Genomic DNA, 1,153,433 nt, shown 5'->3' with positions numbered 1-1,153,433 from the left:
CCGCCAAACCACCCTTCACTGTGTTCCATAAGGACAGGGTTGTCCTTAGGGTACGGCCTTCCTTTCTTACGAAGGTTGTGTCGGAATTCCATCGGAGCCAGAAGGTAATTCTTCCGGCATTCTATCCTCCACATCCTGGTAAGGAAGAGAAGAGGCTCCATAGGTTGGATCCTAGGAGAGCTTTCAGTTTCTCACGGATGTCCCAGGTCAGAGTGGACGATTCGCTCTTTATTGGTTACGCTGGAAGGCGTTTAGGTCATGCTGTTTCTAAGCAGACCTTTTCTAGATGGATCATTTTGACGATCTCTGAATGTTATTGTTTGGCGGGGAAGGACCCTCCTGTAGGTTTACAGGCCCATTCTTACTAGGGTTATGGCTGCCTCCACTTCACTACAGAGGGGTGTTCCGATTTGCAATATTTGTGAAGCGGCCACATGTGCCTCTGTCCATACATTTGTGAAACATTATTCCCTGGACTCTATCCATGGGCAAGATTTGGCCTTTGGCAAGGCAGTCCTTTATTCTGCAATTTGATTGGGGCATTCTAAAATTTCTAAATTCTTTTCCCCCCTCCTTATGTTGCTACTGCTTTGGGAGTCTGTCAAAGATGTGGAATACATTGGAGGACACAATCCCCTCGAAGAACAAGTTACTTTCTTACCTGGTAACGTTCTTTCGATGGGATGTTCATCCAACGTATTCCACATCGTACCCTCCCTACCTACCCACCTACAGAATTTCTTTTGCGATTGTGGCTTCCGTTTCAGCAAGGCTTTCTGTGGTAAGGCTGGCAGAAGATTGGTGCCACAGGTTCTGGGGGAAAAAACTACAACCTAGGCGAAGTGCATCCTACATATAACATCTGGTGCTGTTGGAGGAGGTCCTCGAGGGAGCGTATCGATGCAGGACGCCTACGCCAAAAAAGTTTTCCGAAGCAGCCAGCTGTGGTAATCGATGTCAAAGATGTGGAATCAGATATGGATAACTGCAGGCAGGAAGCCCTGATTATTTTAACAGTAGAGCAACTGAAAGAAATGTGTAAAATCAGGAATCGCCCTGTTAAAGGGAAGAAAAATAAAGGGAAGAATAATTGCAAGATTGTTGAATAATCAGTCTGGGTAGTATGCCTGTCACACTTACTAACCCAGGAGCTGTGGGAAATGATGATGAGGATAACAATTTGCAGTCTAACTCTAATATTGTTGGAGTCAGTGGAGTCAGCGCAGTCTCGGGAATAGAGCCCCTCTTTATCTCAACAGGCCCTTTTGCCTCAACCTGTATCCACAGGGACCTCACAAGGTCCATCACTGAGTTCAGAATGTGTGTCTCTTAAGAAAATGAGACTTGAGTTAGAATTCAAACGCTTACAGATCCAAGCTGAAACCAAACATCAGGACATCAAACTAAGGGAAATGGAAATGCAACATGCTCTTGAAATTAAGAAATTGTCTCTTGCAAATGTTTCTATCCCATAGTCTTCTAGGCCTTCCATTCCAAAGAGACCTTGCATGCCTAAAGAAGCAGTGAGTATGTATGATGTGAAACTTGATATTTTGGATTGGTTGGGTGCTTTTGAATATAACTATGGGATTTAAGGGGGGCGTGGCCAGCTAGCCGTGCAGTAGGACGTGTCCCACGGAGCTGCTCCTATGGATCCGAGATCGATCCGATGACACGCGCTTAAAATGACTGACGGCGTCTGCGAATAGAAGCAGGGATGTCGGAACGTGTGCTCCACAATAACTGAACATTACAAACGGAACGGAGGCTTAATTGTCGTAAAAAGAAACATTATCTGGATGCGGCCGCACCGAAAGACTGGGGCACAAGATGGCGGCGAACAAAGGACTCGAGCCTAATGACCCAAGCGTTGGCCGGTGAAGACTGGAGGCAAGGATCGTGGAGAGTGAGGCCGGCTGCAAGAAGAGACACGCTTGCATTGCAGAGCCTGCTGCCGCATTGGAGATAAAAGCACATGGCACACAGCGTTAGCAGTGCGGAGGGGGCTGAGAGTGGCGACAGCAGGCATCGGCAGCAAAACGAAGTGTCCCAGGTGGCTACAATTGTAGCAGCGAGGGAGCCGTCCAGGGCTCCGTGAGGCTTTGGCGTACCCAGCGCAGATTGCTGGGAGCGCCTCAGCTGCAGGCGAACAGCGGCCGGCAAAGAGGATATTTTGTTTCATGCGTGGGGGACTGGTTTTGTGTTGGAGCTAACGTGATCTCACTGCTCCCAGCTGATGGACACTGCCGGGCTGGAGCAGATGCTGTGGAAACATTGTTGCACCCCTGAACGCATTGGCTTGGGAGGCAATACTTTGCCCACATGAACAAAGGGCAGAGATTAGGTGCGGAAAGCGAGCTGGGCATAGATAAAAGAAGTTGATGTCCCGCATGGAATAAAAAATAATAAACGCCCTTGGTGTGCAGTGTAACTTAAAGCTTTAACTGACATTCAGCTCTAATGCAATGATAGTTGGGGGTTGTGTCCCTATGGGAAGCTGAGACACTTTGGCACCTGGAGTGCGCCGGACACCTGCCCTTCTCTGTGAGGGGGCCTGGGAACCATATCACCACAAAGGGCCGGGAGAGCACCCATAACCTGCATGAGGAGACGGGTAATGCACCCAGGCACGGCCAGGAAAAGTAGATATAGGGGTGTGCTGCCAATACTGTAGCAAGTGCATTCCATGTGCTGGCGCCTCCTGGATACTTGCCGGATGCGATGATAGAGGACAGGTGGCAGGCATTGAAGCGCACAGACAGCATAGAACATATTTACTGGCGCGTGGAAGGAGGAGCACCCAGCGATCCAAGAAACAGGCAAAGGGGGGCTGACCTCAGCAGCCAGAGGAGATACGTGGGAGGACGCGACCCACTCGAGGGTTTTGGAAAGTAGCCAAGCCTGCATGACGCAGGGGGGACCGCAACGGGGAAAAGAAGTGGCGTGAAGACCAAGAGGAGCCCAAGAGATGGGAGGTCATGCTTATAGTATAAAATAGCCTCCACGAAGTAGTAAATTAAGTAGGAACGTGGGAGGACACAGCCCACCCGAAGATACAGGCTCACAAATACGAACTTAAACAGGGGCTTCTCAAGGACAACTGCCCTGGGCCTGGAGTGACACACTGGTGCTACACCACGACAGAGAGGCAGGATTGATACGCCACAGACCAGGTACCCTCAGATACATAACGGAGATTGCAAGATGGCGGGGGCGAGGAACAGTCAGCAAGAGCAAAAACAAACAATCCACGATGGAAGCATTTGCCAAGACGCAGCAGTCTCTTGCGGCGCAACAGCACCGGCGGAGAGCACCTCAGCGGCTGAAAACCACCACATACTAGCGGCTATAACGGAGCTGAGAGACTCATGGGGGGGGATAGCGATGGCGGACCTGCAAACCTCCTTCGAGGCTAAAATAGACGCAGTGGGCATAGAAGTCACCCTACTGCGACAAGATGTTAGAACGCTGGCAGAGAGAACAAGCGGCCTGTAAAGTGCGGGGAAAACCAACACAGACACTAGCACCAGCAACACAAAAGAGGTGCATATACTGAAGCAACAGGTGGCCAACCTGGAGAACCGCACCGATGAAGCAGAAGGAAGGGCACGAAGGAACAATATCCGCGTGGTCAGACTGCCGGAGGGGGAGGAAGGCCAAGACCCTACAGACTATGTTGAGAACTTGATCTTGCAAGAAATTGGAGCTGACAAACTCTCGCAGGGATTCACGGTGGAGCGAGCACATAGAGCCCTCATGAGGAAACCAAAGCCGGGGGCCCCTCCTCGTGCGATAATTGCCAAGATACTGAACTATTAAGATCGCAAGAAGATTTTGGAGTATTTTCGCAAAGGGGGAACGATCGAAAGGGCCTTGAGTACCATCACGGCGTATCCTGACTACACAATGTTGGTCCAGAGGCAACGATACAGCTATGTGGCAATCAAGAGGAGATTGTGCATGGCCAGAATTAAGTACATGCTCCTGTACCCTGCGAAACTGATAGAATGTTCTTTTTTGACACCCCAGAGGAAGCAGCGGCATGGCTGGATCTACAAGGTTGGCCGGAACGAGATGCGGAGAAGGCCCATGAGGAGCATAAGTGATTGGGAGATTATATGCATATTGAAATTATGTAGAGCGGGTACCCAAGTAGAGACTGAGGGTGATAAGATAAAGGGGTGCGATCGAGTAGTGCTGACATTTGGCAGGATGCCTGTGATTCTGTTGAATTCAAAGGACTGGAATATAGAAGACTGAATATATAAGTGAATTAAGCAGCAATGTGTGGTTGGATTAAAGCGAAACAGGAGTGGCAGGGTGATGGCACCCTACCCCCTGGTAGTAGTATTCGTAGCAGGATAGCCATTAGGGCGACCTCACCCTGCTGAGCTTCGAGTAAAGGCTGTTGCCAAAAAGAGCTAGATGCGGGGGTGCCTGAGATCCAGGGATGGAGTTGGGCAACAGTTGGGGGGTGGGGGGGTGATGTTGGGGATGGGAAGGGAGGCGGGAGTGGGGGGACTGGGGAGTTTGGTGTGTTTTTGGTTAAGGGAAATATGAGCCTACACAGACTGAGATGGAAGTGGGATCTGGACTGCACCGATGGGAGGGGGACCTCTAATGGGCCATGGGGGACCTTAGAATAATTACGTGGAATGTCCGGGGACTTAATAGTTATCTAAAGAGGAACAAGGTTATGTTGTACCTGCGCAGACAAAAGATAGACATTGCACGGTTGCAGGAGACTCACCTGACACGGGAAAAGATGGAGATGGTTGTGAAGAAATGGAAAGGGGTAGTGGGGGGCTCGACATACTCTGCTTATCCTAGAGGAGTGCTCATCTGGGTGGCGCTGCATGTCCTGTTTCAACTGTTGCAGGAAAAGGCGGAAACGGATGGGAGGATGGTCATACTGAGGGGGTTGGTGGAGAATAGGGAGATTAGCGTTGTAAATACATACGCCCCCAATCAGAATACAGCAACATATTTCAGAACGCTATGTACTAACCTTAGCATGTGTATGGGGAGTGCGGTGATCTGGGGTGGGGATTTTAACTGTGTATTAAACCCCAGGGTGGATAGATCAGATGGAAAGATTGATAGACCCGCCCCAGCGGCTAAAGCGTTGCAGACACTACTAGACGACTTTGGTCTGGCAGATGTGTGGAGAACTATACACCCCCAAGAAAGGCAGTACTCGCACTATTCCGCCCCGCAGCAGCTGCATACGAGGCTGGACTATGTCTTTGCTACGTCGGAGGTAATAACAGAGATTACTCAGGCAGAATATAAAGCGAGGGTCCTCTCGGACCACTTGCCCCTGGTTCTCGGTTTACAATATTGCCCCCGAGGGCAAGGATTCCGACATGGCGCCTCCGGGCAGAGGCACTTAAGGATCCCTGCTTCAGAGAGGATATAAGGGAAGAGATTATAAACTACTTTTGAGATGAACACGGGTAACGTGGACTCGGCGAGCACATTATGGGAAGCCTTCAAGGTGGTGATGCGAGGTGTAGCCATAGCAAAATCTAAAGGCCTGCAAGGTGGGATCTTGGCTGACCGACAAGAAGCAGAAAGGGAACTGAAAAGGCACTGAAGGGAGGTGGGGGAACGGAGAGAGACATGGAGCGGATACTTCAACTACAGCAGAAATCTACAGAGCAATGGGGAAGACTGTGCAACCTCAACTATAAAAAATATATAGACCGCACGCGGGAGGGGATAAAACAGGAAGGCTATTGGCATGGTTATACAAGAGCGAAACCCCCAGACCCACGATCAGAACAATAACGAGAGAAGATGGTAGTGTAGCTGACACCCACGAGGGAGTTAATCAGGAGCTTGCAGATTATTATAGGTTACTATATGGGAATGAGGAGGGAAGTAGTGACGGGGAGATGACAAACACTGGAGGACATAGGACTGCCCACGATAAGTGCGGAGGAAAGAGAGGAGCTGGATGCACTGATTACTTTGGAGGAGTTAGAAGAAGTGCTGAGGCAGCTGCCTACTAGTAAGACTCTGGGGGCGGACGGATTCCCAAGTGAATTTTATAAAGTGTACGGGAAGGTAGTGCTCCCCCCACAATGTTAGAAATGTTAAATGAAGCGTTTGAGGTGGGACGGCTGCCAGAGTCACTTAGAGAAGTCATCATAATACCGCTCCCCAAGCCCAATAAGCCTGGGCATAGCTGTGACTCCTACAGACCTTTGTCGATGTTGAACCAGGACAGCAAGATATTGACGGCTGTCTTGGCAAACAGACTGCGGAGAGTTATAGGCAAACTAATACATCCCGAACAGAAATATAACTCGTAATCATAGACGACTCCAACGGGTTGTCGAATGGGGGAGGAAGAATGAGGGCAAAATGGCAATTGTGTCCTTGGATGCGGTAAAAGCTTTTGATTCGCTCAAGTGGCCATGGCTTCTGGCGGCCCTGGCGGGCTATGGAATGGGGTCTCGATACATAATTTGGGTGAAGATGCTATATAGTGAACCGCTGGCCAGGATCAGAACGGGGATCAGTGATATCCAAGAGATGGCAACTGAGTAGCGGCACCAGACGGGGGTGCCCATGGTCCCCAGTGCTCTATATACTAGCCCTGGAGCCCCTAGCAATATACCTTACACAACAATACGACACTATAGGTATCGAGGTTGGGGGGGTGGGGGGGACGACACTTGATCTGCTTATATGCGGATGACTTGCTGCTGTACTTGAGGCACCCGGAGGAAAATCTTCAGTACATCCTGGAAGTGATGGAGAGATATGCGGGGCTGTCTGGCATAGCGGTGAATCCTCAAAAATGTAATATCTTCCCGTTAGCCAGTTACAAGGGAATCCCTGTGGGGCGGTTACCGGTGTTACATATACCATGGGCGATTAGCACTTTCCGGTATCTAGGGATAGACGTGTACAACACGGTGGAAGAAGAGCACAGGCACAATAGCGAGGTAGCCATTGAGAAAATCGAGAAGTGTATGAAATTCTGGGTGAAGTTGCCCCTAGCAATGATGGGACGAGGGGCAATGTTTAAGATGGTGGTCCTACCTAGGCCCCTTCATTTTTTGGGAAGATTCCATACCTGATACCCAAGAAGTTTTTCACTAAACTGAACAGTATGTGTAGGGATTTCCTGTGGCATGGTACCCGGAATAGGGTGGCATTATGGAAGATGCAGAACTTTTATGACAAAGGAGGGATAAAACTGCCTAATTATGAGGTCGATTATGTAGCGAGCCAACTGCAATACATTGCCAAATGGCTCTCAGATGAAGTGACCCCCGAATCCAGGTTATTTGGACATGATTGTGCCCCATTTTATTTAAGAGATGATCTGGCTACCCAAGACAGAAATGGAAGAGCGCCCTAGGATGATGCTTGGGTGGAAGATGTGGCGCCGGGCATGCCGGATGATGGAGAACCCATTCCCATGCTCCCGCAGGTACCACTAGTTGCACTGGTAGGGGGAGATGAGCAGCTGAGGATGATAATCAGAAACCATTGGGAACCGGTGGGGTTAGTAACAATGGGAGATGTCTGGCGAGAGGGGACTATCATAGATATTGAAGTGCTGGTGATGTGACGGAAGGGGGGCATGAGATCTCTAGACTGTACGAGATGATGATGTCTAAGGTCGGGAAGGAACTAACACAATTGAGACTAGATTGGGAAGCGGAAGTAGGAGCCCCGATAGAGGATGGGATGTGGGAACGTGCCCTGGGGTACCACAAGAAGGTATCAAGGAATGCGAGACTAAAACGGATGCAACTATATATTACACACACGGCATATATGACACCCAGAGGATATCTAGGTTTGAAAATGCTGGACGACAAGCATGTCCCAAATGCGACGAAGATAATGTTGGAATGGTACATATGTTTTGGTCATGCCCAGTAATTGAGCGTTTCTGGGGTGAAGTAGCACAGAAACTGGCGGAAAAGGGGGTCACGATTATCATAGAAACAGCCTGGGCCTGCTTGCTGGAGGGGGTTCCCCAGATCGCAGAAACTTAAGCATGTTAGTAAATTGAAAGATTTAGCATATGTGCTTGCAAAAAGGATTGCCATGGGATGGAAGACATGTCATAAGCCACGGGTGGAGGTGTGGTGGAAAGAATTTCAGAAATGACCAGAGTCAGAAACCATGGTATGGCAAGAGGTGAGCAATGTGGGGGGAAGAGGAAGAGGCGGGAACTCTGATGGCATGGAAATCATTGATAGCGGAATTATTTGGAACAATACAAGATCCGACAAAATCCACGGAAAGTGAGACCCCACCATGCGTGGCAGATAAAGAATGAGTGGAATAAATAGGCTCGTAAGGGGGGGTGCTATAAGGGGAGCAGTGACCGAAAGTACGCAATGAACAATTGTGCTGATGATATATGCAATGTGTGTTTGGTTTGTATTGTTTTTTGTTTGAATAAACCAATAAAATTGTTTTTTAAAAAAAGAGATTTAGGGTTTCACAGGGAATCATTTGATTCCTTGGCTTTCGTCTAGGCTCCCCCAGATTGCAACTGATGCTGTAATGGAGGTGGGGGAACTTGAAAGATTGGAGTATGAAAATGTGAAGCTAGATTTGGGAAACCTCCTTCCCAGTACCTTTTAAAAGGTTTAGGACCCTCAAAAAGACTGATGGTACCCCTTAGGCACCTGGGTGTGTGAATGTTTGAAAAACTTAGATGGTTGTGTTAAGGGTTACAGAGTGAACTCCTTTAAAGGAATGACAAATCTATGTTTATGGAGTCTATTTTTGATGCCTGCTCTCCTGAGCTGAGACGGCACATGGCTGACTTTAAAGAGCTTGATCCCAAGAAGCTAGCAAAAGCTGCTGACTTGTGGGTTGCCAGCAGGGCTACTCACGGATTCTGGGGCGACTCATAAAAAGGATGAGGGGGAAGAAGCACACAAGAAATATGACAGAGAATTCTAAATCCTCCCATCCAAAAGAGGGTCACCAACATAAGAAGGATAAACAATTTGGGAAACCAGGTCAGTCTAGTGAAACCACTGGTGCTAAACCAGAGGGAAATCAGCGGAAGCCCCCATTTGTGAAAACATTTGGAAAATGTTATGCTTGTGGGTCAACTGACCATGTGAAAGGGGATCCCAGATATAAGGGTAAACCTTCAGGGATCCACACTGCCTCCTTAGCCTTCGTCCCTGGGGCGAAGTGCATATGGCAAGTGGAAACTTTCATTTATTGGCTGAAGACCCCGCTGGCAGTGTTTCTTTAGTGTCCCTGGGTCATTGGGAACAGCAGAATGTAGATGTGTATAACTATACCAGATAAAACAAAAGAATACTACAAGGACAGTGTACTTGTAAATGGTCAGGAAACCCCTGCCATTAGAGACACTGGGGCCAGCATCACAGTGGTGGATGTAAGCTTTTTCAAACCTGAGGATGTTGCTAAGGCACCCAAAGGCCCCACTAAGCTTGCTGGAGGCCCTATCCAGATGGTTCTAATAGTACCATCTCTCAGCCAGTGCAACATTATGACTGTCAGAATACCTGTCAGTGTACAAAGTGAGGTTCCTGGGAGAGTTTTGTTGGGGAATGACTTAAAATCTTGTGGAGTTGTATCAAGCACCCCCAGACCTTCCAGTAAAAGGAAGCGGGAGCAGACTAGGAAGGCCAAAGAGCTCACTTTAAATGTCACTCAGTGGGTTGTTACAGAAGAACCTTTAACACCCAATCCACAGGAAGAGCAAGCTTCTATTTCCAGGAACAAAGAGTCAAAGGGGAAACCCAAGGTCTCAGGAAACAAATATAGCAACCAGGACTTCCCCGAGAGGACAGTCACACCTGTGACTACTCTACCAGCTGAGGCAGTGTAAGGTTCAACCAGAGGATGGTGAATCAGCTACTGATATGACAGAGCTGGAAGAAGACCTTCCCCCTGTTGGAGATCTGGATCCTAAAGACTATCCTGAGCTGCAGACTTTGCTTGCAGAAGGTGGCCCCTGTAGGGCAGACTTCAGAGGTCAGAGTGTGTCCTACTTTTGAAGGACTTTGCCAACAGGCAGCTTCCCGCTGGATGGGCAAGAGCCAGGGAAGCACAGGTTGTACTGGGAGGATGGCCTCCTCTACAGTGAACCTATTGACTCTACGTGAGGAGTACCTCAGGAGGGTTAGACCTCAGTTTCTACAGTTAGCCCATGGGATTCCTTTAGCTGGTCACTTAAGCTTTAAGAAGACCAAGGTAAGGATTTCTCTTTATTTCTACTGGCCTAGGATGGGGTCTGATGTAGATAAATTCTGTAGTAGCTGTCACAATTGTCAGACTTCTGGCAAGAGTTGGGCCAAGAATGTGGCACCTTTTGGTGCCTCTCCCAGTGGTGGGAGTCCCTTTTGAGAGGGTAGGAATCGCTATTTTTGGTCCCTTAAACCCTCAACATCTTCAGGCAATCAATTTTATATTGGTTGTGGTAGACCATGCTACCAGGTATCCTGAAGCCATTCCTAGGACTGTTACTGCTCGGGCAGTGGCTAAGGCCCTACTTGGTATTTTTACCAGAGTAGGTTTTCCTAAGGAGGTTATCTCAGACAAGGGATCCAACTTTGTCCCACTACATACAAACCATGTGGCAAAACTGTGGAGTAACCTACAAGTTCTTAACAGCCTACCATCCCCAGACCAATGGATTGGTGGAAAGCTTTAATAGAACTATGAAGAGCATGATGGGTGCTTTAGAAGAACCCCTTAGAAGAAAGTGGGACCTTCTACTGCCATACCTTCTCTTTGCTTTTAGAGAAGTCCTTCAGGAAGGGGTTGGCTTCAGTCCCTGTGAGCTTCTCTATGGTCATCTGGTTAGAGGTCCATTGGCCCTAATCAAGGAGGGGTTGGAGAGGGATCCTTCCCACAAGCCAGTGAGAGTCACTGTGTGTGAGGTCTCTGAAGGAGAATGACACACATGATGAGAGGCTGGTCACGGGAGGATAGCTCAGGGGCAATGCGCTTGTCTTGGAAGCAAGACGATGCAAAGGAACACGGGTTCAATCCCTGGGTCCGTGCTTAGAAACCTCTGGGTATTAAGCGCGTTATAAATAACCCATTAAGCTTCTGATAACTTGAAAGCATGTCAGGCTCTGGTGAAGCATTGGCATGACCAGAAGGCCAACATGGTTGAGTTTACTCAGGACCAGCTAGTTCTAGTTATGGTACCTACAAAGCAGAGGGCCTTATGGGACAAATGGATTGGACCCTTCAAGGTGGTGAGAAAACTTGGAGAGGTCAATTATTTGGTGGACTTAAGCAATCCTAAGAAGCCCCCGAGGGTCTTTCACACCAACCGACTAAAGGCATATGTCTCTAGGCCAGAACTGGGAGCTTTGCTTCTAGCCTTAGCTGAGGAGGAGGAGGAGGAGAGTTGAGCCTCTACCTGACCTCTTCGGGGGACAACCTTTAGATGGAAAGATAGGAGATATTCTCTCTTCTGATCTGACACGAACAGGAGGAGTGCAAAATTCTGTTAAATCAGTTTGCCCCTCTGTTTTCACTATCACCAGGCTTGACCCCGTGGGGCCAGCAAGAGATTTTCACTGGTGACTGTTTACCTGTTAAAAGCAGAGGTTAGTGTGACAGGCCATGTAAGAACCCACATAAAGGAAGAGGTCCACAAAATGCTTGATCTCGGGGTAATCGAGCCATCTACAAGTCTGTGGTCTAGTCCAGTAGTACTAATACCAAAGGCAGGATCTAAGGAGTTGAGATTCTGTATGTACTGTAGAGCCCTTAATGCAGTCACCACGACTGATGTCCATCCTTTACCTAGGAGAGATGAGCTGGTGGACAAACTTGGTTCAGCCAAGTTCCTCAGTACATTTGACCTAACCTCAGGCTATTGGCAAATAGCTCTGACAGTCCATGCCAAGGAGAACTGCATTTCCAACCCCAGGAGCCCTCTACCAGTTTAAGGATATACCTTTTGGACTAAGGAATACACCTGCTACATTCCAAAGGATGGTAAATTATGTTCTGCATGCGATTGAGGACTTCTACATGGCTTACTTGGATGACATTGCAGTGTTCAGCCCTACTTGGAAGTAACATATTGACCACTTAGGATATGTACTGCAGGCTCTTGAGCAGGCCTATTTGACTATAAAGGGAAGTAAATGTCAAATTGGTCAGAGTAAAGTGGTCTACCTTGGACATGAGTTAGGAGGAGGTGAAATCAGGCCATTGCCTAGCAAAGCACAGGCTGCACAAGACTGTGCCACCCTTACTACTCAAACCCAAGTGAGAGCCTTTCTAGGTTTCACAGGTTACTATAGGAACGTCATTGAGAACAATGGGACCATAGCTTCTCCCTTGAATGTGATCTCCTCACCCAAATTCCCCAAGAAGGTCAGGTGGAATGAGTGCACTAAGGCATTTGAAGGTCTTAAGGGAAGCCCTTTGTCAAGCTCCAGTCTTAAGAGCTCCTGACTACAACCAATCATTTATTGTACAAACTGATGCCATACAGGTATAGGTGCAGTTCTGAGTCAACTGGATGAGAAAGGCAGGGAACACCCAATCTGCTTCTTCAGTAGAAAACTGAAGGAACCTGAAACAAGGCTGGCAACCCTAGAACGTGAATGTTTTGCCATTGTGTGGTCTTTGAAGTTTAGACCATACTTGTATGGATCTACTTTTGTGATTCAAACGAACCATCAACCGTTGAGATGGTTAATGCAGATGAATGGGGAAAATCCTAAATTGTTAAGATGGTCAATCAGCCTACAGGGGTTTGATTTTACCATTGAACACAGGTCGGGTGTAATCGCCAAAAAATGCTGATAGTCTCTCCAGAAAGTATGACCGACTGGAGTAAGGAGATTCATCCAGGGGTGGATTAAATCCTCCTGTCCCTTAGTCTGGGGGGACGAGTGTTAGTGAGAATTTTCAGAAATATGCTAATTCCTCTCTACCTTAGAGACCCGCAGCAACTTTTTTGCCTGGAGAATGTGAGACCCTTTTTCCCACTCTCGTATTTTAATGCGATTATCAACTGTGTTTCTTTTGGTTATGGAGTCTGACAAACTCCATGGGCATCATCCTTTACATTGTCACACAGCATCTTCAGTACAGTGGCACAGGGAAGTCTTCCAGATTTCCCAAAGGTTTAAATACCTTCTCTTGGATAAACTACTGTTTCCAAGAGCAGTAAAGTGAAATGGCTGGTGGCAGTGGTTTACTTTTAACTACTGTGGTGTGCATTTACCGCGGGCTGCGTTCGCAGCTGCAGTAAAGCACCCAAGGGTGCCATTTTTTTGTCAAAATGGCAGGTCTTCTTTTTTCGCCATTTCTTTGTGGAAAGGTCCTTCTTGAGATTTACTCTGCACGCCAAACCATGTTTTGTTCGCTTTGCCTTTGGCGGGATTCATGAGTGAGCAGGAAGTGAGGGAGGTGCCCAGAACTCCCTGTGCTTAGTCTCCTAGGAGACCCAAATGCACTCTGTGATGATTGGCCAGCTGACTGTCCCGCAAGGACAGCTACCCTGCTGGGTTACTGACAGCTAGGCTGGAATGAATGGGAGAAACCTGAATAAAAGGCGAGGCTTTTGGCTTGGAAGGCAGTCGACCACTGGACAAAGGAACCGAAGAAGAACTTGTAGAGGACGCCTGCTGCAACTCCTGGACCTTTGGTTTGCCCGGTGAAGCCCTGCGGCTGTGCTGAAACTCCAAATTCGTATCGACAGAGAAGCCAATGCAAGGACGACTTCTCACTTTGTGTTGGTGGGACCAATCAACTCCAAAGTAAGCCACCTGGAAATCTTCTTGGAGCTGGTTGAATTTCCACAGAGTTGCTGCAGGAAATCGAAACGCCAGGGAGAGAAACACCAGATTGTGTGCATTAGTTTTAAGTTGGCCAAGAGCTCTGGGAAGATCCTCCGACTCCCAGGGAGCAGGACTGACTGAGCCTGAACCACCTCAACAGAGTGCTGGACCCCAGATGGAAGGAAAGTCCATCTTGACAGCTAGAAACCACAGTGTTGCTATTTGCGGTAGACGCAAGGAGCTGAAACGCCGAACTGCCACTTGTTTGAAGATTGCTAGTTGCGGTCTGTAACCGTCCCATTGCAGTGCAGGAGTCCCCAGAAGTCCTCCCTCTTGTCCCCACAACTGAGGCCCAGGAACACCAGGATCTGCAGAGCTGCACAGGAACAAAAGTCATCTGCTGCACTTTACTTCAACCTAAAGGTGCTGTACAGTCTAAGAGAACTTTCCTCTTGTCGTGTAACTGTACTCGCTCTGTTGGTGAGACTTGTTGTGGTGGTTCTTGTCATGATGCCTGCCCCCGGAAGACCAGACCAGGCCCAGCAGCCCCGGAAGCAGGCATCATGCCACTTGGAGCATGCCCAAAAGCCCCAGTTAGGGGCTGTTTGGGTACAGTTCTGGCGCCTATGGCGCCAGGCTCATAAAGATAGTCGGTCCTGGCGCCATGGGCGCCAGGCTCATTATTGATAACTTACCTGAAGCAGACCATGCTGCATACTCACCTGAGGCAGACCATGCTGCATGAAGACTCAAGCCAAATGAGGCTTAGGAGGGACTATTTTACTGAAGGGACTATTTTGTTACTTGGGTGGGGCTGTGGAAGAATACTTACCTGGATCTTCTTCCAAGGCTATTTAAACCACGCCCGGACAGCCACACGTGCTTCGCGTTATTCTGCTTGCTACAGCGTAACGCTCACCGTGTTTTCAGCAGCTCCAGTCTTCAGCCACGCCCGCTTCAGTCCTGGGACTCCTGAAACAAGAAGACAAAAAGGATAAAGGTTAGAACAGGAGTTTTAACTTAAATCCTTACCTGAATCCTGATCCATTTCGCCAAGGAAATGAAAGACAGAAGTCTTTGAAGCATCGCTTCGCATTTCTACGGCGCCGCGCTGAACTCACCTGCTTGGCGGTACTTCAGCATTCCATCACGCTCTCTCCATCTCGCGGCCGCCCTCCGACACCTAAGGAGACAAAGACAGCAAGGGGAGAAAGCAAGGACAATGCCAGTTACCCCCCACAAAACTTACCTGATTTACCACGGGGGTCTCACCTCATCTCGGATCGGCACAGTCAACTCTGCTTCATCGCCATACCCCAGCCCCTAAGGGGAAAAACACAATAGACTTACCTGAATCTTACCGAGTGCCATTTGGAAATCTTCGAGTGGATTAATCGGCAACATGCAAGGAATCGGACAGAGTGAAGAGCAGACATTTGAACTCTTATGAACAATTGGACTTTAGAGTCAATACTGGAACTCACCAATTCCTCTACGCCAGTGAAGTAACTGGTCATCAACGCGCCCCTGCGGTCGACGTAGGATGGAGAGCTCATCCTTCCAAACCATCAGGTGAGACTAAGGAGGGGGGACATCAAGAGTGATCTGTGGGAAGACAACGGGAGTGGGGAAGGTGGGTTGTCACTCAATTCCACGGGTGGTTAATTCCTCTTCTCCTTTGCAGAAGAATATTCTTGCGAGCCAGACAAACTAGGCTGAGCGGGCCAGTCCAGTCAGTCATCTCGGTGCTACACGTCACGCTGGTGGAAATAACAGCGGCCCAGTTCCGGTCGACGCCCCCGTGGAAACCAGGTGAGCGTAACAGTTCTGTAGAATTGCTGATGGCTTCTTTACTTCACAAGCCTGAACAGCATGTGGCCCTACTTTGAATTCTTCTATCTACAAAGACTTTTAACCTACTTCAGAGAAGTGCTTCAGTTTCACCTAGACTTTTTCTCAATTGACCTTGGCTTGGCCTGGCTCCCTGAATGACCCTTCTTCCCTCTGTGAATGTGTTTGGTCTTCCTTCCAGGAAAAGGTTAACTTACTTTGCAATGGGGGATTTGCAAAAGTACTTACCTGCTTTGAGAAATATTTGTGAGATATCTTGTTGTCATAATAACCTTTCGAAGGGATTGTGTCCTCCGACGTATTCCTTATCTTAGATATCTCCTTCCAGCTTTGCTGGCCTCTGAAAATTTTTCTCTAGAGGGCGCTGCGCGTCGACGTCCGCCGAGTCGATGTCCCTCGATAGCCGCCGTATCGACGTCAACGTCATCCTGCCTATAAAGGCCGCGCGCAGAGTCCCTTGCTCAGTTCCGTTTTTCCGCGCTTACTCAGTGCCTCGGAATATCGTTGCTCAGTTTCGTAGAGAATTTATCCTATTTACCTCGAGATATTCGATCCATACTCGATGGCTTCCTCGTCGGAACCGACAACCCCTCAGTCCGGCTTCAAAAAATGCAGAGACTGTGGGAAAAAGATGTCGCTGACTGACCCTCACAGAGTTTGTCTGTGGTGTTTGGGAGCTGAACACCATTGTTCGGAGTGCGAGGACTGTATGTCTGTTAGGCAGAAACCTGTGCAGTTCCCTTAGGGACCACTGCAAAAGATTTAAGACTACAGGTGTTAGCAGTAAACCCACTTGGTAGCAGTCTGTACCACCCAGATTTACCTGGTAGCTGTGGCTGAGCAGTCAGACTTCCCTCAAGAAGAGTTAGGCAGTATGCAAAGTATACTCAATAGGCACTTAGATACAATAATACAAGCAAACACTGACCAGAGCTTTGGTAAGTATATAATTATTTATTTATAAACACACAGTGAAACACTCCAGCACTCTTATTGTAAAATATTCTAAACACTGTTACTATTATGATATATACACCCCTTTTCCCCTTATTAGAAAATCACTTATTTTCATACAGAGGTGAGCGCTTAACTAGATTTCACTCCACTAAGGTTGTGGAAAAGGGAGGGAAAAAAAGACAGAATATGCAGGATTACACCACTCTACGATTCAGGAACACTATTAGCAAGGCAGAGAGCAAAAGTCACTGGTGAGCCAAAGTCCAACGGCTGGGCCCACTCTTAGAGAGAGCAGAGCACAAATGCACCCAAGATCAGTTATACTAGGCTTGGAAAGTCTTGCAGAGGGTTCAGAAAAGAGTTTAGAGAGGCTTTAGAAAAGTTTAGTCAGGGTGTCCCAGGCTAACCCAGGTTCGAAAGCCGGGGGCTAAATCTATCCCGTACAGTCGGTTGCAAGGGAAGCCGGGCGGGACACGGTACCTTAAGTGGGAAGGATCCTCCAGTGGTGGCAGTTGTTCCTGGTAGTGGTTGCAAGTTGCTGCGTCATCCAGGGGAAGAGAAAATCTCGACGTGGAGGAAAGATGCAGGTCGTTGCCCTACCAGGGCAGAAACCAGCCGCAGAGTTTTCCGGTAAAAGGTGCTACCTTTATCTCGCGGTCGTGGTAAAACGTGGTATCCCGGCTGCCGGGGTGCTTAGCACGGGCAAGGCGGCCCCGAGATACGTCGGGAAAGCGAAAAGACGGTGAAACTGGTTATCCCCACCAGTTAAAGGAAGAAGACTCTCCGGCGGGAGATCTCCTCTGTCGTTGGGAAAAGTGGTGAGACGGTCCAGCAGGGCTCCACCGGTCGTGGTGTCGTGGCAGGTCGGCTCAGCTTCTCCCTCGGATTCTTAGGTCCTGTGGCGACTTCTGAAGTTCCAGTCCCCAAAGCCCTGCTTTTATGCAGCAAGCCCCCCCATTCACTCAGCCTAGCTATCACTCAAACATGCTAAGTGGTGAGCCGGCCGACTCACCACTTGGGCCAATCAGGACGGAGTGCGACTTGAGTTGCCTAGGCAACTCAGTCCAGGGTGCCTAAATTCCCCTCCACCCCGCCTAAGTACCCCAGACATAGTGGCACCACTTTGGAGGGCTTCTGTGGAGAAGCCCGCCAAAAAGTGGAACAAAGGGCTCGACTTGGGTTGGAGTCACAGAAGAGAACACAAACGCCATTTTAGAATCAAGTTTTGGCAAAAAATACCAACCGGAGAATTAATATTAATTAAATAAACCGGTTTTATGTTCAAGGCTACCTTAAATAATTAAATAAAGATAGCCTAAAACAATGGGAAATCCCATAGGAAAATATTCGCGGTTGAATATAAAAAGTAGTATCCACTGCCACCAGCCAAAACTCGATCAGGGGGGACGGAGACGTGCCCCCTCGATTAACAGACCCTGGGGCAATCGAATTGCCCCAGCCAGTACGTCCACAATATGATGGTTTGTACTGGTTCTGGTCAGAATTTAAGACTAGTAAAGTCAATGGTGACTTTACATGCCCTGGGAGACAGTAGTCAGTCCCAGGGTATGGAGTCTATACTGGGGGGGTCACTATGACACCCCTGTGTTACTGCACGGAGGGTGCTGTGTAACACACATCACAAAAAAGCACATGAAACCCTATGGAGTAAAAGACCCCATAGCCCATTAGACACATCTAGATTCAAAGAAACACACTCAAATCATGTCCAAGAGTGAGGGTAAAAGAGTCTCACTCTTGGCAGGAGAAAAAAAAAACAAAAATCCAGCAAAGCTGCTGGGGGACTCACTAGGTTAGGAAATTCAGCCTAAACAGAGAATTCTCCCTAACAATGTCCATGACAGCTAAGACCCTGAAGGAGCGTAGGGGGAAGCTGGAGAAAGGTAAGACTTCAAAAGCTTCTTCTTCCTCGACAAAGTGGAGACATTCGTCTCCTCGTCACCATTCGCGCTCCAGGTCTCGGAGTGGGTCCCATCACTCCTCGAGATCGAAGAGGAGACGTCGAAGATCCCCTTCTCCGTCCTCCTCTTCCTTTGTTTCTCCTAAGAGAATCCCTTGCCCCACGAAACATAGTTCCCGGGCTGAATTAGAGGAATTCCGCAAAAATATGATGAGCGTCTTCGAGAAAGCGGCCTCGACCCCCTCGAAGACTGCCGAGAGCGATGCTCTGGTCGAAAGACCCGAAGGTCAAAAACGCTGCGAGTCGCAGTATCCGGCGAAGGAATCTTCTCGAGCGCGTCACGAACCCTCGAGTAAAGCTATGACCTCGAAACCTTCTTCGAAGGTTCCGTTGACGCCTTCGACCAAGGTTCCGTCGACGCCGAGGTTGGTGTCTTCGACGCCGTTGTCGAAGGGACCTTCGACACACGGGTCTGTCGACTTGACGCCATCTCCGACACCGGCGTCGATGCCAAGGAAAGTCACGGTTGCGACGCACCCAGTGGCTATCCCCAGTTCCTCGATGACGATGGCGTCGAGATTGTCGACTTCCTCGAGCAGAATCCCAATTCTATCGAGGACCTCGAGGCCTCCGCCTTTGTTTTCGACGCCACGCCCGAAGCCTTCGGCGTCGACGACATCGACGTTTTCGAGGCCGATTACAACAAGTTTGACACCCTCTGCCTTGGAGATGGGTTTCACACCCTTTGTGAGTTCAGAACAATTGAGAACTATGTCCTCAATTATGGAAGAGGGAGAACTATCTGAACAAGAAGACACATTTGAGTTGCAGGGACCTGCAACCCCAGTTCAAGAGGAGTTATCCTCAGAAGAACGCAGGTTAAAGGATCTCCATGATTCCTTACATGAGGCAAGTGGGTTAGACACTTCCCCTGAGGTGGAGTTCGCTAGGCCAGACCCGGGGGAGCATGCTGAAACCCCCTATAGAGCTTTAATGGCCAGGATCACAGAATTTATGGTGTGGTCAACACCTTCACAGGCTTTCCAACAAGATGACCTCACGGATATTCTTGATAAAGGTCCACAGAAGGATCCTGTAGTGCCCTTTCATAAAGCTCTTCAGAGGAAAATCATGACTAACTGGGAAACCCCAGATGTCGTCCCGGCAGTAAATAAAAAACTGTCTACTAAATACAGGGTATCTTCTGCAGACCCGGAGTTTTTGTCAAAACACCCATCCCCAGAAAGTCTGGTGGTACAGACGCATCTTCTACTGACGTCAAGACTGCTTACCCTACCGTCCCACAGGACAGGGACGATACAAAATACGATGCTATGGCTAAGAAAGTCTTTTCGGCATGTAGCATGGCGTTAAAATCTATTAATGCTACTTGCACCCTTGCTAGATTCAGCCATACACTTTGGGAGTGTGCTTCTACAGCGGCTGACTGCATCCCGGAGGGAGAAGAAAGGGAGGCGTTCCTAAATATCATACAGGACGGTAAAGACGCTATGTGTGAATCCCTCCAGACGGGAATTGATTCGGCTGACAATATCAGCAGAGCAATGGCGGCAAGTACAACAACCAGGAGATTCGCTTGGTTGAGAAAGTCTGGTTTTGCCCCAGATGTGCAAGCCAGGCTCTTGAACATGCCATTCGATGGCTCTTCTTTGTTTGGGAAAAAGGCGGATGACAGTTTAGAAAAACTGCAAACATCAAAGGCAGCAGCAAAATCCCTAGGCGCTGCAATCCGTCAGACACCTTTTCGTCCCACAGGAACCTCTGCGAGGGGCAAGTCCTTTTGCTTCTACTCCGCATTCGGAAGAGGTAGAGGACGACTGGCTCAAAGGGGACAAAGAAGAACTACCCGAGGTGGACGGGGTAGATATTCAAAAGCCGCAGCAACAGCAGGTGCCTTTTTACCATCGGCATCTGCATCAGCCGCCCCAAAACCACTGAGGACTTCCCTCACAAGACACCTGTAGGAGGCAGGTTAACTCAACATCTGGCGGAATGGCAGGCTATCACGTCAGATGCTTGGGCATTGGAAACAGTTGCCCAAGGTTACTGCCTGCCTCTCCTACGCATACCTCAGAGTCATCCACCGGGGATCGGCTCTCAGAAAGCTCCAGATCCGCTCTTCTTGCAGGAAATTTTAGACCTGCTAGAGAAAGGTGTCATAGAACCGGTACCTGTAGCGGAGAGGAACAAGGGCTGATACTCCCCTTACTTTCTCATTCCAAAGAAAGACGGAGGACTGAGACCCATCTTGGACTTGCGAGAATTGAACAAATTCCTCAGGAAAGACAAATTCAAGATGGTAACTCTTTCTCAGATCCTTCAGGCCCTTCAGTTCCAGGACTGGTTGGTATCTCTGGACCTTCAGGACGCTTATTTCCATGTGCCTATCCATCTCAAACACAGGAAATACCTGAGGTTCGCAATTGGCAACTCTCATTATCAATTTCGAGTGCTGCCATTTGGGCTGACCTCCGCCCCGAGGGTCTTCACCAAGTTAATGTCGGTAGTGGCTCCAAGTCTAAGGAGGGAAGGGATTCACGTCTACCCCTACCTGGACGATTGGTTGATCAGGGCTGTATCTTCGGAACAAGCTCAGATCCAGCTAAATCACGTTTGCCACTCCCTTCACAGACTGGGCTTCTCCCTCAATTTAAAGAAGTCACAAATGATACCATCGCAGAGACTCCAGTTCATCGGAGCGATCCTGGACACTTCCCTGGGAAAAGCCTCGCCACCAGAGGTGTGGGCTCAAGATATTCTACAGATGGTTACCAAGTTCCAAAATGCCCAACGTCTCCCAGCCTTCGACTTTTTGAGGTTGCTAGGCCTCATGGCATCCTGCATTTTCCTAGTGCCAGAGGCTCGCCTGAGAATGAGATCCCTCCAGTGGGCACTGAGGACTCAGTGGTCACAATTCTCAAGAAGAATGACAGATCTTCTTCAGGTTCCGGACAGGGTGGCTCGAGACCTTCAGTGGTGGGCCTGTCAGGAGAACATTCTGAAAGAACAGTTTTGGCAACTCTGGCCGGAGATAACAGTAGTCACAGATGCCTCACTCACGGGGTGGGGAGCCCACGCCAACAACTTGACCATCAGCGGTCGTTGGTCTCCATCGGAGTCCAGACTACATATCAACCTGTTAGAGCTGAGGGCCATCAGACTTGCGCTGAAGACGTTCCTGCCAGCTGTACAAGGGAACAATGTCCTGATAATGCAGGACAACACAGTGGCCATGCATTACCTCAACAAAAGAGGAGGCGTAGGATCACTACCACTGTGCAGAGAGGCGATGCACCTCTTGTTTTGGGCAATCCAAGTGTCATGATCTCTGCTTCCAAAAGGTCAGGGTTTTCCCAACTCCCTTGGAAGCAGATCCATAACCCAGGTTCCGAGTGCCAACCAGTCCCAATTGGGACCTTTTGGACCCAGTCCTGGCGCCAGTGGCACCAGGCTCATAAATATGCCCAGTCCCAGCGCTGGAAGCGCCGGGCTCATAATGCTTGGGTGGACTTACCTTCAGCAGACCATGCTGCTTACTTGCCTGCCAGTTGAGCCTCTGATCCTCTTCTGTTTGGAACTACTTTTCCTGTTGGGTGGGGCTGGAGCCACTCCCTAGATTCAGAACACTGGAACTCTTCTGGAAGGCAGGAACTCTTTTCTTACCAGGAACTCTTTTCTTACTTAGGCGTGGCTGTGGAAGGAGACACCTAAGCACTACAGGAGGCTATTTAAACCACACCCGGTGGATGAATCTTGCTTTGCGTTATTCTGCAACCTCTGCAGCAGAACGCTCATCGTGTCTTCTGCATCCGGTCCTGGGCCTAAGGAAAAAGGCTTACCATCCTGAATCCAGTCTTCAGCAACACCTATAAAGACAAGAAAGAACAGGTTAGCATTCCGGCATCTGAAAGGCAAAGGCTTACCTACTCTTCGTGCGCTCCGGAGGTCTTCACACTGCATTCCGGCATCTGAAAGACAAAAGTTTACCAACTCTTTGCACGCTCCGGAGGCCTTCGGCGCTGCATCCCGCATCTGAAAGACAAAACAAGGTGCGTTTAAAGACATTGGGGAACTTTAATACTCACGTGCCATTACTCCTTTCCACATCTAATCCAGTGGGTATTCCGGCACCCTGCAGCCGCTCCGAACTCGTACCTGCAAAATAAAAAGACAGTTAGAGCGCATAGTGAAGCAGGCAACAAGCGCTTACTTACGTGCTTCCAGGCGCTTCTATTCATCACACGGGCTCCATCTTCAACTCACTTCAGCCCGTCATCCGCCATCGCCGGAACCCTGCAAAACAAGAGACATCATTACTAAAGACTTTAAAGACATTTGAATGACTCGAAACTTACCGTTCGTGCAGTAAACGACGGACAGCAGTCCTCTGAAGTCAAGAGGCCTGCGCTACCTATCCAGTGAAGAAACTGGTTACAGCACCCTGCCCCGAGGCAGATGGAGAGCTCGGCATTCACTTACCTAAGGTGAGAGCGTTAACCTTTGGGGGTCTACAGGAGAGGAGAAGAGGAAAGAGATAGGGACACCCCAATAACCCCAGTTCATTAACCCCATATTTTCTATCTGCAGACATCTTACTCTACACGTCAGGCATACAGTGCACAGAGGTCCAGCCCAAAGAGCCAACCGGGTGCTACACATCACCTTTGAAGATACGGTAGTCACCCAGTCAAGACCGGCGCCTCTGCGAGAATCAGGTGAGCGTTACACCAAGAAGGGATCTCTCTATCGGCAGTTCACCTAGCCGGAGAGAAGAACTTGAAAGCGGACGCTCTGAGCAGGCAGAGCACAGTCTCCCACGAGTGGGAACTAGCTCAGGAAGTCCTTCAAGAGATCTTCGCCCTTTGGGGAACCCCTCAGGTGGATCTGTTCGCCACCAGTGTCAACAGGAAGTGCGATCTGTTCTGTTCAAGGGAATTTCCCCCCAGAGGAGCTCTGGGAGACGTGTTCATAGTGGACTGGGAGTTTCCGCTTCTGTACGCGTTCCCACCGGTCCCTGTCATTCCTCAAATGATCAGGAGATTTAGAAGATTCCGGAAAACCATGATCCTAATTGCCCCGGATTGGGCCAGGAGAACGTGGTACCCGGACCTTCTAGACTTGTCCATCTGCCCTCCAATTCGACTTCCACTCGGAGAGAATCTACTCTCACAGAAGGGAGGTCAGGTTCTCCATCCAGACATCAAAACCCTCAACCTTCACGCTTGGCTTCTGAAAGGCTGAGGTACAAGGATTGGGACCTCCCTGATGATGATATGGAGGTGTTGCTTTCGGCAAGGAGGCCAGCAACAAAGTCTTTATACCGCTGCCGTTGGAACAGATTTTGCAGCTGGTGTAGAGAACAGAATATCGACCCATTTTCATGTGGTACACCAATGGTTTTGTCCTTCCTACTCTATTTGGCGAATTCAGGCCTTCAAGTTGGCACCATTAAGGGCTATCTCGCAGCGCTATCCATCTTTAAGCGCACTGCGGAAGAACCATCCTATTTCAAGTTACCCTTGGTAATACAGTTTCTAAAGGGGTTAACTAACGTTTATCCCCCAAGACCATTCTAGGTTCCCCTATGGGATTTAAACTTAGTCCTAACTTTCCTGATGGGCACACCTTTCGAACCACTCCATTCTTGTTCGTTAAGATTTCTTACCCTTAAAACTGTTTTATTAATAGCACTTACATCTGCTAGAAGGGTGAGCGAGTTACAAGCTCTTTCTTGTAAACCCCCTCATACAATCTTTCACAAAGACAAAGTTGTCCTGCAAGTGAAGCCTAATTTCCTCCCAAAGGTGGTTTCTGAATTCCATATCACTCAGAAGATTACCCTGCCATCTTTCTATCCTCCTCCTCATCCGGGGAAAGAGGAAGAGAGGTTACACAGGCTAGACCCTAGAAGGGCTTTAAGTTTTTACATCAGTAGACTGGCCAGGATAAGACAAGCAGACCAGCTGTTTGTAGGCTACGCAGGTCACAAGCTGGGGTTACCGATAACTAAGCAGATCATTTCCAGATGGATCATTCTAGCCATTTTGGAATGTTATAAACTGGCATGAAAAGATCCCCCTCAAAATCTTAGGGCTCATTCGACCAGAGGTATTGCAGCTTCATCGGCCCTCAAAAGAGGAGTGCCGGTTAAAGACATATGTGCGGCTGCCACATGGTCGTCCGTCCATACCTTTACACGATTTTACAACTTGGATTCCTCCTCCAGTCAAGAGACTAGGTTTGGAAGTGCAGTATTGCACTCTATTCATCAATAAAAGGAAGCATGAAGTCAGTACTCCCACCTCCAATAACAGAATACTGCTATGGGAGCCTATCTAAGATAAGGAATACGTCGGAGGACACAATCCCTTCGAAGAACAAGTTACTTCTTACCTTGTAACGTTCTTTCGATGGGATGTTCCTCCGACGTATTCCTTATCGACCCTCCCATCCATCCCCGCAGTACTACTTCCCTTGTTGTTGCAGCTTACGCTCCTTCAGGGTGATTAGTCTAGTCCAGACAGAAAAACTGTGGGCTACAAAACGGAACTGAGCAACGGACACTGCACGCGGCCTTTATAGGCAGGATGACGTCTACGTCAATACGGCGGCTATCGAGGGACATCGACTCGGCGGACGTCGACGCGCTGCGCCCTCTAGAGAAAAATTTTCTGAGGCCAGCAAAGCTGGAAGGAGATATCTAAGATAAGGAATACGTTGGAGGAACATCCCATCGAAAGAACGTTACAAGGTAAGAAGTAACTTTTTCTTCTCTTTGACAAACTCTTAAATCTGATTCTAAATGCAACAGTGATATATTAATGTCCCCAGCACCCTAACTATTGAAGTCACCTGAGGGTGTAGGTAGTGTCTAAGGGCCATCCCAAAAGGATACTCACTGATTTAGAAATATTAAGAGTGTATTTTTGAAGTGTATTTGAGTGTTACTATTATATTGCTCCCTTCTGAAGAAGGCTTACTCTAACTGACTGGTAAATTGATAATTCTCCAGCATGGGGTCTGGCATGGATTCACATGCTCATGAATATTCCCTGTCGTCACGCTGGGAATCCTCGGTAAAGAAAGAATCTGTTTCAGTTTCGTTTCTGATCTGTCTTTCTTAGTAACCAATCACTGGTCTCTGGGTCATACTGCCCCCAGCCAATGACTGCCCTCTCCCTAAGCCCGTCCTCTGGCAGCCATCCTCAGATTTTTACCGCATCTTCAAGTGTTGGGAGTCCTCGTGCTATAGCTCTCGAGCTTTTACTGCGTTTTGCGATTTTTCAAAGAGTTTAATCTCATTTTTCGGTAAATCGAGCCTCAAGCTCCATCGTTTCTTCTTCCAATCAACAGAGACCCGTTTCGGAATTTTCTACGCCCCTCAAGAACGAAGTTTTCATAGAGTACGCTTCTTGGAGGATTCCAGAAGACCTTGAGGCCTACCCCGTGGACATGGCCCAGGACAAGGGAAGCTCGACGCCCGGATCCAAGCTGTTCAGGAACTGCCCTGGATTCAGATTGCACAATGTGTTCAAGGAGCACGAGCATTCTAGATGCCTCTACTGCCTTCACGAAGACAAAATGCACGTGGAGAAGGACTGTGCGTTTTGCAAGAACATGTCGGAGCGGACCATGAGGGATCGGCGGATCCGCCTCACCAACTGGCTGGAAGGGAAGAGCCCAGCGGTAGGTGAGAAGAAGAGGTCTGAGCGGTCTTCTAAGTCCTTTGAGGGTGCTCCAGCGACAGGGGCCCAACAGAAGGCTAAGCACTGTGAGTCCGGGGGCGCTGAACGGTTGGGCTCCTCGGCTGCCAGGCAGGGTGCACTTTCACCGACTCCATCAACCACAAGCCAACGCTCTGGCTCGGGGAAGAGAAAGTCAGAGAACCCCTGTCGATCCAAATGGAAGCAGCCGAGGGGGAGCGAGGTGGTGACCCTCTTTCCCCCCCAGCCCCTCCCCCAAGGTGAAGGCCTCAAGCGCGCCAAAAGTCGTGAAGGCCCTGATTCACCCGGCCAAGGCCTCTATCGAGGGGGTCGTGGTGGCCCTGGCGAAGCCTGCGGAGGCTACCCCAGTGGAGGGGACCTCTGGGCCCAGAGTTTCCCTGCCACCGCGGAGGGAATCCTCTTTTCAGCCCATCGAGAAGACCCCCGTGAAGACCCTGGTGGAAAAAGAGGGGGGGGCGGTGGCCGTTATGGACACAGATACAACCTCTGAGAAGGAGCTGGTTGAAGTCGTGAAGGGCCTCAAGAGGTTTGAGGAGGTCCGGTCCCATGGGAGGAATCCCGGGTGGCGGGCGAAGAGAGCGACGGTGGCGCCAACAAGGCTCCCGTGGAGGAGGAGCAACCATCACGCCCGTCGCAGCCAGTGCCCGAGCCTCAGGACAACTCGGTGGCCATTTTGATGGCAATCCTAACCTTATGCACGGAGATAAGGACGAGGTTGCCGCTACCCCCAACAGACGACCCAACAGAACCGGGCCCGTCGGGAAGCCCTCCAAACAAGCGTAGGAGAGTTCATCTCCCTCCCCCCCACCCAACCCCCCCACGCTTCCAGCCCTTGCGGCCCGTTCAGCCTTCATCTCCTTCCCCTGATCCTAGGGATGACACAGGGACAGATACGACCACGACGGGAACGGATGGTGACGATGGGATGGGCCTTCCATCACCACCCCTTGGTTGCCTCCCCGCCCGACAAAATTGGCTCCTTCCACGCCATGATTGCCAGGGCATCCAAGCTTTTATAGCTCTGCCCCGAAGAACAGAAGAAGGAAGGCTTCCTCTATCAACGGTGCAAGGCCAAGAGGAAGACAGTACTTGCGGTTCCGTTGCTTGACGACATCTGGGACGAGGGACTTGCTCTCCTGAAGAACCCGTCCACGACGCCTGCCAAGAGGGTACAAGAAGTAGTACCGGGTCCCCGATTCTGCCCCTTTGTGCCTTAGGGCACAGCCGACCCCGGATTCGGTCGTCTCGGCGGCGGCCAAGAAGAAAGCGGCGGGGGCGACGGCTTGTACTTCAACCTCCCCACCTGACGTCGAGGGAAAGAAACTGGGCGCCATGGGACGACGAGTCATCTTGTCTGCGACGACAATTAAGGTGGCCAACGCCGTAGCGATTGTGGCCCGCTAGGACAGGGAGTTGTGGTACAAGATCGCTCCCCTGCTGGACTTCCTACCAGACGACAAGAGCGCGGAGGCCCTGGAGATCCTACAGGAAGGTGAGGTGGCGTCAGACCATGCCATAACGGTGGCCACGGACATCGCGGACACCGGGTTCTGCCAGTTGGGCAACAGCGTTTGCCTTCAACGGCGGGGATGGCTCAAGGCAACAGATTTTCGCCAGGACGTGCAAACCAGAGTTCTGGACATGCCCTTTGACGGGAACAACCTGTTTGGAAAGACAGTAGATGAGTCACTTTAGGCCATCAAGACCGACACGGAGACGGCTCGGGCCTTGGGAGTTTTGCAGCAATGACGGCTGCCCTTTCGGAACTCCGGAGGCAAGCAAGGTGCCTCCAAAGGATTCGGCGGTGGCCCCTATACGTACCGGCAGGCAGCCTCTTCCTCGTTGCAAGAGGCCTACAGAGGGTGCTGCAAGTCAGGAGGATCTCGTCACCATCGCCAAGGAGGCCAGGGCGGCAAGGCCGCCTCCAAGCAGGACTGAACCGGCAGTAGAGTCGGGCCCACACCTGAGCACCCCGGTGGGAGGCCAGTTGGCGAAGTTTGTCAGCGTGTGGGAGTCCATCTCCACCGACCGTTGGGTGCTGGATGCCCTGGCCCACGGGCACACACTCGAATTCCTAAAGAAGTGCCCCGGCATTCCTCCCGTGGCCAGGAAGGAAAATCACGTCCCTCGACTGCTGTTAGAAGTAAGGGCGATACTCAAGAAGGGAGGCATCGAGCTCGTCCCGAAGAGGGTCCGGGGCTCTGAGTATACTCAACATACTTCCTTGTCAGAAAGAAGACAGGCGGTTGGCGTCCCATCCTGGACCTGCGTCGGTTAAACAAATACATCAAGGCCCAGAAGTTCCGGATGGTCACCCTCCAGCACGTGCTGGGACAGCTGGAGAAAAGCGACTTCCTATCGTCGCTGGACTTGGAGGATGCTTACTTCCACATCCCCATTCTAAAAGGACACCGAAGGTTTCTCAGATTCATAGTCCAAGGACGGCACTACCAATTCAAGGCCCTGCCATTCGGATTGAAGTCAGCACCCAGGGTATTTACCAAGTGCCTAGCACCAGTGGTGGTCTGGCTGCGTCTGCAGGGGATCCATGTTTACCCCTACCTGGACGATTGGCTCATCCGAGCAAGGACAAGGGAACTCGCCGTCGACCACACAGCGAAGACCGTCCAACTGCTCATGGATCTGGGATTCTCCATCAACTTCCCCCAAATCCCACCTGGTTCCGTCGCAGGTCGCACTGTTTCTGGGAGCCAAGCTCGACGCAGTGGCACGATTGGCCTCTCCGTCAGAAGAAAGGACAAAGGCCATCCTGGGCAAAGTGCAGCACCTGCTGGCCGCGGACGTGGCCAGGGTGAGGTCCATCAAGTCCCTTCTCGGCATGATGTCCTCTTGCATTTACCTGGTGCGCCTATGCATGCTGCGGATGCATCCTCTACAGGAGTTCCTCGACGCCCGTTGGATGCAAGTGGCGGGCATTTTCGAAGACAAGATCCCGCTCAACGAGGTCTTCCACCAAGCAATTCGGTGGTGGGGCACCCGCACGCATCTCGCGGCGGTCTTAGGGAGAATTCTCTCTTTAGGCTGAATTTCCTAACCTAGTGAGTCCCCCAGGAGCTTTGCTGGATTTCTGGAGTTTGTTTTTTTTCTCCTGCCAAGAGTGAGACTCTTTTTCTCCCACTCTTGGACATGATTTATGGTGTTCCTTTGACTGTTAATGTGTTTTATGGGCTATGGGGTCCTTTACTCCATAGGGTCTCATGTGTTTTTCCTATGTGTGTTACACAGCACCCTCGGTGCAGTAACACAGCGGTGTCATAGTGACACCCCACCATAGACTCCATACCCTGGGACTGACTGTCTCCCAGGGCATGTAAAGTCACCATTGGCTTTACTAGTCCCAAATTAACAGAAACCAGTACACACCATTGATTGCCCCGGGGTCTGTTAGTCGAGGGGGCACGTCTCCGTCCCCCCTGATCGAGTTTTGGCTGGTGGCAGTGGAAACTACTTTTTATATTCGACCGCAAATATTTCCCTATGGGATTTTCCCATTGTTCGAGGCTACCAACTTTAATTATTTCTCATAGCCTCGAACATACTGCCGGTTTATTTAATTAATATTAATTCTCTGGTTGGTATTTTTTGCCAAGACTCTTCTAAAATGGCATTTGTGTTCTCTTCTGTGACTCCAACCCAAGTCGAGCCCTTTGTTCCACTTTTTGGCGGGCATCTCCACAGAAGCCTCCAAAAGTGGTGCCACTCTGTCTGGGTACCACAAGGGGGTGTGGGAGGGGGTTTAGGCACCCTGGACTGAGTTACCCTGGTAACTCAGGTCGCACTCTTGTGTGATTGGCCCAAGTGGTGAGCCTGCCGGCTCACCACTTAGCATGTTTGAGTGACAGCTAGGCTGAGTGAATGGGGGTTTTCTGCATAAAAGCAGGACTTTGGGGACTGGAACTTCAGAAGTCGACACAGGACCTGAGAACCCGACGAGGGAGAAGCTGAGCCGACCTACCACGACGACACCACCGGTGGAGCCCTGCAGAACCGACTTACCACTTCCCGACGACAGCGAAGATCTCTCGGCTGGAGAGGCTTCTTCCCCTGACTGGTGGGCATAACCAGTTTTCCTTTCTTTCTTCGCACCCCAGCCCGGTTTGTGGTCGAACTGCCCGTGCCAAGCACTCTGGCAGCCGGATAGCCACTCACCACTGAACCGCGAATCACCGGACCGCTCCTTGTACCTGAGAAACTCTGCGGCTGGTTTCTTCCCTGGCAGTGCAACAGACTCCTGTCTTCCTCCACGACGAGATCCTCTCCTCCACCGGACGAAGTACCGACCTGCACCCGCTGCCAGGAACAACTGCCCCCGCTGGAGCGTTCTCACCACTTTAAGGTACCGTGTCCGCCAGGCCTCCCTTTCTAAAGATTGCTACAAGGTAATAATAACCCCTTAACCTTCTGGACTGGGCTGGCCGCCTTGACCCTCTAACTGGTCCCTTTCTTTGGTCCAACTCCTTTTTGAACCGTTACAAGACTTTTGTGCACTGCAACCGTGTGACCTTGGACACATTTCGTTTTGATCCTCTTAAAGTGGATCCAGCCTATTGAACTCTAACTTCACGGTTTTACTTTGCCTTCCTCTCTTGTTATGTTCTGATAAGTGTTGGGATCTGTTTCAACTTGTTCTCTGCTCTTCTCTCCCTTTTTAAAACAGATTATTAGAGTGCCATCTACGTTAAGCGCTCACCGCTGTCTGAAAATAAGTGGGGCTTTACTTAAGACTTGTCTAATATTCTTTTAAGGGAGTGTATATCTTTTAGTGACCATGTTTTTGAATTGCTTACTATTAGTGCCTGTGTGTTTTTCCAGATGTGGTTTTAAATAAATAATTATATCTCTTTTACACCACGCCCTGGTCAATGTTTACTTGTGCTACTGTGTTCTCTTGACCTATTGTGAATACTCTGTATACTGCCTAACTCTTCTTGAGGGAAGTCTGACTGCTCAGCCAAAGCTACCAAGTGAATCTGTGTGGTACAGACTGCTACCAAGTGGGTTTACTGCCAAACACCTGTAGTCCTAAATCTTTTGCAGTGGTCCCAGAGGGAACTGCACAGGTTTCTGCCTAACAGGCGGGCACAGATTTTCAGACCCCAGCACACCAGGAGACGGTGACGACGGATGCCTCCCTGGAGGGATGGGGAGCGCACACTGGAGATCTTCACGCGAGAGGCCTTTGGCTCCTGGAGGAGAGGTCACTCCACATCAACATCCTGGAGCTCTGAGCAGTGTTCTGGGCTCTCAGGTCGTTTCTCCCGTCCCTCAAGGGCAAGGTGGTGAGGATCTTCACCAACAACACCACCACAATGTTCTACATCTGGAAGCAGGGAGGAACCAGGTCCCCGGCCCTATCCAAGGAGACCCAGGATCTTTGGCATTGGGCCATTTCCCAGGAGATGTTTCTAGTGCCCTTCCATCTAGCAGGGATAAAGAACACCATCGCCGACTCACTCAGCAGGGAGCTGCGCTCGTGCCACGAGTGGGAACTGCGTCAGGACCAAGTGGATCGACTTTTCCGATGATGTGGCAAACCCCAGATCGACCTGTTCGTGACGGCGGCGAACTCCAAGTGCCAGAGGTTCTCCAGCAGGTTTCCCCAGCCGAGAAGCATGGGCAATGCTTTCTCGTTCCCCTGGGACGGCCTGTTCCTGTATGCGCCCCCCCCCCCGTTGCCGTTGCTACTGCGACTCGCCAACCAACTCAAGAGGTCTTGGTGCAGGATGATCCTCGTTGCACCGGCGTGGCCGAGACAGATCTGGTTCCCGGACCTTGTGGACTTGTCAGCGCCCCCCCCACCATCCCCCCAGTCAAACTATCGACGGACGCGGATCTTCTCTCCAGAGAAGGAGCCGCCATCCTCCATCACGACCTGGGGTCTCTGAACTTGCAGGCCTGGCTCCTGCGGCACTAGAGTTTGGAAGGTACGATATCCCGGCAGACTGCAGGGAGGTGCTTGCAAAGTCCAGGGCGTCCTCAACTCTCAAGTGCTATGGACACAAATGGAAGAGGTTGTCTGTCTGGTGCTGTGCACAGGAGATTAACCCTCTGTGAATTACGGCCCCTCAAGTGCTGCCGTACCTGCTGTCGCTGGCCAAGGCGGGGCTGGCTCATGCCTCCATCAAAATACATCTAGCGGCGATCTCCCGCTACACCAGAACTACGGGACGATCATCTCTGTGGTCTCATCGCCTGGTGAAGGATTTTATGAAGGGACTGTTCCATTCACTCCTGCCGGTGAAGGCTCCGGCCCCGGCGTGGGAGCTCAACGTGGTGCTGACCAGGCTCATGGGGCCACCATTCGAGCCTCTACATTCTGCACCGTTGAAGTCATGGAAAACGGTGTTTCTTGTGGCCATCACCTCCGCACGACGAGTGGGAGAGATCCAGGCCCTCTCCTGTAAACCTCCATACCTGACTTTCCACGAGACAAGGGTGGTGCTGAGGACTCACCCCTCCTTCATGCCCAAGGTGCCGTCGGACTTCCATTTCAACGAGCCCTTGGTGTTACCTGTTTTCTTCCCATCGCCTTCGTCGCCGGCCGAGAGGACTTTGCACTCGCTGGATGTAACTAGAGCGCTGAAGTTCTACGTGGACCTCACGAAGAGTTTTTGGAAGACATCACAACTGTTTGTGAACTTTGGACCTGTGAACCAAGGGAAGGCCCTGTCGAAGGCTTCCATTTCCAGATGGCTCTCCGGCTGCATCATGCACTGTCACCGGTTGGCAAACCGACTGTTGCCCGGCCGTCCGAGAACCCATTCGACCAGAGCGATCGCTGCTACCACGGCGTTCCTATCTGGTGTGCCCCTGCTGGACATCTGCAGGGCTGCTATGTCTACGTCGATGCACACCTTCACGAGATTCTACTGCGTCGACCGGGATTCCAGGGAGGAGTCCAGGGTCGGCCAAGCAGTGCTGCGCAACCTGTTCGCCTGAAGGTGGGCCTGGTGAGGAGGTAACAGATGCTTAATGTTGAGTTGATGAAATGCTTAATGTTGAGCATTGCCACCTCCTGTGGTTGTGCATGTGTGTACTGCTATGTATTCATGAGCATGTGAATCCATGCCAGACCCCATGCTGGAGAAAGAACTAGTTACTTACCTGTAACTGTTGTTCTCCAGCATTGGTCTGGCATGGATTCACATGCGAACCCTCCCTCCTACCCCTCTGCGGCTCTTCACTTGGTCCTACTGCCACTTTATGTACTCTTACACACTCACTTTTGCACACACACACACCTTTACACACTTATGCTAGTGTGGATATTGATATTACATTTGACACTTAAATGCAATACTGAAGTCGTGGAAAAGGTTGGGGAAGGAAAAAAATCAGCAAGTTCTCTGAACAGGTAAGTACTTGACAATCCCCCTTTCCCAGCAATACAAGTAACTTGTGTACCATCAATGAGACTCAGTTAAACACAAAGTCAATGGGTCAGAAGACTCTGCAGGGAGCCAGGACAGTAATTGTCAATTGAACAAAGTCTAGGGGAGCTGAGGCACTTCTTGTAGATGCCACACAAGTCTTGCACAATGTTATATAGAGAGTTTGTAGAAAAGCTGTAAGGCTTGTGACAGCAAGGCTGCAAGCAACTCTGTGGAAAAAGCAGCTACTGAAAGTTTCCAGTGAGACAGACTAGCTACAGACCAAAAAGGTAAGTACCCCTTTAGTCAAACAGTACCTTAGGTTGTAAGAAGAGGATCTAGATGGCTTCTGTTCCTGTTGCAGTCCTGCAGTTCTGAGTTCCTGGGCCTCAGTCGTGGGGACAAGAGGGAGGATGTCAGGGGACTCTTGCACTGCCGTTTGAAGGTCGGTGGCAGCAATGGGCTCTTTACAAATCAGCGGCACTTTACGGTTTCAGCTACCGGTCAATAGCACCATTGTGGTTCTTGGACACCTTATGGGCTCCCCTTGCTACTGGGGTCCAGCACTCTGTTGAGGTAGCTCAGGCTTGGATCGTCCTACTTCAAGAGGGTCCGTAGGCTCTTCCTGGAGCTCTTGTCCAGCTTAAAGATGATGCACTCGTTTCTGGTGTAACGATCCCCTGGTTCCAGCAGCTGCAAATAATTACAACCATCAGGGAGACTGGTTCCAGTCAAGTTCGTCTCAGTGTCAGTTGGTCCCACCAACCCAAGGGAAGAAGTCGTCCATTCCGAGCTTTTCTTCGATACAAAATTTAAAGTTTCAGCACTGCAGCAGGGCTTCACCGGGCGAATCAACGTTCCAGGTGGGTGCAGCAAGCTTCTCTTCCACTTTTTTCTTCGGATTCTTCGTCCAGTGGTCGGCTCTGCCTTCTGTCTGAGAAACCTCGCCTTTTATGCAGGTTTCTCCCATTCATTCGCAGCCTAGCTGTCACTCACACCGCATGGTGGCTGTCCTGGAAGGACAGTCAACCGGCTGTTCACCTTTGGGTGCATTCAGGTAACCAAGGAGACTAAGCACAGGGAGTTTCGGGCACCTTCCTCGTTTCCTGCCCTGCCAGACACGCTGGAGCCAAAGGCGGGTTTCAGCACTGAAGTCGCCAAAGATGAAACGAACAAAGGGACCAAACCTCGTTTGGCGTGCAGAGTAAAACCCAAGAAAGACCTTGCAAGCAAGAAATGGCAAAAAAAGACTGGGGCCATTTTGACAAAATGGGCACCCATGGGTGCAATACTGCAGCTGAGAATTCAGTTTGCGGTAAAAACGCACAATGTTAGGAAAATTAAACCAGTGTCACCAGCCATTAAGTCATGAGGCTAACATAAAAATGTTTACATGAGTAAGTAGGAAAAGGGGCTAATATGTAACCCCCCCAGTCCTTCCGCATAAGATGGGGTGTACTGGACCTACATAGGAAAAACAGTTAAGTAATTTAAAGTCAATTTCACTTTACTACTCTTGGGAACAGTAGTTTACCCAAGAGAAGGTATTTAAACCTGAAGAGAAATCCAAAGGACTTCTTTGTGACACTGCACTGTGGGTGCTGTGTGTCACAATACAAAAGGTGATGCCTATGAAGTTTGTCGGACTCCAAAACCTAAAGAAACAGACCAGATGAAAAATACATGACAGCGTGAGAAAAAGGTCTCACTCACTCAAGATGAAAAATCAAAAGTCCCAAAGTCCAGCAAAAGAGCCGGGGGTCTCTAAGGTTAAAGGGAATTAGCACAAAAATGAGAATTCTTTCCAACACCCCGCTGCTGGAATTTCTCCCCGACAACAAACTATTTGAGGCGCTTGAGTTCCGCCTAAAGGGCGATGAGGCATCGGACCATGCCATCACTGTGGCCCTGGACATCGTGGACACAGGGTTCTACGGATGGGGAGCGGTGTCTACCTTGGTTGTGGCTGGTTGAAAGCCACCACCCTTCGACAGGAAGTCCAGACGAGGGTTCTGGACATGCCCTTCGGGAACAACCTCTTTGGGAAGGCTGTTGACGAATTGTTGCAAGCCATTAAAACCGACAGACTGCCCTCGCACGCTTCAGCAACATCATCCTTTTTGTGCCTCAGGAGGGAAATCCGGCAGGTCGTCTGGTTTCGGTGGTGGATCATCTTCTTACCGCCAGCCCTCCCGTTCCACGACCCAGGGGGCCTACAGGGATCGCTCCAAGGCTTTCGGAGGTGGCCGACGTCATCGCTCCCAAGGCGGCACGCAAGGCCCGAAGCAAGATTGAAACGGCCTGGGACGTCTGGTCCCCCCACCCTTGCACCCCAGTGGGAGACAGGTTGGCGGGCTTAGTGAGTGGTAAAAGATCTCCACTGACCGATGGGCTATGGGGACAAGTGGAAACGTTTTGCAACGTGATGCTGGATGTAGAAGATCAACCCTCTAAGGGTCTCTGCTCTGCAGATTCTTCCGTACTTGTTGTCCTTGGCCAAGGCGGGGCTAGCGCGCGCCTCTCTCAAAGTGCATCTGGCGGCTATCTCCGCTACACCTGGGCGCATGAACGGTCTTCTCTTTGGTTCCACTGTCCAGGCAGGACGTTACGATCGTTCCCGCCGGTGAAGGCCCATGCTCGGCATAGGAACTCAACGTGGTACTGGCAAGGCTCATGGGGGGGGGCTCCCGTCAAGCCTTTGCATCCAGGCCCCTTTCAAATTCCTTTCGTGGAAGACTGCTTTTCTCGTGGCCATTGCCTTTATTTAATTTGCATGCACTGGAACAACGCCCGTAGACATGGAATCATGAGGACAAGACGGACCACAACACAATCAAACAAATAAGGCAAACATTTCAGTCTGCCCGATCAGCCTTCTCTGACTTTTCATGACATGAGGGTGGTGCTGTGGATGCACCCTCCTTCATGCCAAAGGTTGACTTGGAATTCCACTTCAAGCCTTTTGGTGTTAGCTGTGTTTTTTCCAAAACATTTGTTGCCAGCTGAAAGGACTTTGCACTCAGTGGATGTGGCTTGTGCGCTGAGGTTCTATGTGGCACGCACAGTTTCCGGAAGAAATCTCAACTATTCGGGAACTTTGGTCCTGTGAACCATGGGAAGGCCTTGTCCAAGGTTTCATCTCCAGGTGGCTCTCCGGCTGCATCACACACTGTCACTGGTTGGCAAACCGACCGCTGCCTGGCCACCCGAGAGCCCTTTCCACCAGAGGGATTGCTGCGACGACAGTGTTCCCGCCTGGTGTGCCCCTGCTGGACGTCTGCAGGGCTGCTACGTGGAGGGCCACGCACACCTTCACAAGATTCTACTCCGTCAACAGGGATTCCAGAGAGGAGTCCAGGGTAGGCCAAGCAGTGCTACGCAAGCTGTTCGCTTGAAGGTGAGCCTGTCAAAGTATTTGCTTTTGTTGAGCCTTGCCACCTCACGTGGTTGTGTAATGTTGTACTGCTATGTATTCTTTATTCATGAACATGTGAATCCATGCCAGACCCCCATGCTGGAGAAGGAACAAGTTACTTACCTGTAACCATTGTTCTCCAGCATGAGTCTGGCATGGATTCACAGGCGAACCCTCCTCCTGCCCCTCTTCGTCTCTTCTTGGTCATACTGCCACTTTACATGCTGCCAAATCTGAAGATGGCTGCCAGAGGAGGGGCTTAGGGAGAGGGCGGTCATTGGATGGTGGCAGTACGACCCAGAGCTCCGTGATTGGTTTATAGGAGAAAGACAGTTTGTAAGTGAAAGTGAAACTGTTTTTGCTCTTTTACTGAGGATTCCCGGCCTAACGACGGGGAATATTCATGAGCATGTGAATTCATGCCAGACCCATGCAGGAGATCAATAGTTAGATATAAGTAACTTGTTCCTTACGCAACATTCAGCTCTTTCTTTGCACCCTGCCTGGTTGGACTTTTTACAGAGATCATTGAATCAGAGCGAGTGGCTGATTCCATGAAAACTGCTGTGATCTCAGTGATCCCTAAGCCTGGTAAGCATCACTCAATTTGCAGTAATTGTAGACCCCTATCTTTTCTTTTTTTGTCTTTTTCTATAGACCCATAACTTTATTGAACGCAGATGTTAAACTTTTAGCCAAAATGTATGCAGTAAGAATTACCCCTTTACTACCGAAACTGATCCACCAAAATCAGACTGGTTTCATCATTGGTAGGAATAGTTAAGATAATGTAAGGAAACTACTGGACATTATACATCTAAAGGGCAACTCGATGGACCCCTGTGCTGCAATTAGCATTGATGCGGAAAATGCGTTCGACAGGGTTAGCTGGGTATTCCTTCCACACGTATTAACCAGTATGAATTTTGGTCCTAGTTTTTTTTAAGCTCTTTAATGCCTTCTATAATGATGCAGAGTCGGCAGTCTTGGTAAATGGTGGTTTGTCGGAATGTTTTTCAATCCATCTGGGTACAAGGCAGGGTTGTCCTTTATCCCCTCTATTATTTGCTCTTTTTATAGAGCCTCTGGCTATTGCGATCAGGGAAAACGTGGCATAAAAAGTATCTTGATAGTTTACTGCAACTCTAGAGTCCTTCTTTACGCAGACAACCTTCTAGTTTTACTTTATGACCCTGAGGCTTCATTCAAGAAATTAATTTTGACTGAGTAGATTTGTTCAAGTGTCGGATTATAAAATCAATGTATCTAAAACATTGATCTTCACAACTTCAGCATCATGTTATAAAGAACTATTTGAAGTTGAGCGGGATGGTTGGGCAGAGAATGGTTTAAAATATCTGGGAATACAAATTTCTAGGCGGGTTAATTGGTCATTAGCTTCTAATATTTGGTGCTACGTTTGAAGTGGAAAAGGTGGAACCTAACATTGTGGGGAAAGATTCATGTAATAAAGATGACCCTTCTTTCAATGGGGAGCGGGGGATAGATCCAAGATCCCAATGGATGTAGGGAACCAGTGCGCTTGAGGGCTGGGGGGAGGGGGCTTTGGTTGCCCTAATCTAGTCTCATATCATAGAGCCTTCATATTTCACACCTTACATTTTTGGTTAAAAGAAAATGTGGCTAGTTGCCGTAACTGGGTTAATATAGAGAAGACAACCGTTCATCCAGATCCATGGACTGGCTTCTTCTTAGTATGGGAAAAAAGATAGCTGCAGACAAATCCACGCCGTTTGTTAGACATATCCTAAAAGACTGAGAAATGTTGTGAAAGCTCAGGGGTTAAATATCTACTGAGTTCGGAATCTTCCATCTGGCGGAACTCTGCAATACAATTTAATACACAACTTCACGTGGCCCTCATGGCAGTGGAGCAGGTTCGCAATTGAGTTTTTCAATACTTGAACTTTGAGTTCCTTAGGTTTAAATATAAGTTCTGTATGTCAGAAGATCGTCTATCGTGTGCTTTGGGATGTTTTTGAGATTTTATTTGCACAGTTACATGCCTCATTGCATAATGTTCTGCCTATACTACATTCATCGAAAAGTATGCCTCTTTTGGTTTCTACTGATATGATATGGCATTTATAACGCGCCTATACACAAGTGTTTCAAAGCGCAACGAGGCAAGGGAGGGGGAACAGAGGGAGGTCCGACAACGATCCTACTAGGCCAGGTGTCAATCAGATCGCGCAAGTGCATGGGAAGGGGAAGGCGAAGTGTGAGGGAGAAAGGGGAGAGGACAGTGCAGTAAATGGGGTAAAAAAACCAAAATTAAACGGTAAGTAAAAGTACGGCCAGCAGGTGGCAAGTGCAAGGATAAGTGCCGACACCAGGTGTCAAGTGCTGGTAGTGGGACTGTAGAATACAGAAACAGTCCCCAAGTGCAGGGGTTGCCAGGAGGGCAGTGCAGGAGTGCGACTGGCAGGGCAGGGGATCTGGGCCCGAGATCAGGGGGTGAACAGGTAACCAGTGCAAATTCAGTGCCAGCCAGGAAGTTAGCAAGGGAGAGGAGTAGAAAAAGCAGACGCAAAGAGAAGGGTTTTGAGGTGCTTCCGGAACCGAAGATAATTCTCCTCAAGTTTCAGGGAGGCTGTTCCAGAGGGAGGCCCCAGCCGAAGAAAGATCTACCACCAACTCGTTGCTTGGAGAAGCGACTGACCCTGAGGGAGTTTGAGGTAGATGAGCTCGAGAAGGAAGGTATTTGGGGAGAGAGAGTTGAAGGTATTGAGGCCCCTGGCCCCAGAAGGCCTTGTGGACGATGCTGAGGGTTTTGAACTTAATCCTCGCAGGCACTGGGAGCCAGTGCAGAGATTTCAGTCCTAGAGAGATGCAATCCCTGGGCTTGAGGCCAAGGACCAGTCTCACGGACCTGTTATGGATAAGTTGCAGGGGGCGGAGAGTAGAAGCAGGCAGATTTAGAAAGAGGCTATTGCAATAGTCCAGCCTAGAGAGAACCAGAGCTCTGGAGACTGTCAGCTTCTGGGGGAAGGAGAGGAATGGAGGAATAACTCTGAGGAGGTGCAGCTGGTAGTGTGACTTCTTAGAGATGTCAGAGATGTGAGGAGAGTAGGAGAGTGTAGAGTCAGAGATGACCTGAGGTTTTTAGCCTTACAGGTGGGAACAGGGAGGCCGGCCAGTGAGCTACAGGAAAGGAGAGAGCGGGTTTGCCGATGAGGAGAATCTCAGGCTTACTGGCATTAAGGCAGAGGTCATTGGCGGCACAACACTCCTGGATAGCAGACAGTCAGTCAGAGATGAGGAAAGTGGAGGAGGAGGCTGAGGGTAGCCTGAAAATGAGCCAAGTGTCATCTGCATACCACTGAAAGCTGGGGCAGAGAGCGGCAATGCAGTGGCCAAGGAGTGCCAGGTATTAGTTGAACAGCCAGGGATAGAGGTTAGACCCCTGGGGACTGGTAGGATAGCTGAGAGGAAGGACCCAAGCTGGACCTGGGAGGGTCGGTCGGAGAGGAAAGAAGTCAGCCACACCAGATCCTGACCAGTGATACCCAGGTTTTCATGGAGACGGTTGAGCAGGACGGCATGGTTGACGGTGTCAGAAGCAGAAGAGAGATCAAGCAGGATGAGGACGCAAGGGGCGTCAGAGTCAAGGTTGGAGAGCACGTCTTCACGGATGTTCAGGAGAGCAGTTTCTGTGCTTCTGGCAGCTCTGAAGCCAGACTGATGGTCATGAAGGCAGCCAACAGATTCAGTGTGGAGATTAAGCTGGGAGATGGCCAGTTTCTCCAGGAGCTTGCCCAGGAAGGGAGTGATGGAGATTGGGCGGTAGTTGGCTGGCAGGAGGGGTCGGCAGTGGGTTTCTTAAGAAGGGGGTACACAAGGGAGTGCTTCAAGGGGGATGGGAAGACTCCCGTGGCAAAGGAGTGATTGCATAAATCAGCCAGGGCAGGAGCCAGAGAGTCTGTGGTCCTTGATAGTTTTGGAGGATCAGGGGTGAACCTGTTTCGACGAGACTTGCATAGATCGGACTTGTCTAGCAACCTCGTCTGCGAAGAACAGGGGCAAGGCAGAGGAGGAGGAGGGAGGAGAGGCGGCTGCAGAGGCTCGTGGGGGAGGGAGGGGAAAGGAGGAGAGAGGACAAGATGTCCTGAGTGTTAGAGATGAAGTGAGAAGCCAGTGCCGTAGAGAGGGCCTGATAGGGGACAGGAGAGGTAGAGACTGCAGCAGGATTGTCCAGTTCCTTGCAGATTTTAAAGAGTTTGGCAGAGTTGCTAGATGCCGCAGAGACGCGGGCTTGGATATGCGCTCTCTTCTTGGTTAGGACAGAACCGGTATTGCCTTTGCAGCAGGCGGCAGGTCAATTTGTCAGAGGATGTACATGAAGCATGCCATTTCCTCTCGGCCACCCTACACTTGCGTTTTAGGGTGACTAGGTCGGAGTCATACCAAGAGTTGGACTTGGCTTTGGGCTTCAGGCGGATTCTCATGATGGGGGCAAGGATATCGAGAGTGTCAGATATAGCAGAGTGGAGTGTGGAAAGGGCTGTGTCAGGATGCGAGTCAGCCAAAAAGGGAGAGGGGGGGTGAGAAGGTGGCGGCGAAAGCTCAGCTGATACGCGCTTCATGGGTCGGATGACCGATAAGGTGGGTGGCAGTGATGGAAGTGGCTTGGCCTGAGGGGCATGGAGGGTGAGGTGGGAGGAGAGTAGGTATGGAGGGTGAGGTGTCCTTTCCGTCTTCTACTCTGTATAAACTTCTTGTGCCGGTAGATGCTAACGTTCCTTCTGAGCAGGGTAGGGCTACCTGGACCTTGGAATTAGGTTTTGACTTATCGGATGGAGATGGGAATTGCATTTGTGCAGGGCCTTACAGATAGAAAGTCGACTTGGATCATAGGTTTACACAACAACGGGTTGTTCATTGTGTTTATTGGACTCCTTTGAAAATGAAAAGTTGCACGCTTGTGCAGGACGATATATGCTGGAATTTGAAATCTGATGTTGGTACTGGTTTGCATAAGTTCTGGTCCTGTCTGAAAATTACTAACTTTTGGGATGATGTCCTGCAGCGTATGGAACTTGTCCTAGATTTATCACTCCCTCATACTCCATTGCCATGTGTGCTGGATTTGTTTCCGGTAGGTATTCGGCTGTCTGTTGGCCAGCTCTTTTGGCCCTATAGAGCACTGTTGGTAGCTAAGAAACCGATCATAAAACTCTGGATGAGTGATGCTAGGCCTTGCATAGATGGCTGGCTACAGGATTTAACCATTCTATCAAGTAGAGAAAAGGTGGCTTATCTAAGGTTAAAAAAAGACGAAAAATTATTCTGCTTTATGGAATATCTTTAATGACTTGTATGTCTGAAGAATTCACTTTTGTTTTTCTTTTTTTTCTCTTCCTTTCTGCTCTTTCTCTTCTCTTCTGATTCTATCTTTTCTTTTCCTGCCTATTGCACTATTTGTAAAAAACTGTGCAAAAATGTTATGTTTAATTATGTTTACTTGTAAAAAAAAAGTTTGCTATTTTCTTCATGTTAAACGTTTTAATAAAGCAATGTAATAAAGAACATATCTTTTTTATACAGTACACCCACTCTCGGGAATAAAGATGCTTAGGCTACACATGAGCAGAACGTTTGGAGTCTCCATTTTGGTATTTTTTAATTGTAGCCGAAGCCTGCATTGGCGTGCAAGTGTATGCAATCAATTAATATGCTTACCTATAATATCACTAGCTCTCTATCGTGGTTGGCACTTTCTGCCCCAACCTATTAGACACTAAACTCTTATTACTTGTGTGATACTTTGTGACCGAGTTTCGACCATGGTTGTTAAAAATGTTGGTGTCTAGTGTCCCATTAGTCATGCATGTTCTTAAAAAAAAAAAATAGTAATAAAAAAAATGGAAACCTTGTCCACAATGTCTAACTTAAATGCCAACGTTTTAGAACTGCTTTAGCATGTAATACTGACTTTCTCAAGTTAAGTGCTTTGAAAGGGCTTTAGTCTAAATTTGTAGATTTTATTGAATTTCCCCCCTCAACTAAATAGTAATTTTTCTACTTCATTTTTGTTTGTTTTTTAGGAGTCCCCTGCAAGAGCTCCATCAGGATCTCCACGAACACCTGGCCGAACAGGCCCAACAAACACTCCCAATGCCTCACCAATGGCATCAGTGAAGAAACCGGATCCGAATATTAAAAGTATGTACTGGTGGTTTACAGAATTGCACAAATACAGTTTTGTATTGTGCTCTAATTGGTTATTTACATTGTTATGTGATGTTTGTCATTTATTCCAGTTTTAAAATGTTTTGCTATGCTGGTTTGCCTTGCTTGATGCTAAATGAAGAATTTAGTCAGGATTAATAGAAATTCTAGTTTGTAACAGTTGGACATCCCTATTCTATAGGCTAACAGTAGTTAATATTTTGCAGAACTTGTGAAAGCATTTAATTGGTACAAACTATTACAGTACCAAAAATTCCCCAGGCTCATCATTTGCTATGCCAACAAGCGCTGGCTTCTTTCAGAATGTATGTAATTTCAACCTTCGCTGTTTAGGTTTATCCTTTTTTCAAAATATTTGGTTACTTCATAGAATCACTTCATAATTGGAAAGTACTTTGCTATTTATTTTAATGATGAGACATAACTATGCCTTCTGTACACAGAATTAGGATATGACTGAATCAACTGATAAACATGTTTTAAACTGTCTAGAAGTGATATTCAACGACTGTTATATTTTAAAAACAAACTGTGTATCTCTCAGGCTCATGCCCCTTTACTACGGAAATAAACTCCTTATATGAATACCTTAAATATAAGAATAAGCCAGTAAATGTTTGTTTTCTATCATATCAATCACACTTGGCCTGTTTGAGTAGATTAGTCTTGATCTATTTAATGGTAGTCGTATACTTTGTCTTGTACTGCAAAATGTCATTCATCTAAGCGCATTAACCTGCCATTGTGTTGGAAAAGTTAGTGATATGTGTTAATGTACACATTGCCAAAGTTTTTTGTGTATGATGGAAAGGCTGTACCTCTCGTGAATGTGCACGATGGGCATAGGACTGTCTATCTGATGAGGAAAATGGGACGGTGGGGGAGGTTCATGCCTGCACTACATGGTGGAAACAGTAAAAACCTACAGTATTTGTAGTACCACATATTTCTAAAATACTACCCAATTATAATAACCCATGTTTACCACTTGAAGTAAATATCCCAGACAGGCCAGATATAATTAGGTTATATTTTAAAATCTGTTATTTAAAATACCATGCTTTAGCTGTGACGAAAAGAAATCTGCCCCGCAGGAGTACAAGGATTATTTGTGGCTAAACTTCCATCGGACCTCACACTCCTACAAAACAGCAGCAGGAAACTTGATTTGACTTGATTTGAGCAGAGGCTGAAGAGCGGTCCACAGGTTCTGTTGGTTTGAGTACATTAGAACGTGGCCGAAATGCAGTAGACCATCTGCTTGGCTGCTTCAGTTGCTGTGAGTCCCAATCCAGGGGCTTGTGGGCATAATTAAGTCCCTCTTCTTGTTCTCCCAAACACTGGGAAGCTGGTAAACCTGCAGAAGTCCTTCACCTCCAATAAGGTCCTGGGCACCCGTGTAGCTGGCCCTAGGAAGGGTTTGGGAGACGAGCTTGCGTCTTCCTTGGATCACCTGCATTCACCCTAGAACTGGAGCGCTTTGAAAAGGACTGCTCTCCCAGCAGGGTCCAATGAATTAATCTTACAGGGTTGGAGTCCAGAGATGAATCCAAGAAGGTAAGGGAAAACCTCCTTGTAGGCAAAAGGCCACAGTTGACTCGACCAAAGCAAGCCTGCTTTAAGGGGTCAAATCCCTGTTCTTTAGATAGGCGATCTTTGCCTTGTGATATCTTACCCAAAGAACGTTGTGCTAAAGGAAGGTGGAGGGGACAGGAAGGAAACCAATGTAAAGAGAAAAAGGATGGCGGAACCTTCCTCCAACTAGGCTGAGCTCTGTCTAAACTGACCCCACCCCCTTTCTCAGACCTATAGCATCAAAGGCCCTTTGCTATGCAACAACCTGGTGTGAGGCTAGTCCTTTTGTTTGTTTGTTTAGTGGGGGTATGGATATAACGCACTGGGTATGGAACAGGTGTATCCGGGCACAGCAATATACTTCTTAAACTTTTCCCTACTTTGAAATACTCATCCGGCATCTGTATCCAGTAACCCCAACTTACCTCATTTCTGGATCACCTTGCGTTGTGCACCTCTGCGAAATGGACATGGGTAGGAAAGGCAATGATAAGGATTCCCCAAACCCCCTAAGAAATGAGCACAAGGTTATAATGACTATCAACTGCAGACAAATGCTGGTGTACGGTTTCTTTTAGAAATTGTTTAATCTATAGATACTTCACTTCTCCCCAGGTACACCAGCAGTTTTTTAATTACAAAGAAGAGGCACCACAATACACTATATACAAACTCTATAACTCTCCCTAAGCAGCTGCAGTTAACATAAAAGGAGTTCCTTGAAACGGAAAAGTCATTTTGATGTGCACTTTAACAACTATATACAAAAAGCCTCACTTGGGAGACAGCCTGGCCAGGGCTATCTCCAAGTCATTTCTGCCTCAGGTCTTGGTTTTGTTGTTCGTGGGTAGTCAGCAGGTAGGGCAGCCACAATCTGTGGGGGGCCCTTAAATTCTAGTAGTCTGGGCTGCATGTCAGGAGCACCCCTGCACGTTGGCAACGGGAGGGGGTGGGAGGGATGTCCCTTTAATGAATTATGTTGGGCTGCATTTACCAGATGCAGCCCAGCGTTTTTTGCCATTGTGGGGGTGGGGGGGGTGCAGTTACTTTTACTCCACCTGAGTTACGTCTGCCAGAGTCTCTGTGGGCTCAAACATTCATGCAGGGCTCCCCTCCCTCTTTTATTTATTCAGTTTATAGTGTGCCTTAGACTAATGGCAAACTGGCGCAGATGCAAACAAAAATTACCAACAAACAATACACATACCAACAACCATATTCAACAAACAGCAAATACAGCAAAATTTGCAAATACGTATGCATCTATGGATATCCTGGTCAATATTTCACTTTGCATTATTTATGCTAAATCCAATCCCAAAAGACAATATAAATGCATTTAACTAAAACACAATGATGAATAAGTAAAACATAAAATACCTACTCGATTCACTACAATAGAAATAAGATTTGAGTAAGTTGTTAAACGGTATCCAGTGATGATGCAGGAAATAAGGACTGAACTGAATTTATAAAGATGAGAAAATATTGCTAGAATTAAGAGTGGGTAAAAAATACCGACCAGCAGAAAAAATAATGAAATGCAGGCAAGAAAGTAATGATGGGCGTGAGTTTCAGGTGTAAAAAAAAAAACAAAGGGGAGGGGAGACAAGGGCAATGTAAAAGGCATGTCAATATTTTTCTTGTAATATTTATTGCACTTTGTAATTGTACATTCAGGAATAAAATCACAGTAAACCTGGTAAACATCCAATCTAATCCATTAACAATTACAATTGTCTAACATTCCATGGCTCTAACAAATGAAACTATCCTGCCCATGACGTGGACTGACTGGCTATGATAAGTTCAACACAATTCTCAGGTTGGAGTCAAATGACACATTTCTCAGACTCTGGCAGATGCTCAAAAACAAGGGAAAGATTGTTTCGTCGTTGGCTGTGGTAAAAGGGTTCCATGTGTTAAAATTGCTGCAAAAATTCCAGTTTACACAATCGCGGCAAAAAGGCAGTGGTTTTGCCGCCGCAATCCATGTAATGGATGCAGGGGAGACACATTGTTCTTAAAAAATGTTCTGGGATGATTGTACTCCCTTTTGGATTGTATTTCACAGACAAGTATGGACATCAACCAGAATCTGATGGTCCCAGGGAGCCCCGGCATGGTCCCTGTCCCTCAAAGGAGGGAAAAGCTGGAACACAGCATAGCCAGAGCTCCAGGACAGCCTGGGGTTCTGCCGCTGGACTTGTGCGCCTGTCTCCCACCTGGGTAGACCATCCCAAAGTCCAGCAGCAGTCCCTGGCAGCCCTGGTAGGATCATTATCGCTCCCCGGAACGAAAAGCTCTAACACGGAACAACCAGAGGTCCAGGACAGCTGGGGATACTGTCCCCGGCCGTGGGTGCCTTTCTACAATGTGGGTCGACCTTCCACAAGTCCAGCCTCCGTCCCAGGGATCCCTGGCACGGTCCCTGTCCCTAGCCGGAGGGAAAAGCTCCAGCGCAGCCAGAGCTCCAGGACAATCAGGGGAGATGTTCATGGCCATGGGTGTGTTTCCCATGTGGGTCGATCGTCCCAAAGTCCAGTGGCAGTCCTGCTTTGCTGTATGCTACTCAGTGGCCAAGCAGGTCCGTATTTCATTAATCCATCACTTTTGTTAACGGTCCCCCTTTAGTTTTATATAATCCTGACATGGGTCGGTGTATAGGCCAAGGGTTCGGGGAAAGACACTACTACTGCTGCAATGACCGAAGAGACTGGTATACAAAGGATGAGTCTTATTGTGCCTGTCAAGATAACATTACTTAATACCAGGTCTCTAGATAAGAATGCCATAAATGTAGGATAGTACTTTGTGGACCAGCAGATTGATATCATGTGCTTAACACAGACTTGGATGCATGATTCTAGTGGCCCTAAAATGCACCTTCTCACAAAGTCACTATGGACACAATAGAGAAGTGGGGGGCGTGGAGTAGCAATAGTGGTCCGTGAGAACCTTCATTTTTTTCCAGCCACCTATTAGTTATAACAATTGTGAAATTATGCTTATAAAGGTTACTCCCACCCGAACAATTACATGAATATTGTTCTGCTCTATCGATGCCCTAATGATATGCCATCTTTTTCTGATGAACTTATGGAAATACTGTTGTCCCTGAATAAACCCAATAATGCGACCTTGGCCCAACACTTCATCGCAAGGGACTTTTGAGATCGATAATAAGGACCTTGCACACAAATTAGGGAACATCTTGGATTGGGTTTCTAGTAAAAACTTGGTTCTAACTCCACCGATTGTCAGTTCTTGTATTTGGTCTGACCGTTTCTTTGTTTCTTTTGGTTAAGAGATCGCAGTTCTGGATCTACATTTTTTTTAAAACTTTTGAAGAAAGTGGCTAGTGCTAGTAGGAACTATAATACATTAAGTCAGGAGAACTTGGCGACTAGTCTTAGTCTTGCCTTTATGAGGACCACCTCAGCCCTAGTCTCACCCGATTTTCTAGTAGCAGAATATAAGCTGATAACCAATCTTCTAGATCAGGTAGTTCTATCAAAACCAGAATCTTTAGAGAGAAAGCCAATAACCAGAAGTGGTATACAACATCATTGGGCAATCATAAGAAAGAGAAGAAAAGGGCAGAAAGACTGTGGAAAGCTCTAGAGAAAATGTATCGTGCAGACATTTTCCTGGCTAAGAAACTATTTTGATTGCCAAATCGCTAGTTAAAAAAAGATTCCCAGAAAGTGTGAGATTTTGAAAGACTTAAAATAACCTAAAGCTGCAATGTCTGAAATTATGCCCTCTAATATGGACTGCCAAAATATCCAGAAAGCCTTTTCTTATAAGATCAAAAAAGCTCATATTAACATCGCCCTCAATAAGGAGCCGGTTGATAGAGGCATGTACAGAATAAGAAGAAAGCAGCTGTGTTAGAGCAACCCAGGTTTTCCTTTAAACCCATCCAGGATGACAAATTGGCAAAGGCCCTGAAATCCATGAGGCCATTGACGTGTGTCGGAGAAACCCTCCCCTGGAAAATCGTCTTGGAGAATATAAAATTGTTTATACCCTTTCTGACATGCTTAATTAATGCCACGTTTAGACAAAGTAAGGTTCCTATTGCCCTTAAAGTAGTGGTGACTCCGCTGTTTAAAAAAAAAAAAAAAAAAAAAAAAACCTGGACTGGATCCTATGAACTACTCTTAATTATAGACTCATTTCTAATGCCCCCTTCCTTCTGAAAATGGACAGGATAGCTACGATTCAACTACAGGAACACCTGGAAAGTGCATAGGTTGTGCACTGGAGGCAATCTGGCTTTAGAGCACACCACGGCACTGAAAGTGCTTTGGTGAACCTACAGACAGAAATTCTCCTGCTCATGGATAAAAGCAAGGCGGGGCTGCTGATGTTAGATCTGTTGGCAGCCTTTGACCTTGTGGATCATACGAAGGTCGTGAGCAGGATGAGGACGGTAGGAGGATGCTCTGATGAAGCATCTGCCTGGATGGCCTCATTTCCAGATGATAGATAATCCAGGAGTGTATGAGGGGATGCTGGCTCGACCCCAGAGGTCCCTCAGGGGACAGGTTTATCGTCATCACTGTTTAATGTTTTTTGTCAACCATTGTGTACCCTCTTGGAAGATTTAGGTGCCTGCTTTATTAATTATGCGGACGACACACAGTTCGTTCTTGAGCTGTGTGGAGTTTATAAGGAAGATGCTGAGAGTTTCACTGGTTTACAGTGCCATCCAGAACTGGGTGACATGTAATGGCATGCGTTTGCCACAAAGACTGAGCTGTTGCTCTTTGGTTCGTCTCGAGCCAGAGGGAAGTTGGAAGACTCCTATATTGTCTTACCATTGACTAACACTTCATCCCTATAGTTTCTAAAAATGAAAATCCTTGGCGTCCCTCTGGAAGCGTCAATTGGCTCAGAAGCCCCAAGTGTGGTTAACAAAACTCAGTATTATCTTAGGTTACTGAGGTTGGTGAAACCATGTGTGTCAGAATCTAACTGCGCGATCCTAACCTGAGCATTGATTACTGCAAAGCCCTATATATTGGTGCCAGTAAAGGTAGCCTCGGCTGCTTGCATGTCCTGTAAAAATAATGCTTTGCGTCTGGTAAAAAATACGTGCAGGTACAGACCTATCTCAGAGCACAGGAGAAACCTCCACTGGCTCCCGGTGGAAGCCAGGTCCCGGTTTAAGGCACTAACTATTGTGCATAAATGTTGCTATAGGCAAACCCCTAGATACGTAAAGAAACGCATGCAGGCGCGTGTTACCCAAAGAGCCACTAGATCTAGTGACAAAAAGGCTTCTCTCAAGAGGGGTCAATGTGAGCTGTAGGGGAGTTAGAGATTCAGTGACACATATTCAAATAAACACTTACACACAAGGTTTCTTGATTAAACAATTTATCAGTCAGTTAGAAGGGGCAATATAATAGTAACACACAAATACACTCCAAAATACACACTCTTAATATTTCTAAATCAGTAAGTACCCTTTTGGGATGGCACACAGAGACCTACTACACCCCTGGGTGACTTTACTAACTAGGACACTGTGGACATTAATATACCACTGTTTGCATTTAGAATCAGACTTAGGAGTATGTCAAACGAAAAAAGTTATTGGAACAAAACAAGAGATCACACAAATATTCTGAAGCAGGTAAGTACGTTTGGTAACCCCCAATGCAAAGTTAGTTAACCCCTTCCTGGAAGGAAGACCAAACACAATGCCAGAGGGAAGAAGAGTCATTCAGGGAGCCAGGATAGGCCAAGGTCAACTGGGCAAAATCTAGGTGAGCTGAAACACTTCTTGCAGGTGTGGAAAAGTCTTGCACAATGTTTTAGAAGACTTTGTAGAAAAGAAGAAATCAAAGCAGGGCCACAAGCTGATTAGGCTTGTGACGTAAATAAGCTGTTAGCAACTCTACAGGGTAACCCAGACAAGTCTCAGCAGAGAACAAGTAAGGTTACAACAAGAGGCAAGCTCTCTTAGACTGTACAGTACCTTTTGGTTATAAGAAAAGGGCTTTGGCTGGCTTCTGTTCCTGTGCAGCTCTGCAGATCCTGTGTTCCTTGGCCTCAGTCGTGGGGACAAGAGGGAGGACGTCTGGAGGACTCCTGCACTGCAACGGAACGGTCAGCGACAGAAAAGGATTAACTCATATTAAGTGGCACTTCAGGGTTTCAGCTCCTCGTGTCTAAGCAAATAGCAACACTGCAGACTCTTGGCTGTCGAGATGGGCTTTCCTTGCATCTGGTGTCCAGCACTCTGTTGAGGTGGCTCAGTCAGTCCTGCTTCCTGGGAGTCCGGAGGATCTTCCTGGAGCTCTTGGACAACTTAAAAGCAACGCACACTATCTGGTGTTCCCCTCCCTGGCTATTCGGTTCCAGCAGCAACTGCAGTGGAATTTCAACCAGCTCCGAGAGGATGTCCAGGTGGCTTACTTTGGAGTTGATTGGTCCCACCAACTCAAGGGGAGAAGTTGTCCTTGCAGGCCTTCTCTAGTCGAAACGAAATTGGAGTTTCAGCCCAGCAGCAGGGCTTCACCGGGCTAACCAACGGTCCAGGAGTTGCAGCAGGCGTCCTCTTCAAGTTCTTCTTCGGATTCCTTCGTCCAGTGGTCGACTTTGCCTTCCAAGCCAAAAAGCCTTGCCTTTTATGCAGGTTTCTCCCATTCATCCAGCCTAGCTGTCAGTCACCCAGCAGGGTGGCTGTCCTTGGTGGACCGCCAGCCGGCCAATCACCTAAGAGTGCATTCCTGTCTCCTAGGAGACTAAGCACAAGGAGTTTCGGGCACCTCCCTCGCTTCCTGCCTCCGCCAGACACCCTGGAGCCAGAGGCGGGCTTCCCTCGGGAATCCCACCAAAGACAAAAGGAACAAAGGGACCAGACCTGGTAAATCTCAAGAAGGACCTTTCCAAAAAGAAATTGTGAAAAAAGACGGGCCAGTTTGACAAAAATGGCACCCATGGGTGCTTTACTGCAGCTGTGCAACACAGCCCTTGGTAAATGCACACCACGGTAGTTAATAAACCACTGCCACCAGCCATTCATCGAGGAAAGGGTAACATAAAAATGTTACATGAGAAACTAGAGATAGGGGATACTAAGTAACCCCACCAGCACCCTATTGTATGATAGTGTGTGCTGGGTCTAGAAAGTTACAAATGTAAGTAAAAACAATTTCTCTTCACTGCTCTTGGAAACAGTAGTTATCCAAGAGAAAGTTATTTAAACCTTGGGGAGTTCTGAAAGACTTACCTGTGTCACTGCACTGAAGATGCTGTGTGACACCATGTAAAAGATGCCCGTTTGTCAGACTCCACAACCAAAGGAAACGGAGTTCAAATCACATTAAAAATACATGAGTGGGGAAAAAAGGGTCTCTCTCTCTCCAGGTAAAAAATCAAAGTCCTAGAGTCCAGCAAAAGAGCTCTGCTTGTCTCGAAGGTAGAGCGAAATTGGCACATTTCTAAGAATTCTCCCTAACAACTGATAAATAAAATAAATAAATGAAATACGTTCCAGAAAGATAAATGGCAGGGTCCACATCCCTACCCGGAGGTAACCGCTCTAACGCAGCACTACCAGAGCTCCAGGATGGTAGGGGTTATGTCCCCAGCCATTGGTGCCTGTCTCTCATGTGGGTCGACCATCCACAAGCCCAGCGGCAGCTGCAGGGAGCCCCAGCGTAGGCCCCTTCAACGAAGGGGAAAGCTGTAACGTTGGACAGCTAGAGCTCCTGGACGGCTGGGGGTGCTGCCAGTGGTCTTGTGCGCCTGTCTCCCATATGGGTCAACCATCCACAAAGTCCAGCAGCGGTCACAGGGAGTCTCAGCGGTGTGCGGTAATAAAATGCAGCAAAAAAGTTGTCTGTAAAAGAAAAGGAATAATAATGGTTTGACCCGGTAAAGGTCTACCCCGCCCCCCCTTAAATAGTATAATGGGTCCGGGAGTTGTGGGGGTGTACCCCACATCCATTATATGGATTTCATCGGCAAAACCACAGCTTTGTTGCCATGATTTTAACACATGAAACCGCCACTGCAGTGTCCCCATCCCCCCCCGTAGGGAAAAGGCATGGCCAGAGCTCTGACGGCTGGGGTGCTACCCCCAACCTTGGCCATCTGCCTCGCACGGGGGTAGACCACCCCCAGCTCAGCAGCGGTCATCTGACAACCCGGTAGGGTCCCTGTCCCTCCAAGGAGGGAAAAGCTGATCAGTGGCATGTCCAGAGCTCCAAGATGGCCGGGGGTGCTGCCGCCAGACTTGGGTGCCTGTCTCCCATGTGTGTTGTCCGTCCCCAAGTCCAGCGACAGTCCCAGGGAGCCCTGGCAGGGTCACCGTCCATCCCCAGAGGGAAAAGCTGTAGCATGGCATGAGCTCCAGGACGGCCGGGGGTGCTGCCCCTGGCCATGGGTGCCTGTCTACAATGTAGGTCGACCGTCCACGTCCAGCCGCAGTCCCAGGGAGCCCCGGCAAGGTCCCCATCCCTACCCGGGTGAAAAGCTCCAGGAAAGTCGGGATGATGTTCCCGGCCATGGGCACCTGTCTGCCATGTTGGTCGATGGTCCCAAAGTCCAGCAGCAGTCTCGGGGAGTCCCGGCAGGGTTCCAGTCCATACCTGAAGGGAAAAGCACTAACGCAGTGCAGCCAAAGCTCCAGGATGGTGGGGGGTGATGTCCCCGGCTATGGACGCCTGTCTCCAATGTCTGTCAATCGTCCCCAAGTCCAGCGGCTGCCCCCGTCCCCCACTGGAGAGAAACAATGCAATGTAGCCCGGCCAGAGGTCCAGGATAGCCGGGGGAGCGGCCCCTGCCCTTGGGTGCCTGTCACCCACGTGGATTGATCGTCCCCAAGCCCAGCAGCGGTCCCAGGGAGCCCCGGCAGGGGCCCTGTCCCTCCCCGGCAGGATGAGCTGTAACATGGCCCAGCCAGAGCTCCAGGGCAGCCATGGGTGCTGCCCCCAGCCTAGGGCATCTGCATTGCACGTGTCGAACGCCACCAAGCCCAGCAGCGGTCATGGGGTGACTCGGCAGCGTTCCCTTCCCTCCCAGGAGGGAAAAGCTGTAACGCAACTCAGCTAGAGTTCTAGGACGGCCGGAGGTGCTGCCCCTGGACTTGGGCTCCTGCCTCCCATGTGGGTTGAGCGTCCCCAAGCTCAGCGACAGTTCCTTGGAGTCCTAGTGGGTTCCCGTTGTTCCCTGGAGGGAAAAGCTTTAACGTGGCCTGGCCAGACCTCCAGGACAGTCGGGGTTGCTGCCTCGCACGTGTGTCGACCGCCCCCCGCCGGCTCAGCGACGGTCATGAGGTGATCTGGCGGGGTCCCTGTCTCTCCCTGGAAGGAAAAAGCTCCAACATGGCTTGGCCAGAGATCCAGGATAGCCGGCTGTGCTGCGACGGGCAAGAGGAAAAAAACGCCCCCACCCCCAGAATACTTTACCTGGTAGCCTACGGCTCTTTTCTGCTTCCCAGGGGTGGCAAAATGGGGCCAGACCCTCAATTGTGCCCCCCTCATCCCCTCCAGGGAAACGGGCATGGGTCCAGCCCACTTTTGCCCCCCAAGTCTGCCCCAAATATATTTTTTCTGCCTTCCTTGGGGGCAAATGGTTGCAATACAGCACCCATCTGCCCCCAAAGCAGGCAAAACATTGTTCTCCCCCCCCTTTGGTTTTTTTGGTGGGTGTGAGGGCCTGTTTGATTGGGAGGTGGACCCCCAAAATCAATTCCCTGGTGGTCCAGTGGTTATTGCTGTTCAAGGATCATTCGGTACATGAAATATGTTGCCCCATGTAACAGATTTGTGCTATGTACCTTGTCTGTATAATACTTAATAATTGGCACTGTTAATAACTATACTAAACCTTGCATATGATTTGCCATGAACATTCTTCCATTTCCTTACAAAATACTAAATTATAAGTTGGTTAAGTCTACATGATCCCTTTTCTTATATGAGCATAAATATAGCAGGTCATTTACATTAGCTAATGCAGTTTTGGAGTACTTCAGTGCAAGCCAATATTCTGTGCTGACTTTATTCAATGGAGAGCAGTACATTTTATCAAATGGGTAAGTCAATCCCAGCCTCTTCCAGTGGGTGTGGCTGTTGGCAGCATGTTTGTTGTTAAAGGACCTATGTTAAAAAAATGACCTAGTCTTCACAATCCTTTTGTATCATTGCAAGTTTAGGTTGAGTTCAAGGTTTTACTAAGACAGGAAGGATGGAGTTGAAGACATGGTTTTTATGCCTGCACTGAACCATTTTACTTATTTATAAATGGTTGTAAGCCTTTACAATCTACCACATAAACATCAATATACATTACATAATTCAATATACATAAAATACCTAAAACATCATATACTTATACCGTAAATAATCTGCATTCATCAATATATGAATACATTTCAGTAAAGAAGTACTGATACCTAAATTGAACAATCAAAATACACAAAGCCTTTTCAAAATGTCATTGCATAACGTCATGTAACCTTTGAAAAAATATCAATACATAAACATAGGAAAACTTATAATCATCATGATAAATATTTTTAAGAACCTGACAATAGCTAGGGACACTGAGACCGAAATACCCCCCATAAAAGAGCCACAGATTTACTCCATCCACTTACGCTACATTATGCACACATTTCACTAGTGACATGTGCTGCATCAAAAGGGCCGGACAAGATATCACCAGGTGTTTTAGGTCCTCTGTAATGCTCACATTTTTACAATACCTGTACAAGACGGGACATTTTGGAAGTACACTCTGTATACAAGAAATCTCGTTTGTATTAATCACATTCATACAAAATCTCATTTGACTATTCCATGCAATACGGCCAGGGAATTTCCACACATACTGTTCTTCCACACCCATTCTTTTATACATTACCATCACTCTGGCATACAAAGTGTATGTGCCAATATTGTTCCAAGTCTCAATCCAGTCTCTGCGAGACCTTCAATTGTACTCTTAATGGATTTTCTATACAAGTTTTAATAGTTACATCCATTTTTTTTTTTTTTTTTTTTTTTTTTTTTAAAGTACAATAGTCTGCTAATTCACTTGGGAGTAACCCATGTGCAGATATTCCTTTACCAATTTAAGCATACAGAGAATCTGGTGGGGAAAATAATTTCCTAAAAAAGGGCCAAACGTCTCCATAGCACTCTGCTCTGTAAGGACTGGAGACAGAGATCATATCAAATAAATGCCATTGGTATTCACTGGGGCAGGAAGTAAAATGTTACCAGTTCCTCCATAAGCCAGATTGGTACGTAATACTTTGCGATCAAATAGAGGTTTAGGCACCACCTTACTCTTATAGTATTTTAGCAAAGGTGCCATTGAAAATGTACTAGTCTTCCTATCAATTGCCTTCATTGCCTATGCTTTTTTCCTCACCAATTCTCTAAACGATTTGCAGGGATGGGCCATTTTAGGAAGCCCTAAATACAATATATTAGTTATTTCCACAAGTTTTTTATTAATGTACCATGCAAATTTACGCTTTTTCTCCTTGCCACAAACTTTAATTATATTTGTCTTAGAAGGGTTAATACTTAGTTTACATTTATCCATGTAATTCTCAATGTTGAAGACCTATTGGGGTCTTGTCTACGATAATAATCAGCATACGCTAACCATATTGCACGCATTTCTCCACGCTTTGGGCTAACAAAAGCTGTGTTTAGTGAAGTTTCTCCAATATCTGCAAAATAAAGATTAAAAAGGCAGGTAGCGAGTAAACATCCCTGCCTTAGCCTAGTGCAGGTTACAATTTCCCTTGACATTTCACCCACAACATTATGTACACTTGACAATGATCTCCAACATAGCCTCCCCATCTTTTTGGATGAGGAGGAATTGATGTGCTTTACACCAATTAAGCAACCTTGGTTTTTCCTTCTTAATTCGGGAGTGCTTTAAAATGCCATCTAACTCTCAATTATTAATTACCCGTATCTTTCTTGCGCTCCCTTTTTTGTGCATATACCAGTTTATCAAACTTATACTGATGGGTACTAGAATTATTATGAAAGAACCAAGGGAAATGGTCGCATGAGCAAACAATATTTTTTATGAAATCATTTGCAGATAGCCGACTCAAAGGTGTGGAAAGAGGGGATAAGCTCGGTCAGTGAGAATTAAAAAAAAAAGTTCATATTTTGTTATTAGTACACACAATTATATAAAGATAGCCAAATTATTCATAAAATTTGTACAAAAGTCAAGAGGTTCTAAAAGAAATTCAGTTTGGTACCGTCATGAAACGACTGTGTCTAGACTGAGTCTAGAGAAGCTGGGCATCTACAAGTAACCCTATAGAAATGAGTATTAGATTGCCTTAGTATTGACTGAGCATGGGCCCAAATTCTACCCATTTTTTTTTTTGTTTTTTTTAAGGGGAGCTATTAAATATATTCTTTCTCAAATTGTAAATGGACTCATGCCTCTGTCGACATGAATAATAATGGCAAAAGTGCATTGTCGTGATGTGCTGAAACAGTGCATAAATTCTTACAATAAACAGTGCTAAATGTACTAGAATTATTATTGCTTTTAAGGAATCTCTGTTCTATAGGGATGATGCATTGAAGCACCATTTTATTGTCTATAATGGAATAAATCTGTTGGATTTCCTCTACATTGGTCCTAATAAAAGTATTTTATGTTTTCATTGAATGATATTACTCTCATTACACTTTATTCAATTCCTTTTACAATTTCCTGTGATGGGCCTGGTCACGCTCCTGGTCCTAACTTTGTTTCTCTTTAATTTTACAATGAGTATATCATGATCCCTAAAGTCTCCTTAATTTGAAAATCCACACACTCGTCCTGCAATTCTCTGTAGACGGACCTAATGAAGAACTGATGTAACATGGCCTCTACGCCAGGTACAGTGGGAATTTAAACTGCCTTTTAACTGTTCATTAAGCGTGAAGAGACCCCACTCCTCGGCTAATTCTCTCCACTTTATCCCTTGCCTATACTTCTCCAGAACCTCAGGATGGGTATTCCGTACCCTATGGAAATAAGTAGACCCCTCTGTTCTTCATTAGAGTAGGAATTTAGATCTCCCGCGTGCAGTACTAGACCTCGTAGATCATTTAAATACCAATCTTCTAAGGTGTCTTCAAGCGATTTGCTGATAACATTTATATTGACATGCAAGTTTAAACAATATATATTTACAACCAGCATATAGAACACCTCTCCCCCTCTTTTCTTCCTTTCAAAATTACTGACAACAGTCCTCTCCTTATATTTAGCCTCTTGATGATAGTCGGATCTGCAGCATTTTGCACGGCCATAACACACCACCAGAGGGATGTCCCAGTGGTCACTCGGTGCTAGTTGAAGCACTGTTTGGAAGCCATCCAGTAGGGGGCAAGATGTTAACCAAACCTGCTGCAATAAGAGCAAATCATGCAACCTTAGAAACAAACCAAGCTGTCCATTATTCATTAATTTTTGTGTGGCTCTGTACATTCCAACAGATACATTTGATGCAACTCTGAGCAATAAAGACATGCTTTCATTTCCTTCAATTGTGTACTTGATTCCTTCAAAGTCATTGCCAACTATCTCCAAACCCCCACATTAATTTGACACTCTTCGCTTGTCGAAAATTTCTCTTTTAGGCCCACATCTCCATACTCCAACCCTTATAGGACTTTAGTGCCGTCTTATTTATTTAGCCCTTCCACCCTGCACATATGGAGTGAGGTCATAGCCCAGCTCGCTTAGGTTATTAACCTACTTAAGTCGAACATCATACACAATTCCAGAAGGAATCGCCAGGGTGACACAATCGTCCCTCTTTGGGATTAAAATTCCAATGCATCTATGCCCCCTTAGGTAATTAGTCTATGATTGGAAAACTCGTAAAAGAGGGCCAATACTCTAGATCTATTTAGAATTCCTGTCCCCCCTTCTGTCAAAAAGATACTCCCAATATCAGTTTACTCGGCCATTGAAAACTATTACAGGCATCCCTCTGCCCTATAGCCTCCCTCATCTTTTATTGCCCAATTCTCCCTGCTTCAACAAGTTCTTGCCCTCTTGAACTTCATTCTATGAACTGATGAACTCTCCACTCTCTCCTCCAATAATGCCACCTCCAGACCCTAATTTGTGTACTAGCTCAAAACTGTAACTTTTATTTTCCGGGGCAGATCCTCTAAACAGGTTTTATTTTCCCTGGAGGATACTAGTTTGGCACTCAACATGCAGTTTATTATTCCTTTTGGGTTCCATCTGTTTCACCGGGTCAGAAACATATCGTTTGGTTGGGAGCCACTCCACAGTCTGACCTTATAGTCCTGTGCATCCCCAACCTTTGCTTTTGGTTTTACCCTTATTCTTCTTTGTGGTGGAAGTAATCTGTCCTGAGGGGCCGTCAACCTCATATATAGACACATCCCCAATTGTCAATATCGAGATAGCCGCATCCCAAGTTGATTCTTCATATTTCTCTTCCTTTTGTGATAATTCACTCTCTACTATGGAATTATCTTTTATCTGGGCCAATTTCGCCCTTTTATCCATAACTTTAACACAGCCTGCCTGTACTTTTTTCGGGAGATTGGCACCCGATATCTTTTTTAAAGCAGACCACCGATGATCATCCCGGAAATTCTTACGTGCTATCTTTTTTTGCATTCTGGTATTTTCCCCCCCTCTTTTTACCTGGAGTAGCTCACAGTTATTAGGAGTGCTCCCCTTGTTATCGTTCAATGCTGCTTTCTACGCCTTTTGTTTATCAAAGATTTGAAATATTTCCCTGTACACCACTAAATATTTCCCTGTACCCCACTTGTATCCTTTTTAGGTAAGGCTGTATGTAGTAACCTTTTGGGAGACTACACCATCCTTGTCCTCTTGGTAATATGTAACCCACCTATTGGTATATGTCTGTACTACACAAGTTGGTAGAGTGACTGAGCAGCCAGACTTATCTCAGTAGGGGTAAATGTGAGCTGTAGAGATGTAACACTGAGATTCACAGTTAAAAATATTCAAATAACACTTAAACTCAAGGTTTACTAGTAAAATAATTATTTAACGGTTGATTTTCAATAAGCCTTCTTTAAAAGCGGCAATATGCAACAATAAAAACACACTTTACAACATTTCCTCAGATTTAATATAAGCAAGTAGATTCCCTTTTGGGATGTACCAAACACTTCCTACACCCTGAGATGACTTCAATTACTAGGACACTGTGGACATTGATATATCACTGTTTACACTTAATGCAATACTTTGGTTTTGGGACAGAAAAAGGTTAGGGAAGGAAAAAGGTTAACCGAATCTCAGAGCATGTGAATACTTTTCAGTCTCCCAATAAAGTCTAGTTTAGACCTTTCCCAGCAATACAAGTTAAACTTGGGCACCACCTATGAGGGACAGTCAAAACCAAAGTAAATAGGTCAGAAGAGTCTGCCAGGACAGCCACAGTCACTTTGCACAATGTCTAGATAGCTGAGACATTTCTTCGGATAGCACAAAAGTCTTGCATAATGTTTTAAGAGTTTGTAGAAAATGAATCACTGTAGGGCCACAAGCTGTTAGGCCTGTGAAGGGCAAAGCTGCAAGCAACTCTGCAGAATAAGCAGTTACTGGAAGTCGCCACTGAGAACAAACAAGCTACAGACCAAAAAGGTAAGTACCCCTTTAGTCAAGACAGTACCTTATGTTGAAAGAGGATCCAGCTGGCTTCTGTTCAGGTTACAGTCCTGGAGATCCTGGGTTCCTGGGCCTCAGTCGTGGGGACAAGAGGGAGGATGTCTGGGAGCTCCTGCACTGCGATTTGAAGGTCGGCGGCGGCTACGGGCTCTTTCCAAATCAGCGGCACATTGCGGGTTCAGCTACCGGTCAATAGCACCACCGCGGTTCTTGGACACTTGCTTCTGGGGTCCAGCACTCTGTTGAGGTGGCTCAGGCTTGAGTCGTCCTGCTTCAGGAGGGTCCTCGGAATTAAAGACGTTGCACTCGATTCTGGGTTTCCTGACCCCTGGCACTCAGTTCCAGCAGCAGCAAGGAAGTACAGCCAGCAGAGAGAGGGGATCCAGCAAAGTTCATCTTGGAGTCAGTTGGTCCCACCAATCCAAGGGAAGAAGTCGCCCGTTCCAGGCTTCTTCAGTTGATACGAAATTGGCGCTTCAGCACTGCAGCAGGGCTTCACTGGGCATTTCAATGGGTCAGGAGGGTACAGCAAGCTTCTCTTCCAGTTTCTTTTGTCAGATGTTTCTTCCAGTGGTCGACTCTCAAGAGAGCTCACCGTTTATGCAGGTTTCTCCCATTCATGCACAGCTTAGCTGTCACTCACACAGCAGGGTGGCTGTCCTCCAAGAACAGCCCGCCAGCCAATCGGCACTGGGTGCATTCAGGTAGCCAAGGAGACTAAGGACGGGGTTTCTGACACCTCCCTCGCATCCTGCCCTGCCAGACAAACAGGAGCCAGAGGCAGGCTTCAGCCTTGAAGCCTGCCAAAGACAAAAATGAACAAAAGGGTCAAACCTGGTTTGGCTAGCAGAGTAAAACCCAAGACCGACCTCAAGCAAGAAATGGCGGAAAAAGAAGACCGGGCCATTGTGACAAAATGGCCACCCATGGGTGCAATACTGCAGCTGAGGATTCAGCCTGATGTAAAAACGCACAATGGTAGGAAAATTAAACCACTGCCACCAGCCATTAAATGTAGTGAGGGTAACATAAAAAATGTTACATAAGTAGGAAAAGGGGCTAATAAGTAACCCCCCAATACTTCCACATAAGATGGGGTGTACTGGACCTACATAGGAAAAACAGGTAAGTAAAGTCCATTTCAGTTACTACTCTACAGAACAGTAGTTTACCCAAGAGAAGGTGTTTAAACCGTATGGGAAATCCAAAGGACTTCTCTGGGACACTGCACTGAAGGTGCTGTGTGTCACAATGCAAAAGGTGATGCCTATGGAGATTGTCAGACTCCAAAACCAAAGAAACAGAGTCCAAATCAGATCAAAAATACACAAGCGTGAGAATAAGGTCTCACTCACTCCAGGATAAAAGTCCAGCAAATGAGCTGGGGGGGGGGTCTCGAAGGTTGAAGGGAATTGGCACAGAAATTAGAATTCTCCCTAACAATAGTCAATCAGGATTTTGGAGTCCACCTGTTTGTCCAGAGCAGGAGCCTTCATCACAGTTTTACAACCTTCTTCCTCCGGCCACCACCTTTCCAATCTTTCGAGGTATGATGATGTAGAGCTAAGATGAATAGATTGCCCTTTTAATTCATCACACATCTCAGTACAAAGCTTCAGCATGGATACAAAGACTGTATGGAAATCCACCCACATAGGAGCGTTATTACCATTGCTCTCGTGCATAGAGTACATAAGGGGTTTAATGATGGGGCGGAAAGTCCCAGCGCTTAGCTGGCCAGATATGCCGGGAAATCAATCACCCAAAAACGGAAGAGTCAAAGTAAATGACAAAGGCCTGTTTTATTAACAATAGATATAAAACAGGGATAGCAATGAACATCGAAAATCTCCAAACTCTCATCTGTCTGGATTTTGACAACAGCTCAAAAGCATAAAATATGTTACAACTGGTGTCACATCACACAAACACCTACGGGAAGGTGGGATTGGTTAGGGTAATAGTTTGTATGTATGTATGTTTGTTTCTGAGGCTTGTGGGATCTGCTTAGATCACATGCTGGGCATAGGCCGACATCTAGTGGAAGCTGCGGAGTATTAGTTTGTCTTTTGAAACTCGAAAATGGGTGTCGACCTAGGGCGTGCCTGTAGTACTATCCCTAGTGTGACGTCCACTGTACCCATGATCCCTCACACGTGTAGGACCCTCAGATTTTTTTTCCGCCATACTTGTCGGAAGCATAGTCGCGGAGTTCCCTAGCTTTTAGCAATTTTGTCATAATTCCCCGTTCTTTAAATCCCACATTGAGATTCCGAAGATCGACGCCGGTCCGAAGAATGAACAGCCGTCGAGACTGCACTACGGACTTTGGGCCTCGGAAGGCCTCTGGCCTCAGCCCTGCAAGTAGGGGGTGGACATACTCGCACTAGTTCATTTCCTACATACACTCGCCCACTGCCATAGAATAACATATGGAGAGTACTCCATTTAAATTCTGCCCCAAGTGCAACCGCAAGTTCCCTTGAGTGGATAAGGATAATACTTGTAATCTCTGTCTGCCTAGGGATCACCCCGAAGCTAACTGCAGAGCGTGTAAGCTCTTTAAGGCTAAAACACTAAAGGACCGCTCCACTAAACGTTGGGCCAGCTACGCCAGGCAGCTCGAGGCCATGTAAGCGGTGGGTTCCTTCAGTGATGGCAGCAACGCCGCCGTATTGGACGGCAAGGGCACAGGGCCGTCGATGGACACCCAAGTGTGAGTCCCCGGCCTCGGAGGATTGTCCGGCGGGGCAGGTATGGGGACCACACCCGGCAACATGAGCACTACACGCACGACTGCACCTAAGCACACTAACCCCAGCCGAGACTCGACACGCGTGTCGAGTGATCGGAAGAAAGAGGCACAAAGAGAGCGGTCCACAGAAACAGTGTCCTCTGGGCTTTTCCAGGTCGAGATTGCCTCACGACACATGGCAACCGTCCACGCTCCCCAAAGTTAGAGGTATGGTCATCAGACCTCTAGCCCCAAGCAGCACGCTTAAAGTCTGCTCCGGCAGTTCTTTCCATGACTGCCTCCGAATCTCGACGCTCGCCCTCGAAAGCTTCAGAGCCTTCCCAACACACCGAATCTCGGCGCCAGGCGTCGAAAGATTCTGAGAAGGCCAAACATTCAGGGATACATTCCTCTACTCATGGAAAAGGGGACAAACAGCAGAACAAGTCATCAGAGAAAACATCTGTACCCCAGGCCCAGAAGGACAAGCATAGATCTTCAGATAAGGATAAATCTAAGACCCCTGACCCTGTCACTTGACGTAACGTTATCCCTCCCACTCCACATGACATGGGAGAAGAGGAACCTCAACAAGAAGTGCTCCTCCCCAGTTCCAGGGAATGGAGCTCTGATGACATCGACAGGGTGATGACAAGAATGTCTTCTTTGGCTAATTTCTATGAGAAAAATCCTGATTATTTTCTGAGCTATCAGAATACCTCTGACCCCTCTACTTGCTCAGAGCCTGATTTCAGACTCGCTCTCTATTCTACCTTACCATCAGTATGCTGAAGATCCAGACGTACAGGTACTAGACGGCCAAGCAGGGGTCGATTTTTATGGAGACGACGAGGACTGGGATAAGGAGGAAGACGATTAGGCAGGGGCATATAATCTAGACTCGCCTATCCCCAAAGAGCCACCGGTAAATGACTCATCTGTGGATAATCAGCCACTACTGAATGAGGTTTTAGCTAGAGCTGCACAGCACTTTCAGATCGACACTCAAGGGGCTCAAGAGGAAAGGTACTTTGCAGAGAAAATCATGGGGGACAAGAAGTCCATTGCCCAAGCCATACCAATTCTGAAGTCTATCCAATGCAGAATTGACCCCTCCCTCCTCACCCTTAATCTCGCCCAGGCAGTCAACCCTAGAATTGAAAAATTATTCAGAGCTGCCCCTTCCGACCCAGTTTACATAAGGGGTCAGCTTAAGCCCAACTCATTGATAGTTACTACCACCACGAAAAGAGCGGGGACTCCTTTAGCATCATCTGACGCTCCCCCAGACAAGGAGAGCAAGAGGATATATGTTCTAGGAAGGAAAGTGGCTTCCACTTCCGCTTACCAGGCAAGAATTGCGAATTCCACCACTCTGCTGGCAAGTTAGAATTGTCACCAATGGGAGCAAGTAGCTGCCCTCATTGCCTCTGCACCAGAACCACTAAAAGGCCAGTTAGCCCAGATTGCGGCGGAGGGTAGATCGGTGTCCTGGTGCATTCTGAAAGCGACCTTTGATGCAGCAGATAATGCAGGCCGGCTCAATGCAGAGAACACGGTCATCAAGAGACACGCTTGGCTGAGACAGTCAGGTTCAGACCTGAGACCCAGGCTACTCTTATGGATATGCCGGTGGAACCGAATGTCTTGTTTGGGAAAGCGGTAGAGGAGGCACTCAAAACTGCCAAAGAAGAATACGATACCCCAAGGTCCCTGGGGCAATTAACTAACAAACCCACTAACCAAAGAGGGAATAATAATTTTCGTCGCTCACACGGCCAAAATTCCCAGAGGGGTTCTAATTACTCACAGGGGCAGGGTACATCGTGGGGTGGAAGCCAACAGACTACCCAAAGTTACACCAGAGGTAACAAGAGGGGCCGTGGTAGAGGGAGAGGCAGCCCAGGTAGAGGTGGTACGCCTCCCAGCAAACAGTGACGCTCCGCTCAGGGTCCCTTCCCATGCATCCCCATTAGGGGGGCATATTTCTACCTTCACCCAGGCATGGGAAGGGATCACCTCGGACAGATGGGTGCTGTCCACAGTGTCCGTGGGATACTGCATCGGACTATTGGAGCGTCCCTGCAACCACCCTCCAAGACAAAAAAATACACTCTCTGGACCACCAAAAGATCCTCCTCGAGGAAATTGTCAATCTTCTCGCAAAGGACGCGATAGAACTCGTCTCGGGCAACCAGGTAAACAAGGGTATTTATTCAACTTACTTCCTTGTGCCAAAAAAAATCTGACCGTGCGCCCAGTCCTAGACTTATGCCCTGCAAACAAGTATGTCAAGCCCCAAAAATTTCGCATGACTACACTCCAAGAGGTAATCCCCCTTTTAAAGAGGTGATTACATGGCAACATTGGACATGAAAGATGCCTATTTTCATACTTCTATGTTCCCAGCGCACAGAAGATTCTTGCGCTTGAAGGTGGACAGTCGGCACTACCAGTTCAAGGTGCTGCCCTTCGGTATAGCCTCGGCTCCAAGGGTATCACCAAGGTACTGGCGGTGGTGGCGGCACACCTATGCAGGGAGGCAATCCCAGTGTACCCTTACCTGGACGACTGGCTCATCACGGGGGAGACCCCAGTAATTTGCAGATCCAACATCCAAAGAACGATCGACCTCCTCTTCGAATTGGGATTCTCAATCAACGAGAAAAAATCAAGCCTGGTGCCAAGCACCTCCAAACAGTTCCTAGGAGCTATCTTAAACACTCAAGAGGGGTTGGCCTTTTCATCAGAGGAAATCATTGGGAATATACTACTGCAAATTCCTCAATATCAGTCCAGTAGCCAGATAAGGGTGCGCAAAGCGATGTTTGCTAGACATGATGGCGTCATGTATTTACCTGGTTCCCCACACGCGCCTGTGACCCATGCAGGAATGGTTTGCGAAACAGTGGTCTCAGGCAAGTGATCAATGGGACGATCTAGTGGTCGTTTCGCCAACACTTGTACAAAGTCGTCACTGGTGGACAAGAGAGAACCTGACAAAGGGGAAACCCTTTTACGATCCAGAGATGCAGGCGGTGGTCACCACAGGCAAGTCCCTGTCAGGGTGGGAAGCACACCTCCTTCACCACACAGCTCAGGGTCTCTGGTCTCACACAGTGGCCAAGAATCACATCAATCTGCTAGAGCTCCTGGCAGTCTTCAGAGCGCTTTGAGCGTTCGAACCCCACCTGTCGAACCTGTCAGTGCAGTTCCTAACGGACAGCACGACAGCAATGTTTTACATAAACAGGGGGACACTCGTTCGCCAAATCTGTCCAGGCTTGCCCAGAAAATTTGGATATGGGCACTCAGACGGAACATTTACCTGTCATCTCAACATGTTCCAGGGGATCTCAATTCACTAGCAGATGTGCTGAGGTGAAACTACACACACTAGATGTGCAAAGAGCGATCCTATGTAGACAAGACCATACCGCTAAGAAAGACAGATCAACTGTTCGTCTCCGTAGCTACAGGCAGAGAAGTAGATTGCGTCTCTAAAGGTGCCATCTCAAAATGGATAGTCAAATGTATCCAGCTGTGTTACTCCCTTTCAGATAAAACTCTGCCTTTTACGACAAGGGCCCACTCTACAAGAGGCACTGGGACCACTCTGGCTTTCATTGCAAATGTACCCCTTGACACCATTTGCAAAGCAGCTACATGGAGCTCTATTCACACCTTTACTCAGCACTACTGCATTGACACTCATTCCAAGACAGATACTGAAGTGGGACAAGCGGTTCTAAGACATTTGCTCATGACCCTTCTCACATCCCACCTCCTTCTAACACTGCTCGCTAATCTATGCACAGCATGTGATCTAAGCAGATCCCACAAGCCTCAGAAGGGATACATTACTCACCGTAATCGTATTTCTGATGCTTGTATCTGCTTAGATTCACATGCGCCCGCCCTTCCTCCCCTCTGACAGAAGGCACATGGAAGCTTGTAGTCTGATCTATCTGCTTGGATAATCTGTACTCGCGCTACTCCTCATGCTAACTCATGTCAGAAAAAATACAATCTGAGGGTCCTACTTGCGTGAGGGATCATTGGTACAGTGGACGTCACACTAGGGATAGTATTACTGCCACTAGTTTCGAAAAACAAACTGTAATACTCTGCAGCTTCCACTAGATGTCAGCCTATGCCCAGCATGTGAATCTAAGCAGATACAAGCATCAGAAATATGATTACGGTGAGTAATGTATTATATATATCTATATATATAGATATATATATAGAGAGACAGAGAGAGAGAGAGAGACACACAGAGAGGTTTATAGTCATAAAGTCGAATGAAATAAAATCGCAAGTCATAATGTCTAAAACAAAAAGTAAAAAAAAGTCATTTTCTTTTTTGGTTGTTTTTTGTTCGAAATGGGGGCGTCCCCCTCCCCCCCAAACCCTCCTTTTTTTGTTTTACCCCTTTTTTTAAATTAAAAAATAAAAAATTCGACATTTCTTTTTTCGACATTTAGACATTTTTGCAATTCAATATAATTTTTTCGACATTGACTGCACACTATATATATATTTCTGAGGCTTGTGGAATCTGCTTAGATCACATGCTGTGCATAGGCCGACATCTAGTGGAAGCTGCGGAGTATTAGTTTGTTTTTCGAAACTCGAAAATGGGCGTCGACACAGGGCGTGCCAGTAATACTATCCCTAGTGTGACGTCCACTGTACCCAAGATCCCTCACGCGTCTAGGATCCTCAGATTGTTTTTTTCCGCCATACTGGTCGGAAGCATTTTGCGGAGTCCCCTGGCCTTAGCCATACTTTTGCTAAAAATTTCAAATAATAATCTATTGACATCCTTCCCCACCCCAACGTCGAACTTCGACACTCGACGCCGGCTGGAGAAGAAATCGACCGTTGGCTGCTGCACGACGGATTTGGGCCTCGGAAGGCCGCTGGCCTCGGCCCGGGCCTTGGAAGGCCTCTGGCCTCGGCCCTGCAAGTAGGGAGAGTGGGGGGTGGTACATACTCTACACTCTTGGTATATAGGTACACCTTATACATTTCCTACACTTAACAGCCCGCTGCCTCAAGGTGCGTATGGAGGGTACCCCTTTTCAATTCTGCCCCAAGTGCAATTGCAAATACCCTTGGGTCGACAGGCACGCCACGTGCAATCTCTGCTTGCCGAGGGACCACCCCGAAGTGAACTGCAGAGCGTGTAGTAGGTTTAAGCCTAAGACACTTAAGGACCGTTCGACGAAGCGTTGGGCCCACCACGCCAGGCAGGCGGCCATGGCAGCGGAGGGCGCCTTCAGCGACGGCAGCGATGCCGTACTTTCGGACGGCGAGGGCATTACGGCGTCGAAAGACAGCCGAGCGCAGGTCCCCGACCTCGGAAGGTCGTCCGGCAGGGCGGCTATGGGGAAGACCCCCGGCGACACAAGCGCTTCACATACTACACACACTAAACACACTAAGTCCAACCGAGACTCGACGACGTCGAGTTCTCGGAAAGAGGCACAAACAGAACGGTCCGATTCGGTGTCCTCTGGGCGCTCTCGATCAAGATCGCCGCATGACTCCAGGCAATCATCCACTCTTGCCAAGAGTGCCTCGCTCCCTAGGCTAACAGAAGTTCGATCGTCGGAAGACGAAGACGACTTCCACCCCCAGGCCGCGCTCCAGGAGTCGGAGCCCGCAGTTAAAGCCAGCGAGGCCCCACGCTCGAAGGACAGGGACACCACCCCCGATCCTCGACGCCAGGCTTCGAAAACCTCCGGAGCCACTAAAGGACAGGGAAAACATTTTTCCACGCACGGGGAGGGGGGGAAAACAGCAGAAGAAACAACCTTTGCACTCTTCCACACTTGTGAGACACACCACTCCCCCTAAACATACAGACAAAACCAGGTCTGCTGATATGTCTAAGACCAGCAAAGCTACTCAGGATAAATCCCATAGACTTGCTGAGAGAGTCATTCCCAGTTCCAGAAAATGGTCCAGTGAAGACATAGATAGGGTCATGTCAAGAATGTCTTCTTTGGCTGATTTTTATGATAAAAATCCAGAACATTTCCTCTCGTATGATCCACAAGGGGCGACACCCTCAGACTCTACTGATCTTATCCCCCCGAGTAAAAAGCCCCGGTTTGATACTCCGATGAGGTCAGAACCCTTCGAGGTACAACCATACGCAAGACCATACTCACTGTATCAAGGAGAGGCTTCCTTTGGTGAGGACCAAGAATTTGGTATGGTAGAAGAGCAAACCGGGACGGGCTACTATGGGGATGATGAGGATCAGGAAGAAGAAGAAGAGGAGGACCCGGAAACATACAGAGTAGATTCCCCGGTAGAGAACGAAGCCCCGGTTACCGACTCCCCGGTCGATAACCAACCCCTCCTAAACGAGGTTCTCGCACGCGCAGCAGAACATTTCCACATTGACACCCACGTTGTCCAGGAGGAAAGGGACTTTTCAGAAGAGTTAGTGGGAGAAAGGAGGCCTGTTGCCCAGACCATCCCTATCCTTAAGTCCATTCAGCGGAGAATAGATCCGTCCCTGGTGAACCCGAACCTCACCAGAGCAGTCAATCCCAGGGTTGAAAAGCTTTTCAGGGCGGCCCAGTCTGACCCTCTCTATATAAACGGACATCTGAAGCCAGACTCCCTAGTTGTCACCAACACTCGTAAGAGGGCTGGAACACCCTTGTCATCGTCCGAAGCTCCTCCCGACAAGGAGAGCAAAAAACTATACGGTTTCGGCAGGAAAGTAGCCTCAACGTCCGCCTATCAAGCAAGGATTGCAAACTCCACCACCCTGTTGGCCAGCTACAACTGCCATCAGTGGGAAGAAGTCGCGGCACTCATAGCCTCTGCTCCTGAACCTTTAAAGGGCCAGTTAGCTCGGATTTCCGCAGAGGGTAGAGCCGTGTCTGGTTGCATTTTGAAAGCAACCTTCGACGCCGCGGACAACGCAGGCAGATTGATAGCGGAAGGCACTGTTATCAAGAGACATGCGTGGTTACGGCAGTCTGGTTTTAAGGCAGAAACCCAGGCATCATTATTGGACAAACCTGTGGAAACCGATCTGTTGTTTGGTAAGGCGGTCGAAGATGCACTGAAGAATGCCAAGGACGAATACGAAACACTCAAGTCCCTTGGCCAGTTAACCAATAAACCCCCTAACCAGAGAGGGAATAGTAATTTTCGTCGCCCACGCGGCCAAAATTCCCAGAGAGGATCTACCTGTTCCCAGCGGCAGGGTACACAGTGGAACAACAACCAACAGTCTACCCAGGGTTACGGCAGGGGTAATAGGAGAGGTCGTGGTAAGGGCAGAGGCAGCCCCAACAAGGGAGGCGGCACGCCTCCACCAAAGCAGTGACGCTCAGTTCAGGGTACCTTCTCACGCAACCCCAGTAGGGGGAAGCATTTCAAACTTCACCCAGGCTTGGGAAGGGATCACATCAGACAGATGGGTGCTGTCAACAGTATCCACAGGATATTGTATAGAACTACTACAGCTTCCCCGGAACCATCCTCCACGACAAAGAGTACATTCTTTAGCACATCAGAAGATTCTCCTCGAGGAGATCGCCATTCTGCTAGAAAAGGACGCGATAGAACTCGTCCCGGGACACCAGGTAAACAAGGGTATTTATTCTACTTACTTCCTTGTGCCAAAGAAAGATTTGACAATGCGCCCAGTATTGGATTTACGGCCTGCCAACAAGTATGTCAAGCCCCAAAAATTTCGTATGACCACGCTACAAGAGGTAATCCCCTTCCTAAAAAAGGGGGATTACATGGCAACCTTGGATATGAAAGATGCTTATTTTCATATTTCCATGTTCCCAGCGCACAAAGTATTTGCGCTTCAAGGTGGACAGTCGACACTACCAATTCAAGGTACTGCCCTTCGGGATAGCTTCAGCACCAAGGGTATTCACCAAGGTGGTGGCGGCTGCACACCTACGCAGGGAGACAATCCCAGTGTACCCTTATCTGGACGACTGGCTCATAACGGGGGAAACCCCAGGAATTTGCAGGACAAACATTCAAAGGACTATCGACCTCCTCCACGAGTTAGGCTTCTCAATCAACGAGAAAAAGTCAAGCCTAGTGCCAAGCACCTCGAAACAATTCCTAGGAGCAATCCTAGATACCCAAGAGGGGTTGACCTTTCCTTCAGAAGAAAGAATTCGGAATATACTACTGCAAATTCCGCATTATCAGTCCGGTCAACAAATAACGGTACGCAAAGCAATGCGTTTGCTGGGCATGATGGCATCATGTATTTACCTGGTCCCCCACGCGTGCCTGCGCATGCGTCCCATGCAGGAATGGTTGGCGAAACAGTGGTCTCAGGCAAGTGGTCAGTGGGACGATGTAGTGGTCGTTTCGCCAACACTGGTACAAAGCCTTCACTGGTGGACAAGAGAGAATCTCGCACAGGGGAAACCCTTTTACGATCCCGAAGTGCAGGCAATAGTCACTACAGATGCATGCCTGACGGGGTGGGGAGCTCACCATCTCCACCACACAGCTCAGGGTCTCTGGTCTCACTCAGTGGCCAAGAACCACATCAACCTGCTAGAGCTTCTGGCAGTATTCAGAGCGCTTCAGGCGTTCGAGCCCCACCTACTAAACCTGTCGGTGCAAATCCGGACGGACAACAGCCATGTTCTACCTGAACAAGCAAGGAGGGACTCGCTCGCCAAATCTGTCCAAGCTTGCCCAGAAAATCTGGATATGGGCACTCAGACGGAACATCTTCCTGTCATCACAACATGTTCCAGGGGAGCTCAATTCCCTAGCGGATGCTCTGAGCAGAGACTCCCTCCCAGAGGAACACGAATGGGTTCTACACAGTAGAAAATATCTTCTCTCAGTGGGGTTTCCCCACTAAAGACTTATTCGCCACAAGCGAAAACAGACAATGCCCAGGATTTGCATCCAGGTTCCCCCAACCAGACTCCCAGGGGAACGCCCTGTGGATGAACTGGTCAGGGATTTTCGCGTACGCTTTTCCACCAACTCCGCATCAGGAAAGTGGTGAACAAGATGAACAGGAGTCAATGACGCTCGTCCTAGTTGCTCCCATGTGGGCAAGACAACCGTGGTTCCCACACCTACGCAGGATGGCGGTGTGCGAGCCCATCAGACTTCCAGCCTGGTACAACCTACTGTCCCAGCACCAAGGTCAAACAGTGCACCAGCAACCCAACTCAATGAACCTGGCAGCATGGCTCCTGAGGTCATAGAGTTTGGACATCTCAATTTGCCACAGAGGTGTATGGACATCCTAAAGGAATCTAGGAAACCAAACACAAGGCACTGTTACTTTGACAAATGGAAGAGGTTCGTTATCTGGTGCCAGAGTAGATCAATCAACCCGGTTGATTGCACTCCTTCCACTATTGTTACATACATGCTCCACCTGCTAGATGCAGGATTGGTTTTTAACTCACTGAAAGTACACCTGGCAGCCCTGTCGGCTTACACCACTTCCCATAGCAAGGTTTCGTGGTGGAAAGTACCAGTAGTTAAAGCCTTCATGGAAGGAGTAAAGAGACTTCACCCTCCTATTTCAAACCCACCACCAGGGTGGGACCTTAATGTGGTGCTAGCCAAGCTCATGGGCCCCCCTTTCGAACCCATGCATAAAAGCAGTCTCAAACACCTGACTTATAAAACGGCTTTCTTAGTAGCTATTACTTCTATAAGAAGGGTCAGTGAAATTCAGGCTCTGTCGGTGGAGGATCCCTTCTTTACTGTCCATAAAGACAAACGGGTTTTACGCACACACCCTAGGTTCTCACCTAAATATATATCTAAATTCCATGTAAACCAGTCCATCGAGCTTCCGGCTTTCTTCCAGGACCCGCAAAGCTCGGCTGAGGTGAAACTACACACCCTAGATGTGCGTAGGGCGGTCCTCTACTATGTAAATAAAACCAGACCGCTAAGAAAAACAGATCAACTGTTTGTCTCCGTAGCTACAGACAGAGAGGGGGATCGCGTCTCTAAAGGTGCCATCTCGAAGTGGATTATTAACTGTATCCAGCTGTGTTACTCACTCTCTGAAAGAACTCTGCCTTTCACGCCAAGAGCCCACTCTACTAGAGGCATTGGGGCCACTCTGGCTTTCATTGCAAATGTACCCCTTGACACCATTTGCAAAGCAGCTACTTGGAGCTCTATTCACACTTTTACTCAGCATTACTGCATTGACACCCATTCCAAGGCAGATACACAAGTGGGACAAGCGGTTCTAAGACACTTATTTGCTCATGACCCTTCTCACATCCCACCTCCTTCAGGTACTGCTTGCTAATCTATGCACAGCATGTGATCTAAGCAGATTCCACAAGCCTCAGAAGGGATACATTACTCAACGTAATCGTATTTCTGATGCTTGTATCTGCTTAGATTCACATGCGACCCACCCTTCCTCCCCTCTGAGAGAAGGAGCATGATTGCTTGTAGTCTTATCTTTCTGTCTATCTGCTTGGATTATCTGTACTCACGCTACTCCTCATGCTACCTCATGTCAGAAAAAATACAATCTGAGGATCCTAGACGCGTGAGGGATCTTGGGTACAGTGGACGTCACACTAGGGATAGTATTACTGGCACGCCCTGTGTCGACGCCCATTTTCGAGTTTCGAAAAACAAACTGTAATACTCCGCAGCTTCCACTAGATGTCGGCCTATGCACATCAGAAATACGATTACGGTGAGTAATGTATCCCATATATATATATATTTCTGATGTTTGTTAATCTGCTTAGAATCACATGCTGTGCATAGGTCCGACATCCAGTGGTCACTGCGGAGTATTGCATTTTGTTTTTCGTAGTCGAAAAGGGGACGTCGACCAGGCGTGTCTGAAACACTATCCCTATAGTGACGTGCATTGTACCCACAATCCCTCACGCGTCGAGGTCCCTCAGATTGTTTTTTTCCGCCCAGCTTCTGGTCGCCTTCACGCGGAGCTCCTCGAGAGACATTACAACCCTCGACCTTTGGTCGTTTCTTCTACGAAGATTAATACAGCACTCCCTCGACGCAGTGTAGCTGTTCTCCGCCGAGCAAAATCGTCGACGGAGGGTCGAGCGGAGGAAATCTTCGGCGCTGCCGAACACGTGGCCTGGCCTCGCTGGCCACATACAGTAGGGAGAGTGGGGTCGTGGGACATCTCTGGGTCTTTCTGAGAATGCCTTTCCCCTTCCTTTCCCTGGGGGTGTTTATCGCGATTTATTGCCTCTGCTATGGAGAGGACACCATTTAGGTTTTGCCCACTTTGTAAAGGCAAATTCACTTGGAAGGACAAGCACTCACGGTGTAACCGCTGCTTGCCCCTCGATCACAAAGAGGAAGGGTGCGCGGCTTGTCGGCTTCTGAAGCCTAAAACTCTAAAAGACCGTAGGGTTAAAAGGTGGGCGGCCTACGCGATGTCGAAGGCCGAAGGTTCACCCGCCGCTGCTACCACCGACAGTGACGAGGAACGCGATGACACGACCTCCGCCACGGAAGTCGAAACCCCCTCTAAGGAGCGCTTACGCGCTTCGTCGTCTGTCCCCGACGGGCTCGGCTCACGCCCTGCTTATGGGGATGAACACCCCGGCGACACTGACGCACACAAAGATTCACATAAAGGTAAGCACACAACCCATGGCTCTTCTTCGTCTAAGTCGAAGAGAGCTTCGGCGCCCAAGGAGACGCAGGTTCCACCGGCGGCCTCCTCGGACCGTTCGGGTTCGAAGCCCCTCTCGCAGCCGCGACCTGCGACTGGGCTTTCGGCAAACAAGGGCGCCACCACCAAACCATCGGCCGGTGCGCTTCAACAGAAGGCGCAGACCGCCGTACAGCGCTCGATACCCATAGCGTCGAAAACTCAAGCTTCCGCCGACAAGAATGTCGCCGATAGCTTAGCCAGGATCGTTGTAGCCGACGCCCAAAAGCGTACGCCGAAGATTTCGTCGAGCGTTACGCATAGATCAAAGGATACGCCGAAAACACCCGAAGGAAAGCAGGGACTACCCCCTTCAGTCAGGGAGTCTCCCGACACACCTGAGGGTTTTGAGGAGGGTGACGGGACACTTTCCTCGACGCTTTGGGAGAGGTCGAGCCATTTCGAGGTAGACAACTCGAGTTTTCCCCCGCTAGACCGCTCTGGGGTACCCCATGAAACTATGGAGAGACTCCACCTCTGTATGGAGAGGATGGAAAAGTTTATGAGTACCCAAGCCCCTCTAACTCTCAGAAGAACTAGAGAAGGGCCTCAAGACGACCCCAGAGCCAAAAAACCGAGGCTGGTCGATCCCCTGCTGGACACAGCCTCAGACTCCCAAGATGTATATGACCTCACTGGGGAGGAACAATACTTCGAGGAAGAAGATGATTTCATGGACCAGGAGGAATGTCTAGAAGACAGAACAGATATGATAGAAGAAGGCTTCGGGATTAGCCCAGGAGAAGGACCTTCGCACCCCTGGCAATCACCATCAGTGTGTTCCGACACTGATGCCCTAAATCTAACTCCTCCGGATAATTCTCCAGTTAGGAACACGTCTCCAATTGACGATCAGCCTACTTTCAATGCACTGTTGCGCAGAGCAGCAGCGCATTTCGAACTGGACACGGGAGAACTCTCTCCAGAATTAGACTTTGTAGAAAGAGTCATTAAAGAAAAACCCCCGGTCAGCCAGACCATTCCACTCCTCGCCTCAGTGAAAAGGAGGATCACCCCGTCGCTGTCCACTCCCGCATTGATCAGAGGGGTCAATCCACGGATTGAGAAACTTTTCGCTCCTTCACCCTCAGATCCTCTCTACATTAGGGGACATTCCATACCGGACTCCCTAGTTGTATCTAATACTAGAAAGAGGGCAGGAGTACCACTTTCCACCAGTGAGGCACCCCCTGACAAGGAGGGCAAGAGGCTATATGCCCTTGCAAAAAGAGTTACTTCCTCGGCTGCCTTCTCAGCAAGAATTGCCAACAACAATTCCTTGCTTGCGAGCTACGCAGACGCGCAGTGGGCCAAACTGCGCAAAGACGCAGAGGAAGCACCGGAGACTTTACGTACACGCCTACTGTCGACTATTGGCGAAGGAACACAAGTGAACCAGAGCATTGTAAAAAACTCTCTGGACGCGGCAGAAACAGCAGGACGTTCCCTGGTACAAGGAATACTCCTAAAGCGCCATGTATGGCTGCGCAACTCAGGCTTTAAACCGGAGACACAGGCGTCTTTAATAAATAAACCTGTCGAGGACGCCAACCTCTTCGGAAAGGCGGTAGATGAAGCCCTAGAGATGGCCAAAAAAGAGTTAGACACTATCAAGACTCTTGACCAGATCTCTAAGCCCACTACCAGACGCGGCTATGGCAACAAGCGCTTTTTTCGTGGCCAACGGCAACAACAACAACGTCAGCATCAGCAATACCCTGCCACCAATTACCAAGCCAATAGTGGGCAGTACAGCCAAAGAGGCCAACGCCGGGGCAAAGGGAGAGGTCGGGGATCCACCCCCAGAGGCTCCCAAGCCCCCAACAACTCCAAGTGACGCGAAGATTCGCGTCCCCTCCCATGCAACACCGGTCGGGGGCCGGATAACATCCTTTCTTCCTGCATGGGAGGAGATAACGTCAGACCGTTGGGTACTTTCCACCGTAGCCCACGGATACTGTATCGAATTCAACAGTTTCCCATCCTACAGACCCCCGAGGGGACGGCGGTTGACGCCGGAACATCTTGCCATCCTTCTTCAAGAAGTACAACTACTGCTGGAAAAAGGAGCCATAGAGGTCGTGCCTCTATCTCAGGTAACGGAAGGTATTTATTCAGTGTACTTCCTTGTACCCAAAAAGGATCTAACTATGCGCCCTGTATTAGATCTGCGCCCAGCGAACAAGTTTATCAAACCCCAAAAGTTTCGTATGGTGACCTTACAGGAGGTGATCCCGCTGCTTTCACAGGGAGATTACATGACAACATTGGACATGAAAGATGCATACTTTCATATTTCAATGTTGCCAGCGCACAGAAAATACCTAAGGTTCATGATAGAGGGCAAACACTACCAGTTCAAGGTGCTACCCTTCGGTATAGCTTCAGCACCAAGGGTATTCAAAAAGGTACTGGCAGTGGCTGCGGCCCACCTGCGCAGGTTGTCCATCCCAGTTTACCCTTACCTCGACGACTGGCTCATAACAGGGGACTCCTACGAAACATGTTTCTCCAATACCCAAAAGACGGTAGACCTTTTGTTCCAACTGGGCTTCTCCATCAACGAAAAGAAGTCCAGTCTAGACCCCAGTCAAATCAAACAATTCCTAGGGGCTCTAATTCAAACAAGGGACGGCCTCGTCTTCCCCTCCAAGGAGAGGGTCCAAAACATGCTGTTTCAGATCCCCCAATATGTGACCGGCCGAGAGGTGACGGTACGCAAAGCAATGCGCTTGCTAGGAATGATGGCGTCGTGTATTTATTTGGTACCTCACGCGCGCCTGCGCATGCGCCCAATGCAAGAGTGGCTCAACAGCCAGTGGTGTCAGGCCAGCGGACAATGGGACGATCTAGTGGTGGTCTCGCAGGCCTTGGTTCTCTCGCTACAGTGGTGGACAAAGGGGAACATGGAAAAAGGAAAACCCTTTGCCACACCCGCGGCGGAAGCCACTCTAACCACAGACGCATCCCTCACAGGATGGGGTGCTCACCTATCCCATCAGACTGCTCACGGAGTGTGGACTCCGAACGTAGCATCCAAACACATCAATCTACTGGAGCTACTAGCGGTATTCAAGGTGCTAAAAGCCTTCCAAGAACTCCTACAAGGCAAGACAGTAATGGTCCTTACGGACAGCACTACAGCCATGTACTACATCAACAAGCAGGGGGGCACCCACTCTCCAGGCTTGTCCAAACTGGCCCAAAATATATGGAAGTGGGCTCTCAAACAGGACATGTTCCTACTATCACTACATGTACCCGGGGAACTCAATCTGCTGGCAGACAGACTCAGCAGAGATTTCCCCCTGCCCGAAGAGTACGAATGGCGTCTGCACGAAGACATCGTCTTCGACGTCTTCACACAATGGGGATTCCCAGAAATAGACCTGTTCGCAACCCTGGAGAACTCTCAATGCCTAAGTTACGCCTCCAGGTACCCCCAGAACCAATCCAAGGGGAACGGTCTATCGATGCAATGGTCAGGGAAATTTGTTTACGCTTTTCCCCCGACTCCCCTTCTCAACAAGGTAGTGCACAAGATGCACCAGGAACAAGTGACCATGATACTGGTGGCCCCAATGTGGGCCCGACAGCCATGGTTCGCTCACTTGATGGAGATGTCTCTATCTCCCCCAGTAAAACTCCCCTGCCCGTACAACATGCTATCTCAGAACAAGGGCAGGACTCTGCACCCATGCCCTCAGAACATGAATTTAGCAGCTTGGCTCCTGAGGTCATAGAGTTCGGGCATCTACAACTCCCGCAAAGATGCATGGACATCCTCAGGGAAGCCAGAAAACCGAACACTCGCCACTGCTATTCTAGCAAGTGGAAGAGATTTGTCATCTGGTGCAAGAGTAAAAGCATCAACCCTATTGACTGCTCTCCCACACATGTGGTACTATACCTGACCCATCTCTTGGATTCAGGCCTAGTGTTTAACTCCATTAAAGTCCACCTAGCGGCACTTTCTGCATACACCACCTCCCAACTCAAAGTGTCGTGGTGGAAGATCCCAGTTATAAAGGCATTCATGGAGGGAGTAAAAAGAATACACCCCCCGATAGCTGACCCTGCTCCCGGATGGGACCTTAATGTGGTACTTACCAGAATCATGGGCTCTCCATTCGAACCCATGCACAAAGCATCCCTTAAACATCTTACTCTTAAGACTGCTTTTTTAATAGCTATCACCTCCATCAGGAGAGTAAGTGAACTTCAGGCTCTTTCTATTCTAGACCCCTTTGTTACAGTTCACAAAGATAAAGTGGTTCTACGCACTCACCCTAGGTTTGCTCCGAAATTTATTTCTAAATTCCACGTAAACCAGTCTATAGAACTACCAACGTTCTTTCAAAATCCTTCCAATTTGGGAGAAAGGACTCTGCACACACTTGATGTACGCAGGGCGGTCATGTTCTACATGGAAAGAACCAGACCATTGAGGAAGACTAATCAGTTCTTCGTCTCGGTGGCAGCAGGAAGAGAAGGAGATGCGGTTTCAAAGTCCACTATTTCTAGATGGATTGTTCAATGCATCACTCTCTGCTATACTCTTGCTAAGAGAGAACTACCCTTTAAGCCAAGAGCACACTCTACTCGAGGCACGGGGGCTTCCATAGCATTCATTTCAAATGTTCCCCTTGAGTCCATCTGCAAAGCGGCTACCTGGAGTTCTGTGCACACCTTTACAAAACACTACTGTCTAGATACACACTCTAGATCTGACTCCCAGGTGGGACAGGCAGTATTACGACACCTTTTCTCTACTGTTCCTTCTCATAACCCACCGCCAACTCTGGGTACTGCTCGCTAGTCTATGCACAGCATGTGATTCTAAGCAGATTAACAAACATCAGAAGAGAATGCATTACTTACCGTAAAAGCATTTCTGATGGTTGTATCTGCTTAGATTCACATGCGCCCACCCTTCCTCCCCGCTCGGATGGAAGGAACATAGACTTCCTTTATATATCTCTCTCTCTTTCTGTACTCACTCACGTCTAGAAGGCTCCCTCAGGGCAGAAAAAATACAAACAGAGGGACCTCGACGCGTGAGGGATTGTGGGTACAATGCACGTCACTATAGGGATAGTGTTTCAGACACGCCTGGTCGACGTCCCCTTTTCGACTACGAAAAACAAAATGCAATACTCCGCAGTGATCACTGGATGTCGGACCTATGCACAGCATGTGAATCTAAGCAGATACAACCATCAGAAATGCTTTTACGGTAAGTAATGCATTCTCATATCCACCTGAGACCACCTTGAAATTGATAGCAGTGAGCACATGTAATTTCTATACCACTGGATTGATTAGTGCAAGAATAATTGTAGGACAACATTAATTGAGGATGGGTTGGCATTGGCTTCACCTACCTTGATTACTTGGCTGGTCATCTGCACATGAGCAACAATATTAGCAGGGGGAGCGACGTGAAGGTGCTACTTTTCCCAACATACCATCTATGATTAACTAGGCCTTGAGCCAGAACCTTTAGCTTTTGACTTGCCTTTATCGTGTATCATTGTTCTGAGAATTTGAGGGGAGTGAAGGCCTCGGTCCATCTGTGTCTGGAGTTAATGAATAGCCCCTCTTCTTCAACTAGAAGTTGCGTGTGATGAGACAACATTTTGAATTATCCTGCTAGGCTTTACTAGGATTTTAGCCCATATTAACATGGGTATCTTTACCCTTCCCTTCCACTAGACTAGAGACTTGTTCAAGCTATTATTCTCCCTATATTGAGCCTTAATGAGCACCTGGTCTTCAAGGGCTGTCTTGCTTCTTGGGAATAATTATCTTCTCTGTGCTAGTCCAAGACTCCCTTTTCTACTGTGACCTTGGAAGAGCATTCAGAATGTGCAAGTGCAGAGTGAGGTGGGCGTGTGGGGGCTAAGTGCCAGGTGTCCCAAGAGGGCAGTGATAGAGAGTGAGCAGCTGTAAGAGCCTGGTGGGAGTGGTCGCTTGTCAATAAATAAGTGCAGGCCCGTGGTGGCAAGGCTAGCGAGTGCCAAGGCAAGGGCTGGGGGGCTGACAGAGGCTGAAGGCGATTGGGTGTGGAAGGCCGGAGCCCAAGAGGACACATAAGGGCCCTGATCACCAATCTCAGCATCTGCTGGGTTTCGCGTAGAAGGGAAGGAGGAGGTGAAAAGGAAAGTCTTGAGGAGCTTCTGGAATTTGAGTAGGTCCGGCTCAAGATGAAGGGGGAGGCTGTTCCATAGGAGGGAGCCTGTTGAGGAAAGAGATTGGCCACCAGCTCGCTGTTTAGCGAAGCGCTTGACAAAGTTGGTGCCGGGGGAGTGTAAAGATCTGAAAGAGAGTATTTAGTGGGAGCAAGTTATAGATAGCATGGACCCCTGGCCCCAGACAGCCCTATGGATGATGCAGTGGGATTTGAATTTGATCCATGCAGCAACCAGGAGCCAGTGGAGGGTTTTTAGGGCTGGAGAGATGCGGTCCCTGTGCTTGATGCCAAGGATATGTTTTACAGCCCTGTTCTGGATTAGCTTGAGAGCTCATAGAGAAGAGGGTAGGTTAAGGAAAAGACTATTGCAGTAGTCTAGCCTAGAGAGAACCGGAGCTCTAGAGACATTGAGTTCTGGTGTAAAGTGAGGAAAGGAAGAATTCCTTTGAGGATGTGGAGTTGAAAGTGGGCCTTCTTGGCACGATCCTGAATGTGGGGGAGGAAGGAAAGAGAGGAGTCGAAGAGGACTCCAAGGTTTCCCCATAGAAGATGGCCAGAGTGTGGGGAAGAAAGAGGGAGCAGGAGTCCCGATAGGAAGGCTCTCCGTCTTGCTGGCGTTGAGGCAGAGATCATTGGTACACCAGCCGTGTTGTTGGATGCACCAGAGATGCAAGCCTGGATGTTGGGCCCTTTTCTTGGTGCGGGTGGAGAGTTTTTATTGCCTTTGGAGCAGGCGACAGGCCAGTTTGTCGTGTCGGAGGGCGAGCCTGAGGTCTGCAACTTCCTCTCCGCAGCTCTCGACTTGCGTTTCAGGGCTTCAAGTTCAGAGTCGTACCAGGTGTTATGTTTGGAGGCGTGTTTCAGGCGGATCCTCATGACTGGGGCAAGAATGTCAAGGGTATTAGTAATGGCAAGATGGAGGTTGCTGAGAGCAGAGTCAGAGGTGGAGTCCGGAGTAGGGAGAGGGAGAGGGATGAAGAAAGATGCGAAGGCGCTAGCTGACACTACTTTCATAGGACGGATGTTTGTTAACGAGATTGGCAGGGCTGGGGAGGTGCAGTCAGAGTGCTTCAAGGACTGAGGAGAACAGTGGTCTGATCAATGGGGTGAAAGATCAGTGTGGATGAAGGCATCAAGGATGTGTCCAGCCGTGTGGGTAGGACCAGAGGGGAAAATGGAGAGGGAGAGGGAGAGGGAGAGAGGTGTGCAGAGGTCACAGAAGAGAGTGGATGCCGTGATTGAAGAGTCAAGGTGGATGTTGAAATCGCCCACGAGAATGAGTTTAGAGGTGGTTGTGAGGCGAGAGGATAAATCGGCCCATTCTGAGACTGTTGGGGAGAATTTGCATTTCTGTGCTAATTCCCTCCAACTTTAGAGACCCCCAGCTCTTTTGCTGGACTTTAGGACCTTTTCATTTTTATCCTCGAGAGAGTGAGACCTTTTTCTTACTCATGTGTTTTGATCTGATTTGGATTCTGTATTCTTTGCTTTTGGAGTCTGACAAACTCCATAGGCATCTACTTTTTTGTATGGTGACACACAGCACCTTCAGTGCAGTGTCAGAGAAATTTTAGATTTCTCTTAAGGTTTAAATAACTTCTCTTGGGTGAACTACTGTTCCCAAGAGTAGTAAAATGAAATTGACTTTACTTACCTTTTTCCTAATGTAGGTCCAGCACACACCATCTTATGTGGAGTGCTGGGTGGTTACTTAGTAGCCCCTTTTCCTACTTGCTCATGTAAAAATTGTTGTTACCCTCTCGACTTAAAATGGCTGGTGGCAGTGGTTTAATTTTCCTACCATTGTGCTTCTGTACTGCAGGCTTAATCCTCAGCTGCTATATAGCACCCGTGGGTGACCATTGTGTCGAAATGGCCCCCATCTTCTTTTTTCGCTATTTCTTGCTTGCTAGGTCTTTCTTGGGTTTTACTCTGCGCGCCAAACCAGGTTTCACCCTTTTGTTCGTTTTGTCTTTGGCAGGCTTCAGTATTGAAACCTGCCTCTGGCTCCAGTGTGTCTGACAGGGCAGGAAGCGAGGGAGGTGCCAGAAACTCCGTCCTTCGTCTCTTTGGTAACCTGAATGCATCCAGTCTGGAATGGCTGTCTGGCTGTCCTTGCAGGACAGCTAACCTGCTGTGAGTGACAGCTAGGCTGTGCATGAATGGGGAAAAATGTGCATAAAAGGCAAGGCTTCTTGAACTGAAGTCAGTCGACCACTGGACGAAACATCAGACGAATGAATCGGGAAGAGAAGCTTGCTGCATTCTCCTGGACTGTTGAACTTCCCGATGAAGCCCTGCTGCTGTGCAGAAACTGCTTTTCCGCATCGACTAGAGAAGCTCCGGAGAGGACGACGACTTCTGTTGGGTTAGTGGGACCAACTAACCCCAAGACCAACTATGCTGGAGGACCTTCCCCAACTGCCTGTACATCCTTGCTGCTGCGGGAACAATGTGCCAGGGGTCAAGAAATCTGTAGTTGAGTGCAACGTCTTTAAGCCGGAACGGAGCCCCAGGAAGATCCTGAGGACCCTCCCGAAGCAGGACAACCCAAGCTAGAGTCACCTCATCAGAGTGCTGGACGCGAAGAGTAAAGGAAGCCCATCAAATGCGGTGGTGCTATTTGCCGGAAGCTGAAACCGCAAAGTGCTGCTGAACTGAAAAGAGCCTGTAGCTGCTGCCAACCTTCAAACTGCAGTGCAGGAGTCCTCCAGAAGTCATCCCTCTTGTCCCCACGACTGGGCCCAGAAACCCTGCATAGAACTCTCTAACTTTGTGCAATACTTAGTGCTATCTAAGAAGTACCTCAGCTCCATAGACATTGTTCAAATTGACTTTATTTGTCCTGGCTCCCTGTGGACTCTTCTGACCCTTTGACTTTGATTCTAACTGTCCCTCATTGGTGGTACATCTGTTTTTACAAATATTTCTGGGAAAGGTTTTATCTAGACGTCATTGGGAGATTGAAAAGTGCTTGCATGCTCTGAGAACCTGTTAACCTTTTTCCTTCCCTTAACCTTTCCTTTCTACAACCCCAGAATTGTACCAAGTGCAAAAAGTTATTTCTGATGCTTGTGAATCTGCTTAGAATGACATGCTGTGCATATAGTCCGACATCTAGTGGTAATCGCGGAGTATTGCATCTTGTCTTTCAAGAATCGAAAGGGGGATGTCGACATGGGGGTGCTTGTAACACTATCCCTAACATGGTGTGTAGTGTACCCAAAATCCCTTGCGCGTCTAGGTCCCTCAGATTGTTTTTTTTTCCACCCAGCTAGCTGGTCGCCTTAGGCGGAGCTCGTAAATTGCATAGTATATTTCATTACCCACGACCGTTGGTCTATCTGTCCACCCATCATCGACTACTTCTAAACCTATGCCGAAGACTGCAGATTTCGGCGGCTGGTGCTTCGGCTAATGCTGTCGACCGCATGGCCTCGGCCCTCTGGCCAGGTCTATATAGTAGGGAGAGTGGGGCCCCAGGGTTTGATTCTTTGTAGAATGTATTTCCGTTGCTTTTTACCTGAGCTATGGACAGGATTCCTTTCAAGTTTTACCCTTCTTGCAACAGTAAATACCCATGGAAAGACACTCACCGAAAGTGTAACAATGGTCTACCTCGTGATCCTGCACCTCTTGCCAACTTTTACGTCCAAAGACGATAAAAGATCAGCGGACGAAGCGGTGGGTGGCCTACACCGCCGTGCAGCAGGCCCCCTCACCATGATCGGCCGCCCTCCCTGCAACCGTCAATACGGCATGCATCCGGGGTTTCCCAGTCACAAGGGCGTCGGCACCAAACGACATAAGAGCGCTGAGGCGCCCCATAAGAGCGTATCAGTGCCAAAGGTTTCAGCAGTGCCGAAACCTCAAAGAAGCCGTGAGGCTCGTTGAAATCACTACCCGATCCGCCAGAGCTACGCGAGAGTCTCCCAACATCATTTCGGCAGCAAATAAGCCTAGGGACACGTCCAGAAGTCGAGAGGAATATTCAGATGGGTCACAGCCACCATCTAAGGCTATGACTGACAAATCTCGACCCCTTGGGATCCCTGTCCTCCAGAAGTCCTTTCCCCCCCTTCCAGGCACCTCTGGTTCATTCTTATGGACCAGAGTCAGGTTTGAAGGATATATGGACACACTCTCTAAGTTTGTTGACTTCTCCGAGAAGTTTATCACCCAAAAAAGGCCAAGGGGGGGACTCCTCCTGCTTTACTCCTTCTAGGGTACAAAGACCTTCCAGTGCATTTCCCCAGGAAGAGGCTATAGAGTTCAGAACCCGAAGAACTCTATGATGACCCTTATGGTCGGGGAGAAAATCATTTTGAAGAGACACTAGACCAGTGCCCAGACTGGATTTAGGACCAGCCGGCAGGGGAAGCACCAGGGCTCTCCCCCACTAATACTCCAGATCCAGACGCCCTTTGTCTAGACCCTCCCTCCTCGCCGGCAAGCCTCACCCATTGACTACCAAATGGCCTTAAAAAAAATACTAAAGAGGGCAGCTGACCACTGAGATTCACACAAGAGGCAGTACAGGACACATACTTTGTGGAGGATATTTTAAAGGATAAACCCCCCACAAGCTAAGCAATACCACTGCTTGGCTCTGTCAAAAAGCGCATTTCACCCTCATTGTTTTTCCCCATCTCTTACCAGGGCGGTCAACCCTAGGGTAGAGAAGCTCTTTCGCTCCTCCCCTTCAGACCCGCTGTACATCTGGGGCCATGCTAATCCAGACTCCCTTGTAGTCACTTGTAGAGGAGTGCCGTTATCCACATCAGAGGCACCACCAGATAAAGATTGTAAAGAGTTATATGCCCTAGGAAAACGCATCACTATGCCAGCTGCTTATTCCACCAGGATTGCCAACACTACTCTGCTGGCAAGTTATGATGTTCAGTGGAACTTGATTCAGGAGGGCCTACAAAAAGTCCTCTGAAACGGTATGATCACGCCTGCTGGCGGTTGTACCAGAGGTTGGACGGGTCAATCAGAATATCCTGAATAACACATTGGATGCAGCAGAAACAGCAGGACGGACCCTGGCACAGGGAACCCTTCTGAAAAGGCACGCCTGGCTCAATAATGCAGGTTTTAAAACAGACACAGACATCCCTTATAAACAAGCCAGTGGAGGATACTATTTTGTTTGGAAAAGGTGTAGACAATGTGGAAACCGCAAAGGAGGAGCATAACTCTTAAGTCTCTAAACGTGATTACAGTAAGGCCCTATCAACAGCGAGGAGGAAACTCTCGCTGTTCCTTTCGGGGGCAATCCTTCTGGCCAGTACCAACAGAGGTGTCCGCGTAGAGGAAAAGGCAGGGGAAGGAACTCCACTCCCAAGAGACACCCCGGCCTCTGTTAAAAAATGACTCGCCAGTCCAGGTCCCCTCCCCTCACATGCCTCCCTGGACGGGGGACGTATAACATCTTTCCTACATGCATGGGAGGGGGGTCACCTCAGACCAGTGGGTGCTCAAGACCGTCAACCATGGATACTGTATTGAGTTCAGCCAGTCACCTTGATATCGACCACCAACATCCAGACGCCTATTGCCAGAACACTTAGGAATCCTGCTACAAGAGGTGGAGATCCTTCAAGAAAAGGGCGCGATAGAAGTAGTCTCCATTTTACAGGTAAACAAGGTTCTTACCATGCGCCCTGTGTTAGACTCGCGCCCAGCGAACAAGTTTGTCAAGCCACAAAAGTTTCGAATGACAACATTACAGGAAGCAATTCCACTGCTAACACAAGGGGATTACATGGCAACGTTGGACATGAAAGATGCATACTTTGATATTTCAATGTTGCCAGCGCACAGAAGGTACCTAAGGTTCGTGATCGAGAACAAGCACTATCAGTTCAAGGTCCTCCCCTTTTGGCATTGCCTCAGCCCCAAGGGGGTTTAAGAAGGTACTGGCGGTAGTAGTGGCTCAACTGCGCAGACAATCCATCCCAGTCTACCCTTTCCTCAACGACTGGCTAATAACAGGGGATTCATACGGAACATGCCTAGCAAATACCCAGAAGACAGTAAATCTACTCTTCAGTCTGGGATTCTCGATCAACGAGGAAGAAGTCTGGCCTAGACTCCAGTGAAGTCGAACAATTTCTGGGGGCTCTAATTCGGACCCAAGATGGCCTGGTCTTCCCCTCTCAAAGGGATCAGAATATGCTGTTCAGATCCCTCAGTATGTAGCCAATCGCGAGGCCAAAGCCATGCAACTGTTAGGGATGATGGCCTCCTGCATTTACTTAGTCCCACACGCACGTTTGTGCAGGCGCCCTATGCAAGAGTGGCTCAACAGCCAATGGTATCAGGCCAGCGGACCTTGGGACCATCTAGTGGTCGTCTCGGCAGCCCTTGTTCTCTCTGGAGTGGTGTTTGAGTGAAAACCTCTTGCAAAGAAAAACCTTCACTACCCCTGCAGTAGATGCCACTCTCACCATGGATGCATCTCTCACGGGTTGGGAGGGCTCACCGCCTTCATCACACAGCGCACAGCGTTTGGTCCCCAGCATGAAGCTGGCATTAATAGTCAGATTTGGGAAAACTCCTTCCCATTACCTTAAGAGGTTTAGGACCCTCAGAAAGACTGATGGTACCCCTTGGGCTACCTGGGTATGGGAGTGTTTAAAGAGCCTAGATGGTTGGGATAAGGGTTACAATGAGAAATCTGTTTTTGTTAGAATCTATTTTTGATGCCTGATCGCCTGAGCTGAGACAGCACTTGGCTGACTCAAAAGAGATTGATCCCAAAAAGTTAGCAGAGGCTGCTGACTTTTGGGTAGCCAACAGGGCCACTCACAAGGACTCTGGGGCAACTCACAAAAAGGATGAGGGGAAGCAGCACAAGAAAGATGGAAAAGAGAATTCTAATTCCAACCATCCAAAAGAGGGCCACAAACATAGTAAGGGTAAGTCTCATGGGAAACATGGTAGTTTTAGTGAAACCTCTGTTGCCAAACCAGAGGGTGGTCAGCAGAAAGCCCCATTCCAGAGAACATTTGAGGAATGTTTTGTATGTGGGTCTACTGATCATGTGAATGGAGATCCCAGATGTAAGGGTAAACCTTCAGGGGTCCACACTGCCTCCTTAGCCTTCATCCCTGAGGGAGAAGTTCATATGGCAAGTGGTAACTTTCAATACTCTTACGTCCTGTCCCTTTTCCTCCATACTGTATGGGCATCCCTTCCAAAGAACGGGAGACAGAACCTTTTTCACCAGAAATAACCTTTTTCCCCTTTAAATTTGGAGGCATGTGGGGGCGCGGCCCAGGGAGCATGCGCTGCCCTAACTGCGCCCTCCAGCGCCATACCTCAGTCCCCTTTTCCGCGTCGACGGGAACGGGCCGAATTCACCAGCACTCCTGGGTTTGGCTTCGGCCATGTAATTCTACGCGTGGATACTTGTTCTTTGTCTTTTCTATCATTCATGTACTCGGTCCTCGGGCGTTGCGCTCCTCACCGGCGCATGTCGACTTCTACAAGGTTCAGCAGGTGTCCATCTTGCAACAGGCTCTTCCCAACTTCTTTTTTTTTTTTTTTTTTTTATTTGTTTTTGGTTTATGAGAAAACCTTTACAAAGAAAGAATATTAAAAGTTCCAATTTCATACAAAAAGCAGTTGGTTCCTGCGTATTTAAGAATACAGGAAGTGAAGGAGTAAAGTGACAAAATAAAATAACAAGGCAAAATACAGGCTCAGAAACCAGGGATTTGACTAGACAGACTGATCCCCCTTGACTGGAGAGTTCAAGAACATGACTAGTCTGTTGATAGTTCCTTAAGATAGTAAGCTTCTCCAAAATGTTTACTATCTCAGCAGTTAGCATGACTTCTTGGCCAGAGATCAGTCTATCCCAAAATGCGTCCTGAACTAGGCTCTCCTCTCTAGTTACAAATCTCCCCAGTGATGATACCCTGATCGCCCATGTGCCTTCGCACTCCAGCAGCAGGTGTTTGAGGGATTGTAAATTCGGAGAGGCACAGATCTTGCAAAAGCTTATTGCCTTCTCACCCTGGTTTCTTTGGTCCAGTATTTCACCGGTGTGGGCTATATTCAGTCTGAGTCTGAGGAAATTGTTTCTGATTCTTTGGTCCGGGAATTTTTCCAGGTAGCGCGGGATGGTGCCGAGCTTTCTGTCTGCTGTCAGGAATAGGTTTGGGGGGGGGGGTTAAGCCTTCTGATTCCCTCGATCGTTTTGATCCAGTCCTCCGTTTCTAATATTTTTTTGACTTTCTTAGGATTTTGTGTGAGAGTTTCTGTTGCTAATTCCAGCCTATGTAAAATGCAGGCAATCTTTTCTTCCAAGCCGTGGAGTTTTTCTGATTTTGACTTTTTTAGATGTTGATTTACGTCGAAGAAAAGGGTGGATACATTAGCTGTAATTATGTTACGATAGAGGGACAGTGCTTCCACTCTGCGCGGCAATTCAGAGAGGTCAGACCCAACTCAAATCTCAGACTAGCGAGATGAGTGCACGATGGAAGATGAAGAGAAGATTTCCACAAAGAGCCCTCAACTTTGCTCCAATCATAGTTCCACAAAAGAGGCTTTGCCTCAAGGCCGTAGAGAAGGACCGGGACAACTTTGCCTATGTAGAACTTCTTGAGCGGAATTATAGAAAATTTGCAGAATCTTCCATTCAGATTTTTCATATGTGCAATAATTTTTGAATTCTTCCCCAGAATGGAGTGTATCACCTTGTTTAAGGTAGGGTGGGCAAGAATTTCATATCCCAGGTATGTTAACTCGTCCACCAGTGGGATTGCTTTGCTGTCCAAAACCCAGTTTCTTGAGGTCACCCTTTTTTTGCATGTTTAAAGATGAGGACCTTAGATTTAGATGGATTAATTATGAGACCGTTCAGTTTGGCATACTCATTAAGTTTGGATAGGAGTTGTTGTAACCCTATCGCTGAACCATCCAGTAGCACCAAGTCATCTGCGTAGGCTAACCAATGGAGTTTTCTTCCATTAATACTCGGGCAGATTAATGATGCAGATGCTAGGAAGTCTCCAATGTCTGAAAGAAACAAATTAAAGAATAATGGTGCACCCAAGCAACCTTGTCGTACGCCCTTCAGGACTTTGATTGTTTCAGATAAATTGCCTGGTTCGTCCAATCTCACTCTGATGGTAATGTTCTTGTGGAGTTCTATAAGCATTGCAAGAAGGGGTGCCGGAATCCCCCAATTATTTAGTTTCTGCCAGAGGAGGGATCTGTCTACAAGGTCGAACGCTTTTGATAAGTCGACCCACGCCCCGTATAGTGGAGAACCTTCTTTCTCATTTGAGCTTTCGCGCAACAGGTTCAGGATTAGTCCATTAAGACTAGTAGGAAGGCCTTTCCTGAAACCTGTCTGCTGAGGGGGAAGGATGTGTCTAGAGTCTACCCATAGAGTAAGTTCTTTCAATGTTAGTCTCATAAAGATTTTGCTGCCTATGTCCAAAAGGGCGATGGGTCGATAACACGCTGGGTTTTGCCTGTCACCCCCCTTAAAAAATGGAATAATAAGTGCGCTCTTCCATGATGGTGGGAAGACTTTATTCTTTAGAATTTCTTGAAATAAATGGAAGAGTAATTTTGCCCACAACTTTGGTCGGTTTTTGAGCACCTGATAAGTGAGGCCATTCGGACCTGCTACCTTAGAGACAGAGGAGGATGTAATAAGGTCCTCAATTTCTTCCTCAGAGAATGTCAGCGACCAGGTTACTTTTGGGTGAGGATGATCTCCGAGTTCAGTTGCTTCAAAGTTTTTGGACAGATATTCCACCCACTTGTGCTCGGGGACTAAATTGCAGTGTGAGCTATTTTGGCCGGTTTCCAGTTGGTTTAATGCCGCCCAAAAGTTCCTGCAATTATTTGCATTGAGGAGGAAAAGCATTCTCTCCCCGTCTTCTTGACATTTTTGATGCTTGTGGTTCTTTGACCAATTCCGATACGTTTGTTTAGCCTTTTTGAGCTTTTGTATACATCTGGGCTGGTCTTCTGTTTTATTTTCTCTTATATGGCGTAATGTTTGGCGCAGTATTCTCTTCTTGTTGAATGTTTCCTCATCGAAATTATGAAGGTGCATCTGCTTCCCTGCGGTCTTTCCTTCACTTGGCTGGCAGGTGGACCACACAAATTTCCCAAATTTTTCTGGGTGCATTTCATTTGCCATATAACAGGAGGAGCTGCCTCCAGAAGTTTGTTTAGCTTATTTCCCCCATTTCTGTATTTAACCACTTTCAGTCTACCTTTGTAACCCTCCAATTCCCGTGTGACATGTGGGTTGGGGGCTCTCTGAATTTTGGGGAAGAGGAGTTCCAGCCTGGCGTGGTCACTCCCCCCTTCCCAATCCAGAGTAAGACTGGGACAAAGTAGGGTAAGAGATGATGAAATGAAGATGTAGTCTAAGGTTGATTGCAGAGCCCTTTGACGCCAGGTTGGTCCGGACACTTCCACAGACCTACTTTTTTTCATTCATCATGTCCAGGTCCCATGACTGGAAAAAATCCCACCATTGCTTCCCTTTCCGTATAGTACTTTGTTTAGTTTGGCCAAACCTCACATTCCCTGAATTAATACAGTCAGTATTCAGGTCCCCTACAATGATGATCTGTGCTCCCTCATATTTGCTCTTAGCCGTTGACAGTAGGAGGTGTAGGGATTCTATGAAGTCTTGGAGTTTTGACCTAGCAGGGTTCCAGTAGACATTAACCAGAATTAGGGTAAGCCGAGAATCCTTCGGTCCTATCTCTGCTTTGCAGGCTTGTATGCCCACCATGTTGTTGCGTAGTGGAACGATTTCTTTGACAGTCGAATTTTTGGTTGCTATTAAGAGGCCTCCTGCTGGTCTCCCTTTCAGTTTTTGTGCGGCCTTAAGATTTTGTATTGTGAAGCCTTCTATTTCAATGGGGTTAACCAGCCATGTTTCCTGAAACAGCATGATGTCATTCTGTTGTAAAAGATTAATTTTTAGCTGCTTTTTCCTCAGGAAACTCGGCCCTCTGGTGTTCCAGGAAATTAATCCGAGACCCCTTTGTCTAAAGACTGTTCTGCTCCTCGCCTAGTTTCAGAAATATTTGTGTGACAATTTCTGGGATTTTTGCTAACAGGTTCTCATTTAGTTTGGGCCCAGGTGAAACTTTGCTTTGGGGCTCTCTTGTCGCTCTGGTGGTGCCCATAGAGGAGGATGCGTCCTCCACTCCTGTCTGTTTAGGACCTGAGCGATTGCCATACCTTCCTTCCTCCTCTGATTCAAATACCCGAAGACCTTCTTTAGCTAGATCGTGTTTGTTAGTGATGAGGGCCTGTTGCGCCTTTCTAGAAGTGAGGGCTATTTCCACAAAGAATTTAACTTCTCTGATCGGAAATGAAAGATACTCCATGTCTTCTGAGGCAAAGAGAAACAAATTGTAGTTCTTTTTAATCTCTGAAAGTAGAACTGATCTGCTCAGTGATTTTTCCTTATTTTGTTTTTCTAATCTCAGCCACACTTTTGGAATGGTAAAATTAGGCTTCACAGTTTCTTCTTTTCTTATGGGGGAGCAGTACTGTTTTCTTTCCAGTTTCTCTCTGTTGTCATCCTGAGGAGGAATTGCAAGATTTGTGAATTTCCCTTATCCATTCCGACAATCAACTTCAATAATTGTGGCTCTTGGTGGAGATGCTTCTTGGGCAGCTGTTAAGGGAGCAGCACTAGTGAGAGCGGAGGTGAAGCCTGTTTTCCCCATCGGTTTTAAGAAAATTGGCGCTAATTTTATAGCAACTTGATTTCCCTCCAATTTACCCACATTTGTTTTTCCCCTATTCAATTTTTGTTTAAAAAATATTGGGGCAATTTTGATGTTTGTATGGGATGATTTTGATTGTTGTTATTAAGGGCTGCAGATGGAGATGTTATAGGGTCCGTTTGCATACCAAAGTTTGAAGTTTGAATTTTTCTAACACTGGGACCTTCCTTGCAATTTGGGCCTGCCTTTTTCTTCCCTTTTTCCCCCGGTGCACATTTATTGGCTTGTGAAGTAAGCGGATTTGTGGTCCGAGAGGGATTGGAAAGAGGCAGAGCAGTTGTATTGGTTTCCACTGTCTTTTCACCAGATGGAGTGGTCAGATTTTTCAGAAATGTGTTCTTTCCTGTTTTTTTAGGAACATTGTTTCTCTGGTTCTTTGATTTCTTTGTGTTTTTGTCATGTAAAGTAAAGGGAGTGGTTTCTTTGGACCTGCCCCCTTTTTTCTTTTTTGGCCGCTTTTTGCTTTTGGTTTTCAAAGGTTCTTCTGGGCTCTGGCTCCCACTGCCGGTCAGTTGATCTTGTGTATTATCTCCGTCAGTTTTTTGGGCGTTATCACCAGTGTCTTCAATGATGTCAATGTCGACATTTGCCAGTCTTTGAAATTCTTCCAGAATAGAGTATGAAAGCGGGGTGTCGTCAAAGCAATCTTTTTCACCCTCCCCTGTTGGAATCTCATTCTGGTTTTGGGAGTTTTGTATTTCCAAAGGGAGCTTCTTTAAGAGTTATTGAGTTGTAACACTACTTTTTGCTCCCTCTTTCAGTAGATTATGGATTTGGGCAATGTCTAACCCTTGTTTGACACCCTCAATTTGGGTTTCTTTCAGAATTGGAATCAAAATTGCATTCATGATGTTGTTAGTGGCAACCAGTGCTGATTCATTCTTTGAGATTTCATGTGACATCTCCAAGAGGAGACCCGCTTGTGTCTGTACCTCAGTTTTAAGAAGGTCAAATACCAAGACCAAGGAATTTGGAACAAAGCTCAAAGCTGCCAAGGGACTTTCTCCTGGTGGAGGGGATCTTTCGGGACAGATTGCTGTTGGATCTTCCAATTGGTCTTGGTTGATTGGCGAGCTCGCCCTATTGTCTTGGTTGGTATTTATGGGCGTTTGATTATTTTCTTCACTCTCTATTGATGGAGTATTTTCCAAATTTGTATTGTCGTGGGAGGGTGGCTGCCAGATGGAATCAATAATGTCAACCAGGTCTTGGCACTCTTGTTTTTTTTTTCTGCAGAAGTGGTCATTAATTCTGCTCTGAATCTTTCGTGTCGTCAGGGTATACTCCAGCCCTCGTTTCCAACCTTTCTGGATATGGAGGTTTGGGAACGACCCCTCAGGGGTTTGCTGACTCTCTGTATTACTGAGAGTGTAGTTCGTAGCACATACCTGCTGAGCTATAGCAGGGTCGAGAGTGGTAGATGCCCCCCTGGCCAGCCTCGCTCCCAGCCTCCAAATATGACCCATCCTGTCCAGCCATATCTTCCTCAAGAGGTGAACTCCGTAATCTCATTATGGGCCTTAAACAAAGACAGATGCTTATACCAATTAATGGAGTAGCCTTTGAATTTGTTTACCTTTTTGGTGCAGCCCCAGTGCGCCAAACAGTCGCTTAACAGTCCCTGGGCTTTACTCCTACCGGGCTTAACGCCGTGAGGGTGACTGTGGCTGCCCTTTAAGGTGGTTGAGAGTCACGTGATGAGCACGTGACTGGCAGCAGTCTCCGCCCCCTCTGGGGAACGAGCGTGGAACAGCAAGAGTCTCCTGACTCGCAGTGCTGGTGAGGAAATGACAAAACAAACGCACGTTCGTTTCAGGAAAAGTTCAAATAATGCAGCAGAATCACCTCATCTCTACCACACACTTCACTGGAAACTTCCCAACTTCAGACCCCCATGCCCTCTGCCCACGATGCCTTGGCCTAGACCATGGTTGGCATTCATGTTCTGCATATGACTCGCTGTCCTCGAAGGCTCTGAAGAACAGACTAGCCAGGTGGAGGGAGCTCTTCAGAAGTCGCCTCCAACGGACCTCAAGAACTTCATGAAGCATTGTCCCAGGTAGGGCCTATATTTTCCAGCGCACCCCGCAAGGGAGACGCCTTCCCAGGGACACTCCCGCGCGGGAGGGTCCGACCAGGTCCTTCCACCGGCATGTGCACCGAGGCTGCTACAGCTACCGACCCTCGGGTCGAGGGGTCCTCGGATCCTCCTGGACGCAGTGTCGAGGGACCGGAAGGTTCTTGTACCGGGCTTACACCCGAGGGGCTCTGCCCTTTTCCTGGCACAATGGCCGAGGAGCTACACCCTAACACCGGCAATATGTCTGAGGGGCTATGCCCTAATACCGGCAATAAGTCAGAGGGGACGCCTATACGTAGCTCTACTGACCCCCGGGTGGAGGGTCACACCTACCGGGCCGAGACCCGAGGAGCAGGGTAGGCCCATTGATCCACACGCGAGAGTCTTGGATTAGGCCGGACCCAGCAGGCTGGGCATCACGTCACAGGCACGTGGCAGGCAGCTCGACAAAATGGCCGCCGCGCCAAAGAGGAACACCCGTCCGACGCCATTCCACGAGTTCGGCGAGGAACGAGTGCCAAGGGTGGGACTGGTCGCAACCAGGTATGTGGCCTACAGTCCACCCATATGCGCAGGGCAGCTTTACCATGCGTCCATACAGGCTGGGTACGCAGTGGCTTCAGCAGTCCCCCGCTGCCCTGTCGGTACCCCCTACCACCTCTTCGGCCAGTGAGGAGGTGCTCTTCAACAAATTCCTCGGCCTCATGAGGTCTCCGCAGATGGGGGCCATCATCAAGGACGCAGTCAGGGAAATCCTCCACGCCATGCTAACGGCACCACAGATTCCTCCATCGGGCTCGCTGACCCCAGTGCAGCCTCCAGCTCCACAGCCAACTTTGCAACCTCTGCTGCTTCCTCAGCCTCTGGCTGCGGTCTCTGTACCCCAGCCTCCAGCTCCATCTACCACCCCTCCTCCTCCACAAGATCCTCTGGATCCGCAGGACACGGACGAGGAGGAGGATCCGGACATGCCATCCTCAGCTAGGGCCTTCCATGAACGTCTTGCTGGCCTGGCGGAGTACCTGGGCCTCCCTCAGCCGAGGTCAAACAACCGGCAGAGGGGGTTCTGGCCGAAGTCCTCACAAGACACCCCTCTGCCAACTCGGGGATTGCACTGCAAACCGATGGCTCTCTGACCAAGAAGGGTTGGCTCAAGCCCCACTCAGTCCATCCGGTCAACTGACGCCTGGATGCCAAGTACAGGCAGATGGAGGGGGATACACTTTTGCTCTCCACCCATCCTCAACCACATTCCTCTGTGATCGCTGCAGCATTACTATACTCCAAGCCTGAGTCGTCCTCATCCTCCTGCTCTGCGGCGCTGCTAGGCAAGGAGGAGATGATCTTGGAGGCTTACTGCAAGATCTACTCCAAAGCCTCCTTGCACCTGCGTCAGGCCAACGCATATGCCATGCTGGCTGCCGCCAACCAATGGTTATGGTGGGAAGTTGCAGACTTCCACCCCGAACTCCCCTCCCAATGCCAATCACGCTTAAGGCGGGGTTAGCAGAGGCCACGCTCGTGGCACACGACCTCATGGAATCCACAGTAGCGCATGTCGATACCTCGGCCCGTGCCATCTGCATTACCACGGACATGAGGCGAACGGTCTGCCTCTGGGTGACGAAATTCAACCCGGACGTCCAGGAGCGCATCCTAGATCTACTGTTCGAGGGGGAGGGGAGGGCCTCTTCCACTCCTGTACGGACGACGAGCTGGACAAAAAGAACAGCTCACAAACGGCAAATTCCTTGTCCATTCTCACAAAGACAACGCCCAAATCTTACACCCAATCTCAGCAGCGCTCAGAGAAGGGTCGTACATATGGCTGTTCCGAGGCTTCCAAGAACGCAGATCCAGGCAGCCGGACCGCTTGCCTTCTCAGAGCCGACACAAACATCAAAAAGGGGGGGGTGGGGGTGGAGTAAGGGCTTTTTCCAGTCCCCCTCCTCAGCCTCCGAGGGAAAGAAGGCATGACACGCCCCTTCGGGTCCATGTGTCTCCGGTCGGGGGCAGACTTGCTCTCCACGCACATTTCTGGCACCAGAAGTTCATGGACCCCTGGATCCTCTCCGTAGTATCCACGGGGTACCGCCTACCCATCCCAGCCTCTCCTCCCTCCTCCCCTCCCCTGCCCTCCCACAGGTTGGGACAGCAACTCTATTGGCGGAGATCCAGTTGGTCGTAGAGATTCAGGCAGTGGAGGAAGTTCCAGCCTCCCAGCGAGGCTTTGGCTTCTACCCCAGGATTTTTGCCATTCGGAAGAAGAACAAGACAGGCCTGAGAGTTGTGCTGGACCTTTCCACCCTCAACCTCTCCTTACCTCTGCAAAATTTCAAGATGGTTACGCCAGCTTTTATAGCGGATACACTGGACAAGGGAGACTGGATCTGCTCCCTAGACCTGAAGGATGCTTACTTACATGCCCCAATTTGGCAGCCCCATCGTCCTTTCCTATGGTTCAGAATCATGGGCTACCATTTCCAATACAAAGTCCTTCCGAGGCCGTTTGGCCTCAACCAGGCTCATGAACGCTGTAGCGGCCCTCCTCGGAGCGCAAGGCCTCCACATCTACCCATACCTCGACAACTGGCTTGTCGGGGCTACATCTCCAGAGGCGGTTCACCACGTGTCCCATGCCCTTATGAACAACCTGCACAGCCTGGGCTTCTCGCTCAATCTCAAGAAGTCACAGCTGCTCCCCTCGCAGACTGACATTCCTGGGACTCATTTGGGACACGTGCTCCGAGGGGGTTTTCCCGTCAGAAGACAAGATCTCGGCCATCAAGAGGGCCACCGCCCACTTCGTCAGCAGAGACGTGACCTTGGCATGGTGGTACCAACATCTCCTGGGTCTACTAGCGGCGGTTCTGTTAGCCGTTCCGCACACAAGACTAAGGATGAGAAGGATTCAGCTGCACTTCACGGCCTCATGGAATCAGGAGAGGGGCTCGCAATCCGAGATGATCAACGTTCCTCCAGCTCTCCACCCGGACCTAACTTGCTGGTCCATGTACTGCAACCTACGGACAGGCAAGCCCTTTCGGCTGCCCTCTCAGCAGGCCACCATCACCAGACTCCTCGCTCGAGGGCTGGGGAACCACCCTCGACGATCTCTCGGTCCACGGCACCTAGACTCGACAGGAGCAGGAATACCACATCAATTGGTTGGAGCTGAACGCCATCTGGCTAACGCTCAGAGCGTTCCTCCCACTTCTCATGGGTAAGGTTGTCCTCATCCAGACAGACAACTCGACCAGCATGTACTACGTCAACAAGCAGGGAGGCACCAGATCCCCTCCTCTGTGCAGACTAGCGATCAGCATGTGGGAATGGGCCTTGGAAAACGAAATTTACCTCTCGACAGCACCTCCCTGGGAGTCCAACCTGGAGGCGCACAGGCTCAGCAGGCTGGGAGCAGACAATTGAGTGGCAGCTAAACGGCCTTGTTAATCAGGAGATCTTCAACAGGTGTGGTCATCCCCACGTGGATCTCATTGCCACCTGCCACAACAAGAAGTGTCCCCAATTCACATCCTGGCATGGGCAGGGCCCCGGCTCGCTGGGCTACGCATTTCACCTACAGTGCAGTGGACTGGCATGAAGGCCTACACCTTTCCGCCTACTCCTCTGATGCAGAGTAATTTGCAGTATCAAGGAGTCCCACTGACTCCTCCTCATTCTGATAGCTCCATGGTGGCCGGCCAGGCCATGGTTTTCGGAGCTCCTCAGCCTCTCGGAGGTGCCACCCAAACACCTGCCGATGGGCCCAGCTCATCTTCTGGCACAGCAGGGGGGCAGAATCATCCACCCTGCGCCAGGAAAACTAGCCCTCACAGCGTGGTACCTGAGCAGGTAACGTTTCGGCACCTTAGCCTCTCACAGGCCAATCTGGAGATCATACAGGGTCCCAGGAGCAAAGCCACCAGGACCCAGTATAAGAACAAATGGACCAGGTTCTGCCACTGGGCAGACCCCAAGGGAATTGACCCCTTGGCCTGCAATTTGGACGACATGCTCTCCTTTTCAGCGCACCTTGCTCATTCGGTAGTACAGGTTGACACCTGCTGTACATAACTTGCAGCCATTGGGGCGTACAGGAATTCGGAGGAAGGCATTTTTTCCTCCTCCAACCCCATCGTCAAACATCTGACGGGTCTCGCTAGGCTCTACCCGCCCGTCAAGAGACCACCCCCTGTGTGGGACCTTAATATAGTCTTGGGCACCATGGCGCACAAACAATTCGAGCCATTGGCGTCCATGGACATTATGCTGGTCACCATCAAGACGGTCTTACTAGTCGGTGTTACCTCGGCTCGCAGAGTCGGCGAGATTCAGGCGCTGGTCGCCTCTGAACCATATACCACCTTTCACAAGGACAAGGTAGTCATGCGGACGCACCCGGCGTTTCTGCCCAAGGTTCCATCCGCATTTCAACGAGGAAATAGTCCTTCCTACGTTCTTTCCCGATCCCAAGGATGAAGCACAGAGTGCTGCACCGCCTGGATGTCAGGTGTGCCCTAAAATTCTACTTGGACAGGACCAAGGGCTTTCGCAAACTTGGTTCAGCCAAGTTCCTCAGTACATTTGACCTGACCTCAGGCTATTGGCAAATAGCTCTGACAGACCATGCCAAGGAGAAAACTGCATTTTCAACCCCAGGCGCCCTCTACCAGTTTAAGGTAATGCCTTTTGGACTAACGAATGCACCTGCTACATTGCAGAGGTTCTGAATGGGATGGAGGACTTCTGCTTGACATACTTGATTGACATTGCAGTGTTCAGCCCCACTTGGGAAGAGCATCTTCCCCACCTTGGATATGTTTTGCAGGCTCTTGAACGGGCGGCTCATCTGACCCTAAAGGCTAGTAAATGTCAAATTGGTCAGAGTAAAGTGGTCTGCCTTGGACATGAGGTAGGAGGAGGTGAAATGAGGCCATTGCCTAGCAAAGTACAAGCTGTACATGACCGGGCCACCACCACTACTACTCAGACCCAAGTGAGGGCCTTTCTAGGTCTCACTGCGTACTACAGGAACTTAATAGAGAACTGTGGGACCATAGCGTCTCCCTTGAATGTGGTGATCTCACCCATGTTCCCCAAGAAGGTCCGGTGGAATTAGGAGTGCACTAAGGCTTTTGAAGGACTGAGGAAAGCCCTTTGTCAAGCTCCAGTTTGAGAGCTCCTGACTACAACCATTCCTCCTTTGTACAGACAAATGCTTCTAATAAAGGGATAGGTGCAGTTTTGAGTCAGCTGGATGAGAAAGGCATGGAACACCCTATCTGCTTCATCAGTAGGAAACTAAAGGACCGTGAAACAAGGTGGGCAACTAATCGGCATTTTCAGCTGACAGGTACATTGCATAAAACAATAATTAAGTTGTACAGATCGTTGCACGTGATATAACGGGCAATAGTTTCAGGAACACAATTGCGAATTGTAGGTTGACTCAGGGAACGCTGATTACTCCGCTATTTCCGAGTCCTGGGTGACAGAGCTCAGGTATCTCCTGAGGGGGGCCCAAATTTCTTTTGGTCAACACGCATAGCTTTCTTTGCATTCGTATGTTTTGATCAGGTCTCGAAACCATGCATGAATTGTGGGGGCAGTTTTCGCTTTCCAGTGTCTAAGGATATTGCGTTTGGCCACTGCAGTATGAACCGAGGAAAGTTGTCGTTACTTGGTGGGACTTTCCCAATATCACCCCGGAGGTATTTCAGAGGTGCAGCCGGTATTTGTATCTCAAGGATGTCGCTGGGGTTGGAGGCCACGTCTTCCCAGAATTGTCTCGTAGGTGGGCATTCCCAATACATATAGAAGGAGTTGACCTCAGTGAGCCTGCATTTGAGACGCACAGATTGTGAGGAACGGTCAAATTTGGTGATATTACCAGAGGTAATATTTAGTATTTTGTATTGAATGAGCCTCAGGTTGGTGTTTAGGGATATGGATTTGGTATATTGACCGTATCTGGCCCACTGTGTGTCCTCAATTGCGATTTCCAGGACCCTTTCCCATTTGGATTTCCTAGTCTTCTGGGAGGGGGTATGAGATTGGACCATGCTATATATCCTAGAGATGGCACCTTTGAACCAGTCCTACTCCATTATATGTCTAGTATGAATGGGTCGGCCGGCAGCTCTGTGGGGAACGATGGCCATACGTTTTTTTAGTGCTGCCGTTAGGTGGTGGTATTGTAGGGTTACTGTTAGTGCCTGCCCTATTCTTCTTTGAGCCTTAACACATTTTAAGAATTCCCCATCAGGGAACAAGTCTCTCCTAGCTTCAGGATTTTCCCGGGATCCCATTTCTTTTGCATCTAGTGTAGGGGTGATGTCCGGGTGGTGCCACAAAGGGGTATGGGCCCAATACCGGTCTGTGCAGCCCACTCTACGGAACAGTGCCACACAAGCCCTTGTAGTGCAGGACACCGGGTCCTGGCCGATCAGGTTTCCGTGCCTCTCGGCAAATATACGGGAGCGTATGTCTGCCGGGGCAACAGCTAGTTTCTCTGTATGTGTGCATACACTTCTGTGTCTTGGAACCAATATTTAGCATAGTGGGCTTGCGCCGCAATACTAATGTAGGGTAAAGTCTGGTGCAGCCAGTCTCCCTGTATCAAATTTCTCACTTAATTTGGCCCAGCTCTGTCTGACCGTTCCTCCGCCCCACACAAAGCCAGAGGCCATTCGTTGCAGTTTATCGAAAAATGCTTTGCCCAGCCATCTAGGGATATTACTAAATAGAGCAACTTGGTGACAACTACCATTTTTAGTAGGGCAATGCGACCATATATTGAGATGGGGAGTTTGCTCCACACTGTCTGTTTGGTCTCTAGCTGCCAAATGTAAGGGCCATAATTGATGTTATAGAGCTTGTTGCTATCAGTAGCTAGAATTATCCCAAGATAGCGAGCGTAGTTTGGAGCCCAGTGGAATTGTGCCATGGCAGCCGACCTTGTGGTGCTCGGCGTCAGAGGGATTATCTCTGATTTAGCTTGATTGATTTTATATATCGAGAATTTGGCAAACTCTGTAATGTCTTGTATGACCGGTAATAGGTTGGTTTCTGGGTTCAGTAGCTATAGTAAGGTGTTGTCTGCGTAAAGTGAGACCGTTGGGTGTGGGGGGGGTTACAGGTCTGAATGCCCCGGTTTGAGTGCTTGTGGCGTGAGTGCTTGTGGCGTAAGTGTGCTGCCATGCCCTCTATCATGAGGGCAAAAATAAGAGGAGATAGAGGGCATCCCTGACGTGTGCCTCTCTGTAGGGTGAAGGCAGGGGACAGGGTGTGATTAGTACGAATTTTTGCTTTGCGATTTTTACAATATAGCCGGATAAAGCCTTGAAAGTGTTGGCCAAACCCCTTACGGTTCAGTATGGTGTACATATAGCCCCAGGACACTGAGTCAAATGCTTTCTCAGCGTCAAGCGTTACCGCCACTGCCTTAGTTTCGGGGTCCAACCGTGCCATGTTCGCGAAGAGTCTCCGCTGATTTAAGGATGTAGATCTATTAGGTATGAACCTTGATTGATCAGGGTGTATCAATTTGTTCATATGGGGGAGGAGTCTGTTGGCTACAACCTTAGCGTATATTTTGGCGTCGGTATTGATTAGTGAGAGGCGGGTGATATGATTTGGGATTTTGTGGGGGTTTATGTGGTTTAAGTAGGACGGTTATGGTGGCTTCCCTCATGGAGTGTGCTGGTCGCCAGGGTTGCCTCCCAAAGTTCTAGGATTCTGGGGGATGACTCGTCTGAGTAGTATTTGTAGTATAAGCCTGGGGCTTTACCTGCTGTCAGATCTTTAATTGACTGACCGATTTCCTCAAGGTTAAATGCGTTCTCAGGTAGCTCCCTGTTCCTTGGTTCTAGTCTGGGAAGTGGGATGGAGGACATGTACCGGTCTAGTTCTTGTGCCGATACTTGATCAGTGTTCTTGTACAGCTCAGAGTAGAATCCTAGGAAAATGTTCGTTGATCTTGTCCGCCTTTGTGTGAACTGTCCCATCTGACCCGCTGATGGACGTAATCGGTTTGAATCTCTGTTCCAACTTTATCAGGTTCGCCAGCATCTTCCCGACTTTGTTGCCCTCCACATATCGTCTGGGCCTGGTTGGCTGTGCAATGTATTTTATTTCTCGTTCCACCAAGGATCTGAATTTCTCCAGCTGTTCCTGCAGTGGCTTAACGGTCTTGTTGCCAGGTGCTCGTGCATGTGCGTTTTCCAACACAGCGTGGTTTCCGACTAATTTAGTTTTTTCCTGATGGTTTTTAATGTGCCCAGTGTTTCGGACAATAGATGACCTCTAGTCCATACTTTGAATGTTTCCCAGACCATGGCGATCGAGGCCACCAAGCCCCCGTTTAGGTCAAAGAATTAGTTGATCTCTGCTCTCAGTGGTTATATGATTGTTTAGTCCCGCAGAGGGGATGGTGGCATCCGCCATGTCTACTGTGTTTTTTTCCGTGGCAGCAGTGCTTATTTCCACTAGCACCAGTGAACGGTCCGATATCGGCGTGGGAGGATGGAGCAACTGCTCACCTGTGGGATGAGTTCTGGTGAGAGTAGCCAATAGTCTATCCGTGAACTGGTGGAGTGCACGGTTGAATGGAATGTGAATTCCTCCAGTGCCGGGTGTAGTTCTCTCCACACGTCCACAAGTGGTATCCCGGCCATACCCTGTATTATTGTGGTGGCTCTGGCGTTGGGGTCTAGAAGGACCGACTGATCTGTCTTTATAGAGGTCAAGGATCGTGTTGAAGTCTCCTCCCCATATAATCCTGGCGTCTCTCTGGGGAGATATTTGTGACATGACATGTAGCTAAAACTCTGGACTGTCAATGTTGGGGCCATATGTATTTACTAAGATTATGTCCTGGTTCTGCAGTGTGCCCCCATATGATCACAAATCTCCCTTCGGTGTCTGTTGCCGATTTTGTGAGTTGGAAGCCCGTGCAGCAGTGTATAATGGTTAGCACGCCTTTGGACTGTGAGGAATATCCTGTGTCGACTCTCAGGGGACCCTAGTCTCGGGTAAAGGATTCCACGACCCTTGCCGTTCTGTGTGTTTCTTGCAGGTATAATATATCAATTCTGTACCTTCTGGCATAAGCTAATATGTTCCTGGCCTTAATAGGGTTTGCCAGGCCTCTGACGTTCCACGAAAGGAGATTCACTTTGTTCGGTGGTCCTGCTGTCGCCATATTTGGTTGAAGGCTATCTTGTTAGTGTGCCTGTTGTCGATCCCATGTGAGCAGTTCCTGCTCCAATCGTCAGCTTTTTTTTCATTGTAACCCAAACCTCCTACCACCCTCGCCATCCCTCCAACTGGACGGTGTATTGTCCATAATTAATTTAACAGTCGGACTCAGCGGGTGGCTATGTGCGCCCACAAATGGAAACCTTTGAACTTGCTACTTGTGTGTGTTGTAACCTCTAGTTGCAGCGGAGTGGGTGTGACCTCGCTCAGTGGTGGTGAAGGGCTTTTACTTATGTTAAAGTGACGAGGCCTGGGTCTCGGCTGTGAGTCGTCATCCGTTGTTCTGGGCTTTGGGGATGTGTTGTTTGATGTAGGACATGGCCTCTCCGGGTGATTCGAAAAAGTGGGCTCTGCCCGCATGTTGTAATCAAAGTTTGGCAGGAGATAGCATTGCATACGGTATTTTCCTCTCCCCAAGTGTTTTTGTAATTTGGTCAAATATCCGTCTGGCTGCTTGGACTCTGTTGGAAAAATCCAGGTAGCTATGTATCCGGTTGGAGTCATAGGACAGTGATCCTTTCTCTCGTGATAGGCGAAGGATCAGATCACGGTAATTGTGGAGGCAGGCAATCATTGTGCGTGGGGGAAACCCTGGTTTGGGAGGTGTGGCCAGTGATCTGTGGACTCTTTCTACCAAAAATTGCTGAGAGAACTGCGCTTCCGGAAACTCCGCTGTAAGGACTTCCTCAAGGAATTGCTCCATTGGTACGTTCATGGTTCTTTACACCATCCCAACTACTCTATTATTGCGACGGGACCTGGATTTGTGATCCTCTCACTTGTCTCGGATAGCCTTTAGGTTTTTATGGATCTCTTCTATTGCTTTGCCATGTGTGGCCAATGTATCTTCCAGAGTGCTCACCCTTTCCTCTGGCTCTGAGACCCTGGCATTAACTTTTTGCATATCGGATCTGTTGGAGGCTATGGAGCATCCAATCTCATCCAGTTTGTTTACAGCCCCAAAACCGCAGTCATGTATGGCTCCATGTTTGGTTACGTGTGCGGTTGGGAACTAAATGGGGTAGCTTGGTTGGAGCACTGAGATCCTTGCATGCCATTCGCACTGGTGAAGGCGTCCATCAGGCCTTTCTTATTGCCCCTGGCGGCCCTTGTCATAGCAGTATTGAGTGGGCCGCGCTCTTTGTGTAGTTCGGGAGGGTGAGTGCCCACAATTGTTGCTTATTCTGGCAATTATGGTGGGTTTGATAAGTGCAGAATTGAGGGGCCACAGTGGCTGGCTGGTTCTTGGTAGGGTGTTGCACCCCGCAGGTTCTCTTTTCTATGGATTTACCCCGGGGAAGTATCTTGAGTACTTCCACTCAGCCTGTGTATATCTGGGCTTTTAATTACCATACAGCAAGGGCCCGACAGCTGTGGGTCAGGACTGGCTATCTGTTTGCCTTGCCGTGGAGGATGCAGCTTACAGTACAGTCGTGTTGATGTAAAAGCCCTCTGTTGTGCGTGAGCTGGGCGCCCGCTTGCTTGTCGGACCAGTTTGTATGAGGTATTGACAACATGGATCAGTAGGCACTTGCCTGGGGTAGTTTGCTATTTTAGCACATTGTCGGTCCCTGCTCTACTCTCCTGCGCAGTAATTTGAGGTTGCTGGGTCCCTCCAGTTAAGTTTTCAGGGCCGCTTCGCCGTCTCAGATCTCCAGCTCCGAGGAGGAGCTCACGGGGTGACAGGCCCCTGCCGACACAAGATTATGTTTCTGGGCTGACCTGATCTGCCCGGGATGAAGGGTTACTAAGACGCCTCCAGGGCGTTCGGATGGTGTTGCTCGGCACCGAGAGCCCCTCTAGGTGTACGGGCATTCATTTAGCCCCAGTGGAGAGTGAGTCGAGGGGAGGTAGCGGTGCCGGGCGGTTCTCCCATGGTTGGCTGGCTGTCGCAGCACTTGGTGTATGGGGGTACCTCCTGCTTGTTAGACAATGCACTTACCTTCGACTGGGTCTGGTTCCGTTTTGCCGCTCCCCCTCCCCCCCCTCCCTCCTCTGCTCCTCTGGCTGAGGCCCATGCAGGCTTATAGGGTCGGTCACAGGTTCACAGGATTGGCTGTTGTGCGCGGCTTCTCTCGCTCTCTGCCAGCTGTTGGCGGGGCGAGCTCTGAGGAGCGGGCTGTTTATGGTGCACAGAGCGCACTCGGGACTGTCTCGGCCTTGCAGCAGGCCCCCGCGGGTTAGGTGTCCCGCCGTCTTCTGCCACCAATGGCTCGCTGGCCTTATATATCTCGTACCTGGTCAATCCCACTCCCGGTGTGTCAGGACCTCTCCCGAGGGTAGATGCAGCACCGTTTGCCTCTACGGTGTGGATCCAGCGACTGCCACGGGCTCCCGCTTTCTGCCCTTCGGGTTGCTGTCAGGGGGATCTTTTCACAACTTTTCCTGCACCCTAGAGAATATGCTCCGTCCGGCTATTTCACCCGCAGCCAGTGGTCTGCTGCGCTCTGCAAGGTTTGGGCAGTTTTGGCGCGCAACGGGCAGACAGGGCTTTTGGCAGTCTGCCGCGCCTTGGCTCACCATACGATTGCTAGGAGGCCCGGTTTTCACTCAAATCTTCACTGATGATACCTTATCGGGTACCTATCGCAGCCCTGTCTTTGCTTGTGACGATATAAGCTTCGCTCTGCAGGATCTTTAGGGTTACGTAGCTCTCGCATCAGGCGGCTATCTTTGTTGGCGCACAGCAGCGCCCCCTCATGAACGTGAGTGTTTTGCCATTGTGTGGTCTCTGAAGAAGTTTAGACCATACTTGTATGGTTCTACTTTTGTTATTCAGACAGACCACCAACCCTTGAGTTGGTTAATGCAGATGATGAAGTGGGAGGATTCTAAATTGTTGGTGGTCAATCAGCCTCTAATGGTTTAATTTCAGCATAGAACAAAGGTCAGTGTGTTATCGCCAAAATTCTGATGGTCTCTCCAGAAAGTATGACCGACTGGATTAGGAGATTCATCCAGGAGTGTATTAAAATCTCCTGTCCCTTAGTCTAGGTGGGGGTGGACAAGTGTTAGGCAGAATTCTCATTTCGAATGGATTGTGTCCTCCCACGTATTCCTCATCTTATGATATTTGTATCCCGCCAGCTTTGCTGCTTCGGTAAAAATAATTCTCGCCAGAGGGCGCTGTGCACGAGGACGTGGCGTCGATGTCCCTCGACGGGCTCTGTACCGTGTTGACGTCACCATCAGTATAAATAGCTTGTGCTACGCCAGTTGACTTCAGTTCTGTTTTTCCGATTGCTTCGCTCTCGAACGGCACGCTTCGAAATTTTCTTCAGAAATTGTCTTCTTCCACCCCTACTACACCCAAGACGGGGTTCAGAAAATGTATAGACTGCGGATCGAAAATGTCGATTACAGATCCTCACTGCGTTTGTCTTTGGTGCCTAGTGTCAGACCATCGAACCGGTGACTGTGGCTCCTGTCAGTCGATGACGGAGAAGGCCCTTTGTGAGAGGAAAGGTAAAGTGGCAGTGGGGCGGGAAGCTTCCAAAGCCTCCTCGAAAATTGAGCGATCCGAAAGAATCGGATCGCCATACACATTCTAAGAGGTCTCGATCACACAGTAGATAGACACTCTTCATCTTCCTCTTCAAAGAAGGTTAAGAGGAGACATGGATCTCCCTCCTCTTCTTCTGATACGTCTACCGAATTGGTAAGATGTCCGACTAGGTCGGATTCCCCAAGAAAATGGGATGAATTTAGAAGGAAGATGATGGTCTATGAGAATGCGGCCTCAACCCCCTTAAAGAAGCCTCAAAAGAGCCAGACCCCGGTCGCTTGGTTGGACGACACAGGGAAGTCAGGAACTGCTGTGGAAAGATCCAGTAGTAATGGTGAACCTTGAAAATCTCGAGTCGACGTCAAATCGTCGAAGATTCATCGAGAATCGAGTGTTCCCCCCAACACTGACTAAAAAAAACCAGAAGTCGTTGAAGCCCTTGACGACTTCGTCAACGGCTTCGACATCGAAGCCAAAGGCGTTTTTGACACCTTTGTCGAAGTCGTCATCGGTGTCTTCGAAGACTCCTTCGATTCCTTCGACCCAAACTCAAGTACAGGAAAGGAGATTTATTCCTTTGCCTAAGTCAGACTTCAAGTCTACGTCTTTTATATTTGAAGACAGTGTCTCTGAGGAAGAAGTTTATCCTTTTGGAGTACAATATGGTACCAGAGAGGTTCCAGAAGAATTAATCGATCCAGAATCGAAAATGAGAGGGCTGTGTGACACCCTTCACTCTGCTAGCTGCATTGATACATCACCAGAGCTAGAGTTTACAAAACCTGACCCTGCAGAACCTGCAGATTCAGGGTACATGAGTCTAATAAATAGAGTTGTTGAATACATGGGCTGGGGTAGAGCCTCACCCACATTTGATCAGGATGATATGACTGATATACTTGATCAGGGCCCCCAGAAGGACCCAGTTCTCCCCTTCCATAGGACACTTCAGAGAACACTGGAAAAAAACTGAGAGGTTCCTGATGCTGTTGCTGCAGTCAACAGTAATTGTCCAAAAAGTACAGAACTTCTAGTTCTGACCCTGATTACTTAAGTAGGCATCCCACTCCAGAAAGTCTGGTTATTCAGGCAGCAACTTCGTCAAGACAAACAGCCTATCCATCTATCCTCACCGGATAGAGCGGATAAGAAGGTGGCTGCTTGGGCCCGTAAGGTCTTTACCTTGGGTAGCATGGCTCTCAAGTCAACTAATGTCACCTGTACCCTGGCCAGGTTTACCCATACCCTGTGGGACTGAATTTCGGCAGCGGCTGAACATATTCCGGAAGGCGAGGAAAGGGAAGGCTTCCTGAATATTGTCAGACGGAAAGGAGGCAATGGGGGAATGTCTCCAGTCTGGACTAGATACTGCTGATAGTATCAGCAGATCCATGGCTGCAAGCACAGTGGTACGCAGATTTGCGTGGTTGAGGAAGTCGGGTTTGCACCAGACTTGCAGGCCAGGCTACTCATCATGCCTTTTGATGGCTTGAGGCTGTTTGGTAGTAAAGCTGATGAAAGCTTAGAAAAACTACAGATCTCAAAAGCGGTGGCTAAATCTCTTAGCGCCTCTATGCGACAGCTTCAGAAACCTTATTCGGGCTCATCTTCCTGGAGAGATCGATATTTTCGGCACTACTACTCCTTTGGTATAGGAAGAGGACAGGCCATACAAAGGGACAAAAGAAATGTTGCTCGTGGTGGACGAGGAAAAAGTGCAAAACCAGCCTCAGGAACGGCATCTTTTCCCTCAGCCACTCCTGCAGCAGCCTCCAAGTCACTCTGAGGACTTATCACACAAAACCCTGGTGGGAGACAGAATCTCTCAGGATCTGAAAGAATGGCGGGGCATTACTTCAGATGCTTGGGCACTGGAGTCAGTAGCTCAAAGTTACTGCCTTCCCTTCCTAAAAAGGCCTCGGGACAATCCACTGGGAACCAACTCTGTCAAAATTGCAGATCCGCTCCTGTTGCAGGAAATTTTAACCCTGCTAGAGAAAGGTGCAATAGAACATGTACCTGTAGCGGAGAGAACCTAGGGTTGCTACTCCCCTTACTTTCTCATCCCAAAGAAGGACGTAGGATTGAGACCTATCTTGGACTTAAGAAACTTGAACAAGTTCCTCAGGAAGGACAAGTTCAAGATGGTAACCCTTTCTCAGATCTTTCAGGCTCTCCAACTCCAAGACTGGTTGTTACCATGGGACCTTCAGGATGCTTACTTTCATGTGCCAATCCATCCCGAGCACAGAAAATACCTGAGGTTCGCGGTTGGCGGTTCTCACTATCCGTTTCGAGTTCTGCCATTCGGGCTGACCTCCGCCGCGAGGATTTTCACCGAACAGATGGCAGTTGTGGCAGCGAGTCTCGGGAGAGGAGGAATTCACGTCTACCCTTACCGGGACGATTGGTTGATCAGAGCGTGTTCTCCCAAACAAGCTCAGGAATATCTGTCCATCACCTGTCACTTCATTCACAATCTGGGCTTCTCCCTCAATTTCAAGGAGTCTCTCATACCATCCCAGAAGCTCCAGTTTATCGGAGCAGTATTGGATACTTCCTCGGGCAAAGCCTCTCCTCCCGAGGTGAGAGCGCTCCACATTCTGCAGATGGTAACAAAGTTCCAGAATGCCCAACATCTACCGGCCTTCAATTTTCTGAGGTTGCTCGGCCTCATGGCATCCTGCTTTTTTCTGGTGCCAGAGGCTCGACTGAGGATGAGATCTCTTCAATGGGCCCTCAGAACTCAGTGGTCCCGATTCTCGGGGAGTATGTTGGATCTTCTGCAAGTCCAGAGCACAGTTGCTCAGGATCTACTATGGTGGGCTTGCAACAACAATATCCTCAAGGGAGAATCTTTTTGGCAACCATGGCCGGAGATAACAGTAGTGACGGATGCCTCACTTACGGGGTGGGGAGCCCACACCAACGATCTGACAAAGAGCGGTCGTTGGTCTCTACAAATCAACCTTTTGGCAATGAGGGCAATCAGACTAGCGCTGAAGGCCTTCCTGCCCTCTGTACAGGGAAAGAATGTCCTGATAATGACGGACAACACGGTGGCCATGTACTACCTCTACAAGAGAGGAGGCGTAGGATCACTACCACTGTGCAGAGTGGCAATGCTGCTCTGGTTGTGGGCAATACGAGAACAAATCTCTGTCGGCAGTTCACCTAGCCGGAGAGCAGAACACAGCGGCAGATGCTCTGAGCAGGCAGAGCAGTGTCCCACAAGTGGGAACTAGCTCAGGAAGTCCTTCTGGAGATCTTCGCCCTTTGGGGAACCCCTCAAGTGGATCTGTTTGCGACCGCAGTCAACCGGAAGTGAGAACAGTACTGCTCAAGGGAATTTCCTCCAAGAGGAGCTCTAGGAGACGCGTTTGTGGTAGATTGGAAGTTCCCACTTTTATGTACACGTTTCCTCCAGTACCCGTGAGTACACGGTCCATCTGCCCTCCAATACGTCATCTTGAGAGAGAAGATTCTCTCTCTGCGGAAGAAGGTCGGGTTCTCCATCCAGAGGTCAAGACATTCAACCTTCACGAAGGGTTTGTGAGAGGTTGAGATGCAAGGATTGGGATCTTCCGGATGACGTAATGGAGATTTTGCTTTCAGCCAGAAGGCCAGCAACAAAATCCTTGTACCGGTGTCGTTGGAATAAGTTCAGTATCTGGTGCAAAGATAAGGATGTGGACCCTTTTCAATGTGGCACCCCAATGGTGCTTTGTTTCCTATTGCATCTAGCCAATCTGGTGCTCCAGATTGGGACAATTAATGGCCATCTAACTGTGCTGTCCATTTTCAAGCGCTCCTCAGAAGAGATTTCTTACTTCAAAATTCCATTAATAATTCAATTCCTGAAAGAGCTTACTAATGTGTACCCTCCAGTCCCCTTCCATGTCCCAACTTGGGATTTAAATCTGGTACTTAAGTTTCTAACTTGTATACCTTTTGAGCCTCTGCACTCCTGTCCATTGAGGCTTCTAACATTAAAAACTGTCGTCGTGTCCTTCACATCAGCCCGCAGAGTTAGTGAGCTACAGGCTCTCTCATGTAAACCTCCATATACTACTTTTTACAAGGACAATGTGGTTCTTAAGGTTAAACCGTCTTTCTTACCAAAAGTAGTTTCTGACTTCCACTTGTCACAAAAAATCATATTAACAACATTCTATCCTCCTCCTCATTTGGGCAAAGAAGAGGAGAGCTAGCATAGATTGGACCCTAAAAGGGCTCTCAGTTTTTACATTTCAAGAATGTCGAAATTGCATCAGGATGACCAACTTTTTGTAGGTTATACGGGCCATAAATTGGGATTAGCAGTGACAAAACAGACTATACCCCGCTGGATCATTCTGGCTATAATTGAGTGCTACAGATTGGCGGGAATGGACCCACCGGATGGACTTCGAGCCCATTCCACTAGGGGAATGGCTACTTCTGGGGCTCTGAAGAGGGGAGTCCCTGCAGCAGATATTTGTTCATCTACAATATGGGCATCAATGCATACCATAATCAAGCATTATTGCTTAGATGCCTCTTCTTCCAATGAAGGTTTATTTTCCAAGGCGGTACTTCATTCCGTCCATGAGAAAAATAATTGGCAATCCCACCTCCAAAATGACCACTGCTATGGGAGTCTATCATAAGATGAAGAATACGTGGGAGGACACAATACATTTGAAGAACAAGTTACTTACCAACTGTAACCTTCTTTTGACTGGATGTTCCTCCCGCGTATTCCTCATCGCCCCTCCCATCCAACCCCGCAGTACAGTTTACGTTGCACTTCCCTCTCAAGAAGGGTCTGGCAGTCATGAGGCACGCCTGGGTGTTCCTCGAAAAAACAGAATTGAAGCCAACGGGCGCAGCACAAGCTATTTATACTGATCGTGATGTCAGCACAGTACGGGACCCTGTCAAGGCACATCGACGCCACAACCTCGTGCACAGCGCCCTCTGACAAGAATTTTTTTTCCCAAAACAGCAAAGCTGGCGGGATACGAATATCATAAGATGAGGAATGCGTGGGATGAACATCCAGTCGAAAAGTAAGTAACTTTTTCTTCTGTGCTAATTCCCTTCAACTTAAGAATCCCCAGCTTTTTTGCTGGACTTTAGAACTTTTTTAATTTTATCCTGGAGTGAGACAGACCTTTTTCACACTCGTGTTTTGCTTTGATCTAATTTGGATTCTGTATTCCTTGTTTTTGGAGTCTGACAAACTCCATAGGCATCTGATTTTTGTATGGTGAGACACAGCACCCTCAGTGCAGTGTCACACAGAAATCCTTTAGATTTCTCTTAAGGTTTATATACGGTGGGGCGTGGCCAGCCAGCCATGGAGTAGGACGTGCTCCGGAGTGGCTGCTCCTACTGATCCGATACCGATCCTAATAGAAGCACTTATACAGACTGAAAGCTGTTGGAAACATAGGCGGAGCTGTTGGAAGCTGCTCTCTACTACAGTGGCAAAGGACTAATTGTTTTGGGAAAAGATGACCGAGATATGAGCTCTGCAGGGTTTGCTTTGTGGAACACGAAGTCCTGCAAAATGGCGGCTAACAAAGGCATCGGGTCTGGAAAACACCCCGATCGCCGGAACGACTGAGTCAGGCTATCAGCTGCGAAAGGAGGACTCGCTTCGTGTGATAGCCGGAGGCGCATATTCAAACCCGTGGAAAAAGCTTCAAGAGACGTGCTGCGCTGTGAAGTGAGCCCGGGAGAGGAAGAGCTCAAGATACATTATTGCAAGCGGCCACTGAAGCCTACGTTGGCTGGGGTGCCCGGTGGATCGTCGGAACAGCAGTAGAACATTTGGAGTGTACAACGTTGTATAGCGTGAATTGGAGGGACTGTTAACTGTAGTAGCTTGAGTGCTGGCGTATGGGGATTAAAGAAGCCGGCTGCAATAACATTTGGTGAACGGCGAGGCAGGCCTGGGAGCAAGATGCTGCAGTGCACTGAAGCGTGAGCGAGGTCCCCGAGTGCAACGGAGATCAGCTGTGGCGGCCGCTTGGGGCCTTTGTTGAGAAACGGTGGGCGCCGCGCGCCCAAACTTTTAGTAATATGGTCCTAAGTGAGGGAGGCACCAATAAATAGTACACTGGACTGGCAGCAGAGCTCGGATGAAAAAGTGTACATGAAATAGCAGGCGGCGGCTCACAAACAGTATTCAGTGACCGGAACGTGCAAGTGCGCATTCGGCGACAGCTGCCTCTGGGGGACATGTTGATGCTGCCGAGTTGGCACAGGCAGTGGTGATTGTGCTCTTTCTAAAATAAATAAGGACGCAGTATTGAGAACTGGAGGCACGCACAAAGGCTGTACACTAGCGCATGACTCTGTGCAAGCCACAAGGTGGGAACCAGCACAGGAGGACACGATCTGTGAGGTGAGTTCAAGCTGCTGGAAAAGTTAAAAACTGCTGAGATTACAAGTGACTGAGCACAGCGTGCGCAAAAACCCAAAGAGACCCGAGAACTAGATGAGAAAGGAATAGTGCGCCCCAGGTCGCAACAATATAAGCAGTAACGTGGGAGGACATAATTCGCTCGAGAATGAACCCAGCGAGCATAAACTTAAACAGAGCCCCCCTGAACAATTGACCCAGACCTGTGGTATTACTCTGAGGCCGTATTAGATCAGAGGAACAAGATAGATACAGCTGAGGCCGAACAACCTAGAACGCACACTGAAGCTGCAAGATGACTGGGCGAGGGGCCATAAGCAAGAACAAACAATCTACAATGGAAGCATTCACCAAGACACAGCTATCCCCAGCGACCGCTGCGCCTAAAGGCGCGATAGCACCGGCAGAGAGCACTGTAGCGACGTAGAACTATCAGATTCTAGCTGCCATCACCGAGCTGAGAGACTCATGGGGGACAGCAATGGCGGACCTACGCACTTCACTGGAAGCCAAGATCGACGCACTAGGCATGGACGTCGCCTTGCTACGACAAAACGTAAGGACATTGGCAAAGAGAACGAGTAGCCTGGAAAGTGTGGTGAAAACTAACTCAGATACCAGCGCCAACAACGCGAAGGAGGTTCCTATATTAAAACAGCAGGTAGTTAACCTGGAAAATCGTACGGAGGAAGCGGAAGGGAGAGCAAGGAGGAACAACATCCGCGTGGTTGGCTTGCCGGAGGGGGAGGAAGGCCAAGATCCCACAGACTACGTTGAAAACCTACTCTTACAAGAAATAGGGGCTGTAAAACTCTCGCAAGGATTTGCAGTGGAGCGTGCACATAGAGCCCTTATGAGGAAACCGAAGCCGGGCCCCCCCATCACCCCGCCCCCAGGCAATAATCGTGAAAATATTGAACTATAAGGATCACGAGAAGAGTTTGGAATACTTTCGTAAAGGAGGAACGATAGAAAAGGCCTTGTGCACCATCACAGCATATCCGAATTATACAATGTTGGTCCAGAGGCAGCGGTATAGTTATGTGGCAATCAAAAGATGGTTACGCATGGCAGGAATTAAATATATGCTTCTGTATCCTGCGAAATTGAAAGCGATACATAAGAGCAAGATGGTTTTTTTCCACACCCCTGAAGAAGCGACGACATGGCTAGACCTTTAGGGTTGTCCGGAACAAGATGCGGAGCAAGCTCGAGAGTAATACGATAAGTGAAGGGGACATTGCATGTAGATTGATGTGGTGCACAGTGGGTACTCTAATAGAAATAAAGATGGTGATTATGATTAAGGGATGCGACTAGGCCAGGTTGATATCTAGAGGGGATACCATGGACTTTGGTGAACTTAAAGACTTGAATATAGTAACGTGCGCACATGCGCCAATTGTACAGCAAAGTGTGTTGAGATTATAGCAAATAGGAGCGGCAGGACGCAAGCACCCTATCCCCCCCGAAAAATAATAGTAATAGTTGTAGCAGGTTAGCCACTAGGGTGGCCTCACCCTGCGGAGCATCGAGTACAGGCGGGAGCCAGAAAGAGCTAGATGCGGGGGTGCCTGAGATCCAGGGATGGAGCTGGGCAACAGTTGGGGAGGGGGTTGTTGGGGAGGAGAGATGGGGCTGGGAGTGGGAGAAATGGGGAGTTGGGTGTGTTTGGGAAGGGCGTTGGGAGGGAGGGAGGGGTGTTTGAAGTGTGTGTAGATAGAAGTTTGAACCGGGGAACGGGCCTATATAGACAGGAACAGAAACGAGAAATGGATTGCACTGCTGGAGAGGGGATGGGAGACATAACAAACCATGGGGCACCTTAAGATAATTACATGGAATGTCGGGGGACTAAACAGTTATTTAAAAAGAAATAAGGTTATGCTATACCTGCGCAGACAGAAGATAGTTATTGCGCTGCTACAGGAGACTCATTTGACGAAAGAAAGGCTGGGAACGGTTATGAGGAAATGGAAAGGGGTCGTGGTGGGCTCAACATATTCTGCTTATGCTAGAGGGGTCCTTATCTGGGTGGCATTGCATGTCCCCTTTCGGGTGTTGCAGGAAACTGTGGAAGCGGATGGAAGAATGGTCATACTTGGGGGGGATTGGTGGAGAACAGAGAGATAAGTATAGTGAATACATACGCACCCAATCAGAATACGGCAACATATTTTAGAACCTGGAGTACTAACCTTGGCATGTGTTTGGGAAGTGCAGTGATCTGAGGTGGAGATTTGAACTGTGTACTAAACCCCAGGATGGACAGATCGGATCGAAAATTGGATAAACTTGCCCCGGCAGCACGAGTGCTGCAAACACTGCTAGACGACTTTGGTCTGGCAGATGTATGGAGAACGAAGCACCCCCAGGAAAAACAGTACTCTCACTATTCTGCCCCACAACAGTTGTATACGAGGCTAGACTATGTCTTTGCCACGTCGGACATAATGATAGAAATGGTGCAGGCAGAATATAAAGCGAGAGTCCCGTCAGACCACTCGCCTTTAGTTGTTGGCTGGCAATACCGCCCTCCCAAGAGCGAAGATCCCAACATGGCGGCTCCGAGCGGAAGCGCTAAAAGATCCTGTGTTTAGGGAAGACATAAGGGAGGAGATCATAAATTACTTTGAGGTGAATACGGGTAATGTGGACTCGGCGAGCACGCTATGGGAAGCTTTTAAAGTGGTGTTGCGAGGCGTAGCCATAGCAAAGTCTAAAAGCCTGCAAGGAGGAATCCTGACTGACTTACATGAAGCTGAAAGGGAGCTGGAAAAAGCACAGGGGAAGAATGATGATACTGGAATAAATACGGAGCTGATACTTCAATTGCAACAGACATGTGGAGAACATTGGGATAGGTTGTGCAAGCTAAATTATAAGAAATACATAGAGACAGCACGCGGGAGGAGATAAAATGGGAAGGCTTCTGGCATGGTTATATAAGAGCGAAATCCCCAGAACCACCATTAGGACAATAACGAGAGAAGGTGGCACTGTAGCTGACACCCAGGAGGGAGTTAATCAGGAGTTCGCTAATTACTATAGGGAACTATATGGGGACGTGGAGAAGGGTAGTCAAGAGGAAATAAAAGAAACACTTGAAGACATAGGTCTGCCCAAAATAAGTGCTGAAGAAAGGGAAGATTTGGATGCACCGAATACTTTGGAGGAGCTAGAAGCAATGGTGAGACAACTGCCTACTAGTAAGACCCCAGGGGCGGACGGGCTTCCAAGTGAGTTTTATAAAGCATATAAAGCAGAAGTGCTCCCCACAATGCTAAATATGCTAAATGAAGCGTTTGAGACGGGACGGCTGCCAGAGTCGCTTAGAGAGGCAATTATAATTCCGCTTCCTAAGCCCAATAAGCCTGGACATAGCTGTGGCTCCTACAGACCGCTATCAATGTTGAATCAGGACAGCAAGATACTGACGGCTGTCTTGGCAAGCAGACTGCGAAGAGTCATAGGTAAACTCATACACCCGGATCAGATAGGCTATGTTCCGAATAGGAACATAACGCATAACCACAGGCGGCTCCGCCGAGTCGTCGAATGGGCGGGCAGGAATGGGGGTGAAATGACAGTAGTGTCTTTAGACGCGGTAAAGGCTTTCGACTCAGTCAAGTGGCCATGGCTGCTGGCGGCCCTGGCAGGATATTGGATGGGGCCTTGATGCATAAGATGGGCAAAGATGCTATATAGTGAGCCGTTGGCCAGAGTCAAGACAGGAGCTGTGATTTCAGAGAGATGGCGGCTAAGCAGAGGTACTAGACAAGGGTGCCCATGGTCCCCTATGTTATACATACTGGCTTTGGAGCCTTTGGCTATATATCTCAGACAACAGTATGACACTATAGGCATTGAAGTGGGAGGGGAGCGACACTTGATCTCCTTGTATGCAGATGATTTGCTGTTGTACCTGAAGTACCCGGAGGAGAATCTCCAGTACATCCTGGAGGTTATGGACAGGTATGCAGGTCTGTCTGGCATAGCGGTGAATCCTCAGAAGTCTGTCATTTTCCCATTAGGTAGCTATATGGGAATTCCTATAGAGCAGCTGCCGGTGCTGCAAGCTCCTTGGGCTGTTGATACCTTTCGGTACCTTGGGATAGATGTGTACCATACCGTTGAAAAAGAACATAGAAACAACACGGAGGCAGCCATAGCAAAAATTGGAAAAAGTGTGAAAATTTGGGGGAAGCTGCCACTAGGGATGATGGGGTGCAATGCTTAAGATGGTGGTCCTGCCCAGACTTCTGCATTATTTTGGAAACATTCCATACCTCATACCTGGGACGTTTTTTACCAGACTAAACAGTATGTGCAGGGACTACTTGTGGCAAGGCACCAGGCGCAGGGTGGCATTATGGAAGTTGCAGAATTTTTACGAAAAAGGAGGGATAAGGCTCCCTAACTACGAGGTCTACTATGTAGCGAGCCAGTTGCAGTACATTGCTAAATGGCTCTCGGACGAAGAGACCCCTGAATCCAGGTTGTTTAGCGCAGATTGTGCCCCATTTTATTTAAAAGAAGTGATCTGGTTGCCCGAAACAGAAATGAAGGTGTGCCCTGGGATGTTGATGCTTGGGTGGAGGATCTGGCGCCGAGCGTGCCGGATGATGGAAATCCCGGCTCCATGCTCCCAGGCAGATACCGCTGGTTGCGCTGGCCAGAGGAGATGTGCAGCTACGAATGATGATTAGAAACCACTGGGAATCGGTGGGGTTGGCAACTATGGGAGATGTCTGGCGGGAGGGAGCCATCATAAATTTTGAACAGTTGGGTGAGGAAGCAGGACTACACGTAGGTCAGTATATTACGTATCATAGATTGGTGCGGGAAATTAAGAAAATTTGGCATGAAACAGTACTCGGAGAAGAGCCAGATGGTACTGTAGATACGATATATGATATAACAGAGGGAGGGCATGAGATTTCAAGATTGTATGAAATGCTGATGCTCAAGGTTGGGAAGGAACCAACGCAACTAAGATTAGACTGGGAAACTGAGGTGGGAGCCTCGATGGAGGACGGGATGTGGGAGCGTGCTCTGTGGTATCATAAAAAGGTGTCGAGAAATGCTAGTTTGAAACAGATACAATTATATATTACGCACAGGGCGTATATGACACCCCTGACGATATCAAGGTTTGAAAATGCCGGTAGACAAGCATGTCCCAAATGTGATGAAGAACAGGCTGACATGGTACAAATGTTTTGGTCCTGCCCTGTGATTGAGCGCTTCTAGAGCGAAATAGCGGGGAAACTAGCGGACAAAGGAGTCACTATTGTTATAAAGTCAGCCTGGGCCTGCTTACTGGGGGGGGGTGTTCCCTAGATCGCAGAAACTGAAGCATGTCAACAAACTGAAGGACTTGGCATATGTGCTCGCAAAAATGAGGATCGCCATGGGTTGGAAGGCTCGTCATAGACCACGTGTGGAGATGTGGTGGAAGGAGTTGCAGAGGTGGGCGGAGGCAGAGTAACATAGGAGGAGAAGAAGAGATGGGAACCCTAATGGCATGGAAATCATTGATAGCGGAACTGTTTGGAACAATGCCAGATTTGGCGGAATCCTATGGAAAACAGACCCCACCATGCGGTGCGGATACAGAGTGAATAGGATTAAATAGGCTCGTAGGAGGGTGGGATAAGGGGAGTAGAGATCAAATTGTGTACTGAACAAAGTGGAATTGCATTATTGATATTTGCACTGCATATTTGGTCTGTATTGGTTTTATTGGTTGAAAATGTAATAAAATTGTTTTAAAAAAAAAAGTTTAAATACCTTCTCTTGGGTGATCTACTCTTCCCAAGAGTAGTAAAGTGAAATTGACTTTACTTACCTTTTTCCTATGTAGGTCCAGCACACCCCACCTTATGTGGAGTGCTAGGGGGTTGTTAGTAGCCCCTTTTCCTACTTACTCATGTAACGTTTTTTATGTTACCCTCACGACTTTAAATGGCTGGTGGCAGTGGTTTAATTTTCCTACCCTTTTGCTTCTCTACCGCAGGCTGAATCCTCAGCTGCAGTATAGCACCGATGGGTGACCATTGTGTCAAAATGGCCCTGGTCTTCTTTTTTTTGCCATTTCTTGCTTGTGAGGTCTTCCTTGAGTTTTTACTCTGCGCGTTAAATCAGGGTTATCCCTTTTGTTTGTTTTGCCTTTGGTGGGCTTCAGTACTGAAACCCACCTCTGACTCCAGTGTGTCCGGCAGGGCAGGAAGCGAGGGAGGTGCCCAACTCACTGTCCTTACTCTCCTTGGTAACCTGAATGTACCCAGTCGGGATTGGCTGGCTGTCCTTGAAGGACAGCCACCCAGACAGCCACCTTGCTGTGTGAGTGACAGCTGGGCTGTGCATGAATGGGAGAAACCTGCATAAAAGGCAAGGCTTCCTGAACTGAAGACAGTCGACCACTGGATGAAACATCTGAAGGAATCGTGAAGAGAAGCTTGCTGCATCCTCCTGGACGTTGAACTGGCCGGTGAAGCCCTGCTGCTGTGCTGAAACTGCTTTTTCGAATCGACTAGAGAAGCTCCGGAGAGGACAACTTTTTCCCTTGGGTTAGTGGGACCAACTAACCCCAAGATGAACTTTGCTGGAGGACCTTCCCCAACTGACTGTACTTCCTTGCTGAAACCGAGTGCTGGAGGTCAAGAAATCTGTAGTCCAGTGCAACGTCTTTAAGCCGGACCGAAGCTCCGGAGGACCCTCCCGAAGCAGGACAACCCAAGCTCGAGTCACCTCGCCAGAGTGCTGGAGTAATGGAAGCCCATCAAGTTTCCTAGATCTGCAGTGGTGCTATTTGCCAGAAGCTGAAACCACGAAGTGCCTCTGAACTGAAAAGAGCCCATAGCTGCTGCCGGCCTTCAAACTGCAGTGCAGGAGTCCTCCAGACGTCCTCCCTCTTGTCCCCACCAATAAGGCCCAGGAACCCAGGATCTGCAACCCTGCAACCAGAACAGAAGCCAGCTGGATCCTCGTCTTCTAACCTAAGGTACTGTGCTGACTAAGGGGTACTTACCTCTTTTGTCTGTAGCTTGCATTCTCACTTGAGGCTTGCAGTAGCTGTTTTTTGAAGAGTTGATCTCAGCTCTGACTTTCACAAGCCTAACAGCTTGTGGCCCAACAGTGATTTTCTACAAACTCTCTAACTTTGTATAAGACTTTGTGCTATCTAAGAAGTACCTCAGCTCCGTATTGCTGGGAAATGTTTTATCTAGACTTCATTGGGAGATTGAAAAGTGCTTGTATTCTCTGAGAACCTGTTAACCTTTTTTTATTCCGTTAACCTTTCCTTTCCACAAACTCAGAATTGTACCAAGTGCAAAAAGTGATCTATAAATGCCAATACCGTCTTAGAACTTGGTTACCTCAGGGTGTAGGAAGTGTGTGAAGCATCTCTAAAGTGTATCCACTTGCTTATCTTGATTCTGAGAATGTGCTATGAAGTGTATTTTTGTTGCACATTGCCCTTTTCAAAGAATGCTTATTTAAAATTGACCGTTAAATAAATAATTTTACTAGTGTAAGTGTTATTTGGATACCTGTATGTATGGATTTCAATGCTACATCCCCTTGTCTGTCTGCTCGGTCACTCTACCAACTTGTGTAGTACAGACCTATACCAATAGGTGGGTTACCTAATACCAAGAGGACAAGACCGGTTTAGTCCAACAGGCTTACTGCATACAATCTTGCCTAACCGAGAGGAACAGGGTGTTGGAGCCAGGTGGCCTGTAGATGGTGGCAATTGCCCGAGAGGAGGTGGGAGAGTTGCAGACAAGGCTCTTGAAGGAAGAGTGAGGCTCTTTGGGTATGAGAGAAGAAGGGACCCACTCGGGGTAGATCAGAGCTACCCCACCGCCAGCATGGTTAGGGCGAGGCTTGGCGATGGCCTTATAGCCATCCGGAAGAAGGTAGTCAAAATAAGTTACTGAGCTGGCATTGAACCACATCTCGGGAAAAGCGAGGATATCGAGGTAAAGGTCTTCAAGTAGGAGGCAGATGTTGGCAAAGTGTTTGGCAGAACGAACATTAAGCGTGGCTAGATGCAGGAGGTCTCCACCGTTGAAGGTTTTCTGAGGAGGGGTACAGGGGTGTGGTACACCAGTCAGAGGGGGTCAGGGACAGAGAATGAAAGGCGTAGCAGGTGTGGGAAGGAAGTTAATGAGGGATGGCAGTCACCAATCAAAGAGGAGGAAGTTGGGTTGAGGACCCTGCACCAAGATGGTGCCAGCGTGATTGACATTAATGATACACCTGGATGATGCAAAGCCTGCCAAGAGGAATTTCCATTTCGTGCCAACATTAATGGGTGAGGAGGTAAGGGGTGAGAGAGTAAAGATGCGTCCAAAGATTGGGAGAGGGGACAGAAAAGAGGATATCAGTTGTCTGGAAGATGCACTGATATGGGTGTGTAGGTGTCTGCGATAGGTAGGCTAGGGTTAGTGGTCGGGGTGTCTTTTCTTTCTTTTGTGAGAAGGGGGGTGTAGGTGATAGTGTAACAGTTGGAGAAGATAGGGAAGATGGTGAGTGCCATAGGGGCAGTGGAGGATAGTTGGAATGAAGAGGGGCTGCACAGCACATTCTGAACACAAACTCACCAGGCAGCCTAGTAGTTGCAAAAAAGACACAAAATGCGAAGTTATCAATCAGCGATCACAGTTGTAAGCCGTGAGAAGCATAGTCTGTCTAGTCGGAAAATCTGTGCAGAGTAGAATTTCAAACTGCAGTAGAAACACTTTGCAAACACTTCTCAGAAGTGCACTGAACGATTAGAGTGCCATTTATGTGACGTATCACATAATGTGGGTAGTCTGTTGTAATGTGCCACTTTTTACCCTCATTTGGTTGTATGTATCTGAAAGGAAGGAATGTGGACACCAGGAGGGTTTCCCAGGTGGCCTGATCATAAAGAAGAGAATACCTCTGATGGTCTACTGAGAGAGCATAGTTGGGTAGCACTTTAAGATACGTTGTTGTAGATTTAGTAGTGCAGTTTGCCAGATCTCCTGAATAACAGTAGCCATCATGACACTAAAATGAAAGAGCTAGATAGTGGGGTGGTAGCAAAACATCTGAAAGTCAGTTGCATAAACTGAGGAAGGGGTGTGGATGGGAGCAGTCTGAAGAGGGTAGGAAGCCTTAAATGTCTTCATACCTTGGGCACATATGTGTGGGTGGTGTAGGTGTACAAGCTTAGTGTTGGCAGAGAGGGTGCGTGAAACTGGATGGGAAGGATGGGGATTAGTTTAGGGACTATGTGTAGGAAGAGGGTAGGAAAACAAAGTCTTGGTACCTTAGGAGGGCGAAGAGCAACGGGTATGGCAGTGGTAAGCATAGGAACTTTGTGTTAGCACAAAGGGTGGAAGAAATCAGACGGGAAAGGGGATCAGCTTAGTTACTAGGTGACAGCAAAAAGATGGGAGAATCAAGATGGGAAGGATAATGGCCATAGGTAAAAAAAAGAAATGTGTAGAGTACGGATGCGTAAATAACCAGATCGGAAAGATGCAGATCCACCTAGGAACTAGGCGATAGCAGAAAGGTTGGGAGAAACTGGATGAGAGCTGAGTGGAGTATAGTCTGAAGAATATGGAGTGATGAATAGATTAGAAGCTGGGCAAAAAGGGTGATGGGGTGGGGGGGTAGGTCTAAGGGAGATAGAGGCATGGAAATCTACCTTGAACTGTAAACTGGAGCAGGATGGTCAGCAACAAGGATGAAGGCCAAGGAAATTGTAGTAGCACTGAAAGTTGAGGGGTGACCAGAGGGAATGTAAATAGCAGGCAAAAGGCTTGAAGGCAAGATGCCTCTCAAAGAAGCAGATGATGCCCAGGTTTCTGAAGGTTAGGAAGTGTAGTGTGAAGATGAGGTAAATCAGGAAAGATATGGGGAAAGCCGCCTTAAGTGCATCCTGAAAAGGAAAGAAGATGAGCCTACCAGCATCTAGCCGGCAGGGGAGATGAGAGGTGGGTGCATGGGAATATCTCCGATGGGATGAGTGGGAGTGAGGGGCAGAGGTGCACAGGGAGCAGACTGAATTGGCATGAGGCCTTTGATAGAAGTGAGGTGAAAGCCAGGTAAAAGACGGTGGAAGACGGGGAGAATGGTGGAAGGTGCACAAATCTGTATGCGCTGCCCCATGTGGAGGCATTGCTGCTGGTGGAAAACCTGGTTGCTGTGTGACCAAGGAAGCACAGGGAAAAGGGTTCCATGTAATATTGTCCCCTCAAAAATATTGCCATGTGAAAAAAATCGCTGAAAATAGTCCGTTTTCTGAGGGGACATTGTTACATGGAAGACACCCACGCAACCACCGCTCCCCCTGTCCATATATATATATATATATATATATATGGTGCATTATATAATGTCGCCACAACCTTTTCCCAGCAACATTATATACTGCTAACATACATATATGGATATTATTACCTGATACCGGTGAAAGGTGGTAGGGTATGTGAGAGCAATGGTGAGTGAGTGAGCGAGGAGTTAAGGAACGAGTTGCGCGTTCCGGAGGAGGTAGACCTTTGAGATGATAGCCAGAAGGGGCATGATTAGAGAGAACCCTGTGAAGTGCCAGAGAGGAAAAAACGAGTGGGGGGAGAAAGTTCATACATACAAGGAAACAAACAGATGGAGATCTACACAGGTAGCATGAGTAGCAGCAGGATAAACTGTTGCATCAGTGAAAAGAGGCAAGTACTCCCAATAAGCAATGGATATCGGCCACTAGAAGAGGGATGGAGTTGGGCAGATTGGAGGGAACTGTGAGTTCGGCATTCCCGTTTCTGACAAACTTTAGGGATGTAAGGCATGGGTCACATGTTCCAATCTGGCTCAATCCCTCCTTGGGGCTGGTCAGAGTATGTTCTGGGGACAAGAAAGCGATCAGCAGGCTGGTTTATGATGCAGGTGTGCGGGCAGCAGTCACCATGGTATGCGGCTGCTGAATTGGAGCCAGTGCAAGAAGTTCCCAGCACTCGTTCTCTAGCCCAGGGGTGACGAGAGGCGGCAAAGCCTCCAGTAACTCCACCAACTATACGCAAGAATAAAGTGTCTGCTAATAAAACACACCTTCCTCTATGGACAACACAACACAGCTCTTATCTTAACAACGGGATGTTGATAAGGGTCTTAAGTGGGATTTCCATATGGAGTCGAATCACCATTTTACTCTTTGTCTAAAGATGACCATTGCAATAATTTGGACATGTAACTGAAAGGAATGTGAATTGTAGTCGGACCACAGAGCAGGAGCAGGTCTCAAAAATATCTTGTCAGCATTAAATAACTAATCTAGTTTGTGCCCCTCTTTAGGTTAGTAAATTCCAATTGTTTAATATTAATGCCCTCAATGAGAAATTACTGTTTGAGTGGTACGAATATAAACTAAACTACACTGAGTGTTACTCATTCAACAGTGTGAGGGGATTGGAATCTTTCTAACTATGAAATGAGGTTAATGCTTCTAAGTTCCAAGAAGTCAAAGATTGTTGGTGTTTTTGGTGACTATCTGTGCCAGAAAGCATGATCTGACCTGGGTGTTTACTTGCAGATGCTGCTGCAAGCGAAGGCGTGTTGGCGAGTTTCTTTAACAGTCTGTTGAGTAAAAAGACAGGCTCTCCTGGGAGCCCTGGTGCAGGAACAGTAGCAGCAGGAGTGCAGACCACAGCCAAAAAGTCTGGTAAGACACGCAGTTAAGAAATCTAGCTTTGAGTTTTATTGCCTAGAACGATCCAAACATTTGTTTGTTTTTCCAGTTTATTGTATTTTAAGGACCTGTTCTAATTGAAGCATGCTCTATTGCCCACTCCTAAACAAAAAGATAAATGAAGTTGGATTCAGTTCTAAAATCGGCCAGTAGCAAGATATGTCAACCTATGCTGATATGATTGCCTTGAGATATTGATTATACAAATAATGATTTTCATTGCTGGGAACAATGTAGCTATAGCAAGTAATGCAGAAATTGTTGCTTTGAGCATACTGTGGGTGTAGTAAATGGTGTATGAGTATTTTCAGTGCTGTAAATATAGCTATAGCCAATAGTGCAGACACCTAACCATTGCTGTGAATGTAGTTATTGCCATGGTGTGAAATTCCTACCAGTTTTATGAACCTAGGTATGTAGCCCTGGTGCTCAAAAACCTCAAACTGTCAACGTAGGTATTGCCGATAGTGTTAAAAACATTTTGTGGCAATCCAGAAAGCTAGACAAAGGACCTTGCACACTTCACAACTTAGTAACATAAGCCTAAACAAGCACAGCCCACTGAAAACTAAGATATGCTCTCACAAAAAGCATACAGTGAGTTGGTACGCTGGAGACCTCGCAGATCTTAATAAACCAAAGGGTGGAACAAATCTGCAGAAAAAGCATTGCAAAACTGACAGACATGTTGACTTTCATCAACTTTACATTTTCATCGAGGAAGTTGCATAAATCAACAAAGCTCAGAACTTTGAAGGTATTGAATGTGCATGATAGCCATAAAAGGAAATGTTCAAGCTTATCAAACACTTAAGAACCCATCAGCCTGCAGTACTACATGAATCCTATTACAACAGCGCCTGGGCTAAAATAAAACACTGCTATAATACTACAAAATACAAGACCACTCCGCACCAACACGTTCGGTGACCCTGATGAATTTGCTGTCCTTGTCACTTCCAGCAAAAAAAGCATCATCGGAAGACCTTTGCCCATCAGACTTCTACAAAGCCATCGTCCAAGAATGTCTTGCCTTCCTTATCCAATCACTTTCAACTGCTCCATAGAACAAGAACCTGTCCCGCACCTCTTCAAATCTGTACACGTCGAGCTTCTACTAAACCACTACAGTGAAAACAGACAACCCTGCAAGCTAACGCCAACCTTTCTTTCACAGTGAAATTGGCCAGATCAAATAATGTACCTGCAACTACTGGACCATGTGGAGACCAATAACGTCTTTCATGAGAAACGGCACAGCTTCAGATATTAACTGGAATAAACTCTCTAAATTCTCCTGAAAGGTTTTACTGCAAAAGAAATAGAGCAAGCCACTCTAAGCTCACTACTGTCTTCTGTTGCACACAGGACCATGTACATGCCTCCTTTCAAAGAGCTCTCCCCAACCCCCACATTCCATATCATTTGGATAACTTTGCGCTCTAGTCTATCACCTCCCCAACATCTACAGGACCCTACTTATGGAAATCCTCAGCAGCTCTGTTATCTGCTATAACTATGCAGATGACATCCAAATTATGCAACCTTGCCCAAGCTTCAACAGTACTCCAACCAGAGCTCGCCAGAAGCTTCTCTCTATTAGACTACTAGATGTCAGCTGACTAAACCTTAACCTGACAAAAAAACAGGCATTTTGATCTGCCACACCAAAACAATGCACTAGAGCAGAACTACTGGCTGCAAGTGGTCGTCTGCTCTCTTCCTACTACAAAAGACATAAACATCAGCTTTTTCATGGACAACTCATTCACTCCAGAACCTCAAATTAGTGCAGTACTCAGAAGCAGCTTCTTTCATCAAAGATTTCAGTGCAACATGCCATATCTGTAATTCCAACATAGGATGTTGGCAGTCATCACACTAGGACACTCAACAGGACTATACCAACAGCCTTTTGTTAGGCCTCCCAGATGACCCGTTGAACTGATGAGTGAGAATGTAGCAGTACGTTTTTGCTGGTGAGATTGAAAAGATGTGGAGATCCATCACTACGGACCCTTCGCTGTCTCCCAGATAAACTGATTCCATTTCAATACCCTTTGTATAACCCACTGAGCCTTCCACAGCAAGGGCTCAGATGCCACTTCAAGGACATTTGTACACTACATTCCAAGCACCACTTCGGTACATCAAGGAGACTAGTAACCGTCCCAGGCTTCAGAAAACTCCAGGAAGGAACCTCTTTGGCAGTACTAGCCACCAAAATATTGAACTTGGACCTGGATGACTATCCCCACTTGACCGACCCCCCACCCCCCCCAACCCACCCCCCTCTCCCTGGTATTCCAGAAAATCTAGAAAACATGGCGGTTGACTAAGCTGCAAGATGTGAAATGGCCCAGGTATTTTCCCTCTCCTTAAAACTAACTTGCATAGATGGGTCTTCCCAATGGTCCCTTCAGAACTGCCTGGTACAGCAACACCTCTGTAATCTCTTGGCAAATGCCTTGCACTCTAACTGCTAAGCAACCAGACTCCATTGATTTTCAGGAACTTAGACTCCATTGATTTTCAGGAACTTTCTGGCCTCGTAATCTGCCTCAATCAGGAATGGGTGGGGGGACAGCATGACATTTGCCTAAAGGCAAACTTTTTGTAGTTACAAAACAACTGAACAAAATGGTGGGCATGAGATGTCGGTATATGAAGCCCCCCCACCCCCCAAGACCGTTTCTCATATTACATCCCTCAATAACCTATTACTCATTCCTCTTCCCACTTTCAATTATAAACATCTTCTATCCACTGTGGTTAAAATCTCCATCACGTCTCACACCAAAAACCGCCAAACCCTAGACCTTCTCCACCAACTGTCCTCCAGCAATTTTGAAACTATTTTTGCTTTTGTAGCTGTGATTAGATTAGTACACACCCACGTGGCGTGCCCTTTGGATACACATGAGACTAATGCCCTCGCAGGCTCCCAGAATATGGGTTTGTTGGATCTGCACTCCTATGAAATTCCCTTTATCCCTTCTCTTGAAGAACCCAGTCCCAAGAAGCTGCCAAAATAAAAATAGTTGTGCTATGAGCAACTTTTTTTTTTTAAATGAATGTGTTAGAAATTCAGTGATTTGCCAAGAAGCTTTACATACTTAGTTGATAGTGATGTATTTTTATTAGAAAAATCTAATAATGTCATCTTGCTTTTTAGGACAGAAGCCCGTTTTGACTAATGTTCAGGAAGAACTAGACCGAATGACTCGCAAGCCTGACTCCATGGTAGCAGCAAACTCGTCCCCAACTGAGAATGAAGCTTGATGGTGCTTTAAAAACCTGCATATGTAAATGACCAAATAACTATGTATATTTATCTGATCATACCAAGAGTTGTCTGATGCGGAAAAAGTTATCCGTTTTCTTGAGGGCAGGCGGAGAAGATGATGGAACTTTAAGCTTCATTTGGCATGTCCAAAATGCAAATTCAGGAACTTTGCTTAAGAGAACCCTGTGTTCTAAACATTACCATCTAATGTTTCTAGAGAGCTATTCGATTTGGTGTTGACTGTGCTGCCTTTAACATTTTTAAGGAATACAGTAGGAAAAATGGAATGTGGAATTCAATTGAAGATACTTTTGAGAAAGCAACCCATAACTAAAAATTCTGTCAAATGTATTTTGTGGCACAGATGCGCGAATCTGATATGCTAGGTTAACCTCTGATAGAAACCCCAACACTGAGGCTTTGAGCAGTCCTTCAAGGGGCTCAGTCAATGGATTAGAAGCACGAGTTTGGACTAGGTGAAACGAAGACTGTTCTAGGTAGAGCAGTGGTTGATCCTGTGGGGGTCTATGAAATCACTGTTAGACAAATTCCTAAAACCTCTTAACATTACTCAGCGTGGGATTTAATCATGTGGTAAACTACATCTTTAATTTAATGAAAGGTGTAGAAAGCATGCAGATGCCTCTTTTGGCTGTGCTGACACAGGGATATCTACTACCTGCTCAGATCCAAGTGCCTGACACAGTATGTGTGTCATTAGTAGGTGCTTGTATGTATTCTGCACTGTAGAAAAGTTTTTATTTTTAAATGCTAGTTAGACACAACTATTTAATTTTAAATTCAGTCTTCATGGTAACTCATGCGTTTTTCTCCAAATGCAGAAAGTAATGCGCAACAAACTGTTTAGCCATAATGAAATGTGCTATATAATTAATTGCCAGACTTTTTTTTATTGTGTTTTACTTTGTTGCCATGTTACCTAATAAGATAGCGAGACAATTGTCTTGCGGTGTTTGACAATGGCTCATGTACAATTTCCAGAACATTTAGACCACATGTTGTATTTGAATGTACTTCAAAGTCAAGACACACAAATGTTATTTTTACACTATTATATGTGCACTCAGTCTTGTTTTGCTTGAAAAACTCCCTCAAAATTCATGATATTTTGCTGCCATGCTGTTATCCATCTTCCTTTCAAACCGTCATTCTGTTAATTAGGCAGTTTTTGAAATGGCACTGTGTACATATATATATATATTTTGTTGTGGCCCAGTTGCAAACACTACCAGTTTAGAATAGTAATTATAATCTATGCTATTAACTTCATTCTAGTTAAAGTTGTTTACTTACCACTCTTGTACTAAATCTAATGACTGAGCATTGCAACCAATCTCAAGGCTTGTTCATTTTACCATTGGCCACTATTTATAAATAGCGTTTCAAATCATGTGCTTGTAGGGAGAGGGGAGGAGGGTTGTCCTTGCTGTCATGTCTGAACATTATTTTTAATTCTAAACAATTACTTGCCTTCAACAAAAGATTGCATGTTTCTTGCACCAGGTTTATGATCTAACATTGAAAGTCTTTGTTTTTATATTTTAACATTTTTTACACATGTTGAATTTCTAAATCTTGTTGGCCTAAAATATGCAGGATGAAATGTTCGTAAAGCGCAAGCTTAAGAGAATGAAAATATCCTTTGAACTATGGCACTTTGGAAAATGAGAACATGAGCTGGATTTGTGTATGCCAGTATCATTAAATGGCGTTGCCTGCCTTTTGTAGAAACATCTGTTGCATACTGCGCTTGAAATGCTTTAGGTCTGAAAAGGTAAACATGAAATGGCTGCAAAGGTAATAATCGCTTAACTGAAGACCTCCGTACAATTTTCATAATTTATTTAAGTTGTATGTTTTATCATTTTAACTGGTGAGCACTTTCCATACAAACGTGGTAGAAAAATGTACTTTCATAGAACGTGTCTTGCTTAATGAAATTGATTCAGTTGAAGCAATTTCATTATGACGTTTATGATGTAATACTTTTATAAGAACGATTTTTAACTATTTTATTGGCCTTTTTTTTATTTCATGTTTGCTCTGAGTTCTTCAAAATGTAGTACCTCTTGTAGTAACCAACTTGTCCTACTGTTTGGTTGCTATTTTTCTTTTTAATATTTCATGCATTCGAACCAAAGGCAAAAAAACGACTGCAGAAAGCCTTTGCGTTTTAAAATAAACTGAATTGTATTTGCAGGATAATGATGCTGTAACCTCTTTGTAAGTATTGATTCACTTTTTAAAATGCAGGTATTTTGTACCTGAACCACTTATTTAAAACACAAATGTGTGAATCCTAACAGTGCTGTCATAATGCTGCTTAAATTTGCACTCGAAATGTAATGGCAGAGTGGCATTTCAAAAACTGTTTCAACTCCACGGTTGTTTATTTAACAAAGCCAATGGCTACTGCTCAGTACATCAGTTTAACAGAAAACATGTTTTTAAGGAGCTCGTTGTCCTGTAAACGTTAGTGTTTTTAATCTGTAATGACTGCACATGTATGGACAACCACCAAGTTGTATGGCTCCAAACCGGTGCAGAATACAGTCATGTTGTATTTGCTTATAGTGCTGACAAAAAACGGGATACATCTTTGAAATCCTGGCTTCAGTAATCAAGAACCCTGACTGCTTATGCTGTAGGCCTTTGTAGTTCTTTTTAGTTCCTCTTTGGGTTCCTTTTCATAAATAACAAAACATAGTAATTTTGCTTTTTCTGTAAGAATAGACCAGTATTTCAGACCTAGATCAGTTTGAGTAGATTGACATTTCCCGGTCTAAAGTCTGCACACCGACTACAGCTTTTAAGTTGCCTTTTATACTATCCCTGTTTCTCTCCCATTCTTTTTTAATTCATTATGAAAGCAGGTTGATCTTGTGCACTCACATGTTTGCATATCTTCTCAACACACACCATGTTGGAGGCATGTGCATACTTTTTTACTTCACATTGCCAACCCGGATGGTTATGTTAAAGCTGAAAGCACACAAAAGTTGTATTTTTAAAATATTGTATCTCCTATCGCCCTGTCTTCTAAATTAGTTGGATGGCCTCATGGCGCAATAGGGGACTAAACAAAGCATCCACACTGCAGTATAAAGTAAACACCAAAAGAAATCGAAGGCCCTCACACTTGAGCTTTTTTATAATCCATTAGCAGTCAACATTTGGTTACACTTGTAAACAGATATATTGAGGCTGTTTCAATTTTTGGGACTATGTCCGTCAGAAGCAAAAGTTGAAGCCCTGTCTTTTACACAATTCAGGAGGACCTCTTCTTGCAGTCTTACAGTTGCTTGTGTGACCAAGAGCATCATATATCTTCAAGGTTTAACACTGGCCAAACCAAATGCAACATATTCCCCCTACTGTTGGAGAGGGAAGAGGGCTACTTGTTGCATATATTGTGGACATCTGGGAAGGTAAGTCACTTCTGGAAGGAGGTTTGTGTGCAAATAAAAGAAATCGCAGGTGTCCAATTACCCATGAATCCTCCGGTGATATTACTGGGAGATACAGGGGATGGGATCCTACCCATGTCTGGTTAGCAAGCTGCATTAATTTACACTACCTGGTAGCAGTTAAAGCTACTATTGCTCGCAACTGGAAAAACGCAGAAGGCCTGATACTGCAAATGTGGTGGGTGAAGAATTCTGGTATATTAATAGTAGAGATTACAGCATTGAGTATAGGGAAATAAGAACGGTATCGAAACACATGGGCACCATTAATAAACTATTCTGAAGAAAGGCCAGGGGTGACCGCAGAGCTGCTCTTGATCAGAAGGTACTCCTTGCTGTTTTATCTCTAAGGCAAAACAAGAGGGTATATGTGATCACGTCTTGGTAGCTGATGAAATAACCAAGGGTTTAGAGATCCAAATATACAAGGTCCGTAAATGTGGCTGGTTTTTGCTATGGGCTCAGATGTGAGCTGTGTAATGTTTCATATGCTACGATGCAGTGTGCCTTATGTGTAATGCTGTGACAGTTAAATAAAATGGCTATTAATATACCCCAAATCCTTCCCCACCACATCTGCAGTGGGATGAGGGGGGTGTGGAAAACACTGGCAACATCTAAATATCTCTGGAATAGTGGGCACATTCACAGATGGCTGCAGGGCTCCTTCACCTCATGGTTAAGAACATAAGCTCACCAGGCTGCAGTACGTTAGTGAGTGACTCACAGGGAAATTGCTGCATAGATGTGTTTTCACCTTGCAGTAAAGAATCTAAATTTCCTAGCGGATGTCGGAAGCGGCCTCTTTGATTCTGTGTTGAGGCGTGGCTTGATTTCATGATGCTTTGTGGTCCTTTCCTCGAGAGTGTTTGGACCTCAGAGCTGAGATGAGTAGCGGATTGTAAGCTGTATCATTGTGACTGGGACCAGGATTCCTGAGCAACGCTGCTTTTACCCCTGTGGTGGTTCATGCTAAGTATAAGGCAGAGATTTGTATAGTAAGTTGAGATTGCATAGGTGGCCCATGCGAGCTGGTGACGGTTGCTGGACAGCAACTACTGCAGCCTTGCTTAAAGTTGGAAAGCACATTAAGAATGTAGTTGGGCTGTGGCCATCGGTGTGGCAAACTTTGCGTAGTCTGTTTTGTCAGTCTAATTATTTGATTTGCCTATCCCCTTTGAGGCCTTGCAGGGCTTGCGCTTCAGAAAAGTGGGATTTGTGTGCTGTTGCTGTGTGGAATATTGAGAGGAGGTCCTGTGGCAACAGTTGGTTAAATTAGGGCAACCAGGCAGTAGTGTGAGGTACAAATTGGTGCAGTCCAACTGGTGTGGGACTACACAAGACTTCTCTTGGTATTTGGTAACCCACCTTTTTTTTTCTCAATATAACATTTTATTTGCATTTGTAAACAACAAAAGCTTTGTTATTCTTTATGACATGCTTTTAAGTGAAACATAGTAAACCAGAAAGAGAAAATATGACCTTGACTGAGGTCAAAAGAACAGGAAAAGAAAAGGATGAGGGAAATATGGGGGGAGAGTTCCGGGGGAGGGGTTGTGGCAGACTCAGATCGAAGTTACAGGGTGCAGGTTCTGTGATTGCGATGGGGTGGACCGCCACATGCACAGGTCCGGGGGGTTGCTAGACTGTCAATCCATTTTTGTCAGCCAGCGGAGCGCTAGAGGCTGTCTAGCCACTCCCGGGAATCTCTTCACAAAGTCCAGGAATGGGCCCCAGGTGCTGTGGAACTTGTTTTGTTGCCCAGGCGGACCACCACGCGGGGATCGCTGGACCCTCCTGAAGTTTCAACAGCTTGGCAGTTGAGATATTGGCTGCGGTCAATAGGTGTGTGCAGAGGTCCGCCAGATCGCCAGTCATCGGGAACTGTCCTTCTCCCGTATCTACCAGTAGGACAATCCCCGGGTCCCACGGTATCGATAGGCCTGTGATCTGTCAGATTTGCTCCAAGACCTCCCTCCAGAACTTCTCCGCCTTCGGGCACGCCCAGAGGAGGTGGAACAGCACTCCTGTGTCCGTGCAGCCCCTCCAGGAATGTGGCGGGATTGTGGGGTTGCATTTTTGAAGGATTTCTGGTGTCATGTAACACCTATAACAGACCTTAATGGCTCCCTTTTTGTTCGTCACACATTTGGATGTCTTGTGGGTTCTTGTCCAGATGTGCTCCCAGCTGGTCCTGTCTAGTTCTCGGCCTAGGTCCCTCTCCCACCATGTCATGTAGGGCTCCTTAGATTCGGGGTCTGCCCTGTCCAGTAGCCTGTACAGGGTTGAGATCTTCCCCCCGGGTGGGGTTGTTGTTAGTGTGCGCTCCAGTTCTCTGTGCCTATGTGTCCTCATTGAGTCATGTAACAGCCAATGACGGAGTTAGGTGTAACGAAACCTCTTGCTTTCCGGTACCTGGAATTTTCTCTTGCAGTCCTCGAAGGTGAGTAGAGTCCCCTTTGTAGAAGTCCGCTGCAGGCTGCCTGCCTTTCACTTAGAGAAGATGTTTTGCCCTTGGCCTGGGGTGAAGTCCAGGTTCTCCCAGATCGGAGAGAGTGGGCCCACTGTGCCCCTGCAGTTCAACCTCCTTGCCACCTGTTTCCAGCTGCTTACCGTGTTCCTGGTGGTCGAGAGGGGCACCGGCGTTTAGGGGATGTTTAGGCCCTGTGATGTGGGAGGGATCCCAGTGGGTACTGGCTCCAGTCGTCCTCCAGCTTTAACCAGTTGGGTTTGTTAATGCCAGGTTGCCACGTGAATGCTGCCAAGAGCTGGGTGGCTAAGCAGTACCTTTCGACCTCAGGGACTCCCAAGCCTCCAGACACGGGGCTCCTGAGTAGAACATTCCTGGACACTCGGGGCTTCTTGCCCCCCCGTCCTCCCCAACAAATTTGAGCTTATTTGCTTGCAATTTCTCTTTGGCTTGTTTGGGAATTGCTAACGGGAGGGCTTGGCAGTGGTAGAGTAATCTAGGGAGCAAGTTAATTTTAAGTGCTGTGATCCTTCCTAGCCAGGATATTTCCTGATCTTGCCAGCGGGCCATGTCTGACTGTAGGTCCTTCAGCAGGGGCGGGTTTGTAGGTGTGTTCTGCTAGCTTCGGTAGGCGGACGCCTAGTTAATTTAGGTGGGATCTGGCCCATGGGATTGGGAGGCAGGCCAATAGGAAGTCCAGCGTTGCTTTCGGCATGTTGATGCCCAGTTCCATGGACTTCGTGAGGTTGATCGAGAACCCTGATGCTGCCTTGAAGCTGCTTAGCTCTTCCCATAGCGCTGTGAGGGATGTGCTTGTCTGCGTGTTAGCAGCACATCGTCTGCATATAGGGCCGCTTTGTAGGTATCGTCCTTGAATTTGAGGCCCTGGATTGCCGGGTTCTGCCGGATTCTGGAGGCGAACGGTTCCATTGACAGGGTGAAGACGAGAGGCGACGGGGCAGCCTTGGCGTGTGCCTCTAGTGATCTTGATTCTGGGGGATATGGCGCCATTGATTCTCCTGGTTGTGGAAGGGTGCTGATGGTTAGCCATCGTCCATTTCAAGAATTTCGGGCCTATTCCGTAGTGGTGCAGTCTCTCCCTCATATAACCCCAGTCCAGCATGTCGAACGCCTTATGTCGTCGAGCGAGGCAACCACTAGTTCTCCTCCAGTTCTATTGGCTGTCTCAATGATATTTAAGGTGCGCCTAATGTTGTCCAAGGTGTTGCCCCCAGGGATGAAACCTGTTTGGTCTGGGAGGAGCCCGTCGAGCCTGCGCGCTAATAACTTCGAGAAGATTTTGGAGTCTACATTAATTAGAACGATTGGGCGGTGTGACGCGCAGAGTTCTAGGTTTGCTCTGGGTTTTGGAATCAAGACTGTAACTGATTCCTCCTGTCACGCTCACCTGATTTCTGGCCTGGTTTCGAGTGCTGATGCCTCTTCAATGGTGAAGCGCAGGGCTCTGAAGATGGATAGGACGGGCCCCTCTACTCTGGCTAATCTGGCTCGCAGGAATATCCTCCTGTACGTGAAAAGGGAGTATTACAATCTGGTGGAATAATGCTCGAGCCTCCCACTTCCTTCCAACCCTCCTCGATACCCTTCCACGATCCCCCGTGAAGTCTCACCTTAGGGTCTGAAAGGACGAGCTCTCCATCCTGCTTCTGACGCAGGGGCGCGTTGAACCCAGTTACTTCACTGGATTGAGGTTGGATGGGAGTTCAGGTAAGCTTGATTATACTGGTAAGGCGCTGTAAAAGTTTGGTTGCAAGTTCAAAAGTTCAAGCTTTAAATAATAATGTTCATTGTCTTTTTCAGGTGATGAAAGAAGATTCCTTTGGAGACTTCTTGCAACAAAGCGCTAATGTTGATGTCTTTTCCCCATAGGGGCCGGTGTCCGGAAAATGCCTGGAAGCAGCAAGACCCGAAATGAAATGGGAATGACACAACAGGTAAGTCTTAGAAGGAAACTGAGCTTTTCCTATTCCCTTCCTTCTCTCACCTTGTGTTCTTGCCTTTTTCTCTCTAGGCTCTGGGAAGTGGCTGCGAATCCGGATGATCGCTGCTGAAGATGGAGGCGCCCAAGAAAGGTGAGAGAAATGCAGCGCTGCAGCGATCGGAGCGAAATGCTTTTAAAAATGATGTCCTCCTTTTCAGGATCGTCGGTGAGATGTCTCCGTGATGCAGGTTTAGCAGGTAAGGCCTTCTTCCTCTCCAATTCTCTTCTTATCACCCTTTGCAGGTGTCCCAGGATGCTGACAGGCGTGGCTGAAGTCCAGAAGCAGGAGCTGACACGGTGAGCGTCCAGCTGCTAGGTGCAGAACAACGCGAAGCACGTGTGGCTGTTCGGGTGGGGTTTAAATAGCTTTGGAGGAAGTTTCAGGTATGTATCCTTCACCGATCAGGTATGTATCCTTCCCCGACCACACCCGGGTGGAAAGTAGTCCCACAGGTAAAGTAGTCCATTCAGGCCTCAAGAGGGCCTGGATGTAGCAGCATGGTCTGCATCAGGTAAGTGCACATAAAAACACTTGAACACATGTCCAGCTTTATGAGCCTGGCGCCTAAGGCGCCAGGACTGGGGTCCAACATGAGCCTGGCGCCCTAAGGCGCCAGGACTGCGTCCAAAGGGCCCCAGCTTGGGCCCGCTGGAACTTCCCTGGGGGGGAATGATGCCTGCCTCTGGGGTTGCTGGGTCGGACCTGGCTCCTTGGAGGTAGGCATCATGACACCTCCATGGAGGGGGTGCAGGAGCCAGTTTCGAGGAAGGTGTTGAAAAGTGAGGCTAGGTGGGGGGCCATGATGTGATTATATTTCTTGCAGGATGGTGTGGGCAGACCGTCTGGGCCGGGTGCCGTGTTCTTCATGGAGCGGATCACTTCCGACACCACCTCCGGAGATATAGGGTCTTCCAGGGTGTTGTGTGGATGGCGGGGTGGCCTTGGAATCGTTCTCAGGTAGGCGGCGTGTGCTACCGCTTCCGTGGGCTTCCCTGACATTATTTTCCTATGGGACTCGGTCATGATGCTCATCTTTTCGGGGTCCGAGCAGCGTGGTGTCCCGTCTTGGTCCCGTAGGACTGCAATGTTGTTCCTGGTGTGTATTTTCTTAAGCTTGAGTACGAGTAGGCGGTTGGCTTTGTTGCTGTTCAGGTAGTAGTACTGCTTCGTGTATGTCAAATCTTGGGCTGTTCGGTCTGCCAGGTGCATTTCCAGGACTACTTTAGCTTTGCGTAGTTCATTCCATGACCTTGTCGATTGGCGTTTGTGGTTTGCCTCTTTCTGTTACCTCTGTTTCCAGTTCCTCTAATTTAAGCTGGTGCCGGCGCCTGTGTGCCGCTGAACAGTTCATGGCGACCCCTGGAATCACTGGCTTCATGGCATCCCACACCATAGCCTCTGTGGGCCCCTTTCCCACGTTCTCTGTGAAGTAGTTAATGAGGGCTTCCGACAACTCCTGACTGTCTGCAATGTCCGTGAGGAGATAGTGCTACAGCTTCCAGGCCCTGTGTCGCGGTGTTGGTAGACCCTCCGTCTGGAGCTGCGCTATGACTGGGGCATGGTCGGAGATCACTCCCAGGCCAATGTGGATGTCCACGATGCAGGGGAACAGCGAGCATGAGATGAGTAGAATGGAAAGACCCCTGTGGACATGCAAGAAGGTGTAGTCGCGAGCCTTGTCTTTCGCCAGGTGTTGATCGTCTCCGTCTCTCTCAGGAATTCTGCAAGTCACAATGCCTTCGTGAAGTCTGTTCCGGTGTGGCAAGGTTTTGTCGATGGTTGGGTCCGGGGTGAGGTTGAAGCCCCTCCGATCAGTAGTTTGCCTTTGGCAAAGGATAATATGACTGGCAGAATCCTACGTAGAAAGCGCTCCTGGACTTTGTTTGGGCAGTAGATTGCTATGATGGTTATTGGGAGCTCAACCAGTAGGCCTTTAATCATTAGCAACCTACCCTCGGGGTCCCGCTTGACCGTGACCTTTGTCAGCACCGCTGATTGACTGAGCAGGACTGTCGCCCCTCCTCTCTTCTGGCCAGAGGATGCAAAGTATCTTTTAGGGAACCTTTGGTATCTGACTGGCTGTTCATCCGCGGCCAGGAGGTGAGTTTCTTGTAGACAGACTACATCCGCCTCTAGCTGGGTCAGGTGGTGTTCCACAGACTTCCGTTTCCTGGGGGAGTTAAGGCCCAGGACGTTCCAGGTGATCATGGTCAGATTCTTAGTGGATGATGCCATTTCGAGGTGATCAGTTTGCAGCTGGTGGGTACCGTCGTGCTCCACTTATCACCAGCCTGTACGGACGGCTGTTCGTTAAGCTGGTTCCTGTATTGGGAGTTTGTCCCCCTTTCGGTGTCCGCACCCCCCATTAAAACGAAACTTAGTCATCTGGGCCAGCCTTAAACCATCGGGGGCTCCGACTAGGCCAACGCGATCCTCTGTAGGCGAGACCCTTAGGCCTCTATTTCGTGGCGGTGAGAGCTGTGTGTAGGTTGAGGTGTTGTCTGTCTTCAAGAGTTCGATGTGTAGCCAGCGTTTGTGGCTGGTGTCTGTATTTTTTTTTTTTTTGGTGATGCTTGTTGGCTCCAGGGGTCCTGGGTGTTGGTGTCGTCCCACCTTAGCCATCTTTGCTTGGGCGCTTGCCTTTGAGTGAGGGTCCCCTGATTCTTTGACGGCGCCTCTCCACCCGCGACCAGGACCGATAAGAGGCCTGCCGGTCTTCTTGGTCTGAGGGCTCGTCCTCCTTGTTAGTTCCCCCCCCCTGCAGCGGGTTCAGTGGTTTTTCGGCCTTCTGTAGTTTGTGTATGTGGCGGATGCTCTCGTTCCAGGGGAAAATCAGGGCTGTAGGGAAGCCCCAGTTTACAATACGCTATTTTCCCCTCAGCCATTCCAACACTGTTTTCAGTGCTTTCCTTTTCAGGAGTGTGGTGGTGGCGAGATCTTGGTAAAGGGAGATTGAGGCGTCCCTGAACTGTATTCGCGGGGATCTCCTAGAATCCTGCATGATTTCCTCCTTGACCTTGAAGTAGTGTACTCTTGCCAGGACGTCCGGCGGGGCCGAGGAGTTGATTTTAACTCTAGTTCTGTGGACCCTGTCGAGCACCAGTGGGAGTCGTCCGGCAGGTTGATTATGAAGCAGAAGAGATCGCTCACATAGTGCTCTAGATCCGTCTCCGGAATAGATGTGGGGGATCCCTCTGAGGCGAATGTTGTTGCGGCGGGAGCGGTTTTTCCAAGTCCTCCTGCTTGAGGTTTGAGTGCTTCGCAGCAGGCTTCTAGCGCGTTCAGCCTGTCTGCCCCCTTCTCAATTTCGTAGCTGTGCTCGCACAGGGTGGTTTCCGCCTCCATTGTTCTTGTCTCTAGTTCCCCCACCCTCGCTTCAAGCATTGTGATGGTGCTCTTTACCTCCTCGGTGCCCTTCTGGAATTCTTTGGTCAATGCTGCTAGGAGGTCCTGAAGTCCGATTTCGTGACTGTCTGAGTCGGGGCCTCCAGGGGTGGCTCTGCGTGTGTGTTTCCAGCATTGGTTTCCCCTAGTTCCATGCGCCCCCCCCTCCTGGATCTGTCTGTTGCAGGGGTGAATAGGAGAGCTGCAATGTCTGCTTGCTTCGTTGGTTTTTTCGACATGATGGGTGTAGGTCCGTGTCTCCGGCTGGGCTGGGGTGTGGTGTGATGAGGTCGCAGGTTGGAGACTGGGGGCCGGTCCAGCAATCTCGGGCTTGAGGATGAGGAGAGCTGTGACTGCTTTGGCTGCGCAGGCTCTAGATCATGCCAGCGTGAAGGGGGAGTGGGGTGCGTGGGTCCGCAGTGGTGGTTTCCCCACCGAGGGTTTTATTGTCCTGTAGGCCTGGCTCCCAGTTTGGCTGCGAGGTGCAACCTGGTTTTCGCCAGCGATTGGCCGCTTTGAAGCTTGGGCTTAGTAGGCGAGGACTACCGTCTCTGAGGGTGCGCAAGTGCCTTGTGCCTGGCTGTATTTTGCCTGCTCTTTGCTCCAGCGATGGGTGTTGGTGCAAGGGCTTGGGGGCACACAGTGGTTTATTGGCCGGGTGGTGTTGCGATTTAGCTCCCGGTTCTGTAGGGTGCCCTCCGGGTGTGTTGTTGACTGGGAGGCTCTGTGGCCGGCTTCAGGGTCTAGCTGTGAGGAGTGGCCTGGGGTTTGCTGGTAGTTGGTGGTGTTTAGGTGCTCTGAATCTTAGGGTGCTAGTGGTGACCTCGACCTCTGGGGGTGTGAGGGTGCCTTACTTCAGTGCATTTCATTCTGGTTGGTGGCTTTGTTCTGGTGGTGACCCCTCACCCCCGATGGTCTGTCGTGCGAAGGCCCTTGCCACTGTTGAGATGGGGGGCCGTGCTGAGGGATGGCTCCGGAGCTTGCTTGCTTCTGGTCCGGCGTTAGATGCCGGTGTGAGGGCTTAGGGATGTTCGCATTGGGCTGCCTCGCGGCTCCGGTGCAGTTATTTTCGTGGTGGGGGCCTCTGGTGCCCCTATTACTGTTAGTTCAGGGCTGCTTCTCCCCTTGGGGAGGGAGTTCTGTGAGGATATCTGGCTTTGTTCCAGTGCAGGGAGGAGGAAGGGGCTCAGGGCTGCTCTCACCCTCGCTGAGTCGCACCTTCCTGCGTTGTGGATACCAGGTTACAGGTTGCAAAGCGTTATTGCTGGCTTCCGGGCCGCGCTGTGGCTAACTGCTGCGGGTCGCTGGTTGCTGCAGGTCTGTGTTGGCTTGCGAGCTGTGCTGTGTTGGGGGCTCGAGGCGTTTCCGCCTGCCAGGTTCGGGCGCTCGCCAGGTCCAATTCCTTGGGGACTTCATGGTGGCTTTGTTCTGGCAGCAGCCCCTCACCCCTGAAGGTCTATCATGTGGAAAATGGGGACCCTTGCCCCTGCTGAGATGGTGGGCCATGCTGTGGGGTGGCTCCGGGGCTTGCTTGGCCTCTGGTCCGGCAATATGTGTCAGAAGGCGGGAAGGCTTGGGATCGTTTGCGTTGGGCGGCCTTGCGTTACAGCTGGGAGGAGGGAGTTCTGTGAGGGGTCGTGGCCTTGATCCAACGTAGAGGGGAGGAAGGGACTCGGGGCTGCTCTCACCCTCGCTGTGCCATACCTTCTCGAGTTGCGGGCACCAGGTCTGATCCCTTGCTGCAGGTTTCCAGTCAGTCTGTAACTGACTGCCAGCGGTTGTGAGCCGTGCTGTATCGGGGGCTCGGAGTTTCAGCTTGTCCGGTTCGGGGTCTTGCCAGGTCCAACTCCTTGCCAACGTGCCGGGGCTGGAGCGGGTTTGCCGCTTGCTGGGAGTCAGTCGCCCCAGGTGAGTGTGCGCGGGGGGGGAGGGAGTTCCCTGTTCGGTGTGTTGCAACGGCTGATACCGCCTCTGGTCAGGTGCTGCTACCCTCACTTTCCTCGTTTAGAGGCCAGCTGTGCTACGGGGTGTTCGGCTGCCGCTGGGTTCGTAGCATGGTGGCGACCGCCATTTTGGGCTACCGTTACACCCGGCTCTGGTTCAGACACTGGGTCTTCCAGGTGCCGAAGGGCGTTGATTTTTAGCTGGATGTGTGCCGCATCGCTTTGGCTTTCAGGCACGTCTACTAAATGCAGTCAGGGTGCGCTGTCACCGGGGCATTTCGGGTGGATGCGTGGCGTCAGCCGGGAGCTCTTACGGAGCCAGACCGACTGCCATGGCGCCAAGCCACGCCCAGCCCAGTAACCCACCTTTTAATATAGGCCTGTACTACACAAGTTGATAGTGTGACTGAGCAGCCAGGCTCATCCTAAGAGGGGTAATGTGAGCTGTGGAGCTGTATTATGAAATCAGTAAATACAGGTATCCAAGTAAACACTTACACACATAGTTATAGTATACATATTTATTTTTCTGAGGCTTGTGGAATCTGCTTAGATCACATGCTGTGCATAGGCCGACATCTAGTGGAAGCTGCGGAGTATTACAGTTTGTTTTTCGAAAGTCGAAAATGGGCGTCGACACAGGCGTGCCAGTAATACTATCCCTAGTGTGACGTCCACTGTACCCAAGATCCCTCACGCGTGTAGGATCCTCAGATTGTTTTTTTCCGCCATACTGGTCGGAAGCATCTTGCGGAGTTCCCTGGCCTTAGCCATACTTTTGCTGTTATTATAATTTTAATTCTTATTCATTCCCTTCCCCACCCCAACGTCGACCCTCAACCTCGACGACGGCTGGAGAAGTCATCGACCGTCGACTGCTGCACGACGGATCTGGGCCTCGGTAGGCCGCTGGCCTCGGCCCGGGCCTAGTAGGCCGCTGGCCTCGGCCCTTACAAGTAGGGAGAGTGGGGGGTGGTACATACTCTTCACTCTTGATATATAGTTACATTTATATATATTCCTACACTTAGCAGCCCGCTGCCTTAAGGTGCGTATGGAGGGTACCCCTTTTCAATTCTGCCCCAAGTGCAATCGCAAATACCCTTGGGTCGACAGGCACGCCACGTGCAATCTCTGCTTGCCGAGGGATCACCCCGAAGCGAACTGCAGAGCGTGTAGTAGGTTTAAACCTAAGACACTTAAGGACCGTTCGACAAAGCGTTGGGCCCACCACGCCAGGCAGGAGGCCATGGCAGCGGAGGGCGCCTTCAGCGATGGCAGCGACGCCGTACTTTCGGACGGCGAGGGCATTACGGCGTCGAAAGACAGCCGACGAGCGCAGGTCCCCGACCTCGGAAGGTCGTCCGGCAAGGCGGCTATGGGGAAGACCCCCGGCGACGCAAGCGCTACACACCTAACACACACTAAACACACTAAGACCAACCGGACCTCGACGACGTCGACTTCCCGGAAAGAGGCACAAAAAGAACGGTCCGACTCGGTGTCCTCTGGGCGCTCTCGATCGAGATCGCCTCACGACGCAAGGCAATCATCCACTCTTGCCAAGAGTGCCTCGCTACACACACTAACGGAAGTTCGATCGTCGGGAGACGAAGACGACTTCCACCCCCAGGCCGCGCTCCAAGATACCGAGACCGCGGTTAACACCAGTGAGGCCCCACGCCCGAAGCACACAGATACCTTTCCAGACCCTCGACGCCAGGCGTCGAAAGTCTCTGGGGCCCCCAAGGGACAGGGAAAACATTTTTCCACGCACGGAGAAGGGGGGAAACAGCGGAAAGCACAGCCTTCCACCCCTGTAAAGCCTAAGCAGACAAGCAAACACAAGTCTACCCTTGAAAATAAATCACCTGCTAAAGTAATACCCTGTTCCAGGGAATGGTCCAGTGAAGACATAGACAGGGTTATGTCTAGGATGTCTTCCTTGGCTGATTTTTATGATAAGAACCCAGAACACTTTCTTTCATATAACCCTCAAGGGGCCACACCCTCAGGCTCCTCCGATCCTATCCCGCTAAGTAAAAAGCCCCGGGTCGAAAGACCTGAACCCTTCGAGGTTCAGCCTTACTCCACTCCATATTCTACTCCACTCCCCAGTTATCAGGGACAAGTTTTCCCTGAAGAGGACCAGGAGTTTGCAATTATGGAAGAACAAACCGGGACAGATTACTATGCAGAGGATGAGGACCTGGAGGAGGGAGAAGATGAGCAGGAAATTTACAGAGTAGATTCCCCAGTACAAAGCGAAGCCCCAGTTACTGACTCTCCAGTTGATAACCAGCCCCTCCTTAACGAGGTTCTCGCTCGAGCAGCGGAACACTTCCACATCGACACCCACGGTGTACAGGAGGAAAGGGACTTCGCGGAGGAGTTTGTAGGAGAGAGAAGACCGGTCGCTCAGACCATCCCTATCCTCAAATCCATCCAACGAAGAATAGATCCTTCCCTGGTGAATCCTAACCTCACCAGAGCTGTCAACCCCAGAATTGAAAAGATTTTCCGGGCAGCCCAGTCTGACCCTCTGTATATAAAGGGACATCTTAAACCAGATTCCCTAGTGGTGACCAACACTAGAAAGAGGGCTGGCACGCCCTTATCTTCATCAGAAGCTCCTCCCGACAAGGAGAGCAAAAAACTTTACGGGTTTGGCAGAAAGGTAGCCTCAACGTCCGCCTACCAAGCAAGGATTGCGAATTCCACCACCCTGTTGGCTAGTTACAATTGCCATCAATGGGAAGAAGTCGCGGCGCTCATTGCCTCTGCTCCAGAACCGTTTAAGGGCCAGCTGGCTCGGATCTCGGCAGAGGGGAGAGCCGTGTCTGGTTGCATTTTAAAAGCAACTTTCGACGCCGCTGACAACGCAGGGAGATTGATAGCAGAAGGTACTGTTATCAAGAGACATGCGTGGTTACGGCAGTCGGGATTCAAGACAGAAACCCAGGCTTCTTTAATAGACAAGCCAGTGGAACCCGACCTATTGTTTGGGAAAGCGGTCGAAGACGCACTTAAAAATGCCAAAGATGAATATGAGACTCTCAAATCCCTTGGCCAGCTTACCAACAAACCCCCTAACCAGAGGGGGAACAATAATTTTCGTCGCCCACGCGGCCAAAATTCACAAAGAGGCAACTATGCCCAGGGACAAGGTACACAATGGAATAACAACCAGCAGTCTACCCAGAGTTACGGCAGGGGTAACAAGAGAGGTCGTGGAAGAGGCAGAGGCAGCCCCAACAAGGGCGGTGGCACGCCTCCACCAAAACAGTGACGCTCAGTTCAGGGTCCCTTGCCACGCAACCCCAGTAGGGGGACGCATTTCCACCTTCACCCAGGCTTGGGAAGGGATCACCTCAGACAGATGGGTGCTGTCAACAGTATCCGCAGGATATTGTATAGAACTACTGCAGCGTCCCCGGAATCATCCTCCACGACAAAGAGTGCACTCCCTAGAGCATCAAAGGATCCTTCTCGAGGAGATCGCCATTCTGCTAGAAAAGGACGCGATAGAACTCGTCCCAGGACACCAGGTAAACAAGGGTATCTATTCAACTTACTTCCTTGTGCCAAAGAAAGATTTGACAATGCGCCCAGTATTGGACTTACGGCCTGCCAACAAATATGTCAAGCCCCAAAAATTCCGTATGACCACGCTACAAGAGGTAATCCCCCTCCTAAAAAAGGGGGATTACATGGCAACCTTGGATATGAAAGATGCTTATTTTCATATTTCCATGCTCCCAGCGCACAAAAAGTACTTGCGCTTCAAGGTGGACAGTCGCCACTACCAATTCAAGGTACTGCCCTTCGGGATAGCTTCAGCACCAAGGGTATTCACCAAGGTACTGGCGGTGGCGGCTGCACACCTACGCAGGGAAGCAATCCCGGTGTACCCTTATCTGGACGACTGGCTCATAACGGGGGAAACCCCAGGAATTTGCAGGTCAAACATTCAGAGGACTATCGACCTCCTCCACGAATTAGGCTTCTCCATCAACGAGAAAAAGTCAAGTCTGGTGCCAAGCACCTCAAAACAGTTTCTAGGAGCTATCCTAGATACTCAGAAAGGATTGACCTTCCCTTCGGAAGAGAGAATTCGGAATATACTTCTGCAAATTCCGCATTATCAGTCAGGTCAACAGATAACAGTACGCAAAGCTATGCGGTTACTGGGCATGATGGCGTCATGCATTTACCTGGTCCCCCACGCGCGTCTGCGCATGCGTCCCATGCAGGAATGGTTGGCGAAACAGTGGTCTCAGGCAAGTGGTCATTGGGACGATCTAGTGGTCGTTTCGCCAACACTCGTACAGAGCCTACACTGGTGGACAAGAGAGAATCTCGCAAAGGGGAAACCCTTTTACGATCCCGAAGTACAAGCCGTGGTGACTACAGATGCATGCCTGACTGGGTGGGGAGCTCACCATCTCCACCACACAGCTCAGGGTCTCTGGTCTCACTCAGTAGCCAAGAACCACATCAATCTGCTAGAGCTTCTGGCAGTATTCCGAGCGCTAAGGGCGTTCGAGCCCCATCTACTGAACTTGTCGGTGCAGATCAGGACGGACAGCACGACAGCCATGTTCTATCTGAACAAGCAAGGGGGGACTCGTTCGCCAAATCTGTCCAAGCTTGCCCAGAAAATATGGATATGGGCACTCAGACGGAACATCTTCCTGTCATCGCAACATGTTCCAGGGGAGCTCAATTCCCTAGCGGATGCTCTAAGCAGAAACTCCCTCTCAGAAGAACACGAATGGGTCCTTCACAGAGACGTAGTAGAAGATCTCTTCTCTCAGTGGGGTTTCCCCACTATAGACCTATTCGCCACAAGCGAAAACAAACAATGCCCAGGATTTGCATCCAGGTTCCCCCAGCCGGACTCCCAAGGGAATGCCCTGTGGATGAACTGGTCAGGGATGTTTGCGTACGTTTTTCCACCAACTCCTCTCATCAGGAAGGTGGTGTACAAGATGAACAAGGAATCTATGACGCTCATCCTAGTTGCTCCCATGTGGGCGAGACAACCATGGTTTCCACACCTACGCAGGATGGCGGTGTGCGAACCCATCAGACTCCCAGCCTGGTACAACCTACTGTCCCAGCAACAGGGTCAAACAGTGCATCAGGAACCCAACTCTATGAACCTAGCAGCATGGCTCCTGAAGTCATAGAGTTTGGACATCTCAAATTACCACAGAGGTGTATGGACATTCTAAAGGAGTCCAGGAAACCAAATACAAGGCACTGTTACTTTGATAAGTGGAAAAGATTCGTTATCTGGTGCCAGAATAAACAAATCAACCCGGTTGATTGCACTCCTTCCAACGTTGTGACATACATGCTCCACCTGCTGGATGCAGGGTTGGTTTTTAACTCGCTGAAAGTACACCTGGCAGCCCTCTCGGCTTACACCACATCCCATAACAAGGTCTCGTGGTGGAAAGTACCAGTGGTTAAAGCCTTCATGGAAGGAGTAAAGAGACTTCACCCTCCTATTTCGAACCCACCGCCAGGATGGGACCTCAACGTGGTGCTAGCTAAGCTCATGGGACCCCCATTCGAACCCATGCATAAAAGTAGTCTCAAACACCTGACTTATAAAACGGCCTTCTTAGTAGCCATTACCTCCATAAGAAGGGTCGGTGAAATTCAGGCTCTGTCAGTGCAGGATCCTTTCTTTACTATCCACAAGGACAAACTGGTTTTACGCACACACCCTAGGTTCTCACCTAAATTCATATCCAAGTTCCATGTAAACCAGTCCATCGAGCTTCCGGCTTTCTTCCAGAACCCGCAAAGCTCGGCTGAGGTGAAACTACACACCCTAGATGTGCGTAGGGCGGTCCTATACTATGTAAATAAAACCAGACCGCTAAGGAAAACAGATCAACTGTTTGTCTCCGTAGCTACAGGCAGAGAGGGGGATCGCGTCTCTAAGGGCGCTATCTCGAAGTGGATTATCAACTGTATACAGCTGTGTTACTCTCTTTCTGACAAGACTCTGCCTTTTACGCCAAGGGCCCACTCTACTAGAGGCATTGGTGCCACTCTGGCTTTCATTGCAAATGTTCCCCTCGACACCATTTGCAAAGCGGCTACTTGGAGCTCTATTCACACTTTTACTCAGCATTACTGCATTGACACTCATTCCAAGACAGATACACAAGTGGGACAAGCGGTTCTAAGACACCTGTTTGCTCATGACCCTTCTCACATCCCACCTCCTTCTTCTGGTACTGCTCGCTAATCTATGCACAGCATGTGATCTAAGCAGATTCCACAAGCCTCAGAAGGGATACATTACTCACCGTAATCGTATTTCTGATGCTTGTATCTGCTTAGATTCACATGCGACCCACCCTTCCTCCCCTCCGAGAGAAGGCGCATAATTGCTTGTAGTCTTACCTTTTCTGTCTATCTGCTTGGATTATCTGTACTCACGCTACTCCTCATGCTTCCTCATGTCAGAAAAAATACAATCTGAGGATCCTACACGCGTGAGGGATCTTGGGTACAGTGGACGTCACACTAGGGATAGTATTACTGGCACGCCTGTGTCGACGCCCATTTTCGACTTTCGAAAAACAAACTGTAATACTCCGCAGCTTCCACTAGATGTCGGCCTATGCACAGCATGTGAATCTAAGCAGATACAAGCATCAGAAATACGATTACGGTGAGTAATGTATCCCATATATACACAAAGATATTTAAAGCATTATTTAAAAAGCAGCAACTAATAGTAACATTAATCCCAAGTTAGGATTCAATTCAAAAAGTAAAAAATAAAGCAGGTGAGTAATTGTTTCATATGTAATACATTTTCCAGCACCAAGGGTGACGTCATTTGAGGTTAGTAATAACACTTATTTTTGTATCACCTTTGCATTATTGAGTTATAACGAAGGGAAAGGTTGGGGTTAGTTCAGAACACACTGGTATTCTACAAAAACAGTTTGATTCTCCCAAAGGGATGCAAGCAGTCTTTTATCCCAGCAACAATAGCGTTCAACAATTAAAACCTGCAAGGGAACAAACACTGCCAAAGCCAAATGGTTCAGAAGGGGGGCCTTTAGCGAGCCAGGACAGCTTAAGTTAATGGACCAGTTCAAAGTTCTGATGCTCTCTTCTTAGAAAATGTCTTTAAATCGTCAGTAGTTCAAATGGAGAATCACAGCAACTTAAGAGGAGTCACCTTATGATATGATAAGGCATTTGTAACGCGCCTATACACAAGTGTTTCAAGGCGCGACGAGGCAGGGAGGGGGGAACAAGGGGAAGACAGACAACAATCCTACTAGGCCAGATGTCATTCAGACAGCGCAAGTGCAGGGGTAGGGGGAAGGGAAAACGTGCAAGGGGAAGGGGGAGTAGGGGGGGAGTGCAGTACAAATAAGTAGAATAGAAATAAAATAATAAATAAATAGAGCCAGCTGGTGGCAAGTGCAAGGTAAGTGCAGACAAGTGCTGGGGGGGGGGGGGCTGTAGTGATACAGAGACAGTCCCGCAGTGCAGGGGTTGCCAGGGAGGCAGTGCAAGTGAAGAGTGACTGGACCCAGGACTGAGGTTGGTGAGAGTGGCCCAGTTGCAGAATCAGTGCAGTATTGGTGAAGAATTTAGCAGGGGAGAGGGAGAGAGAAAGCAGAAGTGAAGAGGAAGGTTTTGAGGTGCTTCCGGAACCGGAGATGGTTCTAATCAAGTTTCAGGGAGGCAGGAAGGCTGTTCCAGAGGGAGGCCCCTGCCGCGGAGAGAGATCTACCCCCAGCTCGTTGCTTCGAGAAGCGGCTGACCCTGAGGGAGTTGGAGACGGATGAGCGTAGGGCTCGACAAGGAATATATTTAGGAAGAGAGAGTTGAAGGTATTTAGGCCCCAGGCCCCAGAAGGCCTTGTGGACAAGGCAGAGGGTTTTGAACTTAATCCTCGCAGCCACTGGGAGCCAGTGTAGAGATTTCAGTCCTGGAGAGATACGGTCCCTGGGCTTGAGGCCAAGGACAAGTCTCGCAGTTCTGTTCTGGATGAGTTGTAGAGGGCGGAGAGTGGAGGCAGGCAGATTAAGATAGAGGCTGTTACAGAAGTCCAGCTTCGAGAGAACCAGGGCTCGGGAGACAGTGAGCTTCTGTGGGAAGGAGAGGAAGGGAAGAATACCTCTGAGGAGGTGCAGCTGGTAATGTGACTTCTTAGAGACGTCAGATATATGATGAGAGAAGGAGAGTGTGGAGTCGAAGATGACCCCGAGGTTTTTTGCCTTGCAGGTAGGAGCAGGAAGAGGGCCAAGAGAGGCCGGCCAGAGAGCTGCAGGGAAGGAGGGAGTGGGTGTGCCGATGAGTAGGATCTCAGTCTTACTAGCATTAAGGCAGAGGTCATTGGCAGCACACCATTCCTGGATAGCAGACAGACAGTCGGAGATGAGGGAGGGAGAGGAGGAGGCCGAGGGTAGCCTGAAAATGAGCTGGGTATCGTCCGCATAGCACTGAAAGGTGGGGCAGAGGGCGGCGATGCGGTGGGCAAGAAGTGCCAGATACTGGTTGAACAGCCAGGGAGAGAGATTAGATCCCTGGGGAACGCCACAGGTGGAGAAAAAGATGTCAGAGAGGAAGGACCCAAGTTGGACCTGGGAGGGTCGATTGGAAAAGAAAGAGGTCAGCCACGCCAGAGCCTGACCAGTGATACCCAGGTTATCACGGAGACGGTTGAGCAGGATGGCATGGTTGACAGTGTCAAAGGCAGAAGAGAGATCGAGCAGAATGGGAACACGGAGTGTTGGAGTCGAGGTTCAAGAAGCAGCTTGAAGAAGCACAAGCTGAAAGGCCAGTGCAAGTGAGTTGAGGTCAACTCTGAATAGGGTAAAATAGCACTCCCAAAGGTAGAAAGCACTCCAAATGGCAAAAGGTTGATGTACCCCATCCCCCACAGTACCTGTGAACTGAAGAATGTGTTCCAGCTGGATTCCTTTTGGTTACAGTGCAGACGACACTTGTTTTTGGTCCTTGGTCGTGGTGATGAAAGGGAGAACGTCTGGCGGGCCCCTGCAGCAGCTCTCTCTCTCGATAGAGAGAGACTCTGCAGCAATGGAGTCTCCTTGAACAGCTCCAGTTAGCAGTTACTTGATCCCTCTGTCCTGGACTCTGGTGAGGGGACTCTAGCTGAAGACTTCCTGCGTCTTTAGGGTCCTCTGGATGCCCACAAAGATTTGGCCGGATTTGCACTTCGGAAGACAATGCGCTCGAAGATGGTCGGGGGTCCCTGGTTATTGGAATTCTGCAGCCTTGAAAAGTCACAGCAAGTCGGGGGTTATGCCAAAATAGTTTGTCTTGAGGCTAGTTGGTCCCACCAGCCTAAGGGAGGAAGTGGTCCTGTACGAGTCTTCTCAGTCTAAACAAAAACGGCGTCAACACAGCTGCAGGGCTTCACCGGGCACTTCGGGGTCCAGGAGGGTGCTGCTGGTCTCTTCAGGTCTTCTTGATCGGATGTTGTCCTCCAGTGGTCGACTCTGCCTCTAGTCCCAAAAAACCGCGCCTTTTAAGCAAGTTCTGAATCATTCACAGCCCTATGCTGTCCATCACCCAGCAGGGAGGCTGTCCTCCAGGACAGCCAGCTGGCCAATCAGAACTGGTTTTACTCAGGCATACCTAGAGACAAAGGACAGGGAAGTTGTGGGTACCTCCCTCACTTCCTGCCTTTCCAGACACACTGGAGCCTGGGCGGGCTTCAGTGCTGAGGTCCGCCAAATTTCAAAACACACAAAGTACTCAAACCTTATTTTTAAAGAAAACAAGTAAAAGCCTGGAAGAAACTGACATGAAATGGTGAAAAAAGAAACTGGGGCCATTTTGGGAAAACTGTCATCCTTGGGTGCTGTACTGCAGCTGAGGATTCAGCCTGCAGATACATGGCACAAGGTAGTAAAAAAAGAAACCACTGCCACCAGCCATTCAAGTGAGTTGGTGTTACTGAATGTTATGAGGATCCCTTTGCTGCCTCCACCTCCCCCCCAAGAACCCCACATAGGGTGGTGTGTGCTGGACCCACAAAGGAGAAGGTAAGTAAGATGGGTGTCATCTTGCTATTCTTGGGAACAGTAGTTCATCCAAGAAAATGTAGTTCAACATCAAGAGAAGTCCAAGGGACTTCTCGGTGGCACTGCACAAAAATGTGCTGTGTGTCACAATGCAAAAAGCAGATGCCTATGGAGTTTACCAGACTCCATAAAACAGTAAGAAATACAAAAATCCTAGTCAGAAAAAACACATGCGCGAGTAAGGAAGAAAATCACACTCAGGAGTTCAAATTAAAAAGCCCTGAGTCCAGAAACAGAAGTGGGGTTCTCCAAGGTTAAAGGGAATTGGCACAGAAATGAATATTCGCCCTAACGGTGTACATATAAATTGCATTTTGTTATACTATGAAGATGTGGTTCTGGAGTTACTGAGCATTATTTGGCTAATCATGACGACCAGCAGACTTAGGTGGGTGACTGTGGGGAGGTGCTCTCTTTGAGCCCATTGAACAGTATGAAAACGGCAGGCCAGCGCTGAAGCGAACTACAGTGATCAGCATATTTGCATGGTTGGCTGCGGGGAGGAGAGCTCCCTTTGAGCTCACTCGACAGTACAAAAGAAAAAAAGGATAAAACTACACGCCAGCCCTGAAGCGGTGCTCTAGCAGCGAGACAGTGTGAATCAAGCGCACAAAGCATGTTGCCGACATACAGCCAGGTGTTCAGGTGATGGAGACGGATAGCATTTCAGTGGAGACTGGACTGAAGCGGATGGCGAACTTCTACAGAAACATGGAGTTAGTAAAAAAAAAATGAGCCGGCAAACACTCAATTGGTACAATTGAGTCTTCATGCCATTATCAACTTGGATATTTAAGACATGTCCTGCTAAAGTCATTAAGGCCCATGGGAAAACCATTAAGGAGTGGGGCACAAGTACACCTTCCAACAAATTTGTTATTTTTTTTATGTATATGAGAAAGAGAACTCTGCTTGGACTGACCCTTTACCAGCAGAGATTGAAACATCATTGGCATGTTTAGGGTTTAAGATGACTGACCATATCATCGAATTTGTGTTACTACCATTAGAAATATTGAGGTTTGGAAAGCAAGCAATGCAGAATCTGTAAATGATGCACAGCAGGACGTAAATCAGGCAGATAACATTGTTACACAACAATTGGTGGAAAGGGCGGGAAGCATTATGACTTGTAATTATAATGTGCAGAAAAACAGGTAAGAGGTCATACAGGAAGGGGAAATTACAGAGGAACTGGAAGAAACATTGATTTAAAAATAAGAGGGGATAATCAGTCATCTGGAAGTACAAATATAGTGGACATTGATGTATATCATTGGAATGGGGAGGTGGAAGTGCAATTAAACTTGAGCAGTACCCCCAATCTTTGTTACGATCCAAATCATGCAGCAAATACCACTGTGATTAACGAGAAAGAGGAGTCTTTAAGCTGGAATGGATCATCTATTGATGAGAGAAACAGTTGGACTTCTATTTCACCGTATTTAGCCTTGCAACAGCTATTGACGGTGGTCATTAGTAAATGTGAAATGGAATCTAAGTTAGTGGCACCCCCTACTCCCAATTATTAAAGAATATTCAACTTGGTGCAATCAGGGAAATAATAAATATTTTGGAGAAAATTAAAAGTAAGTTAGAGCTCCATGCTTCACAAAACAATTAAAGGAAATCGGCCTGTAAAAGGAATCGGGGAAACAATGTTGACTGATGGATCAAAAATGTACCCCGATTTGATTGAGGAAGAAAACCTGAACAACATCTTATGTGAAGGAGGAAGGTGCTTTTGTTGGGGAGCATTTTCATGTCTGTGCTAAAATCCTCCCACCTTAGAGACCCCTAACTCTTTTGCTGGATTTAGGACTTTTTAATTTTAACCCTGGAGTGAATGAGACCTTTTTCTCACTCTCGTGTTTTTACCTGATTTTTTATGTGTTTTCACTGTTTTTGGAGTCTGGCAAACTCCATAGGCATCTGCTTTTTGTATGGTGACACACTGCATCTTCAGTGCAGTGTCACAGAGAAATCCTTTTAGATTTCTCATAAGGTTGAACTACCTTTTCTTGTATGAACTACAGTTCACAAGAATAGTGAAGTGAAATTGACTTATCTTTTCTCTTTGTAGGTCCAGCACACACTATCTTATGTGGAGTGCTGGGAGGTTACCTAGTAGCCCCTTTTCCTACTCTCTCCTGTAACATTTGTATGTCACCCTCGCTACTTTAAATGGCTGGTGTGCGGTTGCTTACTTTTTCCTACCATTGTACTTTTCTACCACAGGCTTAACCCTCAGCTGCAGTACAGCAGCCATGGGTGACCATTTTGTCAAAATGGCCCCCGTCATCTTTTTTTTGCCATTTTCTGTTTGTGAAGTCTTTCTTGGGTTTTACTCTGTGCGTTGACAGATTTGAGTCCTTGGTTTGTCTTTCCTTTGGCAGGCTTCAGCCTTGAAGCCTGCCCCTGGCTCCAGTGTGTCTGGAAGGACCGGATGGGAGGGGGTCCCGAAACTCCCCAGTCTTTTGTCTCTAGGAATGCCTGAATGCAACTAGTCTTGATTGTCCTAAAAGGACAGCCACTCTGCTGTGTGATTGACAGCCTAGGCTGTGCATGATGGAAGAAACCTGCTTAAAAGTTTCTGGGACTACAAACATTCGACCACAGGGAGAAACACCTGACTAAGAAAACCGTGAACGAAGCTTGCTGCAACCTCCTGGACCTTTGAATTGCCCGGTGAAGCCCTGCTGCTGTGCTGACCTCCTTTTGCAACTACACAGAACTACAACGAACCACTGTCCCTGACTTGCTGTGCCTCTGTTGCTTCGGAAGCCCAATGTCAGTGGTCAAGTGTCCGTAGTAGAGTGCAACTTCTGCTGTGGAACGAATCCGGCTAGAAGCTCCAGGAGACTCGTAAGGACCCTCCAGAAGCAGGACCTCCAGATCCAGAGTCCCCTCACTAGAGTGGAGGACCAAGGAAGCAGAGTCCAACCGGTGTCCAAGATCCATAAGGGTGCTGTTTGCTAAGCACTGAAACTTTGAAGTGCTGCTGAACCGAAAAGAACCTGTAGCTGCCGACAACCTCCCAAGTACCGCCGCATGAGCCCTCTAGACGTCCTCCACCTTTTCCCCTGGACTGAGGCTCAGGAACAAGGGTCTGCAACACTGTAGCAAGACGGAATCCAGCTGGACCACTCCTCTTCAAATCATACTTACTGTTTAGGCTTGGGGTAATTAGCTTATGCCGTTGACAATTGCATTGGCTTACCTTTTTTAGAGTTGATTTTCAACTCTCTTCTGAAAGGCTTAACAGCTTGTGACCCTACAAGTGATTTTTCTAAAAACTCTTCAACTTTGTGCCAGACTTTGATCAAAGAAGTGCATCGGATCCATAGACTGTGTCCCAAATTACTTTGGCTGTCCCGGCTCCCTGAAGACTCTTCTAGTCCATTGACTTCGATACTGTTTGTCCCTCATTGGTGGTAGCTTTTTGTATACTGTTACTGCTGGGAACGGCTCATCTAGATTTCGTTGGAAGATTTAGTTGTGCTCGCATTTACTGAGAAACTGTCTAACCTTTTTCCTTCCCTAACCTTTCCTTTCTGCAACCTCAAAATCTGCAAAGTTTACTAGTGTGATGTATAACTGCCATTACTGTCCATGTGATTGAAGTCACCTCAGGGGGTAGAAATTGTGTAAGAAGCATATCCAAAGATTATCCACTAAGTTGTTTTGATTCTGAAAAGTTATTTTAAAATATATTTACATTGTTACAATGAATTGCCTTTTTATAGAATGTTTATTTAAAAATGGATGGTAATTTAAAAAAATGTTTTATAACCGAAACCTTGAGTATAAGTGTTACTTGGCTACTTGTATTTACGGATTTCATGATTACAGCTCCCATTTACCCCTCTTGGGTGGGCCTCGCTGCTCACACTACCAACTTTTGTAGGTCAAACCTATACCAAAAGGTAGGTTACCTAATACTAAGCAGATAAGTGGTGTGTAGTCTCACACGGTGTGACTGCATCAATTCTTACCTAACAGCTTTGAAGGGAATAAACAAGCTGAGGAAGAAATATAATTGGTGGCATCACTGAAAATACAGGGAACAAATGAGAAGAGAGGGGAGGGGTGGATCGAATCGCCAACTATATAGAGTAGTTCGCCAAGCCATAATGTGTCAAATCATCAAAAACAAGGGCAACCAAAATATAATGTCGAATTGAAAAATACAATATTGGTGGAGAATGACGAGGGTATTTTTGAATTGAAACGGACAACTAAAGAAGGAAATGAGAACAAAGATAAAAGAACGAAGGAAAGGGAGAAGGTGAGGAAGTCTGAGAGGAATGATGTACAATCTGAAGAGTACGCTACAATAGAGGGAATAGCAGAAAGTAGCCATTTGATTGAGAATGAAAGCAAAGGGAGAAGATCCTACTTTGTGTTGGTGAAAAGGAGCAAGATCTATCTGAGAAATGTAAAGCAAATTAAAAGGAATAAGAGTGGGACAATGGAGGAAGAGGACAGTTTTATATTGCAGGATTAAAACTAGTGTTCCAGCAGGAACAAGATGAGCTGAGATTGGAAAGGGAAAATACAAAGAAAAAAATAGAGAAAGATGAGACTGAAATAACCAAAATAAGGTGGTCAATGTAGGCACAATGAATGACTACGTAATGGAGTGGGCTAATGATTATGAAGCGCTCCGAATGAATCATGTATCGGTGATAAATAGACAACTTGAAATAAACTGAGTATGCTCATGGACATTCTAAGAAGTATAATAACCTTGAGGGTAATAGCTGCGCTAGAGCTGAGGAAGATAAGGCACTCGAAACTTGAGGATCAAGGCCCTAGATCCGTGCATTTGTGAGTGTGGATTCTTGTGAGATGGTGCCTTTCCATCTCGTGTCTTGGTTTAGATGACAGTGTGGGTATTGAAGTTGTGTCACAATGGTGCTAGGTTGGTTGGTAGTCCCCCCCCCGCCCTCTCCCCCCTCTTTGATTACAGGGTTCTATGCTGTAGAAGATTCAAAAGGCTCAATGTTTGTGATAGGCTGCAGCAGACATACAGATTGCAATGTGAAACATGTAGTTGACCCTGTGTGGTTTAATAAGGTTGAAGACCAGATAGTGTGAACAGGTGAGTAAATACATGACATTGTGTATAGTGCCACGTAAAATAAATGACTTAAAGCATTGTGATGTAACATGGTGTCAATTGTCCATAATTAGTTAAAGTTTGTTTACAGTCTGAGCATCGTGGTGTTATATTCTTCATGAACCAGGTGAGCATTGTAGTGGTATTGTATAGATCACATATCCATGTTTGTAGGATTGACATTGAGCATTTGGGATATATCATGTTATTGGAGTATTGTTAGTTAAATGCCATCTTTGATAAAATGTGGGTTTAAATACAATAGTGGTGAATAATATCAATCGACAGTTTGTATGATAGGGATTACATTTCATTCCGTGGTGGTTCGTTGAGCACAAGAGTAGTCAAATTAATCATTGTGCGCATTCAAATGATTGAAGGTGAAAAGGGCCAAAGAATCAAGAGTGCCATTGTATTTATGATCAAGAAATGGAAAACAACAAAAGAAAAAGGTCAGGAAAGGAAAGACTGGTTAGAAGCTGGCAAGGAGGATGTGATGGAAATATATACAAAAAGGTTATAGTACGTCCTTACCATTGCTGTGGGTACAGGTAAGGTAGGCTTTAAATAATTATGGTCTTAATTCGAGCCTCCGAATGAGAGCCTGTTGGGTAGACATAAATTGGACGTGAATTGTATTGTGTTCCTAGGGGTTGATAAATGCTGTTGGCACTTGTTAGATTCTGCACTAGGGTTCAGGCAAGAATCAGAACAGTGTTAGATTCAAAGACCATGTGTTGTTTGTGACTCAGTGAGATTGTGTATTTGTGTATAAATGCTTATTGGGCCTCAGCAGCTCTGTAAGTGTGCATGTTCTAATTGCAGGAAGATAATCATTCAGTGAATGTGGATTGGGTATGACCAGTGGTACGCATGTGTTGCTCAGTGACAGTGCAGTCATGTGTATGTATATTTTGTGCATTGGCGTCTGTAAGAGGGTGCACATTTTTAATTACTGAAGGCAAATCTTTTCGTAGCAGGAACCTTTGTTTTGAAGGGTGGGTGAAAGAGCCTGGAGGGTAGTGCTGATGCTGCTGGCCTGTTTGTGCATAGTCAGTCATTTAGTGCGTGATCGGCTCAGTAGTTACCAAAAAGGAGTATGCCAAAAGGCAACTTATTTGAAAAAGATATTTAAAAGAAAAACAAGTGTGAGGCTGAAACTAATGGCCGCGGGTGGGTTTGTGAGTTTGAACAGGCCGCATTAGTATTGTCCTAGTTCCTAGAGGCTTAACTTTAAGGCCTGGGGGGGGCCTCTGCAAACAGTGGAGCGGTCTCGGCAAAGTGCTTGTGCCAGCTGCCATATTGGTTGATGGAATATATAGTTGCATAGGAGTAACTGGATTGGCTTATGTAAAAGCGAATCTCATTGGCTCAAAAAACACTGACAATAATGACAGTAGTGATTGTGATTGGTTATTCAGTAACTCATGTGATGAAGTAAAAATACAAGGAGCCTAATGAGGCTGGTGGGATAATGGAAAACCAATACTGTTAATTGCACAGGTATGCATGTGGACAGTAATTGAACCAAGAAGATAATGCATCTCCATATTGAAAGTGCTTATGGGTCGCTATCTGATCATGTGAGTTTGTGGTTCAGTGGAATGCTATGCCAGGTGGATCACCTGCTTGGAGTAAGCCTTGTAAATAGGCGGATGAGTTAAAAACTAGGATGTACAATTTTGGTGCAGCTGCATATTGGGGAGGAAGATCCCACATAAGACAAATGGTGGTGTAGAGCCATGTAGGGAGTTGGATGATGTGAAATTAATAAATGAGCACAATCGCTATGATGGACCTAGTGGCCAGATTGAAGTCCAGAGTGTGCAGAGCAGTGTGAGGTGTGTCTAAGCATCGGGACTGTTACTTAGCTGCCATGAGGGCCCAACTGACTTGTGGAAACGGCTGCGTAGGGTCAAATCACCAAAATCACAAGTGACAATGTCATGTGGAGAGGAACTAATCTCATGATTATCATGGGGCAACGGGCAGTGATGGCATCCTATGCGAAGTGATTGGATATTGTTAGGTTCAATGTGAGATATTCTAATAGTTGAGGTAACCGTGTCCTTAGCAATGGCCAAAGAGATATCTAATAAATTAAATGCCTAAGAAGGTCATAGTTTATAAGAATACATTTAGTTCATGGATAGTGTTTAATCCATATGTTACACATCTGTATTTACAACTCAGATTTGCTTCTCTTTGAGGTAATCTCAGTTCTGTTACCTCCCCTTGCATCACATTTCAGTTTCCAGACCTGTAAATTAAATGTCTTTTTATTTATTTTTTATTCTCTAGCTTGTGTTTTTCTTGCCAGTGTTCCTGGCAGCTGAGAAGGCTTAGATGTTTGCATATTCTAGTCTGTAGCTCTCTGATGGTGCTTCCAATGTATGTCAAATTACATACGCAAATGATCACACATACAACATATTTTGATTTGCAATTCATGAATTGGTCTGTTGTGTGCCTTTGGTTGCCATTGAAAGTGACGTCTTTGCTGTTTCTGGCATAGGGGCACATGGAGCAAGTACCGCATTTGTGGAATCCCACCGTTTTTGTTTAGGTCAGCCCAGGGGAGTTGCTAGGTCTAGGAAAGACCCGGGGCTAAGCTGATGTCGGAACTGTTGGTTCGAGGGGATTGGGTCCTCCGACGTATTCCATATCTATGACATGTAATCACCACAGCTGTGCTGCTTCGGAAACTTTTTTCTGCGTCCTGCGTCGATGATGTCGATGCGCCGTCGTCGAGGGCCTCCTCCGACGTCCGACGTCATCCGATGTGATAAGTAGGACGCACGACGCCCGTAGCCTCAGTTCCGTTTTTTCCGCGAACGTGTTGCTTCGTGTTCTCGGTTCACGCCTCGACTCTTTGGAGTTCTGTTCTTCTCGGTTCTTCGAACCTGTTCGTTTTGTGAGATGTCTTCTACTTCGTCTTCGACCCCGCGTCCGGGTTTCAAGAAGTGCGGGGAGTGTGGGTCCAAGATGTCGGTGACGGACTCGCACGACGCCTGCCTCTGGTGCCTCGGGGAGGCCCACGACACGGATGACTGTATCGACGGGGCTATAGCCCCCTTAGCCCCCCCCAGCAACGCCCCTGGGTCAGCCCATTTAATGGCTTGTCTGATATAAGTGTTGGGTATAATGATGTGTTTATTTATATAGCGTCTTAATCCAAAGCGCTTTACAGAGTACATATTTACATACAATATCACCCAACCGAAATTGGTACTCATTTATCGACTTTGGAAGGCTGAAGGGCTGGGTTGGCCTTGCCAGGATTCAAACCTGCGACCTGTAGATCACGCTCAGATCGCAACAGCGAGAGCTCAATCTGCTTAGTATGTTTTTCAAAGAGGGTGCCTACATAAATGAAAATTCTTGTTTGTCCAATATCCTTTTGCTGATATCCTAGTCTATGGTCAATAGATGCAAGTGTTTCCTGATGATTTTCTGAAATGTATAGCAGACCTGGCTGTATTGTCACATAGCTTATTGGTGCTTCATTTTGTTAGGCTTTCACTTTCGGTGTAAGAAGCGAGTCCCTGCTCAGGCATGTGGCTGATCTTATCGCTTTGTCTATGGTCTGATTAGTGCATCCTCTGTTTAAAAACCTCATTTTCAGTACCATGCACTCTGATAAGTGCTATCTTTACTGCAGTTTCTTTGAGCTCTTATGAACTTGCCCTTGGAGATGTTCTGTATAAAAGAATTCCTATGGCAACTAGTGGCAAAGAGGGGACTGAATTGACCTTCATTGGTTTTCTGAAAGTCTTGGTATGTAGTCCTTCAGGGTCTGCTACTATTTTGATATCCAAGAAGTCTGTTATGTCACTCAGTTAGTATCCCAAGCGTATTGCTGTTCAAATAATCCTTGAAGTTTGAGTTCATCTGCTGTACCGTACCAGATCGTGAGTATATCTTATCCAAACTTCTAAAGTGCAACGTAAGCCCAAGGGCATCATGGCGCTGAAGCTACAGAGGTAAGGCCAACCAGAGGACTAGAAAAGGAACGTTTTCAAAGCTGGATGGAAACCCAGATGATCCTTGATGGTATGTCATCTATAAATCTGTGCCACTTGTATATATGGCAGGTGAAGTCTATATTGTTGAAGGCATAAGTCTGTTCAAAGTAATGTATAAAATAGATTAGCTACAGCTGGGGCATATGTTGCCCCCATGGCCACGCCTTTCTTTGGTGATAGAATTTGTTATTGAACAGGAAAACATTGTTGGTCAGGGCAAACTCCAAGAATTCTTTTGTCATTTCAAAGTGTATGTAGAAGGTGGCCGTAGTTTTGGCATAGGTGTAGTCAAGTGCCTTGATGGCTAGTTCATGCTTGATCGCCATATAAAGTGCTTTGTCGTCTAATGTGACGAGTAGGTATCCCGGTTGCCAGTCCATATTCTCCAATATTTGTAGAGTGCAAATGGTGTCCCTCAGATATGTTGGAATTTTGGGCACCTCCTTTTCAATCACACCATTGATATATTTGGCTATGCACCTATGGTAAGGACGTACTATACCCTTTTTGTATATTTTTATCAATGCCCTCCTTGCCAGCTTCTAACCAGTCTTTCCTTTCCTGACATTTTTCTTTCCTTTGTGTTTTTTTTCTTGATCATAAATATAATGGCACCCTTGATTCTTTGGTCCTTTTCACCTGCAATCATTTGAATGTGTATGATGATTAATTTGATTACTCTTGTGCTAAACGAACCACCATGTAATGAAATGTAATCACCATCATACAAACTGCTGATTGATATTATTTACCACTAACTACTATTGTATTTAAACCCACATTTTATCAAGCATGGCATTTAACTAACAATACCCCAAGAACATGATCGATCCCAAATGTTCAATGCTAATCCTCCTACAAACATGGATATGTAATCTATACAATGCCACTACACTGATCACCTCGTCCATGAACCATATACCACCACAATGCTCAGACGGTAAACAATCTTATATGTTTTTTTGAAACCTTGTAACTAATTATGGACAATTGACACCCTGTTACATCACAATGCTTTATGTCCCTTCTCTTACGTGGCACTACACAATGTCATGTATTTACTCACCTGTTCACACTATCTGGTCTTAAATCATATTAAACCACACAGGGTCAACTACATTACATTCTCTGGATGTCTGCCACAGCCTTGGAAAAAGACCCTTGTTGGGTGAAAACACGTGTCAGTTAAACTATGCAATTAAAAATCACCAATATTTACTGCAACATTGAGAGTTTTTACTTAGCGCGGTTTCCTAAAACATCACAAACGTCAAGCTTTTTAATCTTTAACATCATAGAAAGCTGTAATCATAGGACAACTACCATCCAACTTAACCCCATTGTGATACAGGTTAAATACCCACATAATATCTGGGATGATATTCTGCTAGTAGACCAAGTGGAGGGGTCCGAAAGATTGATGTCTCGTGGTATTTCAAACTAGTGAACTATTGGCCTATGTAATGGAACATGAGGAAGACCTATATAAGAGGGGTTATGCATGTAGGAGAGTAATGATTCCCAAAAGTAAGACCAACTTGAGCACAGAATTGGAAACATGAGATCAAAGTATTAACCAGAAATGGCATCTGGGAGTGGAAAGAGAGAAGATCATTAAACAATAAATAGGAGTACTGAGGAAGGAAATACTCTGCACACCTGTACCAAGGAAGGAAATACATTGAGTGAAGGATATTGACAATGGTTCCCAACAGCGCTTAAACAGCACTTTATACAAAAATCCTCATCACATAAGTATTCTGTGCTCTTGGGACACCAGAGGCTTCAATAAATACTGGGACAAAGATGTCACTTAGACCACTTGTCAATTATTCTCCTTTGACTGTTTTGGTTGGTATGGTTGAGGGGAAATGTCATGATGGGAGATTGGTCATCAATATATGTGATCCACCAGATAACTAACATCATAAAAAGAACTTAGACAGTGGATAATGTATTAGGTAAAGCTGCTTATCATCTGCCAATTATTGTGGGAGAGGAACTAAATGCTCAAATCCCTCTGGCAAAGGAGATAGATGTGGCTGATATTAGATCAGTGCCCGTGGGGTGGGGTGGGGGGGGGGGGGTATGGGTCTTTTATGGGAGACCAGTACTTTGGTCATACTGGGATAGGGAAGAAAAGCAGTTCTAGAATTATTCTTTTTCTTCTTTTTTTATTTTATTTTTTTATTTTTTTTTTAGTAAATCTGGTGGCTATTGGGACTCGAGGAGAAAGTGACCCTATGCCTCTGTATGCCTTTTTGGATATTGAAAAGGAAGAATTAGAAGGGGCAAATGTGGTGGGTGGAAATATTAATGCAGGAAAGAATAGGATAGTTTAGAACCCTACAAATCTTGAGCAAGCGAATTTAGTGGTACAAATTGAATTTGGAAAATTTCTTATTGCAGGTGAGGAAGAATCAGACCAACTTGAAGTAGATACATTTGGGTCTTTTGAGAAGGCCATGAGGAATATACAGAATGTAGCCTTGGTTGGGGGGAAAAAAGGCAATATGTATTGACACAATGTAGGAAGCCTCTGCATGACAAAATTCAGCAAGAAAAGAAAATCTTGAGGAGTAATATCAAATTCTTAATTGATAGTCCTGCAAAATGGACCCTGAGTATGGATAATATCAAACTGGGAAAAGCATTATGAGCGAGGAAGGCAGAATCTAAGAGGTGGCTTAGGGGTTACTTTAAAAAAAAAGAGGATGTGACTGGAGCTTGTGAATGCCTGAGAGAAGGGAGATAAAGCTTTCTGGAGGGCTGTTAATAATAGAAATTGGAGTGCGTGGTTTGAAACACCAGCAATGCGGATACCTCCTTGTTGGCCTACGTAAGAAGCCCGGGGAATATATGTATATTGCCGCGTCCCATGCCGTCTGGCTTCTAAAGACACCTGGAGATGGTATAGAAACGTGAAGGGAAGAGCTGGGGAGAGTGGTGAAGTGGGCTCCACTCCCCCCCCCCCCAGGAGCCAAGGTAATCAAAATAATGGCATCCCACGTCTGTGTTGTGGCTTTTCCAACATGGAGGCTGCCTGCTGGGACAATGCAGCTCCCGTGGTCTAGCCCTATCCTCCGACCCTGAATTCTACTTGTGGAGGGAGGGGGCGCGGAAGCCAATAAATATAACCCCCCAGACAGTGCAGCCTAGAGGCACGCCTCCATGGACGACTGCCTGCCGGGGGGCCCTGCAGCACGGAGACTTTGTTCCGCCGCAGAACTCTCAAAAGCAGTCTGGGGAAGGAGGTGAGGAGCCTCTGCTAACAGCGAATGAACAGCGCTTGCCAAGGGGGGGGGTTATAAAACACAATTGAGGAAGCCACACATTCAGATCTAAGGCAATGGCCCATCTGGCTCATAACGTGAGGGACAGGCTATTCTCTGCCCGACTTGGGTGTGAGAAACATGGTGGCGGGGCAAATGAGGGATAGCGGGCCCCATAGGATCCCAGCAGGAAGACCATGGCACCTGGAGCAGTCATACAACCACCATCCTGGAGCCTGAGAGCGGCCTACCTATGACCCAACTCCATCTGGTGAGGGACAACAGTGAAAATCACCCAGCTGCAGTGTCTGAATTCCCCCCTTGGGGCAGCCTGGTGGGGGGGGTGAATCTGAGCGATCAGGAAGCACATCCAGGTGAATACCGGTGGAGGGATTGGAGAGGACCCCAGCTGAAGAGCAGCACTAGCCCATAACGCCAGAGGCAGTGGGAAAGGGAGTCGCCCATTCCATAGCATTCACCTGGTTGACGTACCTAAAATCCCATCCATGCACTATCATAGCTACCCTCTCTTCATCACAATCAGCGTATAGAGAGCCCCCAGCTACATACCAGCCATGGCAGAACAGGCTAAACCCCCAATGAATGCAGATGCTGCAGCACTACTTCAACCTACAGACAAGGGGAAGAAGCTGGAGGCAAGGAGGATTCAGCCCCCTTCGCCACTTCAACCTGGGGGACAGCTTGCCACGAAAGAGGACATACAATCATTTATGTCTTAAATTAAGCTGGAGTTCCGCAACTGTATGACAGAAATCTCAGCAAAGGTAGACCACCTGGACCAATGAGTGCTGGAAACGGAGCAGTGGCTGGGTGAGGTGGAAGACCATACAACAGACCAGGCAGTGACCGTGGTGGAGCTTCAATGTAAAATTAAAATGTTGGAGGGGAGAAGGGACGCCATGGAACGCCAGCCTGAAGATATGGCGAATAGAGCCTGCAGAAACAACCTATGGATCAGGCGAGTTCCTTCATTGATCCTGGAACAAGCCCTGAACGAATATGTAGGGGACCTCCTTCCAAACTCTTCTCCTGCATCTTGGTAAATCAATGTTGCTCCTGGACTGCACCCACATGCTGTGCTCCTGGAGGGGACAGGCCTCGGACATTCCACCAGACGTGATTACAAGAATCCACTTCTTCGTGGCCAAAAAAGAAATCCTCACAGCCAGCCGAACATGTGGTGAATTGACCTTTCAGGGGGCGTCACTCCAAATCTTTCAAGACCTTGCTACAGCCACGGTACAAAGAGAGACACTTCACCTTCTTCTCACCCGTACATCGAACTTCCTCCCGTATAGACTTGCTCTTGGTGTCCTCCCAAATTATGTGTTATGTCAATGAGGTGGCCATAAGAAGAACAAAGGATATTATCGGATCACGCCCCAGTTCTCTTGACATCCCGATTTAATGACTCAAACCCCCCCCCCCCCCCCCCCTCCTCCCCAGGCTGTAATGGAGCCTTTATGACCCGATCCTCATCGACATGGTGCTTAGGGACGCAATCGCCAAAGCCTTTAGGTCCTATTTTCAGGAGAACCCCACAGAACTTGCCTCACCAACAACCACATGGGACGCCAGCCATGAAGGCGGTGAAAAGAGGAGAACTCATAGCTCACGATTCCGCATATCGCAAGCGCAGGTGGGAGGTCTAAAGGGAAATGGAAGCGGAAGGAAAACATAAAAAGGGGTGGTCTCCTAAAGCGCATCGCTCCCTGCAGGTGGCCTGAAGTAAACTGGAATCCCAAATAAACGGCCAACTCCCTACTAAAAAACAAACCAGGATACTATGCCAAGAATAATAAAGCTGATGCATTTCTGGTAAAAAAAAGTGGCAAAAGTAAAACAGTGCAATGTGATAATTGGCCTACGAAACTCGCAGGGTAAGACCTAATGCTCGGAAGAGGCCAAACTACAACTAGCAGCAGCCCACTTCACCGAAACCATGACAGTGTCACCCCACAATCTGGCCGAACAAACACAATATATTAAAGGCGCTACCCTCCCACACCTCACGGAGGGGGACTGCAAAGCCCTAGACTCCACAGATCACTAGCGAGGAAATGGACTCAGTCATCAAATCCTTAAAAACGAGGACCCCTTGCCCTGACTGGTTCTCAAACCGATTCTATAAGCTTTTTCGCTGTAAACTCCTGACCCCTCTCACAAACCTTTTTAGCTCCTTTCGTCAATCTGGCTCCACAATTCGATTAATGCAAATCTCTTCAACGATCCTTCTGTTTAAACCCAGCAAAGACCCTAGAGACTGTGCCTCATATAGGCCCATCTCATTGCACAGTATAGACGCCAACATCTATTCTAATGTTTCGGCTAACCGCCTGTCCTTGGGGCTACCTAAAATGATTAACTCAGACTAAACTGGCTTCATAAGAGGCAGATCCACAGGGGATAACATTCGTCGAGCCCTGAACCTCGTTGAGGTGGTGGCTTCAGACAAATTTGACGACTAGTCCTTTCTACACCTAACTCTTGAGGCCTTTCAATTTGGTCCAGATTGCAAGATGGTCCTAGCCAACTATAACGCACCAAAAACAGCTTTGTAGGTTAACCGGGGTCTGATGGCGCCCATATCCCTAACTTGTGGCACCAGGCAGGGGTGCCCATTGTCTTCCCTACTTTTCGCCTAGGTAATGGAGCCCTTGACCCAACTAATTTGGAACCACTCCGCCATTGAAGGGGTCCAGGTGGACCCTATGCACCTTGAGCTTTCCCTCTACGAAGATGATGTCCTGCTCACTTTAACAAACATCCAGCCCTCTCTCCAACAATCCCTTTTAGAACTACATAGGTTTGGCAGGGTTGCAGGATTCGTGATAAACTATCGTAAATCGGCCTTGGGAGTGAGTTTGACCTCAGAGAAAATAGATGCCCTCCAACCCTCATGTCCCATTAATTGGTCTGAGAAATCCATAGATTTAAGGGTGCACATTCTGGCCCTCCGGGGTGAGGTTTGCGCAGTACATTTGCCCCCAACCCCCACCCCCTCCCTCTTTAGAGAACTAGAAACTGACCGCAAGAGGAGGACCACTCGGGAGACCTCGCTAATGGGGAGGGTCACGGCTTGTAAAATGAACCTACTCTCGCAGTTCCTATATTTCGGCTCTACTCTTCCTGTGGTGGTCCAGCTACCTCCCCTCCGCCTACAACAGAGAATGCTACAGTTTATATGGTCGGGTAATTAAGCTAGGATCCCTAAAAAAGTAATGATGTGTAACACCCGCTTGGGATAGGGTTGGTGGTCCCTGACTTACGTAAATACTATTTAGCTGCGTAACTGCTGTGTTTCCAGGTGTGGCTCTCCCTGCTGGACCCCCCCCCCCACAAAATGGGTGGACATTGAACAATCAAGACTGCCGCTGACCCTGCGCTCCCTCCCACATATCCCCCCCCCCTCTTAGCTGCACGAAAATCCACAGTGAGAATCTGGGACCGGGCGATGAACTCCAAGGGCATCACGACCAGATTGGGTCTGCACACCCCGGTCTTCTATAATCCAGCCTTCACGCAAGGCGTGCACCCGAACAACTTTAAAAACTGGATGAGGGGAGGGTTGCAAACCCTAGCACAGCTATTTGAAAACAGCCAGCCACACACTTTTCAAAAACTGCAAGCGGACATTCCAGCTGGCCGAGAGCGACAGTCTCCTATGCCCAACTACGTCATTGGGCCGACAAAGGGCTGTCCTAGACCTCGGCCCCATTGAACTCACTTTGCAGGAGGGTCTTAATGAAGGAAACGTTTCCAAACTATACAATTTGCCACAGGAGGACATGCTGACTCTTCGTCCTGCATACATGACGCAATGGGAAAAAGACTTGAGGTGCTCAATTGAGGATCATGCCTTGGTAGACATCCGGACGAGAAGCTATTCCTCAACCTGTGTGACAAACAAAGAATGTGCCTTTTAAATTGCTCCTTCGCTGGTACTATCCCCAGTGTGGCTTCACCACATTCAGAACGCATTGGACCCACAGTGCTGGTGAAATTGTGGAACCTAGGGCACTTACTTACATATGTGGTAGGACTGCACTGCTCCTCTAGCGTTCTGGGGAGAAGTGCTCACCGTTATTGAAGGTATCACTCAGGCCAAACTCCCGAATAATCCCAAAGTGATTCTCCTGGGTTCTCAGATTCAAGGGGTATACCCAAGTTCTGGGGTGACAGCTCAACTAATTACTCAGCTTCTCCTCATGGGCAGGATCACGATCGCCCGGTCTTGGAAATCTCCAGAGGACCCATTGATGTCCCTTTGGTGGGTCAAGATATGGGACATACTGGTGGCAGAAAAGTTCACAGCGAGCAAGGAAGGCCTTCTGCACCGCTTCAGAGATGTGTGGGCCCTATCCTGGAATATGATCGGAACTTTCCTGCTCAGAGAAGCAAACCGCAGCTTCCAAATCTGTTCCTTCGGGATAACGTCTGAAACGGCCCTCCCGTTCAATGTCGGCCAGATTGGGGGGACAAGGAGGAGAAGGGACAACAATTTCGAAGAGTAGGGAGAGGGAGGAAATATTCATATTTGTAGTGCAATTTAAATGTCTAACACCGATTCTGTATTGCGCAATCCATGTTTGCAACCGAATAAAATTTTACAAAAAATAGCAATTGTCCTGCCACATTAATGGAGTTGCTGGGAATCCTACTTCATAACCACAGTGGATGAAACAAATGTGATCTCAGAGTACCCGCAACTCGTAGATGAGAAATGGGATTGTGATGTAACAATGAGATTAATGGAGAGAATTCATAAACCGTACTCCTCACGGCCTGCAGGACCAGACAGACCTGCAATGCCCCTGCTTAGAACGGAGCCCTTAATATGGGCTTAAACGCTGTGGAAGCGGTTTCAAGTTACTAGTAATAGTGGAAGGATTCCAGATGTTTGGAAGGAGGGAACTATCCTACCTGTATACAAAAAGACAACTGGAAGGACCCTCTTAACTGCAGATTATTGGCTATGCTGAGTATTCCAGCAAATCTTTTTTTTGAGTTCTCCTGTTGCCATTTACTGACTGGTGCAACAGAAATCCAGTGATTCACCTTCAATCAAACGGGGTTCCGTAAGGGTACCAGCACGTTGGCTAATTTACTGACATGTGTAGAATTAACTCAATACTCTTGGCACGAGAGGAAACTACCGGTATATGCTGCAATTGCAGCATTTGATATTGTGATAAGAGATGGGCTCTGGACGAAACTATAGATGTGGCAGATTCTGCATGGCCTATTATATATATATGATGCAGCAACTACACACACACACGTGCCAAAGTGAGACTTGATGAGTCGGGTAGAATAACTAATTGCATACTCACTAAGAAAGGCATGCAAGGGTGCACATTAGCACCCTGCTTATTCAATTTATATATGGCTGATCTACATGACGTATTGGATTGGGGGAGAGACTATACCGGCTAAGAGTATGCAGTTATAATGTCGAATTACAAAAATGTCGAAAAAATTATGTCCAAAAAAATGTTGAATGCTTTCTTTTTTTATTTACATGTTTTTTTGGGTTCCGCAAGTTAAAAAAAAAAAAAAGGTTAACAGACATTTTCTTTTTTTTTTTTTTAAAGGGGGGTTTGGGAGGGAACCCCCCATTTCGTACAAAAAACAGAAAAAAAGACAGTCACATTTTTTTTTTCGACATTTTGACTTTTGACATTGTTTTTCGACATTATCACTATAAACCCCGGCTTAGTATAGTTTGAATAGATCATGCTTGGCTATGCTGATGACCTCCTTCTGTTTGACTTTACTCCAGCTGGACTCCAGAGGAAATTAAATATGCAGGAGGAATTTACAAAGCTAAATGGGTTTATAATCAATACTTCAAAAATAATGGTCTTTTGTCCAGTTGGTATGTATATAGAACAGCATAAGTGGCCAGGTGGAAGTGGAACAAGTCAGAATATATAAATACTTAGGTGTGGTAATTGATGAGGATTTGAAATGGAAATGAGTATTGGAATCTATTAACAAAAATGTGGCACAGGTAGTGAGCACCATAAACAAACTTGCAGGAGTACATGGGGTTGAGGGGTACTTGATCTATACCTTATTTACCTTACATAAGGCTAAAATACTACCCATCTTGACTTATGGAGTGGAAATATCGGGATGGAACTATGAGAAACGGATTAGAGCTTTAGAAGCCAAAATGCTGAGCCAACTTCTGAAAATGGAAAAAGTATCGAGTACATCTATCTTGAATGTAATTTAACCAGTTGCATTCAAATAGTCATTCAGAAGTGTGTACTGTTGTACAGGAAATTAAGGGGGCGGGGTGAAACAAGGATCTCTATTACATAGTGTCTAATGCTTACGGCTCCATGGATGGACAATTCATAAACGGTATCATGGGCAACTTGGCAAAATATATATAAAGTTTGATATAAATATGGAAGATTTAACAGATAATAAGTTTAAACTCTTGATTAAACGTATATTGTAGTTACAGATGAGGGAACACAATATTGTGAATGTGGTATCACTTATGAATAGTAGTTTTCTTCATATTTGAACCTTCTGCAGCATGAAGTTTGACATGGATTGACATGCTCATGAATATTCGCCGTCGTCAGGCTGGGAATCTTCGGTAAAAGAAAGTTTCACTTTCACACTGTATTTCTCCTTTAAACCAATCACTGTCATCTGGGTCATACTGCCCCCATCCAATGACAGTCCTCTCCTTAAGCCCCTCCTCTTGCAGTGGTGATGGCCATGTGGTCACTCCCCTCGCCTCCGTGTCTTTAATAGAATCAAGACTGACCTGTGCAGTAAGCATGGGCAATCTTCATTGTACCTTCAGATTTTGACTGCACGCTTCAGTGTTGGGAGTCCTCCAGTTTGCTCTGCAAGCTACGTCTGTTTTTTTGTTTGTTTTTGATGGAAAAGGGTTCTATTTTTGTTCCAAAAGAGCCTGTGTGTTCTCTTCTCCATCTGCCGACAGCGGGGATCCGTTGTTGGTTAATTTCAGCGCCACTCAAGGGGGCAAAGATCGTCGAAGTTTCCAGAAGGCCACCGGGCCTACTTCGCGCCCTTCTAACATGACCGAGAAGGAGGAAGGAAGATCTCTCAAGTCCTGCACCAAGTGTGGGCTACAGAATGTGTTTGTTGAAAACCAGCACATGCAATGCCTCTACTGCCTGCATCCAGACCACAAGGAAGGAGAATGTGAGATATGCCCAGGTTTCTCCAAGAAGACGAAGGATGGGTACAGTACACTGGCAGCATAGCTGAACGCCAAGGCCTCTGCCCCGTGCTCCGATCAGGGACATGCCTCACCCAGGATTGGCCGCTCCAAGGGGCGGTCTTCTAAGTCCTTTGCGGGTGCCTCCTCCGTGAGGGCCCCAAGACAAGGCCAAGAACTGCAAGTCTGGGTCCACTGGGGTTGCCGTGGTAGCAGATCCCACGGTGGACAGGGCGCGATAGACATAACCCTGTGCCTCCATTGCCAGCCAACAATCGTGCTCCTCTTCCAAAAAGAAATCGTCCAACCCTGCTAAACTGTGGGAGAAGCCGCGGACGGAGAAGAAGCCGGCCAAACTGCCCAAGAAGGCCCAATCGGCACAGGATAAGTCTTCATCGATGAGAGTTGGCGGCAGCTGCTCTCACGAAGGCTAAAGGGGCTGACCCTGTAAAGGTAGCCCCGGCAGCACAAAAGGTATCCCTGCCCCGCTGGTGTGAAACCCGCTGCAGTGACTTTGGCAAAGTCTGCTGGCATGCCAGAGAAGGGGACACCGTCTCAGAACCCGGTTCCGACCCCTCATGGTGGAATAAAGAGGGGGGGCAAGGATGCCCCGCATCAGTCCCAGGCTGTGGCCCAAACCATGGATGTTTCATCCACGGATGACTAGGACCTGGAGTCCTTACACACGGTCCACGAGGACGTGGAAGAGGAGGATGACTACGGCACAGGGCCTAGTTTTCCGATCACGACAGCTCAGCCAACGGATGTGTCTCTGGACATCCTGTCAACCCTCCACACCTTGGTGTCGGAGATCCAGAAGAGGATGGGCCCGGTTCCAATAGTCCCCTTATGCCCTCAATCAGCTGCCAGTGAAGAAGAGGAAGCGTGATCTGACACCCCTATTTCAGCCTACACATCTGTGTCAGGCTCCCTGTCCCCCAGCAGACACTGGGATGGATACAGCCATAGCAATATGATAGGGCATTTATAACGCGCCTATACACAAGTCTTTCGATGACAATATCGTTGCAGCGAGTGGCAGGTTTCCGCAGCCTAGGGTATGCCCACCGGATGTGGTGGGGTAATTTCATTCCATGATCGCCAGTGCCTCCAAGCTATTCCAGCTCGTGCCCAAAGAAACCAGGAACAAGGGTTTCTTGTACCGAGGAGCGAGGCCAATAGGAAGACAATCATGGCGGTGCCACTTCAGGATGACGTGTGGAACGAGGACCTGGCCCTCTTGAAGAACTCTTGCATGGCTCCGGCCAAACGGGATAGGCTAGAGAAGAAGTACTGGGTGCCAAAATCCGCAACCAAGTGCCTGAGGTCGCAACCATCGCCAGATTCAGTGGTTTCAGCGGCCGCAAGGAAACTGTCGGCTAACCCGTCCTCATCATCAGTCCTTCCAGGCAGCGAGCGAAAGAAGATGGACGCCATGGGAAGGAAGGTGATTTACACTGCGGCGTCCACCATCAAGGCGGCCAACACACTGGCGATCCTAGCCGGGTACAACAGGGAGTTGTGGTACAAGCTGGGTCCGATTTTGGAGTAACTCCCCGATGACAAGAAGATGGAGGCAATTGCTCTCTTCCAGGAAGGGGAGGTAGCGTTGGATCATGCCATCACAGTGGCACTGGACATTGCTGAAACAGGGTTCCGGCAGATGGGGGAACAGTGTCTGCCTTCGTCGCCAAGGCTGGATGAAGGCCATGAATTTCCGCCAGGAGGTCCAAGCGAGGGTACTGGACATGCCTTTCGACGGAGATCACCTTTTCGGGAATGTCATTGACGAGTCACTACAAGCCATCAAGGCAGATACGGAGACGGCCTGTTCCCTGGGCTCCCTCCAGCAGCACCGCTCTTCTTTTCGCTCCTCTAGAGGAAAGTCTAGCAGGTCTTGAAAAGGTTTCTCCTCATCGTACCGTCAGCCTTACAGATCCACGGCTCAGGAAGCCTACAGAGGCCTCTCCCAGGCCTACGGTGGCAGAAGACAGAATCGCTGTTGCCCACAGGGCAGGACGTCAGCACTGAAGCAAGCCTGAACCGACTAGGAAGTCGGGCCCCCACTTGTGCACCCTGGTGGGAGGCCGGCTGACTAGGTTCAATAAGTGGAAAAAGGTCACTGAAAGATTGATGCTGGAAGCTCTCACCCAAGGGCATACCCTGGAGTTTGTGCAGGTGTCCGTGTATCCCGCCGGTGACCTGTCAGAAGCAGCACATCCCTCAGCTCTTGGAGGAGATATGGGCCATGCTGCGAAAAGGGGCAATATAGCTAGCTCCCCAACGACTCCGGGGCTTCGGAGTCTATTCCAGATACTTTTTGGTCAGAAAGAAGACTGGAGGCTGGAGGCCCATTCCAGACCTGCGATGTCTGAACAAATACGTCAAGTACCAAAAATTCAGGATGGTCACATTGCGACATGTGCTGAGCCAACTGGAAAAAGGTGATTTCTTAACGACGCTGGACCTGGAGGACGCCGACTTCCACGTACCCATTCACAGGAAACGCTGAACGTTTCTACACTTCGTAGTGTAGGGAAAGAACTACCAGTTCAAGGCCCTACCTTCTGGCTTGAAATCAGCCGGTGAGGCACATCTGCGTCTACAGGGTATACATGTATATCTGTACCTCGATGACTGGCTTATCCTGGCCCGCTCGCGAGAGTTGGCTGTTGGACACATGGAGGCAACCGACCAGCTGCTGACGGATCTGGGATTCTCCATCAACTATCCAAAGTCCTGCTTGACACCATTGCAGAACGCGCTGTTCCTAAGAGCCAGACATTCAAGGGAAGGTGTAGCGGCTGTTGTCGATGAAGACCGCCACAGTGTGAACCATTAAGTCGTTGCTCAGCATGATGTCGTCTTGCATCTACCTTATCCGGCTCTGCAGGTTACAGATGCCACCTCTTCAGGAGTTCCTGGACGCTTGCTGGATACAGGTGTCCGGAAGCTTTGCGGACAAGATCCCACTCGACAAGGAGTGCTGTTGGGTGACAAGGTGGTGGGGCGTCCCCTCCAACACTGCCCGTGCCACAGCTTTTCAAAACCCCATTACCAAGAACTGTCACCACAGACGCTTCCCTGGAAGGCTAGGGAGCCCAAACCGGGCGTCTTCAAGCCAGAGGCCTGGGGCTGCCGGAGGAGAAGGATCTCCATATCAACATCCATCTAGCCCAATATTTGGAAGGAAGGCAGCAAGACTCCTTCCTTCCGACCAGAACAAGATTCCTGAGGGGACGCAGAAATTGAGGGGCCTACCAGCAACCAAGCGCCTCAGGCAGTGAGTATAGCCAGTATGCGAGTAAGGGGGAGGACCCTTCAGTTTTTGAGAGCATGGCAAGCTTTACCTAGCGATGCATGGGTGCTACAAGCAGTAGCAGGCTTGCGCATAGATTTCCTAGGCAACCCCATACAGAGGCAGGAACCTCATGCGATTCACATGCCTTTGCAGGAGGCAGCGCTGCTGCAGAGAGTTATTAAAGCTAGTGCAGAAAAATGCAATAGAACGCGATACACAAGGAGAGCCAGGATTTATCAGCAACTTGTTTCTAGTGCACGGAGGAGAAAAGGTGAGGCCAGTTATCAATTTAAAGAGTCTAAACGAGTGGTTAATTTACAATCATTTCATGATGTAAGGAATTCACCTTCTCAGGGACCTTCTGCGTTCAGAGGATTGGCTAACGCACCTAGATCTTAAAGACGCATATCTTACTATACCGATAGCGCATCACAGATTTCTACGCTTCCGGTGGGACGGAGAAATTTGGCCCTTCACATGCCTACCATTCGGACTAGCATCCCCGCCATGGGCGTTTACCAAACTGATGAGACCAGTGGCCGCAGCCATAAGAGAGAGGGGTATACAGATTGTAAATATATCTGAATGATATTCCAGTGCTAGGAGCAGACAAGGCCACGTGTGTTGGGTGTTCTATTTTCTATCCTCCCTAGGGTTCTTGGTGAACCTAGAGAAGTCCCAGCTGCAGCCAGTGCAGAGGATCGAGTTTTTAGTATTCACAATAGACACCGTGAAGGCGACGCTAGAGCTTCCGAGTCTCAAAGTGAGAGCGATCAAGAATGAGCTGAGAGCAGTATTAGCAAAGAATATAATTTTGCTTCGGAATCTAGCCAGGATAGTCGGACTGCTTGCAGCCTCTATCCAGGCGATCTTTCCTGGTCCGCTTCATTACAGGGCGCTCCAACGGCTCAAGATCAAACACCTACAAGAGGGACTAGGATACCACCAGTTAGTGGCCCTAGACATCGAAGCAACGTCAGAACTGCATTGGTGGTCGTAGAATATTGAAGCCTGGAACGGTTGAGCTATCTTCGGCGACGTGCCAGACTTAATAATAGAGTCAGACGCAAGCAGAGCAGGCTGGGGAGCCAGATGCGATTAGGCAGAGACAGGAGGAAAAAGGTCCGAAGACGAACTGCAGTTGCACATAAACTGTCTCGAGCTGCTAGCAGGCTCTTTTGCAGTGCAAGCTTTCACCAAAGACGAGATCAAGTGTTGCGTGTTGCTGAAGATGGACATCTCAGCGGTTCGCTTCATAAACCAGCTCGGGGGGTACCAGATCAAAGATGCTAGCAGAACTGGTGAAGGATTTCGGGCACTATTGCCTCCAGCATCAGATAGCTGTAGCAGCAGAGTATCTTCTGGGAACGCAGAATAGCGTTGCGGACTGTAACTCGCTTTCTCTAGTAGATTCCAGCGATTGGAAGCTGCTACCTCAAGTGTTTTGCAAGTTTCAGAAGGTATGGGGTCCCCTAGATACAGATCTATTTGCATCCAGACTGATCACGCAGACGCGCAAGTATTTCAGCTGGAGGATGACCCGGCAGCAGCGGGTACAGATGCATTCCTACAGACATGGTCGGGAGCAGTTCAGTACGCGTTTCTGCTGTTCATCATGATCACGAGAGTTCTAGCGAAAGTTTGCAGGGAAGAGGCAGAGTTAGTGCTAATTGTATCATTCTGGAAGTCCCAGCCCTAGTTTCCAGTAGCAATGGAACTTTCTTCGGATTTCCCAAGGATAGTCCTGCATCACCTGGACCTTCTCCTCAACCCAGCCGGTCAACGTCACCCGCTGATAGAGGCAAGCTCCCTACACTTGATAGCCTGCAGGGTTTCAGGAAAAGATGGGAGTTGCCAGGCATTTAGCAGCTCGCTCGGACTGTATCAGTGGCTCCTGGGCGTCTTCCACCATCAGGAGCTACAATACAGCATGGGACAGTTGGTCACGATGGTGCCCAAGTCAGGTTTTGGATCCCGTTTCTGCAACTGTAGTGCACATTCTCAATTTTCTAGCAAACAGGTTTCAAGAAGGTTGCGCATACAGAACTCTAGGAGTGTGTAGGTCCGCGCTGTCGGCGGGACATGACAAAGTAGAGTGTAACCCGGTGGCAGAACATCCAGCGGTCATTCGACTGCTGAAAGGATTAAATTAAAGTGGCCGCCGGAATCCAAGTACGCAGTCTTATGGGATGTCCGAGACGTATTGCAGCCATTTCTGTGATGGCCAGAAAACGATAGTCTCTCCCCTCACAGCTTTCAGGAAAGCTAGCGATGCTACTATGTTTAACAGCGTGTTGAAGAGTTTCGGAACGTGAAAGCCCTAGAAATAGACAGGAAAATCTTTTATCTGGAGGGAGAAGCGTTTAACACAGTGAAAAGAACAAAGACCGACTCTAGAGTCATTTCCTACCCCTACTTCGTAGACAACAAGAAGTTGTGCGTAGCGCAATGCATCAAAGATTACAAAGAAGCAACAGCGCATCTTAGGCCGCAAGGCGTAACCCAGCTGCTCATAGCGCGTAGGAGACCTTACCATGCAGTAGCTACAGCGATAATTGCTAGGTGGGTGAGAGAAGTAATGCAGTGGGCTGGAATAGATTTAGCCATATTTGGTGCGCATTCTGTCAGGGGTGCGATGGCATCTCAAGCATTTTCAGCAGGTGTTTCCTTGCAGGACATAATGAAATCAGCCAATTGGTCTTCAGAGTCTACGTTTAAAACATTTTATTTTAAACCAGTGGCAGATATGACTAATCGGGTGGTAGCAAGCTTTGAACAAGCATAATGCTCGCCTCCTGTCTTGTCATAGAATGAAGATTGCCCATGCTTACTGCACAGGTCAGTCTTGATTCTATTAAAGACACGGAGGCGAGCATTTTATCCTACCCAAATGAATGCAAAAGTTTTGATGTTCAGTTATGTACCTACAGTATGTATTTGGCATTACGCATTCCCGCCCTCATAGTGTCTGTCATTTTCCATAGGAGACGAGCAAAAAAAAAACGGCTTGAGAGATTTTGAAGCACTGGGTCTCGACAAGGCAGGTTGTCCCGTTGGACCTACGGAGCCGCAGGTCAAAGGATCTGAGATCGCCCTAAGCATTGATTGGATTGAGTTGGTTTGTTGTGGTTAAAATCAGACTTGTTTGCAGTCCAATAAAGAGGAAAGGACCTGGAGCTGGGGGAGTTTATACTATACAGCGAGCAGCCACTGGATAGGTGAAATAGAGTAGCCTCAGGACTACCAGGAAGAGAGAGACTCATGGGAATTGCAGTGTTGAAACAAGAGACTTGAGTTTTAAACCTTTAAACGTAGTATTTTTCCTTTCTTGATGCTCCAAGCAGAAAATTCCTGTTTAAATGTTTAACGAGTTGAAATGCTGGATTGTCAGTAATAAAGAAAGAATAGCATAATGCTCACCTCAGTGTCTTTTTTTTTTATAATATATTTTTATTGTGACCAAGAATTACATCGGCCAACTGGCCTAAACCAAGAAAATCTACAGTAACACCAGGCATATTGACCAATGCGGTCACCTGAACATTTTCCTTTATCCAAAGAGAATAAGTGAAAGTCTAGAAATGAAGAGGCAAAGAGAAAACAGAAAAAGAGGACAGAAAGCCTGTTTCTCTTACCCCCCCCCCCGCCTTCTCGTGCTCGCATGAAAAAGTCAATAGACCAGGTATGGAATATGATGGAATCGGGTGCGCATCAAAACCATATGGCCACCTCAACGGAGGAGAGCATCGGCATGTTGTGTTGGAGTGCATAGCAGGGGCCCAGCCTTCCATGATGGCGTATGATCACATGTATTGGAAAGGGGCTTGAGAGTTAGACCCCGGGATCTAGATTCTGTTGTTTTGTATTTTCTTACTCTTCAGGTCCATTTACCCTGTTCTCTTGGTTTTTCACCCCCACCCCTCTTTTTTTTTTTACTTATACTCACATTAGTATTTTGGGGGCAACTCAATCAAGGACATAGCGTGGGCAGAGAACTGAACGTGGGTCAAGGGCAAGCATGTTCAGTGGTCCACACAGTTTTCTCTGCAGTATTGGAGAAACGGAAGCCACTGTTGGTCTATGAGAGTGTTTGTCTCCCTTACAATATCTGTGAGGCTTTCCATTTCATAGACTTCCTTCGCCTTGTTCAGCCAGTCTGCCTTTGTTGGGAGGGAGGCAGCCTTCCATTTTATCGTTACACAGACATGGGCAGCTAATAAAAGGTTCCTCGGCATATGCGGAAGAAGCATATATATGTCTTCCATGTGTTCCACACCGAAAAGAACCAGGAGAGGAGAAAGGGCTCTGTGAATGCCCTCAATGTCACGTATCCACCCCAGAATTTCTTTCCAGAACAACTGGATCTGGGAACAGGCCCACCATTGATGCCAATACGTACAAATTTGTGCGCACCCGTGCCAGCAGTAAGGGGAGATGCCAGGATACATTTTGGCTAGTCGCTGGGGGGTTAGGTGCCATTGTACTCAAATCCTGCAATTGTGCATCTTCTATTGCATTGCTACTGAGGATTTCCAGACTGCTCTATAGACGGCATCCCATCCCGCCGGTTTGCCCTCCCATCCCAGCACCTCGTCCCAATTAGCTTTGGTTTTGGGCTCAGCGAGATGACCCCTATCTAAGAGTGCTCTGTACATTTTTGATATGACACCCCTGGTGCCCGTGTGTTGATTCAAAATATTCTCAAATGCGGTCAAGGGGCGCTGTAGTTGGTCTTTCCATTTACGATCCATGAGGACACCTTTAAGTTGAAGGTACGGGAGAGGCCCATGGTCAAAGCATGCGTTTCCTCCAGTTCCCCCTTGGTCAGAAAGGAGCCCTCCCTCCACATCTGCCCCACTCTCACTAGGCCTGTTCATATTGCCGTTGGAAGCGAAGGGGATCTATGAAGGAGTCTCTGATTGGCGGGGGCCCAGATGCAACTGAGTGGTGATGGTCATGTGGTCACTCCCCTCGCCTCCGTGTCTTTAATAGAATCAAGACTGACCTGTGCAGTAAGCATGGGCAATCTTCATTGTACCTTCTATCATCTTTTCCAGACACTAGGCATCACTGCTTCCTGTCTTAAGTCTTTCAAACTGGGGAGCTCCGCCAGGATGACATGTGACTAAGGAACATAGTGTAATAAACCATGCACAGTTTTCTATCCACGTATGTGTCCCCATAAGTAGCACATGCTTTCCCCCGCCACCGCACTGGTTACTACAATGTGACTTCACAAACTAGTATCAATGAATCACTGCCAGCAACTTAAGTTCCAGGGGTAATGGTGCCGGAAGGGTGTTCTCTGCAGGGTGAGGTATGTCTTGAGTTTTGGAAAATAAACTTGTCATCTTTCGCATCCTTCAAAACAAGTCAAAAATACCAGCAAGTTTCACAGAAGAATCATTTAAACAGTTTTAGTGAATTCGGAGCTTGCACAAATTAGAACGTTTACTTACCTGCCCTTATGTAGAGGCCAACCTTAATGACTATTTGTGACAACACATTTGATGCTTTCCAATATCAGCCATTGTGATTGTTGCAGCAGTGAGTCGGATGTTTCATAAAAATTCTTCTGATTGCTGTCACTGAGAAGTGACTCAAATGTTGACATTTTAACTGACCGCTGCCATAGAATTATGTTTCTGCTAAGTCTATTGGTGTGGGTTGAAGTCATATTTCTAATTACTCACCAATATATACATAATGGTCCAATGTAAAGCCTTCCATCCCAATTAGTGGGAAAAAAGTAAAACATCCCACTGCAATATATTCTAAAGAAAAGCTTAATTTCTGTCTTCTTGGTGAGCCTTTGTTCATAGCCATATGGTCCTGTCCTTCATAAAATGTCCAAGAATTGTATTTCTTCTTATTATTACGGGTGTTTTATAGAACACAGTGGCTCTTATGTTGCTAATTTTCCCCTCCTTCTACACGCCCCTTTGGGATTACTGCATGCAATGAATACTGTTACAGCATATAGGTTAACTGGTGCAGATGTATGGATATACCGCATGCAGTAGTTCCGAAAATCCATATCTCTTACTTTTGCAATTTTATTTATATAAATATATATATGGCTGCCGCACTATAGTTGAGTATCAACTTCCAGAGGAAACCCCAAAATTAAATTGCTTATAACCTTTGACTTGCATGACGGATTTGGCTGATATTTTGCAAACAAAAGTTTGTAACCTGATATTTTGTATGTTCATTTTTAATGTATTCAGTCAATGTGTTGATCTTGAAGGGTTTGAAAATTCACCAAACTATCAACACAGTGTCGATATTATAAAATTTGGTATTGAATATCTCATTCTAATTTTCAACAATTCATCAAATAAAAGTTGGTATGGTACGAACCAGTCACCATAAAATTAAAATAAAGCATAACCTGATGGTAATCAGTTGAGTCCAAGTAACATACCGAATTCAGGAAAGTCCCAAAAATTAACATAATTTGTTTTACTCTTATGTTTCATAAGTCTATATACTGTTTAACCAATTTCTCATCTCCTAGATTTCCTAGTTAGTCGTTATACATTTCTAAACCGTCTGTTTTTCGTCTTTTATTGTTACTGCCACGCTCAAGAGGGTCACTTTATTTTGTGAGACTAAATTAGCATTAGTTTAATAAGTCGATTTTACTTGCAGTTTTTTTCATATAACACTAAATTCTCGGGTTAGGCTGTTTTCAAAGTGCTCTCATAGTTTGGCAGAAATACCCGCAAAAGGCATAGATAGATGGCGATGAACAAATGAGAACTTTAGACCTCCTATCTACAGTTTCTTAATTTAAGCCTCTTTCCCATTAGATAGGTTTATTGAACAGATAAATCTATCTTATTTGTAAAACGTAAAAATGTCAGGAGTGTTTTTTTTTTACCTCTGCCTTTTGGTTGGAGGTATACAATGACATTATAAAAGGTGGCATTTGACATCATAACATGTTAGTAATTGCAGCATAATGTGTCCCCATGGAATGCTGCATGTGGTATTTCTGCCAGACCCATGATTGGGTGGGTGGTAAAAATAGGTGGTATTGTCATGATGCCTACTCCCGGGGAACCAGACCAGTTCCCACAACCCCGGAAGCAGGCATCACGTTATTTTGAGCAAGCCCAAAAAACCCCTGCTAGGGGCTGTTTGGGTGCGGTCCTGGCACCTGTGGCGCCAGGCTCATATGGAGAGTCAGTCCTGGCACCATAGGCGCCAGGCTCATAGAGTAGAACTTACCTGATGCAGACCATGCTGCAAGCTTACCAGATGTAGACCATGCTATGCTACAGAGCTCCAAGCCAAATGAGGCTTGGAAGGGACTATTTTACCTAGGGACTATGTTTTACTCGGGTGGGGCTGGGGAGGAATACTTACCTGGGACTACTTTGGAGGCTATTTAAACCACGCCCGAAGAGCAGCACACGCTTCGCGTTATTCTGCATCCAGCAGCGTAACGCTCACCGTGTCTGCAAGCCTGCATCCAGTCTTCTGCCACGCCCTCCTCAAGTCTGCAGCTCCTAGAAAAAGGGAGGAACAGAAGGAGAAGAGGTTAGAATAAGAGCAAAACCTTCGATCCTTACCTGAATTCCGGATCCACCGCGCCTTCGAGCTGGAAGAAAGAAGCATATTACCAGCACCGCCTCGCCTGCTGCAGCGCCGTGCTGAACTCACCGGCCTTCGCAGCATCCTCACGATCCACCGCATCCTTCTACTTGTTCCCGCCGCACTCTGGCACCTAAGGGGAACACAAGAACAGCAAAGGTGAGCCAAGGGAATAAACAGAGGCAATAGTAACTACCCCCATAGACTTACCTGATTACCGCCAGGGGTACTATTCCTCTTCATGGGTCGGCGCAATCTCCATTGCATCCTCGCCGCACCCCGGCCCCTAAGGGGAACAAAAGGACAACAAGGTGAGACAAAGGGACAAACAAGGGGAACTCTTCTCACCACAATAGACTTACCTAATTTTACCTCCAGGGGCATTATTCCCCGAACTTCATATTTTCTCTCCAAACCTGAATAAGGGAGCAAGCAACAGGTTACATTCTGGCCTTATTTTATTGAACTGTGTAGGATAAGCCAAATCCTTACCTGAACTTCGTCAGCTACCACGAGGAACTCTTCGCTGGGGTCAAGCTGCAAACTGCAAGGAATCAGACAAGAGTGAAAGTCAGACATGTGAACTCTTACGAACTACAAACTTTTCAGAGTCAATATTGTTCTGGAACTCACCAATTCCTTCGAGCCAGTGAAGCAACTGGTCATCAACACGCCCCTGCGCTCTATTCAGGATGGAGAGCTCATCTTTTCAAACCATCAGGTGAGACTGTAAGAGGGGACATCAAAGGTGATCTGTGGGGAGAACAGCAGGGGTGGGGGAATTTACGCTCAACTCCACGGGTGGTTAATCCCCTTTATCCATTTGCAGAAGAATATTCCTAAGGGTCAAGCAAACGAAGCTAAGTGGGCCAGTCCAGTCCGTCATCTCGGCCCTACGCGTCACATTGGTGGAGACCGCAGCTGTCCAGTTCAGATCGACGCCTCTGTGGGAGCCAGGTGAGCGTAACAGTATTTGCCAATACTGCCAGTTTTTTTTTTTAAAACATGTTTTTATTGCATTTTTAAAAGGTAACGCATAAGAGTGAACCGTGGGACTTCAACAATGTCCCTTTACCCTCCAACATTCCCCCCCCACCGGCCAATAGATGGTTATACAGATATTGGTGTGTCCATTTTACTTGTTCCCTCATGTGAACATTTCCAGGATTCTGATCCTATGTGGGCACCATTGCAGCATATAGTCACTTTGGAGGTATTCTAGTACCGGCCCCCAGTCTGTTTGAAAATTTTGTCTAGCCCCTTGTAAGTTATATCTAATACGCTAGAGTGCCATGAGTTGCTAGACTCTCTGTAGCCATTCTATCGTGGTTGGCGGTGATTCCTGTTTCCATCTTTGGGCGATTGTTAGCCAAGCGGCAATCAGAAGGCCCATAAAGTTCCTCTTCTGGGTTTTCATCATCGTTCTATCTCGCGGGTCCCAGAAGCCGCCCATCCACACCTCTTCTTTTATTAATTCAGCCCCTTTGAACATCTCTTGCATTTGGGTTTTTATCTCCGGCCAGAAGTCCTGTAGTTTTGGGCATCCCCACCAGATATGTCTCCAGGTGCCCACCTCATTGCAGCCCCTCCAGCATACAAATTGCGTTTCGTGTTGTACATTTGGTGTAGCCTTTCTGGGGTGTAATGCCATTGGATCATTATGTTTGTCCAAGTTTCTCTTTGCTGGATCGCCCGAGTCCATTTGGGGATGATTTGCCAGATGTAGTCCCATTGCTTTCTCGTGACATCTCTCCCCAGTGTTATTTCCCATCTTTTCATGCATTGCCATTTTGTGTCTTCTGGCCGGACGTTTATGTATATGTATAGTGTTGAAATACTGCCATTTTTTTAACCATTATTGCCTAATAGGACCCTATGTAGAACACCCCCACCCGGCCCCCCACCTTTTTTTAATTGTTTTTTGGCATTTTGTATAACAAAGAAAACAATATATCCCTCCCACATCACCCTGGTGACAACAGATACATTCACTTCTTATAGTCCAGTGCGGTGGGCCCTCCCACCTACATGATGTCTAGAATGCGCAGATTGTGAGGCACCATTGTTCTTTAAAGTCACTTTGAAGGTACTAGCCCCCAGTCCTGTGTAAATTGCGCACTTCCCCCTTGAATTCTTTATGCAACCCACTCCTTCGCCCAGTGGTAGAAGTGTACAAAAATAAGTAGTGGAACTATGTTCCCTGCTGGCCTGCACCCACTCCCCACAAACCCCATCGCCATGCCCTCTCCCACACACAATACAAGCCCCCAAACACATGCACCTGCTGTTCAAAGGAACGTTCAGTGCAGTGCACTAAAACAACAAGTTTCAACTTTTTTCTACACTTTTTTATTTTAAAACTAAACCATTCCGGAACGGTTTCTTTTTCAAATAAAAATATAGGAACAGTAAAACATAATTTAAAAAAGTAGAGGAGCCTTCGTGTCACGTCCGCTCCCTCTAGGGGGCGGCTCACGTGGACTTTCTGGCACAGGTGGAGACGAATTTCATGCATCGCCTCTACCCCCTCCAACATGGCGGTAGCAAGGAAAAGCAGCGCTCCAGCCTTCCGAATCCGAGAGTGTCGGATGACTCCGCCCCCAACCTCGCAGAATGGATTTCCTTCGGCGGCGTCTTCGGTCCAGCGCGTTGCTACTGTTTTCAGAGGCCACGCTCCGTGAGTTCGTAATTCAAGGCTAGCTCTCTTTACCCTTCGAATACTCAGCTTCTCTGTAATCTTTCAACCGTCTCTCCCTTTTCTCACTATTAGACTCCTCTACCCGTGGTCCTCTTCCCTACCAGCTCTCCATACACTTACACCGAAGGCATTGGTTCTACACACTGCAGTACGTATAGTTCCGTACCCCCCCCAGCATACAACATACTTTCATTCATTACAAAACTAATCTTTCTCCATTCTTCAGTCTCTTCTGCAAGGACAGGGAGTTACCTTCTACCACGCGCTGAACAGAATACAACCTTCGTGCAAGCCGTCTTACACCCCCTCAACAGACATTCAGATTTAAAGGTATATCGCTCACCAGAGTCCTACTGCAGCAACCTCTCCCTTTTCTAAACACCATCTGGTTTCTCTCTTCAGGATAGTTCGCGATCGCAAGTCCAACTCCCGAAGTCACTCCTGGGAATCAAGACTCGCCCATCGCTTCTTTTCAGTTCCTGGTACAACAGGGTTTTTTCCCCCACGAGGGTTTCCCTGACTTCCCCTCCTCGACCTGGGTTTCTCCGGCGCGGGGAGAGGAGGTTAGGTGAGCTTTCCATTCTTCTCTACGAATTTCTACTGGACCAGGTTAATGTTGTCTTGTTGTTTATCTGATAACTGCAGTAGGGACTGTGAACACCAAACCTTTGGAATAGAAAGGTACATAGATTGTGACAGTTAGCAACGCCCGAAATTTTTCAATTATTACCGGCCTCACAGTCTTTATTGACAGAATCAGAGGATCCATTATGGAACAACAAATACAACAATTAATGGCAGCGGTTCAGTCCCTGTCATCCGAGGTACAGCTATTGAAGCTAGAGAATACCAGCTTGAGGCAACAGGTGGGTCGAGCAGCCCATAGCTCGGAAGTACCTCCTGGCCCATTACCCATAGGACGTTTCGATGGTAATCCCCATGCAGTCAAGGAATTTCTTGAGTCCTGTTCTGTACAGTTCGCCTTTAAGGCAGCCTTTTTCCCGACAGATAGAGACAAGGTGGGCCATATGATTGCCCAAATGTCAGGGGCTGCGTTAGCTTGGGCCACTCCTTTGGTTACCAGTAACAATCCCATACTTGATTCCTACTCTGCTTTTTGTAACAGCATAAAGAGTATGTTTGGGAGACAGGAGATAACCATTGCCTCACAGGAAAAGTTATTGGATTGTAAACAGGGTTGTCAGGATCTCCTTTCCTATATCACACGCTTTAAGCAACTAGCTTCTGACACGGCATGGGCCGATGAAGCTTTGATGACCATATTCCGAAGAGGACTTTCTGAGGATTTAAAGGACGAGGTGTCCCGAGCCCCACGTCCACATAACATGGCGGAATACATCTCACTGGTTATGCAGTTAGACTATAGACTGCAAGAAAGACAGAAGGAAAGAAGAAAAGGAAAGAGCAGACAAACCACCGAAGGTACCCTGTCTCCTATTAGACCAGTTCCTTCCGAGGAGCCGATGCAAATAGGCAATACTAGAGGTCCTTTATCTGTGGGTGAACGTACCAGAAGGCGTACTCAGGGTCTTTGTATGTATTGTGGAGAGAGCTCTCACTTGGTTAAGGAATGTCCCCATACTCCCCCTAGGAAGGCGGGAAACGCCAGCGCCCGACCGTAAGGGGAATGACGGTGCAGGGTTCCAGAGTTACTAGTTCCCTTCAAAGCATTCCCAGGCTTCAACAAGATTTATCCACAGAAAATCAGATGATAGTACTTGAAGTTACGCTAGCCTGGGGTAGCACAAGATTGGAAAACGTGCCCGCACTTAACGATAGCGGAGCCGCAGGAAATTTTTTAGATGACACCTTTGCTACTAAACAGGGGATTCCAAAAGTACCCAAGGCATTAATGATCCCAGTTGAGAGTGTGGACGGTAGCCCTCTTACTTCCGGTCCCATAAAAGACCACACTTCTCCTCTCACGATGACTATAGCGGCACATCAAGAGATCCTGAAATTAGATTTAATCAAGACTGCACATTATCCTGTAATCTTAGGATTGCCATGGCTGAGATTTCACAACCCCTTTATTAACTGGAGAGCTGGAACTCTTTTTTTGGGGTCAGAACATTGTGTTCACAACTGCCATAACTTAGTCGCCTCCACCTCCAAGAACAAGCACTCTCAGGAGTCTTTTTGTGTCACAAATAAGATTCTTAACGAAGTAAACACTCTTCCTCAGGAATATCAGGAATTCCACCAGGTCTTTGCAAAAACAGAATTCACCGAATTACCACCTCACCGCAGAGATGACTGTTGTATAGATCTGATTCCGAATAGTCCTCTTCTCTTTGGCCGCATGTACATATTGTCCGCCAAGGAAAAAGAGGCACTGAAAGAATATCTGAAGACAAATCTAGAAAATGGCTTAATCACAGAATCCACCTCTCCTGCAGCGGCGTCACTCTTCTTTATTCCAAAGAAAAACACGACCGAGTTACGTCCCTGCATTGACTTCAGAGGATTAAATAAGATCACAGTGCCGGACAAGGATCCCATGCTGCTTATCCCGGATATCTTGGAAGCGCTTAGAGGAGCTAAACTCTACACTAAACTGGATCTACGCGGTGCTTATCACCTCATCCGCATAAGAAAAGGGGACGAATGGAAGACCGCCTTTCGGACACCATTTGGTCATTTCCAATATAGTGTAATGCCATTTGGATTAGCCAATGCCCCGGCAATATTCCAAAGGTTTATGGACCACATTTTTGCAGATATAGCCCTACATTTTGTCATTGTCTATTTAGATGACATTTTGGTATTTTCATCCACCCTTGCAGACCATGTCATTCATGTTAAAGAAGTCTTACACAGACTACAGAAGAACCATCTCTTTTGTAAATTAGAGAAATGCGAATTCCATAAAGACAAAGTGGCATATCTAGGGTATATCCTGTCCGATCAAGGAGTCTCCATGGACCCCTCAAAGGTGTCAGCTCTCCTTGATTGGCCAGCCCCCAAGTCAGTTAAAGAAATACAGCGATTTCTTGGCTTCGCGAATTTCTACAGGCGCTTCATTCCTCATTTTTCTACCCTCACCCATCCCATCACTCATCTGCTAAAGAAAGGGGTTGTGTTTCGGTGGACAAATGAAACTCAGGAATCCTTTCAGGAGCTAAAAGCCTTATTTACTAGAGCTCCTATCTTGGCAATGCCGGATCAGCTTCACAGATTCATAGTGGAATCAGATGCCTCAGACCAGTGTATTGGAGCGGTTCTGTTACAACCGGACGCCAGGGGGTTCGAAAGACCCATTGCTTACCTATCGAAGACTCTGTCCCCGGCAGAAGTAAATTACACGGTTCTCGAGAAAGAGTTGCTCGCGATCAAGAGGGCTTTTGAAGAATGGCGTCATTTGCTTTTGGGAGCATTATTTCCTATTGAAATAAGAACCGACCATCACAACCTCCGAGCACTGCAATATGCCCAAACTAACAAGAGTAGACAAGCTAGATGGGCGCATTTTTTTCACCCTTTCGGGTTACATTCACTTTCATACCGGGCAAGACTAATCTCAAAGCGGATGCTTTATCCCGCAGTAATCCACTAAAAGGAGCTCCCTTTCAGCCTGAACCTATGTTTCCCAACCTGGTCACAGTGTCTGTTGTCCATTCTTTTCTTCAAAAGGTAGCACAAAGGACGAGAAATCTAGACTTGGATCAGGACGATACCCTGCGAGAACTAGGACTTACTGCTGATCGGGGTCTTCTTTTCAGGGAAGACAAGATGTACCTTCCCGATCAAGAACTACAATTAGAGGTACTTAAAATGTGTCATGACTCCAAGGCAGCCGGGCATAGAGGTACTCTCAATACTACAGAACAAATTCAACGGCACTTCTGGTGGCCGACACTTCGCAAGGATGTAATGGACTATGTCGCGTCTTGTCCGGTGTGTCTACAAACCAAGACCCCAAGGATTTCTCCTATTGGCAAACTTATCCTAACCCAAATTCCTACGAAACCTTGGCAAATAATATCAACGGACTTTATCGTGGATTTACCAAGGTCAGAGGGTTGTAATACCATCATGGTGACGATAGACTCTTTGACCAAATTGGCGCATTTCGTCTCTCTCCCATCTGTTCCATCTGCACCTGTTATGGCCAGGGTATTCGTGGAACGCATTTTTTCACTCCACGGACTACCGGAGGTCATTATCTCGGATCGAGGACCACAATACACGTCACAGTACTGGAAACATGTTTGTTGTTTACTAGGGATCTCAAGGGCGCTCAGTTCAGGATACCACCCTCAGACCAACGGCCAGACTGAACGTTTAAATCAAACCCTGGAAGCATATCTAAGATGTTATATATCAGCTTTACAAGATAATTGGAAGGCTTTACTGCCTATAGCAGAATTTGCCTATAATAATGCGGTTCATTCCACCATACGTGTTAGTCCTTTCTTTAGTACATTTGGATTTCATCCAGAGGTGTACCCATCGACTGTTCCCACGGATACTTCCTTTCCGGATTTAGACGGGTTAATCACCTCCATTCAACAAGGACATCGAAATGCACAGGTAGCTCTAAAGGATGCTCATGAACGCTATAAGATACAAGCCGACAAACATCGGAGTCCCACACCTTCCATTCAAGTTGGTGACAAGGTCTGGTTGTCGAGTAAATATCTCCCCAAGAGTTTGAAACCTTCAAAATTATCGCCGAGATACTTTGGACCCTTTTTGGTTCTTGAAAATAAAGGCCTGGCTGCTTTCAAGTTACGTCTCCCTTTTTCTTGGAAACGCATACACCCTACATTCCATGTTTCTCAGTTGAAGCCTGACGTACAATCCCGATTCCATGTGTCCAAGAAGGGAACTCCCCCTCCGGTCCTGACAAGTGAAGGACCAGAATACGAAGTCTCCTCGATCTGTGATTCACGCTATAGAAGAGGGGTGCTACAGTTTCTTGTAGACTGGAAGGGATATTCTCAGGCGGAACGTTCTTGGGAACCCGCCTCAGCGGTTCATGCTCCCCGTTTGGTTAGCAGGTTTTACCGGCTACATCCTGGTAAACCGGGTTTCGTCGCCCTTCGGAGGGGGCATACTGTCACGTCCGCTCCCTCTAGGGGGCGGCTCACGTGGACTTTCTGGCACAGGTGGAGACGAATTTCATGCATCGCCTCTACCCCCTCCAACATGGCGGTAGCAAGGAAAAGCAGCGCTCCAGCCTTCCGAAACCGAGAGTGTCGGATGACTCTGCCCCCAACCTCGCAGAATGGATTTCCTTCGGCGGCGTCTTCGGTCCAGCGCGTTGCTACTGTTTTCAGAGGCCACGCTCCGTGAGTTCGTAATTCAAGGCTAGCTCTCTTTACCCTTCGAATACTCAGCTTGTCTGTAATCTTTCAACCGTCTCTCCCTTTTCTCACTATTAGACTCCTCTACCCGTGGTCCTCTTCCCAAACCAGCTCTCCATACACTTACACCGAAGGCATTGGTTCTACACTCTGCAGTACGTATAGTTCCGTACCCCCCCCAGCATACAACATACTTTCATTCATTCCAAAACTAATCTTTCTCCATTCTTCAGTCTCTTCTGCAAGGACAGGGAGTTACTTTCTACCACGCGCTGAACAGAATACAACCTTCGTGCAAGCCGTCTTACACCCCCTCAACAGACATTCAGATTTAAAGGTATATCGCTCACCAGAGTCCTACTGCAGCAACCTCTCCCTTTTCTAAACACCATCTGGTTTCTCTCTTCCGGATAGTTCGCGATCGCAAGTCCAACTCCCGAAGTCACTCCTGGGAATCAAGACTCGCCCATCGCTTCTTTTCAGTTCCTGGTACAACAGGGTTTTTTCCCCCACGAGGGTTTCCCTGACTTCCCCTTCTCGACCTGGGTTTCTCCGGCGCGGGGAGAGGAGGTTAGGTGAGCTTTCCATTTTTCTCTACGAATTTCTACTGGACCAGGTTAGTGTTGTCTTGTTGTTTATCTGATATCTGCAGTAGGGACTGTTAACACCAAACCTTTGGAATAGAAAGGTACATAGATTGTGACACTTCGCCAGTATGCTCCACACCTTCTGGAGCCAGTCAAGTTTCGTTGGCGCTTCGTTTTTGCTTTGACTTCTGTGCCAACACTAGCCATGCAGCTATCAACAGCACCATGAATGCTTTCCTCTGAGCTTTGGAGGGCAAGTTATTCTCTAGTTCAAACAGCCCACAAAACCATTCCTGTGCTCCAATTGGTTTTTCAAATGTGAACATCTCCTTTATCAGAGAGGTAATTTCCAACCAAAATGGCTCCATCACTGGACACTTCCGGCAAATGTGGACCCTGTCCCTTTGATCTTGGCACCTTCTCCAACATGTAGATTAGACCTTAGGGAACATTGCCGGCAATACCTTCAGTGTGTAATGTTATTGCACCATCATTTGGTACCATGCATTGTATCAACCTAATTGCCCCAATACATGCTCCCAGTGGTCTTCTGGTATATTTTGTGCCACTTCATGTACGCCCAGCGCTGCTCTACCCTTGACTCAAGTAGGTTATACAGTGTAGAGATCACGTTTTAGTACCTGTGTGCGGTGCGATAAATGTCTCAAAAGTAGTTGGCTCCCTACACGTAGCGTGCTTTACAGTTCCATCTGATACTCTCAGATGAGGCACAGGTTATCTCATTATGTCCCTCTGTCTATCCTATACATTGTTTGCATGTGTTGAACAACAGTATTTCCGCTCCTTGCATCATAGCTCCCACTTTTACACAACCAACCTTCTGCCATTTTGAGAAGGCTCCTACCTCCATACCGGGGAAGAAGTGTAGATTCCCAAACATCTGGGTGAAGTGAGAGGGAATTGAGGACAACGACCTACACTCCAGCAACCCATCCCACATGTCGCATACTCATAACACAATGTGACTTAGCCGAGTGTTGGGAGGTCGTTTGGGTTTTCGCATCCACAAGATGTTCTCTAAAGGCACTCCCACCGCCGCCCTGTCCTTCCTCAACCACGGCTTAGTTCTATCTCCCGAGGACCACTCCTTCACCACCCTTAGCTGTGCTGCCGCATAACATTTAAAAAAGTCTGGTAGACCAAGAGCTCCCTGGTCCCTGTTGCTGTATAAAGGCTGACACTATTCTGTGCAGTGACCTGAAAAAAGGAGCTTGGTAAACAGAGGGGCAAGGCCTGAAAATAAAATAAGTCTTGTCAGAGTAACAATTTTGATCACAGCTATATGCCCTAACCAGGAAATTGATAATGTACTCCACCTCCCCACATCTGTCTTGACCCTGCTTAGTATCCCTGAGTAGTTGTACATCAGGGACATGTTCTTATTCACGACTACCCCTAGTTACTTAATATCCCCTGTAGCCCAAGTAAAGGGGGTGTGCCGAGCCATTGGGTTAAAAGGAAAGTGCGCTCAAAAATGTTATTGTCCCGATCGTTCAGGCATGTATTTTTAAGCAGACTGTAATCGATGTTAAAAAATATTCCTATGCTTCTTACCTTAGTTTTCCTCACTTTTACACATGCAAAATAATGGGTTGGGCATGGCCATCTTGTGCTAATCTTATCCGTTGAGGCTTCACCCTAAATTCAAGTGCGCTCGCGGCAAAAGAATACATATCGTTCGTCCCTGATGCTGACATCAATAGACATGTACAGCCCTTTTCACAAAGCCAATGCATGTTTCGTGTCAACGTTCTCTGTGCGCATGCTATTGACGTGTCTCCATTGAAATGGCTGGACACCTCTTACCTCAATAAGTATAAACAGACGCCTTCTCATCAGACAACATCAGAGTTTCTTTTTCAATTGTTTCACAGTATTTTTTTCGGATTGCCTATGACTCTCTTCTTATCTGTTCAGCTATCTTCGTAGTACGAAGCCCCTGGTAACAGATACTTACACTAGCAAAACTATTGATTTCAACTGTTACTTGTGTTTTATATAAAAATGTGTCATATAATGGCAACAATATAGCCCTGAAAACAAACTAATTGTCCACAACAATACAGCCCTACCAGTACGAGCCTGAGTATTCTGAGAAGGAAGTAATTGAAAGAGAAAGATGCAGAAATGATGGGGAATTGAACGATAGTTGGGAAGATGGATCACCGGATCATGAGCCTGAGCCTAGTCGCATTGAAGACGTTTCCACCTAGTGTCCCTGTAATTGTTGCGAGGTCATGCCAACCGAGGTGGAGAACTGCTACTGCCAAGAAAACTCTGGATGCTTGGCCTACATATCAGAAGAAGATACACCACCGCTAAGCGCTACCAAGCTGCATGACTTCAAGGCAGCCTGCCTCACAAGGTCCGTGTTTAGGGCTATGATGGTGCTTATGCACGAAATTCGTAACAGTTCGCCCTCGCAATGCAAGTAATGAGTAAGTGTACTCTAGATGTGATGTCATTTTGACCACTGAGACGACTAACATTTCATGTTTGTCTCCTACATTGTTATAACTTTGATCGATCACTGGCAAATTAATGTAGCCTGCAAATCGAATATATTTCTCTAGCTTTTTGGAAATCGGATTGTTCATCTCTTACGTGTTTTTAACTTTCAACTAAGAAACAATATTTCTCTGTGGCCGAAAGCATTATATATTGAATGGGTGTTCTTTTGTGATGTGTCGAGACTTCAAAGCCCAAGTTACTTTATCCATGAAGTAACTTTTGTAACGGCATCTATGCCATAGAATTCAGGATTCATTTTGAAGTAAGGGTGGTACACTTATCAGGTTCATTCAATTACATTATGTATGTTTTTCTTCCACAGGTGGTACAGTCTGGTGACCTACCATTCGTTTACATGGTGGCTTTCTGGGATGCTTGGATTCCCCGTTCGAAAAGTAATACCCACTTGTGTTGTTGGAGCCATTTGTGCCAAATTCCCCAATGTTAGCAGACAGTACAGAGAATTTTCACACAATGTGCTACAATTGGTAGTTTGTTTGTGCCATCAACATCACCAAACTAAATAAAATACAAATGAGCATATACAAATGGTTGTTTCAATTTTTCAGTCAATCAAGAACACTCTCCCTCGTTTGAGGGACATGAAAGAATGGTTGGTGCCCTTTTACGCTCACCTTGTCCGCAATAATCCATCCCCCCTCCATTATACCCCACTCCAGTACTGGGTGGGTGGGAACAGCCAAGGTGCCAAACACCATGTACACTTCAAAAGGGACCTTCTGCATGGTGACCCTTGTTCTCTTGGCCTCTCCAGACCCAGTGTCCCCAGACTCCCCTCTTCAAGACCCTGCCCCCGCAATCCACATAAGTGTGTCTCCCTTCAGCAGTGTTCCGGGTCTTTTGCACTCGCCTCATGCCCATCCATCCCACCTCCAGTATCAATGGCAGTTCGCACATGTGGCCATGCGCTCGCAAAGGGACAGGGAGGGCGGGAACAGCCAGGGTGCCAAACACCATGTACACTTCGAAAGGATCTTCTGCACGGTGACCATTGTTCTCATGGCCTCCCCAGACCTAGTCTCCAGACTCCCCTCTTCAAGACCCCTCAACAAACAGGTCATACATTCCCATACGCACCCACTTTTCTAATCCTTTATAAACACCTTGACATTTCACAGGAAAACATCTCTGAGGTCTACAAGGTATCTTGTCATTGTGCTGCCTGTTCCACGGCTACTTGCTCCCCTGCTTGCTGAATCGGCTCGTTTGTCCGTCCAGGTAAGTCTAGTTTACCTATTAACTTCTCTATATTCATTGATCGCTTATCTCAAAGTTTTTAATGTATTTCCACCTAATGTGCACAAATGCAATGCCAACTCGATTTTTGCACACACTGCCTCAGGTGAGTCCTGTATAATGAATTAGTTATGTTTGTTTGTAGTATGATGGTCTGCATAAATAAGTATTGTCTGTGATCTCTCGATTTAATTTAAAGTGGTGTATTGAAAAGGTAACTTCTTGACCGTATTAGAGCTTTCAGTGTATATTTACATAAAAATTGTATTACTAAAGTGTCCATAGCTACCAGATTGTATTGGATTTTAAATTGTTTCACTTTATTAAATCTGTTCCTGCTTTTTGGAGCCTCTAATAAATCAGTGAATTGTGACCATAGGTAAACAATGCCATAGTGTCCTATAAAAGTTGCATAATGTTTTCGTAATCTGTTGCTTGACATATCCCTTCTTTTCGTAGAGCGCACTGATGGAAGCACCGATCCTCACAAGTGACGAAACCACCGACACATCCAGTATCCCAATGGTGAGCCCTACCGACATGCACAAAGTGATATTTTCGAGTGTTGGATCTGCCTACATATCTAATACTACTTTAATATTTCCTTTTTACTACTTTATGACAATGTACTGAAAAGGAAGGTGCAAGATTCTGCATCAATTACTTTTTCGGAGTCAACATCAAGCTCACTCACCTGTAAAGTAATGTTCTTGTACTTGTCCTTTATGAGAATGTGTGATGCTTGGAATTTAAAAAAAAAAAAGAAAATATTTAAGTATATTGGTTCTTTACACTAAGTGACATGTATGGGTGTCTCTCTATATGTACCATTGTCTGCATCTCATTGTCTCAGTTCCATTTTGCTGTTTTCATCCTTACTAAGACAAGTACTGTGTAATAGGGGGATGCTGGAACATCGACTACAATGACTTCCTCTATTGCAACAGGTCAAGAGTATGAGGTATGTGTACGTACAGGTCCCACTGCAATAATGAAAGTAAATCCTACAAAGGTTATTATCTGAGACTGAAATGCATGTAACCTTGTACTGTTTCAAACGTTTCTGATTTCGGTTCTAACGTTACACTTCCTCCCTAATGCAGAATACATGAAAAATCTTTTGAGGGTGACATTACAATCAGTATGTTTTGCACGGTGATCTCAACTCAAGTACATGTGTCATCTGGGAAGGTTATCAGGTGAAATCTGAAATGTATATTATGACTATCATGTACACTGTTTTCAAAAGTATGTTCATAACAATGTTGTATTAGTGTTGTGACAACCTTATATTATAAGGTTCTTAATCATTTCATACTACTTTGTGTGTAAGTGCTCTGTGCAATGAAAGATTTTAATTTCCAGTAGGATTGACATGTTCTTTTTTTTTTAATGAATATTCTATTCAAGAAATATACCCAAGGTGTGGCATTATAAGAGGAGACACATGAACCAGAGGTGAAAATAACCAAATATTGAATATAATTGGACATCACATTGAATTGGGAACACATTTTGATGTTCTAATGTTTTCAAGTCACTCAAGTTGGGTCTGTTGGTAGATATGTACATATGTTTGTTTGCGAGGAAATGAAATTTTCTTGATTTAAACCATATAAAAACGCTGTTTTTTCAGCTTGATGGTGCGGTGGGCAAAGAGAAGCCCACGGTTTCGAAGCAAATTAAGAAAACAAGGGTAAAGAACAAACAAGTTTGTTTTGGAGAAGTTTTTAACGGATTCTTTATTCACATTATGTTTTTATTTTTTAAATGGTATCTGCGGTATGTGTGCTATACATTCAGCATGTTTTTTACACATCTCTTAGAAGCCCAGAAGGAAGAGAACTATAAAGACTCAGACAACAAATGAAACGAAAGATTTTGCTTGCCAAAAAGATTTCATAATGGAGCAACTACTAATTGGGGCACATCGTGGTCCAGTCAATAAGCAGACTCATGATGCCTATGCCCAGTGGCCGGAAACTGAATGGAATCTCACTGGCGAACTGTATAAAGTGTCCATTGCTACCATGTGGCAACTCCACAAGATGAAACTGAATACAATGAAGATGCATTGCAATACCTCGCAGACCCCTTCACACGATCTACACACTCTAAAAATGTTCCACCCAAGAAACATTCAATGTTACCTGTTTCTCCAATTCATGTACAAATATCACAACCTGAACTAGCAGATTGAAGCTTCAACTCAATTGACCGATGAACTTGCTAAAGATCTTGACTTCAGTTTGCCCAGTATGGGTGATTTGTCCACCACAGTCGAGTCTCAAAACACAATCAAGCCGGGCAATTGGCTGTTAAAGGAGCAAAAATACATTGTATTTGACAGGTGCCTTCTAGAGATTGTACAGATGCTGAAATGTGTCCATACATTGAGGGGGAATATATGCGGGGAGCGATTGGTGAATGTGTCTTGTGTATTACAGGGCAATAACCTGAAAATCCAAGCCAGATGTGTCCTCATAATACATTTTCATGGTCGGCTCAGCCGATGCTGGGCAAAGTACCTGCTCGAAATCTATTATGTTCAGCAGCTTTACTTTTCAGTAGGTCGACTTTTGATAAGCTTTCCAGTTTGTCAATTTGTGGGAGTTGAGTTCCTTACTAAACCCAGTACTACAGATATCAAAGGGAATTCTTATTCCCTGCTATTAGTCAAGTATGGAAAACTGAACAGATGTCAATGGAAAGTACATTCTCTGCCAAATGTTTCAGGCTAGCTGGCGACGGACAGTGTGACAGTCCTGGATTTTCCGCAAAGTACTGCACAAACCATTTTCAAGACATGGAAAGTAAAAAAATGGTGAGGTCGATGATCATGCAGGTGTCTGAATGTACATCTTCTGTGGCCATGGAGAAACATGGTTTCATCAAATCCATCCAACTTCTTGAATCCAAGGGAATGCAAATAGACCTGATAGCCACTGACAGGTATGTTTCAATAGCAAAGGCCATGCCAGAGCAGTTCCCACACATTCAGCATCAATTTGATGTATGGCATGTTGCCAAATCAGTCAATAAAAAAAATTCATGCTGCTGGTAAGAAAAGGGGTTTGGAAAATATTTTAAAGTGGTGTCAGTCCATCAGCAACTATTACCAAAAGAAGACAGGGGGAAACAAACAATTATATTGGGCTGTTGAGTTCATTCCCCAATAATATTTATCAATTTAAAGATCCCAACCACGACTGTATTGTCTCTTCTGACCTTGAACAACAAACACAATTCGTCCAACAAATAAAAATTGTCTTCCAGTTCACAATTTCTAAAAAATGTTTACATTTTATTCTTATTTATCAGAAATTGATGAAAACACATAAAACTCATGTAAACATCATACACATTACAATAATATTCAAAAATGTCAAGTGCTGTGCAATTCAGCAATAGCAATCTTGTTAATGCATAGATACAACAAACATCCAAATCAAACCAGATATCAAAAGCCAGTATCTTGCGTTTTACTTATACAGTGTTGGCCTACAGTAGGACTCCATTTAGGTTCACAGCTATTCGCTACTAAACATACAAGTGTATTTTTCACGGATCCCGCTCGCGCGGTCCTAAACCTATTTAATACATTGGTATTTTAACACTGTAATTACAGTGACTATGACAGCCCAAAATGTTTTGTTCTAATACTTTTATAACATTTCGTCTAGAACTTTGTCAGGGGTCCCAACGTCATATGACAAGCATACGCAAACTTCTGGTACTGTTTTTCCGCCGTAAACAAAAAGACAACTAAGGCTGATTCTAAATTTCAGCTATTCTCTTTAAGGCTACAATAGACAATACAAACAGCTCTCATTAATGCTGTGATTATTAGAATGTCAACCACTATAAGAGCAATAAATAACTCATAGGGGACTCGCCGTGACAGAAATGCTATTATGAAAAAGGCGGTGCGGTTAAAGTGTCTCTTCAATAGACAGCAATCTTTGGAGATGACAACACAACAGGCCAATCAAGGAGAATGCTTCACCTTGTGTTCTTGTATTTCAAAATAATACAAGGCAAGCTAATGCTAACTGAGTCACTAAAACCTGTTGCAAATCGGAGCTATACTGTTGACCTCAGTATAGCTAGTTGCTTACGCATGCACCAGTCTATGGGAAAACAACTATTGCATACTAAGACTTATATCGTGAGAAGTATTGTCTAAAGTCCATATATGGACAGTGTGGTGTGATGCCAAAAGTGGAAAATGCTGACACCTCCCTACCTACTGCTAGTGAACAAAGCATCTATTTAGATGACTATCCTAAACACTCAACAATCACAAAAAGTAATGGTGCGGGATTACCAAATAGTTGTCTATGTTCCAATTGAGTTGGGAAAAGCCACGTGATGTCATAGGAAGCGGTACAGCCCAGGTAATTAAGGCTATGTCTTCAATTGACTGCCATCAGCAGCCGCTGTCATTGTAATGCAGGAACTGCATGCGAAACAGACGACTAAGTGTCAACATCACTGCACCTGATATGAGCTACGGGCAAAACGACAACACAAAAAGCGCTGACCATTATGTAGCAACTAGCGGCCTCAACTCACCTTATTATGTTCTGAAACTGCTTGCCTTTGCAGCTGCGTGAAGTCTAAAATGCCGTAACGAGTCTAAGTGTCAGGTTAGCAACAGCCTGTCCCAGTTACTATGCCATGATTTATAAGGGAGAAAGTCCCTAGACTATCTCAATCGCACTCAAATAGTGCAACCTCTCTGGTTGCCATCTTTAAATAGAACAAGTTGAACCAATAGGCATAGCGACAGTAGGAGATGTATGGCTCGACGGGAAGCCCAGGGAGTTTGAGAGATTAGTGGAGGATACAGGGTTACATCAGGGACAGCACATCACATATTCTCGGCTGGTGAGGATCATAAAGAGCACGTGTCCAGAAGTGGTGCTGGCCCTTCAGCCAGATGCTGTTATAGAAAAATGTTATGATGTATCTGAAGGAGGGCATGAGGTCTCCGTATCTATGAGTTGTTGATGGCTAAGATAGGGAAGGAGATGGGCCAAACAAGATTATATTGGGAGGAGGATGTGGGGGCACCTATGGAAGAAGGGGCTGTGGATTACAGCACAAGAGTATCGAGAAATGCACGATTACAACAGATTCAATTGTACATAACCCACAGAGCATACATGACCCTCAGAAAATAGCTAGATTCAGCTGCGCAGGTATACAGACATGTCCGAAAATGTGGGGAAGTAGATGCAGGAATGGAATATATGTTTTGGTCATGCCAGGAAATGGGGAGATTCTGGGAGGAGGTAGCCCAAATCATGGCGAAATCGGAGATTAACCTAGATGTGAGCACCCCTTGGGCATGCCTTCTGGGGGGATTCCCGAGTCCCCATAGAGCTAAACATGTAAGCAAACTCAAAGATCTAGTGTACATATTGGCCAAAGGTAGAATAGCAATGAGCTGGAAAGCGCGTATGAGACCGTCTGCACGTGTGTGGTGGCAAGACTTAAAGAAATGGGCGAAGGCACAAATACGGTATGGCAAGAGATGATGGGAGGAGATGGGGAAGCAGAGGTTGAAGTATTAGTTGCCTGGAGGCAAGTGGTAGACGCACTATTCGTATCAGACTGGGAAACAATAGTCCTGTATCCGAGAATTGATGGTGGACAGTGTTGAGAGGAGAGAGCAGTTGAAAGTTGTGGTGTGATGTAGGCCAGGGGGGGGGGTTAGGGGTTAGGAGGGGAGAAAAATGACACATGCAACTGCACGTGTAAGTTAATTTGTAAAATGTTTACTGGGCTGTATGGTTTTATGTTGGAAAACTAATAAAAACACTTAAAAAAATGATCTTAATAGAACGGGTTAATGCTTGTACCGCAGTGTTTAGTGTCATTCCTTCAGAACTTAATAAGGAGCACAATTCTGCAGATATGCAGCAAAGGAGTGAAGTATACGTTCATGTCCAACAAACAACAGCCAACTGTAAGGATCTTAAATGAATAATAAGTGGTGATGTTAAAGCCTTATCGACATCATTTACAATTAATACAGTTGTGTCTAAAACGACAAATATTAGTATGGACCATCACTACTTGTATAAACACACTTGAACATCTACAGATGTCAATGAGTGGAAGATAATGTCATTCATCCGAATGTCATTCAAAGAGCTGTCAACTGGAACCAACAAACCATAATAATCTGATACTGTTGCAATACAGAAAAGTCAAACGCTGACTGTACAACTGTTTAACAATTGTGCCAGTCAACCATTTTGTTTAGACCTATTTTAGCGGTATTACAAAATAAGCCATTGCTCTTTGGCGTATAATCTTTTTTTTAGCCATCTGTGTTGTGGACTGATGATATCTGAAGTAAAACTGTCAATTTCAGAGTGTCACTCGTGTGCCCCATAGGAATGAAATGATTCACAAAAGGGGCTGTTGTAACCATATTCTTTATACAGCTTCTGTGCTCAGATATCCGTGTCTTGACTTTTCTTTCAGTCATACCAATATAGAACTTGTAGGCAAGGACACCATATTGCTTAAACGACCATGTTAGTTACAATTAGTAAATTGTTTCTGCACCCATGGTTTGTTGAGTCCCAGATGTATCTCTTTAATTCTTTTTGTAAAGGAAAAGTTGATACACATGCCACAAAGGGCATGTCCCGTGACTTTAGATAACCCCCATGTTTCTGTAATGCTCTTTTGGGGTTGGTGTGTTCAAGCGATATTGTTCTTGGTAAGCATATCCTTTAAGTTCACTCCTCATTTAAAGGCACACAACAGAGGTTTCAGAGGACATTCTCCCCTCATTAAGATGTGCCAATTTTTCTTAATGATCTCAGTAATTCGATTTGAAAGCAAGTTAAATGTGCTGACAAACACTATTCCTTTGTTTTCTGTTACCTTACTCTGATATTCGAGAAGAGCATCCCGGTTGTTGTTGGATGACCTTTTGAGCGCTGTCTTAACAATCGCCTGGGGATATTTCCTAGTTCTTAGTTTCTGGCTCAAAATTGCAGCTTCCGACTTGAAGATGTCATTCAAAGAGCTATTTGTTTTGAGATGCAAACATTGCCCAAACAGAAGATTTTCTCTGGTGTGGTGAGGGTGACAGCTATCAAATAATAGCAGTGAATTGCGGTGAGTGGGTTTATGGAATGGTTTGACTTGTAAGATGTTTTTGTTAGTATCAGCCCAAATCGTTAAGTCCTGAAAGTTAACCTCTGACTGACTGTGGACTGAGGTAAACTTTAGAAACCTGTTCTGCTGGTAGATCCAATCCATGAATGACAAAAAAGATGTTTAATCTCCATCCCAAATAACCAGAATATCATCTATATAGCGTCTTCATAAAGCTATGTTGGCAGAAAATGGATTGGAGGCGCAATATAGTTTGTAATTCAAACACTTCCACATAAAGATTGGCTGCTGACGGTGCAAATGATGACCCCATTGCCGTCCCAGGGGCTTGGTGGAAAGGTTTTCCATTAAAACAGAAATAGTTCTCTGTAAGAGCTAGTTCTGCACACCATAACACACAACTATTCAGTGTAAGGCCTTCAGTTCTTTTAGACAATGAAATCTCCTCAGACAGAGTCAAAGTAGCATCCTGCAGGATACATGTGTAGAGGGAAACAATGTCCAAACTAATCAACAATTGAGTTTTGTTGTCAAAAGGCACTTCTTTGATAATGTTGATTAGTTCAGTGGTGTCCTATACAAATGAAAACATCCATGTGACAAAGGTCTTGAGATAATGGTCAGCAAATTTCGACAAAGGTTCGAGCAAGGAACCTATACCTGACACCATCGGGCGGCCCGGTGGATTGACTAGTGAATCTTAAGTAAGATGTAAAATGTGGGTACAGTAGTATTATATTAGAGATGTGACGTTGGATCCTCAAAGATTTCTTCATAAAATTAAGTATCTTCTAGCTTTCGATTGCATTCGTCAATATATGCTTGTTGACTCAACATAACGATGGCTCCACCTTTGTCCGCTTTTCGTAATATCACATTGTGATTATCCGACAGACTCTTAACGGCGGAACATTCAGGATTACTTACATTTTTGAAGGGTCTACTAACAGTAGCCTCCTCCAATTGAAGTAAATCGTGCCAAATTCTTTTGGCAAAAAACGACTGCCTCCGGAGTATTGCTTGTAGTTGGAAGACAAAAGGAGGAACATTACGTAGCCCACACTTGTTTTGTTGTGGATCATAATCCTTATGATAGAAAAACTGTTGTAAATGGATCTTTCGGAACAACTGCTGGATCTCTACACAAATTCTGAATTCATCATAATTCACTGTAGGAATAAAATCCAATCCCTTATTCAACAAGTTGACCTCCTCTCTATTTGATGTATATTCTGAGAGATTAACTAGTAGGTCTGGTGGTTGTGTGTCTGTCTTGGGGCATAGTCACAATCGTCTTGCCGTGCTCTTTGCTCTAAAAAAGGCTGCTGTTGTTGGAGAGGGAGTGGACCCTGCCCGCATTGATTAGATGGACCCATATTCCATCTGTTACGCGAACTGCATCCTGCTCTTCTCTGATTGCGGCCTCGGTTCCTAACCTCTCTTGAACCTCTCTGGTTAGACAAACCATCGTTGCTCGAGCTACCTCAACTGTAAGATGTGTTACCAAATCGTACTGTTCTTTGCTTATTAGGCATACCCTGTTGATTTATAAAAGGGTCATATCTGGCCAAACACTACATCCGTTATCTAGGGGTACACATCCCAAATAAAATTTTCTGCAGTCATTTAACAACCTAAAGACCTGGAACGGTGGCATAAGCAGGGGATCTCTCGGCTGGGTAGAATAGCGGCTGTGAAAATGAACCTGGTGCTGAGGCAACTATATCACTGCGCCGTCTTGCTTGCCCACATTCCGGAGAGCGCACTCCAAAATCTGCAAAGAAGAATTCTATAGTTTGTCTGGGGGAGGAAAAAGCCATGTATAGCAAAGCGAGTAATAATGCGAACCACTGGTATGGACAGGTTGGGGGTACCAGAGGTCCCTAGATACTGCAGGGCGGCACAACTGGCCCACACCTTTGTGTGGGAAGCAACTACCTATCGGCCACGATGGAAAGAGCTGGAGGAGAATTGAAGCTCTGCCCCCCCTGGCAGCTCTCCCACACCTCGCAACTCACCAAACCGCCCCTGGTTCTGGCCCATTTGCACCCACTAAAAACACTATCGCATGCTGGAGGAAGGCGGCCCGCAAATGGGGTTGTAAGAAGTTGATCGGCCCTTTAACCCCCATATGGAACAATCCTGATTTCTCTCCCGGCACTCTCCCGCAAGGGTTCACCAGGTGGAAGGAGGGGGGCTTAAGGTGGGTGTCAGATTTCCTGGTGAACAGAGTACCCTCAACATTCGAGGAATGCAAAGAAACATTTTGCGTGACGGAAGTCAGTACACCCAACTGAGGCACTGGTTATCACAAAGGCACACCAGGCACAATGGTGGGAGGGACTTCACAGCGCTGGAATGCACACTTGCAACTCAGGCAGACAAAGGCAAAGTGTCAACCCTCTACTGCCTCCTAGACAAGTCTGACCCCGATAAAAAGGAAAAATACATGTGCAACTGGGAAAAAGATTTGGGGAGGGTGTTGGAACAGGAAGACTGGGGTCATATCAGAGCATGTATGAACAAGAGCGCCAAATGCATCACCAATAAAGAATGTGGCATGAAAGTATGCTTTAGGTGGTACATAACCCCGGAACTATTAAACAAAAGCTACCCGTCGATTCCTTCTCTGTGCTGGAGGGCCTGCTCAGCAACCGGAACCTTATTCCACATTCTCGGGTAATGCCTGAAAGTAAATACATGTTGGCAAGAGGTGCTGAAACATATTCGCTAAACCACAGGGCTGAACATTCCATGGGACCTGGGAATAGTCCTACAGGGAGACACTAAGGACAGAGCTTTCCCTCTCTCAGGCCCAATGGCAAACCTGTGCACCCAATTACTCACTGCGGCCAAAATCACGATAGCTCGACAGTGGAAGCACCCAGGAGGCCCATTGCTCCCCATGTGGTGGGTGACGTGCTGGGACATAGTAGTTCCTGAGAAAATCACAGCCGTTTGTCTGTAAAGCACAAATAAATTCTATAGCAGCTGGGCCCCTTTCCTGGACTACGCTGAGAAATTTGCGGGGCTAACACATCGGACACCCCTGACCAGATGGGCCAAATAAGACTACAAAAGGACCACAAGCACATTTAACGGGGCAGTGAGAATCCCTCGGACAATCAAAATCCTGCATGGGAGAACTGTACTGAACTAACCGTCCCCAGCTGACTACCGGGGACGGGAGTGAGGGGCCCACTCCCAGTCAAAACAACTCCTGGTCGTACCTTGGAATTAACGATCAACTTCCACCTTGGAAGCCCAATTGTGTCCTCATGCTGTCACGCACTCACCTTTGTCTCCCCGGAGTCGGGCGCCTTGCAGTTCTATGTCCCAGCGCCGACTCCAGGGCCGCTTCATTGTCATGTTCACTCTACGCAGGCCCATCGGTCCCCATTGCATTGTCGTTGGCAGTTGCCATGGCTACTCGGGGAACGAGCAGCAAGTCACGGCAGGCTCTGTTCACGTGACTGATGCTGTGTCACGTGACACAGCAGTAAGTGCTCTATAAATTCAGACGGGCTCTAGACTTCGTCTCTTCTCAGCTGTTTTGTCGAGTGGCACTTCGTTTAGATCATCTGCCTCTACCCTGTTTGACCTTGTCTTTTGGATTCTGGACCTGCTATTGTTTTAACCCTCTGTTCTGGAAACCTGGATGTTTGTTTGGACTGCCTCTTCAGCTTTTTGAACCTTGATTTATCTTCTGCATGGATTGTTAACGGATCTCCCTTTGGTTTGTTGACTTTTCAACTGCCCGTGGAACTATAGAATGACTTTGGCCCTGGAGAACACTGTCTAGGTATACTCATACCCATATTTGTTGTGCCCAATAGAGAGGAGGACCTACGACCATGTGTGGATTACCGTAAAATCAACCAGATCACTGTTAAGAACCAGTATCCCATTCCTCTGATCTCTGGGTTGCTGGATCAGTTACACCAGGCAACCATATTCACAAAACTGGATCTCTGGGGGGTGGGGGGAAGGGGGCCTATAACCTTGTCCGTATTAGAAGAGGTGACGAGTGGAGGACCGTTGTGGCCTTTTTGAATACCTGGTAAAGCCTTTTGGGCTATGTAATGCCCCAGCTACGTTCCAGAGGTTCATGAACGATGTGTTCCATGATATTATCGATACCTATGCTATCATCTACACAGACGACATCCTTATCTTCTCTCCGTCCTACCAGACCCATGTACATGGTGTGAGGGAGGTCCTCTCCCGGTTACGAGGCAACACCCTACATGCCAAACCAGAGAAATGTGTGTTTTATGTTGATAATATCGATTTTCTGGGGTTCCACATAACGGCCCAGGGGTTATCAATGGATACCACTAAGATCTGGTCCATTTCAGAATGGCCAGTGCCCACTACGGTGAAAACATTGCAGTCCTTTTTGGGTTTTGCTTATTTTTATCGCTGGTTTACCTCAGGTTTCTCGTCCATTGTGTCCCCATTAACTGCACTCACGAGTCCCAGGGTACCGTTTGTATGGTCCTCACTTCAACAGGAAGCATTTGATACTTTGAAGACAAGGTTAACTAAAGCTCCCATCTTGCAGCATCCCAACCCGGATCTTCCCTTTATCGTGGAAGCCGATGCATTGTCCTTTGCTATTGGTGCAGTACTGTCGCAGTCCTGTTCCCACACAGGCATGCTGCACCCAGTGGCCTATCATGCACGTTAATTTACATCGTTCGAACTCCACTACACCGTGACCGAAAAAGAACTCCTAGCAGTAAAGGATGCCTTTCAGACCTGGAGGCACCATTCGCTCAGCGCCAAGTGGCCGGTGACAGTGTATTCGGACCATCATAACATTCAGCAGCCCTCTGCCATGAAATGTTTTAACAGTCGCCAGGTTCGCTGGCACTTGTTTTTTGCTGCCTTCGATTTCACCATCAAACACCGACCTGCGGTTGCTCATGGGAAAGCAGACGCCTTGTCAAGTCTGGCTGTGGGGGGAGGCGCTTCCTACTTTTCTGGACATGATACTCGACCCAAAGCACTTTTTTTAGGTACCCCACCTCAGGATCTGCTCACAGAAATCCGTGATTGGGTTTCATAGCACCCTTCCATCATTCAAGACTTCAATGCCACATGTATTGAGGGTCTGCCTTTTGTCATTGACTGCTTATTCCTGTCAACACACAATACCAGGCTCTGTGCACTGGAATGGTCCCATGATGTACCTATTAATGGTCACCCCGGTCAGAAAAAAACGATAGCCCCCCTCCAACGCTGGTGTTGGTGACCTTCAATGCTCCGAGATGTCACTGAGTACATTGAGGGGTGCTCCAAACCCCTGGGACTGGTACAATCTATGCCAATACCACAGAAACCCTGGTATACAGTCACAATGGATTTCATCACTGACCTCCCTCTAGTACAGACTTTTGATACCATATGGGTGGTGGTTGACTGTTTTACTAAAATGGCTCGTTTTGTTCCCTGTTCTGGCATCCCTTCTGCCCCGGTACTGGCTGATCTGTTTTTCTGTCACATTTTCTGACTTTTTGGTCTCCCATCCATTCTCATCACAGACATGGGGTCTCAGTTTACGTCCAGGTTCTGGAGGGCTCTTACAAGGCTCCTGGGCATCGACGCACACCTATCCTCGGCATATCATCCCGAGACAGATGGACAGACAGAATGAGTGAATCAGACATTGGAGCAATACCTTCAATGCCTCTGCCTGCAACACCAAATGTCGTGGCTCACTGTTTTTTGTACAGCAGAATTTGTGTTCAAAGCCCCTCACTCCTCGACTGGTTTTCCTCCTCCTTCTCACTGTATGGTCAACACCCCTGCACCTGTACAGACATACTACCTACCTTGGCTCCTGCTGCAAACTCCTGTATTAGGGACCTCACAGCTGTGCATGATCAGACGCTAGCGAACCTCCGTGAGGCACTGGCTTCCATGTGCCAGGCCACAGACCGACATAGGCGTTCGGTCCCGTCTTACTTCCCCGGCAACAGGGTCTAGTTGTCGACCCGGCATCTTCGTATACCTGGATGCTGCAAACTCCTTCCACATTTCGTGGGGCCATATAAAGTCACCAAGGTCATCAAAACTGTGTCTTTTCGTTTGACTATTCCCATTTTTTGGCGCATTCACCCAGTGTTTCGCACCTCTCTCTTGAAGCCCTGTCCTCCCTCATGCCGCATTCTGTTACCTCCTTCTCTGGTACAGGGCTCTTCTGATGAATACGAAGTCCATGCGATCCTTGATTCCTGGTACTGTAGGGGACATCTCCAGTACCTCATTGATTGGAAGGGGTATGGGCCAGAGCAGCGGAGTCGGGAGCCCGCTGCTGACGTCCATGCCCTGTTTTGGTTGCTCAGTTTCACCAGAAATTACCATCCCGCCCACGGGGTTGTGGGCCATTGTCTCCCCGGAGTCAGGCGCCTTGCAGTTCTCCGTCCCAGCGCCAACTCCGGGGCCGCTCCATTGCTGTGTTCACTCATGCATGGGAAGCCCAGAGGTGTTGCTGTCCTTCTTTGCGGGCCCAGCGGTCCCTGTTGCGCTGTTGTTGGCAGTTGCCATGGTGACTCGGGGAACGAGCAGCAAGTTACGGCAGGCTCTGCTCACGTGACAGACGTCACGTGACACAGCAGGAAGTGCTCTATAAATCCAGATGGGCTCTGGAAATCGTCACTTCTCAGCTGTTTTATTGAGTGACACTTCGTTTGGATCATCTGTCTCTACCCCGTTTGACCTTGGCTTTTGGATTTTGGACCTGCTATTGTTCTGACCTTCTGTTCTGGAAACCTGGTTGTTTGTTTGGACTGCCTCTTCAGCTTTTGGGACCTTGATTTTCTTCTGCATGGATTGTTAACGGAACTCCCTTTGGTTTGTTGCCTTTTGAACTGCCCGTGGAACTACAGACTGACTTTGGACCTGGAGAACACCGTCTAGGTGTGCTCATCTGGAACTGTTTTCTGCAACCTCTCCTGGAAATGTTTTCTCCAGGAACGGTCTTCTGCTGGAACTGTGTTCTACAACCTTCCCTGGAACTGTTTGCTGCTCCTCCTCCTGGATCACTCCCCTGGCTGTCCTTCATGCCCTCCTCAGGTGCTCTCATACCTAGATTTCCTTCCCCAATATTTTCACCTAGACCCTGCTTGGCTAACTCACAGGTAGGTTACATTGCCCTGGTTTTTGTGTCTTACGCCATTATGTTTCCATTCCATTGCTTTGATAACATCATTCCTTCCTTGCAGCTACCTGAGGCGCCTGTGCAGCTGTTCCAGCCCACCTGTGGCCTCAATAGCTTGTCAGGGAGTTGATTGCGCTTCCCTGATTGGGACTTTGTGACAGAAGTACATTTTCCACGCAAGGGTCCACGTCTTGACACATGCCTATGTGTCTGCATCCAGGTGTATGAAGCTTGCTGATGTTTGTAATGTGCAAATGCAAACTACATAAGTATATTTTTTTTAAAGGGTCATACCCATCTCTGGTGTATCTGAAGGCTTTTTCATGTGAATACTGCAAGAGGTCTTTCTTCATCCATGAGATATGGTCCTTGGTACAAAAATCCTTAAATTCTGTGATCTCTTTGATAAACTACCAATCTTTTCTTGTACACATCTAACGGGACGAGTTTCTTAATCTCTTCCTCCACCTTGTCTAGGTCGCCAGAAATTTTAATTGCCATATCTCTGGCTGTGTCTATAATAAGAATGACCCAGTTGTGGCCGCATTTGTTAGCTATGTAACTCCACTGGACAACAAATGATTTGTTGTCCAGGAATAACCGCAGCTCATTGCGTACAACAAGACCTTGTGGAAGCGTGCCTGACCTAAGATATTCGATCATAATACGACCGTGTAACTCAGTTCGTATTAATCTCTTTTTTTAATTGCAGCAACTCGTCCGAGTTACTCAGATTGGATACCAGGGAACCTTCTCCTTCATCTGAAAAGAATGAAGCTCTTGCCAACAACTCGGATACATACTTATCATCATAACGCTTACCCTCGTCCGTATTCATGTTTGACATATCGCAAGATATCTGTCACGACTATCAGCGTTAATCCTAACGCGATACCTAAACACAACATGGCGGCTCCGGCAGTCCACAGCAGTATGTGCAGCAGTCTAGTTGCCGCGCCCCAGAATGTCTTGCAAAGTTTCCAGGCCAACGCACCAACAGCTTATCTGTCTGCTTCTCCCAGACAAGGACGCGTTGCTACTCTCCAAGGAGCTTGCGAACGCTACGTGAGTCCGTGTCAGGGAATTCTGTTCCTCTTTCTACTCACTTATCTTTGGGGCATATATTCTTACTGCCACTTTTCTTTTGAAACTAATTGATCTTTGTTGTGTTTATGTGTGTTTACTTTAGGATGCTTTGTTGCCTTCCCGTTCTGAGGTTCCTTTAGAGCCGCCCAAACCACTGGCCTTGAGAGAATTTGTTCCAAACATCCGCCTTCCTCCGGTGTTGGTTACTAGGGTGTCCTTTGGTAGGCTCCCTTTTTTCGCTGAAACATTTATAGAATTGTTGTTTCTTGTCCTGCGGACTTGCAGTTTGTCTTCGTCTCCCAGACACAACACCCTGTACGCTCATCCCTTCTGAACCGCAGCCTCTCATCAAGCTTGAAGGGGTCTCCGTTTATTCAGGGTAACTATTGTTCTCTACTCCCCTCTAGGAGGTTAGGTTGTTTCCAATTCCTCTTGAGTGTTTTATTCATCATTTTCCCTTGATCTACACTTTCCAGTTTATCCAGTCTCTCAGATCATACCGGATGGTCGGTTACTCCCATTACTAAGTCTTACTACAGTCAGATCCCTTGGTAAGGGTCCCGTTTCTAGAAGTGTCTTTTCCAGTACTAGGCAGAATCATTTCTAATCACTTTGTTTCACTATTTCCCTTTAGCCAATCTGATTCTTCTGCCCTGGATCCTATCCTTTAAAGACACGCGTATTCATCACCATACTCCCGGGATAGCGTAATCTACCTCCACGGGACGTTTTCAGGAGTCTACGCTCTCTAGCAGCTCCACAGGGTTTTATTCCCCAGGAGGGCTTCCCTGGGAACCTCCCCTTGCCCTGGCCTTTGTGCCAGATCTTTGGGTGTTTCTTGAGGGGAATCATAATTGTCATCTGAGGCTAGAACATCTCCATCTGGGTTCCCTACATCCATAGCTGCTATTCTGCTCCAAATCCCCAGGTGAGAGAACTTTGTTTCTATGTTTTCCTTACACCGGACACTCATGATTGTGAAACAGTAAAGCATTGTGTGCATTCATAACAATATCGTGCTCTCGACTAGTAGTCAGCAGAACCACTGTACATATGTCACAATATCAGTGACGAACACTCTCCCTGCTCAACCTGGTGTGTGGACCTCCACAAAGGCTACTTTAACCTGATTTGTCTTATGGGTGTAAACCACGCAAACACAACTATTACCAAGAAAAGACAGGGTGAAACAGAAAATTATATTGGGCTGTTGAGTTCATTCCCCAATAATAATTATCAATTTAAAGACTAAAGAACCCAACCACCACTGTATTGTCTCTTCTGACCTTGAACAACAAACACAATTCGTCCAACAAATAAAAACTGGGTCTGCCAGTTCACAAATTCTAAAACATGTTTAAATGTTATTCTTATTCATCAGAAAATGATAAAAACACATAAAACATATGTAAACATCATACACATTACAATAATATTCAAAAAGTGTCAAGTGCTGTGCAATTCAGGGATACAAATATTGTTAATACATGGATACAACAAACATCCAAATCAAGCCAGCTATCAATAGCCAGTATCTCGTGTTTTACTTATTCCGCGTTGGCCTACAGTAGGATGCCATTTAGGTTCACAGATATTTGCTACTAAACATCCAAGTGCATTTTTCGTGGATCCCGCTTGCGTGTTCCTAAACCTATTTAATAAATTGGTATTCAACACTGTTTGTAATTACAGTGACTACAACAGCCCAACATGTTTCCGTCTAATACTTTTATAACATATCCTCTAGAACTTCATCAGGGGTCCCAACGTCATAAGACAAGTATACACAATCTTCTGGTACTGTTTTTCCTCCATAAACAAGACGACAAAGGCTGATATTTAATTTCAGCTATTCTGTTCAAGGCTACAAGAGACAATACAAACCGGTCTCATTAATAGTGTGATTATTAGAATGTCAGTCCATCAGCAACCATCTTTGGTGGAACTTCAAAGCTTGTGATGGATCTGTAGAAATTCTACTTGAAAAATGGCGTTTATAGATGCACCATTGTTCCAACGTACACTCATGGACAGAAAACCAACATTTCCACGAATGTGCACATGGACCTTTATCAAAGGAGCAGGACCGCAAGAAGAAGTGGTTGGTACCATGTTCCCCTCCACACAAAGCATTAGACAATATTGTATATGATAAAGCGCTTTCAAGAGACCTGAAGGGACTCGCAGAATTCTGTCAAACCAGAGATTTGGAGGTGTTCCATAATATGTGCCTAAAGTACAGGCCCAAAAGGCTGCATTTTGGCATAGACGGTATGAAGGTCAGAACAAGAATAGCTGTACTTGCATACAATGAGAATGTTGGGAGGGAACAAGCGAAAACTGCAGGAACATTCATGATGCTTCGTTACCTCATGGCCTTTACAAAACCAGGCAAACAATGGGTGGCCAAGCCAATATACCAGGAAAGGGAATTTGAATTTGTGAAAGATTTGACATTGAATGTGTTGGCCATGCATTCTCATGGAATCAATCCTGATTTTGTTCCTAGGACACATACAATGCCACAAAACATTGCAAACGAGCCCTGTCCGACTAAAGCGGAACTTGTTGAAAGGTTGACTTCCAGATTTAAATGATTTGTAGCATCCTTCATTATCTGCTCACAATAACATTTTGGATCTGTTGCACAATGTTTGGACATTGTAAATAAACAATCGAATGCTATTACACTCTCAATTTCAATGCTATAAAAAGTATTTTAAAAGTATTTAATTATGCAGATTTAATCGGGTCTATGATTCCTTAATGTATATCTTTTACCTTCTGTTCATTTATATTACTGGTCCTCGATCGATAAGACGCATGTCTGTGGTTGCTATTGGTACTATATTTCAGAAGAGAATTGCCCTAGCACATTGGTGCTGCACTGCCCATTTGGGTGGCAGAAATACTGATATGCAAATGGATATTTTCCATCAGTCAAAGGTACAATGAGGCTGGGCGTCTGCCAAACCCTCTGCTAGTCCCAAACCACATGCACTGGCATTGATGGCCTATGGTGGGTAAGATTTTCATAGCAATGATAAATTGCCTGACCTGTGCCAACCCCATAACTTCCAGAACGTTTTGCTTTATGGTGTATTATTTTTTCTTACACCTTGGTGAGTCTTTTGTTGGGTGTGATTTTTTTTGGGGTCTCCATCGCTCCACACAGCGTCCATATTGGCTTTTCAAATGTTTTGTCTTTAGCAACTTTATGGCAATAAGTGCCTGTTGTTGCTAGGTTGCACTAGGTGCACCACTTTTAACTTTCATTGGCTAACCTTGACAGAACTACAGATCGAAAAGGGTAGTGTCACGTCTCGGCTAAATTGGAAACTGCCTTGGCGATTGTCTGAGCGCTATCCGGCACGTAAAACCCTTTGAAACTACAACTCCCACAACTCTTGCTATTATAGCCACGTGACATACACGCATGACGTTGCTGTGTTTTCGTTTGTTGTGAACTGCATTTAACTCCCGTCTATCCGGAGATCGAGTGCTCCTAAACTGTTGTTAGTTACGAGCTCTGTTCCCGGACTCCTGTTTCAATCCTTGACTACCCGGCGCTCGAATCAAGTTATTGTCTCTGCCTTGTCCTTGTCTGCCTCCCGACGCCTGCCTCCCTCGATTGTTCCCCTTGGATTATATGAACCCGGCTTGCTCATTATTGACCTCCCATTTCTGAATCCTTAAGTTTTGGTGACCTGATAACCCGAACATTTCCGTAAGGGAAATCGCGTGAGGTGAACGCCCGCTTCCCTGATCATTTCATTTCTTTCCTTGTCCACTCCTGTTACTTTGAACACTTTAGGGACGCTCTGCTGTTTACACTTTGGATTGCTTTGAACCTTTTTGGGACGCTCTGCTGTTTACACTTTGGATTGCTTTGAACCTTTTTGGGACGCTCTGCTGCATTGACTCTGGATTGCTTTGAACACTTTTTGGAACGCTCTGCTGCTTTCACGTGGTGTTCCTAGGATACTGGCACACCTTCCCTTCACCAGACATCCTCCTTGTTTTCTGCACTTCGATACTAGTAGGTTACTGGTATATTGTTCCTACGGAGCAGGTAAGAGTGGGTAATTGTGGGCGGTGTTGGCTGTTTGTTCTCCGGCACTACTTGGCTGCATTTCCTGAACAACTGTTTTGTTCTTTCTCCCTCTAGCTCTGACGATTCTGCTCCGGCCTTTTCACTCAAGCCCCCGGCCTGCCAGGTGTATTGATCCCTGTAGGCTGAGCTGTTGGGAGGGAAGTCTTTGGCACATCACCATAAAGACCCCAGATTTCTTGAGTGAAAGGAACTTCCCCAGAAGAGTGGGGAAGTATTATCTGCAACGATCAGAAAACAATCTCTGAGTTGTGACAGGTAGAAAGTACCCTTTGATTCCTTTTGGTGATAGTATTCACTTTCTCATTTAAAATAAATGTAACATTTAAGTTACACAGACAAAGTTACCATTAATGGCAGGTGGGAGTAATTTGTTGAACAATTCAAATGATGTGAAAGGCCCACCAAGACTTCACTAGAGCATTCAAACTTTCCTTGCATCCCAAGAAATCATGCTCCCACCTTTCTGCTAAGTATATACAAGTTTAGTTTTCTTAACTTTTAAATGTTATGCTATTCTGAAAGTATATATTAGGTTATTTTGCTTGCCTGTGAATTGGTTGTGCCTCTACCACAAAAGTAATGTTGTTGGTTTGAGTTTATTATTCCTGTAAGAATAATTGTATAACTGGATTTTGCTTCCCCTGACATGCTGTTAGCCTGTGCAGATAAAGCCTGCCTTAGGTTTTTCCGACAAACCTTTGGGTCATTCATACAGTGTAACACTGGGTTTTGCTTTGCATGGTCTGTATTAGACAGACACAAAAAGAGTCTTAGGTTACACCTGTTTTCAGTATCTTGTAGCATTGGTTTTACTAACCTTGAGTGTAACTGTTATCCAAAACTAAGTTGAAGTAATTGTTTCCCCTACTCCCCGACTTTCCCCGGAAGTCCTGTACCCCTCCCCGGAAGTCCTTCAAAGAGGGCAACCGTCTCAACATTGCCACTCTTAACTCCCACTCCGCTGTCAAACACTCCTCTGATATCTGCCGCTTTCTTGAAGAACTTGACCTTGATGTCCTCGGCCTCACTGAGACATGGTTTACGGCCAGCTCTGTCACCAGCTTTGACACGCTCCTACCCGATGGCTACAAGATCCTCTCTGCTCCCAGGCCCAACCGCTCTGGTGGGGGTGTAGCCCTTCTCTTCCTGGAGTGGATTCCTGCCTCAGTCATTCCTACGCAGGCCTACTCCTCTTTTGAATGCCTCGTCTGCAGGCTCTCTCTCTCGCCTAGCCATTCCCTTACCCACGCAGCTACTATCTATCGGCCACCTGGTCAGGTCTCTTCCTTCCTCTCTGAGTGGGCGGATCTCTCCTCCTCACCCCTGGTCTCAACCACGCAACTCCTCCTCCTCAGAGACTTCAACATCCACCTGGATAACTCCTGTCCCCCCTCTGAACTCTTTTGCGACCTCTGCGACTCTCTTTCACTCACCATTCTCCCCTCTGGCCCGACTCATTCTGCAGCGCACACTCTCGATGTTCTGATCTCTTCAGACCTTCCCCTCTCTGTCCCTCTCTCGACTCCTCTCTCCTGGAGTGACCACTTTCTCCTATCCACCCACCTCACCCTCCCTACCCCGCAGGCCAAGCCACCTCCGTCACTGCCACCCACCTTCTCGGTCATCCGACCCAAGAAGCGCGTGTCAGTTGAGGCTTTTGCTGCCACCTTCTCACCCCCTCCCCCACTGGCTGACTATCACCCTGACACAGCCCTCTCCACACTTCTATTTCTGATCCTCTGGATATCCTTGCCCCTGTCATGAGAATCCGCCTGAAGCCCAAAGCCAAGTGTAACTCCTGGTATGATTCCGACCTCGTCACCTTAAAATGCAAGTGTAGGGTTGCCGAGAGAAAATGGCATGCCTCAAGTTCATCCTCTGACAAACTGGCCTGCCGCCTGCTACAAAGGCAATACCGGCTCTCCGTCCTCACCAAGAAGAGAGCCCATATCCAAGTCTGCGTCTCTGCGGCATCTAACAACTCGGCTGAACTCTTTAAAATCTGCAAGGAACTGGCCAATCCTGCCGCAGTCTCTACCTCTCCTATCCCTTCCCAGGCCCTATGCACGGCACTGGCTTCTCACTTCATCTCTAAAACTCAGGACATTCTGTCCTCACTCTCCTCCTCTTATCCTCCTCCCGCTATTCCCTGCTCTTCCTCTGTCCCCTCTGCAGCCACTCCTCCTTCTCTGCCTTTCCCCTTTTCTCTCCAGACGAGGTTTCTAGACAAGTCCGATCTACGAACGTCTCGTTGAAACAGGTTCACCCCTCCAAAACCATCAAGGATCACATCGACTCCCTGGCTCCTGCCCTGGCGGAGTTCTGCAACCACTCCTTCGCCACTGGTGTCTTCCCTTCCCCCATGAAGCACTCTCTTGTGCACCTTCTTCTTAAGAAACCCTCTGCCGACCCCTCCTGCCAGCTATCGCCCAATCTCCATCACTCCCTTCCTGGGCAAGCTCCTGGAGAAACTGGCCATCTCCCAGCTCAATCTGCACACTGAATCTGTGGGTTGTCTTCATGACCATCAGTCTGGCTTCAGAGCTGCCAGAAGCACGGAAACTGCTCTCCTGAAAATCCGTGAAGACCTGCTCTCCAACCTCGACTCTAACACCCCTTGTGTTCTTATTTTGCTTGATCTCTCTTCTGCCTTTGAAACTGTCAACCATGCCATCCTGCTCAACCGTCTCTGTGATAACCTGGGTATCACTGGCCAGGCTCAGGCGTGGCTGACTTCTTTCCTCTCCAACCGACCCTCCCAGGTCCAACTTGGGTCCTTCCTCTCCGACATCTTTTTCTCTACCTGTTGTGTCCCCCAGGGACCTAACCTCTCTCCCTGGCTGTTCAACCAATACCTGGCACTCCTTGCCCACTGCATCACCGGTCTCGGTCCCAACTTTCAGTGCTATGCGGATGATACCCAGCTCATTTTCAGGCTACCCTCGGCCTCCTCCTCCTCTCCTTCTCTCCTCTGTCTGCCAGCCATCCAGGAATGGTGTGCCGCCAATGACCTCTGCCTTAATGCCAGTAAGACTGAGATTCTACTCATCGGCACACCCACTCCCTCCTTCCCTACAGCTGTCTGGCCGGCCTCTCTTGGCCCTCCTCCCACTCCCACCTGCAAGGCTAAAAACCTTGGGGTCATCTTCGACTCTTCACTCTCCTCCCCTCACATCTCTGACGTCTCTAAAAAGTCACACTACCAGCTGCACCTCCTCAGAGGTATTCTTCCTCTCCTCTCTTTCCCCTAGAGGCTCTCTGTCTCCAGAGCCCTGGTCCTATCTAAGCTGGACTACTGTAACAGCCTCTATCTAAATCTGCCTGCCTCCACTCTCCGCCCTCTACAACCTATCCAGAACAGGACTGCAAGGCTTGTCCTTGGCCTCAAGCCCAGGGATCGTATCTCTCCAGGACTGAAATCTCTGCACTGGCTCCCAGTGGCTGCAAGGATTAAGTTCAAAACCCTCTGCATTGTACACAAGGCCTTCTGGGATCTGGGGCCGCAGTACCTTCAACTCTCTCTCCCTAAATATCTTCCTTCTCGAGGTCTTCGCTCATCTACCTCCAACTCCCTCAGGGTCAGTCGCTTCTCCAAGCAACGAGTTGGCGGCAGATCACTCTCTTCGGCAGGGGCCTCTCTCTGGAACAGCCTTCCTGCCTCCCTGAAACTCGAGGAGAACCATCTCGAGTTCCGGAAAACACCTCAAAACTTTTCTCTTTGCTTCTGCTTTCTCCCCACCACTCCCCTGCTGAATTCCTGACTGTAACTGCACTGGTTACCTGGCCACCTTTTCTGATCTCTGGCCCAGGCCCCGTCAATTGCCCACCTGCACTGCCTCCCTGGCAACCCCTGCACTTGGGGACCGTTTTCTGTATCCCTTCAGTCCCCCTACCAGCACTTATGTCTGCACTTCCTTGCACTTGCCACTAGCTGGCTGTTTTATTTGTCTTATTTATTCCGCTTTCCCATGTGTTGCACTTTCCCCTCTCCCTTCCCCCTGCGCACTTCTCCTTTCACCCCCTTCCCATGCACTTGCGCGATCTGAATGACACCTGGCCTAGTAGGATCGTTGTCTGTCCTCCCTCTGTTTCCCCCCCTTGCCACGTCGCGCCTTGAAACACTTGTGTATAGGCGCGTTATAAAAGCCATATCATATCATATATTACACCCCAACGGCCAACTCCCCTAGAATGACTGGTATACAGATTACAAGTTTTAGGTTTATACCATGCCTATTATGAGTATCACAAGATTATAAAAATGTATTGACCAGTTCATTACACTATGTGATTTTTTGCTGAGTGTCACGGTACAACGGATAGGCTCTACTATCCATGGTATTACTGAAATGATATGATAGAGGCAGGGAGGCTATTCCAGAGTGAGGCCCCAGCTGAAGAAAAATCAATCACCAACTCGTTGCTTGGAGAAGGGACTGACCCTGATGGAGTAGTGGGTGGAGGAGCGAAGAGCTCAAGTAAGATGATAAAAAAACTGTCCTAACAGCCTCCCCTTAGCAGATGCAATAAGTCGTTCCAATAAATTATATGTTTTATGCATTTACGAGGTGGCAGTGCATCACATCGACAAGAAGTGTGGTGAAAGGGTAATTGAAAGGGGTAAAAAGCATGTTCTCTCAAACATAAAATCTATCCCATGGCTCCGTTTGGCTACATGGATCAAGACCTTGCATCACTTAATGGTTTCGGACCGGCACAACCGATACCTTTGACGCACAGATGTCCCATAAAGGAATTCGATGTTGGCTGGGTTACCCTGCGCTCCCCAGCTATTCTCACCTTTTGAAAATTGATCTGCCGCCATGTACACATCCTACTCGAATAGTGGGAACCAATTCTTCATCGCCTCAGGCCCCTTCCTGACTTGCTATGGCCTTCCCAAGAAAAAATGTGTTTTGCTTTACTGGCACGCTTGTGCGCTTTCACGCACTACTGCACAAGGCTACCCACTTCTCAGGGCTGCCTTAGAAAGTCAGGGAACAACTCCGAAAAATTGTCTAATACTCATCCTTGCTTACCCTATGCACTCTCACGGCCGATTGGCACAAGGCCCAGTCGGAGCATGAATACAACATACTTGGTATGGGCACGCAATGTCACCTGTCTCGCGTGAACGTAAATAGGGCTGCCTCGGGTTCGATAGATAGCCTGAACAGACATGCATGAATTATAGTAGGCGGTGTACAATTGAAGGCTGTCCCCTGTTACGTTCACAACAGAATGAATGAACCCTTTCGGGAAAGAAGCCAAGAGAGTGCTTGCAGGGTTTAACAAGGTTTAATTGTACTGAATTAAAAAAATATCAGCAGGTGTCTGCTGTTCGAGAACGTTGAGACTCCAGAATGAATGTTTTTGCCTTTTGAGAGGCCACAGAGTCAGTAATAACATCAAATATAGGGCCATAACCTGCACTATTGATTAGTAAGACAGTATTCATGATCGTGCTCCATTTGTGGATGGATGCCAGCCTACAATTTGTTCATTTTTCAGGCGTATTTCGGTTTCCACATGTATCAGCTGGGCTCATCTCTCCATGGAGTGAAGGTCAGGTCGTGGGCTGATGCTTGTGGGAATGGAAGAAATGAATCAAGTCACACTGACGCATGTTGTCCGGTCTGTTTTATTGTTGGGGCATATTTTCACAGAATCGAAACCTACCCGTCTCCAGCTTCAATCGCTGAAAACAAGCTTCTATTTTCATTTGGCCTTGAGCGAAAGTTATCAACCGCTAGGCTAGAAGGACTCAAGGTGTTGAATACCCACAAAAATGATAACATTTACTATATGGACATTGAAACATTGTTTCAATTTCTGCACTGTTGTTTGGAGCAGATACTCTGCATTACACAGAGAGAATGGAACAACCGAACATTAAATAAGATCAATTAAACATAATATTTTTACGAATAAAAATGGCATTTGTGCTGTAAGCCTATTGAATAATTCAGCGACGTGTGGATGTGCCATTTGACGAAAATAATGGACACAATATGTTATGTTGAATTCTATTTATACCGTGCCATATTTAAAAAACCAAGTGCGTAACTCGTGGTTTGTATACAAGTATAGTAATAATTTGTTATTTGTGTATAGTTTAAAAGGAGTGAACTGGGGTTTGATTTTTTTTTTTTTGGGTGGAATTGCTTACTTATTGGTTGTTAGCTGGAGCATACCGTGACGATTATTCATCGACGAACCACAACCTGTATGCACGCAAGTGATATCTAAACCACTTTGTTTTGTGGAATATCTCGATGTGCTATCAACATAGCATTATTGTGCACCATAAAATAGGTGTGGGGGGGGGAGTGCTGGGGGCTGAACATTTTCCGAGGGAACTTGGTTCGCTTTTCGATCAATAATATTCCCAGTTCTGTTATAATACCATCTGTTTGTGGTTCCCAATATCTGTCAGGTTCTCCATCCCATTGGGAGCTCTACCTACTTCACAGTGCTAACCGTTCATGCACATCGTGGTCTCAAATACTCGCCCATGTTGTCATGTGCGTGTTCTTTGTGTGGTTTGTGTTTATGATTAGGTTTCATCCATTGCAGAATTACAGGGTAAATGGATACATTTGAATAAAGAACTGCTGCTAAAATATATTTTTATTCTGCTATCTACACAGATATATTGTACCGTTCTGCGAATGCCATAGTTTCCAGCTACCATCGGATGGATTTTTCAATCAACAATGGCAGATATGCCTAAACTGAGCTTTTTGCATTACCATCATGTGGGACAACTGACAGGGACCGATCTCCTCTTTGGCATTACCAGCGACAAGGAGCAAACTGTCATCGTTTCCGGTGTAGCAAAATGCTGATAAAGCGTTGCGAATTAAATTGCATCAAATCCACATCTTCTCAGGAAAGGAACACCATGTGCGTCATTAGTTAGTTTTGCTGGTGTAACGTAGGGACACACAACAATTGGTTGTTGATCGCAATCAGCGGATCATGAGGACATTACAAACAAAAATCGAAGCATGCAATGTTCGCTAGCTATAACTTTTATTGCAGAAACAAATAGTTCATTTCAAGGACTTCATGTGGTTTTGGGAGCGTTCTTTCATAAATAAAAGCACTTGCTACATTGCAGACTAATTATGTTTTCTTTACAAATATTGTTTTCCAATCTGATTTGGGATGCGCTTTGGGAGGATGTGTGTGTTTATCTTCCCAGTTCTGGGTTAACTAATTTTATGGCGTGGATGATGACTGGGCGCGTTTGGCTACGATGGCCACTAATGTCATGAAAATAGGTGGAGCATATTGTTAGGAATAGTGATGTCAGCTTCACAGGCAGGCAATCTGTATTCTTGCTGCGAGCGCCCTTGAAGTTAATGCGATGGCTCAATGGATAACATTAGCACAAGATCGCCCCGCCCAACCCGTTGTTTTCGAATTTGGGAAGCCAGTGAAGCCAGCCGTCAACCAGCAACTACAAGGACAGATAAAGTAGGAGTGGCCTGGGCTTGGAGCAGAGCAAATACTCTGCTCTGGAAACCTAGCCGCTTAGCAAACCTATCAGAAACACTATGAGTACCTCCCACTGCCACATCTCTCCCACACCCTCAAATCAAGCTGTGTTTAGACTGACACTCAAATTGCACTATTAGGCCCTAACTGTGTCTAGGTTGGTACTCAGATTGCACTGTTAGGTGTAGCCTCTCTCCCCCTGGACATGACTCCCGAGTCTAGCGGTGTGTGGTCTTGTGCTCACTTGAACTGTCGGGAGCGACCCTAGCTCTGTTAGCAGTATACCCAACTGCTCTAAATGTCAAATCCAGCTGTGTTTAGACTAATACTAGAACTGTATCACTAGGCGTAGACCTCTCTCCCACTATACAGGATTTTCAAATCTAGCTGTGGTTAGTAGTGTACCCAACTGCTCTAATTGACTGTCAAATCTAGCTGTGTTTAGACTGATACTAGAACTGCATCGCTAGGTGTAGGCCTCTACCTCACTGTACAGGATTCTTAATTCTAGCTGTGTTTAGGATTGTAACCAACTGCTCTAATTGACTGTCAATCTAGTTCTGTTTAGATTGATACTAGAACTGCATTGCTAGGTGTAGGCCTCCACCCCTCTGTACAGGATTCTTAAATCTAGCTGTGTTTAAGAGTGTACCCAACTGCTCTAATTGACTGTCAAATCTAGCTGTGTTTAGACTGATACTAGAACTGCATCGCTAGTGGTAAGCCTCGCTCCCGCTATACAGGATTCTCAAATCTAGCTGTGTTTAGGAGTGTACCCAACTGCTCTAATTGACTGTCAAATTTACTGTACTTGGACTGATACTAGAATTGAATTGCTAGATGTTGGTCTCAAGCCAATCCTAGCCTAATCCAGCCTAACGCACTCCTAGAGATGACTAGACCGTGATGGTATAGTACCAACCCCCCACCACTACCCATAGACCTACATAGACAGCCACTTATCTTATTCCTACGCCCCCTGACAACTGTATGCCCAGCACCCCAACTCCACCGGTCAGCGATCCGGTGGTACATAGCCAAACCACCTGAAGAACAGACAGAAAAAAGCACCCAAGCTTACCAACAAAAGAAGAAACGCCAGTACTGCCATCACAAGACAACGCAGTCAACCACTCAAACGGCACCTCCGCACTGAGCACCAAAATGCCCTGGACCAGGAAGGGGCGCTGAGAAAGAGCACAGGACAAGGCCACATTGGACACAAACGCACAAATCCAAAGCACCCCTAAAGCCACAACCACAAATGAAGGGAAAACACTGCCAAAAACCAAAACGACCAGAACAAACTTCCAAAGGGAAAACTCCTTATATCTCACACCTTACCTCGCAACAACCCCTGAAACTGGATACCCCAGAGAAATCACGACACTCAAAGAATAGTCCGAGACAACCAGAAAAAAGGCAGGAGCACCAAAGAAGAGAACGGGCACACTCCGACCACATCACCCCATACGTCACTAGAAAAGACGGACACCATCAACCCCCGCGGCACACCGGACAAAACGACGTGGAAGACCGAATAACCAACAATCCAAACATGAACCTAAATTACCAATTCAATGAAGAAGAAGCCTTTGCTGATCTTCACCTAACTGGCATGAACAGAGAAGCACTGCTATTGAACAACCAAGCTTTCAATCTATCAAACTGCTTCAATGAAGATGCAGCCTTCGCTGATTTTCATCCTTTCCCAATCAACGCCAACAAAGATGCGCCAACAAAGATGCAACCAACCGCAACCAAACGACCACAAACCAAATCAAGGAGCGACTAACAAACAAAACCACACCAAAAAGATCCACTGCAACCTTATCAATGAAAGGGCAATGTCCAAATATGTCCAAACATGCCACTGAAATATACGATCTGCTCTGCGATGGAGGGATCGACATCCTATTTGCAACAAACCTGGCTAGACGACAACTACAAGATCACCCTCAACAACTGCCTACCTGAACACTTCAAATGTGTCCAAGCAAACAGAAAAAACAAAAGAGGGGAGGGGGCTGGCAATCGTCCACAAGGAACACCTGGATATAAAACTGGAAGTCCCACTAAACATCGATAAATGCGAATCCTTAATCATACGTCTAGCAGTAAGTCCCAAAACAAACCTGAAATTCATACTGATATACAGACCACCTACCTACGATGCAACCTTCGTAGAAGCCTTCACAGAAGCAATCACCGTCCTAGCCATCAAACACAATCACCTGATCATCCTTGGAGATTTCAACATCTGGTTCAAACAAGAAACCACGACCATACAAAAATCGCTAACCAGCCAATTAGCAGCGATGAATTTGCAAAAACTAGTCAAAGGAGCAACCCACTCAGCAGGGCATACACTGGACGCAATCTTTGCGAACAAACAAATCCTTACCACGGCACCCCCGATTCAAGTACTCTGGAACGACCACCTCTTCATCCCCTTTGTCATCAAAATGAACACCCCAATAAACAGTCAACCGGACAAAATACCGAACACCATGAAAAGAAACTGGAGAACCATGAAAAACTCCAACCTAATTGAACTCCTGGAGCTCAGCAAACCACACCCAAATTTTATGGAAGAAGAAGGCCTGGACAAAAAAGTAGCCCTGCTGCACTCCTGGATTATAACTACTACAGACAACATCACCAAAGAAAAGCCTTGCACTCCTTCTCATAAACGAGCAATGGCAAAATGGTTCACCCCACTACTCGGCACCATGAAAAGGAAAAACCGACGACTAGAACTTGATTGGAGAAAACAAAACAACGCTGCGAACAAGCTGAAATTCCTACAACACAAACGCGCATACAAAAAAGAAATACAAAAAGCACTAGGAAAGGAAACACTACGACAACCGAATCTTTGAAGCACCAAACACCCAAAAAGAGCTCTTCAAAATCATAAATGAAATTAAAAATCCCCCGGGATGTAACAACACACCAACTCCATCCACAAAACTATGCAATGACCTTGCAGACCACTTTAAAAAACAAAATCACCAGCATCCAACATACCATACAAAGCAGAGCTCCCGATCTGACCACAATCCCCACCCACACTCAGGAAGAACACCCAAACAAACTACAAAGCTTTCCAGAAATAACACTGGGGACATTCGTCAAACTGGTGAGTGAAAGCAATAACTCGGGGTCTCCCGAAGACCCCTGCCCGCCAGACATATACAAATTAATTCTTAAACAAGGAGCGCCCATGGAATATCGCAGGAACGTCCTCAACCTTTCAATTACAACTGGGAAAGTGCCACAAGCCTTCAAAACTGCATACATCAGGCCACTACTTAAGGATACAGCGGGAACCGTAGAGGACCTTTCCAACTACAGACCCATCTCCAACATCCCGTACACAGCCAAGCTGCTCGAAACGTACGTATACAAAAAGACCCAAGAATGCATAGAAGAGCACGGCCTACTCGACCAGGCACAAGTTGGCTTCAGACCAATGAGAGGAACGGAATCAGCTCTCCTCTCAATATAGGACGATCTGAAAATGAACGCAGACTCGGACAACAACACTGCCTTGATGCTCCTAGTCCTATCAGCAGCATTCGACAAAGTTAACCACGACACCCTCATAACAAGATTGGAAAGAATCGGGATAACAGACACCGCCCTACTATGGATCAAATCTTTCCTAACAGAACGGAAACCGTATGGATGAAACCCTTCAAATCCACCCCGAGAGATTCCTACTTCCACAAGGATTATCCTTCTCCCCCCCACTATTCAACATATACCTATATCTACTCATCAGAATCATCAAAAGCCATGGCCTCACCTGCTACAACTACTCTGACGATACACAAATAATCTTTAAATTACAAGACAACCTGGAAATAAACAACACTAGAAAACTGCTTTCGCGATGTAGTCAACTGGATGAACTCCAACTGCCTCAAAATCAACCCAGGCAAAACAGAAATAATGATCACCACAAAAAATGGAGGAGAAAACCACTTAATCCCTTAGCCAAGGGAATTTGGGAAAAACCCCAACACCATCGCCGATTGTAAAAAAAACCTGGGGTTCTGATGGACAACAATCTCACACCAGAGCCACAAGTAAACGCTCTTCTCAAGAAATGCTCTTCCTCCTGCGAGCGGCAAAGAGAATCTTACCGTTCCTATCATTCACCAACAAAACAACCACCATTATCGTCCTCGTCATGTCCAGAGTAGACTACGCCAACAGCCTATACTTAAGCATGCCTGAACGACTTCTAAGAAAACTACAATGCATACAAAATGCGGCAGCCAGACTTCTGAAACTACTCTAAGAGAACACACCACACCAGCCCTGAAAACACTACATTAGCTACCAATAAAACATCGAATAAAATTCAAAACAATGTGCATCACGCATAGAGCAATACACAACCAAGGCGCTGAGTTCCTGAGAGACTAACTGCGTCTACATCAACCAACAAGATCGCTCAGATCAAGCATTGACATCCGCCTGGAATCAAAACCCTACAACAAAAGAAAACTTGGAGGATACTCCTTCTCCCACTAAGCACAAAAAAACCTCGAACGACCTCCCAAAGTACATCCGGAACACAAGAAACCACCTACTATTCAGGAAACTACTCAAAACTTGGCTCTTCACATCATAACTAGAAAGCCCAGCCACAGGGGCACAAACACACAACCAAAACATCGATGAATGAAGAATCATACCCTGATCCACACCAAGCAATCAATGGAAAATATCCCACGGCATACTAAACGATTTACCGGGAGACAGCCGTAATAGGACCATAGACAGACTACATAGCAATACAAAGGACAGAAACACCTAGACGACTCATCAACAGGACCATGACCCCAAACTATAACCACCCACTACAGACCTAATCACGGCAGATAGCAAGGGAACAGGAAACCCTGTGCCATTAGCACCAATCCAGAGGGTGAGAAACAGAATAAGCACCCACACTACACAATGTCCACCAAGATACAGTAGGAAACACAATGCACCATCTCACAGTACCTACAACTAAACAATAACCCAAGGAAGTCACCCCACGGAAACCAAAGAACCAAATAAAGATAGTCATGACAGGAGGAAACTAACGACTGAATACACAGGCTGACATAGACAGATTCACTAGGGCACACCCCCAACAGCACTCCGAACCTGAACCATTCAAAGCCTCAACGACCAGGGCCACATTAGACAACAAAAGAAAAGACAGTACCAACCCAGTTCCATACCCGAAGAAAGGCTCAGACACACCTATCACTCCATGGTAGGAGATGGTAAGCACTACATACAATACCCACTACGGTAAAACTGGATCCGCGCAGCACCAGCACAGCGAGGCGACCCATAAGGAACCCACAAAAACCCCACCCACAGGGATACAGCCTGAACAGGACCAGAAGTACCTAACATCAAACCTGGCATCAGGATACAGACCCCATTAACCCAACCCTCGACTTTCTGCATACTGAACCCACACAAAAGTAACACAACCATTTCTCTCCCAGCAATCTGCACGCACTTTACCACACCACAGCAAAAACACATAAACAGCACCCACAGCACACAAGGTCTCGCTAGATCCGATACTTGCACCAAAGCCAAGCACCCAGTGTATACTGAGCTGAAGCTGCCAACAGCACACCACTTCTCCCACTCTCCTACTCCCCTCTTCCCAACTAACCCTACCCGCCCTTCTTCTTGTTTACAGATCCGCCAGAGTGCCTGGGGACCAATTCCGTTGGTGATGGTGCGCTATATAAATACCTTTAACATAACATTTGTAAAAGTGAGGAAAAGCAAGGTAAGATGCATAGGAAAAATGTTTAAGGTCGATTACAGTATGCTTAAAAATACATGCCCAAACAATTGGCACAATAACATTTTTGAGCATACTTCTCCTTTAATCTGATTGGAATTGAGAGATAGAACAAGAATTTCTGACTTTAGCATGGTCACCCTTAGTCCTGCTACAGAATCGATATGTAGAAGTTCAATAAGGAGACTTTTAATCAAGCTCTCTGGGTTTGTCAGGGCCATTAATGTCATCCACGAACACAACAATTTTATGTTCCTCATCACTGTATTGAATAGCCTGTCTGTTTGTGTTGTGTTGTATCTGTGTAAGGAAGGGTTCCAAGTATATGGCATAGAGTAGGGGGGTAGAGGGTACTCCTGCCTTGTTCCCCAATGTATTTGGATTAGTCTTGATAAGTGGGTATTGATCAACACGCGTATTGGGGGTTGCTGTAGTTCGATTGGATCATTTTCTAAAACCTGGCACCGTAGCCCATATGTTCTAATGCCACTAAGAGGAATGGCCACTCAACTCATTTGTACGCCTTTTCAGCATCGAGGGAGACCAAGATGGATGGTGTTTTGCCTAATTGACATTTCTTTTCTATTATGTGACATAACCGCCTAATGTTATCAAATGTTTGTCTCCCATGTATAAATCCAGACTGATCCGGGTTGATCAAGGCCAGGAGCAGTGGGGGCAGCCGTTTTCGCAGGATATTAGTATACATCTTTGCGTCGATATTCATTAACGCTATGGGAATATATGACGCGCACTTCATCAGGTCCTTACCCAGTTTTTGGAAACCCACCACCTTGGCCTCTGATATAGATTGTGTGACTGCCGCCTTCGCCGCGATAGAATTGAATAGTGAGTGAATCTCGGCAGTAGCGTTGCTTTATATTGTTTATAAAACTGGGCCAGATAGCCATCTGGGCCAGCAAGCATTTTACTGCTCCCTCCACCTCCTGTATATCCTCTTCTAGAGCCTGGTTCTTTGAGGGTGGGGGTATCTTGGGGCGCGAGATTGAGTGTAGATATTCCCTTCCCGCTCCCTCTTCTGGGCTAGACGGGGAATACAAGATCTCATAGAATTGTGCCAATGTGTCGGATAGCCATGTTACCTGTAATCGCTCTCCCTGCCTCATCCTCGAGTCTGAGAATAGTTTGTGCATGTGTGCCATTAACTGTCTGGCTAGCAGTCAATCTGCCTTATTGGCATGTAAGTACTATCTCTGCTTTGATTTTGAGAGGGACATTTTGACTTTGTCCGTTCGCAATAAGTCTAATTGTCCTTGAATGTGCTTTAAGCAAAGCCCTCGACTGTTTGTCCGCTACCGCCCACATAACTTTGCTCAGCAGTGCTTGCAGTTCCCTAACCATTGGACCCCATTTGCTGTTCCCTGCGGGCCATAAGAGCGATGAACTCTCTCTGAATGACTGCTTTGAACGTATCCCACAATATTTCCGGGCTTACTTTGGGGTCTCGTAAAAATATTGATCAATTTTATCCCCCACTTCATCCGCTATCACCCTGTCTTTCAACAATTCCGTGGGAAACCTCAATAGCCCCCTGGGTTTATTAGCCTCAAATTCAGCAATCGAAGGGACATGATCGGAGAGAGGGATGGAACATGTCTCCATCCCCTTCACTTCCTCCATCAACCTTGCCGACCACAACACATAGTCTATTCTAGATAGCGATTAATGAAAGTGGGAAAAACACATGTATCCTCTCAGCTCCCTCTCTTTGCCTGCCACAAGTCCCTTAACGCCATGCCCTCAAATCTATCCAATAGGGCCCGCGACATACCCGGTTGTCCTTGCTGTATCCCTGAGCTTTTATCCAGCTGAGGCACCCAGGTTGAAGTCCCCTATCACTATAACGTCCCCATCCGCAAACTGTTGGCCGCCAAACTTCGGAGAAAGCTATCCTATCCCGTATTGGGTGTGTAAACAGTGGCTAAGGTATAGCGTTGCTGGTAAGTCACACAAAAAAAGCAGTACCTACCCTGCAGATCCACCAGGATATGTGTGGTTTGGATGTTTAGTGAGTCCTTAAATTCAAATAGAACTGCCGGTCGGCTTGGAGCCCTTGAACTCATTTCCAAGCCGACCGGCAGTTCTATTTATACTTGACCGTTACAAGTTAACTCAGTTACGCATTTTGATTTCGCTCCGTGACTTATTCATTTCCTTTAATTGTGGTCCAAATTTTACAAGACTACGTGCCTCAGAGGAAGAGCTTTGCTCGAAACACATGTCAGGCTGTTCATGACATAAATTACCAACTGTACATTTGTACTTATTGGCTTACATTTTTTTTTGTGTGTGGCGCACTTCGATTGTTGCAATTGTTCTATAGGTTACCAAGGGTACACAAGCGTATTGTTCAGTGCATTTCTGGATCCTTCTCCACACAATACATCCCTGTATTCTGCTTGTGTCAAAAGACATTTTCAATCTCTATGTTTCAATATACGCCAGTATTCCAAAAATAAGAAGACACTCATGTCGGTATTGCCCATAATGCCAGTAATGCCACTGTAAGAAGGAAAGTTCACACTAGCCGGACTCATATATGTCAGTATACCCACATATGTTAGTACTCCCATGTAAGAATACTTATGATGGGTTGGCCCATGATGTTGCCACATCTTAGTTGTGCTAATTAAGAGCAATATCCTTATCTAATAAAACTCAAATTGCCTTTTCACATAATACATCAATACTGCCATGTAACTAGATAAAAAATTGTCAATGTTGGATGTGGCAATAGTGGCCAGTACTCCATGGAAGAACCCTAGTGATGCCTGTGCCAATAATGCCAGTAATATTACCATGCCATTATAAACATGCCAATGCAGGTTATGCCACAAAAGGCCATTGTCCCTCCTATGAACACTTACATTGTCTTTGCCAAAAATGCCATTATTATTGTCATGACACACGAAGAAAGTATGCCCATGCTGCCACTGTAAACATGTCCATGCAGGTTATGTAACATTTACCCATATGAACACTCATTTTGGCTTTGCTCATAATGCCAGTAACATTGAAATGAACATTCTTGACATTATGGGATTCTTGGGAGCGACCAAAAGTAGTTGAAGTGTTTATTTGACCTGAAATGAAAACTGTATGTGTTTGTGCTATCGGTCCTGTGATTTCTTTTTTGTTAACCCATAAAAGAGAATTGTGTTCTACTTATTTGTATTGAAGATTCGTTTTAGTACCACAGAGAAGGTGCCATGTGATTTTGTACAAATATTAATTTTACATATAAATAAATATATAGTCTTTCTATACACCATCATGGTTATGATTTGTCATTCATAACGCGCGTGTAAACAAGTGTTTCTAGGCGTGACAGGACAAGCGGAGGAGACAGAGGGAGGACAAGACAAACAATCTTACTAGGCCTTGTGTCATTCAGATCGTGCAAGTGCAATAGTGCAAAAGTGCAGGTGGAAGGGAGAGTGGGGAAGTACAATAAGGGCAGCAATGCTCAGAGTGCAGCCAGCGCACTGCGGCTCTAGCTAAGTGCAAGGAGGCAGAGGGCTTTAGAGGTTACAGTTCCAGCCCCTAAGTGTGCGGTAGGTCTGGAGGCAGTGCAGGGGAGACTAATCATCGAGGCGCCTGGTACCCAGTGAGACTCTGGGGTAGCCAAACAACCAGTCGGCACAGCAGGAAAGTAGGTCATCATGGGAGAGAAATGGCCAGCTTTTCCAGGTGTAAGCGTTTGCCCAGGAAAGGATAGAGATCGGGCGATAGTTTGCCGGACAGGTAGGGTCAGCAGAAGGATTTTTAAGGAGGGGATGCACAAAGGAGTGCTTGAGGAGAGAGGGGAAGGATTCAGTGGAGAAAGGATGATTGCAGAAATCGGCCAAGGCTGCAGCAAGGGCGTCAATGTGGTCCTTGATCGCTCTGGAGGAGCAGGGGAGCACCTGTTTGGACGGCACTTTCATAGATTGGATGTTGTCAGAGAGAAAGAGGTGGAGAGGGGGAAGCGGCCAGAGGGGGGCTGGGAGAGGTAGAGGAGAGCAAGGACTGGATGTCCTTGGTTTTAGAGGTGAAGTGAGAGGCCAGACCTGTACCGAGCGCCTTGGAGGGAACAGGAGAGGTAGAACCTGCAGAAGGATTGGCCAGCTCCTTGCAGATTTTAAAGAGTTTGGCTGTGTTGTTAGAGGCCGCAGAGACACAGGCGTGGATGTGGACTCTCTTCTTGGACAGGACAGAGAGTCTGTATTACCTTTGCCGCAAGCAGCAGTACAGTTTGTCACAGGGTGCGCCCGAATCCCTCCATTTCCTCTCGCCCTTCATGCACTTGCCTTTAAGGGCGGTGAGGTCGGAGTCATACCAGAGTTGTACTTGCAGTAGGCTTCAAACGGATTCCCATGACAGGGGCAAGGATGTACAGAGCATTGGAGATGGAAAGATGGTTAGAGAGGGTTGTGTCAGGGTACAAGTCAGCCGCAGGAGTAGGAGGAATGGAGTAAGTAGAGGCAAAGACATCCACTGACGCGCGCTTAGGCGGAATGACCAAGAAGGTAGGTGGCAGTGCTGGGGCATGCTTTTCCTGAGGGACAGAGAGTTTCAGGTGAGAGGAAAACAGAAAGTGGTCAGAAAAAGAGAGAGGACTGATGAGAGGGTTAGAGAGGAGATGTCTGAGGAAATGAGAACATCCAAGGTGTCTGGCACAGTGTTTCGAACCAGAAGGTAGAATGGACAGAGAAAGAGTGTCGCAGAGGGTGCAGAAGAGCCCCGAGGAGGGATTGGAAGCATCCATGTGGATGTTTAGGTCTCTGAGGAGAAGTTGAGCGGTAGAGGCAAGAAGAGAGGAGGTGAGATCAGCCCAGTCTGAGTGGAGGAGGGCAACCTGGCCAGGAGGCCTGTAAATAGTGGCCACAATCAAAGAGAGGCCAGGAGAGATAGAGAGCCTACAGACCAGGCATTCAAAGCAGGAGTAAGCCTGCGTACGAATGACAGAAGCAGGGACCCACTCTGGAGAGATAAGAGCTACTCCACCTCCAGGTCGATTGGTTCTGGGATCTTCTTGTAGTCATCAGGGTGGAGAGTTGAAAGGGGCCCCTATGGAAACAAGGCGAGTCACCACACACGATAGATACGCCAGACACAAGGTTGTATACCCAAAGCTAGGGTTTATTGCAAAAGTCTCAGTTGGCCAACTCGGTCTCACGCCCCGCGACGTGTATCTCTAGACTTCGAGGGACGCAAGAGAGTGAATTACGTACATCAGTTAAATATATACAAAATGCATATCAAACAATCAGCTATGACATGTTTAACACCCCCCTTTATTGGGTTCTTTGAACTTGGTGTGATGATGGACATCTCCGACTACTATTACACCTTCAAACATCTATTCTAGTAACTAACAATTTGCAATTTGGAAGTGCGAATGCATCTTTCAGTTGTTGAATAGAACACATCGCTTCTCGTCTTGGAAGCGAGCTACATACGGGGAGAAGAGTTGCATTCCGGACCTTGCTATCTATTAGGTGCTATTTGCGTCCTGGGAGCCGACACACTCTAGCGGGCTCAGCAAAAGGGGGGCCGTAAGAAAAGCATAATTCAAGCCTTTAGCGGTATTATTCTAACATATTCTACCATATAACGAGACTGGCTGGCAGCTGCGAAATGATTAAATGCCCTGCAGCTCTGCTTCAAGGCTACATTCGGGAGGGAGCCGGGCATTCTTCCTGGCGCTGCCTACGTTTGTGTTTCAACAAACTCCTGTTATCCTCTCGGCCCTGAGGCCTTGTCCTTTTCACATACAGACAACAATGTTTTACAGTCGAGCAGTGTAAGCGGAAAATATACTGCGAAGCAATGGGAACAGAAAGCAATGAGCAATGGTTAGAAAACAAAATGGCGATTCTTGTTACATCAAAATGGCCGTTCATTGGCAAACTCGAAAACCTATATTCTGTCATATCATGCATTAGACGGTTGGCCCACGGCCACCAAAATGCGTTTGCGGTCACAAAGTAGAGGTATCCATTTTTCTAGACTGACAAACCCTCCTTTGGCCTTATGCCAAACGTCTCATCTATTTATTGAAACCTCCTCTAGTGATGATGAGTCTGAAGTACTTATGTCTGAATTTTGCATGCTATCGTAGACATCATCGTCTTCATCAATATCTATTGCCATCAACTCTTTTACTGCTCTCACCTCATTTGGGTCTGGGTCAGTTCGACCATGAGGTTGTTTTTTCTTTGTCATCATATGCATACATCCTTCCATACATCCCTCAGTTACCTCAGCGCAAACTATGGGTAGACAATGTATACAACAACAACACGTTAGGAATATTCCAAACACCACTACTAATATTGAGATCAACTTCCATCCCCAAGAACGTAGTATTCCCCAAAACCAAGATCCTATTCCCCAGCTCCCTTCTCCAGTAGGGAGTTCAGAGCTTAGGACGTGCATTTTCTTTATTGCTTCAAAGATCGTGGGGGAATAATCATCGACATAAACGCAACATGTTGATCCCACTATTTTGCAAATTCCCCCACGATCAACCAGGATCACATCGAGAGCCATTCTATTTTGCAGCGTCATTAACCTGATTCCTCTTTCTTCCAACGTCATGTTAAATAGTATATCTGTTGTTGTGTTTATTGTATTTTTTAGGATTCTGGACAGTTGCCTTATATTATAGGAGTTCACTATCTGCCCTAAGAATGGAATAAATGATTTTGCTACATCGGTTGCTATTAAAACACCCTTATCAGTCCTTCTGACTCTAGTTCTGGATAATCTGGCCATGGCTGCTGTTTCTAAGAGCAATACTCCTGGGAACAGTAGCCCTAGGTAACATGTACCTCCCCAGTTTCTGGGCAACCAAGGATATGCTTTCTCTCCACATATAAAATAAACTGGATCACCTACGTATAATGGTTCTATTTCCCATTTTAATACCACTGTATTCATGCAACCAGTATATGTTCCGACTGAAAAAGAACCTTTCTTTTTTAGACAAAAAGGGACAGTTCTTGGGCTATAATTCACTGTGTAAGATGGGGGAATTGCATCTTTGTCCCCTTCTGTTCTTACACGAAACGTCATTACAGATGTTTTTTCTGGTGGGGACAATCTATCTCGTCTATTTTGTCGTGTTATCTTTCGTGTACTTTTCCTCGTGGGCTCTGGGGCTATTACTTGTGCTTCATGGAAAATGGAACAACCCGCAGGCTTCATTATTATCTCCTCAAACTCATTCATGTTGGTTCTGTTTAATTGACCCGTATTACTCTCATTCCATTTCCCATAGAACATTGCACCTAAAAATGCACTACATGCAGAACTTAATGGTAGTGGCTGCACATACCACCCTATTCCTTTCCCAGCATGTTGTGGTAAATGGGCAATTACCCAGCAATTTGTTTTCTTCAGAATTGCATGTGTCATGTTCATTATCAACAGCAAAGTATTATTTCCAAAACCTTCCCTGTGTCTTTCTTCCATTGGGGGCAGGGTATAAGTGATCACCTGAACCGGGCTTTCAGTAGTGGATATATTAATTATTGGTAAAAACATTTCTAATGGGTGTATTGTTTCCACCCACCATAATATTAGGGCTGTCGATATTGGTGCTGCCACGCTCATAAAGCACATTATTATTGTCAGTACCAGCATACAATTTGTTTTACCATGCGTTTTTCTTAAGCTTACAGTCTTTATAATTGACTCATTCTCAGCGGTGGTGGTGCAGGAGGAGGCTGGAACCGGTCCCGGCATGTTTCTCGTCGTGCTTCTTCTTTCTTATCACAGTTCGTTGTGGATATCTCTCTTCGTCGCGCTTGCTCTGATGTTAATAAGTTCAATGGAATTGTCACAGTTCAGTTCTGCCTGTCCTTTTTAGCCTGGATTCGATTATTCGTTTTTAGGCGAGATCACTTGTCCTTTCTTATACTGCTCAGAGGACCTTTGATCAGTTATCTTATCGCCTTAGTATCATGTGCGCCCAGCTTGTCCGCTCTTGTTCAGGACACATGTACTGTTAATCAGTTATCTCACTTGCCATAGTACCATGTGCGCCCAGCTTGTCCGTTCTGGTTCAGGACACATGTACTTTCTATGATTGCACCGAGGAGCCGCAAGTCTTGAATTGTCCGACTTGCACAATTCTCACGCTTCTCTCCTCTACACCTCTGGTTCCTTCTCCGTCCATGAGCTGAACCAGAGGTTGACATAAACACCAAAAAGAACTGCGGATCACTTTGTCTTCCGAGGGCGCAAGTTGTATCGCCTTGCTCCTGGTATCGTATAATCCGTGAACAGTGCCGGTGCTCTTCCAGATTCAGGCTCAAAGTCAGCCTGTGGCTCTACTGCAGGTGCTGGTGTGCGCCGCGCCAATGATGCAGATCCGTTTTTTGGCGTGCTGGCAAGTGCTGGTGGGCGCCAAAGGGGTACACGATTTGTTTCTGCTGGTATTTGCAAGGCAGATTTCGCGTCGGCCAGCAGTGATGTCGATTCTGCTGGGCAACGTTGGGGCACTCTTTGCCCTTCCCCCTCTTTGGCAATCGTCTCAGGCTTTGTTTCGAGTTTCACTTCTCCTTTTGGCAGATTAGGTGGCTGCTTACTGGCAACAGTTTCTTTAGTTTCTGGGACCGCTGTCTCTTTCCGGTCATCAGTGTCAGGCAAGTCTTTCAGTGCAGTTGGAATCTTCTTGGCATGGGTGGCATGGATCCACGACTTCTTTCCATCCACCCGTATTGCCGTCTGCGTCGCCAAGAATACTTGATAGGGCCCGCACCACCTGGGTGCTAATGATGACTTTCTTTCAAAATTCTTTAGCAGCACCCAGTCTCCTGGCTCCAGCGCGTGCCCCGGACCGGTGTATCTCACTGGTAATGCCTGCTGCACCTGCTGATGAATCAAACGCAATTTCTGCATTAAAAGGCCACAATAAGTACTAAGCACAGGATGTTCTATCTCACTAAGTCGTTTTGGCTGAGGTGCGCACCAAACAATTGCCGGCCTCCCCATCACGATCTCGTACGGGGAGAGCCCAGTTTTAGCCTGTACAGACGTACGCATGCATAATAGTGCTATTGGTAATGCATCCACCCAACTCAACTTGCTTCCCGCACAAATCTTGCTAATCTTTGATTTAAGAATCCTGTTGTGCCTCTCCACAAGACCGGCAGAACTCGGATGCCTTGAACTATGGAATCTCTTATCAATCTGAAGACCAGCACATATCTGTAATACCACTGCACCCACAAAATGTGGTCCATTATTAGACCATAGGACACAGGGCAAACCAAATCTGGAAAAGTACTCCTTCAACATTACTTTTGCCGTGCTCATTGCTGTGCAGTCCTTCAAGGGATATGCCTCCACCCACTTACTGAACGCACAGATCACCACCAAGACGTATTTTAAGTTTTGGCACCTCTCCATCTCTATGAAATCAAAATGAATCACCTCAAATGGCATGGAGGGCGGGCCAAAACTGCCTGTTGGAGTCACTGTTCCCTTCCCTACATTGTGTTGCAAACACATCATACAGTTCTGCACCAACCTCTCTGCATTCTTTTTTATGTTTACATTCTGCCAAACTGTAGAAAGGTGCCGTATTATTTTCTTCGCACAGATGTGTGTAGGGCTGTGGGCCATTGTGACCATTGCAGTCACGTACGAATTTGGCAACATCCAGTTTCTAGTTCCCTTGTCCACCCAACAACCCTCCAGATCCAACTCAGCAGATCCCTCTGGCCACCTCTGTATTTCATCGGCCGTAGCTTCGGCCTGCATTTCTTTGACAGTGGCAACTCCATCTTCTATCATACAGGGTACTTCCTCTGTCTGAACCATCATCATTTTGGTATTCAAATCAGTGGCAGTTTGTTTCACAATTCTGTCTGCAAACGCGTTTCCTTCTCCTACTTTGCATGTTACTTTTTTATGTGCCTCGCATTTCACTATTGCTAGGCGCTTTGGAAACGTGAGTGCAGACATCAATCGTACAATCAAAGGGCCATGTTGAATTCTGGTGCCATGTGATGTAAAAAAACCCTCTCTCAGCACAGAGTCGACCAAAATTATGAACCACTCCAAAAGCATACTGACTATCAGTATATATATTCACATTTTTCAGAAATCTCGCAGGCTCTGGTTAATGCTATTATTTCTGCGGCTTGTGCTGAATTATAAGGGAATTCTTTTGCTTTCTACAACGCTCTCTAGGGTAGTGATAGCATATGCGGCAGTTGTCGTGCCATCTGGTAATTTAAAACATGAGCCGTCACAAAATAACTCTCCATCTGGCTCTTTCTGTGGGATATCACTTAAATCAACTCTCCCCTTGGTTTCTTCCTCAGTGACCATTAAGCAATTGTGGGGGGGGTGATTCATTCTTCCCAATTTCTTTTATGGTTGGTGGCATTAATTCTGCAGGATTCAAAGCGCTACAACTCATAATTTGGATATTGGGCGCGAACAAGATAATCTCATATCTTGTCAATCTAGCAGAGGTGAGGTGTTGCGTCTGTGTCCTATTTAATAGAACGTCTATGGCATGTGGCACCATCAAAATTAAAGTATGCCCCAATACCATCCCTTCCGTTTGTTTCACTGACACAGCAGCCGCCGCGACAGATCACAAACATCATGGTAGTGCGCGCGCTACAGGGTCCAGCGCAGAAGAAAAATAGCTGCACGGCCTATTTCTTCCACCTTGTTCCTTTGTCAAAACCGCCAATGCACATCCTTCACTTTCACACACAAAAATAGTCTAAAAATGTTCTCATAGTTCGGCGTACCCAAAACTGCAGCCGAGCATAAAGCAGTTTTCAATCCATCAAATGCTTTCTGACATTCCTCATCCCACTGCAAAGGCATAACCGCATCCTTTCTAGTTAAATTCACCAACGGCTTCACAATTAACGCAAAATTACCAATCCATTGTCAGCAATATGAAGCCATGCCTATTATGGCTCGGACTCCTTTTTGTGTCCTTGGAATAGGCATACAAGAAATACTTTCTATGAGTTCTGGCGTTAGTCTTCTCCCTCCTTTCGAAAGTAGGTAGCCCAAATAGGCCACCTCCTTTCGATCATACTGAAATTTCTTCAAACTAGCTTTATGGCCATGTGCCGCTAGGTGTGACAGTAGTAATACAGTGCTTTCTTTACAAATCTCCTCTGTGTCTGCAGCTAGCAATAGATAGTCTATGTATTGCAAGAGTACACAACCCACGGGTAATTCCAGCATGTCTAGCTGCTCTTTTAATGCTCTACTGTAAATACTTGGACTTTCCGTGTAACCTTGCGGAATCCGCATAAATGTAAATGATCATCCTCCTAATGTGAACGCGAATAAATATCTGCTGTCCTTGTCCACTGGAATACTGAAGAACGCGTTTTCCAAATCTACTACACTAAAATATTCTGCTGAAACAGGTATCATTGTCAATATTTTAGTGACGTCTGGTACTAGAGGAAATTGTGGATCTACTACCTTATTCAATGCGCACAAATCAATTATGAAACGGTATGGTACCTCATTGCCTCCTTTTTTTATAAACCGGAAGAATCGGGCTGTTGCATGTCCTGCCTGTAATTTCCTCGATTACCCCTAATTTCACCAAATCTGTAACAATACTCTTCAATCCTTTCTCACCTTCAGCCGAAATTCTGTATTGGGGTATTCGCGGTAGGGTAACACCTTCTTTCAAAATGATCTTTACTGGCTCTATCTTTAAACATCCTACATCATTGTCATGCATTGCCCATATACAGGTTAGTACTTTACTTAGTTCCCCTGGTAACGCTTCGGACATGATTTCTGACACAGGGGCATTGTGTGGCCAAATCGTTAGAAACACTCCGTCTGCCGTGCAATGTATAACGGAACCTAGTTTTTTCAACAAGTTTAATCCCAACAAGTTCTCCCCACAATTTTCTGTTAAAAGGAAAGGACAATGTTCAGTAAATGGTCCTATGGTAACTGGGACTGGTTTGGACACTGGGTTTATGACTGGTGTACCTGCGAACCCTACGGAAATATTCTTTGCCCTGACAGTGGTATATCCGGAACCAAGTGATGGTCTATTGAACACTTCTGTGCTCCTGTAGCTACAAAAAAGCGGTGCTTCTCATTCCCGACTCTCATTTCTACGTAGGGTCCTCTCTGATTCACGGGAATAGACACTGGTTCCGACCCCTGTCCTGTCCTATTGGGGAAATAACACATCGTCCGATGTGTAATCATTACTATTACTGTAGTACGTGTTTGGCTGTGTATCGAAAACGTTCCCATTCTTTCCTCTATTTCCCCCACTCTGGTTTCCATATTGTTGATTTTGCTGTCCCTGATTCTGCTTTGGGGCATTTTGGTTTTGGCCTTGGTTTTGATTACCTCTGTTATTGTGATGCTGCTGCATACCATTCCTATTTGGTCCATTCCCTCCTGGGTGTCCTCTATGCTGTCTCCTCTGACCAGACCCATTTCTATTCTGTAGATGCGGACATTGCGCTCGCCAATGTCCTTCCTCCTTACAATACGCACACTGATTCGGTCCCACTGTTCCCCCATGCATACTCAAATTACTCCTTCCTTGTGCATTCCCTCGCCCTCTATTATGTCCTACTACTTGCTGCATTAATACCCGTGTCTTCAATTTTACCCTATCACTCTCTTCTTTTTCTTTTCCCGCAGTCACTCTGCGCTCATAATATTGGGCCATATGTAATACTTCGCCCAACGTTTTTGCTTGCCATGCACTCTGATGTCATTATTAGATCCTGAATTGGAAGTTTTAACCCCCTCACATATTTGTCAACAAATAACCTCTTTCCTGCTTCCGAACCCACATCCTGCCCACTGAGTTCTGTGAATACTTCTTCAAATCTATTAAAATAATCTGTAGCCAACTCATCCTTGCCTTGTACACATGCAGTCAATTTGTCCCATGGAATTCTTTTCTCTGGGACAATTTATTTTAACTTCTTTACTATACGTGCTGGTAATGCCACCAGGTTTGCTCCTGGTGTCCCTCCAACCGCTTTATTCCTGTCTTCTATTATCAAGTCCGCCCATGTGGCGCCAAAGGCTGTTGGGTCATCTACCTTCCTTATTTGATTCCATATGTTTGCTGGCAGGATCACCGGGAATATTAGGTCTATATCACCCATGGTGAGCACGGATGATTGTAGGCAGGACTCTACTTCCTTGTAAAAGCCTGCAGGATTCTTTCTTATATCAGGAATCGTCTGCTTTATATTGTTCACCTCCTGTCTGGAAAAGGGGACATGTACATATTGGGCGGTGTAATGGGCTGGTGTTACCTGCGCCGCTGCACCGCCCACTGCGGGAACCTCCACTTTGGGCACAAAGGTAGGTGGGACCTCTCTCATAGGAAATGCCCCACTTACCGCCCCCCCCCCCCCCCTCTTAGATGTAACAATATTCCCAGATCCAACAATAGGGCTGTTTCTCCTGTCCCTCACTCTAGTGCTCTTCTATATACTGCCATTATTTCGGGTGGGCTGGCCTTATCGTTTTTTATATCTTTGTCTGATAAATGTTCAGCCATCGACTCTAGTGCTTTTCTTTTCATGGGCATGGAATATTCATCAAATATCTCGTGTATCTCCATTGTGGGAATACTAGGATCCGACATCCATCTAAACGCTTCTCGTATACATACTTTTAACTTATCGCCCCTTTGTACTGACGACATTGAATGTCGTCGTTGTATATATGGCTCTACAATTTCCTTCCTATTTCTCCCGATATCCCTACTCCTGTATCCAGGTGTAGCAAACATTTCGGCATAATCATTATCTAATTCATCTTTAAGCTCAAAAAGTCTATATACATGTTCTCTCACTTCTTCATCCCTCTCCCTACAGCGTGCTAATGCATTCAAATCTAACAATCGCTGCGGTGGTAATTTCCCAATTAACTGTTTCCATTTCTCCACCAAATATTCACCCATGCATTCCAACACTACCTGTCTTTCGTGCTTCTACGGAAGTCATACATCGAGGCCAATGCTGCCGTCCCATCATTACCGTCTATATACATCTCTGCCTGTTGCTGCAATTCCACCTTCCTTTCTTTGCTGATTGTGCTGCGAGTTACCCTCGTGCACCCCTGTTGGTCAGTCCCGCCTCTTGCCCCCGTGGTTTCAACGTCAACCCCGGGAGGAACGGACAGTACCGAGTCTGTGTCTGAGGTGGGAGGTGCGGATGGAACAATGGGAACAGGGAGTGTCTGTTGTGGGCCTGGTTGGCTAATAGGAAGTTTTACGCACGTGGTCTGTGGCTGTGGGAGGGCTTGAGCTACCGGAGGGGGAGCTTGAGCTACGGGCGGGGTCTGGGCAATAGCTACTGACGTGTCTGGTCTTACTTCTGATCTTGGGCCTTGTTTTGTATGGATCAATATATTTTCTATCAATTCATCTGCTATGTGTAATTCTCGTTGTGGGTATATCTTTTCTATATTCAACTGGTCACGCCTACCTGCCCTTCTTAGACTCTCAGTCCACTCCTCCTCTTCTTTCTCTTCCGCTACTTCACCTTTCGATTTATGCCTGCGTGCATGCTTCGCTCTGCTTTTAAATTTGAGCATTGGTTCCTTTCTCCAGTCTTTAATAGTCTCAAATGCTGCAGGACGCGCTTTCTTTCTTATCAACACCCTTTCCAGGTTGTCTATCCTCGCTATCTCAAAACTACTATTAATCGGCCACTGATGGTCTTGTTGCTTTCTGGTTTGCCTATGCCAAGTCTCACAGAATATTATCGCACCCACTCCATACTTCACATACATCTCATACGCTGGCGTTCTCCCAGGTGGTACAATTTGGCCATCTTCCAAAGATTGTCTACCACAGCGGAAAAACCCCGCTAATGTGGACAATACCCCAGGCATATTTCAACCTTCCCCCTGGTTAATCAACCTTACCTAGGGCGTTTGATTTTGCAAAGTAAACTCTCAACCAATATCAGGATTACTTTCAATCGGGGAATGACTCACCTGATAAATCAAGTCGTCTGTATACTGACACACCAAAGGACGTCGTGTCTGCGTTTCTTGGCTTCCGCCTCGTTTCGGGACCCTCGCCTCCTTGTTCTCTAGCCAGGCACGTCGATCAGGGATCAGATGTGTGCAGATCTGCAAAGGAGTCTCATCACTTTTACAGGGCGCCCCAAACACCTCTTGATCCCGGCTCGATCGTCCCGTCCTCGCCGTTCTCCGCCTTACTCAATTACAACGTTATGCGATGTAACAAGTGGGGGAGGGTCCCTATTCGGGCGCCATCTTGAAAGGGGCCGCTAGGGGACCCTGACGTCTATGGAAACAAGGCGAGTCACCACACACGATAGGTACGCCAGACACAAGGTTGTATTCCCAAAGCTAGGGTTTATTGCAAAGCAAAAGTCTCAGTTGGCCAACTCGGTCTCACGCCCCGCACATGTATCTCTAGACCTCGAGGGACGCAAGAGAGTGAATTACTTACATCAGTTACATATATACAAAATACATATCAAACAATCAGCTATGACATGTTTAACACCCCCCTTTATTGGGTTTCTTTGAACTTGGTGTGATGATGGACATCTCTGACTACTATGACACCTTCAAACATCTATTCTAGTAACAATTTGCAATTTGTGAGTGCGAAGGCATCTTTCAGTTGTTGAATAGAACACAGCGCTTCTGTTCTTGGAAGCGAGCTACATACAGGGGGAGGAGTTGCATTCCGGACCTTGCTATCTATTAGGTGCTATTCGCATCCTGGGAGCCGACATGCTCTAGCGGGCTCAGCAAAAGGGGGGCCGTAAGAAAAGCATAATACAAGCCTTTAGCAGTATTATTCTATCATATTCTACCATATAACGAGACTGGCTGGCAGCTGCGAAATGATTAAATGCCCTGCAGCTCTGCTTCAAGGCTACATTCGGGAGGGAGCCGGGCATTCTTCCTGGCGCTGCCTACGTTTGTGTTTCAACGAACTCTTGTTATCCTCTCGGCCCTGCGGCCTTGTCCTTTTCACATACAGACAACAATGTTTTACAGTCGAGCAGTGTAAGCGGAAAATATACTGCTAAGCAATAGGAACAGAAAGCAATGAGCAATGGTTAGAAAACAAAATGGCGATTTAAGTTACATCAAAATGGCCGTTCATTGGCAAACTTGAAAACCTATATTCTGTCATATCGTGCATGAGATGGTTAGCCCACTGCCACCAAAATGCGTTTGCGGTCACAAAGTAGAGGTATCAATTTTTCTAGACTGACAAACCATCCTTTGGCTGTATGCCAAATGTCTCATCTATTTATTGAAACCTCCTCTAGTGATGATGAGTCTGAAGTACTTATGTCTGAATTTTGCATGCTATTGTATACATCATTGTCTTCATCAATATCTATTGCCATCAACTCCTTTACTGCTCTCACCTCATTTGGGTCTGGGTCAGTTCGACCATGAGGTTGTTTTTTCTTTGTCATCATATGCATACATCCTTCCGTACATCCCTCAGTTACCACAGAGCAAACTACGGGTAGACAATGTATACAACAACAACACGTTAGGAATATTCCAAACACCACTACTAATATTGAGACCAACTTCCATCCCCAAGAACGTAGTATTCCCCAAAACCAAGATCCTATTCCCCAGCTCCCTTCTCCAGTAGGGCGTTCAGAGTTTGGGACGTGCATTTTCTTTATTGCTTCAAAGATCGTGGGGGAATAATCATCGACATAAACGCAACATGCTGATCCCACTATTTTGCAAATTCCCCCACGATCAACCAGGATCACATCGAGAGCCATTCCATTTTGCAGCGTCATTAACCTGATTCCTCTTTCTTCCAACGTCATGTTAAATAGTATATCTGTTGTTATGTTTATTGTATTTTTTAGGATTCTGGACAGTTGCCTTATATTATAGGAGTTCACTATCTGCCCTAAGAATGGAATAAATGATTTTGCTACATCGGTTGCTATTAAAACACCCTTGTCAGTCCTTTTGACTCTAATTCTGGATAATCTGGTCATGGCTGCTGTTTCTAAGAGGAATACTCCTGGGAACAGTAGCCCTAGGTAACATGTACCTCCCCAGTTTCTGGGCAACCAAGGATATGCTTTCTCTCCACATATAAAATAAACTGTATCACCTACGTATACTGGTTCTATTTCCCATTTTAATACCACTGTATTCATGCAACCAGTATATGTTCCGACTGAAAAAGAGCCTTTCTTTTTTAGACAAAAAGGGACAGTTCTTGGGCTATAATTCACCGTGTAAGATGGGGGAATTGCATCTTTGTCCCCTTCTGTTCTTACATGAAACGTCATTACAGATGTTTTTTCTGGTGGGGACAATCTATCTCGTCTATTTTGTCGTGTTATCTTTCGTGTACTTTTCCTCGTGGGCTCTGGGGCTATTACTTGTGCTTTATGGAAAATGGAACAACCCACAGGCTTCATTATTATCTCCTCAAACTCATTCATGTTGGTTCTAATTGACCTGTATTACTCTCATTCCATTTCCCATAGAACATTGCACCTAAAGATGCACTACATGCAGAACTTAATGGTAGTGGCTGCACATACCACCCTATTCCTTTCCCAGCATGCTGTGGTAAATGGGCACATACCCAGCAATGTGTTGTCTTCAGAATTGCATGTGTTATGTTCATGATCAACAGCAAAGTATTATTTCCAAAACCTTCCCTGTGTCTTTCTTGCATTGGGGGCAGGCTATAAGTGATCACCTGAACCTGGCTTTCAGTAGTGGGTATATTAATTATTGGTAAAAACATTTCTAATGGGTGTATTGTTTCCACCCACCATAATATTAGGGCTGTCGATATTGGTGCTGCCACGCTCATAAAGCACATTATTATTGTCAGTACCAGCATACAATTTGTTTTACCATGCATTTTTCTTAAGCTTACAGTCTTTATAATTGACTCATTCTCAGCGGTGGTGGTGCAGGAGGAGGCTGGAACCGGTCCCGGCATGTTTCTTGTCATGCTTCTTCTTTCTTATCACAGTTCGTTGTGGATATCTCTCTTCGTCGCGCTTGCTCTGATGTTAATAAGTTCAATGGAATTGTCACAATTCAGTTCTGCCTGTCCTTTTTAGCCTGGATTCGATTATTCGTTTTTAGGCGAGATCACTTGTCCTTTCTTATACTGCTCAGAGTACCTTTGATCAGTTTTCTTATCGCCTTAGTATCATGTGCGCCCAGCTTGTCCGCTCTGGTTCAGGACACATGTACTGTTAATCAGTTATCTCACTTGCCATAGCACCATGTGCGCCCAGCTTGTCCGTTCTGGTTCAGGACACATGTACTTTTTATGATCGCACCGAGGAGCTGCAAGTCTTGAATTTTCCGACTTGCACAAATCTCACGCTTCTCTCCTCTACACCTCTGGTTCCTTCTCCGTCCATGAGCTGAACCAGAGGTTGACATAAACACCAAAAAGAACTGCGGATCACTTTGTCTTCCGAGGGCGCAAGTTGTATCGCCTTGCTCCTGGTATCGTATGATCCGTGAACAGTGCCGGTGGAACTTCCAGATTCAGGCTCAAATTCAGCCTGTGGCGCTACTGCAGGTGCTGGTGTGCGTCGCGCCAATGATGCAGATCCGTTTTTTGGCGTGCTGGCAAGTGCTGGTGGGCGCCAAAGGGGTACACGATTTATTTCTGCTGGTATTTGCAAGGCAGATTTTGCGTCGGCCAGCAGTGATGTCGATTCTGCTGGGCAACGTTGGGCACTCTTTGCCCTTCCCCCTCTTTGGCAATCGTCTCAGGCTTTGTTTCGAGTTTCACTTCTCCTTTTGGCAGATTAGGTGGCTGCTTACTGGCAACAGTTTCTTTAGTTTCTGGGACCGCTGTCTCTTTCCGGTCATCAGTGTCAGGCAAGTCTTTCAGTGCAGTTGGAATCTTCTTGGCATGGGTGGCATGGATCCACGACTTCCTTCCATCCACCCGTATTGCCGTCTGTGTCGCCAAGAGTACTTGATAGGGCCAGCGCCACCTGGGTGCTAATGATGACTTTCTTTCAAAATTCTTTAGCAGCACCCTGGCTCCAGCGCATGCCCCGGACCGGTGTATCTCACTGGTAATGCCTCCTGCACCTGCTGATGAATCAAAAGCAATTTCTGCATTAAAAGGCCACAATAAGTACTAAGCACAGGATGTTCTATCTCAGTAAGTCGTTTTGGCTGAGGTGCGCACCAAACATTTGCATGCATAATAGTGCTATTGGTAATGCATCCACCCAACTCAACTTGCTTCCCGCACAAATCTTGCTAATCTTTGATTTAAGAATCCCGTTGTGCCTCTCCACAAGACCGGCAGAACACGGATGCCTTGAACTATGGAATCTGTTATCAATCTGAAGACCAGCACATATCTGTAATACCACTGCACCCACAAAATGTGGTCCATTATCAGACCATAGGATACGGTGCAAACCAAATCTGGAAAAGTACTCCTTCAACATTACTTTTGCCATGCTCATTGCTGTGCAGTCCTTCAAGGGATATGCCTCCACCCACTTACCGAATGCACAGATCACCACCAAGATGTATTTTAAGGTTTGGCACCTCTCCACCTCTATGAAATCAAAATGAATCACCTCAAATGGCATGGAGGGTGGGCCAAAACTGCCTGTTGGAGTCACTGTTCCCTTCCCTACATTGTGTTGCAAACACGTCATACAGTTCTGCACCAACCTCTCTGCATTCTTTTTTATGTTTACATTCTGCCAAACTGTAGAAAGGTGCTGTATTATTTTCTTCGCACAGATTTACTTAGGGCTGTGGGCATTTGTGACCATTGCAGTCACGTACGAATTTGGCAACATCCAGTTTCTAGTTCCCTTGTCCACCCAACAACCCTCCAGATCCAACTCAGCAGATCCCTCTGCCCACCCCTGTATTTCATTGGCCGTAGCTTCTGCCTGCATTTCTTTGGCAGTGGCAACTCCATCTTCTATCATACAGGCTACTTCCTCTGTCTCAACCGTCATCATTTTGGTATTCAAATCAGTGGCACTTTGTTTTGCAATTCTGTCTGCAAATGCGTTTCCTCTCCTACTTTGCATGTTACTTTATGTGCCTCGCATTTCACTATTGCTAGGCACTTTGGAAACGTGAATGCAGACAGCAATCGTACAATGAAAGGGCCATGTTGAATTCTGGCGCCATGTGATGTCAAAAAACCCTCTCAGCCCAGAGTCGACCAAAATTATGAACCACTCCAAAAGCATACTGACTATCAGTGTATATATTAACATTCAAATTTTCAGAAATCTCGCAGGCTCTGGTTAATGCTATTATTTCTGCGGCTTGTGCTGAATTATAGGGAATTCTTGTGCTTTCTACAAAGCTCTCTAGGGTAGTGATAGCATATGCGGCAGTTGTCGTGCCATCTGGTAATTTAAAACATGAGCCCTCACAAAATAACTCTCCATCTGGCTCTTTCTGTAGGATATCACTTAAATCAACTCTCCCCTTTGTTTCTTCCTCAGTGACCATTACGCAATCGTCGGGGGGTGATTCATTCTTCCCAATTTCTTTTATGGTTGGTGGCATTAATTCTGCAGGATTCAAAGCGCTATACCTCATAATTTGGATATTGGGCGCGAACAAGATAATCTCATATCTTGTCAATCTAGCAGAGGTGAGGTGTTGCATCTGTGTCCTATTTAATAGAACATCTATGGCATGTGGCACCATCAAAATTAAAGTGTGCCCCAATACCATCCCTTCTGTTTGTTTCACTGACGCAGCAGCCGCGACAGATCGCAAACATCGTGGTAGTGCGTGCGCTACAGGGTCCAGCGCAGAAGAAAAATAGCCGCACAGCCTATTTCTTCCACCTTGTTCCTGTGTCAAAACCGCCAATGCACATCCTTCACTTTCACACACAAATAGTCTAAAAATGTTCTCATAGTTCGGCGTACCCAGAACTGGAGCCGAGCATAATGCAGTTTTCTATCCATCAAATGCTTTCTGACATTCCTCATCCCACTGCAAAGGCATAACCGTATCCTTTCTAGTTAAATTCACCAACAGCTTCACAATTAACACAAAATTACCAATCCATTGTCGGCAATATGAAGCCATGCCTATTATGGCTCTGACTCCTTTTTGTGTCTTTGGAATAGGCATACAAGAAATACTTTCTATGCGTTCTGGCGTTAGTCTATTCCCTCCTTTCGAAGTAGGTAGCCCAAATAGGCCATCTCTTTTCGATTATACTGAAATTTCTTCAAACTAGCTTTATGGCCATGTACTGCTAGGTGTGACAGTAGTAATACAGTGCTTTCTTTACAAATCTCCTCTGTGTCTGCATCTAGCAATAGATCGTCTATGTATTGCAAGAGTACACAACCCACGGGTAATTCCAGCATGTCTAGCTGCTCTTTTAATGCTCTACTGTAAATACTTGGACTTTCCGTGTAACCGTGCGGAATCCGCGTAAATGTAAATGATCGTCCTCCTAATGTGAACGCGAACAAATATCTGCTGTCCTTGTCCACTGGAATACTGAAGAACGTGTTTTTCAAATCTACTACACTAAAATATTCTGCTGAAACAGGTATCATTGTCAATATTTTGGTGACGTCTGGTACTAGAGGAAATTGTGGATCTACTACCTTATTCAATGCGCGCAAATCAATTATGAAACGGTATGGTACCTCATTGCCTCCTTTTTTATAAACTGGAAGAATCTGGCTGTTGCATGTACTGCCTGTAATTTCCTCGATTACCCCTAATTTCACCAAATCTGTAACAATACTCTTCAATCCTTTCTCACCTTCAGCCGAAATTCTGTATTGGGGTATTCGCGGTAGGGTAACACCTTCTTTCAAAATGATCTTTAGTGGCTCTATCTTTAAACATCCTACATCATTGTCATGCATTGCCCATATACAGGTTAGTACTTTACTTAGTTCCCCTGGTAACGCTTTGGACATGAATTCTGACACAGGGGCATTGTGTGGCCAAATCGTTAGAAACACTCCGTCTGCCGTGCAATGTATAACGGAACCTAGTTTTTTCAACAAGTTTAATCCCAACAAGTTCTCCCCACAATTTTCTGTTAAAAGGAAAGGACAATGTTCAGTAAATGGTCCTATGGTAACTGGGACTGGTTTGGATACTGGGTTTATGACTGGTGTACCTGCGAACCCTACGGAAATATTATTTTGCCCTGACAGTGGTATATCCGGAACCAAGTGATGGTCTATTGAACACTTCTGTGCTCCTGTATCTACAAGAAAGCGGTGCTCCTCATTCCCGACTCTCATATCTACGTAGGGTCCTCTCTGATTCACAGGAATAGACACTGGTTCGACCCCTGTCCTATTGGGGAAATAACACATCGTCCGATGTGTAATCATTACTATTACTGTAATACGTGTTTGGCTGTGTATCGAAAACGTTCCCACTCTTTCCCCCACTCTGGTTTCCATATTGTTGATTTTGCTGTCCCTGATTCTGATTTGGGGCATTTTCGTTTTGGCCTTGGTTTTGATTACCTCCGTTATTGTGATGCTGCTGCATACCATTCCTATTTGGTCCATTCCCTCCTCGGTGTCCTCTATGCTGTCTCCTCTGACCAGACCCATTTCTATTCTGTAGATGCGGACATTGAGCTCGCCAATGTCCTTCCTCCTTAAAATACGCACACTGATTCGGTCCCACTGTTCCCCCATGCATACTCGAATTACTACTTCCTTGTGCGTTCCCTCGCCCTCTATTATGTCCTACTACTTGCTGCATTAATACCTGTGTCTTCAATTTTACCCTATCACCCTCTTCTTTTTCTTTTCCCGCAGTCACTCTGCGCTCATAATATTGGGCCATATGTAATACTTCGCCCAACGTTTTTGCTTGCCATGATGTCATTATTAGATCCTGAATTGGAAGTTTTAACCCCCTCACATATTTGTCAACAAATAACCTCTTTCCTGCTTCCGAACCCACATCCTGCCCACTGAAGTCTGTGAATACTTCTTCAAATCTATTAAAATAATCCGCAGCCAACTCATCCTTGCCTTGTACACATGCAGTCAATTTGTCCCATTGAATTCTTTTCTCTGGGACAATTTCTTTTAACTTCTGCACTATACGTGCTGGTAATGCCACCAGGTTTGCTTCTGGTGTCCCTCCAACCGCTTTATTCCTGTCTTCTATTATCAAGTCCGCCCATGTGGCGCCAAAGGCTGTTGGGTCATCTACCTTCCTTATTTGTTTCCATATGTCTGCTGACAGGATCACCGGGAATATTAGGTCTATATCACCCATGGTAAGCAGAGATGATTGTAGGCAGGACTCTACTTCCTTGTAAAAGCATGCAGGATTCTTTCTTATATCAGGAATCGTCTGCTTTATGTTGTTCACCTCCTGTCTGGAAAAGGGGACATGCACATATTGGGTGGTGTAATGGGCTGGTGTTACCTACGCTGCTGCACCGCCCACTGCGGGAACCTCCACTTTGGGCACAAAGGTAGGTGGGACCTCTCTCATAGGAAATGCCCCACTTACCGCCCCCCCCCCCCTCTCTTAGATGTAACAATATTCCCAGATCCAACGATAGGGCTGTTTCTCCTGTCCCTCGCTCTAGTGCTCTTCTATATACTGCCATTATTTCGGGTGGGCTGGCCTTATCGTTTTTTATATCTTTGTCTAATAAATGTTCAGCCATCGACTGTAGTGCTTTTCTTTTCATGGGCATAGAATATTCATCAAATATCTCGTGTATCTCCATTGTGGGAATACTAGGATCCGACATCCATCTAAACGCTTCTCGTATACATACTTTTAACTTATCGCCCCTTTGTACTGACGACATTGAATGTTGTCGTTGTATATATGGCTCTACAGTTTCCTTCCTATTTCTCCCGATATCCCTACTCCTGTACCCAGGTGTAGCAAACATTTCGGCATAATCATTATCTAATTCATCTTTAAGCTCAAAAAGTCTATATACATGTTCTTTCACTTCTTCATCCCTCTCCCTTCAGCGTGCTAATGCATTCAAATCTAACAATCGCTGCGGTGGTAATTTCCCAATTAACTGTTTCCATTTCTACACCAAATATTCACCCATGCATTCCAACACTACCTGTCTTTCGTTGCTTCTATGGAGGTCATACATCGAGGCCAATGCTGCCGTCCCATCATTCCCGTCTATATACATCTCTGCCTGTTGCTGCAATTCCACCTTCCTTTCTTTGCTGATTGCGCTGCGAGTTACCCTTGTGCACCCCCGTTGGTCAGTCCCGCCTCTTGCCCCTGTGGTTTCATCTTCAACCCCGGGAGGAACTGACGGTACCGAGTCTGTGTCTGAGACGGGAGGTGCGGATGGGACAATGGGAACAGGGAGTGTCTGTTGTGAGCCTGGTTGGCTAATAGGAAGTGTTACGCACGCGGTCTGTGGCTGTGGGAGGGCGTGAGCTACCGGAGGGGGAGCTTGAGCTACGGGCGGGGTCTGGGCAATAGCTAATGACGTGTCTGGTCTTACTTCTGATCTTGGGCCTTGTTTTGTATGGGTCAATATATTTTCTATCAATTCATCTGCTATGTGTAATTCTCGTTGTGGGTATATCTTTTCTATATTCAACTGGTCACGCCTACCTGCCCTTCTTAAACTCTCAGTCCACTCCTCCTCTTCTTTCTCTTCCGCTACTTCACCTTTCGATTTATGCCTGCGTGCATGCTTTGCTCTGCATTTAAATCGGAGCATTGCTTCCTTTCTCCAGTCTTTAATAGTCTCAAATGCTGCAGGACGCGCTTTCTTTCTTATCAACACCCTTTCCAGGTTGTCTATCCTCGCTATCTCAAAACTACCATTAATCGGCCACTGATGGTCTTGTTGCTTTCTGGTTTGCCTATGCCAAGTCTCACAGAATATTATCGCACCCACTCCATACTTCACATACATCTCATACGCCGGCGTTCCCCCAGGTGGTACAATTTGGCCATCTTCCAAAGATTGTCTACCACAGCTGAAAAACCCCGCTAAGGTGGACAATACCCCAGGCATGTTTCAACCTTCCCCCTGGTTAATCAACCTTACCTAGGGCGTTTGATTTTGCAAAGTCAACTCTCAACTAATATCAGGATTACTTTGAATCGGGGAATGGCTCACCTGATAAATCAAGTCTGTATACTGACGCACCAAAGGACATCCTGTCTGCGTTTCTTGGCTTCCGCCTCGTTTCGGGACCCTAGCCTCCTTGTTCTCTAGCCAGGCACGTCGATCAGGGATCAGATGTGTGCAGATCTGCAAAGGAGTCTCTCATCACTTTTACAGGGCGCCCCGAACACCTCTTGATCCCGGCTCGATCATCCCGTCCTCGCTGTTCTCTGCCTTACTCAATTACAACGTTATGTGATGGAACAAGTGGGGGAGGGTCCATATTCGGGTGCCATCTTGAAAGGGGCCCCTAGGGGACCCTGACGTCTATGGAAACAAGGCGAGTCACCACACACGATAAATACGCCAGACACAAGGTTGTATTCCCAAAGCTAGGGTTTATTGCAAAGCAAAAGTCTCAGTTGGCCAACTCCGTCTCACGCTCCGCAACATGTATCTCTAGACCTCGAGGGACGCAAGAGAGTGAATTACGTACATCAGTTACATATATATACAAAATGCATATCAAACAATCAGCTATGACATGTTTAACACCCCCCCCCCTTTATTGGGTTTCTTTGAACTTGGTGTGATGATGGACATCTCCGACTACTATAACACATTCAAACATCTATTCTAGTAACAATTTGCAATTTGTGAGTGCGAAGGCATCTTTCAGTTGTTGAATAGAACACAGCTCTTCTGTTCTTGGAAGCGAGCTACATACGGGAGGGAAGAGTTGCATTCTGGACCTTGCGATCTATGAGGTGCTATTCGCGTCCTAGGAGCTGACACGCTCTAGCGGGCTCAGCAAAAGGGGGGCTGTAAGAAAAGCATAATTCAAGCCTTTAGCGGTATTATTCTAACATATTCTACCATATAACGAGACTGGCTGGCAGCTGCGAAATGATTAAATGCCCTGCAGCTCTGCTTCAATGCTACATTCGGGAGGGAGCCGGGCATTCTTCCCGGCGCTGCCTACTTTTGTGTTTCAACGAACTCTTGTTACCCTTTCGGCCCTGCGGCCTTGTTCTTTTCACATACAGCCAACAATGTTTTACAGTCGAGCAGTGTAAGCGGAAAATATACTGCGAAACAATAGGAACAGAAAGCAATGAGCAATGGTTAGAAAACAAAATGGTGATTCTTGTTACATCAAAATGGCCGTTCATTGGCAAACTCGAAAACCTATATTCTGTCATATCGTGCATGAGACGGTTGGCCCACGGTGACCAAAATGCGTTTGCGGTCACAAAGTAGAGGTATCCATTTTTCTAGACTGACAGAGTGTCAAAACTCATGACAGAGCTACCCGTGAATCATGTCTCAGTGAGAGTAAGGACATCCAGGTCAAGTTCTTGAAGGAGGTAGCAGATGTCAGAGGAGTGTTTGACAGCAGAGCAAGATTCGAGAGCAGTGACATGGAGCAGTTTGCCACATTTGAAAGTCTTCTTCGATGGGATACAGACTTGAGGTACACCCAGTGGAAGTGGTAGAGGAGTCCAAGAGTGGGCAGAAGTGGTAGCAGGAGGTGGGATAGTAGCCACAGAGGAGGGGGGAGAGGCCAGAGAGACTGCAGAGGCAGGCGGTGGCAAATGACAAGAGAGGTGCTAGTAGGAGTTGCAGAAGAGGGAAGTAAGTTGATAAGACGGTAGAGACGTCTATTGAAAAGGAGGAGATTGAGCTGAGGGCTCTGGACCAGGACGGTGCCATTCAGATAGACATTAATGATGGTCTTGGAGGAGTGGAAGGTAGCCAAGAGGACCTCCTACTGAGTGCCACCATTAATGGGAGAGAGAACCAAGACCATATGAGGGGTCCATAGGTCTGGTGAGGGAACAACAGAGGATGTCGGTGAGAGCCTGTCTGGAGGAAGCACTGATAAAATATCTGTCATGATCCAGGTCCCTGACCCCTCAGGTATAACAGCTCCCTGGCAGCAATGGGGCGAAAGCCCTTCACATTGCCCTTAAAGCCCAATGGGGCTAAAGCCTTAAAACTCCATCAGAAACATACATGGAGTCAGTGTCATGATGCCTACCTCCAAGGTGCCAGACAAGACCCAGCTACCCCAGAGGCAGACATCATGTCTTCAAGGGAAGTCACAACATCCTCAAGTAGGGGCTCTTTGGACTCAGTCCTGGCGCCGTTGGCGCCAGGCTCATATCGGGCCACAGTTCTGGTGCCATAGGCGCCAGGCTCATAAAAGGGGACTTTGTGTTAAAGGTGCTTAGTGTTAACTTACCTGATGCAGACCATGCTGCAACATCCAGGCATTCTGAGGCCTGAATGGGACTACTTTATCTTTGGAACTACTTAACCACATGGGTGTGGTCAGGGGAGGAATACATACCTGAGAGGAAGGATACATACCTGGAACTACTTTGAAGGCTATTTAAGCCACGCCCAAGCAGCAACTCACGCTTCGCGTTGTTCTGCATCTAGCAGCTGGACGCTCACCGTGTTTGCTCCTGCATTCTGTCTTCTTCCACTCCTGCCAGCATCCTGGAACACCTGCAAAGAGAGAAGAGAAGAGAAAAGGGTAAAGAAGAGTCCTTACCTGCTAAATCCGCATTCCGGAGACATCCCGCCGACGGTCCTGAAAAGGAAGACATCCATTTAAAAGCACATCGCATCGATCGCTGCAGCGCCGCATCTCACTCACCTGTACAAGGTACCACCACGTTCTACAGCGACATCTGGACTCGCAGCCACATCACCGCGCCTAGGGAGAAAAAGACAAGAATAAAGGTGAGAGGGGAAAGAAAACAAGGAAACCTTGATTTCCATTACAAAGCTTACCTGTTGGGTTATTCCAACTTCATTTCGGGTCGGTGCCGCATCCTGGCATTTCCGGACCCCGGCCCCTAAGGGGAAAAAGAGACATCAGCGTTAGTGGGCGCATGAAAAGACGTTTCCTAACGCCCATTAAAGACTTACCTGATTTCTTCTGGATTGATCTTTGTTTCGGGTCGGTGCCGCATCCAGGCATTTCCGGACCCCGGGCCCTATGGCGAAAAAAGACATCAGCGTTAGTGGGCGCATGAAAAGACATTACCCAAACGCCCATTAAAGACTTACCTGATTTCTTCTGGATTGAGCTTCGTTTCGGGTCGGTGCCGCATCCAGGCATTTCCGGACCCCGGCCTCCGGCCCCCATGGGGAAAAAAGACATCAGCGTTAGTGAGCGCATTGATACAAGGACACTGAGAGAACTCTCATCAAGCTCACCAGAGTCTCATTCTTCGGTTCCATAGCTCTTCTCGGAATAGTTTCCGCACCTGAAAAAGAGACAACGAACAATTATTATTGCGGAATCATACTCATTAACAGAATCCTTACGGTACTATACCGGGAAAACAAAACTTGAACCCTCTACAATCAAAATCCCAGTGAAGTAACTGGATACAACGCGCCCCTGCATGAGAAGCAGGATGGAGAGCTCAACCTTTCAAACCCTAAGGTGAGACTTCATGTGGGGGTCGCAGGAGGGTTTCGTAGAGGGGTGAGAAGGGAGCGGGGGGCTTATACTTTCTCCCGCAGATTGTTAATACTCCCTTTTCACATACAGAAAGATATTCTTGCGAGCCAGACAAGCCAGATTCGAAGGTCCGGTGCAGTCCATCTTCCGGGTCCTGCGCTTCACCATAGAAGAAGCAACAACACTCCAAACCAGACCTGCGCCTCCGTGGGAGTCAGGTGAGCATAACAGTCAGTCCTGGCACCTTTGGCGCCAGGCTCATTATCAGGAATAAAGTAATACCAGTTTTGGACCTTAATCCAACATGGAGGCCTATTCCACAGCTCAGTTCTTTAGAACCAAGCCATGCGGTTTAGTGTTTTGGGTGTGGCTGGGCCTTGAACTACTTTACCTGGGCTATTTAAACCACACCCAAACAGCAGAACACGTTTCGCGTTATTCTGCACTCCTGCCGCATAACGCTCACTGTGTCCAGCTCCTGCTCATCTGCTTCTCCGGCAGCACGATCCTGAAGCCATAGATACGGATTCCATTAATAACCGCGAAGAACAAGAACAGCATTAGCGAGCAAGAACACTTATCTGTGAAGTAACCGGCCTTGAATCCATCCTGCGCTTCGCTTACCTCGCCCATCTCCGGAGTTCCCCGCAACCTGCAAAGGTAAAGAAGCAAGGACAGCATTAATAACAATTCTTACCTGGGCAAGTAGCGAGTCCTGGCAGCACACTGCGCTTCTCTTACCTTGCCCATCTCCGGGTTTCACCGCAACCTGCAAGGGAGAAGGAACAAGGTCAACATTAACAAAGCACTTACCTGGGCAAGCAGTGCTTCGATCGCTCATCACTCGGGAACAACACCGCAACCTGTACAAAGAAGAGAAGAGAACACAGGTGAGCAATTAACAGCAATAAACAGCGCAGCGCTCCACGCATCAATAACTCACTGTGGTCTTCGCCATTGGCGTGGCAACTCCGAGATCGCAACCATCCCTGTGAAAACAAGAGACATTGTTAGGGAACAGAGTAGTGGACCAAGACGCGGAGAAAACAAAGAAAACGGAGGGAAAGAAAGAGACAGAATAACTCACCTGCAAGACAGCAAGCAGAGTCTGAGTCACAGCTGGTCTGGACCCGACATAAGGGCACACGGACCAGTGAAGCAACTAGGTCCATGGAACACCTGCACCAACCACGCACCCCTGCACAGAGACGTAGGACGGAGAGTTCAACGCACAAAAACCTAAGATGAGCAATAACCCCAAGGGAGGGGATTTGGACCAGAGGGAGTTGGGAGTCCACCCATCACAGAACCAGTATCTTAACCCTCCATTCTCCTGTTATAGCCGCTACCCAACGTCTGGCAAATAACCAAGCAGAGAGGGGTCCGGGATAGCGCTTAGTCCTCCATCCAGTATTGTGTGGCGCCCCTGTGCATACCAGGTGAGCATAACAGTATCAGCGATGGGGAGGCTTGAGTTGGAAAACAGGATGTCCCTCTTGAACTTCTTCCTTCCAGACTTAGTGAGAGGGATAGGATAGGAGATGGAGTAGAAGTTAGAAAAGATGGGAGAGAGGGAAAGCACCATAGCGGGTGCAAGGAGGAAGGTGGAGGGAGCAAAGGAGATAAGGAGAGACAGCCCAGAACCGCACAATGCAGGAATAGCAGAGGCGGATGGGGGGGGGCACACAGCAGGGAACACACAGCAGAAGCAACCAGATGATGCACAACAGTACCATGCTATCCCCAGCAGGGGTGGGGACCTGGAGAGTGGGAGAGAGCCTAATGGGACAAAGTTCACAGTACAACAGTAACCACAATGCAAAACCACCCAGATTCGGCTTTCCTAAAAGGAGGGGAAAAGGCCTACTTATAAACACAGCAGCAGTACAAATGTGACATTCCAGAGGAAATGTGAGGGGTGGCTAAACAATACAATTAACTGAGGTGCTGCTAAAGGGTGGTGTGGTAGTGAGATAGGAATATATTGAGGGGTGGGTCAGTTTAGTAGAGTGCAGTGACTGCTACACCCCCTTTGACCGCACCTCCCTGGTTGGCAGCAGCAGGTTGATGGTGGCAGGCTTCCTGTTTTCCTCGGCTGACACAATCTGGAGCTGCTTCTGTATGAGCTGCCCTTTGCCTTGGGGCCCTTAGCCGAGGGCTGCCCATGCAAGGCTACCTTGGAAGGGCCTTTCAAATACAGCTGTTCCAGTCACAGGTGTGGCATGGACCAATGAGATTTAAACAGGCAGAGAGACACCCGACTGCTTCATCCAATAGCAAGGGGGAGGGTGGGGACAGTAAGAAAGCCAGAAACAAACACAGACTACCCTACAGAGATTGCACACCCTAGATGCAGACCAGCTCAGAAAACGTGTTGTGAGCCCACATAAAACACAAGATAAACTCCAAAGAAAACCACAAACTAGGCAGAAAACGATTGCATGAAGCACACAAATCCTTGGCACACAAGTTCTTGGATTACCCATTGCTAATGGGGCGGGATCTGCGTGGTATGATATGGGTCATAGACGGGGCTAGATTGAATTATGTAATCTGGTATATTGGTGTGGTGCTTTTGATTGGGGGAACAAACTCTGCGTATTAATCGTTGCCCCATAAATATACCCCCACATAAAGAAAGTGGTACTTGGGTGTGACAGTGCTTTCCTGGTGAGTGAGACAAAGTGAGAGTTTAGGGGAGTAAGTGAGGCTGTGACAAAGGTGAATGAGGGAGTGAAAGGAGAGTGACTGAGAGAAGGAGGGGTGGAGTGTACTGGATTAGTGGAAGGAGCATGTTGCTCCATCATCTATAAGACAGTCGCCCTCAAGTCATCCAGCTATCTTGTGGAGAAACTCAGGATCTCTGGCGGACAGCGCACCACTAGAAGTCAGGACATGCGCAGACTTCAAATCTGCTGTGGCTACCTATGCCCCAAGACTATGCAACCTCCTCGCTGTCAGCATCAGACTTGCCACCATGCTCATACAATTCAGAAAATAACTGAAGAGCCACCTCTTGAAGGAGTCTCTTCTCCTCAACACCTAGGCCATCATGTCGCCCGGCGCCACCTGATGTTCTAGACGCCGTTCACCCCTCCCCTCTACAGCTACACCCCTCCTCTGTGTCTCTCTGTAGCTGACCCCCGCTGTATATCTATTCTGTTGCTACCTCTGTAAAGTGCTCTGTTGCTTCTCGAAGCTAGGTCCGCACTCAATAAATACAATAATAATAGTAAAGAGTAGTAGGAAGAGTGTGTACTATTGATATTTTATTTCTTTCGTGCTCATACACAGGTGTTTCAGAGTGCAACAAAGCGAGGGAAGGGGAACAGGGCAGAACAAAACAACGATCTTACTAGGCCCAGTGACATTGAGAATGCGCAAGTGCATGGGAGATGGGGAGGGGAAAAGTGCATGGAAGGGGGGCGAAATGGAGAGTGCGGAGCAAGGAGAAACAGATAAATAATAAATTAATAAATAAATGCAACAAACAGTGGTAGTGCAGTCAGCAAGTGGCAAGTGCTGGGTATAATGCAGCAGGCAGGGTAGATATGATGAGTGCAGGAAGAAAAAGGGGGGGGGCTGTATGGGTACAGATACAGACCCCAGTGCAAGGGGTGGCTGGAGGCAGTGCAGGAGGGTGGCAGGGTGAGCAGGTACCTGGGCCCCAAGGACAGAGGGTGGCCAGGTGCACAGTGCTGAGACAGAACAGATCAGCAGAGGAGAGGGGGAGCGAAGGCAGAAGCAAAGATGAAGGTCTTGAGGTGCTTCCGGAACCGTAGATGGTTCTCCTCAAGTTTTAGAGTGGCAGGGAGGCTGTTCCAGAGGGAGGCCCCAGCCGAAGACCGAGATCTACCCCCAGCTCGTTTCTTTGAAAAATTACTGACCCTGAGGGAGTTGGAGGTAGAGGAATGAAGAGCTCGAGAGGGGAGGTATTTGCAGAGGGAAAGCTGAAGGTATTTTGGACCGAGGCCCCAGAAAGACTTGTGGACAATGCAGAGGGTTTTGAATTTAATCCCTGCATCCACTGGAAGCCAATGGAGAGATTTCAGAGCTGGAGAGATGCGATCCCAGGGCTTGAGGCCAAGGACAAGTCTTGCAGTCCTGTTCTGGATTAGTTGCAGAGGGCGGAGAGTAGAGGCAGGTAGATTTAGAAAGAGGCTGTTATAATAGTCCAACCTAGAGAGAACCAGAGCTTGGGAGATGGTGAGCTTCTGGGGGAAGGACAGGAAAGGCAGAGTACCTCTGAGGAAGTGCAGTATGAAGTTTGACTTTTTAGAGACATCAGAGATGTGGGTTGAGAAGGAAAGTGTGGAATCAAAGATGACCTGAGGTTCTTAGCCTCGCAGGTGGGGGTAGGAGGAGGGCCAAGGGAGGTCAGCCAGAGAGTGAGGGGAAAGGATGGTGATGGTGTGCCAATGAGGAGGATCTCCATCTTGCTGGCATTCAGACAAAGATCATTGGCGGCACACCAATCTTGAAAGGCAAAAAGGCAATCGGAGATGGGAGGGGGTGGTCGAGGGCAGCCTGAAAATGAGTTGAGTGTCATCAGCGTAGCACTGGAAATTTGAGCAGAAAATGGCAATGCAGTGGGAGAGAGTTGCCAGGTATTGGTTGAAAAGCCAGGGCGAGAGGTTAGATCCCTGAAGAATACCACAGGTAGAGAGGAAGATAGATGTTAGGAAGGACCCAAGTTGAACCTGGGAGTGCCGATCAGAGAGGAAAGAGGTCAGCCAGGCAAGAGCCTGATCGGTGATACCCAGGTTATCACAGAGGCGGTTGAGCAGGATGGTATGGTTCACCATGTCAAAGGTAGAGGAGAGATCGAGTAGGATGAGGATAGAGAGAATGTTAGAGTCAAGGTTGGAGAGCAGATCCTCACGGATATTCAGGAGAGCAGTTTCCGTGATTCTGTCAGCTCTGAAGCCAGACTGATGATCATGGAGACAGCCAACAGAATCAGAATGAAGGTTAAGTTGAGAGGTGGTCAGCTTTTCCAGGAGTTTGCCCAGAAAGGGAGTAATGGAAATTGGGTGATCGTTGGTCAGACAAGAAGGATCAGCTGCGGGTTTCTTGAGAAGAGGATCCACAAGGGAGTGCTTCAAAGGGGAAAGGGAAGGATCCTGAGGCAAATGAGTGGTTGCAAAAATCAGCAAGGACTGGAGCGAGGGTATCAGTGTGGTCCTTGATGGTTTTAGTTCCTGTACTGTTTTGAGTTCCTGTACTAGAGAGAAGTGGGATGGTAGTGTAGTAAAAAGTAGTACGAGGAGAGTGGAGTGGAGAGTAACTGAGTGGCAAGTACTAAAGAGCAAGAGAGTAGCAGTAGACAGAAGAAATTCAGAGGTAGAGAAAGAGTCGAGGGAGAAGGAGAGAGAAAGTAGGAGTAAGGGAAAGGAAGGAAAGCACACTAGTGTAATGCTCACCTGAAACTCTGCGGGAACCTTCTGGAACTCCAACTGACTTCTACCTTCCTGGGAACTAGACACTGAATTTCTGTGAAGAAAATAACAATTTTCCCTTCCTTAGTTTTCTCTTGTAAAACAGAAGGTCAAAACTGGTAATATGGGAGCCAGCAAATATCTCACCTTGGTATTTAATTAGTTGAGCTCTCCATCCTGTTCTATACAGGGGCGCAAGTTCTGAAGATGGGACACTGGATAACAGTTTCTTTTGAAAGGGACTAAATGGCACTAAAACAATGACATAAACCCTATGCTATTTGAACCTACAAGGGGCCAATAAGCTGAGGTGTAATGCAAATGTAGAATTACAGAAAAAACTACCTCACTACACTACGGGACGGAAATAGGAAAACACCTTATCACTGAGCGTATTATGAATCTTAGCGTGACCAAAAAATATCTGACTAGAAAATCAGCTTCCAAGACAAAACTCCACAGGAAAGGGCGCGAACCCGCTAGAAACAACGTAATATCCTGACAATGCGTGAGGAATTCAAATAACATTCATACACAACTTCAATGTATCTGATAAGGCAACAAAAACGGAGCAAATGCATTTGCATATATTAGGTGTACTTGCGTGAGAGAAAACTGCTACGAACTGAGAGATGAGGAGACCGCTATGACAGGACTTCAACTATGGACTGTGACTGAGCCGGGAACGGCAGCAACTGGAAAACACAGGAAGGGAGCTGATAACTAATTAAAGTTACTCAAGGAATGAATGGAATTATCTGTGGACAAGGTATATTGAGCGGTGACAGGGAACGGAGGTACGCGGCGAGCGTTCAGTCTGAACTCAGACAAACGACGCGAAGCGTGAGCCTCCTGAGGGGCGGGGCTTAAATAGCTGGCACATGAAAACAACTAGACCCGCTAACTAACTGACCAGAGGCGCCACCTAGCGGCCATTAAAGAAACTCAACCAACCATTAAAATGGGGAGTTAGAATCAATAACTAGCTAGGGCAAATAAATTCCCTATGAACCTGCAACTCTTAGGACAAGTATGGGAAAATAAACTAACCTGTGGTCATGACAGTACCCCTCCTCAAGGACTCTCCTCCCGGTTTATTGGGGTGATTCTGATGAAACCTTTTTAACAATCTAGTGGCATGTATGTTTTCTTTAGGTTCCCAGGATCTATCTAAGGGACCGTAACCCTTCCAGTCAATCAGATAAAAAACCTTGTGCCTGACAATCTTGGAGTCTAAAATATCCTTCACTTCATATTCAGATTGATTGTCTTCAAACTCAACGGGAGCAGGAGCTGGTTCTAAACGAGTATCTGGCGTTACTGGTTTCAGTAAAGACACATGAAAGACTGGATGAATTCGCATCTTCCGAGGAAGGGTCAATTTCATTGCCACTGGGTTGATGATGGCTTCTATGGACAAAGGACCCAAAAATCGAGGAAGACATTTCTTTGAACCTTTCAACATCAAATTTCTGGAGGATAGCCACGCAGAGTCTCCGACTTGAAACCTAGGAGCTACACTTCGATGGCGGTCAGCAAACTTCTTCTGACTTTCCTTGGCTGCGGACAAGCTAGCTTGAGCCCTAGTGTGGGCCGTTGAGATGAATTCATGGAGAGTTTTCACAGCAGGCATCTCTAAAGGTTCTGGAGGGTCAAAGGCTGAAGTTTGAGGATGTTTGCCATGTAATGTATAGAATGGAGTAAGCCCAGTAGAGGAATGAGTTGAATTGTTGTAAGCATATTCTGCCACCCACAATATATCCAACCAAGAGTCTTCTGTTTGGTGAAGCATGCATCGTATATACTGTTCTAAGGTCTGGTTGGTGCGCTCCGTCTGACCATCGGTTTGGGGATGATGGCTAGTGGATAGTCGAACATCAATCTTGGCCAGAGCACAACATTGCCTCCAAAATTTAGAAGCAAATTGACTACCTCGGTCTGAGATTACAATGGAGGGAAAACCATGCGCCTTAACAATATTCTCCAGAAATATCTTGGCCAATCCAGAAGCTGTCGGAAGTCCTTGGACTGCGATAAAATGTGCCATCTTGGAGAATAAGTCAACCACCACTAGAATGGTGTCAAAACCCCTACATGGAGGAAGATCGGTAATAACATCCATTGACACGGTATGCCAAGGACTCGGTGGTACATCCAAAGGTTGAAGAAGACCGGCCGGTCTTTTCTTAGTATTCCTATTTTGTGCACAGGTTCCACAGGTTTGAATAAATTGAATGACATCTTTGCGCCATGTAGGCCACCAGTAGTGTCTCTTGATTTTTTCCAAAGACTTTGTGACCCCTGGATGTCCCTCAATCAAGGAGCTATGGTAGTTAGCAATTACTTGTCTTCTCAATTCTTCAGTAGGTAGGTACAAGCGATTTTGATAATGCGGGATATCCTCCTGCAGGGTGAATTGATCGCCTCGATTTGTCCAGGTAAGCAGCTCTTCAGGAACCACATTCCTCTTGACTTCCTTCAGCAGTTCTTCATGTAAAGGGTCTGAAATGTTTAGCAATCCTAAAACCCTGTCTCCAGCAATGATGTTGTTTGGAACTTGGGGAACAAAGGTCTCATCTTCATTGCCAATCCGGGACAAGGCGTCGGCCTTCCCATTTCGAACTCCTGGCCGAAAAGTGATGACAAAGTCGTACTCTGCGAAGAATAAAGCCCATCGCAGTTGTCTAGCCGATTGGGCCTTGACTGAGCGGAGATACTGCAAGTTTCGGTGGTCAGTAAGGATGGTGACTGTGTGTTGGGCACCTAGCAAATAATGTCTCCATTCCTTTAAGGCGCACTTGATTGCCAACAGTTCCCTGTCTGTAATGGTATAATTTCGTTCTGCAACTGAAATTTTTTTCGACCAAAACGCCACTGGATGCAAAACTTGAGTCTGTGGATCTCGTTGAGACAAAACAGCCCCCATGGCAGCACTCGAGGCATCTGTCTCTACAATAAAAGGTAAGTCAGGACGAGGATGTCTCAAAATAGGAGCCTCAGTAAACTTGGACTTGAGAGTCTGAAAAGCAATGGTGGCCTCTGGTGTCCAGGCAAACTTCTGGTTCTTTTTAAGCAAAGACGTGATTGGATGAACCAACTGCGAGAAATTTTCCACAAATCTTCTATAGAAATTTGCAAAACCTAAAAAACTTTGGACTCCTTTCACCGAAGTTGGAACTGGCCATGAAAGAATTGCCTCTACCTTACGAACATCCATCTTCACTCCTTGAGAGGACAGCACAAACCCTAGAAACTCTACTTCAGGAACATGAAATGAACACTTTTCCATCTTCACAAAAAGGGAGTGCTCTCGCAATCTTTTCAAAACTGCTGAAACGTGATTCACATGCTCCGAGGGGGTTGCTGAAAAGATCAAGATATCGTCAATATATACTACTGCGCAGACATCGAGCAAATCTTTCAAAACGTCATTCATAAAGCACTGAAATGCTGCTGGAGCGTTACATAACCCGAATGGCATGACTTGGTATTCGAAGAGGCCATACTTTGTGCGAAAAGCAGTCTTCCACTCGTCGCCTTCCTTTACTCGGATCAGGTGATACGCCCCTCTAAGATCCAGCTTGGTGAATATCTGAGATCCTTTAATTTGGTCCAACAAATTTGAAATGAGGGGAATAGGATATCGATTCTTGACAGTAATCTGGTTGAGTGCTCGGTAATCGATGCAAGTTCTGAGATCGCCTTCCTTTTTTGCAACAAAAAAAAGAAGCGAAGCAGCAGGAGACTTAGAGGGTCGGATGAAACCATTGGCTAAGTATTGGTCTAAGTATTTCTTTAGGTGAGCATCTTCTTTCTCCGTTAGTGAATAAATCCGACTACACGGAATTTCACTTCCAGGAAGAAGATCAATCTGACAATCATAGGGCCGATGTGGAGGAAGCTCCTCGGCCAATTTCTCCTCAAAGACGTCTCGAAATTCTGCATACTCGTGAGGTAGTAAGCCGATGATTCCTAACGTTGATACAGAGACCTTCTCCATTAAACGGGAATCATCCTGGGTGTTTGTTTTACAGCAAGATTCTCTACACTCAGCAGCAAAGGTCAAAGACCGAGTTCGCCAATCAATCCTTGGGTTATGTTTCTCCAACCAGGGTAAGCCAAGTATAATTTGGAGTTGGGGAGCGCTAATAAGGTCGAACGGGATTCTCTCTTCATGTTTTCCCTGACAACACATAATAAGGTTCTCCGTGCATTGAGTAACAGGACCTGAAGCCAAGGGCGTACCATCGACTGCCGATACATTTTCAGCTTCGTGCTTGTTCGTACGAGGAAAACCCATCCTAGAAGCCAAATCGATATCCATATAATTCCCAACTGCTCCACAATCGATGTAGGCTTGCAAAGTCTGCATTCTGGTGGGCTGTTTCGTACTGGATAAGGTAATGGGAAAAACAAAATGTGAGGTCACAAAACCTTTTTCCATGCTCGACAAGTTGACCTCTACACTTGTCGGGCACTGGAGTTTTCCGAACCCGAGTCATTCTTGTCTGGGTTAACACCTCCTATAGGCTTCCTGGAAGGTTTAATAGGACACTCCTTGAGAAAATGACCAGCCTTACCACAGTAAAGACACAACTGTTGTTGGCGTCTCTTGTCTCTTTCAGCTTGTGATATCGGTCCTCTGACGGCTCCCAACTGCATGGGTTCAACGGAACTCTCTGAACTGGTTCTCAACTGATTTTCCTTGGGGCGCACAAAATAAGTTCTGTTTTCTGAACGAGAGCGATCCATTCTTCTGTCTTGCAATCTTTGGTCAAGTTGTACCGTTAAATCAATGAATTCTGAAATTCCTTCTGGAGGATTCACCACCTGAGCCAGGACGTCCTTCAATTCATTACGTAATCCTCTCTGAAATAAGGTGGTTCTTTTCTCTGTGGGCCAATTTGTTTCTGCCACCAATCTGTTAAAAGTTGCTACATATGCCAACAATTCCTGGTTACCTTGGCGAAGTGAAAGCAACTCATTATCCCGAGCCTGACCCTGAGCATGACGTGCAAACAATATCTCCATCTCCTTCTGAAAATCTGCAAGATTTCTCAAAATCGGATCATCCCTATTTACTAACGGAATTGACCAATCAGCTGCATAACCACCCAAATAGGATAATATAAACGCTACCTTGGCCTGATCAGAAGGAAATACCCCAGGGCGACAGAGGAAATGAAGCTGGCATTGGTTGAGAAAAAACGCAAACTTCTTAGGATCTCCTAGAAAGCGTTCAGGAGGAGCTAATGGGATATTGCCGGGAACAATTACTTGAACTGGTGAGGGAGGTGTGACTGAAACGGGGGCAGATGCACTGGCAGAAGGCAAGGGAGTTTGACCCGCTTGGGCTTGCAACATCTGACGAGCTAACTCCTCAGTGCGATCCCGGTTAACAATTAATTCTCTCCGGAGAGCACTGGTTTCTGAGCGGGCTGCATGGACCTCAGCCCTTAGTTCTCCCAATAACTGAGCCAACTGGTCTACTTCTGGAGTTTCCATAATGTCCAGGCAGAGTATTTTTTTAAAAGTGGCTTCGCGTTCTGTAACGCTCACCTGAAACTCTGCGGGAACCTTCTGGAACTCCAACTGACTTCTACCTTCCTGGGAACTAGACACTGAATTTCTGTGAAGAAAATAACAATTTTCCCTTCCTTAGTTTTCTCTTGTAAAACAGAAGGTCAAAACTGGTAATATGGGAGCCAGCAAATATCTCACCTTGGTATTTAATTAGTTGAGCTCTCCATCCTGTTCTATACAGGGGCGCAAGTTCTGAAGATGGGACACTGGATAACAGTTTCTTTTGAAAGGGACTAAATGGCACTAAAACAATGACATAAACCCTATGCTATTTGAACCTACAAGGGGCCAATAAGCTGAGGTGTAATGCAAATGTAGAATTACAGAAAAAACTACCTCACTACACTACGGGACGGAAATAGGAAAACACCTTATCACTGAGCGTAATATTAATCTTAGCGTGACCAAAAAATATCTGACTAGAAAATCAGCTTCCAAGACAAAACTCCACAGGAAAGGGCGCGAACCCGCTAAAAACAACGTAATATCCTGACAATGCGTGAGGAATTCAAATAACATTCATACACAACTTCAATGTATCTGATAAGGCAACAAAAACGGAGCAAATGCATTTGCATATATTAGGTGTACTTGCGTGAGAGAAAACTGCTACGAACTGAGAGATGAGGAGACCGCTATGACAGGACTTCAACTATGGACTGTGACTGAGCCGGGAACGGCAGCAACTGGAAAACACAGGAAGGGAGCTGATAACTAATTAAAGTTACTCAAGGAATGAATGGAATTATCTGTGGACAAGGTATATTGAGCGGTGACAGGGAACGGAGGTACGCGGCGAGCGTTCAGTCTGAACTCAGACAAACGACGCGAAGCGCGAGCCTCCTGAGGGGCGGGGCTTAAATAGCTGGCACATGAAAACAACTAGACCCGCTAACTAACTGACCAGAGGCGCCACCTAGCGGCCATTAAAGAAACTCAACCAACCATTAATATGGGGAGTTAGAATCAATAACTAGCTTGGGCAAATAAATTCCCTATGAACCTGCAACTCTTAGGACAAGTATGGGGAAAATAAACTAAACTGTGGTCATGACAGTACCCCTCCTCAAGGACTCTCCTCCCGGTTTATTGGGGTGATTCTGATGAAACCTTTTTAACAATCTAGTGGCATGTATGTTTTCTTTAGGTTCCCAGGATCTATCTAAGGGACCGTAACCCTTCCAGTCAATCAGATAAAAAACCTTGTGCCTGACAATCTTGGAGTCTAAAATATCCTTCACTTCATATTCAGATTGATTGTCTTCAAACTCAACGGGAGCAGGAGCTGGTTCTAAACGAGTATCTGGCGTTACTGGTTTCAGTAAAGACACATGAAAGACTGGATGAATTCGCATCTTCCGAGGAAGGGTCAATTTCATTGCCACTGGGTTGATGATGGCTTCTATGGAGAAAGGACCCAAAAATCGAGGAAGAAATTTCTTTGAACCTTTCAACATCAAATTTCTGGAGGATAGCCACACAGAGTCTCCGACTTGAAACCTAGGAGCTACACTTCGATGGCGGTCAGCAAACTTCTTCTGACTTTCCTTGGCTGCGGACAAGCTAGCTTGAGCCCTAGTGTGGGCCGTTGAGATGAATTCATGGAGAGTTTTCACAGCAGGCATCTCTAAAGGTTCTGGAGGGTCAAAGGCTGAAGTTCGAGGATGTTTGCCATGTAATGTATAGAATGGAGTAAGCCCAGTAGAGGAATGAGTTGAATTGTTGTAAGCATATTCTGCCACCCACAATATATCCAACCAAGAGTCTTCTGTTTGGTGAAGCATGCATCGTATATACTGTTCTAAGGTCTGGTTGGTGCGCTCCGTCTGACCATCGGTTTGGGGATGATGGCTAGTGGATAGTAGAACATCAATCTTGGCCAGAGCACAACATTGCCTCCAAAATTTAGAAACAAATTGACTACCTCGGTCTGAGATTACAATGGAGGGAAAACCATGCGCCTTAACAATATTCTCCAGAAATATCTTGGCCAATCCAGAAGCTGTCGGAAGTCCTTGGACTGCGATAAAATGTGCCATCTTGGAGAATAAGTCAACCACCACTAGAATGGTGTCAAAACCCCTACATGGAGGAAGATCGGTAATAAAATCCATTGACACGGTATGCCAAGGACTCGGTGGTACATCCAAAGGTTGAAGAAGACCGGCCGGTCTTTTCTTAGTATTCTTATTTTGTGCACAGGTTCCACAGGTTTGAATAAATTGAATGACATCTTTGCGCCATGTAGGCCACCAGTAGTGTCTCTTGATTTTTTCCAAAGACTTTGTGACCCCTGGATGTCCCTCAATCAAGGAGCTATGGTAGTTAGCAATTACTTGTCTTCTCAATTCTTCAGTAGGTAGGTACAAGCGATTTTGATAATGCGGGATATCCTCCTGCAGGGTGAATTGATCGCCTCGATTTGTCCAGGTAAGCAGCTCTTCAGGAACCACATTCCTCTTGACTTCCTTCAGCAGCTCTTCATGAAAAGGGTCTGAAATGTTTAGCAATCCTTAAACCCTGTCTCCAGCAATGATGTTGTTTGGAACTTGGGGAACAAAGGTCTCATCTTCATTGCCAATCCGGGACAAGGCGTCGGCCTTCCCATTTCGAACTCCTGGCCGAAAAGTGATGACAAAGTCGTACTCTGCGAAGAATAAAGCCCATCGCAGTTGTCTAGCCGATTGGGCCTTGACTGAGTGGAGATACTGCAAGTTTCGGTGGTCAGTAAGGATGGTGACTGTGTGTTGGGCACCTAGCAAATAATGTCTCCATTCCTTTAAGGCGCACTTGATTGCCAACAGTTCCCTGTCTGTAATGGTATAATTTCGTTCTGCAACTGAAATTTTTTTCGACCAAAACGCCACGGGATGCAAAACTTGAGTCTGTGGATCTCGTTGAGACAAAACAGCCCCCATGGCAGCACTCGAGGCATCTGTCTCTACAATAAAAGGTAAGTCAGGACGAGGATGTCTCAAAATAGGAGCCTCAGTAAACTTGGACTTGAGAGTCTGAAAAGCAATGGTGGCCTCTGGTGTCCAGGCAAACTTCTGGTTCTTTTTAAGCAAAGACGTGATTGGATGAACCAACTGCGAGAAATTTTCCACAAATCTTCTATAGAAATTTGCAAAACCTAAAAAACTTTGGACTCCTTTCACCGAAGTTGGAACTGGCCATGAAAGAATTGCCTCTACCTTACGAACATCCATCTTCACTCCTGAGAGGACAGCACAAACCCTAGAAACTCTACTTCAGGAACATGAAATGAACACTTTTCCATCTTCACAAAAAGGGAGTGCTCTCGCAATCTCTTCAAAACTGCTGAAACGTGATTCACATGCTCCGAGGGGGTTGCTGAAAAGATCAAGATATCGTCAATATATACTACTGCGCAGACATCGAGCAAATCTTTCAAAACGTCATTCATAAAGCACTGAAATGCTGCTGGAGCGTTACATAACCCGAATGGCATGACTTGGTATTCGAAGAGGCCATACTTTGTGCGAAAAGCAGTCTTCCACTCGTCGCCTTCCTTTACTCGGATCAGGTGATACGCCCCTCTAAGATCCAGCTTGGTGAATATCTGAGATCCTTTAATTTGGTCCAACAAATTTGAAATGAGGGGAATAGGATATCGATTCTTGACAGTAATCTGGTTGAGTGCTCGGTAATCGATGCAAGTTCTGAGATCGCCTTCCTTTTTTGCAACAAAAAAAAGAAGCGAAGCAGCAGGAGACTTAGAGGGTCGGATGAAACCATTGGCTAAGTATTGGTCTAAGTATTTCTTTAGGTGAGCATCTTCTTTCTCCGTTAGTGAATAAATCCGACTACACGGAATTTCACTTCCAGGAAGAAGATCAATCTGACAATCATAGGGCCGATGTGGAGGAAGCTCCTCGGCCAATTTCTCCTCAAAGACGTCTCGAAATTCTGCATACTCGTGAGGTAGTAAGCCGATGATTCCTAACGTTGATACAGAGACCTTCTCCATTAAACGGGAATCATCCTGGGTGTTTGTTTTACAGCAAGATTCTCTACACTCAGCAGCAAAGGTCAAAGACCGAGTTCGCCAATCAATCCTTGGGTTATGTTTCTCCAACCAGGGTAAGCCAAGTATAATTTGGAGTTGGGGAGCGCTAATAAGGTCGAACGGGATTCTCTCTTCATGTTTTCCCTGACAACACATAATAAGGTTCTCCGTGCATTGAGTAACAGGACCTGAAGCCAAGGGCGTACCATCGACTGCCGATACATTTTCAGCTTCGTGCTTGTTCGTACGAGGAAAACCCATCCTAGAAGCCAAATCGATATCCATATAATTCCCAACTGCTCCACAATCGATGTAGGCTTGCAAAGTCTGCATTCTGGTGGGCTGTTTCGTACTGGATAAGGTAATGGGAAAAACAAAATGTGAGGTCACAAAACCTTTTTCCATGCTCGACAAGTTGACCTCTACACTTGTCGGGCACTGGAGTTTTCCGAACCCGAGTCATTCTTGTCTGGGTTAACACCTCCTATAGGCTTCCTGGAAGGTTTAATAGGACACTCCTTGAGAAAATGACCAGCCTTACCACAGTAAAGACACAACTGTTGTTGGCGTCTCTTGTCTCTTTCAGCTTGTGATATCGGTCCTCTGACGGCTCCCAACTGCATGGGTTCAACGGAACTCTCTGAACTGGTTCTCAACTGATTTTCCTTGGGGCGCACAAAATAAGTTCTGTTTTCTGAACGAGAGCGATCCATTCTTCTGTCTTGCAATCTTTGGTCAAGTTGTACCGTTAAATCAATGAATTCTGAAATTCCTTCTGGAGGATTCACCACCTGAGCCAGGACGTCCTTCAATTCATTACGTAATCCTCTCTGAAATAAGGTGGTTCTTTTCTCTGTGGGCCAATTTGTTTCTGCCACCAATCTGTTAAAAGTTGCTACATATGCCAACAATTCCTGGTTACCTTGGCGAAGTGAAAGCAACTCATTATCCCGAGCCTGACCCTGAGCATGACGTGCAAACAATATCTCCATCTCCTTCTGAAAATCTGCAAGATTTCTCAAAATCGGATCATCCCTATTTACTAACGGAATTGACCAATCAGCTGCATAACCACCCAAATAGGATAATATAAACGCTACCTTGGCCTGATCAGAAGGAAATACCCCAGGGCGACAGAGGAAATGAAGCTGGCATTGGTTGAGAAAAAACGCAAACTTCTTAGGATCTCCTAGAAAGCGTTCAGGAGGAGCTAATGGGATATTGCCGGGAACAATTACTTGAACTGGTGAGGGAGGTGTGACTGAAACGGGGGCAGATGCACTGGCAGAAGGCAAGGGAGTTTGACCCGCTTGGGCTTGCAACATCTGACGAGCTAACTCCTCAGTGCGATCCCGGTTAACAATTAATTCTCTCCGGAGAGCACTGGTTTCTGAGCGGGCTGCATGGACCTCAGCCCTTAGTTCTCCCAATAACTGAGCCAACTGGTCTACTTCTGGAGTTTCCATAATGTCCAGGCAGAGTATTTTTTTAAAAGTGGCTTCGCGTTCTGTAACGCTCACCTGAAACTCTGCGGGAACCTTCTGGAACTCCAACTGACTTCTACCTTCCTGGGAACTAGACACTGAATTTCTGTGAAGAAAATAACAATTTTCCCTTCCTTAGTTTTCTCTTGTAAAACAGAAGGTCAAAACTGGTAATATGGGAGCCAGCAAATATCTCACCTTGGTATTTAATTAGTTGAGCTCTCCATCCTGTTCTATACAGGGGCGCAAGTTCTGAAGATGGGACACTGGATAACAGTTTCTTTTGAAAGGGACTAAATGGCACTAAAACAATGACATAAACCCTATGCTATTTGAACCTACAAGGGGCCAATAAGCTGAGGTGTAATGCAAATGTAGAATTACAGAAAAAACTACCTCACTACACTACGGGACGGAAATAGGAAAACACCTTATCACTGAGCGTAATATTAATCTTAGCGTGACCAAAAAATATCTGACTAGAAAATCAGCTTCCAAGACAAAACTCCACAGGAAAGGGCGCGAACCCGCTAAAAACAACGTAATATCCTGACAATGCGTGAGGAATTCAAATAACATTCATACACAACTTCAATGTATCTGATAAGGCAACAAAAACGGAGCAAATGCATTTGCATATATTAGGTGTACTTGCGTGAGAGAAAACTGCTACGAACTGAGAGATGAGGAGACCGCTATGACAGGACTTCAACTATGGACTGTGACTGAGCCGGGAACGGCAGCAACTGGAAAACACAGGAAGGGAGCTGATAACTAATTAAAGTTACTCAAGGAATGAATGGAATTATCTGTGGACAAGGTATATTGAGCGGTGACAGGGAACGGAGGTACGCGGCGAGCGTTCAGTCTGAACTCAGACAAACGACGCGAAGCGCGAGCCTCCTGAGGGGCGGGGCTTAAATAGCTGGCACATGAAAACAACTAGACCCGCTAACTAACTGACCAGAGGCGCCACCTAGCGGCCATTAAAGAAACTCAACCAACCATTAATATGGGGAGTTAGAATCAATAACTAGCTTGGGCAAATAAATTCCCTATGAACCTGCAACTCTTAGGACAAGTATGGGGAAAATAAACTAAACTGTGGTCATGACAGTACCCCTCCTCAAGGACTCTCCTCCCGGTTTATTGGGGTGATTCTGATGAAACCTTTTTAACAATCTAGTGGCATGTATGTTTTCTTTAGGTTCCCAGGATCTATCTAAGGGACCGTAACCCTTCCAGTCAATCAGATAAAAAACCTTGTGCCTGACAATCTTGGAGTCTAAAATATCCTTCACTTCATATTCAGATTGATTGTCTTCAAACTCAACGGGAGCAGGAGCTGGTTCTAAACGAGTATCTGGCGTTACTGGTTTCAGTAAAGACACATGAAAGACTGGATGAATTCGCATCTTCCGAGGAAGGGTCAATTTCATTGCCACTGGGTTGATGATGGCTTCTATGGAGAAAGGACCCAAAAATCGAGGAAGAAATTTCTTTGAACCTTTCAACATCAAATTTCTGGAGGATAGCCACACAGAGTCTCCGACTTGAAACCTAGGAGCTACACTTCGATGGCGGTCAGCAAACTTCTTCTGACTTTCCTTGGCTGCGGACAAGCTAGCTTGAGCCCTAGTGTGGGCCGTTGAGATGAATTCATGGAGAGTTTTCACAGCAGGCATCTCTAAAGGTTCTGGAGGGTCAAAGGCTGAAGTTCGAGGATGTTTGCCATGTAATGTATAGAATGGAGTAAGCCCAGTAGAGGAATGAGTTGAATTGTTGTAAGCATATTCTGCCACCCACAATATATCCAACCAAGAGTCTTCTGTTTGGTGAAGCATGCATCGTATATACTGTTCTAAGGTCTGGTTGGTGCGCTCCGTCTGACCATCGGTTTGGGGATGATGGCTAGTGGATAGTAGAACATCAATCTTGGCCAGAGCACAACATTGCCTCCAAAATTTAGAAACAAATTGACTACCTCGGTCTGAGATTACAATGGAGGGAAAACCATGCGCCTTAACAATATTCTCCAGAAATATCTTGGCCAATCCAGAAGCTGTCGGAAGTCCTTGGACTGCGATAAAATGTGCCATCTTGGAGAATAAGTCAACCACCACTAGAATGGTGTCAAAACCCCTACATGGAGGAAGATCGGTAATAAAATCCATTGACACGGTATGCCAAGGACTCGGTGGTACATCCAAAGGTTGAAGAAGACCGGCCGGTCTTTTCTTAGTATTCTTATTTTGTGCACAGGTTCCACAGGTTTGAATAAATTGAATGACATCTTTGCGCCATGTAGGCCACCAGTAGTGTCTCTTGATTTTTTCCAAAGACTTTGTGACCCCTGGATGTCCCTCAATCAAGGAGCTATGGTAGTTAGCAATTACTTGTCTTCTCAATTCTTCAGTAGGTAGGTACAAGCGATTTTGATAATGCGGGATATCCTCCTGCAGGGTGAATTGATCGCCTCGATTTGTCCAGGTAAGCAGCTCTTCAGGAACCACATTCCTCTTGACTTCCTTCAGCAGCTCTTCATGAAAAGGGTCTGAAATGTTTAGCAATCCTTAAACCCTGTCTCCAGCAATGATGTTGTTTGGAACTTGGGGAACAAAGGTCTCATCTTCATTGCCAATCCGGGACAAGGCGTCGGCCTTCCCATTTCGAACTCCTGGCCGAAAAGTGATGACAAAGTCGTACTCTGCGAAGAATAAAGCCCATCGCAGTTGTCTAGCCGATTGGGCCTTGACTGAGTGGAGATACTGCAAGTTTCGGTGGTCAGTAAGGATGGTGACTGTGTGTTGGGCACCTAGCAAATAATGTCTCCATTCCTTTAAGGCGCACTTGATTGCCAACAGTTCCCTGTCTGTAATGGTATAATTTCGTTCTGCAACTGAAATTTTTTTCGACCAAAACGCCACGGGATGCAAAACTTGAGTCTGTGGATCTCGTTGAGACAAAACAGCCCCCATGGCAGCACTCGAGGCATCTGTCTCTACAATAAAAGGTAAGTCAGGACGAGGATGTCTCAAAATAGGAGCCTCAGTAAACTTGGACTTGAGAGTCTGAAAAGCAATGGTGGCCTCTGGTGTCCAGGCAAACTTCTGGTTCTTTTTAAGCAAAGACGTGATTGGATGAACCAACTGCGAGAAATTTTCCACAAATCTTCTATAGAAATTTGCAAAACCTAAAAAACTTTGGACTCCTTTCACCGAAGTTGGAACTGGCCATGAAAGAATTGCCTCTACCTTACGAACATCCATCTTCACTCCTGAGAGGACAGCACAAACCCTAGAAACTCTACTTCAGGAACATGAAATGAACACTTTTCCATCTTCACAAAAAGGGAGTGCTCTCGCAATCTCTTCAAAACTGCTGAAACGTGATTCACATGCTCCGAGGGGGTTGCTGAAAAGATCAAGATATCGTCAATATATACTACTGCGCAGACATCGAGCAAATCTTTCAAAACGTCATTCATAAAGCACTGAAATGCTGCTGGAGCGTTGCATAACCCGAATGGCATGACTTGGTATTCGAAGAGGCCATACTTTGTGCGAAAAGCAGTCTTCCACTCGTCGCCTTCCTTTACTCGGATCAGGTGATACGCCCCTCTAAGATCCAGCTTGGTGAATATCTGAGATCCTTTAATTTGGTCCAACAAATTTGAAATGAGGGGAATAGGATATCGATTCTTGACAGTAATCTGGTTGAGTGCTCGGTAATCGATGCAAGTTCTGAGATCGCCTTCCTTTTTTGCAACAAAAAAAAGAGGCGAAGCAGCAGGAGACTTAGAGGGTCGGATGAAACCATTGGCTAAGTATTGGTCTAAGTATTTCTTTAGGTGAGCATCTTCTTTCTCCGTTAGTGAATAAATCCGACTACACGGAATTTCACTTCCAGGAAGAAGATCAATCTGACAATCATAGGGCCGATGTGGAGGAAGCTCCTCGGCCAATTTCTCTTCAAAGACGTCTCGAAATTCTGCATACTCGTGAGGTAGTAAGCCGATGATTCCTAACGTTGATACAGAGACCTTCTCCATTAAACGGGAATCATCCTGGGTGTTTGTTTTACAGCAAGATTCTCTACACTCAACAGCAAAGATCAAAGACCGAGTTCGCCAATCAATCCTTGGGTTATGTTTCTCCAACCAGGGTAAGCCAAGTATAATTTGGAGTTGGGGAGCGCTAATAAGGTCGAACGTGATTCTCTCTTCATGTTTTCCCTGACAACACATAATAAGGTTCTCCGTGCATTGAGTAACAGGACCTGAAGCCAAGGGCGTACCATCGACTGCCGATACATTTTCAGCTTCGTGCTTGTTCGTACGAGGAAAACCCATCCTAGTTGCCAAATCGATATCCATATAATTCCCAACTGCTCCACAATCGATGTAGGCTTGCAAAGTCTGCATTCTGGTGGGCTGTTTCGTACTGGATAAGGTAATGGGAAAAACAAAATGTGAGGTCACAAAACCTTTTTCCATGCTCGACAAGTTGACCTCTACACTTGTCGGGCACTGGAGTTTTCCGAACCCGAGTCATTCTTGTCTGGGTTAACACCTCCTATAGGCTTCCTGGAAGGTTTAATAGGACACTCCTTGAGAAAATGACCAGCCTTACCACAGTAAAGACACAACTGTTGTTGGCGTCTCTTGTCTCTTTCAGCTTGTGATATCGGTCCTCTGACGGCTCCCAACTGCATGGGTTCAACGGAACTCTCTGAACTGGTTCTCAACTGATTTTCCTTGGGGCGCACAAAATAAGTTCTGTTTTCTGAACGAGAGCGATCCATTCTTCTGTCTTGCAATCTTTGGTCAAGTTGTACCGTTAAATCAATGAATTCTGCAATTCCTTCTGGAGGATTCACCACCTGAGCCAGGACGTCCTTCAATTCATTCCCTAATCCTCTCTGAAATAAGGTGGTTCTTTTCTCTGTGGGCCAATTTGTTTCTGCCACCAATCTGTTAAAAGTTGCTACATATGCCAACAATTCCTGGTTACCTTGGCGAAGTGAAAGCAACTCATTATCCCGAGCCTGACCCTGAGCATGACGTGCAAACAATTTCTCCATCTCCTTCTGAAAATCTGCAAGATTTCTCAAAATCGGATCATCCCTATTTACTAAAGGAATTGACCAATCAGCTGCATAACCACCCAAATAGGATAATATAAACGCTACCTTGGCCTGATCAGAAGGAAATACCCCAGGGCGACAGAGGAAATGTAGCTGGCATTGGTTGAGAAAAACCGCAAACTTCTTAGGATCTCCTAGAAAGCGTTCAGGAGGAGCTAATGGGATATTGCCGGGAACAATTACTTGAACTGGTGAGGGAGGCGTGACTGAAACGGGGGCAGATGCACTGGCAGAAGGCAAGGGAGTTTGACCCGCTTGGGCTTGCAACATCTGACGAGCTAACTCCTCAGTGCGATCCCGGTTAACAATTAATTCTCTCCGGAGAGCACTGGTTTCTGAGCGGGCTGCATGGACCTCAGCCCTTAGTTCTCCCAATAACTGAGCCAACTGGTCTACTTCTGGAGTTTCCATAATGTCCAGGCAGAGTATTTTTTTAAAAGTGGCTTCGCGTTCTGTAACGCTCACCTGAAACTCTGCGGGAACCTTCTGGAACTCCAACTGACTTCTACCTTCCTGGGAACTAGACACTGAATTTCTGTGAAGAAAATAACAATTTTCCCTTCCTTAGTTTTCTCTTGTAAAACAGAAGGTCAAAACTGGTAATATGGGAGTGTAGAAATCAAGACCCGGACCAGGGTTGGGTTGCTGAAATTATACTTTATTCATGTGATTTTAAACTAATGAAAATATAGTCCATGAATTCCTTGAGAGTTACTCCACTCTTAGGCAGTTTTCCAGGTCTAGGATTAAGCCCTCCTAAGTCTCCTTGTTGTCCGGATAGGCCCACCAGTTGTTCCTTCTCTCCTCGTCCTCTTCGTATGACTAGGAAAATCAACAACAAACGCTGGATTAGTTCCCGGGCTTTTATAGGATGTGAGTGACTTGCTTCCCCCCCAATGGAAAGCTTCCCTGTCAATCAGACTTCTCATTGGCTGGTATTGCCATGTCCCGCCTCCTTTAAAGGCTGCCGTGGTTTCCCAGAGTGGCTGCTTCTGCTGCCTGCCCGAAGAGTTCCGCTCCCAGGCCACTCCATCCTGCGAGTCCCTCCCCCCCTTTGAAGTCTCTCCCTCTCGCCATGTGTGTCTGTCTCCGTGGCCGCCCCAGAGCGGCCCGCCCCGCCGAGCAAGCCGTCTCTCCCTTCTCTCCCTTCCAGGTGGAGAGAGACGCTCGGCGGGCCGTGTGGGCCGGCTCCCCGCGACCGCCCGCACCTCCCGCGGGTTCGCCGTCACCAACCCGTCTCCCGGGCTACAGGCCGCGGCTGCGTTACCCTTGGCGGGTTCAGGTAAGGCTGGACGGGAGGGGGCCGCTCCTTTCATGTCGCGGCTCGTTGCCGCGATCCCGTAGAGTCCCGGGGATAGCGGGCGGGACGGGGCTGCGTTCTCTGGATCGCGGCCCCATGCCGCGATCCCGCGGAGTTCCGCTACCCCTCCCGGCACCCCCTCCACTCCGGGCCCCTTCTCACATCTCCCCATCACAAACCCTGGCCGATCGGGCAAGGGAGGATTCCGGGACAGATAGTCGGCCACCAGCTGGAAACCCGCAGGTCTGTGTAAGGTAATGAAATCGAACGGTTGAAGAGACAGGAACCATCTGAGTACCCGCTGGTTGGTATCTTTATGCCTTGCGAGCCACTGTAAGGGGGCATGGTCAGTATACAACGTAAAGCAGCGACCCAAGAGATAATACCTGAGGGTCTCTACCGCCCATTTGATGGCCAAACACTCCTTCTCAATAGTGGAATAGGCCTCCTCGTGAGGTACGAGCTTCCTGCTCACGAAACAGATGGGCTGAAGTTCGCCCCCATGTTCCTGTGAAAGAACTGCTCCCAGCCCCTGATTTGACGCGTCCGTCTGAAGGAAAAATTGTCTATGGAAGTCGGGGCACCGAAGTATTGGATTTGAGGTGATCCTCTGCTTCAGGACATCGATGGCATCCAAAGCAGCGGTGTTTTTGGTCAAATCGGGAGACCCTTTGTTCCTTAAAGCGTCAGTTAGTGGAGCTGCCACCGAGGAGAAATCTGGGATAAATCTACGGTAGTAGCCTATGAAACCCAAAAAGGCACGGATCTGTTTCTTCGTGGATGGAGTAGGTATCTCGTGGATGGCCTGGATTTTTGAGAATTGCGGTCGTATCGTGCCTCCGCCTACCAAGTGTCCCAGATATTTCGTCTCGTGTGCCCCTATCACTGTTTTCTTCGGATTAATGTGTAGGCCTGCCTTAAACAACTCAGACACCACCTGTTCCAAGTGGCGTACATGTTCTGTCCAGGTCGTGCTGTACACGACAATGTCGTCTAAGTAAGCCGCAGCATAACTCTCATGGGGACGTAGTATGACATCCATCAGCCTCTGGAAGGTGGCTGGTGCTCCGTGTAGCCCGAATGGCAAAACCTTGAATTGGTATAGACCTTGGGGAGTGGTAAAGGCAGTCTTTTCCCGGTCCGTGGATTTCAAGGGTATCTGCCAATAACCCTTAGTTAGGTCAAGCGTGCTTAGGAAGTTGGCGGATCCTAGCCTTTCCAACAGCTCATCCATTCGTGGCATAGGATAGGCTTCATAATTGGAGATCGTATTTAATTGTCGCTAGTCCATACAAAATCTAACAGTACCATCGGGCTTTGGTACCAACACTATCGGGGATGACCACGGGCTGGTTGAGGGTTCAATTATGTCCATACGGAGCATCTCGTCTACTTCGTTTCGGATAACCATCCTTCGTGCTTCTGGAATACGATAGGGTCTTAGTCTAACAATCTGTCCGGGATCGGTTTTGATCTCGTGTTCGATTAAATAGGTCCTCCCTGGTAAGGCCGAGAACGCTTCTCCAAAGGGAGACAGCCTGTTCAAAAGTTCTGACCTCATGGAAGGAGTCAAGATGGTTCCCCATTGCACGTCTTCTAGCTTGCCCTGTTCATGATTCACGTTTTGTTCTGAGGTATCCTCACCAGCATCCATTGTGGCTACCAATACAGGCGCGTTCCATGCTTTTAGCAGGTTCACATGGTATACCTTGTCTGGTGTGGCACGATCGGGTTGGTGGATCCGATACGTCACAGGGCTAAGTACCTCCTTAACCTCATAAGGACCTCTCCATCTGGCCAATAGCTTGTTAGTACTGGTGGGTAGTAGGATTAGTACTTGGTCTCCTATTCGGAAAGTTCTCATCCGACTTCCTTTGTTATAGTTTTTCTCCTGGTTTGTCTGTGCGTGTCCCAGATTCGTCTCGGCCATCGAGCGGAGTGCTGTCAAATGTTCCTTCAACTCTTCGGTGTACTCTGTTAAAGAAATCTCATCCGAAGTCTCCCATTCTTCTTTTACAAGGTCCAAGATGGTTCGGGGTTGTCTTCCGAAAAGGAGCTCGAATGGAGAAAAACCGGTAGACGACTGTGGGGTGTTGCGTAATACCATCAAGACCAAGGGTAATATACGGTCCCAATTCTTCCCATCGGACCCGGTCACTCTCCGTATCATTTTCTTGATCGCTTTGTTATACCTTTCGACAAGGCCATCGGTCTGGGGATGGTATACCGAGGTGCGTAACTGATGTATCTGCAGTCTTTCGCATACCTGCCGAAGTAAGGTGGACATAAAATTGGTCCCTTGGTCTGTGATAACTTCCGAGGGTAAGCCCACTCTTGCGAAGAAGGGAATGAGCTGGTCACATAGTTGTCGGGCTGATGTTCCCTTCAAGGGAAAAGCCTCTGGATACCGCGTAGCATAGTCAACAATGACTAGTAGATACTTGTATCCACGGGATGCGGGTTCTATAGGTCCAACGATGTCCATGCCTATCCGCTGGAAAGGAACGTTAATAAGGGGCATTTTCTGCAAAGGGGCTTTTGCTGGTAAGACGCCACTTGTTAGCTGGCAAGTGGGACACGCCTTACAGAACTGGGATACTTCACCGTATATGCCTGGCCAGTAGAACCGTCTCAGTATGTTCTGCTGCGTTTTCAGGGAGGCCATATGTCCGCCGCAGGGGTGGTTGTGTGCCAGTTGCATTATGACCATTCTATGGGGTTTTGGTAATATCAATTGTTCCTTTACAGTCCCATCGTCCGCCTTATATTTTCTGTACAATAGTCCATGACGGAACAGGAAGCCAGGTCCTTTTGTTACGTCTGGTTCTTTCTCATTGGCCGCTCTCTCACGGGCTACCCGAAGGGTGGGATCAGTTAGGGTTTCCCCCCTCAGGGAGTCCTCATGATCCTCGGGTTGCCAGTTAATGGGTCGGGTCATGTAACTGGCTTGGCACCACTCTAGCCTGTTCCGTCTTTTATGTCCGGGGGGGTTTCTAGAGTCACCTATGTTCGAGGTTCTGTTGCTCTTTGCTCTTTCTTCATCCAGTGCTTTGCTAAAGTGGGGTAGGTCAGTTCCCAGGACCACTGGGGTGGGTAGAGTAGGAAGGACGGCAGCCTTTAATTGAGTGGTTTCATGGTTCACCTCTATCTGTACCTCTCTCATCGGGTATGTTTTAATGTCCCCATGTATACACTTTATCGGTACAGAAAGGTTAGGTAAATTAGGGTTATTACTCACGGTGGGAGATATGGCTGTTTGTCGACTTCCGCTATCCAGCAGCGCCCGGGTCGGTCGTCCATCCACTCTGATATCCACGATGTATGGACCAGGGTCACGTACTTCCGGCTGTGGCTTCATGTAGCCGATTTCCATAGGTTCTGTGGTCTTCCTTCTGGGGCAAAACCGGGCAATGTGACCCCATTCACCACACTCAAAGCACTGGGGTTGTCGAACTCCCGGGATTATGGGTGGCTGTCTCTCCTCATATCCAGTCTTCCTTTCTTCTAGTTTCCTGAAGACCTCCTCCGGTTGCCTCCATCTGTTATGTGCCACTTTTGGGCCTTTTTGTATCTGATGTTCAAAGTTCGGCGACGTCATCCTTCCTGGCATACTTGTTGAGGGGAAGCGACTGTACCCGGCCTTTTGATAAGCCGATGCAATGTCCACGGCTTCTGCCAATGTAGGCCTGTGGTGTTGCCTAACCCATCTTTGCATTGGGCTCGGCAAGGCTTCTACGAACTGTTCCAAGATTATTTTATCTAGGAGGGGTTGGTTGGCTGGGGTAGGGGATTGCATCCACTTCTCCGTCAGGTCCTTAATGCGGTAATATAACTGCCTGGGACTCTCCCCGTTTTTCAACTTGGTGTCCCTTAGCTGAAGGCGATAGGCCTCCTCATCCAGGCCTAGACGGTCCAGTACAGCTGCTTTAATTTCCCCATATGGAGTGATACCATTGGGGTTCACAGCCTGATATGCACCCTGCATTACCCCAGATAACAAGGGAGCCACATACTGTCCCCAGCGTTCAGGCGGCCATTGCGCATTTCTTGCAATCCTCTCAAAACTTGTGAAGAAAAAGGCAGGATCCTCTCCCTCCTTATACTTCTGGAGCAGGGTGGACGGTACCATGGGTTGGTTCCTCGTGCTGGTTACTGCATCTGTGAGCCTGATAATGTTCTCATGCTGTTTGTCCTGGGCCGTGGTCTGTAGGGCGCCCTGTAACTGGATGGCTTGCTGGAACGCCTGGCGATCAGCCTCTGCCTGTTGTGTTTGTAGCTGTATTAATTGCTGCAGTTGCTGTTGGCCATCCGTCAGGGTTTTAATTAGGGTATCCATCGCGTTGTCGCTAATCCCACCTTCGTCGCCAATGTAGAAATCAAGACCCGGACCAGGGTTGGGTTGCTGAAATTATACTTTATTCATGTGATTTTAAACTAATGAAAATATAGTCCATGAATTCCTTGAGAGTTACTCCACTCTTAGGCAGTTTTCCAGGTCTAGGATTAAGCCCTCCTAAGTCTCCTTGTTGTCCGGATAGGCCCACCAGTTGTTCCTTCTCTCCTCGTCCTCTTCGTATGACTAGGAAAATCAACAACAAACGCTGGATTAGTTCCCGGGCTTTTATAGGATGTGAGTGACTTGCTTCCCCCCCAATGGAAAGCTTCCCTGTCAATCAGACTTCTCATTGGCTGGTATTGCCATGTCCCGCCTCCTTTAAAGGCTGCCGTGGTTTCCCAGAGTGGCTGCTTCTGCTGCCTGCCCGAAGAGTTCCGCTCCCAGGCCACTCCATCCTGCGAGTCCCTCCCCCCCTTTGAAGTCTCTCCCTCTCGCCATGTGTGTCTGTCTCCGTGGCCGCCCCAGAGCGGCCCGCCCCAGAGCGGCCCGCCCCGCCGAGCAAGCCGTCTCTCCCTTCTCTCCCTTCCAGGTGGAGAGAGACGCTCGGCGGGCCGTGTGGGCCGGCTCCCCGCGACCGCCCGCACCTCCCGCGGGTTCGCCGTCACCAACCCGTCTCCCGGGCTACAGGCCGCGGCTGCGTTACCCTTGGCAGGTTCAGGTAAGGCTGGACGGGAGGGGGCTGCTCCTTTCATGTCGCGGCTCGTTGCCGCGATCCCGTAGAGTCCCGGGGATAGCGGGCGGGACGGGGCTGCGTTCTCTGGATCGCGGCCCCATGCCGCGATCCCGCGGAGTTCCGCTACCCCTCCCGGCACCCCCTCCACTCCGGGCCCCTTCTCACAGGGAGCCAGCAAATATCTCACCTTGGTATTTAATTAGTTGAGCTCTCCATCCTGTTCTATACAGGGGCGCAAGTTCTGAAGATGGGACACTGGTTAACAGTTTCTTTTGAAAGGGACTAAATGGCACTAAAACAATGACATAAACCCTATGCTATTTGAACCTACAAGGGGCCAATAAGCTGAGGTGTAATGCAAATGTAGAATTACAGAAAAAACTACCTCACTACACTACGGGACGGAAATAGGAAAACACCTTATCACTGAGCGTAATATTAATCTTAGCGTGACCAAAAAATATCTGACTAGAAAATCAGCTTCCAAGACAAAACTCCACAGGAAAGGGCGCGAACCCGCTAAAAACAACGTAATATCCTGACAATGCGTGAGGAATTCAAATAACATTCATACACAACTTCAATGTATCTGATAAGGCAACAAAAACGGAGCAAATGCATTTGCATATATTAGGTGTACTTGCGTGAGAGAAAACTGCTACGAACTGAGAGATGAGGAGACCGCTATGACAGGACTTCAACTATGGACTGTGACTGAGCCGGGAACGGCAGCAACTGGAAAACACAGGAAGGGAGCTGATAACTAATTAAAGTTACTCAAGGAATGAATGGAATTATCTGTGGACAAGGTATATTGAGCGGTGACAGGGAACGGAGGTACGCGGCGAGCGTTCAGTCTGAACTCAGACAAACGACGCGAAGCGTGAGCCTCCTGAGGGGCGGGGCTTAAATAGCTGGCACATGAAAACAACTAGACCCGCTAACTAACTGACCAGAGGCGCCACCTAGCGGCCATTAAAGAAACTCAAACAACCATTAATATGGGGAGTTAGAATCAATAACTAGCTAGGGCAAATAAATTCCCTATGAACCTGCAACTCTTAGGACAAGTATGGGAAAATAAACTAACCTGTGGTCATGACGACTAGGGGAGGAGTACAAGAGCAATATAGAGGTAAAGAATGAGTGCGACCTGGGTAGCTGAAAGGCACCACTTCTTAAAACCATTCTTCTTGTGGGACCCCAGGTTAGGATCGACCTAAAAGGGAGATAAGGTGGTAGCCTTTAGGTCTTCACCACAAGCCAGCCAGATCTTAGATTGTAGTGGTTACTGTTCTATAGTGACCACCTTGGGGTTTAGGAAAGTCTGGGCTAAGGAGAGCAAAACCCATGCAGAAAGAGAGAGAGGGAGATGGCCTTTAGTGAGACCCTACTCAAACATTGTAATGACAACCCTTGAACTGTCTAAAAGAGTTGGTGTGTTCTTAAAGCCATCTATGGCACTTTACACTGCTGCTTAGACTTGGATATGCTAGGTTAGATCCCACGATAACATGAGTGTGGCATAAACTATATGGGTAGCTGGAAAACTGTAGGGGTCTTGTTTACTAGTCTTACATGTCCTCCTTTGTTATGTGAAAGTGCGGATTTGTGAGGTATGCCATCACCTTGAAAATCTGCTAGGCCCATCACCTTTTGAAGGGGTCCCCTTGCATTTGTGTTCTAATGTTTGATTGATCATTAAGATCCACCAATGGAGAGGTCAAACTTAGTTAATTGTAATCCCAGTTCTTTATCATTAGTATCTGCATTATACTCACACCCCTACCACCTACCTGTCATGGAAGATCAGCAGTACCAGTAACTGCAGGAAAATCTTCCTCAGTCACTACTAAAATGAACCAATGACGCAGTGCAATATGTGTCCTGCTGATAACTTTATTTTTCAACGGCCTAGGGACCTGCACCATCAAAGGCCAGTTAATACACAGCCGAGCATATCCTAGTCCTAGTCCTAGGGTTGGAACACCACTTAATCATTAGCCGCTGGCCACAACAAATTAAATTGCATGTTTAAAATAGTTGAAGATTATATTGGCCCACTATTCCCGTGACACAAATGAACAAACATTGGCAATGCCAACTGTTTGGGCTTTTGTCTAGGCATAGGAAAGGCACTTGCCTGGCATTGCAATAGTGGTATTAACTGGCTAATGATGGTAGCAGGTGCAAAATGGTGAGAGTACCTGGACCTCTCGTAGCAGTGCCTTGCCAACGCCTAATACATATACACAAGTCAAAACCGTTGGCTTTACCAATGCTTGTTAACAGGACTTCAGTGAAAGACACACATAGCGCTTAGAATTCGAGTGTCTGAAGGCAGACCTGGTTAAGAAGCATTTTATTACACCAGTAGCACTTTTACAACTACAATTAAGTCAATGGCCCTCATTACAACCTTGGCGGAGGACCATGGTGCTATTAGCACCATGGTCCATGCCGCTAAGGTTACGATTCCGCCATGGTGGATGGCGGAATTACCGCCCCATTACAAGGTGAGTGGGGCGGTAATTCCCCATTCACCAATGGCCCCTTCCCCATTCCCATTTTTGCCCCATAGGGCATAATGGGAGTGGGGAAGGCGCTAATTACGGCACCGTAAATTACGGTGCCGTAATTAGCACTAAGGTGGCTTAGCGCTTTGCATTTTAACGCCTGCAAAAAGCAGGCGTTAAAATGTGAATCAGGCGTTAAGGGTTAACGGCGCCGACGGCGCCGTTAAACCCTTAACGCCTGAGTTGTAATGAGGGCCAATAACTCTCAAAAGACTGCTTTGAAAAAGCACTGTAAGGTGCTTTGGGTGGAAAATGTGATGCTACGGCTTGATTAATAGAGCTGAAAGAGTTCGCATGAGGTGGTGTTTTGGGCGGGGAGAAGCAGAAACTGGGTGGGAATGGCCATAGGGATTAGCATGGTCCTGTGCAGTCAATGTGTGGGCATATAACCAAACACATTCAAGTATTGTGCCCCTCCTCATATGCCATTTCTCCCTATGTATATTCTAATGCAATAATTTCAGCTTTTAAGCAACTCTGCCGCCTAATAGCCCAAACTAGAAAAGGTGAATCTGTGGTAAAATTTTGAAAAACAAGTGCAAATGAAAAAAAGTGCATACGGTAACCTGCACATTTCAGGGTGGTTGGGCAGTGGCACAAAAGACGTGAATGTCTGGCCCTCCCCACTTTGATTGTATTGTGTGAGGACTGCACCCAAACCGAACGGGCTTGCATCCCGGACGATCTCTATCTCACGACCTGGATTGCAGAAGGCTAGTGTGCATTCCACTGTCAGTGCCTCTTTAATGTCCATAAATGCCTTTTGTCCAAGCGGAGTCCATTGCCACACCGTTTCTTTCTTCGTGAGGTTCCTCACAAGCTCAAATATGGTGGCCAAGTTCATTATGAATCGGTCACAATACGTGACCATGCCAAGAAAGCTTCTCACTTCAGAGACTGTTTCCAGGGCTTTGGCTTTGCAAATTTACTTTAGCACTCTACAAGCAAGTGAGGACATTTGTGTCTCACTTTAGCGGGTTTGCCTGACATTCCACTCCCTTGGAAGATGAAGCTGGAAAATTCAATTTACCTCTTCAAGGATTCACACTTTTCCCTATGGACACTCAAACCTAGGCCGCAAATCCGTTCCAACACGGCCTCTAGACACCAAAAGGTGTTCGCGCTTGGATCTGGTGAACACTAGGATGTCGTCACTGATGTTTAATGCACCTCTCAGTCTCATAAGGGCATTGCGGATTGTGTTCTGAAAAACGTCTGCAGCCGATAAAATCCCTACATTTAGTCTTTTGTATCCGTATAGTCCAATATGGGTCGTGAAGGTAGGTAGTGATGTACCTTGATTCCTGGTGGAGAACTAACTGGTGATATCCGGCATGTAAATATAACTTTGAAAAAAATGTGGCACCCTGTAGGTCTGCCACAATATCGTCAATCATGGGCGTCTTGTGGTACTCACTTCTGATTGCCTTGTTGGGGATGCGCATGTCTACACATATGCGCACACACTCTGGCTGCTTGGGTTTTTGGGTGACACCCACCAAGTCGGCCCCTCCACTGGTTAATGATATCCAACTGCACTACATTTTGGATCTCTTTCTCCACCTGTTGGTGTAGATAAAAAGGTACTCTCTAGTGTTTTAGTGCCTCTGGCTGGATGCTCTCATCTATATGGAGCCGTATTATGCCTGTGAAGACTTTGTTGAAACACCTCACCACATCCTCCATAAATAGACCATATGTGAAGTGCACCGATTCAAGGGCTTCTGCTGCAGTGCAACACAGCAGTGTCTGGTCCCTAGTTCTGGACACGAAGAACCGTGCCTTGATTCTCTTGTCTTCATATTGCACAGGTGGTACAACTACCCCTTCTAGCGGCATTGAGGATTTGCTCCTGAACGTGAACATATGCACTCTTGTGTCTTTTAGCAGCGGGGGGCTTGTGCAAATTCTTAGTGTTCTTGTACCATCACTTTAACGGATGCCCCTGTGTCTATAAGTACCGGAATGTCTGTATCAAGGATTTTTCTCTTTCCTTCGACACTCGTCATCGTCGAGATGAAGAAGACATCTTTGTCATCTATTAGGGCCTCTATTTCCTCTGCCTCTGGTTCTATGACGGCCACTTGTGGAGGCTTGTTTTGTTGCAGTGCTCTCGGGTGCTCCTTTCCTCTTGATTGGGCAGCTGGAGCTGATGCCCTGCACACTCGGGCAAAATTATTTTGTATGCCGCATCTGCTGCATGTGTGTCCCTTGGCCAGACAGTCATTCTGGTGAGGAAGGTCATAGTCACACCGGGGGCAAGAAGCAGGGTTTGGTACAGGTCGAGGCTTTCTATTCTGCCACGTTCCTCTCCCCCCCCCCAACTCTCCTCAATGGACGATTTTCTACTGCACATGCTTCTTCCAACTTGACAGATTTCAGTGCCGATTCCATTCTGGAGGCCCTTACATCAGCCAACTCATGTGAGCGGCTGAATTACAAAATCCGAGCTAGTGTGAATCCTGGCTCACAGAGAGTTTGTCTGGGCATTTTCCCAGATAGACACCCCAAGATGAGCTGTAGCCTGACTTCATCTTCGTTGGTCCACACGCACGTGGATGCCTGCTGACGTAGGCGACCGCGAAAAGCATCCAAACTTCCCTCATTGTAGTGCGTATCGCATGACAAATTTCTCATAGTCAGTGTTCACCATGGGGCAAATTAGTCAGTTAGAGTGGTTACGGCTGCGGCATAGGAGTCATCTGTGTAACGTAGCGTTTTCAAAATGTGTACCGCTTGTGATGCTGGAAATGCATTGGAGGGACAGCGCTCCATGTCCTTGTCCTGTAGTCCTTTTATCATGTATGTTCTGTGTTATTTTTGTGCAGGAGTCCAGGTGGGACTCCTGGCAGTGCAGTTCTTCCTCTTTTTTGGTTGCGGTAAACAATCCCTTGGATGCCCTTATGGCACCCATGGGTGGGGGTACAACCCTGTACCCTTCGTGTATGTTTTTGGGCACCTGTGTGTGACCCACAGAGCAGGGTATGGGCTGATGGCATGTGCCATGCTGAGTTAGACAGGTGCTCTGAGTATCCTCCATTTTGGGATACCCAGGCCCTGCCATAGGAATCAGTGGATTCCTGATAGGAGACAAGATGGCCCCTGTGGCCTCTTGCTTTCTATTACCTGTTACCTTGTTTCCCCAAAGTCCTGGGAAGCCCTGACTCTGCCCCATCCCCTGACTGGCTGTTGGGTGGATGTTCCATATATGGTATTGTGGGGGAAGTCCAGCCCAGACTGGCTGGAGCCTTCCCAATGATTGTATGTTGTGGGTACACCCTTGGGGTTGGACCTTGGTGAATGGAGTGTGTGACCAATATACATTTCATGTTATGGGTGTCTGGTTCTGGGTTGTGACACAGTTAATGAGACGGCCCTGCCCGAAACTGGTATGAATGCAGTGTGGTGTGCTGAAAGGCTGGGTGCTTGTCCCAATCCACATTCCTTGTTGTGAGTGTCTGAATGGAAGAGAATGTTCTGAATGCACTGTGAGCCTGATTGGCTGCCTGCCTGCTGAATGCCCTTCTTAATGATTGGCTGCCTGAGCCTGGCTCAGCAGTGTGAATGAGAGACAGAACAGTATATCTGGGGACCTCTCACTTGCTGAAATTGTTCAGAAGCTGAAGTCGAAACTTGATGCTTAACCTTGAAGCCCAGCTGGAAGAAGAAGGCTTTGCTGCTGCTTTCCTTCGATGCAATTCGAAAGCTGTTGTGTCTCCAAGAACTGATCCAAGAGAGGCCCTGGCAAGGAGACTTCTTCCCAAGCTACGAGGGAACATCGTGCAGCAGCTCATCTTCACCAAGGCTCCCTGGAAGTCAGTCCCGAAAGACTGCCGACCGGAGACGGGGACCGCCGAGGAAACATTGAAGTAAGTGCCAGGACGTCGACAACCATCACCGTCGACCGAGGTCCGGAGGACCGCTATAACCTCGTCGACCGGCACTGCAACGCTCCATCGCCTAAGACACTTTGAAATTAAGGACTCCCTTACCATCAGCATCGACCGCTTTGTCCCACCCGAGAAAGTCGAGGTCGCTGACGAACCGAGGAGAATCCATCGGTGGGTTTCCCGCCACCCAAAGTCTACAAAGATACCAACGAAGATCTGAAAGCCAGCCGTGGTCGAGTCCCGATCGTCGACACCAACGCTGACGACCCAATGCCCTTGCTGGGCCTACGCTCTTCATTGAATCTGCTTTGCGGCAACAAACTCTCGTCATCGAGGTGCACTGCATGCCTCGTCTTTGCAGGACGTCTATGACCAATCGTCGACGAGCACCGCCGTCGTTGAGACAGGCCGAAGCTGCTGTCTCAACGACATTGTTCACCTTTTCTTTGAGGAATCTCAACAACCCAGGTGCATTGGGGTAGCAGAACATTTTTGAAGGCAACAAGACTATTTTAAACATATATGGACTGGGCTTGTTGATACACTTCATTTACAGGTTGCCCAGGTGGGGCGGGAACCTCACACAGAACTGTGTCTTGGGTAGGGACATGGACATAGTATTCTGCCATTGTTTAACCTAACTTGTCTTCCTTTCTATGTCTTTATTGATTCACATTACTGTTTGATTTGTATGCCATTGAGACTGTCAGCCGTTGGTGCATTTTAAAGGAGTCAAGAGTGAAATGTGGCACCACATAGACATTGAACATATTTACCATATTAGAATTGCCAGAGTACAAAGTGTGTTATTGATTGTGTATTAATTCTAAACCTTATTTAGATAAAGAACTGTGCTATCACCTAACATAGTGTGTGAACATTCCTTTGTTGCGGCTTGGGGACTACACTGTACTTAAGAACCAGCTGCATCACCTGCTCAGAGCTAAGCCTTGATTGCTCGTCCATTGCTACCAACAATAGAGAATCTTGGCTGGGGTGCTCTGTGCTTCTGCTCTGCCATATATAGGGCAGGAGTACAGATAACCGCCCTCCAGTCTTTACACCGCTCGGCCTGCAGAATAAATAAGCATGGACTTCTTCGCTTTCCCCCTTTGCATCAAAATACATGTCGAAGCGCTCCAGCCAGAGGTTTCATTGAGGGCTTGGACTGGCTGGGGAGCCATCAACATCGAACTAAGGTATTGGGGCAAGAGAACCTTGCTGGCGGGGAAACCTGCCCTGGGCAGTGCTCCTTGATCATTGTTGGACATGGTAATAGTCTGTGCAAAATGCTTGCAGTTGAAACTGTGAGCCGGTGTATACTACCACCAACAGGGCGCACAGACAATCGAAGAGGCGCAACCTGCTGCCAAAACATGTTGTATTGGCCATTTTCCCCCTCCATTTTCCTTGCTATAGTCTTCACTGGGGCCCACAAGCACCCTCTGTAGGGATCTGCAACCCAGGACAGGCGCCAAACATTGATTTTCAGCACCGGGCCTGGACCAGTCAGTGACGTGGAGGCACCCTATTGTGGTGAAATCCAAAGTGGGTGAGTATTGATGGTAGAACCTCTTATACCCACGGTGCTGGCCAAATCCCTTGGGCTGGGGGTGGGAGGTCGGTGTATCTGACAGGCTCACTTTATATAGTGAGTGTTTCCGAAAATTAGGGCATGATGCCCATTTTCCACCAAATTCCAAATTCATTTGGGTAATAGTAGCAGGCGCCACCCGCCTTACCAGTGGGATATCGTAGAGGATTGAGCGAACGTCGCTCTCCTGGAAGCAGCAGGGAATTCTTGTGTGTGGCACATCGCGTGCTGTGGCACACTTTCAAAAATTGTCTCTTCGTGCCTGGCAGGCGGCGGCGCGGTCTGAGCCTCTTCGTTGCCATTGTTATGATCCCACTAGTGAGTGCGGATCTGAGGCACGGACGCGGGACACCAAATGTTGCTCACCCCGTCTGTGCATTACAAAGGGGCAGTCTTTCTTAGCATGTGATTACATTGTCCACGTCATCGCGCTTCACGGCACAAACACTACATCAGCCACGTTTTGAGGGGTTTATACTAGTTCTCATATGAGAAAGGGACCTTTTGTTGCTATGGCCATTTATCAGATGGGAACAAGCTATTTCTTGGTGAGTAGGCTAGTTCCCATTAGAGAAATGGCCCTTTTGTGGTCAGGTCTTGCATAATAATGGGTTTTAGATTATTTGCACTGAGAATGCTAGTTCCCATTAGAGAAAGAACCTATTTTCCTCCCCTATTGGTCCTATCCTGCCTAATAATGGGTTTTACATTATTCCCACTGAGAACACTAGTTCTCATTAGAGAAAGGGCCCATTTTGCTTCCCTATTCAGACCCTGCAGGATATTGCAGCATGAAATGGCAAATTTTGCTGCACAAAACTTTATTTATTGCATCACTTTTGCAGCACATTTCTTATTGACTGGAGGGTGTAAGATTGGCATGTTGCAGGAAAGAGGTAGTGTTCAAGGCTACAAGAGAGACAGGGTGTCATTATTTTTAACTTTTTTGTATCAATTTAAAAGGTAGAGTCCCAGATATCTCTGGCTTGGCAGAACAGTGTTTGTTTTGGCTATGTTTTAGGTTTAATGTGCATGCCTATTTAATATTATTGACAGTATAAGTATAAACCATTATCAGTTGTAATACTGAAAATATTCCCCTTCTATGTTCTCCAAACCCCAACCACCCACACACGCCTCATCAATTTCTCATCACAACTTGCGTTCCTAAACCTCTCACTCTTTCATACACATACTCATGTGCTATGTCACACTGCCAAGTCACAATTTGCACTCCCCAGTCCCTGCTACACTCCACATCATACTCCTAACTCACACCTTATGCTCCCCAATTCCTCCTGCAGTATACATTGCTTCATTCTTTCATGCTACTTCTGCATCTTGCATTCTTTCTCCCATTCTATGGCACTCTTTCCTCATCCTTTCTCCCAATCTGCAGCTCACTGCCTCTTTCCGGCCAACAGCTCCCTCTCTGCTTTTTGGCCGATACATGTGCAGATACAAACCCGGATTTGCGAATAGTGGATTGGGCTGCTCTTTTTTTGCACAAGTGATGAGATGTGGTTGCGCATTTCATTTCTTGCGTCCCAAAATTTTTGAGAATCTTGCACTGTGTCTTCTTTTTTTTTATGGCTATTTTTGCAAAAATAGACGTTTTCGCAGTTGTTTTTGCAAACATTTTAGGTTTTGTGCTTTATTTTAAAAAACAGGCGTTTTCGCTGCATTTTGCAGGATTGCAAAATCGCTATAAGCTGGAGGGTCTGTATAGTGGTCGGGTCCTGCATAATAATGGGTTTAAGATTATTCTCGCTGAGAATACTAGTTCCCATTAGAGAAATGGCCCTATTTGCCCCTTGTGGTCGGGTCCTGCATAATAATGGATTTTATATCATTCTCACTGAGAACGCTAGTTCCCATTAGCGAAAGGGCCCATTTTGCACCCCCACTGGTCAGGTCCTGCATAATAATGGGTTTTAGATTAGTCTCACTGAGAACGCTAGTTCCCATTAGACAAGAGGACTGTTCTGCTTCTCCAGGTTAGATGCTTCATTGTGAATAGGCTAGTTCTCATTAGAAGAGAGGTCCTTTCTGCTTCCCCAGGTTGGAGGTTTGTTTCTCTAATGGGAAATAGATGCTTCATTGTGAATATGTTAGTCCCAAATGTAGACTACTGTAAAGAAATGAAGACGCACCAGTCACAAACAAATATATGACAACAGTTTATTATCGCTTAAGCGGACCCAAATTCATCAATGCATGTGTACAGGCATAGAGAAGGTGAGCGAAGGCATGGGGGAGTGAGCATACTTTATACAGAGTCTAACAACATGGTGAATTCGTTATAGTCCATCATGTGATGAGGGTTCATGACCTACATACATGGGCATTTTACCATGGAAACATATGCTGTAGCACTCTGCGTCATCTCTCAGACAATTTACTGTCTGGGAACAGAGCAAAGTGGGGTGTAGGAGTATATCTTGTTCCTAACATAGGTAACATTCCTTGTGCTTCATTATCTATGTTGTTTCTAGATTAAAAGGTCAGTCTGCATTTTGACTCAGTAGCTCGGGTTTTTGAGAATACACATGGCATGAATTGTACTTCAGGACGTACATTCACAATTAGCTGTGGAAAGTCAAGAGAGTCAGGAAGACAGGAAGGCACCTAATTTACAGATTAGCTACGTTCGTGCCAGTTCTTCAAGGCTTTAAGTTAAAGACAAACAATGTACTCAGCAGATTTAGCATTCCTGTGCAGGGGCATGTTTGAAGAGCTTTTGGGGCAGTGACTTTGTGAATTTTTACTGCGTTAGGAATGAAAACCTGGGAAAGTGAGCAAAACGCCCAAGATTGAGTTCGGTAAGCGCAATTGCACGATTCAATGTGTTTCTGCTTAGGCCAATATAACACAATACAGAATGGATGTATTTTTACAAATAGGCTAGTTCCCATTAGATGAGAGGACATTTCTGCTTCTCCAGGTTGGAGGTTCGTTTCTTGAATGAGAAATAGATGCTTCACTGTGAATTGGCTAGTTCCATTAGACAAGAGGACTTTTGGGCTCCTTGGGTTAGAAGTCAGTTTCTCTAATAGGAAATAGATGCTTTGTTCTGAATTGGCTAGTTCCCATTAAACCAGAGGACTTTTCTGCTTTTCCAGGTTGGAGGTCCGTTTCTCTAATGGGGTGAGGGGGGAGGGGGAAGCTGCTTCACTGTGAATAGGCTAATTCTTATTAGACAAGAGGAACTTTGCGTCTCCTTGGGTTAGGAGTCAGTTTCTCTAATGGGAAATAGATGCTTCATTGTGAATTGGCTAGCTCCCATTAGTTGAGAGGACATTTGTGTCTCCTTGGGTTAGGGGTCAGTTTCTCTAATGGGAAATAGCTGATTCATTGTGAACAGGCTAGTTCCCATTTGATGAGGGAACCTCTTGCTCTCCTGTTGATCATCAACTTGTCACAAATGTACTCTTTCTGACAATGTTCAAAACAACACTTTATAACCAACCCTCTCAGTGCTGTCGCTACACTGCATGTGGCGGGGGAACACCACGGAGTGCAGTGCCCGCACTGAAGGCCTTCAGCTTGTACGTAGCTAAGCAACAAACATGTCAACTCCTTATCGTGTCTCAAATTGCCAGGTAACAGCTGACAACACAAGATTATGCGTCCTTGGATCATGTGCTCTGTAGCTTGCATGCACAGCTTTGCTGCTAGGGGGCTTCATGTGTTCTCTTAGGCTCATGCACAGGCACTCCCTGTGAACCTCTCTTAGGTCTAACTCCTGCCTCCTACGACATTCCTCGCCGTCTCCCACCCGCACAAGACCCAACGCGGCGGTGTGTGTGTGTGTGTTTTCTGCTATGGAGGCACAACGCCCGCTCAAGACCTAACGCGGCAGAGTGTGTGTGTGTGTTTTCTGCTCTGGAGGCACAACACCTCGCCTACACAAGATCTCGCCTACACAAGATCCGAAGGCGCGGCATGAGAACAGGAACTACCGCTGCAGGCACTCTGTCATGCCTCTGTCACCTCGATCCTGAACCGGGATCTGGCCTGTGAGTCCAAGCACCTTGTGAAGCAAGTATGGACCGCTACACTCTGCTTCTTGACCATAATCTGGAGGTGGACGCCTCAGCCACACACACCAACGTCTGACCTTCCCCCAGCAGCCCCCAGAACGAAGCACTGCTCTCTGGACCTCACTGCAGGAATTGTCAACCACACCATCGCGACAGCACGCCTCACTGCAGACTGGCCCCAGGTGAGGTTGGATCGCCACACCTGTGGCATGGAGCCCCACCACCCACCAGTTCACACCTCCTGCGGCAGATACTTGCCCCCCATATACTGCCACCACTGCAGTTCCATATGAAATTATACAGTGCAAGTAATTACACTTGTGAAAGCAAACTGGAGAGCCCACGTGTCCTTTCTGTCTGCTACCACTGCTTGCACACCTCCTAGGTAACCTGCCCGTCACTCCACTCACCTCCACCCTTGTGGTCATACCCCAGCAACCACACTGAGCCAGTAACTGCACTTGCGTAAGCACATGGGGTACTTGTGTGTCTTTTCTGACTGCACTCATCACCTGTGCACCCAAGCTCACCCCCCTCCACTGCACCCTTCCTGCCGGCTCCTCCATTCCACCGCTACCCCCTCACCACCTGGGACACAGAAGCTTTGAAGTCTTATCCGGAGTCTCCTCCATCCAGGTTGTGCACTTTGGACTGCTCTGCACTTCTGTGTTCTTCGTACTTACTTTAGTGGAGCCCTCTTCACCCGAGCAGTCACCAGCCGGGTCCAACTGTGACATCTTCTTCCCGACTTTTGACTTCCTTATACTGAGGACATCCACCTGCGCAGCAACCATCGCCCCTACTACTGTGGCGATTTCTGCTTGCCCCACTTCAACAGCCACCTGTCTGGTCTCTGACCGCTCCACCTACTGCTGCGTCATTCTCCTGATTACACCCCTTCCACCATCACCTGTCAGTCCTATTTGGATCGGCTAACCTCAAATCGTCCACACCCTCTCTACACTCTCTCCCCCGAACGCAATGACCCAATCATCTTTGTGACACACCCCTACAGCATCCAGCCCAGTGACCACACAGTAAGAGTCACCTCATTTCCTTCTCCTGCCCACGCTACCTCCCTGCTCACCCAGCATCAACCTCCTGCACACCTGCTACACCTTTACTCATTGTGCACTACAGCCACCACGCTTCACGCTCCATACTTCCCCCCCTCCACACTTCCCCCCCTCCTACGCTTCCTTTCCCCTTCTGCTCCACCAATTAAGATACACTGGCCTGCTGCCATCTTGCCCCTACTGCACCACTTAGCATGTGCAACTCCAACCACCACTTCCCTACATGTGCTCTTCCATCACCCCGCTCCCTTTCCCGGCCTTTCCTCAAGATCCTCTGCCTCCTCATTATGAGCATCTCCACACTCAACCTTCCCTCACCACCTCACCCCCATCCGACCCAACATTCATCTACCCCACCTACCCCACCTCACCATCACAACCTCATCTATCGACCTATTGTTGAAACCTCTGGCGTCATGGACATCGCCTTATGGAATGCAAGATATCTCTGCAACAAGACTGTCGCCGTTCTGGACCTGTTTCTACGATTAAACCTTCATTTCCTCTACACCATTGAAACCTGGATCCCCCCTTCAATTCAACTGTTCCTGTCTCACTCACTTCCTCCTCCTCTTCCTTCACTCACGTCTCTCGCTCTTCTGGTCGTGAAGACGGTATTGGTCTTCTCTATCACCCCAAGTGCCTATCGACCTCCACTTCCTCTCCTCTCCCAGTCTTCTCCTCTTTTGAATACCTGTATAAAATCTTCACCTCCCCCATGCTATCTCCTTTCTCATCATCTACCGCCCACCCGCCCCCCTAACATCCTTCTACGATGACATTGACCACCTCCTCAGCCTCATTTCCCCCAGCCCCACACCCCTAATTGTACTTGGCGATTTTATCCTCCATCTCACCACCACCACCCACCAATCCTCCCCCCTCCTATCTATACTCTACTCCTACCTTCTTACCCCCTCCCTACTGTATCTACTCACTCTTCCGGCTCCACTCTCGACCTCATCTTTGTCTCTTCCTTCTCTGCCGCCTCTGTTTCTAACCTCCCCAACTACCTCTCGGACCATGCCTTACTCTCCTTCTCCTTCACCCCGTCTCTCCTTCCCCTCTTCCCTCTTCCTCTATCTCTTTCACCCGACGCGACCTCCGTAACTTCAACCCCTCTCACTTCTATGACACCTGCGCCTCCTCCCTTCCCCCTCTCACTCATTTTTCTTCTCTCTCTGCAGACAATGCTTTATCCACTCTATCCTCTTCCCTCTCCTCCAGTTTGGACCAACTTTACCCTCTCACTCCCTTCCACCCCTCCCGCAAACCTTCCCAACCCTGGCTCTCCTCACACCTTTTATCCATGCGGCGCCTTCTCCGACTCTGTGAAAGACACTGCCTTAAACACCACTCACCAGCCTCCTACTTCTCTTACCAAGACCTCTATAACTCCTACATCAGTGCAGCCAAACAATCCTACTTCTCTAACCTCCTCCAGTCTCAATCTTCCCATCCCCGCCGTATCTTCCAAACCTTGACTCGCCTTCCCTCTCCTCCTAGCCCTGACCACTCCGTTGCCTCTCCTCTTTCACCCTCTGACTTTGCCAACTTCTTCTCCGCTAAGATACTCACCTTATGCCAAAACATCCTACGTTCCCCTTCTTACTCTCCCTCTCCCCCACACCCACTACTCCACCCTCCACCATGTCCAACTTCACATCATTCTCTCTCTGAAGTCAACCTCCTCCTGTCCAAAACTCACCCTACTGCAGCTCCCTCTGACCCTCTCCCCACATCTCTGATTCCCAAAATCTACCCTCTTCTCTTACCTTACCTCACCTCCTTTTTCAACATCTGTTTCGCTACCACAACCTTTCACTCAGCCTTCAAACATACTACTATCATCCCTATCCTTAAGAAACCCTCCACTAACCACGTCCTGGCTTCCAACTTTCACCCCATCTCTCTCCTATCCTTCCTCTCTTAGCTCCTTCAACGCCTCGTCTACTCCCAACTCTCATCATTCGTCTCCAACCTCTCTCTCCTCCCCCCTACCCAGTCCGGGTTTCGCCCCAAACACTATACTGAAACTGTTCTCACCTCGGTTCTTAACTACCTCCTCACCGCACGCTATTCTAAAATTCTATTCTAAACGCTATTCTACTCTTCTGTCCTCATTCTCCTTGACCTCTCTGCTGCCTTTGACACCGTTGACCACCCCCTTACTACTTGACACTCTCTCTTCCTTTGGTCTCAAAGGCCCTGTCCTCAAATGGTTCTCCTCCTACCTATCGAAGCGCTCCTTTGCAGTTTCCTGGGGCGGCCACACCTCCACTACCCACTCCCTCGACTTTGGCGTCCCCCAAGGTTCTGTTCTTGGCCCCTTTCTCTTCTCGCTATATACCTCCTTCCTAGCCCCGATCATCTATTCCTTTGGTATTTCTCACCACTTCTTTGCAGATGACACCCATCCTCTCCTTCTCCTCCTTCACTCCTGACATCCACTTTAAACTCTCATCCTGCCTCACTGCTATCAAATGCTGGATGTCCTCCCACTTTCTCACCCTTAACACTGATAAAAACGGAAGTGTTATTCCTCCCTGCTAACACCCTCCCTTCCCCCCGCTCTTCCCATTCTCTTTCCCCCTGCTCAGCTCCCCTTCTCTGCCTTTAACCAACCTTGGCTTCCACTTTGACTCCAACCTCTTCTTCACCCACCACATCTCTCTTACCTCCCGTACCTGCCACTTCCATCTTTACAACATTCACAAAAACTGATCTTTCCTTACCTTCCACGCCACTAAGCTCTTAATATCCTCCCTAATCTTTTCCTGTCTCTTCTACTGCTTACTGCTCATCTCTCCTCTTTGGCCTCCCCGCCTCACACCTCGCCCCTCTTAAATCCCTCTACCATTCTGCCATCTGCTCTCTCTGTCTCCTCTCTCCACATGACTCCATCTCCTCCTCACTCTCCACACTTGGCTGGCTCTCCTTTCACTCTCACCTCAAATTCAACTTTCTCCGTCTTGTCTTCAAATCTCTTCATGATCTCGCCCCTCCCTTCCTCTCCTCCCTCCTCTCATTCTACTCCCCCTCTCGCCCACTCCGCTCTGCTGATCACTTCCTACTCACTGTCCCACCTGCACCATGTGCCCCTTCTCGCTTCCGCTCCTTCCAGCTCCTCGCCCCACTCCAGTGGAATTATCTCCCTCTCCGCTCCATCACCTCATACTCTTCATTCCGCACCTCCTTAAAACACCTACTTCAATCTCCCTCCTGACTGTTCTCTACTATTTTCCTTGATTGATTAATCCCACTTATGTTTCTTTCCCATGATCCTGGCAAATTGTTCTGAATATTGTTCTCGGTTACTTGACTCATGAATTGTACTTTATTGCTTCTTATGTATTCCTGTTGTTTCAGGTAAATCGCTTTGGCTTAAAGCGCTAAATAAAATTTAATAAATACAAATACACAGCCCAGATACTGCCCAATACAGGCCTGGAGAGTCCCATTAAGCCACCATCTGACTCCGCAACTAACCCTGTACCTGTTCAGCCAGGGCAACGTCCCCTCCATGGGTGGCCACAATCAATGGCAAGTACAGGCTCTTGGCAAATGCGATTCTCGAATTTATCAAGGAAACAAGGATTTCTACACAGGATACTGATCCTAATAAAAACATCAAACAGCTGGAATACATCATTAGGAAAACCATTAATCGCAAATTACATGCAGTGACCTTGGGTCGGTACTACAAGGCACAGAGAATACTGCGAGGACTCAGAATTGGATTAAAACCTACTTTAAGCAAAGAAAGTAAAGAGTTCGTACAGAAATGGGAACAGATACTGAATAAGTGTTCTCTCAATCTCATTTTGTTAACTATCAAAGAACTTTCTGCAAATCTATTGTCTTTGGAGCAAGAAATTAAAGATCTCACTACGGAAATCACAGCACTTACAAGAGTAGATACATTTAAAGACATCTTAACTGACATCAACAACAAACTAGAGAATTATAAAAACAGACTTAGAAGCTACAAAAATAAGAACATTTAGACGTGATACATTAGACTACCTGCAAGACGAAGTTTACACCTGGGCCGACAAATATCAAAATCAACCACAACGCACAAGGAACCCTAATTCAGATAACAGCAGCTCAGATACAGACTCCAGCAGAGACGTACAAGATACACAATCTCAACAAACAACGATAGAAACAGAAGGCGTAGTGAGTGGTTCCACAAGACCAAGTACAAGTGGCACAGAGTCTCACCCTTTTTTAGGCAGAAATCAAAAAGAAAGCGAACGAGGAGGGGGAAGAGGAAAAGGTCCGGGAGTAACAACGAGATATCAAGCTCGGACAACTTAGTGGTTAATATATCTAACTGCACATTGAGCCCACAGGAGGATGCAATACTACAAAAAGGCTTGAAATTTGTACCTACCTCTGGTACCAATTTGTTCAACACAAAAGTCGAAATTCACAAATTGACAAGAAAACTGAAATTGAAAGTGTGCTTCTCAGAAATTGGACAAGAGAGCAATGGAAGTGAACCAACAGAATTAGTTGAATTTAAACCAAAATGTACTTTCACACCACCAATCAACGTACCTGCCATTGATATTTTTGAAAAAATGGTCATCTCTGATCTGAAAAAAATCAAATTTGGTGCACCAAAAAAGAAAAATTTAAGTAGAGGAGAAATGGCCATAATACGCAATCTGTACTCTGACAACAGTATAACTATAAGACCTGCAGACAAGGTTGGAGCATTGGTGATTCAGGACACAAAAGACTATGAAAATGAATGTTTAAGACAATTAAATGATCATGCAATTTACTCAAAGATTGAACATGATCCTACTGATAAAATCTGTAACAATTTGGCAATCCTTTTGACCAGAGCCGAAGAAGAAGGCATGATTACCCATAAGACCAAAGTGTTTTTACAGACATCAAGACCGACTACTCCACACTTCTACCTCTTACCGAAGATCCACAAGGGATTAGTGAATCCACCCAGAAGACCAATAGTATCGGCAACAGGAGGAATATTACAACCACTGGGGACCTATATTGATTACTTTCTTAATCCCATCATACAGAAAACTGAAACATATGTCAAGGACAGTACCCATTTCTTAAATATTTTGGAAAACATACAGCTAACAGACAAGGACATTCTCTTCACGATCGACGTTGTTAGCCTCTACACGAGTATTCCTCATGACCTAGGTCAGGAAGCCGTTGAATGGCTTCTTCTACGAGAAGGTGAGATAGGAACGATTAAGGAGTTCATTCTATCCCTACTGATTTTCATCTCAACAAACTCCTACTTCAAGTATAAGAATGACTATTACATCCAAACCTCCGGCACAGCAATGGGAGCAACTATGGCACCATCATACGCCAACGCCTTCATGTATCAGTTTGAAATGACGCACATCTTACAAAAATTACAATGGAAGGACACACTAAAATTGTGGGTACGATACATTGATGACATTTTTGGCATTTGGCAAGATACCAGAGAATCTTTAGATACATTTTTCCAATACATCAACAGTATAGATCATCACATACAATTTACCTCAGAGATAGGCAACCCTGGTATTCACTATCTGGATATTAACGTCAAAATACAAAACCTACAGATAACAACATCTTTGTTTACAAAACCTACAGACAGAAATAATCTGCTGCATCGGATGAGTTTTCACCCACAAAATACTTCACGCAACTTAACTTACGGACAAATGCTACGTACGCTTGAAAAGAATCACCAGTGATCAGAGCGAATTTGAACAGGAACTAGCTCAATTGAGTAAGAAATTAACAGTACGTGGGTACCCAAAGGAAGACATAAAAGCTGCAACAGATAAAGTAGCCACTATAACAAGAGCCAGTACTCTCACCTCCAAAAATAAGCCAGCATCACCCCCATTGGTATATGTATCTAAATTCTCTACACAGAGTATGCAGATCAAAAGGTGTATCAATAAACACTGGCAAATACGAATGATGAGAGAACAAAGGATTTGTTTACTGATCCCCCTACATTCGCTTATCAAAGGTCCAACAACTTGAGAGATTTGCATGTGAACACACGGGGAGACAGAACAAGAAGAGAGCACTCATCAAAGAGAACTGGTACTTTCCCTTGCCTTAACTGTAGTAATTGTAACAATATCATAAAAGGAGGTATTGTTCCACATCCCTATACAGAAGAGAAAAAATCAACATAAGATGCCACACAACATGCAACACAGAAAACTGCGTTTATTGCATACGTTGCCCCTGCGGGGTATATTCCGTAGGAGAAACGGGGAACAAGTTACGAATACGTATCAATGAACATAAATCTTGCGTACGTAACAACAAAGCCAATTCAGCAGTGGCAAAGCACTTTATTGAAAAGAAACACAGTATCTCACAAATTAAATTTCAAGTATTAGAAGTCATTCAAGGCAATGCTACAGACACTAAGAAAAAAAGACAACAGAGGGAAGCATACTGGATTGATAGACTTGAAGCATTATCACCACAAGGAATGAATGATGAACTTGATTTCAATTGTTTCCTATAATTTTGAAGTTGTGTTTTAATAACAATCAGGTGTCTTATTTGTGCATGATACTTCTTGTAATATACCTACTCTCAAGGTCTACAAACAATATTGGTTATTCTCATATAATTTTTTTACAACAACATGTATTTTATGATTAGTCATCTCTCACTGTGATGAAGAGAAGCATTTTTTCATCACAACCCAAATTACCGTTTCTATTATTTTTTTTTAACAAAGATATGATCTCCAGGATGCACATTATTGCAGAAACTATTTAATTGTTGTTGTTTTTTCTATTTCAACATCAAACGTTTTTTACTCCTTAAAATACAGGATGCTAATTCCAACAGACGCTTTTTTCAACAACTTTTTGAAACTTTATTGTACATTTAAACCCTTCGTTTTAATACACATATTCTTTTTTTATCATACACATTCATTGCCATTATTTTTATTTCAAGTACTCCATGTTGTAAAGCACCAAAGTATTGACTGAAAAGGATACGGTACTCAAAAGGATACAGGTGGTAGGGTCTTCCGGATCCCTGTTCACATGATTTGATAGTTGTGAAGTCAAGTTTAGACCTTCCAAATGATACAACTCTCTGACTGGTGAAACAGGCAGAGGGATGGATCACTGGAAAGGGCGTGGGTAAAGAATAGGAAGTCAGCCTAGAACGAAATAAAGTATCATAAGAAACTGCCCCAATTCGACTCTCTATGATAGAACAGTATTTGGCATTAATTCACACACTGACCTTATGACTCGGGTAGAAGAATCCAGCAGAAGTCTCTTGAGGAAGAATCCAGAAATAGAACAAACGACAAGGAAGGGAAGATTAGTAAGGGAGACTTATCCCGAACGGCACGAGGCTCACGCTAGATACCGGGTTGATGCACCACAGGATAGCGTCCACAGTATTGTGCATTATCACCTTCCAACAGTCCTTGAAAAGCTTCCTTCCCACGTAGAAAAAAGTATAGAAATGAATAAATCCACCTGTTAATATCACAGGTGCCAGGAGTTGGAAATAGCGCCCTTTTGTGGAATAAACAAAGTACACGCGGTTCTGAACAGCCGTGAAGAAAATAGTGTGCGCGTGTGGAATTACACGCGAACAGGATTCAAACAGCCAGGCCAGCAGCGCTTGAAGACAACGTGTGCGTGTGGAATTACACGCGAACAGGATTCACACAGTCCAGGCCAGCCGCGTTAGAAGGCAGCGTGCGCTTGTGGAATTGCACGCGAACAGGATTCACGCAGCCCAGGTCAGCAGCGCTTGAAGACAACGTGTGCGTGTGGAATTACACGCGAACAGGATTCACGCAGTCCAGGCCAGCCGCGTTTGAAGACAACGTGTGCGTGTGGAATTACACGCAAACAGGATTCACGCAGTCCTGGCCAGCCGCGTTTGAAGACAGCGTGCGCTTGTGGATTTGCACGCGAACAGGATACACGCAGCCCGGGACAGCAGCGTTTGAAGACAACGTGCGCGTGTGAAATTACACGCGAACAAAAGCTCCAGGAATCAGCGTGTGGCGGAAAACACGCTATAGAAGGCCCAAGAAGCAGCTGAGGAACTGCAAGGACGCAGATCGGAGGTCCAGCTACACAACGCCAAATGATTCGATCAGAAGCAGCGAGTGATGTTTCCACGCTACATATATACGTAATGCCGTAGTTCACGTAACGAAGCAGAATTCACGTGAATTTAGCGACGTGAAAAGTGCAGACGTTGTTTTCCCGGTAATGCATCCAACAACCGCCATTTGGGATAGAATGGTCTAGCTGTTCTATGAGCGTAAGAGGTAGAACCACGTCCAGCATGCATGACACTCCATTATTAGATGCCCATCATTGTCATGCTGTTAATTACGGCACATAGATACTTAAATAGTATCAGTACCTCGCCCACACCAGTATGGCCGACTTCACGGTTGACACGTACGCCCAGGAACGTCCATTTTATAAACGTTGCCAAGGCAATGTTTCTACTTGCAAACAGCAACCAGACTGCAGCACAGTTCTGCACGCCGTTGTTGAATGAACCTGTTTAGAATATAGAGCTTCTTCGAAGGTAAGAGTAAACATATTCTTTTACAAGTACACTGACTCTTATAGTAAATGAGCAGCGTTCACATTACGATCCTATTTTAACGGCAAAGCCGTCTCAAGCGTTACTCTACATTTTGTTTTCCAGTGTTTCACGAACGCTCGCAAAGCATACATTCGCTCGCCAACAGAGTTGAGCTAAGTTAGTAAACATCAGGTTAGTGTCACAGTATGGTGAAGGAGGGTGATTTACACGCCATTAGACAACCACCATAATCAATGCATTATACATAAGTAAGCCACAGCACAATAATGCGGTTATATTCACAATGGCTACTGTATCTACCTAGAGCAAGCAATAAAAATGTTTAGACACAACTATGATACCTGATGAGATTAATAATTATCTGCACTATAAATACTGTTTGGTATTGTTGTTTATGTATTGAAGTCACTAATAGTCATACATGTTCCGTTTCTTTTTCTTATGTGTTGTGTTTTCTGTATGTCACTTGTGTGTACCCTGTTTGACTCATAGTGCTATGAATATTTGCAATGTATTATGGTTGAATTATACTGTGTAGACAAAAACCGGCTCTGAGGAAGGAATTTATTTTCCGAAATGCATCAGCCATAGGGTTTCTCATTTGCCAAAACAATCAGGACTAAACTAATTGGTGATGTTGAACCAATAGTTTGTGCCAAGAGACTAAACAGTTATAGTTTAGAATAAAAGCAACTATCAAGTTAATACTTTTTTGTTAACACTTTTTTGTACCCTTAAAAATGTATCAAAAATGTTTAACCCTTAGTGGGTACTACAGGTGTGCAGCCCACACCGAAGGCTTAATTAGCCTATGTCCCTTGTCATTCCAGTCTATTACGAGTGCCCAGCACAGAGGCACTTTCTAGTGGGCTGCACCCTATTAAGTATCAGTAACTTAAAGTGAACAACAAACATAAAAGAACTTGGAGCGATTCTTAAAACGAGCTGTGCACCCTCTCCCACTCTCCTTTTTTAAGTACAGGCTCTATGTCATTGTTGCAACTCATCACCAGTTCTTAAGGAAAAGTGAACCAGGACATAGCCAGTATGTGTGACTTCTTTATTTGCTTTTACATGATCTTTATGCAGTAACAACTCTCTCTGTCCTCAGCCTCGCACCAAACACCATACTACTTGCCTTGCATTCTCTTCTAGTGTTCTCATTCCACACCCATAGCATTCTCTCTGCTGACATTCCTAACACTCGTGAGGCGGCCCCCTTTCTTCTAGAGTACTTTATTCCTGTGTACACTTTCCGTATTCTAATAATACTTGACTCTTGGTTGTATTGCCCAGTGTGAATGTTTCAGTTAGTCCCCATCTAATGCTCCAGGACACACTTTATGGGCTCCTCTTAGAACTATTCTATATGCTATTGTATCTCGAGGGGCAACTCCTCCAAATTAGAACCTAGGGTTTAGAAAATGTATTATAACAAAAGGTGTCCTAATCGTTAGGGTCTATATGCATACATTGTGCAACGATTTACTAATGAGAGTTCCCAGTAAATGTGTGTTAAGTTACCAATTCCGCATCAAGAAAAGAGTAGTCATTTTAACTTTTGTAAAAATCGGATATGAGGGGGCCGGGGGGTATTATTTACCCACCTCTACGATTATTCTTTATTTTATTATTATTTCATTTTTTTCTTCAAACTTAAGATACATACATTTCATTTCAACAGATTTCTATACATAGCAACATGAAAACCAAAACACAGACATGTTCAAAGAGGTAGCGAAAAAGTATTTCACTCCTATCAATCATATACTTAATCAATCAAGGGACAGTGAAAACAAGAATGTGGTCCAAACTTGCGGAGTACATAGAGCATGTAGTCAAGCACAGAAGGAACATACAAAAATCCTATTTTTAGTCTATGTAAAATCGCATGGACAACAATACTTTACAAAAATGTACATCTGAATAACCCGAGAGCTATAATGTGGTCCATATTCTAAACTCTGGTCATCGTTTATACTGGTTTGAATGGACTTGTATTCTTAGATTAATACTTTCTAGGTGGGGAGAGGTTGTAGTCGGTTGATGTCACTAGTTATTAGTACAAGTCAAGGACAGGGTGCATTATGGGATTGCTGTGCCTTCTCTGGGACGTTTTGGCAGGGAATGGATTGACACTCCTTCTTCTGGACCATTAAACAAATGGACCCCTCAAACAGTGTTATTACCAGTAGCTGGAGTGCTATTGTAACATGGAGAAAATATATCTACACATATACTTAAAAACAAAGAGAATTGGAAAGTATAAGACTTGGTGTGACTGACTTTGGGGACCAGGGAGCCATATTGGTCTTGTCTGACGGGGGTGGGTGAAAGTGTTGCTCCGGTCTGGGGCAACACCCTAGTAGATGGAACTCTGTGGAGAGGAAAACAGATGGAGCATATGTGTATGTAGCTCTTGTATGAGAGAGGACGCTAATGGAGTCATTTGATGTCCTCTAAGACAGAGAGTAAAAAGGAAGTTATAACAACCTTAAATCCAGAGCCTGTTCCTCTATTATAAATAGGTGATTGATTTCAGGTAGAGTGCAATAACATCAGGCTCTGTAAGGAGAGTGGTAAAAAAAACATATGTATTCATGTTCTACCAGGTATTAACACAAACTCGGCACAAAAGTATCTATCACACGTAGTGGCAAGAGATTAACTGCACTGGGATTGTGGGGTGGGTGTTACGCTCACCTGGAATCCACAGGGACGCCACCCAGCCAGTTGGTCGTTGGTGCCCTTCCCAATGATTCCCTGATGCGGTCTCGGTGTCGATGGGATTCCGCCTGGAAATGAAGACTATATTAGGACTGGGCGACCAAGGTAAATTTCCCCCCACCTCCCTTGTGTTTCCAGCCCCTCCAGGTTCTCTTCTCACCTGGTTGCCGGAATCGGTGGGCTCTCCGTCCTGCTCTCTGGGCAGGGGCTCGTTGTCTTTTGTGGGCGCGGACGGTCCAGTTACTTCACTGACTGCGGCCCTTGTAGTGTCTTTCCGGTAGGTCTTATTGTGATTGATGGTGTCGGAATTCTTGCATGCCTTTTCTCTGTTCTAAATGTCTCTTTTTTTATCTCCCTAGGAGCGCAGTGTCTGCTTGGAGAACTGGATATGCTCGTTCTCACCGGGAGATGATGGCGCGCTATAGCGCTATTATGCGGTAAGGAGGCGCTTTGCGTAGCGCAGCGATGTCTTGTCCTCACTGACCTGTGTGTTTCTCTTTTCGTAGGTCGAGATGAGTTCCCAGCGCAGATGGAGTTCCGGAGCTATGCCGGCCGAAAAGCAACCAACCAGGTAAGTCTTTAAGTGCTTTGTGGTTGTAATGTCTCCACTACCTCCTTTAATTATGTCTTTCTCCTTTTCTCAGGTCCTTCGATCCGGGCAGTGAACTCCACCAACAGAGCTGCCCAGGAGCTGTGAGCAGTGAAGGATGATGAATGCAGGTAAGATTCTGCTGCTAACGATGTTCTTGGTTTTTTCTGCAGGTCCGGGATTCACCAGGCTCGTGAGAAAGCTGGACACGGTGAGCGTCACGTTGCTAGAAGCAAAGTAACGCGAAGCGTGTTGTCTTGTTCGGGTGTGGTTTAAATAGCCACTGTAAAGTAGTCCAGGTAAAGTAGACCCTAGGCCACCACACCCAAAACACTAGACCGCATAGCTTGGTTCTAGGAACCAAGCTATGTGGATGCCTCCATGTTGGCTGAAAGCCTAAATAAAGTAGTTCCTCAAGCAGATGTCTTTCCTACTGATGAGCCTGGCGCCAAAGGCGCCAGGACTGGCCCCAAGAGGGCCTGGAAAGTGGATGCCTGGCCTTATTAGTGATCTGGGCCCTGATTCCACCTGGCCAATGGGCTTGCCAGTAGGGATTGGGGCTGAGGGTCGTGACAGTGGGATAAGTTCTCAGTACATTAGCAAGAACCCTGGAGTTGCGGGTAATCATACCCAGCATTCACAGGGGCGTTCCCTTTTCCACTGTAAAGTGGAAGAAAGAAAGACTAGGCTGTTCAAGCAGGCTGGAACGCTAGTGCCCCAGTGCCATACAGGGTGAAATCTTTGCAAAGGGTGTGTCTGCAAAAATCAGAGAGGCTGGTGCTGTGGTAGCCCAAAGCCTTGGCGGGACTCCTGTCCGTGGTTTGCGGTGGGCAGGAAAAGCTATCACATCGGGAGAGCGTTGCAGTGGTAGCATAGAATACACACGGCTGATGAATGCATAGGAACACTGTAAGTGCGTATTCGGCCACCTTGGAGGGTAGCGCTAGAGGCCAAAAATGTGTTTGTGATTAGAAGGCACTCCTCTAAATATCACAGAGAGCATGAATAAGCTCCATGTGTGGGATGTACTGACCCACTAGCTCTGCCCCGTGACATCACTGTGTGCTTCTGGCACCAGAACAAATACCCGCAAAAAGCACTATGCGCACTAAACCTAGGAAAATTGCGCTGTAAAACCGGAAAAGATGGCTGCCAATCTACTTTGCCTGTGTCATTGGTGGAACAGGAGACCACACTGCTGAAACCTGTCATTGGGCTGCCCACAGAGTGCAAATGGAAACTTCATGAACGGCAGTGCTTTATGGCAAGGAAACCCAAAGGTGCTCTGAAATCCTTTTTTCCTTGGCTGCTGAAATTGCTAAATAATGGTTCAAAACATCAGGAAATATCCAACATCCTTGCTGGGTGTTACCCATCACCTTATTTAAGGAATCCACATAAGCACCCAATGTCAGGAGAAGCAGAATCCATCATAAGAAAATCCACATTAAAAAGTGTGCTTGTCTGTGAAAATCTGTCAGTATATGAGCGCAGTACCGTCGGCCGCCTGTGTGACAGCTGTCATTTAATTACACTGGAAGCTTAAACTTGTGCAGTTAAAATCAATTAAGTGACTTGTCATCAAAAGCAATATAGGTTGCAACTATTTAATCTCTATGTTTAAAAAGACTGGAATTAGAGATCTGTTTGCCTGTTTTGAAAAATTGTAAGTTTATTTTTCAACTAAGAAAAATTTAACAATTGACTTGAAAGTAAATCTGATGCAAGCCAAAGAACTTCAAAGCAAATTCCACAGTTGCCCCAACAAAAGGCATCTCTCCTGCTTCTCATCAAAGCCCAGGAACTCCCAGTCAGGTGTTAATGAAGAGGGGAGGGGATTTTGCTCTGCTGCTCCTGGGAGAGACAAAGGACTCCCTTGGCTGAAAAGAATATGAAGATGCAAGTGTCAACAGAAACTCCTACCCAGAGGAAAGAGGCGGGATTGACCTTGAGCCACCAAAACTTTGGGGGTGGGACAGATAGTGTTGTGTACTCTGAAAACACAGAAAAGTATATTTTTGAAAAGGACTGACAGAACTGTGCAAAATTGTAAAATACAGTATTGTTAATGTGAAATTTCTGGTCACGTTTTAAAAGTACTCAGAACTCTGTGCTAGGTTCAGGGACATGACTACAGAATTTGGGGTTTTGTAGCAATTGTGGTGATGCCAGATACATGAAACTTCACATGATTATGCCCAGATATTATGCGCACATATGTGTTAAATTGGGGATAAATCCGACATTGGGTACCAGACCAAAAGTGCGAAATATTGCCAAATCTGGACCCAAGCTCTCACCGTGACGGGGCTCGGATGAATACTTGCTCCAATAAATATGGGATATAAATATGCTACTGCTAGCAAGTTTGTAAAATTGTAAATATGTCTTGTATGACAAATAGATTTCCTGTGCAGAAACAAAGGGGAGGTTTTTCCCTGGATCATAAAACACAGCGTCATGATGACACCCTGTTTTCTTCTCAAGTCAGGGGAGAGGAAACACCCTAACCAATAGAATACCTAGGGGTGTGCCTAGCATAATTCAGCATACCCACCCCTTTAGGAAATACATACATAGAGATAGCTTAGGACCTAGAGACACATTCACCCATCAACCGGTTGCTGGCGGAGCACTTTGCAAGAGAAATCCATATTTCAGACTCCAGACTCCAAAACTTTGAAAGCAGAAAGGCCCACTTCCAAAGCTGAACCCTTCTCAGCTGGGCCTTTAAAAATCCTGAAACCAGATTTGGCCCCAGATCAGGGGAACCAAAAGAACAGCCTGGCTGTGCTGTGCTGCTTTCTTGCTCAAAAGTATTGTCAGAATCCCAAAATCCAAACCAGTAAAGCTTGCTGTGACCAGATAGCTGGGAACCAGAACCTGTGAGATCCAGTCCAGTCCCACCGTGCAGTGTCCAGAGTGCCATGCTGATTACAGAACCAGAGTGCCTTGAGTCCAGTCCGGTGTGCTAGCAGAATTCCAGTCCAGAAATCTTTGACCAGATCCCTGACAGGTCCATTCCAAACATTGGTAGTGAGTATCCATAGCATAGGATTGTTACTAGCATATGTATTATCCATAAGTCATCCTATCCAAACCCATTCTATTATTTCCTGAACTGCATTGGCAGAATCTTTTGTTTTACCTGAACCCTTTCTCTCGTCCCTATAGTCCTTTTGTAATAGTAGTGTTAAAAATCTTCTTTGCGCTAATATATTTTCTGAAGAAAGGCGAGCGTCTCGGCAGGCCAAATCAACCAGTGATATCCTGGGCTGGTGGCTGCGCTGTCATGTACTTTGCGGCTTCATAGTCTACCCCTAGTGTACAGAAATCTTGTTTGTCATTTTAAAAAGCGCATCTTTCTTTTGAAAATTTTGACTCTTTCTGAAAAACCGACCTCCTCAAAAACCTTCATAACTTCTTCACTGTGTATGCTAGAAACGTAATTTCAGTGTCTACTTGAAGCTAACGTCCTCAGCTTTCCAATGCAACCAAAACCGCAAATTCTTTGTTTGGGTCAAATCCCTCATGTGTGAAATAGCTGTTCCTTTCCATCTGACCTCAGAATTAAGTGTTCAACCTGCTAGTTATTCAATAATCATTGCTAGTGTTTGTCTGATACCATACAAAGCGGCTCCCACTAGTATTGAAACCATTTTAGTGAATTAAATCCATTTTCAGTGTTTTTTTACCATTTATGCAAAGCCAACTTTAAACCATTTTTGACAAGTTTACAATCATTCCTGTTTTTCTCTGTGTTTGCTGGGGGGAAATTGGGATTGATACTATTTTGCTGAATTCTGTATTCCTGAAACCCGTTTTCTCTCCTTCCATATCTTTATATTGCATATTGGGGGGGATTGAGTAGTGTGCAGGGGGAAAAGAGTAATCACATTGCAATTTTGATTGAACACACAAAGTATTATTCTATGCTGCATTATTTTTCCTATCATTACTCCTTCTGGTTAAAGAGATTGTGAATTGCGACATCACCCCATTGGTGATCATTGTATAACCATTAAAATAGTGTGATATATATATATATATATATTGTGAAATCCATAAAATAAATATTTTTAACTTTGCAAAACAGCCTGCTTCCTGGTTCAGTGTGACCGGGGGGGGGATTCAAAGAGAGGGGTGTGATATAAGGATACATCATTCAGAAATAAAAGAACTTATAGACATAAATAAATAATTAAGGGTTTCAACTGTGCATTCCACGCTAGGCATTGACTTAGGTGAAGTGCCGGGTTGAAATCACTTACAAGATTGGGGGCTCGTGCGCCAGGATTTCTGAATTAGATATACCACTTGTGACAGTCTAATACAGTGTGCTAACTAACGCGGTACATAAACCCTGTTGGGCTACCATGCTGTGTTACACTGTGAAAAGCACCCCTCAATAGGAAGGCTCTAAGGAATTGGTCTGTTTTGCAAAAATAAAATAAACTCCAGAAAGTCAGGAAGGAAATTAATATTTCCGGAATGACGACCTTGGTAGAAATCAATATGGCTAAAGAACAACTACTGCCTAAATTATTTGTAAGGGGTGAATGGACAGAACAGTATCAGAATGTGTGGTTGCAGGCAGTCACAGAACAGACCACTGCAACAGGATTAGCAATATGGCAAGATCAGGGTCCATTACATGTGGCCCCGAGTGACCTGTATATGGCCCCTAAGGTAAAGGAAGAGCAAAGCAAGATTGCCAAAATAGTGGCATATCTGTGCCTCCATATTGGAGCAATGCAGGACAAATATGCCAAAGGCCAAGATCTGGCAAACAAGCAACTGCAAGCATTAGAAAAAGCCCAAACTGATCTGGACTCTGCAGAGCAAAGGCTGCAGAGGAGCCAGGAATCAGAAAATGAAATCCAGCAGTACCTGACAAAAATAAAAGAAGATATGGGTATCCTGCAGCAGGAGAAGGTAGAGCAGGATATCAAAGTGCTGGCCTTGCAGAAGAAGTACCAAGAAAGTTTGGACTCTCTACTACAGAGCCAGAAAAAGCTGGAACAGCAAATAAACTTTAATAGAGCATGCGCAGAGCAGGTAGTTACCCTGCAAAGCCGCCTAGACAAAGAAAATGAAGACAGTAATAAATTAATCCTGAAAGACCTGGACACCCAGGCAGAATTTGATGAAGAGCACCAGAAAGCTGGTGCGCTCCAAAGACAGAGGGACGACCTGGCTGCACAGAGGCATGCTCTTGTTCAGGAAAGGGATACCTTAGGCCAGGAGGTCAGTAATTTAAAAGAGAAGATAGAAGAAAATCACCTGGCCCTTCAGGGGCTGGGTGACCTCCAAAAAGACCATGAAAAACTGTTAGAACAGACCAGGAGGGTGGAAGATGCTCTAACAAGGAAGGACTGGCAGAGTACTCTAAAACGACATAGGAAGCATAGAGAGACAATGAGGCTCTCTGTGAAAAAAATGACAGGCTCCATAGACAGGCAGCTATGCAAGAGCAATTGATAGAGACTAGGAAGGCCTTGCTAGAGGAACAGAAAGCTCAGGTTCTTGCATGACAACATGGAGCAGGGGCTGAGAGAGATGAGGTCCGCTGGGAAAGGGAAATACCTGAGCATAACCTCAGGAACCCTAGTACCAGAGGCCTTCATCTCTTCCAATCCCTGGACTCTGCCACCCCAGTGTCCACTGGCGCACATGAACCAAGGGCCACGGGGATGGCATACTTCAATCCAATGAGGAATATGGGGCTCATAGATCAGCACCTCCCAGGAATGGAAGGGCGGGCATCTGGGTATGGGTTCCCAAGTACTGTAAAATTTAGTGGGGAACTCCATGAGAGTTGGCCCACTAAGGGCATCCTGAAAACCTCTGCCCAGCTAGGACATGGGGGGGGGTACTCATCAAATCCTGGGAGGAAGGAGGAATCAGAAGACTCCTCTGAGCGCCCCAGGACACAGGAAACTAGGCCCACACATTCTGCCACCCATACCCAGGCTCGAAGAATCCGGGAGAGCCTAGAAGACCAGACGGGCACCTCTGGGAGCAGTGCCTCTGAGTCAGAGGAGGAGTGGACCAGGTTCAACAAAACCAAAAAAGCAAACAAGGTCAGAAGGGCCTTGCTCAAGGATCCCCTAAAGCAAATCAAAGCGATAAGGAGCGTCATCACGCCCTATCATATGAATGCGAAGTATTCAGTTTGGGAGCACCTAGAGCTCTTTGAACAGATGATGGAAACTTTCCATTTGAAGGACAGCCAAAGCTTTATTCAATATGTGAAATGGACCTTCTCTCCAGAGTACTCCGGCTTCTTTTGCAGGGCTGGAGGACCAGAATCATTCTAGATGGTCCACCTATAGGGCGGCCATCTTGAAACATTTTTCTGTGCACAGGAATCCTCAGGAGGCTCGCAAGGCAGCCTACAAATTGCAATGTGGGGAAGATCAAGCACCACAGGAATTTGTTCAAGAATTAAAGCGTGCCTTTGCGCAGACCACCAGAAGTGTGCGCACTGACAGCAAAGAGTTTGTGAATACTTTCTTCCACGCTCTCCCCAAGTACATCATGACCCAGCTAGTGAGAGACTTTCACGAGAAAAGATCACTAGAGTGGGTCATCTAACAAGCCACACGCATTTATGAGGTGCAAAAGCCAGTAGAAAACAAAAATAATCCAAAAATCCCCACACCAACCAACACCCCTACTACTGCTAAGGTGGCGGAGGTGAAGGTTGCCCCCATTTTAGATTTAGAGATGGGGGCCTAAAAACCTGCCTGCACAGAATCAGAACAACCCCAAGCCCAGAAGGCCCTTGGGCCAATCACAGTCAGGGAGGCAGGGAGGCAATCCCACGAATGGGACCCCTAAATCCCCTGCCTACATCAGCGCCTGCTACAAGGGGAATAGACCCATCCTGGGTTATGTGTGGACTCTTCCAGCTCAACGGGGGGGGGATTCCAACCAAACAGCAGCTAACCCAGGGAACTTCCTTCCTCACTTCCCCCAGGAGGGCAGTAATCCCCCAAATACTGGACAGAATTTCTTCCCAAGGTACCCGCAAAACTTTCAACCCCAAAACCATCCATCCTTCTTTCCCCAATTTCCTGAGCCCAGACAACCTAATCTGGGAGAGGGGAGGCCAAGGGTAGAGGGGTACCCAAACTTCACTAACCCGGGGTATTTTGGGAGAAGGGATAGTTACCCTTCCCGGGATCAGCCCAGGGGAGTAATGAGAACCCCGTATCAGCCTGAGCGGGTGTCACAACTAGAACGCCAGGTCCAAAACATGGCACAGGATCTGGGTCACATGTTGAGGGCTCAAGAGAACCCTCAGATGAGCATGCCGGTGCAGAATGCCTCAAACTCCGGACCTGGTGCTCCAGAGCAATGACGGGGGAAGAACCCCGACAACCCACCGGTTCCCAGGGAGGAGGCACAAGGGGAAGGGGGGTGTGAAGACCTGGAGGAAGCTTCCTTCCCCACTTGTAAAAAGCCCCTGGAAACCCAAGACCAGAGCCAAAATCTCCTGCCCCTGAAAGCCTGCCACCCAAGGAGCAGAGGGGGGGTAGGAGAAATAAAGAGCCCAAAAAGACCCATTTTGAGGAGGAGGTACAAGTCTTCCAATTTGAAGGAGAGGGGTTCCCAGAGGGTTCGGCAAAAAGGATCTTCTCCTTCAGAGATGGGGGAACTCCTCCCAAAGAAAAATGGGTCCCAAAGGATCCAAATCCACACCGGGTAGATGTGGGGAATGAGTTAGCACCACCCATCATCCAACCCCAGAATCAACAGCATGAAAATCCCCTGGTTCAAACCCACCCTGGTGACCGCCTCCAAAAAGGGAAACCCAAAACTTCCCCCATATCTAGCTGTCACCTTTTCTTTTCAGATTCTCAAGACTCCAAACAGAATCCTGCCCAAATCTCTTCTCTATCAGTGTCCAAAACCAAGAAACTAACCCACCAGTTGTCCAGAAATGTACATTTTCTGTGCCCCCTTGAGGACAAGGAGGGAAGATTCTATGCCCCAGTCCAGATACAGGGCAGTGTACAATTTTGGCACTGGTGGACACTTCATCCAAAGCTACTCTTCTGTCAAAAAGGGTCTTTGACCAACTGAATTCGGGAAGGGGGGAGAAATACCGAATTCTTCTCACCCCTCTGCCTGGACAACTTCAGAACTTCAACGGGAAGGAAATTCCTGTCGAGGGGACTGCGGATTTGGATATTAAAATTGGGCGACACAAGGTGAAACACCCTGTCATAGTGGTGACTCCAGAGGGCACCCCTTGTTTACTAGGGAATGACATCCTGTGAAGGTTGTCACCCCTAACAGATTGTGTAAATAAGGTCCTCTGGACCCAGACTAGCTGACCAATAAAAGTAGAACAGAGTGTCAACCATGTTAGTTTAAACGGCACATGCCACATGGTTGAACAAAAATCTGACCAAGTAGAATTTCACTTCCAGAACAACCAAATCCCAGACGTGACAGTAATAGCAGTAGGACAACAGACTGGTGATGGGGGGGTCCTCTCTATTTCTGAAAATCAACCTTCCTTCCAGTCCAAGGTAGCATTCCACACTGGAAGGAAACACTCTGAAATTCTTTACAAATTCACAATCAGAAATTCCCACTCCCATAGTCCAGAAAGATGAGAAATCAGCTCAAAGCCTGCCTGATATTCAGAAAATTGGAGAGCAGTTGTTTATCCCTATTCAGTTAAATGAAGGGGTGGACTCTGTTCTCGCCTGAGTGTGTGTGAACAACGGTAAGAGCTTCATCAGCGAGGCCATGTCCCGCAATCTCCCAAAAGATCCAGTCATTCCCACATTTAAACTGATATACAAATCTGGAAACACCCAATTCCAAACATCTCCTGCCTAGCAGGTGTATGCTCAAAATGTCCATAGGCAACATGAGCATAGTTCATAATTGTTGGGGGGGGCGTGGCTATCTGGCCATGGAATAGGACGTGCTGCGTGAGGAGCTCCTGATGATCTGACTCTATTTTTGCCAAATTTACCTGCTGAAACTGCAACGAGCACCTAGAACTTTGAGGATCACGTGTCGGAAGCCGCACGCAAAGTGAAGTTCGCTGGAGAAGCTCATAGTCCCCGAGAATCGTGAGATATACATGGTTTTGTCGGTGCGATTGTGTGGCTGCTTCGACACCAAGATGGCGGCTAACAAAGGAAAGGCCTCCGAGGAGAAACGAAACTGATTCCCCGGACCTCCGGGACACGGCTGCGGTAAAGTGCCTGGAGAAGTAACACAATTGGGTGATACGGCAGAGTGGTCGAATCCATGACATACGTGAATGGAGCCTCGGCGATCTGACCACAAGAGGAGATGACATTGGATGCTTGGGTGACGAGGCCTACGGAAGTTGCATGGGGAGTGGGAGGCTATAGCCCATCCGCAAGACAATTCGGAGTGCCATCTCGAATGTGCGTTAGGCGACCTGGAACCGGACCATTGTCGGACCGAGGACGGTGCGACAGCAGCACTAAAGCGGAGGCGTACAGGAGCAGCGGGAAGCACCATGTCGGCGAAAGGGTTGAGAGTTAAGACCAAGCAACCCACGATGGAGACTTTCACGAGAACGCAACGGACCCCCTCATCATCAGTACAGAGCGCGATCGAGACCCCTGCGGAAGATGCCCCCGAAGGGGATAAGCACCAGATCCTAGAAGCTATAACGGGGCTAAGCGCTGAATGGGACTTGGCAATGGCGGATCTACGCACAGCTATGGAGAATAAGATCGATGCTGTGGGCACAGAACTCACCCTGCTACGTCAAGATGTTAGGGCACTTGCAGAAAGGACCAGCGGTTTGGAAAGTGGGGTGAAGATTAATACCGATGTTAGCACGAGCAATGCGAAAGAGATTCATGTCTTAAAACAACAGGTCGCTAACTTGGAAAATCGTGTGGAAGAGGCGGAAGGAAGGGCGAGGAGAAACAACATTCGCGTGGTTGGCCTTCCGGAGGGAGAAGAAGGCCAAGATCCCACAAACTATGTTGAAAACAAGATCCTGCAAGGGATCGGAGCTGGTAATCTTTTGCAGGGATTTACGGTGGAGAGGGCGCACCGCGCCCTGATGAGGAAACCCCGGCCGGGGGCCCCGCCAAGACCGATCATCGCGAGGATCCTGCATTACAGAGATAGAGAAAAGATCCTCGAATACTTTCGTAAGGGCGGCACGATAGAGAGAGCATCCACCAACATCACAGCATATCCGGACTACACGATGCCGGTACAGAGGCAGAGGTACAGCTACGTAGCCGTCAAAAGGAGGCTGAGGGCAGCAGGAATCAGATATATGCTTCTGTACCCGGCACGATTGAAAGTGCTACATAAGAACAAAGCGCTTTTTTTCGATACCCCTGAGGATGTTGTTGCATGGCTGGACCAGCAGGGCTGCCCGGAACAAGAAGCGGATCGGGATCGGCAGGATCATACCAAAGGAAGATTCAGTAAGAAGAAGGACCCTGATTGTATGTAGAAGCTGTGACTAACTGAACTTTGTACACAATCTGAGCCTGGTGCTCGATTCGGACTGGAATGTAGTGAGTGTAACTGTAATCGGTAACGGCTTGGCAATTGAATGTGTAATGTTTTTTGAAAGGAGCAACAGAACGCGGACAACCTACCCCAATAGACTATTAGTTTCAGCGGCCATTAGGGCGGCTTTATCCTACTGAGCCCTGAGTAGAAGCTTGCGCTCGGCAGGGCTAGATGTGGGGGTGCCTGAGATCCAGGAATGGAGCTGGGCAACGGTTGGGGAGGGTATTGTTGGGGGAGGGGTGGGTGGCCAGAAAGTTGGGGCATGGGGAGTTGAGTGTGTGTGTGGTTATGGGGAGTTTAAGTTTTGTTTCAAGCCTATTTGGGAGAATCAGTTTGTGGTACTTGTGGTGCATGAAGGGACGTAATCGATGGAGGATCGGGTGGGTGCTTATTAACGACCTATGGGGGACCTCAGGATAATAACGTGGAACGTCAGGGGCCTTAACAGCTACCTGAAAAGAAACAAGATCATGATGTATCTGAAAAGGCAGAAAATAGACATCGCATTACTACAAGAAACGTACTTGACGCGGGAGAAGTTGGACCTAGTTAAGAGAAAGTGGAAAGGGACCGTAGTGGGCTCGCCATACTCTGCATATGCCCGGGGGGTGCTGATCTGGGTGGCACCGCATGTCCCATTCAAATTGACACAAGAGGTGGTTGAAATGGATGGAAGGATGACTATACTGCGGGGGCTGGTGGAGAGCAGGGAGGTATGCATAGTAAACACGTATGCCCCCAACCAAAACACAGCAGCATATTTCAGAGCCCTGTGTACCAATCTTAGTGTGTGTATGGGGAGCGCGGTGATCTGGGGCGGGGACTTCAATTGTGTGTTGGATCCGGTGGTGGACAGGTGAGATGACAGGGTGGGTAAGCCTAGCCCAGCAGCGAGAGCGTTGCGGACGCTGCTAACAGATTTTGGTTTTACAGATGCGTGGAGGATGAAACATCCCACTGAGAGGCAATACTCACACTATTCAGCCCCACACCAACTGCACACTAGGCTCGATTACATCTTTGTCACAGCAGATGTGATGTCCGAGATTACTCAAACCGAATACAAGGCCAGGGTCCTCTCGGATCATTCGCCCCTGATCATCGGATGGCAATATTGCCCCCCGAGGGCGAAAATCCCTACATGGCGCCTCCGAGCGGAGGCACTCAAAGATCCAATCTTTAGAGAAGATATAAGAGAGGAGATTACTAACTTTTTGTGGAAAATACTGGAAGTGTTGGCTCTGCGGGCACACTATGGGAAGCTTTTAAGGTGGTGATGCGGGGGGCGGCCATTGCTAAGTCAAGAGGGTTACAGGGTGGGGTCTTGGCTGACCTACAGAGGGCGGAAACTGAGCTAGAAACAACGTTAAAGAGTGAAGATGTAGACACGGAGCTGGTACTCCAACTACAGAAACAATGTGCAGGGCACTGGGAAAGACTCTGCAATCTTAATTATAAGAAATATGTTGAGAGGCAGCACGTGGGGGGAGACAAGACAGGCCGCCTTTTGGCCTGGCTATACAAAAGCGAGACCCCTAAGCCTCCGAATAGGACTATTATTAGGGAGGACGGAGAAGAGGTGGCCACGCAAGAGGGGGTTAACAAAGAATTTGTGGAATATTACAGAGTGCTGTATGGAGATGATGAGATAGGCGACCAGCGCACGATAACCGAAACGTTAGAAGACATAGGGCTGCCCAATATAAGCGACGAAGAGAGGGAGGAGTTAGATGAGCCAATCACGTTGGAGGAATTAGAAGAGGTAGTAAAGTAGCTGCCCACTTGTAAGGCCCCAGGGGCAGATGGGTTCCCCAGCAAATTTTATAAAGTATATAAGGAGGAAATCCTCCCCCCAATGCTGGACATGTTGAATGAAGCGTTTGAGATAGGACGGTTGCCTGAGTCACTTAGAGAGGCAATTATAATACCGCTGCCCAAGCCCAATAAACCGGAGCACAGATGTGGTTCCTACTGGCCCCTGTCGATGCTCAATCAAGACAGCAAGATTCTCACAGCTGTCCTTGCAAATCGATTGCGGAAAGTGATTGGCAGACTCATACATCCTGATCAGACAGGTTATGTCCCGAGCAGGAACATTACACACAACCATAGGCGACTTCATCGGGTGGTCGAATGGGGTGTTAAGAACGAGGGTGAGATGGCAATAGTGTCTCTAGATGCAGTCAAGGCTTTTGACTCGGTCAAGTGGTCATGGCTATTGGCTGCTTTGGAAGGGTATGGAATGGGGCCGTGCTATATCAGGTGGGCAAAGATGTTGTATAGTGAGCCGCTTGCCAGGGTCCGAACGGGAGCGGTGATATCCGAAAGATGGCAACTTGGCAGAGGCACCAGACAAGGGTGCTCTGGTCCCCGATGCTTTACATCTTGGCCCTGGAGCCTTTGGCAATATGCCTTAGGGCACAGTATGAGACGATTGGCATTGAGGTGGGAGGGGAATGACACTTGATATCCTTGTACGCGGACGATCTGTTGCTGTACTTGCAATACCCAGAAGAAAATCTCTTATACATACTGGAGGTGATGGAAAGGTATGCAGAGTTGTCGGGCATCTCAGTGAACCCCCAAAAGTCTGTCATATTCCCATTAGGTAGCTATAAGGGGATCCCTGCAGAAGGACTACCGGTGCTACAGGTACCAAGGGCAACAAGCTCTTTTCGCTATTTGGGCATAGATATATGTCACACGGCGCAAGATGAACACAGACACAATACGGAAGTAGCCGTCGAGAAAATCAGAAACAGCATGCAGGTGTGGGCAAGATTGCCCTTGGCGATGATGGGGCGGGGGGCTATGCTCAAGATGGTAGTTCTGCCCAGGCTTTTGCATTACTTTAGTAATATCCCATACATAATACCCAAGACGTTTTTTAGTAAATTGAACAGCATGTGTAGCAATTTCTTGTGGCACGGTATCCGAAATAGGGTGGTGTTCTGGAAACTGCAGAACTTTTATGGAAACCGGAGGTATTAGACTGCCCCATTTTGAGGTTTATTATTTGGCGGGACAGTTGCAATATGTGGCTAAGTGGCTTTCCGATGAAGTGACCCCTGAGCACAGGGTGCTTAGGCAGGACTGTGCCCCGTTTTATTTGAAAGAAATGATCTGGCTGTCCGAAACTGAAATGAGGGGGCGCCCTGCGATGTTGAAGCTTGGGCGGAAAATTTGGCGTAGGGCTTGTCGCCTAATGGAGGTTCCATACCTGCAGGTACCGTTGGTTGCTTTTACAGGAGGTGATGATCAGCTAAGGGTGATTGTTAGGACCTACTGGGAATCGGTGGGGCTGGCAACGCTAGGCAATGTTTGGCAGGAGGGATCCATTAAGGAGTTTACAGAACTCAACGAAGAGGCGGGGCTACACACGGGGCAATATGTCACATACATTAGATTGGTACGAATGATTAAGAGCACCTGGCCAGAAACAGTTTTGATAGAAGAACCAGATGCAGTTTCGGAAGCAATGTTTGATATGTCTGAAGGGGGTCATGAGATCTCGAGACTGTACGAGATGGTGATGGCTAAGGTGGGTAAAGATTTGACGCATCTGAGACTGGACTGGGAGATGGAAGTGGGGGCCCCGATGGAGGACTGGATGTGGGAGCGTGCCCTGGGTTACCACAAAAAAGTATCTAGAAATGCCAGATTAAAACAAATTCAGCTGTATGTAACGCATAGGGCATACATGACCCCCTTGAGGATATCTAAGTTCCGAAACGCTGGCATACAAGTGTGTCCTAATGTAACCTGGAAAACGCTGACATGACACATATGTTTTGGTCGTGCCCGATCATTAGATGCTACTGGAGTGATGTGGCGCAGAAACTGGCCGATAAAGGGGTTACTCTTGTCATAGACACGGCTTGGGCCTGCTTACTGGGCGGGTTCCCTAGGCCACGGAAACTCAAACATACTGAGAAACTAAGAAATCTGGCGTATGTGCTTGCGAAACGTAGGATCGCCATGGGGTGGAAGAAATGCCACAAACCTAAGGTGGATGTATGGTGGAAGGACTTACAGAAATGGGCGGAGGCTGAAACGGTGGCATGGCAAGATGCGAGTAGCCGGGCTGATGAGGGGGAGGTGGGCAACCTATTGGCCTGGAAAACGCTAATAACAGAATTGTTTGGAGTAATATCAAACCCAAAAGACTCCGAAGAGGACGAAACTCAGCCGCATGTGCCAAACACTGAAAGAGATGGACAAATAGGCTCACGGGGGGAGGGAGGGATAATGGGAGCAGTGACTACGATAACTTGATGTGTAATTGAACCATTATGATTATGCTGCTTGTTTGGTTTTCATTGTTTTGTTTGTATAAAATCAATAAAAGAAATTTAAAAAAAAAAAGTTCATAATTGTTGGGTCGTGCGAGACGTCACTGCCTCCTTTTACTTAGGCAGTAACATTCTCAATCGCTTTGCCATTAGTTTGGACCTAATAAACTTCAAAGCTTGGTCCCGATTAGCGGATAATCCCATGGGCTTTGATGAGCCAGAGAAAGCATTTAGGTCAGCACAACTGCTGCCTAATGCAGTTGAAATTCAGATTGGGGAGGAAGTCACCATCCCAGAAAGGACCTGACAATTGTCACTGGAAGTGAAAGTTAAAGGAGGACAGAAATTGAAAAACCCTGACGCCTATATTCATCTTAATGCTTACTTCCAACAGCAAGGGTTGGGGGTAAACCCAACACCACTAGTCAACATAGAAAATGACACCATTCCAATAGAGGTGGATAACATTGACTTAAAGAGTATCACTCTAGCCGCAGGCACCATTATTGGAATGGCGGTTGATGACCGACATTTTTCCATAGATTTAGGCAATGAACTGTTAGGACCAATCCCCAAGGACTGTTTTGACAGTGATAGTGATGACAACACAACACCAGACAGGATCTTCACCCGGCATCAGGGGAATTTCCTGGTGTACACTTCCTGCCCTTATGGCAAGGAGGATGTGACCTGTGACTTCAGGAGGGAAGAGGTGATTTTCCAGGTCCGCGAGGACTGCCTTTCCCACCTGAAGCCACCAGTCCAAATCAGCTCTTTGACCAGGGACTTCTCCACCCAGCTGGAGGAGGCCATGAGACAGCAAAACTGGAAGTCTTTCCAGGCTTCATGCAGATGGTTGAAGAGAGAGTCAACCTATCTCATGCATGTGAGACTTTGGAGCAGAAGCAAAAATTGAAACAAGTTTTCTTAAGATTTTCAAGATCTCTTTGCGGTGGACTCATATGACTGTGGTTGCACCGACATCCACACAACAACAATTCCCACTGACCCTGGCATGACTCCAATGTTTGTGAAGCAATATTGCTTGCCTCTCGCATCAATGGAGTCCCTTACTGAAATAATTAAGAACCTTGAGTCCCGTGGGATAATCCGTCCAGTCCACAGCACCTTCAATAATCCGGTGCTGTGGATTTTGAAACCAAACGGCCAGTAGAGACTCTGCGCCGACCTAAGGGAGCTCAACAAATGGGTCCATACTTCCCGATGGCCTCTTCCCTACATAGACCAAGGGCTGGCCCAGATCCACGGGTCAAAGGTATTCACTGCCATCGACCTGACCAATGGGTACTGGACTGTACCTGTCAGTAGGGAGGACCAATACAAGCTGGCTTTCACCTTCGGGGGGCAGCAGTACACATGGACCCGGACTCCCTTCGGATTCATCAACTCTGGCAATGAATTTAACATTTTTCTACATAAGGCCATGCCCGACCTGGGTGAAAGGGGTAACCTGGCTTTTGTAGATGATGTTTTAGTCAAACGCTCAACTGTGGAGGAACACATAGTGGAGATCTGTTATGTTCTGACCCAGTTGAGGGCTGCTGGAGCAAAACTTTCCTTTCAAAAGGCAGAACCCGTGTCAATTTCTTGGGGCATGAGATTACTCCTCAGGGTCTCTGTCCCCAGGAAAAGAAAGTGGAAACACTCCAGAAATTAAAAGACCCCACAACCCTGCGGTAACTAAGGAGCCTCCTTGGACTGACTAATTACAGCAGAAAGTTCATTGAGGACTACGCAGAGATTACAAGACCCCTGATCCATCTTTTGAAGGGAGGGGTTCAATTGGGAGTGGGGTCCAGAACAAGCCGAGGCAGTAAAACAACTCAAAAGAAGGCTCTCACAAGCGTCTTGCCTAGCATACCCTGTCAAATACAAGGAGTTATTCTTGGAGACATGGTTCTCAAATACATGGTTGACTGCAGTATTATACCAAAAGCATGACAAGGTCAGCAAAGTAATCTCCTACGCGAGTAAAACTTTATCCTCTGTGGAGGAAAAATTCAACAATTGTGAGAAGGCACTCCTGGCAACAGTGTGGGAATTGAAGAATTACCGCCCGTTTATCTAGGGGGAACACATCATAGTGGAGACTCCACACCAGCCTCTGCAATATCTCCAAAGTGACAGAATCTGGGCCGGAAATGTGAGTAGTTCCCAAATTACTTCCTGGATTCTGTCAATGCAAGGCTTTCCTGTGGAGGTCAGATATGGCCAAAACAAGAAGAGTCCCCTCGCGCAAGGTCTGGCTGACTTGCATGATTGTGCCAGAGAAATCTGTCTCGAGGACGAAAGTCTTAAAATCAAGGACAACATGGAGGCATACCTTAATTCCCCACACAAAGTCTTTGAAGAAGACAAGTGTGAAGGAATGCCCACTATCTATGTGGATGGATGCTCCTACCATGTTGACAACAACGGGGAAAAAGAACTGGTGGCCGGCATAGGGAATGCATGGGTGAACAATGCCCCAGAACCCTCTGCTGGGTACAAGATTGGTCCCCGAAGTAGTCAAGTGGCAGAGTTGATGGCTGTGCATCAAGCCATCCTCAATGCTGTCCAACATCAACTCCACGAACTGGTCATAATCACAGATTTGGATTATGTACAGAACGGGTTTGTGGAGCACCTAGTTAACTGGAAAACCAGAGGCATGCTATGTGCTAACAACAAACCATTGAAACATGGGAAATTATTCCAAAATATTGATGATCTGGTCACCTCAAATGGGATGACCATCTACTGGAAAAAGATCAAGGGTCATTCTAAAGTAGAGAAACCAGACAAAACTGGAAATGACCTAGCTGATCAGCTGGCCAAAACCAAAGCCATTCAAGGGGATCTACTTGAGATCGAGTCCCTGTTGGGGGAAATCCAGGTCAGTGCTATCACTAGGTCGCAGACAAATGCTCACAATGAACTCTCAACTGCACAATGGAGTAAGGAGACCCCAGATGCTGATTTGATTACGGATCAAAAAGGGGATCCAATAATTGGTAAGTTTTATCAACACACTGAGGACCCTGAGAACTTTTCCCTGACGGTTACCGATTACATTGGGAAAGAGGACCTGAGTGTTGATGAAATGTCCAAAAATGTTCCGAAATCAAGACGGTTTGTTGGTAAGGAGATCTCTAGCTGGCCATGATCAGTGGTTGGTCCCTACCGCATTCCGAAGCCTGATGTTAAGTCACGCCCATGATGCAACCACAGCCGGTCATACGTGGTTTCATACAATGCTTGAAATCTTAAGAGAGGTTGCATACTGGCCACACATGGGGCAGGACCTCGATCAATATTTGAAGGGGTGTCTTGTGTGTGCACAATTTCAGCCGACCTCCCTCACACACCATGCGCCTCTCCAAAAGAGGGGGATGACACTGCCTTGGTCAGATTTACAAGTCGATTTTATCAGGCCCGTGATTCGCTCCTCTAGGGGGAACAGGTACATGTTGACCATGACATGCTTGTTTACTAAATGGGTGGAATGTCTCCCGCCCCAAATTGCAAGGCAGAAACAGCAACTGCCCTGATGATCAACCACATCTTCTCGCGTTTCGGACTACCCCAAAGGATCGAGTCAGACCGAGGTAGCCACTTCACTATTGAAGTAATGACAAAGATGTGGTAGATACTTGGGGTCAAAAGGAAACTACACATTGCCTACCGGCCAGCTTCTAGTGGTGCAGTGGAGGGATACAACAAGACAATTGTTAGCATATTAAAAAGGTTTGTGGCAGATTCTGGGCCAAGTTGGGATATTCAATTACCTCTTGTCCTGATGGCCATCAGCTCTACCCCTTTATCTGCAACTAAAATGTCACAGTTTGAGCTGACGACTGGACGCAGGATGGTGCTTCCCCAGCATTTGTTCTACAGAACCCAAGAGCAGACATTGATCAATGTCTCCACAACTCATGAGTATGTTGATAATCTGAGAAAAGACCTTCAACATGCTTTTGCCTATGCTCAGCAAAATCTAGAAAGATTTGCAGACAGGATGAAGACCCACTATGACTTAAAGACTACTAGAAAAGAATACCATGTAGGAGACCGGGTCTACTTATACAATTTCCAAAGGAACCAGGCCAAACAGTGCACATTTTTGCCTAGCTGGAGGGGTCCTTTTGAAATTGCAGACAAAATTTCACCAGTCGCCTACAAAATCCGTATCCCCAAAGGCAGTTTGGCAGAGGGGGAAGATAAGTGGGTCCATATCAACCAACTGAAGTGTTGCCATCCTAGGCACACTCTGCAACACCTGGAGGATTCTTCTGGAATCCCAGAGGGGGTCACTCCAGCTCCCTAGAAGTCTAGCTAAAAAAATGATTCCATCTATATAATCAATAAATTGCAAATAGAAAAAAATTGTCCTCATATGTCAAAATGTATGTATCTGCCCCACTACATGAATAGTGGTGGGGAAATGTCTACAAATATGCTTTTGCTTTGTCATCCTAGAATTGGAAACCATGAAGACTAAAACCAAGGAGGACCACCCAGGGACCGGAAGGAAAGATCCAAGGGGCCCGGGGTATCGCTGCATACTCTCATCAGGAATCAGCGAGGAGAACCGGTCGATCCACCACTGATGGGAGAAGCAGATTAATTTTTCCATTTGGACCAGGAAGAAAAGAAACTGATCATCCCAATCTCGCAACCTTCCCTTGACGGGCGGGCAAAAGACAAATCGCGAGGGGGCTTGTGGGATGTACTGACCCACTAGCTCTGCCCTGCGACATCACTGTGTGTTTGTGGCACCAGAACCAGCAAACTAGCCGCAAAAAGCCCTATGCGCGCTAAACCTAGGAAAATTGCTCTGTAAAACCGGAAAAGATGGCTGCCAATCTACTTTGCCTGTGTCAGTGGTGGAACAGGAGACCACACTGCTGAAACCTGTCATTGGGCTGCCCACACAGTGCAAATGGAAACTTCATGAAAGGCAGTGCTTTATGCCAAGGAAACCCAAAGATGCTCTGAAATCCTTTTTTCCTTGGCTGCTGAAATTGCAAAATAATGGTTCAAAACATCAGGAAATATCCAACATCCTTGCTGTGTGTTACCCATCACATTATTTAAGGAATCCACATAAGCACCCAATGTCAGGAGAAGCAGAATCCATCATAAGAATATCCACATTAAAAAGTGTGCTTGTCTGTGAAAATCTGTCAGGATATGGGTACAGTACCGTCGGCCGCCTGTGTGACAGCTGTCATTTAATTACACTGGAAGCTTAAACTTGTGCAGTTAAAATCAATTAAGTGACTTGTCATCAAAAGCAATATAGGTTGCAACTATTTAATCTCTACGTTTAAAAAGACTGGAATTAGAGATCTGTTTGCCTGTTTTGAAAAATTGTAAGTTTATTTTTCAACTAAGAAAAATGTAACAATTGACTTTAAAGTAAATCTGATGCAAGCCAAAGAACCAAAAAGCAAATTCCTCAGTTGCCCCCAACAAAAGGCATCTCCCCTGCTTCTCATCAAAGCCCAGGAACTCCCAGTCAGGTGTTAATGAAGAGGGGAGGGGATTTTGCTCTGCTGCTCCTGGGAGAGACAAAGGACTCCCTTGGCTGAAAAAAATATGCAGATGCAAATGTCAACAGAAACTCCTGTCTGAGGAAAGAGGCAGGGATTGCTCTTGAGCAACCCAAACTTTGGGGGCGGGACAGACAGTGTGGCATATTCTGAAAATACAGAAAAGTATATTTTTGAAAAGGACTGACACAGAACTGTGCGAAATTGTAAAAATTGTAAAATACAGTATTGTTAATGTGAAATTTCTGGTCACGTTTTAAAAGTACTCAGAACTCTGTGCTATGTTCAGGGACGTGACTACAGAATTTGGGGTTTTGTGGCAATTGTGGTGATGCCAGAAACATGAAACTTCACATGATTATGCCCAGATATCATGCGCACATATGTGTAAAATTGGGAATAAATCTGACATTGGGTACCAGACCAAAAGTGCGAAAAATTGCCAAATCTAGACCCAAGCTCTCACCGTGACGGGGCTCGGATGAATACTTGCTCCACTAAATATGGGATATAATTATGCTATTGCTAGCAAGTTTGTAAAATTGTAAATATGTCTTGTATGAAAAATAGATTTCCTGTGCAGAAACAAAGGGGAGGTTTTTCCCTGGATCATAAAACACAGCGTCATGATGACACCCTGTTTTCTTCTCAAATCAGGGGAGAGCAAAGACCCTAACCAATAGAATACCTAGGGGTGTGCCTAGCATAATTCAGCATACCCAGACTCCAGAACTTTGAAAGCAGAAAGGCCCACTTCCAAAGCTGAACCCTTCTCAGCTTGGCCTTTAAAAATCCTGAAACCAGATTTGGCCCCCGATCTCAGGGGAACCAAAAGAACAGCCTGGCTGCGCTGTGCTGCTTTCTTGCTCAAAACTGTTGCCAGAATCCCAAGATCCAAACCAGTAAAGCTTGCTGTGACCAGATAGCTGCGAACCAGAACCCGTGAGATCCAGTCCAGTCCCACCGTGCAGTGTCCAGAGTGCCGTGCTGATTGCAGAACCAGGGCGCCTTGAGTCCAGTCCGGGGTGCTAGCAGAATTCCAGTCCAGAAATCTTTGACCAGATCCCTGATGGGTCCATTCCAAACATTGGTAGTGAGCATCCATAGCATAGGATTGTTACTAGCATATGTATTATCCATAAGTCATCCTATCCAAACCCATTCTATTATTTCCCAAACTGCATTGTTAGAATCTTCTGTCTTACTTGAACCCTTTCTCTCATCCAGATAGTCCTTATGTAATAGTAGTGTTAAAAATCATCTTTGCGCTAATATATTTTATGAAGAAAGGGGTGCGTCTCGGCAGGCCAAATCAACTAGTGATATCTTGGGCTGGTGGCTGCGCTGTCGTGTAGTTTGCAGCTTCATAGTCTACCCCTAGTGTAAAGAAATCTTGTTTGTCATTTTAAAAAGCGCATCTTTCTTTTGACAATTTTGACTCTTTCTGAAAAACCAACCTCCACAAAAACCATCATAACTTCTTCATCGTGTATGCTAGAAACGTAATTTCAGTGTCTACTTGAAGCTAACATCCTCAGCTTTCCAATGCATCCCAACTCCTTATAGTTATTCTGCAATCGCGCTTACCACGCGCAAAAAAAGTTTGATGCAAATGTTTTGTTTGGCTCAAATCCCTCATTTGTGAAATAGCTGTTCATTGCATCTGACCTCAGAATTAAGTTTTCAACCTGCTAGTTATTCAATAATCATTGCTAGTATTTGTCTGATACCATACAAAGTGGCTCCCAGTAGTATTGAAACCATTTTAGTGAATTAAATCAATTTTCAGTGTTTTTTACCATTCATGCAAAGCCAACTTTAAACCATTTTTGACAAGTTTGCAATCATTCCTGTTTTTCTCTGTGTTTGCTGAGGGGAAATTGGGATTGATACTATTTTGTTGAATTCTGTATTCCTGGAACCTGTTTTCTCTCCTTCCATCTCTTTATATTGCATATTGGGGGGATTGAGTAGTGTGCATGGGGAAAGAGTAATCGCATTGCAATTTTGATTGAACACACAAAGTATTATTCTATGCTGCATTATTTTTCCTATCATTACTCCTTCTGATTAAAGAGATTGTTTATTGCGAAATCACCCCATTGGTGATCATTGTATAACCATTAAAATAGTGTGATATATATATATGTTGTGAAATCCATAAAATAAATATTTTTAACTTTGCAAAACAGCCCGCTTCCTGGTTCAGTGTGAGCGGGGGGCGGGGGATTCAAAGAGAGGGGCATGATATAAGGGTACATCATTCAGAAATAAAAGAACTTATAGACATAAATAAATAATTAAGGGTTTCAATTGTGCATCCCACGCTAGGCATTGATTTAGGTGAAGTGCCGGGTTGAAATCACTTACACATGTTGGATTAATGATGTAAAAGAGGGTATGTACTGAGCGTTCTCAGTGGTGGAATTGGGTCTAGTTCTCATATCTGACTCTTGGAGGAGTGTCAATGGGGTGCCCTGGTGTATGTGGCATCATTAAAAAAAAAGGTTGGTATCATATGCAATAAGCGTCCTGATTGGAGGAATTGGATGTAGTACTCATATGTGGGTCGTGGAGGAATGTCAATGGGGTGCCATGGTGTATGTGGCATAATTCATAAAAAGGTTGCTATCGTCCCATTGAGACCCGTGGTATAACTTTGGAGTTTGCATATCCACCATGTTTCCTTGTATAGGAGAGCATTGGTGCTAGTATTCACTACATCCACTGTGAGAAACCTCAGGGAAAGCCCCAGCTACAATAACCTTTGGGTGCTCGAGAGAAACATCACCTCGATTTATATGCCGGAAGGCTTGGCCCAACAAGTCAGGATGTTCCACAGAGAGATCTCTCGGTAAGACACCTCCACCCAACCGGGATTGGTATGTGAGAAACCTGAGGATATTCTCTCTAGCCAGCCCCAAGAATCCTTTATTCAGGTTGCTTGAGAAGGGCCAATGCTCTCAGACCCCAACCCCAGGGGTGGACCAAAGAGAGAACATCACCTGGAAAGGGGAACCCGAGGTTGTGCTCAGGGAAAGACCCCAGGTGGGGTGCGGTATTATACTGACAAGATCGCTGACACAAGGGCCAGGCAGAGTCAGGCAATTGACCAGAATCACACACACCTGACGGCCCTTTCCCTTCCCCACACAGATAAAAGCTGGAGCATGAAAGCACAAGAAGAGCAAGGCAGACCGCACAACGTGAGAGCTAACTCAGCACAGCAGTTGAAAAGGAGGAGAAAGCGCAGCCAGAGAGGGAGACCAGGAGAGAAGCAACCTTACCCTTTCTAACCAAGGCCTGTGAAAACTCTGCAGAAAGTATAAGACTGCAAACAATAGCCAGTATGTGTTGCAGCAGATGTCTACGGTAGGCGAGACCCTCCTCTGCTGATAACCAAGCCGGGGAAGGACGCTGGTCTCGGAGGTACCAACCTTGACTCCAAAGCCAAGTGGTTCATCACAGCTGGTGAGTCAAGGGGAGTGTCAATAAAAAACTGAACTGTGTTGAAGGAAAAGTAGCAAGAGCTAAATTGAACTTTGTAAAAGCAGAAGAAGGGGAAAACCAGCAACAGAGGAGTATGGCATCACCTGGGTGCTCAAGCAGGAAACTCTGGGCGATTACCCAAAAGTATAAACTTCTGTAACCAGAAGCCCTTGGGAAGAGGCGAAGAACAGTCAAAGTGGTCATACAAGGGTCTCGTAAAATCCTCTGTACCGTCAAAAGTCTTTGACCGACAACGAACAGTGAAAGTTAAGGGAAGTGAATCCTGCATGTTGAAAACAAGAAAGGGAAATAAATCCTGCTTGATGAAGTCCCTATGAACAGTGAGGTGATCGAGTAAACTGTGCATGTGAAGTTGGCAAGAGTGATCCTGGCAGAGAGATGCTGACGAAAAGGGGCAAAGTCTAGAGTCCCAAGAAACAGTGTGTTGAAAAACGTGAACCAGGGAGTGGGATGTCCACTGTGAACTGCTTGGAAAGACATTGAGAAACAAAGGGGAGCAAATCCCACAAAAGTGAAAGGAAAGCCATAGTGAACATGATGGCGGGAGGGGTCCGAGCACGAACGAGGGAGATCCAGGGGTGAAGCTATCACCCAAAGTTCATTTAGAAAAGGAACTGTTATTTAATTTGTGGAATACGATATGTGAGGGGTCAGCGCCCAGAAGAGGGGCACCCAGGGGTGAATCCATCACCCAACGTGTACTGTGGAAAATAACTTTTTGTATGTTTGTTTATTTGTTGGACACATCAGGCCTCGAAGGCAAGAGACTTTTTTAATGCAATTAGACTTTACCCTTGAAGAGCTTGATAGCTGGAACGGAACTGTCGGCTCGTGCTGAGAAAGCTTGATTGTGTGCTGTGCTCCAAGTTCCCACCTTGTCCTGTGCTGTGAACGTGGGGAAGGAGGACCCCAGGCAATCACATCCTGACTTATTATTTGGAACACTTTTCTTTATTGATACCCCATCCCACACACTTTCTGTAATTTAGTTGTAAGGAATTGGCAATAGGTTTTTCCTAGTATAGGCCCTTTTCTTTTGACTCAACAGCACTAGGAATGCCTTTTTAGGTTAGGAGTTTTTCCACCCTGCATTTGTGTTCAATAAACACCATCGAACTGTGCTCACTTGTGTCTGTCTTTACTGTTGCCACCATGAGTTCCTTACAACACCACCCAACAAATGTCATTATCTGGGCCATGCTGAAATTCTGCATAATGTGATACCAAGGGGGCATTGTGTACTTTGCATCTGATTTTTGAATGATGTTCGCCAAACCTCTGTGCTGTCTGACCCATGTAGCGTAGTCCACAGGGGCACTGGATTATGTAGACAACCCTACTCGTCCTACAACTGGTGAAATGTTTAAGTTCCCAATTCTTTTGTCCAATTTTGAAGGTTTTAATCTTGGCAGTGAACCTACAGACCGTGCATGTCCAACAGGGATGATGGCTTACCATTTCTTGCAAGTTCCACAGCGTGCTTCTTATTTCTTGATCCTAGAGTGGACTAGATGTTCTTTCAAATCTTTTGACCTCTTGAGTGCCATACAAGCAAATGCTTCTCCCGGCATACTGGTCTGTACGATTGGCCAAAATCTCTTGATTATTGATCTTATTTTGCTGGTATTCGGCCCAAATGTTGTTACACAGGTGAGGACATTGTCGTTGGTTTCTTTATTCCTCAGTGTTTGAAAGCTCTCCCTGGGTGTAAACCTAGCTCTCTTTTTAGAGGAGCTTTAGAGTTTATTTGGGTAACCTTTAGACCTGAGACTTATTTCTAGATCTTCTGCATGTAGCTGGTAGTCCCTGAGTTGGCTACAATTCCTGCGGACCCGTAGATATTGTCCATATGAGAGGTTTTCCTTGAGGTTCTTTGGATGATAACTGTTGAAGTGCTCTTCTTATATAGGGAGCAATACATTTTCCCCTCATCATTTGTCGAGGTGAAGCTGCTGCAAATGGTGAACTGAACTGTATGTGTGTCGTCCTGTTGTTCAACCAGGTGTGGAATTCTTGTAGACGCGGCATTCGCACAGATTTCACCCTGTATTGCACTTGGGCTCTGGCGTTCCAGCCTGCCTGAACAGCCCAGTCTTTCTTTCTTCCACTTTGCATCGGAAAAGTGCATGCCTCAGTGAACGCTGCGTATATCCACAACTCCAGAGCTCCAGCTAACTTATCTCGCCCCACAAGCCCAGTGCAGGTAATCGCTTGTCACTCACACTATGTGTGATACTTTTGTACCGAGTTTGTATTATTACCTGGTAGAACATGAATACATGTGGTTTTTACCACTCTCCTTACAGAGCCTGACGTTATTGCACTCTACCTGAAATCAACTATTTACAGCAGAGGAGAGGACTCTGGACTTCCTCTCCTCAGGTTTACTGTTATTATAACTTCCTTTTTACTCTCTGTCTTAGAGGACATCAAATGACTCCATTAGGGTCCATTCTCATACAAGAGCTACATACACATGTTCCGTCTGTTTTCCTCTCCATAGAACTCCACCTACCAGGCTGTTGCCCCAGGTTGGAGCAACGCTTCCCTTTCACCCACCCCCGTCAGACAAGTTCAATATGGCTCCCTGGTCCCCAAGGTCAGTCGCACCAAGTCTTTATACTTCCTATTTCTCTTGGTTTTTAATTATGTATTTACATATATTTGCTCCATGTTACAATAGCACTCCAGCTTCTAGTAACCACACTGTTTGATGTCTCCACTTCAGGGGTCCATCGGTTTAATGGTCCAGAAGAAGAAGTGTTAAACCATTCTCTGCCGAAACGTCTCAGGGAAGGGACAGCAATTCCATCATGCACCCTGTCCTTGACTTGTACTAATAACTAGTGACATTGACCGATAACAACCTCTCCCCCATCTAGAAAGTATTAATCTAGGAATACAAATCCTTGCAAAGCAGTATGAATGATGACCAGAGTTTAGAATATGGACACATGGACCACATTATAGCCCTTGGGTTATTTACATGTACATTTTTGTAAAGTATTGTTTCCATGTGATTTTACATACACTAAAAATAGAATTTTTGTATGTTACTTCTGTGCTCGACTACTTGCTCTTTATACTACGCAAGTGCGTACCACATTCTTGTTTTCACTGTCCCTCGATTGATTAAGTATAGGATGATTGATGGAAATAAAGAATAATAGAAGAGGTGGGCAAATCACTTCTCCCCCTCATATCCGATTTTGACAAAAGTTAAAATGACTACTCTTTTGTTAATGCGGAATTAGGAACTTAACACACATTTACTCTGAACTCTCCTTAGAAAATCGTTGCACAATGTATGCATAAGGAATCTAACGATTAGGACACCTTTTGTTACAATACTCTTCTATATGAGCATGAGTTGGTCCTCCTAGGATTGACGACACATTGGTCCTACTAGGCATGAAGATGTATTTGCTCTCCTGGACAGAAAGACCATTTGTCCTTCCTGGGCTTGAAGGCAAAGATGGGCCCTTTCAGGGGCCAGAAACTAATGATGTGATGCATCGGCTTGGGCATAAACTGAAGAGAGGCACCACTCACCTTGGTGTTAAGTCACACCACAGTCAAATTGGTTTACCCAGGGTACTGCGCTCTTCCTCGCCTTTCCACTACCTCTCTCTACATTTCATGTAACTTTATTTCAATCCGACATATCATAAGTCACATTAAAAATTCAACACTGAAGCAAAGACAATTGATGTTAATAACGTAAATGATAATACAAATAAAAACAGTAACAGAAAGAAATGCATTAATAATATTCATAAAACAATAGAAGGCACACTCAATTAGCAGTTCAAGGCTTGCACAGCCTTCTGCCCAGAAGTGATAGACTTAAGTCACATCCTCCAAGCCTGGTTGACATAATTCCCCATGCAATTGCTACCGCATTTTCCTGCTCCAGACATACATGAAAGGCCTCCATAACAGTTCCTATATGCAGCAATTTGAATAGCAATATCAGATGTTTGTTTCTAACATGCAAGTACTGCAGTCAAAAAAGGATAAAGTGCTCTGTGCTTTTAGCTACATTTGGACAGAGGGGACCATTTGCTGTGATATTCGTGTTCCAGTTATGCCTTAGACTAGCAAGAGGCATGATGCCGATGCACAATTTCATGAATAGCGCTCTCATCAATCTTTAAAAAAAAAGATTTTATTACATTTTATCAAACAAACAATATAAGGAACACAAACAAGTTCCACCAACCTTAAACTACCCTCCCTCCGGCCTGTTAGACTCCCATCAGCATGTTGCATCACCCTCCTCCGATGCCTGTTCAATTACTTCTCCATTTGTCTCATTAGCCAGCAATGTCACTGTCAGGGTTATCCATCGTTGGATGTCTAAGCTTGCTTCCACTTTTTGTTCCCTCAGCGCCCTCTCCCATGCTCCAGTTTCTGCCTTAATCCATTTATCCAATTCTCTCCACCATATAACAATGCTTGATTCACTAGAATGTTTCCAGTTCATGGCTATACTCCGCTTGGCTAGTATATACATCAAGTCTTTTAATCTATTCAATGATTTGTCCTTCACGTTTCTTCTGTAGCCGCCTAGCGGGCACACTTCCGGCGTCTGATTATCTAACTCAAAGCCTCCATGCTCTGCTTTGTCCGCTACTTCCCTCCAGAACCTCTGTATAATCGGGCAAGTTGCTATTACCGCAGGGGAGAGGTACGTTCTCTATGTGTTACATACAGCTGTATTAATTGCAACCTGGCATTTCTGGAGACCTTCTTATGGTACCACATTAATCTCGCCCACTCCCCTTCTTCTAGGGTCCTCCCCAATTCTCTTTCCCATCTCCCTTTGCTTTTCAGTTCGGTACGAAATGTCTGGCCTAGCAGTATTTTATAAATTCTGGAAATAGCATGCCCCCTCTGCCACCGTAAGTAATGATTCTATATCTTCATTTCCAATGGCATCTCCTCCGCTAACTGGCCACCGCCCTCTCACTACTTTCATTACTGGGTTGTGAAGTAGAAATTTCCCTGGATGCAGTCTGGAGGCTACTTGCAGCTCCCCAAAACGTCATCCATGCCCCATCTTTCCATAAATCCCAGACTGTGGCCACTCCATACACCTCCCACCGGGCCCTGATCATTGCCCTATCCCCTGATTTCTCTTTCAGGATTGACGCTATCGGTATCTGTGGCGAGAGCGGGTCCACCAGATCCATTGTTCTGCAAGCCCTATTTCATATTTGGGTTCCCAGTGTCACCAGATAAGGGGTATATGCCAGTTCACAAGAGGGGACCGAGAGGTGATCTCTCATGTATCTCACCTTCATGACTGGCTGCATCAGCTCCGTTTCCATTGTGGGATCATCTGCCATCCATTTAACGACATGTTGCAGTCACACGCGAGGTAGTAGAGCTCACAATTTGGTATCTTCAGTCCCCCCTGAGCATACAGCCTTTGTAGTGTATGCAACGCCACTCTGCTCCTCCCGTCCTGCCACAGGAACCCTCTACAGATCTTCTCGAGGTCTCTGAAATGTTGCTTTGGAATACAATAGTGGAAGTTTCCGAAGCAGTGCACAAGTCTTGGTAGTGCAATCATTTTCAGTAACGATGCTCTCCCCATCACTGTTAGAGGCAGCTCGCTCCAAAACTCCATAGACTTGACCAAGCTTAGTTTCGCCTGCTCCGTGTTATTATTGTGTTCTCTTTTCGGGTCATGATAAATATTGATACCTAGGTATCTTATAATGGTTTTACTCCAAGGCAAGGAGAGGGCTGGCAAGTCCTCTTCGGGCCTTCTTGCGAATGCCGCTAGTGGAAACACACATGATTTAGTTTTATTTATTTTAATACCCGTTAGCCTGCTCGAGTTGTCTAACACCTCTAGGATGTAAGGGAGATGCTGCTTGGGATCACTGAGATACAGCAAAACATTGTCAGCGTACATTGACACCATGTGTCGCACCCCACCTATATCGATACCCGCATCTCCATATTCTTGTCTTAGGTATGCTGCCATGGGTTCCACAGCCATAATATATAGCATCAGAGACAATGGGCATCACTGCCTCGTGCCCTTATGCAGCTGCCATACTTCTGAATACGTACTCCCGGTGCGAACCCTAGCCACTGGATCAGTATATACTAGCTTAATCCACCTTATATATCATGGCTCGATCCCCATCTTCGTCATGGTGGAATACAACCAGTCCCAATGCACAGCGTCGAATGCTTGGTGCAATCTCCTGAGATTTTCTGTTATAATCCGGCCTGGAACATACCCCGTCTGGTCCGGGTGGATCGATATATGTATCACTTTGCAGAGTTTGTTCGCCAGGACGGCTGTAAGGATCTTGCTATCCTGGTTCAACAACAGCAGTGGTCTATAGGATCCACAGTTAGTGTTCAGTTTGCCCGGTTTAAGCAGTGGAACTATCAGAGCCTCTCACATACTTGGATTTTGCCTGTACCTTTCAAACTGTTATACAAGTAATTTCCTCCTTTCTCTTGTCTCACCTTCCAGCTTTCTTTTCCCCCCTTGCTAGTTTTCCCCCTCGTCATGCTGCCCTCCCTTTCCCTTCTTTTTACCCCTCTTCACCTTCCTCCCCATCACTTTCTACCATCCAGCTCTCTTTAAGTCTTCCACTCCTTCCACTCGCCTTCCTTCTTCGTCTTCATGATTTATTCTGCTCTTTACTGCAATGCTTGTTTCCAAACTCCCATATCAGGCCTTCGATCCAAGCCTCTCTTTATAGTCCTGCCCCTTTTGAAACTGAAAAAGGAAGGGTGTTAATGAATGTACCCAAGTCCTTGTGTGGAATTGACAAAAGGATTGGCTCTTCTGAGCAACTCATCACCTTCAGATCTAGTGGTTTTGTATTAGTTATAAATTGTCCGCTGCCAACTTGAAGTCAAGCAGCGTTGCCATGGTAGCTGCCTGACCCCAACATGGTGCCTCCTGCAGGCAGCTGCACAATAACTCAGCCAACCTTGAACCCCCTCATCTGCCAACTCCATTGCATAAAACCAAGCTCAAGTATGCCTTTTTCACAGTCCATCCTGCAGACTGTGTAGTCAAATGTACTTTTAGTTGGATCAAAGACTACACCCACAGACCATTTGGCCTTCTAATGCGGAGTTGTTCCTTCTTTGAAACTCTACCAGGTCTTGAATTACAGATTGGTACCTGGCAAAAGAGAAAGTGGATCGGTAGACGCCTTGGGAATACCTTATACACTGGCTATTATCTTTCTGAAGGTACAGGACCCTCCTGCCCCCCAGGGTTTCGTAGCTCCATTCCCATGTGTCCACCTAGAAACATTGTCACAGTTCTCTCCTTTTGTATGCTTTCAGTGTATTGCATAGGATATTTTGTTTTTTATGAAGATTGGAGCCACAGTCAGCGGCTAGGACGGGGTGCAGGTGAGCAGGCGCCCGCGCACAGAGAACGCCGGCACATCCTCGAGGGGGGTGTGCCGGGTAGCAGTAAAACCCGTGTGGGCGGGACGGTACGAGCATATGCAGCGCAGGCTGTGAGGAAATAGAGGAGAAGAGGAGCTCGCACAGTAACACGGGCGCACCTAGCAGCGGCTACCTCAAAAGGATGGGGCGGCCCTAGAGCACGCAGCGCAGGGTGTAGGGTCGCAGGGGACCTCACACGGCACGGGTCAAAGGGGGCCCTAGAAGCGCAGAGGGGCGTGTCGGAAGACGGCAGTCCAGTGCAAAACAACAAAGAAATAGATGCTGAAGTAATTAAGAGGATTTTAACGCACATTCTTTCCTTCCTACTGACAGTGGAGAGTCAGAAGTCCCCAATTAGGGGCCAGGTAACGTTGGTATATTTTAAAAATGTCATCGTACTATGGTATAGGGACGCACCATAGATACCACATGTTGACAACACCACTCCAATACCTTTGTAAAACACTGCCAACATATAGACATAAGTATAGTGTAAAATGGACTAAAGGCACTGATGAAAGAATAAAAATCGCTTGGCCGCCTAATGGTAGTTTTTGCAAGGAAACTCAACATTCACTGCTAGCGTACTTACATAACACATACAAGGGGAAGAAGCTGACAATTCATCTAAACATTTTTCAGCTCTGGAGGATGTTTCAGGGGTACGGCCCTGGGATGATGAGCATGCAAGAAGTAAAGGAAGAAAAGGAGAGTGAGGGAGAGGGGTGCACTCCGCCTAAGGCCCCTCCCAGCGGTGTCGCAGACAACGCTGAGGGGAGCGAGAAATAGATATAAGGGCTATACCCAATTAAAGAATTTAAGGAAGCAGCCAAGCCCTGAGAGTTGACAGCAGCAGAGGGCTATTCAAACCCTACATACAACCCTCCACCATATGCGTCAGGAGAGCATTACCGAAACACGTCACTTAAAGAGGGCACGGTAGGTATGGAAGGGATACAGATGAATGATGACGGCATAAGGAAAGCACAGCTTGAGTTAGCAGGAATAGGGCCAGACAAATGGATAGCAGCACAGGTGCTTTCAAAACTACAGGGGACGACCACGGGAAAGGAGGAGGGGGCGATCAAGGCAATAGAAAGAGAGAGGAAGAGGTAAGTAACAGAGAAAAAAAGGAGGAAGAAGCAAGATTGGAAGCGAAGATAGCCGAACTAAAGAGACCACGATGCATACTCACTAAGAGCCGTGAACTAAAGGAACTAGAGAGCCAGGTGCAGCTGGGAAGGGAAAGAGGAGAGAGGATGGAACCTGAGCAGCAAGGGAAAGAAGAAAGGGAGCGGGAGGAGACTCTCATATGGGGTATTACAGAAAGGGCAGCGCGTAAGGAACAGCGGGAGAATAGGAGAAGGGAAGATGAAAGGGAAGAGACTGACAGGGAAATTACACTTTTTTCTTAGCCTACCAAAAGTCTGAAAAAAAACTGTTGGTGCCTGTCTCCATTTTGATCGGATGCAAATTTTCCATCTCGCTCCATAGAATATTATTGCACGGCGCTAGTATGGTGTCAGAGTTTGCTTGCCTCTGATGTAGTGCACTGTTCAGGTAGATCTTTTTTCCATCCGTGTCGAGGGCATTCTACCCCTAGCCTGAACGGGTAAGAGAGGGGGGCCGGACCATGAACCACTGGTGGTACGCGCACTGACCTGTAACAGAGCAGCCGAAACACAGCCAAGTAAGGCAGTGGATTGGTGCAGATACACAGTGTTTTGGAAGGAGTCAGTCTGTAAAGGGGATACAACGCTTTGCTTATGGGACGTACATTGCAAGGCTTTTTCCAGCTTTTCTTTGCCTCAGCAAAAATGTCCGTCTGTTGAGGGATCCCAGTTTTTCTGGCCTCTTTGTGAGGACCTCAGCCAAAACCCCGGTCTAAGGCAGGGCCTCAGTAATGGGCAGTTCCAGAAACTCCATGATATCCCCTACTTTCTTGTGAAATGCACGTATTGACTGAGGCATGTCATCATGTCCCTCTTCCTCAAGGTGAGCAGAGTCTGGCAGCTCAGTGGATGGTTGTTTTTAAGGATCCAGCGGCCTTGTTGGGTCTGGCTGTCCAGAGTGAACTGGCTGTCCGGAAGGGTCCGCTATGGGTGGATTTGTGAGCATTTGCAGTAGTCCCCCACTTGGCGTTGCCATATACAGCTTCCTGATGAGTGCTGACCAGAACACCCATGATTCAGAGCCATGCAGTGCCCGTTTATGAGTCATGTTGGGAGGTGCTGAGGTGGCCGGTACTGTTGGTGGAACGATAATATTCTCTTGTACTGATGCTTGTGGAGAATCTGCCCCCTTACCAGCTGCGCGTCCTTCCACGGCTGAAACATGCCTCATGCATGGTTCCCCATCTTCTTTACAAGCATGCGCAATGCCGTCTTAGCAGAATTAGGGGATTCCTCTGGCTCCACTCACAGCCACTCCACCAACAGGAGATGGGTGTCAGTCTTGCCCGTTTGGTTCTCCGAAAACCTGATCCACCCTAAGCTCCCAGTGAGCCCTCCCATGTGCGCACATTGCAGATGAATGTCTTCTTTTTTGTTTCCTGTGAATCAGCACAATGACCAACCTTGACACTGCAAAAGGCATGACCTCCCCTCCTGGCATCCAGCTAGTGGCAGCGGGCCCAGTGGCTAGTATGCCAGTGACAACTAGTAGTGACTTCCCCTCCCATACCTGCGCTGCTTAGTTCGGGGTCTGAACGGTGGGCCCAAGTGGAGAGGAGTGCACTCCCTCCCGTGTGCATAATCCTCAGCAGGGGACAGATGTGGGTGTCTGCCTTCGCAGTCAGGAGTTTTCTTCCTCCCGTCTTGGTGACTCACAGGTGCATTGAGCAAAGATATGCTGCAAGCCTCTTCCCATAGTCCGGTAGAGTGGTGCTGGGGGCATAGGCAATATACAATCCCTCCCAAGTGGGTGAAACCAAAGCAGGGTGTCCCCCACATGAGGTACCCTTGAGAAGATGTTTATTTACCTTTCCTTAGCTTTTGACGTGACAGTCTCACAAAGGTGGCTCACCAACTCCTGATGGATGGGTGCCATGCGCAGGGGCGTAGTCAGGGCGCACCTGTGCTGGTGCTAGGAGAACATTCTCAGTATGGGCTGTGCAGATACAGGATCTGGCCCCACCCCGTTCCGTGGGACGTCAGAAGAAAGTGAAGGAAAGGGGACAGGGCTGAGAGTATGGGAGTCAGAGTCAAAAACAGAAGAGCTGCAGGTTGCAAAACCCTGCCCTAGGCAAATCCCTTTAGTCAAGACCTAACAAAATAAAATGAAGAATGATCTGAGAAGTATAATATGTCAATGCGTGGACCGCCTCTATACCCATGGAGTGAAGAAAACATGCAAGGATGCCAGCAAATGCAGAACAGAAACAGCAAAACATCAAACTTTAAAAATACCACCGAGCATGTCCCTTTAATTTGTATGTATTTGAAGAACAGGGATGTCAACTTCGATCATAAATCATTTACAATAACACATTAACAGATATTGGAAGCATTCCCACAAAAGGTGCCTGTACAATAGAATAAAGATGAGAACACGTGGTGAGCCGGTTTAGAAGGGTGTAGCAATAGTGGGACATATACCAGGGACAACACAAAACAAACAGAAAAAATATTTATTTACAAGAAAGGTGACTTACAAAGGTGTATTAACCTATGGGGGTAAGTGCTTCAAAATAAGGAGGAGTACAATTTAAATACACACAACGCAGTACAAACGAGCAGAAATTGGCCCTCTTGCAAGCACTGAACCCAACTGAAGGAAGAAACACAAAAAGAGTCACAAATAAAAGAACAGATTACAAGACTAATACCTAGGAAGAAAGCCAAGTTTACCTAGGCTCTCTCAGTTTCCCCTTTAGATGCAAGTAATACACATAACGGCAAAGAATGTTGGCAAATTTTAAGGTCCGATGTGAGGCCAGAGAGTGATTTTATAACCAGCAACTGTAATTTACAATTTACAGAATTGTAAAATTCTCTTGCATCGACTTGAAGAATGGACAGACTTCATATACTCTCAATAGTCTAGGCAGGATTTCACAAGGGGGCCTCTATAATAGAACAGGCCTTTCCGATGATATCTAATTCTGCAGACATTTGTGCTTTTGACACCGTCCTAAGAAAGTTACTGTGGCAGACTTTGGAAGAGCTCCAGGCACCCTCTAATCTTTGTCTTCCAATCACAAAAACGTAGGTTCAGGCACCAAAAACATAAGCAAAGCAATTGCTGTTCTCAAAGTCAGATTTGAAAGCCATTACATGACTATGGTGCCAAAAGCCACAGAAACAAGGAGGCATTTTTCAAAATGTCATATTAATAAGTATCTGGCCAAAACAGGTCACAGAGGAGTGTGACGACTCTAGCAACATCACTGATTCTCTGAAGAGTAGCTTCTCTTACATGGCCAGGGAAAGGCAGAAGCTACCTGACTGAACCTGGGGGTGACTATTTGTGGGAGGGTCAACTTGGGGAAGGCAAACTCCAGAGGGACAAGAAAATACTGGACCGAAATATTCTTGAAGCCATTTCTAATGACATCCAGGTACCTTTACAACATACCTATATGGCTTATTGTAATGCAGAACATCCAGGTATTCCCAGTCAATCACTGTATTTGCTTGCCGCCCTCCAACCCTTTTAGTTCTGAGATGAGGAAGAGAGCAATGTCTATGACCAGAAGCAGTAAGCCAACGCTGCAGTCTACTCTATGGAAATTGTCCAGCAATGCCGGGAATGTTTAAACTGCCACACCTGACAGAGAATTGAGAGTGGAAAACACAGAGTTGTTTGGTAACTTGACTTGTTCGGACTCAGAACGCTGGAAACTAGCAAACCGTAAGAAGCAGCATTGAGGCTACCTCGAACGGTGTGCAGAGAAGCCGGAATGAATGAAGCTCTCTCTTGAGACTGAAGCAGTGGGAGCCATGCAGAGCAGAGGAAGGCAAAGCGAGGGCTAACCAGCTAACGGGACACACGCCGAGTCAGCAAACTGAAGAGGACGGAGACGGAGTGTCGCGAGAAACCCCAAAGCTGCCCTGGTAAGCCAAGGGAAAGCGGATGGGTTACCGGTGTGATTAAAAGTGTATGCCGTGTCAGAAGCACGAGAGAGACGAAGTGAAGACAGAGACGCGAGAGACACAAACTAACCGGTAAGTCCAGGGAAAGCGGATGGCTTATCACAGTGCTCCAGATAAGATTTTGAAGTGGGTGTACTTTACTCCCTATTGTTAAACTTTGAGAGTAAATGTGATTTTAAGAGGGTAAAAAAATAGTGTTCTCCTTTGTTAGTAAAAACTGTATGGAAATCATAACCATGCAGCAGCTTTCTGCATTGTGACAGAATTCACCTTTCATTATATCTCTAGCGTCTGGCCATTTGATCTCCACTGTATATATTTAAATGTTGAAACCACAAAAACATTGCCAACTACATAGTAAAGCAAACCTGAATTGTATTGTGTGTTTTGAGGTTCTATAGCAGAATTGTTTTTTGATATTAAATGAAAGTCCTCATTTCCTGGAACTATTACTACCTAATGCTATGCCAAGGTTATGATACAACATTGCAGGGAGGCAGGTACACCATGCTAAATTCTATACCCAATCTCATGGTCAAATTGTTATTTGTATAGCGCTTTTGGCAAAGCGCTGTACATAGAACATATTTAACACAATTATCACCAAACCAAAGTTGGTACTCCTTTATTGACCTTGAAAGAATGAAAGGCTGAGTTGGTCTTGCCGGGATTCAAACCTGCAACGTACGGATCGCAGCAACGAGTGCTCAACTGGCTGAGCTATCTTAATGGCTGACATCCTCTAAAGGTCGTAAACGGAGTATAGACTGAGATATAATAATTACAGTGCCTAGATATTGGACGAACCATGCACAAAGCGCTATATATATTTAAATACTGAGCTGGATTATCACAGGGACAGGTTTTGCAGAGTTTCTATTTCAATTACAAATGTAACTTTAATTTGTTTGTTTTTGAACAGCACTTGCACTTCCTGAAGAGTCAGGTTTTGGAGGTTTTAATTGTAGTCTTGAAGATTTGAGAGGGTATAACACCTGCGACTGGTGTAATTCCAATAATTCATATTGAGAAAAGGCTCTGCTGCCACTGACCATTTATAGTAATATACCCCATTCAATGAAAGGTTGTCATTTTACACACTGTTTTTATAATTGGAGTGTAAATTAAATCATATGTGTAAAAATTATCTGGCTCTGCACGATTATGCACACAGCACAGGAATTCTGAAAAATAAAATTGTGCAATACTGCTTTACTTTCATTGGGGGTAAAAAGAAAATCATAATTTGTTACAAAAGATTCATTCTCAATTGCAACATAGTTTTACATCTCATTAATGATACAAACCTAAAATGCTAGGAAAATAAATATATACAGTGCTCCTGTTTGCTCCATGAGCACCTTCACCCAACACAGCAGAAGCTGAACAGAAAAAACATTCCTTGTATCACGTGTGCGGTTTCTTTTTTGAAAGGCCTTCTGTTTCAGAAGCTTTTCTTCATGGCTTGCAATTACATCCATGTAGATAAAAATCAAAAGAAGCGTTCTGGTTTCCGTCAAGTAAGCCGCCTTGTGCACTGCCCTCTGATCTAAACCTGTGTGTAAATGTACACAGGAAATTAATAAAGCTGTCATATTTACAAGCTTTTCATTGGTAAAAAGAACTGGTACGACCATTATCCAGAGGCCTGGGTTACCAGGACGCCTGAAAATGTATGTCGTGTCACAGAAACAGCGCGACAAAGTGAAGCATTTGAAGAAATTAGTGAACGATACCAAATGGTCGATGACCCAATGCCTCAAAAGAGAAATCAATTTGAATGCAAATAGTACTGGAAAAAGGCCAGAGAGCCAATGTTTGAAAGGAAGAATGAATATTGAAATGAACTGTGCTAAGCAAGGGTCAGTGAGCCAGTATTGGACAAATATTATTTCATGGATAAGAGGTAAAGTGATTAAAGAATGGAAAAGCAGTGGCAGGTTAGTGAATCAGGCAAGCCGCGAGTCTGGGACTCACATCCAAGAAAGCGAAATAAAGCGACTCACTAATGTGATACCATAGCAGGAGAGTAAACCAGGATTGGGAAGAGAAACAAACTCGACTTTGTGGAATAGTGGTGCCACATCCTGGCAGCTAAGTAAACCAGGAGTGTGAAACTGTGATAAACTAATATTAAAGGAAAGAATCATACCCCTACTTTGCAGATTGTTGAGAAAGTGGGGAATACCCTGGCAGGAGAGTATACCAGGGGTATAAGGAAGAATAACAATGGAAAAGGGGAGAACCATGCCCCTTCAAAGTCAATGGAAATATAGAGGATGAGAATCTGAAAACTTCGTGTTTAAAGGAGGCTCAAGGTTCATGCCCCTTGAAACAATCGTGAACTGTGATAAAGCGACCTTTCAATTACCAGAAGCAATCTAGGAGGGGAGGGAGACCCCTTTCCTGGTGGAACTTTATTGCTTTCTTTTCTACAACTTAAATCTTTCTGTTTTTGGAACTCTGAGTAAAGTGTACAAGTGTATAGCTCGCAGAAATCCCCTTGTGTACATTTTATTGCACATTACAGTGAGTTTAGGGTTTGGAAAGAGGACGCTCTTTTGTTTAATATCCTGAAACAGACGTTCCTTAGTTTTGTTGAGGTAGGGAAACCCCACTTAGAGTTTAGGGCTAGATAGTATTTCCCCCAACCTTCTTATTATTTTGTTGAAAAGTGCTCATGATAAGAAATGGTGTGGGAGTTAAGAGTAGGTTGGCATTTGTGCAGAAGAGCGAGAATTGAGGCAAGGCAGAGCAGAAAGAAGGGAAAGGAGAGTGGAGCGAAAGAGGGGAGAGAAGGGAAAACATGAAGAGGAGAAATGGAGAGGTGAAATGAGAAGAGAAAGGGAAACACAGGAAGGAGATGAGAAGAGAAAGGTTAACACCTGGCGGGAGAAAGAAGAGAGTGAAAACATCTAGAGGGAGCGAGAGTAGAGGAGGGAGAACAACACTTAAATGAGGGTGAGAGTGCAAGGGAGAAAAGGAGAAAGTAGAGTATCTAAAGGAATAGGGAAAAAGACAAGAAAATACATGGAAGGGGCATAACCGAGGCAAAGCGAGGAAAGGATGCAAGAAACTTCCTGGAGGGAGAAGAGGAGCAGGACAGGTGGATGGAACACATTGGGCCTCATTATGAGCTTGGAGGTAAGGGAAAAAGGATGCCGGTAAAGGATTACCGGCATCGCTTACCGTTGCGGGCTATTAAGACCCGCCAACCCACTATCAGCGGCACCTAAATAACGGTGCCTCTAATAGCGGCATTGGCGCGGGCACGCAACCCTACATGCCGGCAAGAGCGGCATAGCGAAAACAGGAGCTAGACACAAGTCAGGCGGACATTCAAATAACAGGCTACTGAAGCCCGAAAAGTACCCTACCGGCATGGAGCAAACACCGGCATCGCGAACCACCGGTAAACGGCCATGTGCAGTGTTCCCAACTGCCACAGGTGCACACAATCATCACAGGTGGAGGCAATGTAGACTGGGCCAGCACAAAAGGAGCACACCTCACCCCTACCCACACACAGTCACACACCAAAATGATTCCAATACTAGTAGCAATACTGGGGCTGGAGGACATGATTGCAGTGGAACTCCAGCAACAACAACAACAACAGGCAGCACAGAGGAGACGCAGGAGAAGGAGGGTGAGGCAGGCACAGCATGCACCACAAGTGCAGGCAGTTGTACCACACAGGCAGCCCCCAATCCATCGAATCAGAGCCATGCAGGGCAACGATCCTGGCTACTCGGTAAGTTGCATTTCAATCCCAAGGCAGTGTGATGTGGGAAGATGATTGGGGGGAGAGATGCATACTTCACCTGGCTGAGATGGAGGGGGGGGGAGATGCATACTTCATCTGGCTGAGATGGGGGGGAGAGATGCATACTTCACCTGGATGAGATGGGGGGGGGGAGAGATGCATACTTCACCTGGCTGAGATGGAGGGGGAGATGCATACTTCACCTGGCTGAGATGGGGGGGGGAGATGCATACTTCACCAGGCTGAGATGGGGGGGAAAGATGCATACTTCCCCTGGCTGAGATGGTGGGGAGAGATGCATACTTCACCTGGCTGAGATTAGCTGAGAGGATGGACCATGCTCATACCCCAAAGCAGGCCAGACTGGACCAGACACCTGCCACCTAAATGCAAGACGTAAGTTGTACTACTATGAAAATGAGGCAGTGCTGCAACCATTCCATAGCCATCAACATGTACACTGCACATAATCAGACCGTAGCCCCTGCAACACAATCCAGCGACATGCAGTTAGTATGGCCAATGTACATGACCAAATAACATCATCAAAAAGCGTACAAAGGAGTCACATGAGGCTGAAATACATATTCTCACTCCTACACCATCACAGAGGTCCAGCATACCAGCATGGCAACATCAGGCGTGGAAAGTCAGATCATCAAGAGTCTGGCATCAACGGTGACGGGATACAAGCATACAATTAACTACACATCACCTAGATCATGGGAACAACCGGTGTGGGTAACCACAGTGCATGAGCACTCATAAGGAATAGGACACCCCTGTGTCCACTAGACGATGCCACGCACACCTGTCGATCATATGAAATCACACATTGCAGTTACTTTGAGTGGCTCTATTCATGCATGGTTATGTGGATGCAAACAGGAAATAAATGCATGCAATTGTGTCATTGATACAGGTCCCATTTGATTTAACCACTTACAAATAACCATTGTTGTACACATGCAGGTGATGCTGAATATCCCTTGAAGAGGTGGCTCCTTACCCCTGTCCGGAACCCGCAGAACAGGCACGAAGAGGACTACAATCGTGCACACACATGTACCCGTGTGGTGATCGAGCAGACATTTGGCCTTTTGAAGGCACGGTTTCGCTGCCTCAGCAGGTCTGGTGGGGCATTTCTGTACGGGCATGAGAAGGTGGGCAAGATCATCATGGCATGTGTCATGCTACACAATATGTGCATCAGACGGAATGTGCCTCTGCCCCTGACGCTGAACTGCAACCACCTGACGAGGGGGATGAGGAGGGAGGAGATGGGGCTGCACATCATGGAGGTAGCGATGCACAGAAGGGACGTGCCGTGCGCCAGACTTTGATTAACCAATGTTTCTAACACACATGGATGCGGAGTGTGCCATGGAGGTGGGACTCAGGGCACTGGGTGTGTCGGGGACATGGACACTGTACACTGTTCACCAATAAAGCACACGTACACAATAAGCAATGTCCGGTCATGTGAATTCTCATTTCACAACAGGTGTATTGAACAGATAGAACATTGGATGTGCACAAGCCCTCCACCACACACACCCTCTCCCCCCTCCCCCTCAACTTCCCCACACACCCTCTCCCCCCTCCACTTCCCCACACACCCTCACCCCCCCTCAACTTCCCCACACACCCTCTCCCCCTCCCCCCTCAACTTCCCCACACACCCTCTCCTCCCTCCCACTCCCCCCTCAACTTCCCCACACACCCTCTCCCTCCTCCCTCTCCCCCCTCAACTTCCCCACACACCTTCCCCACACACCCTCTTCCCCCTCTCCCTCCCCCCTCAACTTCCCCACACATGGTGTGCACTTTCATGCACCATTAGTCTTCAAGAGTTCGGAATGGCAGGCTGCACCTGCACCCCTTGTCCACTGCCAGCATCGGGTGGACCCCTGTCCGACCTGCGCAAGTTCTGCATAGACCTACGCAGGGGGCTTGTTTGTGTGGAGCTGGCATTTGAGGAGGTGCCTGGTTGTTCAACCACCTGTGCGGGACGCAGGCCTCCAGGGCTTCCACCATGCGGGTGAGGACCTGCCTCACAGCCGCCAATTCATTGCATATGTTTGCAGAAGTTGACTCAATGGCAGCTTTGAGGTACGCTGCACATTCCCTGAAATCCTCCCTTGCCTGGCCACTTTCAATGATGTGCTGTCAGCTCCTCCTTGTGCTGTTGGATTACCATGATCCCCTCTTGCCTGTCCTGGACACTGGTGGATGCCGAAGCTGCATGCAACATGGTTGGTGCTTCATGCATGCTCTCCGTGGGGCTTAAGCTCCCTGGCCATGACTCAAAAGCAGACAGCTCATGGCTGCTGGCATTGTGTATGCTGGGTGGGGAGAGGTGGGGTGACTGCAGGGGGCCTGTAGCGGTAGGTGTTCCGGGTGTCAGACTATGTGCTTCATCATGTGACACGGCTGCCGTGGCAGCTGCCTCTCCGATGGTACTGCTGGCAGTGGATACAGAGCCTTCAGGCACTGGCTCCTGTGTGGTGGTGGCTGGTGTGGGTGCTGTGGTGGTGGCCCTATCGCACATTGGTGCTGTAGGTTCGTGGGTTGTGTTGGCCTTGTGAGGTAGTCCTGGTTTCACTCTTCCCCTTGATGTTTGCCCCCTCCATGCCCCTGGACTTTTTCACTGCTGTTGCGGGCTGCTCCGTGGGGTCCTGATCATTGCTGTCTGGTTGTGTGCCTGTGGGGGACTAAGAGAGGGAGAGCATTAGCGATGGGTCTACGTGCATCAAGCATGCATTGTGGTAGCTGCAATTCTATGGAATGACAGGTATTTGCCGTTGGAGTAGTGACATACCGGTTGCTAGCCTTATTGGTGGGTCATGCAGGGATGCGTCTGGGCCAACACATGTATGGGGTGCATCATGCATGTGGACGAGATGGTGCTGTGCACTGCCTGTAGACAGGGTTGCATACATGTGTCTGGTGGCCCCTGCTTTGCATCATTTCACTGTCAGTTCGGGGGGACATCTTCATGGTTTGCATTACAGTGGTTTATTTGGGACACCTACCTGCATCAGCTGATGACGGGGCTCCACGCTCCATATCCCCCACTCCCTTGATTGCCTCCATTCCAATGGTGCTCGCACAAGTCTCCTCCCAGCGAGTCATCTTTATGGGTGAGCCGCCTCTGCCACCTGTTGCTATGCCCTGGCTACGGTTTGCTGCAAGGATGTTCCTTACACGTAGGCGCAGGTCATCCCAGCGCTTCTGGACATCTTTCACCGTGCGTGGGGTGGTTCCAACCGCACTCACTTTACGCGCTACCTCCGCCCAGATCTCTTTTTTGCGCAACAGTGCTGGTCGACGCATATCATTACAAAACACTACATCCTCATTTTCAGCCAAGGTGTACGCGAGCATGTTGAGCTCTTCTTCTTCGGAGAAGCGCTCCTTGCACAGGGGCGCAGCTCCTTTTTTAAGTGCCTTGGGCATTCTAATATGCTGCTGGTTTATTTTGGGACAGGTGTGGTGGTGATGTGGATCCTGGGTGCAGAGGATGGCAATGGATTGTGTTTTGCAAGATGGCCGCCGTGCTCTTTCCCGTTCCTGTGCGGTGATGCTACTTCCGGTTCTGCTTATTTACGGTCACTGCTATTAGCGGTCACCGCTGATGGCAGTGACCGCTAATGCCGGAGGCATGGATGGCGGTGGTGCTTCCCTCAATGCCGCCAAGGGCGATTTTTGGGTCTTTAGCGGCATGGCGGTAAGGTTGTTACCGGCATGGCGCAAAGCTTGTGCCTGCGAAGTCGTAATAGCCCTCTAATAGCGGGCTCCTTGCTACACAGACACGTTATTTGCTCTATGCCGGTAAAGACAGTTACTTACCTCCAACCTCGTAATGACCCCCATTGAGTGGTAAAAGAGAAAGAACAGGTGGGAAAAGAACATAGGAGAAAAATAGAGGAGGAAAAGCGAGGGAGGGAAACGGGATGCCGAGATCAGTTCAATGCAGCCCAGTGAGGAGGTGAACAAAATACTACCCTCAGAGGTTCCATCTACATTTAAGAGTCGGATGCATGAGCCTGTTCAAGACAACCTAAGGTACCTTGGCAGTAGTACTATGAAGCAGTAAATCCTGGGGGATCAACTTTACAATGAAAGATCTCAGGAGGCCAAGAAGGATCACAGCGGCATCCTAACAAAGAAAGATCTCAATGGCTAGAAAATAAAATAAGTGGCTGGAAACACTTCAAACATCACAGGATCTGTGACTGTTGAACCCACACAGGGTGACAGACCTGATCCAGACTACACTGCAGCCAATAAGAGAATAGAGAAACCACATTAAAAAAAATCACTATTTTTATTTTACTCCCAAAGTCTTACCACACTTTCTTTCGTTGAGTCCACCTTTTATTTCACTGCATGCAGAGACCTCCAGATGCCTTGCTCCTTCCTTGTTTCTGTAGCGATAGGAATAAACACACAAATAAATCAGGAAACCAGTTTTGTGTATTCTGTTAATCCCTTGGCCATTACAGTACTCACCTTTCCCTCAAAGGGGAGACAAGGGATTTAGTGATCTGGCATTCTTTGAGTGGAGGACACACATTATGTGGCCAATACAGTAGTCCCCCTTCCCTCAAAGTGGAGAACAAAGGTTCAGTGGTATGCAACTGCACAGTACTCTTAGTCGAGGGCACACATTTTTTTTTTAACGGTTTTTATTAATTTTTAAAACAAACAAACAATACAAACCAAACTGGCAGCGCTTTTTGCAACAATCACATGAACATCAATTAGTCAAGACCACTGCTCCTCCAATCCCTCCCCCCTCAAGAGCTTGTTTGTCCTTCACTTTCCGTATCTGCTACGTGTGGCAGGGTATCACCTCCTTCTGAGTCTGCAGAATCCGTTATTGTTCCAAACAGTCCTGCTATTAATACTCTCCATGCCATCAGGGTACCCACTTCTTCTTCCCCACTCATGCTACATGCCTCCTGCCATACCACCGTTTCAGCCTCCGCCCATTTCTGCAATTCCCGCCACCATACCTCTACCCGTGGCTTATGACACTGCTTCCATCCCATGGCAATCCTCCGTTTTGCGAGCACATATGCCAAGTCCTTCAATTTCCCAACATGTTTAAGTTTCCGTGGTCTGGGAAACCCTCCCAACAGGCAGGCCCAGGCCGTATCTATAATGAGCGTGACCCCTTTGTCCACTAGTTTTTGCGCCACTTCTCCCCAGAAACTCTCAATCACTGGGCAAGACCAAAACATGTGTGTCATATCAGCATTTTCCTTGTCGCATTTTGGGCACGCTTGTCGTCCCGCATTTCCGAACTTAGATATTCTCATCGGGGTCATATAAGCTCTGTGCGTTATATACAACTGTATTTGTTGTAATCTAGCATTACTTGACACCTTCTTGTGGTATCCCATAGCACGCTCCCACATCCCATCCTCCATCTGTGCTCCCACCTCTGTTTCCCAATCCAACCTCAAATGCGTCAACTCCTTCCCAACCCGGGTCATCACCATCTCATACAATCCAGAGATCTCATGCCCCCCTTCTGATTTGTCATATATTGTCCCCATAGTGGCGTCTGGGTCCTCCGCCAATACAGTCTCAGGCCAGATTTTACGAATATTCTGCACCAGCCTTCGGTACGTGACATACTGGCCCCTATGCAAGCCCGTCTCTTCCCCTAGTCCTTCAAAATCCCTAATGGTCCCCTCTTGCCAAACATCCCCCATTGTAACCAGCCCGACCGACTCCCAGCAGGTCCTGATTATCATCCTTAGCTGCTTGTCTTCCCCTGCCAAAGCAACCAACGGCACCTGCGGGGGAACACGGGTGCGGGTCCTCCATCATTCGACATACTCTACGCCACATCTTCCACCCCAGCAACATCATTCCCGGGCGCTCCTTCATTTCTGAACTAGGCAACCAAATAATTTCCTTCAGGTAAATCGGAGTGCAGTCCTGTCCAAACAGCCTAAATTCGGGAGTTGCCTCATCAGAGAGCCATTTGACCACATATTGCAACTGACCAGCTACATAATAGGCCTCAAAATTAGGCAGCTTAATACCCCCCCTCTCATGGAAATTCTGCAACTTCCATAGCGCCACTCTATTCCGGGTGCCATGCCATAGGAAGTCTCTGCACATACTATTCAGTTTGGCAAAAAGCTTCTTAGGTATCATATACGGAATATTGCTGAAAAAATGTAAGAGCCTAGATAGGACCACCATTTTAAGCATCGCCCCCCGTCCCATCATTGCCAACGGCAACTTTTCCCAAAACTTCATGCTTATACAGATTTTTCCCACAGCCACCTCGGTGTTATGCAAATGTTCCTCCTCTACCGTATGATACACATCTTTTCCGAGGTAGCGGAAGGAACCAACCGCCCATGGTATCGGCAACACTGGCAACCGCTCCGGAAGGGTTCCTCTGTAGCTACCCAATGGGAATATGCTCGATTTTTGGGGGTTCACCGCTATGCCAGACAGTTCTGCATACCTTTCCATTACCTCCAGAATATATTGAAGATTTTCCTCCGATATTTCAAATATAATAGCAAATCGTCAGCATACAGGGATATTAGGTGTTTCTCTCCCCCTATCTCGATGCCTATCATGTCATATTGTTGCCGAAGGTACACTGCCAGGGGCTCCAGGGCCAGAATATATAACATCAGGGACCAGGGGCACCCTTGTCTGGTGCCTCTGCTAAGTTGCCACCTCTCGGATATCACCGCTCCTGTACGAACCCTAGCTAGCGGCTCACTGTACAGCAACTTCGCCCACCTAATGTAGCCCGGCCCCATCCCGTATTCCCTCAGCGCCTCCAGCAACCACGACCACCTGACTGAATCGAAAGCTTTGACTGCATCTAAGGACACAACCGCCATTTCACCCTCTCTCTTGCTCCCCCATTCAACCACCCGGTGGAGTCGCCTATGGTTGTGGGTTATATTCCTGTTGGGGACATAACCTGTTTGGTCCGGATGTATCAATTTTACTAATAACTCTCCGCAATCTATTAGCCAGGACCGCCGTCAATATCTTGCCGTCCTGATTCAGCATTGACAAGGGCCTGTAGGCGCCACAGCTATGCCCTGGTTTGTTGGGCTTAGGGAGCGGTATTATGATCGCTTCTCTAAGCGATTCCGGCAACCGGCCCACCTCAAACGATTTATTAAGCATTTCTAGCATGGGGGGGGGAGTACCTCCTCTCTACATGCTTTATAAAATTCGCTAGGAAGTCCGTCCGCTCCCGGGGTCTTACTGGTGGGAAGCTGCCTCACCACCTCATCCAATTCCTCCAAAGTAATCGGTGCATCCAGCTCTTCTCTTTCTTCGGCACTAATCTTAGGTAATCCAATATCTCTTAAAGTTTCCCTTATCTCCTCTCGGCTGCCCCCCCTTTGTCCTCATATAGTGCCCTGTAATAATCCAAGAATGCCTCATTGACTCCTTCTTGGGTGTCCGCTACCTCTCCATCCTCTCTGGTTATCGTCCTAATCGGGGGCTTAGGGGTTTCACTCTTGTATAGCCACGCTAAGAGGCGGCCCGTTTTATCCCCACCTGCATGCTGCCTCTCAACATACTTCTTATAGTTAAGGTTGCAGAGCCTTTCCCAAAGTTCCGCACACCACTGCTGTAGTTTAAGTACTAGCTCTGCATCCCCCCCTCCACTATTGAGTTCCATTTCCAGTTCATCCTCAGCTCCCCCTAACTCCGTCAGGACCCCACCCTGCAGGCTCTTTGATTTAGCGATGGCAGCACCCCGCAACACCACCTTAAAGGCTTCCCAGAGCGTGCCCGCCGAGTCCACACAGCCAGTGTTCTCTTCGAAATAATGTATAATCTCGTCTCTGATATCCTCTCTGAAGACCGGATCCTTGAGCGCTTCAGCCCGGAGGCGCCACCTCGGTATCCGCGCCCTGGGGCGGCAGTACTGCCACCCCAGGACCAGATGCGAGTGGTCCGACAGGACCCTCGCTTTGTATTCTATTTGGGTGGTCTCTACCACCACATCTGGCGTGGCAAAAAAATAATCAAGTCTCATATGCAGTTGTTGCGGGGCTGATTAATGCGAATATTGCTCCCCATTAGGATGTTTCAGTCTCCAAACATCTGCCAGCCCGAAGTCGTCGAGCAGCATCTGCAACGCCCTGGCTGCTGGGGTGGGCCTATCAATTTTATCATCAGATCTGTCTACCCTGGGGTTCAGCACACAATTAAAATCCCCCCCCCAAATAACCGCCCCACCCACACACGTACCCAGGTTGGTACACAGAGTCCTAAAATATGCTGCCGTGTTTTGATTGGGGGCATACGTATTTACAATGCACACCTCTTTATTCTCCATCAGCGCCTTCAATATAACCATCCTCCCCTCTGTATCCACCACCTCCTGTGTAAGTTGGAGCGGAACGTGCAGTGCCACCCAGACCAACACTCCCCTAGCATAGGCAGAATACGGAGAACCGACTACAATACCGCTCCACTTCTTCCCCACCAGCTCCAAATTTTCCCGCGTCTGATGCATCTCCTGTAACAGTGCAATATCATGACCTTGTTCCTCGTTAAGTAACTATTGAGTCCCCTGACATTCCACGTTACGATCTTAAGATCCCCCATAGCTCATAAGTATCCTCCCCCTTTCTGTGCAGCCAATCCCACCTGCCCATGCAATACAGATACAACCCTCTAGCTCTTTCTTGTAGCCTCATGTACAAACTCGAACTCCCCATAACTATGTACACCCCAAACTCCCCACTTCCCTCCCCACCCTCCACCCATCCCTTCCCCAACACCACACTCCCCAACTGCTGCCCAGCTCCGTCCATGGAACTCAGGCACCCCCACATCTAGCCCTGCAAGCACCAACCAATGCCCAGAGCTCAGTAGGGTGAAGTCGCCCTAATGGCCACTTAACTAAGATTACTAAGTGGGGTAAAGAGATCCGCTCTGAAAGGCTCCCCTAAAAACAGCAATAGTCACAGTGCTCATAACATGTTGTTTAACGGTCTGGCCTTCTCTGCCTGCGGCCGCTCAAATGACTATAATCAAGTCCCAGAGTCCTATTCCGTGCCATCTTGTAGTGCCCTCCTCGTGCACTACTTATCTCCTCCATCTCCTCTTCCCGTCCGCAAGTCAGGCTCCTGGGGGCATCCCTGCACGTCGAGCCATCCCATGTAGTCCTCCGGAGTCTCAAAAAACAAAGTCCTGTGTGTATGAAAAACTTTCAATTTCGCTGGATACAGCAACATGTATTTATGGCCCGCCTCTCTCAATTTCCGCTTTACCGTCCCAAAGTTCATACGGCTACGTTGCACAATCAGGGTATAGTCCGGGTAGGCTGTTATGTTTGCCGCCCGTTGTTTAATCGTTCCACCCTTGCGGAAGTGTTCTAGTATCCTCTCCCGATCCCGGTAATTAAGGATTTTGGCAATTACTGGCCTAGGTGGGTTTCCCGGCGGCGGCTTCCTTGTCAGAGCTCTATGCGCACGTTCCACCGTGAATCCCTGAGATAAAGCTCCTCCGGGTATCTCCTGCAACAGCATAGATTCGATGAACTCTGTGGGATCGTCGCCCTCCGATCCTTCTGGCAGGCCCATGATGCGAATGTTATTCCGTCGGGCGCGTCCTTCCGCCTCCTCCGCCCTGTTCTCCAAGTTGCCCACTCTCTGCACCAGGGCATGCAATTCGGCCTTATGGGAGGCACAATCTGCAGTGTTCGGGCTTACCTCTTTCTCGGGGGTCTCAGTGCGCTCCGCCAGAGACCTGACGTCCTGTCGAAGTAAATTCACCTCTTCCTGCACCTCACCGACCTTAAGGTCCAATGCCGTTTTCGGCTCAGTAACGGCCAGTTCAGGTTTAGCCTCCCAGCCCGCCTTCAGGTCCGCAATTGCAGCAAGGACCTCCTGGTTAGTGCCCGTCACAGGCATGCCGCCTGCAGGCGACTTATCCTTGCTCTTGGAACTTTCCGGACCAGGGGACGTCTTGGCGAAGTCGTCCAAAGTGGGCTGCTTCGCTTTCGGTCTCACGGTTCTATTAGACATGATTCTGCAGCCGCTGGGCACGTTCCAGGGGGCCACTCTCGAGCCACCCCCAGGCGAGACCTGTCCGCTACCATGGGTCGTGCTTTCCCATGTAGCCGCATAAGCCCCACTCCGGCAGCTCCACGGGGTGGGGGGGCACGCACAGTCCACAAACTCTGTGAGCTTCTCACGCCGAGCTTTCCATGCACAGTATATCGCTACTTCGATGCGTCGTAGTGCGGCCTCAGCCCTCTATCACATGCCCAAAGGCCTACGCCAGTAGTAGAACACTATAGAAATACAGGCCGATTTGCGTTAGCATCCCAACATAGGGGAACTGCGTCCGCGCAAGTTACAAATACGCACACAGTCCGCTCCTGTCGCCCGACCACCGTGCGGCTTGCTCCTTCCTTTGTTCCGGTCGTTGATCGGCCATTATGTTTCGTCTTCCGTCTCCGGCGCTCCTTATCTTTTTCACACAAAACTCCACTGCCATTCCTCCCACGCATTCCATAAGTTCACCAAGCACAGTCAGTCCGTTCACACACCGACATGTGTGTTTTCAGCAGTCAAAGGCACGTTGTTATGCACTATTTCGCCAGGATCATTTCAGGATCTCGGGAGCTCCTCCAGATCGCGTCCTCCTACATGGCCCTCGTAGCCACGCCCCTCCGAGGGTACACATTATTGTTGGTTTAGTTTCTAAGAATTAACTGCAAGGGCGTCTGGTCCAGGTAGGAAGTCACTACAGAGGACAAAAAGGCAACATTCTAAGAAGAATAGAGAAATGTATCACCCAATAGTAGTTGAACTATTGTAAACAGACTTCCTTTATTTCAACGTGGAAAGCAAAGTGTGCAACAATTGATTGCTAGTATGAATCGAGACAATGAGATTTTTGCCCAGCACAAAAGTTACTGATAGTGAAAATTGTGCATTGTCTACTAAAACACAATAACTGCTATTCTTCAAAATATTCAAGGTGTCTGGGTGTGGGTAGGCCCCTCCCTGCCCCTGCTTACCTGAACAGATGGTGGCATCCCTGCCACAACAAGGAGGCAAAGCCCTGAGACTACCGAAGAGGTGCACCGCGGGGCTCAGGATGACCCCAGCAGCACCGTGTGGGTGGGAGCCCCGTGACGACTTCCCTGCCAGAGAAGACCTCGGTGGAGACGGCAGAGGATCCCGGAAACAGAGGGAGGCGTTGCGTGACGCGATGTATCTGCCGAAGGATCATGCTTCGCTGTGGCTAGTGCAACTGACGGGAAAAGGAAACTGCAGCTAAAGCAAACAACTAACCCACCAGGGATTCTTTTTTATGGATCAAAGGTGTAAAAGATCTCACTAAACCAATAGGGATTTAAATAAAGGCCTTTAAAATAATGGTCTAATGGAAACCTCCAGTAGCCCACCAGGGAATCTACATTAATTATAAACAAACACCTCCATATAGGCAATGATGACGCACTATGCCAGCAGGGAATATTTGGGGGATAGGGGTTCCCCAAGGACCAGTACATGGTCCAGGTTCAAATGCTGTAAGACTGCCTGGAGAAAGGGGCCATTGGCTTACAAGCCCTCATCAGCCCATACCAAGCCTTTCCCCTAAAACAACCCCTGGAGCAAGGTAGGTTATTCGTCAGTGGAAGTAACCGGTCTTGGGAGAGGGTGGGGTATTTACAGTGGTGTGTGAATGGTTTAGGTTGGGTGAGAAAAGGAGGCGGAAGAGAACTTCTGAGAAACTAGAGAAGGTAGGAGCGAAAGGAGTATGGAGGCTATTGGAGAGAGAGGGGGTCTGTGGAGTTTGTGTGCGAGATGTGATAAATCCAGGGAATTTGTCCCTTCCCCCCAAGGGGGAGCCCCCCCCATGTGAAGCTAGGGAGTTGAGCCCGGTCTGCAAGACCCTCCCTAAGAGTCGAGGTAAGTGGGACCTCACCGGGAGAGACTCCCCCTTTGTGGACAAGGACTCCCGTCCATGTGAGGAACTCCCTAAACCATTCTCCCTCAATGGCATATATGGGATTGTCAGATGTAAAGAACATTATGGAATCCAAAGACTTGGTCAAAGACAAACCCCTATTATGGCACTATGAGCAAGAAAGAGGATCTGTCTTTTTAAGGAGAACATGCCAATGAGGGGCAAAACTGAGTACGCAGGGGAAGTCCCCTGACAGTGTCACAGCTGAGAGAGGTGGAGCTAAGAAGCCTGTGGCTCTCCGAAGTATTCCGAACACAAGACTGAAATGCTGGAGGCCCAGTGTTTACATGCACGGGAGAACTGAGGAGACGGGTAGGCAAATCCTGGTGGTGGCGTGACCACTACAGTTTTGTGGTGGGCAGTGTGCCCGTCCAATGAGACAGACCACCACGTTGTAGAAACAGCAAAGTATCTGGTAGTCAGCAGCTAAACCAGGTTGAGGAGAAGACCGAGAGCTGCCTGCCAGTGGTGTTCAAAAGGGAGCTAACAGTAGATAATGAGAAGAACCTGAGCGAGCCCTGGTCCCAAGGACGTTCGCCTGCTGACCCAGGAAGTAACAGGGAGGACGAGAGAATCAGGAGGCCACCGGGGAATAGTTATACATCAAGTAAAACTTGTGCCAGTGAAACTGACGAGATGGGCAATAGAAAGGCGATAAAATGGAACTGTAACAATGTGTGAAAGAGAATCCAGAGTAACCCTGTAAGAGACAAATAAGCATTGGGTACAAATAACCTGGGAAGAGGGTAAAATATCCCATAAGACAATTGCAGCATGGAACAAATCAGAAAGGGAAACATGAATGCAAAGTGAAGGCCACTCGAGCCTGTATGAGAGAATTATGACACCCAGGTCACTGATGCCAAGGCCACTTCGGCAATCTACTCAATAATCCATTCTTGGATGGCTCAAAACTCAAAGCTGATAAGACTGAGCTTCCAATTGCTGCCTCCAGTCACATGCTAAAAAACCTTCCCTCCGAATATGCCTAATTTCATATAGCCAATGTCTGTATTCCTGTTGTCCAAAGCGTCACGACGCTCGGGTCACTATTGACGCCAAACTCTCTATGCGTCCACATGTGGCCAAAACCCGATCCACATGTGGCTGGAACAACAGACAGCTCTGTTCACTACACCCTTTTCTACCTGTCAACTGCATGTCCCTTCTGGCTTCGGCCCTCATCAACTCAAGGCTGGACTACGGCGATAGCCTTCTGGCCAGCACCTCTGCTACTAGCATCACAGCTCTTCAGACCACTCAAAACGGTGCGGTACGTGCTGTCTTTGACCTACCCAGACGACATTCCAATACTGAAGCACAGAAAAAACTACACTGGCTTCCTATCCAGCACAGGGTCTCTTTCAAGATACTCACACTCACGTATAAATGCCCGAATGACATTGCACCCAGTTACCTTTCAGTACAGATTCATAGTTACACTCCAGGTCATCCTCTTAGGTCAATTGAACAGGCCAGACTTTCTCATCCTCGTTTTCGTCTTGCCAAATTTGGCAAAACAAACTTAGTTGTTCTTGGCCCCGCCTGGTGGAACTTGATTCCACTTCACCTTAAGTCCTCCACTTCCTTATCTGACTCTCTGCTGCTTAGTCCTGTGCTCCTTCTATGACTTTGAGTCCGATCTCTGTTACTCTCACTGTATGTTTGTTGCGTTTCATATGCGCCGTGAGGCCTGCGGGCGATTTGGCGCTCTATAAGGAATTAAAATAAATAAATAAACCCATAAATAAACCGGCCAAGTAAGCTACCTCATGAGAGGAAGAATGCCAATTACCAAGAAACTCTATCCAACTTAAGAAAGTATACGTCACAGGAGTCCAAAAGGCATAGCCGACTTGATTAAAGGATGGGAGAGAATAAGAGATCATTTGAACACTGTCCAGCGAAAGAGAGTAAATCAAAAACTCTACTGAATGAGTTACAAGATCGGGTACAGAAGAGAGTGACTATCTAAAAATATTCTATTAAAAGAACTTTGCTGTGAAGAAGAAAGTCTTTGAGAAGAGACAGGAGTAGTGAGTAATTCTTCTGACTTCCTTTGGTTAGAATAGTGGTAGGGCCAGATAGAATTATTTTCTTTTGGAGAAAGTCGGAACAACGGATGAGTACCATATTTATTTATATAGGGATGAAACATCCTCATAGCAATAGGGATTGATGGGCATTATTTTTATAGTTTAATAAAGCATTCTCTGGGAAGGTCAATGTCGTGCCTGCGTCCTTCTGGCCCACTACAGAGAGTACACAGTGTATGGAATAGTAAAAGAGTAAAAGACATTAGTACTGGGAGTTAGTAGTAGTTGGGAGTGGAGATAGTAGTAGCTGTAACAGCCGTAAAGAATAAGACTGTAGGGAAGACTGGTAGTAGAGTGATAGTGTAAATAAATGAGTAGGAATAATAGAAGATGGAGAATAGTAGGAGCGACAGGCAGTGGGAGAATAGAAGTGGTGGTTGGAGCAGAGAGAGATTTTAACAGAAGAATAGCAAGAGGCAAGGAGGTAGAGTGAGAGGAAGGCAGGAAGAAAAGGTAACAGCAGAGATAGACGTAGAGGGGAGGTTTGAGGTAAGATCGATAGAACAGGAATAAGAAGAGAAGAGAAGTAAGATCACAAAGGTTGGAGATGTAAAGTGGCAGTGAGAAATCAGAGGGATTGGAACATGGTGGGAGGAGGACATTGTGACACCCAGTGTAGAGGGGGTCAGGTGAGACTGTGTGCAAAGAGAGCAAGTGACCTTGAGCAGAAGAGGCACCATCCCCATCTCAAACAAAAAAACTAGTGTCCAATCTATAGACACTCCCATCCCCTGCACACCACAAATGCCGATTGCCAGCCAAATAATTTCAAAATTGATACACATTTAAGGCAATGATGATCATGGACAACACAATTTTAAAAAGTATCTACATTAAATTCGTAGTTTGATACATTGTGTTGTCCATGATCATCATTGCATTAAATGTTGTATCCATTTTTTTGAAAGTATTTGGATGGTAATCAGCATTTGTGGTGTGCAGGGGACGGGAGTATCTATAGATTGGACACTAGTTTGTTTTTTGTTTCGTTATGCCTTCATGCCAGGGCTGGTATTACTCCCCTGCACCCAAATTCTTTTCTGTGAGGTTTGATGAATCTCCATAGATTTACTTAAATAGTAGGAGTGCGCTGATTCAGTGATTGTTTAGCATACCATTCCCATCTCCCCAGAACACTACGCAGGATGGGCCGGGGGAAGACTAGAAGGCCCCTAGGCAGGCAGTCAGCCATCAAATTAGGGAAACTGCCATCAGCCTTAGTCAGAACATCAGACAGATAGAGGCCACATTTGGCCAGCAACAAACTGGCACCTGGGTTAGGAAGGTGGGTAGAAGGCCGGGGAAGCAATAGCGAGAAAGGAACGGCCCTAGCACCAAACATACCCAAGAACCCGGTAGATCCTAGACACCATTTCTAAGAACCCTCAACCACATATTTGTTGTATAAATCACCAATAAACACCATTGGACTATCTGACAGCATTGGTGTGGTTATTTATGGCGGGCTACCAAGCCACATCTACTGAATGGCAATGGAGCCATTTACAACCAACAAACACATAGATCACTACTTAATAGAATGGATGTGCCATGACAAACATTTGTTTTTTCACCCGATAAACTCTGGATGTAATGCCCACCTGTACATCGGGAAGAGATGCTATTTATTATTTTATGTAGCATTCAATAAGTTAACTTCCTAAAGTCATAGGAGCTGATTCACAAATACATAGTGACTGGACTGACAATGAAGTTACCAGGAGTGGTATTTGAGTCAAATGCGTTGCAAGGTAGCCACTGGGTCCCGAAGCTATATATGCGATTACCATGTGATGTAGGGAGGCAGCTGAAGTGCAGTACTGTCACACACTCCCACCCATCGCCGTTCAGATCTACACGCACCCGTCGTCATACTAGCATGCATGCATCCACTTTCAATCCAGCTCTCTCTCACAGTCACGCACGCACACACATACATACATACATACATAAATACCTTCAATAGACCTTACCTGTGGCGTCCGCCCTAACGTCTTTATTCCGCTGGTATCTGCGTCTCAGCAAAGCCCAGGAGGTTGGCTGCCCAAAGAAACAGATCTCTCCTGGGCGCTGCCATGATCTTTTCACCACGCATGAGTGGTGGTCCAGCTCCCAGGTTCCGTGCATGTGCAGTGTATGCCAAACTCGTGGTCTCCACGGCAGCATGGCAACACCATGCTGCCGGCCTCTTTTTCAGAGAGGAAGGGGTATTTAAAACCCTCTCTCCCTCTGCTGAGCGCATCAATGCACTCAGCCAGTTCCCTGCCTGCAGTGTCCAGACTACATCTTTGTGAATTCCTGCCTTACTTTTTGTCCTTTCCTGTTTGCCTTGACTATTCTCCTTTTTTCATCTATTCCAGTCTGGTCTTCTGCTATTCCCTCCTCGCCTGCTGCCCTGCTCACACTTGGATCTTGCCCCTTCCTTGTCATGGATCCTTCCCTGCTTCCTGTTGGTACTCGTTCCTTTCCACATCCTTATTGTTGCACGTCTACTGCCGCTTCAGTTGGATTCCACCTCCATCATCTGGCAAGAAGATTCTGCTTCCCCGGTCAGTGTTCGCACTGTCCTTGCATCACGGTTATCAGGGAAAGCAACCATGTGGTGTGGGAAATTGGTCCTTTATCACCAGTTAACCATGTTCTTGGGGCTGCCGTCCCGGCTTCCTCTGGCACCCTCTCACTCCTGAACAGCCCCTAAAAACAACATGACTGACCAAAGACGTGAAACCGGTATGCAGTCAAAGTGAGACGCAGTTATTGATAAGTACTACGGTTGGATAGGGGGTTAGGAGATGCTAGGTGCAAGGGTGCAGAAGAAGTAGACTGACACAAAGGTGGCATGATTGTGGTTAAAGACTATTATTCAAGTAAAAGGAAAGAGAAAACCTGATTATCCCCATATTTGGGGCGGGAGAGGGGACTTTCTTACCTCAACTAAAGTGCTAAGGTGACTGAGTGACCGTGGAATCAAAAGTGTCCACTGTCCTGTGCTCAAGAAAACCTTACGCCTAGGCCTTACACTACAAACTATAAAATAAAGCATCTGTGTTCTTGTCCCAGGAGAATTACTCCCGTCTCCTGGGTTTAGGGTCCATGGCTTGTCAAAACCAGTTTTCACATTCTTGTGTCTCAGACCTTATCAGGGGGAATGTCTCCCTTCCCCAGGCTTGGTAAAGTTCTCAACACAACCTTTTATATTCCTTCTGAATGGACCACAAGAATTTCTCCCTTCTCCTGGTGTTCGGTTTCGCACAAGGACTGGGGGAATGGCTCCAACCCCCAGACCTCTGGACTTTCCTGCTAGTCTGGTTTACCAAGAGAATGGCTCCATTCTCCTGGTATCAGTTACACCATGGGGAATGACTCCCTTCCACTGGTCTTTTTCTTCAACTTCACTCTTAATATCTAAGCTTTTGGAGGGGTCCACGACCCTTACTACTCTCCTTCTTTGGTCTGTCTTTATTAGCACACTTCCCTTTCAAGAACTTCAACGAGGAAAAGGACTTGTGTTGTCCTCTTATTTTGGGTTCCAGAGCCTGGCCTCTCTTTCTTTGCTCTGGCTGTCTTGGCTCACTCTCCTGCCAAGTACTCCCACGAGGAAGTTAACTCGGAGTTTGGGGACGGTGTCTAACCATCCTTTGGTTGTCAGAAGGCTTTCTCTACCCATGTCGTGAGGGACTCTCCCTCTCAGATTCGCCCTTCTTTGGTTATCAGTTGGTTCTTCTCGGCCAGTGTTGAGAGGGCTTCTCCGTCCCTGAGTCTTCATCCCTTCTCTGGAGGTAAGCAGGATTTATTCTGCCACGGTGATGAAGCGGGGATTTGTATGCCTCCTGCCCCTGCGTTCCACCCAAATGTAGTGCTTGCCCAGAGGCTGAGGGACAACTGCCTGCAAACTCTTATTGAGCTGCCCAGCGTTCCTTCCAGATCTCCCGCACCACCCCTTACCCTGTCTGGGGTCTCGGCATGTAACCAGTGCTTCCTAGGGCGGTGGGTATTCAATTCTGCTTCGGCGGCATCTCATTTGCAGCTCTGTGACGGTGTTCCCGGTTGCCATCCGTGTTCCTTCCGTCTTTCGGCAGCGCTGAGCAAAGGTATGCTCCTGCAAACCCTCCAACCAGTAGACACGGCCGGTCAACCAGCGTTCTTGGGGCGCTCTCCCTCCGCATCAGTAACACAGATTTTCATCTCCCGCGTAGCCTGCAACCCTGTGTGGCTGCCAGTGACCGTCTACCTGTGTTTAGTCCATTGTCGATCTGTATACAATGTTGCCAGCTGTCCCTAGGCTCATTAGTCCTTTGTTTCTTTCGTGGGTCCTATCTTCATTACAACACGGGGCCCGCTCATCACAGCATTTAGATTACATGGGTTCCTGTGGTCCTTCTTCGTCCCAGTACTTTCAAGGATCTCAAGATATTCGGCCTTACCACAGTATATAGGTCTACTGTCTATATAGAAAAGTCGAAGAGGATGTTTCCATAAGGGCTGTACCCTAAATGGCCGTCCTTATCCCCAGAGGGAGAAGTCCCTCCCCATGAGATCCTCCCTCATTATACCACCCCCACAGAGCTCTCCTATGCCAGCAATGAGAACCTTCAAAATTGAGTGCAGTTCGTTCCTACATTTCAGGAGCCTGAGCTTTACACATCATTACGCCAGCAGGCATACACGCGGAGTGATGGCATGCCACTGAATGGGTGTCATGCCTTCATCCACGCTGCACCCACAGAGCCGGCTTACCTTTCACTGCCCAGTTGCTCGCCGGCTCTGTGTTAACGATGGCCCCGATGCACTTCCGCATAACACCACACACCCGAAAGAGTCCGTTAGGAAGCAACGGAGACCATCACGTTTGCTGTTCACGCTGCGGTCTCAATGGCGGTTGCCATGAGGACTGCAGGACGCTCGGAGAGTGCCTGCAGTTCCGTCCAAGGCACGTATGAGGTCACGTGTGCTGTTGCAAGGGTAACCAGCATAAATACACTCACAGCGCCACACACACTGCTTCTCAGCTGTGTCTTTGGCCGGTGTGTGTTGTTTTCTGGTTACTTGCTTTGTTCCTTGCTTCTTGGATTTCCTGGACCTCTCTGCTCATTGGATCACGCTACTCGGATTTTGCCCTCAGAGTTGTTGTTGGATTGCTTCCTGGTTTGATTACGGACAGTTCTATGGACTGCCCTTGAACTGCCCCTTGGTTTTAATATACTCTTATTGTTTTCACTTGTACCACTGGCCTTGGAACTTGTTTTCCCTGCCTAGCTGGAGGGGTGCCCAGCTCTCCATCTCCCACTGGAACCACTTGCTTACTCCTGCGCACCACGTTGGGTGGGAAGAACACCTCCTGCACTGTGGGAGCTTTTGTCTTGCGTCTTACTTCAGCGCCAGCGACAGTCTCCCGTTGGGTAGGTCAATATTTACACTTGATTTATTCTGCATTTACCTTGACCAGTCCTGTTTGGTTACTTACCCATTGTGTTTCCCTTTCAGCCTTCAGAGACACGGTGCCACTGTTAGAGCCACCTGTGGCCCCAAAGATCGGTTAGTGAGTGAGATTACTCTCTCTGACTGGTACTTGAGGACGGAGGTATTCATACTCCACCCGATAACTGCGTTTTGACAGACTAAGAAGCCATACTATCGTGTGGGCTATGGATACGGCATCCGGGGATCCAGTGGCTGCTCTAGTACAGGCCATCACGGTGTTAAGAGCGGACATGTCCACCGCCACCACAGCCATACATCAGCGCTTAGACACCATTCAGAGCGAACGCCATGCCCTTCCTCCCGACCCAGAATTCGGGGATGCTGCCACTCAACCTTCTGCACCAGGCCATCTGCCACTCCAAAACCCGGTCTATGTCCCTACCCCATTTTCCTTGGCCGCCCCAGAAAAATTCCACGGAGACCCCTGGAGGTTCCGTACATTCATCAATCAATGTAACTTACACTTTTTGTGTCAGCCTCATCGAATAAATAACTAGGTTTAATCAATTATCTGTCGAAACTACCTGGTCTGAGAATAAAAAGGCTGTGGTCTTTTACAGAGGCCTTAGTGACACCATGAAAGATGCACTAGTTGTGGTGCCTTCACTGCCTGTCTAGTACTCCGAATTAGTGGATTTAGCCCATCAAGTAGACGCACGTAGAACAGAACGGAAGACAGAGTCAAGCAGAACCCCTTTCCACTCTTTTGGGGCACACTCCCCTTCGACTGAAGCATCAGGGGAACCCATGCAAATAGGAGGCATACAAGGCCCCCTGACTCCCACCGAATGCGAACGACGCCGTTTGACCAATGCCTGCTTTTACTGTGGCCTTAACGGTCACTATGTGAAGGAGTGTCCCAAACGGCCCAAAACATCCACGGTTTTTCAAAAGGCTCATCCCTAGAAATTGAGGCACGGATGTGCCCAGTCATGATGCCTCCGCAATCCGCACACACTTCTCAAATAGCTTTACATACTCTTCTTATGTCCTCTGATGGTTTCAAACACGCCAGACTCTGGAACCACCAGTAATTATATTGACAGCCTCCTTGACCTTGCTCTTGCAAACCAAAAGCAGACCCGAACCAGTGCAAGCAGTGGACGGTTCCCAGTTGATTTCGGGGCCCATCAAACAGCAAACCATGCCCCTCACACTGATTATCCATGACATCCACAGGGAAACTGACTTTCGATTTGATCACCACCCCTCAATTCGGCATCATTCTTGGTGTTCCCTGGCTACGGGAGCACAACCCCCACTTCGATTGGTCTCAGGGTCACATCTCTTTTAATTCCTCCTTCTGTCAAGAACATTGCCCGAAGTTAGATCAAGCTCTCCCTTCTCCATGCCAAGCTCTTATTGCCATTGCCCATCTAGATTCAGCTGACACTACGGACACCCTATGTTCAGCCCCACTCATATAGTAGGAGCTGTCATTCCTGATATCCCTCCTGAATATCAGTTTTTCAAGCGTCTTCGACAAGGGTTGTGCCGAGTCCCTTCCGCCACACTGACCATTCGATTGCCCTATTGATTTGTTCCCAGGGGCTGAGATCCCTTTTGGGAGAATATATTTGTTGTCATCGACAGAAGATTAGGCTCTCAAGGGGTATATAGCAATGTCCCTACAGTTGGGCCACATCAGGCCCTCCCAATCGTCCACCGCCCGTCCTATCTTTTTTGTCCCCAAGCGGGAAGGTGATCTCAGACCCTGTGTGGATTATAGACGGCTGAATCAAATCGCTATAAAGGACCGATACCCTATTCCCTTGATTTCACCCTTACTCAAACAGTTGGGCCTAGCCACGATCTTTACTAAATAGGATCTCATGGGAGCCTATAATCTGATCCGGATTAGGAGTGGAGACGAATGGGAAACTGCCTTCTGCACCCGTCATGGGCTTTAAGAATATACTGTAATGCCATTCTGGTTATGCAATCACATCTTTCACAACATCATCGTTAACTATTTGATTGTTTATCTGGATGATATATTGATCTTGTCCCCTTCTTACCAAACCCACGTGCAACATGTAATGGAGGTCCTCACTCACCTCAAAGCCAATTCCTTGTATGCCAAACCTGAGAAATGTTTATTCCATGTGACCAAAGTAGATTTCCTAGGCTTCCATGTGACACCACATAGCCTTTCCATGAACACCACTAAGGTCAAGGCGGTTCTAGACTGGCCAGTCACCACCTCCATCAAAACACTACAGTCCTTTTTAGGGTTTGCACATTTCTACAGACGCTTCATTTCTGGGTTTCCTTCCATTACTGCCCCCCTAACAGAATTAACTAGCCCCAACAAAAACCTACATTTGGACCACTACACATCAGAAGGCCTTGGACACCTTGAAGGCGGAGTTCACCACCGCTCCCATACTCCAACACTCCAATGCAGATCAGCCGTTCATAGTGGAGGCTGATGCCTCATCCTTCGCATTAGAAGCGGTCCTCTCACAATCTTGCCCGCCAATGGGATTGTTGCACCCTGTGGCGCATCACTCTCATAAGTTCTCCCCTACTGAGGTACATTACACTGTAACAGAAAAGGAGCTACTGGCAATGAAGGACGCTTTCCAAGTCTGGAGGCATAATTTGCTTGGTGCCAAGTGGCCGGTGACGGTCTATACGGACCATCGAAACATCCAAGACTTGGCTACTCTGAAATGTGTCAATAGCTGCCAGGTCCGATGGCACCCGTTCTTCTCTGCCTTTGACTTCGTAATCCGACACCGCCCAGGGGTAGGCCATGGCAAAGCTGACGCCCTTTCTCATTTGGTGGGTGGGGACACCCTTCCTGTTTTCCCGGGAACCGTGATAGACAAATCATATTTTGTTTGTTTATGTATGCCACCCTTACCTTTACTAACAGACATACGTCAGTGGGTATCCCAACATCCAGAGATCTCAGACTGGAATCCCGTAATCCTTGACAGCCTTCCTTTTGTCCAGGATCGGTTGTTTTTACCAACTCTGACTACGCAGCTTCAGGCTCTGGCATGGTCTCACATTGATGCTATTAACGGTCATCCTGGACAAAAGTCTCTGTCTCTGCTCCAGTGTTGGTGCTGGTGGCCCACCATGCGGCGAGACGTTACTGACTACATAGAAAACTGTTCTATCTGCACCCATTGCAAGAATCGTAGGGGCAAACCCTTAGGGCTCCTACAACCCATGCCACTCCCTCAGAAACCCTGGCACACTGTTTCTATGGATATTGTCACAGACTTGCCTAAGGTACACGGTTATGACACTTTTTGGGTGGCGGTGGATAGTGTTACTAAACTGGCACATTTTATTCCTTGCACAGGCATTCCTTCTGCCCCTGCTCTGGCTAATCTTTTCTTCTGCAATGTCTTCTGCCTCTTTGGTCTCCCTTCTGTTCTGGTATCCGACTGGGGTTCACAGTTCACGTCCCGGTTCTGGAGGGCTCTCACGCCGCTTCTGGGTATTGATTCGCGTTTTTTGTCATCCTACCATCCAGAAACAGTCAGACAGACCACGTGAATCAAACGCTCGAACAATATATCCGATGTCTTTGCCTACAATACCAAAGGTAATGGCATCAGGTCCTCCATATCGCTGAGTTTGCATATAACAGCGCACCACACTCTTCCACTGGTTTTTCACCATTTTACTCCCTATACGGACAACATCCCTGCATCCTGCCTTTGTCTGACCTCTCCATTTCCCCCATTCCTACAGCCGATGCCTGTCTCAGGGACGTCACAGACATACATGGGCAAACCCTCACCCATCTAAAGGAGGCCCAGGACGCAATGTGCCGTTCGGCCAACAAGAAACAGAGCCTGGCTTCGGTCTATGTGGTCGGCGATATGGTATGGTTGTCCACAAAGCACCTTAGTATCCCTGGTTGCCACAAACTGTTGCCCAGATACATCGGTCCTTATAAGGTCACCAAGGTCATAAATGCTGTTTCCTATCGTCTGGCTTTACCTGTCCCTTTGCGGGTCCATCCCGTCGTCCATACCTCCCTTCTGAAACCCTCCTTCCACTCGTTTACTGATACCCCCTACACCCCTAGTGCAAGGTTCTGCCCCTGGGGAATATGACGTCCACGCCATCCTGGACTCCCACAACTGCAGGGGGCAGCTTCAGTACCTCATTGATTGGAAAGGGTACGGTCCATCCATACCCAGATGCCCCATCCCTTCTTTGAAACACAATGCCAATCCCTCCTTTCCCTTTAAACACATGCTGCACATTCACATGCCACCAATCATCCCACCAGGCCCAAGTGCCAAATCCGTCCCTCCAAGCCCAGCCCCCACCATCCCTCCCTACAGACTTGCATGCCCCATCCCCCCACTCACAAGCAGATACCCCAGCTCTACATGTCCCCATTCACAGTCAGATGCCCCATCTCTCCTTCCAAACACACGTTCCAGATTCAAATACCACCATCCCTCTCTTCGAACCCACACAAAGACGCCAACATCCATCCCTCCATAACTACACCAGAGCCACACAGAGATGTGTCACCTCTATCTCCAGACTCACACACAGATGGGGCCATCCACCTTGTCTCTAGACCCACACCCGGATTACCCCACCCCTATGCTACCACCCTTCCCGTAGACCCAACACCCTTCTCTCCAGAGAAACATACCCATCCCTCCATTCACACCCAGATGCCCCCATCCTTCCCACCAGAGTACTCCAGCCCTCACTCAGACCCACATGCTCCATCCTTTCCTGACATGTCCCCATTATATGCCCTCTCCTTCCATTCCAGATCCACGATGCCCCCTTTGATCAAGACCCCACCAAGATGCTCCATCCCTCCCTCCAGACCCATGCCATGATGCCACATACTCCATCAACACAGAAAGATGCCCCATCCCCTCCCTCCAGACCCTCACCAATATGCCCCCGTCCCGCCCTCGAGACACAGACCAATGCACCCCAGCCCTCACTTCAGATCCACACCAAGATGGCCCCTCCCTCTGATCCAGACCACAAGATGCCCCATCCATGCCTCCCTCCACACACCCAGATGCCCCTGTGCCACTCTCCATACCCCACCAAGACGCTTGCATTCTTTCTCTAGACCCATAACATGGTACCCCATCCCTCACCCCAGACCCGCACCAAGATGACCCATCTCAGACCTCAAGATGCCGTACTCCCTCCATTAGAGACCCCACTAAAATTCCCCTCCCTCCATTCCAGACACCAAGATGCCCCATCTCTCCCTCTAGGCCAGGGGTATACTAACTGTGTAGAATCCCCCAGCCCCCGCTTGTGCATTCATTTATTTCATTTTTTAAATGGAGGAAAGCAGGGCAGCGGGTAGCCCTGCGCAGGGGCAGCTGGTCCATAACGAGCGAGGGGGCATCAATCCAGTGGCCCCTGTAAGAAACTCATGGTGGCAATAGTAAAGACAGACAAGTGATCACAGTTCAAGGGTGTTTAATAAACTGTATGCAGGTTGGATAAACACCTAATCTAAACCTAAATCTAAGATGGGAGCAAGCTTTGACCATCAAATGAAACTAAGGCAGTCCTTGTGGCGTAGTGTCAAATAAAAAGGGCCTAGGGCCTATAGTAAGAAACCTATTGCCAAACCTTACAACTAATACAAAAAGGGTGTGGGATAGTTTTCAAGAAAAGAAAGAAGTGTTCACAAATAATATGTCAGGATGCGGTAGCCTGGGTCTCCCTTCCCCACGTTTTCAGCACGGGATACGATGGGATCTTGGAGTACAGCACACACTCGAGCTTTCCCGGCACGACTCAACAGTTCTGTTCAGTCTATCAGGAGCCTTGATGGCCATGTCCCTTCAACTTTTAAAGTCTCTTGCCTTCGAGGGCCTGACCTGTTCAAATAACAAAACAAACACAAAGTTCCTTTTCATATTTTCTTTATGTGATGGCTTCACCCCTGGATCTCCCTCGTTCGGGTTGTGACCCTTCAAAAATCTTTATCAAGGCCCTCAGTGATTTTTCCTCCTGGCGCTGAGGGGCCGATAGCTTTTAAAGGTATCAAAAACAAAAGTTCTTTCAAAAAGATTTCTTCTCTGTACTTGGGCACTAGGTCTCCACCCCTGGGTCCCCCTCTTCTGGGCACAGACCCCTCTCAAATCTACAGCCTCCCTCTACCGGGTTCACTATGGCTTCACCCCTGGATCTCCCTCTTTCAGGCCCGGATCCCTCTCGACTGTTGGCCTCCCTCCACATGGCTTCTTGACTTTAGGTGATGGCTGCACCCCTGGATCTCCCTTGTTCGGGCTCGGATCCCCCTCAACTGTTGACCTCCCTCCAAAAGCTTTGCTATGGCTTTCAACAAATCTTTCTTTCTCATTCTCATAGAGTCTTAATATCTTTTTAAACAGTTCCAGTGGACCTCCCTTGGCCGGGTTCACGTTTATCGATGACACTGTTTCTTGGGACTTCAGACTTGCCCCCTTCTCGTCAGCATCCTTCTTCTGGGTTCACTCTTACCAACTTCACATTCACATTTGGTTTTAACGTTTGTGGGATTCATTTCCCTTGCTTTCTCACAATTCTTAGGTCAAAGGCTTTCAACTGTACAGGGATTTTGCTTGACCTCCTGTATGCCCACTTTGACCTATCTTGGCGGCTCTTCTACGGCCTTCTGGTATCTGTAGTTTCATTCAGACGGGGATCGACCAGAATCTCTCGAGTTAGCACCCACGTGGTGCCGGTTCCCTCTGCAGCTGGCCTCCCCTCAACACTTTTACAGTTCTTTGAACTTGGTTCAACTTTCCACTTTGCGTTTTTCATTCACCACAGCCCAGCTCTTATTGGCTCTCCTGACTCACCGGCTGTGATGAACCGCTTGGCTTTCCTCGTCGACACGCTCTGTGTACCGTTGACATCTGTTGCAGCACACTTGGGCTATTGTCCTGAGTCTTACAATTCCCTCTGCGGAGGTTTTGCGGGTCTGCGTCGAAAAAAAGGGCAAGGTCGTGTCTCTCCTGGTCAGCCTCTCGATATTCATTGCCTTTCTCCTCCTCTTGAACTGCCCGGCCTGGGTAGCTGATTCGTCATGCGGTCTCCCTTGCTCGTACTGTGCTCCTTTACTCTACCTTTTAACGCTCTGGTGAAGTTAAAGGGCCATCAGGGGTGTGTGATTCTGATTAATTGCCTGACTCTGCCTGACCCTTGCGTCGGGACATGTCAGGTAAACAGCGTTATGAGTTGGTCCCCTTATTTAGTAGGGCAAAAAGGTGTTCGGATCGGAAAGGCAGTTTAGGCTGTCAGATTGTTCTACGGGGTAGGATGTTTGTGAGGCAAATGGGAATAGCTAAGATCATAAAATAAACAAGAGGGATTGTGGGAATGGTAGTATTTTGCCTGAGCAGTTTGGGAGTGCGGAAAATAATTAGAGGGACGAGACAGAAAATGACTGGGAGTATTCAGGTAGTGCGTAGGGAAACAGGGAGTCTGAGATGGATAATCTTCGGGTGCAAGTGGGTAGGAGATTTTAGGGGTTTGGCTCTGGATGGAGGGGTCTTTTGATCTGGGTAGGAGAGGTTTAATGGGAGGAGGCGAGGAAGAGGTGTTGTATCCTACAGACGCCTCAGAGATTTCGTTCTCCTCTCCTTTTCTCTCTGTACAATACTGTGTCTCCCTTGGGTTATTAGCCAGAGTACAACCTCAGTTCCCCCATCCTGGTGAGCCTTTCTCGCTCTCACCCCTAGAGTTGGGATCTGAGCGCATCAGCTCTTCATTGGCCACCTGAATAAGGGTTTCTCGAGGTTCGTTATGCAAGATAGCCTCAGATATTTCACACCTCCTCACCCATTATGCTTTTTCCTGCTGAGGGAGCGCTCCTGGGCTGGATGAACTGTCAAAGGGGACACGGTTTCCCTTTGACAGTTCAGTTTCTCAGCCTCACATGCTCAATGAGCCACACAAGGCTGGGAGCATTTTGCTTCGCCAGTCAAGCATGCATAGCTCATTGGAAATGCTGGCTAGGGAACTGCATGTCTGTATATGCGAGGGAGAGCTCCTGCGCCGACTTGCACATACAGACAGAGCAGGCTGGAGCGGGGTGTGTCAGCACGCATGGTCAGAAACCAGGAAGGTCTTTCTTCCCGATTACGGTTCATAATGCAGTAGCTGGAGCGCTGGGGAGGAAACTTCAGGAACGGGGCAGAATGTACGTTTATGTTAATTTATTTTATTTTTTAATATGTGTATGGATGCGTGTATGCTTGTGTTATGAGGGAGTGTATGGATGCGTGTATGCTCGTGCGAATGATACAGTGCTTGCTGTGTGAATGTGTGTGGTGGACCGTTGAGCTGATTTTGGCGAGAGGGGGGGTGAGGAGAGTTGTACAACAAAGGCATTTTAAAAATACCTTTGTTGCACAACCCCACTACCCACCAGCCAAAATCAGCTCTGCTTCTGAGGCGCTGTGGGGTCCAGGGGACTGGGATGGTATTTTCTTACTGGACATCTATCATAGCTGTCCAGTTTAACATACCAAGCCTTCCCCCTCTGCCCCCCAGCACCAATTGGAAACTGTTTGGCTTTTTACTCAATTATTTTTAAAAGTATGCTGAACCCATTTTCAAAAAATGGCCCGTGGGGAGACCCCTTTCATACCCTCTGCCCCCCGCTGATTGCTTTGGGCTCCTTCACTACGCTTGGTCGCTATGGCATATCTGAGGGAAATAGTTATGTCCCTCCACCTAAATAATTCACCAGTTGCCACTGGCCCTGTGCTGGAAACGGGGTGGGGGAAGCCAATGGACTGGTTGGAGCAGGATGGGGCGGGAGAACCATGGGATAGTGGTGGGAGCAGGGTGGGGAGAGCCCAGGGTCTGTGGTGGGGAGAGCCCATGGACCGGGTTGGAGTGGGATGAGGGAGCCCAGCGACTGTAATGCGAGCAGGTGAGGGAGTCCAGGGACTATAGTGGGAGTAGGGTGCAGTGACGGCACACGATAGTGCCTAGCCATTTGGACCTACTATCCATTTGGAAGTTTTGGGGGGCCCAGCTTGCCCACGTTTTGCTCAGGGGGGACTGAGCAAAGGCTATTGCTCTAGACCCATAACATGTTGTCCCCATCCCTTGAGATTCACACCAATGAGCCCCCATCTCTCCATTCCCCACCAAGATGCCCCCATCACAGATCTTCTCCAATCCAAACCCCACCACGATGCCCCATACCTCCTTCTAGACCACCCATATCACGATTCCCCATCCCTCCCCCCACACACCATCCTGCCCTCCACTCACCACTAAATGCCCCAACCCTCTCCACACACCAAGCCCCATGCCACCCATCTTACCCACACCAAGAAGCCCTATCTCTCGGTCTAGACCGATACTATGATGCCCCCCTCCCTCCACACACCCACATGTCCCAGCCTGCCCTCAAGACACACCCCAAGATACCCCACCATCCCAGAGCCAACCAAGATGCCCCATCCCTCCGATCCAGACCTCAACTAGATGTCCCCACCCCTCTCCACACACCAAGAAGCCCCATCCATCCTTCCTACCCATGCCAAGATGCCCCATTCCAGATCCCACTAAGATGCTGCCATGCCACCCTCCATACCCATACCATGCTTCCCCATCACTTCCTCCACACACCATCCTTACCTCCACTCACAACTAGATGGCCCACACCAATGTGCCCCCATCCAGACCCACACCAATGTGCCCAACCCTCCCTCCAGAGCCACACCAATATGTCCTCATCCCTTCCTTCAGATCCCACCAAGATGCCCCATCCCTCCCCTCGATCCATATCATGATGCCCCATCCCTCCCCTAGATCCATATCATGATGCCCCATCCTCCCTCTGGCACACCAGGTTGCCTGACTCCCATCCTTTAGACCCACAAACAGATGCCCCATCCCACCCTCCTGACTCACACACACATATGCCCCCATTCCATCCACAAGATGCCCCATCCCACCCTCCTGACCCACACACAGATGGCCCGATCACTACATTCCAGACCCCACCAAGATGTCCCCCTCCCTCTGATCCAGACTCAACAAGATGCCCCATCCTGCCCTAAAGACCCAGACCAATATGCACCATCACATCCGACCAATGTGCCTCTATTCCTCCCTCCATAGACACATCAAGATGCTCCCATACTTACATTGCAGACCCCATTAAAACGCCCCATCCCTCTGTTGCAGACACACACTAAGATGCCCCTATCTCAGATATCACCAGCCCTGCAAGCCAGAAATCAAGATGCCCCTATACCTCCCGCCAGACCCACACCAATGGGCCCCTATCCCTCCCTCCAGACCCACAGCAATGTGCCACGGTCCCTCCCTACAAACCCACACCAATGTGCCTCTATCCCTCCAGACCCACACCAGTGTGCCCCTATCCAACCATTCAGACCCCAGAGTTCCCCATCCCTCAGTCTAGACCAGTGCCATAATGCCCCATCCTCCCTCCACATAGCAAGATGCCCCGTCCCCCTTGCAGACCCACACCAAGATGGCCATGTGCCTCTCCCGAACCACACGCAGATAGCCTCAGCCGACCCCCCTCTAAAACCACTCATCCCAAACAAACTCTCATCAAACATTAAATGACCCTATTGGCCCCCGTTGATCAGTTAAACACCACCATCCACTGTCCATGCACTGTTCCTTTTCTTAGCCCTCCATACCTTTCACGTTGAACAGATGAACTTTTTAAAGTAAATGTAGTTTTCTGGTCTGTGAGAAACCTGAAGGCATCTCACCCACTAGTCCCTGGGGATTTGCCATCCAGGTGGCCAGGACACAGCCATCGCTATTGAATCCAGTTCCCGGGGCTGGACCAGTGCTGGAGGATCACCTGGATTGGGCGGGTCTTTGGGTAGTGGAAGTGGGACACCAAAGGGTTAGACGAGGTATCCCCTTTCCTGTAAAACCTTTTCCCCATCCTACCAGGTAGTATACTGGGAAACTCAACCCCTGCCCCTTTTCCGACACTAACACTTTCTCACAGAAAGTTCATTGTGAATAACAATGGAATAACACCAGAGCTGAATACCTGGACATGTCCCAACACTTTAGTTAGGCAAGGCCAGGCAATTAATAATCATTGCACACATCTGACTCCCATCACACTTCCCCACATGGATAAAAGGCAGAGCACAAAAGCACACTGAGCGAGGAACAGCACACGAGGAAGCAGCAGTTCCAAGGTGGCGATTTAACACTAGGAGAAAGGCAGAGAGGGTTGCAAGGAGGCAAGTATCCTTGACCTCTAGAAACCACTATTTACATGAGCCTTGGAAAGTGAAAAGCCTACGAAAAGGAACTGAAGCTGAGCAGACCTACGTTGTGCATCAAAGGTATCCGGGGCGCTCCTGTGTCAATAGCCCAGGCCGCGAGGAGTGATTGCCACTCTGGTACTGTCCTTGCCTCCTGCAAGAAAGCCACGCCAGTAAAAGCAGCACAGCCGGTGAGTTGGAGAAACCGATACAAAATCACCCTATGTTTGAACCAAGGTCGCAAGCGGCAACTTTGTATGAACAAGACTACAAAGGACTGTGTTTGAAGCTCATGTGTTAAGAGGCGCAAACAATTGGAAGTTTAAGGAGTGAATTAACTGTTGAAAGCTAAATCAGCCACCAAATACAGAGTGGTCTGGTACCCAAGGGGGTGCTCATTCGAAGGTCTATGTTAGGTATCGAACTAAAGGAGAAATACGTTGTCAGAAAGAAACTTTGAATCAAAGTGGTCCTGCGACAGGTCCAGCAAAAACCTGTGCACAATCGAAAAGTAACTTACACTTCGTCTGAGCACAGCTGAGGGAGACTAGTTGAATGTGAAGAGGGATCTGAACCCAGCTGAGGGGGATCCGGGGTGAACCGCGAGTCACCCACGAAGGAATATTTTTGGAACTACAAGAAAAGGGGATCTGAGCCCGGCTGAGGGGGATCCAGGGAGAAACCTCCAAAATCGTTTAGTAACAAGAAGAAAGGAACAGTCTACGTTTTTGTTTTGCACACCAGGCCCTCCGAAACAAGAGACTGTTGGAAAAGAGATTTGAGCACAGAAAGCCCTGATACTGGAACTGCCATTATATCCTCGTACAGCAGACGTCAGAGTGTTCACTTTGCTCTGAATGAACCGCTTAACCCTGGATGGGAGGCCAATGGCTCAAGTATCCTGATTATCATTTTGTGACACTTCTTTCTTTTTCATAAACTGTACCCCACACTATTTATTGCTAGTAGTAAGAATTGGCAATATTTTAATTGTTTTTGGTATAGGTTTTTTTTTGTTTGACATGACTTCACTAGGACTGCAGTCTTCATTATTTGATGATCGTAGTTTACTGCCACCTCAGATTTGATATGATATGATATGGCATTTTGTGCCTAAACACAAGTGTTTTAAGGCAAAACGAGGTAAGGGAGGTGAGACAGAGGGAGGACAAAGACAACGATTTTACTAGGCCTAGTGACATTGAGATCGCGCAAGCGCAGGGGAAAGGGGAGGAAAAAAGTGCCAGGGGAGAGGGGAGAATGAGCAAGTGCCGAACATGGGATAATGTGGCTAGCAAGTGGCAAGTACGAGGGTTAAAGTGCAGAGAGCAGGTGTCTAACAAGTGCAGGTAAGGGGATTGTAGGGCTGCAGATACAGACCAAAGTGCAAGGGTTACCAGGAGGCAGTGCAGGGATGCAACTGGGTGGGCAGGTACCTGGGCCCGAATTCAGATGGTAACCAGGTGACCAGTGCAGTATGAGAGAGGAGATCAGAAAGGGAGAGGAAGAGAGAAGGCAGAAGCAAAGAGGAAGGTCTTGAGATGCTTCCAGAACCGGAGATGGTTCTGCTCAAGTTTCAGAGAGGCAGGGAGGCTTTTCCATAGGGAGGCGCCACCCAAAGAAAGAGATCTGCCCCCAACTCATTGCTTGAAGAAGCGACTGACCCTCAAGGAGTTGGATCTTACTAGGCCTAGTGACATTGAGATCGCGCAAGTGCAGGGGAAAGGGGAAGAAAAAAGTGCCAGGGGAGAGGGGAGAATGAGCAAGTGCCGAACATGGGATAAAAACAAGTAATGTGGCTGGCAAGTGGAAAGTACGAGGGTTAAAGTGCAGAGAGCAGGTGTCTAATAAGTGCAGGTAAAGGGACTGTAGGGCTGCAGATACAGACCAAAGTGCAAGGGTTACCAGGAGGCAGTGCAGGGATGCAACTGGACGGGCAGGTACCTGGGCCCGAATTCAGATGGTAACCAGGTGACCAGTGCAGTATGAGACAGGAGATCAGAAAGGGAGAGGAAGAGAGAAGGCAGAAGCAAAGAGGGAGGTCTTGAGATGCTTCCAGAACAGGAGATGGTTCTGCTGAAGTTTCAGAGAGGCAGGGAGGCTTTTCCATAGGGAGGCGCCACTCAAAGAAAGAGATCTGCCCCCAACTCATTGCTTGAAGAAGCGACTGACCCTCAAGGAGTTGGAGGTGGAGGAGCAAAGTGCTTGAGTAGGAAGATATTTCTGAAGAGAGAATTGGAGGTATTGAAGTCCCAGGCCCAAGAAGGCCTTTTGGACAATGAAGAGGGCCTTGAACTTGATCCTTGCCGCCAATGGGAGTCAGATGATGTGACCACGTATGCTAAGAGTAACCACCATGATCCACGAGCTGCAGATGCAGGACCGGAGCAGCACAGTGGCATGGTGGGCCCAAGCGACAGGAATGAACGTGTTGCAATGTACACGCTCCTGTGTCCTCTGTAGGGCCGTGTGCTGCATGTGTCAGCGTATTCCCAGTTATGGAGCTGCTCACAGGCCTGCATGCTGGGGAAACCTGCTAAAAAACACAACCAAAGACAAATTAGTAGTCAGGTTTGTTAATGTCCCAGACACAGGCTCGACCCATTGCAGAGGACAGCATTGATTCACCAGATCGCCAGCTTGACTCTTTGGAGGCAACTTCTTCCCATGCTCTTTCAACTTGCTGGAAGCTTTCGACTTGCCCATCTCAAACGCTGATGTGCTGACTTACCCCATCATAAGTATTGTTTCACTGCCAACTCAACAGATGCCAAAAACATTAGAAGCCGTCGTCTCAACCATCTCAAACACTGACTCATGGAAGCCCTCACCTTTGAACTGATTTGACGTCACTCGCCAGGGGAATTGCACCAATTCAAATATCTCAATATCAGCTTGACCACAGCAAAAGCACCTAGAAGCTCGGCTTGATGCCATCGAGCACCCAAAGACAAGACATATGGTATTTTGAAAAGGCCCCGTCTCCCTCATCCATTTTAAGAAATATAGTGAATTTTAAGCTCCCCTTCTATACCTTACAAAGCGTTATCTTCGAACAATTGACATTGCTGCCAAGTCTCGTACCTGGACACCCCTGCTTAACCACCCAGAGAGCCCTTTTACATCAATGTTCTGCATTTTCTGGGTTTCTGATATGGCAGGGATTTTAGTGTGTTCTGATTAGTTGTTTCCATTTTATTGTTTTTTTTTAATAACACATTTTACTGTTTTTTCCAACTTAACATCATAAAACATACATTCTTCATATAAACATTCAACCTATATGACAAGTGGAATAGTCCCTGGTCAGGTGAAAAGAAAACAAGAAAAAAAAGAAGAAAGAAAAGAAAAGGAAAGAAAAAGGGTCTTGCAGTGTCCGTTATTTCTCACGCTATATGCCAGATTGGATTACTTTTGCACATTGCACATTGTGCCTTATCATCCATTGTTCAAGTTGATGCAGTCATTGGGCTTCCTCCCATTTGTTCCATATTTTGTCTGCTTTCCTCAGACATCCCCTGGCTGTATATACTCTCCTTTCCATTGCAATGCATGTGTAGACGTCTGTCACCCATTGTTCGTACCGCGGTGTTGTTTTCGAGCCCCATAATTGTGCAATGTTCCTTTTAATTATCGCCGAGGTCGTCGATAGAAGCAACTTCTCGTATTTAGATGCCTCTCCCTCCTCCTCTATCCCGAGCAGGAGTATCTTCGGGTCTCTGTGTATCTTTCTCCCCAATACCCGTGAGAGTTCATCACAACATTTTTGCCAGTACTGTTGTATATGGTTGCAGTCCCACAGTATGTGGAAGAAGGTTCCCTCCTCCCTCTTGCATCGAAGACAGTGTGGGTCAGATGTTTTCCCCCGCGATATAATGCCACCCTTGGGTAGTAAATCCTATGCAGTATTTTAAGCTGGATAAGTTTAAGTCTGGCCGAAATGGTCACCTCCCGAGGGTACATGAGGGCCCCCACCCAGTCCTCCGGTTGTATAAGTCATATGTCTCTTTCCCATTTGCCCTTCAGGCTGGTTAGTTGAGTAGTGGCAAAGGAAGTGATTACATTATACATGGTGGACATTACTTTAGTCTCTATGCTTGCCTCAACTATGTTTCTTTCGAGGGGAGTGCTTTCGGCCATGTCTTTAAGTGCTGGGAGGTGGGCTTGTAGGGCATGCTGCATCTGCACATATTGGAACCGTTCAGTGCCTGGGAGGTGAAATCTGGACTCTAGGGTTTCAAAGGACACCAGTCTGCCCCCTTCTACGATATCGCCCACTGTACTGATATCATGTTGTGACCATGTACGCCATCTCGGAAGCTTGTTTACCTCAGGTAGATTCCTGTTGTTCCACAGAGGTTGTAGTGGGGTGATCTTCCCTTCCCATCCCAGGAACTTGTGTGTGTCTTTCCATACTCGGGCAATGTGTGATAGCATAGATTGTGGGGCTGAGTTACGAATCGCTTTGTAAAGGAGTTCAGTTTGAGGTCTAGCGCGTTCTCTGGCACTCCCCAGTCTATTGTGTGGCAGTGTGGTGTCCCCATGCAGTAAGTCGTTGACCACTGCCAGGCGGGGGAGCCCTATCCCTCCCTCCCAAATGGAGCGCTGCAGAGTGCCCAGCGCAATACGTGGATGTCTGTTGTTCCAGAGGAGTTTCCTTAGTGCGTTGTCTATCTTTTTTAATTCTTTCGCTGGGATGTGCAGTGGGGCGTTTTTGCAGTATGTATAAGAAGCGTGGAAGAGCCATCATTTTGAATAATGCTGCCCTTCATAGTAGGGTCAATGGGAGAGAGACCCAGTGCCTGGCATCTTCTGTGAATCTGGTTGTTATCGGGTGGAGGTTATTGGTCACATAACTGCTCAGGTCGTTAGTAATTTGAATGCCAAGGTATTTAAACTGCTCGGTTTCTAAGCGAAAGGGACAGTTGGCTGGCGGTATAAAAGTTGTGGTACCTATTGGGAACAGTATTGATTTGTGCCAGTTTACTCTTAGCCCGCTGAAAGTACTGTAGCTGTCCAGTATGTCTACAATCGTGGAGCAGGCTTGGTGTGGGTCTTTTAAGTAAAGAAGCAAGTCATCTGCATACAGGGAGACCCTATCCTCCCGCCCATCTTCCCACTGAATACCACACCAGGCCGGTGACGTTCTCAATACCTCTGCTAACGGTTCCACAGCCAAGGCAAATATCATGGCGGATAATGGGCATCCCTGTCTGGTTCCCTTCCCAAGCTTAAAGGTTTGCGATGGCCCCCCATTCTCTCTCATTTGTGCCTCGGGGGATTCATATAAGAGTTGCACCCAGCTCAGAAACTGGGGCCCAAACCCCATCCGGCCCATTATTTCCCAAATTGCCTCCCAGTACACCGAGTCGAAAGCCTTTTCAAAATCAATCGCCAGTACAGCCAGGGGGCCTTGGGTGGTGGGTGCATTCTCTATTACAGCATGTAGCCTATGAATGTTCATGCGGGTCGACCGTTTCGGCATAAATCCGCACTGGTCGGGGTGAATTAATGTTGTGATGACCTTTTGTAAGCGGTTGACCAGTACTTTTGCTAGTATTTTGGTCTCACTATTGATAAGTGAGATTGGTCGATATGAACTACAGAGGTCTGGCAGTTTGTCTGCTTTGGGAATCACTATCAACGTGGCTTTCCGGAGGTCTGCCGGTAGGCGTCCTCTCTCCTTGGACTGTAGGAACATTCGCAGTAAGTGGGGGGCAATTTCATTTGTACCAAGTTTACGCCACATCTCAATCAGGAAGCCGTTTGGCCCCGGTGTCTTTCCCGTCTGGAGTTCCGACATGGCCGCTATCAGTTCCTCCTCTGTGATATCTTTCTCAAGTAGAGCCTGCTGTTCAGCGCTTAGAGTGGGAAAGGCTATGTCGTTTAGTACCGATCTATTGATAGGCGATGTGGGTGGCTTATAGAGCTCCGTATAGTAAGCTGCGAAGCCCTCGGCTATGTTGCGGTCGGTCAGTAAGGGTTCAGCTCCTTCTGATTTTATCGCTCTGACCTGGCCGCTGCCTATTTCACATTTCTCTATCCATGCCAGCATTTTGCCGGCTTTATCACCGGTCTCATATATTCTAGCTCTCATCATCATATGTGCCTGCCAAGCGTTGTCTAGCGCAACATTCTGTAAGTGTTTTTGGGCAAGTGTTAGTGCTCGATTTGTGTCTGGTTGGTCTAGTGTCAGGTGGTTTAGTTCAGCCTGGGTCACTTGTTCTTCGGCTTCTACCAATTTCTGTTGGTGTTTCTTTCTATGTGCAGCAGACCATGACAAAATCTCACCCTTCAGCACCAGTTTGAGTGCCTCCCACAGGATACCTGGGTCATCTACCGATCCCGTGTTTAACTCAAAGTAAGTTTTTGTCGTTTGTTGTATTTGCTCCAGAAAATCTGGAAGGCCTAGGTAGTAGTTATTTAAACGCCAGGAGGGGGGCAGACGTGGTCTAGCCATATTAAGCTCGATTAGCAGGGGGGAGTGATCTGATATGCCGCGCGGCAGTAGAGTTGCCTTTGTGGCCCTGTGAGTCTCTGGCCCAGGCAGAAAGAAGTAATCTAATCGCAATAAAGAGGCGTGTACCCCTGAGTGGAAGGAGTATGCCCTCGTGTCTGGGTGTAGGTCACGCCACACATCCCGCAGTCCCATTGCTGTGGTGAACGCTGCTAGTTTGGTTCGGACCGTGGGATTTCTTCCTCTTAAGTGTGAGCGGTCCATCCCCACCTCCATGACTTTGTTGAAGTCACCCCCAATTATCAGTATGTCTGAGTTATCTCCCGAGATCAGAGGTGCAATGTCCTGTAGCAGGGTGGTGAGCAGTGTCGGTGGCGAGTAGACCCCGAGCAGGGCTATCGTCTGGTTCCATAGTGTTCCTGTAATAAGTGTGTACCTGCCGCCAGTGTCTTGGGTCACCCGTGTCATGGTCAGGGGCAACCGTTTGTGTATTAATATAAGCACCCCACGAGAGCCTGTGGTGAACCCAGCATGTATTGCAATTCTGTATTTGGTGCGTTTGAATAAGGTACATGTAGTGCCTGCTAAGTGGGTCTCAGTTAGGAAGGCTATGTCTGGTGTATGGCAATTTAGGAGTTGTGTGATAAGTCGTCTCTTGATTCCACCTCCCATCCCATTAACATTCCAGGTTAGGAGCCGTAGGGTCCTGATATCTGTGTTAGCGGAGGCCATTTGGTAAAGAGTGCGGATTAATCACTGGCATGTAGCACCATGTGCACATGTCGTCTGCTGATAGTGTTGTGGCAAAGCGTTCTAGATTTGAACTTTGGACCCTTTTCTTAACAAAACCGTCGTTAAACAAACTTCCCATCCCCCACCCTATACTCCTTCTAACTCGAAGCATCTGTCGCCCGAACATCCAACAACAAGCCTCAGCTAACCGTAGCTGAGTGAGCCCGCTAACAAATGAACAAATAAACTATTCGGGGTTGTGTCCCTGTGTGTAGGCTCTGGGCGTACCCCGGTGCAGTGTCACGCCAGGGGAAGGGGGGCTTTCCGTCTGGGCTGGCCGCTTGGCTGTGTGTCTCTTCGTGGCTAGTCTGTATACATGTTCAGCATTAGGTTGTTATACAGTACCTTAAACCCTGCACGGTAGGGTCTCGAGTGTTTCTGTTCGCATATGTTTCAGGAGTCGGTGCTCTTATTCCTGCAGCTGTAGTATGATTCCTGGTACAGGCGGTTGTTGGTCTGGCGGTTCAGGACCCGGCCGGGCACGGGGTGTTCTGTTTCTGTTTCTGTTGCCCCTCGTTGCCGTCCGGTCTCCCTCGATGTGTTGTTCCGCCCATCTTCATGCCTCTCCGGGGTCGGTGAAGTGGACTGTTGTGCCTCCATGGTAAATTTTAAGTTGGGCAGGGAACATCAGGACTTATTTCACCTTGAGAGATTGTAGTTGTTTTTTCAGTGGGTCGAACGATTGTCTAGCCTTCTGCACTTCCCTGGTGTAGTCTGGGAAGAATGCTATTTTGGATCCATTATAGGTGAGGGTGCCTTTCGCCCTTGGGGACTGGATCAGCGAATCACGATCACGATAGTTCAAAAGTTTGGCGATCACTGTACGAGGCGGGGCGCCGGAATTGGACGACCCGTCGGTACACGGTGGGCTCATTCAATGGAGAAGAAATTGGAGAACGTGTTTTCTTCAAACATGTCTGTAAGCCACTGTTCCAGAAATAGCTCCATATGTGGTCCCTCCGCTTTCTCCGGCAGTCCCAGGATCCTTACGTTGTTACGCCTGGATCTTCCCTCGCTCTCATCCACTCGCTCCTCCATGGTTTTCAAACGTGTTGTGACTCTGGCCAGCTGCTGTTCTATGTTCCTTATTCCATCTTCTGCACCGGAGATGCGTTGTTCTGCCTCGCCGGTGCGCAATGTCAGCTTCTGGAGGTCATGTCGCAGGAGGGAAACGTCCATGCTGATGCCATCCATTTTCTGCTCCATGGAGGCGTGCAAGTCGGCTATGGCCGCCATGATGTCCTTTAGTGATATCGAGCCCTCCGTTCCCGCCATGGCGTCTGCTTGGTCTTGTTCTTGTTGGCCGTTAGCTGTCGGCGTAGTAAATTGATCTATCCTGCTCTGGGATATCAATCTTTTGGATTTGTCTTTGCCCATGTTGAATGCCAATGTGTGGGTATCGCAGTCCGGGCTGCTGTAGCGGGGTGGCAGCGATTCTTTTAATGTCACGGCTCCCCTCACCGGTCTCGGCAACGGGGCAGTTCTCTGTTCTCCACCCAGCGGGGCCGTTTCTTCTCGTTCGCCGCGGTGTGTGGTGGGCGACCAGCTCGCCTCGTCTCCCCAGCCAATTCACGGGCTCCTCTCCATCGACCCCGGCCCTGCCGTGTCATGCGGGGCGTGTGGTGGGTTTCCCGCCCGTCTCGCCTCACCAGCCAAAGTCTCTCCACAGACCACACGGGGGCTGCCGCCCAACAGCTCCATTGATTTATGCAGATGTAGCGGACAGATCGTTTGCTTTGCGGTCCGTGGGGGGATAGTCGCGATTCTCCCACAACACGTCTTCCTGCCGTCCTGCTTCACTCCGGTGAGCGCGGCCATTTTGATCGTGCGATGCCACAAGCGCGTCTCTTCCTTCCCGCCGCTCCGAACTCGCTCAAAACGGTGCGTTTCGGCCTGGAATTTTCTCCATGTGCGCCGGGGGCGCTTGCCTTCAGGAGGGTATGTGTTTTAGGAAGATTTGCCACTCGTAGCAGGCTATTTATTCAGGCTATTTGCTGCGGCCATCGGAGCGCCAGGAACTCACGTCCTCATCGTCCCGTTGCTAGCCACGCCCCCCCATTTTATTGTTTAATTAAAGTTCCTATATTTTTCATAGAACCTATTTAACCATTTTGCTAAAGTTGTTTGGGTTGCTACTGTTATCATTTCGCACACATCCTGAAGAGTATAGCCTACCCTTGGCCCACGCTACCAAAAAAGGCGAAGGAGGTATAGCTATCGGGCTGTGCCTGTTTTACCTTTGGTTTAGCTAGGCGTTTATGGCACCTCTTTCAAAGTTCAATAAACACCCTTGAACTGTGGTGACTTTTATCCATCTTACTTTGAAACCATGCATTCCTTACAGCTTCCCCCATCTTCACCTCGTGACTTGCAGGGACTTTCACAGTATCCTGAAGTAAATGCCAATTGTAATCTCAGCCACCCAAAAGCACACATATCGCTGCTGCTCTTGCAGCCAGCGCCTTCCCGGTTTCCGCAAAAAAAAAAGAATCACAATGAGGGACAAGGCCAAGTCAGACGCTCCATCTGGTGTCTTGCAGAAACTTGACCGGTATGCCAAATACAATGCCCACCTTAATCTCAGCCAGTCAAGAACACTCAGATTACGGTTGCTTTCCTCTCCCCCATCTCCATCTAGTGTCTTGCAGGAACTTTCGCAGTGTCCCAAAGAAAATGCTCACCTTAATCTCAGCCAGCCCAGAGCATGTAGATTCTCAGATGCCCCATCCCACCCCTCCAGATGCACACAGATGTCCCCATTCCACCCACACCAAGATGCCCCATCCACCCCACACCAAGATAACACATGCCACCCTCTAGACCAACAGATGGCCTATACCTGTTCCAGACTGATACCAAGTGCCCCATCCCTCCCCCCAGACTCAGACCAATGTGCCCCATCCCTCCCATCAAACCAATACCAATGTTCCCCATCCACTCCCTCCAGACCTACACCAAGATGCCCCCATCCACTCCCTCCAGACCCACACCAAGATGCCCAATCCCACCCTGCAGATGCACCTAGATGTCCCCATCCCACACCTAGATGACCCATGCCACCCCAGACCAACAGATGCCCCATACCTGTTCCAGACCAACTCCATGTGCCCCCATCCATCCACTGCAGACCCCACCAAGATGCCTCCATCTCTCCCTCCACACAGCAAGATGTCCCCATCCTGCCCTCCAGACTCACACCTAGATGGCCCATTCCTCCTGCCAGACTCACACCATGCCCCCATACCTCCTGGCAGACCCACAAAAATATGCCCCATACCTCCTGCCAGACCCACACCAATATGCCGCCATCCCTCCCCCAGACCCAGACCAATGTGCCCCATCCCTCCCCCAGACCCAGACCAATGTGCCCCCATCCCTCCGCTCAGACACACACCAATGTGCCCCCATCCGTCTGCCCAGACACAGACCAATGGCCCCATCCCTCCCATCAAACCCGCACCAATGTGCCCCTATCGCTCGAGACCCACACCAGAGTGCCCCTATCCCTTCAGACCCACACCAGGGTGCCCCTATCCCTCCAGACCCACACCAGCATGCCCCTATCCAACCATTCAGACCCCACCAAGTTGCCCCATCACTTCCTCTAGATCAAACCCATAATGCCTCATCCATAGCTCTCAACTCACACGCTTTTGGCGGGTGTCACCCGCCTTGTAAAGAGCGGACTCACCCGCCAAGCCTCGTGCAGGCCCATTCATTTCAATGGGCCTCTCACCCGCCAAAAACAAAATCGGGTGTTTTCACCCACTTTTGCACTCAAATGGTTGAGAGCTATGGCCTCATCCTCCCTCTACATATCAAGATGCTCCATCCCCCTTGCAGACCCACACCAAGAGGCCCATGTGCCTCTCCCGAACCACACGCAGATACCCCCACAGCCGTACCTTTCACGTTGAATGGATGAACATGATTTTTAAAGTAAACGTAATTTCCCGCTTCCGTTTTCATCCGGTGTCTTGCAAGAACGTTCACAGTATCCGAAAGAAAATTCCAATTGTAATCCCAGCCACCCAAGAGCACACAGATCTCTGCAGCTCTTGCAGCCAGAGCCTTCCCGGTTCCCGCTCACAAAAAACACAACGAGGGACAAGACGAAGTGGGACGCTCCATCGGGCGTCTTGCGGAAACGTTCCCCGTATCGCGATTCGTGAATAAACTGCCTACCTCGATCTCAGCCAGCCAAGGGCACGCGCTGGCAAACCGAAGCCTTTACGCTTCCCGCTCACGGCAATTACAATGATGACGTCGAACGCTACGTGTATGGTAGGGAACGTGCCCAAAGTCACGTGGAGAAGGGTGGGCAGGGCGTTGCTATGGTACGTTTCGCGGATGGGAACTAGAGACTACCTATTTTGAGGGCGACCACCTCCATTTGGACACTTCTCGCCCCCCTTCGTTTACAGCCAAGATGAGAGGCACTAGTGAGGATGTGGATGGGTTTGATGGGGCAGCCTCTAGCACATCCATGATTGTGGGCGCCAGCAGTCCCTACCAGTCCACTACGGAGCCAGTTGTGCAGCACCACGGGCTGAGGGGCATCCGGTGCGACTTGGACTACATTCGGTCCCATTTAGGCATCCTCAAGGTCGTCGAAGTGGTAGGTAGTGTTCAGTCACGCGGTGTAGGTTGTTAGCATCGCTGCTGCACTCCTGGTCGCCACCCTGCATGAAACTGGCAGGCTGTAATCCCCGTGATGTTCCATTTCTGAACTCCTTCAAGGACTCGTATGAGTTGTTGAGAAGGAGGTCATCGTTTGTGCTGTGAATGTCTGATCATTGTCATTGGGGCGCCGCTTGGTTACCCTGTGCACTTCTCGACTGATGTAACGATTAGAAGTAATGTGAACGCAATCCATTATTTTGTTTAATTGTTACCACCTGTAAATAATGTTGATAATCGTAGTAAATGACATTGTTGACGCTTTCATCTGTCATTTGCATTTCGCTCATCGCAGCTGTTGCTTTCCCGTTTTGCTTGCACGGCAGCCAACTACTTTTTTGTTGGTGGATAAACTGCCAAGGGAAGGGGTTTAAGGGACGAAGAGGCAGTGGGAGGTGGACGTGTAGCATGTTGCATGTGAATGGAGTGTGGAATGTTGGTGTGAGTGATGTTGAGGTCAGTGGTGGAAGTGGAAAAAAGGAAGTAGTGGTACTCTAGCTACATCCAAAAAGGAAGCAGTGGGATGGTGGCAGAGGTCGGGCGAAGGAGTGGGGGTCGGGGAGAAATGAGGGAGGTGCGGGGCAAGTCAAGGCGTGACCTTTAGTTTCCAATCTACAATGGGTCCTGTTACTTTGTTGCCAGACTAGGCATTACCTGGAATAATAAACATGGTGCTAGAGTCGTCCCCGACATATATCAAAACAATGTATTCATAAATGAAAGTCTCTGAACTGCATGCAAATTAAACAAGATACTATTTGACACACGTATCTTTCGAAGATGTTTATTGGTGTAATCTGTAACACACAATTACGAACCTATTTTAAACATTTTGATTGGCATTACATTTTAACTGCATAGGGTTCTAACCAGTGTCATTAAGAAAAATGTAATTTCACTACATGAATAATACCGGAAGTTAATCCAGTTATGACGTGATGATTTGATGTTAGTTTTAAATTATTACTGTATAATTTTCTCTTAGTAAATACCTTTATGAATAAAGAAGAATGGTAACTGTAACTGTGTTAAACAGAAATGGAGTACAATGGGCAGGGCCAGACCTGTACCTTAAACTCATTACACGTTGTAGTTGCCAGTAATCGCTTCAATTGAATACAAGCATTGGCAAAGACAACGGTATGGCTTTTGTGTACCATGGGATAGATATTTGCTATGCACTGCCATAATTGTACTACTTGTCCGTAAGATGGCAACGGTTGAACATCGTGTGACTATCTAGACATGAAATGAGTGCCTGGTATATGTCTATGCAGAAGCTGTTGATTTTGTCAGTGCTTGTTTAAACAAGACCTCAGTGCAAGGAACAGATAGAAATCAAGTGGTTGAAGACACAATTATTTAATACTTTTTTTTATTACATCAGTAGCACATTTATTGCTGAAATAAAGGGACTACCTCTCAGCATACTACATGGAAATAACTGCCAGGTCAAAGTTTAACATAACTGCTTGATGGAGCCAGTTCAAAGAGATCTTGGGAGGATGGGTTTTGGGCAGCGAGAGCCAGGTAGTGGGTGGGAATGACCATAGGGATTAACATGGCCATTGGCAGTCAGGGTTAGTAAATAACTGAACATCCCCCTCAAGCTGTGTGTCCCTTCTCACTCGTCATTTCCCTTCTAACTTTACTCCAGTGCAAATGTTTTGGCTTATAGCCAAATTAAACAATAGACTGAAGTAAAAGCAAATCTCTCTGGTCAATTGCCCCACTGGTCCCTGGCTGCTTCGCTGCTCCTTGGATGCACTGGTGAGCCACTCTCCTCTGGTCCTTGGTTCTCATCTGAGTTGCTCCTTTGGTCTTTGGCTTCCTGGTGATTCACTGGCAAAAAACAACCGGAAGCAAAACAATTATTTTCTGTGTTGCTGCCTTAAGTGCACGTTGAAAGCCCCAAATTCCTACTCGTGCATAACTAGTCTATGCATTCCAATTCAACATTCATTGGAGACGATTTGGATAACCATAACCACTCCAAAAATCATTCTACCCCCCCTCCCTAAATGACAAATACATTGTGACACACAACCGATCCACTGAAAAACAAAGGTTGCACAATAAAACATATAATCCAAAGGCATGTATCTGCGCTCAATTTACCTGAATGCAGAACAAACAAGAACCGTAGCAACATAGAGCGGACATTAACCACTGCTCTAGACAGCTCACAAAATATCTAAAACGTACACTGCACAGAGAGCCCTGTCTTTCCAGATGTATACACATCAACGTTGTATCAAAGCAATCTTGCCATGATCTCTGCCCCTGCTACTTCATTAGCCCCATATCCCCCTCTTGCTGATCCTGAAGCTATTAGAAACTATGAAAATGGCAGATTGTGTGTTCTAAAGATGCAATAACATAACAGGTCAAAGCAAAGAGTTTAGCTCATTATCCTGTGGTGCCTTACTATGGATGTCCGAGCAACTTTGTTGACTGGCAGCAGCAACAGGGGAGAACATTTAATGTTGGTTCTTCCACAGTTCATTATACTAGAATCTCTGGTGCACAAACTGGCTAGTGAGACTTTATATCTGCCTGTGAAATCAAGTGGTATGGGATTGTGGGAGGGCCAGAGCAACAATAATGCAATTCTAGGCAACGGCCTTGGAGGCAACTAAGAGAAGAGCCTGAGTGACCATTTTGTCCTTTAAAATCAGTAGGATCACACCCTTGCAATGGGGCAGATGTAATCACTCATAAGCACTGCGATATTTGCAGTTATTTCAGCGTGAGCTTACATTATTTGCCCAGAATCACACACTTTGGCTAAAGAAAGAAGCGGGGATTTTAACCCACTCTGCAATTTAGGCACTTGGCCACATAACCTCCAATCTTTACTTGTTACAAATATTTAAGTTTTGGATGCGAAGGCCTACAGTAACACTGTCTTACTTGTAAAATATACAAATTGTATAGCAAGACACAATGGATACACGTTTTCAAACCTTTATTTATGAATTCAGTTGGGATGCTAGAATTCCTAACTTGCCCTAACTCTCTTATGAGAGTAATCTCGACCATAAAACAATAATAAATATGTCCAAGTCAGTCTGCTCAAAATAAAAAGGCCTATTCTAAGAAAACCTAACCTTGCCCTCCTTATCAAGATAACACATTTGTTAAGGAAACACAACAAGGAAAATAGTATGTCAAAAATAAATGTCAGAACGGCTTCAGCACCAACTCCCTTCCCCAGGTTCAACGTCACGGGTCTGGAGAGATTAATAAACCAAGATATGTGGATGGCACAGTTCTGCACACTTTGACTTACTGGTACAGTACAATCTTAGGCTTTTAACTCTTGGTAGTTCAATCACATCCTCAGGCTTCCACCGCCTTGCCTTCAATAATTAGTGGATATGCTTTAAATTTCTCACAGTTCTGCACAGGCTTCCCTCGGCCGTGCACAAGCCTGTCTTTTGTTGGGCTTCTACCCCACGTTTTCATCAATAAATCTTTCACTGTCGAAGACTTTCGAAACTGCATGGAATTTACATGGACCTCTGCATGACCTCTTCGACCTCTTTCCACATTCATTTAATTCACCATCTTTTCTTGTAGCAACAATGCCTCTTGGTAATTGTAGTTCTTATACTCGGCTTTTGCCCTCCTGGCATATTCCACAAGTTGCATATTTTGCTTTCTTCTTATTCAACTTTCTTTCCTTTTGATTTCCACTTCTAAAGTTCAAAACATTTCCCAGAGACTTTTGAATGTGCGACTTCATTGTGCAGGACCACTCTGTTACTTTGTTTTCCTTTTCCTCTAACAATTCTCCTCTTCATTTGTGTGTTATCGGCACACACGCAACTTTCAATCAGTCACTTTCTCTATAACATCAACCAGACTTTCGTTGCTCTCGATAACTCACTGGTTGTGACATATCTTTTTCCACGCACTTCAAGGCCGCTACCAGCGGCTCCTCAACTCTGCCGTTCCCCTGGGAGGGTCGCGGCCGTTTCCTGGCACCTAGTTTAAAAAAAGAAAGAAACCTTTTATTTAACTTGCACAGGATATAACATTACAAAACCACACAATTCCATAAGATGGATGGTGTGGAGAGGTAACGCATGCATCCAACATTGACTTCAGTACCTTTTTATATACATTATTTTATGCTACAATCACGTCATTTTCATTCACCAAGTATTGTTCGAAGCCTCCCCATATGTCTCTCGGCCTACTGGAAGGCGTGACCAAGCTAGCATATACTTCCTCTTTATAGTTCCCCTCCTCCCCAGGTCATGTCATCTGGCCAGTTCTCAATTGTGGGGGCCACTTTACTCTTCCATCTCATCAGGATAGCCCTCTTAGCCAATAGTAGACCAATATTTACCAACTTGAGCTTCAAAGGATTCAATTTGTACACACATCCCAGTATGCTTGTTGAGTGCTCCCATGTCATGGGTAGGTCTACCATCTCTTTGAGCCCTTTACACACCATGTCCCAATATTTCCGAGAATGCCTGACAGGACCACAACATATGCATTATATCCACCTCTCCCGCTCCGCATCAGGGGCATTTTCCATCCAAATTGGGGTATATTCTCCTGGGTAGGCTGGGGTCAGAGGCACTCTATTTAGAATCTTAAAGTGTATTAGCCTGTATGTAGAATTTAACAATATATGCTTTGTAAGTGTACATATTAGCAACCAATGTGTGTCAGTAAAAGTGTCTCACGGGCCCCTCTCCCAGTCCCCCTTAATGGCCAAAGTTTGTACCCCTCTAGCCGCATGTGCTAGCTTATATAGCGCTGAAGCAGACTTCTTTGTTGCATCTGAGGACAAAATGTAGTTGAGACACGGGTGGGAATCCGGCTCCCGGGGTAACTCTGACCACGTCGCAGCAACTGCCGAATGAAGGCGATAATACTGAAACTTCTGGAGAGGGTCATCCCCCATGTATGCTTTAGTCGTGTGCCAAGTTATAAACACCCCTTTGTGGAATAAGTTCCCCAAGTTCAGCGCGCGCACCCCCCCTCCTTCCCCTGCGTCAATGTGCTCCCTCGTGGGCCCCACGCAGGACGCATCCCAAACTGACATGGCCCGACTATAGAATACCGCTTTCCTGGGCTGCTTAACCAGTTTGGACCATGGTTGACACCGGGTCCAGTTAATTAACGTGACCCCTTGTGCCTATAGCAAGCTTATGTAGCAGTGTTGCCGTTGCTTTCCCCTGCCTTTCTAATCCAACATACAATGCGTGTGGACCATCCCCGACCCAATACACTGCATAATATGCCTGGGCGGCAAGGTAATACAGTTCAAAGTCTGGTGCTGCCAATCCTCCGAGTTCATACAGCAGTGTAAGGCGCTTCCAACTATCCTTATATGCCCCTTCCACACAAATAATGAACACGCTTGGGTGATTCTAGTGAAAAAGGCCCTACCCGGCCATAATGGGATATTGCTCAAGAGATAAGAGTTTGGGCAGTATAATCATCTTCACTAGGGTCACCTGTCTCATCGGGGAAATAGGGAGCCGGCTCCACGGTTGCAGCTTAGCACACGTCCCCGCAACCAAAGGATCATAATTGAGGGACTTGACAAGGGTTGCAGACCTAGCGATCACAACCCAAAGGTATATTATATGCTGATATGTCCATCTCAGACCGAACACATTCCTTGCTGTCCATTCCAGGCGTGCTGTCTGTTAGTGGGAAAACCTTGGACTTGGTACTATTCAGGCGTAGACCAGAGTATTTCCCAAACTCGTGAACCGTGGGTCCCTGACATGCATCATGATATCATCTGCAAAAAGGGTTATGAGTTCAACCTGCCCAGATATGTTAATGCCAGCGCAGACATATCGAGCCCTCATAAGATCTGCCAGGGGCTCAATCACCGACGCAAATAGCAATGGTGATTAACGCGCAACCCTGCCTGGTAGCCCATACCCCCTCGCCCCCGAATCTCCCCGCCAGCGCCAATATCGGTGAAAGCACACTCTGGCATATGGATGCGTAGATAACATTTGCACCCATTTAACAAAATTTGGTCCGAACCTATAATTGTTCAGAACCCTAAACAAGAAGGGCCAGTATACTGTGTCGATTGCTTTCTGCATGTCTAAGGACACAGCAACCCCTTCAAGATCCTGTGGTATCCTAGCCATAATATTATACATCTGATGAATATTGGACACCGTCTATCTCCCCAACACAAACCCGTCTGACCTTCATGCACCATATAGGGAGTTAGTGGATTACCTGGAAGGTTTCTTGTGTCTGCTCACTCGGCTCTGCTTTTCAAACACTCGCTGCTTCTTGAAAGCTTGGAAATCTTGCCTGGCTTATTCTGGATCCTCTCAATTGTTGATGAGCCCTTTGGCCTTCCAACTCCCAAAGCTGTTTCGCATCAGCCTAGGAAGAGCTGTTCCTTCAAGTACCCGTCCTCGCTCAAACTGTGCTTGTGTGCGCCACCTTTTTATTTTCACAAGGAGCCATAACAAGTGGCAGGTATACATTATTAGAGCTTCGTGCCTAATTCTACCTGGCCTCATTACAGGGGCAAGGCCAATGCAAGTCTGCGGAGGTAATCCTTCTGACCTCGTTCCTTGGTCCAGTACTTTTGTAAAAACAAAGTGGGGAGGAATTATGGGAGTTGTTTCCCATAAAATAAACAGGGATGGGGGTTAGAAGGGTTGTGGAAAAAGGGGATACCGAGTCTCGCCATTGGATGTTTCTCCCCCACTCCCTGAGGATCCCCAACCCAGGTTATACTCCCTTGCTTGTCAACCCCCAGGGTCGGGATCCAAAAGCGATGGCCTTTCCCTGGCCACCTGAGTAAGGGATCCCTGGTGACTAAGTTGTGAAACACCCTCTGGTTTTTCACATTATCAGCATGTAAATCCTTGTCAAAGGATATGAAACCCAGGGGAATGGATATAACTCTAATATGAGGTTGTGGGATTGGACTATGAATGTTGCATATTTATCCAAAAGAAAGATGTTGGCAGAATTTGCTTACAGATGTTCCCTTTTTATTCCTGCAGAAGTATTTGTTTCTTTTCCCTTCACTGAGTACATTCCTCATGTTGCTACGGTTTAACCCTCTTCCTTCTCTATTAATGATTGAGCCAGACCAGGAAAAGAACATGTTGAATTTGTGGAAACCATAGAAAATTTGAAAGCACTCGACACTTACTGAATGCATGTTCTATTTGATGAAATGCGATGCAAGTACTTGGGCAATTTTGCTGTTAATTGTGGCTGGTTCATCACGGACCAATTTTGGTCTTATTGTATCTCTGGCCGTCCTATTGTCCTTATGCACGTATGCAAGAGGATTGATGAAATAGTTATTGTATAATTGTGCTTGATATCGTAACTTACTTATGAATTCTATATTCTTATCCAGATGTATTTTTGTATGTATATGTGTATTTTTATTTTTCACTTGTATATGTTAAGTTATTTATTAACTATTGCCATGCTTAAATTACATTTTTTTTAAACGTAATCTTTATAGCAAAATGTTAAGCCACAATAATATCATTATAGCGTTATTTTCTGCACCCTGAATGGACAACTAAAAGTGTCAGAAAGCAAAATAATGAAAGCCTGCTAAATCTATTTATGCGCTGTACTTTCAGGGCTTTAAGGCACACAAATAAAGAAGTTGTGTAATTAACCCAGTTAGGTGAGGCAGATTCGTTGTTCTGCATGAATTTAAGATCGTTCTACTAGACATAAAAGGAAACTTTACTTTTTTTTTGCATGTCAAGCAGGAATCACGGGTATAAACAAATCTTCCAAAGGGTGCCTTATTGTTTTGCTCTCTTAAACTGTCAACGATTTGCAAGGTCACAGGTGCGATGCATGGGGTTTCAGTTGTGAATTTCCCATCTTGCACAAGCAAGGCTCTGCTGCTGATGACAAAAGAGACTTGTTGAGTTGGTTAAGGTGCTGACTGCAGAGCCACTGACGCCTCCTGTGTTTCTGGGCCGTGCGGTGACGTTAGAAATAGGCAGTGCTCGAGCCTCCCAGCCCAGTTGATTGTATTTTTGTTTATGAAGAAACAAAATGCGTCTTCGATGCATTTCTTGATCCTTTGAACAAGAGGTGCGCACTTAAAATACGAACTGGTGGCATAGCGTACCAATGATTTGTGACACTTCCACCTCTGTGTAATGTAAAGAGAGGTTTCAGGGAAAATATTAGAAACCACAGTTTACCTGGAGGATGGATGACCGAATGATTGTGTCTTACAATATCTATTCACTTCCACGTTTCTTTACTGCAACTACCAAAGAAGAATCTATACACTACCTTTTCTTGATACAGAGTCCATCGACGCAAACACTTTATTTGACCTTGCGCTTAGGTACCCAACGACCTTGCTATGAGGGGTCAGCCTCAATATTACACCCACCACCCTTGCAAAGCCCCAGGAATCAACCGAAATTTTAGTAGCTGTCAGGTGAAGATCAGAGTGTAGTATTCGAGTGGTGGTCATTATTTTGATCACTTAGTAGACACAATCCTCATTTACTGTCGGACAGTTTAAAGCCGGGGCTTTGATTGGAAGGTGGTACTGTACTATGAGGACGGCAGGTGTTCCTACACTCCAACGGCTTTGACGGTCCGTTGGACGGCTCCAAAGGTACAGCCACTACTGGAGGTCTGGCGGGAGTTCTGCTGGAACAGGCTCATAGTAAACTTCTACGGTTATCCAATTGTGCATCAGCACGTGGTACTCCATTTCATCCCGTCACCGAGAGTTGTTCTTTTTAAGCTCCACAAAACACTCTTAAAACTCGAGGGTGTAATTTCTCCTTCACTTCATATGTTTTCTTACTCATCAGTCAGTACAACTCCCCAATATACCAGATTTTCATCATTGCCAGACTCTGTTTAGGGATCCCACTACCTTTCACATGAGTCTCCAGGATTCTGGAAGGGGCACAGACCAGGTATACACCGCCACCTAAGTTCTGTACAACTGTGGTGCTGATACTTGTACTGCAGAAGTACCTGATTTCTGAGTGGCTGTGCCATTGTAGTGGTGGAGAGACTTTGAAGTGTTTCATCCAAAGGGGAGAGCCCAAGATCATTCAGTTGAATTCGCTGCTGCGAGGGCCTGGTTAGTCACTGGTGTGGGGGTAGTGTGTTTGGGCTAAGGAAGCGAGCAGTGGTATCAATGAATATGGTATGTTTGTACAATGCTGGATGCTGCAGGAAGGGTAGTATAAGGTGAAGAGAGATGACGATGTGAGGCGGTGAGGGGAGGGTAATCGGAATTGTTTAGCGAAAGAGAGCCTCTTGGTTCAAGATTATTGATCGAGTTTGTTTGCAGTATTTGGTTGTCTCTGTTGACAAAAGGTTCTTGACTTTCTATTTTTGTTTAAGGTAGACTGACCCAAATCAGTACATTCTCCCGTATCCAAGGGCTAAAGCGTTTTGTGTATTTCTCTGGCATGTTTATGAGGGTATCGTTAATTTTGAAGGGCACAGGTAGACTGACCTCGCATCACTTTTCCAGGTGTGCATACTGGTCTCATGCTGCCTTACCACTTACCTCTTGCGTGTTTTACTGGTATACCCAGGAGAGGCAAGTCAAAGGGATACTAGAATTCCAGCCCCTCCACTGTGCCCTGCTCGCTGCATGAATGGACTTGCAGAGATGGGTAGGATCTCACCTAGACCATGACTGAAGTACGGACCAGAGGCTTGGCACCGACCCCTGTGACTGGAGTGCCTCATTGTGATTAATTGACTACCCACACTTACAAGAGTCAACACAATCATAAAGGTAAAACAGACATATTTAAGAGAAATACCTCCTTTTGCTTTTTGTGGTAACGTGGCCTGAGGGAAGCCTATACTCTGAAGAAGGGTGTGAATGTGGAACAGTAGCAACCCAAACAGCAAAGTAGAACGGTCCAAAATAAAGGAATGTCCCGTCAAGGTTCTATAAAAATATATATACTTTAAATGCACCATGTACAATACACTACAAAAACCTACCCCTGTAGAAAGAACAAAGAATATGCAAGATGAATCACTCTGCGAAATGAGATAAGGGGGAGAAAAGGCAATAAAAAACACAATGTTCGAAAAGGATTTGTTCTTGAATTGCAAAGGGGATTGTGACCTAGCCAGTCTCTAGGATCCAAAATGGGCAAAGGGGGCAGTTACTGAGCAGTAATACCTTTCGCAGTGTCTTGGTGGTTCGACAACGGCGAGCCAGGCATCTCGGCGCTGTTCGGTGGTACATGTCACTTTGAGATGCGGCAGTCGTGGTGGTCCAGCAGCAAGCAGATGTCGCAACTGGGTCGAACTGCAATAATGCTGCAGTTTGAAGTGGGCTTGAGTGATCTGGATCGGGGTTGTTACTAGGTCTGGTTTGACGATGGATGGGCTGATAACAGGGTGCAGAGACGAGCTAGTTTGGTACGGGAGCCCAAAGGATGTGGTTCGGGAAGAACACCAGGGTCAGGTCAGTCATCAGCGATGAAGAGGCTGGTGGTTGAAACAGCGGTTTGAGCAATGCAAGTGCAGTGGTACTTCCCTGTTCTAGTCGAGGCAATGAGCTGCAGCTGGAACTGTGCAGCTGCAAACTGGTTTGAACGGGCAGAGCTGTGTTTCGAGTGTTGTACAGTGCCAAAGGAGGCAGGCCCTATTGGTTTGAGCAGAGTGGTTCCCTTCTTTTCTATCAAATCGGACCCAACAAGTTAAAATGGGAGCCTCCTGTTGCAACTCCTTGCCTGTTCTCTTTGGCATTCCTTAGGGCTCCTCCCTCTCTCTGTTACTATTCAATATCTATATCCGGCCACTATTAAACATTTTTTCACATTTTAATCTAAGTTACCATTCGTATGCTGACCATACGCAAATCTACATCAGGCTTAAAAATCCCCCGGAAACAATCAACCAAGTACTCGCCTGTGTCTGACAGATAAAAAAAATTGGAGCTTGGACAGTAAGCTGCAACTAATCCCCTCTAAGACTGAGGTTATCATATTTGGGCCAAGAAATCTGTTGACTGATTTACATTCTTGTGTCCAGCCCTATTTGAAGTACCTACCTCCTTTTGTGCCAGAGTTAAAAACCTCACTGCATTTGCCTATCGAATTTAGGTTGTAATCTATAGGTCAGTGAAATTGTATAGTTCAAACTTGAACTGCTGCAGCCCATTCTCTCCCCCCCCCCCCGTCATCACAGAAAGATTGTCCAGCTATTGTTTGAACTCTTGTTGTCTCCAACTGGATTATTGTAATGCCCTTCTTATGGGTATTGCAACTGGCCAATTGCACCGTCGTCTTAACGTCACTCAAAATGTGGCCGTCAGACTCCTTTACAGCCTTCCCAGAACTAGATCTATAATCCCATGTTCATAAGAGCCTCCATTGGCTCCCAGTACAACAGAGGATCCCTTAAGATCCTCTGTTTTTAAGTGTGTCCATGGTTTAACCCCTAGCTATCTTGCCTTCAAAATCCACTGTCCAACCTGCTCACTTAGATCTGCGGGTCAAAATCTCCTGGCCATACCCCCCCTCTCCTTTCGTACATCTTGGAGATGGATGCCTTTCCATATATGGACCCCCGAGCCTGGAACTTGCTGCCCGTTGATCTCTGGACAATCCATTTCCTATCTATATTCAGAAAGAAGCTCAAAATGTATATTTTTCAATAACCTGTCATTCTGCTTTCTGACTATACTGTTCCTCCTGTTCGCCATATTGTCATCTGTGCCTAGTTGCAGCTTCTGCCTGGCTCCCTTTGTGGATTTGTGCATTACAAATAATCAAATCAAGCAGGGTCGCACACGCTCGAATCACGGCTTGCAGTGGTTCGACAGAGAAGTTGCAGCAATCCTGGCTGTCTTGTCTCTCTGGAGCTATAAGTTCCATTCCAGGGTCTCGAGGACCACATTAGTCCCTTTCTCGGGCTCCCAAACACTGGGGAGGCGGTACACCCCTTCAGGAGTACTTCAGCAGTTCTTCAGCATGGTGAGGTCCTGGCAGAGATGCAAGTCTTAATCCAGCAGCAGAGATCAACCCTGATGGTCCCTGGGGATGGTTAGGGGACAGAGCTTGCCTCTGCCTAGGAACACCTGCCTTCACCTCATAACTGGAGGATTTTAGAAGGGCCTGCTCTCCAAACAGGGTCCAACGAAATCTTCTTGAAAGTTTGAAGCCCAGAGATGATTCTAAGAAGTGGTGGCAGACCCTTTCTTTTAAAGGCAAACGTCTACGGGTGACTGGGCAAAAGCAAACCTGCTTTAGTGGTCCAATCCCTGTCCTCGGAAGAAGTGGACTTGTCCTTCTGACCTCACACCAAGTGCTTTGTGCTACAAGAAGTGGAGGGTACAGGAAGGAAAGACAGAGGCAGAGAGAAACAAGATGGTGGAACCTTCCTCCAACTGTAAGGAGCTCCCTCTGTCTACAGTAACCCTGCCCCCTTCCCTTCTCATTAGAATCAAATGCCCCTTTGGTATGCATCACACTGGTGTGAGGCGACCACTTTTTTGAATGGATGTGTCCTTTGATTCCTGTTCCCATGACAGCTTCCTGTGGAGTGGCTGGTCTCTGACGAGTGTTGCATGTCCTCACAAAGTAAACAGAGGCAACCCCCAGGGCTGCAGTCCTGCCGACTGGAGGGAATACACATAACCGTCCCACAGCTGAACTGGGATCACATGGCTGATGTATGTGTGATATCAAATGAATGTAGCATCGATAACTATGAAAGATGCTGGCCACCATACCCTAAACTCAGGTAGGGCTTATGTTTACACTTTAACGGGCCACCCGGACATGCTCTGTAGTGACTTGACTGTCACTGCAGCTTTCAAGAGGGCACCTGTGACCTCTGGACTTCCTATGTGCTACTGGAGAGCAGGTGCTGGAGATCAACATACTCATCCAGCAGGGCACAGGGGTACGCCATGCTCTTGGCATGGTGCTTATGAAAGGGGAATCTGATGAGCGGATTACCCTTTGTGAGATGGAATTACCTGAATCATTTTATGAATTAATACAAATAAAATAATAGTGTCCTTCCACTCCCTTGCTAGGCCGTAATTCCTCACACCCCTTGTGAGGAATTGCCACAAGGAGCTAGCCAATAACATTCTGTTCCCTATAGCATGGTTCCAGTTAAATGTGTGGGACGATTTTTCTCTATGCACAGCAGACGCAACGGACATGATTCACAAAGCGTTTTTCAGTGTAAAAATCCCATTGAAAATGCTTTGTGTAGCAGGCCCAATGTCTTTGGACTTTTGGCCTCCTCTACGCTAATACTTCTGTCCTTCAGTTTTGTCATCGGAGTGTGGAGTTGTGCTGCAGGCTTCAGTCCATCCTGACTGTGTCTTGTTTCCTATTGTTCAATGGCTAACTGCATCCAGAGCCGCCCCAGAGACTTGCGCGGTTCTGCAGCTATTGCGGAATGCTTTCTCTGCAAAAGCTGTGTGTTTGCTGCGTTCAGACTTCCAGCTGCCCCTTACCTGTACAAAAGTCTTTCCACTTGTGCTACTCTGATTCCATCCGTGTTGTTTGTCATGGACATTGAAGAAATCGTCAGCATACCCTCGCCTGCTTGTCTATTACAAAAACATTAAACAGATGTATTTTTCTAGCCGATTTACAGAGAGAGTGTGTGTGTGTGTATGTAGTTGACTTTGGGAACCTTTGGCGTGATTTCTGATGGTGGTAATTCTGACAGCAGATTTAACTTTTTTAAAAGAAATAATACTGTTTCAGACATTGCACCTTTTAACCCCAATAATGCCACTGCGGGAGTTACTTGGAATGTATTTTGTGACAACTGAAAGTGTGCACGCGTTGAGTTTGCTCTTCAGACTCTGCAGGTATCGAAATTAAGATTGGGTAGGGAGGAGTAAAAAGCATCTCCTGGGTGTTAAAAGCAGCTCCTGGGTATCTATCATTAACCAGTGACCAGGAGCTACCACTGGGGAATGAGGAGCTAGTACATACAATTCTGCCAATCTAACTTCCGCGTAAAATGCGAACATGCAATTTTGTCCATGATGTTATGACACCTTATGCGTTAATCTTGTATAGATTTTCCCAAACGCACAGAGTCAATTCCCATAAGTGTTTGCCTGCCATCAGTTGGCCTGGGGAACCAGAATTAGCTCCTGGTTGCTGTCAAGCTAACCAAGCTCTTATCGGCTACATGATGGAGCTAAATAGCTCCCACCTCCCTTCAATTTCACCCCTGCTCTGTTCCCAGAAAGAAGAGCACAACCAGTGTTTCACAGCAGCTTTCTGTTTCACATCCGGACATGACTTATTACCCCAGCAACAGCTTGACACAATAGGTTTGTGAGTAGCCAGGTCTGTTCTTGAAGGAGGGCACAGTGACATCACCAACAGGGTTGTCTAGGGATGAGAAAATAAAATGTCTGAACCCGGAGAGGGTTGGAAGGTTGCAATGAGAAGTCATTAGTGAGGGTTGCTGTACCAGAAGGCAAGTGCCCATTGCAAAACCTGTGACAGCGGCCTTCTCCTTATGCAGTGCTCGGGGCGGGGGGAGGGAGGGCTCCCTTGTAGTGCAGGAAGGCGTCCCCTACCACATACTACCAACCTTCCACCAGTGAATGTCATGGACCCTGATCCTCAAGGGGGAGCCTTCCAGGCTTAGCCTGGGCAGGGCCTCTGGTGTATGTCCATCACCCATGAGTGACGTGGCCACTCTTGGGCTGATGATAGAAAATGAAAATGCTAACTGCCAGGACTTTAGCCTGGTAATATGGTCCTTTTGTAAATGTAGTGAATGGTGACTTAGACTGGAAAACGTAATAATCCCCAGTGTTGTATTCTCTAGGACAGTCCACTGCGTCCCCCCCCCCCCCGAATGCAATTGTGCCCATTACCTTCTTCCTCCCAAAGGCCTACTCACTATAGTTCTCACCATTTTCCACATGGGATTGCATTTGCGGCTGCTTACCTTTCTTTCCTCGAAGCCAGTCTGCCCAAATTCCACACACGGATCCAAGCATGCTTGAATCTGTCCTGTTATAAAACCAGTCTGTGTTAACCTCCTACCGATCTAATGTGATGTTTATGGTTGAATATTGCCAAAAGATGACTAGGCAAGAGTGTAACCCTATTATCAAAAGTAGAAACACATGAGTAATGAACACGTTTTTACCTTGTCCGTGTGTGTGTGATTGTTTATTTAGCTGTGTCCTTATTAAAGATTTTGAAGTACATAGCTGTTCATTTCTAATTCATTCTACTTTAAGGGTCCCTTTCTGCCCAATGGGACGGGGAAGGAAGGCATGCAAGCGTTTATATGTTCAAGGCACTATAACTAAGAATGGCACCGGGAAATAGCTTAGTGGGTTAAGGGTGTAGGTATATAGCGCTTCCTCTACCATATATAGGGTACATAGGAATGCTCTGTCTGTGGACCCTAGATGGCGGAGGGCACCGTTTCACATCTGTCTTGTTGAATGTCTTCCACCACAACATGACCTCGGCGTGTAGTGGATTGTCGCACCTCCATTACTGGTGACGAACGCGTAGCTTTCAGTGGTCGTATGGTTCACATTCTATGCACTGCTGTCCAGCAAATCCGGAAGTGTCATCCGGCAGAAGGGAGAAAAAAAATGAAATGATCAACCAAAGCCGCAACAGGGATTTGGCCTCTGTTATGCTTATTATTTATTCATCCATGCATTCAACATGCATAGATTGAGCTCCATTGTGTAGTCAAGATACCAATAACTTGTCGTATGGTTTGGCGGTGCCCAAAATTGGAAAGATATTAGACTAAGTTTCTGGGCTTCATTTATAAAGTGACTTAGCCGCAAAAGTTGTGTTTGCAAGTCAGTCAAGGCAGAATATAACCACAGCATTGCTACTTTTAAGGTTTTGTTCATCCAGACTAGCATTATCCGCTGATGCACTGATTAAATATTGGTGACTTATCCAGAATGAACACTGATAAGGTTGTGAGAATGGCAATTGACATCACAGCCTGCAAAGTCACTGCCATTCAGTTGCCAAGTTGTTCCACCCAAAAAGTCGGATTTATTCCACCCAAAAAGTCGGATTTATTCCTCTATCAATAGGAACACGAGTGATATTCAAGCCACCATCAAAAATCCATGCAACTTCATTGTTAAAATATGGGATCTATGTCCTGAGTTAAATTAGTATTTTTCTTCCACCTGTTAAAATGGCTCCCCTTTATACAAGTGCCATTCAGATTAACTGAGACTCTAGAGCTAGGGGGAGCGGCTTGTACGCAGGGGAGGAATTGCACCAAGAAGTATGCCTGTTTTACCAAACTCTGCTGAAGATGAGATGGTATCCGTCCTCTCCACCTTTCTTAGTGTTGTGGGTGGTAATTGGAAAATAGTATCTCCCTAAGATCCAGTACAGAAGGCCTACCAATGGCAGAGGGATTTGCTGATTTCCTTGTGAAGCTTGCCCAAAAACTTAAGCTGATGTTGTCCGATGGCTTTCTGCTGTCATTTTGTTACACTGTCTGCAGGAAAAAAGACCCTACATGGCATCTTTGCATTTCATGCTATGCAGTTTGAAACCAGAAAGAATAACTTTGAAGAACTGTTGGAAGCGTTATTACGTATCTGAGAAATGTTTTATTTTTCAAAATGAACGTTTTTCATAAGATTACTCGAATTGTAACCAAACTGTAAACCTTTAAAAAAAAATATTGAAATGGGATGTTACTATTTGAATGAAAACTTAATCGCAATCCTTGGTGTCAAGTTTTCTGGGCGTTCGGATCCAAATAACTTTTCAGTTTTAAGAAACTGAAGGCTCTTGAAAGTATTTATCATCCTCCTTTTCTTCTGGTGCTTCATAGACTTTTATTGAAAGCAATCATGGACAAAAGTAAGGTACATAGGAAACAATAGTGCTTGTATACTGCAATATCCCCAGCAATGTCGCTTTTTCATTAAATAAACCATGCAATAATGCCAATACCTCTGACGCTAAAAGAAAATATTAATGTGAGTAGAATGGGACATTTTATGGAGATTACGTGGCTAGATATATCCAGAAATCATTTTAAATATTGATTGGTGCTATTTAAAAAATAAAATTAAAAAAAAGCCTAAAAAATGTTTTTTTAAACCTGTGAACCTGGAAAAAAATAAACGTACAAACTTGCTACGGTTATTGTCTTGAAACATAGTTACATTTTACATGTGAAATATAATTCTGAATAATTGGCTGCGCAAACACTTAATCACGATTGACTGGTGTATGTCACAGGCAGCCCTACAAATAAGGGGTGTATTGGCCACGTGTTCTCCCTAAAAATAGGCAAATACTCTGGAAAAATAAAAATGAGTAAAAATACTCCCAACAAAAATGGGAAATAGACACATAGGAGCATGTCCACCTTCTTTCAGCCACACCGCTCCATGGTTATGTTTGCATCAGTAGTACACATGGTGTCACAGGAAGAAGCTTTAATATATTGTGACTGCCTGGTCCGAAGACTTACAAATTTACCTTTTAATGTGCATGAATAACTTGGCGCAAAGTTCACAGTTAAAACATAGTTTTACACGCTAATTAAATACTCCAACTGGGAACGGAAATTACAATTTTACTCACTACAAATAGTTGTACTTCTACTTTAAAAAAAAATAGGGAGTAAAATACTCCTACATCAAAATGTGGAGCACTGGTCACAGGTCTCCAAACTTCTTTGTAAAAAGTGCTATGTCTGATGAGTACAAATTATTCTGAGCTGCTAGCTAAGAAATACATCCATCCTCCTGGTCCTTTTTAAAAATCTTTGGCATCCCCTAGCATAACTCCTAAGTTAAATCTAAAGGCATGAAGTGTTTGATTTTGCTATTCTCTGCCTTGCTAGGGACTTTATTTTTTAAAGCCGAAATTATTATTTTTTTGTGCAATTCGCAAACAATATAAACGTATTCTTATTGTGAAATGTAGCTGCTTAAGATTAATAAATCTTTGATCAGCAGCGAACTCTGTTTTAAATTCTAAAAATCGGCAAAAATGTGGTTTTGTAGTTGCTTAGCCATGCATTATCATAGTTCAGTTTATTTATTACATTTAGAGTGGTGCACCAACCTTTTGGGCATCAGGGCGCTAGTTACAGAAAGTGTGCAAGGATATTTTTCGTACATGTTACAACATACAGGTGGTTCTAGAAAGAGACATAAACGGGCACAGTCACACCTCATGGTACGGGGGGCTGCACCATGTATGCCTAATATGCAAAGACAAAAATCAGGTAGATGCACAGACTGGGAAAGCCACGCCTCATGGTACGGAAGGCTACATCAAGTGTGCAGATATGCTGAGCCACAATCGAGTACAGTATGTGAGGCTGCACCTGGAGAGGAAAGTGCTGCTACCAAGCAGGTAAGTCTCATGGGTAAGGTACAGTGATTGCTGATGAGGTATCGTGGTGCAATAATACAGTAGCAGGATACATGAGTACATAATGAGGACAACTCAGGGAAGGCATATGAGGCAAGGACATTAGGCATAACCCTGCGTGTTCTATACTTAGTACAGTAAGATGAGAGTGGGGGAGGTCAGGCAGGAGAAAGGGAGTGTAGGAGTACGTCTTATACAACCTCAGTTTGTATTTGTTTTATTTATATAGCGCAGACCAGGCCCAAGGGCAACCAGGCGCATATCTTAAAAGAACGTTACAGGCATGACATATAGTTACAGTGGTTACAATAAAATTGTGAACAAAATAAAATTGACGTTACAATTCAAGGTAGCAAACAGAGCAGTAGTGAAGCAGCAAAGCAGAACAGGGAGCCAGTGGGCCAGTCATGATCAGAAAAACGGTTGTTAGTGAGATGTGACTAGCCAGAGCTTGACTTTGTGTTTAAATAGGTTGAATGAAGGTAGGGTTCTGATGGAGAGAGGTACGCTGTTCCAAAGCTTGGCCGCCAGGACTGGGAAGCTGGCGCCCCCAGCAGATTGGAGCTTGAATCTAGGGATTGCAAGACCATGGGATTGTGCAGATCTGAGTACTCGCGATGGGATATGCTGTGTAAATCGTGAGGCAAGGTACGTTGGGGCCTGATGGTTTACGCATTTGTATGTGAGGGCTAGTGCTTTAAGTGAGATTCTATGGGCGACTGAAAGCCAGTTGAGGTTCTTCCTGGTTTCTGAGATGTGAGCAGAGCGAGGGATATGAGGCACATTTGAAGGATGCATAAGCAGGCGAAACGAACACACATGCTTAAAAGTATGCAGGTGTAAGTGGAAATGATATTCGACAGTCCCGGTGCGCCGCACCCCAGTACTGGGATCATTGTCAGCCATTGGAGATAAGACAGAGCAGAGTGTGGTGGCACAGTATGTTGAGTGTGCAATCAATTGCATAGTGAATAGTAGTAGGCATCTTGGAAGGGTGCACAATAAACCAGAGGCTTATGCGAAAGTATTAACATATTTGATGGGTTATTTAAGCAAGTTCTGTAAAAGCTGCACCCAGGTGGCTTGTGGCTACGTTGGATACGAGAGGCAAGTCTAATAGTTAATGTTGGTGGAATGCATTGGGAGCCTTACCTTTTGTAGCAGATGTGCGAAGGTCCAAGAGTGAGACCGGCATTGCAATGGATACGGCGATTGACCTACATGAGGTCCAGGAGAAGATAGAGCTTTGATCGTAGCTAATGCCGGCAACAGGGCAGACCAAAGTCTCTTTTTGCATGTATCTTGAACACTGTTGCTTTTTTGCTATAGGTCAATAACCCTCTCAGTTCGGGTTAAAATGTATAAATATTGCACAGACGAAATGTAACTGGTGATGGTCATACTACAAACGGACACACACTGACGACGCACATTTACCGACCTATAAAGGGTAAGCTGGAATGTCCGGGGCCAAGGTCACCCAGTGACAGCCCGTAAGGTGGAGGCATATGCAAATCGGCAGCGGGCACAGATCCTATACTTACAGGAGACACCTCTCCAAGAGTACCAAGTGCTAAATTCTCCCCTGGCTGAGGTGAGCATCGCTAATACATCTCTAATTCCACCAAGGCCAGGGGCGTTCTGATCCTGATACATAAATCCCTCCCATACACCATTACACATCCGAGGCAGACGACCATGGTAGATATGTGCTGGTACACGGTAGAATGGGCACAGCAGAAGTGTTGCTGTTAAATATTTACAGCCCCAATATAGATGACCCCCCCCCCCACCACCTTCTATGACCTGATATTTCAGAAATGCGCGGCATACCCCACGGCGCAAATACTCTGTGGGGGCGATTTCAATACCATCCTCTATCAACCTGGATCGCACTTCACTCACCCCCAGACCCCTGTCTAATGCAGCCTGCACACTACACACGCACATTGCTGACCTGTCCTTGAGGGATGCCTGGGGGTCTCTGCATCGGGCACATAGGTCTTATACGTTTTATTCCTCTGTGCGCGATATGCACTCCCAGATAGACCCATGGCTGCTGTCTGGCACTGCAATGGCCTGGGTGACTGGGGCTCAGATTCTCCATAGAACACTGTCAGATCACTTTCCTGTGTTACTCACCTTAGACGTCCCTGAAGGCGAACCTCAAAGGACACAATGGTGCTTTAAACCTGCCTCCCTCCTAGATCCGGTATTTAAACTGAACATAGCCCAACATATCTCAGACTATTACGATAACGACAAAGGCTCAGTCGCTCAACAAAGCACCTTATGGCAAGCGTTCAGTCTACATGAGGGGGATATCAATGTCCTCTGAATTCGGGGAGCTGCAGCATGACATCAGGCAGGAACCTAAGAGAAGCGAGGAGGTCATAGCTCGCTTACAGGCGGAATACCTCACTGATCCAACACCCCAGGTCACCTCTGAGATCAAAACACAGCTGGACCGCTTCCGGGAAGCTGCAGACAGAGAGCTTTGTTACTTTGACAAGCCCATGGCAGCGCGCAAATACGGTGAACAGGACAGGCCGGCAGACTTGTGGCACGTCTAGTGCACACCAAAAAGGGTAGCGTAACTATCCCATGTATCGCCAGGCAAGATGGGGAGGTGGTCACTGGCACAGACAAGGTTGGGGGCATTCTACGAGTTCTACAGCAGCCTATATTCACCCCAGAGCGAAGCCACAAAAAAAGAGATTGACAACTGCCTGACCGCTATACCGACTACATTACTGCCGGAGGGATCTCGCAACGCACTAGAAACCTCTATTACAATAGATGAAATCAAGGCCGCGATAAAGGACCTCCCGGGGGGGGGGAGGCACTGGGTTCTGCTGGATTCGGTGCAGGGTTCTAGAGTTCACGGAAACACTGGCCCCCGCCTCTTGGTGGTGTGGACCGAAGCTCAAGATACTGGCATTCTCCCCGAATCCATGCGTGAAGCTGTCGTAACTCTGCTTTTAAAGTCAGGGAAGCCCCCTGAGGACTGCAGATCATTCCGCCCGTTATCACTCATAAATATCGACGCCAAGATTTTCGCCAAAGTCTTGGTGTCGTGACTTAAGCCAGTGATGCCCTATATGGTCCATGAGGATCAAGCGGGTTTCGTATTAGGCAGATCGACCGCATCCAACATATGTCGACTTTACAATGAACTAGCCGGGTTATCTCTGGATATGAGGAAGGCCATCGACACAGTGTATTGGCCGTTCTTGTCTAGGATGCTCCAGAACTACGGCTTTGGCCCTAATTCTATCACATGAGTATGTCTCCTAAATGCACAGCCACATGCTAGGCTATTGGTAAATGGTACGCTATCAGAGGTGTTGAAGCTGGAAGGAGGGACCAGGCAGGGCTGCTCGCTCACTCAGTTACTATTAGCCCTTGTAATCGAACCTCTAGCTGACTTTGAGGATGCAGCATTCTACAGTGGGCATCCCCATGGCTGGGCGAGTAGAATTGATCACTCTATATGCCAACGGCATTCTGTTATATGTCAGAAACCCGCAGAGAACTAGAGGTGGTCCAGGTATTCGGGAGGTACTCAGGCTTGCAGCTGAATGTTACCCAGTCTGAAATGTTCCTACTAACGGATGGCATGACTCTTCCGAGAGATCTATGCGGTCTGCGTTGGGCGCCCCAGCAAATTAAATACCTGGGTGTGGAAGTGGCACAGACTTCAGGCTTAGTGCGTGCCCTCAATTATGAAACGCTGACCACAGCCCTATGTACTAAACTTGATCGGTGTAACCAGCTCCCTATCTCACTTATGAGCCTGGCAGCTTTAGTCAAAATGACAATTCTTCCCAAAGTATTCTACCTCTTCGGCACAATACCACTGTGGCCGGGCAGATCCTTCTGCCTGCTCCGCCTTTGTGTGGAGTAGTAACGTGCGGGCCAGCTGGCGTCGTATCACTCAGACATATGAAGGGGAGGGGGCCTTTCGGCAACTGACTTCGAGGTATACAACCTGGCAGCGTAAGAACACTACGCTATACACTGAGTCGCGATGGCACCACAAGCCTCGTTCACTGAATTAGAAACGCAAGGGAGGCCCAGGGCCTCATTGCTGCATGGGATAGCGACTGGGAAATGGGGGAGTGGTGACCACTTGAACCCGAGGCTGGCTACACAGCAAGCATGGGCGAAACTGACATAACATATCCAGGGCACGGCACAGTACTGTACAGCCCCTACATGCTGATCTGGGACTCCCCTTACCTGACCCTACAGCAGACACTGCACTATCCACATACTGGGGGAAGGCGGGTTTCACACAGCTAGGAGATGTGTATCATGAGGGTACATTTAGATCATGAGATGAGGTTAAACTACAGGTTACCGACACTCCACTCTGGAAATTGCAATATCTGAGACTCAAGTCGGCAATTGCGTCGACATGGGAAGGGTTCCTGTATGAGCCAAAATCACATCCCTGCCTCAATTACATAGCCTCCACAGGGACAACCAAGAAAACTGTCTCGGGTCTCTATAAAATAGCGCTTGAAACAAGGAGGGTGCAACTGCCGGACATTAAGGGGGAGTGGGAGAAGGACCTGGGGTTCAGCTTCTCAGATGTGCACTGGACACAACTATGTCATCTCACGAAGCGGGTGTCTTTCCAGGTTCCGATTGATACCATTTTTAAGATAATTATTAGGGTACACCTCACCCCCACGCGGATAAGGGGGATGTAGCCAACGAGCACTGGAACGTGTCCCAGATGCGGAGGACCTGAGGTAGATTTGGTACATATGTTGTGGTCATGCGGGAAACTCTGTTAGATCATGGCTCCCAGACCAGTATTCAATCTGTAAATTGGGATCAAACTATATGTATATTGGGATGTACACTCAAAATGAATGCAGTGAATCATAGACTTGTGAACATTGGGCTTCTTCTGGCTAAGTGTGTCATCTTGATGAGGTGTAAGAGTGAATTCTCCCCCCACCCCATCCCCCCCTCCCCATACACACAGTGGAGGACTGGATACATGATATGGTGTGGGCAAATGATCAAGAAGGAGCCTACTCCCCCGCACCAATAGACCGGCATACGGGGGGGGGGCTTCCGCCAATACCCAAATGACAGATCTGATGCCTTCAGCAGCGAAGATGAAGTGTTGTGAGGGTTTATTGTAAGATGTCCACGATCGGCACACCATATGTCATCTGTGTGTCTGTGAAACCATTATGATCTTCAACAATGCTTACTGTGCAGCTTAAATAAAGTGAATAAAAAATCAATAACCCTTTCAGACCAAGATAGTAATATGGGTTTTATTGCTACTTGTACAGGTCTAGGGGTGGTTTCCTAAGACTATCCTTCATCCTAAGGGCCTATCACCAACTGGAAGTTCACTGTTTGCCCAGCACAGATTCCCACAACACTCATGCAAACACACAACCACTTTCTTTTACACATACCTTTTTTCCACCCAGTCTCCAGCTGTGCTCCACCTCCCCATGCACAAGAAGCAAGGAGGGAAGTTGGCTATCACATTCCCTCCCTTAAGTCAAAATATGCACGCCCCTTAGATATGAGGAGAGCGTCTACATGGACACCCTCATAGCATCCTTTGGTCCGAGGTCCCTACTGCCATATAGAGGCTGCAGGGTAAGAAGCCCTGCGCCACTCCTTGTGGGATGTAACCCATCGTAAGGTATGCATGACCTCTGTACCTGCAAGAACTATGTGAATTCATCCACAACATTACACAGTAGCCCTGTGTATGAAAGTCAATATTCAGTGATGGCCTGTGAATAATTGGAGCGGCTTTGTCCCAATGCCCATCGCCTCATCACCCTATCTTCCTCATCCCTGTCCTGACAAAGTGAGTTATCACCTTTGCTTGACAGACCTCTAATGGCAAGCAATAAGAACATTTTTTTTTTATTTTGTAATTCCTCTCCACTTCTCTGGGATACAAACATTCATCTCTGGTTGTTTTTTTCTCAGAGAAGACATTTGCTGGTAAGTACTAATTTTGTGTGCTTTTGTAAGGCGCTTATACATTAAGGAATTGTTTTTCAAAGCGCCCACAGGGCAAAGGGGAGGGAATATGGGAACAAAGAATAAACAGATGATCAGGGAAGGGATGCTCCTACTAGGCTTTGTGAGCATTCAGAACGTGCAAGTGCAGGGAGAGAGATGGGGAGGGTCAGGGAGGAGGGTAAATGCTAGAGTATGGCCTGCTCCGCCCTAACGTGTCTCTAAGATTGGTGCCTGTCTTAGAAGGCAGGGGCTAGAATTTAGGGGTGTGGCGCTACCTCATTATGTACCCTGCATATAGCACAGGGGCAGCACAAGACGTCCTGTGAATTGGCAATGGCACTAACCCGGGGGGTGGGAGGGTAGCTTCCCACTTTGCATTGGACCGGGCAGACAAGCGGTGACCAGTGTAATGGGGCATCATGCTCCAAGTCAGCAGAAAATAACTTTTAGTAAGGGACACACCCTTACCTTGTCGATCCTCCCTGCCTAATCCCTACCATCAACTTAATTTGCCCCAACATTGATTATTTTCATTGGTCTTCGTACCTGCAAACCCGCAGCACTACTGTTGCACTCCCTTTTCCCCTTTGGCTATTTTTTGTTATTATTCGGGTATTTATTGAGCACGGACCAAGATTTGGGAAGCAATAAAGCCCTTGAGGGGGACTTGCACGGTGAGGGAAGCAGAGGTACAAGGGAGCAAGGAGCGAACAATACGAGAGGGGGAGGGTGGCCAATTGGGCAGCAATGGATCCACAAGCAACTAGTGGAAGAAACTTGGGGGGAGCAGATTGCCGATTCTCGGGTTAGGTGGAGAGCAGTGGCTGGAGAGGATTCATTCCTTGTAGAGGAGTGTCTTGAAATCCTTCCAAAAATGTAGAAGTGGAGGAGCGAGTCTGGTGTTGATGGCATGGAAGTTCAGAGTCTGGGGGCATAGACAGAGGGCCTGTCATCTGGTTCTTCCCTTCTTGTACTGGCGAAGCCTCAGTCCACATGTGTCCTTTGTCAGCGAGGACTCAAGAACTCACAAACTCTCGAAGACAGTTGAAGTGTTTTTTTTCTGGAAGAGTCATAGAAGTGCTCTCAAAGGGCTGTCCTTTGCTCTCTCGCTCAGTGTGGGCAGTTCCCTCCCTACCCCAGGTGTCCCTCAACCCCAGAATAGTCTCTAGAGAACGGTAAACCCTACTGTCTAACCATCTCCCTGTCTGGTGGTGATGGCCTATGGGCAAATGCCCTTTCTGTCTACATCCCTCTGGGAACAATCTAGATGCTCCCTAACTTAGGTCCCCAATGTAGTGTAATGTAAGGATAGATGCTTTCCAGACACTTTGTCCCCACTTGGACTTTCTCTTTCATGCTCTTGTACTCCGTGCATGATGATCTATTCTGCCTTTCAATTTTCTTCTACTTTCCTTCCCTCCTTCCTCCAACTCTCCTTTGTTTCTCCCTTTCTACAGTTATTCCCCTCTCCTTTCTGTCTATTCCCCCACTTTCTCATCACTGCTCTTCTCCCCTTGCCGTACCACTGCTCCACCCACACTTTCTCCCACAGTGACTCTCCTTTCACTCCCTACTCTCCCTCTGTTGCCTCACTCACACCTTACATGCACGCACACTCCAACCCAAGTACAACTTTCTCCCACCAACCAATACCTCACCTTGCACACTCCTTGAGCAATCCTCCATGCTCCTCTGCACCATCATTTCTCTGCTTGGTCTCTTGACCTCACTCGAATAACACGCACCTTTCAGTTTCTTCCGATTCCCTTCCCTCTCCATTGGCTTTCTTCCTCCGCTGGTTCCCCAGACAAACTGCTGGCTCTCGTTTCCCCATGGGAGGAGTTATAGGTGAGGAAATGCATAAAAGGGTCTTAAGCCCTGCCCCTTTTGTGTACTTGGTAGTAGGCTATGAAAGGGTAACGATACATAGCCACCTATAGTCGAAAATGTGTGCCCCATGCAGGCTGTGATTGAAATGTCTGCCCTTCTGTCTGCAGTGACAGTCTAGCACCCATCTGTGTGAAATGTTGGATGTCTTTGACTCATGGGGCGGTCAGAATTAAATCCTTCCACACTACCAGACTGTCATTTGTTGCACAAGGGACGGGGAGAGCAAAATGCCCCTCTACTTGTGCCACGGATGGCCATGTTCTATTGGCTGGAAAGCCGGGGGAACCCCAGGTACTTTTAACTGAGGGTGAACTTTGAACTGTGAATAGTCAGAGCTTTCTGGGAGTTCTTGGGGCATGCTAGGATCTTCATGATGATTGTTATTGGCGTGGGAGGCAGGATTCCTCCTGGGTGGAAGCTGGGCTCTCCTGGGAAGGGAGGTAATCTGGGGAGTGGAGGTAATCTGCCTACCCCAACCTTTCTTCTCTTCTCAAACTGGGCTGACGTTACCATGCCCTGTTAATAGAAGGAAGCATTGGGATTCTAGCTCCAAACCGGGGAGTATGGTCTGCTTACCAGCTTGTACTTTGCAGGTCTACTTTGGATGTTATGTCCTTTTTCCCATACTCAAGTTCCTTTGTATTATTTGGGTGGTTTGTGGAGTGCCACCTGCCACTTTGTGGCTGCTTCAAAGTGCTTGACGTTTTGACATTGTGAAACGACATAACGAAACGTGACCTAAGGTAACCTGACATAACGCAACCTAAACAGCTAGTATAACAAAGCAAGCATGTTCCCAAAAAAGTAGTGAATCAATGAGTTAATACATTAAAAAAAATAATTTGAATAAAGTATGAAAAAGAAGCAAAACTCCCTTGAACCAAAACATTGAAATGTGTTGATAAGATTGTAATTGGGAAGGGAGTTTAAAAAAATAAATAAAAGGAAAACAAAACAGAGCAAGTTTGGGTTTAGTTGCAATGAGGATGCTAGTAATGAAACTGTAAGAAAACATTTGTCTTCTGGTTATGTCAGTATAGGGCAGTATCTCCATAAGAACACTCGTGTTGGTTTTGCCCATTATGCTAGTAATCTTGCTTTGCCATGTGACTGTTAAAATACTGCATTCGAACTCCATTTCCCTGCAAGAGGAGCGCATAATTTGCTGAACAGTCTGGATTTCCAACACCCATTCAGTGAAGTAAACGTTGAGGCATTTGCAAAGAATCTAAATATTTTTAGAGGCTTTCATATGCTAATAGTACACGTCTCATGTTTTGCATTATGTAACGGAAATTTTAAGAAATATATTTTTTTAAATGTTTAGCATAGTTTGTCGGACCCAGAGAATCCCTACAATGAGGGTGTTGGTGCCCTATTGCTGTCTATGGGTGTACCAAGCCTCCAAAGCCATGTTTGTCTCCTGTTTTCTCTTTCTTCTAGATGTTCGATCACACCTTCTTTACTTTCTATATTTCTCCTCCCTTTTGAATCTCGTCTCTTTTTTGTCATTTTCTCTATATTGTCTTCAAGTGCATCCATGGTCTTGCTCCTCGATCTCTTTGCTTATCTCATTCTATTCCCCTTCCCGGCCCCTCCGTTCCCACAATCCGTTTCTTCTCACTGTTCCTAAACCTCCATGCGCGTCTTCTCGCTTTCGGTCCTGTTTTTCTTGCCCCTAAACATTGGAACTCCCTTCCTCCTTTCTATTCGTTCCTCCCCTTTATATATTTCAATCTAAACTTAAAGCCTGTCTTCTATTTAATTGTACGGTTTCTATTTTCTTGTATTCCCTATTTTTTGGAGATAAGCACTTTATAAATCAAATCGGGTTACTGTGAAGTTGACTTGTAGTCGACCTGGATCGCTCAGACATCTGAGCTATATTTTAGTTTGGTGATCCTTGCTTTCATTATTGTTGGAAATAATAAAAGCCGATTGCACAACGACTTTCCATGCAGTGCTGCGCAAATGTTCTGCATACCTCTGGTTTATTTTTAGAATCAGCACTTAACAAAAGTTGAAAATAAATAAGTGCATCACTCTTGTTTTAATGTGGGTTTTTGAAGAGCAAATAAATACATTTTGTTAAATGCTACATTCTGGCATCGCCAGCCACTGGATTGATGCGACAGAGTCCTAATGTTCATTATCATGGTATTGGCAAACCATGGCTGTTCTCTACTGTTACACATACTCCATTCTATTGCAGGATACCCCTTTTTTTGCAATGTTTTTGTAAAAACGTTTTCTAAATAAGCAAAGAAAAAACTGGTTAATGGATTAAGCTGGATTTTCTTCTATGGTTTTATGAAAACTTGATTTCTTCCTTGCTGTTGGGCAGTGGATCATAATTCCAGGACTAATAAGATTGGGAGGATGACTCATATTTCTTCTGATTACATTCCAAATTTCAATGGTTTTTGGGGGGGTGGGGAGTTAAGGCTTCCACAGATTGAATGTATAATGTCTACATTGGTGTTTTCTTCATGGATTTGAAGAACCACAAGTAGGGCTTTTTCTTCAAATAGAGTGCCATGTAGATTATGGTGCTGTGTATAAATCTCTGTGAAATAACCTGATCGTATAATAGATATACTATAATGAGGTGGCAGGATGTCCAGCAGTGGTAAACCGTGAATACTGCCTGTTCCCTTTTCATTGTGAAGAGTCGGGAATGAAACTTGGACCCAAGTATGCCATGTTTTTGGTTAAAGACTTATTGAAAGTAAAAGGTTTGGGAAAAGGGCCTCTCTGAACGGAGGAATTACCCTACCTAAAATCAAAAACTAAGGATCTGTCTGTCAGGATGTTCAAATCAAAACTGTCCGTGTCCAAAAGTTATTTTCTGACCCTCACACTATAAACTAAACTATAAGGTGAAAGGGGAAATGTCTTTAACCTTAGGTGTTTGCAAAAGAGTTTGTAAAGGAAGAATAAATAGCTCCAACACAACAGTTCTCCAAGGACAAATAGTCTTGGTTGCAGAGGGTGGCTCCCTTCCCCTGTATTCTTCCGCAATACAATGACTCTTTGTCTAACAGATTTTGTTTATTTCTTGGTCCACAACAGTACTGTTCTTTACAAAGCTGCTTAGCCTTTTAGTGCCACTTCTTTCAAAAGTTCTGTCCATCTTGTTTGGTAAACACAGTTCTATATTTTCTCTCTGAATTCTTGTAGACTTGCAACTGCCTTGTATACTCCCCTGCCAAGACTTCTTATGCACTTGTGATGTCCTGGCAATAGAGTAAACCAGACATTCTTGTATTCACACGCGCTTGAAATTGCCTGGTTTACTCTCCTGCCAGGGCTTCTTATGTTCATACGCTGTTTCCCTTTACTTTCAAATTTGTGCATAACCTTTTTGGTATAGTATATAGCAGCGTGTTTCCCGTGTGGCGTCCCTTGCTGCTGCATACATCGTGGTCTTTTTTTCGCTGCTGTTCGTAGAGGACGGGGAGACAACCCGTCAAAATCCCATCCCTGGACGTGGAGCGCTGTGGAACGTCGGGAGTGTTTTCCCGTGTTACCTGGGACAGAGTACGGAATGAGCGGCTGCCGGGATTGCCAGCTGCAAACGAGATGGGTAAGAAGAGCGATTTTATGTTGCATTGAAAGCTGATATTTCGCACTGTCATTCCTGCTGTCGAGCCCGGACTAAGAGGTTTTGGTTGTGGGTCACGGCTTGCAAGGAAGGCAAGATGCCGGACACAGTCGCAGTCAAAACCTCCCACCCCCACAAACCCCTCCCAAGAACAAGACAACAATCTTGTTGACTAGAAGAGGGAAGGCTTGCCCTCAACACTATGCTTCTCAGGCAGCTGCCAACCCTACTGAACGGAAGGAACTAAACCCTCCGACGCAGCTTGCTTCTTTGGAATTAGGTTTGAAAGAAGCTAATACTTGGCGTGGAGACTCCTTTGCTGGCACAGAGTGCGCTGGCCTAAATAGTGTATTGAAAGCAAAAAAATCAATGCAACGCTTGTCTGAGCCCCTTCCAATGCCCGGAACAACTAACATTTTGACATCTATGCAAATGGATATGACCGCTACGGGTACTGTGTCAGAACCAGCGATTGCTCACTTGCAAGGATCAACCTAAACGATCTTACTGATGCAGACATTTTTTAATATGCTATTTCCCCGATCTTAGGTCTTGGGCAAGTGATATGTTGTGATGACAGTGGTTATTATAATTAACATGGTAATAATTCCCCCAGCCTGGAAACGAATGGGTAAATAATTACGATTCAATCGGCAATTGTCAGCAGACAGATGTTACCACCTATAATTTTTCCAGGCGATAAGGAGGAAATGCTGCCTTGTGTGTGTCGTTAAACCCCCATACACCCATCCCCCCGCTACCCAGTTAAATTATTTTGGAGGACTTTCTGCTGGCAGAATGTTTGTTGCTGGCGGACCGCCTAGCCAGAGATATTGCGGGGATTAAAAAGGAACTGGACCAGAAGGGTGGCAATTTAGTGCAGATTAATGAATTATTGAACAAGTCCAATTCTACCCATGATTACCATATTTCCCACAAGCCACATGTAAAAAAACAGGATTGGAAGTGGGCTCTGAGCAGAGTGCACATTTACAACAGCACTTAATCTCTTTTTCGGATGAACCACTTTTAGTGCATACAAAAATCAACATTCCATATCCTCCTTCGACACCATCGCTGGAGGATTTATTCTCTCCTAAAACATTTCAATATCCGGCGCACCACTCAAGATTTTGCGGGTGCGCTCTCTCGAGCTATCCAGATATCTACAGTAACAATGGCTTTAACAACATTTATTAAACTCTACAAGTCGATGAATGAATCTTTTAAGGATCAAGCAACTCTTCTCAATATGATTCATACAAAAATGATCTATATCGAAAGATTCATTACATTGCTACAGTCCAGAGGGGACAATGAAGAGGCTTCCTCCTCGTATTTCCAGAAGAAACTCCAACACATACTTGAAGCTGAGCGAGCCGATTAAAACACATTTTTTTAAACACGCTTTTAAAGATCCTCCAAGAAAGTACGAGCATAGGGACCAAAGGATGACCTTTAGTGGATTAAACCCTACCAGAAAGGCTCTCAAATTCTGATCTAGCTAAAACGGCAGTTGGTACGGATCCCAAAGAAATTGTAAATAAACCAGTGGTTATTGATTTGACCGGCTATTCTATCTGCCCGCAGCTAATAAAGGGTCCATCACTACAGACTAAAGTGAGAACAGTCACTGTAAAACCAACATCTGAGGTTTTGCTAAGCGATAAAGGAGCAACGCAGATGAAATAGAGAGGGCAATGATTGAAGTTCCATCTTTGGGTAAGTCGAGGGACTAAGAGCACTTTACAGCAGAAGAAAATCTAAACAAAGAAAATCCAATAAAGCCAAAAACGTTTTTCGCAACTTATCTTCTCCATCAGCTTTTACCAAACCGGCTTTGAGGAGCAAAATGCCTCTATATACTCTAGAGGCTGTCTTCAAAAAGGGAAGGCAGAGGTGGCTCCCCCAAAGTCCTGACTTCGCCACACGAGGAGAGGGATGATTTTTGGGAGTTTTCTACATATATGTCAGAAGGCAAAGAGGGGGGTTGCCAGATGACTGCCAACAAACAGGCTTTTCAGCTTTCCTTTCTGGATGCAAACACTACTCCAGAACCCCTTCTGCTTCAGATTTTAAACCGGGCTCTTGATCCTTCAAAGGGTCTTCATCGCCCCCTTGATCTGGATCGGAAAATAAGGCTGGTTGAAGCAAGGCACTCTTCAATTATGGTGCGTTCGAATAAGCCAGAAGAGAAGGCAAATAAATGCGCCTTATATTTCGTACTGTAGAAGAAAAGCGATTATTGGCTGATTCAGAATTCCATGCAACTAATATTGTAGTTTGGAAACAATCTTTTACTCAATTTTTTTTAGCAGTAATTCTAGCAAACCACCTGCACAGGGTTGTAGCAATAAAGTAACTATATTTTTTGACTCGCAGGGATTTGGTAGCCTCAACCGCGAAAGGGAATATCGTGGCCTATGCTCCTTTGCTCCTTCTGGAATGTTTATTAACAACAGACAATGGTTTGATTCTGAACTGAGCGAACGTCCTAAGACTATTCCATCATGTCCCACTACTAATCATCAGCAAAAACCCTTAAAGGAGACTCAATCTGATGAAGTGCGTTTGGACTTAAACTCTTCTTTACTGGAAGTACTTCTGCCACTAGGTTTTGAACTGACGGACGCTTCTTCGAATGTTAAGGTGGACAGGATGATGAGCCATAGTCTAAATTTGTCAAACAAAGAAAATAACTTTGACAAACCTCAACATGAGGTATTATCATGAGACAGCTGGTTGCTTCAAGCATTTTTGTCTGCTAAAAGTGACTTTCAATCAAGACGGTGGACAATCGCGAAGGTTCAGGGAAGCTGTAGACAACCACTTGGAAGTGTTGGATCTCCTTTTAACATCATCAAAGCGGTCTAAAAAAAAAATACAAGTAACCATTAGATTCCAGTAAAGCAGACAAATGGCCCATTTGTTCCTGAAACACTAAGGCTTTAGACATCTTTTTTGCAAATGAGCAATTGCTGAGGTTAGAATTTGATGTCCTCTGTTTTCAGGAAACCTGGCTACAAACATCCCTACTGGCTGCTGTTTATAGCGTGACGGGTCGTAGAGGTAGACCAGCATCCGGCTTACTCATGCTGGTTAAGAGCGGGAATGGGTGGGAATGTATGAAGGTGGGTAATCCGAACCCTTTTGGGCAGACCCTTCTGTTGCACAGAGGGGGGTCTAAAGGTGGGGTTGGGCGCTTTTCTAAGGGCTTATTAAGAGCATGTCAGTTGCACGAAGCAATACAAGTGAGATCTGCATATGCTGAACAGGCACCTTTCAGGCAATGTACTTTGTTCCTCGACTTGGTTGAAAGCAGTGCAATCAAAGGTTTTGGATTATTTCTATGCTTCCTACACCCTGATAGAAATAATTCAAACCATGGAAGTTTTGGAGAAGGGAAGCCATGATCGTGCGCTCCTAAGGCTGGCTTGCACTTTGGGTTCGAGGCACCAAAAAAGGGAACTGGAAATTTAGGCTGGAAATTTCATTCAGTGGAATTCGCTTGTGTACGGATCATGTGGCAACGGTGCGTTTTACGCCTGATCTAGAGCAAAAGATGTCGCATGAACACTTAGCTACTGATTATGCTACCCTTCTATTGGATTTTGTGGTGAAACATGTGGAAGAGGCCAAACCGAATTTTAGCCCAAAATATACATTCGAACAGAACATAGTAAGGGGAAAATGGAAACTGAGAAGGGATATTCAAGCAATTAATCAGTATGGCAAAGCATATACATCTGAATTATCCAAAAAACAAACAAAAATATAAGAATTGGTTGCTCTCGAGCACAAATGTTTCAAAAGGATCCAGAAAACATTCTCAAAGCAATCCTGAATAAGGATTCAAGGCAAATTTGGCATCTCATTAATGCTCAAATCTCCTCAATCTGCTCTTTTGGTCCTTGGGTGATTACTTTTGACACTCTGGATCTGGAATGCCTGATTAAAACAGCTAATTCTTCGGGAGCTCCAGACCTGGATGGACTTACTTATGCAATGATCAAGCGGGCCCAAGAAATTCAGATGCCTCCGGTGATTGCTCTATTTAACTGGGTTAAACTACTTGGGCCAAAAAGAAATTTTCAGATAGCGTCTTTTAGCAATAATCCTGCATACCAGGTACCTGGGCTCTTGCGTAAGCTCTAGTTTCTGTGTTGCCAATTGGACTTGAAAATGAGATTGAAAAATGTAATTGTTCAAGGACGGGTGATATATGGGAAATGTTCTATTCGCCTGGTCCTGAACTTCTATAAATTAAAAGTAGTTCCAACTCTAATCTGTGGGGCGGAGGCGTTTTTATGCACCCCCGTAAACTATGGAATGTTTTTGAGGGGTCGTTTTGGAGAGCAATCCTAAAACTACGCCTGAGAATTCCTACGAAGATAATCGGGTAAGAGTTGGGCCCGATATCCTTGCAAGCAGGAGTTATTTGGAAAACACTTGTCCTTTATCGTATACTATGCAGGATCCTCCGTTTCCGTATAACATCCTAAGGGAGCAACTGGCTAGGGGCAAGGAGAGCTTAATGAGCTATTAGGGAACAAGATGCAGTGATATTTTACAGTCCTTGAAGGTGGACCAACGCGCTTTAGCCACAAATCACGATGGGATAAATAAAAATGGTGGCAGCGGGACTGGATTTCAACGCTAGAAGCTAAAACCAAATTGCGACTATATGATGCTCTGAAATTTGAGACTAAAACGTACAAGCCCCCAAAATATTTGACATTTCTGTGCCCCAATTTTAGAGCGGGCATTTTGAGATTTAGGCTAAATGGTTACTTAACTAATGAAGTTCTGTTGCTCTTCAATCTACAGGATAGAGATTCTAGCTGTAGATCCTGCAAAATTAAGGGAGTGGTTGAATCTCTAAAACATGTAACCCGGTTCTGCACTAGCTTGACAAGTTGCAGGACCTGACCTATTGGGAGTTTCATTGAACAGAAAAAAAACACTCGCTGCAGATTGGTGGGCGGTTTTGCTTTTGGGAGAACTTTTTCCATTGAATTTTGCTTTAAGTTCCTTCAGGAAGTGTTGCCAAATACTTAGGTGCATCTAGGTGCTCTAGGAGATTTTCTTGGATAGTTTTAAAATAGGAAATGTATTTGTGAAAAGGATGTGTGGTCTATTTTTCTTTTTTTTAACTTTATTTTGGTTCCACATAGGAGAAGAAAAGCCTGTGAAAGGAAAATACATATGATCGACTGAAAACAAAACAGTAAGTCTCGGGCGTCCCTGCCCTCATACAATCCTGCATGCCCCTGGAAATGCCTTAGGAGCCTCGCAGGAATAGCTTCACTACTTTCGGCTTGTAAGTCACTGCTGGGTACTTTTGATCATAGTCCAGGAAAGGGGCTTGTGTGTCCAAGAATTGATGGAGGTGCCCTTCCTTAGCCGCCATATCTTTTTCACCTACCACAATATCCCACACTTTCACCCACCATAGGGGCAGAGCTGGGCCCTCCAGAGTTTTCCAGCATTTGGCTATTTGTGATCCGTGCCGCCAACAGGAGCTGGGATATAAGGTGGGCGGTGTGACAGATTTTGGGTAGATCTCGGCCACTGGCGCCCCCCATGAAAAGAACCTCTGGCAGCATGGGAAGCTTGGTGCGAGTACCTTGTCTATCAGGCCCACTCTCTTCCCAGAAAGCGTTGATGAGGGGGCAGACCCACCACATGTGTATATATGACCCCTGAGCCCCACATTTCCGCCAGCATAGGGAGTCCTCTGCTATCCGGAAATGAGATAACTGCACTGGCGGGGTAATGCCATCGAAGCATACGTTTCAGGGCGCATTCATTGTTTGTGACCCATCTGGAGGTCGAGTAGTTCCTGGTACAAATGTTCAACCACTCCTGATCGACTCTGGGTCATCCCAAATCCTCCTCCCACTTGTGCATATACGAGGACCGGTTTGTCAGAATGTCCCCCTACAGGAGTTTTTAAATCCTTGAGACCCCTATGTGCTGAATGCCCTCCTGGACTGTTAGCTCAATATCGCTTAGATTGCGGGTGGCCCCCTGCCGTACCGAGGGATGCGTTATCCAGTGCCTCACTTGTCCGTAGGAAAATCTGTCCAGCTCCGATAACTGGAAGATCCGCATTGTTCGAAGGTAAGTGGGTGCTCCCCCTTATAGTGTTGAGCTAAAGTTCGAAGGCCTCCCATCCTCCATCTCCTCAAGGCCCCTGGCTGCATCCCAGGGGCAAAGGCTGGGTTTTGAAAGATTGGGGAGCCAGGGTTTTTACCCCCTTGAGACCTTTTTCAATTTGAGGGCCCAATCCCATGCTTGTAGAGATACTCTGGTTGAGATAAGGAGCGCTGGGTGCCAGTGTTTCCGTGCCGAGGGGGGGGTGGTGGATGGATGAACTGAAGGACCCTCAGTTAGGAAGATAGGCCGGCCTGTTTAATAGAAGCCCATTTGGGGGGGGAGAGGAGGTGGGTGGGGAGTAGGTGGGAGAGGACCACGCAAGGAGGTGTGAAATCTGAGCCGCTAAGTAGTATTTGTAGAGATCCGGGACCCCTAAACCTCCCCAACTGGAGCACCCAATGACACCCTCCTGGGGATTCTAGTCTTGTCTCCCCGGCTAGAAAAACCCTAAAATCTTTAGTTTCAACCAGTTTAGATGCTTTTTAGGGACTTACACTGCCATCGCTGTACATATGTAGAGAAAACAAGGGAGTAGGTTAATCTTTACTGCCGTTATGGGGCCTAATCACGGAATCTCCTGTGTAGCCCATCTGGTCAGGTCTTGCTCCAATATTCTAAAGAACAGGGTGAATTTAGCCCCGAACAGGTCCTTGAGGGAGGCAGTGAGTCAAGTACTAAATCATCTTAGGCTCCCATCTAATAGGAAAGAGTGGGCGGATGGCATTCACCTCTTTGCTAGCTAGAGACTCACCCCTAACGCCACTGATTTGCCATAGTTGATCTCGAAGCCGGCTACGTTGCCGAAGAACCTTAACTCCTTCAGAGCTTGCGGGAAAGATGCCTGGATGTCGGTTAGAGTGAACGGTACATCATCGGCATAAAGGGACACCTTATGTTGGGTGTCCTGGATATTGAGCCCTTTGATGGCAGGGTTACGTCTGAGGCTCTGAGCTAGCTGCTCCATGATCGGGGGCCTAGAGTAGAGGGGAAAGCGGGCAACCCTGCCTTGTCCCATAGGTGAGGGGGTTGGAGGGGTGTGACTCCTTGGTTCTCCCATGGGGAAGTAGAGGGAGAGGCATAGTTGGCCATGACCATTGACCTGAACAGAGGGCCAAACCGGAAGGCCCCCAGGGTCGATTCCATGAAGGCCAAATCTACTTTATCAAAAACCTTTGTGGCATTGAGTGCCAGGACCGCTAATTGCTGTTTAACCGAGCTGGCTTTTTCTATCAGTTTAAGACCTGAAGGATGTTATCCCCCGTTTTCCTTTGGTCCACGTCTAGAAGATCCAGAAGGATTGGTGCCAGGTGATTAGCTAAAACCTTTGAGTATATGCTTGTGTCTATATTCAAAAGGTAAATTGGCCTATACGATGTGCAATCCCTGGGGTCTTTATTAGGTTTTAGGATCATTATGGTGGTGGAGGCCTGCATGGTAGGAGAGGTGGATTCTGTTTGCCTAAAAGAGTTGAAGAGGGTTGTGTGGGCCGGCCAGCTGGGTCCTGAAGACTTTGTAAACCTTGATGGAATACCCATCCAAGCCGGGGGCCCTACATTAGCCTTAATGACCGCCTCCACCTCCCCCACCTCTATCGGGGGTTTTTTAGTGCAGCATGTCTTTCCGCTTAGAGTTTAGGCAAAGCGGCACCCTCTACATATTGCTTCTGTTCCTGTAAAGGGCGGGTGGCCCCTGCATGGATTCCCTGGAATGAGTTTCTGCCAGCTGCCTCTTCTCCCTCTCCCCATAAAGCACAAGCCCTGGTGGTCTTGTTACCCTATATTTGTGTTACGCCTTCTTGACTCGACCAATTTCCTGACCAGGAGCTGATTGACTTTATTGCCTTTGACGTAATATACTTGCTTAGTGGCTAAAAGCGACTGTGCTGTCTCTTCAGCATAGAGGGCTTCCAGTTTATTCCTTACGATTTGTGACTCTTTCAACGTATTCAAGTCTAAAACGAAATCATGGCTTTTCAATCAGCATTGAAACATGCTCTGCACACCACTGAGCATCAGCCTACTTATCGCCTGCGGTACACTTTGTCTCTATGCCTCAAGTAAAATATTTGATCTGTAAATTATGTATTTTGATATACCCGTTGATTACTATGTTTGTACATTCGCCCTGTGTTTATAATGCTGTATATTATATGCTCTGGATGTAACTAAACACAAGTTGTGCCCTGATGCCTCCGGGCCTGATGGTGTGCGTTACAAATAATTCAAATGGTCCCCTCTGTGGTTAGGAGGCTCTCCCTGGGATGAGGTGGCCCCGGTTACAATTGGGGCTTGGGCTCCTACAGCCTCTGGGGATGTCTGGCAGTTGGGGCCTCTGGGAATCCTCCCTGCTGTGTTATAGCCGTGCTGTGGGCCCCCGCTGGTCACATCTTCCTCTCTGTGATTGCTGTCGCCCCCAGCTCTGTACCTCTTTGCCGACAAGTTTGGGGGGTGTACGCGGGACGCCTCTCTGCCTCCAAGACCTCCTGGACACCGCACTCCCCTTCCCCCTTGATGCACCGCTTGTCGCGCTCACCGGCGGGTCCTCCTTCCAGGTCTTTGTTACTCGGTCTCCTCTTCAGCAGATGGGGAAAGGCTCCCTTGGAAGGCTGACGCTTACAATGTTGTTTGCTGGGCAGACCGGACCACTCTGCTTCTCCTCAGGTGCAGAGCTCCTGGAACCATGGTTGTGCTGCCTTCCCGTCTCCCCAGCTTGTCTGCAGGGAGGGTCGAGCTCCTGGGACTGCTGCGCTGCCTTTCGATGGGGACGGGTGAGTTGCGCCTGCCATTTTGCATGCACTCACCTGCCCCCCCTGGCTGTCCGAAACTTCGTTGATCGACCATAGATGAGGGGTGCCGGCACTTTAGATTGCTGTCTCCAGTTCCCCCTCGGCTGCCGTCCATGAAGCTCTTATTACTGTTCCTGGATTCACAGCATGGAATCTTTAAAACTTGCGGGAAGTTGGTCCTCAGGCAGAGGCCATCAGCAGTGCGTCCGCATTGTCGGCGCTGCTAGCCACGCCCCCAGGACATGTATTTTTTTTTTCAAAAAAACATTTTATTGGTTTTACAAGATGGAGTGATTACATGTAGCAGCGCAACATCTGTCGATACAAGCTTTAGTTAGATCCTTTATAGTCTATTGTAGATTGTAAAGTAGGGGGAAGGTGGTTGCTCCTCGGAATGGCGGTTGGGCGGAGCCTTTCTGGTTAAGTGTGCTCTTATTTGCTGGAGTGTTCGGGGAATGGACGGTCGTTATTAGTTAGTAGATGGGACTGCATTGGAGCCATCTGGTGAGTGGCGGCCTCCTGGTGAGGGTTGGATATTTGGTCGCATAGTCGAAGAATGGGTCCCATATATTCATGGTTCTGTTTAAGGAGTCGGTGCGAATAGCAGTGATTTTTTTCTGCAACTGCAATCTCCCAGCATTTAGCCCACCATAGGGCGATTGAGGGGCCATTTCTGTCTTTCCACAATCGAGCCATTGCGATCTTTGCGGCCAGGAGTAGGTGGGTGCAAAGGCGGGAGATCAGGCCTGAGATTGGGAACGCTCCATTGCCGGTTTCGCCCAAAAGGATAATTCCTGGGTCCCATGGGATTGAGAGGCCAGTGATTTCTTTAATGTGCTTCAGCACTTCCTTCCAATATGCTTCTGCCTTTGGGCATGTCCATACTAAGTGGTAGAGGGATCCCGCGGTTTGGCAGCCCCGCCAGCATGAGGCGGAGAAGTCTGGATTGGATTTATTGATTTGGGTGGGGGTGACATAGTATCTGTAGCATAGTTTGTAGCCTCCTTCCTTATTTGTGACGCATTGTGAGCTCTTATGGAGTCTAGCCCAAATTTGCTCCCAGCTTTCCGCAGCTATTTCCCGGCCAATATCCTTTTCCCATTCCGTCATGTATCTTTCTTTCTTTGCTGGATCCGATCTGTCTAGGAGACGGTATATGGTGGATATTCTACCTTTGTTGGACGGGGATGTTAGGGTGAGTTCCATGGCTGTTGGCTCTCTCGAGCATTTGTCTCGGGTCGCATTGTGGGACATCCAGTGCCTGATTTGTGAGTATCGGAATCTTTCTCGTTCATCCACTCTGAATTTTGTTTTACATCTTTCGAATGTGATGGGGGAGCCCTCTTCTATAAAGTCGCTGGTTTTGGCTAAACCCCCTGCTATCCAGGCATGGAAGTTTCGGGGTGTGTTTCCGGGGGAGAAGGCTGGGTTGTTCCAGATGGGAGACATAGGTCCTAGGTGACCACGAAGACCCCATTTCCGCGCTGCGGATTTCCAGCTTTGGATTGTGGTGAGTGTGGCCGATAGTGGCCCCGAGTTGGGCTGAGCTTTTGTTGTTGGTAGGTGTGGGAGATCATGTAGTGGGACCGGGCTCCAGGATTCTTCAATTTGGCGCCATAATGGGGGGTCTGCTTCTTGCATCCAGGCGAAGGCATGCGATAGTTGGGCCGCTAGTGAGTAGCCGGCAAGGTCCGGGACTCCCATTCCTCCCAGCGGTTTGCTCTTCAACATGATTCGTTTGTTGATTCTGGGTTTCTTCCCACCCCAGACAAACTCCATCACCTTCTTCTGTAGAGCTTGTATGGCCGGTGGTGGAATCTGTATTGGTAGGGATGCACATTGATATAGCCATCTGGGTATTAGATTCATTTTCACGGCTGATATTCGACCGAACCAAGAGATTTCTTGTTGTTTCCATCTTTTGAGGTCGCTTTGCAGAGCGCTAAGTAGTTGTGGGATGTTTTTGGAGTATAGGCGCGTTGGATTTCCGGTGATCTGGACTCCGAGATATTCTATGGCGTCTTTGGCCCAGGGAATCGGCGAAAGTGGTGCGAGTGTGACCTCGTCCAGGTGAGAAAGATTGATGGGTAGTGCTGAGGATTTAGTTAAGTTGACTTTAAATCCTGACATGGAGCCAAACGTCTCGATCTCTTTCCACAGGGACCCTAATGAGGCTGGGAGGTCTGTCATGGTGAGCATGACGTCGTCGGCATAGAGTGCGATTTTATATTCTTGTTTTCCCACCTGTATCCCTTTTATGGTTTCACTTCGTCTGATTCTGGCGGCAAAGGGCTCCATGGATAGGGCGAAGACCAGGGGTGAGAGCGGGCAGCCCTGTCTAGTGCCTCTCGTGATGCGGATGTGTTCAGATCTCGTTCCGTTAACTCGGAGTTGTGTGGTGGGGATTTGATAGTTGGCCATGACCCATGATGTAAAGTTGGGGCCGAAGCCAAAACGATAGAGGACCTCGCGAATATATCCCCAGTCCACTCGATCGAAGGCTTTGTGGGCGTCTAGTGAGATTACAGCCATTTTCGTTTTGAGTTTATGAGCGCTTTCAATTAGGTTCAGGACCCGGCGTATGTTATCATGGGTCCCTCTGCCGGGGATGAATCCCGTTTGGTCGCGGTTGATTAGGTCTGGAAGGGTCGGGCCTAGTCTTCTGGCTAGCACTTTGGCAAAGATTTTTCCGTCGTTATTCAGGAGTGATATGGGCCGGTAGGAGTCAGGCAGTTCGGGGTCTTTTCCAGGTTTGTGGAGCAGGATCGTGATTGATTCAGCCATGGATTTTGTGACGGTTTTCGTGGACAGAAAGGAGTTGAACAAGGTGGACAGCTGTGGGGCCAGGACTCTGGCGAATTTTTTGTAGAAGGTTGCGGTAAGGCCGTCTGGGCCTGGAGCAGAAGGTTTGAGGACTTTGATGGCTTCGGTGATTTCTTCTTCCCCGATGGGAGCCTCTAGGTGTTCCAGATGGTCGGCGTTGCGGGGCGGAAGTGCATTTAGGTATTCTGGTAGGTCTTTTGGTTTTAGCGGATCGCTGGACATTATAGAGGTATGGTATCTCAGTAGTTCATTTATTTTCTCCGATGGGGAGAAGAGTAGTTTCCCATTTCCACTTCGTAATTTAAGAATATTGTTCCGGCTGCGGAGAGCTCTTAGCTTCTGTACTAATATTCTATTCGCTTTGTTTCCTTTAGCGTAGTAAAATTGTTTTGTGTATGCTAAGGACTTGGCTGTCCGGTCGGCGCAGTGCATTTCCAAGGCTGTTTTTGCCTTCCTCAGGGCTCGCTCGGATTTCCTTGAGTAGTGCGTTTTTAGCTGGGATTCAAGGCGGGTTGCTTCCTCCTCCAGTTTGGAGGAGGCTATGTTTGAAATCCTTCGCTGCTCTGCTCCAGCCCCTATTAGCACTCCCCTAACCACCGCTTTCATTGCGTCCCAGATTATATTGATGGGGGATGATTGTGTGGTGTTCTCTTCGAAGTATTTTATCAGTGATTCCTCCACTTCGGCCCTTATACTAATGTCCAGGAGGAGTGAGTCGTTCAGTTTCCAGTATCTTTGAGGGGGTGATTTCTGGCCTGAGATGGATATGTTTACTGATATCGGGGAGTGGTCGGAGATCATGCGAGTGTGGATGTCCGTGTTGATGATGCATGGGACGAGGCAGCCGGGGATCAGGATTAGGTCAATTCTTGAGTATCCCTTATGAACGTTGGAGAAATGTGTGTAATCTCTTATGTTGCCCTTTTGTATTCTCCATGCATCTACTGTCTCTGTTTCTCTGAACAGTTTAAGTAAGGCTAAGGCCTGTGTATAATCGTTATTCGTGGCGGGGAGAGTTTTGTCTAATAGCGGGTTGGGGAAGGCGTTGAAGTCTCCGCCGATGAATAGGTGGCCTTCCCGGAATGATAGTATTATTGGTAGGATGTTGTTTAAGAACTTGCTTTGGGCGGTGTTGGGGCTGTAGATTGAGGCTAGGGTGATGGGGAGTTCTTCGAAGATGCCTTTGAGGAGCAAATAACGGCCTTCTGGGTCTCTTCTTATTGTGATATTGAGTAGTGGAATTTTGTCACTAAGTAGAATTGCCACCCCCCTTTTCTTTGAGCCGGACGTGGCGAAGAATGACTGTTTGTATTTTTTGAATTTTATGCGGCGTTCATCTTCTGTGAGCAGGTGTGTTTCTTGCAGTAGGATGATGTCTCCGGCCAATTGATCCAGGCGGTGTTCTACCGATTTGCGTTTTCTTGGTGAGTTCATCCCCTGTATGTTCCAGGAGAGAAACCTTAACTCGCTTGTGTTAGTCATTTTTGGCGGCTTGGTGATGCTGTTGTGTTGTGGGGTTTATCCCTGGGCTGGTCTGTAAGGTTTGAATAAGGCCTGTTGCGTGTAGAGGGTTATGGGCTTGTTTTCGCATGTTGCTGCATGTTGTGCTGCAGAGTCCAAGAGTGACTCTGAGGACGGTGCGTAACCGTGCTAAATAAAACATTCTTGTAAGTTTCCGAACTTCTTTCTGTGTATTCACTTCTTTCCCAACGTAGGACTGGTAGATGGAACTTCTACCTACTGCCACTGGGGAACTTGTGGCACCAATGCGCTCGATATGGCCAACTGGGCCGTCGTGGCGAACCGGAAGCGGGCTCGTCGGAGGGTAGACCCCTGTATAAGTACACTAGAGTTGTTTGCGGTGCTAACAGGGGGGCCTCGTTTGGTCTTGGGAGAACGCTGTTTGAGAGAACCACCACCTCGTGGACCGGTGCATTGCGGCCGTGTGCTCAGCCCCTGTCGCCATCTTTTTTCGGGGGGCCTCTGAGTCTGCGCCGTCTGTTGGATTTGGACCATGACCCTCCTGGGGAGCCGTCACGGGGAGGGTGAGCCGGTTCATCCTGTTCGGAGCTGGGGACGGTGCTGGTTATGCCCATTAGTTTCTCCGCCTCTTTCAAGGATTGTATTTGTCTTTGTGTTCCTTCCCATCTAAATTTCACTGAGGTGGGAAATCCCCAGTGGTATGGGATTTTCTTTTCCTGTAGCCATGTTGTGAGGGGCCGCATTGCTTTCCGTTTCAGTAATGTTGTGCTCGCTAGGTCTTGGTAGATGGAGATCGTAGCCCCTCTGAAAGTGATCTGTTTCATTTGCCTTGCTTCTCGCATAATGTCCTCTTTTATCTGAAAGAAGTGAATTCTGGCCAAAACATCCGGGGGAAGCGAAGAGGTTTTCCTTGGCGTGGTTCTGTGCACCCGGTCCAGTTCTAGAGGGGAGGTGTCTGGGAGGGTGATGATGAATCTAAAGAGATCCGATATGTAGGATTTCAGTTCTGGCTCCGGGATAGTAGTGGGAATACCTCGGACTCTAATGTTGTTCCTCCTTGATCGATTTTCCAAGTCCTCCTGTTTTGCATCAAGTATGTTACATCTTGCTTCGAGGGCGGCTATCCGGTCCTTGTTATGTTCATCTTCGAATCTATGGTCACAGATTTCGGATTCAATTTCGGCGGTCCGATGTTCCACTTCCCCCATTCTCTTGTCAAGAGTGTTTATTTTCTTAGTGATTTCCTCAGAGCTTTTTTGGATTTCCTTGGTTAGGGCTGCTAATAGGTCTTGCAAGTCAGCTTTGGTTGCAGCTTGAGGCGCCATGGGATCTGTTTCTACGGGTAGTGGCGTGCTGTTTTTGATCGCATCCCCCGGTGGGTCGGCTTTCTTAGCTCTTTCGGTAGCAGCGGAGGACATGAGGGTGATAATGTCAGATTGTTTAGGTGGCTTCCCGCCTTTAGACATTGTAGTGAGGGATTGAGTGGTGGTGCCTCGGTGATGTCGAGGTGGAGAGATCAGGGCGGTGTTCAGGAGCTTTTAGAACCGGGCCTCCGAGTCCAGCGACGGAAGCTTATTTGAGCCAGGGGGGAAGCGCATCCGGGTCTGGAGGAGGTCCGGAGCAGCAAAGGCGCAGCCAACGGATTGGGGGCGGCGCTGGGGACTCCAAGCTTTAGTGATATGGGCTCTCAGATAGACTGGGCCGCGAGTTCGTGAAGTCTCGCTTCACCGCACCCCCGGTGCATGAATAATGCCCTCCCGTGCTCCCCCCGACTCCTCACCTCTCGGCCCCGGTGCTGGGGTGTTATGCGGTTGTGGTGGGCACGTGTATCTTCTGCGGCCAGGATCCACCTGCGGAGGTGTTGGGGGGCCTCCGCCCCAGCAGGGTTGTAGAGTGATGGTCCAGGAGGGGGGGTCAGATGGCAATTGGCCTGGGGGTGATTGATGTGGTGGCCGGGGGGGAGGAGAGCCAAGGCGAGATCTGCTGTTGTTTTGGGAGAAGGAGGGGGGGCAGGGGGCCCTGTTGCTCCGATGCGGGCCTCAGGCCTTGGCGGAGGTCCTCAAGATGGCCGCCGGGCTCGGAGATTGCCGGGACTGCAGGAGGAGTAGGTCGGAGTAGCCCTGGGACCTTGGGCCACCGAGATGGAGCAGGTGGGTAGTGCTGTGGTGATCCGAGAATACCAACGGGAGCACCACCACTCATCTAGTCTTCTAATCAGGGTGCGGGGGTCCCGGGAGCCGGATACTCTGTGGTACTGATATGGGTTTGGAATGCGGCCCCCCCCTGGCGGGCTTGATGGCTGGTCGAGTTGCGAACCCTCGAGATCCGGGGGCGCGGGGGAAGGTTGATGGACTTCTGCGGCGGGCCGAAGGGGTGGAGGCAGGTTGTGTATGTGGGGCTGGCACCGCTTCACTCTGGGCGCAGGAGGAATAGGGGCTGCGCACCGGGCAGCGGGCGAGAGGGGAGTTGATTGTACCTCTGTTCAAGGTGCCGCTTTGCCAGTCGGGCTTCACTGTTGCGGATTCTTGTTGGGACTCCCGCGTCCGCCGGAACAAGCAGGAGCCCGTAGGGTGTCTGTGCTTGTCGAGTGTGCTCGGCGTGTATCAGGTCGAACCCCTCCACGCCAGTCAGGGCTCGGTCGCACAGATCGCGGCCGTGTCCCGGCAGGCGAGGGGAGAGTCCGCTTCGGCGCCTTCGCCTCCTTGGGTGCAACGCTGCTTCAGGCTGTGCTCGGTTGGGGAGGCTGAGGGATGGGTCCGTGGGCAGTGTGGTTCCACAGCGTGCGACGAGCCAGCAGGCTCCGAATCACCAAGGGCGGATGCCAGTCGGATCGGCTTCTAAGTCCGTTCCGCCCCCTCTTGGGAAGGCTCTCGCTCTCGAGGCTGCGGCGGCCATTTTACCGCCGAGTGGGTCCCGGGGCTGTCGAAGGGTCTCCCGCGGCCGTTTTAGAATGGAGCCGGGACCCACTCGGGCTGTGGGAGCAGGAGAGGTTCCCCCGCCGGTGGTTTCAGTTTCGGGAGAAAACTGGGGCTGGAAATGGGGTCTTTGTGAGAAGGCGCATTGGGCCGGACGGGAGGACTCAGGAAGTCATTCCAGGCAAGTCGGCTCTAGGCCACGCCCCCGGGACATGTATTTTTAAAAGAAATGGTTTACCCATGTATTTGCATTCCATGCATTCACATACTGATAGTGGTCTTATTCGCAGTACACTTACGTGTTTCTCAGTCTCTTTGCTTTCTCTCCTTCTGTGGCTTTAATTCAGTCAGTCAGACATGTTTATTCAAATTTTTTTTTTAAATTAATCAAACGATCAATTAATACACAAGTGCATACAATCCATAAAAATTCACAATTCCTAAAAACTAGTGCTTGGGGTTAAAATGAGACATACAGATAAAATTGAACAATAGCAAGTTCACATTCATTACATCGTGGGATCCAATTTGAACAGGGGCACAATAAAAGTGAATAGGCGAGGTATATCCATTGTAAAGATGATTCATAGTTTGCATTCGTCGTCCTGGGGCCTGAGCAAATTTTTCCTAAAGTACAATGCTCTTTTTAGAAATGTAAGCAATGCCCATGCTGTAAAAACGCAGTCAGCGCTAAGTAAATGGACAAGTGCAGCTTTATAATGGCGCATCTTGGTTTTCCTTAGGGCGGGTAGCAAAGTTGCCCTTCGGATGCCTGCGTACCCCGGGCAAAAGATCATAAAATGAGCCAGATCTTCCAGCTGATCTCCTCAAACCGGACAGCCGGCCCCGTCTTTGGTTCCCTTCCACCTAGCTGAAGTTGCTTGCAGGAGAAGGGAGTCAAAATGTGCCCTTGTGATAAGCCACCTATCCTTTTTATAAGGGCTCCATATTAAATAGGGTTGGATCCCCGAGGGCCTACTAATCCTAGTGTGATATTCATCACATTTGTTGCCGTGTTCCCGAAGTGGTGTTTTCCTTGCTATGGCCTTCTCGGACCACAGTTTTATAACTAGATGCCTCACTCTTAATTATGAGTGAGACTGGTGGAAAAAGATCACCAAGGTTGGCCTCCCCGAGAGCATTGGATATATATGCAAGCAAAGGAATTTTTTGCCAGCCCACTTTGCCCACCATGGTTCGAATAATAAAGTGGCACAGTGATGCAAATTCATTGGCCCACAATCGGATCCAAAATAAGATCGGAGCCAACGCCCAAAGATCCTCCCAGAACTCCAACCCCAGTTCTCTATGAATCGAGAGGCACGCTGCAGAGTTCGGGAGCCCCAATAGCTGTCTGAAAAAATGTTTTTCCTTTACTTGGATGTCCCCAACCTTTGTGAAGCCCCATATGGGGGCACCATACAGGGTGACGGCCAATGTTTGGGCACCATATATCTTAGTGATTACTTCTAAGGGTTGGCCCTTACATAAAACGAAAAATTCCCCCAATTTGTTGGCTCATTTTGGCCGATTGTTTGTCCACATGGCTTCTACCGTTCAGGGCTTCAGAAAAGCTGATGCCCAGTTAGTCCAAGGCCTTGACTCGTGGTATAATTTCTCCATCACATAACATCGGTTTCATAGCCACTGACCGTTTTCTGCCCGAACAAGCCATCACTGCCGACTTCTTGGAGTTAATTTTTAGGCCTAGATTACACATGAAGGTTGTATATGCGTCAATCGAGGCCTGTAACGCTCTGGGAGTTCTTGCTAACAGGACGGTGTCGTCCGCATATGCTAAAACTGGGAAACCACGGCCCCCCAACACCAGGAAGACAGCCAAAATAATGATGAGTTCGGGTGATAAACCGTTAATATAGAGGCAGAAACATATAGGTGCTAGCACGCAGCCCTGCCAGACCCCACACCCCACCCTAAAGCAGTCCGTGCAGTGTCCCCCTGGGCCACTGCGTACACACGCCTCATTATCCGTGTGTAGCTCGACCAATACCTTCAGAATATCCCCTGGGCATCCCATGGATCCGAGCACGGCCCACAGTTTCGCCCTGTATACCTTATCAAAGGCAGTGCTCAGATCCATGAAGGCCAAATAAACAACCTCTCCTCTACAAAAGACCGAATTGGCCACCAGAAGATAAAGATTCAGACTCTGTTTCATTGTGCCGACCCCTGGGCGAAAACCGAATTGAATGTCGGAAAGAATCGAGACCTCTCCTAACCAAGACTCAATACGAGCCAATAAGACTCTCCCGAAAATCTTAAAGGAGGAGTCTAATGGGGAGATCAGTCTATAGGCACTTGGACTACCCATATCTCCTTTTTTAAGGATTGGGAAGATAATAGCCTTTTTCCACGACGGAGGATAATTCCCTGATAGCATAAATGCGTTAAATACCACCATGAGTAAAGGTGCCCACAAATCAATAGTCCTTAAACAAATCGGAGGGGATCATATCCGGTCCCGGAGCCCTGTTATGGGCTTGCAACTTTATGGCCTTTCTGACCTCCTCTATCTCAAATTTTAGGCCCGAAGTAGCTAGTTCGACACCAGCTTCAATAGCTCCTGGCCCAAACAGGCTACCAAAGTGTTTTAACCAGGCCCCCTCCTCCACATAAGTCCCACTGTCCTGATTAGTCCTACACCCCACAGAATCCCCCTTTACAAATTCCCAAAAAGCTTTCTGATCTCCACTCTTGACAGCCATAGATAACCCTCCCAGGCCGCCCCTTCAATTTCCTGTTTTCTTATTATTTCCCCTTTATATGCAGATCTTGCGAGAGCTATCTCCTTTCTGCTAGATGTAGGGTTCTTGAGTCTAAGGAGTAGGGTTTGTTTGGCCTCTTTACAGGCCCGGTCAAACCACCCCTTCCTGGGCGTTCTTCCCTTAACCTTGAAAGTGGACGTGAATTCTGCTGTAAAGGCGGCCTCCAGTTCTACAAATTTGGCGACCACCACCCCAGCTGGAAGGTTATTCCCCAATATGTCCAACAGTAGGGGTTCCTTTTCCCTTATTACCTTTGCTTTAATTAAGATTGTTTGTTTATATTTGGTGTGGTCGTCGAAATGCCCTGGGGTCTCTACTGTTCTTGGGTTGACTCTCTTGTTGGCGTTCTCGGTCCCGTTGCGCTCAAGCGGCAAAGGTGTACCACCTGCTTTCCTCTCTGGACTGCTCTTTTTTCGTTCTGGTGTCTCCTGCAGCTTCGCCTCAACACACCTGTGCCCGTAGGTAAAATGTTGCTTTCTGCAGTCGGCCAACACCCAGGAGTATTTGACTGGCTCCTGGCATGCCTGCGGTGCGTCCCGTCCTCGCAGCATTTCTCTTCTCATTGTGGCTTCTTCCGCTCTGCTTTTCTCCTTCCCTCTTCTCAGTATTGGCTGATTGTGGGAAAAGCAGTCCATTGTTGACGGTTGATGTAGATTGTTTGGAAAATAACTTTCAATAGTTCTGAATGGTAAATCAGTTCTATATGATGAATAATTAGAACTGGAAAAGTTTGGTTTTCGAGCTTTCACATTTTAGACCACAGATGGAAGCTTGGTCTATAGGGTTTTGGAAAAGGTTTTCTCTATTCTCTCTAGAAGGGGGTGTAGATGTATGGCAATAGGCCATGAGGGTATTGGGTTTAAAGGGAATCCTCTTCACGGGCAAATGGGGATACCATGTTTCATCCAATGAAGCCATGACATTCCCCGGAGGCTGTCTCCTTCCATGTGATCCTCCCCCTCCTATAGCTGCCCCCAGGGTCAGGATCAGATAGCGACTGGCATCCCCTTGCCACCTGGGAGGAAGTTACTGCTGGGAGATCAGTGATGACTCCATTAGATTCATCACAGCATAACCTGCTCTGCCAACGTGCTGGGCATAGAAATACATTGGCTACAGGGCATTATTCACATTGCTGTGGTATCTGAGAGGCACCTTCTCTGCCTTTACTCTAAGCTGGAATGCAGACTTTTTGGGGACCAGGTGGAATAACATACGTGTTTCTGTGCCATCTCTTGTTCGACTTTGGAGGCTTGGCGCTATGTGATCAAGTGTCCCGTTGAAGAAAGCCATTTTTGTATCAAATGCGCACCAGTTAGCCCCCCTGCATTGTTAAGGTTTGGAAGGAACATGGTTTCCGTTCCGACATCGTTTCAGAGGAATACGCTTTGCATTGTATTGTTTTGGCGGGGAACGTGTTCCTTTCATGGCGATGGTCATTTATTAATGTAAAGCTAATGAACAACATTGGCGATGAGAGGGTGCACCCTTAATAGTGGGGTCCATTCGCCAAGGAAACAACCCGCTTGCTCACTTTCAGATGTTTCAGAGTTCGGTTTTAAGCTTGAGGTTTCTACGCAGGAAGTGGATTTTATAACTCGGTGTAATATGCCTTCACGAATGTGGCCAGAAAAAAAACTGGACACGTGTGTGAAATCCCGGTGCCGGTTTTACAGTGTATGGTTTTCAAAACCATTTCAACTTTATCTCACAGGAAGCGCAGCTAAATCAGTTGCAGCGCCGAGGGCTGCTAGGACCTCCCTCGCTGTGGCTTTAATGTGCCAAAATACTGGCAGCGCTGCAAGTTGAATTCCTAATGTGTTGCAGAGGGGAAGTTCCTCTAGTGTAAAGTCTTCGGGCTCACGTGCCAGTTTATTAAAACCAAATTCTAGCAGTGGATTGATATGGAGGACAGTTCTTGCCGCGTTCTGTTAACACGCACTCTGATCCGACTTTGTGCTTTCCATCTGATGATAACGCAATACTAAACAGGTGGACAGGTGGAATTACGAGACAGTTGAGGCACGCTTGTGGGTGAAACCAGTACTTGAAATATTAACAAATGGATCAATTTCTATTAATCTCACGATGTGTCCTTCTCTATTTGTGTACTCCATTTGACTCGCTCTGTCTTCCCCCCCCCCCCCTTCTTTTTTTTTGGTCTCACTCTGTCTCCCTCATCGTGATACTCTTTGGCTCCTTCCTAATAACTAATAATACATCATGTGCCCTGTGGCCGATGGGAGCGAGTGCATTGCCCATTTTGAAGGACTGCGAACATTGCGGCATTGTAGAAACTGACGATATCTGTTCATGGGCATTGCGCGAACTAAGTGGTAATTTGCTGGTAATGAATATTCTGTTTTGGCATTGACTCTAGTTTGTGGTATCTGATTGGGGCTAATATGTGCACTAACAACATGGAGGAAATAACTGACATTGTGTGGAATGTTTCAACACTAACATTGGACCCATTACATTGATGGGCTCATTGCATTGTGCTGGCTTCGATAAATGGCAATTACAAACATTTTACAACCCACTACTGTCCCTATTAATCTTATGGGAGAGGTGACCACAATGTCCTCTGCTGAAGTATTGAAAGATGATGTAGGTAAGCTGGGCAGAACTACTGGTGAATGTAATAGGGCAAGGATGCAGCAGCACGCTGGAGGCGGTATGAGACCTGGTGGGCAGCATGGCAATACATAAAACATGCAGGATACAATACAGCCTGACAATTCCATCAAGGGATCGCAAGCAGTTTGCCATTACCACTTTCTTAGCAGAGATTATGCTGCCCAGTTTTGCAGATCACCCAGCTGACCAGAGAACCTGTGGCATACTCCATACTTATTAGAATTCCGTACTAAAGCTTTGTGTAAGGTGGATAGGGAGCACTGACACAGAAACGGACATTAGCACAAAGGAGAATTAAGTTAATTTTACTGCTTTGACGTGTGAGCCAATGGGGCACATGCTCTTCTGGGCTTACAATCCCCATCTAGGTTTTAATTTGAGGCATAGTTATAATGACGAACGCAACAGTAGGATAAACATTGTGAACCAGCTTGCTTGTATATTCGCGCATCATCAATCACCAAAAAATAGACAAACGGCAAATTATTTAATGTTTTATTGCCCGAGGAGTATTAAGAAAATTACTCCAGTAAAAAGAACCACAGGTGGGGACGAACTTGTTATCACATTGCCCTTCCAAAAGTGACCAGATCGAAATTAAGTCTGTTACTGTAGTAGTGAGAGCCAAGTACAAATGTATCAATTGTATTTAGCCTGTCCGGGTAGTATCGCTTGGTGGAAATGCGCACGTCTTGGAAGCAAGAAGGCGCAGAGCAATATAGCTTCGAAACCTGGGTCTGCGCTTAGAAACCTTCGGTATTAAGCGCGTTATAAAAAAAAAAAAAAATTATTTAGTGGTTGCTATAATGTATCCAGTACCAAAACAGCAAGCATGTATGAACATAACTTGTCCCAGGCTACGTGTGGCAAAACTGTTACAAACCCAATTGCATTCTAGGGGACACAATGTAACTACTTTGTCCACCTTTTGTAGCACAGATTATCTGTCGAGTGGGGATGGTGTCACAAAGAAGTCAGAGGTGAGAAGGACAAAGTGGCATGGCAGGAGGTCTGAGCAGGGGGCGGGGCTGGGGGTATTTTTTTATTGGCCTAACTGATGCTTTTACGTGACCTGGCATGGTGGGGCTGAAAGGAGGCAATATGGGATGGGACAGAGCATAGACGGGAGAGGTGGTGGGGGGCGGGGGGCTGGTTGAGCACACCTTCTCAAAATAAACGTGGCAGGAGCAATCGCCATTTAATGAAATGCTTTAATATTTCCTGCGTCACATACTTGTGTACCAGTACTCTTCTTCAGTTTGGTTAAGTCCCGGTCCTCAATATTGAACAAAATTAGACGTGCTGGCTAGGACCGGCGCATTTAAAGCACTGGATGAAACCCACCGGAACCCTTTAGAGATCTCCGTGCCTGAAAATAAACTAAACTAAAACCAGAGCAAAAGATAAAAAAAAAAGGGTAACCTATTGCAGGCAGTAGAAACATGCTGCAAAAGAATTTACCACCCACAGCACCTGGGTGATTGGTAACAGGCTGGATGCAAATGTGTGAATTAGCACCTACTTGAGACCACCTATTGACTTCAGAATGCAGCCATTTTGGAAGTAATCTTTGCCACCGCAACCTTTACAAAGAAATGGGAATAGACTGCGTAATTGAAGATTGGCATTGTTCCTCCGAGACTACATCCTGTCTGGAAATAAACACGGGGTCCTTTTGCGTCACTGCACTAGTAGGCCATAGAACTGAACATTGTGTGTGTATGTGTTTACTTTAAGGTGGGATGCTGTAACCTCAGCGGAACAATGTGCGACATACACAGATCCGTTTTATTATTTTTACTTTGTGACCAGTTGCTGCAGAGTGGCAAAGAGTCGCTCTAAAATAACTGCCTAGGGGAGTCGATTTGGGCACTAATTTACAAATAGTTTGTCACTCACCAAGGTGCCGCTGATGATAACTTAAGTGATTTGAAAGGGAAAATGGTGCACAATACCGCTAATTGCCATGACATTGGCCCACACAAGTACACTCGGTCTCGTTTATAGCCCTGTTTTGTGTTATCCAGTGGTTTACCAGTTACCACAATGAACTGCGTATCAAGGGCCAACCCCCTGCTTCCTCCAAGGAATAACACTCGGAAAACAAGTTTCGCTGACAGTGAATGGCATGTGTTGCACAGCCAACTTTTGCACGCTCTGTGCACCAAATCTGGGACCTAAAGAAAGAGGACCTCGAAGTCGTACTCCAACAAGTACCCCTGTTTGGGGTGTATTCTGTGAATGAGTCCCCTTTTGTTGACACGCACTACCACAAACTGGCGACACTAAAGCTGCCAGGTACTTAAAGGATAGTTCCGGGACTTTTTTTTTATTGTCCCTACGGTTCGGCCATGTGTTTTTAAGCATAAATCGGTAGATCGTAGAAAACTTTCCTATGGACCTTACCCGACTTTTCGTCCATTAACGCACTCGAAATCAGCCGCCATTTTGTGATAATCCTATCATTTCCCCCCATCGACCTGGCTCACCTGCGTTTGCGGCACTAAATCATATCCCCCGCCCCTGAAACAGACTTTATCAAAACATTCATATTCCCCGCCTCTATCCGTGACGTGACTGTGCTGCGTAGGCAAACGCGCCCAGGCGTCTTCTATGCGACTCCACACAGAACCCGGAAAGCAACACAGATCAGCTCACAACACAGCGCGCCACAATTCGGAATATGAAACTGTACTTTTAAATCAAACCGCAAGATTGTAAATTTGGTAAAGTACATTTATTTGACATCAAATGTTTAGAGAATATGCAGCGATTTGCATTTTTATTTGCTCACGTTCCAAAAAGTTCGTTTTGAGGCACGCGATGTTCCTTTGCTGTACACAGGGTCTTAGATCATCTCACAATACAGCGCCACAATTTGGAATATGAAACTGTGGTTTAAAAGCAAACGGCAAGATTGTACATTTGGCAAAGTACATTTATTGGACATCAAATGTTTAGAGAATATTCAGCGATTTGCATTTTTCTTTGCTCTCGATCCAAAATAGTTCGTCTTGAGGCAAGCGATGTTCGTGTGCAGTACACAGGGTGTTGGTTTAGGATAAAATAAGCTCTTCGGTCGCACTGATAATCGCATGGCTGTTCCAACAACGAGGCACTAGGCCACCACAACGGTATGTATGTTGCATCTAGCCATTAGTACCGCGTAAGGGCATACTTGTACTTGGCGATCGTCCCATAAAATGGTCAGGGTGGTAACGTTGTTCACGCGGAGAAGCAACTGGCGGTTGTAAAAGCCATCCGCCGGTGTCTGGTACTCGTGACACAGACAATAATGAAGGATGTACCTGTTTTAAAAACATAAAAAATGAAATTAGTCTCACCATCAGATCTTTATTAAAATTATTCATTTTATATATTAGGTCGGGAAATTATTTCATAGCTAGGACAGTGCAACTGGGTATTATACGTCATTTCCAGTAACCCACCCCCTCTCCTCCGCCTTTTTCAGAGCCGCCTGAGCGCCAGTGGACCACTTCGTCACTGATATGATATAATATGGCATTTGCAACGCGCCTATACACAAGTGTTTCAAGGCGTGGCGTGGCAGGGAGGGGGGGGGGGAACAAGGAGAAGACAGACAGCGATTCTACTAGGCCAGGTGTCATTCAGATCGCGCAAGTGCAGGGGTAGGGGGAAGGTAAAAGTGCAAGTGCAAGGGGAAGGGGAGGGGGGAAGTGGAGTACAAGGTAAGTAGCATAAAATAATAAATACATAGGGCCAGCTGGTGGCGAGTGCAAGGTAAGTGCAGAACAAGTGCTGGGAAGGGGGGGCTGTAGGATACTGAAACAGTCCCCCAGTGCAGGGGTTGACGGGGAGGCAGTGCAGGTGCAGAGTGGAAGGGCCCAGGACCGAGGTCGCAGACAGTGGACCAGTTGTAGCAGGGGAGAGGGAGAGAGAAAGCAGAAGCAAAGAGGAAGGTTTTGAGGTGCTTCCGTAAAAGGAGATGGTTCTCCTCAAGATAGTGCGCGGTACAAAACAATATGCCACATAGAACGAACAAGTACAACTTAACCCGTCTTTAAAGCTACTGTATAGTAATTAAATTGCGGTATAAACTCATCTAAAGAGTTACTTACATTATATTTGCATTTTCCATTGTGTCTGTGCGTAGGGCAGCCCCGAAATACCACTCCTTCTATGCCGACGTTATTTCTTCTAATGAACGAACATTAAATGGCTATCGTTTCTGAAATTTTATTCATTATCGTTTCTTACGTTATTGCACCACACCCCCAAAAAGAAGTCTTTCGGGATGGTCCCGGCCTGTTAAGGTCAAATAACAATAGAACCTCATACTGAGTCGTGGGCCATTCCGGCACCCGAGCAAAAAATCAAAGCAGCTGACCTTCACTTTGAACAAGCACACATTCCTAGTTAGCTACATTCAGTGTAAGGCCATCTCACAGGACTTGAAATTTACACTCCATCTTTGCATTTTGTCTGCATGCTTTGCAGCCCCAGAGAACCATAAATACGGAGACATTCTATATTTTTTGAAAAATGATTTATATTACTGTTTGGTTTAATTTAATGCGCAAATGAACAAGGTTGGATAGACACATTGCATGTACACTGAGCAATCACTTTTATTTACACAATACATAGCTACACATATTCAATGGGCCTGCGACATGAGGAGACTCGAGAGCAAAGTCACAGGTGACACCCGGGTGGTTCGCACTACTGCACGGTGAAGGGAGGGGCAAGGGTGGAGAGACACATTGCATGTACACTGAGCAATCACTTTTATTTACACATTACATAGATACACATATTCAATGGGCCTGCAACATGAGGAGACTCGAGAGAACAGACAATCAAATTACAATCATTTAAACCGTGATGTGTATTTCTCAATGAGCTCTGCTTTAGGTGGACATGGAACAGAGGCAATGTTGGGTGGCAATGCAGTTGTCCCCTGCACAGGTTCGTTCACAACTCCATGTATGTGCCCATCTAGGACATCAACAATAAGTCTCTCAATAAACTCATATTGCATATCCTTAAACACTTGTTTGATCACCCATTGTTTACTTCTTTTAGTGAAGGCCTTATTGTAGCGAAGCGTCCCTAAAGTTCCGGTCGTCCTACTTTGTTGACGGCCAACATTATGGTTATGTGCCAAGACCGCTAGAAGAGTCCGATTTATCATGCCCTCCATGCCAAAATGCAATCGTTTTGGCCTGTACTTTAGGCACATATTGTGGAACACCTCCAAATCTCCTGTGTGGCAGAATTCCGTGAGTCCCCTCAAATCTCTTGTTATAGTTTTATCAAATACAATCTTTTCAATGGCTTTGTGAGTGGGTGATGAAGGAATCAACCACTTCTTCTTCCGTGCCTCCTCTGTGGACAAATGGCCATGTTCACAATTGTGGAAATGTTGGTTTGTGGTCCAGCGGTGAACGTTGCTACAGTGTAGCATTACTGACCGCCATTTTTCCAGTAGAATTTCCAACGACCCTCCACATGTTTTTGAGCTCCACCAAAGATGGTTGCTGATTGACTTGGACCACTGTGAAATACCTTGCATATCTTTTTTTTTACCTGCAGCCGACATTTTTTTATTGATTGTTTTTGCAAGATGCCATACGTCAAATTGGTGATTTATATTTTTGTACTCTTCTCTCATTGTCTTGGCAATTGAAACGTGTCTGTCCGTGGCTATCAGGTCGATCACCATTCCCCGCGATTGTAGTTCTTGCAATGATGCTACAAAGCCAACTTTCTCCATGGCCACTGAGGATGTACTTTGTGACACCTGCACGACCACCGAACTCACAATTTTCTTACTTTCCATGTCCTGAAAGTGGTAGGTGCAGTACTTGGCTGAAAATCCTGGGCTGTCGCACTGTCCATCACCGGCTAGCCTGAACCGTTTGCCCGCGAATGTACTTTCAATAGACATTTTTTCCATTCTCCAAGCTTCGCTAATGGCTGGAAATAGATAATCGGTTTGGTATTTGTAGAACTGAGTTTTCGCAATGAAATGGATTCCCACAAACTGAAAGAAATACTCTAACTTTTTAAAACTTGAACCACTAAAAAGTGCGGCCGCTGCACAAAGTAGATTGCCTGCTGGCAGTTGCCCCAGCATGGGTTGTGCAGACCATGAGAAAGGATGATATTTTGTACAGGTGGCATGTATTTTAAGGTTAGTGCCTCGAATTGCACGAGTCACATTAATCAATGGCTCCCCACATACTTCCCCACCAACCGAATGCCCACATTTCATCATAATAATATCAATCAAACAACTATCGAATACAATGAATTTGGCCTCTTTCCTTATACTGTCACTCTGCATCCCAGCTGGTTCGGCCTGTAACGTTGAGGACATGTCACTCACATTAAAGGTACAATCTCTGATATCGTCTTCCGCTATGTTCAGTGATATTGATGGTGTTTCATTGTCGTCCATTTCATTCTCTTCCATTGCAACATCTGTTCCTTCTCCGGCGATGGGAGAATAAAACCATTTCTTCAACTTTCTCGCGGTCTTAGTTTTTGCGGGTGTGGATTCTGTGAATTGATCTCCGACTGCATCCGAACTACCAGGAGGACATTCACTATCAATGGCTGGTGGTGGTATAGCTCCGTTGTCAATCACTTCATATTCTTCCCATTGGCACGATGCATCTCCAGTCTCAAGTCCCTGCTAAAAGGTTTGACAAGCAACATCTCTCGTTCGCTTCACTGTCTGTGTAGATCTAGTTCGTACACCCACTCGCAACTAGAGGACAGATTGGAAAAGGGATGTTCAGTTTAAACACAACTTACAGTATTGAACTATTAACAGTGAAAAACAACATAATATAGTGACCAGGACACTAACCTTCTTTTGCTTTCTTTTCTTTGAAACTTTCTTGCCTCGAACTTCAACATCTGGACGCTGTTGCTCCGACTCGTGTGTGCATGTCTCCACTTCCTCTTGCGCTGCAACGACTATATTTTCATGATAAGCACATCCATCACGCACTGACGCTCCATCGACTCCCTGAAACATAGAACTTTCATTAGTATGTATAATAATATTGAAAACACAAAATGTACTTGGGGACCAATACCCACGTACATCTCAATAGCAAAACACGAATGAACGCATTGTGTAGAACATTCAAACGACAATTATTCACGCATTGTTGATCTAGTTAGATGGAACTGTCAAGATCCATACCTCGGGCTCCGCATAGACTTCCATTGATGATATTATTGAAGATGACGCTTCAGCAACTCCCTGAAACACAGTAATTGCATTAGTATGGTTTTCTATTTTGTTAAAAAGAACATAAACTTGGTGCAGGCGTCAACGGCTCATCTAAATAGACCTGCACAAATGATCAGTTGTCTAAAATAAATAATGGATATCTAAATATGATTCGATTTGCTCGATCGTTGGAAGTGTCCCCACCCAGAGATCTGCATCAACTACTAGGGGTGATGTTCTTGTAGAAGAAGCTCCGTCATCTCCCTGAAACATAGTACTTGCGTTAATAAAGAAGGAAGTATAGCGGATGTAATCACGTCATATGATCTCGCTTGATCGAACTGTCAGTATCCATACCTCGAAATGCATAAGAACATCAAGGGACGCTGTAACTGCGGTGCACACTTCTGCAAGCTGTTGCGCCGACCCGTAACTGCATGCTCCCCCTTCTTCTTGGACTAATGCTCCATCGACTCCCTGAAACATAGGACTTTCATTAGTAATGAACACAATATTGAAAAAAGAAGACACATAGGAGGGCGACGACAGAAGGACATATCAATGGCTAAAAACGAAAGAAACATTGTGTGTAACAATCACGCTACAAGAATGCAAGATCTGATGATCTCCATCGATGGAACTGTCCGGAAACGTACCTCGAGCATCTGAGTGACATCAACGGTTGTCGTCAATGCGTTGGACTCCTCAGCATCTCCCTGAAAGACAGTACTTGCATTATTTTGGATAACAATAATTATAACTGAAAACAAAGACTAGAGGACGAGTACTAGGGTGTACCATTAGGTAAAATAATTACACGATAAATTAAAACTATTGATTTACATGCCTAAAACAAGTCAGTGGCAGAATAGCTAAGTAAGATTACCCGATAGGCGCTTGAAGTGGCTGATGACTGCAATAACGACACGGATGGAGAATCTTCCGCCTTCATATTGAGTGGATAGATAAATGGGGAAATTATTGTTAGCTAATGCTACACACTACCGCAAGGCCGAGAGCTAAATCCGTAAACTTGACTCACCAGTGGAGGGATGTGGACGAATAGAGTGGGAATAGCGGTTGAGAGCAATTTTCGCGTCGCTCGCGGTGTTTTCTTCTTTATTAGCAATGATGTGGAGTACATGTCTGAGCTAAAGTGCCTGCTGCAGATGCGGTATCGATCACCCCTCTTGTCCGCAAAGACTTCTAGGACTCTGCTTTCAAGCTCAGATCAGATGGTGGATATCCGCAATATCGGACCCATTCTCTTATCTGATCTATTGTCTTAGGGAAAACATGCATTATAGTACCTTCAGATTTATTATGGGTCTTCGAAGGGCAACCGCCAATGGAACAGGCAGGCATTGTGGAAAGTTCTGAAAAGTAAAGATCAACAATTCTCTATGAATACCAATGTGTTAAAAAATTAAATGACACATATAAAAGGTTCAATGCAAGGTTCGTTTTGGTTCTTGGAACTATACACGTTATTCACATGCGGATAAGTATTTGAATAACTTAAAAAAAATAGAAAAATAATTTGACTAAACTCAGAACATGTGACTAGTTCCTTGCATGTACTGTCTTGAACGAAAAGAAAACATGGATGCAATTTGATGACTACTAGCAAATAGATATAAATTAAAAAATTGGACGCAAAATGATTATGGTACATGGCCTTACCTTGACGAACAAACAGTTAGATGCAGGGATCAGAGTAGTTTCTTGTCGTAGAACAGGGAGCAGTTCACAGGTTGCAAACTGACGAGTTTGCTCGAAGTGGTCACGGAAGTTCACAGAGACGAAGAGCAGATAACCAGCACCTTCACGGGTTGACTAGCAAAGCGCAAAGAAGTTCTCATTAGAAATATGAAGTGGGTTATAAAGAATTCGAAACAGGGGTGTGTTTGTGAATGAATGACGTGTATATGTCGTGGCATTATGCGGTTTGCAGGGGGGCGTCCAGCGTGAGGGGGGATGCTTGGCAGGAGACACGGGGTCTGGAGGTAGACATGGGAACAACAACCCATGCTCTATAGACCACTTTGAAGTGTACATGGTCTTTGGCACCTCTTGGCCTTTATCGCTCCCTGACAGCTCCACTTGCCAGCGCAAGTACCCCGGTGCGAACTGCCTTTGATAGGGCGGGGGGTGGATTGGGGCGGTGGTCGTGCAGACAAGACTCGTTTGCCGCAGGGCCTCACCAAGGAGAGGCCATCTAACTGCATGTAAGAGGCAGGCTGCAGGATCTAGTACATGGAAGGCAGGGGGGTGAGTTTATAAATACCTCACCCTCCCAGGAGAATATATGGGTGCAGTTCACCCTGGAGACCCTGGATGCCTAGGCAGTTAGTCAGCAGCAGGCTGGCCTGTGGTGGCAAGGCGGCACGGGCGAGAGGGGGTCATCTCTGTACCCGGTGCCCAAAAGGATGATTTATTATGATCAACCATATTGATTATTTACCTATAACCATGTTTTGTATCAATAAAATCCAACGGCCTTTTATTGCCAACGCTTGAACAAAGTGGTGTGGTAAGTATTTTTGGGGGAGGAGGCAAGGCCGGGAGGCTTGATGCCAACCCGCAAAAATAACATATGTATGTCTGCTGCATATGGGTTCAACGGTTATGTGGATTGAAGGTGGGCGGCCAGCGTGAGGGAGGATGCTGGCCGGAGACATGTGGTGTGACAAGACAAGGCACAGGAAGACTATTCAATGGAGACACACTAGATTCATTTAAAAAAATCAAAACAACCATTGTTAAAATATATGTTGGGTTTTATTTTAGATCTTAATTTCAATTGAACATAAATAATAAACATTACACATTGTAAAGTTCCGGTTGCAGCACATCCAGGGAAAATCCGCGGTATTGTCCACTGTCGCTGGGGAAATGTTGTCTAATGGCAAGTACCGCACAGGCAGGTATTACTCTCCGAACGCGGTGTCCGAGCCTCCCGTGAAGCCACCAAGTGAAGCAACGATAGGCCACCAGCCTGTACCACCTGTGAAAAAGAAAGATGCAAACTGTATTAAAATGACAAAACTTTCTTATCAATGTCGATTCAGGTAAAAAATGTCATTCTGCTTTGAACAAAATTCTATCTAGAAAATGCACAATATGGAACCAATTTACATGCGTTCGAATGATATGTAGATGTAATTTTATATGTGGGAGACGACCATGAAATAGTAGTGGCATTACTGACATCACAACCAGAGTATACTTACTCGTTACTCGGATTACGCGGACGAACAGTGCCGCGAAGTTCGTGCATAAGCACCATCATCATCCTCAACACGGTCCGTGAGAGGCAGGCTTCCCTGAACTCTGGCAGCTCGGTGATGCATTGCGGACTTGGCTCGCCTTCCGAAATGTAGGCCAAGCACCTGGAATTTTCACGGCAGCAGCAGTTCTCCTCCTCAGTTGGCATTAGCTCGCACCGATTGCACGTGCACCAGGTGGAGACGCCGTCCATGCGACATGGTCCAGGCTCTTCATCCGTTGACTGGTCCTCCCAACTGCCGTCCGAATCCCCATCGTTTTCGCGTGCTTGCCTTTCCAGTAGTTCCTCCTCGGTGTACTCGGGCTCGTACATATACGGCATTATTGTAGCCATTGTGTGGTAAAGAAAGTAAAATAATTTACAGAGATGGTACAGGTGTTCACAAGGCCTAGAAGCGGCGAAGGTAGCTGACCAGAGCACAGAAACGAGTCACAGAATACTCAAAGTAACACAGAGAGAGTAATGGAATCGAAAAATCTGCTGCTGTGTGTTGTGAAACGGTGTGTTTATACTTATTGAGGAAAGAGGCGTCCTGCCATTTCCATGGCGACACTTCATTAGCTGAGGCGCAGCGATTGTTGACACGAAACGTGCTTTGGCGTTGGGAAATGGGCGGTACGCGTCTGCTGATGTCAGGCTCCGGGGCGGGGGATTTGATTTAGTGCCGCAAACGCAGGTGAGCCAGGTCGATGGGGGGAAATGATAGGATTATCACAAAATGGCGGCTGATTTCAAGTGCGTTAATGGACGAAAAGTCGGGTATGGTCCATAGGAAAGTTTTCTACGATCTACCGATTTATGCTTAAAAACACATGGCCGAACCGTAGGGACAATAAAAAAAAAAAAGTCCCGGAACTATCCTTTAAAATACCGCCCCAGTTTTTTGGCAGCAATACGGAAAGCATGGTTGGTGCATGTCAGCTCCTGGCCATAAAGTGATAAAATGAACACAATACAGCATTGTGGGGACTCGTCTTATTTAGGTCAAGGTGCACGCCGTTTTGTTGAAGTAATTTTGCGTCAAACTTACGATTGTAAATTTGACCATGCCGCAAAGTAAAATTTGTAGTCAGAAAAGTAATGGCAATACATACGTGTGTGGATATTTTAGTTTTTATCTATTTGAGTCATTTTAGAAAAATAAACTTATCCTGTAAAAAAAAACTTTTCCAAATTAGCACCCCAAATTAAATTAATGTGACATGACACACTGACCTATGTATCATTTTTTTTTCATTTAGCAGCAGTCATGGTTAACAAACGGGTAATGATTTAGAAATGAATGCAAACCCTTCATCAATCAATTGTTTATTTTGGACAATTGATCCTAAATGGTACAACACACATTTCACAAAAAAATTAACATTATTTTCAAATACGGTAGTTAATTATTGGTGATTTTATATAGCACTTCATGACAAATTCCTCCAGTTTCTAAGTGTTGGACTGGGGATTCAACCCACGTTGCACAATATCCTTCTGTTCCCAAGGTGACTGTGTTGCACTGAAGCCATCTTCTCTGCTAAAAAAAAAAAATCTCTTGTAAAGTTGTTTGTGGTCTTGTGGTGATTTTTCATAACAAGAGAATTGGTAGTATGCACAACTTGGACAATGTTAACCATGAGTTTTTTTTTTTTTTTTTTTCTTCTCTTTTCTTCCTATGTCGTGTTTTGCACTACTGGTTGAGCGGTTGACAGACGCTCGATAAGAGCTGGCCTAATCTCTTATCCTGCTTTGCAACAGCACAAGTTGCAACCAAGTGAGTTTGCCAACTAGTAAAATGGACAAATAACGAACTAACATTTTTTTTTTTTGTCCCACCTAATAGGCAATTGTGAGAATCCTTATTCGGAATTCAGGGTTTAGTTACCTTTCAAAGCCAGTTGTCAATGTGGTTTTCATATGCAGTATAGCGGTTGTGCTCCTAGTGGATAGGCTGTTAGCTTAAATGAATTTCCAATAATGCAGTTTCAAATTATTCATCTGTTTGTCAGTTTAAATCGCCATTGGTTGACTAATTGGCAGCAATAACACTTTTTTCCTGAAAGACCTTTCCAGTCTTGTCCAATACAGGACTCTTTGGTACAATCTTGTCTCTGCAGCATTGGTTACAGTTGGAACTGTTTTTTGTATAAAAAAGTTATTCGCGGTTTATAGAATTTCCCGTATTTTTGATGAATTACGTTGGGCTGTACAGCGGTCTGAATTATTTTCTTCAAGTCAAAATGGTAGGGACGGTCAACTAAACTATTATTCATATTTACACCAAGGAAACAATATTCATCAACCAAGGCAACGGGGGTGTTTATGTATGGTCCATTTACAAACTGCCTTTTTTTGTTTTTGTTTCTTTGGATTAAATGTCATGATTTGAGTTTTGTCTAAATTTATCACTAAGCAGTTTTTTTATTAACATAAGCCTCAAGAGCAGATAATAGGTTTTGTAGACCCAATGACGTTTAAGAAAAATGAAGACAAGATCATCAGCATGTAAAAGCCATGGTATTTTAACTGAGCCTATTTTAGGCGAGTCTGATGTTATATTATTAAAACCTTTGCCAATGTCTGATATAAAACATTAAAAAGTGTTGCAGCTAAAAAACATCCATGTTTTAAACCTTTATATTTGCTAATATGATTTGATAAAAGACCTTGATTTAAACAAATTTGAACTGATGTATTGGTATACAATTATGAGATTAAAGCTAACCTGTAATTTGGGCAGTTTTCTTCGTGCAGTTTCTTAAATGATAGAGTTCTGCTAATCTGATCAAATGCAATTTTAAAATCTATAAATGCCAAATCTATAGCCTGCCCTGTAATAAGGCTTTGGTGCTTGATTAGTGATGGAGCCATCAGATTTATCAATGTATTAAGACTGAAGTAAATCTTGTCTGGAAATTATCTCCCAACTGCCTTTCAGCCACCCAAAATTTAAAATCTCTCAATATAAGGTCTGCAAATATTTTACCCGGAATATCTAATGGTGCAATTGGGCAACAATTTTGAGGGCATTCATGATCTCCTTCTTTATAAATCGTGATGATTATGGATTTCGTCTGGGTTGGTGGTATCTGTGTTTCTAGTATGATATCATTAAATAGGTCGAATAGGATTAGTGCCCAGGCCTCCGGATGTGCTTTTAACATTACATTTGTAAGCCCATCAGGGCCTGGGGCTCTCGAGCCACTTAGCTTTGCTACTAAAAGTAGAAGATCATCTTTATTGAATCCAATTGCATCCTCCGATATCCAAGGAATAGGATCCATTTTGTGCTGAGATGAACTTAAACCAAAAGTCTGCTTGTAGTCAAGCCAAGTAGATTCTTGTAATGCATTTAATTTGAAATGGTGTTTGGTTGTCACGAATAGCACTGTTCAGTAACGCCCATATTGCCCCGAATTCTTTGTCTCCAAGGCTTTCAACATAATTTCCCCGTCATTTTGTAATCATTGAAATCACAGATTCTTGCACCATTGGCGCTATTTTGTCTTAAGCTTTCTGCTACAAACCCGCCTCAAGTCTTTATCCATGGCAACAATTGCTTTAATGTCTTTTCATAGCTGTGATTTCTTATCTTTTACAATTTGATTAAAGGGACATTTATGTTTGTAGCATGGTTTCAGGGTTACAGGTGTGAATTGTTTAAATAGATTCAAGATTGCTATATAGCAAGCTTCACTTTTCAGGATGTTTTCCTTGGATATCATCCCTTTAGTTTTAAGTTGCATGTGTAAGCATGCTAATGATTCATTTGTCCATCTGAATCTATTCCTACCACCCGTTGGGATTACTTGTGGCTTATAATAGGCATTATGATCTTAGAGTTGGATAGTTTCCACATTAAAGCTAGCAGATCATGATCACTTTGGCTCTGTTCTTTTACTTCAAAGTAAGATTTGCTGTGAAACATTTTCCTTTGAACAAATATGTAATAAATGGTTCAGGCCGATCTGTCACGCCTCCACCTTGGTTTAGGAGGAATGTCCGGCTTAGAGCACCATTTACCATGACAAATTGTCACTCATCAAGTTCATCCATCGTGTTGTAGGGTCTTTGAGATCAATTTTTCCCAAAGCCAAGCACTCAATGTTTGTCACCTGCTATTTAATACCTGCATAATTTTGGTATATTTTATTAATGAGAGCAAGCATTTGGATAACTCCCAATAAAAAAACATTATCTTTGAATCCTGCATGGTCCAATCTAAATTTAAAACGGCAAAGGTCTCTGTTTCAAATTTTAACTTAACTAGCTGAGTAAAAGGGTTGGGCGATGACCAGGAGACCATAACTACTACTCCTATCCATTTTCACGGCTATCAATAGACCAGCGGATGCTCTACCCAGTGATCCTCTAATAGCTGGAACCAGAGATACGCCATGACCCTCCTAAATGGGAGGGTCTACAAACCATGTTTCTTTTAATAATATTACATCAAATTCCTTAAACAGGTCTGTTTTATGAAATAGTAGGTGTTTAAACCCTTGTGTGTTCCAGCTAGCTAGTTTGTAGAATTTATTTGGTGGGGGGATTCGATGAGTTGTTACTTCTTATTAGGCTGTTACAGAGTATACTGCTGTCTGCTCTTTTCAACTCTGAACCAGTCTGTCTTGAAGTTTGGTAAACTAATGTTATTGCTTTACCAATGCCATTTGAACCGGTTATTTTAAAAGGGAAGTTCTGGGACTGTTAGTGATGTGAGGAGCTCGACTGAGGGGCAGCCCACAATTTTATGTGGTTGGAAGAAAAGCAGGTTATATTTGGCTTTAATGAAGAACACTGCTCATAATCTCATCTGGGGTTTTCATGCTCCACTATTTTTTGTTGTCTGGGAACAGAGTTCTCAGACAAAGGTACTTGTTTTAATAAGTAGTCTTCGGACAATTAAAAAAAAAAAACATATTATACAGCTCGTTTTTTCACCATCCAAAGTGTGTTCATGATTACCCCTGACTGTGTCCATATTCTCACAATACTCGGGTCAGGCTCTTGAGGCAATTCGACCTGCCAGATATCAATACTTTGACAGTCGTATAATGTCTGTATATCACTAAATGTTTACTATTCTTGTTCCATTCAGGACATATTGAGGGTGTGGATTAGGTCTACACTGTAGTAATAATGAGTGGCACTTTAGTTGAGTCTTTAATGTTTTAATATTGCATGTATTCTAGTCAGATGTCCACCTTTTCTATTATCAGAGCTGCTGCTCTCGTCGGGAGGCTATTTACATATCTTGATCCTTTCTCAATATAGATTACAGGCATCTTAGAATCGGTGTTCAGAGTCTGCAAACTTAGTCTGGTTCACCTATTTAAAATAAAAAAAATGTAATTTCTTTTTTATTCTATTTCGTTCATCCTTTGTTCTAAGGTGAGGAATTTCGAAATAGTATACCACTCTTGGAGAGTTACTCTTTCTTCAGCCCCTTTTGAGATCTTGTGTCCTTACTATGGAGGCTTGGCAACTGATCGAAGCATCTGCAGTGATTTGTTTGCTTAAAATATCTTCTCCATTCAGTTGCTCAGTTGCTTTAATCAGTTCATCTAGGGGTTTTAAAATTCATTTGTTTGTAAAACTGCTATCTCTTGTGATTTTTATCTCATTTTCTTTGTAATTTTGTTGGCATTTTGAGGTCTGTTTTTTTAATTATTTTTTTTACAGTCGCTGTTTATCTGGAGTTGTTAATTATTGGATGAATTTCCTGGATCCTAATTTCTTGGATTTCTGTCTAGATCTTTGATTTTTAGATTTCACCTCGACAGTCGGAAGAGGCCCTTTTTCTTTTACTCCTTGGAAGATTTCAAAAGCTGGCTTTACAGGTTGTAAACTTAAAGTTGACCCTGACTGGGACAGATACAAATATTCACAACAGGATTTTCTCTTTTCTCTAACACTTGATAGTTACTGGGTTAAGAATGAGTGTTCCAGTAATCATTCTCACTTCTCTCCCCCTTTTTTGGGCTTACTGGGATGTGTATGAATGTTCTAGTAATGATTTTATCCGATCTCTATTGTTCTTTCCTTATTAATACAGGTATCCAGGTTCAAATAAGAATTCTCAGGTTTCTCTGTTATTTCGACTTCACTGAGATGAGTATGCATGCTTTCACGTAACTTCCCACTCTTCTTTGGTAATCTTAACTTCTTGTCTGCACTAGGACGAGTATACCTCTTCCATTCATTATATTAGGTATTCCTCCCGGGTCTTCAGTCTTTCCCATTACTTCCTTTCTCTTGGGGTTAGCGTCACCGGGCCTGCCTTCAGGTCGGGATCCTTCCTTCCCTCCTTCCGTCAGGTCAGCTTCGTGTTTCTCGGTTTCTCTCTAGCTTGCTGTACCTGCTGTGTGCTGTAAACGGGTCTGTGGTCTTGGTGTCGTTGTTGGATTCAACAGTCCACCACCTTGCAACGGTTGCTAGACTGAGGTTTCCTTCCCTCATTCTTTGGTTTCTTCCATGTCGGCTTTGATGCCAGCTTCCTTCCACGTTCGGAAGCTGCATGTCCCGGTCTCTCTCGGCTCTCCTTGCACAGCTGATTCGAAACTCCCGGGCTTCTCTCTCTGCAAACGGGACTCCTCCACCATGATTTATGATGCGTTGCTTGGTCTTACCCAATGGAACATCAAAGTCGTCCTTCACTGTTTCTTAAGTACTCACACAATCTTATTCTCAGTATTACATATTCTTCCGCATGTTGATTTAATGTTTCTACATCGCAATAACAAACATTAGCTTGTTCCTCTTGTCTTCAGGTAGAAGCCTTTAGTGGCTGGTTGTAGTTGAGTAATTCAGGGAGTTCCTCTTCGGAACGGGAGTCCTTATTCCCAACGGGAGAGCCTCTCCCGATGATCTCCCGCTTGCCTCCATCCCCAGGGATGGTATCACATAGCGGGTTCACCTCCTTAGCTTCACAGGGAAAGGCTCCCTGCTGTGGAGAAGTGATGGAATCCCGTGATTCATCACAGGATGCAGGGACGCCTTTCGACAAGCTGGAAACCTTGAGCCACTGTATCAAGAGGTGTAGAAAAATGAGCAATGGGGTGTGGCTTGCCCCCATGATCTTGTGGAAGTACTCCGGATGCTACTCCTGAAAGCTCATAACCATAAATAACACTTCTTCTCATATAAGGATAAGCCTAACACCGGGGCGGTACATAATGCAGTCGTAACGCTTGCATATGTTCCTTTGACACTGGTGTCCAAACAATCTCATTTGTGGTGTCCCCCTTGCATGCAATTCTGTACCAGAATTGCGTAATCCATCAATACTCTACCACACCTTAATTGAGCTTTTGTGTGTGGTGGTGGGGACATAGTCATGATGACATTTACTCTGGACGGATCTAGGGCCCGATGACTAGGCGATAAGATGTGTACCAGGCAGTGCTCCAGATAAGATTTGGAAGTGGGAGTATTTTACTCCCTATCTTTTTAAAGTTTGGCGCAAAATGATGTTTTAGGTAGTAAAAATGTACGTCAAATTCCCAATGGGAGTATTTTACAAACAAGTAAAAATCTTTTAACTGTAAAACGGAAATGTTACTATCACAATTATTCCTTTGCACCTAGTTATTCATGCAGATTACTGTGAGAAACCGGAGGGTATTCTCCCAGCAAGACCACAGAATTCCCTTCTTCAGGTGGCCAGGACTTGGCCTTCGCTGTTGGATCCAGTTCCTGGGTGTGGACCATTGGGGTAGGATCACCTGGACGAGGAACTCGAGGGTTATGCCAGCGGAATTGCCCCAGGTGAGATGCAGTATGGTACAAGCCGAGGAGGAGCCTCAAACCTTTATAGGCTATTACACCTCTGTCTTGCTTCCTTCCATTCAACCCCTCCTACCCGGATCTAATGATCCCTCCATTCAACATCCCTCTACATCCAAGCACTATCCCCCTCAGACTCCCTGTTTCCTACCTGCATACTCCCGGCCATTCTTTTTCATGTCCTCCTGGTCAGTGTTCACCGCGTGTCCCATTTTCGCAAAAGAAACTTTACCGCTCCCATGATCCCCTATGTTCTGTCCTCCATCCCGGTTGTTTTTGTCCATCCCACAAACCCTACCCATTCTGTTCGCCTTCTACCATTCAACCCCCTTTTTTATAATAACACTATATTTCCCAATACTATCCTGTAAAACCTTCCACCATGCATACTGTCTCTCAGACTTGTAATATTAAACAGGTATAGCTGACCAGTTCCAACGCGACGGTCAGGCAATTGACTCAAATCACACACACTTATGGCCCTTCCCTTTCTCCACAGGGATAAGAGGTGGAGCAGGAGAAAGCAATTTGAGCAAGGCGAAGAAGGCAAATACGAATGACTGCACAAGGAAGCCAATGCGGCAGTTCAGGCAAATGAGAAAGGGGGCCGGCATTGAAAGGGAGGCAAGGAGAGAAATGACCTTGCCCCTTTTGCCCCAGACCCGCAGAACCTTCGTGGAGGAAAGTTGAAGACCATGAACCAAGGCATCCATGTCCTGCAGCAGATGTCAACGGTACACAGGGCATGCTTGTGTTGATAAGCTGGAGCGACGGAAGCTTCTGCGCTCGTGGGACTGGCTTTGACTCCAGAGAAGCAAAAGCCAAGCAGTTCATCATAGCCGGTGAGTCGAGGGGAGAGCCGATAAGCACCGGGCTGTGTTGAGTGAGGATCGCAAAGTAGCAACTTTTGAAATAAGGCAAACTAATTTGGAATGAACTGTGAAGGGGAAACCAGCGACAGAGGGAAACTGACACCACGTGGGTGTTAGTTCGAGAGACTCTGGTCGAGCCCCATATTGAGAAACTACAGTAGCCAGAAGGCCATATGAAGGTCGCCAAAGGAAGCAAAGTGGTCATACGTGAGGGTTGAGCAAAAGCCCAGTACAATTGAAAGACCTTGATCCGCAAGTTGGCAAAAGTAGGAGAAGTGAATCCTGTGAACATTTGAACCAAAGTAAAATTATCAAAGACAAATGTGCACTCGGAGCAGGGATGCCGAAGGAGAGGGATGAAGTCTAAAGATCCCGAGAAGCGGTGGTAAAGTAAGCCCAAGAAAGGGCAATCCAGTGAACTGTTTTTGATCAAGACATTTAATCTGCAAATGCAGAGAAGGGTCCAAGCCCAGACGAGGGAGATCCTGGTTGAAGTCGCCACCCATGGGCTGGCAGTCGAGAGAGGTCTGAGTCTGAATGAGGAGATCCAAGGAGTTGAGCTATCATCCAAAGATTCTAGTGAGCAATGGTCAGCCCAGAAGAGGGGGACCCAGGGGTGAAGCCGTCACCCTATTTGAACTTGATAATACACTTGCCAGGGGTCCGTCTAGAAGAGGGGGGGGGCTAAGGATGAATCCATTAACTAGCAAATGATTGGCAACATACTTTCATTTGTTAAAGGATTTTTTGTTTTGTTGTTTGAATACATCGGGCCCGAATTGGAGACTTTCAGGATCGGCAACCAAGGGGCGCACGGATAAGATGATCTGCCATGTAAGCTCCGGATCACATGGCCCCACAAGCGACCTGAGCATCTCCTTGTAGACCCTGCCCCCCCCCTCCATGACAACTTTGTGAAATTATTAGGGGAAGGTGCCCCCCTCAAAAAGGCGAAACTTCAGTGTAAATTGGTGCAGATGTCACCCAGCTAAACGATGAAATGAGGGACCGCCCCCACCCCCTCTGGCTAGAAGAGGCTGCCCGCACTGAAAGTGAAAACGGGACAGGGAGTGAGGATACCGTTGCACCGAGGCCTTGGGGCCTTGCTTTCGGTTGGGAAACAATTGCACATTAAGCCCGTTACCCTGAGGGAGCCCCATCATATGCACCCCCATCAGAGAAGAATAGCGGGAGGGGAGGCGACAGCACGCCCGCGGGCTGGAGGAACGCGAGAGGTGTACTGCTGACCCTCCCTCCCTTCCTCCCGCCAGCTGTTGATGAAATCGGGAGAGTCTCCACCCGCCCTCCACAACAACGGGAGCCCCGCTGCACTGATCGTTTACATCCGCAGAAGTGCGGGTGATTTTTGGAACGGTGAGAACTGCTGATCCCTTCCCTGCCAAGCTCTACGTTATCATGGGCTCGCGTGCAGGGAAGGGATAACGCGGTCAGGCAAGGCACATGTCTGTAGCACGACAAGAAGACTCCAGGCCCCCACCACGCTTTGTTAAGAATTTCAATCAGGCGACGCACACCTTAGTCTGAACCTAGTATGCAGCATGCGATTGAAATGATTGTTTTTTTTTATATTGGATTCAATATTGAGATTGTACACCACTCATATCACACCCCCTTTTCAAATACCCCAGGTCACAATGGACCATGAACCAGGCTGGTTGATAAAATGTAATATTTATTTTAAAATTCGCAAGGCAAGATATACTATGGTTCCTATTGATACTCGGCCCACTTTTTAGTTTTGGATTTTGGACAGTCGGCGGTTCTGTTAGGCAGAAACCTGTGCAGTTCCCTTAGGGACCACTGCAAAAGATTTAAGACTACAGGTGTTTGGCAGTAAACCCACTTGGTAGCAGTCTGTACCACACATATTCACTTTGTAGCTGTGGCTGAGCAGTCAGACTTCCCTCAAGAAGACTTAGGCAGTATACAGAGCATACAAAATAGGTACAGAAATACAGTAGCACAAGCAAACACTGACCAGAGCTTGGGTGTAAAAGTATATACTTATTTATTTAACACACACTTATAAAACACACTAGCACTAAATTGGTAAGATAAGTTCAAAACACAATCACTATTATCATATGTATATCCCTGATTACTTGTTGGACAAGTCTTAGTTAACACCACTTATTTCCAGACAGAGGTGAGCGCTTAACGTTCGATGGCACGCCAACAAGTTAATTAAAAAGGGAGGAAAAAGCAGAACTATGGAAGCATACACACTAAGCACTTTTTTTTAAAGAACCACAGCAAGTTTAGGAAGGCACAGTCTACTGGTGAGCAAGGAAGTTTAGGCGCCAGGCCCACTTTCAAGGGAGCCGGGCGGAAGATGCCCAAGATCAGACAGTTGCACAGAGTCTTCGAAGTTTGTGGAGCTAGTTCGAAAAAGGTTTAGTTCAGTGCAGAAAAGTTAGCTAAGGTGTCCCAGGCTAACCCAGGTTAGAGAGACGAGGATTTAATACACCCCGTTCAAACGGTTGCAAGGGAAGCCAGGCGGAACACGGTACCTTAATTGGAGAGGATCCTCCAACGGGGGCAGTTGTTCCTGGCAGCGGGTGCAAGTCGCAGCGTCGTCCAGAGGAAGATAAGATCTCGTCGTGGAGGAAGGATTAAGGTCGTTGCACTGCCAGGGAAGAAACAAGCCCCGGAGTTCTCCGGTACAAAGGTTCTACCCTTTCGGTTCGCGGTAGTGGTGAAAACGTGGTATCCCGGTTGCCGGGGTGCTTGGCACAGGCAAGGCGGCCACGAGATGCTCCAGGAAGGCGAAAAGAAGGTAGACTGGTTATCCCCACCAGTCAAAGGAAGAAGACTCTCCGGGCTGGAGATCTCCTCTGTCGTTGGGAAAAGTGGTGAGACGGTTCAGCAGGGCTCCACCGGTGGTGTCGTCGTTGCAGGCCGGCTCAGCTTCTCCCTTCTCGGATTCTTAGGTCCTGTGGCGACTTCTGAAGTTCCATTCCCCAAAGCCCTGCTTTTATGCAGCACACCCCCATTCACTCAGCCTAGCTGTCAATCAAACATGCTAAGTGGTGAGCCGGCCGGCTCACCACTTGGGCCAATCACACAAGAGTGTGACTTGAGTTACCAAGGTAACTCAGTCCAGGGTGCCTAAACCCCCTCCCACGCCCCCTGTGGTACCCAGACAGAGCGGCACCACTTTTGGAGGCTTCTGTGGAACAAAGGGCTCGACTTGGGTTGGAGTCACAGAAGAGAACACAAACGCCATTTTAGAATCGAGTTCTGGCAAAAAATACCAACCGGCGAATTAATATTAAATAAATAAACCAGCGGTATGTTCGAGGCTATAAGAATTAAATAATTAAAGTTGGTAGCCTCGAACAATGGGAAAATCCCATAGAGATATATTTGCGGTCGAATATAAAAATTAGTATCCACTGCCACCAGCCAAAACTCGATCAGGGGGGGGCGGAGATGTGCCCCCTCGAACAGACCCCGGGGCAATCGAATTGTACATCCACAATATGATGGTTTGTACTGGTTTCTGTTCATAATTTGGGACTAGCAAAGCCAATGGTGACTTTACATGCCCTGGGAGACAGTAGTCAGTCTATGTTGGGGGGTCGCTATGACACCCCTGGGTTACGGCACAGAGGGTGCTGTGTAACTCACATAAAAAAAAAAACACGAGACCCTATGGTGTAAAAGACCCCATAGCCCATAAAACACATGGAAAGTTAAAGGAACACTTCAAATCATGTCTAAGAGTGGGAGCAAAAGAATCTCACTCTTAGCGGGAGAGAAAAAAATGAACCCTAAAAATCTAGCAAAGCTGCTGGGGGACTCACTAGGTTTGGGAAATTAGCCCTACAGAGAATTCTCCCTAACAGGTTCTGGTCACCACACGGATTTGATCTAACAAGGGACAGCCGGACAAAATCAGCGGGACAGGTTCAGCTGGGCAGGGACTGGTTACCGGGTAGCACTTTTGGACTGGCAATTCTGGTCACTGGATAAGATGGGTCACCAGGGAAGCATGATGGCAGCAGAATGCAGTGAGTGGCGGCAAGCTAATCTGGATCAGGATGCCAAAAGTACCAGTTTTTTCCTGGTTAATGGGAGATTAGTGGTTTTCAGAATTTGAGGCTTTGCTGGAGCAGGATCAGCAATGCTTGGGTTTTGCAGTGGATCCTGGAGTAGGATCAGCAATGCTTGGCCTTGTAGTTGGGATTTGGTGTCTGGATAGACGATCGGGTACAGGAACACAGCGCAGGAAATCGGGAAGAATGTGTGTCTCTAGAGTCTTGTCAGGGACCCTTTTTTATAGTGCAAAATTACATCAAAGTATAGGCTGGGCAGAGTTAACTACGCACGGCCCTAAACTACTTGGATTGGGCAGGGGTGCTAGTCTCCGCCTTGCTCTCAACTTGTTGGATTCACAAGGGAATGATGTCCGGTTTATGTGGTGAGTTTTACAATGTCCCAAAAACTCCCAAATTTATTTTACTTAAAATCTGATTTTGCCAAAAACATACATTTACACTCTTGCAATCTCTTGGCAAATTATACACACAGGTTACATATTATGTGCAGCACATATCGGTCCAATCCTCAAGTCTGTGGGACCTTGTTTCGCCTTTCTGATACATTTTGGTAATTTTAAACATGAAAGATTTGGCTTAAAATTCCATAATTTTATACACAGATACAAATTATCCCCAGGGATGTATGTACACAATTTTGTTTGCAACATTAATACTTTCCTTGGAATCTGTCATATTTTGGAACTTCTGTTCCCCATGCGGCAATGAGTTCTACCAAGTTTTGAAAGACAACCCATAAATTAGATTTGAAATTGCAAACTTTTTACTTTTTTACTAATTCTTGCTGCAGAGATAAGTCTTTAAAGTTTCTTTTTGAAATAGTCTTTGTAACCAAATGGCAGTCCATTGTTACTAGATCCCTTTTTTTTTTCTTCCTCCAACTGCAAGCAACTGTCATTTCCTTCAAGGCAAGGGGGGGGGTTCCCATCTTAATTGAAGGTTTTATTGCCCATTACACTTGACAGGCTAGTGTCCCAGGACTTCTATTGTCCCAGCCTGGAGCACAGACCAATGTCTGACGAGCGTGTGAACTTTCTTTGTCCTGGCTCATTCAAAGCTTCTCAAGCTGGCAATTTTCACTTAGGTGTCCCGGATTTATGGTGCATCTCCTTCCTTTGGGAAGTTTCATGGCGGGCAACTATAATGACTGGTTTTTCTGAGAGCTTGCAAATCCAGCCCATTTGTTTTAAACTCTTTCATTTCTTATTTTGGGCACCTGAATTAAAACAAACCTGTGAAAGAAGACAGCCTATGTGTGTATTATCACCACTAACATAATCCCTTTACATTGCTAAGTAAGCAGGCTTTCATTCAGAATTTATTTTTAAACAGGCCAATTTTTTTCTTCAGTCAGCAAAGTGTATTTTTCCACATGTGTTAACACTGCTAGCATTTTTTTTTTTTTAATTTGTTTATTTATCAATCGACACACAGGAGAGATTATACAAAGACATTACATATAGTATCTCAAGCCATGTAACCCAGAGTCCCCGTCTCCCACCCCGTACGTTCCCCGGCAAGCATAGTTCTCGGCCTTAGTCAGACTGGCTCGGCGGCACTGGTGGGTCCTCCATAGCGTGAAGGGCCCTTGCGATCAGGGGCGGTTTGTAGGTCAGGGCGGATACTTCCGGTCATAGTCTAGCACTGGTTCCCAGATATCCCGAAAACGATGAAGCAGTCCCGCCCTGGCTGCCATGACTTTCTCAGCTATTAAAATATCCCAAAGTTTGACCCAGCAAAGGGCCATCAAGGGTCCGTCCGCGGACTTCCAGGTGCGGGCCACCGTGATCTTGGCCGCTAATAGGAACTGGGATATCAGGGCCGCTCTTCTCCCCGACCGCGGGTATGAGCCAGACAATGGAATCCCTAAAAGGACCTGTTCGGGCGTGAGCGGGATGATCGCCTGGGTGTCATCTTCAATGGTGGCTAGACAGAGAGACCAAAACTCCTGCACCCGGGGGCAGGTCCACCACATGTGGAAGTAGGATCCTGGGAGGCCGCAAAGTCGCCAACAGAGAGGGTTTAGTGCTGGTTGGAAGTGATGAAGGCGTAGAAGGGGGGTAATACCAGCGCAGGAGTAGTTTATGGGCACACTCCCTGTTGGTTATACAGCGGGAAGACGTCCGCGTTCTTGTCCAAATGTCTACCCATGTGTGGTCCTCAATGGCGTGTCGGAGGTCCGTTTCCCATTGGGACATGTAGGAAGGCCTGGACTGGAGGGGGTCCTCCTGTAGTAGCCTATACAAGGTCGATATTTTCCCCTGGGCCGGTAGGTCGCTCACCGTCAGTTCCAGTGAGGTAAGGGGTCACGTGGCCGCCGCTCGGGTCTGTGGGTGAGAGCACCAGTGTCTGAGCCGAGTGTAGGAGTACCTATCCATTTCCGCCAACTGAAAAGTCATCTTGCAGCGTTCAAAGGTTAGGGGGGAGTCCTCTTCAAAAAGTTGTCCTAAGGTGGCGCGGCCCCCTGCGACCCAGTTTCTGAAGTTTTGGGGACGGGCCCCAGGCGAGTAAGCTGGGTTGAGGAAGATCGGGCAGAGTGCACTCAAATCTCCTGGGACGCTCCGGTGTCTGCGAGCCCACTCCCAGGCCCTAATTGTTTGTTTTGTAGCTGTGAGAGTGCCCGGCCAGCTGCGGGGTAAAGCTGTGGGTAAGAATGGGAGGAAGCGAAGGGGCAGAGGGAGGCAGGATTGTTCGATCTCCACCCATTTCGGTCGACCCGTAGCAAGTCCCCATGCTTGGATGTGGGCCAGCTGTGCCGCCATATGGTATTTGCGGAGGTCGGGGACCCCCAGGCCTCCCAATCTCGTGCTGGCCACCATTGGGCGCCGTGGGATGCGCGGTTTCTTCCCTTTCCAGATAAAGTCCACCATCTTCCTTTGGAGCCGCTGCAAGTTGGGGGAAGCGGGATGGTAATCGGGAGGGCAGCACAGGCATAGAGGAAGCGCGGGAGTAAGTTCATTTTGCACGCCGTGATCCGGCCTAGGAGGGAGATCTCTTGGGGTTGCCAGCGGGTCAGATCCTTTACTAGTTCCTCGAAGAGTGGCGGGAAGTTAGCTCGGTAAACGTCCGTTGGGCGTGCAGGGTATGAACCCCCAAGTAGGGGATCGATTTGATGCTCCATTGAAACTGACCTCTCTTCACCAGGGCCTCCCGTTCAGCTGGCGTGATGCCCACTCCCAGCGCCGCCGACTTTTGATAGTTAATCGTGAATCCCGAGACCATCCCAAAGTTGTGGATTTCAGTTAAGGCCTCGCTCATGGATCTATTACTGTTTGTGATGGCAAGCAAAACATCGTCCGCGTAGAGGGCCACTTTATGTTGCGCAGAGCCGGTGTACAGGCCACTGATTCAGGGGTTCTTCCGGACTCGCTGAGCCAGCGGCTCCATGGCCAATGCGAAAAGCAGAGGGGATAGAGGACATCCCTGCCTCGTTCCGCAAGTGAGGAGGATTGGGTCCGACAAGCGGCCGTTGACTCTCAGCCTCGTCTTGGGGGACTGGTAGTTTGCCAGGATCATCTTCTGAAAGGTCAGACCGAAGCCAAAGGCCCACAGAGTGAGGCGCAGATAAGACCAGTCCACCTTGTCGAACGCTTTAGTTGCGTCCAATGCCAATAGGGCTAGCTGTTGGGAATCACGAGTGGCGATTTCAATGAGATCCAGGGCCCTGCGGATGTTGTCTTTCGTCGACCTGTGGTTTATAAAGCCTGTTTGATCCGGGTCTGTGATATTAGGGAGGATAGGTGCCAGACGGTTGGCCAAGACTTTAGAGTATATGTTGGCGTCCAAATTTAGCAACGCAACGGGTCTATATGAGCCAATATCGTGAGGGTCTTTCCCGGGCTTGGGGATAAGGACTGTAATAGACTCTTACATCATTGGGGTGACGGTGCCAGTGGCCGCAAATGAATTGAAGAGGCGGGCCAGGGGGGCCGCTAGTTGGGGCCGGAAGAGTTTGTAGAAGCGAGTGGAAAATCCGTCCGTGCCCGGGACTCTGGGTTTTAAGCGCTTAATGGCCGCCTCCACCTCCTCGATTGTAATCGGGGCCTCCAGGTCTTCCCTGGCCATCTGAGTTAGGTGTGGTAGGGTCGCCTCTTGAATGTATGAGTGATGCTTAATTGGATCTCTCGGGGCTGCCGTCATTATTTCCAGGTGGTGGGCTGTTGCCAAGCGTATTTTCTCCTGGTCAGCGTAGTGGATCACCCCCTGCGGATCACGGAGGCCTAAGATAGTATTTCTGCTCTTCGCTTTTGCCAGTTTGCTAACCAGAAGCTTGTTGGCCTTGTTGTTGTGAGCGTAGTACCATTGCTTAGTCTTGGTTAGAAGGTTCGCTGTTGCCTCAGCGTAGTGGGCTTCCAGCCGTTTCCTGGCCATTTGTAGGATCCTGTAGGATTTAGGGGCCCAGCCCTTCGTTTTATGCATATCCTCAGCCTCTCGGACCGCGCGACTCCCTCTTCCTTTTGTGATATGCGGCTCCCTTGGCAATCAGCTCGCCTCTGAGGACCGCCTTCATGGCGTCCCAGGTGTTAGCCAGGGAAGTGTCCTCGTCCCGGTTTTCAATGAAAAAGTTCCTAATGGAGTTGGCGGTTGAGTCCCTCACTGCCATGTTTCCCAGGATAGGGTCATAGAGGCACCACCGGCGGCGCGCAGGGGGGGGTCTGGGTCATGAGACCGCCCGCAGGGTCAGAGTAACTGGAGCATGGTCCGAAAGGATCCGGGGGCCAATTATCACATCATCCGTAAAGGACAGGATCTGTGGGGAGGTCAGGATTAGGTCAATTCTGGGGAAGGTACGATGCACATATGAGTAGAAGGTAAAGTCCCGTTCTTCCGGGAACAGAACCCTCCAAGAGTCCACAATGTTTAGTGTGCGAAACAGGTGGAGCAAGCCAGCGGCCAACTTCAAATCTCTAGAAGACTGGGGTGAGATCTGTCCTTGAGAGGGTCCAGAACCCCGTTAAAGTCCCCTCCCATGACGACATGCCCCTCGATGAATGGGAGGAGAGAGACCTCCAGATCCTGGTAGAAGCTCTCCTGATATTCGTTCGGGGCGTACACCGAAATGAGGGTGTAGAGCTGGCCATGGATGGAGCATTTGACTGCAATAAAGCGACCCTCCTGGCACTGTAGTGAGTCAAGGATCTGAGGCTTCAGGTCTTTTGCAAATAAAATAGCGGTGCCCCCCTTCTTAGTGCCATTAGAGGCGAGGAATTGTAGCGGGAAGAGTTTGCTTCGCAGGCGTGAAAAGTCCGCCGGGATCAGGTGCGTCTCTTGCAGAAAAGCGATCGACGACCCGTTATCTTGTAGCCTCTGTAGGATCGATTTCCTCTTCGGGGGGGGAATTCAGGCCCCTAACGTTCAAGGAGGTGAACTTGAGTTTCAAGTGAGGGGGTTGGTCCGGGCGATCCTCTTGCTGGGGGGAAAGGGGTCGTGGGGGGGGTTAGGTCAGCCATAGACGTGAGAGCATGATAGAGTTGGGGTCTCCTGTGGTCGAGGGTTTTTTAAACTGGTCTAACTGGTCTCCAACGGGAGAAAACATATTCAAAAGCGATCTCCAACGGGAGGACCAAAGCGCGGCCAGGTGGGTCGATTTAGAACTATCGACATGTCCCCTAGGCCACACGGCTGTCATTTGACAGCACCAACATGTTCGAAAGTCTCTCCAAGGGTAAAGTGGTGTCATCCGCCTTGGAGGGGGTTATGGACCGCGTCAGATCCGCGGCAAGATGTGGGTCGTTCCAGCGTCATGGTTTCAGTGCAGGTGTTAAGGCGTGACATTTGGGTTTGCGGTTTCTCTGCACTCTGGACCATGGGGTCCGTTTCGGTTTTGGGGAGGTTGCTTCTGAGGCTGGGCTTGATCGGCCCGGATCGGAGAGGTCAAGGGTCTCTGGGGAGTCCGGGTGGAGGATTGACGTCGCATCCTCGAGGTGGCTGATGGTGCGCTGAGTGCCTTTGTATGAAAACTGTAGGGCCGTAGGAAAGAGCCATTGATAACGGATCTGCTGATCCCGAAGAAAGAGTGACAGAGGCCGGAGCATTCTGCGCTTTTGAAGAGTCAGCGGGGAGAGGTCCTGGAAGATCTGTATCGGGATTCCCTGAAATGAGAGCTCGTCCTTAGAGCGGCCAATCGCTGCTATGGCCTCCTTAGTGGTGTAGAAGTGGACCCTAGTGATCACGTCTGGGGGGGAGGTCCGTATCGACCCCCCAGCGAGGGCGCAGTCTGTGGGTCTGATCCAGCAGCAGTTGAGTCTCGTTCAGGTCTGGCAGGAGGGACTGGAAGAAGGTGCTAACGTATTCCGGGAGCTCCCGATCAGAGATCGAGGCGGGCACCCCGCGAAGACGTAGGTTGTTGCGGCGGGAGCGGTTCTCCAAGTCCTCCTGTTTATGTTCGCGGATTTCGGTTCTTGCCACCAGCGATTGGACGGTGCGTTGAATTTCCGTCAGTGAAGCGGAGTGGTCCGTGGTCAGGTCCTCGACCTCGCCAACCGGTGAGTTCCGACATGCAGGCTCTCAATTCAGATTTAATATCGCTCATGAAAGCCTGAAGATCCTCCTTAGTTGCGAGTGTTCCGCCACCCTCAGATGTTTTCTGGGGGGTGAGCTTGAGGGGGTCCGCCTTCCCTGAGGCCTGCAGCATAGCAGAGATGTTGGCTGATTTAGGAGGCTTTGGTGCTTTGGCCATCGTTCCGCGGGGAGGGAAGGTGGCGGTGGTGAGCAGACGTGGGCAGGGGCGCCCCAGGAAGTCGCAGGGGGGTCGGAGTAGGTAGAGCTCGAGGGCCCTCCTGGCGGGGATATTAGGCGCCCGGAGGGGGTGTTGTGGTAGGCCTCAGGGTAACCCCCGGGGGGGGGGGCAGAGAGCAGGTAGCAGCGGGGCCAGAAGACAGTCGTCCCAGGGCGGTGTGTGTTGCTCAAATCGGGGCCACGCTGTAGCTGGAGATGGAGCGATGGAGGGCCTCCAGGGTGAAGGCCGCCGGGGGGGGGGGGGGGGTTGCTGGGACAGGGCTGAGGGGCGGCTCACCTCACCTGTGCGTGGCCGACCCCTGAGCTGGGGCCACGCTGTGACAAGTAGGCCTTCGATGGTAGCCGGGGGAGGCAGGGCCCCACCCTGAGGGCAGCAGGCCGAAGATGGGCAGGGGCGTCCCAGGAATTGAAGAGGGTGCTGAGGTGGAGCTGAGGGGCCGCCAATCTCAGCCAGGCGACGTGTGTGGCTCCCACTCGAGCCCGGATCACGGGGGGGGCCTCCGGTGGTGGCCGGGAGAGGCAGCGGGCAGAAAGTGGGCAGGGGCGCCCCAGGAAGACTAGGGTGGAGGGTCCGCAGAGAGAGCAATCCCAGCGAGGCGTGATCTCAGGGGCCCCGGCGGCAGGCCCCGTCGAGGACTAGGCACAGGGGGGGGAGACGCTCCGGTGCAGGGTGTCGGGCAGGATGAGCCTCATACGCGTCTCATGGGCAGACGATGGCAGCCAGCCGCCAGCCTAGAGCGGGTCGCGAGGATGCGGCGGCCATTTTAGGTCGTGTTACGGAAGCAGGCCTTCGCACTCCCCGTCGCGTTTTCGCCGTTAGCGAAGGCGTTATGCCCTCAAAACGCTGCCATCCACTGCCCAGGAGCACAGCAGGTGAAAGCTCCCCATCACGACCAACGGGCTCAGCTGGAAACGGGTAAAATTAACGCTGAACCGCGGAGGCCATCAGAGGAGCTGCCTCATCGCTGGCACTCCAGGCCATGCCACTATTTCTTTTTTTTTTTTTATTCGGTTTGGCAGCTCCCTCAGATGCCCATACTGTCTTTGCAACTGTAGTAATTTCATTGAATGAAGGAGTTTTATCTGAAGCTTAGATACATTTACACTTGACCTGGCTCAGAGAGCTAGTCTCTTTGAACTGCTGAGCCTGGATAAATTTGGAAAGAAATAAACGCATGTTCCCGTGCGAGTGAAAATTAAGTTGCTTAATTTCTCTCAGTTGGTTCTACTGGGCCTGCCATTCAGGAATTATGCCTGGTTTTGGTGAAGCACAATGAAATATCCTGGGCATTATGGGGCCTTTTGAATCACAGTGGTTTCAGAATGAACAGATGGAATTGGCATCAAAGCCGCATTTTTAAAGGGTGAAAATGTTTCATTTTGAATTGGATTTTTGGATTTTGCAGCAATGGCAGGCTTTCCTTTTCACTTGATTCCATTTATAAGTTTCAGAACACACTGGCATACTTTTTCAGTATGTCCCCTTGTTCCATTTTGCCTGAAGTGTGCTAGGCAGGATGGTGCGGCCTTCTTTTGTTGCTGCCAAAATGCAGTTTTGAGGTCCTGGTGTGCACAGGCGCCAGTGCAGCCAGGTTGCTGTTTCTTGCGAAAATGCAGCTTAGTGATATGGGGCAATGCCGTGGAGTGGGTCAATATATCCCACAGCATTGCACAGCCTCCTCCACGCTCACCCCCCCGCCCCCCAGCTCCTACTAATGTGCTGTGAGGTCGGTGCCCTTGAGGAATACCACACCAAATTGGACTGCGTACAAGGGAGAGAGGCCCGCATATTCTGTTTACACGGAGCACAGGAAGATTGTAAAAAGTGACAGAGAACACAACACCTCATTCCCTGTTGCCCCCCACCCCCCCTTGACACCTGCTTACTTGCAAACACTATCTAGGTCTGGTAAAGAGACCCCAACACAGTATGGGGACACAAGATCCCACTCCTGGCAATAAATAACCTCTTCGCACCCCAGCAGGTTATGACCTGCAGTGAGGGGATACACTTGATGGAAGCAGAACAGTAACACAATAATGTCAATGGAGTAGAGTTGAGTAGGAGGAAGAGAGACCTCCACGTCACCATACGGTCCTTGGTCCGCGTAAATGCTTCAAACTACATGGCACTTCTGGAACCCTTCTGAGGTCACCTGTGCCAACCTCAGATAAGGCTTGTACAGGTAAAAGGATGTAAAACAGTGGAGTGGGAGGCCGAACCTAGGTGGAAATCAAGTCGTCCCATCCAATATCTATGAACGCCCAGTCCATCGACACTGCCCAGATCTCCAAGTTGGACTGTCCCTCCTTTTGACACAGAAGCCCGAACGGCTGGACAAGTCGCATCAGGTGTGCAACCCCAATAACCATAAAAGAAATCGCAGCGCTCACACCCCTCAGCGGGCAAAAGTGAAAACGCAATCTGGGTTGCTGGTAGAGGGATGGGCCCCTGACACCGGGGCGTGTGCCTCCTCTATGAAAATGGTTCTCTGAGACTCCATTAAACTGGCACCTAAGTAGTTGGAGGACTCCTACTTAACTACCAACTGCAACTCGCGTACCTCCACTTACCAACTAGACCCAAGGGGATGGGATCCGGGAGGGACACTTATAGGGCCCCATTCAGCTGGTGCATCTGAACGACGTATACCTGATGCTTCAGTCCTTGTGCCATACCTGAGACCGGGAGGGTTGGGCCCCTTTAAGCAAAGAAGCGCAAAACCGGGACCAGGCTAACACCTGAGGATAGGAAGAAACAAACTCCCACCACAGCCCCCACGAACACATGGAGATAGTAGTTACGAGAGATCCTGTATGGCACCCGTCCTAGAGTCATTAACTACGACCTATACGCTGGACTCTGAGTGAAAGACCCACTTCCTGAGGAACAGCTCCTATTGCAGTGTGCAGCCTTCCATAAGCAAACTCACGAAATCCTACCCCCTCACGGGAGAGGAGGGCCCCTCTCCCCCGCTACGTCTCAGTGGGCCCACATTACAATTTGAAAGCACGCCTTGAAATCCATGGATGCAAAACTAAAATTAGCGGAGTTTTCCTTCTTGCCATACCCCTCCTCATGCGAGGCTCCCCAAGGCATAAGCATGGCTGCTCCTGGAACGGAAGCAGCTGCAACCAAAAGTGATGTTGTGGCCCTATTAAATGAGGTCAAGTATATGGTTGCCAGTATTGGGGGGGGGGAGGGAATCGTGCAACGAATGGACAAGATTGAGGAAAGGCTCGACTGAGTCGAACAACCAAACCTCTCTAAGTACTCTGGAAACTCAAATGGACCATAGAATTGCAGAAATAGAACACAGAGAGGAAAAACTCTGCCGTAAAATGGACAATTTGGAAAATCGAAGAAGGTGAAACAACCTGTGTTTTTATGGCATCCCGGAATGAGAAGGGGAATCTGAGGAGGATCTGAAGACGCTTCACAAAATCATGACTGTTTAATGATGAAGTGATTGATGAGCCCAAAACAGAGAGAATACATGGAGCGGGGGACCATCAGGTGGACCTAGATCTGTCCTAGCCCGTTTCCACAATTACCAGGACAGGACTAGAATCCTAGATAAGGCCAAACTGAGTGGACCGGTCGCTCTGGGCGAAGCACATGCCACAATCTTTCAAGATCTATCATCTATGACTCTCGCCCTGAGGAGAATACGCCTCCCGCTCATGAAATGGCTAAAGGAACGCGGAATCCGATACAAATGAGGCTATCCCTTCTCCCTCTCGTTTGAGAATGAAGGGGAAAAGGAGCGCTTGAGGTTCCAGAGGGACATCAAGAACTGCATATCAGAACTGCTGGACAACTGAGATGAGGAGAGAGACCAGGGAGAGGAGGGATATGCTGGGAGAGAATGCCGCATTGAAGGGCCAAAAAGAAGGCGCATCAAAGGCTCGAGGAAATTCAGAAGAGGGAACGCCTCACCAGAGGCAGAAAACTGATCATATCCCACAATTCAACATAGCTTCTGGGGATCACATATCCCTCATGTTTTAAAGTACCTCCGTGCTCACGTCGCACAATAATACGAAGATGGGCTGAAACGCTGGTCCCATCATCATGGAGATATTCCTCCACTACTTTGCCCATTCCCCATCGACAGACTTTTGTCACACAGCCTTAGGTATCTGAAGATCCGCGCCTTGGAGGACAGAGGGCGACTGGGTGGGATACAGGTATGACTTTACTTACTTGGACAACCCAGAATAGAGGAAGAGGGCAGGGTATAGTGAATTTATACGCATTGGAAGCATCTGTTTCTTCACAAGTGTTTGTGTTATGAGCAAGGGGGGATGGGGGAACTGGGGGCTCCAAGTATATTGAGTTTTTTTTTTCTATGCAGAGGGCTGTGAGGTAAAGGCCTCCAAAAGTGGTCCAGCACTAGCCCATTGAGATCAACTGGGTTGGATCGGACGCCGACAAGGGGGGGGAGAGATATGGGAGGGAGAGTAGAGGGAGCAGGGGAAAGGGCAGGCAGGGCGGCAGGGAGCGTGGAAGGGGGGGAGATGGAGAGGACGGGGGAAGCGGGGCAGGGGGCGAAGGGGCGAGAACAGATTCCTCAACAGCTTTCAGTTCAGTGCAGATGACGCTGGTTCACGGTTTGCTTCATTGCAAATCTCTGTTACAGGATCACTTGACACACAAGAGGTGATGGCGGGTAACTCTGACTCACCGGTGAAAGGAGCCCTCAGGATAGGGACACTAAATGTCAAGGGACTCGACTCTCCGACCAAAATATCCCTGGTATGCCGGGAATTCTGCAGGGCAGGTCTGGATGCCCTCCTTCTGCAGGAAACAAAATACGCCCTAGGGGAAAAGCAAAGGATTTTAAGTGCACAAATGGGGACAGAATACTGGGGGTCGGGGCCTCTTAGAAGGGGGGAGTTGGGATACTCGTCAGGAAAGGACTAGACTTCATGGCTACCAAGATATGGGCAGAGGTAGACGGGCGTGCCTTGCTTGTTGCAGGCTCTATAAAGGTGTCCATTACTTTGGCCACAGTGTACTCCCCTAACTTGGGACAATCCTTGCTAAAACAGTTCACAAAATCATGCTAGAAGCAACTGGTCTTGCCCTCCTTGGAGGGGACTTCAATTTATGGGCTGATCCCAGTCTTAATAGTAAAGCTGGTAACCCAGACGCAAGAGACCCGGCTGATGGGGGCCGTACTAAAGTCGTGGATATGTTGAAGGTATATGGGTTGCGAGATGCATGGAGGGAGCACCACCCTGGCGAAATGGGCTACACCTTTTATTCTGCCCCCCACAAGACATTCACTAGGATCGACTATATCTGTCAGAATAAATAAATAATACTGCAACGAAATCTGAGATTGTCCCGGTCTCTTGGTCCGACCACGACATGGTCGCGATCGACATGCACTGGGACAATTTACTCACGAAAGGAGGTCGATGGTGGTGTAACGAATCCCTCTGGAAAGACCCCATCTTTAAACAGAAGATAGAAAATGAGATGAATTAATATTTCAAGATAAATAATGTAGGGGAGATCTCCAAACAGACGGTGTGGGAAGCTGGGAAGGCTACACGACGGGGCATTCTAATCGGAGAGGGCTCGACCAAGAAGAGGGAGAGGGCCCTGATTGGAAATAAACTCGGGAAGGAAAACTGCATTCTGGATGGGGAGGTGAAAGGGTATGGAGAAGGAAGAGCCAACCAGATTCTGGAGGCAAAACGCAAGAGGGAAGAGCTCCGACTCCTAGAAAGTGGGCAAATAGCCCGTGAACTGCAACTTCTGAGACAGAAGTTCTATGAAAAGGGGGACAAGGCAGATGCACTATTGGCTGCCAGACTAAGGGAACAACGGGCAGAACACAGAGTACTGGAGATAGAGAGTGGAGGGAGCCCCCAAAGTACAACGAACAGAGATATCCCAGAGGCCTTGGCCTCTTTCTATGAGACTCTATACTGATCAGAGGTAGACCCCGATCAGCTAGGAACCGAAAGTTACTTGGACTTGGTTGCAATGCCGAAACTCCCCTATGATGAATCCCTTTGCCTAGAGGCACCGATAACAGAAGAAGAAATCAGTGGGGTAATCAAGATGCTCTCACTTGGGAAAGCCCCGGGAGAAGATGGCTACACTGCCGGATTCTATAAATCCTTCCTCTCCTCCCTTTCATGGTGGAACTCTTCAACGATATCCTTAACACTGGGAGAGCTCCAGACTCCTTTGTCCGAGCCGTGGTCTCGGTAAAAGAGGGAAGTGACCCCAAGCAATGCGGCTCTTACCGTCCCATATCATTATTGAACGTGGATGCCAGGATTTACACTAGAGTCCTCACCGCCAGGTTGGAAACACTCGTGCCTCGCCCGATACATGCCAATGAAGTCTGTTTTATATTGGGCAGACGGGTGCCGACATCATGCGAAAGACCCTACACCTGATCAACGAATGTCGAAAAATGACTAATAACCCCGCCTTATTATCAGTTGACGCTGAGAAGGCCTTTGACAGGGTTGAATGGGGCCTTCTGATGGCGGTACTTCGAAAGGTGGGCGTAGGCACGAAATTCACGCGTGGGATCCAGGCGGTGTATACATCCCCCAAAGCCTCAGTCTTTCTGAATGGGGAATACCCCCGGTGGTTTGAGCTGGGTAGGGGTACACGACATGGATGTCCACTCTCGGCGATACTCTTTGCGCTCTCATTAGAGCCCCTGGCCCAGAAATTAAGGGGAGACAAACAAGTAGAAGGACTCCAAACGAGGGGAAAGGAATACAAGGTGGCCCTATATGCCGACGACCTACTCCTACACACCTCGAACCCAAGGTCCTCCAGACCTAGAGCAGTTCAATTAATTGAAGACTATGGGGGAACTCTCAGAATCTTCAAAATAAATAAAGCCAAGTCGATTTTATTCCCCCTGCATGAATCCACACCAGCAGACCTAGAGAGAGACTCCTCAATGTGATTCACGGTGGAAACTGTCCAGCTGAAGTATTTGGGGAATATACGTCACGTCACGAGAGACCTATACAAACATTGAGGCCAATTCCCCCCGCCCCCCTCCTGTGATTCCACGCTGATTTGGCAAGGTGGGAGAAACTCAGAATATCATGGTTGGGACGGCTCAACGCTGTTGAAATGGTATGTCTCCCCCGATTCCTTTACCCGTTCCAGATGCTCCCCATTAAAATTCCAAAACACTTTTTCGACAAGGTCAAAAGAGCTATTGTAAAATTCCTCTGGCAGGGAAAGAAAGCGAGGGTGGAGTAGGACTGCCAGACCTCAGGAAATATTATATTATTTTTCAGAAGGCCACACCATACAGATATGGGCCTAGGGTGTCCAAGCCACCAAGGAAAACGGGGGAACTCCAAGCATTTCCCAAAAGAGGACACCTTTGGGAGTCCGCAGAGGTCTGACTTGCGCAAATCGGCCCAGTATTTATTACCCAGAAATCCTGACAAAGTGAACATTGTGTTTTTTTTCCCCACCAAATATCACACTTTTTCGGGGATTGTGGGTAATAAATTCTGGGCCGCTTCGCGCAAGTCAGAGCTCTGTGGATTGCCACGGGTGTCCTCTATTGGGAAATGCATGAGGTTCCCTGTTGTCCTTGCTGGCTTCGACAACCTAGGCCCAAATCTGTAGGTTGTCTCCCCGAACCCTTTGTGGGTCAAAGTGGTGTAGCCTTTTTCTTTTTGCGCCCCGGTAGGTGCACCCACACATGTGGGGTACCTTTTTCATCGGTACACCTGTGGGAATGCGTTAAGGTAGGCCATGAAAACTGTGTTTTTTATCCCAAAATTTGGACTTTGCCGGGGGTTCTGGGTAGTAGATTATGGGCCGATTTGCGCAAGCCAGACCTCTGTGGATTACCACGGGTGTCCTCTTTTCAGAAATGCATGGGGTTACGAGTTTTCCTTGGTGGCTTGGACACCTTAGGCCCATATCTGTATGGTGTGCCCTGCTAAGAAAATCCTGAAATTCGGCTGTCAGGAATGACTTGGGGTTAGCCGTGTTTTGGGCTTTCCCTTTGGTCCCAGGTAGGTGCACCCACACGTGTGAGGTACCGTTTTCATTGGGACACATGTGGGGACGCGGGAAGGTAGGCCATGTGTTGTTGGCAGTGTGTTTCGGTGGGTGGCCAGAGCGAAATGTCTGAATTGTCTTTATTTCCAGCCAATTTCAGAGACATTTCCCTCTGTCCACTCACCGAAACACGTCAACAGATGTCATACCTTCCAGCGTTCCCACAGGTGTCCCGATGAAAATGGTACCTGACATGTGTGGGTGCACCTACTGGGGCGGAAAAGGGTAACCCACTGGTAACCCCAAGCCTTTTGGCACAGTGTTAGGGAGAATTCTCTGTTTAGGCTGAATTTCCTAACCTAGTGAGTCCACCAGCAGCTTTGCTGGATTTCTGGAGTTTGTTTTTTTCTCCTGCCAAGAGTGAGTCTCTTTTTCTTCACACTCTTGGACATGATTTGAGGGGTTCCTTTGACTGTTAATGTGTTTTATGGGCTATGGGGTCTTTTACTCCATAGGGTCTCATGTGTTTTTACTATGTGTGTTACACAGCACCCTCAGTGCAGTGACACAGGGGTGTCATAGTGACACCCCACCATAGACTCCATACCCTGGGACTGACTACTGTCTCCCAGGGCATGTAAAGTCACCATTGGCTTTACTAGTCCTAAATTATTAACAGAAACCAGTACAAACCATCATATTGTGAACGTACTGGTCGTGGCAATTCGATTGCCCCGGGGTCTGTTAGTCGAGGGGACACGTCTCCGTCCCCCCTGATCGAGTTTTGGCTGGTGGCAGTGGATACTACTTTTTATATTCGACGGCGAATATATCTCTCTGGGATTTTCCCATTGTTCGAGACTACCAACTTTAATTATTTAATTCTCATAGCCTCGAACATACCGCCGGTTTATTTAATATTCATTCGCTGGTTGGTATTTTTTGCAAGAACTCTATTCTAAAATGGCGTTTGTGTTCTCTTCTGTGACTCCAACCCAAGTCGAGCCCCTTGTTCCACTTTTTGGCGGACTTCTCCACAGAAGCCTCTAAAAGTGGTGCCAATCTGTCTGGGTACAACAGGGGGTGTGGGAGGGGGTTTAGGCAGCCTGGACTGAGTTACCTTGGTAACTCAAGTCACACTCTTGTGTGATTGGTGGCTCACCACTTAGCATGTTTGATTGACAGCTAGGCTGAGTGAATGGGGGTGTGCTGCATAAAAGCAGGGCTTTTGGGACTGGAACTTCAGAAGTCGCCAGAGGACCTGAGAATCCGACGAGGGAGAAGCTGAGCCGACCTGCTACGACGACACCACCGGTGGAGCCCTGCGGAACCGACTCGCCACTTCCCGACGACAGAGAAGATCTCCCGGCTGGAGAGTCTTCTTCCCCTGACTGGTGGGCACAACCAGTTTACCTTCTTTTTCTCGCATCCCAGGATGTCTTGTGGTCGAATTGCCTGTGCCAAGCACCCCGGCAACCGGATAGCCACTTACCACTGGACCGCGAATAAAAGGACCGCTCCTTTTAACTGAGAACTCCGCAGCTGGTTTCTTCCCTGGCAGTGCAACGGACTCCTGTCTTCCTCCCCGACGAGATCCTCTCTTCCCCCGGACGAAGCACCGACTTGCATCCGCTGCCAGGAACAACTGCCCCCGCTGGAGTATTCTCACCACTTTAAGGTACCGTGTCCGCCAGGCCTCCCTTTCTAAAGATTGCTACAAGGTAATAATAATCCCTTAACCTTCTGGACTGGGCTGGCCGCCTTGACCATCTAACTGGTCCCTTTCTTTTGGTCAAACTCTTTCTGAACTGATTCCGAGACTTTTGGGCACTTTGAACCGTGTGACCTTGGACACATTTCGACCGGAGCCTCTTAAAGTGGGTCCGGCCTTGTTAACTTTGACTTTACGGTTTTAACCTGCCTTCTTCTCCTACTGTGTTCTTCTGAAAGTGTTGGGATCTGTTTCTATCTTTGCTCTGCCTTTCTCTCCCTTGTAAACCGAGTACCATCTTCGTTAAGCGCTCACCGCTGTCTGAAAAGAAGTGTTGCTTTACTTAAGACTTGTCTAACTAATCGTTGAAGGGAGTGTATATCTTTTAGTGACCGTGTTTTTGAACTGCTTAATATTAGTGCCTGTGTGTTTTATTAGATGTGGTTTTAAATAAATACATATCTCTATTACACCGAGCTCTGCTCAGTGTTTGCTTGTTCTACTGTGTTCTTTTGACCTATTGTGAATACTCTGTATACTGCCTAACTCTTCTTGAGGGAAGTCTGACTGCTCAACCACAGCTACCAAGTGAATCTGCGTGGTACAGACTGCTACCAAGTGGGTTTACTGCCAAACACCTGTAGTCTTAAATCTTTTGCAGTGGTCCCAGAGGGAACTGCACAGGTTTCTGCCTAACACACAGCACGTTTTGGTCATGTGGCCAACCTACAGATTTGGGCCTAGGGTGTCGAAGCCAGCAAGGAAAACTGGGAACCCCATGCATTTCCCAAAAGAGGACACCCGTGGGAATCCAGAGGTCTGACTTGCGCAAAACGGCCCAGAATATATTACCCAGAACCCCTGGTAAAGACCCACATGGGAGAAGGGTGCCCAAGGCCAGGTAATATTACCGCCACTTTGCTGGAGCTCTGGCTGCCCTGCGTTAAAGCTTCTCCCCACCAGGGAGTCCCGGCAGTGTGCCAATACGTCCCCGAAGGGAAAAGCTGTAATGCAGCCCAGCCGCAACTCCAGGACGGTTGGAGGTGATGCCCCTGGCCATACTTGTAGCATGTGGGTGTACCGTCCCCTAAGCACAGCGGCAGCTCCAGGGAGGATCCCCATTCCTCCCCGGAGGTGACACCTGTATTGAGGCACAGCCAGAGGTGCAGCCTGGGCATCCAGACGGACAACCCACATGGGAGGCATCCGCCCCCAGGGAAACGCCAATGGTCAGCTGGCATGGGGGGCAATTTGTGGCCTGCACCTGCAATTGTGTCCCAGCCCACCAAAATATCTGCCCAGACGGCCCATTCCCACCCACACCAACAACAATCCAGCCCCAGTCTCACCCACCCCACTGACAGTGAGCCCTAACCATAGAATAATAAAAAACAGTACTCGCTTAACGTTGCAGCTGCTCGTGTAGAAAAAGCTGTAAACAAAACAAAAAACATGTTACCTATGGTCACCTCAGCAAAAACAAATCTACACTCCTACTTTCCAAGCATGCCCCCTCCCACCCCCTTGCAAGCCATCCATGGTTGTCTACTGAACCTCACCCCCCTAGTGAAAACACATTTGCCCCTTCCTTCGGGCAGATATCTGCCCCCAGGGATGGCTGCATGAGGTGCCCACCCCACACTCCATTTGGGGTGGGGGGGAGAAGCCCACCCCAAAACGTCGGACAGGCCCCCAATGGATGGGGGCAGATTGGCACACCAATGTGCCCATCTGCGCCAAGCCAAGTTTGGTAAACGAAGAAAAAAAAAATTGAAAATGGCAGGCTGCACTTTAGGGGGGGGGGCTGAGGGGCACCCTACACCACCAGGGAATTTTGTAATGTGAAGGGGGTGCCCCTCTCCACCCCCACTCCAATTGGAGGGGCGGCGCATCTCATGTAGCCCTCCCTGGGTGCAGATAAGGGGGGGCTGTCCTGCACTCCTCTGTGGGGTCAGGTGTCCCTTCCTGGGAGCAGATATCTGCCCCCAGGGAGGGCTGCATGACATGCCCCCACTCCATTGTGGGTGGGGGAGGAGGGGGCCACCACCCCTTCCCATTAGAAAATTCCCTGTCGGTTTGGGGTGCCCCACAGCCCCCTAAAATGTCTACTTTTTTCCTTTGGTTACCCAAATCCCCTTGGCGCAGATGGGCCCAATAGTGTGCCATTCTGCCCCCAGGGTGCCCAAAAACTACTGCCCCACCCATTGGGGGGCCTGTTCAACATTTTGTGGTGGCCCTCTCCCCCCTCACCACAAATGGGTGGCGGGGCACCTCATGCAGTCCTCCCTGGGCCTCCTACAAACGGCTGTGTGAGGTACGCCCCGCCCCTCCAATTGGGGTGTGGGGGGAGAGGGCCACCAAAAATTGTGGGACAGGCCCCCCAGTGGGTGGGGAAGTAAGGTTTTGGCACCCTGGGGCCAGATTGACACACCAATGTGCCCCTCTGCGCCAAGGCAAGTTTGGTAAACAAAGAAAGAAATTGAATATGGCAGGCTGCACTTTAGGGGTGGGGGCAGCTGAGGGGCACCCACAAAGGAATGTCTACACACTGTATTAGTGAAAACAGTCTTTATATAATTAAGAATCAAGGTTATATACACAATCCCAATAACTCACTTTGTGCTCAGTTAATCTACAATGGCAAATATACAGTTCTAAGTGGTACCACAATTATCAGATTTCATTAAAGTGCATAAACTGTACTCTGATTAAATGTCACAAAAATCAATTAATAAAGGTAACCAACAATAGACCTAGGAGGAAAGCAGTTGGTTAGAACAATTGGCAGAATAGTGTCCCCTACCACTACACACAGTTCTGTGTGGAGATTTCTCCCCGCCCAACCTGGGAAACCTGTAAAATAAAGATATACTACAAGCCGGTGTCCAGACATTTGGTTGACCTAAAACTGGTCAAATGACATTTGGTCGACGCAATTTGGTCGAAAACCAAATGGTTGAATTTTTTTTTTTAATTATATATTTATTTTTCGGGTTTTCGTTTTTTACAAAAATGGGTTTTTAGAAAAAAAAGGGGTGTTTGGTGAGGGACCCCCCCCCCAAAAAAAAGGGGTGAAAATAAAAAAAAAAAAAAAAAATTCGACCATTTGTCTGGTCGACCAATTTTTTTCGACCAAATGTCTGGTAACCCTACAAGCCCAGTACGTATATTGTTCAATTAGTCTTATTTCCTTCTAAAATGTTTCTACTGCCCCAATGTACCTGGTATAGCGGAGTTCCACGAGGAGGCATCGATGGATCCTTCTTGAGTGACTTACTTTAAAGCAGGAGCCACAGCTCACCGATGGGCCGCGACAAAGGTGAACTTGGCGTCGATGAGCCTCGGTGAAAGTTTCGATGGCGTCGACGCAGCAGCTGCGGTGCTCGTCAACGATGGGTCAAAGACTTCCTGCAAGAATGAGGCGTGCGGGGCACCTCGATGTCGATAGTTCGGGACCGCCAAAAGTCTATGAAGAACTTTGGCCCAGCAAGGGCGTCGAGTCGTCCGGTGTCTCTGCGGTCTTCGGGTGGTGGGAAACCCACCCGTGGATTCTTGTTGGCACGTCAGCGGCCTCGACTTTCTCCGGCGGGACAAAACGGTCAGTGGTGCGGTCGAGGGATTACTTCTATTCGAATGTTTTAATCAGTGGAGCGTAGACGGCACGGCATCAAGCGGTCCCCGCTTCTGGGCAACACGGCTTCGACGTGCCTCCAGCTGTTAGAGCAAACCTGCGACCCCTGGTTGACGACGGTGGACGGAATGTCTGGTGCTTCTTTGTTCTCCTCGCCGGTCCCCGTCTCTGGACAGCAGCCTTTTTGAGGGTCTGACTTCCAGGGAGCTTTGGCGAAGGTTAGCGGAGCTCGATGGTCCCTTGAGCTCAGCAAGAGGGTGCCTAACCAGGTCCTCTCTCGGATCAGTCCTCGATGAACCAGACAGCTTTCGGATCAGGTCGAATCAAATGCAGTAGCAGATCTTCTTCGCGCTGGGCTTCAAGGATAAGCTTCAAGTATCAACTTCAGCTTCTGAATGAATTCTAGCGGTGAGAGGCTGCGAGATATGCTGTTCTTTCTCTTTCTGCTGGGACACACTGTCAACCAATCACTCAGAAGGGCATTTAGGCGGTCAGGCAGCCAATCGGGCATACAGTGCATTCTGGCAATACTCCTCCCTCTCAGACACTCACAACAAGGAATGTGTATTGGGACAAGTACCCAGCCATTCAGCACTACACACTGCATTCATACCAGTTTCGGGCAGGGCTGTCGCAGTCATTGTGTGTCCTACCAGAAACCAGACATCCACAACAAGAAGTGCATATTGGTCACACACTCCATTCATGCAGGTCGTACCCACAACATACAGTCACTGGGAAGGCTCCAGCCAGTCTTGTCTGGACTTCCCCAAAATACCATATATTGAACTGCCACCCAACAGCCAGTCAGGGGGAAGGGACAGAGTCTGGGCTTCCCAGGTCTTTGGGAAAACAAGGTAACCGGCAATAGAAAGCAAGAGGCCACAGGGGCCCAACTGATTCCGATGCCAGGACCTTGGTATGCCCAAAATGGAGGATGCTCAAAGCACCTGTCAGTCAGCATGGAGCTGTCACCAGCCCATACCCTGCTCTGTGGGCCACACACAGGTTCACAAAAACATACACTAGGGGCACAGGGTTGTACCCCAAACCCATGTGTGGTGCCATAAGGGTAACCCATGGGTCTGTACACCAAACCAAAAATAGGAAGAGCTGCACTGCCAGGAGTCCCACATGGACTCCTGGGCAGAAAATAATACAGAACACAAATGAAAAAGGACTACAGGACAAGGACTGGGAGGCCCAGTCCCTCCAATGCATTTCCAGCATCACATTAACGAAGCAGGACAAAAAAGACCCAAATAATGCGATAAAAGATGGGACTGGGGTGGAGGTGAGGTCCCAGGAAGGAATTAGCCATGTATTCTCGCAATTTTATGAGAAACTGTATTCACAGAATCACAAGGCCGATAGCTCGGATATAGCAGACCACCCCCCCCCCCAACCCAAATTGAACTGCTGAAATTAACTGAAGACCAGGTACGGATACTCGAGGCCCTCTTAACAGCAGAGGAACTGGAAGCGGTAATAAATAGTCTCCCGACAGCCAAGAACCCGGGTCCCGATGGGTTACCCAGAGAATTCTATAAAAAGTTCAAACACACTCTAGCACTAAAATTATTGGAAGTATATGAAGAAGCGTACCAGAGTGGCCAATTGCCAGATAGTATGGTAGAATAGCCGATAATGCCTATCCTGAAGCCGGGGAAATCACCTCTAGACTGTAACTCATACAGCCCAATTTCTATGATTAACCAGGATTGGAAAATCCTGACAGCAGTCCTGGCAGGTAGGTTCAAACGGGTCATACCCACGTTGGTGCACCCGGACCAAACTGGTTAAGTCCCTGTGCGTAATACCACCTGGAACCTGCAATGGCTGCACCATGTGGTGGCCCACGCTAATGACAGACCGGGGGAATGCGCGGAAGCATCCTTGGACGCTGTCAAAGCCTTCGACTCCGTGAATTGGAACTGGCTGTTGAGCGCACTCGCCCACTTCGGAATAGGGGAGGGCTTCCTCAGATGGATCAAGTTACTATATAATGAGCCCATGGCAAGGGTAAAGACGGGCAGACACATTTCGGAGGCTTGGCAAATATACAGGGGCACAAAGCAGGCGTGCCCACTGTTCCTGATGCTTTATAAACTGGCCTTAGAGCCATTGGCGGCCTTTCTGAGAGCAGAATACATGGAGACGGGATCAAAATAGATGACATCATACACCTAGTCTCCTTGTTCAAAGACGATATGCTCTTATTTATTGCAAATCCATGAGTTAATTTAACAGACGTGCTGGAAGTGATAGATGCATTTGCTAAACTATCGGGTATTCCCATTAATAAAGACAAATCCTCCCTGTACCCTTTAGCAGAACTTAGATGGGTTCCACAGACCAATTGCCAGATTTGAGCCTCACTTGTGCACCATGCAACTTCCGCTATTTGGGAATGGACATACACCATGACCCCACGGACACACATAAGGCCACGTATATTGCTTGTGCATTTTTTTCAGCCAGTAGCCCTGCTAGCCATCTCCAGTTCACCTTGTCCCCGTCTGTTATCCTTTCGTTCTCAAGCTGTTTTAGTGGCCCTTCCCTTCATCTTCCATCATCTGAGCCTTTTCCAGCCTGTTTGGCTTTTTGTTTCACTTCAACACCTATGTTCTTCACGGTGTTTATAGTCTGCCTCAGTTTTATTTTCCTGTCCGGTCAAACCCCATGGGTCTCAAGTGATGTGCTTCCTCCAACAACCTGTTTTACTAATTTGGAGGCTAGATGTATGATCACTTTGTCCGTCTTCTGCTCCTTTGGATGGAGTGGTTTCTAATAAAGTTCAAACCCATAGATTGAAAGGGACTCACTCACTGGCTGATGGACTGATTGTAGGGGACGCTGACTGGAGGGAGGAAATGAAATGAAAAGAAGAATTGACAACAGGCGGGAAAATAGAATAGCTGCTTTCCTCTGAATACATCTTTGATTGCTGGCAGACTATTGTGAGAGGGTTACATGGATTTCAACCCCAGGCATTCCACATAGGGAAAGGAAAAGGACATGCCCAAGAAAAACCAGGCCGTGGAGGGAAGATGACCCATCTGGCTGACTGATGACCTCCGGTTACTGGGACAGGAGAATTAAATAAATCCTTGAGAGGGTACCCACCTGTCTGAGACAGCCAAAATAAATTCCTATATAATTATAATGCCAAGGGAAAATATTCTATGGGGAGGTGTACTACAAAGGGGAATAGATTAAATCCTGGCTGCTCTTTTTTGTTAAAATATTCAGGGGAGTATATCAATTGACAGCATATTGGGAAATATATTTCTGAAGTGTAAGCGCTTCTGGAAACTTTTGATTTGCTCAAACTTGCCCAAATGGTGTGTGTATTGGGAGATCCCGACTCCTTTTCAGTCACATGGCCAAGTACAGATTGAGAGCCATATAATATGACTTTGCACATGCCTAGAAAAATAAAGTAAATTAAGTTATTCCCTAGTTCTATAACTGAGCTGGGTCCTGTTACTAGCTCTGAACTATTCAAGAGAAAAGGGGAAAGTATTTTTGACTGTCACCCGTTTTCCCACTTTCAATTGACCATTCCAAAATGACTATGTACTTTTATTTTTTTTAAGGTCACCCAATTGAAGGGAATTTAGCAGACATACCGTTTAAATTAACATTTTCTGTTTTGCAATCGATTTATATGCAGGAATGTAGCTTGTCTTTGAGTTGAGTTTTCTAGAAAGCTGTTTGAAATACTTACTTGCTTATTGAGTAAGGGGGAGATGTTTATTTTCAATAAATGAGAACTAGAAAGATTAAGATAGCCAGGGATGTTCTGGTTTAATCTTGTTTTCTAGTAAAGTTTTGTCCAGAATACTTGTTCATTTTTCAATGCATGGTGTGAGACACCTGAAGGTGTCTCACCTGCTAGTCCCTGGGGGTTTCTGTCATCCAGGTGGCCAGGACACAGTCATCGCTTTTGGATCCAGTGCCTGGGGTTGGACCAGTGCGGGAGGTTTACCTGGATTGAGGTTCGGGGGTGTGGAAGTGGGACAACGGATGGTGAGACGCCTTATCTCCTTCCCTGTAACACCTTTTCCCCATCCTACCAGGTAGGATACCTAGGATCTCAACCCCCGCCCCTTTCCCAACACAAACTTTCTCACAGACAGCTCACTGAGAGCGACAACGGAGTAACACCAGAGCTATATGCCTGACATGTCCCAATACAATGGTCAGGCAATTACTGATCATTACACATACCTGACTTCCAGCACACTTCCCCACATGGATAAAAGGTGGAGCACGAAAGCACACTGAGTGAGGCAAAGCACATGAGGAAACCTCAGTTCCAAGATGGCAGTTTAATACAGGGAGACCAGAGAGGGTTGCAAGGACGGAAGTGCCCTTGACCTTTACTTTCGTGAACCTTGGAAAGTAAGAAACCTAAGACCAGGAACTAAAGCTGATCAAACCTGCACAGTGTGTCGGGGATACCCAGGACTCTCCTGCGTCGATAACCAAGGCAGGGAGGAGCGATTGCCGCTGAGGTACTGTCCTTGGCTCCTACAACAAAGGAGCATCGGTAAAGACAGCACAGCCGGTGAGTCGGAGAGACTGATACCAAACCAACCTGTGGTTTGAACCAAGGTTGCAAGCAGCAACATTGTATGAAAATATCTAAAGAGAACGGATGGTGATGCGTAAGTGGAGAGCAACGCAAATAGAATTGGAAACCAAAGGAGTGATTGAACTCTGGGAGGCCAAGAAAAGATACTGTAGATGGAGTGGTCCGGTGCCACGTGGGTGCTCATTCGAAAGTCTGCTAGGTATCCAACTGATGCTAACAACTGTGATGCCAAGTGTGAAAAAATGGAATATTGAGATCGAAGGGGTCCTGCAACGGGTCAAGCAAAACCCCGTGCACACTTGAAAGTCTTTGATGGTTTAAGGTATACTGCGATTGGTCCAAGCCCGGCTGAGGGAGACCAATTGAGTAAAAGAAAGGGATCTGAGCCCGGCTGAGGGGGTATCCAGGGTGAATTGAATGCATCTTGTTTTTGTACATCAGGCCCTCTGAATCAAGAGACTTTTTAAGAAATAGAGACTTGGACACAGAAGGTCCTGATGCTGGTAATGGAACTGTATACTTGTGCCGCAGAAGCCAGAGAGTGTGCTTTGCTCGAGTGAACCGCCTTGCTCTCTACTGAAAACATGCAGAAGAGAGAGGCCATCAGCCTGAACATCCTGACATATTTTATGAACACTTCCCCACACTATTTGTAAATCAGTGGTAAGGATTGGCAATATGTTCTTTAGTATCGGCCATTTTATTTTGACAAGACTGCACTAGGACTGCATTGTTGTTATTTTTTGATGGTCGTCGCTTGCTCCCATCTGTAGATTTAGGTTTAGATGGGCATTTATCACACCTTTGTGAAAGTTCAATAAACCACCTGTAACTGTGTTCACTTGTCTGTCTTACTGTTGATACCATTCCTTCCTTACAATGGTCAATGTGTGCTCAGCATAAACCAAATGTACATATGGTGATGTCTGTGTTCCTACAAAGTCAATAACCAAGTTAAACATAGCAGTGAAAATTGTATTGACCAGCACATTGATCATTCTTCATTATAGTAACCATTGACATTGGGATTTCATAGAGAATGGTAAAGATAATCTGTTTATATTTAAATTGATTTGATTGTTTCTATTTTCTTAATAAATAGACCTTCTGTGTGAGCCTGTGTGTGTTGTTTAAAAGGGGAGTGGGTCTGTAGGGAATCAGCACTCTTAAACTGGCATGTCCCAGGCTCTAAAAAGAACTTTGATAAATCAAGAAAATATGTGTGCACCCGATTTAGGGTGGGTGAAAAAAAATGCCCCTGAACTAGATGTTTGATTAAAACATCCTACAAAGCACAGCCTCTGAACTGCATGATAAGAGCCTACAAGGCAAAGGTGAAAATGAATCAACTAAGCTGCAAGTAGCAAAAAACAATTTTTCAGAAGAATATTCTAATCCTGAATTCTGCCTCAATGCTTTTTATCCAGACTGAACAGATCTAGGACATATCGAAGACAATCTGTCTTCTTAAGTACCATCATGAGGCAGGGCGCATGGTCGAGACATTTATTTTTGAATAATCTACATTACGGCACACAAAGTAAAAAATTCATGAGTTACATAGGTGTTAAAAACTTTTAAATTAAGGAGGACAGGTAACATTTCATAACTTAAGTATCCAGAAATCACGCTCCATGCTAATTCGGGCCGTGTATAGTCAAATGGAGGAGCTTGTCAGATGAACAGGCCCCTTAATCGAGCTATTGCGGTACTCTGATACATCTGGACCACAGTCATATTTAATTTGCAGCCCTTACCTATCAGACTGATGCTTGATAACTAGCTTATAATTTTATCAAATGGTACACATAATTTTAAGAACCGTATGAACAACTGCAATAGCAATAATTTTTGTCCTCCCTTTACAGCAGAGGAGGTTCAATTCTGCCTGTTTTGCACTAACGCTCCAGAATCAAGTCTTTCATATTATTTTCTTCTGTGGGAAATATGCTAGCCCAAAAAACAAATTCACATTGCCTACTGTAAGGGAGGCATCGTATCACAAGTATGACACTGACACAAGTTTCAAAACCTTTATTAGATTCTTGGGGTTTGGAGAAACTCCTACTTTGCTCTATAGCTATGATGGGAGTAGTCTTTACCATCCAATAATAAAGTAAACACAGTGCTAGTCAGTCTTTGTCAAATCAAAATGGCCTATAATAACAAAACTTAATGCCTGCCTTATCTCTCATACAAAAAGCCTGTAATGGAGAATGTGTATGCAAAGGAACGTCCATGTTATAACATAAAAGATCAAAGAGGCTGAGTTAGCTCTCCTCCCCACGTTGGATAGCACGTAGTAAGGCAGCCCCAGTAGACTGGATGTCACTCTCTGGCTCAGGTTCTCAAAAGAAAGGCAGTTAAACACGTGGATCAAGGTCCTCTTGCCCTTCCACGTTAAAGTCACTTATTCCAGCGTTCCGAAAATTCTTTCACAGTTCAACAAAAAGTTGCCATAGTTTTCCCTCCGTGAGGACCAGACCTCGCAATCGCAGTACTTGCAGGGGTTCCCTTCCCCAAGCTTAATTCACATAAGTTAGGGTTCCCCTTCCCCTAACTTATCACACTTCTGGTCTCCCTCTGTCAGGCTCAGACCCTTTTCTGATGTCCAAGACTTTCAAATGTGTGAGGCCTTCAACATAGACCTCTGCAGGACCACTTCGACTTTCTCTTCAGCTCACACTTGTTGTTTGCACCAGTGTCTCTTGGTCTTGGTAGTTCAGTACCATAAGCACAAAAGTTAAAAAAATCTTTCTCCAAGCATTTACCCTTTCACTTAATCTTAACCATTACACATTTCAGAGTTTGTTCACTTTGCCGCTTTATAACAAAACATTTCACATTTCGTGGAGACTTTCGAGTGGGCTACTTCCTTTCGCCGGACCACTCCGCCATTCTGTATCATTGGTTTAACAGGTATCAGCCACTTAAAAGGCCATCACTCGTTAGCTTTCTTTCATATCTCAGCATGTGCGCAACCTTCACTTGTGAGCTACACCTTGTGGCTTCAATCTTTCCTTGATATAAACCGACCTTTCACGTCTTTCACTAACTCACCGGTTGTGCGCGTTCCTTTCTTGTATTTGCAGCTTTGATTCACAAGTCAATGTTAACACCACAGGCTTGTCCTAGTCTCCCCAACTCTGTCGTTCACCCGGGACGGTCGCTGGTGTCCTCAAAACACAATGTAGGTTTCTTTTTGTCTGAGATTTGGCTTTCTCTGCATCTCCTTCACTGCCTGAAGCAACGACCTCCTGCAGGGATCTTCAGGGTTTCCCTACCCCTTGCTCTAATCCCTCGATCGGTTGTCCTGCTCCAGTAGGGTCGCCTTCGGCCAGAAGATCTGCTCCGTCTCGTGTTACACCTTGCTTAAAGTGGATCTCTATATTCCACCTTTTATCCGTGTGGGCAGAGCTAATGGGTATCAGATATGTGATTTAATGTCAAGTACCTAACTTTGCCTGACCCGATATGCGGGGCATGTCCAATGAGATATGTAAGCGTTAGCCTCTTTACTCTGTTGCCCTCTTCCTCAGCCCAGTGTTTGTGTAGAAAGGGGGGCGGGAGTTAGGAAGTTGGAGGATCCTGTAAAATAGGATGTGGCATGGGTACGGGAAAGGGAAGAATACTGCCTCTCCCCATTGGCTTCCTCGCTCCCACTCCCCGAAGACCCCTCTTCCAGGTGATCCTCCCACACTGGTCCACCCCCAGGGTCTGGATCCAAAGTCGATGGCCGTGCCCTGGCCACCAGAGGGAGAGATCCCCGGGGACTAGAAAGCCCTTTGGTTTCTCACACTATATTAAGACTGAGTGGTTTATAGCAAGATGAAGTTCTAAAGCATTTTTTCAAATAAAAGTTTGTTGAACGAAACATGTTGGGCTACTGACCATTGTGTCTCTTGAGGCAGAGTGTTCTCCTTCAAAGTACTGTTATTGTATGTTATTGACATTTGTAAAGCGCATGTTCGCCCAAGGGCATCATGGCGCTGGAAAGGAAGCTACCCAATTGGGCCAAAAAGCAGAGGTCCATAGGGAGGGGTTAGGGGGGGCAGCCTACCAACAGTACCTCCGTCTTGTCCCCGTTCAACTTTAGCCAATTCTGATCCATCCAAATCCCGACTGCCTTAAGGCAGTCGTGGAGGCACACTGAGGCCTCAGACTGATCCTGATCTAAACGGATCAGGATTTGTGTGTCATCCGCATATGAGTAACAGTTAAGCCCATAAGAGCGGATGAGACAGATCAGGGCCCAGATGTAAATGTTAAACAAAATTGACGATAAGGAAGATCCCTGAGGAACACCACAAGTGAGGGAACACGAAGGGGAAAGAAACGGTGGCATAGCAAGGGTCTGAGTGCGATCTGAAAGGAACGAGGTAAACCAAGCCAGGATAGAACCAGATATCCCAATCTGTAAAGGGCGAGGGAGAAGGATGGAGTGATCCACCGTGTCGAATGCGGTGGAGAGATCTAACAGGATCAAGGCCCCAACTCCGCCAGCATCGACAAGCCTGGAACATGTCATCTTGTACTGAGACCAGAACACTTTCCGTACCTCTCCCAGGCCTAAAACCTGCCTGGGCATGGTTGAAAATTTTGGAAGATTCCAAAAAGGAAGACAGGAGGGGTGTGACCAAAGACTCCAAAAGTTTAGATGGAAACGGGAGCAAAGAGAGAGGGCGGAAATTTGCCAGGATAGTGGGGTCCAGAGAAGGCTTCTTGAGGAGGGCAATAACCCTTGCGGATTTCAGTTCAGGGCAAATAAACCCAGACTGGCACGAGTTATTTATTGCCAGTGTGATTTCAGTCAGGATGTCGGGTACAATCACCTTCATAATAGAGACGGGGATGGAGTCCTCAGGAGATGACGATTTGATCTTTAAGATGGCTGCCAGGACTTCAGCTTCAGTAAATAAAGGGAAGGAAGACCAGCTCGCCAAGGTGTCTGTCGAAGAGGCCGGCACAAAGGTGGGGGTTTCCGGGGGCAATATCGCAAGGGATTTAGCAATGTTGGCTCGTATAACATCAATTCTAGTAGTAAAGAAAGAAGCCAGATCATTGCACAGTTCCTGAGAAGGCTTAACCATAGAGGTGAGGGTCTCCGATGATGCTAATGAGTGTACAATAGAAAAGAGAGTTTTTGGTTTGCACATGGTGTGTTCAATTTTCTGAGCAAAGAAGGTGGATTTCGCCAGTTTAACCCTCGCCAGATAAGTAGACGGATTCTGTTTATATACATCTCTAAGCTCTGCATTATAGCCAATTCGCCATTTCTGTTCGGCTTGTCTGAGTTGAAGATAAGGCGTTTTTAGCTGGTCTGTAAACCAGGGTTGAGGGGGAAGCCTACGGCCTTGAATCAGTTTCTGAGGGGCGTAGAGGTCAGCAACAGAAGTTAAAGAGTGGGGGAGTGAGGTTAAAGATAATTGCTTCAAGGGGACACAACAAGAAACAATATGATCAGTGAATGCTTTGAGATCGACTGAGCGCCAGGAGCGCAGTGGCATCTTGGGGGGACGGGATTTACTAGAGGAAGTAATGGGTAGAAAAAAGCATGAGACTAAGTAATGGTCCGACCAGGTCACCGGCTCGGACCAGAACATAGCAGAGAGTCTTTAGCGAACACTAAATCCAGGGTATTACCATGTACATGGGTAGGAGCTTGGACCAGTTGATGTAATTGTAGGTCTGAAAGGCTGTCGGGGAAAGATGAAATTTCAGCCGGATTAGACATATTAGAGTGCAGGTTGAAGTCGCCTAAGATTACAAGATTGGAAAAACGCAAGTTCAAATTTGCTATAAGGTCAGCTAGACCTTTGCCAAAGGATCCCAATGGACCCAGGGGGCGATAGAGAAGCAGGAGATGGATAGTCCTAGAAGGCGAGATGGAGCACCGAATGAAGAGCACTTCAATACTAAGTGTATGGGGACAGGGTAGTTCCACCATGGTGAATTTCTTATTAAAAATAAAATGTTATTAAAAATAACCGACCCCTCCGCCCCGTTTGGGTGGCGGACGGTCGCGGTGAATAATGAGGTAGGTAGAAGGGATCGCTTGTACTATAGCCGGTGCCGAACACGGCGTGAGCCAAGTTTCTGTACATTACATAGCTTTGTATAGGCAGGATGTCACAGGGTTGAGCACAACACAGGTTGTTTTATGTATGGGAATTGTTTTATGAGACATTTTGTGAAGGGTTTTTTTAGGAATTTTTGCAATTCTAAAATAATTTTTTATGGAATGTTTTGTGATTTATATGAAATTAAAATTGTGATTATATTAATTGTGTGTTGACTTAGTACCTACTGGTTAAAAGTACTAGGTTGTTCTTGACCTGGTGAATACAAGAAGGGGTAACAGGTCGACGTGGTTTGATCCTTGGTTGAAGGATTGTCCTGAATTGTTTCTTAGGAGCCTGGTCATCACGTCGTTAAAATGGCTCCACGTCTCTATATGGTGGTTGTATTATAGCAATGTCGTCCCACTTTTATTTATTCATTTTGAAATAACACAACTGCAGTCTCGTGGTCAATTACAATTTATGCACAGCACCACAAGCTTAGGAAAAAGTCCCTCAAAAGAATGCAGTAATGATTTGGCTATGTTATTGCTAGTTGTACTTGATACTTTTTTAATGATTTATCTGCACAGTCTACTAATGTATGTTATTAATGGATGTTAGGTTCCTTCCATATTAATAGAGTATGAAATATATGAAATATGGTCCTTTTTATATGGGTATGGATATTCATTAGAAATTGTCATTGATTTTATGCTTTTATGTGTGATGTTTTGTTTTAATGTGAAATTCCTGAAATAAAGTTGAATCCAGATGTTTACTTTCTCCTTGGCGGCTCCATTGGAGCCCCATCATTCTAGTTATTTAGGATTGATCATTCTTAAAGTGCTTTTCCTGATTGCCATCACTTCCACTAGGCGGGTGAGTGAGCTACTAGCTCCTGCGGTGAAGCCTCTGTACATGGTATTCTCTATAGAGAAAGTGACTTTGAGGGTGCGTCCTACCTTCCTTTGCAGGTGGTTTTGGATTTCAATCTTTCTCAGAAGATTAATCGCCAGTGTTCGCTCACCCACCTCATCCATTTACGGTGATAATGGGTTTAATCTACTGGATCCCAAGTGGGCTTTAAGCTACTATGCTTCTCAGATGATGCCCTCAGAAAGGATGACCAGCTCTTCATTGGTTACTGTGGTGCATGTGCGGGCAGGGCTGATACCAAGCAGGCTCTTGTCCAGGTCGATCGTCCTCTGCATTGTAGAGTGCTCTGATCGTGCTTGGAAGAATGTCACCAGAGGTCTGGTGGTCAATTCTACCCTGCAGACATGTGCCACAGTTTTGGACCTCTGCCATGGCTTCCTTGTGCTCGTTTGCCAGCCAAGCACTACTTCCTGGATTCCTTGTCTGGGCACCTGTTTTGGGTGGGCCGTGCTCTCACCTGGTTTCTGGTGTATGTGGTGACTCTTTCTCCTCCAGGGTTCTGTACTACTATTAGTCTATTTAAGATGAAGAATCTGTCGGAAGAAGGCCTCCATTTGAAAAACGTATGACCTCTGTATTTTCTCATGGATTAAGTCTTCGGCCTACTGATTTCTCATCACCATACCCCTCATATTGGATAGCTTGTTCATGTCTTGCTGTTCTGAGGTCTCTCAGCTGCTGAGTTCTAGGGGAAAATGCGTAATTAAGGTTGTGGGGATAAAGTGGCTCTCTGTATAATGCTCCGGATGTCTTGTCGAGTGTCATGGGCAGTCATTGGAGTTGAGTGGAACTGACATGGAGCCACATGGTGCCCCTGGTGGTGGAACATTTTTTTTAGAGGCAGCTGTTGATGGAAGATTCATATCTCTGGGAGGAAGGGATACTTCATCAAAAATAACATTATCAAGAGGTGAGTAACTTTGTTCTTCTGTCAACCTTGTGAACAGAAGTCTTTTTACAGTTTTGTTGTCGATGTAGTAGTGCACAAACCCTAACTCGCACACATTTTTAAACTATCAATAGTAATTACTAGGTAATTATGCACCTTAAGATGGGTGCCAATGGCACCCAACTTGCAAGTAACTTTTTAAAAATATTCAGTCACATTGACAATTGTTTTAGCCTCCGTGTGGGGGCTACCATATCACATCATATACTATATAACAAAAGGCCAGATGTATATTTGTCTGAAGCTGCCATGCACCCGTTTTGCCTGTTTCCACTGCTAGAGGGAGCTGTTGCATTACGACTTAATAAGACTTCAAGTTCATCTTCCAGGGGAACAAAATATGCATTTCAACAATAACATACACTTAGCTGCAGAAAAGGCTTAAGACCGGGATACCACTTTAACAGCATACTTCAAGTTGCATGAAGAGAATCATGCTGCACGTGAATTGTATTACTCGGACATCCCTCAACATTATGTATTTGAATTCAAAACCCATAAGTGGAATCCAAGACCATGCGGATCCGATACAACAATTGGCTGTATGTAATTTGTTGAACTTTCAACGGATTCTGAGAGATTTTGTTTGATGTTACTACTCCTCCACGTAAAAGGAGCAAGATCCTTTACACATTTTTGTTTTTCTATTAACATAAATTACGTGCAACTACACCACATAATATATTTACACACTGTACATGTCTTCCGTTACGCACATAGCCTGTTTACACAGGGGTTTCCACTAGTAGTGTGTATATATATATATATATATTGGACTAGTCTAACTTGTGGCCACACCCTAGGACAAAAGGGACACCCAAATCCGATTTCTATTAACTGAGCCTCTCAAGTCAAAAGATAACAAATATAGATATTCTTTAAAGAAAATATATAGATTTGCACTTCTCCTCGTCTCCCACTAACCTATCCCTTCTATATTGGATCCACCAGAGCGCACACCTGGGTTTCCAGGGCAAAGGCACAGTCTATGAAGAGGTACCAAGACCTAGGGTATTTGAGATGGAGGTTCAGGAAAGTTTTTAGATCTTTTGTGTATTGTCTGCAACGTAGTTGAAGGAGGTAATGCCTGCATTAATGTGCAATGAAAGTATGGCTCTTTAGGGTACTTCAGACGTTGTGGGTGTGACCTCAAAGGTGCATATGTGAACTTGTCCTTTCCATGAGGAATGCCGTTATTCACCATAGTGCAATTTCCTGTAATTATATCTCCATGAGACTTTTTAGCAGGATTTTGTGGCTTCTAGTGGCAAATGCTGTCTAAGTGGAAGAGAGGGTAGATTTGATTGCCTTCATTCTGAATCTTTGTTGCGATACATACAAGAGGTTATTGGTTTCCATGTGGTCCCAGAGTTGGAGATGGGGAGGAAGCTTGTTTGAGCCATTGACTTAGCTTTCATTTTTGGAGTAGAGCCCTAATCAAATTGGCCGCCTTGTTGTACAGTTGAATTTAGGAGGGTTTGGATATTGGGGTGGGGCAGTTTGGTTATGGCTTTTTAGTTTGAGTGTGGTCATGGGTCTTTGGGCGATCTTGCTGGGTTGCTGGTGTTTACTGTGGTTATAAATTCTTGGATGAAAAAGGGCCCAAAAGCTTCAAGTGATGGTTTTCTCTGCTTTGCTAAAACCTGCTGCTATCACTTGGTTTAGTGTTGCTGAAGTGTGCAGAGATGGAGTCACAAATTTGTTGGGATGGGGTCGTTAATGGGTTGCAGGCTGAAGGGTTTCTGAATTCTTAGAGCGGCCTTTCTAAATCAGTTTATTTTTCTATTCAAAGAATAGAAAGACCTTTTCACTTACTACCCAAAAAAGATCTGTGACCGCACAGAGCGGTCTTTCTAAATCAAACTGTCATGCCCCTGCCGCACACAAGTGCGCGCAGAGGCTGTCGGGCACGTCTGGACCAGGAAGAGCCGTTGCGGGTGAACAGGTAAGTGTTTGCGTGTTTATGGGGTAAGGGTATGCTTGGGTGGGGATGGAACCGGCACCTGAGGAAAGGGGTTTCGGGGGGGTAAAACCCCCGAATTGAAAGACATCCCGTCAGCAAGGGTGGGGGGCAAAGGGGTGTAATAGTTTTGCTTTTTGCATGCTGCCGAAAATCGGCCGAAAAGAAATCAGTGTTTGGTAAGCAGAAATATCACACACAACCCTTTTTTGAACATTTCCTTCTTTCTGCCTGTGTTGTACTCTGTGCAGTGTGTTTAGTGCACTTTCTTTTACTCTTGTTTCTTCTCTGTAGCGCCAGAATTTTCTCCAGTACATACCTTTGTCATGAAAAGTAGCTTTCTCTCCAGGTTCGCTCCAGGCTTTTAAACGTGCACATGGTGGGGTGTTTTTTTTTATTTTTTATTTTTTTATTTGGGGGCGGGAGGGTGCTTCCCTAAACCCCCCCTCCCACACTTGCCATCCCGCCCAAACCCTTATCTGCCCTTTCCCACCCCCTCCTAAAAAATTTGATGAGCACATTCGATGGAATGTGCACTTTGAAAAGCCTGGGGATGAAAAGGCAGGCAATGAAAGGACGTTGTACTCGCTCAACTCTCTGCTTTTCTTTCCTCATCTGTTTGAGTTAACAGGTTAACCACTGGTGGACTTGGGCTTCTTTGTGTTCATAATGCATGCATGCATGTGTAAAAGTTCTGGAGTTGTCCATCTGGTTTTTGGAAAGGGGTATGGTTTGGAGGTTTCTACTTCTTGAGGAGCACGTCCCATTCAATGTCCTTCCATGGCCTGATCAATATTGGGGGCACCTTGACACTTTGTTAGTGGTGCAGCTGGGGTGAAAACTGTGACTGGGATGGAGATATAGTCACCCAAGTAGTGAAAGTAGCGGTACTGTGACATTCCAATATTTTTTTTTTAAACTCTACTGGTTCTTTTTCTAATTGCTTGTGCTGCAAGGCGTATGTTAAGAATAACAAAATGGTTGTATTTGTAGATCTGGGGTTGTTGCAATATTTGAGGGTTCATTTCAGCAGGCGAATGTTGGAAAAATTGCAAATGGTTACTCTATGAATGAACCTTTTGGGATCATTTCATCAATGTGTCAGAAGCGCCCTATACAAAAACATTTTATATTACAATACATAAAGCACATATCTGCCTTTTTAATTATTGTGCTTGTACGTTTTTGAAGAACTGCACCATTCCATAAGGTGGATCTCTGCTGCTCTTGCCTGATTTTCACACTTCCTACTTTCCTGCCTGGACCGTTGCTGAAGAAAGATGTCCTCTTTAATCTGCGCATTTCATCCCTTCACAGATCAGCTCCAGAGCGAACCTCTTACTAACCCCTCCCCCATGCCCCCTCCCCCCCCTCAGTGTTGCTCTCTTTCAAATGCTGAGGCCTGGCTCCATCGACCCCTTCTTTAGTTGTTTCCCGCTGTCTACCTCACCTGATCTGTTGAGAGGCCACGGATGTCACTCAAACACTTGGGCAATTTACCCTTCAGCCCGGTGCCGGCGGCTGTAGAAACAGCAAACATTTTGGTTGGGCAGGGGTTTAGCTTGTATTGGTGAGGCCACGGAGGAAGACTGGTGCCAACGTGGGAAAAGATGTGCTGAAATGGAATGAAACCACATATAAGGGATGAAACAAAAGTAGTGGAATAGCACGTATACATCAGACGCGAATGAGCGTGTGAAGGCAGACATACCGGGGGTTAAGTAAGCGAGCAAAATGTTGACAATAAAGCCTTTGCTATGTCGGATAAAACTTAAGTCGGTATTACTGCATGCTTTCATCACAAGTAGCACCAAATCAGTCGCCATTGGGCGTGTTGAGAACGGTATTGTTGTGTTTTGTAATTCAAACATTGAATCAAAGAATTGGACATTGACATCAGAATGAGCAGCACACTCTACCACTGCTTATTTTTCTGCCTACTTTGCAGAGTTCATTATTTTCAGCTGTACCGTGTTTTGTGGTATTGGCGTTTACTGCTGTGAAATGGGGAGCTTCCTAAGATAAGTCCTTTGTTTTTCATTGTTGTGAGAGTTTGCACACACGCCTCTAGCTCTGTGTGCTTGTCTTTTTTGACAGATTTCCGATCACTGCAACTCTAGTCCCTTTTCAGTGTCTCATCTAGCCCCGTTTCTGTGGCTCACTCTTCCAGTGCGGTTCTATAACTTCCTGCTCCTGCGGGTAGCTCAATGCCCACCCATGCCTATTAGTTCAGCTGATCTGTGAGGTGACTTGCAGTGTATAAATGATGTAATTGGTACCAAGCTAGCCTCTTTTCTGCCAATGTTAAGCTGCTAGGCTCTGTCGGTTAACCTACTATGGCTTTGATCTGAACCTAAGAGAGAATGTTTGCTGCTCTTACCTAGCGCTAGTCTGTTATGTGGCGACCGCAGAGCTCATGACTTTTCCCGAGAAGATTAACAGCAGTTGTACTACAGAATTTCAAACTTGAATTTGGGTATGTAAATATCTTCCCAACCTACCAAACACCTCTTCAAATGCCTTCAGTGGACATATTTTATTGACCTGCCTCAGGTTGCCTAGATACCTGTACGTTTTCCTGCGGTATCCAAGAAGTTGTCATGCCCAAGGCCTACAGCCTCTGTGGCATGATCTGGGCTTGCTCCGTGATCGAGACAAATTTGTTTCTCGGATCTAGCCCATGCTATTATATGCCCAAGTACTTATACCATTTTTAGGCTGCTGCCATCGATAGCCAGTTAATACCACTAGGGCACGAAAATGCCTTTGCCATGCCTATACAAAAGCCAAACCTGTTGGCATTACACTGCTTGCTTGTTGTTACTGCTGATTTGGGTGAGGTGATTTGATGGATCAGGATAGCTTTGGGGAATCTTTAGCTTCAGGAGATTCATTCTTATTTAATGTCGTTTACATAACATTGGAATTAAGATATATTGCATTTATCCGTTGTTTCATTGTGAACCATTTCTAGACTTGCGCTCTTTTTAGCCCTGTCATGCCTTGCTGTTGGTCCGGTCCAACGCCTATGTTTGGAGTTTGCAAAGGCAGCTATGATGGCAATTGCTGCTTCAAGGACTACCACCACATTAAGATGTTAAAATTAATTTCAAAAGAAACACACCAAACCTTTAAGTGCTGTGGTTTCTGCGTTGCAATAGTCCTCAGTTCTGGCATGGTTGCGCTTTGCCCTTTTTATTTTTGCTCTGCCATCCTGGTAGCTCACAACTGATTAACTTGCTTCAGTTCAGGTAGTGTATTCACGTTGGCTTCTAAATTTGCCTAAATTGTTCCTGTGCATTAGATTGCAATCAGATGAGGGAATAGATGCATCCTCTTTGATGAATTCACATGTTGGATTTTTACCTAGCGCTAATCTGAGTACGTGGCCTATTTTGCTCAACATGGTTTCTTTAAATGTAACTATACTAGTCAATGATGTTCTGGTTTTTCTGGCATTTTACGTCCGTGTGGAGTGACCTTGTTTTGGCGACTGCCCCCAACTGTGGTATAGCACACTGCATTTTGCGATGTGCAATATCTACAGCTAAAATTCTCCTTTATGATTTTGTTTAATGTTTGAGATCTGATTGTTGTGTGAAACTACTTGTAATCTGTGATTTTGACAACCCACACGGGGACCCAACATGCATTCATCTGGTCTGTCTGGAAGACCTCTTGATGCACTGGATTTAATTGGCATGGTATGGTTTGAGTAGAGTGCTGGATGAAGCCTAGAATTTCAAATATAAAAAAGTGATGTGCGTAAGTTGTTCGAGGCCTGCTCATTGTCGCATACAGTTTAGAGGATAAAAGAGATCAGTTGCAAAATACACGTTGTCGATTCTTATCAGTCTTCTGCAGTGCAGATTGGGATGTCGCATGTACGGATGCCAACAGAAACTGTTCCATTTTAAAATGCACTATGCCGAAGCCCTTGAAATTGTGCATAACTGTTAGGGAGAATTCTCTGTTTAGGCTGAATTTCCTAACCTAGTGAGTCCCCCAGCAGCTTTGCTGGATTTCTGGAGTTTGTTTTTTTCTCCTGCCAAGAGTGAGACTCTTTTTCTCCCACTCTTGGACATGATTTGTGGTGTTCCTTTGAATGTTAATGTGTTTCATGGGCTATGGTGTCTTTTACTCCATAGGGTCTCATATGTTTTTTCTAGGTGTTACTGCACGGAGGGTGCAGTGTAACACCGGGGTGTCATAGTGACCCCCCACCATAGACTCCATACCCTGGGACTGACTACTGTCTCCCAGGGCATGTAAAGTCACCATTGGCTTTACTAGTCCCAAATTACTAACAGAACCAGTACAAACCATCATATTGTGGACGTACTGGTAGGGGCAATTCGATTGCCCCTGGGTCTGTTATTCGAGGGGGCACTGTCCCGTCCCCCCTCGTCGAGTTTTGGCTGGTGGCAGTGGATACTACTTTTTATATTCAACCGCGAATATATCTCTATGGGATTTTCCCATTGTTCGAGGCTAATACTTTTTAACATAAACCGACGGTATGTTAGAGGCTATTTGTTTAATATTAATTCACCGGTTGGTATTTTCTGCTAGAACTCGGTTTTAAAATGGGGTTTGTGTTCGCCTCTGTTACTCCAAACCAAAGGTCGAGCCCTTTGTTCCACTTTTTGGCGGGCTTCTCCACAGAAGCCCCCAAAAGTGGTGCCACTCTGTCTGGGTACCACAGGGGATGTGGGAGGGGGTTTAGGCACCCTGGACTGAGTTACCTTGGTAACTCAAGTCGCACTCTTGTACTTAGCATGTTTGACAGCTAGGCTGAGTGAATGGGGGTGTGCTGCATAAAAGCAGGGCTTTTGGGACTGGTACTTCAGAAATCGCCACAGGACCTGAAAATCCGGCGAGGGAGAAGCTGAGCCGACCTGCTACGACGACGCCACCGGTGGAGCCCTGCTGAACCGACTCACCACTTCCCAACGACAGAGGAGATCTCCCTGCTGGAGAGTCTTCTTCCCCTGACTGGTGGGCACAACCAGTTTACCTTCTTTTCTCGCATCCCAGGACGTCTTGTGGTCGAATTGCCCGTGCCAAGCACCCCGGCAACCGGATAGCCACTTACCACTGTACCGCGAATAAAAAGGACCGCTCCTTTTAATCGAGAACTCCGTGGCTGGTTTCTTCCCTGGCAGTGCAACGGACCCCTGCTTTCCTCCCCGACGAGATCCTCTCTTCCCCCGGACGAAGCACCGACTTGCACCCGCTGCCAGGAACAACTGCCCCCGCTGGAGCGTTCTCACCATTTTTAGGTACCGTGTCCGCCAGGCCTCCCTTTCTAAAGATTGCTACAAGGTAACAATAATCCCTTAACCTTCTGGACTGGGCTGGCCGCTTTGACCATCTAACTGGTCCCTTTCTGTTGATCCAACTCCTTCTGAAACTATTGCGAGACTTTTTGGCACTTTTAACCGTGTGACCTTGAACACATTTCGACCGGAGCCTCTTAAAGAGGGTCCGGCCTTGTTAACTTTGACTTTACGGTTTTAACCTGCCTTCTTCTCCTACTGTGTTCTTCCGAAAGTGTTGGGATCTGTTTCTATCTTTGCTCTGCCTTTCTCTCCCTTTTTAACCGATTGATTAGAGTGCCATCTTCGTTAAGCGCTCACCGCTGTCTGAAAATAAGTGTTGCTTTACTTAAGACTTGTCTAATAATCGTTGAAGGGAGTGTATATCATTTAGTGACTGTTTGAACTGCTCGATATTAGTGCCAGTGTGTTTAACTAGATGTGTTTTTAAATAATTATATCTCTTTTACACCAAGCTCTGGTCAGTGTGTGCTTGTTCTACTGTGTTCTTTTGACCTATTGTGAATACTCTGTATACTGCCTAACTCTTCTTGAGAGAAGTCTGACTGCTCAGCCACAGCTACTAGGTAAATCTGGGTGGTACAGACTGCTACCAATTGGGTTTACTGCCAACCACCTGTAGTCTTAAATCTTTTGCAGTGGTCCCAGAGGGAACTGCACAGGTTTCTGCCTAACAATAACCATGGAAACTAAGAGGCTAATATTTTCACATTGTGTGATAGTCCCATGTCCAGTATTGTTGTAACAGTTTGGTACTTCCATTGGTCAAGCCTAGGAAGAATTAGCCAAGTGCCATTCTGTATCAAGTTTACATGAAACTACTATGCTGTTTTCATGAAATTTGCTAGGCTTCTTAAAGTGCCCCTTTTGGACGAGTAGGAGATTAACCCTTCCACGAGAAATGATGGGAGAAAACCATGTAGAGGTAAACAACTAGGCAGACCTTTGGGGAGAAGCAAGAAAAAGGGATAGAGGCCTGCTGCTGTGAGGTTAGCTGGAAGGAAGTTGTATGGCTCTACTCTGACAATAATTTATGTAACTATCAAAAAAGCTGAATTTCAGGATTGCATTGACTGATTTTCGATTCATTAGACCTTTAACAATTTTAACGTTTCTGGTTAAAGAAGGAACATGGTTTAAACAATCAAATACATTTCAATGATCTTTTTCTGTGATTAGAATTTACTTTTAACTCAAACGCGAACCATTGTTTTGTGTGTCTTGGGTTATCGTGAAACGAGTTCATTCACAAGCGGTCTTGTTCTGTTCAATTTCATCTGGGATGTAACAAAATAACGTAATTTTTATGTTTGTCTCGCTCCAAACTGCAGTTGTGTAACGTAAGGCCTATCAATACATTCAGTTTTTAAAGGCTTCCACGTTGAATCTGGAACAATTCGTATGTCATTGATTTCAGTATGTCACGTCTTTGAATGCCCCTATTACAAATACTACAGGGCTTGAAAATGCTGGAAGTCAGCTCTTGCTTGTAGCTTAGAAGAGCCTGGTTCACTACCCAGCGATTCCTTTGGCTCCGCAGCCTGACTGGTGCCATACAAACATACCTTTGTGACATGCACTCTGTGTGTTTGATGATGTGTATACATTAACATTAGGATACCCCTGAAAGTCATGGAAAGCATAATGGGTCATATACAGTGAACACCGTTCTAGTTGGCAACTCCTGTGGAAGTTACAGGTGTGGCATTTTATTTGGTAGGTATATGATTTGGCATTTGTAACGTGCCTATACACAAGTGTTTCAAAGCGCGGCAAGGAAGCAAGCGCAGGGGGAGGGGAAATGTGCCAGTGGAAAGGGGAGAGGGCAGTGCTGTACATGGGATCAAAACAATAACAAGTGCGGCCAGAGGTGGCAGGGGCAAGGGTAGGTGCAGACAGCAGTTGTCCAAAAGTGCAGGTAGGGGGACTGTAGGGTTACAGATACAGACCCAAGTGTAAGGGTTGCTGGGAGGCAGTGCGGGTGTGCAACTGGGCGGGTAGCGACCCGGGCCCAAATCAGAGGGTAGCCAGGTGACCAGTGCAGTATCGGACAGGAAATCAGCAGGGGAGAGAAGGCTGAAGCAAAGAGGAAGGTCTTGAGGTGCTTCTCCTCGAGTTTCAGAGAGGCAGGGAGGCTGTTCCAGAGGGAGGCCCCAGCCGAAGAAAGATCTGCCCCCAGCTCATTGCTTGGAGAAGCGACTGACCCTGAGGAGCAAAGAGCTAGAGTAGGAAGGTATTTACGAAGAGAGTTGGAGATATTGAGGACCCAGGCCCCAGAAGGCTTTGTGGACAATGCAGAGGGTCTTGAACTTAACCCTTGCAGCCACTGGGAGCCATTGCAGAGATTTCAGTGCTGGAGAGATACGATCCTTGGGCTTGAGGCCAAGGACAAGTCTCGCAGTCCTGTTTTGGATGAGTTGCAGAAGATGGAGAGTAGAAGCAGGCAGATTTAGAAAGTGGCTGTTGCAGTAGCCCAACCTAGAGAGAACCAGAGACAGTGAGCTTCTGGGGGTAGGAGAGGAAAGGAAGAATACCTCTGAGGAGGTACAGTTGGTAGTTTGACTTCTTAGAGACGTCAGAGATGTGAGGAGAAAAGGAGAGTGTGGAGTCGAAGATGACCCAGAGAAGAAGAGGTGGCAGAGGGGAACCTGAAAACGAGCTGAGTCATCCGCATAGCACTGAAAATTGGAGGAGAGAGCGGCAATGCAGTGGGCGAGAGGTGCCAGGTATGGCTTGAACAGCCAGGGAGAGAGGTTGGACCCCTGGGGAACACCACAGGTAGACAGTCAGATAGAGGAAAGGAAGGACCCAAGTTGGAGCTGGGAGGGTCGATCAGAGATGAATGAGATCAGCCAGGCCAGGGCCTGATCGGTGATACCCAGGTTAACACAGAGACGATTGAGCAGGATGGCATGGTTGACCCTGTCAATGGTAGATGAGAGATTGATTAAAATGAGGACACAGGAGATTAGAATCAAGATTAGAGGGCAGGTCTGCACGGATGTTCAGGAGAGCAGTTTCCGTGCTGGCTGCTCTGAAGCCAGACCGATGGTCATGGAGACCACCAACGGATTCAATGTGAAGATTAAGCTGGGAGATGGTCAGCTTTTCCAGGAGTTTGCCCAGGAAAGGGAGTGATGGAGATTGAGCGATAGTTAGCCACGCAGGAGGAGTCAACTGAGGGTTTCTTGAGGAGAGGGTGCACAAGAGAGTGCTTCAGGGGGCGAAGGGAAGGCTCCAGTGGCGAAGGAGTAGTTGCAGAAGACAGCCAGGGCAGGAGTGAGGGTGTCAATGTGGTCCTTGATGGTTTTGGAAGTACAGGGAAGAACCTGTTTTGACGAGACTTTCATAGATTGGACTTGTCTAGAAACCTCGTCAGGGGAGAACAGAGGAAAGGAAGAGAAAGAGGGAGGAGAGGTGGCCACAGGGGGGCCGGAGGTAGAGTAGAGAGTCGAGAATCGATGTCCTTGGTTTTTTGAGATATGAAATGAGAAACCAGGGCAATGCAGATGGCCTGGAAGGGCACAGGAGAGAGAGACTGCAGCAGGATTGGCCAGCTCCTTGCAAATTGTAGAGAGTTCGGCTGAAGTTGTTAGATGCAGCAGGGACGCAGGCTTGGATGGTGGGCTCTCTTTAGTGCGGACAGAGAGCTGTTATTGCCTTTGGAGCAGGTGGCAGGCCGGTTTCTCAGATTATGCACTGGAAGCTAGCCATTTCCTCCCAGCCACCCTGCACTTGTGTTTAAGGGTGACGAGGTCAGAGTCATACCAGGAGTTGCACTTGGCTTAGGAGGAGGAGGACTGCAGATAGATAGTAGCCACGGTAAGAGAGTGGCCAGGAGAGAGAGAGAGAGCCTGCAGACAAGGCATTTGAAAGAGGAGTAGGCCTGCATAGGAATGACAGAGGCAGGAATCCACTCCGGGAAGATCAAGGCTACACCCCCTCCGGAACAGTTGGATCTGGGCGCAGAGAGGATCTTGTAGCCATCAGGGAGGAGAGTGTCAAAGCTTGTGACAGAGCTTGCTGTGAACCATGTCTCAGTGAGACAGAGGACATGGAGATCCAGTTCTTCTAGGAGGCGGCAGATGTCGGAGGAGTGTTTGACAGCTGAGCAAGGGTTCAGAGTGGCAATATGGAGAAGGTTGACAACCTTGAAAGACCTCCAGGGAGGGGTACAAATCCGAGGTATGCCCTGTGGAGGTGTAGATGGAGCCCGAAGGGGCGGTGGGGGCAGAAGGAGGAGAGGGCAAGGTAGCCAAGGAGGCGGCAGAGTGGGGATGCAAGGAAGCCGAAGAAGGGAGAGAAGGGACAGCAGGAGAAGATAAGAAATTGATGAGGCGTGGAAAGTGTATCAAAGAGGAGAAGGTTGGCCTGAGGGCCTTGGACCAAGACTGTGCCCTTCAGGTAAACCTTAATGATGACCCTAGAGGAGTGGAAGGGGGCCAGGAGTGCCTCCCACCAGGGGCCACCATTAATGGGTGAAGAAGAGAAATGAGAGAGCCCAGAGACCATATGAAGAGTTCATAGGTCTGGCGAGGGAACGACAAAGAGGATGTTGTTGAGGGTCTGTCTGGAGGAAGCAGTCTTATAGGTGTCAGTGATAGGGAGGCCTGGGTTGGAGACCAGGATATCCTTTTTGAATTTATTCAGAGCGAGAATATAACTTTTACAAATGCACAACTTACTATGCCACCTGTCCTCACCCCAGCATCGTGAGAAGTTGACGTTGGCCCTGCCTGATGATGGTGTGGTGGCCTGTGTGGACAGAGGGAGTAAACAAATGTTGGTGCATGCATACCTGCTGTCTGGGAAGGGGTTTTGGGGTCCTCGTGGTCCAAACAGGAATTTCTTCATCTGCCCTTCGCTTCGGACGCCATTGATCTAAGAGTTAAGAGCAGAAAGGAAGATGTAAGGCTAAGAAGGTGGGTGGTGCTTAGGCCAGGTGATCTAGATCCACTTGCACCTGCTCCCCATCTGCAAAGGCAAAAAGGCAAAGAGGCTGAAGGGCTCCTTAAGTAGGGAAAAAGAGCTCCTTATTCCTTTGAGGCATCTCCTTCTTACTGCCTGATGCCTTCTATCCAGGAGCAGCTTTTAGGTCCTGCTCATCCGATCTCTATTTCGGTCCCGGTATTGGGGAAATAATTCATATTTTAACTGCACTCCTTTTAGAACAAAAAGACCACTTGATGGCGAAGAAGGCATTTTTGTATGATTAAGGAGCTATGCATGATCAGAGTGCTTTCTATGAAGGGAACAGTTTGCTGTGGTTTTATTTGGTGCAGTTGGAAAGTCTTTCATATTGTTGTAGAATAAACACATAATGTTGCACTTCATGTTTTGGGTTGCGTGATTTGCAAATACATGAAGACAATGTTCGACTGATTAGAAATGGAAATGAAAAGGTGAATGTGCCTTATTGTGCACAAAGATTATTCTCTTTGATAAATGAACTTTTATAACACGCTTAATACCAGAAACCAGTCTCTAAGCACAGGACTGGGATTCGAGCTTGTGGTGCTCTGCGTTGTTTTGCTTCCAAGGCAAACGTGTTCCCCTTCAGCTTTCCTCCTGGACCTCTTTGAATTATAAAGATCATGCTGTGACTTAATGTAATTTATTGTAATGTTAATGTCATTTATTCAAGGATATTGCAGTACCTGGCTCTGTTCTTTCACCTTCCCCTGTCAATTATAGGCAAGGTTGCTCTTGAATTTTTGTAATCTGTGTTGGTCTCTGCCCCGCGGCTTCCAGCATGGCCTGCCTTCACATGGGGTTCTAATATTTCAGGAAAAATGCATGCTGGTCTTAAAACTAGAAAACATCGCTGCTGAATCCAATTTTCTTTGATTTCTTTCCCTCACCACCCCCTCCCCCGTGTCGGAAGAGGTGCTAGACATGGTGCACAATGAGCTTAACTTGTTTTTCTTCATAAAGCATATTGCGGCAGTGGGCCAAAGTGGTGATTTTGCCCCCTTTTGGAAGGATTTTGGGGTCACAAAAGGAACAGCTGAGAGGGGATCCTGCTGCCTCCAGGGGTTGCATCCTGGGGGGGGTAGCTCCCCCTTGCCCCCAGAGTTTCCCAGTGCCCCTTTGTAGGTGACCTTGTCACACAGTATGAAAAGAATGCTTATTGTAGACGTTGAGAGTAGGCGATTATTTGGTTGCTCCCTAAGTATTTGATGTTGATGGGGAAGAATATGTTTACTCATGATTTGTTGGTCTTTTCGCCATTGAAAACATAATCTGGTGTCTATACACAGAATTGAGGGGGCAAGCAACTTTTTGCGTCTGGTATCCCATATTCCCTGTAGTTAGGTGGACCCACTACATCCTGTCTCTTTATTTCTGACGGAATACCCCTGGTTTCTGAGGAGTCCTTGGAGAATTTCACATTCAAATCATCCTTGGTTCACAAGTTAATCTTGAAAGATTACAGTATCTGGTGGACTGGAAAGGGTATGGTTCCAAAGAAAGGTCTTTGGTGCCTGCTGAGCAAGTACAAGGGCTGACACTTATTACACTCGATTACACTCTAAAAATCCTTCTAAACCGGTCTGTGGAGGAAGGATAATGTCAGGAAACAGGATAAAAAGAAAGAATCTGCCATTGAGCCATTTAGAGTTTCATGGACCCAATTTCTAAGAACATATAGAGAGCTGTGGGTTGGTCTACCTTTTCTCTCCAATTGACAATGAAGGATTACGTTTCCTTCATTTTCATCATTGGTTTTAGCACTCTGGCTAAACTGAATTCGTTTTTAACATGCTAGTATTTTAACCTTTCTTCTGGCCAAGGCACAGCTGCCTATACCTTAACCTTTGAACTCATTCCAATCAAAGATGGCTGTGTTTGAGGCTCTAAAGATGGAGGAGCAAGATTTTCAGCGGCAAGTCTGAGATATTAAGCCTGACGTAGTCACAAGTTTAAACCCTGCTTTAAACCGATATTCATGTAAGTGGTAGGATGCTTGACGTGGCCCTGTTTCAGTCGTTTCAGGACGAGGTGCAACCGCAACAATCTTGGTTCCCACCCACATACTGCCATACTCCTTGACCTGAGGCAGCTACCACATATCCAGAAACGTCAGCTTATCCAGTTTCACAGCATGTGGATGTACAGTGCCGAAAAGAATACAGCCACTACTTATCGCATGCACAGAAGAATTTGACACACTCTAGTTTTTAGCATTTACAGAGCAAAATGAGCAGAGGCATTGTTATAACCATGTACAGAGCAAACCGGCAGCAATGCTTCTTTCACCTCAGAACTATGCACTCCAACATTCTATCCCTTCTCCCCACTCTTTCATTTTCCCTGGACCTCGACACAATGTTAAAGGCTCGCAACCCATGAATTCTTTGATAACCTGCTGAAGTTAGAAGTCTCTTATCAGCTTCATGTTTATTGTTTCCAGATCTAACCTACTTAACATATGCAAAATCCACCTCTGCCCTACCTTTCACTTTTTCACAACCCTTCTCTCCACACTGATCTTCAGCATGCTTGATATATTGCTCCAGCCTCCTCGAGGGCGTACCCCCCCTCCACTAAATAATCAACTTTGCCACCCATCCACACCCAAACATTCGGTATTCTTGTCCCACATCTACCCTTTGCCTCAACATGTGCTATGCAGTACCAGTCACTATATTCTTTTGTATGATCTTGACATCGATTCACTGGGACCCGTCACCCTATTTAACCTTCTATTCCACTTCATCTCTACGACTGCCAAGCCTCCAGATAAGCGTTGTACGGGGCCTTTTTATGCATTAAAATCTTGCAAATAAAACATCTTTTATCTTTCTATGTGTACCATTTACGCACCAATTGAGAGTACAATGCAAGGGGCAAGTGACTTGATGGAAACCAGAACACTTCTTTTGATTACTATCTGCATGGATGAAATTGCAAGCCATTTAGGGAAAGTTCAGACATTTTTCTCTGTGCTGCACACCCCAAGCCTTTCAGAAACAGCACACAGAGGAGCAATGGTTTCTTTCTGTTCAACTTCTGCTGTGTTTTGGGTCTGTAGATGCTCAAAGAAAATGATTTATTTCATAATGCATGCAGATCTTATTTCCCAGCATTTTAGGATAACAGCAGTGATGAGATGGAAAGCTTTTATACAATTGGAAAGTATTATTTTAATAAACAAATTATGCATTTTAGTGAATGCTTACTTGCATTGCATCAAGGTATTTTTCAGAGTACCTGTGATGTGTGCATTTGTTATCAATGATTTGTTATTTATATAGGGCGTTAGCCAAAACACTGTACATATTTACATACAATTCTCACCCAACCGAAGTTGGTACTCATTTATTGACCTCAGAAGGATGAAAGGCAGAGTTGGCCTTGTCGGTATTCAAACCTGTGACCTGCATATCTCTCGGATACCGCAGCGAGCGCTCAACCTGCTAAGATTTTACTGGTGCATGATGCAACAAGATTCTTGATGCATCATGCACCAGTAAGATAACTCAGCAGGTTGAGCGCCTGCTGCGATATCCGCGAGATTTACAGGTAGCAGACGCATCTATATTGTGTGCGAGAAGGTTTTTCACACATTATTGACTTTTTTTAAACCAGGCATCTTTGCTACACAACTGGTTGCCTTTCACATTAACACTCTTATTAAGGCAGATTATTTTTACTTTTACTATGTACTTTATACTCTAATCATTCAAACAATGTGTACATTACTGCCACCTCAAAACCTTATCTGGGGCACGGATGAATATGCAATGCCTAGTTTAAACGTCTATTAAACCTTAACATGCAATGAATGTTGTAAATGGTCAGCAGCATCAAGGCCCTTGCTCAAGGGTGAGTCGTTGTCATTACAGCAATCATTACAAAAAGAAAGCTCCACGCTTTTAGAAACTGCGCCACATATATTTAGGGTGAACAAATTATTAGTGTTTATTAAGTTGCCCTTAAGGGCAACTTAATAAAAACTCATTTTTTCACCCCAAATATATGTGGCGCAGTTTCTAAAAGCGTGGAGCTTTCTTTTTGTATTGCTTTTTTTGAGGGGTTGGGGCTGCTTATTCCCCTTTCTTTGCCCACACTTCACTGCGACACATTTTTGAATTCCAAAAAAACAGGTTGGCGCATGGCCTTATAAGTCGGTTACCAAAAGCCCCAATCGTTTTTATAGCATTACAGCAATCGTAGTGCTCACAGCCTCTTTCAAATCTTCCAAACTACACTTAAAACATCCAAAACCTGACTCTCCAGTCGGTACAAGCACTGTTACAGAACAAAAATGAAATGTCTACATTTCTAATGAAATGGAAACTCGGTTACTTTTAATGGTAATCCAGATAGATATTTAACTGTTTTATGCAGCGCTTCGTGAAGGTTACCTTTAACTTGTAAGCTGTGTGAATATTATCTCGGTCGATAGTTCAGTGTCCTCTGAAGGAACCAAGGATAACTCGGGTCAGCCAACATTTGACCATGAGATTAGATATAGATTTTAGCATTGAGCACTTGCCTCTTTGTGCTGTTGTATCACAATACTGACATACCATTTAAGTAGAACTAGTTCCAGTAAATGCAGACTTTAATCGTCAGACAATTCTACCATTACACCTCAAAACACAGAATACAAGCCATGTTTGCTTTACTGTGTAATTGGCCAGGTTTGCCTGCATTTAAAAAATAAATTAGTACCCAGCGAGGGTCAATCAATCAGATTGGCCCTCGTCGGAGCTTTACTCGACCGGGAATCCCTCTCCTAACGTTCCTTTCCTTTGTCCCCGGGGAGGTGTGTGGCAGCCACTCAGCCAATGTGGAGACTCAGAACGGGGTAATCCCCGCTCCGAGCCACCACATGGCTGGAGGCTGCCATCTTCCCCTGCCAGGGATAGAGTTAAGTGCCCCCACACCCCTCTTTCTCTGCCCAATCCAAACAATCACCTCCCAACCCCACTTACTTCTTTTTTTGGTCCATTTCAGGAGCATACGCGCTGGGAACATTTCTGTCCTCAGCGTGTCCGCTCCTGATCTGCTACAGGCCGTCATGGAAAGGAAGAAGGGACTACACAACTACAGGGACTTTCCATGGCAGCCATTATTTTGTTTCATTTTTTTTCTTTTTTCTTTTTTCAATGGCCGCCATGGAAAGGGAAACCTAACTTTTCCGGAACAGAAAAAAAATACTTTTAGTACCCCGGTCTTGTAGGCTGGGGTATTAATAGCAATAAGCCCATCACCGCAGGGGCATTACCTGACTCGGTAATGCCCCCGCTGCTCGGGGCTTATTTCTTAAATATATGCAGAAGAAGCCAAATGTGCAGAAAAATTAGTCCTATTGAGTGACGTATCCTCCTGTAATACTAATCTCCCATTCTGCAACATGCTTTGGGAAATGAACCAGCTTAAAAGTGCTGGGAATTGGTATTCAAATAATGTATTGTTCTAAGGTTGAATTCCTTCTAATTATTGTTTACTAACTTCCTACTATGTGACTTTTTTCTGATTCCGGAAGAAGAGTTGGTCTTCTTATTTGAAGTAGTAGCTATCAATGCTGTATTCTTTCTATCCCCCTGCACTTTTCATTGTCGTACAAACCGAATGACACAACACCTAGTCGGATCATTTGTCTTGTCCTCTGTCTGCTCTCCCTTGTTTTGTGGTGCCTAGAAACACTTGTGTAGAGGTGTGTTATAAATGCCTTATCATAACTGTGAGGAGATTGCACTGCAGAGGCAATTACCTGTACCTGTTCTATGTGGGTGGTTCTCCCGCTGCTAGTAAGATATTCCTATTCTATGTGAGGGGAGCTTGGATCGCTTGGCCTCTGCAGGGCAAGTTCTTTGTGATTGAGATTTGGACTGCTGAGGCCTTTCCTGTTCCTTTGCATTTGGAATCCTTCATGTACCTGTTCAGTGTAGGGGCGCTTGCACAGCTCCATCCCATGTGGTTTCATCTCTATGCGAGTGGAACTTCTACTGCTATGACCTTACCTGTGTTAATCTTGAGACCCATAACATTCCTGTTCCATGTTATGTTATTGGGCATTTGTATATCTCCTTTATGATTCCAAAGCGCGCTGTGGGTTGAACCCCCTCGGGGACTGCAGTCCAGGTTAGTAGAGAGAGTAATGTAGTAAAACTTGCTTAGGTGCACCCGGTATGTGTGCAGCCAGTGTGGGATGAGTGTTGTGTAGCTGCATGCTAGTGCTGGGTGCGGTGCAGTGGATGGGTGAGATCAGTAGAATGTGTGCATGAAGGCCAATGGACTTGGGTATCTGTATTGTGGTGGCACTCAAATTTGTGAATGAGTTTGTGTGCAGCTAAGCCGATTTCGAGGGATATAGCTGTGTTCTAAAGACTATTTAGGTGATCTTGGAGGTGTGTAAGTATTTGTGCAGCTATGATATGGCATTTGTAACGTGCCTATAGACAAGTGTTTCAAGGCGCGACGAGGCAGGGGGGGGACAAGGGGAAGAAGGACAACGATCCTACTAGGCCAGGTGACATTTAGATCGCGCAAGGGTAAAGGGGAAGGGGGAAGTGCAGTACAGTGTTAGAATACAAGATAAATAATAAGGGCCAGCTGGTGGCAAGTGCAGGGTAAGTGCAGACAAGTGCTGGGAGGGGGTGCTGTAGGGATACAGAGACAGTCCCGCAGTGCAGGGGTTGCCAGGGAGGCAATGCAGGGAAGAGTGGCTGGGCCAAGGACCGAGATCGGTGAGTGCCCAGTTGCAGATTCAGTGCAGTTTCAGTGATTTTAGCAGGGGAGAGGGGGAGAGAAAGCGGAGGCAAAGAGGAAGGTTTTGAGGTGCTTCCGGAACCGGAGATGGTTCTCCTCAAGTTTCAGGGAGGCTGTTCCAGAGGAAGGCCCCTGCTGCGGAGAGAGATCTACCCCCAACTCGTTGCTTGGTGAAGTGGCTGACCATGAGGGAGTTGGAGGCAGATGAACAAAGATCTCGAGAAGGAAGATATTTAGGTAGAGAGAGTTGAAGGTATTTTGGCCGAAGGCCACAGAAGGCCTTGTGGACAATGCAGAGGGTTTTGAACTTAATCCTCGCAGCCACTGGGAGCCAGTGTAGTGATTTCAGTCCTGGAGAGATACGGTCCCTGGGCTTGAGGCCAAGGACAAGTCTCGCAGTCCTGTTCTGGATGAGTTGCAAAGGGGCGGAGAGTAGAGGCAGGCAGATTTAGATAGAGGCTGTTACAGGAGTCCAGCTTCGAGAGAACCAGGGCTCTAGATACAGTGAGCTTCTGGGGGGAAGGAGAGGAAAGGAAGGATACCTCTGAGGCGGTGTATCTGGTAGTGTGACTTCTTAGAGAGGTCAGATATGTGAGGAGAGTGTGTGTGGAGTTGAAGATGACCCCAAGGTTTTTTGCTTTGCAGGTAGGAGCAGGAAGGGGGCCAAGAGAGGCCGGCCAGAGAGCTGCAGGGAAGGAGGGAGTGGGTGTACCGATGAGTAGAATCTCAGTCTTACTGGCATTAAGGCAGAGGTCCTTGGCGGCACACCATTCATGGATATCAGAAAGACAGTCAGAGATGAGGGAAGGGGAAGAGGAGGTCATGGGTAGCCTGAAAATGAGCTGGGTATCATCCGCATAGCACTGAAAGTTGGGGCAGAGAGCGGCGATGCGGTGGGCAAGAAGTGCCAGATACTGGTTGAACAGCCAGGGAGAGAGGTTAGACCCCTGGGGGACACCACAGGTAGAGAAAAAGATGTCGGAGAGGAAGGACCCCAGTTGAACCTGGGAGGGTCGATTGGAGAGGAAAGAGGTCAGCAACGCCAGAGCCTGACCAGTGATACCCAGGTTATCACGGAGGCGGTTGAGCAGGATGGTATGGTTGACGGTATCAAAGGCAGAAGAGAGATCAAGCAAAATGAGAACACATGGGGTGTTAGAGTCAAGGTTGGAGAGCAGGTCCTCACGGATGTTCAGGAGAGCAGTTTCTGTGCTTCTGGCATCTCTGAAGCCAGACTGATGGTCATGAAGACTACCAACAGATTCTACATGGAGATTAAGCTGGGAGATGGCCAGTTTCTCCAGGAGCTTGCCCAGGAAGGGAGTGATGGAGATTGGGCGATAGTTAGCCGGGCAGGAGGGGTCGGAAGAGGGTTTCTTAAGAAGGGGGTGCACAAGGGAGTGCCTGAGGGGGGGATGGGAAGACTCCAGAGGCGAAGTAGTGACTGCAGAAATCAGCCAGGGCAGGAGCCAAGGAGTCTATGTGGTCCTTGATAGTTTTAGAGGAACAGGTGGACCTGTTTTGACGAGACTTTCATAGATCGGACTTGTCTTGAAACCTCATCAGCAGAAAAAAGGGGAAAGGCAGAGAAGGAGGGAGGAGGGGTGGCTACAGATGGGCCAGAGGAAGAGCAGGGAACAGAGGGGGGGGGGGACGGGGAGGTGATAGGAGGAAAGTGAGGACAGGATGTCCTGAGTTTTTGAGATGAAGTGAGAGGCCAGTGCTGTGCAGAGGGCCTGGAGGGGGACAGTAGAGGTAGAGACTGCAGCAGGGTTGGCCAGCTCCTTGCAGATTTTAAAGAGTTCAGCCGAGTTGTTAGATGCCACAGAGATGCAGGCTTGGATAAGGGCTCTCTTCCTGGTGAGAACGGAGAGCCGGTATTGCCTTTGGAGCAGGCGGCAGGCCAGTTTGTCAGAGGATGAACATGAAGCACGCCATTTCCTCTCTGCCACCTTGCACTTGCGTTTAAGGGTGATGAGATCCGAGTCATACCAGGAGTTACATTTGGCTTTGGGCTTCAGGCGGATTCTCATGACGGGGACAAGGATATCAAGAGTATCAGATATAGCAGAGTGTAGAGTGGAGAGGGTTGTGTCAGGGTGGGAGACAGATGGGGGGGGGGGGCGGGTGGGGGAGGAGAAGGTGGCAGCGAAAGCCTCAACTGACACGTGCTTCATGGGTCGGATGACCGAGAAGGAGGGTGGCAGTGATGAGGGTGGCTTTGCCTGTGGGTTTGGGGAAGGTGAGGTGGGAGGATAGGAGAAAGTGATCACTCGAGGAGAGGAGTGGAGAGAGGGACAGAGAGGGGAAGGTCAGAGCATCAAGAGTGTGCCCTGTAGAATGACTCGGCCCAGAGGGGGGGGGGAGGGGAGAAGAGAGAGAGAGAGATTGAGAGATTGAGAGAGAGAGAGAGAGAGAGAGAGATTGAGAGAGAGAGATTGAGAGAGAGAGATTGAGAGAGAGAGATTGAGAGAGAGAGATTGAGAGAGAGAGATTGAGAGAGAGAGATTGAGAGAGAGAGAGAGAGAGAGAGAGATTGAGAGAGAGAGAGATTGAGAGAGAGAGAGAGAGAGAGAGAGATTGAGAGAGAGAGAGATTGAGAGAGAGAGAGATTGAGAGAGAGAGAGATTGAGAGAGAGAGAGAGATTGAGAGAGAGAGAGATTGAGAGAGAGAGAGAGAGAGAGAGATTGAGAGAGAGAGAGAGATTGAGAGAGAGAGAGAGAGAGAGAGAGAGAGAGAGAGATTGAGTGAGTGAGAGAGAGAGAGAGATTGAGTGAGTGAGAGAGAGAGAGAGATTGAGTGAGTGAGAGAGAGAGAGAGATTGAGTGAGAGAGAGAGAGAGATTGAGTGAGAGAGAGAGAGAGATTGAGTGAGAGAGAGAGATTGAGTGAGAGAGAGAGATTGAGTGAGAGAGAGAGATTGAGAGAGAGATTGAGGACAGGAGGAAATTTGACCAGGTGGCCGATGGATAGTAGCCACGGTAAGGGAATGGCTAGGAGAGGGAGAGAGTCGGCAGACAAGGCATTCAAAAGAGGAGTAGGTCTGCGTAGGAGTGACAGTGGCAGGAATCCACTCAGGGAAGATGAGGGCCCCACCCGCACGGTTGGGCCGGGGCACGGAGAGGATCTTGTAACTGTCAGGTAGGAGTGTGTCAGAGCTGGTGACGGAGCTGGCCGGGAACCATGTCTCAGTGAGACCGAGGATGTCAAGGTCCAGTTCCTCAAGAAGGCGACAGATATCAGAGGAATGTTTGACGGCAGAGCGAGAGTTAAGAATGGCAATTTGGAGAGGTTTGCCATCCTTCAAGGACTTCCGGGGAGGGGTACAGATCAGAGGTACGCCCTGAGGAGGTGAAGGAGCCCCAGGGGGGGGCAGGGTGAGAGGATAGAGGCAAGGTAGCAGAGGATAGAGGGGGGAGGACAGCAGGAGGGGAAAGGAAGTTGATGAGGCGCGGGAAGCGTCTATCAAAGAGGTGGAGGTTGGACCAAGACGGTTCCATTAGCATAGACATTAATGATGGCCTTAGAGGAGCGGAAGGGGGCCAAGAGGACATCCCAGCGGGTGCCACCATTAATGGGAGAAGAGGAGAAAGGCGAGAGCACCAAGACCATATGAAGGGTCCATAGGTCAGGAGAAGGCACGAAAAAGAGGATGTCAGCAAGAGTTTCCTTGGAGGAGGCACTAGTGAAGGTGTCAGTGATAGGGAGGCCTGGGTTGGAGGCCAGGATGTCCCTTTTTAAACTTTTTCCTACCAGATTTAGTGAGGAGAGCAGGATAGTCAATGGAGAAGCAGTTGGCGAAGATAGGCGAGATAGAGCACCATGGAATAAGGAGGGAGTGGGGGGGGAAGACAGACGAGAGCAAGCCGACAGGAGTGAGCGGCAAGCCCTAGTTTACCACAATTTCAGAACAGTAAACCCACAATAAACGCGAATTGGGTACCGGGTGGAGAGGCCACCTAAGTTTGAGAGTCCTGCGAGGGGAGAGAAGCCCTAGTTTACCATAATTTCAGAACACAGTGAAGTGTAGATACCGTGCAAATGACGTGAACTGGGGTAGGAGGGTGAGCTGGGAGAGCAGGGGAGCTGAAGATGGAGCGGCGGAACGGCGCCTGGCGTCCCCTGCCTACACCTGCAGACATACAGGGAGCCGAGGGGGCTGCCGGGCAGGGGGCTGCCCAGGGGGGGTTTGATTTAAGGCAGGAGGAGGAGGAGGAGGAGAAGTGGAAGGGGAGGGGGTGTGGGCGGGCAGGGTCGCGGGAAGGGAGAGGGGAGAGGAGGACCAGGAAGCGGCTGCAGGGGGGAGGTGGCAGGGGGCAGCACAACGCGCACAGAGCGCGTGGGAACAGGCAGTGCCTGAAATAAAATAAATTAAAGACACTCACTGGAAGCCCAACGGGGCCTGGAAGGGAACCCTCAAATGGCCACACAGGGTTGCGGGCGACAACTTGATCCCGCTCAGCTCAACAAAGCTATGCCGGATTAATCGAGGGGTGTAGCTGCATTCTATTGTTTGTTGGTGCAGAGGAAAGAGATAGCATAATGTTGTGTTTGAGTGTCTGTGTGCTTTCCAATGGGACCCTGTTCTGCTGAGCTTGCAGTGCCTGTTGAGTGGGTTTATCTCCCTTTGGGTTTGGGCTGTTGGGGTAAGGTCCTCCCTGTGTCTTTTTGGGTCAAATTGATTTGGCGAAGATTGACGGGTGGTGACAGGCATATTCGTCCCAACTAATTGACTAATGTCGGTATTGTATAGGTGCTAGAGACTTCCTCAGTTGGTAGTTCTGCTAAATGGATTCCCTGGTAGATAGGTCTACTAAATACATATTCCCAGATAGTTGGGATTAGCAATGAGGAAGTGCTGTACGGTCCTCGGTATATAGTTTTGCTCAGGGGTTTCCAGATGTGTAGGATTAGTAAGCAAGCGCAATTCCTGGACTGATGGCAGTGTGCATATTTGCAGGGCAATGATCAAGTTCATGAGTGCTATTGGTGCTTGGGTTGGTAGTTCTGCTAGATAGATTTCTGGTAAGTAGTTCTGCTAAATACATTACCAGATGGGTGCAATTAGCAACTAAGTGCTAGCCGGCACCCCAGTATCTAGTTCTGCTCAGGGGGTTTCCAGATGAGTAGGGTTAGCTAGCATGTGCATTTCGTGGACTGATGGCATAGTGCATCATTGCATGGCATTGATCAAGCTCATGAGTACTATTAGTGCTTTGGTTACGAGTCTAGCCTAAGCGGTCTGGGATATTGGAGATGGATATCTCTAGGCCACAGAGCGTACAGTATTCCTGGCAGAAGAAGGCAGTGATTCAATTCCATCATGTACAAGGGTGCTACTACGATTCGGGTATCAAATCTGGGTCAAAGGCTCCGTATTGAGCGGGATACCATGCCATTAGTTGGTTGTGGTGCTAAGTCGAGTGTTCACGGCATTCCTTTATGTGATTTAAATAATGATCTACTGAGGCCCATGGCATACCCTTTCTATATTGGGGAGTGTGCACCCCTGAAGAATATGCTGCACCTGATATATGTGAAGGGAGCTTCTACTGCAGAAAACCCATTCCTTATCTGTTCTACCCTTTCTTTGCCTTACATGGATTAACTCCACCTGAACTACATGATGGTTTGCATTGCTGTTGTCCTGATTTGCATTCTCTGTGTGAAGGAAGCCTGAATGGCTTCTACTCAAGCTGACCTGTTCTGTGTGAGAGAGGCGTTAAACGGTTTTTGCTGCTGTTGTACCTATTCTTTTCATGCAGGGGAAGCTCAGTGTTGGTGTTCATCAGTTCCATATGAGAAGGGGCTTGTGCTTCTGTACACTGCTTTATCTGTTAATTGTGAGAGATGTGGACCACATAATGATGCCCATACAGTTGTTTTTGCACGGATTGGCTGCATGTAGCATATGTTTTACTCTCTTGTGAAGGAGAGAACTAATCTGTACTCCCTCAAAATCTTATATGGAGCACTGACGACTGCAGTCGGAAGCCATGCTCAACCTCTCTGTGCCCCTACCGCCCAGCTTCCCTTTGCTCTCCCTCTTTGCTTCCTACCTTTTGAAATGTCCTTCCACTGAGATGATGATATGATTGCTGAGAGAAATTGAACCGAATTTCATCAGGGATCCTTCTCATCTGCCCTGGGCTATGTGCTTCATGGGCACCTGGTAACTAAAAAAAGTAGATCTACTGTGCCTCACCAGAATATTTCCTCAGCGTTTGAACAAATAGATATTTCTTGTAATTTCGGTTGTATTGATGTGCGAACAGCTGCATTTGAAAAAAAGTTCATGTTACATATATGTGAGGGAAAGGCACATTGGTTTAGTAAACCTCTTGGTCTTGTTGCCATTGTCAAAGAAAGAAACGGACACCAAAAGCACACCCTTTGACAGATTTTACTGTGGTGTAGGTGATGTACTCCAAATAGGTAATGTTTTTGAAAATAAATTAAAGGTGCAGGGGAGAGAGATGCAACTTTGACACCTAGGTTGCTCTAAGTACAGAAAATACAAAAAAGTTCCCAATTTGGGAACACGAGTCCCCTGCACACTATCCTGGAAGGAGTTGACACCTTACCTTGGACATTAGCACCCCATCCTTTTGAAATGTCATTTTCGAAAATCAATACCCTAACAGACAAATCCGCAACTACCTTAGCATTCACGGATGAAGAAGCAGAGAGGATCCTAGGACTAATTAAGGACACCAGAGCTGAAGCTACTAATGGAGAAATCCCGGATATCCTAATCCAAAGGCTGGAAGATTCCTAGGAACCTCCATTCAGACCCATTGTACTTCCCTTCAACCTCTTGTACAGAAGATACCAACTTACTTAAAAGACACAACACATTTTTTACAGACAATTGGAGCACTTGATATCATTTTCTCTGACCCTCTCCTGTTCTCTATGGACGTTAGCAGTTTATACACGTCAATTCCACACGATGAAGGAATAGCTGCTTTGGAATGGTTCCTTCTAAGAAATGATGACATCTCAATCCATAAAACTTCTCCAATTGAACTCATTAACCTAATCCTTTACAACAACTACTTTAGGTTTAATGATCAGTACCATATGCAAATCTCAGGGACCTCTATGGGTTCGGCTGTGTCCCCCTCATATGCAAATATCTTCATGTTCTACTTTGAAAAAACTTATGTACTGGACCATCCTCAATGGAAAAACATACACTGTGGTATATAGATGACATTTTTGGTGTCTGGAATGGATCACAACAAGAATTGATCTAATTTTGGCAATATGTTAACCAATGCAATCCACGCATAAAATTCACCATAGAAATTGGCAAACCTCAGGTCAACTTTTTAGACGTCTGTGGAATGGAAGAATATGGAATTGATAACATCTATCTTCAGAAAACCAACTGATGTTAATAACTCATTGCACTTCAATAGCTTTCACCCAAGACACTTGAAAGAGAATCTTCCATATAGTCAGCTTCTACGATCCAAACACATTACCTCTAATGCAGAAAGACTCCAAACTGAATTTGAAACAATGAGATCAAGGTTTCTAGAAAGAGGTTTCCCAGATGAAGTAGTGACCCAAACCCTCCAGAGGACAGAAGCCAACCCTCGGGAAGTCCTATTGGCAAAACGGACAAACCAAGCAAAATCTAACCTCATCTATACATTGAAGTACTCGGGATAAAGCTTCCAGATTAAGAAGATCATCAACAGAAATCGGGATTTAATTAATTAAATCAGATCCTAACTTTATCGGTTGTTTCCATCCCCTCCAATGTTGGCATACAAAAGAGGGAGAAACTTTTGTGACATTCTGATTAAAGCAGAAACACCCAAAAAATCTACCCAAAGATTTCTTACCAAACAAAAACAAGGGACTTTCCCTTGCTTAAATTGCCAGCACTGTTCTAACATCATAAAAGGTGACCACATTAGGCATCCCAACAATGGGAAAAAGATTTTTCTGAAAAGCTATGCAACTTGTGAATCCAAAAACGTTATCTACACTATCAGATGCCCCTGTGGAAAGTATTATGTGGGCAAGACAAGCAGATGTGCGAAAGAAAGGTGGACTGAACGCAAGTCCCAAATCAGAACAAAAAATCTGAAATCACCAGTATTTCGCCATTTTAGAGACAATAACCACTGTCTCTCAAATGTGGTTTTCCATACTAGAAGTGATAAATCCCTTATCAAGGCGAGGAGACTTACCCAAATTACTTGCACAGAGAGAGCTTTTTTGGATACATAGACTTGACGCCATGTCCCCACTTGGCCTTAATAAAGACTACTATTTGGGACCATTTATCTAAAATATACCCTCACTTTAAAGACACATCTTCTATTCTTTAGTTCTGAATGGGGTTTTAAGTTCCTTCCAACTTTATACTACAAGCAACAAGAATGTGAACCGAGCAAGGGGCAGTATATCTTCCATACAGGCTGTGTTTGTTGAACCCTTGAGTGATCTCACATGTAATAAACTACTAGTGTCCAAAAATAGATGGGTGTTATACTTCTCTATATGTCGAGCATTATTTCACCATAAACATGTTGAGCAGGAGAGCATTTGGACCACATTTGCCATAAACACTGATATTAGATTGTGAACCCTGGCATGGGCAGTTTTTTTTATACATCTTCAATGTTCTTCTTATGTTTTTCACCATGCTTGCATTTAGCAATTGTTTGCATAGTATCCAATAGTATGCAATAGAGAGGCGCAGAGAGAGGCTAGCGCGACTACCAGTCTTGCACTCGCCCAATAAAACCTCGCACTTGCAAAGGACTTTGCTGTAACCCAGAACGCTGCTCTCAGAGCGCCATCCTTGTGAAGGACCCGCACGGCTTCGCGAGCAGTTCCAGCTCTTGCCGTTCCACGCTTCCTGGAGGAGGCGTGGCTTGCGATAGTCACGTGGAGGACCACGTGACCCCTCAGTACTACTTCTGCAGCAGTGAGGCGCCCGAGTGGCGCAAACCTCGCACTTGCAAAGGACTTTGCTGTAACCCAGAACGCTGCTCTCAGAGCGCCATCCTTGTGAAGGACCCGCACGGCTTCGCGAGCAGTTCCAGCTCTTGCCGTTCCACGCTTCCTGGAGGAGGCGTGGCTTGCGATAGTCACGTGGAGGACCACGTGACCCCTCAGTACTACTTCTGCAGCAGTGAGGCGCCCGAGTGGCGCAAACCTCGCACTTGCAAAGGACTTTGCTGTAACCCAGAACGCTGCTCTCAGAGCGCCATCCTTGTGAAGGACCCGCACGGCTTCGCGAGCAGTTCCAGCTCTTGCCGTTCCACGCTTCCTGGAGGAGGCGTGGCTTGCGATAGTCACGTGGAGGACCACGTGACCCCTCAGTACTACTTCTGCAGCAGTGAGGCACCCTTGCGGCGTTAAGCCCGACAGGGGTAAAGGCCTCGGGCTGTTAAGCGGGTGTTGCGCGGAGGTGCGCCTATGAATCCCAGACCCCGATCCCAGTAAAACATCTACCCTGCAACAAATAGGTTTGGTTACATCGCCGACCGCGCGTGGACGCTCAATCAGCTGCAGTCCGTAGCAGGAAACCAGCTCTCAGGTAAGACCTTCTTGATCATGGACACGCGTTCCCAAGCCCGCTCGAAAGTAAATCAAACAAGTCACTGTGCTGGGAGGGAAATGCCTCAGATTACGCCAACCGGCCACTTAGAAGACAATATTCTGGTGGCCGGGTCTAAGGCACCGAATAACATATGTAGCCTGGGCGCGGGGTACGAGGAACCTGAGCCTCCCCTGTTGAGCCCCGCCATACGTGGTTCGCCAAGTCTGGATCCCTCATCGCCTGATCATCGCGACCCCTCTCAAACCTCCCCACCGCCTTCAGACGCAACCAAGGCACAACAAACACTTAGCCCAGTCATAGAAGCCGCCGTTTCAGCAGGACAACCTGAGGCAAAGCCTCCAACTAATAGCGCAGATAAACGCAAACGCAACATCTATCCCGATGCTCCACTAACCATGGGCAGAGAGGATTTTTCTGCTAATCCTATGAACAAATATGACATCACACCAAAGTCTGAAAGAAATGTCCATTTCGTCTCAAAAACAAACTGTGAAGCCTCACTAAAAACACAGCCTCAATGTCGCACACAAGGAGAGCTCAATGAGGAAGGCGAAGACTCATTTTATTCACCGTTTGATGTGACAGATGCTGAACTCTTGAATTCAGACGCACCTAGCATTCATAAAAACATCAAAACATTAAGATTCCACTTCCGGAAGCAGGCCTCAGATCAAACCGATGCCAACTCAAAACCACTGCCATTGACTCAGATGAGTCATCCATTAATCACCCAGCTGGCGAGAAACATCTCATCGATTGTTGACACAACAAACCCTGACACCTCAGTGTCTACAACGGAAAAAAAAACGAAAATATTGAACATAAACGACTTCGACTTAGCAGGCCGAGAAGCCAGACTCACAACGAGGCTAGAAGCTAATTATGAATCCATGAAAGAGAAGCTAGTTAAAAGTTTCTCTAAAGACAAATATAATCACGGTCTGTGTGCCAGAGAAAGTGACATGGATCTAGGGTGCGATAATCACCAAAAAAAAACAATAAGACATCAGGTGCAAAAGGAGAATGAAGTGGGCATCTTGTCAAGATGGGAAAAGGACGCCCCAGAATCAAATCGCGATTTTGGTGATGGACGTCCTGAAAAGTCACGAGAGGCAATACCACGTGCTAAGCACTTGACAAAAAAAGATGACAACGTTCCAACCTGTTCCACTCCTTTAATCCCCCACACGGAGAAAATTTCAGAATCATACTGTGGGAAGCAATTCTCGCCCAGAAAACCCGAACAACGAGAAATGACTTGCCATTGCAAGGACAAGAGGACCAGCCTGATGGAGTCAATCACAGAAGCCAAAGCTAATTTGTCTGTCGCAGCAGCTATACAGATACATAACAACGTGCTAGCTGCAACATCGCAAGCCCTCCTACCTTTCATAAAATTATACGAAAGTGTCAATGAAGCAGTACATAACAATGGAATAACCATTGGACAATTAGCTGAAAAACTATCACTGTTGGAACTCAACTTATTTACTCAACAACAGCAAAGGATAAACGAACATAACGAGACAGAAGATGGACTCAAAGGAATATTTCGGTTAATCGAAAAAAATTCAAATGAAGCCAGGTCCCAAATGGACGACCTGTCAAACTTCATGAAAAAGGTGTTCATGATTCAGAATCCAGCACTTCCAACTCCAGAAAACCTAGGAGGTGGCACTTGGCCAGACACAAGCCCAGGAGAGCCATCCATCTTATATGGATTACCAACTGATAACAATATCCAAGCTCACACTCCACCCAGTACACTCCACCAGGAGAGCTCTGACACAAGCACAACAAAGGAAGTCACAAAAACAAAAGGAACGGTCACAAACAGTGCCAATCCAGCACAACCTCATTCCAACGGATTAGGGGCCCCTATACCGCACGATGCGAAATCATCAAGTGACGACTTGAAATGCATAGTTCCACCGAGTATTTGGGACCTCCCTCCCACGATACCAAGCTGTTCCAACTCAAAGGCGTCTTTCGGCATTTTCCTTGGAGGAGCAAAAAACCTCCAGAGTGGAAAGAATCTAGGCCCCATCCAAATTGAAGGACAAGGAGAGGTAGCAAGAAATTTACCACACACAAAGAAGAAAGAAAAGACTAAAAACACAGCTGTCAGGAAGCAAACTACAAATTCAAGGAAATTTATAAGAAATTTAACAACTCCTCCCAAACTTAAGACATCTTTAAGTGAAAAACCCATAGGAAAAACGAATAATAAATTATCGTTATTTACCACCGCAGAAACACCAAAAGAATACGAAAAGGAAAACGAAAAGAAAAAATCACCTAGCGACTCGACTGTAAACAAAAAAGATACAAGGACAGCGCCTAAACCGTCAAGATCAAATCCAAACAAGCGAAGGAGAGTCGCCTCAGACTCTAGCTGTGATATGACCAGCGACGGACTCGAAGAACTATGCAATTTGTCAACTTACTCATATGACACAAGTGAATCAGGCAGTTGTAAAGCCCACGCCATCCTGAAAACACAAAGAATGAGCTTTCAAGAAGTCCTAACCCACAATCATCAAAACAGGTCGAAATCAACACAATTTCCTCACCAAAAAATGGGAGGAAACCGTGCTACGACTCCTATGACGTCCATCAACCAAAAGGACGAAGGAAAGATGTTCCACCCTCGAAACCACACGGGAAAATGTGTCACCGAATTAAATCCAAAGTGCACAGCTGCCCACAACAAAAAAACTGGAGAATTTAATTCAAAGACAGACAACAACGCACAAAATCGCACACTACCACAAAAAATCAAATTGGTAAATGTGCTGAGTGACGATATCGATGTAAACCTGAACCGTGGAAACGTAATGCGCCTCCTGCACTCAGTGCCATTGCTAAGGACAATTACATCTGAAGATATACAAATTGTCGAATATATCTCAGAAGCTCGTGTCGATAATGTACTACTTCATATCAGCTCCCAAGCAGTCAGAAGGCTACTGATAGGCGCAAAAGACGAAATACTAAGCCTTGGATTCGAGATCTCGGAGGATCACCAACCGACAAGAAAAAAAGGAGTAGATGGTGCAGAAATGCGAGTCTCAAAGAGCCCTGCGAGAATCTGGCATGACGCGACTTGTAAATACCCGAACTCAAATTCTATGTCTGTCACGGAAAATAGGCCTACTTACCATTTTGGCAAAAAACATTAACTAGGCAATGACGAACGAGATTCTGTTAACACCTTGATCTCATGGAACACCAGAGGCTTCAGCCATCTATACAACAACTTTCCGGTGGATTTATCAGACAATTTTATAATTTGCCTACAGGAAACTTGGATGCGTCAACCCCCGGTAAAGGATGGATACCAGATCCTAATAAACCCTGCAAGCAAAGGCACAAAAGGTCGTCCTTTCGCGGGGCTATTGACGATGATAAAATCAGGCACAAGCTGGGAAGTGGTGATTTCATCTAACCCAAACAATTATGTCCAATCGACCCTGCTTGTAAGGAAAAATAGAGGAATAGGAAATGAGTACAACATCTCCCAACACTTACTGTTACTTAATGTTTATTGGAATCCAGCAAAAATCTCGACAGGAACATTCACCCAATCAATAACAACAATAATTGACAAAAATGTGAGGAGTCTCCAAAATCTTTGGATCATTGTGTGTGGCGATCTAAACACTTCTTGGTTCAATGTAAACCAACAGAAAAACAACTCCTGCGCACACGAAGCAACCAGGGATTCTTCTAGACGAGCACGTTGGTCTGACGCCATGGAATCCAGGGACTGCACCATGGTTAATGGAAATGTCCCCGGCGATTGCCCACCACAAATTACGTGGCTAAACATGGGGATAAAGAAAACATTAGATTACATTTGGGTCTCAGAAAATCTGATGCATACAATAACGCATCTGCAGATAACACCGATAACGACCAGTGACCACTATCCCCTGAAAATGTCCTGGCAACCAAAGTGTAAGCGTATGAGTGGAACGACTTGTACCAACTTAGAAGTAAATTCCGGCAAAAACAGATTAAGACTGAACACCAAACAAATACAACAACTAACGGCTACATTTCAGTCAGAAAATAAAGGAAGCTCCAAATTCACCAACTACCCGGCAATCCTTCTAAATCTGAACACGCTCCTCTCGAGACCGCTTTATCCTGCACTAAATCACAAACACACGTGGAGTAACAGGTTGAACAGCGAAAAAAAGAAATTGAGAAAAGACTTAAAAAAATTACGATCAGGAGCCGGCACCAACAGAGCACAAGAAATCAAACAACGCAAACAAAGATATCGAAACTGGCTAATAGCTTTTGCAAACCAACGAGATCAAGAACGCGGCGAGACAATGCTCTCCCTGATAAGAACACATAACACCAGAGATATCTGGAAAATTTTAAATCCCGACCATCAAAACCAAGCCGTAACAATGGCAAATGGAGTCTCAGAAGATGCTTGGGTGACCCACTTCCAGAAAGTGTTTTTCTGCAACCAGCAATTACTAGCTGAAGAAAACAACTCTGCCGACCCGTGCTGGGACACAACAGAGACGGTAGATGACATAGCTCACGCTATAGCCAAACTAAAAAACTCCAGCGCAGCTGGCCCGGATGGCATCACGAATATCATGTTAAAACATCACCCTCGTGAATGGGCCAAATTTATAGCTGATCTGTTTACGACTATAGCAAAAGCCAAGAAAATTCCATCATCTTGGTCTGAGGCAATAATTGTCCCAATTCATAAGAAAGGCAGCAGGGACAATCCTAGCAATTATCGACCAATTGCTTTATTGGACACAATTGGAAAGGTATTTGCCTCCTTCTTACAGGAAAAGATTTCAGCTTGGGCCTCCCAGTCTGGGCTAAACGACGTAAGACAAACTGGCTTCACTAAGGGAGTTGGCACAGAAAATAACCTTTCCATACTGAACCTCCTGAAACTAGAAGCCTTGCGAAAGAAGGAAAAATTGTTCCTGGCATTTATCGACATGCAACAAGCTTTCGATGGAATAGATCGAGCAAGGCTCTGGGGGAAGTTGGAAAGATGGAATTGCCCTGATAAAATACTAAATCCCATAAAGGCCTTGCATAAGTCAACTACGATAAGAATCCGACTAAACGAAAAAGGCGATCTTTCTCAATCAATTATTACAAATAAAGGCGTGAAGCAGGGCTGTCCGTTGGCAGCGATACTATTCAAACTCTACATTGCAGATGTATCAGAAACACTAGCCAAAACGCCTTGCTTCCCCCCTAGAGTCAACGGAAATCCTGTAAGTTGCTTGATTTACGCAGACGATCTGGTCTTGATTGACAAGACACAAATAGGCCTACAGAGGCTATTGACTACGTTGAATATTTATATGGTCGATAATGATCTAAGGATCAATGTGGAAAAATCCAAGATATTGAAATTTGGCCCTGTTGAGGGCCTGAGAAACAAGAACTTCAATTGGAAAATAAACAACGTCAAGATCGAGGAAGTAAACGAGACTCGCTACTTGGGCATACCCTTTAGCACTTCAATAAGAGAATGGAGTTGGGTCACAGAAATGGAAAAAAGAACCAAAACTCTAGCTCTCCAAGGAGCCAAAATCAATTCACAATATGGAAAATTTTCCTTGATCCCGGTAAGATCTTTTTACCTACAAAAGGTAATACCAGCAATTACGTACGGAACAGAGTCAGGCTGGAACCTCGACCAAAAGATCTGGTCCAAACTAGAAGGATTGTTCTGGCGACGTGTACTAAGACTGCCCAAATATCTATCAACAACAGTAATCCGTTATGAATTAGGCTTGGAGCCACTGTACGGAGCCGTCATTTGGAAATCAATGACACTGTTGCGAAAGATGTCAATGACGAACCCACAACCAGCATTTGAACTGTTCAAACCCTCTAAAAACTGTAATACAAGAACTTTACAAGACATGTGGTTTGAGAAAGTAAAAGCAAATATGCAGGCCGCAAACATCACTATGGAGATGCTCCTGGAACGCCCTCTGACTGCCAAGAAAAAAGTGAGAGAATGGCTCTGGATCATCAACTTAGAAAAATACCAAGGTCTAAAGACCACCCTGGATATGAACCAAATCCTGAATAAAATGGACCAATTACCGAAGTACTTGAGTAAATTTCCGTCTAGATATCATAGAGACGCTTTTTTACGATTAAGAACAAACATCTATAAGACCAGGCAAGCCTGCTTTGTCCGCCACATTGAAAATGTAAAAGACCCTAAATGTAGGTTCTGCGCTAACAACCTGGAAACGACAAAACACATACTAACTGAATGTGAACTTCTTAAAGACGTAAGAAGCCTATACCTGCTGAAGTTCGCCCCACTAACTGACAACATGGACGACTTGTGGACGCGAATTCTAAGTGGGTCTTCAATTCACCTGACTTGCGCAGCTATAAACTTTTTGGAAAAAATGTTAAATTAAAAGCCTTCAGGCTATGACATTAATAAGGAAGAAGAAGTGAAATGAAGAAATCCACGAGGAAAGTTGACAAATGTAATAAAAGTTTGTAAAAAACTAGAAATTACAAAAAAAAAAAAAAAAAAAAAAAAAATAGGGATTGTTGGCGAAAATGTAGATAATGTCTTTTGCCTATGAAGTTGGATTTAGGTATACTCGCTCCCACTGGCAACCCCTTTAAAAAAAAAAAAAAAAAAAAAAAAAAATCTCAATTCTCCGAAAAACATGACTGATATTGAATTATAGTTGACTTATTTTTGAAAGATCAGGAGGACTTGGGCTTATTGGATGACTCTGTCCATAGTCAGTATAAACATCCCCTCTAGTCTATAAATGAGGCAATTCGGATCTTAGCAAAAGGCATTCGGGTATTTTCTCTCAATCTTTTTAAATGTATTTTAAGACCATTAACCCGACATGGACGCCTCTCTTCGGCAGCACGCCCTATATTTCTGACATGTAAACATTAAACGCTTGAGGCTTACTTATTACCTTAAATACCATAAATAATGAAGCTCCATATTATTCCTCTAGGGGAGTAGTAGCCACATAGCCATGTTGTAATGGCAATCTTTTATTTTTTTGCCTGGTGGCATGGACAAATGACGTCACCCGCGCTTGCGCGTGATGACGTCTCTTAGTAGGCATTGGCCTTGACGTTTAAGCGGGGGAGACGTGTCATGCCACTGTGTGTCTCGCCACACACTGTTGGAGTTGTGCGTTAAAAAAGAACGAGGCATGAAGCTCAATTCAGAAGCCGCAATTTCTTAGTGTGTCCCATTGACGCTCTGTGCTATCAGCACCCCACCTCAGTAGGATTTTCCCTTATATTATTTGGGGATGGATGGGTGCAGGAATAAGGAGAGGCCGTAAAGGGATATTGTTCCCAGGAGCTCCTCCAGAGGACTGGTAGTGATTTCGAATGTGCTTCTAGGAGACTTTTGTAGGGAATTACATCATTCTCAACCTTGAGCCCAGCACATTGCATCATATACACTGATCTGTTCTCTTTTTTTTTTCTTGAGAATGTTCAGGACAACCCGTTGCCGACCACTGAACATTATAGGGGGAAGGAGAAAATGCTGCATTGTCCTTCAGACCATCCCTGCACGTCTGCATCGTGTGTTCATTTAGAAATCTTCCACTCCGAAGTAGGCCAAACCACCCATTCGCTTAGACTAATTCGAACATTGGTGTCCTTCCACACGATGGCAGCAACTCTTTTTATACTACGCCAAGAGATGCGCATCGGCAAAATTTTAAACTTTTCTTTTTAACTGCAGTTTGTATTAGCTTGTTTACAAAGCGCACAATAGAAAATGATACATGAGACGTTTGCGTCCAAACGTATTCAGTCTGCTTTTGGCACTTGATCGTTTCCCCCTCACCAGAAAACCTTTAAGCTGTTGAGTAGAAATACATATTGCTAGAGGGAGACGCATGTCTAACATTCCGTTTAGACTTTACAAGGCAATGCTTCATTTCAAGAAAATGGAGGTAAGGCTGCCGACACACGACCCCCCTGCCCCCAACCTCCCACCCCCTTTCCCCGCGGCCTCTCTCCACGGTACCGACTCCACAAGATGCCGCTTTAGTCAGGCAATTTCCTCCACAATTCGCGCCTGCAGTTTCTGAAAAGCTTTCTTTGAGTCATGACAAGCATTTGTATTTGTACTTATTTGAGGAACAAGGATTCCAATTTCGATCAGAAATGACTTAAAAAAACAAATGTACAGAAGCGGGAGCATTCCCATGAAGGATGCCTGTACAATAGCATAAATATGAGAACAAGTAGTGAGACAGATGAGGGTGTAAACAAATTAGGACATCTACCAAGGTCAAAAACAAAATATATCTAATATTTGGTGTTGAGAAAAAGCTGTTCAACATGCATTAATGTTTCTAAATGCAAATCCGTAAAGAACGTTCAAAAGCGTTAGGGGGGGTCCTCTGGAAAATCAAAGCCCAGTAATTAAGCACCCATCTTGGTTTGGCCAAGCAGGTGTTCAAGTGGTAAATGTTTTAGAACAAGCTTGCAGGGGTTTAATCCATTTATTTAAGCAGATATATGCGCCGTCCATAATGTCGACTTTCAAAAAGCCGACTTCCATTAAGGCGCAGTGATCACATACATCACTGTGCCCCGCATCCCCCTACCCCCTTACCTGTTCAGCAGCACACAAAAAAGTGTGCTAACGTGGGTCTGAACTGGCCCTGCAGGGTCCTTTTTTCATTCTTTTTTAATAACCTATCTTTATTGTCCCCCGCTACCATGTAATGGATGCGGGGGAAACCCCTGCAACCCATGCTCCCATTGGTCTGAGTAATGGGGGTCGGGATATTGGTACAGCACAGAGGTATAGGAGACATGTTTAAGTCACAGTATTTGTATGTTTCCTATTTAAGCTTTGTAGCTATTCCTCTGAGAGTGCACTTGTGCATTTGTTTCCAATTGTTTGAGCATTAAGAAGACCTCCGTGTAAGGTATTGTCTTCATGTAAACTCTTTCGCCGGTTGATAGCTTTTCGCTTTGAAACCTTTGTGTAATGTGAGAGATGAGGCTGCACTGCAGAGATAAAGAGCTGTGATTTTAAGTTTTGCTGGTTCAAAACTAAGTGTCAACACCGAACCTAATCCTTCAGAGGTGGATAACTAAACTAAGCAATATATTAACTAAGTATTGCTTTTTAAAAATATGCTGTACTAATACCAGTGATGTCGAGTCCCTTTACGGCCTTTGACATGGTTTTACCGTAAATATCACCTTCTGTTTGCTTGGGTATTGGTTACAGTCGGAGGAAAAACTTCATCTTGCAAGCTTTCAGCCAAGCATAAAAGACACAAGCCCCCACCACCCCACTGGCAGTGGATGCCAGTCCCCCACATGCAGCACTTCTTACTCTTCAAAGAGTGGAAGTGGTATGGCCATAATTCAGAGGACCACTGAAGACCAGTTCTAAAGGAGAGGAGGCAGTACAATGTGAGCTTCCGTTAGTAGATTCCTGGCTGAGTGAAGTATCCTGAGCAAGCTCTCCTGCTGCTTTCTGGGAATCCGCTGCATATAGAGCTACAATAAATGTCCTGTTCAGTGACCATCGCAGGTGTACTTTTAGGTAGGAATGCCCCTTTGGAGGCGCATGGTGTCCATTCAATGTGTGGTTTCATATGGAAGAAAAAAGTATGTCAGGCTTTTGAGTGAAGTTGACTGCAGTACTGCTGACTGACTGAAGGCGCAAATGATGTTACTTGTTCTTTGGCTTGTCACTGGTTCGAAGGGTGGCTGAAGAATAGGTCAGCAGTCTGTCATATGATGTTTGAGTGTTGTAATGATGCCAGTGAATTATCTGACGCTTGAAGAATAAGGGGCATCATAAGATTTGTTAAACCATAATAGAAGGAATGTTTCAGTGGTTCCAGTGATCCTCCTCCGCGAGATTGACTTTTATGTGGCACAGCAGCGTGGCATGCAGATGGTGTGCTCTGTTCATGTAAAGATACAGCGGTCTTTTATATCTATTTATAACATACATGCTGTACTGTTGAAAACGCACTCACCGCAGTGGATAGCTTTTTAAAAGATCTATCGGGTATGCTTGGAAGGTGTTCATGCCACTGGGGTGTGACTTATGAACATGGGTAGGAATTGCTTTGCTGGGGATTTAAAAGAAAGCTTTAGAGGAGTCACAAGGCTGGAAAAGAGGTATGGTCAAGGAGTAGTGTCTGAAGTGTTACACAACTCATTGTTGGAACTGTTGACAGTAATTGTATGTATTCAAGGTGCATGCGAGAGAAATCTGTCCCGACACATGGACTGCACAAAAAAGAAAAATAGGAAAAGTTTCCATAAGTACGGAACTTGGGTCCCCTGCACACTCACTGGCCAATGTAAAGCCAATAATTCAATAGGCAATCTTTGAATTATTCAAGGTAAAAGTAAATTGATCGGCATCAAATCTTTGTAACAACACGAGACATTCCAAAATGGATTCATAACACATTAATGTTCCAAATGATAAATGTAATGTGACCCAATGCGTTTTGAGAAATCCTCCATCAGGGGTCTTGAAAAGACATTAATTCTACAAACGATCAAAGCCTAGTTTTATAATTTCATCTCTGTTAATTCTATGTCAGCAAAAGTTGCTTTGAGGTTAACATCATTCACACTGGTTCAATCAACAATCGGAATCCCAATCTATTGAGTCTTATGAAGATCCACACATCTACCTTCATATTCCCATGGTCCTACTGGCGCCAGCGCTTCAGACATGTTCATTAGATGAGCAAAGTGATGTGCATAGATAGCATTCTGTCACTGGTTACCTGGAATGGCAATATGATGCAGTATTTATTTAATCTTATCTAGCTATCGCTTTCCTGTCGCAATCTATACCAATGTTAAAAGCCTTATCTCTTCCTTAATCAACAGATACACCTGAGTTATTTTATAGTGAACATGTTGAAAAATGAGTCCTCACCTTTCAATGTCCTCAATCTATGAATAGTCTGCTTACCAGTGGAATTCGTAATGATTAATGTAAATGTCAGGTAGGTCTGTATCTAAGTCTCAAGGATATCAATTAAGGACTCGTGGCCATGGTACTCACCCAGTCTCTCTCTTAGTAGTAATGCTGTAGGATGAGTGAGGATAGTTGTACTGGACTTTGTGTCTGTCCAGGTCCCTCTACAAAGTGAGAAAGTTACCATTATAGTTCTGTGCCTATTCCTAAATTCCGGGATCCAAGTATTGTGCAACAAACCATAAATAATATTTCAATTTGTGAACTCGCCTCCTCCGAGGTGTGTAAAGCATAGAGGTCTAGCTGCTTTGTAAGCGAATCGATGGATTTCTCCTAGGTAGCCGAAACATAAACAAGTAGTGTATCCTTATGTCATGTTGCCATAAGGGTATATCTAATATCCTAGCAGTGAACCAATGTCCTCCATGTAATTATTGCCTCTAAAGTTGTGTCCCGAAGTATCCAAATGTGTCAAGACAGGAATTGCTGTTTCCTGTGTCCATCTGCGTTTGCCCGAAAACCGTGTGGGACAAGATGGCCGCTTCAAATAGTGGCGTTTGTATGGAGCGTAATGACGTCAGTGACGTCATACTAGTAAATAAACACTCGGGCCGCCCTGTCGGAAACACGGATCTCGATCATGTAAGCCGATTGTAAATGAGCACAATCTGCCCCTGTGCTCCACTGTGCATGGTAAGATTGAGTGGGTATAAGAAAACAGTTTCCCAAGCACTGAGAGTTAAGAGGGGGGGTCTGTGGAAGTCGAGCTCCCTCTGTTAAAAAAAAAAAAAGAGGGGGAATAATACCCTAGAACCTCAAGATGGAGTAAAGGATGCTGAATAAGGGTGCCTTCACGATCCATGAATGGTTGGGAGAGAACAGTTAGAGTACCTAGTATAAACTGGAATGCAGTCTGTAATGTCCTATTTAGTCTGTGAGAGGCTCTCACATGTGAGAGGTTATACTAATTTCAATCTATGTCGTATAATGGTATAATGTGTCGGGTCATGACAAACTTCAGATCGTCCATCAACGACTTTCCCTTCCTATATGTGGGGTTATATTAACTTCAGTCTACCATATATAATATAGTGTTACTGACGGCGGTACATTTCTGATAATCTAACCTGTAGCTAAAGCAGTGAATACAATTCTAGATCACTAAAGTCTAAAGTGGTCCTGTTCTGTCATCTCATCCATTTAAGGGGCGTACATTCTGGTGTTCACAGAGAAACAAAGTGCATACATGTAACTTCATGTGTATAAGCATGTTATAGATAGCCACCTTGTAGTTACAACTTTAGATCTGCTAAAGTTTAAAGTGGTGCTGTTCTGTTTTGCATCCTTTTCGAGGGCGTACAATCTCATTTTCACAGTGATGCAGAGTAAATGGACGTGACTTCTTGTATATAAGAAAGACACAAATATCCAACCTTTTCCAGATTAATCAACTGAGCGTCTGTACTTGTATCATAAAAGTTCCATAAAATTGAGCAGTCTAAGCCTTGAGTGTCAATTGATCATGATATATCGGTTGTAGTTACATAGGCCTACCTTAGAGTTTACAATCTGGGAGCGTCTACGGACTATGCATTTAAGGGTTGATAAGATGAAGACCTCAAGGTGATTTGTCAAACCGTCCCAAATCCTTGGAGATATGGTCCTAGATAAAACTCATTCATTCATGATACGATATGACATTTGTAATGCGCCTATACACCATTTTCAATGCGCGACAAGGCAAGGAAGGGGGAACAGAGGGAGGACAGAGACAACGATCTTACTAGGCCTAGTGATATTGATATCGCGCAAGTGCAGGGGAAAGGGGAGGGGACGGTGCTGTACATGGGATCGGAACAATAACTAGAAGTGGGGCCAGCAGGTGCAAGGGTAAGTGCAGACAGCAGGTGTCCAAAAGTGCAGGTAGGGGGACTGTAGGGTTACAGATACAGACCCAAGTTCAATCGTTGCCTGGAGGTAGTGCAGATATGCAACTTGGCGGGCGTGGACATGGGCCCAAAATCAGAGGGTAGCCAGGTGACCAGGGCAGTACCAGACAGGAAATCGGCAGGGGAGAGGGAGAGAGCAGGCAGAATCAAAGAGGAAGGTCTTTAGGTGCTTCCGGAACCGGAGATGGTTCGCCTCAAGTTTCGGAGAAGCAAGGAGACTGTTCCAGAGGGAGGCCCCAGCCGAAGGAGGAGATCTACCACCAACTTGTTGCTTGGAGAAGCGACTGACCCTGAGGGAGTTGGAGGAGCGAAGAGCTTGAGTAGGAAGGTATTTATGAAGAGCGAGTTGGAGGTATTGAGGATCCAGGCCCCAGAAGGCCTTGTGGACAATGCAGAGGGTCTTGAACTTAATCCTTGCAGCCACTGGGAGCCAATGAAGAGATGTCCGTGCTGGAGAGATACAGTCCCTGGGCTTGAGGTCAAGGACAAGTCTCGCATGCCTGTTCTGGATGAGTTGCAGAGGGCGTAAACTAGAAGCAGGCAGATTGAGAAAGAGGCTGCTGCAGTAGTCCAGCCTAGAGAGAACCAGAGCTTTAGAGACAGTGAACTCCTGGGGGAAGGAGAGGAAAGGAAGAATACCTCTGAGGAGGTGCAGTTGATAGTTTGACTACTTGGAGACGTCAGAGATTTGAGGATAAAAGGAGTGTGTGGATAGAGCATGACCCTGAGGTTCTTAGCCTCACAGGTGGGAGCAGGAAGAGGGCCAATGGAGGCCTGGCAGAGAGTGACAGGAAAGGAGGGTGCAGGTGTGCCAATGAGGAGAATCTCTGTCTTACTGGCATTAAGGGAGAGATAGTTGGTGGCACACCACTCCTGGATAGTAGGCAGACACAGTCAGAGATGAGAGAAGAAGAGGTGGCAGAGAGGATCCTGAAAACGAGCAGAGTGTCATCTGTATAGCACTGAAAGTTGGAGCAGAGAACGGCAATGCGGTGGGTGAAAGGTACCAGGCCTTGGTTGAACAGCCAGGGAGAGAGGTTGGATCCCTGGGGAACCCTACAGGTAGAGAGTGAGATGGAGGAAAGGAAGGACCCAAGTTGGACCTGGGAGGGTCAATCAGAGGGGGAACGAGATCAGCCAGGCCAGGGCCTGATCGGCGATACCCAGGTCATCATAGAGATGATTGAGCAGGATGGCATGGTTGACCGTGTCAATGGTAGATGAGAGATTGAGTAAGATGAGGACACGGGATTAGAATCAAGATTAGAGAGAAGTCTTCACGGATGTTCAGGAGAGCACTGTCTGCGCTTCTGGCTGCTCTGAAGCCAGACCAATGGTCATGGAGACAACCAACAGATTCAGTGTGAAGATTAAGCTGGGAGGCCAACAGGGGGCGCAGGCAAGATGGCTGCCTGAACTTCAAGCTCCCCACATGGCCCCGGGAAATAAGCCAGAGAGCATGCCCTAAAGACCTACAAGCCCCAATTGCTAGCAAAATCCGAAAGGGGGAACCGTCGAGGAACGTGCAGGAGTTTGTGCAGTCTCCTGAGGTGCCTCCGTTCTCCTGCTGGCAACTCGCGGACCGCAGCCCTCCCCCTCCCCCAAGCACCTTCGTGGAAGCTCCGCGCCGGGAGCCGCGTGGTGGCCAGCTGCGCTGAAGGAGGAGGAGCCGGGCTCCCTGCCCGTGCTCCCCCGTACAAGGAGCGGCGCCGACACACCATCGCGGGGCCGGGTGGGCTCCAAGGAGATCCCTGCCAGCAGCCCCCCCGCACCCCTGCCGCAGTAGACAAGTGGCGCATGGCCACCATCACAAGGGGAGCGGTGAGAGGAGCGGCCGCGGCACCCTGCCACGTGGCGCAGAGTCCGGGGCACTTAGGGGGCTGTGTCCACCCTGACCCCCCACCAACTCCAGTACCACAGACACGACACGACCCGGGCCGACGCGGGAGCGCACCTGGGCCCCTCCTCTGTGGCCCGCACCCCCGTGTTGCAGCGCCGTTACCAGGACAGCGGGGGCCCGCTCCACACAACCCCCTAAGGAGCAGCGGCAGCAGGCAGAGGAACCCACGAAAACACCAGGGCAGGCTCGGGCCATCGCGGGAGCACGCCCGGGGCCCCCCCACCTCCCCATCTATCATCCTGCCCAGTTACCAGAGCAGGACCCACACAGGGGTGTTTCCTCGTTGAGCGCCAGTGCTCCAGATCCCCCTACACCCCGCTGCAGAGCCACATCGGGCCACCTGCTACACCCTGCTCCACGCCTGGGGTGCTGCCCCACAACTATCTTGCGGTAGCCATCCCAGGTGAGAAACTGTGCCACTGTCTACCCAGGGGTTCTGCTTGAAGCCCACACCCTTATCAATACCCCCCATGCAATCAAATCAACACCGGGGGCTCGCCATATCAAGGGGGCACAGGGAAGTAAAACAGGCCGGGCCCGCTCTTGGAGGAGGAACCCCTAGTACCAAGCCTCCAGTCGCCAACCAAGGTCTACCCAGACCCTCGGGGAGGAACACCTTAGAAGACCAGGGAACTCCAGCAACCCAGGGCCGAGCCAGGGGTGACTGCGCTCTTGGCGAGATCAAAGTGGTGAACCACAGAGTAGAGCTCAGACTGGCACACAGCTCCACTATCTGAAGATAACCCCAAGGAGTTGGGCGAAACAACGGGGCTAACGACTCAGGGCCCTGGGACTCCGCTAGAAAACGCCCCGAGAGGTCCCTGTACCCCAAGGCGATTGACACCCCATGAGCTGGAGAGAAACTCTTGCAAAGTACCAGTTCAAGCCAGGACACCTCAAAATTGAGACAGGTCCCACCACCACGCAGGCCCCAGATATGAACGCCATGCAGTGCAATATTCAAACGATCCTTGAGGAGATCAGGGGTATGAGGACAGACATGGGGGGCCAAATTGGCAGACCTCACGGCCAAAGTTTCCACATTAGAGGACCGAATGGAGGGGGTCGAGAACAACCAGGTATCAACGGACCTCCTCAAAACGCAAATGGAAACTAGATTCAAGGAGCTGCAGCGCCGTGAGGAAGATCTCCGGCTCAAGGTTGATGATATGGAAAACCGTGAGAGGAGGAACAACTTGAGAATTTTCGGCCTTGAGGAGACGGAAGGAGAGACCCCGGCGGGACTGGAAAGCAAAGTTCAAGACATCATCAGGATTGTCCTGGGGTCAGACTCGGGCGAGACCCTCCTGCTTGACAGGGTCCATCGGGCAGGTGTTGGAGAGGGCGAGAACTTTGCGTGACATTCAACATGGGAATTCCAGGGTGACAATATACCAAGACCTCTCGGCCCTCACACTCCAGATGAGAAAGAAATGCGGATCTATCACCAGATGGCTACAAGAGAAGGGGGTACGATATCGCTGGGGACATCCATTCTACTTGGCGTTAGAATGGCAGGGTCAGAGGTACCAGCTAGTCACGGAAACGGACATTCAAAGGGCCAGAGATGACCTCACGGGATCATCGAGAGATCAGAATGGAGCCGACGGGGATCAAGGCCGTGCCCCTCGGGGCCCAGACCTCTCTCAAGGGAAGCTAAAAGTTAAAGGCTCACGTAAATTTCCGAAGACCAGACACCCCCAATGGACCGGGGAGCCCCCACATGATCACATACGCCTTAACCAAGGCTTAATCACCACACCAAGGCTCGATTCATGTCCTTCTGGGGCCCTCAGCGACCTGAGGACCGCGTTGGACACCGCATGGTTTTTCCACGGTTGGCGGGGAGTTCTTTGTTCAAATCACCTAGGTCAAAGTCAAAATGTTGCCCATTCAGAGGCTGTTTTATGGTTCCACAGAGTGACACTGGGCTACTCACCTTGTGGCTTGGGACCCCGCGCTGTGACATGCGCCACGAGGGACAAGGGGTGATGACCATATGCCAAGGTTGGGGGGCACAGTGGGGAGGGGTGCGCCACCGCCGGGTCCCCACCGCCAGCAAAGAAGGGCTTACACTCAGTAGAGAAAGGCATGACGGAAAGCGTCGCACCAAAAATTCCTTTTTTTTTCCCCGGGGCCAGGGTAGCAACCCTGGCGGTTCGTTGCTCGCTTCAACCCCACCTGGGGAGCCGGCGGCGAACGACCTACTAAATGGGTATGGGAGATAGAAGGGGGGAGGGGTAAGGGGGGGATGGAGTTTTTGACTGGGTCAAGGGGAAAGGGGAAAGCCAGCTCAAGCCATGGACACTTGTTCTGCAACAGGTTCTACATAGCAAACACTCAAAGGGGTCTAAAGAGCACAAAATGAAAGATGATAATGATTGAAGGGAAAATATGCACGCTGAACGTCAAGGGCCTTAATTCCCAGAATAAAAGGTCCCTTACGAGCAATATGTTCTTCAAACAACGCCCAATGGTTCTTTTCCTACAGGAAACGCACTACAGGCAAGGAAAGTCCAAAATAAAGGGGAAAGAGATTGGTAGTAACTATTGGGCCTCTCACAGGAGTTCTAAGAAGGAAGGGGTGGGCATTCTCCTGGGCAGGGGGTTTCGTCTTATGGGAGTAGAAACCAAAAGGGGCTTCGGGGGTCGATTCTTGGGTATTAAGGGAACCTGTGAAGGGGAGCGCATCACCCTGGCCACTCTATACGCACCCAACTCAGGTCAAATACGTTTCCTTACCCAGATCTTTAATGTAATGGACGAACGGGCAGTGGGGGGGGGGGGGCCATGATACTGGACGGGGACTTCCACCTTCTAATGGATCCCCGTCTGGACTGGTGGTCCGGGGAGGGGGACACCCAAGGGGATTTCCAAAGATACTTGGCCATGCAGACCCTCCTGAGGGAACACTATTGGGTGGATGTTTGGCGCAAAACCCATCCAGGCCAGGGCGGATACACCTTTTTCTCACCCCCGCATTGCACCTACACCAGAATTGATCTTTTGTTAGTTTCCGAAGAGGGGAATGGAGAGGTTGAACAACCGAAGGTACAAGCTATCCTCCCCAAGATCTTCCTGATGGCGATGTAACGATACACTCCTTAGAGACCCCGTATTTCGGGATTTCATGAAGAAAGAAATGCTGGCCGACAATGGAGAGACTGACATATCCATGGTGTAGGAGGCCGCAAAGGCCACCTTCAGGGGCCTCCTTATAGCTGAGGGTTTGAGGCGCAAGCGGGAGAGGGGCCTAATTGAGAATAAGATCCGTGCAGAATTGGGCAGTCTGCGAGCCAGGGTGGGCCTCCCCGGAGTAGACCGTGGGGCTCTTTTAGAGGAGATGCAGGGCAAAAGACAAGAGCTTCACACGGTCCTCATAGGGGAAGTCATTAAGAAAATGAGATACAGCAAGCAAAGGTACTACAAACAGGGAGATAGGGTGGGGACCCCCCTGGCGCAAAGAGCTCGAGGTTGTAGAGTGGAGAGAGGGGTCACTCACCTCAGACTGGGAGGGCAGGACCTATGGAGGCCGGGAGGAAATGGCAGAGTGTTTCACCGACTACCATAGCAAACTCTATTCCAGACAGGTAGGCGAATCACTGGAGGACATCTGAACCTACCTGGCAGATCACCCTCTGCCTAGGCTGTCTGAATCGAAGCTAGTGGCCCTGGAGGGGGAGATATCGGAGGAGGAGGTGGAGGGCGCCATCAAGAGATTGAAAGCGGGAAAGGCACATGGGGGGGACGGCTATACGGCTGACTTTTACAAGCAGACCCAATCTGTTCTGCTAAAGCCACTGGCCAAACTGTTTAACCAAATCAGGAACCGAGACTCAATCCCACCGACGTTCCTACAGGCCCTAATCACTGTAATACCTAAACCTGGTAAAGATCAGACAGAATGCGTTCTTAAACTTAGATGCTAAGATCTTCGCTAGAATCCTGGCCTCCAGATTGGAAGGCTTTCTCGCCCACTTAATACACCCTGACCAAGCGGGATTCATCCTAAACAGACAGGGCTCTGATAACATGCGGAAACCTCTCCACGTGCTCACCTCCAGGGTGGTTCGTGATGAGGGCGCACTCCTACTGGCCCTTGACACAGAGAAGGCCTTCGACAGGGTCAGTTGGGCTTTCATGGGGGAGGTCTTTGCGACCCTGGGGATGGGCCCGAGGTGGCTTGACTGGATGTCCGCGCTCTATTCCTCTCCCTCGGCCAGAGTGGTTGCAAACGGGACGGAGTCGAGAGTATTCCCCCTCAAGCGTGGTACACTGCAGGGATGCCCACTGTCCCCCTTTAATTTATGCACTGGTGATGGAACCATGGGCAATCTCGGTCCGCAGTGATGAGGCCATCAGGGGAGTACAGATAGGAGCTATGCAATGTAAAATGCTCTACTCTACATCACAAAGCTGTCCCAGACGGTCCCCAGGATGCTACAGGGTCTGTCGCGCTACGGGGAATTGTCGGGGTACAAGGTCAACCTTGAGAAATCGGTGGCGTTCGTAGGAGGACATTTGTCGGACCCAGAGGCAGCTTGTGTGAGTGGGCTCCCCTTTAGGCTACGGGACGAGGGAATTCCGGTACCTGGGGGGTCCAGGTGACACGTGACCCCGAGGGCTTATATTCGGCCAACTTTTTCCCCTCTTTGGTCCGCAATTAGAAAGGACATAGAAAGATGGGCAGGGTCCGGTCTCTCTTGGATGGCACGCCTCAATCTTATAAAAATGGTAATCCTCCCAAGTTCTTATTTCTCTTCCAAATGCCCCCGGTACAGATCCCCAAAACATTCTTCACGGAAACAAAGCGAGTCCTTCTCCACTTCCTCTGGTCAGGTAAAAAACAGGATCTCCTACGAGGTATTGACCAGGCCAAAGGAAGATGGTGGGGTGGGATACCCTGACCTGGAAACATACCAAAGAGCTTCCCAGTTGAGGGTTTTGATCGACCACTTCACCCCAGGTACAGAAAAACAATGGGTGGCCATGGACAACAGGGTTCTTGCGCCTGTTACAGTAGAGGAATGGCTTTGGGTCCCAAGGAAAAACATCCCAAGAAGTGTCCTGAACCACCCAGTCCTAAAAGTGCTGTCGTCCCTGTGGAGGGAGGGAGGTTATTATCGTTGGCTCACAACCTGGCCTTCTCCACTGAGCTGCATCTGGGCCCCCTCCTTTCTTAGCCAAGATAGCAGAGCCAGCTGCATACCAAAAGTGGTTCGAGGCCGGCCTCAGCAGGACCGGCCACCTTTGGGTGGGGGCCTCGTTCTTACCCCTGAGAGATTTGGAGGAGGCCCTGGGAATAGGTACTCTGTCCCCCTTCCGCTATCTCCAACTCAAGGGAGTCATCACTGAACCATCATGGGGGACACCCTCAGGAGAGACCTCACAGATTTTGAAAAACTCCTCCTCTCCGCAAGGGGGTAATATCTCGCCTTTGCAAACTCTTTCTGTTCTCCGTCCCAAGGGACCCACCACCGGCACGCACACAATGGGGAAGGGACCTGGGAGAGGAAATCGACGATGAAAGGTGGTCAGAAATGTGTAGGCGGGCCAACCGCTCCACGGCCTCACTCCAATATCGCCACCAAGCCATCCAAGGTTCTACATCGATGGCACTACCCCCCACAGAGGATTGTTAGAATGAGGCCAGGATACGACCCACATTGCTGGAAGTGCAGGACGGTGAGGGGGATTATATTCACATGTGGTGGGGGTGTCCAGTGGTCCAAACGTACTGTGGAGAGGTATTATCCTGGATCAAGGGGGTTGACGGGGCTGAAAGGTCTTCTTGCCCCTGGCTCCTCCTTTTTGGAATCGACACCGGAGATGGTCAGGAAAACACCCAGGACCACATGTTACAGGTTATGTTGGTGGTGGCCAGGTGCTGTCTAGCACAGAAATGGAAGAGCCCCGGAATGCCGGGGGAAAAAACATGGGTCACCAAAGTGCGGGCCATTTATGATATGGAATTCCTTACACGTCTACTTGACGAGTCCAAGTCAAATATCGAAGAAATATGGCTCCCCTTCTTTGAAAAATACGATCGCCCCGCCTAGTGTGATGCATCCAAACCAGGGGCGACCCCCTCGGGAGCGATAGGCCGCTGCCCATTAACCTGACTGTTAACTCCTTAAAGCTTGGCCCATGACTTTGGCGTGCTAAGTGACATATCGTAACACTGCTATGCTCTTCAAGAACCCGTCAGGCAAGCAGCATATGAGAACTTGAACTGGAGGTGGGTGGGTGGGGGGGAGGGAGAAGTGGGGTACAGGGGGGGGACGTGTTAAAACTGGTTTTGTTAACCCATGTTTAATTATGCTCTGCAATGTTACAACCCAAAAATTAATAAAATATGATTTTCTAAAGATTAAGCTGGGAGATGGCCAGCTTTTCCAGGATTTTGCCCAGGAAAGGAGTGATGGAGATTGGGCGATAGTTAGCCAGGCAGGAGGGGGCGGCTGAGGGTTTCTTGAGAAGAGTGTGTACACGCCAGTGCTTCGGGGGGGGGGGGGGGGGGCTTGGCTCCAGTGGTGAAGGATTGGTTGCATAAGTCAGCCAGGGCAGGAGCGAGGGTGTCAATGTGGTCTTTGATGGTTTCGGAAGAACAGGGAAGAACCTGTCTTGACAAGAAACCTCATCAGGGGAGAACGGAAAAGGAAGAGAGGGAGGAGATTTGGCCACAGGCAGGGGGGGTGGAGGGGCGCGCGCGCGCGTAGGTAAAGTACAGAGAATGAGAGGGTAGATAGGCTGTCCTGGGTTTTAGAGATGAGATGAAATGAGAAGCCAGGGGCGTGCAGAGGGCCTGGGAGAGGACAGGTAGAGACTGCAGCAGGATTGGCCAGCTCCTTGCAGATTTTAGAGTTCGGCTGAGTTGTTAGATGCCGCAGGGACGCAGGATTGGATGTGGACGCTCTTCTTAGTGCTGACAGAGAGCCGGTATTGCCTTTGGAGCAGGCGGCAGGCCAGTTTGTCAGAGGATGCGCAAGAAGCTTGCCATTTCCTTTCAGCCAGCGTGCACTTGCTTTTAAGGGTGATGCGATCAGTCATACCAGGACTTGTACTTTGCTTTGGGCTTCAAGCAGATCCTCATCACAGGGCAAGAACATCAAGAGTATCGGAGATGGAAGAGTGGAGCATGGAAAGGGCTGCGTCGGGATGTGAGTTAGGAGGATGCGGAGCACCCAGGTGGGCTAGTGCATTAAGGTGGTAAATCCAGTATAATTGATGTTGTGCCAGCTTTTTAGGCAAGTCCACTCCTCTTGGGAGTGGGTGCACTATTTCTAAAATAACACATCTCATCTGTGCTATCATGTGATGGTTGTCCCTAAAGTGTCTATACACCAGTGATTTGGTGTTCACCATTCTTATGTTGGACTTGTGTTCTGTCCACCTTATGTTATCTTTGTGCATGGTCTGGCCTGGTGGGCAGTCATAATTTCGACGGTAAAAATGTCGACTGTCAAAATTTCGAAAAATAAATGTCGAAAAAATAATGTCGACAAACAATAATGTCGACATTTTTTCAATATTTTTTCGAAATTTTCTATTTATTGTATAAATAGATAAATAAATATATAACTAAAATGTGTTGAGTATGAGGGGTGAGAGGGTGGTGGGGGGTGGCAGGGGGTGTTGGGTGAGGGGGGTTGGGGGGGACACCCCATAGTAAATGATACTCTTTTTATTTATTTAATTATTGAATAAATAAATATATAATTACTATGTGTTGAGAATGAGGGGTGAGAGGGGTGTGGGGGGGTGGCAGGGGGGTGTTGGGTGAGGGGGGGGTTGGGGGGGGACCCCCCCATAGTAAATGATACTCTTTTTGTTTAATTATTTATTGAAAAAATAAATATATAACTAAAATGTGTTGAGTATGAGGGGTGAGAGGGTGGTGGGGGTTGTGGGGGGGTGGCAGGGGGGTGTTGGGTGAGGTGTTGATAGTTCTAATTGACATTTTTTTGTCGACATTTTTTTTTCTAAAAAATGACTCTCTACATTATATGTATAGGATGTCGACATTATTGTTTTCGACATTTTTGTTTCGACATTATGACTATAAACCGTCTGGCCTACATAGTACTTTGCACACGGGCATCTTAATACGTATATCACATTTTTACTATCGCATGTGGCGAAAATCTCGAACCTTGATCTTTTTCCCAGTGTTGGGGTGTCTAATGTGGTCTCTCTTAATAATATTTGAACAGTGTTGGCAGTTCAAGCAGGAGTATGTTCCTGGTTTAGATTTTTTAAGTACTCTGCGTGTACTTTTTCGGTCTTTCTGCTCTGACAAGTGTATCGCTGAGGTTTCTGCCCCTCTTGTACGCCATCGTGGGTGGATCTGGGAATAGACGATGTAATGTGGGATCAAGTTTGATCAGATTCCAGTTTCTTTTAATAACTCTGCTAACCTGGTGACTCTGTGTAGAGAAGTGTGTATTATCCTAGTACTGCCCTTTTTCTGACCTGGTCTCAGAAGGTCATTGCTCGTATGTATCTCCGTCCTTGTGATGGTCTTAAGTATGTCAGCGGGATAGCCACAGCTCTTTAATCTCTTTGTCATGAAATCATATTCATTTTTTTTTTTTTTTTTAAAGTTGTTAAAAAAATTATCCTTTTCAGTCTCAGCAACTGGCTGTATGGCAGACTCTCTTAGATGTGTGGGGTGGAAGCTCTTGAAATGTAGTGTTAATATACAGGAAGCCTGCTGATATGCTGGTGAGTAAATCTCCTGTGCAGGTAACCAGAACATCCAAGTAATGTGCGCTTGGTTCCCCTTTCTGCAGGGTTAATTTGATCTGTTCATGACAGTTATTCGGGTATTCAAAGAACGCTGCTAATTCTGATCTGCTTCCTTTCCATATCGCTAAGACATTTACTTCTAGGTCCATCCCCTTTCCTCCATATTTGTGGGACATTCGTCCTTCGCGACGGGACCAAGCACTTTTAAAGCATCGCCCTTCAGTACTTTTCTCTGCGCGGTTAGGGTCAGACGCACTTGCATCTCATGGAATATTTTTCTTTTGGTCCCTTGTCCTTCATTTTCCTGCTCCGGTTCCACGGTCCTCTTCTGTCTATAATGGAGCATCTGGGATTCGTGGCCTGTTTATCATGGAAATGTTGTTTCGCGAGGGCGTATCCTCACTCTCTTTGCATGGAGTGCTTGGGCCCTGAACACCGGTAGGACTCTTGTTTCTACTGCGACTTCCTCTCAGTTCGGGCACTCCAACGTCGACTTGTCAGGTGGGAGGAGGTGTTCTAGCGGATTCCTCCACCACATTCACAGCAGTTCATTAAAGAAAAAAGGAAACGACCAGTAAGTTTGTAGCTTTTTAGGGCACCCCGGCCAGGGGACTCCTTCCCAGGGTCTTCGGGGTCCGGGAGGGGCTCAAGTGGCTCTGTTACCAGAGATCTCCCTGAGGTGTCCCGAAAGGGATCTAACCAGCTCTCCAGAGTTTACTCCAAGGTCCCATGCAAAGGGGCTGCCAGGACCGGATCTTCATCCGAGGTTCCCCATTTGGGGGCTAAAGTTACTTACTAAAGTACTTCTGGGGCTGTTGTCAATGGGGTCAGTCCCAAGGTTTCCATATCTGGAACTAAGTGTACCGAGTCTCGGCTCGAGGTTGCTGTTAAAGTGACTAAACGTACCGGGTTTACCCTGGAGGTTCCCCATCTGTGGGCTATATCTAAGACCGGCATGATTGAGGGGCCCCCTTTGAGGGCTCTGGCTGCAGGGGGTGACTCTAAGCCTTCCCACACTCAGACCTGTGGTCGAACCGATCCTGCTGAGGAGGCAAACATTTTGGTTAAACACCTTAAGTGTTCGCGTACCGGGGGCATGGCTATGAGAGCCATGTGAGGAGTCGGGCTCTGGGAGAGCTCCTGCGATCCGGAATTCGATCCTGCCCATAAGTGCACACACGCTGGCACATATGCCCTGCAAACTCACATGCTCGCTTATGAGTGCGGTGCACAGGTATCCTGCAATTCTGGAGCCCGTGCGAAGTCGGAGGACGGAACTGTGAGCAAGGTTGAGATCGTGAGCGGCGATCCAAGATGGCGGACGGGGGACACGAACAAAGGGCTCTGCCAGCAGAGTAAGGACAGCGCTGGTGAAGAGAGACGGACGCAGGGAGCGGCGCATCAGAGTCTTTGCGCCGCCCGCTGGGGCACTGAGGGCTGACAAGATGAAGCAAATGTGAGTGCCCCCGATCCGGATTGCCCCCGTGGCCGGCCTGCATCTGGACACGGCCGCGCATTGATGCCGGAGCAGTTGCGAGAAGGAAAGCGCATATCAGAGGAGATCCAACGGGCTTTCGCGACTCCAGGGCTCTCGCTGGGCAACATTAAAGTAACATTCCCACAAGCAGCCCGGAGAGGAGACTGACGTGGGCAGAGCGTCGGGGAGCCTCCGGCAGAAGAACACCTGGTCGCCCGAGGGTCAGGGGAGCGAGGACGGCCCAAACGTTCCCTTGCCACAGGGAGCTACGGTAGGCACAACAAGCGGGCGCACCCGCGCTGGAATAACCTGGCACGGAGCAGGAGTGCCGGGTGGCGCGGCAGGACCCCGGCGAACCGGCAAGGCGCTAGCCCCACCTAAGGGCTGCGAACAAACCCGGCGCACACGCCAGTGACACCCCGGGGAGTCAGCAACATCACGCAAAGGCTGTCTGACCTGTGAGGGTCGGCTATGGTCATACGGCTGCCCCGCAGATGCAGCGGTAGGAGCGGCACCCGGGATCAATGGACCCGTGCAAACGGATTTGTGGTTGCCTTGGGGGAGGCCCGGTGATCCCCGGTAGTGTTATATAGCTGGGCACCAGCGCAGCACATGAGCCCAGCAGTGCACACGCACAACCTGGCCCAAATGCAGATCTAGGGCCTCCACAACACGTGGACACCGGCAGCAGCTGGTGGAACGGTCATGTGTGTGGTCATTGGACCGCGGGTACAGGCGGGATTTTACTGGCATCGGGGGACCGGCAGGGATGGCCCCTCCTTGATAACAGACCATAAGTGGAGGACATAGGCGCTGGGTGAAGACGGAACCCTCTGGCCCACGCAAGTGGCGGAAAGAAGGGAGTGAGGCACACCCAGCGGATGGCGCCGGAGAACACCACATGTACAAGCAGGCCGCATCCGCGACCAGATGGTATTCACGGCGGGAGAACCTCGAGCCCACAATGACACTCAGTAAGGCCCACAAGCACTTGCGGGCGCAGCCACAGACCTGCAGGAGCTGGGGCACACAGTCGGAAAAAGAACTGCCAGTGTGCAATCGCGTGGCAGGACACGATCCATTCCAGGCACAGACCCAGCAGCATAAGGAACCTCCCAAGTTGGCCTACTCGGTTCGCTTTGCCGACCAAGGCGTAATCCACCGGGGTGCTCGCGCACACAAGCCCCGTAACATTAAAATGGCCAACAAACTGGCCAAAACAAAAACAACCCACGCTTGATGAATACACCAGGACATGGCTGGTGGCAGAGGGGACCAGGAGTAAGGAGAAAACCCCCACAGTGGGCACGGAGGCCACGTGTAAGGATCAGCAGATCCTCGCAACAATCGCAGACCTGAAAGTGGCTTGGGAAACTAAACTGGAGTCGGCCATGTCGAGCTGAAGGCGGCTCTGGAACTCAGTTGGGGCAGTACAGGAGGAGGTGAATCTCCTCCGGCAAGACGTCAGAGCGCTGGCAGAACGTACAGGCGACTTAAAGAAGGAAGTGTCCCTGAATACAGCCGCATGTGCATCTCGCAAATCCAAGCTCCATGTGCTGGAACAACGCTAGGGGAACCTGGAAAGCAGGGCAGAGGAGGCAGAGGGATGTGCCCTGAGGAACAAAATCCGTATCGTAGGATTCCTGAAGGAGCCGAGGGACCCAACCCCACGTAGTACATAGAATCAATGCTGCTGCAAGAGATAACTGGATAACTGGAGGAGCGTTGACACTGAGGTTTGCGGTGGAACGGGCGCATAGGGCCCTGATGAGGAAGCCACCACCGGGCCCCCCCCCCATGCCAGTAATAGCCAAGATCCTGAATTACTGAGACCGATAGAAAATTCTAGAGCATTTCCAGAAGGGAGGTACGATGCAAAGGGCGTCGGCAAACATAACGGCATACTCGGACTACACCCTGCAGGAGCAACGCTGACGCATGAACTTTGGTGAAGAGAAGATTGCAAGAAGCAGGCTACAAGTACATGGTGATCTACCCCCGCAAAGCTGAAAGTGTTCCACAAAAATAGAGCACTGTTTTTTGATACCCCGGAGGATGCGACAGAATTGCTGGATACGCAGTTGTCCCCCGGAATCGGGCATCCAGGAGGATGGAGGCGTAGATAAGTGACATGGAGACTGCGGTACCCAGGGTGTCGCAGTCTCCGACACTGGGACTAGACTATAGGACAGGATATAGTCTGCCGGTGTAGTGCGACCAGGGCTGCACACACATGATCCATTGAGCACGGGAACTTAGTGTAAGGTATAGGAGCCTAACGGAACCAGCCCTCACACCTCCACAAATAGATCAGTTAGGTTACCGGTAGAACGGTGACGCTCTGCTGGGTTTCTGACCTCGGCATTCCGAGGCAGGACCAAACGCGGGGGAACCTGAGATCCAGGGATGGAGCTGGGCGCCAGTTGGGTACGGGTAGGGAAGGGGTGGTGTGCAGTGTTTTTAGTTGGGGTAAAGGGGGAGGGCGGGTTAGTTGGGGAGTTTGTTGGAAAAGGGAGGGAAAAGAGCCCAAGTTCATGTCAAACCAGAAAGGAGAGGGAAACCGGTAGGGGAGCATGAGGGACAAACCAAGCATGGCGATGGGAAGCCTTAGAGTTGTAACCCGGAACGTGAGAGGCCTCAACAGTTACCTGAAGAGGAATAAAGTAATGATGTACTTGAGAAGGCTGAAAGTGGACATAGCACTGTTGCAGGAAACCCACCTTACTAAGAAGAAATTAGAAGTGGTCAAGAGAAAGTGGAGAGGGACCACCACAGGAGCCACATATTCAGTTTGTGAGGGGGTGGTCACGTGGGTGGCATCTCAGGTACCGTTTCAGCTGCTTCATTCCACAGTGGACCCAGATGGTAGAATGATAGTGGTACGTGGGATGCTGGAAAACAGAGAAGTGAGTATTATAAACTCATACGCCCCTAACCAAGACATGGCGGCCTATTTTAGGGCCATATACGGCAGAATTAGCCCCCTACTGGGTGGAGCGATTATATGGGGTGGGGATTTTAACTGTACGTTACACCCCAAAATGGACAGATCGGACAGCAAACTAAGTAGGCCCACCCCAGCAGCGAGAGCATTGCAGGCCCTGCTGAGAGACTTTGGGCTGGAGGATATCTGGAGACAGCTACACCCGGAAGACAGGCAGTACTTGCATTTTGCGGCCCCACACAACCTGCACACGAGACTGGACTATATGTTTGTTGCTTCGGACCACTCTCCCCTCGTCCTGGAGTGGAGGCACCAGCCCCCTAGAGCGGGAATCCCGACTTGGAAGCTCAGAGCCTAGGCCCTGCAGGACTCGGGATTCCGCGAGGAGTTAAGGGAGGCGATTGTCGAGTACTTTGACATCAATACAGGGAGTATGCAGTCAGAAGGAACCTTATGGGGAGGCGTTCAAAGTGGTGGTACGGGTTGCAGCCATATCCAAATCCAGAGGGCTCCAAGGGGGCATAGCGCGAGAGCTACAGGAGACAGAAAAGGAGTTGGAAGAAATAACGCAAAGGGGGAGCACCTCACAGGAGGATGCCGAACGGGTGAATTTGTTACAACAAACTAGCAGGGAGCACTGGGACAGACTATGTAAACTGAACTATAAAAAAAACATATCGAAAGGCAAAATGCGGGGGGGGTGACAAACCAGGAAGGCTGCTAGCATGGTTATACAAAAATGAAACACCAAGACCAGTGGTCAGGGAGATAAAGGGGGAAGATGGCCGGACCTGGGATATCCATGAGGGAGTTAACGAGGGGTTCCTTAGATTCTATAAACTCCTATATGAGGACACGGGGGAGGAGATGGGTCAGGAGATTCAGGAAACACTGGAAGACATAGGTTTGCCCAAATTAAACGATGAGGAACGGGAGGACCTGGATGCCCCAATCACACTAGAAGAATTAGAGACAGTGATACAGCACTTACCCACGTGTAAGGGTCCGGGGATGGACGGGCTCCCAAGTGAATTTTACAAGACATACAAGCAGGAGGTGCTCCCCCGCTGCTTACCATGCTAAATGAGGTGCTTGAACGAGGGAGGCTGCCGGAGTCCCTGGGGGAGGCGGTGGTCATTCTGCTCCTGAAACAGGGCAAGCCAAGCGCGGATTGTGGGTCATACAGACCCCTATCAATGCTCACCCAAGATAGCAAAATCCTCACTGCTACGCTGGCAAACGGGCTCAAACGAATTATTGGCAAACAGATACACCCCAATCAAACAGGCTACGTTCCCGGTAGGAATATAACCGACAATCATAGGAGGCTCCACCACATTATTGAACAGACAGAGAAGGACCCCGGCAAAATGGCAATAGTCTCGCTGGACGCCATTAAGGCCTTTGACTCTGTGAGGTGGCTGTGGTTGCTGGTGGCGCTGAAAGAATACGGGATGTGGCCAGGGTACCTGAGGTGGGTCAAAATGGTATATAGCTCCCCAATCGCCAGGGTTAAAACTGGCGCAACAATATCAGACAAGTGGCTACTTAGTAGGGGCACTAGACTGGGCTGCCCCTGGTCGCCCATGCTCTACATCCTTGCTCTGGAACCACTGGCAATCTGCCTCAGACAACAGCATGGGGAGATGAGGATCCCCACGAAGGGAGGATCGCACCTCATATCATTGTACGCCGATGACATGCTGCTATACTTGCGCTTCCCAGAGGAAAACCTACGATACGTCCTGGAGGTGATGGAATGCTATGCCACCCTCTCGGGCATAGCGGTAAACCCCAAGAAATCGAGCATGTTCCCCCTGGTTAGATACAGGGGGGCTTCACATAGGAACCTACCGGTCTTGCCGATACCTTGGCAGACCAGGACATTCCGTTATTTGGGAATTGACCTATATCACACGGCCGAGGAGGAACAAAATGCGGAAAGAGCAGTGGAGGGCATCAAGAACAGCATGGGGTTTTGGTCCAAACTACCTATAGCCATGGTGGGTAGGGCGGCCTTGATCAAGACACTATTTTATGAACATCCCGTACATGCCCCCCAAATGCTTTTTTGTGAAACTCCATAGCTTATGCAGGGGCTTCATATGGCATAACTCGAGGAACAGGGTGGCAAGCTGCAAAACTTCTGTGACAGTGGGGGCATAAATCTACCTAACTTCGAGATACACTACCTGGCGGGACAGCTCCAGTATGGGGCCAGGTGTTTGTCCGAAGAAGAGATGGCCGAAACCAGACTTTTTTTTACAAGGATACCGCCCCCTTCTTTTTAAGAGGTGGTGTGGTTGCCCAAACCAATGTTGCAAGGATGGGCGAGACTGCTGATACTGGGCTGGCAAATAGTGGGAAACCTGACCCCATGCTCCCTGCAGGTGCCGCTAGTGGCACTATGTGGGGAGGACCCGCAAACGATAAAAGGGATCCGCAGATATTGGGAGCTGATGGGCCTTGCGACTCTGAGATGTATGGCAAGAGGGGGAGGTACTAGACTTCCAGAGATTAATGAAGGATACCAGGGTGCACATAGGCCAATATATCACTCGCACAAGAATGATCAAACGGGTGCGAGAGAGGTGGCCTGGGGCAGTACTAGCGGAGCAAACCGATACGGTCATCGAGACGATGTATGATATATCGGAGGGTGGGCACGAAATTTCCCGCACATATGAACTATTGATGACTAGGGTGGGCAAGGAGTTACTCCAACTGAGGCAGGAATGGGAGGATGAGGTGGTAGAACCTATGCTGGATGGACAATGGGGTAGGGCAAAAAGATACCACAAGAAGGTTCGAGTACCGGGTCAGCCGAGATTCCCTCACTGGGGTTAATTTTAATTTATCAGCGGTCTCTGAGGGGGGTCACAGAAACACCCTAGGTCTGCTAGCACTGGCTCTGCCAAGGTTCCTTGTCACAATGCTAAAATGAAACAGAAGTCCCCTGATTCCCCTGTGGTGACCACGGCCTCACTAGCACCTGTGACGCAGTTCACCTATGGTGTTCACAAAATGGCGGTCCAACCCCCGTGGTCCACGGTGGCCATTTTATCTACCTCTCACACCAACGTTCACAACGGCTGGTACTGAGGGGCCTGTCTTTGGGGCTGAGAAGCCTTTTCATTGTTTTGTGGATAACAAGAACCCCTTTCTGCCCTCCAATGGATTGGCATGCTCGGACTTCGCTGCTGCACACAGTTTTGCTCCTTCCTACGTCCGCTTCTTTGGTTTACGTGGATCCAGTTGGTGGAGGACCATCCTGGCAACCATCCTATTTGCGATCCTGGTGGTATGCCCCTTCCGAGCTTCCTGTACCCACTCCAGCACCTAGACCACCTTCTGAAGATGCGTTTTTGGCAAGTTTCAGGCGCTTATGCATTCTGATCCCATGAAGGCGTACTTTAAGGATTTATTTAAGGACGTTTATCCTAAGCTGCCTGAACCGCCCCTTGCTCCGGCAATCCCTCTGCAGGTCCCGGTAGTGGCACCTCCTCCACCACTTCTGTGGGGCCTCCTCCTCCACTGCCTCCTCTAGCTCCACTTTCTCCTGTGGAAAAGGCTCCCGTTACGCAGTGAACCCCGCCCTCAGGGCTTGAGGTGCCACGTGCAGTGAATCAAGTTTCTGCTCCTGCCTCACTGGATGAGAATCAAGCAGACTAGGAAAGCTACTGCCCGCCCGCTCTATTAGAGCCTTTCACACCCATGTTGTGGATATGATGGCATTGCTGGACATCCCAATACCAGACCCTCCAGCTCCATAAGAAGGGGTACTTTCTAGAGCTTGTCCTCTGTCGACAGAGGAGCGCACTGGCCTGTTCCTTCAAAAGGATGTCCTGGCCGAAGCCGCAAGGTCTGAGGAAAAACCTAATCCCGGGCAACACCTAAACAAGAAAATTGAGGCTTGCTACACGCATCTGAAGACCTATCCTTGTCTGCATGTCCACTCACCGACGGTGGTGGCAGCAGCTATGCTCCAGTCGAAGCCAGCCTCTACATCCTCCACTGCAGTATCTCAGATCCTTTCCAAGGAGGATAAGCTTCTTGACGCCATTGAGGGGAAAAAGGTATTTTTCAATTCGGCTCTTCAGCTGCGTCGGGCTAATACTGAGCTTATCCTGGTGGCTGCTAATGTCAAGCTGTGGAAGAGCTCGCTGAGTTTCAGGAACGTATTCCTCCTTATGGCCTCGAAGACTGTAAGGGCGGCTTATCCGATGCCAGAGTTCTGGCGCAGTATCTACTGGAGGCCGTGCGTGGCCCATCATTTAGACCCTTACGCTCAAGGCCTTAGGGAGTAGAGCGCTCCCACCAAGGGTGGCTGCATGCTAAGAAGTTTTCGAAGGAAGTTCAGGACAAGGTGCTAGATCTCGCCTTCGTGGGTAAGGAACTGTTCCACTCTTCCACTGATGAGGAACTTACAAAAACCAAGGCAAGCATGCAAATTGTCAAGTCATTGTCGATCCTTGCCCAAACCCCAGCAAAGCCCCTCAGAGGTCGGGATCTCAAACAAGGTCCTTCTCTGGTTTCAGAGGCTTTCAGTACAGCTGTGCACACCGGTCAGAAGCTCCCGCTGGTGGCCCTGACCGTATACGGCAAAGGCAAGGTGGTTGTTTTTTCTGTTAACAGCCTCCTCTTCAGCAACGTGTTGTCTCCCCACCGAAAAACCATCTAAATGATGTGTTTTCATTGGTCGCACAAGACCCCAGTGGGAGGACCAATTTTGTCTCATCCGGAGGCGTGACAGACCATCTCAGAAGACCAATGGGTTTTGTCTGTTGCCCGGGCGGCTTCCGCTTGCCCCTTCCCTTACCCCACCCTCTCACCCTCCTCTCCAGCAGACTTGGTCGCCCTCCCTCAGAGCCGAGGTACAGAAACCTTTGGACCTCAGAGCAGTGGAACCTGTTCCCTTGCAGGAGCAAGGGGAGGCCTATTACTCATGTCTGTTTACTGTGCCCAAACCCAGCCCGGCTGGCCTGTGCACTATCCTCGACCTCTCCAAGTTCAATCTCTTTCTACCCTAAGAGAAATTCAGGATCATTACGCCCTGCCAGATAAAGTCCTCTCTCCGGAAGGGCGGTTGGCTTAGGGTGGTAGACCTTCAGGATGCCTACACGCATATTCTAATCTGGACCCCGCATCGAAAATATCTGCGGTTCTCCATGGGAGCGGATTGTAAAGACTGGTAGGGGGTGTCTGTACTTCCGCTCTCTATATGGTAGAGGAGAGGCACAGAGGACCCCAGCCAAGATTCTCTATTATTGGTACGTGGTCGAGCAATCAAGGCCTACCTTCTCAGGAGGTGATGCAGGCTGGTTCTTAAGTACAGTGTAGTGCCCGAACCCCCACAAAGGAATGTCCACACACTGTATTACTGAAAAGTCTTTATATAATTAATATTCAAGGGTATGTACACGATCACAATAACGCACTTTGTACTCGGAAGTCAATAATGATAAATATATACAATTCTAAAGTGGTACCACCAATGTTATCAAATCTCATTAAAGTGCATCAACTGTACGGTTAAAATGTCACACAGATTAATAACGAGGAAACCAGCAATAGAGACGGGCAGAAACGTAAAATGGTTGAAACAATAGGCAGAATGCTGACCCCTACCAATAGGCACAGTTCTGTGTGGAGATCCCTCCCCCCCCCCCCACCTGGGCAGCCTGTAAATAAAAGATATCTAGCACAAGCCCAGTCCATGTAATGTTCAGTAGTCTTACTTCCTCCTATTAAGGTTTTTACACCCCCCCCCAATGTCCCTGGTGGAGTAGAGTTCTCCGATGTGTCGACCGATCCTTCTTGGGTGACTCCCTTTCAGGCAGGAGCCACGGATCGTCGAGAGGTGTCGAGGACTTCGGTGTCTGTCATGATCACTGCTTCCAAGGAGCTAGGACCAGCCCAACGTCCTTGGAAGCAGGCCCCTAACCTTCATCCTAGGCACCAGCCGGTCCCCACTGGGACCTTTTGGACCTTGTCCTGGCGCCGGTGGCACCAGGCTCATCAAAGTCACTGGTCCCGGCACTGGAAGCGCCGGGCTCATAATTTGTATGAAGATGCTTGGGTGGACTTACCTGCAGCAGACCATGCTGCTTACTTACCAGCCACATAGGAATCCTCTGTGAGCCGGGACTACTTTCTTACCTGGGTGGGGCAAGCTCCACTCCCTGGATACAACACTGGAACTCTTCTGGAACAGGAACTCTTTTCTTACCTAGGCGAGGCCGTGGAGGAAGACGCCTCATCACTCCAAGGCTATTTAAACCACACCCGATTGATGAAACGTGCTTCGCGTTATTCTGCATCTGCAGCAGAACGCTCACCGTGTCTGTTCCAGTTTTCTTCTTTCCGATCCTGAACCTGCAAGAACAAACGCTTACCATTCCTGTATCCAGCCTTCAGTAGCACCTGCAAAGACAAGAAACAACAGGTTAGCACGGCAACCTTCACGCGCAGCGCTTTCCTCACCTGATCCATCGGCAGCTACCATCTCTTCACGCTGCTCCTCCGCCTGTGAAGACAAAAGCATAGTTATTCCTGTGTGGAATTACTTACCGGCACTCTGGGAATTCCGGTTTTCTTCAACGCTGCAATCCTGCACCTGAAAGACAAAGGAAGAGACATTAGACAGGTATTTTACTTACGCGCCATCGCGCCCGCCACAATAGGGCGCCTGCAAATACTCTGGCGTTTCCAGCGTCTCTTCAACACCCAAACTCACAACTGCAAGGGAAAAGAGACAGAGCTTTTGAAAAGCAGGCAACCGGCATTTACTTACGCATTTCCAAGCGCGTCATTCCAAGACTCTGGCTCCAACTTCGGCTTTCTTCACACCATCTTCTACCTCAAGAGCCCTGCAAGACAAATAGAAAAAGCATTATACAGAGCCCTGTTCCACATTAACATGCCCACGCACCTAAAGACTGTAAGGACTTAAAAGGTGTCCGGAAACTCACCGTTCATGCAGTTAACGACGGTAGCAATCCTCTGATGTCAAGAGGCCTACGTTTCACCCAGTGAAGGAACTGGCAACGGCACCCTGCACCAGACGCAGATGGAGAGTCCAGCATTCACCTATCTAAGGTGAGCACGTTGACCTTGGGGCTCCACGGAAAAGCGAGGAAGGGAAAGGGAGAGAGATACCCGACAACCCCAGATCATTAACCCCATATTCTTTCACCTGCAGATATCTCACTCTTCGAGGTAGACACACAGTGCGAAGAGGCTCAGCCCCGGAAGCCAATCGAGTCCTGCACTTCACTTTTCGAGTCACAGACACCATCCTGCCAAGACCGGCGCCTCCGTGGGAATCAGGTAAGCGTTACAGAACGCGAAGCCCACCGCAAAACTCCTACCCAGGCGCAATGGAAACCTCGGATACTGATCAATTGGCCCAGTTGCTTGGGGAACTAAGAGCAGAAGTACATGCAGCTCGTCAGGAAACAAACGCTCTAAGAAGAGAGCTGATAATATCCAAGGAGCGAACAGAGGACCTCGCTAGGCAATTGCTACAAACGCAGGCAGGACAAACACCTTTGCCCGCTCCAGGAGGAAATTATCCTTCAGCATCTTCCTCAAATCCAGTGCAAATCAATCTACCCGGTAATGTGCCCCTGGCTCCGCCCGAACGCTTTTCTGGTGACCCAAAGAGATTTGCAGTGTTCATTAACCAGTGCCGCCTACACTTCTTATGTAGACCAGCTGCCTTCCCAACAGATCAGGCCAAGGTGGCTTTTGTGCTTTCTTATCTCAGTGGCAGTGCCGCAGATTGGTCGATCCCTTTAGTCACTCAGGATGATCCGGTTCTTCATGATTTCCAGGCCTTCCAGTCCAGCATGGAGAAACTGTTCGCAAGACATGCACAAGGGCTGGCCTTGGACAATGAACTCCTTTCGTTACGACAGGGTAATCAAGACCTCTTGACTTACATTGCCTCATTCAACAGACTTATAGTGGAAACTCAATGGCCTGAGGATAAAAGAATAACGCTTTTCTACAGAGGCCTGCGTGGAGAGCTCAAGGATGTGTTAGCTCAAGTTGTGAATCCTCCACAAGAATGCTCAGACTATATTGACTTAGTTGTTCAATTGGACCACAGATTACAGAACAGAAAGGCTGATCGTTCCAAATTTGATACCCGAGTGTTTTCTAAACCGCAGACCTCTACTAGGGGAGCTGACACCGTGGAACCCATGCAAATAGGGGGCATGAAAGGACCTTTAACCCAAAAAGAGCGAGAAAGGAGAAGACAGCTGCAATTATGCCTCTATTGCGGAAACTCGAGGCACTTTCTTCGAGACTGTCCAGTGAAACAAGCTAAGAAGGCTGTAGGAGCCGCAGATACCTGTACCACAAATTCTGAGCAGGGAAACGACCTAGCCCGACAAGTGTAGAGGTCCTCTTGCCGAGCGTTAAAATCTGTTCCATGACCTCGCATTTCGTGGTGCCTATGGTCCTCATTAGCCCTGAACGTCCAGATCGTTTGCATGCAATTGAAGCTTACATCGACAGCGGAGCAATCAGTAATTATGTGGACCGTGAAATGGTATTAAGGATGAATCTACCTCTTGTCCCTAAGGCAGTAAAAGACGTCATTACTACAGTGGATGGCACGGAGATAGCCTCCGGACCAGTAACTCACGCCACCCAAGAAGTGACGTTAGTGAGCCAAGAGGGACACCGGGAGAAAATCGTGTTCGATGTGATCAAGGCCCCTCAGTTCCAGATCATTCTGGAAATTCCTTGGTTAGAGAAGCACAATCCTCAGATCGATTGGCGAGCAAAGACGGTTCAGTTTCCAGAATGTATCTCCACTTGTTATCCTCGGCCTGATGTTTCACTGGCGGCAATCTCTTCTGAGGTTCCCAAACTACCTCCCGAATACCAGAAATTCCAAGACGTCTTTCGGAAGGACCAAGCTAACACCCTGCCTCCTCATAGGTCTTACGACTGTCAAATAGATCTGATACCCGGAACAACTCCTCCTTGCAGTAGGATTTATGCCCTCACCGAGCCAGAGAATCTTCACCTCAGACAATATCTGGACCAATACCTAGCTAACGGATTTATCCGTCCTTCAAAATCTCCAGCTTCCTCGGCTTTGTTCTTCGTTCCGAAAAAGGAAGGAGACCTTAGGACTTGTATAGATTACCGCGCCCTGAATCAAATCACTGTTAAAAACAGATACCCGTTACCTTTGATCCCTGAACTCCTGGACCAAGTCAAAGACGCATGTATATATATATACAAAGTTGGATCTCAGAGGAGCCTACCACTTGGTACGAATAAAAGAGGGCGATGAATGGAAGACGGCCTTCCACACCAAGTATGGGCTGTTTGAATATCAAGTTATGCCCTTTGGACTATGCAACGCTCCTGCCGCCTTCCAGTATTTTATGAATGATGTCCTTAGAGAACTCATAGATGTGTGTGTTGTTGTCTACATTGATGACATCCTCGTCTATTCATCATCTGAAGAGGAACATCAGAAACACGTTAAAGAGGTCCTCGAGAGATTACGTCAACATAACCTTTTTGCTAAGCTTGAAAAATGCGTTTTCAACGTAACTGAAGTTGAGTTCCTGGGATTCATATTGTCACCAAACGGAGTCCATATGGATTCAAAGAAAGTCGATGCAATCATCAAGTGGCCTTCACCAACCTCTGTAAAAGGAGTTCAAAGCATGTTAGGCTTCGCTAACTTTTACCGCAGGTTCATTCCTGAATTCTCTCGAATGGTCCAGCCCATCACCGCTCTATTCGTTTTGAGTGGTCTACCGAGGCGGAACAAGCTTTTCAGGACTTAAAAGCTAAATTCATCTCTGCACCTGTTCTAAAACACCCTCGCCCAGAACTCCCCTACATCGTAGAAACGGATGCTTCTAGTCTTGCTATGGGGGCAGTTTTATCACAAAGAGATCCGGTCACACACCAATTGCATCCTGTAGCCTTTTGGTCCCGCAAATTCTCGGCTCCCGAGGTCAACTATTCTATTACAGACAAGGAACTTTTAGCTATCAGATCAGCCTTTAAAGCCTGGCGGCATTATCTTTTGGGAGCCAGACACACAGTCACCGTAATGACAGATCACCGCAACTTACAATATCTGAAGACGGCCAAAGCTCAGTCTTCCAGGCAGCTCCGCTGGGCTCTGTTTTTGGCTGAGTTTGACTTTATAATTACTTATCGACCAGGCAGTAAAAACGGAAAAGCAGATGCCCTCTCCCGGATGGGAATAGATGAACACTTGACCAATCCTGAACCAATACCCATAATCCCGGAACAAAGGATTTTGGGCTTGGTCAGCGCTCAATCCTTTGAAGACATCGAGACTACAGTCAAATCACTCCTAACTACGGCAGAATTACAGGACTGGCAATTCAAGGGGAAGGATTTCTCAGTGGACCAAGACCTACCATATTTCCGAGGACGATTGTACTTGCCCTGTGAGAAAATACAAAAACAGGTAATCTCCTGTTATCACGACTCATTAATGGAGGGTCACCCTGGCATTACCAAAACCATGGAAAAGGTCAAAAGACATTTCTGGTGGCCATCATGGAAGAAGGATATTAGAGACTTTGTAATCTCCTGCGGTGTGTGTGCTCAGAATAAAAGTCAGAAGGAGAAACCAGCCGGCCTCTTACACCCACTGGACATCCCTCCCTGTCCATGGCATACCCTGTCCATGGATTTCATCACGGACTTACCTCCATGCTCAGGGTATAATACCATTTTAGTAGTCGTGGATCTATACTCCAAGATGGCTCACTTCATTCCCCTGAAGGGCCTACCTTCAGCTTCAGTATTAGCCCGAGAATTCTTAGAAAACATCGTTCGGTTACACGGTTTTCCCTCGGTTTTGGTCTCCGATAGGGGAAGTCAATTCATCTCCCACTTTTGGCGAAGTTGCTGTCGCTTAGCCCAAATAGATGTGAGACTTTCAACCAGTCACCATCCCCAAACTGACGGACAAACCGAGAGGACAAATCAAACTCTGGAGCAATATTTACGTTGCATGCTCCAACAAACTGAAAACCCTTGGAAGGATATCCTTTGGATCGCTGAATACGCTTATAACAATTCGACCCATTCTGGAACCGGGAAGACTCCCTTCTTCCTATTATACGGAAACCATCCTAGGACCTCTAACCTGGATCCTCCCCAAGAATTCGAAACACCTGCTGTGGATCACTTGCACTCGGTGATCACTCGTACTTTTAAAGAAGCCACTGCCCATCTGCAAAGAGCTAAAGCTCTATACAAGAAAGGAGCGGATCAACACCGTAAAGAGGCCCCTCACTACGCAGTGGGAGATCAGGTCTGGTTATCCACTAAGCACCTGCCTCAAGGACCCCGCACCTTCATCCCGAGATACTTAGGACCCTTTCTCATCTCTGCCATAATTAATCCGGTGGCTGTCAAATTGGAATTGCCTTCGCATATGAAAATACATCCAGTATTCCATGTCTCCTTACTAAAACCAGTACAACCAGAAACCCGATTGACCGAACTCCCAGAACCTGTTCTAGTGGATGGAGAACTTGAGTTCGAAGTAAAGAACAACCTAGACTCCAAAATCTCCAAATCTAAATTATATTACCTGGTTGATTGGAAAGGATACGGCCCCCAGGAAAGGTCTTGGGAACCCTCAGAACATGTCCACGCACCTCGTCTGGTCAAGAAATTCCATCTGAATCACCCCGACAAGCCAAAACCCCCGGAGAAGACACGCTTAGGAGGGGCCTTGAGGGGGGGTGCTGTCATGATCACTGCTTCCAAGGAGCTAGGACCAGCCCAACGTCCTTGGAAGCAGGCCCCTAACCTTCATCCTAGGCACCAGCTGGTCCCCACTGGGACCTTTTGGACCTTGTCCTGGCGCCGGTGGCACCAGGCTCATCAAAGTCACTGGTCCCGGCACTGGAAGCGCCGGGCTCATAATTTGTATGAAGATGCTTGGGTGGACTTACCTGCAGCAGACCATGCTGCTTACTTACCAGCCACATAGGAATCCTCTGTGAGCCGGGACTACTTTCTTACCTGGGTGGGGCAAGCTCCACTCCCTGGATACAACACTGGAACTCTTCTGGAACAGGAACTCTTTTCTTACCTAGGCGAGGCCGTGGAGGAAGACGCCTCATCACTCCAAGGCTATTTAAACCACACCCGATTGATGAAACGTGCTTCGCGTTATTCTGCATCTGCAGCAGAACGCTCACCGTGTCTGTTCCAGTTTTCTTCTTTCCGATCCTGAACCTGCAAGAAAAAACGCTTACCATTCCTGTATCCAGCCTTCAGTAGCACCTGCAAAGACGAGAAACAGGTTAGCACGGCAACCTTCACGCGCAGCGCTTTCCTCACCTGATCCATCGGCAGCTACCATCTCTTCACGCTGCTCCTCCGCCTGTGAAGACAAAAGCATAGTTATTCCTGTTTGGAATTACTTACCGGCACTCCGGGAATTACGGTTTTCTTCAACGCTGCAATCCTGCACCTGAAAGACAAAGGAAGAGACATTAGACAGGTATTTTACTTACGCGCCATCGCGTCCGCCACAATAGGGCGCCTGCAAATACTCCGGCGTTTCCAGCGTCTCTTCAACACCCGAACTCATAACTGCAAGGGAAAAGAGACAGAGAGCTTTTGAAAAGCAGTCAACCGGCATTTACTTATGCATTTCCAAGCGCGTCATTCCAAGACTCTGGCTCGAACTTCAGCTTTCTTCACACCATCTTCTACCTCAAGAGCCCTGCAAGACAAATAGAAAAAGCATTATACAGAGCCCTGTTCCACATTAACGTGCCCACGCACCTAAAGACTGTAAGGACTTAAAAGGTGTCCGGAAACTCGTGCAGTTAACGACGGTAGCAATCCTCTGATGTCAAGAGGCCTACGTTTCACCCAGTGAAGGAACTGGCAACGGCACCCTGCACCAGACGCAGATGGAGAGTCCAGCATTCACCTACCTAAGGTGAGCACGTTGACCTTGGGGCTCCACGGAAAAGCGAGGAAGGGAAAGGGAGAGAGATACCCGACAACCCCAGATCATTAACCCCATATTCTTTCATCTGCAGATATCTCACTCTTTGAGGTAGACACACAGTGCGAAGAGGCTCAGCCCCGGAAGCCAATCGAGTCCTGCACTTCACTTTTCGAGTCACAGACACCATCCTGCCAAGACCGGCGCCTCCGTGGGAATCAGATGAGCGTTAGTGTCGGGGAATCGACGGCCCTTCTTGAGAGCCCTCCCTTTAAGGCAGGAGTCACGGGTCGTCGAACGTCCGACGGGGATCAGGGTGAACTACGGCAGGGAAGTGGCAGCTTCGTTCCTAGCGGTGCTCGTCGACGACAGAGCGTTGGCGTCCTGCAAGGAAGAGGCGTGCGTGGTACCTCGGGGGACGATAGTTCTGGACCGCAAAGAGATGAAGAACTGTGGCCCAGCAAGGGCACAAGTCGTCGGCGTCTCTGTGGTCTTTAGGTGGCGGGAAACCCACCGGCGGATGCTCGCCGACGGTTGGGCCTTCTCCAGCGGGAGACAAGCGGGTGACGATGCAGACGAGAGCGTCCGATGATCAATGGAAGTTCTTAGGCAAACGGGAGCACGGCGGCTCCGGTTGGCGACGGCGGTCGTCGACAGTGGCGGACAACAGTCCGAGTGCTTCTCTTTGAGATTCCACGGCAGTCCCCGTCTCGGGTCGGCAGCCTGTCTAAGGTCTGTCTACTAGGGAGCTTTGGCAAAGATCAGCTGTGCACGATGGTCCCTCGTAGCTCGGGAAGAGGGCGCCTTACCAGGTCCTCTCTGGGTCAGTCCTTGGAAACACAGCAGCTTTCAGATTGCGAAGGAGAGCAACAGCACTCCTTCTCGTCCAGCGGGGCTTCAAGCGTCAGTTACTCCAGTTACTCGTCGTAGTGGACTTCAGCTTCTGAACACGATTCCTAGCAGTGAGAGGTCCCCAGATATACTGTTGATCTCCCATTCATTCCGCTGGGTCACACTCAAGCATCCAATCGTGACTACGGGCATTCATTCATTCAGGCAGGCAGCCAATCGGGCACACGAGGTATTCAGGCCATTCACTTCTCTCCAGACACTCACAACAAGTTATGTGTATTGGGACAAGTACCAAGCTATTCAACACTCCAAGCTGCATTCATACCGGTTTCGGGCAGGGTTGTCTCTCAGTCATTGTGTCAACCACCAGATACTAGACACCCACAACACAGAATGCATATTCGTCACACACTCTATTCACCCAGGTCCCACCCACAGGAGGTACCCACAACATACATCACCGGGAAGGCTCCAGCTAGTCTGGCCGGGCCTTCACAACAACACCATATATGGCATTTCCACCCAACAGCCAGTCAGGGGGAAGGGATAGAGTCCGGGCTTCCCAGGACTTTGGGAAAACAAGGTAATGGGTAATAGAAAGCAAGAGGCCACAGGGGCCATCTTGTTTTCCATCAGGAATCAACTGATCCCAATGGCAGGGCCGGGGTATCCCAAAATGGAGGATACTCTGCGCACCTGTCAGTTTCAGCATGGAGCTGCCACCAGCCTATACCCTGCTCTGCGGGCCACCCACAGGTGCCCAAAAACATACACTAGGGGCACAGGGTTGTACCCCCACCCATGGGTGCCATAAGGGTATCCCACAGGTCCTTTCACCAAACCAAAAGCGAGCTGCACCGCCAGGAGTCCCACATGAACTCCTGCGCGGAAAACACGACAGAACACACGATAAAAAGCAGTAAAGGACAAGGATACGGAGGCCCTGTCCCTCCGATGCATTTCCAGCATCACACGGATCACTTCCAGTATCGTGTTCTTCCGCTTGGACTCAACTCGGCACTGCGTGCCTTTACGAAGGTAAGGGCGGTCATCGCAACATTCCTCAGACTGCAGGGAGTTCATGTATATCCATACTTGGACGATTGGCTCCTGCGCCGTCATTGCCTACAGGCCGCTATGGCCGATCTTCAATCGCTCCTTCAGCTCCTGTTCCATCTTTGGCTGACGGTGAACTGGTGTAAATTGTCGATTATGTTCGTTCATTTCCTGATATTTCTGGGTTTCTGTTGGGATACTGTCAGTACCAGGGTGTTCTTGACGGAGGACAGGATTGCGGACGCTTCATCCACGTAACAGCTCTTCCTGCAGTCTTCCTACATGTCGGCCTCGTGGTTCTAGAGACTCCTGGGCCTCATAGCCTCTTGTGTGTTAGCACTACCTCTTCCACGACTGAAAATGAGGTGTACTCTGCTTGCTCTTCAGGGCTGCTGGTCCCAGGCTACGGTTCTGGGTTCCAAGATGATTGTAGTCCCATCCTGCATGACGCAGATCTTCAGTGGTGGTCGTCTGCCAGCAACCTTTCAATGGGGACATCTTTCCAGGAGCCCTGCCCACAAGCAACAGTTACTAGAGACTCCTCCGCTCTGGGGTGGGGAGCGCCTCTGCGCCACCTCGAGGTGTACGATTTGTGGATGCCTCAGGACTGGTGGTTCCATATCAATTACCTAGAGCTTCTGGCAGTTTTTCTGGCGCTCAAAGCTTTTCAACCCTCTCTCGCCAACAGTGTGATTCGAATTCGTACAGACAATTCCGTAGCGATGTTCTACATCAACAAGCAAAGGGGCACCAAGTCTCCTCCTCTGGTGGACCTTGCTATCCAACACATTGTCTGGTTTCAAGCTGTGCACATTCCAGGTCACACCAATTTGGCTGTAGACTCCCTCAGCCGCCAATCTGAGGCGAGTTACGAGTGGGAGATGAACACTGATGTTCTCACCAAGATCTTCCAGCAATGGGGTTCTCCAGCGGTGGACCCCTTTGCAACCTCATCGAACTGGAAACTTCCTCTTTTTATGCTTCCAGGGGCGGGCTCGGAGTGTCTTCCTTGGGGACGCCCTCGAGATCCCGTGGGACAACATGAATGCTTATGATTCTTTTTTTTCTTTGCCACTGATTCATCGGCCGCTCTGGAAACTAGAGTGCCTCCAACTGCATTTTCCTCTTCATAGCTCCTTGGTGGTCAGCCAGGTTCTGGTTTTCGGAACTGCAGCACCTGGCGGTGTGCTCCCAATTTAGGTTGCTGTGGATTCCTGACCTTCACCAGAGCAATCACCAGTTGTGGTACCCCTCCACACAATCCTTTAGCTTGGCTTCCTGGTACCTGAGTTCCGATCATTAGCGCAGTTCAACCTCTCTGAGGATAACGTGCGTATAATTCAAGCAGCACATAAGCCCTCTACGAGCGCTCAATACAGGAGCAAGTGGCTCTGATTTTTGTCATTGGTGTCTAGTCAAAGAGCGTGCTCCTGACTGGCTTCTATTGACTGTCTTGACTTTTGTATCTGACCTTGCAGCCTCTGCCATCCCTGTCTTATCATGCAGGACATATGTATCCACCATTGCGGCTTAACTGTCTACAGACATTTGCTATTTTTCATTGGCGAACCCAGTCATCGAGGGATATTTTTTAGGTCTTCTGCATCTTTTTCTACTGGTTCGGGCCTCTTATCCCAAAAGGAATCTGAATGTGGTCCTCACCGCTTTGTCATAAGCCTTTTGAACCTATGGCCACTACCGAGCTCAAGTACCTTTCTTGGAAGGTGGCCTTTTTGATTGCGCTAACATCTGCAAGACTAATAAGTGGGCTTCAAGCTCTCTGTCGAACATCCGTTCCTAACTCTAACTTTCCACAAGGATAAGTTTGTGCTTCGCACTCGCCCATCTTTCCTTTCCAAGGTGGTTTCTGAATTCCACTTAAACCAGTCAGCATCTTTACTGGTCTTATTCCAGAACCTGGTCTCTGATGCCGAGAGGGTTTTACACAATCTAGACGTCAAACATGCTTTGAAGTTTTACCTCGACAGAACAAGCAAACTTAGAAGTTCTTCACAACTCTGTTACGTTTGGTGACCCAAAAGGGAAACCGCCTCGAAAGCGTCCATCTCTCGTTGGATAGCTTCATGTATTTTCAAGGTCTTCACCCCCTCCAGAGGGCATTTATGCACATCTGGTCTGTGGCAAAGCGGCTGCTGTTGCCTTCCAAAAATACATCCCTTGTGAGTCTGTAGCCAAGGCTGCTACGTGTGCTAACCCATCTGCTTTTTGCAGACATTGTCTTGACCTGAGCTCCCGGGCTGATGCCCAATTTGGCCAGGCAGTTCTTAAAAATGTGTTCCAATAAGGGAATTTCCATCCACCCATATTTCCTATGGTCAGTGCTTGGGAATCTCCCACAAGTATGGAGGAAAGGAGACGTAGGAGTATGACAGATACTCACCATAGTGACTACCTTACTCCTAGTCCATAGTCCCCTTTCCTCCATAAGCCAGCCGTCCCCTCTAATAAGTATTTCTCTATTGTTGCTAAATGGTCCTGGCGATAGCGAAAGGACTGAAGGGCGAAGCGTGGGGGCAGAGCTCAGGAAGGTGGGAGCTACGGTCATGTGCAGTGGGCCAGTGTAAAAATAAAAAGACAAAGTAAAATATTTGATGCTTTAAAAGTACTCCGGTCCCGTCCCGAAGAACGGCATGTCCCACAAGTATGGAGGAAAGGAGACTATGGACTAGGAGGAAGGTAGTCGCTACGATGAGTAACTTTGTCAGACTATATATCTCCACCAGAACTTTGTTAGGTGACCACGGTTGTGTCTCCAAGATGTAATTTTTCTCAAAGTGAAATATGAATATATTGGCATAGGTCGGAGCTACGGAGGATCCCATTGACATCCCTGAAGTCTGCAGATAGAATTTCCCATCCTATCTGAAATAGTATCATATTGAGTTCCATAGCGAAAACCTTGTCGATCTGAACGTACTCATGTCTCAATAAAAACCATGGCTTCAATTCCCTCACCAAGGAGTTGTGTCTGCAAATGTCACTTGTAAATGTTCTTATGATTTGAAGACTTGGTGCAATCAATATAGTTGAGCTGTTTTTAGAAGAATAGGTGGTTTTCACTCTTCCTTATGGGCGCTCAGTTGTTTTAGATCATTTCATTGGTGTCTCATGCATCCATGGGATAAACATGGAAAAATGTAACTTAATTTGAGTGATTAAAGCATGAAGATGACCCTTCAGGTTCCACTCACCCACTCTTCCTATCGGTGCAACTCGTTGATCTCACTGTTCCCACTCCTAAGCCTGCTTATCTACTACCCCCCCTTTGAAAATAATCCCATCAACCACAGCAACCCTATTCATAGGTCCACCGAGTGTCCTGCTGAACTCATTCCCAAGGAACTGTGGTAGCTTTCTGGCAATTATCACTAAAACAGGGTGTGCTGCAAAACAAAGTGGGTAATTGACCAAGTGTGTCAAGGTCAAGTACAATCTGTGATAAAACTACTGAATTAGGTCCTGCCAGTTATTCACATCATAATAATTATCCCTGGAAAATAGAACAGTCGGAGTTCTGTCTAGTCCATGGTTTCTGTCCCAAAAACAGGTGGTCAGCTTTCCTTAGTGGTAATGGTTGGGTGATAACATATATGTATTTTTTACATGGCCTGCAGTAGCGGCCATGTAGTTATGGTTAAGTTGCTAAACCCATAGGAAGAGTACTTTTTGGGCGGCTTATATATATATATATATATATGTTATAGGTGGGGGACCCAAAATCTTTTTTTTTTTTTTTTTTCCCCATAGACATAATGGGGGAAAAAACCTTGCTCACGCCTACTAGCCAAACCGCTGGATGGATTTTCCCATAGACATAATGGGGGGGAAAAAAACCTTGCTCACCAAATTTGCGGCAGGAGCGGTGGCTTGATCCCGAAAGTGTGCATTTGTTAATTTGATGTAAATCCATCCAGTGGGTGTTTATTTATTTTTTTACGACCAAAATGTAAGGCAAAAAAATTGTGATATCTATGTCCGATCTGTGGACTCACTTCCCTGTTCGGTCCGCGGACTGGCTTCGGATTGGCCCAGAAAAATGTGCTGACTTTTGCGTGGTCCGCGGACATCGGGACGCGGCCGCAGATTGGGTGGTGAGAAAACGTGAAATGCGTCGGTTTCCGCGAAACTACCAGCATGTTGGATTCGCTGACTTTTTTGGGGTCTGTGGACAGCGCGGCGAAAACATTACCATTGAAAAAAAAAACAAAATTGCACTTGTAAAACTGAATAATCACTGGGGAGGTGGGGGGGGATAAGGATGGGATATGGACATAAGCCAAAAAATGGGTAGTTTCACCCCCAACAGTCCGCGAACACTCCAGATGTTCTGGGGCAGTCCTGTGGTGTCCGCGGACACTTGAGATGTCCTAGGACATATGTACCTATTTCTGCATTACAGGGTTAGGGGAAAAGCAGTTTTTGCATGGCTTCTAACTTTATCGCCACTCAATGACACTGCATGTAATTTTGCAATTTTATTCTAGACCTAATCCTGAATGGTTTTGCAGTTTTGTGGGATTCTGTCAAGAGGGGGCAAAAATAGAGGGGGGGGGTCCCAAAATATTGTAAAGGCATATAAATGTGCTGTCATTTGACAAATCTGCTCAACATTTGGCAAAAAGATTTTGGATCTAGATTTAAATGGTTTTCTAAAGTTTGGTGGGATTTTCTCGAGGGGGGTTAAATTAGAGGGGGGTCCTCAACATTTTTAGATGGCTTATAACTTTGTTGCTATTTGACGAATGTGGACAAACGTTTTGAGAAAGATTATAGACCCAACCTTCAATGTTTGTGTAAAGACTGGATGGATTTTGTCAAGTGGGGGCTAAGTCATGACTATTGTATGTACATATATTTTGACACTTTTGAAAAAATAAAACTTGGGCGGATTTCGAGCAAACTCGTGAGGAGCATTGGCAAGGAGATTAAAGCATGGTTTTGCAAATGTGCCCGTGTTTTATTTTTTGACAAGTGTCATAATGTAGGTACAAAAAAAGTCATATACCTTTGGTGACTGAGGTATAGCCTGTGGCAGTGGGCAGTAGCTAGATTGTCTGGGTCATGGCTTAAGGTCATGACGCAGACAATCTGGCTACTGGCCATGACCGCGAGGGACGTAAAATGGTGTTAAAGTGGCCTTGTCAACCTGGAACCGGCTATGTGGTAAATTTATTCTAAAGTAGAATAGGTTTGAAAGAGAAATAAAATGTGCTTGTGGTAATATGGTCATAGGGTTCTGCGGGCTGCCATAGAAGGGGAAGAGGGGCTCTGTACGGAGCCCTGCCTTCTCTTTCCATGGTGGCCATCTTAGAAAAGGATTGTCCCTCCTTCCTACTGCGGGATGCCGCAGGCGTCCCGCTGTAGGAAGACATTTTTTTAGCAACCCGGGTTCCCGCTTTGTGCATTTCAATTTGGTATCTTAAGCCTTTGGTACACTCCCAACAGTGGTAAAGAACTGCCACACCCATGATTCTCTCTGGGTGCTAGAGGTAGGCACGTCCTCTACCTCATCTTCTTGGTCCTCTTCATTGTCTTTGGAAGTACTGCGCTTTTTCTGTTGTGTAGGTCCTCCAGGTGGTGGTGGTGGCTCTTGGGGGAGGAGGGAGGGCAATATCTGATGCCATTTTTAAGAGAAATAGCAGTTTTACTAATATTCTTCCAAGTATGTGCTTTGCGCTAGATTGTTAATGGATAATAAGTAAGTATTAGGTGTAGGAGCTGTCCAAGGGTACATTTTGAGCTTGAAAGTTCCTAGATCAGTAGAAAAATGCAGTTCCAAACGGTCTTCCAAGCGTGGACCCGATTCCGAAGTGTCACGTGGCACTCTGGAAGATCTGTGATGTTATCAGATGTTTGCGGACGTCGACAGATGCAAAGTGGAGAAAGTTGCAAAAAGTGTATAGAACAGTTAAAAATGATGCTAGAAGGTGGGAAAAGGCAGAGTTTTAAGGTGAAACATTGTAAATTGGACAGAAATGTTGCTATATTGGGATAAATATGATATTAGGTTGTAAGAAAATAGCATGCACTGATAAAAACCCATGAAATTCAGTGAAAAAACTTTGTTAAAGGGACGTTATGGTTGCAAGTAAAACCAAAAAACCTCAGAAATTTGCGAGTTATGGTAAACTAAGCAACCATAACTCGCGCCACCACTGTGTGCTACAAGTCGAATGACCGTAAAATGACTTCTTCCAATCCAGTCACCAAAGAAAGGGTCGTAGAGTCCTTCAAATAAACAGTTTATTGCGGCATAAGCTTTCGGAGAAAAGCTCGGTACAACACGTTTCGCAGCGCTCTCGCTGCTTGTTCACGTACAAGTGAAATTCGTTGGACAATACCAACATATATACAAACAATTGCAGTCTCTATGGTTATGGTTCCCTTAGCTTGTTGTCCTTTTTCTCTTTTCACCGATACAGGTTCCAGCACATTGGTTCGAAAACTGGTGGAATATGGTGACCATTGTGTAATCTATTTAATTTCAGCATTACATGCATTCTGTGGTGCAAATAGACTCCAGCAAATAGTATTTAAACAGTACAATACCAACAAATATTGACTCCAAATGTCGCAGCTATGATGTCAAGTACATATATATTCTGTCTGAGGCTTGTGGATCTGCTTAGATCACATGCTATGCATAGGCCGACATCTAGTGGTAGCAGCAGAGTATTCAATTTTTTGTTTTTGAAACTCAAAAAGGGACATCGACTGGGCGTGCCAGTAATACTATCCCTAGTGTGACGTCTACTGTACCCATGTTCCTTCACGCGCTGAGATCCCTCAGATTGTTTTTTTCCTCCATCATAGTATGACACATGTTGCAGAGCTCCTTCTGGCTAACAGTTACTTTTACAAAGTTTAAAGTTAGACCTTCTTGCTGTCCTTTCGACGACCGTACACCGCATGATCTCCGGCGACTGCTTTTGAGGACAAGACCATTCATCAGCTACAACGACCCGTCTCGATAGACTTTGTCTGCCGCCTACCTTGGGCCCAACGGGCCTCGGCCCTTTATAGTAGGGAGAGTGGGCGGAGGTCATAATACATCTTATTTAGAGAATGCCTATTCCTCCATACTTCCTTTTATTCCACCAGGCTGCCATCTTTCCATATTATGGAAATCACACCATTTAAATTCTGTCCTATCTGTAAAGGGAAGTTTCCCTGGAAGGATTTACGCAGAGTGTGTAACCGTTGCCTCCCTGGGGATCATTCAGAAAAAAACCGTGCAAGTCCTGCAGACTGTTTAGGCCAAAAACATTAAAGGACCGGAAAACTAAACGCTGAGCACACCACGCCATACAGGCCAAGACCCCCATGGACGTCGAGGAAGCCTCCAGCGATGGCAGCATTGGTTTCCTAAGTGACACCGAGGGCGATCAAGACCCGATGGATTCCCACATGCGAGGCCCTAACTCCACCAGACAGGCTGGCGGTTCTGCTACAGAGACAACACCCAGCGGCTCAGGCACTCTCACTGCACCCAACACTAATCCCACCCCTCATGGCTGACAGACAGCGCCGTCAACCGATAAGCCACACGTGGTGTCGAAGGGAAGGTCCGAAAAATCCCTGTCCTCTGGGCCATTGCGTTCGCCCCTTGACAGGCCCCCGAAGCAGACACCAAAGTCTGCTTCCGACACCGCAAGCAAACCAGGAAGGTCCTCTGGTTCCGGTGAACATGCATCGAAAGACGCGTCAACAACCCCTGCTAAAAATTCAAAGATGAGTTTACTCATTAAAAAACACGTCTCTGGATCTCCAAGATGGCTGCCGCTGGGTAAGCATTGCGGCTCCCGTGCTACCTGAACTGCCTCAGACCTGACGGTAATATCCAAAGCCCCATTACTGACATTCCCCTCCCAGGCGGTCACATTCAGCGGGCTGCCTCTCTGGTTCAGTGGTCTGCCTGCGGGCGCCACACAGGGACTACTGAAACATCTACCCCGCAATAAGACACCCGGCTCGAGGCGGCGCGCGTCCCACTGTGGCCGTACCTGAGTCAGCTGGCCCGCTGAGTGAGCTCCGACCCTTCAGCGGGGTCCTCTGTGGGGCTTAAAGTGCACCACAACACCTGAAGTGCCGTCAACTGTCAGTAAAGTGACAAGCAGTGCAACCTACACAGTCCGCCCGGAGACGCGGCTGACTGCAGCGTCACACGGGAGTCCGCCGGACCTCTTCACGCACACAGCCTGGTGTCACGTCTCAGCCAGCAACTTCCCAGGTACCGCCGGAGTGGACGGCGAGCGGTCCTCCTGGAGCATCGCGGGGGTCGTCCCGATTGGGGATATCGACCCCAATGACAAAAGGATATCGGCACCTGCAATACCTGAAGCCGGCTAGAAGCGGGGACCATCCCTCCAGTCACCCGGAGATCCACCTGCACCGGTGTCCCACTCACAAAGTGGCCCACCCGTAGGGGTGTCCAGTGCCCTCGGGGCTCCCGGATCCCCAGTACCGAGATCCGACCCGTGGACCCTTGAAATGGTCCTCCATCAGTAGAAATGGGCCAGTGCGCCCGACCTCGCCTCCGCCCCCAACGTATCCTGATGCCCGGACCTCTGACGGGGCCCAGAGCACCGGGGAGGGCCGTAAAAGAAGCCCATCAATCGGTGAAATCCCCTGGTGGAGCCCCCGGTGAATCCCGGGGTGAGACCCAAGAGGCCTCTCGGCCTTCCCTGAGACCAACCCCTAGCTGGCCCCACCTCGGACTCCTCACAAGGCCACCCTCAGTACGGGAGTCGGACTAAGACCAGTGACATTGCGGGGCTGGGGTGTTCTCCCAGCTGGGACCTACCCAAAAGAATACAGACACTGCAAGAATTTTCCAAGGAGCGGACGACTGGACACAGAGTCCAGCCACAGCCTGCCCCAATCTCAATCGACCTGCACGGGCTTCCCAGAGCCCACTGAAGCCCTTGTGGGCCGGCAATTGGGACATAGAACAACGGCACAGAACTCCTCCAAGGGAGGACCCATCAGACTTCATCAATGCTGGTAGGGAAATGCACCCTCTCACCCAACCCAACAAGGCACCAACCTCTCCCACCGAGAGAGGGGGAACAACTATCACGGGGTCAGGCTGCAGTATCAGGCACGAGTGGAAAGAGGTGATCTGCAGATCACTGAGCCTAGCTGAGGCTGTCGCCAGAGCTAGCCAATACCGTGGACCCATCTCAGCCCAGGCCACAGCACCAAAGCGGGCCTGGAGCCGCTGAAACTGTCTGACCCCTCGCTTGCAAACAGCGCAGCAATGTCAAGGAACAGAGCCAAGGACCCCCCGCCTCCCATCTACCTTGAAAAGCACGAAAAAACCTTAAGATAGCTCCCTCACTAATAAATGGGCCAAGGACATGGAACAGGAGGGAGATCAACAAGCGGGAGACTGGTTGTGCGACCAAGGATCTGATTCCAACCAGGAAAATCAGGATAGACTGGTCACACATTCAGCGCTCAAACAATTCCTGGGTGAGATGGTAGATAAAAATCACATTGGCAAGCCAGAAGCGGATCTTGCCGAAGGGATAAAGGAAATAAAGCGAGATATCAACAAAATTGGAAGAGGGTCGATACCAATGAGCGGGTCCTACAGGAGCTGTCGAGGGATGCACGGAAAACCGAAAATTTGCTGGCAACACTGGCACTGGCCACTTGAAACCTAGAACTGCAAGCCGAAGATTTAAAAAACCGATCTAGGAGAATTAACATTCACGTTAAAGCCTTACCAGAGTCCGTACAGAACCAGGACCTCTCTCAAACGATTACATCTTTAGGGACCTCCCTAGATGAGGACTCAAACATAGACGTCCAAATCTACAGAATACATAGTGGGGCCGCCCCGCGCAGAACCAGGAACCAGGCCTAGAGATGTCCTAGTTGCTTTCCACAGCTTCGTCACGAAAGAAAAGGTACTAGAAAAAGCCAGAAAGGCAGGTCACATAACCAACAGTGGCACTGAGATATTCCTATATCAAGATCTGGCACAATCAACTCTGAACAAAAGGAAGCAAATAGGTCAGGTGCTGTCGTATTTGAGGGCGTAACAAATTTGGTACAGGTGGAATCACCCATTTGGTCTGACCTTTTCTTGGCAGGGCAGACCACACCAAGGTTATGACGTGCGAACAAGGGATGGAACTGCTGGGAATCGATGAGCAGCCACCACCAAGCCCCAGCGACGCTCCCGGCCGCTGCAGCGCACGCAAACCATGGGAATGGTCAACAGTGCAGCTTAAACGATCGAAGGACGATCTACAATCCTCACTCCGCAATAACCCGAAGGAAGGCTTGTCGGACAGTCAAAATTGAGCGCCCGAAAGTTCCACCAGAACCGGTTTCACAAAATCATAAAGGAGACCGCACAGTGAGTCCGGGGAGCATGATCACTATCTAAAGAAAAGTTACTGGCTCAGGAAACCGTTAGCTTCTCTGCAGATCCATGGAGGGAAGTGTAGGTGAGGGGAGGGGATGGGTTTGGGAGATCGTGCGTTGTTCATACCTGGGTTTAACTTGGAGCTCAGCTCTCGTCTTTGCGCTACAAGGGGGGGTGGAAAACAAGCTGAGCTCACCCAGGTGGGAAACCAAATTAATGTGGGTGGTGGACCCCAAGGAGAGAGGGGTGGGGGAGGGGACCGCCCAGGAGACAGACCACCATAAGCAGCAGTCTGAGGCCAACACTATGACCGAGGTAGCGAGGGACCTAAAATATCTTGAGCACAATATGCAGAGGCCGCATTTTAAGAACATTAACAGCTAACATGGAATGGCTGAAAGTACTATCCTTGAACGTTAATGGGCTAAATTCGCCGGTGAAGAGGAAGAAGGTAGAGAGGTTTCTCCGTAATGCGCTAGCACACAGTCACGCTACAAGAGTCCCACATTCAATCTCATTACTTACATAGGATTAAGATCTGGGGATACACCAGAGTCGTCCAGGTCACACAACCCTGAAAAAAAGGAGGTGGGGGGGGAGGGGGTCATACTGGCGCTGAGGGATGGCTTGGACCGGACCATCAAGGCTACACAAAAATACGATCAGGGCAGGTTTTTAGCAGTGCTGCTAGAGGGCAGGGGGGAGACCTACACGGTTGCGACAATCTACACACCCAACACCGGCCAGGATGCCTTTATTCAAAAGGCCCTCACTTGTTTGGGGAATTTCGCCAGGGGGCGCATCATATTAACGGGCAATTTCAATATGGCTTGGGACCACCATGGACAGGAGTAGGGCCTCCTGGGGACCTCTAGGTGGCCCTTCCTTCAGGAGACCTCAAGAAAAAATGCAGGACCTGGCCCTAATAGACGCATGGAGGGAGACTCGGGGGGAATGTCGTAGGCTACACATTCTACTCACATGCACATAGAACCCACTCACGAATAGACTATATATGGGTATCCAACTCACTGCTAGGCAACACCACAGACATTATGATTTCAGATCATACCCCTATATTCTTGACGATAACCAGGCCAAGTGCGCCCACCGGGGCTGTGGAGGTGGCGATACCCGACCCTGCTCTTTAAAGACACTGTCCTGGCTCGGGAAATTGACCAAGAGCTGGAGGAGTTCGCTGGGAATAACAGGTGGGGAGATACATCTCTGCAAGTGTGGTGGGACGTCCTCAAAGCCACGTTAAGGGGAAAGATTATTGCGATCAAAGCGAGACAGGAAAGAGAGCTAGTACTCAAGGAAGAACGGCTAGAAATTGGACTCAGAGGGAATGGCTCAGATGGCCTTGAAGCACACAGCAGCTATCGCAAGAGAGGTCCGTACATTAAGAGGCCAATTGACTCCCATTCAAACCAGGGCGGCAGAACTGAACCAGTTGCCAAAAATACTACGTTACAGCTCCTAGATCTGGCGGCCTCCTAGCTGACTGTTGAGAAAAGAGAGCCAAAACCATTCTGAAAATTAAAGGCGACGGGGGGGGGGGGGGCAGACATTCACAAACAATAGTGAGATAGAAAGGGAATTCTGCCAATACTACACCACCCTATACTCCAGATGACCATGACCCCACTGCGCAGGAGGCTTACCTGGACAGGATAGAGTTTACAGCCGTATCAAAGGAGGAGAGGGAGCAGTTGGAAGAGGAAATAACAATAGATGAGGTTAGAAAAGCAATTATCTCTCTACCATTGAACAAATCTCCAGGTCCCGATGGGTACATGGCAGAATTCTACAAATTGCACAAGGAAATCCTAATTCTGTATCTCACCAAACTCTTTAACCATATTGGCTCTACCGGAGTCCTACCTAACTTGATGGAGGAGGCGAAAGTCATCCTCATACATAAAAAGGGCAAAGACCCCGGAGAGTGCTTATTGTACGGCCCAATAGCGTTAATAAACGTAGATGCCAAAATACATACCAAGATCTTAGCCTCCAGGTTAGACTCTATCCTGCCCAAAATAGTTCAACCCGACCAAGCTGGTTTCATTAGAGGCCGGCAGACTGCTGACAACTTGAGAAGAATAGCCCACTTGATAGAGAAAACGCAGCAAAAGGAAATCCCGGCCCTCCTACTCGCTATAGACGCCGAAAAGGGTTTTGATCGGATGGAGTGGGGCTTTCTGTTCGCCACAATGACCAAGATGGGCTTTGGTCCTAGATTCCTCGATCGGGTTGTGGCCAACTATCAAGCCCCGATCCTCCGATTGGCAGTCAACGGCTGAATTTCGGACCTGGTTACGGTAAAGCGGGGCACAAAACCAGGTTGTCCGCTCTCCCCTCTCTTTTACACTCTGCATTTAGAGCCATTCCTGACGGCGATTAGAGCGGCCGAGAACATAAAGGGTATTCCGTTTCGGGGGCAGAAACATAAAGTGGCCGCCTTGCGGACGATCTGCTCCTCACCCTGACCCATCCAGATACGTCCTTACCAGCGGTATCAGAGGAACTCGACCGATTTGGACGAATGGCTGGGCTAAAAGTAAATACCAATAAATCAGAGATACTTAACCTCAACCTACAGCCAACTACAGGGCAGCGTATTAGGAAGACATATGCTTCTAGATGGGCTAGCAAAGCTATCAAATACTTGGGTGGGGTCCAACTTAATAAAATTGTAGATGAAATGTACCGGGCAAATTATCTACCCTTGCTGGAGAAAATCAAATCGAAACTGATAGACCGGGGACCGCTATCTATCTTGTGGCTGGGCCGTATCCATGTTTTAAAGATGGTGGCCTTGCCGCAACTGCTATACCACTTTGCGGCCCTACCAGTAGGAATCCCACGTATCTTCTTTAGAGCCCTCCAAAAAGTCACAACCCGCTTTATCTGGAGTCGTAAGCAACCGAGAATAGCCACAACTCTCATGAGGACATAACAGCCCGTGGGAAAATGGGGGAACCGGACTTCAGGGCATATTACACCACAGCACAAATCAGAATTCTTAGAGATTGGAAAAAGGACGACTGAGGCAAAATGTGGCGGCCAATGGGTAGAGCGGTGGTAGCGGGGCCCTTCGAGGCAATGCTATGGAAACCAAAGACAGACAGGACCCCGAAAATGTATTGCAGCAAAATCACTTCGACCATAGGACAGCCATGGGACTATAACCGCAGTTAAAAGGGCACATAACTACCTTTCCCTTCACACCCCTTTTTGACAATCCACAATTTACCCCGGGCTGTAAGACCTCGAACTTCGACCCCTGGTATCTAGGGGGATGTTGGTTGCTATGAGACATGTATGGGAATGGCAAGGTTAAGGAATTTAAGCAGTGCACATCCAAATTTGGGCTGGGAGAAAGGCAGATACGCATATGTACAGCTCAGACATTGGCTATCCCATCCGAAGATGAAGCAGGCCGGCTCCCGAGACCTGACCCCATTTGAAATGCCTACACACACATGCGGGGGACAGGGGCCTGATGGCCGCAATATATAAACACATAGTGGAAGGGGAAAAGCCACCAAACAGAACCTACACGAGGAAGTGGAAAGCAGACACAGGTACCGAAATAGGAGACAGAGTGGCAACACCTGTGGACGCAGATCCCGAAACTAACCAGATCCCTTCAGATCCATGAGATCTGGCTGAAGTTGACATTTCAGTGGCACTTAACCCAGTCAGATTAAATAAGATGTTGCCTCAATCCACACAACTCTGCTGGAGGTACTGCGGGGGGGGGGGCTGGCACCTGGGCCCAAATATGGTGGGAATGCCGGAAACTAGACACATACTGGGGGAAATACAGCAGGCCATTGCCCATGTCCTGAGGTTTGTGGGGGGAAAGAACAGGGGACTAGATTTGATGGGCCTGAATGGGGTCCTAGTAGATATCCACACGAAATCACGCCGCAAACTGTCATCATGATGTCGGCAGCAATGGTGCTGACACGTAAGTGGAAGTCGAAAGACCCTCCCCAGGAACATGAGTGGGTCGCCAAAATCTGGTCACTGCTGGCTGTGGAATGGTTAATGTACTCAATACAAGGAGACCACATGAAGTTTTCAACCGACTGGTCTGCTCTCATAACATATATCTAAAGGAGGGAGTGCGCAGAGCATGGTGCCCTAAGTCTATGACACTGCTTGGAATTATAGATCCTCAAGAGGATGCTGATCCATGAAGGCAGGAAAGGAGGGGCTACCTCAAGTCGAGCCGAGGCAAGGAAAAACCACATAATTCTCTCTGCTGCCGCTACAGGATCCCCCGGGAGGTGTGGGGGGAGAACTCTTTGGTTAACTCCTGGACTGAGGGGGGGTGGTGGGAAAGGGAAGGAGAAAGAGGGGTGGGGGGTGTTCTAATTGTTGATTGCTGTAATAAAAATACCAATAAAAATAAGTGGAAAAAAAAAGTCTGATACCCTCCCCAAAGCGAAGACGTTGAAAAACTCAAACTTCAATGCACCTACCCTCAAAATCCCAGGTTTTAAGGGAGAAAGACTACTGTACCCCTAGAGACACCCTTTCAGGGGCAATGCACCACACACGGCCCCCTGCTCCAGAGCCTTTGTCTGCACCTTCTCCCACAGTGTTACCAAGATCTTCCCATTGGGCCAATGAACACTTTGATAGGGTCATGAGGAGAATGTCTAGTTTTTTTGGCTTTTTGGATCAACACCCAGATTAACTTGCCAACCTCCAGGGGCCCCCTCAAGTCGATGCAGCCCGTCACCAAAAGAGCCTGCATGGACCGAGTACATTTACCTATCAAGACGTGTCTGATGACCTATACTGTTATGACACTCCAGGTTCCCAAGACCCTGGCTCCTTAGCAGACCAACAAGACCAAGGGGACATGGATACAGATAAATAGTATGATGATGATGTATACATCATCCAATCCCTGGACCATACTGACCAACCAGTGGCTGATTTCCCTGTAGACCACCAAGTGCAGTATAATTGTCTTTTTAAAAGCTGCAGAACACTTTAAAATCGATACCCAGGAGGCACAAGTTGATAAAGACTTTGTAGAGGACATCGGGGATAAGAGATCTGCAGCACAATTCATTCCACTGCTCCAATCTGTTCAAAGAAACATTCAGCCTTCTCTACTTACCTCCAATCTCATAAGGGCTGTCAACCCTCACATTGAGAAAATGTTTAGACTGGCCCCGTCAGATCTGTTGTACATCAGGGGGCAGCTAAAGCCCGACTCTCTTGTGGTCACCACCACAAGGAAAAAAAGTGGACACACCTTAGCCTCTGCCTCAGCCTCTCTTACAGGGAGCGCAAAAAGATGTACACACTAGGCAGGAAAGTAGCTTCCTCTGCTGCTTACCAAGTGAGGGTAGCTAACAACACTTCGCTACTGGCAAGTAATTGCCACAAGTGGGACAACATATCACAACAGATAGACTCGGCCCCAGAGCCCCTAAAGACACAGCTTTAACAAGTAGTGCTGAAGGTAAACGGGTGGCAAGCTGCATCCTGAAAAACAATCTGGATTCAGCAGACAATGCAGGCTGGATAGTAGCTGAGGGTACCCTCATCAAACGCCATGCATGGGTACGGCAATCGGGTTTCAAGCTGGAAACCCAAGCCACCCTTTTTAAATATGCCAATTGAGCCTAAGGCCTTATTTGGTAAAGCGGTTGAGGACGCACCGAAGAGTGCTAAAGAGGAGTATGACGCTCTCAAATCCCTGGGACAACTCAAACAAACCCTTTGTGCAGAGAGGTAGGTTTAACGCATGACGTTTTAGAGGACAAACCTCCCAGTGGTCCTCCAACTACAACCAAGGCGGACAAAATTCATCTTGGGGTTCCTCTCAGGGAGAGTCCTCAACGACATATTCAAAGGGCCCACAGGAAGGTCCAGAAGTGGAGGCAGATCCTCCTCCTCCTCCTCCTCCTCCACCACCCCACCAAAGAAATGACCATCCGCTACAGATCCCCTCCCATGCCTCTGCAGTAGGTCGCATTTCTCAGTTTATCCACGCATGGGAGGGGGATCAGTCAAAGGAGTGGGTACTTTCCACTGTGGCGGGAGGCTATTTTTTTAGAACTCATACAAACACTACCCAACCACCCGCCAAGACAAAGACTAACAACGCAGGAGGAACAGCGCATTCTGCTGGAAGGGTTCAAAGCACTGCTGCTAAAGGACGCTATAGAAATCGTCCCGCAAACCAGGTAAACAAGGGTATCTATTCAATGTACTTCCCTGTGCCAAAGAAAGACCTAACAGTGCACCCTGTACTAGACCTGCGAACACTTATGTCAAGATTCAGAAATGTTGCATGACAACGCTACAAGAAGTAATCCCACTGCTAAAACAGGGGGACTACGTGGCAACCTTGGACATGAAAGATGCTTACTTTCATATTTCAATGTTCCCAGCACACACAAAATTCATGCGCTTCAAAATAGCGAATCAACACTACCAGTTCAAGGTGCTACCCTTCGGCATAGCCTCTGCTCCAAGGGTGTTCAACAAAGTACTAGCAGTAGTGGCCGCGCACCTATGCAGAGTATCAATCCCAGTGTACCCTTATCTGGACGACTGGCTGAGAACCGGCGAATCCCCAGAAATTTGCAAGCAAAATACCCAAAGAACAATCCATCTTCTGTTCGACCTGGGATTCTCGATCAATGAGAAAAATCCAAGTCTCATTCCGAGCAAAACAAAACAGTTCTTAGGAGCAATCATAAAGAAGGGAGAGGGGCTAGTTTTCCCGTCAAACGAAAAAGTACAAAACATACTGCTGCAAATACCTCCGTATCTAGTCAGTCGCCAAATACCCGTATGCAAAGCAATGTGCTTGCTCGGGATGATGGCTTCATGCATTTACCTCGTTCCGCACGCACGGATGCGCATGCGCCCAATGCAACAGTGGTTAGCGGAGCAGTGGGACGATCTAGTGGTTGTTTCGCTAACCATAATTAAAGCGGTACACTGGTGGACAAAGGAACATCTGCTAAAGGGAAAACTATTTCCCAACCCTCAGTGCAAGCGATTGTTACAACAGACGCATTACTCTCCGGATAGGGAGCCCATTACCTTCACCACAAACGCATTGCATGTGGACACTTATCACAGCACAGAATCGCATAAACCTTTTTGAAGCTGCTAGCAGGGCTCAAAGCCCTATAAACCTTGCAAGTGCATCTAACAGGTCAAACAGTACAAGTGTTCAGACAGCACCATTACCATGTTTTACATAAATGAGCAGGGGGGCACACTCGCCAAGTCTGTCCAGGTTAGCCCAAAACATTTGGCAGTGGGCACTCAAGTGGAACATGTCCCTAGTTTCTCAACACGTTTCAGGGGAACTCAATTCTCTAGCAGACTCGCTAAGCAGAGATCCCCTACCCGAAGAGCACGAGTGGCAGCTCAGCAGAAAAATGTTAAACAATATCTTTTCCCTCTGGGGCTATCCTCCTTTGGACTTGTTCACCACAAGCCTAACCACACAATGCCCAGACTTTGCATCCAGGTTTCCCCAACCCAGATCCAAGGGGAACGACCTGTGGATGAGCTGGTCAGGGAAATTGGTTTACACACTCTCCCCCGGAACCCCCCCCCCCCCCCCCAACACCGCTTCCTTAGGAGGATAGTGCATAAAATGCACCAGGAACAAGAGACTCTAATCCTGGTCGCTCATATGTGGGCGAGATAATCTTGGTTTCTGCATCTGCGCAAACTGGCGATGTGCGATCCAATCAAGCTCCTGTGCCCCTTCAACATGCTCACTTCTCATGGGGGGACAACGTTGCACCCACAAATTAGCATGTATCGCATCTAGACTGCGAGACCACAAACCAACCCACAAACAATCTCACCCTTTTGCATACACCTCTCGAACTTGGACCAAACACAACCAGACCCCTAAAGCACAGCAAACCGCACAAACTTCACTACACCGCAGTAGCAAAACAAATCACACATAGCTTTGCACAACAGAACTTGACGGCTACCAACCGAAAAGCACACCTAAACTCAGCTAACAGTGCTAACCGAACTGAAGCTGCCAACCGCACATCACTGCTCTCTTGCACTTTTCCCGCTCTGTCCCACTAACTCACCCCATCCCCTTTCCTTTTCAAATCCGCCAGGGCATCACTCCGATGGTGATAGTGCGCGGTACAAATTTCCTTTAACATTAACATCAGCAGTTTATGGACTAGGCAGCTTGGCTCCTGAAGTCATAGAAGTCATAGAATTTGGTCATTTAAAACTACCTCAAAGGTGCATGGAAATCCTCTACGAGGCACATGAACCAACAAATGGAAAAGATTTGTAACATGGTTCCAGTCAAAAATATTAAACCCTATTGAATGTGCTCCATCACATATTCTTCATTACATGCTCCACTTTATAGATTCTGACCTAGTATTCAACTCCATCAAAGTTCACCTAGCAGCTCAGTCTGTCTATACCACTTCTCACAACAAGGTGTCCTGGTGGAAAGTCTGTTAAGACGTTCATGGAGGGAGTAAAAAGGCCCCCCACCCCCATTTCAAACCCGGCTCCAGGGTGGGATCTCAATGTGATAATCCCACCGCTCCTAGGTGCTCTCTTTGAGCCTATGCACAAATCCAGTGTACACCTAACATACCAAACAGCTTTTCTGGTGGCCATCATCTCCATAAGAGTCGGTGAACTACAAGCTTTGTCAGTGCAAGAACCTTTCTTTGTTATCCACATAGACAAGTTGGTCTAAGAACACACCCTAGGCTTTCACCTAAGTTCATATCCAAGTTCCATGTTAGCCAGTCCATGGAACCACCCGCTTTCTTTCAAAACCCTTCACACTTGGCTGAGAAAACCCCCCATATACTAAATGTAGGGAGGGTGGTTCTTTACTATGTAAACAAGACAAAACCGCTAAGAAACTCAGACCAACTGTTTGTCTTCATAGCACCTGGCATGGAAAATGCCATCTCCAGATGGATAGTGAAATACATACAACTCTGCTAATCCCTATCCAACAAAACTCTGCCTTTCACACCAAGAGCTCACTCTACCAGGGGTACAGGAGCTAGTTTGGCCTTTATTGCAAACGTCCCGGTGGACTCCATTTGCAAAGCAGCTACATGGAGTTCAATACATACTTTTACTCGGCATTACTGCATTGATGCACATTCTAAAGCAGATTAACATGTGGGACAAGCGGTGCTAAAACATCTATTTGCCGCTGTACCTTCTCACAACTCACCACCACCTTCCCCAGGCACTGCTTGCTAATCTATTCATAGCATGCGATCTAACTAGATCCACAATCCTCAGAAGGGTTACATTTCTCACCGTAATTGTATTTCTGATGCTTGTATGTGCTTAGATTCACATGTGCCTACCCTTCCTGTGCTGCGGAGTATAAGGTGCATAGATGTTTTCTGGCTTTCTCTACTGTTATCTGCTTTATTACATCTGTACTCCCACTACGCTTTATACTACCTCATGTCAGAATCAAAACAATCTGAGCGACCTCATGCATGAAGGGCCATGGGTACAGTGGACGTCACACTAGGGATAGTAATGCTGATACGCCCTTTTTCGAGTTTTGAAAACAAAAAAATGTAATACGCTGCGGCTACCATTAGATGTCGGCCTATGCATAGCTTGTGAATCTAAGCAGATACAAGCATGAGAAATATGATTACGGTGAGTAATGTATCCTATATATATCTATTTTACAGGGCCTGCACTAGCGGCCCTGTAGTTATAGTTAAGTTGCTTAACCCATAGGAATAGTAGTTTTTGGGCAGCTTATAATTTTGCCAGCTCGACAAATCCTTACCATTCTTTGTAACCAAGATATATGGCCACCTCTGGATGATTTAGCAAAGTTTGGTGCAGTTTTGTCAAGGGGGGGCAAAGTTATAGGAGGGTCTCACAACTTTAGAAATCCAGCTAGACATACATTGAATATATAGCGCACACAGTGACCGTTGGCTCCAGTTCTGTTTTTCCACGAGAGCTAACACTTCGGATTATCGGCACGCTTCGGTTTCTTTACTAAGAAACCTTTTGTTATACTTAAATGGCTCTGTCGTCTGCATCATCTACTCTGAGATCGGGGGTCAAGAAGTGCCACGACTGTGGGGAAAAAATGTCCCTCATGGACCCCCATGTGGTGCCTTTATGGTGCCTGGGATCCTCTCATTCAACTTCGGAGTGTGGGTCTTGCCTATCGATAGCGAAGGCCCTGAAAGAGTGTGAAGGCAAGCTGGCTGCAGGTAGGTCCCATAAATCCCCTGTGACAACCCTGTCAAAACCAGGCAATCTCCTCATCGGAAGAAAGCTAAAAGGTCCCGATCACGCAGTGGCTCACACCACTCGTCATCTTTCTCATGGTGGTAGAAGAAAAGGCGCCAGAGGTCGCCATCTTCGTTGTCGACTTCTCCCCGGAATGGGTCTCATGCCCAACCAAATATGGCCTCATCGGCCGAGTGGGAGAGATTCAGACTAAAGATGCGCGAAGTATTCAAGAAAGCGTCCTCGACCCCCTCAAAGAAAGGTAAGAGCCATACCTTTGTCGACAAGCTTGACAAAAGAAGGCAAGGGACAAAACCTGCATGCACTCGGACTCCGGTGTCCAGGAGAAAACTCTTCGAGAACCCTCGGAGGTTCCCTCGAAGGAAAAGGCTCCATTGAAATAATATACTACTAAGACTCCACGTCGAGTCATAAGAAACCTTGGATGCAACAACCGTCAAAGCCTTCGATGCAAATCCTCAAAGCATGTCGAGAATATACACTCCACTACCAAGGAAGGATTTTTAAAAAGAAAAACCTTTCCTGTCCTTGGGTAAGGCCCCGGGACCTGACGGGTTCACGAATAAATTTTATAAGACCTTTAAAGCTGTGCTCTCTCCTTATTTAACAGAACTCTTTTTAATGACATCTGGGTAGCCAGCTCGGTCTCGGAATCTATGGCAGAGTCCACTACGACTCCGATTTTGAAACCTGGAAAGAACCCGGTCGAGTGTGCATCCTACCGAGCTATTACAATAAACACAGAAACGCAATTACTAAGTAAGGTAATAGCGGGGCGCTTGGGAGAGGTTCTTCCGGCATTAGTGGAGAAAGATCAAACTGGGTTTATACGCAACCGTTCAACACACGATAATATACGCCGGGCGATAAACTTGATAGCTTTGGCCCCCAGATTACCAGGCAAACTGTCATTGTTATCATTAGATGCCCATCGGGCCTTTGATAGTATGTCCTGGAGTTATTTGCAGCTGGTACTGGAGCGGTTTGGATTTGGCCCCAGTTTTTTGAAGTTGATTCTCTCAAATGATCAGTTCCCCTCTACTAAAGTTAAAGTGAACGCAAATTGGACCCCATTAATACGTTTATATAGGGGCGCCAGGCAGGGCTGCCCCCTGTCTCCTTTGGTTTTCGCCCTGGCGTTAGACTTTAGCACAGCATATTAGATTGAGAGCGGAGATCTTGGGCTTTGAATTTGCAGGACAATGCCATGAAATAGCTTTATATACGGATGACTTGTTATGCTTTTTGAATGATGCCCCTAAATCCATTCCGCCCCTAATGAAATTATTATCCCGATTTGCTAGAATTTCTGGCTTCGAGGTGAATGCTAATAAATCGGTGGGCATGGCCCTAACTGAATCCCCCGAGGGTTTGGCAGAGACACAAGCGGCTTTCTCCATCCCCTGGTCCTCCACAAATATCCCTTATTTAGGTATAAAATTGACCCCGACCTTCGCAGGCTTATTTAAAGCTAACATACCGGCTTTACTGAGAGACTCCAAAGAATGGCTTCATCGCTGGGACTCTCAGGAAATTTCATGGCTGGGCAGGGTTAGTGCAGTGAAGATGTCTCTTATCCCGAAGCTGTTGTATGCTTTTCATTCTTTACCGGTTCAGATCCCTGAAGGGGACCTCATTGTTATGCAAAAGGAAATAGGACGCTTTGTCTGGAAAGATGAGAAGCCCAGAATCCCGTATAAGCTCCTCACGAGAAAGGTGGCGTCTGGGGGCATAGGTCTACCTTCAGTTTCGCGCTACTATAGAGCGGCGCAGGTCGCACCCATGCTAGCCTGGGGGAGCTCTTCGGAAACCCCTAAATGGCAGGAGATTGAGCAAGCAGCCGCCCCTTTTCCGTTGGAATGCTTTCCTTTCCTACCCAAGGAGGCGCTGGGCTGTCAGGGGGGATTGTTACCCATGACGCTGGCAAGGCTCCAGAGTTGGGACAAGGCAAGTGCGCAAAGAGGGATTGCTTTGGGATTGGGCCCACTGTCCCCCATTGTTCAAGATCCGGCGTTCACGCCGGGACTAAATCCCAGCTCATTTCAGAGCTGGAATTCAGGTAGGCCCTTAAGGCTTAGGGATTTGTATGTGGATCAGGAACCGCTGACATTTCAGGAGTGTAAGGAGAAATTTGGGCTGTCAGAGATGCAGCGGTTTAGATACATACAGCTTCGGCATTGGTTGACTAATAGGGCCACTCGCCAGGCTGCCAGTAGAATGCCAATGGGCATAGAACTTAGAATTCTCGAGGGGCAGTGTTCCCATAGGCTGGCTACTTGTTATAAACTTTTGGAAAATGCATCAAAGGGCGAGAAACTTCCTTACATGATGGCTTGGCAGAGGGAATTGGGAATAGAGGTCCCAGAGGTGTCCTGGCAACGAATATGGTATAGAACCCATAAGAGCTCTAGGTGCACTTTGGTAAAAGAGAATGCCGTTAAGATTTGCTTTCGTTGGTACTTCCCACCGAGCAGGTTGCATGCAATGAACCCAGACACATGCTGGCACGGCTGTGGTGAACGGGGAGATTTAGGGCACATGTGGTGGCATTGTTCGGTTATCCAAACCTTTTGGTTGGAAGTGCGATCTAAGATCAAGGACATCACTGGCACACTGCTCCCTATGGACCCACGCATACTAATTTTGGCCGACGTGCCAGAGGACGGGTCCTTCCCAATGTCGGGCTCCAGAGCAGCCCTAATTGCCCAGCTACTTATTGCGGCACGAATCACAAGAGCTTGTTTCTGGAAATCTGTGGAGGGGCCACATGCGGCCCCTCCACAGATTGGTGGGTGAAAGTGTGGGAATTGATGGGTCTTGAGAAACTTACTGCCATGCTAGAGGGGAAGCTCTCGAAATTCATATGGATTTGGAACACTTTCTTGAATTCTGTATTAGACCGAGAGCAGATGTTCTTTCAACCGAATTTAATGAGACACTTTATGAACTCCTGACATACTTGATACTGCCTTCTATTGCACAGACTCCAATTTTATTTTTTTATTTTTTATTTTTTCCTCAGTTTTTGCCAATATATTGTTTCAATGCTTTTTTTCCCTCCAATTGATTACTGATAAATGAATTTGTTCATGATTCCGTTATGCTCTATGAATTGATACTATACTGTTGTGTTCTGTTGAACGGGAGCGGATCTCATCGGGAGGGAAAATGAATTGATGACTTTATGAATTATTATGCACATCTTGTATTGTCATTGTTTGGATCAAATGTTTTAAAAATAAATAAAAAAATAAAAAATAATAAAAACCTTTCCTCAATTTGAGCATAATGAGGCATCTTCAGATGAATTTCATCCATTTGGATTGCAATATTGGACACAAAATGTTCCAGAGGCCTTAATTTCGGAAGATTCAAGATTAAGGGACCTACATGACACTGAGCAATCTGCAAGTGGATTGGACACATCCTTAGAAATAGTTTCTCAGGCCAGATCCCTCGGACCATGCCGATGGATATGATAGACAACTGATGTCTAGAGTGATAGAATCCCTGGGATGGAGTAGGCCTTCACCGCTATTTGAGCAAGATGGCCTAACTGAGATTTCAGTCAAGGGACCCGAGCAGGACCCTATTCTACCATTCCATGTGGCTCTGCAAAAGAGAGTTAATGCCAACTGGGAGACCCCTGCATTACTTCCAGCAGTGAACAAAAAACTAACCAGCAAGTACCGTGCGTCAGGTAGTGACCCGTACTATCTAACAAAACACCGATCTCCTGAAAGCTTGTTTGTTCAGGCTGCCACTTCTACATCCGGACAACAGCCATACCCAACTACCCACCCGGACAGAGATGACGAGCGTTATGACGCTTGGGCTAGAAAGGTTTTCTCTGCGAGGAGTATGTCCCTTAAATCAGCAAATGCCACGTGTGCACTGGCCAAGTACACGTTCACATTATGGGATTGTATAGCAACGGCGGCTGCACATATCCCTGAAGGAGAAGAAAGAGACTCCTTTTTAAAAATTGTCAAGGATGGGAAAGATGCGATGTGTGAATCCCTCCAGACTGGTCTCGACTCTGCGGACAGTATCATCCGAGCATTGGCGGCTAGCACTGTAACGCAGAGATTCGCCCGGTTGAGAAAATCTGGTTTTGCACTAGATGTACAGTCCAGACTTCTTAACACGCCCTTTGATGGCACTCATTTATTTGGCAGCAAGGCAGATGAGAAGCTGCAGACCTCCAAAGCTGCAGCTAAATCCCTTGGTGCAGCAATCGGACAGTCACCTACTCCTCACACTGGTACAGCTTGGAGGGGCAGGTCCTTTCGCTATTACTCCTCAGTTGGAAGAGGATTGTAGAATCAGGTGTCAGAAAATATTCCCCAGTGGTGGACTGGGAAGAGGGGCGAAGACTGCCCAAGCAGGGTCTGTCTCAGCCGCTGCATCAGCCGCCTCAAAACCTCTGAGGCCTTACTCCACAAAACCCCGGTGGGAGGCCCTCTCACAGCAGCTGAAAGAATGGCAGTGTATTACTTCAGATGCGTGGGCACTGGAAACGGTAACCCAGGGTTACTGCCTTCCCTTCCCTTTCTAAAAAGGCCTCTGGATCATCCACCGGGGAACAGCTCTTTCAGAGTTCCAGATCTGCTCCTTATGCAGGAAATCTTAACCCTGCTAGAGAAAGGTGCTGTAGAGCCCAGTACCTGTAGCGGAGAGGAACAAGGGTTGGTACGCCCCTTACTCCCTAATCCCCAAGAAGGACAGAGGACTGAGACCCATCTTGGACAAGAGACTTGAACAATTATCTCAGGAAGGACAAGTTCAAGATGGTCACACATTCTCAGATTTCTCAAGTCCTCCAACTTCAGGAATGGATAGTAACATTGGACCTTCAGGATGCTTACTTTCATGTGCCAATCATCTCAAGCACAGAAAGTACCTGAAGTTCGCTGTTGGTGGTTCTCATTATCAATTTTGAGTTCCGCCTTTTGGGCTGACATCAAGTTGATGGTGGTAGTGGCAGCGAGTCTCAGGAGAGAGAGTGTTCACGTCTACCCCTTCCTGGACGATTCGCTGATCAGGGCTCGCTCTCCCAAACAGGCCCTGCAACATCTCTGCATAACATGCCACTCCCTCCAGACTGGGCTTCTCCCTCAACTGCAAGAAGTCCCACGTGATACCATCTCAAAGGCTCCAATTCATCAGGGCTGTACTGGACGCATCCTTGGGAAAGTCTTGCCACCTGAGGTGAGGGATCAAGACATTCTGCAGATGGTCAACAAATTCCAAAAAGTCTTCCGCACTTTGATTTTCTGAAGTTGCTCAGCCTCATAGCATCCTGTGTTTTCCTGGTGCCAGAAGCTCGCCTGAGAATGAGATGCCTCCAATGGGCTCTCAGGACTCAATGGTCACAATTCTCAGGCAAAATGTCAGACCTCCTTCAGGTAAGACAACAAATAGACGTGGGGAATGTTAACGGCAACAGGATTCGCCCCCCAAAAGGATGCTATGGACATTCCATGACTAAAGAACCCCATTGCCTCTGTGTTGTCTCTTCTAACCCTGGACACCATGCTTGAAGTTCATACAACAAATGGAGAACTGTCAACAATTACACTCATCATTTTAACACATTACATGTTATTCAAAAACATACACAAAGAGATAAAAACACATAAAATCTCATCAACAATATACATATCTTATTCAAAGTGACAAGTGCAGTGCAAATCGCTACATACATAATTACATAACATTAGTACAAACAAATCTGCTTACTACAGCCAATAATGTACGTTGTTCATAACCTCCATTGGATGATGGATAGAATACTGATGATCATATTGATGATTCTACCTTCTCGTATGCAAAGACATGTGGGCGAATCTTTTTACACAAAAAAGACTCTAACCTAACTTAATATCTTAGTATACAACACTATACAACACTGTTCACAAATACAGTGTTACTTTAAACCAAACATGTTTCGTTATTTAATTATTCCCTACAATTCTCTAGAACTTCTTCGGGGGACCAACGATTACGAATACTAGTGCATGCTGTCTTCGGGTTGACAAAAGTTATGACCTCTATTCAAACGTATGTCCAGATTCTGGAAGAGAAAACACAAATCAGTAGCTATAATTCTCCAGCATGGGGTCTGGCATGGATTCACATGCTCATGAATATTCCCCGTCAGGCTGGAAATCCTCGGTAAAGAAAAAATCAGTATCAGTTTTGTTTCTGATCTGTCTATCTTAGTAGTAACCAATCACTGATCTCTGGGTCATACTGCCCCCAGCCAATGACTGCCCTCTCCCTAAGCCCCGCCTCTGGCAGCCATCCTCAGATTTTTACTGCACGTTCAAGTGTTGGGAGTCCTCGTGCTTAGCTCTCGAGTTTTTTGCGGCGTTTTCGCGCTTTTTCAGGAGATTTTCTCATTTTTCGGTTTAATCGAGCCTCAAGCTCCACTGTTTCTACTTTCGATAACGGAATTCTTCTACGCCCCTCAAGGGTGAAGTTTTCGTCGAGTTTACGCTTCTTGGAGGATTCCGGAAGATATGAGGCCTACCTCAACGGACATGGCCCAGGACAAGGGAAGCTTGACGCCCGGATCCAAGCTGTTCAGGTGCTGCCCTGGATGCGGATTACAAAATGTTTTCAAGGAGGACGAGCATTCGCAATGTCTCTACTGCCTTCATGAGGATAAGACGCACGTGTAGAAGGACTGTGTTCTGCAAGAACCTTTTGGAACGGACCAAACAAGATCGTCGTTCCCGCCTCGCCGCCTGGCTGGAGAACGGCAGAGCAGGTGAGAAGGCGAAGAAAAAGTCTGAGCGGGCTTCTAAGTCCTGTGAGGGTGCCCCGGCGACGGGGGCCCAACAGAAGGCCAAGCGCCGCAAGTCCGGGAGCGCCGGAAGGTCAGGCTCTTCGGCTGCCAGGCAGGGCGCGACTTCCCCGGCACGTTCAACCACGAGCCAGCGCTCTGGTTCGGGGAAGAGGAAGTCCGAGAACCCGGGTAAGCTGCTGGAGCGGCCCTGGTCGATCTCGAAGGGACCCGAGGGGGAACGAGGTGCTGACCCTCCCTCCCTCCCCCCCCACCCCCCAAGGCGAAGGCCCAGGACGCACCTAAGGTGGTGAGGGCTTTGACCCAGCCGGCAAAGGCCTCCATCGAAGTGGTTGCTGCGACCCTGGCGAAGCCAGCTGAGACTACGCCAGTGGAAACGGCCTCTGGGCCCAGAGTATCCCTGCCACCGCGGAGGGAATCCTCTTTACAACCCATCGTTAAGACCCCTGTGAAGACCCCGGCGGACAAAGGGGGGGGGGGGGCGGTGGCCATTACAGACTCGGAATCAGCCTCTGAGGAGGATCTGATGGAAACTGGGAAGGGCCTCAACGAGAGGTTCGAGAAGGTTTGATCGCAGGGGACGGTTCCCGCTGATGTGATCGAAGATGGCGACGAAGAGGGCCCAGTGGGGCAGCCATCCCGTCCGTCGCAGCCATTACCCGAGCCCCAGGATAGCTCGGCGGCCATTTTGTTGGCGATCCAATCCTTATGTACTGAGATAAGGACGAGGTTACCACGGACCCCGACGGAGGATCCAGAACCAGGCCCGTCGGGAAGCCCTCCGAACAAGCGGAGGAGAGTCCACCCCGCTCCCCCCTTTGTACCCGCGAGGCCTGTGGACCCCTCATCCCCCTCGCCGGACCCTAGAGAGGATAAGGCGATGGATACAGCGACTGGGACGGACGACGACGGCGGCGGCGATGACACAACGGACATCCCGTCTTCACCCCCCCTCCCCCCTCAGCCTTCTCCACCCGACGAAATTGGCTCCTTTCACGCCATGATAGCCAGGGCATCCGAGCTCTTCCAGCTCTGCCCTGAGGAACAGAAAAAGGAAGGGTTTCTTTACCAACGTCGAGAGGCCAAGAGGAAGACGGTTCTCGTGGTGCCATTACTCGAAGACATCTGGGACGAGGGGCTGGCTATCCTCAAGAACCCTTCCACGACACCCGCCCAGAGGGACAGGTACGAGAAGAAGTACCGAGTCCCCGATGCCGCCCCCTTGTGCCTCAGGGCCCAGCCCACGCCGGACTCTGTCGTCTCGGCAGCGGCCAAGAAGAAAGCAGCGGGTGCGGCGGCTTCAACTTCCACTTCCCCGCCGGACAGCGAGGGCAAGAAGTTGGACTCCATGGGATGACGAGTCATCTCGTCGGCGGCGACGACGATTAAGGCAGCCAGTGCCTTAGCGATCATGGCCCGCTACGACAGGGAGCTTTGGTTCAAGATAGCTCCCCTGCTAGACTTCCTACCGGACGACAAGAGGGCAGAGGCCCTACAAATTCTGCAGGAAGGAAAGGTGGCGTTGGATCACGCCATAACGGTGGCAACGGACATTGCTGATACTGGATTTCGCCAACTGGGCAACAGGGTTTGCCTCCGACGACGAGGATGGCTCAAGGCGACCAGAGTGTTGGAAATGCCGTTCGACGGCAACAACCTTTTTGGGAAGACTGTGGACGAGTCGCTCCAGGCCATCAAGACCGACTCAGAGACGGCCCGGGCCCTAGGGGTACTTTAACAACGACGGCCCTTTCGGAGCTCCAGAGGCAGACAGGGTGCCTCCAAGGGATCCAGCGGTGGCTCTTCTACATACCGCCAGGCGGCCTTGCTCCTCGTCCCAGGAGGCCTACAGAGGTTGCGGCAAGCAAGGGGGATCCCGTCGTCGTCGTCAAGGAGGCCAAGGCGGCAAGGCCTCCTCTGAGCAAGACTGAACCGGCCGTGGCGTCGGGCCCCCACCGAAGCACCCGGTGGGAGGCCGGCTGTCGAAGTTCGTCAGCGTGTGGGAGTCCATCTCCACTGACCGTTGGGTGCTGGACACCCTGGCCAACGGGCACTTGCTGGAATTCCAAAAGAAGTGTCATTGCATTCCTCCCGTGGCCAGGAAGGGTAATCGCGTCCCTCAACTGCTTTTGGAGGTACGGGCGATGCTCAAGAAAGGTGCCATCGAGCTTGTCCCCAGTATGCTCCGGGGCTCCGGAGTGTACTCAAGGTACTTCCTCATCAGAAAGAAGACAGGCGGTTGGCGCCCCATCCTGGACCTCCGTTGGTTAAACAAGTACATCAAGGTGCAGAAATTCAGGATGGTCACCCTCCAGCACGTGCTGGGACAGCTGGAGGAGGGCGACTTCCTATCGTCGTTGGACCTGGAGGATGCTTACTTCCACATCCCCATTCTAAAAGGACACAAAGTTTCTTAGGTTCGTGGTTCAGGGACGCCACTACCAATTCAGAGCCCTGCCGTTCGGATTAAAGTCGGCACCCAGGGTATTCACCAAGTTCCTGTCACCAGTGGCGGTGCGGCTGCGCCTGCAGGGGATCCACGTCTACCCCTACCTGGACGACTGGCTAATCCGGGCAAGGACAAGAGAACTCGCCGTCGAACACACAGCGAGGACCGTCCGGCTGCTCACAGAACTGGGATTCGCCATCAACTACCCCAAATCCCACCTGGTTCCGTCGCAAGTAGCACTGTTTCTGGGAGCGAAGCTTGATACAGTGGGGCAATTGGTCTGCCCGTCGGAGGAGAGGACGAAGGCCATTCTGGGCAAGGTGCGGCGCCTGCTAGCCACGGACGTGGCCAGGGTGAGATCCATCAAGTCCCTCCTCGGGATGATGTCCTCATGCATCTACCTTGTACCCCTTTGCAGACTTCGGATGCGTCCGCTACAGGAGTTCCTCGACGCCCGCTGGTTTCAGGCGACGGGCTGCTTCGAAGACAGGATCCCTCTCGACGGGGAGTTCCGTCGGGCGATCCTATGGTGGGGTACCCATGCGCACCTCACTACAGGCACAGACTTTCAGACCCCGGCGTTTCAGGAGACTGTGACGACGGACTCCTCTCTGGAGGGTTGGGTGGCCCACACCGGAGATCTCCACGCAAGAGGCCTTTGGCTCCCAGAGGAGAGGTCTCTCCACATCCACATTCTGGAGCTTCGAGCAGTGTTCAGGGCGCTCAAGTCGTTCCTTCCGTCCCTCAAAGACAAAGTGGTGAGGATCTTCACCGACAACACCACCACGATGTTCTACATACGGAAGCAGGGAGGCACCAGATCCCCAGCCCTATCCAAGGAGGCCCAGGATATGTGGCACTGGGCCGTCGCCCAGGGGATATTTCTGGTTCCCTTCCACTTGGCAGGAATAAAAAAACACCATCGCCAACGCACTAAGCAGGGAGCTGCGCTCGTGCCACGAGTGGGAACTAAGTCAGGACCAGGTGGATCGGCTCTTTCGACGATGGGGCAAAACCCAGATCGACCTTTTCGCAACGTCGACGAACTCCAAGTGCCAGAGGTTCGCCAGCAGGTTCCCGCAGCCGAGGAGCATGGGCGATGCTTTCTCGTTCCCTTGGGACGGCCTGTTTCTATACACGTTCCCTCCGTTGCCGTTGCTGCTCCGTCTCATCAACCAGCTCAAGAAGTCCAGGTGCAGAATGATCCTCGTCGCACCGGCGTGGCCGAGGCAGATCTGGTTCCCGGACCTTCTGGACTTGTCAACGTCCCCACCAGTCAAGCTGCCGGCGGACGCAGATCTTCTCTCCAGAGAAGGAGGCGCCATTCTTCATCACGACCCGGAGTCGCTGAACCTGCAGGCCTGGCTCCTGCAGCACTAGAGTTTGGAGGGTACGATATCCCGGCTGACTGCAGAGAGGTTCTTGCAAAAGCCAGGGCGTCCTCAACTCTCGTGTTACGGTCATAAGTGGAAGAGGTTCTCTGTCTGGTGCCGTGCACAGAAGATTAACCCTCTGTGGATTACGGCCCCTCAAGTACTGCCGTACCTACTGTCACTGGCCAAAGCTGGACTGGCTCCTGCCTCCATCAAAATACATCTGGCTGCCATCTCCCCCGATATACCAGGACTACGGGACGGGCGTCCTTGTGGTTTCATCGCCTGGTGAAGGAATTTATGAAGGGACTATTCCGATCGTTCCCGCCGGTGAAGGCTCCTTCCCCGGCGTGGGAGCTTAATGTGGTGCTGACCAGGCTCCTGGGGGCCCCATTCGAGCCTATGCATTCGGCGCCTTTGAAGTTCCTGTCATGGAAGACAGCGTTCCTTGTGGCCATCACCTCCGCACGCGTGGGAGAGATCCAGGCCCTATCTTGCAAGCCTCCATACTTGACTTTTCATGACACGAGGGTGGTGCTGAGGATGCACCCCTCCTTCATGCCCAAGGTGCCGTTGGACTTCCACCTCAACGAGCCCTTGGTGTTACCAGTTTTCTTCTCGTCGCCTTTGACGCCGGCCGAGAGGACTTTGCACTCGCTGGATGTAGCTAGAGCGCTGAAGTTCTACGTGGACTGCACGAAGAGTTTTCGGAAGACGTCACAGCTGTTTGTGAACTTTGGGTCCGTGAATCAAGGAAAGGCTCTCTCAAAGACATCCATTTCCAGATGGCTCTCTGGCTGCATCATACAGTGTCACCGGTTGGCAAACCGACCGCTGCCCGGCCGTCCGAGAGCCCATTCGACCAGAGCGATCGCTGCTACCATGGCGTTCCTGTCTGGTGTGCCCCTGCTGGACATTTGCAGGGCTGCTACGTGGAGGTCGACGCACACCTTCACAAAATTCTACTGTCGATCGGGACTCCAGGGAGGAGTACAGGGTCGGCCAAGCAGTGCTGCGCAACCTGTTCGCCTAAGGTGAGCCTTGTGAGGAGGTAAGAATTGCTTAATGTTTTGGATGTAATGCTTAATGTTGAGCCTTGCCACCTCCCGTGGTTGTGCATGTGTGTACTGCTATGTATTCTTATATTCATGAGCATATGAATCCATGCCAGACCCCATGCTGGAGAAGGAACAAGTTACTTACCTGTAACTGTTGTTCTCCAGCATGGGTCTGGCATGGATTCACATGCGAACCCTCCCGCCTACCCCTCTGCGGCTCTTCACTTGGTCATACTGCCACTTTGCGTGCTACCAAATCTGAGGATGGCTGCCAGAGGCGGGGCTTAGGGAGAGGGCAGTCATTGGCTGGGGGGCAGTATGACCCAGAGATCAGTGATTGGTTACTACTAAGAAAGATCAGAAACGAAACTGATACTGATTTTTTTTCTTCACCGAGGATTCCCAGCCTGACGACCGGGAATATTCATGAGCATGTGAATCCATGCCAGACCCATGCTGGAGAACAACAGTTACAGGTAAGTAACTTGTTCCTTAATGCTACTAGCATTATACAGCCAAACACCATGGGCATAATCAATCCCCCATAGCTGGCTGACCATCAGAGTATTTCTTAATAAACCATTGACTGTTTGGTGTGGGTGTCTTCTGTGTAGACCCAGATCTGTAGACAACTCACAGTGGGTGAGTGAAACGAGTCGTGTGCTGACAACTCTTCTTTATTGCCACTCTTATTATTAACACTAATTACCATGAGACCCAGCCATTACGACAAGCTGTGGTAACACCATTGTGCTAATCCATGCTCCAGCTCACTTAAAGGTAACTGAAAAGAAGGTAACCTAAAAGGAAAAACCGCCAGTATGGCTAAAATGTCCCTATCTCTCTATACAACAACTATTACGAACACCTTGGGATATGCCGTTTCTCCAGTCTGATAAAGCGTTTGTCAAACTTCAGGGAACCCCGCCCTCTATTACACACACTGCAGGCCTTTAGACTTCACAGCGTAGCCTCCCATGTCAAATGACATTGTCTTGAGCAACAGTAGTCTATCAAAATGCAAATTTCTTAACATTCGCAAACTGTAGTACAGCTCCGAACACGGTAATACTCCCTCAAAGCATTCCTATGACAGCTTTTTACCTTTCATTCTTGAAACGCCACCTTGCAAAAATGCAGTCTTGTAGTTGGATCTGACAGCTAGCGACCCCGATACTCCACCCATAGCTATCGTTTAGGGAATCTATGCGCCAGTTAAACAAATCGAATGAATCTACAAAATGAACCACAGCAGATACCCAGTTTCAGCATCCGATTCGCAAAGACTATGCACACAGTACTTCTACAAGTCACGCCCAAATAAATCTGTTTTACAATTAATTTCCACCAAGGTGCGGTTATCTACTTACTTAGTCACAAGCGATTACAATCTCACGTATCGGCACTTCCCGTACTGCTGCTCCGATCTCCTGACATCCATTACACTTCAACGTTCAGACTCACGCGTTTAAAGATGACTTTCACCTATCACGGTCAAAGGTGTGTCCATAGTATTCACCTGCTAACACCTGTGTCCGTAGAACAGCACAGGGGCTAACAATTAACTGCACACGTGGACGGACTATAAGGTGAAGACATTGCCCTTCTGTTCAGGAATGCACAAGCCCCAACGGCACTCGCATTTGGAGTTTTGCAAACACTGAACCAACTTTCACGTAAATCGTGCTTCTGACAAGCTACCTGCAAATGTTCACTCCAAGTCAACATTACTAGCCTACCCCCCCCACTGATCTCCATCAATCACCAACTGGCGGTAAGAATAGTACACAAACTGGCACCACACATGCTATGCTCTAGACATAGGATAATGTCTTCATAAATTCTGCCAATCAAATTGTTCGTTGAGGTGAGTAACAGCCGAATTGCATAAAAAAATGAGCCACTGGTCTTTGAAATACAATTTCTTCGATGTTGATTACCATTGTGCATGCATGGCATTTGCATAAATACCGTCCACTTGAGTGTATCGCTTCCATGTTCCATTATTAAAAAATGGTTCACAAGGGGAACTGTGAGTACTTTATTTTTGATGCAACTCCTGTGTTCAAATTCTCCGCTTTATTTTTCGCTCGGTCATGCCGTTGTAAATCTTAGTATAAGTGAAAGGTCAAACCAGCGGGACAAATAAAAGACACTCGAAAAGGCCACAATGAGGCCACCAAAATGGGAAAGGACCCCCAGGAGACACAACGCAGATCAATCCACTAAGAACGAGACAGTCATTAAAAATACTGTATTTATTAGAATTTGTACTTGTTAAAATAAGTATTAAATCATCTGAAATTCTATAAAAAAAAATACACAAGGTAACAACATTGGTGTGTCGATCATAAAGTGCATCAAGTAAAGTGACTGGGTGCTTGAATTATTCACAAAGAGAGTATCCCGTGCTCGTACATGTAAAAAAGATCACTCAATAAGGGGAACCTCCATCACCCAGTCGGGTCTAAGGGCTGAAGGCCAAAGGATGAATCAGCAGAGGGCAATCTGGTCACAAATAAGTCATACAGCCAACCACAATAATTGGTGGCAATAATGCACAGTATAATGAACACCAAAATCATTAAAAAAGCACGCTAAAATTAGCCAAGGGATGCTGTGCGTCAACTACTCTTGTGTCAGGAAAAAACAACATAGCATACAATACAATAGACCTGGCACAGTTGACAGATAGTAGTTTCGATGGAAACAACACATCTAACTTGAAAGCAGATGGTATCCATCTTCATCAGGACGTGGCATTCCCGTAGGCATCATAATTCTTTGAAATTCATCTGTCTTTATTTACACAATATATTCAGAAATCAAAATTCAACATTTTACAATGTATAAAGCACACCTAAAATATAAACAGAAAAAGAAAACAAAATAGAAAATTGAAACCATTACATCAACAATGTTTAAAAATGTTTGAACATGAAGAAGTGGATGATCTGTGACTGAGACCAAAAGGGGCCCGACCCATTCCCCGCAGCTCAAATGTGACATGAGGTCTAAGAAGCCAAATGGGAGAAAAGCTATTTACCATAGTCTCAACCAGTTAGGCTGGTCCCGAAATCCTGTCGGTAAGTCCAGGAGGTATTAATCAGGCCGTGCCATGGGCTAGATCTCTATGGGTTAGACCTTGAAGCAAGGGTATAAAATCACACATAAGGGTATCTCCAATGGTTTATATACAATGAAAAAAGGAGTATCCAAAGTGGCAATTGCAGCTATGTGAAAAGTTAAATATAAAGATGTAAGAATAATTGTAAGCAGAAAATAAATAAATTATTCCAAAGGAACCAAAAAGTGAAGAGTGAATAGAAGGGAAGGATAGAGTATAGAACCATTTCTGTCCTACAGGAAACCCCTCCCAATAGAAATGATATATATTTAAAAATGTATTATTACAAACATCAAACTCACCAATATAGCACCAAATGGAAACCATAAAGTCAAGTCAGTTCCAAAGTGGATAATTTTCTGTGGTTCTGCCCGAATAATATAATGTAGGCAGCATCCACGGAATTGCCACCAATATAGGCATTAGTACTGTTACCGTAAGGACCAAATTTGGTAAGCCTCAATGTTCCGGCTATGCAAGAATAAGTCCAACGGAGGGCTGTAAGATAGCTGTTCAGAAAGTGCTATAGTTAGAATGCATAGTTTAGTTATAGAGTTAACAAAGATGCATTGGAGGCGAATGACCTCCTTCGGTAACTCATAACGTGCAATCAAAATGCCTATCAACTTAACCATCCCTCAAAAAAAAAAAAACCTTAAGACATGAACAAACAGTCATTAATGCTAGCGTGGCTCCCCAGGGCAAGAAGAATGACGGCGGGATGAAAATCAACTCCATTAGAATCCCCAGCCTAAGAACGGCATGTGAGCAGTCGCCGCGGAATGCGGCGGCTTTCAAAACAGGCTGTGATGGAAAGCATTACTACCATAAGTACCCCCATTAGCATCAATACGCTGGCGCGGAAACATGCCGCTGAGAAAAACAAGACAGTAACCCTACTTATAACGGAGGTTAACTCGAATCATGTATCTACGAGTGTTCTCAGCCTTACCTGAATTGCAGAAACCCAACGTACACTGGCGGCGGCAGACCCGGGAGTAGCAGGCTGCCGTAAAACGCCCGTTTCCTCATTTAAAGGCACGTCCAGCGCATGGGGCGTGTCCAGTCTAACGTTCTGTAAAGGAACTAGACTGCTCACAGCATTAGGGGTCATGTAATTGTGAAGAAATAATAATAATAATAATGATGTGCCGTCATAAAGCCGGAATCAGTGGAAAATGTACTGTTTAAGAGAAAGAAAGATTATCATTTTCAAAGTGGTCCAAAGTAAGATATAGAACGGCAGACCATGGCAACAGCAAAGTCAATAAAGAGTATACCGTTAAAGAGATGGAAAAAATTCTCGTTTTTGCAGACAAAGCAAAACAACACAAAAAAAGTAAAAATAGGGAAGCCTGCAACCAAACTGTGCAGGCTGTCAATCGGTGCAACAAAACCAGCGGAACAAAGGGCACAGCAAGATGACATCCGTACGTGGCATACTGGCAAAAAGAAATGAACCATGAAGAAAGGGAAAGGGAGCCAGTCTCACATCGTGAAAGGCTCATTGCATCTAGGCGAATAAAATTACCTTCTAAATGAAGGTACGTGATCACTGTTCGTAGTCCCACAACCTCTAACAGCTCTAGTGTCTAGGGGTCCTATTGAACACTGATTGCCATTCCTCCTGAGCATTTAATCCAGATATATGGCTTTGAGTGTTATATATCCACCAGTGTTCACGTGAGGCCAGTCTGTTGGCCGTAGCATATTGGTCAGGCCCTGAGACACGCTCTAAGCACCACCATTTTAAATCCTTACAGCTGTGTTGGTACTCGGTAAAATGGCCCACTAAGGGCGAAGACAAGTTGTGCATTCTAATTCGGGATCTGTGCTCTGAAATACTCAATTTAATGGGTCTCGATGTCTTTCCTATGTAGGACTTCATACATGGGCACATTATAATGTACACCACATTCTTAGAATTGCATGTGGTGTGATCCCTCAATTTCCAAGGCTTGTGATTAATGGTGACGGTATTGGTAGCAGTATTAAAACCACACTGGCAACACTGCCCACACGGGTAGTGGCCAGTGACCCTCTCCATACCCCACATTTGAGTAATGGTTAATGGTGCCTTAGTCGTATGCAACCTGTCCGCCTGAGACAACCAACTCTTGAGGTTCTTTCCCTTTTTGAGGGCATACATCGGACGCTCAAGGTCTGCTATATTCATTTGAAGTAGATGCCAATGTCTGCCTATGGCCGCCTTAATCTCTGAGTGGTACGTGCTATACGTCATAGCACAAACCATGCGTGAGTGATTCGAGTTTGTACGAGTGTTTTTGGCCAGTAATACCTTGCAGTGTTGGTAACGCGCCCTTTTGCGTGACTGCCGCAATATATGACGAGGATAACCTTGCTTGGAAAGTCTATCCTCGATAGTATTGGATTGTATCACAAAATCTTTTTTGTCGGTGCAATTCCGTGTAGCCCTGAGGAATTGTCCATAGGGGATACTTTTCCCTTAGGGATTGAGGATGAAAACTCTCAAAATGTAAGATCGTATTCCGATCAGTGGTTTTACGATACAAGTCTGTTATAATTATTCCATCCTTTATTTTTAATTGGAGATCCAAAAAGGAAATGGACGTGTTGCTGGTAGACATGGTAAACCGTAGATGGTCATTTTGGTAATTAATCCATGTCAAAAATTCATCATGGTTTCCCTTAGTTTTATCCCAAATAATGATGATGTCGTCTATGTATCTCTTATAAAAAATGATGGATTGCTGATAAGGATTGGAGTCATCAAAAATGTAAACCTTTTCAAAGGCCCACATAAAAAGGGTCGCATAATTGGGAGCAAAAGCTGCACCCATTGCGGTTCCCTTGACTTGTAAGTAAAAACTGTCTTTAAACCTGAAGTAATTTTTGGTTACGGCAATTTCTAGCAAATCGACAATAAATTCACTAGGAACCAGCTGTGGATCACCTCGAAGGTCTAAGAAAAATGTAATAATCGGCAACTACTCGGATTGTGGAATATTAGAATATAATGATTCCACATCTAAGGTAATGAACAAATTGTTGACAGAATCAAAGGGTAAGCCTTCCAGATGGACAATGGCATTGGTAGTGTCTGACAAAAAGGTGGGAGTTTCGGCAGCCAAAGGTTTGAGAAAATAATCAATATATTTACCCAAAGGTTCCAAAATAGACCCACAGAGAGACACGATCGGTCTGCCCGGGGGGTTAAGCATATTCTTATGAATTTTTGGAAGAATGTAAAATAGAGGGGCCCTCGTACCTTTAGTAGTGAGGAATTGGAATTCTTTAGAACTCAAAATTTCAGCATCTTTGCCCCGAGTGACAAGTGCTAGGATTTCGTTCCATATTCCTTCTGTGGGGTCCCCTCTAAGTTTAAGGTAAAAATCAGGATTATCAAGTTGTCTCAATACTTCAGTGTCATAAGAGGCATCGCAGACTACCACCCCCCCACCTTTGTCAGCCTGCTTAATAACAATGGTTGTATCTCGCTTAAGTTCTTGGATGCAGGTCCACTCCTTTTTAGAGAAGTTGTGACAACGGTTATGTTTAGAGTCAACCGGGGAGGCAAAGATGGAGTGGAAATCCCAGAGGATAGCGCGTTCAAAGATAACAGTTTCATTGGACACCATATGAGATGTTGGCATAAATGTAGACATGGGTTTAAATGGTCTATTAACGTTATCGTCTACATTACTGCTTTTGGTTCCAAAATAATTGCGTAACCGGATTTTTCTAAAAAAAAACCCGGAGTTCCATTTCTAAATCCATTTTGCTCGGATTACGCATCGGAATGAAGGAAAGGCCTTTCTCGAGGACCGCGGTTTCGTCTGGAGTAAGGATCCGCTTGGAAATGTTGTAAACTGCAGACTGTTCTATTAGCGCTGGTACGATCTCCTCCTGGTTTGGAATATGTTGTCTATGGGGGGTGGGCCTGCATCGGCGGGCGGAAAAGGGAGGTTGGGTGGAGGGAAGGTCGGGTATGGACCCTGTGGACCATACATTGGCATCTGCATATGTTGCTGGTAGTGCCAATTTTGACGACCTCACCGCCCCCTTCGTTGGCCTCTATTCCACTGGCGTCCTCTTTGGCCGCGTGTGTTTTGGTTCGGAAAAGAACCGCTGCCATCAGAGGAACTGTCAGAAAATGTAACTTTTTCTGTACGGTTGTGAACCTAAGTTAGGATAGGAAGGATTGATCCATTGACCGGGTCCCACGTAATCAGGGCTCAAATACGGGTAAGCAGATTCTTTAGAGAAGGTAGAGATAGCCTTCTTAAGTTTTTCCATCTTTTTGTTCGTAGTAAGCTTAATAAACTCTTTTGTATGTTTGTCGATAAGGTCGAGTTTTTCCTTTATGTTTAAGATGGTTGTATCAAGCGCGAAGGCAGCTTCTGCTTCATCTATCTCATTGCCGACGAGTACACTTTTCTTAAGGGCTGTGTTGATGGTTAACAACATCCAGTCCCTACTGCACTTGGTACCTATAACAGAAAACGCTGTTTTGTATTCTAAATCGTCGACAAACAAACAAGGTTCATTCCTGGCTAGGAGCCCTTGCGGTATAATGTTCTTCTTGAGATATTCTGTAAGCAGGTGCCCATGCATCTCTGTTCTGAATTTCTTTTTTCTCAACTTCAGAATACCTTCACTAGTGATGCCCGTATTAAGTTCATCACCAATTGCCTGGGGTCAATGAGTCAAAAAACGAAGGTACCCGTATAGCCTCTGCCAATTGCTCTTCACTAAAAGAGTAAGTATCAGAGGCAGACATGTTGCAGCTAGAACAGACACCAATCTGCAGAGGATAAAGATAAAAGTAATTGAAAGTCACCTCGAAAGCAAATGACCAAAAGAGCAAACTCCCAGCTGCACTACAAGTCAAAAAGGATACTTCCGACTCCACTGCAAACAAAATAAATAAACCTAAAAATTGAAGAAAGGGACCTTGCGCCCTGAATTGAGTAGAACCCACGCAGTGGAACACTGCACTAATATCACAAAACAAATAGGTGGGTTTCCCCTACTTCGCTGGCAGAAGGGAAGCAATGATCAATATAAGTGAAAGGTCAAACCAGCGGGACAAATAAAAGACACTCAAAAGCCACAATGAGACCACCAAAATGGGAAAGGACCCCCAGGAGACACAACGCAGATCAATCCACTAAGAACGAGACAGTCATTAAAAATACTGTATTTATTAGAATTTGTACTTGTTAAAATAAGTATTAAATCATCTGAAATTCTATACAAGAAATACACAAGGTAACAACATTGGTGTGTCGATCATAAAGTGCATCAAGTAAAGTGACTGGGTGCTTGAATTATTCACAAAGAGAGTATCCCGTGCCCGTACATCACTCAGTTTGGGGAACCTCTATCACCCAGTCGGGTCTAAGGGCTGAAGGCCAAAGGATGGATCAGCAGAGGGCAATCTGGTCACTAATGAATCTAGTCACAAATAAGTCATACAGCCAACCACAATAGTTTTTTTTTTTTTTAAATATTTTATTGATTTTATATTTTAGAAAAACAAACACACAACACAATACAACTGTTAATTATTTACAGAAACACCAAAGAAAATACGAAAAAAACTCCCCCCACCCCCCATCAAGCCAGAGCCGGCTCCCTTGTATCCTCAGTCGGGGCACTGTCAGGTGGAACATTGTCCGTAGGCTCATCTTCCGAATTCTCAGATTCGTCCAAGCCCTGTTGTGGGTTGGTCATAGAGGCCACCAATTGTCGCCAGGCCAGCAAGGGCCCTATCTCCTCCTCGCCCCCTCTAGTGACCGCTTCAAACCATACCACGGATTCAGCCTCCGCCCACCTCATAAGGTCCGCCCACCATAGTTCCACTCTCGGCCTGCTAGCCGATTTCCAGTTCATGGCAATCCTGCGTTTGGCCAGAACATATGCCAGGTCCCTCAGCTTGCTCAGGTGCCTAAAGTGTCTGGGCCTGGGGAAGATCCCAAGCATACACGACCAAGCAGATCCCACGTCCAACACCACTCCCCCACCTGCGAGCTTCATCTTAACCTCCTCCCAAAATCTATACACTTCCGGGCAGGCCCAAAACATGTGTAGCAACCCAGCGTCCACCTCCCCACACCTGGGGCATTTTTGAGTGATCGAGCCTCCGAACCGTGCGATCTTCTGGGGAGTCAGGTAAGCCCTGTGAGTAATGTAGAACTGGAGTTGTTGGAGCCGTGCATTTCGGGACACCTTTTTATGATACCCCAGGACCCTCTTCCACTGACCCTCCGTCATGAATCCACCCATCTCCTCCTCCCATTCATGCCTCAGTTGGGGCAACTCTTTCCCAGCCTTCGTTCTGAGGAGTTCGTATATCCGTGATATTTCATGCCCGCCCTCTGAGACGACATACATAGTTTCAAGGGTGGCATCAGGATCATCTGCCAGTGCCGTCTCCGGCCATCTCTCTCTTACTCGTTTTACTAGCCTGGCATAGGTGATGTACTGGCCTCTGTGCACCCCCGTCTCATCCTGCAACTTTTGGAAGTCCAACGCCTCCCCCTCCCGCCATATGTCCCCGAGCGTGGCCAGGCCCACCCGCTCCCAGTGCCTACGGACAGACTGAAACAGTTGGGAGTCGTTTTCGCACAGGGCCACCAGCGGGACCTGCCAAGATAGCGGTTCTGACTCCCCCATCAATTTCCATGTTCTGTGCCAGACCTCCCATCCCAACCTCAATAGCCGCCCTCTTCCCGTCAGTTTATTCCTTTGTAGCCACACCACCTCTCTCAGGAAGTATGGGGCCGCATCCTCCCGCAGCAACCTAGATTCCGCCGAATCTTCATCAGACAACCACCTGGCCACATACAACAGCTGCCCCGCCAGATAATATAGTTCGAAGTTGGGCAAGCCTATACCCCCCTTCTCGTACGGGTTCTGGAGCTTCCACAGGGCCACCCTATTCCTGGAGTTACCCCACACGAAGCCCCTACACATACTATGGAGTCGTACAAATAGGCTCTTAGGGATCAAATACGGGACGTTCACGAAGAAATGCAGGAGTCTGGGAAGGACCACCATTTTCAGCAAAGCCGCCCTCCCCATCATGGACAGGGGCAATCTGGACCAAAATGTCATACTGTTCCTGACCCCCTCTATGGCTCTCTCTGTGTTATGCTTGTGTACCGCCTCAGTCCGGTGGTAAATATTTACCCCCAGGTACCTAAACGTGTCGGTCCGCCATGGTATTGGCAACACAGGCAGCCTCACCAGCGGGACGTCCCTGTACCCGCCCAGAGGGAACAGGCTAGACTTCCCGGGGTTCACTGATATGCCCGAGAGGACAGCGTAATGATCCAGTACTTCCAGTACGTACTGCAGGTTCTCCTCCGGGTAGCGTAAGTAAAGCAGCATATCGTCCGCATAGAGAGATATTAAGTGGCTGCCGCTGGCGGTGTTAATGCCCACCTCTCCGTATTGTTGCCGCAGGCATATCGCCAGCGGCTCCAGCGCGAGTATATATAACATGGGTGACCAAGGGCATCCCTGCCTGGTCCCCCTGCTAAGTTGCCAGGCATCCGAGACTGTGGCCCCAGTCTTGACCCTCGCCACCGGGCTGCTATATAACAACTGGACCCATCTGATATACCCAGGGCCCACGCCGTATCCCTGCAGGGCCGCTTTCAGCCAAGGCCATCTCACTGAATCAAAGGCCTTGACCGCATCCAGCGACACTACCGCCATCTCGCCCGTGTCATCCTTAGTATGGTCGATAACATGGTGCAGCCTCCTATGGTTATCACTGATATTCCTGCCTGGGACTTATCCCGTTTGATCCGGGTGGATCAGCTTGCCAATCACCTTCTTCAACCTGTTGGCCAGCACCGCCGTGAGTATTTTGCTGTCCTGGTTCAGCATGGACAGAGGTCTATAAGATCCACACTCAACAGCCGGCTTGCCTGGTTTCAGTAATGGGACAATCATGGCCTCACGGAGGGACAACGGGAGTTCACCCTGTTCGTATGCCTCGTTAAACAAGGCCAGCAGTGGCTGGAGCAGCTCCTGCACGTACACCTTGTAAAACTCACAAGGCAGTCCATCCGCTCCAGGTGCCTTACACGTGGGGAGGCCCCGGATCACCACCTCCAGCTCATCTGAAGTGATAGGGGCGTCCAGTTCCTCCCGCTCCAGGTCGTCTAGGGTGGGCAGACCAATGTCTTCCAGTGTGTTCAGGATGTCCTGGCTCCTGTCCTCCCCAGTGTCCTCATACAAACGTTTGTAGAACCTGAGGAATTCCTCGTTCACCCCATCCTGAGTGTTGCGAAGACAACCGTCCTCACCACGGATCTCGTGAATAACCACTCGGGGGGACTCGCTCTTGTACAGCCAGGCCAGCAGTCTGCCTGGCTTGTCGCCCCCCGCGTGCAGCCGCTCGGTGTATTTCCTATGGTTCAATCTACATAGTCGATCCCAAAGAGCGCTGCACGCCACCTGAAGGTCCCTCATCCTAGTTTTGTCTACCTGAGTGGCGTTCTCGAGACGAGCCAGGCTCTCCAGTTCCCTTTTGGTGTCCTGAAGCTCCCTCCCGATACCCCCTTGAAGTCCCTTGGATTTAGAGATGGCCACTCCGCGCACCGCCACCTTAAAGGCCTCCCACAGAGTTCCCGCAGAACGCACGCTACCCGTGTTTATCTCAAAATATTCCCCGATGGCAACCCTCAGGTCTTCCCGGAATCCCTCATCCTGCAGTGCCTCCGACCGGAGCCTCCATGTGGGGACCCGAGGCCTAGGGGGTTGGTGTCGCCACTCTACCACCAGGGGCGAATGGTCCGACAATACTCGAGCCTTGTATTCCGCCCCCACTATTTCGCCCGCTATCTCGGCGGTTCCAAACACATAATCCAATCTCGTATATGAATCGTATGGCGCCGCATAGTGCGAATACTGCCTCTCTGTGGGGTGGAGTTTCCTCCACACATCTACCAGTCCCAGGTCTCCTAGCAATGTCCCGAGCGCCTTGGCCGCCGGCGACATTTTCCCTTTGGTATCAGCGGACCGGTCGATTTTGGGATCTAAGACGCAATTGAAGTCCCCACCCCACACCATCGCACCCCCTACCAAGGGGCCAAGTTTGCCATAGAGGGATCTAAAGTAGGCTGCAGTATCATGATTGGGGGCATACAGGTTGAGGATGTGTACTTCCCTGTTCTCCAGGAGTCCTGTTATCGCCACCATTCTACCCTCCGGGTCCACTATCGAGTCAAGCACCCGGAACGGCACGTGCGGCGCCACCCAGGTGATGACCCCTCTAGCATACGCCGAGTACGTGGCACCCACTACCTTGCCCTTCCACTTCCTCTTGACCACCTCCAATTTCTCCCTGGTGAGGTGGGTCTCTTGTAGCAGGGCTATGTCTATCCGCATCCTCTTCAGGTATAGCATTACCTTGTTTCGCTTGAGGTAACTATTGAGGCCTCGGACATTCCAGGTAACTATGCGAAGACTATCCGATGCCATCGGTTTGGTCTGTATTCAGCCCCGCCCTCCCCACAATACCCCCTTGGTCTAACACTCCGCCGGCTCTTCCGCCCTTGATCCCCATCCCCCCTCCCTGTTTCCCAACTACAAACCACAGCAAACAACCCCTCCCATCCCAACAAAAGCCCAGCTCCATCCCTGGATCTCAGGCCCACCTGGTCTCTGGTCTTATCCCGTATTCAAGGAGTAGGACCCCGCGGGGCGTCGCCGATCTAACAGCGACCTAACTAACTAGATATGTTACTACTGGGGACAAAGGAAGCCTCTAGGAGCTCCCAACCGAGTAACCACGGGTAGGCACGCCCAATGGGCCAGCCAGTCAGCACCACATCATACGCATCATATACCGTATAAATGACTATATTCAAGTCTCAATGTCTCGGCCCCATTGCCCTAGGCGACCCAGCCGTAAGCTACTTATCTTCCGTAGTCTCTGCCTGGATGTCCGATTCTTGAGGACTGCCCAGCGCGTCTAGCCAGTCCATCGCTTCAGTTGGTGTTTCAAAGAACAGGGATCTGCTTCTGTAGAAAACTTTCAATTTGGCCGGGTAGAGTAGCATGTAGCGATGGCCAGCTTCACGAAGTCTCCTTTTCACCGCCCCGAAGTGCATCCGACTCCGCTGTACTTGTAGCGTGTAGTCAGGGTAGGCCGTGATCTTGGCCGATCCTCTGTCAATCGTTCCCCCTTTTCGAAAGAATTCAAGGATTTTTTCGCGATCTCGGTAGTTCAGAATTTTCGCGATCACCGGCCGCGGGGGGGCCCCAGGTGGCGGCCTCCTGGTTAGGGCCCTATGCGCTCTCTCGACTGCAAACCCCTGGGTCAGTACCCCGCCGGTAATCTCCTGCAAAAACATGGATTCCACAAATTCCGTGGGGTCTGGCCCTTCCGTTCCTTCAGGTAGGCCCACGATGCGAATATTGTTGCGCCTGGCACGTCCCTCCGCCTGCTCCGCTCTGTCCTCCAGGTTGCCCACCCGTTGCACAAGGGCGTGTAGTTCCTTTTTATGAGCAGCGCAGTCTGCCGTGTTCGTGGCCGTCTCCTTCTCGATGGTCCCCGTGCGCTCCGAGATCGCCCTCACATCCAGTCTAAGCAGATTCACCTCCTCCTGGACGGCACCGATCTTAAGGTTTAAGCCTTCCTGTAGCTCTTTCATGGCGAGGCCCAACTTGGTCTCCCATGACACTTTTAAGTCCGCAATCACCGCCAGCACCTCCTGTATCGTGCCCGGTGACTCCGCGGCCGTCACGGGGGTCTCTTTGTTCTTGCCTCCTTCCGCCCCTGAGGGGGACTTGGCTTAAGCCTCCATCGTGGGCTGTTTGGCCTTGGGTTTCACACCTCTCGTGGCCATGTTGTTGTATGAGTCGGGTGGGGGCACCGAGGGGGAGTCACGCCACACAATGCTCAAAGCCAGGCCCACCACACCCTGGGGCATCCAACACGCCCGGAGCACCCCAACCGCCGGGCCCACGGTCCCGTCGTCACAGCTACATCCGTTCGGCTCTCCGGCTCGCTGGGCCACTGTGCGTCCTAGGCGGCGCTCACGTGTTTTAGTCTCCAAGCAAAGGGACCCAAGGGTCCTGCACTCGTGATCGCGACACTGACTTCACGATCCTCGGTGTTCGCAGCGTGTCGCCGCCATTTTGTCTTGTCCGCCTGCTCAGGGCTCGTCCCAGTCAATCACATTTATTTCGGTTTCTAGGCCTTCTAGACATCACAAACTTTCACCGGGTGTAGTGGTGGCATTCACACGCCTGGACATCGATTTCCAGCGTCGGCCGGCCCCCGTGGACGTACCCCTCTATCAGGATCAAAACAGGATCAGCGGAGCTCCTCCAGAGTGCGACCTCTTACATGGCCGTCCAAGCCACCCCCCCCCCAACCACAATAGTTAGTGGCAATAATGCACATTATAATGAACACCAAAATCATTAAAAAAGCACGCTAAAATTAGCCAAGGGATGCTGTGCGTCAACTACTCTTGTGTCAGGAAAAAACATAGCATACAATACAATAGACCTGGCACAGTTGACAGATAGTAGTTTCGATGGAAACAACACATCTAATTTGAAAGCAGATGGTATCCATCTTCATCAGGATGTGGCATTCCCGTAGGCATCATAATTCTTTGAAATTCATCTGTGTCTTTATTTACACAATATATTCAGAAATCAAAATTCAACATTTTACAATGTATAAAGCACACCTAAAATATAAACAGAAAAAGAAAACAAAATAGAAAATTGAAACAATTTCATCAACAATGTTTAAACATTTTTGAACATGAAGAAGTGGATGATCTGTGAGTGAGACCAAAATGGGCCCGACCCGTTCCTCGCAGCTCAAATGTGACACGAGGTCTAAGAAGCAGAATGGGAGAAAAGGGATTTACCATAGTCTCAACCAGTTAGGCTGGTCCCGAAATCCTGTCGGTAAGTCCAGGAGGTATTAATCAGGCCGTGCCATGGGCTAGATCTCTATGGGTTAGACCTAGAAGCAAGGGTATAAAATCACACATAAGGGTATCTCCGATAGTCCACCTATAGCAATCGTGTAGGGAATCTATGCGCCAGTTAAACAAATCGAATCAAACTACAAAATGAACCACAGCAGATACCCAGTTTCAGCATCCGATTTGCAAAGACTATGCACACAGTACTTCTACAAGTCACGCCCAAATAAATCTGTTTTACAATTAATTTCCACCAAGGTGCGGTTATCTACTTACTTAGTCACAAGCGGTTACAATCTCACGTATCGGCACTTCCCGTACTGCTGCTCCGATCTCCTGACATCCATTACACTTCAACGTTCAGACTCACGCGTTTAAAGATGACTTTCACCTATCACGGTCGAAGGTGTGTCCATAGTATTCACCTGCTAACACCTGTGTCCGTAGAACAGCACAGGAGCTAACAATTAACTGCACACGTGGACGGACTATAAGGTGAAGACATACTAGTGTGCCGTTCTGTTCAGGAATGCACAAGCCCCAACGGCACTCGCATTTGGAGTTTTGCAAGCACTGAACCAACTTTCACGTAAATCGTGCTTCTGACAAGCTACCTGCAAATGTTCACTCCAAGTCAACATTACTAGCCTACCCCCCCACTCATCTCCATCAATCACCAACTGGCGGTAAGAATAGTACACAAACTGGCACCATACATGCTATGCTCTAGACATAGGATAGTGTCTTCATAAATTCTGCCAATCAAATTGTTCGTTGAGGCGAGTAACAGCCGAATTGCATAAAAAAATGAACCACTGGTCTTTGAAATACAATTTCTTCGATGTTGATTACCATTGTGCATGCATGGCATTTGCATTAATACCGTCCACTTGAGTGTATCGCTTCCATGGTCCATTATTAAAAAATGGTACGCAAGGGGAACTGTGAGTACTTTATTTTTGATGCAACTCCTGTGTTCAAATTCTACGCTTTATTTTTCGCTCGGTCATGCCGTTGTAAATCTTAGGACATGGACACCAAATTGCATAAACAACATTACTAGAATTATAAGTTTGTGAACGGTTATTGGGTCCAAAGGTGGTTCAATCCCAAGTCCACTTCAGTGGTCCTACTTGTAAACTTGCCGTTGGTGCATAACTCACAAGGTAAATGTCCCAATAACCGTGGGATACCCCACAATTCTATGCCACTTTTCTGCTTTGGAAATGTCATTTTTAGTCTACAGGTCTTTCAGATTGGCTGCTCTTTTACATGCACAAAGTAGTGCTTTCAAGGGACATTCTCTGCCCTGTAAAATATGCCAATTTTTCTTGATAATTTTAGTGATCTGATTGGGCAAAGGAGTAAATGTGCTGACGAACATAATTCCAGCACTGTCAGAGGGTTTTTCCTGATACTCTTAAGTGCTTCGCGATTATTATTAATCAGTCTCTTCAAAGCTCGTTTCATGATCGACTTTGGATATTTTCTCATCCTCAATTTACTGCTCAGTCTTTGCTTCTGACAAAAAGGTGGCATTTGCCGTACTATTTCTTTTTAGTCGTAAAAACTGGCCAAAGGACACATTTTCTCTAGTATGCCGTGGATGGCAACTATCAAAAGAGAGGAGAGAGTTCCGATCTGTTGGTTTGTGGTAAGGTCTTACCTGTAACACATTACGGGTTTGGTCAACCCCTATCGTAATATCCAAGAAATTAACCTTACTGTTAAATTTAAAATTTAAAACTGTTAAAATTACTGTGTCGTAGAATATTTTAAGTAACGGTTCTGTTGGTTGATCCAGTCCATAAATTCCAGAAACAATGTCAATGACCTCCTTCAGGTTCAAAGCAGAGTAGCACAAGATCTTCTCTGGTGGCCCTACTGAGAAAATAGAGAAAGAGGGAACCTTTTTGGTAACCAAGGCCGGAAATAATTGTAGTGATGGACACCTTACTCACGGCGTGGGGAGCGCACACCAATGATCTGACAATCAGCGGTCGTTGGTCTCCATTGGAGTCCAAACTACACATCAATCTTTTGGAGCTGAGGGGAGATCAGACTGAAGGCCTTTCTGCCCTCTGTACGTGGAAATAATGTCCTGATAAAGACGGACAACACAGTGGCCATGTATTGCCTCAAGAAGAGAGGAGGCATATGGTCACTACCACTGTGCAGAGAAGCAATGCAGCTCTGGTACTGGGCAATTCAGGAAGGAATCCCCCTATCAACAGTTCACCTAGCCGGAGAGGAGAACACAGCGGTGGATGCTCTGAGCGGGCAGATCTCTTCTGCTGATCTCTTCTTACTTTCTGTTCCCCCACCACCATGTGCCTGTTTCCCACACCTTTCAGCTCCTTGCCACCTTACACTGGAACTCCCTACCTCTATATCTGCTCCTCCCCCACCTATTCCTCCTTCTGCTCCTCATTGAAAGAACTTCTTATTCACTCCCCTCCCTGACACCTTTCCCTCTCTCTCCATGCTCCCCTTCCTTCGAATATGTAAAGACTGGTAGGGCGTGTCTGTACTTCCGCTCTCTATATGGTAGAGGAGAGGCACAAAAGACCCCAGCCAAGATTCTCTATAAGGTAGCAATGGACGAGCAATCAAGGCCTAGCTTCTCAGGAGGTTATGCGGGCTGGTTCTTAAGTACAGTGTAGTCCCTGAACCCCCACAAAGGAATGTCCACACACTGTATTACTGAAAACAGTCTTTATATAATTAATATTCAAAGGTATGTACACGATCACAATAACGCACTTTGTACTCGGAAGTCAATAATGATAAATATATACAATTCTAAAGTGGTACCACTAATGTTATCGAACCTCATTAAAGTGCATCAACTGTACGGTTAAAATGTCACACAGATTAATAACGAGCAAACCAGCAATAGAGATAGGAAGGAACGCAAGATGGTTGAAACAATAGGCAGAATACTGACCCCTACAACTAGGCACAGTTCTGTGTGGAGATCCCCCCCCCCCCCACCTAGGCAACCTTTTAAATAAAGATATATAGCACAAGCCTAGTCCATATAATGTTCGATAGTCTTATTTCTTCCTATTGAGGTTTTACCCCTCAATGTACCTGGTGGAGTAGAGTTCTCCGACGATGCGTCGACTGATCCTTCTTGAGTGCCTCCCTTTCAGGCGGGAGCCACGGATCGTCAGCGGTGTCGGGGAACTTGGCGTTCGGTGTCACGGAATCGACGGCTCTTCTTGAGTGCCCTCCCTTTAAGGCAGGAGTCACGGGTCGTCGAACGTCCGACGGTGAACAGGGTGAACTACGACAGGGAAGTGGCAGCTTCGTTCCTAGCGGTGCTCGTCGACGACAGAGCGTTGGCGTCCTGCAAGGAAGCGGCGTGCGGGGCACCTCGGTGACGATAGTTCTGGACCGCAAAGAGATGATGAAGAACTGTGGCCCAGCAAGGGCGTTGAGTCGTCGGCGTGTCTGCGGTCTATAGGTGGCGGGAAACCCACTGGTGGATGCTCCTCGGCTCGTTGACGGTCGGGCCTTCTCCAGCGGGAGACAAGCGGATGACGATGCAGATGAGAGCATCCGATGATCAATTAAAGTTCTTGGGCAAACGGGAGCACGGCGGCTCCGGTCGGCGACGGTGGTCGTCGACAGTGGCGGACAACAGTCCGGGTGCTTCTCCTTGGAGTTCCGCAGCAGTCCCTGTATCGGGCCGGCAGCCTGTCGAAGGTCTGTCTACCAGGGAGCGTTGGCAAAGATCAGCTGTGCACGATGGGCCCTCGTAGCTCGGGAAGAGGGCGCCTTACCAGGTCCTCTCTGGGTCAGTCCTTGGAAACACAGCAGCTTTCAGATTGCGAGGGAGAGCCACAGCACTCCTTCTCATCCAGCCGGGGTTTCAAGGTCAAGCGTCAGTTACTCCAGTTACTCGTCGTAGTGGACTTCAGCTTCTGAACACGATTCCTAGCAGTGAGAGGTCCCCAGTTATACTGTTGATCTCCCATTCATTCTGCTGGGTCACACTCAAGCATCCAATCACGACTACGGGCATTCATTCATGCAGGCAGGCAGCCAATCGGGCACACAAGGTATTCAGGCCATTCACTTCTCTCCAGACACTCGCAACAAGTTGTGTATTGGGACAAGTACCGAGCCATTGAACACTCCAAGCTGCATTCATACCGGTTTCGGGCAGGGTTGTCTCAGTCATTGTGTCAACCACCAGATACTAGACACCCACAACACAGAATGCATATTCGTCACACACTCTATTCACCCAGGTCCCACCCACACGAAGTACCCACAACATACATCACCGGGAAGGCTCCAGCAAGTCTGGCCGGGCCTTCACAACAACACCATATATGGCATTTCCACCCAACAGCCAGTCAGGGGGAAGGGACAGAGTCAGGGCTTCCCAGGACTTTGGGAAAACAAGGTAATGGGTAATAGAAAGCAAGAGGCCACCAGGGCCATCTTGTTTTCCATCCGGAATCAACTGATCCCAATGGCAGGGCCGGGGTATCCCAAAATGGAGGATACTCCGCGCCTGTCAAATTCAGCATGGAGCTGCCACCAGCCCATACCCTGCTCTGCGGGCCACCCACAGGTACCCAAAAACATACACTAGGGGCACAGGGTTGTACCCCCACCTATGGGTGCCATAAGGGTATCCCACGGGTCCGTTCACCAAACCAAAAGAAAGAGCTGCACCGCCAGGAGTCCCACATGAACTCCTGTGGGGAAAACATGACAGAACACACGCATAAAAAGCAGTAAATGACAAGGATACGGAGGCCCTGTCCCTCCGATCCATTTCCAGCATCACAGAATACCCTCTCCCTGGTCTCCTTTCTTTATCTTTTCCCATCTCTCCTGTGATCTGTTTTGTTGCTCACTTCACTCATTACTCTCTCCTTCCCTACCCCCCCCTCTCCTAATCTTACATGCAAATTGTTCTAAATGCCGATTTTATGGTTTGATTCATGTATACTGTTATTGCTTCTACTGTTCCATGTTTGATGTGTTTTTGTTAACTGTAAAGCGCCTTGGCTTAAAGTGCTATATAAAACAAAAAAATACAAATGCACAGTCTCCCACGAGTGGTAACTAGCTCAGGAAGTCCTTCAAGAGATCACCCCCCTTTGGGGAACCCCTCAAGTGGATCTGTTTGCGACCAGTGTCCACCGGAAGTGCAAACTGTACTGCTCCAGGGAATTTCCCCAAGAGGAGCTCTAGGGCATGCATTCTTAGTGGACTGGGAGTTTCTACTCCTGTATGCGTTTCCTCCAGTCCCCATCATTCCTCAAGTCATCAGAGGTTGAGAAAGTTTGGGAAACCCATGATCCTAAATGCTCTGGAATGGGCCAGGAGGACATGGTACCCAGACCTTCTGGACATGAACTGCCCTCCAATATGTCTTAGACAAAGAGAGGACCTTCTCTTGCGAGAGGAGGGTCGGGTTCTCCAACCAGAGATCAAGATACTCAACCTTCATGCATGGCTTCTGATAGGTTGAGATATAAGGATTGGGACCCACCTAGATGGCGTAATGCAGGTTTTGCTTTCGGCCAGAAGGCCAGCAACGAAGTTCTTGTACCACTGCTGTTGGAACAAGTCTGCAGCTGGTGTAGGGAAAAGAATATGGGCCCTTTTATGTGAAGCACACCTATGGTGTTATCGTTCTACACCTAGCTAATCTGGGGCTCCAGTTTGGCACAATTGAAGGGTATCTGGCAGCGCCATCTATCTCTAAGCACTCCTCTGAAGAGGTATCTTTCTTCAAGATCCCACTGGTGATACAGTTCTTAAAAGGGTTGACAAATGTCTTTCCCCCCGGTCCCCTTTCAAGTCCCAGTTTGGGATCTCAACCTAGTTCTAAAATTCCTAATGTGTGCTCCATTAGAGCCGATCAACTCCTGTCCTTCAAGGTTGTTGACTTTAAAGACCATTCTTTTAGTGGCCCTCGCATCAGCCCATAGGGTTAGGGTGAGTGAACTTCAAGCCTTGCTCTGCAAGCCTCCTTACACTGTCTTCTTGTGGTCCTTAAGGTGAAACGCACATTTTACCTAAAATTGTGTCTGAGTTTCATCTAACTCAAAATATAATTTTACCTTCTTTCTATCCCCAACTCTTCCTGGAAAGGAAGAGGAGAGGCTACACAGGCTTGACCCTCACCCCACCCAAATGTGCACTTAGTCTTGTCTCAATTTAGACATCCTGGAAATATAGAAACTATCAACTTTTTATTGGACATACGGGCCATAAATTGGGTATGGCAGTTTCAAAGCAAATCTTATCTGGGTGGACCATCCTTGCAATCTCTGAATGCTACAGGTTAGCATTTACCTGAGGGTGTCGGAGCACTTTCGACCAGGGGAATGGCTACTTCCTCAGCCTTAGAGAGGGGAGTCCCAATTCAGGTTATTTGTACGGCAGAAACGTGGTCCTCAATCTACGCATCCACCAAGCACTATAGTCTGGACTCTTCCAAGGGCCTGGAAGGTGTTTTTTGGAAGGCAGTGTTACACTCTGTACACACAGGCCAATGGGAATTCCCAAATTTAAATTTGAAACTGAAAATTCTGACTCCCTGCTCCAGAAATATAAATACTGCTCTGAGAGTCTATCATCCGATAAGGAATACGTGGGAGGAAACCATCCATTCGAAGAACAAGTTACTTACCCATGGTAATGTTCTTTCAACTGGATGTTCCTCCCACATATTCCTCGTTACCCCTCCCAGCTTACCCCACAGTTGAATTTCCATGCTATTACAGTTTACGCTCTTTCAGGGTGAATATCTGTCGGGCATAGGATAAACCAACTAAAATAAAATCTGAACTGAAGCCAACTGTCGCTGCGCACTCTATATAACATCATTGACATTGACAGCGAGACAGAGGCCCTCGAAGGACATAGAGTTGACACAGGCATCGATGCGCAGCGCCCCTACGTTCCTCCCCCTCCCCCGAAGCTGCTAAAGCTGTATATGGACATAGCATAAGATGAGGAATATGTGGGAAGGACATCCATTCGAAAGAACGTTACCATGGGTAAGTAACTTGTTGTTTGCTCGCGCCTGCAGCTTAAACCACTGGACGGATTTGCACCAAATTTGCGTGAGGAGCGGCGGCGGCGGCTTGGTCCCAAAAGCATGCATTTGCAAATTTGGTGTAAATCTGTCCAGTTTTTTAAAACATTTTTTTATTTTTTTATTTAAATGGGCAAAAAGTAGGTCCAATCGGAGAGCTGCGTAATGTTCGCGGACATTGTACGCGCCTGCTGATTGGTCAAACAGCGTGAGGTGCATCAAAACCTTTGAAACTGACGCAATGTTGGATTTGCAAACTGCACTTGTCCGCGGACATCGTGATAAAAACATATACAAAAAAAACTCAACATTACACTTGTCAAACTAACAAAACAAACTCTTAGGCGGTGAGGGGTGATGAGGGTGGGATTGGATAAATCCAGGAAAAGCCAAAAATCTGGTGTTTTCTCTGAAGTCTGCTAACATCGCAGATGTTCGGGGATATTGCTGGGATGTTCGCTAACTTGACAAAAGTTCGAGGACATCATGCATATTTCTGCGTTATAGGGTCGTGAAGAGCAGTTGTGGATGACTTACAACTTTGGCGCCATTCAATGAAACTGAATGAACATTTGCAGTATTGTTTTAGACCCAACTTTTAATGCTTCTGCACATTTCGAAGCAGTTTTGCCTAGAGCGGACAAAATGAGAGGGGGGGGGTCCCAAAATGTTTGAACGCCTTATAAATGTGGTGCCGTTTGACGAATCTGTGTACAAGTTTGCAAAAAGAATTTAGACCCAACTCTGAATGTTTTTTGCAAAGTTTGGTGTGATTTTTGTCAAGAGGGGGCAACATTTGAGGGGGGTCTCAATGTTTATATGATTTATAACTTTGGTGTGGTTTGATGAATCTGCACAAAAGCTTGCAAACCTATTATAGACCCAACCTTGAATGTTTTGAGCAAAGTTTGAATAGATTTTGTCAAGTGGGGGCTAACTTATCACTATTTTGTTTATGTACATGTTGACACTTTTAAAAAAATAAAACATGGACGAATTTGCAGCAAACTTGTGCGAGGAACATTGGCAAGGACCCGAAAGCATGGTTTCGCAAATTTGTCCTGTTTATTTTTTCCAAGTGTCAAAATGTAAGTACAAAACCTAGTGCTCTAACTTTCGTGCCTGGATAGTGGGCCTGGCCCTGAGCAGGGACATGTACTCCGATTTGCTTATTGGGGCATACAGCATGGCCGAAGCACATGGCCCATGGATTGTGGAGACTGGCCATGGCTGCAAGCCATGAGCACTGGCCATTGGTCACATTATGAAGGTATAGTGAACACTGAACTAGGATGCAGGGCAGGTGCCGTGGATAATGACGGGTGGGAGGGGGGGTAATTGCCCTAGGCAATTCAACCATGACATGCAACCCCAGAATGTGCTGCTGCTAACACACATTAGTATGTGCTGCAGAAGATAGTGTTAAAGGAGGTTTATAGTTCTCCAGCATGGGGTCTGGCATGGATTCACATGCTCATGAATATTCCCCGTCGTCAGGCTGGGAATCCTCGGTAAAGAAAAAACCAGTATCAGTTTCGTTTCTGATCTGTCTTTCGTAGTAGTAACCAATCACTGGTCTCTGCGTCATACTGACCACAGCCAATGACTGCCCTCTACCTAAGCACCGCCTCTGGCAGCCATCTTCAGATTTTTACCGCACGTTCATGTGTTGGGATCCTCGTGCTATTGCTCTCGAGCGTTAGTGCTATTTTTTGCACGTTTTTTCTCAAAAACTTCGTTTTTTCGGTCAAAAGAGCCTCAAGCTCCACCGACTCTCCATCCGATCAACGGGGACCCGTGTCGGATTCGTCTGCGCCCCTCAAGGGTGAAGATTTCGTCGAGCTACGCTTTTGGAGGACTCCAGAAGTTTCTCAGGCCCGGACATGGCCCAGGAGAAGGGAAGCTCGACGCCCGGAAAGCTGTTCAGGATCTGCCCTGGATGCCAGCTGCAGAACGTCTTTAAGGAGGACGAACACTCCTTTTGTCTCTACTGCTTACATGAGGACAAGACGCACGTGGAGAAGGACTGTGCGTTTTGCGGCAATATGTCGGAGCGGACCATGAAGGACCGCCATCAACGTCTCGCCAACTGGCTGGAAGGGAAGAGCCCGTCAGGCGAGAAGAAGAGGAAGAAATCCGAGCGGTCTTCTAAGACCTTTGAGGACGCCCTGGCGACGGGGGTCCAACACAAGGCCAAGCACCGCGAGTCCGCTGGCACCGGGAGCGCCGAACGGTCGGGCTCTACGGGCGCCAGGCAGGGCGCACCCTCCCCGGCACCTTCAGCCACGAGCCAACGCTCTGGGTCGGGTAAGAGGAAGGGCGAGCACCCGGCGAAGCTCCTGGAGAGGCCCCGGTCGAGCTCGAAGGCCCCATCGGAGGGGGAGCGAGGCAGTGTCCCCCCCCCTCAAGGATAAGGCGGTGAGCGCACCTAAGGTGGTGAAGGCCTTAATCCATCCGGCCAAGCCCTCTATCGATACTGTCGCGGCGGCCCTGGCTCAGCCTGTAGAGGCTACACCAGTGGTGGTGACCTCGGGGCTCAGAGTCTCCCTGCCACCTCGGAGGGAGTCCTCTTTTGTGCCCATCGATAGGACCCCCGTGAAATCCCCGGCGGGGAAGAAAAAGGGGGGGCAGGGCGTCGTCGTAGATTCGGCCTCAACCTCGGAGGAGGAGCTGGTTGAGGTCTTAAGCCACGGCCTTGGCGTGGAAGAAGACCGGCCCGTCGGGATGGATCCCGACGAAGGTGACGACGACATCGTGGATGGATCCCGTCGAGGGTGCCGACGGGGCCCCTGATCGCCCGTCGGATTCCCCTCTGCCAGCGCCGCAAGACAACTCGGCGGCCATTTTGTTGGCTATACAGTCCTTATGTTCAGAGATAAGGACGAGACTACCGTTGCCGACGGAGGAACCTCTCCCGTCGGGGGATCCGGGACCTTCTGGTGCTCCCCCGCCCAAGAAAAGAAGGATTCACCCTCCACCTCCTTTTCAGCCGTCGCGCCCCGTCCAGCCCTCCTCCCCGTCCACCCGAGGGGATGATACGGGGACTGACACGGCAGCGACGGGTACGGACGACGAGGTATACGACGAGGATCTACCGTCGTCACCTCCCACCAGGGCTTCTCCGCCCGACGAGATTGGATCGTTCCACTCCATGATCGCCAGGGCATCCGAGCTTTTCCAACTCTGCCATGAGGAGAAGAAAAAGGAAGGATTCCTTTATCAACGGCGCGAGGCCAAGAGGAAGACGGTCCTCGCGGTGCCTCTACTGGACGACATTTGGGATGAGGGCCTCGCCCTCCTCAAGAACCCTTCCACGACGCCAGCTAGAAGGGACCGGTACGAGAAGAAGTACCGGGTCCCGGACGCGGCCCCCCTGTGCCTCCGGGCGCAGCCTACCCCGGACTCCGTCGTCTCCGCGGCGCCCAGGAAGAAAGCGGGGGGGGGTGCGGCCTCCACATCGACTTCCCCACCGGACGGCGAGGAAAAGAAATTGGACGCTATGGGACGCAGGGTCATCTCGTCTGCAGCGACGACGATTAAAGCGGCCAACGCCTTGGCTATCGTGGCCCGCTACGACAGGGAGCTATGGTACAAACTGGCTCCCCTGCTGGACTTCCTACCGGACGACAAGAGGGCGGATGCCCTGGAGATCCTACAGGAAGGTGAGGTGGCGTCGGACCACGCCATCACTATTGCGACGGACATCGCCGACACTGGGTTTCGCCAGTTGGGCAACGGCGTGTGCCTTAGGCGGCGTGGATGGCTCAAGGCTACGGACTTCCGTCAAGACGTACAGACCAGAGTCCTGGACATGCCGTTCGATGGGAACAACCTGTTTGGGAAAACAGTGGACGATTCCCTTCAGGCCATTAAAGCGGACACTGAGACGGCCCGGGCCCTTGGGGTTCTGCAGCAACGACGGACGCCCTTTCGGAGCAGCGGAGGCAAGGGCGCCTCCAAAGGTTCCGGCGGCGGTTTCTCCACCTACCGTCAAGCGGCCCGCTCGTCGTCTCAGGAGGCCTACAGAGGACGAGGCAAGTCTGGCGGACCCCGCCGTCGTCGCCAAGGAGGTGAAGGCGGCAAAGCCTTGTCGAAACAGGATTGAACCGGCCGTGGGGTCGGGCCCCCACCGAAGCACCCCGGTGGGAGGCCGGCTGGCGAGCTTCGTCAGCGTGTGGGAGTCCATCTCCACCGACCGTTGGGTGCTGGACGCCTTAGCCCGGGGCCACGCGCTCGAGTTTCAAAGAAGGTGCCCGCGCGTCCCCCCCGTGGCCAGGAAAGAGCTTCACGTCCCTCAGCTTCTCCTGGAGGTAAAGGCGATGCTCAGGAAGGGCGCCATCGAACTCGTCCCAAAGAGGCTTCGGGGCTCCGGAGTTTACTCGAGATACTTCCTCGTGAAGAAGAAGACGGGAGGATGGCGCCCCATCCTAGACCTGCGACGTCTGAACAAGTTCATCAAGGCGCAGAAGTTCCGGATGGTCACCCTCCAGCACGTCCTGGGGCAGCTGGAGGAAGGAGACTTCCTGTCGTCGTTGGATTTGGAGGATGCCTACTTCCATATTCCCATCCTAAAGGGGCACCGAAAATTCCTCAGGTTTGTGGTCCAAGGGCGTCACTACCAGTTCAAAGCCCTCCCCTTCGGACTACGGTCGGCACCCAGGGTATTCACCAAGTGCCTTGCACACGTGGCGGCGCAGCTGCGCCGCGAGGGGATCCACGTCTACCCCTACCTGGACGACTGGCTCATCCGAGCCAAGACGAGGGAGCTCGCCGTGGAGCACACGGCAAGGACCGTCCAACTTCTCACGGACCTGGGATTCTCCGTGAACTACGCCAAGTCCCACCTGGTACCCGCGCAAAACGCACTGTTTCTGGGAGCGAAGCTCGACACAGTGTCCCTTCTGGCCTCCCCGTCGGAGGAAAGGACCAGGTCCATCCTGGGCAAGGTACAGCGGATGTTGGTTTCCGACGCGGCCAAGGTGTGAGGTCCATCAAGTCCCTCCTCGGAATGATGTCTTCTTGCATCTACCTCGTTCCCATGTGCAGGCTCCGGATGCGCCCGTTGCAGGAGTTCCTGGACGCGCGCTGGATCCAAACGACGGGCGGCTTCGAGGAGAGGATCACACTCGACGAGAGTTTCCGCCGAGCGGTCCGGTGGTGGGGCAACCGCGCGCCGCTGACGGCGGGCATGGACTTCCAGACCCCAGACCACCAAGAGACAGTGACCACGGATGCCTCCCTGGAAGGGTGGGGAGCGCACACCGAAAATCTGCACGCGAGAGGCCTTTGGCTCCCGACGGAGAAGTCCCTCCATATCAACATCCTGGAGCTCCGTGCAGTGTTCTGGGCCCTCAGGTCCTTCCTTCCGTCCCTCAAGGGCAAGGTGGTGGGGATCTTCACCGACAACACCACCACCATGTTTTACATCAGGAAACCGGGCGGAACCAGGTCCCCAGCGCTGTCCAAGGAGGCGCAGGACCTGTGGCATTGGGCCATCGCCCAAAGGATGTTTCTGGTGCCGTTTCATCTGGCAGGGATAAAAAACACCATCGCCGACTCACTCAGCAGGGAGCTGCGCTCGTGCCACGAGTGGGAACTACGGCAGGATCTAGTGGATCGCCTCTTCCGACGGTGGGGCACACCCCAGATCGACCTGTTCGCGACGGCGACGAACTCCAAGTGCCGGAGGTTCGCCAGCAGGTTTCCCCAGGCGAGGAGCATGGGCGATGCTTTCTCGTTCCCCTGGGAGGGCCTGTTCCTCTACGCGTTCCCTCCTTTGCCACTGCTAATCCGGCTCGTCAACCAGCTTAAGAGGTCACGGTGCAGGATGATCCTCGTCGCACCTGCGTGGCCGAGGCAGATATGGTTCCCGGACCTTCTGGACTTGTCAGCGTCCCCGCCAATCGAGATGCCGGTGGACGCGGATCTACTCTCCATGGAAGGAGGCGCCATCCTCCACCACGACCCGAAATCGCTGAACTTGCAGGCCTGGCTCCTGCAGCGCTAGAGTTTGGAGGATATGACATACCGGCCGACTGCAGAGAGGTTCTTGCAAAGGCCAGGGCGTCCTCGACTCTTAAATGCTACGGACACAAATGGAAGAGGTTCTCTGTCTGGTGCCACGCACAGAAGATTAACCCTCTACGGATTATGGCTCCCCAGGTACTGCCGTACCTGCTGACGCTGGCCAAAGCTGGACTGGCACACGCGTCCATCAAGATTCATCTTGCTGCGATCTCCCGATACACCAGAACCACGGGCCGGACGTCCTTGTGGTCTCATCGTCTGGTGAAAGAGTTCATGAAGGGACTGTTCAGATCGTTCCCGTCGGTGAAGGCGCCGGCCCCGGCGTGGGAGCTCAACGTGGTGCTGACCAAGCTCATGGGACCTCCGTTCGAGCCTCTGCACTCGGCCCCGTTGAAGTTTCTGTCGTGGAAAACAGCGTTTCTTGTGGCCATCACCTCCGCACGACGGGTGGGAGAGATCCAGGCCCTTTCCTGCAAGGCCCCGTACTTGACTTTTCACGACACGAGGGTAGTGCTCAGGACGCACCCCTCCTTCATGCCCAAGGTACCGTCGGACTTCCATCTCAACGAACCCTTGGTGTTGCCTGTGTTCTTCCCGTCGCCTTCGTCGCCGGCTGAGAGGACTTTGCACTCGCTGAAGTTCTAAGTGGACCGCACGAAGTGTTTTCGGAAGACGTCACAACTCTTTGTGAACTTTGGACCTGTCAATCAGGGGAAGGCTCTCTCGAAGGCTTCCATTTCCAGATGGCTCTCCGGCTGTATCATGTACTGTCATCGGTTGGCAAACCGACCGCTGCCTGGCCGTCCGAGAGCCCATTCCACCAGAGCGATCGCAGCTACCACGGCGTTCCTTTCTGGTGTGCCCCTGCTGGACATATGCAGGGCTGCTACGTGGAGGTCGACGCACACCTTCACGAAATTCTACTGCGTCGATCGGGATTCCAGGGAGGAGTCCAGGGTCGGCCAAGCAGTGCTGCGCAACCTGTTCGCCTGAGGTGAGCCTGGTGAGGAGGTAAGATGCTTAATGTTGAGTTTGCTGTACTGCTTAATGTTGAGCCTTTGCCACCTCCCGTGGTTGTGCATGTGTGTACTGCTATGTATTCTTTATTCATGAGCATGTGAATCCATGCCAGACCCCATGCTGGAGAAGGAACAAGTTACTTACCTGTAACTGTTGTTCTCCAGCATGGGTCTGGCATGGACTCACATGCGAACCCTCCCGCCTACCCCTCTGCGGCTCTTCACTTGGTCATACTGCCACTTCACGTGCTTCCAAATCTGAAGATGGCTGCCAGAGGCGGTGCTTAGGTAGAGGGCAGTCATTGGCTGTGGTCAGTATGACGCAGAGACCAGTGATTGGTTACTACTACGAAAGACAGATCAGAAACGAAACTGATACTGGTTTTTTCTTTACCGAGGATTCCCAGCCTGACGACGGGGAATATTCATTAGCATGTGAATCCATGCCAGACCCATGCTGGAGAACAACAGTTACAGGTAAGTAACTTGTTCCTTCTTTGATATCTTAAGAGGCATTATTAATAACTTATATACAGTGATGTAACATCATGAAATATGTTACCAACTAGGGAACGTCGACCAGTCTCACCAGTAGAGTTGCTAATCAGGTCCTCTATGGGGTCAAGACCACAGTCCACTTATGTCGCTGTCCGCGTCCAGACAGGAGTCACCAGCCAGGGCCAGGGCCAGGTCCAGATCCCCCATCCGTGCAACGTCACCTGCAAGGTCAAGATCATCGCACAGATCTGAAGGGTCCTGCCAACACCTAAAGGCTAAGCATGGAGACTCCGCAAAACAGCATACAGCTCCACAGCCTATACTGCTTCCAAAGCCAGTGATCGTGCACCCGCCCTTGCCCATTATCAGGGACAGGGAACAGGAGGAGGGCAAACCTCCTGATACAGACACTGACAACCCGCAAGACACCAACTCTACCACAACGGCGTCTCCCTCTAATGCTGATTGGGACACAGACACCACAGTGGATGATCCACAGGAAGAACACCAAACCCTTCACCGCCAGACGACATAAGGGCGTTTCACACCACTCTCTCTAAAGCCTGTCAGGAATTTAGCCTGATCCCAACAGAGGAGAAAACAAATATTTCCTTTTCGACCACAGGGGTAAAAAAGAGGTTGGTAGTGTCCATCCCAATTTTAGTAGTCCATGTTTGAAGAAATTGGTTTGTGTACACTAAAGCACCCGTTCACATATGGGAGAAGAGGTTTAAGGCACCAGAGTCCACACCTAAATACATCACTTCTCAACCCACAGCAGAATTTGTGGTGTCAGCGGCTGCAAGTAGGAAAGCCCATTTGCAAGCACAAAAGTGCACTGTGCCGCGGGAGAATGAAGGCTGAAAACTAGATGCCTTCGGGAGGGTGGTCAGAACAGTTGGGTCGAAAACAATGAAAAGGGCTAACTTGCTTGCAATAATGTCACGTTACGACTGGGAAATGTCACAGAATGGCCCCACTAATCGAGCCCCTGCCTGAAGATAAAAAGAACGAAGCAACAGCAATTTTACGGGAAGGTGAAGAAGCAGGTAACCACAACATCGATATAGCGGTAGATCTGGCCAAAACCGGTTTTAAACATATCAGAAACAAAGTGGTGATGAGAAGACCGGGCTGGTTGCAGTGTACAGATTTCAGGCCTGACGTACAACACAATGTAATAGACATGCCCTTTGAGGGGGGATGATATCTTTGGCCCAAAGATAGACAACACAATAAAGGCAGACACTGATGTGGCCTGGCCGCTCACCAGCTTCCAGGGGAGAAAAAAAAGGGAGAAACCACTCCACCTCCTCATATAGGGGTAGTCGATCTTAATACAAAGGGGCATACTACTCTCAGGGATACAAGAAGTAATTCCGGGGATACAACAAATGAAGACTTCGCCAGCAAACCACGAAGGAAGACCAGGAAAGCAGTTGCCATGACTACACCCTCGGCACAGGGCAAGGTGGGGCTGCAACGTGTCCAATTGTGTTCAGTGGCACTGCATAACTACAGACAGATGGGTTCTACAGTCACCTATGGTCACCTGCTTGAATTCACAGAACTGTCCAACACAAACACACACACACACACACACACACACACACAAGGGCATCTAAAGGCCCTCCTCCAATAGGTCAAACTGATGATAATAAAAAAGGCAATAGAAAAAGTGCCAAAACAATAGAAAGGACAAGGAATGTACTCAAGGTACTTTGTAGTGAAAAAGCAGGACGGCGAGTGGTTTCCGATACTGGACCTGCGCAGCAAGTTCATCTAAAGTCAAAAATTCCAGATGGTAACGCTACAGCAGGTGATCAGAGGCATTCAACAACACAACTTCCTGGGGTCCCTAGACCTGCAGGATGCGTATTTGCACATCCTTATCCACCCCAAACACACTAAATATCTAAGGTTTGTGGTTTACAACACCCATTACCAGTTCTGAGTACTTCCATTCGGCCTGAAGTCAGCCACAAGAACCTTTACCAAATGCCTAGCGCCCATCGTGGCAAGCCTTTGCAGAAAAGGTCACCACGTCTATACGTATTTAGACTGGCTTGTGATAGCGCCAACACACTCCATTGCCCAACACACCATGTTGGAAACTGTACAGTCACTCCAATCCTTGGGGTTCTCCATAAACTACAAATAAACCTTCTTTGCAGCCATCCAAGAACTTGGTATTCCTGGGAGCGCACTTTGCCACGTAGGTGTGTCCCTCAATTCAGCGTATATACACACTCCTCCTTCATCCTAAGGTTCAAACCCGAACGGTATGCCTCGGTGCGCCAGTGCATGCGCCTGCTAGACACCATGTCATTGTGCATCCTACTCATTCCCAACTGCAGGTTGCAGCCCCTACAGGAGTTCATAGCCGTGAACTGGTCACAGTTGGCAGGAACGTGGGAGGACAAAATCCGCATAATCCCGGACATTGTACAAAAACTGCAAAGGTGAAAAAACAGACACCCTTACAAAGGGATGTCCGTTCCAGGAATGAAGTTGCCAAAAGATGCTGGTCACAGACTCCTCGATGATGGGATGGAGAGCGCATGTCGATCGCTTGCACATAAAGGGACTGTGATCGGCACTAGAGACAAAGTTACACATCAATGTGCTGGAGTTGTGGGCGGTACGTTGGGCCCTCAAATCCTTCCTTTTGGTTCTCCGAGGGGGCACAGTCAAATTACTCACGGACAACACAACAGCAATGTTTTATATCGGGACACGAGGGGGAACACGGTCCCCAACGCTGTCTCAGGAAGCTCAGCCTACTGGGAGAACAAAACAATATAGTGGACGGCCTCAGCAGACAGTCTGCGGTCACACAAATGGGAAATCAACCAACTTCAACTGCAGAAAGTGTTTGATAGGTAGGGTCATTCATCCATCGACCTGTTTGCCTCAGCTGACAGCAAAAAAATGCCCAGACTTTGCAAACAGATATCCACAGAAGGGGTCCAAAGGGGATGCATTCTCATTCTCATGTATGAACCTGTTTGCATACGTATTTCCCCCCACAACGGTGTTGCACTGAACAATTCAGATGATCATGAAGTACCCTTGCAAAATCTTTCTCATTGCACTGAATTGGCCATGTCAAACTTGGTACTCCAATTGTCGGCGGAATGGCCAATAAGGCTACCGAGGCAACCAGCCATCATTTCTCAGGGCAACGGGAGGGTCCTACATCATGACCCGCAATCCCTGCAGTTAACAGCATGGCTCCTGATATTGTAGAATTTGGCCAGCTTTCAATCCCGCAAGACTGTAAAGACATCCTCGATGTGGAAAGAGTTCTGCAACTGGTGCCAAGGGCAGCAAACTCTCGAGCCACTCGACGTGACCCCAGAGCACCTTCTCTCTTACTTACTCTTGTTGGCAAAGCAAGATCTGTTATTCATCCATCAAAGAACACTTGGCCGCCATCTCCAGGTATACAAGGAAAAGAAGTTCCTCGTCCCTGTTCAGCGACAGGCTAGTGAAGCATTCCCTAAAAGGGCTCTTTAGGTTTTTTCCCTCCAACTAAGACAATCCCCGAAAGACTATAATCTCAACAAAGTCCTTGCAGAGCTCATGAAAAAAACATTCGAGCTAATGGCCACGGACAGTATAAAATACATCTCCTTGAAGGTGGCCTTCCTAGTGGCAATCACGTCAGCACGAAGGGTATCGGAGCTACAGGCATTGGCAAATAAACTAATCCTACCTGCACTTCCAGTGATAAGGTGTTCCTCATGACCAGTCCAAGGTTCATTCCAAAGGTTCCCACAGAATTTCACAACAATGCAAACCTAGCATTGTCTTTGTTTTTTCCAGAAGCCTCTATGCAGGCAGAAAGGCGTTACATTCCTTGGATGTAGAGAGCCATCAAGTACTACCTGGACAGAACCAAGTCTTTCAGGACATCAATCAACTCTTTGTGGATTTCGGGCCTGCAAACAGGGGTAAAACTATAGCCAAGCAGAGTGTGTCCATGTTGATCACGTCGGCTACCTCGTTCTCCCACACAAAAGCGGGCAGAGTGTTCAGAGGCATGCCCCAGGCACATTCCACAAAAGCCAGGGCAGCATCGGCAGCCCAGTGGGCACGAGTGCCTCTCATGGACATCTTCCAGGCGGCAGCATGGAGGGTGACCCACACGTTTCCCAAGCACTACTGCTTGGACAAGCAGCATGCAGCAGATGTGCAGACTGGGAGAGCAGTTCTGCAGTGTCTCTTCCAATAGTTAGGAGTTCCCTTTGCCTGGTTTTCTACACTGCTATGTAACTTATTCACAGCATGTGAATCTATGAAAGATCCAATGCTGGAGAAGGAGTAAGTTGCTTACCTGTAACTCCTGTTCTCCAGCATTGGTATCTTTCATAGATTCACATGCGTTCTCCATCCACCCCGGCCAGGTAAAGGCCATCCGATGCCAAAACAAGGTCCAGCATGATTGTTCAGAATCTGAGGAAGAGCTGGGGAGGCGGAGCTTACTTCTCGAGGTCCCATTGGATGGGACTAAAACACCCATAATGAGGGCGACGTCATATGAAATATGTCTAAACGTTTTGTTTAAAGGTACTCTCCTTTTAAAGTATTCACATAACCTGTTTCTCTTTTTTCCTTTTTTGGTTTTGGTTTGGGCAATGAAAAAAGCCAGACAGAAAGAGTCAGTTATTGAATCATTGGATAACAAAAAATTGAGGGAAATACATATTGAATACTAAGTTTAGAATTTTTGAATGATACAAGAATTTAAGATGTGATTGAATGGGACTATTAGGACACACTGTTATATGAATATTATCTGCCCCAAGTCCTAACAGTACAGGGCCTGTTAATGTTAAATATAATATTATTTTGCATTTATATAGCGCCTTATATACCATTGGTATGGTCTGAAGGCGCTGGTAGGTTGTACGCCCTTGGGAACCGAAGTTCAGATTAGTAGAGAGAGTAGAGAGTCAAAGGGTGCGTGTGAGCACAGAGTATGTGTGCAGCTCGTGCAGTGTCCGTGTAATAGCTGATTCTTAGCCGTAGGTGTGGTGGTTGGGAGATCAGGAGCATGTGTGTGTTCTGGCAGGATTTATCCAGACCGGAAGTGGCTGCATTAGGCCTGAGGAGAACGCCTGGCTGGGCGGTGAGTAACCAGCAGTGTTTACTTGGAATGATGTGGAGTAAGCGTGGTGATGTGATATGATGGGTTGTATGGCCTTTCAAACGTTCTCTGCGTTCCAAACCATACTATATACGTCACGCAGTTCTATGCGCTCCAGTCCGTTCCGTGCACTCCTATCCACTCCATGCATCCTATTCTGCTCTATACACTCTGGTCCTTTCCACGCCCTCATGCATTCCGGCTCGCCCCTCTGCGCGCTTCTGTCTGCCCCACGCATGTGCTCCTGTCTGCCCCACGCATGTGCTCCTGTCTGCCCCACGCATGTGCTCCTGTCTGCCCCACGCATGCATTCGTGTCTGCGTCACGCATGGACTCCTGTTTGTCCCCTCCTCCTGTCTGCCCCCGGCATGCATTCCTGTCTGTCCTATGTCTTACGCATTCTGCAGCTCTACGCATTCATCCATTCTACGCACTCATCAGTATTGGATGCAGTCGGTGCTTGTTCGCTCTACGATCTCGTCTACTCTACGCACACATCCATGGAACTCGTTCCATCTGGCATTCATCTGCTTTATGTCCTCACATGCACTATGCATTCACCTGTTTTCCGCACTCGGCCCCTCTCCGCACTCGGCCCCTCTCCGTATTCATCCGCTCTCCGCACTCGGCCCCTCTGCGTATTCATCCGCTCTCCGCACTCTGCCCCTCCTAAGCACTCGTGCTTTACATGCATTCAACGGCAATATCTTGTTCCATATATTCATCTCTACACTCATCTGCTCAATGCCTTCGTCCGTTCTGTCCACTCATCTTCACTGTACACTTAACTACTCATCCGCTCTATCCACTCAATTAGCTCATCCGCTCATCAGCTCTTTCCGCTCAATTAGCTCATCCGCTCTATCCGCTCATCTACTAATCCGCTCTATCCACTCTTCCGCTCCATCTACTCTCCTCTACGCGCTCGCCCCCTCTACGCGCTCGCCCCCTCTACGCTCTCGTCCCCTTTAGGCATTCATCTGCTCCCCGCACTCATAGGCTTTAGGTACTTGTGCTTTACACGCAATCGGCAGCAATATGCTGTTCCATATATTCATCTCTACTCATCTGTTCTATACTTTGAACTGTTCTGTACACTCATCCTCACTGTACCCTTATCCACTCTATCCACTCTATCCGCTCATCTACTCTATCCACTCTATCCGCTCATCTACTCTATCTGCTCGTCCGCTCTATACATTCATCCGCTCTATACATTCATCCGCTCTATACATTCATCCGCTCTATACATTCATCCGCTCTAGCCACTCATCCGATCTATCCATTGTTCGCTCTATCCATTCGTCAGCTCTATCCACTTGTCCGTTCTATATATTTATCCGCCATGTACATTCGTCGGCACTATAGACTCATCCGCTCTATAGACTCATCCGCTCTATACATTCATCCGCTCTATACATTCATCCGCTCTATACATTCATCCGCTCTATACATTCATCTGCTCCAGCGACCTACACGCTCTCCGTACTTCCATATTCATCTGTTATCCAAACTCATGTGCTCTACATACTCATCCGCTTCACATATTAATTATTAATCTCTTCACAGCTTCGATCTACTTTATTCGTTTAATTCTGTTTGCCCATCTAGTTTATATTAGGGTTGTTAACCGTTAGTTTCTCATATCAGGTGGTTTGATGGATTAGTGTCCTTGAGTTGGTGTTGGTCTCTTTGGGTTAATTTGGTACGGGTTGGTTTTAGGGGAAGAGCCAGGTTATCAGCAGTTTGCGGAAAGACATTAAGTCCTCAGTTAAGCAGATGTGGGGTGGGAGTGAGTTCCATAGCGTGGGCGCCAAGGCTGAGAAAGATGATCCGCCTAATCTGATTGAGTTTGTCTTTGGTATGACTAGGAGACCGGCTGAGCTTGATCTTAGGGTGCGTGGGGGGTGGTAGGGTTTTAGCTTGTCTTGAAGATATTGAGGTCCAGTTTTATGCAGTGCTCGATGTGAGATGCACAAAGTTTTGAAGGTCACTCTTCGGGCTACTGGAAGCCAGTGCAGAGTCTTAAGGGATGGGGAGATGTGGTCCCTTGGGCCGAGCGCAAGTAGCAATTTGGCTGCCGCGTTTTGTGCTCTTTGGAGTTTATTCAGTTGGTACGCATGAACTCCGAGGTATAGGGGGTTTGCGTAGTCCAGTCTTGATATAATGATTGATTGGACAGCAGAGAGTCTGTTGGGAAAGGAGAGATATGGAAAGATGCGCCTAAGGGTTTTAAGGTGGTAGTGACAGGATTTTGAGACGACGTTGACTTGGCGCGAGAGTGTTAGGTCAGAGTCTAGGGTGCATCCAAGATTTTTCACTGAGTTGGAGGGGGTCGGTGAGTTGCCCATGGCGGATGGCCAGGGTAGTGGGTGCGGAAGGAGTTCGGAGTTGCCACATACCATGATTTCTGTCTTGGCGGGGTTTAACAGGAGGTGGCTTTGGGTCATCCAGAGTTCTATGTCGATGAGGCACGAGGCTAGGTCACGTCAGGAGTTGGTTTTTGAGTTCAGGAGTTTTAGAATTAGTGGAGTGTCGTCGGCGTAGTTGTAGCACAGGATGTTGTGTGAACAAATTATTGGTGGGAGGATGATCCTAAAAGTAACAGAGGATTCCCAACTTGACTTACTCCTTGCCCTCCACCCTTTCACTTTCCCATACACCCACCCCTTACCCTGTCTGCTCACAGGCCCGAGGAACGGTGCTCAGCCAATCAGGTGGCTGGAACAGCGGGAGAGAATATACATCCTACACCGGTTGTTCCCGCCAGAAGCCCTTCCCCGGGTGGCGCCATCTATTTTTTTTTTGAATGTGGGGATACAACAGGGAGCCCTCTCCCTGTTGCGCACCCGCCCCTGTAGGGAAGGCATGGTGTCACAAGTAGGTCAAAAGTAGGACACTGACACAATTTGTAAAATCTTTATTGAAGTTTCTGGTGTTGGAAGAACTCCTACTTTGCCCTATAACTAAGATGGGAGTAGTCTTGACCATCAAACGGTAAACAAAACAGTCCTAGTGCAGTCCGTCAAATCAAAATAGCCTATGCTAACAAAACATAATGCCTTCCCTATCTCTTGTACAAAAAGTCTATAAAGGAGAAATATGTAAAGCAAAAATCAGTTTCAAAAGAATAAATGTGGCTGAATCAGCTCTCCTCCCCACATTAGACCACACAGAGTAAGGCGATCCCTGTAGGCAGCATGACACTCAGGCTCGTGGTTTCAACACATGAGCAGTTCAAGACGTGGATTGAGGCTCACCAGGCCTTCCACATTAAAATGGCTCTTCTCAGCCTTTCAAACAATATTTGACAAAAAGTTCACATTAGTTCCCCTCTGTTGGGCTCAAACTCCTTCAAAACAAAAGTTTACGTTGGTCCCTCTGTGTCTGGATCTGACCTCAAAAACACTGTTCAACAAGACTTGCACGAGGGCTTCCTTTCCCAAGCGTATTACACTTTGGGTCCACCTCAGTCGGGCTCAGACTACTTTCGAATGTGCGTGGCTTTCTTTATAGACCTCTGCAGGACCACTTCGACTAACGGTTCAAGTTTCAACTTTCACTCTCCCCTTCTCTCTGAGTTAATTTTGCTTACTATGCTTTATTGTTACAAACAATGCACCTTTCACTGAGACTTTCGAGTGGCCTACTTCCTTTCACCGGACCACTGTTACTCAGTACCGCTGATTTCACAGCTGTACTTATTTCAACGTTCATTCACAGGTCTGCCATTGTTCGTGTCTCATCCACACTCATGCAGCCTTCACTTGCAATATAATGTTGCCACTTCAGTCTTTAACACACAACGGACCCGCAGGTCGCTTGCCAACTCACCAGCTGTGCGTTTCTTGGTTTTACGATTTCCAATTCACAAGTCAAGGTTGGTACCACAGGCTTGACCTCTCCTCCCCAACTCTGCCGTTCACCTGGGAGGGTTGCTTGTGTCCTTGAAACACAATGCAGCTTTCTGATCGGGATCTGGCCTTATCCATGTGTTTTTCACAGTCTGTCGGAGGCAACAATCTCCAGTAGGGAACTCTTGGGGTTTTCGACCCGCTGCTCTCGTACCTTGGTCCGTCCCTCTGCTTCGGTAGGTTTGCCTTTGCCCCGGAAATGCTGCTTGTACTAGTGTTCTGCCTTGCTCAGTGTCTCTAGGTTCTGCCTTTTATCCATGTGAGGAGAGTTAATTGGTATCGGGTGTATGCAGATTAAGTCAAGTGCCTGACTTTGCCTGACCCGATTAATGGGACATATCCAGTGCAATGTATGAAAGTTAGCCTTGTTACTCAGTCACCCTCTTCCTCGAGCGGGGGGGGTTGGTTGTGTGTGTAAAAAGGGGGGGTGGAGTTCGGACCTCAGTGAATCCGAAAAAATAGGATGGGTTTGATGAACAAAAAAGGGGGAATACCATGGTTCACCATCGGCTGCCTCACCCCCACTCCTCACTCCCCGAAGACCCCTCGCCCAGGTGATCCTCCCTCACTGGTCCACCCCCAGGGTCTGGATCCAAAGGCGATGGCTGTGCCCTGGCCCCCTGAGAGAGATCCCCAGTGACTAGCGGGTGAGACACTCTCTGGTTTCTCACAGCCCCCATAACAAACCCAACCCCTTCCCCACCAGCTCCCTCTCCAATTACATGCTGGACCGGAGCTTTGTGCTCCGGACCTGGCACTCCTACTGCTTCCGGACACCTTAGAAAAATAAAAGGGACTTAGTCCTTTTTCCCTATGGCAGTAGGCATTTCTTTTTCTTCGAGATTGGCTGCTCAAGTGATGCCAATTTCCTGATTTGGGGGGGGGGGATATTTGCACTCCGCTTACACCCAGGGGTGCAAATGGCTTTCACCCCACTTAAGGGGACAGCCATGGCCAGTATCAGCCCACAGCCCTTGCTGAGGCCCTTGCTTTGGTCAGGCCTACCTAGGTTCGGACGGGTGGGCAGTTACTGGCCATATCCGCCCTCCACAGTGGGGGTAAAAGCCACATTACTTACCTTCATTAAATAAATGGCACGCTAAATGGATTGAAATCTACGAAAAACCTGCTAAACTACCTGTCCATTGTCGTTCTGACGACATAATGGTGGCAAAAGACCGTTTAAGGAGAAGTTCTGCTTTATCTAAAGCAGCATGTTCATATACTGTTTACGTTGCTCCAAGAATAGATGCATGTGATGCCATTCATCCAGCCGTCGTTATTCCGGCCTGCTATCACATTTTTAGGCGAGGTAGTCCAGGGTCGTTTAAGTAGACTTAGCAGGTGCAAAATTGAAAATAAATGATACTTGGGGAATTTCTTGCAATCATGGACTCCGTAGACCTGTCATTTCATGTTGCTAGAGAGACCCTACATTTTGACTGTTAAGGGTTTTCGATTGAATTAATTCTTAATAAGAAATTCAAATTCCTGCACATTTTGTTTCACGTCATTAACCAAATCCCAATGGTTTGCATAATATATGTTTGTACTGCAAATCTGCAGGGAGTGTTTGTTCTGCTGTCCAGGGCTAAAGATATGGATTTGCATTTTGTGTTCTTTGCTCCCAAGCAATAAAGCGGAGTAAAACGTGCTCTTAAGGACTACCTTTACTATGTCGTTTATAACAGGTGCACTTTGCGATGAACTTCAGAGGCCTGCAACGGTTCAGACTTTATAGGCTCGTGAATGAGGGCGATTAGGCCGATGTACATGGGAATCATGCTGCAAATACCACAAGCCAAATGTAGAATTGAGCGCCTGCTGAGCTATACATGCACAGAAAAAGTGTATTGCTTTCTGTAGTTATGTGGACAAAACCATTCCCTGCTGAACATCCTGTTGAGGCTATGTGCAAATTCTGGCCTGCCATTGTTGGAAAATGGCATAATGGCATGATCCTGGCATCATAGCTGATGGTGGTATGATTGCTGCTAGAGTAACTGAGGGGAGTGGGGAGGAGTGTTACTGGCATAATAACTGATGGGGCGGTGAGGCATGATTATTGCAGCAATAATCGATGAGTGTGATTTATTATAACGCATAGTGGTCTGATGGCACCACTGATGGGGTCTGTTTCCTGGCAGAGTAATACAATACACTAACTGCCTGGCACCAGAATTGATGGCTATACAATCCAAGGCACTACTGATATAACTACTGGCTCGATAGATGATGGGGTCTGGTTACCATAATTGATTTGAGTAGGATTACCATAACCACAATCGCTGATGAGGGCCATAATTACCAGTACCATAACTGATGGTGATCTGATTTATGGCACATTATCTGAAGGGGGTAGGATTACTAGCACCATAACTGATGGCGGTATGATTAGTGGGATAATAATTGAAAGGTTAGGATTACCAGCATAATATGGGGGGTCTTGATTAATGCAAGAATAAGTGAAGGTTGTATGATTACAGCTGGTGGGTTAATGTTACTGGCACATTGTTACTTGCAAGATTACTAGCACAATAACTATGTGATGGGGATCATTCTGGCACTAGAATGATACCTGCCACAGCTGATATGTGTGAAAGTCACAGTAAATAATAGGAAATGATGACTGTAAATGAGTACCTGGTGATCTGTAGCAATGGATCTGATTGGCCCTCGCCAGGTCGTTGCCAGCCTGACAAAGACTTACCTGCTCCCTTTATGCCCAATGGGTCCCTTGAAGTTCCTTCCCTTTCTCTGACTTGCCACTATGTTTAGTCCCTTCACTCTGTTCATGGCGCCCATTTTCCTTGTTTACTTTTTTAAAATATATTTTTAATGGCTGTCATTGAAAGGGAGAAGTGACTACATGGTGTCCCTTCTTCCCGATCCATAGTGCCCATTTGCCCCCTCCTACCCCCTGTAGTTGCCTAATGGCTTCCTCGCTGTTTCACAACTTGGGGAGGAAACAATGCTATTTAGTACCCTGTACAACGTGGCAGGTTACTAATGGCAATAGATCCCTTGGAGTGGGGGGGGGGGGAAATTACCGGTCTGGTAATGCCCCGTGGCTTATGTTAAAGCATTGCTTCGCTCAGGCTTGTAACTGACACTAACCGGACTTCTAATGCCCCCCTTTCCTCGGGTTCTATTGCTTTAATAATCAATGGCATGATTACTTGGGAGAGTAAATGTGGTTATGATTACGGGCACAATAGCTGATGGGGTTGTGATGTAACAATTGATGCATGCTACGAAAACCATACAATAACTGATGGTAGTATGATTACTCGTTCAATGACTGAAGAGGACGTTATTGCTATTGCAAAATGTAGATGGGGGCATGATAAATGGTACAATATTTCTCAGTGGGAGGAGCTAGGGAAGGGAAAAGGGTGAACTCTTCTTCCTGCTCCAACTTCAAAAGCAGGGCATTGCAGATGTGCACGTGGGAAGAAGAAAGGGTGAAAATCGGGAACTCAAGACTCCCACAGAAGCCTAAAGTTGGGATTCTTTTACAGGAAAGGGTTTGCGCTCATGTGGACAAGGAAGTGATTTGACAGTGGGGGAGAGGGGCATGGTTTGGAGACAGCACTGGGGTGTGGGGGGTAGCATATGGTGTCTGTACCAAATATATGAAGCATTAACTAGATTAGATGACTTGTATTGCCATCCAAGGCTGTGAATGGCATAAGATGCCAGCAACCGGATAGGAGTCTGCAGCTTACGTGTGGTAACTACCATGCATATCAGGCTTTAACTGGCATTGGATTACATTACGGCAGCATTTGAGGCATTGAGTGGAATATGTTGGCAGCATCTAGGCATGCAATTCTGCACATTGACGTGGTTACTGCACCATGCAAATGAGGCATTAACTAGCATTGCATGGGGAACCGAGACATTTGAGGCTGCACTTGGCATATGATGGTAGCACGTGTAGATGTGAGGCTGCACCTTTGAAACATAAAGAGAATACCTGTGTGCCAACACGCAATGTTTCCCTAAAGGTACTCGTGTCTTGGTTAATATTTGTTTTGAAATGTTTTGCAATTGTTTTGTATTGAAAAACATACGAAAATGTATCCTGACATTCTTTTAAAGAAGCAAAAGTACCACAGAGTAAAATTGTGCGTTTTCGAGACCAGAAGTTCCAAGGTCCTCGTTTGCCATGAGGCCTGAACTTGTCAAATGTTGGGAGTAAACTTGGAAGAGACCTGAAGGTGCTGTTTTCTACGATGTGCCACCCAAGTCTGTGCCAGAGGTCATCTCTCGGACGTCAGGGCATGTTTACATTAGCCATTCTTCCTCCTTTGTCTTTTCATTGTTCTGCATGTTGTGTGTTTTGTGAAGTCGTTGTTGTATAATCTTGATTCGTGGTATATTGGCAGTGTAACACGTGGGTCAATGCATTTATAGTTGTCCCTCCTTTCCTCTAGGTTTTGGCCCTGCTGGCATTCATCTGCATAGAGACCATCATGCAATGCTCCCCTTGCGAAGCCTTGTACTTCTTTGAGTTCGTGAGCTGCAGTGCGTGCGTGGTGACTGGAGCACTGCTCCTAATTTTCAGCCTCAACCTCCATATGCGAATGCTACAAATCAACTGGAATTTAACTGTAAGTTGCATCCGATTCTACCCTTCAATCAAAAAGCCAATTCTGCAGACCTTTTGGTAGTCGCTTACATTAGGATTGATGAACCATGGTTACTTGTGCTCCCCCGCCCCGTTGCTCACCTATTTATGAGCACAGTTTGTGTTTCACATGTACACATATGTTTGTATGTCCCTTCAGCTTTGTTATTAAATGTATGGATGTCTGTGGGTTACTAAATTCATCTACCTCTCCGTCACAGAAGGTTGTGTTCCACTGTTCTTGAAGGAGGCTTGGGTCACCCCTCTTTTAAAGAAGGAGAATCTCAATCCTTTTTCCGTAGACCATTATCGCCCTATCACAAATGTTCACTTTTTGTTAAAATTTTTGGATAAAGTTGCCTATATCCAATTTAAGAACTTTGTTGAAGGGAATGATATTCTTCTGACACACCAGTCAGGATTTAGAACTGGACATGGAACCAAAACTGCCATGTTAGATCTAAAGGCAAACCTTCTTCACAGCATTGATCTTGGGCAACCAACAGTCTTGATGCTGTTGGACTTATCCTCTGCCTTTGATCTTGTTGATCATACACTGCTTGAGGAGAGACTTTGCTCTATAGTTGGATGCTCCTCTGAGGCAACTCGATAGATCTCTTCCTTTTTAAAGTCCTATGAACACAAGAGTGAACGTTGGCGAGGTCTTCCCCAATCCCACCCCGATTACATGCGACGTCCCACAGGGGCTGTGCCTCTCCCCTTCTCTATTCAACATTTATATCATTCCTTTTCTGAGACTGCTCAACAGCCTGGGTGTCTAGTACATGAACTATGCCGATGACACCCAGGTTGTCCTAAAACTTTCAGGTACTTGGGCTGATGACTTGACATATCTCAAGTATATCTATTCCTCAATCCATGCTTGAATGGCTTCTAATTCTCTTGCCCTGAATGATCAAAGGACTGAGCTCATGATTGTCGCCTCTAGCTCTAAATTGAAATTTCTCTCCCCTGAATATAAGAGCTTTCTCATTCTTGGCACCACAATTCCTTTGGCGAAGGTCAAGACTCTGGGTGTTGTCTTAAATGCTGAGCTTTCCATGAATCAACACGTTGCTCAGATCAGACCCTCCTGTGGCATGATTAATACACTTCTTTGCAATATCTGACTTTTTTTTATCCCATGAAAACCTCGGAACACTCGCTACCATTCTCATTAACTCTCAGTTGGAATATTGCAACAGTCTCCTGAGTGGCTGCTCGCAGACTTTTTCCTCCCTTCAGGTGGAGCAGAAAGGAGCAGTTTGTGCCATTCTTGATCTGTCAGGACGGGCCAATATCACTGCATCTAGGTGGGAGCTGAACTGGTTGCCAGTGAAACACAGAATAACACCCAAAATCCTTATCCTAACCCACAAATATTTCTCGAATCTGGCTCCCCAAATACCTTGCCTCCAATCTCCACCCCTATGCTCCGGTCCGTACTCTCAGGTCACAGAACCAGCTGAAGCTAGTTCAACCCAGATTTCAACTCGCTAAAGCGGGCGAGTGTAGTTTCAATGTTCAGAGCCCCAATGCTTGGAATCTATTGCAGTATTGTCTTAGAGCCATACCGACAACAGTAGTGTTTAAGAAAAAGCTGAAAACGCTGCTTTTCACCCGACCGACTGATTAATTCAGTATGACTCGATTCTCCTTTTTCTCTGACCTTCAGACTAATACCCTTTTGCTATGCTCTGCTTTGTCTACTATGTGTGCGTGCTCTGAGGCCTAAGGGCAGGCATCGCTGTATATAAGAATTTGAAATAGATAATCAATACCATGATTTTGTGGAAACGTCAGACTGAAAAAGTAAACTTCTCTTGCTGTATGTACAATAGAAAGGAGAAATAAACAGTAGTAAGGAGGAGTTGAAGGACGTATGCCTTCCAGGGTTATTTACTGCTACCTTTAAGCTTCAATCGGGGGCAGATTTGTTAGGGATTGAGTGCATTAACATTTTCAAGTTGTCTTCATCTACCATTGCCCACGTCTAGTGTTGGGAAGCGGGGGCGATCGTCCCAGGCTCCCAAGAGGTTCTGAATGCGGCAGAGGCCTAAAACCGTGTTATAAATGCTTTGGGAGGTTATACGGGGGAGGAGGGTGCCGATAGAAGCTGCATTATGGGTAGGTTATAATAAGACTGGGTGTATATTGTACTAGACGTGCAACGCCATCTTAGAAAATGGCAGCCACTTTGAAATAGAGGACTGTTCTGCAGCCAGCACTGTAGGCCCAGGCACACAACATAGAGGTAAATGTGTGAACGCAGGAGCGGGATGCAGCCTGGGCAGTAGTGGGTAAGGCCAACTCCGCAGGGATCCATAAACTTCTTATTGTGTTAGCATCGCTCGGGTGCAATGCGTTTGTCTTGGAAGCAAGACAATGCCACGCAACACGGGTGTGAATCCTGATCCCACGCTTAGAAACCACTTGCTGGTATTAAGCACATTATAGATCACTGGTGCACAACTCAAGGCCCGCGGGCTAGTTGCGGCCCGCCATGCCATTTTGTCCGGTCCGCGAGGAACAAAGACTTTCTTAATGGAGGGCGGCCCGCAAGCAGCATCGGCCGCCCTCCATTAGGAAAGTCTTTGTTGTCTTCTGGGCCGGACAAAACACTGGCCGTCATTGGTTCAGTGCACACGAACCACGCAGCTCCTACGAGCCACGTAGTGCGTGTGTGCTGCACCAATGAAGTGCCAGCACGGCTTGATGCCGGAAGGCATTTCAGCCTTGTCAGGCCCACGCCAGCCGTAGTGCCAGAAGCCTCGCCAGCGTTCCAGCACGTCTGGTAAGTACATGGTGGGGGGGCTGTATGTTTGTCTCTGTCTGTCTCGGGTCCGTCCTGACTGTGTTTTTTGTTTTTGTATGTATGTTGAGATGCGGGGGTGGGGGGTTTGGGGTGTGTTGGGTCTGTATGGGTGTTTGTATTTGTATGTCTGCCCAGTGTGTTGAGATGCGGGGGTAGGGGGGGTGTGTTGGGTCTGTATGGGTGTTTGTATTTGTATGTCTGCCCAGTGTGTGTTGAGATGCAGGGGTGGGGGGTGTGTCGGGTCTGTATGGGTGTTTGTATTTGTATGTCTGCGCAGTGTGTGTTGAGATGCAGGGGTGGGGGGGTGTCAGGTCTGTATGGGTGTTTGTATTTGTATGTCTGCGCAGTGTGTGTTGAGATGCAGGGGTGGGGGGGGTGTCAGGTCTGTATGGGTGTTTGTATTTGTATGTCTGCGCAGTGTGTGTTGAGATGCAGGGGTGGGGGGGGTGTCAGGTCTGTATGGGTGTTTGTATTTGTATGTCTGCGCAGTGTGTGTTGAGATGCAGGGGTGGGGGTGGTGTCAGGTCTGTATGGGTGTTTGTATTTGTATGTCTGCGCAGTGTGTGTTGAGATGCAGGGGTGGGGGGGTGTCAGGTCTGTATGGGTGTTTGTATTTGTATGTCTGCGCAGTGTGTGTTGAGATGCAGGGGTGGGGGGGTTCGTGTCTGTATGGGTGCATAGTGTATTGGTGTATGCTTGTGAGTTTGTGTGCTGAGTTGGGGGATGGGGGTTCGGGTCTGTATGGGTGCATGGGGTGGGGGCCATGGGGCATAGTGTTTGGTTGAGGGGTGGAGGTCATGGAGCATAGTGTTTGTTTGGTGAGTGGGGGCCATGGGGCATAGTGTTTGGTTGAGGGGTGGGGGCCATGGGGCATAGTGTTTGGTTGGGGGCAATGGGGCATAGTGTTTGTTTGGGGGCCCTGGGGCATAGTGTTTGGTTGGGGGCCCTGGGGCATAGTGTTTGGTTGGGGGCCCTGGGGCATAGTGTTTGGTTGAGGAGTGGGGGCCCTGGGGCATAGTGTTTGTTTGGGGGCCCTGGGGCATAGTGTTTGTTTGGGGGCCCTGGGGCATAGTGTTTGTTTGGGGGCCCTGGGGCATAGTGTTTGGTTGGGGGCCCTGGGGCATAGTGTTTGGTTGAGGAGTGGGGGCCATGGGGCATAGTGTTTGGTTGAGGAGTGGGGGCCATGGGGCATAGTGTTTGGTTGGGGGGTACGGGCCATGGGGCATAGTGTTTGGTTGGGGGGTACGGGCCATGGGGCATAGTGTTTGGTTGGGGGGTACGGGCCATGGGGCATAGTGTTTGGTTGGGGGGTACGGGCCATGGGGGATAGTGTTTGGTTGGGGGGTACGGGCCATGGGGGATAGTGTTTGGTTGGGGACTGGGGGCCATGGGGCATAGGGTTTGGTTGAGGGGTGGGGGCCATGGGGGATAGTGTTTGGCTGAGGGGTGGGTGCCATGGGGGATAGTGTTTTGTTGGGGGTGGGAACCATGGTGCATGGTGTCGGACCCCAAGCGAGAACCCAATAATAAAGCTAAAACAGGCACAGTTAGGAGAAGAAAATCCTTTGCTTTTTGTGGAAACCTGACTCAACGAAGGCCATACTCCTCTTGGGCAACCCAAACAGCAAAGTATAGCAGTCCAAAATAACGGAATGTCCAATCAAGGGTCAATAAAATATATATAATTAAACAGACGATATGCAATAACTAAATAGAAATAAATGATAACAATGGAAAATGTGTAGTACAAAATGTAAGTTTGAAATACAAATAAAAATCATTACACCTCAAAAACCAATTCTTTTTCCATGTGTTTAATAATTGGGGGTTGAGAAAGCCTCCTGCCATGCCACGCGCCGCAGCGCCTTCCGCCCCACCCACATTTACTTTTCGGCCCACTATAGCCATCATGTAAGGTACTTTTGACCCTCTGTCAAAATCAGTTGTGCACCCCTGTTATAGATGAACAATAAAATAAAAAATGAATACTCTTAGCACGTGTAACCCTGAAAGAATGTGGACTGAAAGGCCATGAGGGGGCTGAGAGCTCCCACTGAGCAGTTATCCCACGAGAAGGAGGGCACAGGCCTCTAACCCACCTCAGCCCAAACCCTAAGTTATAGCGCCCAGATGCCCTGTCCCAAGACCCCAACATTCGAAAGTATCAGCCAGCCCAAGACCACCGACCATAAAACTGTTACAGCATCCATAGAATATCCACGACCCCTGTGATTTGTGCTGCAAGGTGCCAGGGAGGGAAAGTAACAAATTAAAGCGTGGGGTGGGAAGAACTAGAACGGCGCCGACCCGTCTGTGATAGTTCGGGTTTGGAAGATAGGGTGCACTCGAGTAGCATCTGCGCCAATGTCTGCAGTACCAGGGGCATGTTAGGCCACAGATGGGGCATGCTACGAGTTGCACACTTGCCAATTAAAGGGCCCTGCACCCGATGATGTGGTGAGAAGAACTGCATGTGGACGGACAGGAGAAGCTGGGACCAATGACCTGGCATTCCATATGGAGCAGGTTGCCTATTTTAGGGTCGCACCAACCAGCTATGTGAATTTGTACTCTGTGACGTATGTCAGTTGTGACGCTTTTCTTCTTTTATAAGCTATCGTGTGTGTTTTCATCAGAGCGCTCCGTGTCAGCAGAGTTCCTTGCTATCGCATATTTGTCTTTTTATGAGAATAAACCCTGTTCTCCTAGCAAGAGGTGTGCTGAACCCTTTTCCCTAGTGGGTTGTATTTTTTCTGGTGTGAGCGTTGAGGGGTTTCTCTATACTAGTGTGAAAATCAGCTTTCAGTCTTTACCTTCACGCCTGTTCATCCTTGGCCCCATCCTTACCTGATGAGCAGCCTTACATGTGCCTTTTTTAATAAGAAATAAACACATTTACTGTAAATACCTGCTGCTACCTTAAATACACCACCTTGTATTTGGTCGGACCACTTTTTTGTTACGTTTTGATGTCCATCCTCCTACCTTACTTATACAAAGACAAAACGCTACAAAAAAGTCACTAGCCGGAACCTAAACATCAAGGCAATTGACTTGGAATGTTGCCTCAGGGAACGTATGGCTGATACTGCTGACGAAGACACTCCTGACTCGCTAGCATTATATTATGAACAGAGTCTTACTAAGCTATTGGATAAGATAGCCCTTTTAAAATCCAAGATTGTCAGAGAGAAATTCAATAGGCAAAAAATGGTATACACCGAATTTGGCTACATCTAAGCAGATAAAAAGAAAAGCAGAAAGGAATTGGATAACATTATGGACACCAGAGAGTAAAAATAAGTGGAAACAGTAAAAATGTATCGTTAACATTTTCAAAGCCAAACAAGATTAATTTAACTCACAAATTCTAAACGTGAAAAATGAGTCAAAGAAACTATTTGAAGTCCTTAGGAATTTGGAAAAACCTCAGGCACAAAGTAAAAAGGTAGAGCCCACCCAAGAGGATTCTGAGTGAGTTCAAAGAGCTTTCTCGGATAAAGTTAAAACAGATCAAGATAATATTGCAAAAAACGTAGCTGCTCTTTCATCCAAATCTGTGCCTACAACAGCAGGAGCATCTAGATGTTCTATTACTTCAGACTTTTCCTATAAAACTATTACAAAAAGCGAGCTAGAGAAGGTCCTTACAGCAATGCTTCCCACTACTTGTCTGGAGGATATTATCCCAGCAAATATTGTTTTGGAACATTGGGAAAGCTTTTCCCCCTCCTACGTTTTGCTAATGCCACATTTATTCACAAGAACTTCACAACACTTGTGAAGAAAGTGACTGTCACCCCGTTGATAAAAAAAATAAAAATAAAATAAAAAATAAAAAAAACCTGGCCTGGACCATAAACAGTACTAATTTAAGGCCCATAACTAATGTACCTTTTTTCTTAAAATTGGTAGACAGACTTGCAACTATACAGTTGAAATAACATGTGGAAAGTCATAAAAGTCTCCACCCTAAACATTCAGGCTTTAGATCTGCCCATGGTACAGAAACCACCCTCCTGAATCTGCATTCAGAAATGCTAAATATTCTAGATAGGAGCAAGTCGGGGCTGCCAATGTTATTGGATCTATCGGCAGCCTTCGACCTTGTAGACCAAGAAAAAATACTATCTAAGCTATTTCATGGAGGGTGTTCTAGTGGAGCCATTGATTGGATTAGGTCCTTTTTTGTGGATCGGAGGTAAAATTAGTTTTGGGCCAGGTATGCGCAGTGTCAGAGCTAATTCGATGCAGCGTTTCACAAGGGGCATGCCTCTACTGTTCTTTTTAATACATTTTGCTGTACTCTGTGATGTTTTGGATGCATTTGGAGTGCCTTTTTCAAATTATGCCGATACCCAGCTCATCATAGAGTTGTGTGGGGATTACAAGAAGGATCTGGAAACATAGTGTATGAGGCCACCCAGGTTTGGATGATAACAAATGGCCTATGCCTAAATGTGAATAAAACTGAGTTCCTGATCTTTGGCACATCACAGGCACGCACTAAACTATGTATGAGGGCTTCACGATACAAGGTCACTATGTTTAAAGTTGTCCCTAGGGTAAAGACCTTGGGAGTGATCTTGGAATCATCATTGAGTGCTGCAGCCCATGTAAATGGTGTAGTTCAGAAGGCCCAATACCATTTAAGGCTACTGTGATTGGTGAAGCTGCATTTATCGGCAGTAAATTGTACAACACTGGTAAGAGCGGTGATCATGCCAAGGTTGAATTATTGTAGTGCCCTTCTTGCTGGAACTAACGAGGGATGCATCAGAAAGCTCCAGGTCTTAAAGAACGATGCAGTCCAAATCATAAAGGGCACTACAAGGCGGGACCCTGTATCTTTACACAGGAGAGAGCTTCACTGGCTCCCAATGGATGTCAGAATGTTTTAAATTAAACACCACTGTTCATAAGTGCTTGTATAGAACAGCACCGCAATATTTACAGGAAAGACTGGTTGTAGAACACATCACAAAAGCCACTCGGTCTAAGAATTCAATGCGTCTGACCCAGCCAAGATGCAATAGAGTCCGAGGTAACAGACGCTGTTTCACTTCACAGGCTGCAGTGATGTGGAATAAACTCCCATTGGATATGCGTCGGGGAGTAAATATCTCCGTCTTTAGGAAAAATCTCAAAACATTATTCTTGTATTGTTTCTTGTTTTTTGTGTTCTGCGCCCTGATGCCTGTGGGCTCCGGTGCAATATAAGCAAACATAAACATAAAGAGGCTGACAATTTCTAAAACTTCCTGTTTATTTGTCTGTCAGGTGCTGATAGACCCCCATGATCAGTTATGTAGAAAGTTAGTTGCTCTGGGACCAGTTCTGGATGAATCTCAGAACTTGTGTAAAGTGAACATATACCCCAATCTCCATCTGTCATTTTCGCTCTGTGTCAAATAGTTGCCACCCCATCTGCTGCCCGTTTACTCTCCTCTCCCTTGCCATGCACACTTCAAAGCCACATTTCATGCCTTCTCTTTCCTCGTGGCACACCTTCACCCTCTCCTCTAGATTAGTCACTAATGTATCTGTTCTCTGCCAAAATATAGCTGCAACATCCAAAGATTTATCACGTTCTTTGGGTGCTGCAGCTAGTGAGCCGCCAGCAAACTTTCATGAGATAAATCTTTGTTAATCCATCGATTTTTCTATTTCTTCAATACAGAGTTAACATACATCACAATGCAATAATCATCGGAGTTCGTTTCAAGTGATTTTCTGCCTCAGTAATTGCACGATAAGTGAAAATAAATCACTGTGCCCGACAGCTTTACTTTTCTTAAAAAAAAGACCTGGTAAAGAACAAATTATAATGAAAAATGGAAGCACAAGCTCATCCCCCTACAGATATGCCTCTTTCCACTACCCATGATTGAGATATCCCCTTTCGAATGGATTGTGTCCTCCCACGTATTCCTCATCTTTGCCATTTGTCCAGTTGCTTCAGAGTTTTTTTTGTCAAAGGGCGCTGTGCGTCGATGGCGTTGATTTGATGTCCCTCAAAGGCCTCAGTCGAGGGTGATGTCATCGAAGGATATACATAGCACATGCAGCGCTGTTGGCTTCAGTTCTGTTTTTCCGCGTTAGTGTATGCTTTGAGTGAAATTCGGCGTGCCTCATCTTGTGACATACATTACAAAAAACATCATAATAGGTCTTCTTCGACGCTGAAGTCCAGCTTTAAGAAATGCAGAGATTTTGACTCGAAAATGTCACTTACTGACCTGCATCATATCTGCCTGTGGTGCGTCGGGGAGAGCCACGATACCACTGATTTGTTCCAAGTGCCAATCCATGAAGGGTAAAGCCTTGAGGGAACGGAAGGGGAAACTTAAGGTAGGAAAAATACCCAAAAAGTCACCTGCCCGAACCGCTAGGCCTTCGACTGACAAGTAGAGGGACGTCTCTCCTTGGAGGAAGAAGGCCAAGCGCTGTAGGTGGAGGAGTGGTTCGCACCACTCTTCTTCGTCTTTGAAAAAGTAGAAGAGGAGGCACCGACGGTCACCTTCCTCGACTTCATCTGACGATTCCCTCGAAAATGGTAGAGTGCCCTTCAAAAATATCAACACTGCCTCCAACGCTGGCGGTGCCTTCGACGCCTGTCAGGCCTTCGATGTGCCTCAAATACTCGATGTTGACATCGGCACGGAGTCTGCGACGCCGGCTGCGCCACATTTGCCAGCCACACTGTCTGTGCCTAGCGCTCCTCCAAAAATCGACGTTGGCAAGGAAAATGTCGACAACTTCAACAACGTCGAAGCCTGTAGTTAAAAAACCAGACAAAGTTTATGCACCACTCTTAAAGGACTTTTTCAAGTCTTACTTCTATTTTTGAAGAGGAGGAGCATTCTGATAATGAGGAAGCACCATTTGGGTTACAATACGGTACACCCAATGTACCAGAGAGCTTTATCTCTGAAGAAAGCAGAATGCAGGATTTATATGAAAACTTGCAAACAGCAAGTGGAGTTGATAACTCCGCAGAACTTAAGCCTGAGCCAGGGGAACATGCTGACTCTTCCTATTGTCAGCTTACGTCAAAAGTGGTTGAGTATTTGGGTTGGAGTAGACGCTCATTACCCTATGACCAAGGCGACCTTACAGACATTCTAGACAAGGGTCCTCTGACTGATCCCATTTTGCCCTTTCATGTGGCACTACAAAAAGGGTGGCTGGGAACTGGGAGACTCTGGAGTCTAATCCGGTAGTTGACAAGAACCTGACGAAAAAATACTGCCCTTCCAGTAGCAGTCCTGACTACCTGTAGAAACACCCCACTCAGTCTGGTGGTGCAGGCAGCTACGGCTACTTCAAAACAGGCAGATAGGGACGACAAATGCATAGTTGGATGGGTGAGGAAGGTATTTTCTGCAGGGAGCCTGGCACTGAAGTCTGCCAACTCCACTTGTGCCCCCGTGAAATTTTCGCACACTATATGGCATTGTATCTCCATGGCGGCAGAGCACAATCCCGAAGGGGATGAAACGAGATGGCTTCTTAGCTATTGTTAAGGACGGCAAAGAATCCATGTGCGAGTCCCTTCAATCAGGATTGAAGTCTGAAGATAGCATCAGCAGATCCATGGCTACCAGCACTGTAATGTGCAGATTTGCGTGGTTGAAGTTGGGTCTTGCATTTGATGTGCACTCTAGACTTCTCAACATGCCTTTTGACGGGTCTCATCTTTTTGGAAACAAGGCAGACAAGGGCCTTGAGAAGTTGCAGACTTAAAAGGCGGCGGCCACATCTTCAGGCACCGCTATTAGGCAATCTCAGCCTTTTCGTCCTATTGGGCAACCTTGGAGGGGTAGATCGTTTCGCTACTACTCTTCAGTTGGAAGGGTGAGAGGAATGGCCATTCAGAGGCCAGATGAGATTTCCTTGTGGTGAACGAGGTAGAGGTGAAAAGCCAGTTCAAGCAGCCTCCTAACCATTGGCCTCTGCAGCAGCCACCACAAAACCTCTCGGAGGCCTTGAGCCACAGTTCACTAGTGGGGGCGGAGGGCAGACCGTCTTAGCATCTGCAAGAATGGCGAGACATTACTTTGGATGCTTGGGAAACCAAAGCCCATGGTTATTGGCTTCCTTTTATAAGACCTCAGAACAATCCACCGGGCAACCACTCTTTGGATCCGCTCCTTGTGCAGGAACGTTTAACCCTGCTATAGAACCCGTACCTGTAGTGGAGAGGAACAAGGGATGGTACTCCCCATATTTTTTTATTTCCAAAAAGGATGGAGGACTGAGACCCATCTTGGACTTCAGATACTTGAACAATTTCCTCAGGAAGGACAAGTTCAAGATGGTCCCACTTTCTCAGATCCTTCAGGCCCTCCAGTTCAAGGATTGGTTGGTGTCATTGGACCTTCAGGATGCTTATTTTCATGTGCCAATCCATTTCAAGCACAGAAAATAACTGAGGTTTGCAGTTGGCGGTTCTCATTTTCAGTTTCGAGTTCTGCCATTCGGGCTGACCTCCGCCCCAAGGGTCTTCACCAAACTGATGGCGGTGGTGGCAGCGAATCTCAGGAGACTGGGGATTCAAGTCTACCCCTACCTGGACGATTGACTGATCAAGGTGTGTTCTCCTGAACAAGTTCGCGATCATCGTCACCTGCCACCCTCTTCACAGATTCGGCTTCTCCCTCAATTACAGGACGTCTCATGACACCTTCCCAAAAGCTCCAGTACATCATAGATGAACTAGACACATCCTTGGGAAAGAGCTTGTTACCCGAGGTGAGGTCTCAAGGCATTCTTCAGATGGTTACCAAGTTTCAGTGTACACAGAATCTACCGGCCATCGACTTTTTGAGGTTGCTCTGGCTCATGGAATCCTGCATTTTTCTGATGCCACAGGCCCGTTTGAGAATGAGATCCCTTCAATTGGCTCTAAGGACACAGTGGTCCCAGTTGTCAGGAAAAATGTTGGACCAACTTCAGGTCCCATCCAGTGTCTCACAGGATCTTCTGTGGTGGGCCTCCAAGGACAATATCGTGAAGGGAGAACCCTTTTGGCAACCATGGCCGGAGATGACCGGAGTGACGGACACCTCACTCACGGGGTGGGGAGCCCATGCCAATGATCTGACAGTCAGCGGTCGTTGGTCTCCATCGAGTCCAAACTACACATCAATCTCTTGTAGCTGAGGGCAATCAGACTAGCGCTGAAAGCCTTCCTGCCCTCAGTCCGGGGAAAGAATGTCCTGATAAGGACGGACAAAACAGTGGTCATGCACTACCTCAACAAGAGGGGAGGCATAGGGTCACTACAACTGTGCAGAGAGGCAATGCAGCTCTGGTACTGGGCAATTCAGGAAGGAATCCCCCCCCCTATCAGCAGTTCACCTAGCTGGAGAGAACGCAGTGGCAGACGCTTTGAGCAGGCAGAGCACAGTCTCTCACGAGTGGGAACTAGCTCAGGTAGTCTTTCAAGAGATCTTCACCCTTTGGGGAACCCCTTGAGTAGATCTGTTTGTGACCGGGGTCAACTGCAAGTGTGAACTATATTGCTCCATGGAATTTCCCCCAAGAGGAGATCTAGGAGACAAGTTCGTGGTGGACTGGGAGTTTCCACTCCTGTACGCGTTTCCTCCGGTCCCCGTCATTCCTCGTGTAATCAGGATGTTGAGCAGTTTCGGCAAACACATGATCCTAATTGCTCCGGATTGGACCAGGATGACGTGGTACCCGGACCTTCTGGATATGTTCATCTGTCCTCTGATGTGTCTTCCACAAAGAGAGGACCTTCTCTCACGAGGGGAGGGCCAGGTTCTCCATCCAGAGGCCAAAACTCTCAACCGTCCAGCTTGGTTTCTGAAAGGCTGAGATACAAGGTTGGGATTTCCCAGATGACGTAATGTAGGGGTTGCTTTCGGCCAGAAGACCAGCAACAAAATCTTTGTACCATTGCCGCTGGAATAAGTTTTGCAACTGGTTCAAGGAAAATAAGATTGATCCTTTTCTGTGTAAAACTCTCAATGTCTTGGCCTTTATTCTATCGTTAGATAATATGGGCCTTCAGATAGGTACCATCAGAGGCTACTTAGCGGCGCTTTCGATCTTTACGCGCTCTTATAGGAATGCTCCTATTTCAAAATACCACTGGTGACTCAATTTCTAAAGGGGCTCACAAATGCGTTCCCTCAATCTCCTTTCCAGGTTCCGGTTTGGGACCTTAATCTGGTTTTGAAATTCCTGATGTGTGCTCCATTTTAACCTCTGCACGCATGTCTGCTAAGGTTGTTAACCTTTAAAACAATCCTATTGATGGGTCTGACATAGGCCCGTAGAGTGAACGAGTTGCAGGCACTTTCACCCAAGCCACTGTTCACCATTTTCCACAAGGACAAGGTCGTTTTAAGGGCCAATCCCTCTTTTTTGTCCCAAAATCTTTTCAGACTTTCATTTGAGTCAGAAAATGGTTCTTCCTTCTATCCTCCACCTCATCCTAGTAAGGAAGAGGAAAGACTCCATAGATTGGACCCTTGGAGAGAGTGTTGAGCTTTTACATCTCCAGAATATCTAAATTGACGATCCAGTCTTCATAAGCTACACAGGACATAAATTAGGTCGGGCTTTTTCCAAATGGACCTTATCTAGATGGATAATTCTTGCGATATCAGAATGCTACAGGCTAGCAGGGAAAGACACTCCTGATAGTTTAAGGGCTCCTTCCACCAGGGACATGGCTACATCGATGGCCCTTCAGAGGGCCGTTCCTATTAAGACAATTTGTGAAGCAGCAACGTGGTCTTCCATACACACGTTGACTAAACATAATCAACTGGATTATTCCCTTAGCCAGGATGATTCTTTTGGCAAGAAAGTACTTCATTCTATCCATGAAAATGTATACATTCAATTCTGCTCCCTCTGCCAAATCGTAACACTGCGTTGGGAGTCTGTCAAAGATGAGGAATATGTGGGAGGACACAATCCATTTGAAGAACAAGTTACTTGCCAATGGTAACGTTCTTTCAACCTGGATGTTCTTCCCACGTATTACTCATTGCCCTCCCATCCTATCCCTCAGTAGAATTTCCTATTACAGCTTCCGTTCCATCAAGGCTGAGTACGGTCACTCCCTTGTTTCATGGGTTTCTCTACTGCAAGGGGGGGGGGGACAGAACTGAGGCCAACAGGTGCTGCTCATGATATATATATATATATATATATATATATCCTTCGATGACCTCCCCCTCGACGGAGCCCTTCGAGGGACATCGACTCGACGCACAGCGCCCTCTGCTGAAAAAAGAATTCCGCTGGAGCTGGACAACAAATGTCAAATATGAGGGAGAAATATCCACTCGAAAGAACTTTACCATTGGTAAGTAACTTGTTCTTCTATGAAAGATGGGGGTGGGGAGTGAGACACTGCGAACTCGGGTGCGCGCATGTTGGTGTGTGTGTCTATGTATAGGCATGTGTTTTGGTTTGGGTGGGGCGATGGGGGTGGTGGGAGGTGGCTGGGGCTGAAATCCCACGGGAGAGGGGGTTGGGCAGAGAGGAAAAAAAGAGGGGGTTGCGGGAAATGTATAATATTTTTTCATGCAGGCACAGGAGTGTATGATTTGCACTTTCTCCAATGTTGTGAGCTTCATAAAGTCTGCCACTCACTTGACCAGATCTCCAGAAATATGGCTGTCACTCTCTGCCACCCCAATGTATTCCTTGCAGTAGCGGGGCTGTTCTCTGGGAGCTCTGCATCCCGGGTCAAGCATTGCACTGGCTGGCCGCGTATGACAGTCCGCTGAATGAAGGATTCACTATGTGTGGTGTGAGAATCCTGAGGGTATTCTCACTCCTATTCCCCGTGGATCCTCTGCGCAGATGGCCAGGGAAAGGCCATTGCTCTTGGATCCTGGCCCTCTGGGTGGCAAAGGGAGGAAAAACACCTGGGTTGAGGGTCTGTGGGGACTGTGAGCGGGATGCCCTTGGGAGAGACATGGCATTCCCCTTTTCCTACTAATAACCAACCCAACCCCTCCCCCGCCTTAATGGTGTATTATAAATCAACTCCCCTGACTGCCTCATATTTAACTACTAAAAGTAATGAGAAGAGGGAACCGGGAGTAATGAAGACCAGTTGCTTTTACCACTCTACTACCAGGACGAGGAAGGGGCCTGCTGAGAATAGAGGTCAAGCATGTCCCCTTAATGATGGTCCGGCAGGGCTAACTGTGCATTCGCACCTGCAGCCTATTAAAGGGCTGCAAAAGTAAAAAAGGCCCATCGGAGAGAATCAAGGAGAGGAACAGTGGCAGTGAAGGTGGAGCAGGAGCAGAGAGGCCAAGAGAAGTGGTGGGGTTCTGTACGTGTGGAGCACGCCAACTGTTCAGAGAAGAACAACCCGGGAGCTGGGGCTCTGGAACCGAATGAACATTGAAAGGGGAGCTGTGCAGGAGGCTGCCCCTTTTTCTGCTCTTCGAAGTGTTTGTTCTCCTGGGGACAGAAGCTGACCCAGGAGTGCCTGATGGGCAGGAGACGGAGCCCTGAGGCAAAGACTCAAAGTCTGAGAGATCTGCGCTGCAGGAACTCGCAACTAAGCAACCAGAAACCTGGTATGCAAGTGTTTGATCTTATGCGCAAGGTTATATTGTATCAGAATGGTCACGTGAATGATGACACGTTTTCAAAGGTCTCTGGTCCGTATCCCTGCTAACCAGCAAACAATGAAACTTATTAATCCTTGAACAACTGAGAATATTTTGTTGCAGAGTGGTTGTGTGTAAATGAAAGCACGTTTTCGAAAGTCTGAGTGCTGCGCATATTTAAAGGCAAACTACAAAGGCATGTTATATCATTGTGAATTGAATATAAAAAAAGTCATTTAAGGGAAAACCTTTCACAATGTTTGAATGCCAAACCGAAAACAAAGCTTAACAAAAACATCTTCATATATTTGAGTACCGCACTGAAAGAAAACTGTTAATCATGAAGCTTTACAATTTAACAAAATCCACTGTGTATCAAATTCAGAAGTGAATGAAACTTGAATTGCAGTCAAAGTCCATACATGTTGAACCTACAAATGAATCAAACTATACACATTGAGCCTTAATGTCAAAAGAACTTTAACAAAGCAAGTGAACGTTAGTCTCCAGAGTGAAGGGAACTTTGGAGATTAACTTTATTAAGTGAACCAAAACGAACTGCCATTTTTAGCCAAGACATTTTGTTGTACAAAGACTAACCTTATACAGAAGACACAAGAGTGGCACAGAACTTTAAGAAAACTTGTAAACGCCATTATATTAAATTATCATTGCAAGTGATTCTTGGGGAAGGGAACCCTGAGAGTTGAACGACTGATTGACTTGAGGACAATGTCTTAAGATATTTTGTGTTTTGAACTGTGTTTTGGAGCTTGAGGAAGGGAACCCCAATTACTGGTTAATGCTATATCATTTTGAACTGAAGGCAAGCCTGGGAGTTTTGTTGGAACTGCTTAATACTTGAGGAGGGGCGTTGAAAGAAAGTTGTGAGAGGGACATTGCTACAAACTTTGTTGAACACCATTTTGTTGGTTGCTGATATCCCTACACATTAATACATCTTTTTTATTTGAATGTTAAGTCTGTTGTCGGTGTCCTTCATGATGCCTTCCCAGAGGTTAACCGCACCTGTTGTCTTAATGCGGGGAGCAGTCCCTCCACTCCTGACAACATTCTCTTCCGGTTATAGTAATACTGCTATGGTTTTGGCTCTATGGGCAAGGCTTGAAAAACCATTTCCCCTCCGGCTGCAGTGTTGCCTGGTTAGTGGTTGTGAATGTCGTGTAAGCACACTTTGTAGGAGATGGTGCTCCTGGATCAGTAATGGTTGCACCACTAACATGCTCGTGTCTTGGATGTTCCATACACACTTATAGCTTTCCTTAAAGGGATAGGGGCTTCTCACTCCTCTTTAAGACTGGTATGGAGTAGGGGAAACCGCCACACACTTACACTGCCCAGCATCCTGTGCCCTTAGCCACCCCAACCCTAACCAAAGAGACGGGCACTTGACCATGTCACGGGCCCTACTTGATGTATGGTCTTGGCAGACCCACCCATAGACTGATCTACATGTGGAAGAGATGCAGAACAGCTTGATCCACCAGCCTTTACCTTGTATGGGCAAAATCAAAAGTACCCTGTAGGCCAGTCATCTGGGTAGTCCAGGGGAAGGTAGTAACATCTGAGTCAGAGCTAGATGAGCCGTGTATTTTTGTAAAACTAGACAGAAAAGCCTTGACTTGTTCGGGAGGTGATTGACCTCATTGGGGGTTCGGGGTGGGTGGAGGTGGGAGCAGGGTTCCATAGTGACTTAAGTGTGTCCAGTAGATAAAGCAGACGGTCATCTATGCTAACCAGCTTATTTTTTAGCAACAAAACCTCCAGATGGCAATACCCACCTCTCCGTACTATGCACCCAAAGTGTTGTCATGCAATTGTGGATGACTTTTACCATTGAGGTGAGCACCTCATCTGTTTAAGGCAGCAGCATTTTTTTTAGAGTTCCTGTCCGTCGGAGGGCCATTTGCTTATCTGTTTGCAGAGTTCAACATGGCACAAAAACGTCACGCAAAAAGAACCAAAATTGGGGTTTTGGGAAAAGGAGCGATGTGAAAAAGGCGGTCAAGTTCTCCACTCAAGAGGATGAATTTGCACTTTTGCTAGGTCACTCAGGACGCACTACTGTCAAGATGATTTGTTAGCCAAAGGGTTTTTCAGAGACCACAGATGTGTCCCATGCTTCATTCCCCAGAGACTTTACCAGATTAGTTGCCATTTTAGTGAAGGCACTTATCTATTGTACGAGACTCTAGCATCTCTACCTACCTTGTGTAGTTGGTAGCAGTTAGTAGGTACTCTGCAAGCACTCCACAGATTAAACCTGTTTTTATGCTGTTCCTCCTTCAACTGCTTGATTGTTATGCATTTCCATTTTTGCATTTCTTAAATAAATGGGGTAAAAGGCGGCTACTTTTTGGTTGGTTACAGATAGCCAGCAAATGACAGACAGGGATCAGACTGGTATGAACTCATCCCACAGCACTTGGTCCGCTAATGAGCCCTCCGTCTTTAGCCCTTCAGGCCTCGTCAGCCACCCCTACTAACTGGGGTATCTTGTTCCAAGCTGACTGCGGCTGTGACTCCTGCCACCCCCCCCCCCCCCCCAATGAACCAAGATCCTCTTTGTGACGGATTCCCATCGGCTTGGGAGACTCGCCTAGATTTTAGGAGCTCTAGTAAATTAATTCTACCATGAAAGTCAGATATAATAAACAGTCTCACTTTCAGACAGCGCTCTGTTTTGTAAGCTTGTATTGGTGGGTTTGTAGCCATACTTAAGACACCCAGTGTATAATTGCTGCTGGGCCTGTGTAATTGGTATGTCAGCAGCATTTTAGCAGCAGTGGGGCTTCACTTTTAGAAACCGTTCAAATTGGAGGAAAAATGAATAACTACTTCAGGAAGGTGCCCACAGAGCTTTTCATGCTGGCGTTAATGGAAAAAGTAAACGGGCAATTTTTATAATTGTGCATTCCCTATTCCTGGACGCAGTTTGATTGATACATATAAGGCATATCTGGTTTGATATGTTGGACTATGTAGTTATGCTGTCTGAAGCCTTTATAGCGTCATTTTATAGCTAGCATTGTTTCAAATGAATCATTCAATTGTCAGGGTTTTCTGTATCCTTGTCTGTGGCTGGCTTTCACCCAAAGCAAACCATTTGGGTCCAGCCCTAAAAGCTTATTTTGGTCTCTCTGGCAAGGCTTGTCATCACCATGCTTCAAAGTCACTCCTGTTGGGGCAATTTAGAGGTCATACCATGGTGGTAACTATTGGTGTCTCATTGATATAAGGTAGAGAAGTTGGAGTAGACCAGAAAACTACATTCCGGAAATGAGACCCATCATTTTGCAATCTCTTAGGCCACTCACACTTCCTGAGCCTCCACCCTACTTCTTGCAGACAAAGAACTCTTGGACTGAAGGGGCGTGACCGATGGAGTATGTCTGCTCCTGTGACCTCTCCTGCCTGATCCTACCTGATCTGAAGGAAAATACAAGTACATATGAGGTTCCAAAGCGGCTGAGCACTTGTGCGAACCTCTCGAGAGTGCGTGGGTGAAGTGGAGAGTGAGGTGGAACAAAGGCGATGGAGATACACCGTGTGACCCTGAGTACCCCTTTGGAGTAGTCTAACCGCAAGATGGCCGGTGCTAGATGAGGTGAACAAAGGCACAGAATGGGCCTTTGTGGAATTAAGGGTGCTGGCTAACGGACAGGACGTAGTGAGTGGCAGCCGTGAGACATGTCATCAGTGAAGGCCGTGAGGTGCAGAGGAATGTAGTAACAAACGGAAACCGAAAGGAAGGTGAAACGGACGCAAGTGCCCTGTGCGGCAAGCTACGTGGAGAGGAGCGAAGATGGCTGTCGCTCTCCGGACGGGGGCACAGAGGTCCGAGCCATGCAAGCGCAGTGTTTGCATTCTTGTGAAAATTCGATTTCCCCCACCCCCTCCACCCCCATTTAAGATTTCCAGGCACTGGCGCGGCCTGTTGGGATGGCTGAGGGCCCAGCGCCGGATGATGTGCCTGTGCTGAGCCCATTGGATTCGCCAGCAGCTGGAGCGGATAGCAGTGTGGGGAGCTACTGGGCGGCTGCAGCGGAATGTTGAAGGAGCCCTGACAAACAGGTGCAGGCTCTTGGAGGAGTGCTGCCCCTTGAAGTAGGGACTTGGACTGTAGATGAGAGGGAGAGGGCCCTGAATGCTCCAAAATACAACCTGGGCCCAGGGGTGAAAACAGTCAGACGGCCCAGTCGAAGCAGGAGCTGAGGAGGAAGAACAAGAGGACCAAGAGCCTTGAAAGAGAGAGGCGATTGGTTAAGTGCACATAGAACCCTGGGCTGCAAGGTGATTCAGGGGGCAAGGTCTGAGTTGCATTAGGCCGGCGCAGTCTGTGGCGCAGAACACTTGATCCTGAGCAGGGGGGGCGCAGCTACCGAAGCAGTGGGCTGACGGGCGCCAGGGGAAGAGATAGCAGGCGACCTGAAGACCGGAATCAATGGAGATGGGGTTGGTACAAACCTGATTTGGGTGGGATCCCTGAGAGGAGCCCTTGGCTGAGCTTGTGTAGCAGCAGTCACAGCCAAGACATAGTAGATCTGCTGGCTGGGAGCAGGAGACACAGACACACTAACATGATTATCACCCACACCGGTGGACAGTGAGTAGAACAAAGAGCCAGGCACCGGAGGCGGACAGAAGTGCGAGGAAGTTAGTCCAGGAGCGCAAAGTCACAGTATGCAGTGTCGCCACAAGGGCGAGAAGTATATGAAGACAGACCCATCCTCCAAGTCATCACCTGAGCTGGGCCCACTCAGAAGGGCAGTGGAGGTTCGGCCCCGCTAGGCAATGTTTGGGATCTCCAGGGTGGCACATATTGCGACAACTAAGTCCAGAACTCCTGAAGGGACAAGTGGCAGGCGGTGGAGAGCTGGTCACCCACGTGGTGGAAAGCAGCTGGCTGAATGCCCCGTAAGTCGGCCAAAGCTAATCAACCAACCACGGACGGCTTCGCTAAATCAAAGAAGCAAGCACTTGAGAAGGATATGGATATGGTTGAGAAGGAGAAGGTCTAAATACTATGAAAATACATTGCTGCAAGAGAGGATGTACTCTACACCTTGCAGTTAGTGGAGTACCTTTCAACTGGGGTTTTCCTGTCTCAAATCAAACCCCTAGTCGTAACCATGTTGATACCTGGTTCATGTAAGAAATTGCCACATCCAACACAACATTTCCAATATATAATTTGTAATGCTTTTGCACTCAGAATAGCATAAGGAAATACAGACAACAGTTGCAGTATGTTCAATATCAAATTTAAACCAAAAATTCTTCTTGAACACAAACATAAATGAAAAGAGAAAATTACATCATTTTCCAATCCTGTTGTTCCAGATGATGAAGTGAAGAAACATTAATGAAGAAAGTAATAAAAGTAAAAGTGTAGGTGAACATAAACCCAGTGCAACAATTTTATAGGAACAATTCTATATAATAACTTGTGAAAGGGTCTGATTATTTAGAAAAGGTAATAAGACCTATCGGGTCTTTGGTACCTGCTGCTATATATGTATGTACATCTTTATTTGAAAGAGTCCTTGAGTTTTTTTCATTTTTTCGAAAATTCTTTTTTTATTACAGGGCTCTATGAGGAAACCCCCACTGGGTTTGCCTACGCGTGTAGGGGGAGAGAAAGGAATGAGAAAATAACGAAATAATGATATGCTTCCAGACTTTCTAATAGATCCCAGGAGTGGGAACAATTGTCCAAGTGTCCAAAGTAGTAAGATCTGGAAGCCAAATCCCCCTTATCTTTTCTCGCGTTTCGGTGGTTTTATGTTTCCACCTTCATCAGGGCAAATTTATGATTCCCTTTGTGTTCTTTTGTTTCCAGTAGGGTAAGGACTGAGTTTGAAAGAATGTTGGGCTAGACTAGCAATTATGCAGGCTTGAAAATGCATATTTACTAAAAAACAAGCTTGCTAGAAGGTTTATCAAACGGTAGGTTTTGCGTGAAACACAGAAATGTAAAAAAAAATAAATAAAAAAAAAAAACCCAGAGAGTGGGAGTAAATAAAATATCTATTCCTCACCTAAAGGGGTTTGAGTAGAACAGTCTCTGAAAATGAGAGGCTGTGAACTGCGTGCTGGTCCCTGCCAAATCGGTGACCCCACAATTGGGCAGCTGAAAACACCAGGCATGCCTGAGTCCCTGCGGCATTGGGGATGTAGGTGCAGTGGTTCTGCGTGAGAATTAGGAACCTATAAGGGAGTAAATGACAAGGTATGTAATTGAACAGGTTCCCAGAAAAGGGGAGCGTGCGACACTGGAGAAAACGCTGAGCTGCTATGGCAATTGCATGGTTGTGTGTGTGTGTGTGTATATATATATATATATATATATATACATGATCAAGCGCTCGGAGAAGCGCGAAACGCGTCGTTAAGGACACTGCCCTGGCGTTCTGTTTTGTTTGCTGTGTGTCTTTTGCCTACTATTTTTAACCATCTATTAAACTCGTTTTTCTGGCACTTGGATTCGAGTTTGCTACTTTGTTTACTGGGACCTGCAGACCTCATGCTTGGAGTGCGGTTTTTTCCTTCCTCCATGTCTTAATGATATATATATATATATATATATATATATATATATATATATATATATATATATATGTAAACACATGGAGGATAGAAAAAACCTGCACTCCAGGCGGTAGGTCAGTAAATCCCAACAAATGAAGAAAAACTCGAATCCAGATAAGTGGAAAAGTCGAGTTTAATGAATGGTAAAAAATACAAAATAAATGGCAAAAACACACAGCAAGCAATACAGGACGCCTAGGCAGTGTCCTTAACGACGCGTTTCGCGCTTCCCTGAGCGCTTGATCACGTTAGGAGGACGTGTTGAAAATGAAAGTTAATATTGTAGACTGGTCCTTCTTCCATGTTGCCAACCAACCTAAGCTCACAACCTTGCATGAAACCATAGCGGCCATTTTAAAGTGTGGTCAAGAAGCTGCTTTAGCCATAGAGAGTGCAAGTTTAGATACAACAGTAAAATACAGAGCACATTAAAATCCCACACTATAAATGCTGAAACGGAAAGTTGATAAAAAGACAAGTCAGACAATACAGTGGATGTCAAAACACATTGCTGTACAAGAATTAGTACACATGAGCAAAAATTAGAATTAATAAAGAGTCCGTAGCTGTGACATGGTACAAATATTTTACTATAAGAGCTTAAAAGCTAATCATGCCAGTGGCAAGCAAGTCTAAATACATAAATGTGTAAGGATGAAATGCAAGTGCATATCTTCGCTAACCATGGCAGTATGTAATATATGCTCCCAGAGTAGAAAACAGCTTGGACAAACCTATATGTAACTTGCACGATAAAAACATATAGCAAACTGCAATATAAAGTGCTAGTGCATTGGACCGTAGACGTAACACATTACCTATGTAGCCTAATCAACAAGGTAGGCATAAACAATTCATGGGGGATTTAAGAACAGTCAGTGAATGCATGCTCAGTAATGAAACATGCAGCAAGCTGCAATTTAAAGTGCAAGTGCAATAGATCGTAAACATATCACTCTAGCAGCATAGCCTAATCTAAAAAGGTTAAGTAATCATAAAGTGCAAGTGCATTATTCATTGAGGATTTAGCAATCAGTGAATACAACCTTTAGGATAAAAGCATGTTGTAAACTGCTATATAAAGTGCAAAGGCATGTCACTCTAGCAGCATAGCCTAGTTGAAGAAGGTTAAGTAATCATACAGTGCAAGTGCATGACACAATATTGGAGCTTATTATGGAAAAAGTACAAGCAATCATACCATGGAGGAACAATATCGACCACCAGACTTTCACAGTACAGATATAATCATGTACTCACCAACTTCAGACCCCCTAAACACAAAAGAAAAATTTTGAGAAGACAGCCAAAATTCACCAACTAAACAATGAAAAGAGTTGGATGACATAAAAAATAAGAGTAAAATCAATAAACAATTCCAGGCCAGGTCAAAAAAACATTTTTACAAATAAGTACAAACGAGAAGAGAGCAGGAAGCAGTGTGCAAGTAGCAAAAGACCAAGATCAAATAAAACTGAGCAAGAGAAAAATGAACGGGGGAGATTTGTGCAAATGCATAAAGGAACAAAATAATTAAAATAATTAAGTTCCCACAAAAGTATATAACTCCTCGTCCACATTGTGCCCGTTAGGATATTTAGAATCAAAGTCCAAAATAAACCTGGTTTCAAGCTGTCTCAGTTTTAGAGTGCGATCACCACCCCTTGGGTCAATCGGTACATGAGCGACAGCAAAGAATGTAAGTAAATGGACATCACTGTCATGTTGCTGCCTAAAATGTTTGGCCATGGGGTACGTGGGGTCAAAGTTCTTAATAGCTCTGAGATGCTGTAGGATGCGGAGCTTAAGAACACACGTGGTGGATCCCACGTACCATTTCCGGCAGGGACAGGCTAAAACATAAACCACAAACGGGGTCTCACAGTTGATAAAATGTTTCAGCTTAAATTCAATGCCCGTAATAGGATGTAAAAAGGATTTACAAATAGTTGCATGAGGGCAAGCTTTGCATTTTTGGCACTTTGTGAAACCCTTAGGTAAACCAGGTAACCAATTGGTCCTGATGGAATTTTTCTGGACCGGGGGCAAAAAGCTGGAAACCAATCTGTCCTTTAATGAAGGTGCCTGTTTGTAAGTTAACGTGGGGCATTTGGGGAGTAAAGGACCAATATCTTTGTCCAGCCGGAGGATGTGCCAGTGTTTAACAATAATCTTACGGACATCACATGAGGCCTTATTAAAAGTAACAATAAGGCGAGGATCATCCTGGTCCTTATTTTTACTCCTGCTAGCAGAGCCATGTAATAACATTTCTCTTGAGAGTGACCGCGCTTTTAAAAAGGCCATCTCAATGATCTTTTTTTGGTACCCTTGAAGTAAAAAATCGGCTGCAGCCACCTTGCAACAGTGATCAAATTCCTCAATATCTGTGCAGTTGCGCCGAAAAGCGAATAAATTCGCCATAGGGGATGCTGTTTTTACAGGAGAGCGGATGACAGCTCGTGGCATGGAGTGGCAGACCAGTGTTGGTGGGTTTTTTATGTAGGGAAGTATGGATGCCTAAATTGTCCAATCTTACATTAACATCCAAATACACGATGTGAGTAAAACTGTGGCATTCAGTGAATCTCAAATTCACATCATTGGTGTTAATGCTGTTCACAAAACAAGCCCACTCGTTCTCATTTCCCTTCCAAATAATAAAATGTCATCAATATACCGCCACCAACCAATAACTTGTGTGGAAAAACAAGCTAAAAGTAACTCAGACAAGAAAGTAGCCTCCCACCACCCCATAGTAAGGTTAGCATACGATGGCGCAAAGGTATATATATATATATATATATATATATATATATATATATATGTGGCTTCTTTATCGCACGGCATGGTGGCACGAACAACTGCCCAGTGTTGGGGAGGAGTGGTGTGCTATATTCACCCTTGATGGTTGCTACAGAAGGTTCAGCAGGCCGGCGGCTGAAGAAAAAACGATGTCACGGAGCCGCGGGCTCGAGGAACGCGCCTTCTGTAAATGCCTGGCTAGCAATAGGTGGTTGCTAGGTGGACGGGAAACTAAGGGCGTCAGAAGGTCACGTGACTCGGCAGCATCGGGCCGCAGGCACGAAAGTGACTGCAAAATGCAAATTGAGGGCGAGTGAAGGAATGGGAGCAGTGGGCGGTGTCCCATGGGCTGGGTCTGATTGGTCTGCCGGAGGGGGGTGTGTGCCGAAAACCCTCCCGGTCCAAGAAGAGAGCGGGGATGTGTCGAGGACACTGCGGTGCCTGAAACAAATCAGGCTGCTTAATGTGCACGAATATGTTGCTGTGCTCGACAGCATAGATGATATACATAAAGGCGAGCCAGATGGGAGGAAAAATGACTCGATGAATGAAGTCATAGACCCATACGAGGGTGTGGGTGATATGTTGTGGCTACTGGTGATCACGTGACTGGTGAGGATAATTATCCGCTCAGATTGCGAGGCGGTACAAGCAAATTGTGAGAGATCGGGGTTTAATCTCACAGAGGTGCTGGGGCCTGATCTGATCATGCGCATTGGGTAAAGCGCCTAAAAGCCGCCTAGGTATTGTAAAAGTGGTCATGTTTTGTTGGGTGTAATATGCTTCTATGTGTGGCCAAATAGGAATGGGCCATACAAGAAAATGGATCTGGTGGCGGGCCACAGTGTTGGCATCCGTTTCGGGTGCTGGGGCCACCCAGGTACCTCTGCTATCATCTTTCCATCGACCCAGGTTGTGTGCGCCAGCAATTGGTTGAATGCGCATCCATCTACATGTAAAATAGTTGGAAAAGAAAACTCAAAATGGTGCATAGGTTGCTCAGGCATGTGGCTTAAGTATAGTGTCTAGAGTGGTGCAAACTGTTTGTTTAAGCCATGCTCCCAGCTATCCAGCCTATGGATCCAACGGCTTTCTAAGCTCAGGAGGCGTTGTTTTCCTGAGCCAGTAGTCAATTTCTCGAGAACCCACCACAGTAGGTCATCTGGCGTGTGTTTCATGTTCAGATCGTGTTGAACCAAAGGTGAAGTTTCATTCTTGCACCGTATTCTGGATCTGTGCTCCGAGATACGGGTGTTGATGCTGCGCATGGTCTGTCCAACATATCGTAGACCACAGGGACACTCGATGCCATATACTACTTGCGTAGATTTACAGTTGCTGAAGTGTCAATGTCCAAATCTTGTTGTTGAAGGTAAAGCTTTGCATCTACTTGGTGTACTTACAGGCTACACACGAGCCGCATGGATGGTGCCCTACTAAGGGTCTAAGATTCCAGGTTCCTCCTCAAGGAATTTTCTTGGTGAAGCTGGAACGGACCAAAAATTCATGGATATTTCGTGATCTTTTGAATGCAAAGCAGGGTTCCTTTTCTTCCGGTCGATTAAGTTTAGCCAGAGGCCAGTATTTACGGATGATCTTTTTGATGTTGTATGTGTGGGGGCCATGTGTGAGCAGGGCCATGGAGCCATGGAACTGCACAAACAAGTGATGCTAGCAATAGCTGACTTGAAGGCATCATAGGGGACACAGATCGAAGCAGTGAAAGTAGATGTGGGACTCCTGCATCAGGATGTGAGGAGCTTGGCAGAACAAACCACAACTCTAGAGACACGGTGGAAAAGAATTTGGGCGCACTCCAGGAAACGCAAGTTGATGTCCACGTCCTACAGCAGAAGGGCGGCCTACTGGAAAATAGAGTGGAAGAAGCGGAAGGACGGGCCCAGAGAAATAATATACGCATTGTGGGCCTGCCGGAAGGGGACGAAGGGGCAGACCCTAAGACACATATAGAGAATATGATGCTACAAGAAATTGGCCCTTGGGAACCTCACACAGGGTTTCACAATTGAAAGAACGCAAAGGGTACTGACTAGGCGGCCCCCTCCAGGGGCACCCCCAAGACCAATCATTGCCAAAGTCCTGGACTATAAGGACAGGGAAAAGATCCTGCCATATTCAAGGAAAGCGGGAGAACTGAAGAGGGCCTCAGCGAATTTGGCAGTCTACCCGTATTATACGTTTCAGTGCAGAACAGCAGAGCACAAATCTCAGCAGCGAAGGCTAGGCTCCATGTGGCTGGCGTGAAATATGATGTTCTACCCTGCACGACACAAGATTATATACAGAAACAAGACCTGGTTCTTTGATCTCATGGAGGATGCGCAGGCATGGATGGACAGGGAAAAGATTGGCTCGGGCGAGCGAGAAGCAGAAGATAGTTGGAGGCCCCCAAAAAGGAACTCCTATTCAGAATGAGGCCTTGCGCGAAAGCAACGAGTTGGACCGCAAGTGATGTAGGACCGCATGTGCCAAAGGAACAGGAAGCATACAAATAGTCCGGAGCCAGTGGGCTTCAGACATCCTTTTTTTTTTTTCTTTAGGAACAGTTCCTAGATGGCGCGACTGTCTTAGTATAAATGGCAGGAAACAATATTGGTTAATGGTTCATGGTAAAGCTGAGCAGACCGGGCCCATGGCTGCGCCTTCCACGTCCCTTTTTTGTTCTGTTTTTTTGGGGCACTTGTTTTTGTGCCCACCAGCTGTGCACCAGCCTCATGCAGGACTGCATCGGGCCAATGTGGGAAGTGGGCAGGCCCGAGCAAGAGTAATGATGCTCGGCAGTTGTTTCTAGTTGGGGAAAGTTGGGAGGTTCAGAAAGGGGAGCGGTTGCTTGCCAGCATGTCGAATGCTGCAAGAAACGCATCTCACGGCAGACAAGCAGTTGCTGATAGCCCGGGGGGTGGGGTGGGGCAGCTCTTATGCTCGGGGTGTCTGGATATTGATCGCGCCCTCTGTTCCTTTTAAGGTTACTCATGTGAAACTAGATAAGGGTAGAATGGTGCTAGTGCAAGGCCTCTTTGAGCAAGTGGACACATGTTTGGTAAATACGTACGGTCCTATTCATGGTGCTGTTAAGTTCTTTCAAACTTTATATACATGGTTGGGCCCTTCTAGAGAGAGCAATATGTTATGGGGGGCGGTGGTGATTTCAATTGCATGTTGAACCCAAGTCTAGACAGGTCAGATGCAAAATATACTAAACCGGCCCCGCCCGCCAGGGCGTAAGACGCTCATAGAATCCTCATTTCTTTGCACTACATGCAGTACATAAGAGGATAAACTACTTTTGTGTGGGAAAGGAGCTGGTGCACCATGTTACACACACTCAAAATGAGGGAAGAGTCTTGTCAAATCATGCCCGCTTAGTTTGTGGTGGCAATATGTGCTTTCCAGGGCCCAGATACCCACATGGAGATTTAGAGGCGAAGCGCTTAGAGACCCTCTATTCCGTGACTGCATTGAGAAATGCATCTCTGAATATTTGTTGCACAACATGGGGAACGTACCCATTCTGGGAGGCACTGAAGGTGGTGGCTTGAGGGGCTGCCATAGCGGGGTCCAACGGCGTCCAAGTAAATACCAATAGGGAACTTACCTCAGCGGAGGAACGATTGTGGATCTTGCAGCAGTCGCAAGAACAATCCCAGGATAAAGATGAGAGGATTAGGGAACTACAACAAAAATGTATGGATTGCTGGGAGAGGTTAGGCAAGCATAGCTTTGCCAAATATACAGAGAGACAGCATATAGAAGGGGACAAGCCCGGCCGCTTACTGGCATGGTTATGTAAGAAGGAGGTGCAACAAAGGCCCATACATGTGATCAACAATGGACAAGGGGAAATATGTCACACTCAAAAAAGGGGTTAATGAGGTGTTCCGCGGATTTTACCAGCAATTATATAAGGAGGGACCCCCAGCATGCTTCATTGGCAGAAGTGTTAAATGAGATTGATCTCCCAGGATTGTCCCAGGAGGAAAGAGATTGTCTAGAGGCGCCCATTACGGTGGAGGACATGCATAAGGTTGTGGGCTTGCCGACGGGGAGGTTCAGACGGGTTGCCTAGTGAATTCTATAAGGAATATGCGCAAACATTGGCTCCCCACTTGCTTAGCACTTACTATGACTCATACGCGGCAGGGGTTCTTCCCCTCAGCCTGAGAGTCCATAATCCTACCTTTACTTAAGCCTCATAAAACTCAAATGGAGTGTAGCTCCTATAGGCCTCTTTCAATGCTGAATCAGGAAAATAAAAAGTTGACGTACACATTGGCAGCAACAGTGAAAAAAGTGATTTGCAAGTTCAGCCAGGTAAGACTGGGTACATCCCAGGCCGCAGCATGTCCTGGAAGTGGAGGAGGCTCCATCATGTGATAGTATCCTGGGACGCGCTGTGTGCCATAGTTACGCTGGATGCGGTGAAAGCATTTGACTCGGTGAAGTGGGACTGGCTGTATGCTACGCTGAGCAGGTTTGGTTTTGGGGTGGCAATTAAGTGGGTGCAACTGGGGTACACTAGGCCGATGGCTAGGGTTAAGACATGCAGATCAGGAGCATGGGAACTAGAAAAGGGTACAAGACAGAGCTGTCCATTGTCACTGTTACTGTATGTGCTGGCCATGGAACCTATTGCCCAATACCTCAGGGCGGGATATCGGGAGGCGGGTATCCAAATAAATGGTGCCAGACACTTGACCTCCTTATATGCAGATGACACACTATTATACATCCAGAACCCGGAGGATAACTTGGAGTTACTACTAGAGGCCCTGGCGCTTTTTGCAAAGCTGTCAGATCACCATTAGCACAGAAATCTGCAGTATTCCCAATAGCGGGCCTGCGCAGGGTGGAGTGAGGAGCATTGCCAGTGCTGGCCCTGCAGTGGATGAAGCAAATGTTTAGCTCTTTGGGAGTCAATATGGATCATGACCCAGCGGTTGAACAGACCCAATACGCTGCACGCTTTTGGACATAAGGGGGTTCCATGAGGTGATGGACCAAACTACCCCGCTCTATGATGGGGAGGGCGGTTTTGTTGAAGATTGTGGTGCTGCCCAGACTATTAAACTTTTTTGTGAATGCCCCGTTCGACTTCACAAGGCCCTTTAAGACCTTAGAAAGCATCTGCAGAAGTTTCCTGTGGCACAATGTGAGGAGTAGGATCGCACTATCAACCTTATACAGACCACACGCAGAGGGTGGCATTCAGGTCCCAAACTTTGAATTGTACTATGTAGCGGGACAGCTGCAATTTGTGGTAAATTGTCTCGCTGAAGACCCTACTCTGGACACACAGATGTTACAAGCCATTGATAGGCGCTATTATTTGAAGGAGTTATTGTGGTTCAGGCAACTTCGGGTTGGCGGGGGCGTCTCAATTGGTGTACCTAGCGTTGAAATGAGGGATAGAGCCATCGCCGTGATGGGGTTGACAGATTCTGTGTCAGAACAGATTCCTCTGGTATCGAGAGTTGTATCCTCGCCCCAGGAGAGAATGAACACTGTAGGTGCTGGGAGGCTAGCGGGGTGGCCACTATAGGGGACTAGTTGCAAGATACTGCTTTCATTCCCGTCACAGAATTGGCACAAGAGGCGGGAGTGCACAGAGGACAAAATATATGTTACATAGCACTCTTAGAAGGGAGATTACAAGTAGGTGGCCTACATATGGCGAGTTGGAGAAGCACTCGATTGTAGACATTCTATATGATATTGCTGAGGGTGGGCATACCATATTGCAAATATGCGACCTTTTACTAACCAATGGGTTTGCCTCCCCTCTGGAGATCAAAAGAAAATGGGAAGAGGACTTAGAGGTGACTTTTACTGAGGCACAATGGGTGAGGATAATGGGATACCACAGGAAGGTGTCACGTAATGCGAGACTACAGCTCATACATTTGCTGGTGACGTACAGGGCTTATTTGACACCTTTGCGGACCTCTCGATTTCCAGAGGCAGTAGCAAGGGGTTGCCCGAGGTGTAATGCGATGGATATGGGTATGCTTCACATGTTCTGGGCATGCCCTGTTGCGGGACTGTTGTGGCAGGGAGTAGCGAACAGACTATGGAAGGCAGAGGTAGAATTGGATGTGCACTCTCCCGGGGCATGCCTGCTAGGCTCCTTCACACACCGCAAGGGTAAGGCCCAATGTTAGTAAACGGAAGGATCTGGCGTGCATTTTGGCTAAACGCAAGATAGCCATGGCGTGGAAATTGGTTAGAGGCCTGGGGATAGAGGAATGGTGGAGGGATCGGTTAATGTGGGGAGTAGCAGAGACTGCAGCTTGGAAAAAAGCTTTGCAACAAGACCAGGCCAATGTCCCAGATGGAATTAGTGAGTGGGAGGGTCTATTCCACACCTTGTTTGCCAAGACGAGTACAGTAGATGCAGCGGTGGACTGACTTTGGAAAATCTTAGGTATTTTCTACCTGTTAGGAATGTGAGGTGCTTATGAGGTAAATGTGAAGCAGGCTAGGGGAATGAGGGGTGGGCGTTTGGAGGGAAGTAGGTGGGGGGTAGTGGGAAGGATGGTCACTGTTGTTTGGCATAAGTTGTTTGATGGCATTTGTATACGTGGTGCCAAAGTCTATTTTGTGTTATTTGGAAAAAAATAAAATGCATTTAAAAAAAATAAACTCTTGGACTGACATCACCAGGAAAATACTTGTATCCCAGCAGTCGGGACCCTTACAGAAGGCTTAAAATTAACCAGGCCGGTGTGGCAAACTGAGTACATATTTGATGAGGAACCCTTTTTTTAATGGCATTTCAAGGATACAATAACAAAACTACACCCACACCACACCTGCTGAGCTACAGACAATTCTTAGTTTTAGTAATTTTGCCACAGCCTTACACTTTCATGAATTGGCAAATCATGCAATACCCATAATACATCGTTTTTGATGGAAATGTTGAACATTGAAGTCTATATGTAAAATGCTAACACTTCTTTCCAGTCTTCCGTAAACACGGAAAGTTCCCCCTGTAGGTAGTATGTCATCCACTGTAGCGACAAAAAGTTCCAGACTTTTTAGAAAACCATTCCGAGATGTGGGGCCTGTCACTTTACTTCCACTTCTGGGCTATCACTAAAAGTGCAGCTAATTGTAAAATTGCATAAGCTTTGAGTGGATTTCGAGCGCTGTCTGAAATCTTCGTCTATTGTAATCATCAAGGAAGATCGTACAGAGCAAGGCATTTGAATAGCGAAAATTCTGCCCATATGTATTTTCACCTCACCCCAATACATTACCAGTTCCGAACAATTCAGCCATACGTGCTTCCAGTTCCCCACCAATCCACATCCCCTCCAACACTTATTAGATATGGTCGGCTTCATCTGATATAAACTGGCTGGTGTGTAGTGCCACTCAACATGAGTTCATACCAAAACTCTGATTTGAATCGCTCTGGAGAGCTGTGATTGGAGGGGCTAGAATCGAGTGTCTCACCTGGAAATATTGGAACCTACATTTTTCATGTAACCCCAACTTCTGTTTGCATTGTGTGAATGTTTTAGGCTCTGTGCCCGAGAATATGTCTCTGCTTTTAACACCCGACCTCCTTCCATTCCTTAAATGCATTTGGTTCTAACCCAGGGGTCAACTGGGGGTTAAAAAATATAGGAGTCAAAGGAGAGGGAAACGTTGTGAGGCCATATTTCTTAACCGCTACATCCCATGCTACTAAATTCATAATTTCGCTCGCATGTGTATTGGCAGGGCGGTCCTGCTTTGGTAGCCATAATATATCCCTGAGTCTATGTCCCCCCCACGGCTTGTTCCATTTGCACCCATCCTTTCACGGGTGCTCCCGTGGGCCATTCCCGTATCACCCTAATTTGAGCTGCGCGATAGTATGTCAGAGTTGGGAAGACCCATCCCTCTTTTAGCTGTTGGGAGCATTAGCGTAGTTCAAGCTATCCGGGGGGGTTTTGTTGTACCACACGACGAAAAAACCCTATGTACTTTATGGAACAACGATAGGGGAACTTCGATGGGCAACGCTTCAAAAAGATATAGTGCCTTAGGGAGAGTTACAATTTTTACGGAATGGATTCCACCCAGCTACGAAATCATCTGAGGGTCCCATTTTTAAAGTTAAGATTCAATTTCTTTCAATGACGGGGGGGGGGGTGTAGTGGGCAGCGTATAAACCTTGTAGTGTTGAGGTAATTTTGACTCCCAATGGATTAATTTACTCTTGCGCCCATACAAGTTGGGTGTGTGCTCCTAACTCTGAGATTTCTTGGGGCGAAAGTGATAGATTTTAAATTTCTGAAAAGAATGTTTGCATTTATTTTGAGTCCTGCCACCCCCCCACCCCCCACCATTTTGTGATTAAAGCCTCTGAACGGGATGCCATTTATCGCCTCTGTTAGTCGAATTTTGCCTCGAAGGGGTTCCAAATGTAATGCAAACAGCATAGGTGAAAGGGGACACCCTTGCTTAGTACTGTGCTGAAGGGAAATAAGAGGATAGCTCACCATTTATTAAGAGTCTCACGGTAGGATTTTTGTAGTTCGCCTTAACCCACCTTGTGTAGTTTGGACCGAATCACAGCTTATCTAGTGTTAGAAAAAGAAACAACCACTCCACTTGGTCGAATGCTTTTTCTGCATCTATGGAGAGGAGGACCAGTGGAATCAGTTTCTTCGCAACTTTCTCCAAGATGTGGCCCACTCTGCGTATGTTCGCTTACGTTTGCCTTGACTTTATAAAACCAGATTGGTCTGTGTGTACTAGCAAGAGTAAAAGATCAACTATACGATTGGCTAATTTTGACATCTAAATTGATCAGTGCAATTGGGCGCTAGGATCCACAAATAGTTGGATCTTTGCCTGGCTCGGGAAATGAGATTTATTTGACTCTTCCATGGTATGGGAAATCTGTTCTGTATGTAGAAAGGAGTTATATAATTTGGTTAAGATAGGAGTTAATATGGAATCATATGTTTTATAAAACCTGGCCGGATATTCATCCGGCCCAGGTGATTTAACGGGAGTTCTCAAATAACCCTGGTTACCTCATCCGACGTTAAGGGTACTTCAAGGGTCTGACTATCTGCTGAAGTGAGCCAGAGAAGATTGACCGCTTTTGAGTATGCTATCTGGAGCTGAGGATCTGGGGTGTCAGATTTGTAAAAAATGGGTGTAGAATGTTTGAAATTGTTTACTGATATGATCGGTTTCAGAGGTCACCTCCGCCAAAGGGAATTTAATTTGGTGTATAACCCTGGAAGCCACTCTTCGATGAAGCCAGAAGACGGTCCTTTTTATTGGCTTTAATATAATATTCCTGTTTAAGAAATGAAAGGGATTTTTCGGCTTTCTTGGTTGGGTGAACATTTTATCTGCCTTCTGCAGCCTTAAAAGCCTTCTGCATCTGTGGCCCCATGTCTGTTTCAATTTTTTTCCAAATTTGGGACAATTACTCCTCTAATTCTTCTTCCAATAACGTTAGTTGTTTACACCATTTAGGTTTTGCAGCTATGAGAAGACCCCTTATTGTGGCTTTAAACGCATCCCAAGTAACATTCAGTGAGGTCTCCCCACCTAGATTTAAATTTAAAAAATCTCTATCTGCTGCTTGATAACTTGGTCTTGCAATAAGGTTAGCAGGAATCTCCAGGACCAAAGTGTGGGTTTATCATTTGTCATCTTTAGCATTAAAGTGAGAGGGGCATGATCGGATATAGTAATTGTGTGTGTCATGATTTGCACGGTAATTCCCAAAAGTAGAGTGGAAATCCAGGCGTAATCTATATGGGAAAGTGATATATGCAAGTGTGAATAAAAGGTGTATCCTTTTTTGTCTCCCTTGAGAATGAGCCAGATGCCTACTAAGGAAAGATCTACAAATATTTGCTTTAAGGCGGTGCCATTCGGGTTAACCCACTTTTGTTCTGTGTTGGATCCCATGCCAGACTGAAGCATCCCAGTATTAACAATTCACCATCCAAAATACATCAAAAGGCCCATCATGTGTTTCAGGAAGCCATCTTGGCCTGCGTTCAGGGCATATATTGAGACCACTGTCAAATTGATGGAACCCACCATTAAAATTACAAATACATATCTGCCGTCCTTATGTGTTTTTGTGCGAGTGACTTGGATCCCGCACCCTTCCGTGATTGCGATAAATGCGCCTGCAGTTTTACTTGCTACGCATGCTTGAATGATTGTTTGGTATTGGCACAGGTGAAATTTTCTTTTGTCAGCTCTGCGGATGTGTTTCTTGGAGCGCCACCAAATCCGGTTGGTGCCGCCTCAAGACAGACTCAATCTTCCACTGTTTCTGCAGTGTATTAAGCCCCCTGAATTTCCATGACAAACACTTGAACGTTGACTATTATGTCCCATACGCTGTAGGATAGCTCAGCGGCAGCGTGCGCGTCTTGGAAGCAGGACGACACGAAGCAACAACAGGTTCGATCCCCGGGTCCGCGCTTAAAAAAAACTTCTGGGTGTTTAAGCGCGTTATAAATACGCAACTAAGAGAAAAAAAAAAAACAATTACGCAACTAAGAAAAAACAAACAATCCCTGTAACAGCGCCTCGATGCCTGCGGGCTGTGTGAGCGCTTTATAAATGTTAAATAAATAAAATAAATTAACAAAAGTTGGCACAATACTAGCAGAATATTGAAGCATTCCATTGACCCACCCCCACCCTTTCAATGTCCCGCCCACTCCCCAAAATGTTCCCTGGTGCGAATCGCAGTTCCTAACTGATTCCGGGAAGACTTCGCCCAGCTGCGATTCATCTTTAGTCCCAGGGTAAAAGCGGGAAGACCTAGCTCCCCCTTCTGTTTCTCCAAACAGATTCCAAAGGGCTGCTCCCCATCTAGCTGCTGTCGAAGATACTCCTATTGATGTTACTACTGCCTGAGGAAGTTCGCAGTAACTCGGGTTCGTCTATAGTGTTATGATTATGCATTGGAGGTTGAGCCTCTTAGTCGGGATCGCCAGTCTTCCTTTGGCGGATCTATGCAGTTCCTTTTTTGTCGAGTGCCGATTTGCCATTCCCCGGTCTGTTGCTACTTGTAGACAGGTATCTGCTGATGTATCCTCTGTGGGGTCCTCTTCTATATGTAACAGAGCCATTCCTGACTCAAGCGAGGTAATTCTTTGTCTGCCATCTAAGTTGAATGATAGCCCGAAAGGGAATGTCCACCTATATTTTATGCCCCTAGATCGGAGGGTGCGCACAATATCTTGCATGTCGCAGCGTTTTTGGGAGGGTTATCCTGGAGAGATCTTGATATAATTGAATCTCCGCCCCATTGTATGTGATCGTTTCAGTAGCACTCGCCTCCTTAAGAATATGTTCTTTTTGCAGGTATAGGGCATATGCAGCTAGGGCGTCTTTGGGCCATGTGCCTGGTTCCAGTCTTTTGGGACCAAACCTGTGAACTCTGTCCAGCAGAATTTCTATAGGTTCCTCGCTAGCGATAAGGTTTGCAAATATGTGGACTATTGCTTCTTTCAATTCTGAGTCTAGTATAGTTTCCGGAAGGTTCCTTAGCCGAATATTAGATTGTTGCAATCGGTGTTGGAGATCCTCATATTGTTGTTTGAGATTGTGTTTTGTCCTGGACAATTCTTCCAGTGCAACATCTGTCGGTTTACTGTCTTCTGCTAGGGTTTGTATTGCCTGTTCGTTCCAAAAGTCGCAATTTATTTGGTTACATCAGCAAGTGACCCTCTGATCTCTGCTGTGAACGTTGAAAACTGCAGTTGAAAGTTGGAAGAAAACCAATATTGGAACTCCTGGAAGCTTTTGGTGAATTCTTCTTTGGCGGCCACCATGTCGAGGACTTCACGTTGCACCCCAGGTGATAACTGCTGCTTGGGTGTGGGCATGATCCACTGAGTCACGCTTGTTACTGGCCCAAAGCTTTTCCAACGACTTATGATGATTCTGCTGAGACGGGGGCTGCCCCGTTTGACTCGGCTTATCCTTGCCAGCTGACATATGTCCACTGCGTAAAAGTCCCGGGGAGCTCCTTAATTATTGCTGGATCCCCTACCCGTGTTGTGACCCCGCTGGTGTAGTTTCAGTGCTGGTGGGATTTTGTAACCTGGTGTCTGCAGTGGGTGCACACAGTGTTTTGTGGCACTATGTCAATGAAGTGAGCATCTATATAGTCATTAGCCCTCCTTGTGCTGAATCCAGGTGTTCTAGATCCAGTTATGCTTTGCTTGGAGCCAAATATGAGGAACTCAAGGCTTCTGATAGCTTTGGTAGTTTTCGGAAGTACTTGGATTTTCCAATGTGATAGTTCAGTGTACTTTCCCGATCCCTCCTGGTTTCTGCTATTGATATTTAAATGTTATGGGATCCTCATATGTGCTTAGTTATATCGTCTTCCCCCATATACACAAAGGTTGAGCTCACCTTCTTTATGGTTCATGTGGGACGTGTAATCCTTTTCGCATCCGAGTGCCTCAGAGGAGACCGAGGGTGTAGGGGGGTTGCTACCTGCGATTGTGTTTGTTTAAATTGCTTTGCTTGACGTCCTTGATATTCTGTCAGGATCCCACTGGAGCACCCACCTTAATTAGCGGCACGAAAGACGTTGCCAGATTGTTTCCCGGCCGCCGATACGTTGAGCTGCATTCCTTGGTGTCAATTGGTGGTGTCCCGTGGTGTTGCGTTAATAAGGGAGAGAGGTGACTCACTTCACCCACCATGATCTATCTGTATCAGGGGTCCTTTGAAGCAGTTTTTCTACTTCTGAAGAGGCTTTGGAGTGAAAATGGAAAGACTGAGCGCTCTCCTGCACGTCTTCCCTACTCTGTGGCCATTTTGGAATCCTTGAGGCACATTTTGACCAAGACTTGCCCTGTGGCCATGCCCAGTGGGATCTTTGCCTGAGACATGCTCTTTGGCCGTATCACAGGCTCCTTCGAGAGCCTGCATGTGGGCATTATGTATGGCTTATGCTAATACCCAAATGGATTGTTTTCGACTATGCCCTGGGAACCCCCGAGAAACCTGTTGTGGCCACTAGGCATGGCCTGCAGGGTTCTGCGCGATTCCATCAACCAGAGTTAGTTTGTGGTCTTCAAGTTTGACTCTTGAATGTTGACTTTTTCCCTGCCAATACCCCAACTCTGTACCGATACTACTCCTACACAAGCACGCACACATACGAACAAAAGTGGACATTCAAGAGGTTAATTAGAAGACCAAAAACTAACTGTGGTTGTTGGAATCACTGCAACCAGGCCTGCAACAATCTCCAGTGGCCTATTTGTCTGGTGCATGCCTTTCGGTCATAGCCTGAGCATACTAAAGTCATCTTTTATGGCCACAGAACAGGACCATAGCCAAGCCATTTCGCTAGTTTTTCTGATGCTTGACCTTTGACCTTCTCGCAGGCACCCATAGACTACCTGAAGTGCTCACTTGGTATTACCTGAGACCATGTTTATTAGCCACTTAGACAAGGGCATGGCGTTTGTCCATAACCCTGGCATCCGCAACCTGGCTGTTCTGATCAAAGTCAAAGGCCCGCAGGACTGCAGATGACAAATCCGGTCCGCTATAGGAACAAGATAATCACTCACAGTAAGCCAGCATGGGTATGAATAAACTAGCTGTGGAGTTGACACGCAGTGCCCTGCCTGCACGCTGGGAACCCTGCTCGAACAGTGCTGGCAATGGCCAAAATGTACAAAGTGCATTTTGGGAACATGAGCAATTTATTAAACCTGTCTGTACTAGTAATTCAAACGTGCATTCCTTCTGAACATGCAATGCACACTTGGTATATTGCTAATTTCCTCTATCAGAATAGTCACCCGGACAATAAAATCTGTTCAAAGCATGAGACATACATACGGCTTTGGACAGTTTCAATGTTTAAGTTTGGCCTGTTGAGCTCAAGTTTCAGATGCAGTCAGTTGGGAGACGCAGTCAGGGGCAGAGAGCTTCCTCAACTGGGGGGAGGCTGTGTCTAGGCGGAATACCCCGAGCGGTGCTCCGGCAAGACAGTTTTTCGGGATCACAGTTCTGTCTTGTTACGGCTTAATTCGATTATATGTGATTTTACAGACCTCAAAAACAGAGTGGTACATAACGGAGTGGACAAAACATCGAAAAACACCAAATTTATTTTTTTATTTTTTTTATTTGGGGGAGGGGTGTCCCCACCGCCTAAATACCTGTTTATTTCACATTTTTAAAGCCACGCCATCCCGACCCATTTCAACCCCTTACCTCCACTACCCTTTATATATTTAAACTTTTCGGTGTTTTTGTCCACTAAAATTTACCACTCTTTTGTTTCCGATAAAATGACTGGATACCCTTAATTCTTGCCCTGTGCTCAAACATAACAAAGACTGCTCCACAGATTCAGCATCCACAGAGAGCAGATGGGGAGGACGAGTTTAGGCACCTGTGAAAGCGGGTGAGACTTGGGGACCAAGGCCCGGAGGCTTATGAAAGTTCACTGCCTTATATAATGATGACCTGGCCTATTAGCATTTCAGAGACCCGTGGATCCCACACGAGGGTGCAAAGCATGATTAAAAGGAGGCTGCCGCCTGGCCACTTACAAACCAGCAGATTTACCAGCGTTTGCAGGAGACTAAACGGATCCACAAAAAGTGTCCATGTCACGTGATTTGTCGGTTTACCACATCTTTCACTTACTTCAAATCGCTTGCCTTTTATATTAGTTCACAACTTGGAAATCGGCACCATGTTCTAAACCATCACATTTAAAGGAATAGTCCAAAAGTGTTTTGAAGTAAAAACTCTGCTGTGTCAAGTAGCAAACCTAGACTTCGGGTTGAATTGTATTCGCTTCGTTTTTGTCCTCATGGGACCCGTTATGTGAATGCAATTATGTTTTATTGTAAACCGAAGCAGATTTCAGACTAGACCGTCTCAGATACACTTCCTCTATTTATAACACAGTGCTCGTTGCTTGCCTGTAGCAAAAACAGATGATCTTAGTCGCATGATTTATTTTCCTTGACTGCAATTTGATGGATTTAACAGATTCTGCTGCTAAACGGTGTTGCTGTTGACCACGGAATCTCGCAGCCTGGGTGAAATAATATGAGGAAATATTAGCCCAAGGAAAGTGTTTGGATATTTTAAGTACTGAGCCTGAAATAAGATTATATTCACGCCAGTCCCTGTATTCCCCCTTCTCCCTTTGTGCACATTATGGTAATTTAGGCATTGGCGGTGTGTTTGAACGTTATAATACCAATGACTGAAGTGCATTGACGCAGTTCTTGTTTGATGTGCGCTGTTTTTATTTAATTTTGTTTTCATAACACCAAGATGTTATCTTACGACCACTTCAGTAAGATTATTTTTGGAATTAAAGGTTATTTTTCCTTTACTTTGGTGTGCTCCTGCCACTAAATGATATGCTGTTGAAGCAAAAATGAAAACTTGTTTATTCACTTATGTTTGCATGCCAAGCAAAGCTTCAATTACCATTTTGGAATAAGAGATCATAAAGTTTCATGCGTACAGTTTCGGGAGTAATTATCTTGACAAAAGCAATGAACATCAATGTTTTGGTAAAAAAACGGGTTAAATTGCTCTGCCTGTTTTTCACTCCTGACAAAAAAAGGTTGGCAGAAGACCCTATTTTCTTGTTTCACACAATTAGCACATAGAGGACCGCAAACATGTGCACTCAGTTTAAACCAGGGGTGCACAACTGATTTTGGTAGAGGGCTGAATGTTCGCTGGGTGCTGCCAATAGTGGGCCGAAAAGTAAATGTGTTTGGGAAGGGGCGGTAGTCGGTAGTTTGGGTGGGGCAATGCAGGAGACTTTTTCAACCCCGACTTTTTCCCGTCTCCCCCAACACTCCCCCCCCCCCCCCCCCCCCCCTTCCCCATGATATGATATGATAGGTTATTTATAACACGCTTAATAACCAGAGGTTTCTAAGGCCTCTTCTAAACTTGTACTGTGGCTGGCGTGGCAAGGCTGAAATGCCTTCTGGCAACAAGCCTTCAGCCACGCCAGCCTCAGTGCTGGCCCTCCATTGTTGCAGCACAAGCACAAAGGGTCAGCATTGTTTAGGACCCGGCAGGGCAAAAAAAGACTTTCCTAATGGAGGTTGGCTGTTGCTGCTTGCGCGCCTCAATATGTTAGGAAAATGTTTGACTCTGGCGGGCTGGAAAACCCAACATGCCGGTCCGCACTTGGCCTGTAGGCTAGATGATGTTCACCCATGGTTTAAACAGTGCACGGAAATATGACAGGCCCTGGTTTTCATGTTTTGTGTACACTTCAAACTGCAAACGCATGGTGGCAGACATTTACATGGTTCTATTAGCTGGCGTATTTCTTAGGAATCCAGTGCACTTCCAGCAGCATCAAAATCAGAAGCTGGTGAAAAAAATGCATTCATGCATATATGGCGAAGTGGGTGAGGGCGGGCAAATTCGTAAATTGGAGTCAGTGGCCACTCCCTGATACAAATCATTGAAACTGAGACAGCACGTAAAATGCATCTGTATAAACTGTGGCTTTGGCTGCTACTGTAGGCATTTTCAAAATAAGTAAACTTTTTCTATGATTGATATTTCAGGCCTTGCCATGAAGCCCTTTTCAAGCTCTTAGTGGCACAATCTGTTAATGCAAGGGGCTGTTAAATGAAAAGTTGAGGGTTCAAACACACCTTAGATGGCTTACGTGTTATTGTAAATTGCCAAACAATAATAACCGTTTATTTGGTTCATATTTGTTAGTCAATATCTTTCTCGGTTTACCATTTCTACAACTGGTCACTTCCTTTCCTCAAAGCCGGGGGGAGGGGGATTAAATGGGAAAAAAAAGCTCTCATGACAGGAGGACAGAGGACCCAATTCCAGGACAGCGTTGGAAAAACCGGGACGTCTGGTCACCCTACACAGAGTGCATAAGAATATACTTCTAAAGTTCCAAAAATGGTCATGTTTTTTTTTTATTTTTTAGCTCACTTTGATTTTATGATGTATAAGGAACCATAAAAATATTGAAGCATTTACAATGGTGGTATAGTCAATACACAATCAATTCTCATACATTAGCATGCTGTACTTTAAAAGTGTCCTACACTTACGGAGAACAGGGGGCAGAGGGAGATAGGAAGGCAAATACAGCAGAAAGGGAAGAGTAGACAAAAAGGCATATTATAAACAAGCAGACCTCTTTGCCTTTAAACGAAGCATGAATGTAAGACGACTAGTGCAGACATATAAAAATACAAAAAATACAAGAGTAGAACATTCCATCACAGCTCAGTGAGGCATGCCACTAATAGGAGGACATTATGAGTCTGGTAACTGTGTGGTCTGTCAATTCACAAGCACAATGACAACGTTTGAGTACAAATATATCAAATTGAGTTTTTTGGGTCATACCACTGCACAAGTATGAATTGGATCGATATTATCAGATGCTCGTGTGATCCAATATATGCGGGGAGAACAGTCAGGCAAGTTAAAGAATTTCTGAGCACAGATCGTGTATCTGTAATCAGGTTGCGGATAAGCCGTTAGTGGCTCATTATAAGAAATTGCTCTTTGTTTGATTTTGTTTGTAAGAATAAGGGAGTTTGATATCTGTTTAGTTATTAGGAATATTGGCTCTGTTTTATCATTTTTTTTCTTGTTTCTTTTTGATGGTCATTTTGTAAAAGGTTGTGTAACCAAATGCAAATAAAGAAAAAAAAGAAATTAAAACATGCTGACAGACATTGGAGTGGTTTTTCAATGAACCCACCACCTTCCCTGGGGAGGACGTTTAGATTGTAGCCTGACAGAATTGGAGCAAAGATGGATACGTTGTTTAATGTGTCCAGTGGTGTACATATCTGTATTGAATAGAGTAACATATTGTAATAATTACCATGGGTTATTCCTACTGAGTTATGATCTTCAATTGCTCATAGGTTGTTAGTAATTCACACGCTAACTGGGTATGGTTATCTAATGACATTGATGAGAATATGGAATAGGAGGACATAAAGGGCCTCTGACAGTAGATTCTGGGATCAGAATAACAGTAGTGTAATATTGCATGTGATACAGTATAGATTGAGAAGAATAAAGATAATCTATTGTTACAGTCTCATCGTTTCATAGATCACTAAACATGGCGCCTCACAACTTAAGCATTATGTTGGGTGCGTCCGATGCTTAACACAGGGAATGTAGTTGCAGCTGACTTTCATGCAGCTGCAATGATGGCAAAACCACCTTGTATGCCAACGGATTTCGCACAAGGTAGCAGCATTCTGGAATGAAACGCCTAAGGCAACAAAGAAAATTAATTACTTTGCACACAAGGTCAGTGTGATAAAATCGGCATTGAAAGTTTAGGATTAACAGTCAGAGAAGACTGTAATACTTAGTCTTGTTTACATTCAAATTAACGACGGAATACACAGGCTGACCAAGACAGACCCACTAGGATGCCTCATCAACAGCATTCTGACCCTGAACCATTCAAAGCTTCCATTGACCAGTGTCACACTAGATAACAAGGGAATAGATAGCACCAACCCAGTTCCACACCCGAAGAAATGGTCCAAACACACCAACCACCCATTACCAGACTCAATATGACACAGCTGGATACGTGCAGCACCACCATAGCGAGACGTCCCATAAGGAACAAGCATAAACTCTACCCACAGGTAGAGTACAGCTCAAACGGAACCAGAAGTACCTGAACCAGAATACAGACCCCACTAACCCAACCCTCAATTTTCTGCATACTCAACCCACACAAAACTCTCACAACCATTTCTCTCCCAGCAATCCACACGCACTTTACCACACCGCATCAACACATAGACAGCACCTACAGCACGTGAGGCCTCGCCCGATCTGATACTTGCACCAAAGCCCAGCACCCGGTGTATACCGAGCTGAAGCTGCCAACAGCACACCACCTCTCCAACTCCCCTCCTCCCGACTAACCCTACCCGCCCTCCTTCCTGTTTACAGATCCGCCAGAGCGCCTGGGGACCAATTCCATTGGTGACGGTGCGCTATACAAGTAACTTTTTAATATGACATAACATTCAACCCCATTAGGTTGACTCATCTTATATCACGGATAACTTGAAAAGCAAGCAAAGTAGATTTTTTTGAAATCCACATACTACTTCGGTTTGATCATTGAAAAGTAGTGTTACAGCTGGGGTCAAAAAGAAGTTATCGGGAGCTAATAATCTACAGCATATGTAGCACAATTTATAATTAAAATGGATAGTAGTAATTCTTAAATTTTTATCATGATTGAATGAAACCTATGGGCAAATCGGGGAAAGAACTACTATACCTGTGAGTACTGTTATTAAGCAGTTCATACATTAATTGTTAATGTGAGTGGTCAACTTAAACACTGTTATATTTATTTTCAGAATGATGTTAGCCTGTGAGATATTACATAGGTTATATTGCTAGAAAATAATATTTTTGTCCTGATAAAGGCCGAGCGAAAAGAGGGGAGCAACAAAGGAGTTGAGCTTCAAAAAACGTCTGAAACACCATGTGTCGACAATGTGATTGTTACTAAGTTGAAGTGGTTCTACAACTGATCTACACATAAGTCTGTAGCTGTCACATTGGTGAAGTGGTCTTAGTATTTATTCACTGAGGATGAGTTGATGTTTTGTGGTGGTGCAAGATAGACTAATCCAATGTAAATTGATGTTTTCATGTCTTTTTCAAATGTTTTCAAAATATTTGAAATCAAATGTATTTGATTATATTTTATACGTTTTTATTGTGTTCACCCCGCACTAATATGGTATTGATTTTTGTAAAGAGAAACTGACTATGAAGAAATAACCATTGTGTGAAAAATAGTTCATCCAGTCCTAGATAATGTGGTTTATCTATGTCTTTGTACCTGTGGAATCGGTACTGAGGACCAGGAACCTCTTTATTATTTGCTGTTTCTCCAAAGGAATGATTCCCTCGAGAGTAGACCTTTCTCATCTCTGAGTAAGTTTGCATTTTTACATTTTTGTGGGACATGGGTAACTAAGGACGGTCTTAAGGTGACAGGTAATTTTCTGTCTATGTATAACAAACACACTAACGGATAGAGTGAGCACACATTTTCTTGATGCGTACCCAGTTCAGGCTTTCTTCTGCATTTGCATTAGTTCAGTAGTAAAGCGTGCAGAAGGAGTATGCTCTGTGATGCATTCTTACCTTAGGGAACCCAACACCCTCTGACAACTGAGTTTTTTTGTAGCATTTCCAGTGGCATTCCCCCATCCCCTTTCCCAAAGGAAGTTAACGAAGACCTTACATCAGTAACCAGCTTCTCTAGAGGTGGGAGTGGCAGCATGCTAAAAGGTACAGCAGCTTTGGGTGGATGGAGACTCTTCTTAACAACTCGAATTTTTCCCCACTGCGTCTGGTGTAATAGTTTTCATATTTTAGATAAGCTTCATTTCACTCAATTTTAATGGACTCATATGCACTAATAATTGATGCGTGTCCCCAGAGATTAGGATACCTAAATATTTCAATCCTTTTCTGGCCCAAGAACAGTAAGCCACTGCAAAGCGATCTTAGCGGCAAGAGGGTGTGATAGTAAAAATGGCCATCGTGGAGGTGTTTACTTTGAAATCTAGTACCTCTCTAAACAGGTCTAGAACTTCCATTAGGCATGCATGCAAAGGTCCATTGTCGGATATCGGCACTAGATCTAGATCATCATCGGCATAGAGACGGTCATTAGAAGTCATGTTTTAAACACAGTGCAAACTCTGGTAATCATTTACTTTCCGGATTCTGTTTTCTGGAAGTTTTGGAGTTCTTTTGGGCTTAAGGGATGTACAGAAGGGCTTAACTGAATCATTCCTTGTAATGACTCTCCAGTTAATGGTTCGGTCTTTGTGCAGGAAACATTTATGTATATGCAGTTGTGCAGCATTGACCTATGTGCTGGCATGGTACATTGCATTATATGTATACTTTGCTCTGAATAGAGCTGCTCCCACATGCAGATTGCTCTTCATTACTTTGAAGGGGAATTTAGAGAAAATAATCTGATCTCTTTTCTCTTCTGGGCCTAGCAAAAGCATGTAGTGGTTCCCCAATGTCTTCTATTAACTGTCATGAGAAGAGCCTTAGCTCTTGATTCTTTAAGGGGGAAAAGAAATTTTCCAAGTCCTTCTGGAAGGTGCTTTTCTTTAGGTTGAGGCACATAACTGAGGATCAGGATATGATGATATAAGGCATTTATAACACGCCCATACACAAGTGTTTCAAGGCGTGCCGAGTCAAGGGAGGGGGAACAGAGGGAAGGCAGACAGCGATCCTACTAGGCCTGTTGTCATTCAGATCGTGCATGGGAAGGGGGAACAAAGGGAAAGTGCGGGGGGATTGAGGGGGACAGTGCAGTACATGGGATATTTGAATAAATACGCAGTAAATAGAATACGGCCAGCAGGTGGCAAGTGCAGGGGTAAGTGCAGACAACGGGTGTTGCGTGCTGGTGGTGGGACTGTAGGGCTACAGAAACAGTGCCCATGAGTGGGGGTTGCCAGGAAGGCAGTACAGGTGTGTGAACTGGCGGGGGAGGGGACCTGGGCCTGAGATCAGAGGTTGTCCAGGTAACCAGTGCTATTTCAGCCAGTGCATTTTCAGCCAGGAACTCAGCGGGGAAGAGGAGGCGAAAAAGCAGAAGCAAAGAGAAAGGTTTTGAGGTGTTTCCGGAACTGGAGATGGTTCTCCTTGTATTTCAGGGGGGTAGGGAGGCTGTTCCAGGGCGAGGCCCCAGCTGAAGAAAGAAATCTACCTCCAACTCGTTGCTTGGAGAAGCAACTGACCCTAAGGGAGTTGGAGGCAGATGAGCGAAGAGCTCGAGAAGGCAGGTATTTCGGAAGAGAGAGTTGAAGGTAATGAGGCCCCAGGCCCCAGAGGGACTTGTGGACAAGGCAGAGGGTTTTGAACTTAATCCACGCAGAATGGCGAGATTTCAGTCCTGGAGAGATACGATCCCTGAGCCTGAGGCCAAGGACAAGTCTTGCAGTCCTGTTATGGATAAGTTGCAGAGGGCGGAGAGTAGAGGCAGGCAAATTTAGAAAGAGGCTGTTGCAATAGTCCAGCCTAGAGAGAACCAGAGTTCTGGAGACAGTGAGCTTCTTGGGGAAGGAGAGGAAGGGAAGAATACCTCTGAGGAGTTGAAGCTGGTAGTGTGACCTCTTATAGAGGTCGGAGATGTGAGGAGAGAAGGAGTGTGTGGAGTTGAAGATGACCCCGAGGTTTTTGCCGTCACAGGTGGGAGCAGGGTGAGGGCCAAGGGAGGCCGGCCAGAGAGTGACAGGAAAGGAGGGAGCTGGTGTGCTGATGAGGAGAATCTCAGTCTTACTGGCATTGAGGCAGAGATCATTTGCGGCACACTGCTCCTGGATGGCGGACAGACAGTCTGAGATGAGAGAGGGAGAAGAGGTGGCTGAGGGTAGCCTGAAAATGAGCAGAGTGTCATCCGCATAGCACTGGAAGTTGGGACAGACCTCGGCAATGCAGTGGGCAAGAAGTACCAGGTATAGGTTGAACAGCCAGGGAGAGGGGTTAGACCCCTGGGGAACACCATAGGTAGAGATCGAGATAGAGGGGAGGAAGGACCCAAGTTGAACCTGGGAGGGACGATCGGAGAGGAAAGAAGTCGGCCACACCAGGACCTGACGGGTGATACCCAGGTTATCACATAGACGGTTGAGCAGGATGGTATGGTTAACCGCGTCAAAGGCAGAAAAGAGATCAAGTAGGATGAGGACACAAGGGGTGTTGGAGTCAAGGTTGGAGGGGGGCGTGGCTTAGCAGCCATGAGCTAGGACGTCTTCTCTGCAGGCTCCCGCACATCCGTCTATGATCCTGCACTTCAAGAAGAAAACGCAGCTTGAGTCACTGGAACGACAAATACGGCTGTGGAAAACCGCTCGGCACAGTTTGAACGTGTCCCAGAGAAGATTGGAAGCGAAGTGAGGCAACCGTAGCAGATACCGCAACGGAGGAGAATAAAGAAAATGGCGGCCGGCTTCGTGAGGCGAACAAAGGAACACAGTGGCCAGTAAAGAGGATCATCCGCCGAGCGGATGAAGAGAACAAATCTGCGGACACCTGCACACAAGCTGTGTTCTGGAGTCTGTTGGGGCTGCAGACCGCCGGTGAGCAGCCAGCTGTGATGGCCGCTGCGGCAGCCGGGGTCCCCGCGCTGCACCCAATCGATTTTATGCGCACCAATTATGAAGGGAAATGATGTGCAACGGAACGGGCCCCCGATAGCTGAGTGAGTCGGCGGGGCCCTACGAAAAGTGGGCAGAGCTTTCTCGCCCAATCGGGCAAAGGGGGCCGAGCGGAGGAGCGTACACAGCGGCCAACCAAAGGCTGCCGAGACGTTGCTGCAGAAGCTCCCGTGGAGGCACTGGAAGCCTCCAGTTACAATTGTTGCATGCGATCAGACTTGCGATTATGGGCTGTGCGTCGGATCAAAGGATCCGAGCAGAATGACCTGTGGAAAACAGATACAATACACCAAGAAGACAGCCGAAGGACAAACGAACGGCACAGTTTCCTAGCATGAGAGATGGCGCTCTGAGGCCTCTCAAGTCTATGGCACATAGATTGCGTGGATTCAAAGCAAATAATAAGGAATAAACACAGCAGACAGAGTTGAGCCCTACCTCCTGAATAGCTGGATGGCATGACTGGGGAAGCCAACCCAGTAGCAGTAAGACTCTGCGAGATGCAAAGCATGGCCAATTGAGGGGACACACAGGAAAGAGGGTACCCCCAGTGACTGAGATGCCTTGCACTGGTGGAACTTAGGCAGCGCCTGAACCCCCCTGGCACAAGACGGAGCTAGAAACTACGCAGAGTTGAACCCGGGAACATAACCCATAACTAGGAAACACTGTAAAGACAACGGGCACCATTGCAGGCGGAGCTACGGACAGGATAGGGTTGTCCTGCAAAGGGACCTGGCGTGCCAGCTGCGGAAGGGCACCTGGCCATAAAGCTTAAAAGGAGAATATTATTGGACCAGTTGCCCATTCTAAGAACACAGGAGAGAGGAGTGTAAATTGTGAACCTCCACCCCACGTACTGCCTAGAGAAAGAGAATTGCATTGAGGGACGAGAACGGGTCCCGAGACAGCTGTGACCCCCCACAGCATTGAGACAAGGGTCCGACCACATCGCCTACCCAGTTGCAAGGCTGCTGGAAAGGGCTCCAAGCAGTACAACGCACTGCAGAACCCGTGAGAAACAGACACCACGGTAAGCACACTGCAAGACAGACCGGAGGGAAACCACAGCCCCATCGGGGAAGAGGAAGCCCACACCCAGCGAAGGGCACTGTGACCTCAATCGGCATAGCAGCAGCCCCCTGACAAAATCTAACATTGGGCACAGGAAGGTAGGCACAACATACCCGGGCCTCAACTGCCTCGAACTGTAACGCTGGGATATAGGACAATGGCAGTCAAACCACCAAAGTAGAAGGGGTTGCAAGACACAATGGAGTACTTCGCAAAGACATCGCAAACTACGGAGGGGGCCAAGAACAAAGAGAGGAATACACAGGGAGACAAATCTCCAGCACGTGGCGACCAGCAAATTCTAGAGGCCATTGCAGACCTGAAACTAACATGGGAAACGAAACTGGAGGCTGCCATGACCACACTCCAGGAATCATTGGAGGCTAAAATCTACGCAGTACAGGTGGACGTCAACCTTTTGAGAAAGGACGTAAAATCAATAGCAGAAAGGACAAGTGAATTAGAGAAAGATGTGAAATCAAACACAGCTGCCAGCGCAACGCATACATCAGAGATCCACGCATGGAGACAACAAGTAAGCAATTTGGAAAACGGAACGGAGCGGAGGAAGCCGAAGGGCATGCATGAAGGAACATGCACATTGTGGGACTCCTGGAGGGGCATGAAGGATCGAACCCCACGGAGTATATTGAGTCCATGCTGCTACAAGAGATGGAGGGAGGGACACTCACTCAAGGATTCGCAGTGGAGAGCACGCACAGGGCGCTGACGAGGAGACACCCACCCTCGGGAGCTCCACCGATTATCGAGACAGGGAAAGGATCCTGGAACATTTCCGCAAAGGAGGCACCATATAAAGGGCGTCTGTTTATCACCGCATACCCAGACCATACACTCCAGGTGCAAAGGAGACGACTAAATTTCGGAGCGGTTAAAAGGAGACTGTGCGAAGCCAACTACAAATACATGTTAATGTACCCTGCTAAACTGAAGGTGTGTCACAAGAATCGAGCAATATTTTTCGAGACTCCGGAGGATGCGACGGAATGGCTAGATGCACAGAATTTCCCGGTGGGAGCAGAGAAACAGAAGGAGAACGACACAGAGTAACTAGAAAATGGCTCCAGATGCTAAGGTGCTGTATAAACTGTGACAATGGGACTTGATTATAGACATGGGATGATAGATATTGACGTGCAAAGCTGATGAGGCATTAAAGCGGGAGGGAGAGAGAACCCAAACTCATACCCCAATAGATAGGTTAGTTGGGTTGCTGGTAGTGCAGTAACCCCCTGCTGGGCTCCTAGTTGGCCAGGATAGGACCAAATGCGGGATCGCCTGAGATCCAGAGATGGAGCTGGACAACATTTGGGGATGGGATGGGATGGGATGGGAGGGGAGGCGGGAGGGAGGGGAGTTTGTAGTAGTAGGGAAACAAGCTTATACCCACGTGCTATGGTGCGCAATACAAACGACAAGGAGGGATAGAGGTGGGAAAGGGTACGGCTGACAATGTGAGACCTTAAGATAGTGACTTGGAATGTCAGAGGGCTTAACGGCTATCTAAAGAGAAACAAGATGATGATGTACTTGAGGAGGCAGAAAATTGACATAGCTCTACTACAGGAAACCCATGTTACGAAAGACAAACAAGAGGTGATATGGGGAAATCGAAAGGGCACTACTATTGGGGCAACCTACTCAGCATACGCCAGGGGAGTAATCGCCTGGATCGCTCCGCATTTACCTTTTCAGCTAGTACGGTCCACAGAGGACCCGGATGGGAGGATGGTGGTGATGAAGGGATTGATTAAAACCAAAGCGGTGTGCATAATCAACACATATGCCCCCAACCAAAATACTGTGGCCTATTTCAATACATTGAATGGCAAAGTCAGCCGGTACTTTGGAGGGATAGTCATATGGGGGGGTGACTTCAATTGCACGCTAAACCCGGGGATGGACAGATTGGATGGGAAACAAAGCAATCCCACCCCGGCTGCCAAAACTTTGAAGAACCTAATAGATAAATTTCAACTAGAAGACATCTGGAGGTTGCGCCACCCACAAGATAGACATTACTCACACTATGCGGCTCCACAAGAGGTGCACACTAGACTGGACTATATGTTCGTCTCCACAGAGATAACTGGAGAGATTGAGCTGGCGGAATATAAAGGGAGGGTCCTCTCAGACCATTCCCCACTGATGCTAACATGGCAATACCTACCCACCAGAGCAAAGATCCCCCATTGCTGGAGATGCTAAACGAAGTATGAGAGACTGGGAGGCTGCCAGAAACCCTCAGAGAGGCAATCATCATCATCCTGCTCCTTATGCCCAACAAACCCGGCACGGACTGCGGGTCGTACAGACCACTATCCATGCTAAATCAAGATAGCAAGATTCTTACAGTGGTGCTAGCAAACAGATTGCGACAAGTTATAGGCAAACTCATGCACCCTAACCAGACAGGATACGTGCCGCATAGAAGTATATCTGACAATTTTAGGAGGGTACACCACGTCATAGAACAATCAGAAGGAGATATACAAGACGTAGCAATTGCGTCGCTAGATGCAGTGAAGGCCTTTGACTCAGTTAAATGGCCCTGGCTGATGGCAGCCCTGAAGGAATATGGAATAGGACCTGGGTACCTAAAATGGGTTAAACTGCTGCATCGCTCTCCACTGGCCAGGGTTTAGACGGGAGCGTACATCTCGGACAAATGGCAGCTCAGCAGAGGCACCGATGTTGTGTATCCTCGCATTAGAACCTCTTGCAATATATTTGAGACAACAATATGAAACGGTGGAGATCTATATGAAGTGTGGGCCCCATCTCGGATCACTGTATGCCGACGACATACTGCTATATCTGAGATACCCAGAAGAAAAACTACAGTACATCATAGAAGTAATGGAGCGATTTGCGTTGCTCTCAGGGATTGCAGTCAACCCCATGAAATCAAGCCTGTTCCCATTGGGTAGATATAAAAGGACCCCACAAGCGAATTTACCAGTACTGCAGGTACCCTGGGAGACTAGGTCCTTCAGATACCAGGGGGTTGATATCTATCACAGAGTGGAGGATGAACATACATATAATACGTAGAGGGCAATAACACATTTGGAGAATAGCATGAAATTCTGGGCAAAACTCCCCCTGACCATGACTGGGGAGGGTGGCACTACTGAAGATGGTCGCGCTGCCCAGGCTATTACATTTTTTCGTGAACATCCCTTATGCGATACCCAAACGCTTGTTCGGCAAATTACAAAGCCTATGCGCAGGCTTTATATGGCACAACACTAGGAACAGGATAGCCTTATGGAAATTGCAAAAAACATATGATAAAGCGGGCATAAAACTGCCCAACTTCGAGATCTACTACATGGCCAGCCAACTACAGCATGTGGCGAAATGGCTGACAGAGGACCCCACAGCAGAATTCAGACTGTTAAAAGCTGAATGTACCCTGTTTTCCCTGAAGGAGATGATATGGGTGCCCAAATCAGGCTGGTGAAACTAGGATGGGAGATGTGGCGCAGAGCCTGCCGAGCTATAGATAACCCGACCCCATGTTCCCCGCAGACGCCACTAGTGGCGTTGCTGGGTGTAGATGAGCAGTTAAGGAAGATGATCCATAAGCCCTGGGAACCGGTGGGCATAGCACATTGGGAGACCTATGGAAAGAAGGGGAAGTAACTAAGTTTGAGGAGATAGCAGTAGAAACTGGTCTACACCCAGGGCAATATATCACTTATACCAGAGTGGTGCAGAAGGTGAAGGAAACATGGCCAGAAGAGATGTTGACTAATCAGCCTGATGAAGTTGTAGAGACAATCTACGATATCTCGGAAGGCGGACATGAAGTCTCTCAAATCTATGAACTTCTGATGTCTAGGGTGGGCAAGGAAGTGACACAGTTGAGAAAAGACTGGGAAGATGAAGTGGGGGAGCCCATGCATGACTGGTTATGGGAAGGAGCCCAAAGATACCATAAAGTATCTAGAAACGCGAGGCTGCAACAAATCCAACTATACATAACTCATAGGGCATATATGACCCCTCAGAAGATTGCCAGGTTTAACAACGCAGGAACACAGGCATGCCCTAAATGCGGGGAGGTGAACGCGTGGATGGTACATATGTTCTGGACATGCCCAGAGATCATTAAATTCTGGAGTGAAATTATGAACCGGCTAGCTGAGAAGGAAATTAAGCTAGATGTGGAATCTGTATGGGCTTGTATGATGGGGGGCTTAGTGAGACCTCGCAACTTCGGACATGTGAGTAAACTGAAAGACCTGGCCTACATACTGGCCAAGCGCAGAATCGCCATGGGCTGGAAGGCAAGCCACAGACCTAGATTATAGGTATGGTGGCACAATTTACTGAAATGGGCAGAAGCCGAAACAGTGGCATGGTTTTAGGCAGCCAGCAGGGGAGGTGAGGATGAAATGGAAACCCTAATGGCCTGGAGACACCTGGTAGCTACACTGCAAGGGTCCACCCAGGGATGCCCAAACCATCAGAACTCCTCGATAAATACCGATGAGGAAAAACCCTCAGCAGAGACTGAAGCTGGAAAAGTGGGTGAATAAGCTCGAGTTAAGGGGGGAGGGTAATGGGCAAAGAGTGACCACCTGCAACTTCGTCTGATGCCGCAGAACTGACACATGCACTGTTAAGTTTGTTTTTGTTGGTGGTTGTTTGGAATAAAAATAATAAAAATTGTTTAAAAAATAAAAAGGTTGGAGAGCAGGTCTTCACGGATGTTCAGGAGAGCAGTTTCCGTGCTCCTGGCGGCTCTGAAGCCAGACTGATAATCATGGAAACAACCAACAGATTCAGTGTGAAGATTGAGCTGGGGGATGTTCAGCTTTTCCAAGAGTTTGCTAAAGAAAGAAGTGATGGAGATTGGGCGATAGCTCTAGCCGGGTAGGACTGGTCGGCAGAGGGTTTCTTAAGAAGAGGGTACGCAAGGGAGTGCTTCAGGGGGCGAGGGGGTAGACTCCAGTAGCGCAGGAGTGGTTGCAGAAATCGGCCAAGGCACAGCCAGGGAGGCAATGTGGTCCTTGATGGTTTTGGAGGAACAGGGATGAACCTGTTTTGACGAGACTTTCATAGATCGGACTTGTCTAGAAACCTTGTCTGGGGAGAACAGGGGAAAGGAAGAGGAGGGAGTAGAGGTGGCTGAAGAAGGGCCAGAGGAGGAGCAGGGAGTAGAGGGGGTTAGGGGAGAGGAGGAAAGAGGACAGGATGTCCTGAGTTTTAGAAATGAAATGAGAAGCCAGTGATGTGCAGAGGGCCTTGGAAGAAACAGGAGAGGTAGAGACTGCGGCTGGATTGGCCAGTTCCTTGTAGATAAGAGTTCAGCCGAGTTGTTAGAAGCCTCAGAGACGCAGGCTTAGATGTGAGCTCTCTTCTTGGCGAGGACAGAGAGCCGGCATTGCCTTTGGAGCAGGTAGCAGGCCAGTTTTTCTATGGATGCACATGAAGCACGCCATTTCCTCTCATCCACCCTGCACTTGCGTTTAAGGGTGACGAGGTCAGTCGTACCAGGAGTTGTACTTGGCTTTGGGCTTCAGACGGATCCTCATGACGGGCAAGAACATCGAGAGTGTCCGAAATTGCAGAGTAGAGCATGGAAAGGGCTGTGTCCGGGTGAGTCGGCCAGAGGGGAAGTGGGGTGGGGGGGGTGAGAAAGCAGAAACGAAAGCCTGAACTGGCACGCGCTTCATGTGTCGGATGACCGAGAAGGTGGGTGGCAGTGATGGAGTTGGCTTGGCCTGAGGGGTAGAGAGGGTGAGCTGGGAGGAAAGGAGAAAGTGATCACTCGAGGAGAGGGGAGTAGTGACAGGGATAGAAGGCGAAGGTCTGAGGAGATCATAACATCCAGAGTGTGCCCTGCAGAGTGAGTCAGGCCAGAGGAGAGAATGGAGAGTGAGAGTTGCAGAGGTCGCAAGTCCAGCGGAAGGGCAGGAAGCATCCAGGTGGATGTTGAAGTCTCCAAGAAGGAGTTGTTGAGTGGTGGAGACCAGGAGGGAAGAGGAGAGGTCTGCCCACTCGGAGGAAGGAGGAGATCTGACCAGTTGGCCGATAGATAGTAGCCACAGTAAGGGAACGGCGAGGAGAGAGAGCCTGCAGACGCGGCATTCGAAAGAGTAGGCCTGCGTGGGTAGTGCAGAGGCAGGAATCCACTCTGGGAAGACAGGGCTACACCCCCTCCGGAACGGTTGAACCTGGGGGTGGAGAGGATCTTGTAGCCATCAGGGAGGAGAGTGTCAAAGCTCCTGACAGAGCTGGCCATGAACCATGTCTCGGTGAGACCGAGGACATTGAGGTCAAGTTCCTCCAGAAGGCGGCAGATGTCAGAGGAGTTTTTGACAGCCGAGCGAGAGTTAAGAGTGGTTATATGGAGAAGGTTGCCATCCTTGAAAGACTTCTGGGGTTCGGTTCTTCGAACTTGGTTTGTGAAATTATCATGTCGTCGTCTTCTACCCCGCGGTCGAGATTCAAGAAGTGCTGGACTGCGGTTCCAAGATGTCACTTACGGACCCGCACAATGTCTGCCTCTGGTGCCTCAACGAGGACCACACCACTGATGACTGTGACAAATGCCAGTCTTTGACGTCAAAACCCTTGCTTGCAGGAGCGAAAGAAGAAGCTGTCGGTAGGTAGGCTTTCGACCGACGATTCTCCGCATCATCGGCGTAAGTCCAGGGGGGGGTCTCGGTCCCGGAGTGGTTCCCGCCATTCCTCGGTCTCTTCGAGGCACTCGCGGAAGCGCCGTCACCGGTCGCCTTCCTCGTCCGAGGACTCCGCCAGACGGCGGGTAGCTTGTCCTACCAAGCATTCCTCTCCTGCGGAATGGGACGGATTTCGTAAGGAAATGTTGTCAATTTTCGAGTCGCAGGGCTCCGTTCGGTCCGCACCTTCGAGAGAAGCCAGCAAGGAACGTGCTAGGGCCACCGTTCGCACGCCTTTGGGCTCGGGCGGTTGGCGCGATCACCGGGAACCTTTTGAGGTCCCGGTCGGACAAGGTGGATTGCTCTAGCCCTCGACGCCCTCGAGACCGGTAGAGCCTGTGAGGTCTTCTAAGAAGACATCGGCACCATGTCCTTCGAGGGACTCTCTCGAGGCTCCGCCTCCGAGGAAGTCATCGGCGTCGAGGCCCTCGAAGGACGCCGATTTTGTTGACGCCCTCGACGCCTTTTTTTTGGAGGCTTTACCAGAGGTACCCCATGCATCGATCGAAACTTCAAGGAAGGCCCTGAAGAAGTCGGTAAGGCCTGTATTTGAGCCTTTTTCTGTGCCCTCATCCAGGGATTTATTCCAGCCTCTGGATTATATCTCTGATGTGGATGAAGAGTCTGAGGAAGGTTTGGTTCCTGATGAGGTTCCAGATGACCTGTTATCTGGTCATAGCCAGTTGGAAGACCTGCATCAGTCTTTGCACGACGTCAGTTGTCTTGACAACTCCCCGGAGGTTGTTTGGCAGGCCTGAGCCTGGTACGCATGCTGAATCTTCATACAGGCGACTCATGTCGAGGGTGATGGAGTACTTGGGATGGTCTGCGCCACCAGTGGATTTTCTGCAGGATGACCTGACAGATATCCTTGACCAAGGTCCGCCCACTGACCCGGTGCTGCCATGTCATATGGCATTGCAGAGAAGGGTGGCGGCGGCTTGGACTGCTCCGGATAGTTTCCCCGAGCTGTAAGCAAGTTGTTGCCGAAAAAATACCGACCAGCCAGTAGCGACCCCTGCTACTTGACTACGCACCCCACTCCGGAGAGTTTGGTGGTGATGGCAGCTATGGCCCCAGCAAAGCAGGCGTCGTACCCAACCATGCCTCCTGATAGGGACGACAAACGTTTTGATGGCTGGGCGAAGAAAGTGTTTTCTTCAGGGAGTATGGCTTTACAGGCAGCCAACTCCGTGTGTGCCTTAGCACGTTTCACTCGCACTCTGTGGAATTGTGTCCTTGGTGACTGAACATATTCCCGAAGGGGAGGAATGGGATGGTTTTCTTGCCCTCGTTCAGGGTGGCAAGGATGCCATGTGTGAATCCGTTCAGTCGGGTCTGGACATGGCAGACTGTGTCAGCCGGTCCATGGCGGCGAGCACTGTGATGCGCAGATTTGCGTGGTTGCGGAAGTCGGGGTTTGCTCCTGACGTACAAGCCCGGCTTCTCAACATGCCCTTTGATGGTGAACATCTTTTTGGCAGCAAGGCTGACGAGAGCCTTGAGAGGTTGCAGACCTCCAAAGCTGCAGCAAAGTCGTTGTGTGCTGCAGTTCGCCAACCTCTGCCTTTTCGTCCTAGGGGACAGCAATGGAGAGGAGGTTCCTTTAGATACTACTCTTCCTTTGGTAGATCGAGAGGAGCTGCAAGTCAAAGAGGCCACCGTAGAAGTACCAGAGGTGGAAAACAAGGTACTCGAGGTGCAAGGCCGCTCGGGCAGTTGCCTCTTTGCCCTCAGGCACTGCCGCAGCAGCTCAGTCATGAGGCCATGTCCCATGGTTCGCCGGTTGGGGGAAGGCTAGCGCAGCATCTTGTGGAATGGCGTGCTATTACTTCAGATGTGTGGGTTTTGGAGATCATAGCCCACTGCTACTGTCTTCCTTTCTGGCAGAGGCCTCACGACAATCCCCCAGGGAATCTCTTTGAAGAGTCCGGATCTGCTCCTTGTGCAGGAAATTCAATCCCTGCTGCAGAAAGGCGGCATAGAACTGGTGCCTGTAGCGGAGAGGAGCAAGGGATGGTATTCCCCATATTTTTTGATCCAGAAAAAAGACTGGGGATTGAGACCCATCATGGACTTGCGTGGTTTGAACAAGCTCCTCAGGAAGGACAAGTTCAAGATGGTTACTCTCTCTCATGTCCTCCAGGCCCTTCAACTTCAGGACTGGTCGGTGTCTCTAGACCTCAGGGACGCTTACTTTCATGTGCCGATTCATGCCAAGCACAAGAAGTACTTGAGGTTCGCGGTTGGCGACTCGCATTTTCAGTTTCGGGTCCTGCCGTTCAGATTGACCTCCGCCAGGAGGGTCTTCAACAAGCTCATGGTGGTGGTGGCAGCATATCTTAGGAAAGGGGGGATTCACGTCTACCCCTACCTGCACGATTGGTTGATCAGGGTGTGCTCTCCCGAGCAAGTCCTGGATCATCTGTCGGCCACCTGCCACTCCCTTCACAGGCTGGGCTTCTCCCTCAACTTAAAGAAGTCCCACTTGTCGACAACTCAGCGGCTCCAGTACATCGGAGCAGTGCTCGACAAATCCCTGTGGCAGTGTTTCCCTCCCCAGGTGAGGGCTCATCACATTCTGCAGATGGTGCACAAGTTTCAACATGCCCAGAGCCTCCCGGCGTTCGAGTTCTTGAGGTTGCTTGGCCTCATGGCATCCTGCATTCTCCTGGTGCTAGAGGCCAGGCTGCGGATGAGATCTCTGCCGTGGGCTAGCAAGATGCAGTGGTCACAGTCCTCCAGCAGGATGTCGGACCCCGTTCAGGTGCCGCCCTCGGTCGCCCAACTACAACTGAGGCTACGGGCGTTGTGCGTCCTACTTATAACATCCGGTGACGTCGGCTCGACGGAGGCCCTCGAGGACAGCGTATCCTTCGAGGATGACGTCTCCAGTATCCTCTCCAATAACACAAAAGAACCCTCACAGGTACTCCTATTGGGGGACTTCAACCTTGGTTTCAATGACTCAGTAGACAAAGACGCTAAGGCTATCACCAATATGCTTCTAGAACAAGCACTCACCCAAAAAGTAACTCAACCTACACATACCAAAGGCAGAACCCTCGACTGGGTTGCTGACCCAAATTGTAATTTATCCATCAACTCAACTATCCCACTACCATGGACAGATCACCATCTGATTGCCTTTACCATGGCTCTAGATAAAAAACCACAAACTAACTTGGTCATAGCCCCTCCTCAACCTACCAGGAACAAAAAAGATATCACGGTTGACCAACTACTGGCACACATCTTTCCCTCACTGAATCTACTCTCGTCTTAGTCTGATCCTAACATATTAGTTGACACCTATAACAAAACTATGTCCAAAGCCTTGGACTCCCATCACATCTCTCAAATTACGCAAAAGCAAACAACAAGCACACATAAACGCATGGTTCACCCCACACTTAAAAGTACTCTGGCAAAAAAAAAAGAAAACTGGAAGCTATATGGCACCACTCCCCGTCAGAAGAAAACAAAACCAATCTGACCAAATTCTCCAACTACTATAAAAAAGAAATAATAAGCACAAAGAAATACCTATATAATGACAGCATCGCTAAAGCCAGCTCCAACACAAGCTTTTCACCATACTATGAGAAATGGAGGCCCCTATCCCTCCAACCGACAACTTTACTAAAGACAAAACCTGGTGTACTAACATACAGAATGCTCTAGCTAATAAAATAGTACTCCTGCAAGGCAAGATTGCATAAGAAATCCTCACTATCTAAATAGGATGCGCATACTCCTACCCCCAAGACATTGACTGACATACCAGATCAATTTAAATTCTCGAAAGTTTCTATCCTTGAAGTGGAGAAAATCTCCTCCTCGTTGAAACCGTCAAGATGCCAGGGCGATAACTGCCCAGCACAATTAATCAAAGACGCAGCCAGAGACCTGGCACCATTTATCTCCAAACTCATTAACGCATCATTTTCAACCAATACGGTCCCAAGCAACCTGAAAGAATCCTGGGTCTTACCATTACTAAAAAAACAAACCCTAGACCCAGCCATCCCAACTAACTACAGGCCCATCACGACGGTGCCATTCCTTCTGAAGATACTTGACAGAGTTGCGTACCTTCAGATACAACAATACCTGGAAACAAATAACCTGCTTGGCACCCACCAATCAGGTTTCAGACCACAACACGGCACTGAAACCGCACTAATCGACCTAAAATCACAAATTGAGGTACTCGCAGACAAAGGGAAAACTGCTTTGCTACTCCTCCTTGACTTGTCAGCCTTTGACTTGGTGAACCACGACGTCCTATGTTAACACCTTGCCTCAGCTGCTCACTTCTCTATGGACGCAATTGCATGGGTACAATCATTCCTCAACAATAGAACCTTGCAAGTCTTCCCCCTTTCAGACTTAGCAGACCCTATCCCCATAATATGTGGCATTCTATAAGGTTCATGTGTCTCGCCCACCATGTACAACATCTTCACAAAGCCGCTGTTTGACAAATTGGACAATCTGGGTGTCACCTACACTAAATATGGAGACGACGCCCAGATCCTCATACCCCTTTCGGGCAATTACATCAGCCACATGGCTCTCGTGAACAGAATCTACCTCCTCATTCAGGCATGGATGGCCACCCATGGCCTCTGCCTGAATGACCAGACTGAACTTCTGATATTAGGAACCACGACTAACCTTAAACTTAACAGCGATTACTACTCCTTCAACATTGATGGCAATACCATCAAGGTTGTAAAGGAAATAAACACTCTTGGATTTTACCTGGACTCCACTCTAACCATGAGCAAACAAGTCAACTCCCTAGCGTCCACATCAGCATATACCTGCAAATGAATCGGGGCCTGCAGGCCCTACTTATCCTCATCCAGCTGTATCACCGTAGAAAACGCCCTCATACACCCAAGACTGGACTATTGTAATGCCCTCTACCTGGGAGCCAACAAGTACATCATAAACAAGATCCAAACGCTACAGAATGATGCCTCAAGAACGGCACTAAACATTTCAAACAAAGAGCACATATCTGAGCTTAGAAGACAAAACAACTGGCTGACGGTCAAGGATAGAATCCTGCTTAAAACTACCTCCTTGACCCATAAATGCCTGAACGCTGCCCCACGCTACCTCTCCCATGGCAGCCCAAATGTGGAACTCACTCACCCCCGCCCCCTTACTCCGTGCCAATCATACCTACCCCAGCTTCAGACACAGCATTCAGAAATGGATCAGAACTAATGACGCTCACCCTAGGACCTAACTCTACATTTTGCAACTTCAAATACCTCCTATACTGTACCCTGTAATTACTATGACTGTTAACAAATCCACTTCACTGTAAAATCTGTAACTGTACATATCTTTAACACTACCTGCAATCTGATGAACTGTAAATATCTCCAACATTGTACCTGTAACATTGTGACTCTTAATCTCTGTAAATAAGCCTAAAGCCTTCTTGTACTGCTTGCGCGCAGCTACCTTCGGGTTTGGTGCGGTATACAAAATAAACAAACAAACCAATGGTTGAGAAGGGATCCCTAAATCTTCATTTGTGGGCGGAAGTAAGGTAGAAGGAGGAGCCTTCTTTTTGAAGCTGGAAGACAGCGAATCATGAGATACAGGTTCTTTACTCTTCTGTGTGGGCCTAACCTCCTGAAATTTTTCCCTATGAGGAGTCTTGGAGGACTTTTTCTTGGACTCCCTCTCTTTACCCTGGCCCTCTGAAGTGTGTTTCTTGCCTAAGTGGGTCAATCTGTATGGGGTCTTGTTTCTGAATTGATGCAGAACGTGGAATTTCAGGTGTGGGCTGAACCGGAGCCTCGTCCGTGGACGATCGGCCCCTAGTGGGAGTTTTTCACGCGACATCTGTACCGTCCTTCGACGGCCGGGCCTGTCATGTGGCGATCTCGATAGAGAGTGCCCAGAGGACAGAGATTCAACGGACCTCTCCCTAGACGTTGTGCGCTGTTGAGTCTCGGCTGTGGGTTGTGTTTTTAGTGGAGGATGAAGTGGGTTTAGACCAGCCCAAAGGACTGAAGCTGTCATGGTGCAGGCACCCAAAACCCTGAAACTGGTGGGGCCATCCCGGACTGTGGCCCCCTTGGGTGCTTATCGGGCCCCAGCCATGCTCACCTGGACTCGGTCCTGGCACCGCTGGCGCCAGGCTCATGGGGGTGTTACATGGTCCATTAACTTGGCTCTAAGAGGCTGAGCCATTCAGTTCAGGGTGTGGCCTGGAACTACTTTACCTGAGAGAAGGGATACGGAGAAGAGGACTATTTTCTTGGAACTACTTGCAAGGCTATTTAAACCGCACCCAACAATCTGAACACGCTTCGTTTTATTCTGCACTCCTGCAGCGTAACGTTCACCGTGTCAGATCAGTTCTTGCTTCCTTCTGCCACGCCCGTCCAGAGTCTTCCATCCATCGACACCTGCAAACAGAGAATAACAGGAGTTATTTAAGCATCGAAGGCCTTACCTGCAGTGCATCCAGATCTCATCTCCTGCTTTCCCACGGATCGCCGCATCTGTAGAACAGAACGAAAAGCACCCTCTCGGGTAGCTACTCACCTGATCGGCCTGCTCCAGGAACTTCATCAGACAGTTCTTCACTCTGCAGAGCGCCGCAGCTCGACGCTGCTACACGGATCTTCTATTCTTCTTCCTGGACTCGCGCCGTACCTGCTGAACAGAAAAAGACAAACAGGTTAGTCGCAAAGGAAGGCTACAGAGGTGAACATTCCCGCGCCCAGCACTGCGCAATACAATACTTGCTGGCAGATTCCTGAGCATCATTGTCAGGAGGGTCATCCATCATCCGAAGGTCTCTTAACGCCACACCTGTAATAACGGACATTAGTTATCTTGAACAGAAAGACTTAAAGGCAGTCATTCCAAGCAGTTATTGGAATAGAGACTTACCTGCTTACTACCGGGTCTTCTACTTCAGCAACTTCCTTCGGCTCAGTGACTTAACTCGATCCAGGAAATACTGTGAACCACGCCCCTGCCAGAGTGTGCAGGACGGAGAGCTCGCCCATTAAAAAAACAGAGGTGAGCCAGAAGAAGTGAAGGATAGACCGGAAGGAGGTGAAACCACTGACCAGCTCCCTTCGGTAGCTAATATCTTGTTTCGACTTGCAGGCTAACATCTCCTGAAGCAAGGACTAAGGGGAGACGCGAGCTAGCACCACCAGCCAAGCAGAACAGGATCCGGACAGACAACACCCTACGCACACGAGCACGCCCCCATGGAGACCAGGTGAGTGTGACAGAAACTGATCTTTTTGGATCTTAAATCGAACATCTTACAATCCTTTGACAATGGCCGAACTGTGATGCTGATGCTGCTAGACTTCTGTTGCCTTTGACTTGGTGGATCCTGTCCTTTTGATCGAGTGACTTCAGATGATAGTCGCCTATTCCATCTCAGTGGCGGGTTGGGTTGAATCCTTTCTGGAGAATCGATCGGCAAGGGTATGCAGTGGCACAGCAGCGACGATCGCAGTAAGGATCCAGTACGGCGTCCCGTAAGGGTCTTGCCTTTCGCCTTCCTTGTAGTAAAAGATCTTCATTGTTCCACTGTTTCACTTGTATGAGGATGAGGGAGTTAAATTTACCAACTACACTGATGATACTCTGCATTTACTTCCCTTGTCTGTGGTATATGAAGTGGACCTGGAACATCTAAATAGAGCATATCTATTGATCCAATCCTGGATGGTGAAGAATGGCCTAGCTCTTAATGACGAAAAGACAGAGCTTATGATAAGGCATGTAACATAAACTTGGTCCAGAATATCAGCAGTTTACTATTGCTGGCTTTAAAATAGCTACTCATGCTAAGGTAAAAACATTGGGAGTCTACTTTGACCAGAATTTGAATATGCAGGCTTGGGTCAATAACCTAGTATCAACTTTGGCTTATTACATCCAATTGCTGACACAGATGCATATCTTTCTAAAATGAACTGTGCCTAGGGCCATCATTGGTACAGAAATTGACTAGTGCAGCAGTAGATTCCTATGCATTAGCAAGGGAGACTGCTTCAGGATGCAGGTGATACAGAATAGCGCAGTCAGAGCTGTGAAGGGGCTTGGTAAGAGATCTTTTGCACCCACTAGGTTGCCGCAGGATTTGGCCACGGCCAATATACCTGTCTTTCGTGCCCACTAGCCAGGCCCGTGTATTTCAGCCAAATTTGTTAGACGAGTAAAAAGTTATTAGCCATTCATTTTTGGGGTATCGTATGGAACTCGATACTCAAAAGTGCAGTGGCTGCCACACTAAAATAAACTTACTGTGCTTTGGGAATACATATTTGGAAGATTTGTATATGTCAGAGGCCTAGCAACAGAGGACTTCTGGATTTGTTGTATAAGTAGAACGCAACTTGGATTAATGTTACCAATACCAAGATTTTGGAATGCATTTGTTAATCTATTGACGAAACAGAATAGATTAAGAACGAAATTACGTTTTCAGAAATTCTGTATTAACGTGTTGTTTTAATATCAAAAAACGATATGTAAAGATATGTTTGTATTCTTTGTATATAACAGTTTTCTAAAAACTGTAAACACAAAATTAAATTAAAAAAATATATTAACATACATAAGGTTATTCAACAATTTCACTTTTACGTTTGATGCTGCCTGGCTTTTTTGACTTCACAGAAATCAGCATATCTGATTACTTGAGGGTGATGTTTTTCTCTTTCTAGTGGCATGATAGTTAATTATTTCCATGCTATTTTCAAAAGGTTTGTGGGTCCACCCAAAGGGAGGCCACACCCTAGTGCCGCTGCTCATAAATAAGGTCCCCTTTACACCGCCATAAGATTGAATAACAGGTTTGGTTGGACCATGCCTCTGTTAATTGTGGATTAACGAAAATGAGGGTGTGGTATGAGAACAAAGTTCAAATTGCAGCTGGGGAGTATTCCTGCACATATGAGATGCATTGTTTTAAAGCTTTTAGTTTTCAAATGGCACTGACGTGCAGCACCCAGATTCCAGAAGCCCCTTATTGTCTTCCAATTAAGTAAAACAAAGGTCCCCAAGCCGTCAGGGACCCATTAATGCAAAGCCTTCTAAGGACAAGGACAAAGTCAATTGTGTTATTCGTGAAAGTACAACTTCTTTAAATTATTGTCTGGAACCTTTTGTGCCTTAATTCTATGCAATGATCAAATGTTGCTGCTTAGTATGTATTTGCTGATGCCGGAAAGAAATGCATACTATAGTTGAGAAATTGTACTACGCTGACACTTTTGAAAGCCACAAGACTTTCAGCAGAGCTTTTTTTAAGTATGAATATTCATAGAATATTCATCAAAAACTGATCCTCCTCATGCTTTCGGGTCATAGTTTGCACTTTATAAATCCTAAATAAATGAATAAAAAATGGCACAAATCTAATGCATAAGATTAACACATTTGCTGCAGATTTCACAAATTTTATTTTTCAACAGCAATAAAAAAAATAAGCCTGAAAGATCTCAACCCACCTCCCTACGTAATGCTGCTGCACTTTTTGGCGTGAGCATAAGATTTCACCAAGTTAAGAAGTTACCTTATCTGGCGGAAAATCGCAGAAACAATGTCACTTATTTTTATCATAGAAACTTGCTATCTAATGCCACCTCTGGCACTTCATTACAAAAAGTATTTTGTCATTCTGGACAAATCACTTTGGCTCGCTGTGGAAATGTGTGAGGTGATGTATAATGAAGGAAACGTGCAGCTGTTAGGGAAAAAATGTTTAAACATACAGTTAATGAATAATGAACAAAATTATACATCTTTTGATTTAACTTGTGACTGACACACAGGCCTAAAAATGAAAATGCGCAAGTAAAGTGGCGCAATTAGAAACCTATTATGAGATGCAAAATGTGTTCGTAATAGGCAATATACACATGTTGAAAACGGTCAGAATTGTCAGTCAGTTGTGACGAATTGAGGGATTCAGCCACTTCTCCCCAGGGGTGAGCCTTTTCTTGTGAGGCTAGAGTGGTGAGCCCGTTACACGATATTCCCTCTAGGGGTGGCGGTAAGCGGGACCTCACAGGGAGAGACTCCTCTTTTGGGAATAAGGACTCCCTTTCCGATGAGGAACTCCCTTTGCATTATCCTCAAACACCCAGTCCAACTTTATCAGTTGACAGACAACCCAAACCCCTCTTATGTTATTGTAATGTACTGACCGAAGAAAAGGATCTGCCTGGTACAGTGACGAGTCAGAACATAGGAGTGATAAAGAATGCATGTCTGTCAATCAATGAGACAAAAACTTAAAGGAGTAATGAAGAGTACAGCTCTATCCTGAAAAGCTGGGGAAGCCCCAGCATTGCATAATAAAAGTGGAAGATACAAGAGAATGTCAGAATGAGACCACAGAATCACAAACCAGCTGGAGACGTGAAACTTGTGATTCGGGGAGAACACTTCTTCACCTGGCTACAGGTGGCATGAGAGAAGGAGGTCCCCCAGTGCACGAAGTGGGAAACCAACTAGAAGAAGTGGGTCCCACGGTTGTTAGTCCCAGGAGGGACATCCATGATGGGGTAAGGAGAAGCCCCAATCCGAAGGTGCGTAACCTAAAGCACACCAAAAACCGACACAGGAAGGTTTGTTTACAGATAAATGTACCACAAGAGATAACTAATAACAAACCAGGAGCTCCTTAACTGAAAGAGCGTATCCCAAGAAAAGAGCAGTTTCCTACAAAACCTGGCAACAGCCCAATAAGTAAAGCTGTGAAGGCTTGAATGCCCAGAGAGGAACTGGAAAGTTCCAACTGAAGTAACGAGTGAAAAGTGGAGAAATCCTTGGCAATAACTGAATAGACTGGTAGAGGAAATGCCAACAAGCTATTTTAAAATCCTGTACTGAGACATTTGCTGGTTACACAAACCCCAGGAGATGGGAGTCATTCACCTGCTCTCACAAGTGGTAGGATCAGTGAAGATTAGCTTTTGATGGAGGACAGACTTACTTTGGACTATAAAGAGCACAACAAGAACCCTAGTTTGGTTGTGTTATTTAGGAAAAACCGTTAGAATAGGTAAAGGTAGGCACTCTTCTTTTGGTTTTCAATAAAGATTGCTTTAAATTTGGAAAACATTGGTCTGCCTCCTTCTACTGGCCTACCACACAGTCCAGATAATGCCTGGGGTCTAGAGGGCCAATGACGCCCGGCTTTGAGTCCGACATCTAGTGCTAGTCACTGAGTATTACAAGATTCGTTTTCAAAATTTGAAAATGGACGTCGACTGGGCATGTTAATAATAGTATCCCTATTGTGACGTATACTGTACCCATGGTCCTTCACGAGTTGAGGTCCCTAAGATTGTTTGTTTGTGCCATTGTGATCGGTCGCAAGTTGCAGAGTTCCTTTTCAGACTGATGCCTTTGATTAACTAAAGTTTATTTGTAGACTTCTTTCTATCCTTTACCGTCCACCTGTTTCCGCTGCATCATTACTGCTCGACGACCCTCAGTGGACGGCATCATTGTCAACGACGCCCGACTAACTTGACGACCAGACACTGTGGCCTTCAAGTGCATCTTCGGGCCTCGGCCCTCACAGTAGGGGGGAGGTTTCATATAGTTGCATCCCTTCAGAGAATGCCTTTCCTGCCACCCTATTCCCTTTTGATGCCAAAATACCCCTTTGAAATGTCCACCGTTCCTGCAATAGGAAGTTTCTGGAAGGATACACTACTGCCTTCCTAGAGACCACCCAGAAAAGATTTACAAGTCCTGCAAACTTTTCCACCCTGAAAAACCGCCGGACCAAGCTCTGGGCTGTTCACGCCATGCAGTTCGAAGCCTCCATCGACGTGACTGGGGAATTCAGTGAGGGCAGCGTATGCATACAAAATGCCGGCAAAGGCGACCGAGGTTCTTTGGAACCCCATGTGCGGCCCTCTACTCCACTAAGCAGGGCTTCGGCTTTGTGACAGACTACACCCGGCGGCACAAGCACAAACACTTCCAAACACACATCTGTCAGCCGTCGTCGACGGTAGAATCCCACGCGGTGCCCCGGGATAAAGCCTCTAAACCTTCCCTGCCATCTGGACCATCGCTGCATGACAAGCATCCTGAACTAGCGTAGAAAACCGTTTTGGGCACCGTGCATAAAAAGGCCCTCCATTTGCACACTGAAAAACATGCGGAAAAAGGCGCATCAGCGTACCCTAAGTGTCTGCCAAGAATGCAATAACTTATTAAAACACATGTTCCTGCTACCCTTCTAAAGAAAAATCAGCCGAAATTAGCTAAATCCTCGATGCCTTTGCCATTCCAGCCCACTGTCTATCAGGATGATGGTTCCTCCTCCCCTGCAAGTACACTCAGAGGCAATGCAGCATTAGGACCAGGAACCCTCTCTACACACATCTACCCCCTCTGATTTTCCAATCGCCTCTGAGTGGACCCCTGAACAGTTCAACAAAATAATGGAGGATGTCCTGCTTTGTAGATTGCATGGACATGCACTCTGAAGAACTTTAATCTCTTGGGGACTCCTCTCAAACAGCAGCTGCTAAACACTAACCCCCAGCCAAAAAGCCACATTTTGACATCTTGCAGCTTAGCACTTCCGCCCAGAGCCTGCCAAGCTCCCTTTAATCAAGACCCCTCTCATGACATGTACTTTATCGATCCCTCGGGGTCTGAAGACCCTGCCCCTCTCGGCGCCCAGGTAGCTCAATACAGCGAAGACCAGTACTATGAAGACGACAATTACGTTTGTCATACAGTGGCCTGACCACCAGGATCAGCCTGTGGCGGACTCACCTGTAGATAATCAGCTACAGTATAATGTGCTGCTGCTAAAGGCTGTCCAACACTTCAATATTGACACACAGGTTGACAAGGACTTTGTGGAGGACATTCTTGGGGACAAGAGGTCTGCCGCTCAGTTCATCCCCCTTTTACAGTCCATCCAGAGAAGCGTAATCAGCCTTCCCCTGCTTACGCCTAACTTCACAAGGGCGGTCAACCCTTGCATTGAAAATTATTCAAGCCAGCACCTACAGACTCCCTGTACATTAGGGGTCAACTCAAACCTGACTCGGTTGTCCCCACTACTAGAAAGAGGGCTGGCACTACTCTGGCATCGGCTGAAGCCCCACCAGATGAAGAAAGTAAAAAGATAAATACCTTCGGAAGAAAGTTGCGGCCTATCGGGCAAGAATGGCTAATAACATCACCCTCCTAGCCATTTACGGCTGTCATAAGTGGGACGAGTTGGAACACCAAGTTGAGGCGGTTCCAGAACCCTTAAAGTCTCAGCTACTTACCACCATCTCGGAGAATAAGCAGTTATCTAGCTGCATTTTTAAAAACAACCTTGACCTGCAGCTAATGCAGGTGGCATCATTGTAAAGGGCACACTTATCAAGCGCCATACCTGGCTTAGACAGTCTGGGTTTAAACTGGAGACACAGGCCACCCTGCAACATGCCGGTGGCACCTAATGCCCGCATTTGGCAAGGCAGTCGAAGATGCCCTCAATTAACCAATAAACCCTTCGTCCAACGGGTTCCTTTAACTCCAGGAGGTTTCAGGGACAGGGAACGCAACGCACCTCTGGGTTCAATCAAGGCAGACAGACCTTGTCATGGGGCTACCCACAGGGGACTCCTCCCCTGCTCTTCTAATTTTCAAAGAGGTCATAAAAGACCCAGAGGAAGAGGTAGAAGCTCCACACCTCCCAAGCAATGACTCAACACTCCAAGTCCCCTCCCATGCTACTCCAGTAGGAGGTTGCATTTCACATTTCACCCACGCATGGGAGGGGATTACGTCAGACAGGTGGGAAGTGTCCACCGTAGCGGGTGGGTATTGCATAGAACTCTTGCAAAGAGCACCAAACCAACCATCAAGACACTGAAGGATGATGCCAGAAGAGCGGTGCATACTACTGGAGGAAGTAAGTCTTTGCTGGAAAAAGACGCCATAGAGATTGTCCCAGCAAATCAGGTAAACAAGGGTATTTATTTAACGTAATTCCTTGTGCCAAAGAAAGACCTATCCATGTGTCCAGTGCTAGATCTGCACCCAGCGAACACAGATTTCAAAACTCGAGATTCACATGACTGCACTCCATGAAGTAATCGCCCTCTTAAAATGGGGGAATTACATGACAACATTGGATATGAAAGATGCATACTTTCATATTTCAATGTTCCAGCGCACAGAATTATCTGCAAATCCAAATAGAGGGAGTACACTACCAGTTCAAGGCGCCCCCCTTCGACATCGCCTCAGCCCTAAGAGTGTTCACGAAGGTGCTAGCAGTAGTGCCAGCACACCTCCGCGGAGAGTCAATTCCAGTGTACACTTATCTAGACGACTGCCTAATAACAGGGAAGTCCCATCAAAACAGCTGAGACAACACCCAAAGAACCATCAACCTTCTTTTCCAACTGGGATTCTCCAACAAGAAAAAAATCAAGTCTTGTTCCCAGTCAAATAAAACAATTTCTGGGAGCCGTCCTAAAGCCAGAAGAGGAGCTGGCTTTCCCGTCAAACGAGAGAGTACAAAACCATGCTGTTTGCAGGTAACTCATTACAAAGTCGGTAGTCAGATAACTGTACGCAAAGCTATGTGCTTGCTCGGGATGATGGCCTCATGCATACACTTGGTTCCTCACGCACGCCTGCGCATTCACCGAATGCAGGAGTCGTTAGCGAAACAATGGTCTCAGGCAAGTGGTCAGTGGGATGATCTAGTGGTTGTTTCGCTAACCCTGATACATGCTCTTCCCTGGTGGTCCAGGGACAACCTGCTAAAAGGAAAACCCTTCAGAATTCAACCAGCACAAGCGATTCGAACTACAGATGCCTCACTCGCCAGATGGGGAGCTCACTTCCTCCACCACACAGTCCACGGCCAGTCGACGCGCACCACAGCCCAAAACACATCAATTTCTTAGAACTTCTGGCAGCTCTCAAGGCTCTACAAGCCTTTCAGCAACATATTACAGGTCAAATAGGGCAGGTCCTCACAGACCGCACCACTGCCATGTCCTACATAAACCAGCAGGGTGGCACACACTCCAAGTCTGTTTAGGCTACCCCAAAAAATATGGAAGTGAGCACTGAAGCGGAACATGTTCCTAACCTCGCAATAGGGGTACTCAATGCTCTGGCAGATACTCTAAGCCAATACCCTCTAACAGAAGAACACGGGTTGCAACTCAACAGAGATGGAATCTTCTCCCAATGGGGTCATCCTCCATTAGACTTGTTCGCCACAAACCTAAACGCGCAATGCCCAGACTTCGCGTCCAGGTTTCCCCAATCGGGCTCCAAGGGGAACGCCTTGTGGATGAACTGGTCAGGGAACTTTGCTTACGCTTTTCCTCTGACACCACTGCTGAGCAGGATAGTGCACAAGATGCACCAGGAACAAGCTACTCTAATCCTGGTTGACAACCTTGGTTGCCACATCTGTTCAATCTGGCAATGTGCAACCCAATCAAGCGCCTGTGCCTATACAACATGCATCACAACACAAGGGGGCATCTGCCTCAACTCAATTTATCAGGTGCAACCGGATTAGGAAAGACGCACAGGGAGTTTCAAACTCGTAGACCTGCAGGCGGCTAATGAGTAACAGTCTTTGGTAATCCGAAAGGAAACTTTCCCCGAGTCACTTTTTGCAGTTGGGCGCATGGTGACGAAACGTGACACTTAGAGGGGATTGGGTCCTCCGACGTATTCAAGATCTATGACAAGTAATCACCACAGCTGTGCTGCTTCGGAAAATTTTCTGCGTCGATACGCTGTCCTCGAGGGCCGACGTCACCGGACCGCCTGTAGCCTCAGTTCTCACATTTGTGGAAAAAACAGATCTCGGCACACCTCGGTTCTTCTGAGTTGTTCTCTCGGTTCTTCGAACCAGTTTGTTTGTGAAGATTTTCATGATGTCTTCGTCTTCTTCTACCCCACGACCGGGTTTCAAGAAGTGTCGGGACAGCCGCTCCATGATGTTGCTGACGGACCCGCACGACGCCTGCCTCTGGCGCCTCGGTGAGGACCACGCCACGGACGATTGTGACGATTGCCAGTCCTTAACTTTGAAGGCCTTGCGGGAGTGTAAGAAGAAGCTTTGTCGGTAAGGTGTCCAAGCCCCGGAAGTCGACATCCACTGGGCTTTCGACTGACGATTCGAGGGGCCACTCTCCGCATCGTCGGCGCAAGTCCTGGAGGTCTCGATCCCGGAGTGGGTGCCGCCATTCCTCGACTTCTTCGAGGCACTCACGGAAGCGCGGTCATCGGTCGCCTTCCCATCCTCGTCCGAGGACTCTGCCCGTCGGACTCCGCCCGTCAACGGGTTGCTTGTCCCACCAAGCATTCCACTTCTGCGGAATGGGATTCATTCCATAAGGAGATGATGGCAATTTTTCAGTCGCAGGGCTCCATTCCGTCCGTGCCGTTGAAAGACGCCGGCAGGGAACGTGCTAGAGACACTGTTCGCACGCCTCCGGGCTTGAGCGGTCGTCGTGATCACCGGGAACCGTCAAGGTCCCGGTTGGACAAGGTGGATCGCTCTAGGCATGCCCGGTCCAGGTCCCGGTCCTCGACGCCATCGAGACAGTCGGAGCCTGTGAGGTGTTTGAAGAAGACGTCGACACCTTTGGCGCCGAGACTGTCGACGGACTCTCTTGAGGCTCCACCTCGGAGGAAGCCATCAGCGCCGAGGCTGTCGAAGGACACGCTCGGGGCTCAGCCCTCGAGGCCTGTGTCGAAGCCATCGGCACCACGCTCGACGCAGATTCCGTCGACTCCTTTCGAGGAGGTTTTCCCGGAGGTGCCCCGGAGACCGGTGGAATCCCCGAGGAAGGCTCTGGCCAAGTCCAAACACGTGCCCTCATCTAGGGATTTATTCCAGCCTCTTGACTATGTTTCTGAGGTGGATGAAGGGTCTGATGATGGTATGGTTGCTGAGGAGGTTCCTGATGACCTATTATCTGGTCATAGCCAGTTAGAAGACCTGCGTCAGTCTTTGCACGACGCCAGTGGTCTTGACACCTCCCTGGAGGTTGAGTTTGGCAGGCCTGAGCCGGGTACGCATGCTGAATCCTCGTACCGGTGCCTCATGTCAAGAGTCACGGAATACTTGGGGTGGTCTGCGCCACCAGGAGATTTTCTGCAGGATGGCCTGACCGACATCTTGGACCAAGGTCCACCAACTGACCCGGTACTGCCATTCCATATGGCCTTGCAAAGAAGGATGGCTGCGGCTTGGACTGCTCCGGAGAGTCTCCCGGCAGTGGGCAAGTGTTTGCTGAAAAAAATACCGTCCTGCCAGTAGCAACCCCAGCTACTTGACTATGCACCCCACTCCGGAGAGTTGGGTGGTGCAGGCGGCTACGGCCCCAGCAAAACAGGCATCGTACTCTACCATCCCTCCTGATAGGGACGACAAACGTTTTGATGGCTGGGCGAAGAAAGTGTTTTCTTCAGGGGGTATGGCTTTACAGGCAGCCAACTCTGTGTGTGCCTTAGCACGTTTCACTCATACTCTGTGGAATTGTCTCTTTGGCAGCTGACCATATTTCCGAAGGGGAGGAACGGGAATGGCTTTCTTGCTCTTGTTCAGGATGGCAAGGATGCCATGTGTGAACCCGTTCAGTCGGGTCTGGACGTGGCAGATTGTGTCAGCCGGTCCATGGCGGCGAGCACCGTAATGCGCAGATTTCTGTGGTTGCGGAAGTGTGGGTTTGCTCCTGATGTGCAAGCCCAGCTTCGCAACATGCCCTTTGATGGTGAACATCTTTTTGGCAGCAAGGCCGACGAGATCCTTGAGAGGTTGCAGACCTCCAAAGCTGCAGCGAAGTCGTTGGGCGCTGCAGTTCGCCAACCTCTGCCTTTTCGTCCTAGGGGACAGCAATGGAGGGGAGGTTTCTTTCGGTACTACTCTTCCTTAGGTAGATCGAGAGGGGCTGCAAGTCAAAGGGGCCACCGTAGGAGTGCCAGAGCCGCTCTGGCAGTTGCCTCTTTACCCTCATGCACTGCCGCAGCCGCTTCAGCTCAGTCATGAGGCCATGTCCCATGGTACGCCAGTTGGGGGACGGCTGGCGCAGCATCTTGTAGAATGGCGTGCCATTACTTCAGATGTGTGGGTTCTGGAGATCATAGCCCATCATAGCCCATGGCTACTGTCTTCCTTTCCGGCAGAGGCCTCACGACAATCCATCGGGGAATCTCTTTTGAAGAGTCTGGATCTGCTCCTTGCGCAGGAAATCAAATCCCTGCTGGAGAAAGGCGCCATATAACTGGTGTCTGTAGTGGAGAGGCACAAGGGACGGTATTCCCCTTATTTTTTGATTTCGAAGAAAGATGGGGGGGATTGAGACCCATCATGGACTTGCGTGGTTTGAACAAGCTCCTCAGGAAGGACAAGTTCAAGATGGTTACTCAAGTCCTCCAGGCCCTTCAACTTCAGGACTGGTTGGTGTCTCTCGACCTCAAGGACGCTTACTTCCATCTGCCGATCCATCCCAAGCACAAGAAGTACCTGAGGTTCGCGGTTGGTGACTCGCACTTTCAGTTTCGGGTCCTGACGTTCGGATTGACCTCCGCCCTGAGGGTTTTCACCAAGCTCCCAAGCTCATGGTGGTGGTGGCAGCGTATCTCAGGAAAGGGGGGATTCATGTCTAACCTTACCTGGACGATTGGTTGATCAGGGCGTGCTCTCCCGAGCAAGCCCTGGATCATCTGTCCGTCACATGCCACTCCCTTCACAGGCTGGGCTTCTCCCTCAACTTAAAGAAGTCCCACTTGACGACAACTCAGTGGCTTCAGTACATCGGAGCAGTGCTCGACACATCCCTGGGGCAGTGTTTCCGTCCCCAGGTGAGGGCTCATCACATTCTGCAGATGGTGCACAAGTTTCAACATGCCCAGAGTCTCCCGGCATTCGAGTTCTTGAGGTTGCTCGGCCTCATGGCGTCCTGCATTCTTCTGGTGCCAGAGGCCAGGTTGCAGATGAGATCTCTGCAATGGGCTCTCAAGATGCAGTGGTCACAGTCCTCCGGCAGGATGTCGGACCCCGTTCAGGTGCCGCCCTCGGTCGCCCAGGACCTTCTGTGGTGGGCCGTCGAAGGCAATCTGATGAAGGGGGCTCCATTTTGGCTACCCTGGCCGGAGGTGACGATTGTGACGGCCGCATCCCTCATGGGATGGCGAGCTCATGCCAACGAGTTGACAGTCAGCGGTCGTTGGTCTCCGTCGGAGTCCAGACTCATTATCAATCTGTTGGAGCTGAGGGCCGTCGGGCTTGCCCTGAAGGCGTTTCTGCCGACTGTGCGAGGGAAGAATGTCCCTATTCTGACGGACAACACAGTGGCCATGCACTACCTCAACAAAAATTGGGGGCATGGTCACTTCCTCTGTGCAGGGAGGCGATGCAGCTCTTGTTCTGGGCCATCCAGCAGGAAATTTCGATCTCGGCAGTTCATCTGGCCGGAGACGAAAACGAGACGGCGGGCGCTCTGAGCAGGCAGAGCCCGATCTCTCTCGAGTGGGAGCTGGCTCAGGAGATTCTCCTGGAGATCTTCGCCCTTTGGGGGACCCCACAAGTGAATCTCTTCGCCTCCAGTGTCAACCGGAAGTGCAAAAGTTTTGCTTGCGGGAATTTCCTCCAAGAGGATCCTTGGGGGACGCGTTCGTGGTGGAGTGGTCCTTCCCACTACTGTACGCGTTTCCTCCAGTCCCCGTCATCCCGCAAGTGCTGCAGAGGTTGCAGAGGTTCGATTCTTGGATGATCCTCATTGCTCCGGCATGGGCCCGGAGAACGTGGTACCCGGAACTTCTCGACTTGTCCATCTGCCCTCCACGCCATTTTCCCTACAGAGACGATCTGCTCTCACAGGAGGGGGGGGGTTCTGGTTCTCATCCAGAGGTCAGATCCCTCACCTTCACGCTTGGCTTCTGAAAGGTTGAGGTAGAAGGATTTGGACCTCCCAGAAGACGTGATGGAGGGGTTGCTTTCGGCCAGACGGCCTGCAACTAAGTCCCTGTACCGTTGCCGTTGGAGAAAGTTCTGCGACTGGTGCAGGGTTAAGAATGGGGATCCTTTTTCATGTGACATTCCTGTGGTTCTGTCTTTTTTGCTTTCTTTAGCCCACAAGGGCCTGCAAGTGGGTACCATTAAAGGTTACCTGGTGGCGCTCTCCATATTTAAGCGCTCGTCTGAGGAGTGTTCTTATTTCAAATTTCCTTTAGTTTCTCAGTTTCTGAAAGGGCTCACTAATGTGTTTCCACCGTCACCTTTCCAGGTGCCCGGTTGGGATTTGAACCTTGTTCTAAAATTCCTTATGGGTGCTCCATTTGAGCCTTTAATTCTTGTCCTTTGAGACTGTTAACCCTTAAAACTGTATTTTTAATTGCGGTTACTTCCGCTCGCAGAGTGAGTGAGTTGCAGGCACTTTCTGTTAAGCCACCCTTCACTGTGTTTCATAAGGACAGGGTTGTCCTTAGGGTTCGTCCGTCCTTCCTTTCTTCCGAAAGTGGTGTAGGAATTTCATTTAAGCCAGACGGTCATTCTTCCGGCATTTATCTTCCTCTGCATCCTGGTAAGGAAGAGGAGAGGCTCCATAGGTTGGATCCTGGGAGAGCTTTAAGTTTCTATATTTCACGCATGTCCCGTGTCAGAGTGGACGATCGGCTCTTCATAGGATACGCTGGAAGGTGTTTCGGACAAGCTGTTACTAAGCAGACTTTGTCTAGATGGATTATCTTGGCAATTTCTGATTGTTACCGCTTGGCGGGTAAGGACCCTCCGGTAGACTTACGGGCCCATTCTACTAGGGGTATGGCTGCCTCTACTGCCCTGCAAAGGGGTGTTCCTAGTTGTAACATCTGTGAAGCAGCCACATGGGCTTCGGTCCATACTTTTGTAAGAGACTACTCCCTAGATTCTATCCATGGGCAGGATCCGGCCTTTGGCAAGGTGGTCCTTTACTCTGCAATTTAATTGGGTATTCTAAATTTCTATAATTCTAAATTCTTTTTCCTCCTCCATACGTTGGTACTGCTTTGGGAGTCTGTCATAGATATGGAATACGTCGGAGGACCCAATCCCCTCGAAGAACAAGTTACTTTCTTACCTGGTAACGTTCTTTCGATGGGATGGTCCGACGACTTATTGCATATCGCTCCCTCCCTACCTGCCCCGCTATAGAATTTCTTATGCGATTACAGCTTACATTTCCGCAAGGATTTCTGTGGTCATACTGTCGGAAGATTGGTGCCACATGTTCTGGGAATAAACTACAACTGAGGCTACGGGCATTGTGCGTCCTACTTGTAACATCCAGTGACGTCAGCTCGACGGAGGCCCTCGAGGACAGCGTATCGACTTCATCGACGCAGGATGCAGACGCCGAAAATTTTCCCAAGCAGCACAGCTGTGGTGATTACCTGTCATAGATATGGAATACGTCGTCGGACCATCCCATTGAAAGAACGTTACCAGGTAAGAAATTGACTTGTTCTTCTAAGTGGATAAAACGCAGCCTTTGAAGCACTATATATGGCTGTGCCCTGGAGACGTAATGGCTAATGGTGAAGGCGCTTTATTTGGAAGAAGAAAAATTAAGATTGTGGAAGATTTTATCATGACGTTTGGGCAGCTGTTGGGCCGCCATTTCTTCTACCCAGCAGAAGTATAAAATGGCCACATTACCCACCATTCACCTGTTTGGCACATCGGACCTGAGACCAGGGTATGCAGTTCTAAGTGTTATGCAGATGACAAAACAGTGTGGCAATTACCACCATCTCCTCATACACAGAGAGACAACTGCAGATGCCCAGAAGGCTTAACAACCCGGAGCCGAAACGCCAGTGGACACAGCTACCAGCAAGCTCACTAGTCCACCACTTCTTTAGGGGGTTTTCTGCCCCCTGGCATAGACCTACAGTTTGGTCCTCTGTTTCAGCATTTGAGCTGATTGATAGTCTGATCCTCCTAATTAGGATTCAGACAACATGTCTGACTGAACAATTAGACCTTTCCTCACTTTTAGATCACATAGGACAAAAAGCACAAATTTGTTCTAACGCACTGAGGAAACATTGGAGTCCTAACTGCCCCTCTTTTTCCTCTGTCCTTTTTACAATTTTCAGCATGCAGATCTTGTTTGTAACATGCATGTGATTGTCAAATATGATGTAATATTTGTCCACAATACCTTTGTGATTGGAGAAATGCTTTTTCTGTCCAATATGCTAAAGATTACATGGTATGGTTTCACTGTTAAAAAGTATGAATTGAAAAATACACAAATGTCTACTAAACGGACAACAAAATCTGCTTAACTAATAAAGCAGTTGTATGAATGAATTCACCAATTGTTGCTATATGTATGGATTGAGTCCACACACCCACCACAACTTCAAGGGACGTCTAACTTTGAAGCAATATGTATAAATTGGTTGTAAATCGCAGCAGACACAAGTTATATACTGGCATGAATTTACTATGTGGTAGGTACAACCCCTTTTGTTTCATAATATATATCAATCTACGAATTTAGCAGCCTGGCTTCTGAAGTCATAGAGTTCGGTCATTTAAATCTTCCACACAAGTGAATGGATATCCTAAGAGGCACGGAAACCCAACACCACACGCTGTTCAACAAGTGGAAAAGGTTTGCGATATGGTGCAGGTCACAATCCATAAATCCAATTGAATGTTCTCCAGCCAATATTCTGCATTACATGCTTTACCTACTAGACTCCGGACTAGTATTTAACTTCATCAAGCTACCCCTGGTGGCTCTGTCCGCTTACACCACTTCAGAGCGACGTGTCCTGGTGGAAAGTTCCTGTCATTAAGGCCTTCATGAATGAGGTAAAGAGGCTATACCCTCCACCCAGTTGGGATCTTAGTGTTGTGCTCTCCAAACTCACTCATGGGTCCGCCCTTTGAACCTATGCACAAGCCCAGCCGAAAACACTTCACTTACAAAACTGCATTCCTGGTAGCCATCACCTTCACAAGACGAGTCTGTGAGCTACAGGCATTGTCCGTAGAAGACCCTTTCTTCATAATCCACAAGAACAAAGTTGTCCTTAGAACACACCCTAGGTTTTCATCTAAATTAATTTCAAAGTTCCATATTAATAGATCTATCAAACTTCCCATCTTCTTTCAGAATTGATCCAACTCAGCTGAAAGAAGCATCCATACACTAGATGTATGGAGGGTAGTCTTGTACTACTTGAACAAAACTAAACCCCTAAGGAAAACAGACTAGCTCTGTTTCCATAGCACCTGGTATAGAAGGCGATCATATCTCTAAAAACGCCATCTCCAGATAGAGAATTGCAGAATTGTATGCATTTGACTATCAAAAAGAGCTTTACCTTTCACTCCCAGGGCTCATTCTACTAGAGGTACAGGAGTTACCTTAGCCTTCATTGCAAACGTCCACCTAGACACCATTTGCAAAGCATCTACAGTGAGCTCCATTCATACCTCCACACAGCATTATTGCATTGATACTCGCTCTAAAGCAGATTCACAGGTGGGACAAGCGGTGCTGAAACATCCTTTTGCCGCTTCACTTTCTCACATTCCACCTCCTTCTCCAGATACTGCTAGCTGATCTATGCAGAGCATGTCATCTAAGAACATCCACAAGCCTCAGAAGGCATATATTACTCACTTTAATCATATTTATGATGCTTATATCTGCTTAGGTTCACATGCGCCCAACCTTCCACCCCTCTGGAGTTGAAGGCGCAAAGAGGTTTTCTGGTCTATCACTGTTTCTGGTTTCACATCTTTACTCGCGCTACACTTCATGCAACCTCATGTCAGAAACAAACAATCTGAGGAACTATCATGGGTACAGTAGATGTCACACTAGGGCTAGTATTACGATCACACCCAGAAGACATCCATTTTCGAGTTTCGAAAACACATCTAGTCATATTCTGCGGCAACCACTAGATGTCGGACTATGCAGAACATGTGAATCTAAGCAGATGCAAGCATCAGAAATACGATTATGTGAGTAATGCATCCCATATATATTATAGGCCGGTGATAGCTGCCCCATAATTAAGGCGAGTCAGACTCGCGTAGGAACCCCTCAAAATTCTATTGTTAAGGACTTTTGATTTGAGTAACGGATTTGACAGGAATGTTGAAAGTGATGAAGGACTTGCGGGCACCCCCATACTGCTAAGTTCTGTAAATATTTGGTAAAAAATAAACCAGTTATTAAGAAGACAAAAAACATTATATTTCAATATACAAACAAGGTCCATTTTTGCCAAAGCACACAGCCCAAACTGCTTGATGGATTTGGACCAGGTCTGAAACAACCTGGGCAAGAAGTGTTGAATCACGGTCTATGCATGGTTTGGGGTATTCCATGCAATAGTTATTTAAATATTTGATGGAGAAAGGGGTGCCCCCTTCTCAAAAATATATAGATATATCTCAGGGATTTACCCAAAACTGGATGTTTTTAGAAATGAAACAGCCGCCATCTTGAGATATCTGCAGCTTTAGCAGAGGAAATGGGAAAATTAAATGCAGGACAAAAGCAATTTTCAGATTAAAAAAAAAACATGCAAATTCCATCAGGCTAGAGGTTGGGGGAGGGGTGGCTGAGGGCACCATGTGATATTTGGAAGTTGGAGGGGGTATAGGGACTGTTTGCAACACTAAGCTTTCTGTAGCCTCAAATAGTGGACATCTCAAAGCAAACTTCATCACAGAAACCGCGTGTATTGTGGGGGAAAGGGAGAGGTCAGCGGAGTAGTCCATATGTTGATTGGGGGGAGCTGGCACAGATGAGGGGGGAACTTGGTGAGGGCCTGAAAAGCATTTTTTTCTGGCTATTCGTGGCTATAAAGGACTCGGGATAGCCGTGGGTAAGAGTAGTTCTGTGCTGTTAGTTTTAAAAAAAAATAATAAATAATTAAGTTATTTTTATAGCTATAGTGACGTCTGGGGCGAAAAATCAGATGCCATCCAGGTCTCCCATCCATCCAGTAACAAGGACAGACCCTGCTTAGCTTCAAAGTGAGGAAGGGGCTGGCCACATCAGGTGGTGTTGCCCTATAAATGAGACAAAGTTACAAGACCACTTGGAGAAATGGGGCGGCCCTTTCCTTGCTTTGAAGCTAAGCAGGGTCATTCCTGGTTACTGCATGGATGGGTGACTGAATGGACATCTGCATTTTTTTTTTTTAACCGTGCTACTGTCAGTCCTTGAAAGTTTTGCACTCAGACAATTTCTTTGCCTTTTGCTGAATTACATTCTGGTATTTGTAATCTCCCAGTCAATAATACAAAAATGAAATAGATATTTTTACAGCAACAGTGGGTTTCCTATCCCTGCAGTAACTGGGACGAACCCTGCTTAGCTTCAAAGCGAGGAAGGGGTCAGCCCCCTAAGGCCATGTTGCCTATTAGATGAGCTCACCTTACAATACCACTTAGAGAAACATTGCCTGGGGCTGGATCGTTACTCGCTTTGAAACTAAGCAGTGTTGGTCCGGGTTGCTGCATGAATGGGAGACAGTCCACAGTCCTGAATGCTGTGTGTTTTCTTAGTTTTAAATATCGCATAACACATAGCATCTGCATTATTTCTTTTAAACCGTGCTATTGTCAATCCTTGAAAGTTTTGCACTCAGACAATTTTTTTGCATTTTGCTGAATTGCATTCTGGTGTTTGTAATCTCAGTTAAGATGGGGGAATAATGCCACAATATTACACCATTTACTTAACATAACATAGTTCTATAAGGATTTATATATTTGAGTAATACTATGGTATGTCTAATTTTCAAGTTAGCGTTATAAAGTATTGTTGAAAGCGAGACATGGGGGTGAGGAGGGGAAATGATGAGAGGGTAAGCAAGTCATGAGTATTTTCCCATAATGTGGTAAGAGTTTGCAATCTTGGACACTGGTGAAGTTATTTTCCCCTGATTGTGGCTGGTTTTCAGGCCCACCAGTAAAGGACACATGTGGGTGGACAGCATAACTTTTTTTCAGAGGGTGGACGCAACACCTTTAATTATTTTTTTTTTAAACTTTATTTTTGATTTGCAATAAACATCACAATCGCTTCAATTTCCTGTTGGTACAGGATATACGAAACAAAACAATGGTATTCTCCCTTCTACTTCCATTGTATGTACTAACATTGCGTATTTTAGTAATAGCGTACTTTTAACATGTTGGGCATATGCAATGACAATTTCCGCATGTGGTTCAATCGGCATCTGATTCTTCCGAATCTGGTGGGGAGGTTCCGAGGTAAGATCTGAATAGTGTCCAAATGTCTTTGGGTCTACATGGTGAGGGAACCAGCCCTATATAAGCTTCTTCACATTCTTTGACATACTACTCTTCCATTTTTTGCAAGATACATTTCTTAGCCACTATACATGCTATATTGAACAGTCTCCTGGTTTTTTCTGGGACTTTTCCTATGTCACCAAACAGGTATTTTTGGGGGTTTAGGTGTGCAGGAATTTGTGTAATGTCTTCCAAGATGTTCGCTACTTCCCACCAGAACCCAGTTATTATGGGGCAGGTCCAATACATACGGCATGCGTCCGCATGAGGCTTGTTACATTTGGGACAGTTTGTGGTTATGGAGTTATGAAACTTTGCCATTTTGACTGGGGTATAATGAAGCTTATTCAGTATTTTAAACTGTACAAGTCTGAGCCCCGCTTTCAAGGAGACTTTCTTTGTGAGGAGTCAATACCTGGCCCATTTCCCTTCCTCTATTGTTATACCCATGTCCTCTTCCCAAGAGGCCTTTATGGTGTTGAACGATTTCGTGTGGGTTTGGACTAAGTTATATAGTGTGGAGACACCTATGCCTGTTTGTGAATGAAGTGCTTGGTAACAGGCGTGTTCGGGTGGTTCTATTGGATATGTTGGCCATTGTGTCTTGAATGCTGCCTTCATGCGGTGATATTGTAACGTGAAGAGTTGGCCCCGCCCCACTGTGTCTGCTAAGTCTTCCGGGGTTACAAATCTGCCATTTGGGAACATGGCCTTCATTGTGATGTCATATTTTGGGATCCAAGCGTTCTGTATACCAATGTCCTAGGTAGGTGCAATGCCCGGGAAATTCCATAATGGAGCCTGTGAGTCGTAGGGTGTTTTTATGTGGAGTCGCTTACTGATTGCTGCCCATGCTGCGATTGTACAGGATGCTCGGTCAAATTTGCAGTCATCTTTATGAGATTTTGCAAAAATTATGGATCTTAAGTCCGTTGGGTGGACTGAGTGTCGTTCTATGGGGACATGTGGTGTTTCTTCTGCGGGGTTCTGCCAGTATTTGGCATATTGTGCCTGTGACACTTAATACAACTCGAAGTCGGGTGCGGCGAAGCCCCCCATTTCATAGGGTTCCACCAGTTTTTCCCATTTCAGCCTATTGGCCCCCACATTCCATATAAAGGTGGTCGCCATGGACCGTAAGTTTTCAAAGAAAGGTTTGCCTGGCCATATGGGGACTTTGTTGAAAATATACAGGAGCTTGGGGAGGACTACCATTTGAGTACCGCGATTCGACCAGCGAGTGATATGGGAAGTCTAGTCCAGATTTGAAGTTTGGTATGGATCGTCTGCATTGCGGATTCATAGTTATCTATGTATAGTGACAATTTGTCCTTGGATACCAGGATTCCCAAGTATCTGATGTGGTCGGGGGCCCATCTCAGACCATGCGTGTGTGTAGGGTAGGTAGTAGTAGCCTGTGTCAATGGGAAAATTTCAGACTTGGCGGTGTTAATTTTGTAGCCTGAGTGTACTGTAAAGTCTTCTATCACTGTCAATATAGGCTCTAGGTTCTTCTCGGGCTTTCGTATATACAATAGTGCATCGTGCGCATATAGTAAGATGCATTGATAAATGCCGGCCATCTTTATGCCCCTCATTTCTTGTTCCCTTCTGCTTGCGGCCGCCATTGGTTCAATCGTGAGGGCAAAGAGGATGGGAGAGAAGGGGCAGCCCTGTCTGGGGCCTCTGTGTAAGGTGAAATGAGTAGAGAGGGTACGGTTCATTAGAACCCTGGCTTTAGGTGAGATGTAGAGCAGTCTGACACACTGCATACAGTATGGGCCAAAGCCGAATTTATTGAGAACCTCAAACATGTATCTCCACGAAACGGAATCAAACGCTTTCTCAGCGTCCAGTGAGATACACAGCCTGTGCGTCCGGCTTGATCTGCGCCATGATACTAAACGGTCTATGCAAATTTAAGACCGTGGACCTCGTTGGGATAAAACCACATTGGTCAGGATATATTAGGGTGGTCATTTTTGGCAGTAGTCTATTGGCGAGTACTTTTGCATACATCTTTTCGTCTGTGTTTATCAGGGACAAAGGACGATACGACGAGCGTTCATGGGCAGGGCGTCTAGGCTTCAGCAGGACTGTTATGACTGCGTCTGTCATTGTATCTAGGAGCGAGCCGGAGTTCAAGTCTTCCTCCCATACATGAGTTAATACCGGGGATAGTATTGCAACATATATCTTGTACAGGTCAGAGCTTAGGCCATCTGGGCCAGGGGTTTTGCCCGCTGCCAGTGACTTAATCGCCTCAGCGATCTCTTCGTTGGTTATTTCCTGTTCAAGGGCCCAGTTGTCGTCTGGTGAGAGTCTAGGGAGCTCAATCTTGCTTAAGTATGTCTTAATATTTTCCTGCGTTCGTGTATCATGATTTGCATACAGGTTGGTGGTGTATTCAGCAAATTCGGCATTAATTTCTTCCTCTGTGTGTATGGGCTCTCCCTTGTCTGTCAAGATGCTAGTGATGGGGGCATGATTGTGCTCATTACGTAATATGCGTGCCAAGTGGTTCCCTGCTCTATTTCCTTCTCCATATCTATGCGCCCTGATGGGATGGACATGTATTGTTGTTCTTGGGTTGCTAAATCATTGAATTTTTGAAGATGTGCATTAATATCGGCCAGTGTATGTTTGTCATGTGTTGTACTATAATCATTTTCTAGTGTTTTCAGGTATGTTTCAGTTTTGTCCAAATCAGATCTAACATTATTAAGGAGACCAGTAGTTTTAGACATTAGTTTGCCCCTCACCCATACCTTGAACGTTTCCCATACTATGGCCCACTTGTCCACTGACCCTGTATTTAATTGAAAGAATTCCTCCATTTCAGTGTGTAGTGATTGAACCACGTTAGGGTCCTTCAGGATGTTTGGGGGCATTCTCCAACGCTGGGCTGGTCGTTTTATGGTCTGAAATGATCTCTCCAGAGTGACCGGGGAATGGTCCGAGTGTGCGGGCGAGTATTTCACAGCTCACTACAGAGCTCAGCAGGGGAGAGGAAATGAACCAGTAGTCTATTCTGGATTCTGTATCATGTGCTGATGAGTAGAAAGTATATTGTCGGTCAATTGGGTGTGTCCCCCTCCAGGCGTCGGTAAAGGGCCAATTCTTGCAGGGCTTGGTGTATGATAGTGGCCAATCTAGTGAGGGTCCTTTGTCTACTGGAAGACCTATCTAATAGGACATCTAGGATAGTGTTAGTCTCCAACCCACAGCACCCATGCATCCGTTGTTGAGCCTATTCGTCAAGGAGGTGAGCATAAAATTTGGGTTAATCTGTTTTCGGACCATAGGTGTTGACCAGTACTAGTTTTTCACCTGCCGCCGTGCCCCACACCACAACATATCTACCCAGTGGATCCGTTTTGCTTTTTTCCGTGGCAAACCCTAGAGAGGGGTGCATCAACATAAGGACACCTCTGTTTTGTGATGAGTATTCAGTATAATACCTGCAGTTGCCCCATTGTTTCAAAACACTTTCATTAGTTCCCCGCAACGCATGGGTCTCCTGGAGCATTACTATCTGCGGGCGATGTCTATTAATGTATGCCCCCACTTTACTGGATTTTGCCCTGTTCAGTCCCCGTATATTCCAGGTTAGCATTTTAAGTGTTAGCCCACTGGATGCGTGTGTTCTACGCGCCATGTCAGCAAATTCCGATCAGTCCTGAGAAGGGAGGGTGTCACAATGGGGGGGGGAATCAGCGCGTGATACAGTGATTGCATTTTTTCAATAAACAAGACAGCAAACTTTTTCTCAAGGTGCCCAACTGGGGCTCTCAACGTGAGTGACCATATACCTGGCCAGCAAAACAAACCCAAATTCCCTGTACCCACCCCCGCCCACACCATCGGGGCCAACATGATAATGATCCCTTGTTACAACTCTGTGGTTTCACTCGTGGAGGGGGACGAGTGCTATAACTCCGCTTCCGTAGCCGAGCGCATCTCATCCGGCTTTCTTTTAATGATTTGAAAAACCCTGTTACCCCTATCTGCTACTTCAGAGGTGTGTGTCAAGCAAGAGCAAGAAGGAGGTTAACTGCTGTAGTCGATCATTAGGCCGGGGCGAGATATACTGGCTGTTGAAGGTAATTTTGGTTGTGTTCGTTCCCTCCACGCGGAAGGGGAATGGTGCCCTCCACGTAGGCCAGTGCCGCTGCCGGAGAGTCAAAGAAGTGAGCCTGTCTGCCATGTTGTATGCGTAGTTTTGCAGGAAACAAAAGGGCGTATGGCACCTGTCTTGTAGCTGACGCTTGCTGGATTCATAGGAATGTCTTTGGGTCTGGACTCCCGCCAAGAAATTGGGGTATATGTGTATATTGTAATTGCTGTGTCTCAGAGGACCCTTTTCCCTTGCCAGTTTCAACGCAGCGTCTCTACCCCTGTAATTCAATAGCTTAACAATGATCGTGCAGGGGGAGCCCCTGGCTTGGGTGGTGGGGCAAGTGGTGCGATGTGCCCGTTTGATCAAGAATTGAGGGTAGAACGAGTCAGCACCCAGGAGGGACTTCAAGAGTTTCAATTTGGGTTTCCATCGGGCCTTTGCAAAAGGATTCTGATAGGCCGACTATGCGTATATTATTCCTTCTCGACCTCAAGTCATCACCCTTATCACAGAGTTTGTTCATTTCACCTTTCAAGAGGGTGATGTCATGAGTGTTTTGGTGAGTCGAGTCTTCATTTGCACATATTCTGTTTTCGGCATCTGTGATTCTGGTGTTTTCTTTGTCTACCCTGGCTTTGAGAGAGCCTATTGTTGAGACAATATCGTCTAATTTAACATTAATTGCCAGGAACCCATTTTGGACAGTCGTTAGGAGGTGGTCGAACTTGGAGTCCTCTGTAGTTGAAGGCGCAGCGGCTGTCGTTGGGTCTGGCTTCTCGGAGGTTGTTTGTGAATTTGTAAAGGAATCCATTGGCCCGGTCTTCCTGCTTTTAACTACGTTCTTTCAAGGCATGGTCAGGGTGTTCACTTGGTTGTTCCGATTGAGGTGCGGTACGTGGTTGTCCTCTGGGATTAGGATCCACTTAGATCAGTTAACAGGACTGCGCCCTTGTTGACCAGCAGGTAGTATGATCTCAGCGGTAGCTATTGCAGGTTTCTGGTTCTTGTATCGCACCCGTCTTTTACTCTGGAACAGGGCGTTTAGGGCGATCTGGGCAACAGCGTCAGGTATACTGGGGAGTACTTGCCTTTTCGTGCTGGCCAGCATTAGCGTGTGTTTTGGCGGTTCCACATATATTCTCCGGAGTGGACTGTCCCCCCCACGTGCCCGCATATTATCAGGATTGCCTTGACAGGGGTGTGGGAGCAGTACTTTCACTGCTCAGGCTTGAGGGCGAATTGCCTTCTGATTGTGCAGTCTGCGGAGGTGGGGAAGATCGGATATGTTTTTGAGTAGCTAATTCCAGTGGCACCAGCTAACGAGAGATAGTTTCGCCCCTGCACGGGTATTGACCAGGTAGGGCAGCTTGTCCTGGGCGAATGCACTAGGTGCCTGCTAGGTATTGCTGCTTCAAGTTGTTATGACTCTGAGCCAAGGGGGAGGCCGTATGGTCTTCTCTCCGCCTCTCCCCAGGTTGGTTAATGAAGTGGATAGTCCCTGGGCAGTATCGTCCCCCTCAGGTACTGTCGGCCCTAGATCTCAGGAGGCCTCCACACCCAAGATATGTCCCTGTTTGGAGTGTTCTGCGTGTGCCATTCAATACAACAGGGATTTTCTCCCGTGACCCCCTGCATGCCAGTCCCAGTATGTTGTACAAAATGTTCAGGCCGGAGGGCCCGGGTGGTCCAATTCGGCTGTTAGCCCCATGGCGCCCGTCAGCTGTGGGCCGCATGTGCTACACACACGAGTGCAGACACCTCCTTTGACCCAGCACGCACGGCCGGGCCGGGGGAAGAGTCAGGACTGCCGCGTTCTGACTGTTATTGCCGGCTGGCCGACGGAGCATCTTCTACCGGCTATGAAGGTCCATGCGGCCAGCGCCACCCCCAGACTGAGCAGGGGGCGCGAACAGCTTGTAAGCCGGGAGACCGGCGAGGATAAGGCACGCTCAATGTGCTTGGGGGGTGCGGGGATAGGTAACGCTGTTTCTACCGGATGGGTCCCCTTCCCCGTCATGCCTCCGGTGCTTTCCGCCTATCGGATTCCGGGTCAGCTTGGGTCGCTGGCGCCGCCGCCTCCCGTGTGCGCCGTCCACAGGACTGGTCCCGATTGCAGCCAGGAGCCGTGGCCTCTATGCAATTTCTTCCGGAACCGTGAGGCGGCCCGGGTCTTCCAGCCCGCAACCTTGTCTGTTTATGGGCGTACGGGGTCAGATTCCTCTTGTTCTTTTTGCGGTCGAGTTCAGGATGAGTTCTTCCACCAACACAGCTATTTTTGTAGCTCGGGGGAATTTAGTTGCGGGATATATTTGTGGAGGATTTCTCACCGGAGAGGAGCTCCACTCTTAGTTGGCCATCTTGTTGCTCAACAGCGCCTCTCCCTTAATTTTTTTTTTTTGAGGTTGGCAAGCTTGCTCAAGTATATGGATACCAGGATTCTACTTAGGTTGTCATGTTCCCAGTTCAGATGCTTACCCACAAGACCACAAACACTTGTTTTGTATTGAGATTTTGATTTCCATGGAATATTTCACTACAGATTGCTGAGTTTAATTGCAGATTGCTGAGGCAAGCACCTTTTATACTTTGCCAGCATATTGATTGGAACATTTCCTCTCTCGTTATTTTTCTGTGTTTTATTACTTTTTTAAAGTCCAATGCGGTTTTGTCTTGTGCACTTTCGTCTAAGGGGAAGGTCAAATGAACTACATTTGTATATTTCACTTTAAGATATATGTTCACTTACTGTGAGTAAATGCATTGGTGCCAGCTTTTGATTTTCGCTATGGGTGCAGAAAGTACCTGGACATAATGTTATTCCTGCAGCCGGTCATTTTATTCCCGTTTCCGCGCTGCTTAAATGTGGTTGGCTGGGGCGTGCAATGCATCACAAGTGTCACCAAAAGACCGGCCATAAAACAAGGGGCTTGGAGCACGCTGCTTAACCAAAGTGTGGTCCATGGAAAATAGTTTAATCTCACTGTGCATTGCCTACAAACATCGAGTTCTCAAAGCCTGCAATCTTTTATACATAACAATACCACTGTCAAATCAGGACAAAATCAGTTTGTGATTGATGAACGTCTTTGAGCGATGGGTTGCAAGTGTTTAATCTAGAGTTGCCGTGCCAACCGGCCATGGCCAAAGGGCATGGCTAGTGGCTTGGTAGTGTTGGGCCATGCCCATTGACCATGGCCGAAGACCATGCTAGTGGTCTGGAAGCGTTCTAAACATCTAAGGAATAACAACACCCTTGAAATTCAAGGAAAAAAACCTCAGATGCAGAGACTTTAAGGTGATCTCTTAACGCAACAAAACCGCTGAAATCAGCTAAAACCACCTTAACTTTGCGCCCCTGTTCCGCAGCCTATGCCCACAATGATCACATCACAGATAAGGTTACGGTTGCTTTAGCTGAATTTCAGGTTTTTTGTTGTGTTAAGTTCCCACCTTAACGTCCCAGCAACTAAAGTTTTTTTCTTGAATATATATAAATAGCAGCAGGACGGGTGAGCCTTCAGTCTACTGCATCTCATGTTTGGGATGTTCTTACTAACGAACCCAAAAGAGCTCTTTGCTCCTTGGAGCTAGGCCGCACCACATAAAACTCTTAAAGTTGTGTTTTTTCATGTGGTTCACTATGTTCTTGGATAACTGTAGCAACAATTAAGGGCAGGTTAACAAGAAATGGCACTCTGAACATTCCATGGCACGTGACTGTTCCCGAATTGCTTAGGAGGATTTGTTTTTCTAACATTGTAATGATCACAACGTCAAAGAATATCATGTGTTGCTCTGCTTTGAACGGTCCCACTCATAACCATGTGGCACTAGTAAATACAGTACACTCAAAATGAGTGGAGCCTAAACACTTGAATCACACTTTCAACTGAGCGTGACCTAGCAATGAAAGGGCTCAACCATCGACAACGGGTTTTAATAGAATTTTAGGATCAGTTTTTGACACATTTTTATGTTTTTGTTAAAATCGTGCCATGCTTGTAATAACGATAGAAAATCCTTACTCTATCAACTGAAGACGTCACTTTAAATTCCTGCAGCGCGTGCGCATTGCAAAAATGTAATGCTGTCCTTATGTCTTCATATGCGTGTTGCTTGCAGAGGGGAGAGACTACTAACTAGCATGTCCTGTAGCAGATCTCGATTCAAAATATTTCCTAAATGATCAATTATCCATACGTCCACTTGCCATGGCCATGTCGCGTATGTCTAGCTTTGCCACATGTGGTATGCGTCTTACTTGGAGAACTGTTAAATGTGTGAATATTGTCCATGATGGTTCTGCGGTGTACTACCAATTCTCTGCAAATATTTGCCATATGCAAACTGATTACGAACTTATATCTTTATATGAATAGGCTTCATACATATCTTTGCGAAGAGGTCGTCTGGGAGGTCGCATTAGGGTTGGTGGTGGTGGCCAGGTGACATCAGGACTGTACTGCAGCGATCACTCAACAGGAGGTGGGCAATACTGTCCGATAACGATCATTATAACGAGTGAGAGGAAAAGGAGCCTTTTGATGTGGGCAAGGCTACCAGTAAGCGATTGAACTGACCCAAAGTATGGCATAGAGGTCAACGATATTGTCATGTATAGATTTTAGTGACCTTCAGGTGGGCCTTTAGTTGAGCAGTGATCACGCTGTGACTACTGGGTGCAGATCACTCAGACCAGACACATCAGGAGGAGTGTGAGAAGATTTGGAAGACTGCTACCACTGACTGATTTGCGTTCCTGTAACCTGGAGGAGTTGGAAGCAGTGGCAGCTGGTTAATTTATTTTATTGGTGGGGCATAAATGTTTCCACAAATATGCAGGAGCGAGCTAGCGTAGAGAGGGAGCCTGAACAAACCAAAGAGGCTTCGAGAGGTTCTCGCACTGAGAACGTTTTTAAAATGGTGGGTCTAAATGGTGCAATTCACAGCACATTTTCTACGAAAATTAGGCAAAAAGCCATTTAGTTTACAATTGATTATGTAAGGTAACCATTACAAAAAATCGGGTAGATGCCAAGTCACTAAATGTCCACAAGGGCATTATTATGATACAATTGGCCATAATATACACCAGTATAAAAACATTGTTTATGGCGGCTGTGCCCATACATGTCCACTCTGGCTGCACGAATATACTCCAGTATACTCTTATAAGAACATACTCATGTTTGCTTTGCCCAGTAATGATGTATAAGAAAATATGTCCATGCAGATTCTGCCAAATATGCCAGTATCCTCACGTAAAAACATATTTCTGTTGACTTTTCCGTTAAAAAATGCCATGCCGCAGTAGGAAAATGCATAGACTGGCTACACCAATGTAGGACCGTCTGACCATGTACAAACAGTCATGTTGGCTTTACCCTTGATGCCCAGAAAAAAAGTGCCATGGCACAGTAAGAAAATATATCCAGATTGGGCCGCTGCACACATCTAGTCCTCTTACGCCATAATTAGAGGCCCACTTGCCGGCCTGGCACACATGCAAGCACACGCATTCGTCCAGCATGAACTTTCACAAGGGCAACCATACAACATACATACACTGATCCAGCCACACATCAATACACCATATAACACTCTCATTCACATATGCATCCAAACAACATAAAATCTTTCTTGTGTACTTACAGATACAATTTCTCAAGCGCACACAAATTTGCAGGAAACAAAACCCACATGCGACAGCTGTGTAAGCACAGAGGCGAGAATGGCAGCTCGCTCTCTCATTAAGCCCATCAGTTAATTCAGAATGGAAAAAGTTATCTTTGAGCAACGTTTGGAGGTAAATGTTCATCACGACCCATGAATATTAACGTTATGCTTTTTGGGATAAGCCCTCAATTGACCTCGGTACACATTTAAAGAGCTCATTGCTCAGTGTCCACACACAACCCAAACTGCTGACACACAACGCAGCACTGGAATCCCTGCTATTTATAGCCGGCATGATGTTAAATCACCAACTCTTCATGCGACGAGAGCAATGGCCCCTTTTGCAAATTGGCCAACGCGGCACAAATGGGGGGGGGTCTGTTTATCATGTATCATTATGCTCGTCACTTATGATACTGTATTGGTGATATTAAAATAGATGTATGTGTAGTTCGTGCCCAGGGTAGAAATGATCAAATTCTCAATTGAATCACTGTAATACAAATCGGAATTTGACTATTTCAATTCACCAAGTAAATGAAAGACAGCCGGAAAAACACAGCAAACCCATCAGTCCAATTTAGAGTGCAGTATGAGCACTACTGTGCTCGCCACCGTTATTCATTCCTCAATCCCATTCGAATTCCCTTTCCCACACAACCCTTTTCGGCCCCTGACCTAGGTTTCGTTCGTGACTTATTTCTAACGTTACTAAGTGGTTGAACTACTAAACGAAGTTGTTTAATTTACTCAGTCAGTAAAGTCAATCACACTCACTTTAGTTACTCTAGTTCTTTGTAAGTTTTACTCACTAACCTCGAGTTGGTAGGACTTAACTCCTGCTCCATGACGCTCACCTCGCTTGGCTCCTTCTGGTTCATGATTAAGTCAAGTCGACCCACCCTTGCTCACACTGCTCTGCAGCTCAAAGCAGGCCTGTCTCCTCTTGAAATGATCAAATGCCATTGGCTGTACAACAGCCAATCCATTTTGACCTCAGGTGTGACAGACAGTCATACAAAGTAAAATTAAACAAGTGTACTTAACTGCGCTGTTTGCACATGAGCTTATACTCGCGTGGCGGGGCCAGACCTCTAGTGCCCCACCAGCATCTAAATATAAATCCCTATGCAATTTGCATGGGGCCCTTAGTACACTAGCAGATATCACAAAGCAAACGTGCATAGCAGTGGACGCGCCCCTGCTCATCACACGTCTCCTCAACACTCCTGCAAAAATAATGATTTATTTATTTTATTAAACTATACCCATGAAGCATGGTGTGCTGCTGCTAGGTGACTTAGTGCTTGCATGCAGTGCACACTGCCACTGCACTCTGTGGGGGTGAGGGTGGCACCCCCTCACCCAAAGCAACAAGCCGCAACTGGATAGAAGACTATGAAATAGATTGGACTACCGTGGGTTGGAGGGTGAATGCTTTAGTGAACATTAGGGTAAATGTCCCAAACAATTGACAAGAGTAGATACAATTGCGTTATTACTAGTAGCGTGTTGAACAGGCAACATGGAGAATTGGGCATGAAATGTTTTGGATTGGGGCCAAAATACTTTGCGATTGAGATAAGGTTGACGGAATGTTTCTAGAGTCCGATGGACCAGTCTTCTGTTTAGTACTGTTGACTGTTACCTTCAGTGTGGCTCTCTACCACCTTCTTCCTCCTTTTTGAAGGGTTTAAAGACTGAAGCATGGTGGTTCATGGCCATCTCTTATACAGGTACAGATGGCTCTCCCTTGGTCATCGTTGTCTGCAGCTGCTCTGTTTTTGTAGCCTCTTGGCCTAATACAAGCAACACAAATCAGGGCAATATGACAAACACCAGGGCTGCAAATATTTTTTAGCTTACTGGACAAGCCCAACAATCATGTCCTTCTTGGGAAGCTGTATATTTCGGGTTGAACAGGTGGCTGATCCTTATGGGGGGGGGGGAGTTATTCCCACCCTGTTCTGTGTCGTGTAGTAGTCTCTGCAGGACCCAAAAACTCTTGCAATCCGGTTCGAGTTTAAGGTCGAGTAACTTACTTCCCCTACTCAATCTTGGAGCAATGCACTCAACCTATGATGACGGGTGACACAAATGTTGCCAGCACTGAAAAGTGGTGCATTTCACCATAATCCCACTTCTGTTTGGTGCACTGCTGTTACCCAGAGGTCAGCCACACAATGTAACTTTTATTTGACATTTACTGCAGTTTGCAGAAAATGTAAAAAGTTTCCAACATCCTATAATTTCATTGTACTCAACCATCCTAAACACTACTCCACTATGTAAGTGGTTAGGTAGATTTTGCAAGGTTTGCTGGGACTTCAGGTGGTTCATTGAATGGACCCTTGCAGGGTGGTATCTTCGGATGGTACTCCGATACCGATCCATTGAGTTTTATGATTGTAGTTATCCTATGTGGTGATGGGCCTTAGGACACTAAGGCTGCACATTTTACCTATTATTTATCCAACAGGAGATGAAAATGACAGGCCAAATCATGTCTACTGTAGGGGAGTCCGGAACACATTGCAATCCCATAGTGCCAGAAAGTTGTGTTCTCCTGATCCCTACCCCAAGAGTCTGTCCATTAAACTAACCAAAGGAACATGGAGTATTTGGATGTGGGATGTTTGATTAGAACTCACCTAGACTCCTGACCAATCAGATAATGAGATATTGGCTGGGTGTTGTAGGAGTGGAGGGCAGTAGGATAATACAGGTATTTTGGCCCGAGAGGCTTTATTGGAATGTGAGGTATGCCGTTCCTTTGTAGAATGCATCTGCCATGCCATAGCAAAGTAGGGACATCCGCCACATTAATGAAAGCACTGTGAAAAGAGGGCCTCCTCTCCTCCCACCATACCTCATCTTCTAACATTCCTGGTTCACAACAGGACAGAAGACTGAGGTACTTTTGTAAGTTTTCCCCCCACTTGTGCTGGAAAGTGGGAAGTGAACTAAAACCTCACATGATGGGATGATGTTTGTGATGTGGTCACAACCTGGAAAGTTATTTGTGGAGCATATACAGACAGCAGGCACACCTGCTGCTCAATGGAAACCTGTTTCGCTCCTAGGTCCAACACCTGTAGGTTGCTCAAAGAAATCAGTCATCCACTTGATAGTTTTTCACCAAATGCTTTTATGTTTTTATATTTCATGTTCACTGTGGAATTTGGAATTGCCAACTTCATTCAAATACAGTAAACCACAAACCATGTTTATATTCCAATTGTTCATCACGTCACTGCCACTAAAGCAGTGGTATTCAAACTTTTTTGGCCTGGGCCCCCCCTGAGCAAAGTTTGAGCAGGCCGGCCCCCCCCAAAAGTGCCAGATGGACAGTATGTAGAAATCGCTATGAACTTTTGCTTGCAGTCACCGCACCCTACTCCCAGTACAGACCCTGGGCTCTTCCCCACCCTACTCCCACCACTATCCCAGTGCTGCCGCCCATCCTGCTCCCACCACAGTCCCATAACACAAGCATACACACATCCATACACATTTAAATAAAAAAGAAATCGCCATAAACGTACCTCGCATGGTTGCTAAAATGCCCCGCTCCAGGTTGCTCTGCCCGTATGTGCGAGGAGGCGCAGGAGCACCCCCTCGCACATACATACATACATACATACATACATACATACATACATACATGCAGTGCCCCAGCCAGCATTTCCAATGAGTTATGTAAGGCTGGCGAATCAAGGGCCCCAGCGTTGCATGGCTCAGTGATCATGTGCGGCTGGGGAAATAAACTGTCAAAGGCAAACCGAGTTTCCCTTTGACAGTTCAGCCAGCCCAGTAGCACTCCCTCGGCTGGAAAAAGCAGCTGAGGGAGTGCTCAGTGTTTCACTGGGCTGGCTCCTCGGCTCCTCCATAATGGGTGAGGTGTCCAGTGGGTGGAAGCCCCTCACCCATTATGGATGAGCCAGCAGGCTTGGACGGGCCTATAGGGCAATAGCGAGATGACCGTACCATATATGCAAAATGCTATTGTAGGCCAGTAAAAATGGGCCACTTTTTTTGGCCAATGTGGCCCAGTTTGAGGAGTTACTTCACTATGCAGCTAGTAGTTTTGACCATTGTTGCTGAATAAATATTCTTTAAATATCACCATTTGTTTACATTCGAACAAAAAACGACCCCCTGGGTACTGTTCAATCTGTGACTAAACACTGAATATCCATTTGCAACTGCTGGCCATTTGTTCATTGGTGCCTAAGACCGTTTTATGGCCCAGTCTGACCATGTGAGCTGCCCCTTCCCATTTCCTCCAATCAAAAAAAATAAATATATATATTTTTTTTTTACATTTCATGCTGGGATGAACCCCACAGTTTGAAGACCTCTGCACTAAAGTCGCATGTTTCGATCCCAAAGTATGCTCTTCTTGTGGGTGTGCCGGCTCACAAACGCTCCTACTCCGATCTCTGTGTAATGCATTTCAGGTTACCAATGCCTAGCGATTTGTGGAGGTTGTGTATGGACAGGTAACCTTGTGTGCAGGATGCTGGATGTTCTTGGCCTTGGAGATGCCTCTATTGTGGTGGTGGGCATGGGGCAACACTGTGCTAATGCAAATCAACCTTTCTCCTGAGCTATTAGGATGCAGTCCTGGTTTTTGAAAACAATATGCCATGCTGCAGTTAATGTAGCGGCCCCAGTCACGTGTGAGATGTTCCACCATTCCGGAGTACTCAGCGAACACTTAACATCCCTGGATTTGCAGGCCGAATCTACAATAGGGGAAACCAAAACATGGGTATTGTAGGCGAAAAAGCCATAACTGGCTGAACGGTGGCCCCACCTTGACAGCTATGAGTTGTGCATTGAAATTGACTTGGTGTGCATTGAAATTGACTTGGTGTGCATTGAAATTGATTTGGTGTTGCAAGTCCATCAAAGTTTAGATCCTTAAAATGTGAAAGAAAGCATAAGGTCCCATTTAGATGCTTTCATTCGCTGCAACTATTTTCGTGCAGGTAAATATTTTATCAGTCTACACTTGCATGGCTAGACTAGTTTTGCTATTGCTCCAGAATTTTGTAATTTAATGAAACCTGGAAACAATTTAAATTGGTTTTGTATAACCTCTCGACCTCGATGGCTTTTTCCTCTACCTCGCTGCCCTGTGTACATTATAAGTGCCATCGCTGTTGGCGCTCTTCACTGTGGTGCGTTAACATTGTGCAGACGTTGTGTACAAACTTCTGAAGACTTTGTGGAGAAGCATAAATCTATTCAAATGGGATTTGTTTTTGCGATCCAGCTATTAGCTCCACACACTTGCATACAATTCTAAAAAAAACATTTAGGAAAGGCACGTGTCCTATGGCGACGAAAACTTAGCAGCAAAAGATCGGACAGCTTTCAGTCTGTCGCCCATTTGATGTGTCCTTGGTCCTGCTGAGGACTTCTGTGTATTGGTCTGGCATCATTCACAAATTGGCCAATACACCTTGAGGGGCCTGCGCCGACTGTTATGGTGGCAAGTGTGGCGGTATAAATGAAGTCAACGATTTTAATAGAACATTTAATTGAAATTGCAATAAAAAAAGCTGTATGCCACGGCCGTTGGAAGTTCAGTCCTCCAGCAGTTCGTGGAAACTAGAACCAATTAAGACCAATCTCTGGAGGGTGCAGTTACTGCACGGTTGTTTTTCAAAGTTGAAGGGCAGCAGATCACGAATTACAGTTGGGAGGGAGAAGAAAGGCTTGTTAAATAGCGGAAGCAATCTTTCATGCTATTGATTTTAAGAATGTCAACACAAAAAAACATGCAACAAGACACATTGACGCGTCTGTAGCTTTTAGTGAGGTTGTTAACGAGGCGCTACTGAACCGTTTTTGGACTACATCACCAGATCAAGAAGGAATGATGCATTTTGTGATCATTTGGGGCCACAGGTCTACACATTGGATATTATAGAATGGCGTATGCGTTTTCAGTGGCTAAGGTAATGGTTGTTTCATGCATAGTCAGTGGGCTCGGCTGTTGCGTTCAGCGTCGGGAGGATGAACACAATGGACTAGGCTCCTTCCCTTGAAAGGGCTTTGCTGTTCTCTGCAAAGGAAACGAGCGCACACGAAGGCAACAGCTTTGGTTTTGCGCTGTACATTCATTTACCAGGTCTTGACATCAGGCACTCGTATATAGCCATCATTTGCCCAGTCATTACCATCATGTGAGGCCTTGCTGCAATATTCTGTGGTACGTGAATGACATGGCACATAGCAAGCTATCATATACCAGGTGTGGCCATCAAAAGCAACAGTACTGGCCCCATTTGCCGGCTATTGCCATCATATGCCCAGCAATCCCATTATATGAGGTACTGCCATGTTTCTATTTGTTTTTAAGTTTTTTAAATTGTATTGTTTTTTTTATAATGCGCACATGACGGAGCAAGCCACTTCAAAGCACCACGGGAGCGGTTGGGGAAAGGGGTCGGACACCAAAGGCATGAGCTATTACCGATGGTGTCCCACATGCTGGTGGCCTTCAGGTTCCTGTTACCGTAGCTGTACATAGTATATTATTCAAACTTGCAGAGACTCGTGCTGATGTGGTAGACCCAGAGGAAAGCACCCACTGCCTGGGTCGGACTGGGCCATAAAATTGTCTTGGCCACCAATGAAAAAGTGGCCCACAGTTACAAATGGCAATTCATTCCTTTTGTGACACTGTTTGAATAGTACCCAAGGGGAAGTTTTTTGATACATTGTGATACAAATTGTACATTTTAAAGAATAAGTATTCAGCAACACTGGTCAAAACTACTAGCTGCATAGTGTAATAACTCATCAAACTGTCCCACATTGTTTCGGTTTGGCCATGGGCCTATTGCCCATTAGCCCATGCCGAGCCTGCCTACTGCTGCTCAGGACAGGCTGTAGCGTATGCGGTAGGGCCAGCTTCTGAGGGGGTTTGGAAGGAGAGTCCTTTTTTTTCCTATGGTATCATACTTTGTGCCTGGTTGGAAGCTTAATTGAGAATGTAACATTTTACTCCTTTCTTAAACTCTTGTTTCTGTTGATTCCGCTAATGCTCTGGGAAGCTTTTGCATAAATTCACAACCGCAACATTGTTTTTTTCTGCTTGTTTGAGATTTCCACAACCTCAGGGTGAAGCGTAGATGTCTTTTATTTGAAGTTGTTGGGTTCCTTTTGGGGGGCCTAAGATGTGATTAACTAATGTATGTACTCTGCAGCAGTGCTGTGTGTGGAGTGGGGCATGGGATCTTAAAGGTAATTCTCTGTTCCTCTGAGAGCTAACTGAGGGATGAATGTAATTGGAGGAACACAGGGCATTCCTCCAATCCGCATTGGATTATCAATGAAGGACTATAACTCTGAAATGCATTGAATGCAATAATGCGCTAGTCTTTTTTTTTTTTTTATTAAAAAATAAAATCTTTGCAAAGTTTGTCAAACATAGTCCACATGACAGTCCTTTGTTCAAACTTATAATTGCCAACCACTCGCATTGAACATGCCAACAAAGTTTCAGCCTTAAAGCTCTTCAAGTGTCTGAATATTGTAATCAACATTTAAATCTCATTTACAACACATGCAATACACAACATTTGTGTGAATATTAATGTATACATTTTAAAACCGTATGAATCTGTTTACCATGCGGCTGGTCAAACAAGACGTCCGTATTGAATGCCAATTCGTACCAGGAATGCACTAGTCTGTATTACCATGGACACTACTCAAATCTGGTATGCTGCAAATAACTAGAAGACAGACTTCAAAGACTGGAATGCACCATCCAAATGTAATTATTCCCAGTTTAGTACATCCGTGCCAGATTCCATTGTGTCCAATGTACACAGTAAGCCAGAGTCCATTTGATCAATTTCGTATTATAAGGCCAGATTTCAGTATGCCCTCTTAGAATTATTATGGTTTTTATTGAGCGTAGGCCTAGCTTCGAGAAGCAACGGAGCGATTTACAGAGGTATACAACAATACAGATACATAGGTGAGTGGTTTACAGAGGTATACAATAGTACAGATGCATAGCGGAGTGCTTTTCAGAGGTAAAAACAGAACAGATCTCCAGCGGGGGGTGGGGATACAGAGGGGCACAGAGGAGGGGGTACAGCTGGACCGGGTGGCAGGGATGATAGGGGCAGGCATCCTCTGGTGAGTCAGGAGGTGCGATGGGCGATGTGATGGCCTACGTGTTGAGGTGTAGAGATTCCTTTAAGAGGTGGGTTTTGAGTTCTTTTCTGAATTTTAGGAGCGTGGGGGCGAGTCTGATTCTGTCGGGGATGAGGTTCCATAGTCTGGTCCTTTACTTTTTGCAGCAGCGGATTTCAAGTCTGCACGTGTCTTGGCTTATTGTGGTGCGCTGTCCGCCAGAGATGCTGAGTTTCTCTGCAAGGTTGGTGACTTGAGGACGACTGCCTTATAGATTATGCAGCACGACTTGAAGGTGTTTCATGCATGCAGTGGAGGTCTGAGGGCCGGGGCGATGTGGTCGTATCTTCAAAGACCCCGGCTGAGGCGTGCAGTCGCATGTAGGCCACTTCTCAGGGGCACAAGTGAGGACTACGGAAGGCCTTCGAGAAGTGTAATGCCCCATCCAGTTGGGATAAGACCAGTGTTTGAACAGTGGATCTAAAGCTGTCCAGAGAGAGGGAGGGCTTGACATTTTGCAGTTGGGATAAGACCAGTGTTTGAACAGTGGATCTAAAGCTGTCCAGAGAGAGGGAGGGCTTGACTTTTTGCAGTAGGGAGAGCTTGGTACCAAGCTGTCAGTTTTCTTGGCTATGTGTGTCGTGAAGGAGAGGTGTTTGTCGATGTGGAACCTGAGGGACTTGGCACAGGAGGTGAGCTCAGGTTTGAAGCCATCACTTCATGGTTGATAGCCAGGTCTGTATGTCTGGGTGTTCAGTGTTGTTGGTGAGGAGTAGGAATTCAGTCTTGGAGGGGTTGAGCTTTAAGTGTGCACTGTAAAAATCCATGACTGGATCAGCGAGAGGCAGGTTTGAGCCTATGGATGTCCTTGATCTTCAGGTAGATCTGTGTGTTGTCGGCGTATTTGTTGATGTGGATGTTTTGTGTGTCTAGGGGGCTCCCGGCGGCTTGATGTATAGATTAAAGATCACTGCGGAGAAGATGGAGCCCTGCGGGACTCCACAGGTGACGGGTACCATTGGCAATCTAGCGGAGTCCATGTGAACAAACTACTGGCGGTAGGCGAGGTTGTACTTGAACCAGCACAGGACAAGGTTGCTGATCCCTATGCGAGGCAAGGCTGGCCGTCATCAAGGATGTTGAGGGCGGCGTTGACCTCCTGTATGGCTGCTGTCTCCGTGCTGCATCTGGGTCTGAACTCTGATTGGTAGGTTTGGAGGAGATTGTTGGCGTCACTGTATTGCTGCATTTGTGCGGCTACCGCTTTCTTGATGATCTTACCTAGGAAGGAAAGATGGGTGATGTGGCGATAGCTACATAGGTTGTCGGGATCCAGGGTGGGTTTCTTTAGTAGAGGGGGATTTGTCCTGTTTGTAGGGTCGATGGGAATGTGCCTTGAGTTTGGGAGCTGTTGATGATCTCCAGGTAGGGAAGGAGAGCTTCTGCAGGGAGGGTCTTGAAGATGGATGCTGGGAGGATGTTTTCTGTACATGATGTGGCTTTGAATGTGGCCAGGGTTTCTACCAGGTTCTCTGAGAGTCTTGAATTTTGTCCTGGGTGTGGAGATTTTGCGCAGGCGGACGTGAGGTGGTTCTGTGGATGCAGAGCTGGTGTTTGTGTGGTGGTGAATCTTTCTGATTTTGTCGATAAAGGTGTTTATGGCGGTGAAGTTTTCGATGAGTTTGATATGGCAGGGGCGGGTAGTGGGTTAACTCAGTGCTTGACCACTTTGAAGAGGGCTCTGCTTTTGTTGTCACCATCTGCTATGTTAACCTCTTAAGTGCCATTGAGGTTCCCCCCCAGTGCCAATGGTTTTTTTTTAAAATCGCGGTATTCACCGCCCAAATCCGCCAGCATTTCCCCCCTCATTAACCCCTTAAGTGCCACCGACGAGCCGGCTCGTCGGTGGCAACCTGGAGCGGTTTTTACCGACGAGCCGGCTCGTCGCTGGCATTTAAAGGGTTAATGTTAAAGGACATTTGTACTGTGCACTATCACAGCCGGAGTGGTCCCCTGGCGCACTGGTGGCTCTGAAAGAGGAAGGGAGGGTGAGTTAGTGGGAGGAAGCATGAAAAGTGCAAGAGAGCAGTGATGTGCTGTTGACGGCCACAGCCCGGTGGGCCCGTTGGCTGGGCCTTGGGTTTTTGTGGCCGGTAGTCGTTGTGTACTGTTGGGGAAGTCTGTGTGTTTTTGTTTTGTTGTTGCAATGTAGTGAAGTTTGTGCGGTTTGTTGTGCTGTAGGTTTATGGTTGTTTGGTTTGGAGTTTGAGAGGTGTGTGCAGAGGTGGAAATTGTTAGAATTGGTTAGTTGGCATCTCTATCCTGAATTGAGGCGCTGGGCTTGCAAAGTCTCTCCTGATGCCCCCCTGTCCTGATCTGGGCCCATCTTGCACTAATGTCATTTTCACATCTGGCCCCCACCTCAACCAGCCTCCATCACAACCCCACCTGTCCTCCTTTCCCACTCTTGTGGCCAGTGCACCTGCCAATGTCCACCACTCAGTGTGGTGATTGCCAGTGTCTGTGCAATTCAATTGCTACTTTGGTACCTGGTAGCAACTAAGGTGCAGTGGAGATGGGATTGGCTATGATAGTTGACTCTGTCTCAATGGGTGTCACCTGTGTTTCAGTCTATCCGGTGTCACCGGTCCGGCATTGCGGGAGCTTCCCTGTCGGTTCTGGGACTGTCAGTGTCCTTTCCAGTTCCGTCATCCTTTTTCTCAGTTTCGGTTTTCAGTTTGTCTGTGGTCTTGAAGAGCCAGGTTTTTAGCAACTTCCTGAATTTGTGGTGATCTTCTGTGTTTGATCTCTTTTGGGATGTTCAAGGTTTTTGCGGCTAAGTGGTAGAAGGAGGTGCCTCCAAGTTTTTTCTTAAGGTATGGTTTTAGTTCCAGGCGGATTTCGTTGCTGGATCGGAGGGGCCTCTTTGGTTTGTAGATTCATTTCTTTTGTAGGAATTCTTCTCCTTGTCCACTGATTGCCCTGTGTGTTATGCACATGGTTTTGAAGGTGATGCAATGTTTTACTGGGAGCCAGTGTAGTGTTTTTAGGGCAGGAGTGATGTGGTCTCTTCTGGATAGTTTGGAGAGTAACCTGGCTGCTGCATTTTGGATCTGTTGTAGTTTCTTCAGGAGGTATTCTGGTATTCCGAAGTAGAGGCTGTTTGCATAGTCGATTCTTGACATGATGAGGGCGACGATAGTGAGGGCTTTGTGCGTGAAGGAGATGAAAGGTAGGATTCTTCTTGCCGTGTGGAGGAGGAAAAAGCATTTCTTCACTGTTGCATTTATTTGTGGTTATAAGGTTAGGGTGTTGTCCAACAGGACTCCCAGAATTCTTAATACTTTAGATGGTGTTGGTGTGGTTCCCATTTCCGTTGGCCACGGGATGGCGGTTTCGTTCTCTTGGTCTTTGGATATGATCATGATTTCTGTCTTTTCTGGGTTGATTTTCAGGTTGTTGGCATTCATCCAGTTGAAGATTTCTTTCAGACAGTCGATTAGAGCTGAATGATCCGCTTCGGAGTCCTTGATTTGGTAGATGATTTGAGTGTCATCTGTGTAGTTGTAGCAAGTAATATTGTATTTTTTGAAGATTTTGATGACCGGAGTGTTCCGATACTGGGAGGCCTTGGATGTGTTTGAGTTGTCAGTGGGTTGCTTGGAGTTCCTTGAGGGGTGCCAGGTCAGATGCAGTCTTGGAGTGACACCAGGTTTTCTCTTGTTTCGTGATGACTCTTTTGCTGAGGTTGAGTTCTTGCATGTACCAGGATGCTGATGGTTTCAGTTTGTAGGTGCGTTGTTTCGGAGGCGCGTGTCGGTCTATGGAAGCAGAAAGGGTGGTGTTGAGTGCTTCCAGTAGAGAGTCACAGTTTGGTTGGGGTTGTTCGGTCCATGTAAGGTGGACGTTGGCGAGGTCTTCCGTGAGGGCTTCCACTGGGAATTTCTTGAAGGACCTGAAGGTTTGTCTGATGGGTTTCTGCTGAGAGTGCTCAACTGGCGTGGTGTGCAGGATGTTGAGGGACCTAGCTATGTGGTCACATCAGTGAAGCGGGAAAGGAGAGCTGTAGTGGAGGGCACCTTTCTCATGTGTTAGGTCTATTGTGTGTTGTTTGAGTCTGAGGGTGTCGTGAAGACTGGGGAGAGCTTCCTTCATCGGTTTTGGTGGCCTTGTTGCCTGGCAGGTTCAAGTTTTCTAGGGAGATATTTTTGCAGTGTGTGAGGGACATGGTGGTGACAAGGTTGGTGAAGTGTCTGATGAAGTGTCTGATGAAGACTGTCAGGTTTGGGTGGTCTGTAGATGAGATGGAAGGTGACTTTGTCTGTCGGGGAGAGCGGGAAGTGGCAGGAGAGGAGCCAATGTTGTCGACATCAAGTCTGGTGAGGTCCTGTAGAGGACTGCAAGGCCTCAGTCTGTCATGTTGGGTCGGTTTCTGTGTTGGATGATGTGGGTGGAGGTGGGGGTCAGCCAGGTCTCGGTGATGAAGATGGCGTCAAGGTAGTGTTTGGTGGTGAGGTCGGCAATGTCTGTTGCATGGGTAATAGTTGAGTGGACGTTGGTGAGCATCAACTTCCGTGTTGTGGACAGTGAGGGGGTGCTGATTTGGTTGTGGTTGCTGCATTGCGGAGTCCATGCCTTAGAGGAGGGGAGATGTCATTGACGTTGCCTGATGATGGTGGGGATGGCCTGTGGGGATGGAGGGAAAACACATGTGGGTGCGTGCTTACCTGTTGTCTGAGCAATGGTTCGGGCCTTGGGTCCTCCCATTCCGAACAGGAATTGCCATTTTGTCCGTCTGCCCTTCACTTCGGATGCCTAGGTCGGATTGATCTAAGAGTTAAGAGCAGAAAGCAAGAGGCAGGGCTAAGAAGGTGGGTGGGTGGGTGGGGCTTAGGCCAAATGACCTCGGTCCACTTGCACCTGTTCACCAACTTGCTTTTAGCACAGCAAGGGCTGATTCTATAGTCCCATTCAGCACTGTGAGGTGATATTCCACTGTGTGATTTCATTGGACGTTTTGTAACATGTCAAACTGCAGTACAGTCCACTTCAGCGCACAGGGAACATAGTACGTGCAGGTTATGTATAGCTCTCACAGCTTCAGTTCATGTGGTAAGCACATTATTACCACATTCAAGTAAGTCCAGCTAGCACAGTATAGCCAGATTCTAGAATGCTTAGTACAGTAATGTCACATTTCAGTATACACAGTTAGCACATTAAGGCCAGAGTGCATAGGCTCAGTTATCACAGAAAGGTGAGATTTCAAATAATAAGGTGTGGCCATTGGTGCAGCCACCAAAGAGGAGTATCCATGGCCTTTCCTCCTCTCTGCTCCTCCAGATCCACCCAGTTTCCTGCCCTAGCTGCTATTCATTTGTTAGCAGGAGGGACCGTTGCAGCTGGGTCCTCCAGGACGCACCCTTCCCTCTTGTCAAACTAAGCCTACTGTGGCCTCATCCCTCCGTCATGCCCGGTTCAAGGTTGACAGAAGCAGTGGAAGTGAAGGTCTGTTTAACTTGGAGCTATGAAAGCACCATCCCACACACACATGCTATCAAATAGAAGAATGCCGCTTATGGCAAACCTGCACTGCAGGAGGGGTGTGCAAAGTGCTGAAGGGTTGCAGCTGGAGACCCAGATAAAGTATTGGCACTGCCAATTGAAGGTTTAAATCAGAAGGGCAATTACTTGCAGCTGAGAGGTCGCCCATGAGCTATATAGTCTTTTCCTCTTTATCAAAACTCCACCTCATCAGGACATTACAGTACTTCTATTTAAGTTTACCTTAAGTCACAAGATGTTATACCTAGTTCATAGTCTATAGAACCTAATATCATTAGATGCAAGTCGATTACGTCTCCTCTACCACTTACTCATTTTCTTCCTTGCGCATACGTCAATACATGTCCAACTCTTGGTGCAGAAGCATCTGTCGACTGGCTTGGCAAACCCAGTGCTTCTATCTGATACAGGAATTGTTTCTTACAAACTATTCTGGTCATAGCCTCTACACTACTGGGGCACGCTTGAGCACCTGTCAAGTCCATTACGCATCCACTCTCCAACTACCTCTATTTCCATGCTTTGTCGGGTCTAGATATTGCCATCACAGAAAGCACTGCTCTAAATTGAACTGCACATTCCTTAGAAAGTCTCTCATAAATACCAATAACTAACCACAGTTCAGAAATATGCATCCCTACTACCACAATCCTATCCCTCCCCACTTTTTCCCCATTGTTTTTCACCCTTTGTTCTATTGTTTAATCATTCTTTTCTATCCACCCTCCTCCCACATCCCCATTCTTCCTTTCCACCCTTTCCACAGACAAGGGTCTGGTGACACCATGGCAGGGTCACAATATGTCAACTTTTCGTACACGGCAATGCACCATAAAAGCACTACGGCCGTGATGGGTGCAGCATAAATATTGAGTAACATAACGAGCATTACCCTTTGCCATGTATGACTGGTTTGCATGTCAGAGGCTGGATGATGGAACTGAGATGACTCGAGTGCTCATTGGTGTAGGGCCCACAGGAGGTTTACGTTTACGGAGGATCCCCCAAAATCCCCATTCTGTCAAAACATTGAATCCACACTCGCATCCAAGATATTGACACCTATTAGTTGTCCCAGACTAGAATGCCTGAAAAGCGATCGAAAGCCTTCCTAAGAAGTAACTATTCCAAAAACGGATATTCTGAGTTTAATTGTCAACTAGAAGATGCATCTACACCCTTTGGTTGTCCTTTGCAATATTATAGAAGGGGGGGGGGGGGTGGGGTGGGGGGGGTGAGTGGTGGTGTGTGTCCAGATTAAATGATCCCTCCGCGCATGGACTGGAGCCAGGCCCTGCTCAAGGATCAAATACAGCTGTGAGCTTTCTAGTTCCATACAGGAAGCAACAATCATTATGCCTGCTTTCTGGCAACAACTAGATGAAACTTGTGAAGCATTTAATCAGCGTCTGGGAGAGAACATGGGTGTACTAAAGGGAGCAGGAGAGGGGGAGGTGGACGGAGAGGGAAATGTATATGAAGGGAGGCGGAGGTCTGGAGGAGGGGAGAAGAACAAGAGAGGAGGTAATGAGGAGAAAAGATGCAAGAGGCAAGCCCACTAATAAAGTGGGTGATGACAGAGTGGAGTAGTCAGGAGAATAGAGCACAGTACATCAAAAGGCAGAGAGGATGAGATTACATTAGCTTCCTTAATCACTATGGAGGAGAAGGTGAGCCAAAGAGAGGGACGAGGTGGAGTGGAGATAAAGGAGGAAGAACATAGAGAGTTGGAGATGATCAGAGGAGAAGCGGAGCAGGCGAAAGAGGAAGCGTAGGAGCAGCCAATTAGGGAAGTAGAGAAGCTACAAATCAGTACAAAAGAGGAGATCCCTGGAGATGGAAAGGCTTGTGGCGGAAGAGGACAGTGTGTTGCAAAATGCTGTGGAGGAGAAAGAGACAGAGGGTGTGAAGGGCAAGGAGGATAATAAAGGCAGTGGGAAGAAGGTGGAGGTGGCTGAAGAGAAAGATGAGACAAGAGGGCTGGTCAAGACTCAAAGAACTAGGCAGGCTCCTAGCTTGGCTGAGCAGTAGCACCCAACAAAGTCTTTGAAAGCCTGCAAAAGGGTTAAGCCCAATAACCTTGGGGCAGACTGCGATTCGGGAATGGATCTGAGGGTCTGGTGCCGAAACTATAAGTGCCTGTCAAAAGTGTGAAGAATCTGGTTATACTAATTGACGAACATTTGAGGTTGGTCCCCATGGTAAGTACAGTGGTCCAAAAAGCCCCCCTCACACCACCCCTGGAGCTAATGAATACAATCGTCCCTGTCTGACCTTCCTAGATGGAGTTCAGACAACCATGCCCCTTGTTTTAACTCATCTGCACTATGCCAACAGCGTAAACTTGGGGATGCCCTAATACTTGCTCAAATGTATGTAGTGGCAGAAGAATGTAGCAGCTAGTCTTCTTAAACTGAAGCGATTAGTGCACATTACACTGGATCTGATGCCATTGCTTAGGATGCCAGTTAAATGCCCTCAATATAATACTAGTTGTGGCTTGGTTGTAAGAACAAGACAACTCGGTTGGTTAAGTAACTTGATTCCTATGAGGAATTCATCTCACACTATTCCCTCAAAGCACAGCCCCCATCCCAGCAGCTCTTGCAAAGTTAGAAATATTCTGAGAGTGGGTCATTGGGAGGAGACTGTTTTGGGGGAGGTTCCTTTGGCTCTCATTATTGCATTTGGCTTTTGCAAATGTTCCTGTGACACACAGAAGAGTGTGCTATTCCCATGTTACTGGGGACTGCTTGTTGAGCGATTAGGCTCCATCTCCCAGGTGGTTGAGACTCAGACTGGTTATTCGGGCAACTTGTTCTCTTCGTCTCTTTCGTTCTTTTTTTGGTAGGGCTTTGTCAGTGAAAACCTAGATTTAAGTATTATAATTTTTCTATTAAATGCTCAGACAGTCTCTTATTGCCAATTTCTCTTCAATTGATGCATCTGAAAGTGGGCTTCTATTATGTTTCCACATTTTTCATGGGCTTTCTCTCCAAGTCATTGGTACATTTCATGCCCATGGTGAACTGCACTACATATCCAATACTGCATGGACGAAAGTATGCAAAATAAGTCTGTCTTTTTAAAGAAAATATTATTTGAAAGGAAATGAAGAAAAGGGCCTATTTGCTGAGTTGACAGTTCAAATCTTGTTCAAGTTCAATATTTTTTTCTGTCGAAATAGCTTACATTCTGTGGGTTTCCTATATTCAAGGGACCGTTCCATCATAAATAATGTTTTTTCCAGATTTAGCTGCGCTCCTGGGAAGCGTTCAAAGAAGATCAGCCTTTGCGGCCAAAAAGAGGCGTTAACAAGTAACTCATGATTGTACACAAGAAAAAGAGGGTTCTCGTGTAGCTGACAGAACACCAAAGTATGCTACGGCAGAGCCAAGCTGCGGAAAGCGGCTAGACTCTAAGCAGAAAAACACATATCAGACCTTTGGTGGGGACTGCTTGTGCTCATTGTTTTTTTTTTTGCAAAGTGATGGGTACTTCTTGTGGGTGCTTGCAGGAGCCAGGAAATAGTCCTAGTTCTTCCTGGCCCTTTTGTGAACTGTGGAACCATGGCACTTTGCATTGTGTTTCCAATGCCACTGTTCTTTGCTTTCTTTCATAGTTTATTTTTGTCTCGCATTAAGGGGTGGAGCCAGCCTCAAACGTTTGAGTGTGGTCTGAAACACTGTTTAAAACAGTAGATTGAATTTGGTGAATAAATGAGTTGGTGCGCTATTCCCTTTTTGAATTCTAATGTGATCACTTTTCTATTATGTTGAGGTCCATAGTTGCATGGCTACATAGAGGCTGGTGTCCACCAACCAGTCATAAGGTTAATGAATGTGAGTTTGTGATTCTATGTTTGACTGCGCTTGGCATTTCGCTTGATCTGTGTATCACTCCTAAAAAAATCGTTTAGATTTATTTAGTTTTTATCAGTTTGTGATTTATGCAATCCCTACATGTTTACTTGGCTTGATGGGCCTGTAATCCCCTCACATCGTCTTGAGAAAGGTGCCTTGTCTGATTCCCTACACAAATGACTGACCAACACTAACCCCTAAGCTTCACTTTTCTTCCTCAATTTTTTTCAGGTCAGTTGGGAGCAGATGAGACACCAGACGCATACGAAGTGTAACCAAGGCCAGGGTGTAAAAACGGATCAAATCTGCACATTTTTAAGAAAAGGCACAATTGAGTGTGGCCTTTTGGAAAACTGGAGGGCCATTGTCCGATCACTAGTGCCCCCATTCACGACTCCCTGTTTAAAACAGTGCATTTAGATTTTATACTTGCTGGTTATGTAACCAACATGTTTGCCAAAGTGGTGCCATAGTTGTCAGTCTTGCAACAACTTGTTGGAAATGTGGTGCCAACAGAACTCTGCCAGGAGGCACATGCGTGTGTTTCACCCTTCCTTGGGCTTTTTTAAGGCACCGATAGGATATTTCATAACCCTGGTCACATGCTTCAAGACCATACATCTATGCTAAGGTTGCCCCTTCGTCCTATTATGCCTTCTGTTGACCAATTCCTCCTTGCTGTCACTGGCCCCACAAAGCCAGTAACAAATAACAAAAGGGAAACCACATTATTTTAGTATGTCTAAAATATCCTCCTGATTCCCTTGCATGCCTCCCCCAAAATCAGCCTCTTTTCTTGCTTTGTTGCTATTATTCTCTATCTGCACCCTCTGCGGTTTCCCTTTTACTCCATTCTACAAGGTCAGTGACTCTAAGGCAATTCTGACTATTTAAAGTGATGAGGATATTTAGTTTCACCTAGAGTTGCTTGGGAGGTTTGACCCATATAAATACTGAGTGGAGCAGCTTTTGCTTCATCACAGGGTGTTTATTCATAAGGGCAGGGCAGGCTTCTGTCCTCTGCCACATTCGTCATTGCTGCCTCTTCATGATTGTTTAAACACTCTGCTTGGTAGGGCTTTAGAAAACCCCCACCCAGCCCCATGGCAAGTGTTCTGCTTTTAAAGCCTTATCGACCAACTTTGTTCTCAATTAGTTTGGGTTGTATGCGTGGTTTGATTAGTCGGACTCAATGTGATTTTTGGAACAATTTGAAGTAGACCTGTTCTTTCTTGCACTCAGTGCCTTTTACGAATGTCTGTGTGTAAATGCTGACCTATGATGCTGCTGGTAAAAATGCTGTTAACAGCAATCCCTTTTGCAGGCTGGGTGCACCAACGCTAAATCCCACTTTACCTTCTCTCCTTTCACAATCTGAACGCTTGCCTCTTCTACCATTGTTTTGACGGGTGTGGCGGAGTGAATACTGCTACTGATGATTTTACCGCTGGGATTGACTAACTGAAATTCGGACACCCTTATCTACAGTTTGGGCTTTTGGCATTGTAAGGGATTAAGCGTAAGACTTGGACACAGAGACATGTTAAGTGATGGTTATAGACTTTTAGTTTCAGAAAATTATAATGGGGATTGGGGGAGATTCTATCCATCCCTAATCTTAACAGGGGGTTTCCTGCCTCAACCAACTAAGGAACGTCTGTCAGGATGTTAAACAAAAGAGCAGCCTCCATCCTATGCCCAAAAATCTGAAACTGACCCTTACACTCTAAACTCAATATAAGGTGCACAGGGGGTTCTGGTAAGCTATATACGTGTAGCTTGCTTCAAGAGTTCTCAACATAAAGGTTTGAGGTGCAGAACAGAAAAGTAATAACGTTTCTGCCATGAAAGGGGTCTCCCTTCCACTAGATTTTCGCCCACAGTGAAGGGGGGCAGAGCTGCTGAGTGATGCTACCGAACCCACAGAGGGGAGAAGGGAGGCACCCAAGTGTGGGATTTGTATCCCTGCAGCGAGAACCCCCTCTGCGGGTGGCCAGTGGAGCGGGCAAGGAACCCCACACAACTGGGAAGAGGAGTGCCAAAATCCCAGGGAGAGGCATAACCAGGCGGAGGACGGCAAAGCGGCACCCCCTCAGGGGCCGACCCAGCGAGAGTGGAGACCAAAGGATCCCCAGCGGGGTGATGGCAGTGATCAGCTGCACGCAGCCAAACTACAGACGGTAGGGAGAAAGAGCATTCGAGCATCCAACTCTGAGGTCTACGAGGGTCCCCTTACATTGGAGTACTGAAGGGGAGGTGGCCTTTTAGCCGGCACTACAATGGCAGGAGAAGGGCGAGCCTCCCCAAAGGAAGAAAATGGCAGTGCTGATTGCAGCTGTCCCAAGCGGCACAGAGCGGAGGACCTGGGGAGGGCAGACTGGAAGCCCGACTCCAGCCGCAGACTCCCACAGGCCTCACGAGATACCCTACCCGCAAGCAATGCAGCAAACAGCAGAGAATTGACGGCGCACAGTGGCCCAGGCAGGAACCCAGTGAAGGCCCCTAAGGAGGGGGGAGGAAGTGACCCAGAACACTGTGACCATGGGACACAAGGCACTGTCTGGCTAGGGAGAGGACCAAGACGCAAAGGAGACTTGGTGGGGAACATAGGCTTTTGGGGCCAGGAGGATCGACCAAGAGAACCCCCAAAAGATCCCTGCAACCCAGGGGACAGACTCCCCGTAGAGTACCTCAAAAGGACCTGGAACTAACAGGGCAGGAAGTAGGAAGGGGCAAAAGTTGCACAGAGTAGTGAGAGGAGCCGCCCATGATGTAACAAATTCGCAAGGCCCCCCTACCCCCCAACAGACTCAGGACGCACAGAGAAGATTGTTCCCCTAGCAGCGACAGAAGGGGGCAGATAGCAGCCAGAGCAGCGAACTCCCAAAGACACAAAAAAAGCAGGCCACTAGAGGACTGGGCCGGGGGAACAGAGTGGATGTCAAAGGCCAAGGCAAAGGCCTCGAGCAGGCACCAGCTGTGGGGGGGGGCTATCACCACCCTATGGGCCACGGCAAGTGAGGCGAGAGGGCCCTCGAAAGTGGCTCGGGACATGGCAGAGCAAAAGGACCCGATGGGGCCCGCAGGGGCATACTCCTCACGATCGTATCTTCATGATGATCTAATGAATCTCCAAACCTCGCTCACAAAGACCTTCCAAGAACAATTCCAATTGATGAGGTCGGACCTTAAAACGGCCCTGGCAGAAATAAGGCAGGAGGTCAGTCAGTTGGGGTAGTAGACGGACCGTCTTGAAAGCAGCCTCCAGGAGGTTGTAACACTCACCTGGTATCCACGGGGACATCACTCGGCCTGTTCTGACCTCTTACGACCTCGAACCCTTCCCTGGAGTCTACTTGACTGGAGACTGGGCCTGAAACACAGGATTGGTAGAGTTTAACTCCCTATTGTCTCTGTGTGCTTGAACCCCTTCTTCCCCGGGGTCCAACCCTTACCTTTGATCCACAGCTCACCTTGTTTTCTTGGAAAGTGTGCTCTCCGTCCTGCTTTCAGCGCAGGGGCGCGTTGATTGATGAAGGCTCGTTGCTGCCTAGTTACTTCACTGGCAAGAGTCCGACAGGTAAGTATGAGTCTTTTGAACAGTTCTCGAACTTCGTTTCCTTCCTTAGATGATGGCCGGCGTCCGGGGATGATGAAGTGCTCCTGAGATGAGTAGCGCTGAAGGTGAAGGTGAGTGAGAGCGCGATGCGTCCCTTTCGTATTTGTATTGAACGGAGTTCTTTTTCTGTGTCTTTTAGGTGCCGTGACGTTTTCAGCGTGGATGCCGGTTATGAAGAAGAAATGCGGTGAGTAAGCGCGGTATGTGGTGCCTCTAGATGTTGCCACGCTAACCTGGAGTGTCTCTTCCCTCTTGCAGATGGATGAGAAGTTCCGGAGACAGAGTTCCCCCAGGGCGGCTGGGATTCAATAAATAAGCTAAGATTTGCTGAATGCTTACTAATGCCTTTTTTTTCTGTTCTTTTCCCTTTTCCTCAGGAAGCGGCGTGCCGGGATGGGAATGACACCGCCGAAGATGCCCGCAGAACAGAAGAAGTGATGAATAATGGGCAGAAGCGCCGCAAGGTAAGGCTGTTCCTAACGGTGTTCTTGCAGGAGCTGAGCGCAGAAGAAAGATGCAGGCCTACTGGAGACCGATCCGAACACAGTGAGTGTCACGCTTCAGGTGCAGAAAACATGCATGTTTCTCAGCCTGGGCGTGGCTTAAATAGTCTCTGGGTATCCCAGGTGTCTCTGGGCTGAACCACACTCAAAAGACTAGACTGCACATGCAGTTCTGGGAACCGAAATATGTGGGGGCATCCATCTTGTCCCCCATCAATGCACTACAAGTCCAATCCCCAATATTATCCTATGGGAGTGAGTGAGTCTGGTGCCACAAGCGCCGAGTTTGACTCCAAGTGCGTCTTTGGAGGGATGGAGAGGCCCTTGAGGCCCTTGAGGGCCATGTAGGTGTTTGTGGCCTGGCAACCGGAGCGCAGGGGGACTCCCCATCTTGGTTTCAGTTAGGGCGATGAAGGTGGGGGGTTGGGGGAGATGGCGTAGGGAGGAGAGCAGAGAGAGAGGGGGGGAACATACTGGTGTTGGGGGGTGTGGTGGGGGGAGTGGTGGGATGGATATGGGGAGGAGGGAAGTAGTGGGGGGGATATGATGGGTTATTTATAATGCACATAATACCTAGAGGTTTCTAAGCGCGGACCCGGTGATCGACCTGTAGTGCTCTGAGTAGTCTTGCTTCCAAGGCAGAGCACATTGCCCCTGAGCTATCTTCCCGAGACTTCCCCGAAAGGGAAGGGTTCTTTTTCGAAGTTGGGGAGCTCGGTCAAAGGACGAGCAGGGGCCAATGGTGGGGTGGTGCAGGGGAAAGCGAGAGGCACAGGAAGAGGGGAGCAACGGGGGAGGCGATGGGGCAGAGAGAGAAGGGGAAGCCTGGTGGGGAAGGGAGTGGAGGGCTACAGAGGTATGACAATTCAAATGAGGTACACATTTTAATGGGTTTAACTCACTGCTCAAGAGGACCGATCAGGAAAGACTTAAGCTACAGGGATACTCTCTGGTGTTTCATGCCTCCGGAGTGGCCCTTGCCATTCAAAATGGGATGGGTCGTAAGATAAAGGACCTCAAGGCGGATAAGGCGGGGGGGTTGTGATATTGGGGGAATACATGGGGGGTCACCTATACGCTGGTGTCAATTTATGCTCCTAAACCATGGCAGGAAGCCTTCCTGAGGGAACTATTGAGCATTTTAGAGGGGATCGCAAAGGGTCATATAAACTTTTTTTTTTTTTTTTTTTTTTTAAAATAATTTTTTATTTTCAAAATAACACAATACAAACCAAACTTGCAGCATTATACATTACAAACTGTAAACATCAATTAATGCCGTATTACTGCACTTAAAACCCCCCCCCTCCCCCGAGAGCTTATCAGCCTTACAGTTCTGTGTACGCTTGGTGCGGCCGGGCGCCGCCCCTCCCGGAAGCAGCAGGGTCCATTTCCGCGCCAAAGAGTCCCGTGATTAACATTCTCCAAGCCGCCAGGTTGCCCATTTCTTCCTCCCCGCAAATACCACACGCTTCCTGCCATACCCCCGTTTCAGCCTCCGCCCATTTCTGCAGGTCCCGCCACCATATCTCTATTCTTGGCCCATGGCGTTGCTTCCAACTCATAGCTATCCTTCTCTTAGCAAGTACATACGCCAGGTCTCTCAGTTTCCCAAGATGTTTGGTGTTCCGTGGTCTAGGGAACCCTCCCAAGAGGCAGGCCCAGGCCGTGTCAATGCGTAGCAGAACCCCCTTATCTGCCAATTTCTGTGCCACTTCCCCCCAAAAGCCTTCAATCACTGGGCAGGACCAGAACATATGTGTCATGCCTGCGTCTACTTCATCGCATTTCGGGCATGCTTGTCTGCCTGCGTTCGCAAACTTAGCTATTCTCTTCGGGGTCATATATGCTCTGTGCGTGATGTACAGCTGTATTTGCTGCAATCTAGCATTCCTGGACACTTTCTTATGGTATCCCATGGCCCGTTCCCACATCCCATCAGTCATCTGTACCCCCACTTCCGCTTCCCAGTCAAGCCTCAGATCCATCAAATCCTTCCCCACCCGGGTCATCACCACCTCATATAATCTAGAGATCTCATGCCCGCCCTCTGATATATCATATATCGTTCCGATCAGTGCATCCGGATCTTCCGCCAGCACCGTCTCTGGCCAAGTTTTGCGGATGATCTGTACTAGCCTTAGGTATGTAACATATTGGCCCCCGTGCAACCCTGTTTCTTCACCCAGGTCTACGAATTCTCTAATGGCCCCATCCTGCCATGTGTCTCCCAGTGTGGCCAGTCCAACCGTTTCCCAATATGTCCTGATAATTTTCCTGAGCTGGCTGTCCCCCATAGCTAGGGAGACCAATGGCACATGCGGGGAACACGGGTGTGGGCTCTCAATCAGCTGGCACATTCTACGCCAAATTCTCCACCCCAGCAGCAACATACCTGGGCATCCTTGCAAGTCCGACCTAGGGACCCAGACAACCTCTTTTAGATAAAACGGGGCGCAGTCCCTCCCAACCAGCCTAGACTCAGGAGTTTCCTCATCAGAGAGCCATCTGGTCACGTATTGCAGTTGGCTGGCCACATAATAGGCCTCAAAGTTTGGCAGCTTGATGCCTCCCCTATCGTGGAAATTTTGAAGTTTCCACAAGGCTACCCTGTTGCGGATGCCGTGCCACAGGAAGTCCCTGCATATACTATCAAGTTTGACAAAGAACTTCCTGGGTATGAAATATGGTGTATTACTGAAAAAGTGCCAAAGCCTGGGCAGGACCACCATTTTAAGCATCGCCCCCCGGCCCACCATTGCCAGCGGCAGCTTCTCCCAAAACCGCATACTCTCGCGGATTTTCTTTACCGCCGCCTCGGCATTGTGCAAGTGTTCTTCCTTCACAGCATGATATACATCGATTCCGAGGTAGCGGAAAGACTCAGTTGCCCAGGGCACGGGCAACACCGGCAACCGTTCCAGAGGGACTCCAATAAAGCTCCCCAACGGAAACATGCTTGATTTGCTGGGATTAACCGCTATGCCGGACAGCTCCGCATACTTTTCCATGACCTCTAAAATGTACTGGAGGTTTTCCTCCGGACACCTCAGGTACAACAACAGGTCGTCAGCATATAGGGATATCAAATGGTTCTCTCCTCCCACCTCGATGCCAACCAGGTCATATTGCTGTCTGAGGTACACCGCCAGGGGCTCCAGGGCCAATATGTACAGCATCGGGGACCAGGGGCATCCCTGTCTGGTGCCTCTGCTAAGTCGCCACCTTTTGGATATCACAGATCCCGTGCGCACCCTGGCCAGTGGCTCGCTGTACAGCAGTTTCGCCCACCTCACATAGCCAGGCCCAAACCCGTACCTCTCCAAGGCCGCCAGCAACCACGGCCACCTCACTGAATCAAATGCCTTAACTGCATCTAGGGACACCACCACCATCTCTTCATCGCTTCTATTCCCCTCTTCAATCACTCGGTGAAGTCGCCTGTGATTGTGAGTTATGTTCCTGTTGGGGACATAGCCCGTCTGATCCGGGTGTATCAGTTTACTGATGACCCTACGTAGCCTGTTGGCCAGGACCGCCGTAAGGATCTTGCTGTCCTGGTTCAGCATCGACAGCGGCCTATAAGATCCACAGCTTTGTCGGGGTTTATTAGGCTTGGGGAGCGGCACTATCAGCGCCTCTCTGAGCGTCTGCGGTAACCGACCCTTCTCGAAAGATTCATTGAACATTTCTAGCATCGAGGGGAGTACCTCTGCTCCATACACTTTATAAAACTCACTAGGGAGTCCGTCCGTGCCCGGGGTCTTACAAGTGGGCAATCCCTTCACTACCTCCTCCAGTTCCTCTAGTGTAATAGGCGCGTCCAGCTCCTCTCTTTCTTCCTCACTAATCCTGGGCAGCTCTATGTCTTCCAGTGTAGTTCTGATCTCTGCCTGATTTTCTCCCCCTATGTCCTCATACAGTGCTTTATAGTAATCAAGGAAGGCTGCATTAACTCCTTCTTGGGTGTCCACCTCCTCTCCGTCCTCTCTAACCATCATCCTGATCGGGGGCCTAGGGGTTTCTCTCTTATATAGCCATGCCAGTAGGCGGCCAGTTTTGTCTCCACCCGCATGCTGCCTCTCAACATATTTTCTATAGTTAAGGTTACAAAGCCTCTCCCAAAGCTCCGAACACCGCTGCTGCAGCTCAAGTACTAGGTCTGCATCCCCTCCTGCCTTGCTACATTCGCGCTCCAGTTGTCTCTCCGCCTTCTCTAACTCCATCAGAACCCCACCCTGCAGGCCCTTCGACTTGGAAATAGCGTCCCCCCGTAACACTACCTTGAATGCCTCCCAAAGTGTGCCTGCCGAATCTACACTGCCCGTGTTAACCTCAAAGTACCGCTGGATCGCCTCCCTGATGTCCTCCCTAAAAACCGTGTCCTTAAGCGCCTCCGCACGGAGGCGCCATGTAGGTATTCGTGCACGAGGGCGGCCATACTGCCAGGTCAGCACTAAGGGCGAGTGGTCCGATAGGACCCTTGCTTTATATTCAATTTGAGTGGTCGCCAACACCACTTCTGACGTGGCAAAAAAATAATCCAATCTCGTGTGTAAGCGCTGTGGGGCAGAGTAGTGAGAGTACTGCGAGGTACCAGGGTATTTCAGTCGCCAAACATCCGCCAGCCCAAAGTCGCCCAGTAACGTCTGTAGTACTCTGGCCGCCGGGGTGGGCCGATCAATCCTATCATCGGACCTATCAGCCCTTGGGTCGAGAACACAGTTAAAATCCCCTCCCCAAATGATCGCTCCCCCCACACATGTGCCCAGACGGGTGCATAGGGTCCTGAAGTATGCAGCCGCATTCTGATTGGGGGCATATGTGTTAATAATACAAACCTCTCTATCCTCCACCAGGGCTCTGAGCATAACCAACCTGCCCTCCGTGTCCACCTCCTGCCACGTGACTCTGAACGGAACGTGAGGTGCTACCCAGATTAGCACTCCCCTAGCATAGGCAGAGTACGGGGAGCCCACCACCATGCCACTCCACTTTTTCTCAACCAGTTCTAACTTGTGTCGGTTCAGGTGTGTTTCTTGCAATAGTGCGATGTCAATCTTCTGCCTTTTGAGGTACAACATAACTTTATTCCTTTTTAAATAGCTATTAAGTCCCCTGACATTCCAGGTGACAATCTTAAGGTCTCCCATGGCAAGCTCGTTCCCCCCTGCCTCCCATGTAGCGACCCCCAACCGCCCCCATGACACAGATAGCGTTTTGGTCCAGTAACTCCTCATATAAGCTCAAACTCCCTTCAACTATATACACAACTAAACCCCAACTCCCCTCCCCTCCCCCCACCCGTGCCTTCCCCAACATCACACACCCCAACTGCTGCCCAGCTCCAGCTTCAGAGCTCAGGCACCCCCACATCTAGCTCCGCAAACACCGATCGGCGAACGGAGCCCAGTAGGGTGAGGTCACCCTAGTGGTCACCCAACTAAAACTATTGTGGGGTAGAGAGTATCGCCCCGTAAGGCTCCCGATCAAATAAGAATTCACAGTGTCCTGACAAATAGTGTCATCTGACCTTCTTTACCGAAAGTATCACACCGACTATATTCAAGTCCCACGAGCCACGCCATCTTGCGACGCCATGTTATGATTCCCGTGTCTCTTCCGAGCCCTTTCTGGGCCGAACTTCTGGTTCCTGGGGGCATCCATGCGCATCGAGCCATCCCATGGCATCCTCCGGAGTTTCAAAAAACAAGGTTTTATGTGCATGGAAGACCTTCAATTTTGCAGGATAGAGTAACATATATTTGTGGCCCGCTTCTCTCAGCCTCCGCTTTACAGACCCAAAGTTCATGCGACTACGCTGTACAGTCAAAGTATAATCTGGATAAGCCGTGATGTTTGCCGCTCCTCTCGTGATCGTCCCTCCTTTGCGGAAGTATTCCAGTATCCTCTCCCGGTCGCGGTAATTAAGGATTTTGGCGATCACAGGCCTAGGCGGGTTCCCGGGAGGTGGCCTCCTAGTTAGGGCTCTATGTGCTCTTTCTACCGCAAATCCTTGAGATAGGGCCCCTCCAGATATCTCCTGTAAGAGCATGGATTCGATGAAATCCGTAGGGTCACGGCCCTCCATCCCCTCCGGTAGGCCCACGATGCGGATGTTATTGCGGCGGGCTCGTCCCTCAGCCTCCTCCGCTCTGCTCTCCAGGTTGCCCATCCTTTGTGTCAGGGCATGCAAGTCGGCCTTGTGAGTGGCGCAATCTGCTGTATTCGGGCCAACTTCTTTTTCGAGGGCCTCCGTACGCTCCGCCAGGGTCCTGACATCTTGTCGTAGCAGATTAACGTCCTCTTGGACCTCTCCAACCTTGCGATCCAGTGCAATCTTCAGTTCCGTAACGGCCAGTTCCAACTTGGATTCCCAGGCCGCCCTCAGTTCCACAATCGCCGCCAGGATTTCTTGGTTGGTGCACGAAGATGTCGTGCCACTCCCAGCCAGCGCTTCCTTACTTTTGGTAGTGTCCTGGCTCGGGGGAGTTCTAGTGAAGTCATCTAAGGTAGGCTGTTTCCCCTTCGGCCGCACCGGCCTGTTCGACATGGCTCAGAAAATCGATCGGTTGCTAAAGTAGCAAGTTTGTGTACAGTGCACCGTCACAGCTAGGCCACCGCGCAACTCGCCTCTATTCCAGTCCCGGGCCCCGGTCGGCCATTTTGGGTCGCCCTTTGTTCGCGGAGTCTTTTAACTCATAGCCACCGATCTCCGTCGCTGTTAATCCGATTCTCTCCAAAAGTTCACAATGCGTGGCCAATACCTTCACACACCATCCTGTGTATCGTCGGTGGTCAGCGATACGTCGTACCGCACATATTTGCCCGGATCGTTGCAGGATCTCGGGAGCTCCTCCAGGATGCGTCCTCCTACATGGCTCTCGTAGCCACCGTCATATAAACTTAATGGGTGATTTTAACCTGACCTGGTCCCGGGAGTTGGAGAGAGGCTTGGGGGACAATTCCTATGGGGCGGTGACCTCGGCCTCATTGCGGGAGAGGTTTGAAGAAATGGGACTGAGACATATGGAGAGGGATGAGGGGAGACAGGGAGGGGTATACCTTCTTCTCCAGTGTACATAGAATGTAGTCTATATTGACCATGTATGTGTGTCAGCACCCCCCTACTGGGGGCGGTTGAGGGAATTGAAGTAAGCCCACTCGGAAAAGTGGACCACACGATACGTACAATGGAGCTGCTCCTATCGGGTCACAGTCCAGGGAGCTGGGGCTGGAGAGTACCAGGAGAGCTACTGAGGGACCCTGTATTAAACAGGTTATTGGAAGGGAAAGTAAATTAAGGCCTTTTTTGAGATTAACAAGACTGAGGATACAGGCAAGAGTATCTGGTGGGACGCATTTAAAGCGACAATAAGGGGGGGTTATAGCCGCAAAAGCTCGTAGGGAGCGTCAGATGTGGCTGCTCTAGTCCCGGTTGGAGACAGAGGTGGAGAAAGCAGGAAACAAGCAGCTACAGGGCCCTCAAGGAGCTCAATGAAGGATTACCCCCAAACAGTGGGTCAGTTTAACGTACTCGGAACTAAGAGGGCAGAAAGGGCGATGCGATTTGTCCGCCAACAGTACTACTTGAAAGCTAACAAACCAGACTCGCTCCTGGTGCGATAGCTGAGGGGAGCACTGAGCAGTAAGAGTATCAATGCTATAGTGGACAACGAGGGCACTCGACTTTTCCTCACTGCGGAAATAAAAGAATGCTTTGCTACCTACTATGCAGGCCTATATTCGTCCCGCAACCCAGCGGGCCAAAGGCAGACCGCCTTCTTGGAGAGGATAGACTTGCCCTCAGTGGGAGTGGAGGTGGGTAAGGAGCTAGGGCAGGAGATGACGGCTGAGGAGGAAAGGAGGGTAATAGCGGCCCTCTCCCAGAATAAAGCACCTGGGCCAGATGTCTTTACAGTGGTATTCTACAAGGTGTTTGGAGGGGTTCTGGTCCCACACTTGACAAGCTTATTCAACAATTTCCAGGAAACGGGCAGAATCTCGGTGTCCATGGAAGAGTCAAAGTTTTTCCTCCTCCCTAAGCCCAACAAAGACCACACTAGATGTACAGCATATATGCCAATAGCATTGAGCAACGTGGACGCCAAAATATATACTATAATACCCATCAGGCTGGAGAGACTTCTACCATGGTTGATAAACCTAGATCAGGCAGGATTCGTGCAGGGGAGACTGACATTCAAGAACATCAGGCGCGTTGCACACCAGATGGAGAAAGCACAAAAAAACTAAATTCCCTCAGTCCTCCCATCACTTGACGCTGAGAAGGCATTTGACTGAGTGGAGTGGTCTTTTTTGTTCTAATTGATGGAAAAGATGGGCCTGGGTATTTTTTGCGAATGGTCAGGGCTAATTATAACACACCGTGGCGTACCTCCTTGTCAATGGGCCTATGTCTAGGATGATCCGGCTACAGAGTGGGACCAAGCAAGGATGCCCCCTGTCCCTGCTGTATGCATTATACTTGGAACAATGAGATTGATGTCCTAAAAATTAGGACTGCCGTCTCCTGCACACTTATACGCTGTTGTGACAGCCAATAATTCAAATATAATTCATGCAATATTTCATACAAGTATTTGAAACAAAGAATTTTCACAGCACAGACTTTAAGATGTTTTTAAACCATTTTTTATGTTGCGCACTTCAGTAACTTACAGACATAACATTATGAATTACAGTGTATCACAGTACACAACTTATCTGTTTTTTCCCCTATTTCAACTCTCTTTCCCCCCCCCCCCCCCCCCCCGAGCTACCAGCTTCCCATACCCCGGCCTACGTTGCACTGCACAATTCTACAATCCCTTGCTTACTCTCCCCCTCTGTTCATTGCACCTTCTTCTGCAGGGCTACATTCCAAGTCTTTGTCTAATGTAGATGTGGCCAGCTCCGTGATCAACTGTCTCCAGGCCTCCACCCCCTCCCCATCACTCCCCCGCCTGGTCTGAGTTTCTGCTTACTGCCTCTTGCCACCCCACGGTTTCAGCATTTGTCCATTTCAGCAGGTCTTTCCACCATACCTGCACCAGAGGTCTTGTCTGTGCCTTACATCCCATCGTTTTGCTAATATGTATGCCAGATCCCTCAATTTTCTCACATGTTTAGTTCTAAAGTTGTAAAGACCCCCAGCAAACAGGCCAGGGTGGGACCCAATTTCCAGGGTAATATCTACCTTTGCCAGTGTTTGAGCCACCTCCCCCCAGAATCTACCAATCTCCCTGCAGGCCCAGAACATATGGACCAGGTCCGCTTCCACCTCCCTGCACTTCAAACACGATTGTATCGCTGTTTGTCCAAATTTTGCTATCATATTCGGGGACAGATCTGCTCTATGGGTTATATACAATGCGATCTGTTGGAGCCTCGTGTTCCTGGATACCTATTTGTGTTACACCATAGCTCTATCCCATACTGCATCTGACATTGGTTGTTTCAGGTTGCCTCCCATTGTCGTCTCATCTGTCCTAACGCCTTCCCCACCTTGGACATTAACAGCTCATATATCCGCGAGACTTCGTGCCCACCTTCTGATACATCGTAAAATGTCTCATCTCATCTGGCTGTAATGGCACTTCGGTGTCCGGCCATCTTTTCCTTGCACAAGGAAATGCAGTACGCAAGAGTTGCCAGGTATTGGTTGAAAAGCCAAGGCGAGAGATTAGACCCTTGGGGAACACCACAGGTAGAAAGGGATATAGAAGATAGGAAAGACCCAAGCTGAACCTGGGAGGGTCGATCAGAGAGGAAAGAGGTCAGCCAGGCCAGAGCCTAATCAGTGATGCCCAGGTTGTCATGGAGACAGTTGAGCAGGGTGGTATGGTTGACTGTGTCAAAAGCAGAGGAGAGATCAAGTAGGATAAAGGACAAGAGGGAGAGTTAGTCAAGGTTGGCAAGCAGATCTTCATGGATGTTCAGGAGAGCAGTTTCCGTGCTTCTGGCTGCTCTGAAGCCAGATTGGTGATCGGGGAGAGAACCAACAGAGTCAGAATGAAGGTTAAGCTGAGAGATGGCCAGCTTTTTTTTTTAAATATTTATTTTAAACAGACAGGATAAAATGATACAAAACTTGATCAATCACGACATATGGTACAAAAGCAATACAGTTGGTCGCTCTTCCCTCCCCTCCCCCGGGTCTTAATGTTCCTCTTCCTGTCCCAGCTGAGAATTATCGTCCCGTAAAGTTCTCCTGGCTAATTGGGGCTTGTATGTCAGGGCTGGATAATTCTGATCAAAGTCTAGGATCGGGCCCCAGATGTTCTCGAAGCGATGTAGGCGGCCTGCCCCGGCAGCCGTCACCTTCTCCGCGATTAAGATGTCCCAAATTTTTGTCCACCAAAAAGGCATTAGTGGTCCTTCTGCGGTTTTCCAAGTACGAGCTATTACATTTCTGCCTGCCAGTAGGCATTGGGATAGTAGTTTGGCCATAGGGCCAGACCTAGGGTAGATCCCGGGGACCGGGGCTCCCAGGAGGATGGGTTCGGGCTCCAGGGGAAGTCGTACCTGAGTGATGTCTGCGATTGTTGCTAGGCATTGTTTCCAAAAGGTCTGGGCCCTCGGGCAGGACCACCACATATGAAAGAAAGACCCTACTTGGCCGCATTGCCTCCAACAGTTCGGGTTAAGTGTGGGGTTCATATGGTGTAGTCTTAGGGGAGGATAATACCACCGAAGAAGGATTTTGTAGGCGCCTTCTCTGTTCGTAATGCAAGATGAAGAAGTGTGGGCCTGCGACCAAATGTCAACCCATAGCTGGTCCTCGATTGGGTGGCCTAGGTCCGCCTCCCATTGGGCGGCCATGTACCGGGTTTTAGAGGTTAGGAAGTCATTTTGGAGGCGTTTGTATAGAGTGGAGATTCTCCCCCTGGTTGGGAGGTCATTTAGGGTCAGTTCAATAGCCGTGGGAGGGCAGGTGGCGGCTTGGCGGGTCTGTGGATGGGAGCACCAGTGGCGCAGCTGAATGTACGTGAATCTATCCTGTTCCTGAAGTTGGAAGAGTTCTTTACAACGCCCAAAGGTGCAGGGTTGTCCCCCTTCGAATAGTTGCCTCAGGGTCTCCAGGCCTCCCGCAATCCAGGATCTGAAGTTCCGGGTGGACCAGCCAGGGGAGAAAGCTGGGTTCAGGAACACTGGGGAGGAAGGGCTGAGTCCCACTGGGGTTTTCTTTTGTTTCAGCGTTTTATCCCAGACAGCAATAGTGTGTTTGGTGGTCATCAGGAGGTTCTGCCACTGTCGGCGCTCGGAGGGATTGATATGCGGGAGAAAACGTAGCGGGAGCGGTAGTTGCGCCTGTTCGAGGTCCACCCATCTCGGGCGGTTGGTAAGTATCTGCCATGATCGGATGCAGGCGAGTTGGGCCGCCATCCAGATATTTTTGTAGATCTGGAACTCCGAGGCCACCCAGTCTAGCATTGCCCAGCATCGTGGTCCTAGGGATTCTGGGCTTCCTCCCTTTCCAAATAAACCGTGACATTTTCTTTTGTAGATTCTGAAGGGCAGGTGCCGGGATTGGTACTGGAAGCGAGGAGCAGGCATATAGGAGCCTTGGTAGCAAGTTCATTTTACAGGCCGTGATGCGGCCCATCAGTGAGATCTCTTGTGCCGCCCACCGCTTTAAGTCTGCCTCGAGGTCCGTGAACAGTGGGAGAAAGTTTGCTCGATAGACTTCCCCAGGGTCAGCTGGGATCTGGACCCCCAAATAACTGATGCTCTTAGTCGTCCATTGTATCGGACATAATGGGGCCAGGGCCTCCCGGACCTCCCGGGACAGGCCTACCCCCATGGCAGCTGACTTCCGGAAGTTGATGGCAAAGCCTGTGACCTTTCCATAGCTCTCTATCTCAGCTAGGGCCTGAGGGAGGGAAGTACGAGGTTCCGTGATGGTTAGTAGGACGTCGTCTGCGTAGAGGGCCAGTTTATGGTGTATTGTATTCGATTGGAAGCCCTTAATCGCCGGGTTTCGCCTGATCCGTTGGGCGAATGGTTCCATGATTAGTGCGAAGAGCAGTGGCGATAACGGACAGCCCTGTCTGGTTCCACAGGTCAGGTCAATAGGGGGGGAGAGGATGCCATTGACTCTGAGAAGGGTCTTGGGCGCTGTATAGTTAGCCAAAGTCATGGCGCAGAACTCTGGACAAAAGCCAAAGGCCTCGAGAGTAAGCCTCATGAAGTTCCAGTCCACCTTGTCAAATGCCTTAACTGCATCCAGGGCCAGAAGCACCAGCTCTCGGGAGTCTCGGGAGGCAAGTTCCACCAGGTTCAAAGCTCTACGAATGTTATCAGCGGTAGAGCGGTGTGTGTTGAAGCCACTCTGGTCGGCGTCGATTATCTCTGGCAAAATCCGGGACAGGCGGGTTGCTAAAATTTTGGAGTATATGTTGGCATCTATATTGAGCAGAGCAATCGGTCTGTAGGACGCAGGATTCTTAGGGTCACCGCCAGGTTTGGGCAGCAAAACTGTGATTGATTCTTGCATCGACGGGGTTATAGTGCCCGTGGTCCTGAATGAATTAAACAGCTGTACCAGAGGTGGTAGGAGTGAGATGGCCAGCTTTTCAAGGAGTCTACCCAAAAAGGGAGTAATAGAAATTGGGCGATAGTTGGTCGATGAACAAGGGAGTGCTTCAGAGAGGAGGGGAAAGATCCAATGGCAAAGGAGAGGTTGCAGAAATCGGCAAGGGCCGGAGCAAGGGTATCAATGTGGTCCTTAATGGTTTTAGAGGAACAGGGATGGACCTGTTTTGATGGGGCTTTCATAGATCGGACTTGTCTAGCAACCTCATCAGGGGAGAAAGGAGGAGAAAATGGGTGCGGGGTAGCTGAAGGAGGGTCAGCAGGCAGAGAAGGAGGAGGGAGAGGAGAGGGGGCCGAGTGAGGGTGGACAAGATGTCCTGGGTTTTAAAGATAAAGTGATAAGCAAGACCATTGCAAAGGGGCTGGGAGGCAAGAGGTAGGGTGGAGACTGCAGCAGGATTGGCCAGTTCCTTACAGATTTTAGAGTTTGGCCGAATTGTTAGATGCTGCAGAGACACAGGCTTGAATGTGGATTTTCTTCTTGGTGCGAAAAATGCTGTAGCTTGGGGAGTACCACCATTTTAGCAATGCTGCCCTGCCCATCACCGAGAGCGGTAGCTTGGCCCAGAAGATCGTAGATTTATCGATATTTCCAACCGCTTTCATCGGATTTCGTGTGTATTCTGTCTTAGGATCATGAAAGATGTCTACTCCCAGATATCGGAATGAATTCACCTCCCACTTGATCGGCAGTACTGGTAATGTGTTAAGGAATTTCTCTTTGTACGTGGCTAGGGGGATCATGCAAGATTTCTGAGCATTGATCGTAATACCAAATACGTCCACATATCCACATATCTCTCGAGCACGTCCAATATGTACTGCAAGTTAGTTTTGGGTGCTGTAAGTATAATAGCCTGTCGTCGGTGTATAGATAAATCAAATTCTCAGTGCCCCTCAATGTTATGCCTGCTTCCCGATATTCTTTCCTGAGATATACTGATGCTGGCTCCAAGTACATAATGAATAACATGGGTGACCATGGCCAACCCTGCCTCGTGTCTTTCTCCAGCATCCATTGATCTGAGATGTAGCATCCTGTCTTGACCCTCGCTATTGGGCTGCTGTACAGCAACTGCACCCACCTTATGTATGTCGGCCCCATGCCGAACTTCTGCAGGACCGCAAACAGCCATGGCCATCAAACCGAGTCAAATGCCTTGACAGCATCTAACGAGGCCACCGCATACTGGCCTGAACTGTTTTGGGTGTGATCAGTGATATGGTGCAATCTCCTTAAATCACTTGTGATATTCCTATCCGGGACGTATCCTGACTGGTCTGGGTGTATAAGCTTAGATATTGCCGGTTTGAGCCTGTTGGCCATTAAGGCCGTTAATATTTTCCCTGTTTTGGTTAAGCAAGGACAGGGGTCTATGTGATCTGCAGTCTGCCGCTGGCTTATTGGGTTTCAATAGTGGGACGATAACTGACTCTCGTAACGACATTGGTAATTTGCCAATCTCCAGACTTCATTCAACATGGCTAACAATGGGGACACAACTTCCATTATGTATTCTTTATAGAATTTGCTGGGTAATCCATCCGTCCCTGGGATCTTGCTTGTTGGCAGCCCTCTAATGGTAATTTCCAGCTCCTCTTTGGTTATGGGGGCTTCCAGCTGTCTGTGCCCAAATGCGTGATATCTATCTGTTCCAATGCCTCTTCTATCTCCCCGGCTTGTAATGCTAATAACTCGGTGCATAGTTCTTGATAATACTACTGAAAGTGCTTGTTTATGCTGTCCTGCGTCCCCAAGACCTCCCCGTTCCTTCCAGTGATCTCACTTGTTTCCCTTTTATGTTCCCTTTTACACAATCGGGCCAACAGACGTCCCGGCTTATCTCCTTCGGCATGTTGCCTTTGTACATATTTCCTGTAGTTCAGCATGCCTAGTCTATCCCAGTGCACTAAACACTCCTGCTGCATGCGAGTGACCTTGTGGGCCCAGTCCCTGGTTGTCTCCTGCATTCTCTAAAACCTCCAATTCTGTTTCGGCCCTCTTCAAATCCCTTTCAATTACAGCTTGCATTCCCTTCGCTTTCGCTATCGCCGTCCCTCTTATCACCACTTTAAAGGCCTCCCACAACGTACCTGTCGGCTTAACGCTGCCTCTGTTTTTTATAAAGTACTCTTTCACCACCTCCATCAGGAGTTCCCTGAACATTGGGTCTGAGATTCACTTCGAAGCCTCCAAGTTGGTATTCGCACCCTGGGTGTTCGGGGGGGGACCCTGCCATGTGACCACCAAAGGGGCATGGTGTGATAGTACCCGAGCTTTATATTCGGCAGTCTTAAACTCCCGCAATGTCTCGTCCCCTGTGAAGACAGTCTAGTCTGATGCCTAAATCCTTGGGTGCCGTATAGTGCGAAAACCCTTGGGTTTGCAGGTGTAGTGTTCTCCATATATCCATAAAGCCGAATGCTCGTAAGAGTATTTAAGCAGAGCTTGGGTGTTTTCACTTGTCTGATCTATCAAGCTCTGGGCGCAGCGTGAAATTGAAGCCTCCTCCCTAAACCACTGCATCATCCCTATATGAGCCTATATGGGGGTACAATTGACAGAAATAGGCTGCTGTATCGTGATTTGGTGCGTAAGTGTTGATAATGCACATACCTCTCCCTTCAATCAGTCCTTGCACTATAATCAACCCCCACCCTTCGTCTGCGAAGGTCCTGAGGACTTTAACACTTTAACATGTACCGTCGGTGCAATCCATATTGGGACCACCCCAACATATGCAGAATATGATGAGCCCACCGTTGTCCCCCTTCATTTTCGGTCTATGACCGCCAGTTTCTCTGCTGTGTGATGAGTCTCCTGCAGAAGCACTATAACAATTTTCTGACGCCGTAAATAGGTCATTACCCTCTGTCATTTAATGTCACTGTTTAGGCCCCTGACATTCCATGAAGCTATTTTAAGTTCCCCCCCATCATAGATTGGAATTTCCTGTTCAAAAGTCAATGTTCTTACATGTCGCATCAGTCTATCATACACATTAGTTCTAGTATGGATCCATAGGTTAACCATCAACTAACTATCCCAACTCACTCCCTCCTCCCCCAATAATTGCCCAGCTCAATACCTTGTACTCAGTCATCCCTGCTCCTCACCCCCACACCTGTTGCTTGTCCTGGTGTCAGGATGCAGCCGGCGGATACGTAACTACTAGTATCCATAAACGGGTCCATTCTTCTATGAAGAACATCTTCTCCATTTCCGCAAAATTAATGGTGTCTGAAAAATGTTTAAGCTAGAAGGTTGCTTCACTGCGCTGTCTGACTGGTCTGGCAACTTCCTCACCAGCTCTCCGTAGGTTGCTACAGTGTATCACCATCCTCCGGCATTAGATTGCCCCTGCCTGTTTGCATGTTTTGTGGACATCCTCTGGGGTATCAAAGAAGATGGCTTTTCCCTTGCTTAGTACTTTGAGCCATGCTGGGTACAACAGCATGTACTTGAGGTTCACCTCCCACAGGTGCCTTTTTACCGACGTAAACTGCATCCTCTGTTTTTGCACCTGCAGGGTGTAGTCTGGTTACGCAGTGATAATGGCTGAAGCACACTGTATCGTGCCACCCATCCAGAAGTGTTTGAGAATCCTTTCTCTGTCTTTGTAATTGAGAATCTGTGCTATGATGGGTCTTGGCGGAGCGCCCGGATGTGGTCTTCTCGACAGGGATCTATGTGCCCTTTCCACCGTGAATCCCTGGGTGAGGGTTACTGGGCCGACTTCCTGCAACAACAAAGTCTTAGTGAAGTTGGTGGGGTTCATGCCCTCCTCTCCTTCGGGAAGTCCAATAATTCTGAGATTGTTACGTCTGGCTTTACCCTCTGCCACCTCCACTCTGCCTTCCAGGTTCTGCACTTGCTGTTGCTATATCGACACCTCGTGGGAGATATCTTTTCAGGCTTGCGGTGTGCACTGCAACTTCCTTTTGTAGGCTACCAGTACGTTCTGCAAGTGATCATACATCCTGCCTCAGGAGGTTGATATCCAGGTGGATGGCATCCATTTTGGACTCAAGGGCTGCAATGGCGTCCGGTACCTGCTGGTCTCCTCTCGTTAGGGACTGTTCGCCTTGTGCAGTTGGGGATGCCGTGTGGCTTTGTCACACTTGTAGATTTAGTAAAATTGTCGAGTAGGTTGCTTCGACTTGTCCTTCTGCGCCTTGGGCGCCATGCTTAATTCTCTTAGTGCTGGTTCCTCTATCTCAGTTTATTTGTTCCGCCTTTGTTGTTAGCCGTTCCACTCGTCTAGTCTTCTCCTTAGGTGTAGGCAGCCTCAAACAGCACGTGCTGTAATGTGGTCATCCCTAATGTATACATTATAATTTGCACCTGGTCGGTACATTCTGTCCCGATCCATGGCTGATGTGGTATAACCCTGCTCCAAGGTGGGTTGTCGCCCAATTGCCTGTCTTCACCTAGGCGGTGTCCGTTATGTTGATGTCACCCCACCTGTGTCTCTAGTGCCCCGTTGGCCACCTCTTGCCTTCCTGGCCAGTTCACTTTGCTGTGCCCTCCTACTGTCAAGTTATAGCATCCTGCGTGACTCTGCTCCGATGCCGGTACCACGCTGCCTGCTCGTGTTCCCAGCGGCCTTGATCTGTGGACCAGCGTTTGCCACTGCCAGTTCTCACCTTAAGTTCTCATCTGGGGGAATGTGGGTTGCAACGCCTCCAGCAGCCTCCTGCCATGACCTTTTGGTTCACTTGATGACAGGGGTATTATAATTGCTCCCTTCCCTTAACCAGTCCTCCACAGCCAGCGTCCTCTCTTCCACAGACAATTTCAGGATGCCTGATCTGGCAGTGGGAACGGGGCTGTGGCCGGCTGCAGGTGCCACATTCATCACTGTGTGCACCTCAGGTAACTCGCACCACGTGCCCGGTCTTCTGTCCCCGCCATGCAGTCTGTGGGGCGGCCTCTCTCCCAATCCACAGCTTACCTCTCGCCCCTTACTTCCCCAGGGGTTCTGCTTGGGCCCCCTTCGCAGTCCACTTTGTGTCACTCCATTGCACTGACCCTGCTCCTGTGTCGTGCCGGTCTAGCGCGCCCTGCAATAGCCTACTATACACCTCAACAGGTGAATGTCACTTATTGCAGCTCTTATTTGTGTCCTCAGAGGGCCTGCTTAAGTCGGTGCGTACCAATGGCCTCCTAGGTGGCCCTCTATGCTTTCCTCCCACTCTTGCAGATAAATGTATTGTTACATGCAGTCTTTACACCACAGGCCGGGGCCTGCTTCACTGTTTTGCCTCAGCGTTCCCTCCATGGTCCTCTTTGCGCCCTAGGCGCATTAGCAGCTGAGTGCCTGGTTGTGCGATCTTTGCTTTGCAGGCTTGGGCCCTCTTTCCGTTATTCGCAGCACTGGTTCCCTCTGTAGTCCGCCTCATCTACTGTTTCTGTCCACCATTTGCTGTTGAATTTACTGCATATATAGTCCTTGGTCACCAGCCGGGGCTTGCTACGCCTCTATAGACCAATGGTGCCCCCTCTGGTCCTTCCCTTGACTTATTCGCATCTGCGGGCCAACTTAACAATGAACGTAGTTCCCTTCCAGCAGGGTTGATTCATGTACGCGTATCAGCGTGTCCCTCCTCAGTCCGCCTATGTGTTGCTCAGGATGTAAGACCGTGGGCCGGGGTGACATATGCTTCTAATTCCGTCCAACTTGTTTTGGTCCTGGCCACCCGCTATGCTGATCTGTCAGGCTGCTCTTCTTCCAGGCTCACCGCAGCTCGCCCCTCACCGCTCCATGTGCTGCTCTCACGGCGCTCCCTCAGCAGTCTCATTCTCCAGTCTCCTTTGTCTGTTCAGGATCATGATACTATGCTTGGGGAACGTGTGCTCTGCACACTGTATAAAGATCGAGTGAATCGTGTGTAGAATTCTGGAGGAATCGCTCGGCGAAGACGGCTGCTGCTTGGTCCATTGTTACACAAGATGGCCGACAACAAAGGAAACAGAACTAGATGGTAGCCGTGGGGAAAGAATGATGGCGAGCGGAGACGAAGCGAAACCCCTGCGGCGGTAAGCCGTGTGCTTACAATTGTCACGTCGGCCTGCGTGCCGACCCAGAAGGCAAGAGCCCAGGGGCAGCGGTGGTGCGAGGTAAGGGGCTGGCACACAGCGTCGTGCAGTCCCGGGTCGCACGCAGCGGGAGCCCAGGCTGCGCACTGCTAAATGTGCGAGCGGAGCAATCCCGTGAGGAACCAGACTGGGAGCACCGGACACGGCTTTGGAGAAAGGTGCTCGCCCACGAAATACGAGGCCGAGCGAACCCTGCGCAGCGCTGCTGGAATATATAGGCTGCGCCATGATAGACCTATGAAGTGCTCGCTCGGCACTGACTAATGAGTAGAAAGCCGCGGTAAGAGGCGGCGGACGGTGCACGGCGGCTGCTTGAAGAGTACTACAGTGGCTGATAAGGGTGGAAAGGACGGTTGGGGAGGCACACCGACGCTGAATCGATGCAGAGAAGCAGGACTGACACACCCGGCTTGCACAACCTCGGGTGCATAACGGAGGCCGCAGAATGACGGCGCGAGGGGCTGTGAGCAAGAACAAGAATAAGCAACCCACAATGGATATTTTCACCAAAACACAACAATCTCATGCGGCCATCGCGCCCAAAGGCTCGATGGCACCAGCGGAGGGCACTACAGTGACTGAAAACCATCAGATATTAGAGGCCATCACGGAGCTGAAAGACTCATGGGGGGTTGCGATGTCAGACCTGCGCACTTCCCTGGAGGCTAAAATAGACGCAGTAGGCATAGAAGTCACCCTGCTGAGGCAAGATGTCGGGGTTGGCGGAACGAACGAGCAGCCTGGAAAGTGCGGTGAAAACCAATACAGACACCAGCACCAACAACGCAAAGGAGATCCATGTACTTAAACAGGTAGCTAACCTCGAGTCTTGAGCGGAGGAAGTGGAAGGGAGAGCAAGAAGGAACAATATCCGCGTGGTGGGCTTGCCGGAGAGAGAGGAGGGACAGGACCCGACAGACTACGTTGAGAATCTACTCTTACAAGGAATTGGGGCTGGAAAACTCTTGCAGGGATTTGCAGTGGAGCGCGCACACAGAGCCCTTATGAGGAAGCCGAGGCCAGGGGCCCCTCCCCGGGCGATAATCACCAAAATATTGAACTACAAAGATTGCGAGAAGATAATGGAGTACTTCCGAAAAAGTGAAACAATCGAAAGGGCTTCGAGCACCATCACGGCGTATCCGGACTACACTATGTTGGTCCAGAGGCAACGGTACAACTATGTGGCAATCAAAACAAGGCTATGCGCGGCTGGGATAAAATATATGCTTCTGTACCGTGCGAAATTGAAGGTGGTGCACAAGAGCAAAATGTATTTTTTTGATACTCCGGAAGAAGCAACAACGTGGCTGGATCTGCAAGGCTACCCGGAACGAGACACGAAAGAGGCCCAAGAGGGACACGATATGTGACTGGGATACGGTATGCATACTGTTAAGGCGTAGAGTGAGCACCCCAGGGGTGCCTAGATGAAGATTAAGATTAATGGGCGCGGCTAAAGGAGGCTGATATTTTGATAGGATACTGCTGACTGTAACGAACTTGAAGGACTGGAATATAGTAGCGTGTAAATATATGCAAATTGTGTAGCAATGTGTAGTTAACCCAAAGTGACATAGGAGCGGCAGGGCGAAAGCACCCTACCCCCCGAATTACAGTTATAGTAGTAGTAGGTTAGCCACTAGGGCGGCCTCACCCTGCGGAGCTTCGAGTACAGGCGAGAGCCAGAAAGAGCTAGATGCAGGGGAGCCTGAGATCCAGGGATGGAGCTGGGCAACAGTTGAGGGGACTGATGTTGGGGAAGGGACGGGAGGGAGGGGGAACGGGAAGTTTGGGGTGTTTTTGGTTAAGGGGAATTTAGAACGGGAAACAAGCCTATACAGATTGGATTGGAATTTAAAGTCAGACTGCACCTGTGGGGGGGAGGAACGGAACTTGTACAGGCCATGGGGGACCTTAAGATACTTACATGGAACGTGCGGGGGCTCAACAGCTACCTAAAGAGGAACAAAGTTATGTTGTACCGGCGCAGGCAGAAAATAGGTATTGCATTGCTGCAGGAAACCCACCTTACACGAGAGAGGATGGACACGATTGCTGGGAAGTGGAAAGGAGTGCTGGTGGGCTCATCGTACTCTGCTTATGCGAGGGGAGTGCTTATTTGGGTGGCGCCACATGTCCCTTTTCAGCGATTGCAAGTGGTGGCTGAGACAGACGGGAGGTTGGTTATACTGAGGGGACTGGTGGAGAACAGGGAGATAAGCATTGTCAATATGTATGCCCCGAACCAGAACACAGTGGCGTACATTAGAACATTGTGTGCTAATTTGAGCGCATGTGTAGGAAGCGCGATGATCTGGGGAGGGGACTTCAACTGCGTACTGAACCCGAGGGTAGACAGATTTGATGGGAAGATGGATAGACCGGCCCCTGCAGCCAAAGCGTAACAGACATTGCTGAGTGACTTTGGTTTGGAGGATGCATGGAGAGTGAGACACCCCCAGGAAAGGCAATATTCACATTATTCTGCCCCACAGCAGTTATCCACGAGGCTGGATTATGTCTTCACATCACCTGAAATGATAGCGGTGATCACACAAATAGAGTACAAAGCCAGGCTCCTTTCGGACCACTCGCCCCTGATTCTCGCATGGCAATACTGCCCCCCGAGAGCGAGGATCCCGACATGGCGCCTACGAGCGGAAGCGTTGCGAGACCCCTTTTTTAGGAGGACTTGAGGGAGGAGATTGTAAATTATTTTTAAACAAATACTGGGAGCGTGGATTCGGCGGGAACACTGTGGGACGCCTTTAAAGTTGTCATGTGGGGTAGCCATAGCAAAATCCCAGGGTCTACAAGGTGGGGTTTTCGCCAAACTACAGGAGACGGAGGAAAAACTTGAAGAGGCTTTAAGGGGCGAAGACGATACAGCAGAGAAGCTAGAATTGACACTTAGGCTACAGCAAAAATGTGCAGAATACTGGGATAGATTGTGTAACCTCAACTATAAAAAATACGTAGAGAGACAGCATGCGGGAGGTGATAAACCGGGGAGACTTTTGGCGTGGTTATATAAGAGTGAGACCCCCCAGAGTCACAATCAGGACTATAGAAAGAGAAGTCGGTAGCGTAGAGGACACCCAGGAGGGAGTTAATCAAGCGTTTGTGGATTATTATAAGGTATTATACGGAGACGACGGGGAGAGTAGTCACGCTATGATGGAAGACACGCTTGAGGACATGGGGTTGCCCAAGATAAGCGAGGAGGAGAGAGAGGAACTAAATACCCCGATTACCTTCGAAGAATTAGGGGAGGTGGTGAAGCAGCTGCCTACTAGTGAAACCCCAGGGACAGATGGACTCCCAAGTGAGTTTTACAAAGTATACATGGAAGAGGTCCTCCCCCCACTGTTAGAGATGTTCAATGAAGCGTTCGAGACGGTAAGCTTACCGGAGTCACTGAGAGAGGCCGTCATAATACTGCTCCCCAAACCTAATAAGGTTCCTATAGACCCTTGTCGATGCTGAATCAAGACAGCAAGATATTAACTGCTGTCTTAGCAAATAGACTGAAGAAGGTTATTGGCAAACTAATACACCCGGATCAAATGGGCTATGTCCCACATAGAAATATTACCAATAACCATAGGCGACTCCAGAGAATCATTGAGTGTGGCAGAGAAAGGGATGATGAAATGGCAATTGTCTTTGGATGCAATTAAGGCCTTTGACTCAGTTAAATGGCCATGGCTGCTTGCGGCCCTGAAGTACTCCGGGTTAGGGCCTGGATATGTAAGGTGGGCGAAAATATTATATAGCGAACCGCTGGCTAGAGTTAGGACAGGATCTGTGATATCGGAAAGGTGGCAGCTCAGCAGGGGTACTAGACAGGGATGTCCGTGGTCTCCAATGCTCTACATACTGGCCCTGGAACCTCTAGCAATATATTTGAGGCAGCAATATGACAACATAGGCATCGAGGTGGAAGGGGAGCGGCATCTGATCTCCCTATATGCAGATGACATGCTACTGTACTTGCGATTCCCAGATGAAAATCTCCAGTACATCCTAGAAGTGCTGGAGAGATACGCTGTGCTGTCCGGTATAGCAGTGAACCCCCAGAAGTCCAGCATGTTCCCATTAGGGGGGGTACATGGTGTTAGGGAGTATTCTCTGTAAAGGCTAATTCCCAAACCTAGTGAGTCCCCCAGCAGCTTTGCTGGATTTTTGGGGTTTATTTTTTTCTCCTGCTAAGAGGGAGACTCTTTTACTCCCACTCTTAGACATGATTTGAGGTGTTCCTTTGTCTTTCCATCTGTTTTATGGGCTATGAGGTCTTTTACTCCATAGGGTCTCATGTGTTTTTGATGGGGGTTACACAGCACCCTCCGTGCCGTAACCCAGGGGTGTCGTAGCGACCCCCAAACATAGACTCCATACCCTGGGACTGACTACTGTCTCCCAGGGCATGTAAAGTCACCATTGGCTTTACTAGTCCCAAATTATGAACAGAAACCAGTACAAACCATCATATTGTGGACGTACTGGTCGGGGCAATTCGATTGCCCCGGGGTCTGTTGTTCGAGGGGGCACGTCTCTGTCCCCCCTGATCGAGTTTTGGCTGGTGGCAGTGGATACTACTTTTTATATTCAACCGCAAATATATCTCTATGGGATTTTCCCATTGTTCGAGGCTACCAACTTTAATTATTGAATTCCTATAGCCTCGAACATACCGCTGGTTTATTTAATATTAATTCACCGGTTGGTATTTTTTGCCAGAACTCGATTCTAAAATGGCGTTTGTGTTCTCTTCTGTGACTCCAACCCAAGTCGAGCCCTTTGTTCCACTTTTTCGCAGGCTTCTCCACAGAAGCCTCCAAAAGTGGTGCCACTCTGTCTGGGTACCACAGGAGGTGTGGGAGGGGGTTTAGGCACCCTGGACTGAGTTGCCTTGGCAACTCAAGTCACACTCTTGTGTGATTGGCCAAAGTGGTGAGCCGGCCAGCTCAACACTTAGCATGGTTGATTGACAGCTAGGCTGAATGGGGGTTTGCTGCATAAAAGCAAGGCTTTGGGGACTGGAACTTCAGAAGTTGCCACAGGACCTAAGAATCTGAGGAGGGAGAAGCTGAGCTGACGTGCAACAGCGACACCACCGGTGGAGCCCTGCTGAACCGTCTCACCACTTTTCCCGACGACAGAGGAGATCTCCAGTCCGGAGAGTCTTCTTCCTTTGACTGGTGGGGATAACCAGTTTTGCCTTCTTTTCACCTTCCTGGAGCATCTCGTGGCCGCCTTGCCTGTGCCAAGCACCCCGGCAACCGGAATACCACGGCTTACCACTACCACGAATAGAAGGGTAGTACCTTTTAACCGAAGAACTCCGTGGCTGGTTTCTTCCCTAGCAGTGCAACGACCTTCATATTTCCTCCACGTCGAGACCTCCTCTTCCTCTGGACGAAACACCGACTTGCACCCGCTGCCAGGAACAACTGCCCCCGCTGGAGCTTCCTTCCCACTTAAGGTACTGTGTCCCGCCTGGCTTCCCTTGCGACAGATCGTTCGGGGTGACAGTAAAGCCTCGACTTTCTAACCTGGGCTGGCCTGGGGCAACCTAGCTAACTTCTCCTGACTTTAATTTCATTCTTTGTGTGCAAACTATCTACAAGACTCTTTGGGCATAACCCCACTGTGTGAACCTGGACCCCTTCTGCTTGCTCTCTCCAAGAGTGGGCCTTGAAATTGACTTCCTTGCTCTCCAGTAGAACTCTGCCTATCCTGCCTTACTGTGGTTCTTTAAAAAGTATTGAAATTTGTGTGCTTCCATAACTCTGCCTTTTTCCCTCCCTTTTTAATAACTTATTAGAGTGCCATCTTATGTTAAGCGCTCACCTCTGTCTGAAAATAAGTGATGTTTCCCATCAAGACTTGTCTAATAAGTAATTAGGGTTGTATATATATAATAGTGACTGTGTGCTGAATTTACTTACCTCTTTGTGCTAGTGTAATTTACAAGTGTGTCTTTAAATAAATAATTAATTATATACGTTTACACCAAAGCTCTGGTCAGTGTTTGCTTGTGCTACTGTATCCTTGTACCTATTGTGTATACTCTATATACTGCCTAACTCTTCTTTAGGGAAGTCTGACTGCTCAGACACAGCTACCAAGTGAATCTGTGTGGTACAGACTGCTACCAAGTGGGTTTACTGCCAAACACCTGTAGTCTTAAATCTTTTGCAGTAGTCCCTAAGGGAACAGCACAGGTTTCTGCCTAACACATGGGGATTCTATTGGAGCGACTACCTGTATTGCAAGTACCATGGTCGGTTAGCACATTTCGGTACCTGGGGATAGATATATAACACACCGTGGAGGAGGAGCATAGGTGCAACACAGAAGTAGCCATTAAAAAAAATTGAGAAGTGCATGCAATTGTGGGCAAAGCTACCCTTGGCGATGATGGGGTGGGAAGCAATGCTAAAAATGGTGGTTCTGCCAAGGCTCCTACACTACTTCGGGAATATACTATACCTGATTCCTAAGAAGTTCTTCACCAAACTGAATAGCATGTGTAGGGACTTTTTGTGGCATGGCACGCGAAATAGAGTGGCGTTATGGAAGCTACAGAACTTCCATGACAAAGGAGGGATAGAACTGCCCAACTATGAGGCGTACTACGTGGCAAGCCAGTTACAATATGTTGCCAAATGGCTCTCTGACGAAGAAACCTCGGAATTTAGGCTGTTTGGGCATGATTGTGCACCTTTTTATTTGAAAGAGATGATGTGGGTACCCAGGGCCGAAATGGTGGGGTGCCCTAAAATGATGCTACTGGGGTGGAAGGTGTGGCGCAGGGCATGCCAGATGATGGAGAACCCGTCCCCATGCTCTCCGCAGATACCACTGGTTGCATTAACGGGGGCAGACGTGCAGCTACGAATGATACTCGGGAACCACTGGGAACCGGCTGGGGTGGCAAGAATGGGTGACATTTGGCGGGAGGGCTCTAGTATTACTTTTGAGGGGCTGCGGGACGAAACTGGGTTGCACGAGGGCCGTACATTACATATTATAGAATGGTACAGAGGATTAAGAGAACATGGCCTGAAAGTGTGTTGGTGGAAGAATCAGATGCCACCATAGATATGATATATAACATAGCTGAAGGGGGCCATGAGATTTCCAGATTGTATGAGATGCTGATGTCGAAAGTGGGGAAGGAGGTCACGCAGTTGAGACTAGATTGGGAAACGGAAGTTGGAGCCCCGATGGAAGACAGGATGTGGGAATGATTGCAGGGGTATCATAAGAAGGTGTCTAGAAACGCGAGGCTGAAACAGATTCAACTGTACATAACGCATAGGGCATATATGTTGCCTTTGAGGATATCGAGGTTTGAAAATGCAGGACGGCAAGCATGCCTCAAGTGTGATGAGGAGAACGCGGGCATGGTGCATATGTTCTGGTCATGCCCGATCATAGAACGCTTCTGGAGGGAAGTGAAAGGGAAACTGGAAAAAAAGGGGGTCAAGATTGTAGTGGATACAGTGTGGGCCTGTCTGCTGGGGGGGTTCCCATGACCACAGAAGCTCAGGCACGTGAGTAAACTGAGGGATCTGGCTTATGTGCTTGCAAAAAGGAGAATTTCTATGGGATGGAAGACATGCCACGTGCCAAATGTGGAGGTGTGGTGGAGAGATTTGCAAAAATGGGCGGAAGCGGAAATCATGGTATGGCAAGAAGCGAGTAGCACAGGGGGGAAGGAGGAGACTGAGTCCCTGATGGCCTGGAAATCATTGATAGCCGAACTGTTTGGGTCAATAGGTGACCTGGCGGAGCCTGTAAAAGAGGAGACCGTACCACAGGATGCAGAAACTGAATGTTTAAAGCAATAGACTCGTAGAGGGGGGTGGGATAAGGGAAGTAGTGGCTAGAAGTTAAAGTGTAATGAAACTGTTGGAACATGCACTGTTTGTTTGGTTTGTATTGTTTGGTTGTGTTTATAACTCAATAAAATGTTTTTTAAAAAAAGATACTCTGCTTGTGCAGTGTCTGCATCGTCCACTTCTACCCCCATGGCTCTGAGCGACTCTTCTCGTGGAGGACTCATGGCGGGGACAGCCGAGCTCTCGATTAGTCACACACTGCTCTCCCATGGTCATCATGGCTCGCTCTCCTCATACCAGGGCATCTGCCATATTTTGCTCGTCGCTGCGGGCCAAGCTCACGACTCTCCCATCAAATGTTCGGCTGTCCGCACTCAGCCACCATTTGTTTACACTCTGTGCTGTGCCAGCCTGTTTCTGATGTGCTTGGCTGGGAGCTTCCCTCGATTATGCCACCATTATTGGCCAGGATCTTTCAGTATCAGCAGGAGCCACAGGAGAAGTGCTCTTACAGCATGGCTACTGTCCACGCCCTCTTCAAAAAGAGTTGGAGATGGTGATTTTACATCTCACCGCGGGACACAAAGGTGTTGCAAAGACACGTAGGACCATGTCCTCACTCTTATATTGGCCAGGTATCCATTGTTGGATTATAAGCTACATTGCCTCTTAACCAATATGCCTAAAAACTACCACCAGCCATTTTGCAAGCTGTCCATTTTCAAGGATCACTATGGATATAGTTGGACCCTTGGAACATTCAAAACAGGGGAACAAATGCATCTGACTTATAGTTGACTATGACACTCCTTACCTGGAGGCTCCCCCTGCCCACAAGTGCCAATACCACCTTGCAGCTTCTAAAACACTTCCTTCCCTTCTGTTCCCAGATGTGGTTCCCTGAGGAAATTCTCACAGATCAAGGGAGCCGTAATATCAAAACATGTGAGTAAGATAAAAGAGCTACTTGAAATTAAGACTTTAAGAACCTTGGTATACCATCCCCAGACTGACCACTTGTTGTAGAGGTTTAACAATACGTGTAAGCACCTCCTCCAAAATCTAGTCAGCGAAGACAGTAGAAATTGAGACGTATTGCTGCTATGGACCTTATTTTCCCTCTGAAACAGTTTCACTTGGTGGTTCTCCTTTGAATTGATATAGCCAGGAAGGCCAACATGATCGGCATGAAAAATGTAGCCCAGCTCACTCAAGGCACCCATGCTCGTAATGACAGTCATACGATTGCTAGTTAATGAATATCTGGCTATTGCCCAAGGAAAGCAGACAGCCCTGTGTGACCAAGCCTGTATCAGTAACATTGGAGACAAGGTTCTTGTATTGCATCCTACTTCATAAAAGTTGGTAGGCAACTAGCTTGGTCCTTAAGAATTAACAGATTAGTAGGTCATCTGAACTACAGGTTGCAACAACCAAATAGATGGCATAAAGAACAGGTATATCACATCATCCTGTTTAAAAGAATGGAAAGTTTCTAATGTTCCCTCTCGCTCTATAGCCACTCTTATGTGTTTTGAAGCTACCTTTGAACTCTTCCTGAGAATCTATGGCAGCAATAGAAGCAAAATCTCCAGGACCAATTTTTGGATGTCTCCTTCTGAATCCTGGAAGAATGTAAGGATTCATCAATCAAATCTAGAAACCCCCTGGTCAACAGTTCAGTCTCTGTCCTCCTAGAATTCCCAAGTGCAGACTGGAAATCATGAAGGAGGAAACGCAGAAAACTTTACAACTTTGGTTCGTTGGACCATCCCAGAGCCAATCGTCCTCACCCAAAGTTTTGGTAGGTAAATCGGAAGGCTTGTGGTGCTTTTGCATAGATTTCTGAAGGCTAAATGCCATCTCTGCCTTCATTGCTTACCCATTACCCAGCATATCACATTGAGTTAACTGAGAAGCTGGGAACCACAACATTTATATCTACCTTGGACCTAACAAAAGGTTTTTTTTTTAACTTTGTATATTTTAAATCAAGGCAGGATGATAAGTACAGACATTATAAGCAGTGGTTATTTAGGCATGTTGAACCCCAGTCCCTTATCCCCCCCTGCATCTTCTCCCTCCTCCCTCCCCCTGGTCCATCTGTCCCATAGGCTCTGTAGGCGGGCTCCTCCCTCCCGGGCAGTCCGAATTGGGCCTCAGCGACTGTGTCTTCCTCCGGGATCTCCTGATTTTTTAAGATCCAGCGGGCCCTGGTGGGTTTGTAGGTCTGGGCGGGGAAGCGCTGGTCTAATTCCAGCACTGGGGCCCAGATATTCTGGAAACGATAAAGAGTTCCCGCTTGTGCTGCCGTCACCTTCTCCGCTATCAGAATGTCCCAAAGTTTGGTCCACCATTGGGCTATGTGAGGGGCCTTCCGGGGTTTTCCAGGTTCGGGCCACCACCGTTTTCCCTGCTAGAAGGCAGCGAGTTAGTAGTTTCGCTCTGGGTCCGGAGCGCGGATAGGTCCCGGGAATTGGAGCACCCAGCAAAACCGGTTCTGGTTCCAAGGGAATTGTTGTTCCGGTAATTTGTGAGATGGACCCTAGGCAAGCTTTCCAGAATGGTTGGATCTTCGGGCAGTCCCACCACATGTGGAAGAAGGAGCCTGGGAGGCCGCATCCTCTCCAGCAAGAGTGGTCCACCTGGGGGTTCATATGGTGAAGTCTGAGGGGCGGATAGTACCACCGCAGCGTGATCTTATACGCACATTCCCTATTGGTGATGCAGGTGGACGAGGTATGTGTTCTGGTCCATATGTCAACCCAGGTTTGATCCTCTATCGGGTGACCCAGGTCCGCTTCCCATTGGGCCATGCAGCTGGTTCTTGTGGTCAGGAAGTCGCTTAGAAAGCGTCTGTACAGGGTGGATACTCTGCCGCGGGTTGGAAGGTCTCCCAGGGTGAGTTCTAAGGCAGTAGGAGGGCGTGTTGCTGCTTGAAAGGTTTGGGGATGCGAGCACCAGTGGCGTAGTTGAATATATGTGAATCTATCCCGTTCCTGGAGTTGGAACTTCTCCTTGCATTGGGCGAATGTGAGAGGTCTCTCCCCCGTATACAGCTGGTCTATGGTCTCCAGCCCACCTTTGATCCAGTTACGAAAATTGCGAGGATTCGTACCCGGTGTGAACATTGGATTATGAAAGACCGGGGAACGTGGGCTCAGTCCTCTTGGCACTCCCTTTCGTTTTAACGCCCAGTCCCAGGTGCTAAGGGTGTGTTTAGTTGATAGCAGGAGCTCTCCCTATTGGGTCCTGAGGGGGGGCGGATTGTGTTAGAAATCGCAGGGGTAGGGGTGCCCGTGATTGTTCCAGCTCCACCCATCTGGGGCGGTTTGTCGTATTTTGCCAGGCCTGGACCTGGGCCAGTTGGGCTGCCACTCTGTAGGCCTGGGACCCCCAGCCCTCCCAATTTGGAACTCCCCAGCATAGTTCTGAGAGGGATTCTCGCTTTCTTACCTCTCCAGATAAAGTTCAGCATTTTCCTCTGGATCCCTCGGAGAGTTGGTGTGGGGATTGCCACTGATAGCAAGGCGCATGTGTATAGGAATCTCGGAAGGAGGTTCATCTTGCATGCAGTGATGCGCCCGAGCAGTGAGATCTCTTGGGTCTCCCAGCGCTTCAAGTCGCCTTCCAGTTCTTTAAAGAGTCGGGGAAAATTGGCTTTGTACGTATCCCTTGGGTCAGCCGGGATGTAGACCCCTAGATAGGGGATGGCGCTCTTTTCCCATGTTATTGGGCACATCCTAGTCAATGGTTCTCGTTCTGCTGGGGTGAGGCCAATACCCAAGGCGGATGATTTATCGAAGTTTATGGTGAGGCCTGAGACTTTGCCGTAGCTGGCGATTTCGTGTATCGCGTGTTCGAGGGATGAGTGGGCCTCCGAGATCGTGAGCAAAATGTCATCCGCGTATAGGGCGAGTTTATGGTGCGTGGGGCCACTTTGTATGCCCTTGATTTGGTCATTCCGCCTAATTTTTTGTGCGAAGGGCTCCATGGTGAGTGCAAAGAGCAAGGGCGACAGTGGACAGCCTTGCCGGGTTCCGCATGATAAGGGGATAGGGGCCGAGTTGTGGCTGTTGATCCTCAGGCTTGTTTTAGGGCTATCATAGTTGGCTAGAACCATCGTTTGGAAAGCTGGTCCGAAGCCAAAGGCCCCCTAGGGTGTGTCTCATAAACGTCCAATCCACCCTATCAAACGCCTTAGCTGCGTCGAGAGCCACTAAGACTAGTTTTTGGGAGTTCCGGGATGTTCACCAGGTTCAGGGTTCTCCGGATGTGGTCACCTGCTGTCCGGTGTAGGATAAAAACCTGCCTGGTCGGGGTGGATGATCTTCGGCAAGATGCGATGCTAGAATTTTTGAGTATATGTTCGCATCGATATTTAAGAGTGCGATTGGTCTGTAGGATGTTATGCTTCTTGGGTCTTTTCCAGGTTTGGGCAGGAGGATGGTGGTTGATTCCTGCATCGATGGGGTCACCACACCCGTTTCCCTGAAGGAGTTAAATAGGCTAGCCAGGTGGGGGGTCAGTTGTGCTCTGAATAGTTTATAGAACCTGGTTGAGAAGCCATCTGGGCCGGGGGCCCGTGTTTTAAGTGATTTGATGGCCTCCTCAATTTCCTCCCCTGTGATGGGCTCCTCCAGTTCGTCTCTCGTTGCGTCGAAGAGCTGGGGCACTGCTGCCTGCTGCAGGTATTCCTTCTGTTGTGATAAGTTTCGTGGGGTTGCTTTCATGATTTGGGCCAAGTAATCTATTGCGAGGTGTTGCTTCTCGGGCTCTGAGTATAGTGTGACCCCGTTGGCATCACGCAGGCCCGTGATTGCGCTGATGCGTCTCTGCTTGGCTAGTTTGGCCACCAGAAACTTGTTCGCCTTGTTGCCCTTCGCGTAGTATGACTGTTTGGCCTTCGCCATTAGTTGGGCGGTTTGTTCCGCATAGTGGGCTTCCAGTTTTTTCCGTGCCGTACGAATGATCCGTTGTGTTTTGGGGGACCAGCCTTTCTCCTTATGGAGTGCCTCGGCCTCTTAGTTCATTCTCTAGGGCCGTCAGGGTCTGACGTCTGTCTCGATGGTAGGCCGCACCTTGGGCTATAAGGGAGCCCCTGATTACTGCCTTCATGGCGTCCCAGTTGTTCGCTAATGAGGTGTCTGAGGCTGGGTTTTCGTTAAAGAAGTTTCTTATTCCTGTTGCGATCTTGTCTCTGGTGGCCATGTCGTTGAGGATCGGGTCGTACAGCATCCATTTACGCGGGATGTTGGGGTTAGGGTTATGAACCCGGAGTTCCAGGAGCACAGGGGCATGGTCGGATATCGCTCTTGTGCCGATGGTGACCTCTTTGACTGAGGGGAACGTATGCGGGGAGATCAGGAACAGGTCGATCCTTGAGAAGGTGCGATGGACAAAAGAGTAAAAGGAGAAATCTTTTTCGTCAGGGTGGAACACCCGCCATGAGTCTCCAGCGTCCTGAAGAATCGAAGGAGGCTGAGTGCTTGGGCGAAGTCGCCTGGAGTCGGGGGGGTGTGATCGGTCTTTGGTGGGGTCGGGAACCCCGTAGAAATCCCCGCCGACAATTGTTTGGCCCTCCACAAGCTAGCGAGAGATGTGCCCAAGGAGTCATAGAAGTGTGACTGTCCAGTGTTGGGAGCGTATACTGAGATGAGGGTATATAGGTCTCCCATTAGGAGGCATTTAATCGCTGTAAATCGGCCTTCTGGGCATATTTTCGTTTCCAGAATCTGTGGGTTCAGATCTTTCCTGAAGAGAATCGCCGTACCTCCTTTTTTATTTGTGCCAGAGGCGACGAATTGGAGCGGGAATAACCGGGATCGAAGGCGGGATACATCTGCCGGCAGCAGGTGGGTCTCTTGAAGCATAGCTATCGCTGCGTCTTCGTCGCGAAGTTTCAGTAGAATTGCCTTTCGCTTGTTGGGGGAGTTCAGGCCATTAACATTCAGGGAAAGGATCCGAAGCGACTGAAGGTCCTCTGAAGACTCACTCTCCGTTCCTTGGGTTGGGGGGGGTCATGGGGTGGTGGTTCAACTGCCATGTCTGTTAGGGAAACTCTTGATATCATCCTGCACTTGAGGTTTTAACGCGGAACCCCAACGGGGGGCCGCAACTTTTTAACAGGGAGGTAGACCGACATTGTCAGTACGGTCGTACCTAAGGCCAACAGGGCCAACTGTCCCATCACGTATCGTGTACTGTGGGTTTCCAAGGAACAAGAGATGGAAAGTATCCTTGGAGTGGGTATGAACCATGGGTGTGCCCGCCGCCACCGTGTTCAAGGTTGGAGAGCTCGAAATCTAGGTGGCGGGTCCTACTTCAAGCAGGGGCATCTGTGTCCAGGCTTACTTGCTGACGGAGCCGTTCATCTCTTTCTGTTGTTCCGCTGGGTGGACGACAATGGCGTGCGTTTGGGCTTTGGAGAGGGAAGCGGTCCAGAATCTTCGGTCCCCTCTGGGATTGGCGTGGAAGGATCTCGGGGGGAGGTTGGGTGTAAGATTTTCTCAGCGTCTTCCAAGTGGATGATTCGGCGTAGGGTGCCATTATATGTAAACTGGAGAGCTGTCGGAAACAGCCATCTGTAACGGATCTGTTGCTCCTGGAGGAACAATGTCAGAGGCCGAAGTGCTCTTCTTTTCTGGAGAGTGAGTGGTGAGAAGTCCTGGTATATTTGAAGTGGAGTGCTCTGAAAAGTGATCTCATCTCCTTGGCGACTGATTGCTGATATTGCCTCTTTCGTCGTAAAGAAATGGACCCTGGTGATAACATCTGTGGGGGGTCCGAATCTGTCCCACGGCGCGGGCGGAGTCTGTGGGTCCGGTCCAGCAGGAGCTGGGCTTTGTCCAGATCCGGGAGTAAGGCCTCAAAGAAGCTTCCCACGTAGTCCGCTAGCTTGTTGTCGGGGATAGAGGACGGGACGCCCCGAATGCGGAGGTTATTGCGACGTGCCCTATTTTCAAGGTCTTCATGTTTGAACTCCAGGATCTCGTATTTGTGATGCAGGGAATCGATAGATTTTTGCACTTCCCCTAGTGTGGTAGCGTGATCCTGGGAATGGTCCTCGATCTCTCCGAGCCTCTGTTCGAGTTCTGTGACCCTCTGATCCGTTTGGTCAACTTTAGCGGTGAGTTCCGGGAGGCAGGCGCGGAACTCCGATTTGATGTCCGCCATGAAGGCTATCAGGTCTCCTTTGGTGGCGAGAGCACCCCTATCCTCTTGTGGCTTCTGTGGGGTCAGTTTAGGAGGATCCTGTTTCTTGGGTTTCTCCGGAGCTGTAAACATGGCGGAGATATCTGTGCCCTTGCTCACCTTCGTCTGCCTTGACATGCTGCTCGTGTCAGGCGGCCTTGATTAAGAGAGTAGCAGCGAGGCCTAGGACGGCGGGAGACTGCACTCGGGGAATTCCTCACCCTCGACCCCCGCTCTGGACTAGATCTGGGCGAGTGGGCAGAGGCGCCCCAGGAAATGTTGGTGTGGGGAGAGGGTCTCCGTCTCGGATGATGCAGGATGGCCGCGGGGGTCCCGACTCGTTCTGCGTAGCGGGGGAGGGGTGGAAGCCTGCTCTCTCGGTCCCTCAGAGTGTATGTAAGCCGTAGTCGCCGAGGCAGCAACCCGGTGTGTTCTGGGTCGCCTTGGTAAGAATCGGATGATTCTGTTTTAGATTCCGCTCCCCCTCTCCAGCTCCTCGGTGTTCTAGGGCCCCGCTACCGCCCGGTGCGGAGTGTGCTACTGGGTTCCGGCTTGGCGGCCATCTTGGTGTCTTCGGTCGAAGACGGGGGAGAAGTTCAGCCGCTGAATTCTGGTAGAACGCTTCCTCGGTCGAAGGCCATGTTTAGCCAGGTTGTGCCATGTCGGTTCCGGTCGCTTTAGATGGCATTGGCGACGCGGAACCCCGCTTAAAACTGCCGGAATTCGGCGGCGGCGGGCATCCCACGGGCGGCCTCAGAGGAGCGACCACATCGATGGCGCTCCAAGCCACGCCCCCCCTAACAAAAGGTTTTTAATGGGTCCTCTTAGACCCTGCTGATCAGGAAGACAGCCTTTCCTACTCCTAGAAGACTTTACTAATGTTCTGTCTCGTGGGTTAGAGGGGGCCCTGGCCACTTTCCGAGGCATCTGGATATCATCTTGAAGCCATATCATTCTTTCTGTAGCACATATATGAAAGACATTATCATCTATAGCAACCCCTGGGCCAAACCTAAACCACTGGTATATTGTTTCGTAAGCCCTTAAAGTAACTGGTTTCACAGCCAATCCTGTCAAATGTCACTTCGCTCAGACTGCTCTGACGTATTTATTTCTTTGTTTTGTGGAGAACGGAATGATCCAACCTCCTAGAAGACACAATGGAGGCCTTTCAGAATACCTTTGTTCTCACCACAGAGAAAGACCAAAAGGCCGTTTTAAGACTTGATCGGTTATTACCCAAGAGTAATTCCAGAATTTTCAACCATTGCGGCACCCATAACCAAGAAGTTGAAAAACCACCAAATTTAACATGGATAAAGGAAGATCAGGATGCATTTATCACTTGAAAGAGTGTCTTTGTAGTCATCCCCTTCTCTGAATGCCTAACTTCTCTAAACCCGCCCTACTTCAAATAGATGCCTTTTAAGGTAGACGTGGTACCTGTACTGTCAAATGTAGAAAAAAGAGCACCAGATTTGTTATGCCAGTCAGAAGCTGCTATCGAGATAAAAAAGAACTATGCCAACATCAAGCCTAAAGACCTTGCTATGAAATGGGACCCTGAAACCTTGAAATACTATCTAGCATGTTGACCGTTCTCTGTAATCAAAGACCATGCCCACCTGGTATAGTTGTTACAATATAAAGGCACTGATGTCTGGTTAATGTGCTGGTTCCATGTCTTATAACAATGCATCTTTAAGGTAGTACATAGTGGAGGCAAAGACGAGAGCAATGTGGACTATCCAAGCATATCTCTTGAAGAAAATTGAAGGGGGATCCACCAGGAAACGGAAGGGCAGTGTGGTGTGTTGGTAGAACTCTGTTCTCTTTTGTGCATGTTTCTAGCTACAAGGTACTGGGCTGCTCCCGGATGTGCCTCCCTGAGGGTTGATGGAACGGGAGCCTACAGGCTTGCTACCCCCTCTTAAGACAATATAAGCACCTAACGGGCACATTCCATTCCTCTCACAAACTATGAATATAGATTAATGCTCCCAAACAGTCCAATTTCAGGTCAAAATGGTTTACAGCTCAAACCCCAGAAATGTAAACTGATTTTCCACATTTTTCACGATCACTTGGTGATCTAGGGCAAAATGTCATGTTTACGCTCACTTGCCTGCCGAAAGGAGAGAGACGTAAGGATGACTGCAGAATGTGCAATTGAGCTGGAATGCTGCTCCACTCAAAGCCAAACGTAGAGCATTGTCTAACTAAGATGGTGCAGAGGTCCTGCAGTGCCTTTAAAGCCGTAGAACGGACCCATGAGTCTAAAGAATGACCCAGTCAGGAGATATAATACACAATTCCTGCAGCCCCAGCCATCTACAAAGGATGTCCAATACACACCCACCACCTAAGGAATCTAAAAGGAGATCAGTGAGAGCAGTGCAGGATGTGCACAGGAATAGCAGGATTTGATATGAATGGCCCCTTACAAATACAGGAGGACAGCTGCATGGTACAAGCGGCCACTTTGTTGGAAGGCTTCCAACAAAGAGTGACCCAGATCAAAGGCAAAAAGGTCTGGGAGGGACATGCCCATGAATACTGAGAAGCAAAACTGTCAGGACAGACCTATTTCATAATGTTGAAAGTCAAGAGGTTGGGGAGAGGCCTAACCGTGATGTGCAATGCATTGGGGAAGCCTTAACCTAGACATTGGAAAACGGGAGACTGCGTATCAGTCTAAAAGGGAAGCAAAAGATACAAAGTGGCTGTGGAGAGACCTTAAAATCCATCCTGGAAGCAGAAAATGCCTTCATGAGACACAGCCTCTTCGTCCTTCTTCCACTACCTCCTTTAGACTGTGTATTTCTGCTTATGTTCTGCACAGGATTTCAGTTTGGACACCAGGCAGTGCAGGTCTTCATTTTTGTTGTTGGTGAACAAAGAGCTTTCGGCTACCTTTATGGCACCCATGTAGTGTGTAGTTTTGGGCGTGTGTTGCCCACAGAGCAGGGTATGGGCTAGTGGCAGCTACTTGCTAACTTGATAGTGGATCTGGGTGTCCTCCCTTTTTGGGACACTCAGGCTCTGCCATAGGAATTCATGGCTTCCTGGACAAAGGGAAGATGGCCAATGGTGGCCGCTTGTTTGCTTTGTTTTTCCCCCTGGTTTCTCAAAGTCCCGAGAAACCCTGTCTCTGTTCCCTCCCCCGACTGGATTTTGGGTGGAAGGACCATGTATGGAACTGGGGCTGTCCCTGTTAGACTAGCTGGAGCCTTCACAGGGATTGCTGTGTGGGTACACCCCAGGAGTGGGACCTGCCTGAATGATAGGAGTGAAATCACATCCTCTGTTGTAGGTGTCTGGTTTTGGTTATGTGTCACAATGCCTGTGGTCCTGCCTGAGGCCGCCCTGACGGAAACTGAGTGGATGCTCACATTCTGTGTTATGGGTGTCTGGTTTTGGGTGAATGGCCTTTGAGCATGATTGGTAGCTGTGTGTGATTGCCTGGCTGAGCCTGGCTCAGCCTGAGTGGATGGGGAACATTTGTGTATAACTAAGGGCCCCTCACCTACCTCCTTGTCAGAAACTGAAAGTCAATCAAAGTGACAACTGAAGTCTCAAGAAGCTTGTATCCTGAATCCAGCTGAAGGAAGTAGTCTGTGGCTGCAACTATTCATCAAATCCAAAAGCTGCATTGCTGATCTGAGGACTGAATAAGAGAGGACCTGGATAGGGGTGTCCATCATCGAGGTGCATCTAGTAAAGCAGAGAAGCTCTGCCACTTTGCCTTCCAAGACACCCATGGTACTGACACGAGGAAGAGCATCTTCCATCCTTGGGATTCATCCAGGGGTCCCAGATTCGTCTTGGATCCTGTTCTCCTGTGGATTCCCAGGTACTTTGGGGTAGTGGGATCTGTAGAAACAGAAGCAGACTACTATTAATGAACATATTTCGACTGGGCTGTAATATACAACCTAAAATACACCTTGCCGAGGTGGGTGGGAACAGGATCGTCAGTTTCTTGAGACAGAGTTTGTAGCTCCGGTTGAGGCATGTTGCAAAAGTGGGTCGAGAAAATTAAGCCACAGGAGTGCTTGATGTTTTGACCTGCTACGACATGTTCCCACCATTCATCCGGTTCATACATTTGTGGTTTGAATTCATTGAGATGCAATTTGCGTTGGTCAATCAGCATTGGACACGCAGTTACAAGATGTTTTGAAGACTCAACTTCAGATGATTTACAGAACCGTCAAGTGTTTGTAGTTTCTTTGTTTTTACGTAGCCAAAACATTTCGTTGGTGTTTAAGGCGTTTAGTCGAAATCTTAAGAACTGCTTCCTGTGATGACGTGATGGACAGTTCGTATGGTATTTTGGTTGATGATGCAGCTTCACCAGACATCTAGAAGTAGACAGAGTAGATTTGAGGGCTAGCCGGTTGTTGTATGTTGATATCCAGTCCCACGCGGCTAGCTTCTTTTTGGCATGTTGGGGACGCATGAGAAGCTCTTCTTCACATATATTTGCATCAGCCATGATTGCGTTTAGTTTGGTCTTCCATGATAGTAGGAGAGGTGAAGCAGTACCATCATTTTCATTTCTGAAGATTTTATACGCAGGAATTTTGTCACCAAGCAGCATTTTACGTAGAGTAGATAACGATTTCCAAACAACCGTCATATAAATTGAGTTTAGAGCGAATTCATATCTCAGAGCAGAAATTGAGATATAATTCGGAAGGCCCAAAACACGCCTCCAAAACTTCCCTTCCAATCTATGCCATAGATTATAGTTTACATTCCACGCTGATTCACCGACAAACGTAAGAGTTGGAATTACCTTCTGGAGGTAGAACATTACTACAGGAGTGATAGAAAATTTCCCGTAGTCCTTATTGATTTTTGCTTCTTGAAGCTTAGGTTTTTAGTTCTATCAATTAGATCACTAGTCCAAGCGGCTTTGCAGATGGAATCATTTATCATTACGCCCATTTAGCGAATGGATTTGACGACAGTTGAGGACTTTTTTTCAATGGACCATCTGAAACATTTGTCTTTCCTTGAAGAGCTTTGCCCTATACACATGATCTTAGTTTTTTCAGTGTTTGAGAGCAAATCGTTTGCACTTAGGTACTCGTTCAGACGGAATATGAATTGTAGCCCAATTTGTGTTTGATCTATTAACACAATGTGGTCAGCATAGACCAGGCTATTCAGTTGAGTTCCATTAAGCTTGGGTGGAAAGCAGTGGGCTGAGGCCAACCAGTCTGGTAGATCTGCAAGAAAAAGTTTGAAAAGGTCGGCGGCAAGGGGGCATCCCTGCTTGACCCCTTTGTATGTTCTTATTGGCAGAGTAAGATCGCCTTGTGCGTTCACTCTTATTTGAATAAAGATGTTGGTATGTAAGGCGATGATGGGGTCTAACAGCTGCTCCGGGCATTTCCAAGATCGTAATTTAGCCCATAATTTGCTGCGATTAATTGCATCAGAGGCTTGGTGCAGATTGACAGGCAAAAAAGATTTTTTTCTTAGCCTCCAGCGCTGACAATTTTAGAATAGTCAGAATTGTGAGATTTACATCTACTCCTACTAGACTCGTGAAACCAGTTTGACGACAATCGGATTTGCCAACCGAAAGGGCCCATTGCACCAATCTTTGGTGCAAGAAGGAGCCAAATATTTTGCCGATTGTATCGAGAAGGGCAATATGGCGGTAGTTTGCCGTGTCGGCTCTACTGCCCTTCTTATAAATTGGCACCACGATTGCTTTTGACCATGAAGTGGGTAGTTTCATGCTGTGGGGAGATCGAAATTTCAAGCTCTGTACATGATGGTGTTATCTCCCAAGCAGTAATTGTAGATTTATTCAACCTATTTTCGTCAATTGCTGGCATTTCGTAGATTAATGTGAAGTACTCGCGCCATTTGGCGCTTGTAATTTCGTTGGAAATTGAAATTGTGGATTAAGAGCAACCATGGTTCAAAATTGCCCAAATTTCACGAGTGTTTTTAGTTACGAGATGCTTTAGCATAGTTTCTGCTCGACTTTGGTCGATTATTATTGAATGAGATCTTAACCAATTCCGGTAGATCTGGTGCCGTTCTTTAACTTAAAGGAGTTGAAGGAGGGCACTACGTGTCATTTCTGTGCGTTAATTATACAATCGTCTTGTTGAAGTTTTAGCCTGGGGCTACCAGTCTATATAGGTCCTATGGCATAAGGACCCAAAAATATGACCACAGAAAAATAGAGTGAATTGACTGTATTAGGACTGGTGCTCTCAGTTTGCCCTAAAAATAGGGAATGTCCACTTTTGCAATGTATGTTCGTATTTGCGTGAAGATTCAAATTAGAAGGTGTGCATCATTTTCTTAAAAAATATATTTTTATTTCTCATCTAATTGCTGTGACATCTTTCTTGAATATTCTACTTCATATTCAGTGAGGCCTAGCATAAATATATTGGCTCGAATTCTATGTACGTTTCCAATGCATTTCGGTTATTAAAACCTTTGTCAGGGCCGTACAATTATTTCGTTATGCCTAATCGTTCTCTATTTCAAAACAATGAATCAACATAGTCATAAAATAATAATTTGACAGTAATTCCAAAAACAAACGCATGCAATCACACATACCTGTTCCAAGATGTGTTTTTAAATGTTCCAACATTGAGGTGGTGAATAGGAAAAACAGAAAAGAGAAATCTTTATTAGAGATGGGTAATGTTACCCGCCTTGCGATATTCACTTAAACCGTGTGGCAATTAGGTAATTAGTTAAAAGTACCTTATGGTGCAAAGGGCTCTGGGTGCCGTAGAAGTGTCCAATCTGAGTTTACCTGTTAATGTTATGTGAAAAGTTATCAGACTGAGGTATATCACTCAGCACATTCTAATCTGGAGCGTGAGACACACTCTTACCGTTACTCAGCAAAATCTCTCCGTGCTGGTCAAATGCGTCTGCAGGGGCGTTCTTTAACTTTCCTTATTTTGACACACGGAATGCAAGACTCTTTCTTGATCAACCGAAGATCATTTCTTAAGGTTTTTTTGCCAAAGCTATTGGTGTAGAGTATAGATGTTTAGGAGTAGACCCAAAAGTTCTTGAGTTCGAGGTTTTCAAAGTAAAGTCAGCCAGGAAAGGCATATACTCCTACGTCCCGTCCCCTTTCCTCCATACTTATGGGACATCTCTCCGTCCTGTGGGACGGGACCAGAGCACTTTGTAAAAAGCATCCAATTTCTTTTTAAAAATGTGTCCCTCCTCTTTCCTGCGCGGGGCCCGGCACGCGGCCGTAACCCCGCCCACCTTGTCTCCGCCCTGCACATCGCCCATCAATCCTTTTCTCCGCACGATCGGGGCCGGACGCACTTGCATCCTCAGAGTTTTTCTTCCGTTTTTCCCTCTCTGGCTCTCGCTAGCGTTCGTTTACTAGTGTGTCTGCCTTTTAAACTAGATTTTCCAGACTGTTCATCGTGTCACCGTCGCTTTGCGAGGGCGGATCCCCATCCTCTTTGTTTAGAGTGTTTGGGTCCGGAACACCGTTGGGACTCCTGTTTTTACTGTGACTCCCTTTCGGTCCGGGCTCTTCAACGTCAGTTGGAGCGGTGGGAGGAGGTGTTCGGTCGAACTCCTCCTTCGCATTTTCAGGCGTTCATCGACGAGAAGAAAAAACGCCCGGTAAGTTCTTTAATTTTCAGAGCACCCCGGCCGGGGGATACCTTCCCGGGTTCCTCTCGTGCCGGGAGGGGCGTCGATCGCTCTGTTACCGGGGTTCGCCCTGAGGTGCCTGTCGGGCCTAATAATTCTACTGGAGTTTTCTCCGAGGGTCTCCGTAAGAGGCCTGTGTTCACCGGAGTACACTCCGAGGCCCCTCCTGTGCGGGCTGTGTGTAGACCCAGTTCTACTGAGTCGTGGGGTACCGGAGCTTGCTCTGAGGCCGTTCTTTCGGCTTCCCTCAAAAACAAAACCGGGGTACGCCCCAAGGTCTTGGCTGGGCTTGAGGTTACCGAACGCATGTTCAAGGCCCGTGCCATAAGGCTTCTACCGGGCCTAGGTCCGAGGTTCCTCGTACAGAGGCTAAGGCTACCAACAGTTCTGAGGGGCCGGGCAAGGCCCTGTCGGTGACAGCGCACCGTTCCCGCTCTTGTGGTGACACCAGATCTGTTGAGGGGGCAAAGAAGGTTTCTTCTTTTACCGGCAGTGCCGAGGCTCTTCCTTCGAAGGCTCAGTTGGCGGTTGGTATGTCGCAGAAACATTCCAGGCCTCATAGTACCAGCTCTGCCGAGGTTCTTTACGTTAAGGCTAAAATTAAGACCCCTGATCCATCGACGGGGACCCCTGCCTCACTTCCTCACGTGCCGCAGTTCCCCTCAGATGAGGACAAAATGGCGCCCGTTCCCGCCAAGACCACGGCGGCCATTTTAGGTACTACCCCTACAACTACGCTATCGGCCCCTGGTGTAGGGTTCGGTCCTTCGGGTGAACCTAAGGTCCCTTGTGCGCATCCTTACCGGGCAGTTTTTGATTGGAACGCCCGGATGCCTCTTCCGCACAGTTTCATTGCCCGCGGGGGCGGCTCCCTTGATTATGTGGATACGTCGGCAGAGGGGCCGGTGTGGCACCCGTCCCCGTTGCGTCCCTGGTTTTGTCCACCTCATGAGAGCCCTCCTCAGGTTCCGAAACAATCTCCTCAGGACGCCTTTTTCGGTAAGTTTCAAGCGCTTATGCGCACCGACCCCATGAGGGAATATTTCAAGGGGCTTTTCAAGGAGATGTGTCCACCTGCGCCTCCGGCTCCAACCGTCCCGTCGGTGGTTCCGCTGGCACCTCCCTTGCCCGTGGTGCCTCCCCTTGCGCTTCCGCCTGTGCCGCCATTGTCCCCAGTGGACAAGGCAGTGCCTGACTCGGCTCAGCAGGAGCCGGACCTGACAGATGACCCTCAAGGCGATCAGGACGACGAGGACCTGCCCCGCTCTACCAGAGCTTTCCATGACCGGGTACTGGACACGATGAGCTTCTTGGATGTTCCGGAGCCCGAAGCACCTGCTCCGCAGGAGGGCGTGCTTTTTGGGGCGTTCACCTTGTCTCCTTTGGAGCGTACCGGCCTGTTCTTGCACAAGGACGTTCTGGCCGAGGTCCGAAGAGTTTGGGAAAAGCCACACTCGGGTCTTTTTGTCAATAAAAAGATTGATGCGAGGTACAGGCTACATTCCTCGGAAGAAGTGGCCTTGTCTTGTCCGCCTCCCTCCTCTACAGTGGTGGTTGCGGCCACGTTGCAATCCAGACCTTCAGCTTCCTCCTTCACGACAGCGACTCAGGTCTTGGGGAAGGAGAGAAGCTCCTGGACTCCCTAGGGAGGAAAATCTTTGCCAATTCGGCCTTGCAGCTCAGGCAGGCCAATGCAGAATTGATTTTGGCGGGAGCTAACATGCGGATGTGGAGAGGTCTGTCTGAGTTTGAGGAGCATATCCCGGTCGAGAAGCTGGAGGATTTCAGAGGAGGCCTTTCCGATGCCAGGGTCTTGGCCCAGGATCTCCTGGAGGCTGCGGCTCATCACGTAGACACCTCGGCTCGGGGTCTGATGTTAGGGGTTGATACCTCGCGGCAAGCATGGCTGCATGCCACTAGGTTCTCGAAGGAGGTGTGTTAGGGAGAATTCTCTGTTTAGGCTGAATTTCCTAACCTAGTGAGTCCCCCAGCAGCTTTGCTGGATTTTTGCGTTTATTTTTTTCTCCTGCCAAGAGTGAGACTTTTACCCTCACTCTTGGGCATGATTTGAGTGCGTTTCTTTGAATCTAGATGTGTTTAATGGCCTATGGGGTCTTTTACCCCATAGGGCTTCATGTGTTTTTGTGATGTGTTACACAGCACCCTCAGTGCAGTAACACAGGGGTGTCATAGTGACCCCCAGTATAGACTCCATACCCTGGGACTGACTACTGTCTCCCAGGGCATGTAAAGTCACCATTGACTTTACTAGTCTTAAATTCTGAACAGAACCAGTACAAACCATCATATTGTGGACGTACTGGCTGGGGCAATTCAATTGCCCCGGGGTCTGTTAGTCGAGGGGGCACGTCTCCGTCCCCCCTGATCGAGTTTTGGCTGGTGGCAGTGGATACTACTTTTTATATTCAACCGCAAATATTTTCCTATGGGATTTCCCATTGTTTTAGGCTACTATCTTTATTTAATTATTTACGGTAGCCTCGAACATACCGCCGGTTTATTTAATTAATATTAATTCTCCAGTTCGTATTTTTTGCCAAAACTTGATTCTAAAATGGCATTTGTGTTCTCTTCTGTGACTCCAACCCAAGTCGAGCCCTTTGTTCCACTTTTTGGTGGGCTTCTCCACAGAAGCCCTCCAAAGTGGTGCCACTCTGTCTGGGGTACTTAGGAGGGGTGGAGGGCGATTTAGGCACCCTGGACTGAGTTGCCTAGGCAACTCAAGTCGCACTCCGTCCTGATTGGCCCAAGTGGTGAGCCGGCCGGCTCACCACTTAGCATGTTTGAGTGACAGCTAGGCTGAGTGAATGGGGGTTTTCTGCATAAAAGCAGGGCTTTGGGGACTGGAACTTCAGAAGTCGCCACAGGACCTAAGAATCCGATGAGGGAGAAGCTGAGCCTACCTGCCACGACGACACCACCGGTGGAGCCCTGGTGGACCGTCTCACCACTTTTCCCAACGACAGAGGAGCCCCGCCGGAGAGTCTTGTTCCTTTGACTGGTGGGGATAACCAGTTTCACCGTCTTTTTGGCCTTCCCGACGTACCTCGTGGCCGCCTTGCCTGTGCCAAGCACCCCGGCAACCGGGATACCACGTTTTACCGCGAATAAAAGATACCACCTTTAACCGGAAAACTCCGCGGCTGGTTTCTTCCCTGGCAGTGCACCGACCTTCATCTTTCCTCCAAGTCGAGATCTTTTCTTCCCCTGGACGACGACGCAACTTGCGCCTTCTGCCAGGAACAACTGCCACCGCTGGAGGATCCTTCCCACTTAGGTACCGTGTCCCGCCTGGCTTCCCTTGCTACCGACTGTACGGGGTAGATTTAGCACCCGGCTTTCAAACCTGGGTTAGCTTGGGACACCCTGGCTAAACTTTCCTAAGCCTCTCTAAACTCTTTTTTAACTCTCTGCAAGACTTTCTAGGCGTAGTGTAACTGTGTGATCTTGGGCGCATTTGTGCTCTGCTCTCTCTAAGAGTGGGCCCAGCCTTTGGACTTTGGCTCACCAGTGACTTTTGCTCTTCTGCCTTGCTAACAGTGTTCCTGAATCTTAGAGTGGTGTACCTTTCCATATTCTGTCTTTTTCCCTCCCTTTTTCACAAACTTATTGGAGTGCCATCTAGTTAAGCGCTCACCTCTGTATGAAAATAAGTGGTGTTTTACTAAGACTTATCTGATGAGGAAAAAGGGGTGTATATATTACAATAGTAACTGCGTTTAGAATATTTTACAATAAGAGTGCTGGAGTGTTTCAAACAGTGTGTTTTTAAATAAATAATTAAATACTTTGTTACCAAAGCTCTGGTCAGTGTTTGCTTGTATTGGTGTGTCTGAGTACCTATTGTGTATACTTTGCATACTGCCTAACTCTTCTTGAGAGAAGTCTGACTGCTCAGCCACAGCTACCAGGTAAATCTGGGTGGTACAGACTGCTACCAAGTGGGTTTACTGCTAACACCTGTAGTCCTAAATCTTTTGCAGTGTTCCCTATGGGAACTGCACAGGTTTCTGCCTAACAAGGTGCAAGACAAGGTCCTGGACCTTCCATTTGATGGTAAGCAGCTTTTTCACTCTTCTACTGATGTAGAGCTCACCAAAACCAAAGACAGCACTCAGACGGCTAAATCTTTGTCTGGTCTGGTTAAACCTCCCTTCAAGACTCAAAGGCCGTTGTCGCAAGGTCGACCTTCCTCTGGTTTTAGGGGCTTCCTCGACCGCAAAAATTGCAGAGTGGATACTCCTGCGGGGAATAACCGCCGTAGACAACAGCGTGCGCGGTATTTCTCCCGCTCCTCAGCCTCCTCATCAGGTTCAGGTGGCACCGCCACCGATAAACCTGCCAAATGAGGGTTTTCCGTGCTCGCACGAGACCCCAGTAGAAGGACGCATTGCGTCTCATTGGGAGGCGTGGCAGACCATCACAGTAGACAGATGGGTCTTGTAAGTCGCTCGAGTAGGCTTCCGCTTACCCTTACCCCCTACCCCACCCCTCAACCCTCCTTTTCAGCTGTCGGGCTCACCCTCCCTCAAGGCCGAGGTTCAGAAACTTCTGCTCCTCAGAGCTGTGGAACCCGTTCCCCTTGGGGAGCGAGGGGAGGGCTTCTACTTCCGGCTGTTTACAGTGCCCAAACCCAACCAGGCTGGCCTGCGCACCATCCTAGACCTTTCCCAGTTCAATCTTTCCCTACCCCAAGAGAAATTCAAGATGATCACGCCCGGCCAAATTCGCAGGCGGGCGATTGGCTCAACGTGGTGGATCTTCAGGATGCGTACATGCATATCCTGATTTGGAACCCACACAGGAGATCTCTCCGTTTCTCTCTGGGAGAGGAGCACTTCCAGTTTCGGGTGCTTCCTTTTGGCCTCAGTTCGGCGCCACGTGTCTTCACAAAGATGTCGGTGATCGCGGCCCATCTTCGTCTTCAGGGTATCCATGTGTATCCCTATTTGGACGACTGGCTCCTACGCAGCCCTTGCCCGTTGGCAGCAGCGGGCAACCTCCAGTCTCTCCTTCAGCTCCTGTTCCATCTTGGGCTGTCGGTGAACTGGCGGAAATCCTCCATGACGGTCTCACAGGACCTGACTTTCCTGGGTTTTCGTTGGAACACGATAGACTGCCGTGTGTATCTGACCGGGGACAGAATGGCGGATCTGTTGGCCACGTGTCAGATGTTTGCGCAGTCAGAGAGCATGCCGGCCTGGTGGTTCCAGAGGCTTCTGGGCCTCATGGCCTCGTGTGTGCTGGCTCTTCCTCTTGCTCGCCTCAAGATGAGACGGACCCAGATGGCTCTTCGGAGTTCCTGGCGTCAGGCTGTGGACCCGGATTCCAAGCGGATAATGATTCCGGATTACATGAGTGGACCTGGATTGGTGGTCGTCTCTCAGCAACCTGTCGGCGGGTGTGGGGTTTCAGGACCCAAGCTCCACAGTGACTATCACGACGGACTCCTCCCTTCTGTGGTGGGGTGCGACGTTAGATCTTCTTCAGGTCTCGGACCTCTGTTTACCTCAGGACAAGCTCCTGCACATAAATCAATTGGAGCTTCTGGCGCTCAAGGCGTTCAGACCTCTCATTGTCAACAAGTTGGTCCGCATAAGAACGGACAATGTGGTGTCAATGTACTACATAAAAAAGCAGGAGTTAACGAAGTCTCCCCCTCTCGTGGATCTGGCCATTCAGATTTGGGAGTGGGCCGTGCTTCATGGGGTCTGGCTGCTTGCAGTGCACATCCCGGGCCGGCTGAATGTCACCGCGGATGCCCTCAGCCGGCGGACAGTGGTCAGCTACGAGTGGGAGTTGAAGGCGGAGATCCTATCATGGATTTCTCGCATTGGGGCACACCGGAGGTGGACCTCTTGGCCATGGCGATGAATAAGAAGCTTCCTCAGTACGCATCCAGAGGGGGGCTGGGAGCCTCCTCTCTGGGGGACGCACTCGAGATCCCATGGCACAACATGAGAACTTACGCCTTCCCGCCTCTTCCTCTGGTTCATCGAGCAATTTGGAAGTTGAAGAAAAGTTCTGTCAACTGTTCTCTTCTACTGATAGCTCGTGGTGGCCGGCCAGGTTTTGGTTCTCAGAATTTCAACACCTGTCGGCGTGTCCGCCGATCAGGTTACCAGTAACTCCTGATCTTCTTCACCAAGGGGAACAGCAGATGTGGCACCCCTCCCCACAATCGCTCAACTTGGCGGCATGGTGCCTGAGTTCACGGCGCTAGAGCCTTTGGGTTTGTCTGCGGATAACATGCGCATTATCCAGGCAGCCAGGAAACCCTCGACCAGATCCCAATACAAGAGTAAATGGCTCAGGTTCTGTCATTGGTGTTTGAAGAAAGAATTGGACCCGAGGGTGGCGACGATTGACACGGTGCTGTCCTTTGTCTCCTCCCTAGCAGAGTCAGGGGTTCATGTCTCGTCCTGCAGGACTTACCTCTCAGCGATTTCCGCCTACCTCTCTACAGACCAGTGTTCTTATTCGTTAACTAACCCAGTGTTGCAGAGACATTTTGCTGGTTTGACACGCATCTACCCTCCGGTTCGTACTCTGCACCCACCCTGGGACTTAAACGTAGTCCTGACGGCGCTGTGCCATAAACCCTTCGAGCCAATGGCTACGGTTGACCTCAAGTACGTGTCCTGGAAAGTGTCCTTTCTGGTCACCGTTACGTCAGCGAAGAGAGTGAATGAGCTCCAGGCATTGTCGGTGGAGCATCCTTTCTTGGTTTTTCACAAGGACAAGGTAGTCCTTCGGACGAACCCAGCTTTCCTACCAAAGGTAGTGACCGAATTCCATCTGAACCAGTCGATTTCACTTCCGGTCTTTTTTCTGAACCCTGCCTCGGAGGCGGAAAGGGTTCTACACTGCCTGGATGTCTGAAGAGCTCTTAAGTTCTACCTGGACAGGACTGCCGAGCTTCGGAGCTCTTCCCAACTGTTTGTGACCTTGGTAAAACCCAGGGCGGGCCAGTGTCTAAGGCATCTATTTCCAGATGGATTGCTGCCTGTATCACGGAATATTTCACCGTCCAAAAGCTGAAACCACCTAAGGGTATTCATGCGCATCAGGTGCGAGGCAAGGCAGCTGCGGTTGCTTTTCAGAAGTATGTTCCCTGGGAGTCCATCGCTAGAGCGGCTACCTGGGCCTCTCCATCTGCTTTCTGTAAGCATTACTGCCTCGATATGAGCTCTAGGGCCGACGCTCAGTTCGTCCCGGCTGTGCTGAAGAACCTGTTTCAGTAAGGGGTATTTACATCCACCCATAGTTCCTGTAAGGAGTGCTTGGGAATCTCCCATAAGTATGGAGCAAAGGGGACGGGACGTAGGAGTATTACCAGGTTACTCACCGTAGTGGCCATCTTACTATTAGTCCATAGTCCCCTTTCCTCCATAAGCCCGCCCGCCGTCCCCTCTAATAAGGTTCCTCTGTTATTGCTAATTGGGTCTTTGACCCTGCGATAGAAAAGGACTGATGGGCGATGCGTGGGGCGGAGCCAAGGTGGGCTGGGTTACGGCCGCGTGCTGGGCCCCGCGCAGGAAAGAGAGGAGGGACACATTTTTGAAAAAAATGTGGATGCTTTTTACAAAGTGCTCCGGTCCCGTCCCACAGGACGGAGAAATGTCCCATAAGTATGGAGGAAAGGGGACTATGGATTTAGGAGTAAGGTGGTCACTACAGTGAGTAACCTGGTAATATTGAACGATTTGCAACGCTTTTAGGCTATGGCTTAAAGATGCAATTAAGGGACCGTTTGACAATTGGAAGGGGTATTTTTCTGGCGCACTACACTGTCTTCTTTCCATACTAGCCGTAGCATATCGTCCTCACTATGTATCATTGGCTGCATTTTGAGAGATATTGCTTTATCGAAAAAGTTCAGCGAGGCTGTATTGCTCACCCAGAGTGCACGGACAGTCATCACCAGTGCAATTACGGAGCCAATACTTTAAACGCAGGTAGACGATGCAATGACTTAAAACCACACACACTCTTAGAAAATAATGAGCACATATACAGCTATTTATTCAAAGCTTGGAAGCAACAAGTGATAACACAGAAATAAATCACAGAAGAAACCGAGAATTCAAAAGAAAATACATCACTGTGGGCGTAACTGAATCCCTCATCTCGCCAGAAGCGGCTGGAAGACCCCGAAAACAGCCAGGCTGAGAGCACAACATCCCACAGGTATGGCAGACGGAAGCATCCCCCCCTCCGACTGAGGTCCCGTCTGACCGTTAAGGGGTTCCGCATATATGCACTCCTCAAAAAGGGGTGGTAATTTCTTGAACCTTCTGGCAATGCACTTGCGCATTGATGGGCAACCATTGGTTGCCAGCTGGGTCAACCGACAGTAACCTCAAGGAGCAAAGTGCTTCCCTCCTCTAAAAACAAGCGCCACAGAAAACAGTCCCATAACTCATAAGACATAACAAAGCCAGCTTTCCCAGCAGAATGTCCTTGACTGCATATCAGGTTTGGAAAGCATGTTTTCTTCAGCAGCTTTTCACTGTGGCATAAAGTAAATATCCATTATAGCTCGAGTGCTCCCAGAATACACTGCGCACCAGCGCCATGTTTTAGCTCAAGCATAACAGAGGCCCAGATGTAATCGAGGGTGTTGTTTTTTGCCATGCCATGCCAGGTTGGTTTTGAAGGGTGATCACCACTGATGGATCCATTCATCATTTGACAATGGCGTAAGGAAAGGGCGTGCGACCAAGTTTGACATCTTTTGACGACTTCATTGTCTGGAAGCCGAGTGTTTATCTTCGTGTGTGGATCGTATTTGAACCAGCTACGATTGAGGTCACCACATACGATCACAAAAACGTTGTTGTAAGCAAGAAAAGTATCGTCAATTAAGGTTGACACAGTTTGAATAAAGGACATTGCCGAGATCATCACTGGATTCCAATATCCATTGATTATTAGCAGGTTAGACATATTGTTTTTCAATGATAGTCGAACCAAGGTGCTTTGAACAAACGGTTTTGGATTGACGGAGGCCACAAGTGTCCACCAGTTCTGTATTTTCAATAGAGTTATCAATCCAGCAAAAGGACGACCTTTGCTGTTTTTTTCCAGCAGGATTGATGAGTAGTAAATCCATCACGGGTTGGTAGATCCTGAAGTCATGTTTCCTGTAGACAAATGGCAAACACGTCCTCCAGGGGTTCAGAGAAGGTGTTGAAAAGATGAGTGAATCCTCGGGTGTTTTATGAGAGTAGTGTTAACTCATGTTATATAACTGTATATATCAAGTAAAATTACCTGGTTAGATTTCTAGTACACAGTAGGTCTTATAAATATCTTTCGAGTGGATTGTCCTCCAACGTATTCCTCATCTTCGATGTATTCCATCCAGCTTTAGCAAAAAATTTTGGTAGAGGGTGCCGTGTGTCGATGATATCGAGTCGATTGTCCCGTGAAGGCCTATGTCGAGGGTGACGTCATCGGGTGTATAAGTAGCACGTGCAGCGCCCGTTGGCCTCAGTTCCGTTTTTCCGCAGTATATGTTGCTTCGGAGATTCGGCACGCCTAGAGTTCTGTGAGAATAGCTAAATATAACGAATATGTCTTCATCATCAACGCCGACCACGACCCCGAGATCGGGTTTCAAAAAGTGCAAGTCATGCGGTTCAAAAATGTCGATCACAGACCCACACCGAGAGTGTTTGTGGTGCCTCGGAGAATGCCACGACATGGAGGCCTGTACGAAGTGTCAGGCGATGACGGGGAAGGCCTTGCGAGAGAGGAGGGGAAAACTACAGGTCTGTCATAAATCGTGTATTAACGGGTAATAATGGAATAACGGATATTACGTTGACGCCATCGACGCCTTTGTCAACGTCAACCCCGAAGCCCTTGGCGCCGAAAGCTCCAGTTCAGCCAGAAAAACGGGAAAGACAAGGCTACAAGACCTGTAGTGCCTTCAGAACCCATTAATACCACTCCTCCACCTCTCCCAGAAAAGGAACAAATTCTTCAAGTCCCTGACCTCAATTTTTGAGGAACAGGAGAAATCTGATGAGGAGAATGTACCCCTTGGGCTGGAATTTGGCACCCCAAATGTCCCAGAATGTCTGATTTCAGAAGAAAGCAGGATGAGGGATTTGGTTGAATCATGCAAGTGGTAGTGATACATCTCCTGAAAATGACTTTGGCAGAACCAGGAGAACATGCCAGTCCATCATACCGTCAGCTAATGACAAAGGTGATAGATTTAGGATGGGCCAGACCTCCAGCCCAGTTCATCCAAGATGATCTAATGGATCATGGTCCTACTGAAGAGCCAATACTACCTTTTCACGAAGCCTTGCAAAATAGGGTGGCCAAAAATTGGGAGACTCTGGATTCTATTTTACCAGTGAATAAATCCCTCACTTCAAAATACCGCCCTGCCAGTAGCAACCCTGGCTATCTGTCTAAACATCCCACTTCCGAGAGTTTGGTCATACAGGCAGCCACAGCTTCTAACAAACTGGCGTACCCTTCTATCCCTCCTGACAGGGATAAGCGTGTGGATGGCTGGATACGGAAGGTATTTTCAGCTGGGAGTATGGTGTTAAAATCAGCCAACTCCACATGTGCCTTGGCAAAGTTTTTGTACACTCTGTGGGAGTGCATTGCAATGGCGGCAGAGCACATACCAGAAGGGGACGAAAAGGAAGGATTCCTAGCCATCGTTCGAGATGGGAAGGAGGCTATGCAGGAATCCCTTGAATCTGGATTGGACACTGTAGATAGTGTGAGGAGGTCCATGGGCACTAGCATGGAAATGCGCAGATTTGCATGGTTACGGAAGTCTGGCTTCGCACCAGACATGCAGAACCGTCTTCTGAACATGTCCTTTGATGGGTCTCACCTTTTTGGCAGCAAGGCTGACGAGAGCCTTGAGGTTGAAGACCTCAAAAGCAGCTGCCAGGTCTTTGGGAGCTGCTATTGGGCAACCTCAGCCTTTTCGTGCACCAGGTCAATCTTGGAGGGGACGATCCTATCGTTACTACGCCTCATATGGAAAGGCGAGAGGAATGGCCAGTCAAAGGGGCCAGAGAAAGGCCACTTGCGGTGGACGAGGAAAACGTGCAAAGCCAGCTCCAGCTACAGCCTCTCTGCCATCAGTGGCTGCAGCAACCTCCACAAAACCACTTTGAGGACTTGCATCACAGGACACCTGTAGGAGGCAGGCTGTCGCAGCATCTGTAAGAATGGCGAGCCATTACTTCAGATGTTTGGGCTCTAGCAATAATAGCCCAAGGTTACTGCCTTCCTTTTCTAACGCAACCTCAAAGCAATCCACCAAGGAGACACCCATTGAAGTTTTCATACCCGCTCCTACAGCAGGAAGTTCTAACCCTGCTGGAGAAAGGTGCTATAGAACCAGTACCTGCAGCGGAGAGGAACAAGGGATGGTACTCCCCATATTTTTTGATCCCCAAAAAGGATGGAGAACTGAGACCCATCCTGGATTTAAGAAACTTGAACAAGTTCCTTAGGAAGGACAAGTTCAAGATGGTTACCCTTTCTCAGATCCTTCAGGCCCTTCAACTCCAGGATAGGTTGGTGTCATTGGACCTCCAAGATGCTTATTTTCATGTGCCGATTCATCTCAAGCACAGAAAATACCTGAGGTTCGTAGTTGGCGACTCACACTATCAGTTTCGAGTCCTGCCATTCGGATTGACCTCTGCCCCGAGGGTCTTCACCAAACTGATGGTAGTGGTGGCAGCGCACCTCAATAGAGGGGGGATTCACGTCTACCCCTACCTGGACGATTGGCTGATCAGAGCACGTTCTGCTGAACAGGCACTGGATCACCTGAAAGTCACCTGCCACTTCCTCCACAGACTGGGCTTCTCCCTCGATTTCAAGAAGTCACAAATGACACCTCAACGGCTCCAATATATAGGAGCTGTATTAGACACATCCCTGGGAAAGATTTTTCCTCCAGGTCGAGGGATCAAGACATTCTTCAGATGGTTTCCAAATTCCAAAATGCCCACAATCTTCAGGCCTACGACTTCTTAAGGTTACTCGGCCTCATGGCATCCTGCGTCTTCCTGGTTCCGGAGGCACGTCTGAGAATGAGATCCCTTCAATGGGCTCTAAAGACTCAATGGTCCCAGTTCTCAGGTCAAATGACGAATCTTCTCCAGATTCCGAACAAGGTTGGACAAGATCTTCCTTGGTGGACTTGTTCAGAGAATATCCTGAAAGGGGAACTTTTTTGGCAACCATGGCCGGAGATCACAGTAGTGACAGACGCCTCACTCATGGGTTGGGGAGCTCATGCTAACGATCTGACAATCAGCGGTCGTTGGTCTCCATCGGAGTCCAAACTACACATCAACCTTTTAGAGCTGAGAGCTTTCCTGCCATCTGTCAAGGGAAAAAAAATGTCCTGATAATGACGGACAACACAGTGGCCATGCATTATCTAAACAAAAGAGGAGGTGTAGGGTCACTACCTCTGTGCAGAGAGGCAATGCAGCTCTGGTATTCGGCAATTCAAGAAGGAATCTCTTTAACAGCAGTTCATCTAGCCGGGGAGGAGAATATGACAGCAGAGGCTCTGAGCAGGCAGAGCACGGTGTTCCACGAATGGGAACTGGCTCAGGAAGTCATTCAAGCGATCTTCGCTCTTTGAGGAACCCCTCAAGTGGACCTATTTGCGACCGGAATCAACCGGAAGTGCGAAAGGTATTGCTCAAGGGAATTCCCCCCGAGAGGAGCCCTGGGGGACGCGTTTGTGGTATAGTGGAATTTCCCACTATTGTATGCGTTCCCTCCGATTCCAGTCATTCTTCAGGTCATCAGGAGACTGAGACGCTTCAGGAGCCGCATGATCCTAATTGCCTGGATTGGGCCAGGAGAACATTGTACCCGGACCTTGTAGACATGTCCATCTGTCCCCCAGTACGTCTTGCTCAGAGAGAGAACCTTCTCTCTCAAATGGAGGGTCAGGTTCTCCATCCAGAGGTCAAAACGCTCAACCTTCACGCTTGGTATCTGAAAGGCTGAGATGCAAGGTTTGGAACCTTCCAGATGATGTCATGGAGGTGTTGCTTTCGGCAAGAAGGCCAGCAACAAAGTCTCTATACTGTTGCCGTTGGAAACAGTTTTGCAACTGGTGCAGAGAAAAGAATGTCGATCCTTTTCTATGTTCTATTCCGGAAGTACTGTCCTTCCGCCTGACCCTAGCGCATAGAGGTCTAAATGTTGGAACCATTAAAGGTTATCTTGCAGTGCTTCCATCTTCAAGCGCTCGTCGGAAGAATGCTCCTATTTCAAAATTCCTTTGGTAGTGCAATTTTTAAAAGGACTCACTAATGCGTTTCCTCCTTTCCCATTTCAAGTGCCAATTTGGGATCTCAATCTGGTCCTAAAATTCTTAGTGTGCTCCTTTTCAACCTTTGCACACTTGCCCATTAAGATTACTGACGTGGAAAACTGCTTTCCTAGTTGCTTTAACATCTGCAAGAAGAGTGAGCGAATTGCAGGCACTGTCTTCTGGGCCACCCTATACCGTGTTTCATAAGGACAGAGTTGTGTTGAGGGTTAAACCCTCATTTTTACCAAAAGTGGTATCTGATTTTCATTTAAGTCAGAAAATTGTTTTACCCACGTTCTATCCTCCGCCTCATCCTAGTAAGGAGGAGGAAAGATTACACAGGTTGGATCCGAAAAGAGCTTTACGCTTTTACATCTCTAGGCTTTCTAAGCTTAGAGTGGACAATCAACTGTTTATTGGCTACACAGGAAAGAAATTGGGTCAGTCAGTGACAAAGCAAACAATATCACGCCGGATTGTGCTTTGTATTTCAGAATGCTACAGATCAGCACAAAAAGACCCACCAGAAGGCCTAAGGGCTCATTCCACCAGAGGCATCGCCTCTTCGACAGCCCTACAAAGAGGTGTTCCTATAAGGTCCATTTGTGAAGCAGCAACTCGGTCTTCGCTGCATACTTTTTCAAAATTCTATAGCCTGGATGCTTCCCACTCTAAGGAGCTGAATTTTGGTAAAGCAGTACTATATTCAGCCATCTAAGCGTATCGAAAAATCTAATCCCTCCTCCAGAGAAATTGTCCACACTGCTTTGATAGTCTATCTAAGATGAGGAATACGTTGGAGGACACAATCCACTCAAAGAACAAGTTACTTAGCAACTGGTAACGTTCTTGCAATTGGATGTTCCTCCAAAGTATTCCTCATCGCCCTCCCAACCTACCCCTCTGTAGATTTTTCTGGGTTATTGCCACTCCAACTCTCGCAGGGAAAATACCTGTCTGCAGGCACAGTCTACCCAGTGAAAAATTAATAATGAAGGGGGAAAAACAGAACTGAGGCCAACGGGTGCTGCGTGTCCTACTTATACACCCGATGACGTCACCCTCGACGGAGGCCTTCGAGGGACCATCGACTCGCCGACATCGACGCACGGCGCCCTTTGCCAACATTTTTTTCAGAAGCAGCTAAAGTTGGATGGAATACATCTAAGATGAGGAATACGTTGGAGGAACATCCAATCAAAAGAACGTTACCAGTTGGTAAGTAACTTGTTCACCTGACTTTTTATCCTTTAATAAAAGCAGTGTTATCACCCAACATATAGTGTGTGTACATTCCATTTTGGGGAGCGTGGGGAGTCACTGTACCTGGAACCAGTCTGCATCACCTCCCTTGACTCTCAGTCTTGGTTGCTCGTCCATAGATAACATTAGAGAACCTTGGCTGGGGTGCTCTGTCTCTCTACCCAAACCATATAGTGGGCAGACATACAGATACCCCCTCCAGACTTTACACTGAAGAGTCGCGACTGAGTAATCCCTGGAAGAATCTTCCCAACAGAACTTTTTTTTGTGTTGCTTTATAGATTAGGGCTGGACATTTATAGAATAGGGTTTTGTGAGATCTTTTGTTGGCCAAGATTTAGAACATTTACATAGAAGCATAGGGCGAGGGAAGAGGCTAATGACTTGCTAGGACAAGGTGTGGATCTCCCTGTTGGCCACTTCGTTGGACTCTGCTTTCTAGACTAGGGTGTCTCTGGAAGCACAAGGGCTCTTAAAGGCTAGGTTTTTAAGCTTATGATTTACTTTGACCCTTTGTGTAGTGTTACAAATGTTCAGAAATATCCCACCTTCTGTTGCCCCATTATTGGCACCGTCTTACTGAGAAATTCTTAATTTGTAGATTTTCTTGTATTTTCTGTATCGCTTGGGTCAGACCCTCTCGCAGAGCTACTGAAAATTCAAAACCGTTTGAAACTCACTGTCTTTGATCACTTATTATTCAAGCTTCCTATATAATGCATTGATTGAAGTGTATAACGATGCAAATGCATGAAGTAGAGCTATATTGAGCCTCATTTTTACTTTTAATTGGATGTCCCATCAGAAATGAAACCTACCAGTATGAAATTGGAGTATGTTCTACTCTATTTGTTAGATATGATATGGGTGCTGCCAAATCTGCACTCTCCGCTAGCCAATGGCTAGTGATAGTTGACTCCTGGCAAGTTCGAAATGGTATGCTGTGTATGTATACAAAAAGGAAGGGTGGCAGGGGCGCGCTACACTGGGTCCCAGCTGCAGTAAGCTCAAACATTTCAAAGATATTCTCCTCCTAGCATGGTTTCATACCTCAGCAATCTTCAGGGAGGCTAATTGGATTCAGGGAGGCTAATTGGATTCAGGTGTTCAGGGTTGACCCACTCTGGTAAGTAGAAGCATGTGGCAGCAGGGAATTCTGGTAACTGTACTGCAGTGTAGAGCCAGCCAGGATCCAACTCTCTCCCATTATTCAATTTTAGCCCTCAGTGTGGAGAGGGGGGGTGAGGTTACCTTTAGTATGACACTCCAAAGTCAGGCATGTGTAGCCCCGGTGCTGCCCCTCTGGAGCCCCAGTGTCCAGTTAGATATGCAAACAAAAAGGAAGAGTGGCCAGGGCGCTACTGTGGGTACCGGCTGCAGTACGCTCAAACAGTCCAAAGCTGTTCTCCTCTTTGCACGCTTTCATGCCTCAGTAATCTTCAGGGAGGCTGATTGAATTAAGTGTTCAGGGTTGACTCCCTACGGTAAGTACTAGGATGTGGCGGCGGGGAATTCTGGTAACTGTAGTGTAAAAATTGAAGGCACTTCAATGGGCTCAGCAATGGCATCAGTTTATGCCAACATCTTTATGTTCCATTACGAATGTGAACACATCCGTTATCATCCTAGATGGTCAAACAAACTAGCGCTATTGAAAAGGTTCATAGACGACATTTTGGGAATTTGGAAAGGCCCAAAAGAAGAACTAGTAGATTTTCTTGAATATCTGAACAGCCGGAATCCAAGAATAAAATTTACCTTAGAAGTGGGCAACCTATTGGTACACTTTCTAAATGTTAAGATTACACCCTGCAACAAGATACTACATACGACAATATTTCGCAAACCAACCGATGTAAACAATAGTTTACACTATACTAGTCACCATCCACAACATTTGAAGAACAGTTTACCACTAAGTCAACTCCTTACAATTCATAGAATTATTTCAGATCAAACCTACAATACAGCTGTAGAAGAACAAATTCAAAGATTCAAAGACCGAGGCTTCCCGAATAAGGTTCTCTCCGATGCAGTTATGAAGTCATTCCAAAAATAGAGCAAATCGACTTATTCCACCTACGAGATCGAAAGAGAATCTACCTCTTATTGATCTGTCGAAATATCCGCAACAAAGCATGCAGATATCAAGGATTCTACGGGAAAAACTGCAAAATCACTGGAATGTATCCTCAAATCAGTAAACTGTTTCCAAAAACACCATTAATGGCGTACACAAGAGGAAGGAATTTCAGAGACTCTTTTTAATGAACACAGAGAGAGTTGAGGCAAACAAGCAATTGTTCATGAATAAACCAAAGAAAGGCAAATTCCCCTGTCTCCATTGTTGCCAATGCAATAATGTACAGGAGGGTGACACCATCAGACATCAGTATATAGGACAAAAGATCACATTACATGATTTTGCGACGTGTGGCAGCAAATTTGTAATTTACGGACTGATATGCCCTTGTGGCCAATACTTTGTAGGTCAAACTAGTAGAAAAATGAAAGACAGACTTACAGTACACAAGTCAAACATAAGAACTAAAAATTAGAAATCATCTGTATATAGACATTTTGAGGCTAAACATCACTATTTCACAACTGAAATGTGTAGTCTTAGACTATTTCTAGACCACCCAGAGGTGGGAACATGCAGAACATGATGGCACACAGAGAGATGTTTTGGGGCCATAAATTGGACTCACTGGAACCCTGAGGGATGAACGAAGAATTCTTTCGAACTCCCTTTTTGTAAATTCCTCAACATTCTTGAAATTCCTTAATAGTGAACATAGTTCTTTGTCCAAGCATCACACTCCTGAACATTAGACCGACTGTGATAGAGAAATGAGATTCCGGGATAAGGAAAATGTTGATAGTAATTCTACTAATTGAAATTAACGTGAAATGATGAACATGTAATGATGTATTTGTTTGAACTCGTTGAATTGCGTATGTGAAACATTCATAATGTAATTCTAATGGTGTACACATGTGGTATAGGTTGAAACTTTCTGTTAAATATATGCTTTAATAAACGCACTAACCACCTGATAGGACAGGATAGGGAAGACCCACCATAAAATAGTCATCCCCAGTAATGTTTCCGTAACAGTAATAATGGTAGAATCCCTCCGTGGTAAATATAAAAAACGTCGCCTCGAATGAGGACATCAGACCCTACACACTAGAATGAATGAATATCTTGCAATATCTGTTACAAGATGAACATTCAGGAGACTACAAATCCCAGTATTCCAATGTACATGCAGTTGTCAATGTAGAACATTGCCACGCTAAGTATATAAGAGAACTGTTGCCTAGCAACAGGACACAACACAGAGGAGCCGCGATGGAGCTATTTGAGTCACCGGCGCAGCAACACATTTAAGCATTACATACGCTCACAGGATTATAACAATGCAAGTGGGGATGAGGATATATTCACTAAAAGCAACCTGAATTAACTTAAGAAGAGACTTGGTAAGCCGCTACACACGAGATTTACACCGCAGTTGTCTCTTTACAGTAGCATGCGGTCATGAATTAACAGAAGATACTGATACCGTTGGAGAACGGATCGAACATAGTACCCAAAGATTACATATCATTTGTAAGTAAATACATTCCAGCATATTGTACCTCAATACTAAGAACTAAATAGACAGGAGAATAATGCGAACTTCCGCCCCCATGGGATGATGCACAGGGATAGGTTCTTACGACCTGGCAGCCTTATCGTAATAGAACTAAGGGACTCGCTAAGAGCGGAATTGGTGAAGATACCCGAGTGCAACCACCACATAAGGTAACAATATTACTATAAAGAAATAGAAAGTTAATCTCTATGCCCAGATTGAGCCATAAACATGCTTTTTTCCTAATCTAAAAATAACATATTTGTAGGTGATCTGAACTGAAAATCTCCCCAAACTTGTATGAATACAAGCGAACTCATAAAGAATATGAAGGCTACCAACTGTGACAAGTATTTAAGTGAAGTATTACAACTCGGATTCCTAAACTTTTTGGTCTTTATAACCTGATACACTAGGTATCCCCTCTGATATATACATTCTGTATTTATCTTATAGAAATGCTAATGTACAGTGAAAACTGAAGATGAAAAGTTATTTTTGCTCCTGAAGAAGGAATCAATTCTCGAAACGCGTCAAGCTCTATTAGAGCTCCCAGTGGCTGCGAGGATTAAGTTCAAAACCCTCTGCATTGTCCACAAGGCCTTCTGGGGCCTGGGGCCTAAATACCTTCAACTCTCTCTTCCTAAATATCTTCCTTCACGAGCCCTTCGCTCATCCGTCTCCAACTCCCTCATGGTCAGCCGCTTCTTGAAGCAACGAGCTGGGGGTAGATCTCTCTCCGCAGCAGGGGCCTCCCTCTGGAACAGCCTTCCTGCCTCCCTGAAACTTGAGGAGAACCATCTCCGGTTCCGGAAGCACCTCAAAACCTTCCTCTTCGCTTCTGCCTTCTCTCTCCCTCTCCCTCTCCCCTGCTAAACCTGCTTAACTCCCCACTGAATTTCTGCACTAAACCTGCATCTGGGCCACTCTCAGCGACCTTGGTCAGGGCCCAGCCACTCTCCACTTGCACTGCCTCCCTGGCTCCCCCTGCACTGTGGGACTGTCACTGTATCCCTACAGCCCCCCTCCCAGCACTTGCTCTGCACTTACCTCGCACTTGCCACCAGCTGGCCCTTTTATTTATTATTTATTATTTTTTTACGCTACTTACCTTGTACTGCACTTTCCCCCCCACCTCCCCCCCCAGCACTTTCTCCTTTTCCCCTTACCTCTGCACTTGCGCGATCTGAATGACACCTGGCCTAGTAGGATCGTTTGTCTGTCTTCCCCTTGTTTCCCTCCCTCCCTGCCTCGTCGCGCCTTGAAACACTTGTGTATAGGCGCGTTACAAATACCATATCATATCATATTATATTGAACAGTTTCATTGAGGAATCTATTCAGTGAATTTCCAAAATATTGTTACCAGTGTTCTTGTACATTGTGGAATGAAATTGAGCAATCCGTTATTTTGTTGTACATTGTGGCAGGTAATTTATGTTTAAATTGATGTTAAATTGAAATTTAATCATGAATAAGAGTGTTTACAAAGTACAGTTGTGTTAAAACATTTGAGTTACAAATTAACAGTTATATCCTAATAATTTTGAAGTATTGACTGAAATTGTTTTCAGTATCTAAAGGTGTGCATGGGACGGGAGTGTCCATAAATTATGGACACCTGGTTGTTTTACAGTTGATGCAGTGACTTCTGATGCCAGAGCCACAAATTTCTCCTGTGCACCCACAATTTCTTGAATTCTTCCCAGTTGGGAATTAAGTCTCTTGAACTGTAACCCTATTTCTTGGTTATCAATATTCGGTGTGCTTGGCCACTTTACAATTTTTTAAACTGTAGTGTAGAGTCAGCCAGGATCCAAATCTCCCCCATTTTTCAATATTAGCCCTTAGTGTATGTGTAGAATCGTCGTGGTGAATGACTTTTGCATGGCTGGCTGGTAGCTTGCAACTTATGTTTTTGCCCCCTGATATGATCATATAGTAGGACGGAACTGTTAAAAGGTCTCACCTTGAGATAACATACTCTGACGTCCCGTCCTCTTTCCTCCATACGGTATGGGCGTCCTCACTAGCGACGGGAGACAGAACCCTTTTCACCAGAAAAATCATCTTCCCCTTAAAATTTAGAGGTGCGCTGGGGCACGCCCCTGGGGGCATGTGCACCCCTGATTCCGCCCTCTGGTGCCACAGTGTTTACGCTTTGACGGAGCAGACCGCTTTCAACAGCGCACCTGTGTTAGGCCTCTGGCCTAGAAATTCCACACGCTCTTCCCCAGAGAAGTACCTTTATCTTCTTTTCTTTTTCAATCAGGTACCACTCTGTCCTCTGGCGCCACGCTCCTCACCGGCGCGATGCTGCAAGCGATGCGCTCACACCGCATTCACTCAAGAACAGATTAGCCAGGTGGAGGGAGCTCTTTGGTAGGTCGCCTCCAGAAGATCTAAAGGATTTTGTGAAGCAGAAGACCAGGCCCAAGGTAGGTGCACTGTTCGCCTCGGCACCCCACAAAGGCGACTCCTTCCCCAGGAAGCGCAAAAGCGTGAGGGACCCAGCGGGTCCTATTACTAGCACGAGTACCGAGGCTGCTTCGGCTACCCACCGTCAGGCTGAGAGATCCCGATATCCTACCAGTGCTTCTGCTGAGGGACCACAAGGTTCTGTTACTGGGCCTCGACCCGAGGGGCTATGCCCCAACACCGCACTGATGTCTGAGGGGGTGAATGTACGCAGCACTACTGGTGCTACAGCCAAGGGCACTCTGCCTACCAGGTCCGGTCCTCAGGTGCAGGCTAGGCCTCAACCTCCACTGCTCTGAGTACTGGCGGAAGCCTTGCCAAGCTCAGCGACTACCACGACACAGGCACGTGGCATGCAGCAAGACAAAATGGCTGCGGGCCCAGACAAAATGGCGGCTCACCAGACACCATCCCCCTTTGGGGACCAGATAGGGGAACAAGTCTCCAGGTGGGACTGGTCAATGCCAGGCACGTGGCCCACGGCCTACCAATCTACTTCACATGGCAGATACACCTTGCCCCATACAGCGAGACAGGGCACGCCTAGACCTCAGCAGCCTCAGGGCCCTGCACCTATGCCGGTTCCATCAGGCACTCCTCTGGCCTCTGAAGGCAGGTTTTTTGAGAAACTTCTCACGTCATGAGGTCCCCACAGATGGGAAACATCCTTAGGGATGTCATCAGGGACATGCTTCCTCCAGTACAGCCTCTAGCACCCAAGGCCATCCCGCCCTTGGGGCCGGCCCCTCTGGGTCCAGCGCAGCCTCAGCTGCCCACGCCAGTACCTACTACACCACCTCCTATGCCCGTACCAGTCACAGCAGCCCTGTGCTGCTGCCACAGCAGCCTTTGGTGCTGATTCTCAGTACTCCACAGCTTCCTGCGCCCAGTACTCCTCCGGCAGCACCGGACCTGCAGGATACATTGGTAGACACAGATAAGGAGGAGGACCTAGACACCACCATCATCAGCCAAGGCCTTTTACGAACGGCTGGCGGGCTTGCTGAGTATTCGGGGATCCCACAGCCACAGGTGGAACAACCAGAGGTGGGGGTATTGGCAGAAGTTCTCACTCTACGCCCCACGGCTAGAACAGGAATCCCAATGCAAAAGGACGTGGTGGCATTTACCAAGAAAGGATGGCTAAAGCTGCATTCTACAAAGTAGTGGGGAGTGTCCTATATATTGCGGTGGAGTAGGACAAGTATCTAAACAGAAAAAAGTTCCACCGTAAAAGAGAGCAAATTCTTAAAGAATCTCAAAAATAGCTTTGATATTTCAGTGTTAGTTAATTCACTGAGATTTTGATGTATGCCAAATCAAGATTCAAGAAGCCTACAAGAAAATATATTTGGATTTATTCAATGAGTTACAAAAAAGAGAAAAACGTATATCAATAGTATATGTTCAAATAGATACTTGTCACAATGCCTGCCCCCGGAAAGCCAGACCAGGCCCAGCAACCCCGGAAGCAGGCATCATGCCACTTGAAGCATGCCCAAAAACCCCAGTTAGGGGCTCTTTGGCTACAGTCCTGGCGCATATGGCGCTAGGCTCATAAGAATAAAGTCAGTCCTGGCGCCATGGGCGCCAGGCTCATTACAGAGATCTTACCTGTTGCAGACCATGCTGCATTCCTACCTGATGCAGACCATGCTGCACGAAGCCACAAGCCAAATGAGGCTTAAAGGGACTACTTTACCTCAGGGACTCCTTTCCTCTCGGGTGCGGCTGTGGAAGAATACTTACCTGGGACTTCTTCCAAGGCTATTTAAGCCACACCCGGACAGCCACACGTGCTTCGCGTTATTCTGCTTGCTGCAGCGTAACGCTCACCGTGTCTTCAGCAGCTCCAGTCTTCAGCCACGCCCGCTTCAGCCCTGGAACACCTGGAACAAGAAAAGGAGAAGGAGAAGAGGTCAGAACAAAACCCTTACCTGAATCCTTGATCCAGCACATCGTCGATCTGGAAGAGAGAAGCCTTCTCAGGTGTATTGCCACGCACCTCGCAGAGCCGCGCTGAACTCACCAACCGGAGCTGCATTCCTTTACTCCATCGCGAATCCAGCAACTCCAGGCCATTCTTCAACACCTGGGGGAGACAAGAACAGATAGGTGAGCAAGGGCAATACAAACCACCCCCAAAGACTTACCTGATTTACCACAGGGGGGTACTCACCTCATTTCGGGTCGGCGCAGTTAATTCTGCATCATCGCTGTACCCCGGCCCCAAAGGGGAGAACCACAATAGACTTACCAGGATCTTACCAATTGCCTCTTGGAACTCTTCTGGTGGTTTAAATCCGCAACCTGCAAGGAATCTGGCAGAGTTAAGATCAGACTTTTGAACTCTTACGAACAATTGGACTTAGAGTCAATACTGGAACTCACCAATTCCTCCACGTCAGTGAAGTAACTAGTCGTCTACGCGCCCCTGCGCTCGACGCAGGATGGAGAGCTCATCTTTCCAAATCTTCAGGTGAGATTTAAAGGGAACTTCAGGAGTGTTCTGTGGGCAGACAAGGGGAGTGGGAAGGCGGGTTAACGCTCAGATTACGGGAGGTTAATTCCCTTTCTCCATTGCAGAAAGATATTCGTACGAATCCAACAAACGAAGCGAAGTGGGTCTGTCCAGTCTGTCATCTCGGCTCTACGTGTTAAACTGGTGGAAGCAACAGCGGGCCAGTCCAGATCGACGCCCCCGTGGGAATCAGGTGAGCGTAACAGACCCACAATGAAAAAGAGAAAACATATGACATAATTCAACCAAATTACACTTAAGCCAGTGAATAATGTCCAAAAATGAATGAAGTTGGGGACAGAGAAAAGTGGGAAGAAAACATTTGTTAAAGAAAAAAAGGGAATTTTGAGAGAAAGAGAGTATATGGACAGGAAAGAGTATATTCTTTCTCTTGCTAAACTTGTAATTTTTAAGGGTTGTTTGTCCTTCACTCTTTATTCATAGTTCTCTTGGCAGGTCTGCATACGTTCAGGTGTCCAATTGGACATCTACCACACGTTTCAGCTACAGTGCCTCCTGCCAGGCAGTAATTTCAAAGGATGCCTTCCTCAGGGCAAGTTGTCCCCAATCAGTGGGACGCGGTCTGTAGGGAACTGGCCAAGTAGGACCCTGGACGAGCAAAATGCTGAAAATCAGGAAGGTAAACTGCTGACAACACACAGGTGGAGAATCCACATCGATGCCTTAGGTTCAGGTGCAGTAAGTTTAAATTGTTCCAAAAAAACGGACAAAGTTCAGTCCTGCGAATTGTATGGTTTGACAAACGCCATGAAGCTCTGTCAATTGGTGCTTCCAGAACGAGGGAGAGACATCTTTGCGTAAATGAGATCAAACACGGACTGTTCAGCGTTGAACTGTTTTTCCGCAGTGTTTGTGTCCTCGCTTCTTGGCAGCCGGGCTTCCAGTAGCCTGCAGCTTGGCCGTAATAGCGACAGCCTGATTGGTTGCCGCATTCTACCCAGCCTACTAATCGGCCGTCTCAATGCTAAATATAGGCAAATGGAAGGGGACCACCTCTTACTGTCGGCGCACCCCGACCACACTCCTTGGTGATAGCAGCATCACGCTACTCTAAACAGCAATCGTCCTCGACTACCTCAGCTGCTGCACACTTGGGTAAGGAAAAGAAGATCCTGGAGGCATTTGGTAAGAAAATCTACTCCAACGCTACTCTCCATCAGCGCCAGTCCAACGCGAATACCATGCTGGCGGCGGTCAACCAGAGGCTCTGGCGAGAGATTGATGGCTTTTTACTTGAACCCCCTGTGCAGTTCCAGGCTCGCTTCAAGGCTGGGCTGGCGGAAGCCAAGATGGTGGCGTAGGACATAATGGAGTCCACGGTGGCTCACATTGATAAATCAGGTCGTGCCATCTGCATTGCTACTGACATGAGGATGGCCTGCCTCAGGGTGACATGGTTCAACCCTGATGTCCAGGAGCGTTTTCTGGACCTTTCTTTTGAGGGGCGCGATTTGTTCCATCCGACCACGGACGAGGAACTCGATAAGAACAACACTTCAGACTGCGAAGTCCTTATCGATCCTTACCAAGTCCACCCCAAAGGCATATAGCCCGGCGCACCAGCGCTCAGACAAGGGTTGGTACTTTGGAGGCTTCAGGGGCTTCCAAGAGCGACTGTGCAGACACCAGGACCGATCCCTGAGCCAGCACAGGCGCAAGCAGCATAATGCGGTGCACAGGGTCTTTTTTTTCAATCCCCCTCCTCAGCCCCAGCATCAGAGGGCAAGAAAGCATCACACATTAATCCAGATCCATGAGTCTCAGATGGGGGCAGGCTTCCCCTTCACACTCACTGCTGGTGGACAAAATGTACGCACCCATGGATCCTCTCCGTAGTATCCACGGGTTTCCGGCTCCCTGTGCCTCCTTCTCCTCCTCCCCTCTGCTTCCACAGATTGGTACAGCAACTCTGCTGGTGGAAATTCACTCGCTCGTAGAGTGTCGGGCAGTGGAGGAAGTCCCAGCCTCTCGGAGGGGTCTGGGCTTCTATTCACAGATTTTCGCCATACACAAAAAGAACCAGGCTGGACTGAGTTGTGTTGGACCTTTCCACCTTGAACCTTTCGCTTCCTCTCCAAAAGTTCAAGATGGTTACCCCAACGCTAATAGTGAAGACATTGGGTCTGAGAGACTGGATGTGCTCCCTGATTTGAAGGATGCCTACCCTACATACACGTCCCGATCTGGCAACCCCATTGTTCCTTCCTGAGGTTCAGGATCATGGGATGTCATTTCCATACCTAAGGTTGCCTCCTCTTTCCACCTAAACAAGGAGATAGTGCTACCAACCTTCTTTGCGGACCCCAGGGATGACGCTCAGAGGGTATTGCACTGTGTGGACATGGGGCATGCGCTGAGATACTACTTAGACAGGACCTAGAGCTTCCACAAATCGGATGCCCTCTTTGACACCTTTGGTTGGTCAAAACCTGGCTGTCAAGCCTCCAAGGCGTCCATAGCAAGGTGGATGGTTATGGCCATCAAGGAGGCATACGAGGGCTGCACAAAAACCTCTTCCAGCAGATATGCATGCCCACGCAGTCCGAGCTAAAGCCACAGCGGTTGCTTTCCAGGGCTACGCCCTCGGCCTTCTGCAAGCACTACTGCTTGGACACCGGCTCCAGGTTGGATGCAGCATTTGGTCAGGCAGTGTTAAAGAACTGGTTTTCTTAAGAGAGCACCTCTCTACCTTGGTGCTACATTCAGTTGTACTCGCCCATACAGTATGGAGGAAAGGGGATGGGACGTAGGAGTAATTATAAATTACCATAGTGACTCACGTACTCCTAGTCCATAGTCCCCTTTCGGCCATACGTCCCACCATCCTCCCCCCCCTAATAAAACTGGTGTCATTAGGCAATGTTAATCTTGTTGACGCGTCCAAGGGGACTGAGGAGTGGCGCCGGTGGGCGGTGTCGGGGGAGTGCATGCTCGCAGGCCCGAGTCCCAAATCTTGTAAGTGATTTCAACCCGGCACTTCACCTAAGTCAATGCCTAGCATGGAATGCACAATTGAAACCCTTATTTATTTTTGTGTATGTTTTTATTTCTGAATGATATACCCTTATATCACGCCCCTCTCTTTGAATTCCCACCTGTCGCACTGAACCAGGAAGCAGGCTGTTTAGCAAAGTTAAAGATTTATTTTCGGTATTTTCACAATATATATATATATCACACTACTTTTAATGGTTCTACAATGATCACCAATGGTGTGATGTCACAATAAATCGCTTTAATCACACAGAGTAATGATAGGAAAAATAATGCAGCATAGAATAATACTTTGTGTGGGTTCAATCAAAATGCAATGTGATCACTCTTTCCCCCTGCACACTACTCAATCCCCCCAATATGCAGTATGAAGAGATGGAAGGAGAGAGAACGGGTTTCAGGAATACAGAATTCAACAACACAGTATCAATCCCAATTTCCCCCAGCAAACGAGAGAGAAACAGGAATGATTGCAACTTGTCAAAATGGTTTTGAATGTGGCTTTAAATGAATGGTAAAAACACTGAAAATTGATTTAATTCACTAAAATGGATTCAATACTAGTGGGAGCCGCTTTGTGTGGTATCAGACAGACACTAGCAATGATTATTGAATAACTAGCAGGTTTAAAACTTAATTCTGAGGTCAGATGCAATGAACAGCTATTTTGCACGTGATAGATTTGAGCCAAACGAAAAAATTCACGGCACACTTTTCTGCGCGCGGTAAGCGCAATTGCGGAATAACTATAAGGAGTTGGAATGCGGTTTAAGGTTCGTTGGAAAGCTGAGGATGTTAGCTTCAATTTGACACTTAAATTTCACATTACAAACAAGGTTTCTTACACTAGGGAGACTATGAAGCCACAAACTACACGACGGGGGTCCCCCAGATGAACCATTTTAAACCAAATTTAATGACCTAGCTCCAATTTAATCCAGGTTGCATTCCATGAGTCGTATATATCACCTCACAAAATGAAAAAATACACAGAGTAACACATTTATCATTTAGTAAAAAAATGTTTTCATAGTTTTATTGCGTAGGCCATAGGTCCTACGTACACCAATCATAAAATGCATCTATTAGCCAATTCATGTATAATGGTAAAAAACACACGGATGACGCTGCCAAATTTTTGTATCACAGAGGACCTGGGATGTGTGTGTTTTGGTCAGATGCAAATTTTATGTGCCATGTCTAATTAAGTTTTAGCATTATAACTGGGTGACACTGCCATACAGAGCATATCTGTGACTTGGATAGCCAGATAGGGACAGGAAGTCAGAATATGTGCCCACGTAGCTCTGTGATACAAAAATTTGGCAGAGTCATCCGTGTGTTTTTTACCATTATACATGAATTGGCTAATAGATGCATTGTATATATTTTTTACATTGATATATGTCTTTGTGAGGTGCATTTTATGATTGGTGTACGTAGGACCTATGGCCTACGCAATAAAACTATGAAAACATTTTTTTACTAAATGATAAATTTGTTACTGTGTATTTTTTCATTTTGTGAGGTGATATATACGACTCATGGAATGCAACCTGGATTAAATTGGAGCTAGGTCATTAAATTTGGTTTAAAATGGTTCATCTGGGGGACCCCCCTCTGTGTGTTTATGCTGTCACTCATTTGTCCCCTGTATGCCTTTGAGTGTGTATCCCTTGTGTGGCGACAAACTACACGACAGCACAGCCACCAGTCCAGCAACGCCTCTGGATGGTTTTTGCCCGCCGAGACGCTTACCTTTCTTCAGCAAATATATTAGCGCAAAGATGATTTAAACACTACTATTACCAAAGGACTATAGGGATGAGAGAGAGATTCAGGTAAGACAAACGATTTTCTACAATACAGTTCTGGATATAATAGAATGGGTTTGGATAGGATTACTTATGCATAAGATATTTGCTAGGGACAGTCCTATGCTATAGATACTCACTACCACTGTTTGGAATTGACCCGTCAGAGATCTGGTCAGGGATACTTTCTGGACTGGAATTCTGCTAGCACTCCAGACTGGACTCAAGGCGCTCTGGTTCTGCACTCAGCACGGCACTCTAGACACTGCACGCCAGGATTGGACTGGATCTGAGGGGTTGGTTCTGGTTTGCTGCTTATCTGGTCACAGCTCTGCTCTACTGGGCAGATCTCCGGATTCTGGCAAGAATTATTTGCAAGAAAGCAGCACAGCTCAGCCAGGCTGTTCTTTTTGTTCCCCTTAGAGATCTGGGGTGAAACCTGGTTTCAGGATTTTAAAAGGCCAAGCTGAGAAGGGTTCAACTTTGGAAATGGGCCTTTCTGCTTTCAAAGTTCTGGAGTCTGGAATATGGATTTCTCTTGCAAAGTGCTCCGCCAGCAATCGGATGGTGGGTGAATGTGTGTCTCTCTAGGTCCTAAGCTATCTCTATTTATGTATTTTCTAAAAGGGTGGGTATGCTGACTTCTACTAGGCACACTCCTAGGGATTCTATGATTTTATGATCCAGGGTTTCTGCACATGAAATCTATTTTCATACAAGACATATTTACAATTGTACAACCTTAATACCAATAGCATATTTATATCAGATATTTGTTGGAGCAAGTATTCATCCGAGCCCCATTACGGTGAGAGCTTGGGTCTAGATTTGGCAATTTTTCGCACTTTTGGTCTGGTACCCAATGTCAGATTTGTCCACATTTTTACACATATGTGCTCATGATATCTGGGCATAATCACGTGACGTTTCACGTTTCTGGCATCACCACAATTGCTACAAAACCACACATTCTGTAGTCGTGTCCTTGAACATAGCACAGAGTTCTGAGTACTTTTAAAACGTGAACAGAATTTTCATATTAACAATACTGTATTTTCCACATTTTTACAATTTTGCACAGTCCTCTGTCAGTCGTTTTCAAAAATATACTTTCTTTTGCTTTTAAGAATACTCATAACTGTCTGTCCCCGCCCCAAAAGTTTTGGTGGGTCAAAAGCAATCCCCGCCCCTTTCGTCTGGCAAGAGTTTCTGTTGACAATTGCATCTGCATAGCTTTTCAATCAAGGGAGTCCTTTGTCTCTCCCCAGAGCAGCAGAGAGAGATCTCCTCCCCTCTTCATTAACACCTGACTTGGAGTTCCTGGGCTTTGAAGAGAAGCAGGAGAGATGCCTTTTGTTGGAGCAAACTGTGGAATTTGCTTTGAAGCTCTTTAGCTGGCATCAGATTTACTTTAAAGTCTACTTGTTTAAAATTCTTTGATAAAATAAACTTACATTTTCAAAATAGGCAAACATATCTCCAATTCCAGTCTTTTTAAACCTAGAGATTACATAGTTGCAGCCTATATTGTTTTTGATAGCAAGTCATTTAATTTCAACCATGTGATTTTAACTACGCAAGTTAAGCTTCCAATGTAATTAACTGACAGCTGTTACACAGGCGGCCAGCGGTACTGCGCCCATTTCCGACAGATTTTATAGACCAGCACACTTTTTAATGAGGATATTCTTGTGTTTGGAATCTGCTTTTCCTGACATTGTGTGCTTATGTGGATACTTTAAATAAGGTGATGAGTAACACCCAGCAAGGACGTTGGATCTTTTCTGATGTTTGGGAACCATTATTTTGTAATTTCAGCAACCAAGGGAAAACTGATTTCAGAGCACTTCTGGGTTTCCTTGCAATGAAGTACTGCCTTTCATGTAGTTTCTCTTTTCACTCTGTGGGCAGCCCAATGACAGGTTTTAGCAGTGTGGTCTCCTGTTCCACCACTGACACAGGCAAAGTAGATTGGCAGCCAACTTTCTGGTTTCACTGCGCAATTCTCAGAGGTTTAGCGCGCATAGGGCTTTTTGCGGCCATTTTGTTGGTTCTGGTGCCACCAGCACACAGTGATGTTGCAGGGCAGAGCCTAGTGGGTCAATGCATCCCACACCGCACGCATCTAAATTTAAAGGGGAAGATGATTTTTCTGGTGGAAAAGGTTCCATCTCCTGTCGCTAGCGAGGGACACCCATACAGTATGGAGGAAAGGGCACCATGGACTAGGAGTACGTTAGTCACTACAGTGAGTAACTTATGATTTTTTATATAACATCCTTTAATTTGTCAGTCATGTTTGCTGAAATCATCTTCACTGTCAGTCTGCTAAGTTTGGTACAGTGCAAGACTCGTCACTTATGTATTTGCAGGTGTGGCAGAAGCAATTAACTATCTGTACAAGATAGGCTGTGTACTTTTTGCACAGTGAACAGCAGTTGTTCACGCCCTAACATCTCAACTGCAGTATGTGGTCTGGAGCACGGTGATGGAATTGTTGGGTGTGATTGGTCATCTGGTTTCCTGATCTATTCCTGTATTTGACTCATTGCAGGTAGGAAAGCATTTCTTGTAGGCAGTACCTCTGCACATTCACGTATGCTGGCTTTGGGCTCAAACTTGGAAAATTAATGCTTCTAGATTATCCAAGCCTATTTGGGAATTTTTGCATTTATTTCCAGCAAATTAAGTTAAGAAGTTGATGTGGGGAATGCTTTCTAGCATGACATTTTCTTTTCTGGATGCAGATTCGTAGATTTTTAGTTCTAGATCTTGTAGGAATTTGTCTCGTCATTACTTGACAGTGTTCTTTGCATGTTGCATTTATAAGGACATGGGTGCAAGGAGGAGAGTGCAAAGCTTTAAAGGAGGATGCCCAATGTACCATGTGTATGATGCACATACACATTCAACTAGTATTCCGAAGCAAACTAATACCTTCTGGACAATGCAGTCCATCTGTAACTAAATATCTTGTGCCCCCTCTCATTATGCATGTCAAATTAAAGCAGCCTTCAAAACACCAAGGACTGTGCCTTAAGCGGCACAACATAAATATTAAATGGCAAATCAAAATATTAAGCTGATCTGGGACCCAAAGACCTGGATCCCTTACCCCCGCGCCACGAGCCACATGCCAGAGGTTCCAAGACACATATAGCCTAAAATCCCTATATAAGTGGTAAAGCATGCGAGTTTTAAAGCGGTATTAAGACTCATGAAACCAGCACGTTCTCTGCTCACTAATTAAAACCGGTTTGTTTGAGTAGAGAACCGGGGCTTATCCTAAAAGTGAAATCCCACGAATCTCATCAGAACTAATCTTGGTCACATTCCATGTACAGTCCCCCACTCTTTTCACAAGTGAGCTGTAACTATAAGCCTTCTGGTGTTAGAACCGTGGTATCTGCACTGAGTACATTTTATGAGATGAGATATGTTATTTATAACGCGCTTAAAGGGATACTCTAGTAAAAAAATTTATTTCAAAAATAGATAGGCCACATTAAAAAAAAAATACTAGCATCCTCCGTTTTAAAACTTCCTATGTAAAATTTTGAGCTATTCAAGCTCAAAATTCGAAAAAGCAAGCACAGGGGGGCCGCCATTTTGTGAAATGGAGGCCCTCCTGTGCTGGCTTTTGCGGCACTAATGAAGGAAAAGCCAGCCAGCTGTAGTAAACAAAGTCTACCGCTGGGTGGCTTTCCCTTCATTAGTGCCGGGACTCGGAGGACGCGGACCGGAGACCAGAGCAGGAAAGCTGCCGCTAAATCTCGGTAAGTGCGATTTATTTTTTTTACAAAAAATAAGCACTAGCTGCGTTTTTTTTTCTAAGTTTTCCGGGCTGGAGGAGCCCGGAAAACTTAGAAATAAAACCGCAGCTTTAAAAACGTTGTATTTATGTTTGCGGTCGCTTTTGAAGCGACCGCAAACAAATACAACGTTGTGTTGGAAAACGCTGCGGTTGTAAAACCGCAGCGTTTTCCAACACAACCGTGTTGTGTCTGCCTGAATCTGCTTTTCCATTTTACTAGAGTATCCCTTTAATACCCAGAGGCTTCTAAGCGCAGACCCGGGGATCGAACCTGTGTTGCTCCATGTCATATTGTTTCCAAGGCAAGCATGTTGCCCCTGAGCTATCCTCCCGAGACTGGTAAGTGCCTTAGGTGGGAACTGCCCGTGGTCCACCTTCTACGAACTTCTGATAAAGCTTTAAACCTATGCCATATTTTAATCTGATTGCGTTTTGCAACAAAGGCTAACACCTTTATGATCATGCACTTACACTGCAGTGACGGCCAAACCGCATTCAGGCCGCACACTTAACAGCCATGCACAAAACTACAAAATCCAGAAGCCGCTGGGTTGCATCACCAACTGCACCGATTGTGCACATGCTGCGCGAAATACAAGAGGACTTTCTTGATCGAGTTTAATAGTGATAATAAATTACCTTTTGTTGGCAAAAAATCCCTAGAGCAGCATGTAAAGTGGCTGAGCACTCTGACACTTACTGGGCACAAGGACAACACACCCACATCTTCATGGTTAATGTCACACTACAGTGAATGTCTTTCTGCTACTTGCCTGCTGAACTTTACAGCACTCAAATGACGTTCTGGTATTGGTGTATTCAAATTAAACACATGTAGCTAAATGTGGCAATCAGCCAGAATTGCACTTTGAATGGAGCTATGACCTTCTTTGTGACACAACTATGACAGAGAAGTTTCATTTTTAAACCTTTTCATTCAATGTAATAGCCATTCAGACAAACTCTGCATTCAAATATTACAATCGGCCAAAATTGTACATTAATTTAGACGTCTAATAGAACCATTACTGTGAACTGCAGTGTTTCAAGTGAACGCACATCTAAAGTATAAACATAATTCTGAATTATATAATTTTGCACTAGGACAAAATGGAGCACATTTCTTATGTGTACTGCTTACATATCTAGGAACTGAGAAACTTTTTAAATCTAAATTTTGTTTTGCTGCCTAGTTCCACCTTCGCTCTTCCCCCAACCCCACCTCCATTATTGCAAATCTGAATTCAGAGCTTTAAAGAAAGACTGATGCCCACAGGAAGCTGTAAAAGTCAGATTGCAAGACTCCTGTACAGAAACACACCAGATGTTGCAGCTCGCTACCTCCATGCAAATGTGTGTGTGTTTACAGAGAAGGGCACAGGGTGCGATAGGCAGCAGGGGTTACCTGTGAGTTTGTCGCACTCATTAAAGCACGAAAGCAGAAGCAGATTGATTAAAAACCAAGCCAAGCAAATGGGAAAAAAACAAGGCCCAGCTGTGCCTTGTCCATTTCATCGCCAAGCGTTGTTGCCAAGTTGCCATGCCAACGCCATACACTGCTCCCGAACTACCCTTTCGAATGGATTGTGTCCTCCAACATATTCCACATCTTTGACATGTAATGTCCACAGCTGTGTAGTTCGGAAACTTTTTCGGCAGAGGGCGCCCTGCATCGATGGCGTTGGGTCGATGTCCCTCGAAGGCCTCAGTCGGGGGCAACGTCACCGGATGTTATAAATGGGACGCATGGCGCCCGTAGCCTCAGCTCCATTTTTTCTGCAAATGTGTTTCCTTCGGATAATCGGTGCGCCTCGTGTTTTACCTTGTGAAGATTTCTTCTTCTTGGACCCCTCCGACTGCGCGGTCTGGCTTGAAGACTTGCCGCGACTGCAAGTCTAAAATGTCGATAACCGACCCACATCACATTTCTTTGTGGTGCTTGGGCGAGAGTCACGACACCAACGACTGTTCCAAATGCCAGTCGCTGACTGCTAAGGCCTTGTGGGAGCGCAAGGGAAAGCTTCAGGTAGGTAGGGGTTCTAAACCCAGTAAGTCCCGTAAATCTAAGTCCAAGGGGATGTCCACCGATGACTCGAGGGGCGATTCTCCGCGTCGGGAGGAGTCCTGGGGATCTCGGTCCAGGAGTGGTTCCCACCATTCGTCCTCCACATCGTGGCATTGTGGCTTGTCTGACCAAGTCCTCGACTCCAGAGCAATGGGCTGTTTTTCGGGAGAATTGTTGCTGATTTTTAATCGCAGGGCATTGTTACGTCTGACGAAGCCGGCAAGGAACAGTCTCGTACCGTGGCTCGCACGCCTTCGGGCTCGGGTCCTCGACGCGACTCATCAGGAACCTTCGAGGTCCCTTTCGGACAAGGCGGAGGATTGTCGCAAGAGACATGCTTCCCGGTCTCTGTCCTCGTCTCCTGCGAGAACGCAGAAACCAGCAAGGGCTCAAGGGCGGCATCTACTCCATCAGCGCTGTCCGTCGGATACCGACGTTGAAACTGTGCCTTTGTTCCAGCCCTCTGTGCCGTTCTCGATGCTGAAGCCGTTGGCGCTCTCGACGCCTTCGGCGCCTTCGTTTTTTTTACCCGTATTTTACCAATGGAGGTCACTGATGCTGTGGATCCTCCTAGGAAGGCTACTTTTAAGTCTGTGAGGTCAGTGGTGGACTCCAGACCCTCTTCTGTCCCAAGGCAGGGTTTGTATCTCCCTCCGGATGATATATTTGAGGAGTAGGAGGAGAGGTCAGACGTCAATCTGGACCTTGTTGAGCCTGATGTAGCTCCTGTCTTTTCAGGAGACAGCCAGTTGGAAGAGTTGAGGCAAACTGACGCCAGTGGTTTGGACACTTCTCTGGAAGTGGAATTTGGCAGGCCTAAGACTGGGCTCATGCTGAGTCGTCCTGCAGGAGGCTCATGCCTAGGGTCACAGACTATCTGGGCTGGTTCAGCCCTCCAGAGGATTTTGTGCAAGATGATCTAACGGACATTCTAGATCAAGGTCTGTCCTCTGACCCAGTGTTAACTTTACATCTAACATTACAGAAAAGGGTGGCGGCTGCTTGGCAGTCTCCGGAATCTTTTCCGGCTGTTAACAAGTAGTTAACCAAAAAATACAGCCCTTCCGGTAGTGACCCCAGCTACCTTTCGTCTCACCCCACTCCCGAGAGTTTGGTGGTTCAGGTGGCTACGGCCACCTCGAGGCAGGCGGCGTACCCTACCATCTCTCCTGATAGGGACGACAAACGCTTTGATGGTTGGGCATGCAAGGTTTTTTCTGCAAGAAGTATGGCGTTGAAGTCAGCCAACTCCACTTGTGCCTTGGCAAGATTTTCACACACTCTGTGGAATTGTTTTGTTAGTGGCTGAGCATATTCCTGAGGGGGAAGAAAGAGATGGGTTCCTTGCTCTCGTGCAAGACGACAAGGATGCCATGTGTGAAACCCTTCAGTCAGGTTTGGACACAGCCGACAGTGTTAGCCAGTCCATGGCTGCGAACACCGTGATACGCAGGTTTGCGTGGTTGTGAAAGTCGGGTTTTGCTCCGGATGCGCAAGCCCGTCTTTTGAACATGCCCTTTGATGGCACACATTTGTTTGGCAGCAAGGCTTACAAGAGCCTTGAGAGGTTGCAGACCTCGAAAGCTGCAGCGAAATCTTTGAGCGCAGCTGTGCGTCAACCTCTGCCTTTTCGTCCTAGAGGACAGCAGTGGAGGGGAGGTTCTTTTCATTACTACTCCTCCTTTGGTAGAACGAGCGGAGCCGCCAGTCAAAGGGGTCAGCAAAAAAGTACCCATGGTGGTCGGGGAAACCGAGGTGCAAAAGCCGCTCAGGCAGCTGCCTCATTCCCTTCAGGCGCTGTCGCAGCTGCTCCGAAAGTCATGAGGCCATGTCCCATGATTCGCCGGTTGGGGGCAGGCTGTCTCAGCATCCCGGCGAATGGCAAGCCATTACTTCAGATGTGTGGGTTCTGGATGCAATAGCCCACGGTTACTGCCTTCCCTTCCTAAAGCGGCCTCACAACAATCCACCGGGAATCTCTCTTTGAACCTTCCAGATCCGCTCCTTGTGCAGGAAATCTTGACCCTGCTAGAGAAAGGCGCTATTCAACTGGTGCCTGTAGCGGAGAGCAACAAGGGTTGGTATTCCCCAGATTTTTTTTATTCCAAAGAAAGACAGAGGATTGAGACCCATCCTGGATTTATGTTGGTTGAACAAACTTCTCAGGAAGGACAAATTCAAGATGGTTATTCTTTCTCAAGTCCTCCAGGCCCTTGAACTTCAGGATTAGTTGGTGTCTCTGGACCTACAGGATGCTTACTTTCATGTGCCGATTCATACCAAAGACAGAAAGTACCTGTGGTTCGCGGCTGGCGACTCACACTTTCAGTTTCGGGTCCTGCCATTTGGATTGACCTCCGCCCGAGGGTCTTCAAACTAATGGTGGTGGTGGCAGCGTATTTCAGGCGAGGGGGAGGGGGGTTCATGTCTACCCCTACCTGGACGACTGGCTGATCTGTGCGCACTCTCCAGAGCAAGCATTGACTCGCCTCAGTCTCACCTGCCGCTCCCTCCACAAGCAGGGCTTCTCCCTCAATTTCAAGAAGTCTCATCAGACACCTTCCCAACAGCTCCAGTACATCGGGGCTGTGTTGGAAATGTCCTTGGGGAAGTGCTTGCCTCACAAGGTAAGGGCTCATGTTGTGCAGATGGTGAACAAGTTTCAACATGCCCAGAGTCTCCCGGCTTTTGAATTCTTAAGGTTGCTCGACCTCATGGCATCCTGCATTGGTCTGGTGCCAGAAGCCAGGCTGAGGATGAGATCCCTGCACTGGGTCCTCAAGATGCAGTGGTCGCAGTTCTCGGCCAAGATGCCGGATCCCATTCTGATTCCACTCTGTCTCCCAGGATTTTCCGCGGTGGACCAACGAGAGGAATCTGATGCAGGGGGAATCGTTTTGGCAACCATCGCTGGAGGCGACTGTAGTGACTGACGCTTCCCTCACAGGATGAGTAGCTCATGCCAAGGCTTTGACCGCCAGCGGGTGTTGGTCTCAGTCGGAGTACAAACTCCACATCAACCTGTTAGAGCTGAGGGCCATCAGTCTGGCCCTGAAAGCTTTTCTGCAGTCTGCGGGGAAGACCATCCTGATCATGACGGACAACACAGTGGCCATGCATTACCTCAACAAAAAAGGGGGTGGTAGGGTCACTCCCGTTGTGCAGATCGGCAACACAGCTCTGGTTCTGGGCAATTCAGCAGGAAATTTCACTCTCTGCAGTTCATCTGGCCGGAGAGGACAAGGCGGTGGCGGACGCTCTGAGCAGGCATCTGGCCGGAGTGGACAATGCAGCAGCGGATGCTCTGAGCAGGCAGAGCACGATCTCTCGCAAGTGGGAGTTGGCTCAGAGTCCTTCTGGAGATCTTCACCCTTTGGGGAACCCCACAAGTGGATCTCTTTGCCACCAGTGCCAATCGGAAGTGCGAGAGATTCTGCTCAAGGGAATTTCCTCCGAGAGGAGCATTCGTGGTGGATTGGTCATTCCCACTGCTGTACGTGTTTCCTCCAGTCCCTGTCATTCCTTAAGTGTTAAGGAGGTTACGGAGGCTCGGATCCCACATAATCCTCATTGCTCCGGATTGGGCCAGGAGAGCGTGGTACCCGGACCTTCTGCCCTCCACACCATCCTCTTTCTCTTTCTCTCTTTCTCTCTTTCTCTCTTTCTCTCTTTTTCTCTTTCTCTCTTTCTCTCTTTTTCTCTTTTTTTCTTTCTCTCTTTCTCTCTTTCTCTCTCTTTCTCTCTCTTTCTCTCTTTCTTTCTCTTTCTCTTTCTCTCTCTTTCTCTCTCTTTCTCTCTCTTTCTCTTTCTCGCTCTCTTTCTCTTTCTCGCTCTCTTTCTCTTTCTCGCTCTCTTTCTCTTTCTCGCTCTTTCTCTTTCTCTTTCTCTCAGTCTCACTCGCTCTTTCTCTTTCTCTTTCTCTCAGTCTCACTCGCTCTCTTTCTCTTTTGTTGGGTTCTCCCTCCAGGGGTCAGGACCCTCAACCTTCACGCTTGGTATCTGAAAGGTTGAGGTATAAGAATTGGGACCTCCCGGATCACGTGATGGAGGTGTTGCTTTCGGCCAGGGGGGCAGCAACAAAATCCCAGTACCGTTTGCCTAAGTTCTACAACTGGTGCAGAGGACAAAATGTTGATCCTTTTCAGTGTTCCGTTCCCATGGTTTTGTCTTTCTTACTTTCTTTGGCCCACAGGGGCCTTCAAGTGGGTACCATTAAAGGTTACTTGGCGGCGCTGTCTATCTTCAAGCGCTCGTCTGAAGAATGTTCTTACTTTAAGATTCCTTTTTCTTTTACGGTTTCACAATTTCTTAAAGGCCTCACTAATGTGTTCCCGCCATCTCCTTTCCAGGTGCCGGGTTGGGATCTGAATTTGGTTTTGAAATTCCTTATGGGTGCTCCGATTCAACCTTTGCACTCTTGTCCTTTGCGGTTGTTGGCTTTCGCGGCGGTGTTCTTGGTTGCGGTTACTTCCGCTCGCAGAGTGAATTGCAGGCACTTTCATCTAAACCGCCCTTTACTGTGTTCCACAAGGATAGGGTTGTACTGAGTACTGTCCATCCTTTCTACCTAAGGTAGTGTCCGACTTTCATTTGAGCCAGAAAGTGGTTCTTCCTTCTTTCTATCCTCCTCATCCTGCGAAGGATGAGGAGCGACTCCATAGGTTTGATCCTAGGAGAGAGCTCAGCTTTTATATTTCTAGGATGACCACGGTCAGAGTGGACGATCAACTCTTTGTGGGGTATGCTGGTCATCGATTGGGCTTCCACAGCCCTGCAGAGGGGAGTTCCGATTCTGAACATTTGTGATGCAGCCACATGGGCTTCTATCCACACCTTTGTTAAACATTACTCGCTTGATACACTTCATGGTCAAGATATGGCCTTTGGTAAGGTGGGGTCTTTATTCTGCCATCTGATTGGGTACTCTAAATTCTTTTCCCTCCTCCATTTTCTGGTACTGTTTTGGGAGTCTAAGATGTGGAATACATTGGAGGACACAATCCATTTGAAGAACAAGTTACTTACCAACTGGTAACGTTCTTTCAACTGGATGTTGCTCCAATGTATTCCACATCGCCCTCCCAGCCTGCCCCTCTGGAGAATTTCCTATGCAATTGCAGCTTACGGTTCCGCAAGGCTAGGTGCAGACAAGCAGGCACTGGATATGTGCATGTTGCACGTTATGGGGGAGAAAACATAAACTGAGGCTATGGGCGCCGTGTGTCCTATTTGTAACATCCGGTGACGTCGCCCTCGACGGAGGCCTTCGAGGGACATTGATCCAACACCATCGACGCAGGACGCCCTCTGAGGAAAAAGTTTCCAAACTACACAGCTGTGGGGACATTACATGTCAAAGATGTGGAATACGTTGGAGGAACATTCAGTCGAAAGAACATTACCAGTTGGTAAGTAACTTGTTGTTTTCCTTTCTCTTAATACAGTACATACAGTACCAATGTTTTGGTGATGGGTGGCTCACACCACCAAACTGCCAAAACCAATGATAACGTCTGGGGAAACCCAGGCCTTGGATTACTGATGATTCCATAACTAAATTAATGAAGAAAGGGGGCCTACTCCACCAAGACCGGGGATTGCATTATGGGAACTGGCTGAATATTTTCAACCTCAAGTATCCTGTTGGCACACCACAGCCAGTTTGCATTGAGCCAGGTTAGCATATCATTTCTAGTTATCATGACCAATATGCACTTTATTGCCAGTTTTTGCAATGCCCATTTAGTTAATTACAGCGATTTCCCATTACGTTCTGCTTGCATGTTATTTTAAGTTTATATTACACCCAGTTAACACAGCATGACAAGGATCTGTTATGGCTGGTTCACACATTATTACTGAAGTGCTTATGGACGAGCAGTGGGAATGAAGCCACACACCACTGTCCTTTTTTTGTTTGTTGTTTTTTTACACTGGGGAATGGCGTATGCTTATGTGCATAGTGATGGTCCTCCTGCAGACCATTCTTGTGAAGGCACAATGCCCCATATACAATGACCAGGAGTGCCCTACTGGTATTGGCTAGCACAGCTTTGTTGGCCATGTCTCTGGGAGATTTTGGAGCATAAATAGTGGTATGCGGAAATTAAATGGCTATTCATATTGACAAAATAGTGATTTGTGCAATTGTTCTTCTCAAGCGAATTATAATGAATGATTTGGGGAGTCTGGTGCTAAATAATGCATGTTGCTAGAGCATTGTGCTTATGTGGTGTTTCCTGTATTTTGATATGGTGAAACGATAACAAATCTAGCATAATAATAAAACCTCATATATTTTATTTTTTGCAGGATTTGATCAACACTGGGCTGAGCACGTTATTTTTCTTCATTGCCTCGATAGTACTTGCTGCTGTCAACCATAAAAATGGGGCAGAAATCGCAGCAGCGGTATGTAACGGAATTGTATATGTTCTGCTCTAATATGTCAAATATTGTAAAATACCAATCTCCTGATTGCAAATTCCCATACTTCAATATGCCCCAGTCGCTCTTTGCTACCACTCGTGAAAAATCACTCCCAAAATGAGAGCAGAACGAGAACAATGTAATTCTTGTAATGTCACATAAAGGGAGATGGTTAAGGGGCAGCAGGAGTCTCTAGGGGCCAAGGAAAGCTTTGCGCTATGCAATGAAACCTACTGAGGTGGTCTATGGGGATCTTCAGAGTTCTTCCTCATTTACCAAGACCTAGACATTTTGTAGGATAAAGACCTCCTCCACAACTTATTTAGCCAAAATAATCCTGCTCTATGGCTTTCAGTAGCTCCCTCACTTCTGCGTCCATGGTGCACTGGATGAGGTATACCTAGATGGGAGGGTTTGGGGGGAGTGGGTCTGCAATAAATACATTCCTAGACTGAATTCCCATTAACTCATCAGGCACCCATTACCACAAAATTCAGCAGGCAGTCGCACTACACCGAACACCAGACCGAGAGGTGGGTTTTGCAGCACACTCAGCATACTTACAATACCTCCCCCTCACTGAGTCTGAGCCGTTCAGTGGGAATTCTCCCCCTCACCATTCAGCAGCAGCAGGACTTTCCCATACAAAACACTTAAAATAACAATGGAACACCAATTTGAAGTTCCTGATGAAAAGGGAAATAAGCAGAAAAACAGCAATTTGACGCTTAAACAGTTGTACTTGCCAAGAAGACAGCAAACCACGGAGAGCGAGTAAAACCGGCTCCTCCCCTCCAAACACAAATGACACATGAAAAGAAAATACCAACCAGCTCTTTTAAAACGCTTCTCCTTGAGTTAAGAACTATAAAGCCTCACTCCCAATCAGAACGCTGTAAGGAACCACCTGACCACCCCAGCCATTCTGACAGTAGACAAAAAGCCCAGTCTGTGTACAAGAGGGTCTATTTACTCAGTCTAGTAGTAGTCTAGAAGCAGTAGTACAGTGGTGCCTTGCAGAGCAGTGAGAAGAGAGCCAGTTGGAGGACCAGAAGAGTTGAGCTGCTCAGAGTGCATGGATACCTGAGTGTAGCAATCTAGGCACCCTAATACCTGCATGGTGGGTAGGGTATGACAGAATATGTTCCTGCCTACAGTTATCTCTGGGGAAAAAAAGGTGGTGGCAGGGTTTAAAAGTTCTTTCCTGGATGTGGAATTAGTGTCCAAGTCCAGGAAGATATCATCTGGACACCCCAACAAAACTTCGAAAATAGTAAACTAGGGTACATAAATCATGTCCTTTGACTATTTTCATGAATCCATGGTGTTGAAACCCTGTACTGTTTGTGTTTGCCAGGAAACAAGACTTGGGTACTAGCTCCCATTCAATGAGGTTAATTTTACCCTATTTCGGTTTAACCCATCCTCATATTTTATGTATCTTTTCTCTTATATTTTAGTTTATATCCCTGCGTCCTAAAGTTAATAGTTTCACCAGAACATATTCTGTAGAGTATTGTCTTGGAGGAATACTGGAGACAAAGGGTAGATGTCCTAGTGAAGCAAGGGTCACAACTAGGAACATTGTTCCTGCGACCCGTAGGTATTTCAGACCTTCCTATTTACTATTTGTATAGTCCCAATATGTGCGCCATAGTCTTCAGTTTTGTGTCCTGCTATCCACGTAGGCTTTCATCCACCTTTCACTATTTTCAAATAAAGGTGCTGGAACATACCCATTTTCTGTGTGTTTTGTGGCTTCCCAAGATTGTGACTTTCCTCAAAGTAAATATTTTCATTGTATCAGCATCCCTGCCTCTGAGACACCTGCTGGTGCCCTCAATGCCTTACACTCTGCTCCAGAGAACAGAAACAATGTTCATTGGAAAAGTGGAGCTGTACTTCTGTTTTCCTTGATACTGCTATAGGTTTTCTTTAAGATGGTATTTTTCTCTAGCCTGGCAGGTTCTCTATTAACTCCTGGGTTTATGGTTGTGTTGCAGATCCTGTTTCTCATGGGTTGACCTGGATAAACACTGTTCATATTGGGGTCCATTCAACCTGTTTTCTTGTGCTTTTGCAATTCCTTTTCAGCTTGAATGTTCAAAATATGGTTAAACCCATGGACAAATGTTTTCAAAATGTATCCATCACAACAATTCTGACACTTTGTGCTAAGGTGTCAAAACAACCCTTCCAGACAGGGGTGGACTCTTGTAGTCAGAGGATGGCTCACTGTGGCCAGTGATCCAATAGACCTAACATTGAGGCTTACTCCATGGGTCCATGTAATCCCAATGCCTGTATTCACCATAGGCTGTTGATATGGTCCAGTGCTGGCAATCAACTTAAGATGCTTTTGGGGCCTAAATCCTCAACTGGTAATAAACACTTGGCATACATCTACGACCCTTCTGAATGCACGGTGTGTCTATGCATGTATCTGTGCACTAGTTGGCACCTTTTCATTAAGGAGAAAGGTGCATTCTTAAATATCACTGGTACTATATGAATGTAACACCTTTAACAAATGGTGTTTCCCATTAACTCAAGGGGGAAAAAAGAGAAAATGATCATAATACAACAAAAGATGTTCCTATGCATACATTGATGCAAATGCTGTTGCCTTAGAGAGTCAGAGAGGAGTCATTGGGCCTCATTACAAGTTTGCCGGTCCGGAAACGAGGGTGCCGGTAAGCTCACTGGCACCCTTGTTTCCAGACCAGCAAACTACGAGTCTGCCTGCTGGTGCCACTGTGCCCGACAGGTCTGACCCTGCCGGGCGCAGCGGCCATGGTAGCCAGACCCGTCGCAGAAGCACTGGCACTGTTGCTAACGGTGCCGGTGCTCCCGTGTCTCCACTCCCACAGAGTCCCATAAGACTCTATGGGAATGGGGATTAATAATTTACCAGCGCCTGACTTCCTGGCCGATTATTCAGATTCTGGCGGCAACCCGCTGGTAGCACCGGCAGGGTAACTGCCGAACTCGGAATGAGGCCCATTGCCTCAAAAATAATGGCCCAACCCCATCATTTGGGCTAGGGCCACTATCCCAAGTGATAATGAAACCCCAAAGTCTACAAGTCTATTAACAGATCATGGTTATAGCAAGGTACGTTTTTAAAGTTGTGGTGGTGAAGTAAAACATGTTACACTCTGTAAGTAAAGGCAATACACAAAAGAGGTCAGTAAATTAAATGTGTCCTTTGTAATATTCATATAACAAGGTTACCTTTATATGGTAAGCTTTTTCATCATACATTTAGTTAAACTGGAACAGGTTTTGTATGAGCACACGATGTGTAATGGTTAAGTGAACCGTTTCTCCATACACAAATTAGATTCCATGTTTTAGTTTTCACTTAAGTGCATTCAATTGGATGTTTGTAATTTTCAATGTGAAGTGAAAAAAAGTTTTTCTTTTGGAACGGGGTCTTATTGGGATATTTCATTGTGGTTGTTGACTATAGAGAAATGCTTTTTTTTCTGCTTCTGAAATATAAATGTTTGCAATATGCTTGATACCAGTAGCTATTCACTGCTTTCTGACTTGCTGAGGTGGTCAATAATGAATTCTATGTGTTTATGCTCATTATCATGCATACTGCCGTGAGAATGCAGGAACAGAACGCTCAAACATGTTTTTTGATCTCAGCAGTTTTGTTTGCAGGTGCCAAAGGGGATGGTAAAAGTGAGGCGTAGTACAAACAGGATAGGCCCATTAGGCATGGCAGGTTAGTATGCCAAGTAAAAGGATTCCACAGATAAGGGCCAACTGCCAACTAAAGTGGTGGATTCTGTGGCGAAAGAGCGGCTTGAAGAGCCTCCACTTTTTAGTAGGTATCCAGGCTTGAGTGAAGTTCTCCCAATCTTTAGGTGTAGGAGGAATGCTGATGGGGGAGGGGTTCATATCAAAAGGGACGAATCTAAACCAAACATTAGGAGGAAGGAGGACAAAAGTAAATTCAATCCCAGGATGCAAGCCAGTGTTCAACCACTATTCGAAGTCTAGTTGACCTCTGTGCCCGCCCTGGGCAGTGTTCACACAGTCACTCCGTCACTGGGAGTTTAAAGGGCCCCTGCACACTTCTTTGGCTTCAGCGTTGTCCCAGTCATACTCCTTACCTTTGTCGATGCCTCAGTCTTTACCTTTCTTGGCCTTTGTCTTTGCCATTCTCTTATTCAGCCAACGAGCAATGGCCTTGAACCCTCTTGCCCTGGGGGTTGGTTACATAAATAGGTATTCGCCACCTATCAGGGTACCTTCGATTTGGGTTTAAATCACCTTCACCCACACCTGATTTCACAGCACAATTAAAGCTTTTTAGTTGGGTTAATTGACGTACAGCCCCCATCAGGATCTGAGTTAGTGCCCCCACGTGGTGGTTCTCAGATTTCTTTTCTCAAAGCTGTTCTTCTGCTAGCTTCTAGATCCAAGTTTGTGGTGTTGTATTTTATTTGTATATATATAGCGCCTAACACCTAAGCGCTTTACAAAGAACAATCCCGGTACAAAAAGATGCAATGTGTGGTACAAAAGGAGGTTAAGAAGAAGAAAAAAGATTGGCCTTGAGGTGGGTTTTAAAGATAAAGAGAGGAAATAGAATGAAGTGAAAGAGGAAGAGCGCTCCAGTGTTTAGGGGCCAACAAAGGACCAGAGACGGGAGGAAGCACAGTGAGGACATGAAACTGATAGAAGAAAGATTTTGCGCGAATAGAGCTTGAAGGAACATAGAAAGAAATAAGGTAAGAAAGATAGGTAGCGGCAAGACCATGCAGAGATTTTAAAACAATACAAAGGAAATGAAAAAGCAGACAAGCCTCAAAGGAAAGCCAGTGAAGGTGCTGCAAGACAGCAGAAATAGAATCCTGTGGAGAGAGGTTGGACAATATACGAAGGGAAGCATGATAAATGGAGCAAAGAGAGGGGCAAAATGGGAGACCAAGAAATAGGGTAGAGCAAGGGAAGAGTCAAGAGAAGGAGTTTAATAGCCTAAAAGTAAGGAAACTGGCCTTATGAATGTTAAAAAGCTGAAAACAGTATGATTTAGAAATATGAGCGGTGAAGGAAAGAGTAGAGCCAAAGATTATGCCCAGATTGCGGGCTGAGGCAGAAATAGGAAGTGAAGATGGGAGGGGCGGGGGGGATTGTTATAGGGTAAAGAAGGGGGATAGTAAAAGCAGGAAAGAAAATAATTTCTCTTTTAGACAGGTTAAGGTGAAGATAGTGAGAAGATATCCAGTTTTGGATGGAGAGCATAATGTTAGAAAGAGTGGAGTGAATAGAGCTGAAGAATCAAGACCATTGAAGACAAGAAGAGAAGCAGCTTCATGTTATCCACATAAAGGCCAAAGGAAGAGATAATGGAAGCAAGAGGAATAGTGAATAAAGAACAGTCTGGGAAACCCAGGACAGGGCCTTGGATAGTACCATAAGAAGCGGGGAGAGTAGGGGGGAGGAAAGCCCCACCCCAGGAAACAGAGTAGAAGCTGTAAGAGAGATACAAGCGAAACAGTCGAGCGGCAGACAAGATGACAGAGAAGTATAGAGTGATCAACCATACCGAACGCAGCCGAAAGGTCAGAAGAACGAGGAGAGAGGAATGTTTCGAGCAACGAGCAGATAGTGTCAGACACAGCAAGAAGAGCAGTATCAGTAGAGTGAAAGACCGGGAACCCAGATTGGTAGGAAGAAAGAAGTGGGTGTGCAGAAATGAAACTAGAAACCTGAGAATCTTTGTTCCAGTAATTTAGAAAGGAAAGAAAGAAGTGAAATAGGATGGAAGTTTGAGGGAATCGAGGGAGTTTTTTTTATTTTAAAGATAGGGAGAAGAGAAACATGTTTAAACATAAGGGGGAAGTATCGGATCAGAGAGAATAATTAAATAGAGCGGTAAGCAAAGTAACAAGAGGACTAAACCAAAGGAATAAAAGGAGGGAGATGGTCACATGGGGCTGCAGTAGGATGCGCAGCACAAAGAAACGGTATCAGACTGACAGAGAAGGAATTCCCAGGTGCAGAACAAAGACGAGACATTTTTGAAGAGAAATAGTTAACAATCTGAGGCAGAAACAGACGAGCGAGAGAGAGAAGAGGGGTCAGGAGAAGGAGGGGAAAGGAGTACGATTGAGATTCCGAAAAAGTCAGCAAAGATGAGATGAAAGGGAGGCCAATAGATCATTAAAATAGGCTTGTTTAGTTCTTAGCAGGCCTTTGACTATAACCTCATCATGATCTGGCCTGTTCTAACATGTGGCCTACTTTGCTCTAGTTCGATCATCTAACGTGTTGGCCCCTTTGGTTTCACCAGCAAGTATTACACGTCTTCTAGGAATACCATCCTAACACCCACACAATTAACAGATTTCTGCCTCTTTGTATACAGGGGTTGATTGGTTAATGGTTCTAACAAGCGTTCTGATTTATGGGTCAGTGTTGGCGGGTTGCTTGCGTCCCCCGGCGCCTCCCGAAAGCCCCAGACCCCGAAGGACTCACACCCACACATCCTCTCGGTTCGGGCTTCCCGAGCTCTCTGACGCGGCCGGGAAATGCCCCGTTTGTTTATGTTGCACGCGGCGGCGTGCAACGTCACGCCACCGCGTGCGCACCCTGTCATCGGGCAGCACCACACTCCTCCTTTTTCCGGGAGAACAATAAACATACTAACACTAGACACTGCAAACCAAACCAAAATATATGCATAGCATTTCACAATGCCCCATGTTCAAAACACCCCTTTATTAACATCCACCCGGGTCCCCTTACTTAACAGTTATCATCAGGATGATCAGCCAGATGACCCAACACGTAGTCGCTGAGGTGAGCAGGTTTCCCTCGCCCAGCGCCCTGGGGGTACCTCCTGCTCACCTCCGGCACGGGTGATCTGTCCATAGGCATGCCCCGGGCCGGGGACTCAGGCAGACAAGGTGTTTCCCCTTCGTCCTCAGGGACCTCTCCTGGGTCCGGATCAGGAGGTGGATCAGTTCTTGGATCCCACAGCTTCTTGAAGAAGCTCACGTTGCGAGTTACCGCAGACCGGCCGTCCGACGCAGTCACCAGCGATCCCCGGACTGCGACAACGTCCAGCGGTTCCGGCTCATACGGTAGGGAGAGCTTTCCATGGGGATGTCTATTTCGAATAAGGACCTCATCACCTGGCTCCAGCCGCTGCGGGCGAAGCCCTCTCCGAACGTTCTCTTGCTCGATTCTTGTTCGCCGGTCCATCTCGACTTGTTGGTCATTGATCACCCCAGGTTCCTTCTCTCCAACCTCCGGCAGCAACCCTCGAGGGCACCGCTTAAAAAAATGCCTCTGCCGGGACCACTCCAGTGGATGCATGTGGCGTGGTGCGGTACACCCTCAGAAACTGGTACAGGGCTCTCTGGAGGGACTGCTCCTGAGCAATTCTAAAGGTCTTGTTTAGAGTCCTCATCAGCCGTTCTGCTTCACCATTGGCCCGGGGCCAGAGAGGCATGATCTTCCTGTGCACCACCCCATAGCTCTCCATCAGCTCCGAGAACCGTTCGCTCTGGAATGGCGCCCCGTTGTCCGAGCACAGCGTGCATGGGAACCCATGGGCCGCAAACACCTTCTCCACGGCCACAACGACGTGCTCAAACGCCACAGACTCCACGAACTCCACCTCGGGATACCTTGAGTATTCGTCGACCAGTACTAGGAAGTGGGTGCCCATCGTGGTGGACCCAAAGTCCGCATGAATAACTTCCCAAGGGCGCCTCCCCCTAGGCATCGTCTCTATGGCAGGCTCACGCTGCAGGAGAGATGCCGCCTGGCACCAAACACAGGCCGCCACAAAGTCATACACCTTGCGCTCCAGCTCAGGGAACCACACCTTCAGCTGTAGGTGGGCCTTGGTGGCACCCTGGTGACCACGGTGTGCCAGGGCGATCACCTCGTCCACCTTCGATTGGGGCACCACAATCCGATCTCCGCAGAGTAGAAGGCCGGATGCTGAAAACGATAACTCCTCCCGGACCTTCCATTGCTGCTAAAGTCCGGTCCTGGCCTCCTGAGTGCGCCCCGTCAGAGCCTCCAGCACCGACTTCCAGGAGCCCTGTTGCATAGAGTGCCTCAGGATTTTGAAGCACTGTTAGGGAGAATTCTCTGTAAGGCTAATTTCCCAAACCTAGTGAGTCCCCCAGCAGCTTTGCTGGATTTTTGGGGTTTATTTTTATCTCTCCTGCTAAGAGTGAGATTCTTTTGCTCCCACTCTTAGACATGATTTGAGGTGTTCCTTTAACTTTCCATGTGTTTTATGGGCTATGGGGTCTTTTACTCCATAGGGTCTCATGTGTTTTTTTTATGTGGGTTACACAGCACCCTCCGTGCCGTAACCCAGGGGTGTTGTAGCGACCCCCCAACATAGACTCCATACCCTGGGACTGACTACCGTCTCCCAGGGCATGTAAAGTCACCATTGGCTTTGCTAGTCCCAAATTATGAACAGAAACCAGTACAAACCATCATATTGTGGACGTACTGGTCGGTCGATTGGTTGTTCGAGGGGGCACGTCTCCGTCCCCCCTGATCGAGTTTTGGCTGGTGGCAGTGGATATTACTTTTTATATTCGACCGCGAATATATCTCAATGGGATTTTCCCATTGTTCGAGGCTACCAACTTTAATTATTTAATTCTTATAGCCTCGAACATACCGCCGGTTTATTTAATATTAATTCGCCGGTTGGTATTTTTTGCCAGAACTCTATTCTAAAATGGCGTTTGTGTTCTCTTCTGTGACTCCAACCCAAGTCGAGCCCTTTGTTCCACTTTTTGGCGGGCTTCTCCACAGAAGCCTCCAAAAGTGGTGCCACTCTGTCTGGGTACCACAGGAGGTGTGGGAGGGGTTTTAGGCACCCTGGACTGAGTTACCCTGGTAACTCAAGTCGCACCCTTGTGTGATTGGCCCAAGTGGTGAGCCGGCCGGCTCACCACTTAGCATGTTTGATTGCTAGGCTGAGTGAATGGGGGTATGCTGCATAAAAGCAGGGCTTTGGCGACTGGAACTTCAGAAGTCACCACAGGACCTAAGAATCCGAGGAGGGAGAAGCTGATCCGGCCTGCAACAACCGTCTCACCACTTTTCCCAACGACAGGGGAGTTCTCCAGCCCGGAGAGTCGTCTTCCTTCGACTGGTGGGGATAACCAGTCTACCTTCTTTTCACCTTCCTGGAGCATCTCGTGGCCGCCTTGCCTGTGCCAAGCACTCCAGCAACCGGGATACCACGTTTTTGCCACTACCACGAACCGAAAGGGTAGTTAGTACCTTTGTACCGGAGAACTCTGCGGCTGGTTTCTTCCCTAGCAGTGCAACGACCTTCATCCTTCCTCCATGACGAGATCTTCTCTTCCTCTGGACGACGCTGCGACTTTCACCCGCTGCCAGGAACAACTTCCCCCGCTGGAGGATCCTCTCCATTTAAGGTACCGTGTTCCGCCTGGCTTCCCTTGTAACAGTTTGAACGGGGTGTATTAAATCCTCGTCTCTCAAACCTGGGTTAGCCTGGGACACCTTAGCTAACTTTTCTGCACTGAAATAAACCTTTTTCGAACTACCTCCACAAACTTCAAAGACTCTGTGTAACTGTCTGATCTTGGGCATCTTCCGCCCAGCTCCCTTGAAAGTGGGCCTGGCGCCTAAACTTCCTTGCTCACCAGTAGACTGTGCCTTCCTAAACTTGCTGTGGTTCTTTAAAAAAAAAAGTGTTTAGTGTGTATGCTTCCATAATTCTGCTTTTCCCTCCCTTTTTATTTAGCTTGTTGGAGTGCCATCGAACGTTAAGCACTCACCTCTCTCTGGAAATAAGTGGTGTTAACTAAGACTTGTCCAACAAGTAATCAGGGATGTACATATGATAATAGTGATTGTGTTCTGAACCTATCTTACCAATTTAGTGCTAGTGTGTTTCATAAGAGTGTGTTAAATATATACTTTTACACCCAAGCTCTGGTCAGTGTTTGCTTGTGCTACTATATTTCTGTACCTATTTTGTTTGCTCTGTATACTGCCTAACTCTTCTTGAGGGAAGTCTGACTGCTCAGCCACAGCTACCAAGTGAATCTGTGTGGCACAGACTGCTACCAAGTGGGTTTACTGCCAAACACCTGTAGTCTTAAATCTTTTGCAGTGGTCCCTAAGGGAACTGCACAGGTTTCTGCCTAACAAGCACTCATCCGCTGCAGCTGCCTACAGCTCCTGAAGAGGCATGGCATTCGGCGTGGCCGCCTCCACCACCACCAGGGGATGCTCCTCGGCCTCCTCTGCACAGATGTCATGGTCTTCCCCTCCGGACGCCCCAGGGTGTCTGGAGAGATAGTCTGCCGGGTTGTTCGCCCCCGGCCGGTACACCAAGGTGACTCCATATTCCAAAAGAGCGAGCATCCACCTCTCAATGCGTGCCGGTGGCTTGGATGACGACCCCGCTAGGATGGGAAGCAGTGACTTGTGCTGGGCGTACAAGGACATAGAGCCCGAAGTGCCGGCATCCCTAAATTACTGCCAGCGCCTCGCGTTCGATCTGCGAGTACCGTTGCTCCGCCTCAGACAGGGCTTTGCTGGCATACGCCACTGGGCGGACACCCCCATCACAGTCAATCTGCGTTAGCACGGCGCCCAGGCCGAATGGGCTGGCGTCAACGATGATCTCTGATGGTAACGCAGGATCGAAAAATGACATGGTATCCTCAGCTGCCTAGGCACCCTTGATGTCATCAAAAGCCGCCTGTTCAAGCGGGCCCCAGTTCCGGATGGCATCTTTCCTTGTCAGTGCCCTGAGTGGTTCCGACCTGGAGGCAAGATTTTTTATGAATCGTCCACAGTATGTAACCACGCCCAGGAAACTTCGCACATCAGACACGGACTCCGGAGGCTGCGCCTTCTTTATGTCCTGCACCTTCCTGGGATCAGGAGACACCCCCCCCCCCTCCTTGAATACAAAGCCAAAGAATTCTATCGATGGTCGCAGAAATTCACACTTCTCTTTGTGGAGGGTGAGGCCCAAGGATTGCAGTCTTCCGAACGTCTTCGCCCCTGCCTCAGATGGTCTACATCCGTTCTTGCAAACACCAGGATGTCATTGCTTATATTCAAAACGCCCTCTAGATCAGCCAGGGCGCCCCGAATAATGTTCTGAAACACCTCTGCCGCTGAGGACACACCAAAACTCAATCTCTTAGAGCGGTATAGCCCTCTGTTTGTAGTAAAGGTGGTAATATACCTCGACTCGGGATGGAGGACAACCTGGTGATGGCCCGCCCGGAGGTCCAGTTTTGAAAAGAAGCAAGCACCCTGTACCTCCGCAGTGATGTCATCAATCGTCGGGGTGAGGTGTGTGTCTCTCTCTCTCTCTCTCTCTCTCTCTCTCTCTCTCTCTTAATGGCTTTGTTTGGGAGCCTCAATGTCGACGCAGATTCTGACCGCATCAGGTTGTTTAGGCTTCCGTGCCACCACTATCGGGGACACCCAGGGAGTCGGACCCTCAACCTTTTCTTTTATGTCAAGATTGACCAAGTTGTCCAGCTCCTTGTCGACATGTTCACGGAGGTGAAACGGCACCCTTCGATGTTTCAGGGCAATGGGCTGCACCGATTCATCAATGTGCAGCCTCACTGGGTCACCGGCCATCTGCCCAATCCCCTTGAACAGTGCGGCATACTTCTCGAGCAAGTCATTAATGTCCTCTAAATAGACGGGAGTATGCGAAGCTGACAATGCCGCGGGCCTCTGCTGCAGCACAACTTAAAGTATTGGTGCTCACCGATGTCACATAGAATCGTGCTGTGATATGGGAGCCATTGTGTTCTACCTTTGCCACGAACACACCGTCCAGAGGGATAGTGTCCACCCCACCGAAGGCAAAGATGCGGTCCTTGGGTGCGGCCAGCTTGGGGGGGGCTGGTCCATAGCATCATAGTGTCCACGGGCCATTACATTCACCAACGCCCCCGTATCCACGAGGACCGGGACTGGAGATCGATTCACCTCGACCACACACCTTGGCTGTCTCCTGTTCTTACTTTTCAGGATCCCCACACTCGACAAGAAAATGTTCTCTTCCTCCTCACTCTGGTCCACCTGAGCGACGTTGGATGGTCGACTCTGGCGAGTGAAACTGGACCGTCCCGGGCCCCTCGGCACCAACACCGGCATTGCCGCCTTGCATACCCTCGAGAAATGATCCGGTAACCCACACCGTCCACAGGTCTTTCCAGCCGCAGGGCATTCTGCTGGGTAGGGCAGGTCATAACCACATTTTTGGCAGATTTCTCCTGCCCTCCCGGCTCTATCCCGGGGAACGCCGGCAGGTCTTCTGGTGCCCCTGCCACCTCGCCACATCGCACATACCTCTTCAGTCTTGATGGGGCGCGACCCAGCCTCCATTCTAGCTGCTCTCGCCTCTGACACCTCATGGCATCTCCCCAGTTCAAGGATGCGCTGAAGCGTGATTCCGGGCTCCCTTAATACCTGGCGCCTGAGCTTGCCTGACGAACACGCCTGGATAAGCATAGTCCTGATCATGTCCTCTGCATCACCCCAAGCGCAGGCCAGCGAGAGACACCTCAGGCGCCCATAGAAAGTGTCCAGAGTCTCATCGTCTCTCTGTTTGGCAGAGAGCATCACAAAACGCTCCTAATCCGCGTTGGCAAGAGGCAGAAAGTAAGCCTGCAGAGCGGCCTTCGCCTGATCATAGGATCCATCCCCCGGCGGAAGCGATTCAAAAGTCTCTTGGACAGAGGGACCTGCCGAGTATAGCATGGTTGCCAGCCTGGTGTCATCATCAACCACCTGGGCAGCCTGAAAGTACATGTCCAGGCGGTCCACCCACCTCCTCCATCTGGGCCCCAAACTGGAAGGCGGGCCTGAAACATCAAACTCCGGGATGGGCTGAATAGTCGTCTGTGCACGTACCTGAGCCATAGCGGGGGGAATTTGCTGAACAGGTACTGCCGCCGGCTGTGCTGGAGGTAGAGGACCCGAAGACCTGCCTGATCAACTGGAGGATGCTGTGCCAGCTGCACTGGAGGCAGCAAACCTTGAAGTGCTACTGGCGCACGTGGTGGCTGCTGCACCGCCGCTCCGTCCTGGTCCTCAGTATCACTCATCAGTTCGAGCGCACAGGCACCCCCAGCGTGGAAGACAGGGGCCGCAACTCAAACACCAAGTCCAAATGACTCCAGCATGCACCATTGAAGAAACAGCTACTGCAACACACCTCTGTGATGATGAAGATGATGAAAATTAGTGGGGCCACCAGTCCGATGATGACGAGGATGAAAAGAAGCCTCAGCTTCCAACTGCTCCAAAAATTAGTACAAGAAAGCGATGTGGGCTATGCAGGCCCAGCAATTGTAGCCCTCCTCCTTGCTTGCACTTGACGTAGGAGACCCAAGAAAATGAAAAATCACAAACTGGGCATATTCACGTGCAGGTATGACTGCCTGCTGACAGGATTTCCAAAAATTAGGTCTGGATTCACCTCCGTGCTCAAACCAGAGCTCAGAGAAGTTCCACGGCCTGATCTGCAAAATGGCCGCCAGCCGCGTGGGTAACGCACGGCCTGCGGGCCGGAGCGAAGTCTCAGGACGACCTCGCTGCATCAAAAAAATTGCTGGATAATTCACTGCCGGGCCCAGGCATTGTTTCCCCCACTCGTCGGCACTGTTGGGGGTTGCTTGCGACCCCTGGCGCCTCCCGTAAGCCCCAGACCCCGAAGGACTCACACCCACACATCCTCTCGGTTCGGGCTTCCCGGTCGCTCTGACGCGGCCGGGAAACGCCCGTTTATTTATGTTGCACGTGGCGGCATGCAACGTCACGCCGCCTGCGCGCCCTGTCATCGGGCAGCGCCACAGTCAGTATTGCCATTTCTACCCTTGCTTATGATGGGTCATATCTAAATGGGTTCACCGACTCGCAGTGTGTCCGAGTTCCCTTCAACCGCAGGTGTTGATAACAAGGAACAGTCTGTGCCACTCTGTCCAATTATGTATAAATCCTGGCCGCCATGTTCGAATTAGCAGTATTGTCAGGGTTCTGCTTGATCCCGCGTCTCTGCTCGAAAGACTAAGCATTTGCAAAGCATGCTCTCTGAGTGCTATTTGTTTGTCTTTTCGCTCCATTTTGTGCTACACATTGAAGCTCGTGAACCTGAATTGTTCGGTTGATTCCCACTCCAGACATTGAGAGTGGCCAGGATTTAAACAATAGGGCATGTCCGTGTTTGAGTTAAAATATTCTCCACACTTTTTCAGGGCATATGTTTATTTCCAAAGAGAGAATGGCTGTCACCCACGCCCAGGACCCCTCTGGGCCCTCAGCCACCTGTCTATTAAAGTAAATGATCCTGTGGGTCATGTGTGTGCTGTGCTAGGTGGCACTGTCACAATCCTGTAATGTAATCTGTTGGAAGACTGGGAAAGCTTTGGGAATTGCCTGTGCACCGCCCCCATAGGTCCCCAGTCCCTCTCCTTAGGCAATAAACTGTGTTCTTGTGTATGTGCACCACCCCCATAGGTCCCCAGTCCCTCTCCTTAGGCAATAAACTTGTGTTCTTGTGTATGACCACGTTATGCACAGGCACGCAACATGTTGAGCTAGGCACACAGCTTGTCAAGGCAGGAATGGGGTTAGTAGTTTATCGAGGCTCACATTGAATGCTTGCAACCTTTAGTCCCCTCATGCTTTTGTTATATAACCGCATTGTAGTGCCTAGATGCCCAATCTTGCAATGATATAAAAACCAGCAGAGCACATGGCCCTGCACTGAATGCTCACTAGGGGTTAATTGCTTCACTTTGCTGGGCCTGCATGGACAGTCTGCATTGCTTGCTGTTCGCTTCCACTGAAACGCTTTACATAAACAGACACCGCACAGACAACACAGTGCAAAATAACCTTGACTACTGATGAGTATTCTAGCAAAGCTCTCAGGCGCGAAATGCCAGCGCTGGATCGGAGGGGCAAGAGTAACTTCGATAGGTGCAAAGTGGTACTTTTCCACCCAAAAAAGTATTTTTCATTGTAAAGCACACAAATATCCCAGAGGCATCAAGGCGCTGTTTCAGTACATGTGATTAGTGATACATTCATACAGAAATTACATTAGGTTACAGATACAGTATATGTGGGTGCGAAGGAGCCCCACGACTCAATTGAAGATTAGCCGAAAAGCTACGTTTTGAGTGCTTTTTGGAATATCCAGTTAGATTTCTCTGCTCTGGGGGGGTGGTGGAGGACAGTTCCATTGTTTGGCTGCTAGGTAGGCAAAGTTGGAGCCGCCTGCTTTGGTGCATTTTACTTTGGGAAGGAGTAGGCGGTCAATGTATGCTCTCCTGGTTGGTCTTGTTGAGTGGGCCTTGGTTAGTTTCTGAGAGGGATAAGGGGGGGCTGTGGGTGATAGAGTTTTGAAGGTGATGCAAGCTTGGATGGGCAGCCAGTGTGCATCGTTTCTAGCTTCTGAGATGTGGTCTCTTCCTGGGATGTGTAATGCTCCTCGAATGGCATTGTTTAAAATAGTTTGGAGTTACTTGATGTCGCTGGAGGTGGTGCCTGCAAAGAGGACATTGCAGTAGTCTTACTTGGAATCGACAATAGCTCAGGCCACAGTTAGGCAGCTGTTTTTAGAGAGGAAGGGCAGCATTTAGGACTTTGGTTGCGTAGGCTGCTGAGGAGGCAATGGCGTTGACTTGGTGTGACATGTTGAAAAAGGCATTGAGGTACACCCCTAGGGTTTTGACCGAGGCTGAGATGGGAATGGACATGTCAATCTGGAATGCTGGATATTGTTTGGAGAGATTTTTTATAGGGCTCTCGGTGGTCCAACGATTAGGATTTCCGTTTTGTCACTGTTCAGACAAAGATGGTTGGCCGCCATCCATGACTGTATCAGGGAGTAGATCTTATTGAGTCCTCAGCATAGCTCCCTGTGAGGAGGATCACATTTTGGGTGTTGTCGGCATAGTTAGTGTAGGCTATGCTGAGGGAGTTCAGAATGTCAAAAAGGGGTCTGGTAAATATGTTGTAAAGGGTCGGGGTGATGCATGAACCTTGCGGTTCCTAAAGGGGATAAGGGGAGCAAATTCCTTCATCACTCTTCCTTCCAGAAAGGAGGCAATCCAGGCAGTAGCCCTGGAGGCGAAGTTGGCTGTGGTCATGAGGTCATAGCATAGGATTTTATGGTCGACCAGGTCTAGGAGGACGAGCAGTGCTGATTTGCCCTCATCTCTGATCTTGTCCAGCTGATTATTTTTAAGGCTAGGAGGGCTGATTCTGTGCCAGGGCCGGGTTGGAAATGGGACTGACGCTTTCCTAGGATATGGTTGGTTTCCAAGAAGTTCTGAACTTGCAGGTAGGCTGCTTGAACCAGGATGTTTAGCAAGAAGGGTACAGTGGTGATAATCTCTCTGTATTTGGTGGCAATGGCAGGGTCTAGGGATATTTTTTTTTTTTCTCAGAAGGGGGGGGCGAGGCTTGTTTGAGGCTGGCTGGCACTTAGTTGGATGAGAAGGAGGCATTGATGAAGGCGGTGATGATAGGGGTAAGTAGTTCTGCACAGTCCTTGATGAGGGTGGCTGGGCAAATATCCCCTTTGCATTATGAGGGTTTAAGACTTTTGATAATTTTTAAGGGTTCTGCTTCAGATAAGTCTGTGAAATGGAACTGGGGGCAGGAGGTATTCGGGCAACTGGGTGGCAGGCTTGCAACAGAGGCCAAGGGGACCATAAGGTGTTTAGCTGAGTGGCTGACAATTTTCCTGTTGAGTGTGTCGATTTTGTCTAGCATTGCTCTTTGGATATCCGAGCACCAAATGTTCTGGAAGATTTACGGCACGCTGAGTGACGGGCACACCTGTTAATTGTGCGCCTGCATGATGGAGTGGGGATTCTCCTGTGGATCTGCATTGTGAAAGTGCAGATGCCCTGGGTTAACAGCTGGCTTCTATAGCGGCGGTTCCTGACTTGCTATGTCTCACTTGTGGGCTGACCAGAGAGAGAAAGAAGGCACAGGGGGTTTGGTCCCAGACCAAAGAGGCCGGTCCAGACAAGAGGCCAGTCCAGTGCCTGTGAGAGAGAGAGAGGCCAGTCCTTAAGTTGGTTGAACGGGTCCCTGACGTTTGGCAGTTTCCATCCAAGGGAGATAAGATTGTACGCTGTGTAATTTGTATCCTGTAACTTAAATTTTTTTTTCCATTCTTGCTAAATTGCCATGTTATCTACCATTGCTAAATAAATGCAAGTTAATACATTTTACCTATTCTCCTGAGTGAGTTCATTGCGTCCCACAAGAGTCGAACTTGTAGCAGGGCGTGGGCTTGTTTTTAGCTGGTTCCAGAAACCAGCACACACTATTATAGAACACCTTGTCACAATACTTAATATTGCAAACCTGCATGTGTAAACCAGCAGGGTCAACCTGGCGTACTCATCCTGCAGGAGACTGAGAGGGCAGGTGCCCTTCTCACCCTGCATCAGCCTTTCCAGCCTCCTCATTCTTCGTGTAGCCTTCCTGCAGCACAAGGCACGCGATCGCCTGGATCGGGGCCCTATTCTGTGGATCTGCCCTAATCCTTGCGGTGAGCCCTTCTGCACCTGTATTCCGCTGCAATAGCCGATGCTGTTGTTCTCTAATCGGCTGTTATTTTGTTCCGAAGCCGCGCCTGGCCACAAAATGGCGAGCACATCGCGGCTCAAACTGAGACTTGCATGTTGCTAGGCAACTACTCACATTACCTACAACGAACATCCTCCGGCAGGCAGAAGGAAGCTGGCCAGCTGAACAAGGCCAGGGAAAAAGGCCTTGTTTGCCGTTGCGTCTCCCACTCATCCTGCAGCAGACCGAGAGGGCAGGAATCCTTCTCACCCTGCATCAGCCTTTCCAGCCTCCTCATTCTTCGTGTAGCCCACCTGCAGCACGAGGCACGCGATCCCCTGGATCGGGCCCTATTCTGTGAATCTGCCCTAATCCTTGCAGTGATGCCTTCTGCACCTGTATTCCGCTGCAATAGCCGATGCTATTCTCTAATCAGCTGTTATTTCGATCTGAAGCCGTGCTTGGCCTCAAACCGAAGCTCGCATTGGTTTCTAGTCAACCGCTCATATTATCTACAACAAACATCCGCCGGCAGGCAGAAGGAAGCCGGCCAGCTGAACAAGGCCAGGGAATAAGGCCTTGTTTGGCATTGTTCGCCGGTGAGCGCCGCTTGCCGCCCAGTCCCTCTACCAAGGTATTTGATGTTGGACCTATACTCCTACGTCCCGTCCCCTTTCTTCCATACTTATGGGACATCTCGCCGTCCTGTGGGACGGGACCAGAGCACTTTGTAAAAAGCATTCAAATATTTTTCAAAAATGTGTCCCTCTTTCCTGCGCGGGGCCTGGCACGCGGCCGTAACCCCGCCCACCTTGGCTCCGCCCCGCGCATCGCCCATCAGTCCTTTTCTCCACACGACCGGGGCCGGACGCACTTGCATCCTCGGAAGACTTTCTTCCCTGTTTTCCTCTCTGGCTCTCGCTAGCGTTCGTTTACTAGTCTGTCTGTCTTTTAAACTAGATTTTCCAGACTGTTCATCGCGTCACCGTCGCTTCGCAAGGGTGGATCCCCATCCTCTTTGTTTAGAGTGTTTGGTTCCAGAACACTGTCGGGACTCCTGTTTTTACTGTGACGCCCTTTCGGTCCAGGCACTTCAACCTCGGTTGGAGTGGTGGGAGGAGGTGTTCGGACGAACTCCTCCTTCTCATTTTCAGGCGTTCATCGACGAGAAGAAAAAACGCCCGGTAAGTTCTTTACTTTTCAGAGCACCCTGGCCGGGGGATACCTTTCCAGGTTCCTCTCGGGCCGGGAGGGGCGTTGATCGCTCCGTTACCTGGGTTCGCCCTGAGGTGCCTGTCGGGCCTAATAATTCTATTGGAGTTTTCTCCGAGGGTCTCCGTAAGGGGCCTGTGTTGACCGGAGTACACTCCGAGGCCCCGTCTGTAGGGGCTGTTTGTAGACCCAGTTCTACTCAGTCGTGGGGTACCGGAGCTTGCTCTGAGGCCGCTCTTTCGGCTTCTCTCAAAAACAAAGCCGGGGTGCGCCCCGAGGTCTTGGCTGGGCTTGATGTTACCGAATGGATGTTCGAGGCCCGTGCCGATGAGGCTTCTACCGGGCCTAGGTCCGAGGTCCCTCGTACAGAGGCTAAGACTACCAACAGTTCTGAGGGGCCGGGCAAGGCCCTGTCAGTGAATGCAGTTGCTCACCGTTCTCGCTCTTGTGGTGACACCAGATCTGTTGAGGGGGCAAAGAAGAAAGTTTCTTCTTTTACCGTCAGTGCCGAGGCCCTTCCTTCGAAAGCTCAGTTGGCGGTTGGTATGTCGCAGAAACATTCCAGGCCTCATAGTACCGGCTCTGCCGAGGTTCCTTACGTTAAGGCTAAAATTAAGACCCCTGACCCATCGACGGGAACCCCTGCCTCACGTGCCGCAGTTCCCCTCAGATGAGGACAAAATGGCGGCCGTTCCCGCCACGGCGGCCATTTTAGGTACTACCCCTACAACTACGCCATCGCCCCCTGGTGTAGGGTTCGGTCCTTTGGGTGAACCTAAGGTCCCTTGTGCGCATCCTTACCGGCCGGTTTATGATTGGAACGCCCGGATGCCTCTTCCGCACAATGTTTCGTTGCCCGCAGGGGCGGCTCCCTTGATTTATGTGGATACGTCGGCAGAGGGGCCGGTGTGGCACCCTTCCCCGTTACGTCCCTGGATTTGTCCACCTCATGAGAGGCCTCCTCGGGTTCCGAAACAATCTCCGGAGGACGCCTTTTTCGGTAAATTTCAAACGCTTATGCGCACCGACCCGATGAGGGAATATTTCAAGGGGCTTTTCAAGGAGATCTGTCCAACTGCGCCTCCGGCTCCACCCGTTCCGCTGGTGGTCCCGCCGGCGTCTCCCGTGCCCGTGGTGCCTCCCCCTGCGCTTCTGCCTTTGCCACCATTGTCCACAGTGGACAAGGCAGTGCCTGACACGGCTCAGCAGGATCCTGACCTGTTAGATGACCCTCAAGGTGATCAGGACAACGAGGACCTTCCCCGCTCTATCAGCTTTCCATGACCGGGTGCTGGACATGATGAGTTTCTTAGATGTTCCGGTGCCCGAGGCACCCGCTCTGCAGGAGGGCGTGCTTTCTGGGGCGTTCACCTTGTGTCCTTTGGAGCGTACCGGCCTGTTCTTGCAGAAGGACATTCTGGCCGAGGTCCGAAGAGTTTGGGAAAAGCCACACTCGGGACTTTTTGTCAATAAAAAGATTGACGCGAGGTACAGGCTGCATTCTTCAGAAGTGGCCTTGTCGTCTTGTCCACCTCCCTCCTCCACAGTGGTGGCTGCAGCTACGTTGCAATCCTGGCCTGCAGCATCCTTCTCCGCAACGGCTACTCAGGTCTTGGGAAAGGAGGACAAGCTCCTGGACTCCCTAGGGAGGAAAATCTTTGCCAATTCGGCCTTGCAGCTCAGGCAGGCCAATGCAGAATTGATTTTGGCGGGAGCTAACCTGCGGATGTGGAGAGGTCTGTCGAGTTTGAGGAGCACATTCCGGTCGAGAAGTTGGAAGATTTCAGAGGGGGCCTTTCCGATGCCAGGGTCTTGGCCCAGGATCTCCTGGAGGCTGCGGCTCATCACTCACTTAGACACCTCGGCTCGGGGCCTGATGCTTGGGGTTGATACCTCGCGGCAAGCATGGCTGCATGTCACTAAGTTTTCAAAGGAAGTGCAAGACAAGGTTCTGGACCTTCCATTTGATGGTAAGGAGCTTTTTCACTCTTCTTCTGATGTCGAGCTCACCAAAACCAAAGATAGCACTCAGACGGCTAAATCATTGTCTGTTCTGGTTAAAGCTCCTTTCAAGTCTCAGACCGTTGTCGCAAAGTCGACCTTTCTCTGGTTTTCGGGGCTTCCTCGACCACAAATTTTGCAGAGTGGATACTCCTGCAGGGAATAACCGCCGTAGACAACATCGGACGCGGTTTTTCTCCTGCTCCTCAGCCTCCTCATCAGGCTCAGGTGGCACCGCCACCGATAAGCCTGCCAAATGAGGGTTTTCCGCGCTCGCACGAGACTCCGGTGGGAGGACGCATTGCGTCTCATTGGGAGGCGTGGCAGACCATCACAGAAGACAGATGGGTCTTGTCAGTTGCTCGAGCGGGCTTCCGCTTACCTTTACCCCCTACCCCACCCCTCAACCCTCCTTTTCAGCTGTCGGGCTCACCCTCCCTCAAGGCCGAGGTTCAGAAACTTCTGGACCTCAGTGCTGTGGAACCCGTTCCCCTTGGGGAGCGAGGGGAGGGCTTCTACTCCCGGCTGTTTACGGTGCCCAAACCCAACCAGGCTGGCCTGCACACCATCCTAGACCTTTCCCAGTTCAATCTTTTCCTACCCCAAGAGAAATTCAAGATGATCACGCCCAGCCAGATTCGCTCCTCTTTGCAGATGGGCGATTGGCTCAGCGTGGTGGATCTTCAGGATTCGTACATGCATATCCTGATTTGGAATCCACACAGGAGATACCACTGCTTCTCTTTGGGAAGAGGAGCACTTCCAGTTTCGGGTGCTTCCTTTTGGCCTCAGCTCGGCGCCGCGTGTCTTCACGAAGATGTCGGTGATTGCGGCCTATCTTCGTCTCCAGGGTATCCATGTGTATCCCTATTTGGACGACTGGTTCCTACGCCGCCCTTGTCCGCTGGCAGCAGCGGGCAACCTCCAGTCTCTCCTTCAGCTCCTGTTCCATCTTGGGCTGTCGGTGAACTGGCGGAAATCCTCCATGACGGTCTCACAGGACCTGACTTTCCTGGGTTTTCGTTGGAACACGAACGACTGCCGAGTGTATCTGACCGGGGACAGAATGGCAGATCTATTGGCCACGTGTCAGATGTTTGTGCAGTCGGAGAGCATGTCGGCCTGGTGGTTCCAGAGGCTTCTGGGCCTCATGGCTTTGTGTGTACTGGCTCTTCCTCTTGCTCGTCTCAAAATGAGACGGACCCAGAAGGCTCTTCGGAGTTCCTGGCGTCAGGCTGTGGACCCGGATTCCAAGCGGATAATGATTCCGGATTCCATGAGAGTGGACCTGGACTGGTGGTCATCTCTCAGCAACTTGCCAGTGGGCGCGGGGTTTCAGGACCCAGCCCCTATGGTGACGATCACGACTGACTCCTCCCTTTTGGGGTGGGGTGCGACGTTAGATCTTCTTCAGGTCTTGGACCTCTGGTCGCCTCAGGACAAGCTCCTGCACATAAATCATTTGGAGCTTCTGGCGATCTTTCTGGCGCTCAAGGCGTTCAGACCGCTCATTGTCAACAAGGTGGTCTGCATAAGGACGGACAATGTGGTATCAATGTATTACATAAACAAGCAAGGGGGAACAAAGTCTCCCCCTCTCGTGGACCTGTCCATCCAGATTTGCGAGTGGGCCGTGCTTCATGGGGTCTGGCTGCTTGCAGTGCACATTCCGGGCCCGCTGAATGTCACTGCGGATGCCCTCAGCCGCGGACAGTGGTCAGCTACGAGTAGGAGTTGAAGGCGGAGATCCTCTCATGGATTTTCACGCATTGTGGCACACCGGAGGTGGACCTCTTTGCCATGGCGGTAAACAAGAAGCTTCCTCAGTACGTCTCCAGAGGGGGGCTGGAAGCCTCCTCTCTTGGGGACGCTCTCGAGATTCCATGGCACAACATGAGAGCTTACGCCTTCCTGCCTCTCCCCCTAGTACATCGAGCAATTTGGAAGTTGAAGAGCTCTGTCAACTGTTCTCTTCTACTGATAGCTCTGTGGTGGCCGGCCAGGTTTTGGTTTTCAGAACTTCAGCACCTGTCGGTGTGTCCGCTGATCAGGTTACCAGTAACTCCCGATCTTCTTCACCAAGGGGAACAACAGATGTGGCACCCCTCCCCACAGTCGCTCAACTTGGCGGCATGGTGCCTGAGTTCAAGTCTCTAGAGCGTTTGGGCTTGTCTGCGGATAACATGCGCATTATCCAGGCAGCCAGGAAACCCTCGACCAGATCCCAATACAAGAGTAAATGGCTCAGGTTCTGTCATTGGTGTTTGGAGAAAGAATTGGACCTGGCGGTGGCAACGATTGACACAGTGCTGTCCTTCGTATCCTCCCTAGCAGAGTCAGGGGTTCATGTTCTGTCTTGCAGGACTTATCTTTCAGTGGTTTCCGCTTACCTCTCTACAGACTGGTGTTCTTATTCTCGAACTAATCCGGTGGTGAAGAGACATTTTGCTGGCTTGACACGCATCTACCCTCCGGTTCGTAGTCCGCACCCGCCTTGGGACCTAAATGTAGTCCTGACGGCGCTGTGCCATAAACCCTTTGAGCCAATGGCTACGGTTGACCTCAAGTACGTGTCCTGGAAAGTATCCTTTCTGGTCGCCGTTCCGTCAGCGAGGAGAGTGAGGACAAACCCAGCTTTCCTACCAAAGGTAGTGACTGAATTCCATCTGAACCAGTCGATTTCCCTTCCGGTCGTTTTCCGAACCCTGCCTCGGAGGTGGAAAGGGTTCTACACTGCCCGGATGTCCGAAGAGCTCTTAAGTTCTACCTGGACAGGACTTCCGAGCTTTGGAGTTCTTCCCAACTTTTTGTGACCTTCGGTATCCCTCAGGGCAGGCCGGCATCTAAGGCATCTATTTCCAGATAGATTGCTGCCTGTATCATGGAGTCTTTCACCGTCCAAAAGCTGAAACCTCCTAAAGGTATCCATGCACACCTGGTGCGGGGCAAGGCAGCCGCGGTTGCTTTTCAGAAGTATGTTCCCTGGGAGTCCATCGCTAAAGCGGCTACTTGGGCCTCCCCATCTGCTTTCTGTAAGCATTACTGCCTCTATATGAGCTCTAGAGCTGACGCTCAGTTTGGCCAGGCTGTGTTGAAGAACCTGTCTCAGTAAGGGGTATTTCCATCCACCCATAGTTCCTGTAAGGAGTGCTTGGGAATCTCCCATAAGTATGGAAGAAAGGGGATGGGACGTAGGAGTATTACCAGGTTACTCACCGTAGTGACCACCTTACTCCTAGTCCATAGTCCCCTTTCCTCCATACACCCGCCCGCCGTCCCCTCTAATAAGGTTCCTCTGTTATTGCTAATGGGTCTTTGACCCTGCGATAGAAAAGGACTGATGGGCGCTGCGTGGGGCGGAACCAAGGTGGGCGGGGTTATGGCCGCGTGCCGGGCCCCGCGCAGGAAAGAGAGGAGGGACAAATGTTTGAAAAAAATGTGGATGCTTTTTACAAAGTGCTCCGGTCCCATACCACAGGACGGAGAGTTGTCCCATAAGTATGGAGGAAAGGGGACTATGGACTAGGAGTAAGGTGGTCACTACGGTGAGTAACCTGGTAATTCTTCCACATTTTAACTGCACTGGACAACCTTGTACACTATTCATCCACGCTACAAACCAGCCTTTCATGTATTATGCTGCTGGAATTGCGAGCACGCCATTGCTAATACGCTGTTGCCTAGTAGACCCTTGTTTTATCCTTTCACAATGTTTAAGCCTAGAAACAGCCTGCGGTAAATGCCGGCTAGCACCAGTCACCCTTGACTTAAGCAAGTCAGCTACCAACTGATGTGCGCCATTGCTGTCTTCTTAGCCACTGTGCTATATCCTGAATCAGCCTATGGCTGCCATTCTGCCCACTGTATTGACTCTTGAATCGGCCTACTGCTGACTTTTTCCCTATTGTGCTATATTCTGAATCGGCCTACTGCTGACATTGTGCCCACTGTGCTAGTTTCTGATTGTTTTCTTCTGATATTCCGCCTACTGTATTGTCTCTTGCATCAACCTAGTGCAGACTTTTTGTCCATTGTGCTTTTATTCTGAATCTGCCTACTGCTGATATTTTGTCTATTGCTGATATTTTTAATCTGCCTACTGCGGATACCTTGCCCTCTGAGTCAACCATTGATTCAGCTTCAGCTGGCCTATTGACAAACCACCATGTCCTCATTCCATAGAGCTACATTGGCCTTGGCCTCACTCCTTCCTCTAGTTCATTCAGTCACCCATCTCACTTACTACCACCTCTCACACCCATGCTCAGTCAGAGTCCAACCATCATAGCACCCTCAAATATAACAACCAGTGACCCACTCAGCCCTCTCAAATGGCTACATCGCTTCACCACACCAAACAATGCCACTTATCCTACTTTCAGTCCACACCAGGAACCAGTGACTAGGCTCTCGTTTCCCAAACCACAAAGTCATTTCCAAGTCCAAAATCCTCCAACACGACACCAGTAGGGACACGGCTCGCCCTCCCGGAACCATACGCCCACACCACAGAACGCTACCTTACCATCCACCATCATTAAAGGAACCTTTATCAATGCTCGCTCCCTTGTCTCCCATGCCTCAGAGATTGCTGATCTTATTATCGCCAATAGTCTAGATTTCCTGGCTGTTACAGAAACCTTGTTACACCAGGCAGCAGGACCAGATCTCTCCTTAGCCTTACCAGAAGGTTATACCATTATCCGGGCAGATCGAATTTCGGGCAAAGGTGGAGGAGTGGCATTCATCGCTAAAACCCACCTAGCCCTCAGAGCTATTCCCCCATCTAGCTTCCCCTCTGCCAAGCTCCTATCAGTGAAACTAACTCTTACACCCACCCACACAATACTCCTGCACCTTGTCTACCGCCCCCCCCGGCCCTTAGTCTTCCTTCGAGGATGACATCCTTAACCTCCTTTCCACTCAAACCAAACTTGGATCCCAAACTATCCTCCTTGGAGATCTGAACCTTGGCCTCCTTGACCCTGGCGACCATCTTGCCTCACCGTGGACAATACTATTTCCAACCTGTGATTTACACACACAATCACAACACCCACCCATTCCAAAGGCAGAACGCTAGACTGGGTGTCAGACGTTAACTGCTCTATCCTATCTCCATTATCCAAAATGAACCTGTGCCTGGTCAGATCATCAACTCATATTCTCCATCCCCGTATCCTCTCCCGCCAAAGCTACATTAACTCCCCCCTCGCTTTCAAGAAACTGTCGCAACGTCACCATTGACAGCCTCCAGCCCCTCATTAGCGATATCTTTAACGAGATGGAATTCAACAAGTTCGATTCACCTAACTCGATAGACCTCTACAACAATACTCTTAAATCGGCATTAGACATCACAGCCCCTCTAACACTCAGGAAAGCCAAACCCTTGGCACACCTTAACAAGTGGCTCGCCCCCGAACTAAAGAGCCTCAGAAACATTAAAAGATCAGCTGAAATCACCCTCCTTCATCAACAAAACTGCATTCACATCAGCCTCGCAATTTACAAAGCGGCTATCCTCTCTGCTAAAAAAGAAACTTATAATTCCAGAATTCACAATGCCAAATCCAGCACCAATGAACTCTTCAGTATCCTAAAAGAGGTTGAATCTCCGGCACCGCCTACACAAGACTGCATCAAAGACGCAGAATGGTGTACAAAAATCCAGCAAGCACTTGTAGATAAAATCAAGCTACTCCAAAACAAGATTGAAGCTAAAAAGGCAAGCCTTACTATTGGCTCTCTGTCCCTGAGCCTGCTAAAGCCCCTCCCCCTTTGCACTCCCTTCTCCTTCTCTCAAGTAACCTCAAAGGAAGTAGAAGACATCATAAAAAGCCTAAAACCTTCCCACTGCCAAGGGGATATCTGCCCAGCCACCATCAGTAAAGAGGGAGCTAAAAACCTAGCCCCCTTCATCACCACCCTGATAAACTCTTCTTTCTCCTCCAATCAGGTACCCAACAACCTCAAGGAAGCTTGGGTTATGCCTTTATTTAAAAAAAAAAACAAAAAACAACCTAGATCCTAATGTCACCACAAACTATAGGCCCATCACCACCGTCCCATTCCTTCTAAAAATCCTGGATCGGGTGGCCTATCTGCAAACCCAGAAGCACCTAGAGGATAATGAACTCCTAGGACTTAGACAATCGGGCTTCAGACCCAGACATGGAACTGAAACAGCCCTCCTTGACCTAAAGATCCAAATGGACGCGGTGAAGGACAAAGGTAAGCTAGCAGTCCTCCTACTCCTCGACTTCTGCGGCCTTCGACCTTGTCGACCACCAAATTCTCACCAAGCACCTAAACACAGCGGCAGCATTCTCCACTAATGCCTCCGACTGGGTTAAATACTTCCTATCAAACCGGACCACCAGAGTCTTCTCCCCTTTGCCCTCAGCAGATCCCACACTGACACTCTGTGGTGTCCCTCAGGGATCTTGCATGTCTCCCACAATATACAATATATTCACAAAGCTACTCTTCGACCTCATGGACAACTTGGGTGTCATCTACACCAACTATGCAGATGGCACTCAAGTCCTCATCCCCCTCACTGGCTGCTACGACCATGATTCTAAACTGCTCAACATTTACCTTGAAATCCAAGCCTGGATGGCCACCAACAGTCTTTGCCTCAATGACGACAAGACCGAGTTAAGGTCAGCAGTGTGGTTTCCTCCACGGCCTACACTAATAAACTGATCTACAGCTGTATATCTCACTTATCTACAAGCAGCTGTCGAACGCTAGCTAGAGCACTCGCTTTATCTAAACTTGACTACTGCAATACATTATTCCTTGGCTCTTCTGAACACAAACTAAATAAACTCCACGTACTCCAAAATAACTCTGAGAGCGCAGCACTTGGTCTCCCCAGATCCTGCCATATATCCACACAGACATAATGCCAACTGGTTGCCCATTCGTGATAGAATCACACTACGCACCCTGGCCATCACGCATAAATGCCTCACAAATGCAGCCCCGAAATACCTGGCGGTTAAAATTTGTAAACACCAACCTACTCGCACTACCAGATCCTGTCATTCCCACAACCTGGTGGTACCAAGGTTCAATTTAAAAACAGCTGGAGGAGCCAGCTTCCCTGTCGAAGCTGCCAAACGATGGAACTCCATTCCCATCCCTCTTAGACAGGAACCTTCCTTCCTCACCTTTAAAGCCAGAATAAAAAACTGGCTGAGCAGCAAGCCTCATCACTAAGATGCCATCACCATGTTATCTGCTCACTGTTTATTTATGCTACTTTTCATCGTCTTTTGTTTAATTATAATACTGTATACTATCTCCTATCCTATGACCCACCTGTAACCAGGGTCCCACTTGCTGTCCAACACTTGATTGTAAATTACCTGCCTTATTATGTATGTACTTAAGTTTTCAAGCGCCCAGTTACCTCCGGGTTTGGTGCGCGATATAAATAATATACAAATACAAATAATGGCAGTTGGGTTTGCCCAACTATTGCACCCCACCAGGGACTATATATTTCTCCTACAAACAAGGTTTTCAAATCCCTTTCTCATTCAGTCTCTATTTTCCCCTTAATGTGATTCTTTTATTCTGCTTCAAGATTACTTTGTATATTTTCGATGCAGTTGGAGGTCCACCCTGATTAAAAAGTTCAGACCACAACGAGGGAAATTTAAAACATTAGTTTGGGAGTTTCTAGAGATGATATTTATAATTTTATTAAAGAGTTGTACATTTTCTAATTTGATGTTGAGCTTGCAAGAAGCAAATGGAAAGGGCTATAGGGCCATCCTTATAAAAAAAGATTCATTCTGAGAACCCCTTTTCTTGCCAATCAGTGTAAAAATACAATTGCCATTAAGACATATTGTATTTTTGTAGAATAACACCATATCGGCATCACCCATGTTAAGTGAACATCCTTTAAACAATCCCATGCTAATTGATATTAGAGAATATCCTAAAACCTGACCACGCCGACATCAAAATAACTTCAGACACTTTAAAAGGTAACATTGTGAGTTTTCAATAGATGGCCACAATGGACCATCTATTAAAGTATCACTCTGAAGAAAGTATTGAATCTGTTTGATAATAAAAGCTTTTGAATATCTTTGGAAAATGTACATTTTTTTTATTTTTGTTTTACTTTATTTTATTTGTGTTTGGCAGATATAAACCTACATTGACAACATTATGCTAAATATTCTTGGTCTGGGTTACAGCAACGGACACAGTGGTCCACCTTCCGTTTGGCAAATTATTCCCTGCACCCTGTGGTGTGAATTATCCCACTTTGAGGACCAGTCTTGCACAACCACATACTGGCTCAGCTCTCAAGGTTGTTTAGATAAGTACAAAACTCCCACCATATGTCCCTAGGCCTAGACATACTCGGTAGGGTACATGTATATAGTTCCTCACGATCTTCTGCCCAGGTGAAGTCGGAGAACCAGTCTTGTTGCATTGGTGCATTGACCTTTTTCCAGTATAGTAATATACCACGTTTAGCAATCCTGCACCCCATGTTTGGAAAAGCTTGAATACGCTTTTCCTGATTGGTCCCCCACAAGCCAGACAACACCTCCGCGGGGAGTATCTAAGCGGGCATTGCACTATCGCCGCCAATGTGTCAATCACTTGTTTCCAGAAATGGTGGAGCACAGTGCAGGTCCTTGATATGTGCAGGTGAACGCCAACCTCTTTTTTTGCACCTTGGATACCTACCATCCTGTTCTGGGTATATCCTGTGCAGCTTGTCCAGTGCGTTATATAACATATTGAGTATTTTATTTTGAATGAATTTCAATATGGAGTTGAGGGATCCAGATTTCGTCAGGGAACACATTTTATGCCATTGCGCATCCGTAATTTCAATATCCAAGTCTTCTGCCCATCGATTTCTACAGGAAGGTGCCAGCTCACCCGTCTTATAAAACATCTTATACAGTGTAGCCAGGATTCTACGGCATCCATATGAATTACATAAATGCAACAAAGAACTGTTTTCCTTTGGCTCCATCGGGTACATATCCCACCATCCGGATATCGCTGCTTGCATTCTGTAATATTGTAAGACGTACGTCACAGTACTTTAGTCTCTTAGCATAGTAATGAACTCCCCCCCCCCCCCCCCCGGGAACAGGTCACCCCCCCATTGCCCGGTGTCCCCTTGCTTCCATCTCCCTCTGAGTGTGCTATCCCACATGGGGTCGATCCCTGGGACTTTCCATGTTGGCAGCCATTTGTAGTAAGGGCAAGGGTGTCCCTGTTCATTGAAAGATGACTCGCCACGCTCGTAGTGTGGTTTGCACCGGGTCAAAGGGACAGTTGTCAACATATTTCCTGTCTAGAAAGAGAGTTCTAACGTCAGCCTTGTCGGCTGCCCTCTCTTACATATGGAGGCACACCTTCTGTCCCATACCAGTATGTTGAGAATTGGGCTTAAGCAGCTAGCCAGTATACTTCAAAGTGAGGTGTAGTAAATTCCCCCATCTCATACGGGCATGCCATATCCACCCATTTTTTACAAACTGCCCCCAAGTGCCATAGGAACTGAGCCAGCATGCCTCGAAGCCTGGCGAAGAACTTCTTACCCGGCCATATGGGCACATTTCTGAACAAGTACAACAGTTTTGGCAGGAGTATAATTTTGACAAATGGTAGCCTGCCAGCTAGTGATAGCAGGGCAGACCGCCAACGCTGCACCCTCCACGCCACATATGTCTGGGGAGCTTTATAATTATGAGCTAGCAAATGTTCTTTATCTCTAGACACCTGGGCTCCCAGGTAGCAAAGCCCATCCGGTGGCCACTCCAAAGATCATACCCCAGCAGGTTTAACTGTCTGATCTGTAAGGCGGAACATTTCAGTTTTTGAATAATTAATCGTGAAGCCAGAGATCATCTCAAATTCAGTGATATCACATATCGGGCCAAAATTTACTCTGGGGTCCCTAACATATACTAATACATCATCTGCGTATAATGAGATAATGTCTGGGTGGCCCATTATTCGGATCCCCCCTCCTTATGGCGCTCGCGGACCATGTCTGCCTTGGGCTCAGTTACTAATGCAAATAGCAGAGGGGATAAAGGGCAGCCCTGGCATGTGCCCCTGCCTAACTGTATTGTGTTGGACAGTTGCAAGTTCACTAGTACTTTAGCCATTGAACGCTCGTACAGGAGTTTGATGAATCGCACCATGTTGTTTGCTAGGCCCCGTTTTGTGAGAAAAGTAAACCTATACTCCCAAGAGACCATGTTGAAGGCCTTCTTAGCGTCTAGTGCCACAGCTACTGCCGTGACGTCAGGTTTGAAGCGGGCAATGATGTTAAACACCTGGCGGATGTTCAGCGACATGGATCGACCTGGTATAAATCCCACTTGGTCGTTGTGCACCAAGTGCAGCATATAAGGCCGAATTCTGTTTGCATTACTTTTGGGAAAAACTTTGTATATACGTTAATGATATATGTCTATATGACTCGCATTCGTTGGGCGGCAGGCTTAAGCAGTTTTGTTATAGTGGCATCTGGCAGCGTCTCTGGTAGGACCGAGTTTCTCAGTGCCTCTTCCCACACTCCCAGCAAGTGGGGAGCCAATATTGGGCCATATGCTGCATACAACTCGGCCATCGGGCCCCGGGGCATTGCCTCTTGGAAGGTCGCCTATAACCTCAACCATTTCCTTGAACGGGGCGTTAATTACTTCCCTAGTGCTTTCCGCTAGCCTAGACGGTGGTACCCCCTCCAGTAGAGAGTCGATGGCCTTGGTCCCGCTGAGTTGTGCTACTCTATACAGTGTGAGAATCCTGAAGGGGGTCTCACCCGCTAATCCCCGGGATCTGTCATCCAGGTGGCCAGGACACAGCCATCTCTTTTGGATCCAGTTCCTGGGGGTAGGGCTCGTCCGGGAGGATCACCTGGGTGAGGATTCTCCGGGGAGTGGGACACCAGATGGCAAGATGCAGTATCCCCTTCCCTGTAACACCTTTATCCCATCCTACCAGGTAAGATACTTGGGAACTCAAACCCCCGAATCCCCTTCACAACACACACACTTTCTCACGGACAGCTCGCTATGAGAGAAAACGGACTAACATCCGAGCCATATACCTGACATGTCCCAATGCGATAGTCAGGCAGGGTCAGGCAATTACTGACCATCACACACACACACACCTGACTTCATAAAAATTCCCCACCAGATAAAAGGCGGAGCACGAGAGCACACTCTGAGCGAGGCAAAGCACACAAGGAAACAGCAGTTCGAAGATGGCAGTTTGGAGGCCAAAGATGGCAAAACAGAAGGGGTTCACAAGGATGGAAGCGCCATTGACCTTTTTGACGAGGAACCGTTACTTTCGCAAAACCTCGAGAATAGAAAGCGTAAGACCAGGAAAGCATTGATGCGTCGATGATCAAGGCTGGGAGAATTGCCTGCTGCTGTGGTACTGTCCTTGGTTCCTACAACAAAGCAGCGCCAGTGAAAGTGAGTTGGGGAGGCAGATAGCAGACTGGTCTGTGTTGAAGCCAAGGTTGCAAGCAGCAACATTGTATGGTGAACGCTGAAGCGAACAGTGTATGAAGCGCATGTGATCACCAACGAGAGTAAAATTGGACACCAGGTGAGTGATTGTACTTTGAAGCCAAGATACGATACCTTAGAGTGGTCCGGCACTGCATTCGAAAGTCTCTGTAAGGTATCCAACTGAAAGGCGGCAAAAGCGAAAGAGTAACAAAGAATTGTCAATCGAAGTGGTCCTGCAACGGGTCAAGCAAAATCACGTGCACAATCAAGTCCACAATCAAGTCTTCGATGTTGATAGAGTAAAGAAAGTTGATGACAACGTTGATCAAGTCGGTTTGAGCCCAAACGAGGGAGATCAGCTGAGAGATTTTGGTTAAAGCAAGTTTGTGTTAAAGTGAATTAAAATTGTTCTGAGCCCGGCTGAAGGAGACTAATTGAACATTGTTGCAACGGATCTGAGCCCCGCTGACGGGGATCCGAGGTGAATAGTGAATCGCCTAAGAAATTCAGTTTTTGTAAAATCCTGAGAGGAAAATAACTTATTGTGTGTTGCATCAGGCCCTCTGAAAGAAGAGACTTTGAAAGGCAAAGAGACTTGTGCACGGAAGGCCCTTATGCTAATGTTTGAACTGTAACCTCGTGCTAGAGAAGCCAGCAATTGTGCTAAGCTCAAGTGTACCACCTTGTCCCATGCTGAAAACATGGGGAAGAGAGGCCAGTGGCCTGAATATCCTGACATATCATTTCTCGAACACTTCTTTCTTTTACATAACATTGTTTCCCACACTATTTGTATTTAGCGGTAAGGATTGGCAATACGTTTATTAGTATAGACCCCTTTTTATTTTGACAAGACGCCACTAGAACCGCAATATCTTTATTTTGATGATCGTAGCTTACTCCCATCTTTAGATTTAGGATTAGATAAATGTTTTTCAAACCCTTTTTAAAGTTCAATACCCACCCTTAAACTGCGGTCACTTGTCTGTCTTACTGTTGATACCATGCCTTCCTTACAACAAAGATGCATACAATTGCTCAAATAGTGTGAGGATTTCCTGATCAGAGTGCTTGATTTCCTCTTACTCTCACGTCCCGTCCCCTTTCCTCCATACTTATGGGGCATCTCTCCGTACTGTGGGACGGGACCGGAGCACTTTGTAAAAAGCATCCAAATCTTTTTCAAAAATGTGTCCCTCCTCTCTTTCCTGCGTGGGGCCCGGCACGCGGCCGTAACCCCGCCCACCTTGGCTCTGCCCCATGCATCGCCCATCAGTCCTTTTCTCCGCACGATCAGGCCGGACGCACTTGCATCCTCGGAAGACTTTCTTCCCTTTTTCCCTCTCTGGCTCTCGCTAGCGTTCGTTTACTAGTCTGTCTTTTAAACAAGATTTTCCAGACTGTTCGTGTCCCCGTCGCTTCGCGAGGGCGGATCCCCATCCTCTTTGTTTAGAGTGTTTGGGTCCGGAACACCGTTGGGACTCCTGTTTTTACTGTTACTCCCTTTCGGTCCGGGCACTTCAACGTCGGTTGGAGCGGTGGGAGGAGATGTTGGGACAGACTCCTCCTTGGCATTTTCAGGCGTTCATCGACGAGAAGAAAAAACGCCCGGTAAGTTTTTTACTTTTCAGAGCACCCTGGCTGGGGGATACCTTTCTGGGTTCCTCTCGAGCCGGGAGGGGCGTTGATCGCTCTGTTACCGGTGGTCGCCCTGAGGTGCCTGTCGGGCCTAATAATTCTACCAGAGTTTTCTCCGAGGGTCTCGTAAGGGGCCTGTGTCCACCGGAGTACGCTCTGAGGCCCCTCCTGTGGGGGCTGTCTGTAGACCCAGTTCTACTGAGTCGTGGGGTACCAGAGCTTGCTCTAAGGCCGCTCTTTCGGCTTCCCTCAAAGACAAAACCGGGGTGCGCCCCGAGGTCTTGGCTGGGCTTGAGGTTACCGAACGGATGTTCGAGGCCTATGCCGATGAGGCTTCTAGCGGGCCTAGGGCCTAGGTCCCTCGTACAGAGGCTAAGGATACCAACAGTTCTGAGGGGCCGGGCAAGGCCCTGTCGGTGAAAGCGCACCGTTCCCGCTCTTGTGGTGACACCAGATCTGTTGAGGGGACAAAGAAGAAAGTTTCTTCTTTTACCGGCAGTGCCGAGGCCCTTCCTTCGAAGGCTCAGTTGGCGGTTGGTATGTCGCAGAAACATTCCAGGCCTCATAGTACCGGCTCTGTCGAGGTTCCTTATGTCAAGGCTAAAATTAAGACCCCTGACCCATCGACGGGGACCCCTGCCTCACTTCCTCACGTGCCGCAGTTCCCCTCAGATGAGGACAAAATGGCGGCAGTTCCCGCCACGACCACGGTGGCCATTTTAGGTACTACCCCTACAACTACGCCATGGGCCCCTGGTGTAGGGTTCGGTCCTTCGGGTGAACCTAAGGTCCCTTGTGCGCATCCTTACCGGCCGGTTTATGATTGGAACGCCTGGATGCCTCTTCCGCACAATGTTTCGTTACCCGCGGGGGCGGCTCCCTTGATTTATGTGTATTCGTCGGTGGAGGGGCCGGTGTGGCACCCGTCTCCGTTACGTCACTGGATTTGTCCACCTTATGAGAGGCCTCCTCAGGTTCCGAAACAATCTCCTGAAGACGCTTTTTTCGGTAAATTTCAAGCGCTTATGCGCACCGCCCCCTTAGGGAATGTTTCAAAGGGCTTTTCAAGGAGATATGTCCACCCGCGCCTCCGGCTCCACCCGTTCCGCCAGTGGTTCTGCCGGCGCCTCCCTTGCTCGCGGTGCCTCCCCCTGCGCTTCCGCCTGTGCCACCATTGTCCCCAGTGGACAAGGCAGTGCCTGACATGGCTCAGCAGGATCCTGACCTGTCAGATGACCCTCAAGGTGACCAGGACAACGAGGACCTTCCCCGCTCTATCAGAGCTTTCCATGACCGGGTGCTGGACATGAGTTTCTTAGATGTTCCGGTGCCCGAGGCACCTGCTCCGCAGGAGGGCGTGCTTTCTGGGGCATTCACCTTGTCTCCTTTGGAGCGTACCAGCCTGTTCTTGCAGAAGGAATTTCTGGCCGAGGTCTGAAGAGTTTGGGAAAAGCCACACTCGGGACTTTTTGTCAATAAAAAGATTGACGCGAGATACAGGCTGCATTCTTCGGAAGAAGTGGCCTTGTCGCCTTGTCCGCCTCCCTCCTCCACAGTGGTGGCTGCGGCTACGTTGCAATCCAGGCCTGCAGCATCCTTTCCGCGACGGCTACTCGGGTCTTGGGAAAGGAGGACAAGCTCCTGGACTCCCTAGGGAGGAAAATCTTTGCCAATTCGGCCTTGCAGCTCAGGCAGGCCAATGCAGAATTGATTTTGGCGGGAGCTAACATGCAGATGTGGAGAGGCCTATCAGAGTTTGAGGAGCACATTCCGGTCGAGAAGTTGGAGGATTTTAGAGGAAGCCTTTCCGATGCCAGGGTCTTGGCCCAGGAACTCCTGGAGGCTGCGGCTCATCACGCAGACACCTCGGCTCAGGGTTTGATGCTTGGGGTTGATACCTCGCGGCAAGCGTGGCTGCATGCCACTAAGTTCTCGAAGGAGGTGCAAGACAAGGTTCTTGACCTTCCATTTGATGGTAAGGCGCTTTTTCACTCTTCTACTGATGTAGAGCTCACCAAAACCAAGGATAGCACTTAGACGGCTAAATCATTGTCTGTTCTGGTTAAAGCTCCCTTCAAGTCTCAAAGGCCGTTGTCGCAAGGTCGACCTTCTGGTTTTAGGGGCTTCCTCGACTGCAAATCTTGCAGAGTGGATACTCGTGCGGGGAATAACCGCCGTAGACAACAGCGTACGCGGTTTTTCTCCCGCTCTTCAGCCTCCTCTTCAGGTTCAGGTGGCACCGCCACCGATAAGCCTGCCAAATGAGGGTTTTCTGCGCTTGCACGAGACCCCGGTGGGAGGATGCATTGCGTCTCATTGGGAGGCGTGGCAGGCCATCACAGGAGACAGATGGGTCTTGTCAGTCGCTCGAGCGGGGTTCCGCTTACCTTTACCCCCTACTCCACCCCTCAACCCTCCTTTTCAGCTGTCGGGCTCACCCTCCCTTAAGGCCGAGGTTCAGAAACTTCTGCACCTCAGAGCTGTGGAACCTGTTCCCCTTGGGGAGCGAGGGGAGGGCTTCTACTCTCGGCTGTTTACGGTGCCCAAACCCAACCAGGCTGGCCTGCGCACCATCCCAGACCTTTCCCAGTTCAATCTTTTCCTACCCCAAGAGAAATTCAAGATGATCACGCCCGGCCAGATTCGCTCCTTTTTGCAGATGGGCGATTGGCTCAGCGTGGTGGATCTTCAGGATGCGTACATGCATATCCTGTTTTGGAATCCACACAGGAGATACCTCTGCTTCTCTTTGGGAGAGGAGCACTTTCAGTTTCGGGTGCTTCCTTTTGGCCTCAGTTCGGCGCCACGTGTCTTCACAAAGATGTCAGTGATTGCGGCCTATCTTCGTCTCCAGGGTATCCATGTGTATCCCTATTAGGACGACTGGCTCCTACACAGCCCTCGTCCGTTGGCAGCAGCGGAAAACCTCCAGTCTCTCCTTCAGCTCCTGTTCCATCTTGGGCTGTCGGTGAACTGGCGGAAATCCTCCATGATGGTCTCACAAGACCTGACTTTCCTGGGTTTTCGTTGCAACACGATCGACTGCCGAGTGTATCTGACCGGGGACAGAATGGCGGATCTGTTGGCCACATGTCAGATGTTTGCGCAGTCGGAGAGCATGTCGGCCTGGTGGTTCCAGAGGCTTCTGGGCCTCATGGCCTTGTGTGTGCTAGCTCTTCCTCTTTCTCGTCTCAAATTGTGACGGACCCAGATGGCTCTTAGGAGTTCCTGGCGTCAGGCTGTGGACCCGGATTCCAAGCGGATATTGATTCCGGATCTCGAGAGTGGACCTGGACTGGTGGTTATCTCTCAGCAACCTTGTCAGTGGGCGCGGGGTTCCAGGACCCAGCCCCCATGGTGACGTTCATGACAGACCCCTCCCTTTTGGGGTGGGGTGCGACGTTCGATCTTCTTCAGGTCTCGGACCTCTGGTCACCTCAGGACAAGCTCCTGCACATAAATCATTTGGAGCTTCTGGCGATTTTTCTGGCGCTCAAGGCGTTCAGACCTCTCATTGTCAACAAGGTGGTCCGCATAAGAACGGACAATGTGGTATCAATGTATTACATAAACAAGCAAGGGGGAACAAAGTCTCCCCCTCTTGTGGACCTGTCCATCCAGATTTTTGAGTGGGCCGTGCTTCATGGGGTCTAGCTGCTTGCAGTGCACATTCCGGGCCAGCTGAATGTCACTGCGGATGCCCTCAGCCGGCGGACAGTGGTCAGCTACAATTGGGAGTTGAAGGCGGAGATCCTCTCATGGATTTTCTCGCGTTGGGGCACACCGGAGGTGGACCGCTTCGCCACGGTGGTAAACAAGAAGCTTCCTCAGTACGCCTCCAGAGGGGGTCTGGGGCCCTCCTCTCTGGGGGACGCACTCGAGATTCCATGGCACAACATGAGAGCTTACGCCTTCCCGCCTCTTCCCCTGGTTCATCGAGCAATTTGGAAGTTGAAGAGCTCTGTCGACTGTTCTCTTCTACTGATAGCTCGGTGGTGGCCGGCCAGGTTTTGGTTCTCAGAACTTCAACACCTGTCGGTGTGTCCGCTGATCAGGTTACCAGTAACTCCCGATCTTCTTCACCAAGGGGAACAGCAGATATGGCACCCCTCCCCACAATCGCTCAACTTGGCGGCATGGTGCCTGAGTTCACGTCTCTAGAGCATTTGGGTTTGTCTGTGGATAACATGCGCATTATCCAGGCAGCCAGGAAACCCTCGGCCAGATCCCAATACAAGAGTAAATGGCTCAGGTTCTGTCATTGGTGTTTGGAGAAAGAATTGGACCCGAGGGTGGCAACGATTGACAAGGTGCTGTCCTTCGTATCCTCCCTAGCAGAGTCAGGGGTTCATGTTCTGTCTTGCAGGACTCTCAGCGATTTCCACTTACCTCTCTACAGACCGGTGTTCTTATTCTTTAACTAACCCGGTGGTGAAGAGACATTTTACTGGCTTGACACGCATCTACCCTCCGGTTCGTAGTCCGCACCCGCCTTGGGACCTAAATGTAGTCCTGACGGCGCTGTGCCATAAACCCTTTGAGCCAATGGCTACGGTTGACCTCAAGTACGTGTCCTGGAAAGTGTCCTTTCTGGTAGCCATTACGTCAGCGAGGAGAGTGAGTGAGTGAGCTCCAGGCATTATCGGTGGAGCATCCTTTCTTGGTCTTTCACAAGGACAAGGTAGTCCTTTGGACGAACCCAGCTTTCCTACCAAAGGTAGTGACCGAATTCCATCTGAACCAGTCGATTTCCCTTCCGGTCTTTTTTACGAGCCCTGCCTCGGAGGCGGAAAGGGTTCTACACTGCCTGGATGTCCGAAGAGCCCTTAAGTTCTACCTGGACAGGACTTCCGAGCTTCGGAGCTCTTCCCAACTGTTTGTGACCTTCGGTAAGCCTCAGGGCAGGCAGGCATATAAGGCATCTATTTCCAGATGGATTACCGCCTGTATCATGGAATCTTTCACCGTCCAGAAGCTGAAACCTCCTAAAGGTATCCATGCACACCAGGTGCGAGGCAAGGCAGCCGGGTTGCTTTTCAGAAGTATGTTCCCTGGGAGTCCATCGCTAAAGCGGCTACTTGGGCCTCCCCATCTGCTTTCTGTAAGCATTACTGCCTCAATATGAGCTCTAGAGCTGACGCTCAGTTCGGTCAGGCTGTGCTGAAGAACCTGTTTCAGTAAGGGGTATTTCCATCCACCCATAGTTCCTGTAAGGAGTGCTTGGGAATCTCCCATAAGTATGGAGGAAAGGGGATGGGACGTAGGAGTATTACCAGGTTACTCACCGTAGTGACCACCTTACTCCTAGTCCATAGTCCCCTTTCCTCCATACGCCCGCCCGCTGTCCCCTCTAATAAGGTTCCTCTGTTATTGCTAATTGGGTCTTTGACCCTGCGATAGAAAAGGACTGATGGGCGCTGCGCGGGGCGGAGCCAAGGTGGGGGGGGGGTTACGGCCGCGTGCCGGGCCCCGCGCAGGAAAGATGGGAGGGACACATTTTTGATAAAAATGTGGATGCTTTTTGCAAAGTGCTCCGGTCCCGTCCGACAGGACGGAGAGATGTCCCATAAGTATGGAGGAAAGGGGACTATGGACTTAGGAGTAAGGTGGTCACTACAGTGAGTAATCTGGTAATTTTCATTCAGAACCCCTCCCACATATGAGGGACTTTTGTCTTGCAAAATGTTTCTTTCCTGTGCGCATGGGTCCGAAATTGGTCCAGTGTGGAGCGTATTTTCTGCCTGGACTGTGGGGCCAGGCTTGGTGAATTTGTGTTTTCTAGTGTTTTTAGCCGGCGCTCGCAGGACCCTATATGGACCCTATATCCCGTCTACTGGTTTTGAGGGCTCTGAATTCTTTAGAAATCACGACCCCTCTAATATAGGCCTTGAATGCTTGCCATTGTGTCCCATGTGAAGTGTCCTTTGGCTTATTGTGGTGAAAATAGGTGCGGACCACGTCTTGAAGGGCTTCTGACTTGAAGTGCAAACTTGAGGCTTTTCTTGTGTCCACTCCCACAGAAATCGTCAACGTCTCCGGGGAGTGATCTGAGAGCGTATGCGGGACGATAGTGCACCGTGAGACTCTGCCCACCCAATATCTAGGGATCAGTATCAAATCACTACGGGAAGCCATATCGTGGGGAGAGGAATCCTCCAAATATCACTCAGCTCGAGCTTCCCCATCTGTTCAGTCAGACTGCGGCTAGCCTTAGATGGTTTAGGAGCTGTCCCTGTGTGATCCAGGACCTGTCCAGAATACAATTCATGTCACCCGCCCAAAGTACTGGGATCAGAGGGTATGTGCTGATGGTATCGGCCAAAGTATCATAGAAATACTTTGTGTCTACATTCGTGCTGTATTAGTTGACAAGCAGTATTTCAACCCCCTCAAGCACACCGTGCACAATCACATATTTGCCCTCTGGGTCAATTCAGGTCCTTTGGAGCCTGAATTTGAGTGTTCTGTGTATCAGTATCTTGACTCCTCTGGATTGAGTTGAGTAGGACGGCGCAATCTGGTGGTTGATTGCCGCCATATTGTGTTTCCTGAAGGCATAGAATATTAATGCTATGTCTTTTGACATACGCTGGTATTTGCCGGGTCTTTGTGTAACTTCCCAAGCCCCTTCCGTTCCAGCTTAAAAGGGTAATCACCCCATGGGGTCTCCATTTGGTGTATAATCTGCAAAAGTAGCCCATACCAGCCACATGACAATGTCTGCGCCCTGTCGGTGCATCTCTCTGCCCGCATTCATCTGCCAAAACACTTTTTGAACTTTTTGAAATGTATCTTACCCCCATTGAACCCTCCTCTTCCCATCCGCATACCCCATCCAAACGGGGCCATGATTCCCCCCCATCCCGAACTTTGTAGGTATGCCTCTCAACTGGATGACCTTAAACAGAACGTTTCAGATTTACAGAGCAACATTGTATGGGGGAGCTAGTACTATAACTCTTTTGTTCATGTTACCAACATCCAGCGCCCATTGATTGGATACATTGATATAGTACACCAAAGGCCTTACTGATTAGCGTGAAATCGGGGAGCGATGCCCCGGCTGTATTAACATTATTTCAAAGAGCAACACTCTGAAGGGGCAACAAGTCGCCTTAGTAGGATAGACTAGTGTTCTCCTAGTCTAGATGTTTTAGGCCTCCCGTCGCTGCAGCTTCATGGTTGTGGCATGGAAGGGGATATTTGCTTCAATGTATGCAACACCTTCCTCCAGCAGCGTGAAGAATGTTTTCCCTTGGTGTTCAAATTGCAGTCGTGCAGGAAACAGCATAGCATACTGCACTTAACAAGCCCTTCAAATGTTTCTTTACACCTAGGAATGTCTTGCTCTGCTGCTGGATTGCCGTGGAGAAATCTGGGTAAATGTGGATATCAGCCGATTCATATTGCAGGGGACTTTACTACCTGGCCTGTCGTAGAAAGAGGTTGCGATCCCCGTAGTTCAACAAGCGGATCAGCACAGGCCTAGGTGGGACCCTCGGCCTTGGTTTCATAGCGGGTGACCTATGGGCACGATCCGCAATGAAAGATAACGGCAATCTCCTATTAGGTCCTCGTAGAGTTTCTACTGCCACTTCCATGGGCTTCTCAACAAAACCCTCAAGTAGACCCACCATACGGATATTGTTGTCTGGTGTGTGATTCGAGATCGTTGCAGGGCACGCCTGAGGCCCCTGGACATGGAGGTGATTTGCGTTTTCAGTTTCACAATGTCATCTTCCGCTGTCCCGATGAGGGTTTCTGCCTCCTTCACCATGGCGATCTCGCTCCATTTTGACACTCAGCGCCGCCACTCTGGTGTTGATGTCATCCAGTTTACCACTTAGACGCAAAGCCAGATTGCATACTGTCCATTATCTGCTTAAAAACGGGCATTTCTGAGGTTCCCACTGCAGCATAGTCCCCAGATGTGTCCCTCGCCTCCAGAGGCGTTTTGGGCACCTGCTTAGTAAAATAATCAATATTGCTTTGCTTTTTATGGGTGCCACTTCCTTGTCATGGTTGCAATAGTTGGCTCTTTGGGGCCCCGGCCCAAACCTGAACTCCAACCCCTGCGCAGGGATCTTTCTCCTAACAGGATGCATAGCAACACCTAGCACTTACTTGTGGCGGCGGGGGACACTAGATCCCCACACAGTAGCCAGTCCAGTCCAACTGCCCCTCCCCTCCTCCTGAACCACAGCCTGGTATATCCCCTTACGGGATTCAAAACTTGGGGCCAGGGACATCAGTCATGTGGCCACGGATGGGTAAAAGGGTGCAGAAGCAGGGTCGCCATATCTGGAACACAATATTGGTAGCAGTTTGCAGCCTGGTTCCTCTAATGCTATAACAGTTATATATAGTGTCGTAGAAGTGTATTACTGTGTGGAGCAAGCCAAGAGCTTGGCAGTGAGCTTTTGCAAAACACTCTGGCGTTATGGGTAGCTTTCATCCGCTGTGAACATTTGCAAAACATTCTGGTTTTACAGGTTACCTCAGCTGGGAGGAGCAAAAACATAAACTATCTATATTCTGTCTTTGTGGCTAAAAATGCTGCATCCTCCAGTGCAGGGCAGCCTCGGGAGGAGCGCCAGGAGCGGGGTCCAGCCTCCCAGTCTTATCCCCTCCCTGTCTAGCCTCTTCTCCAGTTGGCCGATGACAGAGCACCTTCACCCCCAGGGTTTCGGGTTTGTTGTAGCCATGATGTGCGCACTCGCAGGAGGACCACGCTGTGTCACGCAGTCAGCAGCTCCTCGCCTTCTAGTTAGTGCACCAAGTCAAGCACACCTAGCAGGCTGGCAACACCCTCACTCCTCAGCAGAGCACCAGCATTCGCACCCCCGCTGGTGTGCTACACCTCAGGGCCAATCCGGCACAGGCCCTCAGTGCCAGGTCACACAGGAGTCGCCACAGCCAGGATCCCACTTAGGCCGCATGGGATCTGGCGGTGATACTGCAGGCTGGAGTGGGGCTGTAGTATTTATTTGGCACCAGCCTCAGCCTTCTCGGCATGCCCAATGTGCGTTTCACCCACCAGGGGGTCAGATTACAGGTCCATGGTGCAGTTTGCGAGCTCGGGAGCTGTGGAGCTCAGAGGAGCAGCCATTTTGTAGGCTGCTGAACAGCGCCCCAGGAAATGTAAACTTGTTTATAGCAATTGTTGGGTGTTTATTTGACATCCATTTTATTTTGAAAGAATTAAACTTATTTAAAAAAGGAATCTTAAAATGTGTTGGCATCATAAAAAATGTATATAAAATAATTGGTAGCAACATAATTTGTATTGAATCTTAACCCTACCAAGAAATGTTAGTGGATAACCTTTATTAAATGTGTTTAGCATTAAGCTGAACGATAGTAGATAAGTCTTAATCAACATATATCCCCATATATTTAAGATGATCTGAGTTCCAATTTTTGCCAGCAATATCAATTTCAGATTGAACACAGTGGGAGGACAAAGGCACAATTTCACATTTGTTTAGGTTGGCTCCAGCCCCATAACAGTTGGTGGGCTGAAATTGTGGCCCAAGGTCAGTATAGCAGTCTAGTTGAGTTTATAACTTGATGCCTGATTTTTTTTTTTATAACACTAGTTATTACATTATTATTTAATAGTCATAATAGTGATGCAATAGGTGCCCATTACTATCAATCACAAACATTTCCAGATTCAGTCTAATTTATGTTAGCAAATGCTTTGATGTTGGGATAAATAGGGAGGAGGGGGCGAGCAGACACCCATCCCCCCCAGTGCCTTTTAAGGGTATAAAAGAATCTGAAACACATGTTGATTATTGACAAAACCTAGAAAATTAGACGCAAACCCTGCAACTTAATAACCTCACTCATGAAATCCCAAGAAACTCGACCAAACAAGCATCTTAAGATACCAAAACCAGTTGTTCAGACATGGAGGAAGTGAAATCGATAACACCTGACACCAAAGCAGCCTAGTGTTAGATTAACATAACCTACCTTCACAAATGCGTTTTGCCACATATCAATTAATTTAGGAATACACCTTTCCAACCGATTTGCTAGAATCTTTGCATTAATTTTGCACTCCATCTTCATTAAAGAAATGTCTACAATTTCTAACATCAAATGGATCTTTCATTGTTTTTCAGAAGACAATTATGGAAGCTTCCCCAAAAGTGCAACTTAAAAATCGTCTAATAGCAATGCCTTTGTGTAATTCATCAAGATTAAACATTGGGCGTGTTTGCTTTTAAAGATTTTCCAATGGGATAACCTTCTGGTCTATTAGCCTTGTTCTATTTCAGGTCAGATAAATCAAGGGAGATTTCTTCATGCGTTATATTTTATTCAAGAGGGCATAACTCGAATAGCTCTTGAGATGGATTGGTGATATTGTAAGAGAATTCATTATTAATTCTGAATTATCCATGATCTCAGGAATATATAAATTAATGTAGGAGTCCCTGAAGACTTCTGCAACCTTGCAGGCTTCAGAAACCCTCACACATTGGGAATAAAACATAAGATGTTGTTTTGAATCTTTCTTTTGCTTAAGATAAATGAGCGAAGGTTTCCCGCTTTTTTATTTCCCTCCCCATGATATTTAGCTTCAACATGTAAAAGAATTCCAGAGGCAGTGCATGTCATAAGCTTATTGCATTAAATTTGTTTGATCCCAGTTTTGCATGTTCTCTGAAGCTGCTTTATAAGCATCCCAAATGTTGTGTACACCACTAGCACTAGGGTAAGAAACAAGAATTCACTGTGGAAAACCTCAAACACCAACCTGGTTTGACTGAGAATCTAGGTTTATATAGCCCTTTAACACCTCCCTTTACTTATCGCTAGAAGGGTTACATAGATTGAAGGTTTGCATGTGGAGACTTTTGTTAGTTTCCCACTGCGCACTTCTTTAAGGGACGTGGAGACTTCATGTGTGAAATTGCATTCAATCATGCAGTGCTTGCTGATCCTTGGATTTTTTTGTTCTGATTCTAAAATGTAATTGATAATCTGGGATTGGTGCAGCAATGCTAAATATCTTTAAAATCTAGTTGGGTTTGTTGAACATGTGCATTTTAGTTCTCAATTTCAGGTGGGGCAGCCTTGCGCAATTCAATTCCCTAATAGATGTGTTGCTAAATTGTATTAGAGGTTTAGATTTAATTTATTGACTATAAATGATTTCTTGGGAGTAACCAAGCATATTACCAGCATAAAACGCACATATTTTTATTTAAATAGCTTAGTGGTTGTCACTTTGAAACATTCTTATATAGAATGCTCCACTTTAGCTGAGTTGAATATAACTGCGTTTAGTGGATTTGTCTATAATTGCGCCTTTTTAAACACTGAGGTTTTGGTTTAGGTTAACGAGTGGGAAACAAATATCAGTTATAAATGCTGTAATGTTTTATTGGGACATGATTTTAAACTTGTAATGGTGAAATATGGTGACATTATTTCATATTGATACCTTGTAACAAATTCATAGAAATACAATTAAAAAAACATATATCTCAAACAAATAAAACACAATCTAAACGAGTCAAGCTCCCACAGGACAAAATTACATTTCAATAAAGCTGGTTTCTCTCAACAGGTTGTCTCGCAATTTTGTGACAGTAGAATCATCAGGTAAACACTTTTTAAAACATCTTAGAAAAACGAAATATGTATCTTTTTTTATTTTGTATTTATTTAGTGTGCAGTTACTCACATAAAAGGACTTTTTACACAATGTGTATCATTATTTATTGAGGACCATCACTTGTAAAATATTTCACGGATTGCTGTGATAACTAAGTCATACAATAGTACCTTATTCAACCATCTGTTAACATCAAAGAGCATCGCTGAATTCTCTTGAAAAATTGGGTCTAGCATTAAAGAACTATCATATCTTTAAGTTTACACACCAGAAAAACATGCCTATTTTCCATATGATAATGAAAACCGGTCAACTGAAACGCATGTCATTTGGGGTCACAAACCTGTTTTTAATGCAGAAAATTAGTTCTGGTGAAGTGGCATTTCCAAGCTTGTTGAAGGCCCCTCTCCCCCAACAGAACACCCAGTTTGGTTTCCACAGGCTGGGGACTCTCCTGTCTGATTCAGCATGTGCCTAGAATGCAGCCCCCTGTCGTACTTCAGAACCCTTTTTTTTTTCCCTCTCCTCGGATGGCATTCGGGTGATGTTTGTGATAAAGGTAACTTGTAGTCATCGTCACATGGACCTGAGCATAATATTCCCAGGTCCCTGAAGTCAGATATGACCGGGTCAACTATATTGTCCGGCTAAGTCATCCAGCCTATTTTGGTAAACCTATGTGCTGAGACCGCACCTCCCAAAAATCCCTTCTGTGTCAGAGGAAAAACCTGAAATGGATGCAGGGCAAACAACTACAGATTCATGATGTGTAAGACTATGAAGAAGAACGAAACACGTCTTTAAAGATGTTGGAGAACATGTCCTAAACTCCAGTTATACGTGAAAGCCAACGCACCAAACTGTGAAGAACTGCATTTCCCATAATCCCACTCATTTGCTTAGGGAAAACCTGGAATGGTTTAGAGAAACAGTTATTGATTCAGTGGCTGTGAGAGCACCCCAAAGAAATGCTTTCCAGACCCTGGGGAGGAAGTTTGTGTGGAACCTGTGCCCCTCTTCAATTGGGTAACTGGTGTGATGGAGAGGGGGCACAGCCCTATTTTGCAGCAACCAACCACGTAGAAGAAACCTTTCTTCCTCTCCACACTAAAGAGGGACATAGATTCATTAAAGCTTGTTTCCCACACTGCTACAATCACAGGGAAAGGTGTGCTCACTGCAGCCACTCCCTAAAACATAAACAATGGGAGAAACACCCAGGTAATGAATGTGCACGAGAGATATTTTTCCAAACTCAAAGGGACTGCACAGCACGCACACTATTCTGTTGGCAAAGAACAGCCAAATTAAACCTCAGAGGTGGCGGGGTAATACTCGAGCAGGAGGCTGGAAGAAAGAGCAGCATCTGCAGTCTCATCAGCAGTAAACAGCGGTTAAAAATTGCACTATCCTATTTAAAGACGTCCCGCATAGACTTAGAACTACAAAGCGTCCTTGCCACTAAGCATACTCGGAGAGGTCACGTGACCCATCCAGTCACTCAGCGAGGAGCTGTTTCAACACCAGTTCTCTATATGGACCAGCTCTCCAGAGAGCACCAAAAGGGAGTTTGGTAGTTCGGAAGTGCAGAAGTGATGAGTTGCAGTCTTGGCATCTGAAGACCTATTGAAGGATTTTAATAAGCCTGGGAGGGGAGCAGAAGACCACTAGGGAAGTGAAATGAAGGGATACAGTAAGATCAGTAGAGGAAGACCAGGGCAGTGGTTCGGAAGAGCTGGTGACCATTGCACAAAGGAGGCAGACTGTGAAACCGGGAAAGGAGAGCTGACACAGGAAGAGTGAATGAGAAGAGATGGAATGAAAGAGTGGAGAAGTTACACAGTAGGAGAGGAGAGATGGAAAAGCAGAGAGGATAGACGAAGATGGTAGGCGAGGGTGCGGTCAAAGAAAATAGGAGAAGAGAACTCCTATGAGGTTAAAGGGGCAAGCAAGTGACCCCCAACCAAAGGGGAGAAGAAAGAGCGCAGAGCACTTTATCCTCAGACAGAGGAGTCTGAGGCAGTTGCCTACAAACAGACAGAGATAATAGTCTGAGGAATGATCACAGCAGTAAAAGCTAAGGAGGGGGCTAAAAAAAATGTCAGTCTCACCCCAGTAGACAGAAGAGAAAGGAAAGGCTGAATGCTTGGCCATAAAGGAGGCGAAGAGAGACTAGCTTAACCCAAAGCAAAGTGCAAGACGAGACGGTAGAAAGGCAGAACGTATAGCTCCAGAAAAGGCCCAAGCGTTGACCGAGCTCCAGATACAGGCAAAAGCCAAGATTAAGGACAGGGCACAGAAAGCAAGGGCGATGGCCCTCACCCACGAAAAGGTAGTGATGGTAAAGACTGAGGCCCTGATCAAGGAGTAAGAAAACATTTCCAATTGGGGGGTCGGGGGGGACAGAGAAATAAATGGCAGACCCTCTGAACAGGTTGAGACTGCAAGCCTAAAAAGTCATCTGACATCTAACCCAGGGCACAGAGACCACTGTAGAGATGTGTATACAGTGACAGGAACACTTTAACACTCCAAACATCCTAACACGCAAAGTAAATCACATTAAACCTACAGTCCTTGTTATGTTTCTGAAGCGATTTGTGACATGATTGGTATAGTGCTCATGCTGTAGAGGGACAGGAGAGGTGCCACAGCATGTTGCAAGGTGCATACCACTGGAGTTCTGTGGGATCTGCCAATGCAGTGGTGCAGGTTTCCTCCACTGACTGCTTTTAAGAGCAATATTCAAAATCCCACATACAGGCACTATGAGATGAAATAACACCCAAATGGTGTACAAAGTCAAACACAATGAAAATGTACACCACTATGTAAATACATTCACAGAAACATCTTTGTATACCACTTAATTTGTACAATTGATAAATGAACATTAGAAAACATGCATCAGTATGTCTTAAGAGCTCTCGGTTTCTCCCGAAGGGCCCTGTTAGTCACTGATCCTCTTTGATCTCTCAATACCAATTTCAATTGGCTGGAACAGTGCTACACAAGACAGAATGAGCTTTATGGAAAGTGTTTAAGTGAGTGATGTCCTGAACAAATTAGTCTTTCTCTTCTCAGTACAGATACCTTTTTTCTTGTTTTGTCTTCCACTCTAATATCTTGGCGTCTTCACTGCTTTCATGGCTTCCAGATATAGGTGGTTTCTAAAATACTTGCTTGACATCTTGAGTGCTCTGCAACTTGCTTCATTAATTGGCAGTCCTTTCGTGGCAAAATCTTTCAGCAGTTATGCCCGATTTAATTTAAAGCTTGTGGCTACCATCTTCTGGCTTTCTGTATGTTTTCCTTCAGATTAGCTTTCAGGCCTGGAACAGGTGTTTGCCCCTGGACTCATGGCTCTCTGATGTTCCGCTCGTCTCGCCCTGTGGCCGAAGACACCAGAGTGTCTGGACACTCGGAAGATGTCTTTTCCCTCGGGCAGGTAGCTGGCAGGAAACCTGGTGGCAAAATGTCACCTATTCTGAGTGGTATTGCCCTTCTTCTCTAGAACTGCAGCAACGTGAACTCTTCCTTAGCCTCTATGTTCTGGATCTCTTTGGTTTCCATTCCATTATGGATGAAATGTGCATTAGCCTAGGCTTCAGATTTTCATCATCTTTGGTTCCTGTAGCACTCTTTCTTAGAGAGATCATCCACAGGTCCCTGAAAAGTATGCACATTCCATTAGCTAGTGCTTATTTCTGTCACTATTTGCTTACTTTGCAATAGTGTCAGTTATATCTGACAGTATTCCTTGGCATCCCAGGGTTCTAGACCCTGTCAGTGGAAAAATGAAAATATATATTTTTTTAATGGTAATTTGATGTTAATTGTGTGTATATCTGACCTTGGATGACACTCAAGCACATAATACTTTGTATGTTACTTTCCCATTGACATGAATGCACAGCAAGCTCTAGCCAACGGGAACAGCCCTTTCAGAAAAAAGAGCTACTGTGAGGTGCTTTCCCGTTCATTTCCGTCACAGAAGAGGAAAATGTAAGTACGTTTCCTTTCATTAATGCACATTGATTAGTTGTGTGGACCAACTCCAGCATGCACCATGTTTAGAATAGGGAGCTTTCTTACTGACGCAGCTTGTGGACATTACTACAACACTACCTTTTACCTGCTGGAAAGCAACCATTGCTGGAGGTCCTGACCACCTGGTGCGCTCTACATCCATGTGTTTGTGGATTTCCCTGAAGTAGCAAATGCTGGAGGGAATTAGCTGAAAGTGTATAACTGCCATTGAAAAGGAGCGTGAGAGCCCCTCTACTGAGAACAAACATGGGTCAAATACCCTGTTGTATGGAATTTCTTCCACTCAGGAGGGTCTACAACCTAGTTTTAGCTCCCTGTCCCTTCACAGAGAAGAAATATCCATTTGCAGATCAGTCTTTGTCCCACCCACAAGGGCAGTCCAGTACCGAAATGCAAGGCAATTCTCGTCTGAACAAGAGTACCACTAGCCGCCCCAGGCACATGTTTAGGCATTGTTGGGCCTCATCAATGAGGTGAAGCTGAGCCTCTCGAAGGCACAGTCAGCAAGGGGTCCACGTTTGGATTGCCATTGGGTTGTCCAGTTTCCTTCGACAACAAGGCCATTCTCCAATAACCCGCTTAACATGGCAATTCAGAGAAAGGGCGAACAGACAATGGGTGACAAGGTACCTCATGGTGGACAAGAACCTGCTTATTTGCAACTGGGAAAGGTGATCCCCTCTCAAGCTAGAACACTTGCACAGATGTAAAGAATTAACTACTGCTGTTGGAGATTTTGAGCAGGTATGGAACCCCTATCTAGACCTTTATGATGGATCTGTCACATGGAAAACATTTTGAGGGATATAGTGAGGGAAGGATCCTACCATCAAACCCCTCCAATGTAGCCTATAATGCATCTTACCTATGAAATACAGTGAATCAGATTAGGCCACTTTTAACAAATACATTCTTAGTTTACTCAGTGTGGAGATGTCTGTTGACGATATGGGTGGAATTCGGGACAATTGTAATATTGTCACTTATCTGTTCATTTCTTTCTATTCCTTTTGGGACTGGTGGGTGTGGGTGAAACTACGATTTAGGAATAGCTTTTGTGTAACACTAGATTTTTAGAACCAAAATAAAAATGTAATATTTGAAAAAGAAAAATAGTACTTTTGGTTAATTTTGGGACTTTAATGAATCCAGCGATCATGTGCACTTCAAGGCATTGCATTGCTCAGATGCACCTTCATAATGGGCTGTCTCCTGATAAGCTTGCAGCTGCTCCTTAAGTTCTTTGAAGTTCCTTGAACCGGGTCTATTACACTTTCACATCTAGAAATCCCCGCCTTTTGAGTTGCAACGTCCATATCTGGTAACAATTTGTAGAAGCGACAGCAGAAGACTACTGTGTTAATTTGTGGTTCTTTCATGTTCAGGTGTAATATTATGAATCTAAATGGGAAGCCCAAGGGGACCATTGATAGAGAGCCCTTCTTAATCAAAAAGAGTGTCTTGGATACAGACCTTCCACCAGGAGATAGTTGGAGGTCTTCATCCCTGTTCCGAAAGACATTCTCACAAGATCAACAATCTGCCAAAAGTCAAACTTCTCCACAGTTTTTGCAAAAATGATACGTCGCCAACCGAGTAGCCAAACTATTTTCCTTCTACGCCTCTATCAGGAGGGGCAAGTACCCCACCTCATTGATTAAAACCCCACTAACCAAAGAACCTCAATTGATATGCTAAATTAACAACTATAACAACTAATCAGAGTGTGTGGATGTAATTGCATCAAGGACATTTAGAAATAGTCATGCTAGTTTGGAAAATACTAATTGGTTAGAGATGGTGAAATTCACCCATGAGCACCCAGCCTCTTCTCAGACTATGACACATTTAGCGAATGCAGTAAATGACCACTAGGTGTTTAGTTTTCTTGTTAACATATAAATACATTCCTAGGGCTATGTCATTTATTACAGTAGTCCTGTCTAAGAAAGTATTGCTGACTCTCTACCTAATACTTCGCTTTCTAAGCCTAAGGAAAGTTATTGGATGTACATTTTAGGTAAACGTTTGTTGCCCTTTGTGTATAAGGTGCTTAATCAATGCAGCATAGGAATCAAAATGAGGAAAACTGGTAGATTTACCATTCTGCCCTTAACCTCGACCAGGGCACTGACCATCTCAATGTGTAAATATGGCCAGGACCTCCAATGGAACTTTGACTGGCATTTTTTTATTACAGGAAGGTTGGTAATGTTAAAAAGATAAATATATTACATGTCTTGCCATGTTGTTTTCTTCTTTGGGCTTCTTGAAGCAAGGGACATAAAACCGACTACCCGCCTGAGATCAGAGACTGCTGTGCACTATTTAGAGGAGGCGCGATAGTGAGATTCCATGTTACCTCGCTTCTTTGTGGGCAATCCTGCAGGACCACTGGCTTCTTTCACAAGCCATTTAAAGTTTCATGCCCTTTAAGACTTATGCTTCAGTCTAATCCATCCTTTTCTTTCCCATCTTCAGTTTCTCCCCACCGTCTATTTCATGTCTTGAAAGCCTATTAAACTATGTCTATAGATTGTGTCTGAAGACAAAATGTATCAGTTTCTAGCTCTGCTTGTTTCTTTTGGATTGTGCTACATGTCTCACTTGTTCATATCTCAACCCCTCCCACCTCTTCCTCTTCAAATATGTCTTCGAGGTGGTGATTCTGGTCCAAATATCACCATTTATTCAACAATGGTAATGGCTCTGCACCTTAGGTTGTGATGGAGATTTTCTTCAATATACCCATCTGGTAAAATCATCAGATTATTTTGTCAAGGATCAGGAGTATGATAAGAGTACAAGTTTGTTCAACATAGCTTCCCCAAAATCATGGTAATGGTGGAAGTTTTCCTATTTTCAGGTGAAAGTCAAATAATCTTTAATACAAAGAATATAACATATTCATAAAATAAAACGCAACACTTTGAATACCATTGTTATCAAACGTCTAGCCCAAAAGGCTATAACGTTGCTATAACGTTGCTACTGCTTATGACAGCAGAAGTCCTGTTTAAAAGGTATTTGGACCAAAGCGAAGACCCTGTACTTAAACCATTTTCTGTTTTTCCCACACTGACTGAGCATGTTCAGTAAATCGATGGACAGCAAATTCAGTATGACGTAGGGAAGGATCGCAGATAAAATAAAACTGCCTGGACATGCTTTATCATGTCTCAATCCCTCTGAATCCTGCACCCTGGTGGTCCGAAAAGCATGTGATTCTAAGCAGACTCACAAGCCTCAGAATGATACGTTACTCACTGATGCTTCTATCTGCTTAGATTCACATGCGCCCGCCCTTCCTCCCCTCTTGGAGTAGAAGGCGTCTGGGAAAGAAGCGTAGATCTTTCACATGTCATGGTCTCTACCTACACTTCCCCCTTACAGCATGCCCTCTTGTCAGAAACAATCTGGGGGGCTCGATGCGTGAGGGATCCTGGGGACACAGTACGTCATGCTAGGGATAGAATTACTTGCGCCCTGTCGACGTCCTTTTTCGAACTTCGAAAACTTAATGTGCAATACTCTGCAGCTTCCACTAGATGTCAGCCTATGCGAAGCATGTGAATCTAAGTGGATACACGCATCAGAAATACGATTACATTGAGTAATGTATCCCATTCACTTTGTGATGGTGAGAGTAATAAAAGTTTTCTTTAATGGTTGGATTGTGAATTCTCCAGATATCGACCAAATGCAGATTTCTCAAAATTTGTAACAAAGACTAGTCAAGGCTATTTGTTTTAAGGTTTGAGCGATAAAGAATGAGATGTAATGGTGTAATGTTTCAGTTAAGACTCCTCCCCAAATGCAAACAGCCTCTCATCAAATCTGCACAAAAACATGTAGTGGCATCCACGTTTGTGGCAAAAGTGTTAATTATGCAGACTGGTGTCCCTTCCTCCTTTGTCTGATAGCAGCATTCTGCCTTCTTTGTATACCCTTTTCTAGTATAAAGGGGGTGATATCTAAATAAGTAATGCTCTGGAGTAGGTTGAGACAAAATCTTGTTCCACCCCCATACCCAAAGACCTATCAACGCATCTGGACGATTCTGGTTTGTGTGTTGCCAGAAGATACCTTTTGGCTCCCCAGGCTAACTGATGCTGAACAAACACACCTTGTGTATTTAATTCTGTCCATTTGGGACAATCTATAAATAAATATTAGGACACATCTAAACGACATTAAGAGCGTAAGGAATCATAAATAATGTACAGATGGATAAATGTGCAACATATATGAAAGTTAGGTTTCCAGAACGCTATGTACTAGCTCGTTCCTCCCACAGGTAGCACCTGGTCTCTGGTTAATGCTGGATACCCAGGAGCTGCCTTTCGCGCCAGCTTATCGAACCTTAATTTTGATCCATGAGTATGTCTTCTTCCTATTTCGTTTGGCCTAACCATACCACAGACATTGTATGTTACTGTATTAAAGTGTAAGAACAAATACAATTCCAGTGAAATATGCTTATATTGATATATCTCATGACCGTATGGCAAATGTGCGTGTGAGAAGAGAATGCAAAAGGCAGTCCTCAAATAGGTGAGAAATAGTGCGCTATACTTTATGGGTACAAGGCAACACAAGCGAACAGTCTGTAGTGTGCCCGCATGCACGCCAAGCACAACAGGCTTAGCACTGAGTCGAGTCTTTTAAGCCTGTCGGGGCGGGTGATGACATGCAAGAGGAGCGCCGAGAGCGGGCTGAAGGGAAACACAGTGCACCACGAGCGCTGCTCCGAGGAAGGGAGAGGGCAGAGATACGGATTCAAGTGTAATATTTAAAAACAAAAAAAAAATGAATGTTAAATCAAGTAGGTGACGATTAGGCAAACAGTTTAAAAGCGCTTTATAAAATTAATCAATTCCGTTAATCAGTTCAATTCCATAATATTTAATCAACAAACAGAATTTATATCAGAAACTAACCGTGCGGTCCCCATTCATGGCAGTACAGGTCGATACAAGACAATTTAATCTAAATGCACAATTTAACGATTTATGAAGAGTGGGTGTTATCACAACATCCTCTGAATGAATACAGAGTATCGCTCCAACTGGTATATACTGCATTCTGCAAGATGTAACTTACGTTTCTTACGCAATTATTTTTATGTCTCCACCTTTTCGACCACAACACAAGTGTCCAATTAAAGATTGCACTGTTCTTAAATAGCAATTAGCGTCTTACATAAAGTACGCGAATTGCAAGCATTACCTGCTCAGGAACCTTTCATGTAAATGTGCAAAAACGAATAGTTTTTAGAACACGTGCACTTTTTCTTCAGAAAGCAATGTAACTTTTTGTCTTAAAGCATTGAATGCCTACTTTGGTTTCGCATTAATCGTCACCCACAGAAAACTGTCCTCCGAGGACAGTGGCAGAGCTGCTCCTCTGCTCTTACATGAACACTTTTGCTAAAGTCTACTATGACCATATACTTCCAGGGCCAGGCTGATTTTAAATACTTACTTGCAATCATTACTTTCTTTGTCTTCCCTCCCATATTGGTTTGGGGGACTTTTGTTTTAAATGTATGTGAAGCATTTCAATCTATAAAAGGAAAAACACTGCTTACCTAGAACAGTAGTTCTCCAACTTGGCCTCTGATATGGATTCACATGTGTTTCCCTGTGCTCCACACAAGGACTCCATTAAATTCTCGCACCTTAAATGGGACATAAACAGTTTTGCCATTGAAATATTTGCAGACGATGGCGAGGGCCCCAGCTCGGGCTGTGAGCCGTTAAAGGCCATGTGTGCCCTCTTGGAAGGGCATGCAATCCATTTGCACCCTGGGGTTTGTCCTGGGTGCAAATGGTATTCAAATGTTTTCACTGGGAGATCTCGCCTGATGAAAAATAAAGATGCCTACCGCCATATGGAAAAGGTCCCGCTGGTAAGTGGAGGAGGGTAGGGTGACAACCGGGAGAGGGGCTGCTGGTTGCCTCACTGCAATGATAAAAAAAAAGAATGCACCGCCCGGCGAAGAGTCTCTGGTGGCTGGGACAGCGGGCAGGGATTGTGTTTTCTTGCCTGCTGTTCCAGCCACCTGATTGGCTGAGTGCCCTTCCCTGGGTGCGAACAACCGGAAGGAGACTGCCACAGCCATCCAATGTACTGTGAAGGATTCCAATCGGGCGTCACACACCAGACTAGGACCTTCGGCCATAGCCTCAGATTTAGCGCACAATGAGAATGCTTTTTCTTTATTTTCTACAAATTCGAATTGAGCCGATACCCAACCCGTCTCACACCCCCTTTTACCAATACCTCAGGTCACAATGGACCAGTAACCAGGCCGGTGGGTGGTAATACAATATTTATTTATTGTAATTTCAAAGAAAATCACACAATTTTTATATTGGGCAGCAATCGCCAATAGGGTGATAATTACTATGAAACCCACCGAAACACACGTCGGTAACCTTCTACAAGAACATATAGAAAGCACAAATGAATAGGAGCACTTTTTCAATTAGGATAGATAGCACCTGAGTTAAGGTTTTCCCCCTGCAATGTTCCCTCAACCCACAATTAATCGAATTCTGAGTGGACAGAAAGAAACAGGACGGAGTCAGGAATATGAGGCAGTAAACAATCAAAATCAGTCCTTCCCTTACAAAATAAGAGGCAAAAATAGATTTCAAAACCCTTTGCAGTTGCTTAAAATGACACTTGGATTTTGACAAATAATTAAATGTGTGGTTAAACCATGAGGTACATATGTCTGATCACCGTATCGGGGATGTAATATCACTAGCAACTATAAAGCAATGTATCACAAAAGGCATACAGTTCAAAAGCAATTTGAAAGTGAGAACCCCAGTGCAGTCAAAATCACATGTGTAAAATTGCATTTTCACCTTTTTTTCAGCTTTAAATGTCAAAACGTTTTTTACACGGGTGAAATACACAGAATTGGAATGCGATTTTTAGGCTGGGGAATAGATGCACCTCATGGGGACAATATAGAAGTGAAAGAGTGACTCTAGCTAAAGAATTGGATTCGATTTTCAAGGCGAAAGAAATTCGGTTTTGGTGAAATAAAGCAGTTAAAAAGAGAATTGGTTTGGAAAGAAAGGCAAGTTTTACTTAAACTAGATTATCCAGCCTAAATTGTTAAAGAAAGACACGGTACGATCCAAGGTTGATTCGTGACGTCAACCTTTTCACCCCACGTTCAACTTTGTTGGAATTAATTTGATTATTCAAAATAGGACTAAGGATTTATGATCTATGTAAGACAGAAATGAATAGAAAAATGGCGCTAATGCTGGAAAATCAAGGACAGGATGCACAGAACATTCTAACAGTCTTAAGCAAGTTACCAGGGTATGAATAGGATTGCTTAGAAAATAGGACAAAGTAGCAAGATAGGGTAGACTGTGTGTATGGGATGAGGAAATACAATCCGCGCTTGGGTTTGGGGATTTGGGAAAGCCAACCAGGTTCTGGACTCAAAAGGTTCTGGTCACAGCGAGGCGGCTCTCCTGACAGATACCAGCTGGGCAAGTCTGGTCACTGGATGGCAAGGATACAGCGGGCATGCAGGTAGTGGGCAAAAAGCCGGTCTGGTCACAGGATACTTCCCAAAGGGTACAAACGTTTTTTCCCTTTGTTATTGGGATTTTTAGTGGGGTTTCTGGATCAATGGCTTTGCTGGGATAGGGTCAGCAATGCTTTGGCCTGGCAGTAGGGTCTGGAATCTTGCAAAGGTGGATCTGGCATGTCTGGATACGCAGGTGCTGGAAATTCAGGAGAGAGCGTGTCCAGAGTTCTGTCAGCCTCTCTCATTTATAAGACATGGTGACATCACCATATTTATTATGGGTCAGGCTTTGGCTGGACATGCCTCTAACCAACTGGATTGGTCAGTCTATTGTTACCGCCTTCCTGTTAGCCGGTTGGATTTCTAGAGACATGACAGCAGCTTTATGTGGGTTTACTATACCCAGACCATCCCATAGTTAATTTTGCCACAACTCAGTTTTGACATAAATGGCAAATTTTTGTAGTTGTGGCTCTCTTGCAAATCCCATAGGCAAAGGACATATTTTATACAGAGCATGGCAGTCCAACTCCCAAGTTTGTAAGACTTTGTTTCGTCTGTCTAATAATTTTTCGTCATTTTCAGTGAGAAATATTCAACCTTAAATTCTATAACTTTATACCTGTGTACATATTACCATAAGGCATGTTAATCTTGAATTTCAAAGTGGCCCCATATCCACTTTCATCAGAATATCCAATTCTCTGCCATTTCTGTCCCGTATATGCGAGTGAAGGCTACCACGTCTTGAATTAAAGCCACCAAAATTGCATCTAGATTGTGTAACTTTCGCATTTCTGCGTTGTCCAATTGTGCAGATAAAAGTCTCAAAGTTTTATTAATAAACTAGTCTTTTGAGCCAAAAGGGGGTGGCCTTTGTCCTCCAACTGGGACCATTTTGTTCTTCATGTTACCACCAAATGTCAGTTTAGCCCAGGGCTGCCCTGGAGTTTCCCCAGTTTGAGTGACTGGTGGTTGTCACTTCCAAAAGTCGTACGTAGGTGTCCCAGATCTATTGTCTCAAGCTGAAGCCCAGACAGAAGTCTCACGAGCGTGTGATATTTCTTTCTCTTGGTCCATTCAAAGTTTCAAAAGGCAACAGTTAACATGTAGGTGCCTCAGAAATCCCTTGTGGCTCCTGTTTCGGGATGCCCCCAGTCCCCAACTGTCCCTTGAGCCATAATAGAACCCTGTTTGGCTAATTTTCCAGTATAGCTAATGTCTTTATTTCTTTATTTTATTTTATTCTGAAGCAAGCCTGTTGAAATAAAACATCCCATAAGTTTCCCAACAAAACCCCCTTTACATTGCTAGGGCAAAACAGGGCCTTCTTTCAACGTTACACTTTAAAAATAGGTATTTTTCCTTATTTTCAAAAGCGCATTTTAACACATGGTGAAGTCTGCTGGGCTGACCATTTCAAAAGGTTTTCTCTTCCTTCAGACTTCACAAAATTGTCTTGCAGCTCTAGCCCCTTTCACATATACAGCAATATGTTTAAGACACAGGTCCACTGAAATTGACGTATGCCCTTAGAGCTAAGGTTTCTTTTGAAGCAGTGATTTTTGACATTTTGTAGTCCAAAGGTCAAGCGTTTTTCCGTGTGGCTGAAGTAAAGCTTCTGTTGATTTCCTGGATCTGGTCTGATACAGCCTGTTATTTAGGGATAATGCTCTCTTCTGCCGGAGCACAATCTGAATATGGATGGGCATGGCATGGCAGGGCCTCACCGATAAAAGCAGAGTAATGTAGAACAGATGAAAAGAGCATCAGAGCAGCATCATTTTAAATGAAAATATTTCCCTTTTTCAATGGGAAGCTTTGGGCTAGCAGCATAGCAGCGCTGCCTTTTCACTCTGCTTCTATAGTACACACCAGAACACACCCTGGCAGCCTTTCTCTGGGTGCTCCCTGTTCCAACTTGCCCAATGGTACTTGGCAAAACAGTGCAGCCATCATTTTGTAGCTGCAGTTTTTGATGCGAGGCAGTGGTGCTCAAAGGAGCCAGTGCATTCATTTTGCTGTTCCTGCTGAAGTACAGCATGGTTATGGATGGGAATTCTGCTGAGTGGGTCAATGTATCCCACAGCACCAGACCCGCAGGGCTGTGTTTCCTTTTGTCTGATAATTTAAATCTGTTTTGAAGCACTTCGCAGCAAGGGAGATAGTTGTGTCCTTTTAATTTTGGCTGTAGGTCCATTCTTCTTTGATTCATTGTTTTCTCCTAGTGATTTGCAAGTTGCTGCTCGAAGGAGTGGCAGCCACAAATGCAGCTGCACGAGGCAGAGAAAATGCCCTCCATATCATTTTAATTGCAACATGCTAGCTACTGTTTGCTTTCTAGGCTTTGTTTTTGATGGCACAGCTCCAGTCCCTGTGACACGACCAACTAACTTGATGTACATTATACAGAGATCCGTATTATCTGCACTTCAACTAGAAAACCTAGTGATATAGGTTAGTGGGCCAATTCACAAACCGCAAAGATATATGTATTAATTTTGACTCGGGTCCTATCCCACTAAGATTGCTCAGTGGGTTCGACTGCTGCAGAGTTCTATGTATAATTTGCAGGTCACATTGTCCAACCTTGTGAGATGGCGCAGTAGCTTAACGTACGGGCTGCAGGGATCTGGTTATCTTTTGGAGTCCTATGTTCCCATCTCAGTGGGACAGTAAACCCATAAGCAGGTCAACTGTTCTGGTACCAATAATTTAGCTCAGTGTCAATGTGCCCCCTGCTAAGCTCAAGATATCTGTTTAATATGCAGGTCACAGGTACTAACCCCAATAAGATTACTAAGTAGGAAGATGCATCTGAGAGGTATGTGATGCAGCTTTTTATATATTGGTCTTCAAGTACCAGAATGCATTGCTTTATATACTCTTGCGTCCTGTCCCCTTTTCTCCATACTGCATGGGTGTCCCCTCTGTAGACGGAACCTTTTTTCACCAGAAAAAAACCTTCCTCCCCTGTGAGCATGCGCTGCCCTGACTCCGCACTTCGGTGCCACACCTCGGTCCCCTTTTCCGCGTCTACAGGAAGAAGCTGAATACACCAGGGCTCCTGGGTTTGGCTTCGGCCATGTAATTCTATGCGCGGATACTTGTTCTCTTTCTATTTTGTCTTTTTATCATTCAGGTACTCGGTCCTCGGGCTTCACGCTCCTCTCCGGCGCATGTCGACTTCTACAGGGTTCAGCAGGTGTCCATCCTGCGACGAGCTCTTCCCAACTAAAGACCCCCACGCCCTCTGCCTATGGTGCCTTGGCCCAGACCACGGTTGGCAAGCTTGTACTGCGTGTGATGCACTTTCCTCGAGGTCGCTGAAGAACAGACTAGGCAGGTGGAAGGAGCTCTTCCAGAGATCACCTCCAAAGGACTTGAAGGACTTCGTCTATCATCAATCCAGGCCCAAGGTAGGGCCGCTCTTTTCCAGTGCGCCCCGCAAGGGAGACTTCTTTCCTAGGACTCGCCCACGCGGGAGGGACCATTCAGGTACTGGTACCAGCACAAGTACCGAGGCTGCATCAGCTAACGGCCGCCAGGCCGAGGGGGGTCAGTAGATCCTCCCGGTGATGGTGCTGAGGGACCGGAAGGTTCTTTTACCGGGTCTTCACTCGAGGGGCTACACCCTAGTACTGCCAACATGTCCGAGGGGGTGCCTATATGCAGTTCTACCGGCACATCCGCCGAGGGCGAAATGCCTACCGGGCCTCGGCCTGAGGAACAGGATAGGCCCCATGATCCACACGGGGCGGTGCCCAGTGAGCCGAGCAACAACCGAAAGGCACCGGAAAGCAGCTCGACAAAATGTACGCTGTGCCAGAAAATCCAGACATCCGGCCGACGCCGCTCCAGGCAAGGCAGCAGGTGGAGGATCGTGTGTCAACCAGGTATGTGGCCTACACCCATGGCGCAAAATATCATCCTAGGTGACTTCAACCTTGGCTGTAATGACCCTGATGACCATCCAGCCATCTCCTTAGCCAATGCACTAGCAGAACAAGGTTTCACACAAATCGGTACCCTACCCACTCATGAGAAAGGTAGGATTCTTGACTGGATAGCAGACTTCAACTGCAATATTACGCTTAAGGACTCCTCACCACTCGTGTGGATTGATCACCATCTCCTGTCACTAGAAATTAATGTCAACAACCTAGAGCCTAAAAAGCCTGCCATTGCGCCACCCTGTCCCACTAGGAACAAACGCAATATCACAGCTGAGGCTTTAATACCCCTGGTAGTCCAATACTTAATGCACTACCTGCCACTATTGACCTGAATCTATTGGTTGACACCTACGACTCCATGACCACAGCCATAGACGCTATTGCCCCGCTAAAACTGCGCAAAGGTAAACCCAGAGCACATCTGAACTCTTGGTTCACTCCTGAACTTAAAACGCCACAACAAAAATTCTGCTGCTCCTAAAGAAGTTAGCCCGGACCCACCTTTGTCTAAAAAGCAGTGGCGTATGTTAAAGCGAGCGGTCACCAACAAGGTACTTGTTGAAATCGCTTCCCCTCTACCAGCTACCAATGATCCAGCAGTTAAATCTAAAATAAATAAATAAAACACTACGCACAGAAAAAAGAAAACTTGAGACACTCTGGAAATTGACCCCATCTACAGAAAATAAAGCCAACCTAACCAACATCACAGCCTCCTATAAAAATGAGATAATCCGTTCCAAAAAAAACATTCAACCTCAGAATGAACCAGGCTGGTTCCAGCACCAAAGAATTATTTAACATTCTAAAGGAATTAGAAAACCCTAATCCACCTTCAGATACTTGCACCACGGATAAATCTTGGTGCACTAGCATTCAAAATGCTCTCTCAAACAAAATCATAGGGCTCCAGACTAAAATAGCCGACAAACTGCTCCAATTTACATCTGGCAATCCCTCCATCCCTATCCTGCCATCAACCACATACCATAATTCAGGCTTCAAATTCAACAATGCAACCATTCCTGAGGTACAAAAAATTATAGCATCACTGAAATCCTCTAACTGTAAAGGAGACAGCCGCTCAGATCATAAAAGATACAGCTAGAGACTTATCTTTTATTACCAAACTGATAAACTCCTCATTCGCCAGTAAGTTAGTCCCAAGTAACCTGAAACAATCGTGGGTCGTCCCATTACTCAAGAAACAAACACTAGACACGTCTATTCCCACTAATTATAGACCGATCACCACAGTCCCTTTCTTATTGAAAATTTTAGATAGAGTTGCATAATTGCAAATTTAAGACTATCTTGAGACCAACCAACTACTAAGAACTCGACAGTCTGGCTGTAGGCTTCAACATGGAACGAAACTGCCCTTGTTAATCTTAAAGGCCAGATTGACGAAATAAAAGACAAAGGCAGAGTTGCCATCCTACTTCTTCTTGACTTATCAGCAGCCTTTGATCTGGTTGACCATAAAATCTTATGCGACCAGTATCATCGGCAGCACACGTTTCCAACTCTGCTGTCACGTGGATTCAGTCATTCCTCGCAAACAGAACCATACGTGTTTTCTCACCCACAGATGCGGCTGATCCTATCCCCATCACCTGCGGTGTCCCACAAGGTTCCTGCGTATCGCCCACTTTGTACAATATCTTTACAAAGCCCCTATCTGATAAACTGGATCGTCTGGTTACACAAATTATGCAGATGACACCCAGATACTCCTAACATTATCAGGCTCATATGACACAGATGTTTGTCGGATTAACAAAGTCTACAGGATCATTCAGGTATGGATGGCCACACATGGCCTCTGCCTGAATGGTAACTGAGCTTCTCCTAGTTGGCTCACCGAACAGCCTGTCCAAACTGAGTCCCAACTACAACAGCATCCTCATTGATGGGAATAATATTCCCATACCCAAAAATGTAAAAACTCTTGGTTTCTACCTCGATGCCTATACTAACCTAACCAAACAGATCAATATGACTGCCTCAGCCACCGCCTATACTGGCAAGCTGATCAGGGCTTGTAGACCTCTGTCTTGCAATAGCTGCCCAATACTGGCCTGAGCACTTATTCAGTCCAAATTGGACTACTGCAATGTCCTTTACTTAGAAGCTAATTAATCCATAATTCACAAACTACAGGTTATGCAAAATAATGTGCTTATAGCTGCCTTAAATATACAGAGAAGAGAGCACATTTCGGCTACTAGAAAGCTTTGCAAATGGCTCGCCATACATGAAAAAATTGACCTAAAAACCATCTACCTCACCTACAAAGCTCTGAACCACCAAGCCCCACCTTATCTCACGGACAAATTCACTTTGAAACGGTCAGCCAGATTCACAAGATCCACCAACACCTCCTGCCTGGTGGTGCCCAGGTACAAACTAAAAAGAGCTGGCGGAACTAGTTTGCCGGTTCTAGCCGCCCATCTTTGGAATACACTTCCACACAATATTAAAACCAGCCCTACCTTCGAAAAATTCAGAAGCCATGTCATCACTTGGCTACTGAATAAAAAGTAACTACAACTACCTCACACCTAATACCCCCCACCCTTTTTCATCCTTATGTACAGCTCTCTCCCCCCGTTCTCGTATCCCATCTTTGTATTGTCTCCCCATCCACCCTTTTGCTATGTTAAATCTATAAATTTGCAACATGTTTCTGTAAACTGTATCTGTAAACTGTATTTTACGTGTAACTATCTGTAATATCTATATATATTTCTGAAGCTTGTGGAATCTGCTTAGATCACATGCTGTGCATAGTCCGACATCTAGTGGAAGCTGCAGAGTATTACAGTTCGAGTTTTCGAACTCGAAAGGACGTCGACAGGGCATGCCAGTAATACTATCCCTAGTGTGACGTCCACAGTACTCATGATTTTTTCCGCCATGCTAGACGGACGCGTATAGTGGAGTTCCTTTCGCCGATAAGCCATTGAATTTGTTAATTATGATAGTTTTTCTTTCTATCCTTTCTTCGACTTCATAACCACGCCGAAGAAGCAGAAAGAATACTGTCGTCGGAAACATTGCAACGGACCGTACAGCCTTGGAAGACCGCCCCGGGCCTCGGCCCAGACAGTAGGGAGAGAAAGGGAAGGCCATTTTTAGAATGCATATTCTCCCCTTCCTACACTTTGTTCGCCCAGCTGCCATCCCGTTTACCCAGTATTATGGAGAACACTCCATTTAAGTTTTGCCCGAAGTGCACCTGTAAATTCCCCTGGGTAGACAAACATCTAGTTTGCAATTTGTGTCTCCTGAAAGACCACGTCGAGACGTCTTGTCGAGCTTGCAGGCTCTTCAAGCCGAAGATGTTGAAGGACCGTTCCACTAAGCGCTGGGCCCACTAGGCCAGGCAACTCGAGGCCATGGAGATGGAAGGAGCCTTCAGCGATGACAGTGACACTGCACTTTCGGACGGCGAGGGCACCGGATTAGCTTTAGCTACCCAAGCGCAAGCCCCCGACCCCGTAGGACAGGCCGGCGGCCATGTTGTGGGGACTACACCCGGCAGCGGAAGCGCTCCAAGGGCACACACCACAAAACACACAAGCCTCAGTCGACATTCGACAGATGAGTCGAATAGCCGACACCGTTAGACACCCCGTGAATGGTCCACCGAATCCTGGTCCTCTGGGCAATCTCGTTCCAGATCGCCGCATGACAAGGCTAAGAGGTCGAAAGACGGTAAGGGTATTGCACAGAAAACACCATCCGAAGTCTTTCGTCTGCAGATGAAACATCGGCCCCCACTTGAGAAATTTGACGTTCTTCATCTGGTAAGACTTCGGGCCCCAAAAAGTCAGTTACACACTCCTATGGGCCCCAAGGTGGGGGAAAAACACCATAAAACACCTTCTAAAACCACCCATAGAGACAAGAGCCCTACTAGGGACACGTCCTCACAAAAGGGTATCTTATCCAAACCAATAGGGAAACCTAAAGACTCTAGGCCTAGCCCTATTCCTCCTACTAATGAAGAAATGGGTATTCTCGACTCTGAGCCCGAAATTGTGATTCCAAGCTCGAAGGATTAGTCTTCGCAGGACATCGACAGAGTCATGCGTAGAATGACCTTTATGGCAAATTTCTTTGAAAAAAATCCTGATTATCTTCAAAGTTTTCAGGCCACCCCGCCCACCTCAGCCCCTTCAGTCTCTCAACCCTCTGTCTCTCAACCCCCTACCAAGAGGGCTCGTTCGGATGCCCCAGCTCAGGGCATATGACCCTGAAGTTCATCCAGAAGAACAGGATGACTTTTCCTTTGTCGATCCATCTGACCCTCAAATTATTGATGAGGACTTAGATTAACTTTATTATGGGGACGATGAGGACCCGGACCAGGAGGCAAACATGTATTCCATAGGTTCACCCATTAATCAAGACCCTCCAGTGGTAGATTCCCACGTAGACCATCAACACCTCCTCAACAAAGTCCTAACCAAAGCAGCAGAACATTTCCGCATAGACACACAAGAAGTTGTAGAAGACAGACTTCGCTGAGCAATTGCTGGGAGATATAAAAAACAGTAGGACAATTTATTCCACTGCTAAAGTCTGCAACGCAGAATCCAATCTTCTTTAGAGGCACCTAACCTCACACGGGCCGTTAACACCACACGTAAAAGAGCAGGCACTCCCCTTGCTTCCTCGGAGGCTCCTCCAGAGAAGGAGAGCAAGAAAATGTATGCAATGGGCAGAAAGGCAGCCTCTTCTGCGGCATACCAGACAAGAATCGCAAATAATGCTTCACTTTTGGCAAGCCACAACTGCCACAAGTGGGAGGAGGTTTCCGCATTACTCTCATCTGCACCTGAGCCACTTAAATCTCAATTAGCCCAGGTGGCAGCAGAGGGTAGAGCAAGGTCTACGTGCCTCCTAAGGTCAAATTTTGACACGGTGGACAATGCAGGTAGAGTCATCATAAAGAGACGCGCATGGCTTCGCCAATCAGGCTTCAAGCCAGAAACACAGGCCACCTTAATTAATATGCCGGTGGAAACAGACTTGCTCTTTGGCAAGGCTGTGAAGGACGCACTTAAAACTGCTAAAGATGAATACGACACTCTTAAGTCTTTAGGCCAGCTTACAAACAAGCCCACGGGACAGAGAGGTAACGGCAATTTTCGCCGCTTACGGGGCAAAGTTATCAGAGGGGTTCAGGATACAACCAGTGCCAGGGTTTCTATGGCAATAACCAAAGACAATCCTTGCAAGGCTATCCACGAGGACAAAGAAGAGGTCGTGGTACTCGGGGCAGGGGCCAAGCTTGAGGTGGCACCCCACCTCAGAGCAAGTGACATTCCGCTCCAGGTACCCTCCCATGCATCTCCAGTAGGAGGACACATTTCCAACTTCACCCACGCATGGGAGGATATCACCTCAGAGAGATGGGTGCTGTCTACGGTAGCAGGGGGCTACTGTTTAGAACTTTTTCAACAACCTTGCGATCACCCCCCGAGACAGAAGGTCCACTCAGAACATCATCAGAGGATCCTTCTAGAGGAAATAACAGCGCTTCTATTAAAGGACGCCATAGAAGTGGTCCCAGCCAACCAGGTAAACGGGGGTATCTATTCAACTTTCTTCCTTGTGTCCAAAAAAGATCTAACAATGCGCCCTGTATTAGGTTTGAGGCCTGCAAACAAGTATGTCAAGCCACAAAAGTTCTGCATGACCACGCTACAAGAGGTAATCCTGCTTCTAAAAAGGGGGATTACATGGCAACACTGGATTTGAAAGATGCCTATTTTCATATTTCAATGTTCCCAGCACACAGAAGATTCTTGCGTTTTAAGATAGCGAACCAGCACTACCAATCCAAGGTGCTGCCCTTCCGAATAGCCTCGGCTCCAAGGGTATTCGCCAAGGAACTGGCGGTGGTGGCAGCTCACCTGCGCAAGGAGGCAATCCCAGTGTACCCTTACTTGGACGACTGGCTCATAACAGGGGAAACACCTCTGATTTGCAGACAAAACATCCAAACAACTATCAACCTCCTCTTTCAATTGGGCTTCTCGATCAATGAGAGAAAATAAAGCCTGGCGCCCAGCACCTCCAAACGGTTCCTAGGAGCTATCCTAAACACAGAGGAAGGGTTGGCCTTTCCCTCAGAGGAAAGGATAAAAAAAACTGTTTCTGCAAATACCACATTATCAGGCCGGCCTCCAGATTAAGGTACGCAAAGCAATGCGTTTAATAGGCATGATGGCATCTTGCATTTATCTGCATGCGTCCCATACAGGAATGGTTGGCGAAACAATGGTCTCAGGCAGTGGGACGATCTAGTGGTTGTTTTGCCAACACTGGTACAAAATCCTCGCTGGTGGACGAGAGAGAATCTGACCAAGGGGAAACACTTCTACGATCCACAGATACAGGCAGTGGTCACAACAGATGCCTCTCTGGCAGGGAGGGAGGGGGCTCACTACCTTCACCACACAGCTCAGGGTCTGGGGTCTCACTCTGCAGATCAGAACCACATCAATGTGCTGGAACTTCTGGCAGTGTTGAAAGCCCTGCCAGCATTCAAACCCCATTTAACAAGCCTGTCAGTGCAAATCCTAACAGACAGCACCACAGCAATGTTTTACAAACAGGGGGTAACACGTTCTCCAAATCTATCCAAACTTGCACAGAAAATTTGGAAATGGGCACTCAGTTGGAAAATGTTCCTATCATCTCAACATGTTCCAGGGGAACTCAACGCTCTAGCAGACTCACTGAGCAGAGATCCCCTGCCAGAGGAACACGAGTGGCGTCTACACGAAAAGGCCGTAGAGCACCACTTTTCTCTGTGGGGATTTCCAACTATAGAGCTTTTCGCCACAAGCAAAAATTGTCAATGCCCAGACTGCGTCCAGGTTCCCCCAGCCAGGCTCCAAGGGGAACGCCCTATAGATAATAATAATAATAATAATAATAATAATAATAATAATTTTGCATTTATATAGCGCTACGAACCCTCAGGTATCTGAGCGCTGCTTATTATTACCCACGGTGTGTGGTGCTCATTTATCGACCTCGGAAGGATGAAAGGCTGAGTTTGGCCCTGCCGGGATTCGAACCTGCGTTAGCAGGCTCTGCACGGATGTCAAAGCGAGCGCTCTACTCGCTGTGCCACTTGACCATGAACTGGTCAGGGAAGTTTACCTACGCCCCCCCAACCCCGGACTCCTCTCATGAGGAAAGTGGTGAACAAGTTACACAAGGAACCAATGACGCTGATCCTTGTTGCTCCTATATCGGCAAGACAGCCGTGGTATCCACATCTGCGCAGACTGGTGATGTGCGAACCCATCAAACTCCCGTGCAAGTACAACCTACTCAGCCAGCACGGAGGACTAACAGTGCACCCACAACCACACTATGAACTTGGCAGCATGGCTCCTGAAGTCCTAGAGTTCGGGCATCTCAATCTACCACAGAGATGCATGGATATCTTGAAAGAATCAAGAAAACCAAACACTAGGCATTGTTATTATGATAAATGGAAACGTTTTCGTAATTTGGTGCCAGAATAAGCAAATCAATCCCATTGATTGTACTCCATCTGACATTCTTACCTACATGCTCCACCTTCTAGATGCAGGGTTAGTGTTCAAATCCCTAAAAGTCCACCTGGCGGCCTTGTCAGCCTACACCACTTCCCGGAATAAAGTCTCATGGTGGAAGCTCCCTGTCATCAAGGCATTTATGGAGGGGGTGAAGAGACTCCACCCTCCAATCTCTAACCCACTGCCAGGTTGGGACATAAACCTGGTACTCGCTAAGCTCGTGTCCCCCATTCGAGCCGATGCACAAGTCTAGTCTTAAACACCTGACTTATAAGACTGCCTTCTTAGTAGCCGTCACTTCCATAAGAAGGGTCAGTAGAATTCAAGCTCTCAGTGCAGGATCCTTTCTTTACTATACATAAGGACAAACTGGTTTTACGAACTCATCCTAGGTTCTCACCCAAGTTAATTTCCAAATTCCATGTTAACCAGTCTTTTGAGCTACCGGCTTTCTTCCAAGAACTCAAAAGCTCTGCTGAGGTAAAACTCCACACACTAGATGTGAGAAGGGCGGTCCTCTACTACATAGACAAGACCAGACCACTAAGAAAGACAGATCAACTGTTTCCATGGCGCCAGGCAGAGAAGGAGATCGCAACTCTAAAAATGCCATCTCTAGGTGGATAGTCGGATGTATCCAACTGTGCTATTCCCTTTCAAATAAAACACTGCCTTTTACGCCTAGGGCCCACTCCACAAGAGGTACTGGAGCCACTCTGGCTTTCATTGCAAATGTCCCCTTAGACAGTATTTGCAAAGCAGCTACATGGAACTCTATACATACTTTCACTCAGCACTACTGCATTGACAACCATTCCAAGACAAACAAGTGGGACAAGTGGTTGTAAGAAAGACACTTATTCGCCCATGAACCTTTACACATCCCACCTCCTTCTTCCACTGCTCGCTAATCTATGCACAGCATGTGATCTAAGCAGATTTTACAAGCCTCATAAGGGGATACATTACTCACTGTAATCGTATTTCTGATACTTGTATCTGCTTAGATATACATGCAACCCACCCTTCCTCCCCTCGAAGAGAAGGCGGATGGATGCTTATGAGCTTGTCTGATATATATGTATCTGCTTGGATACAACTGTACTCGCACTACACCTCATGCTACCTCATGTCCAAAAAATAACAATCTGAGGGACCTCGACGCGTGAGGGATCATGGGTACAGTGGACGTCACACTAGGGATACTATTACTGGCATGCCCTGTCGAAGTTCCTTTTCGCGTTTTGAAAATAACTGTAATACTCAGCAGCTTCCACTAGATGTCGGACTATGCACAGCATGTGAATCTAAGCAGATCTAAGCATCAGAAATACGATTACGGTGAGTAATGTATCCCATAATGTCTCCTGTAACCATTATCTTCACCTGAGAGCCCAGATACCCCTGGGTCAGGCACGCTATATAAATAAAATAAACAGCTTACCCTTCCTTCGCGCAAGGCAGGTTCCTGCTGCGTCCATATGGGCAGGGCACGGAACTGCTCCAGCAGCCCCTCGCTACCCCGTCAATATCGCCTACCACCAATCTGGTTTGTGAGTTTTTCCCTCGGAGGACGACAACATGGCCCTCAAGAGGACCTCCACGCACTTCCTCAGCAGAGAAGTGACCTCGGCATGGTGGTACCAACACCTACTGGGTCTCATGGCAGCAGTTCTCCTGGCCGTCCCCCACAAGAGACTCAGGATGAGGAGGATACAGCTGCACTTTGCAGCCTCTTGGAACTAGGAGCATGGCTCTCAGTCGGAGATGATCAACGTTCCCCATCACTTTACCCGGACCTCACATGGTGGTCCAGGGATTGCAACCTTCGGCTGGGTAAGCCTTTCTGGCAACCCACCCCTCAGGTCACCATCACCACGGACTCATCTCTCGAGTGTTGGGGGGGCCACCCTGGACAACGACTTTGTCCATGACACCTGGACCCGACAGGAGCAGGAGTTCCACATCAGCTAGCTGGAACTGAAGCCTATGTGGCTGGCGCTCAGAGCCTTCCTTCTGGTTATCGAGGGCAAGGTCATCCTCATTCAGACAGACAACTTGACCAGCATATTCTACGTCAACAAGCAGGAAGGTACCAGATCCCCCCCCCCCCCCCACCTCCCACTGTGCTGGCTTGCTGTCAGCATGTGGGAATGGGTCCTGGAGAAAAAATCTACCTCAGGGCTGTTCAGCCTCTCGGTGAGGCTGCTCATTCGCCTCCCGATGGGCCCAGCACATCATCTGGCACAGCAGGGGGGCAGGGTCATCCACCCCGCACAACAAACTAGACCTCATTGTGGTTCCTGAACAGGTAACGCTAGGGCACCTCTGCCTCTCCCATACTAATCTAGAGATCATACACAGTCTATCAGGGCCCAGTATAAGAGCAAGTGGACCAGGTTCTGTCACAGACTCTAGGGGTATCAACCCCCTTGCATGTACCTTGGACGACGTGCTGTCCTTCTCGGCGCACATCGCCGACTCAGGAGTGCAGGTGGACACTTGCCGCACTTACTTGGCAGCCATTGGGGCTTACAGAAACTTGGAGGGGGAAAACTTTTCCTCTTCCAACCCGATTATTAGGAAACATTTGACGGGTCTCACCCGGCTCTACCTGCCCACAAGAGGTCTCACCCATGTGGGACCTCAACATAGTTCTGGGCGCCCTGCGCACAAACCCTTTGAACCAGTGGCGTCCCGGACATCAGGCTGGTCACCATTAAGACGCCTTTGCTGGTCAGCCTCACCTCGGCTCGCAGAATCGGCGAATTCCAGGCCCTGGTCACCTCAAAGCCATATACTACATTTCACAGGGACAAGGTAGTCCTGCGGACACACCCAACATTCTTGCCCAGGGTGCCTTCCGCATTCCATCTGAATGAAGAAATAGTGCTACCTATGACGAGGCACAGAGTTCTGCACTGCTTTGATATCAGACGTGCCCTGAAGTTCTACTTGTACAGGGCCCAGGGCTTCGCAAGTCGGATGCACTTTTTGTCACCTTCAGCGGATCAAGACCGAGGTATCAGGCCTCTGAGGCCTCCAAAGCCCGTTGAATGGTCTCGGCCAGCAAAGAAGCTTACGAGGGAAGCATAAGCCACTGCCGGCCAACATGCACGCCCACGCAGTCAGAGCCAAGGCAACGGCCATCTCTTTCCAGCGGCACGTCCCCTGTCAAGTCATAAGCAGGCCGGCCACATTGGCCTCCCCTTCGGCTTTCTGCAAGCACTACTATTTGGATGCCGGTTCTAGATCAGACACGGCTTTTGGACAGGCGGTTCTTGGAAACCTGTTTGCCTAAGGAGGGTCTCCTCTCCACCCTGGGGCTACATTCAGTTGTAATCGCCCATACAGTATGGAGGAAAGGGGACGAGACATATAAGTTACTCACCGTAGTAACTAACGTACCCTTTCCTCCATACTTCCCACCAACCTCCCCCCTAATATAACTGGTGTCATTAGGCAATGTTAATTTATTGTCGACGCTTCTATGGGGACTGAGGTGTGGTGCCGGAGGGCGGAGTCGGAGCAGCTCATGCTCCCAGGGCCGCACCCCCGCGCGCCTCTAAATTTAAAGGGGAGAACGTTTTTTTCTGGTGAAAAAGGTTCCGTCTCCCGTCCCTTGGAAGGGACGCCCATGCAGTATGGAGGAAAGGGGATGAGTAACTTATCATTTATTAAACATAGGGCGGCCTGTAAGACGGATGTCTTCTGACATATCTGCCTTGAAATCGAAGTGGATAGGGTGAGCTGGTAGTTAGGCGCTATATTGAGAAGCCTACTGCCAGTAAAGGCATGGGCATCATTTATTGCTGCCTGTACTGCTATTTTACATCGGAATAGTCTCAGTTTTAGAAAAACACACGGTCAACCGGGCGCTGTCACAATGATTTATGGTCTTCTATTACCAGTGCTTTAAGTGGGCCGGGGCCTGCCGGGGCCGGGCCCCGGCAGTCTCCAGAAAGTGGGGCTGAGCCGGGGCCCAGCCGGGGCCCCCCATCCCACACAACATTGGCGGGATGCATTATCCCGCCGCGGCCGCAGCCGCGACGGGAGATGCACCCGTCATTATGTCGGCCAAGCTGACAGAAGTGCCAGCCAGCCACAGCAACGCTGAGGCTGGCGGCACTTCTGTCAGTTAGTGTAACTCCCTCTGATGACCCCTCATCAGGGTCATCAGAGGAAGTTACTGTCCCTTTGTTTTCCCTCCCCAGGTCACTGACCCCCGCGGGCTCCGTGATCTAATATGCAGATTAAATCACGGAGCCTGCGGGTTCGCAGAGGGTGAAAGACGCCTCAGGCTCAGTGATCTATGTGCTCTGAGCAGATAGATCACAGAGCCCGAGGTGCCTTTCTCCGTCGGCAAAGCTTTATAAAAGATGCCTTGAACTGTGTACGTTTCAAGCCATCTTTTATAAAGGTAGAAATATTTATTCTATGTTTATAAAAGACGGCTTGAAACGTGCACAATTCAAGGCATCTTTTATAAAGCTTTGTCGACGGACAAAGCCACCTTGCGGTTTGTTTTGTCCGTCATCAACGCTTTATAAAAGATGCCTTGAATTGTTTACGTGTCAAGCCATCTTTTAGAAACATAGAAACATGTTACAAATATCTATGTTTATAGAAGGTGGCTTGAAAAGTACACAAACCATAGTAAGGTAAGCACACAAGTGTGCGCAACGTACTATGGTTTGTGCACTTTTCAAGCCACCTTTTACAAACATAGAAATATGTAACATTGCTATGTTTATAAAATATTGTTTTTTTCCCCACTTAGCCTGAACTACTGTGCACCTGGACAAGATCCCAGGGGAGTGTCATCAAGAGAAATTTTATTTCTTCTCTCTACCCTGATGGCTATTTTTCGAAATACACCCAATGGGAATTTCTCCCTTCAAAGGGAATTTATTGAACATCTGGGTGCATTGAGGAAGAACTAACTGAAGAAGATCGGATATATGGAATGAATTCAAAAGACACTAGCTGTACTATGTGGCCCTAGAAAGTTATTGTTTGTACTAGGTGGCCCCAGACGGTTCTTGATTATTCAAATGTAGAGAATCTGTATGTTTAGATTTTAGAATTTATCACCTAATCTGCCCTGTCCTGAGGAAGACGATTGTCAAGCCTTCTCTCTCCTGCTACGATGAGAGATAGACAGCTTAGACATTGTTATTTGATCGTCGAAACTACCTATGTTCAGATACCAGTACAGCCCACGATACGTTTGGGAGCTGTACTAGGTACCGGTTGTTGACTATTTTGGTCAGATTGGAGACAAGCACAGGTTGCTGTTTGTTCTCTATAAAGAAATGTTGGGCTGGACTAAGGTACAACCCTTTTCATCTCGCAGAAAATATTGTTTATTGTTGATCTGCGTGACTTTGGTGTCCTACATAACTCTTTAAGCCTCACTAACTAACTCTTACATATATACAGAGATTAGTTATAATATATCCCCCTGGCTAAATACAATTTGGGGTTCAATTGAGGCTCTTTACTGTCTACGGAATTTATGCACTTTTGAACTAAGTTAGGCACATTGCACTTTTGCTTACATCCTAGGATGTTTAGTAAAATAATATGCACTTTAACTAGATATGTTTAGTATCAATTATATGTTTTTAAGCTGTTTTTAATTGTATGGCAATTGTATATGTGTTTATTAAAGATTGATTGAATATATCTCTGATTCCTTGACCTGATCTGTCCCCATATTTAGCTCCCTCACAGTGCGCAGCTTATTCCATTGATTGATTCTATGGTTCTATTCCCATGAACTTCCTTTTTCCCCTCTGGTGGGTCTGTTTTACTTTGGTTCTCCCCTGGGTTCATGGTGTTGGGGACGCCTATTTTTGATTATATGTTATGTTTATAAAATATGGCTTGAAAAGTACACACACCATAGTAGTAAGCATACAAACATATACATGCTTACATACCTTTATGTGTTTGTTTGCGCACCTTACTATGATTTGTGCACGTTTAGGCCACGCCCCCAATGAAAGCCACGCCCCCAAACGAGGGCCCCCCCCTCAATTTCTTACCCCACTTAAAGCACTGTCTATTACACTGCAGGTGAAGTGCTGAAGAAACAGAGACGTGGCTTGGGAAGACCTTACTTAATGTGCTGAGGACATCAGTCAACTGAACAGGGTGAAGGGGAGAAGGGGAGACTGGGACCGGCTGCCAAACACTTGCATAACACACTTGGGAATTGGACGGCGAAACGAGACACTTTCTGCTGAGAAATTGCATGCAAAGTGAAAGGCGCCGAGACTGAGCAAAACTGAATTCATTACAATTCTCCGACATGATATGGGCAGAAAGACTGACACAAAAGGCCCCCATTCTGTGCAACAGGGAACTCTAAAATCGGCACACTTTACTATCTTGAAACACAAATTCTGGCACTTACAAAACTGGAGGCTTTTCGCGTTCTTTTTAAGTGTACTTTAACACACGTTGAGGGCAGATGGTTGTTCCTTTCAGCACTGTTAACATATACTGGCAAAATACCAACGATCTTAAATGCTTTCCGATTTGGATGTCTACTTTTTATTTTCACTACGTGGCAAAAATGTACCCCTCTCCCCCGTGAATATGAGCAAACAACCAAGATCGACAACTTCCCAAGTGGAAAATGCATTTTAGGGCACATTTTACACAAGGAAATAGAACACGCCTGGAGGGATTTATAGGTTTTACTCGTATAGTAGATCAGCAGCAGCCACATAACCTGCTGTGCCATCTTGCAGCTTTCTGCTTTGGGAACCTTCACTGAATGCTAAAGAAATCCGCTTTGCAGATGGATCCCTCATACTGCTCGAAGTCACTGCATTAGCCAAGTATCCTACAGCATTAACCATGCATGCAGTCTCATTTGGAGCTACAGTCGGCAGCTGAAAAGCCTAAAGATCTGGAAAGATTTTATTTTCGCTGTTTTCCCTCCATAGACACCTGTGGAACCACCGCCCTCCTGCCAACCCCCCCCACCCCGCACACCCGACACCCCCCCCCCCCCCCCCCCATCTTTGCTGCCGTTTCGAACCTGGCCTGACTTTTGCAGCGAAGTAAACCTTTTTGCTTTTCTTACATCGTTTTGCTCATCTGTTTCGGGGGCACTGATTAGTGCCTACAGTTTTTAGTGCAAGGGGTCTCAGGCCTTCATCACAAAAATTCCCTGTTTACACTACACATCACCTTACAGTGAGGTGCGGTAGGGCTACTTTGTATCCCTTTAACTTTTGTTTTTTAACTTTGTTTACTTGCATGATGTGTCCAGGACTTTCTGTTTTCTAATGTGTGTTTTTTTCAATTCTTGCATGCACCTTTTCATCCTAATGTCTTTTCGAGTACCATATACTCTAAAAGGGCTGTGGCACGAGATTCCGCACTGACCTTTGGCCATCTTGTCTTTTGGGCTTTGTCTTACCTTCTCAGGGACATATATACTGTATATGGTAAGCCCTTTCCACGGCAGAGTTGCAGTGCATCTCTGTCAACATCTTGGCCAAAGTGTGTCTTTTGTTGGGCAGGTGTGGTGACCGGAGGATGTGCATTCTTCTAGTTTGAATGGTGCAGATCCTTGCAATTGGTGGGCTCAGGGGAGGAGTTCTCGCAATCTTGAATTTAGGATAAAAGGAGGAATCTAGGAGCCAATCAACAAATAGTCAATGAAGCCAAGATCCCTTTGAAGAGAAGCATCCCTCTGAAGGCCTGGAACTTTGTTGTCACAGCATCTAGCATTGCCTTATTCAACCGTCCTGGGAAGCCTTATGTTCAGAAGGCAACCATGCGTGCAAATCCCTTCCCTTGGAAGCCTACAGAAGCATCCCAGGACCATCCTGTGGGCTGACCAGCTTTCATTTGGGTTACCTTGCTGCATCAGTCGCTGTCCCTAATTCGGTTTGGTCACTCTGTAGAGCCTATACTACTTGGACAGGAGACTGTTAGATTCAAGCATAAAAGGATACTCTGGTGGGCAGCAGGTAGTTATCCAGGATACTTTAATCGGGTTACAAGGTTCATCAGGTACATCAAGAGAAGGGAAGTACACAGGGGAGCCCACTGGCTCCCACCACCCAGGCTTCATCTTCCAACTGCCCTGGGTGGAATCACATTCAACCTCTAACATGCCAGTCACTCTCCTAGAATTTCATTCATGACATCACACCATGCATTCAGGGAATGGGGACCAAGCAAGGAAAACCAGTCATAACACACCTCCTCCCATTCCACCACAAAAGACACACTTTAAACCGGAGACACACCATACACCTGACACATGCACATCCGCTTAGCCAGCAGGAAGGTGGCTGACCAACCAAGCGTAACTATAACACACAGGCACCGGCACCACATCAACATTGCAACAAACCACATCCCCCCCAAAACATCACACAAACACCTTCCACCCACCACTGCCACCGGCAGGTCACCAGCCTGCCACGCTGGAGCGCTACCTTCCCCACATTGGGCCACCAACCTACATTCCGAACAATCATGAACAACCAATAACACCTGTCCATCACTGCCACTGCGGACCTCAGGACTGCCACCCCCAAGCACAAACTGCCCCTATATGATCTGTCATGTGGCCCGCTCCACTTCTGCAGAAACGGAACTAACCCTCAACATAAGCCATTCCTATCAGGTGACGCACAGCGGGATGCTTACTTAACAACCATGACAGCATTCTCACCTGACACACACTCAGCACTCATACATTCTGGAAACTGTCATGCACAACAAGAATCGACTTGGTCAACAAACGCCCGAACAAACCAGAATCCCAGAGTGTTGGCCAGGCACCCTGAGCCTCCGTCAAACTCTACTGAGAAGACTGCCCAAAAGCAAACCATCTGAGCGCTGGCACAAAGTGATGGTAAGAGTTGCCAAGTCCTCCAGAATCATCTGAATCGGAATCCAGTATGATTCCAGAAAACCAAAAAAACAAAACAAATTGTAATAGAATGAGAAAATCCTAGATGGGGGGTCAACACAACAAACCATAAATTTCTATTTTCGTATCCACACAGGAATATACAACCCCATCTACGTATAAAATCAAATTTCAGAGAAGGCCTCCATCCGGTGACAGCCTTCACCATTGGATACTGGTACCACAACTGGAGCTATACTCGACCAGCAAACCACAAATGTGGACTTTTCCCACTGGCCGCACTACACCATACACAGGAAAAACCACACATCCATAACAACCTCACACCATCCAGCAAGCGCTGCAGTCACCTTTTTCCACTGCATGCTCTATAACAAACTGGTGTGAGCACATATTTCTGCAAAATCGTACAACAAATAAAACAAATTCAGAAAAGTGATCTCCACACACCACAATTCATTGCTGCGCATCCAAGGCAAGATGTACTGCACTACAAACCGTAAACTACTATATTTCTTTCAATTTCAGCAAAAGCAGGGGCGCAGTTGCGCTTAATGGAGGTGGCAGCCTGAATGCCGAGCTCTGGACTGGGAGAATCCTTTTTTTAAAATAACCTGATTCAAGCAGTGAATCCTTCCCTCCCTGCTGTGGCCTTTAAAGGGACCCCCATACTACATCCCTGCCGACTTGCAGAGGTGAAGTTCCTATGGAAGAGAGACAGCCCAAGCAAGAACCAGTGCTGTGAACGCACCTGACTCACCCCGTGCGACCGCGGACCTTTCAGCTGCTGTGTGCTGCGGCGCTGCAGGCCTGCGGGGGGGAGGGGTGTCTCTGCCCCGATTACGTGCCCATCGGCCATATTGCGGCCAGGTACGTTCCATATTCCCCTGTGCTGTGCCGGATTTGGGATCGAGGAGCTGGGTTGTGAGTCGGCCCGACGTCTGCTGGGGCCCCCCGCCGGCCCGGAGTGTGATCCTGCCCATCGTGGATACCCTGCCTGGCAGACGTTTCGTGCGACGGAGGCGCCGCTGGGAGACTACTGCGCTGCCATTGGATCTGTGCCGGTGTGCTGGTCGCTGGGCCCCCCCTGCCGCTCGCCGCCTGCAGCTCCACTCTCCGAGGGACGGATAACACTGTAGGAGTCCTGGGGGTGGGGGGGAGTGGGGCCCTGGTGGATTGCGCCTGGACCCCGGCGGTGCCTGCCTCTGCGGCCCTGGGAGCCCCCTCGATTTCTCCAACCCCTTCCCCCCGCTCAGGCTCCATAGTCAGCAGATGTCGGTCAGCAAAATACTAATTAAGGACACTGTTAGCTCCGGCATGCTACGGGGAGCAACTCCTTCGCCCGACTGGCCAGCTTCTCACTGAAACTGGAGAGAATCTCCCCCCTCTGATAACCATTTGCATTAGAGGCTGGCCTCCCCGTATGTCCCCCACCATACGCTACCCACCCCTGCCCCGATACTCGGAGTGCAGCGATTGTGGGTTGGGCCCAGTCCTGGGTACTGACCTGTATATACCCCTGCACCCGGGCAGCCCGCAGTTGGACCCCTGGACGCCGCCGTGGACGGGCAGTTTCGTTGGTGAGCCCCCTCTGAGTGGCCCCCCCGATACTACTACCGCAGCAACGGATTAATGAAACTGGGAACCACCAGCAACTGGTGCGTGCCCATGGGCGGACAAGACAGTGACACAACCTCTGCTGGGACACTTTCATAAGCCTCAAATAGCGCTGAGAACGTAATTTTTTATTTTGGGGGGAGAATCCAAAACTACTTTGGGGGAAATTTAAGCAGCCCACTCCGTCACTCTACAGGGCCCCATCTATTGGCACGGTCCTGCGCTGACCCCCGGTGCCCACTCTGCACACGTTTGGCCCCTTAGGCCACCACCGCTGGTGAACGGGCTCCTTGCTGCGCTTCCTCTGAGTGGTTCCCCGCCACCACGGCTGCAGGTGCAGATCAACTGAACTTGTAACGCCGGCATCTGGAGCGAACCTATAGACAGTTAGGGCTTAGGCACAACCGCTGCTGGGGCACACTTACAAGCTCCAAAGAGTGCCAAGGACATATCTTAACTAGGAGGATCCGATACAGCCCTGCAAGAGGTCCGAGCAACCAGTTTTTTCGGATACCCTACTGCACCATACGTCACAACAGAACTTCAGTACCTCTAACCACTCATGCTTACCCATATTCCCGGAACCCTCCTTCGTGACACCATGACCAAGGGAGCTGGCGCAGGGAAAAGAAAATGTGTTGAATATGTTTGCAAAAACACCGGCTAGATCAGCGGTTGACTCTGGAGGAGGTACCCACAGCCGCGGCCCCTCCGGCCCTGGATGACTTGCAGAAGATGCTGGAGTATATTCGCGAAGGGTTCACCACATTGCATACCAAACTCTGACATGAATGGCGCCATTTCCTCCATAAAAGCTCATATCTAGAAGACAAATGGCCGAGTGGCCGAGATTGAAACAAGGGTGGGGGCCACCGAGGATGATTTGGGCTCGCTGCAGTCTCCACACTCTCCAATCGGGTACTAGCAGTGGAAAAAAAGAATGATAATCTCGTTCAAGACGTAATAACCTACGTATAGTTGGAGTGCCCGAGGACAATATCAAGGAGCCCATGGAAGACTTTGCGGAACGCATTCTTCGAACACTCCTGGATATGCTGAAACTTTCTCTGCAGTTCGCAGTGGAAAGAGCCCATTGTTCCTTTACCGCGAAACCCAGGCCTGGCACGCCTCCACGTCCCATCATAGCGAGAATCTTAAATTTTCGGGACCGCAATGCCCTCGTGAGGGCAGCCAGAGCCAAGGGGGAGCTGCTTCTTGGGGCGGCAAGGATCCATCTTATCCACATTTTTCTGTAGCAGTGCAGCAGGAGCGCAAAACCTTCATGGCAGTGAAAAAGACTGAGACTTGGGGGTTGAATACTCCATGTTATTTCCTGCGAAGCTGAGAATTGAACACTTGAATCAAACGTCATTCTTTACGATTCCGGAAGAGGCTTCAAAATTCATTGATGAGCATTTCCCTGGCTGATTCCCCACCGTTGCGTTGGCACTGTATTTTGCTCTGTTATTGCCAATTAAGCCCTTGCCCGGAAATAGGCCCATATACTGCCGTGCGCATGGTCGCAGCTGCGTCTCACAAGAATGCATTAGTAGTTGGTCTTGTTCTTTCTGTTGTTCCGCCGATCCTCAATCCATGTATTTTATTAGTCACACTGGTTAACTTTGTTTAGGAATACAAATATCCTTATACACCCCCGTTCGGAGTAGTACCGCCAGCCCAGCTCTCAGGCCCCCAGGCGTTGATGCCGTTGATCTGGTTGTTGTTAGGTTATGCTGGGTTATCATTCCTCTGTTTGGGGGAGGGATGCGGGTGGGGGCGGGGGGGATGGGGAGTTATGTTAAAGGCTTGACAACTACGAGAGATACCACACATGCTGCAATATCAAGTTAGTCATACTGGTGGGGTGATGTGTCCATCTCAGTCCGATTGGCATTGGCCACCATCCCGCCGTAGATCAGATCTCAACCAATATCTCCATACAAATGTCGGATAATTACCTAACGTTCATGAGCTGGAATGTAAGAGGTCTGGGTAACCATAGAAAGATGCGGCAGATATAGTTATATTCTGAATGCCATGGCGTTAAAATCCTATGTTTGCAGGAGACCCATGCCCGCTCTGAACAATGTGCTAAACTGTGGGGGACCCAGAGGTACTACACCAATTATTCCACCCAGAGTCGTGGTGTGCTGACTCTGATACACAGAAGCCTGAAGTTTAAGTGCGGTCACTCACTGGTAGACCCGCAGGGGAGATATGTACTAACCCTAGGCACCCTACAAAATAAAGAGGTGGCCATAATAAACATCTATGGGCCGAAAATTGATGACCCTGATTTTTACCTACATCTGGCCTCCATGTTGGAAGAGTTCCCCCTGGTCCCTGTTATATGGGGAGGAGATTTCAATACTATACTAGACATCAACCTTGATGGATCGGGCTCCAGACCCTGCCAGCTCTACAGAACAGCCCACTCTATTCTGACAACACTCCCACGCTTGTCGGTTGTGGACGCATGGCGGCTCATGTACCCCGACTCACGCACATACTCCTACTACTCATCAGTACATGATTTGCATTCTAGGATTGACAGGTGGCTCAAATCGGACATATTGATTAGGTCCCTACCCCACCTGTCGAGTCTTCCTCGAACTCTTTCCGATCACTCCAGTGGTCATCTCCCTGAATTGGGGTCCAGACTATGACAGAGCCAGGCAGTGGAAAATGAGCCCTCATTCCCTACTTCTTTGAAATTAATACTAATTCCGTGTCATCACCAGCCACCCTCTGGGCATCCTTTAAGGCATACATCAGGGGTATCGCCATCTCCAAGGGAAGTGGAATCCTGAAAGAGATCCACACGGATATCCCGAGAACCGAGTCAGCACTAGCCACCCTCGAGGCCCAATATGCCCTGTATCAATCCCCTGAGACTCTAGCTTTGTTGGGTTCAGAGCTAGACACATTCCGTAGTCTAGCCGAACGCAAAGTTACATTTCTAGACGGCCCCCATCTGGTAAGGAAATATGGTGAGGGAGAGCCACCAGGCCGAATGTTAGCCAGGCTAATACGCCGAGAATTCGGAGCCCCCACTATACCGGCGATAGAGAGACCCGATGGAACACTGGCCATATCACCACAAGACATTAACTCAGAATTCCTTACATTCTATAGCTCCCTATACTCGAAAGGGGATAGTGTCCAGAGATCAGAGATTTACTCCTATTTAGAGGACCTCCCTCTTTCTGCCCTCTCCACTGACACCAGCATTTCCCTCGAGAGGCCGCTCACTCCCGAAGAACTTTCAGAGGCCATAAACTCGCTGGAATCTGGCAAAACCCCTGATCCAGATGGCCTCCCCTTCGAACTCTATAAACGATTTTAATCCCTTCTGGTCCCACACCTGTTGGCCCTATGGGAGGAGGCTTGTGAAGAGGGCATACTCCCTCCCACACTCCGGGAGGCAATGATAACTGTGTTACTCAAACCTGGCAAACCTCCCACCCAATGTGGCTGATACCGGCCCCTTTCAATAATTAACTGCAATGTCAAAATCTATGCCAAACTATTAGCCATGCGACTGGCCTCATTTATCCCCCACATCATTCATCTGGATCAAGCAGGGTTTGTCCCAGGCCGCTCCACCTCCCTCAACCCGAGATGCCTATTTATTGTGATCAGTAGGATCGTCCCGAAAGTGCAGCCAGTGGCGGCCACCCTAGATATGCAGAAAGCATTTGACTCTGTATCATGGGAATACCTATGGCGAGTCCTAAAGAAATGCAAAATTGGCCCCAACTTCCGATCCTGGGTTAAACTGCTCTATACAAACCCATCGGCTAGAGTCCGCACAGAGGACAGGTGCTCCTCCCCCTTCCAGATAGCCAGAGGAACGCGACACGGCTGCCCCTTCTCACCGCTAATGTTCGCTATAGCCATGGAACTATTAAAGGACATGATGCGACAATCGCACGCTCATAGAGGCTTGTGAACGGCGGGCCAGTCAGACATAGTCTTCCTATACGCTGACGATGCCCTCCTTTATATCTGTTCCCCAGATACTAACCTTGCCCCGATTCTGGAGGATGTGGTCCGTTTCGGACACATATCCGGACTGAGGGTGAACTGCTCTAAATCCGCCCTGTTCCCGCTCACTGACTGCACGCAAACCCCCCTCTGATCTAATGGGGTTTACATGGTCCCAGTCCAAGTTCACTTACCTCGGGGTGGTGATCTCCCGACATGCTGAGATGCTGCGTGTAGACAACTACCTAAATTACCTCCCAAACCTAGCCACTAAAACCACGAGCTGGGCCAAACTCCCTATCTCCTTAGCAGGCCGAATACGAATACTTAAAATGGTTGTACTGCCCCAGCTCCTTTATCGCTTCATTAATCTTCCCTTGTGGCCGGGTGATGACTTCTTCTGGACGCTACGCCACACAATCAACACCTTTCTGTGGCACTCTGGGGCAGTCCGACTCAAACTAACAACATTAACCACCCCTATGGAATGCAGACGATTCGGCGCCCCAGACTTCCCCAGGTTCTGGTTGGTTGCACAATCCCAATTTGTGTCCCACTGGTTTAACACCGCGGACCCCCCACCCCCTCATGTCCGATTGGAGAGGCTAGCGGTCAGTGACCGTGAAATTTGTTCCCTCATTCTCAAGCCCGCCCCGGCGGACCCTGGTTCAGCAGATCCTGTTGTTAGTACATCCCTAGCCCTTTCTAATCTCTGGAAGCTGTTAGACACACCCTACCCCTTCCATGGGGACCTTCCGCTCTGGAATTTTCCTCCCGGAGGTTCCACGCGTCTCACAATCCATCGTATCCCGATGGGCCGACGCGGGCTTCTTGGCACTTCGAGATGTTTATGTACAGGATAACTTCCTCGAATGGTCAGATCTCCCGCTCTCCCTTAAACGCAAACCATCAGCTTGGTTGCAGTACTCCTCTCTCTGGAAAAATCTCAAAACTAAATATCCTAATTTCCCTACAGGGCCACCTGACGAACCCATAATAGCTGAGCTATGCTCTTTCGACTCCTCGAAAGGGAAGGTGTCTAGGCTTTACACCCTGCTACAAACCAGAGCTGCCCCCTCATTCACTAAACTAAAGCACAGGTGGGAGGAAGATCTTGGTGTGGAGATAACTGATGTGCACTGGTCCTGGATGTGTGCACGCACACACAATGTATCCTTTAATTCGCGATTTAAATTAATACAATTCAAGGTGCTGCACAGATATACTCCGAGCAGGCTGCATCATATGTTCAGCGACTTTCCCTCCAACTGCCCTAGATGTGGCTCCGAGCAGGCTTCATACATCCATATGATCTGGTCCTGTTCACATCTGACACAATTCTGGACCGAAATATGTTCCACATCATCTACTATACTGGACCACACAATAGAACCCTCTCCATCACGATGCCTGTTCCACGACTTCCCCCAGTTGGGGCGTGATTCTATAAAGCTGGCTGGACTCTGCTTGCTGCTAGCTGTGTGCTGCATTTTGATGAACTGGCTCCAGCCTAGAGCACCCACGTATACACAATGGCTCAGGGCAGTTACTTGGGCGCCAGACACTGAGGAGGCCTGGGGAGTAATCCAACATCCACACTCCAGTTCAAGGGATATTTGGCGGAAATTCCGCAGCTACATGTCCTCTATGATATTGGACTCGGACACTGAATCCTCCATCCCCGCACACCCCTCTCCTGTCAACACCCCGAGAGCAGTGACTTTTTAATCCTCCTTTTGTGGTATCACCTGGTCCCTGACCAATTAATTTGTATGAAATGTCCATTATGCACTGGTATTGTATTCATTATGTAAGATTGTGTCTTGCTGTCACGCCGTGTGCGTCTCTTGCTGTTGTGTTGTCAAGTCAAATAAAGAAAGGTTTAAAAAAATTAAAAACCGAACGATAACATTCTTGGTTTTGCCAAAGTACACCCATATAACATTGGTGGATACCAAAAGTAACATAATATACAAAGTGGTGGTAAAAGTCCATGTTGCTAGTCTTAGCAACTCACAAGCTGCAAATCCTCAAAAGATTAAAGCTAGCATATTCCAGGCTTAGGTTCAAAATGAGCACAACTTCTCATTGTATCAGGTAATATTTTCGCCACCAAAAATATCGCCGTACATATGGTCGTCGGGAACGGCCATAGGCGATATTTTTGGTGTCGAAAATATTAGGTGCAGGGGTGTCCCCACGCAGGGTCCATGTGTTATTTTCGCCGCAAAAATATGGCGATATTTTTGTGGCGAAAATATCACATGGACCCCTTCTCATGCACCCACTCAGCTTCAACTTTAACTGCACCAAACTGACAAAGGTCTACAATGATAAATGCTGTAGCACGTTAGTAATCCTATTCTTAGTCAACATACTGACATGAGCGCACACATACAGCCAGTTTGATTTGACATTACTCGCACATACCCACATCTAAATGTAACACGAGTCATTTTTAAAAATGTGCCCCATCTCACGTATGTCACCAGAACAACTTATTGAGTCTAAGCTGCCTCCGGAACATATTTCTGAAAGGCCTGCAAAACGTCATGACTGTATATTGCATAGAAGCTTTTCCAATACCAAAGCGCTGCAGATTGCACAATAATGTCACTTTTAAAATTACATCATCCCTACAGAGCCAAGCCTGCACAGCATGACCATGTTAAGTAAACGGTGTCCTGTTTTTCCGATGTTCAAACAGCCAATCCGAAAAGCAACAATCATCATAGCACTAGAATTGCAAGAATAACACACTGAGCATTACCGTCACTACACTGTCAGCAAAATGCTGCAGTAACAGATAATCACATGAATATGCCACAATGTTTATATACTTAATGTCAACATCAATTAGCCACTGACATCAATCCAGTCATATGCCACATTCCCGATGATCCGCTGCAGACTGGCTCACTCGCATCAGTGTTTCGCTCACAGGCCTTGACCTCCAACGTTGCGTCTCCTGCTCTGAGCGCTCCACTGTCATCGCATGCCTTTGAACCTCGTACACAAACTCTGACCTCTGACATTACGTGACTGTGACACACTGGAAACGTCAGAGGGTCCTCTTTTCTCATGTTGCCAAAACCCTCCCCCATCAACACCTCTTCTTGATGCAGGACCACAGTGAGAATGCCTGTGTGACAGACGTTCCAGCTAATCACCATCTCCTGCTGCGGTCGCTGTGATGTCAACACAGCTGATTGAGCAGCCAAGCACAGCAGAGCTCCAGGCCTGCAACTGCCTCAACAATCACTGGCGGTCCAACTCCAGGTAAGGGCATACCTGCAGCCTCAGCAAGGACGAAGGCGCTCTCAGCCTGCAATCATCCCACTGGGAACAAGGACCAAGCAAGGAAAACCAGTCATAACGGAGACCTCCCTTTCTCTGCAGTTGCAGCTCTCCAGCACAGAGGGGCCTTGCATGACCTGCTTCTTCGTGGCAGATAAAAAAAAAGGTTGACTTCGACAATTTCACTATGGTGGCCATCGCTGTTTCTTCATCAGTTTGGTTATCAGTATTGTGGTGGCCCTTTCCTCATCATACGAGGGTCATCCAGCTGTCCAGTGCCAGGAGCGCTCACCATAGCATGGAACCGCTAGCTAGCCAGATCTAAATCCCAACACTGATGGTGACCCCTGTACCAGTGACGCTCACTTTGTCCAATGGTACCAACACACAAAGCAAGGGTACACAGCCAATTGAGGCGCCTCTGAAGTGGTTCTTGTGCGAAACAGAGTAGAGGGAGTGAGTTAACATACATGTGATCAGTGGAGTTATGGCCATGATCGCCTCCTGCACTTCCCTAAGGTAGTGGGAATGGGAGAGGTCCACCTAAGAACTTTACTTTGTGCTTAACTTTTAAGACACTTACAAACTGCCTGTTGTCTTTGCCAGAAATTGTTCAGCTTACTTTACAGACTCTTAACCACTTCACAAGGTTCAAATGAGACTTGTGACTTTCAGAGCAGTAGGCCCATCTCTTCTAGCAAGGGAAGGACTTTTAAAGTGTAGGGCCTTATATTTATAAGCGTCTCTATTGTGTTTTAAGTACTTTTATTTGTACCTATTAGGTTTCAAATTGGTTTCACTTCCTTTGCTATACTACAGTGCTCTATAACTTGATCTCTGTGTTTAAACTAAAGTGTGAACAGTGTGTTCTTGCAGTGCTGGCAGCCGCCTGTCTGTTTGAAGTCTTTCTGCCTTTCTGCAGTTTCTATTGGGCTGGAGGTGGAGTTTGGACACATTACAAAAACTCACACATCGCGCCCTCTGTGGGCGAATTGTGTTCTTGCAGTGTTCTGGCAGGGCGACCCCCTCCCTCTGGGTGGCCTTTCTTGGAGTTCCGAGACACATTTCAAAAGGAGAGTGGACCTATAACTAAAGAACTTCTTTTTCGAGATTGAGGTAAGACCTTACATTCTCTCCACTCATTGCTAATTGTACCCGCTAGGAATGCCAGGAAAGGTGGAACTACATAGTAAAGCCAGTAACATTAGGAAAATAAAACCATATTCTCTCTGACCAGGAAAACAAGCACCAAACAGTAAATCTATCCTACCATCTGACTGTTCGTGAAACAGAATTTGCCATGGATGCCGAGGGGCCTGGCTGAGCCGATCCCAGGCCAAAAACCAGGGAAAATCACAGCGTTTACCCCAAGTCAAGTAAATCTACAAATTTGCCTGCCATACCTGACACCAGGGTACCTCTAAATGAGATCCGTAGCCCTTCATTTCAGGACATCGATGACAACTCCCTTTTGAACCTTTGTTACGTGCTGCATAACAGTATACTACCAGGAACCAGCATTATCATCAATACTAATGACCATCAGGTGCCGGCCACTGGAAGCTAGTTAAGTGAGGTGCAGCCTCAAAGATTATCGGTGAGCCCTAAGCTGTTATACGACACCAGTGAGGATCCAGCTTCACCCAAGACTGGTGGTATACAGCCATGTAATGTAAGTAATAACTCTGACAACGAGGGCTCCTCCCCAAATCCACATTAAGGTTTTTTAAACTTTGCTGTCAAGTTTCTTTTGTAGATCTGTGGTGCTATTCACGAAGACCGCAAACATCAGAGTGAGGCTATTGAACAATTATATGACCAGGTCACAACAGTATCTGCCCAGGTGGCACAAGCTCCATTGAAATAGTCTCAACTCCTTTGCCGAGCAAGAGGGAATCTGTTTCCCCAGTCTATCAGGAAAACGGTTCCCAAAACGATGAACATTCCCCAGCTTTCTATCCAACATGTAAACCGCGACGTCTTGCAAAGCGTCTACAGGAGAGGATAGGGCGTCCAAATTCAAAAGGACAGTACAAGCTTCTAGTGGTCCTAGTGCTGAGAAATTGCTGCATCCTTTTGAATTCCACCTTAAAGCCGACAACAAGACATAAGCAGAAGAAATTAAGGAAGAAACAAGCTAGTAAAAAGTCTAATCAGCAGGCAGGCACGCTTACAAGCTGGCTGGTGAAAGACAATGAGGTATTACATCCTCCCACAAAAACACCTTTTGTTGGCAGTGATTATGAGGAACTAAATCTGATGGACCAGAGAGGCTCCACTTGTATGCTCCAGTGCCGAGGTCGATTGAACCTACATTGCAGGCACCAAAGCAAGCTGGTAAGTGATTTAATGACCACTAATATGCTGAACTCGAAGGTTTTCACTATTGGTCTTGTGACCGAGACCAAAAATATTTGACATTTAAATCGCTCTGCGCTACTGGAGCTCCTATATAAGGTCCCGTCATTCAGACTCTCCTGTCCTCATGTGACTTTGAATTTGTTTAACCTTTCATTATGTCGGCTGGGAAATTATCTAGAATCCATTGCTGTCTTCCAGAAATGTCGGCATTGGTACGTGGTCATATTTCAACAATAAAATACTTGGGCTTTTCGCTTGAGAAGAAATCTGAAAACCTGAAGGACTTGAACTGCTGCCCATTATGCTCGCGTCACCAGCCCTTAAAACCAATCCCTCGAATGGCACAAACCCAAAGGTCCACTTGAAGCTTAACTGGGCCTATGAGGACGATCGGGGATGGAAATGGCTCCAGCGCTTTCTACCTAAAGCTGCGTTAACCAAATTAAGCAAATTAAGCCTTTCAATCCTATGCTGGAATTCACAAGGCTTCTCCCGTTTATAAACGCTGGTTTCTTGTGACATTTTTATCCTCCAGGACACTTTAGCATCATTTGAAATTAAGATAGACTGTTACACTATCTACCAAATGTTCGCAGCAAAGGCTCCTCATTGCATACCGATAGGCAGACTATTGGTTTGTATTAAGAATGATATAACCTCTACACTGATCCTGCCTTGGGACACTGAGGGGAGTGTACTAGCGGTTGAAGCAAAATTCATGCAGGATGGCCTATGTAAGCGCCTGTTGATAACATCTATGATCCTCCGGGCGCTTTGGCCTCTGAAGCAGTTTTTGATTATTTAGATCTGATCTTAATTCAGTGGGGTGAATTGATAGCTGATAACCCAGTGATATGTGGGGACTGTAATGACAGCTGTGCTGACAAGAAGTGTGTCCCAAAGTATAAATATGTCAACAAAAACGCATTATGCAATTTTCTGGCTCTAATGCCTGTGGCGCCAAGTGGTTAATATTCCTTAGAGTGGGATATTATGCTGTTGAGTGGGACGGTGGCGGGCGACTGCCCTGGTGCCCATATGTGGTTCAGCCGTAACAAAGTCTGTTGGACTACCTTAGTGGGAATAATTCTTTGCTGGAAATGGTGCTATTAATGACAATTGCCCCAAATAAGCATAGTGACCACGCTACTCTTGAGCTCAACTTGGGTGCTGGTGAAACCCGTGCCCAAGTGTGTGGGGGACTTGAAATCGAACCCAGCTGGTAATCGCCTGAGATGGTCCAGATCCAACATTGACGAACTGTGTACACTAACCTTCCCTACTGGAAGGCACGATTGGCGTACTTTAAAGGGTAAAAAAAAACGATATTGAAACCTCGTTGAGTGATATTGCACATAATGTTGGTGTGGTTGGCTGGTCACCGACCTTCCATAGTGGGACGAGAAGCCTTTCCGAAATTTGACATTGGTATTTCAGAGTGCGTCAGAGTTCCTGTTGTGCCTGGGATTATCGCCGGTGGCTGATGGAAGCTCCTTCTTCCTGCTTGTGAATGAACAATGTGCTATTCAAAGCTACTTGAACTGGTATTACGCTTATATACTGATTGAGGACACTTTAAATAGATGCAAGAAGTACTGTTTACTAATTTTGAATTCTCTGTTCATCTTCTAGATTCAAAGTAATACATGAGTGCGCCCAAACCACGCCCCTTTGTGGGTGTCAGCTATTTAATCCTCAGGCTGCATGCACCCAGAGTGCGACAGAGGGCCTGATGCCTGGGGCACGTGCGGGCGGGCTCTGTTCTTCAACTTAACGCTTGTACTGTCAACTTGAGATCTCCGTTTAGGTTGTATCTAGTCACTCGTCTGGTATCACGCACGCAGCCTGGGGCGATGAGGTTCTGCAGATGTCGTAGAAAACAAAGGAGGAAAAAAGTCATTCCTTTAAAAAGGATGTTACGTCTGTAACCGCTGCTCCCCTTACCACACGTAGGGCCAGCATTTCAAGAGCAGCCCCAATGCTGGTTACCGCTCTCTCCAGAAACTGAGCAGGAGATGCTGATTGTGCACAATTGTGTTCTAATGAACTTAAGAATAAAAAAAACCTTTGAAGTTTCACACAATCGAGAGTATAGAATCCACCCAATCCCTTTTTGCTGAAGATCGTGAAAGAGAGGTAATGGGCAACATAGTTAATTCAGAAATGGTTAATGAATGTGTCAATTTGACAAGTGGTCAAAGCCCTAGCCGCTCCTTTTTGGATATGCCTCCAATTTTTCACACTGGTGAAATCTCGTTGATGGATATAACCTTACAACAGGATGAATTTGAAGGTAAATTGGATGGCTCGACAACCTGTGGGAACAACAATGAGATATCTCCACCGAAGGACTTTGCTGATTTGATTCACAAGTTGGGCGTATACAGTGATCAAAACGTATTTGAATGAAGAAATTAGACTGAAATACTTAACAAGGTTTTGGCGGCTGTGGGTACGCTTCCTGACAAGTGAAGTACGTTTTGTTTTTTAATTCTGTAGGTCATATGATACAGGAACTTCAGCCCATCAATGAACTTGATTTACAAGAAGGAGTGGGTGCTCAAGAAAATAGGGCCAAAAATGATGATGTCGAAATAGTAGAAGTAATTAACCACGAACCTCCTCCTATCGACTCTTCAGATGTATTGAAATGTAATGTAAAAATATCTATTAAAAAAGGAGAAAAAAATGAACAAAAATTGGCCCTTGCACAGACAACTTTAAATAAATCTTCACGTAAGTTCCTAAGAGACAATGGATTACATAATTTAATTGAAGAAAGCCGAGAGGAGCAGGTGACTTACAAGTCCCTTGATTTGGATGTGTCGGGCGCGAGGGAACAACAAGGTTCAACGCCCCGAAAATCAAAGTCGGAGAGACTAAGGACAAATGAAGCTACACAAAGCGAATATTAAGAGGGTTCAAGCAGTGTATCAGGTGCCCTTAAAAATAAAAGGGATACGGGTAGGATTGACTTGCACCTCAAATCCATTGGGTTTGGAGTAAGTGATATCTTTGACATATTTAAGAATCCTGCTGCTCCATCGAGAACAGTAACACCAATTTCAGAAGGACCCACTATTTCTAATGAGGCCACCATAGATGTGTCCCTTGGGACTAAGGGGTTGGGTAATGGTCAATCTAGTGCCCAGGTAGGGTACTTTTCAGGTGCCTACGATCCTATTAAAAGAAATATTAAGTCAACCAGGGCGAGCATGGAACCTCAAGCACTTCTCACTGAGACAAACATTTTTTTATAACAAGAATACTTAGTCATCCTGGGAGAGAGGTGCTTATCAGGTGTTCAGCGAGGCCTTAAAAACCACATTACATAAAGCACCTTTTAACATTGGAAAGGCCAAGCCACAAAAACGAGGGTTTCGGTGAAGCTGCGACAAGACTCTTAATAGAGAGAATGCTCAAGAATAAGAGCACAAGTGAAGGTGGCAGTAGGATCCAACAAGAAGCTCACTCTCGGGGAACCCCCGATAGGGACAATATCCCTAGAGGAGAATCTTTGAGTGGGCCTAATTGAAAACAAATTAGATCATTTTGGTGAAGGGAGTAGGCAAGAATCTGGGATTCACATGGGAATTAAGACAGGCTCTCTGGAGAGTAAGAGATCATTGGAGATCGGGAAAGATTTAAGACCTCCAGCATTTCCTGATGCTCCAAGATTAATCATGAACTACTTATTTGAGGAGGGTGGGCCTTACTCTCTGAACACATACTGTCATTGTTCTCTGATATTCCGGAATTATGTTTGATTTCCTCAGCAGATATCAAACTGATTGACTTTATTCACCAACAAAGGTTTGACTAAGTCAGACTAATCATACCATCCCCTCTTGTGCGTTATTTGCTTTTAAAGGATGTAGGACCTCTACAGAAAAGAGGTTTCGATATCACCATCTTTTATCCTCCCTCCTGTATTAATAAGAATTTACAGGGGACTACGAACTCCTCAGTAGTAGATGGGCCAAGTGAAATGACTATGTTGGGGTTGTCTGTCGGACAGGCTCCCAAAGTTACAGAAGTTCAAGATTGGAGATGGCTGGCTATGTCTCTAAGAGACTCCATTGCCCAATTATAAATGATGAGTCAACTCCTTTAGCTCACTGGGAAACCTTCGACTAATCCCCTAGAATTCCAGTTGGAATGCTCATTTGGTTAAGAATGAAAAGTTAATTGATGAGCTGGTGCAGTTTGATTTTATACTGTTGCAGGAGACCTGGGCAAGAGCGAATCTGATATGGGATGGTTTTGATGTTCTGTGCATTTCGAGCCACTTGTGGTTTGCGTGGCCATTCCAAGGTGGGCTTTACTCTTGGCTCATCGACAGGGTACCTCAATTCACAAAGTTTCGGATTGGCAAATCTCAAATTCCATTCTGATTGTAACCTTTTGCTTGGATCTGTCTATGGGGCCACTTTACCTGATAATAAATATTTATTGGAACCCAATAGACTTTGTAGATAGCTGGAAACTGCTTTGGAAACAATAAGTGAGTTAATTGATCAATGGCTATACGTGAATCAAGGTGGGCAAATCATAGCGGGTGATCTTAATGCAGACTGTAATAACGATCCAATGCGAATAGATGTGTCCTTGGCTTATCTGGGAGAATCTCCTTTCATTAACGGTAACAGAAGATTATGAGGAGCCTTATGGCTAACATTCGCAAATAGTTGGGGACTCAAGCTTGTTATTAATAACTTACCTACCTGGAATGCAAGAGTTTTCGTCTATGATCGATTATATTTTTATATCTAGTCAACTGGGCGACAGTCTGGAGAATTTTGAGCTGGGGTCTTCTTTATGCAGTGATCACTCTATGCTTATTTTGAATTTAAAGTGTCCAATCAGAAAGGATACTCTTACCGATTATTGTGAGGGTATAGAAATTAATGTAAGGGGTACTAGAGTTAAGTGGACTCACCAGAAAACCCAGAGGTTTGCGAGAAATATGTTAAATGACTATGACTCTAATGTTTTGGAAAAAAGAATACTTATTCATTTGAACATTTCCCGGGCTATCTAATGCAGAACTTAAATAAACTGAAACTCACAGATTTCAAGCCTAATCATTGTATACATAAACATGTACCAGATGCATTAATCCGGGAACATAAAATACAGCTACGTAAAAGGGCAAGACTATCACGTAAACAGGGAGGTGATTCTCCGTTACTCCAATCTAATATTAAACATGTAAGACAGCAATATAACATTTGGGTAATTCATTACAGGTCCAATCTGCATCCGAAAGATGGGGAAAATGTTAAATGCTTTGCAAGGTCATAACTCTCAATTTTTGGTCTCTCGTGAATTATACTGAGGCAACTCGAGTACAATTTGCTATAAACCCGATTAAGGAGAAGGTTTGGGTTGAGTACTTTAAAATCTAAATAAAGGACAGAAATATGACTATTGGACATCTGTTTATTATCTGTATGAATGGAGTTTGGATATCACGGTTGAAAATATTTCAAGACTTATTACTAATTCAAAGACCTCAAACCACCAAGCCCCAATAATCTCTCAAACATTATTTTGAAACAATGTTCCTTTATGGTTGAGAATTTTGTACCTCCTGTTTACTAATGTTATTAGGACCAAGATAGTGCCCCCTTCTTGGAATCTATCTCATGTACTACCCATATTAAAAAATGGTAGCTGCATTTGTCCTATGAACTATAGGCCTAATAGCTCTAGCGGATTCTGACTCTAAAATCTTTGCGTCAATAGTTTTAGAACATCTTCGAGTGGATTGGCGAAAACCACATTCTTGATAGCAAGCAAATAGGCTTTAGAAAAAATGTTGGAAGGAAACCGTGGACTAGGGATGCCCTACCTGTATTTATAAACTCTATGGACCGGTCAATGGCTTTTGACATGGTGGATTGTACCATTTTGTGGCAAAGGCTATTGGAATTGGGAATATCCAAGGGCTTTTTGGAATCTAATAATGTTTTTGTATTTGAATACTAAGATGAAGGTACGTCTAACTCTGAAGGCTTAATGTCAAAAGAGATGGCTACCCTAAATGGCTTGAGACAAGGGTGCATGTTAGCGCCCACATGGTTCAATTTATATGTTTTAGGAGCTGGTAAAGTGCTGGACCATAGTGGTTTGGTAAGCCCTAAAGTAGGAGCTACGAGTCTGAAATGGATAGCCTATGCAGATTACTTCCTTCTTCTGGACTGCACAAAAGTCGGTCTACAGCGTCTGATAAAGGCTTTTGGAATTTTTGTTAATGAACTCAAATTAAAAATGAATCCTTCAAAAACAGTCATCCGTCGAATAGGAAGGAGAAATAAGACTCATATAAGTGGTTATGTGAAGGCAAACTGATAAGCCATAATGTTTTATATTATCTTGGATGTTCCATCGCAAGTACCAGCTCCAAAACTTTCTTTAAAAATTGTTAACATGTGAATGCTGTTGCAGCGTCAAGACAGATGCGTCCAGTTGAACGGAATTTTTTTTTGTAAACATTTTATTACTTTCATAATAAACAGTGCACCTAACATGGTGCATAAACTACTCAAACTCCAACACCCCGCCTTTTCTTCCCTCCCCTCTTTACAGTCTCTATAAAAAGGCCAACACGGTCCACAACTGTCTCTTCTTCTCCATAATCCAGGGACATATCTGTGTCTAATTCTTCGGGTCCCAGGTCCGTCCGTCCGTCAGTCAGAGATGCAATCAGATGTTCCCACGCCATCATTGCTTGTTTCCTCTTCACCTCCTCTACATGCTGCATCCCACCAGAACACAGTTTCAGCCTCGGCCCACTGCAGGAGGTCCCTCCACCAGGTATCTACATTCCATGGCTATCCTTCTTGTTGCTAAAATATATGCCAGGTCTTTAAGTTTGCACACATGCTTGAGTTTGCGCGGTCTAGGGAAGCCTCCCACCATGCATGCCCACAAGGAATCAACCACCAGTTCAATCCCCTTGGAAGCCAGTCGATCCGCTATTTCCTTCCAATATCTCGCAATTTCGGGGCAAGCCCAGAGCATATGTACCATCCCAGCATTTTCTACCCCACATTTCGGGCATCGGTGTGTAGCCGCATTTGTGAACTTAGCAATTCTCTTGGGGCGGGGGTCATATATGCCCTGAGTAATATACAATTGGATCTGTTGTAATTGGGCATTCCTCGACACTTTATTTGTGGTTCCCTTGTTCCCTTTCCCATAGCCCATCACTTATTGTTTCCCTGCTTTCTTCTTCCCAGTCCCGCCTCTTCTGGATCACCTCCTTTCCCACTTTAGACAACAGTATTTCGTAGATTCTGGAGACCTCATGACCCCCGTCTGACACCGCGTGGAACATTTCTATAGCCTCGTCTGGCTGCTGGGTCTGTTCTTCTTCTGACCACGTCTTTTTTAACAATGCCATCAACCTCACATACGTGATATACTGCCCACTATGTAAGCCTGTGTCTTCACTTAAGCTATCAAACTCTATTCTGCCATCTCCTTGCCACACATCTCCCACTGTTGTCACCCCCCACCGGCTCCCAGTGTTCCCTTATGGCACGTCTCAATTGATCATCTATCCCCTTTTGTGTCACCAAAGGGATCTGCAGGGAGCACGGTATCCGGCTTTCCAGCATTACACAGGTCCTTTGCCAAATCCTCCTATCCAGGGTCAGTAGCGCCTCTCTCCCACTTTTTGGGGGCTCGGTTACCCACATCCATTCATTTAAGATATATGGTGCACATTCCGCCCTCAATAGTCTGGACTCCGAAGTGGTGTCTTCAGAGTGCCATCTAGCTACATATTGCAACTGGCCCGCTAGGTAGTAGACCTCGAAATTGGGTAGTATAATACCTGCCCGGGCATGTGGGTTTTGTAATTTCCACAAGGCTACCCGATTTCTAGTATTATGCCCGATGAACCCTCTGTATATGTTATGGAGTTTATTGAAAAAGCGTTTAGGTATTGAGTACGGGACATTTGCAAAGTTGTGTAGCAGCCTGGGCAATACTATCATTTTAAGCAATGCCGTTCTCCCCATCATGGTTAGGGGCAGCTTTGTCCAAAATGTTATACTGCGTTGAATCCCCTCTACCGCTTGCTCAGTATTATTCCTATGTTCATCTCTGGCATTGTGATACACATTTATCCCCAGGTATCTGAAGGTGTCAACCGCCCATGCAATCTGTAACTTAGATACAGATCATGGTTTTCCATGGATTTACCGTCCTGCCCGATATCAGTGCATATCGATCAAGTACCTCTATTATATATATTGTAAGTTTTCTTCAGGGTAACCTAGATACAACAGCATGTCATCAGCATACAGCGATATCAAGTGCTGTCCCCCTTTCGTTGTGATGCCCAGCTCCCCATATTGGTATCTGAGGTATGCCGCCAGGGGCTCTAGTGCTAAAATAAACAGCATCGGAGACCAAGGACAGCCCTGTCTAGTTCTTCTGCCTAGCGTCCACCTTTCTGATATCACTGAACCCGTCCGGACTCTGGCAATCGGCGCACTATACAATTATTTCACCCATTGCAGATACACCGGTCATATCCCAAACTTCGTTGGGGCCGCTAATAAATAGGGCTTTTTAACAGTCAAAAGCCTTGACTGCATCTAGTGAGACCATCGCCAATTCTTGGGAGCTTCCTACGGTCTGGTCTATACATGGTGCAGTCTCCTGAGATTATCAGAAACGCTCCGCTGGGGGACATATCCTGTCTGGTTGTGGTGTATCAGGGCGCTTATCAGTGGTTTCAATCTATTTGCCATCGCTGCGGTGAGGATCTTGCTGTCTTGATTTAACATTGACAACCGTCTGTAGGATACACAATCGGTGTCTATTTTGCCCGGCTTAAGGAGTGGCACGATGACCGCTTCTCTCAAAAGTCTCTGGGAGCCTGCCCCGTTCAAATGCCTCTAACATGGCTAACAATGGTGGAAGGAGGTCTGCCTTATATGTCTTATAAAATTCACTCGGGAGGCCATATACCCCCGGCTCCTTATTGGTGGGTGGGTTACAGATTGCATATTCCAGTTCCTCTAAATCAAGTGGTGCCTGAAGTTGTTCTCCATCAGCTACCTCTAGGCTGGGTAGGATGATGTCCTCCAGCACTTCGTTTATGTCAATTTCTTCTACTTCAGTTTTATCTGTATACAATTTGCGATAGCAACTCTGAAAGCGCTCATTTATTCCTTCTTGTGTGTCCTCGAGTGCGCCATCCTTGCGTCGCATCTCCCGGATCGCCTGTGTCGGGGTCTCACTTTTATACAACCAGGCTAACAATCTGCCTGGTTTATCCCCTTCTGCATGCTGTCTCCCTGTGTATTTCCTATAGTTGAGGTTACATAGTCTCTCCCAGTGGGATTTACATTTTTCGGTCAGGTGCTTTGTCGCCTCAGTCTTTCCTGGGGATTCTGGACCTTCTTGCATTTTAGCCTCCATCTCCTTTTCTGTGGTTTGCAGTTCTGCTGTTATGCCCCCCAGCAGCCCAGTCGACTTTGCTCTCGCTGCCCCCCCCCTTATTACTACCTTGAATGCTTCCCAGTGTGTGCCCTCTGATGGAACACTTCCAGTATTTAGTTCAAAGTATTCCTGTATTGCTTTTCTTAGGTCCTCCCAGAACATGGCATCCCTCAAAGCTTCAGTACAGAGCTTACATGTCGGAATCCTAGGTCTAGGCGGCGAGATTTGCCATATCACCAGCAGTGGCGTATGGTCTGATAGTACTGCTGCTTTGTACTCCGCCTCTTTAATCTCTTCTACCATGGAGCTAGACACTAATATGTAGTCTAGCCTGGTGTATAAATCGTATGGGACTGAATACCGCCGAAAATTGTTGCGGTAGAGCTTCCTACATATATCAGTGAGCTGGAATTCTCGTATGAGTGTGGTCAGGGCCTTTGCGACCGGGTTAAGCTTAGTTATTTTGTCATATGACCTATCCATCTTGGGGTCTAATGTACAGTTAAGGTCCCCTCCTATTATGACCGCTCCTTCCATGTATGGGCTAACAATAGCATACAGATTTCTGAAATAAGGCACAGTTTCGTTGTTCGGGGCGTAGATATTAATCAGGTTGACCATTTTATTGTCCACCATCCCTTTTACTAGCACCATTCTCCCATCTTCTCTCACCTCCTGTTGCAGCAGTTTGAATGGGACATGGGAGCAATCCACCTCAGGACCCCCCTAGCGTATACTGAGTATGTGGCCCCTATTATGGTCCCTTTCCACTTCCTCTTTATCAGCTCTAGTTTCTCTTTAGTTAGATGGGTTTCCTGTAACATTGCTATATCTATCTTCTGCCGGCGTAAATACATCATAACTTTGTTGCGCTCAATATAGGTGTTTAACCAGCGTACATTCCAGGTCACAATTCTAAGGTCCCCCATTTCAGCTATGTCCTACTCCGCTCACCCTTCTCCCCCACCTCTTCCTGTACAGAATTGGTTGTGTTTGTGGACCTTCCGTGTTAAGCTCCTGTGTCATTTTGATTGATCCCTTCCCTCTAACTACCCCAACTCCCTGCATCTCCCTCTTCACCCCCCCACGCCCCCACTCCAAACCAACCTATTCCTCCTTCTACCCTCCCCCCACCCCACTCTCACCTCTAATTGATGCCCAACTCCATCCCTGGATCTCAGGCAACCCCCATTCTAGCCCTTTTCCTGGACTTTGCCAATACTCTGGAAACAGCAGGGGTTATCGCCCTACTGGCGATTCGATTTCGAAGATTACTGGGGGTAGGTTTGATCTTCCAATGTCTCCCGTATAAGGCTATGGTTTGGCACGCGCTATTAGCCCGGTCAGACATGACTCTCTACTATGTCAGACCAGCCTGTCCACATGATGAGTGTGCCCACTACCAGGATCAGCTCTCTCTTTGGGCTGCCCTCAGTGTCAACTGTCGACATTCGCCCCCACCATAATAATCAATGGTATGGTGGTGGTTCACTTATCCTGTCCTTCTCGGCCCGACTCAGCCGTGTCCTCTGGGCATCCTTGTGCATCCAGCCATTTTGTCGCATCCTCCGCCGCCTCAAAGAAGTGTGCATTGCCCTTGTGTAGGACCTTGAGCTTCGCTGGGTACAGGAGCATATATTTGAAACCAGCTGTACGCAAACGTCTTTTCACCGCTACATAGCTGAGGCGTTGTCTTTGCACCTGCATGGTGTAATCCTGGTATCCAGTGACCGTCGCCGATGCTTAGGTTATTGTCCCACCTTTCCGAAAGTATTCCAGGAACTTTTCCCTGTCTCTGTAATTCAAGATTTTTGCAATGATCGGGCGGGGAGGGGCTCCCGCTTGGGGTTTCCTTGTCAGAGCTCTGTGTGCCCGTTCGATCGCAAATCCCTGAGAGAGCTTGCCCGTGCCTATCTCCTGGATCAGCATATTCTCCAAATAGTTTGTGGGGTGTGGTCCCTCTTCCCCTTCTGGTAGCCCCACTATGCGGATGGTATTGCGTCATGCCCTTCCTTCCGCCTCCTCAGCTCGGTTTTCCAGGTGTCGTACCTGTTTCAAGATATGAACTTCCTTGGCATTGGTGGTGCTGACTTCGGTGTTAAGTTTCACAGCGCTCTCCTGGGTAAACTGAGTCACGCTAAACACATTGAAAGAACCCATGCCCTGGGTGACAAACCCGGGAAACTCCTAGCCTGGCCGTATAAAAGAGAAACCCCCCGTGCACCCATTTGCCAAATTCTTAAGCCGGACGGCACCACGGCACACACCCAAAAAGAAATCAACTCAGTCTTTACAGACTTCTATCACAACTTGTATTCCGAGACCCTTCCTGCGGCCGATGCCAGTATGGAGGATGTCTTAGATATCATTGAGCTGCCTAAATTGGACTCACATATGGCTGAAACACTAGACGAGCCCATCACTCCCGACGAAGTAAAGGTAATCATTAGATCCCTTCCATCCGGTAAAGCCCCTGGTACTGATGGCCTCCCTGGAGAGTTTTACAAGACTTATGAGGAGACCCTAGCCCCCCTGCTGGCCCAGGTGTTCAATGAAGCTTATGAGCGCGGCTCCCTCCCTGACTCCATGAGGGAAGCCGTTATCATCCCCCTCCTCAAGCCTGGAAAGGACGGTACGGACTGCGGCTCCTACAGGCCCCTTTCCATGTTAAATGTTGACAGCAAGATCCTAACCTCCCTCCTAGCTAACAGATTGCGTAGGGTAATACCACACTTAATACATCAGGATCAAACGGGCTATGTGCCCGGGCGCTCCATAACCGAAAACCTGCGGAGGTTGCACCACGTTATATACAGTACGGAACTGAGGCCCCAGAAATACGCAGTTGCGTCATTGGACGCCACCAAAGCCTTCGATTCAGTGCGCTGGGAGTGGCTATATGCCACCATGGTAAAAATGGGAATAGGACCAGTTTTCTTGAAATGGACCAAATTGGTTTACACCAATCCATCCGCCAGGGTGCGGACCAACAAGACATACTCTGATCCGTGGCCCCTCCACAGAGGCACCCGCCAGGGATGCCCACTATCCCCGATGCTTTATATCATCGCCAACGAACCTGTGGCCGCATACCTTAGACAGGAATACGGAGATGGGGGCATTGAGATTGACGGGATAACCCACCTTGTCTCTATGTACGCCGACGATACCTTGTTATACTTACATAATCCCGAACACCTCTTGCCCTACATTCTCGAAACCCTAGAATGCTTCCACAAGCACACGGGAATCCGGATTAACAAAGAGAAGTCCTGCCTCTACCCGCTAGCTGCACTATACAACGAAGACTTCAGAGCCCTGCCCCCCTTAGATCTTCAATGGCAGGTGACCTCCTTTAGATACCTGGGAATCACCATACACCGTAACCCTCACACGGAACACATCCTCAACACGATTAGAGCCAAAGATAACCTAGTTAAATCCATGGACTTCTGGGGGAAGCTCCCGCTTTCCGTAGCTGGGAGGGCAGGTCTCCTCAAGATGGTGGCACTTCCCCGCCTATTACACAATTTCACCAACGTTCCCTACAACATTCCACCCTCCTTCTTTAAAGACATTAACAAGTTATGCAGGCAGTTCCTCTGGCAGGGAGGCAGACACAGGGTAGCGCTGGAGACACTTCAAAGACCCTACGATAGGGGAGGAATGAAGGTCCCCAACTTCGAACTGTACTTCCTTGCATGCCAGCTAAGACACGTGATGCGATGGATGGCTGATGAGATCACTACAGACACCAGACTTCTCCAACCAGCTCTGTCCGGCCTCTTACTCAGAGACCTACTCTGGGTCAGGGATGGAACCCTAAGGCAGTACCCACACCTGGCGAAGCTTGGGACCCGGCTCTGGAGAAGGGCTTGCAGAACATTGGGGTCCCCAGACCCATACTCCCCACAGATCCCCATAGCAGCACTCATGGCCCACCGCCCTTGGGGCCAACTGGAAGCGCGTGCTCAATGGGAACCTTGCGGGGTGGCCACCCTTGGTGACCTGGTTCAGGACCAAGAAATCCTTACATTCTCCGACCTCAGCGAGACCACGGGGCTGCCAGCAGGGCACTTCCTGCTCCACGGAGCAGTGATCCAAGCTATGAAGGACAGATGGCCTGCAGCCGTCATCCTGGCAACGGACAACGAGATTATAGAAACCTTGTTGAACACCGCCGAAGGAGGCCACGAAACCTCTCGGCTTTATGAAGCCCTATTGCTAGGCACGACCAGGAATGAGCTCAGAAGTAGAGGAAAGTGGGAATACGAATTAGGCCTGGAATTCAGCGACAAGGAATGGGAAAGAGTAACCCTCTACCACAAGAAAATCTCCAGAAACGCCCGCTTACAACTTACCCAACTATACATCACCAACAGGGCCTATCTAACTCCGGAAACTATATCGAACTTCAAGGGCGCCTCAATCCAACTATGCCCTAAATGTAATGAGCCGAGGGCGGGAATGACTCACATGTTCTGGGGTTGTCCTGTGATACGCTCCTTTTGGACTCGGGTACGGGAAAGGGTGGCCAATGCAGATATCGAACTAGAGGTGCTTGACCCTGCGGCCTGTATCCTGGGCAGATACAGCCGGGACCACAAAAACAAGCCCTTAAACAGACTCAGAGACCTAATTTACATCACGGCGAAAAGACGCATAGCCATGGGTTGGAAGAGCCCCAGAGGCCCGATCGAAGCGCAGTGGTGGGGTGACCTCACAAAGTGGATTGCCGCCGAGACCGGAGAATGGGAAACCGCTATCCACGAACAAAGACTGGACTCCAGTGAGGAATTGCACCGCTGGGTGTCGCTGACCGTGCCGTTACTCCACCTCAGAGCGGGGGACGACCCCTCAGATCGATCGGCCAGCCCTGGCCTCTAAACTGACTGGATATCGGATGGGGGAGTTGACCGGGGTCAGGGGGGTGGGGAGGAGGGTGGTATTGGGGAAGTTGTGGACGTATAGTACATGTGCAATACAAGATTGAGTATGTGGTCTGTTTAATCTGTTGAAAAACAATAAAGAAAGTTTAAAAAAAAAAAAAGTTTCACAGCGCTCTCCAGCCCACTTGTGCGTTCTGCCAATGCTCTTACGTCCTGATGCAGGAGGTTTACGTCTATTCCCACTGCATTGATCTTGAACTCTAGTGCTGCTTTTAGCTCTGCCATTGCGGTCCCCCATGAGGATTTCAGTTCCGTTATGGCGTCCAGGATCAGTCGGTCCTCTCGTGGTGGGGCCGTTGCTTCTTGTGCGCTACTCTTGGCCTGTGAGGACATGGTCGGGGACTGTGATGGTTTAGTAAAAATGTCCAATGTGGGCTGCTTAGCCTTATTTTTACCATCCTGGAGCGCCATTGATTTGGCAGTCTCCAGCTCAGTCTGCATGTTCTAGATCTCTTGGCGACTTTGTGGTAAAGGTTTTTATTTTGGCCTTCAGCTACACGTCTCGGGTGTGTGGAGGCCACATTGGTGCGGTCCACCACTTGCTCGTGTTTCTCAGGGGACCATTCGCTGTGTATGGTGTCTCCCGCTGCAGTCCCTACCTAGTTTGGTAGCTTGTGATGTTTTATTTTCCAGTGGGGTTCACCACTCCAGTTTCTCCATATTACTTTGTTGCAAGCCGAGCGCTGTCTGTGCATCTGTTGGTTCTGGTAATGTTATTTGCTCCCAGCTCCCTCTTTTATTTATTTATTTTTTATTTTTTTTTTATCATGGGCACCGCCTCCTGCACTGTACTGTTGGCAAATCTGTCATCGGCCACCCATGTAATGGGACTTTGTTTGGTCATTGGCTACACGTACCAAATGTGTGGGGACCTCAGTGGTGCAGTCCACCACTTGCTTGTGTCTCTCTGGGGACCATTCACTGTATATGAAGTCCACCTAACGAGTCCTCAGCTTGGTTGCTTGTGCTGCTCTTGGTTACCAGTGGGGGCCCCTCCGTGGCCAGTCCCTCCAATTACCTCATCTCCAGCTGGGCACTGTTACACATTCGTTACCCGGCAATGTTGTTTATCCCCAGCCCCTCCTTACTTGCTGCGGGCTTCGCCTTCCACTAGGTATTGTTTGCAGCCCTGTATATGGCCGCACTCGTGGTGTGCATCTTCTATAGCAGCCCGCCTTTGGGCTACATCTGCATGTGTTGGCTGCCCATGGCGTTTGTGTGGCCATACTGGCCTCTTGGCCGTGTCACTGCCTCTTCACCCGACCATCTGGGGAAGAGCACAGCCCCGGCGGTGCTTCTTTTCAGTGTGCCAGGGTACGTGCAGATAGGCCTGGCTGGGGGGCACTCACCACAGTGTCCCTACCTGCTTGCCGGGCCGCGGTCGCTTGGCTCCTCAATTGCGACCGCTCAGGGTTTGCAGCCCGAGCTCTCCCCACCCGTCACGATGACCACGTTCAGGCTCCAGATAGCGCTCGCTCGCAATGCGCAGGCAGTGGAAAATTGCCTTGCCTCTCTGGGGAACCGCCGTGGCGAGTACTCCGCACCTCCAGGCCCCCTTGGCACCCGCAGTGCGCTCTGATCGCTTGCGGTCCCAGGCTGCTGCACAGTTCGGCGGGGCTTAGAGTTGCAGATCTTGCAACAGAGTTTCACAGCGGTCTCGATTCGTTATATTGTGTCTGCTCGGGCACAGAGCTCATCAGCTCACCGAAGGTAGCCGACTGCCTGTCGTGAAGGGCCCTCGGTTAGTTCAGTTTTCGGCCCTTGCTGTCAAAGGGCTCCTCGCGGGACCTCTGCAGAGGCCCGTTCCGGCGTCTTCCTTTGTTTAGAATATGCCGCCATCTTGGATCCGCCGGGTCGGGACTGGTCTTTGTGTTTCGGCTCGCTATCGTCTCATTTCGGCTCTGTGTGGACTCGTTGGGCGCTCAAACCATGCTCCACATATTCTGACAGCTTCATAGTTAATTCCAGCTGTTGGCTCCAGCTTCAGTGTGTTGCACACGATGGGATCACCTCAGGATCAACGGGACTACACGGAAAGTGCAGCCTAGTCCATGGCTGCCTAGCCACGGCCCCTCAATGGAATTTTGGGAAATTCTCTAATGCCTATTAGAGAGTTCTGTAGACTTAAGGTGATCCCACGTCTTTTATATGGTTTGGAATTTTTTCCATTCAATCTAATGGATTATTTAAGAGTTGTGGATGGAATAGTCTGGAGGGGCGTATTGTTTTATATTTTCCAAAATGTGTACCCATTGAATTAATACGTTATGAGCTAGGACTGCAGTCTCTCAAATGTGGTGTGTAATGGAAAAGAATATCTCTTATGCACGAGTGTTTGACATCAAAAAAGGGTGATCTGTATTGAATTCTTGCTGAAAATAACTATTTTTGAGTTAATGTTAAAGGATATTTGTGTGGGGTGCGGGAGCATCTCTGCGTCTGTCCTGATCTGAGCGGTCCGATCCTCAGTCCCTTTCACACAGGCATCCACTCACATTCATAACCTTATCCCTGTTTGGCCTTGGCCATCTATGTGACACTGGTCTGTATGCGGGGCAGGCATGCGTATGCGCTTCCCTTCAAATCTCCCTAGCCAACGCTGCACCATCCATATGTGGTGGGTGGTTGGCATTCATCTTATTCAGTTTTATGCTGGCTATCGCTCCCAGCCCCTTTGAAACATGGTACATGCCAATGCTTGCAATTACATCTAGGGGTGGCACCTGCCTTCATTCACAACTCCATACGGTCAATGCCATGCCAATGTCCACAGCTTAGTTCAAGTGTGGCCAGTGTTAACATTCACACAACTATACACAAGTGTGATACCTGGTAGCAATTATGGGCGGGTGAAGTTGTTGGCTAGAGATGGCTAGGGATGCTGATTCTGTCCTCATGGGCGTCGCTTGTGTCCTATTTGACTTAACATCGTCTCTCTTTTTGTGGTAAGTTTCGAGGGGATTGGGTCCTCCGACGTATTCCATATCTATGACAGTAATCACCACAGCTGTGCTGCTTCGGAAAATCTTTTGGCGCATGCATCGATGACGTCGATACGCCATCCTTGAGGACCTCCTCCAACGGCCGATGCCACCAGATGTTACAAGTAGGACGCACAACGCCCGTAGCCCCAGTTCCGTTTTTTACGCGAACGTGTTCGCTTCAGAGATCTCGGCGCGCCTCGACTCTTTGGAGTTTCTGTTCTTTCGGTTCTTTGAACCTGTTTGTTTTGTAAAGTGTTATCGAGATGGCTTCCTCTTCTTCCAACCTGTGTCTGGGCTTCAAGAAGTGTGGGGACTGCGAGTCCAAGATGTCGGTGACGGACTCGCACAACGCCTGCCTCTGGTGCCTCAGGGAGGCCCACGACATGGATGATTGTGTCGACTGCCAGTCGCTTACGTCCAAGGCCTTGCGGGAGCGTAAGAAGAAGCTGTTGGTCGGTAAGGTGTCCAAGCCCCGGAAGGCGAGGTCCACGGGGCTTTCGACGGACGATTCGAGGGGCGACTCTCCGCATCGTAGTTGTAAGTCTAGGAGGTATCGGTCCCTGAGTGGGTCCCGACACTCCTCGGCCTCTTCGTGGCACTTCCGGAAGCGCCGTCATCGGTAGCCTTCCCCGTCCTCATCAGAGGACTCCGCCTGTCGGCGGGTTTGTTATCCCACCAAGCGTTCCTTTCCAGAGGAATGGGCTTCCTTCGGGAAGAAAATGTTGGTGATTCTAGAATCGCAGGGCACCAGTCTGTGTGGGGTCGGCCGTGACCGTACTAGAGACACCGCTCGTATGCCTTCGGGCTCCGGTGTTCGGCACGATTCGCGAGATAGGTCCCGCTCGGACAAGGGGAATCGTTCTAGTCATGCCCGTTCCAGGTCCCGGTCCTCGACTCGCTCGAGCCCGTGTGCACCTGTGAAGTCTTCGAAGAAGACGCCGATGCTGGTGGCGCCGAGGTCGTCGATGGACTCTCTTGAGGCTCCACCTTCGAAGAAGTCGTTGATGCCATTGGTGCCCAGGCTGTCGAAGGACACGCTTGGGGCTCCTCCCTCGAAGCCTGTGATGAAGCCGTCGGCGCCGCGCTTGACGTCAACGCCATTTCACTCAACGCCCTCGACGCCTTTCGAGGCTGTGTTGTCGGAGGTACTCCGTGGCACAGGGGAACCCCTAGAAAGGCTCTGGCCAAGGCCAAACATGTCTTTCTCCCGTATTCTTTGCCCCCTTTCCAGCCTATGGAGTATATTTCCAAGGTGGAGGAGGGTTCTGAAGATGGGTTGGTTCCGGACACAGTGCCGAATGAGATTCTTTCTGGTCATAGCCAGATTGAGGACTTGCGTCAGTCACTGCATGACGCCAGGGATCTGGACACCTCTCCAGAGGTGGAGTTCTGAAGCCTGAGCCTGGCACCCATGCTGAGTCATCGTACCGGCACCGTATATCGAGGGTCACGGACTACTTGGGGTGGTTGGCGCCCCCAGTTGATTTTGTGCAGGATGACCTTACGGATATCCTCGATCAAGGTCCACCCACTGACCCGGTACTGTCATTCCATATGGCTCTGCAAAGAAGGGTGGCAGCGGCTTGGACTGCTCCGGAGAGTCTCCCGGCAGTGGGCAAGTCTTTGCCACAAATATACCGCCCAGCCAGTAGTGACCCCTGCTACTTGACCACGCACCCCACTCCGGAGAGTTTGGTGGTGCAGGCGGCTACGGCCCCAGCAAAGCAGGCATCGTATCCTACCATCCCTCCTGATGGGGACGACAAGCGTTTTGATGGCTGGGTGAAGAAAGTGTTTTCTTCAGGGGGTATGGCGCTTCAGGCAGCCAACTCCGTATGTGCCTTGTCTCGTTTCATGCACACTCTGTGGAACTGTATTGCCTTAGCGGCTGAACATATTCCTGAAGGGGACGAACGGGATGGTTTTCTTGCTATTATTCAGGATGGCAAGGATGCCATGTGTGAGTCCGTTCAGTCGGGTTTGGACATGGCAGACTGTGTCAGCCGGTCAATGGCGGCGAACACCGTGATACGCAGGTTTGCGTGGTTGAGGAAATCGGGGTTTGCTCATGATATGCAAGCCAGGCTCCTTAACATGCCCTTTGATGGTGAACATCTTTTTGGCAGCAAGGCTGACGAGAGCCTTGAGAGGTTGCAGACCTCCAAAGCTGCAGCGAAGTCGTTGGGCGCTGCAGTCCGCCAACCTCCGCCTTTTCGTCCTAGGTGACAGCAACGGAGGGGAGGTTCCTTTCGTTATTACTCATCCTTTAGTAAAGCGAGAGGAGCTGCAAGTCAAAGGGGAAACTGTAAGAGTGCCAGAGGTGGAAAACAAGGTACTCGAGGTACCAAGGCCGCTCGGGCAGTTGCCTCTTTACCCTCAGGCAACGCCGCAGCCGCTTCTGCTCAGTCCTGAGGCCCATGCTTCCCCGGTTGGGGGGGGAAGGCTGGCGCAGCATCTTGTAGAATGGCGTGCCATTACTTCAGATTTGTGGGTTCTGGAGATCATAGCCCATGGCTACTGTCTTCCTTTCTGGCAGATGCCTCAAAACAATCCACCAGGGAATCTCTCTTTGAAGAGTCCGGATCCGCTCCTTGCGCAGGAAATTAAATACCTGCTGGTGAAAGGCGCAGTAGAACTGGTACCTGTAGCGGAGAGGAACAAGGGATGATATTCCCCTTATTTTTTGATTTCGAAGAAAGACGGGGATTGAGACCCATCATGGACTTGCGCGGTTTGAACAAACTCCTCAGGAAGGACAAGTTCAAGCTGGTTACTCTCTCTCAAGTCCTCCAGACCCTTCAACTTCAGGCCTGGTTGGTGTCTCTCGACCTCAAGGATGCTTATTTTCATGTGCCGATCCATCCCAAGCACAAGAAGTACCTGAGGTTCGCGGTTGGCGACTCGCACTTTCAGTTTCGGGTCCTGCCGTTTGGATTGACCTCCGCCCCGAGGGTTTTCACCAAGCTCATGGTGGTGGTGGCAGCGTATCTCAGGAAAGGGGGGATTCACGTGTACCCCTACCTGGACGATTGGTTGATGAGGGCAGACTCTCCCGAGCAAGTCCTGGATCATCTGTCGTCACCTGCCACTCCCTTAACAGGCTGGGCTTCTCCCTCAGTCCCACTTGACGCCAACTCAGCGGCTCCAATACATCGGAGCAGTGCTCGACACGTCCCTGGGGCAGTGTTTTCCTCCCCAGGTCAGGGCTCACCAGCAGATGGTGCTCAAGTTTCAGCATGCCCAGAGTCTCCCAGCGTTCGAGTTCTTGAGGTTGCTCGGCCTCATGGCAGCCTGCATTCTTCTGGTGCCAGAGGCCAGGTTGCGGATGAGATCTCTGCAATGGGCTCTCAAGCTCCAGTGGTCTCAGTCCTCCGGCAGGATGTCGGACCCCGTTCATTTGACGCCCTCTGTCGCCCAGGCCCTTCTGTGGTGGGCCGACGAAGGCAATCTGATGATGGGGGCTCCATAATGGCTACCCTGGCCGGAGGTGACGATCGTGATGGACGCAACACTCACGGGATGGGGAGCTCATGCCAACGAGTTGACAGCAGTCGTTGGTCTCCGTCGGAGTCCAGACTCCATATCAATCTGTTGGAGCTGAGGGCCGTCGGGCTTGCCCTGAAGGCTTTTCTGCCGACTGTGCGAGGAAAGAATGTCCTGATCCTGACGGACAACACAGTGGCCATGCACTACCTCAACAAAAAGGGGGAGGCAGGTTTACTTCCTCTGTGCAGGGAGGCAATGCAGCTCTGGTTCTGGGCAATCCAGCAGGAACTTTCGATCTCGGCAGTTCATCTGGCCGGAGACAAAAACGAGACGGCGGATGCTCTGAGCAGGCAGAGCGCGATCTCTCACGAGTGGGAGTTGGCTCAGGAGATTCTTCTTGAGATCTTTGCCCTTTGGGGGACCCCTCAAGTGGATCTCTTCGCCTCCAGTGCTCACCGGAAGTGCGAAAGGTTCTGCTCGCGGAAATTTCCTCCAAGAGGAGCCTTAGGAGACGCGTTTGTGGTGGGGTGGTCCTTCCCACTGCTGTACGCGTTTCCTCCAGTCCCCCTCATCCCGCAAGTGTTGTGAAGGTTAGAGTTACGGTTCCCGAATGATCCTCAATGCTCCGGCGTGGGCCCGGAGGACGTGGTACCTGGACCTTCTCGACTTGTCCATCTGCCCTTCACGTCGTCTTCCCTACCGAGACAATCTGCTCTCATGGGAGGGGGTTCAGGTTCTCCATCCAGAGGTCAGGTCCCTCAACCTTCACGCTTGGCTTCTGAAAGGTTAAGGTATAAGGATTGGGACCTCCCTGAAGACGTGATGGAGGTGTTGCTTTCGGCCAGACGGCCGGCAACAAAGTCCCTGTACCGTTGCCGTTGGAGAAAGTTATGCAACTGGTGCAGGGTTAAGGATGTGGATCCTTTTTAATGTGACATTCCTATGGTTCTGTCTTTTTTTTGCTTTCTTTGGCCCCACAGGGGCCTGCAAGTGGGTACCATCAAAGGTTACCTGGCAGCGCTGTCTATATTTAAGCGCTCGTCTGAGGAGTGTTCTTATTTTAAAATCCCTTTAATTTCTCAGTTTCTGAAAGGGCTCACTAATGTGTTCCCTCCGTCACCTTCCCAGGTGCCCGGTTGGGATCTGAACCTTGTTCTCAAGTTTCTAATGGGTGCTCCATTTGAGCCTTTGCATTCTTGTCCTTTGAGACTGTTAACCCTTAAAACTGTATTTTTGGTTGCGGTCACTTCCGCTTGCAGAGTGAGTGAGTTACAGGCACTTTCAGTTAAGCCACCCTTCACTGTATTTCAAAAGGACAGGGTTGTCCTTGGAGTTCGTCCTTCTTTTCTTCCGAAGGTGGTGTCGGAATTTCATTTAGGCCAGAACGTTTTTCTTCCAGCGTTTTATCCTCCTCCGCATCCTGGTAAGGAAGAGGAGAGGCTCCATAGGCTCGATCCTAGGAGAGCTTTAAGCTTTTATATTTCACGCATGTCCCGGGTCAGAATGGACGATTAACTCTTCATTGGTTACGCTGGAAAGCGTTTGGGACAAGCTGTGACTAAGCAGACTGTCTCGCTGGATTATTCTGGCAATTTCTGACTGTTACCGCTTGGCTGGTAAGGACCCACCAGTCGACTTGCGGGCCCATTCTACCAGGGGTATGGCTGCCTCTACTACCCTGCAGAGGGGTGTTCCTATTCGTAACATCTGTGATGCAGCCACCTGGGCTTCGGTTCATACTTTTGTACGTCACTACTCCCTCGATTCTATCCGGGGCAGGATCTGGCCTTTGGCAAGGCGGTCTTTTACTCTGCAATTTGATTGGGCATTCTAAATTTGTATATTCTAAATTCTTTTCCCACCTCCTTACGTTGGTACTGCTTTGGGAGTCTGTCATAGATATGGAATATGTCGGAGGACCCAATCCCCTTGAAGTTACTCTCTTACCTGGTAACGTTCTTTCAATGGGATGGTCCAACGACGTATTCCATATCGCTCCCTCCCTGCATTCCCCGCTACAGAATTTCTTATGCGATTGCAGCTTACATTTCCGCAAGGCTTTCTGTGGTCATACTGGCAGACGATTGGTGCCACATGTTCTGGGGAAAAAAACTACAATTGAGGCTACGGGCGTCGTGCGCCCTACTTGTAACATCTGGTGACGTTGGCCATCGGAGGAGGTCCTCGAGGACGGCGTATTGACGTCATCGACCCAGGACGCAGACGCCGAAAGATTTTCCGAAGCAGCACAGCTGTGGTGATTACTGTCATAGATATGGAATACGTCGTCGGACCATCCCATCGAAAGAACGTTACCAGGTAAGAGAGTAACTTGTTCTTCTCTGGTCGCTTCTGGGTGTTGTCAGTGTCATCCTAAGTTTAGTCATCCTTTTCTTTGTGTTTCTCGTTCGGTTGTTTCGGTTTTTCAGTTTGAATCTGTGGTGTTGAAGAGCCAGGTTTTTAGCAATTTTCTGAATTGTAGGTCTTTGATGTTTCTTCTTTCAGGATGATCCAGGTTTTTTGCGGCTAAGTGGGAGAAGCACCACCCAACACCATACTCGCCCTCGGGTATCAACTTGGGGGATACGGATGGAAAAACTGGAGTAGATCCTTCAACAGGATTCTAACATTCAATTATAATAGATCCTGTAGATAACATAAAAAGGAACGGTTTTTCTAACCACTCACTAATTCTCACATGTCTCCAAACATAGACACTATTAATTTTAAAACCGTATTAAAAAATACTCACATAGGCAGACCACTGCCAAGTTCATTCTGAGTGTGTGGTTACACTTGTTAACTGCCCATAACAGACATGCGACTTCAAACTCTGGATCCAGGGATCTAGAAATCCTAAAGATGGAAAGGGAGGGTTCCAAATATAGCACCATGGGACCACATGAATGTGAACACTTGTGCAATACCCGGGTGTCAACCCATAAACACTTACCACCCTTCTGGATGACCCACAAATGGACAATGCCAAAGTGATGACTATTCGGTCCAGTGTAGTGGGTATTCCCATATACTAGCTCAATTTCGTTTTTTGGGGTCTCTGAAATAAAAGGGGGGGGGGGAAATACAGAAGAAAAATATCAATCCCTCCATCTTGAGTCAACTGATACAGTGTACTCATAAACATCACCCACAGGACCGCCTTTTCTAGCCAGTCTAAGGAAACATGGAGTTGTGATGTGCAACCAACAGTCCTATATTTGATACTGAGTCACCCTTGGAGGTTCCACTGGTCCAACATGTGAAACCACATTTTCTCTGCAGAAAACAAGTCGCGTCTATGTGAAACTGGCATCTGTCCCAAGTGCCAAATAATGTTCAAATGTATTCGACTATATTTACTCCCCTGTGTCCAATTTCAGAAGATACATGCAGTGAATATAGCTCTGTCAGTGTGCCCAAAGACCGTGACTGGCGTCTGTCACGTGTATCCGGTATAAACCAGTATACTTCAGCACACATTTACCGCTAAATCTGATTTCTTTTCAACACATGCAGTAAATACGGATCTATCAATTTGCCCAGGGTAGCAACTCAAAACCATATTGCTTACCCGTGTTAACTCCTCGAGTGCTTCGTGTTCAGTATCCCAGCAGTTGGGAAAAACAGACATAGAAACAGGACTCCTCCTTATATTCATTTATAGTGCTCTCGTGGTCATAGAAAGAGGACTCACTACTACCATGAGTCCAATAGTTGACACATAATATAGTGGGCAAATATGTAGGTTTTTGCACAATCATAAAATAACTTCCTTCATGTATATAGGTGTAAAAATGCCTGCTATTCACCTTTCAGACTATATATATATATATATATATATATATATATATATATATATATATATATATATATATATATATATAATCTGAAGAATATATAGAACACACGTTCACATTGTTTTTGCAGGTGATGTGTACTCATGATAGCTGGTGTTATAAAACACCTACCTCGTACCTATCGTATTGGGGTAAATTTACTATTTTTCGCTCCAAATTGTCATTCCCCAGCAACCTGACTGAAGATAACTAGTGCTGTATTTTGGATCCTTTGTAGTTTCTTCAGGAGGTATTCTGGTATCCTGAGATAGAGGCTGCTCGCATAGTCGATTCTTGACATGATGAGGGCGACGATTGTGAGCGTTTTGTGGGCGAAGGAGAGGAAAGGTAGGACTATTCTTGCGTGTGGAGGCGGAAGAAGCATTTCTTGATGATTGCATTTATTTGTGGTTCTAAGGTTAGGGTGTTGTAGCACTCCCAGATTTTTTACTACCTTAGATGGTGTTGGTGTGGTTCCCAATTCCATTGGCCATGGAATGTAGGTGTTGTACTCTTGGTTGTTGGCTATAATCATGATTTCTGTCTTTCCTGGGTTGATTTTCAAGTTGTTTGGCGTTCAGCCAGTTAAAGACTTCTTTTAGACAGTCGATTAGGGTTGAGTGATCAGCTTCAGTGTCTTCGATTTTGTAGAAGATTCGAGTGTCCTCTGCTTAGTTGTAGCAGGTAATGTTGTATTTTTTGAAGATTCTGATTACTGGAGTCTGGTAGATGTTGAAGTACAGTGATGATAGTGAGGACCCTTGTGGTACTCCAGTCGTTAACTCGTGGGGTGGATTTGAAGGGATTTATCCATACGGTGTCTGTTCTGTCTGCTAGAAATGAGTTAATCCAGAGTAGTGCCATGTCTGTTATGCCTATGTCTTCCAGTCTTTTGGTTAGGGTGTCGTGGGTAACTGTGTCAAAGGCTGTGGAGAAGTCGTGCATAATCAGGGCTGAGGTTGTGTTGGAGTCTGCGTTAGTTTTTAGGTCGTCCCAGATGGATAGTAGTGCTGTTTCTGTTCCTCTTGCGGGTCTGAAACTGACTTGTGCTCGGTCTAGTAGGTGGTGTTTTTCTACTTGTTCTTGGGTTAGTTTGTATACGTAGGTTTCAAGGAGTTTTGCTGGGTAGGAAATGTTTGAAATCGGCCTGTAGTTGGAGAGGTCTTCTACATCGCCACTTGTATTTTTTAAGAGCGGTTTGATATATGCTGATTTGAAGGCTCTTGGTACAGTTCCTGTTGCTAGTGAGAGATTTAGGAGGTTTCTGTAGTATTCTGATGGTCAATCCTTGTGCGAGGATTGACTTGTAGATGTCAGCGGGGCAGGGATTCATGGGTGATCCTCCTTTCTTGCTGTGTTTTACCAACAAGACTAATGCCTTGGCTGATATTTCTGGATAGTTTTGGAGTTTGTGCTGTGGTTCTGTGTTAGTTCTGGTTGGTTGAATGTTGTGGTTGGTCTGTTTTGTATGATTTGTCGGATGTCGTTGAATTTGTTCTTGAAGTGATCTGCCAGGTCATTGCATTGTTTCTCTGCGGGATTTGGGTTGTCGCTGCCTGGTGGGTTTCTCATTTCTTTAATGTTTTTTTTTTAAAAACCTTTATTTATTTGACTTGACAATGCTTACAGCGTGACAACAAAGTACACCATTACACGATGCAAACTTTACAGTGCTGGCATTTGGAGCGCATTAAGAGGGTTGGGGACACAGTGATGTCCTGGGTATATGATTTAAGAGTCACAATTCACGGGATGGCATTAGTGGGGAGAAAGGGGGGGGCAGAAGGTTCCGTGTCGGAGTTTGAGTTTATGGTGAACATATAACTACGGAACTTCCACCAAATATCCCTCGGTCTCGAGTGCGGATGTTGCAATGCATCCTCAGTATCGTGCGCCCATGTGACCGTCCTGAGCCACTGTGCATACGTGGGCGCACTGGGTCGAAGCCAGTTCATCAAGATGCAGTGTACAGCCAGTACCATGCAGAGTCCAGCCAGTTTCCTTGAGTCACGACCCAGCTGGGGGAAGTCGTGGAAGAGGCAACGCACTGGGGATGGGTCTATAGTATAGTCTAGTATAGCAGAAATTGTGGAGCATATTTTGGTCAGAACCAAATCATGTGAATGTAGGGAGCTTGGTCTGCACCACACCTAGGACAGCTGGAAGGGAGTTCACTGAACATATGGTGTAGTCTGCCTGGAGTGTTATGGTATCTATGCAACACCTTGTATTGTATTAATTTGAACCGTGAGTTATATGATACGTTGTGAGTGCGAGCGCACATCCGGGACCAGCGTTCATCCGTGATCTCAACTCCGAGGTCCTCTTCCCACCTATATCTTAGTTTAGTGAAGGAGGGGGCGCTGTAGCCTGCAGTAGGGTGTAAAGCCATGATATTTTCCCCTTAAAGGAACCAAAGGAGCACAGCTCCGCAATTATGGGTTTGTCAGGTGGTATTGTAGGGAAGTTTGGGTATCTGGCTTTGAGATTTTTCCAGAGAGAGGAGTATTGCAGCCATGCTGAAGGCTTTCGTTTGAGGGGATTGGGAGGTCTGCCCACTCAAGGAAGTTGCCCTGTTCATAGACATCAGAGTGTCAAGAAGCCCTTGTCAGCCCAGCGAGCTACAATGGATTGTGGAATGTGTGGGACATCGGGGAGGAAGTTCCAAAGTGGGAGGTCCCCATGGAAGGGCTGAGGTGTCTCCGCCAGCCTCCAGATTTTAGTGAGAGCCAAAGATGTACTAGCAACAGGGTCCGCTGAGTCCGGGTCAGCCGGGATGGGCTTGAGAATAAGGGAACCAATTACTCGATCACTGACCGTTAGTTTCTCCAGCCGGACATTGGGAGGAGGGGGGGGGGATCGGTGGTGTTAAACCAGTGGGAAGCAAATTGGGACTGGGCTACCAACCAATACCTGGTGAAGTCGGCGGTGCCAAACCCACCTAGCTCCATAGGGGTGGTCAGTGTTGTTAATTTGAGTCAGACTGTGCCGGAGTGCCATAGGAAGGTGTTGGTTGTGCGGCGTAGCGACCGGAAGAAGTCATCGCCTGCCCACGGGGAGATTAGTAAATCGGTAAAGAAGTTGGGGCAGTACCACCATTTTAAGTATGCCTATCCAACCCGCTAAAGAAATGGACAGTCTAGCCCAACTATCCGTTTTAGTGGCCAGGTTTGTGAGGTAATTGCTGTAGTTGTCCTCACGTAGCTTCACCGTATGCCGGGAGACCGCCACCCCAAGTTACGTAATATTGGATTGGGACCATGTGAATCCCCTTAGGTCTGATGGGGGTAGCGTGCAGTCTGTAAGTGGGTATAGGACAGATTTGGAGCAATTTACGCTCAACCCAGATATGTACCCAAAACGGAACACATCCTCCAGGATCCAGGGCAAGGTTAGTTTCTGGGGAGCGAATATACAGAAGGGCATCATCGGCATACAGGGAAACCATATCGGCCTGGCCCGCTGTACGCAAGCCCCTATGAGAGTGTGACTGGCGCATCCCTCTATGCCATTTCTCCTTCGATCCTCTGCACCTCTGGAGCCCTCGTTTTTGCTTTAGAAGACCTCCTGCTGCTTTACAAAGAACTCTAGCAAATGCAGCACCTCTCAATGGGTAAGCGCTCCATTTTTGGTGTGTTTTGCGCCTGGAACAGCGCGCCCAGCATTTCGTGCTTTAAATTGGAAAAATACCTTGCTGGCAAAGCACTAACTACCTGGAGAGCCCTTGCCTGACTCATTTCTTCGAAAACCCTGGTTTCCACTCCATTTCTGCCTCTCCCTCATTGGGGCCCATTGTTTCTTTCCTGCCTCCAAGATGGCTGCTCATTTTCCCTTTGCCTAAGCTCCACTGGGCTTGCACTGGTCTCCCCCCTCCCATTGGTTGCAGAGGTTGCCATAGACCAATAGCAGCAACCCGGAGGTGGGAGCCGGCCCAGTACACCAAGGCCCACACAAAGGCTCCTGTCCGCTTCCCTGTCTGCTTTACAGGCTGCAACATATTTCTGCCACAGCCAAACCCTCCCTGAGGCTGCTACCCCTGGACTATTGGACTACCATGACTCTTACAACACATTCTGTCGTGGTTAGTCCCTCCTTTCTGACTACCAGCAGAGTAGGTAGTACAAAGGAACTCCTTCAGCTCTCCTTGTTATGTTCTCAAATTGTAGTCGTGTCTGTACTCACCCTTACCATCTGACTCCCACTTGTCTCCTTAACTACAGGACCTTCATCTATCCTGAAAGTCAAACTTGGGTGTAATTCTTCATTTAACTTGAAAGTCAAACTTCGGTGTAATTTTTGCCTTTAACTTGAAAGTCAAACTTGGGTGTATTTTGCATTTAACTTGAAAGTCAAACTTGGGTGTAATTCTGCATTTAACTTTGCCCATTGATTGTAATCCTGCTAGCCCAGTGGCTGTTCCATACCGCTGCACCTGCTTCCTCTTCCCCCTGCCTCCTCTCTTCATACTCATGGCGCTGTCTGTTTCTCCCATCTTTTCCAACTGCTTCTCTATCAACTATCCATCACTTTTCACTAAATCTGGAAAGAAGTTTAAAAAGGATATCTTGGCCTCCAACCCTGGTCTCCCTATTGCTGATACCTATACCAGCGCCTCTTCCAGACAGACCCTCACTGACATCCTCTTTGTTGTTCCTTCGCCTGATCTATGGACCCCCCATATGATCTCTGTGCTCTGTCCTGTCTCCTCCTCTCCCATAAATGGTGGCACTCGCTGGGAAATCCTCATGGCTTCTTTTGACTCCTCCAGAGTCATCCTTAACGTCTACCTAAATGGCACTGTCATGGTCCAAGGGCCCCAGGCAAATCTCCTCCTCTTTGATAGGCGTTTCCCTCACCTCATCAACTTCCTTTCTTCTCCGGCTGTCCCCTCCTCTCATTCCTTGGCTACCTTGCCCACTCTTCCCTCCTCTGCCCATCTTCTGGCTACCTCCACAACTCTGCAGGGCGTACCTCTGATTTGTACCCCTCCCCGGAAGGTCTTTAAGGCCGGCAACCTTCTTCATCTTGCCACTCTCAACTCTGGCTCTGCTGTCAAACACGCCTGACTTCTGCCACCTCCTTGAAGAACTTGACCTTGACGTTCTTGGTCTTACAGAGACATGGTTCAGGGCCAGCTCTGTCACGAGCTTTGACACTCTCCTCCCTGATGGCTACAAGATCCTCTCCTCACCCAGATCCACTCGCCCTGGAGGGGATGTAGCCTTGATCTTTCCTGAGTGGGTTCCTGCCTCTATAATTCCCACTCAGACCTACTCCTCTTTCGAATGCCTCGTCTGCAGGCACTCAATCTCTCTTAGCCACTCTTACTGTTGCCACTCTCTACCGGCCCCCTGGTCAAATCCCCTCTTTTCTCTCTGAGTGGGCTGAGAGCCTCCTCTCTCCTGGCCTCAACCACCCAACTCCTCCTACTCCTTGGTGACCTCAACATTCACCTTGATTCTCCCTGTCCCTCAACATTGCTCTTTCGCGACCTCTGCGATTCCCTCTCCCTCTCTATCCTCCCCTCTGGCCCAACGCACTCTGCAGGGCACATACTTGATGTCTTGATCTCCTCTAGCCTCCCCCTATCTATCCCTCTCTCCACTCCCCTCTCCTGGAGTGACCACTACCTCCTCTCATCTCTCTCCCCCCCCCCCCCCCCCCCAAGCCAAGCCTACCCCAACACTGCCACCTACCTTCCTGGACATCCGGCCCATGAAGCGTGTGTCAGTCGAGGCTTTTGCTTCCACCTTCTCCCCACCCCCGCTTCCTCTGGCTGACTCACACCCTGACACAGCCTTGTCTTCTCTCTATTCTTCTATTTCTGATACTCTTGATGCTCTTGCCCCTGTCATGAGGATCCGCCTGAAGTCCAAAGCCAAGTGCAATTCCTGGTATGACTCCGACCTAGCTACACTTAAACGTAGGTGTAGGGCGGCTGAGAGAAAATGGAGGGATTCCTGCTCATCCTCTGACAAACTGGCCTGTCGCCTTCTCCAAAGGCAATACTGTCTCTGTCGGTACCAAGAAGAGAGTCCACATTCAAGCCCGTGTCTCTGCGGCATCTAACATCTCGGCCGAACTCTTTAAAATTTGTAAGAAGCTGGCCAACCCTGCTGCAGTCTCTACCCCTCCCCTTGCCTCTCAGGCTTTTTGCAATGCCCTGGCCTCACACTTTATCTCAAAAAACCCAGGACAACCTGTCCACACTCTCCTCCACCCCCTCTCCTCTCCCCTCTCTGTCGGTACTCACTGACCCTCCTCTGGCCACCCCCCCCCCTCCTTCTCTTCCTTTCCTCTCTTCTCCCCTGATGAGGTCACTAGACAAGTCCGATCTATGAAAGCCTTGTCAAAACAGGTTCATCCCTGTTCCTCTAAAACTCTCAAGGACCACATTGATACCCTCGCTCCGGCCCTTGCTGACTTCTGCAACCACTCCTTTGCCTCAGGATCCTTCCCCTCCCCTCTTAAGCACTCCCTTGTGCATCCTCTCCTCAAGAAACCTACAGCGGATCCCTCTTGTCTGGCCAACTATCGCCTAATTTACACTACCCCCTTCTTAGGCAAACTCCTTGAAAAGCTGGCCATCTCTCAGCTAAACCTTCATTCTGATTCTGTTGACTGTCTCCATGATCATCGGTCTGGCTTCAGATCTGGCAGAAGCATGGAAACTGCTCTCCTGAACATCCGTGAAGATCTGCTCCCCAACCTTGACTCTAGCATTCCCTCTGATCTCATCCTACTTAATCTCTCCTCTGCCTTCGACACGGTCAACCATACCATCCTGCTCAACCGTCTCCGGGATAACTTGGGCATCACCGATCAGGCTCTGGCCTGGCTGACCTATTTCCTCTCTGATCAGCCCTCCCAGGTCCAACTTGGGTCCTTCCTATCATCTGTCTTCCTCTCCACCTGTGGTGTTCCCCAGGGGTCTAACCTCTCGCCCTGGCTTTTCAACCAATACCTGGCAACTCTCGCCCGCTGTATTGCCATTTTCTGCTCAAACTTCCAGTGCTACGCAGACGACACTCAACTCATTTTCAGGCTGCCCTCGGCCACCTCCTCCACCTCTCTCATCACTGATTGCCTAACTGCCATCCAAGATTGGTGTGCTGCCAACGATCTTTGTCTTAATGCCAGCAAGACAGAGATCCTCCTCATTGGCACACCATCACCTTCCTTTCCCCTCACTCTCTGGCCGGCCTCCCTTGGCCCTCCTCCTATCCCCACCTGCGAGGCCAAGAACCTTGGTGTCACCTTTGATTCCACACTCTCCTTCTCTGCCCACATCGCTGATGTATCAAACAAGTCAAACCTCCTACTGCACCTCCTCAGAGGTATTCTTCCTTTCCTCTCATTCCCCCAGAAGCTCACTGTGTCCCAAGCTCTGGTTCTCTCTAAGTTGGACTATTGCAACGGCCTCTTTCTTAATCTACCTGCCTCTACTCTCCGCCCTTTACAACTTATCCAGAACAGGACTGTGAGACTTGTCCTTGGCCTCAAGCCCTGGGATCGTATCTCTCCAGCTCTGAAATCTCTCCATTGGCTCCCAGTGGATGCAAGGATTACATGTAAAACCCTCTGCATTGTCCACAAGGCTTTCTGGGGCCTGGGTCCAACATACCTTCAGCTATCCCTCCGAAAATACCTCCCATCTCGAGCACTCCGCTCCTCTACCTCTAACTCCCTCGGGGTCAGTCGTTTCTCAAAGAAACGAGCTGGGGGTAGATCTGTCTTCGGCTGGGGCCTCCCTCTTGAACAGCCTCCCTGCCACTCTAAAACTTGAGGAGAACCATCTCCGGTTCCGTAAGCAACTCAAAACTTTCCTCTTTGCTTCTGCCTTCTCCTCCCCTCTCCCCTGTTGATTCTACTCTCCCTCGGCACCATGCACCTGGCCACCCTCTGTCCTCTGGGCCCAGGTACCTGCCCATCTTGCCACCCCCTGCACTGGGGTCTGTATCTGTACTCCTACAGCCCTCCCCTTTTCTTCCTACACTGTCAGACCTACATGGCCTGCTGCCATAAACCCAGCACTTGCCACTTGCTGGCTGCACTCCCATTGTTTGTTGCCTTTTTATTTATTATTTTATTATTATTTTAGTTTTTTCCTTCTCGCTCCGCACTCTCCTTTTGTTCCCCCTTCCATGCACTTGCACGTTCTCATTGTCACTGGGCCTAGTAAGATCGTTGTTTTTGTTCTCCCCTGTTCCCTTTCCCTTGCCTTGTCGCGCTCTGAAACACTTGTGTATGAGCGCGATAGAAATAAAATATCAATCAATCATATCGGCAAAGGTTTCCATGGCTATGGCGTATATTACCGGGGGAAAAAGGACAGCCCTGTCGTGTTCCTCTCCCTATCTGGAAGGGGGAGGAGCACCTATCCTCAGTGCGGACCCTGGCCGATGGGCCGGTTTAGAGCAGCTTGACCCATTTGCGAAATTTGGGGCCAAATTTGCACTTCTCTAGGACTCGCCACAGATACTCCCACGACACTGAGTCAAATGCCTTCTGCATATCCAGGGTGGCCGCCACCGCTTGCACCTCCGAATCGACCCTGCTGATCACATTAAAGAGTCGTCTCCGGTTCAGAGAAGTGGATCTGCCGGGGACAAATCCCGCTTGATCAGGATGAATGATGTGGGTCATGAATGAGGCCAGTCGGGTGGCTAGCAGTTTGGCATATATTTTGACGTTGCAGTTAATTAGTGAAAGGGGGCGGTATGAGCCACATTGGGTGGGAGTTTTGCCAGGTTTAAGGAGGACTGTTATCATTGCCTCTCCGAGTGTGGGGGGGGAGTATACCCCTCTCGCATGCCTCCTCCCATAGGGCCAGTAGATATGGGACCAGGAGAGATTTGAATCGTTTATAAAAGTCAATGCGGAGGCCATCTGGGCCAGGGGCTTTGCCTGATGTCAACGATTCAATGGCTTCCGTGAGCTCTTCCGGAGTGAACGGTCTCTCCAGGGAAATGCTGGCATCAGTGGAAAGGACCGACCGAGAGAGGGAGGTTCTCCAAATAGGAGTACATTTCTGCTATCTGCGGGCCATCAACTTTGGAGTATAGGGAGATGTACAATGATAGAAATTCTTGTGGTGAAGTGGCCAGTGTTCCATCGGGTCTCTCTATCGCCGGTATGTTGGGGGCTCCAAATTCTCGCCGTATCAATCTGGCGAGCAATCGGCCTGGCCGCTCTCCCTCGCCATATTTCCTTACCGAGTGAGGGCTGTCTAAGAACTTGACTTCCCGTTCGGCTAGGCTGAGGAATGTGTCTAGTTCTGACCCTTGTCGTGCCAATATTTCAGGGGATTGATCCAGGGCATATTGGGTCTCAAGGGTTGCTAGTGTCGACTCGCTACTGGCGATATCCGAGCAGATTTCTTTCAGGATACCACATCCCTTGGAGATGGCAATACCTCTGATGCATGCTTTAAAGGATTCGTAGAGGGTGGCTTGTGATGACACAGAATTAGTGTTAACCTCAAAGAATTCCTCGATGGAAGATTCAAGCTCATATATGAAGACCTGATTGAGTAGGGCATGGTGCCTCATTCCCCACTGTCTCGTTTTATCGTAGTCTTGACCCCAGTTCAATGTGATAATCACCGGCGAGTGATCGGATAAAGTTCTAGGGAGGATCGCCAGATGGGATAGGCACCTGACCAATATGTCTGATATAAGCCACCTATCTGTCCTAGAATGTGAATCATGCACTGAGGAATAGTAGGAGTATGTGCGGGAGTCTAGGTACATGAGCCGCCAGGCATCCACGATCGCCAAGTGAGAGAGCGTTGGCAGAATAGTGTGGGCTGCCCTGGATAGCTGGCGAGGTGTAGAGCCTGATCTGTCTAGGTTGACATCTAGTATTGTACTAAAATCGCCACCCACAGGATCGGAACCTGGGGGTAACTCTCCAATACAGAGGCCAGGTGCAGGTAGAAATCTGGGTCATCAATGTTCGGGCCATAGATATTTAATATGGCTACCTCTTGATTTTGCAGTCTGCCAAGGACTAGTACATAACTCCCTTGCACGTCTATCCGTGAGTGACAGCATGGGAACTTAAGACTTTTGTGTATCAGAGTTAGGACACCTCGACTTTGGGTGGAGTAGTTGAAGTATCTCTGAGGCCCCCATTGTTTAGCAAACTTTTCGCATTGTTCAGAGCGGGCATGGGTCTCTTGTAGGCATTGGATTTTAATGCCATGGCATTCCGCATACAATTGTATCTGTCTCATCTTTTTGTGGTTACCCAGACCTCTTACATTCCAGCTCATGAAAGCTAAGCTACTATCCGCCATTCGTGTGGGGGCGTTGGTTGACTTCCGGTCCACGGTGTGGCGGTAGCCAATGCCAGCCTAGCTGGGGCGGGTACACCGCACCATCCGTAAACCCATGACATAATATAGCGGTATGTGTGCATCTCTTGTGGTTGTCAAGTCCTTTTTAACATAACTCCCAATCCCCCCCACCCACATCCCTCCTGCAAACATGAATGATAACCCAACATGACCATAACAACAACAAACTCATCGGCATCAGCGCCTGGGGGCCTGTTAGCTGGCCTGGTGGTGACGCACCAGACTGGGGAACATATAAGGAGATTTTCAATACCGCACACTTAACCAGTGTAATTAGTATAGGCTGCGTGAGCGGAGGATCAGCAGTTCAGTGGAATAACAAAACCAAACTGTTAATGCATTTCCATATAACAGTGTCAACAGTGCGTGAGGGCATCGATGGGCCTGTTTCCAGGCAAGGACTTGGTGCATAATGATCGAACCAGAACTGTGGTGAAGAATCAGCCAGAGAAATGTTCATCTATGAATTTTGAGGGCTCCTCCGGGATCGTGAAAAAGAATGTCTGATTGGAGTGTTCTATTCTTAGTTTGGTAGGAAATAACATGGAGTATTTTACCCCTAGATCTTGGAGCCTTCTTTTTACTGCCACAAAGGTTGTGCGTTCTTACTGCACCGCCACAGAGAAATCAGGGTACAGATGGATCCTTGCCGCCCCCAGTCGTAGCTCCCTCTTGACTCTTGCCGCTCTCAAGAGAGCATCTCGGTCATGGAAATTTAATATTCTGGCTATGATGGGGCGTGGAGGTGCGCCAGGCTTAGGTTTTGTAGTTAAGGAATGATGGGCTCTTTCCACTGCAAACTGTGGGGAGAGTTTCGGAGAGTCTAGAACTGACAGCAACATGTGCTTCACAAAGTCTTCCATGGGCTCATTGATATTGTCCTCGGGAACACCGACTATGCTCAGATTATTGCGTCTTGAACGGGATTCTAAGTCATGGTTCTTTTTTTTAAACCGCCAGCACCCGAGTGGAGAGCGAGGAGACCGTGGCCTGTAGGGAGCCCAGCTCATCTTCGGTGGCACCCACCCTCGCCTCAACCTCCGCCACCCGACCATCAGTTTTCTCAATATGTGCCTTTATGGAAGAGATGGTGCCATTCATATCATCCAGCTTGGTGTGTAGAGTGGTGAACCCCTCGCAAATGTATTCTAGCATCTTCTGTGGGTCATCAGGGGTTGGTGTGGCCGATGTTGCAGGGGCCTCATCAAGTGTCTCAGCTGCTGACTTAGCTGGTGTCTTTGTGAACATGTTCAGGGAGCTCTGTTTCTTCCCAGCACCCACTCCCTTGGTCATGGTGTAGGTGGGCGGGGGACCTGGGGATCTGCTTTGGTGTGGGTGGCTAGAGATGTCAGAGTGATGTTGCCACTCCGTGTGTAGTAGGATTTCCAGCACTGCCCTGGTCAGTCCATCAAGAGATCTGCGTTAGGGCCTCGAAGGTAAGTTATGGCCCCAGCCCCACCAGGGGGTTGTAAGCATATTGTAGCAGAGGTTGTGTCCCCGCCCTATCTGTTGAGGGCGTCGCGCAAAATGCTGAGGTTGGAAGTCTCGCTTGATTGTGCGCAGGATAGCCGATTGTTTCGGAATGGGGCGGGGATAGTGGGTAGGGCCCAACCTGTGGCGGCCTCCTGTAAGGTGCCAAGTCTGTGGTTTGATTAATTCGGAGGGAATGCTTGAGTTCCAGTTCACCAGGCTATTTTCCCCAGTGCCAGCGGATGGTAGATGGTGGGGGGGAGGTACTCTGTAGTTCAATTGAGCACACCGCTAAATGTGAAGTGGGGGTGCCCCCAGTGGCGCGGGCGGGAGCGAGTAATGATTACAACTAACGATTCTTAATGTGCCAGCAGCTCACAATCTGGCATAAGGGGCTGCAGTCATGGGCACCATCACTGTGTAGAATCGCCCTGGCGGCCACCGCCAAGCCCAGCAACCCCCCAGTCTCCTACAGTGTTCTGCAGCCAGTAGGTACCATCAGCTGGTGGGGGGGGCGTCGGCAAGGAGCGGGAGGCAGCACCACCGCAGTGCCGCCATCCCTCGGCGTCGCACTGGGCCAGCACCGTGCCCGTCCGCCGGGCCCCTCACAAGGGAGCAGGCCAGGAGCTGTTGGTGCCCGGAAGCCCAGCGGTGTCTGGCTGCACTCGCCACAGGCCCGCGCAGCCTGCTCCCAGCTCAGTCGGGTGCCTCCGGTGATTCAAAGGGGGGGCGCCAGGAGGCAGGCACACATCGAGGGCCAGGTCGCCCCTCCCCCTCACAGGCCGCCGCGCTGCACCACCAAGCAGTCTGGCTGGCCGCGCCTCCTGGAGCCGCCGTGCGCAGAGAGCCTGCAAGCTCCCCCGCTGGTGCTAGTCGTCGTAGTTTCTCTGCAGTAGTTAGATCCCGGGCTCCGTGGAGCAGCAGGGGGCAGTCTTAGGAGGTCTGTCCACAAGATGTAGGGAAATGGAGAAAGTATTAGAAGTATAAGCCGGTAATATTTGTAATCCGGATCACCCCAGTCCAGAGCTCGGCACTCAGGCTGCCAGTTCCATCAAGCACAACAGCGCCCCCCCCCCCCCTTCTTTAATGATGTTGAGCATTTCTTTTTGTGTGTTGGTGGCATTGGTGATTCTGTCATCATAATGCCTTCTCTTCGCCTTTTGTATTTTTTCTTGCATGCACGGATTTGTTTCTGGAACAGTATTTATTTTCCGGGTTGTGTTCTTTCCTCCATTCCATTTCCATCTTCTTGTTGTCCTTTTTCATGGTGTTTAGTAGTGGGGTGAACCATTTTGCTATAACTCTCTTTTTTTGATGGGGTGAATGGTTTTTCCGGGGCGATCTTATCAATTGTCAGCAATCCATTTGTTTAGTAGCTCCGCTTTCCCGTCTAGGTCAGCCAGCTTTATATCTCTAGTTCAGGGTTTGGGCATCTCCAGTTGTTCGAATAGGTTGCTTGCTTTGACACTTTTCCGATTTCTTTTTGAGGTGGTTGTGATTTTGGGGGGTTGGATGTAGACTTCAGTTGGTAGTCTGATCACGCATGGGATGATGAGATGGTTGCTCCACAGTATTTGTATTGGCGGTGCTCTGGTGATAGGTTTTTCCTTGACGAAGATGGCGTTGAGGGTGTGTCCTGCCGAGTGTGTTGCCCCTTTGACCAGCTGTCATAGTTTCATGGTTGTAAGTTGTCCAATCAGTGAGTTTTGGGAGTTGGTGTGAATTTCTTCAAACCAGATGTTGAAGTCTCCGAGGATGATTAGAAGTTCGTGCTTGATGGCTATGTTGGTGATGGCTTCTATGATGTTATCAACAAAGGTTGTGTCGTATGTCGGTGGTCTGTACATCAGGATGAATGTGATGTTGGTTTTGCTGATGGGTGTATGAGTTGGGGATGTGGAGAGGTTTTTTTTTATTTTCAGGTGTCCTTTGAATGCTATTGCGATGCCGCCTCCTTTTTTATTTTTCCTGTTTACTTGAAGGCATTTGAAATTGGTTGGGAGGCAGCTTCGGAGTGTGATTTTGTAGTTGTCCAGCCATGTTTCTTTGATGAATAGGATGTCAATGCCGGTGTCATCGAGTAGGTCAAAGATCTCTGTTGAGTGTTTTGACATGGATCTTGTGTTTATTAAATGACAGTGGAGTTTGTAGGTGTAGTTTTGGTTTTGACTTTATTGTTGGGGTCGTCTTCTGATCGGTGTTGAGGTTTCCTTTCTGGTTGATCTCTAGTAGAGGTGTTGGTACAGGTGCGTCTGTGTTGTCAAAGTTCTTCTAGTTTCTGTCTTGGGTTTTTGTTTTCATCATTCCGTTCTTCTTCCAAGAATTGTAGGTTTCGAGTGGAACTTCCTCTTGTTTCAGTGATGTAAGGTGTTACTGCGTCAATTATGTTTCTGTTTCTAGTGTTGGCCGTCCTTCTTCCACGTGGTTGTGTTTGATTGCTTACTGTTGCTGATTCTAGTATTGGTTTGGTTCGTTCTGGTGTCTGGTTGTTTGCGAGGTATGGAGTTAAGTAGAGGGATTTGTCTCTTCTCTCAGCGTTGGTTCGGTTTTCGTGTCTGTCTGTGGGCTTGTGTTCTGGAGTTGAGTCTTTGTTGCTGTTCTGGTGTGTTTGTTCTTTCCTTTCTTTTCCTTTCCCTCGGTTTAGGTCATTTGTGCAGCATTTTGAGCTTGAGAGTTGTTTTGGTCCTGGTTTTGTTTGTTGATGCCGACCCTTTTTTTATTTTATTTTGGTCTGGCTGTCTTGTGGTGTAGTGCTGGGGGTAGAGAATGGTCCATTACAGATTTGGGTTGTCTGTAGTTGGTGTTGTCTGCTGGTGTTGCCGACTAGTTAAGTCGCTGACTAGCGTGGGGTAGAGGGGGGGTAGTTATGGTTATATCATTGGGAGCTATCGTGGCTGTCCTTAATGTCCGTCTCCCTGGACGAGGTTCACTACAGTGAGCTAGCTATCTGTGGTTAAGAAGGATAGCTATTAACTACATAATTGTCCCAATGGGCGTAACTAAGGGTCACTGTGATGTCTTATGTTGCTTGAGCCCCTAATCACAGTATCACTCCACAGTAATCAGCCAGTGATCTGTCTCACCCTACAGTAATACTCTCTAGGTGTGAGTTGGTCAGTCACATATGAGCGTCTTGTATAGTGGGACAGAGGCCTACAATCAACAATGCAATTTGAAGTAGGGCACTGCTAGATCTGGGCTACCTGTGTAGTGGGAGAGAAGCTTATGCTTGACAGATCAATGGGTGCAGTGCTAAACACAGTTAGGTTTGAGACACAGGTGACCAATGAATTACAATACTAGATGCAGCAAGACCCGAGAGTCCTGTGTAGTGGGAGAGAGGCCCACGCCCAACAGGTCAAATGGGTGTTGTACTAAACACAGCAACATTTGAGACACAGGTGACAAAAGATCACAATACTAGGCACAGCTAGATTTGAGAGTCCTGTGTAGTGGCAGCGAGGCCTAGGCCTAACCGGTCAAATGGGGGTTGTACTAAACATGGTTTTGTTTAATAGTGTGATGTTGGGGAAGGCAGCAGAGGTGTTAGTTATTATTAAGGCGTTTTAGATAGGTTTGATAATTGTTCTAGGCTTCCAGGGTAGGGTAATTGCTCTACTCCTCACCTAGGCCTACCTTACTGATTCTGGTTGTCCCTGGTTGACTGCTGGCTACTGGCTTCCCCTGCAGACATGATCTGGAGCCGCTTCGGTCAGAGCCGTCCTTTGCCTCATGTCCTTCGCCGCAGGGGCTGCACAGGCAGAGGGCTGAGCTGGAGTCGACGGTGATGAACTTGGCGGAGAGCCAATCAGGGTCGGTGGGCGGAAATCGGGAGGGGAAATGCAACTGGAGGGAATGTGGGTCTGGGGGCGCAAGGCTTTTGCTTTTTAAAACAGTATGCGGTGGAAAGGGCACAACAAGCATGCAGCACTCACCTGCTGGAAGGTGCAAACACACAGGTGGGGATTGTGATACGAGTCACTAGACTCGGACTACTTGGTCAGCTGGGCCCAATCGGGGGCAGTGGGCGGGGGTCAGGAAGGGAGATGAAGCGGGGGCCTGGGGGATCAGAAGTTTACTTTTTCTTTTCTTTTTTTTTTTAAACAAATGTGGGTAGAGTGGATGCAAAAGGGGGCCTGGGGGCCTCAGATGGTTCTCTCCTTTTTTTTTTTTTTTTTAAACAAATGCAGGCAAAGTGGATGCAAACGGGGGCCTGGGGCCTCGGAAGTTTCACTTATTTAAAGAATGTTGCGGGCAGAAACCGGAGGGAATGGGTGTCTGGGGGCGCAAGGCTTTTACTTTTTAAAACAGAATACGAGTGGAAAGGGCACAACAAGATGCACACAGCACTCATCTGCTGGAAGGTGCAAACCAACCTGGCAGAACTTAGATCAGAAGAAGAAAGGGTATTGGAGAATATGGGAATATCAATTAAAACTTTGAGATTCCCGATAAGGTGAAGAAAATACTTAGAGCAAGTGATTGGTGTGAAAACAACGCAGCCATCTTGAACTCCAAACTTTATTCCCAAACAGTCTCTTTCTGGAAATGGCATCCCGAACTTGAGTCGTATTTAAGAAAATATCCAAGTAGATTTGTTAGAAACGGTACTAAGCGCTTTAGGTTCAATGTCATGAAAACCCAGAAGATTTTAAATATACCACATTTGAGTGTGGTTAATTGGACTTTGTCGATTTTGTAGAATATCAGGTGTAGAAGAGTCCTTATTGCATGTTTTGCTTGTCTGTCCTTTGTTGCTCCTGCCGAGAATATTGTATTTTTTGGATTTTGTAAATTGCATCAATCATGTCCACAGAGAGCAACTATCGTTTCAAATGCTTCATGTAAATTCAATTATATAAAAAATTAGATTGATTGCCTTTTTTAAAAATGTTTGTGAAACTTAATATTCATTTCATTTGTTAATGATCTATTTTGTAAAGTTTTTAATTTAGATATTTGTGTGAAACTCTTAGGAACTGAGTGTTTATTTGTATCTATATCAAATGGTTCTTTTCGTATCCTGATTAATTGTTTGTTTGTATTATTTATATGACTTTGTGAAATTTTTGTGTATATGAATTTGAAATTTTAGAAGACATTTTCTCTTTTTGTAAAGGTTCAAATAAACCAAAACATTTTTTTTTTTTTTTAAATGGAGATTTCGGAACGCAAAACACCTCAAACGTAGGGTGATATGAGCGGTCAAAGCCTGGTCCAAATGTAGCGCTTTCATTAGTACTGCGGCCAGAGAAATTGCTACCATTACTAAAAGTTCAAAGCTCTGGTTAAAAACTCAAAGTTAGAACAGGAAGAGTAGGGAAATATTTGTTACCATCTTCCAAACATGTGATTACCGTGCAATATGGGACATGTTGGCCCTGTCTAAGGACGTTACTGGGGAAAAGTTGATCAATCCTATACCAGGCGACGCCTGGTCTGTCTGCGTTGGAAATTCACAAATTCTTCCCTTCAACCAGGTGGCTACTGGTGCCCTTTGGCGACTACCGTTGAGATGGGAAGTAATCAACAAGGCAATCATGAAATTGAAGTTCTCGATCTCCCGGCCGAACGGTTTCGTGAAAGTAGTCTTGAAGGCAGACCCGGAAAACTGGGTGCCGGTGCTGATGATATCGTTTGCCTGTGTTTTTAGAGAGCGCTCAATGGCGTCCTCATTGCAGCAATCTGTTTTGGTCCCAGTGTATAAGATGGGTGATCGGTCAGAGGTTGACAACTACAGATTGCTGTTCATGTTGGATGTCACCCGCAAGCTCTTTGCTACCCTGGTTTTGAAAGAGGCTGACGTGTTGGACGGAGACAAACTCTATTCTCCACCCTTTTCAGATGGGTTACCGGGCAAGCTCCAGTACAGTAACATCAGAGCACTTGATCATCTAATCCAAGAAGCCCATTTTAAGGGTGCTCCAGCTCTCTATGTGGCATTTGACTTTAAATCAGCTTTCAACAAGGTCAACCTGTCCATTCTGAGGGCCAAAATCAAGAAGCTTGGGTTCCCTCTGTGGCTGTTGCAAATGGTTGTTGAACTCCACACTAACAACTGGGCACGTGCACGCCTGAACAACACGGGCACAGTGACACCCTGGGTCCAGATCAACGATGGAGTCAAGCAAGGTTGTGATTTGGCTCCCAGGTTTAATCTATACATATTGGACCTGCCTTCTGTTGGAGGCCAAATCCTTGTGTCCTCCGAGAATTGGCACTGCTCCTGTCGTGTCCATGCTATATGCGGACAATTTGATTGTTTGCTTGAACCATAACTGATATGAGAATACTATGTAATGAACTGGCTAGGTTTACGGCTGATTACGATCTGGCCGTTAACCTTGACAAAACCCAAATAATGGTAATTGCCAATAAAAGGGTCAATATGGTAAGATTGGAGACAGATTTGGGAAGTTAATTACACGCCAACATATACATACTTAGTTGAAGTAGGCCCTTCCGGCTATGGGAAGTAGATGGGCAAACAAAACCCAAAGGGCTAGCCTTCTCACAGCACAACTATCAATGGTGGTTAGAACTTAGGCTGGATTCTCACTTGCTGGAGTTATTCGGCTATATTAACAATGCTTCAGCCCAGCAGTTCTATACAGACTCAAGGTTTTGACATTACTCAATCTAACATGGCTGGACCAGATCAAGGGAGCATTCTGGCACAAACTTCTGGTTCTGCGACCCTTGTGTCCGGTTGAACTGGTTTGATTGGAATTGGGTCTTACATCCTTGCGTGGTATGGTGCTAGGTGGTAGGGGTTTATGTTATATAAAAGATAGAATTATCCCTGTGTGTGGGCTACTTAAGTGGGTGGGAATGGTGTGAGGTCCATCCTCTCTACTGGAAGGAACTACCATGCATTAATTAAGACGCTTTTGGCTCAGATCGAATGGCAACCCAACTTTGCGGGTGCTCGGTCACACAGGGAGATAGCAAGGGTTTTCAATAGTAAACTCAACTGATGGGATGGTACAATAATTACTCCCATCTAGTGAGTTTAAAAAGCTTGGAGGCTGTGTCCAAGATCACTCATCTATACAGGAAGACGCAACCTTACCTGCTAGTGTGTCCTGCCCCGGAAGTGAGGCGTTTCCTACTGTTACTGCGAATAAACGAATTACATCTGCTATCTGTCCGTGGTTCACACCTATGTCTGTACGCTAAGGAGCGTTTCTGCCAGATCTGCATGCTTTAACATAAGCCTTAGAGGGTGAAATATGTTCTGAGTGTGTGAAACTGGGCCCTAAATGCATGTGTAATCTGGGTGGCCTGGTACATTCATATGAGTCTATGAAAAGTGAAACCTTTTGGGATTACTGTCTGAACACCAAATCCATTTCTACTCAACTGGGCTATCGGGTATGGAGCCACGTTAAAGAACAGTTGGGGGTTACGTTTTAAGGGTTAACAAACGGATTATCTGAATTCTGACCCAATGACATTCTTTTGCAGTAATAGAGGTGTGGAAATGTGTAATTGAACGTGGCTTTCATGCACTTTATTTTCTCTCTGTAAGGCTCACTATAACGTTTGACACTTAGGAGACACCGATTGTGTCCACTTATTTTATCTATTGTCTAATGAGTGATTAGTCTATTTTATTGATTATGTACGTATCGTTCATTGATTGTATGCATTTTTATGTTAGTGTAACAATGTTTATTTTAATTGTTTTCTTTTTGTAAAGCTCATTGAGCTATATCACAAAGATTATATAATATATAATAAAGATTATAATATATATATGTATATCTATATGTGTGTGTTGGTGCTGTGCATCATATTAGTAGTGTATGGTCTCGTGATTATTTGTTTACCTGCAGATTTTGATTGGTAAAGTGTTGCCCAAGGCTAGACAAATGGAACTGTATTTTTATACATTCTGCCTAAATTGGATTATTGAGAGGGCTTTGTGCTTAACAGAACCCTCCACCACTCGCACACTCTCCCAAGTCTAAGCCTTACTGCTCAGTCACACTAACTTGATAGTTTGGCTATACATTGTCTTTCCCTGTTCATCAGTGTAGGGTGGCCTCTCAATCTGTCCGTAGGACTGATCCGGAAAATCCATGTTAACATTGCTACAGGGCAAAGTGTGGGTTCTGCCATTGTTGCTACATGGTTAAGGGGGTAGTTACCCATTTTGCCCCTCTATACTCTGCAACTATGGTTTCTGAGATGTCGGGCATTTTGAGTCTGAGTGCACAGCTTTTGGAGTCATTTGATAGACCCATTGTCGGAACCCACAAAAGAAAATGTTTACCAAACATAGCAAACAATAATATCCAAACCCATTCACTAGATGGCGTATTATGGAAAGTATGCAAATGTGTAATGGATGTTATGCTACACAACTGTTCATTCAATATGTTTACATGGATACAAAACAAATCATACAATAATGAGTACAGGCATTAATAATCGAAAGACAAGTCAATTGTGGTTTAAATATACACCAATTATCCTTACAAGGGCCAGAATTTCACACTTGTCTGGACAAAAGTGCTTCTGTGACATCTCTGCTGTCAGTCATCGGGATGGACATCAAACTTAGGCAAATGAGCAGTAGCAAGATTTCCAATAAATAGACCACACAAGTACAATTCTATAAGATCAAGCGTACTTGTTATTAAAACTGGAACCTATAATACATTAAAGGGTATGTAAATGTTAAATGACATTTGTACCGCGCACTATCACCACCGGAGTGGTCCCCTGGCGCTCTGGCGGCTTTGAAAGAGGGAGGGAAGGTGAGTTAGTGGGTGGAGGCTGGAAAAGTGCAAGAGTGCAGTGATGTGCTGTTGGCAGCCTCAGCCCGGTGGGTCCGTCGGCTGGGCCTGTGGTGTATGCGGCCGGTAGTTGTCGTGTACTGATGTGCGAGTCTGTGTGTTTTTTGTTTTGTTGCAGTGTAGTGAAGTTTGTGCGGTTTGTTGTGCTGGAGGTTTGTGGTCGTGTTTGGTTTGGAGTTTGAGAGGTGTATGCAGAGGAGGAAATTGTTAGTGGTGTTGGTTAGTTGGCATCTCTATCCTGAATTGACCAGTTGGGCTCGTGTAATTTCACCCGGTGGGGTGCTTGGGCACACTGTGCCTCTGAAGGTCCCTGCCCATTTTGCATTCGAGGCCCCTTGAGCATCGAGCTGCCTCCTCCGCCCGCTCCGTCCACAACCTTGCATGTTCCTCACCCCCACCCACACGGCTAGTGCGCCTGCCAGTGTCCATGCCTCAGTTAGTATGGTGATTGGTGGTATCTTGCCAGCGCCACAACCCAGTTGTACCTAGTTGTAGCTACCAGGCGGTTGGGAATGGTAAGGATTGGCTAGGGTTGTTGCCTCCATCTCCATGGGTCTTGCATGTGAACCAATTTGTCAGGCGTCGTCCCTCCCGGTGCCCTGAGTGCTTCTCAATCGGTTCTGGGAGCTTGTCATTGTCTTTTCCCATTTTGTCTTGCTGTTTCGGTTTTAATCTCTGGTATTGAAGAGCCAGGTTTTTAGTAATTTTCTGAATTTAAGGTGATCTTTGGTGTTATTTCTTTTGGGATGTTCCAGGTTTTTGCGGCTAAGTGGTAAAAGGCGGTTCCGCCGAGTTTTTTCTTAATGTAAGGTTTTATTTCCAGGTGGATTTCATTGGTTGACCTGAGGGGTCTCGTTGGCTTGTAGATTATTTTCTTTTGTAGGAATTCTGCTCCTTGTCCGCATATTGCCCTGTGCATTATGCACATTGTTTTGAAGGTGATATTGTTTTACTGGGAGCCAGTGTAGTGTTTTTAGGGCAGGGATAATGTGGTCTCTTCTTGATAGTTTGAGAAGTAGTCTGGCTGCTGTGTTTTGGATCCGTTGTAGCTTCTTCAGTAGGTATTCTGGTATTCCGAGGTAGAGGCAGTTTGCATAGTCTATTTGTTTGACATGAGGGTGACGATAATGAGTGAAGGAGAGGAAAGGTAGTATTTTTCTTGCTGTGTGGAGGAAGAAGCATTTCTTGACTGTTGCGTTTATTTGCGGTTCTAAGGTTAGGGTGTTGTCCATCAGGACTCCCAGATTTTTTACTACCTTAGACGGCGATGGTGCAGTTCCCATTTCCGTTGGCCACGGGATGGTGGTTTCCTTCTCTTAGTCTTTGGATATTATCATGATTTCTGTTTTTCCTGGGTTGATTTTCAGGTTGTTGGCATTCATCCAGTTGAAGACTTCTTTTAGACAGTCGGTTAAGTTTGAATAATCGGTTTGGGTGTCTTTGATTTTGTAGATGATTTGAGTATCGTCTGCCTAGTTGTAGCATGTGATGTTGTTTCTTGAAGATTCTGATAACTGGGGTTTGGTAGATGTTGAAGTACAGTGGTGATAGTGAGGATCCTTGTGGCACTCCACAGTCGTTAACCCGTGGGGTGGATTTGAAGGGTTTAATCCAAACTGTTTCTGTTCTGTCTGCTAGGAATGATTTGGTCCAGCCTAGAGCTGTGTCTGTTATGCCTATGTCTTGTAGTCTTGTGGTTAGGTTGTCATGGCTAACTATGTCAAAGGCTGCGGAGAGGTCGAGCAGAATAAAGGCTGATGTTGTGTTGGAGTCTGCGTTTGTTTTTAGGTCGTCTCAGATGGATAGTAGTGCTGTTTCTGTACCTCTTGTGGGTCTGAAGCCGACTTGTGCTTGGTCTAGAAGGTGGTGATTTTTTTTCGACGTATTCTTGGGTTAGTTTGTATATGTAGGTTTCGAGGAGTTTTGCCGAGTAGGGGATGTTGGAGATTGGTCTGTAGTTGGAGAGGTCATCTACGTCGCCGCTTGGAGTGGTTTGATGTAAGCTGATTTGAAGATCCTTGGTACGGTTCCTGTTGCTAGTGATAGATTTAGAAGGTTTCTGTAATATTCAGCTGGCGTTCCTTGTGCGAGGATTGATTTGTAGATGTCCGGGGGACAGGGATCCATTGGTGAACCCGCTTTCTTGCTGAGTTTTACCAGCATTGCAAATGCCTCTGCTGATATTTCAGGAAAGTTATTGAGTTTGTGCTGCGGTTCTGAGATAGGTTTGTTTGGTTGTATGTTGCTGTTGGTTGGCCTCTGTTGGATGGCTTGTCGGATGTCATTGATTTTTTAATTTTTTTTTTAAGTGGTCTGCCAGGTCATTGCAGAGTTTCTGTGAGGGGGTTGGGGTGTTGTCACAGCCTGGTGGGTTTATCATTTCTTTAATGATGTGAAACATTTCTTTGTGTGTTGGTGGCCTTTGTGATTCTGTCATCATAGTGCCTTCTCTTTGCCTTTAAAATGTCCTTCTTGTATGCACGGATTTGCTTCCGGAACAGTGTTTTTTTTTTTTGTCTAGGTTGTAATCTTTTCTCCAATCAAGTTCCATCTTTTTGTTTCTTTTTCATGGTGCTTAATAGTGGGGTAAACCATTTAGCCATTGCTCTCTTTTTTGTTGGTGTAAATGGTTTTTCCAGGGCTATCTTGCCAATTGTATCTGCGATCCTTTTGTGTAATATCTCTGCTTTCCCGTCTAGATCAGCTAGCTCTAGATCTGTTGTTGAGGGTTTGGTTAACTCCAGTTGTTTGAGTAGGTTGCTTTCTTTGATGTCTTTCCAGTTCCTCTTTGTGGTGGTTGAGAGTTCGGTGGGTTGAATGCGGACTTGCTTAGGCAGAGTGATTATGAATGGGATGATGAGATGGTCGCTCCACAGTATTTGTATTGGTGGTGCGGTGGTGATGAGTTTTTCCTCGGCGGAAATTGCATCCAGAGTGCGTCCTGCCGAGTGTGTTGCCCCATTTACTAGTTGTCGTAGTTTCATGGTGGTGAGTTGTTCAGTCAGTGAGTTTTGGGAGTTGGTGCGATTGTCTTCGAACCAGATGTTGAGGTCCCCTAGGATGATTAGGTGTTCGTGATTGATGGCTATGTTGGTGATGGCTTCTATGAAGTTGTCGACGAAGGATCATAGGTTGGAGGTCTGTACACCAGGATGAATCTGATGTTGGTTTTTGGGCACGCTGTTAGGTGTATGACCATGGATTCGCAGTTGAGGATGTTGAGTGGTTCGTCTGTTCTTATTTTTAGGTGTTCTTTGAATGCTATTGCGATGCCTCCTCCTCTTTTGTTTTTCCTGTTTATTTGAAGGCATTTGAAGTTTACTGGATCTTGTGTTTTATTAGATTGATTATAGATTTCTGTACATTTCTTCTAAGTCATGGCAAAATGTAACGGCCATAGGTAAGCCTCCATTTTGGGTGAGGGCCTCTTCCACCATATTGCGTGCTACATATGCTTTCGCTAGTAGCAGCAGGAACCCTGCATGTTTACACGCATGAGTGGCCATGTTGCTTGTATATTCTGGCAGACCATCCAATGGGGACATTGCTCTCTCTTGACCCAGAATCACGTTAATCATTCAAACACATTCATCCGAAATTCCTGCATGACCCAACATTCCCATATTAGATGAAATAATGTGGCTTGGTCCTTAAAACACCTCAGACATGCATGAGAAACTCTGGGGTAAAACCTACTGAACTGCTCAGGTGAGTTGTATATAAATAATGCAAAAACTTAAAATGAAGACTTTTTAAATGAGGTTTGAACGACACATATTTGTTCTGTGCACATATCTACATCTTCATTGGTGATAATGTTCTAGTAAGGTATAAAATGTTCTGCCAAAATGTCCCGGCACTTGGTGCACAGTGTTCCCCCTATTTTACAATCTTATTGTACAAAATAAAAACGAATCTACCCTCTCCCTGTACTACCATCACACTGTGAAGTATTTTGGTTGCTTTAGGTTGTCTTGGAAATTATAGGAAAATGATTTCCATGTATCTCGTGTGATACAAAAATATTGCCAATGTAGAGGTACTTCCCAATTCTTCAAGCTGAACGACACCCAATTTCTGCATGCTTTTGATATAGAACCCTTTTGATGTAATAGGGATTCCCTCTATATTGCGCACTGAACAATGGAGAGTACATTTCCTTTACCCCAAATTGTCTAATCTCTTATTCCACGCATAGCATGTAGAGTCTTGTTTGGATATTGTCTAAAACTCTCTTCATTTAATAGAAGCTTGGATGCGTGCGTAAACGTCTGCCCTTTATTATTTCAGACCCGTTGGTCAGCCTGGTGTATCTATCTTGAAGCTGCCCAGACAGCTGTGTTCGGCGGAACTCCTGCCCTGTTGGGATGGCAGGCCATGACAGAGTTTTAGAGATTATTCAAACAAGCATAACAGACACAGATGAGAGGGTTAATTCCAATGTGCCTGTGGAGTTAAGCTCGGAGACAGGTGGATGCTGAAACAATAATTTAATCACTGGTTGAAGGATAGCGTTATGTTTAAGGGAATTACTATCAAGTCCTTCCGGTTAACTTCACCGGTGTCTTGGTCTTCCAAAATATAACGACGTTAGTCCTGGTCTGGTCTTATCTTGAGGTGTCCGGATAGGCCCACCACTCTGGTTCTCCCCTCTCTCCTTTCTCCGTGTCCTGTGGAATGAGAGCAACCCATTAGTTTGGTTTGGCGCCCTTTTATCATAACAGGAGGTTTCAAACCCCCTCCAATCACTGGGAGCCTGGGCTAACCCCCTTCTCATTGGTTCCTGGGACATTGTCCCGCCTCCCTTAAAGGTTGCCGCCCCGGGCTGTCGCCCTTCCCGTTTCCCTTGAGGTGGTGAGGGTTCACGTTGGCCATGCAGCCGTGGCCGCGTGGTGTAAGGACGCATCCGGACGATGGGCGTCCTTCTCCAGCCACATGAAGTCCTGGCTCCATCAGAAGGAGCACAGAGGCGGCGATCCGGTCGCTGCTCTCCTGCGTCCCGGCACCACTGCGAGCACGGCTCCCCGTTCCCCGGACCGGAGTGGAACCCAGGTGAGTGTTCCGCGGGTCCGCCGCGGCTGTCCGCAGAGGCTTCTCTCGCGGCTTTGCCGCGGCTGTCTATAGCGGCTCTTTCCGCAGCGTCGCCGCGGCCGCCAGCAACGCGGCTGTCCGCGGCGGTTTCCCCTTTCCTTGCTACACCGGGAAGGGCGGGCATGCCGCCAGGGTGTCCAGCGTCTTCGGGCTTGTGCGGGTTGAGTGCACGCCGCGGCATCACCCGAGGCATGACTCCACACATCCCCACCCCGATCCCAGGCCGTTCGGGCCAGGGGGAGCATCTAGACAGATAGTCCGCCACTAGCTGGAACCTGGCAGGTCTGTGCAACGTGATGAAGTCGAAAGGCTGAAGGGAGAGAAACCAGCGGAGAACCCTCTCGTTAGTGTCCTTATGCTGAGCCAGCCACTGGAGGGGGGCATGGTCGGTATACAGGGTGAATCGGCGACCCAGCAGATAATACCGGAGTGAGTCAACGGCCCACTTGATGGCCAAGCACTCCTTCTCAATGGTCGAGTAAGCCGCCTCGTGGGGCAACAGCTTCCGACTGATGAAGCACACTGGTTGTAGATCCCCTCTGGTCTCCTGCGACAGTACAGCTCCTAGTCCCTGGTTGGAGGCGTCTGTCTGTAAAAAGAAATGTTTCTGGAAGTCCGGACAGCAGAGGACCGGGTTTGACGTGATCCGTCGCTTCAGGTCCGCTATGGCGTTCAAGGCACTTAGGTTGTTGGTTAGATTGGGATTTCCCTTGAGCCTTAACGCGTCTGTCAAAGGTGCGGCCACCGAGGAGAAGTCAGGGAGGAATCTCCTGTAATACTCGATCAACCCCAGGAATGCTCGTATTTGTTTCCTGTTGGTGGGAGTCGGTATATCGCGTATAGCCTGGGTTTTGGACAACTGAGGTTTAAGCACTCCCCCACCCACTATGTGGCCCAGATATTTGGTTTCGTGGGTTCCCATCGTAGTCTTCTTGGGGTTGATATGTAACCCTGCCCTCTGTAAATCAGCTACTACTAGTTCCAGATGGTCCAGATGTGACCCCCAGGATTGGCTGTACATGACAATGTCGGCCAGGTAAGCAGCAGTGTATCCAGCATGCGGTCTTAGTATGATGTCCATCAGCCTCTGGAACGTGGCGGGGGCCCCATGGAGTCCAAAGGGTAGAACCTTATATTGGTATAAGCCTTGTGGGGTGGAAAAGGCAGTTTTCTCCCTATCCTTGGTGCGTAGGGGTATCTGCCAATAGCCCTTGGTTAAATCCAGAGTACTTAAGAATTGGGCTGCTCCAAGGCCCTCCAGTAGTTCGTCCATCCGAGGCATTGGATAGGCTTCGTATCGGGACACCGCATTTAACTGTCTGTAGTCCATACAGAAACGGACCGAACCGTCCGGTTTAGGAACGAGCACTATGGGGGATGACCAAACGCTGACAGATGGCTCGATGATATCCATCCGTAACATTTCATCCACCTCGGATTTAATGGTGTTCCGCCTGGCTTCGGGTATCCGGTACGGTCTAAGCCTCACGGGTGGTCCGGGGTCCGTTTTGATTACATGTTCAAGCACGTTGGTTTGTCCAGGTAAGGAGGAAAAGGCGTCGGAATAGGGGAACAGCCTGTTCCTAATGACCGTCTTCATTTCGGGGGAAAGGGTGTCACCCCAGTTGACTGCATCCAGGGTATGGGGAACGGTGTTCAGGATTTCTTCCGATTCGGGTTCCTCGATGCTCACAAAGGCGCCCAGAAGAGGCTCGTTCCATTTTTTTAGAAGGTTGATGTGATAGACCTTTTCTGGGGTAGTTCGATCGGGTTGTTGTACCCAGTAGGTCACTGGGCTTAGCACATCAATGATCTTGTAGGGTCCTCTCCATCTGGCTAAGAGCTTGTTGGTGCTGGTAGGTAGGAGTACCAATACCTGGTCCCCTGGGCTGAAGGTTCTCATCCGGCTCCCCTTGTTGTAATTTCTTTCTTGAGTTGTTTGGGCATGACCAAGGTTGTTCTGGGCCAGTGTACGTAATGCGGTTAGGTGTTCCTTTAATTCCTCTGTATACTCGGTTAAGGACACCTCTTCCGTGGATTCCCACTCCTCCTTAACCAGGTCCAGTATCGTCCGAGGTTGTCTCCCAAACAAGAGCTCAAAGGGAGAAAAACCGGTGGAAGACTGTGGGGTGTCTCTTAACACCATTAACACCAGGGGGATCGCCCGATCCCAGTTTTTCCCGGTTGGTCCCGTCACCCTTCTTAGCATTTTTTTGATCGTCTGGTTAAATCGTTCTACCAGCCCATCAGTTTGGGGATGGTATACTGAGGTTCTCAATTGTTTGATCTGTAGCTGTCCACATATTTGTTTTAGGAGGGTTGACATGAAATGAGTGCCCTGGTCGGTGATTATCTCGGAGGGTATCCCCACTCGGGCAAAGAACGGGATTAGTTGGTCGCATAATACCCGGGCCGATGTTCCCTTTAGGGGAAAGGCCTCCGGGTAGCGGGTGGCGTAGTCGACTACGACCAATAAGTATTTATAACCGCGGCTGGCTGGTTCCAGGGGTCCCACTATGTCCATGCCGATCCTCTGGAATGGGATCGAAATGAGGGGCATTTTCTGTAGTGGTGCCTTGGCGGGTAGTACCCCGCTGGTAAGCTGGCAGGTGGAACAATTCTTGCAATGTCAGGCTACCTCCCCGTAGATGCCAGGCCAGAAAAACCTCTTTAGAAGATTTTGTTGGGTCTTAAGGGAGGCCATGTGACCCCCACAGGGATGATTGTGGGCCAGTTGTAGTACTATAAGACGGTGACTCTTCGGTAACACTAATTGTTCTTTTACGGCGTCATCGTCACCCTTATACCTCCGGTATAGGCGACCATTGCGTAGAAGGAACCCTGGGCCACTGGCTAGGTTGGGTTCCCCTTCCCGGGCTGCCCTTTCCCTGGCCACACGTAGGGTTGGGTCGGTTAGGGTCTCTCCCCTTATGGTGTCCTCGTTATCTTCAAGCTTCCAATCGATGGGTCGGGTCATATAACTGGCCTGACACCATGCCATCCGGGTCCGCCTTTTCCGCCCTGGTAGGGGTTCCCGGGAAACAGGGTCCGTTCCCGCAACATTGGATTCGGGCGGGTACTTCTCTTCCCTTAGGTCCCTTAAGGTCTGGTTGAAGTGGGGAAGGTCAGTCCCAATTACCACTGGGGTGGGAAGACTAGGTAGGACGGCAACCCTCAAGGGAGTGGAGGTTTCTTTTAAGTCAATCACTACATCCTTCATTGGGTAACACTTGGTGTCCCCGTGAATGCATCGGATAGGTACCGTTACGTTAGACAAGCAGGGAGAGTTACTCACGGTTGGTGATATGGCCGTCTGCCTGCTGCCGCTGTCCAAGAGTGCACGTGATGGTCGGCCGTCGACACGAATGTCCACCACATAGGGTCCCAGGACGCCCTCCTCGTCTATTGGGTTCAGGTAACCGATGTCCATGGGTTCAACCGGTCTTCTCCTGGGACAAAACCGGGCTATGTGGCCCCACTCGTTGCACTCATAACACTGTGGTTGCTTGTAACCAGGTGTCGGCATTGGGGCCTTCTCTTCGCTTCCTGGTCTCTTGTCCTCTGAGGGTTTCCACCTGAAGGGTAGGACTCGGCTACCCCTAATCACATGGGGGTCGGAAACCGGGATGGCAATGCGGGCTGATAATCCTGTGGGTGGTAGCCGGAAGTGACCTGCCTTCTGATACGCCGACGCTATGTCCACTGCTTCGGTTAGGGTGGGCCGATGGTGCTGCCTGACCCATTTCTGCATTTGCCCGGGCAGGGCTTCTATGAACTGTTCCAGTATGATTTTATCGAGCAGGGGTTGGTTAGCGGGGTTTGGAGCCAGCAACCACTTCTCGGCTAGGTCTTTTATCCTATAATACAGCTGGCGTGGGCTTTCCCCAGCCCTGAGTCTGGCTTCCCTTAGCTGGATCCGGTATGCTTCATCGTCCAGTCCTAAACGGTCTAGCACTGCGGCCTTGATCTCTCCGTACGGCGTATTGCCGTTGGGGTTTACCGCCTGGTAGGCGCCCTGCATCACCCCAGATAGAAGGGGGGCGACATACTGACCCCACCGGTCTGGAGGCCATTGCGCGTTCCTGGCTATGCGTTCGAAACTGGTAAAGAAAAAGGCAGGGTCCTCCCCGTCCCTATACTTCTGCAGGAGGGCCGAGGGCACCAGTGGTTGGTTTCTCGTATTGGCTACAGCATCCGTGAGACGGGTTATGGTCTCATGCTGTTTGTCCTGCGCAGTGGTCTGTATAGTACCCTGCAGCTGGATGGCCTGTTGAAAGGCTTGCCGATCCGCAGCTGCTTGTTGTGACTGTAGCTGCACCATCTGTTGCAATTGCTGTTGACCCTCGGTCAGGGTCTTTATCAATGCCTCCATAGCGCTGTCAGAATCCCATCCTCGTCGCCAGTGTGGAGTTAAGCTCGGAGACAGGTGGATGCTGAAACAATAATTTAATCACTGGTTGAAGGATAGCGTTATGTTTAAGGGAATTACTATCAAGTCCTTCCGGTTAACTTCACCGGTGTCTTGGTCTTCCAAAATATAACGACGTTAGTCCTGGTCTGGTCTTATCTTGAGGTGTCCGGATAGGCCCACCACTCTGGTTCTCCCCTCTCTCCTTTCTCCGTGTCCTGTGGAATGAGAGCAACCCATTAGTTTGGTTTGGCTCCCTTTTATCATAACAGGAGGTTTCAAACCCCCTCCAATCACTGGGAGCCTGGGCTAACCCCCTTCTCATTGGTTCCTGGGACGTTGTCCCGCCTCCCTTAAAGGTTGCCGCCCGGGCTGTCACCCTTCCCGTTTCCCTTGAGGTGGTGAGGGTTCACGTTGGCCATGCAGCCGTGGCCGCGTGGTGTAAGGACGCATCCGGACGATGGGCGTCCTTCTCCAGCCACATGAAGTCCTGGCTCCATCAGAAGGAGCACAGAGGCGGCGATCCGGTCGCTGCTCTCCTGCGTCCCGGCACCACCGCGAGCACGGCTCCCCGTTCCCTGGACCGGAGTGGAACCCAGGTGAGTGTTCCGCGGGCCCGCCGCGGCTGTCCGCAGAGGCTTCTCTCGCGGCTTTGCCGCGGCTGTCTATAGCGGCTCTTTCCGCAGCGTCGCCGCGGCCGCCAGCAACGCGGCTGTCCGCGGCGGTTTCCCCCTTCCTTGCTACACCGGGAAGGGCGGGCATGCCGCCAGGGTGTCCAGCATCTTCGGGCTTGTGCGGGTTGAGTGCACGCCGCGGCATCACCCGAGGCATGACTCCACAGTGCCCAAACTACAGTAATTGCAAAGCATAGCGGCCTTGAAAAAGGCCTTCACAGGTCGAAATATGTAGCAATAACAACTTAGGAATACATTACCACTTTGTCTCAAAGCAGGCTGTTCTATGATTGAATTCTCAATTTATATAAGGTGTACAGCCCAGGGAATTTGTGTGTGCACAACAAAGGTACTGTGGGCAAAAGGGCAGTCAGTGGTTGGCCCGGTGAACCAGCAGAGGGGAGGCAGTCAATGAAGGAGGATTAAAGGGAGCAAAGGAAACAGGAAGGTGTGTTTTTCTGGTGATGTCCAGAGCAGGACGACCAAGAGACCAGGCGGATGAAGGGCGAACTAAGTAGAGGAGCATGCAGGGGACTCATTTAAAGAATGAGCAATGTGAGGTGGTGGTGTTTGGGAGAGAGTAGTAGTGGTGTTTAAGTGTGCATGAAATGGGTATAAGTGAGAGTAGCAGTGGTAAAGAGTTAAAGAAGGGTGCTTGAGGAAGTAGGTGTGGGTTGAGTAGTAGTGTGAAGAGGCAGTAGTAGTAGTAGTAGTAGTGGCGACAGGTTAGTAGTAGTAGTAGTAGTGGTGGTGGCGACAGGTTACTAGTAGTAGTGGCGACAGGTTAGTAGTAGTAGTAGTAGTAGTAGTAGTAGTGGTGGAAAGGGAAGAGTAGTGAGGAGTAAAATCCAGGGTGGAGGTGACACTTGCACTTTTTGCCCCCACTCACACTGTCCATTCAGAAGAACGAAGGCCTGAAGTACAAGGTCGCTATGTTAACTAGCTTATTCTATTTGGATGCTGATGTGTCTAATGCGTGTGCGGGGAGGGACGTGTCTGGCAAAATATTGAAATCTAATAGAATCTTTTTTTTATTTTTTTTTTATTTTGTGTTTATCAAATTTCTTTGATTTTACAAAAGTGATTCTGAGTCTGTGTAGTGGAGAGAAGTCTTCATTCTTTGTTTCTAAATACGGGCTGTTCTGCCGGTCTCGGCGTCCATGTTATCAGTGTTATCTGGCAGATTTTCGTTGGACATCTGTTTAGGTTCTTAACCGTTTTCTGAAAAGTTTTCTTCGTTGAGGCATCTTGTTAGAGCTGCGTCTATGATCTTTGCAGTTGCAATTGACCAAGTGTTTTTATTACCACTTATGAGTCGGGTCCACCAGACTTCCTCTTCTCGTAAGTCAAAAGGTTTTAGCAGCGGAAGTAGAAAGGCTTGTCTTAGGTCAGTTGTTTTTGTGCAGTGTGTTAAGAGGTGGCGTATTGTTTCAGTTCTTGAGGGGTCTTTACACAATCTGCAAGTACTCGCGTTGGACAGACCTCTCCTTGCTCCGATTTCATTAGTGGGCAAAAGGTTTAATCGTGCTCTTGAGAAAAGTTGTCTGTCTTTTGTCTGGGAATCTTCTCACGAATAGTGGATAATCGTTTAGTTTTTTTGTGTGTTGTGGCAGGTGGATGAGGAGTTTGTTAGCGGCTGCTTTTTCTTGTGTGAGTATCCAGTCTTGTAAGTTCATTTTCTTTTTGATTTTGTTGGGGATGAGAAAAAGCTCTTCTTTAGAGATGCCAAATTCTGTTAGAATGTTTTCCTTTTGCGTCGCCCAGGCAGATAACGCTTTGCAGCTTCCTTTTTGAATTTCTTGGTTAATCAGTTTGTACTGGTTCGGGGCGTCTGGCAAGATTATTTTCCTGTATAGCAGCATTTCGTTCGCGTCCACTGTCGCTTTCAGGAAAGATAGTCCTAATTCCCTTCGAATTGCAGCTATCGATGTTGATTTCGGAAATTGCATTACTTCTCGCCAGAAGTAGCCTTCCAGCTTGTCCCAGATTGATTTTGGAATTGTCAGGAAAGCTTCTCCTCCGTACGTTAGGGTTGGGACCACTTTACCCTTGATAAACTTTATAATTGGGAGCAGTGAGAAGCGCCCAAATTTCCTGTCCATCGCTCGGCCCTGGGCTGTGAGTTTTCTAGTCTTTTCCCAAAGGTTATGCTGCATTCTTGCTTCAATACCTGAGCTATCGATTAGTACTCCGAGGTATTTAAACTCCTTGACCACTTCGATTTTGGTGTTCCCCATTGACCAGTGGAATTTTCTTTTCCTAGTTGATGATTTCTCGAAGATCAGGATTTTTGTTTTGTCCTTGTTTATTTCAAGGTTGTTTTCTGAGATGTAATTAGCTAAATTGTTGAGTTGGCGTTGTAGGCCAACAGGAGTTTGATCTAGGAGAATAATATCATCTGCGTAAAGGAGTCTAGGGGTCGGAGTATCACCCAGTATTGGAGGGAACGTTCTGAGATCTTTTCCAGAATCTTTATAGTCCCCCAAGAAGGCCGTGAAAAGAGCTGGAGCCAGGGGGCAGCCTTGCTTTACACCTCATCTGATCACAATTTCTTTTGATAGAGTTCCGGCTTGGTTTAATTTCACCGTCATTGATGTGTCTCTATGCAATGCCTTTATGGGCTCTAGTATTTGGGGAGGACACTTCCATTGTTCTAGTTTTGCCCATAGCTTGTTGCGATCATTTTTATCGAAGGCCTGTGTTAGATCCACAAATGCTACAAAGACCTTACGTTGCTGTACTCGAATTTTGTTCTTTATGATGTTAAGAATCATGATGTTTACTTGTGTTCCGATGTTCTTTGTGAAGCCTGTTTGGATATTGTCTAAAACTCTCTTCATTTAATAGAAGCTTGGATGCGTGCGTAAACGCCTGCCCTTTATTATTTCAGACCCGTTGGTCAGCCTGGTGTATCTATCTTGAAGCTGCCCAGACAGCTGTGTTCGGCGGAACTCCTGCCCTGTTGGGATGGCAGGCCATGACAGAGTTTTAGAGATTATCCAAACAAGCATAACAGACACGGATGAGAGGGTTAATTCCAATGTGCCCAAACTACAGTAATTGCAAAGCATAGCAGCCTTGAAAAAGCCCTTCACAGGTCGAAATATGTAGCAGTAACAATTTAGGAATACATTACCACTTGGTCTCAAAGCAGGCTGTTCTATGATTGAATTCTCAATTTACATAAGGTGTACAGCCCAGGGAATTTGTGTGTGCACAACAAAGGTACTGTGGGCAAAAGGGCAGTCGGTGGTTGGCCCGGGGAACCAGCAGAGGGGAGGCAGTCAATGAAGGAGGATTAAACGGAGCACAGGAAACGGGAAGGTGTGTTTTTCTGGTGATGTCCAGAGCAGAAGGACCAAGAGACCAGGCGGATGAAGGGCGAACTAAGTAGAGGAGCATGCAGGGGACTCATTTAAAGAATGAGCAATGTGAGGTGGTGGTGTTTGGGAGAGAGTAGTAGTGGTGTTTAAGTGTGCATGAAATGGGTATAAGTGAGAGTAGCAGTGGTAAAGAGTTAAAGAAGGGTGCTTGAGGAAGTAGGTGTGGGTTGAGTAGTAGTGTGAAGAGGCAGTAGTAGTAGTGGCGACAGGTTAGTAGTAGTAGTAGTAGTAGTAGTGGTGGTGGCGACAGGTTAGTAGTAGTAGTAGTAGTGGTGGAAAGGGAAGAGTAGTGAGGAGTAAGATCCAGGCTGGAGGTGACACTTGCACTTTTTGCCCCCACTCACACTGTCCATTCAGAAGAACAAAGGCCTGAAGTACAAGGTCGCTATGTTAACTAGCTTATTCTATTTGGATGCTGATGTGTCTAATGTGTGTGCGGGGAGGGACGTGTCTGGCAAAATATTGAAATCTAATAGAATCATTGTTTGGTGGGCTGGCTACAGCAGGAGTGGATGCAAATGCCGGCCAAGAGGCGAATCAGAGTTTAAGGGTGGGGTAGGTCGAATGGAAAGTGGAGGGAAAGTATGAGCCTTTTCAGTCTTCATATCCACAGTATGCTCTGATTCTATCGTTCACATGTGGCAGGTTACACAGTGTCTTCATAATAACTAAAATCAGGAATATGCAAGGCACTAGCACTTAAATTCTTAATGGTTGAAGCGTGGTTGCTCATTTCAATTTAGAATTTGTGAGATATTTAGCAATGTCACTTAGAGTGAAATGTGAAGATTGACCATGTGTCACACTTCGATTGATTTATGGAGATTAGTCATTTGTCACAACAGATAGGACAGTGTAGATTAGCCACATAGAAGAAATTGGTGAGTAACCAAAGCACTAACATCCTTATTCTACTTCCTCAAACAAATCACCCAAACACTATGCACGGCCACTGGGCTAGCCCACCCTCTCCCCCATGTAATCTGTCGGGTACACATGGTGGTATCCTAGGAATAATGCCATGATCCACCTCACCTGGAGGGCTATGGCTACTATGCTTGGTTGGACTTGCTCTTGTCTCTCGAGGATATCGTCCTTCAACCAGTCGGCTCCCTAGCACTCCTGCTCTCGGAAGGGACAATGATGATGCAAGGTAATTCCACAACTCAAACCATGTATGCAACGTGTTCAGCCTAGGCAATGGGCGGTGGGGCATTTGCAGATTGGTTACTCTAAGTGTCAAATGTGTAACTGTGTGGGGCTGGGCTTGGTATTACCTATTTGAGGTTGCACTCTAGAAGTGTAATCCCGCTCCCAGGTGCACAGGGAGTGATAGTAAGGTGAGAGAGGTATGGGGGAACCGCAATAGTAAGCTACATGATCTGTTACCTCTAGGCACAGGCGCGACACTGAGATGGCGGGCCTGATTAACATTGTGGTGCACAGAGCTGGGCAGTATCTTGAGGGAGCACTGTTAAGGTTTGTGTGTGATCTCCTAGGACTTATCAGAGGTGAGCAAATGTAGCCTGAGCTAAATTAGTGATTGCGCACAAATTTCAGCATTTACTGAGATACCAGCAGCAAACGGTGAAAACAGCATGAGCTGACTTGGCTATAGCATACAGGAGGCAACATAAATTGAGTGTCCGGCGGTATGCAGCGTTTAGCGTAATCTAAGTCACCGGTCATGTGTTGAAGGCAGGTTAGAGAGGATTATATCAATGTGTAAGGCACAGCAATGTGTCTGGTAAAACAGGTGGTAAGGTATGCAGGGATGGAACAGGGCCATAATCAAAAGCAGTATGGTGCCTTATCGCGTCCTCGGAACAAGAACCGGTGGCGGGTGACTAATATGGTGTGCTGAGCGGGGGAGGTTCGTGCGGAATGTCTCTGGCGGCTACGGCTCAAAAGTTAGTTGTATTGCCGTGCTTGCAGAAGTTAATTTAGTCTGGTTGTCCTTCAGGTCAGGGCGAAATTGTGCTGTGAAGTGTGATATATACGTTACCTATGTATATTGGAGAGTTAGATGAAGGTGTACATTCTGGGTAGGGTGAGGTAGAACTAGGGCAGCGCACAGTAGCTTACTGAAAAGGCTTGATGATGTGCGAGGGGCTTTTTGAGAAAATGAGGAGAGATGGTCACTCCTTGCTGCTACTCCCAGCTCCCGAAAGGCTCAGTTTGGAGCCTTTGATGTAATGCCTTAGATGGGAGGGCTGGCTTTTGGCTTCTGGCCCTCCTAATAGGCTAATATGTAGTTGGACACCCAATCAGCTCGACGATGCTCCAGGTAGTACAGTACAAAAAAGATTAGGCGGCGGCCATCTTCAAATGCAAAAAACAAACGTGTTTGAAAGCGAGCACCATGGAAACAGTCTTTATAGCAGATGTATACGAAGGCCATAGGTTTGGATAGTAGAGCAGCACTTTAGAAATGCAAAGGTGGCAATTGGCAAAAGGTAGAAAGTAAAGTAGCGGCGTGCTACGAGAGGTCTAATGGCCTTACCTCGTGGCAGTAAGAAAGCAGATGTTTGTCAGTGCACTGCTCCTGCAGCGCGTAGTGCGGGGTGAGCCTTCCTGGACTCACAGGATCAGAAAATATGTAATGGAGAAATAGTGCAGCAGTAACAATCTCCTCCACTCTTAAGTGCAAAAGGACTGTGTGGGAGTGCTTGGAAAGAATTTATTTTTCAAGTAATTGCCAACCAGAAGTAATCGGATTATACTTTGATCAAGCTCACTATATTCTGTCTGGAAAGAACAGTAATGGGTTAACTTTAGCTTTTTATTTTTTTAAAAAAACTGTCTTGGAATGCCATTCCTAAAATGTGAAGTTGTTACATAATGCATAATTAGTTTCGAAGGGATTGTGTCCTCCGACGTATTCCTTATCTTAGATATCGCCTTCCAGCTTTGCTGGCCTCGGAAACTTTTTCTCTAGAGGGCGCTGCGCATCGACGTCCTCCGAGTCGATGTCCCTCGACAGCCGCCGTATCGACGTCGACGTCATCCTGCCTATAAAGGCTGCGCGCAGCGTCCGTTGCTCAGTTCGGTTTTTCCGCGCTTACTCAGTGCCTCGAAATATCGTTGCTCAGTTTCGTAGAGAATTTATCCTATTTACCTCGAGATATTCGATCCATACTCGATGGCTTCCTCGTCGGAACCGACAACCCCTCGGTCCGGCTTCAAAAAATGCCGAGACTGTGGGAAAAAGATGTCGCTGACTGACCCTCACAGGACTGTATGTCCATGACAGCTAAGGCCCTGAAGGAGCGTAGGGGGAAGCTGGAGAAAGGTAAGACTTCAAAAGCTTCTTCTTCCTCGACGAAGTCGAGACATTCGTCTCCTCGTCACCATTCGCGCTCCAGGTCTCGGAGTGGGTCCCATCACTCCTCGAGATCGAAGCACTCGAAGAGGAGACGTCGAAGATCCCCTTCTCCGTCCTCCTCTTCCTCTGTTTCTCCTCAGAGAATCCCTTGCCCCACGAAACATAGTTCCCGGGCTGAATGGGAGGAATTCCGCAAAAATATGATGAGCGTCTTCGAGAAAGCGGCCTCGACCCCCTCGAAGACTGCCGAGAGCGATGCTCTGGTCGAAAGACCCGAAGGTCAAAAACGCTGCGAGTCGCAGTATCCGGCGAAGGAAGCTTCTCGAGCGCGTCACGAACCCTCGAGTAAAGCTATGAGCTCGAAACCTTCTTCGAAGGTTCCGTCGACGCCAAAGTCGGTGTCTTCGACGCCGTTGTCGAAGGGACCTTCGACACACAGGTCTGTCGACTCGACGCCATCTTCGACACCGGCGTTTACGCCAAGGAAAGTCACGGTTGCGACGCACCCAGTGGCTATCCCCAGGTCCTCGATGACGATGGCGTCGAGATTGTCGACTTCCTCGAGCAGAATCCCAATTCTATCGAGGTCCTCGAGGCCTCCGCCTTTGTTTTCGACGCCACGCCCGAAGCCTTCGGCGTCGATGACATTGACGTTTTCGTGGCCATTTACAACAAGTTTGGCACCCTCTGCCTTGGAGATGGGCTTCACACCCTTTGTGAGTTCAGAACAATTGAGAACTATGTCCTCAATTATGGAAGAGGGAGAACTATCTGAACAGGAAGACTCATTTGAGTTGCAGGGACCTGCAACCCCAGTTCAAGAGGAGTTATCCTCAGAAGAACGCAGGTTAAAGGATCTCCATGATTCCTTACATGAGGCAAGTGGGTTAGACACTTCCCCTGAGGAGGAGTTCGCTAGGCCAGACCCGGGGGAGCATGCTGAAGCCCCCTATAGAGCCTTAATGGCCAGGATCACAGAATTTATGGGGTGGTCAACACCTTCACAGGCTTTCCAACAAGATAACTTCACGGATATTCTTGATAAAGGTCCACAGGAGGATCCTGTAGTGCCCTTTCATAAAGCTCTTCAGAGGAAAATCATGACGAACTGGGAAACCCCAGATGTCGTCCCGGCAGTAAATAAAAAACTGTCTACTAAATACAGGGTATCTTCTGCAGACCCGGAGTTTTTGTCAAAACACCCATCCCCAGAAAGTCTGGTGGTACAGGCAGCATCTTCTACTGATGTCAAGACTGCTTACCCTACCGTCCCACAGGACAGGGACGATAAGAAATATGATGCTATGGCAAAGAAAGTTTTTTCGGCATGTAGCATGGCGTTAAAATCTGTTAATGCTACTTGCACCCTTGCTAGATTCAGCCATACACTTTGGGAGTGTGCTTCTACAGCGGCTGACTGCATCCCGGAGGGAAAAGAAAGGGAGGCGTTCCTAAATATCATACAGGACGGTAAAGACGCTATGTGCGAATCCCTCCAGACGGGCATTGATTCGGCTGACAGTATCAGCAGAGCAATGGCGGCAAGTACAACAACAACCAGGAGATTCGCTTGGTTGAGAAAGTCTGGTTTTGCCCCAGATGTGCAAGCCAGGCTCTTGAACATGCCATTCGATGGCTCTTCTTTGTTTGGGAAAAAGGCGGATGACAGTTTAGAAAAACTGCAAACATCAAAGGCAGCAGCAAAATCCCTAGGCGCTGCAATCCGTCAGACACCTTTTCGTCCCACAGGAACCTCTGCGAGGGGCAAGTCCTTTCGCTTCTACTCCGCATTCGGAAGAGGTAGTGGACGACCGGCTCAAAGGGGACAAAGAAGAACTACCCGAGGTGGACGGGGTAGATATTCAAAAGCCGCAGCAACAGCAGATGCCTCTTTACCATCGGCATCTGCATCAGCCGCCCCAAAACCACTCTGAGGACTTCCCTCACAAGACACCTGTAGGAAGCAGGTTAACTCAACATCTGGCGGAATGGCAGGCTATCACGTCAGATGCTTGGGCATTGGAAACAGTTGCCCAAGGTTACTGTCTGCCTCTCCTACGCATACCTCAGAGTCATCCACCGGGGATCAGCTCTCAGAAAGCTCCAGATCCGCTCCTCTTGCAGGAAATTTTAGACCTGCTAGAGAAAGGTGCCATAGAACCGGTACCTATAGCGGAGAGGAACAAGGGCTGGTACTCCCCTTACTTTCTCATTCCAAAGAAAGACGGAGGACTGAGACCTATCTTGGACTTGCGAGAATTGAACAAATTCCTCAGGAAAGACAAATTCAAGATGGTAACTCTTTCTCAGATCCTTCAGGCCCTTCAGTTCCAGGACTGGTTGGTATCTCTGGACCTTCAGGACGCTTATTTCCATGTGCCTATCCATCTCAAGCACAGGAAATACCTGAGGTTCGCAATTGGCAACTCTCATTATCAATTTCGAGTGCTGCCATTTGGGCTGACCTCCGCCCCAAGGGTCTTCACCAAGTTAATGTCGATAGTGGCTGCAAGTCTGAGGAGGGAAGGGATTCACGTCTACCCCTACCTGGACGATTGGTTGATCAGGGCTGTATCTTCGGAACAAGCTCAGATCCAGCTAAATCACGTTTGCCACTCCCTTCACAGACTGGGATTCTCCCTCAATTTAAAGAAGTCACAAATGATACCATCGCAGAGACTCCAGTTCATCGGAGCGATCCTGGACACTTCTCTGGGGAAAAGCCTCGCCACCAGAGGTGAGGGCTCAAGATATTCTACAGATGGTTACCAAGTTCCAAAATGCCCAACGTCTCCCAGCCTTCGACTTTTTGAGGTTGCTAGGCCTCATGGCATCCTGCTTTTTCCTAGTGCCAGAGGCTTGCCTGAGAATGAGATCCCTCCAGTGGGCACTGAGGACTCAGTGGTCACAATTCTCAGGAAGAATGACAGATCTTCTTCAGGTTCCCGACAGGGTGGCTCGAGACCTTCAGTGGTGGGCCTGTCAGGAGAACATTCTGAAAGGAGAACAGTTTTGGCAACCCTGGCCGGAGATAACAGTAGTCACGCTTGCCTCACTCACGGGGTGGGGAGCCCACGGCAACGACTTGACCATCAGCGGTCGTTGGTCTCCATCAGAGTCCAGACTACATATCAACCTGTTAGAGCTGAGGGCCATCAGACTTGCGCTGAAGGCGTTCCTGCCAGCTGTACAAGGGAAGAATGTCCTGATAATGACGGACAACACAGTGGCCATGCATTACCTCAACAAAAGAGGAGCCGTAGGATCACTACCCCTGTGCAGAGAGGCGATGCAGCTCTGGTTTTGGGCAATCAAAGAAGGGATCTCTCTATCGGCAGTTCACCTAGCCGGAGCGAAGAACTTGACAGCGGACGCTCTGAGCAGGCAGAGCACAGTCTCCCACGAGTGGGAACTAGCTCAGGAAGTCCTTCAAGAGATCTTCGCCCTTTGGGGAACCCCTCAGGTGGATCTGTTCGCCACCAGTGTCAACAGGAAGTGCGATCTGTTCTGTTCAAGGGAATTTCCCCCGAGAGGAGCTCTGGGAGACGCGTTCATAGTGGACTGGGAGTTTCCGCTTCTGTACGCGTTCCCACCGGTCCCTGTCATTCCTCAAATGATCAGGAGGTTGAGAAGATTCCGGAAAACCATGATCCTAATTGCCCCGGATTGGGCCAGGAGAACATGGTACCCGGACCTTCTAGACTTGTCCATCTGCCCTTCAATTCGACTTCCACTCGGAGAGAATCTACTCTCACAGAAGGGAGGTCAGGTTCTCCATCCAGACATCAAAACCCTCAACCTTCACGCTTGGCTTCTGAAAGGCTGAGGTACAAGGATTGGGACCTCCCGGATGATGTTATGGAGGTGTTGCTTTCGGCAAGGAGACCAGCAACAAAGTATTTATACCGCTGCCGTTGGAACAGATTTTGCAGCTGGTGTAGAGAAAAGAATATCGACCCCTTTTCATGTGGTACACCAATGGTTTTGTCCTTCCTACTCTATTTGGCGAATTCAGGCCTTCAAGTTGGCACCATTAAGGGCTATCTCGCAGCGCTATCATCTTTAAGCGCACTGCGGAAGAACCATCCTATTTCAAGTTACCCTTGGTAATACAGTTTCTAAAGGGGTTGACTAACGTTTATCCCCCAAGACCATTCCAGGTCCCCCTATGGGATTTAAACTTAGTCCTAACTTTCCTGATGGGCACACCTTTCGAACCACTCCATTCTTGTTCGTTAAGATTTCTTACCCTTAAAACTGTTTTATTAATAGCAGTTACATCTGCTAGAAGGGTGAGCGAGTTACAAGCTCTTTCTTGTAAACCCTCTCATACAATCTTTCACAAAGACAAAGTTGTCCTGCAAGTGAAGCCTAATTTCCTCCCAAAGGTGGTTTCTGAATTCCATATCACTCAGAAGATTACCCTGCCATCTTTCTATCCTCCTCCTCATCCGGGAAGAGAGGTTACACAGGCTAGACCCTAGAAGGGCTTTAAGTTTTTACATCAGTAGACTGGCTAGGATAAGACAGGCAGACCAGCTGTTTGTAGGCTACGCAGGTCACAAGCTGGGGTTACCGATAACTAAGCAGACCATTTCCAGATGGATCATTCTAGCCCTTTTGGAATGTTATAAACTGGCAGGAAAAGAGCCCCCTCAAAATCTTAGTGCTCATTCGACCAGAGGTATTGCAGCTTCATCGGCCCTCAAAAGAGGAGTGCCGGTTAAAGACATATGTGCGGCTGCCACATGGTCGTCCGTCCATACCTTTACACGATTTTACAACTTGGATTCCTCCTCCAGTCAAGAGACTAGGTTTGGAAGGGCAGTATTGCACTCTATTCATCAATAAAAGGAAGCATGAAGTCAGTACTCCCACCTCTAATAACAGAATACTGCTATGGGAGCCTATCTAAGATAAGGAATACGTCGGAGGACACAATCCCTTCGAAGAACAAGTTACTTCTTACCTTGTAACGTTCTTTCGATGGGATGTTCCTCCGACGTATTCCTTATCGACCCTCCCATCCATCCCCGCAGTACTACTTCCCTTGTTGTTGCAGCTTACGCTCCTTCAGGGTGATTAGTCTAGCCCAGACAGAAAAACTGTGGGCTACAAAACGGAACTGAGCAACGGACGCTGCGCGTGGCCTTTATAGGCAGGATGACGTCGACGTCGATACGGGACATCGACTCGGAGGACGTTGATGCGCAGCGCCCTCTAGAGAAAAATTTTCCGAGGCCAGCAAAGCTGAAGGAGATATCTAAGATAAGGAATACGTCGGAGGAACATCCCATCGAAAGAACGTTACAAGGTAAGAAGTAACTTGTTCATTGATGCTGTAAAACACTACATCTCCATGCTTTACAGTGAAGTGTAGTTTAGTATATCTAAATATCATATCAACTATATTTCATTGTGTTGGGGACGATGCATCATATTGACGAGTGAAGACTTATGAAAATGTACATGATCACACGACCAAATGCTTTTGATAGCAATCCTAGTTCTTGGTACGCTCACCTGGTTCCCACAGGGGCGTCGATCGGACCCGGACAGCTGCGGTCTCCACCAACATGATGCGTAGTGAAGAGATGACAGTCTGGACTGGCCCGCCTAATCTTGTCTGCTGGACTCGTAGAAGTATTCTCCTGCAAGTGGAGAAAGGGATTTAGCCACCCGTGGACTTTAGTGATGCCCCCCCAACAGTTCTCGTTCTCCCCACTAATCTCCTCCGATATTCCCTTTTGGGAACCTCACCTTATGTTTTTAAATGATGAGCTCTCCATCCTGCATGGCATGCAGGGGCGCATAGATACCAGTTACTTCACTGGTTTGAAGGTACTGGAGGAGTTCCAGAGGAATATTGACTCCAGTGTCTATAAAGTTCAAAGAGTTCAATATGTCCGATGTTCACTCTTGTTCCATTCCCTCGTTAGGTTGCAGCTGGGTCCAAAAGAATTTTGCCTGGAGGCAGCTGATGGCGTTCAGGTAAGTCTGTATTACCAAAAACTGTCTGGTAAAAGTTGCATGAGTTTAACTTGCTGTTTTCTCTCCCTTTATAGGTGCGGCATAGGAAGATGCGGCGAATTAAAGAATAATACCTCCGGTGGTAAAGCAGGTAAACCTATGGTGGCAAAGAGATTGTCCTTGTTGGTTTTCTCGGCTCACCTTGTTATTCCTTTTGTTTTTCCCCCCAGGTGCTGGGTTTCGACGAAGAAAATGATGGAGGCAGCGCCGAGTCGAAAGATGCGGTGGACTGGTGAGTATAACACGGCGCTGCTGCTGCTGGCGAAGCGATGTGTGCTGAAATAATGTCCTTTCCAGGCTCGGAGATGTGCTTGGTCCGGAATCGGGTAAGGAATCAAATAATGTCTGTGATCTAACCTCTTCTCCTTTCTTTGCCTTTTGTCTAGGAGCTCCGGATTCGAGGCGGGCGTGGCAGAAGACTGGATGCTGACTTGCAGACACGGTGAGCGTCATGCTGCTGGATGCAGAATAACGCAAAGCATGGGCTGCTGTTCGGGTGTGGTTTAAATAGCCTGCAAAGTAGTCCCAGGTAAGAAGTTCCCCAGAACCACACCCGAGTGAAAAATAGTCCCTGTAATAAAATAGTCCCATCCAGGCCTCACGTTGGCTTGGACTCATTTGCAGCATGGTCTGCATAAGGCAAGTAAAGTCTGAGCCTGGCGCTTAAGGTGCCAAGACTGAATCCAAACAGCCCCCAGCCGGGGCTGTTGGGGTTTTAATGAGTATCTGGATGCCTGCTCCCGGGGCCGATGGCCTCTATCCGGATGCCCGGGGGTAGGCATCATGACAGTTCTGCAACTTGCTGGTTGCACCAACTGGTGCTTTAACCATGAGCTGATCCTATACTCAACATTCTATCTTTTCACCCGGTTGCTTTATATCAGCTACTCTGAAAGTGAGATGGCCACAAACTACAATCTTCCTAGTTTTTCCTGTTCTCAGCTTGCTGCGCCATCCACTTACTCTTGCACATTCTTTCCTCTTACATATTGAATATGCAAATCTAACTAGATGTTTACGCAAAGTAGTGATCAATGGTTCCATCCAGTATGTACGTCTACAGACCTACTGCACTACCATACACTGTATGTGGCCTCAAGAGCTTGCTTTTCTATATAATTATGATTGCGTTATATGTTAGCAACTGGAGGAGAGTGGTAGCCAAACTGTTTTCAAAGCCTTTTTATCATCTATTTGTGTCGTGCAGCTAACGTTTTACATTTTACAGATGCTCATTCAGGGCTCAGTCTTTTTCACCCACTCGCACAGTCAAGTAGATTTTATGAAGGGAGAGTACCATATGCAGGGGATGTTTCAAACTTGTATTTAAAATGTACTTTGCAGTAAATGTCAAAGGTTTCACTGTGCATAGGTGGGTACAGTGTGCTTAACACAAAGTGGACTTGTGGTGACATGGCCATTTAAATTAGCTGTCATCTGTTGCCATGAGTGCATTTCTTCAGTCGAGTAGGTAAACTGTTACTCGACCTGCAGGTCTAGTGGAATTTTAAAGAATTTGCAAGGCCCGATTCCTTACTAATTTCGTACTTTACTGGTACACAAAACTGCTGTATTGTTGCTCACGTTGCGTCTTGGGTACAAATAACTTCTGTTGACATTTAAAAATAGTTCAACATTGCTAATCAAATCGGTTTGTTTGCTAATCAAGAACATTTTAATTAGCAAACTCTGCTAATCAATGTTTTAAAACAAATGTATGCCTTGCGCTATAAACATTGACCAGGGATCTGAAAATGGGCCCTCTGGTACTTACCACTGAGCTTCAGAAACAAAGACCCTCTGACCGGGTAACGACAACAAACTCTGCACTAGTTGGGGAATCTCTCTCGGAGATCCATTACCCCGAACCACCAGGATGGATATGGTCAGCTCAGTGGGCACTGGAAAGTAACCAGGAATATGGGTCTCTAACCATTAGGCAAAGACACTCACTCATACCAATATGCTTATTCTCTCCTATACACTGACAAACAATAGAACACAGCTATACCCCTTGATCATTTCGGCCTAGCTGCACACATACCTACGCTACTCCATGATGACCTCAACAGTCTTTAGAATGCAGTTATACCCCACAAAATAAAATCTCCCTAGCTGCACACATGATCTCATACACAGGCTCTATTGCCACTAGAAGGCAGGCTCGGAGGCCAACTACCTTGCTGCACACATTCTACTGATCTCTCACAACCACCGCACCGCGCCTAGCATTAGAATGCAGCTACTCACTGCACAAACCGTGTGGCTGCACACATACTGAGGGCACCCAAGCACTATATACTACCCTACTCTCTCTGACCTGGACTATGGTTCCCAAGAGCATTCAATCCGCAGCAATAAAATAACAGGAAAGTGAGGCTTGTTTTTGGTAATTAGTGATGGGCACTAGTGTGGATTAATTTGAGGAGTGCTTTAAAAACTAAAACCATTCAAAAAGGAAACCACATGGGGGATGGGGCATGAGAATTATTTAAATTTTCTCTAAAGGAAGCACACGAAATCGAGTATGGGTAGACTCAAGTCAATATTTACAACCATTGAGACCAACATTGGGCATGCTTTTTTTTATTTTTTATAATTTGATTTTACAACAAACAAAATATAACTTACACTCCCGACATTTTCAGTTACAAGTGTCATAGTATACATTACATGTTTTCTCCTTAATGTCTCCCCCCCTCCCTTGCCCTTAAACTCAATCTCTTCTCCCTGTACCTCTGGCTCCCATTTCTCGGGATTAGTTCTCTTCCTGGCTCTCGGGCAGGTCATCATCACTGGAGTCACTTTGGCTATACCCATGCAACGAGGCTATCAATTGTCTCCATTCCATCAGTGGCCCCACTTCACCCTCCCCTCTGGTTGCTGCCTCATACCATGCCACTGTTTCCGCGTCTGCCCACTTTAGGAGGTCCTTCCACCATATCTCTAGTCTGGGTCTATGAGCGGCCTTCCAGCTCATGGCAATTCTTCTCTTGCCCAGAATGTATGCCAGGTCTTTAAGTTTACATACGTGTCTCAGGTTTCGCGGCCTGGTGAATCCCCCCAGCATACATGCCCATAAGGATTCCACATCTAATTTAATTCCTTTTTCAGATAGCTTGTGTTTAATATCCCCCAAAACTTCCCAACCTCTGGGGACGCCCAGAACATGTGGCTCATCCCTGCTCCCTCCTCTCCACACTTGGGGCATTTTTGTACCACTGCTATCATTTGGGGGGTCATGTATACTCTGTAGGTAACATATAGTTGGATCTGTTGTAACCTGGCATTTCTGGGCACCTTGTGATATGTTTGGGCCCTCTCCCGTTGCCCACCTTGCATGGCCTCTCCCGCCTCCTCCCAGTCCTGCCGCAATTTGAGCGGCTCTTTTCCCCACTCTTGACCTTTTTAATTCGTATATCCTGGATATTTCATGCCCTCCCTCCGAGATGTCATACATAGTTTCAATGGCAGTATCCAGTTGCTCTGCTAGCACTATTTCGGACCATGTTCCTTTCACCCTTTTGACTATTCTACTATGATATATGCTGTCCCGCTTGTACCACGGTTTCGTCCATTATTGTTTGGAAATCCATAGCCTCCCCTCTTGCCAGATATCCCCTATGGTAGCTAGGCCCACTGGCTCCCAATATTTCCGGATCGCTTTTCTTAGTTGGTCATCTGCTCCACAGAGCGCCACGAGTGGCGCCTGCGGGGAGCACGGGGTCGGGCCTCCCATGGTCTGGCACGCCTTGTGCCAGACCTCCCAGCCCAGTGTTAACAATTTCGGCCTACCCTACATCTCTGCCTTGGGTAGCCATATTAGTTCTCGTAGGAAGTATGGGGCCCCTCTCATCCTGCAGCAGCCTGGATTAGGCTGTCTCGCCCTCTGCCAGCCACCTGGCAACGTATTGTAATTGCGCCGCTAAGTGGTATATCTCAAAGTTCGGTAAATGTATCCCCCCTCTGTCGTACGCATTCTGTAATTTCCACAGGGCCAACCCCTGCACAGGCTGTGTAATTTAGTGAAGAAGCGCCTGGGCACCATGTGTGGGATGTTTGTGAAGAAATGCAATAGCCTAGGCAGGACCACCATTTTCAGCAGGGCCGCCCTCCCTACCATGGCCAGGGGGAGCTTTGTCTAAAACTCCATGCTATTGTTGACGCCCTCCACTGCTTTCTCTGTATTATACTTGTGCTCCGCCACCGCTGTATGGTAAATGTTGATCCCCAGGTATCTGAACGTTTTGGTCTGCCAAGCTATCTGCAGGGTGGGTAGGTTCGTCTATGGTATGCCTTTGTATCTACCCAGGGGGAACATGCTCAGTTTTTTTTTTTTTGTTTTTTTTACTTTATTTTTTTTATTATTTTTTTTTGGGATTGACCGTTATCCCGAATAGAGCCGTGTATCGTTCCATCACTTCTAGGATGTACTGCAGGTTCTCCTCCGGGTAACGCAGGTACAGGAGCATATCGTCTGCATATAGTGATATCAGGTGCGGTCCCTCCTTGGTGCGCACTCCCACTTCACTGTATTGCTGCCTTAGATAGATTGCTAGTGGCTCGCGTGCAAGAATGTACAGCATTGGAGACCAAGGGCAACCTTGTCTCGTGCCTCTACTTAGTTGCCTGGTAACGGAAGGGATAGCCCCCTACTGTGGAAGGCTGAGAGGGCTGTTGTACAAATAGAGAACAAAAGGAGTGCTCCAACCACAGGTACATTTCTAAACACTAGCTTTGTGGTGTCTAAATAATTCTATTCAAGTTATTTTCAAATTGAGGCTTCAAATAGTAAACCTAGTATCTTCATGAATACACAATTGTATCCCCTATTATGGCAATATAAGGCACAAATCCCCTATTCATATACAATATTTATTTTGTTCAAATTATTTTTTGTCTGTATTGTTAATTCGTACACAATCAGAGTATTTGTCCGAAAAAAGAAGAAATCTCAAAATAAGCATTGAAACAAAATCACAAAGAAAAAAAAAAGGCAAAAGCATAACCTATATAATGGTTATCTAAAACACATGTTTTGGTGGGTTAGTCTCATTTGTGTGATACAGTTTTCATTGTACAGCAACAAAGTAAAACATGTAAAAGAGAAGAGTAGCAGAAAGTTGACACTGTATGGCAAAGATTATTTAGCATTTGCACATCGTAATTCAAAGGTTAGCACTGTGTGGCAAAGATTGTTAAGCATTTCCCCATCATGATTCAAGAGGTAAGGGCACCGAATATTAGGTCCCTGAATCTAGACTCAGGTTGTTTAATGACCTGATTTCCCTCTAACGGCCTGTAGAGCAAACTGAACTGTATTTGGTCTTGGCAGGATCAGATTAGTTGATCCCCGAGTGCAACTTGTTATTCTGAACTTGAGTGGGGTAGAATTTAAGAGAAATGGAAAAGAAGAAAAAGGGCCAGCTGGTGCATCTGATCTCAGATGTAGCAAGGCCCACTCTACCTAGCTATACTCTGAGAACTATGAAGATCAAACCAGGGTAGCTGTTGAATTTTAGGAACAGAGGACCAAAACCATCGGTCAACGCAGGTACAGGAGCATATCGTCTGCATACAGTGATATCCGGTCCGGTCCCCCCTTGGTGCGCACCCCCACTTCACTGTATTGCTGCCTTAGATAGATTGCTAGTGACTCGAGTGCAAGAATGTACAGCATCGGAGACCAAGGGCAACCTTGTCTCATGCCTCTACTTAGTTGCCACCTCTCTGAAATGATCGCTCCCATTTTTACTCCGGCTGTGTGGGAGCTATACAACATTTTCACCCACCACAGGTACCCGGGTCCCATCCCGTATTCCTTTAAGGCGGCCATCAGCCATGGCCACCGAACCGAGTCAAAGGCCTTAACTACTTATAGCAAAACTACTATTTCATCTGGGTCGCCCTCTGACTGCTCTATAATGTGGTGGAGCCTCCTATGGTTATCAGATATGCTCCTGCCCGAGACGTACCCAGTTTGGTCGGGTGTATTAGTTTATCACCGGCTTAAGTCTATTTGCGAGTACTGCTGTAAGGATTTTGCTGCCTTGTTCAGCATGGATAATGGTCTATACGACCCGCAATCTGCGCTGGGTTTATCTGGTTTAAGGAGGGGAATGATTCCCACCTCTCTGAGGTTCCAGTAGTCTCCCTTTCTCATATGCCTCATTCAGCATTGCTAGTAGCGGGGGGAGGATCTCTTGTCTGTATGTTTTATAAAACTCGCTAGGGAGATCGTCCGGGCCTGGGGCTTTGCACATGGGTAGATGTATCACCACTGCTTCTAGCTCCTCCAGTGTAACTGGAGCTTCTAGGTTCTCGCTATCCTCTGCGCTTAATTTGGCCAGTCCTATGTCTTCCAGGATCTCCTGCGTCTCCCTCTCCATGTCCCCCCCCATATCTGCGTAGGGGTGTTTATAAAATCTGAGGAAGCTCTTGTTCACCGTTTCCTGGGTATTCCAGACTTGTCCCGCCTCTCCCACTATCTCTCTAATTGCGGGCCTAGGTGCCTCATTTTTATATAGCCATGCTAGCAGCCTCCCTGATTTGTCCCCTCCAGCGTGTTGTCCAATATATTTCTTGTAATTCAAGTTGCTTAGCCTCTCCCATACCTCCCCACCAGCCAATTACAACTGGCTCACACATTCCGCTTGTTCCCATGAGGTCCCCTCTTTTTCCATTATTGTTTCCAGCTTCTTTTCTATATCCTGCAGCTACCGCTCTATACCCCCCTGAAGCCCCTTGGATTTGGATATGGCCGCTCACCTTATCACCACCTTGAAGGCCTCCCATAGGGTCCCCTCTGATTCCACACTTCCCGTATTGTGCTTGAAATAGCTTATCTCTTCCTGGAGGTCCTCTCGGAATGTGGTGTCCCTCTGTGCCACGGCTCTGAGTCTCCATGTTAGGATTCTGGCTCTTGGGGGCTGGTGTCGCCATTCCAGCACCAAAGGGGAATGGTCTGATAATATCCTGGCTTTGTATTCTGAGCCCACGACTTCCCCCCGCTATTCCGAGGGTGGTGAACACATAGTCTAGCCTTGTGTATAAATTATATGGGGCTGCGTAGTGTGAGTAGTGTCTCGCTGTTGTGTGTTGCCGCCTCCAGATGTCCTCTAGCCCAAAATCTCTTGGCAGGGCCTGTAACGTTCTCGCTGCAGGGGTGGGTTTATCTAATTTCATATCCGATCTATCTAGTTTAGGGTTTAGCGTACAATTTAATGCCCCCCCCCCATATGATCGCTCCGCCAGTGAGGGGGCTGATCGTACCATATAAAGTTTTATAGTAAGTCACTGTGTCTTGGTTGGGGGCATATGTGTTAATAATGCTTAGTTCCCTATTCTCAAAGAACCCTCGGAGCGCTACCATCCTCCCGTCTGGTTCCACCATGGTCTGTAGTACCTGGAAAGGCACCTGTAGTGCCACCCAAATGATCACGCCCCTAGCATATGCTGAATATGTTGCACCTATGGTTGTGCCTTTCCACTTTTTTTATTACCTCCTGTTTCTCCTTAGTAAGGTGAGTTTCAAGATTGGGCATGCTTAACATCAGGAAGTTTCCCTTACCATTAAAAATGTATCAACAAGCATTAAGCTCTAGCCTGTATCTCGTCTCGTGCATGTTATATATATATAGGCTGTGATAAAGCATCCTTTGTGATATAGAGCAAATCCTAGGTTTGTCTTCCATGATGCCCCCACAGTGCCTCATTCAAGATAAAAGGACAGTGAAAGAAGTGAGTAGGGAGTCCTGAAGAAGCTGCTGTGTGACTGTATGAGGGAATTGTGTAGTTAGTCCAGGAAGGCAGGCCTAGTGGGCGAGAGTCAGCAAATGTCATATGTGGTGCCCATAAGCAGAAGTGAGGAAGAAAGGAATATCATACCCAGATGGCAAGAGAGCGAGACACCTATGAGATAGGCTGTGCACGGGAGGTGGACGAGGAACCTCAAACGCTGGGATCAGGTGGAGCCAATGAAGGCTTGCCTGCCCAGACATGACTGTGAGAAGGTGAGATTGAAAGACCAAGAAGATAAGTAGACAAATTTGCAGACATGAGATATACGTATGTTGATCAGCCTACAGAGGGAAAACCAGTGAGAAGGACATGAGGCGAAAGAAAGATGCGTGAAAAACGCCCGGTAGACACAATTGAGAAAGGGAAAAATGGGACCACCAGGTAAAGTTCCTAGGGCCAGTAATGAATGTGATGAAATTGTGGCGGGCTACAAGCTAGATCCTGGAAACGCATTTCCTACTACAAGTGAAAAGATAATTAAAAGGAGAAATTATGCATGCTGGTACCTGAAAGCAAGGTTTCTAGGACAGTTGAGAAACACAAAGTAGAAAGGATGCATGCTGGAACTTGAAAGCAAAGTTCCTAGAGCCACATGATTTCGAAATAGTATCTCGCCCCAAGATGAGCCTGAAATACTTAGTGCTGGTTTTGCTGACATACATTGTGGCGTTTGCAGCACACCATGTAAACATGGCCACAATAGGTTTGGCACTTTATGCTGACATCAAGCACCAGGTTTGGCTAAAGCTTGGTTGAAGGCCACAAAATTCAAACATGTTCAAACCAAACTATTGCAGTGACCGGGTTTATTCCCTTCTCTCCCAGCTGGGAGGGGTGTGCGTTGGTCAGTATTGCTAATTTCATCGCATGGAGTACCATTTCAGAGGATTAGTAGTCAGTGACTAGAAAAGGCTTTTGCCTTCCCCATCATTCCCCTCTCCTCCTTCACGCTTGCCTCTTGTGCCCATTGGTTCACCCTTTCTGGACAAGGAAGCTGATTAACTGATTTTGATGCATGTAGCAGAGCCTGTCTCCAATTTGGAACAAGGCCTAGGCTACTAAACGAAGTTCTAGACTGTGCCCAAACTCAACTGGCCTGCGCACCTTTCTCTGCTCCTGACTTCTCCAAAGAAAGATTCAGGATGATCATGCTTGCACAGATATGTTATTTTCTTCATCAGAGACTTATTTTCTGTGGATCTGAAAGATGCTTACTTTCACATCCCAACTAGTAAGCAGCATGTCACTTCCTCAGTTCCTCACTTGGCAACAGACATTACCAGTAATTGGAGCAGTACGGCAGATTTTCCTCAAGATAATGACAGCAGTTGACTTCCTCCTTTTCCAGCAACGTGTCCCGGTCGACCCTTACTTAGACGATTGGTAGTCCTTGTTCCCTTGCAAGGCTTTTTGCTACCTCCAGGTGCTTCACAACCTTCTTTTCGAAATTGGGCGTTCTGTGAAAGTGAATGTTTTCCTTACCAGCTACCCAAGGCCAGATTTGTATTGCTTTCAACTGGACACGACACGGATGGGTTTTCCTAACTATGGAGCAGGGCGGTGGACATTTAACAAACCTGTATCGTTTTCTGACTAATGAGATTACGGTGTGGTAGTTCCAGAGGCATATGGGCCTGATTGCGTTGTGCATTTTGGTGATAAAATGAGAAGGCCTCTGCTTCATCTGGGGTTTCTGTGGTCGCAGTTGTCTGTTTCAGTATACCTGGAACTTCATGCAGATGTTGGCTGTAGTACCAGACCGATAACTTGATGGTTGGGGGCCCCCACTCATTAGGATTAGCACATACTATTTTCTTCTTGGATGGGTAGCTACCCTCAGAAACCTCCAAGTCCATGACCTATGGTCCTCTAAGGAGATATATAATCAGATAAATGTCTAGTAACATAGGGTGATTTTTCTGGGCCTGAAAGCTTTCCTGTCAACATTGCTGGACAGGTAATATTGATCTTAATGAGCAATGCTATGGAATTGTTTCATTAGAACAAACAAGGGTATCCAGTGATAATAGACAATACAATTACGGAGAATGCTATAACAGAGAAACAAAAACTGAGAAAAGAACATTGAGACATTTTAAAAATGGATATGGGGGCGGGGTTGGGGGCTAAAATGGGTGGGGTTGGGGTTGCTTTTAGTACATAGAGAAACAGGGAGGTTGGTGGGGGAGCCCCCCCCCCCCCTGCCACCCAAGAAAAAGAAACGCTGAAAAGGCATTCTGTGTAATTACATATAACACAAACAAGGTGGTACAAAGTCTGAGTCTGGCCAAATGGATCTCCCCAAAGTGGATTTTCTCATACAGCTTTGCATGTCCAACAACGACTAGCAGCTCTATCCAGAAGTGCTTTCTGTACTCGGGTGGTGCTTCATACATAGCACTCGAACATCCCAGAGTTTGTTAGTGAGTTACGTCCATCTCAATAAGGAAATGCCATTCCGAACCCTTTTTCCTTCAGAGGCAGAGTGGATATTTCACTGTTTAGATGTCCTGAGGCCCTTTATATTTGATCTGGACAGGACCGGCACTTGCTGCTCCTTGGAAATTCTCTTCACCACCTCTGGGAGAACCAATCGGGGCAAGCAGGCCTGGAAGGCCACCATTGCTTATTGGGTCATCTCCTGCATGCTGACGTTACTCACATCCAGAAGCTTTCCGCTCCTAAAGACCTTCATGTGCATGCGGGTCCTCCGAGCCCTCGGGCTGCTGTGTGGCGCCACACTCGGTAAAGGACAAGGGGCCTCAGAGCCCTCGAGCTGCTGTGTGGGCTCACACTCGGTAAAGGACAAGGGGCCTCAGAGTTCTCGGGCTGCTGTGTGGGCTTTACCCTCCATTTGGTCAAACGATCTTGAGAAGTATCTTTGGCTTAGCTACCTGTATCCTCCCCAGCATAGGGACTAGTCCTTGGCAATCTCCTCAGAGTATGGATGAAATGGCATGTGACAAAGCAATAGAAACATTTTACTCGGCATAGTGACTGCTGGACTCCCAGCCCACAGCCCCCTTTCCTTCAGATGCCCACCAACCATGTCCTCTAAAACATAGCCATCTGTCAGGTTTACACTGAGCAGATGGAAAAAGATGATGGGCAAGGTAAGGGCGCAGTCTGGAAGGCTGGGCACAGGCTGTGAATGCGCCCAGTTTTGCCATTAAAATAACAGAAGCAATATGTTTTTGTGCGTGGGACAGAAGTATGGTGGATGGGGAGCATAAACTAGAAGTACAGTGTGGTGTCTGCAGGAAGTAACTTTTTCTCCTTCTCTCAGTAGCTCTTTCCTCTGCTCTCAAATTGGTCTTTTCTCTATGCGCCTTTGTTTTTTTTATTTTTTATTTTCCATCATTTCTGTGCTCGTGTCTCTCACTTTGTCAATTCGGGGCGCTGATCTCTTTCTTTCTTTCTTTCTTTCTTTCTTTCTTTCTTTCTTTCTTTCTTTCTTTCTTTCTTTCTTTCTTTCTTTCTTTCTTTCTTTCTTTCTTTCTTTCTTTCTTTCTTTCTTTCTTTCTCCCCCCCACCCCCCCCAGCCTTGGAAGTGTCTCCCTCAACTTGTTTCCTTCTGTAGCCCTTTGAATACTCCGTACCTCAGATTTCCGTCTCTCAACCATGTGCCTTCAATATATCTCACTGTTTTGCACCTGACCTACGCTGTGACCAGGGTCGGACTGGGCCATAAAATTGTCTCGGGCACCAATGAAAAAACGGCCTACAGTTGCAAATGGCTGTTAATTCCTTTTGTGACACGGTTTGAAAAGTACCCAAGGGGGGGTATTTTGATAACGTGAGATGCAAATTGTGCATTATAAAGAATATTTATCCAGCAACACTGGTCAAAACTACTAACCGTAGAATGAAGTAACCCATCAAACTGGCCCACATTGGGCAAAAAAGTGGCCCATTTTGTCCAAAATCTGGGCCACCCCAGCATTTTGTGTTTTTGGTTCGGCCATGGCCCTATTGGCCTATAGGCCAGTCCGAGCCTGACTGTGACTGATGGAGAAACAGAGATAGACAGCAATGTCAATTCGTGGCATTATCCCTTTTTAAAATGATTCAGCGTTTTAATTTGCCAATTTATATCAAATGTCACTGTGAAATTTCACGTTTTAACTGCGATTAAATAGCTTTCGAAGACACAAAGACCGCCTCCTCGGTTTGGTAAGAGGTGGGAAACTTTCCCGACCTTTGCATACAAGGCTGGCACGCAAGGATGCATTACTCTGATCGCCTTATCTAATAGTAGTACATCTATACTACAGAGCCCTTCGCTTGCAAACAGAGCATTTAGACATTTTAGGAATAGTGTCCGGTTTATTAAAACATGCTTTTATTAACACATTTAAAGAAGACTTGTCTTTTGTGTTTTTCTACACGTGAGAAATGCTTTCTAAAAAGGGGGTGATTGTATTTGAAAATATGTTTATTTCAGATCCTGGTAAAAATGTCCGAAGTGCAAGATTTAAAAAGGTAGAGGGTATTCATTATATAGGTACAATTGCCTTTCAGAGAGCTTCTGCTTCAAAAATGAAAATGTTCACATATTGGCTGCTTGTTCTGAAGGCCCAGTACTGACTGACTAGTGGTTCTAACAACTAATACTTTGCGAAGGCACTTTAGACTATACATAGTGAACTTTCACTTTGAAAACTCTTTCCCCTCACTCACTTTTGATGTTTACAATCTGATGAAGATGGTTTTTGTGACTTCGAAAGCTAATGCATTATTACATCGCAGGAGAACATTGGTGTTTTTTTTTTTTTTTTTTTTTTAAACTGGACTACCACTGTGACCCTTGACACGTTTTAAATAACAAATAATAATCGATATAATTCCGTTGGAAATTCTACACAATGTGGTGCGTTCACTGTGAGGATTTAGATTTTTATAGATCATAAAGTCGGGTTTTTTGCAGAATCAACCCGTTATTCGATCTTTGAAAAGTGGCCACCAAGGAGCTATTTGGCAGGGCTCTGACTGTTTTAGCAGTTCTTGTCAGTGCTTGCCCCGGGCGGTGGGCACTACTAGTACGTCCCGGTCACAAATCAGGAGCTATGCTAAAAAGTGTGTAGGTTGTTGGTTTTGCTTGGCATTACAGATATTGGCGTTCCTTTCGGTAATATTGACTATTTTATTACCATACTCAAGTTAATATTATAGACTCCAGTTACATGAACATCGTATTTGGCACTGTGGGATTTCAGTCTATAATTTGCCGATCTCTGGCCTGGTACAGTATACATACAGCCCACTGTAATCTGCACAACTCAAAGCAGGGTGGTATTTTCCGTTTATATTGTTTCGTTTACTTGATATGGATCGGTACACCCCGTTTCGGCGCCGCTGGCTCGGCGCAGGCTGATTCGCTGCGGCCAGTTTGCCGCGGTCAGTTTGCCGCGGTCAGTTCGGCGACGGGATGTTTTGGCGCGCCAGTACATGCATATACTTGGAGGGATTCATTTCCCTGTTAAAAAAAGTATCCATAGCACGAGTGCCAGCCAGTCTCCATAGTTGGATGCTTGCAGTGCAGAGACTCGTGCTGAAATGAAAGATAGCCATTTCAGAAAGGCGCTCCTTTATTTTCAGTGCACGTGTGATCGAGTCATTTCTCTTTGGTTGCAGCCTTTGGCCAATGGTAGGTACGCCCTGCAAACTTTTAACCTAGGTCTTTCCAGCATGAATGTGGAGATTGCTGCAGGTTAGCAAAGCACCTTTCGCAGGTGTATCCCCCCTAAAGTGCTGTCATCAATGCCGTCCCCGCTTCTCATGCCTTCAGTTTTGTCTCCTAGAGGGAGTGCCAACGTGTCACCTCTGTGGGCAAAACTAAAGAAATGGGAGGACTGAGGAACGTGTTTGCAAAGGCAGTGATGAGGTGTTTCTCCCGTTAAAATATTATTACAGGAGTCCACCAGGGGGCGCAGAGATGATCTAACGCATCTCGGCTCGTCTCCCCTCCAAGGCGCGGTTTTTGGGTTCTGAGCCCCCCCCGACACCCCCGGAGGGAGGAACCGACATCACCCCCACCCACACGAGTGCCCCGGGCACCCCTGGCCCAAATTTGGCACCCCGAGGTGGAGCCGCGACGGAGAACGGGGCCTCCGAGTTTCGCGGGACCGAGGCCCCTCCTCCCTGCGGCGCCGCGGCTCCGCGAAGATCTGCTCCAACGCCGGGCTCGAGCGAGGCCTGCCGAGCGGGCGGACAACTCGGGCCGACGGCCCCCCCGCCCCCCGGGCGCGTGGAGGTCGGGTGTCCCCGGAGGCTCCCGTGGGGGATCCGGAGACGAGGGGCGGCCCCCCGAGAGTACGGCGGAGCTGAGGACCCGGACGAGGCCCAGGCGACCAGGTGAGGAGCGCAGCACGGCGGCCCCCAAGAGTGGGGATTGGACCTGTAGGAGCCCGCGCAGGGCGAATTGGAGTATCTGGTGAGGGCTCACACTGGCCCATATTGACAAACCACGGCCTTCCATGAGTGGAAACCCTACACTCATGAGGTGAGGCAGTGCAGGCCCGATCCGGAGGACCCCCCCGGGAGCCGACGGCGCCGCAGGGAGAGCCGGGAGCAGGGTTGGGGAGCGCCGGCGACATAGGCGCAAACCCCGCAGGGACCTTTGGCGACGGGGCGCCCCCTGTAAACCGCATTACCGAGGCGGATTGACCAGCCGGGCAGGCAGACCACACCCCGCGCCCACCCGCTGGCGTGCAGAGGGCCCTTGCAACCTCGACGGAAACACAGCTGCGTAACTTGGAGAGGGGAGAGTCGAGGAGAGAATCCTCTGGAGAAAACTTCTATACCTGCGGGGGGAAACCAGTCCGGGGGCCCCGGGGGCTGGGTCTTCGCCCCCGGCTACACATCAGTCGGAGGCCCCCGCCCCGGACGACACGGTCTCGGGGAGGACAGGCGGGCCTCGCCGGCCCTGAATATCCAGAGGGACCAGCCGCGGAGCAGAGATGCTTGAGTGGAATTGATGAGCTGGAGAGAATCCCTACAAAGGTTTCGACGCACGACCCCTGATCCCCCGAGGACGCCCGGAATGGCGACCCAAACGCAGCAAGAGCCAGCGGATACTAGCACGGTCACCAGAGGCATGGCGGCCCTACTGGAAGAAATTAGAGGCTTTAGGGCGGATATTGCTCTGAGACTGGACACCTTAGACAAAAAAGTGGACAATATTGACGACAGAGTCCAGGCACTAGAGAACACCACGGCCTCAAGCGACATCTTTGAGACGCAATTCGACATGCGCCTGTCGGAGCTCGAGAGAAGAGAAGAAAGATGCTCTTTAAAAATGGACGATTTGGAAAATAGGGAACGCCGCTGCAACCTACGTTTCCTGGGCCTCCCGGAGCATGAGGGGGAAACTCAATCAGACATCATCAAGGCCGTCAATGCGGTAATAGGGGCACTTTTCGAAGGGGCGAATACTAGCGAACCAACCATCGACAGGGCCCATAGAGCAGGTGCACCCTCCAGAGGCCCCAGATCTGTTCTAGTTCGCTTTCACTATTTCTCGGAAAAGAGCAGGATCTTGGAACTGGCTCGTAAGAAGGGCCCTGTGGAGTGGGAGGGGGCCCGGATTTCGGTGTATCAAGACCTGTCGGCCTTCACCCTTGCAAGACGGCGCCTATGCTCCCCTCTGACAAAGATGCTTCAAACCAAGGGGGTCCGCTACAGGTGGGGATATCCTTTCTCCCTCTCCTTTGAACTCGAGGGCTACAAATACGTCCTGATCACAGAAGATGATATTCAAAGAGTGTCAGGTGAACTTTTGGACAATGTAAACACGGCAACGGGAGAGCAGGAACGTGAGCGAGCACCGACAGGCCCTAGCGGGAACAAAGCTCCCAAGGAGAGGCGCAGAGTGCGAGGCCAGAGAAAATTTAGGAGAATGACCCCTGCTTCGCTGAGCCCTCCAAATAGCTGAGGCGAACATTTGGCGACAGATGACTAAACCGAAAACTGCCTATGCAAGTGGAGGGTGATGTAGTAGCTGTTTGTACTTTATACTGGACCGGGGGGGGGGGGGGCTCAGAAAGTTGGCTATGATGAGTTAGTGAGCCTGCGGAGGGGAGGCACTGGTGGCCTGGTCTGGCAATCGGATGAAGCCAGGGAACGACCAGGCGATTAGGGGGGAGAGGGGAGGGGGGGAAAAGGGGGAGTTATGTTGTTGGGGTTACGGTTACAGTGTGCCAAGTCTTTCGGGTGTCCTCGCACCCCTGGGGCCGCTTCGAGCCAACAGAGGGCTGCGGAAGTATTGTGGGAGTAAAAACGCTTGCTATTCTAAAATTGGAGCTATGAGCTTTTCTCTGCGCTTTAATGGATGACCCGCTCCAATTCCTGACAGTGGGGTCACTGAATGCTCGGGGACTTAACTCGCCCACGAAGAGGTCTCTAATTGTGAGAGAATTTGTGAGGCTGCGGCTTCACTTTCTTTTTGTGCAGGAGACTCACTGGGTTCGTGGAAAAGAGCCTAAGCTCAGGGCCAAACCCATAGCTCAGATGTACTCGGCCTCCGTTCAGTCAAAGAAGCGGGGGGTGGCCTTGTTGATCTCCCCTGGGGCCCACTTTGTGTTTAAAGCCTCAAAAGCAGACCCGGAAGGCCGCTATCTCATGGTAAAGGGGGAGGTGAGGGGGCGCTTGTTCACTCTGGTCTGCATATATGCTCCGAATGAAGCGCAGGACACCTTCTGGGAAGGGATGAGAGGGATAATAATGTCATTCTCTGAGGGTACCCTGCTGGTTGGGGGAGATTTCAACATGGTGCTTTGCCCTGAGAGGGATAGGAAATCTGATAAGCCCTGCCCCAATGTCAGTCACCACAAGAAGCTGGCGATGGCCTTCCAGGAAGTTAATGGGGATCTGGGCTTGGCTGACACGTGCATCCTTGAGATGGGTCGGAACCCGGACTACACATATTATTCAAAAACACATGCGGCCTTTTCTCGCATAGATTATATCTTGGCCGATGCCTCGTTGCAGGGAGAGGTCACGAGCTCTGGAGTGGAGATTGTCCCATGGTCCGACCACGATATGGTAAGGATTAAGATTGGCCTTCCCCCTGTCCCGGCAACCGGATCCCGGTGGAGGTGTAATGACCTGCTTTTGAAGGACAGGGAGATCCGTCAATCCCTCCTAATAGCCATTGAGGACTATTTCACTCTCAACGACAACGGGGAGGTTGGAACCATGGGAGTGTGGGAGGCATTTAAGGCAACTATTAGAGGCACCCTCATAGGTATTGGATCCGGGAGAAAGAAGGAGAGGGAACGGGAGGAGAAAGTGTTAAAGGACAAAATAGAGGCCATCCAACCGGGGGGGAAGTTAAGGTCACAGATGTTCCCCGGGCAATGGGAGGAACTACAGGGCTTGCGAACTAAGCTGGCAGACCTCCAGGTGGGTCAAACGGAGAAGAAGCTCTCCTTTTTGAAGCAGAGGTATATGGAGAAGGGGGAAAAGGCAGATAAAATCTTGGCCTGGAGACTTCGAGACCTTAGAAATAGCAGGAGGGTGAACTCAATTCACACCCCGGAAGGGGACTCGACCGCGAGAGATACCGAGATAGCGGAACAATTCAGGCTATACTACAAAAAACTGTATCGCTCGGAATACACAGGGGATGGGAACGACGTCAATAGCTTCCTGGACTCCCTCCCTGTACCGGGCCTTCTCCCGGACAAAGCGGACTTACTCGAGAGCCCCATCTCCCCGGAAGAAGTAATAGATACCATATCCTCCTTGAAGAGCGGCACAGCCCCGGGTGATGATGGGTTCACAGTCAAATTCTACAAGACATATAGGTCCACGCTTGCCCCATTTATGGCTAAGATGTTCAATGCGGCACTTGACCAAGGTTCCCTACCTCCCTCGATGATGTCAGCCTTGATTGTTGTCCTGCCTAAAGAGGGCAAAGATCCCTCATATTGCCAATCATATCGCCCCATATCCCTCCTTAACACCGATGTGAAAATTTTAGCCAAGCTCCTAGCGAATCGACTGGCCAAACTGCTCCCCACCCTAGTGCATGGAGATCAGGTGGGCTTCATCCCGGGGCGCCAGGGGTCGGACAATATCAGAAAAACCCTCGACCTCATGCATGAGGCATCTCGACAAGGAGTGGAAGGGTACCTCCTCTCACTAGACTCAGAGAAGGCCTTCGACCGTGTCGAATGGCCTTACATGGGTAGGGTTCTCCGAAAGATGGGGCTAGGTGACAAATTCTGTGGGTGGATCGCAGCGCTCTACAATGGCCCCGTGGCGAGAGTGCTGGTCAATGGGGGCACCTCAGAACCCTTTTCCCTTTCTAGGGGCACTCGGCAAGGATGTCCCCTGTCGCCCCTACTGTATGCCCTGGCAATGGAGCCTCTAGCCATAGCGGTTAGGAATGACCCGGAAATTACGGGAATACATTGCGGCGTCTGCGAGTTTAAGCTCTCCCTCTTCGCAGACGACATCTTGAGCTACCTAACCAACATCCAAGATTCCCTACCCCGGCTGTTCGATCTTATACACCTCTTCGGCTCCTTCTCGGGACTGAAGATTAATACGTCCAAATCAAGTATCATGCCCATGGGTTTGGGGGATCAAGACATCGGAAACAACTCCGACATGCTTGGGGTCAGAATTGAACGGATATCTACCAGGTACCTCGGCACCACCATCCCCAGAGATTTATCCCAACTATACCAGAGCAATTTCCCGGAGATCCTCTCTCAAATCAGTAGGGACCTCAGGCGCTGGACACCCCTCACGCTTTCCTGGCTCGGGCGCATGGTCACAGTGAAGATGAATATCTTGCCCCGCCTCCTCTATCTATTCGCAGCGCTTCCCACTGTGGTACCCGGGTCCTTCTTCGAGGTGCTTCAGTCTCGAGTTCTTATGTTCATCTGGAACGGTAAGAGGCCAAGGATCAGGACCGCCACCCTGACCCTCCCGAAGACCCATGGAGGTTTCGGCCTCCCCGACTTCCGGCTTTATTACAAAGCAGCCCAGCTCCGGGTAATGTTGGAGCATATACGGGACGATATGGGTACTTACTGGACGTATATCGAAGACATGCACACCCACCCGAAAAAAGTTAGAGACCTTTTATGGGCTCCTCCAAGGAGTCTTCCATCCCAGATAAGAACTCACCCCACCCTGGCAGCCCTGTGGGCACAATGGAAGCCCAACAAGGCTAATAAACTAGTGTCAACGTGGCCCTCCCCGCTGTCCTCGCTCTGGGGCCCCCCCATAGATCTGGGCTCTAGGGGATTCCAAGACACTCAGGCCTGGTCAGATATGGGGTTGGAGAGGGTCTCCCAACTCCTGCGGGAAGAGGGCTTTATAGAGAATGAAAGCTTGAGTGAGGCTTTAGCAGATAGACCCCCCACGGTCTTTGAATACCTGCGGCTGAAGGGAATTCTGACACACCCTAGGTGGGCTGACCAGCTTAGACGCTCCCTCACTCCATTTGAAACCATATTGGCTAAAGGCACAACTCGGAAGGGCTCGGTATCCAAGTTTTATGGAGCTCTGATAACTGCTGACCTAGAGGGTAGACAACCCTTCAAACACATATGGGAAGAAAGGCTGGGCATGCCACTAGACGACCACACTTGGAGGGCTGTATTCAAATCTATTTTCTCAGGTTCCCTGTACACCGCTGCCATGGAACATAGCTTTAAGATCCTACACTCGTGGCATCGCCCCCCGGCCTTATTATCCAAGATGTTCCGGGAAGTATCCCCCTTTTGTCCAAGGGGCTGCCACCAACGGGGAACCTGGTTTCACATGTGGTGGGGCTGTCCGGCCATACAGGTCTATTGGTCGGAATTGCTCAGCTGGATTAAAGACATTGAGGGGTTCAGCCCGTCACTCCACCCGCTAGAGGTTCTGCTGGGCGTTCCCATGCCAGAGACTGAAACTAATGTGTATCCCAAGGTCATCGGTGCAATGCTGCGAGCGGGGAGAGTGGCGCTTGCCCAAAAGTGGAAGAGCGCCCTGGCCCCCTCTAAAGAGGAATGGCTCTGTAAGCTCAGGATGATCTTCATATATGAAAAACTTACCGCTATAGCAAAGGACACCATGTCTGAGTTTGTGCAAGAATGGACCGCAGTTCTCCTGCATGATGATTGTGTTACCATGAGGCTGTAATATGCATACAGAGCTGGGTAGTAATGGCATACCCTCTTACACCTTCCACGAACCCAAGATGCCTACTGTTTGACGATCCTCTTGTTGGGCCCCGCTGTCTCAAGAGTATTAAATACAAGCATGTGATAAGCGAGTGTTCACTCCTAAGCTTGGAAAGTTTTGCAATACCCCAAGACTTGGCAAGTTAAATGTTTGGGGGGGAGGGGTGGGAGGGGGGGTTAGGGGGATGGGAGTTAAGGTTAAAAAGAAGAAATGCAGAAAATGTTACTGACAACTTGTTTCGCTTTGATGTTATTGCCGGTTGGGCCAGCACTCTTGCTCAGCCTCATTTGAGTATTGTCAATAAAAATAATTTGAAAAAAAAAATATATATTATTACACTATCTTTAACATGATGAAGGGAAAGCAGGAGGAACTGATAAACACGGATTAGATGCAGTTGGGGAGGGGGATGCTGGTTCCTCTGAAAGGCATGCCGAAGCAAGACATTTCGGTGCGGCCAGTTCGGCGCGGGATGTCCTGCTCCGATATGTTTAGTTTCAAAATGTAATATTAGGCATTTGCCGCCCTCTAGTGGCTGTATGGTGCAAAAACTGTACGTTTAGATTTCTCCGAGACTGCAGCTGAGCACAGTGAAATGCCAAGAATGAGCGGAGGATCTGCATAATCATTAGAGGTTTTGTCACCACGTGGTGGTGTTACTCACATCGATGATGTCCCAGAATTACCATCGCTGTGGTTAGTTGCCCCCATGCTGCTCCAAAATACTTAAAGCCGTCTACAACTTATCTGTTCCTTCCCGCCACTCCTACCGTTGACTCCATCCCCACCATGGAAAGAGGGTAGGGTCTTTTTCTCCATTGTAGCCATGTTGCACTGGGCAAGTTTTCCTTCCAAGAAAGCGCACTCACTTTGTTAGCGCCCTAACGTTGTGCCGTGGTGTCAATGGTGACAATCACCTGGGTGGTGGGCCGTAACAGCACCACTAATGGCCCCCAGCCACCCAGGTGATTATCGCCTCATTGGCGGTATGTTATAATTTCAGGTAGAGTTTCGCTCACCCAATCTTGAAGATTGTAGTGTAACTCTTTAAAGTAAATGCAGTTTGGGCTGTCTGATGTCAAACGATATCCCTCCTTCTGTACTGTTCCCTGCATGATGAATAACTAAAAACCTCCAAATACACCGGTGGCTTTTTAATATATTAAGAAAAAGGGAACTGGAGTAATGTGCCATGTGATCTTTAGGTCAGTGTGTGAAACCTTTAAGGACATTTGAGGGAGCTCATGTGCCTCATTCTAAATGGATCACGTGTACCTTATTTTCAATGGATGACTGCTACATCATTCGAAATGGATCACTTTCTAGGGAGCTTGTGCCCTAGTTTGGGAAACAAAGTTTGAAGGTAAGTTACTTATGCCAGTGTAGTTGCAACTTCTTGCCCTACAAGCCTGCGTTTATAGATGTTAACAGGTGTTGTTGAACAATGAAGTGTTGTTGTTGAAATAGTTTCTATTTGTGTAAACCGGTGCAAACAAAATCCCATTGAACTTAACGGTTGTTTATTTTCTGCAGATATTTGGCTTCTTGGCCACAGTGGTGTATGCAGTGAATACCTACATAGCCGTCAAGAAGTGGAGCATGAACAGTCGACAGCAGAACAGTCGCCAGACCAGTGACTACATTCGTGCTCGGACTGAATCCAGAGAAGCCGAGGGCCGGCCAGAGATCCAGCGCCTAGATGCCTGAAAGCGGTTTACTCCTTGCCACAGACAGTTCGCATGCTGTCAAGTAAAGCAGGATGTTCCTTTTTTGAGGGAACCAGGTGCTCGTGCTACGTGATCTAGATGGCATCTGGCAAGCACTTATGTGATGGGACCCCCATTTCCACTTAACAGGAATGGTCCATATTTGCCTGAAAGAACCTTTCATAAACTCAGCGCAGTCCAGGGAAAGGGTTTCGAACAACCACTCTGTTGTCTTCTGGCCACCGGGCAATGCCCTGAAGATGTGCCTCTGGATGCGGCCCATCCTTTCACGAGCGAAATTGCGCCTTGCGCACTTAAGCTGCATTGTTTACTGTAGCAAGTGGTTGCTGGGTTATTTGCTGTTCACACATTGTTTCGTCCAGGGATATGCGTCATAGTCTGTTGGTATGTGGAACAAAGAAATCCCCAACTCTCTGGACATCATTTTCCACGACTTTGCCACAGTTGCCATCTTTTTTAATGAAGCCCAGGCTGGAAGGCACATGGCTGCAAAAGGATGTGTATTTCAGACAATGCTTCTTTAACAGCATTCCAAGCCACTCATGTTGAATACCATCTCCATAGCAGGCTTCAAGTAAATGGTAAAAATGATCAAAAGTGCTAGCCGCAATCCCTGTTACCATGGTGGCAACAACAAAAACCTGAAGATGACAGAAAATCAACGTGTGGCCCTCTTGCTCAGTCAATGCAGAAGGAAATCAATGGGAAGTTCAGAGTATAGCAAATGAGTGATGTTTTGTATCAAACTGTTTTTAATCTCTCTCCAGATATTGTGGTTTTATAAATGCCCATTTGTGTAACTAATTATGAATTTTCCAGTCCTGAAAGTTGCTGCTTCCCGATGACACCCATCCGGTATTTAATATAAACCACTTTTGTTTGCTTTAATAATGTGGATTCTTCTAGGAGACTTGGCTAAAGTGAGTATCTCCTACTTCAATCAACTGTTCACTATAGCTGGTAATTGACTATCCTCATCAACACAACTTAGCAGAGTACTTTGATGGCTCTTTTAATTTAGTGTGCACTACTCTGCCTAGAACTGAATCCTGCCTTTTTAAGATCGTTTTTTTAGAAATGTGGTGTGATTGAATTTACCTTTTTAAAAGTAGATGCTTCCACTCGAGTTGTTCCAGGCACCAAAAAAACGGAGAGGTGCCACCCCTCCAAATAAATGCAAATGTGGTGTGCGAGTAGGAAATAGATATATATTTTGCCGTGTCTGGCCCTACTCCTTTATTAAGGGTTTCGTTTCTTTCCAACATGGACCTTTGTGTCATTTAAAGTGTAAGGGTACTGTTCCTTTTTGTATAATAGCATTCCTGCTTTGCAAAGCAATCGGCGGTTCTTGAGCAGATTACTGTTGCCTCCAAAGACCCTTTTTCAGACAGTGATCTTCTAAACCGAAAAAACATTGTGCTGGCCTCGAAATGAGGAAACGCAATCAGAGAGTTGATTTTGATTTTGTTGTATTCATAAAGTTCACAAATGTCGCCAAGTTTGGCCTCTGGGCTCCTAAACAATTGACAACTAATCGTATGATTGTAAAACGCTGCGAACAACCCGTTTTTTTTTTACACATTTCCAGAAGTATCTGTGGATTTTTCATCTAGTACAGACCTGGCAGTGGATGGTGTACGTGCCCTGCTAGAACGTGGGGCTGAATTATGGCTGACCTTGTTCGGCCACATGGGGTTATGATGCAGATGGTCTGAACCTTACAGAGATGAGCTCTGTGAACAACACAACGCTTTTGTAGTGTAGTCTAAATGTTTGCCTAGAATTGGTGTCTATTGAGAAACACTTCTGGGAAGGAAAGTGCTCAATTGTTCCCAGAGTAACAGGAGAAGAGGGGAGAGAAGGAAAAAATTAAGCATCCTGTTGAGAATGCATACCCAACATGAGCATGAAAGGAGGCCATTTTAAGAGCAATCATGTACGCTTTCCCTAGGAGAGTAATCCAACTTTGCCGTTTTGCACCACACTACGCATTCCATCTTTTACACTTGCATGTACTGACGTTTAATACCCTGCATTTACATTGGGGACCACTGCATTTATTTCCTACTCTGTACTTACGGAGTACATGGCACCAGACACTGGAGGTAGTCTGTGGCTGTACTTGCTACAACTTCTTGAACAATCTGCAGCTCTAATTTATATATCACTTTAAATAATCAATGATTTTCCCAAAAGTATAGAAGGTTGTAGTGAATATTTTTATATTTTCTTGTAATTATGGACCAAAGAGAATTATTTTGCTCTGTAGATGTACTATTGTTCTTAGCATACTCTGTGACTTTACTTTTGGCTACTAAACTATAATACTGAACTCATCCTTCTGCTTCAGTATATGTTAAGGATACAGGCAATCCTCATTAAAAATCAATTGGCATTTTAAGGGAAATCATGAAACGGATATCTCGCTCACATGGGCCGGAACATTGTCCCATTGCCCTCCAAAGGCCATATCGACCAGAAAACAGCTGATGAAGGTTGGGCATCACCTAAATTGTCATTACTCCTTCTACTGCATGGGGTCTGGCACAGATTCACATGCTCAGGAATATTCCCTGTCGTCAGGCTGGGAATCCTTGGTAAGAAAAAGATAGCAGTATTGCTTTAAAACTTGAACACTGACTTTCTTCCTGTTATCCAATCACTGTAGACCGGGCCATACTGCACCCATCCAATGACAATCCTCTCCCTGAATCCCACCCTCGCTGGCCATCTTTATTTTTACTGCATGTTTCGGTGCAAGGAGTCCTTGAGTTTTGATATTTGTTGGATTCTTCGACGAGAAATATCCACATTTTGAGAAAATGTTGTAGTTCACTGATGTCTAGTTGGCTCCGGTAGTGGGGCTCCGTTGCCGGTTACATTTTTGACGTCTACACTACCTGTCAATGTGGAAAAGCCAAACGAGGCCTACTTCGTGCCTCGCCATGTTGGAGGAAGGCAGGAGAAGCCTGTTCAGGCTCTGCTCCCGGTGTGGTTTGAGGAACATCTACATAGGGGACAAGCACATGAGATGTCTCTACGTTCTGCATCCCGATCGCGAAGTGGAACGGTGCAACATCCGCTGAAGTTTTCCAGGCAAAACCAATGGGACCATTACTGACGGTTGGTGCCGTGGCCCCCTGGCGTGGTCTCCGGGCCTGCTCAGGCGGAGCCCAGTTCAGGCTGCCCCCAGAACGTTCTCCCCCTGCTAAGAGCTTGAGATCTGCGCAGGAGGTACCCCCGTAGGGGACACGTAAAGCCAAGTGACAGGCGGTTGGTCTGGCTAGAGATGCCGCGGATGCAGGTCTTAGTTCGGGACACACACGTTCCCAGGTGCCTTGCCCATCTACGGTAAGCCTGCCGGTGGCCCGGCGTAAAGTCCTGAAAGCATGGTATTTCGTCACGGGACGAACCAAAGAAACACTCTCAAAAGGAACTCTCTTCAAAGCCCACAGTTTCAACAACTGCAAGGACGTTGCCTGTCAACCAGATCGTCATCAACGACACCCATCAACCTCCTCCACGACCACTCCGTCGACGACCACCCCATCAATGGCCACTATGTCGACGACCCCCTCGCCGTTGAACAAGGAAAAGCCGATGTCCAAGCCCGCGGTGATGGCTTCGCTGCCGCCAAGGCCCATCACTGTTCCGACCACGACTACTGCCTCTTAGATCGTCACTTCAGTCAGTGAAAGCACTGGTCATATCTGTAGCCCTGAGGGAAGTGGCTAGACCAGGATATTCGTTGCCTCCGGGAATGCCTTTTCATGGGCAGCAGTTCGGATCGAGAGCTCCGGTGGTCATTTGACCATTTATTCTAGCTCTGACGATGAAGTACGGCAGGAATGCTTGGACACAGGTGGCTACAGCATGGGGTCGCCAAGGCACACAAGCCCTTTGAGGCGCTCAAAAGCAGTCCTCCGGTGGGCCTAGGAATCCCACATCAAACTCCAAGGGATACGTCCCAGGGCATTTTTTCTCTGCTCTCGGAGATACAGCAGCGGCTACCACCTATAGCTGGCCCATCAGGGGGCACCCCCAGGTACAGCCTTCAAAGACCTCAGCACAGGGATCGCTTAGCCACCCCGAGGCCTCCACCGACCCCACTGCCTGTCTCGGCACCTCGAGGCGATGAACCGTACACAGATACTGCGAACACTGGCACAAGGGACATGGGCGACTTTGACGACTTCGTGCCAGCCGATGGGGAGCCAGTGGGTGCAGATGATACCCCCAGAGGTTCACCTCCAGATGAAGTTGGGTCATTCCATGATGGCAACCGCATCTACCATGTTTAACTTGGTACCAGAGAAGAAGAAAGAGGGCTTTCTCTAGCAAAGATAAGCTTCTGCCAGGAATACTATTTTGTCTATCCCGTTACTGGGCGAGGTATAGGAAGAAGGCCTCACCTTGTTGAAGTCCCCAAGCTCTGCACCAGCAAAGTGGGACCGGCTGGAGAAGAAATACAGGGTGCCGCACCTTGCCGCCAAGTGTCCCAGTTCACAGCCATCCCTGGATTCAGTGGTCTACGGCAGCAACAAGCAAACTATCTGTAGATCCAGCCTCCAAGTCCATGGTCCTGCTGGATCAGGAGGGGAAGAAACTGAATGTGCCTGGGAAACGCATCATATATACTTCAGCGTCTTCCATCAAGGCTGCCAATGCTCTAGCCATCCTTGCCCCGTATGATAGGGAGTTATGGTTTAAACTGGGCCCACTCCTGAAGTTCTTGCCGGACGACAAGAGGACAGAAGCTCTTGCCCTGTTTGAAGAAGGGGGAGTTGGTCTTCGTTCAGGCCATCACAGTGTCCTTGGGTGTCCCAGATTTCAGCTTCCGCCAAATGGAGAATGGTAAGGCACTACGGCGCAAAGAGTGGATGTAGACAACCAACTTTAGACCAGACGTCCAGGCCATAGTGGTGAGATATGCCTTTTCGACTGGGATAATGTCTTCGGAAAGGTGGTGGATGAGACACTACAAGCCTTCAAGACCGACTCAGACATAGAGGTCCCTAGGAACCCTACAGCAATGCCGCTCTTCTTCCTTTCGGTCCTCCAGAAACAAGTTTGGAAGATCTTCCAAGGGATACACCTCCACTGCCTACCATTAGCCCTCCTGCTCCACGGCGCAGGAATCATACAGAGGTCAGTTCCAGGTTTGCTGGGGGAGGCTTGCAGCGCTGTCAGCGGCTGCAGGGGAAGATGCAAACAACCAAACAGGCCTGACTTGGCCCAGGTCCCCACTTCTGCACCCCAGTGGGATGCCGACTGTAAAATTTCGTCGATACCTGGAAGAACATCCCCACAGACGAATGGGTGCTGGACGCTCTGCAACAAGGACACACGCTAGAGTTTGAGCGCAAGTGCCCTTGTACTCCACTTGTAACGAGGAAGGAACAACACATGGGCCAGCTGCTCCGGGAGGTGCAAGCCATGCTAGCAAAGGGTGCAATAAAATCCATCCGACTGCGACTCCGGAGCATTCTCTAGATACTTTCTAGTCCGAAAGAAGACGGCGGGAGGTGGGGGAATGGTGGGTGCCGACCAATCCTAAACTTAAGATGGCTCAACAAATGCTTAAAATCCCAAAAATTCAGGATGGTCAAGTGCTCGGCCAACTGGAGGAAGGGGATTTCATGACAGCTCTCGATCTGGAGGATTCCTTCTTCCATGTCCCCATTCACCCAAAACATCGGAAATTCCTATGCTTTTTAGTTCTGGGGTGTCACTATCAGTTCAAGGCGCTACCCTTTGGGCTGAAGTTGGCACCAAGGGTGACCATGAAGTGCTTGCCCAGCAGCGGCGCATCTACCTCTCAAGGGCATACACATCTAACCATACCTGGACGACTGGCTCCTTCGGTCATGTTCCTAGCAACGCAGCACACACCATACGCCTGCTAACAGAGCTCGGATTCTCTATCAATTATCTGAAATCCTACATAACGCCATTGCAGCACGTTCTGTTTCTGGGGACACGTCTCGATACGATGACTCTAGCTTTCCTCTCGGAGGAGTAGGTGCTGGCCATCCTGTGGAAGGTGCCTCATATATCCACCATCAGATTGGCAACCATCCTAGCATTCAAATCACTGCTGGGCATGATGTCCTCCTGCATACACCTGATCCCGTTCTGCAGTCCTCAGATGAGGCCGCTCCAGGTGTTTCTAGACTGCAGGTGGCACGAGGCCACGGTCAATTGGACAGAAAAGTTGATGCTCAACCTGGAGTTCCGGCAATCCATCCAATGTTAGGGAATGCACTCCGACCTTATTCAGGGCTCCCCATTCAGACGCCTCCCTTTCTGGTCCAACAGTCACTGCGGATGCCTTGCTAGACGGATGGGTGGGGTACCCACACTGGACAGTCCCACGCCAGAGGCCTTTGGCTGCCACAGGAGAAAAGTCTGCACATCAATATGCTGGAGCTTCGGGCCATCTTCTGGGCCCTTAAGTTGTTCCTGCCTCTGCTGAAGGGTCTGGTGGTAAGGATTTTCAGACATCACCACCACGATGTTCTACATCGGGAACCAGGGCGTGACCCAATCCCCTGCTCTGTCCTTAGAGGTGCAGACCCTATGCCACTGGGCAATCCTTCAGAACATGTTCCTCATACCCTTTCATCTGGCAGGCATAAAGAACACCATAGCAGATGCCCTCAGAAGGGTTCTTCAGCCTGATCACGAATGGGAGATGCAGCAGGATTAAGCAGCGCTCCTGTTCTGCCGATGGGGGTATCCACAGATAGATCTGTTTGCCACAGCGGCAAACTCCAAATGCAAGTAGTTCGCCAGTAGGTTTCCTCACAGGGAGCTTGGGGGACACCTTCTCATTCAGATGGTAGGGTCAATTCCTGTATGCCTTTCCTCAGATTCCTCTCCTGCTACACGTCATCAGCACACTGAAGCGTTGCCACTGCAAAATGATACTCATCGTCCCAGCGTGGCCCTGCCACATAAGGTACCCAGACCTGCTCCACCTATCAGTGGAACCGGCCCTCAGGCTGCCTCCTCTTCCAGACCTGCTCTCCAGGGAAGGCGGGACCATCCTGCATCATGATCCAGCGTCCCTGAACCTCACGACCTGGCTCCTGCAGCCTTAGCGTTTGCCCACTACAACCTGCCGGTGGAATGTAAAGCTGTTCTGCCCAAGGCCACAATCACAAATGAAAACGCTTCACAATGTGGTGCAGGACTCGGGACATCAAGCCACTGCCTGTCACCGCTACTCGGCTCTTGCTGTACCTGCTCTCACTGGCCAAGTCTGGTTTGGCCCATGCCTCCATCAAGGTGCATCTAGCGGCAATTTCCCGATGCACCCAGTCCCCAGCAAGGCCATCCTTATGGTGTCAGACCGGTCAAGGAATTCATGAAGGGTCTCTTTGTCTTTCCCTCCAGTAAAAGCTCCCACCTCAGCATGGGAACTCAATGTTGTCCTCACCAAGCTCATGGGACTTCCATTTGAGCCCTTACATCGTGCTCTTCTCAAGTGTCTTTCCTGGAAAGCTGCGTTCCTATTAGCAAGCACCTCAACCAGGCGGATTGGGGAGATTCAGGCTCTCTCCTGCAAAGCTCCCTACATATATTTGTAACCTACTAGGGAGGTGCTCCGCACTCACTGCTGCTTCATGCTTACAGTTCCATCTGAGTTTCACCTTAATGAACCGGTGGTACTGCCAGTCATCTTTCCGAATCCTGTTTCGGCTGCTGAACGGTCACTGCATACGCTGGATGTTGCTCGTGCCTTGAAGTTCTATGTAGCCCGCTCGCAGGATTTTCAGAAGACGTCTTTGCTCTTTGTGAACTTTGGTCCTGTTAATCAGGGGAAAGCCCTATCCCAGGCTTCCCTACACAGATGGCTCTCAGGCTGCATCATGCACTGTCATCGTATGACCGAAGGACCCCTTCCAGGCCGACCAAGAGCCCACTCCACCAGAGCCATCACTGCTACGACAGTGTTTCTCTCTGGTGTTCCCCTGCTGGACATTTGCAGGGCTGCTACGTGGAGTTCAGTGCATATCTTCAGGAAATTCTACTGTCGAAAGGGATTCCAGCAAGGAGTCCAGGGTCGGCCAAGCGGTGCTGCACAACCTATTTGTTTAAGGTGACTTCTGTTGAGCCTTGCCATCTACCATGGTTTTATGTGTGGTACTGCTGTATAATCGTATTAATGAGCATGTGAGTCCATGCCAGACCCCATGCTGGTGATGGAACAACTTACGTACCTGTAACTCTTGTTCTCCAGCATGGGTCTGGCATGGATTCACATGCGAACCCTCCCTCCATCCCTGCTGTGGCTCTTCTGGGTTCATACTGGCACCTCAGGTGCTTCAAATCTGAAGATGGCTGCCTAAGAGGAGACCCAGGAGACAATTGTCATTGAATGGGTGCAGTATGACCTGGTCTACAGTGATTGGATAACAGGAAGAAAGGCGGTGTTCAAGTTGTAAAGCAATACTGCCTTTTTCTTAGAGGATTCACTGCCTGACAGGGAATATTCATGAGCATGTGAATCCATGCTGGAGAACAACAGTTACACGTAAGTAACTTGTTCCTTACTCAACTGTAGGTTCTAAAGTTTGTGCTACTTACAGATTTTAAATGTTCAGTTTCTTTCATGGATAAACACTGAAAGGTATTGCAACAAATCATCATTTCCTGCTGGTATCAATGTTCCAATAGTTACTATAGCTGTACGTGCTCAGCCAAAAATCTCCTTTTGTGGGCAGCAAAATGCTTTGTTATCCATACAAAGCTAGCAACCAAGAGTCTGACATTAAATAGACATACCAGGGTTCAAAATAATGACTGGATAAGCAGGAGCTAAAAGCAGCTTCTGGGTATCCGACATTAACCAGAGAGCAGGAGCTACCACTGGGTACCCAGGAGCAAGTATTCCACAAATGTGAGTTCAGCATAAGCTGCAAATGTAACATTTTGGCCATTATAGATCACCCTTTAAGCTTTAAATGGCGTATAGATGCGCCCTAATGTTTATTTATATACCGTCCCAAATGCAAAGAGTTAATTTCAAATAGATGTTTGTTCAGCATCAGGAGCCAAAAGTAGCTCCTGGTAGCTATTTGTTTCAAGCTTACCAGGCTCTTCTAGCCTACAAGCTGGAGCTAAAACGCTCCCAGCTCTCCTCCATTTTGAACCCTGCATACACTGCTGTCCCGTTCAATATCCAACACATTGGCAAAGGGAATGTGTTGCTACCTCCGTTTTAAAAACTGGAATACAAACATTTACCTTTTGCAGACATGTAAAGCATAATTATGTGAAATATCTCTGAACAGGCACATTTCTCCTGACACATGTTCCTCTCAGATCACTGTCGATTTAAAATCAATGTTTTTAGTGGTTGTAATGATTTGTGAACTGCGTTTCAATTAAAATATGAAGATACAGAATCTTACGAATCGATATGTGAATCAGTACGCATATATCAGTCGCCTACTGCTGTGATTCACACATGAGTCAGAGCAGGAAATGGATGACTTGAGATGTAAAAATAGCGTTATGACATATATAAACAATATAGTCCTGATTGATAAATAGCCATCCTAAATTAGGTAAGTGGTTCACTCCTGAACTGAAAGCATTGAAGTAACTAAATAGAAATCTAGAAAGCACATTGCCTATGTCTTATGAAGATGCTGCAGAAACTGTGTGCAGTCCTTTTACACTTTCGTAAAAAGGTATTTTATTTATGCCAAAAAGATGCATTTTTCCTCTAGGATTTTAAATTGTACCAATATTCAAAAATAAATCTTTACGGTCACCAAGAACCTTAACCTTTCTGCTGCTATGAGCAATGCTGTTCCTCTTGTGGAGCTTTGCAAATATGCTACTGCTTTATTTGTGGGCACGTTTGCTAGAATTCGCTCCTCAATTGCATTTTACTGCTCTTATGCTTATTAGACTGCTTCTGCTCGGTTTCTAGAATTTGGTAGTTCCTTACAACTTCCCATCCCCTTTTCTCCATGCTGGCACGCCCATACAGTACCGGGGTAGGGGGACTCTGGCCTGGGAGTACTGAAGTCAGTACAGTGAGTAACTTTCTGTTAAACCGTCTAGACTGAGAAAGCCATGTCCAATTTCGTTTTGCAAATAGTGGTTTTCCTTTCAATTGCTGACATCTGGAGCGATTACGCATCAGCTATCTGACTTGCTTTCTTCTATCACTCAGATTGTTAACCCCTCCTCTACTGCACAACAGATCCCTTTGACTTGTCTGAGAACCCGTCTCATGAAAGGCCAACTAGACAGTCTACACCCTGTTAACGATTGGCACTGTTTGCCACTCTTCGTGGGCAACGTTCTGGAATGTATATCAACCTGCAAGTTCAGTCAACACATTTCCTCTTGTGATGTTCTCAACCCTCAGCAGGCTGGTTTTCATTCTTGTAGGGGCCCCACGTCTGTTCTTATGGCAGATCTTGATGATCGTTACATGGCAGCTGATGTAGGTGATGTGGCAGCCCTGGTTCCGTTTCAGCTGTTCTTTTCCTTTGACACTGCCGGCTGTTTATTTCTACTTCGACTTCAGGAGAGCATTCTTGGTATGGCACTCTGCTCGTTCTGTTCTTTCTTTCTCGATCATACTCTGTGGTGTTGCATCCATCTCGACTCTTCGATTTCTCCAGTTCTCTTTAATGTGTATATTTGCCCTCTGGCCACACTTTAAAAAAAAAAAAAAACATTTTGAGTTATAAACACAACCAAACAATACAAACCAAACAGTGCATGTTCCAACAGTTTCATTACACTTTCTTAACTTCTAGCCACTACTTCCCTTATCTCACCCCCCTCTGAGTCTATTGCTTTAAACATTCAGTTTCCGCATCCTGTGGTACGGTCTCCTTCTACAGGCTCCGCCGGGTCACCTATTGACCCAAACAGTTCAGCTATCAATGATTTCCAGGCCATCAGGGATTCAGTCTCCTCCTCTCCCCCTGTGCTACTCGCTTCTTGCCATACCATGGTTTCCGCTTCCGCCCATTTTTGCAAATCTCTCCACCACACCTCCACGTTTGGCAGGTGGCATGTCTTCCATCCCATGGCAATTCTCCTTTTTGCAAGCACATAAGCCAGATTCCTCAGCTTACTCACGTTCCTGAGCTTCTGTGGTCTTGGGAACCCCCCCAGCAGATAGGCCCACACTGTATCCACTACAATCTTGATCCCCTTTTTTTCCAGTTTCCCTTTCACTTCCCTCCAGAAGCGTTCTATGATCGGGCATGACCAGAGCATATGCACCATGCCCGCGTTCTCCTCATCACACTTGGGGCATGCTTGCCGTCCTGCATTTTCAAACCTCGATATCCTCCAAAGCGTCATATATGCCCTATGCGTTATGTACAGTTGAATCTGTTTCAGCCTCGCGTTTCTAGACACCACCTTATGATACCCCTGCACCCGTTCCCACATCCCGTCTTCCATCGGGGCTCCAACTTCCGTTTCCCAATCTAGTCTCAACTGCGTGACCTCCTTCCCCACTTTAGACATCAGCATTTCATACAATCTGGAAATCTCATGGCCCCCTTCAGCTATGTCGTATATCATATCTATGGTGGCATCTGATTCTTCCTCCAACACATTTTCAGGCCATGTTCTCTTAATCCTCTGTACCATTCTATAATACGTAATGTACTGGCCCTCGTGCAACCCAGTTTTTTCCCGCAGCCCCTCAAAAGTAATACTAGAGCCCTCTCGCCAAATGTCACCCATTGTTGCCACCCCAGCCGGTTCCCAGTGGTTCCCGAGTATCATTCGTAGCTACACGTATGCTCCCGTTAATGCAACCAGTGTTATCTGCGGAGAGCATGGGGACGGGTTCTCCATCATCTGGCATGCCCTGCGCCACACCTTCCACCCCAGTAGCATCATTTTAGGGCACCCCACCATTTCCGCCCTGGGTACCCACATCTCTTTCGAATAAAAAGGTGCACAATCGCGCCCAAACAGCCTAAATTCTGAGGTTTCTTCGTCAGAGAGCCATTTGGCGACATATTGTAACTGGCTTGCCACATAGTACGCCTCATAGTTGGGCAGTTTTATCCCTCCTTTTTCATGGAAGTTCTGTAGCTTCCATAACACCACTCTATTTCGCGTGCCATGCCACAAAAAGTCCCTACACATGCTATTTAGTTTGGTGAAGAACTTCTTGGGAATCGGGTACGGTATATTCTCGAAGTAGTGCAGGAGCCTTGGCAGAACCACCATCTTTAGCATTGCTCCCCGGCCCATCATCGCCAAGGGTAGCTTTGCCCAAAATTGCATGCACTTCTCAATTTTTTTAATGGCTACTTCTGTGTTGCACCTATGCTCCTCCTCCACAGTGTGGTATATATCTATCCCCAGGTACCAAAATGTGCTAACCGCCCATGGTACTTGCAATACAGGTAGTCGCTCCGATGGAATCCCCATGTACCCCCCTAATGGGAACATGCTGGACTTCTGGGGGTTCACTGCTATACCGTTCAGCACAGCATATCTCTCCAGCACTTCTAGGATGTACTGGAGATTTTCTTCTGGGAATCGCAAGTACATTAGCATGTCATCTGTATATAGGGAGATCAGATGCCGCTCCCCTTCCACCTCGATGCCTATGGTGTCATATTGCAGCCTGAAATATATTGCTAGAGGTTCCAGGGCCAGTATGTAGAGCATTGGAGACCACGGACATCCCTGTCTAGTACCCCTGCTGAGCTGCCACCTTTCCGATATCACAGATCCTGTCCTAACTCTAGCCAGCGGTTCGCTATATATTTTTGGCCACCTTACATATCCAGGCCCTAACCCGTAGTACTTCAGGTCCGCAAGCAGCCATGGCCATTTAACTGAGTCAAAGGCCTTGATTGCATCCAAAGACACAATTGCCATTTCATCATCTTTCTCTGCCACACTCAATGATTCTCTGGAGTCGCCTATGATTATTGGTAATATTTCTATGTGGGACATATCCCGTTTGATCCGGGTGTATTAGTTTGCCAATAACCTTCTTCAGTCTATTTGCTAAGACAGCAGTTAATATCTTGCTGTCTTGATTCAGCATCGACAAGGGTCTATAGGAACCGCAGCTGTGCCCAGGTTTATTAGGTTTGGGGAGCGGTATTATGACGGCCTCTCTGTGACTCCGGTAAACTTCCTGTCTCGAACGCTTCGTTTAACATCTCTAACAGTGGGGAGAGGACCTCTTCCATGTATACTTTGTAAAACTCACTTGGGAGTCCATCTGTCCCTGGGGTTTTACTAGTAGGCAGCTGCTTCACCACCTCCCCTAATTCTTCTAAGGTAATCGGGGTATCTAGTTCCTCTCCTCCTCGCTTATCTTGGGCAACCCCATGTCCTCAAGCGTTTCTTTCATCATAGCGCGACTACTCTCCCCTTCGTCTCCGTATAATACCTTATAATAATCCACAAACGCTTGATTAACTCCCTCCTGGGTGTCCTCTACGCTACCGTCTTCTCTTTCTATAGTCCTGATTGTGACTCTGGGGGTCTCACTCTTATAGAACCACGCCAAAAGTCTCCCCAGGTTATCACCTCCCGCATGCTGTCTCTCTACGTATTTTTTATAATTGAGGTTACACCATCTATCCCAGTATTCTGCACATTTTTGCTGTAGCCTAATTGTCAATTCTAGCTTCTCTGCTGTATCGTCTTTGCCCCTTAAAGCCTCTTCAAGTTTTTCCTCCGTCTGCTGTAGTTCGGCTAAAACCCCACCTTGTAGACCCTTGGATTTTGCTATGGCTACCCCCCCCCCCATGACAACTTTAAAAGCCTCCCATAGTGTTCCCGCCGAATCCACGCTCCCAGTATTTGTTTCAAAATAATTTACAATCTCCTCCCTCAAGTCCTCCCTAAAAAGGGGGTGTCGCAACACTTCAGCTCGTAGGCGCCATGTCAGGATCCTCACTCTCGGGTGGCAGTATTTCCATGCGAGAATCGGGGGCGAGTGGTCCGAAAGGACCCTGGCTTTGTACTCTTTGTGTGATCTCTGCTATCATTTCAGGTGATGTGAAGACATAATCCAGCCTCGTGGATAACTGCTGTGGGGCAGAATAATGTGAATATTTCCTTTCCTGGGGGTGCCTCACTCTCCATGCATCCTCCAAACCAAAGTCACTCATCAATGTCTGTAACGCTTTGGCTGCAGGGTCCGGTCTATCCATCTTCTCATCCGATCTGTCTACCCTCGGGATCAGTACGCAGTTGAAGTCCCCTCCCCAGATCATCGCGCTTCCTACGCATGCGCTCAAATTAGCACATAATGTTCTAATGTACGCCGCTGTGTTCTGGTTCGGGGCATACGTATTGACAAAGCTTATCTCCCTGTTCTCCACCAGTCCCCTCAGTATAACCATCCTCCCGTCTGTCTCAGCCACCACTTGCAATCGCTTGAAAGGGACATGTGGCGCCACCCAAATAAGCACTCCCCTCGCATAAGCAGAGTACGATGAGCCCACCAGCACTCCTTTCCACTTCCCAGCAATCGTGTCCATCCTCTCTCGTGTAAGGTGGGTTTCCTGCAGCAATGCAATATCTATTTTCTGCCTGCGCAGGTACAACATAACTTTGTTCCTCTTTAAGTAGCTGTTGTGCCCCCGCACGTTCCATGTAAGTATCTTAAGGTCCCCCATGGCCTGTACAATTTCCGTTCCTCCCCCCACAGGTGCAGTCTGACTTTAAATTCCAATCTAATCTGTATAGGCTTGTTTCATGTTCTAAATTCCCCTTAACCAAAAACACCCCAAACTTCCCGTTCCCCCTCCCTCCCACCTCCCGTCCCTTCCCCAACATCACTCCCCTCAACTAGTGCCCAGCTGCATCCCTGGATCTCAGGCTCCCCCGCATCTAGCTCTTTCTAGCTCTCGCCTGTACTCGAAGCTCTGCAGGGTGAGGCCGCCCTAGTGGCTAACCTACTACAACTATAATTCGGGGGGGTAGGGTGCTTTCGCTCTGCCGCTCCTATGTCACTTCGGGTTAACTACACATTGCTACACAATTTGCGTATATGTACACGCTACTATATTCCAGTCCTTCAAGTTCGTTACAGTCAGCGGTATCCTATCAAAATATCAGCCTCCTTTAGCCACGGCCATTAATCTTATTCTTCATCGAGGCACCCCTGGGGTGCTCATTCTACGCCTTAACAGTATGCATACCGTATCCCAGTCACATATCGTGTCCCTCTTGGGCCAATTTCGTGCCTCGTTCTGGGTAGCCTTGCAGATCCAGCCACGTCGTTGCTTCTTCCGGAGTATCAAAAAAATACATTTTGCTCTTGTGCACCACCTTCAATTTCGTGGGGTACAGAAGCATATATTTTATCCCAGCCGCGCGTAGCCTTCTTTTGATTGCCACATAGCTGTACCGTTGCCTCTGGACCAACATAGTGTAGTCCGGATTACGCCGTGATGGTGCTCGAAGCCCTTTCGATTGTTCCACCTTTTTTCGGAAGTACTCCAGTATCTTCTTGCAATCTTTTTAGTTCAATATTTTGGCGATTATCGCCCAGGGAGGGGCCCCTGGCCTCAGCTTCCTCATAAGGGCTCTGTGTGCGCGCTCCACTGCAAATCCCTGCAAGAGTTTTACAGCCCCAATTGTAAAAGTAGGTTCTCAACGTAGTATGTCGGGTCCTGTCCCTCCTTCCCCTCCAGCAAGCCCACCACGCAGATATTGTTCCTTCTTGCTCTCCCTTCCGCTTCCTCCGCTCGAGACTCCAGGTTAGCTACCTGTTGTTTAAGTACATGGATCTCCTTTGCGTTGTTGGTGCTGGTGTCCGTATTGGTTTTCACCGCACTTTCCAGGCTGCTCGTTGGTTCTGCCAGCCCCCTGACATCTTGCCTCAGCAGGGTGACTTCTATGCCTACTGCGTAGGTCTGACATCGCAACCCCCCATGAGTCTTTCAGCTCTGTGATGGCCTCTAATATCTGATGGTTTTCAGTCACTGTAGTGCCCTCCGCTGGTGCCATCGAGCCTTTGGGCGCGATGGCCGCAGGAGAGTGTTGCGTTTTGGTGAAAATATCCATTGTGGGTTGCTTATTCTTGTTCTTGCTCACAGCCCCTCGCGCCATTATTCTGCGGCCTCCGTTATGCTTCTCTGTATCGATTCGTCAGTGTGCCTCCCCAACCGACCTTTCCACCCTTATCAGCCACTGTAGTACTCTTCAAGCAGCCGCTGTGCACCGTCCACCGCCTCTTACCGCGGCTTTCTGCTCATTAGTCAGTGTCGAGTGAGCACTTCATATGTCTATCATGGCGCGGCCTATCTTTTCCAGTGGCGCTGCGCAGGGTTCACTCTGCCTCGAATTTCGTAGCCACGCACCTTTCTCCAATGCCGTGTCCTGGTGCTCCCAGTCTGGTTCCTCATGGGATTGCTCCGCTCGCACATTTAGCAGTGCGCTGCCTGGGCTCCTGCTGCGTGCGAACCGGGACTGCATGACGCTGTGTGCAAGCCCCTTACCTCGCACCCCCGCTGCCCCAGGGCTCTTGCCTTCCAGGTCAGCACGCAGGCTGACGTGACACAATTGCAAGCACACGGCTTACCGCCGCAGGGGTTTCGCTTCGTCTCCGCTCACCGCCATCATTCTTTCCCCACGGCTGCCATCTCTATTCTGCCGCTCCGGGTGCTTCAGTTTCGTTTCCTTTGTTGTCGGCCATCTTGTGTAACAATATACCAAGCAGCAGTCGTCCGCGCCGAGGGATTCCTCCAGAATTCCACACACGATTCACTCGATCTTTATACAGTGTGCAGAGCACACGTTCTCATGCATGTGCTGTCAGCCCTGGACCCAATAGCGCGTTTTTGTAGGTAGTTTTCACGGATCATATGTCGGATCCTCCGGAGCTGCTCCGGAAGCACGTCCTACTCAATGGCTGCCCAAGCCACGCCCCGCCCACTGGCCACAATTATCCAATACTTTGGTCTTATGTTTTACTCCTGTGCCAACAAAACACACATCCTTCAGCTGCATGTGGATAGGGAGTCCTTTGCTAACAACGTCTAGAATCTTTGATCGCCTTTGATGAATGGGTGGGCTCAAACTGGCTTAATGTGAGGAGATGATTGGCGGTAGCAGTTATGATTGCTGGGATTGCTCCCTTTGTCCTTGGTAATGGCAGTGTGGCCTACCCCTGATCCCTCTGTGGAATATGAGGCTTTCAAGACCGACTCAGATCTTTTGCTTTCCCGGCAGGTCAGTTCTGTTGTCCACGTCTGTTGTTTTTAATCTAATGATACTGCACCTGGTCATATACCATTCCTATCTACCGCTGAACAAGCTACCATATTTGCTGCCTTTGATTTCTGCTAGATTAGACCGTGGTACTCACTATGCACAGAGCACTTGCCTTACTTATCGGACACCTCCAAATAGTCCACATTTTGGAGTCTAAATTGCTGTTAGGATCTCATAAAAGGAACACATTGCTCCTGTTTTGCATTGGCTGCTTTGGTTGTGGGCTCAGCAGTGTATTGACTTCAAGGTGCACAATTATCCGCCAGGCCTTCCTAGAACCTTCAAGATAAAGTATCCCACTACGTTCCCCATTCACACCATACTTCCCAGTTCTGCCCTTCTGTTGTGAATGCTCACATTTTGCAGGAAACATCTAGGAGGGTCTTTCTCTGTGCTTTCCCCATGGCTTTGAAATTCCCCCACGGTCTCCATTCTAACCATCTGGCATTAAGAACGTGTCTCAACGTTGTTCTCCTAATTCAGCGTTTAACCTTTCATACTCCTCAGATTGAGTTGGCTCAGGCACACTCCCAGTTGTTGGAGTGCGGCATGAAGCACATTCAACATAAATGGAGTGTGTTCATTAGGCAAGTTATTGCAAGGTTGGAAATGCCAATCTACAGAAAAATGCCTGCATTGGGGAAAACGGGACATTGCTTACGTAGTAGTCCATTAAATACAGTCCATGTTCAATAAAAGAATATTCATATGTACCTTAATTTGAGAGACGGCCTTGACTGTTGTAGCTTCATTATAAATGCACTAGAGTAGAACATAATGCTTCAACATTTTTGTGACCAGATAAATGTCTGAAAACGATGTGTTGGTGCAGCAAGCATAACTCAAATATGGTTTGAAGTTTTGTTTGTTTAAAAGATGTATTTGAATTTTTTGAAAATGTTATATAATGATGCACCCTATCAGAAAGATACCAGTGCACATATTGTAGCATAGGTTAGTTCAGACCAGATTTGAAACGGTTAAGGACGGAATCTGAGCTAATCCTGTGATGGGCGTTGCATTCCTTGCCACCCTGCTCCAGAGATCAGTTATATTCTCGTAAGTTTACTGGATATATAAGGTATGCTGGGGAGATAGGGATCTATAGCTCTGATATTCCGGATTCCCACCTCTTGGAATACCTGTCCGACAGGCTTGGATGGCTGTAATGCACTGCCTGAAGTGTTGGCCATAAAAACACTGAGATGGGGCTTGTTAGCTCAAGGCATACCAGTCCCTGTGGGTTTGAAATCTTATAATACTGTTTTAATGTATGAAGGCATTGTGTCACTGTGCTTTATATTTCTTTTACTTTCTAAGAGCACTTGGACTGTACCCATGTCTGCGTGCTGCTGTCCCAGGGCCATTCATCTAAATCTGTATGATTAGATGATTCTAAGCCCACTATGTGTGTTCCGACTTGTGCTGCTGAAAAGATTTCAATTGCTGCTGAGTAAGCTGCTTAAACACTTGCACGGTCTAACCAGTTCAAACCCATGGGAGTTTGTATGACCCAATATGCACTGGGCTAGTTTACGGCCTATTTGCAAAAGTAGGTGAAGATCATCACTTAACTTGCCATTGTGCTTTTCGGTTATTGTTTATCCATGCCCAATTGGAAGATGGCATGTATTTTTAAAAAAGAAATCGCTATTGGCGTTTCCGAACATTGTTTACAACCAGAATAGCACTGTCTAGTAAAAGCAGGGCCTAGTGTGTACCCTCCTGCTCTCACCCCCTACCATGTATTTTTACTGTGTCCTTAAGTAAGCCAGTCTATGGCAGCTTTTAAAAAAAATGTTTTAACATGCTTTGATCCGTGTGCCGTCCTGAAGTGACATGCAAGTAAACTGTGTGAAAAGGTTTTTACAGAACTGTTATTTCGTTTTGGCTCCTTGCTGACACACATTGTAGAAGAAAGGTATTGTTTCATGTTAGTAAACCGATTTGCTGAGACAGATTTCCCCTTGCTTTGAAAACATACTTATGCCACTGAACAGAGTCCCTTTATAGGCATGTGTCAACAAAACGAGGCGGGAGAGCGTGCAGGTATCTCGTGCCAAGCTACCGGCTGAAGGCATCAGGAGAAATACCCACACCCTTGGGCCCAATGTGAAAGAGAGGCGTTGAAAGTTCGGGGATCACACGCTCTTGTGTCTGTGCCCCATCACGACTGAATTGCGAATTCCAGGGTGTAAGGTGCACCCACTTCTTCATTGTCGAAGGGTTCGCCACTATGCAGGTACTTGAGAGAGGAGTGCAGCATCAATACGCTGCACTTGTGCTGGCTGCTTACCTGAGCTTTCTGCCTTGCAGTTCTAACTGGGCATAATGGAAACAGGCCTTGCAGCTCTAATGTTGGTTACTGCACATACATGAATGTGGGTTTGCTATGCTAATAGTGCTACAAGAATGCAGACTTACTAGCTAATTCGGTCCACTGGAGTCTCTCAATTCTACCCTATCGTTGCGTAATGGAATAACTCTGTGCTGTTTCATTTGGGCTTATTAGACTGTAGACTTGCTGTGCCAAATGGTTAGAAAGGACTCCAGTGTTATTCTGTTTGTGAATAATGGAATCTGACCGTGCTGTCCTAGCTTGGTGTAAAGCATTGCTGATCTTACTTGGAATTATATATTCATTGGACCTTATAACAACTGGCCATGCTTTGATAAATTAGCCTAATGGAACCTGGTCTTCCGTTTCTTAGTAGGAATAATGAAAGTTGGCATTGCTGTGCTAACTGTGCATATTCGAATCAGGACATGCTTTCCTGGGAACAGTGGAATCTGCACCATGTTGTGCAAACTAGACATATTCCAATCCGACCAGGCTGTTCTAATGGTGCCTAATGAGCACTAGCCCTGCGGGCTGCCTGCATTCTGGCAACCAGACATGCTGGGCTAACGGGGACTGTTGTACACTGATCGTTCTGGGGCAGATGTAATCTGGTGCTAATGCAATGCTTTCCTAATATACTGAGCTCAATGAAACCTGGCCATGATGTGCTAACTGTTCATAACTGGAACCTGGTATGTAGTGCTAAATGCAAATGCACGTGAATTCAAAGAAATGTCTTGTATGGTATACTAGAATCTGGCCATGATATGCTAACAGTTTATTATGGGCCATGGCCGTGCTAGGCAGAACAAATGGTAGTCATGATGTGCTTACTGAGCACAATATAAACCGAAGATAATGTACTAGAAACAATAATGGACATTAGCAAATATTTACTTAGCTTGGCATAACCAAAACTGTCAGTATTGTAGGAAATGTGCGTGTTGAAAAGTGACACTGATGTTCGAAGTGCCTGCAATGGAATCCAACTGTGATGTTCTAACCCTGAGTAATTAAACTCGGGAACTTTGTGGTCATGCCTTGTTTGCACTTTGTGTTACCACCCTGGGTGTTGCCAGGCTCTGCCCCAGTTGTTTTGAAACGAGGGCTCTGGCTCAATGCAGCATGTTATCTCTTGGCGTCTGAAGTAAGTGCATGACTGCAGATTTATGAAATGCAAATCGCGCTCACTTGGTACTTCTGCCGATTGAGCTGTCACAACGTGCAGGTTGAGCAATGCGGAGTGACACCATCAGTGTCCCGGGGGTGTGCAGTGCAGGGGATTTATATTATTTTATTCATTATATTATGGCGATTACACACACTCCCGCCAACCTGTTGACACCTAGAGAGGGATGCAAATACTGGGTCTTTACACAGAGATTCCCAACTCCTAAGTGCAAATGAATCCCTGTGGGGTGACATTTAGGTGGGCCATTCTGAGTGGATTCCTAGCCAAGAGGGTTTACTAGGGTTCTGTGCTGGCCAATGTAATGCCATGTGATATCTTCACATCTTGTCAGGAAGGGACTGTTTTCATGAGTCAGTGCATGACATTATCGTCTGTGGTCCTAAAACATATGTCCAATTACCCCTCTACTTCCTGCCAACCCTAAGATTGGGTGATCTGCTCTCCTCTTGACTATGCTGTTCTAACAGGCATAATAGAAAACTGTCAACATGTGGACTTAAAATACAAATACAAATCTTAGCTAGTTTCTTTTATTAAATTTATATAGCGCTTTAATCCAAAGTGCTTTACATGAGGAACAAGAAAAATACTAACTGTGCTAACCGTGTATATTGGAAACTGGCAATGATGTTGAAATCTGGGTATAAAGGAAACTGACATGGGGTCAATCATTAATTGAACTGGTCAAATGTGTTATAATACAGTTTCCACTATAGTTCTTACAATATATATTTTTTGGCAGAGGAAGGAGGGAGAACTTTGCATACTGTTCTTTAAATTCTGTTAAGCTCTACCTACTGGATCAATCTTCTATAAAATTGCACCTTTTACCTCAAACTTTCCCAGATGTTCCGTGTGGCAAACTTCGGAATACTCCTCTAAAGTTCTAATTTGTTATTTTAGGGTTCTGACCTGTTTCTTGTTCATGCGCTTTAAACGTATAATCATTCCAAAATGTGGGCATGAAAGGGCTGCCCGAATTTTAATTTTGATATGTTTACGAGTGTGGGAGTATGTATTTTGGGTTTATTTAGGGTGTTCTGGATCTTAGCAATAGGTATCCTAGCTGGCTCCAGTAAGACCAAAATGGGATCACTTCTCCAGATACAGCCTAGTAAAGTCCATCAGACCTGGCAGCTTGTTGGATATATAAGCAATCATAATGCACCGTTTGCACATAGTAAAAGCAGAATACACCGTTTACCGAAGTGTGGGCATCTTGGCCTATTGCATGTAGAGCATGATTTTAATTCCTTAACATGAACATCGAACAGCAGGTATGTGTGTACACCTTGGCTGAACACCTTTTGTACCCATAAGGGGATCTGCCACTCTTCCCCACACCAAATAAGGCAGAAATACATGAAGGCGTTGCTTTGTGTGTTACTTTATGGTTCCATAGTTTGCATGTTAGTTTTCAATACTGAGGCCTTAAAGTATAAGCATGATTATTATTTTCACTATTAGGGTATTTGTTGATTGTGCACCTAGCTTTGGAAAGCAATAGAGTGCTTTACAATCATATGGGGAAGTACAAGGTTAGGGAGCAGAGAAACAAGGAAGTGGGGATCCAACAACAGGAGAGGGCAGTCAATTATCAGCAATGGGTCTACAAGTAACCAGGGGAGGAAACGGTGGGGATCAGATCACCCTGTCCCAGGTATGGCATGGAGTTTACAGTCTTTGAAATGAGCATATCCTGTTGCAAATAATAAAGATTGCCCACGCTTAATAGCTCAGGAAAGTCTTCATTCTATTAAAGACAAGGAGGCGAGCATTATGCTTTTACTTTCTTTAATATTGCCAACTCAGCATTTTAAAAGTTCAACTAACTTTTTCGATTTAGTTTTTCTTACATATCCTTAGGAAAACAAATGTAAAAGTTTCAAGTTTCTTAATAGAACAAAATTTCACCAAGTCTCTTAGGACCACTAGTCCCATGATCCCGAGGTCCTTTGTAGTCCTGACCTCCTCCTTCCCACCAATCTGGGCATAGGTCATGGTATAAACACTCTCCCCCCTCAGGTCCATTCCTCTTTCTTTGCAATCTGAAACTAACTCCATAACACTTGAACTGTCCAACTCGTATCACCGGAACTGTCTAGGTCCGAAGCTGGCGTCTTCAAACGGTCCAACGGGGACAACTTGCTCAAATGAAAACAGCTCATTGATGCACAAGCTCACAAAGTCTTCTGGTTTTCTCCTAAGAGAGTAGAGAATATTCACATGAGGGTGGGAATGCACTCAAATGTTACACATATTTTGAATGTTTTGAAACATTTGGATGTCATTTCTTTTTTCATTATTCATTTTAAACATTCCTTTCATCAAACTTGGTGGGATATAATGCTCGCCTCCTTGTCTTTAATAGGATGAAGACTTTCCTGAGCTATTAGCATTGGCAATCATTATTCTATGACAAGACAGGAGGCTCGCATTATGCTTGTTCAAAGCTTGCTAACACTCTAAGACGTTCTATTTTAAACCAGTATCTGATATTTCAAATAAAGGTAGGCTCAGAGGACCAATCGGCTGATTTCATAATATCTTGTAATGGCACTCCTGATGCAAATGCCCTAGAAGCCATCACCCCTCTCGCCGAATGCGCACCAAATAAGGATAAATCTATTCCTGCCCAGTGCATCACTTCTCTTACCCACCTTGCAATGGTTGCTGAGGCTACCGCACGATGGGGCTTCCTACGCGCTATAAGCAATTGTTACGCCGCGCGGTCTAATCTGTGCGGATGCTGCTTCGTAATCCTTAATGCATTGCGCTACACATAGTTTTTATTTTCTGTAAAATACGGATAGGAAATCACTCTTGAGTCGGTCTTTGTCATTTTAACGATATTAAAAGCTACTCCTTCTGGATTAAATATATTCCTATCAATCTCCAATGCCTTAACATCCGATACCCTCTTGCAGGCTACGAAGCACAGAAGCATGGCTAGTTTTCCTGACAACTGCGACCGTGATAATGCGTCATTCTCAGGCCACCTCTGAAATAACTGAAACACGTCTCTGACGTCCCAAAGAACTGCATATTTGGGCTCTGGCGGTCTCCGCAATTTCATGCCTTTGAGGAGACATAGAACTGCCGGATGTTCTCCTGCTGGCCTATTCTCCACCTTGTCATGGCCCGCTGAAATTGCCGATCTGTACACCCCTATAGTTCTATAGGCACAGTTATCCTGAAACTTTGAAGCTAAGAAATTTAGTGCGGAAAACACGTTACATAATGGCCATCCAACATATGTGCCTCTCCAATAGTGCAGAAGCTTAGCCATGCACCGTGAAGAGATTGCTTGCACCTTAATTTCATGACCTTTTGCTTCTTGCCAAAGCATTCTCAAGGGTATATGGATGTGTCATACACCACTTTCTTTATTTGACAAACTCCATCATTCATTTCACTAGTTACTTCAAGCAGTGGTTTGGGAGGCAAGGAAATTACTATAGCATTCCATGCTTGATGTAACCTAGTTTTCTCTGTCCTTGATAGTTTTTGCCTGCATTTTCTTTAATGTATAACAATTGTTATTAAATTACGACCTTATTTACAAAGATTGCTGAAAAGATAACCTATAAATATATTTCTGAGGCTTGTGGATCTGCTTAGAATCGCATGCTTTCCATAGGCCGTCATCTAGTCGTAGCTGCAGAGTATTGCACATGAGGTTTTCGAAGTTTGAAAAGGGATGTCAACAGGGCGTGTCTGTAATTCTATCCCTAGTGTGACGTCCACTGTACCCATGATCCCTTACGCGTCTGGGTCCCTCAGATATTTGGTTCTGAGCAGAGGGAGTGTAAGGTGTCCGTATGAAGTGTAGGTAGAGACCATGAGGTGTGAAAGATCTGTTTTTCCCAAGAACCTTCAACTCCAAGGGGGGGGGGGGTGGGTGCATGTGAATGTAAGCAGATACAAGCATCAGATATACTATTACTGTGAGTAATGTATGCCTTCTAAGGCTTGTGGATCTGCTTAGAATTCCATGCTTTGCATAGATTATCTAGCAGTACTTGTAGAAGGTGGGTTGTCTGAAGGCAGCGCTGCAAATGGATGGTTCAACACTGCTTGTCCCACCTGTGTATCACCCTTGAAATGTGTGTCTAGACAGTATTGGTGGGTGAAAATGTTTACTGAACTCCAAGTGGCAGCTTTGCAAATGGCACCTAGGGGCACATTTGCTATGAAGACTAGCATTGCCCCTGTGCCCCGATTTGAGTGTGCTCTAGGCTTGAATGGCAACCTTGTCTTAGCAAGAGAATAGCAGAGTTGGAAGCGGTTGGCAATCCATTTAGAAATTGTTATCTTAAAGATGGAATCCCCCTCTTTTCCTGTAGCTATAGATACAAAAAAAATGTGTTTCTGATAGGTTTAGTCTTTGGAAGGAGTCTTTTGAAGGTATAACGTGACAGCTCTACGCACATCTAGTGTATGAACACTTTTCTCTGCTGCATTTGTTGGATTCTGGAAAAACACAGGAAGTTCTTTAGCCTGGTTTACATGAAATTTAGATATACATTTCTGTGAAAATCAAGGGTGAGTGCGTAGGCTCTACCTTGTCTTTGTGGATAATCACAGAGGAGTCTTGTACTGATGGAGCTTGCAGTTCACTGACTCTCCTAATTGAAGTAATGGCTTTAGGAAAAGCTGTGTATATGTCGGATGTTTAAGGCTGGCCTTGTGCATAGTCTCGAAGGGGGCACCCATGAGCCTTATGACCACGATGTTAAGGTTCCAGCCGGGAGTAGGATTAGAAACTTGAGTGGATTCTTGGGACAAGGTGGATATACTGGCAGTCCCAAAGTGAGTGGTGAAAAAAGTGGAATTTTACTCTAAGTGCGGTCAATGTAAACAGGTCATGTTCCAATCTTGGAGCCTTGTGTCAGAGGAGTCTTCATACAGATTTTAGATCAATGCTAGTAGCATTTTTCATTGTATGAATTGTTGGTAACTCCAATTGGCCATCAACAGAGTTTAGCAATACTGTTCTGGGGCAAGTTATTTTGTAAGGCAACTAAACTGGTGTGCAATCCTAGAAAGATTTGTAGCGAAGCCTTTGTCAGTAGTTTATCAATTTGAATCGTTTCTTCTTTAGTAGGATGCTTTACACACTAGAAGCAAAATACTCAATATGATATTCCCACTTAATTTACTAAATTGCATTTCATTATGAACAAAGCCACTTCCCTTATTAGATTTGTTTCAAACTTTATAAATTGATTTTTACTCTAATTTCTGTTTGTGATTTCTCCTGGTGGCAACTTCTTTCAACTATAACAATCACCAGAAATGCTACCCATAAGAAATCAAACTTCACAATCGCCCAATCAACTGTCTCCCAGTCTATTAATAACCTTGTTTCTGGTTTAAGGACATAGATCCTTCACTCTAAAATAGCTAGAGGGGCAGAGAACTGTCTGTCGCCACTTTACTGGGTTATAATGTAAACCAGGTCTCAAAATGTGCACTCGTCACGAGCCATTGGCTCATGATAATTAACTCTTAGTGTGTAAGAAATTGTGTTGTTTGTATATGTATAGAATTGAGGTGGAAAGTGACTTAGTACAGTTACATAGTAGCTTGCAACTTGAAATGTTTACCCCTGCTCTAAAGCCTATCAATCTCTACACCTGTACAGTATGTTTCAGCCAATGCGTGTTCGACCGTCTTTAGGAACAATATCAGATTAGATCTTCTATCTGGCTACTAAAAAAGGTTTACTTCAGTTCATTTTTTCTTGTTCTTTTCATTGCATGTTATCACCACCTGCCTTCTTTGTCACAAATGTCTAAAATAACTTCTTTACATCATTAATTACTGAATAAATAAACAATTGGCTCGGGAGGATAGGTCATCTGCAATGTGCTCACCTTGGATGCAAGACGACACAGAGCAACACAGGTTCGATCCCCGGGATGCGCTTAGAAACCTTAGGGTATTAAGCACGTTATAAATAACCTATCATATATATATCATATTGTCCTCCAGCTGATAGATTGATTGGCAGGCAGCTATGTTTACTTGTATTAATTCTAGGACCCATGTTTCTCTGGATAGTCCAACACAGATCTCAAAATGCTTTCTTCATGCAGTAGACTCGGTACATCCTCAAACACTGCTGTATCCAGCTTTTCTCACCTTTCCTCCCAAGCTGCCTTCCTTCCTTGGCCTCTCCTACCCAGTTTTCCCTTTTCCTTCCTGTTTAATATGATTGCTTTGTCTGGCAATTTTATTTAACCCTAGGGCAGTAGACCCCAGGGCCAAGACTAATGCATCCAAAAAGATTATTTTGGATGCATTCCTTGGTACTTGGGGACACACAAATAGTCCATCCTTCCCCCAACATAGATTGTATGTATATGTCATGAGGGCACAACTGTGCAATTTATTTCAAACTTGTACGCATCCTAAGACCAGTACGGGGTTGAACAAATTCTCACAACACAATGACTACATATAGTTTGCATTGTTGAGATGTTTTAATATGTGAATTACATATTAGATTGGGCCAAAGTTATTTTTGTTTGATGTATGGGAAGTCTAATTTTCTCAAGTCATTAATATTTTACATTCCTCCACTGAGAATTTCAGTGCCAGATTAAAAAGATCTAAGGATTTTCCTTTTTACAATCCAAAGTCCTCTTCAACCGCTGTGTTCGGTTTTAAGCTCTGTCGTCACCTAACCATAGGTAGATATAATTGCTAAATCTGTATGCATAACTCTTTCCACATTGAACCTAACTTCACTTGGAAATCATAGATAATTTCACATTAAAAGGAGGGCAGAAGTGTATTGTGGCATTGTGCACATTGTCCAAGCACAGATGTTGTAGGACAGCAATCTTGGCGACCCCATGTTCTTAATGAAAATAACAATGCCGTGGCTTTCTTGCCATCCTTTTGAGAAGATTATCCCGGATTTCCATTTCTTCTGATTTTTAACAGTTCTGCTATTACATGCCACTTATATGCATGGCCCAGCTCTGTATCGCCCTCGCTCCCAAGACATTCCATTGGAGAAAAACAGCTGACAAAAAAATGCAATTTCTCTGTAATTAATTCTCTTCATAGAAACTTAACAAGTCTTACATGTCAATCTGAACTTGGTTGCTGGTTTTTGTCTGCCTCTAACTGACCCCCCTTGAAGTGTCAACCCAGTAGCCAAGTGTAGTGATCGCTATTCTTCTACCAGTTCACCAGTTTTCAAGCATGGTCTACTAAATCCATGAGCCTTTGAAGGTTGTTCAATTAAGTGCCATTGAACTAAGCCGATCAGATAGCAAAGTGTGCTAAGCGCTTGCCTGTGATATATCTGAGCAGCCTACTGTGGCAGCTTTGAATCCCGGCAGGGTCAACTCAGCATCTCCTTCCGAGGTTGATAAATTGAGTACCACTCTGTGGGATAATGTCTTCAGTTATTTCAGTGGTCTGAGATCTATGGGTGTATAGCGCTATATAAGAAATACATTTTGATTATCATAGTAACATCTGTTATTTACAGCACTATGGAAAGCAGAACTTGCCCCTAGCCATTACTTGTGATAAATCTCTCTTGGTGAATAGGGAACTCCTTGCTGTGCGCATTTGGAGAACTGGTAGTCCTGGCTGGGATAAGTGCTTTTATGCCTGGCTAGTCGCTTGCAGCTTTTTCACCTCATGAAAAGTCGAGAACTGTGCTGGGAGGTATTAAATTAAAACAGGTTCTTTTTTATTAAGTTCTATCTCTTCCGATGAGTAGCTTAATTTTGGATTGGGTGGGATCCAATCACACATTTGGTATCATTCTACAGGTGTACATTGCCTCGTGTTTGGTTTTCCTTCATTAATAAGAGCATTCAGCTCCCATGGGGGAATTGCAATAGAATAGAGAAAATGCCCTTACAAAGAGGGGTTTGTGTTATTAGTATGGGTATAAGTGACTATAGTTTGTTGGCCACGTCTGTCCATTAAGTCATTTTTCATTGTATATATAATATGCGATCTGAGATGTGGCAGATTCGATCCTTTTGAGGTTTTGTTCTGAAATTGTGTAAGCAGACACATTAAATATAACATGGTACACTAAATATAGAAACATATAAATTGTGTTTTCATAGTGAAACCAGTGTTACGTTTCTCATTCATTTCCATGCCAAATATAGAGGACTGGAAAATTGACAGAATAAGTGACATTCTTTGTTGTGTATGTTAGTTTATTTCCCACATAGCTTCCTCTTCCAAATATTTTTGTATATGTTGAAATCTTTCCATGATATGAGGACCTGTAATAATAATTGTGTACCTTGTATTTATTAAACACTTAACTGCCTGCCATTCTGTCTTTTAATGTACTTTTTACAAAAAACGCAAAGCAACTTTTTCACCTAGGGTGCCTTCCATGTGTGACTGTCAATCATGAATGTCAATAATTCTGGCTAGACAATGTCCACTTCTTATACTATGGTATATTTTTGTAACTTCATTGATATATCTTGCAGTACACAGGGTCCATGTGTTTTCACAGTATTGCCGTGTTTCTTTCATACTGTGATTGTTCTTACATTCAGTCTCTAATCTGACGGGGTGTATTTTATAACTCATATTACTATACATTGTTTTGTTTAAAGAAATAGTGTAATGATTTTTTTTTCAAGCAAGGCCTTCGGCAAACTTGGTATATTTTTAACTGACGCACTCACAGTTTGAGGTCCTTATTTTGTTGACCAAATTGTACCGATGAAGCAGTGGTGCACCCAAGCTAGATAACTGTTTATTAGTGCCAAAAGCAGAGCTCTATTCTAAATGCTCAAATATAGTTGCAACAGATTGAAATGTTTTTGTCGACACTAATGCCTCATCGCCAACCCATCTTTTTCAGAGAGCTTTTGTTGTGTTGGCTGGTGTTGTAAAATCAAACCATGCACACTAAAGGTGAAGCCCGTTTTTGTTTTTATATAGATTGTTGGAATTATGCATCTCATTTCTAGTCTTGTTGAAAAAGTGAAACTAAAGCCTTGAACATTGCAGGATGTGTTAAATTTCAAGTATGAAATGAAGGGCACAGTTTAACTGGTAATTTGATCAAGTGTATGTTGTATTTGTCTGCCACGTGTCTCTCTATAAAATAAAGAATGTTTGTGTTTCTAGCTAAACTATTACTTTTTCCTTTCAAAATATGTTGTATATAAGTACAATTCATGAGGTGTTTGTTTTGTTGCTCTCCCAAATCAAGGTGTGACTATCTGTTTTTTTTTCTTGGCTTTTTCTTGTTTCACATTGTAATTGAAATTGGTTTTGGATTTACAAATGTATGGCACTATCCATTTCTATGATTATTGAGTATTTTTGTATTTAGAAAAAAGCTGTAACATTTGAATCATTAATCTTTGATAACTGTGTTAACCTGATGAATAAAAATGGACATGTTTAAGCGATTGCCACTAGTTTTCTGTGTTCTTTGTATCTGATCTTTAATCACAGCACCCTTAATTTAGTCTGCCAAGGAACCTTGTGCAGGCAAGCACCAGTCTTCATTCCTGTGCTATAAAACTGTACAGTAAGTCTTATCCAAGTGGAGAAGGGTGTCCAGCCTGAAGTATTGGCTAGCCAAGGATGTATAGATGTGAAGATCTGAGAAGCAGAATTCGAACAGTTTCATCTTTGGCAACTATTTGATTTTGTCTCAAAGATCATATCCCCTTAATGTTAACTCTGCAGTAACTCCTTTGAATTGATTTGGCATCTTCAGGAGCTTAGCTATTTCTAGTCCTTATTCGGACATGTAGCTGGGTGTCATTGTTGCAGTGTCCGGTTCTTTTTACTAGATACTGACATTATTGCTAACAGCAGCATGCTTAATGATGTAAATAGACATTTTCTTAACCCTTTTACTGCTGTGAACATACCTGCCACCTCTGTCCCATTGCTAAGAAGCCCATTGCTAAGAACATGGCTTACACATTCTAAACTCATTTAAAGTATTGCCTCTTCCTCTATATTGGGGTTTGAAACCACTAATAGTGTGTGCATCTATATGGTGGCTAAGATTATGCAACATTTAACCTTGTAATACAAATAAAAGAATGGTATTCCACACTTTCGTCGAATGCAACTTTGCCAAATTTATTTTTTTGCCTTTTCTAACCACTTTTGTACCTCAAACTATAGATGGTAAGTATCGGTATGGTATATGGAGGGGTGGGTGAGGTTGGTAGTTTAAGGCAGGGCATGGAAGCCTCCCCCTGCTTTGTGGTAAATAAAATAGGTGACATAGGAAAATAAATATTCAGCAAAGTTGCATTTGCCAAAAGAAAATCTGGAATTACTCAAAACAATTTCATCCAGTTTCCAAATAACACTGTACATCCCTACTCTCCAACTATTGACATTTAGTTAAAGTATTTCTCAGTTTCTAATATGACTGTATTCAGTTTCATGAACCCATCTGATAAAGCTGCGGTTTGAAGAAGATGATTATGCACAAGAACCCAGTGAAATCCATGATGTGTTAAGGTCACATGCTACTTATTAGGTGGTCACACTAATTGGCCTCAGTTAAGTGTACATGATGTATTCTCTTTTACATTTCAACTTATGTGATGAGCCTAAACGTAACAGTAGAAATTGAAGTATTTTGTTATATGGCTGGATTGTGGAATGTGTGCAAGACATACAGTTGTCAAATTAATTGACAAGGCTGAATTACACATTAGCAAGAAAGGCAGAGCACCAGATTAGTAAGTGTTGACAATGGACCGGATTTTGCACAACACCAGGGATCATGATTTAATGTAGTTCTTAACAAGAAATAAAGACCTGTGTCAGCTGAGGAAATATTGAGTTGGTTCTTTTACGGAGTATGGATACTTAAAGAATTTCATGCACTTGCCCATCGGACCATTTTCTGGGGCCCACTTGCGTGGTCTTGCTTTAGTGCGAGCAAACAGTATTATTTCTGTTTTTCTGCTCTCTGCATCTAGACATCGATGAACAGAGTAAACATCTTTCCTTTTAATAAGCGCTGTTTCAGATATCTGCAGAAGCTACCCACCTGCCTCCCCCCTCATTATAATGATGCAAGGGAGCTATGAAAGTAAAGAGCGATTCGATAGTCAACTGGTTTGGTCTATTAACATAAGCTTGTGCATAATACCTTTTGATGCAACTTTTGACTTGCCATTCTACTGAGCAACCATTTGGACCATTAAGTCAAACATGAATATCGGTGGCCAAGATACATGGTCAGTGTCTAAATCTTTGTACGTCCCAATGGTGTTTGCCTCGTCCATGTTGGAACCAAAGATGGATGTTACTGGAAACTATTATTTCTTCATTATTGCTATGTTGATCACCATCCTCCCACAGAGAATACTACACTGTTAATCCTAACTAATAAGATTGTAACATCTCGGGCTGAAAATGTCTTTAATCCACCTAGGTTTTACATGTTGTTCTCACTGTTTACTGAAATGTATCTGTGACGAATCAACTTCCGGGGCCGGGTCCAAGGATGAATATCTGTTTGTAAACCATCAATCAGACACCTCTAGTACACCAGAAGGGATCCGAACAGATCAGAAACACAAGCAAATTATAAACCATCTTGTCCAATTTTGGTAACATGGACGGAACAGCAGGCTTATTTCCGAAAGGTCGTGGATTGTTCGTTGTAACGCAGCAAACCTACAATTATTACCCAATTATAAAAGGGACTGTCCCGTCAAGTCTGTATACACATCTACTTTATTATCATCACAATAGACTGTTCTAGTACACTACAAAATACAACCCACACTGTAGTGAAATGCAGAGGACAGACCGTTTCAAAGAAGGAAGAGAGATACACTCTGGATACTGACAAGGAGGGTAGTGTGTATAGTAATTCATCACATTAGTTCAAGGATTCTTGGTTTTCAACACAAGGGACCAATGGGTTGTACAATGTCATTATGGGCCTTCAAAGAAGGACTCGGAGGACAGAACCACAATGTACCTTGTGCTGTAGTTATTCTTGGTGCTCAACAGGGTTGAGTCCGTATCAGGGTGCTTTGCAGCTTCTGCAACAAAGTTTAAGACGAGAAACTGCTGTGGGTATCAGGCGGCAGGCAGTTCCGTGAGCGAAACTGGACGACAGCTGCAGGCTGGCCTACCCAGCGGCTCAGGCTCAGGAACCGTCTGTGCTGGTAGGTGGTTCTGAAGCACTGATCGAGGCATCTCTGATGGCTTTAGTGAATGCGGCGTAACAGTCAACGGTGCAGTCGGTTGCAGCTCGACTGGCTTGAAAATGTCCCTCAAGGTGGACGTCGGTAGATGCTTGTCGATGCACTTCTCCTAGCTTCTTCACTGGGCCTGTGTTGTCTTTTAAGGCAATGGCCCAAATCTGAGGCGAGTGTTGCAGGCAGCTGACTTGTCCTTGGTTTGGGTCAGAGACTCTGGCACTTCCTGCCTTGAAAACTTGCTGCAGAGCCTAGCAGGGCATGCTGTGTGCTGGCTGGGTACTGTTTCTGGAGCTGCTGCAGGGTCCTCTGGATTCATGATCTCCCCCTGTTCCCTGGAAGTTGTTTAGGGAAGGGATCTCGTTTCCCTCTTGAAGGTTCTAGCCTTCCTTCACTGGTGGAAGACATAAGGCAGACTGTACCTTCAGCCAGGGTCCAATGATGAATGCTTCCTTTCTGCTTCAGATCTGCCAAAAGAAGGGGGTTAGCCCTCTTTTAAAGACAAATGGACCACAGGGACTGGTGTAGGCTAAGCCTACCTTAATGAACCAATCCTGGGCCCCCACCAACAATCTCCTGTATGTGTGAGGTCATAACCAGAGTGCTTTGCAACAGAAAAGGTAAAGGGGTGAAAACATGTAATACTAAGGCCCACCCATCTTCCTGTCTGATGTGGATCAAAGGGTCCCTCTGTTTAATGGAGCTCTCTGTGGTTCCTTATTAAAGCGTCCTGTCTCCCTTGAAGCTGCGGCGTGAACAGACTTTCTGGCGTCCCCCTTGTGGGGATGAATACAGTAAATGCTGCCCCAGACATGACATTTCTCCAGCATGGGGTCTGGCATGGATTCACATGCTCATGAATATTCCCCGTCGTCAGGCTGGGAATCCTCGGTAAAGAAAAAACCAGTATCAGTTTCGTTTCTGATCTGTCTTTCGTAGTAATAACCAATCACTGGTCTCTGCGTCATACTGACCACAGCCAATGACTGCCCTCTACCTAAGCACCGCCTCTGGCAGCCATCTTCAGATTTTTACCGCACGTTCATGTGTTGGGATCCTCGTGCTATTGCTCTCGAGCGTTAGTGCTATTTTTTCGCGTTTTTTTCACAAAAACTCGATTCTTTCGGTCAAAAGAGCCTCAAGCTCCACCGATCCTACATCCGATCAACGGGGACCCGTGTCGGATTCGTCTGCGCCCCTCAAGGGTGAAGATTTCGTCGAGCTACACTTCGGAGGACTCCAGAAGCTTCTCAGGCCCGGTCTCGGAGATGGCCCAGGAGAAGGGAAGCTCGACGCCCGGAAAGCTGTTCAGGGTCTGCCCTGGATGCCAGCTGCAGAACGTCTTTAAGGAGGACGAACACTCTTTCTGCCTTTACTGCCTTCATGAGGACAAGACGCACGTGGAGAAGGACTGTGCGTTTTGCGGCAACATGTCGGAACGGACCATGAAGGACCGCCATCAACGTCTCGCCAACTGGCTGGAGGGTAAGAGCCCGTCTGGCGAGAAGAAGAAGAAACCCGAGCGGTCTTCTAAGACCTTTGAGGGCGCCCCGGCGACGGGGGCCCAACATAAGGCTAAGCACCGCGAGTCCGCTGGCACCGGGAGCGCCGAACGGTCGGGCTCTACGGGCGCCAGGCAGGGCGCACCCTCCCCGGCACCATCAACCACGAGCCAACGCTCTGGGTCGGGTAAGAGGAAGGCCGAGCACCCGGCGAAACTCCTGGAGAGGCCCCGGTCGAGCTCTAAGGCAGAGGAGGAGCGTGGCAGTGCCCCCTCCCTCAAGGATAAGGCGGTGAGCGCACCTAAGGTGGTGAAGGCCTTGATCCATCCGACCAAGCCCTCTATCGAAACGGTCGCGGCGGCCCTGGCTCAGCCTGTGGAGGCTGCGCCAGTGGTGGCGACCGCGGGGCCCAGAATCTCCCTGCCTCCTCGGAGGGAGTCTTCTTTTGTGCCCATCGATAGGACCCCCGTGAAACCCTCCGTGGGGAAGAAGGGGGGGCAGGGCGTCGTCGTAGATTCGGCCTCAACCTCAGAAGAGGAGCTGATCGAGGTCTTAAGCCACGGCCTAGGCGTGGAAGAAGGCCAGCCCGTCGGAATGGACCCCGACGCAGGTGACGACGACATCGTCGAGGATACCGACGGGGCCCCTGCTCGCCCGTCGGATTCCCCTCTGCCAGCGCCGCAAGACAACTCGGCGGCCATTTTGTTGGCTATACAGTCCTTATGCTCCGAGATAAGGACGAGACTACCGTTACCGACGGAGGAACCTTTCCCGTCGGGGGATCCAGAACCGGGACCTTCTGGTGTTCCCCCTACCAAGAAAAGAAGGATCCATCCACCACCTCCTTTTCAACCGTCGCGCCCCGTCCAGCCCTCTCCCCCGTCCACCCGAGGGGATGATACGGGAACTGACACGGCAGCGACGGGTACGGACGACGAGGCATACGACGAGGATATTCCGTCGTCGCCTCCCGCCAGGGCTTCTCCGCCCGACGAGATCGGATCTTTCCACTCCATGATCTCCAGGGCTTCCGAGCTTTTCCAACTCTGCCCTGAGGAGAAGAAAAAGGAAGGCTTCCTTTATCAGCGGCGCGAGGCCAAGAGGAAGACGGTCCTCGCAGTGCCTCTGTTGGACGACATTTGGGATGAGGGCCTTTCCCTCCTCAAGAACCCTTCCACGACGCCAGCTAGAAGAGACCGGTACGAGAAAAAGTACCGGGTCCCGGACACGGCCCCCCTGTGCCTCCGGGCGCAGCCTACCCCGGATTCCGTCGTCTCCGCGGCAGCCAGGAAGAAAGCGGGGGGGGGGTGCGGCCTCCACATCGACTTCCCCGCCGGACGGCGAGGGAAAGAAATTGGATGCTATGGGACGTAGAGTCATCTCGTCGGCAGCGACGACGATTAAAGCGGCTAACGCCTTGGCTATCGTGGCTCGCTACGACAGGGAGCTCTGGTACAAGATAGCTCCCCTGCTGGATTTTCTGCCGGACGACAAGAGGGCGGAGGCCCTGGAGATCCTGCAGGAAGGTGAGGTGGCCTCGGACCACGCCATCACCGTGGCGACGGACATCGCCGACACTGGGTTCCGCCAGCTGGGCAACGGCGTTTGCCTTCGACGTCGTGGATGGCTCAAAGCTACGGACTTCCGGCAAGACGTCCAGACCAGAGTCCTGGACATGCCCTTCGACGGGAACAACCTGTTTGGGAAGACAGTGGACGATTCCCTTCAGGCCATCAAGGCGGATACTGAGACGGCCCGGGCCCTCGGAGTTCTGCAGCAACGTCGGACGCCCTTTCGGAGCAGCGGAGGCAAGGGCGCCTCCAGAGGTTCCGGCGGCGGTTTCGCTTCCTACCGTCAAGCGGCCCGCTCGTCGTCGCAAGAGGCCTACAGAGGACGAGGCAAGTCTAGCGGACCCCGTCGTCGTCGCCCAGGAGGTCAAGGCGGCAAGGCCGCGTCCAAGCAGGATTGAACCGGCTGTGGGGTCGGGCCCCCACCGGAGCACCCCGGTGGGAGGCCGGCTGGCGGGCTTCGTCAGCGTGTGGGAGTCCATCTCCACCGACCGTTGGGTGCTGGACGCCCTGGCCCGGGGCCACGCGCTCGAGTTTCAAAGAAGGTGCCCGCGTGTCCCCCCCGTGGCCAGGAAAGAACTTCACGTCCCTCAACTTCTCCTGGAGGTAAAGGCGATGCTCAGGAAGGGCGCCATCGAAATCGTCCCAAAGAGGCTTCGGGGCTCCGGAGTTTACTCGAGATACTTCCTCGTGAAGAAGAAGACGGGAGGATGGCGCCCCATCCTAGACCTCCGACGTCTGAACAAGTTCATCAAGGCGCAGAAGTTCCAGATGGTCACCCTCCAGCACGTCCTGGGCCAGCTGGAGGAAGGGGATTTCCTATCGTCGTTGGATTTGGAGGATGCCTACTTCCACATTCCCATCCTAAAGGGGCACCGAAAATTCCTCAGGTTCGTGGTGCAAGGGCGTCATTACCAGTTCAGAGCCCTCCCCTTCGGACTACGGTCGGCACCCAGGGTATTCACCAAGTGCCTCGCACCGGTGGCGGCGCAGCTGTGCCGCGAGGGGATCCACGTCTACCCCTACCTGGACGGCTGGCTCATCCGCGCCAAGACGAGGGAACTCGCCGTGGTTCACACGGCAAGGACCGTCCAACTCCTCACGGACCTGGGATTCTTCGTGAACTACGCCAAATCCCACCTGGTGCCCGCGCAAGTCGCACTGTTTCTGGGAGCGAGGCTCGACACAGTGTCCCTTCTGGCCTCCCCGTCGGAGGAGAGGACCAGGACCATCTTGGGCAAGGTGCAACGGATGTTGGTGGCCGACGCGGCCAAAGTGAGGTCCATCAAGTCCCTCCTCGGGATGATGTCTTCCTGCATCTACCTCATTCCCATGTGCAGGCTCCGGATGCGCCCGTTGCAAGAATTCCTGGATGCGCGCTGGATCCAGACGACGGGCAGCTTCGAGGAAAGGATCAAGCTCGACGAGAACTTCCGACGAGCGATACGGTGGTGGGGCACCCGCGCGCATCTGACGGCGGGCATGGACTTCCAGACCCCAGCCCACCAGGAGACTGTGACTACGGATGCCTCCCTGGAAGGGTGGGGAGCGCACACCGAAAATCTGCACGCAAAGGGACTCTGGCTCCCGACGGAGAAGTCCCTGCATATCAACGTCCTGGAGCTCCGTGCAGTGTTTTGGGCCCTCAGGTCTTTCCTTCCGTCCCTCAAGGGCAAGGTGGTGAGGATCTTCACCGACAACACCACCACCATGTTTTACATCAGGAAACAGGGCGGAACCAGGTCCCCAGCGCTGTCCAAGGAGGCGCAGGACCTGTGGCATTGGGCCGTCGCCCAAAGGATTTTTCTGGTGCCGTTTCATCTGGCAGGGATAAAAAACACCATCGCCGACTCACTCAGCAGGGAGCTGCGCTCGTGCACGAGTGGGAACTACGGCAGGATCTGGTGGATCGCCTCTTCCGACGGTGGGGCACACCCCAGATCGACCTGTTCGCGACGGCGACGAACACCAAGTGCCGGAGGTTCGCCAGCAGGTTTCCCCAGACGAGGAGCATGGGCGATGCTTTCTCGTTCCCCTGGGAGGGCCTGTTCCTCTACGCGTTCCCTCCCTTGCCTCTGCTAATCCGGCTAGTCAACCTGCTCAAGAGGTCACGGTGCAGGATGATCCTCGTCGCACCCTCGTGGCCGAGGCAGATATGGTTCCCGGACCTTCTGGACTTGTCAGCGTCCCCGCCGATCAAGCTGCCGGCGGACACGGATCTACTCTCCAGGGAAGGAGGCGCCATCCTCCACCACGACCCGAAGTCGCTGAACTTGCAGGCCTGGCTCCTGCAGCGCTAGAGTTTGGAGGATACGACATACCGGCCGACTGCAGAGAGGTTCTTGCAAAGGCCAGGGCGTCCTCGACTCTTAAATGCTACGGACACAAATGGAAGAGGTTCTCTGTCTGGTGCCACGCACAGAAGATTAACCCTCTACGGATTACGGCCCCCCAAGTACTGCCGTACCTGCTGACGCTGGCCAAAGCTGGACTGGCACACGCGTCCATCAAGATTCATCTTGCTGCGATCTCCCGATACACCAGAACCACGGGGCGGACGTCCTTGTGGTCTCATCGTCTGGTGAAAGAGTTCATGAAGGGACTGTTCAGATCGTTCCCGCCGGTGAAGGCTCCGGCCCCGGCGTGGGAGCTCAACGTGGTGCTGACCAAGCTCATGGGACCTCCGTTCGAGCCTTTGCACTCGGCTCCGTTGAAGTTTCTATCGTGGAAAACTGCTTTTCTTGTGGCCATCACCTCCGCACGACGAGTGGGAGAGATCCAGGCCCTTTCCTGCAAGGCCCCGTACTTGACTTTCCACGACACGAGGGTAGTGCTCAGGACGCACCCCTCCTTCATGCCCAAGGTACCGTCGGAATTCCATCTCAACGAACCCTTGGTGTTGCCTGTATTCTTCCCGTCGCCTTCGTCGCCGGCTGAGAGGACTTTGCACTCGCTGGATGTAGCTAGAGCGCTGAAGTTCTACGTGGACCGCACGAAGTGTTTTCGGAAGACGTCACAACTCTTTGTGAACTTTGGACCTGTTAATCAGGGGAAGGCTCTCTCGAAGGCTTCCATTTCCAGATGGCTCTCCGGCTGTATCATGTACTGTCATCGGTTGGCAAACCGACCTCTGCCCGGCCGTCCGAGAGCCCATTCCACCAGAGCGATCGCAGCTACCACAGCGTTCCTTTCTGGTGTGCCCCTGCTGGACATATGCAGGGCTGCTACGTGGAGGTCGACGCACACCTTCACGAAGTTCTACTGCGTCGATCGGGATTCCAGGGAGGAGTCCAGGGTCGGCCAAGCAGTGCTGCGCAACCTGTTCGCCTGAGGTGAGCCTGGTGAGGAGGTAAGATGCTTAATGTTGAGTTTGATGCTATGCTTAATGTTGAGCCTTTGCCACCTCCCGTGGTTGTGCATGTGTGTACTGCTATGTATTCTTTATTCATGAGCATGTGAATCCATGCCAGACCCCATGCTGGAGAAGGAACAAGTTACTTACCTGTAACTGTTGTTCTCCAGCATGGGTCTGGCATGGATTCACATGCGAACCCTCCCGCCTACCCCTCTGCGGCTCTTCACTTGGTCATACTGCCACTTCACGTGCTTCCAAATCTGAAGATGGCTGCCAGAGGCGGTGCTTAGGTAGAGGGCAGTCATTGGCTGTGGTCAGTATGACGCAGAGACCAGTGATTGGTTATTACTACGAAAGACAGATCAGAAACGAAACTGATACTGGTTTTTTCTTTACCGAGGATTCCCAGCCTGACGACGGGGAATATTCATGAGCATGTGAATCCATGCCAGACCCATGCTGGAGAACAACAGTTACAGGTAAGTAACTTGTTCCTTCACTGTCAATCGATACTAAGGGCGAAGCTGGCTTCAGGTTGACACAGTGCATACGAAAGGGTGTTGGGGTTTCCTGTCTCCTTTGTTGGCCTTTGCAGATAGGCCCCATGTGGGCCTGTTTGAATTAAACTCAAAAAGTAAGCAAATTCCTCCAGCTACAGGGCTCAACAAAAGGACATGGCGATCCATGGAACCTTTGTTAATTGATATGTTGTGGAATTTATAATGTGCCTGTACAAGTGTTTCTAGGTGCGAAAATAGGCTGGCCATGGCAGGGGGACGGTTTGGTCCTACCCCTTCTGGAGATGCATCGTGTACGCCACCTGTCAAATCCCAACTAAATATGCCAGGGGCGGACTGTGCCTGTAGGCTGTGCCCACCGAGAGGACACAGGTCTATGCTTATGCCGTGGGGTGAGCATAGGAAAATGTGTTCCACACATTTTCCGGAGGTTGATCTACCATCATTCAATTTCATGTAAAATTTCAGAAAAGCCCAGGTGTGCGCACACCCACTGTACTGATGGTCACATTCTTCACAGCATCTCCTAGGACTTCAAGTACTCGAAAGTATTGCTCCACTTATTCTTATTTCCAGGGGATTGGGTCCTCCGACGTATTCCACATCTATGACAGTAATCAAATCTCCACAGCTGTGCTGCTTCGGAAAATCTGTCTGCGTCTATGTCGATGACGTCAATACGCCGCCCTCGAGGACCTCCTCCGATGGCTGACGTCACTGGATGTTCGAAGTAGGATGCACGACGCCCGTAGCCTCAGTTCCGTTTTTTTCTGTGAACGTGTTCGCTTCGGCGATCTCGGCATGCCTCGACTCTTTGGAGTTTCTGTTCTTTCGTTTCTTCGAACCTGTTCGTTTGTGAAGTTAAAGTCCTTTGTGATGTCTACCTCTTCTTCCACCCCGCGTCCGGGCATCAAGAAGTACGGGGACTGCGGGTCCAAGATATCGGTGACTGACTCGCACGACGCCTGCCTCTGGGGCCTCGGGGAGGCCCATGACACGGATGATTTTGTCGACTGCCAGTCGCTTACGTCCAAAGCCTTGCGCGAGTGCAAGAAACTGTCGGTCGGTAAGGTGTCCAAGCCCCGGAAGTCGAGGTCCGCGGGGCTTTCGACAGACGATTCGAGCAGCCACTCTCCGCATCGTCGTCAGAAGTCCAGTGGGTCTCGGTCCCGGAGTGGGTCCCACCACTCCTCTGCCTCTTCGAGGCACTCCTGGAAGCGCCGTCATCGGTCGCCTTCTCCATCCTCATCCGAGGACTCCGCCAGTCGGCGGGTCGCTTATCCCACCAAGCATGCAACGCCGGAGGAATGGGCTTCCTTCGGTAAGAAAATGCTAGCGATTCTTAAATCGCAGGGCACTGGTCCGTCCGCGCCTCCGAGTGGGGTCGGTCGTGATCGGACTAGAGACACCACTCGTATGCCTTCGGGCTCGGGTGGTCGGCACTATTCGCAGAGCGGTCCCGCTTGGACAAGGGGAATCGTTCTAGTCACGCCCGTTCCAGGTCCCGGTCCTCGACGCGCTCGAGACCGTGTGAGCCTGTGATGTCTTCGAGGAAGACGTCGACGCCTGTGGTGCAGAGGTCGTCGAGGGACTCTCTCGAGGCTCCGCTTCCGAAGAAGTCGGCGCCCAGGAAGTCGAGGGACACGCTCGGGGCTCCGCCCTCGAGGCCTGTGTCGACACGTCGATGCTGTCGGCGCCACGTTCGGCATCGACACCGATTCACTCAACGCCTTTCGAGGCTGTTTCGACGGGGGTACCCCGGGGCACGGTGGAACCCCCTAGAAAGGCTCTGGCCAAGGTCAAGCATGGCTTTGTTCCCCATTCTGTGCCCTCTTTCCGCCATCTAGAGTACGTTTCGGAGGTGGATGAGGGCTCTGATGATGGCATGGTTCCTGATACGGTGCCAGATGACATTCTCTCGGGCCATAGCCAGATTGAGGACCTGCGTCAGTCCCTGCATGACGCCAGTGGTCTGGACACCTCTCCGGAGGTGGAGTTTTGTAGGCCTGAGCCTGGCACCTATGCCGACTACTCGTACCGGCGCCTTATGTCTAGGGTCACCGAGTACTTGGGGTGGTCTGCTCCCCCAGGGGATTTTCCTCAGGATGACCTCACGGATATCCTCGACCAAGGTCCACCAACTGACCCGGTACTGTTGTTCCATTTGGCTCTACAGAGGAGGAGGAGGGTGGCAGCGGCTTGGACTGCTCCGCAGAGTCTCCCGCAGTGGGCAAGTCTTTGCCGCGAAAATACTGCCCAGCCAGTAGCGACCCCTGCTACTTGACCAAGCACCCCACACCGGAGAGTTTGATGGTGCAGGCGGCTACGGCCCCAGCAAAGCAGGTGTCGTATCCTACCATCCCTCCTGATAGGGACGACAAGCGTTTTGATGGTTGGGCGAAGAAAGTGTTTTCTTCAGGGGGTATGGCTCTTCAGGAGGCCAACTCCATATATGCCTTGTCACGTTTCACGCACTCTCTGTGGAACTGTGTTTCCTTAGCCGCTGAACATATTCCCGAAGGGGACAAACAGGATGGTTTTCTTGCTATAGTCCAGGATGGCAAGGATGCCATGTGTGAGGCCGTTCAGTCGGGTTTGGACATGGCATATTGCATCAGCCGGTCCATGGCGGCGAGCACCGTAATACGCAGGTTTGCGTGGTTGCATAAGTCAGGGCTTGCTCCTGATGTGCAAGCCTGCCTTCTCAACATGCCCTTTGACGGTGTACATCTTTTTGGCAGCATGGCTGACTAGAGCCTTGAGAGGTTGCAGACCTCCAAAGCTGCAGCGAAGTCGTTGGGCGCTGCAGTTCGCCAACCTCTGCCTTTTCGTCCTAGAGGACAGCAATGGAGGGGGAAGTGCCTTTCATTATTACTCATCCTTTGGTAAAGCGAGAGGAGCTGCCAGTCAAAGGGGTCACCATAGGAGTGCCAGAGGTGGAAAGCAGGGTACTCGATGTGCCAAGGCCACTCGGGCAGTTGCCTCTTTGCCCTCAGGCAACGCCGCAGCCGCTTCAGCTCAGTCATGAGGCCATGTCCCATGGTTCGCAGGTTGGGGGAAGGCTGGCGCAGCATCTTGTCGAATGGCGTGCCATTACTTCAGATGTGTGGGTTCTGGAGATCATAGCCCACGGCTACTGTCTTCCCTTTCGGCATAGGCCTCACGACAATCCACCGGGGAATCTCTCGTTGCAGAGTCCGGATCCGCTCCTTGTGCAGGAGGTTCAAGCCCTGCTGGAGAAAGGCGCCATAGAACTGGTGCTTGTAGTGGAAAGGAACAAGGGATGGTATTCCCCTTATTTTTTTATTTCCAAGAAAGACGGGGGATTGAGACCGATCATGGACTTGTGCGGTTTGAACAAACTCCTCAGGAAGGACAAGTTCAAGATGGTTACTCTTTCTCAAGTCCTCCAGGCCCTTCAACTTCAGGACTGGTTGGGGTCTCTCGACCTCAAGGACGCTTATTTTCATGTGCCAATCCATCCAAAGCACAAGAAGTACCTGAGGTTCGCGGTTGGCGACTCGCACTTTCAGTTTCGGGTCCTGCTGTTCGGATTGACCTCCACCCCGAGGGTCGTCACCAAGCTCATGGTCGTGGTGGCAGCGGATCTCAGGAAAGGGGGGATTCACGTCTACCCCTATCTGGACGATTGGTTGATCAGGGCGCGCTCTCCTGAGCAAGTCCTGGATCATCTGTCCGTCACCTGCCACTCCCTCCACAAGCTGGGCTTCTCCCTCAACTTAAAGAAGTTCCATTTGACGCCAACTCAAAGGCTCCAGTACATCGGAGCAGTGCTCGACACGTCCCTGGGGCAGTGTTTTCCTCCCCAGGTGAGGGCTCATCACATTCAGCAGATGGTGCACAAGTTTCAGCATGCCCAGAGTCTCCCAGCATTCAAATTCTTGAGATTGCTTGGCCTCATGGCATCCTGCATTCTTCTGGTGCCAGAGGCCAGGTTGCGGATGAGATCTTTGCAATGGGCACTCAAGCTCCAGTGGTCTCAGTCCTCCGGCAGGATGTCAGACCCTGTTCAGGTGCCATCCTCGGTCATCCAGGACCTTCTGTGGTGGGCCGTCAAAGGCAATCTGATGAGGAGGGGGCTCCATTTTGGATACCCTGGCCGGAGGTGACGATCGTGACGGACGCATCCCTCACGGGATGGGGAGCTCATGCCAACGAGTTGACAGTCAGCGGTCGTTGGTCTCCGTCGGAGTCCAGACTCCATATCAATCTGTTGGAGCTGAGGGCCGTCAGGCTTGCCCTGAAGGCTTTTCTGCCGACTGTGCGAGGAAAGAATGTCCTGATCCTGACTGACAACACAGTGGCCATGCACTACCTCAACAAAAGGGGAGGGGGCAGGGTCACTTCCTCTGTGCAGGGAGGCGATGCAGCTCTGGTTCTGGGCAATCCAGCAGGAAGTTTCGATCTCGGCAGTTCATCTGGCTGGAGACAAAAACGAGACGGCGGACGCTCTGAGCAGGTAGAGAGCGATCTCTCACGAGTGGGAGTTGGCTCAGGAGATTCTCCTGGAGATCTTCGCCCTTTGGGGGACCCCTCAAGTGGATCTCTTCTCCTTCAGTGTCAACCGGAAGTGCGAAAGGTTCTGCTCGCGGGAATTTCCTCCAAAAGGAGCCTTAGGAGACGCGTTCGTGGTGGAGTGGTCATTCCCACTGCTGTACGCGTTTCCTCCAGTCCCCGTCATCCTGCAAGTGCTGCGGAGGTTACGAAGGTTCGGTTCCCGGATGATCCTTATTGCTCCGGCATGGGCCCGGAGGACGTGGTACCCGGACCTTCTCGACTTGTCCATCTGCCCTACATGTCGTCTTCCCTACCGACGATCTGCTCTCACAGGAGGGGGGTCGGGTTCTCCATCCAGAGGTCAGATCCCTCAACCTTCACGCTTAGTTTCTGAAGGGTTGAGGAATAGGGATTGGGACCGCCCTGAAGACGTGATGGAGGTGTTGTTTTTGGCCAGAAGGCCCGCAACTAAGTCCCTGTACCTTTGCCATTGGAGAAAGTTCTGCGACTGGTGCAGGGTTAAGAATGTGGATCCGCTTTCATGTGACATTCCTGTGGTTCTGTCTTTTTTGCTCTCTTTAGCCCAAAGTGGCTTGCAAGTGGGAACCGTCAAAGGTTACCTGGCGGCGCTGTCCATATTTAAGTGCTCGTCTGAAGAGTGGTGTTATTTTAGAATCCCTTTAATTTCTCAGTTTCTAAAAGGGCTCACTAATGTGTTCCCTCCATCACCTTTCCAGGTGCCCGGTTGGGATTTGATACTTGTCCTCAAGTTTCTGATGGGTGCTCTGTTTGAGCCTTTGTATTCGTGCCCTTTGAGACTGTTAACTCTTAAAACTGTATTTTTGGTTGCGGTCACTTCCGCTCGCAGAGTGAGTGAGTTACAGGCACTTTCAGTTAAGCCACCCTTCACTGTATTTCATAAGGACAGGGTTGTCCTTCAGGTTCGTCCTTCCTTCCGAAGGTGGTGTCGGAATTTCATTTGGGCCAGAAGGTTATTCTTCCGGCTTTTTATCCTCCTCTGCATCCTGGTAAGGAAGAGGAGAGGCTCCATAGGCTCGAACTAGGAGAGCTTTAAGCTTTTATATTTCACGCATGTCCCGGGTCAGAGTGGACGATCAACTCTTCATTGGTTACGCTGGAAAGCGTTTGGGACAAGCTGTGACTAAGCAGACTTTGTCTCGCTGGATTATTCTGGCAATTTCTGAATGTTACCGCTTGGCGGGTAAGGACCCACCGGTCGGCTTGCGGGCCCATTCTACCAGGGGTATGGCTGCCTCTACTGCCCTACAGAGGGGTGTTCCTATTCGTAACATTTGTGATGCAGCCACCTGGGCTTAGGTCCATACTTTTGTATGTCACTACTCCCTCGATTCCATCCGTGGGCAGGATCTGGCCTTTGGCAAGGTGGTCCTTTGCTCCGCAATTTGATTGGGCATTCTAAATTTCTGTATTCTAAATTCTTTTCCCACCTGCTTGCATTGGTACTGCTTCGGGAGTCTGTCATAGATCTGCAATACGCCGGAGGACCCAATCCCCTCAAAGAACAAGTTACTCTTACCTGGTAACGTTCATTCGATGGGATAGTCTGACGACGTATTCCATATCGCTCCCTCCCTGCCTTCCCCGCTACAGAATTTCTTATGCGATTGCAGCTTACATTTCCACAAGGCTTTGTGTGCTCAGACTGGCAGAAGACTGGTGCCACACGTTCTGGGGAAAAAAACTACAACTGAGGCTACGGGCGTCGTGCGTCCTACTTACAACATCCAGTGACGTCGGCCGTCGGAGGAGGTCCTCGAGGGCGGCATATCGACGTCATCGCGGGACGCAGACGCTGAAAGATTTTCTGAAGCAGCACAGCTGTGGTGATTACTGTCATAGATATGGAATATGTCATCGGACCATCCCATCGAAGGAACGTTACCAGGTAAGAGAGTAACTTGTTCTTCTGTGGTGTATGGTCTCTTTTCTCGCCATGTAGGAGTTGAATACACCAATTACCAACCGGGGTCAGCAAGCACCCATAAAAAAGCATACTCCTACGTCCCGTCCCCTTTCCTCCATACTTATGGGACATCCCACCATCCTGTGGGACGGGACCGGAACGCTTTGTAAAAGCATCCAATATTTTCAAAAAATAATACATTTTTAGTCCTTTCTTTCTATGCGGGGCCCGGCACGCGGCCGTAACCCCGCCCATCTTGGCTCCGCCCTGCGCATCGCCCATCAGTCCTTTTCTCCGCTTGTTCGGGACTGGACACGCTTGCATCCTCGGAAGATCTTCTTCCCTTTTTTTCCTCCTTTCTGGCTCTCGCTAGCGATCGTGTACTAGTCTGTCTGTCGTTCAAACTAGACTTTCCAGATTGTTCATCGTGTCATCGACGCTTCACGAGGGCGGATCCCCATCCTCTTTGTCTAGAGTGTTTGGGTCCGGTTCACGTTGGGACTCCTGTTTTTATTGCGACTCCCTTTCGGTCCGGGCACTTCGACGTCGGTTGGAGCGGTGGGAGGATGTGTTTCGACGTACTCCACCTTTGCATTTTCAGGCGTTTATCGACAAAAAGAAGAAATGCCCAGTAAGTTCTTTACTTTCCAGAGCACCCCGGCTGGGAGATACCTTTCCGGGCCCTTCCCGAGCCGGGAGGAGCGTTGATCGCTCTGTCACCGGGGATTGCCCCAAGGTGCCTTCTGGGCCTAATAATTGTATCAGAGTTTTCTCCGAGGGTCTCCGTAAGGGGCCTGTGGATACCAGAGCATGCTCAGAGGCCCCTCCTGTGGGGGCTGCCTGTAGACCCTGTTCTACTGAGTCGTGGGGGAACGGAGTTCACTCTGAGGCCATGTTATCAGCTTCCCTTAAAAGTACCGGGGTGTGCCCCGAGGCCTCGGCTGGGCTTGGTGTTTCCAAATGGATGTTCGAGGCCCACACTAGTAAGGCTGTTACCGGACCTGGGTCCGAGGTCCCTTGAACAGAGCCTAAAGTGACCAACGTTTCTGAGAGGCCGGCCAAGGCCTTATTGGTGAAAGTTGTTCCTCACCGTTCCCGCTCTTGTGGCGACGCCAGAACTGTTGAGGGGGCAGGGAGTGAAAGTTCTTCCTTTACCGGCAGTGCGGAGGTCCTTCCTGTGGAGGCTAGTTTGGCCATTGGTATATCGCAGAAACATTCCAGGCCACATAGTACCGGTTCGGCCGAGGTTCCTTATGTAAAGGCTAAAATTAAGACCCCTGACCCACCGACGGGGACCCCTGCCTCACTTCCACACATGCCGCAGTTCCCCTCAGGTGATGGCAAAATGGCAGCCGTTCCCGCCACAACCACGGCGGCCATTTTGGGTGCTCACCCTACGCCATCCGCCTCAGGTGTAGGAGCTGGTTCCGCGGGTGAACATAGAATTCCTTGTACACATCCGTTTCGTCCAGTTTACGATTGGAACGCCCGGATGCCCCTTCCGCACAATGTCTTGTTGCCTGTGGGTTCGGCACCTTTGATTTTTGTGGACACTTAGGGGGTTGGGCCTGTGTGGCAAACCTCCCCTCTGCGTCCCTGGAATTATCATCCTCATGAGAGCCCTTCTCCGGCAGCTCCAAAACTGTCTCCGGAGGATGCCTTTTTCGGCAAATTTCAGACGCTCATGCGTACCAACCCCATGAGAGAGTATTTCAAGGGTCTTTTCAGAGAGATATGCCCTCCTGCGCCTCCGGCTCCACCCGTTCCACCAGTGGTTCCGCCGGCGCTGCCCTTGCCTACAGTGCCTCCACCGACCCTTCCGCCCTTGCCCCCATTGTCCCCCGTGGACAAGACAGTGCCTGAAACGGTTCAGCAGGATCCTGACCTGTCGGATGATGTGCAGGGCGAGCAGGACAGCGAAGACCAGCCCCGCTCTTAGAGCTTTTCACGACCGGGTACTGGACATGATGTGCCTATTGGATGTTCCAGTGCCTGAGGCACCCGCTCCGCAGTAGGGTGTGCTTTCGGGGGCGTTCACCTTGTCTCCTTGGGAGCGTACCGGCCTGTAATTGCAGAAGGATGTTTTGGCTGAGGTCCGCAGGGTCTGGGTAAAAGCCACACTCTAGACATTTCGTCAATAAGAAAATTGACACGCGTTACAGGCTGCACTCTTCGGAAGAGATGGCCCTGTCATCTTGTCCGCTCCCCTCCTCCACAGTGGTGTCCGCGGCCACTTTGCAGTCCAGGCCTGCAGCGTCCTCTTCTACGACGACGAGTCAGGTTCTGGGGAAAGAGGATAAACTCCTGGACTCCCTTGGGAGAAAGATTTTCGCTAACTCGGCCTTGCAGCTCCGGCAGGCCAACGCGGAACTGGTGTTAGCGGGGGCGAACATGAAGGTGTGGAAAGGTCTGTCAGAGTTCAAGGTGTTCATTTCGGTCGAGAAGCTGGAAGACTTTAAGGCGGGTTTATCTGTCGCCAGAGTCTTGGCCCAGGATCTGCTTGAGGCCGCGGCTCATCACGTCGAAACGTCGGCTCAGGCCTTATGCTTGGTGTTGACACCTCTCGACAGGAGTGGTTGCATGCCACCAAGTTCTCGAAGGAGGTACAGGACAAGTGTTGGACCTGCCGTTTGACGATAAGGAGCTTTTTCATTCCACAACAGATGTGGAGCTCACCAAAACGAAGGACAGCACCCAGACAGCTAAGTCCTTGTCAGTCCTGGTTAAAACCCCTTTCAGGTCCCAGAGGCCGCTGTCGCAGAGCCGGCCCTCCTCTGGTTTCAGGGGATTCCTAGACTGGAAATCCCGCACAGTGGATGCTCCTTCGGGTAATAACCGCCGAAGGCAGCAGCGGACTCGGTTTTTCTCCCGCTCCTCAGCCTCCTCCTCAGGTTCAGGTGGTAACACCACTGAAAAGCCTGCAAAATGAGGGTTTTCCTCGCTTGCACAAGACCCCGGTTGGAGGACGCATTGCATCTCATTGGGAGGCGTGGCAGACCATCATCGAGGACTGGTGGGTCTTGTCAGTCGCTCGGGTGGGCTTCCGCTTACCCCTACTCCCTACCCCACCCTTCAACCCTCCTTTCCAGCAGTCGGGATCGCCCTCCCTAAATGCCGAGGTACAGAAATTGCACGACCTCAGAGCTGTGGAACCTGTTCCTTTTGGGGAGCGAGGGGAGAGCTTCTACTCCCGGCTGTTTACGGTGCCCAAACCCAACCAGGCTGGCCTGCCACCATCCTAGACCTTGCCCAGTTCAATCTTTTCCTACCCCAAGAGAAATTCAAGATGATCACGCCAGGCCAGATACAGTCTTCCCTGCAGATGGGCGATTGGCTCAGCGTGGTGGATCTTCAGGATGCCTAAATGCATATCTTGATCTAGGGTCCACACAAGAGATATCTCTGTTTCTCTGTGGGAGAGGAGCATTTCCAGTTTCAAGTGCTTCCTTTTGGCCTAAATTCGGCACCACGTGTCTTTACGAAGATGATGTTGGTGATCGCGGCCTATATTCGTCTGCAGGGTATCCATGTATATCCGTATTTGGACGACTGACTCTTGCGCAGCCCTTGTCCGCTGAAAGCTGCCTGCAATCTTCAGTCTCTCTTCCAGCTCTTGTTCCACCTCGGGCTGTCGGTGAACTGGCGGAAATCTTCCAGGACGGTCTCTCAGGACTTGATCTTCCTGGGTTTTCGCTGGAACACGATCGACTGCAGAGTGTACCTGACCGGGGACAGAATGGCAGATCTGTTGGCCACGTGTCAGATGTTTGCGCAGTCGGAGAGCATGTCGGCCTGGTGGTTCCAGAGGCTTCTGGGCCTCATGGCCTCGTGCATTTTGGCGCTTCCTCGTGCTCTCCTCAAGATGAGGCGGACTCAGATGGCTCTTCGGAATTCTTGACTTCAGGCTATGGATCCAAACTCCAAGTTGATAACGATTCCGGCTTCCATGAGAACGGACCTGGACTGGTGGTCGTCTCTCAGCAACCTGTCGGTGGGGCGGGGTTTCAGTACCCAGCCCCGATGGGAACGGTCACAGCGGACTCCTCCCTTCTGGGGTGGGGTGCGGCATTGGATCTTCTTCAGGTCTCGGATCTTTGGTCGCCTCAGGACAAGCTCCTTCACATAAATCTGGAGCTCCTGCCAATCTTCCTAGCACTCAAGGCGTTCAGACCGATCATAGCCAACAAGGTGGTCCGGATTTGCACGGACAATGCAGTGTCGCTGTTTTACATCAACAAGCAAGGGGGCACCACGTCTCCCCTACTTGTGGAGCCGTCCATCCAGATTTGGGAGTGGCCGGTTCAGCATGTTGTTTGGCTACTTGCGGTACACATTCCGGGCCAGCTGAATGTCACGGCAGATGCCCTCAGTTGGCGGACGATAGTCAGCTACGAGTGGGAACTGAAGGCGGAGGTCCTCTCATGGATTTTCCTGCGCTGGGGCACTCCGGAAGTAGACCTCTTCACTACGGCGGCAGACAAGAAGCTTCCTCTGTATGCCTCCAGAAACAGACTGGGAGCCTCCTCTCTGGGGGATGCTCTCAAGATTCCATGTAACATGAGGGCTTATGCCTTCCTGCCTCTGGTTCATCGGACGATTGGCAAATTAAAGGACTCAGTGAACTGTTCTATCCTACTCATAGCCCCGTGGTGGCCGGCCAGGTTTTGGTTCTCAGAACTTCAACACCTGTCGGTGCATCCGCCTAGCAGGTTACCGCTGATCTTCACCAGGGGGAGCAACAACTGTGGCACCCCTCCCCACAATCACTCAGCTTGGCGGCGTGGTGCCTGAGTTCAGGTCTTTAGAACATCTTGGCCTGCCCGCAGATAACATGTTCATTATCCAGGCAGCCAGAAAGCCTTCGACTAGGTCCCAGTACAAAAGCAAATGGCTTAGGTTCTGTCATTGGTGTTTAGACAAGCAGATGGACCCTAGGCGGGCTACAATTGACACAGTACTGTCCTTTGTATCCCACCTAGCAGAGTCGAGAGTTCATGTTCTGTCATGTAGAACTTATCTTTTGGCGGTTTCCACCTACCTATCTAGGGACCAATGTTCTTACTCTCTGTCTAATCCAGTGGTTAAGAGACATTTTGCAGGCTTGACGCGCCTTTATCCTCCGATTCGAAGTTCGCACCCGGCGTGGGATCTAAATGTGGTCCTGACGGCGTTGTGCCATAAGCCTTTCAAACCAATGGCCAGGGTGGACCTCAAGCACCTCTCATGGAAGGTGTCCTTTTTGGTGGCTGTCACTTCGGCAAGGCGCGTGAGTGAACTCCAAGCTTTGTCGGTGGAACATCCCTTCTTGGCTTTTCACAAGGATAAGGTGGTCCTACAGACAAACCCTGCTTTCTTGCCGAAGGTGGTTTCTGAGTTCCACCTAAACCAGTCTATTTCCTTGCTGGTCTTTTTCCCGAACCCTGCTTCAGAGGCGGAAAGGGTTCTACACTGTCTGGATGTTAGAAGGGCTCTTAAGTTCTATCTTGACAGAACTTCCGAATTTAGGAGCTCTTCTCAACTGTTCGTCACCTTTGGTAATCCGCAAGGTAAGCAGGCCTCTAAGGCGACCATCTCCCGATGCATCGCGGCCTGCATTATGGAGTCTTACACCCTTCAAGGGCTGAAGCCTCCTAAAGGTATTCATGCACACCTGGTGCGGGGCAAGGCAGCCGCAGTTGCCTTTCAGACATATGTCCCCTGCGAGACCATCGCAAAGGCGGCTACTTGGGCCTCCCCATCGGCTTTTTGTAAACCTTGTCTAGACCTGAGTTCAAGAGCTGATGCCCAGTTTGGTCGGGCTGTGCTGAAGAACCTGTTTCAGTAAGGTTTTTTTTCCATCCACCCATAGTTCCTGTAAGGAGTGCTTGGAAATCTCCCATAAGTATGGAGGAAAGGGGACGGGGCGTAGGAGTATAACCAGGTTACTCACCGTAGTGACCACCTTACTCCTAGTCCATAGTCCCCTTTCCTCCATACGCCCGCCTGCCGTCCCCTCTAATAAAGTTCCTCTGTTATTGCTAAAAGGTCTTTGACCTGGCGATAGCAAAGGACTGATGGGCGATGCGCGGGGCGGAGCCAAGATGGGCGGGGTTACGGCCGCGTGCTGGGCCCCGTGTAGAAAGAGAGGAAGGACTACAAATGTATTATTCTTTGTAAATTTTGGATGCTTTTACAAAGCGCTCTAGTCACGTACCACAGGACGGAGGGATGTCCCATAAGTATGGAGGAAAGGGGACTATGGACTAGGAGTAAGGTGGTCACTATGGTGAGTAACCTGGTTAATCTGGTAGGCAAGACCAGTCCAAAGCAGGAAGAGATTTGGGCAGGGCATGTGCATAGATTTAAATGGTTTAGGATGAGCAGAGGTTTAGGCATATGTTCTGAATAGGTAATTGAGTAGCCGAGGGTGAGATGCACAGCTCCTCTGTGCCTTTTTTGTTTTGTTCAATTTACTTGGCAGGTTTCTTGAATTCAGCCATTTACTGGTTAAACAGTTTCTTCACTCACAGGTCTAGTAACATTCAATCTAGGTCTAGTGGCCCTAAATAAGACTTAACTCATTTGCCAACAGTAATTTTTGGGTTAGGGATTAGTGCCTTATATCAAAATACGTAGGGACCACATTGTTACTAATTCTGCCAAAACATACAACAAAAACGAAATTTGCTGGGCTTTGTATGAGGTTGCTCCTCTGATTTCATGCAGTTCTTTTCTTACTTCAAGTTCATGTTTGTGTGAACACATTTCTGGAATGTAAACATGAATTTACATTTCTACATAGAAAACTGGCCTCCTAATTGTGAGCCTTATTTGGAGATTAGAAACATTAATCGCAGTTAACGTTAATCACTCTTGGTGTGCTTTCACTTGTCATTTTTGCAACCAGTGTGTTTTTCACTATCATATTCATCTTTAATGCTCCTAAAAGCTGTCGCGAAAAGTCTGCAATCCTTATATTGTAAGCACGTGCAATATCTTAGCCATAATTAGACTTCTTGCCAAGAACGTTCCCCCGAAATGGTAGTTAGCAGATGGGTGCGCTGATGTGAAGGAATCCTTCTTTAGGCGTCTGCTTCAGCACAGACGCATAGCCAGGATTGTCTAACAAGTATGATCCTTGACCCTGATTCCCCCAGTATAGCCCATTTGGTCTCCGGACTTGCCAAGTACAACCATGAGGAAGATGACTTGTATTTTTTCCCCTTGTTTGGGTGTGTCCCAGACCCACATTGCTCTTTCCTTGTAATTTGGCAGGCTTGGCTCACTCTCTTGCCAAGTACTCCCACGTGGAAGATGACTTGCGTCTGTGTAACTGTTAGGGCCCCAGACCCTGCCTCTCTGTTGTTGGTGTATCCCCACCCCTGTTATGTCTCGCGTGCCACCATAGCACCTTTCTGCCCCTCCAGTGAACCTGTAGCCACTAGCTTGCTACTAGGGTGTGAGGTAACTAGCTCAGTCCACTGGGTGATTGTCCCTGTGCCCCCTCCGGCTTTCCCGTCTCGCCTGTTACCTTGTTATGGGACTCTGTACCTTGCTGGGGCTTCCTGGGACTGGACTTCACCTCTCTGCTTCACTGGGCTGTCGGCAGCGGCATCTGTGGCTGTCCAGCATCTCCCGTTCTAGGGCTGCTCAGCTTCCCTTCTTCTCAGCTGTTGACGCGGCTCTGCTCCTGCATAGTCCTCCAGGAAGTCTTGCGGCTCCCCACCTGTGTCTTCCGTTCCACATTGGCTCCTGGACAGGATTTGACTCTCCTGTGCGGGAGATCCCTTGCGCCTGATGCCTCCTTCGGCTGGATTAGACAAAAAGTCTAGTCATTCTTTTCCAAAGGTGTGATCATCATCATCATCGTTCCGCGGGGCCAACTCGTCTCAGTCCTAGATCTACTTCGGTCTAGTATGTTCTTTTTCATGTCAGTACTTTCCAAATAGAGAAGGTCTTGGGTCTTAAAATAGTACATGTTTCTACAATGTCTGAGCCTTCAGATGTGATGAAAGGAGAGCGAGGATGTGTGGTTGTGGTGTGTTGTCCCGCGTGATACCCTAGCTGGTCCTCCCTACTTCCAGAGGGGGGAGTCTCTCCCCTGGAGTTCCCTCCGCTACATACCACCCCCAGTGGGACTGTTGGGTAGTAGCCTCACCACCCTGGCCTCATGGGAAGTGGCCCCCCCTTGGGGAGAAGTGAAAAATCTAGGGATTCATGATAGCACACAAAATAATGAAACCATTATGTTCCAGGCTAAACACTCGACTTGACTTGCACTTCATGACAGACTGCGCAAACCTATCTGATGACTCAAGGACAGTAAGAATCTACAACGGACCCTTAATCCTTAGAGCATGTTACCCCTACCCAACTCCGGAAATCACCCAATGCCAACAACCTGGAAAAAGCCCCAGAACACTGATCCAAAGACAATTGAACATAACCTCTGAATGTTTACAAGGTTTCCGACCCACCAGCATTCCAGGGCAGCCATACCTACGTACCAAACCTTACTTCGGCTATCAGCCTAAACCCCCACAAACCCACGCTTTCTCTGCCACCCAGGAAATCAGAAATCACATTTCTAAAAATAGGCACAGTTAACAGTAAATAAGCCATCAAAAATGCAAACCTCTGCCAATGCATAGAAGCGTACAGTGTGAACTTACAAGGCCTCGAAGAAACATGCTTCACTGACAGCCAAATAATAGACTCCTAATACCATCTAACTATAAAAAAAATAATCTTCTCAAATAGAAATATTCAAAGAGGAGCAGGAGTAGCCTTCGCATTCACTGAGACACTAAAGATATCTCAAGTGGATGCACATCACACGAGCAGTTTTTAAATGCTACATCAACCTCTCCATGACACTTACTCTGGTTGACCATCCTCTGGGCTCCGACTCCTCCTCTAGCTAGGAATGGCCAGACCTACTGACTAGCATGTAAGCTATCTCAAATAAAATCCTTGTAATTGGGTATATTATCCTATGGCTCGACCAATCAGATAATCCAAATTCTAAACTCTTCACTGACACCATACACAATCTGGGATACAAAACCTGGATTAAACAAATCTACCCATAAAAATGGACATGCCCTTGACATCATCTACTCGTTTGAGTTGGGCTTCAAACAAAGTACATATGTGGTACTATCAAAAGTCCGGTCACCACCTACTACTAAAGTAATGGGTGATTCAGAGTCATTACATAAATTACCAAAAACACCATATCTTTGCAAGTCCAATAAGCAAACTCGACAAACAAAATTTTGAAGAACATTTCACACCTTCCTACAAGGACAACAATACTCCCTCTTAGCTGACAAAAGAGAACATTGAAATCACTAAGACACTGAACATTATTATCGCACCAAAGAAACTGAAAAGAATAAAACCAAAAATAAAGTAAACTTTACAATTGATAGCATATCTCTTCTGCACAAGGTAAAACTAAAGACGTTCTTGAAATGTAAAATGAACTAAAACCCACTCACCCACAACAGATTAGTAATCAATTTAAGCCATCAGGTAACCTTCTAATTCTCTTTCTAAGGCCTTTAAGGATACACAATTGCCACGATTTAAACCAAAATTGGTCCGCAGTAGTGATCAGACAGAGCAGCCACCATAAAAGAGGGCCATCTGCCTACGTTTATGAAATTCAACTCGATCACACTTGAAGAGTTGATCACTATTACTAAAACTAAACACCCCAGTTGAGCAATCTGACCCAAGCATCCACCCTGAGCAAAGGAACCATTGACCGCATTTTGCAGTGCATCATTAACAACAGGCATTATTCAGGCGTCCTTAAAAGTTATCACCTTAATACCCCTTCTAAAAAACAAAAAGTGACCCAGAGAAAATGAAACTGCAGACCCATATCTTACAATCCTTTCATTTCTAAAATCCTGAAAAAGATAACTATCAACCAACTGGTCCTCCACATTTGAGAACCTCCTACTTTATTCAAATCAATCTTTGTTTTAGCTCAGACAGGAGTAGGTCACAAGTCATCTTTTCATAAAAGTGGAAATCCTGAAAGCACTAGATGATAATACACCAACAGTCCTAGTACTTTTTGATCTATCAACCATGTCACAGATGACCTCAAGAACACATCAACTCTCAAACAGTTCATGAAATGATTGAGGAGTGGCTCGCTATGGGCCTTCCCCCTTTCATCTCCCGTGGGTGGGTCCTCTCACTAACTGGGGTGCTCCTAACCTCCAAGATGGTCTCTAGAGATCATTGACCCCTACTGTCTAATAAGAGACTGGCTGGTTGCGATGGCCTACAGTCAAATGCTGTATCTCCATCTCCCCCTCTGGGACTTCCTTGGTCGATCTGCACCTTGTTCCACCCAATTCAAAATGTTAAGTGGTCCCTTTCAGTCACCCAGGTATCACATGGTCTTCCTAGCAGGCTTTTGTACTTCTAACCCCGATGGGCTATCCTTAGTCTCCCTTCTTTCTACTCTTGTCTCTTCCTCCCACGCGCCTCTTTTTCTCCTCTCTACTACTTGCTGTTCTCCACTCCTCTCTCCTCTGCACTACTACTGCTCTCCACTCTTACACTAGAGTCACTCCCCCCACAGTCACCCTCCTTTCATTCTCCCAGTCACCTTCCCATTTAGTCTCATTCAACCCCTACACTACCTCTATTAGTCCAACTCACCTTGCATTCACTCTCACAACCCAAGTATGACTTTCTCCCACCAACTAATACCTCAACTTCCATGCACTTTCAGCAATCCTCTGTGCTCGTCTGGACTGTCCTTCCTCTGCTTGGTCGTTTGCTCCTCCTCATCCTTCTCCCTTGACCTCACCCAAACAACCCACAATGACCTGGTTTCCATGTCACTTTTCATCTGCCCCCTTCCATTGCTTCCCTCACTCAGCTGGTTTCCTGGACCAACCGCTGGCTTCCTTCTTTGTAGGGTCTGGGTTATAGGTATACAAGTACATATGATAGGGCTGTAAGCCCTGACCCCGTTGTCATACGCAGGTCGATCAGTGTTGTGTACAGTGCATTTCAGAGTTGGTATGTCTGCTGGCATTTGACTGCTTGCTAAAGGTGAAGTCGAGTATCAGGACTACATAAAGTGTATGGATTTCTGGTTTGATATGTGGACTGTTCTGCAGTCATGCCGAAGGTTCAATCAATTTCACAGTTTGTCACTTAGACTTTCTAGATTGCCGGTTCGATTTGCAGATCGCTATGTGGTCTTGCAGTTCCTCGCCGGCTCTCTCACCGTTAGGTTCGTCTCCCTTTCCTCCACCTTCTGTGTAATGTCCTGTGGACCAACAAGAAACTGCCCATCATTGTGCACAGCATGCACAGGGCAAGAAACAGTGTATTTAGTTTACTAAGGCACAGGTAGAAGGGACAAAGACAGAGGCCCTCTCAACTCCTACACCCTACTTTTGGGATAGGACTGGCTGGGGAATAACATGGTAGGCTTCATGCCCCAGGTTGAGATCGGTCCCCATCCACAAGGAAGAGTAAGGATGATCTAACAAGGACTTCCTTGGGGTGTACTGGGACAAGGAGGATGTGCGGAGTGGAGTGCCGAAGAGCACTTAGAGGAACGTGAATGGGCATTCTAGTTGTTGGTGGCCCTGGACTTCCCAATTGTCAATCCCTTCCTGGAGGAACCGAGAACGAGACGGCGGTTTGGTGCATGAAGAGGTTGAGGACCAGGATGCGGAGAGATTGCGATGTCCACACACGGTCATACAGCGACACACCGGGCGACAAGCTGGCAGAGGAAAGCTTCAGGTAAGTGCAGGAGACGGACAGCATGGTCGAAGGTAGACGCGCTGTCTGCAAGGGACCAACAGCTGCAGAGCTGCTTCAGCACCCCAGAGAGCCGGGGAAGCCTTGCAAGACGAGAGAGATGATCCCGAGACCAACCAGGAAACGCCGGGTCCAACCCTGAAGGTACAGGGGTTACTGTAACAGTTGGTGGGAGAGCAAAAGTGTTCAAGAGGCAAGTGGAGCGGAACCAAAGTAAAGTTTCCCAATACAGGGGAAAGAGGGAAAAGTTTCCATTAGTATATCAAAGGACAGTAATAATCTCACAAAAGAAAGCATAGAGAACAGGGTCTGGGACCCTCAACCAAAAAGGAAGATCATCGCTGGTATGTGCCAGAGGAGTGAGCCAAGTCTACCAGAAGAAAAACAAAGCGAAACACACACCTATAAAAGATCAGCATAATTCATCTCCTTCGTGGCAGTAACCTGACAGGAGAGAGAACCAGGTCTGCCAAACAGAAACCAGAGGAAAGCTTGGGTCTGGGACCCACAACGCCAAAGAGAGAATAGCATAAAACCTCTTCATGGCAGTACCTGGCAAGAGAGTGAACCAGGTCGGCCATACTGAATATACGAAGGAAAGCCAAGGGAATCACTCCCATTGGCACTGTGAAACATAGTTATGAAAAGCCAGCGAAAGGAGTAATTCCTCCTGGTATTGGCTACTGTGAAACAAGGTGTGAGAAAAGGCCAGAGGAAGGGATTAATTCCCCTGGCATTGTGAAACTACTAAGAGTAAGACACCTGGAGAAGGGAGGCATTCTCTAGGATCCCAATAGTGAAGAAACAACTATAGGCAATAAGGAATATTGATTTGAACGTTACCTTTTGAGTTTTAACTGAGAACTTTACTACATTTTTAACATTTCAACCTGGAACTTTGTTTTGTACCTTGGAAAGGGATTGAGACCTGGGGAAGGGAGTCCTTCCATCGGTAAAGATCCCACCATAGACTGGTAACTGTGTTCTGTTGTCCAGAAGAAGGGAGCCATTCTTCTGGACCAAGACGATCCTCTACTTCATTAGTTTAGTTATAAGTGTAAGGGACAGAAATAGGTTTTTGACACAGGACGGTGGACTCTTGATTTACATTGTCATCCGGACTGATCCCTTAGTATTGTAGTTGATGTTGGGAAACCCCTCTTGGAGTTGAGGAGCAGTAGGTTTTCTATTTATTTCTGGTATAATAAAAGTTTATGCTAACAACCATGCCACCTGTGTGCCAGTCTCCTCCTTCTGCACCTTTAAAATACACACACATAATTTTGGATGAAGACCCAGGGTAAAGTTCTTCCAAGGTGTCCATATCGCCTCTCATGGTTCCAGGGTGAAGTTCTTCCAAGGTGACCCTATCACCTCTCATGGTTGTCCTCTTGCTCCCAGAGTTCAAGAGGGCTTTAGCTAGAATCCCTTGGACCGTGACCAGTATATGAAATTTCCAGTCGGTCTCAATGGTAGTGTAAACTGTTACGGAAAAATATTGGCAAGGCATTTAAGATCAGTAGGCTCTTCCTCCAAATCCAGAAGGTTTTCCTTAAGGGGTTTGATCTTCCTGATGTCATGAGTCCGATCTACATTGCTTTCTCCTTGGGTTTTTCTGGCAGAGCTTGCCGATATGTACTGGTTTCCCACAGTCATAGCACCTTGATCTGGGGTCCGGTCCATGGTTTTTGCCAGTCTATCGTTACAGCGTACTGTCTTGTTTTTTGGTGCTGGTTGGGTAGAGCTCCATCTTTACTGCCAAACTTTCTTTCCATGAATACAGTTTTGTTGCGTTTCGTAGGTCCCCAACTAGCTCCACCAAGTACATGGTTCTCTGATTAGCATTGGCCTTTTGGATAGCTTCTTCCAATGTGGGCTTATGTAACTGCCAAACGACCTTTCTTCTTATATGGGCAGGGATCAAGTCCTAAAAAAAGTGGGGGGACTAATTAACATGCAATCTGATGGGAAGCCACCAGAAATTAGCATTTCCAGGTGAAATATGCACATTTCATCCAATTGGCTTTTCATGATAATACAAATTGCACAGGGCAAATGGCATTTACCTTTCATAAAATCAACACACACAAAAAACCGAGAGGATATTTTCTTCTAATAGTGTTTTGAAAATGTTAAAAGGTGTGCATGTTTTATACGCCCAAGAACCAATAACCATGTTTGCCATGGAAGATGGAGTCGCAAAATATGACATTTCAGTTTTAGTTGTTTGCTAATTTTTATCAGCTTATCTGGGGCACTGGGAACCTGGCAACCATGGTTGGAACCCCTAGGATTACATACATTCTCAAGTTTAAAAAAGACAGGACATTTTTGCTCATTTTACACACTGCCTCTAAAATGCCCACAGGGACGGCGTCCACCATCTGAAAAAAGTGGGTGGACTCTGCGCACCCACGATTTGAGCCCTGGATATGGAGCAGGGAGTCGATGAACTGCTCCGGGACCAACATATCTAACATCCTCATTGGTCTTATTTAACCACTTATTCAGGAGGTCCCTTTCTCTGTATAATCTGGCGGCGAGTTTCCCCTTGTAAACATACACATCTTTGATACATTTGATAGTGGTCCCGATCTAGTCCCAGTCTCTCCAGAATGCCCTGCTTCAATTCTTCATAGGGAGTCCTACCATTAGGGGTTAGGTCTTGAAAGGCCTGATGGGCTTCTCCCATTGGAAGTGGTGTGATATAAATTGGACCCAGCAATCTCAATGTCAGCTTGCAGTTTCAGCAACAGTCTCAAAATTTACAAAGGCGGTTGATCCTTCCCATTGATGAAGTTCTGTACTATCTTGGGTGGTAACGTCCGTTGTTTCCATCTCTCTTTAAAAGCTACTTGCAAGGCAGCAAGAGGTTCTTTATGTTGATGACTAATAGCCAGCTTGCTATCCACCAGTGCCCCTAATAAGTCATCCATGGTTGTTTTGCTGAGCCTTCTTCCCTGAGATGTCGGGTGGTGGTCCATTTCCTCTTCCTCAACTGAATCCGCAGGTTTTCGCCACTCTTGGAATGCAGAGCTGCTGAAAGGTTCAGTAGACTGCTTCTTCTGGGACAGGACTGGCTCTGGGAAATCCTGTGGTAGGCATCCTGCCCTAGATTGAGTGGGTTCCCCATCCCTTACTGAGAGAGTGAAGTCCCTGATGCTGTCACAACTGCCTATGATAGTCAAACATAAGGCACTAATGCAAAGATTAAAACTTTAGATGGGAATGATGGTACTGCTCTGCAGTGGACCATCCACGACCTTAATGATTGACCCTGAGGGTTAAAATCTGAGACTTCATCTCCACAATTTTCCACTTAGTGTGCAGACCCATCTGCGCTCCTTCTTATTCCATTGGTCTTTTAATGTGTACATTAAATCCCTAATCAACATTCTCAGTCTCTTTTCAAAATCATTCCATTTATATGCGGATGATTCGCCGGTACTACTGAACCTGGAAAATGTTGAGAACAATCAGCAAATCGCTGCACTTCTCCTGAGAATCCAGGATTGGACCATAGATCATAATCATTGCCTTAATGCCTCTAAGATGGAAATGATCTTCTTTGGGATCCCAACGCTGGCAACACTTTCTTTCAAATGGCCTGCTGTTATGGGTACGCCAACCCACCTCTTCAGACTAAGCAAATAATGTAGGCATCAGTTTTTGACACCAAACTCTCGGTATACCCATAAAGCGACCCCCTTGTGTTAAAACCACACTTCCAGCTCTACATCCTTGTTAGAATTTTCCCTACTTGGAAATTACGCAGAAAATAGAGAGGACCGGAGCCCTTGTCCTCTCTTGCACAGACTAACAGTCTATATATAGGCCTGAACAAAAAACAGCGAACCCACCTGTAAAGTATTCAACCCTCAAACCCTTGGACCACATCTCACCAGGCCTGAAAATCCTCAACTGTCTCTGTATTGGAAAGAGACGAACACAGAAAAATCTGTTTTACTTTCCGAATTCCCCATAGTACCTTAAATCTTACATAAATAAATATGCATGTTCTAGACCTCTGCAATCATTACAGGGTAACAACCTAACTACACCCAGGTTCAAAAGCCTGAAACATGGACGAGGTTCCTCGCACTCTGTAACCCTAAAAACAGGATATGCCTCAAGAGGTTAAAAAGGAATGCGACAATCTGAATCCATGAACAGAAGATCTAATTTGGATATGCCCATGTAATTAATCAAATCGTCTTCAATGGTCTCTATTCTCGACGCTAAAGCACCTTTAACTTATGACTAGCACTTCAATCTCATGGCCGCATTCAGCCATTACCTTATAACCTTGAATTTGCCTGCCTGTACCACACAAAAGGTTACCTGGCTTGTTCCTCCATCCGCATTTTATTTGTTTGTTGTAATATGAATAACCAACAGAAATTCATTAACCCAGTGTTTTTAGCAAAAGCGTCACCGATATTGTGTAACCCAACTGTGAGATCAGAACTTGGATACGACTAACTAAACAGACTACATGAGCATGTAACCTCATCCCAGGCTGCCTATTCTTTGTATATATGTCGCTCCTCTGAAGTGTACCCAATGTCTTATTTTGCTTTTCTCCAGGCACCTTGAAGCTGCACCCCCAGGTGTTTGTGCATTATAAAACTCAAAAATAAATATATAAAATAAATACATTTGGCTTCATTTCAATTTGCATAGGACATCGGGCACAATCAAACTAAGCACAGACAAGAAAAGTGTGGGACGCTATCCGACCGAGACTGAGAGTGACTGTTATTTGACAAGAAAACTCCCTTGTAAGGGGTATTTCTGCAAAAGCTAAGCACCACAGTCATAAGGAGGCTTTGGCAAAGTCGGAGAGTGTGTGTTACATTAACCCTAACCTTGCTTGGATTAGACAAACTAAACCCGACTGAACGTTCATATGGCTTCAAGTAATTTCTTGATCCTTCGGCTGCTACCCCTGACATAGTTAGAAAGAGACATGCCTGCTGTAGGCACAGGCTCCAGGGGTACTCCCCAAGGGAAAGGGGGTTACAGGGTATTTAGTGAATACGTGAATTAGCTCAGGTTAACTGGTTGGAATGTGTGGAGCAATACATTAATAGGTAGAGTGAGTGAGGGAACAAATGGTTGGGGGTATCTTGAGGAATAGGGCTGGCCTCCTACAAGTTTGTCTTCAGTTTTCGCATTCCCTCTGCTACTTATTTTATTTTTTATTTACATTTTACGAGCATATCATTTTATGTGAACCTCTTCAAATGAGGGAAGTGAGTACATGTCACAACTATATTCAAGTTTTTTTTTAACACATTTTATTGATTTCAAGTTCACACATGTATGCAATACTAAAGAAACAGAAAAAAGGGATCATGTTAGGACCAGCATTGCCCCATATACTCTCCCAATTCCAGCCTTAGAGAGTGTCCTACTAACCACATTTAACCCCAAACATGCCTCCCCCCCTTCAAAACACCCCCGCCCCGTGTTGCCTGTGGTCCCAGTATTTAGCACGCTATTCCATGTCTTACTAGGGTTATTCAATTAGTGTGGCGAGGTCGTTCGGGACTCCCGTTCCTCCTCCGCTTCCAGTGTCAGTGGTGATAACCGCGATTGGGTAATTGAGTTCCACACCGCTATGACAGCGTTGGTGTCCAAGGTCCCAATGTGTGCTGTACGCTGCCAGGCCCATTCTTTGAGATCCTGCCACCAGTCTTCTATATGGGGACCTCGCAGGGACTTCAGGTCATTGCTATCCTGCGTTTTGCTAGTACAAATACCAAGTCTTGCATCCTGGAGGTGGAGCGCAAATGCTCAGGGTGTGTAAACCGGCCGAGCATGCAGGCTGCGGGCAATAGTGGGTGTACATTAATGGTACCCCTTTTCATTCTGTCCGCTATGTTCTCCCAGTACTGTCTAATCATAGGACGGGACCAGAACATATGCAGCATGCCTCCGCCAAAGGCAGCACACCTGGGACAGTGTTGTGCCATTGCCCTGGGGAATTTGGATATCTTTAGAGGAGTCAAGTATGTCCAGTGCCGTTCAAGGCATCTACCCCTGTGTGTACTTCCACCATTTCCCCGTACATAAGCCACCTATGTATGATCATATTTGTTTTGGTTCTGTGACTCAGGAATTGGCCCCGATGCAGGCCTGTGTCATCGGCTAGCTCCTGGAAGGGTGTGAAAGACGTGTCGCTAAGCAGATCCTGTAACGAGAATGGGACTTTCATTTTGAGTAATGCCAGTGCCCTGTCCCACATCTGTGTGCCTAGTGCTAATAAATAAGGGTGTTTACCTTTTCGTGGCCGTTTGATATATAGCATTTCTTTCAGAAGAATGCATGGTTCTGCGGGCTGGAGTAACCCAGTATCTAAGGTGGGATCATCCACCAGCCACCCCACCACAACCTGCAGCTGCCCAGCTATGTAATACATCTCGAAGTGGGGCACCCTAAGGCCTCCTTCTTCGTAGGTTCTCTCTAATGTAGCAAGTGCTATCCTGCATCTACCGTTATGCCACATGAATCCCCTGCACAATGAATCCAAAGTTTTAAAGAAGGACTTTGGTATATTATATGGGACATTCACAAATAAATGCAGAAGTCTCGGGAGGGCGACCATCTTTAGCAGTTCTGCTCTGCCCATCAGTATAAGGGGTAGTCTGGTCCAACGTGCCATGGAATTCTTAACCCCAACATAGCTCTTTGCGTGTTGTCGTGTTTCCTGACCAGTTCGTGGTATACATCGACCCCTAAATACTGAAATGTGGTGGTGCTCCATTTTAGGGCCAACTCTGGGAGTCTGTTCGGTTGTGTCCTGAACAGTCCCACGAGTGGGAACAGGGACGGCTTGTCCATACTAACTGTAACGCCCGATATCCGGGGAAGAAGCATGCTAGTGTCTCTATTATGAGTTCTAGGTTGTCTTCTGGGTTCTGCACGTATATGAGGGTGTCATCAGAATACATGGAAATCAAGTGGTACGTCCCCAGAACCCGGGTGCCCGATATCAGGTATTCCTTCCGCAAATACATGGCCACTGGTTCCATCGCCAAAATGTACAACATCAGGGATAGTGGTCAGCCTGGTCTGGTGCCCTTTCCCAGCACTTCGAGAAGTGCCTGCCTGTCCTGCTTCTCACCACCGGGTCTTTGTATATTATTTCTACCCACCATAGATAATGCAGGCCGAAGTCCAGCCTGCACAAGGTGGCATGCAGCCAGTCCCACCTGATGGAATCAAAGGCGTTCACGGCATCTAGAGCCGCTATGGCACACAGTGTGTCCCAGGTGGGTGTGCTATACATAATGTGATGTAATCGTCTCAGATTCGAGGACATATGTCTACCCGTCTAACCCATTTGATCGGGTGCACTATCGTGTGTATCACCTTTTTTTAGTCTATTTGCTAATGTTGCCATTAGAATTATTTTGCTATCCTGGTTAAGCATCGACAATGGTCTTTATGAGCTGCAATCCTGTGGTGGCTTGTTGGGTTTCAGCGGTGGCTACTTTTATTGATTCCCTAAAGCTAGGCGGAAAGATGCCGAAATTGAACACCTCAGTTAGAGCATTCAGCAGCTGGGGGGGGCAATTCTGTGGCGAATTCCTTAGAGAATTTGCCCAGTAGGGCATCCAAATCTGGTGTTTTCCCAGTAGGAAGCAACCTTATTGTGTTCATCAGTTCCTCTGCCGTGATCGGTTCGTCTAGTTCGAGTACTGCTTCTTTGCTCAGTCTAGGAAGGTCTATCTCACTTAAGACCTCTTTCGCAGTTGTAAAGGTGTGCTTGCATGTGTCCCGATATAGGCTGCGGTAGAAGACTGGATTAATACCGTCCTGGGTGTTGCATGTGGGGCCATGTTGTGTTTGTACTGAGTAGATGGGTGTGTGCTGTTCTTCTCATTTGCATAGCCATGCTAGAAGTCTAACCGGCTTGTCCACCTCCATGTGTTGTCTCTCAGTGTATTTGGTGTAGCTATGCTTGCCCAAGCGTTCCCAACAGTTCAGACATTGTTGCCACAGAGCAATCTCCTTTACATCCCTCTCATCTGTATGGGAGTGCATCAGTGCTTGTAGTGCATCTTCAGCGGAGGCCAGTTCTCTACAGAGCTCAGCTCGAATGCTCCCTGTTTTGGCAATTGCGGTGCGTCCATTTACCACCTTAAAAGCCTCCCATAGAGTGCCTGCACCATTCACGCTGCCTTTGTTATGCTGCAAGTATTCCCATATAACCTCTCTAATGCAGTCTCGGAAAGCAATGTCCTGTAGGGCCTCACCTCTCAGTTTCCATGCTAGGACATGGGGCCTCAGGCTTGTATTGCCACTGCAGTAGCAAGGGGACATGGTCGGACAGGACCTTACTCTTATTGTCCACTGTCATTGATCCATCAGATTACTCCCCACAAAGAAAAAGTAGTCTGGTCTGGAGAGCGTGTGAGGAGATGTGGGAATAATGTCTCGTGTCAGGGTGAGGCACCCTCCAAACATCTACCAACTCGAATGACGACCGCAGAGTCTGTAGGGATCTAGCTGCTGAGGCTGGTCTCAGACTTTGAGTCTGACCTATCCATACAAGGGTTCATAACAAAATTGAACCACCCCCCCCTATAACATTACCACTTCTGTACTGACCCAGCCTTGGATATAAAGTCTGGAAGAAAGCTGCTGTGCTGTGATTGGGTGCATATTACGTGTCCACGTTCTCGAACAGCCCCTGTATAAGCACCAATCTGCCCTCGCTATCTGTCTTGGTCTGTGTTACTTTGAGGGTTACAGTTGGTGCGATCCAGGTCAGTACCCCACAGGCATACGCTGAGTATGTTGAGCCTATGATCTGTCCACCCCATTTTCTGGCCAACAATGCCTGCTTATCTGCTGTAAGGTGAGTCTCCTGCAGCAAGGCAATACCGATTATGGTGTCTGTGGAGATAAGAATGTACTAGATTCCTTTTAACATAATTATTTAGGCCCCTAATGTTCCAGGTCAACAGCTTTATCCCTTTGGCCTCCATTGAGCTCCCACATCAAACGTAACATGTCCCTGAGCTGCTCCAGCCACCTGCCCCCATTATTTCATAAGGAGAGCTCTCACCATAGAAACATTGAGCGATAAAATGTATGGTACAGGCAACCCCAATTTCCTTCTAACTACCCCAACTTTACAAACCGAGCACAATCACCCAGCGTAGTCGCCCATGCTCGGGTGTATCCGCTCTTCGCTACTGCCTCCGGGAGAGTGTTCCAAGAATCATGCGCAGTGGTCAGACGCAGAAACAAGCGCCACAGAAAAGGGACAAGCAAGAGAAAAAAAGGTGAGATCTCCACGTTTTAAGATTACAGAATAGAACTAGGGTGTAGATCCTGCCGCCATAACATTCTAGGCAAAAACCAAGAGTTCAATGAGATATCGTCCCATATAAGTTCCGTTCCTGGTCCGGGGTGGAAGCCGGGCGGCCCTCCTGGAATATGCCTGTGATCCATGTATATTCATGCGTGACGCAGTCATTTCGTCGCACTTGCGTCTGCATTCAAGGACTCTTTGTGCGCGGTTGTAGGGGGGCACTGTCTCCTGTCTGTGGGTTAATCCTCTCTGTCCATCCACTCTTGAGCCTCTTCAGGGTAATCAAAACATAGGGCATGGTTTTTGTAAATGACCTAGAGTCAGGAAGGGTACATTAGCATGTACTTCAAACCGGCAGAGCAGAGTCTTGTTTTGGCCGCTGCAAATTGTGCCCTGTTTTTCTGGACCTGAAAGGTGTAGTCTGGGTATACTGCTATATTCAGACTCTCCTCGCATCATGCCCCCTTTCCTTGAAAAGGATATAATCTTCTCCCTATCCCTATAATTCAGGACATTTGCAATTCTAGGTCACAGAGGCACTCCAGGCGGTGGTTCTCTGGTAAAGGGCCCTGTGCGCCCTTTCTTTTGTGAAGCCTTGTTCGAGGTTCCCCAGCCCAATGTCTTGCAAAAACATATTCTCAACATATGTCGTTGGATCGCTTCCTCAACATATGTCGTCGGATCGCTTCCTTCCTCCCCTTCCGGTAGTCCGACAATGCAGACATTGTTCCGTCGGCATCCTCTACTGTGTTCTCTAGTAGGTTAACCTTTTGCTGTAGGATGTAGATCTGGGTGCCATGCGCCTGCGTCACAGCAGTATTTTTCTTCAGTTGCCTTTCGACCGTAGTAGTCCTCTCGGATAGTTTCCCAACGTCCTGCCACAACAGTACCACCTCAACTATGACAGTGTCTATCTTGGTGCCTAGAGAGGCTTTCAGTTCCGTGATGGCCAATAGGATCAGGCTGTTAGCATCTCCCGCCTCCTTGGGCTTGTCCTGTGCCGTTGCCATGTTGTCCATAGGCAATTGTGGCTGTATAGTGGTGTATCTGTCAACTGTTTGCTCTTTGCTTTCACCTTCTTGGGAGGCATTCAGCTTATTCAATGCAATAAGATACTCCTTCAGCGGCAGGATCGTCATCTGCACTTCTGATAGCGTGTGCAGGAGCACTTCAAGATGAAAGTATTGTCCCCTGTAGCCGTACCTCCAGGGCTTAGTCCTCATTGTGGGTCCTTGAGATAATAATGCTAGCTAGGAAAATCCAGGGGAACGCCCAGAGGATGCCCTCCTCAGTTAGGATTAGATGCGCTACAGTGGTGCAGTAGGTGGGATGTGCCCACCCCTTGTTCCTTCTAATGTGGGTTCCCTGGGCGGGGTCAAGTGCCCTCACAACGTGGCTGTTAACAGGGGACTAGCGCCGCCTATTCCCTGTGATGTGAGTTAGTGCTAGAGCATGTGTGCTCCGGTGTGCGGCTCTCTGCGCCACTGCAGTGGAAGGAGGCGAGCACCTACAGCAGGAGGCTCCCAATGCGCTGACCCTTCCGCTCCCCACTTGCTTGCTGGTACAGTCAGCCTGTGTAGGTCACTGGTCGAGATCTGTGGGAAAGTCAGTCTGTTTGTTCCGCTTAGCGGGTCTGCACTCGCCGGGGACCTGCACCCCTGGTGCCAGTTCACTTCTTCCAGGCCAGGCTGAGTTCTTTCCAGGCCGCTTCTGATCCTTCTGGCAGTGTGAGGAGGTTCCAACCCCCCCCACTGTGAAGGCCCAGTGTAGTAGCAGGAGCCCAACGCACGCCTCGTCAGGCTGCTACTGCCAGCTTCTAACGTGGGTTCGTGGACCTGCGTCAGAGTTGCCTGCACTTATTAGTGCTTGGGGTGTTAGAATTTCCCCTTGCGAGCCTGCCACTTTCACTCAGCGGTCCAAGAAGTGAGGGTGGCAAGTGTGGGCACCAGCGCCAGTGCGGGTGATTTGGTCTGCCCCTGCGCACAAAACGCTTGCTGTGTTCGCAGGTTGGGTGGCAGGCTCACCTTTGTTGTCTTTCTCAAACCCCCCCACCTGCTGGCACGTCCTCAAGGCTCCTCTCCTTCGGTTGTGTCCTGGGGGCCACTGCAGCTTACGGATGGCAGGAGATCTTCACTACCCAAGTGGATCACAGCCCAGCCATCACGATTCTGCTCGCTCCACAGCAGTTCACAGCCAGCACTGTCCCTCAGGTCTTTTCTCTCGGATTCCACCTGCTGTGTGAAGGTACTTGTAGTGCGGCAACAGTCCCGGTCTCACCCAGCTGCTCCCTTTACCAGCCAGTCTCCATTTTGTTAGCCTTTCGGCTTCAGATTACACAGAGCTTTCTCTTGATGTTTCGGTATGGGTGACAGTTTCCAAAGCTGGGTGTCAGTTCTGCAGACATTTCCCCCAAACCTTAGTAGACAGTCCCTGTGCTGCAGTGCATATGCCTATAATTATAAGGCTCAGACAGGAGCTCCTCTCAATGTAGCCCTACACCATGGCTGCCGGCCACTCCTCCCAACTATATTCAAGGGGTAGACTCACTTTAAAAAGAAATTACAAAAATAGGCATACACATATAGCATCCTTTATGTATTATCAACTTCGTCCCACACAGATTTCAAAAGAGAACAGAACCCTTTCTTACTACGTTGAATATATTCATGAAGATGTGTACATCAGATGGATACTATCCCAAGCAATCCTTATTGGATTTTCTTTGAAGCCTTAACCAATGTTTAAGGTTTAAAATTTGTGAGAAACACTAGTGTTCACTCCGTGCTCTGCCTTTGCTTTAGTAGGCTCGCAGTTAAGTTAATTGCAGTACTCCATAGCTATTTGAAGGATGTTCTGCTTAACTTTAGCTATTATTTTAGGATATTTTGCTTGGCCGCATATTCACAAAGAGACCCTACGCACGTTATGGATGAGCCTGAGGCTCAAGAAATTCACAGCTTTATTCTGCAAGAAAAGAGAGACTGTTATGGAGATGGTCGGCACATGACTGCTTCGCACTGGGTTCTAAATCTCAGGAGTCTGGTCACTGAGTGTCATGACTTCACTAGTAATGCAGGAGGATACACCCTGCACACTGTGGCCTTGGTGACATGGCCATGGCTCAGACCTCGGACATGCAAGTGCTCGTCCATGGTGTAAAGACTAGAGGGGGGGGGTGTCTGTACTCCTGCCCTCTATATGGCAGAGTAGAAGCACAGAGCACCCCAGCCAAGATTCTCTATATGGTAGAATGGACGAGCAACCAAGGCTTGAGCTCTCAGCGGGCTGCTTCTTAAGTACAGTGTAGTCCCAAGCCTCCACAAAGGAATGTCAGCACACTGTTATGTGATAAGTTATTTATATACATAAGGTTCAATACATATACACAATCAATGACAAACTTTGTGCTTTGGCAAATCTGATACAGTAAATATGTACAATGTCTATGTGGTACCACAGTTCACGCTTGACTCCTTTAAAATGCACCAACTGCTGACCGTTTCCGGCATACAAATCAAATAGTAATGTGAATCAACATCAGGCATAGGAAAGAAGACAAGTTAGGTTAAACAATGGCAGAATGCTTTGCCCTACTACAATGACACAGTTCTGTGCGAGGACCCCCCCACCCGACCTGGGCAACCTGTAAATAAAGTGCATCAACAAGCCCAGTCCATGTATGTTTAAAATAGTCTTGTTTGGGCGCGCAGGTGATGGCAGCCTGAGCGTTGCTCTCCCGCCGTACTCGGGCCGTTGAAAGGGATTGAGCCCCCCCGGAGTCCCCCGGCGGCAACACAGTGCTGGATCGGCTGCTGGACCCCCCCGTGCCCCTTTTGAGCGAAAGAGCGGACTCTGGGGGCATCGGGAAGCTGGAGAACGGACCTCACGGCCCAAAGCGATGGAGTGAAGAGAGGGCCTGGAGGAGTGATCCCTCGACCGCGGACCCGCAGCGTGGGCGTTGCCCGGCAAGGCGGGGGATTCCCATCGGAGTGCTGGGCCCACGCGGAGAGCCCTCCGCCCATCACCGCGGGAAGACACTGAGACCTGGGACATCGGTCCTGAAGCAGGAAGAGGACGCGGACGAACAGAAGCGCCACGGACGGGGCTCCCGCAGCAGTAGAGCCTGGGTGTGTGTTCCACAAACCCCCCCCCCCCGCCCCTGGTGAAGAGAGCTGGTGGCGGTGGGACGAGCCTGGGGCCGGAGACGAGGCGACGCCCGGGGAGGAGAGGGTGCCACCCCCCCTCCTGTGAAAGGCCCCCGTGCCCGAGGAAGAGACAGACGGCGATAGAGGTCGAGACCCCTCCACCAGAGAAATTATCTGGCACTCACTCCTGGTAGGTGGAGGCCCCTGCGTTAGGCCGCAGGGCGTGTGCCCGCCTGCAGTCCCCCAGGACTTTACAGGACCCGGGTGTGAGGGCCCCCACACAGTTCTGGTGGAGCGTGTGCCCGCCTAAAGGTCTCCTCCCGCCGTGCGAACCTATCCACTAGGCCCTGGGGGGCAATCCCCTCGTCCCGGAGACGGTGGGGAACAGCGAAGCAGGAACGGGTAATGCCCGTATGAACTGGCGGGAGACCCTGCAAACCTTTCGCTACGAGAGGGCTGGTGACAAAAACGAGAACCCCACAAACCACAGGAGCATGGCCCATTCGGAAGCCCCGACGCACTCCGCAGCAGCTATGGAGAGAGGATTTGCATCCATACTCCAGGAGATCCGGGATATGCGATCAGACATTGCGCAGAAACTGGAAAAAATGGACAACAGGGTGGACAAGGTGGAGGACAGGCTCTTGCAAGTGGAGACCTATCAGTCGTCCTCAGCTACGCAGGAGGTGCAAATGGAAATGCGGCTGGTGACCCTGGAAAAGATAGACGAGGAAAGAGCCAGGCAAATGGACGACTACGAAAATAGGGAAAGGAGGAACAATTTCAGATTTTTTGGGGTTCCCGAAGTGGAGGGGGAAACGGAGAGACTTAACACGTGTGGTGGGAGACATAATCACCCTCCTATTCGCTGAGGAGATGACTACGGAGCTGATATTTGATCGTGTGCACAGAGCAGGCGGTAGGGCAGGGGGCCCCTGCTCGATCCTTGCGCGATTTCACTATTATACGGACAAGGCAAAGGTCCTGGAGGAGGTAAGGAAAGCGTGGGGGGATCTCCTACAACAACGCAGAGATCTCAATATTTCAAGACCTATCAGCCTACACCTTGGCAAAGCGGAGAAAGTGCCGCCCCCTCACGCAACTGTTGAAGGACAAAGGGGTGCGCTACAGATGGGGGTACCCATTCTCCCTGACTTTTGAATACATGGGCCAACGGACATCGTTAATCACAGAAGAGGATATAAAAGGGGCCATTCAGGATTACGTGACAGTCTACCCCCAGAAGAGGCCTGGTGGGCCCGGCAGCGATCGGGGAGGGGACCTCGGACCGTCCTGGGTCCAGGAGGAGGAAAACCGGCTTGAGAAAATACAGGAAGCTTAACACCCCACCTTCCGAGAGGGAGGGGGTGCGCAATGACTTGGAGGACTGAGGATCGGGGCGACCCGTCCGCTTGAGGGACGGGACCTGACGCAATGATGGTCCGGATGAACAAAGATTCCCCCAGGACAGCAAATGTAAGATGGGGGCGACAGTGGGGAAGAAACAGAGGGGAGGGGGGCTCGTAACAAAGAGCTTGGATGTGAGTGCCCGGTCGGGAAGGGCAGTCTGGTGGTCCGGCCTAATGCCAGGTATGGCGGAACTAATTGGCTGGACGCCGGGGAGGGGGTGACAGTTAGTTGGGGGTTTCTGGTTGGCGGAGGGGTTCGGGGACGAGTTGGGGAAAGGTTCAAATAATGTCCCATCAATGAGACTAAGGGAGCGAAAAGGGTATAGTGATGCTAGGCAGGTGCCCAACAGATCTGGCGACTTAGATTATGGCTGACTGCCAACCGGCCCTGGGAGTGGGCACCCTGAATGTGCGGGGCTTCAACACCCCCACCAAGAGGTCCCTGGTTTGCCGAGAATTCAGGAGGGCTAAACTGGACCTGTTGTTTTTGCAAGAAACACACTGGGCGCAGGGGAAGGAACCCAAAATGAGAGGGGGGGCATAGGGGAGGTTTTTCATGCATCCCACAAGGGGAAGAAAAGAGGGGTGGCCATCCTGGTTGCCAGGGACGTCCGCTTCACTAGCGAAGCCACCCTACAGGACCCTGAGGGCCGTTTTCTATTGGTGAGGGCCACCTTACAAGGATCCCCCTGACCCTGGCTGTGGTGTACGGTCCGAATGATGGCCAGGCCCAATTCTGGGAGGGAGTAAAGGAGAAGCTCAAACTATTTGTACAGGGCATGTTGGTAGTAGGGGGAGATTTCAATATGGTGCTGAACCCATCTTTGGATAGGAAGCGGGTGGGCCCCCAGAACCCCAGACCCGCGGATGAGTCCACGGCGCGCACCTTCCGGAGGGTGAACGAAGAGCTGGGCCTGGTAGACTCAATTCCAACCCCCAGAACAGGAATCCCCTCTTTTTCATACTACTCGGCCATCCATGCCTCGTTTTCAAGGATAGACTATATTTTGGTGGACGCAACCCTTCGCCCGTATGTGGCAGGCTACAGGGTCGATCCCGTACCCTGGTCGGACCATGATATGGTGGGGGTTACAATATCGGGGGGATGGCGGAAAGAACTAAAGGACGAGGCCCACGCCCAAGAGATTGCAGACACCATAACCGAATTTTTTTAACTAAACGACAATGGGGAAGTGGGCACACACACGCTCTGGGACGCCTTTAAGGCGACTCTACGGGGTGTTCTTATCCAAAAGGGTGCATCGGCAAAAAGGGTGAGAGAGGCTCAGGAGAAGACCCTCTGGGAAAAAATTGCCCGACTCCAGCCGGGGGGCTCCCCGGACCGAGAGCCGGAACGCGACCGTGTGGCCGCCCTGGAGGATTACAGGCTCCAGCTGAAGGACTTACTCCTCCACAAAACGGAGAGAAGTCTTCAGATGGTTTAGCAAAAGTACTATGAGAAAGGGGACAAAGCGCACAGGATCCTGGCCTGGAAGCTGAGGGAGGTCCAGAGGAGCAAAATGGTGAAGGTAGTGAGAGACGCCCAGGGAACTCTGGGTTGCGAGTCTTCCCACATTGGAGAAGCCTTTCGCCGATATTATGAGACCCTGTACTCATCCGAATATGATGGGGGATCTGCTCCGATAGATTTCTTGAACTCAATCCAACTCCCTGCCTTGTCTAGGGAGATGTCCGAGGGTCTGGAAGGGCCAGTGACCGAGGAAGTGGTAGACAAGGCGATAAGCGGGATGAAAGTGGGAACAACCCCCGGGGATGACGGGTTTTCCATTTATTTTTACAAAAGATTCCGATCCGCTTTAATCCCCTACCTAGTGACAGTCATCAACTCCGTGCTAGAGGGGGAAACTCGCCCCAATTCCATGATGGGGGGCTATCATCGCGGTGTTACCCAAGGAGGGAAGGGACCTTGCAGAGTGTGCATCTTACGCCCCATATCACCGCTAAACATTGACGTTAAGATTCTGGCCAAGGTGGTGGGGAGGAGCATAGAGGGTATCTTGCCAGAGTTAGTCCATGGGGATCAGGTGGGCTTCATCAGGGGAAGGCAGGGTTCGGACAACATACGTAAGACCATAGACCTATTCCACTTCGCAACGGTCGGAGCTCAACGCAAGTGTCCTCTCCTTAGATTCGGAGAAAGCGTTCGACAGGGTCGAATGGCGGTACATGCATCTCCTCCTGAGGAAGATGGATTTCGGGACCCAAATCAGGAGCTGGTTAACGGCATGTTACAGAGCTCCCACGGCAAGGGTCCAAGTGAATGGGGAGTTGACCGATGCCTTCCCCCTCTCTCGAGGGACAAGACAGGGGTGTCCCCTCTACCCCCTGATATACGTCCTCACGATAGAAGCTCTGGCCATAGCGATCAGATCACATCCAGCAATTAAGGGGATCAGCAGGGGGGGGAGGTGGAATTTAAATTCTCCCTATTTGCAGATGACATCCTGGTTTACCTGGTAGACCCTAGCTCCTCACTCCCCCCTCTGTTGAACCTGGTGACCGAGTTTGGACGCTTCTCGGGCTTGAAAGTCAATGCCTCGAAATCGGTCCTGTTCCCTATGAGACTCCGGGACCCGGTGCTAGACCCCTTAGACAGGCTTCACGGGATCGAAATGGGGAAGGCCGAAATACGATATCTGGGGGTTCTCCTCACACGGGACCCAACTAAACTGGCGACTGCGAACTACGACCCCATAATATCAGGGATCACATCAGATCTGAGGAGGTGGGGCGGGATGATTCTCTCCTGGTATGGCAGGATGACGGCGGTTAAAATGAACGTACTGCCACGGCTCCTATACCTTTTTACAGCCCTTCCGACCAATGTCCCAGAGCAGGCTTTCAGGGCTCTCCGGAATGTTATCCAGGACTTTATATGGCAGGGGAAAACCCTGAGAACCAGGAAGACCACACTGACGTTGCCGAGGAGGGAGTGTTTGGGTTGTCGGACTTCCATTTGTACTTCCGCGCCGCCCAGCTCCGAGTGCTATTGGAACACATGAAGGAAGGAATGGGGACGTACTGGTCATACCTGGAGGATATGGACACTCACCCCCTGAAGGTCCGCGACCTTGTGTGGGCTCCACGAAGAACAATCCCGAGTCATTTGAAAACCCACCCGACCTTGGGGGTTCTCTGGGACATTTGGAAGGAAGGGCCTCAGACAGCGTTCCTCACTACATGGCCGTCCCCGATGACCTCTCTCTGGGGCCACCCCCTCAACCTGGGTAATAAGGGGTTTAGGTCATCCCAAACCTGGTCGGACAAGGGATTGGAGCGGGCAGGGCAGATGTTCAGGGAGGGTGAATTCCTGCCTTATGAGGAACTAAGGGACGCGCTCGGCCAGGGATCCCTAACCATCTTTGAATACCTCCGCCTAAAGGGCATTCTATGTGATCAGTCATTGGGCCCCAATCTGAGTAGACAGCTAACCCCCTTTGAGAAGTTCATAGATACGGCAACCTCGAGGAAGGGGGTGGTATCTTCCATGTATAAAATCCTCAATACGTACGACCTCCAGGGAAGGAGAAACTTTCGCAAGTTCTGGAATTACCTGGCGGGAGAGGAGATTTCAGAGGACTCCTGGTCCAGAATATTCAAAATAGCCTTCCATGGGAATCTATTTACCGCCGATATGGAACACAACTTTAAGGTACTGCAGGGGTGGCATAGGGACCCAGTGAAATTATCTAAGATGTTCCCGGCAGTGTCCCCGTTGTGCCCGAGGGGATGTGGTCAAGCAGGCTCCAGGAGCCATATGTGGTGGCACTGTCCAAAGGCTCAAGTGTACTGGGGGTCAGTGAGGGACTGGATGGCGGAAGTGATAGAGGAACACTTACCTCTAAATCCCCTGACGATGCTACTGGGCCTCCCCCCGGAGGAAACGGAAGTACACCAATACCCAAGGATGTGGGAGACAATGCTGCGGGCGGGTAGAGTAGCCCTCGCACAAAAATGGAAAAGCCTGGAGCCCCCTTCTAAGGAAGATTGGATGAAAAAAGTAAAAAACATGTTTGTGATGGACAAACTGACTGTCATGGTGAACAATGACATAGGCTCATTCCTCATGAACTGGTACGGAGTACAACAATCCTGGGGATGGGAGGTCCATTGAATCCTGGGCGGGGAGCTCGGTCCCAACGGGGCAAATCAGACAGAGCTGTACAAAAAAAAGACAGGGAGGCCCGGTACCCGGGGCAAGGCGGCTTCAGGCCTGTCGGAGTCATGGGCACTAGCTGCATCACACCCGAAGAGAGGGAGAGCACGATAAAAGTCTCCCGGAACAACAGACTTGGTTTGGACATGGGGTCGGGGGGGTGGGTACAAGTTGGAGTGGTGGGGTATGGGGGAGGAGGGGGTTTGGGGAATGTTTAAACACTGTTTTGTAAACCTGAATAAAAATTGAAGTTTAAAAAAAAAAAAAGTGTCTTGTTTCCTGCTAAAATGTTTTAATAGCCCAATGTAGCTGAGTTTCTTTGATGGTTCATCGACTGATCCCTCGAGGGTGAACTCCCTTTAAAGCAGGAGCCACAGGGCATCGAGAGCCCTCGAAGAAGGTGAACCCTCTTGTCAAGAGTCCTCAATGAAAAGAGTTTGATGCCGCAAAGATGACTCGATGAAGAATGTAGGCCCAGCATAGGGCATCGGATGTCGGCGTTCATGACTCTACCACGGCTGGCTTTCGTATCTTCCTTGTCTTTGTGGACTTAAGGTCACGGGAAACCCACCAGCGGATTCTCCTCGGTTAGTCGACGACCTTGACATTCTCCAGCGGGACAAAGCAGTCGACGGAGATGGCAAGGGAGTCCTTTGTTTCAATGTTCTTAGGCAAAAAGTGGAGCTTTGCGCCTCTGGTCATCGAGCAGCACAGCGTGAAGCTGTCCCGCTTCTGGGCAACACGACTCGACTGGATTTCAGCGGTTATGGAAATCCTCCAAACCCCGGTCCGCGACAATGGACTTCAATGGCCTTGATGTCCCGGTGCTTCACTTCGAGATTCCTCGGTGGACCCCGTCTCTGGTCGACAGCTTTTCGGGACTGGCTTCCAGGGTGCCTCGGTGAAGATCAGCTTTCAGCACGATGTTACCTTTTAGCTTAGGGAGAGGTGTCCTAGTCAGGTCCTCTCTTGGATCAGTCGTCGACAGACTAGATCGCTTTCGAATCGGGTCAAAGGAAAGCAGCAGCAATTCCTCTTCCAGCTGGGCTTCAAATAGAGCTTCTGAACAATTCTGCTAAGTGAGAGGTCCCCAGATATACAGTTCTGTCTCTCATTCACCATACTGAGCCAAGCTCAGGTAGCCAATCATTCAGAAGGGCATGCCGGCAGGGAGGGAGGCAGGCAGGCAGGCAGCCAATCAAGCTCACAGTGCATTCAGGCCATTCACTTCCACCTAGCCACTCACAACAAGGAATGTGGATTGGGGCAAGCACCCATCCTTTAAGCACACCACACTGCATTCATGTCAGTTTCGGGCAGGGCTGTCTCATTCTTTGTCACACACACACAGATATCAGACACCCATAACATGGAATGCCTATTGGTCACACAATCAGTTCACCCAGGTCCCACCCCAAGGGTGTACCCACAACATAGTCATTGGGAAGGCTCCTGCCAGTCTGGCCTGGACTTCCCCACAACATCCAGTCAGGGGAAGGGGCAGAGTCAGGGCTTCCCAGGACTTTGGGAAAACAAGGTAACAGGTAATATAAACCAAGAGGCCACAGGTCCACTAATTCCTATGGCAGGGTCTGGGTATCCCAAAATGAAGGATACTCGGAGCACCTGTCAAATTCAGCATGGACCTGCCACCAGCCCATACCTTGCTCTGTGTGCCGAACACAGGTACCCAAAAACATAGACTAGGGGTACAGGGTTGTACCCCCACCCATGGGTACCAAAAGGTTATCCCAAGGGTCTCTGTTCACCACAACCAAAAAGAGGAAGAGCTGCAGTGCCAGGAGTCCCACATGGACTCCTGTGCAGAAAACAAGACAGAACACACATGATAAGGGGGTATAGGACAAGGACAGCGAGGCCCTGCCCCTCCAATGCATTTCCAGCATCACAGTTCCCCGCCATCCCTTACACTGAGGTTAGGGTGGTCTAATCTCCCACGAGATGGACACCCTCATCAAGACGGTCAACATACCTTCTTGAAAGGCCATCTGCCTTACGACTCTTTCCTGGTCTATGCTCAATAGTGAAGTCTAGCCCTTGCAGGCTAGAGGACCACCTGAGCAGTTTCACGTGTTCACCCTTCATCTGCATAGCCCATTTTTAGGGCTTATGGTCTGTTTGGACCTTAAAGGTAGACCCTGTAAGGTAGGGCCTAAAACGCAGAAGGCTCCAAACTATACTGAAACATTCAATTTCAACAGTAGCTCACCTAAGTTCTCTAACTTTGAGTTGCTTACTGATGAAAATGATAGGATGTGCCCTCCCTTTGTCATCTAACTTGGACAAGACAGCTCCGATTCCGGTGTCACAGGCATCAGTTTGAACAATAAAGTGTTTTCTGTAATCAGGTGCACACAACACAGGTGCCCTACACAGACTTTCCTTCAAGCCTATAAAGGCCTTCTGACGGTCCTCCGTCCAATTAACCTTCCGCGGTTGTTTGGGTGATGTCAGAGCTGTCAGAAGGGCAGCTATGGTTCTATAGTACGCCATGAAGTTCCGGTAATACCCAGTGAGGCCCAAAAAAGCTCTCACCTGGGTTTTGAGTAGTGGAAGTCCACCAGTCATGTACATCCTGTACCTTACTGAGGAGAGGTTAGATTCAACCCCCTTCTACCTCATGACCAAGGTAAGTGACTTTCCCCTGAGCTATCTGGAACTTGGTGGCCTTGATAGTGAGGTTAGCCCTTCGCAAAAGGCCTGCAGCACCCAATCCAAATGAGTCAAATGCTCTTCCTAGGCGGAACTGTAGACAGCAATCTAGGTAGGCCACACAAAAGGCCTCCAGCCTACTGAGTGCATGATTGACCAACCTTTGACAGGTGCATTCTTCAACCCAAAAGGCAGGACTCTAAACTGGTAGAGCCCCTCAGGTGTTGAGAACGCAATTTCTTTCCTTGGCCTGGCCCATCACAGCTATTTGTCAATAGCCTGATGTAATGTCAAAGGTGCTTACACATTTGGCAGCACCTATGGTGTCCACAAGCTCATCAGCCTTGGGCAATGGGTGCGTGTCAGTTTTGATGATGGCATTGACTCCTAGGTAGTCCACGCAGAACCTCCAATCCTTGGTACCTGCTGGGGAACTTGCCTTGGGGACAAGGACCACTGGACTGGAACAGGGACTGGTTGAGGGTTCATTTACACCCAGATCCAACATCTTGGCGACCTCAGTCGGGATGTGGTTCTTCACGGTATCTGACATTCGATAGCACCTGCTTTTGACAGGTACACTGTCACCAATGTCAATCTCGTGCCTGCACCACAGGGTCAATGAGAGCAGAGGGGCATACTGCCGGAGCAAAGTCCTGCAGGCAGAGGCGTTGTTAGGGGGGCTGAGGGGGCTATAGCCCCGGTCTTTTGGTTGTAGCCCCGGATGGAAGCTTAGGGGTTACAACCAAAAAGGCTAGCTAAACCCCAGTCCCGACAGTCCCAAAATTAGCGTAGCCCCAGATCTATTCCATAGCTAGCAACACCCCTGTCTGCAGGCCCTCTGCTGCTCTGGTATCAGATCTGAAGAGAGATGTACTGCCTCCAATGAGCCATCCTGAGGGTCGCTATGCAGCGAATCAGGAAAGAGCTCACTCTCATCCTCCTCTTGCTGTGAAGCTAGCAGAAGACATGAGACTTCCTCTCTTCTGTGGAAAGGCTTGAGCTTGTTAACATGGAATACATGAGGGGCTACCCCAGGGACTCCCATGTCAACCAGGTAATTGACTTCGCCCATCTTGGGGATTAGCCTGAAGGGTCCAGTCCACTTATCTGCCAAAGCTCTAGACTTGATAGGCTCCATCACAAGGATCTCCTGTCCACTTGTGAGGCCTTAAGGTCATGCCAGTACTTGTTGAATTCTTGGCTTTCCCTAAGATTTGCTGATGCCTGGGCCATCATCTGTGCCATCCTCCGTCTGAGGCCTAACACATAGTCTCCCACTTGCTTGGCAGGACCTGGAGGGGTGGCTTCCAAACCTTCTCTTACTAATGAAGAGGCAAGGTCAGAATATGCCTTCTGTCCTGAAAGACCCTCCAACCGGAAGAAGTACCAGAGACAATTTGGCCGCCGATCATATGAGCTCACATCAATCCCCACTGCTCCTATGATGGACAACTATCACGAAAGGTACCCGCCCCCAGGAGGCCCTACAACCTTGCAGCAGTACCAACTCTACCCAGAGTGGAGGAAGATACACAAGAAGGAGCTGGAGACAGATACATGGACAGAATCGACTAAAGCACGAAGAAGCCATGCTTAAAGACATTAGAGACACCACAATGACAGCTACGTTAGACATGAAGCACATGTGCCATCTGCACATGCGAGACATTCACACACCCAACTACATGAAGAACACACGTTCACAGCTCTATGAGTTAGAGGACAGTAACATATACAAACTGTCTGCACATTTATTATTTTGCCATTAGGTTTGCTACAGCAATGTAGGAACACAAGAAGGGCTGGTGCAAATGCTTGCAGATGCTTACATGCAAATAACCTCATGGTATGGCAGGAGCACTCGAGGGACCCGACAGCCATGACACTAACCTATGGACACTATAGAAGACACATATAGTAGTAGCCAGACCATGGCTTAGGAAATCCAGTAGGCCACAATCCACTTGGAGAGACCCCAAGCCTACCAGAATGCTGTGCAAGCAGAACCACCGCCGCAGGAACGAAGCCACTGCCAAGGTCGCAATGTTGCAAATGACATTCCTCACCCTGAACCAAAGTAACACCAGCTGCAGGAAAGGTGCGCTCTCCGACAAATACAGAATAATGCAGAGCTCCTGTGCTCACAAATGTCTCCAAGCACGTGATCTGGCCGATCTGAGGAGCTGCCAAGATTTGGTGGCTTAGAAGAGCAACCTGTCTCACCGACCAGACAATGGTCGCAACAAAGTTGTTACATTCAAGCTACAGATCTGAGTTGGGAAATGGAGCACTCTCATGGCAGCTATGGTTTACACACGGTTATGATGCTGACACATAGTTGCACCTTACAAACACATAATTGCACAGGCACCGTTCACAGGTGACCTGCAGGCTCAGAACAGAGTTTGTCCAAGGCTTGGGGGCTTGCGGCTCAGTCAACCAAACTCCAGGACCCTAGGGGTGGATAGTGGGGGTCACTGACCAATCACGGGGCCTGCTCACTGTAACAAATCCAGAGTAACCGTTTTTGGGGATGGTCCAAGCATAACACCTGATGCAGCCTTGTCCAATAACACCACTTCTCTATAGGCTTCTATATGGGAACTACCACTCAGCAACCTATCCCGATTCCCGAGTGGAGATAGGTTTTGCAGAAGGGCCTAAAGAGTGACACAAATTGTGATGTCACACGTCATCAAAACTGGCCTACGAGCCAGTGTTCACTGAGACGTGCATGGACTTCCCTCTGCGCATGTAATACCTGTGGTTTGTGGGCTGTAATAAACCTCAGAGTGCACCTTGCTACTTGTGTGGACCTTACGTTCTTTTGGGCACAGGAAGGAGTTAGGCCTTCCGTGAGTTCAGCACCTGCGGACTCCTAGCACGGCTTGGCCTGCCTGGGGGTCCACCCTAACAAGTTGGAGACACTGCTGAGATCATTTGTGATGTCAGCCCAGCCAGAAGTTGCCTCCTTAGCCGTTTTACCCAGAAGGCTGCAGGACCCTCGTGGGATTTGCGAGACAACCGGGCAGCACAACCGAAGATAGGCTGTCGGGAACTGTCTTGAGAATATATCCTGCCTGCAGTCGGCAAGGTGTCTACGCAGTCCAGAGGGGCGAGACGAGAGGTTGACGGGGAGCCAGCGGCCATGCAGCATTGAAGAATGCAGAACATATATTGTGGTCCACATAAAAAGCAATGTGTTGTGTGGGTGGATTCCATGTATGCAGGAGGAGGGAGGTGTTAACTGTCAATATTGGCAGTGAAGTTGTTAGCACGTGCATGGTGGTAGGGACCTTAGCAGAGGTAAAGTCCCTTTTCTATGTTTCGGGGGCATTCGGGTTGCGAGGCAGCGGGTTCCGGTGATGAGCAGGGACTACAGACTTGATAGGCTTGCACTGTGAATATATATATATATATATATATATATATATGTGTGTGGTATTCCTATGAGTTGGACGTTCTAGTTCGGAGCATAGATGATGGATCCCCGTAAGGGTTAGCTGGAGCTATCCTAGATTGCAGAAGGTGTATTAACTGGTTAAGTCTCCTGGAGAGAGGCATTTCACACGTCAGGCGATGTGGCAGGTGCAGTTAATCATGGAAAATATGGAGTTTACTCCACCCTGGAGAGGTGGGAAGACCGCTGTGGGGTTGAAGCAATGGGTTATTGTTCTGTGCGCGCACAAATTGTCTATTCATCTGTTCGAACTTTAGCCTGGTGACCTCACCCATAGGTCGGTGCATAGGACAGTGTGTTACGATGGTGAGGAGCTAGCGTTGTGGAAGTGGGATTGGTAGAGAGGTGAACCAGTGGATATGCGTGGAAGGCGCATTGAGGTGGTGTGCCGGACAACGGCAGAGCTGGTGAAGGCGGGGCTGTTCGCAGAGAACGCAGTGTAAGGTGCAGAGCCACTGAGGCTCATAGTGAAGTAAAGTGCCAAATATTGCATAACCCTTTCCCTCCTTGACAGCGGAGTGTCGAAAACCTTGACTAGAGGTCAGGTAAAAGACAAAGGTGATGTGCTCGTACGGTGAGACGGGAACCATGTATAGTGGGGCGGTAACTCCCATACAACATCTTTGTAAGACCCTGTAAGGATAGAATCGTGAAATATAGCATACAGTGGTCCAAGAGCACGGAAGGGAAAATAGCAAGACCATGGCCGCCTAACGGCAGTTTCTTCAAGGATGTGCTGCAATCACTATTGACCCACTTGCAGAGCACCTACAAGGGAAAGAAATTAACTAACCGCATGGAGATATTTGAACTGTGGTGTATGTTCCAGGAGCACAGGCCATGGATGATGAGCCAGCAGAGGTGAAGGAGGATGGATCAGATCCTTCCGCTCCGACTCCGGCACCGCCTAGCGTATTATCTGATGACGTAGAAGAGGAGCAGAGCATATATCCATAAGAGAACTAAAAGAAGCAGGGGATACTCAAACCGTACATATAAACCACCCCCATATGCCCAAAGTGAACAACCGCGAGGCATAAGGCAGGAGGCCGGCGGTTCCGACCTCGATGAGGAGGGGCTACGGCGCGCGAAAGCAGACTTCGCAAGAATAGGGCCAGAAGAATGGATAGCACAGATACTACTAACATTACAGGGGGCAATAACAGGAGCATTTGAGGGTGCAACAAAGGCAATAGAAGGTCTGGAGTTGGGTCAAGGGTGTCGTGGAAGGGCAGCGCAGGTAGAGGAGGAAGAGCAACCTCAAGGGGACGAGGAAGCAAGACTAGAAAGGGAGGGTGTGGAATGGAAGAAATAGATAGCAAGGCAAATGGAGTTGCGGGAGCAGGGACGGAGAGAACATTTGGCAATGCTAGAAAGAGAACAAAGAGACATAGGGCCTCATTACAAGTGTGCCGGTCTGGTAAAAACACTGCTGGTAAGCCTACCGGCACCGTTGTTACCGGACCAGCACACTACGAGTCAGTTGAGGTTGGAAAGGTGGACAAGGGAACGATATGGGAGGGTGAAGACGGGAGGGCATTGGAACGGGTAAGTGATGCAATTAAGGTAGAATTGGAAAGGATGAGATGAGGAGAAACAAAGGGAAAGTGCAAATGTATGCCAGGGAAGGCCAGTAGGACACGGCGTGGCATGCCTAGGGGTGTGAGAAAAGGAGAACGCATGCAAATTAACAGACATTGATCTTAATGCACCACACAACCCTAACCTAGAAACACGAAAATTAAACTTTTCAAGTGGGTTCTGTAGTCACATGGACAACTAATATGAACATGATGATGACCAAAGTGATGAGCGGGAGGGGCCCAGCAAACTCTACCCAACAAGGACTGATGAAGGGACCTCGTGGGAGTGCCGGTCATATGAACAGAGGGGTGGAGGGCACGACACAGACAAACCAACCCAAGACTTAGCAGAAGGAGTAGGCCCACAGACACCATACAACAACAAACTTGGGGACCTCCCAGGGCGCAGGAGGGACGGGGCAATGATCACACAATCCAGAGGACATTCCTGCTCCAGGGGGCGCTGTCTGGGGCACAGGACACACCACGACGAGCACATGTAATAGAGCCAATAGACATAGGTGCAGAAATTGAGGACGAGAGAGGGCCCATCCAGGTCAGGCAGTACAGACGGACACCGGAGGAAAGGGTTGCATTTTCACAAATGCCATCATTGGAAAGGGGAGGCACAAGACCACAGTACATGCCCTGGAAACACACAGATAAGGAAAATATTAAGTGCAGATTGCCCTCACTAAGTGGGGGAGCTGGGAAATGGATTTATGAAATGGAGAAATTAACTGCGGGGCACAGGCTGGCAGTGGGTGACGTCAAGGGCTTGCTGGTCTCCATACTGGGTGACGCAGCTGACAACATCTGGAAGAGGGCAGGGTTCCCTGGGGTGACCACCCAAAACATAGCACACGACAGGTCACCATTTACAAGTTGCAGAGCTGCGACTGCAAGACATGTGACGACAAGGATCCTGTTAATTACATCCAAGAGCTTTGGCACCTCGAAACTTGAGAGCCGTGGGATAAAACGATAGCAAACTTTTATCACATCTTGTTGCAAGGATTCCCAGAACCAGTACAGAAAAATTTGAAAAACTAGTAGGGATGGAAGCAAAGGCTTGGCCGGAAATACAACTCACCATTGTAGGTTATGGCAAGAAAAGGTAAAACAGAAGGCAGAAGAGAGGAAGACGTGGCAAAGTTAGTTCAAAAGAAATTGTCAAAATATGCACTAGAAGGAGCGTTAATAACAATCCCAGCCCACAGACAGTGACTTCTAAGCCACAGACTCAGTACCAACCACAACAGCAATACAGCACCATGCAACAATACGTGCCACCCATGGGGGGAGGATACATGGGAAAGGGTGGTTACCAACAGAATTTCTATGGGAAGGGAGGTTTCCAAAGGGGGTGGGGGTTTGGACCACTATCGCAGTAATCCACTGGGGGGCTTGGGGTTAGCCACAACAAATGTCACAAGGACCGGGTGAGGCAGGAGGAGGATTCCCATGGCAAGCAAGAGAGCCACCCCAGTGCTAGACCTGCGGGCAGCTAGGACATCTTTCCTGTGCCAGCAGACACAGGGGGCACAACAAGGGTAGGGGGAGCAGGGGTACCAGGGAGGGCAGAACGACAACTACACTCCAGACATGCAACAACAAGGACAGGTGCAGAACATGCAGCAAAAGATACCACTGCTCCCACAGACACAGCCCCAACAAGCAGCACCCACGACAGCACCACTCCAAACAACAGTGCCTCAATTGTTAGCACCACTGCCCAATATTTACCAGCAGCACAACAGCTAACACAAGTACAGGACCACTCCCCAGAACCCATGGACACAATGGCAATGTTACCAGTACGGCGAATGGGAGGAGTTACCATAGTGGGGAGCAACCCTTACACAGGGAACAGGTTATCTCTATTCCCTCAATAGGACAGCTCACAGACAAACTTGCTGTGTCCCATTTTGTCAGTCACACCTAATCCTGCGGAGGAACCTCACATAAGGCAACACAACTTTTTCCTTTCTTGTTGACACTGGGGCAACTAGGTCATGTATCCGGGAAGGGACATTTGCGTTGTCAGGTGATGCCATGAACACTCAAGGATTCTCTGGGGCTCGAGAAGTGGTTCTGTTTACTGATAACATCTCCTTAGCTGTAGGAGATCACGACTTATCTTTACCCTTGCTTTACTTCAAAGAAGCACCAGTAAACATTTTGGGACATGACATAATGAGCAGACTAAACATGATCATCTTATTTCCAGACAAGGGTATAGTATGCTCCACAGCAGGAGTACACATGCTCACTGTTAGACAAATTGTTCAGGCATATTGTGGAAACACAGTACAGAGGGGGAGCCAACTGACCCAGAGCTGTTCCAGTACGGGACGGACATGGCCTTCGTATGGTTGCCAGGAATTGCAGGGAAGGTATGGAGAAGACCAGGTGAGTACATATTCAGACCAGAGACACCATCAGATGAGAGAAGGAACTGTTGTATCTATAGACATCTAAGAGGTTGTGGCAAGACAGGATTGGGTTGCAGTGAATGCAATAGATGACCAAGGGAAGGCATGGAGGGCCATAATTGCAGTTGCAGAAGGATGCATGTTGACACACGTGACCGACGAGGAGCTGTTTGCGGAAGACAGAGGGAAGGCAGAAAGGATGTTGGAAATTAGTGTTTCCTTCTGGTTACACATCACATACTGAGAGGTTGCACTGAAAATGGCAATGGCAATGGCACTGGAGACGCCACCACCATTCTGGGAGGGGGATCTGGCCAAGGTACCCAACAACTTATGCACCACAAGTCCCTATGATATGGGGTGCATAAAAAGCATTGGGGGGAGTGAAGATAAAATAGAAACCTGGTGCAGTACTACTGCGGGTAAAACAATACCCCCTGATGAAAGAGGCAGATGAGGGCATTTGAGACAATCAACGCCCTCATTGAAAGCGGCATTTTAGTACCCTCAGAATCTCCATGCAACACTGCAGTGTACCCTGTACGCAAGAGGAATGGGGGGTCATGGTGTTTTATCCAGGATTTACGCCCTCTTAACCACATTGTAAAAAACAGCGTATCATGTAGCAGCAAACCCCGCAACAATCCTATGTGGCATCCCAGCAGAAGCAACTTGTTTCACTGTTACCAACCATAAAAAAATGCCTTTTTCTCATTATCATTACACCCAGACTCGCAAGATTTGACCAGCTTTATGTATCGCAATCTGAAATGGAAACATACTAGGTTGCCACAAGGGTACTGCGAGTCACTGTCTATCTTTAACAGAGTAATACAGATGGACCTAGGGAATGTCTGGAAAGAAAGCACAGTTTTGCAGTATGTGGATGACATACTCATCTGCAGCGAAACAGAAGAAAGATGCTGAAAAGACTCGGTGCACATGCTCACAATACTAGCAGAAAAGGGGTACAAGGTAGACCAGGTCAAACTCCAGTACTGTCAAAAGGAAGTGCTATTTATTGGGCAGTTAATATCCAAAGATGGTAGGCACATAGCCCCAAAAAGAGCCCAGACAATACAGAACACACCACAACCTAAAACAGTGAGGGAGATGCAGCAGTTCCTTGGATTGTGTAATTGCTGCAGAGCATAGATTTTTCGACTACAGCAGAGGCATTCAACGAGCTGAAAGAATCAATAAGCACAGCCCCACTGTTAGGGTCCCCTGCCTACAAAAAGTAATTCTTCTTGTTTTCACACGTCGACGGTGTGGTTATGAAAGCAGTACTGACCCAGAAGACAAGCATGGCCATAAGCCAATTGCTTATTACAGTGGACAACTTGACCCAGTAAAGAAAAGACACTTTCCGTGCGAACAACACTTGGCTGCTTCAGTAGAAAGGGCTTCATCAATAACAATGGGGTGCACAACAACCCTTTATGTGGAACATGCCCTATTTGCGATACTGCATAAGCCAAGAGCACACTGACAACACAAAGAGCATCAGGGTACGAGATCATACTATCAAGACCCGAATCAAACTAGTGAGATGTAAAAATGTTAACCCAGCACTATTCAGGGCAGATGTCCACCAACCAGGAGAATGGGCTCATGACTGTACTAAAAACATTGAGTTCTTCACTGAAATCCACAAGGTAGAGGAAGACGCACTTGAGGGGGGGGGGTGGTACTGTACATTGATGGGTCTTCAACTGTCGATCAGAGTGATGTGATCAGGAGAACTGGAGCTGCTGTAGTAAGATTGAAGGAAGATTGGACAAAGGAGGTAGTTCAGAGTGCTCGTTTACCTCATTACTCTGCACAAGCAGCAAAACTAGTGACACCAATATTGGCACTACAAAAATGTGTAGGGGAGAGGGTGACAATTTACTCATAGTGCTTGTGTCACCTCCACAGTACATTCAGGTTTGGCAAGATGGCTCAGGCGGGAGTTCTGGAGGGCAGATGGGACTCCAGTACAGCATGCTCTGCAGTTAAGAGAATTAATCGAAGTGATAACATACCCAGAAGAACTAGCATCTTCCTTGTCGGCATCTTTGTGGACTTCGGGTGGCAGGAAACCCACTGGCAGATTCCCCTCGGTTTGTCAACGACCTCGACTTTCTCCGGCAGGACAAAGCAGTCGACAGTGATTGCAAGGGAGTCCTTTGTTTCAATGTTCTTAGGCAACACGTGGAGCGTTGTGGCTCCGGTCATCGAGAAGCATGGCATCAAGCTGTCCCCGCTTCTGGGCAACACGACTGGATTCCAGCAGTTACCGTAATCCTCAAAACCCCGGTCAACGTCAATGGACTTGTCCAGGTGCTACACGTTGAGATTCCTCAGCGGACCCCATCTCCAGTTGACAGCGTTTATGGACTGGCCTCCAGGGTGCCTCGGAAAAGATCAGCTTTCTGCATGATGTTCCCTCGTAGCTCAGGGAGTGGTCTCCTAGCCAGGTCCTTTCGGATCAGATCGAAGGAAAACAGCAACAATTCTTCTTCTTCCAGCCTGGGCTTCAAGGATAAGCAGCTTCAAGCTTTAACTTGAGCTTTTGAACAATTCTGGCAAGTGAGAGGTCCCCAGATATACAGTTCTGTCTCTCATTCACCCTGCTGAGCCAACCGCAGACAGCCAATCATTCAGAAGGGCATTCATGCAGGCAGGCAGCCAATAAGGCTCACAGTGCATTCAGGCCATTCACTTCCACCCAGGCACTCACAACAAGGAATGTGGATTGGGGCAAGCACCCAGCCTTTCAGCACACCACACTGCATTAATGTCAGTTTCGGGCAGGGCTGTCTCATTCTTTTGTCACACACACAGATCCCAGACACCCATAACATAAATAAATGCATATTGGTCACAACTCCATTCACCCAGGTCCCACCCCAAGGGTGTACCCACAACATACAGTCACTGGGAAGGCTCCAGCCCGTCTGGCCTGGACTTCCCCACAATACCATATATGGTTCTTCCACCCAACAGCCATTCAGGGGAAGGGACAGAGTCAGGGCTTCCCAGGACTTTGGGAAAGCAAGGTAACAGGTAATAGAAACCAAGATTCCACAAGCGCCATCTTGTCTCCTATCAGGAATCCACTAATTCCTATGGCAGGGCCTGGGTATCCCAAAATGGAGGATACTCAGAGCACCTGTCAAAACCAGCATGGAACTGCCACCAGCCCATACCCTGCTCTGTGGGCCACACACAGGTGTCCACAAACATACACTAAGGGTACAGGGTTGTACCCCACCCATGGGTGCCATAAGGGTATCCCAAGGGCCTCTGTTCACCACAACCAAAAAGAGGAAGAGCCGCACTGCAGGAGTCCCACATGGACCCCTGTGCAGAAAACAACACAGAACACACATAAGGGAGTAAAGGACAAGGACAGGGAGGCCCTATCCCTCCAATGCATTTCCAGCATCACACATGGTCCTACATTGGGAGCAGCGATGCTCTGGGTGGCCATGATACTAGATTGCAAGCAACAAACGGAACCTTTTTTATAGGCTTACAAGCATCTCTAGATAATTTGACTGATCTGTGTCCATGAACCTGTGGGATGGCTCTTGTTGAAGTAGTCTCATTAGGAATAAGTATTTCAGTTTGTTATAATAGTAAATGCCACCCAAGGTGCCATCAGGTTGATATTGCAGGAAAACAGAGCAACATAAGTAACCTCTGGCCTCTTAATGCTGTAATACCTTGTATCTTACTGGGCTCCTATACGTGAGCTGGATATATCCGTTCCAGGTGTACTCTCTCAAAACCCTGTTGTCTGTTGTAGAATGGTACAACCACATCTATATTGTCTTGTCCTTGTCCCCCTTTTCTCCCCTACCCAAAGGCTGTTGAGTGATTTATTGCCAGCAGTTATTGAAACCACTATGTTCTGTCTTCTACCCCTTGCTTAATCGTGTGTGGTTGTGTGTATTGTCACAGCATTTTGTCTGAGCTCAAGAGGTACGCCAAGACCATAGGTTATATTACAGTACTGCAGCTTCTGAACAATTGTTTTATTTTTTTTATTTTTATTAAAATGATTTCGTTTGTTACAAACTTTTCATTTTTAAGACTCAGTGATACACGAAATTATAATATTTAGCAATTCAATTGAGAAGTAGAAAGAGGAGAGAGAGAAAAAAAAAGAAAGAAGAAGGAAAGAAATGTAGAGACAATAAGAAGATCTCTTGTTGACACTTTTGGCATCAATTAGGCCAGTCGTCAGTATCTTCACTTGGCTTTCTGTTGAGCTCCAGGCTGCAATCCTAAAATATGTTGTATTCTTTGTGAATGATAACAATACACTCACCTGAAGAAAGTTCAGCATTGTTAGCAGTAGCGAATGAAACACACGTGTGTAGGGAGGAAGAGTATGTTGGCATGTATTACTGCACTTTGTCATAGTAGCAAGATAAAACATCAATTTCATAATGGTTTTTAGGACGTTTTTGATATGGGATTGCTGCTAGCCTTTTAATAAGAATTGTGATTTTAATCGTTTTTTGGATTAATTTGTTTTATATAGTCCTATTACATGAGTTGTAATTATTGTGGAATTTTTTGATGCTTTATACTTGTGTGTTGAATTATATATTTTTTCACGAATGGTGTTTAGTTTATTCAATAAACTTTAATAGAATAATTAGGTAGGTGAATGAGTTTATTTTAAGAAAGTTTTGATTAAATGTTCAAAACGTATTCAATAGCAGGTGACACTAAAACGCCTTATCAGTTTATTATATCCTTGTTATTAACAAGCCCATCTGGGTCTGTGTTTGGTCTGGGGGGGCAGACCAAGCCTATAACTGGCCTGTTCGCCTGCTGTCTGTTGAACCTATGTCTCCTGCTTTCTCTCTGTATAATATGGAGGTTGGGAAGCAATTTGGTAAGTTGTTGGGGCACTTTGTTTCTGTGTGAATTTTTCTATATGCAATGATATTACAACTTGTATTCCTGGCGTGAGAAGATCCTGTCTTTGTTTCCTGCATCACTACCCTTGGCAGGGGGAGCCAGCTAATCAGGAGGCACCGAATGCAGGCTGTAACTGCTAATCTAAGCCTGTGTTCCAAGCTGCATGATAGCCGGGTCCCCCACCTGCCATCTCCCCCCCCCCCCGCCTGCCATCTCACCCCTTTACCCCCCCACCGACCCATCAGTAATTTTTACCCACCCCCTCCAAATCCCCACTTACCTGACTGCTGCAGCTTGAGGTGCCAACGCCGCAGCTTCTGCAGCTTCTGTCCCCGCTCCATTTGGCCACCTTGGAAATGGAAGAGGGGCTCTGTATGGAGCCCCTTTTTATTATTCCATGGTGGCCATGTTTGTATGGTATTTTCCTTCTGTGAACAGGATGCCCCGTGGCAACCCATCCACGGAAATAAAATACTTTTACATTTATTTAAAACAAAAAACATTAGCACCTGTTTAGGAAACTAGACAGGTGCTAATGGCGATATGTCCCACGGTGGTGGGCCTACCCTGTAGCTAACGGCCTGCCACCCTCATTAAGGGACCCGCTCTGCGCTCGGGTCCTTAACTTGGGCGGCAGGCCGTTACCTACAGGGTCGGTCCGCCATCTTGGAGCATATCGCCTCATTACACCTTCTGTGGACTGACAACACTGTATCCACATGAATCTCGACTTTACTGCTTATTGCTCTATCTTGATATGACTTCCCTGATGTTATTAGTGTACTTGTAACTATTCTAAATGCACGCTTCCCATGTTGAGTGAATGGCAACACTTTTCCTTAAAGGAACATATATTCTTTCTTATGCTAGACGTTTGAATCTACCTATCGGGAGCTTCAGGCTCTCTTAATTGGGGAAGAGGTGTCTTATCACAGTGACACTGCATGGTCTTATTAAAGTTTTAGGGATGACCAAGGCTTTCAGAATGGTCCTGCCCAAATTTGACTGGTTGCATGGTGAGAATCCAGGCCCTCAGCAAAGCCTGTAATGAGGTACTGTGATTATCCCCCGTCATGTGATGGGCAGCGACTCAGGGAGGGTGACCAGGGGATTAGCCCCATATTGCCCTGGGCCCAACATCCACAGCCCCTTCCTCTGTGATCCCCAGAACAAAGGAGGGAACTTCATCACAGTACATATAATAGCAGAAGATTATCATTTTTTTTAAAGTTAAGATTACGGATTCTAAAAAAGATACTCTCTAAGCCAATGTTAAGCTTTAACAAACAATTCAGCGTTAAATATAACATAAAATGAAATTAACATTATGGATTGTTACTGTGTGAAGGTATCGATTTGTTAATCATGTGTTTGTATACTATGATGTTTGTACTTGGCATGTTAATGTTAGTTGCTGTTTGGTATGAAGGTGGTAGTGCATGAATATGCTGTTGGCAATTATTTTAGTAAGTCTGGCTGTGTATTTGTGGTAGTTTAAGATGTATGTTATTACTATTTATTTTTAAAAAGCCAACACTCGACCCAGACGACTTGGCAAACTACTGCCCTATTACTCATCATTGACAAGGTCATTGAGAAGACCATCACGCGCCAACTACATGAAAAGATGTCACAACTCAACCTACTTCTAGAATACCACTGCGGCTTCTGACCAAAATGCAGCACGAAAACTGCCACTATCGAGGTCATCAATGAGGAGCTACATCATGACCAAAGGTGACTGATTCCTCCTAGTCCTCCCCAACCTCTTCTATACATTTGACCACAAAGCACTACTCAACACACTGTCCTGCTTGGTATTTGATGCCATAGTCATTCGATTGTTTTGCTCCTACCACACCAAAAGATACCAGTGGATCCAGATGACCCCTGCAGATCCCAACAATGCCCAGTGACCTGTGGAGTCTCACAAGACTCCATTCTCTCCCCTGTCATCTTCAACATGTAGCCATTGGGAGGGGGCACTCCTGGCCATATTCAACATCATAATCCATGAGTATGCTGATAGCAAACAGCTATACTGATGGTCAACTTCCTTGATAATATGCACAATTGAAATACTGCCTCTCCACCAGTCAAACCTGACTGTCAAGTGCCAACCTGAAACTCAACCCTACCAAAATCTAGTTTATCCTTCTCAGGGTTGGCACCAAACGCACAGGATTTTCAGAACCAGCCCTTTGGTAGGGCTGAGATAGTGAATATGGTAACTGACACTTGCGTCTAGCCAAACTCTAGCTAGGTATTGTAGACAAACAGTAAGGCAGACTGCAGGAGATATGGGGGTGGAGCAATAGTTCAGTTAACCGTAAACAAAGAGGTTAATGCAAGCAACATTGGAGTACAAGAAAGCACTAATTTAATAGGCTTTTAAACTCTAAGCAGTTGTCACTAAAACACACTTATAAATATATATCACAGGGCCTGCAGTAGTGGCCCTGTAGTTATGGTTAAGTTGCTGAACTCATAGAAAGAACACTTTTTGGGCAGCTTAAAACTCTGCCCCCCCCCACCCCCAGACAAATCCTCACCAAACTTTGCAAAAGAAGTATATGGCCCCCTCGGACTGAATCTGTGATGTTTGGTGAATTTTCATCCAGGAGGCAGCTTGGTCCAGAAAGCGTGCTTTTGTAAATTTGGTGTAAATCTGTCCAGTAGCTTATTTTTAAAAACTGCCAAAAAGTACAAAAAATGTATATCTGGGATCGGTCCGTGCCCACTAATCGGATGTTCAAAAACATGAGGTGCATCATATTTTTTTTTAATGGCCTCCTTATTGGATCCGCAGACAGCCGCCGTTGTCCACGTACATTGCAGTACAAAACATTAAAAGAAACACAACATTGCACTTGTCACACTCATGAAACTATGTCTGGGGAGGTGAGGGGTGATGAGGATGGGATGGGATATGGCATTAAAAAGCCATAAATCTGCCATTTCTTCCTCCAATGTCCACAGACATCTCAGATGTCTGGGGACTTTCGTGTGATGTTCGTGGACATGTTCAGGGGAATCCCTGCCTATTTCTGAATTACAGGGCTGGTCAAAAGCAGTTTTTGGATGACTTACAACTTTGGCGCCACTCAAGGAAACTGCATGAAATTTGTGATATTCTAGACCTGACCCTGAATAGTTCTACAATGTTTGGTACTGTTTTGCCAAGAGGAAGCAAAATTAGAGGGGCGGGGTCCAAAATATTTGAAAGCTTATACATTTGGTGTTTGCCGAATCTGCAGCAAAGTTTGTAAAATGATTTTAAACCCAGATTTAAATGTTTTTTGGAGGTTTGGTGGGATTTTGTGAAGTAGGTCAAAATGAGAGAGTGGGGTTTGACAATTTTTAGATGGGCTATAACTTTGTTACCATTTGACGAATGTGCACAAAAGATTTTAGAAAGATTATAGACTGAACTTTGAATTTTTCTGCAAAGTATGCCTGAATTTTGTCAACTGCGATCTACGTATTATGGCTATTTTATGTACGTACATTTTGACACTTTTCAAAAAATAAAATGGATGGATTGCAGGAAAGTTGTGCAGGGAGCATTGGCAAGGACTTGAACGCATGGTTTTGCAAATGTGTCTTTGTTTTATTTTTTGAAAAGTGTCATAATGTTGGTACAAAAAATAGTTATACACCTTTGGTGACTGAAGTAAAGCCATGAATCGGACAATCTGGCTACTGGCCATGACCATGAGGGACTGGCAATGTGGGTAAAGTGGGCATAGCCACCAGGGACTGGCTATGTGATGAGGTTTTTCAAAATCGGATAGGTTTGAATGGGAAAAATGAATTCTGCCTGTGGCTCAATTTCTGTCTGAAGCTACAGCCCGAATTGCTGCACAGGATTGCATCAACAGATCGCTATGACTATCACTGCATACACTCAGAGATAATGCTAATCAGCAGATCATTACCAAGCACGCCGAACCAGGTGCTCACCAGGCCTACCTTGAAATCATTAACCCCCCTTATTTGTGACCATGGTGGGACAAGATATTGGAATTGGATGCTGGACTAATTTCCACAACCTCGCTGTAATGACTGGCCCACAATCCACATGCCTTGAGAAAGACTCTAGAGAGTCGAATCACGTGTCAGCTGACTTCCAACAATAAATATAGCATCAATGATTTTGAAGACTGCTTCATTACAACAACAGTTACTTATTTAATAACCCAGTGATGAGGTGAGCAGGGGTCACTCTTCTATTCGAAACCTAACACTTGAAGAAGGAAGGGCATCTTCACAAAAGAACCCCATTACCAGCAGCAGGGTATTCTGTTTAAAGCACTAGGTGAAGCGCAGTGATCTACCCATTCTACTGCCCTGCAATTATTTGATAATCGTGTACTTTGATTTGATTATTGGTGCATGTAGCATGGCCAAACGTAGGTTTGAATGGGAAGAAATATTCTGCTTGCGGCTACAGCCTGAAGTGCTGTACTGAATTACACCAAACCTGTGCAAGGAGTATCAGCAAGGACCCGAAAGCATGGTTTTGCAAATCTGTTTTGTGTTTTATTTTTCCAAAGTGTATACAAATGTAAGCAGAGAAAAAATAGTGATATAAGTTTGGTGTATGGACAATGGGTCTGACCCACGGCAAGGACGTATGCCTGCTCCGATTTACTTATTAGGGAAGCTCTAGATTTAAACGGGGGGGAGGGGGAGAATCTGCTTGCGGCTGCAGCCTAGAGTGCTGGACGGGATTGCAACAAAAATGAACGAGGAGCCAGCACGGTACAGGCTGGAGGCAGAAGGAAGACCAGGATGCTGAGACGGGAGCAAGAAGGTCCAGAGCTGGTCCAGGAAGGACATACCACTCGGTGAAGCAGAAGCTCCTGGCATCCCTGAGGCCTGGGCAACGTAGGAAACAAGCACTGCGTCGCCCAGAGGAAGATTGTTTCTGCGAACCATGAGTGTCAAGAAAGCTCCACGGCAGACCGCAGGTGCCTGAGGTGACACTGGTTTGCCGGGGAGGAGCAGGGGCTCCCAGAAGATGGTCGGGAAGTCAATATAAAGGCGTCTGGGACCCGAGAAAGAGAAACACAGATAAAGGGGTTGGGGACCCGAGAAACCAACATACAGGTGTCTGGGACCTGAGAAAGAGAAGCACAGATCATTCAATCAAGGACCCGAAAAGCCAATATAAAGGCGTCTGGGACCTGAGCAAGAGAAGTACACAGACAAGGGTCTGGGACCCAAGAAACCAGTGTGAAGGGGTCAAGGACCCAAGAATAAGAAATTGTAACAGCAGAACCAAGGAACCTGTACAGGAAAGACAGGGGAGTGCCAGGGATACTGTGAAATGTATGCAAGGGTTAAGGACCCAACTGTGCATGAGGACAAGGTCCTCCATCAGACCCTCTTCTTTGTCAAAATACCTGGTAAGGTCGAATACCAGCTCTGTCCAAGTCAGTTAATGGAGGGGCTTGAGAAAGGCCAGAGGAAGGGAGACATTCCCCCACCGTTGTTGGATTGTCAAGAGAACCCAGCAAAAGCCAGGGGAGGGGAAACATTCCCCACCTTTGTTGAACTGTGAAAATAAGTCTGAGAAAGGCCAGGGTAAGGGAGACATTCCCCGCTACTTCACTGAACGGCCAATTGCATGGAACTGTACATGTACAGAAGAAGGGAGTCATTCTTCTGGACCAAGATGACATTAACCTACCTTAGTTTGTTTTCTAGTGTAAGAGATAGAAGCAGGATTTTGACACTGGACGATTGTCCTTTCTCTGACCCTTTTTCTCCCACTTCCCCCTTTGCTTCCACACTCTCCTCACCTGAGCTGCTTGAGTCGAAGTCTTCGGTGGACAGGTTTCGCCTAGCGAGGTAGTCTTTCTCCTTTTTTGATGGTAATTGCCTGTCACGGAGGGAAGCCACAGTGAACGCTGATGGAACAGCACGCCTGTGGCTCCCTCCCCGGGAACAAGCCGATACACAAGGGAAAATGCCAAGCGGCAGAAAAAACCCTCGTCAGGCGCCGAACTGCACTCTGTCCGACTCCAAGTAGGAACTTCCGAAGTGATGTAGCAGGAAGAGGTGTAGACTCAAAACGGCAGGGGTCCGTAGCTAACGTGAAGCCAGAAGGCGTAACTGGTATCCAATGCAGCCAGGCAGGACACAGGAAGTAGGGGACTCAGGTAAGAGAAGAGAAAGCTGAATAATAGGAAGTTGACTGGAATCAAATTGGAGAGGAACCCAGGGAAAACGGAGAGAAGAGAGCAGAAAGAGCAAAGGTACCCGGTCTCAAAGGAGAGAGACGCGGGACGAAGGAACCAGAATGAAACCAGTTAAAGGCAAAGTACCAAAGAGAAGGAAAACTTTGTGCAGAGGACGAAGTTACAACATAACAAAAGCACTGACGATCGAGGCGGAGTGTCAGCAGCAAGCGTAAACCCGAAAACTGGGAAAACTATCCAGAGGGGTGGCAACGCAGCGTCCACCGGAAGGAGGAGGAATAAATACTCCCGGTAGGCTCCGCGCTGTGGGAACTGGGACGGCTGCTAGAGCCATAAAAATAGAAAAAGGACTACCAGTCTCTAAACCCATACTGCCAGCGATACCGCGGAAGTATCCACCAGTCTCGACGGCAGCGGATGACAACGATACTCTTTATTTCAGACACTCTAACATTTTCCTTAGTTTTAATTGAGGCAGGGAAACATCTCTTGGAGTTAGGGAAAGATAGGGTTTTCTCTTTACTTTCTTTGATAAATAAACATCTTTACCCAAAAGCATGCCACCTGTGTCTCGATCTCCTCCTTCAACCCCCTTACATTCCCTATAACAACCACTATGCTGGGTCAACTCTGGAAACATACCCCTCACATATAATAAGGATACACTTATTTTGCAAATAAATTTGGAATCTGATCAATCTTGCTCTGGGTTCTAGCTTCATACCCGAGGCCTGGAGCTGAGCAGTGGTTTGTTTTCTATGGAAAAACCAAGACCTGGGCAACTTGACAACAATTCACTAGCTGCCATATTTGGGGAAACCACTGCAACATGTGGTGACCCGTCAGCTACAGGGGTTTGTGGAGGACAGTGATCTGCTTGACTCAGACCAAACAGGTTTTGGGTCTCCCGAACCAGCCAACTAGTTACCATGCCTATGCTTAATCAGCTCAGGAAGGAAGTGGATGGCTGCCGCATGAGTGCCCTGATCCTTCATGGTTTATCAGTGGCTTCCAACACCGTTGGTTCCACATCTACTGGGTCACTTCAAATCGTTAGGACGTAGGATTGGGGTGCTCGGATGGTTTCTGTATTTCCTCTTGAATAAGGAGCAGTCAGTAGTATGACCTCCATTCTTATTTTTCCCCAAAATGGGAGCTATTTGTGCACCACTCTGCTTGGCTTGGCCACCACCCCTTTTCTATATGTGTACAAGACCTTTGGTCGTTTTGATCTGAAAGGGTGTTTTATATATTTGTACTATGCTAAAGACACACATTTTTGTGAAGCTGCCAGGTAATCTAGATTTCACATTGAATAAACTCAGGGAATCTTGCTACAAGCTTGGATGCTTGAAAATCCAACCCAAGCAAGACACAGGGCTTAGCTATAAGTCTCTAACCCGTTGAACTCTATTTTCTGGGCAGATATTTTTGTAACCTGCTTTCCCAGGTCCCAAAGGTATGACATTGAGGCCTTATTATGAATGCAGAACTGTGGCTTGAACCTCACGTCTCCTCAGCAGTAAAGTAATTGTTCTTCTACCTAAAAAGACCCCAGCACCTTCTGCTGCAACTCCCATTATCACATAATGTGGTTGCAGTAAATTCTTTAATTTCAGAGTGTCTTCATTTCTGTAATATCATGTATCTGAGGCTCGCTTTGACATTGATGACTTGTTTGTAGAGGGTCCAGAATGCAGTTGTCTGCTCTTCTGTGTTTCACCAAAAGGGGGACATATATAATCTACCCTAAGCAAATTAACATGCACCCAGTTCCAATGAGGAATTCAACTATCCCTAGTTGTTGTTTGTATCCATAGTGAACAATGTGTGGACCGCCTTTCCAAAAGTGATAGAATCCCTCCACACAAATGACTTCCAAACATCAATCAACTATGACATCAGTCAAACCTTATTTTAAAACGTGTACATTCAAAAGGACATTCTAGCATGTAATCCTGCCATCGTATGAGGATGTATTTGAGGATGACTAATTATTTTCTAGAAGAGCATCAAACTGATTCACAGATGTTCGCCTCTTGATAGGGCCATGAATGGTCGTGGATGTCCTGACATGCCACTAGTGGCATTTCAGAAAATCAACCTGGAATATATATTTTATTTTATCCATCCATTTTCACCCTTATTTTCAGGTTGGAAGTGGATGGGTACATTTTCCTAGAGCACATGGTCACCCGCTTAGAATGTCCACATGAAAACAAAATGTTTTCCAGTATTGAAGTTAAACAGGCTCTTGAAAACTTGAACTGACTTTTTAAAATGTATACATTTTGGAAGATTTTCAAGGCAGTTTAACGCTTTGTATGTAATACAGTGTTATTTTTACGCAGGCGATATATACTTGGAGTACCGCCAAAGGGATATATCACCATACCCATCATGTGGTGGGTGCTAAAAAGACAAAACATGCAGCATTTGAAAAATTCTATCATTACTTATAAGGAGTTGATAAGGCCATAAGTGTTTAAAGACTTATACAAGCCAACGCATGATTATATAGACCTAATGGAGACGGGAGGGCATCTTTAGTATCAGCTTCATACTGCATTCTAGAGAAGCCGACACACGCTGAGAGCAGAGAAGCTGACACGCGCTAGGAGTGAGGTAGTGGCGTTGGAATGAAAACAACCATTCGGCGGTTGATGGAGAACAGAGGAAGAGGGCCACGGTGAGTGGGGCTCCCATGATAGCAGCATTATTACCCTTTTGTTTTCTTGTTTACTTTTACCCAATAAAGACATTAATACACTTACCACAAGCGCGTTGCAGCTTACAAGTGGCGAGGAGGATTCGCTCTTCACTTCAAGGAGCCCCATTGCAGCGAGTTGCGGACACCGTATCCACAATGAGGTGAGACCTATTTTCCTCTGCAGCGTTGTCTAGCAGAAGCAACAGTGCTGCGTTGAGATACTCCCCCAAATCTCACCTCAAAAAAGGTTTCTGCCGCTCTGCCCACACTCACATTGTACGCTGACATACCAAACCAGTAGGATTACCAACTCCATATAATAGAGGTTTACTAGGACTTCTTCTCTGAGTTGTGGCAAATCTTCGAACTTTTCCTGACCATCTGGCCCCAAACAGTGTAGTAAGAGGGACTTCCTCCTTTCTACACTGCAATTTTGGCCACAAACTACATTTGCGTAGTGTTCAAATGACTTTATCCACCTTTTCCATGGAATGGTGGGTTCGCCAACTTCAGGCAAGAAAAACACTGGGGGCGGCACACTGCTAAAAGCCATGTTGGGCTGGAGTTGTGATGTTTACAATTTACATACATAGATTCTTTGCAGTCTTGGAAGGTATTGCCCGTATTTGTAAAGCTGTAGTTCGAAATTGGGTTTATTTATGATGATATGTTATTCTTTCAAATACAGAAATTCTGATGCAAATCGTAAAAATCTTCTTCAGGCGTGTGCTTCGTTCATAGATCATAAGTATCTTCCTTGTGGGGTAGGCACATGACCTGCATCCAACACAATGTAAACATTTCTACTATAAGTAATGGGCTCCTATTACATAGTTTGTTTCCTAGTGCCCTTCTATTATATGCAGTTGGTAATCCTCCTGGTGTGGTATGTCAGCGTACAACGCGAGTGTGGGCAGAGCTGCGGAAGCGTTATTTGAGGGGAGATTTGTGGGAGTGTCTCAACGCAGCACCGTCACTTCTGCTATTCGGGGCCACGGAGGAAAATATGTTTCATCTTGTTGTGAATACGGTGTCCGCGGCTTGCTGCAGTGGGGCTCCTTGAAGTGAAGAGCTGCGTTGGTCTTCCAAAAGATCATGCACAGACTGTTCGATGGCATAGATGGAATTATATGCTTCTAGGATGATATACTTGTGCATGCTGACAATCTGGAATGTCACAATGAGAGGCTGAAATATGTGATTGAAAGACTAAACAGTGTAGGCATGACACTAAGCAGGGAGAAGTGCAAAATCAACTGTACAGAGATTAAATATTTGGGTCACATTATTTCAGCAGCGGGTGTACGTCCCAAGAGGCAATTATTCGACGCAATTGAGAAAATGCCCAGGCCTACCTCCAAAGAGGAAGTCTGCACTTTTATTGGGATGGCCGAACATTACTCGAAGTTTATTCAAAATTTTGCAGAACACAGTGTGTATGCGGGAACTCATCAAGCTTAGAGACACGTTTATATGGTCCCAAGAGTCTGAGGATGAATTCTCATCCATCAAGTCAGCTTTAGCCAGAGCTCCTGCTTTGCAAAACTTCAGAAGCGTTCGTGGGACAATTGTCACCACCGACACCAGCAACATGGGGCTAGGTTCCGTCCTCACTCAAGAAAGCAATGGCAAGGAATTCCTCATAGCATTTGCATCTAGGTTATTGAAGAATGCTTAAAAATCATATGCCACCATCGAAAAGGAGGTCTTGGCCATTAAATGGGCAGCTGACAAATTTAGAAATTTCATATGGAGCACTGATTTCGAGTTCCGCACTGACCGCAAGCCCTTGGTAGAAATATTCACATGAAAGGTCTGGATAAGGTGTCTGGGCGGATCAGAAGGTGGGTCACACAGATGCAAGAATTCAATTACGTGGTCAGATATGTACCCGGCGTCATGAATAGGTCAGCTGATTGTCTATCCCACAAATGTACTGGAATCTGACAAAGAAGACTTTGACGAGGAAGTAGTTTTCAACATCAATGCCGCGTCGATTCCACAGGAGGAGTGGGAGAGGGCGATGAAAGAGGAGGAGTCTTTCAATAAGTTGGAAGAAATAATACGAGAAGGTGCAGAGAAAAAAAAGGAGAAGTTACCTTCACAAAGCAAGCCTTGCACCTTATTGGAAAGTCATTGACGAATTGAGTGTCCACAAGGGTTTGTTTATGCGTGGAGACAAAATCATCCCACCTTTGAATGTACGACCAAAGATCATCGACCTAGGTCATGAGGGACATCAAGGCATTAATTAAACCGGAATTCACTGCAAAGTCCGTTATTGGTTTCTTGAATGAGATCAGTGAACGTGAGGGTCTTCCAAGGAATATAGTTACTGATAATGGTACCCAATTTCGGTCTAAGGAAATGGAGGATTTTTCTAAGACACATTCCATGGAGCACAAGTTCAGTGCCATATATCACCCCCAGATGAATGGCGTAGTCAATCGCATTCTCAAAGAAGCCATTCGCTGGGCATGGTCCAATGGTTTAGAATGGAGGAAAGCTGTGAGGGATACCGTTGTAGCTCATCGTTTTACCCCTCATTGCCCAAAGGGTATCTCTCCCTTCGAACTTAGTTGAGGGTGCAAGGCCAATACCAAGTTGGTACCGCCCTGGTTAGGAAGAAGTACAGAAAACAATGTGAGATCTGAAGGTGTCAAGGAACGCATCAGGAGTGTTCAAGTTAAGAATACATTGGCACATGATGGTACGGGTGTGATGAGGTCTAAGAACATTTCACCCATTGTAGGAGACAGAGTGAGAATTAAGCTACCCCCTGCTCTTAGAGATGGTCCATGTAGGTGGTCCAAATCTACAGCAGTGGTGGATGTTTTCAAACACGCTCTGAGAGTAGACGATGGGCGTGTATGGAACATGGAAAGAGTATGTGTAGTGAGGGGTGTTTCAGGTGTCTCAGTTGAAGAGTCGAACAAGAACTTAGCTGTGAGTGACAAGAATGTACGACCTGTGAGAAAACCGAGGATGATGGACATGTATTGTGATGGGTGAAGAAAACAGAGTTCCAATTTTTCCTTGCTTGGTGAGTACTCGGGGGGGGGGGGGGGGAGTTCGTCATTCAAGGTGCAGAAGATCCTATTGCAGACCTCAACCACTTGCTGAGTACTTATGTGACTGAGAAGTGAGCATCCAAGTTGTTCCGTTTTCATTGTGAGGAAGGGAGGATGTGTAGTAGCAGCTTCATACTACATTCAAGAGAAGCAGATATGCGCTGAGAACAGAGAAGCTGACACACGCTAAGACTGAGGTAGCGGCGTTGGAATGAAACAACCGGCCGGCGGTTGGTGGAGAACTGAGGAAGAGGGCCACAGTGAGTGGGGCTCTCATGATAGCAGCATTATTAACCTTTTGTTTTCTTGTTTACTTTTACCCAACAAACCCATTAATACACTTACCACAAGTGCGTTGCATCTTACAACATCCCACTAGGAAATGGCAGCCACATTGAACTATTGTCCGATGATTGTGGTCCAATGGAACTTTGGAACTCAAAACTGAACATTGCCCGACTCCTCAGGTCTCGCGAGCCTTGTGAAATGACCAATTAAGATTTCACACAGCTTGGGTTGGAAGCAGGAACTGTTTTATAAGTAAAACAAATCTTGCATTAAATTCCAAACCTGAGAAGAAGCCAGTGTGGTTGTTAGAGAATAGGCTAGAGGGCGTTTCGTAGGAAGCACCCTATTTACTGGGCTTCCAGTTGTGCACCTGGCCCTTCACGACGGCCCCGAACGCTGCAGCCCGCCTCATTACAGGCAACAGCAAATTCAACCATATCTCCTACACAGCACAGTTTCTGGGCAATATGGTGCCTGGCAGAAATAACAAAAATGTGCTTCCCCCCGGCATTTGCAGCTCACTCACTTGAAGTAAACAAGCACTGCCTAACATAATGCTCCAGATTAGAGTGCACCTCTTGGACCAGGTGCAAACATGGCAGCAGGTGGAGACTCTACAGCTAGTTATATGAAAATGGAAAATACCCTTTTAATGCATTGCTTACCAAACTACCATTTCGGCATGATTTTCAATGCTCAACAACAGATAAACGCTCTCAAGCTTCCCATGGCCGTGTGCAAGAAGGACAGCCAGTCCAGTTTTTGCTTGGAATTCTGGGACTTGTAGTTTTCCTTCAGTTGAAGTGGGGAAACACTAAAAAAACAGAATTCAAAAGAAAAAATACAGGACTGGATGGCCTTCACAAGCATGGGCAGGAGAAATTTGAGGTCTCACAGTGATAGTGTACATATTTTTTCTTTCACGCCTGGGCTGGCTCTGCAAACTGAAAATGCTGTGAGGACTGGGCCTAAGAAATGCTTGGCTTTTGAGAGCAGCAACTGTGTAACAAGAATTTCCGTAGTGTGAAGAACCATAGACCTGTCTTGCTGCGAACAGAGAGTGAATGAGTTATGCTCTAGACTGGGAGAGTGAATGGAGAGAGACGGAACGAGGCATAGATTATTATCAGCTGTTCATTTACAATTACACCTTTTTGTTCTGGTGAGCTTCAGAGCCTGGGCCTCACAGCGTGTGCTTTATTTTGTTTTGTATACATGACAGTTACTCTGCAAACCTGCTCAGTCCCCTACTTCCTGTTAGGCAGAATTATATGCAGTACCCTTTGGGAACACTTCACACAATTAGGACTACAAGTGACCGTACAATTTCACCTTTGGTACAAGCCTGTACTACACAGTTATAGTGGTAGCAGTAGCGGAGCAGCCAGACTTATCTCAAGAGTAAGTGAGCAGTATCAAATAGTTACACAAAGGACAGCAATTACTATGATTCAGGCAAACACTGACTCAAGGTTTCTAAGTAAAAGAATATATATTTATTTACTCAACAGTTGTATAACATTTCACTATTCTAAGCAAGTTAAAAATCACAATCATAAATACACCACACCACTTCCCTTAAATTCCAGACAACAAAATGAAGCGGGAGCAAAATGGCACTCCAGCAATTTAAAAAGGAGGGAAAGACAAAGTTATTAGAAATTAGGCAAAACCAACAGGTAAGGACTCAGGGCAATTTGAACAAGAGAGACTACAGTAAGGAGATCAGATAGAAAAGGCTTAGGGCCAAAGTCAATAGGACAAAAGTCTTTTGCTCAAGATCACACAGTTCATGGTAGTTTGCGGTAAAGTTTGTGGCACAGATTCCGGACGAGGTTGGTTGGTAGAAAAGTTAGTTCAAAGAGAAGAGAAGGACAAGCCCTCGGATTGGAGAAAGATTTCAAACACTTTCACCCCGGCTGACCGAAATGGACAACCGGATTTGCACAGTACCTTAAAACGGAGATGGAGCTGTAGCTGAGGCGGACGTTCCTGGTGGTTCCTGCAGGCTCACGGTTCCTGAAGCGACTGTCGGACTGACACGAAGTAGGAAGACTGGAGGGTCCTGCGCCACCCAGGGAAGAAACCAGCGACAGAGCAAAACAACAAATAAAAGGTGCGCTCCTTAAAACCCAAGCAGGGTCCGACCTTCGTGGCTATCCGGCCCACTGTAGCTCTGTACAGCGAATTCGACCAGAGGAGGGGTCATGGCTTGTAGTTTGGGCGATCTGGTTGTTCCCACCAGCTCAAGGGAAGAAGTTTCCTAGAGGATCTTCTCCGTCGTCGGTTATTTGGACCTGCAGCAGGGCTTCACAGGGTGGTTCAGTCGTGGTAGGGATCCTCTTCTTCCAGTTCCTCGTTGGTTCTTTCGTTCCATTGGCGACTCTGCTCTTCCAGTCCCAGAGACCTGTTTTTTATGCAGTTTCCCCCCATTCATACAGCCTGGCTGTCAATCACACAGCAGGGTGGCTGACCTGGCAAGGCCAGTCCCCTTAGGCAATCAGACAAGAGTGCGACTTGGGTTACCAAGGGAACCCATGGCAGGGGTCCAAAGATCCCTCCCTCACATCCTGCCTACCTAGACTATCAGGCGCTTTAAGGAGGGCTTCTGTGCAGAAGCCCACGAAAAGACAGCGAACAAAGGAATCAACCCCGGTTTGGCGCGCAGAGAAAAACACGAGAAACACTAACAAAAAGAAATGGCGAATAAACCCAGCCGGAACCAAAATAAAATGTATTTGGTCAAGTGGGTTTATGTTCGAGGCTAATATAATAGCCTGGAACAATGCCACGTTTATATAAGATAATTGCGGTAGAAAAGTTAGGGTAGTTACCACTGCCACCAGCCAAGTCTTAATGTTAAGGGAGAGAAACAAGGCTCCAAGAGGCACAGACAAAAAGGGATAAGAATTAACCCTTTCCAATACTCCATGTAAGATGGGGTGTACTGGGCCTGTGGTTTAAAGTGACTATATAAAGTTACTGGCAACTTTACCTGTTTCTAGGGGACAGTAGTCAGCCTCAGAAAAATTGAGTCAGTGGGAAGTCTCAAAAACAACCCTGTGTCGCTGCACTGAAGGTGCTGTGCAACACACAAAAAGTGGTGCACATGGAGTAGGTGAAGCTCCAATGCCCAAGATCACACAAAAAGTGAAAAACACACACAGCAAAACACATGTAAGAGTGGGAAAAAGGCTCACACTCTTACCAGGTGAAAAAAATAAATCCTAGAAATCCAGCAAAGCTGCTGAGGGACTCAATAGGTAAGGGAAATTAGCCATTTATGAGAATTCTCCCTAACACTCGCCCTCCCACAGACTAAGGGACAGGAGGATTTAATCCACTCCTGGATGAATCTCTACTTCTAGTCGGTTAAAAACATCCTAGAGAGACCATCAGCATTTTGGTTGCGACATTCTGCTCTGTGCTCAATGGTGAAATCAAACCCTTGCGGGCAGATTAACCATCTCAGAAGTTTTGGGTTCTCCCCTTTCATTTGCATTAACCATCTCAAGGGTTGGTGGTCAGTTTGAATCACAAAAGGAGATCCATACAAGTATGGTCTGAACTTCTTCAAACTCCACACAATGGCAAAACATTCACGCTCTATGGTTGCCCACCTTGTTTCTGGTTCCTTCAGTTTCCTACCGATGAAGCAAAATGGGGTGCTCCCTACCTTTCCCATCCAGTTGACTAAGGACTGCACCTATACTTATATTGGAGGCATCTGTCTGCACAATGAAGGGCTGGTGATAATCAGGAGCTCTTAGGACTGGAGCTTGACAAAGGGCTTTCTTCAGACTTTCAAAGGCTTGAGTGCACTCCACATTCCATCTAACCTTTTTAGGGAATTTCGGAGAGGAGATCACATTCAAGGGAGAAGCTAGGAAAGCTCTCACTTGGGTTTGAGTGGTAGGGGTGGCCCAGTTTTGCACAGCTTGTACTTTGCTGGGCAATGGCCTTATCTCACCTCCTCCTACCTCATGACCAAGGTAGACCAATTTGACATTTGCTTGCCTTTATGGTCATATGGGCCTGCTCAACAGCCTGCAAAACATATCCTAGGTGATCAATATGTTCTTTCCATGTAGTGCTCAACATTGCAATGTCATCCAGGTATGCCATGCAGAAGTCCTCCTTCCCATTCAGAACTTGATTAACCATCCTTTGAAATGTAGCAGGTGCATTCTTTAGTCCAAAAGGCATTACCTTAAAATGGTTGAGGCCTGCTGAGGTAGAAAATGCAGTTTTCTCCTTGGCATGGTCTGTCAGTGCTATTTGCCAATAGCCTGAGGTTAGATCAAATGTACTGAGGTACTTGGCTGAACCAAGTCTATCCACCAGTTCATCTGTTCTTGGAAAAGGATGGGCATCAGTCTTAGTGACTGCATTTAGAGCTCTATAGTCCACACAGAATCTGAACTCCTTGGATCCTGCCTTTGGTACTAGAACAACTGGACTAGGCCATGGACTTGTAGAGCTATAACCCCGGGACCAAGCATCTTGTTGACCTCTCCTTTGATGTGGGATCTCACATGTTCTGACATTCTTTAACCCCTGCTTTTGACAGGTAAACAGTCACCAGTGAGAATATCATGCTGGTCCCAAGGGGTCAAGCCTGGTGATAGTGAAAACAGGGAGGCAAACTGATTCAACAGAACTTTGCACTCCTCCTGTTGTTCAGAAGTCAGTTGAGAAGAGAGATTAACTCCTATCTGTTCATCTAAAGGTTGGCCTCTGAGGGGATCAGGTAGAGGTTCACTCTCCTCTTCAGCTGAAGCTAGAAGCAAAGCTCCTACTTCTGGTCTCAAGAAGTAAGCCTTTAAACGGTTGGTGTGAATGACTCTGGGAGCCTCCTTAGGGCTGCCTAAGTCCACCAAATAGTTCACCTCTCTAAGTTTGCCCACAACCTTGAAGGGTCCTATCCATTTGTCCTGCAAGACCCTCTGCCTTGTTGGCACCATAACTAATACAAGCTGGTCGTGAGAGAACTCAACCATGCTGGCCTTCTGGTCATGCCAATGTTTGACCAGAGCCTGACCTGCTTTCAAGTTATCACTTGCTTCGGCCATCCTGTGTGACATTCTCCTCCGGAGACCTATCACATAGTCATTCACTCTGACTGGCTTGGGGGAAGGAGCACTTTCCAACCCCTCCTTGATCAGGGCCAATGGACCTCTGACTGGATGGCCATAGAGGAGTTCAACGGACTGTAAACAACTCTCTCCTGAGGGACTTCTCTATATGCAAAGAGAAGGCATGGCAGGAGAAGGTCCCACTTTTTCTTAAGGGGTTCTTCTAAAGCATCTATCATGCTCTTCATAGTAAGATTAAACCTCTCTACCAGTCCATTTGTCTGTGGATGGTAGGCTGTAGAGAACTTGTAAGCCTAGAAAACAACAGGGAAAGCTTATAAAGCTAGGGTGCACGGTACAACCGTGTTCATCCTTTTAACCGTTAACAAGGTAACGTATGGTAACACAACAACAACGGTTTTGTAAGAAGGCAGGTATTCAAGGTGCATCTAAGGTATGCAAAACAAATTAATCAATTAGAGTGCTCACACTCAAAACACATGAAAAAGGGGGAGGACCACCCAGCTCGGCGTACCTAACCCTAAGGAAGAACACCCTAACCGTGGCGGGGGTGCCTGTCCCTGGGTGGCACGTGGTGTATCGCCTACTAAAAAGATATAGAGGAGAGTACTGTCCCTCAGCCTTCTATACTAGTGGCAGTGTCTGGAGACAGACACAGGTCGTCCAACAGAAACGTCTAAAACAGTGGTAAACTCCAGAAGGTTGAGCAGCGTGCAACAAGACTGTGAATTAGATCTTGAGGCTGCTTGATCTTAAACGTGGGTACAGCCTGCAAATCAGGTCAACTGCTTACGTTCCATCCAAAATGTGCAAATTTAATGGTACCCGTAGGTCACTGTGGTTGGGGAATGTAACAGTACTGCTGGAGAGACCACTGGTGGGTGAGGTAAAATAACAGCCAGGAGGCTGGAGGGCTAAAAATTGGCTCTTATAAGAATGTATAGCTCACTCTGTGGTGATGAGTGTGCTACAGTGAATGATTTTGAGAAGATTGAGTCTCTTTTGTTGGTGTAGAAGAGATCAAAAGTGGGTCATGAGAGCCCTCATGACCGAAAGGGGTCTTTTGATCACCACAGAGTGAGCTATACATTCTTATAAGATCCCATTTTTAGCCCTTCAGCCTCCTGGCTGTTATTTTACCTCACCCACCAGTGGTCTCTCCAGCAGTACTGTTACATACCCCAACCACAGTGACCTACGGGTACCATTAAATTTGCAAATTTTGGATGGAACGTAAGCAGTTGACCTGATTCGCAGGTTGTACCCACGTTCAAGATCAAGCAGCCTCAAGATCTAATTAACAGTCTTGTTGCACGCTGCTCAACCTTCTGGAGTTTACCTCTGTTTTAGACGTTTCTGTTGGACGACCTGTGTCTGTCTCCAGACACTGCCACTAGTATAGAAGGCTGAGGGACAGTTCTCTCCTCTATATCTTTTGAGTAGGCGATACACCACGCGCCACCCAGGGACAGGCACCCCCGCCAGGGTTAGGGTGTTCTTCCTTAGGGTTAGGTACGCCGAGCCGGGTGGTCCTCCCCCTTTTTCATGTGTTTTGAGTGTGAGCACTCTAATTGATTCATTTGTTTTGCATACCTTAGATGCACCTTGAATACCTGCCTTCCTACAAAACCGTTGTTGTTGTGTTACCATACGAGAACTTGTAAGCAACACCACAGTTTTTCCACATGGCTTGCATGTAGTGGGACATAAAATTGGATCCCCTGTCGGATATCACTTCCTTAGGAAACCCTACTCTTGTAAAAATACCAAGTAGAGCCTTAGCCACAGCCTGAGCCGTAACAGTTGTTGTAGGTATGGCTTCTCGGTATCTTGTAGCATGGTCTACTACAACCAGGATAAACCTGTTCCCTGAAGATGTGGGAGGGTCAAGGGGACCGACAACGTCAATGCCCACCCTCTCAAAAGGAACTCCCACCACTGGGAGAGGCACCGGGGGGGGGCTACATTCTTGGCTCCACTCTTGCCAGAGGTTTGGCAAGTGTGACAGCTCCTACAGAATTTGTCCACTTCTGAACCCATCTTAGGTCAGTAGAATTAGAGAGAAAGCCTTTCCTTGGTCTTCTTGAAACTCAAGTGACCAGCCAAAGGTATCTCGTGGGCTAACTGTAGGAACTGGAGTCTGTTGGCAAGGGGCACTACAAGTCTATTGCAATCCCCAGGGGAAGACTCAGTTGGTTCACTCTAGAAGAGAATCTTCCCAGCTTAACCTGTGCTTCCCAACTTCTTGCCCATCAAGTTGGTTAGCAGCCTGTTGTCGAAGACCTTCAAGAGTAGGACACTCTCTCTGTCCTTTGCTAAAGTCTGCCCTGTTGTGTCCACCTTCTGCCAGTAAAGACTGCAGCTCAGGATGTTCAACAGGATCAAGATCTCCAACTAAGATAGTGTCTTCTTCCATATCTGACTCTTCAGATATTTGCTCAACCACACAATGTTGCACCTCACACTCTGCCTCAGCAGGTGGAGGGATCACAGGTGTGATCTTGGACAATCTCAGTGATGTCCTTGTTGGTAGCACCGGGGTGCTGTCTGACTTTTTCCTGGAGGTCTTGGGTTTTCCCTTTGCCTCATTCTTTCTAGAAATAGCAGTGAGCAACTCCTGTGGAGTGGGAATGATAGTTTCCTCTATCATCTCCTCTGTAGAGCCTCTCAAGGTTCTCTCCCTTGCAGACCTAGTGAGCTCCTGTCTCCTTTTACTGCAAGGCCTGGGGGTGCTTGACACAACTCCAAGAGTTTTAAGGTCATTACCCAACAGGACTCTCCCAGGTACTTCACTCTGCACACTAACAGATATTTTGACAATCATATCATTACACTGGATGAGAGCTGGTAACTGGGAAAGCATTTGCACAGGGCCTCCAGCTAACTTGGTGAGGTGTTTGGGTGCCTTAGCAACATCCTCCACCTTGAGAAATGATTCATCCACCACAGTTATGCTGGCTCCAGTGTCTCCGATGGCAGGGGTTCCATTCACAAGGGATGGAATTATAGACATCTAAGTTCTGTTGTTCCCACAAGCCCAGGGACACTAAAGAAACACTAGCTGAGACTCTCATGGGTTCTTCAGCCAGTAGGTGAATGTTTACACTTGCCATAGGTACTTCTTCCTCTGGGGAGAAGGCTAAGGAGACAGTGTGGACCCCTGAAGGTTTATCCTTACATCTGGGATCCCCTTTCACATGGTCAGTTGATCCACAAACATAACATTTCCCAAATGTTTTGATGAATGGGGGTTTGTCCTGACCTCCATCTGGTTTGGGTGCACTAGCCTGATTTGGTTTCCCCTGTGGTTTCCCCTTATGTTGCTGTTTGTGGCCCTCTTTTGGATTGGAGGTATTAGAATTCTCTTTGTTGTCTTTCTTTGGCTGTTTACCCTCATCCTTTTTCTGAGTAGCCCCAGAGTCCTTATGAGTAGCCCTGTTGGCAACCCACAAGTCCGCAGTCTTAGCTAGTTTCTTTGGATCTATCTCCTTAGAATCAGCCAAGTGCTGTCTGAGCTCAGGGGAGCAGACATCAAAAATAGACTCCAACATTCCAAGATTTCTCATTCCTTCATAAGTGTTTACTCTGTAACCCTTAATCCAACCATCTAGGTTTTTCAAACACTCGCATACCCAGGTAGCCCGAGGGGTACCATCATGCTTTTTGAGTGTCCTAAATCTCTTACAGTACTGGGAAGGGGTATTCCCAAATCTAGCAATTAAAGCTAGCTTCACACATTCATAATTCATCCTATCCACCTCCCCCAACTCTATTACAACATCAGATGCAACAGTGGGTAGCCTAGAGAAGAGCCAGGGAAGCAAATGATTCCCTGTGAGACCTTGAATACTATTTTTATATTCAAACATTGCCAATTAATCTAAAATATCAAGCTTACCCTCATACATACCCACAATTTCTTTAGTCATACAGGGTCTCTTAGGACTGGAAGACCTAGAAGACTCTGGGAGAGAAGCAGTTTCAAGAGACAGTCTTTTCATTTCAAGTTCATGATTCAAATCCATTTCTCCGAGTTTCAGTTCTTGATGTTTTTGTTCAGTTTGAGCATTTAAACGTTTGAATTCCAGTTCAAGCCTCATTTTCTCTAGAGCAATGAATTCAGGACTGCGTATAGGACCTGTGGGGGTCCCAGTGGACAAGGGTTGAGGTTGCTGAGCAGGCAAGGGGGCAGATAGGCCTACATTAAGAGACATATCTTCCTCTTCCAACTCAGCATTAACAGACATGGTATCATCCTCAATACTTTCCACATTTGCTAGAGAGTCAGGTATTTCAGACCCACTCCCTAGACTTTGATTCTTTAACAACTTTTCAACTAATTCAATCTTTTTGCCTTTGGCAGCGAGTTTCCTTTCTTTACACATGTTTCTTAAATAATCAGCAGTGTAACTCAGGAGGGTCTACTGGCTGTGGCTTTCCATATCAGACATGATTAATAATGCTTTTTAGTGATGTTAGCCTTGTGGTTAGTTGATCCAAGGTAATAGCATCACTCTAAGTGTAATTACTATACTTTTATCCTCACCGCTGTACACCAGTGTTAGGCAGAATTATATGCAGTACCCTTTGGGAACACTACACACAATTAGGACTACAAGTGACAGTACAATTTCACCTTTGGTACAAGCCTCTACTACACAGTTATAGTGGTAGCAGTAGCGGAGCAGCCAGACTTATCTCAAGAGTAAGTGGGCAGTATCAAATAGTTACACAAAGGACAGCAATTACTATGATTCAGGCAAACACTGACTCAAGGTTTCTAAGTAAAAGAATATATATTTATTTACTCAACAGTTGTAAAACATTTCACTATTCTAAGCAAGTTAAAAATCACAATCATAAATACACCACACCACTTCCCTTAAATTTTAGACAACAAAATGAAGCGGGAGCAAAATGGCACTCCAGCAATTTAAAAAGGAGGGAAAGACAAAGTTATTAGAAATTAGGCAAAACCAACAGGTAAGGACTCAGGGCAATTTGAACAAGAGAGACTACAGTAAGGAGATCAGATAGAAAAGGCTTAGGGCCAAAGTCAATAGGACAAAAGTCTCAAGAGTAAGTGAGCAGTATCAAATAGTTACACAAAGGACAGCAATTACTATGATTCAGGCAAACACCTCAGATTACGAAAATGAATGTGAGAGACAATTGCACAACCACAACGTTTACTCAAAAATAGATCATGACCCGACCATGGAGATACTAAAAGATTTAGAAGAACTCCTTGTCAAAGCAGAAGAAAGAGATATGATAACAAGTAAAACGAAGGCATTTCTACTCAACTTGAAACCCAACATACCTCACTTCTGCTTGCTGCCCAAAATTCATAAGAGTCTCATTAACCCACCTGGAAGACCAATAGTAGCTGCCACAGGCGGGATTCTGCAACCATTAGGCACCTATATTGACTTTTTTTCTCAAACCTTTAATACAGAAAAACATCAACGTATGTGAAAGACAGCACAAACTTCCTGAATATCATAGAAGAAGTACAACTCACAGAAAATGACATTCTTTTTACTATAGATGTGGTAAACCATTACACAAGTATCCCTCATGATCTGGGGCAGGAGGCTGTAGAGTGGCTCCTTCTACAGGAAGAAGAGATAGGAGCAGTGAAGGAATTTATTTTGTCACTACTCTCCTTTATTTCAATGAACTCTTACTTTGAACATAACAAAGAATTCTACATCCAAACCTCCGGAACAGCCATGGGAGCCACAATGGCACCAGTTTACGCGAATGTGTTTATATATCAATTTGAGATGACCCATATCTTGCAAAAACCTGAATGGCAAAACAAATTGAAAAAATGGGTACGTTACATAGATGACATATTTGGCAAGGAACAAGAGAGTCACTTGACCATTTCATGATTTACATTAACAGTATTGATCCGCAAATTCAATTCACCTCAGAAATTGCTAACCCAGGTATACATTATCTGGATATTAAAATCAATGTACACAACCAACAGATCACTACTTCTTTGTTTACTAAACCCATTGACAGAAATAATTTATTACATCGCATGAGTTTCCATCCACAGAACACCTTGCAAAATGTACCCTATGGGCAAATGCTGCGACTAAAAAGAATCATCAGTGATGAAAGAGAATGCGAACAAGAACTAGAGAAACTAAGTAGAAAACTTAAAGAAAGGGGATACCCGAATGAAGACCTACAGGCAGCAAAAGTGAAGGTACAAGCCATAACAAGAGCTAGTACCCTTGTGCCAAAGGACACAAAACTTTCTCCATCACTGGTATATGTGTCGAAATATTCTTCTCAAAGCATGCAGATCAAGAGATGCAGATGCATAAACAAACATTGGACAATACTGAAAAGTGATGAAAGAACTAAAAACCTCTTTCTAGAGACGCCAACGTTTGCCTACCAAAGATCAAGCAACCTAAGGGATCTCCTTGTCAACACAAGAGACATTAGAACCAAAAGGAGTAAACCAAAGAGAACAGGAACATTTCCATGCTTGAATTGCAGCAATTGTAATATCATCATTAAAAGGGGACTAGTCCCGCATCCATACACTGGAGATAAGATCGCAATAAAAAGTTATGGAACTTGCAACACTGAAAATTGTATTTACTGCATACGTTGTTCATGCGGACTTTACTATGTTGGAGAAACGGGACGGAAATTGAGAATCCGGATTAACGAGCACAAGTCATGTATAAGAAATAGAAATACCAACTCAGCAGTAGCAAAACACTTTAATGAAAAACAACATAACATCTCCCAAGTCAAGTTCCAAGTCTTGGAAACTCTTGAAGCACCAAATACACATACAGACTCGAAAAAAAAGAAGACAACAAAGAGAAGCCTATTGGATAGATCGCCTAGAAGCTTTGGCACCGCGAGGACTTAATGAGGAATTCGATCTAAACTGCTTTTTGTAATAATTAAGCCTCCTGTTCACCATGTAATGTAAAAAATAATATTGCAATGTTCTATGTTCATCAAGTAAGCATATATCACAATGCTGCATATGCACTATGCTATGAAACAGTTTGGTCCAGCTTTTAATCAGTCTGTAAAATACTGGAGAGGACACTGCTCATCTATAATTGTTCAGTGGCAGCACACCAATTTTTAGATAGACACTGTCTATAGTTTATTTTTTCTTGTAGAGAAATGCACTAATTACATAGCTACATGAATCGTTTACTGTGCATCTAGGTTTCGTGTATCACAGCTTACCCTAACACACGTTTCTTTTCACAACTTACTCGTGCATATTTTTTAACATCAATAGAAGTACTACAGTACTCATATACTAATACTAAAGCAGCCGTTACCTTCGATACCACGTGCTTTCACAAGCCTTAGTACACTCAGTGTTAACACATAAGTCGATATATTGATATAGAGAGGCACGGATAAACATCTTCCTAAACGTCAGTACGTAGTGCAGACCGCGGCACACGTACAACCTGTAAGCAATTGAATTGAACTGTGTTTTCCACAACCAATATGGCCGACACGTAAGCATACGCACGACCATAATGTTTACTTAACGTTGCCTAGGGCAATGCCACGAACCGCGAGTATCAGACACCGTTCGTAGAAGACAGAGCAGGACGCTGCCTGCTGCACTCCAGGTAAAATGTGTAGACAGAATGAAGATGCGCGATCTCCGATCACATTAAATACTTAATGTCAGTGTAAAAGAAGGATGACAGAAGATAACACGTTTGCTCTCTCCATGTCAGGCAGTGTTATTTGGAAGAATTCAACACGTGCACAAACCGCGTTTCTTTGCATATCTTGGCTAACAGGTCAGTGACACAAAACACACATCGTAATGCATAGTCACATGATATTAGCACTAAGTATACCGGCCATTAAGCACCTTAGCACGTTAAGGTTTACATTGAAAGTTAGATTATTTAGCATATCAACACGAGGGGTCACGGTGCTAAACACTGTAGATCACACGTATGATAAACATTATTAAATGCTTGATAGGACTAAAAATACCTCGGAATGAGCATACACATTGATGAAAGTTCCTCTATTTCTTTTTGTTTTTTCTTTCTCTCGAATTTATGTCGTATATTTGTCTGTCCTTGTGGGCACCCTGTTTAATTATTTTTTTTTAAAAAACTTTGCACTGTTGGACCTTGATCTGAACATTGCGGATATGTCAAATGAATATTGTAATATATAACAATCATAATGTGTGTAGTACAGTAACAACCTGGCTCTGAAGAAGGATTAACTCCGAAATTCATTAGCCAGATGGGTTTTCTGTTTTGCCTTAACAGACAGCATTAGCTTTTTTTGTGATGTTTAACCAATTAAGCGCAAAACTTTTTTGTACCTAAAGAATCCATAATTTTGAATATTAAATAAGATTATATTTTTGAATAATCACCAAAGTTGGCCTTTTGAGTTTATTAAGAAACAAAGAGAAATCGATTAACCCGAAGTGGGAATTTGGGGTGTGCGGCCCACACCGAAGGCATAATAGCCTAGGTCTTTTTTCTCCAGCAGTAGCGGAGCAGCCAGGCTTATCTCAAGAGTAAGTAAGCAGTATCAAATAGTTACACAAAAGACAGCAATTACTATGATTCTGGCAAACACTGACTCAAGGTTTCTAAGTAAAAGAATATATATTTATTTACTCAACAGTTGTAAAACATTTCACTATTCTAAGCAAGTTAAAAATCACAATCATAAATACACCACACCACTTCCCTTAAATTTTAGACAACAAAATGAAGCGGGAGCAAAATGGCACTCCAGCAATTTAAAAGGGAGGGAAAGATAAAGTTATTAGAAATTAGGCAAAACCAACAGGTAAGGACTTGGGGCAATGTGAACAAGAGAGACTACAGTGAGGAGATCAGATAGAAAAGGCATAGGGCCAAAGTCATTAGGACAAAAGTCTTTTGCTCAAGATCACACAGTTCAGGGTAGTTCACAATAAAGTTTGTGACACAGAATCCGAACAAGGTTGGTTGGTAGAAAACTTAGTTCAAAGAGAAGAGAAGGACAAGCCCTCGGATTGGAGAAAGATTTCAAACACTTTCACCACGGCTGACCGAAACGGACAACCGGATTTGCACAGTACCTTAAAATGGAGAGGGAGCTGTAGCTGAGGTGGACGTTCCTGGTGGTTCCTGAAGTGACTGTCGGACTGACAAGAAGTAGGAAGACTGCAGGGTCCTGCGCCACCCAGGGAAGAAACCAGCAACAGAGCAAAACAATGAATAAAAGGTGCGCTCCTTAAAACCTAAGCAGGGTCTGATCTTCCTGGCTATCCGGCCCACTGTAGCTCTGTACAGCGATTTTAACCAGAGGAGGGGTCCTGGCTTGTAGTTTGGGCGAACTGGTTGGTCCCACCAGCTCAAGGGAAGAAGTTTCCTGGAGGGTCTTCTCTGTCGGATTCGGAGATTCGGACCTGCAGCAGGGCTTCACCGGGCGGTTCAGTCGTGGTAGGGGTCCTCCTCTTCCAATTCCTCATTGGTTCTTTCGTTCCAGTGGCGACTCTGCTCTTCTAGTCCCAGAAATAGCTTTTTATGCAGTTTTCCCCCATTCATACAGCTTGGCTGTCAATCACACAGCAGGGTGGCTGGTCCCCTTAGCCAATCAGACAAGAGTGTGACTTTGGTTATCAAGGGAACCCATGGCAGGGGTCCGAAGATCCCTCCCTCACATCCTGCCTAACTAGACTATCAGGCGCTTTAAGGAGGGCTTCTGTGCAGAAGCCTGTGAAAAGACAGCGAACAAAGGAATCATCCCCGGTTTGGCACGTAGAGGAAAACACGAGAAAGTCTTTAACAAAAAGAAATGCCGAATAAACCCAGCCGGAACCAAAATAAAATGTATTTGGTCAAGTGGGTTTATGTTCGAGGCTATTATAATAGCCTGGAACAATACCACGTTTGTATAAGATAATCGCGGTAGAAAAGTTAGGGTAGTTACCACTGCCACCAGCCAAGTCTTAATGTTAAGGGAGCGAAACAAGGCTCTAAGAGGCACACACAAAAAGGGATAAGAATTAACCCTTTCCAATACTCCAGGTAAGATGGGGTGTACTGGGTCTGTGGTTTAAAGTGACTATATAAAGTTAATGGAAACTTTACCTGTTTCTGAGGGACAGTAGTCAGCCCCAGAAAAATGGAGTCAGTGGGAAGTCTCAAAGACAACCCTGTGTCACTGCACTGAAGGTGCTGTGTAACACACACAAAAAGTGGTGCACATGGAGTAGGTGAGGCTCCAGTGCCCAAGATCACACAAAAAGTGAAAAACACACACAGCAAAACACATGTAAGCGTGGGAAAAAGGCTCACACTCTTACCAGGTGAAAAAAATAAATCCTAGAAATCCAGCAAAGCTGCTAGGGGACTCAATAGGTAAGGGAAATTCGCCATTTATGAGAATTCTTCCTAACACTTCCCAGCATGCAGCCCACTTTCCGTAAGCACCGCACATCAAAGTGCCTGTGTTTATGGGGCACACTTCTCCGTGGTGCTCTGGGGCAGATTCCCACTGCCCTCCTTTGTGCCCATCCCTATGCACCCTGGGCAATCGCCCACCTGTCCAGCCCCTAGAAACGGGCCTGCTCCTACACTGCGCGAGATTCACTGTCCCCCCTTCCTGCCAGGACCATGTTCAAAATTGCACGTATCGCCTACAAATCAGTCTTGAATGGAACACCAACATATGGTTACATGTGATTTTACTGAATTAAAAAATAATAAACTTTTAACTAAACAATTTCACCCCAAGACCCTCCCCACCCGTTTTAACACCGTAGCCCCCGCCCCCCAAATATATATATATTTAAACATTTATGTATTTTATTTATTCTGCAAAAATGTTAAGGTGAAAATGTTATTTGTTATTTTTAATTCAGTAAAATCACTGCATGCCCCAACATACTTTGTGGATAAACTACACACTTCTGGAGTCTCTCATGCCTCACATAGCAAAACCATCACAAGGTTAGGGCATAGGCTAGCACATAAAGATAAGACTTGCAAGCAGTCCTCTTGCCACATCTGACCATCTGGAACTCAATCCCAGCTAAGGCTGAAATGCTCCCACCATACTCCAGTTCTGCAAAACACTAAAAACGTGGATCTTTAATGTCTATTCTGGAACTTGGGGGTGGGGGACGGGACATTTTGTCTGATATGCTCTGTGAGGTTATAATCATTGTTAATGTATATGTTCTCGTGTGCGCTGATTTATAAATAAAACATTTTTTTTTTAAAAAATGCCTGCCTGATGAATAGAAATGTTGGCTACTATATAAAATGCCAAACCCAGTGCTGGTGCCCTGCCTTTGTAACACACTACGCTGCTCTTGAACTAAATTTGCTCTATAAGCAATAAAATAAGATATCTAAAAGAAGCTGTGTTGACCTTTCTGGCCCCAACCACTGGCCTAGCTGCATCATGCTGCACCGCCCATAGAGAGAGTGTGGTCTGAGTAAGACCAACACGAACCAAGTTTACCCATGTCAACACATGAAATCGCCAAAGCCCGAAATCAAAAGAAAGAAGTTAGAAACAGAAAAAAGACATCATTTTTAAAGAAAACAAATGAAAGTTGAAAGACTTTGCAGTTGATTTATGCAGGGAGCATAAGAAAGAGAATAATCCAACAAAGACCCAAGGACATGACAGGAGAAGCACTCTTTGACCATTGTACCATTCTAAGCTGCTCATGCTGGTAAATGAAAGCACATACACACTGCCAAGTCAATTAAATGTACAGGAAACGGACAGTCTATAATTGACCGCGTGCAAAAGAAATAGTTTTGAACAAGGCAGCTACTGTAAACTTGAGTCCTTTAAAAGAACAGGATGTCTCTGGCTCCGTTCTACTTTGAAGCAAACTCTTGTTTTTGCAGTGCAGCTGCTTGCCTTAGTAATAGAAGAATGTCAGCACAATGCACCACCTAGCCCCACTTATACAAAAACATGCTCCTTCCCTGACGCAGTGCATAGTAAATTGAATAGCCATCGCACCAATAGGACGTCAAATTCACGGAACGTGTGGATTAAAAACCAAGTTACATTATACAGTGAATCTTTTTTTTCTTACATAGTGAAGTAGTAATGAAATGCTTCTTCCACCTACATGCTATCAAAACGATGCTCCTATTCTTCACCTTCCCACACAGTACTCGCCGTCATTGTGCGCCCTGATGCCTGCGGGCTATGGCGCCTTATAAATAAACAAATTAAAAAAATAAAAAATCTCTGTTGTCATCTCAAGAATAGATGCTGTTGGCGTAGTCTGTCTCGGAATGCCAAAATGCCTTATGAAAAAAACTACAATTAATACAGAATGTAGCAGCAAGACTACTCCTCAGACTCACTAAGCGAGAACACATGCAGGGTAGTCTGAGAGGAAGAAGAGAGTGCCAGAGAAGGGAGGCAACAGGGTGGCCAGAGAAGCTGCCTCGGGGTGCAGAAGAGGTGACTGAGGAAGGAAGCGGCAGAGGAGCCAGAGAGGGGTAAGAAGGGATAGCATGAGAGCAAAGGAAGTTGATAAGGTGCGGGAAGCATCTATCAAATAGGAGGAGATTGGCCTGAGGGACCAGGACCAAGACGATACCATTTAAGTAGACATTAATGATCGTCTTAGAGGAGTGGAAGGGGGCCAGGAGGGTCTCCCACCGAGTGCCACCATTAATGGGAAGGGAGGAAAAAGGAGTGAGAACAGAGACCAAATGGGGGGGGGGGGGTCCATAGGCCTGGAGAGAGAACGACAGAGTATGTGGTAAGGGTCTGTCTGGAGGAAGCACTGGTGCAGGTATCAGCGATAGGGAGGCCTGGGTTGGAGACCAGGATGTCCCTTTTGAGCTTCTTCCTGCCAGACCTAGTGAGAGGAATAGGATAGTCGATAGAAAAACAGTTAGAGAAGATAGGTGAGACAGAGAGCACCATAGTGGGTTCGGGAGGCAGAACCCAAGCAGGAGAGGGAGAGGGTCGAGCAGGGAGGGGGACAGACAGGAGGTAGGCACAAGGGTGGGCACAAAAGGGAGGGGAGCACAACAAAGAACAAGAACAATGGACCTGCAAAATCAAGTGCAATACATAACCACAGCGCACAACAGGGAACCTAGAAGTAAGAATGCAGATGCAATACAGAACCAAAAAGCAAAGCACAGAGCACAACAGGGAACCTAGAAGTAAGAATGCAGATGCAATACAGAACCAAAAAGCAAAACGCAGAGCTCAACAGGGAACCCAGAAGTGAAGAATGCAGGCTATGCAATGTAATGCCAAAACCATGGAGCACAACACAGTGTCAGAAACAGTACACAATAGATCGAAGAAAGGAAGGGCTAAGATGCGAGAGGAATGAAGGGAATGCGGGGGGGGAGACAGGATGCAGGGACCTACGATGCGAAGGAGCGCATATGGCTAGAGAAGCAAGGGAGAGCATGCGGCCAAGTTGCAAGGGACCGCATGCACGTGAACAGGATGCAGGGACCTACGATGCAAGGGAGCGCATGAAGCTAGAGAAGCAAGGGAGCGCACATGGCCAAGTTGCGAGGGAGCACAGACACACAAACAGGATGCAGGGACTTGCTTCCTGATGGAGTGCATGCTTCTAGAGAAGCAGGGGAGAGCATGCGGCCCAGTTGCGAGGGAATGCACGCGGCCCAAGTTGCGATGGAGCGCACATAAAAACAGGAGACGTGAGCATGTGGGGTCATGAGGGTGCGAGGATTGGTTGCAGGGGAGCAGCACGTATGCAAGAGGAAGAGCGGCACAAGGTCAGGGGGCTTGCGTCTAGTGTAGCAAAATTAACTCTCCCCGCATCTTCTTACGTTGCGGCTGCAGACAGGAGGGTGAGGTTGTCTGCACTCACAATCTGCACCGCTACCCCATCGCCGCCAAACACCTGCATCTCTCAACACCGCAGCCTTGTCCTGCGAGGGCTTTACCACATAGGGTCCTAACCTTGGTTCGTATAGGCATGGAAGCGTGGATGAAGCAAAGCGTGCTACGTATACTTGGCCAGTGTCTCCTGCGCACCATGCGTTGCTCAATACCATGGCCTTGTCCGTCAAGGGCTTTGCCTCAGAGGGTCCGAACCTCTGTTCTTATAGGCACAGAACCATGTACGAAGCAAAGCGTACTACGCATAATTGGGCAGCGTCTCCTGCGCACCTGCGTCGCTCAACACCGCAGCATTGTCGTGTGAGGGCTTTGCCGCAGAGGGTCCAAACCTTGGTTCTTATAGGCACATAAGCGTGCACATAGGGAAGCATGCTATGTATAATCATGCAGCGTCTCATGCACACCTACATCGCTTAACACTGCAGCCTTGTCCTGCGAGTACTTTGCCACAGAGGGTCTGAACCTCAGATCATATAGGCATGGAAGCATTGACATAGTGAAGCGTGCTACGTATTATCAGGCAGCGTCTCCTGCATACCTGCGTCACTTTCTTTTCATCAGTAAATCTAAGTAAACTTCTTTCAGTGGAATCTCTGCTGGAGCCCCCCCTGCACCGGTTGCTACTATTGGTCTCTTGAGCTGAATAAGGAAGGGGAGAGATGAAACCAAGGGAAGGAAGAAAATGGTGTTGCGGTGTTTAATTATGCCACTATCCTTTCACCAACACAATCTGTAGGATGTCTGACAAAAAGAGTGAAACCTACTACAACTTGCAAGAGAGGTTGCTTGTTTAATGAATACTGGAAGAACTTATTTTTCCAAGTTTGCTAATTAAGCAACTTCTCAGGAGTTTAGTCTTGATCCTGCTTTCTCCGAGTACGTTTTTTTGTGTGTCTTTTTTTCTGGGGAAGTGATAAGGGGGGAAGCCATAATAAGAATATCTCAAAAACATTCAGTCCTGGATGGCCAATGCTGAACCCAGATGAATAAGGGATCCTATGAAGATTGTAGAGTCCACCTCCACCCTAGTGATGAGAGTGTCAAAGGACTGCCATTCCTCTTCCAACAGGCAGGACAGCCCAATAGAATCAAGGAACTCCGGCTGATAAACAGATGGCAGGGTGTCCCCTGACATAAGACGGCCAAAAGGCTATGTGATTACACCCACCTTGTCCTTTTTATTATGTCAACGTTACCATCTATTGCTGGTGAAGCACGGAATCAAGTTCTAGAATGAATATTCTTCTGCTTGTAGGCTAACAATCTCTTAGCCTTTTTTCCCTGAGAGTAATAATGTTGCTTCATTTGAAGAAGACTGAGCCATGCATTCGTCTAAATGAGACTCCAGTTTAGCACTTGATATACGCAATTCCTTTAGTGCCTGAATGTAAAGACTGGAGGGGGTCATCTGTACTCCTGCCCTCTATATGGCAGAGTAGAGCACCCCAGCCAAGGTTCTCTTTTGTAGTAGCAATAGACAAGCAACCAAGTCTTGAGCTCTCAGGAGGTGATGCAGGATGGTTCTTAAGTACAGTGCTGTCCCCAAGCCCCCCACAAAGTAATGTCCACACACTATGTTATGTGATAACACAGTTCTTTATATAAATAAGGTTCAGGATATATACACAATAAATAACACACTTTGTGCTTTGGCAATACTAATATAATAAATATGTACAATGACAATGTGGTACCAGAGTTAACTCTTGACTCCTTTAAAAAGCACCAACTGCTGACAGTCTCAATGACATACAAATCAAATAGTAAAGTGAATCAACCATAGACATGGGGAGTAAGGCAAGTTAGGTTAAACAAATTGCAGAATACTTTGTCCCTACCAAAGACACAGTTCTGTGTGAGGATCCCCCCACCTGCGCAACCTGTAAAAGTGTATTAACAAGCCCAGTCCATATAAGTTCAAAATAGTATTGTTTCCTGCTAAAAATGTTCTACTACCCCAATGTACCTGGTTTAGCAGAGTTTCTTCGATGGTTCATCGAAGGATCCCTCGTGGGCGAACTCCCTTTAAAGCAGGAGCCACAGGGCATTGGGATTCCTCGAAGAAATGTGATCACTGTCGTCGAGATAGCAGCTTCAAACTTCATGCCGCTCGTCGACGATCAGTTGCGGACGTCCTGCGAAGATGAGGCATGCAGTGCACCTCGATGACAAGAGTTTGTTGCCGCAAAGATTACTCGATGAAGAACGTAGGCCTGGCAGCAGGCATCGGGTGTCAGCGTTGATGATCGGGACTCTCCTCGGCTCATAGACTACCTCAACTTTCTCCAGCGGGACAAAGCGGTCGATGGTGAAGGCAAGGGAGTCCTTTATTTCAATGTCTTAGGCAATGGTGGAGCGGCGTGCCTCCGGTCGTCAAGTAGCACAGCGTCAAACTGTCCCCTTTCTGGCCAACATGACTCAATGAGCTTCCAGCAGTTACGGCAAACCTCCGAACCATGGTCGACGACAATGGACTTCGATGTTCGGGTGCTTCATTTCAGGTTTCCTCAGCGGTCCCCGTCTCTGGTTGACAGTCTTTCGGGATTGGCTTCCAGGGAGCCTTGGTGAAGATTAGCTTGATGCATGATGGTCCCTCGTAGCTCGGGAAGAGGTCTCCTAGCCAGGTCCTCTCTTGGATCAGTCCTTGAAGACACGACCGATTTTGGATTGCGTCGAAGGAAAGCAGCAGCAATTCTTCTTCTTCGAGCTGGGATTGGGGCAAGCACCCAGCCTTTCAGCACACCCGACTACATTCATGTCAGTTTCGGGCAGGGCTGTCTCATTCTTTGTGTCACACACACACAGATACCAGACACCCATAACATGAAGTGCATATTGGTCACAAAATCCATTCACCCAGGTCCCACCCCAAGGGTGTACCCACAACATACAGTCATTAGGAAGGCTCCAGCCAGTCTGACCTGGACTTCCCCACAATACCATATATGGTTCTTCCACCCAACAGCCAGTCAGTGGAAGGGACAGAGTAAGGGCTTCCCAGGACTTTGAGAAAACAAGGTAACCGGTAATAGAAACCAGGTTGCCACAGGGGCCATCTTGTCTCATATCAGGAATACACTGATTCATGTGGCAGGGCCTGGGTATCCCAAAATGGAGGACACTCGGAGCACCTGTCAAATTCAGCCTGGAGCTGCCACCAGCCCATACCCTGCTCTGTGAGCCACATGCAGGTGCCCAAAAACATACACTAGGGGAACAGGGTTGTACCCCCACCCATGGGTGCCACAAGGATATCCAAGGGTCTGTTCACCCGATCTAAAAAGAGGAAGAGCTGCACTGCCAGGAGTCCCACATGGACTCCTGTGTAGAAAACAACACAGAACACACATAAGGGAGTACAGGACAAGGGCACGTAGGCCCTGTCCTTCCAATGCATTTCCAGCATCACAGACGCCCCCCCCCCCCAGACTGAGGTTAGGGTGGTCTAATCTCCCACAAGATTGACACCTTCATCCAGATGGTCAACATACCTTCAGGGAAGAGTCATGATAATGCAGATGGCCTTTCCAGGTCTATGCTCAATGGTGAAGTCTAGCCCTTGCAGGCTGATGGACCACCTGAGCAGTTTCAAGTTTTCACCCTTCATCTGCATAAGCCATTTTAAGGGCTTATGGCCTTTTTGGACCTTGAAAGTAGACCCAGTAAGGTAGGGCCTAAAATGCCTAAGGATCCAAACTATACTGAAACATTCCTTTTCAACAGTAGCCCACCTACCTTTTCTACCTTTGACTTGCCTACTGATGAATATGATAGGATGTTCCCTCCCTTTGCCATCTAACTGGGACAAGACAGACTTTCCTTTAAGCCAACAAAGGCCTTCTGACAGTCTTCCGTCCAATTAACCTTCCTCAGTTGTTTGGGCAAAGTCACAGCTGTTAGAGGGGAAGCTGTGGTTCCATAGCTCACCATGAAGTTGCAATAATACCCAGTGAGGCCCAAAAAGGCTCTCACCTGGACTTGAGTAGTGGGAGTCTCCCAGTCATGTACATCCTGTACTTTACTGGGGAGAGATTGTATTCAACCCCCTCCTACCTCATGATCAAGATAAGTGACTTTCCCCTGAACTATCTGGCACTTGGTGGCCTTGATAGTGTGGTTAGCCCTACATAAGGCCTGCAACACCTGAGCCAAATGAGTCAAATGCTCTTCCCAGGTGGAACTGTAGACAGCAATGTCGTCTAGATAGGCCACACAAAAGGCCTCCAGCCCACTGAGCGCATAGTTAACTAACCTTTGGGAGGTGGCATGTGCAGTCTTCAACCCAAAAGGCATGACTCTAAACTGGTAGAGCCCCTCAGGTGTTGAGAATGCAGTCTTTTCCTTGGCATGGTCCGTCAGAGCTATTTGCCAATAGCCTGAGGTAAGGACAAAGGTGCTCACAAATTTGGCAGCACCTATACAAGCTCTTCAGCCCTGGGCAATGGGTGCGTGTCAGTTTTGGTGATGGCATTGACCCCTCTGTAGTCCAGACAGGACCGCCAATCCTTGGTACCGGCCTGGGAACTTGCCTTGGGGACAAGGACCACTGGACTGGACCAGCAACTGGTTGAGGGTTCAATCACACCCAGATCCAACATCTTGGCGACCTCAGCCTGGATATGGTCCTTCACAGAATCTGACATTCGATAGCACCTGCTTTTGACAGGTACACTGCCACCAGTGTCAATATTGTGCCTGCACCACGGGGTGAGGCCTGGTGTCAGTGAGAACAGATGGGCATACTGCCGAAGCAAAGCCCTGCAGGCCCTCTGCTGCTCTGGTGTCAGATCTGGAGAGAGATGTACTCCCTCCACTGAGCCATCCTGAGGGTTGCTATGCAGCAAATTAGGAAGGGGCTCACTCTCATCCTCCTCTTGCTCTGAGGCTAGCAGAAGACATGAGACTTCCTCTCGCCTGTGGCAAGGCTTGAGCCTGTTAACCTGGAATACCTGAGGGGCTACCCCAGGGACTGCCATGTCAACCAGATAGTTGACTTCGCTCATCTTGGAGATTAGCCTGAAGGGTCCAGTCCACTTATCTGCCAAAGCTCTAGGCTTGGTAGGCTCCATCACAAGGATCTCCTGTCCTAGAGTCCAATCCACTTGTGAGGCCTTAAGGTCGTGCCAGTACTTGTTTAATTCTTGGCTCCCCTTAAGATTTGCTGTCCCCTGGCCCATCATCTGTGCCATCGTCCATCCGAGGCCCAACACATAGTCCCCCACTTGCTTGGCAGGACCTGGAGGGGTGGTTTCCAAGCCTTCTTTTACCAAGGGAAGGTGCTTCCTCACGGGATGTCCAAAGAGAAGCTTCAAGGCGCTGAAACCAACACCCTCTTGAGTCACTTCCCTATAGGCGAACAGCAGGCATGGTAGGAGGAGATCCCATTTCCTCCTTAGGGGATCTTCCAAAGCACCCATCGTGCCCCTGAGAGTCTTATTGAACCTCTCAACCAGACCACTGGTCTGGGGATAGTAGGAGGTGGAGAACGTATATGTTACTCCGCATTCCTTCCACATAGCTTGCATGTAGCTCAACAAGAAGTTGTATCCTCTGTCAGAGACCACCTCTTTAGGGAATGCAACTCTGGTAAAAATGCCCAGGAGAGCCCTGGCAACCACCTTGGCAGTAATAGTCCAAAGGGTTGTAGCCTCAGGGTACCTGGTGCCATGATCAACCAGGACCAGAATGAACCGGTGTCCACCTGATGTGGGAAGGTCTAAGGGACCAACAATGTCGATGCCAACCACTGGCAAAGGCTGCAGTGAGGCAATGACACTGCCTCCAGTCTTGCCAGACAACTGACAAGTGGCACAGGTCCGGCAGTGGGACTCCACTTCTACTCCCATCCGTGGCCAGTAGAAATGGGCAGAGAGCCTTTGCTTAGGCTTCTGGGTCCCAAGAGGACCAGCTAAGGGCCCCTCATGCACCAACTGCACCAGGAAGGGCCTGTAAACCTGGGGTACCATCCACCTCTTGACGGCACCAGGATCAGTTTTAGTGGGCTCACTACAAAGGAGCTCACCCTCCCAATAGATTTTGAAAGACCTAGGCATTTCACCTTGTACCTGGGCCTGTTTTCTTAGACCCTCGAGAGAGTGGCACTCTCTCTGACCCTTACAGAAGTCTCCCCTAGAGGGCCCCGCCCCTTCAGCCAGCAGGCATTATTTATTTATTTTATTTATTACATTTGTTATACGCCCAGACCCAGAGGTATCACGGCGTAGTTACAGACAGTGGGTAAATACAATCTTAGTTAATAAAAGAAACACAGTGAAATACTGTCTGAATTATAGAAGAAACATAGCGAAGCAGAAGTGGGAATACATACAATATATTTACAAATGATGGTGGAGGTCAAGTCGGAGTCATGTCGGTGTACAAGTTAGTATTGGTTGAATAACCAAGCTTTCAGTGATTTTCTGAATTATGGGTAGGATGTCTTGATCTTGATATTGGTTGGTAGGGCATTCCAGTGTCTAGGAGCGAGGACTTTGAAGCTGCCGCCCCCTGCTTTTTCTCTTTTGTATCTTGGGATTTCGAGATGTGCATTGTTATTTGATCTAAGGAGTCCGTTATGGGATTTCTTCATGACTGTATTGATAAGTTATTTGTGAGCTTTGTTGGTAATACATTTGGATCAGGATTCAAACTAACTGGCATTTCTCCTGCGGTAATGTGACTGCTGCTGTGTGCCCGTGACCGTCTCCGGGGGCGACGGGTTCTGTTTGATGGGAAGCACAGGGGGAAATGTAGCCTGGATTAGGGGTCCGTACAGCGGAGGCAAGCCATGGAGCATAAGATTATTGTCCCTGGACCCTACCGAGCTACAAAGCTGGGTGGTACTATTGTAATCAGCCCCTCCCCCTTGGTCTTGTGACGTGAGCCGTAGCTTTAAGACCCGGGGCACCAGCGCACCCGCGCGCGCACCCGGAAGTACAGTGAAGTACTGTTTGCTGGGAGGAGATGCTGCCGGATTCATCTCTCGTTTTCGCCCTGATCGCTGGATGAGAAAATCGCGTGAAATTACGCCTGGAGGACGTCTTTATAGGGTGCACGTTGTGCCTGACTTTTGAGGTGACTGTCTTTACGAACTTGTGTGCACGAGCACTTTCAAGACCTTACTGAGCTTCACCCCTTTGTGGAGAGTGCGCTTAACGCACGTTGTGCCCACTTTGCAGACGTCAGCAGTTTGCAGATGCTGTATGCTGTGCCGTGCAGGGGCACGCTCACGCCAATTTTGTATGTGTAATCCCACACCTTGAAGTGACATCCCGAATGATTTACAAATGTACTCACTAGTCCTTTATTGATTTTTGTTTCTCTTCTCTGTAGGGTGGTACTATTGTAATCAGCCCCTCCCCCTTGGTCTTGTGACGTGAACCGTAGCTTTAAGACCCGGGGCACCAGCGCACCCGGAAGTACAGTGAAGTACTGTTTGCTGTTCGCGGTGCGCG

General features: G+C 47.6%; 2 protein-coding genes across 3 annotated transcripts in view; both read left to right on the top strand.

Moving 5' to 3' along the window:
- Positions 1-131,469, top strand: part of DYNC1LI2 (dynein cytoplasmic 1 light intermediate chain 2) — an 843,150-nt gene extending 711,681 nt beyond the window's left edge. Inside the window, exons 11-13 of one of the 2 annotated variants that reach the window (XM_069653153.1) lie at positions 43,127-43,244; positions 125,802-125,930; positions 129,133-131,469. In XM_069653153.1, the coding sequence (XP_069509254.1) occupies positions 43,127-43,244; positions 125,802-125,930; positions 129,133-129,239 (354 nt within the window). In that variant the 3' untranslated portion in view covers positions 129,240-131,469. The remainder of the gene's footprint in view (positions 1-43,126; positions 43,245-125,801; positions 125,931-129,132) is intronic. The other variant, XM_069653162.1, reaches the window with a different exon arrangement.
- A 261,327-nt stretch (positions 131,470-392,796) lies between these two features.
- CMTM4 (CKLF like MARVEL transmembrane domain containing 4) lies at positions 392,797-1,052,585 on the top strand. The gene is made up of 4 exons (XM_069653104.1): positions 392,797-393,099; positions 647,660-647,836; positions 843,335-843,433; positions 1,022,186-1,052,585. Exons 1-4 carry the CDS (start codon positions 392,911-392,913, stop codon positions 1,022,357-1,022,359), a joined length of 639 nt encoding a protein of 212 aa, XP_069509205.1. The 5' UTR covers positions 392,797-392,910; the 3' UTR covers positions 1,022,360-1,052,585.
- Positions 1,052,586-1,153,433: the final 100,848 nt, after the last annotated feature.

Source organism: Ambystoma mexicanum, chromosome 1p (genome assembly GCF_040938575.1).
Source record: "Ambystoma mexicanum isolate Mex_15411 chromosome 1p, UKY_AmexF1_1, whole genome shotgun sequence".
NCBI lineage: Eukaryota > Metazoa > Chordata > Amphibia > Caudata > Ambystomatidae > Ambystoma > Ambystoma mexicanum.
The sequence above is the reverse complement of the archived record's forward strand: the minus strand, read 5'-3'. Positions and strand labels throughout refer to the sequence as shown.

Coding starts and splice junctions, on each gene's coding strand:
- CMTM4 (XM_069653104.1), top strand. CDS start 392,911: ATGAGAGGCACTAGTGAGGATGTGGATGGGTTTGATGGGGCAGCCTCT. Junction 647,837..843,334: donor AAATCAACTGGAATTTAACT/GTAAGTTGCATC, acceptor TATTTTTTGCAG/GATTTGATCAACACTGGGCT. Junction 843,434..1,022,185: donor GGGCAGAAATCGCAGCAGCG/GTATGTAACGGA, acceptor TATTTTCTGCAG/ATATTTGGCTTCTTGGCCAC.